The 876,063-nt window shown below is 37.8% G+C and overlaps 1 protein-coding gene and 5 long non-coding RNA genes across 26 annotated transcripts; 3 read left to right on the top strand and 3 right to left on the bottom strand.

The window, feature by feature from the left end:
- The first annotated feature begins 28,576 nt into the window (after positions 1-28,576).
- On the top strand, positions 28,577-553,399 carry NAALADL2 (N-acetylated alpha-linked acidic dipeptidase like 2). Of its 19 annotated transcripts, XM_068954252.1 has the most exons (17): positions 28,683-28,699; positions 59,908-59,970; positions 131,719-131,805; positions 195,554-195,715; positions 246,340-246,841; positions 295,490-295,760; positions 315,686-315,805; positions 346,475-346,625; positions 398,446-398,589; positions 408,149-408,241; positions 413,001-413,206; positions 414,714-414,833; positions 449,653-449,802; positions 473,873-473,968; positions 521,699-521,792; positions 529,624-529,822; positions 545,152-553,399. In XM_068954252.1, exons 4-17 carry the CDS (start codon positions 195,679-195,681, stop codon positions 545,348-545,350), a joined length of 2,382 nt encoding a protein of 793 aa, XP_068810353.1. In that variant the 5' UTR covers positions 28,683-28,699; positions 59,908-59,970; positions 131,719-131,805; positions 195,554-195,678; the 3' UTR covers positions 545,351-553,399. The 19 variants fall into 19 exon arrangements, 17 of the variants coding, with proteins under 17 accessions (XP_068810356.1, XP_068810355.1, XP_068810358.1 ...); XM_068954255.1 differs by lacking the exon at positions 195,554-195,715 and having other exon boundaries at positions 28,577-28,699; XM_068954253.1 differs by lacking the exon at positions 131,719-131,805 and having other exon boundaries at positions 28,677-28,699.
- On the top strand, positions 99,814-110,219 carry LOC104143329 (uncharacterized). The gene is made up of 3 exons (XR_693890.2): positions 99,814-99,883; positions 100,933-101,064; positions 106,509-110,219. It is a non-coding gene; the product is annotated as an uncharacterized lncRNA (long non-coding RNA).
- Positions 553,400-619,792: 66,393 nt separating the features above from the next.
- LOC104143330 (uncharacterized) lies at positions 619,793-634,833 on the top strand. The gene is made up of 5 exons (XR_693891.2): positions 619,793-619,871; positions 626,622-626,714; positions 627,091-627,249; positions 629,329-629,480; positions 631,549-634,833. It is a non-coding gene; the product is annotated as an uncharacterized lncRNA (long non-coding RNA).
- A 40,827-nt stretch (positions 634,834-675,660) lies between these two features.
- Positions 675,661-752,400, bottom strand: LOC104143331 (uncharacterized). 2 transcript variants are annotated; one of them, XR_693892.2, is made up of 4 exons: positions 752,241-752,400; positions 736,531-736,590; positions 677,180-677,428; positions 675,661-675,875 (listed from the first exon to the last, which is right to left on the bottom strand). It is a non-coding gene; the product is annotated as an uncharacterized lncRNA (long non-coding RNA). The 2 variants fall into 2 exon arrangements; XR_011142787.1 differs by lacking the exons at positions 675,661-675,875; positions 677,180-677,428 and adding an exon at positions 729,753-732,150.
- Positions 752,401-766,207: 13,807 nt separating this feature from the next.
- On the bottom strand, positions 766,208-769,898 carry LOC138068141 (uncharacterized). Its single transcript, XR_011142788.1, has 3 exons — positions 769,705-769,898; positions 767,926-768,053; positions 766,208-766,249 (listed from the first exon to the last, which is right to left on the bottom strand). It is a non-coding gene; the product is annotated as an uncharacterized lncRNA (long non-coding RNA).
- Positions 769,899-838,464: 68,566 nt separating this feature from the next.
- On the bottom strand, positions 838,465-851,965 carry LOC138068187 (uncharacterized). Of its 2 annotated transcripts, XR_011142855.1 has the most exons (3): positions 851,814-851,965; positions 839,816-840,071; positions 838,465-838,600 (listed from the first exon to the last, which is right to left on the bottom strand). It is a non-coding gene; the product is annotated as an uncharacterized lncRNA (long non-coding RNA). The 2 variants fall into 2 exon arrangements; XR_011142854.1 differs by lacking the exon at positions 851,814-851,965 and having other exon boundaries at positions 839,816-840,199.
- Between the last annotated feature and the right edge of the window lie 24,098 nt (positions 851,966-876,063).

The following is an 876,063-nucleotide window of genomic DNA, read 5'->3' as shown; positions in this document are numbered from 1 at the left end:
TATTTATGCTACAACTATTCCACTTAGTTGAGCTCTAACTGACCCCACTCAAGTAAAAAGCAAGGTTTCCATCGACTGCAGCTGAGAAAGACTTGCACCTTCACTGCTGAAGGGAAGGAGTTAACAGGTGTGGAGCATCAAGCCCAATTTTCTGCTGTTTTGTTACAGCCCTTCACCCCCTTCTTAAAGAGCAGAAGTAGTTTAGATGCTAGTTTGGGAGGTGTTTGTGTCGTAGATTTCTGGCTGGGCATAGACGGTTATCAAGATGAGCTTTGTTTTCCTTAAATTTAGATACTAATATTGGGTACCTTTCCAAGCAAGCTGACTAGGCCTAGCCAGAGGTCAATGGGAAAGTGAATTTTAGTGCTGGGTAAATTATATTCTATGGGTGTCTCTTTTTCCCTGTTGATTATAGAGGGAACCAAAAGGAGATGGAATCTCTCCTTCAGATTTGTTTAAATGACCTTAGAGACTTTGGGTTTTGTTTTGCTTTTTTTTCCTGAAATAAAACACTCTCTTTTCCTATTCATTTCTTTATATGTATATATGCTATTTATATATATTTTTAGTTGTATGGCTCAGAATGACAGCTTTTGACCCTCATTGTTTATTTTATTACAATGGTGCCTATGGCTAAGTGAAGAGGGCCAATAATGGTATGAATGAAACAAAGAAGGCTCTGAATAAGCACAGAGTAATGAACAATCCTCACTTTAAAAACCTTGCAGTGTAGAAACTTTTTGATGGTAAGTATAGCTAAATATTGGAGTGCGTTGCATATGAACTTTATAGCATAGAAGGCGTTTAAGAACTGATTCTGCCTTGGAATGGTTGGATGGACTGGAGAATATCTTCACATTTCTTAATAGCTAAAACAGATACATTTATGTGGTTTACAAGAATTGATAGTTCCACAGTGTTATTTTATTTCATATTAAAATACTTTGTGAGTAGTTAGGCTTGAATTAAAAAGCAGTAAGGCAGAAGACCAGTGAGAGGCCAAAGAGGAAAGAAAGTAGGGGGGGGAAAGGGGCTAGAGGAAGTGGACACTTGGCGTAGGGGAGTGAATATCTGGGACTGAACCATTACTGAGCGTTCTGACGCAGCAGCGGAAACTGAGAGCAGTGGTAGCCCTTGATGAGACGGCTTTGACTGGCCAGGCTGAGATTCTTTGACCGAGTAGGTTGTTTCTTCTCCAAAGTTAGTACGGGTTTAGCTGTATTTAACACACGATATTTATACTTAATACAAAAGACTAGCTGCTTATTCTGATGAAGCGAGGTCTCTTTTTTATGTAGTCAGGGTTTCCTCATTTTCCTGTTTCAGGTGTGTTTCTAGGCTCCAGACTTTTATCTAAAAGCTGTAAGGAGTGGTAGGAACAGAAAGAGCACACATGTGAAGAGGAGGAGAGTTATGTTAGCAAAAACTGCCCAAAAGAGCGGGGGAGGTTTCTTCGCTCTAAGCAGCATAACAAATGTATTTCTGTCAGCTTAGCAGCCTCTAGTTATAATGTCACAGTTAACTGGTTTTGTGAGACTGCACTATTTCAACCTGTGTTGAGCATGAAGATGTACAATAGAAGGATCTATGTCTGATTGCTTTACATAAATATTTTTGGACTTCTATGTCATCTCTGACATCTATTTGATAAGCATTAAGATCAAAAGCGTTTTATAATACATGCTCTGGAGCTATACCTCATTGCAATCATTGTAAACTTATTTTACTGGAGAACTGAATATTGTCCTGCAAATCAGATTAGTACTATAAAGACAACTATGAAAAATGTGATCACTTATTTCTTAGGAGCTATATGAATGTTTTAGCTGTGTTTCCTCAAACCTCTTGACCTCATGCTGCACGTTGCAGTCGGATTAATTGAAAAGGAAAGAACAACCAGAACAAAATAGATGAAACTGACAGCAGATTTGCCACATACTGAGGTCAAAGAGGTGTAACAACTGACAAATATTGATGGTTTCATTGCCTCATGAAAGTACTAAACATTATCTATTTAGGAAAGAGATCAATATGAAAAGCATCAGCTAATGGCGACTACCCATGGTGCAACCACCATTAAGTGTATATCCATCCTGTTGATCTGGAAGGGTTCTCTAAAACTGGTTTCAAAGATAGATTGGAGGCCAAAGCACAGACTAACAGCTTGAGGAGTCTTAATATCAGAGAAGTGCATTCAAAGCATTTGTGAGCCTGTTTGATATCTTCCAGGAATTTTCAGTTTATTTGAAGAATTTACCATAAAGTTCTATTAACCTGTATACACCAAATATAGTGTACTTTGCTTTACAGTGGAATCACTCAGTTCATGCATTGGCATGATTACATTTGGCCCATATTCATTTACCCAACAGGAAGCTTTCTGGTTACTGTAATTAGACTTTTACTGATGTGTCTCTGGCTTCAGAAAAGCACAGCTGAGGAAGACGGGCAAGGAGCTTCCGCAGCATGCTTACTTGTCGTGGTAATAGCTTTGCTTGGCTTTCACTAAGTTAATGGAGAATGCTTGTAGGATATTGGGGACATCTTGGTTTTTGTCCTTGATGGTAGAGGAGTTTCTCTGCTAGTGTTTGGACAGTTGGTTTCTGCAATCAGATTTGTGTTAATATCTACTCTCTTTTCTCTCTCTGTTCTTACAGGTGTGTTCTTGAATGCTTTTGCTCTCCTTTTGAGCTTAAAAATGCCTATTTCATGTTAGTGACACACAGTCCTAGGATGTTATTGGAGTATTACACATATGCTTTTTAAACATGTCTGTGGAAGTCGCACTGGAATACAGTAGTAACGTAAAAGCATTACAATAGCCTGAAACAATTGTTTGCCTTTAGACCACAAAAACTGCAGCTTTCATAGCCACCCTGTCTGTCCCTCTGCAGTGTGAAAGACGCAATGCGAAATGAAGTATCGCTAAGAAAAGGCTACGCTGACACTGGGGAACGTCTCTTTCTGCAGGCCAGACACGTGGACATGTGGCCGTAGTCCGTGGATGCCTTCGAGGAGCCTCCTACCCGGCATTCACCGTCAGGCTGAAACGCAGCACTGGGGAGCAACCAAAATGCTCATTTCAAGTTTTTATCACTGCCATGAAGGGTAAAAAGTGTTTGGATCCAGGTTTATGGCCTTGTGTGGTAAGGAAGTCAGGACAGCAAATTAATGCTTGGTTAAATCTTTATGAAAAGACAAGCAAACATCTTCTGAGGTTAAAATTTTAATCTGAACTGCTGGTTTGCTGCTGACCTTGACTCACAGATGTTATAGCAGAACTGTTGTGTTTTTGCTGCATGCTGGGTGACAGTGTCTGGGCTACTCAGTTGCTCATTTCCAGGTAGGGCAAACTGCTGCTTCTTCAGCTTCACCTTTCCTGCAGCCCATATGATCAGTCACTAATCCTGTAGCTAGGTAGCTACTTGATGTTCCTGAATGTTCATGTTGCTATGGTCATAACTTTTTCATGGATGGAGAAAAACAATTATACTCTAAGGAGCTGAGCTTGGAATTTGCAAACTGCAAATCTTCAGCACCCTACATAGCAAGCTACACAGGACAAGCTGCTTTTATCCCAAAACGTGAAAGTAATTTTACAATGGGATCAACTAAAGATGCTTGGATAGAAGCAGGAGAAGTCTTATTCAAATTCAGAGGAAGAAATTCCATAATAAATTCACCGGTCATCTGCTCCTTAGTTTAAAAAAAAAAAAAAAGTCAATTCTCATATTTCTTCTTGTCAAACTTCTTTATACCCTATGGAAAAGTTGTGTATGTTTTTGGCAATTATTACTGCAAAGTTATATTGCAGTTTTTATTCTGAATGAATCAGTTTTCCTTCATATGTATTCAGCAACAAAGAGCAAAGAAAGAACAGCAATAAGATAGCACATTCAATGCACTGACTATTCACCAGACACAGGTCTGGGATGCCTGCCTGGGAGATATATCATCTAAGAACTACAAGTTTTTTTTGGTTCCAGCACAAACAAATAGCAACCTCAGAGTTGCTTTGAATTAAATCAGCAGCGGAAGCCCTATGAGGCATCACGTTGCCAGAGCCTCTGAAGTGCAGTGGGGCACGTGAGCTGGGCAGGGGCAGCAAGGGGACAGCAGGACCTGAGCTTGTTCCCATGCCAGCCAGCTATCTGTGGGTCATGGGTCTGGCCACAACAGTGCAAAGTCATTTTGTTAGTGGAAGCAATCACACTCCTTTATGTGCCCTCCCTCTTGCTTTCCTTTGAGAGATTCATAGCAGCATGAGTTTGTGCCCAATTAGGCAAGAGTTAAAAACAGCAATTAAAAATACTAGCATTTAATTTTAGAACGTGGAGACTGACTGGAATAACCCAGAGCAGACAGCAGGGTCAACAGCAGGCACGGTCTGTAAATTGACTCTGTCTGGTGTGAGCAAACTAGGTAACCGCTGATTAGGCAGGTCTTGTAATGCGCCTTTAGTGAAAACAAACCCAGGCTGCAGCCTTCCCTGTGCAGTACAGCTGATGATGAGTTGTTACTCAAAGGTCTGGTAAAGCCGTGCTCAGATCCCAAGCTTGTCAGAAAAACAGCAGGAGGCAAGCACAAATAATGGAAGCAAATGTACACTGAGAACTGGGTGGGTGACACCGGCGCGGTGGTCAACAGTGTGACGTGCCCTCAAACATACTGCTGGAAACTGTGTAAAGTCAAACCTGACCCAGGATGCTGATATAGCTACTGCGTATTTATTACTTGCTGTGCTCGGGTCCTGATGGGGCAAACGGTCTCAGCTATGCTTTTCTTCTCCCATGCAGGGTGTCATGCTTTTAAGCTCCTGCCTGTCCTTGGAGAAAGGGACTGTAAAACTGCACTGACAGGTACGGCTGGTTGGAAGGAAGAAAGCCGCAGCCAGTCGTGGCGGCGCTGCGAGAGGCTGAAGAGGGCTGACGAGTGTCATCACCAGCTGGAGCCAGGCCAACGCGCAAAGTGCAAGGCAGCACGGGGAACGGCAGCAAGCGGCCTGGGGCGTGCGAGCTATTTTGGTAAGCTTTATTGACCACGAAGCATTTTCTTTTTTATTTCTTACAAAGATGGTTTTCAGGTAGCACTTAATGAATCACTTTCCTTACAACTAAACAGCAGAAAACATTCTTCAATCAACAGAACCCTCTCTTTGCACTGAAGATAGTTTTCTCACGGTTGTTTTTCCTTTTTAAGTCTCATTTCTAGCTGTTGCATATGCACAGTTCTCAAAATAGCTGAGAATTTGGAAGCCCATGTTATGGATTTCTAGGTTTTAAAGAACTTTCTGACTTGGAAATGGGATTGGATAGAAAAAGGTAATGAAAGGGGCATTTTATTGATTTACTTCTTGAGAGTGCGAGATCAGCATTAGGAGTTTATCTTTTGGGCGGGGTGGAGGGTGTCTACTCCGGACCACAGTAGGTAATAGTTTTACAAAAAACAATAACTGAATGGAAATCTATTGTAATTCCTGCTTGACCTACTCACTCTACAGAAGACAGCTGCCATAATTTTACATGCACTTCCAGCATCAGCTGTTGATCTAATTGGCTTTGGAAGGCCAGCTCTCCTCGTGACAGCTCTGAGGAATACAGACACATGGCAGAAGTGGCAGTGATGTTTCAACAAGCGACACTCTTTCCTCAGTCAGCATGAAGAAAATGCCAGGGAAGTGAGAGAGACACCACCTTTAAATAAGACTTAAAACCTGAACCCCCTTAAAACTGAGACACACTCTGCAGTGTACACACAATGAATATGTGTATGCAGTGATACATGCATGGCTGATGTGCAGATGTCAAGGAATCCTGAATCTCAGTGGGGAGATGCAGAGACCTTCTGGCAGTTTACAATACTGCATGAGGTTCATAAATGCTATTGGGTATTTGTGCATTGCACAAACTAGTTTTAAATAAAGTAATTCAGATAGTGTAAACAAGATTTCCATCGTAGCACTAAAACTTCATTCAGGGAAGCTTTTCTTTGCAGATTCGCATGGCAATGTTGCTCCAGTGCAGGACTGTGAGGCCTGTATCCTTATAGCCTTGTGCCAGAACAAGGTAGCTGTTGTCACCTTTATGGTTAAACTTCTAGCCAAGGTACCACTTCGGGTGGACCAGCTGTCTTCCTGGAAAAATGTTTAGATTGAGAATTAAATGAGGAGGAATCACAAGTTGGAATTAGAACCTGCATTTCCCATTTAGCTTTGTGCTCCGATCAGCAACTGTTCCCACAGCACTGTTAAAAATAAAACGACCTCTTTCTCCCTCTAACTGCTGTGATAATTGTCATTCCCCACCAGATGCCCTAACTTCCCGCTGCTCCCTGCTGGTACTGCTGCCCCTGTTGTCTCTCAGTCCAAAGAGCTTCAGAACAAGAGACATGCTTTTGTGGAGTCTGGCAAAGCTTCACAAAGGAAGAGGAAAAAATCAATACGGCTTCAAAGCAAAGTCTTTGCTTCAGTGAATATGACATTTGCCCTTTCCTCACTAGTGGGAAAAACAACAAGGACACTTACACCTGCAACGGAAGGAGAATGAACAACAACAGAAAGACCTTCCAGGTTTGACTTGTAAAGGGAAATAACGTTATAGTCATTGTCCCCATTTGGCAACATCAAAAGCAGGTGCAGGCGATGCAGTCTGAGAATGAAGTGGAAAGTAACATAAAACCAAAACAAAAAAGAGACGAGGTGAAGGAATTTTGAGCAAGTGACAAAGGACTCCACTGAAGAGACGAAGAATGAAAGACATGACACAAAGGTGAGGCCTGCTGCTGCGTGAGCTAACCCACTATTAAATGTCACCTGGAAAGGCAGACCATCATATTAAAAGGACGGTGTGGTAAGTTTTACACTGTTCTTCACAGCTGTTGCGTATGGCCACAGAATCCCACGCTTCTCCGACGAATGGCTCCTCAGTGAGGGCTTTGGTAGTGCAGGTCAGAAACTTTCCAACAAAAGTTGTCTGATGGAGGGGAAAAAAATGAATGGTTTTGCAAAACCAAAACAACTTTGAAAAACTCACTGTTGTTTTTGCATGATTTATTAGAAAAAAAAAAAGTAAACTAACGTAAATCTTAAGCAGTCTGCTTCATTCTTTTATTTCATACTGAAGTTTTCATTCACTTCATTTGTGTTTGACTGGTTTTTGTTTCCAGTTTCTTTCGTTTCAAAACTGGGTTTTCCAAGTTCTTAATTTCATTCCATTTCAACTCTGCCACTTCTTAGCTAGTTTTCCAAGTTGTTTTGTTTTGATGTTTCTACTTCTGTGTCCTTCTTCACGTGTAACTTTGGGCCTTTTTCTTGTGAAATAACAGCTATTGCTTCTGTGGGCTCTGTGTAATAGTTGGAAAACAGCCTCTCGTAAACAAAGTATTTTCCTTACAGTAACTGCAGCTGCAGCTATCTCTGTGGTTTCTGGCCAGTGCAGGGGATAATTTACAGCACCTAACTTGGCCCGCAGAGAGGGAATCTGTGGCCTGAGCCCTGTGTCGGCTGCTGCCGTTGCAGTCGTATAATGGAGCGGACTCCATCCTCGGTGAATCCTGTAGCACGGCTCCTGAGCCGCCCTCGCACGGTGAAGCAGGACAGTCATGTACTCGCGCGCTGACCCCTGTACTTGTGCTGGAGGAGAGTTCTGCAGCTACAGGAATCAATAAAAACTTATTGATTTCTCAGCACTGTCATAAAGCTTGTCTGCTCTTATCTCCAGTTTGCAAGCTGAAAAAGGAGACTGTAAAATCACAATTGTCTTAGACTTTCTTTCTTTCTTTCTTCTTTTTTTTTCTTCCCCTATTAAATGCTCTCCTCCTTCCCAAGAGACAATGATGTGTTTCTGACAATGTCGCCTGGCTGGGCAGCCTCTCGCATCATGCAGGAGCTGTGAGCCTCTGTCGTAGGCAAAGTTCTCTGCAGTCTGCTTTTTAATACTTTGACTTGGGAAAATAGCTGCTTTTGAAGCTTGCTAAGTAAGGCTGAGTAAAGGGAGGATTGTCCCAAAGGCTAAGCTGAGTGACTTCTCTGGAGCTTAACTCATCGCTCTTCATGCAAGATAGAGCAGTCAAGGAAATGTAATGAGAACGATGAGACTAGTACAACTCTGGGTATTCCAGCACCAAAGGTGCTTCTTTGGGCCGTTGTAGCTCCCTTTGCAATTGCGGTTTGATTGTTTTCTATTCTAGGAAAAAGGTAGGCAGCTGCCCATCATCTGAAGAACATGGGAATATCCTCCTCTCTTCAGCATTGTCTCAGTGGTGAAAGTGGAGCAGTAAAAGGTTGAAGTAATATTTCCATTTAATATTTAATTTCACAACAACTGTCACCCAAAGCCATACCTGTCAAAAAGCAAGTGGGCAGATGTCTGCACCTGGTGTTCACTTGAACTATTTGGGAAGCTTGGCTTCATACTTCTGGGGATGAATTCGGTCATTTGTCAGCTATGTAGTCAATTTTGATTATATCCTAAGGCCTTGATAAAATGCACAGAATGCAGCCACAGAGCAAAGATTCCCTGAGGAAAAAAAAACACAAGATCCCCATGCACTGCAGAACATAGTTCAGTTTCTATGATTTCATCAGCTACGGTCCCCTGCATCACTAAAAACCTATAGTAGAGCCTTACAGAACAAAAAAATATATATAACCAGAAGCATCCTATAACATCTGAAGGTGTTGGCTGTGGGTGCCCTTGTTTCTATGGAGAGCAAGGGCTTTAGCATTCAGCTGTTCCTCTGAGAAGATCCCCAGCTGCACTGATTGTAATTTAAAAAAAAAAAAAAAAAGTGTGCAGTATGGCCAGTAAAACTGTCAGGTTTGGTCAGTGGTCAAACCACCAACTGTGCATTTGTCATTGTCTGTTATTTATGTTGTGTTACTTAAGGCAACAGATTTGTGGCACAGATTACTATGCAGCTACTGCTTGCTGCTCTACCAGCCCAGAGGCCAGGCAGATCAGCTGGTATTTAAGTAAACAGTATGTGGCTTATCTGACACTCTCCTTGTGCTCATGGTTTCCACCACAAAATCTTGAAAGTTCAGTGGTGTTATCGACTTATGCTTTTGGGCCTGTTGCACAAAGGATGCTGAAACAGGCTCACATGCACTGAGTCTCATTAGTGGGGTCTGAAGTTGAGAAGAGAGAGAAGGAAAAGGGAAACTCTCCTCTGCGGCCAGCAGAGAACACCAGTGACGAGGTCCCCAGATGAGTGTCCGCTGGGGGCTTTCTCCAGTGCAGCAGGTGATGAGGATGAAGATGTTTCTTGGCATGCTTTTCCCCTATTATTATATATTTTTTCATTGGGATCCACTCAAACTCCCTATTGGATGCTCCTGTTTACAGCATAATTAGGGCTGATTTGGATATGTTAATTTGGTGCAAGTGTTGCAAACTGGTTGTTAACCTTCTGTGCACATATATTATTGGATAATATTTATTGAATATTTAAATGAGTGATCTGCTTTGTTGTGCCCTATGTTTTAGTTTTCTGAAATATAGACTAACATCTACAAAATAGCAGGTAGGAAAAGGCAGGGGGCAGAGGAGTGAGTGTCACACTGGTGGTAGTTGCTTCCCGTGAGACCCTGCCATAACAGCATTATTGGGGTTTGCCAGGTGCAAGGCTGTAGGCCTGTAGGCATAATGAACAAAGGCAGGAGAACAATAAGGGGAAAACACTGCCTCAGCAGCTTATGTGAAGGATTATAGAGTTGCAAATAGCAGCCCCTCAGCATCACCAAGACTCAGGTACCCAAGGCACAGTGCAACAAGCCAAATTCAGTTCTAGCATACGTGAATGCAATGTCATTGTACTCAAAATCTCATCTCGGCCTTAGACTGAAGTCATGGTCTTGCAGGTGAATATCAGAACGTAGCTTTTACATCAAGCTATACAGGCAAGCCATGTAGTTTGAGTTCTGTGTTAGATTTTTTGTACTCTGGTGTTTATCCAAAGGAAAAAGAATATTATCCTTCCTAAATAAACAAATACAAACTCACCTCTTCCCTCCTTGCCACGCGGAAGTCAGGATTCTGTAGCCCATTGATAACTGAGTCACGCCGAAGTGCAGAAAAGATAGCCCAGTCAAGCTGGCTAAACAACCCAGACTTTAGAAAGGGACATCTCCAAATTAAGAGTGTTCTGCTGCTGACCTCCCGGCTATTAAAGCTCATGACTCCTTGCTCCAGCGCCATAGTTGCTATGGCAATTCATATAGACAAAGGCAGTAATGTTTCAGATCCAACCAGGTAAAAAGCTAGCTCTTAAATTGTACTCAGAAACAAAGAGGAAGCTGATACAGATATCAAAAAATTGACATACTGTATTCTCTGTGTCTAATACCATTTCACAGCCAGGTGGCTGCATTCTGCACAAGCGGCACGTTCCGGGTGCCTTTGAACATTTGCACCATGGAGATCCCATTGCAGAAACCCAGACTTGAAAAAAAAAAAATCAAAAAATTCTTTTAAAGAATGTAGGAAAATGTCTAAGCAGACCCACACAACAGCTACATGGATACCACTTTAAAAAATCAGATGAAGCCTCAGAAGAGGAGAGATCAGGTGGGACTTTTCCAGATTCTTTGACATGATGCTAAGAGCAGACAGACTCAAGCACCTGCAAATGTCAAATCTCTTTAACAACAGGGAAACATTACATTTCCTTTTAATTAGTGAACCCATTTTATTCCTGCTCCTGAGACTATACCACCATAAATTGCATTAGAATATGTTTCTCAGGAGACACGGAATTGGAAAAGACAACAGAATCGTCAGCAGCTACTTCTATGCAATTGCATAATCCTCGTTTTCTCATCTGTAGTAGTGAAATCAGTGCTATAAATAAGGGACGGAGACTGCAGATATAGCACACTAAAACTTCGGTATGTCCTTCGTGAACTCCATTACAAACCACAAAATATCACACCAAACAATAAATAAAACATGTATCTACATCAGAACCTCTGTCTAAGTATTTGTGGGATTTTCATAGAACTCACCCTGATTACATCGAGAATTTGACCAAGCCATTATTACTGTTAATTTTGAAGAATATCCTTTCAGGCCATCTCCTTGCAAAGCCACACACTGACAGAACGTGGATATTATAACATTTCATCTCCTTGCCCTACCTGTATATCTTACCTCTCAGAGAGCTCCAGATACACCAAGTAAATCAAAGGTAAAAGAATTTATGAAACCCAAAGCAGCACTGTTTTTTTGGAACGACATCGTGATTGTATATGGGTACTAATAAAAGGCAAAGGTTCCCTGAAGCTGCAGGCTATAAAGTGTAGTAGAGAAATATGATTAAGACTGAGTTAAGCTGTATTAAACTCTGAAGAGAAAAGCGGTGACATGTTAATAGATCCCAGGAAAGATTTGTTAATGGACTAAAAATCGAGGAGCTATTTGTAGGCAGCATTAGGAAAAAAGACAATCACTCTTTCTCTGCCGGTGAAATTTGCTGAATGAGGCTTGACGGAGGCTTCGAAGCGCTAATGCAGGACTATGCCTAGCGCGCTTCGGGCCTGGGTGCCATATGTGCTGGGCTGGTAGTGCGCACATGCAGAGCGGCTGCCCTGCACGCTCTCGTCTTGTGTAACGCAGGGTCACGTTGTAGAAATGCAGAGCAATTGCGTTGTAGGTGCAACTCAGCTAACGGCTCCCCACGTTCAGGCTGGCACTGGGGCACCTTCCAGCCCAACCCATGGCTCCAGGCGGCTCCACTGCTATGAGACAAACACCTTTGATAGATGTCATTAAGGATTTTTGAGACGTGCGATTCCTAATTCGGACTTGGACCTCTGAAGAGACAGATTTTGCTCGAATTTCCAGTTTTAGGTCTTTTCTCAGCCCATGAGGAAGGTATGAAGTCTTTCCTTCTGTCGCATTGAGCAAACTGAGATTTTAGCAGTAGTTCTGTGTGAATAAAACCTCCTGATGTGGTTTGTGCGAAGATGGTTTGTGATGTGGTGATTTCTAGGCTTCTTCCAGTGTGTGAAACACAGTGTGTTACAATATATACCCAAATTATGATTATTTTGCAATTAAAAGACACTACAGGTGGGCAATAGCTAAAAATGAAATGCGATGTCATCAAAATCTGAACCTTGTAAGGTCAGCGAGCCCAATAAAAAACTTCCTCTGGCTGGTATGAGAAACTAAAAATTACAGTTATAGCCACCTGAAAGCAATTGTTATAAGGAAAAAAAAAATGGCTGTAAAATGTTTGTCTTGGCCTGATCTCACTTCTGCGATCTCCTTTCCGATTTGACATACTGGCAGCAACAAATGTTGCTATATTTCTGAGCATACTTGCCTCTGAAAGGCAGAAAGCACCAGAACTAGGTATTTTTGTCTCCTCTCAGTTGTGAAAGGCTGATTTATTATTGCTGCATTATTATAAAAGGTATCATATATATTGTAACATGCTGGATAACAAGGGTGGGGGGTCTTAACTCATCCCTTCTTATATCTTTGGCTCAAGCTTTGTTTTCCTAATCAGACACTTTTAGATTCACCCCATATAAAGGGTACACAGAGCAAAGGCAAATAAATCAAGCACCTTTCCTCAAATTAGTTCTTAATCTCCTCTGGGAGTGGTCAGTTTTGCATTAGTCATCAATAAGCATTTTAAAAACTAACTTTTATCCTATTGCACTGAATACCATGAACAAATTTTTGTGAGGATATAAATAGCTAAGAAATTTAAAGGTTTAGGTTGCTTTTTTAGCTTCCTTATCCATGATCTTATTTCTAGGTTATTTCTTTTCTCTACTTTCTTTATCAGATGCACCTAAACAGCTTAGATTTCATCACGTAGACTCTAACCTGTATTTTATAGGCCATGAGGAAGCAGCGTTAGTAATTCTGGACTTGGTTTCAGGGAGGATTGGGTGTGAGTTTCAGTTCTAGAGAATTAAGGTAATTAAAGTGATCCATCCTACAGCCAGCTCTTAAGTGCCAGAAGGACTCCAGAAACACCCAAGTCGTGGCTGGGGCAAGTGGGAGCAACTGGGATGCCCAAGGGGGTCGGCCCTGGCAGCTGGGGCTCCCACCAGGCTGTTACAGCCATGTGTTTTGTGTTCAGGAGCCCACATACGAGCTCGCTCCAGGTGACTCAGGCTTCTGCTGGGCAATTGCAGCCAAGTGTTTTGCATTTGGGAGCTCAAATAGGGGCTCATGAATTAAATTTAGATGCCACAGTAGAAGTGGCTTATTTTAATCCTGTGAGTGCCAGCAATTGCTGCCTGGAAGCAGGAGAAGGGAAATTGTGGCTTTTCTAGGAGACTGTGTGCTTCGGGGAAAGAAACTTTCGGGGGGGGGGGCAAAAACACAGCTTTAGGGGTGAGGTAGGATGAGGTGGGGAGCTGACAGAAGGGGTGGTGCAGCTCCAGGACCTGGGTCTTCCACAGGTGCAACCCATCTTTAACGGACGGCATAAAGGAGTGAGACAGCCACAGTCTCTTGGGTTATAGAGGAAGAGCCTACCCCAGAGCAGTGGTGGATGCTTGACTGCCTTCATGGGATGGTAGGCTAGTACTTATGTGGTTACTTCACGGGCACTCTTGAAAGTGTGTGACTTGAGTCAAGGTCTACTAGAAAATCTGTGAGGGGGATGTTTTGCCCACTGAATTGGTTAGGGTTTTATTTCACCCATTGTTTGCTATGAACCATTGTGTGTGTGTGGTTTGTTTTAAAATGTTTTCATTATTAATAAGCCCTTTTTTATAAAAATGAGCTTAATAATTAAAGCTTAAAATTACTTTTCTCTTTTGGCTTGTTTGCTTGCTGAGGAAATATCATTTCTCTCATTGTGTTAGTGGAAGTGAAATAAATTTTTATACCAATATATATGTATGTATATATATATATAAAGTTAGAACAGTATTTGTGGCTAAAAATGGTCAGCCTCTGATGAGCACAGTAAATCATGAAATCATATATTTATCTGTTCTTTTTATTTTTTTGGAAGTGTGATACAGAGGAAAGCCATTTAGCAAATCAGGTACAAAACTAAGATCTATGTTTTAAGAGCTGCAGGGGAGTTAGAAGAAAATTGGCTCTTGTGATGAAGCGTTATTCAGTCCATCACACATGTGAACTCCAATTTTGCCCTGAGGTGAAGAAATTGGTCTTTTTTTTTTTTTGCTTTCTATATAACTTTGTAGTTTGCAGGATTTTTATTGCATGCACTATTGTGCTGCTCTGCAGTGCCTCTGATGCAACTAATGATTTGGGATATGCAAATCATATGGGCACGATGGGGCAAATAAATGCCCATTTGCAGAATTAGGCAGGTAAAGCTGGTTTGAATAGAAGAGTACCGTTTGGTTCTGCTTCCTGCGTGGCTCATCTTTGCATTGGGAAAACACTTGGGATGGTTGGCTTGCTTGTTTTGGCCTGGGCCCCTTTAAATCTTAATTTTTCCTCATAAACAATTAATAAAAACTGGTGGTATTTAGATTAACTTGTCTGTGTGCACAGACCAGCCTAGGAGTCCTGTGCATTGTGCAAGACCTGTTTAGACTATCGGGGACTCCCCAAAGATCACTCCACTGTCTCTTGTGCCGCACAGCTCCGGCTGTGGTTATGCTTGCCTCCTGCTTTTGAAGTCAGCTATTGAATTAAAATTTGAGAGACCGAGTCAACTCTAGTTATCTGAATTGGTGCATTGCTATGAATCATTGATAAATATCTCCAAAGATGCTGGAACGGGTGTGTGGTGGGGCCAAGAGAAACTGTCCTCCCAGGCAGGGCTCAGCAGACGGTACTTTTGGTGTTCTGGAAGAAATATGTACTTTCGGCGGGTGCAGAGAGTAAGAGGAAAGGAGAATATGCTGCAACAGCACTTTTTCAGTATTTCCCTTCTTTCATGTACAGCTTATTACCTTTGGTGCCACAGTGATGCATGAGAGTGACTGTGAGTGATGTTTATTGTGTGCTGTGAGGAGGATGGGGCTTGAGTTCTCGTCTTTGACTCTCCAGCATTTCTTGCTGGTACAGAGTAAGGTTATTTTCTTGTCTTTTCCCGCTCCTCTTCAGAGCGCTCCAAGAATACTAACTGTGTTCTTTCTGCTGTGTTGTGCTGTGAAATCCAGCTGGCACTTGCATAGAGATTCATATGGAAAAACTGTCCTGGCTGCTGCTGCTTAACCATCTATAAGGACAGCCATACTCTGTTTCAAGATATGCACTTAAAAAAAGGTAATGTGTGAATATTGTGTAGAACCTGCTGCTGTATAGCTGCACAGCTGAGACTGATGTATCAAGGCTGTAGCTTGAAGATAGAAGGCAAATCTTGTGCAAGTTTTAATATTTTTCTATGTAAAAAGAAGAAAAAGGATTGAATAAGGTTTTATGGTGAGGAGCAAAAAAAATTTGAATGATATCTGAGCAAAGGAGCCAGAAGGAAGCTGTATGTATTCCAGGGAGACAGATTGAGCAAAGAAGCCTGGCAAAAAAAAATCCTTGTAGCAAAGCTGTTGAAACGGCATTGTCTTAGAGCAGTGATACAACCATGCTTTCTCTCATTTCTCTGCATGAGTCAACTTGACCCCAAGCCATTGTTTCCTATGGAAGTGCAATAACTTGATAGGAAGCCCGAGGCAAAATTATTAGAAGTCTTTCAGCAGTGCTTCCTGTAACTGAAAAAGTAAACACGGACATCAGCATGTAAGCAGGATGCTCAGCTGTAAATTAGAGTGAGACATAGCTTGTTCTACATTCAGCTTTTCCAAAAATAATTCTGCTTTAGTAAATCAGATGTTCTGTATGTGTATCCTACTTTAACACATTTCAGATTGCTGTCAACGAACTGTAAGTTTAGTTGAAGGTGTTTGCTAAATAACAAGCAAGGCAAACTGGGTTTACTAAATCAGACCTTCTTTGTTTTGTTTTTGTTGCTAAACTTTTGTATGGAATATGCATTTGCTTTCACATTTGGATAAATGGCACTAGGGATTTACTGTTTCATTTGTGGATGTGGCTGTTCCTATAAAACAGTCTTCTGAGATATTGGAAAAAAAGAGCGAGATGTATATTCTAGTTTTATCATTGCAGGGGAAAAAAGCAAAATAAACTGAACCTGACTTTTTTTTCCATTTTTTTTCTCTGGCAAAAATATGAGTTCTTTGGTTTCTAGATAAAACTTGCTATTTTTCTTGGAAATCTTAATTTGCCTATTGAAACAAAGCATAGTTTCCATGGCATGCTAAAATGACTGAGCGTAAAAGGAAAGGATGATATGTTTGGCTGCATGGGGGACCTGATAGTAGCCTTCCAGTATTTGCAAGGAGGTTATTGAGAAGACAGAGCCAGGCTACTTACAGCAGTGCATGGTAGGAGGGTGAGAGACAATGGACATAAGTTGGAATGAGAGAGGTTCAGGTTGGATATAAGAACTTTTTCACCATCAGGATAGTCAATCATAGCTTCATCCTTGGAGGCCTTCAAGGTATGACTGGGTGAAGCCCTGAAAAACTTGATCTAGTTTCATAGCTGACCCTGCTTTGAGCTGGATGGTCGACTACAGGCCTCCTGAGGTCCCTTTCAGCCTGCATTATCCTGTGGTCCTACGATATGTGGGAGAATAGGGAGCTCAGGCCAAAAAAGTCCGAAATGCTCAAATGTCAGTTCCCATGACCTAAGGTCCTTTCTGAATGAAAGTTTCACAACATTTCTAAATTCAATGCTTCATCTAAAATACGTTGCTTGTGTTCTGATGGTTTTTCTTTTTTGTTTCCTGTGGAAAACAGGCAGCGCTTTCAGATTGTATAGATGCACTAAATTTATATAAAACTTATTGTTAGATTACAAACTCCCTTTTCAGTTGTACAGGTGGTCGGTACAACATAGTGAGGCCCAGGAGCCTGGGGGCTTTGCTTTTTGGTTGACTTTCCAGAGAAGGTCATAATGTTCTTAACAGTAGATACGTAGCAGGGACATAGTAGGTACAGCACAACATGGTCCCTTCCTGCCTCCTTAAAAATCGGATTCAGTTTATGTAAATTAAATTTCAGTGAATTTCCAAAATACTGTTCTCATTACTGTTGAAAGGTAAGTCAGGTAACTTTTTCTTGACAATACAGTGTAAAAATAAAACAAGCCACTTTAAGTTCTCCCCTTCCAGATATAGCATATTTTGTAATGTATGTTCATGCAGAACTGCTGTAGTGATACTGCCTGTGGCATCAGCAGTGAGTGGTGACTGGAGGGTGAATTCAAAGTGTGCAAGATAAGCTGTAAATACCATGAAAAGTGTTAATGGAAAAAGAAGGGCAGTTGCTTGCTTGGGCCTTCACCTGTTTAGTTTTTTTCCCTCCTCCTCAAGTTGCATTAATTCTACTGTTATGAAACCGCAAGCTCACTATACCTGTTTGTGTCTCGGCTGTCCTTATTTAGCTTCAGATAGAGAAGTGTGAGGAGGTAAGATTAATGGGCTGTGAAGGCTTGTTTCTTTGTTGTTGAGGTGTGTATGAGTATCATTGCTAACACCAGGTATTTAAGAGCTTGCAAGTTCTCCATCTTAGCATAGCTAGTTACAGTGAGAGTAGATGAAGAGGCTTTTCCACTCTGGTATTGATTTAGCTTGGTTGGTATGTAGGTGTAATTTGCACCTTGTCTGTATCGATGAGGGCAGATGCATCTGAGGAGCAGTTGGTTTCCCACTGTTAGAAATTTAAGCGCTGTGGCTGCCCCTGTGGCAGAGATCCTGTGGATTTAAATATCCAGTTGGTGGTGGTTGGTGACAGTTGTCTGAACAGGTTTAACTCATGCTGCGGTTCATTTGAATACAGTTGATGACTCTGAAGCAAGTGTTTCAAAATGAAAACACTTTTCTTCAAGAAGGCTTCTCTCCAAGTCTATGAAGAAAAGGAGGTGGGGAGGGAGGACCCAAAGGAGCAGTTACCAGCTGTTCACAGTCTACTAATGGGAGTCCATTTTAAGTGACAGACCATCAAGAACAATGATGACGTCTTCAGCCCAGAATATGCCCTTTTGAGCAGTTGCAGAGTCTGTAGAATGGCTTTGGCCCAGTACCATCTTCATCCAGTGAATCCCAGGTTGCTCAAGAATATTACTTACGCTAGTAGCTAAAAACTGGGCACTCTGCATGTCAAATTTCTCACTTTTGGTGCTGAACTCAGTTTTCTACCTGCTATGGAAAATGTTCATTTCCCTGGGTATACTCTTAAATGCAGTCCTGGTGGGGGAGGGAAGCGAAGAAACCTCAGAAGCATGTGGTATGAGACTGTTCACTGATATGCAAGCGGCAGAGGAAAAAGCTCCTTAAATTAATGAAAGATAGCAGAGGTTTGATACTCCTGTTTACTTTGAGAGATTGATAAACCTTATGAACTCTCCACCAGCAGCTAAGCTGCAAAAAAGTAGCCTGTTACCCATGTCCCAAACTTGCTGGTTGCAGGGTCATGGGAGCTCTGCCTGAATGAGAAGGTCAAACTGCATGATTTTTACCGTGTAACTGGAATTCTAGGTGCCATTCTGCAAGAGAATGCAGATGTCTGGAGGTGAAGAGCATATTGCTCTGAAATGTTTAAAGTCCAGTAGAGAACAGGCTGTACTCTACCATTCTGAAAAAAGAGCTAAAAACATAAATTTGGCAGGTATTTGTGTGTGTGTATAAACAATTTCTATGCAACAGTGCTGTTCTCAGTCTTTGCACAGTCAAGGTTTTTGCATAACACACAACTTCTTGATAACTTTTACAGCTGATACAGCTGTAAATATCCACACTTTCAAGCTGGTTGCTGAAGCTTGAGTTATCCACCTAAATCTTTTATATAGATAAATATATATATATAATGAAACCACTTATTCCCCAATTCTCCTCTAATGACACTGTTCTAATGAAGTGATTAGACCTCCCTATCCCAGCTAGGGATGCTTCTAAATGGAGTTGAAATGCCCATCTTGCTGGGATTATCCTTCAGGCACAATTTAAATGACCCACCAGCAAATATATCTGCTTTAATGTGACATCTGTTGTCCTTGCAGCTTTCTCCTACCAATTCTATGAGAAACCATAACTTTGCCCTTGGAGTTATGAATATTGATTTTAAAAGAAATCTTTGTTGATAAGCCCTTTCTTTGCTTTCTTTTACTTATAAACCCTAAATTCTATGCTGCTTTGACTGCATTTTTTAATCCATGGAAGTATCCAGGTAGACTATCACACTTTGGCAGCGGGATGACCGTTCAGAGTGTGACTGTCTTACTCTGTGTGCTTGTGCTCAGTATGAAAGCGAAGCAAAACAATAAAATTCATTTAGTATATGATGGCATCTTCAGGTCTGTGTCAGTTTGTAAAGACCTTTTATTCTATTCAGGTTACTACCTTAGTAGTCTGCACATGGTAGATTTTGCTAAAAGCTAATCATCCATAGGTGATAAAGAGGTGCTGAGGCAGTACTACTTCTCTCATGGCCTTTTCTGTACCCCTTCTCCTTCCCCATATTTCAGCTCTTTTTCTAACTTTATTCAGGGCATTTGGAAACAGTGTATCTCCAGTTACTGCCCAGTACTTCTCCCTTTGCCCAGCATTTAACAGAAAAGTGAGATTTTTTTCATGTGAAACTTGGCATAACTTTTTTTTTTACCAGTCTCAGCTATGGATTTGTTTATCCTGATTAGACTTAAAGCACATGCGCTGTCAATACTAGTGCTAAGAGATCAAATGGGATTTGGAATCATGCGCTTTCATTTAAATTCCAATCACAGAGGTATATTTAAAAGGTTTAAACATATTCTTTACACTGGCTTGCACTGGAACAAGTGAATCGGGCAACAAGTGGGTGTCTTAAAGAAAACCTAAACCCCATAAAAACAACCCCCTCTTCTTTATCCATTTTAATCTGGGTTGGCTTTTGCTTATAGGCATGCCTTTACTCTTGCTGTGACCAGCAAATGGGTAGCACCAGTAGAAGCAGATACAATTTTGATGGAACTTTGCTGTCTTACTAGATTTGCAGTTTAGTATCTATGCTATTTTGACTCCCTCTGTTAGCGTGTCATTCTTTTTCTTGCTTTGACATGTATCTAGGAAACAATGAAGAATTATAGCTACTATGCTATAGAACACACTTTACTGCATGCTTATGTAAATTTTTGTTTCATGTAAGGATGTATCCTGACTGGGTATTAACAGACGTACTCTAGTCCATGCCAATCACCTGAAGCTCCCTTTAAAGTTAGTTAGGCAGGTTGCTGCTGTCCTCTGTGCTGTACCTTATGGATCAATGCAAGCGAGCAAAACGCTACCTGTTCCTACAGGTTTAATCGCTCCACGTTTTTAGCTTACCTAAAAGACAGTTTGCCTTCCTCACTGGACTAGATATAGATTTAAATGGAGGTTTCACAAATATTTTTATGCAGAGGACTTCTATATAATAGTAGCTGTTCTACTCTGGGTACAATGGGCATGATAAAGGCAGAAAAAACCTTGGAAACAGCAAAGAGGCTACAATAGCACTCTGGTGTTTTCTAGGATTTTTAGATACTTGGGCCTGACTTCTGCCAGGATGCTCATGCCTGCCATCAGCTGAATAAGGAATGTGCAAACTCTTGCAAGCATGACTCGGGGCAGGTGCAAGGAAACACTTCTAGCTCAGCGTGATGGTTTTTATGTGCTGCGGATAAACTTTCTCTATTAACCTCTTAAAAAGCTAGGAGGTTATGGAGTGGAAATTGGTGTCGAGTGCCGTTATGTTCATTTGGCTCTACAGTGACAACAAACTGTATCGGAAAGCTGCAGCACAAACCATAAGCTAGATTCATCTGCTTGTACTCCGAACAGTTTGGGTAGGTTCTCTTGCTGCCAAGAGCAGGACTAATGACTTGAGTTACTGCTTCCTGGTGGAAACAGAGACCTGAGTTTAGCCCTATTGCTTTTGCTAGGATGCCATACTGCCATAAATATTTTGTAATATTTTGAGTTTTTGCACCAGTCCCCTGGTGAGTTAAAATTGAAAGGTTCTTAATTTTGTTGATTTTTTTCAGTTGAAAATTGTAGCATCGTTTTATCAGGTTCTAAGTGGCCTGCTTCAGGGAGAGGATTAACATAAGTATAGCTCTACTGGTATGTACCCAGTATTGCATAATAAGGGAGTTTGTGCCAAACAAACAAGCAGGCCCTGCCCGGAACAACTTATATTCTAGTGGGACAAACAAAAATACACAATAAATATGAACACAGAGCAGCATGTGGCTGTTGCAGTTGGCATTACGTGGAGGAAGATTAAATTCTTCCATTTCCGCGGCTTGTCCAGGCAGTCCAAGTACCCCAGAATTTTGAGGCTAACATTGTTTCTTTCTATAGATTGTCCTTTAGTACTCCTCTCTTTTAAACATAGCTCCTGTTGTAGTATGCTGAATGTTCAGTGGATATAGATACCTTCTTAACTTGCACCTTTCTTCCTTGTTTTAGAATATCTTGTGATGGTTTTGTTTCCAAGTTACAGCATCTCTCCCTCTGTCACTGATGCTCCATATGGTCACTTCAGTCATATGGCTGATTTAATTAGCTCTATAAGGACACGCTGTACCAGGCATAGGCTCCAGCAAGTTTCCTGATGGGTCACGAGGCAAAGCTTCAACTCATTAGGAGTTTGATTGAAATGTTTGCTTTATTTTTCATAAGCATTTAAATGATTAATCGACTACACTAATAAAGCAGTGTTGTCTTGAAAACAAGATGTACGCTACCTCGAAAAAGCAGATGTGAAGATGTCTCTAGAAGCTAAGTAGGCTTATATTTGACTTAAAAATAAACAAGAGATACTTCCCTGTGTAAGAAGCAACCTAACAGTGGCAACGCTTGGGCATCACCCGTGCCCTTATCTTCTATCATCTTGGACAGCCAACTGTTTGGGATGACTCCTTCCCACAACTTGCAAGTTACTTCTTTATGTGTTGTCAGATAAGATGCTTGTGGAAAAATAATGATGATAGGAATCTCTAATTATTTGTGACTGATCATATCTGACATTCTTTCCTGGTATCCACTGATATGTCTAGGAGACAAGTACAGAACAAATAGTTTTCTCTGCTAGCGCAGTATATATTTTATGTTCAGGATACTGTTTGCCATGAGGTTTTGGACAGGGTTCCACAAAACATGGAAAATATTAGTAAAAACAGTGCATGCCTGGGGCACAGTCTCTGGGGAGGAAAGTGGGGTGTTTTGTTCGTTTCTTTTTACACATTTCTATCTTTCAAGTTGGTGCAGTATGAGTAAGGAGAAAATGAGTCCTGAGAGACTGGGAGTTCTTTTTCACGTGTCAGTCTTTCAATTAATTCTGTAAGGGCATAGCGTAGTGTCTTTAACTAAAGGTTGTATATCTTCTCTTGTTCATGTGAGGGGTGGCAATACCATTATTCTAAGTGGTGAAAGATTGAGATTCTCTTCTCTGTAATGAAAGTTTGTTTTGATATGATAGGTACTGGTATATGCTCTGTAGCAGACTTTTATTTCAATCTGGTTGTCTAAAAAAAAATGTATTTTTTTTCTAAAATTCCTCAGGAAGTTTTAAAATACAGTGAACTATCATGAAGAAAGTCTTTAAGATTGAAATCTTGAACTTCAAATAGCTGCTAACAAGCCTTCAAATCTACCACTAACCCTTAACACTGCCTCTATCTGAACAGCTTAAATGAAGTACTGTCCCTGGGAAGGGTTAGAGGATAATACTTAGTTTAAATGCATTTTATTTGGCACTTGACAAAATGATCAGTTGTCAGACAATCATTAAAATCATAAGCTATAAGCTACTGTCCTTTGAAGTAAATTATATGTTGCAAGATATGCGGGTCTTTGTCTTTTATCACACCAAATGGAGTATGTCTAAGCCATCAGGATTTTTCAGGTCCCCCCTTATTTTGCTCAGCCTGCTATCTTTTAAATAAAATGTTTTGACTAATAAAGAATTAAACCAGCACAAATATAAAATGATGTAGTGTTTCTTAAAATTATTGTTTTGCTTTGGGGTTTGTTGTTGTTAGTACTGACCGTAATGTAACTCCTGATGAAATAAACCAATTATGTAGTTAAGGGCTGTCTCCTTCATCTTTTCCCTCGCAAGCTCCTTTGGTGTTTATCTCTTTGTCCAAAAACAATTGGAGGTGAGGTTGTGTAAAGAAACCCCATGATGAGTTTAATAAAGACCCCCAAAAGGCTGGAACATTAAAGTCTGTAGTGTTCCTCTTCCATTTGGAACAAATTGCCTATCCCAGCCTCAGACCTCAATGGGGGTTGATATAAATTGTTTTTTTATTTAGTCTTAATGGTGTGTTAGCCACCCTACCTGTGCTCTGAGTATTTGCTGCAAGTGTGAGCTCTGCAGGAGGCCAAATGACCACTTCAGCGATGTATCTTCCATTTCTGTTTTAGTTTTATTGTGTCAGCCCTCCTGGACTAGAAGTTGAATGGTGTTGAACGTGAGGTGGGGAGAGTCTTGCTGCTTTCTGGAGAACAGAAATGTTTCTGTCTCATGCTAAAAAGGCACATGAGGATCTGAAACTGTTACTCTGAAAAACTGAGTGGTTAAAAAACAGGTTATTCTGTAAGTAAGATTAAAGGGAATTAAACTGGAGGATTAAGGCTCAGGTTCTGCAGTCTCACTTTCTGTTTCAATTCGCAAATATCTTCTAAAACCCAGTACTGAAGTGATTATTCTTTACGTAAAGTAGGAAGCAGGTTTTCTCCTCCATGAAGTGCTGTTTATAAGTTTTATCATGAAAACTGACTCTTGTGAAACAGCTTTGTGTGTTGTGGAGACCTGCTCGTTAGAGATGGTGATTATATGCACTTGTTTAAATCTCTTTAATGAGTTGGGCTGTGTGAACATCTTGAAGTGTACACCCTGAACTGGCTTCATATATTAAAATGACGTGTTAAGAACCCTAAATTCTGATCTTACCGAATCAGTGACAGAACAACTTGCTTCTGGTAATGCATGAAAGCATCCGTAATAGTTTGAAAGACTTAATGATAAATGGTGCTTCCTGCATTTCTCAGTAATTCTAAAATGAGCACTTGTATAATCAAAAAAGTTTAAGTAACAGTGATACTACGGAGATGGTTTATTAGGAAATGGTTCCTTTAAAGACGGTCCTGGGGCCAGTACGGGCACAGGAGTAATTCTTCAGTGAAGCATCTTGTTCTTTCATATTCTTATAATCTGAAAGGAGAATGGAGGAGGATGACACTTGCTTGAATAGATGTTTCAACATGAATTAGAGATTCTTCTAATTCTGTAAAGTATGTGTGTCTGTGTAGATGCCTTTTCTTTTTAGGAGGTCTTTAAACTGCTTAAGTTATAATTAATAATTAATAGAATGTCTAAATATGTTGCAGCACTTCTGTTGATCCTTTTCATTGCTGTGGAAGCAATGCTGTACAGCTCCACAGTCCTACTGGCTCTAGTGGATCCAAGTACTTCTCTCTGCAGTGGGCAGAAATACACCCTGCAAAACAGGAGTTACACACTAGGGATTCACTGAGGCAGACATGCTGGAGACTTTGGATGCTTGATACATGACAAACAGCTCTAGCGTGTTATACAGCGCATTTATTTAATGTCTTAAGTCTTTAGAAGCTACTCCTATTGGTAGACCCTATAGGTAGATAACATTCATTTTTCTTAGGCTGTAGTATGTTTTTTCCAAGTTCATTATTTAAAAGGTCATTTCTGAGGATGCTAGGTCTAAAATGACCATTCTTGGCAGCTGTCCTAACTGCTTGTTCATTAATTTTCTTGCTGAATCAAGGATTAGTTTGGTAAAATAATTCCTTTAATAATTCCTTTAATTCCAATTCCTTGGTATAAAAAGCAGAGACCGCTCATAAAAAAAGGAATTTTAGACCTTCAAATTGCACTTGGAAGATGCTTTTAATTGTTTTGTTTCTTGTTTTCTCAGGTGGGTTTTCTGTTGTTTAAAAATGCTTTTAGCCTATGTGAGGAAGCAAGATTTGACATTCCAAGCATGCCTAGAACTCCTGTTGGTTTCTGTGGCTTGTTTGATTAAAAACTGCAGGACTGGGCAATAAGGGGAAGGATAGTAGGCCCCCTTCGTGCCTTTAAAATTACAGCTTGAATGTGCTTGTCCTGCAGTGGAATACACAGATCTACCAAGTGCAAGGGTCTGTTTTCTCAAGGAAGTGCTTAAGATGCTGATCTTCACAGTATCAGTCCAGTGCGCAGGCTTTTCCTAGTCTTCATAAGCTGAACTGTTAAATCAATGATATTTTTATACTAGTAACTCTGTTCAGTATGACCCTAAAATGCAGTGTCTTAACCATCAAGTAATAATATGGCCACAAGATGGCACTTTTGCTTTGTGTAACTTCTGAAGATTAATCACTTACCAGGCTGGTTTAAAACCAAAACCTACCCCCAAGCAAACCAAACGTTACCCTACAGAATAAAAGCAAGTTTATTCATAGGAACCACAACTTATATTCTGTAGTTAAAAATATCAAATAAATGACTCCTTTCAACCTGGCCTTTTTTGTGGAGTAGAAATGTTTGGTAGTGTAAGAGTGTAACCATGGTAATTTGCCATGGTTTTTAGTCAGAAAAAGTTTATATCCCATCAATAAACTTGGGCAGGGTTAATAGTAGTGACAGCTGGTGTGATAGAAAGTGAAGCAGAACAGCAAATACTATTGCCAAGTTATTTTAGAGTAGCATATTAGCACCAATATAGAAAGAGGAGTTCCACATCAGCTTTAGCAGAGAACTAGAAATGTTCAAGTAGGTTTTTGCATTGGTTTTCCTAGAATGCCTGGTTGATATCCTATGACCATTTTGCCTTTTTTCTCATGTAGACTCCAAGCCCTGTGCTCTTTGGCTACGGTAGTCATTGTATCCTCCAGCAGCCCACCTAAGGCCTCTGGATGGAAAAAGACAGTATTGGTATTTAGGTCTAGTGGTTTTTCAGGACATGTAAAAATCAACAAAATCTCTAGGTTTAACAGTGAACAACTCTTCTGTATTACCAAGAACACTTTCAAATTACTAAAACAACACTTTTGAGATAAGATACATACTCCCGTGTTCTCCTTGCACGCTATTTTTAACGCATTTATTTCCTTTCAGAAGGGCTTTATAGAAGGTTTAAGTTTACATTTGATTGTCTTGTAGGCTCTTTTTTGTCAGGTCATGTTAAGTTTTTTTGCAAAATGTAATTGCCTGGAGTTCTCCTCTTCCCAGTATAGATCTATTTCTGGTTTTCTGGATGCTGGGGCATCACTTGCTTTTTGTGACTCATTTCTGGAGTGTGTAGGTCCTGATTCACTAATAAAAAATTTTCATTTCCTTGCCAGCTGACTCAAATCTCTGCCTTTGGCTATACTTCATACTGTGGACAGTGAACACTTGCTTCTCCCACTGGCTGTAATCAGGCCGATCCCACACCAGAACGTTGGTGGAGGGGAGAAACTATCAGAATTGGCAGCAAGACAAAGATCAGAGCAGCAAAGCAAGTGTGATACTTTTACTAAAAGTATAAAAAAAAATCTAGGTTTGAGAGACCTGCTATGCATGGAAACCTATTGCTCAGGGTAACTAAGAGGTGTGTCCAGAAATATTTGATTAAGATGCAGCTGAGGCACAAGACTCCAAAACACAAGCTTTCTGACTACTGATGTGTTTGGACTCTTGCGTATTATGAAGGCAGCGTGGGCTAATGGCCGGCATACTGAACCGATGCTAAGGGAAAATGTCTCATTGCTGTGTTAGCCCATGCTCCTGCCCAACTCCTCGACTATCCACGCTACCTAGAATTGGTCTATATTTAAAGCCAGTCAACTGGTTTAGCAAGCAGGGATACCAGGCACTGATGGTGGAGAAAATGTTTTGAACTTGAGTCAAGTTTTGGGCAGAGTGGCTGTGATTAGTTTAAGCTACCTGGCGTAACAAATTCAAGGCTGTACTTATACTGCCTAACAAAACCAGTATAGACAGCCTGGTCCTAAGCTATAGGTGGTCAAGAGAAAGGAAAAAACGTAGGAAGGAGCAGAGCTGGAATAAGTTGTTGCAGGAGAAGAAAAAGCTGTGAACAAGAACTGAAGGCTAATTCTCTGAGCAAATTTATTTGTCTACCTAAAATGCTTGATAGATTTCTGCTCCTTTGGGGAAAAAATCTATGCCTCAAGTTGCGGTTGTTTTACTTCTGCTTAATGTTGGAAAAACTGCTTTTTATTAATGAAAATTGTAGATTAGCTCGCCTGCTTCTCAGTGATTGAGTTGCTCTGTGCTTTCTTGAAATAGCTTTCTGAGCTGTAGCAGTCCAACCAGACTTTGCCATTAATAATTTATAAGCAGAAGCTACTTCTGTTATAGACACCTGAAATTCACTTTTCTTTCTGCTAATACACAGGCCATCCACATGGAAAACTTTTTTTTAAAAAAAAAAGACTTCTTTCAGCCATTACTGCAGCAGCTGTTGGTTTAAGATGTTATCTTTTTTTTGTCTCCTTTTTTTTAATAGTAGTTGTTTTCCTATCTGGTAGGGAAAAGCCTCAATTGTTGGTGTTTTTTTCCCCTGGGGAAGAGGTCATAAATGCCCTTTGGGAAAATACTTCTTGAAGCTTTTTTTTTTTTTTTTAAATGAACACTTCTACCACTAGTTCTCCTAGTGTACCCAACCTAACCCTGACTTTAGATGGTGAAATTTTAACAGGCTGTTGTTTCTCCAGCCTTTGCTGAAGACAGCTGAGCTCTGCAGCTCACATGGTAGTATCCCAGATTATCGGACAAACCGTAGAGTCAGGACAGAATGAATAGTAAAATGCTTCCAAGCAGACCTAAGGCATTAACCTGCCTTGAGGAAACCCCTTTTTATAGGGAGACAGAACGGTAGTAGGACTGCATTCAAGACCGAAGATCCTCTATGGACATTATGCTGCTTTCCTGACACCTCTTAATTACTGCAGTTCAGACTAGTATAAAACTGTAGGGAGCAACTGGCCCTTCTTGTTGTCTGATCCTGTTGATACTCATACCTGCCAAGTTTAAGAATTGCTTACCCCACTTCACAATGTTTGGACTACTCATTTGTGTGAAACTTTAGGGAAAAACCTGTGGGTCCTGGCCAGCTTTTGCTGTACCTGCCTATTTCCATCCCCCTTGGGAGGGCTGGTCTGTAGATGCCGAGTATGGGATGATCTGTGGGGTACAAAGAACCTGCATGTCCCAAGTTATCACCAAAGCTGCTTTTAAGAGTCTCTAAGACCATGGTACTTGTGAGATGTTATACATCTAGACTGTGAGGTGACGGGGGGGGGGGGGGGATCCTTTGCCCCAGGTGCAGGCTCGGCCGTTTGAACACGGACCATCGGCGGTGGCCGGCTGTAACCTGCCCCCGCTGCTGTTGCACCTCGTGAAAAGCTTCCCCGGCTGCCGCGGGCCGGGGTCCTTCCTCCGCGGGGGCCGTCGCGGGGGGGGGGGGGGGCTCCTCCGCGGCACGTGGCGCGGCCCGGCCGCTCCCTCGGGGGGGCCCTGCGCGGCCGCGGCCCGCCGGCTCCCCCCCCCCCCCCCCCCGCCCGGCCCGGCGGCCTCCGGCGCGGCTCGGCTGGGCTGGGGCGAAGCGCGCTCTCCGCTTTACGGCTGCTGAAAACCTCCCTGGGCGAGCGCGGGGCAGCCGTACGGCGCCGGGGCAGCCTGGGCCGGCAGGTAACGGCGCGGCGGTGGCGGCGAGCAGGAGGGAGGCGGCGGGGCCCCCCCCCCAGCCGCGCCGCCTCCTGGGGAGGGAGGGAGGGAGGGACAGCGAGCGCCTCTGCCCGGCGGCGGGAACTTCCTCAGGGTCGGGCGCGGCCCGTGGTGCCTCCCCCCCCCCCCCCCAAATCACACCGCCGTTAGTTAAAGGAGCGGGGCGGGGGCAGCCTCGCGGGGTGCGCGGCTGCCTCCCGCAGAGCCGCGTCCGACGGGGGTGCGCGGCGAAGCTGGCGCCTCCTGGAGGAGCGGCGGGGGCGCGGAGGGAGGCGCCGCCTGGGCGCCCTCTGCGCGGCAGATGCTCCCGCGTGGACGTGACCGGCCGCCTCCCCCGCCGAGGCGGTTGCCGCGCTGAGGTTGTGCTGCTCCTCGTTTGCTCCGCGTCGAGTTAGGTGTTCTTGGAAAAACCGGAGGCGGCGCGGTTTTGGCCCGCTCTAGGGAGCAGGTTATACCTTGGCTGTTGAAAGGATGTTAAGTAGGAAAACCGCAGTGATGTGCCACATCTCAAGAAACTTACTGGAAACCATCCAGATAATGAATTTCATAAAAAAAAATCCTTCCCCCCCCCCCCCCCAAAACCATTCTCATCCTTCGTTTTGCATACGCTCAGGTTATCTGAAGCACAAACACGTAATTTCATTGCTTTCGGTATAGGACGACTGTAGGCTTGTCTGCAGTCCTGCCGCGTAATTCTCAGTGTCTTCGTTTCCCCGTCCCGGTGGAGCGCGTCCACTTCCGCAGGATTCTCTACAGGCAGCGTCTCCCTTAACTGAAGTAGCCTCAAAGTTGTAATTAAGACGCGCTCTCTGAAGGCTATTGGAAGGGACCCTTGTGCGCAGTGATGAAGGCATCCTGCTGACTTAAGCCAGATTTTGCAATGCTGTTGCTGAGTCATCTAGACAGAAATATTCAGGGAAGAAGTAAGGAATTTAGATTTTTGTCCTGGTATGAACAGCCGATATCCTATTAGTTTATTTGTTACTTGGGGCAGATTTCTTGCATTTACAGGCAAATTTATTTGTTCAGTGGCTACCAGACGGAAAACATTAGATGATAAACTGCAACAGTGCCAGAATCCATATATGAAATGATTTATATATATACATAAAATATAGAATCTTAACCTGAAGAGCTGTCGTGATTGCGAATGAATCCATAATTCAGCTTTCATTTCCAATATTGGCAAAGTGAAGACTGAAGAGTCTTCTGAATTTTGGTCCTGGATCAAATTCGTAGCATTTCTAACTGTATGGTAGATTACTGTACAGTTGAAGTTGATCACGTTAAACAAGCCACAGAATGATCTCTTGTAGCACACCTTCTGGAGTTTATTTTGTAGCTGCAGTTTTTCAACTAAAAGCTGAGTAGCTATACACAAAACAGTATATCGAGAAAAGAAATCAATCTTGCAGAAAAACACTTTTCTCCAGGTTTCATCAGGCTTCCTTATTTTAAATTTATATCTAAAAAGCTTATTTTTTTTCTCTCACCCTTAAACTACAAATATTATGGAATATTTTCTATTGCTGGATGTAGAAAATAGTGTTAGCTGGGGCAGTATTATTGGGCCATATACACTGATGATGAAGCAATATTGCTGTTTGTGCTGTTGGGAGGCTTTTTTGGTTTGTTTTTGAAGAGTGTGGCCCAGGGTATTTATCTAAAACAGGAAAAACAGTTAAGTGGTAAAAATGCCAGAATACTTTAAGCTGGTTCATATGAGCGTCACAAGCAGCAGATTTGCTGCAGGAACAGCTTTCAGTAGCTATATCATATGACTTCCCACTCAGTTAATCTTCATAGCTGAAGTTTTAGCTTGTCAGTTACTGTGGTACATACCTTCTCCCTCCCCCTGCCCTTTGCAGATAACTGCTGGGCATGAATAAAAACTAGACAAAAAGACTATTTTAAAGTGCTCTCCCCCTCCCTCCCTTAAGTGATGCATGTAACCCTCCAGGGTATGTGTGCTGCAGATCTTCCTTCTGGTTGATCTGTCAGATAGACATCTCTAGGTACCCAGCTTTTTCATTGGCTCTGGAGCTCCTGCTCTGAACAGTCTTTTGTTGATCAAGTAATGCCCTTGTGGTAGGATATATTTGTTTAGTATAGAATCAATTCATATGCCATTTTTTCTGCTATGTTGTTTGATTTGGTATTTAGGTGCATACATGTATACATAGATATGTACAAATATATACATTGTATATATGTTTGTTTATGTGAAATCTGTTTATATAGGAGTATGCACTGTAATGAGAGGAAGTCATTGATAGGTATATCACTTTGGATAAGTGATAAAACTTGGAACCAGGAACCCTGTAAGTCCCTCTCCTAGGCGAGTGACTCTCTGCTAGTTTACTGTTTTGTAAAAAGTGGATCATAGTGATTTTCTGAAGATAGGTGTAGTTAATCAAATTATGAAATATATGAGGTATCTCTAGCAATGGGATACAGAACAGACTAGCTGAATGTTTATTTTTCTTCTTTGGGGGTACTTTTTTTTTTCCTTTACCATGTGGGAATGCATTAGTGCCATTCTTGTTTTCATTGGGGTTTGACTTTAGTTGTTTGTTTGACCTATTGGAAGAAGTAGCTTTCTAGGGTGTGTGGGTGGTGGTGGTGTTTGATTCTTTGCCTGATGTATCTCGGCGTACATTAGTGTATTGTTAGGAAGATAATGCAAATCATTCATTTATTACTTTACTATATGCCAGATCCTTTTGTTATATGGCCCTTTTAAAAAGGGGGGCCAACTCTTTATACCTTCTCTAAAGGTAGTTGGCAATCCAGCAGTTGCTGGGTCTGTGTATGGACTGCCAATAGCAGGAATTGGTATAGAGAACTTGTCCATGCTGATGTAAGGAAATGTGCCAAGTTCTGTATCTATAAAATCCCTAGCACTTCCATGGAGTGCATGCACAGGGTGGTTCACAAGACTGCTATATTGGCCATGACTTTCTGCAACAAGCCTGCTCTGTTCATCATTAGGTCAATTACCATGTTGATCATTGATTATCTGTTTTGTATAGTGTAGTGCTGAAGTGAAATATTGCTTTAAAGAGGATGGAATCAGAATGTGAGTGCAGGGAATGAAGTCTTTGGCAATTATCTGGTTATACTTCAGTCACATGGAATAATGTTTGGGAAAGGGTCTGTTTGTTGTGTTCCCTTTTGTGATGCAGTACATCATTATCAAATTATTACGATGGAAACAGTAGAGCCTTCTATAACTGAAGTTTTAGAGATATTTTTGTTTGGACCTCCTGTATTACAAAGTTCTGAAACTTTTTGCTTTTTCTTTTTTGCTTTTCTGCAAGCTAAACGTCTTTGAACCGAACTCTTCCAGGCATGGTCTCTCTTCTGCCTCTGTTCATTTATATTACTCTTGCAAAAGGTTGAGGAAGATGTCTAGAGCAGTCAAGTTAGCACTTCTTTTTGTTCCAGACTTCTGGGGTTTTTTTTAACACAGGTCTCTGCTGTTTTTAGATTCTAAAGCTTAGATTTCTGGAGCATGCCAGCTTAAAAAAAAAAAAAAAAACATATTAACTTAGTTATACCATTTAAGGGGGGAACAAAGGAGGGGGGAATCCCCCAAACCTGCATACTCCCACCGTGTTCTTAAATTTTATAGAAATGAGGAGAAGAAACGTTTTCCTATGTGGTGGTATGTGGTGTTTTTAAATCAATATTTTCATGTTGCTTAAACGCACTGCCAAAACAAGTGAGTTGAAATTTGATGTGGAAATTGCCCTCATTGAGAAGTAACTGTGTTCTGAATGGTTTTTCCTCTCTTTCTTAAATTTGACTGAGTTATGAATAGATGAAAGCGATGCACCCTATTCTTAGATCCTTAGAAACTCATGCATGAAAACACTTTCTCCCCAAATGTACATCTACTGGTTATGTTAGTTGTGTATGCTTGGTTAACATAGCTGTGCAGGGAAGCAGGAAAGGTTTATACTCTAATAACTCTATAGTTCCTGAAAGGAGAAATCAAGTCCAGCTTTTATGACCCAGGCCAAGTACAGGGAGAGAGAACTAATCTTCGATGAGCTGGCTAGTAGCCATGGGATCTGTTGTTCTTCCAGAATCTAGCCGAATGCTTCCATGTTATGGGATTTTCCTGTAGAGGTATCTTTGTGTGTGTATGAGTCAGGGAGGTGAGGACAGACCCAAACCCAGGAAGTTAAAAAAAAATTTTTTTTTTTAACGTGATTAAGACTGCAAGAGACGACGCTTTAGTCGGGAAGTAACCAAACAAAGGTTCATAAGCTGTGTTTGTTCTTTTTTCTCGCGCATATGCGCTTGCAGTTCTGTAGGAGTATCTAAGCAGAACAGAATACCTATTGGAGCCTGAGATGAATAAATGTGAGAATATGCTGCCGTTTATTAATTCATTAGTTGTGTTGTATTGAAGGTCAAAACTCTGACTGTACTGACATTGATTGTTGCCCTGAATTTTACTGAAAGATCAGTAGAGAGAGTTTAGATTAACTGGTAAACTCAGCATTCCTCTCTTATACCAAGCTAAAGGATTCAGCTATCATACTGTTTTTCTGTGGTTTCTGCTTGAAAATGAAAGTGAAATTTCACCCAAGCATATGCATATGGGAAAAGAGAAGTCTGAAAGAATCAGCAGTGAGGTTGAATTGGTCGGATTCTAGGCTTGTTCCTTTTTTTTCCTCCTTTCATTGTTGCTTTTCAGAGCTACTCAGTTAACTGTTTTGTGGTTAAATAGGCATTAGTTTATGGGAAATCTTGAAGAAAAGAGTTGAACAAGATCTCAGCTCTGCATGACCGAGTAGAAAATTTGCAGCATCTTTTTATTTGATATTGGTGAGACCACTACAAGAGTGCTGTATCAAGTTTAGGTGTTTGTCCTTCAAGGAGGACTCTGAAAAGTCAGAGAGAATTTGAGAACTGTAAGGATGAATGCAGACTGTAAATAGCTCCTGAGGAAGAAATTCCAAGAGCTCAATGTCTTAAACTTTATCAAAAAGAAAGGCAAGGAAAGACCTGATCGCAATATTTAAGCATGTTCATTGTGAACAGAAATTCTATGGTGAAACAGAAAATGATGGTATAACAAGATCCAGTGGCTAAAATCTTGAGCCAGACACATTTACGATAGAAACATATCCTCATCAATGAGGATAACTTATTGCAGGCTACGTTCATCAGTGGAAAATTTTAAGTATGTTATTTTTCCTTTAAGGTTTACTTAAACAGAAATTAATTGGGAGCCTGTGACTTTGTCTCACAGAAGTTGGTCTAGATGATGATAGTAGTCTATCTTAATTTATGAATCTGTGTTCAAAGAAATTCCTGAAATATGGTCCTTTATTATCACAAGGTGCTGCTGAAACTAGATCAGAGCTGATAGCCAACTCAAGAGCTTAAAAGTAACTAAAGTACGTGGAAGCTTGGATTTGTTTTAGAAGTTCTGCGCTGAAGATTGAACACCATTAAGTCATGCTGGCTGCAGGGTTCTTGAACAATGGAAAGGTGTCATCCCACTCAGTTTCTGTGTTAGTAGGTCTTGGCCATTATCCACAAATACTAGATTAATATGCCTGTTGCTGAGATACCATATAAAATTTCATGAAAGTACTCTGGAGTTAGAGATGCTTGAAGTCCAGAAGGCCAAGGGGGAAGCTAGAAAAAAGGTAGAGAAACAACAAAGCAAAAACAAAGCTTGTTTTCATGGGTTAACTTTCATACAACAGCGACTCAGACTGTTCTGGAAAAATGCTGAGTACAACAGTGGTTAAGAGAAGAAACTAGTATTGGGGGGAATCATTACAGTGTTTGCAAGGAGGGATTTGTAGATCCTGCAGTGATTTCGGGGAAAATCTGTGTTTATAATGCATTATCTCCTGTGGTGAAGAGCCAGCAGGAACGTTCTGAGGCTTTTGGCATGCTCTGTTTTACGTGCTTTTAGCAAGCTACGCTTTCAGATCTTCAACTTAGTGGAGCAGTAGGCAGCAGAGGGAGAAGTGAGAGAGTCTCAAATCTGAATTGTGAAACCTCCTTTTGACATGTAAGTTTGACAGGAAGAGCAGAAATCAGGTTGAAGTGTCAGTCAAGTAAGGTATGACCCTCCTCAAAGAGGAGCTGAAGAGTTTACATGGAGAACATCTCGGGAATCAGCCTTAAATAGAGTAAGAGGATTGTTAGGATAAACGAAAAGGACTCAGACTAACCCACATCATTATTTGAAACCAATTATTTTGTTCAAAGAAGATATTGAAGCAATGATCAGAGGATTGATTAGAAGAGAGTATGATTTGGTGATCTAAATCATGCACGCAACAAAGACCTGTTGATTATAATATTGCAACACATTCGAGTAAGAAAGGACTGAGATTGGAAGGAGTTTTGTGAGACTGGACAAGACTGCTGCTTATTTCACAAGTGGTAATGTACAAGTATCCAGAGAGTCTTATGATGCATGCTGAAGAGAAAACTCGGTATTTTTTTTAAGTACTGATCAATGTAAAAGATGATATTTAGAAAAGCATGGGTTTTTTTGTTTGTTTTTGTCAGTCAGCAAACTTGAAGTGACTTATTGGAAAAAAACGTGGGGTGAAAATTATTTAATGACTTAGAAACCAGTGGAGTTACTATTGAGAAAAAGGGGTTCAGAATACTGTCATTGCAGGAAACCTGACATGAATGTATGTTCAAGATTTTTTTTATCTTTTTTGATCTCTTTCTGGTTAATAACAGCAGAAAGTAGATGTGTTCATATTTTTGATCATTTAGTTCGATTTTTGTGATCATTTAATGATAGTTTCTCATCTTAAATTAGGTTTATATTTAGATATTTTATTTAATGTGTTGGGAAGTTCCACGAGGGCTTTACCTTTACTGCTTTATATTTACATCCTTATTAGCAATTTCCTAAATTTGTTTCAAGCTTTGCTTATGTAGTGGCTGATTGAATGTTTGCGAGTTTTATGGAAGGAAGGAATACACTCGTTAACAGTAGTCTTAGAATAGGCAATGTATTAAGATGTGTGATATTGGCTGGTATAGGCCAGGTTTGTGTTTTGAAAGGATTTACTTTGGCAAAACCTTGATATGAAATATCTATGCAGAGCCATGGGTGAGAAATTCTTCAAAAACTTTTATTTGAAGAAAACCATGTGCATATTGGCAGTTTCCAAGTAGATTTGGGTATATTTATCTGCCCATTATAGATCTTATTTTACGGATGAATATGCTAAGTGCTATTCAGAATTGTTTGGCCATATGTTGCTGTTTTTATGGAACTTCATTTTGCAGGCTCTTTATATAAATAAAATTATTCTCTTCTACCAAAAATGAGATGGCATGTTATAAGAGGAAGAGGAAAAGAATGTTGTTTCAAATGTTATACCTCTTGCAAAAGAGCAGATGGTGTTTGTATGTGGGCCTTCCAGTAAGTTATACATTTTGTTGAAGCTACTGCTTTCTTCCAGATTGCCTAAGTGAAATTAGTGTTTTTAGCTCTTCCAGAGTATGCTAGGTAATGTAATACTTGATAGCAGTATATTTTTTAAAAATTGGCAAATGGATAGAGTTGTATTGATCCTTTCTAGTTTTATTTTATGGTATGTATGTGGTTTTGTATAATGCAGATTGATGTCCGTGCGAGGAAGATTAGGGAAAGAGTTGGTTGCTTAAAATTTGTGTGTTGTGCTTTGGCAAGATGGGACCAAGTAGAGGCTGAATGGTCTAAAATTCCCTAAATCTTTCTTCTAGCCTTCTTAAGTATGCACGTTACACTTTTCTAGTCTGTGGGAACCTTCTTCAATCATCACAGCTTTACAAAGCCAATAAAGAGCAGTCTCTTGGTGATGTTGGCCAGCTCCTTCAACCCCCTTGGATACTTTCTGTCTACTCTCACAATCAGTTCTGTACCATCAATTTAACACTCTTTGTGGGCATTAAACTTGATACAAAACCCTGAAAAAATAGTTATTGGGTGAAAAATATCTTCCTAATTGTCTTTTAATGTGAAGTGTGAACCCCACTGGCAGTGAAGTCTTTGAGGAATTCATTGATGGGAACCGCAGGCTGTGTTGAAGTGTTAAATTATTAAATATGCCTTTTTTATAAGTGTACGCTAACACACTTACATCTGTGAATTACAAAACATCGTGCTGGGTGAGACTAAGGGCAGTGATTTACATTGTATTGCTGCCTAAATTAGTTAATTGGCTGTCAGTGGTATTTCCTATTTTGAATTTTTTGTTTGCTTGTGTGTGGTGTCTTTTTAATGACAATACTGGGGCATGTTTAAGAACTTGCTTCCTTTCCAATGATTTGCTTCAGATGGGACAAATACATATGAATTCTGCCCCAGAAACTCTCTTGCATGAATATTTGCAAGAGCAATTAACCAGAGGGGAGGAAAGAATATTGAAATGCTGTAGGTATATACTCAGCATCTACAATAAGCAAAGAATTGTGATAGGGACTTTTATAGAATATTGTCATCTTTCTGCTGGTACTAACTACTGCTGTGGGAACCATTGCAGAGCAACTATGTTATGAAGGAATTAACTCTGAGGAGGAACCTGGTACCTCTGGGATCACCTACATCCATATATAAAAGCAAAACATGCTCTGCCTCGGACCAATATGTTAGATTGTATCTGAGACCGAGTTATGGGAGCCTGTTCAAATATTAGTGGACTTAATCATTTAGAGGTCTCTGAGAATGGCTATGGAAAATAATTGACATAATAGACCAAGCTGCTCCTTTTAATTAAAGGAGACTGTTGTGATACAGAATGCCCTCTTCTATTGTGCTGTACATTGGATGATAGAAAGCGTTCAGCACCGAATGGAGTTACAACAGCCATTTAGACAGTCCATCTAGGAAAAAATACAAAGTTCAGATTAAAAAGGGATGGATAGTTATGTGATGTTGCTAACATACTGGTATCAAATATATGATATCAAATGAGAATAAACCCTACGCAAAATTATCTGTAAGACTACTTGAATAAGCGGGACAGATGTTGAAATATTTGAAGAAGCCTGGTCTCGTTTTCAGTCCAAAATGCTGGCCCAGAGCTGATGATTTGAACATGTATTTAACATGCAGAACTACTGGTTATTCAGTCTGCTTCCTCAGACACAGACAAGTACGTGGAAGTTTCCAATTTTGTCCCAGGATGCAGAGAGAACAAATGCAAAGATATTTTTAAATCTTATTGAATTCTTGAATTTCCTGTATATTCACATATATAAGGCAATGCTTGATGAGCACACTTTGAAGGGTACATAGTATATGGGCAAGTATTACTAGCTTGTGATTTGACTTTTCCTTTCTGCAAATTAAAGAAAAATGTAGTGAGCAAAGAGTTCTTATAGAGGTTATGGAGAAGATGATGCTTCTAGGAAAAAATTATTTTTCATCTCTGCAGTTCTGCTCAGTTTCCAGGCTTTCTGCAATGTTATAGAGCTTCTCTTGATTACTGAGTTGCAACTTCTAAACTTCTATTTTACTTGCTTCATCCACCTACTTGTAACGTTTTCAAAATGAATCTTTTCAGATATGCTTTTCACTTTCATTATCTGTCATAAAAAGTTTCACTTTCTTCGTGGTTTCTAACAACTGTTTTAAATAAATGTGGGTGTGAAAAGGTATGCATTTCCTATGTGTTTTAGCTGACTCTTCTGCACTATTAATGCTCCATGTAACCAAAAAAAAAAAGACACATAGACACTTTGGGCTTTCTAATCATATGCCAGCACTTTAGAAGTCTAAATTTGGAAATTGAGTAGACCATTAGCTTTGAAAGTATGACAGTTTAGATCTAGCAAATTTGCACATGTATGGTATATGAGGTTTTGGTTTTAAACCAGTTCTAAAGACCACTTCATTCTTCTAGAGCAAATATGATCTGCTGTACAAGAAAAAATAGAATATATTCTAAACCAAAATTGTTTTGTTTGTATGAAGGTTGAAAAATTCAAGCGCTTGAGAACCAGAAACTCCCAGGAGCAAAAGGTTTTCCCCGTGATGTGATTTCAGGCATAGGGTGCTTGTGTGGCATAAATATATATTTTTATTTTTTGTTCCTTGTTCCCTTTTACAGATGACTTGCTACTGTTTTAATTTTCTGGGAAAGGTATGCATGGCCATAACGCACACAAAAATATCATGGTAGCTCTGTTTCTTTGGGAAGTGATATGCAATGTAACATCTTTATCTTGGTTTTGGGAATGAAATTCGCTCTCGCGCATGCGCGCTCTCTCTCTCTATATATAATGTATAAATTATATATATGTTATATGCTAAGTATGCAAGCTGACAATTCATTCATGTATGTGTTATCTTGATCAGATAATTTTGTGGCTTTGGAATTTGAAAATAGGCCCGCAAAAGGCTTAGGACAGGAATTAAGTAGAATTTTTGTAAATATCTTAAGACAAATATGAAATGCATTAAAGGAAACTTGTTTTTCTTAAGAATTCTGAATCATTGAATTGTAGTTTCAAATTATGGGCAACTGAACTGTTTAAGCTAATCTCTCTTTTGAAATGGTTCTTAATGTCCCTCTCATATGCTGTTTGTGAACTGCTAAGATTGAATTGTGTTTTATTTTCTAGTTATTGATCTAATAGATCAGGGCTCAATAGAGTTGTATCTCTGTATTGGTATATGAGAGGAGGAACAGATCTACGGAGTGTGTATTTGGAAGGGTGAGATGTGAGGGAACTATTACCCAGTCTTCCTTTTTGTAAGATACTTGTGTCCTGATGTACAAAAGGAGGCTAACCTGGGTGATGCGGTGGTGGAGGTTTACTACAGGCCACCTGATCAGGAAGTAGTCAGTGAGGCCTTCTGTAGGTAGCTGGAAGTAGCCTCATGATCACAGGCCCTGGTTCTCATGGGAGACTTCAACCACCCTGAAATCTGTTGGGAAGAAAGCACAGCTAGGCACAAACGGTCAGGGAGGTTCCTGCAGAGCATTGACGATAACTTCTTGACACAGCTAATGGAGACGCCAACAAGGAGAGGTGTGCTGCTAGACCTTGTACTAACAAACAAAGACGGTCTGGCTGGAGACGTGAAGGTTGGGGGCAGCCTTGGCTGCAGTGACCATGAGATGGTGGAGTTCGGGATCCTATGAGGAGGGAGCAGGGCAATGAGTGGGATCACAACGCTGGACTTCAGGAGAGCTAACTTTGGCCTCTTCAGGGACCTGCTTGGGGGAATCTCATGGGGAAAGACCCTTGAAGGAAGGGGGGTCCAGGAAAGCTGGTTAATATTCAAGTATCACCTCCTCCAGGCTCAAGATCAGTGCATCCCTCTGAGTAAGAAGTCGAGCAAAGCGGGCAGGGGACCTGCATGGATGAGCAAGGAACTCCTGGCAAAACTCCAGCAGAAGAAGGAAGTGTACAGAATGTGGAAAAGGGGACAGGCCACTTGGAAGGAATATAGGGACGTTGTCAGAGTGCAGGGATGTGACGAGAAAGGCCAAGGCGCATTTGGAATTAAATCTGGTGAGGGATGTCAAGGACAAGAAGGGCTTCTTCAAATACATTAATAGCAAAGGAAGACTGGGGAAAATGTGGGCCCGCTGCTGAATGGAGTGGGTACCCTGGTAACGAAGGATACAGAGAAGGCAGAGTTACTAAATGCCTTCTTTGCTTCAGTCTTTACTGCTAAGGCCAGTCCTCAGGAATTCCAGACCCTGGAGATAAGACCGAAAGTCTGGAGAAAGGAAGACTCTCCCTTGGTCGAGGGGGATCGGGTTAGAGATCTTTTGTCCAAACTTGACATCCGTGGGCCTCAATGGGATGTACCCACAAATGCTGAGGGAGCTGGTGGATGTTATTGCTAGGCCACTCTCCATCACCTTTGAAAGGTCCTGGAGAACAGGAGAGGTGCCTGAGGACTGGAAGAAAGCCAATGTCACGCCAGTCTTCAAAAAGGGCAAGAAGGAAGACCCAGGGAACTAGAGGCCAGTCAGCCTCACCTCCATCCCTGGAAAGATGATGGAACAGCTCCTCCTGGAGGTCATCACTAAGCATGTGGAGGACAAGAAGGTGATCAGGAGAAATAAGCATGGATTCCCCAAAGAGAAATCATGCTTGACCAATCTGATAGCCTTCCATGATGGGACAACTGGCTGGATAGATGAAGGGAGAGCAGTGGATGTTGTCTCCCTGGACTTCAGCAAGGCTGCTGACAATGTCTCCCGTCACATCCTCCTAGGTAAGCTCAGGAAGCGTGGGCTAGATGAGTGGACAGTGAGGTGGCTTGAGAACTGGCTGGATGGCCGAGCTCCGAGGGTTGTGGTGAATGGCGCAGAGTCAAGTTGGAGGCCTGTAGCTAGTGGTGTTCCCCAGGGGTCAGTCCTGGGTCCAGTCTTGTTCCATGTATTCATTGATGACCTGGATGAAGGGACAGAGTGCACCCTCAGCAAGTTTGCTGATGATACTAAACTGGGAGGAGAGGCTAACACACCAGAAGACTGTGCTGCCATTCAGAGGGACCTGGACAGGCTGGAGAGGTGGGCGGAGAGGAACCTCATGAAGTTCAACAAAGGCAAGTGCAAGGTCCTGCACCTAGGCAGGAATAATCCCGTGTACCAGTACAGTCTGGGAGTTGACCTGCTGGAAAGTGGCTCTGCAGACAAGAACCTGGTGGACAACAAGTTAAGCATGAGCCAGCAGTGTGCCCTTGTGGCCAAGAAGGCCAATGGTCTCTTGAAGAGTGGAGGAAGAGTGTTGCCAGCAGGTGGAGGGAGGTGATCCTGCCCCTCTCCTCAGCCCTGGTGAGGCCTCACCTGGAGTACTGTGTCCAGTTCTGGGCTCCCCAGGACAAGAGAGACATGGCACTACTGGAGAGAGTCCAGTGGAGGGCTACAAAGATGGTGAGGAGGCTGGAGCATCTCCCCTATGGGGAAAGACTGCGAGAGCTGGGCCTGTTCAGCCTGGAGAAGAGAAGACTGAGAGGGGATCTCATCAATGTGTACAAGTATCTGAAGGGGGAGTGTCAAGAGGATGAGGCCAGCCTCTTCTCCGTGGTGCCCAGCAACAGAACAGGACAAGAGGCAATTGGCATAAACTGAACCACAGGAAGTTCCATCTGAACATGAGGAAAATGTTTTTTACTGTGAGGGTGACAGAGCATTGGAACAGGTTGCCCAGAGAGGTAGTGGAGTCTCCTTCGCAGGAGATATTCAAAACCCGTCTGGATGTGATCCTGGGCAATATGCTCTAGAGGGCCCTGCTTGAGCAGGGAGGTTGGGACTAGATGATCTCCAGAGGTCCCTTCCAACCTCCAACTGTTCTGTGATTCTATGAGGAAAAAGTATTAATGTCCAAATTATGGCTGAATTATTTTTAGTCAGAAAAAAGCATACTCTCGACGCTGTGTAATTCACATATGTTTGGTCTGTCATTCAAGTATCAATGAGAGATTTGAAAGTTCTGTCTCCTGTTCCATCCCTCTCAAGATTAGGTATAGTTCTGAAGAATAACACTAATGTGCAAGATTTGAGTACTATTTGCTGGTCTATATGAGACTTATTACTGTTTATGAAATAAAATGTCCTTCTAGTTGTATAATATGTTCTAGGCGGCTAAGCCTAAGTAATTTATTCCTTTTTCTTTTCTAGTGGGTAGTTTGTGTGATTCAGTTCTGAACCCCAATTCTTGCTATGTTTAACAGAGATGCTTCTCATCCTTCCTTTGTTTGAAAGGAGCTTATTAATGACACTTCATAGAAGGATGAGAAAAGAAGCGTTACCAAAAATGAGAGGGGAAAATTGTCTTGACCTTTAGTACTTATTTTCAGTACCAGTTCAAAAGTGAAAATCACTGATGTCCAGAGAAGGCATAAAAGTGTCAACGTAAAAGAATGTAATTCAGTTTTTCAGAATTGAAATAAATGTGACTCAAATGGAAACTGTAAAGATACTTAGATCTTAAGGTCACATTAATGGATATATGAGTTTTCTTCTGTATTAGAAGGATTACGTTTACACTGTTAGTTCTAGAATAAATTAACTGACAGTTATAGGAAAACTTCAAAGTTTATTAAATAGTTCTCCACGTGGAATATTAATCCGTTTACTGTATATTTTTTGCTCTGGAGTTTAGAGTCTAAAAACCTCTGTCGAGTTATCTTGGGCAATGTAAAGTCTTCCAACCTGCTATTTGAATGAACCTCTTTAAAGGGTGGACTGGCACCAAATTATACTGGTTTAGAAAGGAAAGTGGAAAAAAAACAGTTGTCTCTGACACTATATAGAGGAAATTGCTTATTCTGGTATGAGATGTGCTTCACAAACTCGGCTTTAAAATATAGACTGAGCCCTGTCCTGATATGTTTGGAATGTAAACTTGGGTAGATAATTTGCAGACAAAAGGAAACCAGTGATCTGGAAACAGGTAGCGTTTGAATGATTCTCGGATGGAAATCTAGACATGGAAGTTGTCTTGTCTCTATTAGCTAAATAACCCAACTTAGCCACACTCAGTATGCAGCTAGTAGTTACTTAATTTACAAGAAGAAATGTCAATATTGACTCTGTCTTATCTGATAATCTTATTTAAACCAGGGCTTTTTAAAGACTATTTATTTCTAATAGTCCTACAGGCACTAACTGTACCATAGTGTGCAGTAGTGGATGTGGGTGTGGGATCTGTTTCTCTGTTTAATCTTCAGTGCTGCAGTATAATAATCAGGGTCTTCAGAGATCTGCATTGTGTATTGGTAGTTACTGCAGCAGGTTATAAATTATAAGGAAGCAATGAAAATTAAATTGGCCGGAAGTACTGCAGAATCAACCCTGAGCCCAGTTTATCAGGGCCTCACATTAAGAGCAAGAGTACTAAGGAAAGAGAGAGTTAGTATTTATCTATGATACTGCTAAGGAAAGAGAGAGTTAATATTTATCTATGATACCGTAAGATGAGAGTGTTTGGGGCTTTTCCAGCCTACGTTTTTGAAGGGTGTTAGCATTTTTTGTAGTACTCCGTGTTTTTCACATGCTCCCTTGGCTGTGTCACATGTACTGAACAGCAGATCAGACTCAGCCAAAATAAATGTGCACAGTCTGAAACTTAAAGGCTTTTGCAATCAGATGTAGTGAAGTTGTTAACTATGTTTGAGAGTTTGTTCTTTTTAAAAATTGATCTTCCTTTAATAATTAAACTTTAATATTTCAGAAAACTTATTTGTATTAGTAGTAGGCTATTTAAACTATATGCCTTAATTTGGCATCTTTTAAAGCATTTTCATTATCAAACTAGTGTCTTTCCATTATCTGCATGTGAAAATCTAGACAAGATTTGTTCCTTTCCCACTATCACTCACCTCTCTTTAGACTTCTGGCCTTGTTTTATGCCCAAGTTGCTAGGACTGTTAATACATTAGGCAAAATAAGAGAATTTACCTGTAGTATGTACCAAATTCAAAATAAACTGTTGTCTGAGGTGCTAGGCTTTTGCAACAGCTGCTTTGCTCAAGCCATTCTGGAGGCAGTGAAACCCAGGAATCTGGATTTACAGCTTGACCATGCAGTGCTTAAGCAGCCAGGGCTCTCGCTCAGCAAAGCATTCATATTTGAGATTATGCACTTCCTTCTACTAACTCAACAAAGTAAAGGATGTGGACTTCATGGAGAACACTTGCTTAAATCTCACAGACTTAAGTTCTTAGTGAGGAGATGAGTATTTGTTTCCTGAAGAAGGATCTGCGATCATTGCCTGGAAGAAGGTAGCAAACTCAGATTATTATAAATGCTTCCTAAATGGCTAAGGCAAAATATGGGTGGTCAGGATGCCCATGTAGTGCTCTGAACGCTTTAGCCACCCAGTTGAGCTTTCCTGGGTGGAACGCCAAGAGCTGATGCAGCGCCCCAAGTCCTCCTGTGTGCAGGGTCTCTTCCACGTAGTGTTTATATGCAGATTAGCATTTCCCTGGCGTAAGGGGTGGTACTTAGAGGCATGAAGTGAACCTACCCTAATAATGCAAGGATACAAAATTTGCGTCATCTTACATCACCGAGCATAAAAGAAATCCTTTTAGTTAGTAGTAAGAGGTATGCTGAGGAGGAGAGAATGGAGGCTTTGAGTTATTGTTAAACAGAGCAGAAAACCATAAAGGTTGGGCTGGAATAGTGGATGCATAAGAAAAGTCTAAATTGTTGAAATGCTTTGCCATAGTACAAAGCAAAGGTGAGATTCGATAAAAACGTGTTCCAGCCAAGGAAACTGGAATGTATTTTTATTCAGTTCTTTCCTTCGGAAGTGGCTTTCTGAATTGGATTCCCAGTGAGAGTTTGTGGAAATTTTTATGCATAGGTAACAAAGAGTCATGAACAGTTTATTTCAGTTTGATTTTGCTGATCTGTATGTGAGTACAGTAGCTTTAGGCAGGCCCGTAAGGATTCAAAAATTTTTTTTTCCCCCTAAAATTCAGCTCATAGTAGTACTATCAAATTCAGTTTCCTTTTGACAAGCAAGGACCTTACTTATGTGGATAGCCAGAGAACTGCTGCTCCGTAGATTAGTGATGCATGCCTGTTTTCATCCAAAGGTCTCTGTTGTTAGACTGTAGTGGACTTAGGGTCTGACATGCTGCAAATTTGATAATTTGAAGAGAATTTAGTGGCAAAAAACCTCTGCAGAGCTTTTGACTGTTTTCTCTCTAAAGCCTTTGAATGTTTTAACTAATGTAGACTTGACAAAAATTATTTGCTTCTTCCTCCCCTTAAATCGTGTGATACACTTGGACTAGAACAAATGGTCACCAACAGAGGTGTAAATTAATGCTAATCAGCTTACAGAATGATTTGTCTAATTTGAATTATAAATCAAAGTATTTAAAAAACCCTAATATAGTTATGTTTTCATGTATGTCACTGGAACATATTTTCTCCTACCTAGTTCCTAGGTAATTGAAAAGCATATTTCTGTAGGATCAAAATTAGAATGCCAAGGGTAAAGCTAATGTTTTATCCAAGTGGAAGTTATATGTTATTACTATAATCTCTATATGGTTGTCATTACTGCATAAAAAAAGCAGATGTTGCTGCTGTGTGCCTTCCCTGCTGGAGCAAGCCAGGAGCCTTCCTGAGGATGCGAGGCGTGTGGCGCTCCCTGTGTTCTCTGTGTGCTGATGCGATGGCACTGCTGGATGTCTTTAATGGGACTGGGAGATGTTAAAAACAATTTTCCAGGGATTGTGAGCCAGGAAACAGGAAAACTAGTAGCATTATGAAGGTGACAACAATAACAAAAATTGTTTTCATTACAGCTCTGATTTTCTCAGCTTGCTGTCTCTTTTTGCCCTTTCCTGTTGCTGTGTGTGAACAGAGGTCTGTAGAGCTCACTGGCCCCCAAGAGAGGGAAATGTTGTTTAGCATACCAGAGGTGCAAAGCATTCAATATGAGTCTTTAAAGACTCTTCTTGTTGGTTGAAGGACTTCCAAATGCTGGGACATCCATCATATTTCCAGGTGAACTGACTGATGGTTTACTGCGGTAAAATAAATAATGGACACATTATTTCTGGATATAGTTTAACTAGTTTCAGCTGCTGCAAGCCACTGACTCTTATTATACCTCTGCTAGGATACCCTCTGCTGTTTAAACATGGTGCATGAGGAAAGATACTAAGGGGGGAAAAAGGAGAAGAGCAGATTTAATTTCACCCAGAAGGCGGATTTTCCTGGTGCATTAAAAAGTTATTTTTAGAAAAACCTTTTCTGAATGCATTCAGAATTGGTTGTTTTGTCTCACTAAGAAGGCTATTTGTTATGTATTTCTGCAGTCTTACTTGGAGGCCATGTACCTGTCAGTATTCCTCCTCTGCTTATTGAAAGAACCAAAGATCAGTCTTTTTAAGTCTTCATGTGGTGCTTGGAGTTCATTCTCAGTTGACTGAAAATCAATTGCAGCCAAATCTAGAAGAGTGAGCAGATAATACTTTCCAGGGCACAACCATGTCCTGATTTGTATGGCCTATAATCTCCACGCCTAAATATTTGACTTTTGGCTTTGTATTAAACTCAGATTATTCTAATCATCTATAATCCAGAATGCTATGCAGAACTGATCAATTTTTGTCATTATTTATGAATTGTTATCTGCAGAATTTACCCAAGATTTTTTTTTCCCCCCCTTAGATCACCGGATGTAGTTGTTATATGTCAAATCTCATTTAAAAACATGCTATCCTTGGAAGATTGTTGCCAGCTTGCCTTTATTTGCTTTCTTCAGGTTTTTAATATATTTGGTGATGATGGTGGTTTTGTGTAGTGCTAATTTAAACTAGGAGTCCTGTGATCCAGTACAGAGGGAACTGAGTAGGATTTGGCAGACTGGGTCAGTATTCAGATGTGCCACTGCTTAAGGCTGCTTTTATTTTCTGTGCTTTCACTTCCTTGTCGGTAAAATGAATGATATTATATTGTCTCTGTAAAGCTATTGGAGAAATTTCAGTAAAATGCAGTGAATTAGATCTAATTTATTACAACTTTGTACAGTCACATGATTTAAAAAACCTTTGTGTCACTAATTAACAACCAAAATTGTAGCCTTGTTAAGGGAATGACAGAGTTTTATCAATGGCAATCAATGCATCAGGAATGAAATACATGGCAAGACATTTGCTATGGTTGTGAGTACTTGAAAATACAATTAAAACAGACAAGCAAAGGCAATATAAATAAATTTGACCATATTTCTTTGCCTACTCAGGCTAGTGGCAAAACTTGTGTTGATTTGAATAGCAGTAGGACTACGCCTGTTTGTACCAAATATTCATGGTTTGAATATAAAGGCTGAAAATGGATAATTGTGGAGACAACGGTGTGCTTTGTCAAGCAATGTTAATATCCTTTGTGCTGTAACTGAATGCTAATCCGGTATGGACAATGTTGTAGTGTATCCGACCGACTTCCTGTGAGCCTTAGTTTCTGATCAACGGCAATGCAGTCCGCTGTCACTAATGATTCTTGCGTCCCAGATCTTAATGTGGTTCTTGAATGGAAGCTCTTAACAATACTTGAATGAAAGAACTTCACAATGAAACCTCTAGCTTGAGCTCTAACCAGAATGATTTACCTTTTTTTTATTATTAGGAAAGCTCTGCAGGTATTCAGTGTGTCATGAACAATTCCTGCGTCTGGATTGTTTGGGGGACTGACTTTTAGTCAATGATAAACATCTGGTCTGATTTAGACAATGATGTTGTTGCAAAAATGGATTCTCTAGCAGATGGATGCTTTGGTTTATCACCAGAGGCTGACCAGCATAAATGAAATCTCATTTTTAGGTCTATCTGCGTTCAGTTAGATATTCATGTTCTGGGTGTGTTTTCCTTGTGAACAAAATGCTTAAGGTAGGAAGTGTTGTTGCAGGCTGAATCACTGGGAGGAGCTGTTTGTTACAGCTTTTGTGTTAAATTGGCAGAAAAAGACCAATGAGAGTACGGGGTATTGAGTTAGGGAAGATATATATGGAGCTAAACATACTTCATGACTAGGGAATATTGTGCTTTAGCAGAAAATGCTCAACAGATTTAAAACAGAGGAAAACAACAACAAAAAAGCCCCTTTAAGAATAAGCAACAAAAAGGACCAATTCTTAAAATGTAAAATACGAGTGCAGTTACTCCACATTATGCTAGTGGGGATTTCCAATGAAAAATGAAATAGTGCAGTATAGGGCACAGTTCGTTTTTTGGAGAGAGGGTAGTGAATGGGGGCCTAAAACAATTTGATGTTAGGAATACGGTTCAGATTCCTTTCAGCTAACTAGATTGAAGAATATTTATAGAGAGGAAACACCATAGAAACCATAAGCTTCAGGTCCTGTTCTGGACTTCTGAAAGGCACAAAATCAGCAAAATAACTTAATTGAAGACTTCATTTACTTGGAGTTCATGAAGCCTTCATTACTATGATAGGGGAGGCGTTCGTGTTAGTGGGAGATAAAGTTCTTGGATAGACTTCGGGGCTTAGTATTTTGCTGCAAGCAAGAGGCTCTGCTGTTTTGACCCAAAAGTCCTGTCTTGGTGTGTGACAGGCTACTGGAAAGTAGAAATTCACTTGTGTACTACACGGGTAGTAATTGTACAAATGCCTATTAACATATTGAAAAGCTTGTGAGTTCTAAATAATGTAAGAACAGTTCATACCACTGGAGTACTGAAGGCATCTTTTTTCCCCCCTTTTAAGCAGTACTCTTATTATACCTAGAAGATAGCCCAGCTCATAAAGATGACTTGTATTTGTATCCTGATATGATGGAAAGAAAGGGGGAAAATCCCTTTGTAAAAATTCTCCACCACTGTCTCCATAATCTCTACTTGAGTGAGCATCAGCCAAGTGAGAAAATGAAAAATTATAACCTGCCAAGCATCAGTGGCAGATTGAAATGAAAAAATTGCAAGTTAATAATAGTGATGCCTCAGAAAAATTTCCTGGCCAATTTAACGTTGCTTTATCCAAGGTCACATCTTGCGGCTGATTATTTTTAGTAATTTGCGGATGAAGACTCTCTTGTTTCTTATGGCAAGTCAAGATCAGGAAAATGCCAGGTACAGTTTAAAACTCAAGGTTATCAATCTTTTCAAATAAAAAGTAAATCATGTTCCCTGCTTATTTGCTTAAGGCTGAGCACAGGAATCATTTCCATTTTACTGAAGTGGAAAGCCTGTGCTCTCCTTTTTGTTAACGATAAAGTCGGTGTAACATGAAAACTCACAGTAGAGTTAAGGTGACAAAGGGGGTTGAGAGTAGAAGGGAAAACTTGGCAGAGTCTCTTCAGGGAAAGCGTCTTGCTTCATCTTGCTAATGTTTGTGTGACTTTTTTTTTTTTTACCTAACAGTATTATAAAGAAAGCAGATTATATTGTGCAGTGTAGAAGTTTCTTAAAGAATGTCAACCTATTGCAGACTAATGCACAGTAAGTGCACAATAAGTGGAGTCATGTGAGACAACCCAAGGACTTTGAAGGAATAGAAGTTTTAAAAAAAAAAAAAAAAAAAAAATTGTGACAGCAGTTAGTCTTAATGTTACATAGGAAAAACTTGCTACCAAATTTGCTAAGCATTGGTGTACTGTCACCAGGTTTGAAATAAACCTTCTTTCATCAGTTGGGATGTATCATTATTTTGGGGAAACTACTGTTCTAGGTCTGTGGTCTGATGGGCTATGTAAGTTGTAATCTTCTGTGCTCTTGTTTTAATGTGGTTCTGTGGCCCTTTTCAGTGAAGAGTATGAAATATCCTGTTATGCTGAGTCTACACAGTGGTTCTAGGGAGATTTTGTGGTTTCACAGTGGTTTGATGGTCCAGAAGTCTTGTCTGTGGGAAGTTGTTTTTCAGCTGCTGAAATGCTGCTGCGTAGAGAGGAGCGCAGTGGTTCTGTCTGAAAGTCTGGCATGGAAAGTGAAAGTGGAGGGAGTATCCTATTTGCAAGTAAGAAATGGCTTTCAACTCCCCTTTTTTTTAATGTATAGATCTTCTGTATCATTAAAACAACTATGAAAATCCTTAAGTAGCTCAATTCAAGGACTCTCCAAAAATTTTTACTTATATACATATGAGAGTTTTGTGAGCTGGTGGGATTCTGTGTGGAGATCACCAAAGGTGTCACTGCAGTGATTTCCAAGAAGAGAATCAACTTGCAAAAGGTGTGATTGGGCATCTTTAACGATCACAGGTTTCAGAAGCCCAGATTTAAGTCTTAGCCTCCAGGACAGATTCTGCTGGGGTTCATTCAATAGGAACTTGATTTGAATCTTCAGCAATATTTCATACTGCTACTAAGCTTTCCATTGAAGTTCCCTATCAAATCACTCCTGTACTGTCAGATTTTTGAGATCTGATAAGGTCGCTGCTTGAACTGCTTAGTTTTTCTAGCTGTCATGCAGTGCACCATATCGAGTTAGTTCAGTAGCCCTCCTCTTACGCACGCTGGAGTGAAGCTGTGAATGTATCAATCAATGCTTGTTTTGGTATATGTAAAGTAAAATGAAAATTCTCTTGACAACCTCTGTCTGTTTCATTATCTCTTTTCTATCACAAAACTGTTTTTTAAAGTTTCCACGTTTCCTCAAACTTTTGTAGCCAGTCGTTGTTCATATAAGTCAGCTTTATGCCAGCAGCTCTCTCCTCTTCCAAATAAGATTCCATCTAATGCAGTAGGTTAATCTGCTGCACTCCTGTAGCAGAATGAATCTGCACTGACATATCCAGGCAGTTGGGCTGGCAGACCTCTGGACCTAGGAGCAAAAATGCAAGGGAATGAGACTTCAAACTCGATGTTTTTCTGCTGTGTTATTTTTCTTGCTCAAAGTAGTTTAGCTTTAGGATATTTATGAAGCAAGCAAAGCAGTTTTACTATTGTCATTCTCTAGCATAACTCAGTCTTATCATTATCTAGGGTTATACTTTGTCAGAATTTGGATATCGGATAATATATGTTCTGTCCCGGGCAAGCTAGAACAGTGGTTATTGGATTATCTTCATGTATGGAGTGTAATCCCTTCATTGCACTAGATGATACTTTTCCCGTTTACACTAAGCGCACTTTTCATTCATCTAGAAAAATGTACATGTCTGTCAAATTTTAAGTATGCACCCTTTCTAGCCTTTTTTTAATGGCAGTGTAATGAAATCTTAGTGCAAATTTAAATTCATCCCCTTTTTCTGCGAACATACTTCTAGTGTGATGTGATATATATATTTTTAGTGTTGTTAAGAGATCAACATAAGTGAGAAAAAATAGTTGATATCTGCACACAGTTGGGTGTGAGCTTCTCTTCATATCTGCCAGGACTAGACTGGACTAGTTGCCCTTTATTCCTCTTATGGCAGCAATATGGTCTTGCACATTGTTTTACATTCTCTCCATGGGGATGAAATGACAGGCACAACTTTTTTAGGCTTGCTCCTACACAACCAGTTGTACAGATCTGCAGAGGGTACCTGATGGATGTAGAAGATATCTATAATTTGACTTGCAGTCTGACTTCTGTGTGTGTGTGTGGTTTTTGTTTGTTTGTTTGTTTTTTTTTTTTTTGCCTCCTGAGTGCGTGCACCAAACAAGTGGTTTGCCAGCTAAGATGAGGCTGCGGCATGCACATGTCAGCATCAGACCATTTTTGCTTGCCATTGTGAAAAGGAAGAGCCTGACTTCTTACTTTTCAGGAAGCTTAATGCTTGCAGGCAATCTGTGCTGTCCTCAGCCGAATGCTAATAATAGGCTCTATAGGGGAACTTTTGTGCACTGATGCACTTAGTCAACAACTAAGTTGCATGAAGCAAAAGTGGACTTCACCAAGGCAAGGCAGAGAAAGATAAGGTTAATGCAAGAACTTGAACTATTTTTAGGTTGGTTGGAGTAGATCAAGGCCTCTTCAAACACATTAACACTTTAAAATAGAATTAGAGCTGCACTGTTTTTTCTGTAGAAATCTTTTAGACTATTTAACACTTTAAAAGAAGCTTTTTTTTTAAAGACTATTCTGTGTGGCAGACGTTTGTATATAAGGGTTCTAGACTTATGACTATGCAGCATCCAAATTGTTCATTGTAATTGGTCTTTCTGGCCTTAAAACTCACGTAGATTCTTGGAGACTGTTGGGATTTTTGTTTGCTTTGAAACAGAGTTTTAAAGTGTCTGATCCTGTGTACACGTTTGTATGTATTTCTCTGATAGGGCTATAAATTTCAGAAGCTAGTAATACAATGATGGGAAGGGTTCATAATTTAAAATAGCTTTTCTTTTTAAAGCTTGTTTGCTGATTATTAAAATGTACGAAAGGAGTCCCCGACCCATTACAAAATATTCTTTTGCTGACAGAAGGCATAATGCGTTTTGATGGCACTTATAACTGCAGTGCTTCCCGAACAATTACTCTGTAGTTCATTTTCTTATTGTTGGCATTATATTTGCATGTTACATTTAACTGAAAATGGCATGCTTGCTCTTTGCAGCACTGGAAATGCTTAACTTAAGAGCAAATGTGTATTTCCTCCTCAGGTAAGCAAACATTCAGATATCCTGAAAGGAGAATGCATTTTATATGAGCAGTGTGTGTTCTTGCACTTGCCTGTTATGCACGCAGTGTTATACAGCTACACTTTTCAAGTTACAGGCAATCCATCCAACGGTGGATTCTGACTGCTTGTTTGTTTGTTCAGCTACCCTAGTTCTGGCTGCAAATCTGATACTGATGATTATGAAGCTTTGAGTTGTGGCAGAAGTTTGTGGTCAAGTGTTGGCCTTTGTCATCGGATTTGTCGATGTTGCTCCGCTTCAGTTTAATTGTCCTATTTTATATCAAGTGAGGTTCTAGCTCAGTAGATGTACCAAAAAAGAAGATGGATCTTGCACCAAGACAAAGAGATAATTGAACTTTTCACTTGTAACTGAAGATGCTTGGTTGCATAGGGCTGAAATAGGAAGAACAGCTACAGAGGATGAAGACAGACGTCATGGCGATATACTTTGGCATAGAGGGAAACAATAAATTCATGAATAAAGCATGTTAAAATAACAGTGGGAGGTTGTGGTTTTGCCTCTATTAAAGTCAGATCTGTAGAACTAACTAAACCAAGCTTTTCACGTAATAGATTTGGGCATTCCAGAAATTAGTCATCTTGATAGATAAGTCAATTTTGTATTTCAAGGTTAAATTACCCTATTTAAAAAAAAAAAAAAAAAACCTTTATATGCTTTCTAGATAAGTAGTTTAAACGGCCTGTCTTGACAAGAAGCCTGAAACTGATGTGAAGTTTTGGGCAAAGATCATTATGTTAATGCAATGTCCACACAGTTTATTTTGAAGAGAGAGAGAGAGAGAGAAGAAGGCAGCCTGTGGTCATTCTTGCACTGGATAGGAAAGAGCTATCTGAAGCAGGTTGGCAATGCTAAATATTCCCCATTTTCTTTGAGTAATGTTATTGTTGTAATGATTCTTTTTTTTCTTAATGTCACAGCTAAAATGTTGTTCAGAGAGTGAAACACAATAGATAAATGCTAAGTTAGCAGTTGTTACTTATTAATATGCAGTGATTGTGAGTTGAAATAGTGCTGGGTAGTGCACTTAAATCAATTTTATCATCTGACCTTGTTTTTATCCCTTATATTATCTTCTAAAAGGTTTCTGCTTAACGGCCCTGTATAATGATTGGTATTAATTTTTAAGCTAGCTGCAGCTACTTATTCTGTACGGTTCTGAATCCTTCCAGTGTGCCTTGTTGTGAGCTGGATAAAATCCTGTTCTGTGATAGCTTTCCACCAAGTCACCTTGTCAGCTGTGGTGGGAAGGCTCCCCAGACAAACTTCATTTGACTTGTCTTATGGCTAGAACTAGCAGCTGGAGTGAAGCCTTTCTAGTATGAGCAGAACTGGGAACCGGGGTGAAACTCCAGTTTGTGTGTCCAGTGGGTGATCGCTGGATGGGAAAACATTTTGCTTGTTATCAAGCTGGGCAGTAGTCATTCAACACATGCAAGATTTTCTGTGGGACTAGCCGGCCTTTGTAAGCTGTTAACGCCCATCTTTTTAGTGACTAAATTTTAAAAAGTAGCATTTCTTTGATCAACACTTAGTATTTCTTTTTGTATTCAAGATAAAATTTGTGTGACCTTGTGGGGGGGAAAAAAGTGAATGAGTACAAGATCAAATTTCATTATTCTCTTCACAAATATGTATGCATGGTATATCTGAAAAGCGAGGGAGGAAAAAAAATTCCTTTCCTATGGGTTGAGGCTTTTTCCTTTCCTATCCCTTTTAAACATTTGAAAACACTCTTTACATGATGCTTAAGCTTCAAGTCAAAGTTATGAGCTGCTTTAGCCAGGTTTGAGTCCAAAAATGAGACCCAAACTAGGACAATAACAAAGTGACACAAAGATTGACTGCACTGTACTTGCTGGATAAAGTGAAAACTGCTGAAATATAAATCCTATATCCTGGGATTTCACTGTCTGCTGGAACTAATCTCATTAACTTAAAACCACCTGAGGCTTAAGAGAGATATACACTGCCGTGGGAAATTATATTTATCTCATCCTAGGGCGAAATCCTTTCCCTCCCCCAGCTTACCTTACTTTTGACTTTGCCATTCTTGAATTACCAGGTCATTTCTCCCCCATGGGAAAGTCGTCATAGCTCACAGCAGTGCAGTTACTCTGTCTAAAGTTCACCGCTATGTGAATGTGCAGTTCACTGTTTTAAGTTCTTTTTCTGAAATAATTTTCTAAAGAAAGCAAAGATTAGGAAAGTACTACTGCATGGTAGCAGTTTACTTAAATATTACCCCCCCTCCCCAAAAAACAAAACAAAACAAAACCCAGTTCCTTCAGAGTTGCAGGCACAGATTCTGAAATTAAAGACAGGAAGGAAAACATCTTGTTGGAAATGTTTAAGAGTTTATAGCCAGTGTAACCTAAATACAGGTTTCTCTTTAAACAGAACCTCTTCTTGAAAAGAAGTTAAATCTCCAGTAACTAGTAATTAGAGTCAGAAATTTCAAATGCAGAGTTGTAATTTTAAATGCAGTTGAGCAATGCCAGTGAGACAGCTGTGTAATGATGTGGTTCACTGTTGCGCTGTTTGGATTGAGGCTAGATCCCAAATCTCTATGTTCAGTACTGAACTCTGGCCAGTAGAAATGTTCCCATTGACATGAAGGGGCTTTGGGTGAGGCCTTATCTGATAATCCTGTTAGACTTTGCAGAGGGACAAAACAACCTTGTTCCAGTGTCTCTTAATGTTCGTTCATTTACGGGGTGAGGGGGGTGGGGGTGGGGGGAGGGAATCAATTTTGGGCTACCCATTAACTGCTCAAACATTAAAGGATATTAAGGAGAAACGGAACATGAAAGCTCTGAACTAGCTCTCAAAAACAGACTTAAAAACTAGTGGTCTGATCTCTGAGCCAGTATGCAGAACGCCTTCCGCAGCAAAAGCGTTTCACAGCGAGCCAGGCCCTCAGCTTGCTTCTTCCAGAAGATAGCTCATCATGCCTGCGTTGTGGAGGGAACTTATTTGCAGATCTCTTGCAGAAGTGCCCTACTACAGCTTTCTCCTTTTCCTTTCAAGCCACTGAGCCTGTAGCTGGCGTATTCCTACTAACGACAACTCATGACACATGAATCTCAGGATAGCCAGGGAAATGGAGGTGCCTGTTTCACTGAAGAGGAGAAGTAACTGCTCAGTAATACTGACTACACAAGTTCTGTAAAATCCAGTTCAACTCAAAAAAAAAAATGGCTCGTGGATTCGAGTAACTATTGTGTTAAAGTTCAATACTAATAGTGGCTCATTAGCCCTAAGTCACCATGTTAGCAACCAGCCATTTAAAATATCCTGTATTAATAGCATGCCTATAGGGACAACAATACATACAGTTGCAATTGTAGAGCATTAAAGTAGTAAAAATGATATAATATAGTGCCCAATTTGTGTCTCATCCTTACGGTATGAGTGGAGCCCAGGACGGAAGAGTGGCATTGCAACCCTCTGGTGTATTTATATAGTGGAAAACATGAATAAAGACTTGAATGTTCAAAATGTGCTTTTCTGCCTTCCAGCACAAGTGACATGTGCTTCAACACCATTTGATTGGCGTAACTGGTACATTGCATGAGTGTTGGTCCCTATTTCTCCCATTGATGTCATGAAATCTGGCCACCATGAACCTCACTGTGGGGGCCAGATTTACAGAATGTGTTTCCCTGGTCTTGAAAATAAGACACATTTGAGAGAGGCCTGCTTATCTCTTAATTTACATCCAAGGCTGCCCTGCAGTTTCAGGGAGTTTAAATGGGGCAAACAGGATGAGTGTTGGGGTGGTAAGGATGCTTGATTAGGGCTTTTATTTTATTTTTATTTTTGGTAGGGAGGTTATTTGTTTGTATTTCCATGTTGGACCAACTAATGGACTAATTCATGCTTGATTTAGCAGATTTTAATAGCAGGTGCATATTAACTACGATATACTTAAATGTTTCTGGTGCTGTTACTAATAGACCAGGTCAATTAGAGCCGCAAATAATCAGGTGTATAGTGCTCATGTATTGTGATTTATTTGGAGGCCTATCGGAGTTCTTCGATAAATTGCACAGCAGTTTATTGGATGAACCTTAATTTTGTATGCAAGGCAATAAAACTTAAAAGTTAAGCTTGAAAAACCAAGAACAAAATACAGGGAATATTCTTGCTTATATTTTAATGGGCTTCATTGTTCCTGTATGTATCCTCTTAATATTTACTGTCTTTGAATGTCCCAGGGAGCTAGTGTGAAATAAGTGTCTCATTAGAGAAATTTAAGGTAATATGATGAAATAAAGATAGGCAAATAGTAACAAAGGTTATTCATGTGTGTGGGGAAGAAGCAGCCGTGTAAACTTACCAGGCCAGTTGTAACTGAGCTATATAGTGCTAATTATGTATCGTCATGTTGCTATCTAGATATAACAGAACTTGACCAAGTATTGTTGTTAACTTGATTTATTCGTTGTTAAGTAATAAAGCGGTTATGGATATTGTGTTGCTAAGATAGAGCAACAAGCGTATACCATATATTGGTATATGCTTGTTGAACTCTACATTTCTTTCCAGTCCCACACTGGTAAGTATAGCATACTCTAGTTTATTTAGTGAGGTACAGACAGTTAATTCTTAAAATAGCTAAGGAGCAGGAACCTGACACCTTGAATGATTTATGTATTTTCTGTGTAAGCTTATTTCTGTTTTGTAACCTTTAAAATGTAGGTTTTATGAGTGGTATCATTAAAATTTATACTCCCTTTAGTATGTGATGTTAGTCGTTATTGCTCTGCTGTGCCTCCCGATCACCTGTCTGGATTATAAAGCAACCTTCCTCTGAGCTAAGGTCTAATTTTTGCTCGCTAGAGTAAATGTGCATTGACTTCATTATTTCTCAGTGGTGCTCCCATCCTGAGGCAGAGGTCAGAAATGGGCCTTTTCTGCTTTCCATCCAAATGTGGAAGGTTGCTAGGAGGAACCGTGTATTTCTCGGAATGAAATATTAAAGATCTTTTGAGCATTGATATTAATCACAAGAAACTGTCACAGAACTTGTTTTGAAGTATACTTTATTTGTGTTTGATAACTTGCATTTTATCAGAATCAGAGTGTGAGTAAAAGCTTGAAACTCATCTGTATTGATATGTGCAGTAGGTGATTGAGGGTTGCGCTGGGCCTTGTCACGTTTTTTTAAATAGAAGACATAGAAGACTTGCTTGCAGCTTGCGTTGACAGACCTTCTAGCAGATTACATTAGCTCCTCTATTCTGTAATCTGCTAGAAGGTCTGTCAATGCAAGCTGCAAGCTTGCATTCATTGCAAGATCCTGAAGCATGGCTTACAATTCCATCTTCTCTCTCTGTGACATCCGGAATATTTTTCTTGGAGCATAGATTGAGGAGTTTTGTTGTGGTTGTCTTGGTGTGTGTTTCTTCCCCCTCCCCTCCCCCCCCCCCCCCCCCCCCGGAAACTTCTGTAATTTGAGCAAAACAGCTAGGATTCAAGCTCCTCTTGGCATCACCAGTGGAAGAGTGTTATTTTTAAAAAACTTAATGTTGTCCTATTGATTTTAACGAAAGATAAAAAAGATAAAACACAGTTTAAACGGGGCCTGAGGCTGCCGCAAGATATTTAGTACCGTCATCTAGTTCCATTTAAAGAGGATGTATGATGTAGTATGAGAAATTAGGTTTCCTCTGAGGGGGGGAAGCTATTGGTAGAAAGCTTGAATGCTGGAATTTAAGTCCTTTAAAGTCCTTTATTAAGGATAAGAAATGTAATTTGACAAAAGTGTTGTAGGCATGCATTTTTTTAATCACCATGTGGAACTGTTTTTAGTTCTTGACTTTCTGCTCGATTCAAGTTAGCCCTTATAGTATGGATTTTTTTTTCTTTTTTTTCTTCAATCTGTAATAGGACACAAGTATGCAAAATATTGATAACTATTCCCATTCTTCAAGACCGTGGCTTGTGAATGTTTCTTGCTCCCTTTGTTTGGGAGCTCTTCTCCACAACTGATGTCAAGGAACTCCTGATTCTATAGAAACTTTATGTATGGAAAAATTGACAGTTCAACAGTGCATTGTATTGCCTGTTGTATCACTTAAATAATTCTAATTATTAAAGACCATGGCTCAGTTCTGCTAATCCCTGTCCCTAAGAATGGATCGTGGTACCCTCGTGTTACCTTGGAAGATGAGGTCTGAACATGTGGCACGTAGTAGAGCAGAAACGCCAAACTACATTATTTTTTGTTTGTCTTTGTTTAGATTTATAGCTGCTCTGATTGAAGGTATGTCAGAGTAAGTGCAGTCAAACTTTACCTCTTCAAGCCGATGACTCTTTCCTGAAGCATTTGGGATAGTGCTGCACGTTCTATTGCAATTATTAAAGTTCCCCTCTCTGCTTCTGGTTCCAGAATGATTATTTTCTCAGTACTTATAAGGCAAGTTTCACCTCTTGTTACAAATATCCCTATTTTTGCAATAAAGAAAATGTGAACATTGGGGTTTTTGCGTTGAGTCCTTCTAGTAGCACAATCCCTAGGGTTCGAAAGGAAGCTCTGTGGGATGTGTTGCTGTCTTTCCCAAGAGCAAATTAGGTCTCTTTCAAGAGTCTGGGTTCCCCCCGTGCCCACTGTGACTAGTCTTTGAGTAGAGTAAAATATTGCCCTATATCAGTAGAATTAATTTTACTCTGTACTATTTATGTTTTAAAATCATCTATAGAAACAGTTTATTCTCCCCATTATGAGAGGGCTTCCATACATAAATATCAGTGAGGGAGTGAAGAAGGTAGGAAGGAGAGCTGTGATGCTGATTAGAGGAGGCTGAGTTAAGTTTTTCATAGGGTTAATGCTTTCCAAATTGAAAGATAGAAGATTGAAAGTGAAAGGCACACTCCTTTTTGAGAGAAAGTGTTAGAGTGGTCCTAATGCAGAATCTCATTAAAGCAACTGTCAGGATTCCTCTATTTTACCATCACCTCCCCTATTCTGCAAGAGGCAACTGTCGTTCTGAGTGAGCGTGCTGCCAAAGAGGCATTTACAAATAAATGAAAAATGTCACAATTGATTTTGCTTCTTCTAGAGTGCTGTGTGTCAGCTTTGTCACAAACTCTGTTACTTTCTTTTTCAGATTTTTTGGCTGGACATGAGAAGTAGCTTTGGATGGTTCTGGGCTTCTTTCTGTTGACCCGGGGTAAGTCCCCTGGGTTATGACTTTTTATTAACTTTTGTGCAACAGTTAGATAATACTGCTATTTCAATGCTTTTAAAGGAAGAAATACCAGAAACCTTTACCGATGACCTGATGAATGTACCTCAAAACTGCAGGATGCAATCAGCACTTGAGATGCTGCTAATACAAGTTTCACTTCATAGTTTACGCAGAAGTATTTGTGTCTTATGGTAATTACCTGAAAAATATTGCATGCAACAGTGCTATCCATATAAAGTAGACAGCTATGTGTTTTCCTTTGTTTCTAAAGAATATATAATACCTCTAAGTTGATAGTGTGCTTTTCCTCAATTTTTATTTATAGCTTCTCATTCACTCTCAATATATGTTATATAACTATTAAAGTGCCTACTTCTACTTGTAAAGGTATCAAAAGGTAAGCTATTTTGTTATTTATTTACACGTTTGCTAGCTGGGTAAGTGAACTTAATAGGCATTATAAATAGACTATTTTAATGCAAAATGTTAGCACGAGAATGCAAATCTGTTGAAGTTTCATTATAAGAAATATTTAAAATGGTTTAGATGCAGCAGAGCATCTAAACTGCTGTCACTTTTAATAAAATATAATGTCTAATTAGTTATTTTCTCCTTGCACTTCAGTCTTGTGACAGCAATCAAAATGGAATATTTTACTGAAACTGCTGTGAAGGAGAACCTCTTTAACATGTGTAGAGTTGCCCGTGACTCCTTAAATAGGAGTTGAAGGTTCTTAAAGACGGATCTAGCGCTACTCTTTAAGAGCAGTCTTTAACCTTGTTTCTTCTGTGATATCCAGTAGTGAAATGCAACTGTTCAAGAAATGTAACATGCAAATAGCAGTAAGAAAAGTTTATTACCACTCTTCCATTAATTTCAAAAGGTAAATTTACCTTGTGTAATAAGAGTTGTTGGGTGCCTCTCTGTGTGGGTATCTCTGAAGAGATTCAGCAGGTTCCCACACGCTTTTCAATCTGCCAAATAGTGCACCTTTTATATGACAGGGCACACTTTTTTTTTCCTTATAGCATACTTTTAAATGTTATTGAAGCTTATCACTCTTGCTAATAGCAGATTTTTGAAAAACAGAAAGACTCATGAAAATTACATTGCTGTTGTTCTGTTCTTACACTCTCTTAGGAAATCCAGCTCTTTTAAGGGAAAACAAGAACAGGAAATGGTGTTACCTGCCCTTTGTACAGATTTATTTTCTGTTCCTTGTTCATCTGGGATAGTAATATAGCCTGGTTAGCTTGAGGTTTTTACACTACAGAGGTTTATTTGTATTAATGTATGCACATTTGTCGGATATTTCTGCTTTTTAATGTGAAGGCTTCAGATGAAGATTTCAGGTATCAGTCACGTTCACAGCCAGTTTTTACAGCTCAGATATACCTCGGGCTTCATTAAAATTAAACATGTAGGATTTGTTTTAAAACAAATGTTAATGTATCTATATCTAGAATAACTTAACTTTTCCTGAGATTTTAGGATTTTTATTCTTTTAATTAGAAATCAAAATTTGGTGACTGGAACTACCCAAGAGCACCCATAAACTGTACTTTAGACAGACTCTTGTTTATATTAGTACAAACTTTGGAGTGAAACTTTTCGGAGGTCTCTCTAATAATCATGTTGCATTATCTGCAGTAGGCTGCCCAACCTTGCTTTAATTTGTTTGCATTAAAAGAAAATCTGGGCCACAAATCTAGAGCAGAGATGGAAAATGAGCTCTGGCAGTGTAATAAAAACTGAAGACATTATAATTTCATTGAATAAACCAGATGGTTTAAGGCTGATATATGTATGTAGTTATTTATTATTGTTACTATAAGCAAAGAGGAAGGAAGAAAAAACTAGAGATGAAAATGCAACAGAAATCTGGCATTATCAGTTGTAAACACTCACCCCAGCCCCACCTCTCATTCGAGCTTTAACAACTCAAATTACTGTGGCGCTGTTACTGCGGGTTACGTTCTAACTTTAGTGGGAGATGGTCCAAGATCTCCATCCGTCAAGTAGCAAAAATGGAATAATAAAGAAGAAAAGACAACAGGCAAACAAACCTGTGGCTTGTTTAACTCACTAATGAGCATGCAAGTAGGGGATGAGCCTAGGAAAAGCCAGAGGGGGTACACAGAGGCATGCAGGCAGTCACATGGGAACCTTCCTGGTTAGTGTGGTAAAGAGTATGCTGTACTAGCAATACAGGCTTCCAGTACATTTATTTTCAGCCAGGAACAAGGGAGGAGGGAACTGAACTAAGGAGTTGTGTCTTTCTGTGTTTGTTTCTGTTCCTACACTGTAAGTTAGAATATTAAAACTATTAACATTTCAATTTTTCTGAATATTTTTTCTAATAACTGAACTTTTCTGTTTGCAGTGACAACAATAATTTGTTTGGCTTCTGAATCCAGAATATTCTTGCAGCCCCTTTTTGTATGAAGAAGCTTATATGTCTTTCCTTTTGAAATTAATAAAGAAGGTGCCCTGTTTCTTGATCATGGGGGACATACTAGTTTTCTAATTCACTGAGATGAATCACAGACACTTCCCACTCCCCAAATACCTGACTTCATGGGATAAGAAGAAAAGGCAATTGAAAAAAGGGAGAAGTAAGGGAGGAGAATATGGTCAAGTGAAGAAAGATAAGATTTGGAGGAGCTGGCATTCATGGGTTTCTTTTGATTAAGTTGTCACTATTTCACTTTTAATGAGAAATATTTTATTTGTATATTCTAAAATAAGTCTGATTTCCAACTTTTTTTGGTTTTGATTATGAAACATTATTTTAGTCCTTGAGTGTCCACACTATTCCGTTGACTTCAGTGAGATCACTTATGTAATAAAAAAAAAAAAAAAAAGGTTCCATGGTTCCTCACGTCTTTGTGTTGGAGGCTTGCTGCCGTTGACTTCTTTCTGGTGCTTCTCAGCCTGCTCTGTGCTGCTGCTGCCTTTTGATTGTTATAAAATATCCATTATCCAACTGATATCCTCTGATCTTTTTAGCATAGATGCTTTATAAATAGCATTGTTTCAAGTGGTATAATGGAATTCATAGCAGCAAGGGCACATGAACAGAAGCTGCCCGCGACAAAGTGCTAGCAAACAGTTTACAGTTACTCATGACTGTGGCTGAATGAATTAGTTTTAGTCTATTTGCTGTTCAAACGGGAGTAATGAGGTAAAATGCATCTTACTCGTTTTCATTGTGGCACAGTGGTCAAGCCTGAACCATTTAATTTTATAGGGCTGGACAGGGCAAAGGAAATTGCTAATCGCTTGGTTAATTGATCGTTCTGTCACTATTATCTCTAGCTGTAACATGTTACCGATGGTCAGAGAGATTAAATATCAGAAAATCCCTAAACTATATAGGAGAATACTGTGAAGTAGCTTAATGGAGAAATAGTTTAGTTGCTGCTTTAATCGGCAGAATAAAGGTCAGGGAGGAAGCTCACATGCTAATCCCTAGGGTCAGGAAAAAAAACCCATTTAATTAAAATACAGTGATGTGAATTGCACATACTATGCATTGATGACCATACTATATTTGGAGGTGAAGGGAAGTATCTTTGACTACATTTTCTTGAGTCACTGTTTTGGCAAGAACATCTTTGAAATGGTTTCAATGCTTAGTGAGACTTAAATACCATTATTTCATGGGGAAAAAATTAAAATGTATTAAGCAACAAATGATAGTTGCTGCTCTCTTTTTTTTTTGGCATTTACTACAACAAAATGGTTTGAAATTTCATTCAGAAATGGTTCTAAGGTACATATGCCTGCATATAGATTTGAACCACAGTAAGAGAATAAATGAATTACAGTTGAGTTAGTGATATTGGTTATATTTGCTCAGCTAGTCCTTTTGGCTCCTTTAGAAATTCTAGCTATAATAATGACTGAACGCAACTCCTGATTTTCCTGAGCTCTAGGAACAGGTTATGCAAACTTGTTCCTGATTCCAGTGATTTTCAGTGGAGCCGGGATTTAACACAATGTCTTCATAGAAAGAAAAACACTTGCAGCCTTCACTTATTTATGTATTTTTTTCTTCCTCGTTAGAGGTATTCCCTTATTTTCCACAGCTTTTTGCTAAAGAGCTTGGGTTGAAGATATTGAAATTAGTACATAGGCATAATTAAGATTTTAACACTTGTTAAAACTTTAATTGCATGCAGAAGGCAGAGAGAGATCGTGAGAACCTACTGTCACTACCTTATACTGAAATGATACATAAGGGGGGGGGGCACATTTTTTGTCAACAGAAATGCGCTGCTATTTTAGAGTTTTGCCTCCCCCTTTCTAAAGGGCATTGTAAAGCAATTAAAGAGGACCATAATGTAATTCTTCAGTGTTGCGTATTAATTCTGAAGAGGGATGAATTTTTTGGATTGTGTAATAGTGTGCAATTCACCATGGAAATACTGTAGAACTACAAAATAATCTATACAACAACATACAGTTTTTCTTGATTATTTATGTTATAAAACTCCTAGAGGGCTCATGCTGCTTCTGGTGACTTTGCTTGTAGCAAACTGGAAGTGAAAGTATTTGTCCTCAAATTAAAAATTAATGAGGAACGCTATGCGCTTTCCCTTAAAGAAAATGCATGTAAAATATACTTATCCTCCATGAAGAATGAAGACTACTTGAAAGTTTATGCCAATGCAGGAAGAATCTACTTCACTACAGCTGATGCTGAGGTTTTTGCAGATAATATAAACTACTATAAGGATACAGTCATATGCTGTGAATTTAAAGGCTGCGAATTCTAAGCATTATATTTCCAGAGCTGGATGGAAATCTGAATTTGTCAAACTGGGACAGTGTTACTAAGTATCCTTGATTGGGGTTCTTTATTTTTATTTATCTAGCTGTTTACTGGTGTAACTGATGTTATAATAGAGAACTGTGATCGGGAGGGGAGCTGTCAATGGAGAGCTTGGAAGGAAGACTAGAAATATTCAGTGGATGCTTGTTGAGCAGAAACAGTTCTGTATGCAAGTCCTTCTGAGCTGATACATTCTCTAGCTCATCACATGGATTTTTAACACCCTTGAGGACATTATTTTACTGTCTTTTTGTCTTGCCTGTGTAAGACATCTTTCTGATTGTGATTTGAAGTACCATACTTGCAAGGTTCTTTCTGGCACACGAGTTGTGCATTTATGCTGTGCTTTAAATTCTGGTCGTCAAAGCAATTCTACTCAAGTGCTGAAAGTTGTTAGTCCTCGGCCTGTTGCATCCCTAAATAATACCCTTTTCTTGAAGGATAAGATAAAAGTTGTGAAGTGTCAGTGCAGCACTAGTAGCTGTGAATGTCTTGCTTATAGTAAGTCCTAGTCCTGTTTTCCATATCTACTTACTTTTTATTACTTTGAACATTTTGGTTGATAAAACAGTAGAAATCTTAACAAGAAAGAGGAAATACTGATGACTTATTCTTAACTCCTTGTCTGATCACAGACTTTAGAGCCTGGCAGTGCTGGGTGATTCCCTTGACTGTAGCCTTGCTTTGGACTTTAAAAGCCAAACAACATACCTAGAAATCTTATGTGATAGGATCTGTCCTGATTGCTGTGATTTCCCCCCCCCCCCCCCCCCCCCAAACTGATTATGAAGAGAATCAGGTCAGGTCCTGTAGGATTTAAGATTCTGGTTTTCTGACTGATGCAGTTGGACTATAATTGACACAGTGGGTTAGTTGCTACTGGACCATTCTACGAATGTAGAATAGAGGTGGAGGAGTAATAAAGAACATGGTGAAATGTGTGAGCACAACATATAAAAAGTGTGGCCTTTATGCATTGGGGGCACATTAGTATGCCTTTAATTTCTGTAGGTCTATGCTTTGCATCAACTCATGGTTGGTAAGGATGGGAGGCTCCTAATCTCTTCAAGGAGGTGACACATAAGGATGTTAACTGAGTGCATCCATTCTGAAGTACAAGAATGCTCTTACTCTAAATGCTTTAATATTGGGAGTGGGGTGAGAAGGCGTTGTTCCTATGAGGCAAAATACTCTCAGAGCTTTGCTTTCAGGTAATTCACAAAAGTCCATCCAGTGTCTTGACCCTCACTGGCATTTCTCTGCTCATACAGTTTTGAAAGATTCATTAATCCCTTACTCTGTTATGGCAAAGGCTTTGGGAATGTCCAACAAAAAGTCAGAAGTCTAATTAAAAACAAACAAAAAAGTTTAAGCCCAGCTTTGACATTCTCATTTAGGCTCTACAAGGTCATGGAAGTACTGACTATGTGGCTCAACACAGAGGAGGGTGTGAATGGCTCCATACATGCAAATTAGAGCTAACGGCCCCTTTGATTGCATGATCCTACAGTCAGCCTTTGGTTTCAAGCAATGCAGTATAATCAGGGCTTGCTTATTCATTGATAAACGTCTAGAGCAGTATAGAAAACAACATTCATATATTACTATTTTGAAAAAACATTTCTCATATATTAATATTGAAGAACTTAAAGAAAATATGTAAGAAGTAAATCTAAGCAGATTTTTGTGACTCCGCTGTAGTTCAGAGAAAAGACTTAGTATTTAGCAGCCTGAAATCTCGAGGAAAAAATACATTAAAAAAAATTACTTTAGTCTCGTCTCCTCTTGTCATTACCACAGGGGAGAAATGAAGTAGCAGTTTAAGGGAGAAAAGAGCAGTCTCTTGTTTTTTTTCCTCAGATGTGGTGTATTTCAGAATACCACCAGTGTTTCTTTTAGATGAGTCTTAACTTTTGCTTTGTGTTTTCACAGAGCTGAATAATGTTCCTGGACAAAGATGAGGACTTGCACATTTCTGTTGAATGCCTTAAACTTTTATTCTTCTAATCTCGTTGGAAAGAGCGGATAAGTGTTTTGCCAGCGTGGATAAACTCTCACCTTCAAATCCAGTTCGGAATACATTGCTTGCTATTTTATAATTAAACTGTCATAAAAACCTCTGCTTATCCTGCAGACTTTTAAAAATCTGTTTATCTGTGTAGCAGAAAACCTCACCATTTGTACGTGAAGTATGACGTAAAGACGATGTGTGTTCATACACTTACACAACTAGCTTAGTATAGTTAGCTGTATAGTTAATTATTCTTTAAGACTATACTGTTTTAAATATAGCAATTCAAATTCAAAAGTAAAGATGTTTCCTATATCTTAAGACCTATGAAGGGTATAATCTCAGAAAGTTTTGATATTTAACAGGAGCAGGATCAAGCACAAATGCTTGGTTAGCAAGACTGACATTAAGAAATGCTCAACAATACTGAGCAGTGACCAGTAAATCAAACAGCCGTTCAAGCTGGTTAGTTGAAATACTTCTTTATATAACATTGTCAATTCATTGATTTTTTTTTTTTTGTTATTACAAAGAATATGCTTATATTTATATGAACAGAGTATTCTTCTCCCGGTATCTTCGTCCTGGTGAAGTCAATGACACAGATCTTACAGATTTCAATGATGTCATGAATTTCTCTGGTGGAGATTTGGTTTGTATGTCAATATATAGTACTGTTCAAAGCAAAATATTTCACAGTCCTAGCATGAATGCTTTAATTACTTTAAGGCATCTGAGTGCATTATGGAAAGAGCTCGTCTTCACTGAGATGAATTTTGCAGTTTGTTTTATTCTCACAAAAGTTAATTGTGCTGGTACCACCATTCTATCAGAAAACCATAAGCAAGAAATGGTGACCTAATTTTTTGTTGAAAGTGAGCATTCCCCTCCCCTAAATGCCTGCATAGCACAAAAACAATACTGCGTTTAAAAATTCAGACTTCAGCCTCAGCACAGAGGATAGTCAGTAAGTAAGGCTTGCAGAAAATTGAACGTAAAGGCCTCAAGGTTTCAGTGCATTGTGCATTGTTTAGAGACAACGCGGTGGGTTGTTTTTTTTTTTTTTTTTTTTTTTTTACTGTATAGAGCCTAGATAAGTAGAGAGTTGAGGGTAGGCAGTGGTGGTTTTTTGGGAAGTTTCTCATCTAGAGTTAAGTATTCCTGTCATTTTTGCCTCTGTCTTCTCTAAGGCCAGCTAGGCCTTCTAGCAAAATCAGCTATGCCTACTGTTGTCTTAAAACCCTTTGCAGTGTCAGTCACTGTCTTTGTTGCAGCAAATCTCATGGATTTACTGCAAGTTTATGCTGAGTGACATTTATTAAGTATGACTCCTTCAGATAAAGAGGATCCCTTATCCTAGATAATACTATCGCTGGTTTTGTTGATCATACAAGCGTCAATCTATCATTTTCTGAAAGTATTACAAATTTTTTAAAAAGTATAATTTTATGAGCTTAACTTAAACTATCTGAAAGGCAGTGGTGTTAACGTGTCAGTTCAGAACTCTTCCTTTAAAGGCACATGGTGACACTCTGCCACATTCCCCAAACGTTCCCTCACTTACTTATTTTCGGGCTAGCACTTTGTAAATGCGCTCTTCCTCTTTTTCCTTACAATGTAAGTAATAAATACCTTTCCTTTACTTTCCTTTCCAGGCTCCTTAAAACTTAGTCAATCCATTTTCTTCTCTGTTGTTCCACCTATATGTTCACTTCTTCATTTATCCACTATTTCTGTTCCTCCACACCGATATAAAAAAGGTCTGCCTAGTACACGCGCTTTAAGGCACGAGTAGTAGAAATGCACAAAAGCGAGGGGCAGAACTGAAGTGGCTAGCAGAGACACACCAGAAAATAGGGCATGTCCTTGGCATTTTAGTTTTGAAAGATTTGATGGTTCTGGTATGTTAACACATTTACAATAAGTGCAGGAGTCTTGTTTTATAGCTTGTCAGTGGTTATATTACTTTCTTCAAACAGATGTGAAAAGCCTGTTACTTTTTTTTCCTTCATTCATTGATGTTTTTCCTCATTCCTTAGGATCACTTGGAGCTTGACAAATGCAAAAAAATTCTTATGACTTGTCTTCAAAAAAAGCCTTAGATGTTCTCCCTCCTCCGTTTGCAGTAAGAAATATCTGTTCTAATGTTTTTGTAGCTGCTTTATGATAGGCATTTCAGGTACCTATGGCTGAATAAATAAACCTGCCTTCCTAGGTTAAGGAGCTTCAGATGCACTTTTTTGTTTGTTTTTAAAGCAAAATCTGCTGCAGTACAGAATGCAATTGGTTGTCATGGTATAGAAGATGGCCTGGTACTGAAATGAGAACATAATTAAAATTATTTTTACTATTCTCAGAACTAGGAACAAACTCTTACTTAAACCTTTCCTCTGGAGGTGTTACACCTAACAAGTTCTCTTGAGAGAAAGTGCAGTAAGCAGCTAAGCTATCAACGCAAATACTGAATGGCTTCATTCCCCTGGGTTTACTTAAGTGTGAAAGTAGATAGGAATTGTGAAGAAATATAATGCAATCTAGTGAAGAAGTTGCAGCATAACTCCAGTGGACTCGGAAGCAGTAATGTACACATAAAATTTTTGTATTAACCAAGAGTATAGATAACATCATAAACCACACTAAAGCTGCTTTAGCATGTCCTCGATGCATCTTATTCAATGTCCTGTGATGCTGAGATTGGTTTAATGCTGTAAACTCTTTGGAATGGTAACCATGGCTTTTTTCCTGCTGTGGAAAAGGCTATGTGCACTTCTGGGCTATCTATTCATGTTAGATCATGATGTGCTACCGGCAAGATGATCGTTGAGCTAAAAAACAGTCAAAAGGTTTATCGTCTTGGTTTTATGAAAGGCTAAGGGTTCTCAAAGCCACTCAATACTTAATTGTGATCTGAGGTTTTTCCCCTGCCAAAGAATGTGCAGGTGTATATGTTGGAGTCATAATGCTATTTTTCTGGGAATTGAAGTGAATGGAAAAAAACCATAATCCTTGGTTGTTTCAAATGTTTTCAGTTCCTCTTCTTAATCTGGAAGACTTGTTGAAACATTGTTTAATTGTAATACTTTCTCAGAATTTCCAAAGGATCAGTAATAGTGTTTGCAGAATCAGGGGTCTTGTCTTTTCACTTCTGAAACTCAGACTGAGGTGTAACAACTGGTAGGGGTAAGCTTTTTGTTTCTTTAAGAGGGGGCTTGGTAATAGGGTGATGATGAAACACATGCTTGAATCTGAAGAAATAGTTTTTTTCCAAAAAAGAACGTTTTATTAATTACTTCTACTGGCTTCCCCTGGGTTGTGGAAGATAATACCTGAAGCAAATGAACCATCAGTATGCCTTTTTAAAATAGTGCAGTAGAGGGGAAGAGGCTGAAAAAATTAAAGGCAAAAGGTTACACAGACTCCACAGACTCTATTGACCTCTTGAAAATAGAATTTCATAGTTATTCAATGTGTGTGCATGTGTGTCTTCTCAGGGACAATATATTATCTAATAATATGTATAAACAAAAATGTTAACTGAAATTATTTACAGAGAGAGATGAGTATCAATTTCTAAGAGATAGTGTTGCATGCAGATTTTAGTCAGTTAAGATTTTGTCTAGTTTTTGTAGCTATTCAAAACTTAGGTCATACTGAAAGTATTAAGATATCTCAGTTTTGGCCAAACACATGAAAGAGTGAATGAGTGCAATGAGGAATTGGATAACTTAAAAAATGACGTTTCGTCTGCTGGTAGAGGAATATTATATTTAGCAAGAGCTCAAGAGCAAAGCGAGCCAGCCAGCATGCACATGTGTTCAATCTCAGCCTGCTTTCTAGCTGGAACAATAATAGTTTCCAGGTTTACAGGGAGAATTTTTCTCTAGGCTGTTGATTCCTCTTGTGTAGTGTCCTCTAGTCAAAAAGTAGTAAACTGGAGTTGGTTAGTATCTTTAGGCATTAGGTGTGGAGAGAAGGCTGAAGAGTGCTCTGATATGCAGCAAGTCAGATAGGGCATCATTAGCTATGAGCTTCCAAGCTGCAGCCCAAATGTACAGCTGTGTTGTCACACAACCTAAAACGTAGGCACACCCCTGATGTGAAAGACGGGAAATGATTCCGTATAGTGCCTTTTTGTTCCTGGGAGGGCAGGAAGAATCTGATAGAAAACCACTTAATAGGAAGAATGATGCTTGAAAAAGGAGGAGCTATTAGCATCTCCTAGAAGTATGTATGGTTTTATAAGGAGTGTGTATATGCATACAGACTCTTTTTTTTAAATATGTTCCTATAGCAAACAAAAAGCTTTCTTGTTTCTTTGAAGGTTTAAAAAAAAAAAAACTGGAATAGTTATTTTAGAAGAGAAATGATCTAATTCGGATATTACCTACTGAAGCAGTGAAACTCTATAGTCTGTTAGTTTTGTATGCAAAACTCCTATGACAATAGAATTTTCAAGACTGTGTTAAAACATCATTAATGTATTTAGTAACTGGTCTTCTGTGATCCATTAATTATAATACATGAAATGAATGGAACTTGTAATCTAAAAGATTAATTCTATTTGCAATAACAGTGTGTAATCGTCAAGTCCTAGTCTTAAACTATTCTATTTGATAGTGTAACAAAACTGGTGATTTCAGTGTCTGGAAAAAAAGTAGTATTGATAAAATCTAGTAAGTGTTTAATTGTAAAGATTTTTCATAACAACCCCTTTTGTTGGTGTTATATTGCATTGGTGTTCTGTGTTGCCAACAAATCGATGTGAATTTAAATGAAATAATCTGCTGTATCTTGCAACAGTGGGGAATTTGCTGTGACACTGGCTTAAGTCCTTTCTTATTTATAGTTGGCATAGTTGGTCACCCCTAATGGCTTACTTCTAACTTGGGTCAGTATAGTCAAAAGCAAAATCTGTTTGAGAAGTAGCTTGTCTTTCTTAAGGAAAGAAAACTGCATGTTTATTTTGGTATCATTGCTAGTCAACTGCTTTGCATGTGTGCGCTCTTACCCTGCGGCTTAGGCAATTAAGAACAGCTTGTACGCTTGTTCCTCTTCCACTTTCAAACATCTATAACAGACAGGAGACAAACTGAGACTAACTCTTGTTTCAGAGAGAGCAGTAAAGCAGAAAGTAATAAAAAGAAGGTGTAGCTGCGTGTGCAGTATGGTTGTCACACACAGTGGCTCTAATATTTAATTAGTGCCATCTAAAGCAGTCCAAAATTTTCAACTGACAACCTTTCCATGTCCAAACACAAGCTTCCATATTGCTGTTTTCTAGGGAAACAAACAAAAACCTCTCATAGCTGTTTGTTTCTTCCTATTATGGGAGAGAAAAAACATAAAAGTAGTTTCTTTAAGAAACAGAATTTTTTAGACATACTTATCTGTCCTGCACAGCTAAAAAATGGAAAATAATTAGTTTTACTCTTCATTTTTCCTTTTGGAGTGAGCTCTACATGAAGAACTTTTTTCTAAAGCTCTTCATGTTTCTAAGCTTTTTTATTGTCTTTTGTTGATCTTGGGGCGGGGGGATTAACTCTATATGATAACTCACGCTAATCTGCGTTAGTGTCAGGTTCACTTATTGATTTCTAAGCTTGTTTCCCCAGTCTCACCCCCCCAAGGGTTGAGTGAAGGTTGAAAGAAGGCATCACAATAGAAGGTGCGTGGGAAATATTAGCACACAAAAGTGCAATTTTATTGAGTCAAAACTCTTGTGGTTTTGAAGTTCAGTGGAAGCAGACACTAAAGGCAAATAGTTATCCAACAATATCTTCTGCAGCTTTAGAAATCTCACATTCAAATGCTGTCTTGCATCTTCCCCAAAAATCGAGACAGTGAAAACTTCTGTTGCTGTTATTGCTGTTATGAATGTTGTTCATTAACTCAAAACTCTTTTGATTTTTATGGGGATTGCACAGTTTATCTGAATAAAGGTATTCACCTGGTATTGCTTTCCCTAACCACCAAAGCCAGCAACAGAACATGGATTGATATCCGTGGGAGATGCTGTTGGCCCTTGGTAAAGCTGCTGAATCTGTAGGTGCTGTGCTTGCTAGGGCTTTCTGTAGACAGTGTAGGTACATTCTTTATTCTGCTACCTGTCTTTTAACTAAAAGCGTTATTCTGAAGGCTTTGTTCTGAAAGATTTATTTCTTACAATCAGCACATTCATTTTTCCCTACTCACTGATCAGTCCCTTGTGTTTCTAATTAACATTTCAAAATCACGGCCTGTGTTCTGTTCTGAATAATCTGTGCTCGTCTGCATTCCAGTAGCACAGCTCTAAACAGTCCATGCTGTGAATGCAATATGAATTAGGGTTTTTTTTTCCTTTTTCCTCTATTAGCTAAAAGTAAATAATTTCCATGTAAGGGTTTATTTGCAAACTTTATATTTAATAACTTTATCTGACAGACCTTGAATCCTAAGAGCTGGATTAAGCAAAAGTTTTAAATTCTTTATTTGCTTATTCAGTTTAAATATCTTTGGTTAGTTAAGTACATTGTGTCTCTCTATAGCTCTCTGTGTGAATCTAGAATGACAAAAGGCAAGTAGTAAGTAAATACCTTGAAAGATATGCATTGTTTATTAAAACGAGCCTCATCTTTAAAAAATAAATAAATAAAATAAAATAATAGAGGAAAGTAGCAGATCAAGAGGTGGGTTTAAGTTAGCAAATCGTACATGAACATGAATTTCAAAGCCAAAGCTACCTCACTGGAAATATAAATATTTTACTGCCTTTTCCTTCCACTTGCAGTTTTACTCTGCTGCTTTTTTTTTTTTTTTTTTTGAACTTAATCATGTAAGGTAATTGAAATAATGAATCAAGGGGTAGGGTAGAGGCAAATTGTAGCTAAATGCTTTGAAAAAAATAAAGCTTCATGAGTTACCTCATTTCCAAAATTCTTAGAGCCATCTAAATAAAGGAAGCCATAATTTCCTCAAGGAAATACCTCTTTAGTAGGTAGTCATCCTCTGTTTTAATTGAAGTTTTCTGTGTAGGATCAAGGTATAAATTAACCAAGAGTGCATCAAAGTAACCAAAGATGTGAAGTGGAGATATTGTACATAGATCTGTTTGTCTGACACAAAGGAAACACTTTTTTGTTTTGGTAGAAGACATCAGGCTGACAGCAGCAAAAAAAAAAAACCCTCTTTTTTTAGATGAAGGTTTTTTTTGTCTGTTTGTCAAAGTCTATCTTTTGAGTGTTTATGTAGAGACATTTCTGATGTGGGAAAGACTTTCTGTAATATAACTTAAGTATTACCATAGATATCTGAGTTCCTAGCTCTTGTGCTCGGTTTGATCATCTCTTACCGTGAGCAAGCCTCAACGAGATGGAGATACGCAGCAGCAGATATGTAGCAGCATGCCTGAGGACGCTTAGCACGTTTATGGCTCTGTAAACATGCAAAATGAGGGAGATGACAGGATGGCCCTCTTCATGAGAGCTGTGAAACAGATAATTGTCCAGAGCTACCTTACTTGGAAGTTAATGAACAGAACCATGCAGGTAATTCTGACTGTAGAAGAGGTCTGTGTCATCTTGGTCACCGTTGCCAAGCACTGATAGATTTATTTAAGCATAACAGCTTTTATTTTCCATAAATATGGTTGTCTGAAGTTCTCTTTTGAAACATACAACAGGTACTGTAACTGAAAATGAAAACAGTAAACTCTACCTTTGGAATTTTAAAACTGTATCAGTTGTGCTTACTTAAATATTTAAACATATAATGGAACTGACTCCTAAAATAAGAACAAGTATATTATAAAAATAAGTACATCATGAAAACGTAACTCTTGAAATTGCATCGTCTTTGATATTTAAGAAGCTTGGTGCCCAAGATGTAACTGTAATAACTTGACAAAGATTATTGACCTCTGAGCTGCAAAAATATGTTGAAAAGAGTTTTCCCAGTAAATTTTGGTAGTCAGTAGTACTCAAAATTTATTGCTTTTGCTCTATGTTATTTTTGGATAAACTCTCTGGCTTTACAGAGCTTGTTTGATAGCTGTCAGTTGCCTGCTGTATTTCCCTTCACATTGAAATGAAAATTTTGGTGTAACATTAGGCACCAGAATTGACTGGAAGTAGTAACTGTCTTCTGAATTTGAGAGGTTTTATCAGAACTCTTGAACTTAGGTACCAACTTAGTGATTTGACCTATATACCAAATGTATGGAAAAAATGAGACTCCACTAGTTCTGTGAATTTGATGGTCATAATTATAGCAAGAGAAATTCTGTCTCCCCCCAAATTATAGTCTTGCTGTTGGTTCAAGTATTTAAATCAAGGTTGTATATCTTTCTGAAAGATGTGAGTGGTCTAGCTCAGCTGGATGCTGGTAGGCTTGATGCAGAAATTACTAAGTTATGTGGCCAGTGCAGCATAGGTCAATCTAGATGGTCATAATTGCCCTTTATAAACACTGTTTGTCAAAAGTGTATATTCAGCTGAATGAATTTGAAGAAGCATGAAATAGCAGTTATTAGAATTGAGATGCCAATAGATTACATAAGTTGAAATAAGCAGATAATTTTGAAACGATGTAATTATACTGGATGGATAAATTGAATGGCTTCCATGAAACCAGCAATTTTTTCATCAGTTTCATGAAGTGCTAAAGTAACATTAATTTATTTTATCTTTTAAAACTAGAAATCTCAAACTTGTTCACGTACAAGTTTTGACTGTTAAATTTTCGGAACTAGCGGGCTTTTTAAAAACATCCATTTAGTATACAAAATGTGACTCCATGCATATAGTTTTAGTTTAAGCTCTGCTATGTTTAAGAAATTCAGTAGTCTGGGGAAGGGGGGAAAAAAGAGGAGAAATGGGAAAGGTTAAGGAATGTGAAAACAGGCTCCCAAGTAGCATACCACAAAGTATGAATTTGCTCGTGCCTGTGTGCACACCTGCAGCTACTGTTTCATGAAGTCACTGTTGCATCTGAGTGGAGTCAAGTGACACTTAAAAGAAAAACAACCCCCCTTCCCCCCCCTCCCCCCCGCAAAACCTTTGTATTGGCTATTTGCTCTATGAAGAGTTTCAGAGATACCTACGCATTCAAAATTGTATGATAATCTTTGAGTGTAGCTTAGTGAGCTGAGATTTTTTATTTTAATTTTTAACTACTCAGTAAAAGCATGGCTAAATCCTTAATTAATGTTAGTGTTAAGCAAGTGTTATTGTTTTGAATTTGGTCAGGCAAATTGACAGCTACTCTACTTTCTTGATTGTATAAGACTTGATTACAAACGCTATAAATAGAGATGCTTTTAAATCAAATGGGCACTCCTGAGTATGTAGTGTATTTGTCTTGTTTTTTGAGTACTTTTGTTATTCTCCTTGATGATACAGGTGAAACGTACTGCTCGTCCAGTTTGACAGCCCTGATTTCTCCCTCAAAATATCCATAAACAAAGCAGTAAGTGGCTAGGAAAATGTGTTGTAGTTTTTTTTTTTTTTTTGTTGCATGGTTAGTTATTTTGAGTAATAAACTCTAAGTTTCTTTCAAATGTTAAGTATCTTATTTAGTTGATGCCATAATTCTCCTAGTTGGCTTATGCTGCTGATCTTCTGGTCTCTGTCCTGTTGCTTTCTGCGTAGCCCCATGTGTGCAGTAGCTATCTGTCCAAATGAAAGCAAGCTTACAGGAGCAGTACCTTGATTTGTATAGGAAGTGTTCTCAGTTGCTTGCCTTGAACCATAATCACTTTGAAATATGTCAAAAGTTAGTGAGTTTCTCCCTATACCTGGAAATATTTAAACAGAGATGCCCATGAGGAAATTGAACAGAGCAAAGCAAATTGAATTGGGTTTAAGAATTCATGACCTTTCTGTCCTACATATCGAATTCATTTTTCTCAAACAGTGTTCATACTGTGCTGCATATTAATTGCATATTGCGTATTCTTTATTCATAATATACCACTGATAATAACACAAAATTACATTTTTAATTCCCAATGATACCTTAATTTAATGTTTCATTTACTTCTCTTCTTTAACTAATCTTCTGTCCTCTGAACAAATTTGATTAAAATCATTGCATTTATTAAAAAGAAATGGGCTAAAATATATCAGTTTGGTCCCACAAGGAGCCAGTGTTAAAAAAAATTCTTTTCTGGCATTTGCTTTCTATTGCATGAGAGAGTTTAGGGGAGGAGATGACTGATTAAAGCTTGGAATAGCTAGGAGATTGAGAACTGAAGAAATTATGTGCTTTAGTCACTGCTTCCTTATTCTCCAGGTAAGTCATTCTCCTCTTTCTTTTGTATTCTGAAACTCTAATAATTATAAATTTTTGAGGCTTAGGATGGGACATGGGAGAGTGAGGAATGATTGCAGGTGACATGTTCCGCTTTCCTCTTTCTTAATACTTTTTGCCAGGAGGCCTGCTTTCAGTCTTCAGCAGCCCTCAAGTGAGCAGTGAGGGAAAACTCATTCTGGAGGACTTCTGGGCTTGCTTCGCTTTTGTGGACATCAGCCTGAGCAGTGTCAGTGGCAGGGACCTTTAGGGCAGGATAGGTCAGCTGTATAAGGAGTCCTGCTGTGAGGGAGAGAGAGAGAGATGTATGTATATGTGAATGTATGCATGTGTGTGTGGTTTTTTTTTTTTTTTTTTTTTTCTCTATTCTCTCCTGATCAAAAGAGGCTGTCTCCTTTTCTGGTTCCAGAGCAACCAGCAAAGCCTTATGTACATAGCGGCATGGGATGAAAGCTTTCAATGCTAAGTGTTCTCCTTTCATTATATAAATGGACTTGGAGGTATTTCATCCTGAGAACAGGATGTTTTTTAATGTTCCTACCTTAATTCTTTACTGAATTGAAGATTTACTACAATGCTATATAGATGAATTGCTATAACTGTGAATGCTAGTCTTACCATTTTTACGATGAAGTCAGTATGTCACAATCCATTTGTGCCAACATACATGGTTCTGAAATCTTGCAGTACAAGCCTAGAAAGTGTTTCTGTTTGGGATGCCTTGAAATCGTCCCTTCCAAGCTTTTACAGGAGAGGAAGAACTGGATGGACCAGAAGGTTCATAAATGTACATTGATGCCTCACTGAGATTATTTATTGATAAAGTATGTTATTAGGTTTCCTGTCTCTGTACAAGACAATTTTACGTTTGTGTTAAAGACATTAACTTCTAACTGGTAATTCGTAACTTTATTTTATTGCTTTTGCTTTGATTAAATTGTTAGTGATTATAAACTTCCTAGCCTTCCAGTGAATTATGTGATTATCTTTGCCCATTTGACATTATCCATTTCTGTGTAATTAGAATATTGTAATCTTCTTACTTTTTGGTCTGTTAGACTGAGTTAATGATATCGTCTTAGGAAGTGTGATATCCTGTTATTAACTGATTGGCTAAATTGGTAGGGAGGAGTTCTCTTATTAGTTGGTAAAATTTAAGCATAGGTCTTTGCCAAAACTAGGATTACAAAGAACCACTCTTCTGTTGAAATACTTGCATTTATTTTTATGGTTGTCCCTGTCTGGGTTCTCATTGTATGCCTGATTAATTGCATTTAAAAAAGATCACTTGCTATTTATATAGTGATGGAACTTTTTTGAAAGTGTGAGTTGATGAAACGTAATGCTTCCTGTGCTGGCCTTTCAAAGTCTTTTGAGTGACCATTAAGTAGGTTAGCTGCTCATTTGTTAAATGCTTAACAGTGTGAATTACCAAGTATCTGCCTTTACTGTATGTTCCCACATTGCTTATGTTCATTCCAATTTGTATTTGTTATTTGCTTTGTCTCCCCCACACCGCCCCCAACCTGTAAAGAAATCCAGTGCTAATTTTGTGATACCACAGTTCAGTGCAGTATCTCCATAGCACCAGGCATCGAGAACTGTTTCTTGGTCATAAATGCAGAAACTTGTCTCCTGAAGTCCAAGGCAGCTCTAGCAGTCCTTTATTAAGGAAGGAGCTAATTGTGGTTGGGTGATTGTATCATAGAGATAACAGCCTTTGGATGGCTCACTCTGCCAGCAAAATTAATGCTGTGCAGGGTCCATGCATGCACTATGGGCAAAACTAACGCCGTACAGGATCCATGTGTGTGCGCTACTGTATGTTGAAGAATCGGATGGAATTCAAACTATGTATGACTCTTCTGTTCACAAATGAATTTCAGCCATGGGGAATTAAGGGCTCTTCAGTGCCAGTGAAGAGGCCTGTAAGCTTTTGTTTCAATTGGGTGAAGATTCCTGTGCTGATTTCACAAGTGTACGTATATTTGTGTGTAGAAGAGCACTATGTAGTAACTGTTTCCTCGGGCCGCATCTCTGTAACATGTAGATTGATTGCTGTAGACAGAGTAACTTGGTTACTCTCCTACCATGTACAGGAGATAACATAGAAATGTTTGTGTTTGGAATTGAGGAAGGTCTTTGAGAAATGACATGCTGAGGTTTCCAGTTTTTAATTTTAGTATACTGCTTAAATTAGCAAATGTCAAATAGAAGAATAGATAATGGTGATGCAAGTTGATTTTTATTCATATGGGCTTGCTCCTTTCTCACTAACATTTCAATAATTGCAGCTTTAATACTTGTGTGAGGAAGAACACTTCAAAAGCGACATGTACTGATTCTCTCGAAAACCAGCTCTAAAAAGAACTGTCGTTTGGATATTCTGGTTATTCTGTTATCCAGGAAATAATGTGCCAAAGTATTTGCTGTATTACAGCAGATAACTCAATAGTATTTTTGAGTTTGAAGGACGGCAGTTAAGAAGTGCTACTGCTCCATGCCATCTGACAGCTATAAGTAGTGGGCCTAGAGGTAAAACAGGACGTGGCAGCAACAAGCAAACAAAATTGGCATTTGTAAAATGTATGTAGCCTTGAATCTATCTGCTTATTTTCTGTCACTTACACAGTTCTTTTCTCCTCACAATTGTTTGACAACCCTCTATAATTTGACTGCATCTGTATTACTGCCTTCATTTCTTGTAATTCCTTCTTTCCTTCATGTTGTTACTTTCTTAAAACTTTGAGTAGGAGATCTGTCTGAGGGGAAGTACTGTTTTGATGCTTACGAAAAGAAGTGGATTTGGCGCTTCACACCACTCAACACTGTGTTTCTTTTGCAGAGCTCTTCTGATCCAGTCTGTCAAATGGTTCTTTTCCAGTTTGTGTAGAATTTTGGTTTACACATTTACGTATGAAAATGGTTGTAAAGTTAATGAAAGCTAAACGCTGCTACCAAGAATGGTTAAGAGAAGGAATTGACTTAAAATAGATTCTTCATTGGTATCCAAGCTTCTTGTCACACTGGGTATCAGCTCTTTTGAGAACGACAAATTGATTCTCGTTAATGTCATGCAGAAAATCACGCATACGTCAGTGTTTCACAATATCTATTTTTATAGAATTTTGCAAAACTGTTCCATAAAGAAATTACCAAGTAATTCACCTAAGGATGCACCAACTTACCTGTTGGTCCCAGATGAGCTCTTTTTAGTGAAGGCAAAATACTGTCTCACAGGCATTTCTTCTGTGCAATCTTTGTTGAGGAGAGTGGAGCTCATAAATAACCTTTGTAATGTTAATTTTGGCAATATTTTTACAGGCATGTGAAATGTGATTTTGGGGATATATTTTTGGAATAACTTAACCTTTAATAAAGTTTAGATGGGCATAACTTCCTGATTTCCACATGTACTCAGTGTGTTTGAAAATATTAGAAAGAAGATATTCCAAAATAGTAATACTTTAGATACCTGATTTTCCTCATGCAATAGAGGTTGTACCTATTTTAATTAATTGTAGATCTGTAGCCTACTGGCACATTTTCTGAAGAGCACTCCTGGATAGCGTATTCTTCCTTACTGAAGACTTATGTATTTGTCAGTATTACAGGAAAATCTAGAGTCCTTGGCTTGGTTCAGTTTAGGCCTCTGTTTTTACCAGGCATTCTATAAACAGTAGAGAAATTCCCAAACCCGTAGAGCTGATTATGTAAATAAAGCAGCAGATAAAGGATATGATTAGAAGCAGAAGCGAAGAGGAGAGACCCACAAAAGTTTGCCTGGCAGACTGTTGGAAAACCCAAATTTCCTGGTTATGAAATTAGTCCCTGATGGGCAGCGATGCTTCTATATGCATTAAACTAACATTAGGAGGCCTCTGCTCAAGGATCTGACCTCTCTGTTGCCGAGGCCCTTTATTGCCAAGGATCGCTCCATAAAGAGACACTTGTTCAAAATAACTCACGTATTTGATTTATGATGAAATGCAGAAAGCTGATGGAAATCTATGTTGTGAAGGCTATGGTATTGCAACATTGTAATAAATAGTGATGTTTAAATTTCTTTTAGTTTGCATAATGGGTAATAGAACTAGATCAATACCTGTACATCAGATACAGTTCTCTAGCTTCAGTCAAAAATGATTTGTTTCGTAATTCTTGAAACATGATATAAAGCATTTTCTATTTGGGTTGCAGGTAGCTGTAAGAATTTACAGGAGAATATGCACCTTCCTGGTTAGTCATGCAGTATTAATATCCATGTGGTTCTGCAGAGATTTTTTTTCTTGCAAAGTAAATGCCAGTAAATGAATAACATTTATTTCCATTTTGTTATGAAGAGAAATGGAATTTTAAGGCTGGGTTTTTGTGTATAGAAGGATGGGTATATACCTAAAGAAGTGGACTGAATACATTCAGCACTGGCAATAACGAGAGCTTTCCTGTGTAAGCACCAGTGGGGGGGAAATGAGCTTTTTTGGAAGGCTTTTCCTCTGTTAATTAGTCCACGCATGCTTAGAGATAATAAATGATAGCCTTTTTGATGGAATCAGAAAAAATATCCGGACCAAAGCTTTTCTACTACAGAACAGATGCATAGTAGTTCTTCAGCTGGTATAATTTGACATGTTGATGACACTGATTGCACTAGCTAATGGTTTGGAGGTTATTCAGGGGGTTGTTTGCTGACTTTTTTGGAAGATATGAAGGGGAAATTGGAGAGAGACCACTTAATTATAAGATGTAAAAGAATAAGCGGGAAGAAGGATAATGTAGTTGTTAAAACATGAAGAAAAAATGTAAAAATAACATGTTAACCATACTGCCTTGTAGTAAGATTGTATTCTACTGCCAGTGTATTGCAGGAAACCATATGCCTGCTGTCTCCGACTGCAGTATGGAGATGTATGGGAATCTCACCATACACCACTCTGCTGGTCTCTTATCTAGTCTAGTGTGACAAATAATTCTGCTCAACTTGTCGGCGGTGACAGCTGAGACTTTTTGCTTAGATGCCTTGACAGTGCTTGTATTAAGCAGCCAGGGCCATACACTCCATTAAGTTTTTGTAAAATGAACTGTCTGCTACTTGCCGTCTCACTGATAGCGGCAGCGTTTGAGCTATAATCCTGTCTGGCTGCTGGCTGCTTGAGTGAGTGCCTTCAGTCATCCGATGCGTAGCAAATCGGGCAGCTGTTAGTGGAGAGTCTTCGGGGCACGGTATTGTCTTGAGATGCGCATGACAGAGCTCAACTCACAGCAGACATTTTAAAAACTGGTCAAAGCATGTTGCAGAAGAAGAGCAATTGCTTTCTTAGATTTTTGAAATGGAAATGGGTAAAAAAGTAATGATGAATTTTGACACACAAGGAATGAACATGTGTAAGTAAGGTGGAAGACGCTGTACAGAGACATGGGAGGTGGTCTAAATATCACTTAAACCTCATGATGTCACTTCTGTGTACACCACCTGTATCACAGTAAATAAGGTTTGAAAATAATGCAGGGGAGTGCACAATTCAGGCAAGTCCATTTTTATGCAAGAGAAATACTGGTAGAGTTGAGTTATATCTGTAAACATAAGTAGTCATTCACAGCCTAATGATAAAAAGAATTGAAAGTCTGTTATTGGTTTCCTCATTAACTATATGGGAAAATTGCAGAATGAAGTCCGCTTCCTTTATACCTTTGCTATGTCAAGGGACTGAATGACATTGCAGTTGAGTGGTGTACCCTCTTCGTGTGTCTCGTATGTATTGCTAGGTGTGGTACTGTTGTGAGCCGTTCTTCACCCAAACCAACGACACTGACTTTTTCAAAGTTCTCGTGTACCGTTGCCCCAAAGGTCTTTATCTCCATCAAAAAAGTTACTTTTAGAGAGCTCTGTCACTTAGCTGTAAAAGTTTGTTCATACTGAGTTAAATCTTGGCACAAAATTCCTTACCATAGGAGAATATGTAATTTTCTTACAACATCCGATTTAACACCCCCCCCCCTTTTTGATTGCAGAATGTGACGACGTACAGTATATGTGGAGTTATAACAGGCATCTTAGGCCACATGTGTTTGCATTTCTAAAACATTTGAAGTGATGGAACGAACCAATTTATATAATATATTATGGATGGAAAAAGCAGAGTGAATATTAAAAGAGCAAGTCTTGAGACTCTGAAAGAATGGGGAGCCACGGGCCAATAACTAGCTTAACGTGTGGAAATGTGCACTGAAAAGGATGAACTGAGCAAGTGAAGATGGGATTATGATATGATCAGTTGCAGCTGGTTCAGGAGAAGGATTGGTATTGAAGCTAGACCTGATTCTTGAAAGCCTGCCAGTGGTTAGAAAAATGGAAACGGAACTCTTTTTGCTGCAGTTAAATATAATTTTTTTTTCCAGCCTAGCCATTTTAATACAGGAGATGTGGTGTTTGGGGGAGGGAGGGTGTTTTTATTTCTCATTCCAATATCACTGTGTCCCTTCACCCCCTCTCCTCTCCCTTCCCGAATGGTTTTATTTAAGAACATAACTTCTTACATGGAAATTATTGTATTGAGATGAGAGTTGTTAGAACTATATGCATGTTATTGGAGGGCTGTGTTCTTTTTGCAATAGTGGAAGAATGATAATGTCCTCTTATTTTCTGATGCAGTGAAGGCTTTAGCTAGAGTAGTAGTATAATCAAGTATAAGTTGTAGCTATAATTCAGAACAGATGCAGGTCCTAGTTCTGTACTGAAATCTGAGCGAGAAGATGCTCACATCACCGAGGGCCATTTGTCTGGGACATGAGTCTTGAAGACTGAACAAGTCAAGGGCCAGGGCTCTTTCCTGTCCCCTCTGTACCCCTCTATGTATTAATTTGTAGTCAATTATCTTTACCTGCTAAGTGCCCTTTTTCCTTCACTGACTTTTAAAGTGTCTGTCTGTATGAGTGTGGGTGCGAGAGTTAGATTTTGATCACCTTCTCCTTCTGCGGAAGTAACTTTTGATGCTAGATTATCAAAAAAGCCTTTTTGCTCATGCTGAGATATGTTGTCAGCATCCTCTGTGAATGAATGTTTTCATAACAAGCCCTGATAAGGGAAGTAGTAGCTTACCTGTAAACTATGCGACATACAGGCATGCATCACTGTAATTAGAACTAGGATTAGAAAAAAAAATAGATGTTTTTGGACTTTGATTTCAAACCATGTAATGAAAGGATTTGAATTTCTCCCTTCTGGCAGGGAATGAGTTTCAACAGTAGTGTATTATTCTGAGCTTGACAAGAGATGTTTAAGAAGTGCTTCATTATAAATTGGAAACAATGCTTTCCTATTGAGTATATAATTGGACTGTTTCAAAATAATTATTTCCTTGATTGTATTCTTAAATAGCGATTTTGAGGTTCTATTTCTTATTCTTTATAGAATGATTTTTTTTGGGGGGGGGGGGAAGCAAGAGTTTTATCACCTTTTTATCTAGACTTACAAAGTATGGTTGCATTTTTAATTTTACAGAGGATACTGGCTATTGGAAATCTAACGATGAGTTGAAATTAGTTTCAAGCCCCCAAATTGCCAGATAATTTTTCATGTTTGTTTTTCTAATTACCTTCTTTTTTTGTTTTGGTATGCTTCTCTTGCGCCCCTGCATGTTAAAGGTGAAACAGAAAACAAGACAAATCTGTTAAGCCCTCGTCTTGAAAGGTGCACTTGTGTCATGTGATCAAGTGGTCAAAGCAAGAAAGCCAGTGCAGGTGACTCAATATTGTCTACATCAGATACTCAGAAGTTATAACCAGTATCCCAAAGAAATCATGAGATTGCCTTGCAAGTCCTAATATTTAAGATATGAGTGTATAATATGCAAGATAAAATCCTTTTCTGTTTTTCTTATTTACTTTTTCTAACCTTCTAATTTCATATTTAAGTTGTTTGTTTTCTTGGAATATGAAAGCATTATGTAGAATCACATGACTGCATGAAATGAAATTGTAAGAAAAATGACCCATTATTGTGACAAAATTTCTGGAGTAGTCAGAAGTTGATGACTTTTTCCGTTCAGCATTTCTTTAAAAAAAAAAAAAAAAAAAATCTAAAATCTCTTTGAAGAGTAGGAACTGCAACAGTCACTTAACAGACAAGGCTTAAAAATAGAAAAGTGTGTTTCTTTTAATTGGCAGTCTCTCTGTAACCTCAGTCTCATAAATTAACTGTTCTTAAGTACTAATGACCTGGGAAAGGCATATGTTGTATCCAGCTGTTAAATGTCTTTTTAATGCTTCCTATTTTTATAGTGATGGTTAATTCCAGGGTACTGCCTGAAACCTCTTGGGAGGGCGGAGTTCCTAATGCTGCCCTGAGAAGATGAACAAGAACAATGGTAATACACAAAAGAAGTGTGAATATGTAATATTAGGTGTATTAATTTTGTAACTAGCTTTAATACCTCTAGGTTAGAGCCAGTTGACATGAATGTTGCAGCCACATCCTCATGCCAGCCTGGCCTGCGTGAGGTTGCTTTGCTGTGTGGTCCAGTGCTGTTTTGCCTGGATCTGACCTCGGGATTCCTGCTCTGGCTGATAGGATTTCAAGAGCATCTGCCAGGGCAGGCTTCCTTTCACAGCATGTGCCGTGCGACTGGAATTAGGTCACAGTCTCTGCTCTGATCGCCAGTCACTGCACTGGTGACTTAGGTCCTTGTTCTTAACTTCTTAACCCAAATTTTGAGAGCAAAAGCACTTATCTGTCTTCCAGATCTCTTAGGAGACTTTTGGCACTCTGACGCTGCCTTTTTCCTGCATAGCAGAAGGAAGAGGGTGGTATGTAGTGTGTGGTGTGTTGTTTTTTTTTTTTTTTCCTTCCCCTTCTTTTCCCTCTCCCCCCCTATAATACCTTTTAAAAAATTTTAAAAGTTAGGAGCATGAGATCGTATAGCAGTTTCCTTGACAGCAGCATAGTCAAATGATGGTAACTCTGGATTAGTGATATGCTCGATGGTCGAAGTTTTCCTTCCTTCCAGACATCCGTGGTTCCAGGTACAACATCCGTGGTTCAAGGTACAATATACTTTTGGAGGTAGTGGAGACAACGAAGTTTAAGATGCCCCCTTTTTTAGGTGGTAAAGGGGGTGGGTGGAGAAAGGGTGTGAATTTAAACAGACTTTGCTGACCAGGAAGAACTGCATTGCACATGTCTGATCTCACATGAGAAAGAGCAGAATCAATGGAAAAAAGATGCAAGATCATTTGCCAGAAGTTTAGAGGTGATACCACGTGAATAGGTGCTGCTTGTTGGCCGTTATGATACAAAGAGTTTAATCTTTAAAGTGAGATGTTTGTTAGGACTGTGACCAGATTCTCATGCAAGTCAATGAGGGTGGAACAAAATTTGGCCAGTGGGAATTCATGAGAATACTTGTATTTATTTGTAAACATTATAGTAACATCAGTGGAGTAGTAGAGGAAAACAGTTGCCAGATACTAAGAGCAGTGATTCATCTGGTGGGCACTGACAAGGCTTCTGTTAATAGCTGTTCCCTGGGGTACGCAGTAGACATCTGTAAGATCTTGAGATGTGCTACTCAATAAATGTTCTCATTGCAAAATGACATGTATTGTTAAACTGATTCTGTTTGTTTCCCTCTACAGAGATGAAAACACTAAAATGCATTACACTTAAATCAGAATTATTTAAAAAAACAAAAACAAAATGCACTCTGAAAAAGAGTGTTCTTTTGGATTTAGACACTTTCATTCTTTGGTATTTTACCTTGTAGACTGAAAAAAAGGAAAAGAGAAGGAGCTGGAAACCTTTGTTCTTAAGCTTACCCTATGAGGTAAACTTAAGTTTACCATAGCAGGTTATAAATACATTTAAATCATTGACTCTTGCTTTTATAGCTATCTTAACCTCCTTGTACAAACTGTACCATTAAAAACATGCAAAGGTATGTTTTTACACTGCATTCATCTCTTACTGGCTTCTTCATATCATATTCTCGTATTGTACTTCTGAGATATTTTCAAAATTCTTGGTGCTCTTTCAGCTTATCTTTTCTATACTGCTCCCAACTCTGTGAAAAAATGGTCATAAAATGGTTTATTTCCACTCCCATATGGAAGTTCTCCATTCAGAAAGTTTGCATGAGGGTTGTAGTGTTGACTTCATTAGCTGTGATCCTGTTCTTTTTCAAATGCTAGCTGGCAGAACAAGTGAAATGTTAGAGAATTTTTGTACATGCGTGTTGAAATTATGTAAGTTAAGTTTATAACTACAATGAGGGCAAAAGCAAGAAAAGTAAACTTCCTCTCATTAATCTAATTATTCTTATTACACAATAGAACAAAAAACTTGGAGCAGAAATGTGCCAACTTTCATGTTGTGGGGATCATTGGGAACGATGCTATGTCAAATATTTAACTGTCCCTTCTAGACAGCGTTGTATGCGGTGAAAAATAAAATGCAGCTAGAACAGTAGGAGGGAGTTCTTACCACCTTGTGCCTCTCCTCCCAGGGAGGAAAGAAGTGTCCTCTGATTTTAGGGTGCTGGAAGTAGAATGGAGACTGGTTCTGTTATGTAATTAAATCGTTTTTCCTTTCCTGTAACAGGTCATTGTTTTCACAGCTGTTTTTTAAACTCTCTCTCTCTCTCTCTCTCTTCCCCCCCACCCTTTATTTTTTAATTTTTTCCCCTTCCCTCTCCAAATATATTGCACTTGTGTAGCCATCACTAGAAGCTCACTGGTTAACGGTTGGACAGTTCTGTAGTTGTCACTCCTGACAAGATGTGGAAGAAGGCAGAGCAGGGAGGTTTCAGCTCTGTTGGGAAGGGACCTCTTGTGGAACATTTCCATCTATGAGGATCCTATTCTGCTTCGAGTGGAAGAAAAGCCTAAGTCTGTCCTGCTGAACTGGAAACACAGCTGAGTGTTGTAGAAGGAACTAACTTTGGATAATAAGAGCCTGATGACCAAGGCTAGATTAAACTGAAGTTAATACTTGCGTAATTATGTATCTACCAGCAGTATGATTTAAATCGTAAGACAACAGATCTCTGTCACCACAGTCAGCATTCAGCTGACACATTTCTTGGTAGTCTCACCAGAGAAATCTAGGAAATGTTTTGCATGTAGCCATCAAGTTATGTGAGTTCTAGCAGTGGTTTCTTCAGGTTGCGTACAGGTACTCGCACAGTTAGCATAAGTACTGGTAGCAGTCTTCAGGGCCGGCTCCATCGAGAGATGCATTATATTCCTTACTTCAGTGTCAACTGAAGTAACTCGGCCTCTTACAGAGCGGAGATTTTAGCCTGCAGCGTGTTTCTACAAATGTGTAAAATACAAATGTATTGGCTATTGGGTTGGTCAATATTTTTGGGAGTTTCCTTGAACTTATGCTAAGCAGTGTTGCCGGGATGGCCGTGCTGCTGACCAAAATAATATTGCTGTTGTCTGTATTGGACCTCCCATCAGCCTCATCTTGTACCAGGTGGCTCAATGGTTTACCTAAATAAAAAACTCTCCGTAGTTATGACTGCATTTGGAATTATTTCTGCAAACCACTTCAGGAACAATGACCTGCTTATCCTGGAATAGGGTGACAAAGCCTGATTAAAATGAAGCATGCATTTACGAGTGACTGATGCCAAAAGCTGTCAGCTTCAGGCAGACTTCTAAGCTAAGTCTACCCAATTTTTCCAACTAGAATAAAAGATTTGTTTGTGAATCTATTTAAAAGGGTGTGTGATTTAAGTAGTTACTTGTTAAGTGGTGCATTTTAAATTAGAGGAACAGGCTGCTAAAGTGGCATTATACTAAACAGTACTGAATCATAGGTCTGTGTAAAGTGTTTGCTTTGTGAATATCTTTCCCTGGTGACATTAATCTAGTTTTAACCATGTGAAACTTCTGTGAAATTGCAGCAATTTTATAGAATTTTGTAGAATAAAATCTCCTATCGGGAGAGAACCAGGAGGTTGTGGATGCTTATTGGCCATGATGTTAACTTGAATTTAGCCTCAATGAGAAAAGCTCTTAAGCAGTGCTTAATTTCCAGCACAATAATTCTTGTGGTTGTCAGTAAAACTATTCTCACGCTTAATGTTCAGTACACCTTGAGTGTTGTATGGATTTGAGTATTACACAATCCTTTACAAACAATTTTATATGCTGCCATGACACATCATCTATAATTAGATATTAAAAATGGAAATTCTGTTATGTAACAGGTTATAAAAAGTAGACTGTGCTGCTTTTTGATTCATCATGATTTTGAGGCTTAGGTGCGCAAACATTTGTTAATTGGTGAAGAAATATAAGGTTGTAAGTTCAGTCGCCAGCTGAACAAGAACACAAGATCTAGAGCCAGTATCTGTTCTTCTATACCCAGTGGACACCGATGCCAGAATCGGTTCTCTGCCTTCTTTAAAAATGTGTAGCAATCCAGTCCTTGTCTCATTTAGGTGGAGTAAAGTCTTGTTTAATGTAGGCAGGGCCTTGACTCTGTTGCTTTGGGCTGTCTGGTCTTCTGCACAGGTGTTACTAAAACAGTGCTTCTCTTGAAACTGAAGGAGAATCGTGTTTGCTAATGCTTGTGCTGCTTGTTAAAATCAAACCCACAAACATCCTCCTGCAGGAGTTAACTCTTGCGTGCTCATGTCCTAAGAGGAATAGCAAGTTGCATCATGTTCTAGAAACAGACCTGGAAAAAGGGTCTCAAACATAGCTTCAGTGGCTGTTCTACATTGCTTGCCATAGTCAAGTGGCAGGAATAAAGTGAGCCCCCAAAATGATGAGTTATGGTCGTGTAAAATTCCCACCAACTCTCAAAGCTCCATTTTTTTTTTTTTTTTCTGGTATGCTGTTGCAAAGATACTAGAAACCATGAAGTTAAAAATCTTGTAGAATTTGAGTAAGAAATGTGCTGTATTCTGCTGTTGAATTATGAAGACTTGCTGTAGAACGAGGTAAACTTTTTTTAATTGCCCTGTGTCAAAGGGAATTCAGAGAACTGACCTGTGTCAAAGTAATTTGTGCTAAAGCCATCAATATGATACAAATCTCTCTAAATATACTTGACAAAAAGTTTTGTGTGATGTGACCAGCTTCCTTAAGAAAACTGCTTCATATTGTGCAACAGTAAGAAAACTACTGCCTCCAGCTGTTCCTGAGATTCTGAATTTTAGGTTATTTAAAAAAAAAAATCTGTAAATGTTTGATCGGAATTTACAAACAAGTAGATTACTACTCTGCTCTTCCTAGTTATTGCATTTATTCTTCATAGACGTTTTTTGCCAATGCTACAGTTTCATGAAACTTGCAAAAAATATTTTTGTGTGCAAAAGAAAATATTTTTAGAACAAATTAATTCTAAGAATGCTTAAAGGTAGTGCTGAGCGCTCCTCAAGGAATACCCCTATGCTTTGTCAGCATTAACAGTGTTTCTGAATAAAAATAGATATTATGTTGACAGCGGTGTCCGGTTAAGTCTATTTAAACCGATGAGGCCACTTCAAGAATAAATCTGATTTTCGTAACCTGGGCAGTAAGCAGTGTTCTTCAGCCTGTGCAATTGTCATCCAAATCAAATTGCTTAATGGCGGAAATTACTAATAGCTGTGAAGTAGCTCAAATAGATAAGCCCTCCAAAATAGACCCTCTAGTGCTGCTTTGTCGGCAAGGAATTTTTGTATATAACTTGCAGTAATTTATTCTTTCTGTGGTTAGCCCAGTTTTCAGCGTTGTCTTGACTTGCACTGTAAAGTAGTATAAACAGAGCTGTTTACCTCATCCAGCCCGTTACAACCTCTGCATAGCTGAAAGTCATTGAGGAGCTGTATACCGCTTGGCCACGTATATAAACAACGTAGGCTGTGGTGGCCTGAGCTCCTGCGTGCTTTGGCCTTTTGAGGTAAACATCAGCCTGTTTTCTGGTAACATTTTGCTATCTTGCCTGTTAGAAAGATTTAAAAACTCAACTGTATCAAAAAGATCTTTACAGGCAATAGTACATTTTTTTCTTTTTGAAGACTTTTTTCCCAGTGTAGAAGAGTCAAAGCTAAAGGAATAAAAACTGGAAAGTGTTGTGGTTTTTATGAAGTTTTTGTTGGACTGAATTATGACTCTTCTTACAGTTATAGTAAGAAGTGTTCTTTCAGATTCACTGAGCCGATGCATTATGCACAGTAGACGTTTTAAATCTTCTGAGAAATCTGTATGGTGTGAGGTATATAACTTAAGGAGAAGAGATTTGAGAGGGGGAAAAAGTGGGGGGGGAATCATTTGAGGGTGCAGGGGGTAGCATCATGCAGTTGAGAATAACGCACGTTGTAGCAAAAAATGGAGAGAGAAAATAAAAAGGTATTTAGCCTGGTGCCACAAGTGCCAGCCTGTGGCTCCTACTGTACTGCTGTGATCATTGGACCTGATGGCTTCTGCCTTACGGACCTGTTTCTAGTAGAATTCCCTTGCAGGAAATAGATTCAAGTCCGTCTCTGCCTGAGGATGTGTGATAAAGCACTTTTGTAAATCCAGTCCATACTGTGAGATGTTAACCATCAATGGCAATGATAGCTGTTTGGTACATGTTTTGTTTCTGCCCTTTGTCTATAGTTAACAGAATTATTTTCAGAATTAAAGAAGGAGGAATGGGCTGACTACAGTTGTGAGTCTACCAAGCAAAACAGTTCAGCCTTGAAACACCGTTAGGTAAAGCCAATGGAAATTTCAGTGCAGCCAACCAAATGGGGACTCACAGGAAAATCCAAAGGCTGGACGGTTTGTTTGTGTTTTATCTTTTACCTACAAGCTAGAGAGAGCCTATGAGCTAGAAAAAATTCTCTTTTCTTGGTCCTGTTTGCTTGGGTTCCCTGCCCCTACTTCTCTCTCTGTGTTATGGGAAAGCTTACGTGTAACCAGCCGCAACAAAACTTATTTTCTTTGGGAGTCTTCAGTTCACCTGTAGGAGATTCCTTAGTTGCCCTGTTCAGGAACTGTATACGTAGCAGCTGAAGCTAAATGGAGGTTCTCTTCTCTTTTTGAAGAGAAAATCTGCTTTGATAATCTGCTGAAGGCTTAATGCAGTCGTCCCCTTCGGTGCAAGGTTAGGGGATTTTTACTTTTATTATGGTAATTGTAGTAAAGGTGCTATGTGTCGTTCCGCTTCTGTGCAGTTCTTTGGAGAAGAATTATTTAAATTATAGGCATGATGCTCATTTGACTGAGGAACTACATAAAAGATATGAGAATGAAGTATGAGTATGCTATCATACTCATGAATGGCTATGTTCAAAAGCATCAGATGGAATTTGTTGGAGCAATTGTCAGTAAAAACTGTAATTAATCAAAGACTCTTAAATACACCTTCTTTATTTTGATGTCTGTTAGAGTCCTATGAACATGGCATTAGCTGATTCTTGGAATTAATGACTAACCTGACATGAAAACTTTGTACAATCGACCCTTGAAATTTAGTTTATTGGTATGATCGATTTTCTGTATAATTTAAATCAAATATTGATCTTCAGTTATTCTAAGGCTGAGTATTTTTCAGAACTTCTGGGGATTGAAGTGCAGGGAGGTGGAATTATTTTGCATGTCTTAATGATTAGAGAACAATGCAAAAAATCTAACAGTTTATCCAAAAGCTTATCTTTGTGTGCATATTTAAAAATATATGTATATATTTGAAATTGGAGGTTAAATCCTAAATCTGTTGATGGAAATTTGATCACTGACCTCAGCTTTAACAAAGCTGAGACTTCACCATAGATTATTCTTTGTCTCATATATCATGTGTGTGTGTTGAATTAGAGGGAAAGAAGAAATTAATTCTAGAAGTTTAGCTTGCCTAAATTTAATTTATATAAATAGGCACATATATATGTATGTGTGTATATATGTATGTGTATACATATAGGTTATTTTTATAAAGGTGCACAATCTCTTCACAGAAATTTGTCACCTTTTGTGTGCATCATGGTACATAAAGGTCACCCTCTGCTCTATATTTAATATATTATTAATAAAGTTAAAGTATTATTAATATATTGAAGTTGACACTTAACACACATTTTTCAGAATGCAGGATGCATTTGTTTAGGGAGAGTACAGTTTGCCTCCAACACTTCCATTCTTCTGCTTCAGAGCCTCTAATATAATTTTTAAAGTTTTTCATTAAATTTTTTTAATTGCTCAACGGTGGTCAATAAATGGTACGTGTTGTATCAAAAGAGCAGATTCTGACTAAGCCCCTGGAGTGATGTAGGCTGATTGGATTCTGGTCATGACTGTAATCACAGCGGTAATGACAAGCCCTGTAGTCTGCTTGACCCATCGTTGCACTTTCTATAAAAAAAAAAAAAAAAAAAAAAAAATTGGGCATACTATATAAGGCTATGACTACTGTGTGTGTTGGTTTTTTTTAAGCATTTATATAAGTATCACAGTCGTCGTCTTTGTAACAATTGTGAATGTCAGCGATGCAGATATGCTTGATTCTTTCTCCTCTCTGGAGTTGTGTATCGAACAGTCAGGGTGTTTCCATGAGCTTGCAGGAACCAGGCTGGTAGAGGAACTGGGCCGCTGAGTCCATTGAGCATAAGATTAGGGTTTATAGCACTAAGTGACAGAGCTTTTAATTTAGAGCAGTTTATGTCTGAATGAGCTTCTGAGACTCCTGGCTCTCTGCAGAGTGTTAGAACAAGAAGGTTGATTACTACTGCCACAAACCACTTGATGTATATACCCTTTCTTTATTTAAGGTCTCCCATGTCCTTCCAGAAGAGAAAAATTTAATATAATCCATTGCCATCTAACACTTATGTCAGTTTTCTGTTTAAATTTATGTTTTGTTTTGCTTTTTTGGTATTAATTTTCACATTGGCTGTCTCTTTGATGTAGTATTTGAGTCTGCCTCACAGGGAGAGGGAGATAGTCATTGCGGAACGTGTTTCAAAGATTAAAAAAAAGAAGCCATTTGTAAAATTGCACTGTTGAAGAAAACACTGGTCAAATTCTCATAATGTTTTTGACTCTTCTTTGGACTATTTTACATAAGGGTAGTTGGATAAAAAGCAACAAGACCTGGAAGGTTTTATAGGGATGAAAAGGAACGAAACTGTAGATTCCACCTCTAATGTATAACAGCGAGAACACGTGAGGTGAAATTCTGATCTTACTGGAGTCAGTGATTGCTTTCCTGTTAGTTTGGATAAGGTACAATTCATATGTAGTTAAATGATCTGCAATCAACATGTACATAATGCTTAGTGCCTTATCAAAGAACATTTAAGCGTAAGGAAACATATCATTAAGTGTTTTGAACTAAATGGGATCCAGGCAGTCCATCAGTCCCTGGATTTTGGATGAGGTTGGCTGAAATTTCCAAAGCTGATGAAGCATTTTTGTTATACCTAGTGATATGTGCTTTTACAAAATGCAGTCCACCCAAACAACCTAATTTTTTTTTAACTAGACCATATTTCAAGCCATCAGCTTGTAACATTGAAACACAAAAAGCCACTCATCATATAATTTTCTAATAGCTAATTAAAAAAACCTCTGAATTTCAGTCTTTCTAATATTGAAATGCTTGTATTTCTTGTTTTGTATATGTGTTTAAGTTAATATATGTAATATACTCTACATAAAACAGGATGAAAGTTTTACAAAAAAAAATAGGGCAAGTAAATAAATACTTTTTTCCTTTCCCTAGACCCAGCTGTTTATATAATAATCTATTGGGTTAAATAATGTCACTGACCTGCAGATCCATAGGTAGTAATAATTATTGTAATTGTGTTATATTAAAGAAGATGAACTTAGCCTTACCTCATGAGTGTGCCATTAATAGGACAATCTTGTTCAGGGTTGTCAGGAGAATCAATATTGAAATACTGTTGCACTCTTGGTCACTAATATCATCAGAAGAAATAGATGCTTTCTGATCGGTGGTAGTGTAAGGAGATACATGAAACAGCAGGACTCCTGCCTTGCAGAGAAAGGGGTGAGCAGTAAAGTACAACATACCTTTCCTTGAAAGACTGGGCAATGGAGAAATACTTTGAATAATTTAATGTGCTATCTGAGGGTAGAGGTCTAGAGGAGGAGGGATGAAGCTGACGTTTTGCAGTTACACTGTGACATACGTTTTCATAAATCTTCTGTGGTAGCTTAATGAAATGTTTTATTTTGGACACCGGCATTGCTGTTCTGTGTGTGCTGACAGCTCATTATATGCTTGCTGCGGCAGGTGATGGGATGAGTGTTGAAAGCTCTGGATTTAGCAGAGTGTTTGGTACTGCATGTGATATAATGTCGGTTCTGGTGCTTACTTCAGAGTTTCAGAATTGCATCAATTTACTGTCCCACTGGACTTGATTTTGTCTGGCATTCGCCATGCCAACTAATGCAAATTTTAACTGTGCGATAAATTGCTGGAACCAGAAATATCTCCCAAGTTTCCCTTCTGCCACCGAGAGCTTAAGGTGTAAAAAATTTATGGCTGCCTTTCCCAACTTGTGCCATCATGGGGTGTTCACTGATGGATCTGTGAGGCCAGCTTGATATTTTTCACTTTCTAAACTTCCATGCCGTTCCTCATTTCAGTACAGTTTCAAAACGTAGTGTTGTGGAAATGGTGTGTCCCTTTCTCTTGAGCATTGTTGAACTGCTGCCGAGAAGCCTTGGGGGGATGATGACGCTGAACTGAGCTGGTAAAGACTCTGTTGCATTCTGCCATCGGGTTGCAGGCATGGTGAGGACTTTGGGTAATTCCAGCTTAATTTAATGATATAATTTTCTGTGTGGTCAACAAAACAACTATACTTAATTTTTGCATTGGAGTAGTTCTGTGGTTTTTTGCATATTTTGAGGTTCCTTGGCTTTTGGGATAATTTGTTGGAAACTAGCATTAAGACATTGCTAGGCTTCACTCCTGCAATGAGTTCAATGCCTGCTTGGCTTTTGGCTTAAACTCTACTTCTTACCCAAAGTGCTATTAAAAATAAAATCTACATGTGTGCACTTAGACTGTAGGGGACTAGAACTGAAAGGTAGCATAGTCCCAGGAGATGATCAGAAACTAGCTGCTGAAGGTCAGTATGGCTGCAAGGAAACATACACGTGTTTTCAGAAAGTCTGAATAGTTAAACTGACAGTTAGGCTGAACATTATGGCCTGCTTAAACCATGCATATTGCTTAACTATAAATATTTTTTCTTATAAAAACCTCTTTGCATAATAAGTGGTATACAGAATGAAGGCCCTCTCCCTCTTCTTTTCCCGCTTGTGCTGCTGAAGCTGTAACTATTTTGCTACTACAAATGATAATCGTTAACTTCCTGATGTTATTTGTACACAAGGAAAGAGACATCTGAAAAGCAGCCACATATGCTTTAAGAATTTAAATCAGTTTAAGAAATGGCTGTCTAGTATATGCACCCATTTGTTTTCATACCTTTGAAGGAATCAGGAGTTGAGAGTTTAACAGAAAAAAAAAAAAAGTGGATGTTTAGGAAAGCAAAGCCTAAAAAGTTGATTAAGAATTCGTCCTGTTTTACAGAGTGGAAAATGTGGAAAATGTTGTTATCCTTATTCTTTAATGAATACGTATTATTCATGGAGAAAGATAGACCTGAAAAAAAGTCAGGACTTAAGTCTGAATGTGCAAAAATAAATATGCAGGTAGACATCACTAGCCATGAGAAATAGTTGAAAAAATGTTTTGCAGATGACTGTGGCGTGAATGTTCTTTCTTAAAATTGTCTGTTTATTATGTAATTCCCCTAAGAAGAATGCTGATGGGCAAAATGCAGTGTAGAAGGTTTTATCCAAAATTTTTTTTTCCTCCTTGGAAGTAAAGTGCTTGCCATTCTTCACATTAAGGTTTTTTGGTTTAGTCACCGCATCATTTGCGGCAGTGTTTAGGTAACTAGTTAAGGGTAAGGAAAAGAAGTTAAAAAAAAAAAAAAAAAACCCACACAGTTAATGAAGTAGCCACTTATGGCAGCCTGTTATCCATTCTCATAAAGATTAACGGGTTCTGTCTTCTGAGTCATGCAGATCTTTTCCCACTATTACTAAAGCTGATGGGTGTTCTGGAGACAGTCATCTTATTTAATTTTTCCCTTTTATCTGATTGCAAGTTCCTGCTTAATCTATGCCTCCTTCTGTTCTTTCAAAAATACAGTACATACAATACATTTTTTAATATATATATATATATAAAAATATAAAACATTATATACATATAAATACAGTTCAGCTAGGGGGGGGGGGGTCAGAATTTGTCATCTTACCTTGCTTAGTGGCATCTAACTGGGTTTCTTTACAGGAAATGTCCAAACCCGTGGCCCACTTGTTTCAGCTTGAGAATTTAGCTGCAGTGGAGCTGTGCTAATTGCTTGAAGGTGACGTGGCCTACTCGCTTCAAAGGGCTATTCACCGAATATGGTACTGCTCCACAAAAAGTGTGTGTGTGGGGGGGGGGTGACAAGGCTGAGATGAGTTTTGATGTTTTAAATTTTATTTTTACTTGAGAGGGAAGAAAAGCTAATTAAGATGATATATAATGTGCAAAACAAGTATATAACTGTAAGAATAGACAGATAACTAACAAACTTTTTACTCGGTTTCAATTTTATTCTAAATCTTAAAATTGGAGGCTGCTGAGACGCTCCTGTTGCGTTATTGAAGAAAGGCTGACTTGCATCAACTCTCCTCCTCCTGTATTGTTTTTCCCAGTTGTTGCCATTGCTGCTAATCTTGCCTGTCGCTGCTTTCCCAGATGTCTCTTAAATCTCATGACTTTTTTCAGGCTTGCTGAAACTGAGAGTTAGACTCACATCTTTTTCCCTGAGGTATACTTCTGACTGTTTGCTTCTGCTGGAGGGAAGAGGTGAGAGATGCAGCCTGGTTAATGTATTTACTTCAAGTTTTTCTCCTTGATGATTGGTGCTTGAGCTTACTAAGTGTGAATCCCAAACTCCCTTTAAAATATAAGCCAGCAACTTGGGCTTAGTAGTGGCTAAGTGCTTCAAACTTTTCTGTGGATGGTGGAAACCTGAAAGACTTGTTGTGTCACGAAATAAATGTCTGCTTTCTCTTACACGTGGGCTTGATGGGGTAGTTCCCTATACAAGCAGCAGGTTATTAAAGCATATTTAAAAAGTAGTGAAATAATTTTAAATTACTTTTAAAGCATTTCTTATTTAGAGGTGAACATTTTTTTTCTTATGTGTACCTATCAAGCTGTTTGCAAGCTGAGCTGGATGCATGGTTCCTTGGGCTATCTAAAAGCCTGCCTATTTATTTTGCATCCAGATGAAAAGTTTACTATCGGAATCTATTAAAAGCTATATTGCATGACTGACATGCTAGTTAAATTTTTTTAGGAGTGTTTCCTGCTCTTAAGAGAGGAAACGTGGAGAGACGCAGACACAAATAGGAAAAGAGGCTGTCAAAGGAAATGGGAATGTCAGACTGCATGGCTACTTAATCAGCTAGGACAGAAAACTAAAGTCCAATTTTCTTATGTTTCTTCAGATTTATTTGTTTGTAAAAACAGAATTTCGACACAAGAACCTGAACTGAGCTATTCAGCTGACGGAGGCAAAGCCTGAAAGTTTGCAATGAAGCAAACAGATCCTTGCCCATATCATACTTTTTTGCGCTTCCTACCTTTTTAAAATGTCATAATGCTCAGAACAACCATGTGATAAACTGCGGTGTAATAAATTCACTGGTTCACCTGTTTGTTTTGCGCAAGTGTGCAATACTTATCAGCTTATGTGTTCAGTGTAGGTTTTTGAAAGATTTGCAAGTGGGTTGCAGTATTTGCTTTGCAGATGGAAAAGGAGAGGGGTGGGGGAAAAAGCATGAGTTAAAAAAACGTACTTAAAAAGACCAGCCAAGAATTGTGGAAACCACAACATATTGTATGTCTGCGGCCACAGGCAGGTCCTTCAGTCCTTTTTCAGTCTCAGTTTCTATTTAAAAAAAAAAAAAAAAAGCAGTACTTGGAGAGTAATATTTCTCTTCCACACAATCTAATTTGTGGAAAAATTATGTTGACAAATGAGTCATTCTGATAGTGTGGAAATGCAGAAGGCAGGAAGCAAATCACAGTGACGTCCTTTTTGATGGGGGGGGGGGGGGCATCCTTGATGCTAATTGCTTGGATTATTTACAGAACAAAAACGAGACTTGAGTGGCTCCAGGATTGTTCTGTGTGTTGAATAATTGGGATGCGATTGAGAGGCAAAACAATCTTTCAGTTGCATTTCTTCTTACAACAAGGTTTGGAAGACGAGAGGACAACTCGGATTTTGCGCTCTTGAGGTCAAGTAGGAGTGTAACATGGAAGATAGCGAAGGTTGTTTTTTTGTCTCAGGTATAGCAATGTTAGTAGAAGTAAAAGCAAGGATGTCAATTAACTAAAAGAGATGCGAGTACTTGGTTAAGTGGAAGGTGGCAGTGTTGATTTGAGAAAACTTACTGAGGAAACTGGATATTTTGGGGTTAGTGAATCTTTTTCAAAATCGATGAAGGAGACTTTGGAGGCTGGGCTCTGGAGAGAGTGACTGACAGCATGTGGCACATAAATGTTGGAGCAGATTTGCTGCTTCTCTGTTTCCCAGCCAACTATTGGCACCTGTAGGGGTGCCCTATATCAGCAGCCATTCCTGGCAGCCAAAGGCTCAAAGGGGCTGTAAAAGTTGTGCTCTGCATTCAATCAGGGTAACTGCTCAGAAAACTGCATTCTTAGTGGAAATGCACAGGTCAGTGTAATTACTGATTTTTAATTTTTTTTCTTATGGTTATTTTACTGTTGAATCTGACTCTGCTGAATTCTCTTACTTTAAAAAAAAAAAAAAAAAAAAAAAAACCTGCTCAGGAAAAGCCATTGTATGCTAAGAATCAGCAATATTAACATTGACAAAACAACACTTTTTTTTCTGTAGTTAAGGTTTTTTGCATGTTGGCTTTTTTTTTTTTTGCAGGGGGAAGAAATAGAGGGATATGAAATTCTGTCTCCATGCACGTTTAGTAGGAACTGTCCACTTTGAGTCATGAATAAATGGAATACACACAATATCAATCATGTTTTTACATGTAATTACATCACTTGAGTTTTAGCATCTGCCTCCTTTTTAATTTGGTAAATTACAATTGATACAAATTGTTATGACAATGACAGTAATTGCAGATTGATAAATTAGAGGAACAAAGATGCTGAAACTAATTTGATCACTTCCCTAAATCATCTTGGGCTGCAGTTGCACTAAAACATTGCAATTTCTTGGTTTTTGTGCAAGTTCTTTGTCACTTTCATGCTGCTTTTCAATATTCTGATTTCAGCATGTTATTATCTTAGTATGACACTTGGCCTTGAGTTCCCAGCTAGGAATGAGAAAAGCTGTCATTGGTCCTTTCTGCCCAAAATTGTTGGGCAGAACATTTCTGTATCCAGTGACTGTTATTGTCGCCTTTCAAAGAGCAATTTCTTTGACTTAGAATATTTGCCCTTCAGAGGAAAGCTGCAGGCAACACAATTTGTCTTTATAATAGAGTTGTGTGGAGTTTTGTTGTTTGTGTGTGTCTTCCTTGTTAGCTTTTGAGAATGGTTTCATTCGTTTTTTGGTATGCTCTAGTGATCCTTCTTGCACTAGAGCACTAATGGAACTTGAATTAGTTCCATTCTGACATAAGACAAACTTACCAACATTGAAAAACTGATAATACCTAAGAAAACACCTTCTAGAAAGCTCATTTTATTACACTTCTTTCTAGTACTGTATAATGGAAAACAAAGTTTCTTCTTTCCCAGGCAAGGTATGCGGTGTTCTTTTCTACTGGAAATCCTCCATTGTGGCTCCTCAGCTCAAAGCTAAAGGAAGATACTTAAAATTTGACGACAGAAGATGTGTCCCTCAGGTGGATGCACCCCATACAACTCCAGGTCTCACTTTTTCTTGCATTTAAGTGTATTCACCAAATAGCAAAAATGTAACCCTTCAGAAATCTGAGAATGACCTGTGAGATTGCTCAGTAGAGAGGTCAATGAAACCGCGTCCCGAAGATGTGGTGGTGGTGTTTTTTTACGTCAGAGGATCCCCAAGAAGGATTTCACTGGAATTTGGGTGTATAGTTCCTGGCAAATTTCATCTGGAATTTGTGCTTCTAAATTCTTCAGCTTTTTAAAATTTTAAGTTCTCTTGTACCCTGGAATACTGTAGCACAAAAAATATTGTAAGTAACTGAAAATACTGCAGGTAGCAGAGAAAAATGTTTTTCTATTGCAGAGTATGCATTTTTTTTTTGCTAGCATTCCAAGATTACACTGAAAGAATAAATATTTAAACTTTGCTCTGAACACTGTTCTGTCAACCGTTTATTGCTGTATTTTCTAATTTTGACCCAGAAATTTCAATATATTAGGCTGAGAGAATTAAAGATGCACATGAGGGTGGTCTGATTACTGTATGAAAGTAATAACTGTGTTCTTATCTGGGACCATTACATTCTCTACAAAAAGAGCTATTTCTAATGAAGGATGAGGTTGATTAATGGTAGTAGGGGAAAAAAATCCATGCTAAATAGTGATTGGTTATTGTAATCTGTATTGCAGTAGATTTTAATATATCCAATTTAATATTAAGATTTCAATTTCAAATTTAAACTGAGTGGTCTTACTTTGTCTAGGATTTTCTATCTTCTAGCTGAATATTGTATATTAACAAAAAAAAATGTGTATTTGTGGCTGGCAGTTTTTGTGGGCATGCTTTTAGATTTTTGGCAAACTTTTTTCAGGTTAGATAGGCATGACAGAGTTTTTTAATACGTTTTCTGAACTCCCATGGCCAATTCGCCAGAGATAGTCTGCAAATATCAGCGGCGTTATTCCAGAATAAGGTAATATGGAAAAATCTGGTATCTGTTTTGCAAAACAGGGCATAGAATCTGTTGTATGGCATTTTCCATGAGTAAGAAAAATGACTTGTTTGCAGGATATCTTGGACAGAAATACTTCTAGCCAAAACCAGTGGAATTTTACTAGATTTATTACAGAATAAGAGAGCAGAATTTTGCCCCTTATTCCTTTAGGTTGGCCTCTTTCATGCATCATAATATATAGTATGTCTTCAACTTTTCCCAGACAGCTTGACAAGGTCTACAGCAGTACAATGACTTGTCAATAGGAAGGTGCTTTTTAAAATACAGTTAAGTGCTTAAATTAAGTTTGATATGGTTACCTTTATACTTAGTGGATTATGGTAATGTCATTCCAAGCTGCTAGAAATAAATTGGGGAGAAACAAGGAGCAGTGGTCCATTGAATTATCATCTTTATTTGTTAAATTTATTATGTTAAACATTGTGATAATGGCTGAAGATATTAGAAAGCTCTTCATTGTTGCACACGTTTGGATGTGCATGTGAACATGTCCTTGTAGAGATATGATGGTGGCAGTGCGATTTAGAAATAGAGTTGGTGGGACACAAAAACACTCCCACAACTCATTTGGAAACTCTCATGCAAGTTTTAAGTGAGCTGATTTAGACGCTACTGACAAGATTTCAGCTGTTAGAATACTTAAATTGGCCTAAAGTCTAAATGTTTGGACTACTTTTGAAATCCAGTCCTGCATGGTGTATGCTGTAGTAATTTTCATTCAACAGTGAAGATGAACCTGGAAAATCAAATCCTAAAGGATCTGCTATTTTTTCCCCTTGTATACTTATTGCCATTTTTCAGGTGTTTTGAAGGAGAGGCTTGTCTGTGTGGAGATCTGCAGCACAGCGGATACAGGTTTTCAGAAAGAAATCTAGTTGCTTTATTATTAGGGCAAGTATTCTGAGAAAAGGGGCTATTGTGATGTGCTTGTTTATGGAAGACTTAGGAACTGCTTTTGCCAATTTGATAAGCATCTGTAGAAGGCTTGTGATAATTAGCTGGACAAGAGGCTAAAAATGCTGTGTTTTGAAGGATGTATTCAAGTTTATGTGGCTTTTGGATACATCTTTGGAAGAAGAGAGCAAAATTGGTACTGTATTGTGATTTGTGATACTATCCTCATCCCTGTGAAAACCGTAATAATAATCTACGTGCTTTTTATAACTTCCTTTACTTGCTTGTTAATAAAGGAAAAACCTGCAACTCTGCTTTGTGTAGAAAGAAATGTACCAAGCTAATCAACAGGCTGGAAGACCTGACCTTTGCAGCAGCTGGGCAACAAATTCCTGCAAAAGCATTTTTGGCTTTATTCATTGAATTGTTTCCATGAATTATTTTTATTTCTAGTAAATTATATATAACTGGAGGACAGCAGGCACTTGTTTAAAGAGTTCTAGGATCATTTGCCTTTGATCACATAGCGTCTTGTTGATGAGAGCCTGATGCTTCAAAGTACGACATGTTCTCTTTTCTTTGTGGGGGGAGGATGCTTATTAACCTTCTGTAAGATTAGGGACTGCAGGAGCGAGTAACTGAACAGTTTCCTGCTAAATAAAAACACATTTTCGTTCTCTTCTAGTATAGAAAAATCTAATTTCAGTTAGTGTAATACTTGAAAAGAGCAATTTATGGAAGAGGAGGAAGAGACTGCAAGAGGGAGAATACTCCATGCGGTAAGCTTAGCTTAAAACTATAAGGTGAAAAATATTGACTGACTGAGAGAGAGATGTAGTAGGTTGTCCACTCCGTACAGCTGAGAATTAACATAGAGAGGTAGGAAGTGTCTTTCATGGCCTCCGAAACAATGGGTCAATTTATGATTGCTGAAGCAAAGGAGAAGGAAAATGTGCTCCTGAGAAATGAAGGCTTTTTTTTTTTTTTTTTTTTTGACTATTTCAGTAACTTAGTTAAGAGAGAACTTGTAAATCTCCCAGATAAAATTTCTTGGAGATTAATAACTCAATATTTTTGTTCTAGTTTATCTTTTTTCTCCCAAGCCCTCATTTAATTTATAAGACACAGGAGGGTCTTTATATAATGAAAATCTCTTAATTGTATGAAAAATAAGCAAACGAAATTGGACTCCACAATAGCAATCATGATAAACTGGAGATGCACTAAACCCTGCAAGGCTTCCCCTCCTTGCATCCCAATATTGTCAATATAATAAAAATATTTCTAAAAACACGTATTTCGTGGGATTTGGCAAATGCTGCTCTCAGAGTTGGTTTTGTGATAGGCTGTGGGAATTTCAGCATGTTGACAGGGCTCAGCACGTCAGAGACACACATTTGCCTAACACCTTTTGAAAAATCACTTCCAGAGTTTCCTACCTTCAAAAGACTTGTGTTCAAGGGCACTTGTGGATAACTACATCAGAACTCTAAGGTACGTAAGGACTGTCGTAGCGAATACCATAAATGCACATAAATACGTATTGTGAGCTCTGAGGGAAAACTCCAGCCATGCTTTTTTTGTTAGCCATGTTGGAGTAACACCATAGTGAAGCACTCGAAGTACGTATTAACAAAGGATTACAAAAGGCTTATTCATAGTGACAGGTCAACTTGTAAACATAGGTTTACTATTCTGTTTTATCTTGTTTATTTTACATCTACACTAATACATGTGTGCTTGCTATAAAATGACAGCTTTTAGGAAATCATCCATGCAAATTGGACTGTTTTGGATTATTTTGGTAAGGTGACTTCTGGGACACAATTTTTGGGAAGTGTGATGTACCAACAGGATTAATCGACGTCAGTGGCGATAAATACGATAACTGTTCGTTTTCTTTGAAGAATTACGTAAAGTGTGTGGAACTGTATCAACTCTAGAGTAAAATCCTAGCTGCTTCTTCCCCCCCCGCCCCCGACAAGGCTGATACGTGCCCCTTGTTCCTGAGAACGTGCCCAATAGCACACTTGGGGATGATTACATACAGCTCGCTGCAGCCTCCTTGCTCGTGATAAGAGGTCAGCGTGTTTTGGGGGGTTTTGAGTAAGGGATAGAGGTGCAGCCCTCCCCGGCTGCTGTCAGCCATGGGTACAACACAGAGCCTGTTTCCAGCTTGGGTCACGCGCTTGGCCGGGGCTGTGCTCTCGACTCTTGTAGTTAAACTATAGTTGGTTAACTTACATAGGTGTTATACCCTGGAGATAGCCGTTAAATAGCATCATTCATTTAAGAAAAGAAACAAAACAAAAAAACCTGCGTAGTCTCTGCTGCTTTTCATTTTGAAATAAGAAAATGATCTTGGCATGGGGCATTTCCTGGGGATTAATGACTGGCTGGGGTTAATGGCCCTTGGCCGGCTGTGGGCCATCAGCTCCTCCCTGCTGGTCCTTAATCTGCAGGAAATGCCCTGTGCCAAGATCATTATTGTTGCATTTGGGTTCTTTGAGAGCCGGCTGCAGGAACCCACACTGCTCTAATGTGTGAGAGCCTGCTGGGCTTTCTTACATTTAGGCCCTACGCTTCCCCCCACCCCAGCTTATCTGAAGTTTCCAAATGTTTCACTTAATGGAAAGCAACTGTGATGCTTCAGGTCCTTTAAAAAAATATTTCACTGAGCAACAACCGTGGCAATGCTGAACTTCATATGGTGAAAATAAAAGTTCTCTCTAGCAAACAGTTTTGGAAAGAGTACGTACTTGGGGGTAGCCTGTACTTTTTAGCATAGCCTGGAACAGCAAGCAGCGCGTTGTGCTTGGCACGGGAACTTGGAGACAGTCCTGACAGGCGATTGCGCTGTGCTTTCTCCTCTAAGGTAGGATTTGCGGGCTTTTGGTCTGCGTAAGCTGTAAATTACTTCTTCAAGCAAAGATCATTCCCGTGTGTGTGTGTTTTTTTTGTTTTTTTTTTAATTCCGGATGAGAAGAAATGCACCAAGTTCCCTCCCCCAACAGTCTGTAAGAAGTAGGTTTTTGATATGAGCAGTGCTCAGTCTCTCCACGTACTCCAGTGTTCAAGGTGCACGACGTTTTTAAAGGTTCTGCATAATAAGTTAATGGAGTTTTGTTATGCTCTGCACTGAAATCAGTTTAGGGTTGAATACAATATTGTGGGGAAAAGAACGCTCCTTTCTTTAGCTAGACGGGTCAGTTTAGCTTTGTGGTCCTGTAGTGGCAGTTCATGACTCTTGTCCTAGTTCGTTATAAAGTAACTAGCACTCTTCTACTTATTCTTAACAGTTTGCTTTTATTAGAGATTATATTGGAGGCAAGGTTATAAGGAAGCGGAGCTCATGTGGCAAGTAGTAAATGCAATGTTGAGGTATTCAAATGCTGATTAAAATTAGTCCTCTGCCTCCATCTAATGTTCCTGCATGACTGTTTGTTTTTGTTTCTGTGAAGTTACGAAAGTAAACGTTTTGCTGTCGTTTTCTTCTTTGCTGCTTAAATGCTTTTTCCCTGCTCCTTTCTTCCTTTCTCTCTGACTTGGTCTTAGGTCTGGATGTCCCCTGCTCTTTCCTTCAGAAGCTCTGGAAATGGGCAATCTTTGCTCTACTCTTCTCCATTTTCAGATGTAACATGCTGTGAAGCTGCTTTGGGTCAGCAAGAAACCTTCATAACAGGCGTTTCAGATCCTGAAAATGCCACGGTGTGCGTGAGATTTGAAGACAGCAGAAAGCTCAGCGAAGGCTGTCACGTCCGCAGAGACCTTTTGATGGATTTAGTAGGATTTCAGTAAAGACGGAGAGACATTTTACACGGACAAAAGGTCCTGCATCGGCTCTACGTGCAAACTTTTACAGATCATCAAATTCAGTGTTGGGTTTGGAAAATATGAGAGTAAAAGCATATTTGCAAACCAGCCTTCGTGTCTGCAGGTCAAAGCTTATTCCTGTGATCTTAAAGGCAACTCTCCGAAGCCATTTACTATACCTAGCGAATAAGAACTGCCAGGTTGAAATATTAACTTAGAAAATGTGATACAACAGAAAAAAATTGCTGGGCTTACTAATACTTTATAAGTAAATAACACTGTTATAGCTACCTGGATTGTATTTTTATTCCAGAAGGAATGATTATTTTTATGCCATCAGTAAGGAATGATAAATCCTACTCCTGTAACAAGGAGGAGAAAGCCCTTCAAGCATCCTTATTACGTGCCATGTTGTTGGCTTTCCATGCACTTTTGAAAAATAGATACATAGCCGCTGCCACTTACCAGTGAACTTTATTGAATATCTGAGAGAGTGTAGGTAAGTCAGAAAAGTAGGGTTTTTTTTTTTTTTTTAATGCATGAGGGAGACTCCATTTGTGAAAGTAAAGAAAAATGCAGTGGCTACCAGGGGAGAAATGACAGGGCTGGCTTTTTATTTATCTAAACTAAAAGGATATAAATGAAGGGGAAAAGCTTCCCCTTGTAAGGAAGCCTTGCCCAAATTAAACTATTTTTATTTTGCTGCTAGTCTGGTAAGTTCATTACGCTCTTTGGCAGGAGTAGAGGATGACCGCATGTTTATAGGTAAAGCGTGGTATGTGGCAGCATTTTTACCTAAATTAGAGTGACCAAACTTTCACCAAACTGTATCCCACCTGTATCAGTGGGCTCAGTGCAGTCTCAGACACTCGGCCCGAGTGCTCCGACGTTCATAGTCTGGTGAAGTCGATAGAAATTTTGTTGTAATCTTAGGGGAGGCCTTAAGCGTAAAGATTTGGTGCAATGGGGAGACGTATAGCCTGCAGGCCTGACATTTTTGCTGCTGTTTGTGCAGCTCCTTGTAACATTACGAAGTCATTTTAACGCATCAGCATTCTCATTGCTAACTTTTTATATAGCTGTAAACAGTTTCCTAAAGCACATACAGTGGTAAACCAGACTCTATGCCTGTATTTTTTAAGAGGTATATTTAAAGCAAACTTTGAAAAGTCTTAAAAGTAAGTATTTATTTTTGTAAAATGTAATTCTCAAATATTGTTTATGTTCCAGATATGCCACATAGTTGCTTATTTTTTGTCCCTTGTGTACTCTTATCCCAGGTTTTTCAAATGATTAACCAACTTACAGTTGCTTTTTTTTCATCTGCAACATAAGGCTTAAGACTTCAGCATGATATTTATTTGAGGTAGCGGTTGGTGCTGTACTTACTAGATGGCTAGAAAACTTGTCAAAAACTAAGCTAATGTTTCTTAGATTCCTTTGTAGACTGTGGATAGTACTTCAATTAAACGGAATTTTAAACGTTTCTAAAGCCTTTCTAGCATTGGAGCTAGAACCATTAAGACCGTAGCGAAGCTGAGTTGGTTGGGATTTTCTGACGTGCGCAACAGAATGCTGATGTTTATGATTATTATATACTACATTTACTGAGCTATTATGCCTTTGTATCTCTTTGCAGGAATTATATAGGTTTTACCTTGCTGTAATGTTTTTGTAATTCTCTTACTGCTTACAGAGCACTAAATGTACTTCAGCTGTACAGTCAGAGCATGGGAATATGTGGGAGTTTTATAAGAGCAGGATCACGCCCTTATTTTCTCTGCAGTAGGCAGTACTAATTCATTCCAAAGAAAAAAAGTTATTTCAATTAGTATTTCTTAATAATAAATACCAATAGCTGTCTGTTTCTTGGCTAATTTTAGCCACTGTTTTGACGTTTTCCACCTGCCAAACACTTGATCATCTTATATTAATAAAAAGACTGAGGCTGTGATACCGGTTTGTTAATTGTAGAAAAATAAGTGACTGTCAATAACACCTATAAAAACTTGTCAGCCAGATACTTCTCTGTATATGCGTGCGTTGCTTAGTTTTGTTGGCTTCAGCAGAAATTTATCATTCTCTTTGAAATGTGGAACATTAGAAGAAAAAAAAGACTCATAGCATTTGCAAATCCCATGATACCAGGAGAACTCGGTTTGCAATCATAAAGAGAAGCAGTCATGCCCAAGAGATAACACTACTGGACTAAGAAAAATGTTTGACAGTCAGCAATTTATAATGAATAACAAACAGTATTTGTCATCTCCCTGAAAGTGGGGCATTGCAATGCAAATGGGACAGCTGTTGTTCTTTAATTGCAGCTGGATTAATAAAATGTAATTTTTACAGTCCATTTGCAGTATACCACTGGGGAATACGTTTTATTACCACTTTGGTTGTCTTTTAGTTAATAAATTTGTGCCTTTTGAGCATGAGTGTTTGAGTTCAAATCTCAGATACAAATTTATTAAAAACTGTAATAGCTCTTGGAGACTGTGAAATGAAATGAAGTGCACAAAATGTGCATTTCCGGTACTTGAATTTAAAACCATTTTTTACTTGACTAATCTCAATATTTCAAAAACTAGAGAGTATGGAATTTAAATAATTATTAAGTATTTAACCAACCAGACATATGACATTGTTTTCAAGAGGCAATTTTAAAATCTGATTATTTTTGTTAGCCATTATAGATTCAGAGTGACACTGCTAAGATGTGGTCATAATAACTAATTTTTAAAACTTGAGCAGTGTTTATGCAAAGCAGTAGCATTGTGGTGCAGCAGAACTAATATTCAAAATTAGAAACCTGAGATAGGCAGTAGCTAAATGGTCTGATTTACAGAATAAGGCTACCCTGGTCAAAAATAGTTGAGAAGCTGTTAGGCATAAACCAGATTTTATGGTGATTGAATAGAATCTTCCATTAAATCCAGGTCTAAATCAGTTCTTGGCTGTTGGTAAGTTGCCTTTGCTTTTCCCAGTCAAGCTTTCTGAGCAGCTATTACAGAAGTATTCTCTCTCTCTATTTAAAAATAAAAATAAAAATAAAAAATAAAGGCAACCAGGTTTCACGGTTACCTATGAAAAGGCGGCACTGCTCCGGCTGGCTTTCCCCGCTTGTTTTCTGAGTCTGTTCACCCTCTGTACTTAGCCCATTCAGTTAGTGTGCAAAATGCTAGAATGAAATATTTCATAGTCTTGGGTTTTGAGATCTTGGCTTGTACTGCAGTCATTTTCAGATTTTAAAATTGCACTATCCAAAATGAAAAGAGAACCAAAATGTGCATTTTGCTTATCGATGCTGTAAAACAGTGGCCAACTTTTCTTTCCCTTGCTGTTTCTGCTGTTCTCTAGGTAATCCAAGTGGATAGATTTGAATAAGTGTTGGTATTCTGGACTGAAAGAAATTGAATAAATTCCCCTAGAATTGGGAAAGGATTTGTTGAATTTGGTTGTTTTTTCTGTTGTGTGAGTTTGTTTTGAATTTTGTTGTTTGACGCACGGTACCTAGTGGTTCCTGGGAAATATTTTTGTTGCTTTTAAAGCATAGTATTATAATTCATAATATATAATTGGTTAGAATTGAGCAAATATTACTAGAATGAAACAAACAAAAATCATAATTCTGTTACCAGCATTTTAAGGGAATTTGCTAAAACTGTGCTCACTGGCCTTTAGCTGAAACATTTGTTTCAAACACAACAGCAATTACTGAACCTTTAATGTAAGTCCTGTTATTTTCTGTGGGAAGGTTAAGAGATGCCTAGAAAAGGTGATACTCTGCGTTGTTCAAAGAAGCTGAATATTAGGTTGGTGCCAAAAAAGATTCTGCTCTTCCTTGGATAAGAAGTAGTGCCTATGAGCATAGGTAAGCGAAGTATTTGGGACTACCAGCCCCACTGTGAAAGGTGAGCAGGGAGCCTGCAGCCAGCTGAGGGAAGAATAGCAGAAGCAAAGTGTCTGCAGTGATTTCTGCTGTTTGTAGGAGGTCTTTCCCTCCTTCGAAGTGGCTGAAAAACAGCAAAAAATAAGGACTCTCAGGGCAGAGGATTAATGGAATATGCAGCCCTTTTATAGATGAATGTACGATTTAAGGCAAAACGATAAGGTGAGAAAGGAGAAGCTCAGAGAGAGCTTACTTTAAACAAACACTAAGTGTAATACATCTGTGTCACCCTCTGATTAATCCTCTTACCTTTGAGTGCTGAGTGGACGGAAGGGATAAAAGATGAACCTAGCCCTCAGTTAAGGGGGAATTTGCTTGTCTAGAGTTAAGAGCAGTAAAAGGGGACAATGGTAAATTTGAGCTGTTACTACTATATCTCTGTCAAGGTTTGAAGGGTCATATGTTGCACAAAGGTGCTATGGAAGAGTCTGGCTATATCTGCTTTTTTTAGAAAGATCAGTTTTTACCCTAGGCCCCATACATGGGTTGAGTTTGGTTACCAGTGGTCAATGCTACAGTATGGTGGATGCATCTTTTCCTTGCTTCATTATGAGTGAACCTCTTGAGTGGGTTACTTGTGTGGTGACGGTACTGGTGCCATATTAATTTAAATCCTTAAGGAATTTGAGCTTTAAAGCTCGAACTGAGCAATTATTAGTTTTCTGTTCCTTTTGCCACATAAAATATTTTCTCTCAATGCAAATTGGAAAGAGTCAGGGAGCTGTTTGCCGCTAACCTGGGGCGAAGCAGGGAACGAGCTGACCTCTGGACATTGCCACGCACTGTGCCGCTGTCAGTAAACAAGATCCATCTCGTATGGGCGTTCGCTCTCGCACCTTGACTATGTGAATTGTGGCTGAAACCAGGTTTTTTGTTAGACGTCTTGACACAAGACTTGCTAGCTACTCAAAAAACCAAAAACCAAACAAACCATAACTTGTGTGTGGTGTGGTTTTTTTTTTTTTTTTTTTTTTTTTTTTTTTTTTTTTTACATCAGATACAGTGGTACAGACAGATGTAGGCTGTTACCATCAAGTAATGTGCCGGTGGAAGTGTTGTTGAAGGATCTCCAGTGAATTAATGTTTCCTAGTAGTTAGTTGTCTGAAAACTAGAGTGTATGAATTAAGGAAACTTCTTCATGAGTATTTCATCACCTGGAGGAGAAGTTTAAAAGGTAGAAAGTCTCTTAAGCTGCTAACTCATGTTTGTACCTTCTGCAAATTCTCCCTTCTGTCTCTTGTTTTCAGAGACGCTTGAAGAGCGAGGGTACTGACTTAAAGCAGAAAAGGCATTTGGGTTTGCTTGCTGTGTTAGCAGCCAGATCTATTTATTTATTTTGAGGCACTGAAGAAATTGACTGTGAACATTTATATTAAGTATTGCTGTCTCCATGTTTTTTAACCTTCACTGCTATGGTATTATTATAAGCCCATTATAAATACAAGGATGCTTATGAAATGTTAAGGCTGACTGTTTTTAATTTCTTGTCAAGACAGACTCCCTGCCATAGTGTTCAGCTGAGCCATTGTGAACAGGCCTCGTGGTGCTGAACGCTTGCGTGAAGGACTTTTTTGCGACATGAGTGTTGTTATGGATTGGAAGGTATTTTATTGTCTGGTTTGTTTTTGTTTTAGTATGTTCTAAAATGCAAAACCAACTGGGCCGTCAGCCACTTGGAGCTGTCGGAACGGTTTTACCTGACTGCTATTTGGGCCTGCTAAACTGGCATGTGAAACCTTGGCTGTTTAATTCAGTTTGGTGGGAGATATCTGCGGGCTTAACAGTTCCGTGGGAAAAAAAAATATATGTGTGTGTATATTACATCTATAGATACATTAGAAAAGGATGTGCATGACCAGTCATCAGGCTTTCTTATTAATGCATTTTATAGCACAATTTCTTGTGTCTGTCCATGTTGCAGTATATGTGAACAAGATTTCTGCAATATCCTGGTTATTAATAGAGTATTCAATGATAGTAAAGACAGCAGGAAGATAATATTCAGGAAACAATTGGGTCACAACGAAGTTAAGAGGAAAAAAGTACAATTCTGTCTGTTTAATCTAATCTGATTCTTGTTTAAAACACATGGGGTGGAAGGAAACGGCAGTCTTCAGGAAGCATAAAATGCAGTTAACTAGCAATAGCATTTAGTCACTTGCTAATACTGTATGTGATTTCTAATTACTCCTGTAGTTTGTCATTGTTTAACGCAATCAAATCTAATTGTCCAGAAAATTTTTCTTGGATCATCATATTCTATGGCTGTTTTTACTGTTGTTGTTCCAGCTTCTTTTTCATCACCCTAACCTTTCATGCTTCATTAAGTCTTAAATTAGACTTTGATAATAAGCCTGTTTTATTAGAATTCTCAAAAGAAAAAACGTACGCAGCAAAGTTAAAGGGGAGACTCCACGTCGTGTTTTTTTTATGCTTAGCAATTCCTTGAGAGTTATCAAAAGCAGAAATCCTTTATTTGTAATTAAATACTTGACATTTGTTAGTCATAATTTTAAAATGAGAAGTGCAAGAAGGGCCCTAATGTTCAGTGAATGTCCTTGGATAGTTTTTAGGGTGAAAATGTGTAGGTATGAAGGTTGTTAGTTTTTGAAATGTTGCAGGGTTGCTTTCAATACAAAATCCTAAAGTTAACCACTTCAGATTGAGCTCAAAAATCATTGAAATGTTTGGGGAGCTCTTCTGTCCCTACAGGAAGCTCTTGACATTTATAATAATTAAAAATGAAGTTATCTATTAAATACTTGGGTTGTTCAAATAAACACCAAACTGACACTGTGCAACTGTAAAAGTTGTATATATTAGAGCTGGTCAAAATCTGTTCAGTGACAGTTTTCTGGATTTAGTGGTGGTGGGCTTTTCTGTGTTTTAATTGGACTCAAAACCTTTGAGGAAACATTGACATAAAATCTCTGGGAGAGAGACCTGGATTATCCCTAAAGTGTTCTGGTGAATGGAAAATCCAGCTGGGTGGTTGTGGAGCACAGGATTTGGTATCTCTCCGCTTGGGCTTTCACTCTCTCACATGCGTCTTACAGTCTGTTTTGGGGTAGGTGCCCTATGCCCTTGAGGTTTTTTCTCAAGGGTTTGTTATAGACCTTATTTTCATTCTCCATTGGACCACATATATTTTGAAACCCTCTGTTTCTTTGTGGAATAGAACTTCATTCTCTAGTTCATCCGAAACTCAGCTTCCAGGTTACTTACCTGGATCCTAAGTGAAGGGCATAACTCAAATACTAAAATTTAGGAGGGTATCCAGAGAGAATTGTATTTAGGGACAAATTTTGAAATGTTGTTTTCCTTTTGGGCAGGATTAGCAAACTATAATTTAGTACTTCTGCAGAATGTAAGGGCTGCAGGAATTGGGTCTAACCTGCAGAGAAAAATATTATCATTACTACTTATTCAACTCTAAGTCTGTCTGTGTAACTGAAAGATGCAGAGTTCTTCCCTAACATGTTTTCTGTCCTGTTTATTCTTGTATATTTGTAACATTTGGGTACTTTACTGTCATACAGTGAGAGGATCTCTAGTTTTTTTATTGGTTTTCTTCTTTCCTTTTTCTTCTCTTTAAGAAAAGTTATTTGTGGATTTTGATTTACGTAAGTTTTTTTTTTTAAATACAGTTAAAGATGCATCAAAAAATATAGCTGCTTGAACTAATTTCAAGTATTTGTTCTAACAACTATTTTACATAATAGCAGCACCATAACTGAAACACAGCAATAGTAATAACATTGTAATTTCAGTGATGAAACTCCCCTGTAAGATACTGAATTTTCTTCCCTCTGTGTGTGTGTGTGTGTGTGTGTGTATATATATATATATATAATATATATATATTTTTTTTTACTTTGGGTGGTCCATTTGGCAGCAGCAGGAATGACTACAATAAATTACAGAACTAATTAACAGGCAGGGCTCTAGCACTTTTATTTCATCGTGCCTTTTATAAGATGCACTTTTCAGATCCCATTCTTAATTCAACTAATACTTGAATTGAGTTGAACTCAAAGGATGCTATGGAAACATGTGTGTTCAATGCATTTCCTAAGAGAGATTTTGCAACGTATCATTTTCCAGTTTGGTAAATATGAACTGCTCCCTCCCTCCCTCCCCCACTTACAAATGCAAGCCTTTTCGGTGTACTTTTCCATACATTAACTTTTTTTTAATACTTAAGACTTTTCCACAAATGCCCTGGAGAAAAGCGTGCATTTTGCTATTACTCTGAGGTAAACTGGATTTCAGTGCAGTCTGTTTCAAATTAAACAAAATTGTTTATTAGTTTTGCATTTCTGGAGAGCAGGGGCACCCTTGGGTTTTTACTGAGCTGACATGGGAGAAGTTAGTCTATACATCCAGGGAGGACTGATGCTAATTGGATTTTTCACTTTGATAAAGTCCTTGGTTTAAATGATAATTTGTGGGTCAGCCACATCTTAAAAACAAAACAACAAGAAAAACCTTTTAAAAATCCTTTGTTGGAGTTACCTTGTGGTAAGCCGTTTTATTTAATCCTCCGCCAGCTCTAAATTTTGGCAAATTTTGTTTTAAACCATTGTTTTTCTAATAGAGACAGTATAAATTGTGAATGCAGTGGATTTTTTAAATCACGGCAGATGTTTTGGCAAGGTTTACAGTGTAACGCACTGATAGGACTACGAATGTGGTGCACGTGGTGGTTGTCTTCAGCTCACAGCAGTACTCGGCCATTGAGCAGCACGTGACTCTTCTGGTAGCATCCAGCTTACTGCGGAAAAGGATGCTGTCTGACAAATGATGATAGGCCATTTAAATCGAGGTAACTCGTATAACTTCTAAATGTTATGTAGTACGGAGGGAAGGGGGTTGTTGTGAAGTGTCTTTACTAAGCTTTAGTCACCCTGTGACTTGTGCTTGTTACTACAGCTAAGGCACTAATTCATTGAGACTGGATTTCAGAAGTTTAGTTGCTCTAGACTTGAGCAGTAAGGCACAGAGAAAAGCAGGCTTTGTGCTCTGGGACGTGGGTGCTTCGAGGTGGGCTGCGTAGCCCTCTGGAGGTGCCCTTCTCCTTTCTTTGCTATGCTGACCGGCAAAGCTTGCTTGCGCTAAACTACGGCAAAGCTTGCTTGCGCTAAACTACGGCCAGCTGACCCCAAATACGTGGCTGGGGTTTAGGCCTGTGTTCAGCATTACACTTGTACTATCGGTTATACATATAAATGTTTAAGAAGCATAAAAAACAAATACATTGTTTTCAGTTGCCTCATCTTGAAAAATTCAGTAAGACTGCATTTTAATCTTGATGATTTGTCTAGCATCCAGGAAGTATACCTTAGTAAATAGCTAAGATATTTGCAATCCTCTAAATGTTTCTCCTATTGTAGCTGGGGTTTCTCTTCACCTGCAGAACAATTTACATATGATCGCCTGGAGGCGAGGATACAACTAAGTATCAATAAAAACATTAGGTTATGTTCAAACAGGTGACTGCAGTCCTGTACGTCCTTAGATATTTTTATTCAGCTTGAAGGGAAATAAGGTCCTAAAGAATTTCAGAAAATGCTCCTCAAAAATCAAGGTATTGGAGAATCAGCTTAACAACAAACACCCAGCAGACTTTATGTAGGCAAAGCTGCCATTGACTTGAAGTTTTGGCTGCCTGGCAACTCAAAGATCACATTTCTGTGGCTGTAGGGACGTCTTAGTGTGTACTGTGCATGCACATTTAATGTCAAAACAATTAATTATTCAGCAGGTGAGGGATATAGTAGAATGATCTCATTTAGCAGAGAAATTAGATAATGAGTAGGGTAGTAGGCGATAGATGGGGTAAGAGCATGCTGAAGTAACACCTTTCCTTTGCTGAAGCTTAATTTAGTTGGGGAGAACAATAGCACATCTTAAAATAAATTTTTGATGCATGCATATTTGTTTTTTTTTTTAAGCCATCACTTAGTTGCAGTTCTTTTCATTAATGAGTATTGAAAAGTGCAGCCATGTCTTCCAGTTTTCTTTTGTTTTTACCAAATGTTAAAGAAACAGCAAGTTTAAAAGGCTGGGCATGTGACATGTTGACTCAGCTCCTCATAAGAGCTTAATAAGACCCTGAGCAGAAACCTGTGCTAGAAGCTTAATATAAATATTTTATGCAGAAATTGAGGAATGCTTCAAGGGGCAGAAGTTGCAGTGTAAACAGCATCAGCAGTTTCATTCTGTAGAAGACAGATAAATTATACTGTTTAGTGATAACTTTGTATGAAATGGTGTTGAATATGAATCTAGTGTTTTAAGTTGATGCTATATTGCTATACTTTTATACATAAACATGTGCTGGTGATAATGTGTTACTGCATGTTATTTCATGTAATCTTCCTATGAAGAGTCTGTTTGAACCTGTAGCACGTGTGTTTTCAGCTGGAGGTCTTAGCCATGGGATGGATTTCAGTGCTGGGCAGTCATCAAAACTCTCCAGTAATTCATTTCAGCTTCTTTCAAGTTGTCTCTTTCCTACTGTCCTTCCCCACGCTCCTCTTTCTCCTCCTCCAATACTTTCACAAGTGTTTCGAAATGCAATAGTATTTTATTTGAAGTCTCAAATATCAGCTACTCTGGTCAGAAGTACTTTATCAATGTTTTATATTGATTCTGCTTTCTGTAGTATAATCATGTTTTAAAGATAAGATGCTATACTTTTATTTTCTTTTGCTCTTCTTGGCTCAATATGATCTCTTCAAGTTTTCATTCAACTTCTTTCTTGTTGGATCACACCACCTCTCTCTTCTTTCACACCAGACTCTACTAATGAGATACACGTGGAACAAGGCAACAGCTGCTTCCATTTTGTCCCCAAAGTGATGTCTGTTTAGGACACGCAATGACATGTGGATTAAATAATAACAAATTGTCCTTATGTTTTAAATTCCTAGCTGTTCAGTGCTTGACTTTGAAAGACTAATGTATTTTTGTTATTGTGCATTTCTCTAGGCAGGCTGAAAAATTGTCTTCAATTATGTGATACAGAGTTATAGCAATGCCCACAGAGTTGACCAGTGGCTAGCAGAGCATCTAGAAGTTTCAGATCTGTAAGCAGACCCTTCTTATATTTGAAAGAGCAAGACTAGTAGATTTGCATGCCAACATCAGGAAAGGCTGAGATGCACAGCTTATTAGTGAGTTCACAAATCTCTCTTGCTGATATGGAAGCATTTATGATTTGGAATATGTTAGGCTCTGTCTGTAATTAGATTTTTGGAGAAAAACGTTGGCCTTGAGCCTGATGGCTCTCAGTTGCATCTAACCTTCTGCTCTCTTCCTTGGCTTCTCCCTGTTTTCTCTGCCTCTTCTCCCCAACCTTTCCAGTTTCAGTCTGCTTCTGCTATGCTACATCCTCCATTTCCCAACCCAGGCTTGGTTTCTCTTCCCTTTCCACTGTGTTAGGTTGCGGGTCTTTTTTTCTTTTTTCTTTTTTTTCCCCCCCTCCATCTTGCCCAGGCTCGAAGTGTAAGCATGCTATGGTAAGATTTTGTGTTTGTTATTGGTGAATTAGTGAAACCACATTTCAGAAACCTGGACAAACATCTTCTCTTTGATTGGGAATTTCAGAATTTTTACCCACCGAATAAGTCTGGCACTTACAAGCATTTGAAAACAGATGTCATGTAATAAGTTCGACAATCCAATGTATAGACAGTATTGTCTAATATTACCATTACCTGTGTAACCTATGTGAAAACAGCCGTTTACTTTTTTCCCCACTCTGTCTTGATGCCAGTTTTTCTTTTAGTGTCCACAATGCTCAGAAGTTGCATTGTTATGTCACTCTAATTGTTCTTCCTGGTGTACGTATTTTTCTATGTATAAAATAAAATATATACTTGAAGAGGAGGAAAGAGGAGGAACTGTCTTTGGAAACTCCTTTCTGTAATAAGTTAATGTATGTATTAATACTGGAGATATCTAACTTTGGGCAGAAGGAGAATCATTAGAGGAGTTGTATTGGAGTTGCAATTGAAAATAGTTTGAGAACCTATTTTTCACGAGTGATGTTTTCTTTTCTCTAGTTATGCCATCTTTTTACCCTCCAAAAGAAAATGGAAACAATAATCAGGTATCCTCCTTCCACAAAAAAAAAAAGACTGCTGTATCGGAAATAGCCATTCACCAAACCTTGAAGACACCTATTTTCTCTAAGTGGGTGATTTTCAAACAATTAATTTGTTCAGTCCTATGCAGAATATTCCAGTTTTGAGATATGTTCTGATTTTTGCATGTCTACTAGCAAGGATGTACATGAAAAAAATTTCAGAGATACCAGTTTTTGTAGCCACGCTTATTAGTTTGGCAATGGTTCGTTCGGCACTTGATGCTCGATATGATTATTTCAAGGTAGTTCCTTACTTACTATAAGCAACGCAAACCTGCTCAATTTTTCTAGCAAGGGAGTGTGAGGTTTAGAGTATGGTTCTTGTACATATTTGAAACTTCCTACTTTTCAAAAACAAACTTAATTTTCATATTTTCAAGAGAACACTATTGGTGTGGGAAGGAGATTCCTAACAGCATTCTTACCATGTGAATAAATTATTGAGCATCAGGAGTTCCTCATGTTTTACTTTTTCACTTTCAAAAATGAACAGATACTGTTCTCCAGTCCCTAAAATCAATTCTTCAGTTGATAAACATTTATAAATAATTGGTTGCTCTATGTTTTAAAAATAATGTAGAGAGCCCTCCTGTTGCGGACTGGGACCTTTTGCGTTGGTTGCTGTATGCGTATAGCTCAGTCACCCAATCCAATCTCTACTTGCAAGAGCTGAAAATGAAGTTTAATGCTAGTGGTCATAAATCTAAAGGGGAGCAGAAGTTAACGGTGAGACAGTTGTGGTTAGCATAGTAAGCAGTAGTCAGCAGCTGCTTATTTATTGTTGATGTTTCTCAGACATTACAGCAGAGATGGATAGAGATTTATGGGGTAACGTTCCACACTTGCATGCAGCTTCTCTCACATACGTTTACTAGCTTTTGAGAAGTGATGGGTTGAAGCGGAGGGCAGCAAAGGCTGAAAGGTGATGTATTAAAATAGACTCTTTCAGTGTATCCCTTTCAGGTGGGAAACCTGTTAGAAGAAAAATGCGTCTACAGGAGAGACATCCATGCTAGATAGAGTTGTAACGTAGAAATACCATGAAAATAGACACCTGGATAAAAGAGAGAGAGAGTGTTTATGATGCCCTTAGAAAAAGCCATAGCATAAACTGTAGTTCACCAAAAAAATCCAGCAGGGAGGAAGAAGTAGGAAAGGTAGGTGAGGTAGAGGAGGAGAGGTGAGACAAGTCCTCCCTGAGGGAACTTCTTCCATCAGAGCTCATGCTATATTATGCAGCAGGGACTTTGACCACAGGACTGTGGGAAACAAGCTTTCGTTTGTTTTCACTATGCCTTGTTTAATTTGGCTGCAAAAGTTTAAATCACATATGTGGTAAATATTAGCAGCCCCTGGAGAATTCTGTATTGATCTGTTTCTTAATAAGTGGATAATAAGCAATCAGAGCTTTCCGGATCTTCTCATAAATTTATTATCAGCAGGAGACATAAATCACAGTGCTGCCAGTGGTGTGTCTGATCCTGATTCTGCAAACACCAGAGCAGTCCTTTTCTTTCCCGAGGGACGACTCCTGACTGACCTGGTGTAAAGGAAGATAACCATGTTCTGTGTTTGAAATGATCCACGGCCTTCTAACAAGCCAAGATACATCCTCATTTTGTTAAAAATCTCCTTACAGAATGAGTTTGGTACGTGTCTTGCATCGTTCTTCTTCAAGCATGAACAAGAACGTTAACTTTCACCTTATTAGCCAAGTAGTATGTTCTGTAATGGTGGTTCTTCGCTTTCATTTTTAAGTCTCTCTTGCAAAATGATTTATGATGGCATTTCTGTTTTGGATGCCAAACCAGGCAAGACACTGCTATTCTGACGTCACCTCTGTCCCACCTACTGGAACATTGATTTTAAGAGTGTATGCTCTTAAATCAGTATTTTTATTGGTACTTGCATGTGATGTATTTGTCTGTCAGTAGCTAACTACAAACACACTGGAATAATGCAACAGGTTTAATTAGAAACCAAGTGAACAAGAGATTTCGGAATTGGCTATTGCTGTTTGAAATGGCATGCAATACTTGTCTCCTGGACTACAGCAATTCATAATCACTCATGTAAAATAGGTGTTTTATCCTTTGAGTATTTAATTGATAGCATAGGCTAATAGAAATCTGTGAAATTGTGATACCTGTATTGTACTCATTGTGCAAAAAGCAGTTCTTAGGTATGTGATTTTGCGTATTGATTCTGATTATTGTGAACACTTGAAATTAATTGCACTAGGGAAAAATAAAGCAGCAGCAAGGATAACACAAACTTCTAGCAGTGCTAATATAAGCTAGGGCTATCTGAATCATCTCCTGAGTATCTCATTTTTTTGGGGCTCAGACCAGGGACACCTATTCATGCTCTTCTGTGTTGTTTCTAGAAAAACCTGGGTAAATAGCCATTAGGGCAGAAAACTCGATTTGTTCAGGAAGTAGCAGAATGACAGACTTTTGGAATGTTCTGAGAAAAATGTTTAACATTTTGTTTATATCTAGTGTAATAAACATGCTGAATAGTAATTGGTCAGCAAAATTTGTTGTGGCTGATCTGTTCAAAATGAATCAGCTTCTTTTTCCTTTGCTCTTGGGCAGATAGTAGGCTGCTAGCACTGCAGCTTACCAGGTGGATAGCCTCATGCTAGGGTTGTCTTGAGGAATCGTTTGTTTGTGAATTTCTTTAAAATGATACCACAATATGTCACCAGACCAAAGTTTGATTAGTCCGGAGCGTCTGTATGGAGAAGGGGGAATCTGAATTTAAGCGGCTGTCTAGAGACAGGTCCCGTGTCCCAGGCACGTCTAGGCAGGCTTGGCTGGGAATGGCTTTTTCTGCGCTGTTGAATCTGGGCCACTGAGTGCTCGTGGTTTTTAGGTAGCAAGGAAGAGGAGGAGGCGATCCTCTGAATGAGGATCTCTCTGTAGAGGTGTTTCATGCATGGTACTAGGAGTGTTTCAGCAAGGTGTTGCAGTGTCTCAGAGTATTCCAGGTCAAAGCTTGAGTTGGATTAAGGAGATTGTGGGTATCCACTGCTGTTCTCTTTTTGACATTGCTTTCTAGCCGCTTTATAGGCCCCTTGTCTGCCTTGCTGCCAGCAGCTGAAGATCCCACTCTGAGTCTCCAACCCCTGGACAGGTCCGTAGATTGCATATTAAGAGGCAGGTACCCAATGTTAGGCGTTGTAAAGCTTATAAGCCTGTGAGCCCACCTTAAGTGTGTGGTGGGGTTTGGGGGTGGTTTTTTGTTTTGTTCTTTGTGTATTTTGAGCTCCAGTAGGTCTGGCATATTGCCTATGTTTTCATGAAAGTTAGGACTAGGAGATCTGGCGAGGAGAGAAAGGTAGCTCCTATTTAGCTATGTAAACTAAATAGCAGGTTTTTAGGGGAGGAGATGAGTATAGTGGGAGACATGGAGTGTTCAGTGTAGCAAACAGAAATATTTTGTGTACGGTCAGTCTTGCAGGTAATTCTTTCATACCTTAGGTTTAAAAATGGAGTTTTGGGATGGGGGTCCTCATTAAATGAGAAATAGCTCGACAAAGGCAGCCATTCAGACATCTTGCAGCTTGTGGTGAAAGTAGGTTTAAAAAAAGGCGGCCCGGGGGGGATCTATCCTTATCCATCCTCTCCATGAAAGCATAGGATGACTGTGTTTCCTAAAAGTTTAAACTAAATAGCACAATTTAGGACTGGGCAGAAATACCTACCATAATTCAGGAAAAGCCAACTTGAATGCAGTCTGGTTTCATTAGCACATGGCTCTGAGTTACGGCAGTATGTGTAACATGCCTGAACGAGCTCATTGATTACGGCTTTAGATCTCTGCACCACAAAGCATTTTACTATATAAAAGATATCCAAAAACTAGCTCTGTGCTGTTTAGATGCCAGCACTGATGCTGAATCCTCTGTTCCTGGGCACAAGATGAGTTCTGGACTTGCCAAGTGCCTAAGGTTGTCTGGGCCCACAGAGCCCCCCACGGCTGGGGCTGGAGGCGACCAGTGCTATGTGCCTCCGTGGTGGTCGTAGCTCAAGGATCAAGACAGAAGATTTTATAGCGATGAACCCACATAAAACAGGGGATCAGCCTTTGCAAAGGAGCCAAGAATTGCTTTCACTTTAAAAATCTGGCTGCCTGTTTGCTGGGGTAAGATGGAGAGGAATTAATACAGTTTTTAGACTCTTCTAACTTAAAAACAACCTTGAGACCAAGTATGGTAAGTTTCAGTTGGAAGTGACTTTTTTTATTGCGAGTTTATGAACTCTGCTGATATAAGGAATTTAATAAAAATGCTGACAGGCCATTATCTATAGTTGTGCTATAATAAAGCCTGTTTTAGTGAGGTTTATAACTTACAAGTTGCAAAATACAACAAATTATTAGATGAAAATAGCTGTAAAGTCTAGAAATTGACTTTTTGCTATTTTTATGATTTTTATCTATTCATATGTAGAGACATCCCTTTTTTCCCACAACAGAATGAATCTTGATATATCCAGGTTAAAATATAATCTGACTTTTTTTGCTAAGAGAAAATACAGACTAATTTGAAGACAAGTCTGTCTTTATTTTATCACTGAGAAATCTGCCTTTCCTCTCATTTGTTTTATTTCTTGCATTGAAAGATACTGAGCGTATGAATCTTCGTTCTTGTCAAAGAAGCGTAGCTGGAAGATAAAAGATGGTATGTATGTCCAATAAACCTGGTAAACTTTTACAGTGCTCTTGATGTAATTTATTGCAAAGCCTACTGAAATTAACAGAAGTCCTGCAAACTTTAGTATGCTTGAAATCAGGTTTGAAGTGAACCATACCACTGAGTGCATCATTGCTAGTTATCTTCTGGTTTTCGTTTCAGAGTATTATCCTTGCGTTGGTCATCTTGTTAGCTTTACACACCCTAACCCTACTGCTGCGCTTGCTGCTTTGAAATACTGAAATGGACCTTATTCTCTGTTTGTGGTGTGCTCCAAACCAGCAAACGTTCCTTTTATCTCGCTATCAAAGACTCGACCGTGGCTTTAACGTTGACAAGAGGCACTTGGAAATGGTGGCTGGCCTTTTGAAAATGGCAAGAAAGAGACCCTAAGGAATTGCATTAGGAGAAGAAAAGGTAGATAACAGTCTCTCCCACCCCCAAAAGGCACATTCGTTCTGCCTTTTGATATTAGAGGCTTTTGTAACAAAAACAGTTTCTTTGGCCTTCTGCTGTCAATTCACAGCAGCCATCTTTGTCCTTTGATTTAAATAGTAGACATTTTTAGTTCTCTAAATATTAAAAGGCAAATTGTTGGAGTTTTTATCTCAAAGACAAAACGTTGGCACAGGTTCACTTTTTCTCTCACTTTTTTTCCTCCTTTTTTACAGCCCTTTGTTGAAGACCAGAGATGCACAGTGAAGCAGTCAGTGCTGCACGAGTTAGCAGCAGAATTGAAATTACTTGTTGATTCCTGACAGCAACCTGGCAGTGGCTAGAGCAGTGTATTTATCAAATTGCACGTGATGCTGGGATTTGAATTGCCCTGCTTGATTTCATGTATTGATTTTTCTCATGCATATAATAAATGTACTGCTCTACCAGTAATGTAACAAGTACTATGACTAGATGTTTTCTGGAAGATTGAGATTTAAGAAGTTAGCAGTTTTTTAGGGTTGGGTTGTTTTAAAGGGTTTGCAGTGCAATTCCTTCATAGAGACTTGTCATTGTAGCTCCTTCAACTTTTGATTCCTTTTGAATTGGCCCAATCTCACTGACCGTGAGATGGAAGGATCCTTGGAGACGCTTGCTGCTTTTCCAGACTAGGCCTGTCGCGTCTTCAGAACCTAAGTCTGAAATGATAAAATAGGAAAACGGATATAACCAGCTGTTGGTATGAACTGGTTGTTCTCAGTGGCAAGATGAGGGGTTTGTTGCATCTGCTATGCCTGATGAAAAGCATGAGATTTTTTGAGATCTCATGAAAACGGAAAAGATGCAATATTTTCTGTCGCACAGCGATCTGAGAACTTGATAGCGATCATAAAATTCTCTTGTTGTATTTGCTCAGGGTTTCTGATTTAAGAGGTTATAGATGTAGCAATTTTGAATCCAAGGTTGAAGTCTCATAAAAAAAGTATTGAAATTACTCCTAACTTCTAGGCTTCTAGTAAATAAAGTAATAACAATTAAGATGATGAAAAGTTGATATCCATCTACTGCTTGTGCAGACTTGGCAAAAAGGAAGAAGAATCTTCCAATATTTGCTATTTGATCGGCTTGAGAGTCAAATTTTGCCACATATGTTTAATAAAATACAAACACTAAGTGGTTGAATAGCATTGTGGAGATAACATATGTTGACAAAATCTAACACAGGGATAAAAATTAGTTTTCTTAGCTTTAGGGGTAGCAATTTCAGCCTATTGACCTGTACTGGTTCAGAAAGTTGATGTTATTTTTTTCTTCTTGGTGAAGAATCTTTGTATAGTCATTTTGCTTTCAGGTTCTGGGTGCAAACTTTGGATCGAGAACACCAACTCCTTACAGACGTTGAACAATATTATGGGAATACTGATTTTCTTTAAACGCTTTTTGTTCCATTGACCAGGACTACTAGTGCAGATTATTGTCTATAAAGGACTGTGTAGAAATCTGGAAGAGGTATGTAGATGGAGAGTGTTTTTTCTGAAATGGCTTTTCTTCAGTGAGAGAGCAGTAGAAATCCATGGTAGTTATCAAAATTTACTGCAATCATGCTTGTGTTATACGTGTTTCAAAATCAGAGAAGTAAATGAAAGGAATCAGAAAGGATGTTTCAAAACTGTAGAGAATCATGCTAGCAATAATGCTAGACTGTTATTCTAATATACTTTTTTTTGTGTTAGGTTATGACAGTGGGTGAGTAATTTAGATAACCAGCAAAGCCATCCCATTTTATTCAAAATAAAAAAATATTTTGAGCTTTTATGCTTAGACGAAGACAATTTAATTACAGTAAGCCCTCCTGCCAAACAGCAAAAAGTCAATCAAAGGGAAAAAAAAAATGCTTCTGGAATCTTAAAGTAGATTGTAGCTCTGTATTTCTTACCTGCAACCAAATGTGCACTTTTAATGAAGATATTTTGAACACTGATGATGATAACAGGAGGAATGGAGCAGAAGCATATACCTCGTTATATTGATTTGTGAACTGTAGGCTTTCACAAATTGTTTGGGATAGCTGCACAGCTGGGTTAGGTTCATGTTTTAGTCTATTGAAGGTGTTTTCTTGGCAGGGATGAAACTGTCAGAAATCATATCTGTTGTTTTACTCCTACTAGGATTTTCGCGTCACACAGCACCTGCCTAACTGAATGAACGTGCTTGTGAAATATTGCTGTCACCAGATGGGGTGTTTCTGATAGTCGGAGTAAAGATTTCCTGGGGAGCAGCTCCAGGTGATCAGGGCTGGAGTAGGTACGTCACATCTGCCTACGTAGCCCCGCCGTTACGGACTGCCTCTAAACTGTGCCGTGATCCTTCTCCTGAAATACGCTGTGTATGCGTAGGAGTGCTTAGCGACAGTGCAGTCCTACTTGCTGAATTATGAAAATGGTGTTATGCCAACACAGAAAGCTCAAATAAGAAAAAGCGAGTTTGTTTGCTCTGGTACTCTCTAGTGCTCACTGCTGTGTTGCCATGACTGACAGGTTTGTGCTAGGATGTGGGTTGCTCTCTTCCCTTCAAGGACAGAAAAAGTAGATACCTATGCTGAAGAGGTGTGTGAACTGCCATGTATTTTGGTGAAGTGTTGGTAGCAAGGGCTCATTAGAGGAGAAAGCTTTTAAAGTCTTTGCCTGGCCTGCAAGAGACATCGTAAGTTTCTACTGGGAGCACGCATGGGCTGTGTCTCAGACTAACAGGAGCTGTCTCTGCAGGAGGCAGAGCCATACCTCTGTGCTTGGTAGGCTTGGAGTCTAGCAGTGTGCTAGCCCTTTTTGGAGATAAGGGTTATGTTTGAGGTTTACATCTCTAAAGACTCAGGAATAAAAACCAGTAGCTTTGTTGCTTACCCCTAGTCCCTTAGCTCTCTGGTATCCTTACTTACCACTTAGTCCACCAATGTGTTGTGCTCCAGACCCTATGTGACTACTCTGCAGCAGGTGGCCTCTCCATGCTACAGCAGAATCTGCATCTCTGAGGTGATACGTAGCTGTCCCCTCCTAACGTGGGAACACCTAGTCCTCTTCTCTACAGTGGCAAGACTGAAAGACTGCAGTGACACCTCTTCCTTTGCATCTGTGTTTCAAGGGTGGCTCTTTGGGTTACTGCTATTTTGTCCCTGTGTAATGTTGTCAGACACCTTAGGTTTCTGTACTATATCTACAGAGCCAGAGTGATGAGACTAGAAATAGTTTCTCTAGATTGCCCTTGAGAAGGAGCAGACCCGGTGCTACCAGGTACCGTTAATTCTTGATGGGGGTCCACCATGCTTGCCAGAGGAGTATTTCACTACTTTGTCCAGCATATTTTATTTATTATGAAGGTGACAGAAGGTGTAAGCACATGTTACAGCTGAGCTCTTGATGGGCATGACGAGTTGGGGGAGGGGGGGGGGAATCACATCCCTTTCCCTGGACAACCAATAAACTTATTTGTTCACCAGCTCTCAGGTAAAAGCTTCATGTTACAATAATTCACGTCTTACAGTTTTACTGCGCTTATTTATTATGAAGGTTGCATCTCATATGAAAAAATTCTGAGGGGAAAGATTTTTTTTTTCTGCTCCTCCTCCAATTCTTGCAGAATATCTTACTGAGAAAAACAATTTAGCTTTGACTGTTGGTTACTTTTGATAATCTGTATCATGATGCATTTCCTTTTGTATTATGCTCACTGATTTGTAATCTAGCTTGGTGTTTGCTCCTTGAAGTGGAATACGAAGAAGCCATCATCAGAAGATGTATGAGCCGTCATGTAGAAGATATCTGAGAAAATCATCAGTAATTTTTAAGATCTGAATGAAAATGGCTCTGCTGCCCTACTGAATTTGACCTTTAATACTGTTTTTGCCATTTCTCTGCCTTGGCGTAATGCGCTTAAACACTCTTATGGAGAAACGTTTTGCTGGCTGCCTGTTGCGTGATCTCCAGGTGCATAGGCCTATGCCTGGTTTTCTGTGATGCAGAAATCAGTTGATTATGTTTCTGTTGCCTTTCTGAAACGTGTAATCTTTAGGCTGTACGACTATTTAACGCCTACCAGGGTAGGTTGCACGTGTGTCTAAACAATTTAAATCACAATTAAGCGCACAGCCTCTATCAAGGAAATTTACTGTTCTGCTAGAAAGGAAGAATATGAAGTAAACTATTACCACTGGAAATTTCCCTGCGATTTTCTGTTGCATAAGCTTAAATTCTGAGTAGAGAGGTTGTCAATTAGTGTGCAGATTTTCTTAATTGGCTGTAATAAGAAACTAATTGGCATTTTGCCTAGAGTGAGTTAAGAAAGTGTTGCTATAGAAACTTTGCATGTCTGTAGTGCTCCTCTACATAACAGTGAATATAATAGTCTCATGACCTTTCTGATCCAGCTGCATGGTCAGAAAAAGTGCTAAATTCAGGCTTACTGAAATGATCTTTAAGGAGTTTGTGACTTTGCCCATATCGTTGCATGAAAATTTCTACGGAGTTGTCTTGCTGAATGTTTCTCTTGTGTCCAAGCATGCAGCCAGGTGTCAGAAGACCTGAACCTGTGTAAACTCTGAGTGCTCCAATTTCAAATGTGTAAATTAATCTGAAAACTGTAAATTATAAAATTTGCTAATAAAATACCAATCTTGTAACCTGAGAAAGTGTAATGGTGGATTGTGACAGATGTAATCTGTTACCTGTTTGTATTCCTCCGTCCTCTCCTCCCGCTTCTCTACCTACTAAGCCTCATGTGAAACACGGGAATTAAGGTTTTTAAGAATTAATTATGCTTTTGGGAGGGGGGGGTCCCCTCACCAAAAATACCTTTCTTTTCAAATATCAACTTTGTCTGCTAAGAGCCTAATTTCTTCAGGATTTGTGAATCCTGAATTCTTGGGCCAATGCTTGCCTACTTAAATTACTTTGGAGTAGTGATCTGTGCTTTTGCCAGCTGCTAGAAAGTTAGATACAGGTAGCATGAAAAAAATGTACTGAAATGAGTTATGAACATAGTCCCTGCTGCGCAGAAGAGTGATCTTTAATGGAGCAAGCACCTCTAAATCGTCACAGGGGGAAAAAACTAAAATATGACTTTTCTTCAGTGTCCTGATCTTGAATCTCTCATTGTTGTTACGTAAATGGATGAAAAATGTTGACCCTTTTTTAGCTACGTATCCAGAAGATGCAGGATGTGAGATCCTGCAGTTGCTAATCATAGTGATGGAAAATATTCTGTATATTTTTTTTCTTTCTTTCCTCCTTTCTTTCCTTCTTTCTTAATTATGGATGTCTAAATGCAATAGTATGGAAAAAATGTCAACCTGTTGGCTTTCTGTGGAAAGAGTTCACTTTGTCCTTTTTCTCCTTTAGTTTTCAGTTAAAAAAAAAGCCCATTCTTCATCTGCCAAATTTTTCACTGCGATTTTTCTTGAAACTGGTTAAAATATGAAGATTTGAGGGTTTGAATAATTTAAAATTTGTTTGACCTCTTCTTCTCTACCCTTGTTAGGTGCTTAGAAGAAATCAGAGATTCTTCTAAGTGGACAAATTTAGGATAATCTTTTAGAATTCTCTAGAATTATAGTCATTCTACTGGCTTCTTCCTATACTTCTGAGTCATTACTGAATTGTATTGTAACTCAGTGGCTATTCTTCCCTTGATACACATATGTAATCCCTATTAGAGTTAATGCCTCCTTGAAATACTTCCCTTGTATATTGAATATGTGCTACTGAGGTTGAAATCCTAAAGTGTTATGAGTTGCATGGAACGTGCTTGTCTCTAAGGCTTAATAGAAAGTTGGATTTAATCTCATAATTCATGTTTAGCGCAATAAAACTGTAAGACATGAATTATTGTAACATGAAGCTTTTACCTGAGATCTGGTGAACAAATAAGACTTTTGGTTGTCCAGGGAAAGGGATGTGATTTCCCCCCCAAGTCCTCATGCCCATCAAGAGCTCAGCTTGTAACATGTGCTTACACAAGCATTGTAATTTCAAGACATTGTTTTGAAGCAAAGCCCTACAATATTATATTTATGACTGTGAAGAAAATTTTCCTCTTTAGGGCACAGTAAATCCTTGTTACTTCATTTTAAATTTTTGCTGCTTTGTTGTAGTTCGTTGTCACCTTAACTCTCTTTGTCCAAAGGGGGCAGCTCTTTGAAGGGCAAGACCTGGATCCACTTTAGAACTATGATATTTTCTCTTAACTTCTAAAAGCAGTGCTGTATTGTGTGTTACTGTGGGGATTACCCAAGTGATCCACCCGTGTATTGAGGAGTGACTGAGACTGAGTGCCTGTCCTTGATCATTCATATATCTATAGCTATATTACATACATCTTTTATAAGCCAGACCAAAAATCTGAGAAAAGTTATTGAGGCAGAAGTGCGCTAGTGGTTCGAGTGACTGACTTGATTGCAGAAAGTTCTGAGCAACCTGATCTAATGTTGATGTTATCCCTGCTTGGAATTGGGGGGAAGGGGGGGTTAGACCAGATGGCTGCTGGGCCCCTTCCAACCCAAATTATCCTGTGCGTCTCTGACAGTGTTCAGATTTACAATCTTAAAGGAACTGTTTTCCTATTATTCTTTTTCCATTTTTATGAATTATGACTTTGCAAGGTTATCTTGAAGGCACATGTAATAGCAACTCAAACATGAATATTTATAGTGATATCAGTTGTTGTTTTGTGTGCCTGTGTTTTTTTTATAATTTATTATTTTTCAAATAATCTGTCTTCAGATAACACTTTCGATTATGTCCTATTTTTAATGGGAAAAATAAAAGCTGGATAACAAAGTTAGTTAAAGGATAATTTTGGGTGGACTTCTGAATGCAATCTATGAAAATATAGAAAAGCCTTTTCATTCTTCACACTCTATTTTCCACTTTTCATTCCTCATAAAGAGGTTTGTTTTAAACACGCGTGCTACAACCATTACGTTGTATCAGTAGAATTTACGCGAAAGCCTAGTGCTTGGTAGAGAGAAACTGCAGTCATGCTAAGAAATGCTGTCAAAAATTATGGCACAATTTGGCTACTGTCGATTCTTTGCGTTTCTTTTAATTTATGCAGTAGCAATAGCGGTTATTAGTGGTGGTATCTGTAGAATCTTTGTAATGAATTGTGATTAGTTCTGAATTACTGTGGTATATGTTGAGACTCCATGTACTGAACTACCTCGTTTTGCTTTGGGAAGGAAGACGTTGATACTTTTTGCTTTCCATTAAGAGAAGGATTGAGACTTACATAGATAATAATGAGTTTGCTAGTGGGTAATAGGTGAAAATTTAAAATGATTAGAATGTCAGGATTTTTTCGTGATGTGAATATTTCTGCTGCACTGACAGGAAACCAAGGCACAAAAAGGTCAATTTTTCAGTGTTTTGTAATAGATCGGAAAAGGAGCCCTGGGTTCCTTGTACATAAACCTGCTGCTCTACGAACTAGACCCTGCTGGATGGGAAGGCCTTGCTTTGACACTTTAGGCAGCATGTGATCGCTTTGCTAATTTGAAAGAGAAAAATATTTCATAAGCATCAGTGTGCTTATAAATATTTTGGCTTCTGTGTGGTCAGGAAAATGCCTCTTCTGTTTATATTCCCAAGTTGCATTGTGGTAAATAATTGAGTTTCCTTTTTTAATGGGTCCTATTATGAAATAGGATGTGGTGTTCTTCTGCAGAGAATTAATCCAGAGTCCTAGAAGCAAGAAGATATGCCTTCGTGAAAAAGTCTCTACAAAACGTATCCTTCCTGCCTTAGCTTTAAGGTAAGTGGAAAACATGTATCGAACACCTATTCTAATGTTTTGTCTCACAATCGTTCTATTCAAAAGATATCTCAAGATGATGTATGCTTGGAAGAAGAGTTATTTTAAGGAGGTAAGTTGCAAAGAATTTAGTCAAAACAAAGTTTATGCATGAGCCAAAAATTTAGGTCAGGCTTCAGTAATTAAGCAAAATGACAGTCAGTGGCATGAATGCTTGCGTGTCTAACATAGTGCTTTGGCAAGTGGTTTTGTCTAAAAATTGAATATGCATATGAAGGAGAGATCACTGTAATTGAATGCAGAATGTGAAATTAGAAAGGCAGCAAAGTATAAATAATTGAAAATCAGGTTACAACTGTAGCTTCTGTATTTCATGAGCTTAGTTGCAAACAAAATTACTAGAAGAGGAATTCACTTTTTTGTTCTTTTTAATTTTGCTTTCATGGTACCATACTCCTAGTATGGAGAGCAAGGTGGAGAAAATACTGCTGCAATAATTAAATATCTGGAGGAAATTAAGAGACAAACCGGAGAGTAATTTTCAGCTGTCTACAGCTTTTCATTATATATGTATATGCTTTGATTTCTCATGTATATGGAAAATGTATCCTCCAACAGTGCATATTTTTTGGTCTGTTTCTGCTCCAGAGTTGCTTACCTTATTGTGCTCTATGGTGAGATATGGCAAGCTTGTTTTGTTTGTGCAGTCATTGCAGAAAATAATTGTTAAAATAACTTTCTCAACACTTAATTACTTGCCAGTGTCACTAAGTATTTTTAGTCTCCACTAAACGCTCCTTTGTTGTAGCCATACTTCAGATGACTATGTCACGTTCATTCTCTTAAATTATTCAAAATGGATAATTCTTTGTGGAACTTTCCGGACATAATTGCCACGCCATGTTTTGAGTACGAGGAATTAGTAAGATTGCTGGACTTGAGCCTTATTTTCTCCAAATTTAACCAGTCCTACTAGATGTAATTGAAACCATAACCTATTACATATGCCTAGTATTAGGGGTCATGATAGTGGGATGTGCCATAAAATTATTTTCCAGATCATGCAATAAACTTGAAAAATTCACTCACAAAATATGTTCAGTTGTATATTTTGTTTAAAGGCACAACTCCTGCGATTAAGAGTTGGATGTGTCTAGGACCATATCAGATTCAGTAGTTTTGCTTGGAAAAAGAGATTAAAGTAAAACTGTCAGTAGTACTTTGAGAAGGAGTAATGAACCTTCTGCAGTGAGCATACAAAGCTGGCCATAGGGTTGCAAACCAACACGTATGTGTATTGCAAGTGATTTTGTTCTGCCTGCTGCTGCTGCTGCTGTGTAATGGGTTCGGCTGTATCTCCTTAAGGACAAGGCTTTTAGTCTCTAAGGGCTATACAGACACTGTGAGTATTCCTTAAGGGCTGTGGAGTTGTTTAAATAGTTTGCTATTTATGATTTTCTGATTTGAATAGTAGTTAAATGCAGATGCCATGTAGTCAGTGTAAGACTCCAGACGGGTTTGTATTAAAACTTAGCATTTAGGATACTTGGGAAATCCCAGAGTAATCAGAGTCTCTCAGATGGCCGAAGTGTCTTCCTCTTAGCTAGTATTGAAGTCCACTAAATTACTGTCATGGTACCAATACAGTGTTAATCAATTCAAAAAAGAAAATTCTGTGAGACATAAAAGCTCCCATGATCCTTGGAAAGCTACCCAAAAAGCGATTACACTGTTAGAAAAAGTTTGCCCTGTTCATAGCTTGAATTTGTCCAAGTTCAGCTTGAAACACTGAAAATGACACTTTTTTCCTTGCCCACCTGCAGAGCCTTAGGCTATCCCATTGCTGATCCTGGCTCAGTTATTAGACTGCTCCTTGGTCACACCCTAATTTCCACTTAGAGGAAGCTGACAGATAATCTCCTTTAGCCTTTCCTTTGTAAGGAAGTTTTTAGGTCATTCTCATGTTCTTCTCCTAATCATCTCTAATTAATCAAGCTCCTTTTCCAGGGACAGTTAGCAGACCTGAAAAAAATGTTTATGTGGTGGTCTCAAAAATGACATAGAAGGTAACAGTGCAACTTCTCTGCGTAACGTACCTGCTAGAGCCTGTTGTGGAAGTTAGCTTGAGGATGGGCAGGCAGGGGATCTGCTCCTTTGAAAGCTGTGCGTGTTTCTGTTGGTATTAAGGAGCGATGGAGCAGTGCCCCTGCTGCTTGAGATGTTGCATCGTTTCCATGGACTACCTTAACGATGACATGTTTCTACTTCTGAGATGAGTTTCTTTTCTATTTATTATGCAGGTTTTGAATAATGTTTCGTCATGTTGACTGTCATTCTTCTGGAGTGAAAAAACTGTCATGTGTGTTGTGGGTTTTTTTAATAATTTCAAGGGACACTTTAGTACTCTCAGCGTGAGATCTTCACTGACTAATAATAGGCGTTTTAGAAGATTGCTATTAATGCCGACTTTTAATAGAACCTTTCTTCTAAAAAGAGCTGTACCTTATAATCATGCTGTATCTTTCACTACAAAGCAATTATATGAATTGTGTCAGTTGACTAAAATATATTAGCTATTAACATTCTGAATGTTGCTTTTGATCAGAAAGGAAGTCATCTTGTTTAACATTCCCCCCCCCCCCCACACACATCTGAAAGGTGAGAGAATGAGGGAGACAAGAAAGGAAGCATGATGGTGGTTAATGGCTAATGAATAAACCTAAGAATACAGTTGTGGTTGCCTGGCAACACGGGGAAGGATGTACTGAGGGCCCTTGTGAATATATAGGAGCGACAACTGGCTCATCTGTTGAACTTACGAAGACCGACTTCTGCATTTTTGCATACTTAATTCTTAATACCTAATCGTAGCTGGGTTAGGTTCATAGATTGCTTTTAGCCTTTACGTATTTTGATTTGTTTCTTTTTAAGAGAAGCACAGCAAGAATGGAAGCAGATCAAAGCACTGATTTAAAGGAAGAAACTATGTTGAGAATTCTGCCCATGCGGTTATTTTGCTTTCAAAATGAAAGCCACATTTAGCAAGAGATTTGCCTAAAATTGCAAGCTTGTAGGGAGATCTATTTCCAGGTAAAGGTGTGCTTTCTAAGTCCAAGAGCACTCTGGAAAATGGCCATCAATATGCTAAATGCTCAAAGGAGATGAGCTGGGGATTGTATTGAAATTGAGAACTTATGATGACTGAATTTTAGGGGGAGGTGAAGACAGTTATGAAATGACATTCTTCTTTATTTTCCCACTTAGTATTATAATATCCAGCTGTGAACCAAGTATGTGCACTGAGGAGTGTGACAGCCTTGACCTTGTAGAAGTTGTTTGTACAATTTGAATGATTTTCCAACGCGGGTGTCAGTAGGAGCTGTCTTTCTGCTGCAGAACAATTAGATGTATTCTGTGGTTCACTAGGGGACTGTATTATGGCCTGTGATGGTTGGGTGTTCTCCTAAAGGCCTTTACGGAAAAATGAGTTGACACCGTGATAGTTATCATTAGGTGGCTATAGGTGAGTGGCATTAGAAGTGACTACTGCTCTGAGTAAGGTTAAGTGAACATTAAACTTAGAAACCTTATGCCTTTTCTAGGAGGATATTTACCGAGGAAAATGCTCCCTGGTATAGGGAGACAGGTTGCTGTATCCTATATTGTGTGTAATTTTGCTATTCCAGAGGACGAGGATTTTTTTTAGCCCTTTCAGCTCTCGAGACTAACTTTGCTTCCTAACAATTAGGTCAAAGGTGTAGGAAAGAGAAGGCTAGGTTCTTATTTCGAACCCTGGAGCTGCTTTAGGTGAGACATACTTACCCGTTCTGTGCCTGTGTCCTTTCTACGAGGTAAAAGGAGAATAGTGTATATACATCTGCCATGGTGTTATCTTCGGAATTCTTAAAGGGAAAACTCTCTCACATCAGTAGGAATAATAGTCATTTGCAAAGTGCTTGCATCTTTTTTTGTTTTGTTTTGTTATTGGGTTGTTGAAATTTTTCGTTAGTTGTTGTTGTTAAGGTTGAAACCTCTTAGTTAATTTAGCTTGTTATGAAACCTGACCAGCTGTCAAAATAGATAGTGTTTGCGTGGAAATGTTTCAGTGAAAGTTGTTAAGAAATCAGTTATGTTTGTGGGATGCTTTGTAGTTATCAGATTTTGAATAATCTAGACAAAAATGAATTTTTTCATCTACTTGTTTTTCATACACAAGCTATTTTTCCACTCCCTGTCTGCACAAAAACACGCAGACATAAGATAGCAGCTAACACCATAGATTTAATTCCTTGTAACTTGAGATGCTCAGCAAATGAGGTGAAGTGTTACAATTCAGGTAGTAAAAACGTTGAGGCAATAGTCATTTGTGAAATTGGCTTTATCCTTCATCCTTCATGCTGTAAACTGTAGCTTCTGATTTACTCTGTGTATATGTGTGTGTGTATATATTTAATGCTCTGTACTTTCACGATAGGTCTTAAGCTTGCCACAGGCTATTGCATAATGTTTTGTTTCTTATGATGGTTCATGGGAAGTATTCTGAAGAGCAGTTTTGCTCTGAGGTTGTTCCTTTCCATCATCTGCACATTCTGCAAAAGTTATAGCTGTTGTTAACATAACATAAATGAAGGAAGAGACTTCGAATTTAGGATCTGTGTTCAAATCCAAGATCCCTAAATTGTTTTCTTCTCTCCTTGCCCCCTGCGTAATAGCTTCTAAGACAGCTCAATAGCTCAAAGTTTATTGCAATTCAAACAAAATAATAAGGATCTATCTATATACATATATATAAAATTATGTAGTTGTAGTTTCTCAGTCTCTGCAATCCAGTCATCAGCTGCTGTTGGAAAAAATCTGTTCTCCAACTTCTGCAATGCTATTAGAGGCTTTTTGTTTCCAGTCAAGTTACATAATATCAACAATTATTTGTTTGCAAATGTAATATACTAAATATATGTATTCAAAATAGTTGAATGTTAGTTGAGGAAAATTTAAACTTTGTAGGTTATGCATTAAAGTGATAGTTGAAATCAACTAATTTTGACACTTTCAGTAGTTTTTTCAGGGTTTGTTTTGTTTTCCCCTGCTGCATTGTACTGTAGTAACTTGTGTTTTTTCTCATAGGATTCGTACGTAGGAAGTCGTGGAAAGAACAACGCAGAGCAAACAAATTAGCAGATTTTTCTGTGCCATAATCATTTTTGAAAGCAGAGATACTGATTCCTTAAGAACATGGAATTTATTCTCAGTGTGCTTTTTTGGCTTCTGTGCTGTTTTCTTTGCCGTACGTAATACTCTATCTGATACTGAGGCAATTTATTGATTAAGGCAGATGAAATAAATACATGGAGCGTAAGCAGGAGAAAGGAGCATAGGTAATGTATTGTAGATCTCATTTCCTGTGTAAGTTCTATGTTTTAAAAAAAACTATGTAAAAATACGTTAAGCAATGCAATAACTATATAATTAGTAAATACAAAGCTGACAGCTGTGTTTTTCAAGAGTACCTCACCAGAACTGAAATTGGGAAAAATAAAACTTTACTGCAGATTTGGGGAGAAAGGGCGAACAATGCTAATCTAAAAATCTTTTGTGAGAGTAAGGTTTTGCTGCTTTTACTCTCTCTGGAAACATACAGCTTTTTTTATTATTATTTTTTTAATGGAGTATTACGTAGATAATTCATAGATGCAGAGAGCAGTGAAGAATATTATTCTATCCTAGAAATGCTTTAGGCAGGAGGTTACTTATACTAAATAATTGAACTAACCACTCTTGGGAGGGGAAAAAATGAAGAATTTACCCGGTGTGAAGCCAATTCAATTGCGGTGCATCTGCCCTGCTGTTGAGGACGGTACACCAAACCGGAACTGGAGCCTCAGTTTGTATAGGCCAAGTGCTATGTCATCTACCCATCCGATTGTGCAGAATAGCTGCTAAAGACTAATGAGATGTGCTTTATCTACAGACAGTAGTAAGCATGTGTCACGTAGAAGCATCTCAAAGGAGAGACGGAGATGTTAAATTACTGGGTAGTGAACTTGGGCTCTGAGCGAACCTCACAGCGTAGCCCGATTAAAGAGGCCAAGCTGAGCTAACAGCTTGGCCATCCTGTTCCTGTGCTCGTTTGTGAGCTGATTAACTTTTTTAAAGTAGCAGAAAATTGAAAAGTGGTAGGAAAAAAGTGGGTAGGTTTTTGCCAGTGAAGCTGTAGGATTAGTGAATTGATTTGGCTCGTCACAGCTTCAGAGGAAGACTGCAGCCAGCACAAGGGAGGCAGCAAGTCTGCTTGCTGTAAAGGGAAGAAAGGGCAGTAGCACTGTAATTTCACTGACTTTTTTTTTTGTCGGTATTCCCCCTCATTTGCCAGTAGGCACACATGTATCAAAAGCATATGTCGGGCTTTTCATGCGGAGACTCACTTCTTTAGCCTGGAGGAGGATATGACGAAGCTGTGTCGTCTTGCTTTGCTCGTTCCAAAAGGGAACGGTTTACATCTTTGAGGTCCAATGGGATATATGTATTTCAATTCATTATGTTTCATGAAATGCCTTGTGAGTACCATGAAGTGATGTAATTTATTGATAATTTATTGATTCTCTATTAAAAATATATATACATATATCTTACTGTTCTTCTGTTGGAACAGTTTTTAGTAACTGAAAATAAGATTCATGTCATCTCTTCTGTATGATGGACTCTGAAGTATCAAGTCTTGCTTGCCTTGAAAATCTATCTCCATGTTAAATCACTGTGTTTCATACAGTATAATTGTTGTAAATGCTTAGATATGTGGCTGGAACGTAAGTTGAATTACTTAAACCGCAGCACTCCTTAGCTTTGCTAGATGTATCTAGAGAGGTATGTTCACCTTGCAGAGATCTAAACTCAAGATCACCCGTTTTTGTGTTTTCGAGAACACTTCTAAAAGAGAAACACTTTCTCTAGAAGAGTAAGGATAAAATGGTGAAAATAGTGTGTGTGTGTGTGTTGTTGTGGCTTTTTTTTTAAAGCAGACAAGCTTTTGATTCCTGTTACCAGGGTGTTTAGGCGTCATACTTCCTAATGTGATCTTTGAGTAGTAAGATTTACTTCTTAGTTTTGCGAGGTAGAGTTCAGTATTGGCTAATGTTTATAGCATTGGTTCTCTTGCCAGCAAATATTAGAGAAGCACTTTTCCCTCACTTTTTCCTTACTCTTCTTTTTTAAGCTGCTTGCTTTCATCATTCAATTTATCCTTTAATTTCAATTATAACTACAAGATTCATCAAAAGTAGGGACGGTAGAAATTAATTGTGCAGCGATTTTTGAGTAAAACAAACAGCATGTTTAAAAAGCATTTATTTAAGTCCGCTGCCATTATAAATAATGGAGTAGATTGAAAGGCAGCAAAATTGTTATGCTTTCTACTAGATCTTATCTGCTCTGCATTGCTGGCATTTGCAGACCCAGATAATAAAGTATCATCTTTTCTTCATCAGCTCTTGAAACTTGTTAGCATAATTTCATTTTCTTTAGTACTGAAGAGACCAAATTAGAAGGAAAAAGAGAAGCTAATCCTTCTGTTTTTCTGCCTTCCACAAACTGACTTCATAGTCTATGTAGTTTTGGCTTCTGTGCATTCATCTTTCAGCTATTGAACAGTCCTCTTGAGTTATTTATTGTCTATGGTCTCATCTATATTTTCATTAAGTAGCAAGTCTAGAAGCAGTAGAAGTGTAGCAGAAAGCCACTGGTGATTTTGATTGCTAATAGTTTCTGAGGTTCGGTTGCTAAAATTGTGTGAAGGAACACTGAGGAGGAAGAACTTATAAAAGAGAAATTTAAGGAACCACTTCAAAAATCATGCTTTGACAAAGCACCTATCTTCTGTTGAGGGGAAAAATGCCTCTGTGTTGGAAAGCTGTCAGTGTTATTGCTTCAGTTTTACAATTCAGTCATTGAAAGGGGAGAGAAGGGGAGAGATTTTAGTTCCTTATGGTCATAAAGCAATCAAAAACAGGGCGACAAATTGAACTTTAGTCTTAGGATCCCCGTTTCCTGTCCATCGTTTCAGGATTGCTAGGTCTTTGAGAGACAGTGAGAGCAATTATTCATAATTCAGGTATTACAAAAAGTAATGTACACATTATTAACAGAACACCACAAACTAATGAAAACTCTGCAGATGCTGTGAGCTCTGCTGTCTTCTGTGTGCCAGTAGATTCCCCTGGGCATTCAATTTCCTCACTGAGTACAGTAATCCCCTGCTTGAATTACATGTTCGTTAGTCAGTTTGCTGGATGTACTTTGAAATATGAGATCGCTCTTGTGTGCAACAATCCACCAACAAAGTAGCCAAGAGGGTAAAAGCTCCTGTTGGAGCTGGAAGACCTCAATTTTAGTTCTGTTCTGTTCTGTCCCTATTATGTTGCAGATTAGAGAGTGGTGTTTTGGAGCCTTTCTCTTACCTTTTTTTGAAAAACACCATTTTTAGATTAAGAAACTTTCTTAATGGAGGCCTCATTAAAACCTGTGTGTGATGTTTTTTTTCTTTTTTCTCCTCACATACAAACACTGCTTTCAACAAAATGATATTTTTGTAAAGGCAAGTAATTTTTTTTGACGAAAAATTCTAATTATCTGTAATCTGTGCTTAGAAATAAACGAGAACTAATGGACTTTGATTCCCATCAAACTCCAAAGCAATGATTAGTTTACATCTTTGCAAAGAAGTTTAAAGCCGCTGTCTCCTTGTAATGGGTGAAAAACTAACAAAACTGGTGAAAACATGATCAATTATACATTAAGCTATGTTCCAATATGTTACTGCTCGTGTTCCATGACACTGATACAGGAGTTGGGAAAGAACTGGTCAAGCCAGAGGAACGTGGGATGAAAATCTCATCCCTGACTAAGTCTGTCTTGGGTTTTGCTCACCAGTCAGACATTTGGCAGAGTTTACGTTTTAGGAGGAGGAGGAGGGGAAAATCCTGTGCTTGTTTGGAAAGTCTAGTTTCATTCTGGTATAGGAGTGCAGGACCAAGTTTTGAAACCTTAAAACTGTGATGGAGCATTTTTATCTTCTGGCAAAAGTCACATCCACTGCATAGCTGAAAACTTCTGCATTCAGGTGGCTTAGGTGTATGGCTGGATGTGTATTTACCTGAAGCCTACTCAATAGATGTGTTACTGATTAATTTTATCTGTGAGTCAGTTTGACTTTCTTTCAGAGCAAAGAGAAACTGATCTTTTCTCAGATTGCACTTGTTAAAGGTGTTTTAGTATTTTGAAGAATAGAAAACACTTGTTTCTAGTTTTTTGAACTCCTTATTTTAATAATTTAGCATCAATTCTGTCTATGTGCCATCTCTGCCTATCTAGTACTGTCACCTTTTCACTAGTGCATCATTTCCATAAACACTGTTAGCCTGTTCTACTGTGGTTTTTGAGACTGTTTATACTTGCTTTTGTGTTTAATCAATTTTAATTGGCGGGGGAGGAGGGAGGAGAACAGCTTCCTCCCCCCTGCCTTTTAATTGAGGTTGTAGGCTGAACAACTGGTTGTAATTGGGAGGCTAATCAAGTATGCTGTTCCCCTAGTGTAACATTTTCCATGAAATGAATAAAATATTCATGTTATTCTTTTCTGAAAAACTACCAACAATAGCAACCCTGCATATCAGTATCTGTCTGTTCCTCTGTTTTTGTGCGGAAGAGATGCAATCGGCAGCGTCCCTTCCCTCCTAGCCCTTTTGCCATTGTTGAAGGTGAAACATTCATTATCCCTGTGAAAAATGCCAGTTTGTGGTGCCAGACTGGTCGTCACTACAAGAAACTCTGTGGAATGGTTCCCTCCCATGATGCACTTTAAAACTCTTTGTTAACAACAAACAAGTTTTCACAGAGACTGGATCATAAAGTTGTCATAGCCAAGTATTTTCTAAGTGTTTACAATTCCATTCCAGATATGATATGTGTTATGTCTCTGCAGTTTCACGTATAGCAAGTGTCCTCGTTATTCATTTTTTTGGGAACATTGAAACAGCATGTTGTTTAGGAAAAGAACAGTCTTTCTGTTACATTTGTATGGTGTCTAGTTTCAATTTGAAATCCACTACCAGTAATAAATGACAGCACCTATGACATGTGTTCATGATAATACTTGATTTGTGTTATTTTCATAAATTATATATTTTTTTTCAGCAGACGTGAGAGAGTTGAGCAAGTATTTTGGCCAGCACTTAGAAGAAACCTTTGCTTTTGTGAAGGCTCTCAACTGTGAGGACCTCTCTGGGTTTGCAGAGCTAGGCTAGAAAACTTCTATACGTGATATTAATAAACCTTATTACTCTTGGTGGAGAGTAATCTGTTCCTAATAGCATTGTACATATGCTTGTACTCATAAATCACATTTGTAATGTGATGCAATGATATACTTGGCACAGTTCTACACGCAGTGCAACATCTAGTTTTTCTGTCTTGTAGCCCTGATTGCTATAGTCATCAAGTTATATTTCCATTCGTTCTTTGTCAAATGGACTTGTTAGACTCAAGAAACATTGATTGCTGCATTGTAAATATACATAGAGCAACATTCTTTTCTTGAGCAGAACAAAACCCTGCACTTCCACCTCTGGGTCCTTCTAGAGAGAGTAGATGAATTCAGAATGCTTCCTCTGGAAACACTCTATGTAAATCATTGCACATAATTGAGCACAACAAACCATTTTAGAAGAACATAAAAACCAAGCTAGCCGTATCTCACCATTAGTTGCTGTTGGAAGAGAGAGTGTGAAAAATCTTGAGTTTCAGTCCTCTTTGCAGCGTTCCCACTTGTAGGCTTATTCTCAAAGGAAGAAGTATTTTCAGCATAATCACTCTCATCTCTTAAATTCTTAAGAATTTAAGAATAAATAAGAGGCAAGAGATGGTGATGTGATAAAATATTCAAACTTAAGCTATGAAATACTTTTCTGTAGGTGCTAAAAGCCTAAAATCTGAATCTTGCTTATTAAGGAGAGTGTCAGTACTCAACAGCTAAGAGTAACAGTGATTTTTGTTGTTTTAAACCTCTGTTCTCATTGGAAGTAGTAACTCTTTATGTGGGGGAAAGACTCTGAATTAAAGATAAATAAAAAGATTGCCTCCCCCTTGCCCAGACCTATACAAATGATTATGATTTCTCCCATATTTAGAAGTTTCAATAACATAAGATATTTAAAGATATCTGTCTCTCAGAAGATGTCCAGTTTGTGTTCAGAAAGTGCAGAAATCCTTTAAGTACTTCAGCCTCAACAGTGTTACAGGCATAGCGAGACAAATTGGTGCAATCCATATCCTTATCACTTGTCTGGAGAGGTTTATCCTGTTGATGGTGCCAAGTTTTGTTCTGAAGGAAACTAGAAGGCTGGCTTTGGAAGGGATCCAGGAAGTGAGGTAGGATTTGAGAAGTGTGGATGATTCGTTCACTGGGCAAGTGGAAGTTGGCAACTGAAGATGTTAGCCAGGTAAAGGCCGTGTCATCAGGTAAGTTGGCTATGGATAAGAGATGTACTCTCTGTCTAGCCTCATGGGCTATCTCAGGAGGTTCTGGAGCAGTACACTAAAGAACAATTACCTGGATGGAGGATGAGGTCAAGTAGCGTGTACTTGCTCTGCTAGCTAAAATCATAAGATGATGGAAGCTTATACCGGTCTTCATTCTATGTATTAGGTGGTTAATAGCAAGACAAAGAAAGGGACCATTGCCCAGGAAGCAATGGGAGGACGAGTCTGGATTGCTGTATGAATCCATTTTATCTGTGCTCACCGTCCTTTGAACCAGGCCAAAGTGCAAAATGACATTTTCAGGAAGCCTGTAGATGATTTGATCCTTTGAAAAGTCAATCTGGAACTACCAGCATGGTTCTCTTGCAGCACTGTAAGCGGTATGCAGTGTGGAGTTTCCCTAAGCTTGATGGTTAAAGAAGAGTTTATATTCTGGCTTCTCTGCTTGTCCCCCAGGAAGCGGTACATGCACCCCAGGTACTGGTTCCCAGTTGAAGGCAATAGTAAATGGTGCACTTGCCATAGTTGCCTTGTTTGAGAGCTGGAATAAGAAAAGATCAGTGCCCACATATTTTTTCTTTTCCCGTTTTAAGTACGTTTGGTTAACTTTGAGCTTCAGGAAGGTCATGCCAGTTTCTTTTTGCATTAGAGACCTGTTTGAAAAGCAGGGATAACCATGTAGACCCCTGAGTAAAATCTCAATATTGACTCTTGCAAGCTCATTTTCTTAATTGTGCTTCTGGATGCTTTCAGGTAGGACCACTTCACTTTGAAGTAACCACCAAGCCAGCAAAAGTTTTATTCATGCATTTCTCTGCGTAAAGAGAAGATATTTTAGTTGAATGTTACACTTGTACTTTGAAGCAGATACACAGGAAACTGATTTCAAGGACGTTTCCAGCATCGGACCTAGGTGGCACCAGGTGCCTCTGTGCTGTCAGGAAGTTTCTCTACTTCTCTGCTGGATTCGCCCTGTTTGAACTACCTCAAAACTGGTCTCAGGGCAGCTTTAATTTTTTTAAATATTTTATGGAATAAAATCTTTCTGTAAATTGGGATTCTTATGAGGGATGAGCCTGATAAAAGATAGGAACCACTGGCAGTAAATTTTGGGCCTTGAGCAGAGATTGAGGATTATGGTGGGGGGGAAATAACCTAGTGAAGGCTCAGCTAAACTAACAGGAATAGCATAATGAAAGGCTCACCAAAGGGTTTCCAAGCTAATAAGCTGATTTTGCTTCTCTCATTGGTCTCTTAGTAAAAAAGCCTTTTCTGACTGTAGAAAAGTAGATTTAACCCAACTAACTTGATAATCGGGCAAGAATAAAACACAATTTTTTTTTTTTCTTGCAAACTTCTTTGATTTTGGGGAGCCAAAGGAGAAGTACTTTTAGAATTCTGTGCTCAAATCATTCAAATTTAGGTTTTCTGGCATACTTTCTTCAGCAAAAATAAGAATTTTAAGCACGCCTAAAAGCTCGTTTTATGTGTAGGTGAGGAAATTGCATAGTGTGTGCATGTTAAGTTGCCACAAAGTTGATAGTGCACGAGAAAAGAATCACTAACGGGCGTAAATAATTTTTTTATTTCTGTATATGTGATGACTAGCTGTGAGGAGAGTTACTTCCCACTGTCTGTGGGGATAATCCTCATGAAAATGTTTTTTTTATTAGTATTACTTGCTTCAGAACTTCTACTTTAAAGGTACACGGTTATGTAATCTGTGTTATATTGAAAAATTAACCATTAGGTGGACTTTTTCCACTGTGGTTTTGTTCTAAGAAATAATTGTTTTAGTACTTAATTAGTAAAAGAGGAAGAAAAAAACACTGCGGTTTTAATAATAGACCTATTTTCTGGTGGATTAAAAAAGTCTAACCATATTGGCTTAGGTGGTTTCAAGTGCAATCCAGATGCAGTTTAATGTTGTGAGAGCTTCTTAGCTCTTTCCTGTTGTTGTTGCTGTTCGTTCCTTTAAAACAGCGCTGTTTTCTCTTTTGTTTTGTACTCTGTAGTTACAAATGTAAATGTTAAAACCAAATTTGGAGGCAGCGAGGCCGGTGTACTCTTTCAACAGATTGGGCACCTACGTATCAGAAGCTTGGTCACTGGTCTCCGCAGTAGAAAAGAGCAAATGTTGCAAGAATTCAGCTTGAAGTCTGGATAAAATTGTCGTAAAAGTTTGTGCCCTTGTGCGGGAGAAGGAGGGGCAAGAGAAACAAAATAACCTTTTTATAATCCCTTTCTGTTGCACAGTCAAAACAATCTCAAAATTACAGTGTTAAAGCATTTTCCTTGGAGATAATCTTTTGTGAAAGACAGGGGAAGGGTGGTTTTGTTTTCCAGTTTTGCTTATTTCTCTTCCCCCCCCCCCCCAAGGATTTTGCCGAAGGCACCGTGTTGGCTGCCATCATCTCTCCACGGCGAAGAGCGGCGGCTGCGAAGTTTCTGTCCCGCAGCGATTGGCTTGATAGTTATCAGTTAGTTTTGCCTACGACGAGCAAATTCAGAGATCTTTAAAATCGATTGCACCTTTTCTGCAGGCTTTGGCATTTTGACCACGTACTGTTGGGACAACTTCGTGCCTGAAAGTGAAAGTAAAGGGTGGGGAAGGAGCGAACAGGAAAGTCCGAAATGAGAGAAAGCGGCATTGCCCGCAGCACACCTCAGGCAGAGGGAGATCAAAGGATATGATGTCACCTCACGGAGAAACAGGTCAGGCAAGCCCAGGTAAGGCAGGAAGCAGGATACAAATTATTCACAGAAGAAAGTCAGGTGTACGGTGTCGGGCTGCAGCTGAAAGTCGAGAGGTCAAAACTTGCACAGCAAGGGAGGCAGCCCCGCCAAACGGCCTGGCTCCTCCAGGAGGAGTTTCCCGTCTCTAGAAATGGGAGAGAGCGAGCCTAGCGCATCGACCGCGTGCCGGCAAGGTGAGCGCGGGGCGCAGCCTGCGAGCCGGCCTGGCCGGCGGGAAGTTTGGGGCGTTCTGTTCGTCGCTGCGTGTGGGAGCTTGCGACGCTTTGAGCGGTTGCAGCGCGTGCCGCTTGTCGCATGTGTGGGCTTGTTTTTACACGTGTGTGCATTTTTGGGGGGGGGGGGGGGAAGAGAAAAAGGGAAGTCCACATCCCTCCTCCTATAAAACACTGCATTAATTCAGAGGGTCAAGAGAAGGTGCGATAAGATCATTTAGCAATGCCTCGTCGACAAGGATTGCTTTACACTTCAGGCGACTTTTGCACGTCGCAGTCAGCGTTTTGCGGCATAGTGTAATCCACTGGAGGCGTGTTTGGCTAGGAGATGCTTTGCACTGGTTTGCACAAACTGAGTACCTGTTGCACGTGAGCGGGGGCACAGCTGATCCATAGAGCGTAAGGATATGCTTTTCTGTTTGCCTTCTCGTCTTGTTCAGTGGTTTCCTTTTATTTCCCACTCTGCTCCTCCTCTGTGGGCTGTGCTGATGTAGCACTAACACACGCATGTGAAAGAGCCCCTGTAAGCGCCGCTGTGAACAGCGGTGTTCTCGGTCGCTCTTAATTTTCAGTAGTACCTGAACACAACAGCGCATACCTTTTGCCTAGCCTGTATTCTGCGTCATTAAGGTTTTGCTTTGAGAAGGATTGTTTTCCCTGTAGCCTGTTTTTCTTCCACCATCCAATTTTGTTCCAAGAGATTGTTTTAATGTCCCAGGAAATATTATTTTCTTGACATGTTATTCCATTATTTTATGTTCTTGGCGTATGAGTATGTATGTTTGTAGGTTTTTCTTTCCTGATGTTCAGCCTGCGTGTGGTTGTGGTGGGTTTTTTTTTTCTTTTTGGTGGTATGGATTTGTATTTTATTTTTTGTTTTGTTTTGTGTTTATCTTACCAGTCCTTTCCTGGGCTCTTTCTCATGCTGTGCGTACCAGCAATCAATAAAGCTTTGTAACTATTTTGGGATTTGCAGGAGTCCTGAGGCTACTTAAAAATTTGCAAATGGCTTTCCGAGAGCTGAAACAATGACTTTGTAGTCTTAGGGAAGCTGTGTTACTGTTTTTCCCCCAAAGATGTTCTTTGTGCATCCACAAACATGATACACTGGGATTCAAATATATGTCTCAAACCTTTGTTAATCACTAAAAGCTCCATTAATGCCAGAGTGGACCTCTTTTATGGAGAGCTGCTGAGATAGGAAAACTTCTGTATTGTTCCTTTTCACTGCTTTTTTGTTCTTTGTGTTAGCGAGCGTGTACATGCCACCCGGGAAAAGTATACCATCCGATTCTGTTATTTTCATCCAGATTTAAATTTTGGAAAAGCAGTAGCAGTGTGACTAACTTCTAATTCGCAGGTCTGAGCACTGTTTCCATGACGCAGTAACGGGAGAGTTTTCATTCTTTTTCTTCCCCCCTTCCCTTTCTTCTTTGAGGATTGGACCGAGGTCCACTGTTCAGAAATATATTTAGCCTAATTCTGATCTTGGCTTTCATGGTGTAAGGATGGTACTTCATGATGTGAAGAGCTACTTCGCTGATGCTAATAAAATTTAGTTGATCAAACTGGTGTAAAATGATTTCAGGATCACTGTATTTTATATAGACCTTTCAAGAGGCACGGCTCTGTTTCTGACTTAATTTGTGTCTTTTTTCATTAGCGTAAGTGAGCTTAGTCAAATGAAATTTCTTTAGATTTCCATTGGTGGAGGTGAGACAAGAATTATGGCTGTACAGTAATAGTTTTAATAAAAATGTTCTGAGAATATATACCTGTATGTATATATGCAAATCAGTGTAATTTCTTCAGTTGCCGTCAGTCCTGTAAACTAGGTTATTTCTGAGTTCATTTGTTTTGAGAAACCTGCCAGAGTAATTGGTGATTTAAGTAGTATTTTGAAGGAAAGGAAAAAAAAAATAAAAGGAGATATTAACATTACTCAAGACACCTGTCAAAACCACTGCTAGTGAGACAACTTGCGTTTCTTTTCATGTGGTTTATTTTTTTAAGAGAACTTTGTGCTTGTACGAATTACCGAAGGTGCCAGATTGACAGCCCTGGAGGCTGGCTGCACTCATCTCTCGGCCCGAGAGGTGCAGCCTGGGCGGCAGGTGCATGAACCTCCTTGCTGTGCTATATCCCTGTGTCCCGGTTCTGCTGCGAAAAAACCTTTCTGGGTGTCCAGGGATGTCAGTCTGCTTCACTCCTTGCCTTTCCCTGCAGCCTTTTCTTCTAAGGGCACAACGTAATGGTCTTGTGGTGATTAGATTTGTTCACTAAAGACTATGCAGAGACTGTTATTTGATTTGGCTAAAGAGCTGTCAGATGGGGAAGGAGGCTCGAGGCTTGCAGAAGTCACTAATTCTAGCCATCTGGTCAATCCGTAAATATAAGGTCACTCCGCCGTCGCAGCTTTTTGTTTTGTAGCAAGCACAGTAACCTCGGAGAATAAATTAGCTGTCGGTTCAGTTCTGTTGTTGTTTTAGCTCTTCTACAAATGTTCTGGACTTGCATTTCGACGGGAGTTTGCAGTGTGGGTGTGACTATCGAAAAGATCAAAGTCAACCTCAAACAATAGGTCTTTTGACTGCTGGGTCATAAATTGATTCCCGATTCAAGCGAGCGCACAGTCCTTTAAAACTGCACTGCAACTTACTGGGAATATCTTTTATTTTTATGTGCTTTGCACTTTGAATCACGGTGCATTCCTTCACATGAGTTGTTTGTTTCCGATTTTTCCCTTGTATTAAGTAGTGTTTACTGCAGAATGTGATAATATTAGCCAAACAAGACGCAATTACTGTAAATGTTAATCTTACATTGTGCATGGGTTGTAATTGATTTTAACACTGTACTGTGTTGCTAGATGATTATAATAGTTTAGATTACTTGTTAAGCGTGCATAATGCATGCTTACCTCTGGGGGACCCACAGAGGACAGAGTTAAATTCACCAGTTCAAGTTAAAGCAGCTTATTCTTTTCATTCTCAAAATGCTTTTCAAGTGAGCAAGAATGAGAGAAATCATACTATGATTGTTAAAATACCATCCTGAATTATTTTGCGTGTGTGTGTGTGGTTGTTTTTTTTTTTTTTTTAGGGCTCCCTTGAATACTCTTTAACGTACTAATACTATTATTTAATCATATTTTTATATTAAAGATTCGCATAATAAAAGAAAAATAATTTATAAAATGATTTAAAGTAGAATTCCAGCAAGTGCGAATCCCTTCCATAGTTGATCTAGGCTTTGGATCAACTCCAAAATGTGTGTACCTTAGGATTTGTTCTTGTGTTTTGATTTTTTTTTCCTCTTTCTTCTGTTAGATCAATATATATGTAGTCTCATAAAACATTTACAGACTGGGCTTAAAAGAAGCAACTGCTATTTTTTACTGAGAAAGGTGATAGGAAAACATCAAGAGCCTACATAAAGAACATGATATGCTTGTGTAGACCAGTGGGAATAGGAAAGGGAATGGCCTGGAGAGTGAATTTCAAAATGGTTTCTTTTCATTGTCAAGCTTCCCTTTCTTAGAGAGGACTTTCTGGCCAGCAGGTCCACAGTACTAGCTACGGTATGTGAAGGAACAATCGTGTTTCAAGGTAGTGCATTTGAGAGGGACTTTGAATAATGCTAATGAGCACTGTAATCAGTTGTACTTATTAGCTGAGGTTTTGTAACAAAAGGTAGTAGCTCTGAAGGTCCATTGTAAAAATGCTTTTTTCCCCCCTTTGCATTTAATGACCTCAGTCCTCAGGATTCAATGCCTGTTTGCTCTCTGGACAATTATTGGTGGAACATCATTGGGTACCTTCTTGGCTCTTTTCGAATGATAACAGTAAGGGTTTTCTGTGATAGCATTTCTAACATAGATTGGCTCTATTCACAAACTAGGTACAGTAACAATGGGTAATTTAAAATAATTCATTTTACTGCTGCCTCCTGTAGCTTTTTGACTTTCGTTTCAAAGTGGTGAATCTAGAGAGCTGGAGAAGCATGCCCTGATCACTGTCCTGCTATGAAAAGTATGAGATTCAAATAGTCCTGCAGAGCCATCAGCAGCTGCATCAGCCCAGAGCGTTCGTTTGACTTCAGCTTAAGTCATTCTGTTTCCGATACTTTTAACTCTGTTATTGCAAGTATGTTATTCTTAGCTTTCATTTCCCAATTTAAATGTGTTGATGAATCAGGGTTTAGGATTTTGATTTTTGCAGAAATATCCTCAATAACACAAGCATATTAAAACTGAGAAAATATCTCACCAAAGGGGAGAATCCACTGCAGACATGGATGTCAATCCTAAGACTTCCAGCTGTGTTTTGCATCTTTGTTGTTTTGACATTATGATCCTTTCTAGTTCTTAGAGCTATATTGCACATGATTGCTTCCTAATATGTGTGCCTGAAAATGAAAAAGGCGGCAATAGATTACTGCAATAAATAGAACAGAAGTTGAAAATGTAGTAGATACCTAGTGAAAGCATGACATTTGCAAAGTGTCCGAAAACTTTTTCTCATAATCTTGATCATAAAGCTAGTTTAAGCCTTGAAATTCTACCAAATGTAGAAATAATCTTCTGTCAGCAGTGGAGTCTGTCAGAATATATATTTGCCACTCTAGGAAGCCATCCCAGGTAGGTTGTTATTTTTTTCCCCCAGTATATCATTCCTTAGAGTGTGTGGCTTAAAAAGTGAGCAAAAGCATAGTAAGCATTATATTTATTTTGTCCACTTCTGTACCTCTTTTCTCTGAAAATATTTCACTTATTGGAGAAAAGTAAAGAACTGAGATTGATATATACAGAGGGGCTATCAACATGGTTTTAGCAGTTCAGGCAAGTGAACATGATTTCTCAAAGCACTACTTTTAATAAAAAGGATTTTGCTGTACTTGAGAATTTGATTCACGAATACTTCACAAGAATATACTTTGCCATTTTTCTTCTTTTCTTTTTCTTTCTACTTCAAAGGTAAAGATCTTCAGAACTTTGTACTTACTTTTTTTTGTTGTTGTTGTTCTACCACCTGGCTTTACACTGCACATATTGGATTTTCTAGGGCAATTTTTGACTGACTTTGATTTTTATATTTCAATTTCTGATAACGATTGTTTGTCCCCAGAGCTTCCTTACAGACTTATTGGAAGTAACTTTATGAAATATCTCAGTGATTGCATTTAAGTCAAAATACACCTACATTGTGTTAAATCTTATGTAAGATTTCCTAACTATTAGTATTGCGATTTCATGTTTTTCCATAACTGAAGCAAAAGCTTACTCACATTCTTATGGGTGACTTTCACTCAGCAAGATCTGGTGTCTCTGAGATGGTTGGAACTTTATTTGCTTTTATGTAGGCATTGGATACCATAGTTCTGGTGAAAAAGATGGGGGATTTTTCTTTTTTCAGTTGGCTGTTTTTTTTCCCTTTCCTGTACCTGGAAAATAGGATCGCTGCAGATATCTACGAATGAGATGGTGTAATCCCCGGACAGGACTCTAGACAAAGCTTCCTCTTGCTTTGAGTTGTCCGTGCTTTCCAAAGACAAGAAGGAAGGTTGTTTTCTTCACTGAAATATCATCACAATAAAGATATTAAAACCACTTAGAAAAATGTCTAAAAGCTTCGTCTGTAATTACTTCCTCCATTCTTATGTTGTTCTTAATTTTCCATTAGACTTATGGAGGTTGCTTCACTATAATATAGTGTAATTACAGTCTAGTATGGTATGCTTAAGTATCGATGTAAAAGCAGGATAAAATAGATTTTATTGAGAAAAATTTTTTTTCAGTTATCTCGTGAATGTTTTTTGTTGTTGGGTTCTTTTTTAAGCATTTGTCATTGTTATTTAAGTCAGATTCAAACCAATAGGAGAAACGTCAGTTACTCAGGACCTCTAGGCCAAGTAAAAAGATATTGTCAGAACAGACCTGTGTAATAACTCTCTCTTGTCTAGTATCTAGGGAGTTTTGAAAAATTTAAAACAGCTCGTTGCAGATCTGTCCCACATGGACAGACTTGATTCTCCTGCTATTACTAGTGGTTCAGGCTGACTCTGTGCGTCTCCGAGTTTTCGTTAATATACCTGGTAAAGTTGTTATATATCCCTGGGTATATGAAGCAATTCTGTTTTGGCTGAAGGAAATTTTAATGAGCTTTGCAGTCCTCTTCCATCTCTCACTCATATTTCTCACTGTAAGGCCAAACAAGCTATCTGAGGGAAAAGGGTGTACCGCTTGATTTTATGAATTGTTAAAATAATAGTATACTGTGAGGCAGTCAACCAGAACGTGATAACAAAGCTCATGTGCCTTGAAAAGAGATGATGTGCCCTGCTTTAAAGAGATTTACAGTGTTTTAGTGATGTTATTTGCTTTTGTCATGCAAGTTTCAGTGGTTATTGCGGGCTTCAGTATTGATGATGGATCTAGTCAAAATATAGAACGTGTACGAAGGTTTGGAGGATTTGGGCTATTTTAGCTTTATTTGCCAAGGAAATAACGCTTATGGGATTATACATCTCTGTCAGATGAGTTTGTGACCATTCTGGTGAATTTCAGGTATTTCAGATTTTCTTCCGGAAGCATATCGTTTCAGAAGTCAGGTCAGTTGGCTTTTGCAGCAGTACATCTAAGCTGGGATATGTGTTCGGTGTGGGGGGGAAATAGCAAATGTTTTTCTTAGAAGATAAATATTTACTTATTTTTCAGTGACTTCAGATCTTCATATATGAAGATTATTTTCCAGTCAAGAACTTACACAGAAGGCTTTGCAACCCTGAGGAAGTGTGAACTTTTCACCACTTAGAGAACCAAAGACTACCTGGTTTTGCTAAAGAAGAGTTGCGTGTTTGTCAGAAATACTGTGCTTTCATTACATATTTTGTGATATTTTCTGGCTTCCATTGTTGCAGAGAAAAAACTCTGGAAGGACGAATTTCAACTGCATTTAATGTCTATATCCTAATTGTGACAATGTTTAGGGTTCATGGTTACTGGAATGCATGGAGCTGACAACACTAGGCCCGTAAAATTTTACCTTTCAAACTTAATCTTCATGATCTGCAGCAGGGATGTAACTAGAAAACACTGGAAACCAACACAGTGCTATTGCTTTGCTACTCACCGTGTTCTTCCCTCTCGAGAAAACTTGTGCGTTTCAGAGGTGCGGGCCAATTGCACGTTCTGCATAGCAGCACTAGAGCTTTTGCTCAAATTTTTTTTGACCATTTCCACTGTTCATTGTTTCCATGGGACTGTGTTAGGGCTGTCTGGTGTCCTGATGCAGACCCACGTGGTACCTCTGGACCTCCAACCAGTACTGTGTCCCCGCTCTTGCAGAGGTCTTGGTGCCACTGCTGCCTCTGCGTTCTTACGGTGTCATGTTCCTGGTTATAATTTGGCCATATATTAAAGCTTTTCTTAGCATTCAGGAGAACAAGCGCACCTTAGAAAGTTGACTAAATCCATTCCAGTGGAAACAATTGTAGAAAGCAGAACTGAGGTTTTTAGCTGAACGTTGTTATGAATCTATAGTGTTAGGCACAGTCTCATAGTAGCTTGTTTTAACAATTTGTGTATATAGTCATCTTTTTCTTCAAATATTGTGTAAAAGTAGCATTTCTGCTGCCTGTGTACGCTCAGATTTTTATGTGCTTTCATAACAGAATTTTACTGCACTTTATTCTTGCTAGCTCTGCAAAGTGGGGCTGAGTCACTGTATTTGTTCTTGTGCTTCATCAGCAGAAACGTTTACCAACTTTCTAGTTATGTTTTATTTGTGAAAACACAATCAAAGTAATGGGCTTGCACTGGTGTCAGAGGGTATAATTTGACTTGTGTTGCTGTTAGCGTTGATTGAGACATATAAGCAAGAAATAATCTGGTTTGACTTCCACAGCCCAAGGCTGAGTTTGCAGGGCTGACGCTTAGGAAACAAATCGACATCTTTTCACTTCAGATCAAACGTACTCAGTTTAGAAAGTTGGTGAATTACAGTAAACCTGAATCTTGGCAATGTTGATTTCGCAGCAGAATCGATTTTTCTCTCCTCTCATAGAGGTGATACATACTCATTTTGGATCAACAGAACTCTCTCTGTTCGCTCTCCTTTCTATCTTGAAGTCTCTTAGTATGCTTTGGGTGGGAAGAAACATAGGTGGACTATTCAGGTTGTAAATATAAAGCCATCTCAATATACTCATAATTCATATTACAGACGTGATGTTATTCCAGCTACTGACAGTATAGACTGCTCTGGTGCCTCGCGTGCCTTCCCTGTGATACCAGCCCTCTGTAGGGAAGGCTTCATGGCAGTTCTTCTCGAAGGGACTATAAATTCAGTTTTGTTAATCCATGGGCGTTCTGGCCATCCGCCTGTAAACTGTAGTTTAGCTGATGGCTGACTAATGGATAATTATATAAGCCCGTGTCCTCTACATACCTAAGCAACAACAAAACGTTTGTAAGTGTTGCTTTGCTGATGTAGAGAATTTTCCTCTTTACTATTTCCATACTCACCAGATTACATGTAAAAACCATAAAATCCTTTATATTATCCATAAACATAATAAAAAAAAAAAAGCTACACCGTATAACTTTGACTTAGTCAATAATTCTAGGCTTAGCCTGAGGGGTTGAAAAGAAAATTATTCCTGTTATACATTTTAATTATGCTATAAACTTTGGGAAATAGCTATTGATCTTCAGCATCTGGCATCAGAAATGTTGCTTGCTTTTTCTGGTTATTTAGCTTGTGAGTAGCATTGTCATATAGGATAAAAATAAATGTCAGAGGAGATGAAGATGCACCATATGCAAATGAGAATATTTTGGTTTGCTTATATACTAAAAATATTTTATTGCTGAGGAGGCTCTTTTTGTTTCTTTTCCCACTAGATGCTTTCAGCCATCTCTAGAGAAATTTGCATGACAGATGCAAGAAAGCATCTGCAAGAAAGAACTCTGTTTCTGTCAAAAGACCCTTTCCTACCCTGGGACTCTAAAATGTATACAGTATATTTCTTGTCTTACAGAGGTATATTTAAAATTACAGCTGCAATTCAGGTTTTTGTCATGGAAAAGTCACAGTTCCAAGGGCCAGGTGAGACAAAGGCTGGAACTTGGTTTCTCTCCTTTTTGCTCTAAACCTGCGTTGTTAGTTAATGAGTGTAAAAACACAATATACTCTTTTAAGCCAAACTCACTATTTTTAAAGGTGTAATTTTAATCTGATATGAAATCAACTGCAAAACTAGCATTGTTCTTCAGCAAAGCGAGGATTTACTCACAAGTCGCTGTATCCTAGTACTTCACTGAGCGCTGTGTCAATATATAACTTGGGCTAGAACTGGAAGCTGGTTTACTAAAGCCAGAATGTTCATTTTTTTAATCTATTTTGCAAATCATCATTTTAGGCAGAGAGAGTTTAAAAGTAAGGTGGTGAATTACAAATTTCGCTATCAAACAGAGGAGGATGAAGAGCTCTTCAATGTTTGAATCTCAGAACAGTCTGTAACGAGTGCCGCGTTAGAAAAGCAGACTCCTTTTCTCATTACGATAGGGTCTAGAGCCAGGCACATTCTGTTTCATGATATGTCTGTATGTTGCTTGTGAAGTTTGAATGTAGGTGAGAGAAGAGGGAGAACTGAGGTGACCCCTGAAAAGTAGTAATCTTAGGTGACTGGGAGTGCAAAGTACTCTGTCACTGAAGTTTCATTAGAAGGATTCTCGTAGACAGAGTTGGATAAAGCCGCCTTTCTTTTCCTCAGCTAAAATAGTCTTTGAGGAGATGCTGCTTGGCACTGCTCTTCTGAGGTGAGCGGAGGAAGATAGTCTTGCCTGACCAGGAGGACTTACCTAGCCATAAGGAATGCCCATTGAGGGGAAAATGGGTTAGAGAGCCCCAAAGAACTGGCCCTTGGAAGGATAACTGAGGGCATCTGATTGAGGTGGCAAAGACAGAGAGAGTGTCAGACTCCTAGAATGGGACCTGTGGGACCAAAAAGCATGCACGCACACGCTCGCTCGCTCTCCAAACGTCTACATGACGTAAAGCAATGGGGTAGTTTGAGGATTGTGCCAAGTTAAGCGGTATTTGACTTGGCTCAGTACAAAGATAACAGCAAACCTAGTCTTTGTACCAAATACTAGGTCGAGGCACCCTGTTAAATACAGCTCACCCTGGCATCTTTTTTATAAACTGTAGCATGTGAGTAGACTACTCTGTAAAGGAAATTCTCAGAACACCCTTGAAAGAGACTGTACTTTTTTTCACTGTTTTGGCGAGGGCTGGCTGCTACTCTTGTCACTTCATGCTTGCTTGTTTGTTTTACTTAGATTCTCATCTTTTTATCTTCATGCTGTCCGCGGTGGTGAGAATTGATATCAAACAGTGCCTGAAATTTTTTGAGCTTTGTACACATTCTAGTGATGCTATGACCTCTTATCAAATAGTAAACTAAACAAACTAGGACACAGGTGTTAACAAAGACGACTGTAGAGAGGCAGCTTGGTGTAGTTGTTGCCAGCTCTTCGAGGGGAAATTGCTCCCTCGTAAAATTCTGCCAGTTGCATATTGATGCTTGAACCCTTTTGGCTGACTTTATTCTGCCTAGCTTTGAACAAAAAGGCTAGAGAAACATCGTTGAGGCTTGCAGGCATGTGAGATGGCCAAGCTGCCAGGTTGGGTTCCAGCAGGTAGACAGCAACCTATTAAGAACACACAGAGAGACCAAATGTGTTGTGTGAGCATCGAGTGTTTTGCTGGGATGGACTTCTGTAAGGCAGACAGCTGTGGTAGCCTGGCGCGAGGGCGCGAGCAGCGATGCGTATTCTGAAGACCCTCTGTAGACTATACGGACTTCTTGGTTTAAATATTCTGATAGGCCAAATGTTTAAATTGAAACATTTATCTGCATGCTCTTTATGGAGCAGGACTGTGGTGGAGTCTTTCTGACTGCAGAGCGCTCTCCACAAAAATAAAAGCACAACAAACCTAAATTTTCGCTTATGTGAAGAGCCCCAGTACTATTTGAATAATATTTTTTATTCTGTTTTCATTTTTTGGGGGTGGAAAAAAAAGTGAAACATACACATTTTTCACAGGGGCGAAAAAACTCTTAAAGCACCCAGTTGTCTCTCTAAAAACTTCAACCTGTTTGAAAGCCAAGAGCTGCCTTGATTTTTTTTTTTTTTTCACTTTTCTGCAGTTACTCTTTAGCCATTTAAGTTGGGTCTCGTATTTCAAAAAAGTTTTGTCAACAATACGTTGAACCATTTATTTTGGTGACAAAATAAAAGCTTAAAAGCTTGAAAAACATAAGTTCTAATTTTTATATGCTGCGTATTGTTTCTGGCTGGCAGGTCAGATTTGTACTGGTGCCATATGCAACAACTTAAAATTCGTGTTGGTGCATCTCTGCAGTTAAGCCAGTAAGCCAGATAACTTAAAATTTTTAGCTAATGATAACAGAAAATTTGTAATAATAAACTGTGAAATAAACTAAATATCTGTAAAAGATGTAAACGTTTTAATATAAAATTGAATTAACTTCTTGGTTTTTATTTAGTTTCCAATTTCCAGATTGGTTATGTAAGACGTGCGCTGTGCTTTGGAGGGAATCTGTATTTGCTGTAAGATGCAATAGATGACTGCCGCTGAATTTTCTGGTATCTACGTGTAGGGAGATCAGCTCTTTGACAGGAAAAGAGGAAAGCTGTAGCTTGTCCCTGTTAAAGCGAGGTGCCAAGCTGCACTCCGATACCAGCCTTTGAAGACTGGAAGCCTCCATATGGGCTAAGACAGAAGAGGACTTGTTTCAGTTTTTGGATGTGTTTCTGTGTGGGTTTGGGTAAATCTCTTTGCTTGCTTTGTGTCACTTGCTTCACTTTTTGCTTCAGGCTCCCATTTGAAATACTGTGGTAGTACTTCCTGAGCTCTGTAGGCATTGTGGGGTTAGAATCTGTCTTTCGAATTCTTGCCTTTACCTTAGAGAAGGTAAAGATGATAGCCATAGGGGCTACTTACAAGTGCCCTGTAGCTTTAAATGACTCATTTCTAGCAATAGAGGAGAGTTCAAACTAAATGGAAAAAGCAAAGCCTTCTATTCAAAAAGAAGGTGTCCTAAGATGTGAGGTTAGAACATGTTGATCTATTAAAAATCAAGAGAGAATAAAGCTCTTAGTATGATGGGTGGGAACTTTAAGGTTGGATGAGAAAGATAAGAAAATAAAAAATGTGATAACTTGTTCAGAAACTGCTTTTACAGGCAGTTCCAGTCAGGTATGAAAGCTGGCATCACCAATCAGCTTTTTTTGCACTGGTGGGAACAAAATGTGGAAACCTAAAATCAGGGAATAAATATCCACCTTCCCAATACTGCTTCTTGTTGCAAGATAGACTTTTCAAACAGCTAATTGTTTTGTCCATCTGAAATGGTGTAGGCACTGTACTAACAAGAGTGTTATAAAACAGGTTTAAGTGCAAGTCTTCATGTAAGTATTCTTTTTCTCCTTCCCAAGTTATGTAGATGATCTAGGACAATTTCTAGATGAAAGAGGGATTAGTAACTTCAGTGCCCTGTGTACGGCATAGTTTGAACTTGTTTTTATTCTCAATCTGAAATAGAGTTTTGCGGCATGAGTATCTCTTATCAAATACAGTTTCTCTCTAAATGTGAAAGCTAAGATTTGATTCATAAATGCAATGTTTTTTTGTTTCTCCTGATATTGCTGTGTTTTATATTTTTAAGGGTAAGCTGCATTCTCCGTTGTTTGCATGCATGTTGTAGATTTGGGAACTACCAGCTCTTCATGTTCTGGCTCTGTTGAAGGTGGTTCTTCACGTCGTCACAGGACATGACAAGGGTCCATGAACACTGTTCTTTTACCATTTCACTCTTCAGCTGAAGGTTAGACTGATTTTTGATTCAGTGACCAGAGGGTTTTGTTTTGTTTTTACATATCTAAATCGTGTATGTGTGTGTGTATATGTGTGTGTGTGTGTGTATGTATATAAAGCACAGGAGTTAGTTGATTTGTGATTTGAAACCCATGACACCAGGAAGCTTTAAGGGTGTGTGTAAGTATACACATATAATATGGTGATCTTAAATTGGCTGTAATCCCATTTCATAAAATCAGCAGCGCGAACAGCAGATAGCCTGGCTGCCTTAGATCTATAATATTATTTTGCAAAGTTTCACCCTTCCCACAGAGCCCGACTGAGATACATCGGTAGGGCACAGTGAGGAAAGGTGGTACGATTCCTTTATGCATGTGTGTTGTGGTTACACACAGAAATAGAGTGGTTAGTTTACACATTTAGCTTGTTACTGACTTCAGCATTTCTTTCCTTTTAAGTATGCGATTGTGCTGCTCGCCTGGACAGTTAGCGAGACGCTCGCAGGGAGCAATCGCGTCGGTTCTCCTGCTGTCTGTCAGTCGAGACATCGTTCCTGAATAGAATCGGCAAAGGCGCAGGAAGTGCGTTTTCTTCTTTAGACCTACCCAAAAGCAAGAGGAAAAAAAAAAAATAGCGTGACTCACTCTAAAATCCAAAGGAGGCTTTGTGGCAGCGTGTACACAGCCGTAGGTTATTGTGTGCTTTTGGTTTATTTTATTCACGTAATGAGGCGAGTTCATTGTAGCTTTATTTCCGTTTATTGCTTTGTCTCTAATACAGACTGAACAAAAACGTTTTGCTGAAGTTAGTAATGCCTGTGTCCTAGTTCTGTAGCGTGTGCGATTACTGCTGTATTTCTGCTAAATGAGCATAAGGGCCAATAAAACCTGTTTTTGTCTGTTTATGAGGTCAGCTTTTCGATTTAAGAAACTTAGGTCATTCTTTTTCTAGTTTGATGTCGGCTGCGGCTATCAAACTGGACTGCAACTTCTGTTGCAGTGACGAGGAAACCACTGAAAGATGCAGGAAGAAGCACCTCCACGATTCTGAAGCGATTTCTTAACTAAAATAAAATGAGTTTTCTGTTGTCTCAAACAGATGTTTGTTTAAACCTAGTCATGAACTTGGACTCAGACTTAATTTAGCATTTAATTTTATTCCAGTCTTCTGTAAACGAACTGCCTCAAGACCAAATAAGTAAGAGTTTGCAGTATACTGAAGACTTTGACTGGGGCTTCTTTCAGCAGACAATTAAGTATCTCAGAAAAAGAAGCAAAATTCCTGGTGAAGCAGGCTCATACGAATATAGTTATTTGCTGGGTTTTAAAAAGATGCAGTAACTTCAATTTGCAGCAAGTCTCAAGTTAAGTCTGAGTAACCTACTTGAGTCCAACTGAGATCTCAGACTTCAAAACTCAAGCTGCTAAAGTGTGTGTGTGTGATGGGGGGGAGGGGGGGGGAAGTGTTGCGATTTTTTTGTTTTTGCTGGTATCTCTTCTTAGCTGTGTGAATCTGTGACCCTGGCTATATTCAGTATTTTCATGCGCACTGTGTCTGTGTGAAGACAGGTTTTAAGTGGAGATGATGAGATACAGCTGGTATTTTTAAAGTTATTTTTGCCTGGATGTGAAGCAACCTGCTGAAATTTCGTGACGCTAGCATTTCTGTTGGAGCAGTCTAACCTGATGTGCAAACGCAAGTGCTTGAGAATGAGCCTTTCAGCCAAAACCAACTGTTAGAACTTTTTGGGAATTGCAATCATGTGCTTTAACAGATTATAAATACGATATGCACAAACATGCACACGTTTTTTACTAAGTGCATTTATTCAGATATTCAGTTTGTCCTGGACATCTTAGTTTTCCTTTTTTTCAAGTGAGTTCCATTACCTGTGGATTTAATGGAAATTCTTCTTCCTGTTAAAGACTATAGGAAAAAAATAGAATATATATTTTCTCTGTCATGCTCTATTATACTCACTTTATCTAGCGTGCATTTCTTGTTCGGAGTTGGAGGAAGGGACACCCAGTCCATCCAGTGACCGTGTCTGACGTTGTGGAAATAAAAGAGGAAAAAAAGAAAGACAAAAGATGCCATGTGGTAGAAGCAGCTATATCTGTGCTTTGTGTTAGCCTTGAATAGGTAATGCTTATACCTGGAATGCAATCGGAGGTTTTGGTGTAGAAAAAACATCTACTGAACACTTCAGTCTTTAAAGAAAAAAAAAATAGTTCAAGAACATTAATTGGAATTAGATAAATTACAGTAGAGTCTATATTAAAGGAAAAACCCCCATCATCTTGGAGTATTTCTGTTTAACAGACTGTTTTGTGGCAAACATCTTTTTTTCTCTTGTTTTTCTTGTTTGTAGAGCTTATATTTTATGATGGGCTTATATTTTATGTAGGTTATAATAGCCTATGTTTTTCATTCTGCATTAGTTGATTTTATTTTGGTATTTTTTGGGAAAGTTAATATTTAGTTCTCTGAATGTGCACATCTGTTATAAAGATGGAAATCTGACAGAGGCAGGACTGCTTCCTGTAAGAGGAGAAAACTAAAATCCTGTATTTCAAGGAATGAAGTGGAAGCAGGATGCTCAGATGAGATGTTTGATGAAGCAGCATTTTAAATGTTACTTGATTGTTCATTTGATATCACTTGTAAACCCCGTAACCGTGAGGCATTTCAGCCATTTTAAATTACTAGTGTATAAATGTTTAAATTACACCAAGTATAAAGATAAACGTTTCTATTATGCATCAGAATTGGAAGATCGTGAGCAACTTCCTATTCTTCATAAAGTTCAATTTCATGCAAGAGTAATTGATGTTTTCAGATGCAGTCAGTGATGCTGCGGCTGCAGCAATGCCCTCGGTTGGTAAGGGAGGAGAAATCAAAGACAAATAATTTTGAGGAATATAGGGTTGATTTACTGAGGCTGTTATGACAGTGTATTCGATATCATGTCATTAAGCTCAAGTGATAAATTAGCCATTTTATGTATCATCATAATTGTGTAATTTATCATTTGTATTTTATACCTCCAAGTTTGTTCCCTTTAGCTTTTAGTCTTAAATCATTATAGGCAGATTTTAAATTCCATGTGAATTAGCATATATTTGTGTTAATCAGGTCGCTCTTTGTAAGAACTCTTGTAGATTTTGGCTGCAGCCATTAATAAAGTTTTGGGTGTTTTTTTTTTTTTTGAATTAAAAACTCAGTATTTCTTAATAGTCCTTCTTTCTATAAGTAACTGAAATTAGGGCAGAGTGAAGTGTGATTTAAACTTAATAGTGCTATTGGAAATTCTTTTCTTTTTTGCCTTAATGAATGATTCCAGCGATCTTACTGCTTGGTAGCTTACGTTATTTTCCGACTCACTTATATTAGCAGTTTACTCTTGATTAAATGTATCACTAGGAATCTGTCAGACATAGCTATATGGCCCTGTGACTGCTGATGTGGTATGGAAATTCACTGGCAATGACAGGCTCGGTCCGCCTGGGATTTCATCCCTCGTCAGAAACACGATGACTGGCACCTCAAAATCTTAAAATACAAGATGCTTTAACCCAGCTATGGCATGGGACATTGTTCTCGTCTAGCAAACCACCTGTTTTGTTTGGATTAGTATTCTGTTCTTATATTTCACTGTCTAATGGTAACTGACAAATATGTTTATTTTGGTAGTAATAGTTTTCCCAAGAAGTCTGTTACTATATTGTTGTTGTATTGCATTTACTGTATTATCAGAAAGCTGTGAATTGAGTCCGGTTATGTGCATTGTTAACCGCAAAATAGAAGCGAGTTCAGCTAGTTTGGGGGGTGGGGGGGGGAACAATCTGACCCTCAGTACTTTTGTTAAAGAACTTGATGTTTATAAAAATGTCACAACTATTAGGTGTTACGTATTGGGCAAAGTATCTGTGATGAAATTGTATGGTCCAGTCTTCCTTTCTATGCTGATACTGCCAAAGGTGTGGAAGTGTTTTAAATGTTTTTATGCGTTGGAAAAGGTGAATATGAAAATAGGGTGAAGATTTTTTTTTGGGGGGGGGGGGGGGGGGCAAGAAACCCAGAGACTAGTCATATACTGAAGTCAGAGCAATGATTCAGTCTTCATCTGATCACAGTAATTAGGTATTGTGTTAAATCTGATTTTAATCGTTACTATTGGAAAAACTAATTTAAAAGTTCTAAAACAACATTAAAATGCTTTTGTAAGAGTGCAAATTCCCACCGTCTTTATATATTTCTGAAAAAGGATGCATGACTTGACAGATGTGTAAGGAAGATAGCCAAGAAGTCTTGACTTGCAGTTCTTTCTCTGCCACGGAAAATGGTAATACCTGTGATCTCTGATCATGAGTCTCACTTGCTGTCTGCTTTGGTTCTTGTATCTGCATACTATTCTACATTACACGCATTTGCAATAGAGCCTGAAGTTGTGAAATTGTACAGTACTGCAACAAGGAAAAACTAAAGTGCTGCTAATTGGGCTTTTTCGCAGTTTTAACTCCTTCTAGTCCAAAATTAAATCTTTAGTTTTCAAATGGAAAATGAAGTGTTGGGGGAATAAGACTGTATTATTCAAATATAACGATTAATTTTGTCCCGTTTACTTCTGTCAGGTCTGTTTTTCTTTCCCAATACCAAAAAGAGACATCAAATTTGAGTGGTTTCATCCTTCTGGACTAGTTCTGAGGCAGTGGTAGGAGAGGAAGAAAAACTCCATTGATGTTTCCAATATTGCACATATTCCACAAATAATTAAGTCTTAGCTTGTCATTTTGTCTTACCATTCATTTTTGCTACTGGCGATATCAGGGTGAGCCGGAAAGCATATTTCAGTCTTGCTCTTGAAGAGTCTTTTGCATTTATTAATAGCAGATCCTCAACACTATTTGAAGTTTCAAATATATTTATCGTATTTATGTAATATGGATGTTGCTATGCCCTTTCTTTCCTGCCTTCTGAGCTATTATGGCTATGTTGTGTGAGGGAGGGGAGAGAAGGGGGCTTTGTCACTTAAGGAAGAGCTACAAACTTCATAACTTGATTACAAAAATAATCAGTGTACACAGTTTGCATACATTAAGAAAGCATTAAACGCTCATTAGTGCTCTGAAATGCTAGTCATTATGATGCTGGCTGCAGTTGGCATGCAACTTGTCTTTCACATTTTGCTTTGATGCAATAATGTCAGTGTAAATTAGAAATGGGAACATCCTCAGAGCCAAAAAAGAACAAAAATCAGTATTTCCTAGCTCTTTTTTTGTGGGGCAAGAGATATCTTCTCTGTTCCTGTTAGAGACAGAAAGCTGTCCCTACCAAAGGTGCTTTTTTTTTTTTTTTGTTTTAATTAAAAGTGCTACAGAACAAATTATACCATAAGGACTCAACTCAGGGTCATGTCTCGGTGTTAACATGATACCATATATTAAAGTGGTGAAGCGATGCTAAATCCCAGCTGAGTAGCCTGCTTCTGTGGGATGTGCATATGTATGATCTAGAATCATTTTTTTTTTTCCTAAACCTGGAGCTTGAAGTGACATGATTGCATCCCAGCTGGGATGTCAGTGATCTGTCGTTGCTTTAGTAATTCTTTGGAGCATTAAGGGTGCAAAACTGTGCTTTGTCAAGGCTTTGCTCTGTACCCTTAAACTTAGGCACTTGCTGCATGCAGAATCGAGACTGTTGCAAGCCTGCAACTCTGCATCTTGAAACCATTCAAGTCTGTAAATGTGAACTCTACTGTTGTCCCATTTTTTTCCCCACTGTTTCCTGACTTTAAGATCTTAAATTGTAGTTTTAGTCAGATTCAGGGTAACTACACCTTTGCTAAGTGCACTGATAAATAATGAACCATTTCATCTTACTTTAACATCCCAGTGATATATTAAGACTCCTAAATTGTGGTCAGTGAGCTACACTTTACTAATGTGAAGTTACCCATAACTCCAGCATCTCTTGTCCATTCCTATTCTAATGTCTGCTTGACTGTTCAAAGGTCATTATGGATCATTTCTCTCTTGAGAAATGTGTCGTGTGCTGGGTACACGATATTATAGAGAGTCCTATTCAGGAGGTGCTGATAACAGACTTGATGTGCCAGTTTGCTTGATGCTAGATCATGTTTCCTGCTTTGCAGGCCACTCAGGGTAGAAATCAGTCTAATTTACTTCAATTTAAATGTTAATGGTCCTTTTCTAGATGCAGAGGGAAGCATGCACGATCGCTCTGTGAAAATAAAGATTTATTTTACTCTCCTGGCAATCTTAGTGATAAGCCTTATGTCTAAGAATCCCTTTTAAATATTTGACTTGCTATTTGGCTTTGAACTCTTTCTTAAAGAGAGATGTTTTTAAAGGCATTGATCAGAGGAGGAAATATTTCCGGCTCAATCTAACAACATATGCACTTCTTATTTCAAGCCAATATAATAAACAAACAATGGTGGGTTTGAAAAAATGTTTTTCACACTAAAAATATCAACACTGTTTGCTTTTCTTGCTGTCATCAACTTTTTTATTAGCTTCATGATAGCTTTGGAAGCTTCAAAGCGTTTTAGGAATTTTTGAGATGGAAATGTCAATATTTCATCAAATTTGCAATTCAGCTTGTCAGAGGCTTTATTTTAAAAGCTTCAACCAGCTGTATTTATCCAATAGTAAATTTTAAGAACTCTTACTTAAATTATGTGCTTAGTGTGCTTAAAAACTGTGGTATTATGCCATGAAACAGTCTTTGCCTTGAGAAACTTTCTTTTTAAATAAGTATCGTAGGCATCATAATCAGGTACACATGGTACTAACAAATGAGCGGAGAAGCAGGAAACTTGTATATACGGTTAAAAAAGCAATGGGACTTTGGACTTCTTGGCTTGTTCCCCAGTTCCCTGAACTGCAGGGCTCTGTGCACAGCACTCTTTGACTAATGTCAGTTTGTGAATGTCCTACGACGATGCGGTTGATACTAACCTGAGCGTGCTGCCGTGGTAAAGACGTGAAAGGGGCCTTCAGATGACTGTGTTCTGCTGCCCTCTGGGTGAGGGAGATGAATTTTGATTTTTGTCTGGATTGTTAGGATTACCGGGCTCAGTCTAGTGCGTTCCAACAAAATGCAACTGTAAAGCTGATGGAGGAAGTGAGTGCTTATGAATACTGGTGATGTTTTAAAACCTAGATTATAGACCAGCCTAGTGCTGATGAGAAAGTTGACTATTCTGTTCTTTAAACCATTCACAGAAATACTAATTTTAGATCCCAGGTAGTTGTTAGTGTCTCCTCTCTTCTTTCCTCCCTTCCGTCATCTCCATCCCACCTCCCTGGAAGAAAAAGGTGACTTCAGGCTGGCTTCCTTTAAAAGTCCATTCTTGGACTTTTATCTCCCAGTTGTTAGATTTATGTAATGAAGAACAATGGAGAAAAGACATACCTACACATCCAAAAATCATGCTGGATATAATTAGATGAATGTACATGTGAATGCCAGGAATTTATCCTTTCATGGTGCTCGTGTACCTTTCATGTCTTCCCAACAGGCTGTGAACGTGGGCAATCTCTCTTGGATTTTATTTTGTAACTGGTTTTTCTTTATGTTTATCTGTCTGAAATGTCAGAGCAGTTTGTGAGGTTCAGTCCTTCAAGGGGCTATCTAACTCTTCATTAAACAAGGACAGATTTGGAATCGTATGTAGAGTATTATAAAGTTGCATACCATAAACAAATAGCAAATGCGTATATTACTGAAAGTGCTATATGCATTATGAACCTAAGAAAATACGTTTGTTTTCTTTTGAAATGAAAGTGCTGACTCTGTTTTATGATAGCAGCTGGGGCTGCCGTTATTTTTTATTTTGTCGTTCTGATGTTCTTTGTAGGCAAAAGCAGTAAGATGCAAAAGTCATATTATACTTACATCAGTACTTTTACTGCTTGGGATATTGCTTATTGGCTTTGGATTAGGTGTCTTAATTACTTGATTGTTGTATTCTGGATTGGGTGCGTGTCTCTGTTTCTGTGGCATTCCAAATCTGATATTTATCAGCAAAAAATATTGAAGCCATTGGTCCTTAGCGCACAAAACTGTGCTATTGTTTGTCAAGATAGAATAATGTTTTGATAATAAGAACAAATTTTGTTTCTAATGACTACTCATAAATAGAAGTTAAAAAGCTATGAATTATTTTATGAATGTTAACGGGGTGATGTGTTACAGCGTTATGTAAGAGGAAATGAACGGCATGAATTACAGCAATGTATTAACTCAGAACTCTTTTCTGTAACTCATTTTATATGTGTGAGAGCCGTATCTGTATGCAACCTAGATGAATCGCTGGTCATACGCATTGTGACTCTCCTGCTACAACACTGAAACTCATCCATTACTGGCCTGAAATATGGTATCTGTGGTGGCATTTTTAATAGTACCAATCAAAACTATAATACTGTACTCAGAAAGAGGCTGAGGAAGTCTTCTCTGTCTAGTACACAATGTAGGAGAGGGACGTAGCAAGAAGTACTGGCTCATTTTGACCTTATATTAGCATTGCTGTGGTTTCCTACTAACTTTTTTGCATGAAATTTTTAAGTAAATAACTGAATAAATGTTAATGTAGAAAGTAACCTTAAGTTACTTGTGCACTTTTTTCTGTGTTTATCTTGTTGAAAAGGACATAACTAATGAATTGTTTGACAAAGTTATAATATAACTTTACATAGTTATTTATTAATTTTATATTGGTGGTAGAGCGAGAGCACTGCATGTGGTCTCAGTGTGAATTCATAGATAATGAGATGTAATACATAATTTGTGATAGGCACCAGTGGACATCCGTGTTTTGCCATCTTAAATCCATAATCAAAGCAGAATCCTGTTCAAAGTTGGAATAGGATAGTAAGGCATTGTATTCAAGTGGTCAGAGCCACATATATTTTAACAATATCGTAACTATTAAAAAAAAAAATTAGACCATCATTTGAGCATAGCTATAGCTGTAGTAGAAATAATTGGAAGGCAATAGAAGTGAGACCTATTTGCTGAACTGTGGAGGTGATTATTACTGGTCGGCTTCCATGACTTCCTTTAGCAGTATAAGAAAAGAGAGGCTCAAGGTAGAGTCATGCTGAGCTTCGGATAGGTGTTCTAAGAGCAGAAGGGAGAAAGGAATACAAGTAGAAATGAGACATTGACTTAGAGCTAGCGGAGGTATTTTCAGCCTGAGATCTGTGGATTTGAAGTGTCAGTGGACTGCGTTTTAAGGATCCATGAAGATAATGAAGAAAACTGTTGTTTGGCCTAAATTCACTATACAGGACTCTGCACTGACAGGAGAAAATCTCAAAGATCAGTAAACTGGAAAAAAACAGAGTTTAGGTACTCAGACCCATCTTCAGTTAGAATTGCTGTAAGATGAATTACTAATAGCTGCATATTAGATTATTTCCCTACAAACGTTTTAATTAACTGCAATTAAAGTTTGGACTGTCCTTAGTACTGACTACATCCTACAAAGTTCTATTGGTTTTAAATGATTCTGTGGGGTTTTTTTAATTAACATTTCCTGTTAAAAAGGAAAGCCCCAAAAGATTATCTGCTTTTTATTTTAGCCATCTTTAATGGGAAAATTAGGCTTTGAAAGGTATCTAAATTTTGCAAAAAGCAGAGCCCAGATTCCCTAGTGTATTCAAAACTGCAGAAACGGGCACTGTACAGCAGATAGCTGAGAGTCAAACACCATGTCGTTGCTATATAAAGGTATCACATAGTTGTTGTGCAAGACATATTCAGAAGTCATTTCATTGAAGTGTTTACTCAAGACAGTGTTTAAGATTGTTCCTAATATCAAAGGTAGCTAAAATAGTTTATTAGTAATTGAGTCTAAGCACTGATTAATGGATTTAAATCGGTAACTTGCTGGAATCAGAAGACTCTGAGCAACTTCATTAACTTTTTAGTCAGTCCCAAAAGATAAACCTTCATAACTTTTTTCTCACAAATCTCCAAAGCAGTTTTCCATCTGATTTTTCTATTGAAGTCAAACTTGTCGCAAAATGTATTCCTTCTGAAGTAAAAGCAACTCGTTTACCTCCTATCCATACTGTGCAATGTAACATGAGAGAGCGATATGTGAGATTTTCAAGAAGTGGCACCGTACCCAAATTTCAAGTTGATGCCTCCTGCAGTGTGCAGGGTAAAAATACTAGATCACTGCATATTCATTTACATGTCTCCATGTGATTTCACATTATATGGTGTAGCCAACCCTTTGCTAAGACGAATTCCTTTCCCTTGAGCGTGCTTTTGCATGCTACAGGAAGCAGTGGCGCCTAGGAGCAATGTTGCTATGTAACCAGCTAGAAACATTCGTTTTCCAGCTATGCATATTCTTTCCTCTGGATGTTTTCATGGAGAAAGATACCTTTGACTTTAGAAAAACTTACAGTTTTCTTTTGATTCACCATTTAAAAATAGATAGTATTTTCATTCTAGATGTCCATAATCAGCCTCAGAGTCAGTGGCCTAAAGGTATTTGCCACTTCTTGAAGTAATTTTCAGATATTTCAATAATTTCTGATATTTTCTGATTGAGACACAGTCTCTAATAGATTTGCCCAGATTCCAGCTAGCTACTTACTTGAAAACCAGTCTATCTGTCGTCTTAATTTCCTTTATGCAAATTGTAGCTCCAAGAAGAATAGCAAACATACAGAACAGTCACATAAACAAATCTACACAGAAAATCTGTTCACAAATGGAAGACTTAAAATAGGCTTTAGAAAGGAGACTGCATTTTTCATTACAGCTGTGCCTATTTTTGTCTTTCCTGAAATGGCTAGAACTAATATCAAAAATTACATGCAATATCAGTAGGCTTGTGGGGTTTGTTTTTAGAGAAGAAAAAGCTCTGCAGCTTAGAGATAAAATGTAATGTAGTAGTTGCTAAGGTAACTGCATGTTTTCATGAATAGTGGAACAAATTAGGTGAGCAAAACAGCTGTAAATTGTCAATACATAGGTTAGAGCTGCCCTAAAGCTGCAGAAATTAACCTCTTCAGACCTACTAGTCAAGCCAGGAACGTCAAGAAAGAATGGTAGTGTTTATCTGCTTGTAATGCTAGTACTTTGCGGAAAGCTGTCACCTTTTTTTCTGGGGAAGTGGCGGACTGCTGTGGTGGCACTTCTTCAAAGGGCCTGGAACAGACACAAGTCCAGCTTGTAAGTGAACATGAAAACTGACTGCTTTTGTTTCATCTCGAACAATAGCATGGACTTCACTGCCTGCTCCATTAAATGTGCTAGTCTATCTTCTGCTTCAGGTGACTGACCTGTGCTCCATAATTAATTTTGGAAAAAGAGGAGCTGAGTAGTTTTGCTCTGAAGGATGGGACCCCACTGTTGCTGTATGTGGCTGGATGAGGACTGAGGTGCGCCCTGAGTCATGGGTCAGGAGAGGCCAGCTCTTATTTTCAGCTTATGTTGGAGGTATTTCTTAGTCAAGTGCACTCCTAAAAAATAAGGTACAGATTTGGTCGTCGTCTTGAGAGGTGCTTGTACTGAGTGGGCCCTCCCCCTGGTTGCAGAAACCCACACCCAGCAAAAACTTACCATTTGCCAGGAGTAGTTACCCAGAGGTGGTGATGTCTCACGATGATATAATTATTATTACTTCCATCCTATACAAAGGTCTCTGTGATGCAGAAGCAGAATAATTTGCTGCATTAAATATTTTGGTGGTTCAGGAAAAATCATAGACTCATGAGGCTGTACTCCTGAATTTCATCCCAATTTCTTACCTATTGCCTTTCGTGTAAGAATGTGCAAGTCACCTATGGTGCCTTTTCTCAGAAAAAACTTAGACAGATGTTCATGCTGGACAGTTACGTTTGTTGCCTATTTTGTCAATAAGTGCCTTATTCCTAATCTGTTAAGAACATAAGCAAATAAGTAAGCAGACATCTGTTTATCCATCCCCTACCCGCAATCCTCCTGAATAAGAGGTCCATCTGTTCTGTGAGATGCAAGGCCAAAGAAGGGAAGATCTAGAAGATAAGATTTGAGCGTACAATGAATTTTAAATGTATGCTTCCAGTAAGGTCCTGCTGCAGTAGACTGCTGGTTCTGTGTAAAAGCCTGGAGACCACGGGCGCAGCAGGATTCCCTTCTGAAGCAGGTCACCTTTGCTGCTCTCTGGAAATGAACAGAATGTCCCACCCCTTCTTAGAGCCGAACGTAGCAGCAATTCCCTCGATTAAATTGCTAATTAAAGGTATTTAGTCTAGGTATTGAATTAACATACTTGAACTGAGGTTCACGAACTGAAATAAAACTCCAGTGATTTACAACAGCTAAGGATCTGGCCCAGTAAGTGCAGATTGAGTAACGTATTCACAGTGTGGACATCCAGCGCTGGCCATGCCAGTGTGGCTCTGGAGGGGGTGAAGAGACTGGCCCTTTGGTTCTTGGAGCTCACCTGCATATGGAAGCTACTCTGGAATAAGGTAGAGTGTAGATTTAAATGGAAAAGCTATTACTGAATAAGTCCATCTGTTCATGGAAACCTTTGCTCTGCAATAATTGCTATGCTCACCTAATTCACTTCTAAAATACAGAAAGAATGAAGTTCTGTTTTTTTAGACTAACTCCTAATGTAAGTTTAGGTTCATTCCTATGTCACTGTCTCTCTGCACTTCAAGAGTGTGGATTCACAAACCCACTGTGCTATTTGAATCCTTACTGCTTTTTCTATCATTGTCGCTTCGCTTTGGTCACACTTTTGACAACAATGACTTCCTTCCACTCCATCGCATGAGCATCTGAACTTATTTCATTTATTTCCTTCCTATATTTATGTTGTAATATGGGATAGTTAAAGACTAAAGAAGAATGGCCTTATGGGAAGGAGGTAGATCCTTTACCTCCTGATTGATTTGGTCACTGTGTCTAAGGTAAGCAGTATTCTGTTTCTGTCGCTTGCTTCGCGTGTAAAACTGAGATAAGGACTTTTCTGTGGTCTCACCCTATGTCCATCTTGTCTGCTCTGACAGATGGATCTGCGTGGCAGTTGTTGTTGCCTCTTTCTATGTAAAAGTCCGGCTCAACACAGCGAAGTAACGATCTTCGCTGTGATCTTAGTATATCTACCAACGCAAGTAAGGATAGCGTGAGATAAGTTAGAACGGTTGGAAGCCTACTTGAAGGAAAGGAGTATGCATTAAAATTGGTAGAAGGAGAATTAACTCGCTTAGGATAGCGATGGAGGGAATGTTACTCCGGAGTGAAGACGTGTCTTGAGAAATGGCAGAGACCCGTGATTAGGAAGAAATAACAAATCTGATGATAACAAGTTTTCTAAAGCAGTGGTTGTATTTTTTCTTCTATCAGAAGACATATACACCATACATTTTTAATATTTTCAGACTCGTAGTTTTTATTAAAATTAACCCAGTATTTATACTCTGGTTTATCTATAAGGTGTTCATTGAAAAAAGAAATCGGAGCAAGACATGAAGCCCTTCCTGTTCTAAGAGTTTTAATGTTTCGGTGTACTCAGGCCTGAAACACGCTTTGCTCTTTGGACATTATAACCTTTTTGTTTGTTTTTACTTTTACACGCATCTGAATATTAAACTACTAAACAATTTTAGTCACATTTTTTAAGTAGTAAGTAATAAATGTAGACATAAAACATTAATGGAGTGGGAAACACATGTTCCTATCTTTTTATATTAGCCTTTCCTCATAAAGTTACATTTTTTTTTTATTACTTATACTGGATAGTGGAATTAACAAGATCAGTGCAGAAAATAGCCTGAAGCGTGTAAGTTATAATTCCATACATTTCTTTAGTTTTAGTTAGAGCATGTTATTGAGGGCCTTTTTTCTCTATTAGGCCCTGACATTGTATAATAATAGCATAATGATACACATTCAGAAGATGGATTTATAGATACGTAACATCAGATTTAATCATTAAAGCAGGCCACAGCATAAGATTTTCATGGAATTAATTTGCTGGGGGCTCCAGAATTAAGTTCGGATGTGGCATTGGCAAGCGTACCCTTATCACCATCTGTGCATATACTGCGTGCTTACAGATCAGACTTCCTCTGTTACTGATTTTTCTCACAGTCCACAGCAAGACTGAGATCCTAAAAGCAGAATAGCTTTTGAAATCTTGTCATACTGGGAAATACTCAAAGGTCATTGCAGAAACAAACACTCAATGAAATCAATTTTTTCTTGTGTAGGAAAAGAAGGACGAGTATTTCATAATTATATCCCAGAAAAAACCCTGGTATTCATCATGGATGGACTTGTGCACCAGTGATCAATCTTCCTCATCTTTTAAAGTGCGTTGTAAAATAGTTGCCATAGGCACAAACCATACAACTGCCTACTTCGGAGAAGCGAGAGAGAGGGAGCTCTGCAAGCAGTTTTCTCCAGACCACATACTGTTAAAGGTTGCCCAGCTTGATCTGAGCAATTTAGGCATGCCTGTTTCGGAGCTCTAGTTGGCCTGCTTCCTCCCACCACCAGAGTCTTCAAGTAACCTGTAGCTTCTGCACCAAACACAGCCCCATTGCTTGTCATGTGAAATGGCTTTTGCCTGAGAGTCACGATCTCGCCTTCTCAGGAGCCGTAGCCATTTATGACTGTGAGGCAACTAGGTAAATTGGTTTGCACCTATTTAGGGCTGAATTTAGCCCAGTTTGAACTCCCAGTGTCCTTATTCTTCACTGTGTGATGTAGTGGATGCTTTATAGCTAGTGGGCCAGATTCCTAATTTAAAAAAAGGAGCAAGTAACTTCATGTAAGTCAATGAAAGCCCTTGCTAATTGCACACAAGTAACCAGTAGTAGAATTTGGTTCATGTATTAAAATTCTGAATTGCAGTTGCAAAGATAAATGTGGAGGTGCAATCTCATGTTTTGTAATGGTTTTTCTAAAAACTTTACCTTTGAGGAAACTCCCACAATTGCTATTACTAATTAACTTTAATAAGTAATTTTTTAAGCACTTAAAAATTGTGATTATTAGGTTTTATATTTCAGAGTGCAAAGTGGCCTTCATTGATAAGGCTCTTGCTATGTACTATAGGACATTGATTTATTTGTTGACTCTGCCTAATGAATTCAGAAAATAAGAATAAATAAGAAGTAACTTCAGATTCAAAAGAGAAAAATTACTTTTTTCAAACAGGGAAAGCAAGGCATAGACAGAACTAGCTGAGTTGCAGGTTTGTTGATCTGTATAGAGAATCTAAAATACTCCGTTATATCTCTGTGGAAAGGAAGAAATGTGTTTTACTGCTAGGATTCTTTAGGCTCAACAGGAGTAAACTATAAAACTGATTTGCTATGTTTAGCTACCTCTCCTCCCAGCTCAGAAATCTCCCCCATTTCATTCCTTCTAGTGCAATGATTGCTAGAATGTCGTATTTTGGAGATGGTTTCAAATCCAGATGGCTATGCTCAGAATTGAACCAGGGGATCCTGAAAGATTTTATAAGTGCAAATTACATTTATCTGGCACTTAACTTGTTTCCTTGCCCTCCGTGTTTTCCACTTCACCTAACTAACTTTTACTATGTCCTTCAAGCTAGTTTCAATCAGAATTGCTTTTCAGTGTGAGATTCAAGACCACGTGACAAATAATGTGTTATTAGCGTGAGGCCTCATGCAGCCCCGTCAATTCTCATCTTCACTTCTTCAGAAGTGAGAAATGGAGGTGCTGACAACTATCCCAGGGAGGGTAGGACTTTGGGCATTACAGCCAGATTAAGAAACAAAACCCTACTTCCTGAGACTCTCTTGTTTTGTTATTTTAGGTGGTAAGTGGTACTTATGGACCATTATGTAATTACACATTCCCTATCTCTGAACCACATAGTATGCACTTTCAGATGGCATTAAGAGAGCGGGGAGATGCACTGATTCATAAAATATGGATCCTTATAAATATATTATATTTTACTTTCTCTTTAAAACACTTTAAAGTCCAGAGACTTTACTTTCATGACATCCCTTTTTCTCCTAGTGAGACCACTGATTTCTTCTCTCTAGGTCTCCTTTAATGACAATGATTTTCTTTCTTTTCAATCCCTTCATTCCTTATCTCGGTTGTTTTATTGTTAAGCATTCCTCAGTTTCCTTCTGGAGATTGCTCAGTTATAATCCGGGAACCTTTACTCTTTCTATAATTCTAGCAAGGTCCCTTGAGGAGATGAATCCTCTCAGTTTATGGCAAATGTTGACACCTGCATAATTTCTGCAATCTCTCAGATGAATGGTGATTATTTCTCAAAAGAACAATTGCAAAGAACTTTATTGGAAAACTGTTTGTGTTATTGGCCTCTAACAGGAGAATCCAGACTGCTGATAGCTGTCAGTCTTAAATACAGTTGGAATCTGTCCAGAAAATAATTCTACCTTATTGAACAGAATATATGGTTTTATATATATAAAGTGCTCTCTTTATAGATGGCAAGGTTTATTCAGAAGAGTATAAGCTAAAAATTAAAGCTAAAGTTATGAAATTGCCTTTTTCTTTTCAGTCTTAGGGTAAAACCTATTTGTGATGTATAAATGGGAGAACTGGTAGCTTGGTCAAACACCGGAATTTAGCTGTTAGCCTGACAGCTTAAAAACAATATCCTGTGGTTTTTTTTTTTTTTTTCAAAATACTTTATTGGCTTTTCAATTATTTATTGAATCAAAGAAATGACAGGCAGGTGATGAAAGCGCACTACTAGTGAAAGTGTGGCAGAATGATTATAGGCTGTGCTGAGATGCCCAAAGATTGTTGGGGTGGGGGTGGTTGGATGGAAAGGGAAAGTGTTTCTATGCCTGATGATGATGAGCCGTCATAGCGAAGAGGAGACGAGCAGGAGTAATGCAGGCATGAGGCCTCCAAACTGCGTGCCCTTAGATAAGCTGCAAGGGAACAGCGGCTTTCTGTGTATTTTTTTTTTTTTCCTTCGCAGGCAGGTCGTAACTCCTGAAGCGCCTTGGAGTTCTTTAGATCAGGCAAATTTTTTTCTTGCAGGAAGTTTAAACTGGAAAAACAAAACAAAACCAAAACTCCTCAAACCCCCCCCCCCCCCAACACACACACTATTCACTATGCAAAATAATTCATTCATTATGGAAACTCAGACAGGTGCCTAGAGTTTTAAATCCAAGTGGAAATAATAGGTATTATTGACAAACAAGAAATACCAAGTCAAGGGAGAGTTTGTGTTGAAAACCAATGAAATAAAATCTGGAAAAAGGAAACTTGCATTTTTGAAACTCATAACAGCGATTGTATTCCTGAGGGTTTTTGCTGAAGCAAGAAGAGTACAGCAGATCTTACGTGTTTGATCAGTGCGTTCATCTGATTGAATATTGCAAATACTAAAGCCTGTGACTTAAATGTGTGTTTCAAATGTGTATTACTTGACTATAATGAGGAAATGAAATTTTTGTTCTGTAGAAAAATATAGGAAAAAGTTACGGCCTATCGTGTCGTTGTCATAATTAACAAAGACAACTCGGAGGTAGAAATGCTTTACAATGTGGTAGAGGGGCAGGATTTCAGAGATTTTAACAGTAGCTGTCATTTCATCCTTAGCTGCAGGAGTAGTATTTTCTAACAGAATTACTCTTTTAGGTGGAGCTATAGTGTTTATGAAGGACAGAGAATGAGAAAAGTTGAATTTGTGTTTAAATATAATGTACTGAAAAAGGGATGCTCTTAATATCTGAACTGGGTGCTTGTTACCTTTTAGATTTAAGCACATCTCCTTCTGTTTTCTCTTTCTAGGGATACGCAGGCATTAAAGGCAGGGGTAAGTTGTGCTTCTGGAGTGATATGAAGAAGTAAAATGCATTCCCTGGAATAATCAGAAAATGGGAATAGTTTGGTAGTATTGCTTGGGTACTGTTTTTTTATTTTTAATTTTTTTTAACAGGCTGGCTGGCATCCTGAGGCACAGATTATTTTATGTCAGTACAGTAAATAGATTTACAAATAGCCAGATAACTTATACTAATAATAATTTGCATAAATGAAACGGTTATTCAGAAGATATAAAGACCTGAAAACTGAGGCAAGCCTTCTTATAAATTTGGAAACAAAAATCTGAAATCGTATTCAGGTTACTGTGTACTGTAAACATAAGAACTGAGTGTTTGAGAATAAGCTGTTGTGGACATATGTTTAAGATTTGTGTTGCACATAGGCAGAGCGTAAGGTTAGGTTTAGAATTGAATTGGTTCATCTTGTAAACTGGAAGGCTGAAAGCTGAGATAACATGCATACAAGGGTTATGAATCTGCTGTGGTCATAGGACTTCTAATCATACTTAGTCCTGGAATTGTAGAAGTGTTCTCATACCTCTGAATCACTGCCTAGAAGGCTAAAGTTATAGCACTAAATGTAGGGTGAAGTAGGACTGTAAGGCCCTTTGAAGGATGGGAACTTGACAACTTTCTTGGAGATATAAACGTGGTGCTACTTGTAATAGTACGAATTTTGGTATGTTGCTGATATTAGGAGATATATGCCAAGTTCAGACTAGAGTATCTATCAACCCACATCTTTTGGCTGATAATAGGGGCCCCAGAAATGTGATGGACGGGGAGCATTGAGTATTAGAACATCTAGCACATCATTAATAAACGGTCCGTATGGTTGTACAAAGTAAACAGTGTTTTTTTTGAAGAAAAAGTTAAGTAGGGATGATAAAGGAGAAAATTTTTAGTATAAAAGGGTATGTTATCATTTAGATTGTTAAAATGCAATATTAAATTCAGAATCTCAACTGTAAAATTCAGAGACACACCACTGAGCTTCCACTGTTTTATGGACGTCAGTGTCTGAGCGCTTATACTTACATGTGTTTTTCCTCTCCTTACAGTACATCACCTGTTTATATTAACGCCTTCTTCACACCAAACTGTGGCACAGCTCCTTTCTAGTCCAACATTTGGTTACAGGTGGCCTACTGAAAAGATGAACGAAATGCAGACTTTATTAGCTACACTGGGACTTGTAATTTGACTGATGAAGTTGCTGCTATTGCTCGTCTAAAACTACACCCTTGACCAGAGGACTTGAATGTGTTTGGTCTATGAGAGTGCTGGAAGAGGATAACTGGCTGAGAAAGAGGGGAGTAGCATCTCGAGTTACATGGTGCTGCGTGTGCCCTGGGGAAGGTTAGAGGAACAACTGCCTGGTGGCACATGTTCTTTCACTCCTTAGACTGCGGTTGTGTTGACGAGGTTGCAGGTGAAAACTCGCATCAAAAAATGTTCAGGGCCTGGGCTGATGTGCAGCCTGGCTGCAGGCTCAGCAAATCTGTGCCTTGCAGCACGGTAAGTTAGCCAGGTGAACCCAGGCACTGCAAAAGAGAATTTAAAGGGTTTAGAGGAAAAGCATAGTCATACTGCTGTTCTTGTTCTTTTCCTCTGTAAAATTTATGGATGTAATCCAAATACGACCTTCCTGTAAGAATAGCAATCTGTTGTTTAAACACTGATCCAAGTAAAAAAATAGTTACGTTGCAGCATAGCTATTTTTTTATTCCCTGAACAATGCAGATCTCCTTCAAAGATACACGTAAGCCTCTGTAGCAATCCTTGCTCATTGTTCTTTTATACTTCTAGATAGTACGAAAGTACAATGGAAGTAGACTTAAGTAATAAATCAGTGTTCTGCTTCCTTCTTACTTTCCTTCAATTTTGTGTATTCTTAGTCTAAACTTTTCAATAAAATGGATTTGTGTGCTGAGGCTCTTCATGGCTACGTGTTTTTGCGCTTAGCAGTAGTGACAGAGAACTTACCCGTTCACGCAGAGATTTTTCCACAGTCTGTACAGGAAAGGGAGCCCAACAGCAGGTGGAGCAATGAACTATTTACATTGCTGTATTCTGACATTGCGTGTGGTTTTTACTTCTTATTCTCTCCATCTCCTTTTCCCCAGGCTGTTTAGATCAATTTTCAAACATCTGCCTGACTGGGGGGGGGGGGGGGGGGGGAGTTGGGTTTTCTGTTTGGAAGATTAATAGGGTTATTTCAGTCAGAGCAAAGTTGCCAGCTCTTGTAAAAATGGGAGGAGAAGGATTACAAATTCTAACAGCTATTGATTAACAGCAGATGTATATTCAAAGGAATGGAAGATAAACTGCTCTTTGCAGGGATTTGATTGATAGGGGACTTGCTTTACAGTTTCCCCGGGAACACTGCGCAGGGCACCTCTGTTCGACTCCAGTGGGTGTTGCTCATCGATTACATGATGGGGAGCATTGATCAGCCAGTCTCGACTCCTGCTGCTTCTGCCAACCTTTTTCTAGTCTAAAGTATTTCAAAAGGGTTTTCCCCCTGTTTGTTGACATTTCTATTATTTCTTTGTGCTGTTAATAGCTGACTTGAAACGACCTATGTTCTGAGAAAAGATAGTCAGCCCAACAGGCACCTTCTCTTTATCAATTACTCCCGCTTAATGTTGAGAGCTTCCAGCAGAGCATGTAATCCAGTGTTTTGGTCAATTAGTAAATCAGTGTAATCCAAAGCAGAAGATATAAACTATGCAGAGACTAACTGGGGAACAGATTTTTTTTTTAATTTTTTTTTTTTTTTAGTAATTTCAGAAGTGCTGGTTGGTGCTACAACCAAAAAAAGTAGTAATAAGAGTAAATTAAATGGTAGATTGCTTTGTAGTGCGTGCATGTATAAAGAGACCCCAATTTTATATACAACATCAGGAAAGAGTATTGTTGGCCTACCATAGGGCTAATGTGATTTTTTTTTTTTTGTTTGTTTGCATTTTGTGCATTGGCTACCTGTAAATGGGCCTATAGATAAATAGACATCTCCACTGGGAAGGGTAGAGGAAAAACAAAAATGGGAAAGAAGAGGTTGACAGTAGAATTGGTAAGGAACTTCATAAAATAAATAAGAATACCTAACAGAAAAAATATGTGGCAGAAAAATTCTGATCTGCTTCCTGTGGAGGAATCTCAGTCGATCAGATGTAGCAGCATTAAGCAGTACACATGAACAGGAGAACTCGTTTGAGATTTTGTATTCTTTTTTCATTGGTACTGTGCTTTTTGTTCTTGTAAAATTCATTGATGAATTTTTTTAAATATTTGACAGATCTGTGGTGGGTGGTTCATTTCAAAGAAATTTAGACTTATTTTTAAAGATTCCCTGTCATCTTTTGTTTCTGAAAGCATCCTGCCATTTCTCTTTCATTTCGCATTGGGGCTTATATGACTACATTTTAGGACTTTGTCATAAGAAGGCAACATCAGTTGCAGATGACTTAAATTATCATGAACTGTACAGAATCAGCTAGCACGATACAAACTTCCTGGTGAGTTGACAAGCATTTTCCTTATTGTTAGCGGTAGGGATCAAACTAACTTGTAAGTCTCTCTTCTGTCTGCAGAAAGTAGTGTCCTTGGTTTTGGTTTGGTCTTGTGTTGCGCTGAGTACCACCAGCAATATTCAAAGTGTCACAGCGTTACATTGAAATCAGATGGGCTGAACGCTTTCAAGGCAATACAGGTCTTTGTGCGAGTAAGTCAAGCAAGTAATTACTACAAACATGAATGGATCGAATGCTTTTTCAATTTTAAAATGGTAAATTTGATCCAGATAGCAAGTAGCTATTTGAAATTCAACTTGCTACTTCCCCTCCCCCTTTCTTTTCCTCTATAATGTGCATGAAAACTATATAGAAGATGGTTGATTCTGCTGCTGTGCGACTGGTCCCCAGAAGGACGGGCATCAGAAAGAGTATCTGCTCAGTGTCTGATTCAGTTTTTGACCACATCCCTCAACAGAAATATTTTTGCCAATTGTGCTTCATTAGGAATTGCTGCAGCAGCTCCAAGTATGTTGACTGAATTGGGTGCCTTTGGATGAAGGGAAGAGAAAAGACTACATGACTGCGTGAAAGTAAATCTGTTGCGTGATAAATTGCACTTTTTTCTTTTATCACACCTGTCAAATAAATTGCATAAGCATTGATATTGCACTTTCTGAATTTCAGCGCCTGTACAGCTAAAAGAAACGCCTTCAAGCAGAGGGAAGTTAATTGAATGAAATATTTAAACATTCTACGTAACCTCCTGATGTTGCCAGTTAGGTTTGTGCACTGTGCAGGTGTTGCCAGTGATGGATTGCACTTTTGCTACGAGAGAAAAGTTGCCTGGGAGAGTCTAGAACTGTCAAATTCCTAAGACTTTGCTTTTAGTGAATGAAAAGTTCCTTTCCTTAAATGTGAAAACGAAACGCAGAACAGAAGTACATAGAATAATTTGTTTTAATTTATAACACATCACAGCCTGCCTGTGATTTTGTTCAAGACTCCTACTGTTTGAATGAACATACTTCATAACTAGAAGCTGAGGAAATAGCAATGGTTGTCAGAGTTCTGACACAGATATAAATATTAATGAAATGCTTCATATAAGCTATGGCAACGCTTCCTTCCGAAATTCGGTTGGATCAAATGCTTCGTTAGCTGAGGGCTCCTTTGTCATTCATGTAGTACCTTGCCGTCAGAGGAACGTAACTGTGTTTTTCAGTGAATGTTTTAAGCAATCTCTCTGTGGATCATGTGGACTCGTCTCTAACTCATTTCATAAGGCTAGCTCTTTCTCTGAATTTTCCTAAGATAATTCCCAAATTCTAAAACTACTTTAAAATTTATGTATCGGTCACAATCATGAATACTCTTTTAGACAATACTACAGATGATATTAAACATGTGGGTATTTTTTAGTCATATTTGGAGAAGTACTGACTAAAGGTTTTGCAATTAAATACTGCATTATTCATGTGAGAAAATAATTTGCTTAATTATCTTAAGCTACCCAAAAAGTTGTCTTTGAAAGCCTTCTGAGAGCTTTCCTGTAACAGTATCATCTCAGCACTTTACTCCAGCCCCCTGTTATTTAAAAGGAGCTCCAATATCTATTTTCAGTCTTTCAGGCTCTTCAGTTTTTCCTTCTCAGCATATCTGTACCAGCACTTTGAAGTTGCATCGTGTTAACTCGAAGTGTTGTCTTCTGATCTTTTACGGAGAAATAATAATGAAAATATAAAGGTCTTCCTGATTCAAACTCCTCAGGCTAAACCACCTGCTAGCTGCAATTACTGGAGGGTGTCAATCAGTAGTGTTTTCCCATACTGTCAAACTTCAAAGGAGATGTGTTAAATGTTACTCTGTATTAATCATTAATTGTGATATACTGTAATACAGTTTCTGGTTTCTCTTGTCTGTCTTAGAGAGGCATGGAGCTCTAACTCTAAATAGTTGTTTAGAAGGGTGTTCCCCTCCTGCTTCGGGAAAAAATGCCAATGTAACAAAGTCCAAATAAGTGCTTTTGTCTGTTCTTGATCAGAAGTATATCCAAAATTTGAGCTTTTTTCTCTTGCCTTTTTTTATTTTATTTTTTTGTATGCTCACTGCTCTAACCTTCCTTCAGTGTCCTTAACCAAAAACATTTTATTTTTTTTTGTGACCTTGCTCTGGCTGTATTCTTGACTCTGTCTTTTTTAAATTGTTTTTATTTATTTTGTTTTTCCCCCCTCAGCTATTTTCTTGCTCTCTTTCTTGAGCACGCATCCCTCAAATACAGCCTCTTCATTCGCACAGTTGACGTTACTGACAAGCGTAGGTTTTGGATGGTGATGACTCCTTTGTATTTTAATTGGAGACTGCTGCCATTTCAGCTGTCTCCTTCCATGAAGAGACTATGTGATGCTTTATAGGCCTCTTGAATGAAGTATAGTAATTAAATCTCACCCATTCAGCTTCAGTAAAATTTCGTGCAGAATATAGCAGTAAATTTCAGTTGCTTAATTCATAAAGGTTAAGAGACAACCACTAAATTTAGAAAGGGCACGTTCTTTCAAGTCTCACTTTCAGCATCTGAAATAGGATCGGCCAAAGATGTGGTTTAATCAGTACAAGTAAACCCTAAATATGACGAAAAAGCTGGTGATAACAGTAAAGAGAGAAAGCAGCAGAAATATTACAAGTCCAAGAAACTATCAGTGTTAGCAATTATAAAACCATGCTTCAACGTGTTCGTGATGTTTTTGCATTATAAGATAGTGGAAAGATCAGTACTACTGTAACTGTAAGCAGACCTGAATCCGATTTATTGCATTTGTGTATCTCATTCACTCATCACCAAGAAATCGGTCCAACCCTCCACATAGTCTCAGTGAATTCAAGTTTTAGAGGTGATCTTTTTACCACTCTAGAGCCAAGATTAGTTGGTGAAATTTAACAGGAACTCTAGACTTGGGTTCTAATCTGCCTTGGCACTGGACAGCAGAAATATTTGGATAGATGATAAATACTTTTTTTTATTAATAAATTTGCGGAGGAGCTTTATCGCAAAAATCAAAGTTAACACTGGAAAGACCAGTAACTGAAAAGTCAACCCCCCCCCACCCCAGCCCAGCCCAGGATTCATGTTGTTGTTTTACTTCTTATTTTTGAAAGAATCCTTCTTCATCTTCTCTAAATTTTTAATTTTCTTATGGAAACGAAAGCTGCTTTGATTTAATGTGTATTCTTTTACTGAGAAGTTTTGTGCAGCAATTTGTACAAACCTTAGTCATATTTTGGGAAGTTTGACATCATTTTTCTTATTCTTCTAGTTCTAAAGTAGTTTGTTTTCCTAGTTCAAATCAATTAAAAAAGGAAAAACTACAAAAATATAAAGGTCGCTTTTATTCTTTTTTCCTGACAGTGAAACATGCATATCTTTTGTTTGCCTCTAGATCTTAATGCTAACTTAGAAAAATTTGCTTTTAGCTTCCTGTTCTCTATTCATGTATTGAATGAATTTTAGCTAAAAGGCTGCCTCTGTTAGAAATTTTCAGCATTATAACATTCAGTTATACTGACAGCCATTAAAGCAGCTTTTTAGAGCACAGCACACAAGACTATTGCTATAAATAAGCATTTTTCTAATATTCATGTGAAGTATAGCGTTTCAGGTTTCTGTGTCGAGCTTTGTGCTTTTGATACTTATGTGTTGCTTCAAGCTTCCATCTTTTATCATTATGAAACAGTAGTTATCATCCTCATGCAGATAAAGAAAAGATGCATGTTTATGTGTGCATATAGTCTGGCTAGCTTTCTGCAGCAGTCAGACCTTTTTTGAAAAAAGCGTACTTGTTCCCGGCTTGTTCTAGAAGGTTGCGTTTATTGTATTTAGGAAAAAGACTTTGTTCATGAGTTTGTCATCTTCTCCGGAGATGCCCATGGTGGCTCTTCCTGATGCTTCAACTGCCACATCACCTCTTAGAAATGGTTTACAACTTTACAATTTTGAACTGTGTTTTTTGATTTATCCAGTATTGCTGAGGAGTAAGTTGGATGCGATAGACCACAAACCTGTCACTAGTAGGTCAGTTTTGCAATTTCTTTTCAGTCTGGTGGTGTGCAGTAGCCTCAAAGTGTTGCAGCAGTGATACAGCAGACTTGAATACTCGGACTAATGTTAACTGAGCATCTTCTTATTTTAGGAGCTTTTTATCTTTTGTCTGCGACTCGATGAGCTTTTGCTTTTCCCACTTTTTTTCAGCGCTGCGCCTTTCTTACTTCAGTGTGTTCATTGCTGTGATCATGACAAATTGAATTAAGAATTTTTGCTAAGGCCAGACTTCTAATGGTGTCTAAAAATAATGTCAGGACCAACAATGTAATGCCTTTCAGTAATTGTTAAATATGAGTGAACTGACTAGGCTAAAATAAGAATCAGGCCAATTAAAGCAGTGTTTGAGGAGAGTGGTGCTTGTAATGAGAGATGCATAGGAAGTGTTTCTCTCTCCCGTTTATTCCCCCGGCCCCTTCCCCTGTGCCGCAAGAAGGCTGGAAGTGAAGGGAGAGGGGAGGCACCTGAAGAGCTGAGTGCTTAGTGGGAGACCTGAGTACTTAGGGCAGGGATTTTAGACCTGGTTCTCCCCATCTTAATGAGCGCTGTAGCCTAACTCGCTAATTGTACCTCTTGCTTTGGGGGTGTGGGTGTGGGTGTGTTTTGTGGGTTTTTTTTTTTTTTTTTTCACCCCTGAGTTTAGGAAACCTTATAGTGAGGTTTTCAGAATCCATTTCTATGAAACCTCATAGAAATCTTCATAGTTTTTGAAGAATCAGTGCTTTCTAAGGTTAACCAGTTCTTAACCAAATCTTAATAAATTTGTGGTAGCGTGGAGGGCATGTTATTGTGTTGTTTGTGCCCTGTTAAGTGTTTTGAAGATCTATGATTAGCAAGTGTGACTGTAACTGTGCAGTAGTACTTCAACACTATTATATCACCATTTTGTGGAACCGCTGACTAGGGGAAAAAAAAAATCTTCATTCTATCAAGTTTTAATTCAAGGTGAGGAATTGCATTATGAATTAGGTTGTGGATGCCCCATAGTCTTTACACGCAGCTCAACGTGGAACAAAATCTAGTCTAGAGTCATGAAGCTCCCGATATAAATAGAGAATCTGTGCATTGGGAGGGAGAGGTGTCTAGAGGTAGGGAGGTCTTGTGTCTGTATGAACTTCAGTCTTCATTTTGCTAACTTTTTTTTCTAATATCTATTAGATGTCATGGGGCCATTAAGAAAACAAATCAGTATACTACATCTGTCTGTAACTTGATTTCTCAAGAGAACAGTTTCAGTGTTGTAAAATGTGGGTCAGGAGCTCCAACAGGAGAACTGAAGATGATACTTTTTATTCTTTACTAGACCTTTCAATCCTGCAGTACTTGTTTCTTTTATCTCACCAATTTCTATCTTAAGGATTGTCACTTCGGCACTGGCAAATTCTTTGTGTGGTACATGATATTACTTTGTGTGCAGTTCTTTGCAACTCTAGTCCATTTGAATGATCGTTGATTTTTTTTGTCTATTTTGGCGTTGCTTCCATTTCTCCCGATTTAGGGATACCCATGTTGTAATAATGTGGACGGTTCTACAACTATAAAACTGAATATAACATTGAAGGAAATAGCATGAGAACACTGACTTTTCAAAAGTGGATGCCTGTAGATTCAGAATCCACACTGGTTGTATTCATGAAGTGGTGAAGTTTGCAGCAGTGCTGAGTGATTGTCTGTTCTCGTTGTTCAGCAGTGACCATATGGATGATAGAGCTGTATAATCTAAATATAGAAGTATAATTTAAAATTAAGAAGTTAAAAAAAAAAAAAAAACACCCAACCCCCCCAAACCTTACCTTCACCTTTCACCCATGAACTGATTCCAGACTCTTCAAGCTTTTCTTGGTCCTCGATTTTGTATGTCATAAGTCTCCAGTGCCCTGAATGTGGTGTAATTGGCTCCCAGCTGTGAGAGCAATATTGGTTCTCTTTTTTTCCCAGCGTTCTGTACAAGACATGGATGTTGGCACTTACATCGTTTGAGTTTATTGGTAGGGAATCCTATAGACTATCTCTTTATTATACCATGGCTGTTTTCTTACAATCAATGAGAATTTCCTCTGGAAGGTTTCAAGAATCCAACGCGGATGTATGTTTCCTATTCACATAGAGGAATAAAACTCAGCATGGTCCGACTTTGTCTTTGCAGTAAGTTGCGTTTCCTGTGGACTTCCTGCAGTTACAGACTGAGGAGTAAGACAGAAAATGGGCACCACCAGCAGCAATACTTTTGTAATATTTCCTTGTTTGTGCATAATACCTTTTGTCATGGTAAGATGCTGAATGCATCCAAGTAAGGATGATTCCTTAGGAAAGATTTTTTTCTTTTTTTAAAAAAAAAAAAAAAAAAGGATTCTAGTATTACTAATTAATAACTCTAAAGGATATTCACCTAAATGGATTTCTCAGGTTTTGTATTTGTTATTATTCATATTTTAATGACCTCTATTTAATTATTAATGTGAGCTTTGACTCCCGGGACACTTTTTATAGCTGCCACCAATGGTGGTAATGTCATTCCAAAAGTGCTACATTGTATTACTATCTTTTCACGGTGCCGTTTGTACAATAGTCTTATTTAATGGGGCAAACAGAGATTACTTCTAAATCAAGATCACCTTTACCAAACCAACTACTATTAAGCTCTCCTTATAGCTTAAAACATTATTCCCTTAATGAAAATTCATGATAACAGCAGAGAGGGGAGTGGTGGTGATGTGAAATATATACTATCAGGCACAAATATGTTTTATGAACTTGTGTCGCATGAAGCCTTGGGAAATCTTGTACACATGAATGCTTTCACAAATTATGTTTATCTTGTACGTGCACAGGAACAAATTGTATTTTTTATTCTCCAGGGCATCTGAGAGTAGTTCTATCCCTGCGTTCGTCTGCGCTAAGAAATACATCAGTACATCAGCAGGGCTCTAGACTTTGCAAGGTCGCTTCAAATGGGTAGAGTCTGAAACTTCCTATTGCAACTTCAAAGCAGATGAATCCAGGTAGTTTCATCCCTTCATATAATGCGAATTTCTTACTAAGTTCAGGAAAAGTAAATAAAAAGATGAGCAGAAGTGTCAAGAAAGTGACTAAAATGTTCCTCCAAGTTTTGCTGTTACAGATAGGGAAAGAAAATCTTAGTTTTGGATGGAGGAAAGTAAGCCCAATTACCAGGGTAAACCTGGCAATTCCCGCTAAACATCTTTCCCCACAGAAAAAGTGTTAGAGATGAGCCTTGTGCAATGAATTGTTCAAAAATTAACATTAGAGTTAAATATCTGAGTCAGTTACATGCGACTTAATTGCAACATTATATATTGGAGGCTTTCCAGCACAAGCAGCAGTGTCTTTCTCCCCTCCATGCAACTGGGGAACAGGCAAAGCACAATGTCATGTCACTCTGCGTATTTAGGGTTATATTTTCTAGTTCTGGAGATGCTACACCACCTGAAAGCAAACTTTTCTTCTGAATTCACTTTTTAGAAGAGGTTTTTTCACTTTAGAAGCAGTATGATTCACAATTCCTGAGCGTAAGACTTAAAGTTGTCGTTTGGGGATTACTTTGGGGATTACTCATTTCACCAACAGAGAGGTGATCGTTGTGAAATAGTGCCTGGGAACCATTTGGTACGTTTTGCAAGTCTCAGAACTAGTTTTTGAGATTTTTTCAGAGTGGCTGCAAGCTCTGGCATTTCAGGCAATGATAACAGAAGCAAAACCACCTGGCTATGAGTAACTCACTGTTTCCCAATAACCTTCCAAATAGGATCAAATGGGTTTTGCATACCTTTCCCAATGACTTTGAAGAGCTTTCAAATATACCTCTCGTGTTGAAACACTTTTGCGCTTAGGTTTCCCACACATCAGCCAGCAGTGTGGCCCAAGCAGTCCTCTGCAGCGCATTCCCAGACTGGTGTGTGAGAATGCGGTGGTGGAACCACTCCCGTTTCTTCGGTGCGGCTGCCAAACCAGTTGTTTTAGCTATCAGCTTTTCCTTTTAATCTTTGCTGTCGTGGTTATTCAGAGGCACTAAAGAATGAATGTTATTAACTCAGATGATGACAGAAGTACTGCATGCAAACTTGTTTTAAACTGCATATGTAATTTGAAATTTATAAGGGGAATCTTCAAGTGGAAGCAAGTTCTCCACCAGTAGTTTTAAGGTCCTGTTAGCGTTTCAATCCATATTTGAAAATAAAACTTGTATAGTTTTCTTTTCAATCCTGTGTTCAGAGAGTGTATTTTCTGAATTAATACAAATATTATTACATTTAATTTATTACAAACAGGGAGATGAAACTTTCAGGGACTACCAAATACATGGAATCTGTTTTGGCACAATTCTATGGAGCAATGCAATACATGATCAGTCCAGCCAGGATCTGCTGAATATGTCCTCCGCATGCCTCCATGTATCATAGCTCACAAAACACTCCTAATATAAAGATGAGACCTATGGCAGGAGACTAAATGTTAACAACTGTAATGTGCCATAGGAAAAGAGCAAGAGAAATGAAAGCCATGACTGTTACTCTGGTTATTAGCAACAGGGGGAAATTATTACGTAATTTTAAAGTGGGTCCTAGGAGTGGACTGTGAAGAGGAAGGACAAAGTGAAAATGGCAATGGTCCCTGCCACTTCTGAGATGGAAAGATACTTCTTCCCTGTGGTACTGACCACATCAATATATCTCAAAATCTAGTTCTTAATGAGCAATCCCTAGGACTCGCTACAGCTGTGGGAAAGCTTCTCATTAAGTTCTGCAGGGCTTAATTTTCCATGCAAGGCTGTTCATGTTTTTAGTTTGGAGAAAAAAAAAAAAACCGCTACTGATTAGAGATTTTTTTTTTTTTTTTTAACTTTGGAGAGTATGATGCTAGGGGAGTACATTGTCTCCCTCTTTGCAAAGTGATGTAGTAGATGTAGTCCTGGAGACCAGAGGCCTACCAGAGGCCTTGTCTTCAAGACATAGGTGAAGTTTTTTAGGGGTTGAAGATGGTAAAGGAGCAAGGCTTTTGACACTGTCTCCCGTCACATCCTCCTAGGTAAGCTCAGGAAGCGTGGGCTAGATGAGTGGACGGTGAGGTGGATTGAGATCTGGCTGGATGGCCGAGCTCAGAGGGTTGTGGTGAATGGCGCAGAGTCAAGTTGGAGGCCTGTAGCTAGTGGTGTCCCCCAGGGGTCAGTCCTGGGTCCAGTCTTGTTCAATGTATTCATCGATGACCTGGAGGAAGGGACAGAGTGCACTCCCAGCAAGTTTGCTGATGATACAAAACTGGGGGGAGTGGCTGATGCACCAGAAGACTGTGCTGCCCTTCAGAGGGACCTGGACAGGCTGGAGAGGTGGGCGGAGAGGAACCTCATGCAGTTCAACAAAGGCAAGTGCAAGGTCCTGCACCTAGGCAGGAATAATCCCATGCACCAGTACAGGCTGGGAGTTGACCTGCTGGAAAGTGGCTCTGCAGAGAAGGACCTTGGGAGTGGTGGTGGACAACAAGTTAAGCATGAGCCAGCAGTGTGCCCTTGTGGCCAAGAAGGCCAATGGTCTCCTGAAGAGTGGAGGAAGAGGGAGGTCGAGGGAGGTGATCCTGCCCCTCTCCTCAGCCCTGGTGAGGCCTCACCTGGAGTGCTGTGTCCAGTTCTGGGCTCCCCAGGACAAGAGAGACATGGCACTACTGGAGAGAGTCCAGCGGAGGGCTACAAAGATGGTGAGGAGGCTGGAGCATCTCTCCTATGGGGAAAGGCTGGGAGAGCTGGGCCTGTTCAGCCTGGAGAAGAGAAGACTGAGAGGGGATCTCATCAACGTGTACAAGTATCTGAAGGGGGAGTGTCAAGAGGATGAGGCCAGACTCTTCTCCGTGGTGCCCAGCAACAGGACAAGAGGCAATGGGCAGAAACTGAACCACGGGAAGTTCCACCTAAACCTGAGAAAAAACTTCTTCCCTGTGAGGGTGACAGAGCATTGGAACAGGTTGCCCAGAGAGGTAGTGGAGTTTCCTTCCCTGGAGATATTCAAAACCTGTCTGGGCAATATGCTCTAGAGGGCCCTGCTTGAGCAGGGAGGTTGGGACTAGATGATCTCCAGAGGTCCCTTCCAACTTAAACCATTCTGTGATGCTGTGAAAGGAGGAGGAAGATCTTGCTTGTAACTAGCTTGTTCTAATCAAAATCGAGTCAGCTTTGGCTCTTAGTTAGCAACTGTCTTTTGTCATTGTCAGGCAAAAGCACAGATCTAGAAACTAAAGTACTAAAAGCTAACAATATTTGAAATTTCCTTTTCAGGTTTGATAATGCTGTGCTTATAGTTGGTCTTGCCTGTGAACTATATAATTAATTTCCTGTGTGATCCGCTTTCTTTAATGTTCTTTAAAATCACTGTAAATTCACAGATATTGGAGTAGTAATCACAAAACTCATGGAGAAATGTTGTTCTTGAAAGTGCTTTAGGTGGTATTCTCTTTAAATGTGGCAATATGTCTTTGAAATGTTAGGAATCTGTTTTTCTCAGGTATTAAATGGAAAACTTGTCCTTCAAGAACGACTATTGATGAATAGTAGTGGTAAGGAAAAAAAAATAGGCCATACTTGTTTAGCTCTTGAAGTAACAATTACTGCAGTTTTAAACTGGGCATGAAACTAAGTTTTAGGGCAATTTGAAAATAATTAATCTTAAATAAATACATAGATTTGCATAGATTATGTTGCAACTATGTAAATAGGTAGTTTTGGTGAATTAAAATGCAATATTACATGAATTACTGAATATTACTGAATGGACAGTTCAGGATTTCATTAACTTAAAAAGACTAAAGATCTTGTTTACCAAGAGAAATATCCTTTACTCTTTATCAGTTGCTGTAGGTTATTAGTTTGGTCCAAAATGATCAGCTTCTCATTAATCATAACTAGAGATAGATTTACTGAGCATTAGTACAGTTCTCAACTTGGCTAATAGCTGTGCAGTCCAATAGTTATTAATACAGATGAGGTAAGTTGGAGCCAGGACATTACAAAAAGGTAGAAGCTTCAAGAACATTCCTGGATCCTCCCCAAATTCCATTAATTTAACAATGATACGTTAGTCTTCAGTAGTTTGCTTGCTTTGTTTTGCTTCATTCTCCTCTTTTCTCCTCACACTAATAGTGATGGAGTTCGGCGCAGATAGGCAGCCTAGAGAAGAATGTGTGTCATGATCTCTAACCATGTTTAAATTTATTTAATGTGCATAGAGCTTGATAGTCAGAGGGGAAGGGTTTGATGTGTCTTATCAAACACAGGTAGTTTTAGATTTTTGTTTTATACATATTCTTAGCAGTAGGTTTATGTCCTCCTTTAATCTGGAGGCTTTGAGCCAGTATGGCCAACACGTTCAAGATTTCATGTGTATGGAGAAGTCCCATCCTTAATGTGGTGCAACAGTCTACTTTCAAGGATTGCTGTGCAGATGTCTACGTAAGAAATATTGTATGCAGAGGTGCCTCACTTGCTGCTTTTTACGAGTAGGGGGAGTGTTTTTTTCAGTCTGCTAAAGATGTAGAAGCTACGTGTGTCTCCAGCTTTACTTCAGAGAGAAGGAGGTGTAAAATGAAATGGCATAGAGGAGGCAAGTTTTTCCCCAGCTTTCAATTTTTCTTACCTTTCCTGAAGCCAGTAGCCTTTGGGAGTCTGTATTTTCCCACTCTCTACTTCACGTGGCAGATTAGCACTTGCATGTAACAAACTGTTCGATGGTAGGGACTTCTGCTGACATCTCCCTGGAGTTTCTGCACAGAGGCTGTAGGTCTGTCTGTGCTCGTGTGTATGCGTAGTGGAGTATTTCCATGGGCTTCCTGGACTTGCTTGATGTACCACCTTGTTTTTGAGGTTTGTGTAAGCAGCGTGAAGTCTCAGATTTCCTTGGGATTAGAATCAGTTTCTAATTATTAACCTAATGTTTTGAAGCTTCCTGAAATGCCAGAATCTTTCGATGGCCTGCCTGAACCTTGTGATTCAAGCTTTGGCTATTTTCTTTTCCAAAAGTGCCTTTTAAAAATTTGCAATAAAATAGTACATTTCACAAGATTAGAATATTCCTGATAGCTGAAAAATAATTTGGGACCAACACTTTTTTAAATTAAAAATTTCTTTGTACACTCAGCAACTGGATAAATATGCATGTGCTTTCATATCTCTTTCCTATTTCCTCCACCAAAAAATACTAATCAAACTAATCCAAAAATCCCCAAGAACGATCAATTCTTTCTTCCTCAGTTTTTTTTTTCTTTTTAAAAGCACAGACACACACCTGAAATGGAAGGCTTGTTTCTTTTTACCGGCTTCTTCCTAACCCTTCTTTTTACCCTTTTTATAGTGAGTACGCATGCTTAGCGCTGTATTTAAAATCACATCGCAAATCTAAATACCATTAGAAAACTTTAGAGATTATTTTGGAAAAAAAGGTGCAAGGAAGGCAGCATGTATTTTGAATAGCAGTTCCTTCTGATGCAAAATAGATGACGGCTACAAAAATGATGATTTCCTACCCAATCCTGGCTCCTCGTTATAAATCACCTGACCAAAATATCATTAAGAAATAGTTATGTGACATGTTCTCGTCAGTCACTCCTGTTATTTTACAGCAGCTTTCCAGCGAGCAGGTTTTGAAATAAGACCGGCTTTCCAGTGGAAGCTCCTTAGGGTAGGTGGTTTCAGCTTTGCCTCCCTTGATTTGAATCAGACAGGCCTGTTTGCAGTTGTAAATTCTTTTGGAGCGTGCCTTCACATGCAACTTTTTCATACCATTTGAACAGTCTTAAAAGAAATATATACCTGTAGTTGACCTACTTAATCCATGCTGTTATTCAGCTTTGGTAGGGTGTATGCACATCTTGGTCTTGTTTCAATATATTTTTTTTCAAGTTTGGCAATAATTTCATTATTTGTTAAAAAACATCATGTGTTTGGTGAGGGAATTCTGTTTCTGTTGTTGCTTGGTATGGGCAGAAGGGTGGCGACAGAAATCAAACTACTGTTTTGCAAAGTCAAAGCTCGTTCACTGCTTTTTCAGAAATCCTATTGGATTAATTTGGATCTTTTTACTAGCATTTAGTAAAGGAAACTGAGTCATTCGGAAAGTCAGTGAAACATCTGTGATTTTACTACTCAAAAATGCACCCGTTTCTTGCAAAAGGAAGTGTGGTGCTGCAACGTTTCTATGAATCTAATAAGAGACTTTCAAGATCCAATGGGTATCTTGTGCCTAACTGTTACCTTTTGTGTGATGCCAGTTTTCCTCACTCATCTAGTGATTTGGTTGTAGCACTTCTGACATGGATATTTTGCTTCACGTTTTTCTTGTAAATGTTGCTTTTGCAAAGAGTCCCTGTAATGTATTCTTGCCTCTGTTTTCAAAAGTGTTGCTTTGCCCCTTGGCTATCATAGGGAAACAGCTGTGATTTAAGACATCAACTTTGCTATTAACATCTAGTGGCTGTATAACAGCCATGAATCATTTTTTATGAATGTGCTCTGACTAAATCACAGCACTCATTAGGTGTAGATGGATGGATATCACAGGGTGATATAGGTAATACTGTCTTCTGAGATAATGAAAAAGTTTTCATCTTCACTTTTCTTTTTATGCTGGCCCTGGAAGTGGTTATTTCCTAATAAGAGTGCCTCGAAACACACAGCTGCAAATGGGTCTTAGATAGAAATGCCTAAAATGGTTTTGTCTATCATTTTAAACCCAGTCATACTCTCAAAAATGACTTATATGAATGAACGGTAATTATTCATAGTTCAGTATCAATATTCTATTGGACAAGAGCAAATGAAGTTTTCTCAGGGTGGAAGCTGTCTTCTGTCTGGAGACCGATGTTTGTTACTGATCTTCTCTTTACGAGGCATGGAGATTTACTGTAGTGAATTGTACAGGAATAAACAGAAAACAGGCAACTTTCCATTTTCTTAAATAGGTGATCAGCTGCTTTTTTTTTTTTTTTTTTCTCCTGTTCAGACCATGGACAAAAGTGCTCCCTAGGCTGTGGGGGGCTGTTTTCACATGTTGACAGCTATCAAGACAGGCCAGTGAGAATTACTCTTAAAATTTTGTTGTAAATAAAAAAAAAAAAATCTAGTATAGTTTTTTGATACTGATTCTGCAGTATTGACGAAATAATTGTTGCATTAGCACAGATAATCTAAGTGCTTTGTAAAGGGTAATGAAAAGAAAAAAAAAGTTCTAAATAGAACTTTTATAGACCTAAATAGTCTATGCGTATCCAATGTTCAAATCCCAAATTTCCCCTTTTCCAAAACAGCCACTTAAATATCATGCCTTCTACATAATGTCTGCATGGGGGAGCATTTAATCTTTTCTGAGTTATTTCTCTCTCTTCCTTGGAACACATTTTATTCTTCTGCAGAAGAGCCCAAAGGTACAAGCAAATTGCTTCTTGGCCGAGCTATATCTGTTATTATCCCAACAATCCCCCCCCACCCCTCCAAATGAGCTAGATTATATCAGCTCTTTTAGGTGATTTTTTACTCTAATCAGATTTTTCATAGTTGCTCTCCAAATACTAATTTCAGTCTGATAACGTTTTCAATTTATTCTCTGCAGAGAATGCTTGTTTAAAAAATCAGTCTGAACATTAACTGCCTCAAGATACCACCTCATTAGAAGCACGTATTCAGATTGATTGGGCTGATACTGGTGGCAATGATGATGATAATTGCATTGAAGTAATGCCTTAGGATTCTAGCCATAAACAAGGTTCTTATTGTTGTAGGTAAAGAAATAAGATCAGTTCCAGGCCTGAGAACATGTAAATGAAGAAGTAAAATGAGAAACAATGATAGCTTGAATACAGGGTTGTTTGTTTGTTTGTTTGTTTTTAATAGCTATTTGGGACACAGAAGCACTGAATTCCATTATTAAACACCTTCAAAAGAAGCAAAATATCTGTCAAGGTGATGAAATGTTCAAAATGAATGACTTAAGTTGGGCACTTACATGAACCACCGTCATGCAACAGTATGGCAAGTTCTGCCCTCCAGTCTGCGGTAAGCATTTAATAAAGAAATGAAATAATGAATGATGCAGGTTTCAACTGTAGTGATGCACCCAGTGCTAGTAATAAGCAGGGAGCACATATGCCTGTTTGAAGGATGAATTGAAGTTTATACCAAGCTATTGCTTTTACAGTCAAGCAGATGTCAGTGGGCTTGCTTTACAGGGTATTATGATATATGAAACTGGAGGCTTTTGAGTGGTAAAAATTACTCCTGTCAGTTCATCTTTGTGTATGGCACTTTGATATATCATTCACAGCTTAATTATATTGTCATAGTTGAGAGATTAAAACAAAAGCCAGGCTGACTCTTGCTTAAACCTTTCTCTAAAATAATGCTGATAGGTGAAGGGGGAAGAAAACCATAAGAGCTATATAAAATTCCAATATAATGTATTGTGCCATCAATAATAGGTTCCTTCCATGATGCAGTTTCACGTACTGCAGATAAGGAGATATTCCTCAGGCCCTCACAACACAGGAGCACAAACCACTAATATCAAACATATCAGGGAAAAGATGGGGGGAGGGTTGTGTCCTTTATATAAGCTTTGAAGTGGTTGAGGTTTGGGTTGTGCCAAAACCTCCTGGAATTTGGGCCTTAGTGAGCACCAGCAACTGCAGGGAGAAACAAATATATCTGTGCAGCTTCACAGCCAGGCAGTAGAAAAGCGTATGGTAACCGCATGCGGGAAGTCTTTGCTGTCATCTCCCCAGCAGTGGAGACGACTGCCTGTCTCCCAGGAGGGCACTGCTGGGGGGGTGGGAGACGTGGCCCGGGCAGGTGCCGCGGGAGGGCCGGGGGGACTCCCATGCCCACACTGGCCTCAGAAAGAGTTTTGGGGTATTGACTTGGTCTCAAATTGTTACCGAGGAGATGCATGTTTGTCTATTAAATGGAGAGTTAAAAATGACTAAACAAACTGTCTAATCAAAATAAATTGCAGTATGCCATTTAGGCATGCCGGTTTGAGGGCTTATTAATTAACTCCATTGACTAAAGCAAAATCAATCCAAACCAGAGGAGAATTTACTGCCTTCTCAGGATCTCTGCCAGTCTTTGTGCTTGGGCATTTTATCTGCACGAATAAGCTGCTTCTCGTATGAAGCTCATTGTTGAAGTGAACTGCATACCAAACTCGAGACCTAATAGACATCTACATGGCATTCGGAAAATGCATTTACTTAATTTCACAGTGCTGACATTTTTCATTTTGTATTTGGCATATTACTCCTGTAACTTGTGTTTCTGGGTGATACTACAATGCATATACAAATTAAATAATAGTATGCGCAGGTGCTGTGGAAAAGACAATTGAAATATCAGACAAATAGAATAAATTTAAGGTAAAGCTGTTCATACAGGCCACTGTCACTACCTGTAGCATGTTTTATGTACGTTGATTCAAATGACGGGCTAAGGCACGCGTGTTTCCTTTATTTAGCAACTTTTTGCTACAGCTGTGACTTTGTGCATTGGATACTTTTCAAAATGACAACATTGAAGTTGGAGAAGAGTCATTTGTTTGAACTTTGGGATGATAGGGTAAGATGTGGAATGGGCAAAGGTTCAGGTAATGAAGCTAATGTTGCATGCTTGGCCCTCTTTTGTCTGAAATAAGGTGTGAGATGTTCCTCTGTCAGCTGTCCCAGCTGCAGCCAGCTGATGTACTCCAAAAGTTAGACGTTTAGACACCTGAAGAAATGGGCAAACCTACTAGATGTTGAGATGATATCTTGTTAAAATAATATGCTTGGAAGTGGCCACTGGAGAACTTTTTTCATAGATAGTGGCCGCTTTCAAACGCCATGGAGCTGTTTCTGTGGAAGCAAATGCAGATGTGGCACATGCTGACTGTATGCTTTACAATATATGCAAGTAAGTAGTTTTCTGAAATATCAGTAAAAAAGTTTGGGCAAAGAATGTTCCTTATCTTACCTATAAAATATTAGATTGTCTGGCATTAACTTCTGATCTGACTGAGTCTTCCAACTGGACCAATTTAGTATCTCTGCTCTGCTTTTCTGGATTTCAGTTTAATGGCGTTGATATTGCTTCTTTCACGAATTAAAATATCGATTAAAAAAAAACAAACAAACTACATTCTTCCATGGATAACTGAATGCAGTGAAAGGGTTTGGAATTTAACTTTTTCAAATACTTGCTTTTTAAAAACAAACTCTTTCCATATGTGTAGAGTAATTCATACAATAGGCAAAAACCTTTTAACCCGTTCTGTAGTTTCAGAAAAGCAATTCATTTGGTATGCTATCATTTAAGGGCACTGCAGAGAACTGGTAGATTGCTACAAATTATGGTGTGTGCAGCACACATACAGGTGAGAATATTTTAGGAAACCTGTTTGCTGTGTGAGAGAAACGTAATATTAAAACCATTTACCAAAATGAAATCAGGAGAAGATGCTTTCATCTGAGACCTCTATATCTGGTTTGGAATCTGTTTAAAATTTCAGCCATCTAGGAAAAACACATTGTTGCCCCTTGCTGAAACCACAGTTTGAATGGAGGTAGGCATGTGAATTAGTGCTCATTATATAAGTCAAAGTCCTGATCCTGGGTACAAATCTGTTCTTCTTTATATAGAAGTAATTTGTTGCCCTCAAACGATCTTATAAATTCCATGTCAACATATTTGATCATTGTGATTTGGGTACATTAGAATAGGTTTTTGATTTTTTTTCAATTAAAGTTAGAGACTTGCAGAGAATAGCTGTGGTTTTTTGTTTTTTTTTTTTTTTGGTAGAGCTTTTCACATCTGCTCTTATTTTACTGTTTTAAGTGCATTTGTGTGCTCAGGATAAGATTCCTTTCTCTTTTCTGTAAGTAGTACACTACTGAGTAATATTGTTAATGTGCAATTGGCCTGTGATACTAATACCTGTTGGTTGAGTTTTTGTCCATCTGACTGAGATATAATAAAATCAGTAAATATATTTTTTTGCCGTGTGTGTAATTTGCTTTAAAAAAAGGAAGAGGTGGAGTCCACTGATTATGTACTAATGGTTGGCACAGTAATATTTCTGTTCCTTTAGGAAAGCATTCACTGGGCAGAAGACCAGAAGCAACAGCTTACCTACTATTAATCTCTCTGTGGAATATGTAATCTTCTGTTTTTGGAGGGATTTGCTAATAGAGTGGTTTGCCTGACTAGCCAGTCTTTTCTGAAGAAAAAATGAACAGATTTGTTCATCTATAGCAGGTCACTGAAATTTTTCCCTTTCTCTCTCTGTATGTATTTATTATATTTTGTATGTAGTAAGTCCTATTTTCAGAATGTGCCCTTCCATCATAAACTTAATTTTTCTGCAACTTCTTTTTGTTTTAGAATTTTTATTCCGGATACCTCCTGCTAAGCATGTAATTAAGGTGACAGGTAATATAAAGCACTAATTAATCATGAATTCTATATAGATGCTACACTAACTGAAGCACTGTACATACAGAATACATATATACAGAAAGCACATTTTTACATAATGCAGTCATGTTAATAGTGGTCAAAAGAAACCAATACTGTGTTCCTAGGGGTATGGCTATCAGTTTATAATACTTGGTTACTTTATGATTTTTGGTAATAACATGCCACAAAATTAATGATGATAATAGGGACTGTTTTGCGGGGGGGGGGGCTGGAATTGGACTGTAGACGGTTTAAAACTGATTTGACATGTATATTACTAGTCTGGTTTCACAACAGCAAAATGATTGTTTAGTTGACCTATACTGCTGCTACAGATGTTTGGCTCATGCTATAGAAACGTGCTGTGGTCTTGTTTGCATGTGATACCACCTATGGAAAAGTCTATGGATTTGTAGAGAAGAAAATGAAGAAGCGCTTCTGTGCTCTCTCTATTTCTTTTTTTCTCCTGTTGGGTTGGCCTGCTCTTTATGTTTTAGTCGTTCCCTTCACAAGGCTTGACAGTGTCTTGTCCTGAGAAGCAATGAGTCATAACTTGCCCATAAGACTCAATATCTATCCAGAAGGCTAAAATCTCTGCCTTCCGTAAGAAATTGGCGGGAAGAGACTTTGAAGAGATAGGGACTATCACATCTGAAACTTGAGGAAGAGGGAAAAAATGCTGTTCCAGGCTTCTAATTTCATATTGCTCAAAGCTTTGTAATGCTGCAGTTTTCTCCTTGCAGAAACTTGGGAGCTATGACTACATCTTGACTACATCTGGCCTGCCATAATAATAGGATTAATATATGTTGTCAGATGTTTCTAGCTCTTTTTTCCAGTGATCTATCTGGTCAACATGAAAAAAAGCAAATGTCTCTGTGTGTGTGTGTGTATGCTTTTTTTTTTTTTTTTTTTAAAGAGGCCAGCTAGTATATTAAGAATGTAGCTAATGATCTACACCCTGTAACTTGATCACTCCTAACTTAAATAACTCCATTTGGAGTTATTGCTCCAAATACATGCTATATGAGAAAGCCCTACAGACAGTTTTTCTGCAAGAAAGAGGGGTTCTTCAGGTTGTATTGATTTCAGTATTTGACCCTTTCTCTCCCTCTCACGGTGTTCCCTGTTGAATGCTCTGCTCTCTTCGAGCGCAACTGATAGCACCCCGCTGGCCGACTTTGCCACTCGTACTTGGGCGCTCTTTTGGGAGGCAGGAGGCTGCCGGCGCACGTGTGTCTGAGCCCCAAGGTTGCTGGGGTGTTTTTCGTTCAGATGCTGCATTAGCTGCAAATGAAGGAAGTTTGAGAATACTTTGTCCCAAAAGGGATGGTCTAATCTACCCGATTGTTTCTCTCCTGCCACACTGACTTTTCCACACGTGGCTCGTTCCAAGTGTGAAAATCATCTGAAAACGTCTTCATATATTGAGGTTAATAATTAAATATTTCTCTAAAGTGCTTCCATTCTGATACTATGTCCAGATAGAGTTTGTTTCTTTTTTTCATTTTATTGCTCTTAGTTTCACTGTTTAGCTGTGTTTTGTAAATAATCACATTTATTCATGTTTTGAAAAACTTGTTTGATTTTTAAAAACCTCCTACTAGTTCTGAATGTTACTGTTGGAATATCTTTGATGTTAGGAGAACCTAGCTCTGTAGCCCTGTAGTTTTCTTTTTCAGCTGACTGTAAGATAAATAATAAGCATAAATAATAAGCATTATGTCTTGCTTGAAGATCAGAAAAATGAGTATTAACCATCAATTAATTTAGAAAAGAACATAAGCTGTTAATACATGTAGTTCTTATCTCAACTAAGATGACTTCATGTGTTATTGTGGAAGTAATGTATTTGATTATTTTGATGATGAATTCAGATGATAAACTCTGTTAAGTGTATGATTTCGGCAGGAAAGTTCAGACCCAGACCACGATACGAGCCATTGGAACATTAAATATTACTGTGGAGATATTGCTGCTTCCTGACTTGCTGGTGTACTTAATAGGGGCTCTGGGTTCATTCCTGAATTTATCCGTAAACTTTCCTGTGAACAAATGTTCTATCCTAATTTGCCAATCTATTATAGGGGGAAGTGCAAGTAGTAATAGCCTTCTCTCAGAGCAGACCTGATATTTAGCAATATTTTCAGATATTGAGAAGAAGAATAGATTTTGTTGTCTGACTACACTTGTGAATTACTGCGCTTGTAAATTACTGCAAAATTACTATAGTAAATTACTGCACTGTAAAATACTACTACTTACTGGTTTGGGAAGATTTTTATGTGCGTGCCTCACTTAAAGGATACTGTAACATTAATCAGATTTATTTGAAAGGTATTATTAGATTTTGTGTACTCTGTACTGAATAGTGGTGTATCTTTAGCAATAATTACTCATAAATCCTGCAATTATTCAAAGAATAACCTCATGATTAGTAGCATTGACTGTATTATCCTCTGTTATTACAACAGTATGGAAGCATTTTCATAATAACAAGGGATTTAATTGCTGTGAAGATTTATTTGCTGAATACTAAACACATTGGTAAGCAGGGCATTTGAATTGTATGTTACAAGTGCCCAGAGTATTATCAGCTAATTAGGTACCGGAAGGGCGTATGTAGTGTTAGCTAAGGCTGTTCAACTTTCAAACGCAGTTGTTTTTCGGTATTAAAATGGCTTGAGCTCTGACTATTTCGTGACTTTTCTTTAAGTATGTTTTACTATCTCTTGTGTATGGTTTCTGAAACACAGTTTAAGCAGTTCACGGGGAATAGTTCATGATTAAGTTTTGCAATGAAGCTACTGATTCACATCTAGAAACTTCTATAGAAGAGGTGTTTACACAAGTAATAAATATTACAAATGTTTAATCTGTTTCCAAGAAAAGCTGATCTGTAAGCTAACAGCAGCTGTATTTTCTTAGGTGTGGTGGGAAAGTAGGACTGTGGGTTGATTTGTCCAGGTAAAGGAGAGATGCATTAGCAAGAGTCTGATGCTCTAGGGAGGTCTAGGTTATTAACCTGTCAGTTCTAAATCCCATCTGTAATGTGCTAATCAAAAGCTTGTGACAGCTTTATTGTTACTCTTAAACCTTTACAAGAAGGAGGATTCTCTCCCAAATCCTGCCTACTTAGTACACGTTTGTTAATTATGCCTTGTGATATATTTTGCTAGCTAGTTCTTCCTTCCAGGCCAGTGTCATCTCTAGAGTTCTTTTGCTTCAACTCTTTCTTTGACATTTTATCCTCTTTCCTTTCAGTTTCTCGCTCTTTATTGAATTTCTTGGCAGAAATGCTGGCTCAGACAAATACGTCATCTTTTATTCAAACCTTTGATGGTTTATGACCAGTCAGCTATCAAAAGCATTATCTGCCAGTATGCTGCTGCAGGTATCCTATCTAGAGGGAGAGTTTGTTTTTTTAATGAAGCAAGCATTTTATCATCTAAGAGCATTGTTGAAAGTAGATAAAAATATAAGATTAATGCTTCACAGAGAAGTAAAACTATGCTAAGCCGGACAGGGTGGATTGTAATTTCATGAATAAATGCCTTTTTCTTTGTAAATGGTATAGCAAGGGGTCAAGTTGACCCCCTTAGCCCAGGAAGGCATATGGCAGCATTTAGTATTTGCTCCTTGCCCAGTCTGGAGTGCTGAAGGGACAGGCCTGGTGTCTTGTATGTAGAGGTCTTGGTGAATGTACTGGTTTTAGATGTTCCTCTCTCCTTCCCACTCAGCACTCGATTTGATGGAGCTGATTTAAAATTGCAGCTGATTGAAGATCCAGAGAAGGAGAGGGAGCGCATATCCCTTCCTTGCTGCGCAAACTGAATGATGCAGAAGCGGTCCTGGGAGGAAGAAAAGGCCCCCAAGGCTGTAAATGTCAGAAAAGCTGCTGTGTTGCTTCGTGGCTGGTAGCCAGGGGAGAAATGCAGCAGTAGGTTTTCACCGAGTGTGCAGAGCTCGTGCAACAGTTGCCGCACCTGTGGCAGTCCCTGAACTTTGTTTTCCTGTGAAAACCCCAAAGCTAACTCTCTGCGCTTCCTCCAGATCAAGTAGCTACATTAACATAACAACCAATTTTGTCCTCCAGTATGCTATTGTAGCAGTGCAACATAATAACCTCGAACTGCCTTACTGAGTTGACTTGTCACGTGTGACGTTGCTGAGGTTTTTATTTGATTATTTATTATTTGAAAGTAGCTTAAGGAATTCAATTCTTGAATTCTCCCTGCCCCAGCCTCAGCACTAGTCTTTGCCTGTTGGACGGAGTTGTATGCATCCAGTGCTCACACGGGGTTGCATTTCACAACTACAGCTGAAGGTAAATGAAGGGCAAAGTATCACGTTGTAAAATGATGTTACCGGTAGACTTGACTGAGAAAATATCTTGCAAATTTAACATTTTTATGCTTTTCCAGCAATTGGTGTGCCAGCCCTTGCGGGGCATTGTGAGACCATTTGCATCTCTAACATCTATAATTAATATGTGAGTGCAACATCATTTTAAAGATAGAAGATGATGAATCACAATAAGGAGTTTTATTTCTGTTATGTATAGCACCCTTCAGCCACATTATTCTTAGATCCAGATGTTTTGTAACTTTTTGATAATAGCACAGTGTGTTTTATTCTTGGAATTAATTAGAGCTACGTTTTTATAAAGTAGAAATGCGTTCTTTCCTTCCTTAAATAAGTCAAAACCAGGGTATTTGGCACTTTATGATTCTACCGTAGATACTTTGAAAGCAAATGTGCGTGCACATGCACAAAACATTAATGAGCTGTACAGAGAGGAAACTCAAAATTATGTTCTGTGTTGCAGGCGTAGCCTGGGACGCACAGACATAGAAGGGAGAAGTGCCACGCTCAAAGTTGAGCATATAGCTGGAAAATAAGCTTGGGTCGAAGAACAATATGGTTTTACTATTTTGACTGAAGAAGCTATTAACTGGTAGTACATGAGAGAGTTTTAAAAGAAATTGATTTGCTTACTAACAATGTTTTCTTGCTTGAATAAGAGTTTAATCGTATTGGTGGGAAACAAAATTGATGAACCTTTAACATCACATGGTACAGAAAGGGTGATTAGAATCCATTTGCCTACAGTTTAGAAGACAGAAATTTAGATTAAGCGCCACTGAAACATCAATTTAATCTAATTCTGTTGAAGTCATGAGGATAATCTGCTGCAGCAATAGTAATCTTATTCCTCATTTGCAGTTATCAGAAGAGTACAATAATTTCAGTACAATTCTAGTGTAAAAGTCATCAATATACTTTTTTCTCCTTTGCACCTGATGGAAATGTGCGATCTCATTTACAAAATGTCCTCCTACTCCTGTCGTATAGTTTTTTTTTTTTCTTTCCTGCCACTCCCTGTCAACAAAGAAATCTAGATTTAGCTTTCTAAAGCCAAGGAAGTGAGATCCTCAGCAGTCAAAATCCTGCTTAGAACAATTTTGTCCTCCCCTAAAAAAGTATGCGAGCAGTAGCGAGTTCACATCATTTATGTACTTTTCCCCCTTCTGCCAAGATTCTGGTCTGGATGTGCAGATCTCTCCTCTGGCAGATTTAAAGTAGAGACGTGACCTTAGGCTGTCTTTCTCTCTTTTCCCTTTCCCACTGATTTCCCTTTGCCATTGCTAAAAGGAAAATCACTTTGGGAGTCTCTCTGTCTCTTTTGTTGACCCTGCTCTGTGTTGTATAAATACTTCAGTATTCATTGCACTGTTGAGAAAAAACGGGTTTTTGTGAGAGAGACTCTTGCCTGTTGAATCAGGCACTTACTTCATGGGAAGGCGGCTCTTATTTATTAAATAATTCATTCCTCATGCACTAGAAAAATGTTTCTGGCTGCCAAAACCGATGGTAAATCAAATTAGTTCAGTCACTGAGCTAAAAATCTGTTACAGTCCACTTCATTGTGCAACACCAAAGCAGGTGCTGCTGGCCTACAGATTTCAACATGGTCCTTCCCAAACCTCTGCCAGTGGGTCTGTTGGACCTGCAGTTTAAGTCCTTTTACTACAATTTAAACTGACCTTTTTCAGCAGAAGTCCCAAGAGACAGTGTCTGATAAAGCTTATGAAACTTAATTTGTGTCTCCTACTACCAGCAAGATCAAATCTTGCTTAATATACAGTTAAAAACTTTGCATTTAACGCGCCTATCTTTTATCCTTTGGACAGGGCCGAGAGTCGTGCTGCTTTGTTGGGCAGTGCTCTGTGCTTGTGATTAGTAGACAATAAACCACTTCCGTTTAGGCCAGATCCACTGAGGTAGTCAGGATTTTCACTTCTCTTTTAACTCCCAGTTCCCAGCAACTGCTCTGAAGATAGTCACCTACGGATTATTTATGTGGATCTAGACTAAGCTTCCTGCAGTCATCAGAGCAAGTGGCTTTTTGATGAGAATAATAACGTCTACTGGGATGGCAGAAGCTTTCTGTTATGTACTCTTTGCTGAAACGTGTTATTGTCTAGCTACAGTGGTATGCCATTATTCTAACAGATAATTTATATTCAATTACAGGTTTGTGATCTGGGGTGTTCTGTGTAGGCTGAAGTATTTCTATGAAGGTTTAAAACTTAAGAGGTCTAATATTGTTATAACTTTGCACCAGGAATGATGAGAGCTTGAGTGGCACTGGTAAGTTAGCTGCTACACAAATCAGTCTTTGCATAGTTCATCAAAGGACTGGCAAAGGTCTATGCAAGGTGCTGTTGGTATTGCAGAAAGAAGGACATGCAGACCGGCGAATGAGCTGAACGCAAGGTGTTGCAAGTGGCTGGAACTTAGGGCTGTGCGTAGTCCCTGGTAAAATGATTAGGCGATTAAATAGCGCATATGAGAAAATCACTAGTAAGGGAATGCATGATGCATTGTATTAGAAACTAGTTGAATGTATACAAAGAGGAGCCATAGCTTGCTTTCGCTGGATTCGGGCTGCTGAACTGCTGGGCCCCACTGCCATCTGTTTTGTCCGTGCGGCGCGTGCTGGTACGCTCGTGAGCTACGTGTGCGCTCAGTGCGGAGGCTTGTGGTGTTACGCTGTTGTGTGACTGGCAAAGGCTGGGCTATGCTGATCTTTGGCAGGGGTTAATCCCTGAAAACAGGCTCTGGAGCAGTTGGTTGAGGCCGGTGGGTGCACAGCTGTGCTCGGGCTTTTGGTTGTCCCAGCGATGCCAGCAGAGGCCAGTGCAGTGGTGGCTGGAGAAGCAAACCATGCGGGGAGCAGGCGGTGTCAGATGTCCCTCCGAGGACCCCATGGATGGAGCGCTTAGGCTCTGAAATTAGTCACCATATTATATAGTCCATGTGTGTCTTTGCACATGTAGGTATCCTGTGTTACATATATACGCTCTTAAATGCAGTGCCTGAAGGTAGAGTTGCACCTTCTGTACCAACTCTGAGCCTCAGAGTTTTACATCAGCCTTTACATGGAGCAATTCATGAGATGGAAGCAGGGTATCTAAAGGGCCTTATACATGATCAACAAAGCAAGACTTATTAAATTACTGTGGTTTACCAAAGACACAGTAATTACCCATGTTTGCAGAAATGCAAAGCTATTTGACTGGGCTTAACCGGAAGTGAAAGAGGGCTAAGCTCATTCATGTTATCTTGCGTTTTGTGGGCTAAGAACATGTGACTGCACAGTTACCATAGCTCAGCTGATATGAGTAATATATAGATCTGTGACAACTTGATCGTGTATCTGAGGTCTAACTGCACATTCTGGCTAAATCTCTTTATTAATGTTTGCAGTGTACGTTACAAAATTCACATTGCAGCTTACGTGGTAATATACAGGTTCAGATCCACGATAGATTTTGAGATTACGATGCCTACCTAGATACCACTGAGGTAAAAGCTAAGCAACACTAGCAGTTTTAATAATACTGCTTCTTACAAATTAAATGCTTTTCTGTTTGCATGGCAGTTAAATTTCACCAGAAGTTGTGCACCAGGGAATAATCTTGAACTGAGATGTGCCAGCTTGCTAATGCTAAGGCTTTCTGTTGATGACATCTATCGCTCTGTTATTTCAGAGACCTTTGTTATGTATCTGCTTTGGTGATGTAAATGCACAAAAAACTTGCTATCTGAACAATTTGTGCTACATAATGCCCTCAGATAACTTACCCAAATGCATGGTTTTCTTTTATATATAGAGATCAGGGCTAAAATGTGTCTCCAAAAGAAGTCTGTTGCTACGATAAAGCAGTGCAGTTATTCACCCATGGATTGCATTTATTACAGAATTTCTTTAAAGGAAAACAAACTCTTTTATTATTCTCATCTACAAAAAATTATCAAGTAGTTAGAGTATGTCAGAGCAATTATGCTTATAAAAACTAACAATCAAATACAGCATATTTCCTTCCATGGCAACATGTAGTAGTTTTAAAGGTCACCATTTAGCTGTACACCTCCTTTTATTACACTTTATCCAAAAAATAAAAAGGGAGGGGGATTGAAGGATGAAAACTTAGATCTCTCTAATGCTTAAAAAGCTTAACCTTTATCATGGTACTGAACTTGATGATCCTGCGTGAAAGAAGAACGCGTGCTGCTTTGGAAGCATTTGTGCCGACCGTTAGTTAATTATTTTTATTCGCTTTATGGATACCACAAGGAACATTTATTAAAATTCTTCAGAGAATAGTAAATATAAAGAGAGATTAAAGCAGCCGAGTAGGAAGGATAGCTCCTCTACAAGGAGGGTATGTCCACGCATACAAGCTGCCATAGGGGATGATGCGTTGGCTCCAATAAGGTTTCTTCGTGAGCAGTCATCCTGATGTCTGATTCTGTACGCTCTTGCGTTCTTAAGATGCAGATTGAGCTAAAAACGTGATTTATGAAGTATTTTTATCCAGGGCTTTGCACTGTAATAAATGTTTAAAATTTGACATAACAGAAAAGAAATACGGAAATTTTTCTGCTCGTATGCTCATATTAGAAAGTCTCTGGAAAAACAATGATTTTGAAAAGGAAAAAAAAAATCCCTGTAAAATGTAATACTTTACATAGGGGTATTCTTAAAGCCCGTCAAACTCAAAGCTTTCAAATTTCATCTCCAATCAGGTATCTTTTATTGCTGCATGGTAAGGAGTTAAGTATCTGTTCTCAAGCAGACTATAATTCTTCTTCATATGCGATATGCTAAGTTGCTTTAGGAGGTAACTAGAGAATGAAATTGTTTTTCTTTTATTACTGATCCAGAAACTTATTGGCTCCATAAGCATTTCTAATGCTTCATTAAAATCATGCTAACCATGATAGATTGTAGGATGCTATCTTTTACGTCATGATTCTCATCTGTATTAAACTTAGTTCTTGTTTTGATAATTGAATATTAAATTTACTGTATTCATCAGTGGACTAGATCCTTAGCAGATATAAATTTGGATTTTATTTGCAGCAGATGCTGATCTTGCCCAAAATACATATCCTTTCTATGGCTTTTTTCCCAGAAAGTCTTAGTTACTTTACCAGTCGGTTGCTGACTGTGCAGTAAGTGGAGCCTACCTCTAGGTTGTCCTCCTGTCAAAAGGATAAGAAAGATCCTAGTGGATTTAGCGCAGAAATTTTCCCCCTTTGGTGGGGGACAGGGGTGAGAGGTTTGTTAGTGCTTCTCTTCCCCTCCCCTTTTGAGGGTTTGTTATGATTATGGCAGTAGAAGCATTTATCAGAAGCACCAAGCACATTTTCCCAATTTAACCAAGGGTAATGCAAAAGTTGTTTTTTGAAGCTATGGTGAAGCCGTAGTACAAACTTCAGGCGATATTTTGTCCCTCTTTAATGGAGAAGAGAAGAGCAAACAACGTAATCTATGAATTTCATTTGCAATGCATACTTGATTCCTGTAACTCCTGAATATGTGCTAATACTGTGCTTGACGTATCATGTAGGTATCTTCTTACAGGACTCCTTTCCTAACAATTAAAAAAAATCTATATAATGAAAGTAGTAGAATAGATAAATAACCTCATCTGATTTATGTGGCAAGAGAAGCTAATTAAAACTAGCAGATGCCTATGAGATATAGAGAGAAAAAAATAGGTAATTTCAGAAAAAGGAAACAAAACCAGCGTCCATCAGGAGTGGTAGCTAAAGGTCTGATTCATGGAAAAATGCAAACATAAACATACATTTAAACATAAGTTCCACTAGGTGAACCTTAGTGTTCAGTGGAAAGCCTGAATTCCTAGTGGATGGTTAGCTTCGGAAAGATGCTAGCTTTATCCTGCATACAATTAGAGTTCTGAAGACTAACTCTTAAAAAATGTGGATCATCACCAAATATTTTCACCTCATTTCTGTGTTTTTTCCCCTCAGCAGACAGCTAAGCATTGCTCAGAAAATGGAGAAGAGAGACTAGAGATGACAAGTGCGTTTACCATTCAGTAATGAAAATTGGTGGCATAAGAAATATAACTGAGTCACCTGCAATTTCCACTTTCTCCGTTCTGCCTCTGGTTCCTCTCATTTCTCATCTCTACCCATCCTTTCCTAGCCTTATGTTCTTCTGTTCCATCACACTGCTATATGCAGTGAGCAACATCCCAGATCAAGAAACAGTCTGTTGACTGCCCAGGGATCGCAGCACAACTCTTTCCCATTGCTTCCAGAGAAAAACTAAGCGCAGTGCAGGGCCAGTGTGGGAGATAAGGGTGTCTGGACGAAAACAATTGTCCCTTCCTTGCGTGCAGCAATACCAGTCACTGCAGTTAGCATTAAAAAACCCCATATCAGCAGTGGTAGCTCTTTGAGCGGTTGCTCTTTGAAGACACCCCACCTGCATATTTGTCCTGGGGGCGTCAATCACGCTTAATATTCTGACTTGCTTGTCAGGTAGTACCCGTGTTCCCAGATGCAGTGAAGAGGTACTGGAAAGGCTCTTTCATGTTAAAAATTTTTTTGTCATTGTCAGTTTTGGTATGAAAAACATCCATCAACATCACTAGTGGGAGGACGCTGTGCTGTCTATGTCAAAATCTGATGCTCTTGGTTAGTGGATTTTTGTTGTTGTATCCTGATTCTCCCTCAGGAAACCGATAGGATCACTTGTCTGGCACCGTGTTGGCTTCCAGCGACATAACGTGTAGTTTACTCCAAGGGCTGTAAAACCTGATGTTCGCTCCCCACGAACGGGATGTGTATTCAGAAGTCAGAAAGCTACTTTCTGGCAGAGTTTATCTTCCTGAAAAAGATGTGCAAAACTTTTGGCTGCCTTGCATTGCTTTAGAGAAGTAAAAGTGCTGGCAATTGCTACTTTAATATTTGTGGGGGTAGCTGTTGCATTTATGTAAGTATTACTCTTTTTGAGAAATAGCTAGAAGATTAAAAAAAGTTAAATAAGTTCTCTGCTGGAATGTAATTCTGGCATTTAGGAATGCCCTGCATCTCACTGCTTCTGTACATGTGCTTTACCTGTCCCATGTTCAAACGCGTCTTGCTACTGTTCCTGCAAATTAACTCTTCTGCAGGCACCAGTTGACAGCAAGGAGTCAAAGTCCAACAAAGATGATCTCAAAAGAAAAAAAGCAAAGCTTCCACCAGTCAAGTCTCTTCCTCCAAACCAGGGAAAATTCATAATGGTGTTCCCTGACAACCCACAAACAATGAGTTAAATGGACTTAATGTTACTAACAGGAGCGGGGAAAAGCAAACACGGGAATATCTCTGAGATAGTTGAACATGAGTAGCATCACCACCTCTGAGAGGACACTGGGTGAATACTTCTGTGGCTTTGAATGACTGCTTGAGGTAGCTAGCAACTCTCCTCCTCCTCTAGTTGTACCTTGTTGGGGGTTGATTACTGGTGAGCTATAAAGTTTCTGGTTTCCTGTGGCCTGTCCCAGTGTCCAGGTGCTGTTGTGCTGATGGGAGAGGGTTTCACTGCAGATGGTGCTTTGGGCTGTTGACCTTGAAGATCTTGATTCCCGGCAGCCAGGTTTGCCGTGAGCTGCTCCAGTTAACTTAGAGCTACTTGTTGCACATCCTAGTTAGTTTTTACCACCCTCATTTTCGTTAACGGCGTTCCTGCTTGATGAGCGTGCTGCTCTGCAGGCCCACCTGCCTCTCGTTTGCTCTCCGGGGCCGTGACACCACCCCCTGCAGCCTTGCTTTCTTCTGAATGATCTGAAATGCATCCCTGGCGTTTTCTGAGCTCTGCTGCAGCAAAAGAATAACTTACTGAATTTTTCCTTTGCTTATTAACTCCTCCCCTTCCCCCATTTTCCGGCCAATCCAACCAAAGTCCTTTGCAGAATTTTCCTCCGTTTCTCTTATATCCTCACTAGAGGCTAACGAGATAGATTTGAATGACGTCTCCTCTGCTGTAGAGAGTTTGGTCGCTGCTGTGGTTACTCCTGATACTGTAATACAGTAGGACTGCCCACCTGCTTCGCTATTTCAGGCATTTCTCCAGGGAGAAAAAAAAAATTACCGAGCATAAACGCAAATAAAAGCATGTGGGCCTGATCCAACTGTACGATTTTCTGTCCTGTGGTGTTCTGGGGGAGGAACTACCACGTCCTACTTATTTCTGACCACAAAATTTATGCAAACAGTGTTTCTGTTGCGGTCGCGAAAAGCAGCTTTGTTCAAAGTTCCTGAATGACAAGCGTGTGTAACTTTTTGCTAGCCTGTTAAAGTGCTAAGCAGTTTGTATTAAAAGCAGCTTTAAATGCATGTTATTTCTGAAGCTACCTTCAATGATGTTACTGAATGTGTGAAAGACTTAAAGTGATTGCTGTGAAACTCAAAATATTTTTTGCATGTTACATATTTGGGTATGCAATTAAGTGGCTATTCATATACTAAACATTTGAAAAATGTTATTAAACTAGCCTTAACTCGTCGCGTCTCCAGACTTGTGTAAAAGGACTCATTTCCACTGGAAAAGGTACGTATTTATCAGAGGGAAAGCTCTGTAAAATATGGAGACTTTCTTTCTGACTTGGTAATAAGGAAAGGTGAAGCTGTGTTCATGCAGGGTATCCTGCTCTTCTGCTGCAAGTGTTTCATATAATTCTGGCTGTAAGATATCAGCAGTATTTTTTCATGGCTCACTACTTATGTGAATAATCAGCTAACATTTTCAATCGGTTTGATTTCATAAAATTCGATACTGGAATGGTATTAGAGCTTGCAAATATTTCAGTCAACTTTAATATGATTTTTTTATACTATGCTGGAGTGAAGCCATAGTAAGTGGGTTTTACATTGTAAGTGGCTCTAAATGAATGTTCTTGCAGATTATTTCCATCACATTTATGGAGGAAAAAAATCTGTTCCCAGCTAAATAATATTTAAGTCTATTACCTTATGAGAAAACAGTCATTTCAGGTTTTAGCATCTGAGTGGTGCTGAACTTTAGTGATACTAATAGGTAACAGTGTCGAAGAATAAAATCACTGCCTTATCAGGAAAAAAAAAAAAAAAAAAAACCTTTCAGTGCAGGCCTTAGGAGTTCAGCTAATAGATCCTGGATAGGTGGACTCCAATGCACTGGATCCCCATGCTGCAATATCGTGGTCTACCACTTTTTGGATGTGAATCTGATATAAAATTTTTATAAGCATGCATGCATATATATATAAAAAATATATGTGTGTATATGTATACATAATATTCTTCTTACAAATACATCAACACTGTATTTTTGTTTACTAAATTACAATCTGATTTGAATCATGGGCAAAGTACCAATAAATCCTAAAGAGAATTAGGGAGAGCTGAGAGAAATAATATACAAGGGAGAGCTATTCTTTTTAAGAACCGCTTTTTTACATCGTGTTCCCTTGCTTTCAGATCCTTCTATAAGGAGAAGGGAGCAAGAACTGTGTTACGCTTCCTTCTTGATCAGGACATATATACCAAAAAAAAAGTTGCAACGGATCTGAAGTGCTTTGTTATCATATGAACTTTTATAGCAAGTAAAATACAAAAAATTCTATTCGTCATCTGATTTTAATCACACCGTTTAATTTAATCACACCATTTAAGTTAATTAAATTTAACAATTCAATATTGTTCTGATGCTTTACCATTCAGCCCTTAGGTTCAGACTGATCCTTGCTGGAGCACTGTAGTTGTCACTTAGGGAAACCATTTCTCGCGAAACATCGCTACGTACGTGCCTGACCTGTTCTCTTGTTTTTCTGTGTCCTTATGCTGTTGGCTCCTCCACAGGCTGTACGCCCTTTTGGCTGGAGGTGGTACAACCCTTCTTGTATCGTTCGTGGCCTACTCGCTCTCTCCCATGTTTTCTTCTGAGGGATAGGCAGTTCTGAGTTGCACTCGTGGCTTTCTAGGAGGAGTCTAAAGAAACGTTCAGTTTCACGTAACACAGGCTCGTTTTGGCAGTTGTCAGCATATATATAATTGCAATGTATGCAATGCAAATGTACCTTGGAACACTACCTTGTGGTAACAAGAAAATATTATACAAGTAGCTCTACAGTGAGGCAGAGCTTTAAGCCATCTCATTTGTTTTCGTTTTTCATAGACCAGAATACAAAGGCAGCAGAGAGAAGTAAGCATGTTCCAATTCAGGTAAAGAACGTCCTCATTCCTCTTATGATAGCTGAAATAAAAATCTTTCTCAGATACTCCTCAGAAGTTTAAGAACTTGACTATCTTATGAAATGAAAGTACGCATGGAAAAGAAGCATGTTCTTTTTTTTTCCCTGCCTTCTGTAGTTTTTTGTTTTATAATAGCTGCCAAGAGGTTGTCCAGGCTGACAAAATTACATATACGACAGTACAAAATACAGGCTCTTGGTTGTCAGAGCAACCTATATATTTTGGAGCAATGGGTAGTAGGGCGAATCTATTGAGATTTCAAGGTGCTTTACACCTATAAGAGAGATGAGAATCTAGCCTGTATTACCACCCACAGGAGACATACAGATGGATTTTATGGAGTGTGGGTTTTTTTGTTTTGGGGTTTTTTTGAAGTGTTTGTTAAGGAAGAAGAAAGAAAAGTGAGGTTGCTTAACAGCATGTGTTATCTTTTAAAATGATACAAGTTAAAGAGTTTTTAAAAGCAGTATTTCAAAAATTACTTGAGGACCTTATTCTTGAGCTTTCTTTCCCTTTCAGCTAGTAATGATCATTGTGTATATTCCCTGTATTTGAAAACCTTCTTCCTTTTAAAAAAAAAAAAAAAAAAAAAGGAAAAATGCAATGTTGGGAATACTTGTATATGCTAAGCTCTTTGTTTTAACATTTATTACTGGAGTCTGCAGAAACACCTTATGCATGTTTTAGAAAGTTACCTTTGAGCTTGCTCTACCCGTAGCTCTGAAAGGATTTAGTGTGGTGAGTGCTCCTGAAGAGATGAGCTAGTGACCCCCGACCGCAACGTGAGCAAAACGCATCCATCTTTCCTAGGAATCTCTTTAAGTGGGTTTGTTACTGGTACAAGAGTTGAACAAGTTTTAAGTCATATTGTGTGTGGAGAAACATCCTTTGGGGATACAGTTTTGATAAGATGGCTCTGAAAATGAGGATTTTTTTTTTTTAATTCTGTCCAAAGATAGTTGCTCTTCCAGTAAGTCTTTGGTTTGGGTCTTTAGATCTAGGAATCTAGTTTTGCTTCTGCCAAATGTTTCTAAACTGGTTAGGTAATTTACTTGGGGTACACGCTAAGAAAAGCTGAGTAAACTCTGAGAAGTTCAGCAGATCTTTGGTGCACATACAGTTCATGTTGTGAGAGTAAGATGGTCCACGCTTTTCTAGGTCTAGGCTGTTGAGATGCTCACTTTATACCCATGCAAGCATGCACGCTTGTACTCTCAAAAAATCTGTTAATTACTTTACATATATCAATCGTGCACGATATAGCATCACGTATTTGGGTGTTCAGACTTAAGGCACTAGAAACAGTATGGCTGTGCTGGTTTAACCTTCTGGCCTGGCCAAAATACCTCCTCTCTGAAAAACAAAAGCAATTTCTTGCAAGACTAGAGAAGAACTTGCTGTTCAAAACATGATCTAGCGTTGCACTGTGGACTGTAAGATGCAACCTCGATGCTCTAGCTCCCCATTGAGCTTTAGGAACAGCAACAGCACTCTGCAGCGAACTCTGTTGGAAGTGTTGCCTTGAAGTTCAGTGCTTTCGTTTCACCCGAACTTTTATTTATCTTAACTATTTGCATTTAAAAAATCAAATATAAAGATGTTCTTACGACTTTTTATTATATTGCTGAGCCTCTTTACAGTATCTAAAGCAAGCGATGGCTTCAGTGGGAGGACCGGAGCAATACTGCAGTTGGAACATGGGCAGACACTGTTTCTGCCTGTACTTACTGCTGAAATCTGACTTCCTTGAATTCGGTCCGTTAAGTCCCATTCTTCTGAAAAGTAAAACGATTAGTAAAATAGTAAGATTAATAGGGTCAGAAATGGAGGTTTTAGTTTGTGCTGAGAAAAATCAGTTTTCACCCATAAACACCTGTTTTGTGCACATGTGTTTTCTGTGTGCAGTCTGGTTCAGCATGTAAAATTATCTGTCACAGTAACATATTTATATGCATTTTGTTGAGGTACAGTAGGTGCACATTAAATCTACCAAGAAATTTGTGTTTTTGAGTACTCTGGACTTTTAGTCCATCTCTGAAGATGGGGATTTGGCAGTTTCATACTTTATTTTACCAAGATAAATCTGAAAGCTATATTAACCTACTCAGATTCAATTAAAAAAAAAGGGGGGGAAAAAAAAGAGAAAGCACTGCTACGTGCTTCAACACACCCTGTCTTACCTAAAGCTAAACAGAAATTGAAGGGAAATATTTTTTTTTTTTTTTTTTTTTTTAACACAGCTACCTTTTTAGGCTGGGAAGACAAGAACTCTGTAGCGTTGTTGTACATCTAGATTTATATGAGAACGTGTCTTCTCAGCTCGTGCCAGATCAAGAGTATTATTTGCATAACAAATGGCAGCTGGAAAAGATTTATTGGTTTCGTTACCTGGATTTTTTTTTGTCTGAATGCCTGAACAATCACGGGAGGGGAGGAGGAGAACGGTAAAAATTTACAAGGATATCTGATCTGTAAGGAGTTCAGGGTGAATTTTAGTCTATATGATAACTAATGTTATCCAACAAATGTCCTTCTCCAACAGAGCAACAAACATAATTTCGGCCCTTTTGGATTAATAATGAGTTCAAGAAGTGATTGTAATGAAGGAGCGGGAAAACGTGGTTTCTGTTAGCTGTTAGTCATGTGAAAAAAAACTTAAGGAATCCACAGAAAAAATTAAAGGAGAAGGCTGCTCTTTAAAATCCCTCCAAAAGGGGCAATTCAGAATGGAGGGACCAAGAATGCTAAAAATTTGCCTGTAACTCGTGTGTTTGGGATCACATTCCAAAAGCTAAATATGACGCTGAAAAATGTTAATTGTGTTCATGTAAATATGAGATGAGCTGGAGCGTTTTTAAAATGTTACGTGTTTATGTGAGTTACTTTGAACATTTTTCAGAAACTAACGGGGCAACTCTTAGTGCATTTATATGCTTAGGCGGAGGCATAAACAGCTCTGTTCTTCAGTTTCTACAGTGAAAGTAGAGCAGGTTGTTAATATGGGCTTATAAATATTGATTTTAAGAGCTACTATTGTTCATAGAAAACATTTGCATGGTTTTTTTATATTGTGAGTAAAACCTTTTGAAAAGGGATTGAATAGTCAGACGTTACATGGTCTCAGAACGCTCAGGAGTCGGTGTGAATATCGGATGTTATCAGTTTGAGCATGTAACTTGCTCATGCAACCTTAGACCCTTAAATTTCTTCTTGGACTAGTGAAAGGAATGACATTGCTTCTTTTTTTGACACCAGAATTTCCTGGTGCTTTATGACATGTGTCTCCTGGGTCAGTTCTAGATCTGTAGAGATACTGCCAGGTTCTGTTATCCCTACTGCTGAAATATTCCCTTTTGAATGTTGCTTTATTACTCCGTTAGTCCTTTTGGGGAAGATTAGTGGGATCAATTGGAAATTCGGTACAGAATTGGAGATGCACGTGCTGGTCTATAAATGCCATGATTTGGTTTGCTTGCTTTAATTGTTCCACTTTTGGTGCAGAAAGTAGATGGAGGGCTGATTGACGTAACGGATCTGCAATTTTAATACCTCAGCATGTTTTGACTGCTATATCAATGTTAACATGGAAGATGCATGCATCCTTAGAAAGGGACACTATATTGTGGAACTGAGGGCAGCAAACAGCTTTCCTTCCTACAGCTGCACAAGAAACGGCTTACGTGAAAGGAGAGAGTAAGACTAGTCTGTAGCGCTTATGTATTGTAGCCACAATTCTTGTTTACGTACAAACTGGGGTGCCGACACCCCTGCCTACTTATTAAAAATGAATTTACTGCTTTTTTTTCCTGCAAAGATAACTGTTTTAGCATTTTTTCTGGGAATTCATGTGATTCCTAGTGGAAACATGGCAGATGCAGAGAACTGTGTCCTGACATTCAGTAAGTGTAATGCATGCAAATTTCTGTGGAATATATTAGTGCTGGAGAGCCACCTTGTTGTGAAGGAGGTGTGTTGCCCATATCTTCATCAGGAAAACATGGGCAAAATTTCATTCAAAACTATTAAAATGCATGTTGCTTTTTTATATCCATAGTGACTGTTGCAAATGAATTTAAATAGGAAGCTTTAATACTGTAATGACAAAGATTAAAAAAAAATCTCTGAAGCGTTTTAGCAATTATACTGTATATTATTTTTTCACACGTTCTTCTGTTTTTATTTTTGTATGCACACAATTTCAGTATATTGTGTCCATAACGGGATACAGAAATTTTTTCATCTTGGGTTGCTCCAAAGGCTGCGGTGCCCAACAGTGATTTAGCGTAGTGGCCAAAGCAACAGTCGCTTTACCAGTTTGCCCTACAGGGTCGTAGCACGGCCCCTAATTTCTTCTGCGCTGCGAGCTGCAGCTCTGCCCCTACAGAGTCCTCTGGCTCCTGAGGGTGCCCCCGAGCCTGGAGCACGTTCGTAGGAGGTGGCCTGCGCCAGGCTCTGCAGCGCCCAAGCCAGGACCAGCCTATTTCAGAGCTCTTTTGTGTGACACGCTGGTTTTACCAAGAACAAAGGTGATGGTTTAACACCTTGTCTGTACAATGGGAATAACAAACTAGTGTGAACTTAAGAAAACCAATGGAACAAGAAGGGTGAAAATAAGTTTTCATTGCCTTCCTTTCACAACTCCGGTTTTGAGCTTTGCCCGCTTTTTTTCCCCTCAGTTTTGAAGGTTTGTTTCTGCTGCTACTGAGTAAAAACCTAGTCCGTGTAAGAAAGGAAACTGAGAGAGGTTTAATTTTCTAAATTGAGCATCTTTACTGAGTATCTGAGTGGGTAACTGCTCACATGCGTAACCTTACCAGGCATATTCTGTAGGAAAATTGCGTCATCTTAGGCCTGTGGTATTGCACTGTAAATATTAACAAAAATAAGCAAAAGTTGAAATTACTTATCAACAAGACTAACAACTAAAAAAAAAATTGAAGAATAAACTTTTAAAACAAATTTCCTTTAGTTATAGAATTACAAGCTCTATTTTGTTGGGGGGGGGGGGAGGAGAGAATGCTTGTATTTTTTTAAGGTTCAAACAGCATTTATTTTTGAAAATGTACAACGTCCCTTTAAATTCAGAGCCTCCCTGCCAGTGCAACACTCCCTTTCCTGCCGAGTCTGGTATCAGTCTTCAACATGCCTCATCGCAGTGTGTCACCTCTGACCATTAATACAAACTGGAGGCCAGATAAGAGTTGCTCTGGGTTTAAACTGGTGCAATTCAAAGCAGAATCTGTCTCCAATTCACGTGAACAAGTGCAAGTGGGAGCAGCGTCCTGAATGGACGGAAAGCTCTAATTGAGACCATGTTCCTTCACCCGTGGCTGTATCTGTGCCACCTCGTATCTTTGCCGCGCAACTAAATGAACTTGATTTGGTAGTTAATATTTGCAGTTAAATTCTGAAAAGAATGAATTTGGGAATAAATGAGGAATCATATTTGCATGCTCAAGCATCTTTCTCTTTAAAATCACTGCTTTTTTTTTTTTTCCCCCCCTCCTTTGTAATTGCACTAAATTGCTGTGTGGCATGCATGAGTGCCCTTCTTGGGTGGTGGAAGGCATTCTGTCTTTCTACTCTTGCTTCTTCTTGGAGCACCTGAGGCATTACAATAACACACGCCTCCGTGTGTCTTTTTATTCAGAGGAAGTGCAAATAAACACCAAGAGAATACTTGCTCGTCCATACAGCATTTAGGAGCAGAGTGAGATTTCCATGTAAAGGCGCTGACTGTCAGGAAAGCAAATATCGTTTGCTGTGATTTTTATATGCTTGACTTAAGTTAGGGCAATATTTATTTCATCATCTGAGAGCTTGCGTGAAGGACGTTATTCCCACTGCGAGTGTCAGAAGGTATCTTCAGCATCTTGCTGCAGATACCCTAAACTCCTCTCTCTGATAAAGTGCCTTTTGTCAGCAAGTACGTATGTGGAAAATTAGCAAGTTCCTTCAGCGCTAAAACCTTGACATTGAATATAATTGAGGAGGTTAGTGTCGGCGTGTTCATAAGTATTACCTGTCATCTGAAATATGACAGTGCTATAACTGCGGGACCTTGGGGACTTCAGGACGCTGGCACTGTCATCTGACTGCCTTGGAAGCTGTGAGACAGCCTTCGTAGCGACTCCGAGCCTGAGATAATTAACGTGGCCCTAGAGGCTTCTGCCTTTTGCCATTGCGGGCTTGTTGTTTAATCAGATGTTTGTTGCTGTGCTTGTCTCCGATGCCGTAGTGTGCCGGTAGGGACGCAGAGGCCATCAAGTTCAGTCACGGTTGGTAGATTTAGGTAATGCTGTCTGTGCATCCATTGCTTTCATTTCTAACAAATGAAAATATTATCGTCAATTAACCGGCTGTACTTGGTGGCTTACCTCATTTCCGAGAAGCTGCATGTATTATATGTGATATGCAAACAAGGCAGATTGCGGGGTAGGGAGAGGAGAACTTGACGTTCTTCTGGCAGTTGAATCATATAATAGCGTAGAATAGTAAAAGGGCATCCAAAAATGAAAGCCAACACGCAAAGCTTCAAGGCGGGATGAAGGAGCGTTTGGGTGGTTTCTCTCGGAGGCGCAGCCTACGGACAGAGCGTTGTCCCTCAGCCTTGGCCAAAAGCGCAGCTTTTCTTTTAACTGTTTCTATTTGTTGGGGCCTCAGTGGCTTTTTTTAATGAATTCTTTTGTTGTGCGTTCCTGAAAGCAAAATGAGCTGTAAACAAGAAAGGAGGAGAAGAGCTGAAAAGTTTGAAGTATCAATGTAAAGACAAGCTGAACACAACAATTCCTGTTTGTTTTTTTTTCCTCTTCAGAATACTGTTTTTTACTCACTGAAATGCTCTTCTAAAGGCTTTTGAAAAATTCAGCTGTATTGCTCCACAGAGATTCATGCTAATATCTAGACTCACATGGCTGAGCTTATTTTTGAATATCTTAAGAACTGAAAGCAACAATAAATCTAAATAATCAAATTCAAAGGATGACATTATTGAGCCAGTGTGCTTTTTCAAAGGTGCATTTTTTTTGCCAGATTGAAAGCTTTACATAGTCATCTTGTTTTCAAGGAATTTTTGCATCAAGAATATACTTTTTGAAATGTTAAAATATTCTCCTTCAGATATTTTAATACTTGATTTTTTTAACGTATTTGTTCTGAAGGTTGCAGCAAACATCAGAGAGATGTGGTTATGAGTATGAAATTCTCATTTCATTATTTAAGCACAAATGAAACTGGAAAGATGCCTTAATACACCCATTTGGTTTGAAATCCTTCTAATCCATTTTGCTTTGGGGAATATTATTCATAATTAGAATTGAGAATCAATGGAAGATAATATTGACCATTGAGTCTGGCTATTTTAGAGAAATGCTTTTACTAAAACAGCTTGGCAAATGCTATCAAAGAAAATTACAAATATCAAAAAGATTAAGATATAAAACATAATACACCCATAAGGACTGAGAGCCTAGTAAGATGATACCTCAAGTTCTTTAGTGCGTTATTTCCCCTGTCTTGCATGATAAAGAATTAAAAAGGCAAACACAACTGTTCTCTTCTAATCATCTGGCAGTAGTTCAGGAGCTAAAGCCAAGATGATTGAAAACTACAATATGCTAAAGACTTATTCTCCAATTTTTTTTGCATTATGAATATAAACATCTTTTCAATTATAGGGATTAGATTTCTGTTGTATAGTCCACCCTGAGGCTGAACACACATCTGAGAAAGCTGTCTGTGTTTGGCCATTGAAATGGTATTGGTTTACGACTCTTCTGTACTCTCACTTTGCAAATACTGAGAGGAAAGCTTGAAAATATATTGAGACTCTTTTATAAGTAAATTTGCCTTTGACTTTCGTTTATTAGTGGTATATATGTGGCTGACTTGGACTTTTTTGTTTGTACTAAAGCATGCCTCCAACATCTGTTCTCAGTTGTAACCTGGCTGTCTAAGAAAAGCAATGTGATGCATTAACACTTTCCTAATATAACGTTTGGATTCCCCTTTAAGAAGAGAGTTGTAGGTTTGAATACATATCTTAAAGCATTTGGATTGCTTAGGAAAGGAATGCACAAAACTTAAGGACCCAAATAGAAAATAACCCACGTTTACCAGGAGTATGTAATAATAACTACAAATAATTGAAAAACAGGTAAGACTTTTCAAAATAATAAGTTGATTATTTCTTCCATTGAATTATCCCCAAAAATCTGTGTGTGGGGCGGGGGGGGGGGGGGGGGGGGAGAACAGTGTCTTTTTTTTTTTTTAATAAAGATAATTCTGAGAAATATAGTAAAAAAAAAAATGTGGCTAATGTTAAGTTAATTTTTGCTGGGATTTCAGAGGCAGAAGACTTGAGCGTTTGAAAGAATATACAAATTCAAGATCTACTGGACCTGATCCAGAACTCACTGAAATCAGGGTGACCGTTCCCGCCAGCCTCAGCTAGCCTTGGGTCAGACCCGTTTAGGCCTCTCAGGTCACAGGCTAGTTCTGCCCTGACTTCTGTTCTATGGCCAAAGGAGTTTTAGTGGGACTTGATTAAATAAATAGATTATCATACGATTTCAAAGGACTTCTAGTAGTGGAAAGAAGCATATTGTATTGATAGGTAGGGTTCAAAACCCATTTAACTTTTGTTTTTCAGAAAACTATCAAGTTCTTACCATTTTCAGAATAAATGGTGGAAAATAGCTAGAATTAAATGAGTAAATTAACAGTAATAAAGTTAGGGAAGCATGAAATTAAAAAAGTGATTGCAATAATAAGGTGTAGAAGTTTTCCAGGAAAAAATAATACCCTGTTAATTTAGTGGAAAACAATATTAGTACTGTTTATTAAAGAGGAATAGATTTATATTGTCAGTATCTCGTCCGTGAGATCTACATACGTTTCAGAATTACCTACTATATTCTGTTTGATTAATGTGCTTTACAACTGTTAATCAATTGGTCCTACTCATTTTAATGATAAGTAAGTACTCTAGCTTAGTTTTACCAAGGAAAAAAAAATCTTGAAACTGAGGATTATGAAAGCAGTGGTCAGAATGCTTTAAAAAGGGCTTAAATTTTAGGTGCTTCATATTACTCAGGTCCGTAGAAGGGGTTAGGTGTTTGCAGATAGCTCAAATAGCATTTAGTCATTTCAGCCTGAAACTTTACCCAGTGACAGCTCAATGCAAAATATTTACATACTCCTTGAAACAGGGACTCCCACCTCCATGCATCCAAGTGAGTGCATGCTGCTTTTTCCCTCAAATACGCTTGTGCTCTGCGCAGAAACAGAGTTTGACAAGGGGACCGAAGAGGAGGAAGAGTGAAAGAAAGGGAAGAAGGGGCAAAATTGAGATCATAGCTCGCAATTTAGTAGTTCATCGTTATTCCAAGAGATGAGGTTTGGATTTGAATTATCTCAGGAGATGAGAAAACTGAATTGAGGGTCTGCAGAAACAGCTGAACTTTGCAACCTCATGGCTAGGTCGAGAGAGAAGTGTACAGATTGAGGGAAAATATCTTTTTCTCCATCAATCCTAGAGCTGTTCCGTAAACCATGTGCTGTAGCTCAGTTTCCTCTTCTGTTGATCCTGCGTGGCCGCTGATGTGGGAATGTGAATCTGCATGTGAATCCTACTGGAGCATTGGTCTGATTTCCCTCTCCTTCCCCTTCATTTATGGGTTTTACCAGAGGATGGATCAGTGTAGCCAAATGAAATGGTGGATTAAGAAAGAACGGAAGAATACCAGAAAAATCCTGCTTTGTGTTATACTGTTTATAGCAGTGTTATTTCTGTATACAGACATGATTAATACCGTTTCACCATAGTAATATTTCTGGATAGCTACTGAGATTCTTTTCCCCAAAGATCATTAAAATGCAGGTGGAAATATCCTAATAAACGTAGAGACAGAAGATATTCGAAGGAATGTTATTTTAATAAACCGTTTTCATGAAAATAGTGTTTCCTGGCTGAGTTAGTATTTGAGTTCCTTGAGGTTCTTTGCTTTCACAGTTCTCCAGTTGGCTGGTTTGTTTGGTGTTAAATGGCTCGAACAGATCTGGAGAAGCTGAAAGGCTCGATAAGGTCAGAATAGTGAATGACTGCTGAAAACGCATGGTATTCACTAAAAAATGCATGTAATTCTTTGGATGCGTTTTTATTCATCTTTTTAGCTCCATGTTAGAGTGTCACGTTTCTTATATTAAAATATCAGTGTGGTTTTTTTTTTTTTTTTTTAAGAGTGAGCTTTCCAGAGCTGATCTTTATTGTCTTCTTGATTCTTGCCCTTTTAATAACCTTTAAATACAGGTCCACTTCTTGCTGGCATACCAGCTACTTTGCCATGAGGGCTTTAAAAGGGACTCTTGTAGCAAGGAGAGAGTACGCTGGGCAGCGTTGCATTTCCCATGTGTTGCTACCTGAGTCACATCAGCTCTGTGGCACGTTAAGTAATAGGCTGTCATATTCTCTTGTTATGGAACAGTTCCCATGAACTAGCACTAGCTGTGTCTTATGTAAGAAGCCTATCTTTAGCCTGACGTACGGCCCGTCGCCTTCAGAGCCAGGCAGGAACGCAGCTGATGTTGCGCTTCTACCGTTATGTCCCTTTTTTTCCTACGCCCCGGTAGCACCGGGGAAGTGAACGCGGTCGCTTGTCCCGCGCGCTGAAAGGCCTTTCTTGAGCAAAACGCGTTCTCTGAATGGCGGAGGGGGAGAGGCAGCGCTAAAGAGGAAGAGTTTGTCCCGTGGCCCAAAAAAAGCGCGATCTAGGGAGAAGACATTTAATTTTTGCTCTGCAAGGGGAGAAGATGGCTGTGGCATTTTTGAAAGAATCGCCCCAGGCCCTAGGTCTGATATTTCTCCTACGTCTATTGGCACTGTAACGTGTTCTCGGTGTGACCTTTGAAGAAAATTACTAATTTCTTTGTTTAGAGCGCAGAGGGCATGGATCTTGGAACATTTTCTGTTAAATGGAGTATATTACTTGAATATCAATGTCACATTGTCAGAAAGTAGCACTTTGTTAAGATAATGTGACCTTTAGAATAATAATCTTTCAGCTCTCTATTCTGTCTTAGTACTGTGAATCTGTGCTTTAATTCTTAATGCTTTCTGATAAAGTAGAAATAAAAGGTAATTGAGGTATTTTTATTATTTCCCTTCAGCTTTGTAAGTTGTTTTTCTTCATAAAATGGCACAGGTGTCATTTCATCCATGAAAAATTTGTTTACGGACTGTAAAATGTACATCTCTACACTAAAATGTAAATTGCAGAAGCATTTACATATTTTTTAAAAAAGAAAGAAACTGATACAATGCTATTAATTAGCTTTCTGATTAGATGGCTTTTATGGAAGAAACAAGTGGACAAAAATTGACCAACAAGCTTTGTGCAAGGATGTCTGATGGGGGAACAGAAAGCTAATGTTCTTGAAATAATTATTTAAAATGAGAGTATGAGACCAGATCTTCACATCTAGGGTAACTGTACAGATTTAATTTGAATAGTAGCAGCATTCAGATCTGCTAGTATTGATATTTGCATTAAATTCACAAGAGCTTTTTTGAGGCTTCAGATTTTTTGTTTCAAATCAGACAGTGCTCATATTTACCATTCACCGAATCAGAGGCTTAAACTTGGTCTCTTTCCCATCTCCTTTTTTGGAGCCGCTCCATTTAATGTGAATCATATAATGTGCTTTGGGTCCATGAAACAGACTTTTATATTTCCATAAATTTCTTCTGATTTTGAAAAATTGATAATTGTTTTGAACAACTACCAAAATGGTTTAGCTGGAAGCTTTGTGTCCAGCTGTGCTCTTAACCTGACATTTCTCTGTTTACTAATTTTTCTTTTTCCTTTTGTGTTGTGATACCTGAGGTCCCAGGCAAAGATCGTACTGCTAGAAAGAGGAACCAGAGGTGTGCTTGATTACTTTAATTTTACCATCTGCCGTGATGTAATTCCAAATGGAAGAGAAATAGAATAGCTAAATACAGCTGGTTAGCCACACTTATCAATTTTTGAAACAAAATTGAAGAGATGGTCATGTCACTGGAAGGGAAGGCATATTCAGAACAGAATCTGCCTTTTCACAAGATATGGTTTTATGGAGTGGTGATGTGTCAGTAATTTTTAATGTTGTAATTACATGAATAAATATGCCTTAAATATGAAATACTTACAAATATTTTAAAATATATGTTTGAATTTTTTCTGAGCTGCCACAGAATCCCCATATAAAACCTCAGCGTTGCTATTGTGCTTAGGTAACTGAAGAAAGATTTGTGCTAAATTTTGAAAAGTTAACCTTTTTGAGGCAATCAAGGAAACCAAGAAATAAAAAGTATACTATTTTATATTTTGCTTGTGCTTAAAAATTAGAAGTTGAGTAGTGTGTTTAGCAGCAGCTGTTTCTTAGTGGCAATATTTAATAAGATTTCTGGGAGAGACTTATTTACTTTCAAAGCTCCCTTAAATTTTAAAATTATGGAAACTTACTAAAAAAAAAAAAAAAAGTCAGTTGCATGGGGATTGCTTTTGATATTGAAATACAAGGATAGATTTCTGAGAAAAACCTCCTGCTAACCTGTCAACAAAAATATCAGAACTAGAGCTTGTCAGAAACCTTGATTTTTTCAAAGGAAAAGACGTTATATAATCTAATTGGAATAAAAAGCTGAATTTTTTCTAATGCTTATTTATGATCTTTGCTAATGGCAAACTTTCAGGCCTTCCAAAATCTCCGCTACAGTTCTAGTGTCTGTGAATGTTTCTTACTATGGACATATTACAAGACCTTAAAAAGTGCTGAGGAAGAAATATGTATAAGTTATTTTTAATGATAGCTTATTTTCATAAACCTTTTAATACTATTTTAAACAAAAATCCTTGACTAATTGGAGATGCATAGAATTTGTTAAAGCTGATAGTTTAGTTAAGGGATCCCTTTTGGCACTTAGAGTGAATCTCCCAGATGGTAACACTATCATTAAAAATTCATTTTGTAACCACTGGACCTGGCTTTAAAGAGTTTTGAACTGTGGAGGCTTTCTAATTGTATATTGTTGCTCTAGTTCACCGTTGAAGCGAATCCAATGACTTTTCCAGAATATGACCTACTTCTGTGAATGAAAGTGCAATATATTAACATATAACATTAACATATGTTTAACATATAAACAGTGAAATGAATGCAGGTGACACATATGCTCTTCTGCATGTGGAACTTGTACTTCTTTGGCTCAGTGAGGATACAGTACCCGGAAGAGATGCGCTGAACAACTAGGTATCGTTTAAAATCCAGTTAAAGCTTAAATTTGTAGTTGCCAGTGTTGTCAAATACTGGACCTCTGTGCTCCTCTGTGGAACGCATCTGTTGAGCTAATAGAGTCATACTGGGCACGAGGTTATCCTGTTATGCTTTGTAGGGATCTTCAGCATTCAAGGGAATGAAAAGAAACAAGAGAAAAATTATGAATAAGGTTTTTTAAAAGAAGCAGCTTGTTTAGAATTTTCATCTTTTTACACAAGATTTTTTTTTTTTTTTAACTCAACTTTGCTATTTGTTTGTGAAACAAAGTGGATATTATCAGTCCCAAACAGTCAAATATTCTGACCCTCTCCTGCATTCGTGCTGACTTTGACATAATTATTTTTTGAGAGATTCATTTTATTCTGAGACTATTTAATTTTCTTTCTAGTTACTTCATCGTTTTAAATTTTTTTTTTGATTACAAGTGATGTTTTTATTTTTAATGAAGTGTGGATGTTTCTTCTTTATAATTCCTGGAACTGGGAATAAAAGAAAAGCAGAAAATATTGCAAAATTAAAATTGGAGAACTGATAGTACTGCTTTATGTAAAAATTACTCATGTTGTGCCCAAAAGAGCCAATAATAACTTCTTGTAATCATTTTAGAAGCCTTTTGCTTTAAAAAATCTTTTTTTCCCCCACATTCCTTCAGATTTCTTTTCGATGTTTTGCATTTTTTTTTTTTCTTTAAGAGCTTTGGATTGAAAGGTTTTCTCTGCATCTGCACTTAAGTTCGAATTAGGACAAGGACAAATTTATAGCAGAGGAACCTTTTGCGGGTTTCGGAGTACATAGCCTCCAAGTCCCACGCAGGCGTCTCAGCTGCAGAGCGCTGGAGTGGCCGAGGACTTTGGGAACAGAAATCCTTCTCCTGCGCCTACGCTGCGCCCGTGGCGCGCCGGCAGTCGCACCCAGGATGGCTCTCTTTACAACCTGTGTCTTAGCGTAGTTTTGTGCTCGCTTGCTTTTCAGGCAGACGTGACACCTTTTGTTATTTTACCACAAGATATACAGTCATGGCCCTGGAACGCGTTGTTGAAGTAGTTTGCCAAGCCTTGACAGCGCTGTTGCACTGGGTGCGTGTAAAAGGTGGTGGCTGCAGTCGAGCCTGCTACATCAGTTCTCTTAGTTTAAACACAGCTGTTTCTCACGTGTAATGTTTCCCCAGCATAGAATAAAACTGCGGTGTGAGAATGGGATGCTTACAGTGCCGCTGTCTAATCCTCTGCGCCGCCTTAGCGGTCCCTGCCGCCCTTCCTTCAGGTGGAGCGCCTGACGCCGGAGCGACGGGCTCAGCGAGGGCCTGTCGGCGAGCTCGTCGGTCAGAATAGCGTGCTGGTGGAGAGTCGCGGCCAAGGAGAGAGTGAGAAAACGGAAAGGCTGAATAGTACTTGACATCTGTTTAAGGAAGATAGAGAATGACTTGATACCTTGAGTTTTTACTAGGAATCACTTTTTTTATATTTATTGTTATTTAGAGGTAGTGTTACCTCCTACTAGTTCATTCACTGATAAGAGTTTTACTTTTGGGCTTTTTGTTTTTCTGCTTACCCCCGTTCACTAGCATGAAGTAAAGTTTGAACAATTAAATCCATTACCAGACATCAGGGACTGAATCGTTAGGGTCTTCATTTGCCTTAGATTTGTCACTGCTGAAGGCCGACAATATTGTAGATGAGCTGGCTCATGGTTTACCTTACACGTGCTTCCCAAGGTGAGCAAATTCATTTTGACCATGGGCTAAGGTGGCCCTGGAGCTTGTGGCGTGACTCTTGTTCAGACTGCGCTAAGGAGAACCCTTGCTATCAGTAGAGCTGTTGCCCCATTCACGGGATTGAGACAAATCTGCTGTGTAGCTTTTGTGTGCGAGGAGATGGCTGGGTGACAGCAGGCATCTGTATTGACCGTGAGTATCGTGATAATCATAAATACTGACCTCTCCTTTATGTAGGACTCATACGTCCTACTTTTTGGAGGGCAGAAGTAGGTTGTGGCTGGCTTTGTCTTGGAAAATCCTTCCCTTGTGCCATCTCTGCAGCTCTCTGCCTGCGACTGCTTTAAGGCTGCTTAGGGTCATTTTGATATTCAGAGCCGGATGTCTAATACTGTGAGCCTGAGTATTTAAATCTGACAGTTAGTACAGTCAATTATATGTCCAAATAAGGTATCTCTTGCCACAAAATAGTTTAGTAAAAGTATTGGTTAGTAAGTAAATAGCAGATAATAATTTGCAGTTATTCTTTATATAGCTATACAAGATCTACGTATGCAGTTGTATAAATATTTGTGTATAGTTAAGTATATCAAATAACTTATGTACAAAATATCAGCCATTCCTTAAGAATAAATAAATAATAAAAGCCTAGATGCCTTATGACATGCAGGGATTTTAATTAGATTCCTTGACTTCGGAGCCTGTCTTTTAGCACTCTGTTATAGGCAGAATGAAGGGTAAGTTAAAGGTTCATTAAACAGCATTCAATTAAGAAAAACTAATCGTCTTATGTGGTACGTGCACCGGTACACGCTGAACTAGTATCTCATATTTGTTAAGATCTGATTTGTAGTTCCTCTTCAAGTGATGGGCACAGTACATTTCCATGGAATTGTTTTCATTATGAAGTTTCTCTTAATATATTGTTCTCAGTTTATTTAGCATTTTAAGCTGCAAATGTATAAACCTGTTTGGGATAACACTAGGGATTTGGATGGTTTCTACATCTAAGTGACCTTTTGTGATGCTTCTGTTGTGTGTTTTGTTACCTTATGGGAGAATAAATTTTGAATAAATCACAAAATAAAACTAGAAATAAACAGCAGCCAATACTACTTCACCCCAATCTTTTATGCTATTTATATACCTAATAAAAACTACCAAAAAAGTATGTTGCAAAGATCAGGTAACGCTCCAACTGTGCTGCTTTTTCCTTCTCCTGTGAAAAGAGAAGAAGATCCGAAGTTGGAACTGATGGCCGTACAATTAGGATAAAGATTATCTTCTTGGCCTATGAAATTTAACATTAAATAATACACTTCATGTATTATTTTATAACATCATAAAATTCAGAAACCAGCTCCTGTCATCCATTGCTATTTTAGAGTTTGCTGAAAAATGGAACTAATCAAATAATAAGAATTTAATGAAAGTTTGTATTTTATGTTACTTAAATCATAAGGCTACTTCTTCCTCCAAATTAGGCCCCAGCTATATCATTTGTAGGCCGAATTAGTAAAATAATGTAATAGATCCAAACAGTGACTTTTTAATAATGTTTCCTAGATATATATATATATATATATATATATATATATATCATTATTACTGATACTTTGTGTCTCAGATATGAGCTTTTGAACTGCTTGACTTTTACATAAGGAAAAAATACTATTGTATGACAAAATCAAGTTATTTCAAATATTATGAGTACGTTAGACTTGCTGTGTTTCCTTACTGAGTTTCTCCATCATATGTTTTCCTTTCCAAATTATGAAAGCTTTTTAAAACATACAGTATATAAGATAGTTCATCACTAGTTCACAATTGCCTCTTTCACTGGGAGATCTGAAGATACAGTTGGCAGTTTGGGAATATCAGGACAATATCAGTGCAAGTTTTTGCCTATTCTGTAGAAATCTTCTGTTGTACTGTCCAGCAAATAGTTTAACTGCCTTCTAAGTATTAAGACAAACAGACTCCTTATTCTAGCTAATTTTAACAAGTAAGAGTTACTAGAAAAGTATGCAATAAACATTTTGCAATCATTAATTACACTGCTCTATTTGTAGTGGTGGTGGTGTTTGTTTTTGTTTTTACCTGTATCTTCTTACTCTCTTACTAGAAGAGATAACACAAAGCCAGCATTGCTTGGGAGAAACTATTTGAGTCTTATAATGGTAATTCCCTAATTATTCCTATTCATTTGCATTTACTTCCTTACATGTTTATAGTTGTTGATTTCTGCATATAATGTAAAGGATGCATCTCTGATGATGTAATTCCAAGTAATTTAGGTGAAGACGTCTACTGACTTGGCAGGCTGCCAGTCAGACTTCATGTACCACAGTATTTCCCTCCTTAGCACCTTTGCCTTCTTGGGATGTAGCAGTTTGCTTTCTGAAACAGTGAAGCTGCTACAGTAGCATTCAAAAGCTATCCATTTTTCCCTTTCAGTCCTTATTTGCATAGGTAATATGTTAACTAAACCAACCCAAACGTATCTTTTTTTTTTTTTTTTTAATGCCCCCTTATAAAAATAAATCACCTAGTTTCCTGCTTTAACATTGATATCGTGTCTGTCTACCCATCTTTGCTTCTCCATTTTGATGCAGTGATTCTGTGCTTCTGCCTAAAATGAAGAAATAAGAAGAGCAAGACTAGCATTTCTTTCCTAGAGCTAACACTTTAGCAGTATTGATGTTCTTTTCTGACTCAAGGGCATATATTGCGTATCCATCTTTCTGACCTCTTTGTATCTGCAAAACTGATGACAAATTTTCTTTTTCTGTACTATACGATTATAGTTATTTTCATTTCTTAAACAACTAGTTTATGGGTTTTTTTGTCTTAAATATTGTGATAGGAATGAAACATGGTATAAAGTTTACAGTTTATTACTGCTTCAAAGTACATAGCAGGTGGAAAGTAGTTGTCAATTCAAGAGAAACTATTACATTGGAACGAAAAGATCAAACTGGATGTTGCTTATTCTTTCCTCTTCCCCTTTTTGGAAGCATAAGTAATATTTGCCTATCTTTGGAAAACTTTGTTCATGTTCTAGGAGTTATTTAATTATTACCTGCTGTATCACTGTCTGGTTACACATTTCTGAGATACTTATTTCTTCTTTGTGTGCCTGTCCACACATGGGTGCGGGTACACTTCATGATTTCAAGAAGGTGCTAAAAAGCGGTGGAAGGTACTCAGTAGGTGGACTGGGCAACTTATACCTTCCAAGCAGCCAGTCTTGATTGTTCTGGGTATAATTTGGCATATTTTCTCCAAATCTAATTATTTTGTTTGAAAACATGGCCGATGCATGTTTATGGTTGTAATAGTAAAATATTATTTCTGAGATAAATGCATAAGCAAGGTCATGTCTGTAGATAAATATTATGTATTTTCTTAATATGCCATATACTATTTTGTTTAGCTAAATAGTTGAATTATTATCTTTAAGTGAAAGCTGTTTCAGCTCATTAGTCCTGGCACTCTACACTGTGCAATATGGAAATCTTAAAAACCAAGAAACTAATCTGGATGCTCACAAAGAGGCCTGACGAGAAGCGTGGTTTAGATTGCAGTGCTGAGAGCTTCAAGTGCATGCTTGCCTTCCAACATTATGGTATCTCATTCAAATCAATTAGAATATTCAAAGGCATAAAGGTGAGCATGTCATCCAACAAAGAAATAGCGCATAGTTTCAGTTTAGGGGAAAAAACCCCACCAAGGATACGAAATCTACTTGGAGGAAGGCCAGTAAAAGGCTCCAGTAAGGTAACAGAAGTCGTCCCCCTAGCTTCTTTAAGGCCAAGATTTAATGTGGTGTATGTGTTTGTAGATAACAGTTCATGTAGATCTTTTGAAAACATCCATTGGTTCCAGGTCTGGTATTGAGGGATTTATGAATTACTGTGTTATATCAGCCTACCATTTCAAGAAACTGGATACCTGTTGATTGAATGAGTTGTAGTAGTTACTGTTTACAAAATGCAGAACATGTTGCCAGTAGGCTAATACTTTGATCTTAAGTTACATCCTTTATAAGTCCATTGTCAGTCTTCGTCTTTCATTAAAATAGTGAACATAAATAGTGAAAAGTCTTGGTGATCATGGTCTATATAAGTTTAAAAAACAACCAAAAAAACACCTTAATTATTAAACGCGAGATATACAGGTAGAAGACACTGAGTTTTGATGTGGGATAGAAAGCTATTGCTGACTTGATCCGGATCGATTAAATGTATAGTTGGGAGAAAGTGAGCAAACTAATTTCCCGGAGTACTGGTGAAAGTTAGGAAGCTCCGCGGGAAGCGTGGGCTATGTGTCGAAAGGAAGGAGCGGGCATCTTGAATGCATGTAGGCTGTTTCATAGACCTGGCAACATGTTGCACAAACATCAATAATCTTGGACCTTAGTCACAAACTGAAAAGTCCAAACTTCTTCATTAAATGCGAATTCATTCTGTTTGTGTTCACCTGAATGAACAATCTGTATAAGTTGTGATAGTGTTGTAAGAAGATTTTGCTTACTGCAAAAGTATTATGCAACACTATTCTAATTTTTCAGTTTCTTCCCTGTCTTGACCTTGTTAAAACAGATTCAAACTCTTTTCAAAGTCATTAGGCCTCTTTTTCCGGTGCTGTATTCAAAAACTCTGAAATTAATACCATCTCTGTATTTCATATCCTAAAATATTTATTTTTTGATTCTCATTAATTTAAGTAGATTGCAGTCCTCCTTACCTCTTTAAAATGCTCATTATAGAGGACAAAGGTATTTTAACTTTGCTGTCTAATGGTAGAGATGTATACTCGTAGATACTCACTCAAATAAAAGTGGCTGAAGTAAAACGTTGTTCTTCCCCCACATAATTTAGTTCCTAATACTGTCACTGAAATTGCTAGGAGATTTTGATAATCTATGTCTCTAATGACAAAGTCATCTCCTTACTTCAATGATAACTACTTCAATGATGCATAAAAGTGTTTTACAACAGAGGTCGGTCTCTTTTATCCCATTGATTGTTGTTGTTGAAAGCCCAGCGACTTAACGACCTCTCTGGACATAAAATTCAGTTCAGCAGCTCTTTGTAGTAGTCACCTACTAGGTAGCAAAGTTCATGGGCATTTAGCCAGACATCTTTTCAAATGTTATATCCACCTGTTTTGGCATTAATCCATAAAAATAAATTTCATATGTAGCTCCAAACTGATTTTTGTGGGTCTCTAAATTACAATTAGAATAATTGAAATGTTCTCTTTCATGTCCCAGATGGTAATCGCAGTAGATAATTGTATTAAAATTATTCTGGGCTAAGTTTTAGAGTAAAAGATAAAAATCCTGGATAGTTTTGTAATCTACACAATGTTTAATTGGCTAAACTTACAGGCTTTAATTATTTCCAAGATCTAACAGCGAAGGAAAAAATGGAATGGGATTACAGGTCTAAAGAGATTTACAAGCAGTTTATACATTTTTTTACATGGTGATGTGACTTAATAATTTTGGGTGATTGTCTTTACAGTTAAAGTGTTAGGCTTTGGCATGACTTGGCAATGATTATGTATGTATATATATTTTTGGCAAGGATGTGAAAATAATTAATGGAACTGATCTTTTTATTTTGATCGTATATATTCTGACTGTATGCTTTATAATATATAGTCGGCAGGTAAAGCCTTTGAACGTGTATGAAGCTGATTCATAGCTTAGACAATTTTTAGAGAGAATGAGAAACAGTTTTTAAGTAATGTATTGGTTACAGGTGAAATTTAATGCAATTGTTAGAATTCTGTTTGCATTATTATAATAAACAGTTGCTTCAGGCTATATTTTGGTAGTACAAATGTCCTGTGATAAAGCTGTCTGTTTTATGACTTACTGAACGTTACTTTCTCATGGCATTTGCCTGGCAGTTAGTCTCCTAACAGCATTACTTTTAAGTGCCATCTTTTTTTTTTTTTAATAATATCCCAGTTCATAAATAAATTATAAAAGCTATGAGAAGCATTTACAATAGTTCGCGGTGTTTCCTAATACTTTTAATTTATACAGGAACCATAGGTTTGCCTGCATATCTAAAATACAGGGAATTTGGTGTGTATGCTGCTGGAGGAAAAAATAGCATTCAGATTTTTACTGTTGAAATTTATGTTAATGTAACTGTTTTTGAATGACTTTTCTTGATTCATCTTAATTATAAATTTAGTCATTTTCAATTTTTCATTAGCTTGGGTGACTTCTCGCTAGAGACTGATTTGCCTCTCTCTTTGCTTGCTATAAATCATGAAATACTCTGTACTGTGAAGCCCAGTGGAAGATACTTCACTCTAAAAACTAGCATAAGTGAAGAAAGAAGTTCTGCTGTTTTAAATTGGATGGCCTGATCCTCTTCCCATGGAAGCTCATGGGCCTCTTTTGAATTTTTTTTTTTTTTTTCCTGGAACTTGAAATCAGGTCATGTATAAATGGAGCTGATCAAGTTGTTTCATGAGGAAAATACCCCCACTGAAAAATTAAATTTAATCGAAATGTCCATTTTTCAATGAGGAAATATTTTTTTCCTTACAACAATAACTTGACTTGTAAAATAAAGTAATTATTCAGTTCTGGACATCATTTCTGAGCAATCTGAAAAAAAAATAGTTTTCCATTTCTGAAGTGCAAGAAAGTACATGCAGGGTTGTTGACCTGTATTTTATCCCTGTTTCTCTACTTGTTCATTTAGTGATATTTCAGAAGGGAAAGAAAGGCAAGGGAAACCAAGGACATCGTAATAATAACTAAAGCAGTCTACATAATTTCCCAGAGGCCTGGGTTGAGCCAGAAGCACGTGAAGGATAATCTATTATAAATTTGCTTATTTGACAAAGTCTTTTTGTGATTTTTTTTTGTCTTTTTCTTCCTTCAAGGATGCACCAAAGTGTTATGAAAGAAAAGAAGGAAGGCAACGTGTCTGTAGTTCATATTTTGGTCCCAAAATATCCATACGATGATAAAAATACTCATACTAGAATCTGCAGAGTTTGTGGTCATTATACCATTCAGTGTCATTAATACCAATTTTTTGGACTCCTTTCATGAGTCAGTTATAATTATTTTCAAGATTACTATGAAATTGTATTCTTAATAAAGTAACTTATTGATTCTCTTCATTTTATTGGTTGCTTTTTGAGAATGTATGTGAACATTGTTTTTTTAATGGTTTCTTCCTTTGTACAAGCAGTGATTTGAGAAGTGGTAATTGAGATGATATAGAATCAGACTGGGAATAAAGCCAGTAGAAAGCTTTGCAGGTCTAACAACATGTAAGTTTCCTTGAAACTCTCAAATGTTTTTTAAAACACAATTGTCTCACTTAAGAAGAGTTTCCATCCGTCTCTGTCACTGGGAAAGCACAACAGGTACAGCCCAAACTGAGAAGCAATTAAGTACATTACTGCCAGATGAAGGAAAGCCTCTATCCTGATTGTTTACCTCCTTGCTGAAGGGTTCGCTTAATAGGGTCCCTTAGAAAGGAAAATTTTCTCAAGTCTAGATCCTGCTCTCTTGTTAGACCTTTCAAAAATTTGCCATATTTGGTGTGTCTAAATCTGTTCTGCTCCTGGAAGGAAACCTTGCAGCATTCATGCACTTAAAGGGTTACAAGTCAAGCGGAGAGTGATTTTTGCAAACTGCCAATCTGCTATGCTTGCTTTATAGTTACAGTTGCTTGCTGTCCCCTGAGTTTCCAGCCAAATGCTCATACAATCTGATTAACGTGGTTCACATACAAAGGGCGCTGGCCTGGGGACCACCATGTCTTGCTCATGGAAATGCAATTTATATGCCATGGCTGCTGTATCTGTGAGTTAGGGCTCTCATTTATGCTTCCGTTTTTTCCCGTTTTTTCCGTTTTTTTTCTCTCTGTTTTAGGCAGAAATATCTGTGTGGATTTTAATGACTGGTTATATTACAGTTTTAGGTGGGCTTTTTTTTTTCATAGTAGTGTTATTTTCAATAATAAAGAGATGCATCTGTTGTAGAGAAAAGGAAAGAAATTCCATACGTTTGTGTTTGTGTTGAACCCTTTAGCTCTGAACGCTCAATGAATTTGGTTGAGGACTAGGCAGACCTGATCTGTTGTTCACTATAGTCCGACTTTGAGTGGAAGGCTGGATTAGCTGCTCCCTAGAGGTCCCTCCCAATCAACGTTTCTGTGATTCTGTGACTCTTGTTGACTTCAGTATGAATTTCCAAAATTAAGAGAATTAACGTAATTGTTTCGTCACATCTTTTTAAGAAACTTTACCGTAGTCCACTGTGAAATGAATAGTTCTGCTTCATAACTGGAGCAGGGAAGAGAGGACTTAGTTTTCAGCATTTTCCTGGAATATTTTTGGATTAATACTGCTTTTCAAGAAAATTGTAGAGAGGAGGTAACTGCACATGTTAGTGGGTATGCAAAGTATACTTAGTAGCTGGTCATCCGCTGCGTCTCTGCAGTCTGGTAGCCGGATGCTACCATATGCTGAAAGTATACTAGCAGTCTTTAGAATATATATCATCTTCCAGCATTTAGGAATATTCTTTTCTTATGTTAAGTATATGTATATATGTGAGGAAGAAAAGAATATGGGCTCTTCAAATATGGATTAGGAGTTTGTGAATCAAAGGACCCATGACATGTCAAGCCGCCAGAGATGCGTTATTTACAGAGGCATGTTGCAGAATTATGCCCATCTTTACGGTGATGAGTCATCAGGTTAAGTAAAAGCAGATCTCACAAACTTGAGTGAGGGTGACTAATCACTGTGGTGCTGCTGGTTGTTCTGCGACTTTCGTTGTTTAAAGGTTTGGTGTCAGCAGATTGTCATTTTCTGATTAATGCTGCTTTGCTGAAAACTTTCCAGACATCTCTAGTTGTGCTGTATGAGAGCAAGTGCCCAAACATGAGTATCCAGCATCACCTTATAAGAGCACCAACACACGTTTAGTTGATTGCATAACACTGAATTAGTGCAAGCCGTCAGCCTTTCCGTCGGCCTTCTGTCAGTCCTTGTTTTGGATGACAAGCGAGGAAATACGTCTTAGAATCAGAGTACATTATACAATCTGTAGCCTACTTAAACTCAATATACCAAGCTGTGTAAGTTTCCTGAATACGTCCTCTTTATTCTTGTCTTAATGCACACTTTGTTTATCTTCAGTTGTTTACCTCTTTAAATCAATAATTACTAAAGCGTAAACAATTCAAGCTCTAATCGCTATGTGCAAACTCTGGCCAACTCTAAAATATCATAAGGATTTGTTAAAAATATTTGCTCTAAAGGAGGTGATCTATTTATTTTAGATTGCCAAGTATGCATTATGTTCCCCTCTAAGGCTGCTCTGTCCATGGTACAGAAGTATTATGTTTACTTTTTAAGAAATTACTTTGACTTCACTAGTGTAGACTAATTAGTAAGACTTGTTCAGAGTTCAGCCTAATAACAGTCTGATCAATTTAGTACATTAAAAAAGTTTATTTGTCGACTTTTATGTGTCAGAAAATGTCTGTAACAGGCTGGTATGCAGAACTGAGACTTGAGCTGGTCTTTCAAATAATGGACTTCTCTAGTTTATTAATCATGGTACCCTCATCTCTGCAAGGCTGCAAAGTTTGCATAAAGTGATGACAGGGAGTCTGTCAAATAGATTATTGTATCTTCAGCTTTTAACCTTATACCCAGGAAGCATCTATGCATCTTGTTTCCCAAGACTAAGGTCAGTGTTGAGTGTGGCTTAGGAGAAAAGAGCACCAGTTCCAGCTGCTTTTTGTGATTTAATTCTGGACAGGCTTAACATCAAAGCACAGAATTCTACTCGAGAGTTAATGGAAGCATATGCACTCCTGAGTTATAGAGCTTTGCATACAGATTTGCTTCATCAGAAGTCCTAAATGTGCTTGCGGAGTGAGTGATGCTCAACTAAAGGAACAAATCAGTGTTTAGTGAAAGATGCCTCCACCCTGAACTCCCAACTGTCTAGCCGGGAAAAGCTGTGTCAAGAGTATGGCAGAACTGCGTTACAGATATGTATGCAGGCAAAGAAGCAGAAAAAAGGGATGCTTCCTTTGAGTTTTATTCACAGAAATCCGTTGAGGATTCCTCTGTTGACCTGAACTAATGCACCTTGTGTTTTGTTTTAAAGAGAAGTCATAAGCTCATTTCAGCATGTAGACATTCAGGATGCTGAGTGTCACCCCGTGTTGTCTGTGCGTGAAGTAACATGCTGTGATAAATTCAGGGGAATTGTACGCCCTGCAAAATTACACCTCCAGGCACATGCAAATGGCCAAACTTTGACATTTCTCAAACTTGACGGCTTATTTTCAGTGGAGATTCAGGAAAAAAAACATCAAAGGTCACCAAACACATTACCACTCTGCTCTTCACCTATAGCTATAGCAACCCGAGATCTGCTAATGTTGTATCTTAAGGCAAATTTGGTTATGTCCTAGGAACTAACCAAGCGGCAGCGGCTTGAAGGCTTCATTGACACGGTGCGTGGAAACCACCTTGCCTTGCGTTTTACACACGGGGTTGCTACTGCTTAATGGCTTCAGTGAATGTAATCCTGGTTTGCCAGGAGCAGGATCGGGACCGATAATGCATGTGGAGGTAGATTGCCTTTTGATAGAGTTACAGAGTGTTAGTGTGTCTCTGCATGGCTGTATGGGTATAGAAATGTGCTTTCATAAACACATTCTCCTCTCGGTTTGCTGTAGCAGTTGCCGAGGTAACGGTACTATGTGTACTTGAGCTTTAACAATCTAGAGTTCATCCGGAAAATAAATTTGGCGTGCCTGTGCAGTAAACTTGCTTATTTTCTTAATTCTTCAGATACAAATCGTTCAAAAAAGCTGAAAATTATGTTATTGCCTTACTCTATTTTCTGCTATAAACCATGCACAGAATCATTAAGGCTGTCATCTATCAAAATATAGTAAAATTCCAATAGAGCTAAATAGTAAATATTACCATCTTCAGCTCCATAATATATAATTTTTGAGGGCCCTGTGTCACTGTTGAAGTTGATAAAACTCGATCAAACCTCACTGAGCAAGAAATGAAAAAAAATTTTTATAAAATATACTTTGAAATAAGAATTTTCTCGTAAGAGCTGACCTGTTATTCTACAGCAAGTCAGAAGACCCTAGGACGGTGCTAACAGAATCATTTTGTCTGCGTGTATCAGTCTTAAATATATCATTTAAAATTTGGTTCCGTCCAAAAAAAATAAACCTTTAAATGAGATGCTAAGGCATCATATTTCCTATATCTCTCTGATTTCCATGTGAGGTTTTAACAATAGGAAGATTTCCTTTTGCAGCAAGAAAGTTTTTACAGAATTCATCATAAGCTCTGGTAATCCCCCTGGATCATCACATCCTGCATATCACCAGGAATAGCAGGGAGTTCGTAGGTCAGGTTCTGCTCTGCTCTGCTCTGCGCCAGTGTCAATTCCAGTGCCTTCAACAGAAGCTGTAGAAACATGTTTTTAGAAGTACTTGTCTACAACTGAGGCCATAGCTCTCTTGCGGCAACAAAAATTGTGCAAAAGTCAGTCACAAATGCAGGTGTTACTGAGGAAGCCTTTGTCCATAGAATTTTTTTAAAAAACTGATTTTAAATATCCTTGGTTTTTTTGGTGGGGGAGGGAGTGGGGAGCTGGGCTTTTTTGGTTGCCTTATATCATATATAGAGATCTAGATCTCTGAAGTCATTCCATTTGGGGATGACATGTCCTTAAAGTGGCTAGCTTACTTAAGAGCCTGTTTTTTTTTTTTAGAAGAGACCTGAGTACATCTTTGAGTCTGGAATCTTTGATTAACTGAAACCTGATCTTTGGACTTCATATTTGCAGGTCTAGCTACATGTTATGTCCCTTTATCAGGGTGGCTTATCTGTTCGGGAGACAGACTTAATTTCCAGTGCTGAATTATGACCACCTCTTTTTCTTTCTTTTTCTTTTTTCTTTTTTTTGTATTAGATTCAGGCTACATTATCTTTTGTCCTAATTACTCAGAAGGATTCATCACACTTTTTCCAGAGGAATGTCTTAATATTGTCTAGGAATGGAGTCTGTGTTCAGATAAAGAACTGCTAATTTTCCTGTTGTAACTAAAATAGTTGCTAAGCCAAATACTTGCTAAGCCTGTGTCCCAAACATGAGGAAAGCAGAAATCGTTCTACAGAAAATTAAGGAAAAGGTGATTGAAATATTGCATTATTTCTTGAATTTCAGTGCAGTGTAATATTGCTGTTGTCAAATCGTTCTGCAAATGATTTGTTTCAGGGATTTATGACACTAGTGAAGGAATTTGGCTCAGCCTGAAACTTGGCATCAGCTGATTTAACAGAGTACTGAATTGCTGTCATACACATTTTAAAGACTTGGATGTGTGGTGGATGTTTATTTCAGGAGCAAGTGCAGACATTTGCCCTTTAAACAGGTGACATTGTATCCATTGGGGGGGTCTGCCCAGACACAAGATGATTACAAGGACTTAAGGCAAAAGCACTCTTAACGGAGAGTACTGAGAGAGAAGAAAATCAGAATGAAAGAGCACCATTAAAAATGAGATTAGCCCACGACCTCAGAGTTTTCTTTTTGTGACTATAGAGAGCAGCAGCAATGCTTTAGCACCTTTCCGTGGTAAATCTTGTCTTTTCAGTAATGAACACTAAACGCCCTGAGAAGGCGTACGCTACAGGCAGCATGTTAAAGCTTGCCACTCCGTTTGCTGTGCATGAGCCTGCTAATTGTCTCAGCTATTTATAACTGGGTTTAACAACTGCAGCACCAGTAGCAAAGATAAGGGAATTTACTGCTATATATTCATAGGCTTTGGTCTATGCTTGCTGGTTTCATAAAACGTTCGCATAAGCTGACCTTTCTGCTGCGGAGGTATTAGAAAGAGGCCGCGATACAGATGCTGCATCTTTCATGTAGTCCTTGTTATATAGTTTTCAAAGGTTTCATTGATGAGGGTTCAAGCACGAAAGATACCGCAAAAGAAGTTTCTGATTGTTTCATTACAAGATGCACCTATATGCAGCATGTAAACGTATGATTTTTAAGGTGAAGAAACAAGTAGATAGTTTAGAAATGGGCTCACTAAGGCAATAATGGTCAGATATGTCACTTGATTTCTTATGTACAGTTAACCAGAAGGATATTTAGCACTAATTTGACATCTCACTATTAACTATTCTCACAAATAAATGGAAGTATAGAAATGTACATCACCTTTATTGGGCATCAGCTTTGGTATGGCCCAGTATCCTACAATTTATGATCCCTTTTGCTATCCCTGTAGAATGGCTTTAAAGTTTACCTGGTGCAAATTCAGACTTTTAATCTTTATAATAAAACGTATATTTAACAACAATTAAATGTTGAAACAGCTTGCTGACAGATGGGAGGGATTTTCTATCTCCTGAAGTTTTCAAAAATGTCTTTCAAAAAATATATTCATTTTATGGTCTGTGTTTTAGAGAAGACTGAACTAGACTATCACAGAGTTATTTTTATTGGCTTTATATTTTATCTAACTTTTTATTCTCTTTTTTTTACTTTACTATTCTCTATGTAGTGTTTTTTATTCTACTAATTCCTACCTAAAATTGTTTTTACTACGTAACATTTAAGCCCAGCTACCACCTTAGCCAGCCAAGTAATAACCTAGGCTGTTAATATACATTACATTATAGGGAATGAATAATTTGTGCCTTCAGAACCAGACCAGTTTCTAAAATCGTTATTGGCATAGTGAAATACACTGTGGGCCATGATATCAGATACTTTGTAGTAAGTTATGTCCTTACACTCAAGCAGTAAATTTGTCAACGTTATTACAAAAAGGGAAGACGTTTATTGGGGTTCTTCTTGGTTTTTTATGTTCTTTACCAAAAGCACATGTATTACTAAGAAGATCCCGTATTTCTTAAATATAAAACAGAAATGAATATTGATCTTTGAGCTTTGGTTTGGTTTTTTTGCTGATTTCTTTTCTGAAATGAGGTAACTGGGTTTGGTGCTTTGTTCAAAAATTGAATGGCTGAGATATTAAGCTGTGGAATGTGGTTACAACTCATCTGTCTTAATAACTGTGTAAAGAAATTTCATAAGAATTTTTATTATTCTCTTACGTGTAGCAGTTTAAATAACCTTTATTAATACACTCCATTGAACAGTAACATACATTTTTGAAATGTCATAAATACAGAGGGGACTTAACTACCACCACTATGCAGTGGTCGCTGTTTAAAAGCTCAGCAAGACTGATATTTGCCATGCAACAGAATCTGAAACACTACCTGTAGTTCACATTCTATAGGTAATACTGTAGGCTGTTAAGCCTTTATTCATTTGGCTAAAGCAGCTTGTTAAATGACTTCAGTAATTTTAGAATCAAAATGATTATTTCCAAGATATAGTCATGATTTGTTTTGCTTCTAAAGGAAAAAACTCTTGTATTTCATTTCTAATTAAAAGCAGTTCAAAATGGAGTTGCAAAGTTGAGGTTGTTGGGCAGTTGTTATCTGGTACTGTCCTCTGTTAGTGAAAGTTTGCAAATTAATCCCTCCATCAACAAAACAGAGGAGACAGAGTAAAAGGGGATTTAGGTTGAAAATTGGCTGGACAAATTTTCCATAGAGTTTTTATTAATGACTTGATATCTAGTTGGTATCTGGTAACAAGCACAGTGCCTCGGGGATCTGTTTTGGAGCCCCGGTTATTCAGTATCTTCATCAACAGCCTGGAAGATGAAGCAGAATGATCCCTTAGGAAACTTGGAGGTGACACTTGACTAGAGAGAAGAGGTTGGCGTATTGAGTTGCAGAGCTACAGTTCAGAGGGACCTTTACAAACTTGAGGGTTAGGCTAAGAGGAATCCAAGAAGTTCAATGAGGAGAACTGCAGGTTTCTGCCCTGGGGCTGTCATAACCCTCTTCATCAGCGTGGCAGGACCTGACCTGAGCTCCAGCCTGCAGAGAGGGACCCACGTTACAGCGGACACCGAGTGGGAGCAGGAGCCAACAGTTAGCTTTTGTTGCAAAGCAGGCAACGCACTGGACTTTCAGGAAGAATGTGGCTAGCAGATCGCTGAAAGTTAGTGCCCTCCAGTAGTGCAAGGCCACACGTAAATCCTGTGGCAAGTTTTGGATCCCCCAGTTCAAGAAGGATGTTGAGAAACTGAAGGGGGTCCCACAGGCAACTGCTGATGTTGGATTTGTTTCTTTTCGTGAAGATGGGAATCTAATAGCAGCAAACTACTTGAAGACAGCAGAGCCAAACCCTTCTTGGTAGGGGCAGGTGGTAATGGTGCAAATTGTGGCTTAGGAGGTTCAGGCTCACGTTAGAAAAAACTCCAGGAGGAGGGTAGAGCAGCGATGAAACAGCTTATCCAGGGAGGTGCTGGGATCCTGCCTCCTGGGAGGTTTTCAGGGTTCAGCAGGACAAAGTAATGGTTTGCACGATACGATACTGGCAGTAGTCCAGCTTTGAGTGAGGTACTGGACTGGATAGCCTCCGAAGGTCCCTTTAAATTAGTGTTTTATGAGTATATGATCCTATTCACTTGAAAAAATTAAGCATGTATTATTTTATAGGACTATACTAGCTACAAGACCTTTGCCTCTTTGATCTCTGATCTGCAAACCAATGAAGCATATGCATAATTTAAAGCATGCAGTGTGGTGAGATGCACAAAGGCATCTCAGAATTGCAGCATTACACGACTGCTAAGTTAAACAGGATCTGCAAAGATCTGAACCATCTGTTTGCATGTCCTTAAGGGAAGATCCTTTTGCTAAACGTTTTTAGATCCTTAAAGGCATCTGAGATGATTTTAAAAGATTCCTTGTGGGTTTTCCAGCATGCAATTCTGTTCGTTGAAACGTGCTTAAAATTATGCAGTGTTACTTTAACTCTTTGCGCTAAGTTTCACTTTGAGTGCTTTGCTAGGACAAAGGCAAAACGCCCTATGGCTATGTAGGTTTAAGCCATTTGTTAACTCAAATGGATTTTAAAGGCAAGCATTTTTTTTTATCGTTATTTAAATAAATAGTGAAGCTTATTCACACTAATTTAGATTCTTTAGTTCAGCTCTGCCTAAGCTCTGTTGCTTCCGCTGCATACAGAAGAATTTGGATTGCAGGTGTAGGATTGATTTGCAAAACCTATATGACAGCTTGACTTGAAGCACTGCCTCAAGTATGCGCGCACTTGACTGTTGCTATACTGCCTGAAAGTTGCAGGCAAGGGATTTTTTATATGGTTTTACAAGGAAATAGGATGTGTAAATTGGTATTGTATAAAGCAAGATAGTCGTTCAGTGAACAATAGACTGTTTCATTATATCAGTGCTTTCTAACGGTTCATTCTCTTCAAAGAACTTCAAAAAGCTGAATTCTGCTTTGCTATTAAAGTAGGTTCATCTATTATGTGGCCCAAACAATGTTATCTTGGGGTAGGTCTTTAGAGAAAGAAAATATCTTAAAATATAAAAAGGGAGGTATAATGTAGTGCTGGAGAGGTCAGTGCGATATGCATCACTGTGAGAAGTTTAATACCTGTATCTGCATTTTATTCTAATTGATGGTTCTGTCTGGTGTTTGAAAAGCCCTAAATTACTGATGCTTATGTGATGGGATGTCTGTCGTCCAAGTATGGATGAAAATGGCACCGCACCGTCGCGGTCTGTTAAAAAATGATTTGTTGAAAATTGACTTTGAGTGTTTGTCCTGGAGGTCAGAGTTCCATTTAGAGGGCTCATGTTTCCATAGAAATATCTAGAAATGCTGCAGATAGGCCTCACTATTAAAGGAATGAGTTTGATATATGTACCTGGCAATGATTTTGATCCATTAAAATGGGAGAAATAAGTGGAGCAAAACAGCTGGGACAATTTCTAAGTAAATTCATCAGTCATTCAGGAGCTATGCATTTAAAATACCTATAAATAATAGAATGCTCCATCTAAATGGAAGCTTTTTATTGATATGTAAGTACAGTGTCACCCTGAATTTTCATTTTTAACTTATCATTTCCTTGTGTTTAGAACCAGATCAGGCAAGTTATTTTACTTCTTTTTTTCTACTTTATTTTAACGGCATTATTTTGTATGATGAGTGAAAATGAAATTGATATAGTTGTTACAGCTTCAAAATGACTTTCAGGTAATAAGTAACTGTTTGGAAACTACTACTCCATTTTTAATATTATCTTGGCAATTGGAGACTGGAAAAAATAATACGATAACTTTTATGTTTTGCCACTGATATTTGTAAATTCCCTTTATTCATATTCTTACAATATGTTGTAGCTCTTTAAGTATTTTCTTTCCCTTCTGTGATGACGATCATGGGAATAATAATGCTATAAAGGCAGGAAGGAGGATGGAAATAGGGAGAAAGGACCACTGCAAACCCAGTTTTTGCTTTTAAAAATAGAGGCTCAGTTGTCTCAGGTTTACAAAGGAGGCATAAGGAAACAAACGCTTAGGTTTTCCATTTGTTTTAATAGATAAAAAGATGGCCTACCACAAAGTGAACGCCGAGCAGAGAGCACAAGGGCACTCTCCGTACCTTGACAACGACGACCTCCAGGCCACGGCGCTGGACTTGGAATGGGACATGGAGAAGGAACTGGAGGAGCCCGGCTTTGATCACTTCTGCCTGGATGGTGCAGCCCAGCCTCCGCTGGGGAACTCGCAGAGCCCTGACCTTGATCTCGAGCCCATTCAGCCATCCACGTCTCCTAAAGGGAGATTCCAGCGACTTCAGGAAGATCCAGACTACATCTCACATTACGCAAGACAGGCACCAAAGAGCAACCACTGCAGTTTTAGTCAGATATTTAAAATACTTTGCACTGTTTTGATTTTATTTATTTTGGGGATTTTGATAGGCTATTACGCACACAAGAAATGCCCTTCTTCCTCAGCATCTCCAGAACCAAATAACCCTCACGTCTACCAAGAGATTCTCGAGGAAATCAAAGCTGAAAATATTCAACAGATTTACAGGTATGTACCTTGACATATTTTTGTCTAAATGCAATCAGGTGCCAATGTTAAGACTTCCTGTGATTTGTTTTATGTGGTATCTTATTAACAGCTTATTAATAGCTTTGAATTTTTCTTCCTGGGTTCAGTTTTATCGTGATGCTTGGGACACTTTCTATATACATGTACGGGGGAAAGAGAGAATGAAACTAGAATGATGGCAGCTGCATGTGGATTTGTGTTAGTCATCCTGTTACGGAAATATTGTTACTGTAAGAGAGTCATTGTTTTTGTTTTAATAACATTCTGTTGCTAAATATTAATATCACCCTTATTGTACATGAACTGGAAAATGTAGACAATTCGACGTAAATGGGAATATAGAGAAATCAGCTTTCTAAATCCAGTCAGTTGTTGAATGGTATTGTCAAACTGCAAGCAAGATTTTAGACTCCATTTTGTAACATTTCATGCTTTAAGAAATCCCTATCTAATCACTGACAGTTGAAGTGGATCCTGACTTTTGTTTTTCAGTCTGTAAGGTGAAGTAAACCTTTGGTCTGCATGGGTGGTAAGGAGGAAAAAACTGAAGCTGCTGAACTCTGAAGGACTGCGGTTTTTGAACACTCGAACAGACAAATAATTCCTTTCCCAAGATATTTTTTAAATTTACCTGATTGTAAAGCCAATGTTTTAATCCTTAGGACCTGTTGTATGGATATGACGTGTTGTAAAACAGCCACTGAAACCCCTGGCTGGCTTTGCTATACATATATATAAATATATATATATATATATTTTTTTTTGATGTGGGCTATTTCCACTGATTGGGAAGTTTATATAGCACTCATCGCTGTGGTATCAGAACGCACCATTGGCCCAATATATATGGAAATACTAATCACTTTCCTGTAGTAGTGAATGTGGAAGAAACCAGGTTTTCTGTCCTACTTTGGAAAGTTATTTCTGCATGAAGGAAGAAATCAGCTTTCTTCAGGTTTCTGGAACTGACCCTAAGCAGTGGAAGTTTGTTTGCTTATTTGTTTTCCTCATGATAAAGGAAATGCATTGATGGCTTTTTGTCACTTGCAGAGCAGAACTGGCAGAACTTATGTACCTGAGATGGCAAAGGATTGTTTTAGTGGAAATCTAAAGAGCTGCTCTTGGTGTATCAGAAGTAAATTGAAAGTATTCTAAAATAATTGGTTTTTATTATATTTGATAAATGAAACTTAAAATCCTTGAAGTGTACTGTGTTTCAAGCCAATACTTATTAAATTCAAGGAAAAAAATGTATGAAAGACTTAATATTGGTTTTCATGAGCTGATCCATCTCTACTTGATGGATCTCATTATTTCTATAAAGGGAAAGGTTACAGTTGATGAAAAATGGTGATTTTGAAGGGTAAAAATTCAACCTCCTTATGTACTTGGAAAGGAAATTAGGCTGCAGTCTGTTATGAGGCTTAGTCGTAAACAAAGCGTTTGAATAAGCTGAGCTCTACAACAAATGGCAGAGAATTCTCTCAGTCTTGGGATAATATTCCAATACTTTGGGTTTGAGTTTGGGAATAGCTTTTCATTTTACTATTTTGAAGGATGACTTAAAAACTTTCTTTTATTTCAACATTGTTCAAACTATTTTAGCTAGCTCTTGGGATGTTAGAATCTGGACCTGAGAGGAAGTGAATTATATAAATACTTTAGATGTTATTAAACATAGGTTTCCTTTTATTCCTTATTTCCTTATCCCTTTACAAACATACATAATTCTTAGAATTTCATTGTTTTTTTTCTGCATAATAGTGTTATTTCAACAAGTATAGTCCAGGAAAAATTTGTCTGCCTCACAATACTGTATATAAATAGATAAACAATGCTTTTAGTATGCTGCAGCACCCAGAAGTTTTTCTTAGGCCAATGTTTTGATCTGAGACAGTTTTGTGTGTTGCAGCTTGAATGCTGTGTGAAGTTTCTTTCCCTCAACATCTGTTTGGCAAGAGTCAAAGCTATTGCAATGAAACCTGTGTGCATGTAGCCCCACAAATACAGAACACGCAACATATGTTCCTTGGGGAAGAAAAAAAAAAAAACCTGTCAAAATCAATATATGTTATTGTGAAACTTCTTTCAATATAATATACTTTGAATTATGAGGGTAAGTGGCAGCTGCTTAACTTGCAATTTCTAAATGTTACTCAGAATGACATTAATTGAATTTTCTTAGCTTACTTCTTGGCTCAGGCTTGATAATAGTGAGAGATTTTGCTAACCGTCCTGAAGAAGGAATTAGGAGAAAAATACATACGAGACATATCAGTGCCAATCTTATTAACCAAGTGCACATCGTCTTGATGCGCTTGGCAGTCTGGAATGGGACCTTTCTGTTAGGATGAAATCTGCTGCAGTCAGGTGAACCTTGAGTATTGGGACCTTCTGCACGTTTCTACAGCTTGAAGTGCACCAGGGGACTTCCCTTGATTCACTGGGATTTGGGCTGGGCTCTGTGTGGGTTGAATGATGCCTCATTAGTAAAGAATATGTTAGGGAACGGAGGAGCATGTGCACAGTTTGTCTGCATGGTTTGCTGGAAGAGGAGACTTGGGCATTCCCGTGCAGCTTCTCCATTTGAGGCTCTCGGTGAGAGTTGGTGTGCTGCAGGGTCAGCACTGGTGAAAACGGGCTTCATTCTACAAGTATCACTGAGCTGATGGGAATCTAATTGTATTACATCTGTTTCTGCCATGAATATATTTGTCTTTGCTTTTCCTTTGGAAGATGTCTGAGAAGATTATAGTTGCAGTCTGATGTATCCTAGCTCCTACCAACCTTAATGGTGAATGTGAAAAGGGCATATATCCCACATTCAAAAGAGACCAGGTACAAGTTAAGATACGGAGTATCTTAAGTCAAGGCTTCATGGTAAGATTGCGTTCTCAGACCTATTTTGGTTACGGTGCGTCAAGAGGGCATAATTAGAAAATAGCCACCTTGTGTTTTGATTTAGCAGTCTCGCGAGCCCCTGTGCAATGCGTTTACAGATCCTAAATAAAAATGTTTAGAATAATGAAAATTCAGTTTTCAAAAGTGATCAACATATTAGAGGTGGAAGTCTCTGAAGTTTATAATAATGCTTAGGATCCCAAGATTTTGAAAAATATGGCGACACCCAACGATTCTGCTAAGTGTACTGTCGAATTTTCAAAAGTAAATGAAGCAGTTATCAGTGAAAATGGGTGTACTTAAACTACTCTTGAAAATGGAATTCAGTTTTCTATTATCACTTAAGTGCATTTGAAAATTCAGCTGTTTTTTCCTTCTCACTGTGCGTAAAGAAAAGGCACTAAAGATGTGTGTTTATCCTGTTTTTATTGTGCATCTGGCAGATGCAATTTAGCTATATAATGTTCATTATTACGTAATTGAACTATTCAGCAGATTAGTGTTTATAATGAGTGGATTGAACTTCTGTTGCTAAATTAAAGATCAGTGTGCCATTTGTGCTCTGTAGTGTCAGTGCCTTCCCACTACCTCTTAGGCAATATTTTTCTGCCCTGTTTTCTTATGAAAAATAAAAGGGAAAAAATAGAAGACAGTAGTAACGTTCTGGTCTCAGTGAAGTTAGAGGGAGTGCTGTCACAAGATTCAGTAGCGCTAAGATTTTGTTCATCATGTATGTTGCTAAGCTTTCACATTTAAGAATGATAAATATGCAAACAGAGCTTCACTGGGCATTTTCCATTACGGTTTGAGTTGAATGTTAATAAGGAAATCAAAGGGGACAGGATGGTGAAAGTATGAAATGTAGCCAAAATATCATCTCTAAGACCTCTAATATTGTAATAAATGCTGCTATCCAATGTGACATCTTTTTCCTTAAAGAAAGTATTTTGTATTGTATTTGAAAGCACTTGATTTAAAGCGTTTGAATAGAGGCAGTACAAAAAGTTGTATTTTCATTTTATATGAAATTATTTCTAGTTTGTTGCTCCAAAACAGATTACAATGAAACCAAATCCTAAATTTCCTGCCAAGTATGGTACTAACATCTATACTTAATAGAAAATTGTAATTTTGTTCTGACTTCGATAAATTACAACAGATAATGTTGAATAGTAAGCAGAAAGAAAAGTGGACATTTGTGTTGATACGATAGTTTTAGCTATGGCATTTTATTTATCAGATTAGTTTATTCTTGCAAATACTGATTTTAAAATTCTAATAGCTTTATACTACTTTACTGTGTAATGCCTTTCAAGGATCATAGATTTCGGTGACTATCATATTCACATCCAACTTGGATACATTTTTCTGTGGTTCAGAATGTAAGGCCACACGCTGAAGGATTTTTTCTCTCTTGTTCTTCACTCAGTCTATTGCTTTTCATACTGTATATCCTTACTGAAATACTATTTTTGCTGTGATTTTTTTTTCCCCTTGAGCAACAAGGAGGTTTAAATCCCTTCATAATACATCTAGTTGTAACTAACTGTCCTTTGGAGGCATATCTGTTCCTCCTTCCAGCTGGTGGTATCACCTGCAGAATCTCACAAATCCATCTGTGGTAGGAATCAATTCATCACTGGTGCCCGGTGTTATCCCTCACTTAAGCTTGCTTCTTCAAAAGGCTTTAAGAAAGTAGACAGCAACAGTTCTCCTATAAAATCATTGTCAAAAAGCAAAAGTTCCTATACAGTGAGGAGTTTGCTTCAGTTTCTGAAAGCGAGATAGGAAGCTGCCGTTTCACACCCAAATGTTTGTTGTCCCTATCAAATCATATTCAGCTCTGTTAAAAACTAAACTTGGAGCTTCAAAGCTTTTTTCACGTAAAAAACCTATGAAATGTATACCTGGCAAGCAAAACAAGCCCAAAGCTTCTCAGCAAAACTGAATTCTTGTGACTTGCACTGAATTACATTTCCAAGCTGCTGCTTGGCAAAATTATGTTTGCTGTCCCAGGAAGGAGGAATTGTGGCAGGAGCAAAGCTTCATCCTCTACAGGAAGGGAATGAGGAGGGAAAGGAGAAATAACTGTTTTTGTTGCGCTCAGGGGCTCTGGTGGCCGTTTCTCCTGGAAAGGACCCATCCTCTCCCCATTCACGTCAATAGCTATGGTTCAATATGTGCTGACCACTGTGTGAGCGATGGCAGCAGTCTGCTGGCCAAACCGCTGCTTGCCTTGCCTGTGACTTGAGCGGCTGTCTTTCACTGCTCGCTGTATAAAAATGATTGTCTTTTGTTGTACCAGCATTTGAAAAATGCATTGCAAATTGAAAAGCCTCACTGAGAACTCATCCTACTCCCTCCTGCACATCAGCCTCAGCTATTTAATTGTATTACTATAAAAAAATGTAGGTATTAAATATGGTTAGACAGAATCTGAAGTCTTCCCTTCTAGCTCTTTAGAAAATGGTATTGGCACATTCCTGAGAACTGGGAGCTGAGTGAACTCTCTGAATTTCCTGCCCACGCTTTGCCTAATCACTTGGGGTTCTCTTTATACACATGGTAATTTTCAATGTGTATTTATAACTACAGAGACTCTTGTCAAGCAAGTGAGTTTCCTACCTTACCCTGTTGCTACCCTGCCAATAACGAACGGCTCCTAGGACAGGGGGAAGGGTCTTTTATAGAAGAAAGATGCTCTGCAAGACCCAAATGGTTATCTCTGAAACCGTAACTTGGTAAAATTAGGCTACAGATGTCCAGTTATATCAAGGATTTTGATCTCCCCCCCCCCACCCCAAAATAGGGTATATCTAGACCTCAGAGGTGTTAATAAAAAGTGGGTTTTTTTACAGGTCTTTCATTGATTTCATTTGATTTGTTTCATTTGTTCTTTTTATTTGCCAAACATAGCTCTTTTATTGGTTTTTCTGTAGATGAAAGAAGGAAGCATTATACTGATAATGCCTGACAAGGAGAGGCAAGTTTGTTCCTGTTAGCCTCAGTCATGGCATATGCTTATAAAGTTCCTCTTCCTTTTTGAATAAAGATCAGAATTTCACCAAAAACAACTTGGCTTATGGTTTTTTCAGCCTTATAAGGATACACTTAATGTTTCAAGTCCACTATATGGTTCAATGAGAACAATTTTTCTCTCAGTTGATTATTTTTTGTAAGGATAACCATAAAAATAGATTGAATTTTAGATGTTAGATTTGGGAAGTCATTTACAGTAAAATCTGATTTTGTATTATGTCAGTGTCCTTTGTAAATGAAGTACACTGTGTTGCTTTAAAATAATTTTTCTAAGCGATATACCAGTGTGATAGAGTAATGAATTAGATCTAATAAGCTGCATAGTCACATCGGCATAATAAGTAACTGGTCCCTTGATAAATTCCTTTATCTGTCCCAGCCTTCTATCTTATTACTTGTTTCTTAAAAACAGCATGCAGTTCTGCGCTACAGAAAGAAAATCAAAGCTGGGCCAGCTTATCAATTCGTAAACTCTTTACATGACAAAAAGTACCTAATTTTGTCTTAGAGATGTGTGAAAATAAAAGAGGTATTGCCAAACCTCTGAGACCTTTGCTCAAAAGAAGAGAGGCAGGAGGGTGTTTGCGTATCGTATATGTCCTGTATGGCTACATTAAAACTAAGAACGATGCTTTTGAGTGTTTTAGCAAAACAGTATTTTTCTAGGTTGTTTCTTTTGTGCAATTGCAACATGTGTAGATGAGCTAGTTGTGAATTTTTAGAAATTTTTTTTTATTGCAGGTTTTTTTTTCTTTCATAAATCTGTCTTTTTGTGGTACAGAATCTAGTTTTAATGAAACATTCATGGGTTCTGGATGGAAATGTGAGAGACGATGATGGGGGACAGCTGAAGGCTGCTCAAGATGAGGTCATTAGGCCCAGTGGGCACAATCCTGCCCTGCATTAGCTGGAGCAGGACCTGAACCAACACCTTCGTGTTAGTCCAGAGCCTCGTGTTTCCTGATTAAAAAGCCATGCCTGTTTTTGATCGTCTGTAGAACGTAAATTAATTTTACTTGGATCACTTATTTTTGATGGCATAATCTTGCTTATTTTAAAAGAAGAGATTGTTGCCTATTTACCTTAAACCCATTGTAGCGGGTGGGGAAGTCGTTTGCTTTGCAGAGGGCTGGCATATCTCCCTTCTGCCCCTTCACTTTAACAGAGGGATCGGAGAGGGAATAACGATATGTTGAATCTTACCATTTTCCAAGGCTGCCCTTGGCACGGCCTGCGTGTCTTCGAAGTCTTGCTCTCTTCCTTGCCTTATGTGCTGGCGAACGCTGTTTGGAAAGCTGAGGGTTTCTCAGGATTGTTTCTATTGCAGCATGACAAATAGGAAAGAGGGCGAAACATAAATCGCAAAGTATTAATGATTTGTGTAGTGTTTGGTGTATTTTTTTATATTTTGGGGGAGTGGTAGTCTCTATACTAGACTACATCTGAAAAAGAGAAACAGGTAACTAGACAATTCTGCTTGTTCAGATTGCCTGAGTAATTCTAACACTAACGATGGCCCGAAAGGCAGCATTTAGGGATGCAGAACCTATTTACACTGCCACTAATCAGTTTTATAGGTGTAACCAACTCCTTGCTTTTTACAAAAGGAATCTGAAGGAAAAAGTGCACGTGCTGTTGAGATGACAACCAATTTTTATTGTAGGCCAATTGTTTCCAGTGGCAAGATTTCAGGGGATGTGGCAATTGGACAAAGTTGTTCTTCACTGTCCAGTCTTCACAACTTAAAACAAGAAGATGGAGCAATTTTAGCTAGTGGTCCCAGGGATATACTTACAAAGATACTGAGAAGCTAAACCTTCCACAACAAAAACCCGTAACAATTTAATTAGTGGCGCTAGAGGCACTGACTATCTACTAATTGCCTGAACAGCTGCAAGAGTTTGCTCCTGCCGGGTTAACTGTATTGGCTCTCAACATCTCAGAGATACAGTGTGGTTAGAGGGTGGCTCCATTTCCTCCAAGGAGATGGTGGCACAGGGTGTTGCGAAGAGTTCTCTTATCAAATTTCTTGAGCACTGAAGATGCACAAATGCCTGCTTAGGGATGCCTCTCTCATCTGCAGACTGTAAAGCTGAGGTCTGCTGGTACTCTTGAGATACAACGTTCGAGCAAAAGCTGCAATTCCATGGCATGTGCTGCAACAATTAGCAATTAGTTTCCTACCTGTGTACATGAATCAAATTAACAAGGCTCTGGGGGTAAGAGTTTTCTCAGCCAGGTTTGGTGGTGCTTCGACATCGAGCTCCCCACAGTCAGCACCTGTGACAGCGATTTACTGGAGGCCTGCTAATAAGTCAGATTGCTACCAAATTTACCAAGAGCAGCAGGACGGCAATTTCTTGTGTGGTATTAAGTTACTATTCGTGCAGCGTTTGTAACTGAAGGCTACTAAGGAGCATTGCTAGGAATCAATCAGAGAGAATGAAATTGATATTGTCTGAATAATAATCGATTTTAATAAGCGTGTTCTACTGTAGCCTTGCAATAAGAGGCTTCTATTCTCAGTTCAATTCTCTTTGAAAAGTGATGAGTTTCTGAAAGGTAGTAGCTGCCGTACTGAAACAAATATAAAATATTAAAAAGTTAGGTCTTTTCCCAGTAACATTGTGACTTTTACAATGGGAGGCTTTTCAAAATTAAACAAGTTCATTGGATGGATTGGCTTCTCTGAGTTTTTTCTAAAGAGTGCTCTTTACAGACAGAAAAGTAAATAATTCTGTATGTATGTATCATTTTTCTCACTCTCGCTAATGGGTAACCTGTAAACTTGTAAGAAGTCTCTTCCTTAATATACGCTAGTGTTTCCCAAGCACACATGTAATTGGCGCAAATTTATATACGTACGGTTTCTTGGTGAACTAGTGCTTCTCCAAGTTAAAACATTGAGTCGCACTCTGCACGTTTTATGATTATTTTTCAAGGGTGAAAAGGTTAAAGTATTCCAGTTAAAAGGAATTTTACCAATTCATTTTTTTTATTTTAGCGAGCTATAAAAGCTGAAGGGCGAATTCAAATGTTGCTATCAAAACAAACTGTTCTAGTGGCTCAGAAGCAAAATTGTTTGGAAACTGCATTTCTTAGGAAATTTTAAGGGTTTTACACCAAGTTGGGATTTTTTTGGTCTATCTGTTGACATTTCCATCCAAAACAGGTTCTGGTCCTCAACTAACTTAATGTCCTGGTTTATCTTTTGCAGAAGTTAACTGCTTAAATGAAGGGAAAAAATTTGGCAACTTTCATCTGTTCAGCTGTTGGGAAATGTTCGGTTCTTTCCTATTCTCTCAGTGGCTTCCTTGTACCAACGCTATTACTGTAGCAAAACTCACAATATATGCAATAGTCTGAAGGTCTCTAATTTTTAGTGAAAAGATAGCATTTAAGGCTTTTGTTTATTTTAGCATTAGCCTGTGTGTAAAGGCTCAGGGAAGAAGATCCCTATTCCTGTGGATGTTGTGATTCCATCAAGGACTGACTTCTCTCCAGCAAATTTTAGAAAGCTCTTTGGAAAGGAGTTTGTGTGAATTTTAATATTTTTGCTGAGATATCAGTCTGGAGAAAGGAAGTGATTTGGGTGTCTTTCCTTTGGAAGTTAGGGTATGGCTGAAGAATGATGCCATATTCCTACATAATATGATATAAACCTACATAATGTAACATGATCAAAGTTTTAAGTAAGCTTCCCTGACTCAGTTATCCAATATCTTTATGTTCTGTGCAGTAACACGTTTTGCTTCTGTTCAGGTGCTGAACTGGAGCCTGTAGGCTGGAGAAGCGTAGGAGTTAAAATGGATGTGGAGTCCATGAAAATGTTAGTATGCCTTTGATGGAAATCTTTTGCTTTGTTCCAACAGGGCAGCTGCGATTTAGCAGAAAGCTCACATATTTGCAGTCATTCTGACAGAGGCAGGAACACGTCCCCGGTAGTTCTGGGATCTGTTTCCTGTTGAAGTCGGCATGAGGCAGCGCTGATGCAGTGCAGATTGGGATTATTTAATTATTCAAATAGTTGGGTGAATGCTATTTGTGAGCAAAAGGTGGTAGCTCTGGGAAGCTGCTTGTTTCATGGCCATTTGTGAGCAATAGCTATTGAATACTTTTATTTTTAATAAATGCCAACCTAGGTGATAGGCCCACTGATGTACATTATTAAATAAATAGACAAATGTAGGAAAAAAAGGCCATACCGTCATGCATAAAGTTTCCATCCCCTGTCAACTATCTAGGAAACAAGGCAGGAAAGTGAATTATTCATGATGTGGTTAGTGTAAGGCAAATGGAAGCTGCCACTGTGCTGCTAGCAGTGCAAATAGTAACTTAAAGAATACCAGTAATTTTCTTCTGTATTACCAAACTTGTTTTTCTTTGCTAATATGTCTAGAAACTATTTAAGAAAATGAAACTCTGACAAGGAAAGAGTTATGTCTGCATAGTTTCTCAGAATCCTATCGCAGACCCTTTGGGGGATTTTGTGATTTTGTTTCTAAATTATTCAACCTACATGCTTTTTAAAAAGATAAATAAGACATTGTGTTTTGGAAGTTAGTACAGATATTCCTTTTCTTCTAATGGAAAACGTAATCAGCTCATTTTTTTTAAACTTGATATAAGTTTTTTAAAGATCATTAGGTATTACAAAAATATGTATATGTGTACATATATATTTAGCTATCCATTTATACATGTGTTTTTGTGCATAAGTGAACACATAGGTTTAATTTTGTATATTAGCTGAGCTTCTGTCACCTATGCTGCTCATTTGAAAACTTTAGCACGTTTTAGTGTTTACTGTCATTTCTCCCTATGGTAATGGCTGAAACTTGAATATTGTTCTAACCCCAAGACCAGAACTATATCTTTTATTCATAAGTTCTTCATAACATAGTTACCGTTGTATTTAGGTTGTAACATTTTCAAGGGCCTGGAGAGTTATTAAGGACTCAGTTCGGCAATGGAGCACTGGACCTCAACTACTGGTGAAGTCCATGGCGTTTTCATAGAACACTATGAGAAATACTAGTTAGACGTGGATTGGGGGTGTTCATCTCCTTCATATTGAAATTGATATTATACAGAATAAAATATTAAATTATAAAATTGCATTTATATCTGCTGTAGGTCACCATTTCAAGTGATTCTCTGTTCCACATTTGTTTTATGAGAGTAAATATGCTTGGTGTATAAGTGAGCAGGGTGGTTGTTGTTGTTGTTACTTTTTTTTTTTTTTTAAAGAAATGAAGCGCTCTGAGCAAAAATGCTTCTCAGTGAAAAACTTCAAGAGTCAATCGGTTTATCAAAAAGAAGATTGAGTGGTTAGTTGATCACAGTGCAGAAATACTCCTGTGTGAAAATAGATACTAGGGCTCCTTAGTCTAGTGTGGGGAAAAACAAGAACCAATGTTTGCAAGATGAAGCATAAAGTTAAAGATAGAAATAACCAGTAAAGATAAGGTGCTATGCAAATACAGCAAGTTTCAGCATGACTTTGCTATCAAGACTGGGCGTTGTCTAGTTATGGAGCTCAACACAAGGCAAAACGTATGTACATCTGTGGCATAGAAAAGGCTAGGTGAGATGATTTAATAGTTTCTTTTGATCTAAAACATTCTGAATCTGTGTGTTTCATTCGTAATCTTTTCAAAGATTTTGCCAAAGTGTACTGAGAATCAGTTGAACTTGTTATACATACAAAAAAGAACATAAGTCTTGGAGGGTAAGTTTTCAAACTGGTAGTGCTTTTGAAGTGGCAAGGTAGTGCTTTTCTTTCTTTTGGCTAATAATAGTGCATTGACAATATGAGAAATTGGGCTGCTTTGAGATCTTGATCCTGTTTGAATTCCTCAAAGAACCAATAGGAATTCTCTTGAAAAATAGGAATGTTAACTCTGAATTTTTGACATATTTTAAGAGTATAATCATCATTTATGAACTAGTGGTTGAAATATAGCACGCTCCTTTTAGTCAGTACCTTCTGTACCTTTGAGTAAGTGGAACAAGAGATGACAGCTTGAGGAACAGAAGAGGTAAATTCTACATGTATTCTGTATCGCTTGTTTAAAAAGAAGAAAAAAAACCCCAAAACCCCCAAACAAAAACTTTTGGAATGAAAGGCGCTGTGTTAATGCAACGTATTCTAAGTCTTTTTATGTTATAGGTCAAGTAAATTAGCACAGATTTAAAAAGCCGAGTGACAAGACTGTATTCTACTCACTCATTCTGGGGGCAGTGTGGCCCTGTTCTGTTAAGTAGCCGGTTTTCTTTGCATGAGATTCTAACAGAGAAGAAAGTTGTTAAAATATATATCAAAGGCTCTAGCCTAAAAGGACTGTATTTGCCTCTGTGTTTTGTCATTTTTGCTCAGCTAAGATCGGATTCTGCGATTCTTCATCATTGGCTTCTGGAAACGCGAGCTTTCTCTGATGGAGAATGCAAGCATTAAACTTTTAAAATTTTGCAGTTACCACTTACTTTCCTGTATTATAAAGTTGCTTTAAATAGGATGTCTGAGAAGGTTTGATATTAATATTTGCTTTTGATTAATAAACCAAACTAAAACGGAGGATTTGGTTTTTGGCAGTAACAAATGCTGCGGCCAGACTGGGTTGTGCCCCGTGTCTGCTGGAGCGCTCTCGCAGAGCTGTTTATAGCACTGTGAGGCGCTGGGGCATTATCTGGGATTTGCAGCTCTCAGCTGGCAAACTTTTTTTTTTTTTTTCTCCTTTAACGGACGCTGTTAAAACAAGAATCATTTGGTGTTATTTCAGCAATATAAAGCTAAATAAATTAAATCCTACTTTAGTCTTACGGATCTGGAAATTGGTTTTACATGCCTTCGTCACATCCTGACTGGATTAATCTAATTCCTCTTTTACAGTTCTGCCAGCGTTACCATTGCAGAAATTGCAGCCTGTTCAGGTTTTGGCTGTAGCAATGATCAATGAATCCCTGAGGAAGTGCGAGTCTCGCAGAGTTCTAGGTCTCTCTCTTGTGTCTCTCTCTTTTATCCTTAGTATGTCTCGAAGTTTTTTTTTTTTTTAAAAAAAAAAAAAAAAAGGTCTCACTGTTTGGGAAACAGTTAATTGGAGCAGGAAGAGTCATACCCGGGGTAAATGCTGGAAGTATGATTGGATCCCGTTCTCTTAGTTAATGTAATTAAGACTGACACTAAAGATCAAATTATCCTTTATAAAATTAGGGCCTCAAGATAAGTGAGGAAACTCTTCAGGGATGTTCTCTGTAGTGGTGCTTCTGCCTTGCTAAGGAGGCCATGGGGGCCAACCAGCAGAAAAATAGATCCCTGTGGCTCCCTCAAGGACAGGCCTGTCCTCGAAGGTTCAGACTTTTCAAATTTCTGCTGTCCTGGAGCCTGCGGGTTCATGTAGTTGACTGCACCCAGTGCAGGAGGAGTCACGGCTGCAGTGGGGCAACCGATGTGAAAGTGTCTCATGCAGACTGCAACGTCCCGCTAATTGTCCTCCTCTCGGGAAGAGACGTACAGACTGCTCGCACAGTCTTGCACAGAATATGCAATGCTGTTGCCTTTTTTCTCCTACTCATCCCAGGCACCAGACACAGATGCTGCATTGGCACATGAGTAGGAGAAGGATGATGGTGTTATTTTGTAAATACGTAAAATGCTGTCCTGGTGGCCCAGTGAGCTACAGAGGACAGTATTTGCTAAATACAGCCACTGTTAGCAGCCTAGTTTATATGTACGTGCTGCTGCTATGGCTGCATTTCAAAACTTTGGAATATAGCTCACAAATTCAGCTGCAGCGTGCTCTTTCCTAGCCTCTGTCTAGGACAGCCGCTCTGACTTGCTGGCATCTTGGAAGGTGACTCAAGATTTGGCTCGAAATTTTTGTTATTTGTGGGGTCAAAATTTTTCAAGCGAAAATGTTGAATCGGACGCACTGAATTTAAGTCGACTGCCAATTGGCTATCTTTTCTCTGTTACTTTTTCTGAATCACCTCAGGAAAAAAACTATGGGTCCTTGCAAGACTAGTGAGCAGGACTCACTAGTCCAGGTGAATGGCATGAAACGACCAAGGGCCTCTGAGAGACATAGTCTGAGCTGTCTTTGCTGAAAGCTCTTTCATTTCTCCAAACCACTTAACTTGTTTGAGATCCAGTCCTTTTTTCTTCTTCTTGGATAAAAACAGTTGACATTTTTGCAGCACCTTTAAAACCGCAGGATGTTAAGTTTCTTTTAAAGCTTACTCAGAATTGATTTTGCCTTCCAAAGAATTCTGGATGTTTGAAATGTGGTTACTGAATAACTCAGTCTGCCAAAAAAGAATTTAAGTTAAGATTAGGTTAAATACTGAAATCTTTTGGTGCCTAAAGACATTTTAACTACTTTTATTTATTATATGTTAAACACGGCTTGCAGGCTGTACTATATTTTGTGACTCTTGGCTCAGCAGAAATACAAAACAGATTTATCTAAAGATGAGCCTACGTATTTGTCGTGTGCTGTTACGCTGTGAACAGTGATGTTGGCCGGGATGAGGATGGCGCTATTCCATCAACAAGTCAAGATACGTTACCGAAAAATAAAAGTTTTTACACATTCTAGAATGATGGGAAAATGACTTTACATGGATAAGTAAGGATAGTAGTAATTGTCATAAGGCTTAATGTAGTTCATACACAAACTGTTTCCTAGTTTCTTGTGGTGGGCTACCATACAACATGTAAATGAGGTGGATCATAAAAGTAATAAGATGATTTCAAAGAAAGGATGTGACCTTACAGAAAGTGACAGGGCAGCTATTCCAGAAGTAACAAAAGCATATATCATAATACTGTCTATCTAAAATCCTTTAAATAGGTAACTTAATTGTAATGGAAAACTAGTGGTGTTCTCTAGATTCACCTCCAGGTATAAGGTGCATCATTATAAAATAAAAGCTTTGTGCATTGCAAATAATATACTAGCTTGTCTTTCAGTTGAGTATATTGTTAAAATTTTCCAGGAATACTCTTATTTTTCTTCACCTCCACTGATATTTTAAGCCATGAGAATATTAGAACATTTTAAATATTTTTTCTTGTATTATTATAGCTGAAAGTGATATAATCCATATTTCTTTGCATATTTTGAGGCACTATCTAAACTGGCTTGGGAACATTTAGAAATACATTGAAAAATCAAATGATTTTAACTTACAGTATTATTTGAGCCTGTAAAACTAGCATTAGCTTCAAGAGAGACCGTATTCTACAAGCTTTGGAAAACTGAAGTGAATATTGGCTTACAGCTAATTATATGGCTCAATTTTTATGTAGTAGAGCAAAGCTCTGTAGAGGAGTCTTTATTTGATCTTGTAGGCTGCGTAACAAAAAGTTTTCAATTTCTTTTGCGTATTTGCCAGAAGACTTCCAGAGCTACTGGAACGATTATATCTTACCAGCCTTGAATATGTAGACGTTTTAAATTACAGCTCCATAAAATAGTTCTCTCTAGAGTTGAAAATTTTGAACTTTGTACATCAGATGAGGCTTAATTATTTAAAGAAAATGACGATTGGATGAAGAGGAGAAAGACTCCTTGGTGGCGTTCTACTTGAATTCCTTTCAGAAAATGTGCTCTGTACAAGTGTGTTGATTTCAACAGATGTAATTACCTTTATTTTAGGCTTCGTTTAAAAAAAAAAAGTTAGAACTAAATGAAGGGCAGGGTATGAATAGTTATGTGAGCAGTATTATGCATTAGGAATCAGAAAAGTATGAATTCATTTTGTTGGGATCCTTCTTTAAAGAAATAAACAGTTGTTTTATTTCAAATTCCTTTTTTTTTTTTTGCTGAATTTCATGTAGAATTTATCTTAATAACTTCCTTGTATAATCAGATTTGAGCAGAAGAGCAAAGCCTCCTAAATAAAGATTCAGCTGTGAGTAGATTTCAAATTACTGTGTTTCCAGTTATAGAGAGAGAGAACTTTTTTTTTTTTTAAATGATGAACTATGAATTGAAATGAGTAAGTATCATTTGAAGTGATAGGCTAAAGACTATGTGACTGGAAGGGGCGTTCTATATAGCTTAGCCCTCTTGGAAAGTAGATTTAAAAATTAGCTCTTGATTTCAGGGTCAGTTATCCTCGTCTACACTAATTTTCCTGAAGTTCCTAGAGTTCTCCTGGGTTTACAATGGCGTAACTGAATTCAGAATCTACCATTTAAATTTTAAACATGTTTATGGTATAACAGTATGACCTTGCATCATTTGAATGCTTTCGGTTTGTTAGGGAAGATGTCTAGAAAGTCTTGGCAGACCTAAGCAATATGGAATAACATATTGGGTTTGGTTTTTTTTTTTTTAAGATTGAGGGGGAAAAAAAACTAGCAGGACTATGCATAGTTTTCAGACAGGTCCCAGGCAGATCAAATCGGGCTCCCTATCACATTGATATGTACTTATTTTTTAATAGCATTCAGAATAAATTCTTCTGTACGTAGAAAGACCAAAATAACTAACCATGCAATGATTAGTTTCAGTAATTTGGTTTGACAGATCTATAGGCTGTGAAGTCTTTGAGGTGGTGAATGCTTTCATTAGGTGAATATACAGTGCCAGCGTTAGGGAGCCTTGGACTCAGTTTTAAGCCACTAAAATAGCAGTGATGAATCCTACAGTGCCTTTGTTTTGCCAAAAATGAATGTCTGCAGATGTAGCTTCTGCTACTTAAATGTTGAATGCACACTTAGCCCTAATTATATAAAATGACAAAATTGTAAGCACAGAATTGAAGGGCGGGTGAAGATACAGCTGCTAATAAAAGCCTGATTGCGAAAGTTGAAGGTAAAGGCTGGATAGTCAGAATTGTATCAGAGATTGCAAAACTCCTGAAACTTACTGCTTTTGCTATTTCAAAATGTTTGGGTTGGACACTTCTGTTTGGACTTCTGTTCCTTGTAGGGGAAGAGCTTATAAATCATGCTTGAGCCTGGAAATAAATTGTACAACGAAGTTATATATCCATAAAAATGAGTTTTCTAATGGAAACACTGACTTTTACTATTGTAGCGTTGTATCATAAAGGCTCTAATGGTTTCCACCTTGATTATGTGTCTGAATGCTTAAGTTGATACATGTCCACTGCCCTTTAGAGGTTGAGGAAGTTTAATGATGGAAGAGTCATTTATAGAAAGCAGCTTGTTCTTTCTGCTTGGTTTTGTGTAAAATACCTGTTGATTTAATAATTAAGGAGTGCGGCATGAAAGGTTCTGTGTCTGAAGCGCATTGGGCACGTTTTGAAAAGATTGGTATCCTGTGGCTACGGTTAATTTTGTCTTAAATATGTTGGTTTTTTACTAATGTCAGAGAGTTCGGCTAGAATTTGAATTGCTTCCCTGTTGAAGATAATTTGATTGCAAATGGCAGCAGTTGAGTGGTGTATAAGAAGAGAAAAAATTCTTCTGTAAAAACTGTACTGCTGTACTGTATGTAAATCATCATCTTCAGGCAAGGAATTTGGTGTTAAGTTGCAAGTTATGTCTTAAGAGTTGAGTGATTTATGGTTTTGATTATAACGTTTCAGAATTCTGCTGCACATGCCTGTTTTTTAATAGCTCTTGTGTCATCCAGCTGGCAAATATTGTGTCTGTGTATAAAAGTGAAGTTATAACAACTAACCGTATCTTAATGCAAGACTTGGAGAGAAATGGGTTTCAGGAACATTAGTATTTTTTTTATGTCAGGCAAATGCTAAAAACCGATCTGAGTTCTCAATAGCTCGTTGGAAACGTCAGGCTCAGGCAGACCGGCGTGGTTACGGTGAGCCTGTTTGGATATGATGCATTATCTGTTGCTGCTGTTTTCTTGTTTACACAACCGGATTTGCATGGCTTGGTGTGCCAAATATTGGACTACTCAAAACCACCTGCATCTGCTGAGGTATTCAGACAAAAAAGCTGGAGGCTGGCCAAGTTTCTGCAGTGCTTAGGCTTACGTGTTTGACAGTAACATCTGGCAACACAGATGCTGAATTCGAGAGAGCCGTAATTATTTTGAGGGTAGGGAGAAGTTGTCACACACAGTTACAATCATGCTACTATCACAGGTATTAGAATCAAAGAGATCATTTTGTTCTTTGCTGACAGCATATGTTTTCTCAGCTTTGGAGATGTGCTGTTTTGATGCCATGCAATATGCAGATTAAAAATTACCTTGTTTTTAAGTGGTTTGAAGGTTAAAAAAGAGCAAAGAGAATGTAAATGCGGAATGCTTTGTTTCTTTAGAATACTAGCTCTATTGCAGTTGTAGTGTCTGCCAAAACGTTTCACACTATGTCCTCGAGCCACTCATAAATGAGGCTACTGGATTTTATACTAATGAAAGGAACATGCCTTAGATCTGTTTATCTCCAGTGTTAAGTTTTTCTTTTTCTTCTTTTTTTATTTTTTTTTGCTTTTTCTTTTCTTTTTTTAACTCCCTGCATCACTTGCAGACACAGTATTGCTGGAAGAATTATGACAGGTGGGATTTGGGGAACTTATGTATTTACATAAGGTATGGTATTGTACAATAAATATTTCAACTTCACTAAGAGAAATATTTAAGCTCTGCTAACAGAATAATTCTAGAAATTGTAATTCAGCTGGCCAGTCTGATATCAAGAATTTGCATCCATTTTTATAAAAAGAACGTGTCATTGAAAACTGAAAATTTGACATTTGTTACTTCTTGATATGTTTATAGTAAATATCAACTTTTCTTCTTAAAGCTCTACATTTGGACATCTGCAGAAGTGGAAATGAGCATCTTGTGAAATTTCTCAAGTCTAGTCTGATGCACAGTAATGTTTTAACATTTTTCTAGGCTCCTGCTTGCAGTAATAACATGAAAGATTTCTTAAACAACTCAAGTTTCTAATGGTGCTAGTAACAAATGGCCAGGCTTTGCTAGCTAAATCTGCCTTTCTCTAGATCTCTAGGAACCCAACCATGCACTTACTACTCTTCACACTATCTAGGACAAACTTGTTCATCTTACACCTGCGTGAATACGAAGAGAATTTTACTAAGTGGAACTGAATACAGGAGTCCCAAACTTAGACTGTAAGTGCTACTGAAGTCCTACTAATGCCTCGTCCCGCACGCTCTGGACCTGACGTTAGTAGTAAGAACGTTTTTATAATAGTCATTTGGCATGAGAAAATGGTGCTTTGTTTTCTTTAAAATATGACTCTTGTCTTACGGAGAAGTCAGTGTTCCTTATTTAACCACTTGAATAACTTCTAACTGCTTTGCTGTGCTCATGGTTCTTCTGGCTTAAGAGTTTTCTGTCATTCCGGCTTTTGCTGTTCATCCCCTTCCTTCCCCAGCTCTGGGGAGAGTAGCACTGCTATTGCTCTAAACGTTCTTGTAACACTTGCAGCTTTGTATTAAGAAATCGATTGTAACTAAATCTTATTTTTTCAGCTGATGCTTCCAGAAGTCAGGAATTATTTCTTGTTATTTTACAAGAACTGACTAGGTTTATTCTGATGCTTTTCTGCTGTACTCTTGGAGATTGGTTGTGGCTGGAGCCAGGACACTGGACAAGTGAGGAGATGTGCTTGAGAGGTGGAGAAGGCTTTACTTGGTGTGTCTGTCCTTCATATTTTCAAAGTCATACAGAGGATGACTTCAGTGCCAGGAAATAAATTTCTCCTAGGTTGGAGTGCTGGGGAAGGACTTGTTAAGTTGTTTTGGCTTTTCCCTTGGTTAGGGGATGTGGGGTTTTTTAGCTGGTTGGTGAGGGGGTGGGTTGGTTGGTTGGTTTCCTAGAGGTCACCGTGAATTAGTCTATTTTATCGGTTACCTGCTAGTTAGTGTTCACAATTGGTTTAAGCTGATCTAATTCTGAGATGGGTTGTATCAGTCGCCTTACCTCCCTGGCTACACGGTTCCCTTTTCTCCTTAGTGCAGGACTAGCCCTTATCGCTGTGTGGCCAAACAGAGCAAGGAGCTGATCTGCTTTAAAGGGACCCTTTGGCTAAAATTAGTGTAGTGCTGCTTTCCAAACTGATGAGCTCTGCGATCCAGCTGACCGTGTAGCTTCACGAGGGCTCAGGCTGCCAAAAAGGGAAGTGAAACCATGAGCAGACTGTGTCATTATTTCTAAAATTGTCTTATATTACTCTTTTTTTTTTTTTTTTTTAGCATTTGCCTCTTGATCTGTGAAGAAGAGTAAACTGCAGCTATTTTTATAATCTTACAGATGCGTTGTAACAAAAAATGAAAACCACAAGTATTGGACCATAATTGAAAGTAGAGTTATTTTCATGGAACTGCTTCTAAGATTATTTTTATTACCTTAAAATTATTTCTATCTTTGGATGAGTATAATTCATTACATATAAGAATTTTCTGTGTTTTGTCTTTATGACTTTCAGTGTGATGTGTGTGTTCTCAGGTCTAAAACTGTAAACAAAAGATGCTACTTTCAGAAATCCATCGGTTTTTAAATGGTGTATGTTGTGGCAATAAGTATGAGCATTACACCATTATCCCCTGTGAAACACTTGTATATTTTTCTTTTAAGGAAGACCAGTAGGAAATTCAGAGGCAGAGCTTTTACTATACCTTCAAAAAAACTACTGAGTTTTAACCATCTTCCTTCCCCTGCCAGTTGCTGTAGGCTCACAAGGGCAGCAGGGAATGTGCGCTCGTTGCTGGTGAGCACGGGCTACCCGTGTTTCTGATTTTACTGAAATGAAGGAAAGAAAGCGAGCTGTGCTGAAGCAATAGTAAGATTTCTGCAAAAAACATTTTGTTTCTGTTGTTTTTTTGTAACTTTGCAAGAGTTCGGTGCAAGAGTATGCAATTTTTTCTTTTTTTGAAAGAGCTGAGGGACTTTTAAATGCTGTCTGTAATGAACATCTCTCTAAATGTTGCTTTAAGACAGAAAAAAGTTCAAAGAACAGGTCAGGTAAAAGTGGACAAGCTACAGAATAACTGAAGGAACAAAACCTTTTTTTTCAGTAACAAAGGAAAATGTGGAAATAATTTGTTCTTTGTTACAGAATTCCTTACAAGTGTAAAATCCTGTCCTCATTCCTTAAAAATTGGCAGGTTTCTTATTTAATGATTAACATTTTTATTAATTTTAGATTTGTTTTCTTTAAGGTTGTGAAGTAAAGCTATGGCAACACACCTGGTAATCTCTGCTCTGTTATCCGATTCATCTACTCTAAAAGGTTAATAATTTAAGATATTATTTTTTCTATTTTTATCATGTATAATAGAAATTATGCAGTGATCTGAATCTTGCTTTTCATTAACCTAATGTAAATCTTGAACTTTTCTACTGGAGTTACTTTGGAGTTATACAGCGATCTCGAGGGAAAGAATTTATACCACCTTTAATTCTTTGGTGTCTGGTTTCCGCTACAAATATTGGTTATTCTTGAACCGAGTGTAATATATGGCCCATAAAACTTAATATTTTTATTTTCCCCTCATTTTTCAAATGTTGCTGTGTTTATATTCTGGGTAAAGCATTGCACTTGCGTTCAGTTACATCTTTTTAGATTACATTATCCTTGGGTGGATAGCGTAAGAGAAATCTCATAAACCAAGGAAAGCGAATTCAGTGAATCCTGAATATGCATTCAGTACTTTAGTTGGAAACTGTGAAGACCGTGTTTATTCTTGAGAACAGTGTGCAGAACACCAATGTAAATGATGTAGAAACTTTACTATGAATCAGAGTTTATGTCTGACTCCTTGCCAGAGTAGAGCAGTTTCACTGAAGATCATAAAGGGAAAAAAGTATAGTGGTGTGCCCATTCACTAAAAGTAAGTGGGAAGTTAGACAGCTGTATATCTTGCCACACAAAGCGATGCTCTGCATTTCTATGTGTATGTGAATGGAGTGTGTGTGGTTTGGTGTGATCTACAGTGCTGGGTTAGGGTTTTTGCTGTGTTTAGGTGCACAGTTCACCTATAGCTTCTGTGTGGGTTAGGCAAAGAAGCGTTTCTTCTTCTTTAAGAGGCTATTATTAAAGCTGGAAGCGATTGATTAAGTTTTGTATAATTGTAGTATATGTTTAATCTCTGTGCATAATCAAAGATATGATCAAGTGATCCATGAGGTTGTGGGATTTCTTCTTTGAGCAATGTGAAGAAGGGGCTCTTACCACTACGCAAAGAGTGAAAGTGGGCAGAAAAGCTAACGTTGCAGGTGGAGTCCTCTGTATCACACCGTGCCAGGCCTTGAAACTCTGGGCACTTGAGGTCTGATCATGATCAGACAACATTCCCCTTCAATTAATCAATGATCTACAACAACGACTGGAGAATTCAAGGTTTTTGTCAGCTGTCAGGGACAAAGGGTGACGGGAATAGTGGGGGGAGGTCAGCATTCCCGCCGTCCAGTGGTGCAGCACAGCCCGCGACAGGCTGTTTCTGTCCTCTGCCTGCCTTTACTTCTCCTACCGCTACAGAAAAGGATGGTGTCTTTATATGGATGAAAACTTCATGCCGTTGGTTCCACACAGAAGTAAAACAGGCCCTTTACCAAGGGGAGTATTTGAAGATCTATATATTTTGTGTTTGACTTGGTAAAGGAGTTGTCTTTTGATTTAGGCTGCTACAATTCCTGCAGTCGAGACCTTCTCTCTACTTTCAACTTACCTTTGTCCTAGGTTTACATTTTCATTTGAGGTTCCAGTTATTGCCTGTCTAACATAGTGAGTGGGTAACTGTGCTTGACACTCTCTAAAATAGTAGAATGTGCTTCATCCGATGGGACAATACTTTGTTAAGACCACCTTTTACCTGCTTTCCTAACTAAGCAGTGCTCTAAGTCCTTAATGGTCTCTCAGTTTTCCACTGTGGTGTCCGTACATTGTTTTACTTTCTAGCGTTTCGCATTCCTCACATAATCGTTTCCTCATCCGCGCACTGCCAGTGCTGAAGTTTCCCGGAGTGAGTCATTATGTAGGTTTGACTTGACTTTGATGTAAGCGTTATATTATTTTGCTATATGTTGCATAGGAATGGATACCAAGAGACACATATTTTGTAACTTCCTGATATGGTTTGTTGATGCAACAGGCTTAAGCAATTTAACATCATTTTCTGCTCTCTAGTTTTACTGCTGCTGGCTGAAAAGGTCTGTTTAGTTTTATTCTCCTTTTTTATTTGTTGAGCACCTTGTCTTTGATGTGTGCTTCTGCCATGCACTGGGTCAATTTTTAGTTTCAGATACCTTTCAGCAGCCCTGATGTAACTACATCAGTTAACCCATGAAGGAAAAATGGGTCATTTTTACGTCTCCCATGGAACGTTTTTCCCTTTGATTGTCTTACTGTTGTGTAACTGATCTTCAGTTGAATTCCCATGCCACGTTGCTGGCTTACATGTCAGCAGCCTCCCAGGAGAAGATCTTGCGCCACTTTGTTTCTGGCATTCTCTACCAGCTTCTTCTACTGTGCAAAGCATGGCAACCCCTTTCTTACTCTTTTCCGTTATAAAATCAACATTTGGGTTTATACATTTAAATTCTGCAGATACTGCCTGTTTTACATTTTTTGAAAATATTGTATACCTGAGATACGATTTACATGCTTACACATGATTACATGATTACACATTCATATTGTAATAAATGTAGCTAATTACACTTTAAAAATGTATGATCCCAAAATAGTGTTTGTAATGTGTTTCTCTGAGCTACAGGTCCATTTTATTACACTGGAAATTTGCTTGTAACATTAGGATTCAGATAGATGGTTCCTCATTTCCTTTTACTCATTGTCTTATGGTTGGGTCTTAATTTCTTTCTTTGGGTTTGAAATGTTCTTTCTGCAATGGACAGAGGATCAGGAGAGAGCAATACTGTGACAGCCTTGCTAGTGAACTGCAGACGCGCTCTTCATTGGGCAGTTTGGTAAGTTGGCTGTAGTGCTGGCGTTAGCAATTCCCTGAATAGACCACCAAGTACATGGGTTTGCAGCGATCGGTCTGTGAGGCCGTTCCTCTGTTTGCTTGTTGTGTTGTTTTGGTCTTTGCTTCTTCACTAGAGTCAACAGATTAAAGCCTCAGAGTATTGTCAGATCACTTTATTAACTTGAGGCTTCAGGCAAATATATTTATGATCTTGTGATTCCAATGTTCCTATTGGGCACCTGCATGTCTATATTAGGAGCTGTACAACTTGGAATATTTGATTTTTAAAAAGGGAAAAAAAAACGGGCAGGGTTTTTGTTGTATGACGGTTTGTTTCAGGATGGCACTTACTCTCTCACTAACATTTTTCAAACAAAAGTAGGAGTTGCTGCTTTATATATAAATATATATATTTTTAATGTAGGCTAGAGATTATTTGAGGGCTATTTTTGAAGCCTAGTTTTGCTGACCTTGCTGCAGTGGATCTGCTAATTTATCAGTTAACCTCCCTCAGGGATATAATTGCCAGATGCTCTCTTATGCTAGTTAATCTGGAATCAACACCCTTCTAAGACCAGTGTGAATGTACTGTGATACTGCTTCTTCCAACAGAAAAATCTCTTTAGTATAAGAACACAAGAAATGTCGTGGCTCTAATGTGTCGCAGCAGACATCCTCATTGAAATGGTTTTCTATGAGAAAAAGAAAAGTAAGGACTAGTGAAGAGCTATGTCATAGTTTTCCAAATGTTAAAAATATTTTTGTCTACCTGTATGCTCATATCACTTAATACTTCATACTGCATCACTTAAAAGTGAAGATGCGAAATATTCCCTTTGAGGAAATGGGATCTGAAATTTTCAATGGCAACGATGTGTTGAGTAACTTACAGTCAGTTCTGCCCAATCAGCATTAATCTTGGTATTATATAATAGAGAAACTTTTTCCCCCACTTATCTATAATTGCTATCTCAATTACACAAGGCGGATTCTGAGAATAAGATAGCAGGACAAGCTTTCAAAGTTAAAATTGTTTTTCTCCTAAAAAATGTTCCTTTTTAGACAGATTTTGAGTAAGAATCTTACCCGGCGTTATAGTTTAAATGTTAAGGTTGTGTCAGTAACAAACATTTTTATGAAAACATTGTCTTTTTCTGTGTGTTGTATTTATCATTGTGAGGAATCAGGGAAATACAAAATCTGAGATAAAATTTGAAACCAGGTACTTCATAAGTTAGGTGTGCCCAATAACAAAAGAAAAAAAGGTGTCCTGTGTCCAGTTCAGCCATCCGTAGCACTGTTAATTCACTTAAACAGAAACTAGGAAGGCGTACATTACACAATTCCAGCATCATCTTAACTGCTGTATGAAGTCTATGGAAGTTGTTCTCATTTCTGAAGACCTATAAACTACTCAGATCAGGCATGTAATTGAATTCTTTTACTGCCTCCTGTTCCATGCCGATGCTAGATGCATCAGAGCATACTGGAAAAATTAAGAATCAATAATTAATGGCTCAATTATTGGTTGTATTATGCCTTGAGGAAAAGGATTTCTACCTTTTCTTCCCCTCCCCCCCCCCCCAAAAAAAATCGTTTCATATAAGGCAAAAATTCTCATTATCCATCTAATTGCATAGTTTCTCTCTAAATGTTGCCGTGCTGCTCTTTGCAAATTTATCTTGTGAGTGCTCTACTTTTTTGGCCACTGGTAGTAGCAGATGTGACCTCTGCTGAGTTGATGCCACTTTGAAGTGGCCCATGTGCCATTCGTGGTAGCCCATACCAGTTATGGAGAGCCTTGGAAGGGCTTTCTTCAGAAACATCTTTTGGCCTCCTGTCGTTTGGAAGGTTTGCCACAGCAGTAACCTAATCTCTTGTCACCCAAACTTTCAGAAAGAGAGCCTGTTTTACAAGTAGGAGCTAGGTTTCTTTTTCCTGTGACATGTAGCCTGGGTTTTGCTGGAAGTTGTAAGACTTGAGCTGTGTCTGCAGTGACAGCTAGGATGTTTTTTGTATCGCCCTACGATCCACGCGTGCATAACCTCTGAGATCAGTGGCCTGTGCAGTGAACCTGGGAACAAGGTGAAATACATGGTTAGTGTTAAGAAGATTGATTACCCAGAGGAAAACACTTGAATATAAGCTGTTATACTGGATGTGCAGTATATGCAGAGCCGTTCTGTGCTCGGCTGCCTCCAGAGACTCCCATTTTCACTAGCTGTTATAAAGTGAAGAGGTGACTTCCTCCTAGATTACCTTAATGCTACTTACAGATTTCTCTAAACATCTAATCCAGACAGCTCTCCCAAATATTTCCTTCCAGAGCTTAGTTATTTCAGGCTTTCAGGCTTAATTAATTATACTAGTATGGCCATTTCCCTCTTCTTTTGTAAATAAAGCTTGATCGTGTAGAGTCATAATTTAATACAGAACCTTATTTAATAAGCATACTTTATTTTATCATGGGCTTGTATTGATCTCAATGCCAGTCCTGTAATGGGAAGCTGTTTCCTTTTCAATTTGTATTAAATATTGTTTATGAACGCGGATTTAAAACAAAGATAAATATACATGTTTTTTTTTTTTTAATATAGCTAAAGTTTAAATTCAAATGGAATATTTAATAAGAAAATGTGAAGTTACTTATTGCATTTTCTGCTCATACAGTAGAGCACTCGGGAGCTTTGCTTGCTGTTGATTTAGGGCTTGCTAGGGAGTCAACAGTAGAAGTCCTATTAGTTCTGCTCGAATGAACGGTTGGCCTAAAACTGGATTGTATTGTCAAAATAATATGGCACATGGAGCATGTAAGTACAGAACTTTTTACTGAAAAGTAGAAAATGTTAATTGCATAATAGCATTGATGTTTAGGGATAGCATGGTTTTTCAAGTGTTTGCTTGTATACAGTTAAGTGCAAGTGGCTGTTTGTGTTAACAGAAACAAACTTTCTACATTACTTTGGAATTTTCTTTTAAAACTGTTTAAGCATATTTACTTTTATCAACACACATTAGATTTTTGTGGATTTTAGACAAATTGAATTTTATTCTATGGATCATGTAATTGCTAGACTGCCTTTGGTAATGCATAAGCCTGAAAATCACATATCTTTTCTTTTGTCTTCTTTTTTGCCTTGAGTAATACTGACATCTTCCCCCCACCAAAAAAACCAAAAGAAGAAACAAAAAAGCCCCTCTCAAATCCCCCCCCCGAACACTTAGTTTAATGAATCAACTGAAATTGGAAAATTATCAGCAAAACATACAGCAATAAGTTGATAAAATGTCATTGTCATATGGAAATTTGATATTAACATAGTATTGATAAAATTTAGCTGTTATTGCAAATCTTTTCCAATGTTAATTGTAATCTTTGTGTATGTACTTTGCAATTATTTTCTTCTGCTAATAGTTTTAATAAATTGTGTAGCACGTTTATTTAAAGCTTTCTTTTCTTTTTTTTTTTTTTTAAATATTCAGTTAATGATTGTGGGAGGTGACAGGTTGACAGGCCTAGAAAATGGCATCCTTTATTGAAATTATTAGAAATTGTTTATTCCAGTTAATGTATCTTGCTTTTGTCTGTAAGAAATTTTTATCTATTTTGCTTAAACAATAAAAGTTTGATATTTCAAGTACCAGTAGGCAGAAGGAGATTTTTGGTAAATGATTTTTCTTTTTTCTCTGCTTTTTGACTGACTTTTTACTGGCTGATGGCCTTGTAAACCTGATGGAGAATGAAAGCTGTTTTGCACTGTTTAAAACAAATCTTCTTTTCTGTGACTTTCTGGTTGACATAGTGTGATCTTAAATTCGTAGGTCACTGTTATACACTGGGGTAACACTTTGGGTAGGCTTTGAGTTAAATTCCTTTTTTTCCCCCCCTGAAATCGCTTGTATTCAGGTGATCGTGAATTTACGTAGCTGTTTGTTTGATTTAAAATTTGAGCTGCTTGAAAATTTTCAAAATTTAAGTTTTGGAGAAAATAAGTTTAGATAATGTATGTTTTTTAATGACATTCTGTTGATATTTCCAATGCGTTCATTAACCTATCGACTGAAATGAAAGATCCCGCCGTTTGGAGCCGTACGGACTGAATCACTCGCATGCTCCGTCCTTGTAAGATTCGGTATGTTGATCATTAATACCTGGTGGCATTGATAGGAAGGGTCAAAGTGAAAATCTTAATAAAAGAAGTAAGAAAACTTTTTCCAGTTAGAGCACCTCGGGGCGCTGCGGTGCCGTCGCGCAGATCTTTCCTTGCCGCATGCTTGGGGCGCGGATGTCATAAAAAGAGAGGCAAAACCTGTCAGACCCGTGCACTGAGGCTACATCTGCTTTTGAAACTGTCGGTCTGGAGGCGACTGATAAGACAACCAAAGGTAATCTTGAGTTGCGAAAAGACACAGAATAGTAGGATTTAAGATGATAGAGGAGAGAGGTGAGGTAAACAAGAAAGACAGACTTGGGGATGATAGATTTGTACTTTGAGTGTTACTAAATAACATCCCCCGCAACACAGCAGCGCATATATCTGCTAATCCTGTAGTGACCTCCTGGGAACGTGGCGTGTGTCCCCATGGCGTTGTCTCTGTGCGCAGCTTTTTGCTCTCATGCTGCCTCTGTCCCCAGGAAGCGCGACTGGGATTTTTCCCCGGGATTGGACCTTTTGGTCACCCCCGTCGGGCATCGCACTGGGCGTCTGCCGAACCTCTTGGTGTTGTGTTGTGCTCCTTGACGTTAGGTGCCGTGTCTGTGCCGCGTCTCCCTTGCTTACAGGCAGCAGACACCTGAGCAGGAGAGTATTTAAATTAAGTTACTGGCCGCATCCGTAGCAGCGCTATGATGTCACTTTGTGACCACTGTGATGTCGTCCCCTCTCACCCTCATATATTGGCCCCATCCTGACCTGTTTCACACTGTAACGCTCATCCTGAAGCCAGGTGGGTCGTTTGAGACCTGAGGCCGGGACATAGGTGACCATCACCCCTACGCCGCGGGCACCTCTCTGCAGACGGGGACAGGGACGCCTCGCAGGCGCCCGGCTGCGAAGGTTTCCTGCAGCGCCGCTTGTCGAGTCTGACCTACGCAGTGGCCAAAAGGTGCGTGATACTCAACCCAAGGTGGTTTGCGTTTTTTTGAGGGCAGTTTGTTTAGTTTTGTTTTACTAATAGATTTCTGTTTCTCTCCCTAGTGTTTACTTGGCACTTTGAGTATTTTCCTCATGTTTGCATTTATCAAGTGTCTAGTGGTGAGCTGGCCTCGTGCTATCGTGTGACACCTCTTAAAAAAAATTACGCCTCTTTCCTGGAGATAAGGAAGGAAGCAAATTATCCTGGGGTGCCTTTCGCTGACTTTTCACTTGTCTTCCAGCCTGAGCAATGTAGTGGTTACCTTTGTGCCAAAATTAATTATGGATAACTTTGGAATTGCTTAATCTGTCAAAAGCAACAAGAGAAGAAAAACTATTTTCCCTGCCAAAGGACTGGGTTCATATGGAATAGACAGTTTTCTGCATCCTGTAATATGTTGACTTTCAGAATTTCCACTGAAGTTGATTTCTGCCCGCATCAAAAGTGCGTGCCTTTATCTTGAATTAGCAGGGCCTCACTAGCAGACGGTGGGAGAGTTAAACTGTTTTTCCTCTTTCTACGGTGAATGTATTCACAACCTAGGCGATGCGGACAACAGGATTGCCCCCTCCTTGGCTACCCTTTCCCTCTCTTGATCCTGAAGGAAATCCCAGTATGGCTAATGCTGTTTAACGAGTCAGTCTTGTATCAGTTAAGTATCTACTTGTAATCTAAACAATGTAGTTGGGTAATTACGTAACTTACTATATTCCCAGCACAGTGTCAAATGAGTGATTTTATTTCTCCTACAATAATTTCCGTATGTCTTTTTCACCAGTGCTGGTTTGTGAGGAACAGCTCGCTGTTTGGTTGCGTTGTCTGCCAAACCCGCCCTGCAGTTTGGTGCAGACAGTAACTTTATATTTATTTGCCTGGAATGAGTTGAAAGGCGTTCGCGGGCCTGTGGTTTTCATTGTTCTTTCCCCTGCAAGTGTCACGAGATGTGTACTCCATCTGGTGGCAGGATTACAAAGGAAAATGAAAGCTTTAGTAATAGACTTGCAGGAAAAAGTAAAAGCCTTTCACTGACTGTTGATTTAACAAGGTAATATCGCCATAGTCAGAAATTAAATTGTTAGCCTCGGGTTTTTCCAGAGCAGGCTTCTTGTTGTTTAGAATAATTTTCTTTATATTACAGCAAGCAAGTGGTGCTTAAACATAGCTGCTTAAGTCCTTTTCCCGCTCATCACTGTAAATCAAAGTTGATTTTTTACTCACCGTTCTCATTATTTGAGATCCTTTTGTTTTTCTCCGTCACTTTACAGAAACATAGATGCTGTGGTGCGGCGTGCAGTAACTGTCCAGCCAGCGTGAGACGTAGGGTATTTCTATTCGATACACGGCTTTTATTTATTTATTTTAACTCTAGTCTCATGCTCAGGCTTGGGCATCGAAAGCCTTCCAGCTTGCTCAGGGCTTGGGCCGCTGCTGACGCCTCCCACGAGCGCCAGGACTCCAATGAGGAGCACAGCTGGCCAGCCGCAAGTTACCTTTCCGCCTCAGCCCCCAAACTGGCCTTTATTCCCCGTGCAGAACAGGTTGGATCACGCTGCTGCAGCTTGCTAAGTGTTAGAGCAAAGGTTTACTTGGAGCTTGCGAGACCACTGTCCCTCGGTGTGACTGTTTTGCTGTCTTTAATTTTTTTTTTTTTTAATCACAGAGAATTACCAATGTCATGTGGCAGCATGATTCATCTCCTCCTTATTGTTCCTTGCTTAAAGGATAAAAATAATTATATTAAAATAGGAATTCTTTTTTTTTAATTTGTCTTCTGGTTTCTGGAGGGCTCGCGGGTCATTCTGGCTTGGTCTCTGACATCACAACAGTATTGCAGGAGCTGAGGCTTAGAGATTAATGCAAAATAGATTTGTAGCAGCAAAAACTTATTTGTTGCTTTAGGCTTTTCTATAGGAATTCAAGAATAAAGCTTGGGGGCGAGGAAAGCTTTTTTGTGAACCATGCATGCTATTTCAAAGTAATATTTGCTTGTCTCGGTAATAACAGTTTTAATGTTAGACACCGTTGGCAGGATTTTTACAGAATAACTCTCATTTTAAGCACATCAGTGCTCAAATATGAGTGCTTGTATATCAGTGAGATATAGAATGGTATCGTGTCATCTTGTTATGTTTTTGTTTTCTTGCTTGTCCACTCTGATGAGTGTTTATGAAGTTACTTTTAGTTGCGGGCCAGAGGTATTTTAGGGGTTGTGAGTAACAGTAGCGTGTCTGTTCAATAGCAGTCAATAAAAGGTCCACATCCCTTCTAGAAGTTTTGAGTTATCGCTTCCTCCTTTCTGAGTGCGCCTGTGTTAGGAGTTTGGGAAAATAATATTAACGACATCAAAATTCATGTGTTGCACAGTCCACCATTCTAAAAAATAACCGGTGCCATATTGCTTCCTCGTGCTCCTGGGTGCTTTGTCATGGTCATTGCGCACTCCTCAGCAGCCTTCAGTTTTAATAGCGATTCTAATGCTGTGCTTAGCGGGAATTATTTGATGATCTGAGGTCTAACGATTTAAGTTCAAAAACTTTCAGCCCACTTGGAAATATTTCCTAGGACGTGGGAAATCGGATTATAGTTCGTCTATCTGTTTTAGGGGGGTTCTTTAAGCGTCTGCTAGGATGTCATATGCATCTTTTCTATGTTTTCAGTTACGTAGGGAAGGTATAAAGGCTTAAGTAGTTCGTTGCTGAGGGATGCTGCTGTGAGAAAATATTTTGTATGTCTTTGGTCGCCTGCATTTGGAGGGTGAGGAACATACTGATTTCAGTTGAACAAAAGAATCTTGTTCGGTACGGTTCACCAATATATTTCCTGATAGAAAAAGGTCTCTCTTTTGGTAAAGCTGTCTTGATTTGATCAATTCATAGGAGTAATGCAAGAGCGTGAACTACAAAACAGTTGTTTTCAGGATTCATAGGCTTTGAAAAGTATGCTGCAAACATTACTTTCTATGAGCCCTGGCATATGATAGGATTTTTATAACACAAATTTTTGTCACATAGTGGTAATGACTGTTATGGAGAATTGCAAGCTACTGTATTTTAAAGATGTTCAGGAATATGCCTTTTTTTTTTTTTTAAATAAGATAGTGTATATATAAGGCTTTGATTAACTGAAACTTTACCCTTTGTGTAGTACCATATCTTTCTGGGCTTTGATGCAAAGGCACAGCTTTGCTCTGTAATTAACACAATTAGACAGTCAAAGTTCAATATATGTGAGGTGATCCTGTAATTTTTGTTTTTTAATCTGAAGACCTCATGTTCAGTTTCCAGATATCTTGTCATATAGTGGATTTTTAGAGGCTCTGAAAATGCTACTGTACTCATCTTATTTCCAAAAGATAATAAGGAGGCAGGAACTTAAAATATGATCAATAAGCTCAGTGGTTTGTAGTTTGTCGCTGTCATGGAAAATACTGCTCTCCAGTGCATTAAAATGCAGACAGTCAAGGAAAAACGATCTTGGCAAATGAGAAAAACAGGCTGCTTTTATTTAAACTTTTTAGTCTAACAAAATGTCTCTTTTTCTCCCTTTCAATCTTCACGTGCTTCTGGCAGCTGTGACCCTGCAGAGTTAAAGGAGCATTTTACAAAGAAACCTGGAGAAACAGGTGAATATGTTTACCCAGCGGGACAGCCTAAAGCATGTTCTTTTCCCCCTCTTAAACGAGGAGCTAACAGCATCGGAAAGCTGTTGTGGAGCTTTCTCCGAGGCTTTGTTGAGTGACTTTGAGTGCAGAAGGCTTCCCCGCTGACGGAGCAGCCCCGTGGGAGCCGTGTCTCCTGGGGGTCGTGCTTCATCTCGCAGGAGACGAGCTGAATTCCAGCTAGACGTGCCCAAGGGCAAGGAAAGCAGGTGGTGTTGCAGGCATCTGGGTGGTTTGCTGTCGTCAGGAGTTGCGCTGAGCTCCTGTGGGGTTTCTGCCATCAGCCTTCAATTTGAAACTAGCAGACGCAGATGAAGCAGTTGTCCAGGTTCTTCCGTTTACGGCTTGTGCTGTGTGTACACACACTCACTCACTCACTCACTCTTACATGTGTGTTTATGTCTTACCATTTATACTTAACATATATATATACGTGTGACTTTTGAACAAAGAAAATGCTATTGTTAAAATCAGCTTTAAAACTGATTATTTTGCTACGGTTATGATCATGATTATGATCTGTGTAAGAGACATACTCTTTTATAGGAATAAAAGCGGGCATTTTGTGCTTGCGGTTGCCTATTTTGGAGTTTAGCCTTGTTTGGCAACACATGGAGACCTGTATATTAACAATCATTAATTTACATATCAGTGTGCTGGAAACAGAGCTGGTAGAAACAATGTGCCTTTGAAAATTTTGAATACATTTTCATTATTCATTCAATAATGCAGATGTATCTTACAAGCATATACAGGTTGTTGAAAGTAGCTTTAGTTGCAGGACATGATATATTTCATTGCGTAGAGACAATTTGGGCTCATTTCATGTCATTTTCTGGCTCCTTACTGAATTTTTAACCTGGTTGCTAGTGTCATGGGGTTTATTTTCTCCTATTAATAGCACACCTTTAAAGAGGTAGGGCCCGTTCAACTCGAAAATGTTGAGATAGTCATTTCATTGCAGAAAACGGAACTGTGAGCGCTAGACAAGTGCTGAGAGTTGTCTTACGTTTAATGGTGGTTTGTGAAAAAGATTGTAATTACAGAATAGATACAGAAGAGTATTTTGACAGCTAAATGATGAGCCGAGTTAACAAATATAGAGTATTTAAAAAGTGTAAATAAACCCAGCATATTTTGTTTGAGCTACATTAGTTGTTCCCTCAACGGAGCTGAATAAACAGTAATTTTCAGATAGAGGGCCAAGGGGTAAGGGAGGGTTTAGGACAATAATCTCCTTAGCTGAAACAGCTGGAGCCAGAGCGATGCATGAGTTACGGGATGAATTTCCATCATTGGTAAGATAGCAGCAAGTTTAAAGGCAGAGCATTTGGTAGGTCCCTTGAGACCAGGGCTGAGGTCTGGGTGGGTGGAAGAGAATAAACCATTCAGGTACTTGCCGGTGAGGTGTTTCCTGGCCAGAAAGGCATGGTGACGCTCACTAGCCAGCCTGCCTCTAGGAGATTTCATTAAGTGAGTGGAAAATAGGATGCTGAAACCAGCTACTTAACTCTTTATTAAAGCTCCTACATCTGTGACCTGATTTTCAGTGCTCATCGTTTTTTAATACACGTGTCAGCTTATTTTTATATTTAAATATGGATCTGAGATTCTAACATTACCCATCCATTAAAAAAAAAGACAAAACTTGACTGTGGTTAGTTTGATTAATTCAGTTTTTCTGATTACTGATATGTATACTAAATATATAACTAGAGAGGGTAATTTTGTTGATGATTTAAGAAACACATCCAAGCTAGACAGCTGCGATCGTCTTTATATCATATATAGTGTCATTCACTATAGTATCAATATAGTGTCATTAACTAAATATCCTAATATAGTGGCCAAAGTGAATGGAAGATAAGATCAGGCAGAGCAAGATTATTCTCAATTACCATTTCTCAAATCTGTAAATGTTCTTCACATCTGTCTCGGGATAACAAAGAGTTATATGAAATCTTCTCATAATGAAATAGAAAACCCCTTAAATATAAACTGCTTTTTTGCTCTTCCAAAATAGAGGTGGTGTATTAATCATGAATAAATATGAGTAATATTTCTAAAAAAAAAAATTTAGAAGCTAATTACCAGGGTAGCAGAAGATTTCACCCATTTGATAAGAATTTGTGCCTCTTATTAGCCTAGGGAACAAACTGTGCAGGCGCTTGGACACAGAATGCCAAATTATTATGAAGTATTTATCTCGGGTGACATCTTTTGACTAAAATTTTAAAACCACAGGACAAGACGACAAAACACTTTGCCACAGCTAGTCTATTCCTCTCCCCACTCAACACCTGGACATTGTGAGTAAATTGTGTTTTAAAGCCACCATTTTTGGCATATTTCCTCCAAGCCCTTTCTCCTGTGACGCGCAGGATGAAGGGCTGGTGGGGGACATGTGTGGTCAGTTCCCATATCAGATTGAATTCTTTTTTTCTGCAGTCAGAATTTATTTATTATACCAGTCATCTCTTCAGTCCCAAGGCTCAAATACGTATTTTGTTATTTGTTTCTTGACTCTTATCAGTATATAAAGTAACACATTATGTTAAAACATTGATTGGGCTGGAGTTGGCAAGGGGCATTTCAGGGGTGAAATGTGGTAAAGAGAAGAGAAAGAAAAAACGCAGAGGTGAAGATTATGAGGCTACCAAAGCACAGTTGATGGAGGGAAGAGGAGGACAGTGAGGAGAGACCCTAGAAAAATTCTAACAGAGAGCAGTAAAACAAGCTGTGTATGTGCTATGAGGTGAGGAGGAAAAAAAAATCCTAAAACCCAACCCAAAACCAAAGCACATCACAAAACCTTAGAAAGAAGAGGTGGCGCACATGGACACTTTGACAGTTGATTCACACCGGCTAGCAGATATTTGAGTGTCTGTGGCCTTTTTGCTCTGTCTGTATGCCTTTATATATCATTGCTTCTTTTAGCTAAGTAAATTTGGAATTTGAAACAATATATAGAAAAGATTATAGAGGCATAAGTGTTGTTGCACTCCTAAATCCTTTATGTGCTTTGGGAAATACTGCTTAGGTAAATGCTGCTGCTAATACTATATTTTGTTGACAAAACTGTCAACCTCACTGCACATGTGTAGCCTCTTCCCTCATGTTCTGTGTGACGGTGATTTCAAGTGGGGTGAATTCTAAGCTTAACTACATGTGGTACTTATTTTAAGTGGTGATCAGATAGAATAAAATTCACAGTTTTTCCATTCAGTATTGAATACATTTCAAGATCATGATTTCCTTCAGTAGCAGCTCACAGTAATGTAGTTTGCCCGCTCCTGTTTGCCTTCTAACATGCCTTAAATTGCTCAGGTCTAGTAAGAATCGCTACTTACGAGTGAAGTTGGTAAGTTTAAAAGTAACTTGATTAAACATCTAACCAAAACTCGAAAGTTAATAAACACTGTCCTAATGCTCTTTGTCATTGGCCTATATACAGGAAGAAATTGAAGCAGATGGTCTAAATTTAGGCCTGTTTGTCTTGGTTTAGAAGTAGCTTATTTGGATATAGTTTTAACTGGGGGAGGGGGAAAAAAGCTTACGGTTTGCTGTGGGGTAGCGGGTTACCACTTTGCAGCAATGGAGTTACAGAAACTGTACGAGGGCCAGCAGAAAATGCAAAGGAATAAAAGGTCCAAATGCTTTCTCATTAAATGCAATGCCTGCTTTACAGTAAGTGTCTACCTATGGGTTTGCACCTAGGTAATGTAAATCAGTTTATTAAAACAGATGTGTGTGTAAAATCTGTAACTTGATATTACAGTACATGGATCTCAGGAATAAATGTGGAGTCTTTCAGTGTGTTTTTTTTTTAATCTCTTTGGCAGAATTGTATTTATAGTACAAATGTCAGCACTGTCAGCAAATGCATAGGAATATGGGCTATTAATTTGAACCATTTGGGGGTGGGGAGGGGGAGAAAGTTGAAGGAGGAGTGGAATGCTCATTAGACTGCTTGCAGAGAGACTGCTGTTGTATTCCCATTTTCACTAAGTAAGATGTATTGTTTTGTGAAAATTTCCAGGAAAATTCAATTCAGCTTATTTTTGCATCCTCCAAAACAAAGACTTTACAGATACTTACGTCTTAGCGACTGTTGTAACGACTAAGTGTCGTTTGTTTACTTTTTTGTCTGTTCATACATTTTTTACTGTACTTACATTGGCGAAGCTGTTTTGGGGTCCCCCCCATTCAAAAAGATAAAGCTGCCCTTCAAACCCCTTATTAGTTTCTCCATTTTGATATTTTGTCTTTTTTGTGTGTCAGTGAACGTGTCACACGTGGTAGCGTCACAGATTCTTAAGAAACTTGGGATGAAATGTTGGGGCTATATAATCTGCTCTCATGGTTTGCCATAAAGAATACTAGTGTTAAGAACCACTAGTATTAGTAACGTCAATAACGAGTAGTCCCCTGCCTCCCAGAATCCCTCCGCCCAGGAGGTGGTTTGAAAGCTGGCTTTCTTGTTTCAGAGCGGAGACAAGAAGCAGTACTGCGTGGCGCTCTGCATCTCCTGCGGTGCAGGTAGGCGACCACATGCCGAACTTGCGTACCCGGTGAAAATAGGTGCCGCTGCCGCGTTTTGGGACGCCGTTTTGTGTGTTTGTGTGGCTGTAGTTTGTTTAATACCACGTGAAGAGCAAGGTGAGACTCGGAAGCGTCCTAACTTTGCAGGGAAAGAGATGAGAAAATATGCTGAAACTTGCTGTTGATATGTAATGCTTCTGCTTTTCTTTTCCCAAAGAGTTAATTGATACTGCAACTTGGAAGTAGAGCACTTTCCTCTTTACTGCCTAGCAACAGCCACCCCCCTCCGGCCTTCAGGTTTAAACATTCACATGCTACAATAGCCCATTTGTACTTCCAGCGAGCAATTCAGGTGATTGCACATTAACGTATGTTGAATACTAGGGGGCATTTTTCAGCCTCCATCCTAATTTCCAAACAGCTGCATATTGCTGTTGTTTTTGTGTTTTATTTGTGTTTTACTCCATCAGAAGTGGTGTGGAAATCCGAGTTTGATCATGAGAGATGCTGAAAATGAGTTAGACCATTTAAGCATTACTCCCTGAAAACACCACCTACTGCGCAGGAGCCGTCACTCGTTTCTTAGTTCCCTTCGCAGAAGAAGAGGGACAGAATTCTGAGCGAAAGCCAGAAGAGGCATGAAAATATTTGGGCACAGGTTGCTTTGGGGCACGAGTATACCCTTTTGGGGTTGCCAAGTGGAAGGAAAGAATATCGTATAACAGTGTAAAAGGTGAAGATGGGGGCAGGAGGATAAGGTTCCTTTCCTGAGGTTTTCCTGAGAGGTACTGTTGTACCTCTAACCTATGTTTCGCCATAGGCAGCAGAGCACGGTGGTGCTGCCTTTGGGCGTGCAGTTTCCTGGAGGTGCCTGGACCTTTATAGCACAACCGGTTTGGATTTTGTGGCATAGAGGGAGCTTGCAAAGAAGGAGAGGCTGCTGAGAGGAGTTGAAGTGAGCAGACAGACCTTAAAAGTGGCAGAAAGCAGGACTTTAACGAGAGACCTACAGCAAACTGTGCAAATTTATTGCAACATCGCAAGTGACTGCAAATCTGCTGGACTAAGAGCAAACCTGCAGGACTCTCCTTGCAAGTAGAGTGACTTTGGAAGCCAAATACAAACCTCAAAGCAACCCTAAACTTAAGACCTGTAGATGCTTAGGAGTTGGCAAGAAAATACTGAGAATTACCTGCTTTAAAAGGTCGATCATTCTAGTTGAAAGGCTTGTAAAATCTATTTTTTTTAATGTGAAAGCCCATCTGATGTTTTGGGAGGACTCACTTCAAGGAAAATACACAAGCATATCTACCTCAAAGCTCTGGCCAGCTTGCTATCTGTGTGCACCGAGGTTCAGTAAAGATGTTACGGTGAGGTAGACTTTGCAAGAGCTCTGTTTTGTAAGTCTTACACTTGTACTTAATTGTTTATATGGGAGCTGTTTCTGAAAAAAACATCCGGTCCCAACAGTGGATTCTCAGCACTCTGAAAATCTGGCGTATTTTATGCAGCACATAAAGATGTGCTCAGGACCATTCCTCCTTAAAGTAAACAGGTAAATGGACCAGGGCTGAGAAACATCTGCCTGGAGCAGCAGTGGAGTGAGCTGAGCTGCCTTGAACCCAGTGATCCTCCTGTGGCCTCTTTCAAGCTTCTCTTCGTAAGATGTTTAACTTGCTCCTTTGGAAAGAGCTTTTTATATCCGTATGCAATTAGATTTGCAATATAACATAGGTAACTTCAGGACACTGTTTTGGTTATCCAAATTGATTTCCTGAGTTGTGTGTTAGAATCGAAGGGTCACTTCAAAGATACCAGTATTTTAAGTTAAAATAAATTCAGCTGAAATGCTGTTCACCTGGTAAGATGGAGATGATCTGAAATAAGCCATATGGTATGACGTTTATGATAACATTTCCCTTGTGAAAATATGTAGAAAGGGTATTGGCTCCCATTTGTTTATTTGCAGATTTCATTTTAACGAATACATCTGATTGATGTATTAGTTTAAAATTTGTACAAATGTATTTAAATATTTTCATAAGACATCGAAGCTGACAGTATATCAGTAGAAATCTCTCCTGTCCCAGTAGAAGTGCACTAGTAAGCTAACAGATACTGATAAGAAACGTATGGCTGGTAAATGAAAGGTAGAATCACAGGATGTCTTCTGGTTGACTGAGAGTTTCCTGTACGTAGGCTTAATTTTTTGAGATATATGATTCAAAATTAAAATTTTACCTTATTTTTAATTTTAAAAATTAGATATTTGTTTGAGGATTCATCCAATTCCAAATCAATCTAAATCTTCAAATAATAGGTAGCTTTTCTAAGCATTGCTAAATTTTTTGAGAATTTCACTTAGCTGCCTCCCGAATTCCTCAGTGTCCTTCAGGCACTGGGGTCTTATTCCAAAGTTAAATCATGCAGTTTAAACAAAGATGTCCAGTGCTGTCAGAATAACACCTTGCATTCAATGTAACTGCTTTTCAATTCACAGAGTAACCTAATGATTGGGAATTGAAAGGAATAAAATACTGCCAGTTGGGCTAAGATTTTGAGAACTTTTGAGCAGCAGAGTTGCTGTATAGTAAGCAAGGTTTCAAGATTTTTTTGTCAGTAGGTTTTTTGTATAAAAAGCATTAGTAAAACATTCATTGCTATTCACAGACATACAGAATTTGGCTCTAGCTCTAAGTTAATGGAATTACCTTAGACAGTGAAAGATACCACTTGGACTTGATTATGTAGCTGCTCACGTTTTAATGAGCCACTGACATATTTCCTGAGGTCCGTGAAGAAAAGAAAATGATATCGCTGCAAATTCTTGCTGGGTCAGTGTTTTACCAGATAAGACAGGGTTATATGCAAGCACTTTCAACACGGGAGGTTTCTTTTTGTTGTCCTCCTTTAGCTGTAGTATCCATTGTCCTTGGTGTTTTAACCTGCTGGAACATACAGAGCCCTGTTGTTTGAAACTTAGGGCCTGATTCTTCTCTTGCATTAGGAGAAAATACAAGTAAATCCCTTTGTAAACAAGAGATAATTAGACCCATGACCTCTAAGAAAAAATACATGCACTTTGCTGTGTTAAAAAGGGAGGCTAGGATATCCTTGCATGTCCCAAATAAAGATTTAAGTTAAGTCATACTGACTGGCGTTGTATCTTAGGACATCGGAGAAGTTTATTTAAACTATTATAGCTGTAATTGGGCATAGACATAGACTGTAGTGTTATACTTGCCTATAATGCCGTATATTATACAGGAATGGTTGTCCTTTGTTTCTGTGAAGTTTGGCAACTATGGAAGTTGATAGAGGGAAAAAAAAGGTGATGGTAATCTTACTGATTTTGGAAGAAAATGACATTATTTTGAGAAATCTTGCAAACAAGAGATTGCTTAGTGGAGAAAGAGGTTTCTCATCTAGATTTCTACGTTCTGTGTCTACTTTAATTTTTTTTTATGTTGTCAGCTCATCTGTTGAGCACAATTTACTGTATTAAAAAGAAGAAACGTATGAAGGAGTAGATCAGTTTTTGTTTTAGGTTTTTGAAGACTTGACAGCTCACTCGTAGGAAGAGAGGAGATTTGCTTGCTTTTCAAAAAGGATTTTTCTACCTCATTTCTTTGAACAAGAGTAACGATGAGTCATGGCAATGATTTATTTTGCATTGAAGTACACAACTTTAAAAGTATCTCATCTTTCCTCCCGTGACTCCCAAAGTTAAAAGCCTTTGGGATTTTGAAAAAGAGCCCACTGAGGGGGTCTGAAACTGTCATTTTCCATATTGAGATTTCTGTGGTTCATTAGCTGTTCTGAAAATGGACGGCGGTCATCTTTTTTTTGTATGTATCTCTAGAAATATAGGGGAAAAGTGCTAAATGATGGTCGTTCTCATCTTGCACTGCACTGGATAATTAAGCAACGTGTACGTTGCTGAAAACTGAGTACTTAAACAATTAGGTGTAAGGATGATTAAAATGAAGTATAAGGTACTTTGATAACTGAAGTCCACAAGTCAGGCAGATCAGGCAATTTGGTTTCTGCTCATAGCTCTGTCATTGCTACCTGTCTGCCCTTGAGTGGTTTGTTTATCCTAAACGTTTTCAAACACTTGAAATTGGGGTTTCATTTCTTGGCTTAATATCGAAGTCCCCTGGCTTTCAATTTTGGATACACAATTACAATTGGAACAATTGAATTATTGTTCATTTGCAATTGTAAATGAACAGAAAGTAATAATTTAACAAATTATGTGACATTAATCTGAGGCTAATATTTAAATCTTAGGTGCCTTGTTCAGTTAACCGTTCTTTGCACTGGGAGGCATGAAAACAAAATTAAAAGCATGAAAACTAACTATTCAGTGGTGACAAGCGTGGCTGCTGTGAGGTCACTATTGTCTTATGTTGGGCCAGATCTTTAGGTGTGATTAATTGGTGTAGCATCATAGAAATGTTTAAAGAAAAGAAATTCAAATGGCTTGTCTTACCTATGACAGATCCATCATTTGAACCCGAATCTCAGTTCTGTGTGATTATTTTTTGAGCATTTTAAAGGCCTCTCCTCTTGAAGCAGTATTTACTGTTTGAATCACGTATCGACACATTTGCACCCCTGAAAATGTATAGCTAGCGCGAATCAGACCCCTTAAACTCTCAACTGCCTGATTTTTACAATTTCTGTTTTCAATATTGTTACAAATTGCCCATTTGCACATGCAGATAAAAATTGTATTAAGTGTGTCTTTACTTTTGAGAATCTGATGTATTTGGAACAGTTTATATCAAATTTACAAGCCAGATTTCAAATCATTCTCATGTAATTGTCATCACAGATTTTGTATATGTTCAATGTCTTTTTGGCTGGCTTGCAAAGGGTCCTATTCTTCTGTTCTTTGCCCAGCAATTTCTGGACTCAAACACTAGTGCACATATGCAACATTTTTTGAACCTTAGATGAGGGATTTATATGACCACGATTTGCAGATGCTACTGATTCGTGACACACCAGGAATATTAAATTGCTTCAAAAGACAATCTGGTACCACGTACAGAGTAATGTAACAAGAATCTTCCTTGTTCTGGGAAGCAATTTATATCTAAAGTTGCTTCTAAAATTATGACTTACAGTATCAGGAATCACTAAAATTAAGAGTAAAAGGATTCAGGGAAGATATAAACTCTCATAATTTCTGCAGGGTGAACATGTACTGCACTTGTTAACATGTATTTGCAGACAGATTGCTTGCTGACAGGTATTTATTTTTCAAAACTTGGAAGCTATGGATTAATTGAGATGACTTCTGCAAATGTCAGTTGATGATTTGTTGATGGATATACTCTTTGTGTTGTAACAGAGTTGAACTTTTGCTCATCATCTGTCTTCCATGTCTGTCCTCTGAAAAATGTAAGAGCTAGGTCTTCTGAAAAGCCATATTTTCTACAGGGTCTTGCTTGGCAGTATAGGACTCATGATACTGTGTATCATGATACTGTATATACTCGATTTTGTAGAGAACAATCTCTTTTTTTGTTGTTTTTAGGGTTTTTTTTACATCTTGTCATTGACGTTAGTGTGCATCTTCACAGTTATCTTAAAATATGCATGGATGTTTTCATTTTTTAATTCTAATGGAATTAAACTTTCACATTTAGAAGCTGAAAAATGTGAGCCCAAACTTAAATCTTGTAGAAATTCATTTTCAAATTATTAAAGTGTATTTCTTCCCAAATATGATATTTTCATGTGAACTTCTGCTCGTAAGACTGCTTCAGTTGCTACACTTACAGTTCAGTAACGTTATTTTGAAAAATTTTCTTTTCCTTCACCAATAAGTTATAAACAGTAACCTATTTACTAATTGTAAGCCTTTACAAACTAATATTAAAAAAAAGAGAACAAAAGTAAGACAATGTCAATTTGAAGAGTTGTCAAGCATGCATAATAGTGCTGTTGCTCCTGAAACAGTAATTTGTTGTTGATTACAATTGAGTATAAGTAATAGGTGAATTGCAAATAAAATCACTATTTTTTTTCCCGTTAATTGTAAGTAAAATATGATGGAGACTTGAAATTTGAGTGAATATGTTGAGTTGAGTGGTGTTACACAAAAAATATTGTAAATACTGTTACATTGTTTCTGTGCTTAATCATAGTGAAGTATTGGGGCTTTATCGTTGCTATTTTTTTCCTAGAAATTGTGTAACTGAAAGTTGTTATTTGATAACAGAGAGATCCAAAAGGAAACATTTTCAGCTAGAGATGGCATGTTATTGTGAAAAAGTAAGGCAGATACTCTCCAAGAAATCACAAGCATTCAGAGTTACAGATTTTTCAAAATTCTAGGCTGAAAATAATCAGAGACTTGGAGAGTATTTGGGGGATTATTGTGTATGCTAGCCTATTTTTTACCACTTTTTTGAGCAATTGTTTGATAGACTGTTGTTTGAATCTAGGTTGGCCGTTCTCAGGTTCTGAACCATTTGGGAGATCTGGGTGCTGGCTAGGTGTCAGCATAATTGCCAAGCAAAGGCCTTAGAAAGCTTTGGAAAGCTCACTTATGGCAGATTTCTAACTTAGCAGAGTTTAGTGTGCTGGAACACATAATTACTTGTTTTTCAATAAACTTTAGGAAGACAGAGTGGAAACATCACAGTCATTTTTCAGTGCCTTCCGCCATCTGCCCTGACATGCTAGGTTGGCTGGCATCCTGATGTTGGCAGGCAAGATTTTGGACTATCCCGTTAATTATATTTAAAACATTTGAAGCAGATTTGACTGTCTAATATGGTAGACAGCAGTAATATTCTTAAGTCCTGTAGTGAGAAAAAAACCTGAATAAAATAGCCCAAGTGGGAACAGACTGACAAAGAACTCAGAAAAACAGGAGGTTTGGCCTGTGACTTGTGCACGCACTTTCAGCGCGACAGGGCAGGGTGCCTGGGGACAGTTACCACTGCAGCAGTCTAATACGCGGGTGGATGTCAACGTGATATAAACATGTTATGGAGTTTTGTTTCAAAGCGTTTTTTGCCTGCACACTGAATCATTTTCTGTATAGAAGACTTGAGTCACTTGCATTTATTTCAAAAATACCCAAAAGCACACAATATGTTAAAATAAATGAAAAGCATTTTTCTATTAAAGGACAGCACGACTGAATCTAGAGTCACTGTTCCATTATCTGATGCTGTGAATTTTTTGTAGTTCTGTAGAATATATTTATTCTGTGTCCGTGGAAAATAAAAACTATCATAAATCATGCTTTTTTTTATGTTTTGCTTTGGAAACCTGCAAATTTCTGGCAGGCAGTCCCAGTTCATGGGAAACCCGATTGGTGGGGTTGGAGACCACCCAGTAAAGCAGCCTAAATAACAGGGACATGTAGTTAAAATGCAAGCAGATGTGGCTACGGCAGATTATGTTTCATGGAAGCATTTAGTTAACTGTCCGTACACACTCTATGTGATGGATCCAAATCGTTGGTTTGTGCAAGTGCTGTGGGCATGTTGAGCACTTCCTCAGCGGTAGCATCTCAGCCCTTCATGGGCTGATACGGGATCTGAAATCCTCAATATATGTAAACATTTTTCAAATTCTGCCTGGACAAAGTTTGTGGGTAGAAAAAAAAGCGTATGCACGGAAACCTAAAAATATGATAACTCTGCATGACGCATTTCTTGCACTCTGAGCATCTGCCACCAGATACTATTGGAAAGAGCGTGTTAGGCAAGATAACTCTTTCATCTGGCACAGAAGCTTTATGCAAAAAATTGATTGGTGAATTTATTGTGACCCACAAAGTTTGAAAAACAGCTTCCTGGCTGAAAAATTGGCAAATCAAAATTCTAAAATTGTATGTGTTCTTAGTTCTTCCTTAAAATCTCACTAATTGCTTTATCAACAGTTTCAGTGAACTGGAAGAAAAAAGTAGAAACTAACAGTCAAAAATTGGGAAAATGGAAATTAGATTTACTTCTAACTCTGTAAAACTGAAATCTGGCTTTTTTTTTTTAATAGGCAAGTAAGTTTAGGGCATTTCCCACTCTCATTGAGTTATAGGTATTTAATCTTTAATAAAAAGAATCTTCTTTCAAAGTTTTTTATATTAGAGGAAAAATTTTCTTCTTGTAGATTTGTAAGAACAATTCTATAGAATCTTACTGCAGTTCTAGGCTTGCTTTTTTTTTTGTATCAGTTTAATGGGAACATCTCATAAGGAACTGTCAGCAGGTCAGGCAATAAAATAATCTTGTTTACACAGGAAGTATAATCATGTGTTGTCATAAAAAAATTTATTGATCTTTTCATGTTATTGAAGTGGGAAAGCTCTATCTAAATGGAAAAGTATATGCTTTCTAAGTTTTAAGCACAATTTTGTCTTTTTTTCAGCTCAGAAACCGAACATTTGAGGTGGAGCAGAATATACGTTGAAACAAGCTTGTGGCCTGTTAGAAAGTAATAGAAAGGATTTTACTGAAAGCTCTTTGAGATCATCAGATAAAGGCACAATATTATTTTGACAGTTACTGTTACATTTATTAATGTTGATTCTAACTTGAGGTCAATCAATCTTAAGTCCTTGGTTGCCCCACTTCAATAAATCATGCAGATTTACAGTAACTGAGATCTGACCATTAACTTTGGCTTCAATCAATGGGAATATCCACAAACAAGTAGCTGAATAACATATCATTTTAATGTAAGGGAATAAAAAATTTGGCTGACGTTATTAAAAGCAGTACTGGGAATGGAAATTGGCAATCACATGGCTATTGATTCCTACCAAGTATGCAACAGCTGGCAAAAGTGAGAAACATAATCATCCTGAGGGTTTCTTCAGCTGCTTGGATCTTAATACCATGAATCTTAATGCCTTGGCAGTTTTAAGAAGTGAATTCACTGACATTGGTAACGGTGTAGAGAATGACTACCAAAGTGCATGCAAAGTGCTGTTTTTTTTTCCTTTAGCAGCCAGGAAAGGTTGTCAAACAAACATTAAAGTTTTGTGAATTTGCTCTGTTTTGGGAAATACTGTTTTTACATATTGTTCTTCTTATCCAAGTAGTATGTAATAAAAATAATGAGACAAATTGATCTCTGCCTTTAAGTCCATGCAGTCAGCAATTTGTATCAAAGATAAGTAGCTCAGTCATTGTAAGGAATTGTGAAAAAAATGTTAGTGTTGTGTTATTCATAACTCATCAAAGAAGTCTACCTGCTGAGTTATTTTAATAAAATGTATGTCACAATTTACAATTTGATTTTAACATCCTGTACAAAAATTATGGAGTAAATAGTAAGTATGTTCATTTCTTTGACTTAATTAGATATGCTGTCACAGAATGTTCAAAGGCATGCTTATTTGATTAGGGAGTGGAAAGCAACTTACTGAGGGAGCAATTTGATTATTGTATCTTCTCCTTTTATTAATTCCTTTTATTGAGACTGAATACTCATTGAAATGTGCCACAATATTATTGGTATGGGATAAGTTTCTTGCAATTATTTATTAATGTTTCTATTGTCTGTGGGAAAAGTGAATGTTCTACTAAGGACTGTGTTAATCAAACAACTTTCTGTATTTCTGTATTGTCCAAGATTATGTCATTGCAGTAGTGGGCCTAGAAGATGAAATTGGAGACTTGTAATGTGCTAGAGATTGGATTAACTTGTCCATTTTGTGCAGGCTGCTTGAAGACTTACTTTAGATAACTTAGGTCGTTCTTCAGATTTAATCTTTTTTTGACAATTATTCCTCCTTCAGAAGCTCTGAAATCTGTAACATAAGTTCAGTGTTCTTGTAAAGATTTTGCACTTTGTACGCTAGTTACTGTGCTATTGTAATGCAGACTATGATGCAACTTTTCTCTTTAGAGCATGTTTGCATTTTTTTAAAACCTATTGGATGTTAGAATATTTATTTCATCCCTATAAATGTGACAGGCATTAGATGTTTGAATGCCAGTAGGCCTTCTCTGAGCTTTTTCCAGGCTATAATAGAAAATGTTACAGCTTCACTTTTTACTTTCTTTTTTTAATGGTCTGTTAAATTATACACTAATGTGGTTGGGAATGGGGAAGGGAGTCTGTGCTTTCTTTCTGCCGTAGATTTACCTTTTGTGGTGTTCTCCTTGGAGTTAGCGCAGACCGCTCTGGAAGTAGGATCAATATGTTCAGTTTGGTGTAACTTGCAGCTTAATTCTTAAAAGCGCTGCGGTGCTCGTAAAGGCAGATATTCTCTTGGTGGGATTCGCAAATACCTATCCGTTGCAATAAAGGTTTTTAAACCATACGTTATTCAGCCACCGCTTCTGATGCGTGTGAGATGGCCAAGGTATTTTTTCAAGTTCCATTAGGGACCCTAAGGCGAATGAATATCTTTAGAAAATTGGTCTTTTCTGTGAAGAGAAGTTTGTGAATGAGAGTTTCAGCAAGTGTCTGTATCTCTGTGCTTGGAAATTAATACCTTTTTGATCCTTTTGATTCAGCATATAGCTCTGTAAGCTTTTTGCTCTGTATTTCAATAGTGCTTTTGATTTGAATATTTGAATAATGCTGTTTTTCGCTCATGCAGTACAGGCATATAAGTAAGCAGAGACCTTTCATGTGTCCCTGCAGCATGTCCTTCCTCTACAGTTATCCTCTATATGCTCTCTACGCTTGAGATCTTACTGTGTTTGCTGCGGGGAGAGGGAAGGGTGGTTTTTCAGTGCTGTCCTTGCGTTCATTGCGGAGCCAGTCTGGTCGCAGATGTCGAACAGTGATACAAACCAAGTGATATAAGCCCACACCAAGCCATCTGAAGTGTCTGCTGGCCTGTGGGGTAGATAGCGCGAAAATAATTCCCAGGCCCCTCTTCTGTGCTGCTTGCCAAGCTGTTGGCTCAGGTAATCCTTTATAGGTACGAAGTCTGAGGAAAACTTCCTGACAAAGAAGATAGTATTTGGGGAAACAGTTCCATTCTACTCAGCAAATTTTTGTTATGCTTGATGGATTTAAGCCAAACATGTAATTATAACTAATTTTCAGCATCACTCCCTCTCTGAAGTCTCTGAAATATTACTTCAGATTACATTCTTTTACACTAAATGGTTGGTTAAATTGATGCAATATCAGAAACCTGATCAGCATCACAGAGATTAATTTTGAAGCAATTACTGTGATAATTTCTGTGGGATTCTGTACATTTCAGTTGGATACTTTTCCTAGAAACACTTATTCCTCCTTTTTATTCCCAAAAAATAGGGTTTTGCCTCGCTTATTTGTTTTATCTCATAACTGGTAAGGAATTATTTGCAAAGAAAACAAAGGGCAATTTTTTGCGTGTTTGATCTATTATGGATCCCATATTTCACACAAAATTATGGACTGCTGCTTGTTGATAAGGTACAAGTGTTTTGGAGGGAGAATAAACAGAAATGGTTGTGTTTTCTTTTTTCCCTAGAGATTTATTACAGTTCCCTAGAGAAGAAGATACAGATGTTGCAATGAACATTCTGGCTCAGTGGACTTCTCATGGCCTTGAAGATGTTCAGCTAGCAAATTACTCTGTTTTGCTTGACTTACCGGGCTCCTCTTCAAACACAGTAACTTTGAAAAACAGCGGTGAATGCTTTTATCCTAGTGGACAACAGTGCAACAGAGAGACCAAAAAGCTTCATGCTCGAGACCTCCTGTACTCGTATGCAGCGTACTCTGCCAAAGGAACTCTTGAGGTAATGTGACCATTTGTCTTTGTCATTTATGGTGAAATAGAGTTAGAAAACAACAGCTTTTGTTGAGTTCAGCTGGCAAAGTACACCTGGTCGAATGCCAAGCCTGAAGATAACTGTACATGTTCAGTTAAGATGTGGCCCAAATCTCAATTCAAACTTAAAAATTAGGCAGATCTGACAGCCTTACAGGTTATTTAAAAAAAAAAAAAAAAAATCTGAGTTGATGAATTAGCATCTATTGCTTGTCAATGATAAGCAACCTGCATTTTAGGATTCGTTAGCTGCCAGGTGAAAGGAGATTTTTAGATCATCTTCTTCTGTCCTCTTTACTGTTTTCATTGGCTACCTTCATATATTTGCTTTCCAAATACGTTGGGGGCATACAAAGGGGTAGTCGTTTCCATTTACCTTCCTGAAATACTATAAATCTGAATAAACACTTTTGAAATATAAAAGCTGCAATGTAAATTCCACTGTTAATTGCATTATTGTTTTCTTTCTCCTCTATAAAATAATGTGTTGCTTGCAATGATGCAGCAGTTTTTCAGTCTTATTGTTTAAAAGATAGATATGTTTTCATGATTTAGAACATTAATAGACTAAATAGGAATAGACTGCAATGGTTTTGAGTTTGGAGGATACCTCTTCCAGAATACCTTTATGCTTTCTGAATATCTCAGTAATATTTATAGCATATCAGTTAATTTCTACCAGTAAAATGCAATAGTTGTGTGTTCTCCTTTTGTTGGGGATCAAAGTGTTTGCCTATAATTGAGGGATTCCTGTCATACAGAGGAGTGGAGTGGAGCTGCTGCCCCCCTCTGAGGGAGAAACTTCTCTCCATCTCCTTTTTCTGTGTACTTCACATGCCTGCTTTCCAGGTTAAGTGTCATCATGCTCATATTCTCATTAAGAAGTGAAATTAAGCAGGCAAGGACAAGTCTTAGCTTTCATGGTATGTTCTTCAGCCTTCATGATGTGTGTAACTAAAAGCACTAATCAAAGATTTTAGCTTATCATATTGTCAGAAAGCTCACTGTGTAATACTATTTTCTTGTACTAGTCTGTTATGCTAAGAGTAACTGTAATGAGATAAAAATACAGTTGTGGCCTTCAAGATTTATTTCATGAATGTAAATGTGTTACTGTGAAATTCATGAGATAAAAGGAAATCCAGCATCCCAGGGAGAACCACTGATGTACTTACCAGCTACACATGTACTGGGTTGAGTTATATTTCAGGATACTTTTCTCTGCTTGGATTCAGCAGGAATCAGGACTACATATGCGGTCAAAACACTCATCAATACCTATAACTTGGCTTTTTCAAAATGGAAGCTTTTAACTGAGCCAAAGATTGACTGCCTGTACACAGTTTTTATGGTCAGTTATTTGAGATGCCAAGCACCCTCCCACTGTTTCAGATTTTTTTTTTCTTCAAAGAATCTACCCTAAGTGTCTTTAGATCTACAAAGCTTTACCTTAAAAGGTAGATTGACCTGTTTGTTTAGGCTATGGAGCAATCAGTGGTGATTTCAAGCTTATGCAAAAATTTCTGCTATTTAGACTAAGGGAGTTAGAAAATTTTTAAATGAGAAGTAACAGGTGGTGGTTGTTGCTGGGATCAGCCTTCAGAGGGAGACATAATTGCATGCAGTAAAGCTACCAGTTGTCTGTTTTGAATACGTTGCAGTGGGTTTTGATTGCAACATCTTGAAGTTTTTCCTGTGAAAAGATGTCCTTGTAGCAACGACTCATAATCTGAATAATTTTCTTACAAATGTGATGCATCCTTAATGGAGAGTTTCTATTATGTGTCACATAATCGGTTGAATTGCTAAAATTGCTTCAATACTGCTGCTTCATTGTATCTCATTTGTGTGTTTGGTTTCCTAGAAGTTCAGGCAAAAACCATTAAGTTATTGCAGTCTGCCTACCAGTAGAGCTGTAGTTCTACTTTCCTTGTGACAAGGTTATTTGTAGAATAGCAGGACTCATTTTCTTTGAAGACCTGTCATATCCATTCATCATATGGCTATTGTATATGAGCTGTCCAATTTGTGCTTTCTGGTAACAGTCTGAACAGCATTTGTGATATCTTAAATCTACTTCAAAAACCTACTTAGTGCCATTGTGATGGATGGTGCACTTTACTACTTCTCTATAATTCATCATGCCCTGAGAAGGTGACACTGTTTACCCATCATGGTGACAGGCAGGACAGCCTACCATTCTAAAGAGAGCTGTCTTGTCAGGTTTGAAATAGATATTACAGCGGTTATGTAAATAATGTACCACAGACCAGGTCAGTTTAAGAAAAGAATGACTTCTGTGAAGCATATTTTTAATAAAACTTAACTGTGAGCTATCTTTTATAGGGTTTAAACCTTTTGTTTGATGAAAACAAGAAAGCTGTTCTGGCCAACATAGTAAATATAAAGGGAAGTTACATTGCATCCCATTTATGTGCTAAAGTAAAGTCCATTGTCAAACAGCAAAACTAGCGAGCTCCAGCGGAATGCAGCCTGGTGAATCCAAACGTGGTGGTGTTCTTTGCTTTGTAGCATTTGTCTGCCTGAGCTGTGGCTGCGTTTGCTGTCTCTGACAGAGTGGTGAAGGGATTATCTGGGGAGCTGTCAGCGTGGCATGTGGAGAGAGGTGTCTGTGAACCTGCAGAGATCAAGAATACTCCTTTCAGTACCAATTTTGTGTATTGTGTGACTGTAGGTGCATATTGTAGCCCATCTGTTAACATGCACAGCAGTGATCTCCAGAGCTTAGTGAAGAGTAAGCAAGGATTTCATCTTGGATGGAACTGCAGCAGAAGGTTGGGTGATACTTAGCTGATCTGGGTGGGTTATTTAAATTAGGCCCACTGAGTACGGTGATTTTAGGAAAAGGCAAGCGTTCAATTTTGGTTTTGCAGTGTTCATCTGCTCTACTCCCTGTTTCTTTAGCAACTGTAAAGGGAGAATCTTAGCAGATGTAATGGTTGGTGTGTTGAGACAACATTTGAAGATGGCTAATTAAAATGAAGATTATATTTACTGTGTATTCCCTCGCTTTCTGGTTGTTTACGTGACCTGAATTTTTCCTGACCTTGCTTTCAAGGCTTTAAATTTACTCATTCTTTGCTTTATGGATGTGTACAAGGAGCTTCTGTCAATCCTAAATCTGCTGTAATACCTTTGACAAAAAATGTGGATGCTTGGTTTCCTTGGTTATATAGCACTGCTCATGCTACACTCCAGTTGACTGACTCTTTGGGAGGAAGTGTCTGTCTGCAAAATGCTCTGGCTGCCTGCTAGTCCCTTTGCTGTTCCTTCATCCTTTCCTTTTTTCACCCTGAACAGTCTCAGCCAGCCCAGGAAAACAACATTCTCCTTTCCTGGGCTGTCACCTCCTACACTAACTGGACTATATTGGTTCAGGAACTGGGGGTGGATACAAAAACAGCACAAATATTGGTATTAACAATCCTTGAAATGGGATCATGCATGCAAGCAGGGATTTGAGCGTTTTTTGAGGGTGGAAATGAATCATCCCTGTCTCCGAGGCACTTCTGACGCCCACACCCACACCCAGTCTCCTTTCTACTTTGACCTCTCCTAGGTTCCTGTGCCCTAACTGCTTAGACTCCTCTACTATGCTTCACCTCCATGCTATTGTATGTGTTCTCTGCTGGTTCTCTGCATCCCTCTGTTCCAAGCGTCCGCTGATTTTTAGGCACTTTTACTTCCAATTAGGCCAGCGATATCTTTGATTAGCTTGGAGGGGCTGCAGAAGCCTCTGTGCCACTGAGAGGAGCAGAAAAGTGAGGCTACCACTGTTTGCCTCTGCTTGACTCTGCAATATGCAGAAGAGATTCTCCGCATCTGTCTGTAGCGTATCAGCCTGCTCTGGTTTGTTTCTAGTAGTAACATTTTTTCTGCTTAATGAGAACTCACCACAGAGATTAATGCGACCCAAAACTATATAAGAAGAATAATCCATCTGTTCATCTCTGTTTGTGATCGTCTCACCATTTTTTAATCCTGGTAAGATGGGAATAAAGGAAGAGATACTCAGATTCCTGTCAGATTCTTTTTCTCAGCCTTCCTCTCCCCCAGTACCTGTTCCTCTCACCTTTCCTTTCCCACTCACTGCAGCTTTCAGCTGGGCCGGCTCCCCATTTGCATGCCCTCTGGCTCCTTTCCTTCCCTGGTAAGTGTTTGCAGTGCTGCAGCACCCTCGCTGTATTCCAGCTCTCCATCCTTCTAGCTCTGCATCAAAAAATAACAAGCAGCTTCCGCTGGTGGGACTTGCAGCAGGAACTCCTTGACCCGACAGCTTTCTTTCATTTGATTGCATTCAGCTTCGCTGTGCTGGGAATGTGATTAGTGTGCCCTTATTATCTTAGCTTCCCTCTAGCTAATCAGCGTTAACTTCCTTAACAATATTTCTGAATTAAGATTGGAGTCAGCAGGTTGGCTTTAGAAAATTTTGAAATATTATTCTGCTCCAGGTTATTTTGGTCCCCAGGCAAAATCTCCAAAGGAGCCTTCTGAAGCACGCTCACTTACATATCTTCTTATTTCAGTAAAGAGAGTGCATATAATTCAGATTAAATAATCAGAGCATCTCACCCTAAGTCTTTCAGTCATATTTGATAGCACATTGGTGCAAAATATCAAGCTAGAGGGAATCTTGATACAAGTGTGCTTTTAATTCTTTTAGGCATGCCAGTTTAGTTCATTATCATCTTTATTAACATTTTCTTAAATTTCTTCTCTGAAGAGACCTGCACTAGCTAAAATGAATCTTTAGCTATTGAAATCAGTTTGCAGACGGTTAGAGCTATAGGTTGAATAAAAGGTGCGCATGAGAAGAATCATATGTTTTTTTGTAAAATTTACATGCTTTAGAGGGACTTTTTTAACCTTTTATTTATAGAGGAGTTTCTCAGAAAGCTCTTCCACAATAATCATAATTTAGACCACTGCTCTGCAGGCCAAGTAGGAAAAGCAAACTTTCAAGACAACCTAAGAATATGGATTTTAGAGTAGAACTGACCTTTAAATAGAAAACAACAGTCAACATTAACTAGAGCATAGCTGCCAATTCATTATAATTAAATACAGAAAGCTGTTAAATGCAATGTGAAGGTTATATGATTTAAAATTGCAATCCAGAACTACAAAAATGATCGCTGAAGAGTTTTGCTGCAGAAAATCTTCTCAGTTTTCATTCATATATCATATAATCATTAATGACCTGTACCTTTTGCTAAAAATAACGGTAATAGTTTATCATATGCAATAGCTCAGTTAATATCACTGCAAGATTTTGTATCATTGAGGGGCAGGGTTTCAAAGATGCAGATGGCTACTACTGCAAAACCTTTTGCTGTTTTTAATTGCTTGTACTAATACTGGAACTAATACTGTACTAATGTTTTAGTAATGTATTAGTAATCACCTTTTAGTAATAAATAAGTTAATATAATAATTAAGGGTCCTTTTTAATTGCAAAAAAGCCAAAGGTGAGGAATCTGGGTTTCTACAGATGTAATAGATCACTGAACACTCGCATACCATTGCATATAATCAGCTCAGGGTGTTTTTTCAGCAAGGCCGCTGTACAAGATGTGAGAGGCAGCAGCGCTGAACTGTCAACATGATTATTTATAATCCAATTCCAGGGTACAAACTAAAGGATGCAAACACTGAAGACTTGTGAAATGGATCTAGTGCTCTGTTTAGGTTTTAGTGTAAGTAAAATACCTATGGAAATGAATGGGAATTACATAATTTTTAACCACTAATTTTTTTCTGTCACTAGTCACTGACTGTGAGAGAGAACTAGGAGAAATACTTCTGTAAGTGCATGGGTCTCAGAGAAGTATTTCTCTCTGAAATTATTTTATCCTATAATTTGGACCAGGCAAGCTGCAATTACCTATTCAGTTCAGTAGGTTATATCTTCTTTCATGCCCACTTTTTGTTAATGGTATTTGGCGCAGGCCTGAGTACCAAAGTACCCCAAGTGAGATGGTCATCTTTCTGCAGAACCGCGAGGCACCTTTTGCTTAAGTAATGCTAGCTTACTGGATGCCTTTTTAATGTCCTTCTTAGTAAATATGAACCTACCTGCAACATACCTGTGTTTCAGTGCCGTCCCATCATATAATGAAGTTTTCTTTGCTTAAGTTTGCAAAGGTGATATTCTGTACAGAGGAGGAACACCAAGGAGACTCCTCTTTCTGCTAGGAGCTAGCTGATGTGCTTTTCAGGGCTCTTTTTCTTGATCTTTTCTTTTCTTGAAATTTCTCTAGTATTTTGAAAGCTTAAACTGCCTGGAAGGGATCTTGCTTATGGTAAAAACAAATAAAGAAATTGCCTGCAATGGAGAGAAAATAAATAAAGCAAACATTTTCAGTAATTAAAAAATGACTAAGGCGAGAAAGCGCTTGTAAGAAACAACTATAACTTTTATAATGAGAACTAATGATAGTAAAATATTTTTGAATTCATCAACCCCTGGCCTGCAAATATGAATGTAACTTCAGTGTTTTTAAAAAAAGAAAAAAATAGTAGTGATTTCATGCATAAACTGTAAGGATCTGGTTAAAATGCTGCTCATGTTTGTGATATTTATGACTGACTGTAAAATACAATATCAATTAAACTCTCATTTTTTAAATTTATTTTTGAGGAAGAGAAGCAAGTAGTAAAACCTTTCAGGAACACTATCAGTATAAAAGCGACTGCAGTTGGAAGCAGTGTCTTACCTTGCCTCTCTATGCTGCATCTGGGAGCGTGACCAGAGGAGTCGGACTCTGACAGTCCCTGCGCTCAGTCAGCCACCATGAGAGCACGGAGTAGAATCACCATCATAAAAAAGATGAACTTTTCTGAAACATTGCACTTTATTTTTTTAATTTTCAAAATAGAGAAAAAGGCTAAATAACAAAGGTATCTCTTGCAAATTAGAACTGGCAGCTGGAAAGAATCAGTGACTATTTTCATCTTTGATGTAGCATGATGAATCTTGACAGTTGAAGCCTTGGCAAAATGTTTTACCTTGGTAGTTATCTGTATCTACCAATGTAGCTTTTACGGTAAATATTGTACAACATTCTGTCAGAATCTTAAAAATGTATCTGCTATAGTATAATAATATCGACCTCTTGAATGCTTTTCTACAAGACTCTCATTCTATAATACTAAAAAGCTCTTAATAATGGGAAAGAAAGTAGCATTGAGAATTCAAAACAAATCTCCAGATTTCCTCTCTTTGTCTTAGGAAGTGGTGATATGAAGTCCAAATAGGATTGTCTCATAGCACCTCTTGAAAAGAGTGAAAATAATATTTTATTAAAAATAAAGCTAAGTATAGATGACATGTTGTAAAGATAATCTAAACTAATTGAGGATAAAGCTACCGTAACAGGAACAATTTGATCAGGGTAGATTTTAGCTATCTGTCTGACATCATTGCTGAAGAATTTTGGGTGTAAAAGAGCAAAGGATATACTTGGTTAGAGGCTGCTTTTGGGAATGGTAGAAACCTTGACACGGAGCCTTAGTAATAAGAAAGACCATAAAGCTAAGAACACTTCTCTCAGAAAACACTCTTTGAAGCAAATTGCTTTTGAAAGCTTTTCAGAGGAGAATGAAGAAATGTGCAGAATATAATTTCAGCTCCGATGCAGCTGGCTTAAAAATATATATGTACGAACTGAATTCTTAAAAATGTGTATCTTAAAAAAAAAAAAGATAACCCAGTTACTAACCATAGGGAAGTCTATGTTTGGTATCCAGATGTAGCTGGTAGAAGAATATTGGGTGGGTATGTAAACTGTTCAAATTTCAGAGTCTGTTCACTGGCTCAAAATGTCATGAGAAAAAGCTTTTGTTCAGAATTTCACTTTTGATCTGGTTGGAAATACAGTACTTCTCTGTAGACCCAGCAGCACACATTACAATCCCAGGAGAAATGTACCCGCTCAAAAATGGGTACATTCTTTACTTGAGAGCATGTTAGAAGGTGAAGTAATACGAAAAGCTAGAAATTATATTACAGGCAAATGAGCTGCTATGTCATTCTTCTAGCCAAAACTTTAATTCCTAAAGATTTTTTCATTTAGCTATGAAATTCTTGCATCTTAGGGCAAGAAGAAAATGTTGCAATCATGTAGTGGTGCCAGCTAAACATTTAGAAAAATATATTCTGTCAACATGGAGAGTATTTTAGGCTCAGGATCTGATGGATGAAACCGACGATTGTTTCAATTCAGGTGTTTCGCTGATGATCTTATTGCTGTTATCTCAATATGCATAGAGTTGCTCTGCCTTAAACTTCCATCTTTCAATCTTCTCTGCAGAAAATTAAGGTAGTCTCTTCACGTTTTATAGCATTTCCTGTATAGGTATCAAAAACATAACAAGAATATTGAGGGAATCTCTTCTGTAGATGATACAATTCGTGAATATTTTGAAGGGTCACTAGAGTGCATTCTTTGTCATGCCCATTGAATTCAGTCTCTTGTGTTTTTTGAATGTTGGGAAAGGGATCTTCTGATGTTGCGAAATAGTGGCTGAGTTGGAATTTGAGAGCCCGTTCTAAGCCCCCTCTTTCTGGTTTCTTTTTATTGATTGCTCAAGATCAAGGGCAGGAGGGGGGATTACAGGGCAAAAGAAAGAATGGGGTGCACCTTACTTCAGTGTCTGACAGTTCCATAAAAACATCCTTAGCTTCTTTTACTGAAAACTACGCTATAAACTACTACTACTACAGTAATACTAAGCACTTCTCTCCTTTACTATTCCTTTACTTTTACTCCTTTACTACTGTAAAAGAGGCTGAGGTTTCAGACCGGTGTGGAAGAGAAGGTAAACTACACTCAGTTCCAGCTGCAGAGCTCAAGTAGAGCTGCAGTGCTGGCTAAGTCCTTGCATTACCGGTGAAATCGGTTGTATGATCTCAGAGGTCGGTTTACTTCTTCCTACCATCAATTTATCCAGATTCCAGTGTCCCTTCAGACTTTCCCACATGTTTTAGATGTCGTTTTTTTCATCTTTCCTTTTGAGGTGCTATTTAGCAAGACACAGTACAAGGCGATCAGTTCACTGGGTCCTTTCCTAGGACGGGACTTCCTCCTTTATCCAGGATTATCCCTTGCTGCTGAGAGTGCAGGAGCCTAGATTCACCACTTCTCCAGGCTGTTCCTGCCAACGCTTTGCAGTGATGAGTGCTCAGAATATCTGTATGCAATTTGGCTCCATTCAGGAAAATACTCCCCTGAAGCTTTGGAAAGACTTAGGAAAAAGGCAAGGTATTAATTGAGCTATAGCAAGGATACCTGGCAGGGCCTTATCCTGAACTCCCTTATACTCCTTGCTGTAATTCATAAGCCTTTAAAAGAGAAGCAGTAGCTATTTCGCGAAATGAAAGATAATGGTGCTGCTGCATGGAAAACGTTTAATGGACTAAACAATGCAGAATGAAGTATTGCAGTTAATGACAAGAAAGACTATTCCAAAAAATGAGTGTATTTTTAAAAATAAAATGAGGAAGCCTGAAACCACAAAAAAGTTGTTTATCTTCCTGGTACAATGTTACCATGCATGATTCCTGAAGTGCACAATCCATGTCTTTCATAAGATAAGTCTGCTTTCCAAAATTTAAGATAATTGAAAAATGGAAATATGTTACTTGTTTAATCAGATAGGACTATGCTATTCTTGCATACAGCCGCCTTGATATTCATTTTGATTTTGGGACACTTGAATTCATTATCACTCAAGTATATTCCCTGTTTTCACTGGAGTCCCTTTCTTTCATCTGAATGTATTTTTAATTTTCAGAATTTATTTTTCCTCAAACTTTATTCTAAAGAAATAACTTAGAGACTATACATTTGCTTAATGATTAAAAACAATTAAGTTCACATTATTTATGACAAATGTCTCATTTCTTTTCACAACTATACTTTTGCTTATCCAGATTTGATAAAATGATGCTTTAACTCTCAGATCTGTGTTTACAGTACCAAATAGTCGGGCATCTTTCTGATTATATTCAAGTGCGCGATGTTTGGCCAAGCAATGACTACAAGTACTCTGTAAAAGAGCATTTATTATACTCTGGAAAATTGGGTTCTCAACGTTTTTGAAAGTTCAAGTGTTCTCTTGATGTAGTGGATAACCTCCTCTTGTGCAAATGTGTGCTTATCTGCATCTTTGAGTTAGATTAACATATTCTTTCCGTATCTATGCATTAAGAACATAAGTTTGATGTGCATATATGTGTGTGTGTGCACGCGTATGAGTATTTGCATAGAAATACAGCCAGCCTGTATATTTCATTGTGCATGCACTAGTATTAGGGTTGATTGGGAAACAGGCAAATATCCTATGAAAACTGCAGTGTATAAAGATACATGTTCTGAATTGTGGCAAAAATTGGAAGTCTGAAAACTGTGAAACTGTTTTCTAAATGTTTCTATTTTGACACGGCCAGACTAAGTACCAAAATGAACCAATTTAACAAAGAGGAAATGTTACTGTCTATGCAGTTAAAATATGAAGTATAGGTATAAAATGAAATATTTCAATTCTGCTTAAAAAGTTTCAAAAGCACTTCCATGTAACATTTCACTACAGTTGACACGTTCCTTCTGCCATTGATAAGACAGTGTGTGCATTCACAGGATGTTCTTATGACCTGCCATCTGAGATGGGAGATTATTTTCCTTCTCAATATGTGTAGGTGCAAACTCATGTGTCACTGTTTTTCATGTTGGGCTGTGAACGGATGGAGTGGAGTGTGCCCAGTGCCATTTGGTGTCCTCTCGTGTGCGGTACAGATTGATCCATGTGTGAGAGCTGGCTCTTCTGCAGTTTCTGCTGCAGTCTGCAGAATCTGAGTATGTGGGAAGGGCTCCCAAGCGCCTTCTCTAAGGTGCAAGCATCCTCTCTAAAGGCTTAAAAGTTGTTGCTGCTGCAGGAGGGAATGCCCACTTTTTGTTGCATATATGATAAAAAGGCCATTGAAGGAGAGCAGTCCTCAGTCTCTGGATGTTGTGTTTTCATTCTTCGTGTTTGAGAGTAGCCAAAAAAACCACACTTCACTGCAGCCTGCTCTCGAGAGTGTGTTGAATTCTGATATGAAGTGACTGGATTCTCATATAAAGCCACATCACTGAAAAATTTAAAGCCAGATTTAAATCACACTACTATAGTTGACTGTGTACATATGTATCCTGTGATTTATTTTTAAGATGTCACATTACAGTTCTGCTTGTTTCTGTTGGATTGGATTTGTGAGCTTTTCATCCTATTTTTTTATTCTTTCATGACACCGGAAAGTTCTTCCTTAGTCTGTGTAATTTGCAAACGTATATTTACATGAATACTCCTGAGTAAGCTAAGCCAAGCCAGTTAGTAAATACAGATTACTGTTTCTGCTTAGGCAAGTGTGATTGTTGTGGCTTTATGCAATAGGGGCTATAGATACTACACATCATTGCAGTTAACTGTTATTAGGGGGCGGATATAAATAATATTGGACACCTGTAAGAAAGAATCATTAGAATTCAAAATGCTGTCACTAATAAGCTTTGCAAGATGACAAACAATCAGCACTACTTGAAGTTGAGAATAATAGAATTTCTGACAGGATTTTAAGCCTAAAATCGTGGAATGCTCTTCGATGTTTTGTAACTGAAGGAAATTTCTTAGAGATTTTAAAATAAACAAATATCAATATAACATAACTGAAAATTAAAATGTCCTATTTCAGGAAACCTGAAGAACTAGATTTACATTTAAATCCAAATAGAAAAGATGAAAGAAGTAGGTTTGCCTCATTGGATATCTCACTGGTTATCACGAGTTAGGAAATTCAACTCAGAGATGAATTCTGCCTTCTGCTTAAGGGAAGCTGTGGAAGAATATGATTAGGAACAGAGGGCAGAGGGGAAAAAATTATAAATAAACTAAAAGAAAAACAAAGTTGAGCATAGATATAGAGGAAGGAGTGTACAGGATAAGCATTATCAGTAGGGCACTTGGTTATGTCAGCTCAGATGTGGCTGCAGCTGTGTAACTGTACAGCCCAGAAGAGGTTATTTTCTATAGGCTATGAAGCAGCTTCAATCTTAATTCAGTCTCCTTGGGAATTAGAAGGAAAAACCTGATATGAGTTTACTTGGGTATGACCTGCTTGATTAAAAATAAAGCAAACAAGTTAAACTCCACTGTGTCTTGTCTTTCTAAAAATTACACTAGATCAGCAAAGTTAACCTTTAGGAGATCCATCAGTGGCAGGCTACCTGCAACGGAGCTGAGTATAGCCTGTCAAAGGAGAACAGGCAAGGTATAGATGATGCGGAAAGAGCATACAAAATGTGCCTGTGACCAAACTCAGTCTGCAAGACCAAACTCGATCAAACTTTGAGGTTAAGGGACATCAATATTTTTTCCTGTTTTGGTATAGCAGTACTTGGAACAAATTACAGTTTTAGGTGTCGTTGCAATGCAGTGTGCAAGTTTATGTTATAAAAACTGCAGACATGAAGAATCCTTTTCTACTAGAAGCTGACACTGGGAGTCATACTGTTACTCGCTGGAATTTTACTGTATACGAGTGGGGATACTAAAGTAAAAAAGACAGCTTCTTGAGTAAGGTGCTAATAGCCATGAAGGAAAGATATCATGAGTAATGTCTGAAGAAGAGTAATTGCTAGTGGGTGAAAGCAACTAGTTATGTAATGAACAGCTAATTATTTAATGGAAAACGCCCTGCCCCCTGCCACGTGAAGCAGCATTGAAATTCTGGGATCCAAATCTGCCTGGACACTGTGGGTTAGGTGTAATTCTTAATATTGTAAGCAGAGCAGCATCTGTCTTCATGTAATCCAGATCTGTCATGATCATTTTTTGGGGGCTCAGATAACTCCTTCAAGCTATGCAATTCATCTCTTTTTGGCTTGTATCAAATAGTTACTTGGAAATACACTAAGTTGTTATTATTTTTCAAGGCATAAGATGATTATTTTTCTCCTTCCATTTTTCTAATGAGATATAAAAGGAAGCTTGAAGACAGTGAATCCTTTGCTACTAGAAATTAGAGTATGGATAAGGAGAGTCCAGATTTGGTCGGGGCGGGGGTGGGTGGGAAGGAATTTACTTGCAGTCACTTGCAGGATTTCATAGAGGCATTTCTGTGTAATTACCCCACATATATTTCCAAGCTTTCTCAGACAGTCTGGGAACGCGAGTGTCACAGGACACCCAAAACGTAGTATTTGCTGCCAGAAAACAGCATGCTTGGATTTTGAAGTCCTATACCAAATGGCTTGCAAAGTGAATAGATGGTGGAAGGCTCACCAAGAGATTTCAAAGACAGTGTCATTTTGAAAATACTGTAAATACAGGAGTATAGTGTTTACATCCTGTCATGCGGAAAACTGTTTTAAAGAAAGGAATTCTTAGTTTGTAGCAAAAACAGCTTAATTAAAAATGATCCTTTCATGTGGGGGAAAAAAAAAAACCCAAAAAACCAGGAGCTCTATATTCTAAAAAATGACTTTGTCATCTACTTCAAATTCTTTTCAGAATTTTTTTCTATCCTGTGTCCAATTTATATGTATTTTGCTAAATGCTGAATTACCTTCTTGCTTTGTCAGATCTTTTTCTATTTGTTAACGCTGAACCTAGCAACATAAAACACAGAAAACAAAACTTAGTGCACTTGCCCTTGGCTTCAGTAAGTTTTAAGAAGGAATAGACTGATTGTAATCATATTGACTTTCATCACTGTAAAAGATAATACTTGAACCATTCTTTATTTTCATAGTTAAACCTGCAGCCTATGCCTTCATTGAACTTAGAGACGATAATGAGATGCATGCCTTTAGTGTGTGCGCGTTCTTGCTCTGCCTCTCTTTCTTTTTTCCCTAGAATCAGGTGAAGAGAAGGATGAAGGTTGAGCAATAATTTTGCATGTTAACATTTCTTTAGAAACATGGTAAACATATACAAGATGGCCAAGTGTGGCTTGGGTGATAGCAACCGCTGGGAGATGGCTCTGGTTCCCTAATTGCCGAGCACATGTTTCTGTCTGAAATCAGCAGCAGCCCCTGTCAGAAAGCATAGTGGAGTTTACACCAATGAATGATTTGGCACAGTTGAGCACTACTCAGTTATCTCACCTTTCCTTTCTTTGCTTTCCTCTACTTTTAGAGGAGAGCTGGTCTTACGATTGCATTGCAGGTCTCTTCACGGTTGTGGGTGACCAGTTTTGATGTTCAGCCAGCTTGAGTTTACTTTTTTGCTGTGCTGGGTGTCTCTTCAGCGTCAATTTCAGAGCTGTGCAAATAAATTACAGTAAAGTGTTTAATTAAAGTTAGCCTCTTGTCCTGATCGCCTTCTACTGCCTTCCCAGGTACAATCGGCAAATACATTTTTGGAGTTTTTACTTTGGGCAAGATGAATATTTGGAGGTTATTTGGCTTTAATCATAGATTGGATGTTTGTTATCTTTGTTGGGTGAATGTCTGAAAATAGTAATTGAATGTCAAAGGAGAAATAAAGGGCATTGAATTGAATAAATGAAGGCAGTGTAGGGAAGTAGGCCTGAACACTAACTGAACTGAGGTGCTGATACTTCTAGAATTATGTTCTCGCTCTTCAGAGAAAGTGCCTTCCCCAGTTCTGAGGAATATGTAGGCCTAAATTAATCATATAGAGCGCATTTAGGCTTTAGTTTTTTTTTAAAATACTTGAAGTTTCTTTAGGTCACCCATTTCTGAGATTTTTTTTTTGGTTAGTACGGTAAAATTTTCAGGAATATATTGAATATGCTATTGAATATTAGCTCTTTCACAGTTGCAGTGTCTACAGATTTTACCTCCCTAATAGCTGGTGTACGAGCCGTTGTTTAATAGTAGTCAACCGAGTGGTATTTACTAAAATACATTCATAATTTTGGATTCATTGAATATGGGCTGCTTGTATTGAATTTTTATTTTCTTAGTGCATTCTTTTCTTTCAAACTTTGAAAGAAGCTTACTGAACTGTGACACTAGTAATAACAGGTGACGCTAAGAAGAGATGACGCTGGTTTTTTAACACAGTGTTTTGTAAACTTGTAAAGTTTTGTTTACTGCAGAAGTTTATGCCCTTCAAATAAGATTTTTAGAGATGGCTCAACGCTGACCTTAATGTATCCTCTTAAGGAACAAAAGTAAAACTATTTGCTTCCATGTGATACGTTTCTACCTTGGGGTTCCCAGCCTTGACAGCTAGAGCAGAGGTATGTAAGGGCTACCTTCTTAGCTGCGCTGACTCCATCTGGATTTTGGTGGTCGTTACAAACATCTATGGCTAGCTGTGCTGGTTTGGGGTTTTGTTTTCTAGGGTTTTTTCCTCTCTTGTGTGCCTCTGGCATACCAGCCACAATCTGCCTCTGAGCCTGTTTATTGGTTGCGGGTGTATAACACGTGATCCTATAACTAAATTCCTTTCTCATACAAATTGACTAAATTATAAATGTGAATTGTCAGCTATATTCACCTTATTTTTGACCTATTTAACTTGTCCTGTATATATATGTGTTTGTATGTAATTGCCACACTATTTGCCAAGAAAGGGAGGTTTTGAAATTGTATCCAGCATCTTCAGGACTCCAAGGGCCACCTGCTTCATATAGCTATTTGTATTTTTCCTTTCCAAAAACTGACTTTCTCTAAAACAAATAAATGAAAATTACGATGACTGGATGAAGTATGCTGTTTTATTCTCTTTAATTTTAGCGATATATAGAAGAGACTGAATAAAGACCTTTGACTGCCTTGCTGGTGTCATTTTCAGGGTGCTTGACTCTGCTGGTTTAATGTGATTTTTATCCTAGTTTTTAAGATAGAACTCTTACAACTCATTGAGCATCATCTTGGGACCTAGAAACTAAATAACGAGTCTAACATAAAATAATTACTTTTTTTGAAAATGTTAGTTTTCTTACCTATCCTTACTTCATTCCATGCATGGGGGAATACTGCTGAACTCCATATTGCATATCACAATTTGTTCTGCAATAATCATATCTTTCCAAAAGCACAGGATGAAACAATTCAAAGAGTAAGTACCCAATTCAAATGGATATAACAACTCATTGTTTAATCATTTTCCAGTTTTAGGGTAAGAGGATTTTACCCTTGCATATCTAAACCAAGTATACAAGTGTTTTTCGGCACCTGATAAAAGGAAGGGTTCTCTTTTGGTTTTAAATAGATTATCCTACCAACGGAAAGCAGCTTGTCAAATGTGAGTAGCTAGGGATGGAATATTTTGCTTTTTAAAATTTGGAATGTGCAAAATGAGGATTATGTCCTGTTGTAAGTATCTCTAAAATGAAAAATAACAATAGAATATCCAAACTTTTTTTTTGAGTTATTATGTAAGAATGTTGTAGCTAAAACAGGGCTTCATGCAACATAATCTGAGAGGATTATGGAGAGGGTACTACTCTTTGGATACAATAGGATTCTTCAACATTATTTTATAGGCTTTTTAAAATTATTTTTTTGCTAGAACAAAGGAGTCCAATTAGTTGTGCCCCAGTATATTAAATAGTTAAACCATAAGGGACTGTTCAGAGCCAGTAATGCTGTATGGTATTTGATGAGATAATGCCAGCAGTAGTGCAAAGCTTTTTTATTATAAGTTTTACTAAAGTCTTCAAGCGTGGAAGAAAGGAAGGATCACATTTAATGTCATACTTAAAACTGTAATAAATGTAATGTTTACCTATTAGTTTCTGGATAGTACTGCCAAAATGTTATGATCTTTTTCTAAACTCCTATATTTAATTATTAACTTAGTTCAGAAGAGGAGGGGTACTGTGCAGTTTTAGTCAAGAGAGTATTTTATTCCTATTCTCTATAAATTTAACTGAAATTCAGATCTGAGATTAGGTGGGCAAACCTCCTGCTAATCTATGTCTGCTGGGCTATCTGATACGATGTTAACAGGATATAGTAACTTACTTCAGTAGATACGTGCAATCTTTTTACCTACACTTCCCAAAAAGGTAAAATTAAGGATCAAAGAATTGTGATAAGACAACTTCTTGGAAGTTTTCGTGAAATACAAATGCGTAATTACCCCTAAAGTTAGGACAGCAACAAGAGCCTTAAGTCATCGTTATTTTCAGGCAAGTGCAAAAGACCGACCTGTGACAGATTGTGCTTTGACAATGCCTTCAGGTGGAAGATGGGTAATGAAAGCACATCTAACTCCCTTTAATAATATACCTAGCTGGTTTTTCATTATATAATGAATTCTTATATGTAATCTCAATATATCAGAGTATTTAATAGCTTTGGCATTGGGGACCGTTTTTTAAAATACGGAGCGAGGAAATGGTCTGGCAGAGTACTTGGGGCAGCAGTGAGTAAAGTTCCGATTATCACGTAATTAAAAAACGGACCGTGCTTTAGTAGGGCCTTGTATTCAGCCTGGTCTCGCTGAGCTCTTGTGTTGACTGGGAAAGACCAGTGGACAGCTCTCGAAGATGCAGTTTGCATCCATAAATTACCTTAAAACTTCTAAGGGTAGTTGCTAATGCAATAATAATTGTGCAAACATACTTAATTTTCTGGTTTTTAGAGCAGTGGATAGTGTCTTGGAGGAATAGCTAACAAAAATCATGTGAGAAGAGTCACCTGAATGTGGATGGGCAGGCATCTCATTTTGCTGCAGGCATTTCGTTTTCCCACAGGCATACTGTGGAAGCAAAGAGTTTGATACTTCATTACGACGTATCTTTGCATATCAATTTATATTTCAGGAAAGTGCAGTGTAGTTTGCTCTCATAAGTGTGATGGAAGCTCTGATTTTCAGTTTGCTTGAGGGTAAGTGGGAAAGGCATTGGATCCAAAGGAGTTAGATTAAAAGTTTCCCCAGTAATCAGACTACATATAACCTCTCAAGCCATAGCACTTTTAGGACTATAATTATTACATTTCAGTGTATCTACTGACACTTCTGGACAAAGTAAAATAAAGTTGAGATCTACAAAAGGAGGCAAAATTTGTGTGAGCTTGTGGAAGTACATTCCTCATTTGATATGAGCTGTTTATAACCAGGTTCCCTCTGTGAGGCCTTTTCATATAGGAGCATCAGGTTGGCTTCCACTAGTATAAAAACTTCTTCACTTGCTCTTATCATCTTTTTTGAGCAAGACGATCACAGAGATAAAATTTACACTAGATTTCAGCTTGTAGTCACCATTTGAATTTTCTTTTAAAATAGTTTTTGTGCTCTTTAGATGTTGAAGCCCCACCTATTTCAAAAGAAACTGTACAAAGATCAAGATATTCTCTTCCTGAACTTAAATATTTGGTGTTAAATCTGATATTTGCTTGTTACAGAAGCGCTTTATTACTTTGGCTGTCCTTTCTAAATACTTGGTGTATACAACACTGCTGACATATTATAGACTTAGAAACTTGTTAAATTGGGAATTTAAAGAGAATACATTTAAGAATACAGGGACCCCAGGGCAAACATTTTGTATGAATTCCACTTAAATGTTGAGGCACGGAGTCAGGCAAAATATTCAGATGTCGTTGTCAGGAGTTAAGTACTTTCCTAAAATACCTGTGTAGGAATCTAGTGAAATTTCACACATCCTACAACTCCAGAACAATTATTAGAATTTAAACAGTTTGAGTAGAGAGGCCTAAAATGAGAAAATTACCTTTGGCAATGAGTCCAGACCTAAGTTACCCTAATTGAACTCACTAAAGAGGAGAATCTTTTCTATCCTATACTGCTACAGTTGAATTTTGAAACCCTTGTGTAATATTCTTTTCCTTCTTGTATTTGTATTTTATATGAACACTGTGTAAGGATTTAGAGGTTCCAGACTTTCCTTGGTAATGTCCTGATAGCTTCATAACATTGTAAAATAATGATGTACAAGACTGATTATCCTTATATGTGGTCTTCACCCAGAGTGAAGTGCCATAAACATATGAGAAAAACACCCTCAGTCACTCTTAAATTATGAAAAAGCTTATGAACCAAAATCCGTAACTCCTGACGTATTCTTCCATCTTTGCTAATGCTTGACATTTAATCATAATTTAGACCTTTATCACATCATCTTGCAGTGTTATAAGTGAAGAGTTAAAGAGCTGCATGTTTTAGATGCTTTGGATTTAGTTGGAAGTGATCTAAACAGTTGAAAAAAACACTTAAGCATCAAAGTGGTGTAATCAGTCGTCATTATTGTGGTCCGAATATAAAGCTTGGATGACTGATAGGTGATAAAATAAGCCACTGTTCCACTGTTAAGCTGGGTTGCTCACAAAGTGTATGGGATCACCTAGTAAAACAGTATGTTGATAGAGGATGTATTACTGGATGCTGCCATAAGTGACCAGTATAATCATTCACGCTGTTCTGAAATGCTTTACAAGGCTGTGCTCTCATTTAAGAAAATTCACATAGGTGAATGGATCGCCCTTACTCAGTTTTAAAAGCGTTCCTACAGTTAATGAGGGAAAATTCTCATCCGTCAACAATCTGATGCTGACTTCATGTGTGCCGAGCACAGAAGTGGCAGCTCCCAGTGGTTTTGTTTGAACTAGCCCTCCCGGACTAGCACAGTCGGCATTGTTTTAGTCTACCATTGGTAAACAGTGTTGAGGTTTTTATCACAACAGAGGAATCGTGATTAAAAACTTCAGTGATAGAAGTGTATTTGTCATACCTAATTCTCAAGCTCTTTGGTATGATTAGGAAATGCAGGTAAGGGTATCATGAATTTGGACCAGTTTTAGTAGTTACCCAGGCAGTGCTGTTCCTGTGGATGGAGCGCCCCAACTGGTGAATGGGAATGGGAATAGCCTGAACTTTGTCTTCTCTTTACAGGCAGAGCTTGTCGATGTGCAATATGGGACTGTGGAAGACTTGGTCCGGATTCAAGCCATTACAAACGTGACCAAAAAAATAGCACTTTTGAAGCTAGGACAATCACCTTTGCTCTATAAGGTTAGTTATGTGCTTGCCATACTTTGATTGATTTATTCGTTTGGCGTTCAGTTTCTAAATACCAAAACAAGGCCTTTCCCACTCTTATCACGGTAAGTCAGGATTTATTGTCATTCAGATTCTTAATACTAACTAATTGGACCTACAGTGGCTATTATATTTTCCTGTTATTGATTTCGCTGCATATGTTAACAGTGCACCAGTACTATGCCATCTTTTCCCTGAGTGTACCATAAGCCTTTTGGCAAATAAATCCCTAAAAGAAGTAACAGAGCCCAAGGAGAGAAAAACAACAACTGAGATTAGGACCAGTTGGATCTTTGTCTGCTAAAAATGTTTATATAATAGTGCACTAAAATCTTTTATTTCAACATCAGCATGTCTACTACTTGGCCTACTGGATGCAGTTTAAGCATGCTGTGAGCTGAAAGTGAACGCCGCATGTGCTTACCTGACCTTAGGCTTTTGGGGGGGGGGGGCTTTCCACCCCCTCTGGGCTGTGTCTAAAGTCTAGCGCTTTCGGCCTTGCTACAGATGTGCAGCCGCAAGCACATTCTGAGATCGTAACCTATAGCATACGCTACGGGAGAAATAACTACTCCTTATTCAATTGTTTAAGAAATGACATTTTAACCTGATTTCGTAGTGATATAGTCTTGCTCTATGGCGAAGGTGCCATTGCCTCCTCCGTTCTTTCTGCCACTCTTACTAGCTCTGAGGGAGGAAAAGGACTGTAAGCTGGAAGACAGCATGAACTTTTCTGGTGTTTTCTGCTGTAAATGTGTAAGCGCACTATCTCAGGAGATACAGATATGTATATAAACGCCCCACCATTAATGGTCAGTCGCTCTTAATGCACAGAATGGGATTTCTTGGTCTATGAACAGGTTACTGCCAGTTCAGAATGAGCACGCTGTTTTTCTTCCGTTCTCTCCTTCGTTGTTCTTTGGTCCCAATTATATGGGGAGGGTGTATGTGTGTGTGCGCGCGCATCTGTGTTCATTCTCCTCTACCTTCAACACAGGCAGATAGCACAGAGATTAAGCTCCCTTGGTCTCTAGCACATTAGGCATGGCAGACTCAACATATAAAATACAGTTAAACTCTTAATATAAAACAACTGCCTTCTCTTGCAAATATTTCATAAACAAAAAAGCTATTGTGCCTTCAGAAAACACACTAGCCCAGTAAATAATTAAACAATTCATGCCCAATTCACAGGAGCAATTATGAAAGGCCAGTAGCTCCAGATTTTATAATTAACAGAATTTGGAGCTGCTCTGTTGGCCATAGAAAGCACAGTTGAGACTAGAACACAGGTTCAGAAAATGGCCACTTAATTTTTTTTTTTTTTAAAGGAATAATAGTTGCCTCAATAAAAATGCCCATTTCAGCTGAGTAACTTTAGCTATTTATCTAAATTATATAGATGCAATCTAATTATGTTCACAAACAGTCAGTTACTGTTGTTGGAATTTGGCTGTTGTGCATCATGTCTGCCAATAAGATTGTACATGCCGTTTCACTGCTAACTGACAAAAAGTAACGAAAGAGCTCATAAAACACTAATTTGATAAAGATACAAAGTTGACTGTAATATAATTGTCTACAGTGTCTGTAAGACTGACTTTTTACCAATTTAATCTCTATTTCTGTAAGGACATCTTAGGAGCTTTTACTTTGGATTGGCTCTAGCCTGGTCCCAAGCAATAAGTGCTTATCAGTGTTTGAAGTGTATTAGCTGCACTCTTGGTGCTCATCTTCTGCTTTAATTTTCTACAAAAGAATCCACTTTGCCTGTTTAGAGACTGTTACACAATATGAACCACAGTGTGGTAAGCGGGTTGATCAGGAGATTCACTTCAAAAGTAGTGAACTCCTGATCTGAGCTAAGATGGAAACCACCCACCCGTATCTGGCTTCACTTTAAGAATGCTCACTGAAGTCTTTAGGAAAAAAACAAACAAAAACCCCAAAAACCAGTCCTCCAAAGCTACTTTTTGTGCTCTGCTTGATTGATAAAGACTGGAAGTTTGGCCTTCACTTTATTTGTTATTTCTTCTTTTTGAGGTTGCAAACTCTTCCTTTTGGAATATAAATTGCAAATGGTGTCTTTTGGCTGTAAAATAATTGTAATCTTTTAGAAATATGAGAAAATATGTGTTAAGTTATCAGAAATAGATTTTCCTTTCATAAGGATTATTTGTATGTGAAAGAGAAAGATAGCTTCACAGAGGAAGTCCTACTGGTTTAAATGGGCCCAGTATCTCACTGCTGAATCTACTTTTTGTGTCTTCCCCCCTCCTCCCCAATCTTTGTGTTTCTATACTTAGAGTTTCACATTTCTGTTTCAGCAGACAGCTCTCTCTGTTTGCCTATTTTTTCCTTATCTCTGACTTCCACGTGCTTGGGTTTACATCCCGTTAAAACAGAAAGCTAGTTCCTAACAGAACTGTCACTGTGTTTTTTTTTTCCCCATTGCTTTTCTCCCTAATCTCTGCATTTAACTTGCATTTTAATGTGCTTTAATTTCTCATTATTTTTACTTTATATGGCCTGCTCAGGATTAGGGTCTCATTTTTACATGTTATGTACCAACATACATAAGGAGGTTTTATCTTCATGCCACAGAGTTTCCTACATGTCTTTATTTTTCATTTTCCCTTGCACATGTATACTTTTCATCTCTCCCTCTTTTACTGCCACCTAGTCTATTTTTCATGCATTCTTCCTGTTTTCCCCTTTTATTTTTTTATTCCCCCCCCCTTTTTTTTTTAATCTCCCCTGTTCTTTCTCTCCGTATTGAGTCCATCGGAAAAAGCTTGAAAGAAGTAATAAGCTGCCACTGGCAAAAAAATCACCATGAAAACTGAAGAACTTTTCTTTACTCCTTACATTACATTAAGCAGAAAGAAGTATGTGCAGATAAAAGCAGTTTGTACAAGGTGACAATTAATAGAAATATGCCAAAGTGATATAAATTGTTATATTTGAAAAAAATTGAGTAACTGGCAATATTTTTTGCTGTGGGGGTTTAGTTTGGTCTTTTATGGAGGGTTGGAGGAGGGTTAGACTTGAAACTAATTTGGAGCTTTTACATTAAGCCACTCAGCTTGGGCCTATCTCATATCTTCACACATGCTTGCTGAAAACAGTAGATGGGAGGGAGCTTCGAGTAGATAGAGAAGGGATGTGGAGTATAAAAGAAAAGCTGGAAGTTAATGTACTGTTAGAATATGCGGTTGAATCCTTAACATGAGTAATTTCTGTCAAATTTGGTAAGGTTGCCTGCATAAATAAATGCTGCTTTGTGCGAACAAGATTTGTAAAAATTTGACCTTAAGGTTATTTCTGTAATTAATTTTAGAGACCATGTTGGAAGACCTCAGTGCCATGGAAAGTTTGAGAAACCACTCCCCTAGAAGGGGCATGGAATTGACACCCACAGTTAGCAGACAGATTCTGCCTTTGCAAGGTTGAATTACTTAACTCTGAATACCTTTCAATATTCTTTAATAGTGCTGTGGACATATATTAATACTTTGAATTTAATCTTCAGATATTACTGGCAGTTTTGTACTTTGCATCAGGGCAAGAGACATGGCACTTACGGCAGTAGGCACATTCGCCAGAGTTTAGGCAGAGCCACGCAGATGCATCCCGATCCTTTAAGGTGGACCCTTTCAAATAAAAAATGGGTTAATACAGCTATGTGATCAATTATACATACAAAAAGGAAGAGCATGCACCCTATTTTTATAGTAGTGCAAAGTATCCAAAGAGAGCATGGAGTCTGAAAAATTCAAACAGGTAGAGCTTACAGTTTTGTGATAAGAAGGTAATAAAAAGGCATATATATTAAAAGATCTATTAATAACAGAGTAGAGAAGAGGTTCAGCAAGTGGTTTTGGCTTTGATATGGCACTGATAAGATCAGTAAGGGAATAAAATTCTGCAATCTGTTTTAAAATGAATAGAAGTGGGAGAAAAGAATGACAGAAATGTTTCAAGGGGTGATGAAAGCTACAGTACAGCAAAGGCAGAGTCATTTTCAAATGCAGTGGAAAGAGGTTTAGGAATTTACAACTTAGGCACTTACAGTGATGATTTTCTGTGGCAGTGCAGACCAAGCGAGCTGATTCAGCAGTGAAGCGCAGGAGTACTCGTATGATGCATTAACTTGGTGCGGCTAAGTAATCCCTTGCTAAAGGGCAGTAATGAGTAACTGACAGAAGGCAAATTCTTAAACTACTATGGCTGCTTCAAAAGGGATCTTGTGACTACAGTTGGAGATAGTTAAGGAGCTGAATTGTTCTTGAATAAAGAGGGAAGTGGGTTAAGGGAGAAAAAAGACCTTTTCTACAGAGCAAATTGAAACTAGGCGAATTTAGAATAAAACTGATGCACAACTGGAACTAATTTCTAGAGAAAAGGTAGAATATGTATTTCCTCAGGCCTTCAAACTGAAGTGACTGTCTTCTGGTATTCTGGCTAGAAGGAAAATTTGCTTCCATCAAACAGAAGCTGCGCTTTGGTTGACCTCGTTATTGGGATCGCTGGTGAGCTTTAGTAGCCAGTTATATACGGGAGGTCAAAGCAAACTGACTTATGTCCTTGAGTGAGTTGGATCCATAAATGAGGGAAAGATAGCAAAAGTTATTGCTAGTGACTAAGCAGATCACTTTTGTAATGTGAAATACCTCCTCGAGAAAGAGCAGCTTGAGTTGTCTGCTCTGTTTATAGACAGAAACATCCTCTTCCAATAGCATAGAATGTGTGGTGACACAAAGATTGATTAAACACCTTACCAGCACGCAGCTACACTGCCCTAAAGCTCATCTGAGCTGATGACTGTGAGTGCATAAAAGAAATAAGAGGATTTTTTTATTTTTTTAAAGGGAGAATTGCACAGTAAGTTCAATATGCAAAAAGTTTTTCCAGCCTCCAGAAATACCAAAATTGGATTCATTTTTTGAAGAATATTGTGAGTCTTGATCATGATTTAGTCTTTTGAGTTTGAGGTTCAAGAAAAAGCCATAATTTCTGTCCTAAATTAACTTTTAATAGAGTAACAAGAGCCCTGAAGGCCAAACCACTTCATCTTTAAAATGTTCGCATATTAACATTTTTTCACATCTATTAAATGAAGATGTTGTTTTAATGTGTAAATATCTATACTTATTTTAATAATTTATTGCCTTCATAAATATTCATAAAATTGCTTTTTAACTGTCATAAAGTTTAAAAAATGTGATTGCTTGCATGTTTATGCAGACGTTATCGGCAGACATTTATGGATGAGAATTTACTAAATAGCAAACACTAAAGAGTCTTAAAGGCAATTTGTAAAAGGCTTCTATTTAATAACTGTTTTAAGTATATTTACTTTGGAAAAAATCATTATACTTTTCTACTGTCTACATTGTTTATTTCGTTTTTATTTTTTTATTTTGGATTTTTCCCTCTGGTACTTTTTATGGCTAGCACATAACTGTGAAGATTACATTTTAAATCTGTATTTAACTAGGAATGACTTTTTCTCTCTTCTCCCTCCCCATATATACAAGTGCGCGTGTGCGCGCACACACACAAATTATATCAAATGAAAAGTATTTTAGGGATTGTTAATGTCTTATATACATTTTTATTACTATGAACACTATTTTTTTTTATGTAGTACGATGGAATTTTTTCAAAGGTTCCTGAAGTTTTTAGATACCCATTTCCTGTGTGAGTGCTATGGGATTTATAATTATGTTATAGTCCTTCCTACATCCCCTTTTGAAAATTTGAGCCATACGTATAGGTAGTGTGGATAAAAGTCATAGAAGCATATAAAACCAGACTTGGAGACCTGGATCGGAAGTGATAATCTAGTCCATTCTTCAGGCAAGAAATTTTGTAATCTTCCTCTGTAATGTTTTCCAGCACTGCACCATTCAGTACTGCACTACAAGCCGATTATTTTTTGTTCTGTCCACTGTGAATGTGGCAGAAAAATTACTCCTTTTTTCTTCACAGTAAACTCTTCCATCCTGCTTTGCACTCTTCTCTTCTTTAGATGGAGTAACTCCAGTTCTTTCAGTCTTTCTTCATGTCACGTTGTCTAGACCTTTGGTGGTTGTTGTCTACTGAATTGTCTTCAGTTAGTTCAAAACTTTCTTGATGTGCTTTCCCTGAAAATTACATATATCCTTCCAGCTGAGCTTTGCCAGGGCAGAGCAGAATGAAGGAGATTACTTTGTCTTGCTTCTGTTTATATACCTCAGTATAATGTATAACATTTTTTGCAGCAACTTGACAAAGGTTAGGATGTTATAATCCCCATGTTTTGTTTTGGTCAGATATTTCTACAAAACTTCTTTTCATCTTCTGTTTTTACAATCGATTATTCCTGCCTCAGGGTAGTAAACTGTGCTTGAACAACAACATATTTCTCAGGATTTCTGTGATTTATCATCATTTAAAAAACTAATCTCACTTCCCAAAATTCTGGTAGTTCCTCTTGATCTGAGGAATCAGATTTACTTCAAGTTGATTGATAAAGATCAGATTTGTTGATACAGAATTTTTTATTTAGCCAGATAACTTATATTCCCACAAAATATGGTAGTTCTTTTTGTCCTGAAGGAACTACTAGTTCTCTTGTAGCCCACCTGTTTGTGAGAATCAAGTCTGAAGAATACTCCCTTTTAATAGCTTTTTCCACTTTCTGTATCAAAAAATTCTGTACCAAGGCCTTCTAAAAAAAATTACTGGACAATCATCTGTGCCAAAAAGCTGATATGTAATTAAGATTTCACATTACCATCAAATCTTCTATTTTGAGTGATTCTTTTGGTTGCCTGTTTACCTCATCTTCCTGATTTCGTGATCCTTGGACTGATAAAGCACAAGGTAATTTGCTGTTTAATGATGAGAAAAGTTCTGTTTGTCTTGAAGAAAGATCATATGGCTTCCTTCATCTGAAAGTGTATCAAATTATCAAACTGATAGGCATACTTCTCAGCTTTATTCCTCCTGCTTTGACTGATGACAATACTTTCTTGTCCTTCTGAGCGGGAGCCAGCCATAATAGTGAATTAGAGAAGCCTGGAGACACCCTGCCTGGATGTCATTTTCTGTGTTGGGGTGATTGAGGATACCGCCCCCAACCCACTGAATATACCTACCTGTGAAAAAAATCTCTGCACAGACTTAACCACTTAATTCTTCATCCTCGGGTCATAGTTTAAAATTTGCTTTGCAAATTTAGTTTAAAACATAACTTCAAAAAAATGAAAGTATAGATTGTGAATTCTTCCTTCTTTGTGAGGTACTAGGAGAAAGCAAACTGAGAAATGTTATTGACTTGAGAAATCTGTATTCGGCGATTAAAAAATGTCAAGAGAGTGATTTTTGTACTGCTGAATGGAACCAAATCACACTGAGCTCTATTGTTCCCTTCCTAGGAGGCAGTTACTACCCAGAATTATTTAAAGTGAGCATGTCAGTTCACACCGTACTTATTCCAACGTTCAGTAACAGAGAGATGATGTACTGTGACCTATACCACCTAAAAGGGAAGCAATGCCAATGCACTTATAAATCCGATCTGTGTTTGTCCAGAGGAATACAAAATAGTTGGCAAAATTTTGCTCTACCATCCTTTTAGTCCAGTGCACTGTAGTAAATACAAGTAGGGTAAGAATTCCTTCTTTCTGCAGTATAAACAGAGGAAAGCAATTCATGCTTGTAAGCAATAAGAAGAATGTTTAAGGGATGGGGTAGCAGAAAAGCAATGGAAAGCTGGAAGGAAGCAATGTAGCGCAACTTGTCAGCATGCTCAAGTAATTAACATTTTGGTTGTAACGGTAAAAGGGCTTTCGCTTAATACTCGTTTCTGTTTTGATTACAAAATCCTGGATTTGTTTGAATGGATGGAGAAATGAGCTATTAGCAGAGTAAACGGAGAGAGGTTTAAGTTAATGAGCAAAACTGGATATTGATTATTCTGCATGTCTGGTGCCACGGTGCTTTTTCTGAATGTTTTGAGAATTCATTGCTGTTTTACATACATACTTGCAGTCCCAGCTCAAGTTCTCGTTCTCTCTGTTGCTTCTGGGTTGATAGAGAAGTTTCTGAAGTCCCTCTGCTAAGTCAAACACTAAATTCTCAGCTATTCAGCTGGGTACCATGGTCCTGTTATCTTCAGTAATGTGCAACACTTAAGAAAATAATTCTGAATATTTGTATGCTCAATTGGATGTTTAACTGCACATTAACTACATATGCTAAACACATTCTTTAAAAAATTAGTCCAGCTCGCATTATGAGTCACTGTTTCCAGAGGAAAGGGGCTGTCCGTTTTATTGCATGCCTTCTCCTATTAGTATAATAGGCTTAAATTGAGTGAGACTGTAAGTGGCTTTCATTCAAAACTAGAGGATAGCCAACTCATTAAAATTTGATACGGGGGGTCCTCTGAAGCTCCTGTCAGATTTTAGAGGTGTGAAACCCAAGCATAATTTTCTATTTTATCAAGCCCTTTAAAGTGAGTAGTAAATGCAGTCATCCAATTTACTGTCTGAGTGCCATGTCCTGATAAATGGAGCAAAGTCAAGTGAAATGGCTTTGCTGCAAGGCAATTGTTCTGAAGTAGAGCAGAGTGAAGAAATCCATAGCCTCAGTTTGGACCTCACAGCCTTAAATCCACACAGCTGACCAGCTCCTGAAGGGCAATAGGAAAGACTTGCTTTCTTTCCATCATAAAATCTAAACCTTTTAGCTTTGGTCGTTCTGCAGACGCACTAGCCATACTTCTGCTGTGGCCTTGGTGCTTTTCCTGTTGGTTATATAAAGAAGTATGGGCCTCTTTTCTGTCTGAGTCATTAACTGAGCAGGTGCTTCATATTTCTTGAGCTTGGACTTCGTGGAAGAGCCACTGCCAGACAAATTATCTGGACCTCTTTTTATCTCATGTTTCCAGACCGTGCTGTGTGATTTCAACAACATCTGAGAAAGTGAAAAAGAAAATGGAACAGTAGAGATGAGGAGTGAATATATGAAATCTGATTCTGAAAGAATAGATCTGTCTCCGGGTGGATTCTTTCAAAGTATCAGATACAGAAACATACAGAATAATACAAACAATGCCATTATTCTTCAGAATTGTCCAAACAACTCTGCGAAGGATAACTAGAGACCTGTACTGTACATGCTGGTTATTTTAAATTTTTGGGATTAGCGACTAGAGGACAAGGTGATCTTTCTTCTGACAATAAATGTTATATAAATATCATCCTCGTTCTGTTGTGAATTTGAATTATATAGTGTATGCTGTAGCAGTTACTGGTCTATTATTTCATTAAAAACAAGTTATGACTGCTCTCTGGACTTTTTATGCTTTGTTTTCTAGGTTTTGGGGTTTTTTTCTTTCACAGTAGTTATTTTTTAATATTAAGTTTCTCGATTTACCTGCCTGTGAACTGATTTGAAAATTATCAAAAGTCATTATTGCTGAACAAAGTTTTTATGTAAAACTTCTTTAACAGTTAAAAAAGTGAATAGTTCTGTTCCTAGAACCAACATTTTCTTTGGTAAATCATAATGTCACAGATTGTTTCTACTTACCCAACTACTAGAGCAATGTTCATGCCTACTGAGTTTTTTTTTTTTTTTTTTGATCACCTGCCCTTTAAAATGTATCTAATTTAACACAATTAAGGAAAAAATGTTTTAGTAACCCAGCCGGTTCTCTGAATAGGAATGGCTTTGAAGCGGGTCCTACATTTTGGTCAATATAGCCAGGTCCAGAACTTCGTTTGTTTTGTGTTTATGTTCTGAATAGCTTTAGAGATTCATCTGTGAATCATTTGGCTCACAAAATGAGCACTTGTGATTTATATATGAAAATCTGAATTCTGCCTTTTCAAATACACTTGTAGTTTGCACTGTGACCAGAACTTTGAGTAGAAATGTGGTCCTGCTGAATGGTGATAGCCAGGCTTTTCATTGGCCTCAGTGGAACCAGGTTTTTATATTTTTCCTTTTTATACGATATATTCTATAGCCTAAGGAAGTTTTTTATTATTTCCCTAAGTTTTTTGAAGTACTCTCTTCAGATCCTCTGTAGTTGAGTTTTGTGGAACATAGCTGGGTAAAATATATAACCATTTGTCCTTAGAGTTTTGGGAGTTTTCTTTTTCTTCTTTTAGGGGCTTTCTGCACTATATTCTTTCTTTTTCTCTTTCTTTCCATTATATAATGATGAAAGAGTGCTAGAACACCAAAGTCAGAATTTTATTCTTCGCCTTTTGGGGCTTGTATCTGTTTCCAATGACATTTATACACGAACGTGAATTTGAAAAGGGCTGAGTCTGTCATTATGAATATAATTGGCACCCTTTCTGCAACTACAGCAATAACCACTTGGAATGTTTCATTTAGTTTGATTGTCCAAACATTAAACTAACTTTCTGTGCAGAAGTTGATTCTTCTACAATTAACATATTCAGTAAAATAAAAAGATTGTGCATTTCAATGAAAGAACTGAGGCATTTTAATTTCATCTTTAGGTCTGAGTGAATAATTAACAGCAAGCAACTTGCCCTATCTTTTCTATTAACTCTAGAGCTAGCTGTAAATTGAATTAAATAAATTGTGAATTTATATATAATCCTACTACATTCTGATGCTTCTAAAGTGGTTGACACTTTTTAATACAAATAGTCAAGGATGTTACATACAGTAAGTTTCCTGAGCTTCCTGATACTCATTAGGAGAGAAAACAAAAGTTGCATGCGCGCAGTCAACATTAAGATAAAATTGGTGAAGGTTACTTTCCTAAATCAGCTTAGGATGCCATGTGTTTACTAGTATGTTTTCTTTAGTAGTTCCAAATTTTTTATCACTTTTATATTTTGATTTTTTTTAAATCAGATTCTTCATCAGATTTTAAAAAAAGGCCATAAAACATTGCTTATGATGGCCTCGTAATTGTAAATAATCACAGTATGTGCATTGGCTGAGACTTGTCAGCGCAGCACACAGTTGTGTCTAGATACAGGTAATATTTTAGATAGAGGACAATATTTGCATTTTGCGAAGGTTATAAGAGTGGCTGCGCTGACACAAGGCTGTTATTTATGACTTCCCACTGCAAGTTATTATGCAGGCATCATAAGAGCTCTTACCACACTGCCTCTGAAGTGACCTTGAGGTGACCTAGAGAGCCCACCCTTTCAATAAGAAGGAAGCATATTTTTCATTTCTAAGTCAATCTTGGTTTTCCCTAGAGTGGAAACTGATTATATTGCCTTTTATAGCAGTATTCAGTTATATGTGATGTTTTTATGATATAAACTGTCCATTGGGGAACTGACCTGATAACTCATTTCAGCCTGGCCTCCTGCTGTGATCTCGGAGAAGAAAAGATAACATTTAATCCACTTAACCACCTGACCTTGTCGCTTGTATGAAGTTTATCATATTATCGTCTGTATGATACCAGGCAAATTCAAATCTGATGGTTCAGGTGGTGTTTGAATTCCAGTTTTAAGAAGTCTTTATGACGGATTAGAGTAGCCCTGTGCATCTGACTACTGAATAGAAATAGAATATATGTAAGTATCATATTTGCATGCTACTTAACGCTTTGCATTAAGGGAAGTGCTTTTGAAAGTTGGCCAGTGCAGCCATTGCATTAGCCAACAAAAATGTGGTTGGAAAAATGGTACAGAATATCATAAAAGTAAGGAAATTTTTACTAAAGAGTAATTACATTTCATTCCTTTTCAGTGCAGTGTGATTCGTCATAGATAACGTTACTGTTGGTGAGAGATTGAGGTCTTAATATTTTAAAAAATGCATGCAAGGGTATCATGCCCAGAAGCTTTTGTGTGCGACAATTGCATATGCAAGATAATCTGTCTGCAAATGCCTGTGCTGTAGTGTTTTCCTCTGCACGTTTTTTCATGTAGCTTTTTCTGGAAAACTTTTATTTTTAAATGTAAAATGGGTGTCACAATATATTTTGCATTTTGAAGTAAGTTTATTATATAAATGATCATTTACTGATTTTGTTTGCCGATAGACCTGACTGGGATGAATTTTGAGGTGTGCCCCTGTGTGTCCCCAACAGATTTGTTGAACACTGCAAGGACTAGATGTGGCATTCTCAAAATACTTTATTTCCTTTTGAGGATGAAGTCCTTCCAAGGAATACAGATTGAGAAAGCTCTCCCATAGCCAAGGTGATATAATGATTTGGTTTGTCTCTGAAGATATTTACAAATAGTAGGAAAAAAGCTATTATCATATTCTCTAAATGCTCTACAAGAGGAGAAAAAATCATATTTAAAGGCAGGTGTGTGTCTTGTTCTTAAAGAGGAAGCAACACCTCCTTTGGTAACTTCTACTGTTGACTTGAGTCTTTGAAACAGTACCACATTAACATTTCAGGCAATTTGATTTCAAATGGTACACCTTCATTCTGGAAATCTGATAATAATTATTTTTGGGCACAGCTATATATCATGCATCTTATAATCCATGTACTTCAATTTCCTAGGTTAGACCAGCTGGGATTTTTGTGCTGATGGGTAACACATGATGTTTATTGCTTTATGAAATTTAGAGGAGGAAGGATGATCTGAAGAGACAATGTCAGTAATACGACCATGAGAACATACGACTCTGAATTTTACTGCTATCTGAAGAGAATTCTTGTGCATATTAGTAAATTTATGCATTATAAATGAAGCTGAACAACACAGGCTGCATATAGACATAGAAAGCATATGGTTATGGAAATTAATCACTGAGTAAGGAAGCAATGTACCATAATTTTAGAAGTATTAAAGAATATAAACATTTGGAGGAAATGTCATAGGTAAAACATTTTTTAAGTCAAAAGATATATAGTTCAGGATTTTTATGTTCTCTGAATTCTTCTAATATCTACTACTTCCAGAAGTAGTAGATACTCTCTACTCAGATACTTCTGAAGGCAAAGAGAGCAGCAGTTAAGGCCTCTTATTGCAGAAGATAAGAAGAAGATGATAAGGCCTCTTATTGCAGAAGAATTCATATATTGCTCCAGGTACCCACTTACTAGCATTATATCAGCCATCAATATAATTCAGGACCACCTTCTTCCACAGTCAACCATGAGACCTTGGAAAGCTTCATATCTTCTTTTTACATCTGTCTCAAATGTGGGTGTGTGTGAGAGATTTTTGGAGACAACTTTTCTCCAAAAACCACAGACTTTCCTCTCATGTGCACCAAAGGAAAGCAGGCTTTTCTTGTGTTTGAATTTCATCGGAAAAATTGCAGTTGTGTTCCTCCATGTCTTAAGTTTTCTTAAATGACAGACCATCAGATTTGTAACTCTCAGTCTGTAATCGCACAGCATGAAAAATCTATGAGCCCATGCTATGTGAAACCTGCAGAGATTCACTTTGTCCTCATCGTCACTAAAGCAATTAACAACTTATCTTTGACTATTATTCCTTCTTCATTTATTTTGGGTTGAACTGAAACATCTTGACTTTGAACTATTTTGTTTTATTGTCCAATTATTTTGAATACGTTTGTGGGTGGCATTAAAATCAAATCTGGCTGTTTTAGCAGTAAGGTGTAGTTCTTCCTATGGTCATAGGATTGGAAATAGAACCTGTGATAGTACACTGTCTTATGTTGTAATCCTTTTGAGATCTCACAAGCTGGTAAGCAAAAGGCAAGGATAAAAATGTGGTTACATTTAAAACCTGTGAGGTGATGGAACTTTTAAAGCAAAGACAAGATCTAAGCAAATACTGAAGCCACTAATTACTGAAGCAGTGTTTTTTGGGTTAGACTTTTTTATACTGTGTATTGCATATGGTTGGAGACAAGAAGGCAAACATTTTGCGAAGACAGACAGATGGTGAGAAGACTTTGGAACACAAATTCCTTTTCTTGGGCCTCTCTTTACTGATAAAATTAATGATTCCGCTACAGCAGTAGTACCTTAGTAGGTCAGTGTTCTGTTTTAGGTTTGGGGTATGTTGCCTAAAGGCTTGCCTAGTTAGAGAAAATGTAAGTTAAAAAAGTTTTTCATTGCTTATCTTCCATCACAGATTTGTAAATCGTGAACTGAGTGTAATTGAGCAAATTGCCTGGGAGGATTTCTCAAAGTTTACATTGTCACCTGATCTCAAGAACATAGCTCTCTGCTGCCTCCTGGTTGCTAGGAGATCAGCCTACCAAAATAATGAAACATTACGTTTCCAAACTGAAACATTTCAAAGAAACATACAAAATTGGAATTTATTTTTTCCATAAAATATTAAATTGATGCTGTATGTAACAGAGAAATAAAAATAACTTTGTTGACTACTTCGTTGTTGTTGCAGGGCTAGCTGAGGAAATAGGTTGATCTAAGATTGATCATTAGTTAACAGTGCCTTCTGGAAAATCACAGCTATTTTGTTCCTTCTCAAAATTGCACAGCTCATCAAGGGCGAGCGTGGGGAGCAGTAAGTATTTTAAAAGATTCCAAGAAAATTCTGACTTTTTGGTGGAAAGCAGACCTCTCTGCTGCTTTTTCTCCAGACTTTCTGCCATCATTTTAGGAGGTATTCTCATAAGACTTCTGTTCTCCAGCTGGGGTAGAAGAGTCAGTTCATTCTGATAGGTTGTATATATCTACTTTTCTAGAAATCACTAAGAACCTGCAGACTTAGGGGGGCCCGATTATACAGTGTGCTTGTCCATCACTGATTTTGTTGACATGGCTTCTGAAATAAAGGTTGTACAAGATTTCAGACAAGTTATAGAAATGCTTATACTCAAATCCAGAGATTTTAGATGTTAAGACTGGAACTTAACATCAGTAGCTTTACGTTCAAATGATTATAAGCCTTTCTAAGGGAGGCTTGAAAGTCTAACATGTCTTCTAATAGTCAGTGATTATGTCATGGAGTGAGAAGAGTTGAGCTGTGTTAGAGAAGATTTACAAGCCAGCACTGACAGTAAACACTCAGTATCTTCATGAACAGCTTATTGTCTTCAGAAGTCTTATTTGAAAGGTCAATTTAATAGATGCTGGCAGAAAACAAAAATAGAAAAAGATAAAGGAGATTGTAAAATGCTTGTCATCCTGCTTTAGCTATTCAGGGTCTCCTGTTGGCATATAGGCACTTGCTGGAAAGATGGAAATAAATTATTTTGCTTCTCTGTTGATTATAGGGCTGAATTGTCTCTAGTTATATGATTGACTATTCTTTATGTCCTGAGTCTATTTTAATCTTTAGCATTTAGTATCACAATAAGTCATAACTTGTGTATGTACGTTAAGCATTTTTCCATTGCCTGAGAGAATACGGTTCTCTACGCTTAAACTGTTACAGAACCTGCTTTTTCTAGTTTATCAAGCGTACATCTACTAAAATTGAGAAAGTTACATTGGTGTAAAGCTGATGCAATGAAATCTAGACACAGTGATTTCTGTAACTATTAATATCCTAAATATAATGCATGTAGTTAAATTTTCCGTTAATAAGTGATGCAAAAGTAAGCTTGCTATTTAACCCTGAATTGGTTTTCTTTTCACCTTTTTGACCAATTGCAAGCAACAGTAAGTGCAAGGATTAGTCATCCCTGCCAATCTGTCATCAGAGAAAAGGAATTACTGGGTGCAAACAGAAATTTCTATTTATGCTGTTTCACTCCCTGCTTCATTTGTGAAGATGTTGCATGAGAAAATACTTGTCTGAACTTGTACTATATTCCCTCTTTTTTATAGATTCTGTGCTAAACACCAGGGGATGTGAATATCTTCTTCATTTCTGTGTTAGACAATTTGTTTGGCCTTGTAGCGTAATACTGTGTAGTGCCTAAGTGTTTTGTTTTTTTTTTTTTTGGGGGGGGGAGGAGGTAAGGTCGTATAAGCTTTAAAGGCTATTACTGAAACATCTATCTCGAGAAAACAGTGGTGTAACAGAAATTGATTGATCATGGGCTTCATTGTATTTCTTTTTCATTTATAGTCTAACTCCAGTATTGTTGATGTCATTTAGAAGTCAGTTCAGTGGAGTCTTAGGAGCTGTAAGTGGTGCTAAATCTTTTCATTGGGCCCATTAGAGAGAAATGTATATGCTTTTAACATACAAGGCTTTGAAAAATATTTTCTTTCAGTCTCTCGTTACCTTCCCCAAGAAGTTGTCAAAGAAAGAAGAAAATAGCCTAGTGAATCTCACGTATGAATTTACTGTGGCTGCTGTCCATGACCTAGTCGAGGAGAGAAGTGATACAGAGCGATACTGCTGCTAATGTATCTTAACCACCATTTATTTGACCTTGCTCTGCTAATCACTACATAAACCATCTTTGTGGTAATAAATCTGACATATTTTTCATGTTTTACATTTTTCAGTCTCTTTTTGATATGAAGGTAAGGGCATAATTTTGGACTACTGATGTTCTGGGCCTACTTGTATACTAGTGTTATTGTGGAAGAGCTAGTGGGGATAGGTTTATTTTTTTGGGAGTGATTTTTTTTTTTATTCTTCCCCTTTTAACTGATGGCGAATGAGTGACAGTAGTACTTTGTGACTGCCAGTCTAATACAACTGACGTACCTCGTCTCATCAGTACTTCATCCTTGGACTTCCTTCATGCAGCTCTTTCTACTATTTCATTTTGGTGAAATGGGCTAATTAGTAGGTTTTGTGGGGAGACAAAGCTCTGATTTACTGAATTGCTAAATAGGAAGCAATGACAAAGAAAGGACACGGGAAGGAAAAAGCTGCAAATGTTGCCTTTTTTAGCTATTGCATCTTTTATATAGATTGCCTGCAGTTGTGCTTTATCCAAGTTATAGGAAAGGGGAACTTGTCTTTGTTGCATATTCCACTATAGAAGCTAATGTTAAAGAGGGAAGATGCACTCATGATATATTCTGTATAGCAGAGTCAGTACCAAAGATCTTGTGGAAAAATTTCCAAGTCCTGAAATGTCAGTCCTAGAAAAAAATATAAACTAGCCAAATCCTGAATATGGGGATTTCTAGGGAAGCTTGGGAGTAGAGATTAATACTGATAATTTATAAAGAGCTTTCAGAGCTAAGTTTTTTAATAATTTCTTTAATATTTATGGTTTTCAAAATAGTTTTATACACTGGGACACATTCTTTATAATCATTTCTTTTATCATTCCTGGCTTATGACTGCTTTTCTAATAAGGAAGATAAATAAGATCATTTCCAGTATGGATTTACTTAAAGGCAGGCTAACCAAGTAATTAAATATTGCTCTTTACTATAAATGAAAGTAAAATATTCATTAACCAATTAATATTATGCAGTTTTCCCAGTTGATATATAGATTAGCCTGAGGCTTACATATAGCATATTCTGCATCATTGTGTGTTGTAGAAACAAAATTAAACCGAATATAAATTTAAAAATAAATAACAATTGTTTTATACAATATCTAAGGAGACTGTTATATTATGTTCAAGGCATTATTTTAAAAGCATGAAACCCTGATGCAACACAATGCCCCAGAAAATAGTGAGCAGAGAACGTGCTTTGTACTTCCAAAGAAATAACATAGCTTTCCTTAGACTCTCTCAGGACAAGTAATTGCGAGAATAATAAAATAAGTGAAGGGGAAGTTTTTTGCACAGGTCTAACAGTCTGTTGTATTTCAACAATCTAACAGACGTCCTATGATAAAATTACTCAAGGCAGCAAATGTTCCTTAATTAAAAATCTATGACCAATTGTTATGTGGGCTGTGAGAACATCTGCTAATTTCTTGATAGATACCATAACATCTACGCTTACAGAGCTAGTAAAATCAAAATCCTATTTTAATCTTAGAGATGGTATATCAGAAAAGACTCGGGCTGTTTGCATTTCAACATTACTAGCTTTCAGGGTCAGTAATGGAAATATATGCTGAAGATACACCAAGAATATCTCAAATATGAGCTACATCTTCTACATAAGTTGAGAAAAGATGGTTGTTAAATGATTACAAGTTTATATTGTGTGATGTGTTTTGTGGGAAATTTAGGTTAATATTTCCATGTCTGTTTATGTACTGCTAATTAATTAAGTGGCAATTTTAGAAGCACCGTTAAGATTTTTCCAGATTATGTTCTCCTGGTTTTTTTTACTGCTTTGGTGGTCTGGGGCCATTAAATGTCCAAAGCCTACTTTGTCTGGAGAATTGTTTGTGGGAAACCACATGTAAATGTGTATGTGGAATTACTGCATAGGTTGAGTGAATAATAGGAACGATGACTGGAATCCCCAGGAGTAGTTTTAATAAACTGATGTTTTAACAAAACAGTGTAGGGTATCTGGCATTAATCATGCAATTTTTCAGCATGGCTTTCACTCCTGATAGCAGATCTAGCATTAGAATTTGAGGATCCTTGGCCTGAGGTTAAGATGCAAGTTTTCATCCTTCTCTCTTCACTCGGTAGCTGATTTACATCACTACTTAGCTTTGAGGGTTTCTCTCACGGCCAGAGGCTCTTGCCAATTGCTGTGGTAATTTGAATGACTTCAGAAGACTGAGGCTTGCAACATAACTGAGTTATCCAGCTTTTCACTTCCTGTAACGATAAGGACTCCTTTTCCCCTCATCTGAAAACATCTACCTGTGTTACTGGTTTGTGCTGCATATAACTGAAAAATAAAGGCTACTCAACTGATGTCGCTTGAAAGTGCAAAAACAAGCTTGATATGTGCTCGCTGATGTTTGATTTGCAGGTAGCACTTAAGTAATACATTTTAGTTTTTTTTTTTTTTTTTTTAAGACTAGTATGACACTGTGGTAAGTTATTGTCAGTATGGGCTCAAATTTAACAAAAAAATTGACTCATAAACACCAAGAGTATTAAGATAATTCAGTTATACTGGTTTTAATGTGACTGTTTTGTGATACAGGCGCCAATCCACAGGAAATGGCTTACAATCTTAATTTATTCCAAATACAATCTTAATTTATTCCAAATACAATCTTAATTTATTCCAAATAGATAGCAGATAGCCATTGAAGAGATGCCGGTGTGAAGCGTATTTCACCCACTGCCACCCACAGTGGGTCTACTGCCTGCCTGTAAGTCAGTCTGCGTTTGAATAGCTTATAGTATGTTTTGAGGCCGAAAAGTGGCACTCATGATTTAGGGTCGTTCCCCTCCCCCCAGTTATCTGTCCAAAATATCAGGGTTGACCTTGGGACTTGGGAGCTGCAAGTCTGAGCTGCTACCACACAAGGTAGGAGTCAGGTCTGGGCAAAGCTCCTGCCCTTCTGTGTTAATGCAGGGTGGGAACCTGGTCATCCGTGTTATGAAGGTGAGGGTACTGCAGTCTAAACTCTGTTTAACAGTATTGAGCTAGCGTGTCGCTATTGCTATGGTTAGCAGGAAGCAACGATGGAAAAACTGCTGCCAACTAGGTACGTTTTCCTACAGTAATGGCGGAGTGCAGGCTCTGAGGAGGGGCGGAAGCTTGAGGAGTTTGAATGCACCAATCAGGAAGCACCCTGACCTGAGCCAGTGTGGGATTGGCTAAGCCCGGCCAGGTATGCCCACACCTGTTAATCAGCCTGGCAACCCAGATGCTTCCAGAAGGGGAGGTCCTCGTCCCCGCAGCCACCTGGCTCGGCTTAAACCCTCGTTCAGCGTGATGGAAACGCTGTTGGCCTCAGCGAGGTGCAGCGGCAGTTTATGGGAAGGTTTTGGCTTTCTGAACACGTTGGTCTTCCTTATGGACATATAGCGTGGTGGAACGTAGAGGAAGCAGCAGCTGTCCGTGCCTCCTGCCCTGGATGCAAACGTGCAGGTAGGTTCAGTAGTGCAAGAAAACCCAAATGAAACTGGATGCTGTGGTAGGGAAACCAGCTGGCATGGGAAGCTGGCACGCTGCAAGTTGTGACGTTTTATCTTTCGTGACTGGTGTCTGTTCTGGCTGGAGGCTTGCTGCAAAGTTCAAGAGCGGTGAGGAAGAAGGGACTGCAGAGGTCTGAGAGCTCCCTTTAGTTGTGACTAGGTCCTCAAAGTGTTTGTCATGACTTGGATGACCCTTAGTATACTTGTTCCCCAGAGAAAACCTTATTTTTTGTGCCCTCCATGAGGTGCAGGGCTATGATGTAAAGCTGGCGTTATGGCTTTCCGTAAAGAGAAGTGCCATGTGCTGGGAATATTTATAAATGAGGTGTTCTGACCTTACACCATCTTTCCTGTAGCAACAACAACAGCAAGAAAGGGCAAGGGGAAGTTGTGCACAGTTGCTTCACGCCTACCACTGTACTGTTTCTTTGGTGAATTTTGGATTATAAGTCACATAGAACACATAAAACTCAAGGTCTCTTTAGTTCATTCCTGGTGATTTACCCAGACTATATCCTTTTGTAATTGTTTTTTGTATAATGGATGCTCAACTCTAGTCTCTCAGTGGAGTCTGAACACAGTCTAAAATAATCATAGACACATAAGGAACAATGCTTCCAGGATGAGCAAGGAAATGCTATTAAGCTTTTGGGAGGTCACTCAACTGGACATTCATCCGGACTTTTGTTTGTTTTTGTTTACTGCGTGTTTAATGATGCTTATACAATGCTCTGCTTATTTAAAAATAAGTAGCGTTTCTGAAGACTTAGGAATGCAGTAGCAATCTGAAAGATCTTGTGTTATATGCTCATCAAATAATGAAGCCTCTTTTTCTGGACTGTAAGCAATTCAATTATTTTGTTTCTGAAATAAATTAAGTAAAGCTTATTGAAGCCAGTCAGCCTCTGTTTCTAGGGAATTGTAGTTCAATTTCATTTGTAATGATTGTGACTTTCTTAGCAGTAGTAAGCAAGATCTGGCAGTAAAATATGCACTCAATTTGTATTAGAAGTTCCTAAAATCTAATGTATGGAACTGGGAGTATATCTGACTTAAATTTAACCATCCAAGTGAAATTTTTCCTATTGTGAAAACTTGCATTTATTAAAAACTGATGTGTTACAAATTTACAATTTTTTTTTTTTAAATAAAACTAGTTACAAGATGATCAGGCACCAATCACAGAAAAAGTGAGACAAAATATTTGTTTCTTTAGAAGTTTAATACCAGGTGCAGGACCGTATTGTTAAAAGTTATGCTTACAGGTTTCAACCAAACTCCTGTCTTGTTTAGAGGCTGGGGGAGGAGGGTGTGTGTAATTTGCCGGTGTTTTTTCCTACTGCTACAGCTGCCCAGAGGTTGGTGCCTAGCTTTCCACTGAAAAGTAAGTAGACCATGGGCTGAACCGTGACTCGGGATTATACATCACTGCTTGGAAACCCTTGATCTGGATGCAGTTGTGCCAATTTATGGTAGCCCTAGTTTATTCTGGACTTTATTTTGGATTTGCGTGGGGTTCTCACACCTTAGCCCCATAGAAGCTACTGTTCTTTGCATGTGTACTGTGATTCAAAGTGCTGATTACCTGTTTTGCATTTTCTTTGCTTTTCTTTTTCCTTAACTTTGTGGTTATGTAGTGTCTCATCTGAGTTCAGAGAATGCTGCTGGATTTCTTTGGGATATACAAGTACTCTAAGGCAAGGTGGTCAGTCTGTGGTTTTTGAACATAGAGTAGTTCATAGGAAGTTTAAATATGGCTCCATTATGAAAAGCATCCGTACCTATAGAAAAAAATTCCTGGAAGGTTCAGGCCAACATCTCAAGAAAATATGTGAGCCAGCTTTACACCAATCTCGGGCCTTTTTTTGCAAATGAGTTGTGAGACACATAGCAAGACCTTGCCATTTTTTATCTGTGATTTATTCTGTGTTTCTTACTGCTGTTGGCATTGTGAAAATTACAGTATATGCCTCAGAAGATGAAAAGGGTTGGCTAAATGTACAGCAATAGATGCGTTGTAGATGAGAGCTATCCGTGTGAGTGCTTTGTGTATTTCATTGAATGAGAGTTTAGTTGCTCCCCTACTGTAAGAGTAGTTCCAACGGAGCTGAAAAGAGTTCTGAAGGACTCCTCATGGCCACGTCTAGCGCAAAAGGGAGAATTAACTTTTTATGGAAAAAATAGCTGATGGAATGGGAAGGGGGAAAATCTTCAGCTATACTGGAGCCTATTTAGCTTCCCTCCAGTAGTTCCTTTGAAAGACAGTCATAGTAAGGAAAAACAACTTACCTTATTCTTTCAGTTGTAAAAGCTGCTATTCATGAACCTTCTTCACAAATCAGTTTTCCTGTGGTTAGTTCTTATTTATGGTAAATCTGGTACCCTTGAATAGTGCGTTCCTTTCTTAAGAATGTGGATGGGTAGATTTATGTACAAAGCAGCCCACTTTCCTCACTGCCATATAATCCCATCATTCATAAGCAAACTTTTTTATAATCAACTTTCTAAGACATCTTATCCTTTCCTTCTGCTTTTCCTCCCTTGTTCTGGTGGACATCCAGGAAATACAAGAAGAGATCGTCTTCTCCTTAGAAGTCATCTTTAGGATAAAATTATGAAAACTGAAAACTCTGAATGACAATTTGCGTTTAGACAGTGGTTGTTAAGAATGTCTTGAAAAATCTCTTAGTCATGCATGTCAGTCTCTTTCCATAAATGAGTTTTATATTGCCATTCTTTTGACAGCATATACATCAAAATGTGAAGGCCTTGCCATGATGCAAAACAAATTTTTGATTTTGTATTGTTGAGCTATGTAACACTGTATATCAGGAGTAGTTTATTTAATTCAAATACAGTACATTTGCCACCTTTTTAAACAGTAATGGGAGTAGCCTGTCCCTTAAGGGATCACTGTTGCCCACGTTTCTAGCTTTTTGCAAGGTTTATGCAGCTGGATCCTTTTCCCAGTCCTGTTTGTTCAATATAGCAATTGTAGCATTTCTTAAACAAGTGCAGCGTTTGAGCTGAATAGGAAAGATATGGCTGAGTGCACTGGGACAACGAAAACAAACATTAAACAGGCTATGTCCTCCATCTCCTTCGTTATCTTAATATAGCATCTTGAGGATGGATCAGTGAAAGCCTAAACATCTTGGAATAGTATTTCACCACAAAATTCTTTTGAGCTCTGCCCCTAGACATCTGTGATGGGAAATGTAGTGGCATGATTAAACATTAAGTGTAGTGTTCAAAATTAAGCTAGAACCAAAACGGACTTTTGCCACCTTACTGGTTAAAAATAGACAAATTGGAAGACTTATATAAAAATGCAGATACTCATGCCTGTTTTTTTCAGCCTGTGGTCTTGATTGTGATACTACTGCAGCTCCCAAGTACGCTATATTACAGTAGGTGATGGCAGAATCTAATTAAATCTGCACTAGGCGTGGTCTTATATTTTTTGCTCAAGGAATCTGTTTCAAAAATAGAAATATGTGATGTCAGTGAGGTCTTCCAACAATTTAAATGGCACTTTACTCCTGCTTAGTAATTTAGGTATTGCCAATTAGTAAAATGAGATGGGTGTTCCATGTGGAGCCTCATGATTTTAATTGGAACTTCAGTAGAAAAGAGTAATTAATAACTTGTAGCTTGTCCAGCTAGTAAAGCTGTGTCTCAAATTAATGAAACATGTCTTTTGCACATAGCACTATGAATTGGAAAATTAATAAAGACTGTCCAGTTGCCATTCTTTTTCTAATTAACGTTGATATTTGCACTTAAGTGTAATGACAATAGGAGAGACAGATCGTGCAAATGTTTGTGAATGTATTTAATTTTAAGCTCGGAGTAGTTTCATCAGCTTCAGAGAAACTTGTTAATTGAAGCATGTGGTTTTTGTTTAGATGCTCCATACATGTCATACTCTTTGAATATATAAGATTATCTATCTACGTCTTTCTGTGAATTACATAGAAGGGGCAGAGAAAAGGGAATGACAATTATATGTAGGCAGTTAACGTATTAGCAGGAAAATCTAGTAAGTTGTTATTGTATGAATGTGTAATATCTGGGTCTTAATGTGTTAATACTAAGTAGGCTTGTAAATTGAGAATCTAGTTTTAGAAGGAGGAAGAGGGTTGGCCTAAGTTAGATAGTAGAGTTACTGTACTTTCTGTAGATGACACTTAAAAGCCCCCATCGCCTACTATCTAATGAACTGTGGTCACCTATACTAATGCAGACATGATGTGAAATATCATTTTTGTAACTTTTTTGTCTATTTGGAACAGATTGAAATAATACAAGGCACCAGGCAGTGCAAATTCTCGAATTAAAGGAGTCCAAACTACCTTATTAAGCTTAAAAAAAAAAAAAAAAAAATCCCATGCTTAAGGGGTCTGTAAAGTGCCTGTAGGTGAAGCATATTTAATCTCTTTACTAAAGTTCTGTGTTTTGATGTGTGTCTGATGTATTTTTGCAATGAAACGGTTGATAATATTGAATTAAGAATGGAAAGAAATGCTTTCTTTGTTGTACCACTTAAAGCTGTGGTGCTTTTGTATCGTACCAAAGGAGTTCCTTCCTGAAGCTTCTTAGTACCTAGTTAATTATTGTGACTGGCTTAAATTTTCAGCTTTTGAAATAAATGAATTCACAGAGTATATGATCTTCATGGTGCTGACATGGGTGGTAGGTTCCCAGCTTATGGTATATTTAGTTCAGTTCTGATTTACACAAGAGCTTCTTTCTGCCATATTGTGGGGATACTGTAAAAAGGCCTTTGAGAACAGATGGGTAGTTAAAATGAGTAGCATAGTGTTAAGTGTATGTGTAAAGAAGTGAGGATACAGTTAGTATATACAGTTTCCCTAAGGCAAAATATATGCATATGAATGTCTTCGGAAGTTGAGAACGACATTTTGAGGTACTGCTTTTGACTTAAGACCGCATGGTGTGATAAAAGTCATTTTGAAATGTAAACTTTTAAATTAAACACTAACATTAAAATGTGTGATAACTAGATAAAAGGACAGCTCTTGAATAGCAGCATGGAGCTAGTTTATACTGTTTTATTTACTAGCATATTCTAACCAGTGCATAGTGATTGAAGATCTGTCGGCTTATGCGATGTAATTGAAAGCAAAATTAGATCCAACAAGAAAAGCTTGGTGGATTTATGCTGAAGCTAATATTGATAAGTTCAGTATAGTAGTAAGATGTATTAGCAATCATAGAGTAAAATGAATTAATCTGTTTCATTTTCTCTAGAACAACAGTTTGATTTGTCACATGCTGAGAAATGGTTATTGATGTATATGTAAACCGTGAAGTGCGTTTGAAAGCTGATCTTTTTTAAATTAGCGTTTCCAGGTCTACTTTTAGTACCACTTATTTTGATTAAATATCAGTTAAGGATAGAATCTTCTATGATGCCAGAAGTCAGTTATGTGGAATTGTAAACTAATATGCTTTGTATTTGACTGAGTATCTTAAATACTGTATCTCTCGGAAAAAGAACAGATTTTTCCATGGGTTGGTAAAAGATTTTTCACAGCTTTGTTTCTCATGGTTGGATTTTGTGGTGTCTAATTTGTGTTCCGAGTTTCTGTAAGCTTTTCCACTCTCTTGTGATTTCATGTATGGATTCTCCTCCTTCCATTAAGGGGTAAGCTGTCTGGTTTTTGCTAATGCTTTCTGTGTATTGCATTAGCAGGATCTTCCTCTTTTCTATTCCATATCGAATTTTCATTAAATTTGTAGGTTATACTGTTTGAGATATTTCCTTCTGTGCTAAGTCTGTATAAAACCAATCCAGGAGTTCAGTTGTTACTGTGGAACAAGACACACAAATGGCTAAGTGTAGAAAGCAGAGTAAAGTCTTACAGAAGAAATATTTAATCAGTAATGGGGCTGATAATCTACCTTACAAAGTATAGTCATTACAATTTGGGGGAGGGAAAAGATGTCCTTCACCAGGAGACGGGGAAGAGGACAAACCAAAGTGCTGATACTGTAGCTGTCTGTTAATATAACACTGTGACTGATTGCAGTGGTGTTCCACAAAGATGGAGAACTGTCTACAGGTTCTCAGAAAGTTTGAGTGTATTTTGGCATCATTTGCAAGTTAGAATGGGCATAATTGTGAACAATTAGCAGCTGTTGAAAATAGTTGATCCATAGTTATCGGGATCATCTTTTCTCTGACGTATTCATAAATATGGTTAACCAACACTGTTTAGGAGTAGGCTGTGTTGCATCACCACGTTACCAATTCATACATTATTTGTAGACAGAACTATTATTGACAATCAACTAAAGAAACTGAAAAGGTGCCATGCTGGTTTAATTCACGCTATATCTACCCTGCTGCTTTGGCCGCACCTGGTGTCCTAATCTACTGGTATCCTAACCTGCTGGAGTACACACCCTATCTTTAAGCCACTAGGGGCTTGCTGGATGACAGGAGATAAGGTGTTGGGACGCATTGGGAAAATGGTTTAGGAAGCCCTTTTCTGGCTATTTCTACGCTCTTAGTTGCTGTATTGCAAATGAGACCAAAGCCTGATGTGTTCTTCTGCTCTGTGCCCTGGATATGCCAGCTGGAACTCAATCCCCAAATGTGTCTGTCCAGGAACGACAGCAGAACTGTACCGATACAGTCAGGCTTCAATTTCAACTGGAATGTGGGAACACATGTTTTCAAATAGCTATATATCTCAATAAGTCATGTTTTTAAACTTTCTAATGGTCGCTGGTTAGCGGGCAGCCAATCCAGTGTACTCTCTGGACAAGAATGAAGCCTGATTACCTGATTACTCTTGCACTTTTTGGTTCTTGGCAGGATAGTCTTAACTGGGAGGAGACAAGGGGAAAAGATCTTTGGGGGGAAACTGCCCTCAGCTGAAAGATGACAAATATGGCTTCAGGCCAATATCTGCTGCTTTGCTGCCCTGTCCAACCATTTATTTAAGGAGAGCTCTTAAACGTTTTACCAGAGTTTCATATTGAGAGGCTATATTTGCTTCTCCTTGGTAAGTTTGTTCCCATGTTCAGATTACTTAAATAGCTGATGAAGCACTCACTCGGGTAAACGCAGGCCTCAGGTAAGAGAGAACAAACAGGGGGGTGACCCCCTGCTTCTTGTTGCTTCCTCTCCAGCTAAGAGTCATGCTAAACTGACTCATTTTTGTCCCAACAGCGATCTGCCTGTAGGTTTTTGGCCAAAGCCCAGCAGTAAGTCTTGGCTCAAATGTACAGTGCAAACCTAGTCTTGGTTATGTACATACCAAGTGTGCCGTGTACGAAAAGATAACTGTTTCTTCAGCAGCATTCAGAGATAATGTGATTAAAATTGAAAGTAAGTTTGAGTTTTCCTCCGTTATGGCAAAACCAAGTTCTTTATACCGTTTCAACCTGTTCATGTACAGAAGTGGTTTTGTTTACTGTTCCATGTCAGCTATCTCTCTCCTTCCCATAAACCTGGCTGTGTTGTTAGAGCACCTTCTTATTGTATCTAAAGCTTTTGATATTCTGAACTGGTAGTGATTTGCCATTGGAAAAGTAAATCGGGAATCATTCAGAGGACAGTGTTTAATTTTGCCAGAGATCTGTAGTCATGCATAACTTATATCTGTGCCTGAGAAAATAAGCTGGAAGTTGTGTCTAAAACTGTTGTTTTGCACTAAGTTCTTTTGCAGATACTGTAAGAATACCTTCACTTGGCTTAGTGTGGACTGTTTTGGAAGTAATGAGACTAAATGAAGAGGTACTTTCAGTCTTGCCTTGTACATACACCTGAAAATTAGTACAAAATAGCTAACATTACAGAGCTTTTGATAAAGCAGTAAGAGTTTCATATTGGAATAAACTGAGTCCAGAATGTTTATGGTGTGGTTTAATATATTGGATGGAGATTGTTACTCTTTTTTTAAGTGACTCTAGAGGCTTGTATAAAAACTGAGAATTCTATAATAGTAAAGGACTATTAAAAAGCCATACGCACTGGAAAAGTTAACGGAGGGCACCAGTATCTTGCTTCTTGGCAAAGGTTCTGATGTCTCCGTTTTCTTCCCAGTTGTTGGGGCTTTAGGAGAAGGCATACGTCCAAAAGCAGGAGGGGCAGATTCTGCAGTTAGTTAGGTTGAAGAACTGAAGTAATGCATTGATTGGAATGGATATGTATCAGTTTTTCTGAAGGAAGAGGATTTTATATTACGTCTTTAGTCAGGTTAAAAAAAAAAATGCAGTACCCTCCTCAGATATTTTGTGCTGGGGCTCTTTGTGGCTATTAAGATACTGACTTTATTTAAGATGAAGATGGAAACAAGAGTAATTGTTTATTGTGGGCATAGTTGGCATAGTTATGTCAACGTCCGAAAGTTAAAAAGCAGCAATTACAGCTGAAACTTGAAAGCTATTTTATAATTTTGCATGTACAACACAACTTTTCACTAGAGATTGTAGCCATGGCAGCAGTGGTTGCTGCACTTGGTGGATTAGAGCTATGTAGTTATTTTCCCTCTGTGAAACAGAGGAATTTAAGTGATTTGCGTTAAATCCAAAGTTTTAAAAATCCTCTTTTGAAAAAATGACTGCATATGTGTTTCTTACCTGCTGTACTATTAAATAAAATCAGAGATGAAGAACAAGACATTGGATATGGATGCTGGAAAAGAAAAGGCAATTGTTATTGTTAACCCTGGCTGTTGCATCACTTAGCTCTGATGTTTCTTCCTCCTCTTACAGGGTTCCCACTCCTTTTATTGTACTATCAAATCCCTGGCTAAACATCTGCATATGAACAGAAAAGTGGGAGCAGTATATATTACTAAGCAGTATAAACTAACCTTCCATTTTGGAAATTTTTATTTCTGCATGAAGTATAAGGACTCTCATCCATTTTTAACCTCTTAAAAAACATGTGCTACTCAATTATGATCTCACTGTGCACACCTGTGTTCATCCAAATAGAGTTCTCTCGAAGAAACTATACTTTTTCATTTAGGGGTTGCTCGTATAAATAAGATATGTAGGATTATACAAGTGATTTTGTGGAAAAATTAGTTCACTTGCATTTGTTTATCTGAATTCAGACTGTAATGTGAAGATCTTGGCTAATCACAATATTACCTATGCATACATACAGAAATGGCAAATACTGGGCATCGTTATATTTATACCTTTTTTCTGTCATCTTAACTTTCAAGAAAAGCAGAACTAAACACGAAATGCTTTTGCGGCTTAAACTGAATGCCATATATTCATGTAATTTACATAATTATAAAGCCAGAAAAACTATGCATAAACATTCCTTAAAACCAGCAGCTGTCGGATAAATTGAAAAGATATCCGAACAAGGGACTAAAAGAAGCAGATAGACGATTGAACTGAGAAGTGGTAATATAGTACCAAGTTCTCAGGTCCCTACAAAATCTGACTTGTGCAGTCCAGAAACATACTATTACATTTAAACATATTTTTAGTCATTCCTCAAACCTCTTAATAGCCATTTGGAAAGTCATCAGTAGAGTGTAGTGAATAGTAACATAATCTTTAAAAGCCAAAATTACTTCTGCCTGAAGAATTAATGTACTTCAGTGTCACTGCTGCAGTCTTAAGTCGATTCCAAATATGCAGAGCATTAACGAGAAAGGTCATTTCATTTCATGGGAGCATTTGCCACATTATAATTTGATTTCATCTGATACAGAATAAAATCCCCTTTTTTTTTTTAAATCATCTATAAAAGGGAAAGTCTGGGGTTTCTCAGTCAAAATGACTCTGTAGGCTGCTCTAAACTTTGGTGCTTGGATGCTTTTGTCCTTGACTTTGGGGAAGCCTGCCCGATATGCTGCCCCAGATCTATAGATTTTTGGAAAGGCTAATTGCCAGTACCAGCTCAAGCTGAGATGTTCTAATAAAAACCTGCTTGACAGGAGGCAAGCTCCAAAGACTGAGTAAGCTAGATTACTATTTTTTTTTTTTTTTTAATGATCTAGGAACTCTCGTGTTTTCTCTCTTAAGTGAAGAGTAATTGTGATCAGAAATCATATATGCAAGATTGATGCAGTGTATGCAAACCTTTATTATGTGCTACATATATTTATGCATGGCCTTGAAGAAGCAAACTAACCGGGAGCATCATATGGTTAATGACATGAAAAATGCGGAAGAGCTGCTTAAGATACTCTAAGGAGATTAGTTTCACAACCAAGACATTAACAAGGTGATACTAATATCATATGAGGAGATCTTTTAAAGAGCGATAAGTCTAGCAAGTGTCTAATGAGTATAAATATGACTGCACTTAGATATTTCTTTCTGTACTTCATTGAATCATGGCCTATACCTCATCTGACTATAACCTCTGACACAGCAAATTTGTTTGAAGACTATACTACAATAAAAGAGGTGAAGATGTAACAGTTACAGATCTCACTTGCAACTTTAGTGAATATTAGCCCTGTTTCCTCAACATACTGCGTATCTTCTTTTTTTTTTTTTTTAAATAAGAATTAATGTTGTCATTAGCCTTTGAAAATAGCTTTTAAGATGAATTGGGAAACATGAACTTGAATCAACTTTGGTTTTTAATTTACTCTTTTCAAATGATAGCTGCTGTATTTAGATTACAAGCAGTTTGGGACTGCACCTGTCTGTCTTCTGTTTATATAGTGCATAGTATAATTAGAGCCTGATCTATGATTAAGCCCCTATCTCAACGGTAATTAAAATTAATAATAGATTTTGTTATAGTTTTTGTTAGTAGTCATCTATGCCTTTTTGTTCCCTCAGCTTTCTCTGTTAGAAGACGCAGGGTTTGGCGGTGTTCTTCTTTACATTGATCCTTGTGATTTACCAAAGACTGCAGTACTTGATGATAAAGCCTTTATGGTTTCCTTGAACAGTGGAGGAGATCCATCAACACCTGGCTATCCCAGTATTGGTAAGTACTGTTCTAGGCATATTCAGCTAATGGACACTTTAAATTTGTGTAGATTTTAAGTATGGGAGTTAAAACAGCCAAATCCTGTCTGAAATAGAAACCCAGTGTAAGGGAACAGTGTGTAATGGCAGCATGGTCCACAGGATGGAATCCAATCTCAAAAGTGCCTTACACTCACATCTTGGCGGAAAGCCCCTATTATAAATAGTTTATTTTGTTACTTTTTGTATTAGTATGAATTCACACACTGTACCATTATTCCTCACTACTTATTCTTAAGCAGTAATCTAGTGATTTCTGAGCAGGTTCGGCTGGGTCTGTTCCCACTGAAAAAAATATGTTTCCCTTCGTTCTGTATCTTACACTTGCGTGATCATAGTAGTGGAAACTTCTGGACATGGTCTGCAAGTGCAGTATAATCGGAAATTTATACTTTAAAAGATTTAAGAACAATGAATGTTTTGTGCAATTGCCACTTGAATAGGATTTTTTTTTTTTTTTTAAATCTTGTTTCTGTTCAGCCTGGATAGACTTGGTTATTAGTTAATGCAGCTCTAAATAAATACATTTTCCAATTACAGGAAATAAAGAATTGAATACAAAGAGTTATGTAGTTAGAAACAATTTTATTTTTTGAAAGCAGTGTTAATAAATTGGAGCAGCAGCACGTTTGACCTGTATGCATTACTTAAATCTCTGTTCTGGCTGTTGATTGAATGTGTGTTCTACCTGTCTACCATCTTTCAGCTTTACAACCTTTTTTACTATCTAACTATTTGGACACTTATTACGCAGCACTCTGAGTTTGTGACAAGGCTTCATCAAGAATATTTGGTCCAGTTACTAGCTTAGACATCTAAAGTCTGACTTGAATTGGCACTAAATCAACTGAGGCAACGCTGAGATGCTTCATGTGACTAGAATGGCAGAAAATAGAAATATTTGCCTGGTTGTCAAAGAAGGATGTTAACTATTCACAGCATGAAATACCTTGACAGCTCAGTGGGAAAGAAATTGCACATTTTCTCAGTGTCTCGGTTTACCTGACCTAGTGTTCTTAAAAACGCCCTCAGAGCTGCAGAAGTAAATGTAACACTCTTCAGGCTTTATTCTTGCTCGTTTCGTGGGGCTATTTGAAGAATGGTTTGTTGTTGATTAGTCTGGCTGACTCCATAATGTTTTATTTACCCTACGTGACAAGTAAAGTTAATTAAAACAGATACACCAAAATGAAGATGCCACTTAAATGTCTAAACGTTATATGTTGATATACTGACAGTAAATGCTCTTGTGGGCTGTGCGCATTCCAATCTCTAGTTTGAGAAAATGCTTGATACTACCAGAAATGGTGATATCCTTGCAGGTAGGTTGATGGGGTCTGCCGGAACCTTGATGTACCTTGTCTGTGCTTTCAAATCTCTGAGCACCATTTATGAGTGGCAATAGGCTATCATACTCCTAAAATCACTTGTGTTTTAGTCATTGAAAGTAGTAATGCTAAAAAGAGCTCAAAGGAGCACATGGGGAAACTTACTATAATAATTCTGTCACTGAAAAGTTAATGAGATGGAAATAATTTATGCGTTTCTGATATTTTATTCTCTGGAGACTTGTGAATCAACTTAGTTAGAAGTAACTTATGCCTGGGACACATACAAATAATTCTGGAGTGCAAACTTTCACCTGAGGGATGTGCTTGCATATAATGTAGTTAAACAGACTACATGCAGAATAAAAGCACCAGATACCCAGGGTTGCCCGTATCACTTTGACTGAGAGTGTCACATGCGCTGCAGGAGATTTGTAGTGGAAGCCTCTGCTTAAGTTACCGTCACATCTTTGATATCATCTGCACTTTACACGTTGCCAAAAGAAGAACTGTTACTGTTGCCACTTCCGAACTACTCTATGACCATTATCCTATTTTACTAGTAAATTCCTAGGAATGTAAGTGATCCAAAGGAAACAAGTGAATGAGCTAAGCTTTGTGTTAGCCATCATTTTACTAAAGAATGAGAGTGAACAAAAGGTGTTGTTCTGGTTGGGTAAGATGCAGAGAATATGTATTTCCTTGCTGCTACTTATTCTCAAATTTTTTTAGTCTGAAAACAAATTTATCCAGGGCTTTAGAGTATTACAGTACTTTAGTTTTTTCTATACAAGAAATTCTGCAGGAAATGATAATGTTTATGCATTTGTTCTCAAAGTTGGCAACATTTTTTGAGATTTATGTAATAATTCAGAGAAAACTTTGGAGCTCTCTTGAGATTTTAGCTCAAATCATCTGTCTTATGAAGATGGAAATGCAAAACTTCTGCATATAAGTTATTTTAGAATGGCCAGTAAGAGCTGGGGGATGGGTTTGAAATGCCTAATACTTGTGAGTGGATTTTTTTTTTTTTTTTTTTGGGGGGGGGGGGGGTGTCTCTATTTAAAAGGAAGACAGGAAAACTGTTTGAAAGCTGATAGGAAAAGAGAAGTCGACAGCTCTCCTGTAAAAATTTCTGCTGCCTTATTTGATAATTTATGATTCTTCTCTTCTTAAGACTTTCCCAGTCCTGTGTCTCTTCACCACCATATCAGTCCTGGAATAACTGTTTGATGCTTTTTTAGTGTCAGTCCTCTCTACTTGATTCTGGTTTTCAAGCACTACTCTTGTCCTTTTTTATAAATATTTATTGTACTTTGCTACTCTGGAAATGAAACAAATCCAGTGGTTGGGACTCAAGCATATGTAATTAAGAAGATTCAGAGGGGAATACCATGACAAAAAGTATCCTAAAAAGAGTTTAAAAGAATAGCATAAAAATTGGAGTGACTTCCCACATCTACTTTTTTTTTTTCCACTTTCTGAATGCTGCACTTTCTTTCCTCTTTGTATTGCAGAGACACTAAGTTTCTCTGTTGCTATACTTCAGAGCCATTTTACATCAAATCTGTTTCCACACAGAAAAATGACCCAATAAACAAACGTATGGACAGAACCTATTTGTCAGTCTTAGTCTGTAAATAGAAGTCTCATTGTGATAAGCAGTAAGAATCCTGTCCCTGAGATAGGTACCTCGTAATAGTATTCCAAACTGTGCAGTGGGGGAGCAGAGAGTATTTCATGAAGGATTCTTCAGAGAGTATCATAGAAAATATTTATGAGTTTAAAAATGCTGAAATATAATGTTTCTGAAATAGTCTTACTCAATCAGCCAGCGTTTCTAGTGTAATATTTTTTAAAAGAATTTTTATGCAGAGGTTAGAACATTCAGGCAAAGTAGTGTATATAAATGTTATTACTCAGGAAAAAGTCCACACTTTAGGTCACCGTGAACAGCTGATTGTGTGAGCTATAACACAAATATTTGGGTGAAAAATTAGTGATAATACAGAGGGGAAATGCATAGGATTTCTAGTACTGTAAATAGTGAACATTGCATTTGTGTAGGAGAATTGACACCAGCATTCCTCAAACCTTGCTATTGGGATTTGGCTACACAGGAATGGACAAGAAATACCAGGAATCAGTGAAATCTTGATTACTTATTTCAGAACATTGGTCACACTGGCTGTGTTGATCCTTGATTGATCTCACATGTAAAGGGAGTCTGACTATTTACTGACTAACATTTTGTTTTCAACTATACTTCTATAATGGTCTTTAGTTCTGTCAGAGCTTTTTCAAATCTAAATAATAACTTCTGCATCTTTTGATTTTTTTCAAAATCAGAACCTTCTGACTGCTGCTACTTGCTAGTGGAATAGGTTAACTTTTATTATCCAAAGCCATTTAAATGCTTTGCACTGTATAATTCTACATAAGATTGGAATTCTGGGGTTGAATTAAGAAAAGTTTAGGCTTTCACTGAACATTTACAATATAAATGAGCCATTGGAACTAAGGTGAGGCTAAATGTACCTTTCTTTGAACACGCTAGAATGGTTCACATTCATTTTATTATTTAATGGACAAAGGCTGTGGTGGGAATACAGTTCTTCATTATTTGAGGGCTAGAAATTAGGGGTTTTAAAGTGTGTTTGGGTTGGTTTTTTTTTTATTTTTATCGGTTTTTTTTAATTTTTAGCATTCCTAGGCTAAAGAGTGAGAATAATAGATGCTCAATAATTCTGAGCATTAGGACAATTAATTCCAAGTATATGTGTGTGTGTGGTGTGTGTATATGCATATGTATATATGTGTGTGTGTGTATATAAATGTATGTATTTTAACTGAAAATGACATAGAATAACAAGTCATTCCAGAGATGACTGGCAAGTTTCGTGAGGCAGTATGTGGTTACTTTTCTCTTTCTTTCTCTCTGAAGCCATTGTAATGTGATCTCTGAATATCTGAGGAAGATTGCAAAAGCAGTAGTTTAAATGTCCTAATAAGTAGGCAGTACTTCTGCCTTGTATTTCTCATTGATTTTTCTTTTTTTTTTTTTTTAACAGCCTTTGAAAATCTTTTGCTTCCTTTTTGTTCGTGAATTTCTCAGGCTGTACATTGATTTTTATTTTCTCTATGTCGTTCTTGGAAAACATAAATGGAAGCTATATAGTATTCTGCCTACAATATTTCAATGGCTGGCTGAAGGCAAATTATTGACAAGTATTCATTTTGGGTACTCCTAATCCTCAGTAACAGGCAGAATGTTTTATTTGCAATATGATTGTCTCTTTAATATTGTAAAGATTCAAGGATTTTTTTCTTATTGTGGTGTACACTTAAATAACAGTTACAGGTTTCAGGCTGTGATAAAAGGTCAGGAACAATCCCCTGGAGTAGGATCGAGGCTGCAGGATTATAAGCTTAACAGATCAGTCAGGAGAACAGTTAAACAGAGATTTGATTGAATTTTTAAAAAAATATTATTACTTCAAGATGAAGGGGAAAATGTGGTGTAATTTAACTTCAAAAGCCTTAATACGTGGGCTGAGGAAGGCACTAACTATGATCAGTAGCTATAGTAATTGCTTATTGTAACTTTTTTTAAAAGATAACATACAGCAGAAAATGAGCAACTTAAATGGTGCTCATTGTGGTGGACTAGCCAGTCGGAATATTCAGACGTGTTGCATTTTGCATCCTTGAAGAAAGTTTTAACGATGTTCACCATGTTTTGATAGATTACAGAAAAAGTTAAAGAACACCATCTATGCATCATAAACCCCTGGACACTTACCTCTTTAATAATGTGTTTTTCTTCAGTTTAGCTAGTTCTTCTGCAGTAAATACAAGGAATTACTTGGAGTACGTGGACGTATTTAAATGTTGTGATATAAATATTTGTCTATTTTATTTTTAGTCAGCCCTATGATTTTGCATGTTTATAGGCTTCCTGCCTGTCATCTAAGTTTGTCCTTGTGATCCTCTACTTTTTGATATTTTACTCCTTTGGAACAGTCAGTTGAGCAGAAGTTAATGAGACGGTAGAACATTGTCTAACGGTTTTGACCACGCACATGCAACGCACGTTCTAAAATGTTTTGTTATAAATCATAGTGATTTTTTGCAAGCTGTCTTCAGCCCATATTTCTGTACTCTTTCAAACAAATGTACCGTACAAAAGTCAGATAGGTTTTCCACATTTGTCTTTGCAACTGGGGAAGTGATCTCTTGGAATCATTTTGTTCAATATTTAAGTTTGCTTTCTGCTAATAACATCAGATAAATTAAAAATGAGAATAGCCTCAGTGTAAAAGGACAGTATGTGTTCAGAAGATTGGGGTGCTGGGTTTTTTGGTATTTATTTTCCTTTAGGGTAGACTGAAGTTGAGGAGAAAGAAAGTTTACAGTACTATAGTTTAGGGATGTATGTGTGTATATATATGTTTATATAAATTATTCAACACTAATTTCTGCTTAGGACATATTTTCTAGTGGTCACTATTAAAAAAAAAAAAAAAAAACCACACACCCATACCCACACACACACACATTTTATCGTAACAAACCACACTGTACCAGCTGATACACTGTTTTATTTTCCATATGGAAAAATCCATATACTTCAATAGAGAGGCACATCTTCAGAAAATACTGGCTTTTGAATAGTCACCATAGTAAGTAATAATTTCAGCAGATTTTCAGTAATACCTTGGCCACTAAGAGTTCAAAAGGTATTTGAATTCTTGGACTTCCTCTGGCACCATACAATAAAACAACTAAATTTGTATTTAAGTGCCAAATTGTATGCTCTGTGAGATTTTTTTGTTTATTTTTTCTCCTCTTCAGCTTTGAATCAGGGGTCGCATGTCCTTAAAAAGTGAGAAAAATCAGTTGTCCAGCTTGGATACCAAATTATTTTAGGCTCACAGATTGGAGATGTAGACTTGTGTATTATATAGCAGACAGCGTTTTATCTTTTACTGAAGTTATCTATAAATTTAGCTGGCAGGGGAGGCAAAAAATAAATTTGAATTTAAAATAGAGTGATCTTGCAGCACAGTATTAGAGGAGAGGAAAAAAACTGCGAGGAATGTGCAATTGGCAAACACTGAATTATTTGAACACCAAACAACTCAACGCTTTCTAAGCTGTGGAATTAGCTTAGAGGGAAACATATACTTCCTAAAAAGTCCCTGAAACCTCTCTTGTCAGAACTTACACACCTAGTTGCCCATCCAGATTTTTCATCAGGATTATTTTGCTTATGAAGTTTAAGTTGGAGGGGACTCTGCAATATTTTTGACATTTTGGATAGCTCCAAACTGCTAGACAGACTTGACATGCTACAGACCATTATCTAGTGAAGCCACTCTGGGTTTCTGTTCCAGCAAAAATAGTATTTTTAATGGTGTTCCAATTAAATTTTTTGAAACTCCACGACTCAAAAAGCAGTTTAGCATATTTAAAACTCTTTTTGCAATCATACTTTTAAAAATAATCCCCTCATATCTTGGCTAACGGCTAGTGCATCGTATTTCAGCTCAGTGTAATTTTGTGCAAGTGAGCTATTACTATATCAGTGCTTTTCTCTGGAAAGGGTGTTTGCATTGAAAGTTCTACCTATTAACTTTAGAAGCACTTTTATTATGTGCTCTTGAAGCAGCAACCATCACTGTATAGCAGTAGTCTAGCTGCTGTGTTGGAATCTGTGCAGCGTCCATTTGTCGTTAATTGTCTTGGAGTGGGCTGAGAATCTGGGATGAGGGATTGCTTTATAGCATCAAGGAGTTTTGTAAGGACTGTGAGTGTATATAGTCTGGTTGTATATGGTAGTGGTGTTAAGAAGGGAGGTGAGACCCAAGTCAGGTTATTGAAGAAATATTTTATTAGATTGTTGTGTATGGATAAGGAAGTAAATTACTTTTCTTTGAAAAGGCAGACGGATGAATAGTTGTGCCCAAAGTGGCAATGCATAATAATACATTTCAAGAACCAGCTAAGCTCTGAACCCTCTGTCAGCTAGAGGCCGTTTTAGGGACCACTTGCTCTGTTGCCAGTTATCTCCTACTCAACTTTGCTCTCTATGCACCTGCTTTGATTTCTTCTAATCCTCTCTCTTGTGTAGCCTTTTCCAGTAGTTTCACTGTGCTTCAGAAGGGGAGATTTTTTTTCAGAACCCAGTAAAGCTAATGGTGCTTAAGTTTTTCATCCAGCATGTCTAGCAGATAGGCAGGAAATTTTAGCAGCCAACGAGAAGAAATCTGAGATTTTGGCAAAAACATACGTAGAAAGAGCAAAACTATATAGTCCCTTTCAGTTTTTCACGGCTTCAGCCTGTAATCATGTTTGTTCATTTCAACTGAAATGCTTACACTGTTCTCGGGCTATTCAAGGCGACTCCTCTTTGCTGCAATCAAGTGACACTGGTGTTGCTGACGTTTTGGGACCCGGAAAGGGCTTACAGCAGTAAGTGATTACCTTTTGAGTGGAATTCTTTTCGAAGGTCCCAAAACTTGGGTTACGCAGTGTGGGAGCTGGAGAGAGGAGTGATACAGAAACTAACACACAGTTCGGGTCGTTCTTCCGTTCTCTAATGTGTATCTACATATGAAACTTAAGCCTTGCAAGATCATAACAGTAGTTACAGTAAAACAGCCTCAGGGTCCTAGGCCTGTTTTCCCTTTTCTTCTGAATAGCTTAGTCTCATTATCACCCTCTTCTGTTTCTCCAGTTAAAAGAAAGTTTAAAATTATCCAAAGCAGTTTATTTTTGTGTTTCAAGGTGCACATTCTTGAGCTTAGTTGGTCCAGTTCACTATTGCCTTGTGTCTTTTTCCTACTTTTTCTATATCTGCAAAGCAAATAAAAATACCTGTGTTTTGGAGATGTTTTGCTCAAGAGTTTTTACTGCAAGGTTGAAAACTTGGCGTAGAAGGCAGACATTTGTGGTAGGTGATACTAGTTGTTAATGATGCCATAACTGCCAGAAATGCAACTATCTCAAAAACAAACAAACAAAAAAACAAGAACAAAAAAAAAATTCTAGTGAGATGCAACAAATGATTCTGGCCAAATAATAATTAAAGGGAAAAGTGTCAGAACCAAAATGACTGATTACAGGGTAGTTTGATGCCCCTCACAAGAAAGAATATATTAAGGAACTGAATGCAGTAGACGTGTATTTGCTAACAAGGGATAGTTAATTTTGCCATGCAGTTGTATGAGTGTATATAGTGGTATGTTATCCTCCTAGCATTCTTGAGCAAAAGTTGGAATACTACGAAGTAACTGCTATATATTGCAAAGTTAACACCTGCCAGTGCACCTGCATAGTATAAAGAGCACTGTAAAGTCAGCTGGCTGATTGTTTAAGCAACTGAAGGTGTAATTAGTTTTAAAACTGAAATTTTGTTAGTGCGATTTGAATAGTGCAAGCCAGGATAAACCAACCGATCTTTAATGCAGCTTGATCTCTTTTCTAGCCCACTCCTAACCATGTTCAGCAACTGCATAAAAAAGATAATAGTACCTCTTCTCACTTTCAGACAGATAGAAACTCCCCCAGAAGTAAAACTAATCATCTTAGAATGGAGACGTGAAAAACTATTCTTTTATTACTTAAATACGTAGTGTTATGTTATGCAACACTATTCTACAGAATAGCAGAAGATAAAAGTAACTCATTACAATTTGGTTTGGGCTAATTTTCAGAAGCATTTTGTTCTTTCTCACAGCTTTTTCAGATTTGCATTGTTTTCTTCTCCTCAGAGATGGTAGAATCATCTACCCAGTGAGAACAGAGAAAGGAGCAAAATAGGGAGAGAAGCTGTTGTTTTAATTGTTTAGCTGACTGGCTAAGAACAACATATGATATGGTGAAGGAAGTTGATGTTCCAGTAATGGGGTAAACAGCATATGTAGTTCATCTGTGCTGAGAACCATCAATATATAGGGGATGTGATCTCAGTGACAGTGTCAGGAGCATGGTGTTCCAAGGTGTGGTTGAATTCATTCCTCTTGAATGCCATTAATGCAATCGCAGCCCTTGTCACAGGAGGAAGGGTTTGTCCTGCAAATAGACTCATAGAATCATAGAATGAAGTTGGAAGGGACCTCTGGAGACAATCTAGTCCAACCCCCCTGCTCAAAGCCGGTTCAACCAGAGCAGATTGCTCTGGACTGTGTCCAGGTGGTAGGTTTGGAGCATCTCAAAGATGGAGACTCCACAACCTGTCTAGGCAGCCTGTCCTGTGCTTGACTGCCCTTACTGTAAAAATAAATAAATAAATAAAACACTTGTGTTTAAATGGTATTTCCTGTGTTTCAGTTTGTGCCCATTGCCTACTACCGAAAATAGGCTGGCTCTATTTTCTTCACACTCTCCCATCAGGTATTTTTTACGCATTAGTAAGATTTCCCTCAAGCCTTCTCTTCTCCGGACTAAACAATCCCAGCTGTCTCAGCCTTTCCTAGTCTGAGGATGCTCCTCCAGTCTTGTAATCAGCTTTGTGGCCCTGGCCCTTCGCTGCACTCACTCCAGTATGCCCATGTGTCTCTTGTAGTGGAGAGCCCAGAACTGCACTCAGTACTCCAGGTATGGTCTCCCAGTGATGGATAGAGGGGAATGCTATCTCCCTTGACCTGCTGCTGATGATCTTTCTCATGGAGCCCAGCATGCTGTTGGCCACCTTTGCTGGCCACCTATTGCTGGCTCATGGCCACCTTGGTGTCCACTAGGAGCCTCTGGGTCCTTCTCTGCCAAACTGCTTTCCAGCCGCTTGGCCCCCAGTCTGTACTGATGCATCGGTTATCCTTACCCAGGTACAGGACTCTGCATCTCCCTTTGTTGAACTTCATGAGGCCCCTGTCGGCCTATTTCTCCAGCCTGTCAATGTCCTCCTGAATGGCAGCACATACATCTGATCTATCAACCATTCCTCCCAGTTTTGTATCATCTGCAAACTTGCTGAGTATACAGTCTGTCCCATTGTCTAAGTCATTAATGAAGACAAGCTGTATTGTGCCCTGTGTTCACCCTTGGGGTAAACCCCTGCTGACTGGCCTCCAGCTGGACATTATGCTGCTGGTCACAAGCTGAGCCTGGCAGTTCAGCCGGTTCAGTTCACCTCCATGTCCGTTTATCTAGTCTTTATTGATCAGTTTGTTGATGAGGATGTTATGGGAGACCATGTCAAAAGCCTTACTTACGTCAAGATAAGCATCTACTGCTCTCCCTTCATCCACCCAGCCAGTGATCTTGTCGTAGAAGGCTATCAGGTTGGTCAGACATGATATCTCTTTCATAAATTCATGCTGACTACTCCCAGTGACCTTCTTGTCCTTCATACATTTGGCAATAGTTTCCAGGATTATTGGCTCCCTCACCTTCCTGGGGGTCAAGGTGAGGCTGATGAGCCTATAGTTACCCTGATCCTCCTTGTTTCCCTTCTTGAAGGTAGTGACATTTGCTTTCTTCCAGTCATCAGGAACCTCTCCTGATCACCGTGACCTTTCAGTGATTATCAGAAGTGTCCTCACAGTGACGTTAGCTAACTCTGTCAGCAACTTTTGGGTGCATCCCATCACGGCTTACCTCTTCCTCTGTAGCTCGTGCTCTCTGAAGCTCTTTGTTCCCTTAATCATCCTTCCCAATGTCATCCTCCTAATGTCACAAGATACGCTTCTTGCTACAGCAGTTTGAATGCGAAGAATAGTGGTAGATGAGGTTTCCTAGGTATGGCAGGATGCAGAGTTACAAAATGCATTTGGAGCAGGTAAATGTACTATCATGTCCAGTGGTATCCCATGCATGAGGGGAGCTTCCTCTATCTGGTTGCCCTGCGCTACATGGCCTTTAGGAGTGATGTAATGGAGCACTGTAGGCATACATACTCCGTAAGTGCTCTCAGTATGAGTTAGATGTGATGTTTCCTTCCCATTTAGGGACAGCAGGAGAAGACTCCTTTATGTATGAGCATGCATCAGTTTTGATGCAAACCTATCCTCTCCTTTCCCCTAGTCCAGCAATTTAAAATGCTGTGGTAATTGTTCTGTGGAAGCCTAGCGCTCTGGGAAAGGGAGAGGACTAGAAGAAATACTTGGGAATAGAGCTGGCCAGCTGTCAGTTGCGCTACAAGAAAATTTCAGAAATGTGTGGAAAGTCTATAACAATATGTTTTGCCACACAAGGAGCTCACCAGAGAAGTATCAACAAAGTAGGCAGTCCCAGCTTAGAGTGCTTCTTTCTTCAGTGCTTTTGGAGTAGCTGTGTATGCAGTGCTGCTAGTCAGTATTTGTTGTGTGATGTGTGTACAAAGCCAAATCAGGAAATAATCAGTTTATTGCCAGATGCTTTTGTTCTGTGACATGTTTCTCATGTGCAAAAACTAGGCTATGAGAATGATTTGAATAAACCTTTGAAACTTTGGCGACTTTCAATTTCAATTAGGACAAGTATGTGTAGCTTCAAATACCTCTTATGCGCTGATTTCAGGTAGCTGACAAGTGGGTCTATTGAATTGGGGGAAAAAAAAAATGAAGCCTCTTGGGTTATTTAAAACCTTGCTGAAGTTATAGATGTTTTAGAATAGTAACATAATGATTTGCCTGTTTATTTAAAACTGTGCTATAGGGATATCCCTTTACAAAATAGGTAATGAACAAATGCTTGTGCTGTCTACTTAGGAGGTAAATTTTTTTCTTGCAGCAGATGCCAGCTAAAGCAGACACTTTGCGACAGCCTTTTCTTTTTTGATATAATACTCTTAACAGAGAGACTGATTTTAGAACAGCTAGCCTACTCATGTTTTAAGATACCTAGGTTTTTTTTCATGATTTCCAAGAATCAGCAATCTCTCAACTTGTCCACTGTGCACTTTTTTCCAACCTTAATTTAATCCAGGACATCCAGGGATTTTCAGCAATGTTTTGTCCACTCTGATAGAACTGAACCAAGCCTTGCCAAGCAGTTAAAACTTAGGCAGTAGTAATTTCTGCATTGTATGAAATCTGTCTGTTTTGTTTTTCATAGTAGTAAATACAACTCTATGAGGTAAAGCTCAGAACTTATTCCCTAGTCAGTTACCTCTACTCGCTCTGCAAAATCACTGTATTAAATGTGACTTTGAGTCTCAATGGTGAGAGGCAAAATAGTTCTCTGCCATAATAGCATGTGCTGCTAGTCCTCTGAAAAAACAGATTCATCATCTGACATGCACTATCTGGTAGAATCTTTTTAAAACTGCTCAGAGTGAGCAAGTACAGGTTTTGAGAAGACAGCATGAGTAGAATGTTTCTCAAGAGTTAAAAGTAGGTGACTCAGGTGTAAGGAGAGTTACATAAAGGTTATATAGGTAATGCTGTAAAGTATTTATAGTTAAAAAAAGAGAAAAGGGGGAGGAGGAGGAAGGAGAAATTCAGTAGTATCAAAAACGTAGGCATCAAATGAATACTGCTGTTTGGCTAGTTTTATTTCATAGTAGTGTTAAGTTTGTAAGCCTCAGCTCTTTCAATCCTCCTTATCACTTTATTAATATTAGCTTTCCCTTTTTAACGGACAATGTTATCTTGTAAGCCTCGTGATAGTGGAGGAAACAGAAATGTAGCTTCACTGCTGTCAAACTTAAAAAAAAAAAAAAAAAAGCAAAATCCAACAGAACTTAAATGTAGAAAACTTCTTTGGATTTTAAGTAAGTTTCATAATTGTTAGGCACTGCTCATGATTTTTAAATAACTTTTGTTTGGAAGTAGAACATATCCAAACTTAGAAAGGCGGTGTTCTTAAAACAGTAAAGGCAGGAGCAGCATTCTAAACTGGTCAGCAGTGTTTTCTAGAAGTTGCTATCTCAGTTTCAGAAGTTTTTAAAAGTTTCTGACAATATCATCTTGACAGACCCAAAACACTTGTGTTTCCATAGTCTGGATTTATCCTCAGATTTATACAGTAATTTTGAACTCTGAAACTCTGATTTAGGAATCAGTGCCTTAAGATAAGATTAAGTTACATCTTGCATCTGCTTTGTAAGTTGAAAAGTTGAACTGCAAATCCTATAATCGATATAAACCCTAAAGCATATGTAGAAACATAAGAGATTTACAAACCATAACATAAATCTTAATAAAGTGATGTTTTGGCTTTGCAAAACTATATACATTTCTAAGACAGAAGCTCTGTGATCCTAGCAGAACTCATTCTTGAATTTTGATATCTGTTCTGTTTTGTTCGTGGTGTTCATGATTTTTTTTCCTACAGGACTTGTATTTATTAAAATACTTTCCTATGTCTTAGTTCCTCCTTCACCTTCCTAGACCAAAAAAATTAGAAAATGCTGTCTTTTGAACAGAGAGAAGTTACTCTTCGGTAGAAGTTATGCTCCCCATGTACTATGCTCCCTTGGCCCAAACTTCATCTTCCCAAAAAAGAATGAAATTAAAATATCTGATTATTAAAAGGCGATAAGCATTATCGTTCTGTATTCAAAAACCATTTCCTGAGATTTATATTATAGCACAAGTGAGGAACTGAAAGTTGCATAGAAGTACTGTAATAGAGTAAGACATTTGTCTCGTAGCATACCCATCTCCCTATGGATCAATTTTTGAAAAGACCTGTTAATGTTTTTTCTCACCTTCAGTTGAGAAAAATCTGAAATTGAATTTTTGATTGCCTTTCCTTTAGATTTATTGTTTTTTGAATATATGAGTGCTGTGAGTATTATATTTACTGTTAGGGTGGCTAGACACTGGAACAGGTTGCCCAGAGAGACTGTGAAATCTCCATCCTCGGAGATCATTCTTAAACCCAACTGGACACGAGCCTGCAATACCTGCTCTAGTTGGTGCTGCTTTGAGCAGGTGCATTGGACTAGATTATCTCCGAGGTCCCTTTCAGCCTCAACTATCCTATGATTCTGTGAGTAGGTAGCTAATTCTAGAATAAATTCAGTCTGGCAGCCAATTTTTTGTTTTGTCACTAGAAAAAAAAAGTGTGTATGTGATGGAGAAAAGGATGGCCTAGAATAACTCTGGGGCTGTGGATAGCCACAAAGCCCCAGCATATACCCATAGTTCTCCCTTGTAGTAAAACTTTTAGAGAACAAATTTATATGACAGGTAGGGAAACAGAATAGCAGGCTAAATATGAAAAGCCAGGGCTGAACATCTTCTATACAGTCTTTTCCTAACCTTGTTTAAATTCTAACCCAAGAAATTAATCAACCAAATGAGATACAGAAATAAAATACGATATTGGCAGCACTATATATTTTTTTCCACATCAACTGGAACTCATCTCGTTCTTTAAAGTCAACTGTTATTGTACGTTGTACATTTCATTTCTTTGTCTTCATTCTTGATCAGTGGTTTAAAAGGCTTCCACCTTTTTGAGGTAAAGAATGAGATGGTGTATTTGTTGGCAGTATGCAGCCATTTAAATTTATCTTGGCCTGGTGCTGAAGTAAGGGAAAGCTTCTATGAAACCTATTGTAATTGACAGACAAAGGAATAAGGGACTGATTCAATACTTGTAGTAAAGACATGCCAATCTAATGCAATTCCAACACAATGGTGAGTATTCATTCGTGACCCAATCTAAGGAATGAAAATAGAAGTAATTGTCTGAATTTGAAGAATCAGTTGAATGTTTTCTGTGAGAGCCAAAGTTTAAAGAGAGAATTAAATGAATGAAATGTGGGAACTCATATTGTAGGGGACTGCAGATATCAAAGATCTATCTAACAGTACTAGCTGCTGTGCGGTGAGGAAGATGACAGGATGAAATATATTTTGATAATAGATTTTTATTAAAGACTTTCTGACACATGGTGAGACATGTTTTAGTTATGTGACAAATCCTATAAACCTTAATCATACGAGTTGTTTTTCTGGCTGGAAGAAATGGTCTTGGTATTTCATAGTTTTTGAGGATGTCAAAGGAGCTACAGAATTTGAACAGAAGGTACATCTGAGGGTTCTGAAATACGATGACAAAGAGAAAAGGATAAAAGAAACCTCAAGAGGTCCCACAGTATTTCTGTTAGCTGCTGCAACATCACAGTAATCGTCATGCTTCATGTGTGAAGCGGGATCTATGAAAAGCTACATGGAGGATTTTCGGCAGTTCAGTTATGATGGGCTTCATCCTGTTCTGGTGGGTGTCACTGTTAAAGCATAGGGTTCAAACTTAATTTTTTAGCACACAAACAAGTTATTGCTCTTGGGAGAAATGATTGTGGTGTTAATTTTGTGTCTCAAGATTTTGGGAAGAGGAAAGCCGTTCTGAGCCTCAGAAGTGTCTGCTCTCTAATCTCTCTAGCTACAGTAAATTCTTGTGGCTAAAGTTGTTGGACAGTCAGCTTCATGAATTAAGTTTTCTGAAATATGGAATTGCTTGACTACTGTTGAAGATCAGGTTTGCTATCTGTGTTTCAAAATCTATGGACGTGTATGTGTACAGCTGTTCTTATATCTGATAGCCCAGTAAAGCTGATCATAGTTAGTTATTTGTAGCTGTGCGGCTAATGCACTGCTATCCCTGTAATAATTGATTCTGATAATAAGATACATGTCTTCTCAGAAAATGTATTGTACCGTACAGCGTACAGACATGATCTTACACTATATCCAGATTCCATGTCCTCCAGTAAGGCTCCAAGACACCTACTGCTTAGTGAAGGGACAAAATAGTAGCTAGAAGGAGGAGTGTTAAAAGACTTTGGCAGTGATATTAGTAGAGAACCTGGAGAATCTGCTTCTCACTCCTGACCAGTCCTTCTAAAATCAGCAAGTTCTTGGGGACTTGTAAAGTGCTGCTTAACAATAGAATTGTGTGGAGCCTATCTTCCTTCAGAGGATGTTATTCGATCCTTCTTCCACTTTTTAAAGTATACATGTTATTCTGATATTGTATACTTTTTACCTTAAATCTGAATCATCAAAGTCATGGAAAGAACGTAGGAGGTAATGCAGTAATTACAGCTACACTGATAATGGCTCTTTCCTTTGATTTCAGAACATACGAACATTAAAAAAAAGTTTGATTTAGGGACAAAAAATGCTTTTCAAACTGTTTACGGGAAAGTGAAAGACACTTTTATCTAGCCAGTGGTCATGTAGCTCAGGTTACATGGAAAGTGGTTGTTGGAGAATACTTTTAGCCATGAGCTGATTGCTTTTTCAGGGAATTTCTTATTTCCCTATTTTTTTGGTTTTCAATTAAATTCTAATCTCTAAGATACTTTGGACAAAAAATTCCAACTAGCTTTAGTATTAATACTTAGAATTACATTAAGATTTCTGACTTTTGAAGTATTTCAGGATCATGTTGTTGGTTCTGTAATGTATTTTTTGTTGGCTTCTGTTCAGTGATGGATTTTTTTTTTTGCTAGCAGAAAAGTTTTTAAAACCTTTTTACATATCCAAATAGTACTTTTTTATTCCACGAGCTTTATTGATATTTATAGTTAATAGTTATGTGCATGTGACTTCTAAGTCTTGCAGTAGCTCAGTGAAGGTACCTACTCAAAACACTCTCACTGAGTCAGAATTTCACGGTCTTTTATAAATTTGATTGTATACCTGGTTTTGGTACAAAGTGTTAGTTTCTTGTGCAAGTGGATATTTAGGTGTGTTTGTCCTTTGCATGTGAACAAACACTGAATATGTGTTTTGAGCTGGTATGCAATTTTTCTTGTGGTAGGTTTCCAGTATTTTTTTCCAATCTGTATTTTCTGTAAGAAAGTTGATATACTAGTTTGCTGCGGTGATTTCTTGCTTTTCTATTTCTGTAGTAAACAAAAGTTAATGACAGTAAGGTAGTTATGTGCTCAAATGCAGTTTAGAAATGTTAAATCCAGTAAAACCCTGCTCCACCCATGTTTTAAAACCTTTAAGCATTTGAAGTCTGCAAAGAAAAATAATTTAAATTAAAATGAAGGTTAGGCCTTATCATATTGCACCGTAAAGGGTGCAGAATGGTAGTGATATCAGGGTAACATAAGAACGGCAGGATAAATTCAGAACATGAGGGCAAGGAAACATGATGTTCACTAGCAAGAGAGACTAGCAGGTGTCAGTGAAAGAAACTGTCTTTAGTCCATTTGCCACTTGTCCGTTATTTGACCAGATTATTCAGCTTTGATGTTCTGTGATGTCCTAATTCTCTCAATAACACCTTTTCCAGTATATTTCTCCTCCACTGCCCTTTTGAAATGACTACTGTGTCTTCTGAATTTGATACTGAATCTCAAGCATTCTCCAAAGAACTTTGAATTTAGTACACCGGGAAGGCAGAGGGAAGGACAATTCTGATGACTGAAAACCTGCCGTAATTTCCTCCCTTCAGGATGAAAACATGTTGTTCTGATCAGTGCTGACAAAGGTTCAAGAGAATTTTGGTTGTTAAAAACGCTCCCATCCCAGGGGAGCCCTTTAAAAATTTTTACGAGGCCCTCTGGGAAGAAGCTATTTCATTCTCCCTGCAGCTTGAATTGTTCAAAGGGTAAACTTATGGTAGGTGGTCTAGGGCTTAAAAAAAAAAAAAGTCTCAAAGGGCCTAATAATATTCAACATGAATTCTTTCATAGTCCTTTCACTGAGGTAGCTGTACACTGGCGATATTCCAGTGGATGCTAGAAATGTCTAGTCTCTTATTTAGGGTAGCCTCAATAGCTTTACAAGGAGGCATATTCTGGTCATTTGGCTGAGCAAACTTGTTTAATAGGAGACTTTTTAAATATATATATATATATATGTAATTGAAAGCAAGTTTCTGCATTGCTCTGTCCAGTGACAGGATTAAGGAAGCATTCACCTGAAGGTAAAATCAATAAGATGGACGAAACACATAATAAAACTAGGTATAGACTGCACCCATCAAAAATGAAACTAATGGTGATATTGACAACTGACTGACAAGAGAGAGCAGAAAAAGAGACATAGGGGTGCAATCAGAATATGCTGTATGAAATTCTGTGGGAGATAAACTGTGCTTTAGAGACTCTGAGCTTCCTAGAAACACTTCAGAGCTCACATTTTCAAGAGGAAAGCAAACAGCTGTTCTGTAAGGTTACACATTTCTTCTAGCCTGGCCTCCTCCTTAACGGGCAGAGCAATTCCAACAGGAGTGTCTATTGCTTCTGTTTTCTATGTTGTATATTTTCCTCTGTCGAGCTATTAATAAATGATGTTACCAAAACTGCCCATCTCTTATGAGTAACATAACTTCAGTTGTTCATCATTTACAAATGTTTGAACCATGTCGTATACTTCTAAAAACACCTACTTATACTGAGAGTTCATCAATATTGTAATATGCAATTCATTTTAAAACTTGTCTTGGGCATGTATTATTTTCAGATAATTGTTTGTTGGTCTCTGCTGAAAATATGTTTAATCCAGAGGCAGAAAACAATAGCTTATGGCTGAGATCATTAAGCCTACTTAATTACAAATATTGAGTGAATAGTCTAAAAAAGATAAGTAACTCTAGTCTCAAGATTTCTTTCCTCAAATTTAAAAGCTAATAATATTTCAGTAAAACTTGTATTCATTTCTGAATTATATAGTAGCCAAAACAAAAATAAACTTGTGATGAATACTATTCAGAACATATTGTCTTTAAAATCTAATTTGGTCAGTTATAAGTCATTTTTAAAAGTGAAAAAATAATAAAAGTGCTTTTCAACACTACAATCTAACACTACTCTACCAGATTGTTATTGAATTAGATAAACTGTGATTAGTATACATGCAAAATGAGGAAGTGATTATGTTATGATGTTATGACTTACTTCGGTCAAGCTTAGTCTTCTCTTCATTTTGCTTCCCTACATTAAGGGGGTTTTGTTTATGTGCTTTCTTTCTTTCTTTCTTTCTTTCTTTCTTTTTTTCTTTTTTCTTTTTTTTTTTTTTTGCTTAGTTTCATGCAGAGGTCTATTTTGTGTCTATCCATTTTTTATGCCAATTAAATTTCATGGAAATTCCTGTAAGATGAAGAATGTTCGGGGTGGACTATACTAGTATAACAGTATCTCGTGCACAGCTATCTCTAAGTCATGGTTATGCACCAAACAGTTTCAAAGCTAGGATTTCTAGGTGGACTTTGAAGCTTGTTTGACTTTTAGTGAAAAGATTCCAATAATACTTTATCTGATTAATTAAAATAAGTAGCAAAATTAGTGCAGGTGTCTTACTGTGTGCATTTGAGCATCTGATATCCAAGGTAAACGGTGTGACTGAAAAAAAAGTTGTCTTAATGTGACAGATACCATTCAAATTTTGTTGGTTAAAGCTCTGAAAATATCTGTAGCTTCAAATCTGAAGTGGTTTACTATTTTGGCAGTTATTACAAGAGGCATTTTCTTAAACTCCAAAACCTATTATTCCTGTCATTTAGGAGGCTGAATGCAAACTTAGGCTGACATTCTTAGCTTACAAAAAAAAGCAATAGAAAAGCAGAGTAAAGCAAGCTGAATGATTTATATAAGTATCTGTGAAACACACAAACATAGACCTAAAGCGCTTCTGTACCAAACTAGATTTTGACAAGCTTATTTCTATCCAAAATATATATAACACTGGTTTCTCTTTGGCTAGAACCTGATAGATTTTTTTCATATGTTCAGTGTTAAGTAAAGAAGAGGAGAGAATCTGTGGGCTTAGGCGTCAGGTGGACAAGTTTTGTATCTTTTGAGCTTCTAGTGAGCTACATTCAGTAGGATTCACCAAGTAATTTTCAGCATGATTTAAGACTCAAAGGAACAGTTTTTCAGTTGAGTTACCTTTCTTCTTGTGTACCTTGTATCTCTGACTGGGTGTGGGTACGACCTTGAGTACTCATGCCTCTCATGATTGACCATGAGACCAATTAGATGGCTAGAAGCACAAATAGGTAATCACAGAGCAGATCTATTTAAGGAATATATAAAAAGCAGAAATTATATTAGGTGCCTAACTACTAAATATATTTAAGGAATAAAACATTATCTCTACAGAAGTAGAGAGGGCTACAAAGATGATTAGGGGACTGGAGCATCTCTCCTATGAAGAAAGACTGCGAGAGCTGGGCCTGTTCAGCCTGGAGAAGAGAAGACTGAGAGGCGATCTCATCAACGTGTATAAGTATCTGAAGGGGGAGTGTCAAGAGGATGAGGCCAGTCTCTTCTCCGTGGTGCCCAGCAACAGGACAAGAGGCAATGGGCAGAAACTGAACCACAGGAAGTTCCACCTAAACCTGAGAAAAAACTTCTTTACTGTGAAGGTGACAGAGTATTGGAACAGGTTACCCAGAGAGGTAGAGGAGTCTCCTTCCCTGGAGATATTCAAAACCCGTCTGGATGTGATCCTGGGCAATATGCTGTAGGTGACCCTGCTGGAGCAGGGAGGTTGGACTAGATGATCTCCAGAGGTCCCTTCCAACCTCAACCTTTCTGTGATTCTGTGAAGTCAGTGGTGGTTATTATTATATATTATTATTTTACTTAAAAGGCCAACATCTACATCAACTATAACCTAAAGAGGAATATTGCATTGTCATGAGATGAGGAAAATAATATATTATGTATTGAAACTTTAAAAAAAAAATCAAGTAAAAATGCTGTAATTTTAATTGCAGGTGTAATTTTAACACTAGTGGTCATCTTGAGTCCATTACTTTCCATTATTATTACATTTCTAAAACCGCATAAAATCCCCCTCTTTATATATCAAGTTCTACTTTCCTAAACTGATACTGTGCTTTGTATCAGAATCTATAGGAAAAGTCACTTCTGAAAGGAGTGTATTGAAGGTAATAGATGCTTCTACTTCTAACAATTTTTTCAACGTAGTCTTCCTTATACTGATAACGATGCTCTAATTGTTGCAAAGTACTTTCTTTAAAAAAAGAACAAAATGAAAACCCCCAAAATGTGTTCATGACTCTTCCATCCGTTGATCAGATTGAGGTTAGTGGCTCTTCAATGTCTTGCAAGTGGAATTTGCAAAAACTAACCTTCATTCAGTAACTTGTCCCTTTAACTCAACTAGAGACTTCTGTTCTGACTTCAGAAACTGACTCTATGCTTACCCAGAAAAGAGATTCAGTTCACGTGCTATCTATTTTGACTAAAGAGAGGAAAGAAGTGCCTGGCATCTGTGGGTGGGAAAACTTCAGATGTTTCAGAAATGTCAGGCAAAATGTCAGACTGAGAAAATCAGACCAGTGATTTTTGTGGTCCTCTCATGGAATGTTTTTCTTACAGTTTCCATCAGCAATTTTTTTTTTAATTATCATCTAGTTTTTTTTTTTTTTCTTGTATTGCTAAAGCAAACTCTTTATAGTAAATAGTACAGGTTGCCACTGTTAAATGTTGGCTATAGATCACTTTTTTTTTTTTTCCTCCTTATTTTTCTCATCTTTTCCAATTCCTCTGACTGTATGCTTTACACAACTGGTGGAATTTAGTGTGAATGCTATTAATTGAAGCAATTCTCAGACCCAGACTTTGTGTGATTGAATAGCTGAGCTCTGAATATATGAATATATCTGAATGTTTGAAAACATTTGCGTATAATTATAGTGTAAGAATAATGTAACAATGGAGAGTTTGAATCAGTGGAGGTACTAGTTCTTCCATAGACAGGTTGTTATTACCTGATGTTGTTGCAGGTCCTGTCTTAGCTTTCTAAACTAAAAAGCTACGTAATTAAAAAGTACTTTTAAATATATTTACAGTTCAGTTGTGCCAATGATGAAAGCTAGTTTAGGGGTAATATCATTTTGATTAAATTTGGATCAATGAATCTAGAGATTTAATTTCAAAACCAGTTGCAGAAGGTGTGATTTTGTCTAGTTAATGGCAAGAGTCTGAGTTTCAGTTCATCTAAGAATAATTTTAATTATTTAAAATTAAAGAACACCATATCACTATTATCTAATTAATTTGATGGTTTGGGGTTTTTTAGGTAACATTTTTCAATGCCAGATTTCTACTTAGCCAATTTCAAATAGAGAAATTATCCAATGATCAACTTTGGATATTTCTTAAAATCTCAATGTGGAGATGCTCTCTGACAGTTCGGTTTTGTCTGGTTTATTCCTTGCTTCATTTACACTGTTGTCCTGGGCAATGATTCCTCCTCTGTCCTGGTTTACAGATCCATTGAAGGCTATTTCTTTCATGATACACATAAGAAATAAAATACAGCATTCAAAGCAGACCTCTTGTAGCCTTCCTCCACTGTTTTATGCATAATTAAGCTTCCAAGGTAAAAGCAAAGAGAAGCTGTTTTTTCAGTATGGCACATAGTGTTCCCCTCCCCCCAAGTATATTTTTAATAGTCTTAAAAATGATAATTGCATAAATTCAGTGCATTATTTAATATGATTCATATAATAAGTTTTAAAATGCTTTAGTTTATCTTTGTATGTGCAATTTAAATGTTGTTTAAAGCTAAAAATTAATAGAAGTAGTGTTGAGTGGGTTTCTCAGTCCTGTCCAGCATGGTTTACATAAACACAGTATTGCACTTCTGTATTGAAGTAGCAATTGGTATAATAAAGTCCAAAAAAATTTAATGATAAAATTAGGATTTGAAAAAGTTTCTTAAAGTAAGTGTGAAATACTTGCAGATACTCACTGAAATTCTGAGTATGCAGTAGTTTTTACGAGTATACTCATAAAACAGTTCCTATTGGATCTCGTAGGCTTTCAACCCTACAGTAATACCGATGATATTCTAAAAAGTTTACATTTTTCCTTCCAGGGGAACAGCTGAATTTTTGCTAAATGAATTTTGTTTGCTAAAGTCAAAATTTGAAGTTATGTACTTTGAGCCATTGAGTGAAATAGCTTTCCATGCTTTCTACCTTGCCCTTATGTTTTTTAAGAAACAACTATATTTATGATTGCAAAGTCCATCAACAGAGTTTATATTGGTGTTTATTTTTGGTACGCTGTCAACTCGCACCTTTTAGCTCGCAGTCTTAGGAAGGTATTATAAGTGTCTAGCATAATATGAAAGGAAGAGGGTCCTGAGACATGCGTCTCCTTCATCGCGCCATAGTCAACTTTACAATTACGAATGGACTGCCCTTACCTCATGAACAAGAGAGATTGAAAATATATGTGACTGCAGGATATACGTATAACTAGCTTATGGGGAACCTCAGTAATTTTAGGTATGCAGAATGAAATACATCCTGTCAAACAGCAAGTGGAGGAAAACAGTTCAAAACTCTCAGTTGAACAAACTTTAAAAATACAGACTTAGCTATAGTGTACTTTTCTGTAGTATGCAATTTTATGATTTTTATGGTATAGTAAGTAGTTAATAACTAATCTTATGTTCCATTAATTTGTGAATGTAATATTGTGTCTCAAACTGAACTGAAAACTAAGATACAACGCCAGAGTTCTGAATATATTTGAAATATTCCTGTTCCAATTTCAGTGCTATTAAAAAAGAAATTAGTGTATTATTTCCCTTTCAACTCCATGGTGATAAACTGTAAATGGAAATTTTGTGTGCTTCTTTGGTTAAGGCTTTAGTGGCCACAGGGAATAAATACAGACTTTATAAATGTTTTTTTTTTTTTTTTGAAGTATTCAAATGTCTTCAGATAAGAGATGCTGCTTTGGCTCAGATTTTCACCTGGAAAACATCTTTTCTTTTTCTTCCCCTCTCAAACTATGCCATGGGAATCTTATAATTGCCAGTGAAATAACAGAAAAACAGGTATAGAAATCCTGCACTGCTGTACTTCAGTGGCATCAGGCCCCTTCTTCACAGCTGTAAGGATTAAGTACTTGCTTTTGTTCTGCACCAGTTACCAAATGTATTCTTACTCTAAGAACAGGGTAATGCTCCTTTTAAATAGTCTACCTCTCTCTCTACTGTAATTCTTAGTAGCTTGTTATATGGCCTTAGAAACATAAAAAAAAAACACTTTATCTTACCAGTTTTGACCTTTCCCATTTAGCAAACACTGTATGTGAAGAGTTTTGAAAATGGAAAATACCATTTTGCTGTTTATTATTATTATTCTTTTCTTCTTTTTGAGGACAAACTAGTATCTCTCTATATTGTATACTCTGCTAATTACTCATCAGGGGTTGTTGATATCAAGATGTTGACACTGTTGCATGTGCTATGTGAAATGAAGGCCTAATGAGAGAAACTCCTTGAGTTATTAAGTTGGGAAACGTACACAGTAAAATGTATTTCTTCTGTTGTCGTAATACTTTATCCTTAAAATACCTAAAATGGGCTCTGTCTGCTGTCTGGTTGCCTGTATTGATTGAAGTAGATGTTAACATGTCAGTGGCATATGCTTTTTCATATATTTTTACCAGCAGAGTATTGACTGCCCAGGGCTGTTTTCTTCCTCACCATAACCTCTGAAGTTCATTACTGCTCCACTTGAAAGAGAATGGCAGAACTGACTCCTTCAAATTTCTACAATAGTCAAACCTATACTGAAGACTGAAGTCTTTTGTGTTCCAAATATACGTGAGATTATATGCCCCCTGCTTTCAAATTACGGTTTAAAAAACTCATGTTACCTCATGTTACCAAACAGTGTTTGCCCAGGAACATTGTATTATCTTTAGTGAAAAGATGACTTTCAGTTAACTAAAATTAGTATGTTGATTAGAATTTTCAATAATCACCCATAATTCCTTTTTACAGAATAAAAAATGAGAGAGGTGCTTGGAGAACTAAAATTCTGATCATTTGAAAGTCCATGGGAGTTTTTCGTTGGCTTCAGGGTCAGAACTTAGTTCAGAATTTTCCACTTCTGAGTTATTGCAAGGTCAAGTCAATGGAGATTTATTTAAAAAAAAAAAAAAAAAAGTCAAGTCACATCTGTGTAGCTTGTGCAGCAGCACTTCAGAAAACATTTTGAAGTTGGGTGTTGGGGAATTAATTCAATTTGCTGATGCATGTCCACACATCCTTCCTTGCTGTCATTACCACTGTATTCATTATTATTATGCAGAGCCTGTTTTCCCTATGGAGCAGATACTGTTTCCTATTTTTATAGCAGACTGGTAAGACTTAATAAAACTCCACTGAAAGATAGAGCGAACTCATTCTTTGTACCTTGGACCAGTTGTTTGTTCAACATGAAATATATATATATATATAATACAGCTGTCACAATATTTCTTAATTTATTTTTTAACCAAATACTCAAAGTATTTTATATGTGGTTGACTTGTTTCTTTTGTTTTTGATTTATGCATAATTCACTGCTAATAAGGTAAAATATTTCAGAAGATATTCATCCATCCATCACCTCCTTCATGGGGTCAGTGATTTTCAAATATGGGTAGTGATCTATAAGAGTATTAAACTAGCTAAATGCCTTTGGTTTTATTAATAGCAAATCGCTGCTGTCTAAATTGGTTTCTGTTGAAGTAGACAAAATTTCAGCTGAATTGTGCCCGTCCTTGTATAGCTTGCTTGTTAATGTTTAAAACTTTTTCCAGTGAGCATTTTCAAGATGGTAACAAAAGAAAGTTTCATTTTAGTTTGTCTTTTGACTTTCTGCTATTTATTGTTCAGAAGTACACCATCTGTATTTGTTCTTCCTAGACTTCCTGCATGGCAAGTCGTTAGAAAAGGCAGCCAGGTTGCTTGGTTACATCATTCAAAATTACAAAACAATGTCTTTAGTACCCCTGACCCGCTTTTTTTTTTCACTCAAGACCAAAATCTACCCTTAGTTATTCACAACTGAGTGGCTGTTGATTTAATTGGGAACGCCTAGTTTTTCATTACAAGAAGAATTAAAAAATTCTTTTGAGAATTCTTACAATCTCTGCCAGCAGGTTTGGTAGGGAGCCAGTACTATTCAGGCTGTTCATGCTTTTTTTTTCATCTTGATGGATTCATCTTTTCAAACTATATGGTTTATAGTATATGTAGATGCATTCAACAGTATCTCCATTCTTGATCACTATAAACTGTTGGACAGATTGGCGGGATTCCAGCAGTGAACTTACAAGCAACCTGAACCTTTTAAAATGACAGTTATACAAGTACTTATCTTTTCATTGACTTTGAACTCCTGAGAGTGGAGGTTTTTCTTCATTTTGGTCTCCTCGAGGTTTGAGTTAGACCATTCAGGAAAATAGAAGCTACTGGCATCAGAGCAGGTGGTTTCTCTGAATACTGGTAAACAGCATTTGATAAGTTAATGTTTAATTTAGCCAGGCTATTAGAAAGTAAGTTAGTCAGCAGTCCAACTGTTGCTCAACTTCAGTGTGCATTTTTAGGTTATTTACTTCTTCAATTTAGAACTGCCATCCTGTATCTTTACTTATAATATATAATTGATTTTCTGTGATGGATTTTTTTTATGACCTATACCTTTTCACAGGAAAAATGTTATTATTTGAAGTCACAATTAAACTAATGTAAGAAATGTTATTTTAGATTTATAACTGGAAATGTAATTCCTTTACAGTATTGCAAGGACACGTTTCTTTGCATTTTATTTATATCAGTATTCGAAATGGCATCCTTACATTGTACCATCCCATAGCAACTTCTTTATGTTCATATATCTGCCTGTAAGCTGCCTCAAGTTATTTTACGCATTTTTATTAACGGTGTGAAATCATATTTTTTTTCCCAGACATTGCATGCAGCTTCTAGCCATCCTTTGATAGGTGCTAATAATATGAGTTCCTTCATTTTTTCATCTCTACTTGTTCTGTGATACGAATAGGAATTAATGCAAATGCCCTTCCTCAGTAATGTAAATGGTCATAAAACAATGGTTTACAGTGTGTAAGGAATGTAAACTGTTCCTCTGAGGTGATGGATGAATGAGCCATCACAGACCTAATTTGACAGTTACTTTTTCCATTTCTTTTGACTCATTGCCATATATACTGTTTATCATCTCCAGGTGACGTGTCTGTAGTAGTATGGCCCTACCTGTTACCGTGTTTTTCTAAAAATGGCTTCCATGTCAATTATGAATATAAGGTGGTGACCCACGAAAGCAGTTTAAATATATATGATGAGTTTTCTGTATCTGTCTATACATGAGAATATACTCTTTAATGCAATAATACTTTAATAGTAGATCTAGAAAAGTATGTGCTCTAAGAAGTTGTGGATATAGCCGTTTCCCTTTGATTTTTTTAAATGTGTTGAAAGCTCAACACTAAATATTATATGGCAGTATTAACAGTCATAGAAAGTAAGCATAGTTCTAATAGTTAATATACAAGTTTTGTTCTATAGTGTTCTGAAAACTGTTCCTTGGATTTGCCGTTTTAGTGGTACAAGTATTTTTCTGGAAATATATCTATCTTGCGTAACTTATAAATGTATAGAGATGCATCTTTGATTAAATGGACAACTTGCTCTGGGTTTTGTTTGGCTTTTTCCTCCTATGAAAATTGACATTAAGTATTTTTTTATTGTAAGTAGCTGTCCATTTCAAATGCATTGGAGGTATTTTTAGTAAAAGACAAACCTAAACATTTTCAATGAAGAGATGGTCACATTGCTACATGTATTTTGCATTTCTGATTCCAAAATTCCATCTTCCTTGGTCTAACATACTCTTTCAACTGAATGTGATATTCATCCATGCTTCCTGTTTTAAATTGTCGTATAATTTTATTGATAACTTAAACAGCTGCAGGATACAGGTGGTAGATGAAGTGATCCTAATGTATAAAATCTTTAAGCACTTCAGGATCATTAGAATGAGATATAAATTTGAGTTTGTTGTGCTGCTGGTAAGCTAAGGTTTTCGATTATTTGAAAGAGAATCTTTTGTTGTTGCCAGTAGAACCAGCAAGTTTTTTCCTGCTCTGCTGTAGTACTTCAATCTATTGTTGCTTTTATGCTTAGTGAATGTTGATGCTGATTTGCAGAGAAAGTTAATGCCATTTTTGGTCTGAAATACTTTCCAGATATATATTTTGCATGGCATGTCAGAAAAGTTCATATAATTTAATTATTTAATGCAAAAACAATTTACTTTTGTTAATCTCCACTACACTTTTGATTTCCTCATTAAATGCAGGGTTTTTTGTTTTTTTTTTTTTAATATTATGTGCCTTTATTCAGAAATGGTGAGTTAATGGAGCAGAAGAAATCAAAATCCTTCATGAGCTGCATGAGTATAGTTTTCAAGTCAGGGCTGTATCGTAACTGGTAGCAGTGCTGTGCTGATTCAGGATAATCTGAATCCCCGATAGAGGGAGGAGCAGCTGTTAGAAGTGACACCACTGGGTTATCTTGGAACATATTGAACACCTGACCTGTCCCCATTGCTGCTATTTCCTATCTGTAAACCATTCATTGAGCCACTCCACCTATTTCTGGAAAAGGTACTATGGCTCTTGGCTACAAAAGGAGTGATGAGAATATTATTATGTGTCATTGGTGACTGTGAAACCATTATCTCTGTTAGAGAGGTTTTTGATACCAGCAGTTTTGTGTATCTTCTATTAGGTGCATCCTGGATGCTTCAGCATGTATTCAGAGTCTCTGAACTTTAGTACTCGTTATGTTTTGAGGTTCTTTAAGAAACGATGAACATGAAATGGGTGAATGTAACTAAATTCTGTTTTATCCTGTATGTTTCAGTAATGCTACTTTGGAAAAAACGTAAAGAACATGGCAGATTAACTGTTATAAGTCCTAATAATGAGCCTAAATAATGTAGGAAATAACGCTTGACTCCTGTGGATTAACACTTGATTGTTTGAAATCCTGCCTTAAGGAAAAAAAAATCTATTGAATGTAGATAATTTCAGCATGCCACTATGCACAACGCTGTAGAATAATTGACAAATCCAGTTGTATTCAGTTAATCTGCCATTTGAAGATAATCTAAAAGTAGTTGGGTTATTTTTGGAAATACCAAAAGTACTTCTTGTATTGAACTTCTCTGGAGTTAACCGTGTTGAAAGTATACATGAACGTCACTAGGTCATATCAGAATATTAACCTTACAAGTAGTTACCTGCACGCTAGGCACCGTAAATAGATTATTTAACTCAAGGTTTTGAAAAATAATTTAACGATTCAGTGTCGTTTTCATAAATTTATTTTATACGTCCTTATTTCATTAGAGGTTAAAATGCTCTTTGAAAATGAGCATTCCTCAAAAAATTTCACGCTGTTCACCCAAAAATCAAAACACTAGACTAGTCATATTTTGGACTCTTGACTACAAAATCTTAATATGAATATTTGTTCAACCAATCATAAGCTGCTATAAACTGGCTGTAATAAAACATGGTAGTTTATAGTAGTAGACGATCTGTTTCTGTAATTGTGAACGCACGTTCAGATTGTACAGTTGTTATAAAACAACGTTGTAGGCTATTACCTGGATAAAAAAGATTAACTTAATAGATAACAAAATGTTAACATTTTGGGTCAGTTTGATTTTGCTCAGGAATAGTTATCTTTTAAATTTGTATGCCTAAATTTGAGTCCTATTACAATAAACTAGGAACTGTGGATTAGTGAGAAGCTTTGGATTTGAACTCCAAGAATTTGACATTTTCCCTTTATGAAAGGAAGGGGAAAAAGTCCTACCATGAGGTAATTTAGAAATGCATTCCTTACATGACGTGTAAGAAGCCATAGATATTGCACATAGATTGCGTAATATAAATGACCTTTCTTACCCCACCCTACCAAAAAAAAAAAAATCACAGAACGAAACACCACAGAAGTTACTCTTGCATAGAAAATAATGCTAAGGGGAAGATTAATATTCCACAATTTAAGGAAGGTCTTAGTGATTTCTTTCTGAAGTGAAATAAATTGGAAACATGCACCACTCTTAAAAGCTTGAATTCCATTCCTGTAGATGCAGATGTGTTGTAAAAGCTTTGACAACAATTTCCACACGTCTTCATTTGAATAAATTGCTTTTAAGAGATCTCTTAAATTAGACTTTGAAAAGGAAAAGGCATAAATGTATAGAAAAGTCTCTGTTATCAGTATGTTTTATATCAGCCAGTCTGTCATATAAATAAACTTAGCTCAACTCTGTTTTTTACTTCAGAATTCATTCATATCAATGTAGACGATGGTAATCCATTTATGTCAGTCAAAGTACTTGCTGCAGATCCAAAGAATACAAAAGAACTCCACTCTTCCCTCAGTGCATTTATAATTGTTATTCACTAAGTGTGGCAGCCTACCTAGCATACCCAATCTTTTTACATGGATGTCCTAAGAATGGTTACAGCCACCTTGAAGAAGTTATTTTACAAATGAATACAGGTGAGCTGCATACTAATCCTTAGTATTAAATTTTAAATGGAGAGTTGTAGTGAAGTCTGAACTCCGTAGTTGCTGAGTATTGATGAAAAAATTGTCAGAAGTGATTTGGGATTCTCTTTCCACTTACATAGCTTGGTAATGCAGCCGTGGAAGGAATAGAACAGACGTGAGTTGAGTTAAGTGCCAGGTTCCAGCTTCCAGCTTTGTCTTCTGCTGACATTGATCCATAAATACTTTGCTGACATTCTTTTGAAAGTACCATTTACTTACAGTAGTCATTAATTGTGTTGTCCTAGTCTTATTTTGGGGGCTTTCTTCAGGCAGATAAGTTCTACCTGAAGAGTAATTGGATTACTAAAGAGTAACTGGATTGCTGTATTTTTCTGTATGTGTGTTCTTTTTTTATAGATAATTTATTTCATTTCATTTTTATGAGCAAGATGAAGAGGCTGTAGAATTTGTAAGAACATACTAATTTTGCCAGATATATTCTAGTTATCAGATACCGCAAATGCCCACAACTGTGATCTGAGGTTAAGAACTGATGTCAATATGAACACTTTTGACTGCTACTGGAGGAACATTTTTGTCTAGTGTATGTAAATATCTTTCTTGACCCCTTTCAAAACAACAATCTTTGGCCAGTCAGACTTCCTCTGCAATATTTAAATTACGTTGTCATCAGCTGTTCTGTTCCAACTCTGTTGGTCGCGCTGTTGTTATATAGCTAAATGCGTATAGTATAATGCAACAACTGTTGAATTCACTATGTACCTTCTCATTGATCTGGACACCTTAAGATGTAGAATGTGCTGTTGTGCTTTTCAGCCTACTGGTGTTGGACTTAAAGGTGATAGGTACCAGAATTCCTATCTTCTACTAGATGTCTGTATTCAAAATTACGAAAGATTTTAGGAGCCCTCACGATTAAATGTATTTTACTGTATGTGAACACCTACATGAACAGGAATTTTACATGTACAATTTTAACATTTTGTTCTCTTTTTCATCTGAAGACCGCGAAGTTAATAATAATGATACATAATAATTAGTAATAATAACTAGTGAACCAAAATAAAAATATTATTATACTAATTTTTCCTAATATCTGGAAAGTCAGAGATTGAAGTCTGACTCTGCATGAAAGTACTCACTGAGGGTTGTCATTGATTTCACTGTTGCTGAGTTAAGTCTCTACAGAAAAATATTTTTAGTCATACAAGCAGATAAAGCCTTTATCTGGATTTAAGTTGTACTTTCTTAATATGCGCGTTCCTTACATTTATTAGTAGTACCGCATACATGAAATGAACCTAAGCAGAGCAGTAAAGGGTGTATGTTGTTTTCTATTGAACTGGGGATTTGCAAGATTGCTTTACTGAATTCAGTCTCTTACATATTTTCAGAAAAGTTGAAAACTGTGCAGTTACATTTTTTCTTTTATCATTTTAACTTTGTGTTACTTCAGTTACTGTCTTAATTATGGGTAGTTCAAGTAAGTGATTAATATTCCAAAGTAAGTTGGCACATCTTTGGTGTTATCACACTGTTGGCAACTGATAGACATTTTATTGCAATCATATTCCTAGATTTAGATTTTGACTAAACTTATGATTTGTAGACTGAATTATGAATAATTAGCAGGTTGAGATAACTGGTGTCATTTTATCAACATACAATTTGAAAAGAAGCCTCTCAGAACTTTTTAAATGTCAGATACTTGTCCCAGAACAAATGTTTTTACTTTTCACAATGCCAAAGTAACTCTTTAACATAGTATTGCATGCTAACCTTAAAAGGAAACAAACAAACCGCAGAAGCAGCACCCAAAACAAGAAACAAAAAAACCCAAACCTCAAACTGTCTGCATTTGTAAAAAATCGTGGAAGCAGTTTGAAGAAGATTAATGTCACAATGAATAATCCATGCTAGAGTTGTAGCTTAATTTCCTCTTGCCGTTTCAAGATACATGAATACTGTTTAACAAAGAAACATTTGTTTGCAATTTTAGGGCAGAGCAATCCGGTTGTGATTGCAAAGACATATTTCACACACAATCCAGGCCAAACAATTGTGCCATCAAGCCCATAATTAATTGTAGCATATGCTTTGGAAATGCATTCAGTTTTGATGTAAACGATGTGCTTCTGAGTAAGTTCTTATACAATTTTGCATTTTAAACAAATTATTTCAGGTTGTTTAATTGCAAGTGTGTTCTGTATGGAAAGGCTCCATCTGCCAACCTCAGTCAAACCTCTGGAATAGCTTTTGCTATGCCCTCTATATTATATATAGCCAAGAAACACCACAGATGAAAGTATTCTTGGTGTAGAATTTCACTGAATGACATTAAAGCTAAATAGGCAGTTATGGTTATAAAAGTTACTTTGAAGAGGCACTTTGAGTTTCAAAGGTTGATCTGAATTATTTCAGTCTCTTGACTATTTACCTTTCTGAGCTGAAGAACTTTTAAACTCCAAGCTTTCAGCCTGAGGTCGTTTCAAATAGATTTGGGTAGTTTGCTGTTGTTGAAAGCATCAAGTTTTCTGACCATAATGAAATGAGTTTCTTCTGCAGAGAATAAGTTGCGGCTGCTAATGCAAGAGATGCCATATATATTTCTCTGTATTCAGAGTTTAGAGATAGATTGAGGAGAATTCAGTATAGCTTTGCCCTTTCCATGAAGAATTTGTTTCAGATCAGTCATGTCCTTCAGGAGTTGTCTTGAGTATAAAGCTGAATGAGTGTGTGTAACTCAGGCACAGTTTCGCTTTCTGTTGTGAAACGCTTCCTTGTGAAGTCCAAAGAGAACTTCAATATGAAGGCCTTCAACCTATGTAAAGGTTACTGTAAACAAACAAACAAAACCCCAACAGTAATAATTGAGCTATTGTTTTCTGGCATGGCATTAGAACTGTGAAAAGTGATCTTATTTTGACAGCCAACTGCAAATTTTACTTTTGTTCCAAAAACAGTAGCCAACTTGGAAAGGAAACCAAAAACACTAATTTGAGGAGGGAAAAAAAAGATTTTACTTTAGTAAAAAATGAATCATTTCATTACTGAATGAATTACTGTATATTTAAAACTATATTGCAGCTACTGGATTCGAGCTGAGTTTTGGAAGCGCTAGGAGCTATGACCCCCCAAGTCTTGGAGATGTACTGAACTGTGAATGACGCCACCAGTGTTAGGGCATTCCTACTAGTTACCTACGCTTTCCATGGTTCTGAGGCAATCATGTAAGCTGTCATTGAGCCTGAGATACTGGAAGGTTGGTTTTTATCAGCAGTTGTCAAGTGAGCTGCCCAGGAGCTGAACGTGTAGAAACACGTATCTTTGGAATCTTGCCTTGTGACATTCATCACATCAAAACCTCAGTATGCTGAGGCTGACAAACAAACTTTGAAATAATTACTTACGTACTATAGGAGACAGAAAACTATTGAACAGATTTTAAATAAAATATAATTAGGCCTGTTAATCTAAGACAATATATTATTCTGCTCAATAGCCTCTGACAGGAAAATACTTATTTGAACAATTAAGTTTGAATACATAATTCAGAATCCAGTTTTGTGATAAAGTTCGGAGATGTGTAAAGTTTCAATGAGTTACATGTAAAAGAATTCTGTAAAGGAACAGAATTATTAGCCTCTAGCAAGTTCATAATATTTTAAATAATTTGGGTAATTGATAATTTCATGTTTCCTTTTTCTGTGTTTCCTCTTAGACCGTTAACACTCCTCAAGAGTCATTGCCACTCTTTCAACTACCAGCTCTCAGTGAGATCAGATTTTTGAGAGAGTCGTGTAAGGGACTAGATTTTTTGTTTTTTCTAAGGAGCTTTAATTCCCTACGTTGAATTAAGGGAAGTAAGAAAGAAGTTGTTAGCAGCTTCTTAGCAGCCAACATTGTGACAAAGTGCTCAACACTGATAATTGAGATATGATTATGACTGTCAAGAAAGTAAAGGAACATTTTTTGAATTACCTCCTTGTGCTTAGTTCTGTGATGAATTTTAGCTTAATTTTAGAGGCAAGCAGGACCTCGAATGGTTTCACGAGATTACAGCAAAATTGAATGAAATTTAGTTTTAATTAAGATGTGATTGTGGTAAAATTAGTTTATGTTTCTGCACTTGGTAATTTTTTACCTGTTTCACAGCATTCAGTATCTTCTCTGCATAATTATATTGATGGCAGTGCAAAGGCCACATGTGAAATAAAAGTAGAATAATAAAGGTCAGATCCGTCTACAGACTAAAGTAGTATTTTTTTCCTCTGTTCTGTTATTACTTAAATATTAGACTTGTTTGTTCTAGCTTAGCTGCAGGCAGTAAAATGGGATTATGAACTAGTAAACTGAAATCATGCTAAGGAATACTTGAATTTTGGCCCTGAAATAAACAGTGATAGGGAACTAAAGTGTTCATTTAGTTCCATCTCGCTGACTTAAGTGCTCAGAAAACAGATACTTGAGGACAAATTCCAACTTTCTTACAACACTGTTGGCAGGAAATAGCTTATTATAAAACTACAAATACTGTTCTGCACGTTTTTATAAAATACAGTACCTGTAACAACGAAAAAATGATGTTACATATCGTACAGGCAGTCATGTCATATTTCAAGCGTCACTTTAATGGAACAGTGTCAGTGAAATTTACAAATGTGGCATCTATTTATTTTTACCAATATTGAGAAAGGAATGAAATAGCAAGGAAGTGATGATTACTTGTGACACGTTCCTCTTGTAAAAAACTGCTTTAACCATGTTATGATAACATTCCATGTCTTCTTTTTATTTGTATTCCTAAGTTTCTTTCATTGAACTATATTTCAGTATATTTGTGCTTATGTCTATCAATATGATGGAGTCAAGGGCATCTATTATCTTCCATAACGTTCTGGTGATAGCTTACTGGCCTCACGCAACTGTAACCTCAGGCAAAAAATTCATGGAACTGAATTATGACAGTAAACTAATAGAACGGAAACTACATTAAAGGTTAAGTTTTCAAACACATTTAGAAATAAAATCAGGGCTGAATAGGATTTACATTACTGGTTAACTGACATGGGTGAGTAAGTTCTGTTCCTTTCCCATTGGAAAAATCCTACATGGGGCTAAGGCACAAATTAGCACTCATGAAGAGTCAATGCAGTGTCTTTACCTCATATGAGGATTTTCTTTGTTTCATTTTATGAGTCACTTGCCATGTGTTTAACTCGGTTCTGTTATGTGTAAAATGGAGACAGATGCTCCCTCTGCTTCTGTGAGACTATTAAGGTAAACATATTAATGAATAGAAACTACTCAGTTTTAATGGTAGTGGGATTGAATAGATATATGAAATAAACAGGTTTAAGACTGGTAGGAAACCATCCTCCTAAATTTCCCAGTTTTCTTAGGTTATGTCAGTAACATGAATGTTTTCTGAAACATTTCTAAGGGCTTTGTAACATCTCATGAATTAATCAGATTGCACAACTGGAGAGGATTGTCCTGGAATGAAATTTTTTTTCTCTTGAAATTTCTTATATTTAGTACAGATACTTTGTTAAGGGCCTGTATGCATTGTCCGATGGAGTACAGCACAAGAGATCACCAAGTTGGTGCTGGCTTGAACTGGTACATCCATGAGCAACTATGCAGAAATATGCTACCTTAGGTCTGGAAATATATTACTGTGTTAGTATGACATTGCATCTGCGCTAGTTAGCTCTATTTATCAGTAGTATTTATTTGTCCAGACTCTGCTCCCCAGAGACATGACTATGCTGCTTCTAGTTCTGGAGCCGTCTATTGTCAGTGGCAGCTTGAGGTTTTTAGTTCCACGTGACATGAGGCTGTGCATGTGGAGGCATGCATGCATTTTGTAGGCCATAGTAAAACCTATTTAGATAGTTGTACCATCACACTGTCTTAGTTACTGAACCAGAAGCCTGTACTACATGATTTTGTCATAAGATTCAGACAGATGGAAGAGTTCTGACTCCTAAGTGTTTTCAGAATTCATGTATATTTGTAAGTCTAACCTTACACATTTCAAGAGTCTCCCTGGTAGATGCTGAAACTTGTGGATGCTCAGCATCTTCAGTTACCTTTGAAAACCTGAGCTTATGTCTTCAGAGACAGGGAGAGTCCTTGGAGATGTAGCAGAATAAATTTTAACAGCCGTTAAAAGGGAGAGGGGGTATTACTGCTGGCCACATTTATGAAGTTTTCTAGATACCACTTTTGCAATTGCAAATTGTATCTGTAATATAGTGTAAAAACTGAAATAAAGAATGGTATACTTGAAACTGACCTGCAGCATAAAGAGATTTGGTACAGTGGTTTTCTACTATTTGATTAAAGTTTCCTCCATGGACCTCCTACATGTTTTTAATGAAGAGGAGAGTCTGGTCCACTGTAGTTACAGGTTGTGAAAAAAATTCGCTTGCTCCAAGCTATTTGTTAGTTCTTGCAGGAAATTAGGGGGGGAATATGAGCATCTTCCATAGTGTGTTTTTATATTCCTTTCCAGTATGACTCTTTTTATAACACAAAAAAAAGAGTTCCTTAAAAATATTTTGTGTTCAAAGGTTTAGTTAACGTGGGACTGCTATGAAAAGAGAAAGATTTGAGCAGTCACAGCAGTCAGTCTGCATGTGTTCTATGTGCTTCCAGGTATCATGTAAAATTCATTAACCTTCAGTGTGTAACAGTCCGAATGGAACTAGATTTATATTGATTTCTTCTCCTCCTCTACTCTTTTGGATTTCTTCTTTGGTGTAAAAATAGAAAAAAAAATAAAAATAGATTTCCTGATTTGCCCATGGCCTGAGCTAGCTCTGCACCTTTAATGCTATGAAAGGAAGAAAGAATAGTTCAGTGCTGCAGTGTTCTTCTAATAGTGTCGTAAGAAATGAGCTGGGAATAGTATGCTCTTTGAGAGCTGTAAAGAATCTTGTCCTTTTGTTCCTTTTAAAAGGGAAGGGGTAAAATTAGTACTGAAAATTAATAAGGAACATGTGTAAGTGCAGTATAAACAGCGCTTTAAGCCTTGCTCAGAGAATAGGAAAAATTAATGGAACTTCTCTGTTTTTATTTTGCTTTCTGAAATGTAGTGTTTCAGCAGAATATTCACATGTATAGGCAGAACAATTTAACACATGATGATAGCTAAATTAAAAAGAACTTTGAAGTCATTTGAGGAAAAGATAGTAAGGGTTTTGTTGTTACAATATTTAATCAGCTGAATAAAAGTATCTGCTAACTTGTATCTCATTATCTAGTATCAGTATCTGCTTTTGGGGATGGAGGAACATGTGGCCTAGTTTGGTGTGCCCAGTCTGCTATATGACTCCTGTGGTATGCTGTATAGATTGGTTAAAAGGAAGGGATAAAAGGATAATATAATTAGGCATTCAGGTCCCAAGAGGAAAATGGGCCACTAAAAATGCTTTCGGAAAATACGGTTACACTGATGCCTTTCAAAATCAAATCAACTCAAAATGATAATTTTTGCATTACCCAGCTAAATTGTTTCATTCTGCATCAAGGCAGGTAAATATTTTAAATTATCCAATGAAGAATTGAAGAGATTTTTAAAGTATAATGAATTTTTAGAAATTATTTCAAAGAATACTGACTTTAATGATGTTTAAAAAAATTTTGGAAAATATTGCCTGCTAATTCTAAAGCTTTAATGGGGATGGAAAAATATATAGTGATGGCTGTGTGTACATTATTGAGAGAATTCTTTATGAGGTTGCAGGGACCATTAAATAAATACTGTCTGAGGCTTTAGCTAGCAAGTTAATAAGAGACAGTTGCCTATATTCAAATTTTTTTGTTGTTGTTTTGTAAAGTTCTGTATTGCTTTTCACTGTCACTTTTTGTTGCGTTAACATCAATTTTTTTTCCATTTTTCCTAGTTAATGTATTCTGTTAGTGTTTGGTCTTTTTCAAAATATGGCTTGGATGATCAGGAATAACCCTTTCAATTTCAGTTAGATTTAAGTCGATTTAAATTAGTTATACTGTTCTTATTTTTCATATAATATTAAAAGCTATTTTGAGTACTAAATAATCTCCCTTCATTATATTTTTAAGAATTGCCTCGTTTTACTGCTTTGTTTTAAATTTTCTTTGTCTCTGATTGTCCTGATTGACCAAAAAAAGTAAATTGCCCTTGAGAATTTCAGGGGTTTAACATAAGCATTAGCTAACTTTGCAGCTCTCTCATTTCAACCCAAATGAATTATTTTGAACAATCATCTCAGGTTACACAAGCTTTAGCATCCTCAGTGAGGGTGCAAAGCTTCTTACAAGAGGTGGTTCAGGAATCGCTCAGAGCCCAGGAGTCTGCATTCAGTTTGGAATGAATGATAATCAATAATGTGATGCTGTGCACAAAATCTAGTTTCCATAGATGTTTGTATTTTACAACTGAATACAGCAGTTACAATAGTCAGCATCAACATAATAAAACATGACATAAATGCCTTATTAACTGAATTAAATACTAGCATATAAATACTAGTGCTGTCTGAGAGGCACTGCAAATAGCTTATAGCTTGTTTGTGCTTTTTTTGTTACCCAAGAAATGCACCAATACATGTTAAAAGGATCTCCATGGATTCAGCGCTGCAGGGTTTTCAGAGCGTACCTGTTCCATACATGTTCCATGTAGTATGAAGGGGATTAAATAAAGATCTCAAGAACACCTATATCTTCATCTGGAAAATAGTCTTCAACAATTGTAGTCCAATTATAGCTGGTACATGAGCAAATGGTTCTACTTTAGCTAATCTTACAAATGACAGCTAACAAGCATTTGCTTTTGAGACACTGAATGAAATAGTCATCCTCCAAAAAGCGTTAGTTGTGAAAGTTTAATGAGAACTGAGAGCTTGGAACGCCTTCATGACTTTTTTTTTTTTTTTTTCCAAAAAGCACTGATTCTTCTTCTGTGTATTTAAACATACTTCTGTTGAATTGGGTGCAAGATTTTTCAAACAAGATGTAACCAGAAAGGGATTTTTTTTTTTTTAATTGTGTGCCTACCTGTGATATGTATAGTTATAATTTTGCTTGAAAATCATCATTATTGCATTCCCAGTGGCATGCTTCACTAAAAAAAAAAGTTAGGATGCTATTGATATAGTTTGTATAAGTAGATATACAGTGTTATTGGATTTATCACTGTGTTTTAGAAATTTTGACTTTAAGATCACACTGTTAAAATTAATACTGCAACTTTCCTATTACTTTTATGTTGCAGCTAGCTCTGCTAAAACAAAAAAAAGTGTTTTAATTTTATATATTTTTTCAGAGAGAATGTTAGAGGCTTGCTTATTTTTAAACTATTTTCTTAAATTATCTTGAAATGCTTATGGAAAATGGAAAGTTGAATATACTTTTCATAATAAACTAAGTGAAATGAAAAAGTTAAGGCGGTGTTGTATAGCATAAGGGATACTTATTGCAGAGTAATAGGAAGCTGTTAGCAAGGTACCAAACCCTGCTCTTTTTATAGTAGCATAATATTTATTACCAAACATCATTTATATTTACCAAACAATTACCAGTATATGCCAAACATCATTTTTTGGATTTGAAGGAGGAGGAGGAGGCAGGGAAAAAAAAAAAAAAAAAAAACTCGCTGTTCTGTATCTAGTTCCTCAGTTATCCAAAACCCCTAAACCCTACATTTTAAAATTCTAAGGATTTTTTGAAAGTCTAAGCTGTTCTCAAGTGGGATCTATCAATCAGAATTGGAAGATGTAAAAAGTATTAAATAAGCATTTTCTGTAGTAATTGTCATTTTGGAGTGAGACTTGATACGTATTGCTGTTTCTGATAGCTTAAGGAGTTATACCATTACCATTCTATCCCTGTCTACGCTTTAGTTGGCTGTATAGGGAGTTGGCATATGAAGTCACTGATTAATAGACAGTCAAGGTCACTGCTTGCTTTCTTTATCTCACGCCAAAAAGAAGCACTGCAACTATTTGAGTCTTTGTGGTTGCTGTTGTGCATGCAACTGAGCACACCATGTGGTTGTGCTGCCATTCAGAAGGACATTGAGAGGCTGGAGAAATGGGCTGACAGGAGCCTCATGAAGTCCAACATAGGAAGATGGAGTCCTGCACTTTGGAAGTCCATGCGCCAGTACAGACTGGGGCTGACTGACTGGAAAGCAATTTGGCAGAGAAGGACCCAGGAGGTCCTGGCGGACACCAAGGTGGCCATAAGCCGGCAACGTATCCTTTGCAGCAAAGGCTGCCAACAGCATGCAGCTGGGCTGCATGAGAAAGACCATCATCAGTGAGGGTGGTCAAGCACTGGACAGGTTGCCCAGAGAGGCTGTGGAGTCTCCATCTTTGGAGATACTCCAAACCTGCCTGGACACAGTCCTGAGCAATCTGCTCTGCTTGAACTTGCTCTGAGCAAGGGGATTGGAGTAGATGATTTCTGATTTTTGGGTTCCCTTCCAACCTCAATGATTTTGTGAATTCTGTTATTGTCCAGACCCCTCTGTTTAGGTCCACTAATGGCTTTATACAATATTTATATAGTTTTCTTTGTTTATCGTGTTTTCAGTCTTTTCTGGTAATTTTTATGAGACGGTTGTCTTTTCCAATGGGGATTATTTTCGTAAGGTTTGCAGATGATGGTGCATTTGTAGTTCAGAGTTCCAATATGGAAAGTTGCTAATTTCTCTGAGGAGAAGCTTAACAGATGGTAGTCAAAAGAGAAAGTAAGGGGATTATGGTTTTTTTTTTCCCCCACAAGTGAAATGCTAACTAAATATCTATGGTTATGAACAAAGAATTTCAGAAATATTTTGCTGATAAGAAAACAAGTGTGGTAGCTGGGAGTTATGGAGCTAAGCAGAATGAATGAGAAAAGAAATCAGTCTAGGCCATCTTCATTAAACATTCATTAGCATAGTACAGAAACAAAGAGGAGAAAAATTGTGTACCTTAATACATGTCAATCCAGAATGCAGCTTCTATAGAATTGTTACTTTTAATCATCATATTAATACAGAGTAAAAGTAAATACCCTGTACACACATCCAAAATTTTTCCAGAATAACAACTAAACAGTAACCATTACAGAGGTATTAGTCAATAAAGCATATGTAAACCAACATTTTTTACATATGGGAAGGCTGCAAAGGCATACTGTAGGTTTGCTGCAACCCTTACGTGAAGGGTACCATAAGTATATGCAGAAGGCTGTTTTGGGATTTAAAACAGTCCTTGGGCTGACAAAGAGATTCTTGTTGCTTCTGATTCTGATTACATATTACTGTGTATGTGGGCATCTGTCCATTAGGGTTTGGCCGATGATTAACAGCTCATTTCTCATCCATCATTTATTCAGATACCGCATGAATGTGATAGATGTATCAGTTCTTTTATAAACCAAACTCTAATACAGTAAGGATTTTTTTTTCTATATGAGAATTGTATGGTTAGGATATAATTTTGCAAGTGTAAGGTGATGTGGTGCTCCCTCACAAATGAAAATGCAAGTTTAAAAGGAAAAAGTCCTGGAGAAAATGGAGAAAAGATGTTTTTAAAGCTATGAATAGCTTTCCATTGGAGCGCATTGAATTGATACCCATATTTAAGTGTCATTTCATACCTAGGTGGGATACTTTGTGTCCCAGAGCAGAGGAGTATTCCCTATAACTGATATTTGATAATACAAGGCTTTGGCAGATTTGCTTGTTGGAAGGATTTCTGCCACACCTTCTCCCTCCTTACCCTAGGATACCTACACCTCCTACTCTGCTGATTCATCTGTTTAGAGGACTGTGCTGTGATATGGGTTGAGGAACTGATCCAGCTTTGAAGAAGTTCAAGAAAGTTTGCTGTCTGGTTACCAGCATGGCCGCTGAAACAATTGTATTGGCAGAACTAATGCACTGCAGTGAAGGGAAAGGAATGAGTAGCAAGCTGTGGGAAAAGGAGAGACTTAAGAATCCATTAACCACATATCATGAAACCAAAGCCAAAATGTGACTTTCCATGCTCTCAAGCAGATATAGAGGATTAAGCTATATGTTGTATTGAAAAAGAAGCATAGTATACTACAGGTAACATATGCAATTTTATTTCACATTGTCTACCAAATAAATACAGCAAGCACGTGATTCTGAATCATTGCAGCGTTCACTATATGCTATAAACAAAATAACTGGTGTCTTAAACCTGTCACTTTCAGTGTTTTCTTGGAGATTTTCTATTTCTATTCCATTTCCTTATAGCGTGTTATAAGACTTTTATTATTTTTAATAACAATAAATCTCATTATTATGGGTGAGTAGGACTCCTTGCTTGTTCATAACCAGAACACTCATTTTAAGGATGACATGTGTAACCCAATATTTATTCTGGCTGTTGTAAACATAATTCACTTTAAGCAAGACAGTTATTTTGCTTTTTGTAGTCTTGATCATTACTGAAGGAAACAAATTTGTATCAGTGTCTCATTTTCACATTTGTTGGTTGTTTCTTCCATGCTGGCCATCATCAGTGTGAAGACGGAAGGTTTATGTCATGAGGGAGCGGGTTATAGGGCAGTCTATTAATTCTTGAATGAGCCAGAAGTTACTTATTTCTTCAGGTGTTCAACAGGAAGCGTAATTCATGTAGTCGGTGCTTTTTGCCTTACCTGCTAGTGTAATGTAATGGTCCCTCCCACTGAATAGATCGCTGCACTTGATGGTGCCTGAATCCTTGTTGCAGGAGGGGCAGTAACCTGACCAACACCAGTTATTCCCTATACTAATTCTTGCATCTCTGTCAGTCTTTCTGAAAGTGCAACAGAAGGCTGTAACTACCAATAGTTCATTAGATATTCTCCATAAACTATGGAAAAGTGAGTAAGTTTGGGCTATGGCCATAGTTGATCCAGTACGCAGAGGCAGTTGGGATCAACCCAAGTAGCTTTTACACACAGAGGAAAGGATATTTTTTTCAATGAAATGGATAAGGAATTCTTTAACTCATTTAGCATTTAGGTTCAGAATGTTTCATAACATTCTGAACATAACATGTTTTAAAACCCGTCTCTGTCAAATTTAGTATATCAGTTTGATTCATGTGCACACACGAAAACACAGACTTCCCTCCGGGTTCTAGTTCAAGAAGAGCATAACATAGTTAATAGTTTTGGGAAATAGGTTCTGGGAAAAAAAATAGGTGCATTTCAAACATAGGTTTGCTGCTGTACATTTCCTCGAGTCATTTATACTCTGAGAGAAAGGTATTTTTATTTTTTATGTCTGATATTTAAACTTTAGGATGATGCCACAATTCTAAGCATAAGACTAATCTTTTTATGCAGTTTTGTTATATTCCAGTTAGTTAATACTTCTACAATTTTTAGGAAAATATAAAATACCAGTTGACAAATTTGTTGAAGGGTTATTTTATCCTAATATATTTGAATTACAGAATTACTTATTTAGCACAAAGATTTAAAATTTAAAAAATAAATTTAATATTTTTTTCTGCAATCCTTAATGATAGTATACGATTTAAGGCTTGGCTAACATGGGTGCAGCGTTTTGTGGCCAATTTGTTGTGGCTAACGTTCTTGAGTGGTTCAAAAGTTTGAGTGCTTTTTTTTTTTTTTTTTTTTTTTTTTAAATCACAATGGTGTGGTCTGCCTATATTGCTTAACTTAGTGAAGGTAGAAGATGCTAAGCAGGTGCTTTGATGTCAAGAGAATCTGAAATTGGATCCAAAACTACATAGCTAAGTTATGAAAATTTTGGTTTGAATTCAGCATGCATACAAAGAAAAAGTTTGCAAAACCTGACATTTATAGTTTTGGATATTCTAAATAAGATTATTTTTAAAAATATTGCAGACTAATTTGTGTCTTGTAACCTGCACAGCGTGTGACAACGCTGTAGAGCATCTGCAGGTTTTGTCAAAGGAATGGATAGTAGTTTGCATATCTTATGGCCCCAAACTGCTGTTTGCCAGTGACTTTTTCTTTTAGTTCAGTGAATAGATGAGCAGTCTCTCATACAAGAAGTCTGAGAATTACTGTGCCTTTTGCTTCCTACTACATTCTGTTGTTAGCAGGACCTAAGAATATGTTTTTAGCTCTTTGTTGTATGTGAAGGAATTGTTTTTCCCATTTCATCATTTAGTGGTAGCATAATTGCAGAATACCTACAAGGAAAAAGTGTACTTCCATGTCAGTTGGTTTAGAAAAAGTGTTACGTGTTTTGTTCTGGTTTGGCCACTTTTATGTCATTTTAATGATTAGCCACTGTAACAAGCTAAGTGCAAACAGTGATTCAAAATGATGAGAATATCATTAGAAGATTTGTGTTTGTATTCTTGCTGTTTTATTAAATATCTTTACAAGGGAAGGGGGGCAGTAACTAGATGCTTCTGCATCAATGTGTCAAAGTAGTTTTCCCTCTGCAAAATAAATATGTTGCTTTTTATTCCATTTAACTTAAAAAGAAACAAGAAAGTAGGCATTAAGACAAAGTGATTTGTACTAAAAAGATAGAGGAGTGACATTTTTTTTCTCTTTTTTGTTGGTTAAACGCATTTCCCTGAAAAGGAAGGAGAAGATGACAGTACATTCTAAACTATTCTACTCTAGAGACAATACATGTTATACTTTCTTCCAGATATAACAGCTATGGAAACCTAGCTATGGAAGCATTGCTAGGTTTTATTTTTAAGGACAACAGAAAGCTGCTTAGGGAGACAGTCTCAGATAGTTTGTCTCCATATTTGCATCCACTCCATTGATAAAATGCAATGTAAACACAATATGCTTTGCAAAGGAAACCAACAGCAATGTTATGTGTTTTTATGTGTCTTTTTATATATGGTCTTGTTAACTCATGGGGGTTTATCACAGACTGTGTGATGTTTTTATTTTTTATTTAAAGTCTTTTCTGTAATTCTTGAAGTTGTATGAGTAAATGGAAATTTTTAATAATGTTTTTAAATGTTTTTATCTGACACAAGTGTGAAGAAAAAATTGAAAATATTTCTCAGATGCTTCCTGAAATTTCAGTAACCAGGAAACAGATAGATAAGTAGTAGTAGTAGTATATATTTTGTGGGTTATGTCTTAATTTCTAAGCAAGTTTCCTGGTTTGAATACTTTCAATACATGGAATTGGCAATTCACAATTAGCTGTGTATTCTTCTCCAGTGTCAAATACCTAGTACAGCACTTGAAGATATGTTATGTTAAATCATATGATAAAAAAAAAAAAAAACTAGATCTTGGAATTACTTCATTTTTTTCTCCAAGTTCCTTCTGCTTTCCAGAGCTCAGCATGTGTATCTCATGGAGTGTGTTATATGATCTCATGATCACATGTTCTGTCTCCTCCATCCACTACTCTGTGTGCAAGACACAACTGACTATAGCTATAAAGTCTTCTTTTAGAAGCAAGTTTCCAGTCTTTCCTGCAGACCCTTATTTGGCTTGCAACTTAGATGCCCATGATGTGACCTGGCAAAATGCCACTGTCCGTGGTCTGGTTTATATGCTCCCAGCATATTATTTAGTGTAATCTCTCATATTAGAAAGTTGAAAGGTCTTAATGATTAAAAAAAATTAAACATATAGGAGATAAGTATTGTTTAAGAATGCTTGGAATACTCTCAGTAGTTGCTTTTCTTTCTGGGTGATCCTGACTCCCTATAAGTACTACATTTTCTGTAAATGCGCGTAAACCTTTTAAAGGTGCTGCCTTCTTCTCAGCAGTATCTCAAGTCAGTACATAGCTCTAAGCATCCCTTGTCCGTGTGTGAATGATGCATCATAAAATACAAGCTGCCACAATGCTCTTGTATTTGGCAGAACGTTCATCACTTCACTACTTCATTGCCTATAAAGCTTCTTTGAAAGTGCTTAGTTGAGGCTGTTAAATAAAATCCCTAGTTGCAGAACTTCAGAGTTCTTTTTTTACAAAAGGGAAATCAGCATTTTTCTCTCTATGTATTTTTCTGACATTTTTCTTCTGCATATTAATATGAGTGACTGTAGTGCAACAAAGTAGTTCTAAACTGGCATACGTTTCATGCTGTACTTCTGGTGGATAATTCATAGAGATCTGAATGAAGACATCACAGGAAACTCATTGTTAGCACTTCTACTCCATGGGCACGTACTCTAGATTGTGCTCTTTCCTGGAATAGTATTTTCCTATACCAATTATTTTTCTCATCCATGCTCGGATACTTTGTGCTTATACCTCCCAAGATACCCTCTAAGTCATGATCTTTTCCCTCCTATTAATAAAACACATTTTAATCCTTATTTTGAATCATATGATGATCAGCACCATTTTTAATACACGAAAGTAAGAACGCCGGCTTCCTTGGAACATTATTTTCTTTGCTTTGGAGAGATGGAGGAAGAGTTCTCTATTTGACTTTCGGTGCAGAAAAAAATGTACGTGACTTTCAATATCTAAACATTAAGCAGATGTGGAACTTTCTGCAGAGTTTCCTGTTCTTATGTGCTTGGAGAAAAGCATCCTCTTCTCTGGATCAGCGTTCTCTCTCTATCAATATGCAGCAAGAACTGACAGCCAGAACCAGTTTTAGTTCTCTTCCTATGTTCAAAGAGAGAATCTAGGAGGTAAAGAAGGTAGCTCATTCCTGGCTCAGTTGCATTTGGTGACTTTCTAAGTTGTGGCAGATAGGTACGTTTTTGTATCAGAGGTTTCACTGTATTTGAATTCTAAGAATCTGCCTGGACCCAATCCTGCAAACTACACTCATACTAATAATGCTGTTGAAAACAACATAGAAAAACAATAGAAGTTATCTTAGGAGAATGTGGTTCTTTGTGGAATTATTTATTGAAATTGAAGAGTAATGTGAAAAAAATAAAAAAAGCATTGTCTTTGCTGTAAAATTCAGCAATGTGACAGTGCAAGCTGTTTCCAGCAGTATTAATACTGACAGTATGGTTGCTGATGACATGACAAAATAGCTGTTGCACAGCAGAATTACTGTTATTAACAATAATAATGTGATTTTACTATCTAGAGCCACCAATTAGCTGACAAAATCTCCCTGTAATAAGCACTGCACAGTCCTTTTCAGTCTGAGCATGTGGTTAGGCTTAAGTCATGGATACCACAGACAAACTGATTTTGCAGAGGAGAATAAAGAAATCATTGTTAGGAGCTCCAAGAGAACCAGGGGAGCATACCGCCTGTTGAATGTATCAGCAGAAATGGAGTATATATACTCCATTTGTGTATATACCCATAGTGGGGGTATATATATGTATATGTATACATTCAAAGTGCAAATGATATAAATACCTACTATGTGTCAGTTGATACATCTTTATTTTCATCATGGTTAATATAGGATCTAGCCTTGTGAAAGATCAGTGCAGAAGATGTGCTGGGTATGCCCGAATGGCAAAATACCTCTTTCATGAACATGCATTGAACCAACTGTTCAATCCAGGCAATTGAATAAGAGAACCATCTTATTTAACCAAATACACTTTATTCTGTCTTTTAAGCTGTAATTCATTCTCATAGCATGCTGTAAAGTCCTGCTTGGAATGTCTATTCTTAGCATAAAACTGTTTGTGAAATTTCCATTAAGCTTCAGGTGAAAAATTAATGAGTCATTCACTTCAGATATTTCAAAACTAATACTGTTTTATTATTAATGCAGCAGAAAATCAAAGATGCAGGTATGTACAATTATGGTTCAGTGTTCAGTTACACTTTACTTTTTTCATAAATTTTTAGGGGCCGTCATTAAAACTATTTCAGGTCATAAAAGAAATTACTGTAATGAATGTCATCAGTAAACTTTTTTTTAGCCACTTTTATTTGTTAACTTTCTGATTTTGTTTTAGCTGATCTTTGTAGAGGCCTACTTTAATAACCAGATAATGGTTAAGCACAATATCCTGTACAATTTTTCTCTGAATGTGAAATTTTAGTAGAAATGAACAGAAATTTGATCCTTATACCACAAACTTTATTTTTAGAAAAAGTAGGAAAATAAAAGACAAATTACATGATAACTGAGGGGGCCATGGATAAAGTAGTTTCTTTCGACTAGGAGAGTAAGACATTGTGACTTGCTCTCTTTTCTTTTGTGTACTCTGATTTCAGCTGTGAAAGAAGTCCTTGAGATGATGATAAACTTGTACTTTAGGCTGGAATTGAGTGGAGTATGGTACACAACCGTTACTATTATGTACTCCAAGTAACAACTTTTCAGGGAATCTCAGAATATTTTGCCAGCATTAGTAGGTTACGTGATACAGTGCTAAGAAATGCTATTTACAAATATCTATTCCAGTTTGACTAGTATGGAGACTGAGGTTCAAAGTTTTTGTTTGCCGTAAAAAAAAATGGTGGTAAAGGAGCCAGCAAAAACTTAGCAAAGTTCTTCCAATGTTATTAGTTTCCTAATGAAGTTGTGCTACACTATGTTTTGTCAATAGTATAGGACCAAGCTCATTAGTACAAAAAAGGAATAGAGAGACTGGACCTTAAAGTAGTAGCCCTGGAATTCTCAGAATTTTTTTCTATGTGAATTATATTTTACAGGGGAAATTGGTCTTGGATCTTTACCTTTTATTTCCTGATCATGATGCAGGGTAGCTTTCCTCATATTATTCATAAAAACAAGGTGCCCTTGTGGCAGCTGTACAAATGACTGGCAAAGGTGAAGTAACTTTTACATTTTTTCTTAAAGCAATTTTTTAATAATAGTGCTAGTACTTTTTTATTAAACAGTTCGGATGGTTCAGTTATTAGAGGATTGTAGCAAACAGGGTTGAAAAAATACATCAAGAGGTCATCTAATCACCTTCCCCCAAGGAAGGGTTCAGCGCTGTCTGTGTCATTCCTAACAGATGATTGTCTGCTCTTTCCTTTAAAAAGACTTCAGTTGTAGAGATGTCACCACCTACATACGCACTATTTCAGTGTCTAAGTATCCTTACTATTAGAAAACTTTTCTTCCAGATGATACAATCTCCCTTTCTATATTTCAACTCCACGTTATGTTGTGAGGTGGACCGTTGTAAATAGGTGAGGTTTTCCTATTTATTTTGTTCCTGAATGTTTATCTTTCACCGTTTCTTCAGGTATGAAGCTCGAGTTGTCATTAAATGGAGAAAGGATAGATGTTTTTTATTTGCAATGCTTTGAGCTTCATTGCTCCTATAATGTAGTATGCAGACAGACTAAGAGTAGACAAAAAATAATATCCCAGCTACAAGCTTCTGATGGACGTTTCAGGATTCATTTTGTTTCCAGAAACAGACTCTCAAAGCTTGAGAAATTGATCTGTCATGTAGTAACAACTTTGAGGACTTTTGCAACCCTGACCAGCTTTGCCGAGATAACCCCTTTCCTAAACTAAGACATTTTTGAAGTAGTTACACCTTCCCATTTATAAATCTGTCACATTTTTTAAAGTGAATACAAAGCATTTCTGCTGTGTATTAAATCTGAACAACAGGGTTTTTTTCCATAATTAAATGTTTTTGTCTTATGATTAAGGGCAACCTATCACAAGTTTTTGGAGTTTCTAGCACAAAAAATAAAACAGAAGAGGGAGGATGCATGTGAATTTTATAGAATTTAGTTCAGTAACAACATTCCTGCTAGCAGTTTTATAGAAATGTATTAGAATATGTGTGCTACTGATTTCTCATAGCTTCTTTACCTTGTGATTGTAGGTCACGAAATGAAAAGGATGCCTTCTGGTTGTAAGGAACTCGATGTCAACAGAAAACATAGTATTTTTTCTAATAGAGTTCTCAGAGTGTCCTTGCATTCTGAATTCTAGCTCTAAGTTTGCAAATAATTCAATGTGGGCAGGCATACTGAATTTTAGGGGTTTTGCAAATTGTTTTAGGGCTGCTTTCTGCCTCATGCTGTGAACCTTCTCTCTTTTTCATAATGGGTTTTCAGCCTTACAAGAGTATTCTTGATTTCCCTGAGAGGAAGTGGTGCCTTTATTAGGCCAGCTGAAAGAGCTGGGAAAAACAGACAAACATTTTGTCATGAAGCGCTTCAGAGCATTTCTGTGCCCAGGGTTTATCTTCTTCCAGGTCTGTCAGTTGTTCTCACAAAACGTATCTCATCAGAACCCTTCCCATACTTAAATCTTGGAAAGTCATGTGTATGAAAAGTCTGTTTCCTTTTTTTCAGTTAGAGGGAGATTTTGAAATATGAATGAATCTTTTGATAAATTGAGGTTTGTGCTGTGCCTTCTTAAGGTTTTAAACATGTCATTGAAGAATTCTGACCGTTTCTGATCTGTACCTTCCTCGACTGTACATACAACTAACTGTCTGTTCAGTAAGCTCTTATTCCAGAACTTCTTCAGCTGAGCCTTCAACCATCCATCACAAAAAAACATCCCTGCATTTATAATATAAATCATAGACAACTTACCTGAATTGAGATCCACTTTGAATATATGCCGTAAAGAGGAAGGTGTATGTTCATGTTTTCAGGCTCCTGGGTATATGCAGGGAAAGGTATGTCTCATCAAGTTGTAGGTGTGTCACCAGTGCACACCCTCCTTGGTGTGTTTCTCTTCAGAGTTCTCATAAAAGCTTCAGTTTGTATGACAGCCTGCCCAAATAATGTTAGCGCTAAGTAGCACAGTTTTTATTCTGCTAAAACATTTTTGCATTCTAGCAGAACAAGCAGTCTTATCAATACTGGCATCGTTCAGCACAGACAGACACTTGCACTGGATTTCAGTCTGTTTTAAATGTCCACTTTTCCCTATAATGCTGTGTTCAGGTCATACTTGAGTTTGAAATTTATTGCTGATCAGTAATTTTGTTTTTCATTGATTCCGTTAACCATATACTGTCTCCAATTTTTGTTTTTAAGTCATACACAATATAATATCTGCCTGAACTCTTCAGCAGTTTCGTCTTGTGGAACTGTTCTCCTGAATACTGTAATATATACATGTGTTTTTGTGGTAGCGGTTGTTAAAGTGATTTTTTTTTCCCCACTGATATAAGTGCGAAAGAGTGGCTGCTAATCTAAACCAGATTTTGTAAGCTGTGTGGTAGACATGTGCTTTTTTGGTTGGTTTAAGCCTTACGCAGAAGATGCATCTTCTTCCTAAGTTTCATTTACTAAACTGCTCTTCATTTTCTGTTATTTAAGATGGAAGCTACAGACAAAATCGATCAAACCTCACAACGCTGTTAGTGCAGCCAATTTCTGCAGTGCTTGTCAAAAAACTTGTTTATTTACCTGAGGACAGCATCAGAAAAGATATGTGTATTCCCCTTCGACTGCCAGCTACAGGTAATACTTGTTAAAGTATTTTTTTCTCCTAATTATGAAATGTCCTTCAAGTACTCCAAATATGTTCCCTGTAATTGTGTATAACTAAGAGGTTTGGGTGATTATGGGTACGTTTTGTTTAGCTGCTTTTTAGAAGTGACTATGAAAAACCTTTAAGTTATGCTCCAAAAATCTGTTAGATGGGAGTTGAGCTAAAAAAAAAGGCTGAGAAGTACCACAGAAGAGCCATTAAAAAGAAAGGCATTTACTCTTTTATCTTTAACAACCTTACTGTTGTTACTTCTAACATTTAGTTTCAGAAATGATCTCGTTTGCGAGCATTCAGCAAATACGAGCCAGTATCTGGAGTAAGAAGTCTCCTTACAAAGCATTAAGCTCTAATTCTTGTTCCTGACTAAAAGAAATCCCACTGTCTTTGTGCATCATCACTAGGGAGATGTTAGTGCTGCACTAGTTTGTTAGGCCTTGTTGGACTAGTAAGAATGTGCTTGAAACATTAAGGCACCACTGGCAGTATTAAAGCTATGTTCTTTGTCTTCTTTCTGCCTCTGGCAGAATACATTCTATAATTCTAAATAACGATGTCTCTTTTTATGTTCTTTAATTTGTATCTGTTTGCTAGAGGATAAATAATGCATTGTTGTTTGAGCCTTCAGGCACCTTTTCGTCCAAGATTCACCAGGAAAAGGTTACATCATGATAACAAAAGAGGTAGAACAAAATGCCTTGAGTAGGGCTAGATATAAAGAAGAATGCATTCAGAGTATCTCTTCAGAGATCAGACCCTTAGCAAAGTCATACAGATTATAGCTCGAACAAACTTCATATTGATTTGGGGAAAAAAGTGAGAATTTAATCTTCCAGCAAAGATATTGCACAGTGTTATGATGAAGGAAGGAACACCTTCCAGGTAACCTTCCAGAAGAGATGTGCATATAAACAGTAATGCTGCCTTGATTCTTATCTTGTAGTAGCCTATCTTTCACCAGTGAAAATGCAGAAGAAATTGTATCTTTCATTATTTTGCCTATTTAAAATAATCGATTTGAAGCAATGATTTTGGAGGGGTGAAGGCAGGTTAAGTAGGCACACTATTTCCTTTACTAAGTACAGTGATGGAAATAGTAAAAGCAAATTAGAAGTGCATTTTAAGGGCAACCATTGTAATATCCTGTATGTGCTTGTATCACTTGTTTGTTGCTTCTGGAAAGTTAATGTGGATTAGGAATACAATAAAGCAAATCTTAAAAAAGGTTGATTAATTTTATGACTGGTGTTAACAGTTGCGTTATACATACTAAAAAGAAAGGCAGTAAGACACTATGCTTCATGGCTTAAGCTGTTGAGGTTGAGAAGAACTGTTGCTCTCCGTTCATGGCTGACTAGATGTTTCAATGAGGAACCGATCCAGTAGATAAGAATATTAAAGGGGAAAAGGGCCTTTTTGTAAGGGAGAAATGCCTAACCATTCCAGGTAGCATGTGTGAAGCTTGCTAATATTATGGGAATTTTCAACAGCTGAAACGCTGAAAGGAAAGCGTCAATCTGGACTGTCAAACAATACTTTAGAATGAGAAAAAGCTGCACTGCATCTGGTTGTCAGAAAGCTTTGTTTGGAGATTGCAGGATAGAATCATCTAAAGGGTACCCTATTCTACTTTTTATGTGATAGTTGTAGCATTTCTGACTTATTTCCCTGAATGGCGGGGATTCTGTGTGGTGGATGGTATCTGGAACGAAAGACAGTATGAAGCTCACAGGCTAGGAAGAGTCTATCCATGTTCTCTTTATTACAGGTGAATGTATCAGCTTGTATCTGATCTCATACAAAGCTTCTTAATTGCAGTTGCCCAGCGGGATTTTTTTTTAAAATCTTACTTTGTTTATCAAGGAAGGTCTACAGTAACAAGCCTTGCATGGTTCTGTAATGCATTATGCTGTATTCTGCTTTGATATACTGGTGGTATACTATTGATGTGCTGAAGCATGCAGTGTGTTGAAGCATTCAGAATTAGCCTTAATGGAAGGGATTAAAGACTGATCTTGTGATAAGGAATCTTATATAACCATATGATAATAGCTAAAGAGATTATGCTGCTCAGAGCAGTGCATATCAAAACAGTGAAGGCTGAATTTGCAGCCTTCCAATTGATTTGAAGAAGCTTAAGAGAGATATTTCACTTTCAATGTAGAACTCATCACTTCACTGTCAAAAGAGATGAATGAGCAATTCATATGATGGGTTGACTTAAAATTTGTTAGAATAAAACGATCATCATTTTCTCATCAGTATGTTTCAAAAAGCTGAACAGCAGATTCATCAGTAATGATTAAACATTTATATATAGTTTTCTCACATTGCCTCTTTTTTTTCCAGTTTTCAAGAGACATAATGTGGCAGAGGGAGTGGGAGGATATGGAGAGAAACATCTGAGACATATCAAATGCTTAACACCTACAAGTAAATAGTGGGAATTAAAGTTAGTTGTAGAATTTGAGTTGCTTTTTGCTTATTATAGTGCATCCTTATTAATCCTCATTAATTTGTAATTTTATTCTCCTATGAACATTTCCCAAAAATGAGCAATTGGTAAAAATTTAAGAGTGAAGTGCTATAGGGAAGCCATATACTTCTGAAGCTTTTATTTTTTACAGAAAATATATATATAATATTTCCTAGAACATTATGAACATTGCCGTAAAACCAAAACACTCTTAGCAACGTAAATGAAGAAGTACTACTGTGTTGCAATAAACTTCCTTTGTTGTTGTTACTTAGTTATCTGCCAGTTGGCAGATTTCAGTCATTTGCGGTTCATCCCAGTGAATCTCTTGAGTATTTAAAGTAATTCTGTCTAGTGCAATTTCACTTACAAGGTGCTTTTTCTTCACTTCTGGCCCGGTATTTTGATGTTGAATGGGAAAGTCTGGTAGGTTAATGGGCAAATCCTTAAAAGTATTAGACAGGTGTTTACTTTTCCTCTTTGGCTTTAAGTGTGAGTTTTCCTATTCAGTGCTTCACGTTTGTGAAGACTAGAAAACCTAGGATTTCACTAGTGATCTCCACATGTCTTGCAGAAAGGTAGACCTGAGGATTTCACAGACCAGATTACGTGCTTCAGCATGGTCAGTTGCCCTATGAGATATAGGAAAAAAGATGTTTTATTTTTCAGAGATTGAACGGACCTCTCAAATTTGAGTTACCAGACTTGTAAACAGGGATATCAGGTTCATATTATTGGAAAGGTTCTCAAATGAGACCCTACCAAAAAGCTCTTAGGAAAAACAAGATAGTATGGTTTAAGAGGAAATGTATTCGCATGGATAAATAGGTTTTTAAAAGATAAGAAACAAAAAGTAGAAGTAAATGGCTGATTTTAACAGTGAAGAGTTGTTTTTCCAGCAGCCTGACATAAATCCAGCCCTATGTCGCTCTTCATCTGGCTCAACCAAGAAAATTAAGAGTGTATTATTTTAAAGAATATCAGTATACTTAACATATGCAAAAGATACCATTTCTTAAAGAGCTCTTAATACCCTTCACTGTGAAGTAGATACATTTATTTATGTCTTAATCTATAAAATGGTAAAACGAAAGCACCGGTAGTTTAAGCAACTTCAACAATATGAGATAGTATGTGAATAAATAAAGCCAGTAGGATGCACTTAGATCAAAATGCTTTTATTTTAGGTAGAACCATTTGATCTTCTGTAACCTTTTTTAGCCTACAAATTACAGTCACTGATCAATACTGAATCATCTTAAGTGACTGCAATGCAAAGCTTCATTGCAGGCTGTAAACAAATCTATACCCACTATGAAAAAATTAGGAGTAGAACAGATAACCAGAAGTTCAACTGAAGAGGTTTCTGGCATAACGAAGAATATCTAAATAACTAAGAATATCTGAAACACTTTGAACACCTATTTTATGCAGCTTTATGAAGTTCTGCATGGTCATTATAGTTTTATTTATTATAGTTTTATAGTCAACTCTGATACTGTGAAATTTGCATCATTAATCATACCAAGGGCATAACTCGAAGATTCCCTTAGTTTCCATATAACATGATCATGGTCCAAGACAAAGGAAGTTCTCTGCAAAGTGCCATACCCTAGTGCAAATCAAACCTGTCATCTTTTCTGTGGGAAGATGGCCATAAAGAGATAAAAGATATATTCTCGCAGTAGGCTGCAGCCTTACGATGCTATTATATATGTTTCTCCTTCATAGCTTGCTTCTTACTTGTCAGACAAAAAGAACAATACCATATTCTATAAACTCTAGCAGTGTCATCATTTAATTATATCAGTATGCAGGGAATCCCGTAATTTCTAGGTGGAGTGAATTTGCACTATGTTGAATATAAATCCAAGAAAACAAATAGAGGGAGATGCCAGCAGGTAGTGTGGCAATGTATGTTACCATACCGACCAAATAGATTGTACTTAGCAGTTGGAATACAGTGTTGTTCTCCAGATACTACCTTCTGCCTTTTCAAACAAGTATATTTAAAATAGGGAAGCCAAATGGAATATAGAAATACTGTATTATATAACAAAAATATAATTGAGAAACACTTATACTCTTGGATTTTCAGTTTCTAATTGCTTTAAATTCTTTACTCATTGTTAAAAAGAAGTTCATGGAAACAATTAAGCTTAAACTGTGGGAAACTTTTTTTTATATGATTTACCTCTCTACTCTTACCTGAAGCTTTCCGGGCTTCCTCTACCAGACTTATAACTGACAAAGGTACATTTTCATGTTTCTGTTCTGTGCTCTTACTTTGCTGGGTAATGCTCGGGATTTGATTGCTTATAAAGCAGTGGCATCAACAATCTCTGGAAAAGAATATCCTTGCCAAATAGTGTGAGATTGTGGAGTTCAACTATAAAATATGAACCATTCTCAAAATTTGTAACCGTCTTTGCTATTGAGTGTGACACATTTATTCCGTTGCACACTAAGCCATCCCAATTTAGAGCCTCCTTAAATACTTTTTTTCTAGACATCATTTGTTTTCAAAAACTTTGATTTGAATAGATTTATTTTTGGATTCCATTCTCTAGATCAGAAAATTTGATCAAATAGCAAAAAAATTATTCATGAAGCTCTTTAGACTAAGATGGGACTTGAGGGCCCAGGACCTATGAATATCCATATAAAAAGCAGATATATTGTTAGTAGACCGCATAGTTGGTTGATCAATCAAAATCTATTAAAGAAAAAAGTTAGGGATACTAGATTTGAAAAAAGATTGATTCTCTATGGTTTATTGCTTATATAAAATGCAATAAAGATTTTCTGTTGCAGAAACATTGATTTATGAGTGTTGACATATTTGCACACAAATAATGTTATGATTCAACAATTCTATATGTTGTCATAGATTCAGTGTCAGTTTTTGCATATGCATTTTGATAGTGTTGTGCAAGATGTAATTGAGATTTTTTTCAAAGATAATATATATAAATTATTAAACATACCGATTTGACAAGTTCATTTGCTTTTATAAGTTTAAGTTATGTTACATGTAGTATTTTTGGTGTGAAAGTTATATTCCTACATAAATGCTTATAGCATTTGCATTTCTTTATTTTGAGGACCTGTGTTTGAACTTACTTGAAAACTAATTTAAAATATGAAGTAGATCACTCAAAATTATGTACAATGTTACACTGAGAACTAAGTAAGATACATTTTTCCAGTTAAGTAAGGTTTCCAAAGCCTGTAAACTAACGTCTAGTATGGCCATAGTTAGGAATTTTTCGTGGTCCGTTGCTCTAGAAAATAAAGGATTATTTTCAAATGATGCTTAAAAACTGCTATTGCATATGGCTTTTAATGTATATTTATCATATTGGTGTATTTAACGGCATATTGCAAATATTATGTGCCAGTCTGTATTATTCCTTATGGTATCACCAATACAAGATAAGAAATATGTAACGTATTTGATTACCCTTTATACATAAGAAGCTCATGATGTTACTAAATAGAGCACAGACAGTTCTTCCTGTTCCATCATGTTTTGTGGTATTTAAAGTTGCATTAAAGCCTCAGGTCTTAGGTAAGATAACTTTATGAAAATTGTAGCTTTCCATATTAAACAAATGTTTAGCCTTTAGTGGTGTCTGAAAAGCTTGGTAGCGTGTGTCCAGAAGTTAACAGCTGAGTTATTAGAGCCTGTCATAAGGCTTCTGAATGACAGGAAAAAGAACCATGATGTAATTCTATCCTGACTACTCCAGTTGAATTAGTGCACCCTAAAATAATGTAGCTATGCATGTTTGATGATGATTGAAAGATTTACTTTAATTGTGAATTAAAAATGACATCTTTTTATTCAGATTGTGTTGATTTCAACAGGAATTATACACATGTTGAAGACTGAGTTACTCCTTTGAGTCCTTATTCCTGAAATTTATTCCACATAGTTTGTTTCTGCAATCTTCTAGAATAGCTTCTGTTTTTACAGTCTAAGGACTATGTTCTGCAAATGCATGAATTCAGTTAGTTTTTGATGCTTTAGTTAATGTGCATGTGGGGAGATTTTTATATATTTGTAGCAAAAATCTTACCTAAAGAAGTTCAATTTTCAAACCCAAGTTTCTAAAGATGCTTTTTAAAATCCAGTGCTCAAAGGAACACTCAGACAAACTGATTGTAACTATTTAGTATGACCAGGATTTGATTATTTTACCAACATACTTGAAGATCAGGCTCAAACTCTGTCACTTCTCCGTGTTGTTATGAGCTTGGGATAAGGTTGAAAATGAAAAAAGAAATAAAACTTAACTCATTTCTTAGGTCACAGGTAGTAATTTTATTTTTTCTGAAGTTCTAAAGTTGCCAATCAAATGAGCACGAAATAACCAAGCATTTTAAAAAATAGCTAAGTAATTATGAGAGGGGCAAGTAGTTATTAGGTATGAGACAATTTATAGGTTTCAGATCAGGATATAAATAAATCAGAAGTATTGACAAAACATAAATCCTTTTCCATTTTTCTATTTCAGAAGCAGCTCTTGGCTTGTATAAACTTGAAGTGTATCTTGAGTACTGTTAAGCTTAGTTCTCCTCACAGTTTTCCAGAGGATACAGGAAAAAGAGAGAAAGTTGTCAAGACCTTTTTTAAGTATGGCATTAGGAAGCAAGATTTGTTGTCAGAACTGTTCAAAGGGGATTAAATTTCACTTCTGCTGTATACACCAAAGAGAGCACTTTCAGCCTTTTCATCTGATGTGCTAAGCCTTTAAGCTTAAGTCACTTTAAGCGTGCTACTGTATTATATGACTATTAACTTGAGTATCTGATTCCAGAATATATGTATTGCCAGAAAAAAAAAAAAAAAAAACTACTTTATTGTCAGTTGAAGACTGGATGGCTGATGCTCATTAAGGAAAAACAGGAAGAGTGAATTTAAGTTAGTTGTCTTCAAAAGGATTTATCGTGTTTTTTGCCTAAATGATGCAAAAAGAAGCATGCCCTGTCTAAACTGTTGTAGGGTAAGAAGAAGAAGGGAAATAAATTTTGACTTGAAAATCTTTTTAAGCTGAGTAAGTATGTTAGCCTGAGAATGATTGTACGGGTGAAACTGGATCTTGAAGTAATTTACATGCCAGAGGTGAAATTTAAAACACCTGTGGATACCATGAACTGTGGTCAAATTTTTAAAAATGATTTTAAAAAGATCATAAGTAACAGTGCTGGGAGCCCTTTGGATTAATTACTTTAAAAAGGAAATATTTTGAGAAAGTTCTAGAATAGCTAAACTTTTACAGATCAGCCAATTCATCATCACATGATGTTAATAGAACTTAGAGTAGCATACATCAGAAGGGCACAGTTAATTAGGACTTAAACCCCGGCGTATGCATGACAGATCAAAATACTAAAGTTGCTATGGTTGGTTATTGCAAAGAGTGCAATGTGATTTATTTTTAATGAACTGTGCTCGATTCATACACTCTTTACTGTGACACTCTGGGGGAAAAAAAAACAGAGTCATCACATAGAGAACATATCTATTGACAGCAAAGAAGGTTTTCTCTGAGTAAAAAGTAGAGTAAGTACTGTTGGATAGTGACCTACATTTTTTTAAAGAAGGATTCTGACGGTTGTTATGTTTGTTCCAAAAATCAATGAAGAGTAGTGAATGAAAATATATTGAATTTTATTTTAATAGAATTTTAAAGTAAATTTACCAAATGAAGTACTAGCAAATGAACCCTGAAGAACATGATGGTAGAGATGTATTAGTTTTATTTTACGTGTTGCAGTACACTCCCCGCTTCAGTATTCTTGGCGTCTTAAGAAACAAAGCCTGGAAACAAACTGTTAGAAATATAACAGCAGGAGGATAATAGTCTGGGCGATAGAGAAAAAATGATCCATGCAGTATTGTAATTCTGGTCTGTGACAGTTGAGATATGGACATTGAAGTAACTCTCACTCACTTACGCTTTTAAACACAGGTCTGTCACACGGGTGGTACAATACTGTGGATATAAGAGAACCTCCCAGAAGAGTCTAGGATGACACAATGATTATTGGCAGACAATTGCTAGCATTTAAGTTAGAGCTGCTTGCGATGTTTTCACTTCTTAGATCAAAGTTATGACCTTTGATCTAAGGTGAATGTTAATACAGTCTATTATAATGCAGATGAAACATTTTAAAGTTATCTGCATCTCCCTGTAATTAGATGTTTTGTTTTCATTGCCACGAACTGCAGGAGAGTTAGTGTGGTTAGTATGTCCCACCTGGGGGACAGAGAGAATGGCAGTAATTCTCAGCAAAGGACAGTTAGTTTTTTCCAACTATTCTAACTCGGACATTGACATTTCTCTGGCTTTATCCTGTGAAACAGTCTCAATTGGCATAGCTATATTGGCAGGTCCCTTATATCTATCTCTATTGGCAGTTTTTTGGAGTTTTTTCTGCCTTTGTATTTATATCATTGCCTTTTTTGATGCCAGCTAAGCCAATAAAAGCTCTTGTCTGTTGGCATAACTGCACAAGTGTATCGCCACCAAATACTATGCTGGCACAGTGACTAGTGATGCAGAGGTGCAGTTTTCCCATCTGAATTAGCATAGTGTTTTGCGGAAGAGTAGTGTAACGTAAACCAGACATAAATTTTTGAATGCTATTAAAAGGTTGACGTGGGTGAGCATTTAGGCTAGGTAAACGTATGAAGATTAAGGCAAATTTCCTAATCATAAGAGTATATAAATCTATTGGGGGGGGGTGGTTTTTTGTTAAGCTGTTGTATTCTGTCAGCATTTATTTCATGAACTGTATGATCTTTTAATTCAAAGAGCAGAGGCTGCTTCTGAGATTCCAGGTTTAATCCCCACTGCTAACATGCGACTAAGAAAATAATGTGATATTATTTCATGTTTTAATCTGTGATTCTTCTCTAGTATCTTTTTTTTTCTTTTTTTGTTTTTTCTTTTTTAATGTGTGAGAAGTGTTTCTGCGGCCTGTAGATTTCTAGGCTGGATACACAGCAGTTTAACATGTTCTTAGTTTTCTTCCTCTTTTAACAGAGAAAAAGATAATCAATCTGAATATTCAGTCAGTCACAACATACAAGACGATTTCTAATGTTATTGGATATTTAAAAGGAACTATATTTCCTGGTAAGTAGCCCTTTATAATTTGTATTGATTAGTTGTTTAATGATGGCTGGGAGTCATAGCTGGGATCAGGTTTCTGTTTTACTAGATAACATACTCATATAGAGGAAAAGGAGTCTTTGTTGCAGAGATTTTGTGATTTGATTTATAATAAGACAGACCAACAGAATTAAACAGAGAATGAGCTCAAGGGGTTGTTATAGTTAAAATGAGTATGCTTTACACAGTAAGCAGGAATTGCACTTAGACCATAGATGATAATTGTATTTCATACTAAGTAACTATGCTGGTGGCCTTAGTAAGAGAAAGCACTGTATTGCATGATTTCAATTAATATGTGAGCTGCCTGTATGACTTTAGAAAAAGTATTTTTTTATGTTATAGTAATTTTGCGAGATAGATATATATATATATATGTGTATATATATAGGTAACAAAAACATGCACAGATTTATATTGCTGGGAAAGTATGCCTTTCCTTACTATAGAACCTACTTGAGAAAAAATAGGATGAGTTTTGGGGTTTTATTTTATAACTATGAGCATAAAACTCTGTATGATTCAAATCCACAACACCCTTGCCTAACTGAAATGTCTTACTGAAACTAAAGGTGTAGCGTGATCTCTGGCTTAATTAAGAATCTAGTATTGAACATGGTTATAGTGCACAAACATCTATGATCAAGTTCTTAACCAAATTTTAAGTTCTGCAGCTTTATTTTATGTTACAATCATGCCTTAAACTAGTTGTATACATTTTGAGAAATATTTACTGTTTTATATGTCTGAGAATTAAACAATAAGATTTTAAGAGCAATTGTGACTTAAAACACAAACTCTCTCTCTGATTTGATGCTATGTGTAGTCAATATTATAATAAGGAAATGATAGGAATCAAAATCACCTCGAGTTTACTTTGTCTGCAAGTGAATTTGCATAAAAGTTTAAAGTTTCCTGCAACATAGATGAACGATGTAGCTGATTACTCTTTATCGGCATGTTGCGAAGTTTTGGCCCAATCCAATTCCTAATGGACAGATAGCCTCATCATCAAAACCATCTTCACAGTTACCTCAGTTAGGACTCAGCTATTAGCTTCAGAAGAAAATTGCAAATTTTCTGCACCTTCTTAGGAAGTGAGCCAGTCACTTCGTATTTTAAACGATGGAATGAAGATGATGAAGAAGCTTTTAGTTTATCCCTGTTAGTGAAATAATGACCAAGGTTTTTTTGTGTGCTCAATGCTGCACCTTTCACGAGAACAAGTAGTTTTTTTTAAAAAGAAAAAAATGGCACAATGAGTTTAATTTCAGCAAAGTATTTAATTTACTGCAAGAATTAGAAGTTTCCAGTCTTTACTATTGCTAATGTTTTGCAAATAGCTATCAGAGACTTTGAAAGACAGAAACTGCCGTGTTTAGACATACTCTGTCTCTTGAATTGCAAAACAGAAGCAAGGCAAATAATAAAAACCATGCATTGACTTCTATTTAATAAATTCTTTATCTTCTCCATACCTGAGTCTTTCATCTTATTATTGCAGTCTTGATGCTGTTTTTTAAAGGCATATTAATATATGGTTAATTTTAAAGATATATAATGAAGTGAAGTCAATAGGACTACTCAGATGCCTATAATTAGTCCCATAAATGTCTTGCTGAGCAAGGACTGTGACAGCTGACTTCTAATGTAGACATAAATTAAGCGTGTAATGCACTGTGGACAACATTTTATTCAAAATCAATATTAAACTTTCAGTTATTTCTTTACTTTTCTTGCTTGATACTGTAGCCGTGCCCTCTCAACTGTTAGAAAACTCCAAGTTTTAATAACATTCATTCTCTGTCATTTTGGTGAGTTTTTACTTGTTTTATGCACCTGAAATGTTATCCTTTATGTTTTTGGGAATGCAGAAAGTCAAGTATATTTTCAATATAGCTTATCGAATGACCGTGGAGTTTCACCAGAGGTGGGGTTTTTTTTGTTGTTTTTCTTTTTTTTTTGGTGAAAAGGCCCTTCCCCCAACAAGCGCACATAATGGTGATCTTACTTGACATTTGATCTGAGGAATAACAAAGAAGCAGAGAATCTGAAATCCAACCAAGAGGTTAAAAGATTCAGGAGCAAAAGAAATATGATGTTTGAGATAGCCTTTTAAAAAACTGAAAAACGTAATGTTGGTTTTGTAGCTCTGTTGGACATGGTTAAAAATGGGGTTATAACAAGAGAAGACAGTATAAAGAATTTTTTTTAATGATAAATGCTCATTGTCCAGCCCATCACTACCCTGAACACTATCTATCTCACTTTCAGGCATAGCTAATGGATATTTTTTCTCTACCTCTAGTCCTTTCCTTCTTTTTTTCCTTATCCTGTTGTTTTCTTACTTGCTTCAGCAAATGATTATGAAAGGGCTACTTCTGCCTCTGTAAGAATGACCATCCTTTATCCTATGCTTTTGCTATAGTCATCTGCTTGGGGTGGTTTTGTGTGTATTCAAGAGGGAGAAGTGTGCAAAGATGAAGAATTTCAAAAGAGCCATCAGGTAATCTTTTACCCCTGTACCTTCAGCTGGAGTCTCCTACAATAAGTTGCTGCTCATACCTTTCTTCTCCACCAACGTGTCCTCTACTGTGTTTCATAAGGTCTCTTTCCACTCCCTTTCATATATTTCGTTCATAGCTCAAGTAGAGATGATAGTGCAGGGCAAATATTGATCCTGTCTGATCACCCGGCTTTAGTGGCACTTCCTGTAACCACCTGGAAGCCTGTTAGAACTTCTATGCATTCCTGTTCCCAATTCCTAACATCAGTTGAGTTTAAGATCCTGTGACTTCTCACTGTCAGTGCAACCTATGATTGAATTTATTATGATGCAGTATAGACAGCTGGTTATAATAGTGGGATTGTATTGTGTTACATTAAATTATTATGTACGTGCAGATTTATATTTGGCTTGTGAGGTGTAAATTTTATAAAGTCTGACCTAATGAAATTGTCATCTGAGCAACATCAGCTGTTAGAAACAAAATTTCGTACCTATACGCACACTCACACGCATGCACCCTCCCCAGGCAGTTGGCTGAAAATGTTGTGTTACAGCTACAAAGCAGATCCCCTGTTTTTAAAGCATTTTTAATCCCATATAAAACATTGCCGTGTATTATATTTAACAAAACTGGTAAAAGTCCGCGATGATAAAGAACAGTTTTATAATCAAAGTATGTTTGTATCCAATTAAAAAATGTTTATAGGTGGTAGTCTCTGCAAAAATATACCTAGTCTCTGCAAAAATACACCTGAGGATTATATGTTTAATTTTATAAGCACTGTAGTATGTGGGCATTTTACCACATATATGTCCTGCTACACTCCAGCATACTGACAGCAGTGATGAATGAATCTGTTGAGCTAGAGTAAGCATGCTAACAGAAAACCAAAACACTTTGCACTCTTTGGAATACAGATGACACCAGGAGATTGTCGTAATTCTGACGTCACTTTATAACTACTTTTCTATCAGTATCCTGAAATACGGAAAAAACACTTTTAAAAACTGTACATCTGGACATCACAAAGAGGCTTTGTTAGAGATCAAAGACACTCAGTAAGGAATCCTTCAGAGAGGATTGTGTTGTGAATTGACCTCACACAGCAAGTCTAATAGTTGAATAAGTCCTTCAGCATAACCTCGTGTAGACTTCTTGATGCGTGTCAGTCAGACCAGTGGTTCAGTTGTTTAATACCACATCATCCTTATGGAATTAAAGAACGTTCCTTACAGTAGTCAGTAAATTTTAGATGATATATTATGTCTTGAAAATTGAAGACTTCATGTAATGTTTCTGAAAGAAATGTTTTTTTTTTTCTTTTTGAAATCCTGTTTAATTACTTGTGGACTAAATCTTTTCTAATTTCCCTAAAATACTTGCCTAACATTTATCTTTTGGTAGAAAATTCTTCTGATTTACTATACTTATTTTCTTATTTCAGATTGAAACCTCTTGCTTTTCATTTTATAGAACACTTTCTTCCAATATCACCAAAGCTGATAGGTCTGACTTAACTTTTCTGTATCATTCATTATTTTTATCCCTCTGTCATGTCTCCTCTCTAAACCTGCAGTCCAGGTCTTTTCAATGTCTCCTTACATGGAAGTCTAAGTCCTGATTTCTAACCATTCTGGTTACCTGCTTGAACTGCTGTTTCTGCAATGTCTTTTTTGAGGTAGGGTGGTGAGCACTGAACACAGTCTTCCAGGTGAGGGAGTACTAATACTTTGTGTATCTGCTCTATGTTTCTCATTATACTACCATACCTTTTGTTTTGTTTTTTGAACATTTATTACATATTGAAGAGAGTGTTTCCCAGCTATCATTTGTGTGTTTTTGTAACACTCTAACATGAGCATGGAACTTGTTACATTATCTGTATGACAAAAGTCCTTGCTATAAAAGCAGTACAAATAAAATTTATGATAAGAGAGAATAATAAACAATGAAGGGGAGGGCACAGGGTTTAAGTTAGGAGGATATCTATGTCAATTTATTAGTACATTTAGTAGTAGTATTTACAATTTTATATATTTATATCATGCGATTGCCTTGCACATGATCATATAAACTTTTGTTGACAGCATATATTTGCATTAATGACATTACAGACTACAAGTCCAGTTCATCCTTTATTTTTGTAATTCTTTTAATGTTAGTATCCATGAGAAATGAGATTCTCTTTTCTTTCCTTTTTCTCCACGTTTCAGACAGATACGTCGTCATTGGTAGTCATCACAACAGTATGAATAGCTATGGTGGACAAGAATGGACCGGTAGCAGTGCTATCATTACTGCATTTATACAAGCTGTGATGTTGAAAGCTAAGAGAGGCTGGAGACCTGACCGGACCATTGTTTTCTGCTCATGGGGGGGAACATCATTTGGAAACGTTGGTTCATATGAATGGGCAGAGGTAAAATAATTTTAGAAAGAAGTATTGCAGTAGCGATGACATTTGTTGAAACAAACGTGAAAACAGTATGAAACAGTGCTTATATATAGAACCATTCATTAACTGGTCTGTGACAGCTCTGTGTATACCCACGTTACCGTAACAAATGCAGTGAAAACATCGATAGGGGCAGTTTCTGTGGAAGCGACGATGTGTGATAATGGGGTGGTAAGTTGTTCCTGTAGCTCTGAAGGTTGCAGGATGGTTATATACAACATCTCTGTGAGCTGATTTCTCCTTGCTGATTCAGCAGAGGACTGTAAAAGAGAACATAGCCTGAGCAGAGTAAAAGACTTAAGACCAGGAAGAGCTTACAGGGCTTTTTCTCCTTCTTGGAGGTTCAACAGTTACAAATTTCTTATTGATAGGATTACTGTGGGGAGAACTGAATCATGAAAAAACTGAATGAAAGAAGAGAACCTTACTGTGGTTTATATTAATTACATAAACATTTCAGTGTCTCAGTGGTTAATTCTGATTCGCTTATCACATATTTGTGCTTAAAAGTTAGATTCAGTCTGACACAGACAATTCCTTGTGTTGTTAGTTTCAACAGAATAGAAATCAATCCAATGAAAGAAAAGATCTTATCATAGTACTGTCGATCACATATGATTAAATATCAATTGACCAGTTGAAAAAGAAAAGCTAGCAGAGAGGTTCACAGCTATTGAATTAAAAAAGTAGATAAAGTGAAGAGCTAATTGCTTTTTATCATTTGTGAGGAGCAGCTAGCTCTTTTCGAAGTTTCATACTTCCAACACGATTACTTCAAAAACAAGAGGGGATGAAAAAGTCAAATTGGAAAAATCCAGACTGGAAGCGAGATTTATTTAGTTCCACTTCAAATCATCTTTACATCAGATGTGATTGCGTTACACCTCTTCTGTTCCATATGAAGAGCCACTTCATGCAAAGAGTAACTCATTACTGAGAAGGCAAAGGTGATCTTTTTTAAAAACGATAACAACTGAAACATTTCAGACATGCTATTTCCCTAGTTTAAAACATAATAAAATGACACCGCTGGGGAAGTTATGCAATGCGTATCTGAATTTGAGCTCTAAAAATTCAAATACATTTAACTGTTGATAATGATTGCTTTTGAAGTTTGTCTTCTGTCAGGCATAAGTTTAAAAGACCTTCATGTTGCTTCACAGTATGTAATGTTTTCTTTCTGGGGCTTTTACAAGTGTAGTCATTTTTAATTCCTTCTAGGCCTGTTTGTGTTTTGTTGAGATGATGTGTGAAATGGAGTTAAAACTTCTGCTATAGGGAGAAGTAATGCTGAGATACCCTTTGAAGATCTTAACAGCTTATTTTAAGAAGAATTATAAAGTAATACTTAGCAAACTGCAGAAGAAAAAAACATGGGGTACAGTTTTTCCTTTTAAAGGAACCGAAATAACAAAACAAGTCATAATTATAACCATGCATAGTAATAACCATCGCCCTACTTGTGTTGTAGGATCTCAAGAGAGTTCTTCAAAGAAATGTTGTGGCTTACGTTAGCCTTCATAATCCAGTCAGAGGCAACTCAACCTTACTTCCTATTGCATCACCTTCTCTTCAGCAACTGGCAGCAGAGGTTAGAAAAGTATTTTCTTTTATATATGGTTTATGAGGTTACAGATTTAACCTCCTTGATACTGGTTGATTTTAGGTAACTGCAAGTGGAGGTTATTTTGTTTGTGTTTTAGCCTTGCAGTTGCACACGAACAGTTTTTTACTGAATAAACAGGCTGAACTTTATTTAAAAAAAAAAGTAAGGTATACAAAATCTCACTACACTTGCATGCCCTTCAGCTTTCTCAGTTTTTCTCATCATTAAAGTAGCGTATTTTCTATTCATTAGCACAATGCACATTTTTTTCTTCCTAATCTAATCCTTCAAGACTGTTTATCAATTCACATTTAACATGTGAATTTATCAGGTGTAACATGTGGCATGCAGGGAAAGTATTACTCTTTTATAGTCAATACTATGTTAAAGTATGTAAGTCAGGTTTAGTGCTCAGCTACACCACTGTAACTAGTCTTCAGTCAGAAAATTATTCCATAATTACACTGGTATAAGCGCATATAGGTTTTAAACCAGTGACCATGTTATTTTTGAATTTATTAATGCATAAAATGAAGCAGAAAAAATGTAAGGTACAAATTACATTAGAAAACAGTTTAAAGTGACGTTCTTAAAATGGAGTTCAGTCTGACTGTCATAAAATAACCATTTTAGATGTTTTACTTCCATACATTTGCCAGGCTAATCCTCATTAGCTTATTTTGATGTTTCTTTGACTTTCCTCTGAGGCAGTGGGTGCTGAACACTGATCAAAGTAGCATCTTGAATTAAGTGGAGTTTAAGACTGATCTTACTTGGCAATTTTTGTCTGACTTAGTTTAGGAAAATGATTTGATACCAACCATATTGCTTGTAAGTAATATGTTAACTACTTCTCCTGTCCAGTGATGGAATGGTAATTTTGTTATGAGAAGAATCTGCTTTATCTTTTGCAAGTATTGTGAAACACAAGAGGCAAAATCATTCCTTTTAAGAAAAAAAATTCTAAGAATTATTATTTGGAGAAAATAATTTATAATGTTTTATATATTGGTCTACAGGCTCTGGATGTGTCAATTTTATATGTATATATGTATATATATTAAATACAGGTTTAGCTACTGTGTTTTAACTACCATGCTAACCTTTTGTAGTGGTATTTGCAGTCCTTTCTCCATGCTCTCCATGAGAGCATGTGTTTGCTCTTTAAAAGAATAAATATATTACATTAGGTCCTTGAGATTTTATTTTATTCTCATTTTATGTGACTTCAAAATGCAGTCTGTAACAGTGATATGAAAACTGTAAGCTGTCTGGAGCTGTGTGGCAAGGACTACCCTCTTTTTAATCTGCACCTATCACCTTATTGAGATTTCATTCTTTTATTCTAATAAATACAGTGTCAGTAAGAGTGTTACAGTCATGTACTATATTTTGGAGAGAAAGCAAAGAAAATCTGCTTTCAACTTCGGCTTTACTTCCGTGGTACGTTTGGATGTGTGGTTTTAACATTTTATGATTCTTTTTTGTAATAGCAGTTGTGCATCCTACCCAATATTATGGATACAGCCTCTCTTAGTAGTCCAGTTAATTAGCTTGCAGTTTTGTATCTCTAGTCAAACATACCTAAAACTTCATTTTTTCTTCCATTAAACCCTCTATCTCACCTCAAAGTCTTTAATGGTCAAGGCTATGGTGTTGAAAATGTATCTGTTCTGAATGTATCCCCTGAACCGCCATTTAAAAAAACAGAAAATATATGCAAGGTTGTCTTTATACTTTTTGGGGGAGGGGAGATAGTATAATTTGTAATTAATGCAACTGTCGTACAGTTTGTGACATTAAAAAAAAAATTGTAGGACTTACTACTCCGTAAAGTTGGCCAGAATTCTGAATTCATGTCAAATATATTAGCAGTGATGGAACAGCCCAGCACAGAACTGCCATTTGTTCCCATGGGTGCTCTCAATTTGCCATGTGTCTAGAACACTTTTTACAGGAGATTGATCTTCTTAGAAAGAATATGGATATTACTTCAAGCACTTGCCAAGAAGGCCGTGTAATTTACCTCAGAATTATGATAGTACAAATGGCGTAAGAGCTGTCATCTTGGAATGCATCTTCTCTTGCAGAAATTGAGAGTCCATTCACATGCGGTTCGTGTTAACAGAAGCAGACTACCAAGAAGCGTTTAAAAAGTCCAGTAAGAGACGGGAATAATTGTAATTTGTATTTAATAATTCATCGTAAGAGTAATGCTCTGAACAGAGGTTTGTTAGGACAGAAGTGGAGATGAAACAGGCATTTAGAATGAAAAATAACAGTAAATTTCTAAATGAGAGTGGAAAATGACCAGTGTTGTTTGGCTAGATACAACCGTTCCATAGTTTGTGGACCACTGGAACATACCTCAGTGAGTATACTGTTGGACTCAGTGGTAAAACTCGTACTTCCGCTTTTAGGCTTGCCAGCAAAAGAGGCCAACTTTGTTTATGAACTGCTTCTAAATATCCTAACAGCACTGTTTTGAGGAGGAGGAGACTGAAACCTGCTCACCATTTGCATTTGACCACTAAGGACACAGTTGTATTTTGTTCAGTGCTCCCTGTTGTGCTAAAATTGCATGCATTCATTCTCAGTAAAATAAAGGAAAATGTTTTTCTAGGGACAATAAGTGCTTGTTACAAATGCCTACTGAAGGTTAAGTATTAGAACCCTAAAACAAACAATGAAAAACAAAAATTTGTCCTGTGAAAGAAAACTAGGGTGAGAATTGCACTAAATACGGAACACTCAGTGAATGCAGCAAGAAGTATAATAGGACAGTAGCTTCCAGAGACCTGTGGAGAAATGGCAAAATAAGACAGACAAATGCATATAGCAGGGTTTATTTTCTGTACTTTAAATACACATCTTTCCTGAATTGAAATTTTGGACGTTCCATGAGCTTTCTAATGAGTGCAACTTCCAAAACACTTTCTCTTCTTATTTTCTGCAAACTCTAGGAGAAGTAAAACGTGTGAGCTGAAATGTAGTTTGTATTAATATTCTAGATTTACAGATAGAAATGAAATCAGAAACCTGATGAGTTGGGTTGTATGTGAGATCTGGTGGTCGGTGAGAGAACAGGATAAGTGCCTGACTAATTAACAGAGGCTGTGACTTCTTAAAGATATTTTTGCATAAAGGATACATCTTTATTTTATTTGATTTTTAAAAAGAAAGCTACATAAGTAGTCTGCAAATAATAATTTTATGTGCCTATCAGTGGTAGTGTTCAGTGGAGATTCTGGTTGAAACACTGAACTACATGAAGAAACTAATTTAAATATTTGGATTATTTAACCAAAGAGGAATTCAAACAATCCGGAGACCTTGACATATTTAATTAATATCTCTTTTATATAACCATGCTAATTAATGTCCCCATTAATGACAGGGAGATATTGCCAAGTTATATTTTTGAGTATTATTATTTTGTAAGGAAAGTGATTGTTTATTCACTTGCTCTGTTAGTGAATCACCATTTGCTGGCAGAGTGTCGTTGGTAAATTGGGATTGTTTGATGCTGGGTTTCATTCTCTATGAATAAGGCCATTAATGATTTTTTCTGTATTTAACTTTTCACAATACAAGTTGTTATGAATGCTAAATTAATTAATCTTTTCTTTTAACTGATGCTGTGGTCATTGCTGATCAGACTCCGGAGCTGTTGTTATTGCTGAATCCAGGAAAACTTACTGTTCCTTTCTCCTGATAGAAAACCATTTAAACATCTAGTGAAGAATGAGTTGAACACTTTCTATATCAGAAATTAGAAATGACTGTACCAAGCAGTCTTCATGCTGTTTGTTCAGTATTACTTTCTATTAATGTAGTAAATGGCAAAAAACACCTTTACATGTAATGGTGGAGGTATTACCAGGAAACATTTTTTTCTTTTTGAAGAAGAACCAAAGATAAATTTCTATATAGATGCTTGTTGCCATTCTTTCTTGATTTGACTTGAAAGATCTTACGTTAATGTCAGTATTGATTCTTCTCTTGCCATTTCTATGTGTTTTCTCATTTATTTTGTTTTACCTTCAGCATCTCATAAAGAATCTCCAAGTTTCATATTTCAGTAGGTTGTAAAGAAAAAAAAAAGCATTAAAGTGTTATTTATAATTGCTTGTTGCATACTATATAGCAGAAGAGTACTGCTTCCTGGTGAATTGTCAGATCTTTACCTGTTATTGCTTTTAATGTTTTAATGTTTGAAAACCAGAAGAACCTCTTGACAAGCAAAGTCTTATGCTGTACAGTCCCTGTCTCAGAAATTGAAACTACTTTAAAAGGACACTGTTAATGTAGAAAATACCTCATTGCTGGCTCTATTAAATTCATCAAGATTTTCCTTCTCCAGTGCAAAATACAAGCACTAGATGCTTTGCATCTGTTAACAGTGGGTTTTTTTTGATAGGATGCCTGCATGTTGCTCTGTCCATTCCATTGCTTATTTCTTCACACTTCCTCCAAATTAAAAAATTTTAATAAGATAAAATTCTGATTCAGATGGTAATCATTTAAACTTACTCATCCATTTTGAAGTTAGGAAAAGGCTATTGCTATTAAGTTTGGCAGAAAAAGCCTGTGAATAAGGAAGTGTGTGAGTGAGCTAGTTTATATGCTGTGATCTCATAGACATCTTCCAAAAGTCCTTATTTTCTAGGAAATCAAGCTTTCTGCTTCCATGTCCTTCCCTATCTTTACAAAAATATAATTATGGTATTAATGTCTTCTACTAAAAGCCTAAATGTTGTATAAGTTCAGCAGATTTTTTGTTTGATTTGAAAAGTAAATGCCAACTTTCATACTGGTTGTAGATAAAATTCAAGAAATCTGGATGTTTTGTCATTTTCAAAAGTAACGCCACAGTGTGGGAGATTTCTCTAATTTCTTACCTGATTTAGAGTAAATTTTGATTGTAGGATTGTATTGTCTATTCTAATTAAAACTATCTAATGCAATAAGCTCTATTACACCGTGGAAGAGTGTTTTTTCATTTCAGAGGCCTTATCCAATCTCCAGTATTTGAAAATTTGCCTCCAGTTCTGTCTAAACATTCCTTAGTTAATTTCACCTTACTGCTCCTAGTTATTTGCCTTTGGAACTGACTTTTTCATGATGACAGAAAGACGTTTTCATAATGACAGAAAACCTTTCAGGCAGAGAGTTTAAAAGTAAACTTCTAATACTTAACGAAAGATGATGGATTGACAGCTCTGGATATTTTAGATCACTTAGGTAACCCCAGGTAATTGAAAAGATTCTCTCAGTGTTCTTCTAGTCATTATTACCTATGTTAAATAACTGTTTAGTTTAATAACTGTTTTAACAACTATTACGGTTTAGTTACGTGCCTCTGTTTTTTAGCACTCAGAGATGTTTACATCTTAAATTCATAAATTTGTCATGAATTTTTGCTTTAAGACCCTTCAAGTGTTGGTGCAGTTAAATTTCTTATATGGGAAAACAAAAAGCTCCTTCATTTAAGCCTGTCAACAGAATCTGTGTATGTGTCCGTTCCATAGAAATAAATACCCAGATTTGAGGGGGGTGGAGGGGAGGGGGGAACAGACCTTTTCAGTGTTAGTCATTCAAAGGGAAAAAATAATAATTCTTTATAAATTTAATTTTAATGTATTTAATTTTTAAGATAAGACATCTTTATTAGCAAAATCTTAATAAGAACTGTTAATGAATACTGACAAGAGTTTGCAAAGGCTAAACTAAGTATACAAAATAAAAAGAAAACGGTAGATAGCGATTCAAAATTGTGGAAGTGGGAAAAAACGTTTCCTATCCGACTAAAGCTGTCATAGCTTGAATTGCTATTAAATTGTTCAAAGCATCACTTTGAACAATTTTAGGGGGCCCTGTGTTCATTCATTTTTTCATGCTCTGTTGATAATGTTAATATGTGAAATGTGAAATATTAGGAAATAGGACAAGACTGGAGATTAGCAGGACGTTTCATAAACTGGAAATTAGGAAATAGCAGGAAATTCCTGTAATTTCTGAAGAAATAGATAATTGTAAATTTCTATAGTATCCTACTAGAACAAATTTCAAGCCAATCTCAATATTTGAAAGGCTTCTATATTCCCCAAATTATTGAGTGTTCATTAATCACACATTAATCAGTGATGTAGTTGAGATACATTTTTATTTGGTGAGTCAAAGAAACATAGTTTTACTTCTCCTGTCTTTAAGTGCACACAGAATGTAACTTTGCTGAGTATAACGGGAATATTCTACTGCTAAAATATTGCTAGCAGGAAATAGTTTTCTTGAACTTTCTGTAAAAAGCTTTCTTTCAGCAGGTGGAAGGTCATCTAGTCTTTGTCTGTTGAAGAAAAGCCTCCAAGATGACTTCAAAACCTGTTTTGTAGACATCTATTTTAAGACTTAAATGCTTTTCAAGACCGTTCTAGCATTCAGGATAGATACTAACTTTTTGACTTTGTGACATTGCTCCCTCTTATACAGTATATTTTACTGTATAATTACTTGAAGAAGGTTGAATTTTCCACCTTCAATAGGGAATTTGGCATTAAAAGTAATGAATGGTATTTTCTTTTTTTTAAAAAAAAAAAAAAGTTGGAAACCACCTTCCCCCTCTGAATTTTAACATGGTGATGAACATGACATTAGATCTGGGGCTTGTTGGGTCATCGTAACTGCAAGTGCTGTGAATCTTTCCAGGTGCTCAGCTGGCTGTTTAAAGCCCAGACAATTGATATGGCTGTTTTTCTCTGTTAAATTCAAAACTTCAATTTGTTTTGACAGTTTTGAACAGTGAGACAGTTAAAATCCTTACAATATACAATGCTAAAAGGCTTTATTTAGCTACAGTTAACCCTAGGACCTAAGGGACTTCTCTGTCAGCAGGGACTTGATTACTTGGAATGGGAACATCATACGTTGTGGGAATTCTTTTTCTTCTCCAGTTAAGTGATTTTTTTTTCTCTCCACTCATGTATAAAAACTGAGTCAACTCACTTTTTTGTTAAATCATCTTTTTATTTAATTGAAGAGGTTAGTCCTTTTCTTTGAAGTGAGAATGCCTACATTTAATTTCAGAGGTGAATATTGAAAAAACTGCAGATCAGATTCTAAATTAATGCTATTGAATGATATCTTAATTTTAGAGGTTTTTCAGCTATCCTTGATACAATCATTGATTTCAAAATCTGAAAAAAAACCATATATATTATTAAGATTAATAAACAACCTCTACTTTTCCCTGAATATTTATTTACTTAGCTGATGTTCCTGCTGTCTCATGCGTTACCGTGTTTGTGATGGTCACGGAAGGGAATTGCTACATTCTGTCTAACGAGAATTATCAAGATCACTTGCTAAGTCTGGTTAACCCAGTCAGACTCTGGAGTCCAAAAATATGTCTCACCTTTTATGGAAATACGAACCTCAGATATTATCCATTTATCCACGCTTTCCACCACTGAAAATTATTTAATATAGATATGTTCTGAAAGAGTAGTGTTTGAATAGCTTTTAAAGCTTCTCTTGTGAAATGGGCAAGTGTTAAATTTATTTTTAAAAATCCTATTACTTTAGTACTTCTGGGTGGGGAGGGAGGTTGAAATTGAAAAGTAGTAATCTGGGCTACTTAAGAAATACCTTGAAAATTAATACCAAAATACTGAAAATTGTTCTGTTCTTTCAAAATGGCACTAGAATGAGAGAGGAAAATCTGTTTAAGAGACGTAAGGATCATTTTAACTCTGAAATGATATAGTCTAGCAAATAAAACTGACGAACAAACCAGAATGTAATGTTATACAGAAGAGACTGTGCCTGCTCGCTAGTATACATGAGCTCCCTGGCAGTACCATTTTTGAAATATGCCTTTCAAACTCTTTACAAAACATCTTACTTGAACATTATTTATTTAAAGAAAGCTTGTCTTCTGGGATGTATTTTATTGTTTGCATTTTGTGCTGCTTTTGATCTGCTTACCAAACTTTATGTAATGATTAGATTTCTATTTAAAACAAGTAGCAGTAATTATTTGCAGTTGTCACGCAAGTTATTTAATTAACTCCAAATGCTATGGAAGTGCCATAAATCATATTTACAAGATACCTTCAAGTAAGCCTGTAGAACGTTTGCCTGCACAGCTAAAATGCTACTGAATGTTCAAACTGAAAGGTGCTCTGGAACCAATTACGTCGTGGTGGATACTTCTTTGCTGCTTTGGGGAATTTGAGGAAAAAAATCACCTAAAATCTTTTTTGTCTTGTAAATTAATGGATTATTGTCCCAATACAATGAAAATGAAACACAAAAATTTAATATTGCTTTTTTTTTCCTATAAAAGAAATGAAAAATTTATTTTGCAGATTCTAAATATATGTGGTGAGTAGATGAGATGTACATAAAAATGAATAAGGTAAAGCACCTTTGATAAGAAACTCTAAGGGCTTCAAGCAATCCAGCCTAATCCATCTCTTCACGCTACTGCAAAAATAAGGCTCTCCAATGTGTTTACAGTTTTCAGTTTAAGAAATTCTACAACTGTCTTGGATGATCTATTTTAGTCTTTTATCGCTTTAATATTTGGAAATTTTTTTCCCCCCATCTAAGTCTTCACTGTTGCCAAATTATCCTTTCCTTTTTTTTCTTCCTTTCTTCCCCATGTGATCTTTATGTTCTTTGTAACAACCTTTTTACATAATGAGCAAATGTTATCATATCCTCTCTGAGTTGCTAGCCACTTTCCAAAAATACTGTTTACTTCCACCGTAGAATACTGTAGAAGCATAAACAGTACACGGCTTCAATTAGAGATGAACAGATTCATGGAAGAAAAATCCACTGGTAATTAAACACAAAGATTACCACCTTGTGGTTTTAAGAATTGCCTGAGCTATAGCTAAAACGGGTGCTGGGTCAGGGACAATGTTACTACACGCTTGCCGTGTTCTATGCTTCCTTACCCATCTAGAGCTGGTGTCTGTAGAAGACAGGATGTTGGCCTGGAAGGATCTTTGGTGGAACCAGTATGTCTGTTCTTTGCCATGAGAATATTTTTAACTTCTCTTTCTTCTCTGTAGCATACAGGGACTTCAGTATCAGAAGAAAATAGTCTCCTTAGTTTTACATACAACACCCAGGATAGCTCAAAATAAAATGTACCTTTAGTGCAGGTAACGTTGTGCTTTCTGACTCACGTAATGGACCAATGTAGCCTACAGCAATGCTCTGCCTTACTGCTGCTTAGATTCTTCTATTTAACCCTTTGACGTCTCCTTCGTAACACTGTTAGAATGCATTTGTTTACACTGAAATATATCTTACTGATTTCTTTTATCAGTTTCTTTAATTTTTAATCCCAAAACATTAAATCCCATTTAAAGTTTTGGGAAGCGGTAATTCTCATTACTTGTTTTATGTATGTCACTTTGGGAACACGGTGTTTCAAAGGAGGAACTAAACACAGGTCTTAAACTTTCCTCTGAGATTTCTCTATTTTCTTCTCTATTTGTTGTGTAGGGAGGGACTCATGTTAGCTAGATGTCTAAAGGTGTGCACATTCCCCTGCTGTTGTCAGCACTGCTGTGCTCAGATGAGTATTGTAATAGAAAATAACAGTAAAGACTGTTCTATTTATTTTAGTCAATGACAGTGGTTGAATTTTTAATCTAAATCTAATTTTCATTAATTTACAGAGTCAGCACAAGTAATATATGAATTAAATGGACATCTAATATACGTAATTAATGTTCTGATCATAGTCTTCAGTTTCATGTGATGATTTTCTGCATGTCATAGGCCTCAGCATGTGGTTTATGTCTCAGTAAATTTCTCATTAAATAGCAAGAGCAAGCTTAAAGGTGTTAAGGTATTGGCTGCTTTCCTTTAGTAACCACCTTTTTTCCCTGTTTGAAGATATTCTCTCTCTCGCTGTCTTCCCCTCCCACCCCCCAGAAAGGGAAAGGGGTGCATAATTCTGTTAGTTTTTAGATAAAGCAAGAAAATTCTACCCTTTAAATGCTGAATGTCAGCTTCAGAGAATTGATACATCTTCCTCAAAAAGTTTGTGTGAAGCTTAGTTTTTGAAATGAATTAATATCTCAGATGAGCCGGTGAGGTCTTCATTAACTCCAGTGTTTGTCAAAGATTACCACTTGAGGCACATTGCTCTTTAGCGAATATTTCCCGTTGAGTTCAAGTGCCAGAAAAATATATGTAGAATGGAAGTGAGAATCACAAATCAGAAAAACAATATAAGCAGGTATTTCATTTTTGTTTGTTCTATGCTTGTGTTTCTGTAAAAAACAAAGAGAATCCTGATTTATTACCCAGTGAAGTAATACCTCTTGAGAGCAAAGTAAGGTATTTGAAGTGCATCTTTGTAAACTGAAGTAGCTGACTCGCTGATGAATCTGGAACCAGAAGTTTTCCATTAAGCAGCTTGATTAATCTGAAACCAGCACATCTAATTGAAATGCTTTTCTCTTCATGTGGAGTTCTTCTGAAAAACATTTTTTAAATTTCTCACTTGTACACAAATCTCAGTCTTGCCTTTGATTCTGCATAGATTTTTCTATATGTTAGTCCTTAAATGTTATTTTCACAAATAGAGGGCCTTCTTAGTCTGCCAAATGCTGTCATCTTTACATTTATCATTATTTTCCATCTCATTGTTCTGATAATGGAAAAAGAGGTTGAAGATGTAATCCTGGTTTCACTTGTATTTCTTTAAAAATCTGTAGCTCTGGTGATTTAAGTATATTTTTTTCTGATTTATATCTTTATAAAAGAGAAAAGATTTGCGTCCTGAATCTTGAGGTATTTCCTGATAAGACTGACAGTTTTCTTCACTAGCACTGAAAAGTACGGCTTTCATTCTCTGTTAAAAGAGCATTGTGTTTGTGTTGACAGAACTGCTGAAGACAGCTGATCCTGCTCATCAAAAATTGGTCATCATTGGTATCAGCTAATAGAGGTAGACGGGTGACATTAGATATCTTCTGAATGATGATTCCATTTGTTTCAAAAGAAAAAATAAAAGGAGCATCATCAAAACTTTATTTGAATTAATTGCAATATTAGTCTTCCTTTTGATGCTGTTTGCAATGTAACCAAATGCTTATATTTAACTACATATATTTCTCTTCCTGAAATAGTCTTCCTTTCTATTCATGAACAATTGAGAAAGAAGTCAGATAAGGAAGATGGTGTGTGGGTATGTGCGTGAAGTTTAGAGGAACTATTATGGTGGAAACAAGTATAATAGCATCTGTTTTAGGAGAGAGAGGAGTGATACAGAGATCCTGAGTAGCAGAAAATGAAAATAAGCAATTCTTTAAAACATAAGAGGTCAACCAAAATTAGGTTCCATCATCAGGCATTCTTAATGGATATATGCAGAACTGATCAGTTCAAGGTTCTGCCAAGTGCATATGGCACCTTCTAGTTTTAGGTTATCAGTTTAAATCCATAACATATTTTTAGCTAAAAATATATTTGTCCTGTTCATTGTCCATCATTGGTCTTTGTATCAATGCTGTGTTTTCTTTCCTGCCTAGCACCACATACACGCTTTGCTCTTTTCGTGCTCTTTCTGCAAGTGTCAGTTGAAAAAGTACGTGTTGGAGTGCCTGAATTTTTTTGTTTTGTTTTTGCGTGGCTCTAAATCTGGACCTTACAGAATAAAGCAGAATAATAGAATCAACACAACAGGCAAACAGATTTTTACTTTAAAGCAAGACCTTACTTAGCTGATTCTTAGCTGATGCATAGCGACGACTGAGATCAGTGCCCCAGCTAGTTATATCTGCATGACTTCCTGAAATGACTTGTGGATTTGTCTCCGCAGTGTCTAGAATTTAAGGCAGAGTTCTTCACTACTTCATTGCCCTTACCGTTGAATAGATGTTTGTCCTTGAGACAAAGGAAGATATAAGGTCAGCTTTAGGTACAGACAAAGCAGGCAACTACTTAAGGAGTGTGGGGTGGCACTTTGCCAGTGCTTTTACTGGGGGTGAGGAGGATAGGAATTAGTTGTTTTCCTGTAATTCAGGGATTGCGTGTTTTAAGCACTTCACATTAACATTTCTTACATATGCTGGGGAGTGGAGGAGTGGGAAAGGATCTTGGGAGAGTATTTCTTTGCTGCAACTTCAGAATTGAATTTTACCATCATTGGCAAATCATTAAGATAGCACAATTCACCTTTGCCTACTATGCTGAGAAGTCTTACTTCTGCTTTGGCAGCATCTTGAATGTTTCTACTCATCTGGTCATTCTGGGTCATCATGTTGTAAGACCAGGGGTTCCCAAAGTGGATTTTAGGCCTGCTGACACGAGCTTGATGCTATAGTATTCAATCCTACTCTTAAAAGAAGGTGATAAATGAATAATGATAATTTGTGTGATCATTTCTTCTTTCTGACATTCCACATTTCCCTGTCAAAGCAGGCACAAGTATTATGCAGCATTCTCCCATTTAGGCAGGTGTAGCGTAAAGACCCTTGTGCAGCACTCCTTTAGTAAGTAACGCTGTAGCTCAAGGCAAAATACTCTCATAACTTGACTTACAGCCTGCCTATGACCTTTTAAAAAGTGAGCTGTGACACTAGCTGAAAGGAGGCAGCTCATATGTGGCCTTTAACTGGGGCAATGTGCTTACGCTCCACAAAGAAAACACTCTGCCTTGGGCTTTAACATATATATTTTAGTCCTTATTGTTTCCTGTAGACTACTGTACATTGCGAGGAATTGTATAAGGATTAGTGCAGCTACACTGATGTAAATTTGGGGTAAGATGCGAGAGAAATTCAAAGTTATTCTGTCTGTACAGAGCTAAAGGATGGATTTTCAGGGGGGGGTGGGAATTTTTTCCCCCAAATACTCTCTGAAATAGTCTCATTTTTTAAAGTATTTTTTTACTTCAATGGGTAGTGCATAGTCTTTTGTGATTAATCTCTAAGGTTTCAGTCAATTGCATCTCATTATTACTCAGTGAAATACCTTCCAATGACTAATCTTGTTGAAGGACCACTAACCAAAACGTGGAAATATTTAAGGAGCCTCTGAATTTCTAGTTTGATCACACAGCATGAACGTAGGTCCCAACATTCTTCTGGAAATCCTGAAAACCTGCTGTGGCAGAGTAATTCATCATATCCACGTTCCTACAATGTCCTGGAAGAAATGCACTATGTTAATCTTGTTGGTTGTGTTCAGCAGCCATTAGCAAGTGTTACCTTGCAACAACTGTGCCATGTGGTCTTACTTTGCAGAAAAGAGCAGTGATATGCCCCACGCTTTGGAGAGTTTTCTCTGAGACAGCTTGCCCAGGATATTTGTCTTAAGTTGAAGAGCCAACTATATCAACTTTATCAGCATGATGTTTGACTTGACCCGTAAAAGATTTACCTGTATCAACTTCTAACTATATGAATTCAGATCTGTATGATAGTTTCCCTAGACATATTTTGTGCCTTCAGCCTGTTTCCTATGGAGCACAAGCCCAACAAGGGATCACTTGAAATTTGATGAAATCTTCATCAGTGATTTCATTAGTACTATCATTTCAGATCGGGGATTAGAGCTTGTTAATTAGGCAGAGCGCCCTCTGGATGGCTGTTTTTGCACATTCATTAGCATTTTAAGGCTATCTTGGGTCTCCTCCATCAGTGTATTTAATTTTAAAACAAATTGATAGCTTGCATATAATGATATTATAAGAGTTTCAGTAGAGCTCAAATTCAGGAGCTAATTATGCAGAACTTCAAATGTGAAGGAGATTTTCAAAAATATAGGTAAAGGTAGGTGTTAAACTCCATTGACGTTCAGTTGGAGTTGCCTCAGTGGCCTTTGTGACTTTGAAAATCATATCCCAAGAGACCAGTAGACTAGAGGTAGGGGAAAACAAAAATGATCTCCTTTTTATTAAAGGTAAACTAAAATACAGAAAGATGAATAGGAATTACTCAAGTCACAAATAAAAAAAGTGGGAGGGGAATTGAATCCAGGTTTTCTGACAATTGAATATAGGGATTTGAATTCTCAGTCTCCTTTTCTGAATTTGGGCACTTAAAACATTTGGCAATAACTCATTCATCCTGACAGTGCTAAAAAGTAGCAGTGGGAGTTGGTTTAGATTGCATAGCATGAGTGGTTAATACAGGATTCTGGTAAGTTATTGAGAATGTCATAAAGTGCTCCATTCAATAAATGACTAATTTACATTGAATGAAACTTCATAAATGTCTTTGCTGTTCATGTATTATTTGCAATTGTCTTATTCTCTCAAGCTCATTTGTTGTTTGAAATAGTTTGCAAAATCTCTTCTGCATTGCATCTGCTATTTGTAGATGGTCTAAAAGCAGTATACAAGCATCTAATATTCAAGATTTAAGTTGGTGAGTTTGAAATGGAAATTTTTTATTATCTCTGATTGTATAAGTTTTTTAATGATTTAACATTGTATGTGCTTCATTTTTTTAATTACTTCCTTTTTGTGTCAGGTAGCTTCCTCTGAACACTTTTCAGTACTTGCTATGGTACCTTACTGACAGGCAGTGTTGTTAGTCTGAAACCTCAGATTCAAATTACTCACTTGCACTTGCTTTAGTAAAATCTTGTGAATTTAGCAAAATTGAAATTTACTGTTGATAATAGATAATAACCACTAACCAGGCTTCACCCTGGTTAGAAGTGAATGTTGGGCTCTGTCTTTAGTAGGTCTGAAGTTGGGCTTCAGCCCTTCCCCCCCCCGCACACACTTTTTTTTACATAGAAGTACAAAAAAATTTGGTCTAAAGGCTCTCGTAGACTCTGCTTGCTTGCATGTTTGTTTTGATCTACAGACCGTCACGATGTATATGATCTGTGATCTTCTCTGAAGAACCCACGCTACAGTCTGAAGCTGCCTGCACTGGTTACGTAGGAATCAAAAGGGGAAGCATTACCTGGGAATGCTGGTGTAACTCCTTTTAGTTCAGCATGATTGCCTCCAATTGTAACCTCTTCTTCAGCATTTTGAGAAGTCAATCAGCCTGCGCTCAAATGTGTTAAAATGAAGCCCTTGAAGTAAAAGTTATAGCTCTAGGAGATAGACTAAAATTCATCTACATTCCTATTTTGATCACAGTCCTTAAAAAGCCTTAGAAAGAATATTTTGTGAGAAAGTACTAAAAATTCACACTAGGTGTGTCATCCATTTAATTCAACAAGAAGGCAAATGTTAGTATAACGGATGATAATTATCAATGTTTCCTTGTTGTGTCAACATCCAGATGCCTAGAGAAACAGAGTATTTGATTATAATGAGTGTCCTGATGAGTGTTCCTTTGCTGCTTATATCTTGGTAGCATGAAGATTAAGAGAAAAATACAGTATAAGGAAAGGATGGATGAGTATTTTAAGCATTCTTTTTATTAGCATTCTTTTTATTTCCACTGATTTACAATGCAGTCTTTTTGTGTCCTCCATAAAAACTTCTAATTTTTCTGTTCTTTTAAATAAAGGTCCATTTTTTCTTCTGGCTTTAGGTCAGATTTTTTTTCCCCTTAAATAAAGGTCCATTTTTTCTTCTGGCTTTAGGTCAGATTTTTTTTTTCCCTCTTAGAGGTCCAGGATTGGGACTGTGCTATGCAGTGAATGGTTTACCCTTTTCTTTTTAAAATACTGCTCATAACAGTTCCAAGTCATTCTAATTTGTCTTTCGCTGTGACTTCAAGTAGTATGTATTTGTTAACAGACTTATCAAATAGTCATTATCATATCATATCTCCCACATCAAATAACTAGATTTGTTAAAACTGCTCCATTTTCATAACTTTTGCAACTGCTCTTTCTCAAGAAAATCTGCTATTTCTCAAGAACATCAGCAGAGTTGATAGTCACTCAGCACCTCTTAAGAACTTAGCATTTTATTTTACGAGGGTGAATCAAACGTGCACTGACTAAGTGTACTTATACGATAAGGAATATATGCTAGGGGCAGCCATGGACAGGAGGAGAATTTGGTATTTTTTTCATCAATGATTTCTTACTCATTAAATCAACAATCGGTGAATGTAAACTGCATTGTATGGGAATTGGATTCATAGTAAAAAGCTGTAAAAGATATTGCTCATGCTAAAGTATAGATCTGCTGTGACTGTGAGTCCATTCTAGTATTTTTTTATTCCATAATCAGAAATATAAGTAACAGAGCTTTCCACCATAAAAGTAGGCATGGACATATATATATATATATATTTATATTTATATAATGTTTTTCTCATATTTCAGTTCATACAGGGTGAAATGTATTATAGTATAAGTACATTGTAGTGTAATAGGAGTCTGTATGGCCCTTCACATGGCTCTCTCTTCTTTGATCATTGTCTGGTACATTAATTTTTACATGGAACTACTAAATGGGATTTACTTTCTTCATAGAGCCATGATTTCATTTAGATATTCATGCTGCATGTCAGTTAATATGACTCCCACCAAGTACATTCAAGATGGTAGTCCAGAAAATGGAAGACATTTTAGTTTTGTGTCTCTCTGAACCAAATTTGCATGCATCTTTTTCCTCCTCCTTCAGTACAGTGTTGTGATATCTTTTATTCTGTGCTTCTGTTACAGTATTAGAAGAGATATTTAGGAAGCTGTTGTTAGGTGCTGCATTGTTTATGACTTAGGAGGAAGGAACTTTGGGTTGCCCTGAGAAATACAGGAAATGGCCTAAGAAAACAGTCACTGACCTTTATCTCATGTACTTTATTTTTACTGATGATTTGGCTATGGCATTCAAAGCAGAAAGCAGCTCCACTGCTGCTCCATCTTCTTCTAGTTTTGATTTGTTTACTTGTTTCCATTATATTGTTGTTTCTGATGCAGGACTTGGGCTAAAAATAAATTGCTATGGATGTTCTTCTAGTGTCACAATAAACATCTTGGTGTTTTTTTGTTTATTTGTTTTTTAGATAACTGAGCGTTGCAAGCAGTGGTTAGTATTTTTAAGATAGTAAAAGCATTCTAGCCTAAGAAGAAACATGTCATGCAGTTGAGGCTGACATCTCTGAGAACTTCATTGACACTGAGTTGTTCTGCGTCATCAAGGCTACTGGTGAAAAAGGAGCTTGGTATTCTGCTTTGTTTTTGCACCTGATGCCACAGCTTTTTTCTTAGCTTCTCAGTGCAGATAATGAATCTGAGAATCAGTTCCAAAAACGTGCATATAACAGTTACTAATGTAATGAGGATTGTAGTTCTTCAAACAGCAGAGGAAATGACAAGGCAGCAGGGAAAAAAGAAAAAGGGCATCCACACAGTTGTTCTTGGCTGTTGAACGGACAAGGGTTCTCCAAGTACCATGCTCTTTGGGAGATGGCTCTGGTAATTCATGATCTCAAACTTTAGTCCAAAAAGCTAAAATGAATGCTGCTCAGATGTTCTTAAATGTTCATTTACTATATTTACTATTGTGAATTTATGCAACTTACCATAGTTGTATGTATGTTTGTATCAATCTGTCTGTATATCTGTAAAAGTACCACCTGCAACTTATTACAGCTGAGCCTGGATATGGAATTCAGAAAAAGCAGCAGATCTTGGAATACGACCTACTCCCCTTACCCTTCTCATTATACTTCTGTATGTGAGGTTCCTTCCCTGGCTTATGCTGGTCATAAAAGAAACCTCTTTCACACAAAACCCAGGCAAATCCTTTTACCCTTTAGATACCTGAATCTGGGTTTGGTGTTTGAGGATCCCTGCTTTAGGAATGAATCCAACCTGGGAAACAGAATGTCTCAGAGCTTGCTACTGATCTTAAAGTTGTCCTTAAACCAGGTTAAAATAAAGCAAAACAAATTTATTGGCACAATTCAGTTACCTGTAACAGAGCAGTAAATCTGCTGTTACTGAGGTTAACTCTGAATCTTTGTCTCAATGTAGACTATCCAGCAAACTCAGTGCAGTAACTGAAAGGAGAATTGTATTTGGAAGCCCACCCCTTCTTCTATTTGTGAAATCCTTCTTTGGAAGTGTGTGTGTGTGTGTGAAATCTTTTTTGTGTGAAGACAGTCTTTTAAATCAGGCTTACTCAGAAAGTAATAGCTCACCTCTGACTAGTGATTGCCTAGCTCTTTGATATATCCATTTATAGTCATTATCTGACCAGAAGATGAGAGAATGGCTAACAGCTGTGGTGGGAGTGGGCTGTACCTAAAAAAATCCTTAGCATTTTCGTGAGATTAACATTCCAAGATTTCCGTCTTGGAATGAAGTGGATGAAAGTCTTTCACACAGAATGTATAACATACTCTCTCTTGTATGGACATCTAGTTTAAGAATCATACAATATGAAGTTATGTAAGAGTTAGTTCGTGTAGCTTACCAGTTTCTCTTGCTTGAGATCCACTGCAGCGTAACTGATGACAGTTGATGATAATAGTTGGGTGTGAGTGCTTCCTTCCCTCCCTCTGCAGCCCTCTGTTTGAGGAATCTGTGACAACTGTGAAATCTAGGGCTTCTAAACTGATTTCATAGGAAAAGCCTTGAATTTCTGAGTTCCAAGCTTGTCTGGCCCTATGGGTAGAGCACTGTATTGGGAGTCCGTCAAGAGGTTATTTTTGATTCCCAGCTCTGCTCCTAACCTCCTTTTTGCTGCTGCACAATTCATTTCACATCTCTGAACGTTAGTAAAAGCAGACTAATTCTTGGGAATATGGACACACAGCCTTCTGTAGTCAGGGAGAGTCTTAGCAACCCGGTGCCTTTGTAAATCAGGTGTTTAATAATGTGGGTGGATTTAGATAGTCGGATTCTAGACATTAAAGTCTGGCCAATTTTGGCCTATATATCCAATCGAAAGAGTTGACTTTTTGACTATCAAGTATCTTTAGTCAGAGTATTACTTAAATACTTAATTTATTCAATTACTTAAATGTCCACAGAATTGTTTTGGCAGATATTTTTCAATAATAGATAAGCTGTGGAAAATCTTGCTGTATTCAGAAACATTTCAAAATTGAGACAAATTATAAAATGCATTGACTATTCAGTCCAATTTAAATACAGAATTATAAAAACTTGTTGTTGAAAAGTCTTATACATATATAGATCTGTCTATATAGTTTTCCGAATGCCTGGTGCATAAGATTTGCTTTCACCTGTATGCATCTTAGGCCTGGTGTTAGGACCAGATGTATTTTGAATAGTGGATATATATTGCATACTGAGCTAGTACTTTCTATATCTTTTGAAAACAGAAATCTCCACCAGACAGATTGAGCTAACTACTATTTACTTTTGTTCATTAAGTTTCCCCTCAGAATAAGCTTTTAAATATATTTTTAAAGAGTCAGTAGACAGAACTTCATAATGAGTTGTGTTTTAGTGAATGACAATTAATACCAGATTGACTTGATAAAATACTTCCTAACTGAATACGATAATGAGGTGGTGGTTCTTGGCTAGAACTAGGAAATACTCAGTGTAAATTAACAGCTGTATTTTGGTTTTGGTTTTGGTTTTGTTTTTAACTGGAGCTCTTCTATAGACATGGAAGAAGAAAGGGGCCCTAGAATTTGTTCAGTGTTAATTGTGGTAAGAATTTGTTGCTTTGGTTTTTACTTCTTAAAATAAAAAAAAAATCAGTCTCTCTAAAGGACCAGCTGAATTTTGAATTAGTTTTTACAGCATTAGTAGCATTCTCAGATTAACTAAAAGGGAATCATAAAAATTACAGCGGAGAAAACAATACAGGTCATTTTGTTCACGTAGGAAGACTGAAGGTCAACATTACATTTTAAAGTTTGCACAAAGTCTGTGATTTGAATAGCAAACTTTCCATAACACTTACGGGTACTGGTTGTTATTTTCTGCTAAAATATGGTGTTAGTTCAAACTTAGTGGCTTGCTGGAGAGCAATTGAAGGACGTACTCGCAGTGTAAAGGAAGGACAGAGCAGTTGTTTCGTGTCCTGAGGCAAAATGTAACTGCGTTGTCTAAAGCAAAGGCACAAGATGTAAACAGAATATCATAAAGCAGCCTGAAGTAATATGATAAAACTTTGCATACTTTTATATTTGGAACGAAATAGATGATGTAATGGAATTAGAGAAGTTATTAAGCAGCTATGGCATCCTGTGGGGGAACTGAAGAAGAGGAGAGATGAAATTATTGTTCTGTAGAGTCTCATGATCCTGTAAGCCCACGGAGCCAGAATACAGGAAGTGCACTGTTGGCTAAATGAGCTATGTGACCCGAAATACGGAAACTTAGAATCTTCCTGAAGCTAGAAAAGTGTTAATGCTGCATCAGCATTAAAAAGAGGTACAAAGGCCTTTAGAGCCATTGATTGATTAATTTTGATAATAACCCAAGATAAAATAAAGTGACAATTGATTTGAATATAATGTGAAAGAAGGAAGGCGATTAATGCCTGCCACTTTTTTTTACAGAAAACACATCTCTTTCTCTCATGAGGCTTTTTTATCTTCTGAAGGAATTATATATTTACTCTATAAAGGTAACTGTGCAGACCTTTATGGAGCATTTTTTATGGTACTTTATGAAACGCAGAATAAAAATAGCACTTTAGGATACTAGTTAGTCACATGGATTCCAAATTTACACAAGTTAACTGATAGACCTTCAAATGGTACTAGCAGTTAATGGAGATCATAATTGAACGGGGATTTTTCTACCAGTGTTTTTCAGGCAACAGCGCTAGATTCACTACTAGTCAGCACTTTCATTACATTTCTGATAGAAAATGACTGCTCTAAAATACATGAATGGTATAGCATAAAGAATAGCATAAGACTCAAATACTGGAAACTAAAACCATACGCTAACTAAAGTGCACCATTTTAAGAGTGAGGACAATTAAACATCAGAATAAATTAAATTTTAAATGATGGAGTATTCATCTCAGTTTTTCTAGGTAAAACTGGCTCTTTTCTGTAAGGTATTTTCTGGACACATGAAAGCAACTGATCTTCTAAAAGAATAGTCATATTTTGAAAGGAAGATGTTCAAGTAAATGATACAATTTTGAGATTTCACTTTAGACCCACAAATCTCAGATCCTTACAGAAGGGATGCAGGTAAATATGCCTATCTCCATATATAGTAGGACTGTGCTTATTGTCATTTAAGTACCAACTATACCAACAACCAGTACAATGAAAATCATGTCATGACACTTAGTCTGTTGTCTATGTTTTGAAAATGCATCTACTTGACTTACCTTGATTTACCCATGAATAACACTTTCAACTAAAGGAAACGGTTCATATCCATTACATTATTTGCATATGCAATTATAGCAATGAGGCCAGTGTTGTTTCTGTGGAAGCTGGAAAACAATAAATCCCACATTATCTTAACAGAATTTAACTTTATTTTCAATCTTTCAGTGCTTGGTGTTAAATAGAAATCAGAACTTTCTTATTAATTACTATTCATAGAGTTTGGAAATAGACCAGATATTAGTCTTAATTTTTCAGGGTGCAAAGGGAAACATCAATGCATATGATGGGTTTGGGGAATAGTTTGCTCTATGTGTTTTGGTGAACGTCATCTTTTCATAGTTGCTTGAACCAGATAGATCAGTTTCTTTTGTCTGACTAAAACTGCATTTTATCCAGTTAGTTGAAGTTGTTTTCCTAAGCCTTAATAGTTTTCATAGCTTTTGGAATCGAAGTTAAATAAACTTCTGTTGTTAACTAGAAAGAAACAGGCTGTAGTGGCACCAGTACTTTCCTGCTCTAGCATTTTTTTACTGCTCCTGAAATAAAAGATTATTTCTGTCTAGCACAGAGGCAATACAGGGAATACTTACTCTACTTACTCATAGCCTAAGTAGACAGAATTGGAAGAATCCAGTCAGGGACGGCGTTAGAGCATTACACACTGTACGTGAAGCTTTGCAGTGATCCATTTGTCGCAAAGTTTTTTGCACTGCTACTGTAGAAAATGAAATTATATAGCATCTTTTGGATCATTTAATTTATCCCCCACTGCAGCCAGGGAACAGTATTTGTGGTGCCGTCTGCCACACTTTAATATGTCCGCTTCATGATTATCTTTATGAAAAATGCAGTTGATACAGATAACTACACGTCCTGAGTGCAAGAACTGTTTATTATTCCATTTGCTCAGTTGTCATAAAGTCCAGGAGAGTTTTTTGTAAAAAATATGATGGTGGCATATTGGCCATATATTATATTCTGTGTGGACTAATAGGTGCAACTTCTGTTTTTTGACTGAGAAGGGAGTGATTTGTTCATGCATAGTTTCTATCAAGAAGTTTAAATGTCAGACCAGAGGTTTTCGGGCAAGGTAAAGCTAGACCAGCAGTAAATTACTGTGGCTTTATTCCAGGGCTGTGTCATCAGGGTAGATCTGCAATAATTTACCAATGGGGCAAGAAAGTTCCTCCATCGTATCACATGTGATTTTCTGTGTTCTGTTCCAAAAAGTTCATTTATGTGTGTTATAATTGACCTTACTCAAATCTTCGATTATAATAACAAAATAGAGTGTGAGAGTCAAAGAAAAAGCATAAAAGAAGCAGGGATAGGCACATGGGTCTTGATTACCATAAATCAGCATTATTATATTGAAGGTCTCTGAGGCTATGCTAATTTACAGTGATAGAGCATCATGCAAAAAATGTCACTGAAATGATGACCAAAATTGTTTTGTGGCTTGGGAGGGAATGTTAGAACTTTTAACTTATCCGTCTATGTGGAGTACGTCCCAGAGTGACCTGTTGCTAGTAAGATTTAATGCATCTGAAAACAATACTTTCCAAAATTTAATAGCTTGTAATTGAGAGTTTTTGAGTCCAATAAAGAGGGCACAACAGTGTGGTACTGTTTTCGCTAAATGTTTGCGCATCTGTGTGGAGAGATAATTCACTTTAAATTCCTAAATAAAGGAATAAGCATAACATGGTATGATTAAAAAAAAATGAAGTTTTTTTTAATGTCTTTTATAAGAGTAGATTATTCTTCACTAATGGTTGCCTTTGCATTGTTTTGTTGCAAAATCTAAAGGTTGAAATTATAAAATAAAGAACTCACTTAGCAGTATTATGGAACAGTATCACTGGTACTGTATTGATGGTAAATTGAGCTAATTAATACTCTGTGGATTTTTTTTTTTAATTATATATTTCCTTAAATTTGAAGTATGAACCAGTAGCACAGTGAGCATACCAGCCTGGGTTTCAGCAGGGTACCAGCATTTATTGTTCCTAATGATACCCTTCAAATTACTTTCTGTGCATAAGCGTCTAATTCTAGATCGCTGCACAGTGAACCAATCCACTGTAGGGATGAAAGGGTAGCAGATTGATTTTCACTGCCAATCGGATACGTAGGACTTTCTGGGTGAGCTTTATGATTTGGCTCAGGAGGATATCTTTGGTGCGCTAATTTGCGCTACCTATGGCAAGTGTTCTTCTGAGGAGTTTCAGCAAAGAAGAAATTTTATAGCCCAGTCTAGTTCAGAAAGAAGAAGAGTAACATGTGGATGCTGATAGTTTTGGGCAAGATGATTAGAATGGTTATAGATAACTGTAGTTTTGGCAGGGGATGGGGAAGAGAGACTATAATCTCACTGGCGTGAATTATTTAAAAATACCCGTTTGACAGGTGTTAAAATGAGCACCATTAAGTCCGGGAAAGTACTACTATTGAACATTTTATGTAATCAGAAAACGGTCTGAGTGAATCCTTTATTATTAACACAAACATGTACTACTCAAAAATAGTTTGGATTAAAAACTAGATTGAAAAATATAAGCTATAAGGGGCTTATAAACAACCCCCTATATGTTCAGTGTATTCAGAGCTGGGATGGAGATGTTTTTCCTCTCTTACAGTAAGTTTCTTGCTGGGTGTTTGTCATAATGCACTGCGATCATAAGCTGCTTTCTGAATTTTATCATAAACAGAAGTAAAAAGAATTAAACATTCAAGCTGAGCGTATCGCCATGGAAAATAAGTCATTAAAGTCACTTTACCTTAGGTGCTGGAGAGCTTGTTTTTTATCTGTGTTGACAGCAAAATGTGGGAGAGGTTTTAATACAGTACTTGGTAGATTTTCTTGTTGATGTGTCCAGGAGTCTGGGGTAAAATGATACTTTGGAGAAACACAGCTAACAGCTATTTTCTGTGATTTCTTAATTACTTTTGTTAAACCCTGTAATTCTTTATATTTTTCAGGTACTGAGATGTTCAGAACTGTTGATGGCATTCTGCGTGCTATCTTGCCACTTACATAATTTATGCTATGTAATTTTAGCTCTAAATATTTTATTGCTCAGAAATTCTCTTATCAAACGGGAGCATACTGCTTGATTTTTACCTCCCTTGTAAAAGCCATGAAAATTCCCAGCAGTTTGTTCTAGGAGTTGGCAGCAAGCATATCTGATTTAGGGTGGCATATGACTTCAGCTGAGGTATAGGAAAGATAAATGTAATTCAGTATCATGTAAAAAGCATCAGGATTCAGAGAGATTCAGTAGAAACAGATGAAGAAAAAGTCCAGAAAAGAAAATTAAATCTACGCTATATAATTTTTAGTGCCTTGCTTTTGTATTTATTACAAATTTGAGGTAAACTTTGCATCTAAAATGTGGTTCAATCCTACGTAGTTCCGTAATTATAAAGACCTTGCACTGATGATTGATTTTTTTCTTAAAATAAGGCAGTGATTTTGAAACAAGCAAATGCTCCTTAACAGGAAAGAAAGCCCTGAACAAGCAATGCAGGCTCATGCTTGCTTGATGTTTCATGGTTGTAAATTAAATAAAAAATAATACTAATTTGTAAAGTAGTACATCCAACATTCATCTTTCTCCATCATTATTTTATATCCACTGATATTCTAGTTTCCCAATTTTGTTAGGAAATCACCATTAAAAGACTGAAAGTGTTTGAAAATTTTTTGAAATGTAAAACTGGAGTTTTATATAGTAGCACTTCATGTTACTTAGTTAAGCTTAATGTTCCTTGGTTCTATGCAAATCTGATAAAAGTATCAGAACTAGGTCTTGATTAATCTCAGTTTGATCTGACCTTTTCTAAGCATTGCAGTTTTCAGTTTTCAATTTACTTTGCCCCTCCTGTGTGAAAAAGGTCTTTTCATTCATGCAGGGTTCTTGTATACATTTTCAAAGAACGATTCTTTTCAAAGTGGTGCAGTTATCTGAGTGGTAGTTAATGCTTGTGAAAATATAATACTCTTCCACACAGGCTAAAAAAAAAGTTCTCTCGGAATTTCAAGATGTGATGCTCTCACATAAGAAAATACAGAGTATGTTGGGAGATTTTGAATGGGCTAATGTAAATCCTCTGGTGGCTGTAGTGGTGTGTTTGCGAATCATTTCAATTGTGATGGGTATCAGAAGAATTGAAGATGATGCTAAATTCCATGGAGATATTCCCTGTCCCCAATGTGCTTAAATAAATATTAGTTGTTCTTGTAGGAATTCTTACTCCCTGGGGACAGATGTGCCGTTCAATAAAATGTGTATATGTGTGTGTGTATGCACGCATGGCTGTAGAATGGGTAAATCTCTCATTTTACTGTGAAAATACCAAAGAGTCAAATCTGGGGAGTTCTCTGAGAATTAAATGCATCTTTTGTGTGACCGATTTTATAGCGCTACTGAACAGTTTCACTGGGAGTCTTCATATTACCCTTAAAAGTAAAATAGTAGCATTCAGATTTTAGAATATTTGTAATAAAACTTCATGCATGTTTAAATTAAAATACTTCTGAGCTCAAATTAGACAATTATGGAGGAACTAAGGATCCAAAATTTTATTCCCTTTTTGATTAAACTTTTTATTCTAAACAAGCTTAATTAAAAGCAACAGTCTTTAACCACTCTACCACAGAAAATTTGTGTGATTTTAATCATATTTATCTTACACTTACGCCCTAGGTCTAAAAAGTGCCCTTTTTTTCAGTGTCCATATATGATTGTTGACTGAAGTGTGCTAGCAAGTAGAATAAGTATTATCAGATGGAGCTAGTTGTAGTTCATTATCTTATATAGCATCAGCAAATAGCAAATCAAAGCTGATTGTAAAACTGGGTTTTGAGTGCTTTCTGAACTCTGTAGTCACTTCTAAAATAGATGCAAAAGGCACGCACAAGCATAGAAATGACTGCTTTTTAAACTATTACTCTCTAAGGTAGATCATTTTACTCTGCCCACCCCTTATAACAATATTTTTATTATGGCTCTGAAGTGGTGGAGGTGATCATACGATTGCATTGTGTAATAGGCAAATACATCACAGTAGTGGTGTGTGACATTTAGGCTGTTTAAACCGCAACTATTCTCTGCATATAGTGTATTAATTATGATGGGCACATTTAGATTTTCTTTTTCTGTGATGCAGAGAAAGACTGAGCAGGTATAATTTAGAATGATGCTTTTGTACCTATTTGAAACATGACAGTTTGAGAAGGCTGAGAATAGGGAAATGTCGTGCATTTTATTTCTGGTTGGTTGTTTTGCTGTGTGATGTAGGGCAAGACTGAAATACTAGGTACATTGCTTGTTGTTTGTGGTTTGAAAAGTACTTTGAGGTCTGTAGAGGGGAGTGCTGTATGAAGTCTCCCTAATTTTGTAAACAGCTGATTTGCTTTAACAGGAATGATCCTAATACATGATCAATCAGCAAAAACAGCAAAGCAGGGAAGTTTAAAGTCCAACCAGATTATCAGGTGGGAGAAAGCAGCAGTGTGCCTTCAATTGAATTAATAAAGCTCCTAGAAACGCCATGCTTTTTTCAGTGGTTTTTGATAGGGTAAGCATACAACTAATAATATTTTTTGTTCGCTGTCAGAGCTTCCTCCTCTAATGATTTGTTTGTCAGAGTGTAGCAGGCTTTTATGGATGAGAAATGCATACCTGTTTTGCTATGCAGCTTCTCTGGCCTTTCCTGCCTGTTGATGATGTTCAGGCATAACACATTTGGAGCAACTCAGATGCTCATCTGTTGCCTTGTGACATGAGGATCCCTTTTCTTTTTCCCTGTGAGCTTTCTCCTGCACATACACATACATCTAGAAATCCTCAGTGAATTCCATAATACCTGTTCGATAAGAGTTGTGCCATGCTGGACTAGGACTCAGAACTTGATCCCTTATTTTGCCTTCCCGCATAGAATGCACTTCATATGAAATGAGCGCTACAAGAATCATTTGATTTTGATTTCTGGACCCTGTTTCTGTCTTAAATTAACCGTGAACAGGACAATTTAAACCATTGTTTTCAAGTAGATATTTTTTGGGGGGAGGGGGGGGGGAATGTTCCCCTTCTAATAAATATACATCTGTAGGTTTTCATACCAATTCAGTTTTGAGAAGTATATCTGGGAGATACAGGACCACTTCTGTTGTCTACTCAAGTCTCCCTGGGGCCTTCTACTGCGTTTTTCCACAGCCTGTGGTTGATTTAATAATAGATTCTGCAACTCTTTGTTTAGATAATTTCACTTAATCTAGATGGTCTTATGCTTCTGCTTCTCAAATATGTTTGTCTTGCACCAGTTACTAATACAGGTGGCTATTCAGCTCAAGAAATAGAGCGTAATTATTCATAAAGAATAAGCTTCCCTGCTGTAGTTCTGAAGCTGGTATCAGTGATAATTTGTAAGGATAATAGATCATTCTTTATTTGTCCCGTTTAAAACTACTTAGACATGTTAATTAATTTCCAAAGCAACTAAGGTTTTGACTCTTTAGCTGGAGCCACTTTAAAGAAGGATGGTGACCTGAACTGGATGACTTAAGGGTAGGTGTCTCCAGGTGGAAGTTCGACTGTAGAAGAACCCAACAAATTATTATTTGTTTTAATGCAGGTTTTTCTCTTAATCTAACATGTTAATATTGCAGCATAAGGCACTTAGAAATTCTTAGGTCTGATGGATCATCAGTAGTAAAGTCCACAGTGAAGTACTACTTGGTTTATACTTTAGATATTTGGAGTCTGTTTTAGAACGTTAGTACAAATTAAATGTATTTTATGGTCCGTGTCGTACTCCTCATTTTCTCAGATTAGTAACATGAGCCTCTCACATGATGTTGAAAAACAAAATCAACTCCAGAGAAATAAGATTACTTGATTATGAATAGCGTGTGTGTCCTTGCACTGACATGAATCAGTCTTTGATTCCTTCAGATCACATAGCTTACTTTCTGTCCAATCTAACTGGAGGGGTTGATTGACACGGTGGAGACCAGCCTCCGCAACAATCAGTGATGTAAATAGTGCTATTATGTGTATTTTACCTTAAGACTAACCAAATGAAGAGGTGTTGTTTGACTGCTCTGCAGCAGAGAGTTAGTTATTACAGAGCATGCCACTGATAATTTATTTAATTTTTTCTTGGCTACGTAAAAGCTAACATTTAAAGGATCATTTAGTAGGATCTGACTGCACCTGCTGAAGTAGTGCACAGCAGTTAAACTTTTTTTTTCCCAGACTGGGAGCTCAAAAATTGTTTTCAATATATAAAAGGAACGACTCCTGTGGATTATCAAAATTAAAAATAAACAAATTATTCACCTATGAAGAGCCTTTTTTGTAAATGATATATTTTTAAGCAAAAAGTAGGAAGTGTTTTACAGGGAGAGCAGCATGCCAAAGTGATACAAGGTTGCTATAACATGCCGATAGACAAATTTGTTTACCGTTGGAGAACTTGTAAAATTTGTTTAAATCATGTGTTTAATGGCATTTCTGCATATTTGAATTGGTGTAGGAAGATCAACATATGATCCGGTGGAGATGAGCAGTATATGAAACTGCGTGGTGTTATTGTTGAGGCACTCTCAAAATGAACAGTTAAGCCTCTGGCCTCTTATTATTTTAATAACTGCAAATCACTGTGTTTTACAGTTCCCTCTCTGAAATGAAGTTCATTTAAACTATATCTGTTCTTGTGATGTTAAATGGCAGACTGCAGGGGGTTGAAAGTATCTCATATCCAGGACCTGGAACTCTGTGCACTAAACTACCCTGCAGAAGAACTAACATCTGATTCCAGAGATCAGCAGCATACTAGTAATTATTCAAAATTTCTGTCTAAATTGGTTTAACACCCTCCTCGTATCTGTATGAGTAAGTCCAGAACTGGTTATGCATACACTTTCTCTATGTGAAAATTCTGTTTATTATTTATGTGGTTGGTTTTGACCTGCACTCTCTGCTAGTAGCATTAAGGCCACATATTTCACTTCTTTTTACCAGAGCAGTATTTCCAGTTGATTAACTGAGTGGTGATCATGGACTTTGAAGGTAGTCTCTCTGTCAGAAACAGGAGTGTCTTCAGTGCGGAAAGCTCTAACAAAAATTTAGGACAGCTCTTCTAGGGAAGGATAAGGAGGACAGGAAATGAAAGCTGCAGACCATCTTAATCTCAAAACACCTCCTCTCCCCTCCCCAACATACACACACACAAATCACAGCAGATCTTACTTGCTTTGATTTGTTTTGATTTGTTATTTGTGGAGTGTATGGCATGCTGTATGATGGGGCTGTTGTTCCAAACTTTCTTGCATTGATCAAGTTAATAGCGTGCCTTAGTTTAACAACATTTCATTGGAGGGAAACTTTTATTAATTGCAAGACATTATTATTCTTTATCTTAATATAGTCCATTAATTTGGGGAAACGTTTCATTGTTTGATGAATGCAAAACACCCTGCATGAACTTCACCATCATTGCAAAATGCTTGAAGGATGCTGACATTTTAGAGTCTACTTAATAATGAAAATAAATTGGAGAAGGATAGTATTTTGCATATGAAAATATTTCCCATATTAGTGTAGTAATAAATATTTATTGTTGAACTATACATACAGTGTTAGTCATCATCAGGCATTCATGTATGTCAGGACAGTGGAAGCTGAACAACACAGTTAAACTCTTCAAATACTAGGAGTATTGATTTGAACATTGCTGTCATAAAAATAGAAATATTATACCATGAAGGACATGACCTAAAACACACCCCCCATATGTTATTGTACTCTTAATTTAAGATTTAAACATTTCGTATATTAGTTTCATACCTAAAAATTACTTAATTGATGTTATACTGAGGGAAAGAAAGTAAAAGATTATTTATGAATAGTTAAAATGGGGTGTAGTGGAGTATTTTCTGATTGACAGAGCGCTGGTTAACAGGCAGACTGGGGTTTCTAAGAAAGGAAGGTCTCTCTCATATTCCTGGTGTGTTAACAGAAATGGGAGTTGGTATATATTCAAAAATAATTGAGTCTGTCATCATATCCACCTCTTAGAAACAGTACAAAAAGGGGAACAGTATCAAAATACTCTGTTAATTAGCTATATCTCTGCAGTAGAAGAAATATTTCCATTTCTTCTCATAGTTAACCTATATGGAAGCTCTGTAACCTTGGTGGTTTATTGTAAAACTAATCTGCTTAGTAGGATGACAATAATGATGCAGCCTTTTATGTTCTTGACACTAAGCCAACAAATTTCAAGGTATAGGTGAGATGACAATAATGGAAAATGCCATAGAACCTGATCTCTGCAGGTACACCAGTTGACTTTTCACATATTAGATTTCAAGTTTCAAACGTTATTCGGTGTGTGAAATGTTATTCATTGTGTGAAACCTTGTTTTCCCTTTCTACTTTCCGGTGACATTTTGCTTCTTCTCAAACACGTGAATTCCATTATTGTCACTCAAGTGTATAAGCAATCTCCTTGAGTTCCTAATTGCTCTCCCAGAAACAAGTCCACTTTAAAATCTACTCCAGAAGCTATTGAAGTAAATGGAAACTTTTCTTTCAAATTCTGTATGTCTTTATGTTTTATTTGACTTTTATATGAAATTAAATACTGCCAGGATGTATGTGATGTTATAATTAAAATGTCTGAAAGCATCAGACTCAAGATAGCTGTGAAAAAGGAATGAATAATATCTTATATCTGTTTGAGACAGTATCCTCTCTATGACGTTTTGGTCGTATTTACACGGTTAATCTGAAATTGAACAGATACTTGTACAAGATTTTAAAAAAAGAATGTAACACTGATATCTGATGTGGGAAAAAATGCCTAGAATCTTGGGAAAAGAATACTTCTTCAAGTGTACTATTTCAGAAGTCATTTGCACAATATAACACATTAGTGTGTATCTTATAAAATCTAGCAATATTATGAAAATCAGGAACTTGAATAGCAAAAACTGAAAGAATGATTTATAAAGTAACTTAAATGCATTAGCAAATTAATAAATGATGAAAATATGACCGTACGTTCCTGCAGTATATCATAAATGATTTGGAGACACGGTGGGGAGGATCCAGTGAAGGTAAAGTTCGTATTCGTAAGTACTAGACAAAAATCTAATGGAAATGTAATGTCTTATGTAAATGTGGTAAAATCTGAAAGGAGAGCAAACTGTCCAACCTGTGTGTTGGAAAATTAAGCCCACTGGCAACCTGATGTAGATCTTCTAGTTTTCAAGAGGCATTGAGGATTTAATAGGTTCTATTGCAGAGTTCCCAGAATTAGAAAAAAGAACAGAGGAAATAATTTTATATTAGCATATAAGTAATATATCTGCCCCTTCTTCTTTAGAAAGGCATCTGGTAGTGCATGCCTCCATCTGGATTAGGTGTCGTGAGTCTAAACAAGGTTCATAGCCCCTTTATTTTTTTCATCGACTGCTGAAAGCCGTCTTTATCATCTTCAGTCTGGAATTCCAGATAAAAATTCCAGGTCCACTCTGACCTTCAGTCAGCAGCTTACAGTATGCCTTATCTGAAAGTCCCATAACAAATTCTAGATATAAATAAATAGAAAACAATAATTTTTGCAAAGAGTTCTTAAATGAAGGGTTAATGTTTACTTAATGGATTGAGAAGTATAAAGATTTAGATTTCAAAAAAAAAAGTTACATCTGTTTCCTTGCTCAATTTTCTTACCTCTGTGAGGTATTTATTAAGCTTATGTTGGTTCTTACCATGTTACCAGGTATCACTTCTGTTGATTAACTCTAGAAGATTAATTCTGAATAGCTGCGCTAGGAAGTTGCATAAATTCCTAACCTGAGTAGATGGACTTTACTCAGTAGCACTAGCCTGAAGAGCTTTCCTGTCATCGTGTTTAATGAGGGCAAGGATCAGGTCTTCTGGAAAAAAAGGGATTCTTCCATTTAGTGTGTAGCTTACTTTTGGGTCATTGTATCTCATCTGCTCTGTTTGTCTCTGATACTGAATTGTGTTATAAGAAAGTCATTGGTCATTTAACTTTGTGATTTTCTTTGTTAGGTAATTATGTTTTTTATGTATTTCAGAGATTTCCTATTGAACCTAAAAGGTGTTTCACATCATTCAGTGTACTTTTAAACATTAAAGGAAGAACTGACTACCCGTCATTATTTATGAAACAGCCGGATGTGTTAGCTACTGTAAGGAAGTTAGGATGTAGTCTGAGCTACATCATAGTATAGTCTGCCAGCACTTTCTAGCGCTTACACCTCCTAACATTCCTGAAAGTAACAACCACTTAAGTGTTCTGTACATGTCTGTGTGTAAACTTATATGCATGTTTTTATGTGTTGATGTGTACTGTAAAGTGTTTCTGACTTTGAAAGACTGAAGAAGGTTAACTGTGGTTATTTAAAAGTACCCATTGAAATGAGTATATACTCTGGGCTTTTGCTATTTCAGCTGTAACTTCAGTCTTTCAAATACGAGGTTGCTGACCGTAATGAGACTATGTGATAGAATAGCTGTTCAGTCTTAGGGAGCCCACAGAGTGAAGACATTGAAAGTGATGGTGAAACACAGACTGCTTTGTACTGCAGTATGTGGCCAAGAAACCCAACTATTTGAAAAACAGAGCTTGCTTTATCTTTTTTGGTCAATCACAAGAAAGTTGAGCACCTTAATCAACAGACCACCTGTCCCGACACTTGCAGTACAGGATCTGGCTGATATCATAATAGTAGACAGTGGGTCGATTTGCATGTCTTTGGACAGCCATACTGGGATGCTGTTACATGACTTTGCAATGTGTGTGAAAACTTCCTTCTAAAGGCTGTAAAGGAGGTGCTGAGTGAAGCAGAGAAACAAAAGTTGTAATTAAAGAGATGCCATCACGTTAAAAATCTTTTTAAAAAGTCTAAAGAAAAATTAAATGAAAATCTTAAAAAAATAATTAAAAAAAAACCTTCTATCTGAAATGTTTTAACAACTGTGACTTAAAAGTGACATCTAATATTGCTGCTACTCTACTGTTTAATTCGTTCTAATTTTTTTTTCTTAATACGGCATACAAAGCCAGGATTTTTGCTGCTGCAAATCATGTTGTTCCATTGATATCTTTAGAGGGGATATAATTCACGAAGAGGTAGACTATACATGCAGAAGAGATGTTTTGTTTCTCCTTTGACTATGAAGGTCAGTCTTTTTAGGTGGATTTTCACACTGCTGTGCCCTGCATGAATGTAAGAATGGGGGGAGGAGAAACTTTTAACAAAAGAGAGAGAGTATAGCGTTATAGCCACGTTTCAAAAAATACTCATTAAATGGAAGCTATTTCGGGAAGTTGTTTTAAAATAGCTTAGAGTGAGAATCTGGGCCCTTACTCATACTGGATAGTAGTATCTAATTGCATGCTTCATAGCACTGAGGCAAAACTGTGAAGTTTTAATACTAAGATTTGACTCACTTTGTAACTCTTAAAACATTTCCATACTAAACCCCGGAACTTTAATACATAAAATCAGGTGTATGCTACTATTAAAGGAGGACAAATCTCATGCTATTCTTGTAGTAAGCTAGTGATTTAGTAGGTGGGTCTGAGGAAGTCATGTTATACTGTATTATGCCAGCCTAATATAAATAATCTGTAGTACTTTAACCCTTTTAAGAGTCTTCAAAAAAACCACGGTCTTCTATAATGTGTTAAAAGCTTTTGTGCCTACGGCCTAAGTGTTTAATATCCTAGTGTATTTGAATTTGAAGCTAAATTATTATGTGGTGCTCATACTTAGTCTTGGGATTATTTTCCAGCTTTCATCTTAACATTTATTGCAGTTACATTGCTAAGATTTCAGCATTAAATACTTCTGTGGAAGAAATGTAAACATGTCACTAGGTAGAATTATTTTAAGCAATTACCCAGAAAATGCATATTTATGTATTTTCAGTCTTTTCATTCCATTTTTCTCTTAACCCCTAGTCTACAATAGCAGCAAGTTCTTTATATTGCCAGCTTTTCATGGTTTGTGGATATTTTATATATGATGATCTGGTTCAACTTTTTGTTGTTAGAGAGTGTGCTATCACCTGAGTAAAGAACGGATTCCTTTTCTAGACATTAAAGATCTCTTAGCATGCTCTGGAAAGGCAGCGTGATAACTTCCCATCTGCTCAGTATGGGTAATTTCACATGTTTACCAAAGGCTTCTTCCCCTCCCTTGCCCCTCCTACCATTTTAATTAAGTATGACATTCACTGTCCTTTTTGAAAGACTCAGCCTCATGGCAGCCCAGTCTTCATTCTCTGCTATGTGCTATCCCAAAGACTCTAATGTGTATCAGTAGAGGATGAAGGATTTGTAGCCTTACTTCCTTCTAAGTATGAATCAGCTAACACCTGTTTGCACCAGTTTTAAGTTCTGGCCTGTTTTTAAAACGCTTCAGGCCTATGCAAGCTGTGCAAATGTTAGATATTGACATGAGTTGGCAGAATCTGCTTACAAGTAAGTAAGTAGAATTTTCATTTGTGTTTGTTTTTCAGAGCCAGAGCTTCAACTGTATGGAAAAGACAAAATGTCCCAGATCTAATGTGAGTTCTGTGCAGATACAGGGGGATTCAGATTATTTCATCAACCATCTTGGAGTACCAGCCACGCGGTTTTCTTATGAGGACGTCAAAACATCAGAGGTAGTTGCAAATAAACATAGACAAACTGAAGATAGAAAGACTGAATTAGATTTTCTCAGTTTATACCCTTCTGTACCAATTGTGTTGCAGTGGAAAGTTATATTAGTATATTTTTTTAGATCTTCAGAGGATTTCCACAGGACTTGAACACATCAGAATTTATGGGGGTACAGCATTCGGACAAACATATAAGTGTTTAAAACAAAAACAAAAAATTGCAGGATAGTATAAGAATGTTGTATTACTGATGATATTATGGGCTATATATTAATTAAACAAACTTTCAAGGTTGCTTCCCACGTAGGAGAAATTAATTTTGATATATATATATATTTTTTCCCCTGTGTGGTAAGACAAGGCAAGACAACCTTCAAAATAAGTTTTATATCCATTTTCCTACTGTGGACAAAATCTGACTTGATTATGTATGCTGATTTAAAGATGTGTATGCTTGGTGAGAATCTTCAAAACACCGTGTTGTTTTTCAAGCCATCGCCCTCTGTTATCCACAAGGTAAGCAGAGAGAGACCAGGTTGGAATTAGACAAGGACAAGCTGTTAGAAAACTTTATCCTTCCTCATCCTTCACTACTATAGGTTATACTTACTTAACCTCAGTTAAGTTCATTGAGGATCAGGAAGCCTGGCGTTAATTATTTCAAGAGCCACAGACTGGCTCAAGTTGAGAGGAAACACACTATTTCTTTTAGGCTTCCACCTATGTGTGCATGGAAAACAGAGTTATGAGACAGAAAGACTAGCTGTTTCTGAAATACCTATATAAACATATGTGTGTTCTATCATATTAATATGATCACACAATTAAAAATTCTAAAAGGCAGATTTTTTGTGGCCAAGTTGAGCCATACTATTGCTATCTGAAAAACAGACACTTCCCTTTTTATCAAACTAAACACAGCTAATAATTTACAAGTGAAAATTTGCCATTTAGACAGAGTGGTCATGAAAAATGGTGTGTGTTTTCTTTTAAATGCAGCTGTGTTGACTTCATAGTTCCTTCATTGCCCTTCCGTGCATATCTACGCATGTGCCCATCTTTCCAAGTTTAGCAGCAAAGCTGAAACTGTGTAGTAGAACTGGAACACTTTCTGACACCGCATGCGAATATGCTTCTATTTCACAAACACCAAAAAAACCAAAAATATGCCAAATATTGAAGCCATTGTTGTGATGTTGTGGTGTAAATTAAGATAGATGAGGCAAGAATTTAAATAAATTAGGAGACTTTTCCATTTGTCAACATCATTGTACCTATTGGGCAAAGGATTTTGTTGCACATTAAATGCAGTGCAACGATTGTAAAGAAAATGGGAAGACAGTGTTTATGACAGTCTTGTGGTCCAGTGCACATTTCTGCTATTGCTTTAGCAGCTCTTCCATACAGTTCTAATTCCAGATCTGTGTATACAGGATCTGTAGGGCATCAGAATAAATCAACTTGAGTATATCAAAACAATAACTCTTTCCCAGCAACATTTAAAATATAAACACCAAAGGTTCCCTTGGCTATTTTTCAGTCCTACAAAAGATGTTAACCTTACAGCTATATGTTTTTGTCTCTTAAAACGATTCAGCAATATAATTAAACTTTCAAAAGAAAATGTTTTCATTTATTTTTTAATATCACACAGTGTATTTGATTTTCCGTTGCAAATTCAGCTTTTGCCCTTCTTACAAATTCATTTCCTTGAATAACCATAGCTGTAATCTTCTGTCTTGAAGGTCATGTACTGCACCTCTCAGACTATAGGATGTCTTGACCTCATGATACCTCTTTTATGTAAGAAATAGGTCTGTTAGCAAAGTGTGTAAATTTATGTTGGCAGGTAGATGTGATTTTTATATAAAAGTGCAGTTAAACAGAGTGATTAAATTTGAATTCTTTGTTACTTATTTTTATTTGTTATTTATTCTAGTGCTTTATTAACATTTCCTTAAAACTTTGGCTCCCGTCTCATGTAGTATGCTATGTTATACCAGGCAAGCAGTCTGGGGACAGTTTGTGAATTCTGCTTTTTGTATCAAGCAGAGATAGTGCTACTCTAAGACAGACAGAAATTATTCTGGACTTGCAGCTGTACTACTAAACATTGTAGAAAGTTCTACTGTGTGCGCCAGTGACTTAAAATAATCTGTTGCGGTGTCGGCACGGTTTTGTTTGTTTTTTGTTTCCAAGCCATATATCTTTTAAAACTATGCCTCGTCACTATGGTAACTGTGTTTTTGATACTACTTCTGGTTAGTAATTCACTGGTGTGGATCTGTAAACCCAGTGAAGAGAAACTGTACGAAAGAGGAACTGGAAACTCTTTCCTGTCAGTTGCTTTTAAGTAATGTTTGCTTTTTGTTAGCTTTACTGCAAAACTAGATTTGGATTTGAGAAGACAGATTTCAGAAACTGGATGTTTTGAAGTCTTACTGTAGACTATCCTTTTACCAGGTTGCTTTCCTTTACTGCACCTTCCACTTCCGTGACCTACTCAGAGATGTCTTTTATTTTGGAATATACACTAGTTTTTTTGTTTTATCCACCTGTTAAACAGCATACAGTGTCGCATAAAATGGGTATTTTTCATGTAGGAACTATTCCACACTCAAAAAACCTGTTTTTACAGCAAAATAGACGAAGACTTGTGCCTTGTAGTCTGTCTGCAGAGCAGCAGTTACAGGTCAGCTCTAGAAATGCATTTCTTATGCAGTAAGCATAATGCCAGTCCTCAGAGAAAAGGTTGTAAAAACTGCTCATTGGCAGGAACCTGAGGAGTAAATAAGAGGAAATAAAGTTGTAAGAGGAAACATTCAGACCAGAAGAGTAAGTAAAACTGTCTTGCTTGAAATTACCCGATACACTGAAGCACAGCCTCAGGGAGGTGAAATCTGCATGGCAAGCACCTGTGGTCAGATCTGTAAGCTAGTAAAGTGCATTCTGAGTACTCAGCCACTAATATAAAAATGCACTGAGTAAAATGCAGTTTGTTTATTTACTAGCAGAAAATACACAACATTTTAGTCTACCAGTAAGTTGGAAGAATTTTTCACTTGGGAAAAAAAGTAAGATTAACTCAAATCCCAGGGATTCTTATGTAGCTGCAGAAGGAAGCCTTTCCCCCCTAATCTGCAGTGCACGGGGTTTACCAGTAAGAGTAAAGCCTTTTTATGTGAGGGTCACATTTCTGATTTGTAATATATTAAGAGAGAGTCAGCATTTAAGTCACAAGACTGATCGGCTGTTTCTAATAACATAGATTCTTTACTTACAGAAGGGGTCATGCCAAGAAGCAAGCAGTTGTCCAGGCTATTCAAGTTAATGGTCCATTTCCATCCATGTCACCATGTAGAGCCTCCAGTAAGAGAGAAGATGCTGAGCTTGAATCTGAGCTTCTCTGATAACTTGGAAGCCCGTGACTAGTAGTCTTATCAGTCCTCATTTCAGTCAGGAGTAGTATTAGACACATTTTTACTTTGCTTTACCTCATCATAAGAAAGGAGCTTAAAGGAAGAGGTATATCCATCCGATCACAGATTCAGCTTTCTTACTCTCTATACTGCATTAAGAGCTAAAATATCAGTGGACCTCCTTGATCATATAAACATTGATACGTCAGGAATGACAATGCAAAGAGTAAATTTTGAATATTTTTTTCCATATGTGGAGCATTTCTGTACCCTTGGAAATATTAGTAATGTTTGTATGACAGTGTTATCTTCAAACCAATAAATGGTATATTAAATATAATGCATAAATATGCTCCATCATGTGTACGCATTTGTATAATGAAACAGTGTAACCCCTTTGGTAAAAGGCTTCAAACCTAAACATGAGAGTGATTCTAAAAGAGTGAGTTATTGAAGTGATAATGATTGTTTATTGAAATTTGTGAAAGTTTCAACTTTTGGTACAATTTTGTTTATCTACAGACTTTTCAAAAATTTATATGGAAGATGAACGTCATCACAGAGCTAATACTGGAGTTGTGGCTGTATTCAACAAAGTAGATCAGCTCTACTTCAGGGAGTAAAGTAAATCTCTTGGGGATCTGAGGGGTTTTTGTCCCATTACTTTCTAGCTGCAATAGAAGCATCACTTCTTATTGAAAAAATGTAATTTAAAATGTAAGTTGTTTACACAGCTGCTTGTTATAGAGAGGGTGATTTCAGACAGTATGTATTGAGAAGGGGGCTGAATGTGCTGGGGTGTATTTTGATGAGGGCTGTATCCATCTGCTCATAGTATCAGTTATTTAAGACTGGTGTGCTCAAATAGGCATGTTATTTGTGAAGGAAGAGGGAGGCATATCCCAGAGTATCATTCAAACTCTGAGATAAAAATAAGTTATATTTTCTACCTGGAATTTCTAATCCTGCTATTTTAATGGCCCTATAAATGTGGACAGGAGAAAAAAAGATTGTGCTGTGAGTATGTGTGTCTCTATTTGAGTCATATGGACAGAGGACACGTGATATTCCATGCTGTTGTAATTACCGAGTCAGCTCACTCATTCAGAAAACTTTCTGCTGGTTTACTTGAAGCAGATTAACGTTAATTTTATGTCTTAAAATGTACCTGCAGAAAAAGATGTAACACAGCATTTGCAGTAGGGTGTCAGCAGTGTCTCTGGCCTTTCTCAGAAACTTATTTGGCGTAGGTACTTCCTTTCATTGTTATACTGCATTAATTATATAAATATAATACAGGGAACAACAGCACGGTATGGAAAAATTTTTGTTACTCTATCTCTAGCCATAGTTTTACCTGACAGAGACTCTGTCAAAATTTCAGAAGTTCATCCGTACCTCCTCTTTCAACTTTCTTCTGTTTCTCTTATTTTTCTCTGCTATTTCTGTAAGTTTTGCCTCATTTTTCGTTCTACATGAGCATCACCCCCTAACATTTTCCCTCTTACTTGTGGACCACCTTCAACATGTAGTGTGCTCTTGTGGTGCATATAAATAACCTTAATATGGCTGCCTGATGGTTGGGTACAAGAGGAAATATAATATGGATTTGCCATGGTTTCAGTTAGAGATTTGATTATTTCTTGCACATTATAAATTAAATGATATTAGACTGTTTAGCATTTTGAAGACCTGCTACTCATTTGCACATAAGCTGGCGCAGGACTATTTTGAGCTTTTTTCAAGATTGAAATAGATTGTTAACCATCATGTTTTTTTAGTATAGCAGTCTACAGTTTCATGAGGAATCTAATTTTTAAAATTATAGCTAGATAATTTTGTATGTTATCTATATGCTAGTCAACCTTCTCAGTGTATCCCATTACATAATGATTCTAGTCTGATAACACAGAATCTTGAATTCCTTCTGCAGTAACATGGCAGGTTGCATCAATGCTAGCGTTATCATTTTGTTATGGGGAAAAAATTTAGTGCACGTTATAAAAAAAGTGTATTTATTTTTTATTATTTATTGATGGGTGCATATTTAGTATGAAATATTTAATGGTAGCTGTCCAAGTTTGGCTATGCAGGGCTTACAGAACATTTATTTTTACACCTAGGTCATAAAAGTTGTTTTCCGTATCTTCAGTCAAACTAAAATACAGGCAAGAAGTATAAAAATTACCTGTCACATTATTCACAGGGTAGACCAAGATAGTGTAATAGCATGGACCACTAAGCTAATTTAGAAGAAAAATGAAAAGAGGTTTCTTTATAGAAGGCACTTGTATGTAATATATGTAGAAGAGTTTAGAATTTTGACAGTTTGAGATTGTATCCTCTTTAGAGAGAATGCATAATGATTTTTATTTCTGTTGAAATATGCATAACTTTTTGAAGGTAACTTTCAAATTTCATTAGGGCTCTTAAAAGTGATTTTTTCCCCACACCGGTGTAAAACAAAGGCTACTAAATCTTAACTCTTCAATGAATGTGGCTTCTCACTCATTTTACTATCTATCTCTTTCCTCTTCCTCCTGCCTCCTCCTTTCCCCTCCTTTTCTTTCTTTTCATCATTCTTTGGGGAAGTTTATTGTAGCTTCTTTATTTCACTATTTACATGCTTAGGCTTTACTTACTATGCACTTCTTTCAGAATAAATCAAAAGCTTTCCAGTTCTTTGTTATCATGAAACAAGTGGAGGAGCTGTCCTTGATGGAGAGAATTTAGGGTCTAGTTTGCTGAGAAATAACTCAGGTGTCGTATGCTGCTTTCATCTCTTTCATGTGTTTGTGTCAGTGTCTAGGGAAGGCTTAGGCAGCGTGGAGTGCTCCTCACTGCATCTGGCTTGTGTCTTAAAAGAGTGAATGGGGAAGTGGTGCTTATCTGTATTTTGGCTGCATTTGGCGTGGGGACAATGCCAAATGTCTTTAAGTTGTGGGATTCTGGTGTCAGCGAGTAGGAACTCCATTTTAATTCTGTGCTGCAGGGTCCTTCAGCTGTTTTATTTCTTGTTTTTGTATCACTTTAAAGTTTTAAACCGAACATACAAATTCGTAGAAATCAGGGTGGCACGGGGAAATTCTGTGCAGTGGCAGTGTGTAAAGGTTCAGCCCTCTATCCAGTCATCTGGATAGACCACACTAAAATCTAAGAAGCTCTGCTCCCTGCTGCAGCTTGTTTCTTGTGGATGTGGTAGCACAAGGGAGCAAGGTGTGTCCTCCCTCCTTGTTCACTCTGCCCAGCTAGAGTTGCGATGATTTCTTTGGTTTATGGATTGTTATAGTATAAACAGAATCAATAAACAAAAGAGTATTTTAGTTAACCTGTATGGTGTAAGGACCAGTATTGGCTCAGCTTTGCTGCAGAGAGTAGGATGATTTTCACCCAGGTAAAAACTAAACAGTATTTCTTCAATTCTGTATCGATGAGCAACTCCTAAAGAATGTTAAGGGATTCTTAAAGAGTATATGGGACGGAGGGTGGGGGTGAACAAGGTTCTTGCTGTGCCACAAGTTGTGTTTTATGTCCTAAGTGACCAAGAGCCCTCTCTGCCTTAAGAAGAATGTAGACCTGTGACTGGTGGTTTAGAATATGGTCAATATTTGTATTTAATGACAAATATTGTTAAAGAATTGCCAGTAAAAGTGGCGACTTTCCAAACTGACTGAAAGCCAAGATTACCATCCTCAGTCTGTGTTGACTAATGTGATAAGTATTAGACCTCTGATTCATTGATTTAATCAGTATAGTTCCAACAGTCTAAAAGAGAGAATTGCAGTCTTGAAAAGCAGAAGAAGGTATGTCTCTCTTGGGTTGCATCAGCACCTCTTAAAGCTCTTAAAGCTGATTATTCCATTCTCCATTGACTAGTCCTAAACAGAGTAGATCAGACTTTTTTTTTCTGTGGTATGTGGACCTGATCAAGCAGGTTATTGTCTCCTCTCTTGAGACATCATCTGGTCCCCAGAACTGCAGTCTGGATGAATTCTGCACCAAAGACCATCAATGACTAAGACAACTTTTCTCTTTTTTTGCGTTTTTGCTACTGTCTGAGGAGGCCAGCGCTGTGGATTCTTGTATTTGCACCTTAAATATATTAATATCTGTATGCATATCCAAATTAAGAGTCCTGTGTTCTGTTTTACACTAAGTTGTTAATGTCTTTTTTCTAAACAAATCACACTTGAAGGAGATTTAAGTCATTGATAACTCTCCTGTAATAACTGGGGGAATAAGTGGAGAGGGGAGAACATGGTCGCTCCATAAATGTTGACTTAGAAGAATTTTAGCAACAAAGAAGGAATAATGCTTTGCATTCCCTGAATTAGTGTTTAGCAATGATTAACCTCATGTGTTAACCACACCATGAACCATTATCTTTGTCCCACTGGTGAATGGGTCATTCTGTTCCCTATCATTATTGATTCACAGAACTGAATCAGTTTCAGGTCTGACCTTGACATGATATTTATATTATTTATTTTAATTCAGTGAAAATGTCTAAGTAATTAGCCTTAGTGGGAAGTTTAATTTAAGTGGAACTTGTAGGAAGTGCTCAGAGTTATTTTTATTTTCAAATTTGCAACTGCATTATCAGTCATCACAACAAAGGTAATTCAGTAGAGTAGTTGATGGCCACTGACTCTAATTGCAAATGAATACCTATGTCCCTAACAATTACAACTTCCTCAACACCGTATCTTAGATTTCACAAAACAAGCCGTGAAAATAAAGCTCATTTCTGCCTAACAGTGAGCTACAACCATTTATCTGGCTGTCAGAATTTCTCCAAAGCTACTATTTCTTTGAAAGAACAGTTTGATACAGAATGGGCTGAATATGTCAACAAAACTGAAAACAGTCAGTAAACAACGCGCAGCTTCATGAGAAGGACAGATAATCGCCAGTGACTCAACCTCTATCTTTTAGCTGCAACATCTGACCTGCAATTTACTTGAGAATGTAAAATGTGTTTTAATATGAAGCAGCTGGACATACTGTGAACAAACCTTGATAGAAACCTTGATATCTGTCACTGTAAATTTGTGACAATATTCTCTTACCTTCTCTCTGGTAAGGTTCTTGTGAAGCATTATTTTATATGTATTTATAGTGAATTGAGGTGGCATTATGGAAGGCAGCACAGCCTGATCTAGCTTTGTCCAGTAAACACCGTGTAAAGTGAAAAAGGTATGTGTGTGCATATATCTAAACCAATCATGGTTTGTCTGATCTATAATGTCCTTTACTGAAAACCATTTTTGTATCACTAATATAGTTTGTTGGTCAAACAGTTACAGTGCTTAAAAGTGATCAATGTTCTCTTTCTGATCTCTGTATTTTTAATGCAGTTATCTCAGTGTTCTGTATCTCATTATTAATCCCACCGGTACTCCAGCTACAGATCATTTCCTCCTCCTCTTTTAGTTTGTCCTTCAGTCTCTACTCTTTCCTATCTCAAGATTTCTGACCAACTACTTTGATGATCTACAGCTGACTAGGCTGTTCTGGTGAATTTTATGCTGTCTTTTCTCTGATATTATTTATATCCTCTTGGACTCTATGTGATCAAGTGCCAATTCATTTGTTGGATCTAAATGTATTGATCGAGGGCTTTAGGTAGAAATAAATAGCATCATGGCATCATTTTCTTAGAAAGATCAAAGTAGGCCATAGTCTTGCATACTGTGATGGAACATTCACCATGGATCTAGCATTGAGAACATAGCTTGTAACTAGCATTGGGCATCAGCATCCCCTTCTCCTGTGGCATTAGTCTTGCAGAACGCATTTATCCTGAATAATTTCATATGAGTCTCTGAAAAACAGATGCTATGGTAGCAGCCAGGACTCTTAATTCAAACTGGAAGACATTCCTACCCTGAATGAAACCCGCATTTCCCAATCTGTATCTAGACTAACAAGAAGCTTGCATAATAGTAGTGTGTTACTGTGATTATCTGCAATTTGGTAGCCTTTCCTGCTAAATAATGACTCTGCCTTTCTTATTTAGGTTCGATCTAAACATGAGTAATGTTTCATCCACTGCTCTCTTCCCCACTTTCCTCCTCCTCCCCTTCTTTCCTGATATATGTTGAACTTTTCCTGATACATGTTCAACTTCCTAAGGAGCTACATAGCTGGTGAGAACCTAGCCCATGAGAAGTTACAAAAGACGTTCTATGCATGTATTTCAGGAGAGGAGTGAAGTACAAGTGTGTTTAGACTACCAGAAGCTGAAAGAATCTGTGCAAAGGGGCAGCTGTACGTCACCTTCAGAATGGCGGCAGATTGCTTGGGAACTCAAGATATCCTTTCTAAGCTGTCAGTGGAGAGTTTGGTTCTGCTGAATTTACTCCTGGGATATTTTATGGACATTGGAGTAGAACTGTTTATGTAACAAGAGTGTTAGATGCACCATGGTGCAGAGAGAGGTTTCATTGTTTTCTGTGGACAAGAGAGAAATTGCCAATGTGTTTGTTTAAAAAAAAAAAAAAAAAGTCCAAACTATCTCCAGCAGATCTTCTTGGGACTAGTCGTGAGGGTAGGTGCAAATGACAGGTACTCATGTGTCTTGCCTTTTCCACTTACGGGCTATAATGTTTTTCTAATAGTTGTGCTTCTTTCAATCGTCCTACGTTTCATCTGACCGCTATGATTTCCTTTTTTTCTGTCTGTCTTTAGGATATACTAGTGCTTTCTAAATCCTTCAGTACATTCGAGGTTACTCAGTTTAGTAGTCACCAGTAATACATTAATACATTAGTCTGTCTGAAATGTGTTCTTACATATTCCCTTGGATGCTCATTTAGTTGAATTTGGTAGTGAGAGCATGCTGACATTGCTAAGGTTAATGGCTCAGTATTTTACAAGCCAAAACACATTTGAGTTTCAGCTGTGTGAATTGTTTTATTGAACAATGTGAATATATAGTTACTTAATCTCATGGTAGAGAGTCTTTGTTATTTCACTAATGCTGATGAAACTGATGTCCTCTTTTTATATGGCATTTATTGCATGAGTTGGATGCCACCCTTCGAAAATGGCATTTTCTCCCAATTCACATTACCTAGAAGGAGTGACGTTTTTCTGACAAAATCATCTGGTATGTCTTAGAAAAACCTTATTGTGTAGACCAGAATGGTGGTCTGAAGCTGGAAGTGAGCAAGTTATGCAATAAGATAGTGAAGGAAAAAGTTCTGGGTTTATTTTTGTTTCTGGATTGTTTTCTTTTTTGCCAGTTGGTGATAATATCCTGCCATGAAGCAAAAGAAATTATGTGCTTTGTAGTTTTTATCCAAGCTCCTATGAGTGTAGTTAATGTTTTTAATTTCTGAGCCTTAGTGCCTAATACTGTGGGAACTTTTTTTTTTTAATGTAATAGTGAAGTACACTGATTTATAGAGTATTTCGTCACTGATCAGTATGGAAAATTAGGGTTTTTTTTCCTGTGAAATAATGGCAGGGATTGGACATTCTCCAACAGGATTTAATCTGAAGATATGAAGGATGTCTCACTACATGGGGAACTTGAATTCGAGCTTCTTCATGATTTTCTGCTGATCAAAAACTTGAGCTATCTTCTGAGCTGAGAAAAAAAAGCTGTGGACATTGCTATCATGGAAATCATATTATGACATCCCAGCTGGGTTTAGTCCCAGCAGATGCATGAGGAGAAGCAACCTGGCAGTCCACTGGTGAATACTGTTATGCCAAGGCTGCCTGTGGAATACAGTGATAAGATACAAAAATTACACAGATAACATTTCTTTGCTCCAAAAGGCAAGAATCTATTTGATCTAACAAATCTTAGTGCTTTGATGTTCCAGATGTTCCACAGTGCATCCAGGAGGGGAAAATCCTGTATATAAGTCTGCCATACAGTGTAAAAAAAGCACGGCTTCTTTAGCATTACACTGCATGAGTGCAGACTGTTGCCATAAACCCTTTCCTTGCAGACCTTCTCACAGGTTCTCCATGCGCTTGGAATTGGCTGAGGACTGTTGACAGCTGGTGGAAGAAAGACAATGTTGATGTGAACAGGGTCAATGGCATATGGGAAAATATGTGAGAAATTCCCTTAGAGGTCAATTACTGCTTCTGTTTGATAGCTTCCTGAAGCAGCTTAACTACTGAAAACAAGTATTACCTCAGGATAGGAGGCACTGATTTATCTGTCCTCCTTAGAGGAGTAAGTGGCATGTTGCGTTCATGATAACATTATACCGTTGTTGTTCTGAGTTGCTAAACTCAACAGAGCCCAGAGTCTTCTGGCTGAGTAGCTAGAAAGAGTATCAGAAACTGTTTTATGTCAGCAGATATTAGTAGTGCGGCAGTCAGTTTTGTCTTTTAACATTTAAAAAATTCTCAAGATCACTGGGCTGTCAAAAGGCTGGGATTTGAGTCAGTTATACTTTGTCTGATGAATGTTCAGTAAATGAGAATAAGTTAATCAGTGGTTAGTTGGTAGTCCAGATAAAATGCATGAGTACCTTGCAAGAAAGCTTTATAATGTTTGGTGTATCTTATTTACCATGATTTAAAAATCATTTGATAAGGCTTTTGATAAATATTTGCTTTGAAAAGATTAGTATTGGTTTCTTGGTTGGGGGGTAAGTTAGTTTTTATTGTTACTGATGGATGCAAGCAGGCTGTCATCTAAAGGTTGCGTAGCTGGATTAGCATGGTGATGTATTTTCCACAAGGCTTTCAGCATTAGCCTTTACTGCACAGCTGCACCATAGAGCAATCTTCTAGAGTGGAGTCTGCTTGTATATATCTGGTTTAGGACAGAGACAGGCTGAGTTCAGCCTTTTAAACAGTGTCCTGCATTGCCTCTTGTGTCCCACAGCAGTTTGTTGAGGGGGAGAAATTCCTTCACTGTTCTCGTGCTGCAGGGTAGACTGTTACCAGTTCTCATGTAACAAACACATCCCCAGGTTGTACGCCTGAATCAGAAGTCCTTGATTTGAGCAATACAGTAAAAGTATCCCATTGCTAGATTGCCCATGATCCTTCTTGGGACCTGATCTCAGTAAAGTCAGTGGAAAGAATACTGGAACATTTTTGATTATTTTTACCACAAGATAAGCATTCAGGCTTCCTAAAAATATCTTAACTTTTGAAAACTCAAGATTCTTCTAATCACTTTGTGAAAGACTCACTTCCGACTTTTAGAGATAAATGGCAGTCTCCTGTTCTTCCATTAATTCAATTGAAACTGAGAAGGTAATTTTAGGATATTGTACGAGTTCTAAGAAGAGCCCACATTTGTAGGTGATTTTAGATTTTAATCCTTGCAATATTGGCTTTCAAAATGGTGCAAATTCTTTAGGCCTTTAGGATAACTCGAACAAAATGCAAAACTAATATTTTTTAATTAGCCTTTCTAGCATTTCTGAAATGTGCAAAAAATGTCCTTATCTGTCCATTAGTGGTGCTGTATAACACAAAGTAAATCTGTTAGGATAAAATTTTCACTGGAAGATTGATTAAAGTGACAGGAGTGCCTCTGTGATAGAAGTACAACATTTAATAAAAGCTAAGAGGAAGAGAAATCTTTCCTGACACTAGAAAGATACCATGATATTTTTCACCCTATTGAAATCTCATTATTTCAGTTCTTTCTTCTCCCCTCCCTCTGCAGTAAATCTGGCTTTGTTGCACTAGCAGTATAAGATTATGACCTCTTGTGAAACATCAAAAAAAGTTTTCAAATTTTCAGATGCACTAAAAATTGAAGTTTTCTGCAATTGGCAAACAAGGTGAGTTTCCTCAGCTGTTTCACCTCTATTTATCATTCCCCTTCCCCCCTGCTCCTCCCCCCACCCCATAAAAGGGAGAATAGGGAATAAATGTCTCGCTTAAAAATATTAGAAATCTTTGGAATGGAAGTGGTGAGCAAGAGTTAGGTAATAATTTCGAGGTAAAAATATGTATTTTTAAAAATAATAGTGCTGTGTTTACCTACTTCATATGTTGGTATTACGATGGCACCTGTGCCCTTACTTTCACATGGTATTGTGATTTCTTATTCAGTCATTTTAGTAGGCAGTTTCATTAGTGCATTTCGTCAGGATTTTGAGTGTAATGCTGCTGCTCTGCTTTGACACTCAAAGTATAAATGCATTCTTTTAGTTGTGATTTTCTTGTTAAATTTAGTATTATTTCTTTTGAGGAGAGGAATCATGAGTGCACTTCTAATATAACTGTTCTTCTATCTTGATTTAAAATTCTATTCCTCAAATAAAATGCATGCAGCATTAAAATTATTTTAACAATTGCAAAAAAAAAAAAAAAAAAGCAAGAAGTGATAGGAAGTGGCCGAAAACAAAGATGATAGCAAAAATATAACAGTCATTATACAAAGAAAAATAGTTTTTAATGTTTTCCTAGGTTTTATAGTTGGTCAGTCTTGAAGAAAGAACCCCACCACCACCAGTAAACTACACCCAGATAGTAATGGAAAAGATTGCTAACTATTGGATCGCAACTTAGAAGTTAATTTTTAAAAGCTGAATAAGCAAAGTTCTTGCAAGTAATAAGTCACCTGAACTGTCCTTACTTTTTGATAAAAGACAGCAGTGAATTGTTCCACCGTTATGAAGGAATGGCAGCTCTGTTAGGAGATGTTTTGAGTATATATCTAAGATGAAGAGATTTGTCAGTGATTGTGCTGCCACTTTTGTTACTGCTTTGGTAAAACAGTACCTAATTGGGAATAATTTCAATAAATACCATTAATCTTAGAGCTAACCATTCTACAACATTGAAAAGTTTCTATATGAGTTCTTTAAGAAATATCTGTGCTCAGTTCCATCTTTTCACTGTTGAAAAGGCAATGATACATAGTTAATGAAAATCAGTTAAAATGTAAGTAATTTTTTATATCATCTAGTCTTTGCCCTCTGTTAGATCTACTGGCCTTTTAATCAGAGATGTGCAAAGGGTTGCTCTCTGTTAGATCTGCTGGCCTTTAAATCACAGATGCGCAAAGGGTTATACTGTTTTTTTTGTTTTTTGTTTTTTTTTACTTATTTTTCAATAGCTCATGAATTGCTGGAACAAAACTTCCCAAACGGCTTTTAAATCCTCACCACTGATTTGCTTGGAACTTCTTTTACAGCATATGGCTCTAAACCAATAAAGCACTTAACTTGGCAGGTCCTATCTAATGGATATAATTGGGTGTTAGGCACCAGACTCCTTTAGGCTCCTCAGCGAATCACTGTATTTTCTACTGTCCCTATGTAAATATAATTCTTACAGTACTGAGTGGACTTACCTGGAGAATATTTTCCCTGAAATACACCTTTAATACCATAATCATATATTAAAACATAGAAGTAGTTAGAAGAACAATAAAAATACAGTCTGGTATAAATTTTACGGGTTACACAGACATTGTTCCTTTCTAGGTGTACATTTCTCCTAGTAAGGTCATCACATTAAAAGCTTATCTACAATACAGTGTAGGAGAGTCTAGTCTATATGAGGTTGTAGAGGAAACTTTCCCTCTTTTTCTCTGACAGGTCACCTTAACTGCAACTCACAGTTTCTTCCTGCACTATAATTTCATGAAAATTTCCAGACTGTTAATATGTTGTGGGTTTTTCCCCCTCTTTCACAGTTGCTATGTATGTTCTTGCCACTACTTACTTCAAACTCCAGCTTTCAGTGGTGTTTTGCAGAGCATTAGTTCGGAATGGATGATTCTACTGTAATGCCATACTTGAGCAGAAAAGCATGAGGCAGGAACACTTGTTTCCTTTATTTTCTTCCTATCAGATGAATTATAGTAAGGAATGCTCTCTCAGAGGAGCTACATGACCAGAAGTAAGAGAAATGCTGTTTGGGAAGATGTGGTGGTAGAGAGAGCAACAGAGTCCACAGTCCGTGCTGGAAACACATAGGATGCCACCCTCTTTGTCACTAATTTCAGAACAAACTGGAACTGAATTTATTCTCTGCCCTAACTATAGTAAGTTGGATATTTACTTTTCATACAAATGAGATCCTTGGGTACCTTCACTGAAGTTAAAGTATGGCTTAGTATAGTTCAAGGTATTTTTCAAAAATAATGCATAAATAAGATGTAATAAAAGCACCCGGGTCATTAATGTATTTTATCTGTAATTAATCTGAAGTGAGCTGCCTGTTTCTAACCTCTTGAAGGTTTGGAAGGATGCTCTATGAGGTTGCAGATTTCTGACTTGGGCTGCTTACTCCTACTTACACTGCTTATTCTGCCTTCAATTTGAGAAACAGCAAGGAAAGTCTCTAGAGAGGAATAAAGCTATGCAAACATCCCAATATCTTACCAGTTGCTTGCTTTATGCTGTGTTCTATGAATTTATAGCTTTATATGGATTATTTTCAATTTACTTTGTAACGCAAGAAGGAAAACACTACATTAAAGGATATGAATAAAAAGTACTTACATTCTTTTCCTGTCTGTGGGCTGGAGTTTTTCTGGGTACCTTTGAGTATAATAATAAAATAAATTATGCATTCTGATTTGGCAGGCATTGCTTATTTCTTCCAGCATTTACAGCCTGCTTCTGGTGACATCACAAGGTTAATGCACATCCTTAGCAGGAAGCGTAAACAGAGAATAAGTTTGTTTTTGTTCCTTTATTAAAAGTTTTTTAGTAAAATAGTAAAATTACCGAAGAAAAGGCTTTTGGCAGAAACTCCTCCTTTCAGCCATGCCCATTTTCACACAGTAGGAACATTCTCACTTGGGATGAGACTTTTGACTTGCATTAGGCTGTGGAAACTGCAAAGCTTTGCCTTTTAAAAACTAATTTTAAAAAAATGCACATTTTATTTCTTTAATTAATATTAATTTCTTTAATAATTAGTGGAAAACAGCTTTTATACCACTTTATAGTCTTTTGCAGATTTGTTTTGGAATGTTTAATTAGATGTCAAGACCATTTGTCTGTATAGGGAAATGTCAGTCTGCTAGTGAGATGCAGAGGTATGCATTTTCTTCTGGTTATAGTATTTGCAGCTTCAAGGACCTATATTAGTGTGAAATACTACATGCCATGCATTAATCCCCAGTGCCATTCCAGTGATTTAATTTAACTCATACATTTGAGAGCCACGCTCTGGTTTTGGTCTATTCTGTGCTGCATGATCCACTTTGCAGTAAATCTGTTTAAAAATCTATTTCAGACTGTAACACCTTCTAAAAATAAGAGTTTACCAGATGGCTGATAATAAACTATATATTAATCTGTGAGATATCTTTTTCTGTTACTCTTCTTCTGGCACTTCTTCTAGTGAAACCTCTGATTCAGTATCTTCTATCCTGCCAGGAAAAAAAAGGAAAATGGAAAGGAGATGGCTTTTTAGCTGATATGAGATGAAACACCTGTTGCACAAAAGAATGCAACTGTATGTTTGCTGCCAATGCACCATGTGCCAATTGCTTGACTTAGGGTAAGATGGAGGAAAGAATTAGTGAGAGCCTGCAGTGCAGAGGCATTTCAGAGGTATTTTTGTTCAGCTCACTGCTCTCCCTTTATCTTTTCTTCTGATGTGTCTTTCTCCTTCATGCTGTGACAGATTTTTGGCACTGGTCTTGAATACAGATGCATGCAGTTCCTTATGCGATTGTAGACCCCTGGGTTTCTGGATAATAGTTTTGGGTACTAGCATAGCTTTATAGTGTATGCTGTGCAGGTGAATTCAACCTTCCAGCTAGACTTGTTTCCCAGGTTGATTCTGAAGGTGAACGCTGATTGCTTGCTTTGTGTTTCAGTATCCCAGCACTGCGCGTTTGCATACGTGTGCCTCAGGTTGCTGTAAGCCTAATCCTTGTGCTGTTGAATTACAAAAAGGCAGAAAGAGCAAAACAGGTTAGTAGCTCATAGCACAGATGCAGCCTGTATATGTGGATGGGCAACAGATTATATTCTCAGTGCAGTGTATTCTCATACAGCAGAGGCTTTACACTACTAAACTGTCTTCTACTAGACATTATACTTCGATCTATGTGAAGAAAATAGAACAGCTTTCTCTCAGCTTTCATCTTTTTTTCTTCTCTCTCTGTTTGCTTTGCAGAGTTTAGCACTCATGGCAGCATTAGACTGGAATATCTATACTTCTCAGTCTGTTCAGATTTCAGAAAGATTTTTGTTCTGCTGACTGCTTCCCCTCTATTGTTTACGCTTGTGTGACTTTTGCTTTCATGCTGTTACAGATTTCATGCTATTCTTCCATTCCTTCTGTAAGAGGGTATGGTCCTGATGTCTTTCATCTTCCTTTCCAAATATTCTTTCAGAATTAGCCAGAGCAAAGCCTGTTTAGAACAGATAACACGTAAGTGTTGTGTGTGTGTGTATGTGTGTACGCGCACATACACATAGGCTCCTCCCTGCCCTCACTTCTAATAAGGACATATTTTGGTTAATTCTTAAAGGATGCAATAGGAAGGCATTTGCTTGATATTTTTCCTTCCTTGAGGTCTTGGAGTTGCATTGATACAGTATAGGTGTCCTGACTTTTGTCACTTTAAAACAGTAAAAGAGGGCAGAGCCATATACTCCTTAATTCCTGACAAAATACAGCCTACATTGGATGGGACAGAAAAAGGTTACATTTAACTGAAGATGCAAACGGAGGTCTTACTTTAATTGTCTCTGGTCAGATATCATAATCACCCAGGACAAAGTGAAAACTGTGGATAACTAACTATCACAAATATTGACGAGGCTGAAGTCAAACTGATTAAAGGAGTCTGGTCTGGAGACTGTGTTTTTTCAGATCGATCATTATTGCTGAAGTGGAGAAACATTCCCTGACTATTATATATGGGGTGGAGGGAGATCAGGCTTGTAGACTTTGCAGAATGCTTAGATGCTGAATGGTACTTATTTTTTTCCCAAAAGCTCTGGAAATTTCCTTATGTTTTCTGTTATTATCTAAATGCTTTTGGTATAATTTCAGCATGCGGAGCTACCACAGAACCTGAATTCTGTAGTGCATGGATTTGGAGAGCTCTGGAGATGGTATTTTCATTCTTTTGGAGGGAACCAGTTACATTCTCAGGCATTAGCTGCTGTATATTATTCTGCAGGTTGAAGGAGAGAGGCAATTTTTTAAATAAATGCTGGGGAGAATTCAGCAGGCAAGAAAAATGTATGCAGATGTGGAGTGAGAGCATATTAAGGAATTATTAGATAACTTCTTGGAGTTTCCCAACGAATAATGTAACAGTTTCCAAAGTAGCAGTCAAGAAAACAGGAATCTTGCTATTGTAGGTGCAGCATTGTTCCAGTCTAGTAAACAAAAAGAAAATGATCTATTTTATGTAGTGCTTAGCTACTTCCAGTTCTAAGGCCAGGGGAAACCCACTGTGTAGTAGAAGTTGTTTTTTTTTTTAATGGCAGCAAAACTGATTTCTAAAATATGGCCTCATATTTACTGTTTTACATTAAATCACCAAAAGTGCTATGGAATTTTATTCATCCTTTAAAATGCATTGGATGAAAGTTGGAACATAAATTGAAGGTATGCCATAACTAGGTCCACAAGGGATGGCAAATTTAGCACCTTTATAAGGTGAACCATTCTGTTCAGTTTATTAATTAAGGAAGGATAAGATAAATTAGGAAAATGAATCAAGTAAATCATAAGTGAATTTTGGTGTTCATCATAAATAAATGAGAGGAAGCCAGGTTTGGGGGTCTCAGGTTTTTCTTTTTGCATTTTCGATCCCCCTTTAATGAATTCATAAATCAATTAATTACTGTCAGGAGACTTGAGGGCAGCAGGAAATTGAGTTCAAATTAAAAAGAAAAGGAGGCAATTTGTTTTAAGATTGAAGGTTGACTGTTTAGTCGAAGTTTAATCAGAAGTGACCCATTATTTGAAAAGTGGAACATCAATGTGTTTCTAATTTCACAGAATGCTTCATTAAATTAGTATTGAAAAGATCAGGTTAACTGATCATTCAAAAAGGAAGATGAGATAAAGGAGGTTTTGGAAGACAGCTTCCAAATACTTATGCTATACCTGAACATTTCTCTTCTGAAGAGATTCATAGCGAAACAACAAGCATTAAGCTGGAAATTCAAGGATTATTGGCAGTGTCTTTTCTACAGCTTGAATAAATTGTATTATAAAAAGGTAACTTACTTTCAGAAGAGCAAACATTCCTAAACCATTTGGATAGCTGCATACCCACAGAGCAATTTAAAAAAGGCAGTAAACAGCAAAGAAGAAATTTTCAAAGGCATGAAAGGAAGTTGGGCATCTGATTTTAGGGTCTGTTGAACTTCACAGGGGCCTAACCTTCTGAAAGTCTCTCCATAAATGAATATCATCATGAGATAATTCAGTTCCATAATATGTAGAACACTGTGTAAATTGTACGAAGTGAATGTAAGTTAATACCTAGCTGCTGGATGAAAAGGCAAAATGAAGGGGCCATTAGAAACCTCTATAACCCTTATTATTACTGTCTACTCCTTGGCTGTTGTGGCCTGCATCCAATCCCCAAGATGCACTACAGTCAGTACTTCTATGTCAGCAAGGATTTAGTCTGACAACTTGAACACTGAGAGTTTAGATGATAATTGTAGTCATTTCAGTTCTCCATGATACTAGTGCCTAAGTAGAAGTGAAATCAAATGAATTTTGTTTAGGAAATGAGTGTGAAAGAGTATGAGGATAGCAAATATAGCTGTAACTCCTGCTGTGGGTGAAAAACGTTAAGGTAAAATATACTTGTTTTTAGTTCTCTTTGGATTAGCATGTCTTTTTCTTAGTGCTTAGCAAATTGCTATTAAAAAATATATACTTGCTAATGTGAGCTTACTGAAAGAATAAATGAGGCAGCTGATTCAGTTTTTCGCTATTAGAAAGTGTTGTCCTTGCTGTTAAATGCTGAGAGGTACTCCTGGAACATCATCTAGACTCCTATCTCTGCCACATACTTTCTGGGATAAAGAGGGGTCTTCTGCTATTTGGAAGGTTCATTCAGCTTTCTCTGGTGAGTGTGATGCTTGAATGACCAATAAAGGCAAAAGAACCAGAACATGCTTTCTGTTCTAGTAGTTTGTTATGGCGGTGTCTTTTTACAAAAAAAAAAAAAATTGTAAGCATGTCCCATAAGTATAGGACAAGATATTTTAGGTGTCAACAAGTTACTTCAGATAGCTGGGTGTGTATGTACATACAAATACAATATAATAAAAATTATCTGTGGTATGTATAAATACATAAAATAGTAGTCATTTAGTGTATTTTGTGTGCACGCCGTAGTGCGCACAAGTGCATACAAAGGCTTTGATTGTCATGCAGAAAGCTTAACCATGTGTGAAAATGCACAAGCATGCTTAAAATAGTGATTCTGTATGACTTGTTCAAGATCTTAACAAGCAGAGTCTTGATTCCATCATTAGCAGAATGACTTGCCACTTGTGAGGACAACATATGTTCTGTGTGCGCAGCTCATTGCTTATGTTTTGTTCCTTTAAAAGGCAGCAATTGAGGTGGTAGCAAAGGCTGCCGGTTTACCTTGCCCAGCTACTGTGGTCTGGACGAGGCTGGAACCCTTTGGAGGAAGGGTTGGTTGCCCAGTGGCTTCCAGAGAAGGAACATATTAATCCGTGAGTTTTCTAGAGTGTGGATGTGGCACGTGACAGAACAACTGTAAGGATTGCAAAGGGTCTGTAGGGAACTATAGGCCTGAGCTCGGTAGTTTTGAGCAGAGCATAGTGGTATATCGCATCACTGATATGATTATAACGTGTTTGTAACCCAGACTTATCCAGGAAGACTGTTAACGAGGCTGTGTCGGAGTAAAGGCCAATTAAGAATTAGCTCTTAGGTCTTTGCGCTGTACTCCATTGTGTAGTACAAAGATAATTCTGATTGAGCAGGGATATTTCAGATACCGCCACTTTATCCACTAGTGCTACATGGGTCAGATATTTTTATTTTAGCTCATTTTGAGAAAGAGAGTAATTTGTTTCTCTGCTTCCTTGTGGCTTTTGTTTGAATTGAAGCTAGCGACATTTTTTGCTGAACTGCTGTTTTTCTTCCGCCTTTGTATGGCTTAGAGCCCAGCCTATGAGAGAGCAAAGTTCAGTCACGTAAAAAGAGGTTGTACAAGCCAGAACAAAGCATCTAAATCGAGGAAATGAGAGAGAGAAACATTTCCTGAGGTTTAAAACAGTAAGCCCTACAGATTGTTTTTAGCAAGTTAAAAGATAGCGGAGGGCAAACCTTACAAAGCAATCCTACTAAAGCTCAGATCATTATTAATATTTTTTAACCAGAACTTCATTCTGCTGCTGTGTAGCGTGCAGTTTCTGAAGGCAAATAACTTCATGGCTGTTGAAGAATGACTTGAGCATCATTGCCAGGTTTAATGCTCTTAAAGGAGGGGCTTCACTACTTATCTGAACAGAGTATGAGTCGTTTCTGGAGTATAAGGACAGAAGTATTGAAGATCAGTGAATGTCAGGAGGAGGAAACGGAAGAAATGTCAGTCTTGTAGGTATGGGAAACTAGTATTTGAAAAGGACATGTTTCCAGAACATTGTCAATATTGCCAAACGGTCTGGAAAAAAGTCTAGACCAGAGAAATTATTTGTCTTAAACAATAGGAGTGTTTTAGCTAGACTCTAGACTTCTGTGCATTTTATTTGGAATTCAGTCCAAAGAGACTCTAAATGTTTTCCAAAATGATTTTAACAGAGATGGAAACATGTTATTATCCCATGATGATTTAGGCCTTTCTGGGCCAGGGATGTTGAGAGCTTCTTATTGCTGCTATTACAATTTTATATGGATTTTGATAGAGCATAAAAATTGTACTCAGAATTGGGGCACTCTGTTACTGGATCTTACATAAAACTCTAGAACTAGCATATGTAAAATGTTATGATTATGAATCTGGCAGAATATATTCATTTCGCGAGTCACACTTGTCTCCTTAATCTTTCTTGATGGATACATTTCTTATATTCTTACAGTTGTGCCTCTCCAGAAGAAAACTTAGTGGCAGTAAGGGAAACATGCAGCATGTGAGCTCTAGGAGTAGGCTAACTTACTCTGAAACTGAATCTGCATGCTAATACTGCCTTAGAGATTCTGTGAGGTTTGTCAGATAAAAGACAAGCACTCAGATGGGAAGGCATGCTATGTGGAAGTGTGCTAACGAGAGGCTTATAGTCCCTTTGCATTCCCCTGCTCACCCGTCTGATAAGCCTGTGTCTGATTCTACATGGCACACCACGCATTATACACTAAATATGAAATCCAGTAAAGGACTTTTGGGTATTCTAGCTAAACACAATAATATTATACCTAGGTGCTGGCATCCAAAATTAACATCAAAACGCAGAATAAGATTCACGGGCAAGGAAAGATTTAGGCCTTTTAAAAGGGGATAAAAATAGGATATTGAAGTTAATTGCTAGACCTAATCAGAGTTCGGCACAGGGATTGAAGTGAAATCCTCTTCCTCTTCAGAACGTAGGATTGGATGGCTCTCTGTTTATATGTGCATTTGAGCATGGAATCTACTCTGAAAAGTATCATTATTTGAAAGAACTGCTCATAACCAATAGTTTATAAAATGGCATGATAGTTGTGTACCTCCACATCCTCCTGCTGTTCCCTGAAATAATTGTGGCCATAGTTTCTGTGCTTTTGTACTGAACTCGTTGCTGTTGGTGAGCGTTAAGTGTATTCAAAGCATGCTTACCAAATTGAGCATCTCGGTCCACCAAGGTGCACTTCTACACTGATCCCAGCAGTGATTAGAAGGGCAGTAGGTTCCTAGCTGTTCCAAGAGGGGCAATTCTGGCCATGCCTAGAAGCCAAAACTACAGGCAGTTAGTGATCTGCAGCAGGGAATACTTTCAAGACTTTTATCGATGCTGAGAAAACCTTTATTCTTAGTTTAGTTTTTGGTCTATTATACCAGCTTCATGCATGTAGGTTCAAAATAATTCCCTTATTAGGCAACTTGTGCACCTTTGAGGTTTGGGGCTTGGTTTTATTTTGCTTCTTTTAGTCCACACCTGGATATGGGTTAGTTGTTTTCTTGTGACAGCAAGTATGCAACCTGACTGCTTGCCTTCTTACGGTACAAGAAGAGGTGAACATCTTGAACAAATAATACATTATATCGCCTGTTAAAAAGAGTGGTCAGCCTAAAGGATATGCTTTTAAGGAGTTGACAAAAACTCTAAATTATGTAGAAGATATTACTGTGTACAGAAGTAGGATGATTTTAAAAGATAAAACCATATACTATGATTATTGTGTTTATATGTCTTCTGAAGACTATATCATAACTAACTTCATAAAATATCTGATTTTTGCCTAGCACAGAATGAAATCCCCATGTGTTTTTTTTTTCTTCCTCTAGGCAAAATTTTTGTGCTTTTGGGGAAGCGTAGGTACAAAGACAACTGCCATTCCAGAAACAAAGTCATAAAAAGTTTTTGGTTCCTCTTTCAGAGAGTTGGAAAGAGTTAATTATATCAGTGAAATAAAGTCTAATAATCAGCAAAACTCTAAAACAATTTGAAGACTTTTGAATCTCTGAGCAGAATCCAGTAAGCATTTGAAGAAATAAATATACATGGAATCCTAAAAGGCTTCTTACTTCTTTTTCACAGAATTCTAGCTTTCTCTTTGAGGCTCTTTTTCCTGTGCATACAACAAAAACTGAAGAGCTGGATCCCTCTTTCAGACTGCATGAGACCATTGCTAAGGTAAAAGAAACGGAGCTATCTCATTTACATGTACTTTCTTTCACATGGACAAATCGGAATTTGTGAATCATACAAATAATTTTGAAATTATTTCTTTTCTGTGAGTATTTGTTTTGTAGTTAAAAGTTGTGTAGTTTTTTTCCATTTAGGTTGTGGATATTCTTTACTGTTATTTTGGTCAACCTGCACAGTCAAAAAAACTTCTGTATATATATTCTTCATTTTATGTGATTGTGCTTTTTGTTAAATTGTATTTGCACAGCTGACATTAAGCTTGAGTTATTGGAGTGTGCGTGGGGCATTGAGCTCCACTCAACAGCAGGATGTAGCAATTTTGTTACTGTCAACTTTGGCAGTGAAGAATGGGACTGAGGGCGCTCTGAGGGCACCTTCACATGCACACATGCTTAGTTTTGGGAGCTGTCACAGTGTGCTCGCAAAGGCGGAATTGCTGTCCCGGGATGCTAGAGGATGGTCCACAGAGAGGAGGCTCCCAAAATTGATATGTTCTCGCTCCCCTCTCATTGCTCCAATGTAATATTCTCGCCATGTTATTTATTAATACAGTCAAAATACCTCCTCTCTCTGACGTGCTCTTTCTTAGCTACATCAACTCTGCAAGCCCTGGCTCTAGGAAGATACAAAGCTGCAAATGAGTTAAGCTTCATGGATTCAAACACTTCTTATAGTCAGAATTTCTCATAAACCAGAAATATACAGACCTCATGCACTAATTTCTTTGTGTATTTGGAGTTAACTTCTTTTAGAAAAGCAGCTACTCCTGAAACACTTCTTTTGGCAACAAAAATTAATTCACAAATATCAGCAATGTGCAAATTTAGCAAGATAGACAGTAAGCAATCTTGTTTTAAAAATCAAAAACAAAAAGCCCCAAACCAAAAGTAGTATGTATTCCTAGACACGTTTTTTTTCAGTCTTGGCAGAGTTTGACAGTTAAAGGAACAGTCACAAGAGAATAGACTTGCCTGAAGTTTCTTTAGTAGCATAGATGGTGGTTAAGCCATCCTTCATGCCAAAGAGACTGAAAAGGAGATCTCCAAATTTCTTCCCTAAAATCGAGGGAAGTATGTATGTGATTAATTACAGCGTAGCTAATGTGTAACTTACTAATTAGGGTGTGATGGACCGTGTATGTTTTGAATAATCTATATGTCAGTATTTGCTTCATAATGTTGACTAACATAGAAAAATAGTTTCAGAGATAGCTGAGGTGAAGTATTTTGATACTATTTAAATCGTTACAAATAATTTAAAGTAGATTCATTGAACATTACAATTGTCTTTGGTAAAACTTAATGAAGATCGCATTACAATATGGCTATATTATCATTTGGCTTTTTGGACTGTAGGCCAGGATGTTTTTGGTAAAGCTACATAATAAAAGACCAATTGGTTGAGATCCTTGGCTGACGATATTAGAGTCTTCAGTTTAGCTTAACTGATACTCAAGTAGTTTGTAAATAGCTAGAATAGCAAAAGTTTTCTAAATTTCACTTATCGCTTACTCTTCTTTATAGTTAGAGGACAATGTTGTTACCTCTTGATTCCAGCTCCCCCTTTTTCTTCAGAGTAACTAAGCCAAACGTTGTCTTTGCCGTCTCCTGCAAGATGGGCTTTTCTATGTACCACCTTTATCCTGATGTTAGATTTTGTCATCTGTTTCAATCTGAAATCACTTTCTTTGGATGAATGCCCAGAAATGTATGCAGTATTCTATACGAGGCCTTAACACAGCTTTGTGCAGTAACGTTTATTCTTTCATATCCCTATTGGGAATACCTTGCCGAATACATTATATGTGGTAGTACTGAAAACTATATGCCGTTGGTGACTGGGTCACTCTTGGATTGACTGATTCATCCAAGCCTTTTTCTTCTTCTGAAACTTCCATTGGATGAGCCCTTGCTGTAAAGCAGGAACTGTAGCTATAAGTCCCTAAGAATGTGACCTTGCAGTTTGCATTACTGTTTTATCCTATTTCTGTTGCTGCAGTAGTGAGGATCATTCAGTTCTCACAGGAAATCAAACATAGCTTTAAAAAAGAAAACTGATGAAAGAGAGGTATTACCTGCGGGAGATGTATGTTTTCAGCTGAGATGTGAAAACAGAAAAAATTTGTGTAAATAGATACTCGTTTAAGGCAGCTGTAACTGGATGAGCATTATAGGGGCTAGTAAAATACCATCTGAGAGGCCTCATGTCTTGAATTGCCCCAGCTGATTCAGATATGCATTGGAGGACTAAACTGAAACATTAAGGTTCTCCCTAGTAGGCTTGGATTGATCCCATTGCCTTGTGCATTATAGTGTTATACAACCTCACTGATGTTACTTTGTAACCAGTTACGTTGTGTATTTAAAAAAAAAAAAATCAAAAAAGGAGTACAGAGTGTTTATTTTTTAAAGTACCTATTTTTACCAAGAAGAATGCTGTCTTAATATGTCTTTTGCAATTGCATGCAATCATTTTCAGCAAAAGGATTATGGAAAATTACTTGGATGGCAGCAGAGTCTTTTGAAGGTGATGGAATCCCCCAAACTGTGCTACTAATCACAAATCTGAGTTTTTCACTGAATACCAGGTTTATGCCTGGGGTGATATGTCACATCACTTTCTGCTTGGACAGACTTTCTTCTTTTAGGACTACATTTGATTCAAGTGGCTGCGTGTTAGTGTAAAAGAGCTGCTGCGTTTGTAGTCAGATTTTCTAAAAAGTTTCTTAGTTAAATCTGGCAGCTATTTCTGAAATTCTTGGTTTTTGTACTGACTCTGACTATCCCGTTCTGTGGGTGACCTAAGAGGTTTGACACCTTTGTAGGTTGACACCTACTCTTTAATTCTGTCAAGTAACCATGGAGAAAGACAAAATATTTTAAGGTTTGAATAGAGACATAAAATTTTGAAAGGAAATATTAAATCATGTTTATAGTCTTTTCAAAGCGCTAATATATTGCATGATGTTTAGGATAAACTATGGACTTAGGACATGTGAATGTAAAGAATAGTAGGGAAAAGTGTAAGTTAGTACCAGAAACCTTGATATGAGAAGCTGAATAGCAGAAGAGTTGATTTAGAGTGAAGTGTTTCTAAGCAGAATTTTTGTAATGGTTCCACTCAGAAATGCATTTCCATGAATATGTGTCACATTTAAAAAATTCTCTAAGAGAAAGTCAGGAGCTGTGTGAAGCTCATACAGCAGTAGCATTCTGGTAGAATATTGACAATTCATCCTGGCACTGATTGGGTATCATTGAAAGTTTGAGGATGCACTGATGCAGGTGAGTAAATGAATGGTAGATATGAATAGACTTTCTGAATTATCTCTTTTTAAATATGAATTAACGAGGCTTCTTTCAGAAACAGGCACAAACAGCAGCCCAAAAGACCATTAGACCCTCTTAGGATGTTCTTCACTATGTACCTTTGTTCTCCCTGTACCTGGCATTTTATAGGCACAAGGACTGAAGGATGAGATCCCATTTAGCAAAGAACTCTTAATGACAAGAATGAAAGGATTCTAGGATTAAAAAAATAATGCTCATAATGTCTGTACTATTTTAATCTTCATCTCCTGAGTGACCATGCTGACCAGTTTTGTGACACCACGTCTGCTTTCATGTTACTGTTCGCAGAGTAGAAAATTGGGATTTTAAGTGGATATGCATCCTAGACTTTTTTTCACAAATCTGTACCATTAGCTGTGTTGTTAGTAGAACTTTTAAGTTTGTTTTTCTCTTAGAAAGAATCTGTGCTTGCTTAACTAGTCATTCCTCAGTCTTTGTTCAGAGTGTCCTTTGCTGTTCTTCCCAGGAAGGGTACCTGGGAAGAAGAAGAAAAGAATGGGAGATTGAAATAAAAAAACAACAGAGAGACTACTGCACAGAAAAAAGGAACAATGGAAGAGGGACAGCTATTAGCATTCAGTTAACCGAGAAAATGCTAAAATAACAGCCGAAATAAAATATGTAGCGGAGGAAAAATTAAAACTTGACTTTTTTAGAAATGAGTGGGAAGAAGTAAAAGGAATATACTGATATTAAAAACATCATTTTTTATTTTAATTTTTTTCCTAATCTTCATTGAACAGGTTTTACAATCAATAACAGAACAACAGTCAACTAGAGTGGTCTAAAATTACTGTGCCTGTGCTGAAATTGCTCAAGGCAGCAGCTTTGAATGGACAGGATGCCTTTTCATGGTTGGACCTTTTCATGATATTTATAATCCTGTCCATTATCAAAAGAAAGCATTTAACTAGATATTAATTACAGTGAAAGAATAAGGGAAGACAAAAAAAAAATACTTGAAAAAGTAACTTTTAGTTGCTGAAGCTCTTGTGTTTTTCAGATCACTTACTAGTTTGGAGAAGAACAAAACCTGTCAATATATGTGTGTGTATATAGATGTATAGATAGATATAGATATCTCTCTCTTTCTCTCTCTCTCTCTCTCTCTAGATATATCATCTCCATGATTGAAACTAAGTATGTTCTCTCTGCACTGCACATATTGATTTTCAATGTGATCCCTTTAAGGGGAGAAAAAGTTTAATGACATTTTAGTCCTATGAAAAGAAAAAACACATGTCAGTTGACTTTTAATGGATATGTCTGATCTACTAAAATAAAGGAAATTTGAGTCAGAGGGAGATACAGATCTTTTAAACAATAACGTTCTACTCCATTCCATTTTTGATCAATTATCCATGATCAGTGTATGAGTGCTAGTAGAATTCAAAGTATTAACGCTGTGCACATGAATGATACATGAGGCTTGGTGCATTGACATTTTTTGATTCTGTTATAAAGTGAATTATTAAAATATTTTTTGAGTTTAGCAGTTACTATATATGCCTTATTGTCTTTCTTGAGCTCATGTAGTTAAAAGTAAATGAGATGTACATTTTTATTTGAGTGAAAGAGGACGAAGTGGATGAAAATACAAATACGTTATATCTCCTGACATACCACTCTATCTTATATCTTTGAAAACAGAGTTTTGTTGACTTTTATGCACTTAACAAAATCACTTTTTAGGTGGACTTGAAAGTTGCAAAGGCAAGTTGTATTCATGAGGCTACAGAAATTCTGGTGCCATTCTGTGAATGCCTGGGAAACCTTAGTGTGCCTTACAGTAGGAATCATCAGGACTTAGTTTCTTCCTGAAGTCTTTAAAGTGAAAATACCACTTGTATATACTTGTTAAAGGAAAGTTGTTGTTTTTTTAGTCAACTAAGCATTCTTAATGCTATTCCGTAATCTCAAATCTTCATATTTTCATTGTGGTACTCTGAACAGATGAAGGCAAGCTATATTTTTAAAAAATTGAAGTGTACACATTTACATTAACTTACTTACACTGTGTGCAAAAAGCTTCCATGGTGAGAAGTATTATACAATTTCTTGCATAATAAGCAAAAAATAGGTCAGTGAATATATATCTTTGAAATGTGACTGAAGATATTGTTACTAGTACAGAATACAGCTGCTATCAACTGGATTTATTCTTGCGCTGATATGTTTCTGAAGCTCCTCTTTTTTCCCCATGAGAGATGTAATATGGACAAATTCCTTTTTCATTCACATATATATAATTAAATTCAAAGAACTCGGTTGCCAAAATACAAGTTTTTACCGAGTACATATTTTCTGTCAGAGAATTATTTTACTGTTTTTCCAATACGTTAGTTTCAAGTAGTTAGTTTTCTAAAGATATATCTTGCGCACTTACTTGTCTTTACAGTTTATGAGCACGATTTCTGAAAATAAGCCTGTCAAGCACTTGATTCTTTATTTAAGCTGAAGTTAATCATCAGAATTGACCTTCACCAAATCAAGCATGTTAAAAGCACTTTGTCACTCAAATGAAAAGAATAAATAGCTAGGTTTGCGGCAATTATACTGTACTAAGAGGCACAATGATGTTCCTTTAAAGTCGGACATGCCCCTACAATATAGTATCACGTGACTCATGCTTCTCTATGTTAACTTTGAAATTCTGGCAGATGGCAGTAAAGTTTCTTAGAGATTATTAAAAATCCAGTCAAGAATTAAGGCAGTACAGCAGTTTAGTTCAAAGTTGATGATTCTTTAATTGTATTTTCAGGTTAGTCATGAAGTGCTGAGAAGAAGCTGGTTTGCACAGTGAAATCTGAAGAAGATATATGTGAATCTGAATATACATACTATTTGCAAATTGGTAGGTCTAGTTTAGCTCAGTGGTGCAGCAAATTTGAGCTGGTTTCTCCACTGATGAAAGAGAGGTATGCCAGTTTATAATGGTTGAGAATATCCTTTCCCTCTACCCCTTTTTTTAAATACCAGATACCATCTATGGTTTGATTATTGGTAGGAGATACTTAGAAAATGCATCAAAAAGTTACTGCTTTCTGTGAGTTGTAGGTCCACTGAAAACTTCATCCAGAGTGTTTCCTGGGATGATCTGCTGTTTTGTCACATTAGACAAATGCGAATATTTTAAGTTCCTGTAGCATGCATTCTTTCATACCATCCTTCCCTCCTTCCTTCCTTCAAGATGTTCACTGTTCCTTACTAAAAGAGTAAAATTAAACCTGGCAGAACCACAATATCTTAATACATATGAAAAAAAAAACAAAAAAAGTAAAAATGTGAATAGCACGTTATCTTAATGTCAAGTTTGTTCCAGCTTCCTCCATTTCTCCTGTCTACGTTTTGGCAGTAATTTTATAACAGAACTTGACAGATCTTTTCATTCAGGTAATAAATCCGGTGAGGTTTTTGGCATGACACTCAAAACAACAGACTGTAGGTTTTCATAGCCGCAAGTGTCAGAGTTAGCTTGCCCCTAGAAGTTACTCTCCGCGGTTGGAAGTTAGTGCTGCTCAGCACTTACGTGCCAGCTGACCGTGTTTATGCTCAATTGTAATTGCAAGTAAAACGGATTATCTTAATTACTTCAAAATTTTTAATTTTTCTTTCCAAAAAGATATTTCACACACAAATTGATTCCACGCTAAAAGACATCAAATACTCAAACAGAATAAAACATAAAAAATTTAATAGTTTTAATTGTTTGTTTTTCCTCATAAATGGTTTAGGAAGGCACTAGAAAATAAAATGTTCTTATTTGAGACCAAATATATCTTTGTTAGTATTGAGATGTTTCTCAGGATGAAAATGCCATACTATGAGCTGCTTTATTCAGAAACATACCTGCTTATTTTGCCACTGTTTACCCAAAAATCAAATAGTCAAATCCTTGTTTACAGAGCTGCGTTAGTACAAAACATTGTTATTGAGCTATAATGGCTTTGGAGACTGTGAAAATCCTTGTCATTTGTCAATTTTTCCATCATACTAGAATAAGGAAATTCAAACTGTAGGAAGCTCAAGCTGAGAAAAAGCCTGTGAGATTTTAGTGACACAAATTTTGGAAAATAATTCACATATCTATATCCGTGGTTGATAGCTTACTGTTCTCTGAAGGTAAGCAGCATTCTGCCATATCTTAACTTTAAATTTTGGTGTGTTTAGAGGCTTGGTACAAGCTAAGGCCTACAGCCAGGAAATAATAGACCATGCTCATATATTAATGTAATTCTTTCTATTCCAGTGTTCACTAATTTGACTGTAGTATGCAAAATCAATAAATAACTTGTACTTTACAAAATAGTTGTATTTTACAGTAATTTATGCCTCCATTAATAATGCTTTCTTCCTTTGGCAAACTTGAGTGGCCAAATAAAAATTTGTTTAAAAATGGAAAAAGCTCCTAAGTAGCACACCACTGAAAGAATATATTCGTTGCATATAAAAGTATGCATTTTACAACTGCTCATGTTAGAAACTTCACATTTAAAATTACAGTCTTTGTTCTTTTAGTGACCAGCTAACACCTGATTTGAGTGATTCTGTATCTCTTGGAACATTCACAGTAATTGGTATTTTTAAGAAACAGTTAGTATCTATTCCTTGAAGTCAGAGTGACGTTATCATATCAAATTGAGATCTGGAAACTGAGAAGATACTAAAGTCGTGACAGCAATGCATACTTGTGCTGGCTGTTGGTTATCATAAAAGCAATATTTCCTTTACTGAATCGTGATTTATTCATTCATGCATGGCTGTGAAGATATTATAGAACTAAAATATCAGAAGAAAGAATTGAAATATCTGAGGTAAGTAGATGTTAGGGGAGTATTATCTGTCACCAAACTTCTGGTAAACTGATGATTATATAGTGAAGAAAAGTTGGACCTGTTTTGAATCTTTTTTTTTTTTGTAAATATATTTTAGATATGAGTAAAGCAGTTCATCAAAGCTGTTTGATTTCAGAAAAAGTTTCTTATCACTGGTAGTGAAAATAGCAGATTCTTGGGGAATAAATATGCAAAAACCAGGTGACATGGTGGCACGACACTTTCTCCAGTGTACTTTCTCCAGTATACTTTTCCTACTTTCTATCACTTGTCAGTACAAAATTTCTTAAGCTCTTGATTGTACTTTTGCAGCAGTTTTCCAAACCATCCTGTATAAACTTATCTATGCGCTTTTGAATTCATTTGCATTCTGATCTCCATAACATCCCATTGCAACAAGCACTACAATATAATTTATTTTATTTTATTTTAAATTATCTACTTGTTTGTTTTATTGGTTCCTCTCTAGTCCTTTTGGTGTGAAAAATGATAAATAAACATCCTCTCATTTACTTTCGATATCAATCGCTGTCTTTTCTCAGCTGAGTTGTGTTCATAGTAACTAGTTTCAGCTCTCGTTATAGATAAGTTGTTCCTGCCCAATATTTCCTGATACCTTCTGTACTTTATTCAGTTCTATGGTATCTCATGTTCTTCAAGGTAATTAGAAGTTTATACCGTATTCAAAATATTGAAGTGCTGTGCATGCATAGAGTTGCAATGGTATTTTCTTCTCTAGTTCAGTAATCTACAACAAGCTGTTTATCTTTTGGGTTGCTGCTAAGCATTAAGTATTTGTGATAACTTGAATATTTCTTTTCTGAATGATATTAAACTAATTTGTATTTCATGATTGTGTATGCATACTCATAGCTTCTTTTTTCCCAAGTGCATTACCTTGTGTTTTCCAATACTGAACCTCCCATTTTTCAGCCTGATACTCAAATACCGTGAGATCCAAGTCGAATAGGGCACAGAGAATGGGAGTCTTTCAGTCTTGGTGGTAGGGGAATGCCCAGTGTTCAGTTTGGTAAAATTTATTTATCACTACATATCACTTGCTCTGTGCTTTGATTTTATTCCCATTGAAGCTAATGGAAAAAATTTTGCTGTTTTTGACAGGAAATGGTTGGAGACCCTTTATCTATTGGAGATAAATAGGGCTTTAATAAATTTTGGTATGTGAATGGTTCAATACCGAATAACAAAGCAAGGATTTCAACATAAATTTTTATGTGAGGCTTTGTGTAAGAACAAATAATCAGCTAATTATGGCTTATGCTATTTGAATATAGCTAGCTACTTTTAGCTTCATGAATACCTTGAAAAGGAAGAGATTGCTGAATGTGGCAGGTAAAATGAATGAGGAATGTATATCCATTAAGGAAATGATTTTTCCCATCAAACCAGAAGTCAGGTGAAACTCCATTGCCATCGAATACCTACTCAGAAAAGTATATGCTGTTTTTCAGTAATTTTCATCGCTGTTATTCAGCAATTTGCCTCACAGCACAGTGTTTCACTGTAACTAGTCAATTGGAGGAATTAACAGGAAGTTTGAAAATACTTTTGAGTTACACTTGATAGGGTAACCTAATAAGACTTACGGATTACACAGTTCTGAAAGCTTTAATGGCATTCCCCCAATAGGGAGTACCACTGGAACTACTTACCAGCTTATGAGACTTGCAATAATAATACTCTTACTGGTCCCTGCTAAAGTAAAAATCAAAGTGTTGAAAGGTATGCCAGAAATGACATAATAGGCTTTATGATGAGCTATGGCTGCTGACAGTGAACTCTTGAGAAAACTATTAGTGATGCTGATTATTTCATACTCCAATTACGTGCTGCATAAACTAGAACTAACTGCTGTAATGCAATGAATGTCTAAAATTAAATAGAAAAGCAATAGAGAGGGATATTTTCATTTGTAGGGGAAATAGCGGTGGGTTTTTTGTATAGCATACAGTAGCAGTTCCATTACTTTTTAAATATAAGCACTTTCAAGATGATGACAGGCAAATTCTTTTCTCGAAGTGAATAGAATGAAAAGCACTGGCATGGAAGGCTGTTGGTAAATGAAATTTACATTTTATCCACAGACCGGGTACAGCGCAGGAATTTTGATTTGAAGAATTCTCTACTAGCAGGATCAAACTGCTTTTATTTTGAAGCATTGGCAGGATAAATATTGCCACTTACCCATTCTCTAGTTTTATTCTTTCTCTAAGCGAAGGATAGAGAGTGCCCGTTTGTTTTGGGGATGCAGTGACCTTGGTACGTTTGGTTGTTCCTTTTTGTGTAATCTTGCTGAAGTAAAAATCTATGATTTGGTTCGTGCTACCTGTGCTAAATATTTGGGTTCCGTATTCCATTTCCTCCTCTGGCATGGTGTCTGTAAGTGAATTCTTTTCTGTGTGTTTTATATTAAATAAAACTAACTATGAATATATATAACTGCTATATGAGACTGCCATAAATTATTGAATACTAGATTTATGCAATTTAAGATAACACAGCATATCTAAATTTATAGGAAAGTGGCAAAACCCTTACAGACTCGAAGACTGAGAGGACGTATTGTGAAAAAGTAGGATAATATAGTGAAGAATAGTAATAATGCTGTTTTCTGCCAGATTTTAAAATGAAAACAAAATCTAATTGTAGTCAACCAGCTGGAAATTTCTGTGCATTTTATTCAATCATCTGTTGTATTTTTGACAGGGATGCAATTTTTCCTAATATCAAGAGGAAACCCTGCACATCTATGTTGCAAGGTTTTACCAGAAGCATTTCTGCAAGTGCATTATTATTGGCATAGCTATTTCAGCAAAGTACATTCAGGTTCATTTGCTTGTGCTACAACATGCCCTTTTGGTATCAGATTGTTCTGGAAAAAGCTGTGTGGCATTGTGCTTAGGGGTCCCAGTGCTCTCTGCATCAAGGCAGCTGCATTTCCATTGCTGCATCTTCCTTTTCCATTTTAAAAATTTCCTCTGTGCAGAACTGGAGGATTTGGCAGAGTTGTTCAAGATTCCCAAAGAGCAGACACAGAATGTTGCTCCAGAATTACTGCACATGTGCAAAGGTGCTGATATACTCAGAAAGCAGAAGTCAAGTGCAATAAAACCTTTCTCTTTGGAAAGTCCAGAGAGATATATGGAAACCAGCCCCTGCATTACTGTGTGGTGTGCTAACTAGAAATCTTTGCAGAATGCCACGACTTCCCTCATGAAAATGTGGCACCTTGGAGTGTCGATTTCTACAGCTAATGTCTAAAGCTAACTTTCTTCAGTGTACTATTCCTTTTCGTGTCATTCTTAAAACTCCATCCCGTGCGCCAGACTTTCACATCATTAATCAATCTCTTCATCGTCATAACTCCAAAGAACTGAGTTCTGCACAGACCAGCCAAGCGCTCTCCTGTCTTTTTAAAGACAAATGATGTCATGATTTTGTATTTATAAAGTGTAAGAAATTACCACTGCATCAGGACAGCAAACAGGAATGTTGAAGAGGGTGGGAGATAAATAAAGTGAACGAAATTAACATGTAACAAGAGTGGCAGTGCTGGGTGCTTGGAGCAAGAACCAAGCTCTGGGACCAGATTAGTATGCGTATTTGGGGCAGTCTGGTGTTGATACTGAATTTTCACATGTGGAGTTCAACCTTGTTTTTTTTGAAGATGTCAGAATCATCTGCAGTAACATTTGGATGCTCTGTCACATATCCAAGCATCTGTGGGTTTTGCGCGAGAAATTGAAGGATGTCTTGGTACATCTCTTGATTCTTCTGTTTCTTCGTCCTCCTACAACTGGCAGCAATTTATGATGTGTGTCTACACTAAGGTGCTGTAACGGGCAAATTTGATAATGTAGGCTCAGCATAATGCTCCAATTGCCAGATATTCTCTCAGTTAAATTACTTGCTTTCCTTTACTGATCGGCCTCTCCTTTACTGGTTTCGAACATCTTACTGATAGTTTGTGGTCTAACAGTATCTGAGATGTGCAAAGCAGGACTATTCTCTGTGATGGCAGTCTGAGTTCACACAAAGACAAACTTGTCTGAATTTTTCTGCAAAGAAGCATAGTAATATTTCACAGGTATGATTTGATTTAGCACGTATTCTTTTAAGCACACAAGTGAGAGTTTTTTGTTTTACCTTTACCCTTCTTGCATGGAAGAACATATAATCCAGTTCAAGCAGTGGATAGATACAAACCTGCAGAAAACTCCCTTCTGACAATGTGCATTTTATTCTGTAGCTCTTGTCAGCAGCAATAAAAACAAGAGCAGATCTGCTGATATAAACTGTACTGTAACTTTGAGGATGCTATGTGAATTGTGGTGAACAGGAAAATAGCAGCATTCAAAGAACCTGTCTGGGGATTTTCTCAGCATTAGGTGTAAAGAGGCGACTTTACCGGTAAACACGTGAAGTGTTCTGACAGACAGTCCTACTGCATTTGATCAGACAACATATTCTCTATTCTATCTAATCTATTCTAACCTAGTTAGAGGAATCTAGTTAGAGTAGACATACTTAGAATTTTTCTGTAGTTCTCTACTGCTAAAAGCAAATATCCTCAAGGACTATTGCACTTTATACCTGAACTCTGATGGAGAAAGACTAAATAATAAAAATGAGTTGAGAATGCAGAACCCCTAATAAAGATGAAATGAACCAAGTTCAGTGGCCAACACCATTTCACTTGGTTTCATCAGGTATGAAAAAACAAAAAGCCCGGAAATTTTCCACATCTTCCCTGGTATTGACTCCTTCAGAATGGACAAGTGTTACAGGACAAGAACTATTTATTAGAGCCATTTATTAATGAAATTGTGGAAAGATGTCATGATTAGAGTATTCTAAGACTCTTTCTGAGGTTCTTCCATGAGCTGCTGGTACCTAGTATGCTTTCAGCTTAAAGAACTCTCACAACTGTGAAAATATCAAAATAGTTAGGAAGCTGTGGCTCCAATAAATAAGCTGAATGTACCAGAAAACATAACCATCATTAGTGGCACGATTTGTGTGGATACTGTTCCCGTGGATTGTCTGTGTACGGTTCTAGCTATTCTATTCTTTGACCCCCAGGAGGGGATTAATTGTGAATTCCCTAAAGCTAGATGAGTGCATTACCGGTTACTTCCACTCACTTTCTAATGTTACAGGAACACTCTGTTCTTTAAACAAGGTTTTCATCGACTGCTATCAGACTGTTTCTTAACTAGGTTTCTGTTTAAAACCATACAGTTCCTAATACATCTTTGAAGCCTAAATTTTACTTACTTCCTCTCAAGATTTGTCTGGCAGCCGTCAGCAACAGAAGAAAAATCGTTGTGTCATTTTTCAAGCTAGAGGTGCAGTTTAAGCAAATTAAGAAAAGACATGCCAACTCCATTTAATCCAGTCAAAATACAAATTAACCATATAACTGTACCGTATAACTGTAAATGCACACACATCATTTAAAATCTTATGATAAAAACCCAAGACTGCTGTTGTTTGTACATTGTATGGAAGCCATTCTTTACTCCACATTTCAAGGTTTTAACTAAACAAAAGAAGACAAGATGGGAATGAGGGGATGTACTGTTTAATTCCTTTTTTGTAGATGAGAAAATGAGATACCATGGTTCAGAGACTGTACTTACATAAATGAGCAACTACTTATCTGGTCACCTGACTTCAGCACTAACCCGCAGAATCAGATGATTTGTCTGAGGCTGTACACAAAGGCTGGGGCATAGTTTGAAGTTGCAACTAGATTTCTGAAGTTGGAGATTTGCTGGAATTTCAACTATTGGTAGTGACCCAGTGGGGCAGTTGTCTAGTGTGTACACAAGCACAGTGAGCGTCTGTGTTTGTGGGACTTACTTGGGTTGAAAAGAAGTTATACTGCCTAAGGCAATGTTAGTTTACAGTGCTTTATTTCACTTACATTAAGATTTGTAAGCATCCAGTTGCATCACTTGCCAGTTACTGAGTGCTGCATTGGTGACAGACCCTCAGCACGGACAATCATACCAGACCTCTTTTTTTGCATTTTCTGCTGGTTTGATGCACATAACAATACAAAGAAGCTACTGCATATTCATTACACAAGTCCAGTGGTTGTTTTCGATTTTGTCCACTAATGGCTTTATCCTGAGTGATGGGCAAATTTATTTTGTATCAATTTCTTCTGTTAGTAGTACTTTTGGATGCGAGTTTGACGTTTTGTTGAACACCCAAATTTAGGTACTTCAAAAACATAACTTTACTATGTGAGCTATCATATAATTGGACATGTGCATGCATTTTTTTAAAGGAATGTCAATACAAATATTTTTATATCCAGTGACTGAAATTTGACAACTGAAGACACAAGTCTGAAACTTGCTACTCTGTTACATAGGAACACGTGTGGTGATACTGGAATTTTTCCACTTCCTACCCTCCTTCTGCAACACATGCAAACATTTAGTTGCTGAACTAATCAGAGTATAATTTTATTAAACCATTATTTAGTATCATTAGTAATATGAGCATTTGTTAGTGGCTAACAAATACTTACAGCTGGCAAAGATTCAATCCTTATTTTAGCATGCCTGTACTGAATTTGGTGGCTGTGCAAGGAAGATGAGTTTGCTTTTAGCAAGAAACTAACATTTTAGTGATACATTTTCTAATCGTTGGGTACTCCAAAAGTACCTCTTCTGTTGTATTAATTCACTCTTCATGTATTTTAGCTTTCCTCCCCCAAAACATGACTACCAGTGCTTATGGATTATACACCATTTAATTTGATTTTACTTAATTAGAGTTCATATTATGATCTTGTATAGGACTCCCTCTTCCAGGGGAATTATAGTCGTATTAGACAAAGAAGTCAAATCAGACAATCCTTTCCCCAGAGCATGCTTCTTAAAAAACCTAAGTTTCTTGTAACAATAATGTCGTAATGCCTTTTTTTTCATGTTAACATCATCCAATTTGCATATGAGGGAAGATGAGATAAAGTTGGTGGAACTTAAGTGTCTGCTTAAGTGCTTTATTAATGAGATGTGGAAATTATCTGCTTAAGTACTATGGACAAATTAATTAGTTTTCCAAAATGATACAAACAACCTACAGGAAATGTATTTTCTATGAAGATCCCTGGGGAAATACAGCTACTAATTATTGTTTTTTGAGACCGTACTTACAACTTAATTTGATACACAATTGTATGATATGTTATTGAATGTTTTGTTTTTTTTTTTTTTTAATTCCATGACACAGCTAGCAACACATCAAACACATCAAAGGTTTATAGATGCTGAAGTTTCCTGCATGCACTCAGTCCTATATTTAAAACCATACTTTGAAAAGAGTTTCGTTTCCCTTAAGGAACTTTAAAAACGTCACATTTTTCCCCAAGAGGCTTAGCCCAATGCACAGTGCTCTAAATCTTGTCTTTAAAATGTCAACACCTATTTTAGCATCTAAACGATGCTTGAGATCTGCTGGAATCCCCTTCTCGGTGCTGAGCATTTCTTAGAACTGTGGTCCTACAGAGAGGAATATAAAACCAAAATTAAATGCCTGTACAGTGGATAAGAAGAACGGCGCATCCTGGAAAAGAGCTCCTAAGAACTGACCCATTGTGCTCTGTGTTGGAGAATGCCCACAGGTACTTAGTAGTAAATATTAAGCATAGACTTACGTATGAGTAAAAATTCTGCTCTTTCCTTGAGCATGGGAGCCTGAACAAGGGCTATTTACCAGAGTAGGCTGTTTGGGATGTGGAGCTCAAAACCCACGGCAAGCACAGACCCTCTAAAAAATTACCTTTGTTGTACAGCAACACTGTTTAATGTAAAAACAAACAAAAAGCTTGCACGTTGTTGAAGGTAAGACCGTCACATAGTGCACTAAACAATAGGATACAAAAACGCCACTCTTTTTTGGTTGCTCTGTTTCCAGGCTCAGTGAATCTCAGATTCTTTGCAGCGTCTTCAGTGTATGATGCATGCACCTAGATGCATATGTATGATGTATGCACCTAGACACTGTAGCCTGAACCCTGTAATGTTTTTTTGAGTAGCGGAAATTACAGATTCAAGTACTTCAAGCCATAGAAGGAAATCAAGTGGTGTCTGACAACCTCTGAGAAAGTGCACCGATGTGTAGGGTGTTAAATAAAGTCATCACTCTCTCTTTGAGTGATTGTGTTTTAACAGGGATATAATTACAAAAAGTGGTATTTGCAGAACTCCTGATCAGGTGATTGTTTGTTAGATTTTCTTTGGCAAATCTACCTTTCAGAACTGCTTCAAGTAACTTGTGGCCAGGAGACAGCCCAGACCAGAGTTGTTCTGGATATAAACACAACACAGAACTGAACGTGTGTAGGAAACTGTGACTTTAGAAAGGAAGACATCTCGTAAATGTACATGTTCTGCAAATTGTACAGGAGGAATTTTTTTGGATTGTAGTTCTGGGATGTTGCATTTAGGTGCAGAATGTTGACCTTACTTTGGACTGTTTTAAACGTCTGTCAAGGGAGTGGGATCTTGCCCCACGTTCATTTTGAAGTGCCAGACAGATATTAGTTGTTATGAGGCTCATATATTAGTATGGTCCTTCTGCTATCATCCCACAATTAATATTTAGAAAGATGACTGTTTTATGTTCTTTTAAAGACTTGTAGGAATCCATGTAATTCAGAGTGCTTTAAAACTTAAACATGGAATAAAACTGTCATTTATCATGTCTGGAATATATGTCAAATTTAAATCAATGCGAATAATAATAATACTTGATGATTCAAAATGTTAGGCTGAATGGTAAGTTTTCATAGCAGTAGTTCAAAAGATCACAGTGCAGTGCAGCCATGTCTATAACTACCCTGTCAGTAGCATTAAGAAATGAGCAAAGATTCCAATTAAAATTCTTGCATTCTGTTTCCTATTTCAGGACCTACCTCAGGTTTTTCACAGGAAAGATTCATTTTTAAAGTTTGTAATGCCTTCTTTCTATCCATTTTTTGGTTCCCTCATTACTTCTGCATTGCCTGAACTACTTCATTTCCTGTAGAGTAAAATACATGTCCAGTAATGTCACTACCATATTCCGTAACAGTAAAGTAAAGGTGGGCTTATCTAATGTCATCTTCTTGAAAGAATATGTATTGGCTTGTTCTGAAAATCACTGAAACATTCCATCACTAGACATGGTTTCTCTCCACAAATAAGGCGCTCTCACTGTGTGCTGGAAGTTAAATGCTTGGAGATGTTTTCTGTTGTCTGTCGTAGCATGTCACATCTCCGTTAACTTCTGGTGAACTCATCCTGATTCTTGCTAGTGTAGATCAGGGGATACTAAGGCCCCATGAAAGTTTTGTGAAGGACTGGTTTTCTTTTTATCCTTGAGTATGATCTAATTCCTTCAAGTGGCATAACAGTATAGAAAATAGCATTTATGCATATTTTTCTCCTACCTTCTAAGAGCTCATGTGGTTCCCAGTTTAATTTGAGCAAACCTATGAATATAAAAAGGAGCGGTCTGATTTACTTACTGATTTATTTAGATTGCTTGCACTATTAGTCACATAGGCAGCATTTTTAATAATATAGGACATTATCTTTTTATTACTTATAAATAGAAAGTAAATCAGAAGCAATGCTTAAATTTTTGAAGTTCAGGACACTCTAATAGCCTACTGAATTAAGAGTGACTAGTCACTCAGCTATGCTTAACTCTCAGTTAATTGAGGGATATAACTTTTGCCAAAGCTTGTGATACTGAAGGAAGGCACAGTGTATTGAAATCCAGATAATTCACCAAAGGATAATCAAGAGCTCTGTGTCCCTAATGTCAGTTTTTTATTGATTAATTAATGATGTAGAATTTGAGAATTTTCATAGTATATCAAAAGTACCTTTAAAGAATGTTGATTTTAAATTTGATATATACAAATGCACACATAAGAGCAGAATTTTCCCTACGATTTTAAAATACAATTTTTTAAAGTGAGACATGCTCAGTCATTTTTTCCACACAAATTCCTTAGGACTAAGAATTTTGAAGTATTCAGATTCCAGAAGTTCTAGAAGTTCAAAGTTACAGAGGGAGGTGCTTCCACAAATACATCTAGCTACTTACCAGGTTAGGTGCAGAAAATCTATTAAGAATAAACAAATTTTTGAAACACTAGCCCTCAATTCTTAGTCAAGAACTAAAATAAGCAACCAAAACTTTAGATTTCAATATGTTGCACCATGAAATTCTCTACTTACATTTACTGTAACTGTGACGGTAACAGGGATCACTGGGCCTGTTTCAAAACTTCTGAATCTTAGATGGCCTTCGTTGCAGATGTTCTGTGAAAATCGGATTCCGGTTGTAGGTAGCCTGTAGTCAAAAGTCTTTTTCTGAATTGTTCTGTAACTATGGTTTTGTACTGATGTACTGTCAGCAATGAAGACTTTAAAGATGTTTTTGAAACATGTTGCAGTCTGTGACACTTTTTTGCTCTCTACCTTTATTTTCTTTTGTTCTATCTCCTAATATGTTGATATGCAGCTCTTTAAATAGAGTATAACTGAAAAAAAAAGCACAATTATGTCTTTTTTAATAGTTTTCCTAAAATGAATGATAGCAAAATTAGTCTGAATGAAAGCTTTCTTTCCAAATACAATTGGAAAATGCAATGGAACTTTGTAGAAGTATAGAAGTTGTGAGACCCAACCTATTAAATACTTAAAAAAAAAAAAAAAAAGAAAAAAAGCTAAATTGATGAGTTAAGAAAGAATAGAAGGTAAAGATATTAACAAAATCCCAGGAAGAACATCTTGTTCAATACGAGGACAGCATCTTGCTTATTGATCTGTTTTTATTAGAAGTGTGGTCAGAAACAATAAAAATTACTACCACTTTGTTGATACACTCTAGTATTAAAGCAGTTAAGATTAGACCAATTAACATTAGACAAAGGATAAGCAATTAACCTTAAAGTTAGAATTATAAAAGTAAATGTCTTTCAGGGTCGCTGTCAACTGAAAGATCCTATATTAGAAACTGAGAACGTTTAAGCTAACAGGAAGAAGCTTATTTCTTCTTATTTCAGTCGATGCAAAGGAAGAGATCACATTGGAATTTGCCTTTAGGATCTGTTCAGCACCTTTGAGAAGGGAAAGATAACACTAAGCACTGATTCCAAATACAGTATTCTGTCCATCTCCCTGTTTTTCACCACTGTCGGCATGAGACTGGATTCCAGTTCCACCATGCTACAAAAGCAGTTAATTGTCTGCCTCAGACAGTAAGTGATAACCGCATCCAAAGACTTTTTCTAAGCATGCGGTTCAGGAACGCAAAACTCATCTACTTGAGCAGATTTCTACTGAAGAAAGGTCGGTTCCTAGTGACGACATAAGGCTTTCTGGTTGCCAAAGTCGCACTGTAGGTAACGGTACCCCGCTTGGATAGCAGGAAGGGAGGCGGGGACAAATAACTATGGACTTGCATTGGTCCTTTCCATTTCAAGAAAATGGATTTCAGCCCATGTGTTAACAGAGTGTGCGTGAGATCTAGACAGCCAACAGGACCGATTACCCCGTAAGTCAGCAGCTCCTTGATCCAGGGGCTGGGTCTGTGCCTGGTGTAACTCGGGATCTCACCATTCTTTCCTTCCAGGTTCTTTCCTGTTGGAGTTCAGCTGAGTTCAGAGATCTTTTCTAGCGCTTTTTTTTTAATCTGTGGAGAACAAGAGTATGTTGATCCCTTTCATCTTTGGCTAATCTATTAACTTTATTTTCAAGTTTGTTAAAAATACGATCCAGTATGATCTGTGGCAGTCTAACCATAGAACCAAAGCAATACAAAAGATGAACTTTTCATTCAGTGATTCACAATTTAAAAGACAAAAAGTTATGCCAATACCTGTTCCTTCTTTTATGTGTAATATATCTACAAGCTTTTTTTTTTTTTTACATTGAACACATTTCTGTTTTTTCTTTTTAGAATATATATAAACCCCTTTTCCCCAAAATCAAAATTTTATAATTTTTCAAAGACAGCAGTGACATCTATTGATAGAAACTTGGCTGAAGAGCCTTATTTTAGTGTTTGTTGAAGCAAAGTACAGGCTTGATTTCAGAGGATGGATATGTCTTGAAATACCCTTTTCTTTCCCTTTGTCAGAAAACTTTCCAAATAGAGTTCAGTGTTTAGGGCATATAATTATATAATAACAGACAGAGCTGGTGTGCAGTGCTGTGTTTCACACAAGGAGTTAATGTTTACATTTAAATTATGGTGACATCTTCTAGTTTTTATTCATAATAGGAATTTGTGAATCATTATCTGTAAGTTGTGAAAATCACAGCTAAAAGAGTTACTAATTAAAGTCGCTATTTACCCCCAAAAACAAAGAGCCAAAACTTTAACTATTTAGAATACAGGGGTTTATCTTTCAAAATCACCATTTCAAAATAAGACAGTTTAAAATTATTCTGAAGTTATAGAGCAATATTTTCTAGTCTGTTGTAGGCTTTTCCTCATCTAAAATGAATATGACTGTGAATATGATTATGTAAAGTAGAGAGAGTTTTATTTTTAACCTTATTTTTAAGAAATATATGTCCTGAACTATACTTTCTTTCAAGTGTCATCCATGGAAAAGTAGTGTTTAGGGTAGCTACATGATAGATGTGTGTATGCTCTTGGAAAAACTTGTGGCATTTTTAGAGATAAAGAAAGGTGTACTTAATCAATTTCAGATTACTACAGATAAGCAATAAAATAATCTTTTTTGGACCTATCAAATGTGATACATCAACATTTACGTACTTACATCTTTGAGAAGAATGAAACTGTGTGGAGAACATGTACTTTCTTGTGACTTAATAGTTCTAGTTAGTCTTAAATGATCAAATAGCAATACTTCTGTATCTGACTGATGTGGATGATTTAAGACTATTTCCTTTGAATTTCATGAGTGACTGTAAGTTTCTTTCTGATCAGATTTGATGCAAACTTTCTGTGATCTACCTGCTGCTAATATCTTGCATCACTGCAGAATTCCCACCTTTCACTTTGATGGACCAGGTACTTGCAGCTCTCATTACTTGTGTAATGAAGCTGGCAGTGTGTAAATGAACACTGACACAATTCATTGGTATCTGTTGTAGATAAGGAGAATAATTTGCCCAAAGATTGTAGCATGTCCAGCCACTTATCTCACCCCTGCCTGGACAGACAGAATAGCATGGCTCATCTATCAAAATTCATGATGAAAGCTCAGTGGAATTTTGAAACATACAGTATAGAGGAAAATGAGAGCAGTCTGATCAAGGTAAGACGAATGTTGACATGTATTATGGCTGGTGTAAGTAAGCATTTTCAGAACTGAATGCCTATTTCAAACTTTTGATTAAAGTGGGAAGAAAAATAGTTGAATACAAACTGGTTTTAATCCTTTTAACGTGGATGTGACAGTTGTAAGCAGGTATGACTTGTTACAGTAAAAGAAGCTCCTTTTCTGATAACTGGCATTGTATCAGCATGCCATTTCTTAATTTGGAGTGAGGCAGCCTTACAGATTTCACTTTATATTGGATAGCTGTTCTGAAGGGCTGGTATTTAAATAGCTCAACTCTGGAGAAGAAAAATGGGCAGTGACTCTCAAAGACGTAAGCTTTCTTTATTGATTACTAGCCCCACCTTTGTTTTAAAAAATACTACCAGAAGGACTGAAACTACTCCTGGTTGTCTTTTTTTATACAGCACAGACACAAAAAATATTGCTGTTTTTAATTTACTTTAAGGAATTTTACCTTTTTTTTTTATCAAAGCACTTAATTGACAAAATCATAGTTTTACTGGCTTAATTGAACTATGTATACACATACTTCACAAAATTCAAATCATTTTACAGAAAAACGGAGTTTTAGAAATATTTCTGAACATTGTCTATGTTTTTATTTTTGTAAGGAGTTACAAGTGTAACAACAATATTTTTCATTTAAAAATAGTAAATCTGGAAAGCTCAACTTGCTAACATAACATGCTTAGTTTTTCAATTTAAGGACTGTTTTTATCACAACTTTCTGAAATATCCAGAGAAAGAAACAAAAATTCACTGACTTCAGCTCAGATAAGTGTATTGTCACAATACTCTGAGATTCTAGGATTTTTAGTGCTTATGTTTAAAAAAATGCTTTTAGAAAGCAAATGTAAAGCTGAGCAAAACAAAATATACATTTTTTTCTCTGTGAGTTGTCTTCTTGGTGTTATGTTTTGTGGACTCTTAACTTCAAATTACATGTTGTTGCATCTGTTCAGTCACATCTGTCCAGATATGAGTCTGTGTTAATCTCTCAGATTTCCTTTTTTAAGAAGTCAGGACTAGTGCTCTTGGTCAGATAAATGACTATGACGCTAACAGATGAGCCCAGTTCCAGCTTCCCTTAGAGTGTTAGTGCAGGGTACTTCAATGGAGTTCAGTGTGGCTTAGACCAGTATAAGACCCAAGGTTCTAAATAAAGTGTGCATATAATGAAAAATACTGTTCAGATTTTCAGCAGCTCACAAAATGTTTGAGCCCATAATTGCAGATGCGCTCTCAGATTTTCAGGTGCAAAATGAGAGGCAGCAGCTGCAAATACGATTCATTATGTTTCAAAATAAAATCTGCAATTCTGCTTTGCGAATATAACACCTATTTGGGGTTTAAATTATAAGCCATATTCTGTTTCCCTTCACCAATCATCCAGTCCTATGTCTTATTGATATTGCTGCCCTTGAGAAGGGAATTTAACCCCACAGCTTAAAATGAGACGAAGGAACACTCTAAAGATTAAGACTAAGTAATTATTTTATTTGCGCTTCTGAAAAGCTTGATTAGGCTCAGTGGAATAAATACCTGCTACAGAAATTCTGGGTATTATAAAAAAGTAAAATTGATTGGGTCAATATAAAAAGAAATAGTATTCTGTTTTACTTTATTTTCACTTGAAGAATGGAGAACACTCCCTTGTGTGTGCTGAGCTTATGGCTGTGCATGCTCTGACCTTTGGTTTTTGGAATTTGTTGTATGACAAGGGTAGGATTTAGCAAGTGAATTTTTGAATAGAAAGTCCATATGTAATATAATTGATTTAAAGCATACTTTAATTATTTAAAGAAAGATGTAGTAACCTTAATAAGTATTACTGTTACACATCTTGTTTCTAAGACAATTTATTTACGTTATGGTGGAAGAACACTACTGTAATTTCAGTTTTCAGTTCAACTTTTTTCCCATTATCTCAGGAAAAATAAGATTTTAAAAATAAACCAGAATGGTCAAAGAACTGGGAGGACCTGGATTATCATTAAGATGCATGGATCTACACAGTTTCAGCAGTTCTGTGTTTTCTGGTATGACATAGACCGCTTGTTTCTACAAGAAGTATACAAACAACAAACCAATCTAGGCTGTTTTTTGTTTCTTTTAGCACCAGTATATCACCAACAGCATTCCTTTTGTTGACAGCACTTGATTACTAAGTCCTGTGGCAGGAGCAGGATTGTTAAAACACACACGCACACAAAAATTCTCCACATGCTCCGATGGTCAGCTTCCCTTTTCACATGCCAGCTAAGTAGACTCTGAGGTGAACTGAGCTTATGTATGTGCTCACACCTCATCTTCATAGTTCCTGGTTCAGCTGACAATATGTATGTGGCATACTCTGCTAGATATCCCAGTGTTCTTCATGTATTCCATAAATTGGTAATGTCAAACAATGAGTCATCCTTACGTACTGTCCAGAACCAGGAAACAAGAAAGGTCTTTCACTAGCAGAACAACACACTTAAGAAAGAGTGATTATTTAGTTTGTTTACGCATTTTCAAAAGCAGGTCTTTTTCCTTTTTAGTTGCTTTCTTCTAACTACTCTTCACCATCCTTCATCATCTAGATATTGTCTCATATCTATTAAAAATAGATGGTGGCCAGCAGTAACAATAACAGCAGCATGTCAGTGTTGGCCAGCAACAGCTACAACAAAAGCAGGAAAAAATCTTCTTTATGTGGAGACCAACCAAATTTTGGCATTGAATTTAATGGAATTTCATCTATGGTTTTGACAATAAGGATCAGAATTTTTTACGCTTTGTTTACAGTTGGAAACTTCAGTCCCATACAGCAATTCAGTCACAAAATTCATAAGCAGAAAACAGACTGGTGTCCGGGTATAAAGAAGGGCAAAACTCGCTTTAGGATTGTTCACTTCCGTTTTATGTCATAACTAATCTGGGGAGTTTTGTCTCTTTTTCTGAAAAGAAACTTCATGTTGTACCTGCAGCACGTGAAGTAATATGTTGAGTGTATGTTTAATATAAGCATTCTAGTAGCTCAAAGATTACTTACTTGTCTAAGTGTAAGCAGGAGATAATGGGAATTACTGCATTTTACAGAGAACAAGTATCTGAGATAAATACTCAAAGTCTGGGGCGTGTTTCAGAGCAGGGTGTCTTACCACATATGTGCTGCACTGCTAAGGGTTGTTGAGATCAGGTGTAGAGATATTCCTTTGGCACCTCCTTAGCTAAAGGTCTAAGTCTGACTTTCAGGTGAAAAATGCCTATGATACCAAGTTTCTGAAGGCAGTTCCTCCTACGGTTTTGTACTGTTTGTTTCATTATAAATTTAATTGCACAACTGTGTCTATCTATGGTCTATTTCATTTCTTATTACACATTTCTCTTGGAATTATGCCACATTTTCAAGCTTGGCTTCACTAAGCTTTCCTTCACCTTTATTATCATAAACTGTGGTGAACATGTAGCTGTCTTTTAGGCTTCTTCTGCCAGCATATTTCTTGTACGTTTCCCTTGCCCCCCTTACATGATGTTTCTCGGGATTTTCTGTATCTTGCCTCCTTAATTTCTTCTTTTTCTGTTTGCCTCCCCCATCACTGGTACATCGCTTCTAATTTACTACACTGTTCCTTTCTGTCACCTACAGTCCATCAAATCCTGAGCTGAATTTCAAGTTCTTAGCACCTGTGCTTGGAATTGGATTTGCAAAAGACTTTGGAACCCCTGTAATACACAAGATCATCAGAAGTATCCATCAGTTCAGTGCTGCTGACTTTACTCTTTCACAATTCCCTCAAGCCAATCTGAATGCTACCACAGAGTTAGCAAGGTCAACTCTGAAAAATAGTCCTTTGGTTTTCATTTTGCTTTTGGGGTCTGTTTTGCTTTTAGCTCTCCAGTCTGATTTACCATACAAACTCTGGTGCCCAGGTAAGGGTAACAGTGGGAAGTGCACACAGAGTAATGTAGAAGCAGTGATTTCAGCAACAGCTTAGTTTTTAATAGGCTTTGAAATTGAACTGTAAGGATGCTGGAACTAGTCTAAGATTAGTTCTGTGTGTACACTGTTGCAACTTGATTTTTTGGTCTACTTAAAATAAGTGTCTTACATGCAAAACAGTCATTTCAGGGGATTTTTTGTTGTTATTTCAGTAGAATTGTAGAATTATTACGACTAAATTTGACAAAAAATAACGAAGTGCTACTTTTCAGCATAACTAGGATGCTTGTGGGTGGAGCATGATTCCTTCTGAACTTTGAAGTAAGAGAAGAGAAATTACGTAGCCTTTTATGAAACTCATTATTAAATCTGAACTTCAGGAATTAACTGTGGAAATTCTGATTGGAATTTGTTAAGCCTGATTAAGAGTTAATATGTAAGGGCTATATTTTTAATTTGGATGCTACTGTAACCGAGTCCCCAAATCCTGATTTATAAATCTATTGCTTGTATTCTTACAATGAACAGAAAGAGTTTCTAAATAAGAACTTTTTATTCCAGATTTATTGGTAAGATTTGCAGATCTGTTAGGGGCCTCATAAATCCTTTGAAAAGTTCACAAATTTGCCTTACTGTCAGTAAATCCATTTGGGCAATAACTGCTGAATAACCTAAGGGATGTGTATTACTTGACTCTTAAGAAAGGACACATTTTGGTGAAATCCATTAAAATATTTTCCTATTCTGAACTTTTGGCAGAATCTGTGGTAAGTTAATGAAAGGCAAGCTCTGAGAAGGCAGATTTGCATTTCCCAATGTTGTTATGTAATTATTTAGTTTATTTACCTTTAATAAGTTTGTTTCATAATGCAGCCTTGTGTGTTGCTCAGTAACTAAAGAAAAATTAGTTCACATGCTCATCATTTAAGGAAGCTCTGCATCAGTGAGCTATGTTACTTAGGGTAATTAGAACTAGATCTTTTCAAAGTTTGAACAACTGAATGTCTCCTGATGGTGTAAATTGCAGATGTGTAGGACACTTGGGACTTCTAGACAGGTGAGTGCATTTAATTTGAACAAACATCATCTGAGCAGTTACGGCAGCTCTGGAGATGCCTGCCACAATAGCAGTAATGGACAAGGCAGTACGGGGACTACAGTTAGCTTAACTGCAAAATTGAAAATACAAAAAAATACTTCTATTCTTAATGGTTTCCTTCGGGACATCTTTATTGTCAAATGTATTTGCATAGCTTTTTGAAAATTTCAGCAGTGAATTAGGCCTTGCAGATCCCACCTGTCCTTCTGCACGCCCAAGTCCGTGCAATCGTATTTCCAGAATTCTGGTAGTCCCTGGCAAGATTGGAGTCTGCCATGAAAAACTGTGAAGAAGATAAGACATGGAAGGGATGTTCTGAATTGCTAAAGGACGTGTCACTGAATAAAGCAATCCCTGTTGGAACCAACTCATTGCACTAAATTGCATAATTACGTTGTCTGCAGTGATTGTGTTAAGCCTTTTCAAAGCATTTTGCTTGTTAATTAGGTTGGAAGAGTCAGGTTCTTTAGATTCAGAAAATTGTGACTGATCTATTATGCCACATAGTGGTTTTTGGTTAAAAAAAGAAATAATCTTGGCTATTGCACATTCAAGATTGAGCGATAATTTATAGCATACTAGTAATATTAATTTTGATCAGGCACGAATGAGAAATGTATCAGAATACCAAAGCAGAAGTGTTTTATTTCTGCTTAAGCTCATTTGAAAAATATTCCTAGTCAGTAAAGTATGCACAGATGTTGTGCCCATTCAGCTTCCATCCATCCTGGAATATTTTTAGTATTTTAAATGAAAAAGTCCATTTGTTAGTAAAGTAGGGCACAAGAATCTGTACATTTGGTAATACTTTAACAGAATTGATCTCTTCTGTACTATGTGCTGTTTTGTTAATTAGATACAGTGACCGGAACATCAAACAGATTATTGCAGTAAGGGTTTCCTTTGCACTTGGGAAACATCATCAGAAGCAGGTGAATCAGATGAAGGTTTAAGGTGATCAAATCCTGTTTTTCTGTTTGTTTGCTCCAAACATCAGCATTAACTAGCTTTTCCAAACTAAGAGAACTGAACTCTTTGCAAGAGGCACACTTTGTATGATGCTAAATCAGTAGCTTTTATTTAAAAAGGCAGCAAAATGCAGTGCAGTTAGCTAAGAAATATATGATGAAATGTCACATTGCGTGAGGTGGTACCACACTCCTTATAACTGCAGTATACAGTGCTTAAAATTTCCTTGAGGTGACATTCTTCTTTGGCTCTTTGTTGTGAACTTTCTTCTTGAAGAAGAACCTGTGATGCTAGAGCAGCAGCACTCTGGTGCCAAGTGGTCAAAAGAACCTACAAAAAGCCCCCTACAATCTCAAATATTAACAACTGCCAATCTTAGATAACATGATAATAAATAAGAGACTGTAAAATTATATGAGCACATTAAAACAGGTATGTCTCTTAGCATCAAAGAATAGAATTTGCTGTTTAGTTAAGCTACTGTGACAAATACCATGAAAACATGTCTACATCAAAGAAAATGAATTGGGATAATATATCTTCACTGCATGCCTGGGAAGAAAGCAGTAAACTCAAATACAAGTGGCATAGCTTTGCAAATGAATCTGAGATAAATTACTGGAATTTTAGTAATTTTCATACAGGCAAATAATATGCTTTAAAAATGAATATCAGGCCCTGCTTTCCCTGGCCAATTCAAATTTGAATGTCATTTATTTTTTGTCAAAATATGATCCTACAGTACTTTTCAACTGAGAAAACAGCATATAAAGTAAAATACACCTTGGAATCATTAATTGAAAATGTTTAGATAGTGCAATTTGATTTCAGGTAATTAATTGCAGGATGAGGTTGGGCCTTCACATAAATATCTACTCGTCTAAAAACAATATGAAAAATGGGGACATAGAAAGATTCTCCTTTAAATGACATGAATTATATTGTTCTGAAGCTGATGTTCCAGCCAGTGCAATCATTTTGACTGGCACTATCTAAGAAAAATTTTAAGTGTTTTTGTACATTTTTCTTGAGATAAACTGAACAAACTTGCTGCTGACAGGAGCTTCTCATGAGATCCTAATGAGGCAAAGAGAATGAAAGTTTCATTTTATGCTGAAGTACCAAAACTATAATGACATTGCATTCTGGTTTCCAAAAGCATGTAAAAATATAAAACTTCACTTGTAACTCAGTAGAGATTATGCGTGATATAGAGAATTGAGTGCTGACTGTTGAGGATATTAATTGATATCAGAACTTGCCTACTGCCTTCCTTTCCCCCCCCCCCCCTTTTTCCCCACCATGGTAGGAATTTTTCATTTTCATTCTCTTTTTTCTGTTGCAAGAAATAATATATGTCTACAGGACGATCTCACAGGACAGTGGTTAAAAAAAAGAGTTTATCATATAGAACTTTTCCTAATTTTTTTCTCAAATTCAGATAAAGTATGTTACAGATATTTGTTCAAGTGTTTTTTTCTGAACCAGTACCTCTTAGAGACTGTATGTTCTAAGCCTTTCACTTACATCAGTGCATTTGAAAAACGAGCGTTATTCTAAATTAGTAAGTAAGTAGCTAAATGTGAAAAGTAGTAAGTAAGAAGTAGCTAAATGTGAAAAAAATCACTATTAGGTAAATTAAAAATGAAGCAGATTGTATTAGAAGTGGTGAACTTTTTTGAAAATTTCAAAATTAAGTATTTATTTGAAAACTTCAGAACATCTTTCTCTGAGAAACTTCAAAATGTCTCCTTTTTAATGTTTGAATTTTTCTCCAAATCTCTACATAAATATAGATACTTACTTACTTCTCAGAATTTCCCTTCATATCTTAACCATATTTAATTTGCAATACAGCACTGACATAGTCACTCCATTAAGAACGTCACAGAATTTCTTTGAAAGGCTCTTGTTCCACTGATTTTCCATTGAAGTTTGGATCACTCATGTTAAAGTCTAGAGATTCGAAAAGGATTAGCTTCATACAGAAATATTACTGAATTCTTCTGTACTGCATTAGAAATAAAGTAACTCTAGAAACAGTCACAGTAGGAGAGAAGAGAACAAGTGTAATGGTATTTATGTCTTAATCATGAACTTTTCACCTACCTAAAAAAATTGATACCGAACCCTGTCAAAAATGCATGCATCTCCACAGGGTGTATCCAAAACAAGATAATGTTTGTGACCTGCAATACATGAATTACGTGTTAGAGACACTTTCTTGTCACAGCTGTGAAAAAGCAGGAGAATGGAAAAGAAAGTGATACCATCGTAGCATCCATTTTTGTAATATGGCAGGATATGCCCACATTTTGGTGGGTAATGCCATACCAAGAAATGACAGAATCTCTCCACAAAGCATTTGAGGACAGCCTGCTTCAAAGAGTTTATTTTTTCCTAAATAACAATATATAGTTGGCAGATAAGATGAATTAGGTAATTCTTTTTTAAAAACTTATTTCTGTTTTATCTGAGGCATTTTCAAATGAATCTGTGTTTGATGGGGAAGGACCAGAATACTTCTGGAGCGATTTGCTTTTCTTAGTAAAACAAAAGTAAACAAAAATAAATCTTAAGATATTGAGTACAGTTTAATGCCTGAATCTACAGTGAATGCTTTTATCTCATCATGCTGTTAGAGTTATTATATCATCAGTCTCTCATTGACTAGCTGTCAGAGAAAAGATTCAGCAACTATTTTTTTTTAAAAGAACTGTGCACATGACGGGAACATGTAATTTTTTTCCTTTTCATGTCCTCTCCCCCAGCTTATTTTCTGCAACACGTTCCAGAAGAGTGAAGCACTCTTCTGAGTTGGCTGATATGAACCAGCCACTGTAAATTACCACTGGAGGAGACGTGTGCTGTGAGTTGGAAGGGCTTGACTTGGGACTTACTCAGCAGCTGTATACTGACAGCACAAACTATTTTCCTACTTGCCAGAGAAAAGAAGTTCCAACATTTGTGAGCAGTGCAATTCCCACAGCCTTTGGACAGGTCTGTTGCAATAATGTATTAGAAGACAGTGGCTATGTGGACACATTTTTAAAAACTGAGCTCTAATTCAGAAATCAAGCACTATAAATCTCTGTTCTGTATAATATTATTCATTCAATCTGTCCAGAAACAGAAGCTATTTTAGTGTTAACAATCTACTTCTCATCTTCCCTTTATCTCTGCAATAAATTGCTCATAAGTTTTCCTGGTGGACTTTTAAAAGCAATAGAGATCAGTACTTTTAAATATATACAAAGTTTTTAAAATAGCAAGCCCATATTAGTGTGTATAACGTGTTTCAGAATATATTCACTAGTAGAGAAGTGATGCTTTTCATGAGCTTTTTTGCCTGTAACTCTGCCTGTCCTAGGTTTCTAGGGGAAGGTGATGTTAGAGAGTAGGGAGTGCCTTGAACATGGTTATTTTCTTTTGTTTTACGTTGATGGATCCTGTGCTGAGTGCAGGATTCTAGCCTTGAGCAAAGGCCTAACTCCCAAATAATCAGAGCTAAAACACTGGACTTAAGTGATTTTCTACATATATGTAAGGTATTTTAATACGCTTCTAAATCTGAAGGGCATATAATGCATTCTGTATAGTGATGGACAGTATATGTGTGATTTTTTTTACCGCAACTAGCTGCTGATATGGTTAGCAAACTATTAGTCACACTGTGGTTGCCTGCTGTTTGAAGATAACAGCTGTCCCAGATGCTCTGTTTACACCAAACTCTGGTGAAAATCCCCATCACGTGCAACAACAGCCAATCTGAGAGTTTTGATTACTTTTGCTTATTACTGCATTTTTATGATGATTATCAGCACTTGAGCATTTTGTACAAGAATAGTTCTGTCTTCACTCTTAATGATTCTTATGGTCATTGAGATGCTTCAAAATTACATCAGAAACCAAAGCAAGAAAGTACAAATCTTAGTGAGGAATGCAACAATGGACGTGTGGGATTTTGCTCAGTGCATTCAACTTAATTTCTTTCTGATTACAGTTCAGGTTATGCAATTTTTGCTGTAGCCTTTTGAGAGAACAAAAAGAAGAAGAAATGGTACAAGAGATTCACTGTGTTCTTGCACTAATTTGAGAATTCAGTTGTTCTGATTCTGCGGAAATTTTTTGTCCAGTAGCGCAGTCGATTTTTAGGGACAGTTTTGCTACACAGTAAGATATTGTTTGATAAAACTAATAGGCATGCTGATGAGTAGGTCTTGGGTTTTGAGTTTTTTTCCCAGAAACTGTCGGGAAACATGTATTTACAGGCCCACCGTGTCTTTCTCCGTGTGCTGTAATTTTCACTGTATCACCATAGTGAAAACAGTATAAACAGTATAATTATGTTTGTATTTCCTGCTTGTGCTGTCTTTGTGTGAGGCTATTAAGCCTCAAATGTAAGTTTGAGGTAATTATGAATGTGTATGAAACGAAATCTGTCTACTAACTTGCTCCTGTTCAGTGGAGAATATACATATGCCCAGGATATCACCTATGAAAGCTATGACTTAGGCTACTGAAATATGTTTCATTTCATTAAAAACCTTCCAGGTCTGTCACTTTCAGCTTGAATTGATTAACTGAGGTGGATCATAGAAGTAGAGCTAGTCTTTTGAGAACGCTGTAGGAACAAAAAGAAAAGCTCTTTGCCTTAAAATGCATCCATTACTTACTATGACTTTCTAGTATCTTGTTTAAAGCCATTTACATCATTATACTTCTATTGTCCTCAAGAATAAGGGATTCTTAGTGAAACCTCTTAGAGTTTTAGCACTTCTAGAAGAAAGCAAGGACACAATTGACCACAATCAACTGTCACAATCATCCCTCTGCTGTAAAACAGTGTCCTGTAATGCTAGGCAGTGATCGTTTCCTGGATACACAGCCTCTACAAACTGAAAAAGGCAATTCAATATTATGCATAAACTAGACTGAATTCAGTACATTTACTATATGAGACTAAGATGAGTCTCCAGATTAAATTCATGTTTGAGGAAGATGGCATTGTGGCACTGCAGATATTACAACATGATCGTACTGTCTGTCCTCTTAATTTGCTTGACTACAGAGTGTCATAAATCTTTTAGGATACTGCAGAATCTCTTCACTGACTACTTAAGATGGGCTCTTTGGTTGCACTTCAGGTTGCTTTACACGCATCCTTAAAAAGCTGCTTTGTAGTCAAAAAGCTGCTAACAGGCAGTTACCATATTCTTATTCCCATTTACTTTTTCCTACTTTCACATTGTCTAATGTAATCTGTTAAAGTTATGTAAATGACTCTTAAACAGAGGATTGAAATATATAAATACGTGGAATAATTATGTGATTCTCTTCATTAGCCTGTGCATTACTTACAAGTTACGTTCCAGAAACTCAAGTACATAACAGCAGTTCAGTCAGTAGGCTCACCTTAATTTTTAAGTAACAGTGCTGTCATTAAAAGAGGCTCTTACACATAGAGAACCCTTCTCCAGAAGTGTACTTTCAACATCTGTTATGAGAGATTGTTTTGATTTAATTTCTCTGTTAGCAGCGTCAGATACCACGTTTACTTCGGGATTTGTTTTTAGGTTGGGACGTGTCTGTTGATAGTCCATGTTACATATGACTGCATTTGTTCTAGAGTCTGTTGGCAGTGTATTCACCTGAGGAGCCCTCCACTTTCCAACTCAACTTTTCCTTGGTCTGAGCCTAGATCTTTTGACTCACAGAGATGTTTCAAACTCAAATGTTAACCTAAGTTTAAGAAGACATGGAGAAGGAACTGTGAGGCAATTTAGTAGCCGTGGGGAGGGTGGGATGTTCTGGTTGAATAAACTGAGAATTTGTTATAATACATAGATGAAATTACTACAGGCTGCTAAACTGTATCTTTTGGTGTGTTTTAGGCTGTCCATAAATTTTGAAAAGGGCATCTAGAATATAAATTGTAAACTACTATAAATGTGAGTTCTGACTGTTGTCCCTCATTTCAGTTTTTGTACCCTTCCTGTTCTCCTTTTACCTTCACTGCAGCAAAGCAGAAGAAGGAGAGAGACATTGGTCAGTTATTCTCCAGTCACTCTGTAGCCGAACTACCTGAGGAGGAGTTATACTGAAGTGAAAGAATGCAAGTGAAAACCAAGTAATTCACATGTGATACAAATGAGTTGACGCTTTTTGTTACAGAATTGAAATCAAGAATTGCAGTTGATTGTCCTGTCATTCCATTAGATTCCTTCTTGCTATTGTTTTTTTTTTTTTTTTTCTCCCCGGAAGAACAGAGGCGTTAATCTTATTTTGTTACGTAATTCTATGACTATTCTACCTGCCCAAATTTCGCTGTGTAATTCTAAATTGATCTCTCAGTGTTCTCCATGACAGATTGCTACAGCTTGTGGTTGTGAAAGGTTTGTTCAAATTTTACATGGTGTGATCATTGCTTAGTGGTATGGGCAGATAAGCTATGCAGTGTCTTGTTGGGTTGCTCACTCAATCCTTTTTAGTTACTGTCTTTTTAGTACATGTAATTGAGCGAGGGTTTGAGGGTGACAATACCCTAGGTAACGTCTCAAACCACCCAAGTAGATTCTCTGCAGACTAAAAGCTAAAACTGCTTCTAGAAAATACTGTCTTTGTTTTTTAAGGTTAGGTTTCGGTCACGCTGCCATTTATCAGTAAGCCACAGGAGATGAGACTATGTGTTAAGAGTTCTGCTGACCTTGAGTGTTTAGTATAGTGCGTGTACTTAGTTTGGATGACTGGACATAATTCTTTTTATTTGTGTTAATTCAGACATAATTTGTGACATCACACATGGGTGGCTATCTTTTCCCCCGATTATGAAAACAGAACAGAAATAAAATGTCATGGATGAGGTACTGTGAATCATTATGGTCGCTGATGCTAGTTAAAGTTAGATTTCAGGATATATGAATTACCTGTCCTTGTTAGCTTTAAGTAAAGGCCTTTGAGGTCATTTAGGCCATTCTCTGCCAACACAGTGCGCTTCCTTTCTTTTTCTTCTAAGGTGTATTTAAATGTCCAACAGAAAGGGCTTTTGCCACTTTAATCGATAAAGTGTTCCACAATTAGTAGGACCACTCACAATTTTTTTTCTTTCTAGTAATAAACCAAAATCTTTTTTTTTCCCCTTAATTCCATTGCTAACTTTTGGTTGTTTCTTTCAATTCTTACTAGGAAACTTGAATTTCCCAAAACTACATGTTCTTAATTTCTGTGGTAAAAGAATCCTTTATTTTGAGATCAAAGGATTCTGATATATTTTAGCACTTCAATTATAAACTACAGAATGATAACTGAATGAATAGGGCTAAGGCTCATTTAGACTAGCAGGGCTGACAATTAAAAAGGCTTTTTTTCATGACTTGCAGCATAGCCTATTCCTTTTTTGTTAAATATGGCTATTATTGTAATTGAAGATTAATAATCACTAATAGCTGCTGGGCTCTTTTTAGTGTCATATTCTGCACAAAAACGTTCCTTGCCTAGATAGTACTATGGTGGTGAAACTGATTTACAAAAGCTAAGACAATGTAGACCTGGTTCATCCGTGGTGAATACTTGGGCATCTTTTTTGTGCAGAGTGGCTGTAAAACACTAATATGTCCCAAGTTTGTGATATCTTTTGTTTCATACTACACTGATGTGTATACTGCAGTACAGGATTAAAAGTGTACCTGGCTTGATTTAGAATTAATTAAGCCTTTTCTCCCTCCTCCTCCATGAAAGACAGTTGTTACTGGAGCAGAGTAAGTAGAAAAGGCAGTAAACTCCACTGAAGGTGTATAGTTAAACCTCTGTCCCAGGGATGCGTACTTTTTGTATAGGGGGGTGCTGCAGGCCTGGAGGTAAAAACTGCTTACCCTCATCAGCATCTTATGGCAGACTAATCTAGTATTATGTCCTGTATGGCTACTGGGGTTTGCTGCTCTCAGTTTGGAAGTCATGTGCATTGGGAAAATAGACTGACATGAAGATCCACGCATCCTCGCTCTTGCAGCAGCTTCACAGTGGTGTCAAACTGTGATTGTTGATGACTGTCAGTTAGGAACCCCCAGCATCCACACGAATGAAATGTGCTCGTGTACGAGCATTGTATACGTAACAAGATTTAAAGTGCCATTCCCTTCTTTCTGATTTCACATATTTTGAGGTCAGTATTCATAATTTGAAGGAGAATTTAAAAGGTGTTAAACTTACAGTTTATTGCTTATTACCTCTTGCTTTTGGCTACTGAGTGTAACTACATCTGTCTTTTGTAACATGCACAAGAGTTTTGAGATGAGTTTTTTCTCTTTGAGCTGTGTGTGCAAGCACACACATAAACACATGTGTATGCATATATCACTGAGGATGTTGTCAGCAGTCCTACTAATTTGTTCGCTATGTATCAATGTCATATATTCTGAAGCAATTTTTTAGTTTGAGAGACAATTTATTTGGGAATTTTACATAGTGTAGGGAATTTACATTGACTATACACTGATTACAGTATGCTAAAGGACATTCTTCAGTATTTTCCTTTGATATATTTTCATTCTATAGTGTTTTTAAAAATTGTTCCTTTCCCTTTGGCCTCATGGTCAAACCACTTCTCTGCGTCTTAATCTTCTCTTGCCTTGACACATTTTCTTCGCAAGTCTGTTTCCTTCCTGCAATCCATCCGTAGTGTTGCTGCCAAAATGATCTTCCTCAGCTGTCCTTTTAATCTTCTTATCTCCTCTTCAGGTATTCCCCAGGTTCATAGTTGTGTTGTGCAGTGTATTACAGCTTATTTTTATTCTTTCTGCATCTCTCGCCTCTGCTTCAAACTCCATCTCTTCCCCTCTCCAGTCTCTACAACAACATCCCTTTCATTTTCTCCTTACAGTACAGTCATCAGATCTTCTTCCTTGTTATCCCTTACGTCAGGAATACTCAGGCAGAACTTATTTGCTGGTGTCTCTGCCTGTATTGGGATCTCTTCCAGTGAACTGATTTGTTCTAGAAAGTTAATCCAAAGCTGGAGACAAATAGGCATTCAAAAGGCGTGGAATCAGTAGGAAGACCAGAGGCTGACAAAAACATGATGCTTAACCAGCGAGGTGAGTCCTGACCTTTTAGTTGTTTGTACAACAAGGCTTGTCGGATGGTCTTGAGTAACGTGTGCTGTTCATATGCCATACCTGTTCTTTTCTTCTCTGTTTGATGCTGTCAAATAAGTTTAATATGGGTGATGAGCTTTTTAGAGCAGAGGATGTCTTTTTTTAGTTGTTTTCTGAGCCATGTAGTGCATTTTTGGTGGCACTATTGTTTGTTATTAATGAGATACTTAAAACGGGAAACAGCTGGAGCAACCATGGTGCAGTACTGTAGGTAAACATTTATTTATTTTTCAATGGTAGCTGCTTCTGTTTGACCAAGTAGTAACATTTTCTGCAGTGTTTTAAGATTATATATCCTTAAAATTTGCTTCTCTATTTATTCTTTGTTGTTGCCATTATATCACGCAGCCTTTATTGTTTTAATACAGAGTCCACATAAAGATAGGGTGCAGTGGGTTGAAATAGCCATCATAATTTGACTATCTTAGTAACAGGAATATTATTGCGACCTAGACATGGCTATAAATCTCAATTCTGCCTTCAGATAATTTCAGAGTTTTATTGTTAATTTCCCTTATGATTTTCAAGGCCAGTCTATAGCACAATACATTCTCCTGAGTTTTCTTCCTCTTTAATTATATAAATATTCTGTGATGAGAAACATTATTTGTTAGATCTTTATTCATTGTTGTTTAGGGATAGCTTTGAAAGGTGAGGAAGTTTCTTTTTCAGGTAAATCGGTAGCCTCAGGAGCATGCCAGCTAATTATAAAATACTTCAGCGGGTTCATCAGACTGACCTGAGATTCCCTAAGGCTCAAAGAGTTTGTCAGACTTGACATTTCCCCCAAGCCTGAGGGAAGCTTGTTCAGTCCCAAACATGCTCGTCTTTAATTAATGTTTTCTTTTTAAAATAAAACAACTAATCTTCTCCCCACTTTTACTTGTTAAGTTATATTATTTAATTACAGGAGGACGTTTGATTTAGTAAGCATTCACTCCTCTTTTTCAGATGTAAATTTCAAATTATTAATGCAAGTCAACTGATTACTTCTTATTCTATGCATCTTGCATAGTATTCATTGAAGATTGAGTGTTCCAGTTATACAGAATGGAAATAATAAGCTTTGAAAAAGAAAGTAGTTTGAAAAATTCAGAGAAACTGCATCTTTGAATTATGTCACCATCAAGAAGCTTAAATACCTTGTTAGCTTGGTAACTATTATGGGAATGCGTCCCAAGAGCAGAATGTAACCCTAATTGAAATAAATGGCTAATAGAGAAATTGAGCCTCTTTGTGTCGTAGTACAGTGACGTGTATTTCATATCCTGGTATCTGAGGGCAGTCGCAATATATTATCTATCCATTTCTCCCCTAAGGAGGAGTGTATTTGTTAATCTTTATGGGTCTTTTCTGAGAGCTAGATACTACAGAACTGTGTATTTTCAGATTCCCTTGGTTCCTAAGCACTGTGATTCACTAGTGTCTGTCCCTCAGGGCTAATCTGTCATCTTCAATAAACTTTTAGTGCTCCAGTTCTCACTGATTAGGGTGACCTAAGTGGAAAAAATTGAGGTATCTGTGCATCAAAAGATAACAGTAGGGGAAAGAACAATAATTTTCTCACGAAAACCATTAAATATTGTAGCCTAACTAAGGCTGGGGATGAGGGGAGGGGTGGAGGCTTTAGTATGTAATGCACATATGACTCTTTTCTTAATGCTTATTCAACAGAGTCTATGCTGAATTGGCAGTCCAGGCTTCTGCCTCTGATCTGCAAGGAACCGTTGCCTCCACCCCTCGCTTTTCTTCAGGTTCTTCAGCTCTGAGGTTCAGTTTCTCTTTTCCACTGTCCCTGGTTCTCCCCAAATCTTGCCACTCTTTCTCTAAGGACGGATTGCTGCCTGGCATATGCTCTTCTTTCAATATAGGCACTCAGAAGGTGTCATCTTTGCAAATCAAAGTCAGGTAGAACACAGGGTTGTTTGTTGTTTTGATCAGACTCCTGGCATAGCGTTTGCTCATCCTCATCTCACAAATCTCCAGGTTGAGTTAGGTCTTCCACACTTTGAAGGTCATGCTGTGCAATGAGTTCTGAAGGATGGTGGGGTATTAATGCATCTCAGTGTCCAGATATCATGATCATTAATATTGAAAAAGTGTGTATAAATGAAATTGGGATAGACAAGGGAAAATAGAACATAAATATATTGTCCAAAATGTGGAAGAAAAGGGATAATGAACATCAAAGAGAACGTCTGTTAGGTACTAAAGCAGATTACATGCATTATTTTAATTAAGAGTGCCTAATAGTACATATGGTTTCCTTTGAATAATAATTGCATGCTGATGAGATGTGATTAGAGACTTCTTTTTATGAGTTCAATTAAATCAAATCCATTTCTGTAAATGCAGAGTGATTAAAAAGATGATATCAAGGTCTAAACTGAAGGCTATGGTTGAAGCTTCTTATTGCCAATTTCTTTATTATTGCAGTCCTCTGATGACTGCTATCTAGTTTTTCCAGTGCCGTAAGTTTCAAACTGAGTCCTACAGAGTCAACGTAAGAACTGGCTTTAAAGATCAAATGGAAATTTCACAAATACTTTGATGTCCTTGAATGTATGATCTGAGAAGCGGTCCTAATTCAGTAAGATTCTTATGTCATGCTTGTATCTTGAAGCATATGAGGAGATACTTTGATTAATTGGGACTGTAGGACAGCATACTGTTTGCTGTGCTGAGATTTGTATTACTGTAGAGGGCTTGTGAATCTGTGTGATCAAATGCAGACTTCTACTGTTCGTTTTTTTTTTTGTAATATTTGTTGCTCGTCATTACTGTCTGATTCCTGAGACAGGCTTGACTCAGACAACTGTCTAGCAATTATTAACAAAATTATCCATTATCTTACTAAATCGTATCGTATTGTGCTTTGATTATTGTATGTCTCATGAATGAGAAGGGTTAGTTGAGCTAACATTCTGAATTCTAACATTCTGACCAGCTTCAGGTAGTTAACATTGCTTCTTTAAAAAGGGTCTTTGTATAAGTTTCCCCCTTCTCTTACTGTGTCTGAAGTGGTTTCAGACAATACAAGTATTTAAAAGGTCACTTTCTGCACACTGTCAACATCTTGGTTTATGGGAATGCTATGTGCAAATTATTGAGATTTAGAACAAAACTTCCAGTGTTCGTCAGTCTCAAAACCTGCAGCTAGTAACCAAGGCAACCTGACTTTAAAGTTGGAGATGAAAAAGACTAATGCTACAACAAAATGCTGAAAATTCTCTTTAAAAAATGTAGTATGAGGGTTTGTAATGATATAAAGATTTATATCCTCTTGGTATGAGCGATTCACCCAAGATCTTCTGAAGCTGTTAATGCAGAAGGGCATTCTGTTGTATTCTTTTACTTGCTCATAACTACCCACGCTAGGGAAAAGTCTAATAAGTAGCTATAGCTTTTTTTTTTTTTTTTTTTTTAACAAGAGGCTTGAAACTAGTGTTCCTATAAACTGATTCATTTGACACTTTCTTTGCACCTGAATACTGTAGAATTTGACAGACGTAAAAATAAAATGATGTGATTATAAACTCTCTTCCAGATTATTACTCCTTCCGTGCATGCATACTTCAGAGACAATTTCTGTTTATATGCAGAAACAAAAAAGAATAAAACACTTAGAAAATTGCCCTTTGTAATTACACTTCTGCACTACTTGATTTCCCATACGAGGAACTGTACCTTAGAGTTAATTTCAGTTTCCTGGGTAAGCGTTTACACTGCGTGTCCTGCACATGCGCAAGCTTGTTCTGCCTCAGTTCCAAAGGAACCAAGCTGAACACAAGCTCATTTACTCAGCGCCAAGCCCAAGTTAATAGATCCATTTTGTTGGAAGTTGAGTTACTAATGGCTGCTCTCTCTGCAGCTGAGGTAAGAGGAGCACAAGAACAGTCATAATGGGCCAGACCCATTATGTTTCCAGTCCTGGCAGGAGTTGGTGATGAACGCCTGAGAAAAAGCATATTTCCCCTATGACCGCAGTTAAAGTTTGCATCTGGAGCATCGTTTTTAGTAGTGAGTTCCCCAGTGGAGTAGGGGGTCGCAGCAACACGAGCCATCTGCCTCGGAGCTGTGCCGGTGCCTGGTCTGTGCCGCGGGACGAGAGGAGGGTTGCTCACTGAGCCTTGCCCTGGCAGCGGAGCGATGACTCCTCGATGTCCTTCTCAGTGGCGTTCTGGCTAGTTGGTGTAAGTGAGCAAAAGGAAACAGTTTTACCTAAGTGTAAGCTCTGTATAACCTTATGGAGTTATAACCCAGGGCATGGGTTATAATTGCTCATTAAAAACTCATACAGTTTAAATTATGGATGTGTAAATGTCCATATATTAGTAGAGTAACAAGTACATTAAAATATACATGAAATATATATCTACATATACTTTATATATAATTTAAAATGTAGGAGTTTCTATAAATACACGGAAGACAAAGTTCAGAGAAATATGAGTTTCTTTTTTGTGCAACTGATTTAAGGCACTGGGATGAGTGAGCCCTCCCAGCTGTAAATGAAATCTACAGGAAAAGTGCTTGCAGTGCCTTATGTGCTGTATATTGCTAAGCAGGCTTAGCTTTTAAGCAAATTAATCACTAAACATTAGAGAATACTTATGACCTTAATCTCTCCGTGCCTCAATCTCATCATGAGCCATGTAAAAAAGGTTTTATATGATCATGTAAATAGTGTAAATGTATGCCACCTTAATAGAATTACTTAAATGTCATTTCTTGAGCATAGTATACCTACAAAGAGGGAGAATCCGGTTAGGTTCACTAATGCTTTTACTTCCTAATCCGTATTTCCTGTACTGAGAATAAGTAAGTTTGAAATGATGGGAGGGGTTGTTGAAATACTGCTTGTAATATTTATAAGACCTCATAACTTTCCTACTTTCCTTGTTCAGGAACAGCTATCTGTTACGAATTATTATGCTCTAATTCACCTATTGTAGCCAGTCATTGTACTCCTCTCTCAGAGAGCCCTCTGCTGACCTAACATGCAATGTGTTGAAGTAAATGTCAGATATCCAAATGTATCCTTTGTCCTGAGGTAGATTTCAGTAGGGACAGAAAACCACTGATGATATTACTCAGTTTTCTGAATTGAAAGTTTTGAAATTTGCAAGGTTGACAGCTTTAGTTCAAAACAGATATGTTTGTGTGTGTATGGCCAGATTTCTACTCTGTTTTGCTCTGTAATCAAGAGAACGTTCCCGTGGTACTTCATAGAAGTACAAGGTCAAAGAACTGGTAATTTTCTCCTGCTTCTGCCTCAGTCTGCTCTTGTACAACCTCAGGAAAGTCAGATAACTTTGTGTTGTAATTAATATAATAATAATAACAACTGTGCAACTTGATTTTGCAGGCAATTTTTCTAAAGTACATTGAGATGCCAGTGTTAAAAGATGCTCATTATTCTATAGTGAGTCTCATGATTGCTGTTGTTCATCCCGTCATGCTAAGTGCTGAAATCATGTTATTGCCTCAGAATCAGATTTCATTAAAAATCCTGCATTTCTCATGCCTGCTTTTGAAAAATAAATAATATGAAGGAAGTGTACAGAAAATCTGAAAAAAAAAGCAGAAAGAAAATTCAAAAAAAATGCCAGTATTATTGAAAATATATATTTCATTTTGAAGGGTGGGAGGGCTGGGGAATGATAATTATTTTAAAATTGACGTTGGTAATGTTAGGATTCTGAGAGGGGAGCTTACTCCATATATTCAGAGATCTAGTCCTTATTGATAAGCTTATGCTTGAACTGATGTCAAAAGATCTCAGCAGGTCACTGCACTGTGACGAAAGAGACTTCCCAATGCAAAGAGATAACCAGCTCAGGAGATGAGACAGTGCTACAGCCAGCCACAAAAGCTAAACTTTTTTATTCACCTTTAAAAAAAGAAGAAGAAACACTAACAAGCTCATTTTCAACATGGCGTTATTGGATACTCTAAACATCGCAGTGTTCTTTCATGCTCTTTTGTCAACCATGAACTTCATGGATAACGTGTGGAGGGAGAGGTGCAAGGTGTGGGGAGGAATGCGACCCCCCAAATACTGCCCCTTTTCAAAGAAAAAATAGAGGCCCAGAGTTCAATTAATTTACCCAGTGTCACACACTGATCATTTACAAGATTTGTTGTAGGGAATCTTATATACACAGATCTGTTGCACTGCCTACCTTACGTTATTTGCTTTCTAATATTAATTGCTGTGCTTTTGGTAGATCAGCTGCCGTGTGTAAGCTGATTTTCCCTGAAAGTGTGCAGATAGCAGTAAGGTAAAGTGTTTTTAATATACATAAAATACAGTGATGGAATAAAAATTTTGAAAGTGATAGATTGCAGGCAATAATAAAAGATATGTTGCAGAAGTAGGTGGATTGAAATATAAAGGTGTTGCCAGGACACAATTCTGGCTTCAAGTATTTGTTTCTAGTTCACTTCAGGAGGTAGAATTGGAGTGCAGCACTGCTGAAGAGCAATGTTCACAAAAGGATAAACCTGGCAGTTTACCTGATTTTTTTTAAGTTTGTTTTCTTTGTAACTTTGCATATGAGTGGTTCTGAGATGTCTATTTAGAATTTGTCCCTCTTAATGTAACTAGAAATATCCTAAAGTATTATGAGGACAGGTTCAGCATTTAACACCCGCTGAGATTTGCGTGGCACATACATAGGCTAGATTTAGCACACACTTCCAAAGTTCACTAGAGAAAAAACAAAAAACAAAACAAAACAACAACAAAACAGCATATGAACTTCTTTATTAAAGAAATTGCCTGCATACCATATACTGTTGTTTATTCTGGCAGATTGATCTGTCATGCATAATATTTTCATGCCATCATACCCAATAAATATATTTTCATTTTATTCATCTTACAAGTTTCTGATCATATGCTAGAGTGGAAGAGAGGTTGTCATCCCTGCATTAGCTGTCAAAACCGTGTAACATTTAAGATGTGTCTCTGCAAGTTGTAATCAATAGCAGCATGCCACAAAAGCACAACTGAATCTGTGCAAAAAACTCTGTGGGCTGAGTGAAGTCTTTGAAGTTTTCGTATCCTGGATTTTTAGTATTCAGGGTTTTTTTAATTCTGCATGCCAATAAAAGTGCTTTGAGCTGTTAGGTAGACAGTTCAGATACTTGAAGAAGCAAGTTGCCGCATAGACTCTGTTTAACTCACTGATAAAACAGGTGTGACATATTCACAGAAGAAAAACATTTGGTGTGAAAACAAGCCCCCCGCCCCTGCAAACACACACTCCATTTTAGTTAGATTTCTTTATTTATAAAGAGAAAGAGCTATCAAGGTAAAAGCTAGTTCTAATTTACATAGATGTATGTGTGTACTTAATCCAGCTGTTATTTTCTGGGAGTGATGCAGATCCACATGATGTCCCTGAGAGCTGACTTTTACAGTGAATTTAGGTTTATAAGGTGGGTAAAACTGCAAGATATAGTTCCTAAGTCAGCAGGTTATAACACTTAAGAGGAGGAAAGAATCCCTGGCTGCATTAGTGAAGAGCATCATGTGATACTGAATTGTCTTTTAACACTAGCATTTTTGGAAGGACTTTTTTGGCTTTTCAGATTGGAAAAAAGATCTGAAAAAGATCTGATCAAAGAGATAAAAGCAGGGATAATAGTTATTGCCTTCCTATAATGATGTTTCAACTGTAAAGTAAAAGACTGAAAAAAATGTTGCTTTGCATGGTTAATTCATTTAAATCTGTTTTGAATATTCTGATTTATTTTGCAATATACTGTATACATCTACAACTATCTTTATGTTTTATATTAATATTTATCTCTGAAATAATTGGAAGTTCATTAAAAATATTTTAGTTCAGTGAAGAATACCCTTCAAAAAGTCAAGTGCAATGGAAATGTTATTCATTATTTTTTTCATTTAAATTGTAAAAGAAAGGCATTTCCAAATCAGTTAGCATTTGAACTATAACATTTTTCTTTAGATTAGATAATTGTGCATATGTTGCATCAGTTATTGTGTGTATTGTGTGTGTACTATTATGCATAAATGTTATTTGAGAAGTTGTCATTAGTGTTACAACCAGTTCAGTGTGGGAATGAAATCAATTATGTTACTTTAACTTTTCAGTTTATGAGAAAATTGTCACCTTTACTCTTTCTTAAATTATTCTTGCCTTTATTAATTCAGTAGTGGAACTGAACCATTTTTCAAAGGGAAAAAGGGAATAGAAGCTTGTCTTTATTTCCCATGTATATGCAGTGTTGGGCTCGGGAGAATGGTATACTAAATATATATATATATGTATGTATATAATATATATATAAAGAAATCAGTGGCCTTTTCTATCTTGCTGCATTACATGGATTTGATAGATGTTTCTGCAGCATTGTTACTTACTCTGTTCAAATCAATGCTCTGAGGTTTCCTTTATGTGATTGATTTCTTCCAGGTTATCCTACAAAGTATGTGATTTAATAAACACCCCTGTTACTTGTTAACTAGCATACAAATATCTGTAATATTACATACACTGACACTGTAAGGTTTCCATAGTGCTTCAGTCATAAGATTTTGAGGGTATAATTGTATTTGAACAGATAAAAGAAAAATATATTGGTGTTTTGTAGCCAAAAAGGAAAATAAAAATTCTTAGGAAAATAGAAATAAGAGGAAGAGCTAACAGAAAAAGCCTAATCCTGTAGGAGATGATGAAAAGGAGAGATGCTGACTGGTGTTCTCTTCTTTAATACCTCTTTGATGCCTCAGAAAAGAAATATTTTTCTGTGCTTTTCTATTCTTAAACACTGCAGTAACAGATTAAAAAGAATCAGTAGCAGTGTACAAATGTTCATGTCCCAAAATATACTGAAGCCAATTATAAGTAAGTATCTGTCATTAAGATTTACTGTAGGTTTTTACAGAAATTGGGAGTCAGGGAGGAGTTAAAATATTTAATGTGAAATAGTAATACTTATTTTTCATTGTGTTTGGGCTCCCTTCTTTTTAATAAGATATTATTTCATAGCTACAGTTGTTCTGCCGCAGCAATTTACAGATTATTAATGTTTTGGGCAATTGCATCCTGAAGGAGTTCAGTGTAAGGACAAGGAAGGATTTTGCTTGTCGTTTGGTTATTTAGAAGTAGTTGCTTATGGCTGGATTATACGATACATGTTCTGGATACGGGTTATTGCAGAGCTCTGTTGGTCCTAATAATTTTAATCTCTGTGCTTCCATGGCACCTTTCTGGTACTCCAAAGACAATGTTTTCTAGTGCTTTCCAGCTCCCAGACTTTTCTGTGTATAAGCACTGACAGAAAATGCAATGGCCTTCAAGCATTAGTGTCTTATGCTGTTAGGATGTTTGGAGAGAAGTCATAAGAGGTTAGTGTGTAATATTTTAACATGGATGTCCGAAAAGAGCATTTTTCATTTTCCTCGAAGCGGACTCCTAATTCTTTAGTTTTCCTGATAGCATCCTAACATATCCTCGTTCCTTTCTACTTTTTTCTCCCTCTGTATATGGTGATTTTTTTCCCTCCATGCCTTTTGCAATATTTTATTCTCTAAGTGTAAATATTAATAGTTTCACAATAGGTCTCTGTGTAAATGTGGGTTGCAGTTGGATACATAGTGTGCTCCTCTAGTCTCTATACTCAAATCAGTCAGTGAAAAAAAAAAAAAAATCAGTCAAAAAAACCGTTCTTTAATGCTTTCTTGGAAGTGTTGTTGGGGTTCTGTTACTCTTTCTCCAGGAGACTTGTATTTTTGATATTACCCCATCCTCAACTGCTTTCGCAGGAGGAGGTTTTGCTTTTCAATTGCTATACTATTGTTTCTAATATCACTTAGCAGTGTTGTCTTTCCCTACTGCTTTGTATTGTAGAATTAAAATGCTACTTTCAGCAGAGCAACTCTCTCATGGCTTTGAAGGACAGATATTATTCTAACCCCTCTAATACCCTGGGAAGTATTGTACAATATGATTCTATTCAGTCCACGTTTTTATCAGCACGATCAACATTACCTACAGCTGTCGTTCCATTTTAGAGCATAGCCCTACAGCTATTTTTTTCTTTTTGCAATATCAAGATATGAAGGAGATGAATGAAAGTTTCTTGCATGTTTTTGTTAGAGTGTTTTTATAGCTCCCATGAACAGTGATGGACTTGGCAGCCTGGAGACTGAAATCCTCTGTTTAATCACGGGTTAGGTGTAGTACAGCAGAAAGACACATTTCTGTGCATGGCTTCTGCAACATTTCTAAGTCTTCAGCTGGAGAGCCTGTCCTCTCTTAAGTGGGAAAAAAAAATTCCCGGGTGAGACAGTCCCTGGTCTCATCTCTGTGACTGTGGAAAAGAAGCATTCATGCCACTGAGTTTCATGATGTGCTGATGTGTAGCATGGAGTGGATTAAGTTCCCTTCTGCTCGTTTGGGAAGTTCTCACTGAAAGTTACTGAGAGAATTTGTTTTGTCCCGTTTGGAAGCTGGATATCTGTTTGTGTCAAGTTGTCACGTCTCTCTTCAAAAGGTGGTAGGTTTTCAGGTCAATTTGCTTTTAGCCATGTAATTCCTAACCAAGGGTTTGATCATTAAAGTGTGTGTGTGTGTGTGTGTAAATGTATGTATGTTTATGTTTTTACTTGTGTTTTGAATCAAAATCTCAAAATTTGCTGACTAAAAAAAGAGAGCTAAGAAAAACAATACGTGTCATTCCAGTTTTTAGGAAGACGAGATATTTTATTGGACAAAGGAAGCCCAAAGCCCATCGGTATCCTAGGACCAAAGAAAAAGTATTGCATAGAATTCTTGTGTGTAGTCATAAATCGTAATCTCTTTATACTTGTTTATGTTGTAATGGGAGGACAAAGGTCTTAAGTCATACTCTTTTTCAAATAGACGTGTTTATGGGGGGTTATTCAGCTTTCTGTGAAAATCCAATGTAATAAAAGTATATCCTATTGCAAAAGAAGTGCTGGCTATTATATTTGTGAGAGATTGTTTGACTCTTTTTTTTTTTTTCCAGCTAACAGGACACATGACTTTGCGAATTGCCAATGAACCAGTTTTACCATTTAATGCCCTTGACATCGCGCTGCAAGTTCAGAACAATCTTAAAGGTAATTTATGTTAGAGAAATATTGTTCACCATTAATATAACAGGAAAAATGATCCTCAGATTTCTGATACTCGGACTTGCAATTTCCATTTGAGTGATAGCCACTGATTTTATTAGTTAAACAGTGTCATAATATAGTGTTAAATGAAACACAGTTGGAAACTTTATTGTTGTGAGGAACTTACTTTATACATCATTGTGATGTTCTCTGCTAGTACCTAGACTGCAGAAGAACAATAAACCTTCCTACTGCTGATGAAAACAGTGGTCATCTTAGCTTCAATACTGAGGACCAGGGAGGAAGAGGAAATCTGGGTTCACACACTGTCCCGTTTCACTCATCCGTATCTCCTCCTCATTCACAATCATCTATCTTCCTCCTCCCGTTCCGGCCCTTTTCCCATGCAGCTTCCTTATACCCCAGTGTATTCAAATGAGATCCAACTCTCCTTCCTTTTTCTCAGTGATTAGTTTAAAGTAGGGTGGATGTGGAGAGTATATGAACGGCTTGGTGCTGGGAGATTAAATCTTTTGCTAGCTAATCTTTAGCTGCCAGACTCTAACATAATTCCTTGGATGTGTGCAAACTGAGGTATTTCAGAAGCTGATAGTTTGGTCAGAATTGCGCAAACCTAAAAGGAATGGCAAAAGGCACATTCCTGACAAGACGCTATCGTTGTTGTCATTGTTCCCCTGCTCCATGAAATTTCAAAGCATACTCCAAAGCATGCTGCTGTTAGGACCTGACAATGAGAAAGTGTGGAATGTATTTCAACCGAGGTAAAGCTATGTTGTTATTTCTTCATCTGTGATTATGTCTCAAATAAAAAGTGCCCATAGTGTGCTACGGCCTTTCAAAAAGAAGTTTCCTATTGATTTTATTGTCTGTCGGACTTTCTTGCGTTCTTGTAGTTATGCGTAAATACTTGAGTACCTGAGTTGCAGACTTGTGCTTTCATCGGCTTCCTCACATAAGGATATGTGTATCTCTTAACGTGTACTTATATTGCATTTATATATACTTTCAAAGGACTCAATTCTGTAATGTGCTGGGTGTCCTTAACTCCTGTTAAATACACTAGGACTTGAAGTTATTCTATAAACAATTTCCTAAAGTCAGATTGGGCTGAATGGCAGGTTTTAGGGAGCTATCATCCACTGCATGTTTACATCTGGCTTGAGGCCTATTCCTCAGAAAGAGTAGGGGAAAAACTGTTAAGCGAGACGTGCTCCCTCCTTCACTTGCACTTGCACAACCCAGAACTCTTAAAGACAAGCTACTGCTTTTGGGTTTACCTGAAAAGAAGGATTGTGCCTGGAGATGCATTTCCTTTTGTCCATCTGCTGATGGTCTGATGTTGCCTTGGGGGTCATACCTATCATGAACTGGTTTCTGAGATTGAAATCCAGCTCCCTGGACTGTTGAGACTCTTTAAGAACAGAGCAGACAGATTATCTAGTGATAACACATGTCCAGAATGAGAAGATTTAGGTTTCTTCCTAATATCTCTGTTATGTGCTTACTGCATGATCTTCAGCAAATCATAACTTTTCCATGCTGGTGTGACAGTTATTCATGGTTATTTATACAAAGGGATTTAATATGACTTAATGTTTTAAGTACTTTGAGAATTTAGAATGGAAAATGTAGTAGTAGCACAAAATAGTATCTTACAGTATCTGTCTGCTCACAGATGTGATTTTTGTTTATTAGAGAGATTTATAAATAGGTGATAGTTAAAAAGATTATTCTTATTAACTGCACACTGCGGTTGCGCAGTGTTTGTGCCTTTAATGCATTTAAAGTCAAGACACACTGCAACTTGAATCAGGTACAAGAATATCTTGCTAAGTCTTGCATACTGTCTTGCTAAGTCGTGCAAACCCAATTTATCTTTTGAGGTCTGGGGCAGACAAGACATCAAATCCAGTATGTGAATGATACAAATGGTTGGATTACCTGTAAGCATTTTTATTCAAAACATATTCATATTGTCAGCTGAATGCTTTTAGCACTGTGCAGGTCGGACTTCCTTCTTGTAGCCTATCTTGCATGGAATTGAGCCTCATTAAAATTTAGTATTTTACAGCAAGCTCAGGGGATTGATGACAGAGGTGTTAAAGCCCTGTGTTATGGATCAACAGCCTCTCTCTAGCTTTGCACCTGACTGACTCAGCAATAACAAGTTGAACATGCTGTTTGCAAAGGGAAAGGCAACCAGCTGTGATGCTAGGCATGTCTCTCACTTAGGTGCTGTTAGCTAGAGAAGCTAACACGGTTTCATCCCACCTTGGCTTTGGCAGTCCTTTCAAAAATTGCTGTGTTGCCCCAGCCTTAGATTGTGGTTGAGTAGCACCAAGCATAAATGTTAAGATTCCCAAGTTGTGGATTTCATCACAGGTCAATCAAGCTGCTGAGCAAATTAGATAAGCTCCACCCTGCCTCTAATATATGCTGGCTGAGAGTGGCCTATGAAAACAAGTTAACTGGGGATCAGATTTTCTGTTTTCCTCCGTATAAGAAGGCAAAGGCCCTGATTTAAAACTCTTCTGTTGCCTCAGTGCCAATTAGATATTTTGCTTCCCATTACTTAGGCCCTTTCTTCTCCCCAGAGCAGATGCAAGTTTTACAGCTGTTACAGTAGCTAATGTGCTTGTGATGCTAATAGTAGGCAATGTTAATGGAAGTTTAAAAATAATCTGTTTTATGATAAACTGTTTCCAGGAAAGTTTGCATGACTTACCACAGCGCTGGCTCAACCCATACATTTCAAAATATCAGTCTGAACTTTCAGTTCTTAAATCAATACAGAAATATGACATATTTTTGTCATTTGCTTGATGGCCTCAAACTCCTTGCCTACAACTACCTGCTAGTCTTCAGCTTGGGTTCATTTTACCTGCTTGATCATATTGCCCTAAGGGTTTATGGTGCTTTTCAGAGTTACTTTCTGCGGCTGTCTGTAATGTTCAGAGAGTTTCCCTCTCATTGTCTCCACCCGTAATTCTTGGCTCCTACAGAGGTGAAAAATTCAGCAGTTACTTATCATACAAGACCATAATGATGAAAATATTTACTCTGTCATGAGATACTGACATCTCTTTAGTGTTCTTTCAAGGATATTATGTATTAGTACTGCCTTGAAGCAACATGGAAAAACACGTTTTCCATGGACAAAGCATTTAGTACTGAAGGGAAAGTATAGGCTGTTCTGTATCAGTAGCCTATATGTGGTTCAGCAGCTCTGTACAGTAGCACTGATAACTCCTCCTGTATTGACATCCATTATAATATGGCACAACATGCCTTTTTAGTAGCATGACAGCGTCTTTGAAAAGGGGCTTGTTATAGCAACAACAAATTGGTTTGCTTTGGCCAATAGTAATTAGGGTAGCAAAATTCAAGCCGATGGCAACATCTTCTTTGTAGTGAGGAGATCTGTGGATTTGTGTTTCTGCCTGCTTTAGGGTTATTTCTACAAAGCTTTCACATTCAGATTTTCCACTGCCAGGACTGATCATCCTGGTTTTGCACAGCATGAAAAATCCTCCTAGTGAATATGACAATACACCCTAGCCAATCCTGAATGCCCAAGGTAATCCAAACCTGAAGCAATTTCTCCTGTCTCTCTCACACAAAGGCATGCTTGCATACATTTATGGAAAGTGAGTGCCATACCTTAAACTGCTGATTTGTCAGTCCCCGGTCGTTGATCTGTAAGTACACCTGGGCAAGTACATTGATACCAGAAGGCACAAACATGATTTAAAAATGTTAAATCTCTAGTATTACCTTTCATAAGACCAATTGGTTACACAGGGAAAGGCTATTGTATTCAATCCATCTGTAAAAATATGTATCCATTTGTTATAACCTATTTTTGAATTAAAGCTGTTTTACATTTACCAAATGTAATGAAAATCAACAGTATAATTCAGTGATCAACAGCATACAGACTCTTGAGTCACTTCCTTGTACTTGCAATTTTATTTATTTAACAGCTAAACAGCTAGCTCAGATGATTCATCATGATTCATACTGGAAAAAGGACAAAGAATACAAAATATAATAAAGCGTTGTTAATAAAGGGTTGTTTTCTCTTGAGTGAAGTAACACTTGCAATTTTTTCTGCTCTTCAAAGAGGTGTCACAAGATGTTTAAGACATTATTAGTTAATGCATCCTTTTCTTTGAAAACCAGTTGCCCTTCCACTCCCAGCTTCTTAATTTGTGCCAGGTATAAATTACACTTGGCAGTGAAGTTCAGTGTGTGGTAATAAAAACTACTGACGCCCTTAAAGCTATGTCCTTAGTCCTATGTGGTAACAGTAGTCTTAAACACTTCCAGGTTTTGTAGTGAAGTATTAAGAAAAGGGTCTGTGTTTTTGTGTTCGTAATGAGTGCTGTTTTAGAGAGTGATGTAAGCAGGTTTTTTTTCCTCATGACTCTAACATAAAATTTAGGGGTTAGGGGCAAAAGGCATCCTATGGAGGAGCAGTGGGAGCATTTACTGGCTTTTTATGTTTAAAAGGGTGGTCTGAATGGCTTCATTTCCAAATGGAGAACGGTGTCTTTTCCCTTTATCTCACCTTCCCTATTGAAAAGGCATAGTTCACATTTACAACTGCTTTTGTAATAGTCAGAATAAAAATTATAAATATTGTATGATCCTTGGTATATGAAGTGCTCTGTTGAAACTAAAACAGTCTTTCAAAAAGGGAGAATTTTAACCTTTCCCTACTAACACAAGTCCCAAGATAAGGTACGCACAGTACCTGATATATGCAGGGAAATTGTAAGAAGATAATCAGCTGCACAAGATATTTGCACTGGATCTTTTCAGCGTTTTCATCATGATGTGTGATTGTCATATACTTGATGCAGATAAGGGGTTGTTTTATTAGCTTTTATGGACAAAACCTATTCTAGGTAAAATTTACTGTCTTGAAGGTCACTATATGTCACATTGAATAGTGAAGAGTGAGTTAAGGTTTTTTTGTACAGACACCTCTGTTTCATAGTTTCATGGCCAAGACTCATTATCAGAATGCTTTTATTAGGCAAAATAAAAAAAAAAAACATGGAAAAACCAATAAAGTATTAGAATGTAAAATGCCAAGGAAGACTTGTATTTAATAAATATTCTTAATTCCTTTCTGATTTAATTGTAGAGAATTTTTGCTAGGGAATCCCCATGAAGAATTTTTGCCAGATATTCCCCTAGCATGGGTCAAACTACTACTTATCTAGTCTTAAGTACATGTTTCTCTCAGAAGAAGAAATGATTTTTTACAGTTCTCTAAGGAAAAAGTAGCAACCCTGAATTTGTTCTGTCTTTCGTTTCTTACTCCTATCTGATAACAGATCTGCTGGGGGGGGTTGTTGGAAATAATTCCAATCCAGCTGGGCCTTAGTCATGTTGTTGGGTTGATTCAAGCATACATTTATCAACATTAAAAAGGAAGTTTGTATGTAGACATCCCAGACAGATCTATGTGTTTAAAAGGCAGTATCATACAAGACGCTGCAGCCTTAGAATTAAAATAAAAATCTCTTAACTAAAATGTATAACTAGAATGACACAGTAAATTTGTGAAAATGCTTCAAGAAAACATTAAAAAAATGCATCTAGTTTTTCAAAAAATAGCAAAAAAATGTTGAATAAATCTAGACCAAAGCATGAGTTTTCTTTTTCTTTTCATTTGCACCAGTAAGTTGTAGTTGGATTCTGAAGCTCATTAGCAGAAAGAGAGGAGTTCTAAGTAAGGAAAAAGATCTGATGAAAGAAAATTACATCATAAAAATCAGACTCCAGTTAGTCTGTAAGTTTACCAGTAAAATTATTGCACTTGCAATAAGACTCACCGTTTAATGGAACAATTAAACTGCCATTTGATCCTTTAGGTTGATTAAAGAAATAAGCAGGATGTGATATGTGAAATTTAACTGTGTTAAACTAAAAAATAAGCCCTGACTTTAGGTTTCTGAGGGATTTTTGGACCAGAAATCTACAAAAGCTCAGATTTCAAGTTGAGAATATTGCTATTTTGTAAAAATAAATTTCCAAATGTATCGAGCTTATATTCTTGAATAATTTTTTTTTTCCTGAGGCATCAGCCAAACTTAATCAGACTTTTAAACTACTTCAAACTGAATTGGAATAATACCAAGCCTGAACATGAAGATATAATGTTGCTTATTATCCATTCTAATTAGGGAAAGGTGGAGTGGTCAAGAGTTGTTTATAAAGCAACCATGTCCCAAACTAAGATTGATATAAAACATCTCTCACCCCTGTTCCCACAGGGAATTTCTGTTCATTGTTGAAATTCATCTTCGTAGTTCAATAAATCTGACAATTTCTCTCATGCCAACATCTGTCTCTCCCTGATAATGTATTTCAGATCATTTTGTATTGTGCTAGATTGAAATGTGTTAGTCAGCTGAATGACAGGAGTGCATAGGAGATCTGTGAACGCCTTTCCCTTTACTGAACTGTTTCCAATAGCAAATCTCTCTTTCCATACAAGAGTGACAATATGTCAAGTTCAGGGGCCTCCTTGAACTTCTTAGTTTTTGCATTTTTGTTATGCACCCTGTTAGCCTCCATCCATGTATAGTTAGAGAAATAAGTTTACCTTTTCTGATCTCTCCATTTATCCATTGGAAAAGGAACTTGAAAACCTAATTAGCTTGTGTCTTAAACTGCCTGTTGAGATTGATCATCCCAGTCAGTAAGATACCAAACAACTTTTAAAGCTGGATGATTTATCTTAATTAAATCATCATTTTAATGCTTTAAGGATATTTGAATTTACCTTAACAGGCAAAGCGAATCCTGGCCGTAAAGACCACTTGAAAATGGTCATTTCCATTCTGGAAATATTTTTCCTTTTTTTTTTTTTTTTTTGACTTTGCATCAGGTTCAGACTCCATTTTGTTTTTCGATGGGTTCATATAAATTTGATGGGAGTCTATGCATGGGAGAGGAGAGCATGGTCTTCACCTGCGCTGTAGGTAGGTATATACTGCACACTGAGTAAACTCCAATTTATTCATTGCCCATTTCTCTCTGGACCGTGAACCAGGAAATGTCTAAATAGCAGTGTGCTTCAAAGTGCTGTAAGCTTTTATTATTTTGATTTCTGTGTGGGATTATGAACATAATAATGGTTAACACCGAGTCTTGGAAGTTTTGAAAATAATGACTGACTTAGAATACATGTTGGGACATAAATTGAAGTTTTCTTTGGCTCGTGGATGTGTAGTGTAAACGTTTATCTGTTAAATTAAAAGGAGCAATTTCAGATCCTCTACAAAGGCTGTTAACCCCTAGGATCCTAAAATGATGGACAAAATTCAATTAAACTGCCTATTGAAATTTTCTGTACACCAGTCGTTATGGAACCTGAACACAAGCCCCTCTCCTGCTTTCAAACTTGGGAGCAATAGAATCAGAAAACACTGAATAAGTACCATCTCAGAAGGAAACTCTGTAGTTACTGCTATTTAACCATTGCTTCCCGCATAACTGATTTTCCAGTGATAGATTTCAAGTGGGTGCCCCAAAATAATTCCATATAGCTTATGAGATCCTAAAATATCACAGCAAAAATTGATCCTCTGTTAAAAAAAAAAATATCAGAATGTATGCACAATGATCTGTGTGGCCTTCCTTGATCTGTTACATGATTATTTCCAGAGAAAAAAAAAAAAAGGCCCAGATTTTAATTGCACTGTTAATTTTATTTTATTCTATTTTGTAAGCAAGAGTAATAAGTGATATTCTCTGATTCACTTGGTGGTAACTGTCTTTCTCTTTTTTTTCCTAGGCAGTCAAGTAGACACTCATCAGTTGCTTGCAGTGGCAGCACGTCTGAGGGACACCGCAGAATTGTTCCAATCAGATGAGATGCGCCCAGCTAATGACCCCAAGGAGAGAGCTCCTATCAGAGTCAGGATGCTCAATGATGTGCTGCAAAGCTTAGAGAAAAACTTTGTGATTCGGCAAGCTCCTCCAGGACTTTACAGGTATAGTGTTCCAACATGTTCCTCGTTCACCTGCTTAAGCTGAAATGGTAGTCTCACACTGCTTAGTTTTCAAAACTGTCATGCTCTTTTAAAAATACTTCAGTGAGAATCCAAGATTAAAGCTAATTTTTTTCCTATTTCATCCTTTCAGCAGAAAATACAAATTCATTACAATACAAGAGATAATTAGAATGCCACAATGTAGCATTTCTGTCGTGACATCACTGCTTACAAGATGTACTGTGTGATGGCAACTCATGCAGCATGACAGATACTTGTGGCACAGTGAGCTTTCAAAAGCAGAAAATATTTTGAAGTCTAATAGTACTTGACAAGCTCCAGCTATATTTTGTTTAAAACTTTGTGCGTATCGTTGAAGACTCGAAGTTTCACAAGATCCTGTGCGGCATTATTTAACACATTTAATTATATAGCAATGTTTTTAGGAGCTTTTTAGTCAATTAAAGGTGGTACAATGGAGTGAATGGTAGGGCCTTAGTCAGTCACCATTCATAACATCCTATATCAACTTACAGTTATTCTCCAATGTATATTCAGCAGCTCTCTGTCCAAATTGATTTTAAAATGCCACGATCATTTCACCTTTTACTTTCTCAGAAAGAAATCTGCAGGTTTGTATCTCTCACCGTAGATTCCTCTGCAGAAAAACTTCTGGTCATCAGTAGTTTAGCAAAAGTTTTAAAAGAAAGAATTGGCCAATTCTGCACTGCACAGTGCCTGGCCCTGCAACTATGCAGCATCAGTAACAGAGTGTATGTATGTGCTTGAGTAAAGAGCGTCTGGAGCGCTGTACTACAGCCCATCAATTTAGTGTTTCATAGCTTGACCCCAAGGGTATGTATTGCATGCCCTGGGCCATAGAACCAGGGCATGCAAATTGTTTGAGGTTACCAGGCCTATTGGGATAGTTTTGAAGGACTTGGCAGCTGAATGAAGCCAGTGTGTGATCCACACTGCCCATTAGGCGGGGTCCCCACGTAGAACTGTCCCTAAAGCCATACCCAGGCTTTACTTTAGCGGGAACTGGTGGGGTAACTCAAAATAAGAGCTTGAAAGTGAACTAACATACATATACAGTAGACAGTCAGGGGATCAGGATCCTGGAGTGAACGAGGGATCTGTGTTAATAGGCAGTATAGATGTATCTACAGAGCTAACTAAAGACATAAAACAATGCTTTTTGGCAGTTGATGGGAAAACATTGTCAAACATCTTAACTAAATTGCTACGAGCTATTGTTTCAATTGGGTCCAAAATAGATAGAAGAGGTAGATTTTTGAAGAAAAATAGAAAGCACTGTCCTTGGGAGGAAGAGATTCTTTCAAGCACTATAAATGAAACAGATGCAGTCATCTTTTAACAAAAGCAGAAGACAAAAGAAGGTACTTGCGGTGAACAGAACAGTGTCAGTGAATAAACCCCTAGGGCTATAATAAAGAAAATGTAATAAAGTTTTGGGAGGGACTAATTTACCTCATTCCTTCCATGACTGAATTTTAGTACAAAGAAATACAGCAAAATGGGATTAAATGAAGTCTAAAATTCCAGGTTTAGCAATGCCTGACTTGCTTCTTTGAACTGGTGTGATGTTGCAAAGGAACCATGAAACTGGTGAATATAATGTGACAGTGTTGCATCACAACAATACATTGCTGAAATTGGCCCAGTATATGCACCTGTTCTTTATTTGCAAAAACAAATGTTACCAAAAGTCGGGATTCCAATGCAAAGATACAAAGGACCTCTATTATTTAAATTCTTGCATTAATTGTCATGATTGTTACTCATCAAGATGTAATTGCTAGATATGTAGGTAAAATATAAATTAAGTTTTTCACCTTTCTGCTCTCAGCAGCACTTCAGCACAGAGTGCGTTATTCACACTGGCAAAGTAGATAGTATGGAGGTGAAAGTTTTGTAATTTTTTTCCCCCTCTTGATTTCATTAATTTGATGTAAGGTTTAACAGTGGACCATGAAGATACTTCACAGTTTGTGGCAACACATTGAATTTGGCTTTACTTGGAAGTATTCTACCTAACATCCGTTGCAGTATATAACAAAAGTAAAGTGCATCTTCTGTATCATCTTTTAGATACTTATTTAAAATGAATCTGTTTTTTCCTATAGCTTTTGTCTACTTGTTTAGCGTACTGTGCAAATGGGTTTTAGTCCTGTGTGTGTGATACAGCTCACACTAAGGTGTACATGTTGTCTGTCTTCTAATGTTGAAGGTACCTCAGCCAGTTTGTTGTAGATGCTCTGCAGATGCCTCCTTCCCCCCACGCCCAGATAAGGCCATGTGGCCTCTGTATTTATGAAGCTAGCACTTTAAAAAAGCATATTTTGACAGCTTTTTATTATACTATATGCTGCAGTACAGGCGTAGCCTGGTAGTCAGGATACAGGCATATCTATAAAGGGAGATATGTGATAATAGTGTACCTGTTCTGTCTTAACCTTCAGAATTGCTTTGCTAACACTCAGAGGAGAAACCCTCCAAGAATTATGGTTATGCGGTCCTCTTGCAAGAGTGCTAAAACTCATGTTGCCGTGTCTTTGCTGACATTGCCATACCTACTGGATAGATTATGCTAGCACATGCTAAAGAAACCTCTTGTTTGTAGATACTGCTGAGAGACCTAAGCTGACCTTCAGATCTTTGAAAAACTGTAATGCAGGAGGAAATAATAGTTATTCATTTGGAAGCTCAGAATATGTTATCTTAAGTCAAGGAGCTGTAACAGAATGGAAGTTGTTTTACTGTGTCACTTTCCAGGGTAGAAACTACTCTGTTCTGGGACAAGAGATATCCATATAACTGAGGTAGGTTTCTCACTGAGCTAACAATAGCGTAAATGTGCAGCCTTCACTCTTTAAAAGCCGTCTGACATGGCTAGAGCATCGCAAAGAGAAGTCTGAACAGCAGTTATGGCAGTGATTGAAATGCAGAGTAGAGTTGTGCAAGTTAGCTTTAAATTGTATTAGTAATCCTCCAGCTTTACTGTGCCAAGGTTTATAATTGTAATGTAGATATACTTTTAATGTAAATAGAAGCAAGGGCAGTTGATAGATTTCTGATTTCTTTTCCTGCCATTGACAGTCTTCATCACAGTTTTTTTGTTTGGAAAAATTGACCTAACAATACATCTTTATTTGGGTTATTTTCACATTTTAGGAATTGGAAGTCCTGTGAAGTCTTAACTGATGCAATTATAGAAATGCTTTTTGTGTTCAAAAGCTATAATTGATAGTATCACAGGAAAACTAGAAGTATTTGAAAAACCTGACATACTTTTCTACTTGGATAACTTTAAACTTAGAAAAGACATTTCTTTTTGTAATTTGGTAAAGAAAACAAACAAACAAAAAATCAGTCTCACAGCTGGGACCTTGTATGTCATGTTTCAGCCCAGTGGGAAAATTGATGGGCGAGTTATAAAGCCCTGAAATAGTGGTTTATAATGGAAATGCTGGCAGCCCTTTAACTATAGCAGCACAGGCAATGCAGCAATAAATACTATACTTCATCTGTAAACAGAAATTTAGGATGCAGTTTGCAGCCTTGACCTTCAGGCTCCAACTGTGTTTAGATCATTAAGATTCCATAAATACTGTTATTTACAGCCTTCTGAAGGAAGAATTTGTGTGCACAGTAAAGCACGTATTCTTCATGAAAAAATGATTGCTTCCTGTATACCCATTTGGGCCCATATTCTCAACCTCAATCAAAGTACTTGACAAAATTTGCTGAAGTTTAGACATCGTTTTTAGGCTTCTGCTCGTCCTTATTCACAGCTCTTTCGATCTATACTGTGTTTTCTTTACTAGCAGTTGAATTAAAAAGAAAGGTGGGTCTTTTTGCTTTACTGGGAGAGGTAGGTTGCAATCTGTTTGTGCCTATCCGCTAAAGGGGGACTAAGGCATCTTTTCTATGTCTCGTTTGTGTGGTTTGTAAGCTCACTGGCATAGCAATAGTCTCTTACTATATATATGTACTTAATGCAATAGACCCTTCATTGCAGCCAGTGCCATAAGGCATTATGCTGTCATAATTGATACATTCAACTATTGCTCATTATTCATCTATAATGAGCAATAAAATAATTCAAGGTTACTAAATAGAACTCAAATGTCTTTGGCTTCTGATAATTATGTTAGTATATCCTTACTAAATTTAAGTAATGGTGACTGACATTGACAGGTTGTTCAGTATAGTGTAAGTAAACACTGTAGTTTAGGTAATTATTCTTCTTACCTGAACTTCATGACATTGAACTGAAAATTTCACAATAGCATACTTTGCCCATGGTGTCCTATTTCCAGCTGAGCTGGAAATGCACAAGTACAGCTTTCATCAGCATATTTTAGTCTTATCCAGAAACTGGGCAGAATAAAGAAAAATAGATTGACGAATATGCTTTTCAAAGATTAATTTCAAGATTGATTTGAGGTTAGGATTCTGAGTTTTATTGTGTCTTAAAAATTTATCTAATTCCAGTGGTAACCCTGAGTAGACTTTCTATTTTCAATAACACATTTTAGGAACAAAATAGGTTAGTTCTTGGTTACTTTTCATTAATCTTCCTTTGTTTCTCATTACGTTTTGCATAATATTGATAATTTTGTGATTGATATGTTGTCATTTTTCGATGGCATAATCAGTAAAGATTTTGTGTATGTTTGTTTCTTTTAGCTATCCTTTTTCTTTCTTTCCACTTTTCTGATCTATATTCATATTGACCATTTCTGTCCTCTATATTTTGTGCTACTTGTATTTTGATATCAGTATTAATAGCCATACATTACACTGTAGTGGTATGGAGAAAGGAAAGATAAGAACAGAGGTTCCATTACTTTAGGTACTATGTAAACACAGAAGAAAAAAGAGGATCACAAACATATTGTCCTCTCAATGAGAAGGTCAGCCTCAGCAGTAATATGAAATAATTCTATAAATGCTGATAAACATTAAAAAAAAACATTCATCATATTCACTAAAGCATATGTATTTTCCTGCCAAGGACAGGAGAAGATATTTCATATCTGTAGTCTAAACAACAAAGGCTGCTTCAGCCAAAATAAACATGGATTAAATCAGAGATCGGGGCAGTTTCGCTACAGTGAAAGCAACTTGTCTAATAAGGTCAAGGAAGTACTAGCTGACACCTCTTATGATGCTGATTAACCAAATCTTTACATGGCTTCTGTGAGAGGACAACAAAATTAATTGCTGTAAGTGAATGTTGATATGTTAGATAATCAGGCATATGCATCCATGCTGAGTGATGCATCTCCTCTTTGTCTGTTTTATGAACATCTTTGTCTTGTGTGCATAATCTTTAGAACTCTTTCTAAAAGGCTGCTGTTATGCTTTTGCATCCTTTTACAAAAATACCTAGCAAAGCACTGATGCTGGCAATCACAGGTAACAAGATGAGCAAGTACCTTTGTGGTTTTTCTAAATATTGAGCTCAAAACTTGGGTATGCCTACTGTGAGTAAGACTGTTCCTCCTGTTCCACTCTTTCTTACGTTTTGCTGATCGCCACAGCCTCTGACAACTTGTCAGCCTCATTTGTCTGTCAAGTCCATGTGTATACGTTTTAGATATTCATATAGAGAGCTTATATCTTTTTATTGAAAGTGGCATTATAAAAATGAATAATAATATTGCAAAGAAATGAGGTAACAGAGAGAATTTCATAGAGTATCAAATAGAGCACACACAATGCATTAGAAGATGTCTTCTCTTTCTGGATCTGTTTGATTTCTTCAGGTCTGTGTCTACGACTCAACATGATTTTGATATTACATGGATGCTGTTGATCCTAGGTGCATCTGCTAGTATGGATTCAGGCTTTCCTGGAATACCCAGTGATGCTCCCACTAGGACTTCCAAATATAAACAAGTCACTAAAAACAGAGTTTGTCTCTTCAGTCTTTTAAAAGTAGAGAGCAAAAAAGGCATACAAGGGTTTAGGCTGTTGTTTCTGCTCCAGTTAAAAGGTGGTTTATATTCTTACTAGACCATTGCTTCAGGAACAGCTATCTTGTGACTGATGGTTCTTTTAACAATTTTATAGAAGGTTCAAAGTCAACTTGTGTAAAATCTCTCATTGCAGAGGTTCATTCTCCATAGCCTGCCAAGTTTGTCCCGTCCATTAAGGCTGTATGCATCTATCACCCTTTTTTATGGAATTGTTGCAAGTGTCATTATGATATTTCTAGTAGAGATAATAATTGACATAGCTAAACTGTAAAGGTAAGAATAAAATAATTTGTGTTTTCAAGAAACACATCCAGCAGTTTTTCATTGCTTATTTGTGTATGTTAAAAACTCCTTTTGCCTTTTTTTTGCATGGTTACCCAGGTACGGTATTGGAATTTCAGTGAGCTAAAGAGTAACAACAAATCAGTGCATTATAATATCCTGAAAAAGTGAAAAGATCTACAATGAAAAGATTGGAGGTCCTAAATTTGCTGTAAGGAGATGAAACATGGTTTTAGTACCACGTGAAAATGTAATTTGCATTGTTGCTAATCTCCTGGCACTCAAAGGTTTGTTGTTCAGTAGAACAAATGTTTTTCTTTCAGATTGAGTTTTGTTATATTTATTCCTGATACATGTACAGAGTTTACTGGATTTATTTCTGTTTTGCTGATAAACTGCAGCACATTCTCAGGTGTCCAAATTCATATACCCTAAGACTTTAGCTTCTAGAGATAAGTTTAGTAGGAAAATTAAAGTCCTTATTAAATCTCCATGTGTAAACAAGCAGCTCATTGGATTTACAAAGGATAAGCATTAAAGATGCAAATATTTCTAGAGACCCGCTAATCTTACATAGTGACATGGATAAACATGTAATACAATGTCATTTAAAAAAATACCCAAGAGCTGCTACCACAGCTTGAATTACCGCAGTAATTCTTTCTTACTGTTTAGGCTCTTTACAGGTTTGGTTTTTCATTTCGAACTCTTTGTTTGTGGCTTCACATAGGGAGTTTTTCTGTGCTGTTGTGTTTCAGACAGTTTTCATCTGTGAAGACTTTACTGACCTGAACCAACCATGTGCAAAATAATTTTTCTGTTTTCTGCATTGTATTATATGGAGCAGAGAGTGATGTGGTGCGATGTGCTGATGATTCTTACCATGGGAAATACCACAACGATCCATGTAGCATTGGCAGTAATAGATAGTAATGTTTAGTCTCATAATGTTATCTGCCATATGAACTTTGTGAATACAATATTAGAATGCTGTTGGGGAGAGTGAGGGAGCTGTGTATAGTTTTAGAGTTACTTTACCTCCAATTTTGCCATTCAGTCAGAATAAATGAATTTCCTTCCTATTGCACAGCAGTGATTGTAAATCTCACTTTTCTCCTTAATATTTTGTACCTTTTGAAATTTGCACCTCTTTTTTTTTTCTTTAGTTGTTCCACCCCTTGTAAATGGAGTTATATAGGTGGTACTACTTTGCTTTCTAATCTTTCGCTAGTGTTTGTTGGCTCTGTCAGTAATATGATGATTCTGTTTTCTTCTCAGATTAACTGCTCCAGGAAAGCGTTGTCTCCTTTTCTGCAAATGTGCACACTTGGTCTTATTGTGCCTTGTTTTTTACAGTGTAAATATTTTTGTCCTTCCCTATCCATCCTTCATATTGTTGTTCATTATCTTCTCCATTCTGGCTTTACGCATTGTTTTCTTTTTTCCAGCATACTGTTCTGCAGCACCTATAGTATTATTACCTTCTTGACTAATTTCTCCCTGTTCCTCAGTTTCTTGCTTTATAAAATTTAAGTTCCTATGCCACACTTGAAGCGTTGTATAAAATTCTACCACAGCTACTTTTCTCCATCTTTTTGCATTCTGATTTTCCCATTGTTTTCTTATTTTTCACTTGTTCTACTTTTGCTTTCACTTCCTCATTTATCCAGGACATGCAATGCCTCACGCTACCCAAAAATGTGCTGTAAGCGTGCCTTGACCATGCAAAGTATCTGATTTTTTTGTGTTATGACATTTATTGGCATGAATAGCTTGATTAGATTTTTTTTAGCTCATTTCACACAAGGTGGTCTGCTAACCATGAAAAGCATCTTCACTGAGAACGGTGCAGAGCTGTCTCACCAATTGTTAGCAAATCTTCTAACTAGTACACAGTTTCCATGCAATTGCCATTGCTAGCAGATCTTGCTCAGATATGTGTTAAATAGGTCAAGAATATTTGATTGTAGAGAGAAATGGGTTATGATTTTCATACAGTTATATAAAGTATTAGAGTTCAAATTTACCAAATTTGACAGACACTTAATCAGATTTTTATTCTTTTTTTCTATTTTTGTTAGAAACAGGGGAGCCTATAAAGTTATTTAGATGCAAAAAATATATAGTCCCTCATTTTTGGTCATGACAGATAAAAGCTAGGAACCATTGATGTATCTTTGAAATGCTAGCTGGGAACTTTTCTCAAACAAAATACAAAAATAAGAGGAATTCATTGGTACTAAAAGGGGCAATAGTTAATATGTAATGCCCCTTCCCATAAGAAACTACCCAGGCTGCAGTGCTTAGAAATTTGGTTGCTGAAATCACTAACAGGAAAATTACCTTCATTGTGACAAAAATATTTAAGTATTCTATGTCTACATGGTATAGAATTTAATAAAAAAAAATAACTTCAGACACTTCTTTAATGGACATGTTGTCACATAATTGATTTTTCATCAAAAATTTCTTCTTACTTTGATACCTTTTCTGATTTCTGCTATGATGATGTTGGTCTTGCACATCTTGTGGGATGGAGTTACTTAAAATTAGTCCGTACCAGAGCTGGAAATGGAGATCAAGCTAGTGTACTGCATCAAACATTGGACACTGCCTCCTACTGCTTTGTTTGGAAATAGTATTCCTCTCTAGGAATCAGATGTTTTACATATGTAATTCCTAAATAAAAATCACTGTGAAGCCTTCAGAACATCAGCTGCAAGTCAATTTGAAATAATTTTATTAATTCACTTCCCCCAAGTCCTCCAAAATAGTAGCACATCTGCTTTGAATTTGCTTTCCAGACGGAGACATCCTTAAAACAAAAATAGTTTCCTCCAATTATTCAGCAGAAGCATATGCTTCTTCATTTGAAAAGCATTAGTGTAGCATAAATCAATCTAAGAGCAATATGCTCAGATTTGTTACCCACAGCTATCACATTGTTTTAAATTTAACCAAGTATCATTCGGACTATTTGTTACCAACAAATAACATTTTAAATAGAGCTATTTTTATTTTGTTAAATGCATAAATCACTTAAGTCCGGGTGCAAGTCCTTGTTCTAAGAAATTACAGAACAAATATTAGAGAATTTTAAAGGAATTCATATACTTATGTATATATATATATATATATATATATACACACACACACAGAGAAATATATATATATATTTCTGTAGAGCACACATCATTCTCTGATCAGTTGCATATAAGTAGTGAAAGCTGTGTGGCAAAGAATCTGATAGTGTGTTACATTTTGTGGGGGTTCTTTCATCAATTTCTAGATTAGTCCACTTGATTTCTGTAAAACCCTAGAGAAATCATGGGTGATTAATTAAAGAACCGCTTGATCTCAGACCTCTGCATTCCAAGTGGAACTACTCTGGGGAGGTGAGGTCTTCTTGCTTAGATAATTTCTGGATTTTTCTTCTCAATATTTATGTGAACATGAGTACAAATATAAACTGTGATCCAAAATCTTATTTTATATAGATGACTCTTTCCCTGATCGAAAATTCCAGTGAAATTATATGTGGAAAAGTTGTGCCATAAGAGAGGGAGAATAATACAATTAAATGGTATTCAAAAAGGATATTTGCTGCAAATTAAAGCCTTGTAGAGATGGAGCAGGCATATATCTTTGGACCCATATTCTACTCAGTGATTAGCTGCTGGGATATACTGGAAGCTGTTTTGCCACAAAACAGCCACAAAAAAAAATCAAAGGAATAAATGAAGTTATTACTGTTTATTTGATGAAAGTGAAAAAGTTCAGCTATAGGTTGTTTTAGAGGGTTTCCCATTTGAAATCTTTTCCAAGACATTGTAGAGCACTGCCCTATTATCAGAAAATCAAGACTAACATTTGGTTAGTTTTATTTTATGATAGTCTCTTCTATTGACAGGAATTGCTCAACTATCAAAAGAATCATTTACTTGCATACTTCAGAATACAGGTGAAAGTGAATGTTCTCTGTGAATGATCTGTGTTTTTGGTCATAAAAATTACAGAAAACAACTTCTACTCAACTTGATTTCTTGAATACATCTTCCAAATCTTTAGGATTCTGAATGCTTGTGCAAGAAATTTGCCATCTAGTAGATGAATCTATAAAGGTCACCGGAATGGCTTAAATAATGTCAGGGGAAGGTCTAAGGGTAAGGTTACTGTTTGAGCTGAGTTTGTGGGGACTTAGGACAGTGGAGAAATAGACTGACATTTATAACTAAGTTGTCCTGAAAGCTCGGCTGCTATATCCCCATCTTTCCTGGTCACATGCATGCTGTTGGATCTTGAGCTCAGGTTGCCCCAGAGTCAGTGACTTCTACTGGTTGATCCAGCAGGAAAACTAGCTTTGTAGAAAAAAGCTTTTCCTCTGTATCAGCTATAATAACATGCAGTGAAAGTTTACCACTGCATAAATTTTGTCCTGATAAAAGATAGTTTTATATGGGTAGCAACTATAATTTTATAATATTCTGCTTCTGCCATCATAGTGCTGTGCAATAAAAGAGCTAAGAGTACTTCTTAATAAACTATACGTGGGTGTGAAAGTTTAAAAAATAGGAAGAGAGAAATATTGATGGAGATGAAAAGGATTAGGGACCTGGAGGAAGAAGAAAGGAACCTTTCTGTACCTTCAGCATAAAATTTTCTGAGGTACAAACAAGTGTAAACAAACTAGTATAAATCACTTGATACCTTTTCCAGGCGTGGAAAATCTGTAATATTTTATGTCCTGTGATAAGCCAGCACCTTGTGGAACTAGAAGTGCGAACATATAAATATTTTTATTGGAATGCATTTATTTATTTACCCAGTTACAGTAATATTTTGTGTTTTACAAATGTGAATGAAAACAAGATTTCTGGATCTAAGAAAAGTGCATTCAAAACTGAACATTATCAGGGGAAAGGGAAATGCAGAAAGCCTCTGTTTTGATATTTTTTTCCCCAGAGTACACGAAAAAATAATTCAGAGATTTATGAAATTGAATATGTGTGGATGCTGAAGCAGCTGTAGTCACAGCACATTGGGTTATGACTAGAGTAGACAGAGGGTGACCATAGCATTTATCTATAAATATTCCACTAAGACAACCTGCTCATTTCATGTGCGACTGTATACTTGCTGTCATGAACTAATGGTTTAGTGATTACTTTTCTTTTCAAAAACTTAAACATTGGCTCTTAGGTAGGAAGATATTTGTGAGCAACTGAATAATTCAGCTTATGTTGTACATTACTCGCATACGTACTTTTCTAGTAAGTAAAATAATCCTTTTTCATGAGAAGAATAATGCAGTAATCTACTTTTATCTGTACTCTCCAGTTGCTCCAATATAATCTCCAAAATCATTGTGTAAAGCCATTATATTATCGAGTGTGATTTATCATTCAAGAATTTGTCATATTCATTTCAGCTTGGTGAGACTGGTATTATATCCCTATTTGTGATAACAAAAAAACAGCGTTTGACCATAAAGGCATTTTATTCATCAATAATGAATACAAAGGGCTCATAAAAGTTACAGAAGAGGTTCTTTTGGAATTCACTTTATAAGTTTCTTTTCTTCAGTTTGCTAAGGCTGATTCATTTGTGTGGAGATACTTTCTCTCTCTTAATGGTACTACCTGAAGTTATTAATTAGGTTTTCTAGTTTGGTTTTACACTTCAGATCACTGTTATGTGTCATTGAAACAAGCCCATTGAGATGAGTGATGCATATTGTAACTTCATTAATGTCATCAATAACGTACTGCGCTTCCCTTTTAGGAGTCTCTTTCTGTTTTGTGTGGGTCAGGCTAACTGTATGAATTACGTATATAAGCTCAAAATAGTTAAAGATGAAGGTAGATACTTAAGCAGTTAGGCAAGAGGCTGGAATTAGTGTTGTTTTAAAGTTGTAGGCTACAAAAACAATTTGCATTAAGGAATGTTTAAGTAATTGAATCTCACAGCATAAATGAAAGTGTCTTGGTATTCTTATGCATGTTGTGGTCACACAGAGATATCTTGTGCCAGTGACAGGGTCGGGTGTTATTTTGCAGTCAATGTGTAATTTTGAATGAAAACTCTTTACTGACTTGTAAAGGCATGGAAGTAATAAACTAGAATAGTCTTTTTTTTTCACTTGATAAAGCTTGGACAGAGATAAGAAAATTGTAAAATACCACAAGAAAGATGGCATGGCTTGCAAAGCAGATAAGTAATTGGAAAGTATAAGATCCTGGGAGAATTCATAGCAGAAAATTTGAAAAAACAGATACTGTACAGTGTTTCTTACTTTAGAGTATTTGCATATATCAAAATGAAAAATGGGTTCCGTCATACTACGCAGTCAGGCATGCCTAAACCATATTACTATTGCAGAAGTTAAGATACTCTTTTTAAATTATGATAAAAGACTGCTTGTCTCTTTTATTCATCTAACATCTACATATCCCTCATTAGATGCCGATTTGTACTGTAGTCAGGTGGGATGGGCTAGGAATATTTCTCTTTTACAATGGACCATCTGCCTTTGTAATCACAGCAGTAGAATTAAACTGTCTTAACATCCTTGGATCTTTTTTGCCTGTGTGTGCCGCCTTTGGAGCGCATTTGAAGATGGGATAGGAAAAGATGAGTTCCTGTTCACCTCTTAAATTTATTTTCTCAGCGATCCCCAAGTGTTCCAGTCTTCAGGTCATTCTCTCTTTCTAAAGAGTCAGATTCATAGCGGTCTGAATCAGTGTCACTCTGCTGGCAGTTATTGGCATATGACATTTTTGCAAGTTGAAGTTAGCGCCACCGAGTAGAGATATCCTAATACGGATGAGGATGCCAGTGTTGTAGCCTTTGGAGTAGAATCCTTGGCTCATCCGACTTTCCAGGCTACCAGATAGGACTGTCACACATCTCCTGCGAGCAGAAAATAATGTGATTATCTCTAGCATTGCCCCTGCTGCTCAAGGGGAGGTTGTACAGGCCTCTATCTCCCTGTGAGCGGTGAGTACTGTAGAGGAGAGTTCTTTGACAGCCTGATTCTACTCACACTGATCTCAGCAGGAGTCCCTGAATTGATTTCAGAGGGAGCAAAAGCAATCCCTGCTTTGAAACCTTCAGTACCAAAACTAATAACTAATAAGAAAGGCCCTAACTATTAAAAAAGGCCTTACCACAGCCTTTCCTTAAGAATCAACCAACCAAGAACTTTTCTGGTTCTCAGCATACACCGTTTTCATTTATTGTATCACAGAGAACCTTTAGGTGCAAGCAGTAATACAACTTTGGTCACCTCTGAACGTAAGCTGCATCGTATTCTCAAGGAACAGCAGCATTAGCTCTGAACTGAGGAAGGAGGCACGTGTGCCCATGTGGCTGCAGCAGTGCAAGCTGAAGGAGTTATTGCCACATCTACTTGTTACTGTTCACTTGCTGAAGGTTTCTGTCCCCGCTGAGCTGTTTCTGCAAGTGCTTCTAACCAGTTTCAGTCTCCATGAACTGGGTCACCGATGACCTACTGTTTAAACTGTGTAAGCTATCCTTCTCTTGCAGTGTTGTACATGAACTGTTGTGTCCCCTATGTATCCCTATGTATTTAGTTTGATTAGTTACTGCATTGCAGAATACTCAATATGGCTAGATGTATTACTGTCAGGAGATAAAATGCTTAGCGTTTGTATGGCACAGTGCTAATATTTTGTTGCTGTTTCTGGATGTATGCTCAATGTAGGAAGGTTAAAAATATAAAGACAGCAAAATTGTGGTACAAGGATCAAAATCATTTTGTATCTTTGAAAAACATTGCCCTTCGTTCAAAGCATCTTTTCAAACTGAAGAACATGGCTAAGGATTGTAGATGTTCTGTGATATCATTTATTCTGCTACTTCATTACCATTCTCCCTTGTAGGCTGACAATTTAGATGACTCTTACAGTAATCTGCAGAAGATACACTTTTGTGGTCGTCTGTCTTGTAGGTGAATACACTTGGCAATTTTATTACTAATTTGGAGTTGCCACTGGGCCTGCCCTGTCATGCAGTCCAGTTACTAATGGAGTATATGAGCTGCTGTGATTTCTTGCTGTTTTCCTTCTCTGAAACTACTTCCTCCCCACCACCCAAACCCCTGCCTTGTCCATAAGGATAAAGTCCTACACCAAATCACTTGCAGCTTTCCTGTTTTGATTTTCACTCACTTGTTTACAAACAAAGGAGCCCCTAGGTGGAGATTTATGATGTTTACATGCTCTTCTAATTAGGATAATGATTACACCTGCTTTTAGATAACATTTATAGCCTGCTTCAAAGTCTCATTGAAATCACTGATTAACTTTGAATTCTGAGCCTTCAATACCTCATACAGACATTTCCAAGGAATCTAAGTTTGCATGTATTTTTATACAAGTCATTCAAAAAGTCTTGCAGATATTATTGTAGAAAAACATAAGTGATCTCATAAGGATTTAGTTGTATTTTTCACTTATTTCCTTCCGTCAAGTATGTGACATTGAAGAGAAGTTGCTCTTGTTTGAATGTCACATTGATGAAATAAGGCTCTGCTGAAGGCAATAAGTGTTTTACCATTGACTTCAGTGCAGTTAGGATTTCACCTCTGAAGTGTGAACTAAGTAACAGGAGTAGATAGGAAAAGAATATTTTTTCCTTGCCTAGGTCTAGAATAAAAACCAAACTTTTTTCCAGAAGGAAATAGATAGAATCCAGCTGCGATGTGAAATACTTCTTGAGGGGTTTGATGGGCCTAGGCTCACAATTTTGATAAAATCTTGAATATCCAAGGAGGAATATGAGATTTCTTGGAGAAACTTTGTGAATGTTTCAGTGTAAATACACTCAGATCAATAGGCATACAGTTTAGAAAGCCATAATGAATATGCAGTTGTCTTTCAGTTTGCCACGGGTCAGCTTTACTATACATAATACATATCATTTGTGAAGTGTAGTGGATGCTTGCAGGGATCCTTGATGATTTCTGATGAATTGTTTTGAGTAGAAGATTTACAGTTCTCCATTGTTCTCTTTTAGAAATATTCTTTACAGACTAGATGAAAGGACAAGCCAGTTTTCAGTACTGCTAGAGGCACTGGAGCACTGCAAGCTACATCAGTCAAATGAGACCATTGAAGCAGCCTTATCAGAGGTGCTGAACAGCATCAATTCAGCTCAGGTTTACTTCAAAGCAGGACTTGATGTGTTTGAGACTGCCTTGGCTGGAAAGAAATGAGAGAATTCCCAGCAATCTAGGACGTTTGTTTACAACTTGCAAAACAGAAGTTCGACTCAAACCAGAGGTTCTCTGAGGATGAAACCTTTCTCAACTTTTCTTTCAGTCGGCGCTTAAAGGTACTGCAATGCGTGTTTTTGTAAGTATAAAACAATCTTTTGCACTGTTCGCAGTATATCTCAAATGTCTTCTTTCTGAATGTATAAAACATAATGAGAGGGAATAACACTTAAGATACGATTTTTGGAAGGACGTCTGCTGTATTTTTGTATGTAAAAAATGTTTTTATGACTAAGAGCTCAGTCTTGCAAAGTACAGAGCACATCCTGCAATATGCTGAAGACATACTTCTGAGACACCCAGATTTATAGCCAGCTGAGCTTTCAATGCTTGCTATTGATTCAGACTTCTCAAATAATTTGAAATCTTCACATAATTTTTTTTCTCCAAATTGAAGGATGTAGCATTTCCTTGGGTAGCCAATGCTAGCGTTAATCAGGAAATGCTCAAAACACTCTGGTCAGTCTAATCCAACTTTCTGAAACAATCTTTACTCCTGTGGAATAGTAAGAAATAACTCCATTCTGGGAACACAGATGACCTTTCCTAGAATATAGGATCTGGATTGCAGTCAGGGAGCACAAAGCAAACATAGTTTATTCCCTGCTAGAGAGCCAGCAGTAACTTCTGAAGGTACAAGCTGGTGAAGCATATTGCATGGCTAAAACTCAAACCTGTTGTTTCTTGATGAGTCCATGTACAAGGGCTATAATCACAGCATTACCTTGTTGGCCAGAAGCAATCTGTGAATGAAGGGATCAGAAGGTTCAGTGTCCTGAACCTCTAAGGGGATAATATGCACGCATGAGAATTGCAAGTCTTAATACTACAACAGTTGAAATAGTCCAGCTCTGTTGGGTTTAGAGTTTTACAGTCACAGATGATTTAGGGGGTGGGGAATATCTTCATGATCAACCAATGTGACCGAGGGAACGTAGATATGATTATCTCATATCTTTACTCTTCATCTGATAGGCAAGAGTATATCGTTATTCTCTGGCTAATACAGGTACTGATTCTGCTTGCTGCAGAGGGAATTCAGCTTCTGAAGAGACTTTGTGATTCTATCATGCTTGTGTATCTCCTTGTTTTCCGTAATTTTTATTATTATAATACTTAAGTGGTTGGAATAGTCACATTTGAGCCGTATGGTCTTTGTTTTAGTAGTAGTATTTAGGCATGTACTGTGCACACTATAATTGAATTGTAGTTTCTAATAGGTAAGATTAGCAGCAATTTTTCCTTAGACTGCCGATTCCTTCTGGAGTTAACACCTGTGGTCTTAAATCAGATAGGCCAGGTACCATTAAGGGACCAAAAATAGAGACTAACACCTTCCGATGTCTTTAATCTGCCAGATGAATTTAATAACTGCTTCTTGAGTCTGAATATGTACAGTTCCCCAAACCTTCCTATAATGTAGCCCAAACTGCACTCATGAAAAATTAGTGAAGACTTTGGGGAAGAGTATCCCTTATGTATGATTTCTCCACTAAAACATTTCTCTTGTTTTCTCACTAATGTCCTTCTATAACCACTTCAAAAATAGCAGACTTCAAAGTACTCTACTGCAAAAAGCACTGCTGTGGTAAATGTCTGTCTGTTCTCGAGACAATCATGTATTCTCACTGAGGAGATGAATCAGATAAGCTGTTTAGGAACTTAAATGGATTAGTTTCAATGGCATCTCATACTTTTAGATCTCTAAGCTTTTATTTCAAATGTTCAGATCTTACGTTTCTAAGTGAGTGCTCAGTGATAATATTTGGACCATTATAGCTTTGGAAAAGGCACTTTTGATCTATATCCTGCCATTGATTTTTAAATACTACCTATTGACTTAAAAAAAATTTATAGTAAATTAAGCCCCTAAATACCTGATTTGTTTCTAACCTAGAATTTTGCCCAGCCAGCTGTGGAACATCTAAGGAAACAGTGAAGGAGAGGTGTTAGTAAATCATAATAATTTACCCAGATTAAATTCATTCCTCTATTGTGTTGAAACAAATGCACTACCCTTGAAGGTGGCAGTATGTTTGCAAATTGCCTGAATGATGTTAAAAATCTGTTACCTTTTCATAAGCATCAACTGCCAGAGACAGCATAACGAACGCATTGATTGCTGAGTAGTCTAGAGTCATACTCACAGTGACCAGAAAATCCTTGCAGCTTGCAATATTTGTGTGTTGAGACAGTTGATAATAAAAGGCTAAGAAGATTTTGTTAGTGCATATTTTAGTGAGTCCATAAAGAAGCTAAAGTATAATCAACTCAGATGAATAATAAGGACATGAGAGCTGGATTTTGAGTACCAACCTTAAAATAGGCAGTGAATTGCTTTTATCATCCGAGAAAAACAAGCCCGTTTTGATATACAGTATCTGTGTAAATACACAAATGCAGAAATATACAAATGCCTTTTATCTTCAAAGCACTGTACAGCTACTAATTTATTTGCAGTGATATGCTACATATACATAAACATAGATGTAAAACATAAATACATGAGAAGATTAGCATGCACTTTGCTCTGCTTTACTTACCTTTTAGAAAGTATTTCAGTCTAGAGGTGTAAAAGAAGGCACTTCAGCTGACCTCAACTGCTGCAGCAGTTGGTGGGGAAAGGTTAAATCTCTCAGGTAGCTACTTTCTTCCTTAGATACAGTTTCTCCACATCTCTTTCTTTACTTCTTAGTTGTTAAATTATTTTGATTGGTATAATTGTATACCTCCAAAGGGTACCTATCATTTCATTCAGTGAAAGCTCAGCAAAGGTCTCTAGCATTCCACAGTTAATATAATGGAAAGTTTGAGTAAGATGATTAATTTTTCAGGCCATTTATTTCTAGTATTTATTTTTAAGTTGCAGAGACACGTATCTTTATCTTTAGAGGGACCTTTTTGCACAGTCCTTGGTTCCAAATCAGAAGACTTCTATATAAATTAAGGGAGTGACTTAGAACCAAAGATGCATTAGAAAATGCAGGGAGCAAAAAGCAATACCCACCACAGTTGGGTAGTTATATGCCATGAATGTATGTATTTTAACCAGACTTCAGGAGCTCCATGCAATTCTATGGCCTGTGATGTGCAGAAAGTCAGGGAAGGTAATTATTTGGGTCCTCACTAGGTTTAAAAGCTATTAAATGTTGTAAACATAGTTGTGTCTGGGCCTGTGTTCTCAAGGAAGCAGTTAAGACATTCCTCAAAAGCTGGTTTCTGTGTTAACTGGAAACGGGGACCCTGGAGTAGATTATGATTAGTATCTCAGGAATCAAGCATGGAGTGGAAGATGTTTTTTCCCTTTAACTCTCTGTAGGATTTTACCAGTCCCAGCAAGCTGAGCAGTAGAAAAAACATCTCATTTTAAAATGCCTAGGATCTGAATTTTTAAGAGTAGTTAGTCTTATATAGCAGTCTACACATTCAAAGCATAGTTAATTGTCTTCTGTTGGAGCTCTGAGTCTACAAAACTTATGGAACACAGACTCTAGTATTGTAGACTCTAGAAATGTAGAGTACACAATTATTGACTGTCTTTAAAGTTAAGTACATGGTAAAAATGACTTGCCTACCATGTCAGGATAGGATTTCATCCTCCTGCATAGTTTTTGGTGGCTTTAGCCATCAGACTGTCTTTTCTCCCTCTGCCACCATCTTCCCCAAAACCCTTGCGTTCAGCTTCTCTTGCATTCTCATGCCACGTGATGACTTTTCCCACTTCTCACCACCTTCTTCCCAGTCATCCCCACTTCTCTTCTGTCTCCATTCTTGTTCTTCATCACATGTTACTCTCCCCATTAACTTACCAACTATTGAATTAATCCCACTCTTTTCTCCCTCTGATCTCAAGTCACCCCTTTTGTTCCCCATTCGGTTCCGGTTTCCTTAGCCAATCATTTCAGTTAGTTACCTCAGTTCGCCCATTTTCTGTATTCTTTCCTGCAGCTGTGAGATCTTTGTCCTAACATACTTCATCTCTCCGCATCTAGATCTTGCCCTGTTGTGTGTGAATCAGTTCGACTTCTTTGCCCATTCTACTTGGGCATGGTGGAAAGTTACAAAGAGCAGCTCACCTTCCTTAAGTTTAGATTCCCATTCCTGGTACAGCTTACCATGATAAAGAGCTGAAAGTGATGGAAAAGTTCTGCTCAGATCCAGATGGATTTAACATGAGGAGACATCATCAGCTGAATTCTCAGTATGCGCGAGTTCTGATTATATGCAAACTGAATATGTCGCAAACATGCAATGCGTGATGGCTACATATGATGGTTGTGTATGTAAATAGGTGAGAATAAGAAAAAGATTAGAGCAGAAGCAAAACTTGGCTAGTGTATTACAGTGTTTTAAGTGCTGAATAATGATAAGGACTCAAGCCATATACACAAACATGTACTTACTTGTACATGTACACTTGAACCTAGGACGTGCCTAAGAATAATGAAGACTCACTTGAGGAGGAGATAGGTAGCAAAAGATTTGATGCTATCTGAATTGGACTGTGTATTTTCTAAAACTATGGTGCTATTAAGCTTAAAATTATTTTTTCCTGATTTTGATCCGATTCCCTCTACCTATTTCTACTATTGCTTGCACACACTGATTATAGTTGGAAAATACATAAGCCTGCATATTTAGATTCACTGAAAGCTTATGTTCCCCCACAGTCATACTGGTTTGGACTGTTTCTTTCAGCAGTGTTGGCTTTACTATGGCTATTCATAAAGGTACTATTCTACGTCAATAAGGTTAGCAGAATTTGGCCGTATTTATGGAATTTCTCAAAAGATTTGTTATCAGAATGTTGATTATTTATGTTTAGATTATTCTTTTTAATCTCTCAACATAGATTAGTACAAGCAAGAGAGTATCTTTCAAAAAGCGTGCAGGAATCTCTTGTTCAATGTTATGTAAACCCGCAGGGCAGAATATAAATGTGTATGTGCAAGTGACGCATTGTAATCTAGTATTAATTTAAGAGTTGTTATAAATGTTGGCATGGATTAATGCACACATTCTCCTATGAACTGCACAAATTGGAATTAATGCAAGGGCTTAATTTAAGAAATGTAATCAGTATAGGTGTGGAACAGTTTTTTTTTTTTTTGCTCTGTAAATGCAGTATATTCTTACTCATCTGCCTAATCCGTTTGGTTAAAAAGATTAGGGTTTTGTTTAAGCTACTTTTCTTTGATTTATTTTCCACCAAGCCTCAGAAAATGAAGTCTTACTCTTTATTTTTCTTTTAAATGCTTGCTGCCTTTGATGTTTTTGGAAAGCTTATCATATGCTAAGACAGCGTAAGGTCCTTTAGTCTGATCATTCCTGTATTGTTTGGTATAATTTGAAGTGGTGTTTCAAAGCCTTCTCTTTGGAAGAAGGTCGTTTACTGACCTGTTAATGCATATGATATAATATGCTTGGGTACTGCCTTTACCATGTAGTGGTATAGGTATGCTATACGATGTTCTGGCACACTAAAGTTCAAGAACAAATAGGTTTTTATGGCAGTATGCCAGAGATGTGCTAAATTTTCCCCATTTGCAACTATGCTAGTCTGCACACACTGACAATACAGCATTGTAAAACTGATTTTCCTTAGCACCCACTACAGTTTTTAGTACAGGTGGCGGATTAGGGGGTTAGCTGAGCTATCCAATGTTTTTAAATGGTGTCCCTTGTAGCCCCATTCAATTTGTACATAGCACGATCCTCATGGTGCTCTGCATGACACTGAAGTGGGTTAGATAGGACCGATTTACGTGTTAATTTTCTACAAAAACTGCTGTCACCTGCTACCCTTAAAAAGTTAAATAAAATATTTTTTAAGTACTTCCCAGATTTTCAGGTTAGTCTGTATACTGAGGATTCAGAAAAGGTACACTAGAACGCTGTTTTTTCTCATGTAGCCTCGTTTCCTGTTTGCAACAGCTGAAACATCTTGCAGTCTGTGAATACACTAGAGGGGAAATAAGGAAATGCTTACTATTTCATACTTAAAGTAGATAAGATGAATGCAAAATCACTTTGTTTTCTATGTGCAGTTTATGCAAGTTAATAGGTAAAATGCAATTGTATTATGTATTCTGATTTGATATTCTGAGACAAATGGAAAATGAATGTAATTCAGTATCTAGAAGAATTATAATGAGTTCAGGGAACACTTCACGTTCAAGCATCTGAAAGAGTTGTATACACTGAGGAAAAACCAGGAGTGAAGATATTTGGAGCAGATATTTTGGGGGGTTTAATACAGGTCTGGAAAACAATATTCTTCTGCCTAAAACCAGGTTTTAAATTGCCTTTATTATCTAGCTGCATGGCACTACCTTTGAGGAATAATCTAAATGCTGTTATCAGTGATCGTGTTAGTCTCAATATGAACTATGTTTTTTATGTCGCATAACAACTTACAGAGTTTACCTAATCAGATAGAAAGTGCATGTGTTTCTGTCTTTTGTATGCAGAAGGACAGCTGTCGAGTTATGTTATTTTTGTGCAGCTTTGACACAGAATGTGTGAGCGTGAATGATGACTCCTTCATTCCATCTACTTCTAAATTTTCAAGTGGTAAAATTGAGTTACCACAATTGATAGCCAGTCAGTTCAGAAAAGAAGATTTTTTTGACCATGTGGTAATATAAACTTGATGTAGTGATGCCTGGAAACCAATAAATATCATATTATGTGGAAATGTGCAATGAAAGGTTGATTTTTATAATACATTAAAGAATGTTGAGTCTGAATAAAATAGCTTATTTGCAAAATTAGTTTACTTTGTATGAATATGTACTTTTATAACATAGTATAATAAAAAGGTAACATTGTTAATGTAAGTAGATCTCATACATTGGTTAAGAAACACATTTTACTTGTTTGTGCTATGAATATAATTTTGCAGTATGTATCAGTGTTTATGCAGAAGGCACTGTGGACTGGAACGCAGTAATAGACGTTTTGTGAAAGTGGCTGTAATTATGAATTAGACTTTGTTTTTCTGTAGTTACATTTTTGCTAGAAATCGAACTGGAATATGAAGATATGTGTATAATATACATTGCACTGAATGATTTGGAATTATATTCATTTGCTTTTTTGTTGGTTTTGCTTTCTTTTTTGACTAGTTCTGCCAGTGAGCTGTAATATATGCCTCTCAAGCTGCTGATTCAGTAACATGGATCCCAGACTGTTAAAACATAATAGAAATAGGGAAGAAGGAAAAAAGCAAGCAAATAAAATACAGATAGTCAGAACCTGGGATCTGAGAATTTACTGACAGATAAAATTTGAATTATCTACTCTTTTCAGGTGCTGGTGTACAGAAGGACCAGATAATTGGTCTTTCAGGTAGGAAGAAATTGTGCTTGTGTGTTTTTCAAAAGGAACGTTTTCAGAAGTAGGTAGAGTCTCTGCATAAAACTCCAAGTATTCAGTATGAGACTCTCTCTCAAAAAAAAAATCTGTTTTTCAAAAGGTATTGAACAACCTGAAAGCTATCTGAAGAAAGAGACAAGTCAGTTCTGAGAATCTTGACCGTATGTAATACTTAGATCATATGAAATTCATATGATCAGGATTTTCCTGTAGTTCAGAGGTCCTGAAGCTGCAAAGTGTCTGTTATCTCAGGAAAATATGCGTACCATGTTTTACTTATGATTTATGAGAACTTGGAGGCTTTCCTGTACTTAAAAAGCGCTTGAGAGGTGTAATAATGAAATGGTTTCATTGGAAATGAATCGGTATTTCCAAATTTTATTTCCACTCTGCATTGTTTTACTTCTAAACTGCTTTCCACCTCACCAGATTAAAAGTAAAAATAAAACTGGTACCTTGTTAATGTTTCCAGTAATGACTAGAACATTGGTACAAAGTGCAGCTCTGACTAAACTATCTCATGTTGTGTTAAGGATCGGTTTGTGAAACTTTCTTAGAGAATATGTTTTTCTAAACTATATGGACATATGCCATGAAAATAAAAGCCAGCTGTACCTCAATAGTTTTATACAAGTATTTCATTTTCCATTCCTGTTGCTAGATCTGAGCCAAGTCTACATTAGTGAAAAACATAACTGAAGCCAAAGTCCTTCCCCTGTGTATCAAAATCTGCTTCTGTGGCTCTGTTTGTGAGATTGGACATTATCCTCTTTCACCGGTATCTGAGCAGGTTCATAAAATAAACATATATAACATTTTATAGCAGTTCCAAGTAACCAGATATGGTATGGGACAGATTTGTCAAAAGATGGGGTTGTACGCATGCCTCTTCATTGCTTTTTTAAACTTTGAGATTGCTAAAGCACGTCTTCCTGCTGTATTTCTTACCAAGTAATAGTATAGTGGTCTGTGTGGGGGTAGAGTCTATGGAATTATGTAATTTATGAAGGCATTTACCTTTAATATACAGTCTAAATATGGTAACCATGCAGTTGCAGTAATGAGTAGTTTGACATTGTGACAAGGAAATGTTTATACACTGGCCTGATGAGTAGGATGGCAGTAGAAGCAGATTCTGGCCGGTGGATCTGTAGCTGCCTGATGGGGTCAACAGTGGGTTGAAAGTCCTAAGAGTGCCAAAGGTGGGCATTGGGAAGGCAGTTCTGGTTAAGGAGATTTCATTGCATAAGGTTTCAGAAAGCCCACAGTGGAGATCTGGCTCTTGCCCAGCAAACGCTGTGGACTGATGCCGGTTTAAGCAGATAATGAGAGCTGAATGCTGTGTATGCTACAAAGAGCAGTGCAGCTCCACATTGATCTGTTTATTTTGGGAAGGGCAAGGTATGAGGTAGATAAGACTTTTAACACTGAAAACACTTAACAAATCCTGTCTTTGAAAAAGAAATTCGCTGCCTTTTGAGTTGGTTTAAATATTCTATCAGAAGAGAGTACAAAAGTAACTGTGAGAGTAGTTCTGGGAGCGGAATCAATTTTGCGACGCTTAGTAACAACAACTGGATCACCACCTTCTCCTAGCAGGCAAGAAACAGGACGGGTGATCCTGGGACTGGATAAGGTACACTGAGCTAGGTCCAGGTGTCTCAGTTTAAAAAGCCTATATTGAGGCAAATATACAAGGACACCAAAGCAAAGATTTCTTTCTGTACATTGGCCTTGAACAGTCTATTGAACTCTCTTCTTAGAAACTTCAGTCTCTTTCAGCTACAGTCTTCTCCCTTCAGCTGCGGGCGCTCTGGGCTGTATCTCAGGTGCTATAAACCGAAATCGCTCCTTTGAGGCTGTCAGTGTACATCAAGTGAAGATGTGATCTGTGTTTGTAGCTCAGCCTTGAATAAATGGAAGCACTTTTTGAGATTGCTTGACTATCTGATTTTGAGGGAAATCTAGTAAGGTTTGTAACCAATGCCTCCAATTCATCTTTGGTGTATTTCAGCTGAGGTCAGTGCTATGCCAGAGATGAATTACCTCATTGTGTTGAGGGTTACTTTTCTGGCACAACAGAGAAAACTCTTGAGAACTAATACCATGTCAATATTTACTTCCTTTTAACATCCATGCCATCAGTTTAATAGCAGCTATTGTACCGAAAATTGGACCCCTCTCTTAAGGAATGACAGGTAGCATTTTGTTTAAGAGTGAGCTGTTTTTATACTGTGTAATACAAACTTTTTTCCTGCAGTGTCCTTCTGTATCCCTTAGCTGTGATTAAAGAGGAAGAGGAAGGGCACAGTGCCCTGTCAAAACTGTGTCAGCTTCTCTTACGCAGAAAGAAGGAAAAATAACGCACAGAGATGTACTGTAATATGAGAGCTGAAAATACACAAGATAGAAAAAATATTAAAAAGTAGGAGAGGCCACATGGTTATTGGTCATGCAGTTCAGAATGGAAGTTAAAGATCTAGTATCTGAAGTGAAGCAAAATGGGGAATTTTTGTGTCAGTATTGAAGAGAGAAGATGACTGAGAAGTGACTTTCCATTGACAGGACTAAGCCTGTGGAGGTAGTTAAAGAAGACAGAACGGAAACCGTAAGGTTAAAAATTGCGGTTCCGGTTACATGGCTATGTGTAAGCTGTAACATGAGAGAAGTCATACTGCCATGTGAGTAGTAAGAGAGTAAGGTGTTTAATACTATGGAAAAGAACTGATGCAGCTTACAGAGAAACAAAGAGGAATCATCCACCTCTGTCACGAAAAGCATGACATTTCTAAGTGTTTTTTTGTTTTTTCCTCTGAATAATATTAGAGCTCACTGTCAGAATTCATGAAGATGGATTTGTGTCTAACCTGGGTGACAAGCAGCTGTTTGTCAGTGTGGGACTATGTGTGAAAGATAGTCAGATCAGCTGAGTAAGTTTCCACGTATGTCATATGCCACTGCATTTTCTAAAATGAAAGATCATCGTGTTACCGAAGATGAAGATGCAGAACTGTGATGGAGGCCTTGATACACAGATGTTACTTACACAGTGAGCGTAAAAAATTAGATCATACCCCCGTGCGTAAAGTTCACGTTACAAGTTCTAGGAGGATGACCCTATCATGAACACTGGCTGAGTTCACTGTCAGGACTTCGCTATTCGTAAATTGCTTGTCATGCTCTCCTAGCCAAGCATAATCAGGGCCCTATGAGTGAATAATGGCCTTGTATTCATACCAAGGCAATTCATTATCCTGTATGTAAAACGACAACTTCATTGTCATTCACTCTTATAAAATAGCAAAGAAAGCAGCAGTTGAAATAAAAAGACAGCTTTTTAAATAATTATTTTTACAGTATGAAAATCCAATACATAAATTTGCAGCATGTTACATATTTATTAGTATCGGAAGAATTTAACTTGATGTTCCATGACATACTTTGCTGATGCTTTATCATTATTTTTAGAGAAAAAAATTAGTAGTGGCTGGTTGTAGCATAGTGGGTTTTTTTTTTTTTTTCCAACCAGCTGTGCACCTCCTACTGTGCATTTTCAGATTGACAGAAGTAGGGATCAGTTACTTTGTAGTACTTTCCATCCAAGGCATTGATTTTAGGTTGTGCGATTCGATGCAGCTTTGTAAACTGGCTGCAGGTACTTAGTTCTGATCACAGTACAGGGCAAAATATTTGACAGGCAATTGGTCATCTCGTGGTTTTTGTTGTTGTTTCCATGGAGGCTTCATCATCCATATGCAATAAAGAATTGTCCATTCAGCTCCTGCTCGTAATAATGCCTTTCAGGGTAAGAGGAACTCTTTCTTGTCATAATAATATTTAACCACCTTTTCTGTCATCTATTAATATTTCTGAAAAAAGAGCCTTTCAGAATACATTAATTTACTTGAAATTGCATGCATTGATGCCCATCATTTTACATTCCATAAATGTGGAATAGATTAAATGAAAATCAATAATTGAACATGGTAGGTAGCTCATTAAGTAGTCATGAAATGGGTTACATAAAAGGTGTGACCCAGTCAGTGGGCTGTAGATCCCTGGCATTATGGCAAGGTAAGCATCATTAAGTGCAAATGGGAAGAAGAGTTAGGTCGGGGGGAGAGATGAGAGAGAGACCACAAACCATCTGGTTTTACAGAAGTATGATTCAAAAACTGGAATAGGAAAGGGCTGATACGAGTCTTAATCTCTTTTCTTCAGAATATTTAAGTAGGTTGCATGTATTTTAATAACATTTCTGCACCAATTGTCTCTCTGGAGATCATTCAGAGATGTGACCAGGCTTCACCTGCACAATTCAGGGATTTCTAAGGTAATCCGCCTGGGGGATTTTTTCTAAGTATGTTATGAATTTAATCAAATCTCTCATAAAAGGGAGCACTGGTTGCTTCTGCTGTGTGATTCTTTTTGAAAAACTTCTGTCACAGAGGATGATTACGCTCTGACACTGGTAGGACTCAGTAAGGAGTAATGCATATGATGAAAGCTAAGACAGAAAGCTGTAGTGAATCAGCAAATGAACCTGTTGCCAAAAAAAACCAACTCATGTAAATCTTTTGTAAAAAGTAACTTTGTGATGTATAAGTACCTCAAAGTCTGTAAGCTGGTCAGAGACCAGCTGGTTTTGCCAGGATAAATTTCTGTAGTCAGAGAGACCAGTTATACCCTTTTTTTTTTTTCAAGAGGACTTACAAAGCCTTTAGAATTCTCTCCCTGACCAATTGTATGACACTGGATAAATCTTTATGTGCAATAATACTCAAGGACCTAAGTAATATATCACTTCTGATCTGACCAGGCATAAATCTTTATTCATGATATATCTTTCATAACTTGATTCATTGATTCATCTGTAGACAAGACAAGGTCAGTAGAAAAAAATGATTAAGCTTTTTGCCCGCAGGAGGAAGAAGCTTAAACAACAAATTCATCTTCACGTCTGACCTCATGAAATTTGACAGAGAAGAGATTTTAAAAATAGACGTAGACTTTAAAGCCAACTTTTACTCCCAATTACACTGGTTTAAGTCCACGCTCATTCTGCTGACTATAGAATAAAGGGAAAAGCCTGTACGAGTCAGTGGGATCCCTCTGGAGTTTGTACAATCAGAGAAGAATTTGATTCTGAGAGAGGAGACTTGGCCGTTTAAAGTGGTACTGTGCCTGTGTTACTCCTGGAATTTCCTTTCAATGGACTTGCTCTCTCCTGGAGGCTCCTTGACAGCAGCTTCCTGAGACCACGTCACTGTTAAATAACACGAAGTACAAGAGCACATCATTTCCCTGCAGGGAATCCCTGCTCCCAGCACTCTGTCCTGAGACGTTTGCCAAGCCTGTGCTGTTAGAAGAGGGCCAAACCTTCCTCATGAACTTCCGTTGCAGCGTTCGCAGCACTGGTAACGTTTGTTGTGGAGTAGTTATCTTAAGAGGATATAGTACTGTGTTTCAGGAGAAGGTAAGGCAGATTCTTCGAAATAATTGTGTAGCTTTCAGCCCCTGATTAGTCCTCTTGAACAAATGAGGATGGATCTTAAGAGTTGTGTATGTGCTTAAGTATCTAGAGGGCACAGTAAAATTCAAATAAGCATCTATGCATATGTTCTAAGCAGAAGCAAACTTCTAAAGCGTCAAAGGCTGAACCTGATTCCGTTTGCTGTAAATCTAAGCTTAGTTTGTGGTTCTGCGAGGGATTAAACACCTTTATCAGCCAATGAAATTGATAGAAACTGACAGTGCTTAATATGTTGAAAGCTTTGGACTTTTTAAAATTATTATTATTTTATTATCTGTTTGTTTTTCAGAGATGGAAATGCAGAATTGTTAAACGTAGCTGTAATCAGCATTTTTTTTCTCAATAAACCAGAAAACTGATGCAGGGAGACTATGATAAATTAAAAAAGAAACAGACTTGAGGAGAGAAGTGGTGGGGGGTTGCCTCTTGGGGGGTTTGGAAACCTTTGTTTTCTTTTTGGCTTTTTATATTTCAGCCTGCTGTATTATAGAGGATCCCATCAAATGTTACAATTATAAGTGTGAGCTAGAGAGTCCTTGAGCAGTGCATTTCCCCTATATATCATTCTAAAAACCTGTGCTAAATAACCTAGTGCTGATTTCACATTTCCAGTGTTCAGTAGCCTTTAAAATTTCTCATTTCTTTGCTCTGGGATTGTGCTTTAGGCAGTAGCATAAAACACAGAAATATATCAGCTCAGGGCGCATAATGGTATTTTCTTATATCCCAGTTCTCACAAGGAACACCAGCTATATTTTTATTTTTTAGATACAAATACACATTTGCTTATTTTTTACATAATTAATAAGTTTAAAGGTAAGTTACAACTAGGCAGCTGATATAAGTACAGTACCACAAAAACAGAGTATTGCAACAAAAGCTGTAAATCAGAATTAAGTGTTTACTCTGTGGATTTGCAAATACAGGTCTTTTTGGAATAAATAACCACATAGAAGAATAAAAATACTCATGAGATATTAAAATCCTAGCAAAATAACCATCATGTGGCCATGTAAATACATTCACATTAAAAATTTTTCTTTTTTTAGAAAGAATTTAACAGCTTCTGATACAGCTAATGTGGTAGTCTCTTCATAGTTTCAAAAGATTTATGAGGTCCTTCTGGAATGTTGTATATTTTAGTATATTATAGAAGGTACTTCCATTTAAAGGAGCAATGACCAAATTAAATGTGGATGGACTGTTCAAAATTCCAGTGTATTAACATGAGTTGCTCTTCAAGAGGACAAGGAAAACGCAGGTAAGGAGCCCACTCATCAACTCCGGTCTGAGCGAGGAGAGGGCCAGGGCCAGTTTATCCAAGGCAGAAACAGCAAGATGACCCAGAACGGCACTGGGACGGGGAGACTTTTCTTCCACATTAATAATACTGAATTTTGTTCCATTTAGATTTCTTCTGCCTTGCCAGTCATGATGTTCTCAGTACTTACACATATAATGACCCTAAAAAAAGAGGAAGGCGGTGGCTGCTGGTGCTAACACAATCACTTAGCAGTTTCTTAAGAACGTGGGGCAGGAGGGCTACCCATTGATTTTGCCACAGCCAGAATTAGCCGGAATAATTCAGTCTTGAAGAGAGAGGACTTCTTCTGAAGCCTGTAGCTTTGGGTTTGAATACTGTATATCATCCTGCATAACTGTCCCTTTGTATAGAACCTAAGCTTATCCTGAAGTCTGCTCTATTTTAAGCAAGAGAGACATAAAGGTAATCATTTGTTTAAAGCTAGCCTGTTTGTTTCTCTGCTTCTTGTTCTAAGTAACTCCTTATGCATAGATTTCTATTCTGATGTCATTTAAATTCCTGCAGCAGATTCCTACCTAGTTTCAAGGACATTGTGGCTTGACACTATTCAAATGACACCTTCCATTATTGCTTTTCTATTTCTCACCCTTCCAAATGAAGTGTTACATTACACCAGTGCTGTCAAATAGCTTGAATCAAATTATTTCCTGATAAAACTCCATTGATTTTGACTGAGTAAAACATTTCTGTAATACTGTCCAGTTAACCTTTATTATTATTCCATGCTTAATTTCTCCAACATAAAGCTTCCCATTCCCTTCCTTGTGGTATACTTTCTGTTAGTGTCTGGGAATCTGTTGGTAAACTGGTGCTGTATTACTTTAGCAATGTGTTCCTATATCCCAGTCCACTCCCTTTTCATCCATTACAGAACACCCCTATTGATCCTTTTCTTCCTGGTATAAGTACTGTATAAAATCACACTCCTGCGCAGTTAATTTGTGATATTTCAAAAAATTAGGGTTTTAGGCCAAAGCCGTGCTTATTTAGAATTGAAAATATTACACTTCCTGAAAAATCACCAATACAGTACCCTTTAATTTGTTGTATTTTTTTATTTCGGCTTACTCAGCTATGGTTTTGCTCTATCTTTATATAAAAAGATGCTAATTTAAACACATCTCTGTGCTGATAACCTTAGTCGAGATGCATAATGGTTCCTGTTCAAGCTGCTTCTGCCATATGAGAAACAGAGGAAAGCAGTGTTATAGGTCAATAGTGGATTTATATAAGTCCAGTACTAAGCACATCCATTCAGTGTTAAAAAAATAAAATAAATTATTATTAATACTCTTTTTCTTATTTCATTTCTTGAATGAGTAAAGCCATGCTGTGAAGGTAGGAATATATCATTCAGCCAGTTTGGCTGTATTTCCCAACTGCTGTTAACAAAAACTATTAATAGTAAAACATGGTACTCAACACATAAGGTCAAATTATTCTGCAGCTGTAATGATGTTATAATTAATGAGAGATCTGTGTATGGCAAGAAGGGAGAAGGTTGACCCGTTAATACACATGTGAAAATCAAAGACAGACCTGTCTCCTGGCAATTCCAATGCAAGTTCAGTGTTACATGCTGGCAACCCCCCTTTTCCCCTCTAGATGAAGGACAGAAAAGCCATTGAAAAATTAAAAGTCATTGAATGTATAAGTGATACTTGAAAGTCTGAAACTTTCAGAGAATTATGTCAAAGTAGAAGAGGAAGAGCACAGAGGTACAATATGCTGATCAGCGGCAAGGCTGCAGAGAACTGTTCCGGCTTGTGGGTTGGGTAAGTGCTTTGCCACAGGCAGTAAGCGTTACTGATCCATTATATGTATGGGAAAACAAAGCAGAAATGAAATGCCCAGAGTTATTCATGAGGACTCAGGAGAAAACCCTTCAGGATCTCCAATCCGCTGTTCTAGCCACTAAAAAATGGCTCTTTCTGGTATGCCACAAGGTGACCGACCTGTGGAAAACAGAGGTGTCGTTAAAATCCGCGGGAAGGTGACTGCTGCATTCTGCCATGAAAGGCAAAGCTACAGCAAGGGCAGCATGGCAGGAGGGCTAATGCCAGATGCCATCGGAAGTGGGTGCCGCTGCCACTGCCTGGGAAGAGAGGTTGTAACTTTGTGGTGGTACGTCGAAGGGGCCTGAGGAAAGCAACAAAGCAAAAAGTGGTGCCCAGAAGCTGTACTGATGATCCTAATCAAACGTGCAGAATAAATGCTGAGGACTTTTGTTGCTATGGTTCTTCACATATTGAAAATACGGCACTTTTGCTCTGGGTAGGTTCCTGTGCCGTGCCTATCATGGTAGTGATTAGGTACCTATATCTTGAGAGTAAAAATAGTAACTCTTAAATTTTAAACTGTTCTTGCATGACATGGACATTCTTTTTTTTTTTTTTTTTATAGTTTTTCCTCCTTGGCTGTAATGTTTTGGCATGTAGTTATCCCAAAAGTCTGTGTGAGATCACCTTGCTCACTGTAAATGGTCAGCAAAGCCTTTTTTTATATAATGCATTATTTTTTCCATTAGGACATATTTTTCCACATTTCTCCAAAAAGCTGTTAAAGCCATCTTCCTGATATGGCCAGACCAAATAAAATAGAGCTAAGTCTTTTGTGTCTAATTTAAATTTCTTTTCTTATTTTATGTTTGCTGTTAGTGTTCCCTGTGGTATATTCAATAAAACTAACAAAACCTGCCATCTATTTGTTTAGGTTTTTTTTAAGATTTGTTCCTTTATATAAATAACTCGCTCAAAAACCTTTCTTCTTGCACCAACAAAGAGAATAAAAGACAAAATCCTTGTAAATTTGTTCTGTGAGACCTGCATGACCGCTGTTAGGAGAAGAAGCAGGGAAGAAGAATGCTTGACTTTTTCTAACATTGTTTTTTTATTGAAAAGATATCAATCTTAAAGGTCTCTAAAGTCAATATTTTCAGGAACTCGTCTATCACCCTTAGGGGATCCAGTCAATAGCAAATGAGGCATTTTTGTATTTTTAATCCATACTATGACAGCGCTCAGGTAGTAATCTTTTGCATTCCATGATCACAATGTGAGCAGAAACACCAACAATGTTTTTTGGCCTAGCTGAGACAAAAAGGAAAATTAATTGTTTCGTTAATTCACCTATCATATTGCATAGGTAACAGAAAATTATATTACTGCTTTTTTTTTTGTGCTTAATTTCATGCTGAAACTGCTTTGTCCCATTAAATACTTGCTGACCTCAGAAAAAGTGAGATGCGCAATGAATGTCAATGGGAAATAAAATACCAGCTGCCTTCGGATCAGCTAGGCACTGCCAAGCTGCAGTGGAGAACTGGCTTATGGCCTACAACAAACTGCGTTTTCCTGTTAGAGCCCACAGGCAAAACAAGCAGCACTGGGCAATGGGTGCCTGAGAGGTACCAGGGACTCCACGAGCGGTCTGCTTTGGTAGCTGCTAGCCTTCAACTGAGCGTACAGCCAGTGTTCTTTCTGTAAGCCGTTGTGGAAGACTTCATAATAACATGTGTTTCCTCTAATATTTATGGTAAAACTGGCATGTGATATGGTATTCTTCCAGAGGTACTGTACCTTTTTAAGTCAATGTTGATGTTATCATGGTCGTTGCTTCCAGCAGCTTCTAGTTCATGTAGCATTTTTTGAGTCCTGGAAATCTTTTCAGATGGATGCCTTGCCCTACATAAATGTAAGTTGTTATTTGTTTCTTAGTTGGGTTCCTCTAATTAGCATTCAGTTTCTCTGCCCTTTAACGTAAAGGAAGACAAGCACCCAGAACATTAAGAGGAGAGAAGGAACAAATGAAAATAACATCCTATCTGCTCTGTATTCTTTTTTTCTCATTGCTGCTCATTGCTTTCAATGCAACATATACAATTTAACGAGTGTATAGCATACTCTGCAGGTTGATCAGCTCTGAAAGATACAGAGATTGTACCTATTAAATACGATTTGTTTCATGAAAAACCTGTAATCTGCTACAACTCTGGCTGAAATTAACCAAGATGCATAAGATTTTGCATGCAGTCTATCTTGCATCTTCTGAAAGGAGATATAAATTTGCAGTTACATTGCCAGAGTTTGGGCCATGTTTAATATTGAATTTTTTATTTTTGTTTTAATTTTGACCAAGCCTGCAACTTAGAGCAGCATGAAAAGAAAATACAAATTCATGTTAAACAGGATCAAGCGCCATTTTCCTGTTCTGTGGTGTCTTTGTAGTGCTTAAAAAAAGTCATGCACCTTTAAAAATTATTACTCCTTGGTTTGTTTCTTTCTGCTCAGGCTGTGATTCCAATAGCATTGGGACTGATTAACTTTGTTCCCATACATTAAATCTGTTTTAAATGAGTTTAGTTTATAATACTGACATTTCTAGTGCTGTCAAAATACTTTTATGTGACATTTTTAAGCTACCCTGTATCCTATTTTAGAAATGAGCTGTAATATCTGTATAAATATTCTGGATCCTTGAAATACTTGTTTTAGTTTCCTGGAAGAAGCAGTGTTCAAAGCTTTGGAACATGGCTGCAATGCAGCTTTCTCCTCCAAAGAAGCTAGCTGAATAAAATACTTTGCCCCGTATGTTGGAAAAAATAGAGAGTGCCATATATAAAGCTGTATGAGTGAGGCATCTGTCAAGTGCAGTGGCGTGGCTGATAGGCTGATGTCACGATGGTGCATGCAAAGGGTAGTCTTTTTGTTAAAAAAAATTTTAAGAATTTAAAATCTATCTGAGAAATACATGGAAATCAGGCATCTAAATTCTTCCTCTGGCTTTGAAAGTCCCTGGCGAAACATTTGTAAGTACTCGCTTTTCCAAAGGGGTCAGATATCTCAGATTCAAAATCCAATTTAATAGCATGCATGCATAATCTCACGTTCTATGAAAGAAGATGGATATAGCAGCCTCAGCTGTGTGGGAAACCACAACCAGTAATTAGCTTCCTTTCCATTTGGCAACATATAGCTGTGCAGTAATATTAGAAGAACATCACTGAAACTAATTTTCAGTAATGTGACTCCTTGATGTTACACATGCATGAATCCTATTAAATAAAGTTAATTGAATTTTAAAAGGCCGCTTACAACTCACACATCAGGTAGTTTTCCGTATCACATCCTCAGAAACATTTCTTTATGAAAGAAAAGCAATAAGGAAGATTCAAGATAACAAAAAGAACACACCCTCCACACAACTGGTGACATTTTTTTCCCAGACGTCCTACACATTCAATGTGCTTGGTATTTCTCATTGGAAGAGTTTGCTCCTGATCTGATTTCTATAACGAAGTAGCATTTCATAAGAGCAGAACTATGTGCGTGGAAGATCAGAAAATGGCTCCCATATCAAGGGAACAGCCCTGAAAAGAAAAACTCACAATAAAGCTGGACAAACTGTGGCCTCATCCTGCAGAGGGGTATGAAGACGGTCAATATTCTGTGGCAAAACAACTGAACTGTGATCATCGGGAAGATCCACTGAGTTGCCACTTTGCAGAAGGATGGAGTTCAACACATACACAAGTCTGCAGGATTTGGACTTAAAGAGAAAATAGCCACTGATTTGTGAAGTGAAAGCGAAAAAGCACTTTAAAAGCTAAGCTGAGATGTTGCAAGTGACTTGGCTCATAGGAGTCTGGGGTAGGTTGTGGCTGAGCCAGGATGGGAGAGAAAATTGGGAGAAAAGAAGAGAAATGTCCTTGATTATTTTGCCCTAGTGAAAGGTCAGCTTGTCACTGGTATCATTATCTATAGTTCTTCCCAAAGTTCCCTATGGCCCAAGAACCTGCCCACAGCTGATGCTGTGGTTCAGCTACCAGCCTTAGCAGCGCCTGTGAATTTTAGCAGTAGTCGTCTCAAGTGCACATAATCACAACTTAACCCCTAGTAGCTGTCTTTTCAAGGGAATATACCTTGGGAGCGACAAGCCAGTTAAAAACAAAATCATTCTTGGCTTTCTGTGCTGCAAATGAGAAAAGAAAAATTAATAATCAAAGCTGCATAATAAGCAGAATGGCAACTTACTTACGGAAGGTATATTTTCATCTCCAGCAAGTGAGGGAGAAATGACTTCTGAGAATACAAATGAGGAAAATCAAATACCTCAAAATCTATGGGAGGAAATTTTTGACTTATCAGATAATGAGCTAGCTTTTAGTGATGAGAATGATAATGATTCCATTACTAATACTGATAACAATAACAATGACAGTGTGTGAGCTTAGCAACATCAAATGGTTTGCATCTGGTGGGATAATAAATTCGTAATATAAAAATAAAAAAAGACGTAAGAAGATGCAGATTAAAAAAAAAGCAGTAGAGGCACAAAGAAACTTAGCAATAATAATAAATGAAATGAAAAATTAGAATATGGAATTTGTTATTTTTAGTTATGGAAACTGGCCAAAAAAATTGCAAGCTGAGGAAATACATTAGCAAATAGAATTCAAACCTATCCTACCATACTCAAGTTTGAATGCCATGATAAATTGTCAGATGGCCTGAAAGCTTGTTAAATGTAACAGTTTTTAATATCCTGATCGCTTGGGACTCTCTAGAAGAAAGAAAAAAAACCCAAAAGATTGCCAAAATCAGCATCCTTGATTTTTCTGGAGCTGAGAACTTACTTTTTCTTTAGAATGATCCCATGACAGCTATTGAAACCCAGCTATAGAGGCTGAAATATGATCTGCATTCCCTTGGTAATAATAGAGCCTTCTCATAGACATCAATAGGTATTGGTATGGAACCAAAGTGATCAAGAAGATTGATAATGACTGAACTAATTAGGATAGCTGGTTATCAAATATACACCTTAAACGGTTTCATAGATCACAGCCTGCCAGATCTAGCCTCAAGGGAAGGTTTTAGGGTCAATGTGAGAAGTTATGTTGATACTGAGACTATTATCATCTGCTAACATTTATTTTCTCTCCTTTTATCTAAAAGTGTACTTCTATTAATTCATAATCTTTGATAAGTAAAATATACATCAGAGGGGTAATAAACCCAGTATTGTAATAACCAGCCATGTTGGTCAAAGCCACAGTTTTAATGCACTTCAAGTTCTCACTCGGTGCTCCGTAGGGAGGGAATGAATGAACTGATTCCAGTGGCTCTAATGATAATATTTCCCTCATTGAACAGAATAACCTACCTAATGCTTTGCTTGTCATCTGTCCGGAGTATCATTCAGGGAAGAGAAAAGTCTTGTTAAATATGGACTAAATAAATTATGAGTTTCCTGGAAGAATCACCTCCTGATGCCCTATGTCATCATGGCTGCAAGAATGGCCTGGGCCCACTGCTTACCGTTACTGATGACTGCCAGACTGCTTACTGAGAGAGTTTAGTCGTAAGTAAGCAACTGCAACGCAGGGTTTCAGGACTGGGTGCTGAGAGAATGAAAGTATATGATAAGTAAGTTTGAAAAAATAATCACATTGTTTCTTCTACTCTTTGTTCTTGTTAGTTCATCCTGATGGAGAATGAAAGCAGATTTAACAGAAGAGGTTAAGGCACGGCAGAAAACTGGCATTTTCTCTGCATTGACTATTTTCAGCTGCTGTCAGGACATCTTTAGGTCAAATATACTTAATATTATAGAGCTATACTAAGTCTCTTGGGCTAAAAAAAAAAAAGCTGATTTACCTTTAATGCGGTTTCAACATTTCCCATCTTGAATAACTGGTGTAGGTCCAAATGTGGAAAAAGTATTCTTAACAATGGAAAGTATTTATTCTAGAAAAGTTATTCCCATTTTTATGACACAATTTACTGAGAGTAAAAATAGAATATTTCCTTTTAGGTAAAATATTTGATGGATATGTTGTATTCCAGTGCATGCAAGTTAGCTGTTTTAATAGCATAGGTTATATGACTTGAAAGGATGCGTAAGTCTCATAAGCCTTAGGTGTGCTTTCCTTTGCATGGCACTGTACCAAGACACTGTCCTACTACATCTCTGCAATTTTTGTTGCTGATATACTGAGTGTTACAAGATGCTTAAATCAGTCATTGCTTTTCTTTTGCATGGCTGAAGCCATGGTTTTCTGAAGAAAGAAGGATGGAGGAAAGACTTACCCTCTTAGCAGAAAAAAGAAAAGGTTAGTCTCCCAAAAGGTGGTTCAATCTAATGTCTAGTCTTTTATGCAGAGTTTGTTATCATCTCTGTCTATAAACCAGCAGTGAAAATAATACAGTAATATGTATATTAATATATTTGTCTTCTCTCTATATATATATGTAATCTTCTATACATATGTATTTCTATTTCTGATTAAGCCAACCTGCAGCAGATGTACCTACTCTATCTGTGACATGATTCCTTTCTTCAGGCTTCTGCCTATGACAGCTTCATGTGGAAAAAGCAGTCTTCCACTCTTCTACTTTCATACTGTTCCTCAAAGACACCCCCCCACACACACACACGCACACAACATATGCTGTTTTCCTGTTCTGTGCTACCTTTTAACTCAAGCCTGTTCTCAACCAGCCTTCAAATATTAAAATGGATGTGACTTGTGTTTTATATAGTAGGAGTCGTGTTGGCTGAAATTTTACTTACTCAGGGATCAGTGAGACCAAAATTTCATCCATTTTAAGTAATATACTGTTGACTGATGTGATTCTTATATTACACTCTTCTCTTGTATTCCTGTATCTTCTATGCTAACTTTTAATTTTGATCACAATCTATTTAGCTAGAAATTTGTCTTTTCTCTAAAGTGCATCCTACTGGGCTGAATTCCGTATGCAATGGGAAACGATTATGCCTAATTACACCTGTAATTGGAGAAGGAGGGGAGTGTGCAATGGTATTATACAGTGAGGAAAGAGGCTGTGACTATGTGAACTGTTTTTATATGACTGTTTTTAAAAGCTGATATTGATTAATAGCTTCTGTAAACTTTAGCATTTAAGCATGGCAGTATGAGATGCAACTATGCTTTAGCAAAATTTTACTATGAGATGGACAACCATAAGTAATCAGTAACAGTAGACTACTGGTATATTGAGATAATTACAAGAATGGCAGTGGATGATAGAGGGCTGTAACAATCTTTTAACTGTAATGATGATAACAGTGGATAGCTATAACTTCTCAGAATGCAGTTATAGAAAAATTAACAACCTAGTGTCATGGTTATGACAAACATTCCCAAATCCCTGACTTGCCCCAACCCACTGTGATCCGGAAGACATCTCTGTTGGTCCTTAGACTTTGCAATCACAGTAGCAGGGTCCCAGGGGTGTCCCGCCTGGTGCGGCCTAGAGAAGGAAGGTGTTTGCCTCCACAGCAGTAGACTCTTGGCTGCTGGGGTCTTTGATGCTGATCGCTTCTGCTGATCCCACATTGGTAGTCCTTTGGGCTGTCTTTTATTCCTCCCAGAGGCTACAACCTATGTCCTTCTATTCTTTACTTCGTCAGTTTTCCAGACCAATTGTTCATTGTTTCTGCTCAGTGCATTCTGCAGACCAGAAATAATTGATCCCTGTGTCTTCATCCTGCAGATGTTCCTCTGGGAACAAGTTTCGCAGAACTGGGGCTCCTATAACTGTTCCTTTTCCTACTCATTCTGCAATTGCCTAAACCATGCTGCTATGCATTATTTTTTCCTGTGTTCTACTTCCTGTGTTATGTCAGCCATTTCCTAGTTCAACAATTCCGTTGCTGTTTATAGATATTCTAAGGGCTTATACTTATGCTGAATCAGTGATTTGGTTAGTTCTTGTCTCACAACAAATAATGCCAAATATATTTGTGCCAGGTTAGCAAAAATTATGCCAAGGCCCACCTTGTTTCTTCTTCCCTACCAGACTGGCTAACAATATTATACCAAGCTTCACCTGCAATAGCAAGTTATGCTAAAGCCTATCAGCTTGTCTTGGCTCATTACTTCCCTTCCTCTGCTAGGGAACGGAGACATCTTTGTTGTTCTTAAATTTCTCCTTACATCATCTCAAACAGGACAACACTTACAGAGAAGGTATGAGCAGACTCCTCATCTTATAGAAATCATTTTAGCCTCGATGACCAACAGAGAGTTTGTTCCATAGCTTGCAAAGTGTTCGTCTCCTCTGTGATATATATAGCTTTTTTCTGGAAATAGGTACGTGCACAATTTTTAGACTTTTTTTTTCAGGCAAATGGCAAGAAATAATGCCTGTAACCATAATCTCTGATTCCATTGCACACATATATGATATTGAATGCTTATATAAGAAAATGACGTATGAGATGGGAAAAAGATTATAGGAAATGCATTTAATGCTTTAGCTGATAAAGCACCTATTGACTGAGGTGCTCAGGAAAAAATTTCACTATAGTCCAATTACCCTCTGATTATTAACTTTGAGATCTTTTCAGTTTTCTCTAAAGAATGTGGCCATTGTTAGACACAAGATATATAAGTAAATGAATCACTGGTATGATCTTTCCGTTAATGCCACTGAAATGGTGATCTTAGTATTAAAAAGATTAAGATACTGTTACTACATAAAGACATATTATTACTATATAGATTAAGATAAAGTCAAGACAGTCAGAGTAATTACAATTTTTAGCAGAACCTAATATTTTATTTGCCTTTAAAAGCTTTTAATATATTTTGTGACTCTACAGTAGAAGATTTTGTCAGAACAAGGCCCTAGGGAAGAATAGTACATCATTTCTTTCTGTATGCTTTACTATGTTTGTAATGAACCTGTACTACCAAACTGACTTCTCTACTTGTAGTAGAAATGAAAATAAACTAGTTGGTTTTTTTTTTTCAGTTTGAAGATAGAAAACTCGTTTGCAATATATTTTACTATAGGGAAAGCATAGCGTGAACAACTTTTGGACTGATAAGACTGAAAAATATTAGTTGTGGTTTAAATGAAGAATCAGTCAGTCCTACTAAGAAGTAGCACACACATTTACTACTGCTTAGGAAAATATTTAGTTGTGAGGAAACTGTGTGTATGTAAGCCAAATATTAAATTTGTAAGCTGCTCAAAAGCATTGCTTTATAAGGTATTTCTTAACATTAAGCATAAAATAGGACAACTTACTTAAAGAAATATTCTTTGTATTGAGAAATACAGGGCATTCTAAATCCCCTTATATGGGTTAGTGATATTTTATTTCATTTTAGATACTATTTTAAATATCCAGTGAGTCATGTGTAATAAAAAACTGTGACGGGAGTAAAACCATTCTCGACTGGCAAGTTTGGACTATGCCATGGCTTTTGCTAATGCAGATGTTTATACTGTAGATGAATCTCTGATTAAGTTCCTGCTGCTGTAGACTGTAGCCCAAGGAGATATATCAGTAAATCAAAAGCACCTAGTAACTCCATGCTTACCAAATCTGTTTTAATTAAAGCTCTAGAGGATTAATATAATTAGTTAATACGTTGTCCAGATGTTGTGTGGAATTGCGGGTGATACTCTTGTTTCAGGAGCGTGTATTGTCACTAGTGGGCTGTTTTCAGCAGTTACCAGCTAGTGAATAAATGGCCAAGGTTGTGAAGTTAGAACGACATTTCTTTTTTTTCCCAAATTCTGTCTCAGAAATAGCTGTGAGAAAGACAAAATAAGGGCTAAAAATATACCACTGAATGCATGGCAGATGTGCACAGGTTTTCTGAATTCTCTCCTGGTAAGAATGGATCGATGGGGTTTTTTTCTGACGCAGACACCCATAGCAGCCTAAAAGAGCATTAGATGCTCTTGTGATGTCCTCCCTTTGGCAAGGTAGTATCAGTGATCTGCTGCTTTCTTGTGACAGGAGTTTTGCCTATACAGGACTGCAAGATAGGTCTATAATTTAGCAGATGATAAAAGCTGAAGACTTCCTGCTGATCATAATTGAAGTAGTGCACATAGGTATAATATTTTTTCCTAAAAAAGTTTTAAAGCAATGGTCCTGTATCCCTCAATGAAAGTTGTTTGGAAAAAATGTGTATGAGCCTGCTTTTATATGTATATGTGCATGTGTATGTATATAAATATATATATATAGGCACATAAATACACACACATATATATAAATAAAGATATAAATCTAAGCATATATATAAAAATATGCACACACAACCAGTGCTTTTATTCTGTGATTTTTGAGTTTCATGAGTAAGACAGGACTTTAGAAAATGTGAATCTTTTTGAAGCATTTGAAAGATGTTTCTAGTCAATTGATTTCAGATTCATTAATAAATTCAAATTTTAGCATTCCATTAAAAAAATAATTATTTTGAATGAAGAAAGGAAACTCACTATTAAAAACAGATATAACATTTAAAGCACTGATATTAAATGTTTGTTATTTCTATATAGTTATTTACTACTGCTCACTGGCTGAATTAATGAGTTAATTTGTTACCTGTGTATGAGTGTTTATTGGTGTTGTCATTATTATGTGATTGTAATTTTAATTAATTCCTTACTAGAGTGTCTGTGAGTTCTGTGTAGAACATTAAATGTCAAACTGACTTTCTTTGTTGCCTTATTTGTAAATATTAAGGTAATACAGTAAAAAAAAAAATACAGTAAAAAAAAATTACTAACACTTACTGTAAGAAATCTATTGCATACGCTAAACTGAAAGCACAATTCACCAGAGTGCAAAAAAAAAAAAAGAAAAGTTAAGATTTATTCTGTTTTGTAATCTTCAAAATATAAGTTCTGTGGCACATGGGACATGTTATCCAATATAAACAAGCAAAAATATAATGTAGGAAAGTATTATTACTGTATATATATTTTTTAAAATGCATAATTCTTTAAAAATACATTATACAGTAAAGTACTTTACACAGCGATACTGAGGAAGAAAAGACTTCAGGCAGGCAGCTGCAGTCCCGTCATTGCTGATTAGGTGATTCTGTGTGCTTGCCTTATTTGTGGGAGAACTACTGAGCTTCAGCTCTTCAGACTGAGTTTATCAGAAGTGCTCACTTTACAATGCGTTTTCAAGGTAAAAATGACATGAGCTTTTCAAAATCTGAGTATATGCATCGGATCTTGTTTCTCTTTTTCAAGTGTGCATTTTATCAGTAGAGGAAGTCCTGTATACCTGGATAGTTCCTGGAATATCATTAAAAGTTTAGCGTCTAGCTGCCCGTGCCTCAGCAGCAGCAGCAGTAGTGGTGGTGGCGGTGGCAGTAGTCGTAGTATGGCCTCAGCGGTCTGCTTATCATCTTAAACCATTCAACTCCTGCTAACTCTTACTGCATAACTGGTAACCTATTTTTATTTACCCGTTGATTAAACTTCATGTCAAACAGATGCTCTGAGAATTCTGTTCTAAAAATACAAGAACTAAGAAAGGTATCGTATGCCAGATGAACATTTTGTGGAACAAACTCCACATCTGAGATGTTGTATGTTTTTCATGTGGTACAAAGCTCATGAATGTCACTGTAAGACTTTGTTACTTTAGTGGACTTTAGATAAAACTCTCTTGCTTTTTGCATTTTTTTTAGGCTAATCTTTCCCATTCAACAAACACATCTTGAAAAGACTGGGGCTAAAATTTTGCAAAAATATTGAAGCTTTAAGTAATTACTCCAGGGTGTAGTCACCCCATAATCGTTTTGAATCTCTTTGAAGTCTCTTACATTTCTTGTAGTGGCCCAGAGTAAGTTTTTACAACCAAATTAGATAAGTTCCAAAATATACTGAAGATATTTTAATACAATTGCTCATGCCACCTTTTCTAAAGTTGTTGAAAGAATTAGTATGACTCTAGAAAAAAGGCACATCTAATTTCTAGGTGGAAGTATTTAGTACTGAATTATAATTGGGAATTTCTATTCAGGGAGATCAGTCCTCTATGACTGATTATTCTAACTTGTTAGAACTTTTATTATCCAATTAGAATACTGTATTCCGATTATCAGTTGAAATTTAAAATAATAGATATAAAATACAGGTTGGTTAAGACTGTTTAATTAACACTAAAAATTGAAAACATACATGCTTAACAGTCTAACCATCATTTTAGGTTGATGAGGTAACCTGAATGTAAATCTTATATGGTCCATGTTTTAAGCTTTAATAGGATCACAATAGGTTAAATCTTTAAATATTTTTATCTAATTTTCATCTTTCACTTAAACTGACAAACAATCCAGGAGCTGCCAATGCTTTTGTGTAATGCTGATTGCAAATGAAAATCATGTTTCTCACAGGAAAAAAATTCACCCACGTGGAATCTTTTGAGTGGTCCAGATAAATATCTTCTCTATTAGTGAAGCTCATTTGCATGGTAAACATTCTTATTTGTGTTTTCTTTCTGCAGTGTCTTATCTCAGCCTTTCATTTGCACAATAAACAGGCAACTGAACATGGGATTTTTTTTTCCTGTAGAAACTGTTTTTTAAATCTAAGTGCATTACAGATCAAAGTGCTAATGTTTTATGAATTTCTCTATATTGAAGTTTATATTCTATTGCAATACATGGTAAAAAAGAAGCCAACACAGGTATGTTATAATGTTGAAGTGGGTAAGAAAAGAGAAAATTTCTTTAAGCTACCTCAGGTCTCTAAGATTGCTATCTCCTCAAGATTCATGCAGTAGTTAAGACATATATGAAGAGACTTCGGTCCAGAAAGTTGCCATGCAATTTCTGCAAAAGCTGATGTCTTCAAGTTGATTTCAGTGTAACCACATGCTGAAGTACTTACTTAATGTTTCAAAAGTTTTGCAAAATCTGAGACATATATCTTTGAAGACTTGCTTAACAAATGGCAAGGTTAACCTACATGGGCCTAAAAATCCACACATGCATATTCAATCAGAGAATTCCAGTAGTGGTAGAAAAACAGAGCTGGTCTTGTATTTCACTAGCTATATTCCAGTTATTCGTATTCTTAAATTCTGAAGTGAGAAGAGGAACCATTGTGGTCATTTAGGGACCTCACACAGGCCTTTTATCTTCCATAAAGTAAAGCCGGTTTGAACTGGATTATGACATTAGCGTAGTACTTAGTTCCCTTACAAAGCTGCCGTACCCTTGTTCTATGCACGGGACCTGCATATACATATAAAAAAGGCAGATCCTGCCCTAAAGAGTTTATAATCTGAATAGACCTCATAAATGATAGAAGAAAAGAGCTGTTATTCATATTCACATTTTTATACCTGGGAAACTGAATCATAGGAGATGTAATGAAAAGCCCATGAAAGTCAAGGAAAAGTTTCCAGTGACTTCAGTGGATCTGTGATCTCACACCAGCAAAGAATTTATGGCTATGCTTAAATGATTGTCTGAATCTAAGGCCTGTTACCACACAAGGTTTGCAGAATAGGCTGAAAATAGTGCTTCTTGTGCCAGTACTGTATGGATTACACACAAATCCTGTAATTTTGCCAAACGGTATATCTATTTATGGAGGCCATTTGATCTTTCATGAGTTAGACGATCCCTTACATATGGAAACATCTTTCATTTCAGTTAAAGACCAAGGATCTGATTTGTAGCCTATGAAAATCAATTCATTTCTTCAATAGGCTTTGAACAGTGGCCCAAGGGTATTTTAATAATTGATATAAGAATTCCAAAATTGATCTATTGTTTAAGAAAGCATTTCTTCCATGTTACTACAGAAAATACTGGTTTTGTAATTTTGTGTGAGCTTCAGAAATGCCTTACTCACTCTCTATGAGTAATACAAAGTAAAGTAGGTCATAATTTGGGGCATCTGAGATATCAGTTATAATGAGTCATGCATGCACAAGCCAAGGGCAAATTTCTCCCCACCAATGCACACTGCAGATCTCCATTGCAGAGTCTAAATTCAGAATCTCCCCTGATGTCAGTAGGAGCTCAGGCTGTACAAGGAAAGGAAATGGAGAATTGACTAGGGAGTGAGAAGGTGACAGTAACAAACACGAGAGGATCGCAAGTTATTTAAAGAGAGACCAGCCTATTCCAGCATATTAGAATATCAAATTCATGTTCTCGTATGGTGGCATTTGTTAGCATCACTCTAGCGCTTAGCTTTTTTAGTTATTTGAGGACACAAAATTAGTTTAATGTACAATCACAGGATAAAATTGTCCTTCTTATCCCAATGCATTTGTCAGCTGCTGTTTTCATTTGGCCAGACGAGATTGGTCTGGAGTAGAACAATATGTTTCCAATCAGATTTGTGGTTTTGACTAAAGCTACCTACACAGATGCTGTAAGAGGAAAGAGAAAGAAGAAAAGGAAAGCAAAGTCAGAATCCTTTGGCATCCTCAGAGGGAAGGGTGTAGGGGGTGCTCTGGCAGCCATGCGGATTGAAAAGGTGGAAGGAGAACCGGGAGATAACAAAAAGCAAGATAGAGCCCACTAGCTCAGTGGATTAAGAGCCAATTGCTCTGTTGAAAATCATTTCATAAGACAGGAAGTGGCAGGGGAACAACTACACAGGAGGGGAGAAAGAGAAAAAGTACCCTGGAAATCGGACATCCACAATTTGAGTCCTATTCAGGTCTAAGGAGTATGTTCTCCTCCTCACACTCCCTCAGCATACTTAGTGGGAAGGAGTACATGTAAAGCAGTGTGGGGTTCAGGCATTTGAGCACCACGGGAGGTGAGAAGACTTCGCATTCAAACAACCTGCCCATTGTTCAAAAATCTAGCTCATCTTAAAAGTACGTATTATTCAGGTAACAAATTAAATTAATAGAAAATCTTCACTAAAGTAGCAGTAACTATTTAACTACACATGCAGTGCAGGAAATAACAAGTTTAGGAGTATAACTCCATTTTTAATATATTGTGTTAGATCACAACTGACACCGAGCGAGTAAGCTGAAGCCCCAGGTGCAGTCAATGCTGCAGTGTTAGCAGAAATGATTGCATTACAGTTGCAATCTCAGCCATGACTTTGAATTCTCTCCCTGTTGGGACTGAAGTTTAAGCCTTACTGTCTTTATAATGTTAAATGTTTTTGATGCAGTCCAAAAGCAAATATTGTCTCATTGGGTGCTCTTTAAAAAAAGATGCATCTTGTGTGTGATGTTCAAGAGTTAAACGCTCCCTTTTTAAGTTACTTAAAAATCACTTTCATTACTGGAGGCAGATCATTGGGAATTTGCAAGTAAGCATTTTTGAGTTTTACAGCAGACAAATAAAAGAATATTCGATTCTCAGGCTTTGCAAGGAACATGGTTCATTTTTTACATACTGAGGACCCCTTAGTTTTGCTTCAGTTTACATTAGGTGTTTCTCCATGCACTTCTGACTGTAGTTGGTCAGAAAGGTCCCTACAGCTAAAAGTTCCATCAACTTGTTTGGGTAGTTCTGGTTTGTGCCTTTGCCTGCTTCTGGCAGGGCTGTTCATTCTGCTACTTCTTTGCAGAAGATGTATGCTTGCTACTAAAAAAGGTGTAATTCTGCTTTTCCCAGTGCTTTATTTTCTCATTTATTGACACAAATCTCCCTTATTTGTCAATCTTCATTAAAAATACCGATCTCTTATTCTGAACTTGGATAAACATTAGTGAATCCCAATCCTTTTCGTGAGCTCTCACAAATTTTCTAAAATGTGTCATAGTGTTCAGTGACAATGATGAGCCTCTTGCTTCTTGACCTGTGAAGAATAGCTGACTAAATGTCCTCTGAACTGGTGTGATTTTTAAGAATGCCCCTGGGAAGTAAAGAAGCACTGCTGGGTTGGAAAATGCCTCAGTCCTTGTCTGGTATGAGTATACTGGGTAGGATATAAACTCTTTGATCCTGGAAAAAAAGTCCTACAGTGTTACTTATTATAGGACCTCCAAAACAACTTAGCACATCTGCATTGCAAATAGCTGTTGATAATCATTTGAGTTAATCTCCTGGAAGCTTTGGTTGCTAACAGAAATATCAGAGGGTTGGAAACTTGGACTCTTACCAGTCTAGAGGCCATCCCCACTCACTGCAAGGGAAAAGCTATCTGCAAGGAGGAAAACAGTGCTTTCTACTAATATTAGAAATAATTCCATAAGAAATGGAAAAAATAAGGTTGTTTAGGTATTAGGATGTTCAGAGATTCAGTCAAGTGTTTTATATTTAATCCTGAGGGTTTGTTGTAGCCATGTGGTAGGTCAGAAAATCCACTTTTGGAGTAAGTAGGCATAGAGGTGCAGCCCTTCAGTGAATTCCACCCTCTGTGTTTTTTTCTAGGTAGCAGCATAGAGAGCTTCTGCTAGGGGAAGGCTTGCCATGAAGTGTGTTAACAGTGTGTAATAACCAATAATGCCATCTAGTGAGCAAAACCTACCCCTACATTTTAATATGAGAATTACTGTTAAGAGAGAGATAGTAATACAATAGGTATGTGCTGTTTCATTTTAGTAGTATCTAGGACTGTCTAAGCAGCTAACGGTTAAAAAATCAAGGAATTTAGACTATTCCCTTATATGAGTAGGCTCCTGTGCTAACCATATCCTTTGAACTTGTAGACAGGATTGTTTTGTAGTTTATTTTGTAAATCAATCCCAGCTGTCAAATACAGTAGTAAATAGCAGTATTTTACCTTACTGTATCCCCATAGCCTGTCTTCTTCACCTTCTTATTGTCATTCTATAAGTAAGAGTATGCAAATACACTGTGAAAGGCATTCTTAGCAAATAACAGTCAATTCCACTTTATAAAGAAGGATTTATGGTACTATTTCTGTTACTTGTTATTTGGCTCCATTCCTTGAGATGAGGAAGGAGCTATCTTTATTAACCTGAGCTAGTTGAAAACATTTCATCTGTGAGCTTTTTAGGAGAAATGTATGTCAGCAACTCATGATGGAAGGCAGCTGTGCTAACCTATCAGCATTGCTATGACTTTCAATATATTATACTTAATACAAAAATAAACATCCTTAGCCAGAAACAGCATCCTGCACCTTGACTTGATTACATCTGCAAAGAATAGTGTTTGCCCTGACTATTTGAACACAAAAGTGGGTGATGGCCTGAAAACATAATCTGTTTAAAGCCATATATGTGAAATATTTTCAGTCCCCAAACCAAGGGATTATCGTTCTTCCAAGATGGTGTGAGCTTCAACACACCATTGCTGATTGTAGCAATTGTCACTAATCTATCTTCCTAATTGGAGAGAAAGTGAATGCAGTGGAAGTTTCCTCTGGAAAATGAACCTGAAAATTTTGAAGTAAAAAATGAAACAAAAGGTCTTCATGAAAGTAATTATCACTGGAACATGCAGTCAAGAGAAATAGCGTCTCTGAATTTCTTCATGTCAAGACTGGATATTGTCTGAAAGGTACTGTTCATAACTATTGTGCTCAGCAGAATGAACATGAGTAAAAATTTACTGTGGCAAATTACTGTTATTTGTTACTAAATCCTATATGTTAAACGACTAACTGCTACTTCTAAATTTAGCTTTAGAGACAATTCCTTAAGAACGGACAAAGGGATTGAAAAGCTTAGTACAACAGCCTGAAGGCTTTCATGACAAATTCATGGTCAGGATTGTTACATTACTAGCCTCTGCATTTTGAGGGCCTATATGATGCTCACTGATACTGATTTGATGCTCTGTGATCTACAACAGATCAGACTAGATGTGTTTCTGGTAGATATCACCTGGGAGGTCACAGCTGGTACAGAACATATAGCACCATCCAACATTAAAGACAAACTGTGCAAATGTTATTTCAAAAACACGTTTTCATGGAAAGAATGGTCAAATCCTTCCTCCTTACAGAAGGAATACATCTAAAAGAAAACAGTAAAAAACAAAACAAAACAAAATAGACACAAGTTAAGGAAGGAATGAGGCCGAGTCAGTCTAGGAGTTCAGGTCATTAGTAGCTTTTGTTTTTCTTGGGATTTTGTAGAGTAGTCGATATGACTCTGAGTTTGTAATTTTTTTCACAGATTAAAAAAATTGAAGCAAGTGAGTGTCTTTAATAGTTGTTCAATATTTTATCTTAGGCTCACCAAAGGCTGGTCAAAGATTAGGTACATTTTACATGGCATCTGATGTGGTTCTGGGTATCAGTTCAAACTGATGTGACATCTTCAAGCTGTTCTGTGTCCTTTTTCTTACTCTTACTTTTTATGAGCTTCTTTCTCCTTCTGCTGACTTGATTTACATTTCCTATAACTCTCTTAATAATTAATTGTCATAAAATTGCAATGTTAAGCAGTACTGGACTATGAGATTCCCATTTTATTTATTTATTTATTTATTTATTCTACTTACTTACTTAGCCATTTACTTCCTATTCTGTACTCAAATGTAGTATAGAATCACAATTTTCTTTTTATGCATTCCACACTTGAGGTGTTTGCTGATCTTAGATACCCTGCATTTAGCAAATTAATATTTAAGGTTTTGTGATAAAAATGGGAGCCTTTTATGAGAATATAATGATCACATATAATTAAAGAATTTGTCCATGCCATTGTATTGACCAGAATTCATAGCCTTGCTGAAGAAACTAATAAAGTATTTTAGATGTTCTTAGCTGGTTTTCTTGTTACCAGGATCTTGTTGTGGTAGTATTGTGTTCTGATATAGACAGCAGAGAGTCTTCCTCATTCAGTTGATTTGTACATAAACACATACATACGCAGTTTATGTAGCTGTTGCGATACTCAGAGGGAATCAGAGTAGCAAGAGAGACATTTTGGTGTGGATACAAATATACCTGGATACTGTTTCCAAGCATATGACAGACAAGAAGGAGATTAGGAGTAAGCATAGATTCACAAAGGAGAAATTATGCTTAACCAACCTGACAGCTGCCTGTAACAGTGACTGGCTGGGTAGATGAGGGGAGAGCAGCCATGTATGTCTTTACCTCAGTAAGGCTTTTGACACTGTCTCCCGTAACAATACTCATGGGCAAGCTGATGAAATATGGGTTAGATGAGCAAACAGTGAGGTGGATTGAAAACTGGCTGCATGGCAGGGCTCAGAGGGTTGTGACCTGTGGCACAGAGTCTAGTTGGAGGCCTGTAGCTAGCTGTGTCCCCCAGGGGTCAATACTGGGTCCAGTATTGTTCAACTTATTCATCAATGACCTGGAGGAAGGGACATAGTGCTTCCTCAGGAAGTTTGCTGATGATACAAAACTGGGAGGAGAGGCTGATACGCCAGAGGGCTGTGCTGCCATTCAGAGGGACCTCAACAGGCTGGAGAGATGGGCGGAGAGGAACCTCCTGAAGTTCAGCAGGGGGAAGTGCAGGGTCCTGCCCCTGAGGAGGAATAACCCCATGCACCAATACAGGCTGACCTGCTGGAAAGCGGCTCTGCAGACAAGGACCTGGGAGTCCTGGGGGACAACAAGTTGACCATGAGCCAGCAGTGTGCCCTTGTGGCCAAGAAGGCCAATGGGATCCTGAGCTGCATTAGGAAGCGTGTTGCTAGCATATCAAGGAAGGTGATCCTGCCCCTCTACTCAGCCCTGGGGAGGCCTCCCCTGGAGTCCTGTGTCCAGTTCTGGGCTCCCCAGTACAAGAGAGACATGGCGCTACTGGAGAGAGTCCAGCGGAGGGCTCCTAAGATGATGAAGGGACTGGAGCATCTCTCCTATGGGGAAAGGCTGAGGGAGCTGGGCCTGGAGAAGAGAAGGCTCAGGGGGCATCTGATCAATGTGTATAAGTATCTGAAGGGAGGGTGTTGAGAGGATGGGGCCAATCTCTTCTCCGTGGTGCCCAGCGACAGGACAAGAAGCAACGGGCACAAACTGAAATACAGAATGTTTGGTCTGAACATGAGGAAAAACTTCCTGACTGTGAGGGTGACAGAGCACTGGAACAGCTCGCCCAGAGAGGTTGTGGAGTCTCCTTCGCTGGAGATATTCAAAACCCGCCTGGACGCAATGCTGGGAAACGTGCTCTAGGTGACCCTGCTGGAGTAGGGAGGTTGGGCTAGATGATCTCCAGAGGTCCCTTCCAACCTCAACCATTCTGTGATTCTGTGTGTTTGTTGTCAGGAAATGTCATGATTCATATTTCAAGAGCATCTGCAAATACACATCTGCCAATTCTATTTTGCCAAAAGCTTGTTCTCAGCCAAACACATTCTCACCCCTAGAGTGAAGCATTTTTGACTGACATGTAGAAAAGGATTAATTATTACTTTAATGTCTCTACAGATTCACATATTCCCATTTTCAGCTCCACCACAGAAACAACTATCATGATTCATTCCTCAGTGTCACATGGTAAGAATGACTTTAATATCATTCCAGTACTATCTAATAAGAATATACTTTGCCATTCTGTGACCACCTTTCAGTTCAAGACTCTCTAAATATTGCAGACTATAGGAAGTCAGTATTATCTTTGCTGACAGGTTTATGTGATAATCTTTTGGCTTTCATTAGGAGCAGGGAAGAGATGGCAGAAGGATTGAGAGAGAAGTTGAGGCATGGTAAATATTCTTTTTATTTTTTGGCATGTGGAGTCTACAGCATCTTCTGAAATCAGCAAACTGTAAGTCCATACCAGGGAAATTAAACTTTATTTAAGCTTGTCATATATATCATGCAAATAAATGCTGTCCCACAATTAGCATTAGAAATCTATCTTAACATCCAGTCCTGCCATCTAATCTTAAGACTCAGCTGATTTCAGTACAGAAGTGAAATCATACCCTCAGAACTGCAACTAAATGCAGATGATATGACATCATGATTTGCTGTGAGGATTACTTTGAGGTGCTGTAGATTGATAAAGTACAGAAAGTTCATCAGAACAATAACTTCCGGGTACCTTTTAGTAGTATGAAATGTTAGAAATACATGAAAATATCTGGGTTCTCACAGTATTTGTTGACTCTTCCTACATCATTGTTCATGGTAAATTAACAGCATTCCATTAATTTATATGGCACTCTCTCCCCCGCCAGCTCCACTTCTAAGTTAATCAATTTTTTGCCAGAGAATGTGGGATTAGCCTTGTCTTGTTTAATGTTCAATTATGTTTTTATCTTCAAGCTTCCTCCTTAGCTTTCCTCTTTAAAAGTAGCAAACTAATCAGCAAAATGAGGTAAAAATGGCTGCATACAACTTTTAATAAGGTTTTTGTTACTTTGCAGGTATCGCTATATGTCACAGTTGGAATATATCTAATGAGATATACATAATGACACATTCAAGACCAGAATATTTCAGCTCCTGTGCAAGAACTCATCTTTCTCCATATGTGTGCCTGAGACATTGCAGCAATATGTTGAGATCCTAGTCCACTGAATTCAAAGGCAAAACTACAGAAGACAACAGGACAGCAATGGGAAAAGACTGGCAATAAGGCTAAAGAGTGATCAATAGGCAAAAAGGTGTTCTTATCCACTGTAACTAGCATGGGCTAAATAAAAGTGTAGCAAGGGTGAGGTATTTGCTGTTTTCAGATGTATTAACAAGTTTAGATAATCTCCAAAAAAGGAAAATACTACAAACTATATTTTTTGGAGCAGAACTGTAGCTTACATCATTTTTCATCTGTGAGATAACAGCAGATAGATAACTCTTCTTCACCTGGGGAGAACTGCAAAGCCCATCTGCTTGTGGAGTGTCTGAGCAGGTGCTTTGCTTCCAATTGATTTTTTTTGGCCATTGAAACTCACCAATGGCTATAATTATGGCTGTAAGGCCATAATTAGCTGCTAGTATAATTCAGAAGGAGGTTGCCTCACCTCCCCTGAAGCAAAAGAGGAGCAAAACCATGGAGTAATTGCAGTGAGGGGAAAAAAAGTATCTGGGAAGTACAGAGTCCTTTCTGCAATAAAATAGGTGTCTTTGCGTGTTTAAATCATAACATGCTGGAGCCCCAAAAAGCCATTAGAAAGATTGCTTTTTTAAAAAAAAAAATGTTTATTCATTTGTTTAGACTGAAAGGCACTCAAAAACTCAAAGCAACAAGATAACTCTGTGTGTCTCATTTCTTTTCTAACGTGGGGTGAATTTCTGAATGTACCTTCTGCCCTGGAAATGCTAATGTCTGTTTCGGCTTATTCCTTCCCCATTCTGTGGCATACCCTTCTGCATTACATATTAGAGAGACGGTCTTCTGCGTATAAAGGATAAGTGAGTTAATAAAAAATAAAGTACATAGGAGGCCAGAGTAAATGGGGCATATAATTTTTTCATGAACGGGTGTCTTAAGTTTCATTTTGCAAGTCATCATGATTTTCCACATATTTTTGAAAATACAAAATAGTGAACTTGGTGCTTAATGCAAACCTACTTAGTAATTTTTCAGTAAGGCTGTATGTTGTTTTTTCTGCCACAAAACATGATATCTTTGATAAACAACACCACGACAGAAAAATAATGAGACTTGGCAGTTATGAGATTTTGTAACAAACCTTCCTTCAAAATCATATATCTTAAAAAGTAAGTTATGCACCATTTTGTTCTCCTTGGCAACATGCAAGCACAAACATTGTCAACTGACTATTAAGGACAGAACACGACGCTCAAAGAACACCACTTACTTAAGATAAATATTACTGTATGTGTAGTAAAATACAACTATTAAGAAAGCTGAAGGAGTATTAGCTTTTGAAAACTTTTGAGATAAAGGCATTTCTAGCATCTAAATGGTGTTTTCAATCTTGAGAGCTCTAAAGCTTTTATAAAGATAACTATGCGTAAATGTCCCTATTTTACAGTAGTGCAAACAGAAGGGAACAGTTCTGTAACCTACTTACCAAAATCTTACAGAGGTAAGCAAATCTTGAGCCACCAGTTTGCAGACGCTAGTTCGTTACAACCTCTTTTATATGCCTACTGGTTTTTAACCTAATGAATTAAAATTGATGTAGGAACAAAAGAAGTCCTAGATGTAAGGCCCTTCATTTTACCAGCTCTGGTTCTAGCTATGTAATTTCTATGTTTTTCTGATAAGCCATATGCTTCAGAGCAATACATATATTTCAGTGTGCTGTCTCATCACTGTGTTTGACTACCACCGAAATTTCCAGTATAATGTCTAGGCAGGTATAAAGTGAGAACTACCTGGGTATATCACTGCTACAGTATAATACTTATGCATAGTCCAATATAACTATCCAGGTAATATCCTAACTACTAGTTGTAAGGCTTTCAGAAAAGGCGCTTGTAAACAGATGTACTCCATAGTTTTCAAAGCACACAGCATATAGTCTCCAGCATTAGCAACATCTCCATGACAACTGCTTTATAATTCATGCCACATAATATATAACTTTGCTGTTAAAAAAAGCCCTTCCAACAAACTAACAAGTCCACATTCCTAGAGATTTTTTAGCAATCAATTAACAATTAAATAAATCTTAAGGACATTACAGCAGTAAGAATAACAATATTTATGGCTTTGATGTGATCATGAAATCTCATTCCCAGCTTCTCTACCATTCTGACCATTTCAAATCTCTGTAATTGATACTGATGCAGCATTTCAGCCAATAGCTATAAAAAGGCATGAGGAGCATACAAAATGGCTCTTCGGCATTTCATGAGTAAATAAGATCACATGAAGCTTTGTATTTCAGTATTTTTTGCTAATCAGTCATGTCTTACCTTAAACAGTTGAAGTGGATGAGGGATATCAACAAGCTTTGGGCTCGGCAGGACAACAGAATAGCAAAGATAATGAAAACATTTTTGTAATGTGTTTCAGAAATAATTAAAACTATTAAAATGCCTTTCCCAACTAGTGATTCAAAACCAAGTTTACCAATCAAATAAAACTGCTGCTGTAAGACTAATAGACATTTGACAGGAATGAAATCCAGTGTACCTTCAATTCTGTAAATTTACCCAGAAGATAGATGGAAAGATGAATGGAAAGATGGAGAATGGAAAGATGGAGACACAGAGGGAGAGAGAGAGACACTAAGCATTTATGGGCCATGTCCTGCTGCAAGGGTCGGAAAATGGAAACAGTCTTCACCTCAGTCACCTCAGCCTTCAAAAAGGGCAAGAAGGAGGACCCAGGGAACTACAGGTCTGTCAGCCTCACCTCCATCCCTGGAAAGGCGATGGAACAGCTCATCCTGGAAGCCATCTCTAAGCATGTGAAGGACAAGCACGTGATCAGGAGAAGTAAGCATGGATTCACTAAAGGGAAATCATGCTTAACCAACCTGATAGCCTTCTATGATGGGACAACTGGCTAGGTAGCAGAAGGGAGAGCCGTGGTTGTTGTCTGCCTTGACTTCAGCAAGGTTTTTGACACTATCTCCCATCACATCCTCATAGGTAAACTCAGGAAGTGTCCTCAACCGTTCTGTGATTCTGTGTGATTCTAGGAAACAGGGGTGAGAGAGTGAAATATGCCATGTTAAGTGGATTGTAAGCATCCTGTTACCATTCACTGTTCTAGTTTAATTGATGTCTGCTAGTAATTTAAATGTAAACATCAAGGCTAGGAGACAACAGGATGCAGGTCTCAGCTTCCTCCCTGGAAAAAAGGGGATATTAATCCATTATAAGATTCTTCATCCATTTCTCTGCAGACTATTCAAAAGTTTTCTTTGTTTTGATGCGTAAAGTATGCACTATAGTAGTTGTTCTCAGGACTGGGGTACAAAATGACACAAAATATCAAATTGGGAGGAATTACCAACTGACAAGTAAAAGACTTTTGCTGGGTTACAAACCTTAAGCTCACTTAAGGAAACAAGCAAAGCAGCACATTCTGAAAATGAGAAGCTCCAGTTCAAAATGTGGAGACTTTGTCACAAGCCTTGTTATTGACTTCAGTTTACAGATTTAACCTAGCAGCTAGAAAAAAAAAGAAAGAACTAAGTCCACAGTGAGACCTGCTTAAGACACAATGGCATTAATGACCAAACAATAGCAGCTGTGCAGAGCTAATCCCAAAGCAGGGAACAATTATATCAGAAGCACATGATGGCTTTGGCTGTTTTCCAGGTATTCTGGTTTACCATGTCTCCTCTGGTTGATGAGAAGAGAACTGAAGTGGCTCAGTAAAATATAACATATGTAGTAACAGTTTGAAAGGGGACTAATATTCCACTTTTTTGGAGGTTCCAGGTATGCAGTATTAATTTAAGATTTACCTGACTCATGAGCAGAATTTAAATTAAGTTTGGATTAAAAAGAGGTTGAATTTTGAATTGTAAATACACTGAATCTGGTGTTCAAACTTGAGGAATTGATTAAATTCCTTATTTCACCTGTTAGGCAGGTTTGGGGTGCTTAAACTAATATATATTATGGGGGTTGTGTTTGTATTGACTGTCCTGTTCTTTACCCTCCTTCTCCCCCTCCGCCAAAGTAGGAATCGTTTGTCTGTGGAGCACTCAAAATGTAACGGGGAGACTGGAGGAAGGGGACCTCTTGTATGGCATAAGGCTAATTTACTTTTCCACAGATAAAAATGATAAAAGCTCCAAGTAGGGTTGAGCTATAACTGGTGGTGGCGGTGGGGTGGTTTTGTTTTTAACAAACTTTTGCTTTCAGTCCTGGCGGTAGATTACACTAGAAATACTTACATAAGTAAATACTGAGGCAGTTGCACGGGTAGAATTAGCACGCAATAACGTGAATGGAATGACAAAGCGATGGGGTATGAGGTTATGGTTGACGTTTCCAGTGAGTTTCACAGGGATTAGGGGTTGAATAAAGACTGCAGGTTGGGTTTTGTAGAGGTTAGCATTTTCAGTAATAGCGACGTGAAATGTTTCCTTTTCTAGTTTAGTTATATTGACTTCTGACAACAATTTTTTTCTCCAGATCATGTCATCCCTTCTTTGAATTATTCGTCTTACCCTAAATATCTATTCTTTCCCTCTTATCTGTAATCTGCTTACCCCGGCCTACTGCTCAGAACGTTTTTTCCCTTGCACATTCAGTAAATGCCCCATCAGTTCTTCCTTTCTCCTCTTTCTTCTAAAAGCCACTGACGTGTGGCTCTACCTTTCTATCTGCCTGTCTTCAACGCTTGTCTTTCTATTTGACTTCTAGACTGCGCTCTCTGTGAACATACTGGTGTTTGTGTGTTCTACAATGCCAAGCATACCAGTGTTCAATAAATAACAGTGCAGCAAGCGCACAGTTGCTGGAAGAGGATTAAATAGCTCAGGGAAATGGAGATACTGCTGCTTCTGCAACAGCCACCAACTGTAAAATCTAACTAGTAGCTACATTTTTGTTGTTTTTGGTGCGTGCTGAAGAAACTCAGCAGTGACACACGCACATTTACACAAATGTTTACTTTCCATTATGCTGTAACCCCCAGTATATATAGCTTTCTGGTACAATGTAAAGTCCTTTCAAGATGCCATTTAAGAGGAATTTAATCTGTACAGAGCACTAACAAACTGAAGCACAGCAGATTTATTCATTTAAGAGAATTATTCATTTATTTTCCACCATTTAGTATTTATATTCATTTACCATTCATTTATTCCCTTCATTTCTATTCATTTATTCATTTATCAAATATTCATTTTAATGGCTTTCATTATCACTACAGTAACTGTAGGGGTAGATTTTATTCTTTAAATAGGTTTATTCTTGGAAAATCTACAGAGCAGGGAAAGGCCACTTGTTCTGTCAACTTGTTTGTTCCCTGTTCTTTTTCTCAGAACTGTTTGTCTCTTTGCTCCCTTGGTTTCTTTAAAGTCCTCACTAGATTTCTCTTGAATTCCTTAATTTGTCTTATGGCAAGAGCTCGGTTTGGTGATATTAGATCAAATGCTTGCCTTGTGTAAATTGCTGAAACCAAAGCGTGTTATTCAGTGCTTTGGACACTGATTTACGGTCTGCTAGTCTTTCCATATATATTTATTTTCTTTTCTCTTTACAATACCTTTTTTTCCTAAATTCACCTCCTATTCCTTTTTAAAATCAGCTCCATTTCCCCATAGATTAGTTACTTACAAACCAGGCATCAAAAACCTTTTTATCAACAGGTGTTTTGAACTGGAGCAGAACAAAGTCTAGATTAATAGAGAGACTAGGTTCTATGTATTAATTTCAGTTGGAGCATTGGGAATTCAGGTCTTTTGTACAAAACCCTTCTTTCTGGTATGTGAAAACACTGAATAATATCTGTTAATTGCAGTGGCCATCAGATCATGTTTTTGATGAGAAGAACAAAGATTGGGTCATCTGGTGCCCGTTGTATACTACCAGTGCTTCTGAGCTGGAATTAACATCTCTTCAGTCTTAGCTATAGAGGATGATAACTGCTTATGCAATTCACTCCGAAGGATATTGCCAGTCATCTTAAAGGATGTTTTCTTATGTGTAGTGAAATTTTATCCTAGACAGATAGCAGGATACTGCTGGAGGAACACATACTTCTTGGTGAAGAATTAAGTTGTTTTTTTTTTTTCTCCTCTGTCTCCAGTGGACCTCTAATTTCCTATGAAACTTCTCCTTGATTCTTTAGTGCTTCTGCACATCACAACTTTTAACACTAGCGAGTTCTACACTCACATATCTTAAATTTAGCTTCTTTCCTTAAATCACTTAGAGTATTTAAAAATTAGACTTCATAATCTTTAGAGAACACTAAATTCAAGCCACCCCCTTCCTAGAGTCCTTCACAGCATATCTGCGCACTGGGCTGAATCAAGTCAGAAACTTCTGTGCTATTTCAACAATAGCAGAAACCCAGCTAAAATGGTGTACTACATCATGATTGGTTGGATAGTGCCTACATTTAACACTTACAAATTTGTTATTTTGCATTTATAACATGAAAACATAGTAAGTTCCCTATCTTCGTGGAAAGCATCCTGAACTGGGTATTCCTCACCACTGTATATTCAATAAAACAGCCTGCTTCAGGTATTTACATTTTGAAGGTTATCTTTGTTGTTAGAAGAGCTAGAAGTAATTTCCTTTACAATGAAATGTTTAAGTTTGCAGAATACGTTGTGACCCTAGAGAAAACAGCTTCACACCCCACCTTGAGGCTGCAACTCTGAGAACTACTGCCCTAGAGACTTTTTATCAGCTCAGAGCAAGTCTTATCTCCAGTTACTTTCAGCTGCATAATAAGTAGTCGTTTGAAATGGGTGGTATCTTCTCAAGGGCCTGTAATCCAAAGCCCATAGTTTTCAATGGAAAGCCTCCATTGATTCCAGGGACTGTGAATCCAGATATCTATTCTATAACATGTGGTGTTTGCTTAGTAAGTTTAGTAATAGGTGGTCTGCTTTCCTCTTATCTTACTATTGAAGCTAGCCAGAGCTATTCCGATGGCATTTACTTTGTCAGATGAAGCCCTGGAATTCCCTGGAACCTATATATTTTGCAGTAGCATGCCTTCTTTAATTAACTTCCACCTGAGAAAGAAATCATCTTCCCAGCTTACCTGCCCAGCTTCTGGGAACCGCTCAGCATCTCTGCAGCCCAGAGAGGAAAGCCCGGGGTTTCCAGGGAGCTGTAGCACAAGCCCTGGTGTTTGCAGTCTGGAAGAGTCTCTAACGTTTCCTGCTCCTGGTGGTGGCTTCTCTGGGACCTAAGCTGGAAACTTGGGCTTGAACGCAGTCACTAACAAAAACTAACTAACGAAATCACTAACAAAAATGTCTGGGTTTTGTGCTGAAACTAATTTTCTTCAAAATACTGGAACTTTCTGTAGAAGGAAGTTTTCCCATCTCAACCAGCTCAACTTGCCAAGATATCAAGTAAATTCAAGTAAGAGAGGAAATAGTTTATACTTTCTTCCGTTTCCTTATCTTCTCACCTAGTGTTAGAATGAGTTTCAGTCTGAGGGAGTCTCTTTTTTGGAAGAAGAGTCCTAAGTTAATGTGAAGAGATCTGATGTATGCTTTAACTCTCCGGTGTATGTACCTCTTTTTTCATTAAATCTGAACATTAACCTGATGGCCTTTAGGCACAATACTTTCTGAAAAATTTAAGTGTCCTGTTTATTGCTTGCTTTCCAACTCCAGTTCCTCTCGCAAACACTACAGGGACCTCATTTAATTCTGGGGCTATATTATCCTCCTTCTTTATTAAGTTTCTTCAAATATCCTGCCATGGTCTAATATCTTCACTTGTCAGCTTCACTCCAGTTCAGACACCTGAAGGAGACTTTATTGTTTTTATTTCCTTGCCCTGAACACTTCACTCATAGCCAGTTTTGAATGCCTAGAATTTTTCAGCTCGTCTTTCCATTGTGTCAGTCTTTATATTCCCTTTGTAATACTCTATACTTCTTAGGCATGCCATGCCTTTTTAGGCATTATTTTAATTTATTGATTTAGATCTAATGGGCCTTGAAATACAGCAAAAGCATAGACTCTCTTGATAATCTTTTTTGTTGTTGATAATCTCTTTTGTTGTAGAAAAGAGAGAAGCTGCAATAATATTAGACAAATTCCAAAACCTGGAGAGGCGTTAGCCTTTTTTTAAGGAAGCTATTAGACCAGCAGGACTTCAAGTAAACTAGTAGCTACAAAGGGCAGCCCAGTCCACTGTTGGATCTTAAAAGCTGGAGCCCACAACCACTCAGTGCCTCTCAAATTTGGTTACTCCAACTCTTTCTTCCACTTTTGCCTGTTTTGACCCTCATGGCAAACATCATTAGTATTATAAGAGACAGAGGTCCCTCAAGAAAGCATCTCTACTATATCTAATCTTACCCCACACGTTGTCCTGTCTACAGAGATGACTTTAATCCTTTAACTTTGATTTTGCACCAGTTTCGTGAGAGTTTGTGTTGCACACATCACCTGAGCTGGGCCATTCCTTGTTCCCATTTGTACCAGTCTGTTATTTCTATAGAAAGGCATGGTGATGTCCTATGTTTTTGTCACTCTCTGAAATAAATGAACAACTTTAACTAAAATTCAGGACACTGACAAAATTAATATTAAACTGTTTGTGAAAAATTGGAATGGATACACATACCAAAAAAAAAAATCAAACACTCCAAGAAAACAATATAGTAACAGAACATAACATGAGTATCTTATGCAGAACGAGCTCAACATAGCATTTTAAAGTTGGAATATGTGTCTATACATCCACTTACAAGTACTTATGGTGCTCATTGCTCTGCATAACCTATTAAACAAAGTCAAGCATGCAACACTAATACTAAATCAATTACCACTGCTAATGTATAACTAGAGAGCAACGTTATGTTGAGTTGTACACAGTGTTCACCACAGGCAATGCTAACCTCTTAACCTGAGTTTCTGAAATTCAATAATCTGGTAAGGTTCAAGAAAGAACTTAATAGACCATACTTTAGGACCTTACAAGAGTTCCTACAGTGCTGGAATGGAAGTTGGATTATTAATGTATTTTGCAGTAACTTTTGAAAATCCAGTGTCTTACTGTTCTCTAAGAAGTTTGTTCTAATCTAACAAGAACTGTCCCCTTGATCTCTAAATGCTTTTTGCATGAGTAGGAATAAATTATGTGATGCAGAATTCGGCTTCTCAAATGATTCAACAGGACTTTCTCAGGAAAATAACTATTTACAAATCTAGAAATGATAATAGCAGCTGCCAGGATGTTACAACAAGTTTTTCAGCTCTTATGGTGATGTCTCTAAGGTCATTTTCTCAGTCAGTGGAAATAATAACAGTTACAAGTATTGATTGAAAGCTATACCTTTTTGATTGCAGTGCATTGCTCCAGCACCCTTGCACTGCAGAGGGAAAGGAACCTGACCTGAAGGCATTGAACTCCACCCAGCAACAGAGGCAACAGGTTGTTGCATAAAGCATGGGAGAGAACAGGTAGGAAATTGGACTAGAAATTGATGGTTGGTATAGGACTCTTGTTATCCAAACAGAGAGAGTGGACCAAGGCATGCAGAAAAATCTAAGGTGCCTCATTAGAGTTGCAGGTAGGTACTTGGGATAGACCGTCACTTGGAGGGAAGAGGTAAATTCTGGAGAAGGGCGTAGCTAAGCAAAAAAAGGGCTGGGTGTAAGAACCTAGGGGGTGAAGCATGAAAAAGAGGAAAGGGAAGGGACAGAGCACGTAGTGGTAGGGATCCTCAGCAGAAAATGAGCGGAAAGAGTGGAAGCTTGGCTGGAAAGAAGGCAGTAGAGAATGATGGGCTGCAAAATAACAGTGTTGTTACTTCTGTGTTTTTCTCCACGCAGACACCTATTGCTCACTGGCAAAGCTTCATTCCCTTCTAACACTGATCGTTTTAGGGAATAACCATTGTTACCAGGTATTTCATTGGTTCAAATGGCAGAAGTCTACCCTGTGCAGCCTCCCGCTGCCAGTTCCGCTCTGTGGATAACAGATTTATAAAGAAAGCAAGCAAACAAAAAAAAAGGTAATCATGCCTAGAATGCTGTCTTAAAAGAACCCTGACAAGACAAGCATTAAGGTATAACCTTCTGTTACAGGATCACCTGTTATCTTTAAATATATAATGCACATGTACATAAATGAAAAGCTAATGACTTTTGTACGTGACATTGGTGGCACAGGTATAGACTTGGAAGCGCTTTTATCCTTAACTATGGAAGTTCTCTACAGAAGGTACCAGTGTGATTGTTTTTACAGATTGATAAGGAATAATCCAGGATAATCTTCAGATCAATTAATAGGCATACCCAGCTCCCCTGTGCTGGGCTGTGCTATACTCACAGTATCCTCAGTAGTCCTTGATGCAGTCTCAGTGGCAACACCACATTCCTCACGTAAACTTGTAAGTTTAAAATTAGATCCAAGCAAAATACTCCCAAATCCTATACTCTGCAGAATACTCATAAAGAGACAGATATGTATTCTTCCTTAATAAATGTTATTTGTATATCTTTCTCTCAGTCGGGTTCTCTGAGAAGTTGATATTCATTTTTGCTGCTTCTGCTGGTTAGTTCTTAACGACCACAGAACTTATCACATTCTGGCTGCACGCATGCAAACTCACATTAAGAGCTGTGCAGGAAAGAAACCTTCCGCAAAACATAGAAATACTTTCATCTTCACTATGTATTTACAAATGTGCATGTTTTCATGTTTCAGTATTTGTGTATTCAGTATTCACAGCACTGTTCATATATTGGTATGTCCATGTAGGACTCCTGCAACATTGTAGGTATGACTTGGCATGCATTTGCAGCAATCACAGTGGAAATTTGCTTTCTTCAGAGTCAGTTGCTTATTTGTTTACAGAGAGTAAGCATAAAAGCGGTGAGCACTGAAGATGGCTTCAGGCAAGGGCAGACCTAAAGCAAAGGATAAATATGGGGCCATCTGGTGTGTCAGCTCACATGGAAAATCAGTGATTTTGTGTGCAGGGCCGGATCAGTGACACCTACCAGAAACTGATGATGAGGAAGGAGGATTTCACTGAATGAGTTATGAAATAAGCCTGCGGTATTTGATCAAAGAGAATGAAAATATCTATTTCAACCACTTGTTTAGGAAGAAAGAGATTTAAGAAGTCTTTGCCATGGCTATAGAAGACAAAGCAAAATCATTTTTTTTTTTTTAAAGTCGGTTTTATCTTATAAAACTAGAGGGTCCCAGGCTACCATGCTGATGCAGTAACGGCACAGGGAGGTAGCTGTGCATGAAATAAGAACTGATGTACTACAGTTAACAGCATAATCTGAATACCGCACCCTGACTGTTGCCTGTATGATTTCAGTGCTGTAGCTTTTCATCTGAGCAGATATTCTCTCAGACTAGGTTCAGTAAAGATATTCTCTCTGGTTTCCTTTTGTGGTAGAACATTTCACATTTTGGAACAAGAATGATCCTATTTCCAGCCTGTGGTAGAAAAGACATTTTAAAAGCCTTATATTAGGATTTACCTCTAAGAAAAAAGGAAAAAGAAATGTAGTTAGTCTTTACATATTTTTTTATCAGTAACTAAAATGTACTTTCATACAAGAAATAATACCTTCAGTTACTGTAGTCCCATAGGGTTGCCAACAGGAAAGCAAATGGAGTTAGACTAAAATAATACATCAAAGAGTAAAAACAATGAAGGGAAAAAATATTTGTAAAACCCTAAACGTTGTAAGGAGATGAGTAATTTAACAAAATAAAAGTGCTTGATATTCCAGCTGTGTTAAATGGAGATGAAGGCAAAAGGCATGATACAGCATACATTCAATGAAGTGGCCAACATTATAGAAAGATAATTATACTCAGAATTAAAAGAAAGTAATTTATACCTGAAGTTATATATAAACCCTACAGCAAAATGCAAGTGGCTGAAGCCCTGGAACATTTTGGAACTGAACTAGTGTTGATTGTGCATGAGGATACTGGACAGATGCTGGGGTGCCACCACTACCTTCTGTTAGGACTAGGATTGTCTAGCTGGAGGTGAGAAAACTGAGTAGCTGTTGCAGCTCCATCCTATGGATGATTATTCAGGAACCTTCCAATAAAATCAGTGGGCCTTAGCCTAGCAAATCGTTGGGGGTACTCTGCGCAGCTTACTAGGGTTTGTTTATCTTAATCACTCTATATTGTTTGAAGGACAGACATTTAGAACTGGCTGAATATATCCATGGAGCTACACAGGTAGATATTTTGTCCCCCAAGTATACACAATACATTTTTAGAATACCCAGTTATATATTATATCCAGGCTTGGATTATCTGCTACCACTGCTACCATTGGAAACTGGGGAAAATATTGGCTTTTGGTCTCAGATCCAAGAAGGCCCAAAAGATGTGTTGCAGAATTGATGGCCTTTACAGCTGTAGATCCTGGGAAGCTTCTTTCATACGAGAAACATTATGTTGTTCAGGGAACACAAGAAAATTTTCAGATTCAGTTAATTGTTTGAAAAAAATTGATTGAAATAAGAGTTCCCCATCTTATTACTAAGCTTAAACTAGGCTATTTTGTTATTTGCACATATGACTTTTTTTTGTTTGTAAGAAGTCTCACCTTCTTTCTTAGCTCTACTGTGTCTTACATTTGCATTTTCCCATATAAATAACATATAGCTTATATTACAGTGCACATATGCTATGCAATATAGGATTATTTATAAGCTTTAAGCAGTTACAAAATATATTTTTAATAATTTATTTATGTGTGTAATATCAATCTATCTATAAACTTGTAAGGTTAAAAGGCTAGAGGTCCTAGGTTTTCTTTATGGGTCCCTGACAGAAAGTTTGGCAAGAAGTTCAGATAATCTGAATCTGGCAGCTCTAGTGCAGCGAATGTGTGAATGCACATTTCGCTCGTTCCCTGGAGTGGTGCAGTGTGGAAGTACTGGGCTCTCCAACAGCCTGTCAGGATTTCAGTCAGAGGCATGGGTGAATCTCAAAGAGGAAGAGAGAAACTTCAGGTAAAACATTTTGAGTTTAGTGAATGGCATTTCCTAACAAAACTCTGTTTTGTTTGATTTTCCAGTCTAGTTCTGCTTCTTGTGAAACTGTTTTTGTGCCTACTTGCAGAATAATAAATTGATATAAATTGTAATTTAAATCAGAGCAGATCGTAACACCATAATTTCTTTATTCCAAGGGAGTAGAGGAGTTACAGTCAGAGCGTGGCACCATAGGTAGCAAGTCTGGCTCTGTCATTACTCTGTCAGTATTGATGCACAGCTTCATTGAAATCCAAAATTTTAGCTTTGAAAGCAAAATTTAACACTTTACCAAGGTTTCTTATTTTCAATTTTACAAGATTTAATTGCCCTGGACTTTTGAGTTATTTTATATGATAGCTATCCATACAGATTCTTCTGATTATTGCAAGCACAGTTCACTTTCCTTTTATGCCAGTGTAAACAAGGAGTAACTTGTCTGAAGTCAAGGGAATTGCACCCTTTGTTTTATCCATGCAAGTAAAAAGGAGAATCAAAACCCGTATTTGTTTTTTTCCGGCTTAGTTTTCAGCAAAGTTCTAGATGCTAGAAAAAACATAAAAAGAAAAGCCCTGATCCAACATACAAAACAGCAGCAAAATATGGATACTCTGTTAGTTTCTTTGTAGCTTAGTGTATATATGAAATTAGTACAATGCTCTAGAAAGGTATGAAAGGAAAAAACTCTACCCAGGGAGCACTAAACAGTGCCAAGCAATTGATGTTGTAGTGTGCTATCTGCTGTGACCTGTTTTCACAGACAAAGAATTTCTGCCACCAGAAATGCATGGAAGTTCAGAAATTTCAAGAATCCCTGTAGTGCTGTGGGTTTTTTTTTCCTTTTCTTTTGTTTAGTTCCTCATGACCAGTGCAGACCTAGATCCCTTTTTTTCTGAAAAGGGGGTTTCCATTCCATAAGATTAATTCCTTTCAATTTCGACAGGATCATACTGAAGAAGCTGTTGCCTACTCCACCGGGGAGGGGAGACCCCTGTGTCTTCAGTTAGTACTTTAAAGTATTCCTGAAATTTCCACTACAAAGTTTTTCAAACTAAGGTCAAGGATAATAAGTTGTTAAGAAATGTTTGCTTTGGTATGCTGTCCCCTTAGGTGAAATTAAGGGAAACCTCTGTTTGAAATCATTTCCTCTCTCTGTAAATGGGTGTTCCTTTTTTCTCCCCAGCAAGTACTTGTTTCTCTTCCCCGTCAAACAGGTAAAATCCAGTGGCTGTCAGAAAGTAACCTCTCTCCTGGCTAGGCTGACTGCACGAGAGGCAAATACCTCAGTGTTCCCTCTAAAATCCTACATGGGCTTTTCTGTAGAGCATTTCACAAGATCTAAGTCCTACTGATCAATCAATGTGTGCCCACAAACACTATTTTAAGTACTTAGGCTTTTTTAAAAGCCAAGTCAATCAAACAGAGAACAACCTCATCCAGCCTCACAAAGCCCTTCAGAAAAACTTGAAGATCCAGTGCAATTACGCTGAGATTTAGAAGACTCTACCCTTCTTTCGAATGCTATGTTTAACAAACTCTACATCCACACAAAATGTTTTGACAGTGCACATTATCCAGAATTCTGGGGGGACTGGGAAACTGAATCCAGGAGGTGAAGTCCTCAAAGCAGTCAGTGGAATTGCAGCCAAGACAGAAACCACCTATGTGCCCAGGTCAGCTCAAAGTGCACGGTTTCACCAGCGTCCAGCAAGCTGTGCATGTACCTCAGGGCCTGAGCCTTATGTGTGATGCAACCGGATAGATCCTTTTGCCCAAATTCGAAATTAACGATATTGAAAATTTGCATAGATCCAAGACTTCTCCTGCATAGATCAAATAACAGAATTAAGGTTTTGCTTTCTCTTTCCTACTAAGAAGAAGTAAGCAGTAAATTCTCATTTTACTCATATAAAACTGGGTAATTGGGGAAATGATTTTTTGTTCCAGTTTTTTCATTGGGGATAGTAAAATAATAATAATAATAATTAATAAAATCCCATTTCAAACACTGTAACTTAGATTCATATGTAGAATTTTCATGCAGCTTTGTAGTTTTATTATAAGAATTGATGAATTTCATACATAAATAATATAAAGTAAGACCAGATAGATAGACAATATATATCAATTTTATCTCTCCTTATTATCATATTTCTCACTTCAGAAAAATAGCCCAGGAATTAACAAGAAAACTAAGATACTGAATTTGAGCCAGCTGATACAACTTGTGCTTTTTCCTTCTAGTCAGTGCAGGAAATCTGGTTACCAAAAACCCAAGCTCGTCACATGGCACAGAACATATTTCAAGGCACCTGTGTCAAAGACCAGAGTTCAGTCCTGCATATGGGTCTGCCATGATCCATATTCATAGTACAGCTAAGATTATGGAAAAATATATAGCAGTTTTAAAGAGAAGGGTGAATAATTTTTTTGTCTCCCTAACAAGGGTTTGGGGCTCTTTGATTTGTTTTGAATGTGCAGTCAATAATTGTATCAGGTGTCTAAGATCTAGGATACATTTCTAGTTTAGGTATAGTCACCAGTGCAGCAGTTAGGTCTGAGGTGATTCTAGTTGCTGGCCTACAAAATGATAAATGTTAGAAAACTGAAAAATCCCTCTCCTCTCTAGCCTCACCCTTCGAAGCAGAGCCATAAGAGAATTTTGGGAATGGACATGAGCTCAATAACATCTGCTCTCACTCATAACGCTGTCTTTTGGCTGGTCCTACGTTGATAACTAGTTGCCATCAATTTACACACGAATGTACGTCTGTAGGGACTACAAGATTCAGATAAACAAGGTATGTGTTTTATTTGTCTTTCACCATTAGCTTAAAAACTAATTATAACTTTTATTTTGTTTGGTTGTTACTGTAGGTTTTACGCTACTCGTCCTAACAGGCATTGGCTTGTGATTGGAGCAATTTAGTAGCTGAATATCTCCGTTTAGCTCCTGTCTTTACCTAATGACATAGATTTCGTTATGGTATATGCCCATGTTGAACAGTATGTTAAACCATCTTCTCATGTACAGTGTATTATATAAATGACGCAAGACTGACAGTCTCCCAAATCCTTTGTCAGCTGGTAGCACAATTCTTGGAAAATCCTTTCCTAGCTTAAGATAACATGTTACTTTTTAAAATTGATCTACTCAGGGCTTTGCTAACAGCTTTGAGCTGAAAGGCAAGCTACAAACATACTATAAAACTGGAGATTTTGGTGGGGCATGGATTAGATGTATCTTCCATAAAAGTCAGCGTAGAAGAGGCCAGGAGGTATAGCGATTGTGTGCAGGGCAGACTGCATGACAGCACTTTTTTCAGTGATAATATTCATCCCAGCTATACTATAAGGACATCAGTACAGAGCTATGCAGTCCAGATGCTGGACTGCAAATCAGCTGAGATGTCTGAGGTGTACAACTGTGTAAATGTACCTCATCTGCAGATTTTTGTCTATATTAAAAAACAAAAAATAAAAACAAGCCTTTATCTACCGTTACGGGCTGTAGCATGAGCCTTGCAAAACCTCCTATTTGTTATTAGTAAGTTACTAATGGAGAAGCTTCATATTCATTTAGAAAGAAAGCTGCTATTCCCAACAGAAGTTCAAAATGTTTGTAAGGAGGCCATTCTATCAAAAGTTACATTTTTGTGGTTCAGTAAAGGCTTGGCTCCGCTCCACTTGGCTGGGTGTGATATTTTTATTGTTGTTGTTGTGCAAAACAAAAGCATAGAAAAACAAAAGATATAGTAAGGAATCAAGAAAGAACAAGATTTGCCTTGCCTGTTTCTTTTCTCCAGTAGTGAGAAGCTTGCTGGCTTTCTGAATAATCCTACTAAAATGTGAAGTCTGGTGCTCTGCTGCTTTTTTGTCTTGTTTTTCTTTTCAGTGCAGTACTCTGTTGCATTAGAGTAACTGTCAGGCAGGCCCACTGGCAGACCTTCCTCTAAGCCAATAATCAAAGTAACTTCTTGTTGTGCCAGTTGTGAACATCTCCATAGGGGACGGGTGATCTTACCCGTTTGGGGAGAACATGGAGATCTGGCCACTTTTCTGAATGTGGTGCTGCATCCCAGAGAGCTAATAGTGATCTCTGCAGAGATTAATTTCCTAATGACTCTTGCATGACCAGCTCCCAAACTGACCTGTGCAGCTTTACTGAAGCATTAGCAACCCTGACCCCTGTGGTGCCTTTCAGTACCTCTTGTAACAAGTCCTGGGCATTGCACAATAGTTAGTTATCTGCTTCAAAGGACCTTGTTACACCTAGGAGTGGATTAGCATCGCCAGTCCTAGCACAGTATTAGGAACAGATGTACAAAATGGGGAAAAAACATGTGTTAGTCTGCCTGTATCATAGATGAGCACCAAAAACCCTGTCTTTTTACTGTCCTGCTAACAGGAGGTCATAGCCGTGTAGATGGGCCTCAGTACTTAATCAAAAACCTGTACCACTGAACATCTTGATCTGAGAATACGTGAAATGTAGAAGCGTGTGCAAACCCTCTGATGTTTCTATGGGGCCATCTACTCAGATTTTTTTCTTCATTCCTCTCTCCCATATTTCACCTATAAAGAGTCTTGCCAAATTGAAATGTGCATGGCTAAGTGGAACCATTTCCTATCTGGGTAGCAAACAGCACCTGTTACCAATGAGCTTGTAAGCTTAGCTGATGATAAGCTCTTCATATTAGTTTACTGTGAGGTGGGCACTCTCTCTTGCCAAGGTGGGGAAATGTAGAGCTTTCCTGGTATACACTGAGAGCTACATGTAAAATTACTGTACAAATTATTCCTCCCACAGTTTATACAAGTGTAGAAATGAAAACAGTGTTATGCACTTCATTATTAGCTCTTGCTCTTTAGTAAATAACAATGGTAACCAGCCACTGAAGGAGTGACTTTTTGGAAATATTTTCATGGTGTATCTCAATAAGCAAAGCTGGGAAAGCAAGTTTTTTTTAATATATATAATTTTTGCAAATGTTTTTAGCAGAAAAGCAATCCTTTATCATAAATATGCATTTTACTGAAAATGTTCTATAAATAGACTTGACTGGCTGATTTTTATTTGGAGCTTAGGAAGGGTTTTAGGGCATAGGGTGCGAGGAATGTTTAATTTTTCTGAGGTATGTCCCAAAAGGATTTCAATATCTTATATGAACCAAGAACTTTTTTTTTTTTCTTTATTTGGTCACCACCACTGACACAGCTGATTAATAAAAAAGCAGAGCTGCAGAAATAATAATTGCTAATACCAATAGTGCTGTGCATCTAAGTGCATGGCAAACGCACAATTTATCTTACTATTTACCCATGCAATGATTCCCTTTCTCAGATAAGCAGAAGTAATCAAATGACTTGACAGATCACACACTGAATCCAAGGCAGAGCTGCAGAAACAAGTTTAAGGACATGAAACTACAAATGCTTATGACTATGAGTAATTTTACTCTTGGGAGTATTTCAGTTGACTCCGGGAGGGATTATGTAGGGTAATAAGCTCTGAACTCCATGAAAAAGTGTTTGCAGGACTGGTCCCCAAGCATATTCAACTGCAGTCTTCACATAAAATCACATAAATCCGTAGTCAGGCACTTTTAATAAACATATTCTATGCCATAAATTACTTTCTGAGGAGGATTTTTAGAGGCATAATTTTACAGCATTGACCTCCAATAGACTCATAACATTCTATCATGTTAAATATATATTTAATAACTTCAAACCTTTTATTTTAGTGGCCCAACGGGCCCGAAGGACTTAGGACTGCAACAACCTATTGTGTCAAAGGATATTTAGAGAGGTTTTAAAAAAATGCAGATTATTGACTTTATTATTGATGCAGAGGAGCCATTATAGCCTATCAGGAAATTAAATGCCCTTTCATAAAGAGTCCATTGCAAGCACCCTGAATTTATGGAAATGATGAAACTTAATGGCTCTGCAGGAATCATTGCATCAAGTCTGAAACACTTTGGGAGATATTATTATTTATTTTCACATTCATACTCATAGTAATGAGAAATTCAGGATTTTTTAGTAAATTACAAATATAAACATGTAGATACAGAGGTCACTATATTAATTTAAGCAAAACATAAAGGGAAATCTACTTGCATCATTTCTTCCTTTCTATAAAAGGTACAAAGTAAAACTAGCCCAGTGAAAACAGATAGCCATGCTTTGAGAACTTTCGTAAATCAAGAATGTACCAGATTAAAATTTACAATTTTTATTTTCACTTCTACATATGATTTATGAACATTTAGCCACACGTCATCCCTTTCTGCTATAGCCATAAATTTGCACAGGTTATTCTGACATTTATTTTATAACTAATGAAGGATTTGGATGTATCTAGATACTCGGTGGCATTGAGCCTGGAAATTGCTCTGCCGTCTTCACTGGAGACCCTTTGTAATTCGGTCCTAAATTCAGCCTCCCAGTGTAGTCTCTTTAGGTTGGATTTTTTGTTTTCCTATTCCAAGCATATGTCCCATCCAACTGTATGTTATCAGAGCTTTTTTTCAAGAACACCTAAATATTTACAGTTATTCCATGTTAGACACAAAGGAATAGATATTTGAGAAGAGCCTAATGTCCCAGAAGGTTCCCAGATTTGCACAAGAGTTTGTTTCCTCCTCAGGGACCCACATCACGTTCCTGGAACTTAAGTTGCCCCCTTGTCAAAATGACCACTTCATTAAAACCCCCTAGCTGGCACTCTCAGATCCTAAACCCATCCAAAGGGCCATCTCAAAGTCCTTTATTAGAGCGTGGCCCTTCAGCTAGTGTTTTTTAAGGATCTAGGCAATTAAAGTTTTATGCCGCATGTGGTGAGGGTCTGGTGTAAAGCAAGTGTACGTATATGGAAATTTGGGTCTGGGAAGCTCCAGAGTGTCTGTTGCATACCTTTTCCGTGCTCTCTTGTCTCTTTTTGGATTGGCTATAACAAAAAAGTCTGCTCTAAAGCTCACAGCTAAGACGTGCAATCTCCCTGACAATTCATTTTTTACCTAGATCCATATAACCAAGAGCAATAGCGACTGTGGGTCTAAGAAGTCTGTATTTGTTTTGCAGAGTCCAGAGTACAAAATTCCTAATGTACTTTGAGACAATTATCTGCTTTTTTTATGATTTTACCAGAAATTTCACTCTAGTTCCATTCAGTCTTTGTTCTCTCTTCTCTTCTTACTTGGCCAAAGATGAAATTCAAGGAAGGCTGCATTACCAGCTCCTGCTGTATGGTCTATGGATAGATAAAATGTCCATTTTGACTACCTAGAATGAAAATGAAAAGAAAAACGTTTGCATATTTTCATGTATTTATCGTCTCAAACGCTGCCTTTTTGCTTTGTTTCGGAGTGTGCTTTTGGGCTCAGCTATAACAATTAAAACACAGGAATGTCAATACTGCCACTAGCACTATTTTCCCTGTAATTTTAGTAAAGCTTTCGTTAATTTCCTTGCACAATAAGGCCAGCATTACCCTGATTTTTAAACGTTTTAGTATGTCCGCAGTTCTGTAATGACTGATGTGTACACTGAAAATTAGGTGCCTGTGTACATCCTGATAAAAGAAGAAAATCACTGAACAGAGACAGTGCTTCATAAAACCCAAATTTAAGAAAGTGCTTAAGATCACAGTTAACTTTAGGAATCTATTTAGCTTCCATTCAAGTCAATGAGCCTTAAGAATCTTTTAGACTTACATGCTGTGTTGAATAAGGTCCATTGTAAAATAATGATGAAAACAAAAAAATTTAAAAAGGCTTTTCTATTTTCTACTTGCCTACTGCAAGCTTATAGGTAAGTTAGTAATAATTACTATAATTTAATATAGGTATGTTCCATTTTCTTCCCTGTTATTACTGTGAAGAAGCTTTATGCACCAGGACAAAAAGATTTAGGGCCCTTGAAACATTTGTTTCCTACTCTTTGATTTTAATGTTTTTTAATCAAAGATGTGCCATAACTGTAAAATAAATTCTTTTGTAGACGGAGACTGTAGAGAAGTCCCTGAAGTGCTTCACTTTGAGGAGCTTTGTTAGTCAAGGTAGAGGGCTCTGTAAGCCACAAGCATTATAATTACCTGATTTTGCTCTTGTTGAAATCAGTGGCAACTCTCTCGTAGGTTGCAGTGGCAGCAAGACTGAAGGGAACTGCTGTGCTTTAGTTTATTGTTCCATTTTCTGATTAACATCTTAAACTGCATTTTGATCGTGTAGCTTCTACTCACAGAGAATGCCTGAAGGTCTTTTGTTGATCTTCGGAGAGAACAACAGCTCATCGTGATGCTCAGCCAAGGCATCTATCATTTAACTGTCCCTTTCAGTTACTGTGCTGCGAACGCGACACGGTCCTGGCTCAGGTGGTCTCCGTTCCGTCTGGTGACCCGTCGGCAGAGCTCCTAGACCTTTTTCCTTTCAGCATCGAGCAGTGAATGTTTTCTGCACAGAATGTGGCTTTAGCTTTTTGTCCTGAGTAGATTTAACAGGCCAGACTCAAAATAAGGTTACTACAGTTCGAAAAGTTATTGTGCACTAGCTCGGCCACGGTAAAAATTGTCCGAAAGAGGTATTCCTAGCCTGCAGAAAGAGTCATGTGATTTAACTGTCCTAAAGGTTAGTGTAAGAAAATAGAAATGTGTCATGTTACCTTATGTTTGCTGCAATGAGTAGTAAAGGACAAGTACTGCAGTTTAGCTAACCTATCCAAAGTTGCCTGTGAATCTGAGCCATTTTGGCATTTGATTCTCTTCCATTTGCTGTTTTTCTAAACAGATGTTTTCTTCCTACAGTGCCATTTTTCCTCCACTATTTTTTGAGCTCTCTCATCTAGCTTTCATCTAGCTCTCTCATCTAGCTTTTGTTCATCACATCATATGTAGACAAGTGTGCTGTGCACAGTATAGGATTGCTATTGAGCAGAAATGGCAGTGGGAAGAAAGCTGTGGATCTGGAGCAAAGCTTCTTCTAAAGATAGTGGCAGATAGGTGCAGGGGTCCATTCCTTCTGTTAAACGCTATGACTCCTTATTATGTGTAGGTATTAAATATATAATAGCTCCCTCTCTATCAGTTTAACTTTTCTCTTTCATTCCTGCTTCCTACATGTGTCATATGACATCCATCTGTAGTACAAAGGCAGTGTCATATGCTTAGTTATTTTTACCAGTAGTAATACAAAATCAGGCCTGTCCAATATGAAAAAAGTAGAACCTTCTTTATTGTAAGCCAACAAAAGTCGCCAGCAAAAAAGACTGTGGATTTTTAATGGAAAGAAAGCGTTAACGAATAAGGATTAATTGAAAATTAGGGCATGAGAGACAGAGTAGAGCTAAGACAAATCAATTGCTATACCAATAAGCCTGAGCTGACAATAAATTAACGGAGATAGCAGCAAGGTACTTTGGGCCAAATTAATCACGGATGCAAATAATTGAAAGTTAGGAGTGAATAAATTAGTCGAAAAAGCATTTACACCTGCTGAACAATTCTGCAAGTGACCATGAATGGAATGACTATACAAAAGGAATGGAGCCACTATACAAAAACAACTTAACCTACACATCTACGCTCTGGTAGGAGATACAGTGATTGCGTGTGCGAGCATAAAGAAACAAAAAGCATGCTTCTTTTCCCTGGGGGTAGTAGGGTTTGTCCCCGCAAGAACTTTATAATGCTCAGTAAAACTTTTAAGTCTTATTTCCCTCTTGTGCTAAGCACAGATGGTGCACGTGCCAGCACCTACTCCAGCAGCACAACACAGCAGAGCAGGAAGCACACTGCACCTGCACAGTACCCAGAGTGTCCCTAAAGTCACACGGATAGATAAGCATGGAGAAATGCAGAGGAGAAGGTCAGGTGTCAGCACCCTGGCCGCCATGTGATCGCATGTGCAATGTGAGTGGTAAGAATTTATTGAATAACTGTATGCTTCAATCCTCCTTTTTACAATGATGCTGAATGATTTTTGACATTGAAAAACAAGTTCAGTAAACACATTACAGAGTTTTCATGCACTCATTTCCTTGGCAGTAGCCCTAAATGGCGATTTTTGGCTATTCCCACGGTTAGAGACAGGTTTGTGACTCTTCAGGCCCAGCATGAAAGAGGGCATGTAGGAGACAGTTGCAAGGTTTTTTTTACAAGGTAATGACTGTTTCTTTTGTTCTGTTTTCTGGCATATAAAAACTAAATCATCTTGTCTTTTTAGTGTTACCTTATTAATGAACAATTTGTACTGTTCTTGTTTTGTGCAATGTTGCTTACCTAACCTCCATTGTATTATGCCCCTGTGTACATGCAATTGGACAGCTTGGAAGGAAGGATGCTAGGCCCTCATGATTGTTGCAAAGGAGTTAGCATTAGTTTCAGTTCTGAATTCAAGATGAAATCACGTTAACCTTCCTCTTCTGCACTGGCATTGCTGACATCAACAAAAACATCAGCTCTAACCACAGGACTGAGTTGGTCCTTATTAGCTATCTGTGAAGAGCTAAATCTTGATAAAGCGGTATATGCTGCAACACAACAGCAAAGGTGATGCATTCTGCCTAGTGATCCTACCGGTTATCCTCTTTCCCTGGTGGTGATGAATGCTCACAGTGAAGAGATTAGATTACTTGCTCCACTTGAGAAATAAAATGTTCTGTGCCCTTTCTTTTTAGTCAACTTCCTGATTCTAAGCAAGTTGTACTTGCCTTATATTGGCATTCAGCTAATATGATACTGGAAATATTTGAAATATGAACTTGACTGTGAACTGCGTTCAGTTCCGTACATTCAATTACAGTGGTTAAAATATTGTATGAGCTCAAGATTTATTGTCGTTGTTTGAAGGAGAAAAAAAAAAAAAGCTGAATCAAATTTCAATCAAAATTTCCTAAGGCACAGAAGCTCTTCCTTTATAGTGACTATTACTGGTTCACACTGGAAGGCTAAGCCACAGGTATGGCATAACACACTGCCATACACAGGGCACTAATCGCTACAGTGCTGTGAAACCTACAGAGTCCGGTTCGTGTGTCAGGACAATATTAACCAATGGATATATCACAGCTTGGAATTTCAGGTATGTATAGGCAAATATATTTATATAATAGTTGATATGCCAAAAACATGTTTTAGACTGACCTGAAGCTATTTGAGAATTCGAATTGAATCACTTTTAATTAAAACAAACGTATTAGTCTCATTGTTTGGTAAGTACGAGGCCCAGCTTCAGTTTCTGCCTGTGTGTGTGAGTATTTGAACTCCCATTTCCCATAAGAATTCCCAGTGACTGCGCAATATCATGTTGCAGGTGTAGTTTTGTTGTCCTTCAATTGAACCTGCCCTGCTTTGTGTAATAGAGTTAGTTTGTACATCAGAAACTGGGAATCATATTTTTTACCTCTGTGGTGAGCAGGCTTTAGACTTGCTTAGTCTTCAATCCTGTCTGTGACTATTGCGTTTAGTGGAATACCTTCCACTGAAAAAATTGAGACTAACCTTCACATGTCTTCCCATAACCCGGGTACATAACAGCATAACGGTTACGGGCACAAAAGAGACCGTGTAAGTTTGTGCCTGCTCAGGAGAAGGAATATTCCCCATGACTTCAGGTTTTTGCAAAAGTTCTGTGTAGTTTGGTCCAAACAACAACAAAAAATCCTTCTATGCTTCAGTTTAATCTTCTAAAATACAGATGTAATAATTGCATACTATATTATCCACCCACCTGAGACGCAAACTAATCTTATTTTCTCTATTCTTTTTTTTTTCTGTTAAAAGTGTAGCAATCCGCTCGTTACTGACAGTAGAAGAGAATAAGAGTTTGGTTCAAGGGGAATTTGCACACAGATATTCTGTCTTATACAAAGCTATACTCTTCAGTGTTTTCCTGTATTGGCTATATTCTAAAATAAGCAGTGTAGTCCAAAAGTATGTGGTTGCCCTTTATGCATTGCATGGAAGAACTTAATCAGTGTGAGAATTCAACAACACTGTTAATTAATCATTACATTTGGAAATGCCTAGATTGCTCACTGAAGCTTATGAGTATCATTCAAGAAATGATATGAAGCACTGCATTTTTCTTAAAGGAATTCCATTCATTTCAGCCTAATACATGCCACATTCTGTTGATTCCTTGCTGTGTTGTAAATGTCTGAAAATTATGTTCCTGAGTTATGCTCAGGTGACTCTCATACGATTAGAAGACGTCAAAGCTATGTCCCAGGTCTGCAGTCATGGATGTAGTACCAATCAAGCCAGCAAGCCACTTGCCTCAATGCATTTTAATTAACAGTGGGAATTCTAGCAAGTATATTGCATCGACCAGATGATAATTGTATGCAAGTGCATTGTCCTATGGTAACGAGTTACATTTTTCTTGGTTCTGAGATCAGTTTTGTAAGATAGTTGGCATGGATGCTATTAACTTAAAATGCCTTTAAAAGCCCACTGGGCTATATTCTTCTTCCTAAACTGGAGTCCTAGTGCATTTCCTGCACAGTTCTGTGGCTGAATGTGCTAGAAGACTTTACTGTGGCTACAATGAGGCAGCAATACTGGTCAGGATGCTGTAGAAAGGGCGTTTACATCTGCCAAGTAGCCCAGTGTTTGTACTCTCTGGTTGGGAACGTATAAAACACATGCCTCAACTACTTGCCTAGGTTTGCCATAAAAAAAATCCAATCTGATATGACAGGAAGACTGCAGGAGTCTGTTGCCTCTTTAAGCAAGGATGAAAGAATGAAAAAATTTATGTTTAGGGATGGGAAACTTCTTTCAAAGCTTCTCATTACAATGCTGTGGTTTGGGAAATACATAACAATGAAGGCATGTTTACTTTGTATAGAATTCATGGCATGATGAGGATAATAAGACCCTCCAAGGCAATAATTGCTTCACTGTAGGGTGCTTCTGCATCTCAAATTGCTCAGCATCTGGGTTTTAAATCATTTGTGCTCCTGGTGGGTAAAACTGCCAGCTAAACAGGCAGGCAGGCAAGTAGCATTTTTAAACTTACACAGCATGATCATGGCATGTGTGCATTTAGGGCTCAGCTTATTACCATCGGGAATTGTTATCTAAACCATGGAGACAGACACTAAAATAATTCTATATGATGCTCTTTTAATAAATTGTTTTCATTCACAAGGAAACCAGTTGGCCTATGGTTATAGATCTGGTATTGGTTTGGATAGTTCTCTGGCAAACTGGCAACAAGAAAGCTCTGCTTGGGAAGTTGAGGAAACATGTCATAAATTCCACTGTTCATTTGTGCTTTGGTGAGCAGGTAATTCTCACTGAGTGTTGTGCTGAAGAAAATGAATGCTGTAAGCAGGATGAGGCTTTGCTGTATTGTATTATCAGTTTATAAAGTAGGCTTCAACTTGGTAAGAAGTGAGGCTATTCTGTACACAGGAAAATATGTATTGAAACAGAGTCTGTGTTTGATTTTTACTTGGGGAGGGTTAGGTTCTGTTGAGTAATGTTCTGCCTTTGGTACATCTACTTCTACTGTAGTTTCTGAATACTTACTAAGTATCTCCAGATATAGACAATTTCTTCCATGCTCTAAGCTAAAACACACCGAATAGGTCATGGTGCATGTGGGAATTAGTGTTTTGGTTTCTGTTTTTTGATGACTCTGCTTTTGGGAAGAACTCTTTGACCTGGTGATTCAGAGATGGCTAGAAGTCCAGCTTGAAACCACAGGTCTCCACCTCAGCTATTGGAATGACTGAAGCGCTGCAGCAACGAGAAGGCTCTAACAGCACGTTCTGTCCAGGTCAGAGCTTATGGTTTAATGCCTTGTGTTCATGCTTTCATAGCCTTCAGTCCAGATACTGGTGGCTTGGACACTAAGCTGAAAACCTGCTGCTGTCCCTATGTCCATTGTGTCCCTATGATAAGGCAGACTTGTGTTCTGCTCTCTAGCCAAGCTCCAACTCTATAGCATCCTCTGCCAATCCAACAGCCCTGAAACTGTAGGCTCAGGAGGGACTCTGGTGAGGCTGTCTTGCCTGATTTTTCTTCCAGTGGCAGCTGCTTTGGGGTTTTATTTTCTTTTCTTGGTTATTTTTAACTTGGATCAATTCCCTACTCTGGTTCACTTCACAGTCGCACAAATAGTTGTACTGCCATAACTGAGGGAGCAGCAAGAATTAGCAGGGGGAGTGGTGACTATGCACAGCAGCCTTACTACAAGAAGATCAACACCTGAAAGTCTCCTAAAATTGTCAATCTGAAGTGCTCTCATTCTGTCCTTGTTACAGGCTTTTCTTGTTGTGGATTTTCCCCATTTTTTTGCTACGCAATTTTTATTCCTATGCAACACATTGAAACAATATGTTCATATAGGACTTCCAGTATTTGTCTACCTTCTCAAAAGTTGTCTGCTGACTATTCAAGCACTTAAAAAAAAAAAAAAAAAAAGAAAAAAGAAAAGGGGGGGGAACCTTCTCTATAGACTTCTAAGCTGTGCTAGCAGGCAATTGAAAATTAACACTAGTATGTGCACCACTTGATTTTTTAATCAAAGGCAAAGAGACTCTGGTTACTACAAAATTCTGGCCAGACAGCTTGCTTGCTGGTTTGGTTACACACACAGAGTGATGGTACCCACTGTTTGAGGGGCTTCCTCCTCTGCAGTCAGAGAAGAAAGGTGTGCCAAGCAAGCCTGGGCAGCTGCTTGCTGTTGTTGTGTTTTGGCTGGTGGAGCCTTGTGTTACCTGCAAGGTAATTTGCATCAAGGTATTACTTGATCGTCTTGAAGGTATTAACTCTGATTGTACCTGGTAGTCTGTTGTTTGGCTCTTGGGCCCACCAGCTTTTTTACATTTTACCAGAAGAGGGCTTCTATCACTTGGAAGGCTATTCTACTCTCTAATACTTCTTTATGTCAAGAATCTTTCTTGATATAACCTGTTGTTATTTGCCTGAGATCATACCTTGTCAGCTTTCATCCTCAAAAATATATATATTTTTTAAATTTATGAATATTGGAAATAAAAAGTCTTTTGACTATGATGTTTATGAGATTTCAGAAAAGATTCAGAGTTTGGGCTTGAATCATCTTGAGCCAGCAGCATCTTGAATCTTCTTTTATACCATTGCAAAGTGAATGCAAGACATGATCCTGCCTTTTTTTTCTCTCTTTGGGCAATGACAGAATGAAGTGGAAGACATACAGGAACCAAACCTTATCCTTACAAAACACTTGTAAAACACAGATTTACTGAAAACTCCAGTGCTCCTGCTGCTATAGGTAGGCTCCTGCTTTGGTAATATATGTATTCTGGGTAAAATAGAGGTTGCTTGGTAGCTGTGAAAAACAATTGATTCATATGGTTTGTAGTTCAATTTGTGGACCAGAAGCTGGGCTGCAGCTGAACAGTACTTCAAACTTTGTGTGTGAATAAGGAGCTTAAAAAGAGTGTTAAGACTGAGAAAAGTGGTTGGTCCCAAGCTATATCCCAGCATAAAGTAGAGAAGCTTTTGTTTGCTTCTGGGGCACAGAGAAGTTTGCTTATACTCCTTAATGTCCAATAATCTGTTCACCAGAAAGCCAGAAGTGAATGCTGTAGCAGCTATTACAGTTATTCTTTGTCGTCGAAATGATAACTTTCAGCAAAGGGAATTTTCATTTAGCTAGATCCACTAGATTACAGACTCATACCTGAGGGCAGAGAAGACTGAGTTCTTTAAGGTGTATATTACACAAAAGAAGTGGTACAGCTTCCACCAGGTTAAAAAAGTGTCTAGAGACCTACCTTTGAAGAAACTTATTTCTGCTTTTATCTGTATTGGTCTAATACAATTAATCAATAAGCAAGGACACAGGGTGAAAACATATGGTCTTTGATATTTAATAAATGGATTAACAGAGTCCAGCGTTTAATATTCAGCCTCTGCCTTAGGAGTATAAATTAATAAGCATTAGGTCTTTTTTAATGAGGAATTTTCCCTTTTAAAACCTGAATGAATTATCAAAAAGAGCTCTGGCAGACTTTCAAAGACATTTTCTGACCTTCTAGTATTCTGGCCTGCATGAATTTTTAACAAGATGCTATATATCTGGAAGGTCTATTAGAATTTGTCTGCATGAAATCTCTCTGCCCTCTAATCTCCCCAGCCCCCCCGCCCCTTTTTATAATCGGACAACTGAAGCAGAAAAAGGAAAAGTATCTATACTAGCAAGGGAATATTTAATTTATGTAAATGAAGTTTTAAAAAAGAGTCCTTATTCGAGTTAATAAAACCCCACACACTGCCTTTAAATATTGATAGTGGCTGGCAAAAATCCTTTATTTATTATGACATTTTCATTTATATTCATTTTTGAATAGTATCAAAATATAAGGAGTTCCAAGATTTGTTTGAAAATGCATATTTTAAATTGTATAACATGCATAACTTAAAATTAAATGTACATGGCTATATTTGCAGTCCTGTAAAATGTCCTTTTTGCTGGTTTATATTCCCTAAAACCCTTAGGAAAATTATTGATTTCTAAATCTATTCGGAAAATAAACACAATAGACCAAAGCGGATGATTTAAGTATTTGTAGGCTAATCTTCAGCATAATGAAGAAAGCTTACTGTCATTATTGCTTGCTTTATTTTTTTAGAGGCTTATTTTTGGACATTTTGAAAATGTAGAACATCTTTTTTTTTTTTTTCATAAAAAGGTTGTAGTTATCTATGCAAATTTTTACTAATAATGTCTCCTAATCTAAATGCCATTTCAAAAAAATACTGTATACCTTAATGGAAACTGAACTGTTTCACTTCTTAAAGTTGTGTTATCAGTTCCTTCTGCAGATGGGATACTCTATTAGCAGGTTACTGCTCTGAATCACTGTAGCAGATTCCACGCTTCAGTAGCTCACTCTTAGTTTCTATTCAGTACCATGAACTAACCACCTCCTCATGGAACTATCTGGGGGGTTTTTTTGATCTTGTTCACCTGGAATCTGCTGAATAAAAAGCATGTAGAAGAAGCTTTTGCTCCTGGAAGTGCTTAATGTGCTGCTTGTTCAACACAAGGATCAGTGTCTATGTGCCCTACGAAAGAAACAGCCGTTAGTTTTTAGTAAATAGATGATTAGAAAGTGTTTGTCTTCAGTCTGTTAATCAATAATGGTAGAAACCACTAATAGGATTTCCATGTCACCATTTCTTTTATTTCACTTCTTTCAGGGGAAAGTTCTCTTCTGAGCTAATCCTTTTGAGTGCAATACATCCCCAGGGTAAACCCACTGGAATCGTTGCAGTTGATAGAATTGCGCTTTGGATGGAGCTGAGCCACTGTAAGTCACTGAGTACAAAATCGGAAAATTCAGAGCGCGCTTCACACATTCACATGCTAACTGGTCTCCTGAGTCTTGAGGTCACTGATATGCTCCATCCAGGCTCTTCATTAGGACCATGCTAGGGCAGAAAATACTGCTAAAAAAAAGTAGCTTTAAAAAGCTGGCTAATGATTTGCTCACGTTACTTTGTCAGGACAGCTTAACTCTGGAACAGCTTCGCTGTAGCTTGGTTTTCAGAAGGCAGCACTGAGCAGACGTAATATGTTTTAAATTTTTTTTGTGGGGATGATGGAGATCCACAGTTGTAAGGATGTCTTGATTTAATTGTTGAGACTAAGGACTGCAATAGCTTGTGCTAGAATTTGTCTACTTATGTCAGATACTTTCAAGGGCACAAAGCAAAGCTAGGTGCTCACTATCATCAAAGGTCACCAGGACACTGTATCCCTCTTGTAGCTTTTAACTTTTCCTCTTCGTTTCTGTCTTTCATCTAATTCTGCACATGCAACTGGCAGCCTTTCTGAGAATTTACTGCCTTCCAGCAGGTAACCTGATAGTTTCCTCTTTGCCCTCTGGTGGAGGGAGGTCAGGAGAAGTGGGGTAGCACTCTCCGGGAGGTGTTTTCAGCTAGAGTAAGATGTGATACCTGGTGTGAGAAAGAGATTCCCATGGGCCATAAGAGGAGTTAATTTATGCTAATTTTTGTGTAGAACATGTGGGTGCAAAAGGAAAAGGTAGTTGGCCTGGCGAGGTGAGAGACTACATAATGACAGAAAATTAAGGCAGGGAAACTAGGGAGAATCAGAAGAACATCTTGGAGCAGGCAGATAGGTGGCAGGAGCCTTAAGGGTAATGTAGTAGTGCAAAGGGGAGACCTTTGTCTTAAACTGTGCCGTGAGCTAAACCTGTGGTTTCTGATTTCAAAATATATGACTTCATCTTTCTTTGCTAATGCCAGAAGTAAAAGAAACCTGAGACAGCTATCTCTGCCATCACTAATGTCCATTATATATAACATGAAAGTGCTTTGGCGCGGGCTCCTCACACAACACCAAATGGGCCCATCAAGATAATTTATACTTGTATCCCAGGGTGTTGTATGCGACAGTATGCATTACGCAGCCTAACGCTGCCCAGGCAGAACGATAAGGACACCTTTGCAAAATTCATGCCAGAATGGGTATGTGCAGTGATCTGGAGGGGACACACACTTGATTGCAGAGAAACAAAGAAGTGGAGTTTATTGGTAAATGAGAGATCAGGTTATATGTCTGAGAGTCCAGCCCTTTACTCAAAACAGTACTGCCTGGAGTGTTATTGTAGTCATGAGCAATCAGTACTACTAATAAGGGTTGCCATAGGCCTAAGTTGCTGTCCTTTTTTTGACTTTTTGTTGTTTAATGTCTGCGTGCTTAAGAGATAAAAGATCAATATGCATGTCAAAGATACGGTTGCACTAGTGCAACCCCAACAACCACAACTAACCAGATAAACAATATGTGACAAATTCTGCAGAATTATCATTAATTGTATGCACTGTAGTGCTTGTGCGCTTTCCATATGTCTACCTACCACAAGACAAGTGACACAAAGATGCCTGTCTCTGCAAACTCCGGATGAACTTGTACTGAAAGTAGAGCAGCCATGTTACCCTGACACTATGCCTAAGGTAATATATTCTGGCTTCTCAGCATGGCTGAGAAAAGTAACGCTAACGTGTCCTCAAGCCAACACATTCAGAGTGTATTTGTACATGGCGTTGTACTGTGGTCATTCATAGCGCTGGGCTTTACGTGGTTAAAAATATGACCATGCTAGCTCATACTTTAGTGTGATAAAAATATATAGTGAGATGTAGCTATGTGCTTCCAGATACTTTAGTTGAAATGCAGAAAAAGATGAAAGTTCAAATGGGAAACAATACAAAGCAAAACAAAACTCTCAATCGCAGAGCAAAGGAATACTAGAACTGAAGGGCTGGCCCAAGTTTCCCAATTTCATTCTAGTCCTGTCTGGTAGACCCAGTTGTCTAGAGAAAATAATGCTGGAATTTTTAGATACACCCAGAGATGCTGATCATCCAAATCCCATCAGCAGTACTTGGGAAGTATTTCCATTTGCCTTAGTTTAAACAAAGAGACCATCAATATCTACTCAATTAAGCGAGGTCTCTGTGACAGCATTATTGACTATAATGGAGGGAAATGTGCTACACAGATAATGAATGGTAGAATAATTAAGAAACTGCTGTATTTTCAACAAAATATTATATTCCCACTGGAAAAGCAATAAATGTGGGGCATTTTATACTGAAAGTATTTTTTGAGCATGGTAGCAGGGGTCCAGGGACTAGAAAAAGGGATAATTCTGTCAACCATCATGTTTGTCTATAAGAACATTGTAATAATACTATACTGTGCATTTGCAGGCTGCACAGGACTACATTCTCAGATGATATTTTTTAATGAATAAGCCACTGCACTTACAAGGACTAATTTGCATTAAGTAAGTTAAATGAATAGTTACCTGCTTGTGTGCAGAGAGTATATAACCAAGAGAACTGGGCATTTGAGAGCACGGACATTCACATACTGAGCCAAGACTTTTTCAGAGGTAGCCAAATCTATATCTGAGCATAAATAAAATTAAGATGTTGTTTTCAGGTGGCTATCACAGCTGCTACCTTTGAGTTTGCCTCTGCCTTTATCTTTTCTGCTGATTTCACAGCACTTCTTTATATGGTATGACCTCTGATTTATGCCATGTGGCAGATGGTCTAATTGGTTTTTCTAGAGTTTAATGTGGCTATTGGGTTGCACATTCGAAAGAGTAGGTAAAGCAGGGTGGTACAAAGAAAGCTGCCTGCTGTCTGTTGTTCAGGCTCCTCCTGTCACCTTTCTGCAGGGAAATGAGGATGTGCCTTCTCCAAGAGCAAGTTTTGGGATGCCAAGTCTGGGCAGGCAGCATGCAGGGGGAGCGCCTGGGTGGGCAGCAGCACCCAGGGGTGACCACATGTTCCTGGGAAAATAAGCCTGGAATAGAGGTGGGCAGTGCCATCTTATGCGGAGAAGAGAAGGGGAGGTTTGTTTCCCCATCTTGCATAATTCAACTTGCCAGTGGTCCGAGTTCTTTGTATTTAAAACTTCCCTTGCTCAATTTGTGATTTGTTAAAATGTACTTCTAGACATGGGGAATCTTATGATGCCCTCATAGGAGGGAAAGGAATAGCTTCAGCCCAGGGCACTGCTGCTTTGGGGGAACGTGCAGCAGCTGCCCTGAACCTGCCTAGAGGGCAGGTGGGTCAGGTAGGCAAGTCAGTCTTGGGGGTGCCCAGTGTGGATTGGGGCTTAGCTCTACTGCCTTCGAGCTCCTTCGAGTTTTAGTTTCACCATCTCTGGTGAAAGGTGGATACTATCATGTAACAACCCAGCGTTCCCTAGCGTCTTCAGTAATTTAATACAGGCAGGGAATTGCGCATTCTCTCATCTTTTTCAAATTGGTGAGTTAATGGCTAGTTGGGTAAATACTGCTATTGGAAACTCTCCAGCCACTGGATTTCTAGCGCTCATTTGTGTTATTATATTAGTGCATTTATCAGTTGGTTAAGATTTCTGGATTAGAAAAATTGTGTAGTAGAAAAAGTATATTCAAATAGCTGCATTGTTTCTTCCAAAGGGGGAGACAGATTGCAGTAATCTTCCCTGCTAGATAGTGAAGGCAGCTGGGTAAGTGGCACCTGTAAATGCAGCTGTGTGAGAATGTTAGCAATCCAGCATTACACATGGTCTTCCCACTGAAGACTTAAGACCTATTGATACAATCAAGTAAAATCAATAATTCAGTCAAGTAAAATCTGAGTCTGCATGTTACCTTTGAAATGCGCACTGCTGAGTGCGCCTTTATAGTCTCTTGCATGTGTTCAGTAGAGAAGACTTAGATATGTGTTCTTGCAAGACATCCATGAGAAAATAAGTAAAGACTTAATTTAATAGATGTCACTTCATAAGTGTATATGTGCTTGTAGTTTATTTCTGTGGCACATTGTAGGCCATAGCATGATATTTCTGCTCTTTTGTTGCCTGTTCTGTTTCTCTAATGGGTTTTGGCTGATGAATCTGTACACACATTCCTAAGCGTTCATGATGGAGTTACTTTGGTGCTTTGGTGATCAAGAGCTAGTCAATGTTTAAGTGTTTATGGACTTGTGATTTGATTTTTTATATATATTTTTCATCAGATGGGTTTGCTCTTACTGTGTTCACAGGATATTTGCAATGCATTTTTAAATTTAAAATTCATGGTATGTAATATGACTGCTACTGAGAATTGATTGCCTTGTGTAAATAAGGTTGCATTAACTACTGATGGAAAACCAAGACCAATTTAGGAATCACTGAGTGCCCATGTGAGGGCAGAAGCAGCAATTTTATGATGTTAGACAAGAAACTGGGAATAACAAACTTCTCTCTTCTAACTGTGACTCAGTATGTGTCCACTCTGAAGCAACTGCGTGTCCTTCAGATACTGCATATCTTCACCCTCCTCTCCCTTTTCCTACTCTTCATTTATAGGGCAGTTGAATACTGTGATCTTTTTCTTTCTACAAATACTGGTTTGAATTTCAAAAGGTTTTGCTTTGAAAACTGCCACCTGCTCCGTTTTTGCTTTTTGTGTGTGCTCTACGATTTTGCTGGCAGGGAAATTCACATGCAAGACTTAAAATAATTATTAGAGAATATTAATCGAGGATGAATTTCAAACTAGTATATACAGCTTTTCACACAATCTATTCTAAGTCATATGCTCTTCCAGTCATGAGCTAAAAATGTAGTGTGATGTATGTATGCCAAATGGGCTACTACACAGACTTTAAATACCAGCTCATAAATTTTGAATATTATTATTCAAAAAAATTATTTCTAGAAATTAATTAAAATTAAAAATAGAACTGTAAACTAATTATTGACCTTTGCTGGCAAAGGCTTTGCATATGGAAAAAGAAATATCTTTTTCTTAATAACTTGCTGCAAGGCAACAGTTAGATACCTTGCATACTAACTGGAATACTCACTCAAGTTTAAATTCAATATTGAGCATCAAGCCCTCTTCAGGTAGCAAACAATCATGTTTGTTTTGCTATTTAGTGACAAGCATGCTATTTTTTATAAGTTTAGTTCCAGCAGTCAATTGGGTTGAAGAAGCACTAAAGTCTGCACAACTGCTTTTTGGAATACAGTAGCCAAGTAGCTCCATACTAACTAAAGAAATGCAGAAATTCACTTATGAATGACAGCGGGTGCTTTTTTATTCATGTATATTGACATATGATCATATAAACCCTTTGGGAGTTTTAAAAACTCTGGCCTGATTCTTCACAAGAAAAAAAAGGGGGGGGGGGGGGGGGGTAAATATATGTATTTTTTTTCGATTTGCAAGTCCATATACTCTTGAAAGATTGGTCTTACAAATCAGATAGCAACTTTTTTTCAGAAAGCTCAGTTGACTTTGGGTTCGCTTGCTTTACCAAAGCTTATTTGATGATGCCTTGCCCAGGAGGCATCCTTGTTTTAGATTGTGTCAGTCCTGTCCTTCTCAAACACCTGATTGTTTGTTCAAGTAGTGCTATTTGTGTTCAGAGAAATTACTCACTTGACTAAGAAGTACCTCTGTAATATGAATCAATGGAGTAGGTTTTTTATTAACTTAGTTAATATCAAGTACGTGATGGGACTGAAAAACAGCTAGATTTTCATCTTCTAATAGACTTCTAGTCATTACACAGAGAGGTTAAATGTATGGCTAACTTAAAGCATGTTTGCAGGTCCTTTGCTTTGACTTCACTGTGTTCATATATTGTTTCCCTTTTCTGTAAAATGGAGGAAAAAGTAGCTATTGACACTGTTTCACAGGAAAGCTGTGATTCTGAATCATTATTTGTACGCTGTCTGGAGATGCTTTGCTGACGAGAGGTTGAGAAGTGCAAAGTGCTGTGACTGATTAAATTTAGCTATTATTTTGTAAGGAAAATAAGTAGTCCTGGTCTCAGATAACGCCCATGTTGAGGCCTTGCAGAGTTATGTTTGTTGTTCCCTTAAGGTTTAGGTAAACAACTACGAGCAGTTTCCAGGCTCACAGCTTCAGGTCTGCTTCTCAGGAAATTTCTGTTTCTTAGAGCCAGCTGTGTTAGCTTTTTTCACTGTCTGCTTGTTTTCTGACCCTAAGGTATGTCTAGGCTTTTGCACTCTGCGTGGTCTGTATGTTTGATCCATGCTTGTAGTCCTCCCCTCACGAGTACTACTTCATTTGGTGTAAAAAAAAGCCCTAGTTACTCATCTCTGTGCTGTTTTCTAGTGTTCTTGTATGATGCTTGGGTTTGTGCAGTATGTATGGTTTTCCTAACAAATTGCAGGGCAGGTTTCATCAGAGAGCGATAACTGGCAGAAGCTTCAAAAAGAGAGGGCAAAAATGAAGAGCTATGAAAGGGCAGGGACTGGGGGAGACACGAAATAGAAGACTTCCTGGCTGTTTCTTGTTACTTATAGCAATGCTGTGGCTGTAACTGCTCTGCAAAGCGGTTGCGTGGCAAGATGAATAGGAGCTAAAGTGCTTATAAGGAACAGCAGCAGCTCCTGAACTCGGTCTGCCATCACTTAAATGAGCAGCAGGATTCTTCACAGAGAAGGTGAGGTTGTAAGGACAAAAATTTGAGTCTGAAGGCATAGCACAGACGTTTTAATGTGGGTACAGTGCACCAAAGGAAAAACAGCCTGCTCTGTTGTTTTAGGCTGTCTCTGCTGTGAGAGGACTTCATTGTGCCTCTGAGCTTGGAAGGAGTTCTTAGCACACCTAATTGAATTTAACTGGGTCTATAATCGTGTACAGATCAAAGCTTTGCTTGATAGTGGCCATTAACACCTTACAGAACAGGAAAAGTGATCTTCAGGTTTTTTTGGAATATGCCAGAGGATGTGTCTTGCTTGGCCAGTCTATTATTGTTGATACATGCATTTATTGCTCAGCAATTTGGGGGTTTTTTGGTTCTTTTTTAAGGATGGTTTAGGTCCTCAGCTGGTAGAATGCACGTTAATTATAGCAGCTGAACATGTAGCTCAATATTGCTTGTCTGTATTTGGTTGCAAAAAAGGCGTGTTTTTTGGTTTTGTCCTTTTTTAAGGACAAAAGAGACCCAAGGAACAAATATATCAAATAATATGGGTTTTGGTATTGCATATTTTTATTATATTTACAACTTTTTAGTCATTCCATTTCTTACTAGCAGTAGCTCTTGTTCCAGAATTACACAAAATCAATTGAGGATAGGGAAACAAGATATTTAAGGAAGCAGACATCTTCATTTGCTTTACTGGATTACAGAAGAAAAATAGTAGCACCGAAAGGAAAATGGAAAGAAACGCGTATTTGTTCTTGAGATAATATGTTAACACTATTCAATTCCGTGTATTTACCTCCAATCTATATGACTTAAAAGATTTGAATATAATAAAACTGCGGAACAGCAAAACCAAGAGGTGATAAAGAAAACATTGTTCTAATATAATGTATTTGACAAATTACCTCAAAGACAGAGAAAAGTGTATATCTTGTTTTTCTTTTATAAAGCAGAAGAAAACCCATACCCTTATCACATCACGATTCCTTAGCGTAACAAAGTTTGTTCATAATTAAAATAGTCTGTGTATCATTTGTTTTTGTCTCATAGCTCATCTTGATTTCTGTGAGACGAGACCTAATCTCCAGTTTGTGACTTTGAAATTGGATTCAAATGGATCTTTACCTAAACGCCGCCAGACTAGTATAATGCCCATTTGTACTAGTGGTCTTATCTGATTTTGTTGTGTCTGGTGCAGGTTCTGCAGTATTTAAGTGTAATGTATTTGTGAATTCATGAGTCCCTTCATAGTTAGGGAGAACTTATTCACTTCCACACGAATAATTTCTCAAGATTAAGTTTAATGAATTTAGCAAGAATTGACGTGGGGCAGCCTAAGGAAAAACCTGAAGTCAGACTCTTTTTAGTAGAGTTTTCCCATACAAAACTCAAGAACTTCAGAGGAGCCACATCAGGTCTGTCCTTGGCCTCCATTTTATGGAGCTTATGTCTTTGATTTAAAAAAAAAAAAAAAGCTTTTCAAGTTGACGCAGAGGCTTAAACACACTTTTAAAAATGTTTCCATTAAATTAAAAAGTACTTGGGGCATAAAGGGACATGCATTAGCGGTAATTGCAGTGCATCTGCTATGCAGAATTGTACTACTGATACTACTATAGCAAAAGGAGACAGCAGCGAAATGGTTTAAATTTGATGAGTGCAATTTCCACACATAGGATTAAAAGAGCAGCTAACAAAACGTCAGTTCCCCAAATAGCCTTGCACATTGTGACGCGTTTGCAACAAAGCTCAGCCTGAAGTAGATTTGACATATCAAATACCCCAGTGAGATGAGAAAGGAGTTCTATAACCCAAATAGAGGAGTGAGAATATTTCAAAATGCTCCTATTGAATGAACTGACGAATCAGAAATTCAAGATCAGATCAAGTCGATTAGCAGTTGAAGTAACTCTATCAAGCATTGTTTGCTTTATTTCTTTTCTTTTTAATTTATTCAAATGAGTTCACTTTAACAGTTTGACATACTTCTTGCTGATTTGGCCACAGTGTTGAATTTTGTCTTTTGTATATTAAGTGTTGTCAATATGTTATACAAACAGTAAGACTTTTCAGCCTTTGAAAGTGAGTCTTTCAACCAAGTAGTATACACTATCTTGAGCCTGTCCAAACTAGCTATTTTTACTAAGGTAACTGGGAGGACTGCATTTCTTCATGTCTCTTGGATTTATACCTGGATAAACTGAAGGAAGTAACTTATCAATACAAAATAAGTGGGAAAAACAGTAATGTTGCATTCAAAATAAACACTTTAAACTAGGTTGAGTAAAGTATCACATGCCTAAAACAGGCATCTTCCTAGTGTGATCCAAGACAAAAACACAACAATAATAAAAACTTCTGGAAATAATTGTTACTGAGTCATCTAGGGTCAGGTAGCACTCATGACATTGTTACAATAGTCACAGCAAGATTCGGTGTGCCTGTTGCTACTTCCTATCTTAATATAATAGATCCTCTTTTTCGAAAAGCCTGTCACAGTCTACCTTGCAATGTGCTCGCTAAAGAGGAAGAAATAAAAGGATAAACCATGCAAACGAATAGATGCTTCCTATCTTTCTTATGTGGCATATCTCAACATGTGACTGCTGAAGGAAGATGAGCAGGGCAGCACAGATGAGGAGTGGTAGGATGTACAATCGGTTGACTTTATAGTTTTGTTCGCAGGGGTTACCACATCACTCTTGAAGAGTTAGATTTGAAGAACATTCAAAGAGCTATCTTTCCTTTGTCCTACCCTGTAGCCTGTATGATGACTTCTCAATTAGGCTAAGTTCCTGGAAGCTAAAAGTCACTTACACAGATGATTTCTGTCAAGGGCATGCTTAATCAGCTGCACTCAGGTAGGAGGTAACAGCAGCCTTCTCTTGGGCTTTGTAGTGAATCTTCGTGTAGACAAGCAACATGTTCCACTGGCAGCTTAAAAGTGCCTGTTCTGTTTGAAGCAAACTTCATGGACTCTAAGCTGTGTTCCAAGTTACTTTGATAAATGCATAGCTTAAATATTCTCAGCTAGAGAAAAGTTTTTAAAACTGGTGGACCACCTTCCCCAAGCTAGTGAAAGCTTCATGTCATTCGCCCTTTTATTTCTTTTTTTTCCCCTCACATCCAAGTCTAAAGGAATAAAGCCCATTATACTTCAAGAGCTCTGTTTTGATTCCTTTTATGTTGTCGTTCTTAAATATGGATGTTATATGACAGTATTATTGTAAATGTGGAGTGGTTCTCTTTCCTTTAAAGCTAAGATCTATTTTTCATTTTAATGCTTCTGCTAGCTTCACATTGCTTGCTCTGCAAGATTTCTGTGAAGATGTAGTGCATCTGCTTTTGCAAACTCTGTCATCTTCTTCTCAAACGTAGAGTTGACTTTAACTTTGATATAAGAAGGGCTTAGAGTAAAAAAAAAAACAAAAAACAAAAAAAAAACCTCCCTCTGCCACGGGAAGTCCTTGTCGTTTTTGTTAGCATCTTTCTAATTATAGCCTATGTTTTAGTATCATTGCATTCTGTTTGACTCTTGAATTTTACAACATGTAGATATTTCTATTTGACTAACTTTTAACAATGCTTGCTCTTAAGATGTTAGTGTGTCTTTATAAAGCTGTCTGAGTACTATAGGCAGTGCAATCTTATTCATTCCACTGTGTTCTGCTTTGGTTAGGAAATATCATAGGATCATTACTTGATAACTTTGCATATATAGCAGCTTTTTGATAGCCTCTCCTGTGGACTTTTCAAGTTGCTAATCCATTAGAAAACATTCAGTTCAGGTTTTAATTATTTTGATTTCATTGCTTCCTTTCACATTTCTTTAATGCTAACAATTTTTGAATGCATTAATTGATGTATCACTACAGTTAATGTAGGAGTGAATAATTCTGTTGTTACTGTCTCAAGACGGTCCCTCTCTTCCATCCCTGAAAAGTTTACATTCCAGGAAAAATATCTAGGTGGGAATAAAAATACATTGGCTGCATATTTTCTGAAAATACTATTTTTCATTACTTTCAGGGAGGGCAATAGTTTTGAAAATATGTGTTTTAGGAAACAATTCAAGACAATATAATGACTTGGGCTGATGAACTGAACTTCCATGTGGAGGTAAAGGTATTGTAGCGTGTCCAGTATCACATGGGAAATCAGTGCAGCCGAGATCAGTGTGACCAGCTATCCATATGAGACCTGCTAATTTTTGTTCCTTAGCTCAAATCAAATAGTATTTACTTTGTTTACCCTGCAGAGCTTTTCCATTTGATGGAAGAATGGTTGACTTTTTTCCCCATTCACCTTTAAACTCGTTGTCACAGTTGAGCTTGAATATTCTTTTGATACTCTTGCCTGCTTTGATGAGATTTTTATGTTAATATTATAAATTGGCAACAGCCAGTCATTAGGGATCAGTACTATTGATTTATCCTCTTAAAAAGTTTTGATTATATCAGTTTGGCTCTGTAAAGCAACCAAAATGTGCCTGAATCCATATTCTTACAGAAAGGGTAGCACCTGAGGTAATAATGACCAACGTAAATGATTACATCTTGCTACTACTGCAGGTATTAGTATCCCGGCTTTCTGACTAGTGTAGAAACTTTCTGTGTTTCTAAAGACTCCGTGTCTTACTCTAACTTTTGCTACTAACCTTTTCAGATTTAAACAACCAAGAGAACCATGTATTTGCTTGAATACAGATACCCATGCAGGGTTTTGCAGTCATTGGAGACCCTTTTCTTCTGTTTTACTCAAGTCTATATGAACTCTTATTTTCTAATTAAGTTCAGTTTGAGTTCTGTACATGAATCTCTGTTGCATATTGCAGACAATGCAAACGCACTGTTGTTGCCTTGCCATTGTCTTGCCTCCTCAGGCTTGGTGTTCTGGTATCATCAGCATTAGTGGTTTGTCTGTTTTGATGGGTGTCATGGGTGTTCATCCTGGTAAGGGCTTCCAAGTGCATTAAGAAACACATATTAATAACCTCCTGGGCAAGAAAGCAAAAAACAAGTAGACAATTTTATCTGTAAGGCCAACACCGGTAATTTCAATAACACTAACTCAAATATGGGGTGGCTGCATGAATTGCTCTGCGCTGTTTATTATGACTTCACAATTGTTCTTACTTGGGAGGCTATATATAAGATACAACTAATCCCTGGCAACTAGAAAATAAAGTTTAAATACTGTTTTCTTTTTAAAACTGGCTGAAATACAGCCAGCCTTTAAAAGGACTGGAGGAGAACTAAACACTGTCCTGAAAAAACTCTGCTCCCCTAGAACTAGTGGTTGTAATGTGTTTTGTTGCCTGCTATTCACTTTGCTGTTGGCGGTTCTCAGCATTTTGACCTAAATAAAATCATTTTTCTGGTGCAATCTACTATAGACCTCTTCCTTCAGTTCCAGTACTGATTATCTTGCCTATTTCACTTATAAACCCTTTTTATTCTTTATTTTTGCCTTTTGCTGAAATAAAAGCCAAAAATGCTTTCAGCAACATTTTTTTTTGAGTTCATAACTGAACATGATGTGCTGTGATTGTTTTCAATTACAGTCATTCTTCAGGATTTTCTGAAGAGGAAATACTTTTGAACAGTACAATCTATTGTCATTTCTCCTGAGTCAACTCAGTTGAAAACTCTTAAATGGGAGGAAAGAAGAGAGAGGATTGTAAAGTGTTATTGATCACCCATATCTTTATATCTCTGCTGTTAGGTAAGAGTGCCATGAGGCCATAGTTCCACAGTGAACCCGCAAATGCCTGTGCCTTTGCCTATGTAGAATCAGTTGAAGTAAAAAATGCAAGGTTTCATACTAGATATACCAAGTGCTGGACTGGATCCAAAATTATATGGAACAAGATCAAACTAACAGAATTCTAGGAAGTGACTTACTCAGAACCTCCAATTTTAATGACTGTTTCCAAGCTAAGCTGAAGCCCTGCATCTCGGTGAAGTCCATATAGATGGAAAAAGGGCATATCTAGATTCTCAAGCAAGAGCTTGTTCGCATGATAGAAGACAATAAAATTTGGGGCTGGTTTTGATGTGGAGAAACAGTCTTTGGAGCTCTAGGAAAAAAACGTTTTCTGATAGTTCTGAGGGGTATAGATTACATAGTATTTGCTTAAAAAGTATTTATTGCCTGCTTAATACTACAAGTTTAGGGGAATTTTATAAGAATTCCTGATTTTTAGTAAGCTACTATAAACCAGATTGTGTGTGGCAATATTATTTGCACAATAACATAATATCTGTGGGACATGTAAGATGGAATTAGCATTTTGCAAATACTGCTGCTTAGCTTTCCTGGCAGTTGGTAGTTTCTTGATAGTTTCTATGGTTTTAGTTGTGCTGAAAGTTGTTTGAGAGTATGCGCACAAAAGGATCACATCCTTTAGTGTATTATGTACCTCTTGGTGCGTTACCCCATTGTTGCTGTGGGAAAAAAAGGTTAATGTTATTTCACTGTTTCTTATAGCTTAACTGAGTTTAGCTTCCTGAGGAATGCAATAGATGCAGATTGTCAGATGGTGTAAGAAGTCAAAATATCTATAAATCCCTTCACCTATCACCATTTAATGAGTTATATATTGCACTTTATGTAGGCATTTCAAGCTTGATTTCATTTATGACAAGCTATTATGATATATGTGTTGAACATGAGATTTTATGCTATCAGAAAACGATGAAAACTAAATAAGTTTATAAAAATGATTATGCTTTTTTCTGTCTTTGATCCATTTAAATGCAGATTGAAGTCCTATGTTTGCAGTTCTTACACCGATTGCCTTGAGAACGTTTTATGACTGGTTTCACATGTACAACGCCCAGGATTTCAGCCAGCGTGAGTTGTGTGTTGCTCAGAACAGTCTGATGTCCAGCTGAACTAATTCCGGCTTCTTCACATGTTACGTGTCACAATGCCAACATAGATCAAGCATTTATAAATCATGTTTTGTTGCATATGAGTAAACTAAAGGGAGGGTGACAGATGTGAGTCTGTTCTTTATAACTTATGAATGCAGTATTTATGTACTGCATATTGGGATATTTACCTGTTAAATCTGTGGGGTTGCTAGGACATAGGCAATAAGGCAAAATAATGGCCTCACACAATTTGTCACGGGGAAAACATTTTGGTATGGCTAGGAGACAATACTGACCTACTAGTTGGGACGACTCTAGCTCAATGAAGTTACGAAACTTGTTTTTTCCTACAGGTCTGGGAGTTAATGGATTAAAGGAATTAAAGATAGTTTAAAAGACTGTCTAGAAGGGAGGCAGCTGTATTGGGTAGCTATTTGTGGGAGTAGATCCCTGACAAGTTGTGTGAGGAAGTTAAGCCTCCTTGGATTTCACTAGAAGATGCTAACTTCAAGGTAAGAGATGTATGACTGATATTAATTTAAAATCTTTTTTTCCTGTTGTTCATTGCTCAGGTTCTTAACATAATGTCTCTGATCACCACACTGAAAACTGGTTACAAATTTACATACACGTATATATATTTTTAGCCCCAAACAACATGGTACAGGGGAGATAGATTAATCTGTAAAATGGAAGTTGATACTTTTTTGAATGCTTTTTGACATCTATGCTATCCACTTGCCATGTTTAAAGACCTAAAATTAGGTCCCAGTTCTGAATATTTCTGGCCACTCTGAGCAGTGCTTTGTCAAATTTGACTTGCAGAGTTTCCATGAAATAAGTTGAATCGTTTGTACTGGTGAGTAGCTTTCTGTTTTAAAGTCTTTTCTATTATTGTAAACGTGTGAGAATGTAGATTCACTCCCTCAGCACTTCCCAAGCTGCCATTTTGTATCATGGCAAGTGGGTGTCTGTGCAGAAATAGTAATGCTTTGGGATTATTTTAGGTATTTTAACTATAAATATATTTCAAGTAAAATTTCATCTGAATTGTGTGATGAATGCTCTTCAGTAAATAAGTGTGCCTATTATACAAACCAAAAAAAAATTAACACAAAATTTAACTGCACAGGAAACCTTTGAAAAAGCCTATGTAGGTTATCTGTGCATGGGAAATGTAATTTAAAAAAATGAAGCTCTGAAAAACATCTTTGTATCAACGTTTTCTTATAGAGTTACATTTAATAGCAAAGAGCTTTTTTTTTTAATGTGTAATAAAATATTTGCAGATTTTTGGACTCTTTTCTAGTAGTAATTGAGTTTAGTTCACAAAAGTGTGTGTGTGTATACATATATATACAAGCAGACATATATATACATATATTTACACACATATGCATACATACACGGACATATATTTAAAAGTATATATACATATATATTTATTTGTCTTATGCTACAGAGGTCCAGGAATCAATAGTTACAGGAGTTAGCGAATAAGTTTCACATGCAAATAATAGCATTTCAGTGATAAGTGGTTCGGTTGCCAGTATAAAAATAGACACTTCCTGATACCTTTGTACCATGTCATTTATTATTTTACATTAGCATCTGTGAAGTGTTATTTAATGCTCTTCAGCATTGTATATATGGCTAAGTGGCACAATGAGCCAGAACAGACCGACAGACCTTGCTGTCCTTTCAGCTGAAAAGCCAATGCTTGATGCAGTATGCCTGAAAGAAGCAATCAGCAGATTTACAGAACAGCACAACACACTAACTTTTACTGCCTGTCCCCAAATCATAATACTAAATTATGTGTTAAAAGGATATTAGGAGCACAGTCTTTGAAAAAATCCAGCTTGCATCCAGTTTGAATTAGCATATAGATGAGTTGAAGTCTCAGATGAAGCACAGCCGAGATGAGTTTTCTAGCGTTATGCTGCCTTGTAAGTTAGCTCCGTCAAAATACAGCTTTGTGAATAGAGCCTCACGCTCACATATTTTTGAGGTGCCGCAAGGAAGTGAGAAAAATGTAGCTGCCGACAAAAGGGATGGCAATGACCTGTCTCTATTTCCTTACATCCTATACCTTATCAAAACAGGCGTGCTATATGTGTACACAGCTCAGCATCAAGCAGAATCCCTTCCAAGTAAGGCAAATCGATAACCTTAGCTTGCTTTTACTGCCACATGGAACAGCGTTTTACCATTCCTAACATATTAGGTACAATGCAGGTTTTGAAAACTTTGGTAGAACTGTAAGTTCGTGTTAGTTACATGTCTTCCATATGTTCCCCTAGAACATAATTCTGTACACCAGGGCCTGGATATTACCTGGCAAATATTGTAAAAACCTCTTCAAATTAAATGTAGATAAAACATTAACAGTTATTTCTGTAATGGTAATTTTATAGTTGTAGAATAAACAAATAGTACTTTTTGGAATTAGTGGGCTCAAATTGTTGACAGAGCCCAGAAATGGCGTTGTCAGGCAAAACGTAGTGGATTGTTTACTGCATAGTGTAAGCCTAATTTGTACCTGGCAAAGCAGTTAACCAATGATACGTCATCCATTTGCTTTGTGGCAGTGGACTGTTTTCACTAGTCAGTCTTGATTATACAATTTGAGGAGCAGCGTGGGAGAAATATGCATATCTGTATGAACGATTGACATACATAGTACTAAAACCCATGGGGCCGAGAGGGAGTCCTCTCCAGTGAAACTGGGATCGGCGCAAAGGTAAGAATTTGTACTCAGATAAAGCACTTTTTTCCAATGTATTCTGCAGCTACGAAGAACAGGAGTACTTCATCTTTGCATTCCAGTGTGAGCCCTCTTCACGTATAGAAAAGGGGATGTCTTGGAAAGGCCTTCTCCTACCTAGGTGATATGTGTTCTCTTTCAGGCCAGCTATAATCAAGAAGATAAGGACTTTTCTCTGCACCAAATATTAAAGCAAATACCTGGGTACTATCCGGAAAAGAGATATAAGATAGGAATCATTATTTTTCTGAATACTTGAGGCAAGCATAAAGCTTTTATTAGGAGCTTCGCATCATCACAGTAAGAGATAGAAAAGAATTATTAGGTTATGGATGGCAGTGTAATGAATTATTAACATCAAGTAGTTTATAGAAGTTAATGTGTACTTATATTTTAAGTTCTCGTCTTTGATGATGTGGTAAACTAAAAGGTAGCTTTGCCGATTCAAGACTAATCGATGCCTAAGGGATCTGTTAAAGTCTTAGTGCAGACCATTAGGGTTGTTTGCAAGAGTCCTATTGAAGTCAGAACACAGTCTGTCTGTTGGTAGTGGGAGAACCTATTTACTTGCATTTACTTTACTTGAAGTTTACACAAGGGAAGTAAATAAGACTTTAAAGCTATCATTGCTTCTCATTCCTCATCCTCACAACACGTATTACCAGATCAAGCCAGAACTGTGCTCTTTACTTTTCCTTCCTGCTGAAAAGCAACAAACCAAAAGCACTGAAAAATTCAGTATTTTCCTTGTGTGTTTATTCAGTTATTAATATATTTATCACACTGTTCATCCAGGATTACAAACAGGCTAACAATGGATTTGCATTCATGAAGCTACATTCTAATTCCTTTTTTTCCATGAGCAGTCCAAATAACTCAAAAAAGATGACTTTCCCACATAAAATTTATAACAATTTCAAGCCTAATTAAAAGCCTACATCTTTTCTCTATATCATATTGCCAGTCTTGTAAGTAGCAAAGTACTGGGACATTTTGTTGTGCTTCATTTTGTGTGTGTGTGAGACCATTGGGGAGGACCCCAAATACGACTTTGTCTGACACCGTTTATTGCTAATCCAGTTTCAAGGGGGCAGCCTTTGTCGCCTTTCAGGCACTCACGAATGTCTATCAAGGGAGAAAGGATTTCTGGAGGGGAACTCCCCATGGCAAAATTAGAGAGGAAAACGTTCTGTTTTGTAAATCATAGATCAATATTGATAGAGCGAGAATAAAAGAGACTCCTAAAGTTCTTATATTCTGTTGTGTTTTTAAAAGTACAGTAAACTTGGTTGGTTCTTCATCTTTGAAGGTATTTAAGTGGATAACAAGCAGGTCAGAGCAATATATTTCACTCATTTGAAGAATAAACTTACTTTGACATGCTGTGGTGCAACTTTAAGTTGAACTGGAAGCTGAGAAGAGAGGTGTTTATCCATGCAAATGTTGACAAGGAGCAAATCTGTTTTGTATACTCTTTTGAGAATGAAAAATCTTTAAAGAGTTTCTGGAAGTTTCAGTCATTTTTCGTTATCGTCTATGTAGAAAATCCATCTCTGACTAAATAAATGCTCTTAAAATTATTGGGATGGGGTGAGAAAAGTAGGGAAAATGAGCAGAAGTTTATGTTAATTGCGTTGCGGGGGCGGGAGGGGATGAGATGCTAGTCTGACCAGTGCTCTAGACATTCTGTACTGACATATTTTATCTGCTGAATTTTAGTAGGCAGCTTTGTGTACACTTTTCCATATATAGCTTGCCCTGTAGATATAAGAAGGTGTTTGTTCCAAAAGAAACAATAGCAACCAGAAGTGGAAATTACTGTCAGCTCATCAGATGCAATTGAATAATAATGAAAGCTAATGCAAGATAACACTCAAGGTTATTTTTAAATCTTTGTAAAGGTCAATGTATTCAGTGGTATTCAATTCCAACTGCTAAAAGAGTTGCTCTGTTTAAATACGATGCCCCTGTTGTTTAGGGAATAAGAGCTCTATACTAGGAAGGGTAAACAGGACAATGACTTATCTATATCTTCTCTTTGCAGAATTTAGGAAAATATCATCAGACGTATCAGCCGCTGGTGTTTACCTTCAGTCTCAGGAATTTGTGTCCTTCTCCCTTCATCTCAAGTTGCTAAGTTTGTTTCCAGAGAAAGAGCAAGCTGCCTGCCTTGTGGACCTTTTCTACCCTGAGCAGCCACAGAAAGGAAAAGCTGTCTCATAGCCCAGACTGGTCTAATCTCTGAAAGTTCTGGAGATGTCATTAAGTTAATCATTTAACCACTGTAAAAATGTTGCTGTGTAAATGTTATAATGTTTATGATCTTTCGTAGTCATGACTTCTGTCCTTGCTGCGTTGAAAAATGTTTGAAAAATTGAAAAATGTTTTTACATGAAGGCTTTTATGTCTTTCTAATGTACACAGGCAAAGCAGTTTAATACAATAATGTCTAAAGATAACTTTGCATAAATATTTAGGTACCAGACTTGCTTTTTCCCATGGGAAATAGGCATGTGAATGCCTTTGAAGATCTTGGCCTTACGATCATCTAAGAAGGTCTAGGCATTGTACAAACTTACAATAAGAGACAGTTACTGCTTTCTACTGTTTGAATAAACCAGCTGGATAAAGGTTAGTGGCAAGAAAGAGAACGTTCAAGGAGAGCAACAGCTGTATGGCAATAGTCATATTAGGTCTGTAATTTTTTTTTTCCAGTCTTTTCAGTAGAGTTACCTTAAAAGATCAGGAAAGATCAGGATTCCTTTCCTTAAAAGAAGGAAAAGAGAAACTAAAGAAAGAGGGTTTAGAAAGAATTGGCAGAAATAACCGGGCAGCACAGAGTCCATTAAGAGTACAGTTTTACTTTAGTGATGTCTGTTATGCATGCATTTGTGTTTTGTTGTGCCTTGCTCTGATTTGTCTGGTTTTGGTGAAGAAGACAATTTTGATTTCTTGGATATGCCAGATGTTATATGTCTTTTTATTTCTAGATCGAGACAATCAGACAGGAAATGAATGAGTAGGAGGTTTTTGCATTAAAATTTGAATGAGATATTCAGAAATTAAGTTGGCAAACATACAGAAATTATGCAAATGTAAAAAATTATAAATATATTTTGTATATACATGCCTGTGTATATGTATATATGTATACATATATGAAAATCATGGATCAGATAGCATTAATCATGAAGCATACTCTTCCTTTGCTTTTTCCTCCTTGTGAAATAGTTCAATAATGCAATAAGTGTGATATGTAATATTGCTAAACAGTATTTTCTTCTTCTGTGAAAGAGATGCATCTCTGGAGCATTTGTCTGACCAGGCCTCAATTCTCTGCTGCTCAGTTTAGGCCAATGCATGTCACACAGCTAAAACTCTTCATGTAGTTTAGGAAAGTTTGGTGCTTGATTAACTTACTGGGAAGCATGTGCAATTTAAAAAAACAAAAGTCAAATTCTTTTAAATATCAAACTAAGTTATCAAATATGTCATTGGTGATTGGTTGGCAAATTGGAAAATTGATTTTGTAATTTACTGAAAGAGGTAGTAGTGTTCATTCACTTGTGTTTTCTATCATCAGTTGTCCTCGAAACATAGGTAGAATCCGATGTGATAAGTGCTCTGCCAGGAATGGCTATTTTATTACGGAGCTCCAACTTCAAATAGGAATGGTGTACCTCAGGAGATTCAAAAGAAAAAGAAAGCATCTTTTTCTACTCTAGGCAGAACAATTAAACTCTCTCCTTTGTGCTATTGCAGAGTGAAAATTGTGCAATACATTACAAAGTAAATAAGCACCAAGTGATGTTTTTGTTTTGGGTCTGCTGGTACATAAGAGGGAGAAATTCGAGTTCATATAAATATACAAAGACGCAGGGAATTGAAGTCAGAGGCAGTGCAAGCTGCACACCAGTGGCAATGTTAACAGGAGTCATGCAAGTTGTGAAAATGCCAGTGAGGTAAGCTAGAAAATCACATACAAGAGAGGAGTGACAGCATTGGGCTTTGACATTGTAGTACGGAATGAAGAGATTAAAGCACTAAAATCTCTACTGTGGGGAGAAAAAGGGCGTGATCCAGAAGCAAGAAGGATTCCGAATAGAGGGTAATCATATTACTAAGCTTAGACACAGTAAACTTGTTTTGCAGTGGGGGGCCATACTACAGAGTCTTTTGTTTGCAGTTAAAATCAGCTTTTCTGGCAGTTCCCCTGTCCTTTGGAAAAGGGGCTCAAGACTGATAGAAAGTGAAGATTTTCAAAAGCAGTGGAGAAAGTGCCATCCTCTGGCTCATCTCTGCTGGAAAGTCTCTGGGAGGTCTTAAATCATAGTGTAATCATGCTGTCTTGAAGGTATGCAAATAATTGAATAATATTCTCTGCAAGTCCTTTTAAGGACTATTGAACAGAGTTAATTTACACATGGGATCAAAATATGCTTATTTGCCTTCAGAATTCTTGGCATTGATGCATTTGGGTATTCACTTTTGCAGTTTTGCTTACTTCTGTCTCTTTAAAGCCCAGGTACCTGGAGACCACTAAACTAATCATGGAAATTGCTGAATAGCTTTTCTTTTCCCATCTGTGCTTGAATCTCTGCTGCTTTGTTTTCCCTTTTGTGTTTGTTTAAGCTTCTACATTTTGCATTAGATTAAATGGATTTATAAGAGCAGCCCTTTGCAATTTAGTTGGTATTTGGAAGGATTCCTTTATTTTCAGAGGAGACTCAAGAAGCATAGTCAAAGGAGCTGATCGGGCTGAGAGATCTGCATTAGAAATAAAACTGTCAGGAGCAGGATCTGATTATCATCCTAGTCAATTCAACAAGTTCTAGATCAGCCTTCAAATGAGAAGTTGAGACAATATGTTTATGAAAAATGTCCCCTCAAACCAACTCTTTGCATCTTTTGCAAAGATGCTACACCAAAAAACTGAGTCCAGCATGGACATAGCTATGCCAACAAAGGTGAGTTGTTCAACAGTATATTAAAATTCTACCCATAAACCAAGGAAACTGGTAATGAATGAAAATGCAGCTTTGCTGGTTATATTTGTATCCTGCAGCAGGGCTGCACAGCTGCGTAACTTGTATGAATGAGCTACATCAGATATAGTGCCTATTCTACCACAAACCCTTTGTGGTAGAAACCAAGGTTTTTAAACTGTGTTTTTATCATTGCTGTCAGATACTGGAACTTCAAATTAATAGGTACATAGCAATAGTGCACAGATATCAGAGCTGCCTTTGCCCTAGGAGACTTAAACTGATGGTTATGGAGTTAAACTGATGGTCATGCATGGTAACTAACGGAGGTAGGGATGGTGGGAACGCCACCTTTAGCCACATGGTGTTCCGTGCAGAAATGGAGACAAGAGTGCTACAGGTTGTTTTAAAGCTGGTGTGATTCTGCTGGTTGCAACAGAATGATTATCACCAATTAACTCCGGTCTAAGGAGAATTTGGCACAGCATTTTTTACATATTTCTCTGTAGGTTTCTGTGCATTCTTCCTATTATCAAGTATAGCAGTGTGAAAGAACAGCATAAAGTCCCTAGAACTTAGTAGTAAAGAGAATGTATTTACAACATGTCTCTGAACATCACTGCATGGATGATGGAGCACTTTTAAAAGAGTATCTGTGAAGGAAATAAACCCATTAATTGAACAGAATTATCGTGCACCAAAGCTACATATTTGAGAGGTCTCCACAGTATTCAAATAATTATTGAACCATTTGGCACATCCCTAATAAAAACCTTTATCCATTAGCCCCATTGGTGCATGCTTAGGCAAATTAACTCTTCTATGTGTAGAGCTAAAGAAAATGGCATGTTATAATTAAATGATTCTTTTGGGGGCAGTAAACCTCTCTTCAAACAGCTTGAATATTAGTGCAGTCGTTTTTCTTTCAGCCCTACTAATCACAGCAAATTTAGCTTGCACAGCTAGAGTCAGGGTGCATGTTACAGGACACTTTGGCAATGGTAATGAACAAATCCCACAAGTACTGGTTTATAAAAGGTTTTTATCTGAAGCTAATGTGAGTTTATCTGGACTCTTGCTGTTCATGAAATCAGGTGGTTGTTTTAAGATGTCTGATACTTAAAGATATGTTTACATCAGAGCCTAACTGATAGAAACCTGCCATGTTACTGACTTTGAGTTTGACTGGGAGGTCTTGAGAATATATGGAGGTTATGTTCATTGCATTTGAAAAAAAGAAGTCTTTTTTTTCTCCCCAATTTCTAAATCATTTGAAATTTATTAGATTTACTCAGATTCTGAGCATTCCTTCTGTTGGTTGGAAAAAGATGTTCAGATCCTGCATCATAATGGAACAAATGCGTGGATTCCTGAAGAATATTTAGGCCAAGACTTTCTGAAGTGACTACTGATACCTAGGAGCTGATACTTTGAAATGTGCCTGATTTACTGAGAGTGATGAATACCTATTTTCTGAAAAGTGGGCTCTACAGACCTAATCCTTTCTGACTTTTAGTTGTAAAACTAAATGTACCACACTTAAATGGCATAGCCTCCTGAGACTTCACAAAGCTACTCCCCAAAAAAACAAATTAAGTGTTAAGAGCTTAGATTTTTCATCTAGTGCATAGAAGGTAGTCTTTATATTATTATCAACTTTAGCCTTGGATTTTCACAGATATTTGCTGCAATTAGCAGGATGAAAAATTTATATATACTGCCTCTTCTTCACTATGTTGCATCTTCCACTGTTAATTATCGGGTGTATTCCTACAGAGTGGGGTAGACAATCAATTTCCAGTGGTTCCCATGCAGTCATCCTGATGGCTGCACCTAGCAGCAGTCCGCTGTTGGGATCTACATCGTGTTATTGACCATGAGGATCTGCCAATACCAGTTCTTTTGGAAAAGAGAGCTTACAGGTACCGCAAATGCTTTGGTTTGCCAGGAGACCCATCTGTGCCTGCCCTGCACTGTTACATTCCTCAAGGGAACGGAGGGCTCCCCCATGAGCCAGTGTCATCGCCCAAAGAAGCTTCCTTTTCCCTGGACTTTCTCAACTATCTGATGAGCATCCTGGGGCTTTCAGCTATGTAATGACTTCAGCATTTGGCATCTGAGGTCAGGAAGGTTGCCTCTCTCTGAAGTAGAATTGTTTGAATAGGTCTTCTGATGGTCTGGAGCACCAGTAAGATTAGGAGGAAGGTGTGTTTAAAACACCCACTGAGGATGGACATCACAGTTTTGACTGCATGCAAAGTATGCAAAATGAATTGTTGCTGTAGATTGTAAACTACTGTAAGTTGCCTTCAGTTTGCACATGTAGCCTTCATCAGTGCGAGTCCCAGCGTATTTTGAGGGCACAATATAGTCCAAACCTAATAAATCTGTTAGGAGGAAGACTGTTTGCAAATGAGCCATCCACATTGTTTGGCACTGCTTTAAAAGGGAAGTGAGCACACTTAAAACAATTAAAACAACTGTAGCATGCACATGTGCATCTCAGGCCACTAGTATAGATTTGGGAATATGGTGTGCACATCTGGTGTGCGTATTGATGTTGCCATTGTACTTAAATAAATAAAAAGATCATTTATACTGATCGGGCTATTCGCTTGTAAAATGTTTGAAAAAAAAGTGTATCTTTTCCTTTAAGGTATCATCCTACAGTCACTCCTAAGGCCAGTACAGCTTCACTGAGAGGAAGAAAAGATACCCCTGCAATTACAGGCTGATGGTTAGAATTGAATTAAGGGTAAGTCTAACAAACTGTGCTTAGAGTCTAAAGGGAGGCTGAGGCGGGCCCCTAGCTCCACTGAAATTAGGTGGTTTGCCTCATGTAGGACTCTGTCCCTAGTTCAATGTAATTTACACTTCTTGTCGAGCCCTTGACATGTCGTACTAATGTTTGTGGTGCACATTTACATTTCTGCCACCTTAGACTTGTAGGATGTTTATTTCTACACAAGAAAGACAGTATTCTCTTTGGTCCTGGTTTGACACTGATTAAAACGAAGTGATTTTTAATTGGTCTGCCTAGACCATGCAAAGGTAACAGAAGACTTAACTTTCAAGAAAACTTAGAAGCTTGTTTTTTCTTGTTCATTTATTTCATTAGATGAAAAATTATCCGTTTTTTATTTGATGAAGGCAAGGATTTGCGGAAGGAATATTATTAATCAGTATTTCAGTCTTCTGTAGGTTTGTGACAGCGGAGTGAAGCCTATCTCTGGCTGTAATTCGTAACCATTGCTTTCCTTTTTAGCATCAGCAGGTTGTTTAACCTTGAGGCTACCTGCTGTATCAGTGGTGGTGCCTGATGTGCAAATGCACTATTTTGTAATGCAGAGACTGTACCCCAAATGTCCTACCTTACAGATTACAGTAAGTTTTGTAGAAGGTGAAGCTTTATTTTCCGTGTCTCTCCTGGGATGTATAGAAAGCCTACTGAATTCTTTAAAGAGGTGCTATTTAGTTTGCTTACCAATCTCTTGTTGTTATCAGGTATCAATGAAAATGCACAATGTAACACACTACAAAGGAAATGATATCTCAGCATTATGTTAAAATAACTCTTGTTCTACTTATTTTGAGATGCCCTATGAATGCCAAAATAGTCCTTTGGCATCTTACGTGAGGGCTCCTTATTTCCACATCCAGAAACACTTTCCGGTAATGAGCAGACCAGAAGCAGTCGGGAATCACAGGTGCCACAATGTGGGGTCAAGGGTCTGACTTGAGAATGAATAATTTCAGACCCAAAGGGGGCTACAAAAGTTTGTGATATTCAGAAGCAAAAAAAAATTTCTTCCCTTTTCCCTTCCCCTCTTTTCCCAAAAGAAATATTCCAGGGGCCAAGCTATCACAGAAATTCACAGCTTAAACTGTGACCAGGCTTTAGCACTTCACAGTTCACTTTGCAGCAGCTAATGATGAAGAGCCGCTGTAGTTTTAACTGTTCTTAAAGTGACTTTACCTAAAAAGCAAGAAGCAATTGGCTGGAAAGTTTCTGAAGGACGGTGCCTCAGTCAAAAATGAAGGTTTGTTGAAACCAAAGCGTGCGGAAATTGGTTGAGCCTTTGACAGGATTTTCAGCATGATATGAAGGTAGGTTTTAGGGTCCTTGAAGCTTTTACGTTTCCTACCACCGAGTTCCCAGCTCTTCAGTTTCCTAGTGCCATTGATGCTTGCCAGGTGAATAGTTGTGGCAGTGGTGGGGAAAAAGGTACTGAGCTCTTAAAAATAGCTTTTCGGCAGTTCTCTTCAAAATGTAGTTCGTATTCTTCCCTCACGTTGACACTCAAGATATTTTACACACAATTTATTCTAAATGTGAAATTTTCCATGTGGGCAGTAGTTTTGGCACAAATGTAATTTTTAACTTCCTGCACTAATTAACAAAGTGATTTCTTTAGCTTCCCATAAACTTCTAACTTAAAAGCATTTCTCAGGGTAATTAAACTGTTTAAGTAACTCAGCTGATACTGTATGTAGTTTTATTTACAATGTAATTAGGTCTACTGCAAGAAGAGTGTAAACAATTAGATACTTTATTCTAGTGAAGTGTATTATGAGTTTTAGTTTTGGGGGTTTTGTGGTTTTTGCCCCTCCCCATCTATTTTTGAAAGAATGAAAGAAAAGGAATACACAATGTCTTGAAGGTTATTTTAAGGAGAGAACACTGTTTTGGGAGCAGGATTGATTTATATTTGCATAGGTTGCAAAAGGAATCATTTTTTTCCCCGCTGAACAGTGTCACCTTGTCTTTCAACAGGTACTTGGGATTCCTGTTTTCCTCTTCTAGCTTAGACATTGATTCACTGTCTGGCCTTAGGTGATCTATTATCACACTTTCAATGTTATGTGCCTGTAGTTATATTCAGATACTTAAATAAGTGATTGGAGAACTGCTGAAAAACAAGGCATTTATGTAATCACGTAACTGTGGAGTACAGCCCTAGGTCTACAGAAGTTAAGGTTACGTTCACTTAAGCCTGTGCACAAGTCTTAGCACCTAATCTAAAGTAACAAATTTTGAATGTTTTGTCATTCTGTAAGCAAGTTAGTTTGTTTATATACAAAATATTTCTACCTCACCTCTGATTCTGAAAGACAATAGTTCTGTGAGCTTTGGCCACAGTTGCTAGCAATTACAATGCCTGTTGAATGTGTGAGTGGGGAAAAGTTGATTAGCTAGTAAAGTGATGCTGTGAGTTATCAGTAAGGAAAAGTGAACACTTGATTGTGAAAGGTTCTTTAGTATATAACTAAAAAACCATAAAAATTTAGACAGCAGCTATTTCAATTTAATGAGTAACCCTTTGGTAAAAAAGATACTTAAGTATTCAACTCCACAGCTTTTCTTTGCTCTCACAATAACACAAAGCATTAATTGAGAGGTCCCAAAATTCTTCTACAGATTAGTAAAAAAAAATCACAGTGGATTTTTCTTGTGTTTCCTTAATGATGGAAGTGGAAGAATATGTATATTTATTTATCTGTATATACAACCTTGCAAGTGATTTTGTTTGTATCCTCAATGTAAATAAAATAATACAGACCAGTGGTGGTGGTGTAGACTGGATACGTTTTTGAAGTGTTTCTGGGATGGAAATAAGGACCATCTTTGTGTGAACAGCTTCCATCCGTGCCATCTATTATATACCGATTAGAGTATATGCAGCTTTGACTGCATGACATATATGCCCTCCTGTAGCGTGCATCCCTTTTGCACCCTCAGTTCATTTCCAAGAATAGCTCAGTTTTTTCCAAGCTTAAGTAAAAAATTAACGTATGCGTTGAAATGATCAGGACTCATCTTTAAAAAATTCATGACTTCATTTAATAGTGTGTTTTCTGAAGTAAGTTAAATGTGGTTTCCTGTGTTTAAAATGATGACCCTTTCTTTCAAATTGCTTATGATGGTTAATCAGCAAATCAAGACATACTTCCACTCTAATTAAAGTTCAGTAGAAACGCAGAAGGGTAATGGACGTAGGACAGGCAATCATCTGAAAATTGAAAAAGTAGTACGTTACAGAAAATGTTTACAGCACATTTACATTTTCAGGGGGCTGATACACTTACTTCTGCTGCATCGCTTATCATGAGTTTTAATAATTAGCTCCAGTGTAATTAACCATTAAATCAAGGAATTTGTAGTCATGTTTCCTTGATAAGAGGTTTCAATACTTCTGCATTCACAATATGAAACAGCTATATCTTTATTTTAAATTACTCTAGTAGAGCTTATTTACATTCACAAGCACAAGTAAGTTCTACAGCCCTCAATATTGTGTTTTTATTGCTTCATATTATCTTCATTCCAGTTTCCATCAATGAAATCCTCATAGATTGGGTTCTTAATCATGTACATTGGTCCAGGTCAGCCTGGTTGGTTAGAGGTTATATGATTTCATGTAAGTTGTGCCATTCTTCAGCAGCGGAGTGTCAGGCCCTGTCTCTATCTTTTGATGAGTCTCGTTAAATGTGGATCTGTGGCAGTCCTAGATGGTTTTGAATCCTGCTGCTTCTGCCATCTGATCACTGGCTGTGTTTTTTCTCATTGTTTCCTTTGACTATGTGATTATAGTAGCAAACATGGTGAAGTATACAGGGCTGGGTTTGTTGCTGGTGTGGTTTTAATAATTTATGTTCTTTGTGAATTTGGCATATGCTGTAAAAAGATTAAGTAGCAATTTAAGGGGAGGAAAAAAAGAAGGAAAGCTCTTTTGCCACAAATATCAGCTTACATTTAATGAAGGTCCTATGGGAGGGATGTGGTTTGTTAGAAAAGACTAAAAATTTTTTTTTTTATAAATTATAGCATAAGGAGGAGTGTAAATGGTCTTCATATATATGTATATACTGTACATGAAACTCAAATATTGTAATCTTGTTCTAAATAGTTCATAATTACTTTTGTAATCTTTTTTTTTTTTTAAGTGATATTGATAATATATTGTTCCTGCTCAGAAATTAATTCTTCCTCCTCCCTTCTCACAGTTCCCTTAGGGGAAAATTTTGACAAAATCCATTTGACTTGTGCAGAAACAAAGAAAATGGAAAATCTCTCATTTATTGCCCATGTGTTACATGCACAAAGCAAACAAAAGATACCTACCCAATACATTTAATTTTAAAGTGAGTTATACTGAGATCTGAGGAGACAGGGCTCTGCTGTTGGGCGCTTCACTGGCTGCTTTTGTTTTTTGGTTTCTCACTGCGAACCGTAGTTGAGTAGTTGACTTCAGAGCTAGACTCAAAAGGCTTCTGAGACGTTTACTCATGCAAGCTTTGATTCTTCCCAGTGTTAGGCTGGGCCAGAGGTGTGCAGTGTTAAAATAATTTGTTTTAGGAAAAAATCTCATTTTTGTCATTCATGAGCTTCTATGTCACTATGCTCTTGAAAAATCTTCTCTTTTTGTAAAATCCTTACAGTGCTATTCCAGTTGATCCAATCTGTCCGTGTTCCTTAAATGGAGAGGATGGTATGAACCACCTTGTAAACAGTTACGATCATTTGTATGCAAGTAGTGTTATTTCCTAGCAGTATAGCGTAGCTTTCAGAGTTACGCAAGCCGTGATGATAGGGGACAGCAAGCAAATGTTGCCAGAGAAAGAGATCCTGTCACCTAGAGAAGAAGTCACGTGCTGAGCTTTTTTAATGTGTTAGAGTTAGAATACCAGAAAGATACAAGTAAGACTTCTGAAGCATTACCATTTCTAAGGATGTAACTGGAGTTTCTGCAGTGAAATAAGGCATATTCTCTGCATGCTGCGAGAACCACCACGAGGCAAGGATTTCAGTTTCGTGTTGGTTGCTCTTTTTAAAACCAGATTTGCTGTTCTGAAGGTCACTGTCTATAGGCAGTATATATTACAATAAGTGATAGGGATGTTTTTGCAAAAGAAATCTGAGGCTACATTTGAAGCAAGAATTGTCTAGTATTTGCTGTACATGAGTACTATTGCAAAAGAAGATGTTTGTATCTTATTAACAGAGGTGGGCAAATAGCGCTAAAATAATTTTTTAAGTAATGAAAATGCAGGAATTCTGGGGAAATGAAATCTCCGTGTTTTACTCAGCTCTAAAACCTAAGTAATTAACAATAAAAACATGTATTGACTAATTAAAAATATTAATGAAAAATTCTAAGTTGATGTGAAATTCATTGTTAAAATGATTTGATGAGTCTTACCTAGGTTTAAACCCTGCTTTTCTCATCACACCATCCAAAAGCAGGGAGGATTTGACAATTCCTAATAATGTGAAACCTCTGTTAAAGTCAGCAGGAGGAATTTGTGTGCGATTCATATAAATGTAATGCTGAGCAATTTCCTTTTGTTGAAGTTAGTTCACCAGGAATTTTTCTGAAATTCAGACCCTTTTAATTTATCTTATGCTGTAGATAAGTTCCATTTAGCAGATGGAGAGGCTCTGATGAAGGCAACACTTGCTTTTTCAGCTATCCAATAAAATTGGAATGACATTATGTGAATCTAGGAGCTCTTGTAATCTGTAAGAAGCCAGGAGAAATTGCAATACAGTAATTGACTTCAGTAGGATTGAGACTTTCTTTAACAATTCCATGGGGCTTTGAGTATTTTTGGAGTCTATTTTAAGACATGTGCGCACTGGTGGAAGTAGTGCTTTTAATGATAATGGGCTATATTTTATTCAGACCTTAGAGACCAAGTAGGTAGAGCTAATTGGCTTATAACTGACCTGCTTAAAGGATGTCAAAATTGGCTGTTGGCTGTTGCTTTAAAATGTTAGTTTGATTGACTAAGAGTCTGGCAGCAATATATAAAATATTATGAACACAATTCATTAAAATTGTCCCCATTTTAGGTCATTATATATATTTTCAGTACAAATGGAACATATTTGCAATATAAAAGAAATATAGATATGTAAATCATTAACCCATCAGCCACTTCCTTCTCCCTCTATCCCTCCTTCCTAAATTAAAAAGCTCAAAATGATAGTATGAAAAGAAGGAGGGAGCAATGGGACATATAGGTTTCTCATGATACTGTACAAAGCAAGTGTGTAAAAGATAGCATCTTCAAAAAGGAGTATCATGGGCTGGATTTCCGTATTTACTTCCATGCTGTCTTGTTGCCTGCTATGCAGGAAGTGAATGCAAGAGGGATGTGCATAGAGATAGATTTGTAGTGACATCAGAAATCTGCCTCTCTCCAGTTCATCAGGGAGGGCTTTTGTTTATTTGGAAAATAGCTATATTTTACATTTTCTTTTTAAAAAACATTAACTGTTTGCATTGGTAGGTATATAACTATCCTTTCTCAGGTGACTGAACTTATTCACTGTGTTCACAATGTTTGCAGGATTAAGTTTTGAAAGTGGCGCAATTAAGTGACAGTGAGATAGGTGTCCTGCGTTTGTAGTTTGAAGAAACTGCAATTGGTAGTCATCCTGCCATCTAAGAGGATGGGAAATTGGGGAGATTCAGTTTCTTGCAAGCACATGTTTTCTGCACATAAATATGTACCTCATCACTGAGCACTGGCTGGTATGGAGGAAGACACTGCTCTGGGCTCTTAAATTGAGCCCAGCTTGCTGTCAGGACTAAAAGGATTATTTTAGTTAGGAAAAAACAGTATTAGAACTTGTACCCTGATGCCAATCCACCATGTTTACTGTGCATTTACACAGAGACAGAGAGAGAGAGAGAGAAAGAGAAAGAGAGAGAGAGAGGGAGAAAACGTGAGAGTGAGTGAGCTGTTTCTCTGGATGTAGAAAGAATCAGACAGAAAAAGGTGGTGGGGGGGAGGAAAGAGTTGCTTGCGATTTATCCTTCTAAATAGTGTTTATGCTAGAAACAATCTCAGTAGGATTTACTTAGGGTCACAGTCCAAACTTCTACATTTGCTAATGTCCTTGTCTTTCTCTGCTTCTTTCTCAGCTGCTCTGCTCTCTCCTATTTGTTCTGCAAATAGGATCACACAACTCTGCTGAAAATAGCCAGCAGCGCTGCAGACGCCTGTGGTTTGGGTGGGTACGGCTATTGCTGTATGATATCTTGTTTCATAGGGAGATTTTATTTTTTTGTATACACAGGTAATACGAATATCTTTTACGAGTTCCCATGAAGTGCGTATGTAGTGGTAGTATTGTCTTACGAGTTATGCAAAGCAGGCAACGTTTCCTGGAGGGCGTTTACACAGGCACCTTGTGCAATGGAGCTCACTACACGGGTCTTTAACCTATCCACACACCGGATAATCCGGGTCGTACATGGAGTAACCCGACAGAGTGGCATAGCCTGAGGCTGCCTTAACAGACACCTGTGCAGAGCACTGCAGTCCCTGCACTGTGCGAAGCTCCAGGGCAGCTCTCCAGCCTGCCCGCACCTCCCTTGCATCTCTGGGGAGCTGCCGCCTCTCTTCTGCTGCAGAAAGGGGCTTGCAAGAGCAGCTTGGCGGGGTGCAGATGAAGCAACACTCTCCAGAAGCCAAAGGCTTCTTGTTTTCTTACCCTAAAATTGTGGCAGAGCCACAGATAACGTGGGATTAAAACACACGTGTTGGGCACCTACAACTATGATACGCACAGCGCGTATGATTTACAGTGCTCTTACACCATATGCAGTTGTGCTGTGCATCTCATTCAAGTCTCTGGAGTCGCTCATTATTATATATAGCTCTTCTTTCTTTTTGGCAAATTCTAGAATGTGCTACAAGAACTGAACCTCACTTAAATTCTCATTAGCTCTTATGCCAAATGGTGCATTCAGCATCCTTAAGCTGAAAAACTTAGTCCCTTTTTCTTTGTTTACACATTAAATAGCTGTTTCAGGTTCTGCATTCGAGCACAGAAGGCTCAACATAATGAGCACCAGTCTTCTGAAAGAGGCAACGTGTCGGGGAGGGTTTGCCTTTTGTATTTTTTTTTTTTTTTAACTTATGCTATGTTGCAATTCGAAATGTAGCAGGTTTCAGCGATGTTGCTAGATGCTTATATCATCTGTGTGTTCCTTAGCAAATAGTTTGACAGTTGGTAAAGTGAGAATATCATTCTTCAGCTGTTGTGTGCATCTTTCACATTAGTTACCCTCCATACAGAGTGAAAGTCACAGTCACGATGCATTTGCTTTTTTCTGCATTTAAAATCTCGCTTGGGAGGTAGGTAGCTCAGGTGAAGTCCTGTGAGGTAAATAGGTCTTGCACCATTTACAGGAGCCTTACAGGCATCTTGGGAAAAATAATAATGTAACAATGACCTCACTTGTTAGCCCAAATTCAACCTGGGGAAATGCTGGAAGCCTTGTTGCCTGCGAGCGTTGTTCTGTGTTGAATGGTTTTGATATTGTTCTCTTCTGCAGTGGTCAGATATTAAATTCTGAAAAAAAGCCACAGCAGCCAGCATTAATTGGTGGCTTTCTCAGAGAACGAATGACCCCTTGCTCTTTTCAGCAACCCTTCATAGACAAGGTGAGGCTTTCCTTTTCCTTTTCCTTGTATTGAAGGTCGTCTTCATGCTTAGTTCTGTATCCAGCATTGCAGCCCGACTGTGGGAGTCAGGGGGGGATTTGAGGCTCTGGTAAATGCTTGTTAGTAGGCCTTGCAAATTGCCAATTCTGATGGCTGAGTTGATTGCAATTGTAATGACATAGTTCAGAAGAGCAAGGCATGATTCAGACCATGTAGCTTCTGGACCTTCACATATATGAATAAAAAGACTGTTAATAGGTAGAAGTTGCTATCATGAGGGACATGTCTGTAGTACTCCTTCAGATGTTGTGGTTTGTTATAAATAGGTAATTATGTGGGTATATAAAAGAAAAATATATATGAAGGAAATTTATAATAAAAAGCAAGGCTTACCCAAGCTTTGGAAACAGTTTCATTCTTTTTGCAAGAGTAATGGATTGTAAGGGAGAGAACATGTCCTCCTTTGTGTTTAGTATATTCTTTAAAGAAAGATGAACTGTTTTATCTCCCTGCATTTAATTCAGCCTTTCCAATATTTTCTTTTACTAGTGAAAAGTTTTCTTTCATCCTTGTGAACTGAATGCGCCTTTCTCCCATCATTAACAGTGTAACACCATTGGATAGATGTAGAAAGCTACGATTTGCCTCTTTATTCTGCTCATCCAAAGCGCTACTGAACAGCCTGCTTCTTTCTACATCAAATTCATACTCTTTTCCACGATTTTACCTAACTTGTGGTTCCGATTGATTTAATTTGCACATTATGCCCCTTTGAACCTTTCTTACTGATTTGAGGTCTTGATATTAATCATTATCTCCCAGTATTTCTATAGTCCACTCCCTGCCTACCTACCTTTTTTCCCCTCTCAGATTTTCCTACGAACTCGTTTCATATTTTCCTATCATCTTCTCTTCAGCATTCTGCACATCCTGCATTAACTGGCCCGCCTTTTTTCCGTATGTCTTATGTATTTATGGATTGGAATCTTTCCTTTGCTGTGCATTAAATCCTTTGGTGTTTCCTAGCCAGCCTTGGCTGTGTGAATTTAATGGGGGTTGTGTAGTGATTGGTGTCATAAATTACCTTAAGCTGCTTTTTCCACTGTCCACTGTTGAGTTAGTTTATCACTTTCTTGATCTGGCACACATAAGGGTGCCCCAAAGACTGCTTCGAAGCAGCGAGCTCATTCGCTGAAGTCTTTGGCTTGTTTGGATGCAGGGCTACATCTGTGTTCCTCTTAGGTGTGCCTTTATGTTACCGAATGCGACATATGCAGGGGAAAAACCTACGAGGGTAGGCTTGTCTCTCCTGAGAAACACACGTGCTGGGATTGCAGGGAGAAGCATTCACTGGTCGAACGGTACCAGAAGCATATTTCGGAGCTCCAAGTAGCCTGCTCCATTTGCAGACTACAGATAGATGTTGAACAGGGAAGACTGTTACCCTGAAAGTTTCTCAGCTGCTGCTTCCTGTGAGGACTGTGAATGGCATTGCTTATCTACACCGACCGAGTGATTGCCTCTTCTCAGGAGGAGCTGAGCTTCTTCTACAGTCATGGAAATTCTTCCTGCCACAAAATACAGAAGAAGATCAAAAGTGAAATTTGAAATTTTGTTAATCATCAGGTAATCAAACGTAAATTGGAAAGTTCCAAAAGTGTAGTCGGGCATAGCAAGAATCTAATTACACATTTTCTTGTAGCACGGAATAAAATCCCTGTGGGATTATTTCACTTTTTCATAACCTGTACATTTTCTTAATTTCATCTAAAGTGATAACATATCAAAACAAGTTCTTTCTGGTGCTTTACTTGAGTCCTTGATAGTCCCTTGTAAAACACTCCATGCTGCTGTGGCACAGATCATTAGCAACATGCTTTATGACACTTTGTACGTCAGAAGACTTGCACTGCATAATGAGCTGCAGTATCTCAGGTTCAGCCAGCTTATCCTCACAACAACATCTATTTTATTAACTGGTAGTAACATATGATGTAGGGCACGATATAGCTTTTTTCTATTACTTATTTCTAGGAATATTTATCAGAAACACTGTATGCAGCTCCCAGATTTATAGCTGAGCTGTAATCAGATAATTTGCAGCATCAAGTGCTGTCCTGTCTTGCAATTTTTCCCTCTGTGTCCAGCAAAGCTCTCTTTTTAAGACAGTAATTAGACTAATTGTACTATCATTTTTAAAGCTTTGTGTATGTTCAGTTGTATGTAAGACAGCAGTAGGTTACGATGATGCAATATTATAAAATATTATTGGGACAGAATAGAGACCTAATACCATATCTAACAAAACTGTTGGTGCAGTTTGGCTGGTTGGAAGGTGGTTACTGAGCTAGTGTGAAAACTAACTGATCTGCATGGGTTTTATGAGGAACATCTTCATACAGCAGGATATTAATTGCATAAACTGGTTGTGTTCAGTGGGGACTCGCAGTTGTCATAAGTGTTCTGTGGCTCTAAATTTTAGTAAAAAGTGTGCACAACATCCCTGGAAAGTGTTGCAGTGTGGCAGTCAGAAGCTGCCGGCTCTCTGCCTCACTCTGCCATTGACCTGCACTGTAACTCGCACAAATTGCTTCACCTTTCTGTGTGTCAGCTTCACCACCGGCTGCATAATGATGATAATGCACAGCTTCCTGATGGAGCACTTTTTGACCTTTTGTTGGAAAGTGTTATAACAGAGTTTGTCAAACGGTCATTAAAGATTTGATAGTTCAGATAATTAATAATGACTATTCCTTGAATCTCAAATTCATTTTTCACATCTGAAGACTGTTTTCTTTGTTCCCCAAACTGTGCAATATGCTGCAGTTCCCTTTCTCGGCATTGCTGCCATTTCCTTTTCTCTTCTTACCTATAGGAATGGTATTTGGAAGATAGTTTTATCTAGCACAGGGTATCTTCTCTAATGACCTGAGCAATCAATAGAGGAAATGATTAGGCACTGCAAGCGATTCTTGGAATCTGTGAAAGATAAAAATATAGATCAGAGGCTGGTCTCCTGATTTCTGGGCTTGTGCTGCAAATATTTGGGTCCTTCTGTGCTTGTTCATCCTTTCTTCTCAGTCTTTTGCACGCTTGTGGTGAAAAGAAAGCTCTTTGAAAAGTTCTTATGATATATAGTGCAAGCTGTCTTTCGTTCAATAAGTGCATGAGGCTAGTTATTCTGTCCCAAAGTGTCGGAGGTTTTTCTTTGCACTTGTGTGCATTCATCCAGGTGAGATTTGGACCCTTTGGTCTTGCTAAAGCTTGTGTTTTTTTGTTTTTTTTTTTAATTTTTTTCCTCGCGCTACCACAAGCATTTATGTTCAGAATGGCATTCTGGCTTTAGTGAGTTTGTCTATAATTTAGGCAACTTGGAATTTTCAACTGCTAAGTTAACGGTTGCTGATGAAAAATATTAAGGCAAGAGTCTTAATCTTGGCAGACTGAAAGGCTGGTTCACTTGAATCCAAATCTCTTGCAAAGCAGCTTGACCTAAACTTTCTTGGAGCTGTAATATGAGCTTTTTGAAGTAAATACGTATAACTTTTAATAAATCAAAGCAATCATAAGTCAAAAGGCCTCAGAATTTACAGAAGTTCACAGAAAGATTTTTTTTAAGCGTTCTTTTTCTTTTAACTCTCTACTAAGGTTACCTGGAAAGTCACAAGGTGATTACATTCATTTTGAAGGAGGTGGCGGGGGGGAACCTTTCCTGCTTTTACTTTCAGTGTGGTTACTTGTCTGATTTTGTGTCACTGAGCCAAATTCTGCTCCTGACAGAATGAAAGCTCAGGGTCAACCAAATGTGGATTTACAGCGCTAAGCATCGGAAGCAGCACTGCAATGGGCACCGTCTAGAATCCATTACGAGAGCATTTTACTGAAGCTGTCCTCAGCATGTGTGTTGTGGACACAGAGGTTTTTGTAGACTCTAATGACAGATCCCCTTGTGAAGAAGTCTGACATGACATCCTGCTTAGCATAACCAGTAGAATTTGATAAATGGTTCTTGTATCAAACCTGTAATTTTTAACTGAGCTAGAAGAAAAAATTCTTGAGACATCAAATGATGAAACATCAACTGTATGCTTAATTTAGTAGTTAATTACCCACATGAAGTATGTGTTCTTTACACCTAAATATGTAAGGCCCCAACTTTCAGTATCTGAATTTTGTTCTGACTTTGCTAGCTATTTTAAAGAACTCTTTCTAATCAGAAATCTATTTCCTTTCTAGGAACTTTGAAAGGATGACTAAACTACTTCTCACCTTGCTCTTATATGTGATGCTCTAGATGCACTTTTTTAAATCTTTTCCATTCTTCCTCAATATTTGCACGGTATGGAGTGGGTGTACTGTTACAGGAGTAGTGTCTTTAGCTTATACCATAGAAGACCACCCTGGTGTTTTCCATTATTGCACCATGCTTACATAACCAGTTTGACCTCTCAAGGAGAATTTAGTTCACAGGCACTCAAATGACTTAAAATGTTTTTTGGGGAAAAAAAGGCATAGAAAGTCTAATAGAGAATTCTGATGCAGTTTTTACCACTTCACAACTGAAGTCAAGTGTTTAGATATGCAGCTGGACTCTCAAAGAGCAAAACTGCTTTCGACAGGTTTGAAATGGGTAGCAGTTTTTTTTTCCCTCTGCCTAGATGTAGGATAAGGATACGTGAGGACTGTAACATGTCCCCACTCCAGTGCTGGATAAGACTTGGTGAAATCACGACTTGACAGTCTCTGGTGCAATAATTTTCTTGGGAGCAGTTGGAATCATGTTGTGCAGCCCCAAAGCTGTTCTCCCTGCACATCAGAGGCAAAAACTAACAGAGGTTTGGGAGATGATATAGCTGTACATGCACTGCTCATCTGGGTGGCAGAGAGTGTTATTTTGAGCTTCTGTCACACCAGCTTCAGCATCAGGCTTAAAGCCAACGTGTTCGAACTACTAGGATGAAGCATGTATAATAAGAATGTTCAGCTTTCCTCACAAAATTTATAAGTTGCCTTCTATTTTTATTAACTGTTTATTGAGATAATCCTTTTTTTGATAACTACCGTGTGTTGAATATACCCATAGTTCTATTACAGGTGTTATGTGTCCCTCTGCTTCACTTTCCTTCTGCTTCACTTTTAAATATCTATAATTAGATTTGGAAAGAGAGTCTTTCATTCTTAAAACTTATTTTTGTAAAATGGCATTTTGCTGTACTTCCTAGAATAGTTAAACCAATTAAATTTTTCAAGATAATGATGTTCTGAACTTGCATCTATTTTTGGAAGATTAATGATATTCTGCAACGCCTGCTGTGAAAAATCAGAGACATATGCAAGCATTAGTATGTGTTAGTTAAATCTAAGTTAACATTATATTGTTCGTCAGAGCTCTACAGTGTGTATATGAATGTGTTTGCTGGTTAATCTTTTTATTATTTGGCCTAGCTGCACTTTTTTTATTAATGAAATGGAATATATTAATTTGTGTGCATACTAGATAGAATTTGATTCAGTTGGGTCAAACTTCACTTCTGTCCACGTTATCCAAGAGCAAGCTGTGCTTTACACAGAACGGAGAAAACAGGTAGTGCGACCATGTAAGACATGCTTTGTCAAAAACGTTCAACTGAAACTCCTGTTGGTAAATTGATTTTTTACAATTTTCCATGAAGATTTGTTTCATCCTTTAAAAAGTCAAATCCCTAAAAATCTAAGATCTTATCCAAAACTGAAGGCATTTTATTTTAAATGTTTCTGAGATTTTTCATGTGTTCATTGCCTTCTATGCACTTAATTCCCAGGCGGGACTTTTTATGCAGTAGCGTGACCAGGAAAGTTCATGAGGCTTTATATTTGGTCTCTGTATTTTCCTCTTTAGTAAGGTCATCATGGAAGCTGTAGTCTCCACTAGGAAGCTGAGGATATAGATGCACTGGGTGCATGAAACGTTCATACCACAGTTCCTTGATGCATTGCACTGAAGTAAAAGGGTTTATTTTCCCCCGCTGTGTTTCATTCCCCAGTATTTTATATTGAAAAAATTGGATTTGGCTCAAAGGAAAAAAAGAAAGGCAATTAAGAAGACAAGAAACATTTGAATCTCACTGTTCTACACTGGGGCACTGATTCTACCAGGTGTGGAAAGAGTAACTCATAAAACCTTTTTGACTAGTCTCATACCCCTGTTACCTACATCTGAAGACAGCTGAATGGTGGTTGTTGTGCTTCCTTTTTCATCTGCTTCTTTAACCTTTTATATGTTTTCTCAGACTTAAATCTACTTTTAATTTCTCTTGAAACATACTGGCGCAATTGACGCAAGAGAATTTCAATTCCATGTGTTTATAAAGTTCCAGCATTTCTGTCTGAAAATCTGATGAAAATTTTATCTTCTTTTGCAAACCTCTCATATAAAAATTTTTTTTGGATTAGATAATTCAAAATATTTTGGATTTCATCTTAAAAAATTATTAGAATAAATTAATTTAAATTTCAATAGGAAGAACAATTTTGAACCCAGGGACTTTCCATTTAGAAGATGTAATAATGAAGACGTGAATATTCTAAAAAAATGCAAGATTCTTGGAAACTAAACTGTGAATGGCTCTGTTTTGAAAAATGGATACTCTCCACTTAAAAAAACACTGTTCATTAAAAAATTTCTGACCAGTTTTATTTGTTTCTGGATTCTTCTGCAAGCGATCTGGAACTGTAGCCCTAATTTACTTACATTATTGCAGACAGTGGCACGTGAAATATTTTGGTTCATGATTTATGAGTTCATGCAGGCTTACACTATTTGAGAAAATGTCAATGCTACCTGTCGATAAAAATCATACACTGTTTGAAAGACCTCCACATCTAATAGCTATAGGCAGTAAGATATTTTAAAGCTGTTCTTCTAAGTAAGCAAACATGGTTTCCTTTTAGTGGTACTGTGCTGAACAAATATAATGAATTCTCCGTTATGTAATTTAGAATAATTAAGTCGTTACTTGGGTAAATGGAGGTGGAAGTATAGACGTTTTTGGTGGAACTTGGAAATGAACCTGTACCTCCCTAGCACTTATCCATCCTTTCCCTCTTGCATTAGTAAGGTGTTAACAATAAGAACATACGAAGGTATAGCTCTGAGTTATACAACTTCTTAGTTAGAGTTAGTCCAGAATTTTCCATTATATGTTCTTCAACGGCAAACTTGGGAATTCAAGTTGGATGTGTCACACAGAGAGTTTCTTTTCTTAAATGTATACTCTTTTTGTGATTAAGAAGAAGGACTATTTCAAACCAAAAAGCTTTGATTTGGAAGCACTGTCAGTGTGCTGCTTGCAGATTGAGTGCTGCCACTTTCCTCCTCTTCCTCAGCCAGGGAACCTTTTCCATGTCAAGTCACTGTGGTTTACGAGGAGACAAGGCTGTCGCACCTCCCCGGGGACACAGCGCTTCCTGAACAGCCAGTCTGTGTAAGCATGGAGGGACGTGGAGTCCTGCAAGGCTACAGTGATGTTTCTGCGTTCGTGTCAGTAACATGCAAAGATTTGTAATGGAGAGAGAAACAGATTTTGTCGCTGTCCCTACTTGAGTGGATTTCTAGCATTATATTCCTGTTACGTGTATGCCTTGTTTGCTATTGATCTGTTTGCAAGAAGAGAGCGTCCCTTAAGCTGTTGGCTGGCACAATATTGAAAGTGTGCTTTACTCTTAAAAGGAGAGACCTGTGCTGATTCACTCATGCAGTGATCCTAAGGCTAATTTGTTAGATCTCACAAACTGTTGCAAGCTTGATAAGTCTTGCACAAGCAAGGTTTTGCACAAGCAGGTGTGAAAAGCAGCTGTCAGTAGCAGAGTAATCAAATATGCTGCACATCAGACCTTAACAAAGCCGACGAAGATACAGGTACTGACTGCCATTTTCACCCCCCTGCCTACCCCTTCCCCACATCAATGATAAATAATTTACAGCCATCACATGTTCCTTCTACAGTTAAGTGCACAGGCAGAAAAATAAACTACATTTCATCATTAGCTTAATCAAGCTAGTGTATCAGTAACCTGGAGTGAAACTGATTGCTGAAGAGCAGGAAGAGTTGATGTCTGTATAACAAATGATTTCGAACCTTAAAGTTCTTATATTTTATTTAATTTTAACTAAAGGTTGTCAAACCTATAAATCCTTTTCTATGAGAAGCGTTGGTATTTTAAAGAGATTTTCTTCCAGTTTTGGAGCAAAATTTGCAATTTCTTTTCCAAAGAAAATTTTAAAATACCCAGAAATACAAAATGACCCAGCTCCTTTTTTTTCTTGTGTGGTTTTTTTTTGTTTATTTGTTTATTTTCCACTGTGAAATAGGAGCCCTTGACCTTTGGAGGAAAGGGGATCCTTAAAGTCCAACAGCCTTGACTGAATCAAGAGGCTTCCTGCATTCAACTCAGGCTCTTGGCTGCATGGAGGCTGCAGTTCTGGAGTGCTCGTTACAGTAAAAATGGTCCCCAGGTTTGCAAGCTTCTTATCATGGAGCTGACAGCCGAAATTCACAATGTCCAGGTAGAAACAGAGCTTTCAGACTTTGGATCAGAAGCGGGGAGCATCAGCCGTGGACCCCAGACTCAGATGCGAGAAACAGGGATGTGGAGGATACAACTACAGGGTGGATTTGGCTGCTCCTGCAATCTGAATGAGAAATGTCTCTGTCATCCTGTTGTGGACTTTGAGAACACTTTCTAGACCACTGAAATTCTAAACTACTGTTTTACTAGGTATGTAGTGGGAGAGAGTGGGATGTAGGTAGGAAAGCTAAAGCTATTGCATGCCAGTTAGAAAATATGAAGGACAATAAAGGATTAGATTTTGTTTAGAAAACATATACACTTTTGGCTTGGGGGCACAGAAGTTAGAATAACAAAAAGACTTCAGGGGCCTTTAAAAATGCGTCCATTATCCAAACAACTTCAGAGTCATGGTTCGTCTGAATTGTGCCTCTAAGTGTTTTATTTTTGGATGATGGATGTGGTGAGTAGCTGTGCACACTTCATTTGGAATTATCTCCTTTCACTTTCTTCTGTAGTCTTTTTTCTTCCCTTCCTCAGATGCCCTGTGGCCTCTTTTCTTCCTTTGTCTGTATCTGGTTATGTTTTTTATTTTCCTAGGTTAAAGAGGATGAAGAAGGCAGATCTGTAATGCTAGAGAGAGTTCACAACCTGTAAAAACAGAAATGAAAGTCAAGTGGGAAAAAAATTAAGGAAAGGCACAATGCATGGGACATAAAGGTTTAGAGAAGGCTTGAAAAGAGACTTTCAAAACAAATTTTCCCTTTGAGAAGTATTCTATCAAAATGTTCTTTCAACTTTTATCTCCTGGGTCTTCAGTGAATTATGTTTTAAGATTGAAATACTCCCTTGAGCATAGGTAAGCTCAGAAATGAATTGAGAACTAACTAGAGATGCAGAATTCTGTTCTGTGTACCCTAGATGCTCTACCTTTTTTTCCCTACTGTGCTAGATAGGCTGATTTTTCTAGTTCAGAGATGCAGGTAATTCTAGGGTAATAGATAACAGCTTTTATTTTGCATAATAGAATTAATTCCCTGCACACGTTTTGATGCTTTTAGGTTTTTCTCGGTGTCAAATCACACCAATTTGCCTCATGTTTTATGAAACATATAGCATAAGATGCAAGAGTGCATCAAGACACTGACAGTGTAGTAGAGGTAAAATAGTCAAGGCATTCTGAGTGAGATGTGGCCACAGATGACAACAATGAACTCTAAAAGTTATACGTTAAAATAAGAATTACAGGATTATAAAATATATTGTCTAAAAGCAGATATATTTACAGCGGAGTGAGAGAGAGAGAGAGACTAGTTAGGCGCAAACTTTAAAATGTTTCCTATGATCCCACTAGGCCAGATTGTGACCTGGATCAGAGTAACATCAAATAGAGTAAATTGTTGAAATTGGTGGAAATGAACCAGTTTATAGGCAAGGAAAAAGACATAAGAGTCAAAGATGTTGATATCATTGTAGCTGCATCCGATACAACTCATTTCAGACTAAATAGAATATTAAACACTTCCGTGCTTCACTCTGTTATGTGGAATGCTCCAGTTATGCGCCAGAGCATCCCCAGATATGTTTTAATACAGAATTTTATTTGGAAAAGGGCTCACTGAGGATTCTGTGCTAAGTTATCCAACAGAAAATAATTTAAAATGAGGCAGTGTCTTATATGCATTACTGCCTTGCTAAACTTGCAACTGGATCTGGTGAGGTTTGAACAAAGCCTGTATTTATATAGCTGATCTTTTTTAATGGGAGTATTAGAACATTGAAAAAGGACTGCAGCTGGTAGATATGCTGATGGAGACTAATGATGTGGGAAGACAAGTGGGCACACTTTTAATTATAGGAACAGGGAGGCTCTACCTGTGTTGAAAAGTTTTAGTCTGAGAACTGGATCCATGAGTTTTTGGACTTTCATTAATGTGCTTAGTATCGTCGTGTTCACAGAAATGATTTATGATTCTTTTTATTGTTGCTGTGATTACAGGTAATTTAAAAGTCCTGCACGTAAGTAGAAGTTTGGAATGAATAATTTCTTGTCTGATATCCAAATAAGGATTGCACTCAGAGCTGGGCCTGCAAATAAACCCAGGTAAGAATTTATTAAAAAAAAAAAAAAAAGTATAGTTCTAAAATCACAAGAAAATTTCTCGTTTTTTCCCCTTTACTTAAGGAAATAGAAAAATGAAAAGGCAGTGGTAAAAAACTGTGATTAAAGAAAGGAGACTCTTAATGATTCCTCTTTTCTAGCTATTGGATAGATGATAGTTGCCAAACACAACCTCAATTAAAGGGGTTGAAGCACTTGGATTCTTCAGCATGCAGGAAATTGGAAATGACAAATATTTACTTGGTCAAAACACTTGATTTGCATTCAAATAAGGGTGAAAGAAACCCTATTGGTTTGATTGTCTGATTTATTGAAGCCTAGAATTCTCATTTACAAAAGTTCCTCAAGCTCTCAATATTTCTCTTGTTGATCTAAATAGAAATAGACTGTGTGGGTTGCTGGAGGTGTATGTGGCACTCTCCTTTCTGCTTCAGTGCAGTAGAGGTGCACCAGTGTTGCGTGAAGCCCTGAGCACCGTATGCTGTGCTGCTGCAAGCCTTTCTCTGCAGGATCGATACCACAGGCCCTGTATAAAAGGGTAGCACAAAGTCAAAAGTGTTGCTGTGACCAAGACACTCTTTATATGCAAGCAGAAATTCTGGATGGAAAACAGAATAGAAGAGAGTCTCCTCACAGATTTTTCTTGTTTTTTTCCTCTGAAGTAGCTCACATCCTCATGCTGAGTTAGAATGCCTGATAAGAGGTTTTTCACAGAATCACAGAATGGTTGAGGTTGGAAGGGACCTCTGGAGATCATGTAGTCCAACCCCCCTGCTCCAGCAGGGTCACCTAGAGCATGTTTCCCAGCATTGCGTCCAGGCGGGTTTTGAATATCTCCAGCGAAGGAGACTCCACAACCTCTCTGGGCGACCTGTTCCAGTGCTCTGTCACCCTCACAGTCAAGAAGTTTTTCCTCATGTTCAGACCAAACATTCTGTATTTCAGTTTGTGCCCGTTGCTTCTTGTCCTGTCGCTGGGCACCACGGAGAAGAGTCTGGCCCCATCCTCTCAACACCCTCCCTTCAGATACTTATACACATTGATCAGATCCCTCCTAGTCTTCTCTTCTCCAGGCTGAAGAGTCCCAGCTCCCTCAGCCTTTCCCCATAGGAGAGATGCTCCAGTCCCTTCATCATCTTAGGAGCCCTCCACTGGACTCTCTCCAGTAGTGTTTTTCACAACTTCTTCACAGAAATATACAAATGTTCACAAAAAAAGTACCTTTTTGCAATATCATTTCCAAAAGCAGAGCATTACTGTACAGCACATTCACAGGAGATGGCCAGGCAAATGTTCATGGTATGTAAATGAAACCTTCAAGACAGCAGATGCTTCTCCTTCTAGTGAGGAAGTCGGTTTCCCACCCCTATGAGCATAGTGTGCCTGGACCTGACATGCTCCGGCAGCGAAGATTAGGTCTGTACATTAAATAAAGAAACCGTGAAAATCATGTATCTAGGTATTGCTCTCAATACTACCTTAAAGTTTGAGAGTTTAAAGCCACACTGTTGAGGAAGGTGGAACCAAAACGCTTTCTGTAATGTTACATTGATTTTCCACGTTAAATCCTGATGAACTTCAATTATGTTTTTCCCCCTCAAGTGATCACTGATTAATCTAAAAACTGTGAAATTAAGTTGTTTGAACCAGGAATTAAAAAATTCCAGCAATTAAAAACAAAGAAACAAACCAAAACAGCCACCAGCATTGGAAAGTGATTAAACATGACAACAACTGAGACATTGAAACTAGTTGTCCTCGTTCCAAAAGATTCGTAACTACTGTGATGTGTTTGAAGCTATTAAATGATAGTTAAGCTGTGTTATTATTTGTAAAGCAGCTACTTTTGTATCTTCGGCCCACCGAGTGAATGTCTTGCACAGCAGGAGACTAGAAAATAGCAAGCCTAATCATTGCCATTTTACTGTACAAGAGGCAATTTTAGAAAATGATTCCTTAAATTATAAGATCCAAACAAAGACAAGGTTCTGCAGCTGGGAACTTTTTTCCTTTTCTGTCATTAGAAAGTGTCTTGCTTTTGGATTCTGTGAACATGGGCCAGTTTTGGTACTGCCACTCTAAATATAATAAAGGAAATTTACAATTTTACGTATTTAGTAATCATTCCGCTACTTAATGTCAGCATGAGGATGTTGTACGGTAGACTAGCTTTAAGAGTTTCCTCTAGGAAATCAGATTTGTTGAAACTAACATTTTGGATGATAGGTATTGGATATCTTATATGCTTCCAGTAGTTTATATGTTTAATCTGGACCGCTAGTTACACAAATGAGATCACTTTTACTGCTGCTACATACTGTTGGGAAGGTTTTAGGGTTCTACCCAACATAAACTCCTGATCCTTTCTCCTCTGATTTAAAGAATATATTCCATTTTCATGTATTTTGCTCCAGACTCATTACCTTGGTTGTTTTTTTTCCTATATGAATTGCATAAATCATTCATTGGGCTCCTAGTTCATCCAGATCATGCTAAATATTTTGCCACCCTCCTTTGCACTGAATTGACTTTCAACTTTAGTAAAATGTCACCTCCAGCTGGATGCAGTGCTTTTTCTAACTTAAAAAAGATGTGCTCAAATAGGTGGTAGTTCTGAGGTCCTAATGTATCTCATTCTGTTGATATTTTTCCCTCAACTCAGTGGATGTAAATACATTACTCAATTTTGTTTGATAGCGTTTTACACCCACACTGCACAGATGCGAATGACTAGACAGGGTGCAAGGCAGTAAGAATTAGGCTCCCAGTATACTGGGATTCTCATGACAGACAGGAGTTGCCAAAATCTGGATTTTACCTTGTACTGTTAACTCACTTCCCACAGGACTTTTCTTTCAAATGCTTTTGGTATGAGAGATATTTTATCTATCTTATTCATAGAGGAGGCATCTCTCACTGTCAGCTAGTAAAAGTGAAATGGGGAATCAAAGGAATCATCTGGAGAACACAGGCTAATAATTTAGCCTGCTATTAAGCTTCAAAACTTTCTCTTTTTCCCATGCTGACTTTCATGTGGTCATCAACAGTCTCTTAAAATGATCGCTGCTGCTGTTACGGAGAGGCGTGTGAAACTGCTTGGTGTCATTAGATCACCCGTTATGTATGCTGCATCACTGAGGATTTATATACCCAGCAGGTGACAGATTTGAGGAAATACTGCGCACACGGCCAAAATGCAGCACACTGCAGCTCTGCACAGGGAAGAGTTTGACAGAAAAGCAGGAGGGATCAGAGTTGCTAGAGGGGAAAGTTTAATGACAAGTTACTCTGACATTTATGACCAGATTGATTATGAAGACTGAATAAATCTATGGTATAGTTCAAGAGCGTTACTGTACAACCATCTGATATGAGGGTTGCCATGGTAAGTACAGATTTTCTATTAACCAGGAAGGTGAATAGACTCATAAAACCCATGAAACTTGTTAGTGAGTAAATTGCATATGAGAAGCACCTCTATTGACCCCTACAGAAATTTAATATTTTCAAACAATGCTGTAAAGGCTTCTCCTGGGTTATTTTTGAAAAATAGTATGTGGTACTGTCAAACCAAAAAGGAACCATTTCTGGTATTCCCCATGACTTGGATGACAGCTTAGATAGACTGGAAAATCATCACTGAGCTAAAAATATTAGTGGAGGCAGCAGGGTAAAAAACTGAGTTACTGAATATAATTAAATAGGACTTGCTCTTCGGCTTTGATACTCAGTAAGGCTTATATCTTCAGCATTCCAGCTTGAGAATTAAAAGAAATAAATATGGCCAGTTTATTACTTGATTATGTAACTTGTGAGAAATATTTAAAGAGGCCAATATAAATAGAAAAAAATATACTGCTAATGCAACCTGAAGTAAAGAAATTGAGCGAAGAAAAGCTCATCAAGCATTAAATGATAGCTCATGCACATTGCCATTCCTCCCTCACCATGCTGCATGTAAGTGGAAAGGAGTTGCCTTCTATTTATGCATTGTAACCACACTGAAATAAAGCAAAGGTAGAAAGGAGGGTAAATCCATATGGTTTCCAACTTAAAACCAGATATGCAGTCAGATAGACCTTGATGTGATTTGCTGGGAGAGGGAGTATGAAGCTGTGGGAGCTTTGCTGCACTGTTGCCATCTTCTGTATAGTTTAGTACTAGTTTCTTCTACAGCAATTTTGGTCTGCAGTAGAACCATGACCTTACTACTCAAGACTACGATTTTTATCCATTCTCACGGGGTATAAGCTGGTCACTACTTGATGATCTTGAGAAGACCTAGTGCAGTACAGAAAATGCAACCCTATTTCACTAAGAAATAGTCTTCCTGGCTGGTGGGAGAAGCTTGTGCATCATATATCAATAAAGGGTCAGGTGAGATGCCTTTGTCTGGAAGGGAGTGAGTTACAGCTGCGGAAGCGTTAGCAACCTCTTTAGGCTAATGGAAAGCAAAAGCATGAGCTGTGTTCCCCTATTGCTCTTTCCCATTCATACCAGAGGGTATTTTGCTTTGACTTGTCTGTCTGGAGTCTGCCTTCACACTGGCTGCTCTGTCTCACGGGCCACTTGTGGTGCTGCAGGTGCAATTGCTCAGGCAGAATAATTATTCAGTGATAACACTGCACTAGTGACTCTCCTGCAGCATGAATCCAAGGAACTGGAGCTACAGCTAGGTAGTTTCTTAAACATTCCTTCGGGTATATTTCTGTTAGCTATCATCTTCTGTCTTGCACCTTCCTATTGATTATTTATCCATATGCTAAGCACCTGCTATAATAATTAGCAGCACCGTGTGTTTTGTTCATGCTATATCTTTTAAAATGCTATGTGTTCATATTTCCTAGTCTGCATATCCTCCTCCAAACAATACCACAGGTGTTTCATTTAGACTCTTTTAGTCCTTTGAACTACAGAGGTTCAGCTTGTTAGCGCAGCGTCTCACTTCTTATCGGTCACACTCAAGGTTCTCATTACTCCAGTTGCACAGCTACCGTAATTAGATTTTATATTTTTAGGCATTCGTAACATTGCTTTAGTGTATTCTATGCTATCAGAAGCATTGTAGACAAGCCATAAGACCAAAATAATTAAATGTTCCACAGAGACTTTTAAAAGGAGAGTTATTGTTACTGCTAAATTGGTAAATTCATACATACGCAGATATTAAGGCCAAAAAAGACCAGCGGAATAGATTTGTCAAGCTTCCTGTGTACTGAAGGTTGCAGGACTTCACCCAGTTATACTGCCTTTCATTCTATGATGTCTGTTTGCACCAGATCATGTTTTGGAGAAGATAAGCCAGGCTTCGCTTGAAATAGGTTTATTTTATTTTATTTTATTTTATTTTTGTTTCTCATTTGAGTTCTCCTTTTCACTCCTGGAGGTTCTCACCTCTCTGCAAAGGTGACACAGAGATCTTGGGCTTAGGAGTCTAGTTCTCAGCAATGAATAGTCCAAACACTTCTCAGAAACTGCAAATCGGGTTACTCCCTGTATGCACAGATTGCATTTTCTAATCATCAAGCTTTTAGTTAAATATTTATAAATATTATTTTAATTTGGATTTGTGTAGTTTAGGTTCTAATAACTATCTTTTATTACATTGCTTTCTAATACTAGAAGTGTCCTACGAAGGATTTTCCTACCTTTATTTCCTTTCCTTAGCAGTTGCATTCTCTGCCTATAAATGGCTGTTGTCATGTTCCTCTTCTCTTAAGAGAGCAATATCTCAGTAAATGATGGGTTGAGGCTCTCTTTACACTTTGTATAGAAGATATACATAGATATATTACACACAACATAGTCCTCTGTGACCATTATAGGAAATGGGTGTGGAAGGGACCCTGGGAGGCTGTGCATACCAGTAAGATATTTATAGAACCATTATTGCATCTGTTTTAAAATGTGGCTCTCTGTGCAGGAGCATTTGCCGCAGCAGTTCCTTAACAATATCTTCTGAGCTGTAACTTACCTTGTTGTATGGGTCTTTGTATGGAATGGATGACTTTTAGACAGGAATGGTTTCGAATACTGGAAGCTCTAAGAATTTATTGAACAATATATTTTCTGTCTTGGTGTTGTACAAACTCTGAGCTACTGAATTTCATTACTCCTAAAATAATATATACAGAGTTTATTTATATTTATTTTGTAACTTACATAATTTGTATTTAAAACTATATATTTTGTAAACATTTCAACTGAAACAGAAAAATTACCTGGTATTGTGGTAGTATGCTTGTTTCCCCGGCAAATCCTGCCTATAAAATGAAGCTCACTTAGAAACTAGTTGCAACAGGTGTGAGCACTTCCCATCCCTCCATCTCAATGATTTTGCCTTTGCTAGTGCTATAGATAGTTGCTTTGGGGAAATGAACAATATTGCATTCTATCAGCATAACCATATTCCTTTGTCATGCGTTCACTTATTTTTGAGTTAGCAAAAAAATTAAAGGTAGTTTTTACAGGAAGAACTTAATTACTGAAATCCCTAAATGGAACAAGTAGCACTAAATATGGGAGAAGAGCATAGTGATAACATTTAAGAATAATAACTGCTGTGCAAATTTACGTAAATAACTATTTTTCCTTCAGAATCCAAACCAATACATTTCTCTTCCCCTCCCTCTCACATTGAGTGCTTACTGTTGGATTTCCATAACTATCGACTATAGTTTGCGTAACGCAAGTATTGAGTTCTGATTTTCAGATTATTCTTTGAAACCAGTATCATGTGTATTGTACTACGTTTTGACAACTGAATTTTCAAGAGCATCTGTATGAGTGAGTTAAAAGCCACCGATTCACTAAAGATCATTGCTTTTTTTCAACAGAACGGTGGCTCCAAACTCAAGGGCTATATGCAATTATATACCTGAGCTGCACTATTATTTTAGTATGGTGAAGTACTCTGTGTCCTTGGGCATACACAAGGAAAGTTTCCACAAAGCATATTTTTTTGTCAAAGATATTTATAAGTAGGTATTTGCCTGCAGGAAAACTGAGGTTTCTTTGTCAGCTGGTGCTCCTTGTGCTGAATCCATCATTTGTGCCTCATGCGTCTCTGTAGAAACAGAGAGGTGGACTCTAGCCAAGTCTGTAGATGCACCAGAGGAGTCTTTTCTTTTACATCGTGTAAAGAGATTGATGTTGTGTTCACTGTAGAAACACAGAGACTGTTAGTAGATAAACAGCTGCGTCATACACTGGTATGCAAAGTATGCTCCCAAGGGTTGCCAGTGACTGTGCTGTTCTGTTATTTTCATGGAGTAGCATTTAGAGAAATCTTCAGCTTATCTCACTGCTTTTCTGTGCTTAAAGCAATAAATAAATTGGTACAGCTCTTTGCTGACTACTTAATGGGCTGAAGTACTCCATCCACGCACCGTCCTCCTAGGAGCTGTCAGCAGAGCAAATGGATGAGGTAGCACCATCTGTCATCTTGGAGACTATCCCACACAAGATCAGGACAGGTAAATGCTTTGCCCCTACTGCAGATTAAACGTTTTCAAGAGGATTTACAAATGGCAAAAAAATACTTATTTGCTTTAATACTCCCAACTCAGACCACAGACAATCACTGTACGCTGGACGAACTAAGGCAATGTGCTTTGACATAGGAAGATCCCTACCCCCATCAGCAGTTGAGAAGAACAAGCAGATGTCACCTGAAAATTGTCACAGCTGGTCTCTTCCTTTGGGACTGAATAGGTTCATCTTTCTCTTAGAAATCCATGATACACAATTTTTTGATGTTAGCATTTTCCTCACAGAAACTGTCTCAGATAAGAATTCACAGAACTCTTACCGGTAAAGCTGGCCTGCAGGTGAGGGGCTTGTTTAAACCTAGCTATGAGATACTTACAAAAATAGACATGTTTAGAAAAGAAAAATGAAAGCAGCTGGCATCTTGGTTTCTAAATTTCATTACTTTTTTTTCTTTAAAAATAGGTAGCTCAAGGAAAAGGTTTTCTAGGCCACAAGTTAGGCAACTCAGTCAATGATCACTCAAAGGAGAATGATCATGGAAAATTTATCTTTCCAAACCGCACTTTACCTCTTTTAGTTAGCAGTGGGAGTATATATTTCATACTCCTTTATTTGCTATGTGTTCCAGATCATGTGTGTTGTTACTGCGGTCTCCTACAATTCACTTTGTTTGTCCTATAATTTTACATTGAGAAAACGCCCTCTGTGCTGCAGCAATATTTTGTGTTCAGATGGGGCTAACCACATTCTAGGCGCATATTCTGGGCTCTTCTTAGATATGTTTCATTTCCTCCTTTCTTTTTTTTGTTGTCCACCCTTCATACGAACTTAAGGTCACTTTTCCTACAAATGGATAGTTTTCTTTGTCCAGCAGAAATAAAAACTTCCATTATTTCTGCCACTGCAGCTCAGCAGAGGTTTCTATCTATTTAAGATTCTTATAATGATTTCAGTGATTTTTATGTGTATTCAGGGGGATTTATTGATGCATGAAAAGCAATAATAAATCAAGTGTCAAAGACCAGGTGTAAGCAATGTCTGCATGCATATAGGCTGTCTGTTATAAACCGTATAATCAATTGTCACTGAATGATGTTAAATATTTTTCTTTCTGTTGCAAAGTTTGCTCTTAAGAAGTGCTTCCAAGAGGCACTACAGCCTGAGTGAATCCAGCTGTGTCTTTTGCACTCTTTTGTCCAAAGCCTACTGATGGCAGGAGTCACCTTTCAATGCCATGGGGGTTTGGGTCAGGGTCTATGTGCTAGTTCTGGTTCTTCATTTGAATTCCTATCAAGCACCTTCTGTTTCTACAGGCTTTTCTCCCTGTATCAGCTGTTAATTCTTCATTTATATTGAAATAGTTCCCTTTACTAAAGCATTTGTCTCTAAAAAATACGCTACTTCCTGAAATTTCATAGTCCAGAGACCTCACTGGAAACTGGACTTCCATATGTTGAATCAGGAGAAACCAGGTGGCACTTATATTTGATCATGAGCTGTTTTAGGGTAAGTAGGGCAAAAAAAGGCAAATTAGGGCAGTGTAAAGAAACAGTACAGTAGTTACGGTCGTCTAGATAGTTGGTGTTACTAGCACAGCAGCAGCCTAATATGACAAAGTATCTCTTAGTAGCCTTTTCGATGATCTCCAAAGCACGGATCCTGCTGTGTGCTGGTATATGGTGACTCTTGTTTAGCCCACAGGAAAAGAGAAGGTGTTATCACAACATGCCTTCTAGAAGACCATAATTTGAGTATCGGATTGGAAAATGCCATTGTAGCTGGCACATTCAGGACAACTAAGAGGTATGGCTTCCTTTACCTCCTCACTGCCCAGTTAGGGTTCCCTCAGGAACAGCAATTCTGTATTTCCCTTTCTGAATGTTGAAGGAGAAGATGGGTATTAAATCAGTTATCTTTCCAAGATGAATCTTTCTCCTTTTGTAGAAACGCATCACTTCTGGTGGAAGGAAAAGTTCTTGGTGAACGTCAAATAAACCTTACCAAGAAGTGTCCTTTGAACGGTAAGAGAAAATAAAAAGCGTGAAGAGTCTGGGATGAACAAGTGTTTTCTCTTCAAAAATTAAAACTGTTGCAAGAACAATTCCTTCTAATACTTGCATATAACCCTTTTAACCAATGAGATATCATAGTCATTCTTTATTTCCTTTCTCAAACATTAAAAAAAAAAGTGGAAAATCTTACAGCTAACTCCACCCTTCAACTTGACAGATTGTGGCTCAGATCCAGCAAATTTAATAGGCTATTCTCTAATCAATACTTGGCATAAATTCAGACTGTCTGCCATTGTGCATCTAGATTAAATAGGCACAGACTGCAGCACACTTTACGGCCCTGGTACTCGCGTAGTCTAGAATTGGGACCTGGCCGTTTCAGCACCTTTGTGGTTCACGTGCAGAATTTGTCCCACAAAAACGAAGGTGCAGCAAAGAGACTCATGCAGTGTTGGATCTTGCACCATTACTGAGTCGGATGATCGCCTCAGCACTTGTTCGGACTCTCAAGCCTGGTGGTGCGTGTTTCAAGACAACCAGGTCATATGTAACCCGGCATGATATTCCTATTGGAATGTAGTGGAAAATACATAAGAAATAAGAATAATTTAATATTTTTCTTTTCCATTTCCAACATATTAAGCACAAGCTAGGTTATTATTTTCAAGGCAACAAACCAGTCAGTCAGGGATTTCTGAAGCTGTATCAACCCAGGCTTATTAAATAGTATTATCAAAGTAACAATTTTTCTTTGCTTTTCTCGAGGCTGTTGACAGTACTCACCAGACCAGTTAAGGACATCTATGTTTATCTTACTAATCGTCATAAGTATCATTCAGTAGGTGCTGAAAATCTCCAGAAAATAGTACCTATATAACAGGCATATAAATACAGTACTTACATAAGAACACCTTTTAAAAGTTTTGTTCTATATTTTGGCTCACTCCTTGTCGACATTTTTTTGGATTTACTTCATGCAGAAAATCTCTTCCTAGAATCACTGTTTTCTAAACTAGCAGTGCTACACAAAGCCTTCTCAGGTTCAAACTATCCATAATATATTGAATATGTGTAAATTCTACAGACAGATAATACCTTATTTTCATAAATTTTTCTTACAACATCCTACAAATTCACTTAGAGCATTAATGAAGCCAGAACACTTGCATGCAAAGAAATGCTTCCTTCTCAGCACTACAAGAAAGCAATTAGTTAATGCCGGCAGCAATGATTTTTGCTAATCAAAAGAACTGAGCTTAACTTGTGTCTGCTTAAGCAATTCTAGCTTGAAAAAAAGGGGAGAAAGCAGCCATATTATTGGACTACCTATTAAAATGAAAACATGCAATGCAACACAATTAGTTGTTAATCATTTACTTTAATTCAGCAGCTCTATTCCTGGTGCCAAATATGTTTGGAAAAAGACATGGCTACCGCTCAGCCTTCTGTTGATGTATTATGTGAATGACTTTTCAAACTCCTCCTTGCAAGTTTATGCCTGTTTATATTAAAATAAAAAAAATCAATCTAAATGCTGTATAGATCACAGATATTATATTTTCACTACTTTTTTCGTTTCAATTTTCCTTTTGACTGGGTCTTTCACCTTGAGTTCATCATCACATATTCTCTTTCTTCCATAAGGCAGACCTGGTGAACTTTAGATAGCCCTTCAGGAGAAAAATTCTTTTTCCATTATATCATTGGATTTGACTAAATAGATAACATTCTTAAGACTAAATAAATTTTTCTTTTTGATGTAGTGAATTTATAGGACATAATGGAACTCAGAATTAACTTATTAACTTGATATTTTTAAATATAGTTATCACCTTTCAAATTGCAGACAGCAGGCACCACACCTTGTATTCATATATATGTGTTTCCAGCCATAACAATTCTGAATCAATCTTTATATGAAACATCCCTACGCAGGCCTTCTTATTGCTCATTTATAAGTTTCATTTATAGTGAAGTCCCTGTCCTGGAACTTGGTGAGATCTGAACTGAATTTTTCACTTTGCCACAGATTTCTTGCTTGCCCATGTAAAGTCACTAAATTTATATAAACCTGAGATGAATCCTTTGGAGGACAATGGTGCTATTTTCCATTCAGCCTTTGCCTCTCAGTATTTGGCTGCACGCTTTGAGCCTGCAGTATATGGCTCAAGGGTGAATACTCTTATTTGGGATCTACTTCTTTCTTCAGATATACAAATGTAATATTTAGTATTACAGAATTATTTCTATCAGAATAGTCAAAATCTCAAACCAAAGATTACATGTTTAATTTCTTTGAAGTCTTCTGGTAGGGGATTTGTCTTTGCTGAATACAGAGAAATCTTGGTAGTTTGGCATATACTCTTTTAAAAAGACATTTCAGTATCCTTTACGGTAGGTTCACTGGTGAGAACCAACTGTTAATTAGACAGACTGGTAAAAGGATGACATTCAACACTCTCTCTCGTCTTGGGAGAAAAGGATGGGCTGAAAGACTTCTTGTGGTCCTTTCCTGTCCTATGCTTACCTGTGTCTATAATAACTTATTACAGGAAAAGGCTCTTCTAACCTTCTTTGTAAAGAGAGATGTAGCATCCAAGAACTCCTAACTTATTTTCCTGCAGTCCCCACACTGTGACTGCTGATTAGAGAAAAAACATGTATAATCTAATGTTTTGCCTCAGATGCAGTATCTGCCTCCCAGATTATCAAAATGCCAATGAATTTCTTTTTCAGTCTGTTCTCTCTTCTCTAAAAAAGTTCTCTCCTCCTCTTCCCCTTCACCCCTTTTTTGATCAGCTCTCTCTCAAAAGGACAAAAGGAACTCACCAGCTTTCCTCCTGCAGTGAATAACAAAAGCTCTAGATAGTGTTAAGCTGATATAGACTATGCTGCTTTGCCAGCCTCTGAAATGTCATTGCCTGGGCAGCCTGCTGGGCTCAGCTTAGAGTCATGGGGCCAAGGCTGCTAATAAAGAAGAATAAAGGTTAATGAAGGAATGGGGTTATTTATCATCCGAAATAAAATTGCCTGTTTTTTATCTGCAAGGTTTGTCTAAGGCATAAGGTTTTGAATTTTAGTGCTATGCTTTTCCCCTTTGCAGTGTAGTTATTTTGCAAGCTGAACCACAGTGCATGCATAGGACCTGGCTGTACTATTGCACTGTTGCACTCCACACCCTGTTCAGCTGATTTCACTAGCAGCTCTTGAAGTATAAGGGTACTGCTGGACATGAGTGAGGTTACCTTAATTTTGACCCTGCATGACTGGAAGGCAAAATGTGATCTCCTCTACACCTCTGTGTCACTGGGTGTTGTTTAGTGGTGCAGGGATCTAGTCGTAGCAACGCGACTCCTCTATTGATTAGATTATATTTAGACATTTATTTTTCACATTTCTTGAACTACAGCAGGTGAATGTGCTGTCTTAAAGACTGTGAGTGAGAGATGCAAGGGTTGATCAGGAGGAGGAGGTAAGACGAAGATCATTAAGTAGTAAGGACTTGCATCCTATAAACACGTCTTCTGTCTGGCTATCCATGCAGAGTAACTGTACTGTACCTCTAGCACATCTAGACACTGTACCTCTCATCAGTGCAAAGACCATCTGTCAAAGATCCTCTCCCTCCTGACATGCTCTTCTGATTTGTCAAAATCCTGTTTTTCTCCCCATGCCACTCCTAGTTCAAAAGCAATCCTCATACAAATATACACTCCTTGTACGATAAGATGTGACACTGTGCTTACACTATAGCTAGTTTTGCCTGGTTTTTGTCTCTAACAGTGGCTCAGTCCTTTTGATCATGTGAAGTAGAACTTTCCTTACTCTCCACCTCCTGTATTCATTTTTGTCACTGCAATCACCGCACATCAGGATTTTTGTCAGTATTTGCATGTCAGGTCCATGAGTCTGATTTTCATGGTGACTTCATAATTTTATGTACGTGTAGTGCACGTACAAGCCCATACAGTTTTCAACTGCAATTGAGATGGAGGCAATTAAGTATATCTTTTAGGGTGCCTTCTTATTTTAGAATTATGAAAAGTAACTCATTTTTCAATGCTAATGATCTGTGTTATCTCCTATCCCACCTTTCTTTAGTAGCCCTCTGAAAAACGTACTAGGAGCCTGACAGTAAAATTTTCAATAGTATAAAATAACAGGTTGATATCTGACAGCTAGAAAATGTTTATAGCTGTAAGTTATACTTTTATCAGTGGAGAAGTCTGATAAAAGTCTACTTTTTTATTTGTTAAAAAACTGATACCAGAGTAGGTGATTACTGTAGTTACTGCATCTCCTTTTATTGAAAACTACTTTGCCAGCTTTTTTTTTTTTTACTGCCTTGTTGAACAAGGGAAAAGAGGTAGCAATACAATGTAAACTGTTTAAATTTGTGTGAGACTAGGATAAAAATGTATAAATGGGATGGCATATAAATATATTAGTGCACACACACATTCATACATACATACTGATAAACAAAATTATCTATAGACATATGTTATACAGTGATCAAAAAGACTGGGACTTATTTGTCAACAACTACTGAACTAGAAGTCTCCAGAACTAAAAATAAGGACTGTTATAACTTTAACTAAATGGTTCCCAGAACTTACTGTTCCAGCATATCATGCTTTGCTACTTGCAAAATAAGAGAGATTTATAATTCTTACTACCTGCTAAAAAAAAATCATTAGTGGGAGGGTTAGGGGAAAGAAAGTAGATGATTTTTTTTTTTTAAATCACTCTTTGTCATCAGTATACCATTGCCAATGGAGCAAGTAAATGCTCTCTTTTTAGAAAGAAAAATTACCCCTTACTTGGTGAATAGATTTATTTATTTTTAATGACATTTTGTGGAGCTGGGTAAAACACCAAACCAGAACACATGCCCAGAAGTAAAGGGCACTAACCAACTCTCAGTTATGTCACTGGAAACCTTCCCATTGACAAACAGGAAAAGCTGGCTCTGATCGTGAGCACCGTTCTGGAGTGTACAGGTAGGACACAATATGAGAAGGAAAATGTAGACTAAGTATATGCCGGTACAGCCAAATGCATTCAGTGAAGAGTTATATGATACAGTAAAAATGAATGGCAGTAAAATATAGCCATGCTTACTCTATAGCAACAGTATAGAAATAGAATAATTTGAAGTAGAGGAAAAGAACTAAAAATAGATACTCTTAGGGAGGAAGTAGAATGTGACAATGAGGAGGAAATGACCATGCTAAAAAGGGTTATTGACTGAGAATGATTCAACACAGAGCTGTATATTTCCACTTAAAAAAGACAGTGTTTAGAGCCTTCCTCAAAAAAACCTATACACATTCAAGACTAACACAGAATAACTTTGAAACAGAAGAGCAAAATTCCCTTGAAGGCAGCAAGAGCCTTAATTTGCTTCAGAGCAGCTGTTGGTTCCCAGTTCTTGTGGAGGGTCACCCCCCCCCCCCCCCCGCCCCGCTCCTTAATTGTTATGGAGGTATTTTCACAGTCTACTCGGAAGGTGACTCTTCCCGGGGCATAATTTTCCACCACCCACAGTCAGCATGACTAAGTGAAACTCTGTTACTGTTTAGAGATGGATAATTTGCCAAAATTCAGTGCATGGCTGCTCTACAGTTGCTTTACAACTGATTCCATAATCATTCCCACCAGAAAATTACTTTTGTTGGTGCAGGATCTCAGTTGCTGCTCCTTGGGGTTGGTAAATTAGAGAAAATGTTCCCTTCTCCCCCTCTCAGTGACCCATTTGTTAGGAGAGCATTTTCTGTAGAGGCCCGATATTTTGTCACACCTGAAAAAGGGGTGTGTGGATGGCATTGCATCACCTATCGCAGGGTAAAAGATCATGAAGCTTATGGTTCAGAGCAATATTTCCTGTCTTTTCCGTATTTTAATCCCTTTGGAAAGATGGAATGAGATGGGGGTGAGAGAGGGGTTCAAGTCTTCTCATTTTAGGATCAGGCCCAGGAGGCAAACTCAGTTTTAGGCAAATTTGTAAAATATAGGTTCTACTCTCCTCATTAGAGCTGTTCACAGAAACAAAGAAAAATGTATTTCCTTTGATGCTGGGTGCCTGTAATTGTAACTAGATTTCTGACACTGAAGTACTGAATTTGTACTTTAAAAAAAGTTTACTTGTTCAGTCGCCTGTTGCTCATGAACCTGACTGAAGACTGCTCTTAGAATAAAGGGCATCACAGAGGAAAGACTTCTCTTCTACTTAGGGGAACTATGGTTTGATTTCTTTTAACCGTGATTTAAATTAGTTAGACCCCTCTGGCCAAAATCATCCCTGCTCTAACTCCTCCTACTCACTTCAGAAGATGAATGGATGAATGTAGTCCCTTGTGTTTGTAAGCCATAGTTAAAAGACTCTGGTTTTCCTTAGAGAAAGAGAGAGGCTTTTTAGGCTATTCATGAAATGTGGTTTATTATTCCTGGACTATAGAAACCTCTGAATTAATCCAGAAAATTAAAATCTTCATACATTTGTATCACCATTGTTGGTTTTGCTCTAGTTTAATACTTTTCTTGTCATCCCTTTTTGTTTCTTTTAATATAAGTTTTATTTTCTCTGCAAGAGCACATACCTGGAACACCTATATTTGGTTGGAGCTACCACCTGTGATCGTATGCGTGCGACATGTGACTGGTAAATCCATGCATAATGTTTTTGAGCTCTGCTGTAGCTGCAGATAAGAATTCCTTTTTGGTGAACGATTGATTTTCTCCAGGTGCTGTAGAATCATAGCGCTGCAGGTTAGAATTAGTGGCCTCCAAATGCCGAGGACTAAAATACACCCCTAACTCGAGGTGATTTTCTTTTTTTCTTTTAAAAGAGCAGAAGATCAAGCCATACATGTGATAATGATCACAATTTAACTAACACTTATCCCAGCTGCAGTCCAATATCTACTACTTCACTGTTAAGGAAAAATGAAAATAATATTCCTAAAAGGGCTGGTGTATCTCTTTCTCTTTGCAAGGCTAAAAGTCAAGAGCAAAATGGATTTTGTTGCACGTCGAGCCTGAGAGTAATTGTGGATAGACCTGAGCTGTCCCTATGTGTACAAACACTGAAATCTAAAGTGTGGGGAAATCCTATGCAAAAAACACTGGAACTGGCTGGATGTGGGTCAGGTTGGGTACACATACTAAATAACCTCAACTCACCTAGCGTTTATCGTAGGCTGTTTATGCTTTTTTTTTTGGGTAAGAATGAGCTTAAATTATTATTCTTGCTGGTTTTGTTAATATGTTACTTAAGAGCAGAAAAATCCTAGTTCCCTGAGGTAGAAACCTGTTTCTGAGATTGTCAATCCAAAATGTGGGATTATATCTTTTTTCTAGGCTGGATTGGCAATAATTTGGGGAATTTTTCACTTTCTGCTGCTGTCAGGGGCATGGTTCACCTGCCGAGTGCATACAGGTGTAACCTAACCTCTGTACAGGTGTGCCTTAGTGTCCTTGATCTGATTCTTCATGCAGTTCAGTCTGCTTTGGGTTTAATATAGAGCTATGAAGAAAAAAATCAAGTACTTTATTATGCATAGAAGGTTAGACTGGGTTATTTGATGTTTCCTTCCGGGCTTAAGTTCCTTAAACCTGTACAGTCCTTAAAAAACTGCATTCTTGTCAGGTTAGGTTAAATCACTGAAAACTCTGAGGTCAGTGTTCTATTATCAGAATCAGATCACAAATTTGATGAACTTTTTACTATGTAGCTACTACTAAGATCTAAGTGGGTAAATAAAGGAAAATAAGAATTTTGAGAGTCTCAGGGAAAGCGTTGCAAATGTTCCAGCAGTCTATGGAAAAGAATCATTAGCAAAGGCAAGATTCTAGAGAACAAACTCCACAGTAGATGCCTGAATATTTAGGGTGTATTTGTTCAGAATCCTGTAACTCAGTTAAGATGGTTTAAATTTATACTGGAAGACCCTATTCCGCACTGAAGAGAAAAGTTAACTAAGAGCTGGTCTAGATTAGCATAGTGATGTTCAAATATCCAATTACTGAGACAAAAAGCTGCTGTTCATAGAGCAGGAGAAAATAAAAGCAAATTGCGTATGCAAGACAAATCCATGGTCCTCCACCCGGAAAATACCTGCAGGAGATTCATAGTACTTATCAGAGTTCAAAAGCATGGGATGGATCCCTTGGAAAGGAAAAAGGAACTTCCTTACTATCCACTGAAAATGCAAGTATCAATCCAAAGATGTGAATTTTGCATTTTAAAAGTATGAGTTGGTTTTCAAGAATTCTGTGGAATATGACACACTATATAATTAGGTTAGTACAATTATCCTGAAGTCACTTACGGACATCGCTGACAAATACCACTCTTGGAAGTGTGATTGTGAGAAGACACTCAGTGCTTCTGAAGTGGCTTCTTTAGCAGTACTTGAGCAATTGACATTGTAGAGTAATAAGACACCATCTCCACACTATCAAGAATTTACCAAGTGATTATTTCTTGAGCTCTAGTTCTGTATAAATATTTAGAGGCTTTGGTAGTGCAGTCATATTTTGTACTGTAAGGAACATATCATGATTGCCATTGCTCAGCAATGGGCGTATTTTTGTGGGACTTTTCAGGTAGATGTTGGAGCACTTTGCCAGGCAGATGTGATGTTTATTCTCTTGTAGTGCCAAGCTGGCCAGAAGCCTTGTGGCTGCATTGTGGAGCCTGAGAAAATATACTCTGCCTTTCAACAGGCCTTATTAGCTTGGGCTCGGTGCCATGCTGACTGTGGCTCTGCTTTGGAGCTGATTCACGCCCAGCTGGCTGGGACTGCAACGAGAATTTTCCTCAAACACAGTGTAGACTTACCCAGCATCTCTCACTACCCAACAGCCCAGTCCAAATCCCAATGAAGTCAAAAGAAAGGTTCCCATTTATTTCAACAGTTCTTGGATCAGACCATGTTACAAAAAGGTTTCTGCCCAAATGCGAGAGTACAGAAGGCATTCGTAAGTAAGACTGAGCTTAGGGTGAGTATATCCTTTCTATGTCATGCTGTTCTGTTGAGTGATTTTCTTCCTTGTTACAATGTTTTATCTTATTCTCTACAATTACAAACACTGCAGTACCACTCCACTTTAGCGTTTCATCCATGACTATTTTTAATCTAGTTTAACCTGTTTACCTACCTGTGGCTAATACATTCTGAACTGCCAGCCAGGTTTTAACAAATCTAACACAGGAGTGGTGGTCTCAAAGATAGCAAGTTGCTAGAAGTTTCATGAAAAGAGGCAGCGCAAGTAGACGTGAGGAAGAGAGAGAGACCTAAATCAATGCTTGTTAGTGAAGGAATATCAGTGTGCTAGGTTCAGAGCATCAACATGGAGATACCCATAGAGAATTTTGATGAGAATTTATTCAACCTGGAATAATCCAAGGGATAAAACACAAATCCAGAAAAGATCAGGCATAAATATGGAATAGATACAAGTTTCCCCCCCTACTTATTTAATACATTTTCTGAAGTATCCATATAGTTAATCACGGATGTTCTTCTCATAACTTCAGTAGGTATGGAAATAATGAAAAAAATTTTTAAATGTTAGGACAGTGAACATTCAAAAGTAATGATATTGGGTCCACACAGCTGGAAGATTCACCTAGTATTGCTTTGTTGACTCTGTTGGGTGGGTGAAGGTGATGAGGGTTAACAGTATGATTATTTTGGCTTCCAGCAGTGAAGTGAAGGGCCAGTAATTCTTCTGCTCTTCCAGGAATCTAAATGAAATAATAATAATTATTAAATATATTACTTGAAACATTTTCATAACAGTAAGTATGGTATAATGAATCTTCCAGTAACCCTATAAAAGAATTCTCATAATTATTTTGTTTTCAATTTTCATGTTAAATAGTGATGAGTAGATTTCCGACTGTTTGAAAGTTACTTCATGTAAGATCTTAACTTGATGCAAAGTTATAAAATAAAATTTTAATGCCTCTATTTGCCCCCTTTCCATACTTCATGCTACTTTGTTTTTCTTACGTTTTCATCTTACACTTACCAAATTCTTATACACTAAGCTGTACAAAAAAGAGTAAATACAATTATGCTTAGCTAAACTATTTATGTAGTGGGCATCCAGATGAATCTGTGCATAACTGGAGTCTTTACCATTTTATGTCTAGGTTTGTAAGTGGTTCTATTGAAATATATGTGATACTATGTATGGCCATAATCTTGCAGTGATGTCCTGGAATCTTTCCAGGTAAATGCACCATTATCACGGACACTGTTGGAGAGTTAGGATCCAATTGAAAACATGAGGTAGCAAAACTGTTGGTATAACTGAACCACAAATGTAACCTTACTAGAAGTGACATGTGATTGTAAAAACTCAAAGTGAAATCAAAATAAAAACGTTATTTTTAATGATACCTTCTAAAATGTGAGACAATCTATAAAGTATATGAGTAAATTACGGTGATTAACTGAGGTAAAGTTTTTAATATTTTTTCACAAACATATTAAATTACTATTTTAAAAAAACAAACAGAACAAACACCCTTTTCTGCAAAAGTGAAACATATCTGTATTAATATAGTCTATAATGTATTGCCAGTCTAAGCCACTAGATTTCTTTGATTGTACTTTGGGATTCAATAAATTGAATTTTTAATATAGCGAAACAAAATTCTATTTCTGACGCCAACCACAAGTGAGGGGAAAATAAAAAACAAACCCTGCTCATGATTTCCGTATCAAATTTCAAACTGCGTCATTTTCTCTTCTAGCATTTTTAAGTTCTTAATTTTGCAAATTTTACTGTTAACTAGAGCGGGTCCTGGGTAGTCTGGCTACTTACAGGACATAACTTCAGAGTAAGGCTTTTGAGCCTCACATTTAGGCAAAACTGGCCTTTGTAAAAATCCCTGCCAAAATCTACAATATCCCTCTGCATGCACTTCCACTGGCAGATTGTCCTGGTTCCCTGGGGCAACGTGCATGGTGTCTCTTCAGTGACTGAGGGCCAGGGGAAGACCGGACAGCAAGCATATAGCCCAGAGTAAACTTTACTCACCTGAGAGAGCTAAAAATTATCTTCCGTGAGCTGCTTTTAGACAAATTGAAGCCATTTCAGTGCAAGAAATGAAGACTGACCTTGCCTTTTCCCAAAAGATCCTGGAGACTTGTATTAAAAACGCTCTTGTTGGAGTTCAGATCCCAGGAAGTAGAGAAGCAACTTGAACCTGAAGTCTCCCACAGGTGTTGCAACATTCGGTTACTGGTGTGGAGGAAGGGTAGAGTATCTCCACACTTCGCCATGTCCCTAATGTGGGGAAAAAGGCCTTAGTAGCAAAGGAACTCGGTGTGGCAGCACACAGCTCCTTGTGGGCAAGGCAGCGGTTCAGAGGGACCCTCCCTCAGAGGGATTTCTAGTCATCCCAGCCCAGCTCAAGTGTGAACCCCAGTTGCTGGAAGGGGCGCCACAGTACTAATCGTCTGAGCCAACTAGTGCTCTTGAATCGATTTTAATTGAAAATATATTAAATCAATCACTCTGAGCAAGAGCCATGGTATGGTATGACAAACTCTTGCCTGAAGTTAATGTTTATGGCTAGTTTTAAAAGCTGCTGAAAAGCACAATGTATTGCTACATCCTGAAATATAATGGTGTCGGTGACTGCAGCTATAATAAACTGCAGAGCTTCCTCCCAACCTTTTGGATTAAATAATAAAAGAAAATGATTAAGTGGGCAATTCCATCATTTTTCTTTTGTTGAATAAAGCACTTTTTTTTTTTTTTGGACTCTTTAACTGAGGCAGCCATGAAAATGAATGATCTGGCTTCACCTAAAATGATGGATAATCCTCCTAGCAAAGCATGACAATGATAGACAGGCATCTTCTGAAGCAAGAGGTAATAGAAAAGACTGACACTTTGATAGGCACCATGATGAACAAGCCCGCGGGGGCTGTGCGTTAATAAGTTAATGGGAACGTTCTCACGCTCTCAGCCCCTTCCATCGCCTCCATCAAGGCAGGGCTGTGCTCCTTTCACAATTCCTTCAGCATCAACAGAAATAACATAATAAATATAGGACATACATATTTTGTAATGCATTCAAGTCCTTTTTGTGCATATTTCTTCGTGCTGTACTAAAACAAAGAAAGAAAATACTTTCTCTACTTAAGTGAAATACAGCGAGTGCTCCCTCTACTCAGCTCTTGTTATAGCCTTGGCTTTACTTTTTCCTCCTCCATTTCTCAGATGTTGCTTGCAGATAATATTATGTCCTGTGGATACTGCACATGTTGGGTTTAATCTCATGTGAAATATGTTGTCATAGCTTCCTACTGAAGTTGGCTGTTGGCCATGTTCTGAGGTTGACTAAACTAGAAGATAGCCCAAGAAGTTTCGCTGACATCAGCAAAATATGAGGCTGCTTTCTTAAAATTTGCAGTGATACTATTTCATTTTCCCTTTCTTTCCTGTTACGTTTTTATCTCTCCCTGTTAGACGTCTGGTCAACCGTTGACAGAAATATTATAGTAACTGAGGTAAATGACTAATGAGGTAAATAAATGAATAAAGGAAAAGATAAGCACAGAGAAGGGAACTTGTATGTCTAAGTTCATGTAACATATCAGAGAGCTATCTGTCCTCCACTATTCTATACAGTGAACTATACCTTATCTCTTACTAATAACAATATAAACAAGTATATCATTACGACTTCTCATTCTAGCCTTAGTAGGTCTTCCTGTCAACTATGATGTCATATTCTTTTGATCTGAAATATGTTGACTGACTTTCTTTTAGAGGTAAAGCAAACATTATTGACATCATAGATTTTCTGTTTATTTATTTATTTCTAGCGTTCCCAGAGGTGGATTACCAATATGTCTCTATCTTCACATGACACATTTCTTTCTATCCTTAATAGACATTAATATTATTCAGATAAGATTGAGGTCTGTGTGAGTGTATTTTTTAAACACATGACAAGTGCTTTTCATTGATAGATTACCAGGGTATAGCAAAGTTAATATAAAATATCAACTTCAAAGAGAAAAGAGGTGTATTGGAATTGTAATGAATACAATTAAACTTTTTTTTTTGAATGGCCAAATGTTTACCTCAGTTATTATTTTTCATATTTGCTTGTTTAAGAAAAATCCTTCACTGAGTGTCTCTATTGCCTTGCCTTCACATACAGGAATATTGCTGGCTTTTAGTAGAACAGGGCTGAATAAACTTGTTACGGTGTTATGTAAAATATATAACTTGCTATATCACTAAATGTAACCCCAAAACTAGTGCAGACCAAGTTGGCTTACTTTACTCTCAGGTGTTACTGGACTTTGTAGCATATGAGTGCAGGCTGCTAAGCAGGAGCCGTGTGAAGCTCAACTTGATGCTATGGAATAAAATCCTTTGAAGATGAAAGGAGGATCACAAATTCCATTACCATGTTGTCCTTCAAACCAACGTGTCTGCTCCAAACATAGGATTACACCTATGTTAAAACTAAGTCAAAATACTGTCAGCGCAAAATACAGCACAAAATGTGTCCTTGTGGAGAGAGTGTGAGGACAAATCATACATCGGCAATGGTAGCAAAGTTGCTGCCTGTTACTTTTGGAAGTCAGCCAAGTCCCAGAGGATGAAGCTGGAGAACACAGCAGATTATGAAGTTCAATCGCTCTTATTTTTTGTCATGGAATATTGAATATTTATTTTAATCCGTTAGTTTTATAAATTAATCACTAAACGCTTGTGGAAGGTGTTAAAAGACACAGTCGCTGTTCCACGGAGCTTACACACTACATCAAACAGCAAGAGCATGTAACAAAATAATATACAGCTAAGCTGAAGAAGCATAATCCAGAACTAAACCTCATGGGTATGAGAGCTGCCTGTTTTCTGTCTGGTAATGAACTGGTTAATTTTCTCTTTTATTTATAGAGTGCAGGAGACTCATGTCAAGGGGCTATGCAAACCTGTATTAGCTAATGATTCATTAAAAAGACTTTATCCTTCTGGGACAACTCACTACATCATTGTTTTTCATCTGCAAATAGAACGACCGATTCTAACTTTGTAAAATGTCCAAAAGATGTAGAGCAAGGTTGGGGGTGGGGGGAGGATTCTGTACTTCTACAGCGCTAGCCTGCATGCGCTGTGCAGTACAAGGGAAACAGAGAGATCTGATGGCAGCTCGCTGCCTGTTCCGCATGTGCTGACCGTAATGCGGTAATCCTGGCAAGCCCACTGCAGCCCCTATCTCCTTGGCATGGGAAAGGAAATGGAGGGGTTGAAGCAGCCCTGTGATTTACCACTGCCAGGAAACGTGGAGCTTAGTGGCACTTTCAGCTTTACACAGATACTCAGGATTGTGGAGAATTAGTCAAGCAAGCTTCAAACGTAGACTTTTTTAAAGCTCATGCTTTTTATGCTATGTTTAGCCTAATAGGTTCATGACTGGGATTCATAGCTGTAACCACAATTCAAAAAAAAAATAATAATGAGCTGAAGATGTCTGTGTTTTCACAGCACGCTGGCATATATGCAATCTATTGATACCTGAAAACAAAAATGGTTTTGAAAAAAACCCACTACACCTTTAGTCCAACACACTTCCCAGATCACTGATTGTCCGTTGTTTTTTTTCTTTTGAAATGTGCCCTCCTTGCAAATTATCTTCATAGTTTATTGCTCTTTCCCACAGAAAAAGACAGATGACATTAAGCTATCTTTTAAAAGAACAGTGTGATCTGAATGTTAAATTCATTCATATGCCTGTACACACATATATCTCTACTTTAACTGCAAGGCATCTATTTCAAATGTACCAGAGGATTTTGTCATTTACGTATGAAAATTAATTCATAAATCTTTTTTATATTTACAGCAGTCCTGACAGAGCTTATCAAAAATGAGTTGCCTTATGGAACTATCAATGGATTAATAAAAAGAATCTGATCTAATATTCATGACACAAGAGATAAATGTAAACGGCCAGGCAACTTCATCTTTTTATTGTTAGAGAAATGTTGTTTTTTCCATAACTTTTCCTTGTAGATTTTGTTTTCTCATTTCATAACTGCTTTAACAAAAGAACTGTGCCATCAATTTTACTATATTGCATTATTCATATAAAAGAATATACACCAAATTCAATGCACAAAGGAAAGAAATACAAAGAATATACTGTATTATTATTCGTATAAAAACAAGAAAGCCTTCAAAGTCGCACTGTCCTGTTACATTTATGACACAATAATATTCTTCAACTGTGCGGTTCTTAATGTCCAAATGCATCCTGATGCCCAGTTGCTCAAAGGAAGGCTTAACAGCTAATTGTTTATCCTAATCATCCCTATTGCTTGATTTTGCTTTGAGACCCAAACAACTAATAAGGAACTTGGGCAAGGATCATCTTTATGTTCAGGCTTGCGACCTGAACTGCTAGCTGCTATGAAAGTTATTAGCTTGCTATAGAAGGAACATGCAAGTAAAGCAGTACCCTTATTAAGGGAGTGATTGCACTCATGCTGGGCTCTGCTGAACTTCCTGCCCTCATTTACCCGTTACCATTTACCTCCTTTTCTAGCAGCGAATAGATCTTTTAACAGAGCACATGTACCTTGCTGCTGGACATAGTTGGTAGGCCCATAATTCCTTGTCCTTTACTTCTTGCTCTTCTGCGTTTTCCTCTTTATTCCACCCATATGTACAGACAAGCTCAGATGGAGGAACGATTTGCAGATAAAAAGGTAACTGCCTCTCTCCCAACAACTTCCCAAACCCGCTTCCTGGTGGCCTGCTTTTGTGAGTGCTCTGTATTGCTGTTACTTGTTTGCTTCAAGGTAGTCATGGTGGGTGAGTCATAGGGGTGGGCTGCTGGAGGGTAACCTCAGTTCATGTACAGTAGTGGACCCGAGGTGTTTCCAAGAAACCTAGTAATCTCCCCTAGCTGGGTGCTTGGAAAATTGTTGAAATCTGTGCTTCGGTACTATACAACTTACAGGCTAGCACTTAATAAAATTTAGGGGCTAGATTCTCATCTGCCATGGATGCAAAGTAGTCAGTAGGCAGCTTTATTGTACCTAGAGTTCTTGTCCTTGATTGACCATCTTATCGTCAGTGTTGCTCTTAAACTCTTGCAGGTGCAACATTAAGCTTTTCCAGTCATGGACAGCATAAAGTGCTCTGCTCAGGTAGTGTTATCTTCCATTTGAAAGTAATTAGCATCCTCAGTATTGCAGATATACCATTTACTTACTTTCAAATTTAGTAGTATACTAAGGACAAATTACTTTCCAACAGTAAATGTCAATGGTTTCATAGCAACCAGAAGTACCTGAGAGCTTGCTTTCGTGCTAAATCCCATCATAACAGTGCCAAGCCTAGTGCTTTGTATCGAATGTTGGTAATAAAGACTGAAGTGCGCAACCTATTGGGGAGCCAACCTGTGTCTCTGAAATCTGGTTGTACAGACTAAAACCAGGATTTGAGAAGCTACAGATTTGTTGTCTTAAAACTTGGCTGGTTTTGTTTAATTAATTTCTACAGTTGCTTATGTAAGACAGAAGGCTGTTTTAAGTAGTGTTTTTATCATCAAATCTTTTCTTTTGTACAATGGCTTGATTTCACGCTCAGAAACTGTGAAATGAGATGTTACTGAAAAAGTCAGTCAATATTAACTACCTTCCAACTATATTCTTAAAGAAACCCAACAGTGACAGAAAACTCATTAGAATCCAATACATACAATTAGAAATGCAAATAAAAACATCCAATGATCACTTTCTATAGCTGTCAGAGGTCTCGCAGCTATAGATGTCTCTTTTTGCCATAAAATGAACAAAGACTGGCTGCATCCTTTTAAACTAGGGGTTCTCCTAGCTCAGGGGACGTTCAGGATACAGAAGGCAGGGGAGGGGGAAAACTGTAGGAACCTGTTTTGCTACATGCTGCTGTAGGCCCCATGTGGGTGATTCCTTGGGCTGTTACAACACCCAGGGGGGTGCAGCGATACGAGATTATATTGACCTAGGTCCTGGTATAAAGTCAAGCAATAATTGCCCATGGTTTCTTCATTTTTATAGTTCAGAGCAATGGCCCTCCAACCAGTGGGTTCAAGCTCTTCAGCCTTGGTAGGGCCACCACCATGTTAATGTGTATTTTATGCTCCAGGAAAGTGAGTGACCATAAGAGAGCTCTTCTATGAGCAGGAACAAGAGCTCATCTGGGTGCTTGAATACTCTCTAGAGAGGTAGAGACAAAGTAAAACACAGGAGGTTAGAGATGCCTTTTATTTATGTTTTATAATCTTTTTTTCTCAGTAGTTATTACAGATTAACTATTTAGTTCAAATTTAATTGACTGAATCTCTACAACCAAGCCTTAATAGTGCTTAGACAATTTGGGGGTCAATTTAATAAAGAAAACAAGAAGAAAGGGATTTGCTGATACTTATATATCCTACTTACGTATTTCACTTCTTTTGTCAAAGTAGAGACATGGTCACAAATCAGAGTACAAAATAGTTCTTATTTTGTCAGGCTTTGTGTGTGGACAGGAATAGTCATCACCTGATTTTGGATTTGGTAAAATTAAATATGCCCTCTATGAAAACTGCTACTTCTTTCCTTAAGAAAAGATTGATTCCAAAAAGCTTGGATTGTCATGTGGTCACTAAAATCAGTCTTTTAGTATAGTGAAGGCATGAAAATTGCAGTGACACAGAGATTTCCTGTTTCCTCAAGGAAACAGGTATCTAGAGCACTCTGAGGAACAGTGGGGCAGTTGCCCTAGGGTTGGCAATGTTGATTATACTTTTTTTAGCTGAGTACCTTAACAAATGAAGGAATTAAATTTCCATGCTATGTGACATTGCCTGAGCATCTAATGCCTTTTTTAGCTTTTTTATGTACACTTTTTTTGAAAATGATTTTATTATCTTAAATGAGAGTGTATATTTCATACAGTACCTCTGCTATTGCTAAAGCTTTCATTTCATTTCAGTTTTTGCCAGTTGTTCTTAGCTTATTAATAGGTACTTGGGCTACACTCACGTGGGCGCCGTGTGTTCAGATGTGCAGAATATGATTTTCATCAAATGAAGCAAGCATCTCACAGCAGCAGATTGGGGTTGTGAGGAAATATTGTTTGAATTTTGGTTGTGCTCTGAATAGAACCTGAAGTGTTCCCTGTTTTTTACATTTCTTTTAACTGAGTCAGATCTGGGGAGATGACAGATTGGGCCCAGTTTGCTTTCACCTAAACCATTATATTCTTGGCCATGCTAGCAATAAAAATAATCATTACAATCATTTAAGTCTTTGACTGGCAGCTGTGCTTAGCTACAAGTACAGTTATGGATTAGAAAAATAGACTAAGGATCTTTTAAAAATGTTTTATGAATTACAAATTTGCTTGTCACGCATCATACTATTTTGATAAGTTTTAAATCAAAACTGAGACTATGACTGATAATCTATAAAGAATAAGCATAGATATTTAAGATTTCTAACAGAATTGAAGCGTGAAAGTTGTAGAACTGAAGCTGACTCTTGTAAGAGTAATAAATCCATAGAAATCATGGAAATACAGATTATTGCATAGATAAAGACCAGTATTAAATAAGCAAAAGGATGATCAGGGAAGAAGGTGACCATGAAGAATAAAGGAAAAATTATGCAAGGATAAATTTATAAGAAGCAGAACAAGTGAATGAAAGTATAAAAATTAATTTGAATATTGGTACTTTGGCAGAGAAAAAGTATGTTTCCCTCAGGCTGCTGTCCATCTGGTGCCCAGTCTGTGTCATACCAACCAAGGTCATCTTAATAAACACATAAGCATATTCATAGCTAATAAGATTTGTACACTGCACTCTTTTTTGTGTTTATACGATGTTTATTTAATTGACTCTATTCCATTAAAATCAAGCTATGATCTCATAAGCTTCTGAGTCTGTTCCACTTCTGTGAATTTCCTATTTTTCTTCCCAGCAATTTTACATTTTAACCATTGCTGGTGAGTAACAGGAGGAGAAGCTGAACCGTTCACGGTTTTAATCAGTAATGGTAAACGATTGTCAGTACTGCAGTCATCTTCAAACTCTACAGTAGGGTACTGGAGAACAAAATATTTTTTCAGTCACCCATTCAACATTTGGGATATCTGAAAAGTACCTGTTTCAAAATTCCATCATTACTGCACTAAGTTAAATTGTGTTCCTTTTCCTTCCTCCATTTCCAGATCCTTCCAAAATTTGTTGGAAAGAAGTATGTGCTTTTTCTGGAAGAAGTGACAGCTTTTCTCCAGTGCTATGGGGAAAAAAATGTAATATGTGGGATGCTTATACAGCTTACTCTGCTGTTAAGCAGAGTTGTTTTCATATGCCCTCTACGGGGCTCTAAATCTAACCTACTCTTTTTGCTTCCTCTCATGCACCTGCTTGCATTCGGTGCCTTAACTCTTTTTCCCAATGATTTCAATGGTAAAACTTAACCTAGATTTCATTATGGCAAAGATTTCACTAAGGATCCAGAAAGAAACAGGATTTTAAAGTGGTGATTTTAAAGTCTCTACATGTAACTGATGAGTAGTAGAATACTGGAACCTTTTCTGCTCTCCATGCTTCAGAAAAAATAAAATACGTACAAAATACAGCTACAGGAATGTTATGGAGGGCAAATAAAATGCATTCCAGTGTTGATTTTTATTGTTTTTTGTTGAGAAACTTAAGCCTGTATAAACATCTTTCTGTGAAAAAAATGTGAAATACTACAGGATTCTCTATCTGTGGAAGAAACATGAGACCCGGGATCTGAGAGCTAAAGCAAGACAATTTCAAATTAGAAAAAAGCACATGCTGTTGTTTTTTGTTTCTGTTTCACAGTGATGGTAATTAAACTTTGGGATAGGCAACACTGGAGTAGAAAATGGTAGACATTATCTCTTGAGGCCTTGAGGTATAGTCTATCTACCTTCTGAAAGCTGTTTTTTGGCTAAACACAAGTTATGGAGCTCAATAGCAAAGGCAACAGGGTGGAGTGTAAAGGATCTGTGAAACAAAAAGGCTATGTAGATGAACTAATCTCCTCTCCTGGCCTTAAATATATGAAAATATACATTACATTATTGGAATGTGTTTGTTTCCTATATCTAATTGGTTTTCTTTCAGGGTTCAAAGAAAACCTTAAACTCACTGCAGCTTGCATCACTAACCTTTAGGAATTCAGAACAATGTTCTTTACTGCTTGCTGAATTGTCTCATACTATATGTCTCTAAATCCATCTGAATGTGCAATTTCCAATTCCTGATTAGCACTAGGAGCCCAGTCAAGGATGACAGAGCAGCATCCAATTTTGTTGATTGCTACTACAATTACAATAGTCAAAAGCTTTATAAATGCCATCCTACAGCCTAAATCTCTTGAGAAAAGGCCACTTGTAAACATGTTGTGTTTTAGTGATTTCTGATGAAATAGGGTGATTGCTAGAAAATTTTAAACAAAGTCCTAGGACTTATTTACAACATAAAGCTATAATGCACAAGCAATGCCTGTTTTACTGGCTTTAGCATGAGTCTCCAAGGATAGATTTCCCCACAAAGCAGTGTGTAGAAGGAGCCACCAGTGACAGGTTCAATATCTTCACTCCAGAAGTCCAGGATTTGCTAGATTCCAAGGACAGTGTGCAGATTTTGATTTAAAGTTTCCATATTCTCTATGAGAAACTCAGAAATTACATTTAGATTGCATCAGATGTATGACAAGGGGAGCATTCCATGAATACTGGTGGGGTGGCATTCAGCTAACCACCACTAACCGACTCCAAAATGCCATGTTGAGGAACCTAACAGGATTATTTCCAGTGAGGATTGTCAGCTACTGTTGCACGACTGACACACAAAACCACAAAAATCTCTGCACCTATTCTACCTAGATCCCTAATCTTCCTTGATATGCCTTGCTTTATGTATCTTCCTCTGCCCTTACTGCCAGGGTGTAAGCGATTCCAGTTCATGGCCTTGCAACAGTGTTTCCTCTTTCAAGCACTTCTTGTTTTGATTCACTTTGTTTCATTTGGTATTGTCCTTATTTCTACTTCTGACTGCCACTGAAATCCTTTCTCTGAGAAGATATACTCATCTGGTATCTGCTGGTGCTCTTAATTTTTCAGATTTTATTAATAGCAAGATAAGAAAAAAGTATAATAAATGACTTTGTGGCTGTAGATTGTTCACTAGAGTTGTTTGTTACAGATTTTTAAGAAAATTATGTGGTGTCCTAGGCCATTGTCTTTGCAAACAAATCGAGTACGCCAGAACAAAACATTATTGACTAAGCTGTTATGTATGACAGTTATTGAGAACGTAGAGCTCTGGTTACTCCAGATTTGAGCACATGCATATTGCTGGTGATTGGCTTTTTCCAGCTGCTATCTATCCATAAATACTTTCTCATGGTCAATATTCCTATCAGCCCTTACCTTCGTGCTCTTGTAGCTTATTTTGTTACATCCAGATACAATAGGAAGAATAGGGTTTCTCAGAGAAAGGCCAACAGTGCTTTTACTTCTCCCTCAAAACATCCCCATGCATGGCAGACTTGTAATGGATCAAACCATTAATCCTACCTGATCTAATTCTTCAAGTCTAGTCCAATCCATTTTGTAGGTTTGGTCTACCAGCTGGCTGGGATGCCTGATAATAAGAGTGGCTTCAGGTCCCAGCTGGCTTATCCCATGGAGAGCCGGAACTCTGTGGGTCTGTAAGAGTGCAGTTAATTTTTTTTCACTCTTCATGAATTTGAATCCTCATTTGTGCATCTTATTTTAAATCTTCTCCTTCTACCTGATCCTACTATATAGATACTTCTGGGATAAAAAAATTGTCTCTATTAGCACCTCCGTCATGCAGACCAAGCGTCCTGTTAGTGCTGGCAGCTCTTTTTCACTCCAGGTCTCAAATGTGAATTCAATTTTGTATAAATTCCATGCTGTGAGTTGAATGGTCTCCCCTGAAGAATGACTACCTGTAAACACTCCTTGTAGTGAAAATTTCTGAAAGAATTCTAACCATGGGATTTAGTAGTGGAGTTAAAAATCAAGAAGCAGATTTTTGGTGAAAGAATATTTTATCCAAAGCATTCTGTCACAGTAATTTCAACTGTCTTATTCGTAAGGAGGAAGGCTAGATATAATTTTTAAGATGCTGTGCTTTTCTTGTGATGTTCTACATTCCTGGATATCATATCCCAGACATGAAACTTGGCACAATGGTGGCAAGTGGTTAGATCATTCTGCTTTTGAAATCTTAAATATATCCTTTATGTTATGTTAACTGTCTGATTTGTGATTCAGCCTACTTCTGCAATGACTGCAGTGTTCAAATTAATTAATATCAGATCATTATCCTTAGATGGCAGGCAGATGTTGAGGTTATGGTGTTTGTGAACCCTAAATGTATTTTTTTTCTGTGCAGATCAAGAGCACTGGCTATATGAATTGAGGATGCAAGGTGTAGGCCTTCTGGCAGTCAATTGGTTTTGTAATTATCTTAGTAATAGTTCTCAATTACTACTCAGTAAAGGTCTTCTTTCCTCTGCTAATGGGTCATGGCTCCCTCTAGGGATCCATAGATGGGTCAGTTCTCATTTTTCTCATGTAAATGACTTGCCATCTGTGTGCTATGCAGGTTCATCTAAGCCAGTTCTGAAAACACTGATAATTAATATCAGAGTTTCAGCTTCTGACAAGATTGCGCAATTGTTTCAAGCATTTTAAAAGGTAGCATTTGTTTCCTAAAATTATCAAGTCTCTTTGGTAAATGCTGTGGACAGATTAGCTGCAAGTCTCTTGAGATAATACAGCAGTTAAAAGGCCAAACTTTTTTTTTATTACATCATATGTATTCTACCTGCTTATCTCAATCATATATCTTCAATTTAATTCCTGAATTAATACATTTGGAGCACAAACTGCAAATACTTTTGTTTTGATATTACTTACAGTCTCTAATACTACCATTCAAACAGACAACTGATTTATATAGTAAATTTTCTACCTTTTGGAAATCTTAAATATTTCCAAGTCTGTTATTTTAAATCAAATGTTTCAGGCTTTTAGTACGTGTTTCACGGCTTTTTGTTTAACGCTTGTATATGTTAACTGAACAATACTTTGCTTTCTCATAACTAAGGTTGAAATACAAGATTTCACTGCTATAAACAAAAGATTTTTTTTCAGAGGAGTAGTAATCACGTACTGCAGACTATCACTAAAAATGCAGGCTTAGATGTCAATAGAAGCTGTACTTTAATTGAAGGTGTCTTTGCCGAGTTTTCATGCTGTCAAAGTCGTCATGTTTATTTTTCCGGCTAGCTTTACCTGGAGTCTTGGAGACCTAGCACTTTAGCCAGTGAAATTCTTCAAAGAAACCACACTCTCTAAAGCAAAGGGTGGGTGTAAAGCAGAGGCAGCAAGCAACACGAATCTATCCTTTCTTTTAGCTCATTTATACCAATAGTGCATTGAAATATATGTGAGGCCTGAACTTATACTGATACAGGCCTATATACGTGCAGGTGTACCTGTAAACAAAGCAAGGTTTAAGGCCTGAAGCTTTGTAATGTCATGGGTATCAATGAGAATTATGATGTTGACCCACTGAGGCAAACTGAAAGGGTTGAAAGTGCAGTTTCATGTGTTACTTCTCCATTCAAGACTTGCTGAAACTTTGGACACAAAATGACATAGTAGTCCATACCTTTGTTTTTTTCTAACACAGCTAGAGTTCCTGCCTTTGCCAATCTCTTTGCTATTAAAGACCTCTCAGTTTGGATGAATGCAGCTGAGCTGAAGAACTAAAATATCAACACTCATAAGCAGTCGTTTCCTATTGCTTTGGATACTGCTTTCCCTAAATAGCACTGCTGAGCGGAGATTGGGAGATCATGGTCTGATATTATAAGCAAGAGATACAGGCGGTAAGAGTGAGTAAAACATGCACTTCCTCACTTTCTAATCCAGCCATTTGCAGCTGTTTCTCTTGTCTGTCTACTGCCATCCAAGGGAACGGTGTGCGCAGCCAGCACAGGTACTAATGAATCAGGCCTTTGACGTTTAAATCTCAATTCTGAACCAGCGGTTTGGGGTTAAAGCAATGATCACGGAAAGGATTATATTCTAAATACACTCCTCACTCTAATCTCTCTTAAAGATAGCAAGACTTGTGAGCCACTACAGACTCAGAGATCTTAAAGGTAGCTACAATATATGTCTGGCCATCTGTAGATAACTCAATGTAAAAGAAATCTTCTGTATGACACAAATTTTATATTTATATTGATGACATAAACTCAAAAAGGCTCTGAATCAGCAAGCTGAGAAGATTCCCACTACCACTGCTCCACGTTGACAGTGCTCTCTGGACCGTGCGCTGTGGGAGGTGCGTGACTGCCTGCCCGCATATGTCTAGACACTTCAGGGTTATACCCAGCCTAGGTGTTACCTAAATGATTTGATCATATGCAGGGCTCCTCACGAGGCTACCCCGCTCTGTCCCCATCCAGTCCCTCTGTCATCATGTCTGATGTTATTCTCCCTGAGAATAACATTTCTCATTATGTGCCTCAGGTCATTTTGTGCCTCTCCTTCCTTTCAGCGGCACTTTTAGCAGGCAGTTATAGTTACCAAACCCTGATACCCTTCTTTCTGCTCCATCCTAATGCTGACCCTCCTGCCTTTATTTCTGCCCCGTCATATTTATTTCTGCTGTGTAAGTGCCTGGGGAAGTGCATGTTCCTAGCTAAAGTTATTAGACTTGCAGAAAACTTCTTTATTCCTTTCACTACAACATGTTTACACTGCAAACTGTGCTAACAATGAATAAAATGAAAAAGTTAACAAAACTGATAAAGCCATCATTTACTTCCGCTCTATTGTAATAGCCATGCTGTAATTGGCGCTGTTTCATATAAAATTACCATATAAATTGCGCCATCCAAATCTGCAACAAAAACAGCAACAGTGCTTACAATAAATGGCAAATCCCTGTTAATTATTGATAGCCTAATAAACAAGCCATTATAATTCATTCTTATTATTCATTATTAATAATAACTCTTATTTAGTATTCATTGTGTAAGGATCAATTATGATTTCTAAAAATGAATTGTCCATATGAACATTTATATTTTCAGGGTCTTTTCCACTGAAGAAATGAATGGCTTTTTCTATTAGAATGCTCTGTGGGATCAATAGGACAAAAAGTGACTATACTTAAAACAGTTAGTCCCGTGCCTTTACCCCGGTTTCCATAAAAAGCTGTTACAGGGGCCGTTAAGGATGCTGTTTCTTTGGAGGCCGCTCCTTGAACCTAAGGAGGTTTATGACCTGAAGCATGAAGTTATGTTAAAATAGTATTTTCCTGCATGTGGAACTCCATAAAGCATTCTAATCTGTACTTGAAATGTTGGTCCTTTAGGGTGAGAGTTAGATAACTAAAAAAGAAATATAATATAGGCATATACAAGCGATCCAGTGGCTTTAAGCTCTTTTTATATCTGATAAAAAAAAATCTAGCCAATGCTAGATTATTTAAACTATACTTCAAGTCATCCTAAAGTAGATGTCTGCATTTGGTCAGACGAATAGTACCCTAGAGCCCGCTGAATATATTAGGTAGGTTTTCATTGACTGCAGTGGGAACCCACAAATTCAGGTGGAGGCACTTACTTACATTTTGTAAATGGCTAAAGTTAAACGAGATGAATCTACCCTTACTAGTGACAACGTTTTGCTTTACTGCCTCGCTATGTGGAAGATAGAGCTCTTTTCAAAAAAAATGCTTTGAGATCTCTGAGTAAATCCCAGTGACTGTAAACCTTAAGTAGGTTGATAAAGGAGGCTGAATTCCAGGAGCTACAATGACAATATGCCCTTATTTTGGGTCTGTAGAGTGACTTAGCAGATGTAGTGGGAATGAAGCCACGTTCTCCAGAAATAGTACATGAATTGAGCCTTTGATCTTAGCATATTTTTCACAGACATGCAACCAGCTCGGTCTTTCTAGCCTGCATTGCTGGAGTCATCACTTTTGCCTTCTGAGGTTCAGATGGAAATGGTAGTAGATGTCATTACTGGCTTTCGAAAGAACAGGACTAGATGTTTAGGTGGCCAGTGCTATAGTGAGTCTTTTCTTTTTCCACCACATTTCCTATTGTCAGACTTCTGTTCCAAGTCTGATTCAACACATAATTGCCACTATGAAACAGAAAGAGAATGCTAATTTCCTACAACGCAGGCCAAGGACGTTCACCAGCGGTTGCCTACCTAATTTGTTTCAGCTTTAAGTTTCTGCCTACAGTTTTGCTCAGTTCCTGCTTTGTCTCTTATTTCAGGTTTTCAATGCCTTAGTAACGCCACTGTATCTCATTTTAGGTGTTATTTGGTACAATTCCCATCCATTGTGAAATGCAATGAGAATATTAATTCCTGCCGGCTAGTGCCCATGCAGCATTCCCCTGAGGGTGCCGCGTGCTTTGGAAACGTGCTGGAACGCTCACAGTGAGCTTCGTGGAAGAGAGGGCTGAAGCATGATCACAGCGTGCCAAGGCAAGACCGCTCTTCAGCTGTGACCGTATCGCAGACTGTTTTATAAGGAGTTTAAAGTACGCCGTCTGCAGGCAGCATTCTTGAGGTTTCTAGAGTTCCCTCACACATTATTATTTCTGCATACACACTTTTTGTTTGACAAGGGTTCTCCACTGTCTTTCCCTAGTGCCCGCTTTAGAACTTTACATGTTTGCTATGCGCTGTGTTTTTCCACAATATGCCAGCTCTCACCAGCTGTGATTTGCCAAACATGGTGATACAGTCTAAAGCAGCCAACTAAAAGATACGTGCTCTTGTGCCAAAGCGAATTTAGCATAAAGATCCAATTGCAAATATAAAACATAATTTCAAAGGAGAATGGGAGAAGAAATTCAAAATGTATATAAATATGCTAGATATAAATATTTTGATATTTTAGAAGCGTAAACTTCAGTTTTTCAGATAATGTACTCTGCTGTATATATAGCTTGTAAGACATCATAAACAACTAGAGGTTTTTTTAGCAGATAAGTAATGTTTCATCAAGTCTGTGGACGTAAAGTAGGATTTAAACCATGTAGTTCAATAAATATTTAGCTCCTGATTCTGTTACATATCTGGGATAATTCCAAAAATACCATTTAAAAGTAAGTCCTGGCAGGAGAATGAAGACATGATGCTAGTCCGAGTACCTTAATTACACCGCTATCAGCTGTATTCGGGATAGACTGAGTAAGAATAGCCCTGCAACTGCAGTATAGACTGGAGTGTGGATCAACGTCATGTACGGGCTTCATGCTTAGCACCTTTTGTGCAGCTGTGCAGGCTATACTGAACTGCCACTTCTCAGTCACTGTTTTTATTGCCCGTAGTAGGTGTTCAGCATGCCTGGCTGCACAAGTTGCACTTTCAATTGGAGGTGTTGACACGTTTCAGATAAGAACAGGCTTTGATCTCTTTTTAACTCACCACTAGCCGCTTACATAGCCATTAAGCAGTTCTCCCAACTGCCTCATGAGGTACTTAGCTATTGATCTCACCTGTTTTGTAGATGCTGAAAGTACCCGGGCTGTGTTTCAAGAAATGAACAGCTTGACACAATCTGTTTCTTTTTCCTAATCATGTGACCAAATATTCAACCTTGGAAAAATATATTTTAGTTAAGTTTTGTCATGCAAAATTCTAAGTATAAAGGGGAATTAAAGGTTTGAAATTTTGCTCTTGGGTCAGGGTTCATGACTGGACACAGTTCTCAAGGCAAAATTTCTCTCTGTCATGAAGATCCCTTCGGTAGATTGAGGATTTTAAAGAAGGGCATGCTCTACAAGCCATTTAATTACCTGTGGCCCTAGGCTGGTACGTATATGGGTAAATAAACCGTGTTAAAATTACCCAGCCTCTACAGCTTTCATTTCTTCTCCATCGAGACGTTCATTGGACAATAATAACAATAAGTATTTGTTATAGAATTACAGTTACGTTCAAGGCATTTAAAGGCATTTTTCCAGTTAATACAATTTTCTAATTAATCTCTTTCTAATTAAGCCTTACAAAATCTTTCTGAGAAAAAAAAGCTGACAAAACACTGTCCTATGAGTAAAACTGGGACCATTTGCTATTATTGAAAGGAGGCTATGAAACAATTATGCTATTTAGATTTATTTTCTGTATGTCAGTAGTATAAAGAGTACAATAAGAAGTCACTATAATTATATGCACTTTTATTATGCAACCTAACTAAAGAAGAGTATTATGCTTAAATATAAACAAGAAAGTCAAAAATGAAGGGTTTTCATCACAGAGAAATTGGTTTTACCGTGTGCTGTAAACATTACAGAGGCAGCAGCATGCCTATATTTCAGAAGCCAGATAATACAGAAAATGAAGTGAGGAATATTATGAATTGTAACTTGCTGTGAAAGTAAAGTAGTCAATATATTTCATCTTTTTTTTTCTATTTTCTTTTAAATGAAACAATCTAGGCATTTTGATCAATTTGCTAGAATCTCAAAACATGGAAGTATAGCAACATTGAGGTGTAAAAGCTACAATGACTGTTGGAAAGTGTCTTTGTTGCTGGGGCAACTGGAAGAGCTTTCACTATTTCTTCAACTGACAAAACATTTGCAGTATTTCTACCCTGGTGTAGGAGATGGTAGCTATTTTGCATAAAGATATATTTAAAACTTTAAAAAGCCAACACTGAAGTTAATCCAACTGTTAGTATTTGTAAAGGAACTAGAGTGTCAGAAACGTTGCTGCCTCTCCTTCAGCTTGCTGTGGCAAATCTGCCATTGAATTTAGTGAGGCAAGAACTAAGCTTTTACTTTGGTTGTGGCTAATCTATCCTTCTCTACATTTTCTTTTGTGTATGGTATAATTATGAGTTTCATTATAACAAGTATTGCATTCAAAAATTATGTTTATCTGAAGACAACCTGGGAGATCTTATATTTGCAAAACTCATTTCCTCCTTCTGTAATAAAACTATATATTGAACATAATGCAGCATCTGGAAAATATCCAAAAGTCTAATACTTCGAAGAGAAAAGATGAAGAGTATGGTTTACTCTTTTAGAGAAATGTGAAGACTGGTTAGTTATTATGCAGCTAAACTACTAGTTAAGCACAATATATAATTATTTGACAATTTAATGACTAGCAATTCAATAAAATTTGCCTATTTTCCAAATATATTGAAATTATATTAAAATTAATCTTCATAGCTTGGAAATGATAGTCAGATCTTTCTTTTACTTCACTTTTCCATTAAAGACCTTCGCAAAAGTATATTTTGATAACCTAGGAAAACTGGACTGTTCAATTTGTGAAGGCCTTGGGAAAATAACAAAGGAAGTTAAATTTCAGATTTTTACCATAGAAACAAATTCAATAACCAGCACGGCCTTCACAGGAGGAAAAAAAAAAAGAAAACCAACCACCCTACCCCCACCCCCATCCTGAATTTAATGAGATGCAGATGAATGAAAATCAGTAAGCTTTTTACACACTTCAGAATGAATAAGGAAACAAATAAAAAGCAGTTCTCTTTGTTGTGAGATACATTTTTGTGACTTCGTGTGTCTAAGATTTGAAGCCTTTCTGAAGGAGAGGAGCTCAAATATTGGTCTTTGTTTTAAAAGCAAAGTTTTTCTTTCATTTGAATATGTGCAACTTTGAAATATAATACTTCTACCGTATTTAATATTAAAAAAACTTCTCTAATTTTATAAGCTACATTCCTGTGTTGTGTATTAGTTTAATAGCATTCTGAGAAAGTCATTACCCAGGACTCAGGTATCATTATTATGCATTTGATGTTTATTTTTGCTGAATGCATTTCAGTAAGGTTTTAGTAGGGATTCTTTTTATCTTTGTTTCTTTCTTCGTCATCAGACTCCTTTTATTCACGCTATACCATCGCACCCGCACTTTGCTGCCTTAACTTCTGTAGCTCTAGAGGATTTCATAGGAGAGCTTTTAGCAAGTCAAAGGTGAAGATATAATTGCAATTTTCCCTATTTTAATTCTGAATAAATTGAGTTTAGTAAAGAACTAAAACGATTGATACTGCTAGACTAAGGCTTTCTAAAGCTATGGTTTCCAAATTGATGAAAAACTAATTTTCATAATAATAACATTCTAGCGGGTAAACTAACTTTAATAATTGATTTATTAAAGGTCAGTTTATCAGGGATAAAACCTGAAACTTACTTTCCTTGGGATATATGCTAAATTTGCATATACTCTCCAAACCATATCATCTACTTCAGTCCTCCTAAATGTCTAAACTGTGACCACATGCTAAGCGGCATGAAAGATCTTTCATTTTACCACATTCCTAGGCAGGAAAAAAAAAAAAGCTTCACGCCCCATTTTATGATCTATACCATACTATTCTTTTCATTCCGCACTGAAAAGAGTCATTTGCCTCGGGAATTCAGATCTAGGGATGCCCTGCAACGGTAGGATGACAGATTTGTCACAAACACGAGTGATAACTGGGCCTAAATATAATTAATTACTTCAGCCTTTTTTTCTTTTCTTGGAAATGGCTGGAGGGGTTCCATATGCATGTAATATGAAGGGAGATTTTTGTAATGGGAAATCATGCATATTGCTGTTTTTGAAATCTCTTTTCAGAGCTAAAAACACGTGTTTTATTACTCACAAGGTGCTTTATTTACTGTGAATGATGAATAAATAGTTACCATAAGAAAATTAATTCTCCATGCATGCATAACTTTGGATAGCAGCATTCCATTTTTTACAAATGGGCGTATATATAAAATAATTAATTATGTCTGATCTTCATGCACACTGCCAGCTGAGTGGGCTTTTCAGATCTGCTGTGTGACAAAAGCACAGAGACCTGTCATTCGTAAAAATAAAGTATTTTCTTTAGCACTAAAAACACTGAATTGAAAAACTTCTCATTCAATTTGCTAGAAATCAACAAAACATGACATTTGAAAGAGTTTATTTACTCCCTTTTGCATAGTATTCTTTTTTCAGTTTTGGTAGTAAAAGCAAAACAGTAGATTGGAAGTCATCTTAACCTAAATATTTATTGGTCTTTTTTTTTCAAGGATTGAGAAAATAAATATACAGAGATAAGATTATATCAGTTTTTCTTAGGCCTATGAAGGCCTAACCGTGACTTTACTGGTTAAATTTTAACCCATTCTCAGTGCAGTGCTTTGAGCCTGTCTTGCTAATACCATTTCTTACAGCATTCATTTGAGTCTAAACCTCTTGTTTTAACGATGTTGTCTCATCAAGTCATTGGTTGTAGATCTGATAAATATATTGTACTGTTCAATACACCCTTAAGTACAAAGTTTCCCTCTCCAGCAGCTGTGCCATATAATTTGGAAACTGCGCTTTCACAGGCAAACTAGTACGGACCTTCCGCACTGCCCAGCCCTGACATGCCTTTTCTCTGCTTCTCCCTCTCCTCACATCTCAAGCAGGTTTATGCTGGTGATCCATCAGTGTGCTCATAGGCTCATGAGACTGTGATACATCTTATAATATCCATAGTGGGAAAGAATCAAATTAATCCCCCTTTACTCCTGACAGTATGGGAGTGCCTCTGGCAACCTGAAGCAGTGCAAAAGACCGGGTATGAAAATAGCAAACTCAGGCTCAAAATATTCATCTAACCTTATAGTCATAACGAACTCATCCACTGCCCCAAGGCTTTCTAGGAACCCAGGTATATACAGCATTCAGCCCACTGAGTGGTACAGTTAACTGTAGGTACTTCATAGCCCTGACAAATGACCTTAGGGACTTAGTTAACCAAGAGCAAGAATGATAACAGAGTTAATACATACATTCTAACACTGCACACTATATTTTGTTTGTTTTTTAAAGTGTAGCCAAAGTGCAAAAGTGGATGCAGGATTTTTAAATAATAAAATTCTCTCCAATACAGAGAAAACATTTTTTGAAACTGTGGAAGCTGCCTATCCACTAGCATGGCAACTAATGCAGTTTACTTTTCCTTTAGAGATTCCTATATAAAAGCAAATATATAACACACTTTAAAAAGCTACCGCACTGCTGCAAAAACCTTTGGAGAGTTTCCCTGGCCTGCAGAGGAAATTGTGTGTGGAACACTAGTACCGTTCCAAACTGGACCTGATCAGACCTCCAGCTCTTCCTCACACAAATCCCATGAGATCTATCCATCCTAATAAGAGTATCTGTGATCTCTTGATGTGGAATTTGACCTTAAGAGCCCAGTCAGGGCTCACTTTTTGCCAAAGAAAAAGAAAATCCGAAAAGGCAAAGACATTTTCTCTATTACAAGAGGGACTGCAAGAAGCTACAAGAAGGATTTAGGCAAGCACAGAGCGCTGTCAGTCCCCACTACCGTCCTGCATTATCTTCCAAGGCAGTACTGCAGCTGGAGATTTAAGTGAGCCAGAATAGCTAGCTCTGAATGGAAATGGGTCTACAATCACGGCCAGCTTTGAGGTACTACTTTCTTCCAGCCAAATACAGACCAGAATTAGTCACGGCTGAAATGCTAAATTTTGCAAAATGTGCTTGGACCTTGGTAATTCAGCACATTTAACTATGATTAGCTGCATGGGAAGGCATGGCTTTTAAAATTTGTTATAATTGAAATTGTGGGTGTTCCTATGCGGTTCTCATGAATACCATGATTCCTGAGAGTATCATGCTAAATAGGAAAAAAAGAGACATCTGCATTTCAAGAAACTTCCACAATGGTGTAAGATAATTTTATGATTTTTAAGTATTTACCAATGTTTTTAATGGAATTATGGGATTTATACTATCATGGCACCCTTTTTTGGCCAAGCCTAATAATTGAGTCAGTCAGGAACATTTAATAAAAATGGCCTTGTGCCTGAAAAATTATGATGTTCTCAAATTCTTTGTGAAAATACATCAGTTCTGATTAAAAACTTTTAGGCAGCCAGATTTCTACTGCTCAGGATGGACTTTGCTGAGAAGAACAGAAGACTTTGAAAGAGAGAGAAAAGTGATCCAAGAATTAGTGAACTCAGGATACAGAGGAATGAGACACAAATATCATTTATGCAGAAAGAGTTTTGACATATATGCATGAAAATGAAATATAATTATACATTATAAAAATTACTGGATAAGAAAATGAGCAATTTCATACAGATTTCCTGTGTAAAAATTTAGATGCAATATTGTAGTTAGACATTTATATAAACAAAAGCTATGTGTGTATTTCTGTACACATGATGAAGGCGACCCTGATTTAAGCCATTCATAAAGGGAACATTTAAATATGTAAAAAAGATGAATTAAGTTTTACGCAAAAATACAGGTCCTGAAAACTGTTAATGTGGGCCAAGAATTTTTAAATGCATTGGTATCTTAAAGTTGTTGTTAGCTCTGTGTATATGTGAAGACTAGGCAGTATGTATCAGTCATTGTTTTAGGAGACCGTGTTTGTCACCGAAGAAAACAATAAGATTTTACTGATGGAACCAGATGCCCTCAGGTCCTGATCGTACAGGAAACCTCACTGCAGGTTTCTTCATGACTTGCAGAAATAGCCTGTATGTTACACTGATAGGATGAAGCTTGACTGCTATTGTACAAATCTCATGAGTACTTTTTTTCTTTAAGATGAAGATGATAGTGTGGTGAGTGGTTTGTTTTCTTTTTTTACATAATCCACAAAACATTTTTTTATTAGTTTAAGCACTTGCCACTCTGTCTTTTGTGCCCCACAAGAGCACATTCATTAAGGTATAAATATGTTCTGAAAATAATGAAAGTGCTATTATCAACCTTTTATTCATTTAGATGCCCATGAAAGGAACAGAAAAGGCGCATCTAGCTAGAAAACATGCTTTTACTATAAAGTGATAACATTAACATAAGAATCTCTGCAGATCATTAGTCTGATTATTCTCTACCGTATACTCCCTTGTGTTTTGTTTGCTAAAATACAGTGTAGGATAAGTGGCAGGCACATCTGTGAGCAGATACTAGATGCTCTCATTCATTGCTCCCCTCCATCTTTCATGGCACTCAAAACTCTGAGCTGATCCAGCAGAGTATTCACGTACATCCTTAACTCCAAGCTGATGCTGTCTGCATCCTGTAAGGCTGAATCCCTCCAGAAAAGAACAGGTCACTTAGGACTAAATGGTATTATAAGAGTGCTGACTTATCTTGGAAAAATAAAAAACATGGAAGAACCTAAGCATTAAAAAGCATCAAGTATATCAAGTAGCAAGAATTCCCAAATTCTTCATTTTCTATAGAGTAGATAGCCGAGTCACCTGTTTTATATGATGTACACTGTGTTCCCACACAACCCTTCTTGGATTCATGTGAGCACAGCACAACAAAGGAAATTAACCTGGTTGCAAAAAGATGTCTACATATTTCACTTAAGCAACATTGGTCTGATCTTTCAGTCTCTCTGAAACATCATCAAGTATTTTGACTTTCTGGAGCAAAATATTCAAAATATTTGCTCTTCCAATGAAATGAATAACCTTAGAGGGGTTTCAGGTGCACAAGAATCCATCGCTTCCCTAGGCAAGTTGTCCTGCTGGCTAGCTATCTGTGATGTAGTCCTTTTCATCTGAATTTGCCTAGCATTAGCTTCTAGGCATTGCATGAAATTATGCTTTTTCTACTGTGTATGCCAACCATAAAAATGTACATTAGTCTCTGAAAACTTTAAAAGAGTAGTTTGCAAAATCAGCCAGGCTACTGGTTGTTATACCAATGTTCAACATACTAAAACATTTGCAAGTAGGTCTTGATTTCAGAAACGAAGGTTAATGGCTAGTAGGAATTTCTGTGAGGCTTGCCTTCATAGCATGGGCTCGGAGTACAATCTTACTACCAACCTTGCTATGTGCAAATGAAATAAAATGAATAAGCTTAAACTTTTCCAAATAAGAATCTCAACACTGATATTGTGCCACCTATGTGTACTGTAACTGGAACGGGTAATGTCTCTTTAACACAGGATTGAGGTTTTGGGTCGATTAACGGCCAGTAGTTGTTCTTGTATGAATTTAAGGAGAGCTAATGAAGATTTGTGGAAAACGGCTTGTCATTTTTCCATTACTACGGACAGGATGAGAAAGGTGATGACTTGCCTGCCAGAGGTTCTAATACCTCTGAATACTGAAGACAACCTGCATGCGATACTTGCAGGCTGGCCTTTGCCATTTCCTGTAGAACACTGTTTTGATGATACCGCTATTTCTTTTTCATCGGCTTATAAAATTCTCTATCATTTTTACAGATTGATCGGCACAGGCCAATCATACTTTCTGCTTACTGCAATTGCTTTGCAGTGTGCCAGGAATTATAGGAGAGAGGGAGTCAGGATCAATGTCTTCATGCAAAAAAGAAAAAATGAGAGCGAGAGGGAGAGGTGCCACAGATTTCTTAGACTAGAAACTCCAGGCTTATTAAGATGATCAAATTATAAGTTATCCTCTGCCACTTGTCCAAGTGCTGCTCTCAAACTGAGGAATGTATAAGCCAATGTGAGTAGGTTTGGTCTCTGATGAGAGAAGGTTAAGCTAAGCTGCATTATTTTATTGTCTGGGTTCAAGAGTATCTACTAGCTTTCCCATGGCTTACCCATCATGTAACACTTTACTGATTTTCTAAGTAATGATGTGGCTGCATTTCCAAGCCTTTGAAAGGTTTTCATAAAAGCAATAATTTATAGGATTTGAATATTTGTCCTTATTATGTTTTTCTCTCTGACAATAGATGTGATGAGGAGATTTATACCTTTTGCCTAGCCAGGAAAAACAGGTAAATTAATATAGCTATGGTTGGTAAAGACCTTTACAATTACCACTTTCTTGGTTAAAAGTAAAAAAAATCTAGCATAATAAAAAATAGACTTATTTATGACAATGAAATAGCATCTTGAAGATTTTTCATTCTCTTTGGAAAAGACTTCCAAATTGTCAAGACGTTTCATTACCATACTTTTTAAAGCAATAGCCCACTTTTCATTCTAAAGCATGAAATTGATTGATTTTAAGGTAACTGGGTAACACTGTTTACAGGGAGAAATACTCAAATCAAATGAATGTTTTTTGAAATTATTAAGAAATAATCATATATTCTTTCATTCTTTATGTTTTTTTTTTTAATATTTGGCTTTACATTAGTGTAAGATTAGGAAATTTCCCTCCTTTCATTTCCAATTTTTTTGTTTAATTATGTGAATGTAGTGATACTGAAATATGCCGGAGGAACACCTCTAATGTCCAAATGCTTCTACTTAGCCATACTGGAAAGTGTCATTTTCAATGGAAGTGGTGAAAAAATGGGTTTTCTCTGGGTGGGGGAGGGGGAAATTTGTTGATATTTGCTAATTTTGCCTTTTCTGGAAATGCTGACAACCGAAATAATCTAAAAATGTGATAAATGCGATAGTGTCTTCTATACATACCCCTGGCAGTGCAATTAGTGCGCTTGTTCTTGCCAATGGATTCCTTGCCTGGATTGCAGTACCCTGGATACTTTATAATCTCATATTTCCCTAAGCCACTGCTACACATCAGGGGAAAATTTGTAGTATGATAGGGGAAATCTGGTTTATACAGAAACGTCATCAACAGCCGCCACCACTACCACCAGTAAATGTCTGACCAGCTTTAATTTTCTTTCTACCTACCCAAGACTGTTCCTCAGATTCCTCCAAGTGGACTCCCAGAAAGCTTTTTGGTTCATTTCCTTGTCTGCTTATTCTGATGCACAGGAATTAAGAGCCAACATCAAAGAACAAATTTTAAAAAGATTGTCAGCCACTTTGGTGAGTACATCACTAGCTGGTACAAATTACTGCCTCTCCTCTAGAGTCCAGCTAAGGAGTGGTATACATTTAGACATAACCTGACACACAGGGAGAAATCCCGGAAGAGACCCTTAGCACCAAGTAGTGTGTCATGAAGTAAATGGATGCTTTTAGCAAGGATACAGTTCAAAAATGGGAGCAGCAGATCTGCCAGCTTAATGAGATAGGATAATTTAAAGAGATACATAGCCAATTTTCAGTACCACATAGTAACAGAACAGAAAAGAAACTAAAGTGACATATACATCATTGATTTTTATCCTTCTCAGGCAGTCTTCCTTAGTGTTGTTATGAAGCATTCCATTGTTGTAGCATGAAGTATAATAGAAAGGCATAGCTTTATATTTTTTCATAATGGGATGTTAATATCCATGCCAGTATTTGCATGAAAAAGGGTGTATTAAGCCAAAATACCAAGACTTTTAAAATGCATAATCATTCTTTTACTGATATCGTCTGTCAGCTTAATCTTCACCTCCCAGAACTCAAGGAAGAGGGTCCCTTCAGGGAAAGGAAAAGGAAAAAGTACACCTATGAAAGTTCTGTAAATTGAGTTTAGAACACGCTGTTAAAATCCCATTTTATTAGATAGGACTTATTAATCGTCAAAGTTGGAAAATAATTAAGAATTACTCTAAGGCTACTGCTACTCGTCCTCCCTGAAGCATCTGCAGGGCCCACTGGAGAAGGTAATGGAAAGCAGAACACTTGCACAACTCGTAGAGAAACCAGCCTGGCCGAGAAGTTACAGGGGCTGCCTTTGGGAGCGCCTTGTTAGGTTAAATTCCCTCACTAACAGTGGAAGGCTGTATATCCTCTGCTTGCTAATGAAGAACAGCGAATGAGTTCGAATAGCATATGCAGTGGGCATGATTCTTCTTGAGCTTCTCATTTTTACTGTGACCCTGTAGATATATAACCTACTTATCGGTGCTGTTTGGGACAATCTGCCACCTGGTACTTGGCATTCCAAGAATACACATCCTGCTCCAGTGTATCATCAAATATCCACTAAGCAAGTAAAATCATCAGAAAAAATGGGGAGGAGTAGAGCTGGAGAGCGCATCACCTGCTGCAGTTTATTCTGAAATTAGAACATATGTGCAAAGCAAGCACATCTCTTCTCCAAGATTATCGCAGATCTCTGTAATATTGTAGGGGCTACATGCCAATTCTTCCTTAACAAAATAAGAGGGTGTGCATCCAAATATCTCCAGCTGTTTGCAAATCCTTTGACATGCAGCTATTTTACTAGATTGCCCTAAAGAAATTCAAAAGCTATTGTTCTCTCAAAATGTCGCTATTGTTCTAATTTCAAAGAAAAACAAACAAATGCATCAGCTCTTTAATGTTTGTTTTTGTACAACAGCTGTGCCTTCCAAGCTTCCACTGAGGTGCTCAGCCTCTACAAACACATAGATGGAGGTAATCCTGGCCCAGGGGACAGTACAGGCAAGGTCTGGCTATATCTACATTGACAACTACTGCACTACAGTAGGAGTGAATCTGCAGAGCAAAACAGGGGGTGCTGAGATCTATGCTCTGCGTGGCTGGGGTTTACTTTGGATTAGCTCTAGTCTTATCCTGTAGATTAAAACCCCCTTAGCGAATAGAGAGCACCATGTGATCTTGGTGTGCATCCCTCAGTTCAGGCTCATTCAAACGGCCTCCGCTGCACCTGCTCTGAGAGCATTCTGCAAGCAAACAAGTGTGCTGCAGAAGAACAAGTGGTCGAGAAACTTGGAAGAATTGATTCCAAAGCACGCACCTAATCCAAGCAAAATAAATATATTTTATTTCTTAGATTGAAAACACTGTGAGCTTTGGAAACATGCCATTTAAAGGGCATATTTTAAATGAAAAGTTATTTCAAACAAATGAAAAAGTCAAACTATTTCAATGTTAAAATACTACTTTTTTTTTCCTAGTGAAAATCTGCAGATTTTTCAAGTGAAAATAGCCAGCCAGAGGAAAAAGAGGAAGTGAAACAAGTATCTTACTGTACTGCTCTGCTAACTAACTGGTGGTGATGTGCCTTACTACTGGAAATATAGGCCACAAACAATTCTGCAAAAATAAAGAAGCAAGCAGCCGTTGGCACGCTGGCAGAGGGTAGCATTTGCCAAAGCCTCCAAGCCAGCAATGAGGGAGCTTTTGTTTCAGTTTTGCCATGGAGCAGAGGGTGGGAAAGTAATTTGTGGAAGGGAAGGGGAAGGAAAACCGTAATTTTCATATGGAAAATTTTTATTTTGGCAAAGTAAACACAAATGATTCCAACAAAATTCTCTTCCAGTAGCTTTAATCCATGAGCAGCTGCCAATGCCTGTAACCTTTTCCAGCTCTTAAGTAGGCAGACTGCACTCAGGGCAGACTGCCCTCAAAGCGTAACAGAAGTTCAGTACCAGACAACCTTGGGTTTTTTCACTCTATCATGCAAACTTAAAATAAGTATGTGATTAACTGAACAGAGTTGAGCAGTTAAAATAAGGAGCAACACTGTTAGGTTCTTACTTGCTAAGCTCTTCCACTTAAAGCAGCCTTTTTTTTTGCTGCAAGAGCCACAAGATCTTTTATTCAACTCTCCCTACTCCCTCCCTACCTCTAGTATTAATTTTCTGAACTGTTTGTTTTATATTTGCTTATCTGTAATCCCAGAATGACTTAAAGTGGTCCTACTAAGCAAGTAAAGTTTCACAGAATTAGAGTGCTCAAATTACTGTTCTGGTAATTTAAAGGTAATAGGAAAAGGTATTTCATAACTCTTCCTGGCTTTGCGGACACTAAGAAAATTGGGCTCCCTCTTTTGCTCTCCCTCTTCTCTTTCTTCCTCCATCTTTTCAATCAATAAATAATTATCAGATTAAAAGAGGGAGGGGAGTTCTTCATGTATTCCCTTGTAAGTAGTCTCAAAGCTCAAGTAGTTTATCCTTCTTCCATTTATTAATACAAGACAGAGTCTAAAGTACACACAGACACAACACTTCATTCATTTAGCACTGATAGGTTAACAAGACTTTCTAAACAAAGAATATTAAACACTGTTCAATCAGTGTCATCCTTCACTTCTTTGTTGGGTCCATTATCTGGAATCTGAATGAGGGATTAAACTCTTGCATCAGATAATAGTCAGTCATTCTGATGTGAAAGAATTTCCATAATTCATTCTCCAAGGTGAAATTCTGGCCTGCGCAGAGGCCCAGCATAAGACAGACACACCACTTAAGTCTGACGCAAGTCTATTGAAATCTCAAACAACACGAAAGGCCCCATACCGCTCCTTTGCAAAGAGATGCTTTTCACTGTAAGACATCATGTTACCTCCCTTCCACAGAAGTTAATTGTGGTTATACCAAAGGCCAAATTAATTTCATCAGCAGCCTACAAATCAAAGTTGGGTCAATAAGGACTATCATATCACTTCAAATAATAAAATCCCTTATAAGGTGAGGAATTATATGCCCTCCCTCTCAAGCAGCGCTCTTAGGAAATGAAAAGGAGAAGGGCAGAGAATGGCAACGCCATCCTTGTCCTCCTACATACATATAAGCCTTAAAGTTGAAGCTCTCCAGCTTTTGCTCTTGTTGAAAAGGTGATTTGAAACTTCTGTTGTGAACATGCTGCTCTTCATTTTGTGTGTCATTGACATATTTCTCTGTAAGACCTAACCTGGACTTTAACTCAGGACATGGCAAGTAATTTAGCACTTATTTATTGAAACATGTGCATAAGCCTTAAAACTGTCAGATAGTTCCAGCACAAACATCTGTCATTTCAAAAGATAACACCTTGTCAAACTGCCCCTGAGCAGAAGCTCTTTCTGTAGTTTGAAGTAGGAGCAGTGGCAAAGCTGTGGTAGTTAGACAGCAAGTATTTCTGGAAAGATGACAGCTGCGTTGTCAGACATCATTAGTGCTGAATTAGACAGTGTTTTTATGTTACAACAGAAACATAATAAGTAATTATTCCTGCATTATCCTATATAGGGCTGCCAACAATACTATCTGAGGGGTAAGGTAAAGGAGTTGGGGGGTCTGTACCACTTCTATTGATATTACTGGGTTTCCATTAAATGTAACTGATGTTAGGTCTATTTTCATAAGTGTCATATGCCTAAGAATCAGCTTAAACATTTGTCATGGAAAAAAGATATTAACCAGTATCAACTCCAAGGCAAAATTTTCCCCAGTATGAGAAAAGCCATCAAGTTACTGTAACTGCTGTTGATGAGAACTTAGCTTCCTTATCAGTAGATTCAGTAGATAGAGTAAAATCATATTTACTTAATCTTCAGTGTTGGAAGTCTTCAACAAATTTCATCGTATTTCACATGTCATTTTTATACAGCGCTAATAATAACAATAATAAACTCTGCAGTCTCCAAAGAAACTAAGTAATCTCTGGGTAGTATTTATACTTACATCTGTTCTCTCCTTGAAACAGGAAATAAAAATAACTCAAGTAAGGGAGAAGGATACCACAATATTGAACAGTTTCTTTGTCAGGAAAAAAAAAAGAAAAAAAAGTTACCCTAAATTTGTCTCTTGGAAAAGAGATAACTGAAACTGATACGATACAGCTCCATGTAATCATAAATGAAGAAGTTAATAGGGAAAATTGTTCTTTGTTTCTTATAATACAAGAACCAGGGGAGAACAAATGGACTGATTAGATAAGAAGTTCAAAACAGTCAGGAGATATTTCTGAAGATCCGGTTAAACTGTAGAACTCATGGCTATCAGCCAGAAATATATGTGAGGTGAAAAGGCCAGCAGACAAACTGATGGAAGAAGAAAAAATCAACTAAGGACCTAAAAGATATATAAGCTCCGCCTCAGTCTCCTAGTCTTATTCTTATATATTTGCCTAGGCATACACTGTTGGTCACTGCTGGAGAGTGGCTGCTGGTTTAGACCAGATCTGGCACAGCACATTTCATGTTCTAAATTACAAGGCTAGAAACTCAACTCACTTAAATCGTTAGGAACAAAACTGTAGTCAGCTGAGCTACGCAGATTTATTCTGTGGACCGGACTCCATAATTTTAACCAACTACTGTAGAACAGGAAGGAGAGGAAAAAAAAAAGAATAAGAAAAAGGCTCTTCAAAAGTCTTTCCATTACCTTGAAGTATCAACTATTGCAAATTCCATTTGAAATACTTCTGTGGTTTTCCAAGGAATAAGATTCAGCAAAAGTCTTGCGTCCTGGTAAAGCCTAGATAAGAGGCAAGTTCACCAAACATGACTCTGATAAACCAAGGCAGGGGGTTAGTTTCAGTCAAATTCCCTTTCTGAAAGCATGTTGTTGAGATGCATATCTTACAGCTCTGGTTTCTTAGATTTCAGCTCAGATCAGTCAGTAACTCAGATGGACAGAACATAAAAACAGTAACTTAGGTCAAAATCAGCACGATGAATGGAATGAATGGACTAGTCATATTAAGAAAGGTTGGTGCGCTTCACCTTCCATTTGGAAATGGTAGAACATGAAACTGGATGTTCCCTGCAAAGTTGCATTTCTTTGAGTGCAATAACAGCTAATCCAAAACATTGCTTAAACTATCCACTGAACAGAAGGCAACTGCAGCCACCTGAGATTAATCTATGTTCCATTAACATGTAAATATTAGGTGAACATCTAGATTAGTCACTAAAATCACTACATATTGTTTCTAATGTAAAACAGGATCTGCTATCTCTGCTTCGTTACAGGAAGACCAAAAATAGTGAGTGTGTGTTCCAATTTCAGAACAAAATCTTTTGAATAGGCAGCTGGACAACTGTGTGGTCCTGAACTGTGGTAGCAGATTCCTGCTACCTCCTTGCCAAGACACCTTTTCTCCAGCTGGCCATCGGCTTTATCTTTCCACTGGGACTCTGCTGTGACTGCTAATGTTAGCCTCCTAGTCACAGTCAAGGATACCGAATGTTGCACTGCACATACAAGTGCACTTGGGATGAACCTTGTTATAATCGCATCAGCTGTAATAAGGTACCTAAATAACATGAGTATCTTATTATCAATCTTGATTAAATATTACTTGTCACACAGATGAATGTTTTCTGGAGGGTGTGTTCATTGATAAAAAAGATGATAAACTAGCAGTATACCTAAATCTTATTCACAGCAGCTATTCAGGTACAAATAACCATTTTACAATTGTAGCCACTATTAAAACGAACAACAAAAGGCTACAGTATTATCTGAGCTTCTCTAGTAATTTCCTAGCTCACATTATGCATGCCTTACCAGGGATTATTTGTATAATGTTCCACTGTGTTCTAAATAGTTCTCTACTTCCTTCCTCGGATCAGTAAAGAAGAAAATTACCTTTTTTTAGACAAATGCTATTCCTTTCCTACCTCAGATTCTCAGTTTTAGATGTAGTGGAGGAAAAAAAGTCTCCTTAAGTCATGCAAGGCCCTCCAGGGAGTCCCTGCCACATTTAGTCTTTGTGTAGTTTCCTGTTACCTGAGGTTTCTTCCAAATAACACAATTTATGTCTATTTTATTTGGCCCTTCTCTTATACGTGTGCAATTTAAGAGAAGTAATTGAAACTGTGTTATGTCACTAGTTTGAACAGACAAGTATCTAGAGACAGGCTTTCTGCTTACGAGCTGCACAAGTCTGATCCAAAGCCTGGAGAAATCAGTGAACTCCCTTGCTGAGCAGGTGTTCATGGCCTGTCATAGGGTTAGAAATAGCTTTTTACCTCTCCAGTTTGAGTAGCTTTTGCCCTAATTCATACTGCTGGGCCTACCAAGCAGTAAAGTGACATCCAGGTTACTCTAAATTAAACTGGCAATCAAGGCCAAACACAACAGCAAGGCACAAAGAAATTATAAAGGTCTTCTGCCCATGTTTATGGAAATTGACATATTTCATGAAAAAACCATCTCTGCATCTGGAAACACAGCTCTGAGCCATCATTCATTAAGCATCGAGATGCCCTTCTACAAAGGGGAGAGTCTGGGAGCCTTTGGAAAGGCTCTGAAGCACTTTTCGCTCTGAGGCAGCTACTTGCTTGAGGTGCTCCACCATGGAGTTTCCTAAAGCTCATGGAAAGCCTTGCCTGCAGCTCTCCTGGGCAACCCAGAGCTGGCTCAGCTTCCACCCTGTGCCCTCTCCTGCTTCAGTAGCCCAGGAACTAACAAACCTCAAAGGCATAGAAGAGTGAGGGAGTGAGAGAGTTTGTTTGTTTGTTTTGCATCACGGTTTTGCCCCGAAGCCGAGAACCTCAAAGCCACATGCACGAACATGACAGACTTGCCAGGTCTTCAGAGGCTAACTGGTGTATCTTGGGTATGCAGAGCTGTGAAATCACTGAACATTTCTTTCAAAGTCTGTCTGCACCACTAGGGATTTTAGAGAACTTAGTTCACCTTAAAAAAATATTTTGGTCCTTCCATACTGTAACGGCACAGAAGCTGGTTCTGCTAACCAATTTTCTAATCAGGGACCTTTTTGTTAAACTCCAGTTTCTGGATGGAACAATTTTGAACGTGGAACATATTATCAAAGAATTCAATCTCCTAGACACTGCTGGTGTTGAGTTACTCTTGTTTCTAATAGTGTGTACTTACATTCTCTCATTGCATTTCTATTGACAGAGAGACATTTAGAACATGAAAGTTGATTTTTTTTTTAACCTAATAATTGCATGTTGAGCTCCTGGAAGTCTTTTCCAGGGATTTACACTTTAATTTCATTCTCAAAGTCTCAGTCTTATTAAGACACAGTGATCTTGGGATATTACAAAGTCAAATACATGCTGATTTTACTATTTCCATCTTTTTCAGAACATTACAGATGATTATCATTTTGTTATTATGATCTATGGTGGAAACGTATTCATGGTGTTAATGATAAAACAGGTGCTTGTCATTTTGAAGATTCCAGTAAAGGTATTTTAATGTATTACTTAGCAGCGTGAACTAAGCGTTCTCTAACAATCTATGTAAGATATTAAAGAAGATTTTTTTGCTCAATTATGAAAACAGACGAGGGAAATTATCTCTCAGTTTCAAGACTGGATGATATTTTCATGTCTATTCATATAGCAGTTAATTTCTGGCTATTTCTCCTGTGGTAACGGGGTGTGACCCCAGTTGCTGAATCTTTTCAGAGGTAGCACTCTTGGCAATACCTGTGCTGAACAACACCAACAGTAGTATCAGTCTCCTAAGAAGTTCTTCCCACTTGGGAACCGCACCATCATCCAAACCAAGTCATACATAAGTAGGTTGTATCTACCTTTCTTATTTTGCAACCAATGCTACTAAATAATAGAGCAGTGCGACAACATACCCTATAAATATCTGTAAGTAAATGTAGCTGACTAGGTGCATTTTTTGCCTAAGGGTTTGGATTTAGTTTGAAATATTGCTGTATCGCTTTAAAAAAAGTAGAAAGCTCAAACTTTATAGCTGTGCACCTGAAGTGATGGGGTACTTGAGAATATGACTGGTAAACAGTTACTTAGATTAATAAATAGGATGTCCACAGTTCAGTAAAGTATATCAGAGACCATATAGGCACCTGAGATACTGCACAGTGAGGATAATCAGGCCAGAAGAAGTCAAAATATAACACTAAGAAATAGAAAGCATAGAATATTGGTAACAAATGAAGCTTGAAGCTATGCTCAGTGTAGTCATAAAAGATTTAAAAGATTATTGAAAGTGAGTGGGAGAAGCATGACTAGAGATATAATCAATAGGAATATACACAGTAAAATGAATGAGGAATTGATTCAATGTGTATGAAGGGGGACCGTGAACTGAATTTAGACCTCACTATATGCTGCTTGGTTATCAATACACAGTGTAACACCTCTAATTTACTATTCGGACTGAGTAAAGGAAACTGTACAATAAATCCAGTCCTGAAGCAAGTCTGTGCTTAGAGGTTACTGAGTCAGCGTGCCTGGTTGGCATAGGAAGCAGGCATTGCTGCACTGACTTGGGTACCAGCTGACGGAAATGACGAACCGTGGGTCAGAGCCACCAGAAGGCCAGCAGCGCCGGGTGAGCTGCTGGAAGGAAGCAGCAGCCAGACCAGAGGAAAAAAAAAATCTGATATTTAGATCTGCTGAAACTGTCAGAGCTCAATCAGTGGTATATCAGTTTGATATAAGGTACTGCCCTCATAAATTCTACACCTATGCCTGTTACCTGCCCACATGTTAAAATCAGGCCCTATACTGGATGCTGTTGGTCCACACAGACTGCACTTGGTGCCTTCCCAGCAGAAACAAGCATCAGGACTGCACACCACTTACCCAGCGATCAGTATCGTGCCTGAGGATCATTTGCCACTAATACATTTTCCGCTTCTGAAGGAGCCCAAAGCAGCGTGTGTGTGATCTCCGGTACTCTCTAGCGGCCTGATAGCATTTCAAGTGCTTGGTCTTTTGTAACCAAGATTTGTCTGAGGGACTGTGGAAGGGCAGGAGGATGTAGCATGTTGAAGAAGTGCAGTTGGGAGGCGTATGTGTGTTTGAGGCGAGGGCGCACACCTTGCAGACTGCTCTGGATTTTACATCTAGCAATAGCTACCCATAATGTTGGGACGCTGGTCTTGAAGGATGATGGAATCCTTGCCAGCCCCGTATTCCTACTTTCAGTTCAGGATGACCTTTCCAGTTACCTATATCTTGAGAGGTAGTAGCTATTAATTTGAATTAGCTACAAGCACAATAGCATGGAATCTTGACATGAAGAGCTGTCAAGGAAGGTAAATGTTCAGGCTTTATGTTGACAGTGTCTCTCTAGGTAGCAACTGCTTTTGATGGAAGGTCCCTGAACTGCTTAAGATGTGTTTGAAATATAAAGAACATAGTTATTTTCTTTTCCTCCTAGCTCTAGCTTCAGCATTAGGTCACATCAAAGTCGAAGTATATTTCCTAATGATCAGTGCTAGCTGTGATGCTGAGCATTGTGGGATGAAATGGGGAAGGAGGATTAGGTATAAATTGGCATATTCTCTAGGTGCTGGGAAGGGAAAGGCAAACAGAAAATCTCAGGGAGTGGCAATGCTCATTTCCTGTATTCATTTGTCAGTGTCAAAAAAATCAAAACCAAAATCAAAAAGACTATAACCACAATGAAAGGATAATCCAGTCCTGATGCATGTGCAACTACCAATACTATCTCCATGCCTAGTCAGACTTCAGACCGTTAATGGCACTGCTAGGCTATGTGTCCAAATCTTAGGTTATTTTAATTAATTGTCCACTGATTCATTTCCTGCAACAGCTTGTCAAATGAATCAGCGACAAGTTTTGGATAGTTAAATATATATGTCCAAATTAATTCCCAATATTTCTCCATTCCACTATGTTCCAAGAGGCAAACAGAGGAAAACCACCTTTAACCAACACATTTACAAGGAAATTATAATCTTCTTTGTGTCAGGAGCAATGGAATATTAAGCACATACCTCAACTCTTTAGTTCCGTCTGCATCTGTGATGTTGGTGATCAAATATTCACTGCCTTGATTATTCAAATAATTAGACACTTTTCAATTTCTTTGAAAAACTCAGAAAAAAAGGCAAATCCCTTGAAGGTGTGTTCAATATTTAGTTCTTTGTCAGCCTAAGAGTCATTAGGCAGGAGGATAGTGTGACAGGAAAAAAAAAAAGTGTTCGTTGCAGACGGTGTCAAATTTTCAAAGTGAATACTTTCACTGCATTGTAGCTACTTCTTGCTCAAATACGGAAGGCCAGATCCTCACCTGATGATACTTATATAGTTCCAGTAACTTTAATGGAACCAGAGCCAGCGTAAACCAGGGGTATTCTGGCCTTAGATTAAATTCATTACACAGCTGAAGGGCCAGGCCAAGCATCCATTCTGATTTGACTTACAAGCTATTTAATTATAATGCTGTAAGGTATTCTGAAGTTCACCGTTGCAGAAGAGGTGACAAATATGCATTAAAAAATAGACTTAAAGATCATATATAATTAAAACTAGATATGTAAATCCCTTGGATTCTTTAGAAACAACACACATTGGAATTGATGAAATCCCATCATTTTTAAGATTATAATTTAGCAATGACTTAAAAAGAAAAGTAACATGTTTAGATCTTTATTATATTTAATTGTTTCAAGCTTTCAAGATATTGTGTGGATGTCATGGAGCATTAGAATAAAATCAGTTCAAAGCTCATGCATAAATGCGCTAGAAATTTTTTGTTTGTTATAATTCCTAGCCTTTCATATTAATTGTAATCAGCAGAGAATGCAGGCTCTAGATGTCTTGCTAATGAAAAATATAAATATAGCAACAGTATTTTCATTCTATTTATTTATTTATTTCAGATTGAATGTACTCTATGCAAAGTATATTTCCAAAAAGAAAAAGAATGAGAGGAGCTAGTCAGTGTCTGTGCACTATACAAATGCATGTGTTCAGAAAGTATGTTAATTGTACTGAAGGATAATGCATAAAAATGTTTTCTGTCGCTTTGCCCTATGGATTTTTTTATGGCTCCGTGCTCCGTGCTTCAGATACTTACATAAGCATTCTGAAATCAATTCTCGAATCCAGGTATAAATGGCATGATTTAAACATTAATTCCTTGTTTTATAGAGTCAATCATGACAAGTAATATCTATAAAAAAAGGTCAGCCTGAGCTCTTCAAAATAAAATACTGCTATACCTATACAGAAGTATAGGTAAAATTTTATGTGTATAAATGCACAGCATGAGTTTAGACAAGAAACAGGGGCAAATACGAGGCACATGTGAGGCACAGAAAAGGATCTATCCAGAGTTCTCTACAATACCTATTCTTTTGGGATAGTGTATATCCATTACAGCTGAAACATGATTAGTGATTTCTGACTCTATCAAAGGTCATGAAGGCCTGGAATCTCATCTTACCTCCTTCTGTAACGCTAATGGATCCACAGGTTACAATACCGCAGATAAAACCCGGTGAGAGATTGAGACAGGAAGCCCTCAGGGCTCTGTGAGCAGAAGGTGCCCAGACTCCCAGCTAAGGAACATCTTCTCAGAGTCGAAGGTAGGTGGGCCAGGCCAAACTATCCACTACTAGTGCCACAGTCATTCGCCTGCTACAGAAGCCAGAATCATCAAATCAGCAATACATCAAGAAGCCTGTTTAGCAATTACAGAGTGCTTTGTGCCACCATCTGACACTATTCCATAGCAATACAGCACAGTAAGAAGAGTTAAAAACACAAGCTCTTTTTTTTTCTTTTTAATATGGTTCAGTTACTTTTACAAATATCTAAACAGTTAAATAACTGCTGAAGAAAAATACATGCTTAACCATATTCAACCATTACCTTTTCAAGAGGCTTTTCCTTTTACTGATAGTGAATCAGAAATAAAAATATTGTAGCTGTTACAAAGAAGTCAAGGAGAAAGAGGACAACTGGGAGCATTAAAAGCAGGCACGTGTTTTTATTTTCATTTCGATTTTGCTACCCTTCAAACTAAGACATGACCTCAATAAATTCTTTCCTTCAACAATGATTTTCCATTTATACTAAAAGAATTCAGGGTTTCTATCAAGCTCAAACAAAATGCTAAAATAATTCTTTAAGCAACATATAAAAAATTCATTATCTTGTAAAGGCCAAACAAGTTTGAATGCCAGCAAAATAATGCACTGGATCTCTCTGATGGTCATCATCATTGCTGAGTAGCATGGATTTTGCACAGATGGTACTTATTGCCAGCAAAATACCAGAAGGGACTGGCTGGCATTCAGTCTTAGTAGACTGAGCCATGCATTGAAAGTACTGCGTGGGTCTATTGAGACTGAGAAGATATTAAGTCAAAGAACCACATTAAAGTACTCACTTGCCACTAGACTCTGCCGTTGACTCTGTTATAACAAATACAGAGCCATATGGTGACAGCTGGTGTCAATTCTTATCACCTGATGTAAGGAACCGCAGCCAAGACATCAGATGATGTCCACTCACTTATTTTCAAATAAGTTTGCAAACAGTTCATCAGCAGGAAAGATGAGAGACTATTGAACAGATTTGGTATACAGACTCCCATTCTTTGAATAGGATCTGCTCAAGATGTAGAAGCAGTGTTTGCTGATTGCTTCCATAGCAAACTACAGAAAGTTTTTTTTAAATAAGGACTGTGGACATCCTACCACCAGGGTAGGCCAAAGAAGAAGGAGGGGAAGCCCAGTGTCTCTGACGCCTCAAAGAACTGGAGGAAAGAACATTTACCCTCTCTACCAACCCACAGACGCACTGGATTTCACTGGATTTCTAACATAGCTAATACTGAAAGAATCTTTCTGAATCTTTTTTTTTTTTTTTTCCTTTTCTGGATCATCTCTGGATGGAGTGACCTGGAGATGTATTTAATGGCTATACTTTTCTGTTCCTTGTGTAGCCCTTAGTTGCAACATTTCACACAGAAGCCTACAATACTGAATATGAGCATGAAGTAGAGCAACAAAAATATTCTGCTTGAGAGCAGCCAATTAAACATATAACCCTTTCCCATGGAGAGAAGTGGGTAAGGAAAATCCTAAATGGAAATCGTATAACATATTTTTGTATTATTTGATTTAACAAAATGTAACCTTCACAGTTTCCTAAGTGAGTGCTCAGAAAGCTGGGTGCGTAGCTCTAGAACAGACCGTGTCCTAGAGAAACTGCTGAGCACAGCTTTTATATTGCTGTATTAATGCAATTTATTTACTGTGAAATGTTCATATTATTGAGTCCTATTTTTCTACCAGCTGGTCATACTACGAAAAGCAAACCATTTAGCTTAAATAAATAAAACAATACCACTGTGTTGGTAAGTCAGAAGGTAGCCTATTTTATATAATGAAAATGCATATATGAACACAATGGTTATTTCATGGATAAATGGAACTTACAGAAATGCTTTCCCTGCTTTTGCTCATATAATCTTAAGGTCACATACTAATCCATCCTTAGTTTACCAAATACTACACATTTTATTGCACGGCTTTTATGGCAGAATTGAATTTCAAAAACCCGTATGAACATTTCTTTTCTGATCTAGTAGTGTGGTGACCAGAGGTTATGGCATCAAATTTACAAAGGTCTCTGAAAGTCATTTCATAGGTATATCCTCTTTGTTGAAGATTACTTGAGCTAATAGCTGTTTTCCTGTGGTTCTCTTCTTATGTTGAAGGGTATTTTCAGAACAGAATACTTTGTAGGCAGCCCTCGGCACTCCAAACAAGTAGCTGATGACTATACTACTTACACAGTGAGTCCTCTGTCTCTTTTTGCACTCATTTCAAGGTTCAGGAATGATATTAATTAAGATTAAGAATGAATATATAACCAAGAAAACAGAAGATGACTCTTGACCTTTCAGTAAACATTTTTGTTGCCATCATTTTTTTTTTATATTCAAAAAGATTGGTGAACAGTCTTTTTTCCTTCCTTTTTCTCTGCACACAATAAAGCCTGCAAGTGAAGTTTAGGAGGAGATGAGGGAGTGCACAGTGGATGGGCCTGGGAGAGCATTAGATTGGGAGGATTGCAAAGTCAAAGGTAGGTTGATAGGTCACTTAGTATTTGGGGAAAGGAGCTGAGGCTCTGAGCTGGGCAGATTTTTAGACCGGGAAGCAGTACTGATACTATGTCCTTAATGGTTATCATAGCAATCCCACTTTAATAATTATAATATGGATGCTGGCCTGGAAAAAAGGAAACCATGCACGGAACTTTGTCGCCCTCCTTCCCTGCCATGCTTGGCTTTGTAGCTTTCAGAAGTATGGCAGACCAGCCTGAACAAGCTACTACATTTCTTGGCAGCTACATTGTCTTTACTTTCCTAAGACTATTGAATCTGTGAAGCTTTTGAGGATCACCTTCCACATTACATCTGTTTTCTTCAGAAAATAAATTCTCATTTCAGCTTGGCTTGTGCTATGTAAGTATACAAATTAAGATGTTTTTCTGATTGGAAGGGCACACAGAGATTGTTTCAGGCTATTAATACTATGCTTGTGTGGAATAAAGAGATATAACCAAGATTTTACTTTGCAAAGCTCAAAAGTGATAATGCACACACTCAAGGAGCACAATTTTTCCAACACAGCCTAACTTCATTACCACTTAATCATGTAAATAATAATACTTTATTTATAATCTTAGTGAAATTTACAAGGATTTCTCCTAAAAGATGTAAAGTCAGGATTCAGTTGCTCTATTAAGGCCACAGTCTTTGAAAATTATCTGACAAGCTACACTAAAACAATCTCAAAGATCTTGATTAGGATTAGATCTTGATTAGGCAAAAGATTGTAGCTTCAATCCAGAATTAATGCTGAAATTGAAGAGGAGAGTCCAGACTAGCTTTTAATTTAGGAATTTTATGCTCCCATCCTGAATAGATTTGAATCCGAATTTCATTTTTTCTTCCAGTGCTCAAGAAGTGAGGTAAAAAAAGTCTGTGCTGACTTCTGTGTTGCTGAACTAGCTCAGCATCCCTTTGGCCCAAGAACAGTTGTATACGCCTGAATGGATCATGCCTGTAAGACTATTAATTTTATATTCTGTTTCTTCTCTAGGGTGTTCTATAAAGGTATTTCTATAATTCAGTGTGGTAGAACCAACAGTGTTAGAAGGCACGTCTCCTTTTATGCTTGTTAAATAATCCTCTCCCAAGCTGGAGGTAAAAAGGTCCTTATTTCCAAGAGGTAAGGGTAGGAGATAGTCCTGTCACATGGGTCATTTTTAGCTGTCTGTGTGGAATTTTCATTACAAAGCCAGGTCCTCCACAGAGCAAAGGAAACTCCAGAGACGGCCGGCCTCTACAGCATTCTCCACTGCCCACTGAGTTCCTCAGCCTTTCAATATTTCAGGCAGTACCTCTGATTCAGAGTGAAAATGGACAAAGGAAAATGTGGAGTAAGTTTTTTGTGAAGGGAGGGGAGGAGAAGAGCTCTAGATGAGGTTTATCGGGGTATGGCATATCCTTCTGGTGGAAAGTTGTGGCAAATTAACCTGAATATAGTACTCAACTATGAGGCAGAAAGGAATTCTGCAGAGTTATGGCAGTAAGCAAAGTGGTCCACAGGTCTTTTTCATCTGGACAGTTCGGGAATGAGTCTGTGATTGGTTGCTTTCCAAGCACAGTCTGTAGTTGGTAAGCAAAGAGGGTAAAAAAACAGTCAATATTTGTTTTTTAAAATGTTCTCTATATTTTGTACCCTAGCCACTAGGTCGTCCTTCTTGTATGCGTTATTACATAAGCTGAGCTGCTTACTCTATAGCATTCTGGAAGCAAGTTTAACTGTAAGATAAAAGGAACAGCAGCTTGGAGGTGGCGGAGAAGTAAGGGGCAAAATCAGACAGGAGGAGGAAAAAGAAGGCAGCACTAAGTAGTTCATCTCATCACTCCCCTTGCGAGCATATGAGCAGTCAGCTCAAGAGAACATTTCTTTCTAGCTGTGTTCAATCTGCTGCAGTTTTAAATGTCTCAAGCGATAGGGAATATTTTCTCACTACTTACTGGGAAGTTAGAATGTGTCAATGCAAACTAATAAATATCTGGTTTGACTGTGACATTTACAAGTTGCCTGCTCCTCTGCGCTCAGTGCTCAACTTAACAACTCCCATGCTGAAGTCAGTTTCTTAATTATCTTGTCTTCCCCTCAAAGGTTTGCCAGGAAACCTTCTGATGATATCCCGCACAGATGTGCTATACCAGTGAAGCACAGTTTTGACTTTGACAAGCTTTCTGGGTTACTGAAGACAGCTCGCGTGGTATGTGGAAATGACTCAGCACTTGCTTTGATGCTTGTTCTTCCCGCCCCCCCAAAAGATTTTCCTTAAAATATGTTTCCTCGAGGGGTTATTCAAGTTTCTCATCATACATTCAACGGAAAGAAAGAACAAAAATCTTCCCCCTAACAGTTTTCTGTAATATTGAAGGCAGTTTGAGGAAAAAAAGCCAGTATCTAGGACAGGCTAGAGTATAAATTAACGTGGGAAGGACAAAAGGAAGCTCAACCCAGTGTATTGAATCCAGAATGTGTTCATAATGAAATAGTCAAAACCTTCTTCCTTCTTAAACAGACCTGTGCTCTTTTCCCTTCTTCATAGATTTCCCACGGAAAAAATTTATTAGCAGTCATGAGGCAAGGAGAAAACAGACCAGAAGATCTTATTTGCCATGTGATCTCATATATTTTTCTCTCTCCTTCATGAAAAAATACGGAGAAGAAATCGTTATAAATTTTAGGCTGTGGACTGACACCTCATGTATAAGAAAACATTAATTATAATTTCTTCCAAAGTAAATCCTTATGATCTCATCAAATTATGATATTAAAAATCAAGATGTGAGAATCTCAAATACACAAAATGTAAATTAAATCTCATAAAACTAGCCTGAATAAAGTCTGCATTAAACCTGTTCTGTGGATGATTCTACAGACACTTTGAAATTTTTTTTCTTCTTCATATCTACCATCACCTATACTGCTGCAATAATAAAATCATCAAGCCCTCCATCTTATTTGCTGTAACCATGGCAGAGAGATTAGGAAGGAAACTTTGCAACAAAAATATTCTGTGATTTTATTAAAATATTTTACTCCTGAGCAGCCCAGGGAAGAACAAACCTTACTAAGTTCTTTGGCAAAATAATTGCCCAGTGGATAAGAGAAGCAGAGAGGGAATCTGTTTTTACCCTCGTAAAGCTACATGGCTTTACATCCACATAAGCAATCTAAGGAAATATGTACTATGTATTATGCTGTACAAATCAGCATAATATGGCTACCAAATTGGCTGAAATATACTTTCCTAAGAGATATTATTACTTTGCTCTCAAGCAGGAAAGTATTTCAGACAGAGGTCTGTCAACACTTTCATTAACTTAAACGATGGAAGACTGTATTCCTGCAAAATTTGTGGTGCACATTAAACTATCAAGGGAAACAACGTTCTTGAAGCCAGAATTAAGTTTCAAAATGATCCTGATAAACTGGAAAGATGATCTGTATTCAACGAGGTGACATTCAAAGTGGGCAAATGGCAATGTACCATATAAAATGAGAGTTATCTGGCCAGGCAGAAGTATCACAAGGGAGGACCTGAGCTGTCAATAGTACAGTGCAGTTGCAGAAGTGAAAATCTCATCAGGCTATATGATAGCAGCAGTGTCATATTTGAAATATACGAAACAGGAGTTAAGAAGCATCAAGAATGATAAGAGTTTTAACAAACATCTCAGAGTAAAGACAGAACAAATTGAAGCTTTTTAATTTTTAAAAGAGACAAGAGACAGAAACAGAGAGGTAGAGAGAGGGAGAGATGGAGACAGAGCCAGGCAGACAGCCTGGTGTAGCTGGGGGAAGCATGAGGATAGCCTTCCAGCACAGTAAGGTTGTTAAAATCAATGTTTTCTATGTTACACCATTTGCACAGGAGGAAAGACAAGGAGAAATAGCTGTAATTTTCAAAAAGTGTAAGGCCGGAAATCAGCAAACAGTTCCAACTCTAAAGTTAGTCAAGGACTGTAATTTTGGTGGCTTATTGAATCCAGAAACAGAGGGAACTTACGTATGAGTGACGGGTTAGAGGCAGGAACGTGTGGCAATGACAGGGCCGATCACCGGTGTCCAGATCAGACAGGACAGCGTGCTCTGTAAGCGCTGGCCTTCGATACTGGGGTACTCTTTGCACTAATGCAACAGGGACGATGATTGCTGTTGTCTCCAGTACAGCGATGAGAAGCCTGGATATCCAGTTCCGCAACTGCTAGGACTGCTTTGCACTGTGGAGCCGAGGAAAGGGGTTTGGCTCTTCCAGCTCCCACTCACCTTCACACTGGTACCTCTAGGACTCCCAAGGTGATACTGTGCTAGGAAGATGAACAACGTCAGTGCTTGTACAGAGCAGCAGATGAGAGAAGCCAATGGAGGTCTGGATGCCTCGAGAGCCCACCTCCCCACTGTTCACCAAGAACATACACACAGGGTGTAGTTTCTTTAATTTGAGGTAAATACAAGGCTAAACCAACAGCAGTCCAAGCATACTGCATCCTTTCTCAATACAAGGTGATCAGACTAACTCTTTTCTTGAGGCCTTTCCGATGATTCTATGACTAGGAAGACTAGGGAAAACGTGGGCCCGCTGCTGAATGGGGCGGGTGCCCTGGTGACAAAGGATACAGAGAAGGCAGAGTTATTGAATGCCTTCTTTGCTTCCGTCTTCACTGCTAAGGCCAGTCCAGAGGAATTCCAGACCTTGGAGAAAAGAGAGGAAGGCTGGAGAAAGGAAGACTCTCCCTTGGTGGAGGAGGATCAGGTTAGAGATCTTTTGTCCAAACTTGACATCCACAAATCCATGGGCCCCGATGGGATGCACCCACGAGTGCTGAGGGAGCTGGCGGATGTTATCGCTAGGCCACTCTCCATCATCTTTGAAAGGTCCTGGAGATCAGGAGAGGTGCCTGAGGACTGGAAGAAAGCCAATGTCACGCCAGTCTTCAAAAAGGGCAAGAAGGAGGAGCCAGGAAACTACAGGCCTGTCAGCCTCACCTCCATCCCGGGAAAGGTGATGGAACAGCTCCTCCTGAAGGTCATCACTAAGCATCTGGAGGACAAGAAGGTGATCAGGAGTAGTCAGCATGGATTCACCAAAGGGAAATCATGCTTGACCAATCTGATAGCCTTCTATGACGGAATGACTGGCTGGGTAGATGAGGGCAGAGCAGTGGATGTTGTCTTTCTGGACTTCAGCAAGGCTTTTGACACTGTCTCCCATCACATCCTCCTAGGTAAGCTCAGGAAGTGTGGGCTAGATGAGTGGACGGTGAGGTGGCTTGAGAACTGGCTGGATGGCCGAGCTCAGAGGGTTGTGGTGAATGGCGCAGAGTCAAGTTGGAGGCCTGTGGCTAGTGGTGTCCCCCAGGGGTCAGTCCTGGGCCCAGTCTTGTTCAATATATTCATCAATGACCTGGAGGAAGGGACAGAGTGCACCCTCAGCAAGTTTGCTGATGATACTAAACTGGGGGGAGAGGCTAACACACCAGAAGACTGTGCTGCCATTCAGGGGGACCTGGACAGGCTGGAGAGCTGGGCGGAGAGGAACCTCCTGAAATTCAACATACGCAAGTGCAAGGTCCTGCACCTAGGCAGGAATAATCCCATGCACCAGTACAGGCTGGGGACTGACCTGTTGGAAAGTAGCTCTGCCGAGAAGGACCTGGGAGTGCTGGTGGACAACAAGTTAAACATGAGCCAGCAGTGTGCCCTTGTGGCCAAGAAGGCCAATGGGATCCTAGGGTGCATTAGGCAGAGTGTTGCCAGCAGGTCGAGGGAGGTGATCCTGCCCCTCTATTCAGCCCTGGTGAGGCCTCACCTGGAGTACTGTGTCCAGTTCTGGGCTCCCCAGGACAAGAGAGACATGGCACTCCTGGAGGGAGTCCAGCGGAGGGCTACCAAGATGATTAGAGGGCTGGAGCATCTCTCCTATGGGGAAAGACTGCAAGAGCTGGGCCTGTTCAGCCTGGAGAAGAGAAGATTGAGAGGGGATCTCATCAACGTGTACAAGTATCTGAAGGGGGAGTGTCAAGAGGATGAGGCCAGCCTCTTCTCCGTGGTGCCCAGCAACAGGACAAGAGGCAACGGGCAGAAACTGAACCACAGGAAGTTCCACCTGAACCTGAGAAAACACTTCTTCACTGTGAGGGTGACAGAGCATTGGACCAGGTTGCCCAGAGAGGTGGTGGAGTCTTCTTCCCTGGAGATATTCAAAAGCCGTCTGGATGTGATCCTGGGCAATATGCTCTAGGTGACCCTGCTTGAACAGGGAGGTTGGACTAGATGATCTCCAGAGGTCCCTTCCAACCTAAACGATTCTGTGATTCTGTGATTCTGTGACTACATACAAGATTAAAGCATATGCAGGGCATAGCTGCAGGTGGCAGGGGCCCATAACTTTAGGTGAAAACAGTAAATGTAATCATCCTGATTAGAGCTAACAGACATTTCTAAGGGACAGTGGTACCTGAGATGTTAAAAGTATATGACCATGCATGCTTTTATCCACACTCCAATGAAGTATCTAAAGATGGAACTAAGGACAGCTCTCTGCTTAGGCCCCATCCCAAAGAGAATGAAGATTGTAAAGTGTTTATTTTGTTTAGAAGGTACTTAAAAAGGCTTTTAAAAACAAGCAGCAGCGGCAAATGCAAGATAAAAATGTAATCCTGTCTGTGTTCAAGACACATTTCTGTACCACTTTTTGCTTGTGAAAAACACCCTGGCGCAGAGAGACAGGGATGCTAAAGAGTGGAATCATCATGAATCATACATTATTCTCCACTTCAAATGTCCAAAACTTATCTACATTACTCAGTATGACTCTTGCCATAATAATCAAAGAAAGCCTGCTATTCTTTCTTTTTCAAGAATCAGGCTAAAAAACCGCTCATTTCATTACTGCTAAGGACAAGACAAAAGACTTATGATAGCATCCAACCTCCTACTACGATAAGCTCCACACAATTCTCTCCAGTCATTCTTTCCCACACTTCTGCCACACAATATAGGCTGAGAGATTTAGATGCTGAATCTCATGTAATGCTGCTAACCACAATAACAAAGTAACTCCGCTGGCATATTTTAAAGCATTTGCAGTCACAGTTCATAAAACTAGGCGGTCCATACTAGGGTTTAAAAAAATGTTTGAGCTAACGTTACAACTTTTTCCTTCTTTTTTGAAAAAAATGTTCTATTTTGCATATCTAAAGGTGGGATTGACTCTAGACCCAAAGCCTGTAGCCCCAATGGTGAAAATGAGAACAGTATCCATCTTTAGATCTAAGCCAATTAAAGAGCATAATTCCTACAGGGGCTAGTAGTAATTAGTTACTTAGTGTGGATTTAAGAACATTAGGTACATAGTTTTCCTAATGGTCATAACCAATGAGCACTAAGAGAGGGAAGAATTCAAAGAATACAAATTGAATATATCTCAGTTTTAATGAAAATTATGATGTTGATTACTTGACTGCCATTCATGTGGAAATTTCCTTAGATTTTTGGTAGAATTTTTGAAAATCTTCTCCTGAGTGTCTTGGTGTGACTGATACACCAAATACAATGACTGATTGGACTGAGCAAGTTCATGGTCCTAGTTAATTCATCTTTTAAAAAACACATCATCTAAATATGAGGTGAGTATTCTTTGCAATGGTGATTTTGCCCAACTGCAATTCCAAGCAAGTGGCATGCTCTTGAATGTTAAAAAAAAAAGAAGTAAGACTGGGAAGGTCTTGTCCAGAAGAAGGAAAATGGTTAATAGAAGAGAGAAAACTAGGGCGTAAGTCTGGCTATGATCACAGATTTTAGCCTAGGGAAATAAAATAATGGGATGTTATGGGGAAAGGTCAAAGAATGAATGACTAAATGGCAAAAAAGAGTAAAAGCATAGGATACATTCACAGCTGCCATCTGAAATACACTTTCTTGCTTTTTCTGCTGAGGAAAAGGCTATTCTTAACCAGAAATTAAACTGCTATCATTCATATACCTCTTGCATTGAGAGAGTTCCAAGCAGTATTTATGCTGTACATCTTGATATTTTATGCTATGTGCGTTACATTGTTGCTAAAGCTCATAACTGGAGAGCTGCCAAATGCACTAAAATATGAGGTATTTGGTATACTACCTAGGTGCCTTCTGTGGATCCTTCCGCAAATTAAGGGTTTGTGTGTTATTTAAGTGCCTGTTCCCAGTCCTTGGTGCAGCCTGGAGAGTGCTGCTGATGCCAGCTACTTAAGAGGTAGCGATGAGAGCTCCTGAAATGAGTTTCTGCCCAGTTTGGTTGTAGATGAAAATATTCTGCAGATTGTGTTCTAGAAATCTGTTAAAGAACTTGAAATCCCTCTCCCGAGTATTTCTTGCTTGCATTTATGTCCCAGCACTGGCTGAACTCCCTCCGCTTGTACAGGCTCTGAGCAAGGGCTCACGCTCTTGCCTTGTCTCAGCCTTCCCTGCCCAGCGCTTCAGCTCCTCTGCCTTGTAAAGCCCTCTCCCACAGCACCCTCTCCATGTCCAAAAACCACAGCACTCCTACAGAGTTTCCAGATTGAACTGAAACAGGGTATTTCAAAAGAATTGAACAAGGTGCAGTTAGATGCATCTTTACCAGCCGCTAGCGAGATCCATAACTGGTAAGAGACTTTTGATGAAAAGGTGGTTCTTTGTTTATATTTTAGGCTGGTATGTCTAAGAGGTCCTGGACTAGAGGCCTGGTAGTCATTCCACAGGAAGGGACAGACTGAACAAACTAACAACCATTTCCAAACAACAGAATTACCAGACCTCTGGAAATCAGTAACACAGAACAGAGCGTTCACCATCCTGATGCAGTGCCTTCAATCTCAAGCTCCTGTGAGGCGAGGTTGCATTTTCTAAACAGTTAAAACAATGCTGTGAACTCCCAGTAGGCACCAAAGGCTAAACAAAGGATCCTGCATGCTGCCCAGTCTGCATCTGCATGGCCCCCCAGCAACCAAAAAAGGCAGAAGAACATCACTGAAGCATCGGTCTTTCCTAGGTGGATGACTGTGGAGTTGGGCTGATTGTAATAGATTACAGCCGGCTATAATAGGTTTCTTCATAGCAGTATTTGTGGATGAAGTAAGCTTTAGAAAGCAAAGTAGGTGTTTTTAACAAAACCAATAATACTTCCAAAAATAAATTTGCTTCTCTTCACAAACAGTTTTGGGAACAATGTAACTACTTCTTCTTGGAAGCTTCCCCATTTTGGTCAAGTTTCTTTCTCCTGGCAGGAGTTTTTGAGCAAGATCCAGTCTCATCTCAAAGCTTTTCCCGCAGAAAATATGCCACTTAGTTCTGTTAATGATTCTAATTAAGTCAGAAGCTGTAGAAAGAAAATGGAGCCAAAGACAACTGAAAATTCTTTTCACACCACCTAGTGAAAAAAAAGATCCAGTGTTAAACTAGAGAAAGCAACAAGGCAACCGATGTGTCAGAGATGCTTACTGTTACAAAAACCCCTGTAGCCATAAAAGTTCGCAGTGCATGTACAGCAACAGCTCCTGCACAGTACGTAAGGCAAAGAAAACGAGAATTTTTTTCTGAATACATCACCCTCAGTACTGGCAACGAGACTGTTCATACCTAACCTAAAGCAAACAGAATTATATTTGCTTTAATGCATATTCACTCACTATGAATTGTCAAATCCACCCTCTTGAAACTCCTAAGTTCTGTCTACCATTTCCACCTCCTTCCTGTGGAAGGATGGGGCCTACCTGCTCCTAACCTTTTCAAGTGATATATGTGAGATATTAACTGATACATTAAGAGATCAATTGACTCCTCTGTTTTTTCTTTTTCTTTTTCTTTTTTGCATCTCCTTCCCCCACTCTTGTGTTTTGAAGCATATGTCAATGCCACCCCGAGTTTAAAAGGCATCTCATTGAGGAGGGAATATTAGTAAGTAATATGAAGTTAGGTATTTAAGCATAATATCATACAATAACACTGTAGTACCTGAAGCAGTATTCGCTGTTCCTTAGGATTAACTACAGATTATTTAAAGTTTAAATAGACTGAAATATTAATTATTCATTTAACTGAGTTTCCATTTATGGCTATGTTTAAAATTACATAGAGGAAGAAAGTGCAAGAGGAATCATCCATTTCTACCTTGCCTGTGGGCTAGCAGTAAATTCAGTTTATCAGTGATGTATTAAAATTAATACAAAATAAACCAGCACATTCACCAGGAGAACATTTATTCTCCCCACTGAAGCTCAAAGAAACCAGAGAATAAGGAAAAAAAGAAAGAAAACCGTGGTATTACATCTCAGATGTGAGGCAATAAATTATAAGATTTTTTGTCTCTTCCCAAGGTAGAAACTCAAAGTAAATAAATAAATAATAAGGACAAAAATCTGACACAGACTGCCACTTCTTTCCACATTCACTCAACCAAATCATCCCTCATGCTTTGATCAATTTTAAGAGCGAACTGGTCTTCTTTCTAACCAAAAGCTCTAAGGAGGGCCACCTATAGAGCAGGGAATGTAAGACTGTTTTGCACTTCCCTCTGCGGGTTGGTACCCAAACATTCTTGCTTCAAGCAATGACGGAGCGGAGAGAGCCAGTTCACGGAAATAATTACACAATGTTGCAGCTAGCCTCTCTTTCAGTGCTAGTTTAACCTGTACCCTACAGGATTCCTGTTTATTTAAGACCTCTGAGTCTCTAGATTACTCACTTCAGCAGGAATTACAGACACTTAGGAAGAGGAGGAACACAAAACCCCAACCTCGGGAGCCAACATTATCTGCCAGTCAACCCAGCCTTGCCCAGATCTTCTGGCCTAAAGAATCAGTGCAGGACCACCTAGCACGGAAACTAATGCTGAGGAAATATAACCTCTTCCTCAAAGTATTACAGGGCCACGTTCTCTAGGAGTCTTTATACCCATTGAACCAGGGCAGTGTTGCCCCCTGACTTACCTACTCCTCTCAGATAAGAAGTCAGGAAATTTGGAAAGCACTGCTAGGGCTCCTTTGAAAGGACGTACCCAGCAAGCTGCTGGTCTTTCTTTTCACTTTATAGTCAAAGTTCTATCGTACACCACTGTGCAGCTCTAGTCAGGTCCGTTCACCTCTCTGTTTATGGACTCTTTGCATATTTAGAATTTATTTCAAAGCTTTTTTTAGATTAAGAACATTCATTCCTATGTGCTTGTATAGATATAATGTGGCCCTGATTTCAGTTGAGTTTACTGGAGTATGAAGAAATAACTAGAGAAGTGCCTCATTTCAGAGAGCCAGATAAAGGCTGGAATCAGTAATAAAGCCACTAATTCTTATTACTGCCAATACATATTTCTTAATTATTTCTTCCTTTAAGACATCATCAAAATTATCTCCTATTGTACCACATAAAAGAAATCTAGCAAATAGCCTCAGCCCTTTACAACCGGGAGAAGCGTGTAGTATAAAAAACAGAAGTGACACATGTTGAGACAAAGAATTGAATTCAATTGATTAATCCTGTCACAGCACTATGACATGATTCCACGTTCAGAGATTATTTAACCTTCTGAAATATTTTTTTAGAGAGTGTATTATGAGCATATTCACAATTGGCCGCAGATAACGACATGGACTTGGAGGTTTTAAAGGGTAATTTAATGAGTCTTATACAAAAAAGAAACAGCCAACCGTTATGGACCAAGTCAATACTAACCTGATTTCCCAAAACTCATTTCAAAGTGACTTCCAGGAAACAACTGGTAGCTTTAAAACTCAGAGGCTTAACTATAAATGTGATTTTTCTTTAAGGTCTGCAACTGCTTTTTTTTTTTTTTTGGTTTACTACCATTTTCTTTAAATAAAATATTATGCATTGGATGAAATTGTTGTATTTCAGCTTAAATCCTCACTTTTTAAGATGCATCATTATATTTGGTAACACTATTACCACCTCATAGTGACTAGAAATATAAACAAATTTCATTTTGTTACGAGAAAAATAAACACAAGGCATAAGTTTCATCTGCCTGCCTGCCTACCAGATGGAGAAAAGCACAGGGCCAAGTTACTGATAGAGTAACTGTTTAATCACATCAGTTTGCTGTTGACTTACACATAAATACAAACATGCCCACTTGCACTTTTGGGAACTTACCAAGTTTTCTCCCTGCATCCTAAAATGCATGGAAATTAATTCTTTATTCACAGTTTAGGTAGACAAATGATATAGGACACATGTGACAATGCAGAAATAACATCTTCATCACTAATGGCTTTTATGGATACCTGTATCAGAAATGTACTTTGGAGCTAAACTGCTCCCTTTCATAAGCTCAGTCCACCTCCGACTGATTCTAAAAGTTTCATCTACGAATTTCTGATGAACTGGACAAGGTCTATCAGGGTATACGGGATCTTCAAGTGCAGCAGGGTCTATGAGGGAGTACTGCCAGGTCATTTCTCAAGCAAGTAGCTCCACGGCGTGCTGCCTTGACTCCTCAGAGGCAGTTTCCTACCCCAGCCGCCGAAAAGATTCTTGAGTGCTCCAAAGTGTTATTTCATAAATAATTCATAATTTCACAGATAACACTGCTCACTTCAACAAGAAGTTTACTCAGGTCTCCGCTACAATCAATGGATATTTCAACACTGCCTTCACAGCATAACGATTTGGTCAATGCCAATAGGCATATCAGATTTTTGCTTGTTTTTGGACACTTTTTTCTGTTTAAATCAATTAAATCATTCTGTGGGGTAAAAGGATACTCAGAGGAGCACAGAATGGCAGGAGTTTGTTTCCTCAGAATATCTGAGGTTGGCTGTGGAGTGGGGAGGGGGCACAGCTGCTGTAGCACTGCTCACTTATTGAAATATTGCCTGAGAAAAAAGCAAATTCTACCCTACCGAAGAAGCAGTGTGACTTTCTCTCTCGTTGCTTGTGCCACAGCGTTCTCATCGGTATGATATTCGTACGGTCTGCAAAATCAGATAAATTAGGCTTAGGGGAATATTAGAAACAAGAGGAGGAGAGAGACGTGTTGGAGGGAAGCAAAGAAAAAAAATATTGCATGAATGCTGATATCTGCCTACCATTACGTGTGTCCAAAAATATTCTGCAGATTTTAAAATTCCACAGTTTGCTTGTGAATTTTCTCTAGCCCTCCCCTTTTCTTTCCTATTCTTGGGGGGGATAAAAGGAGAGAAAAGTGAGAGGTAGTAGAGAGAGCAGGGAAGAAAGGAGATAAAGCTTCAGTGATCCCTTAAAGATCTTATTAATACAGCAGGAAGATTGTTATAAACTCTACATATACTTTTAACTCCAGCAAAAAAAATGATTGAGAGTTTTCTAAATACTTATAAGGTACATTCAGAGAAAAAAAGTACTGCATGGAAATAGCAATATAAATATGATATCAAAAATAAGCTGCAAATTTCAAAGAAAAAAATTACCTTTGGAACTACTTGCCCTAGTACCTGATACTACTTACTCTAGTACCTTGCAGATTTTCTTTCATATAGTCTTTAAATAAGCCCTGGATGGCTTTTTGAAAGAAACACTGTAATTCAGGCAGAAATTAGAGGACTGATACAGCAACAACTGGGTGAGATTCTGTGATCTTTGTTATGCAGACATTGAGACTAGATTATCATAATAGTTGCTTCTGGCCTAAAACATATGAGCTTATGAATCACGGTAATGATACTGCAGCCAAGTCAATTAGCGGCATATATTCAATGAAAAAGAATTAATTATCATACAGTCACCTTCTGCCTTGATACTATGGAATTTTCTGTTGGGCCATTTACCTATGCTTAATTCTTAGAGTTTCTCACCCAAATCACTTCTGTTCTGGTCTCTGGACTGAGAAACCTATAGAAACAAATCCTTTGGGTCTCCTAAATTTTTCACCTTGGTTAATTTTGCTGACAACAAACACAGGGTAGCTAACTAAGCACTTTACACAGACTTTTTTTTCTGCGGATATATGCTACAGATATATGGGATAGGTTACTAGGAGCTATATAAATCTTAGATATTTTTCAGGAGAACACATCAAAGTCTGAAAAGCTAATATGATAAAATGTATATATGTGTGTGCATGTGTGTATCTGAATTTGCAGTATATGTGCATTTGAGAGGATAAAAGATTACACTTGGGTATGAAAATGTTCGCATTTACTTACAAATTGGATTAGGGAAGATTATTATTCTGTTGGGTAGGAGGCAAGCACAATTTAAACACAGTACGCATTCAGATAGCTATGGAGTAGAAAGTAACCAGAGCAAAATAGATCCCTTCCTTTCATAAGCTCAGTCCGCCTCCGACTGATTTGATGAGTTCTGATGAACTGGACAAGGTCTATCAGGGTATACGGGATCTTCAAGTGCAGCAGGGTCTATGAGGGAGTACGGCCAGGTCTGTTTCTCAAGCAAGTAGCTCCACGGCGTGCTGCCTTGACTCCTCAGAGGCAGTTTCTTACCCCAGCCGCCGAAAAGATTCTTGAGTGCTCCAAAGTCTGTGCTTTTGATGAAGCTAAGAAAAGACCATTTATTATGATTTTTGCCAATTACAGCATAACCTTTTTTTTTTTTTAATAGAGCTGTTCTTTCACAGAAGCATGATTTTGGTTCTTTACAGATTTTGCACAAAGCTCCCCACTGCGAACTCGAACAAAGTTAGGAGCAAAGAGGATATGAGAGAGTTCTGGCCTCTCTCAAATTCAAGAAATGGATTTCTAACAGATGACTATTTACAAACATAACCATTAAACAATCTTAGTAACACTTAGGTTTCAGAAATGTCATGAAGAGGTATTCGGGCACACTGTGTTTCAGCACTACAACTGAAGTGAGTCAAATATACTCTGCCTGAGGCTGGTACAGAGATTGAAAACCTACAATATCTGTGGTCCTGATGGCTTATTTTTATTCTCTCTAACTGTGGCCCTTTACCAACCATGGCGCTTACTCAAGACGAGGAAGGGCTGAATAATTGGATTTGCTTGGCAGGTAACCTTTCTAACTCTGCCAATTAATCCAGCAGAAAAAAGTACACTCCACTGATCTTCTGTGAGAAGAAACACCTAAAAGACAGTTCAGAAAGGCATGGACCAGATCCAGAAAATACAGGGCAACTAAAATATGGTTACATACCTAAATCCAAATGTGCAATCCTGAGTCCTTTACTCCCCCTGATAAACTATTGTTTTACTCAGGAAGTGCTTAAAATGCACATATGCCTCTCTGTTTCTCTTTAAAATTCCATAGTCATCTAAAGAATAATTAGTATATTTTATTCCAAAGCTATTTACAGAAGCGGTTCTGGGATCAAAGACTCAATTCACTCTCCCCAGCACTACCGCCAGTGAGTAACAGGTGCAGTATATTTGAGCCTGCTGAGCATGTACTGTACAATTGAAGTGGGCATGTCTGGATTTCCATTAATCTGGCAGCTCAGTGGGAGCTACTGCTGCTGAGGTGCTGGACATTCATAAAAATGGAAAAAGGGGGCTTGTCTGGGAAAACCATGTGATAATCCCAAAAGTGCAAGCTCTGATGGATAGGCCAGTGCGATGCTTAGTCTTGTGCCCTCTGGCCAATTAGTCTTGATTTCTTTTCTGCACAGTGGCCTCTTTGCAACAAGGCTGTCTCCACTTTCCTCCCCTTCTCCTGCTCCCGTGACATCCAAGATTTAGATACTCCTTTGAGAGAGGAAGACATGGATTAAAATCTTTTTAAGCAGCTAAGAATACTGACCTTGGGCTTCAAACATCCTGGAGGAATAGACTAGCCTTTAGATTATCATATAGAAAGGTACAATCCCACCCACAGCGATACTGCGAATGGGGGACTGGCTGGGGTTTTGTGACTGTCTCACATCATCTGGATCACTCGTGTCACCCTAGGCAGTTCTAATCTGGGTGGCTTATTGCTCCTTTAGCTTCCCTGGTAAATCCAATTTTAAGTCAGGGACATGAGGATCGTGAGGACTTTTTTCTTCAGGGAGCCAAGGTTCTTTGCAAGGAAGGTTTCAGAAAGGTAGGAGCTGCAGTGAATAAACCACTTGCTAGCTTGGACCGTTTGAGTCAGATGGGCAAGAAGAGGAATCGTGTTCTGGATTCTTGATCTTCAGCTAGCGTAAATCAGCTTGATTCTATTGGCATCAGAGGAAATGAGCTGATTCAAGCCAGCTATAGTGTAGCATTACATTTCTCCTTGTTTACTTACTGCATCTTAATGACTGCCAGGCACAAAAGTGCCTGACTGGGGACATTAGATACAAGGGCTTTATACTCTTTACGCTTTGTTCAGTTAAAAGACGGAGACAAAGACGGAGACTTTACGATGAGAAACCTAGGCCCCCGAACACTTAGCATTAATAAGGTGCTTTTCCGTTTCTAAGTGTTTTACAAACATTAATTAATTATTCCTTTCAACGACACTCAGTTATTTTCTGTTACAAGAGTGCATGTTTACCAAGTTATCTCCATTTGTTCACAGCACGTTGTTGGCAGCAGGCAGGAGCATAAATTGATCTATAACCACACACTGTAATTTGCAGCACATTTGCTTCACCAAACACCACCAAATACCACCAGCCACAGAAGCAGCTCAGAGGAGTGACCACTCCTTCCTGCATTATAAACACGGTGGTGATTACCTTCCTCGTGAGAGTGACCTGAAATACAAAACCTGCCTGCTGCATAATTCAGCTTATTCCACTGAAATATGTCAAACAGAAATAATCACCCTGATGGACCAAAATAGATATCCAAGTACAGAAATGACACAGAGAATACACAGATTTCTAATAAAACACATGAATGAAGTTGCCACTGGGAGATAGCACACTTTCCTGCAGGCAATAGCTTTCAAACATTCAAAATAATCCTGTTCTGCATCAGGAAGTTATCAATAACTCTCACAAAAAAATGGAGAATGTGCTATTACCAGTCCTAGAATAACCAACAGCCAAGCAGGTAGGAACGTGACCAGGATGCAGGAGCTCGAGGTCCAAATCCTTGCTCTACTCAAGTCAGACTAAGGACTTGAACCGGAATGCCCGGCTTTCTAGAAAAGCAGCCCTAACCACTGAGCTCTTGCTGACTTTCACATCTCTATCCCTCTCTCCCCTGCTGCTTAAATTCCATGATAAAGGGGAGGAATGCTTTCTGGCATTTTTGCAAGTTTTGTCTAAACTGGAATTTCCACTGGAAATTCTGAAATTTTCACTGAGCTGTGACTGACAACAGTGACTATTACTGTAGGCTGGATAATACCTCTACAGTTGAAAACAGTGCCTCGGGAAGTGTTAAGTGATCACATTTTAATTAGAGCTGCTTAGGATTTTTCCAGCTAACAAATTCCTGGCATAAAATGCTGGAAGGCATCAAGTTGACCATAACTTTCAATGGAAATCAAGAACGACTGCCTGCTCAATTTCCTGCTCACTTGCAGGGCAGGAAATTCCCTTTCCACTTGCCCTCCCGGGGGTGATCCCAGGCCCCAGTTAATAAGGGGCTGGCACACAGCAGTTATGAAGCTGAATGCTGCACATACAGTAAATCTGATTTCACTTAGCGTTCAGTGCAGCTTGTTCGACACGCAACTTTCAAGCTTGCTGTTCCTCCCATTAGCTTTACACTATATATAATCTAGCTGAAATCAGTGATGTGGCGTAGTGTCACATACTCAATATGAATATGAAATCTTGCAGGATTGGGAGCTAAATCTTTTAGCATCAGTAATATCACAAACTTTGATACTCCAAGACATGCAATATAATTAATGAGCCTTCTTCAGCCTCGCCTGTACTTAAAATGTTTTGTCTACAGGTAGAGCTGCATGGGCACACACCACAAAGGAAAGGCGCTGTACTGGCAAACGCATCTTATTATAGTTCTCTAAACAGAACAAAATTGTATCGGCAAATAGATTCTTTTGCTTGTATAATTGTATCTCTCCCTAGGCTTTTGTCGACACAGCTATTTTCTCACAGTCCAATTCAAGAAAGCTTTCTAGTGTATGAAAGGCCAGAGATTGGTTGCTGAGTATTATCTTCTACATGGATGTTTACAGTTTCCAGCATCTTCTCTGAAAGAATCTCACTATAAGTAATATACAATTATTTACTGGAATCAGGCACACAAAATTCAGTCTATTTCCAGTCTGAATAGTTTAAACTGTGCTGTGGGATTCTTTGATGGTTTGTCTGGGAAGAAAACAAAACTCCCTCCTGCTGATGCGTTCTAATTCACCTCCATCTCCGTCTGACACAAAGAAACAGGGAGGTAATCATACATACTTCTGCGGTGTGCTCTGCAAATACACTGAGCCTTCATTTGAGAAAATGGCACATTGCACAGTGATGCAAACAAAAGATTTGATATCATATTCATTCCAAACCAAACACAATAGTCATTTATTTCCTGAAGTGTAGAGAAACAATAAAGCCTTTTTATTTAATTAAATATGAACGTCTCTAGCTATAAAAATAAACTGCAATTTTAATCTAAGAATAGAAATTTCAGCTTCTGATATACGGCTATATCCCAACTTTAGACTTAGGAAAGCTGTATGCATCTACAGTTTTTCTGCATGTTAGCATTTTAATGTATTAAACAATTAATTCAACAAGTATCTCTTATTTTAAAGCATACCTATTATTTATTTTTACAGTTGCATATGCAGACATACCAATACATTTTTACACTGATACACTGTAAAATAATTATATGCTAAAAGCACAGTAACTACTGGAATACCATATGTGACATCAAGATAAAAGTACTAGTGTTCCAGATATATGCTAAGTAGTTCCTTGCAATAAATACTTTCAGAGTTATAGAAAGGATACCAGTCAGTAACGTGCAGAAGATATTTTAATACCCTTTTGACATAGGAAAGGACTTACCCAGTTAGCGGTTCATCTCATCTAGGAACCAAACTCCGACATTAGCCAGAACCAGAGACACTGTAAAGGAAGATGCAAAACATGCTTGATAAATATGAAATTAAATGGCTACAATTCAACTGCCTTTCCAATATTCATCATAAAAAAATTGGTTCATGCTGTGAAACATAAGGGAGTTTTATACTTTTCTGATACTAGGATTAAAAAAAATCTCCCAAACTCATTCTGAATAATTCACTTGCGGATGTTCTCATTATTTAAAAAAAACAAAAACAAAAACAAATTTTCTTTTCTGGTTTTAGCCCAAGTTACACTGCTGGCAAAAAAATCTGCAAGCTAATTAAACATATACAAAATGGATTTATTGCTATTAATTTGTCACCTTTGGAATGGACTGAATATTACCTACCACTAGTTGAGAAGTGTAGACAATTAAAAAGGTCTTCACAGTAACAGTTATTGTACAGAAGCACCCAACCTAACAGCAATTTTTGACAATGTAAACCTACGATTTACACATGCCATGAAAAAGGTTCACTTTTTCTAATTTAAAGAAATTCACTTAGTGTAGGACCCAAGGGAGAACTAGCACTAGCCTTTTAGGAATTTATAGAAGAACAGAGTAGGAAAGAGGAAAACATGAAACATGTTCCCTCTTGCATTTCTCAGAATGAGGGCGTTAGATGCGTTTGCAATACGAATAGTTGACGCCGATTGGCACCAAGCCCTGACAAGCTCCCTCTTTAATAAAGTGTGTTTCTCTCAATAGCAAAAATCTAATCAGTGGAACTTGCTTGATTCCTTGTAAATGTAAAACATGTTAAACATCCTACTTAATATGTGAAAAGGATCATTATTCACAGACTCCTAATCAAAGCTCCATTTGGTGTCATTATTTGTTTGGTTTTACATGTTTCCTGCTTGCTTGAATGAAAATTTCTGGTATTGGTAACTGTCACAACTAGCTCAGAGAAGCTAGACGAGGAGTTGTGCTGCATTCAGAAATTCCCAGGCATAACGTGTTTTTTTGTTTTGTAAAAATCTGTAGCTAGGCTGTAAATTATTGATTTATTTGGTGATTTACTTTGCAGCAAATTGAAGCTATATGCAAACTAAATACAACTTCACTTAAGCTAATTATGATGATGGGGGCTATAAAGATGCAGCAGCTGATAATCACATTTATTTGACATGTACACTTTAAGCCAAAAAATATCCCCCCCACCCCTCCCTGTATTTCTTTAACAGTTTCAACTCCTCTGCCTATGAAAGTGTTAAGGTGATAGGTATGTGAAGCAATGGCATAGAAATGTGTTAGGTTCTCCTGCCTTACATATAAGGAGAGATCTCCCCCATACTGAGGCTAGGGGCCAGTGAGTGCAGGCTAGGGAAACAGTAACTCGTATTTTTTCCCTGAAAGTCAAAATACAATTAGTAGCGTTTGTCATATGAAACAAAGATTGAAGTATCTTCCTTTTTCTGTACTTTTTGGGGCCACACACGTTCCTAGCAAAAACAGATTCTGAAGGTATTAGCACCCAGGAGAGCTGTCTGAACAGCGTCACTGCAAGTCTGACACCATGAAACACGGGACATGGACTGCAGTGCATGGACTTTTCACCCATGCCTCACCAAAGGCAAAGTTCATTCCCAGGGTTTCAAGCCCTGCTGTAATGGCTTTCCCAGAGAGAGAGAAGTTTGACTTTCGATATGTATTTTCTAGAGATGAAAATATCCCACTGTAGATTTCTATCACAGCACCATGGTCTAGTGATTGCACCTGGAGCAGGATGCAGAGGATCTGAATAAAAGCCCAAGCTCTGTCATGGATACACAACAGACTGACATGTTGGCTACTGATGTAGATATATATTCTGGATAACTTTTGAGCTAACCAGGTTGGACATCTATAGCAGCAGAAGTACATGGATGAGATTCAGAGTTCACAACATTCTGTACTCTTAAATCTACAGAACGGAAGATATTTAGATGCTGAAGCACAACTCTACATCAGGGCATGGGAAAGGAAAAGAGAGTCAGAATCACAGGATATACAATTTCACATTCCTATTACTCTGGACAGACCTCACAGTTGAGCTCTGAGAGAGAGACTCTGGCTGTGAGTTCCCGGAGCCTGCAACCGGAAGCAACCACCACTCTCAAGGCTTTCAGACTCCTGTGAAACTGAGCACCTGAAAGCCCCAACTATAATCTGAAAACAGATCTTTTCCATCCCAAGTTCCTGCCTAATGAAACCAATATTCTAGTCAACTCCACCACTAGAAGTAGTAGCTGCAATACGTAGGGGAACATATTTTCTTTTCCCAACTCCGTGTACTGGTGTTTCGCAAATGAAATTTTCTCTGACTTTCAGGCTGCATGAAGTCTTGAAATTAAAATGATACGTAATTGTCAATGAATGGAAAGTATTACTTTCTGGCCAGCTCCATTTGTACATATAAAATATACTAGACATCTCAATGTGTCTTTCACGCCATCTCAAATTATTTTCCATTATTATATTGTTGAGATTTCCAAAGCCAGCTGCTTAAGGGTTTTCAGTGCCCAAATTCCCACTCGTTATTTCATTTGACACACAGATCCCTTGAGCAGCACTGAAAAATTACTGAGCCTTAATATCTGTGCAAGAGTTCCAAACAATAGCGACAATGAAGAAACTGGTCCTGGCACTTTAAAAAAAAAAAAAACAATGAATATGTAAGACAAATTGTATCTGGAGAGAGTAAACACATTAAAACAGGCTACTAGTAGCGTCTTTCAAAAGATATACAGTGTAAGCTGCATACTTTTCAATAGCTCAAGGGGCTTATAGTCAATAAATTTAACAGGCTGCAACAAAAAAGTCTAAGTGAAAGTACAGTATGTAAATGGAAGTTAGAGCGCACTCTTCTTTTCAACCTTAGGACAAAGTTAATAGAGGGGAAATGACAAAATACATAAAAAGGAATATACAGGATTTGACAGAGTATGTTTTTTTTTTCTTTTAACTTCAAGGCAATCTACCAGACTATTTTGGTTTACTGATAAGTCAAACAAAGAACTTTTATCAGTTTGCATAAAAGTTTCACTTTCAGCATTGGTAACATTAAGCTTCAGAGCCTCTTTCCGTATGGGCGTCCGGGGGGATTACAAGGGAAGTAGTGTAAATACTGGCCTCGTCACAGAGAGATTAGCTTCAACGATTATATGGTAAAATAGTGATGCTTTCTGCACTGACTGTTTAAAAACATCCATTGACAGTTTCTGTAAAGCTCATGGATATCCAGGCTAATAGGGCAGTGACAGCAGCAGTACTGCCAGGCCCGTCACTGCCTCCTGGCATTATTCATGCTATTCTGATGCCTGGTCTGGGGAGCTGGATCCTCAGCCTTGCCAGATATGTTGGCAGTGGCTCACTGTTTGTGTGATAAAAGATGTTTCCTTTAGGAATTCCCTTTATTTAAAGTTATATCAAATGTAAATGCCTTGGACCATCTTGTCCTCAGGATTATATTCCTGTTAAATCAGTTTTTCAGACCCTATCCCTGACTTGTCCCAGTGTGACTATGAGCACATATAGGTTGATTTTCCACTAACTTAACCCTCATGCTGACATTTACACTTGTTTAAGGTGCCAGTGAAATTGAGCTAGCTGGACTATTCCCACCGAGATTCTCTTTTCTCAAAGTTTTTTCCTATTTTGCTGTTTCCAAAAAAACTCTTGCTGGGAAGATATCGGGTCAGTGAAGGATGGAGACTGTACATGTAAGACAATCAAGACGTTGGCACCGGATATGACAGGCCCGACCTAAAGTTGTCACGCTCTGCCTTAGCGATGACTCTTTGGATTAAAAATGCTGCTCTGAAAGAGGCAGAGCAGAAAGTGGTATGGAGGTACCTGCAGCCTAAATTGGTATCTTAATACAGAATGCGGCAGGCAGAAATCCCCTCTCTATGTGAAGAGGTCTGTGTTTCTGAGTGCATTCTAGCTAGTTTATTGTTCCCCAGCAGGACAAAAATAAATTCACCAGAAACTGTCATCTATTTGTTTCTGCTCCTGTAAAATGGTAATGCACCAAAATTTTCTACTTACCCCAGTGATATCATTTGAAAGTTTGAATATACATTGGTAGCTGTATATAGTTCAAGACAGTGAAGGAAGAGACTCATTTTGTTTACCTGCTAATTGCACAGAGTAATCTCCATTATTAACTGTATAAGAGTACAGTTAGTTTGGTTCACGAGACAAGCATGCCTGTATAAAGGACAGAGCACAGAAAGAAATCATGTAGTTTATCTAGGGCAGTCCTTTCTTACACTCGTCAGGTACCTTACATCAAGCACAGTGCAGTCTTTTGTCTAACATACTGCTGGCAAAGAAACCAGTGCCTTACAGGAGTCTATAAAAATTATGTTAACACTAGCAAAATTGGTTATGTTTAATTACGTTTAAAGGAAAAAGATTTAAGAATCCCAGGTTCTGACTCGCTAAATTGCTTCAACTAAAGATGTAGCATGTTAAGATTTTTCTTGACCAATATTATCTATTAAGATTTATTAAGCCATGTGCAATAGGGCCTAGATTTCTTCCCTAATTTCATGTCCATGGAAAGTGAGACAAAGTACAGAGGAAAGACAGTAGTGCATGGTGGATCTGGTTTTTGATTTTTGTTTTTTGGGGTTATTTTTAAGAAATATAGCATAAAAATTGTTTTAGACAGATCTATGAAAAGCGGTCACCAAAACTGGCCATTAAGTTTTTGAAAAGGTCTTTTGATCACACTTACAGGTATTTGTACTCTCAGTACGCCATTTCTTAGGCCATCTCTGCACAGCAGGTTGTGACTGCTGCACGACGGGGACGTAGCCAAGCAATACGTACACCAGTCACGCTGGGCAACGGTAGCAGCCTGTCTTCAGAAGCACTGGCGCAGCTGTAGCTGGTTTACAACCTCGGTCATGTCTATGCTGAAGTGCTGTGCATGGTGGACTGAGCCCCAAGCCTGGCTGTGCACGCGAGTCGTTGGGGAAAACAGACTGTCTCTTCTCCATCAAGGGAGATGTGTACGGACATGCACAGGATATGACAGATGAGCTCTTGATAGAGAAAGGCATTAGTAACCAGTCAGCCAGCGAAGGTGACAGACCGATTAGAGAGGCCCATGAAAATAAAAATCTTTCTATAGAGGAAAACAAAACCCTCTCTTGTTTTCTCTGCAGTTAAGCAGAGAAAGCCTTATCTCATTTAGCTAATGAAAAATACACATCTACTGTGGTGAATATTCATCTACACATGGCTAGCAATTCACTTTGTCTTGTAATTACCTTTTCTTGTTATTTCCTTCCCTTTGTTTCTTTGATACTGTCATTCTATGAATAATTTCCTGAATACAGTCTTGAGAACAGAGAACTCTGTTTTTTCTAAGAAGAGAAAACACAGGGTTTATGAGGACTGCATCCACCATGCCATCCCTGGGTGACTTATTGCACCATCTAACTGTGTTGGCTGATTTTAATAGGAGAAGGCAAAAGGCCAAGCAGCAGATATACTTGCTGCATCCACAGACTAGCTGGATAGGAGACTGTTGTGCTTTCAGATGGCATAAAAGGGTAAAAGATTAAGTGCTTTTTTTCTTCTTTAGTGTTGCTTAAAAGTCTTTCAAAAACACTGATTTTCCTTTCAGTGAACTTGTTCCACAGGTTTGTTTCCAATGGTTTTGGGCATATAAGGGCTGCTTTTAAAATTCTTTGAACAACTTTACGTTCTGGAAGGAATATGAACGTGCTATCGCACACTCCAAAATATATCCACTTATACATTACTAAATGTTAAAAAAAAAATCTAGCTCATTACATTTATAAAACGAGAAACTTAAAATACAGGCTTTGACAGGCTTTAATACAGGCTTTAATATACACTCATTTACTTGTCAATTCTATTTATTTCAATAAAGAAACACTGTTTTAAATATAGTCATGAGAGTTTCTATATGAACTACATTTTTATCCAGATATAGGAAAGAACTCAGTAGTATTCTGAATTATAACTAGTTATATTTTCTACCTACAGCTAGCCAGAGAGTATTTGGATGGCTAGGGTCTGTCTTTGCCATTGTACATTTATTTTTTCCAGATACCTGAAGCAAGGTATTTGCAAGGTAAATTATTGAACTGAATGGTAAAGAGAGTTAGCAATCAATTAGACAGTGAGCTACATCTCGGGCAAATGGTATCACACAGAGTAAATGAGGTCAAATAGAAATGAAATGGGAGATTTAAAAAAAAAAGTAAGAAGGTCTGAGTGAAATATTCATAACAAACTGATTAGATTAGCTCTATCTACAACTAATCAGTGAAGGATGAAATTTTCAAAAGCCTTTTGGAAGCTGATGGGAATATCTCTCGGACCACACACTGGCCAACACCGAAAAGTTCTGAAAAGTTTACCTAAGCTATCTAATTTGTAAATTCACATGTTCACTGTTCAAAACTATGCATATATAAATAAATTACTGCATAGTAAATATTGTAATTTAGTGGATAATAAAGGAATGCAAACACTTTATGTTAAGATGTTCTAGCCAACGAATTATTTGTGAATCAGTTTTATGATTACATTAGTGGCTACTTGCTACGCTTGAGTCTAGATTTGTTTTGTGTCACTGGCTATAAAATAGTACATTGCATTGTTTTCACTTCCTACCTGGGTTTTGTGTTTCTAAATAAATACGTATAAATAACTGTTAAGATAGTGGTACAAATACAAATGAACTCGTCTTTTCTTCCAGTCAGAGTCATGGCTTTTATTTCCATATCCGTGTACATCATTTTGGAGCGTTCACTCAGTTCTGATGGCCAGAACGTCAGGAACAGATCAGCCTTCAGACTACCGGAGACAAAACTGTCAAAGCACAGACTTTCCCAGTTCGGTGGAGAATGCTGAGTTTCTCTTGAGCTGCATGTGCATCCTACCAGGTCTGACAAAAGTCCTGAAATAAAACTGTTGCCTCCCAGGCCAACCACACACACGGCACACCCTAGGGAGACCTTTCTCCTGATGCAGTGGCAACGAGCCGAACCCAAATTCCAGGGAGACTTTCTTGCACTAAGGGCCTAAGAGATGCAGTTCTATCTCCTTGAGCCCAAAGGTCTTCAGCACAACGACACAGCAATAGTTTTACAAGTGAACTCTATCTCACAAGTGACTGTTTTCAAAGAACCGCTTGCACTGCTGTAAGTCTGTGCCATCATCGCTTCTAAACTCACATACACTGAAGGAGCCATGAAATCCATCCAAATCTAGGAGACTCCTCTTATCAAATTACCATAAATGAAGTACTGCAGGTCAAATCTTGATTCTAAATTACATCCAAGTACCTTTTAAATTATAAAATTACAACAGAGCTCAGTATCATCATTATCATTAAATGCCACCTCTGAAAAATGCTAAAGAAATATTGCCGATTGTTCCTAGACAAAGGAAGTTACTGCTACAGAGATATTACAATTATGGAGTAGTTCATATCATTTAAAGTATATATTTAGTTTAATTGTGGTAAAACTAGATAGTATTCTGTTGATTTCATAATTGCTAGAAAAACCGCAAAATAAAATACATGTTTTGGGGGACCGAGAATTTGATGTGGTTTATAATCAACAACATTGTTCACAATGATGAATCTGAGTGTACAGAAATTATTTCACTTCGCAGCACTGATGCTAACACTTGCTTTCCCACTCGTTTTTCATTACCATTGCAAAGTAGTTTTCATAGACAGTGCTTATTTTAGTCATGGCAGAAACTAATGAATTTTTCAGACTTGTGTCTGGGTTTTATTATACTCCTATACAATCTTTTATTATACTCCTACAAAATCTGTTTTTTATGTATTGTACTATCAAAGAGTGGGCTGAGAATGCCCTCAGTTCCCTTTGCATCTTTTTTACAACTTTATAATTCAGAAATTTAAACTTCTCTTTACCCATTGTGAATTGCTAACCTCTGAGTCTAGCCTTGCATCTCCCTCTGGGTCACCGTGAATATTATTTACACTACAGTCACATTCAGAGCCTCTGTAGCTTGGGCCCTTTTGTACAAGACAATGTAAAAACAAAGCAGTAAATAGTCCATTCTCTGAAGAGTCTGCAGTCTAATACATTTACAACACCGATTTCAGTGAAATAAAGAGACACTTGAGCTAATCCTTTTCAAGCTAACATGAGTATCTCTACTCTACTGGAGTATAAGCACAACCTAAATAGGTAATACAAGGATGATTGGAAGGGTAACTACATAAAGTGATAGGAAAAGGGAAACTCATAATTCCTTCTGCCACACAGCTGACATGGATGTGGTATTCACAGCAAGACATCCAGCAGAGAAGACAAGATACATTTATGTGGAACTGTCAATCTAAACATCATTTTGCCCTTTCTGAAAAATTCTTCTCTGAAGAGACATAAACCCCACTAGACTGATTCACAATCTTTTTAAATGTTGAAGCTGCCGATGACCCTGCTCATAAGGTGAAACTTGTGGCTGCCCTGGTGCCCAGAGAACACAGCAATGTTGAATGCATTGATTAACTTTGTGCTGTTTTTTAACGGAATGTAAAGAGGTAAAAGAATTGGAAAGGGAAGGAGAGAGTTTGGCAAGACACAAGGAGTCAATATGCTCTAAACCCGACTCTCTATCTTGCTGCTGCTGCCTTTCACTTGGCCCGTTCACTTCTCTCTATGCATCAATTTGCTCACTGGAAAATAAGGCCGGCAAAGATCCTTCCTCTACTTTTCCTTTGTAGTCCGAGATCTGTGAGCGGAAGGTGTTACAGGTGCATGACGTGGGATTGCTGTTGTGCACAAAGCGTCTTTCCTGCCGGACTAGAGGGAGCTAGCTAGTGGTTCCCTTGGAAAGTGGATCTGAGTGCTGAGCAGGCAGACACTGTCACAAAAATCTTCTGATACAAAGGTGTGAAGAGAGCAGCATTATGGGAAACACTGAGTCTATGCTCTAAGTTTGCTGCTCCTTCCTGGTACGGACAGGAGCTGAGCAAGTACCAGCTATTTCAGATCAGAGGAAGGAAAGGACAGTTTAATCCTTTCCATGGGTAGGAAAGAGTGATTTAGCTCACCAAATGGGGGACTTGAGATCAGTTCCAGAGACATTGCTTGACCCTGTCTGAAACCTTTTGTCTCTTTATGCTTTACTTCCCTATCTGTAAAATAATATCAGCTCTTTGTATGTCATAGATTTAGATAGGACATGACTAACCTTCACAAAGTAGTCCTGCAACACGATAATAAGATGGCAAAGAAGTACCAGATAGACACGGTACTGAAGAAAGGCTTTAGAAAACTAAATGAGTTTGAAGCAGTTGAAAATTGAGACCTTCACAAGAGTAAAACATGTTTTTTTCCCTCCTGTCATCCACTGTTACAGATCAATGCTCCTTATCTAGTCTATGCTCCTCTCACAGCCTCGCACACCTACTCACCTGGCTGCCTCTGTTGGGAACACTAAAATAATAACGGAGAGACAATAACACTGGCATTTTAACTTGTAATTTTGTTACATAAATTACTTTCAACTGACAGTTGAGTGGCTAGTTTCAATAAAGCAGTAAATACTTGAAAGGTCTTGTTTTTGGAAAGACAGGCAAAGGTTACTATTTCTTCCTCACTCACTATGTTCACTCTAGAATAGAAGGACTTGGGATTGTGACAGCCAGACACTTCTCTTGGGGCAGGGAAAGGAAAACAGGCCCTCTAGAGAGTAAGGGAGATAACTGTGTGTGGTCAGTGCTGTTCCCTTGCAGGATTCAGATGAGTATATTCTCAAACTTTGGAAAATTCTGCCTTCCATGAGCACTAACAAACCCACCTTTTTGGGGTATGCATCTACTGCAACCACTATTGTAATTATGCAGCATCAGTAGAGGTATGCAAACTGGCTTTAAACCACCAGCTTCGGTACATTTAGGAGAAAAATCATTGCGGCTGCAACATCCCTACGAGAAGCTGAATAAAGGCTTGGGGATTATTCTTTAACGAGCTCCACGCTAGCACAGAGACACTCTTAGCAACATCAGAATTAGTTAGCATAAAGCCAACTTAAGTATCTGACAGCCGTGAAGACAGATCCTCAGATGCACAAAGGATCACAAGCAGTATGGCATTGGCAATGACAGGGCAACATGCTCTCATATACCTATATATCTAAACTGGTCATACCGTGTATGACATCTGATAACGATAAGTAGACAGAGTTAAAGCATCTATTCAACTTGAGAGTGGCTAGCCCTCTCAGCTCCGTGAGCCACATACCAGGCTGCTACTGTGTGCTGTAGAGGCCTGAAAGCCAACCATGGGAGGAGTTTCCCGGTGAAAGATGGTAACTGTTCTGCAAGGACCCTGGGTCTCCTTCAAAAAAGGGTTAGCAAGCAAGCAGTGTTCCCCGGTTCACCCCTCTCACAGGCAGGGATTTAGCTGAGTAGAGGAGAGTGACCATATACGCCCCTCACACTGTAGACCACAGTTCATTTCAGGTTCTGCAAAATGGCTTGCACCTACATACTTTAAGGCTATACATCAAGTTGCTTTGTAGACAAATATAATTTTTAATATCATAACCTATAATTTATTCTCCATTAACTACTGAAATTCAATTTTGATACTGGAAAATCTAAACACATTCTTTTAAGCTTTTCCTTTCAATGATCATTTGATTCTTCTGACACATGGCATGTCTGATTCAATGGTATTGGCTCCTCTGTTTTTAACTAATATTCTGCTTTCCAGAATACCAGAATGATTATATTTAGACATCTTTTAAAAGCTGTAGTGACAGCAATTTCAATCAAAAAAAAACAGAAAAAAAAAAAATTAAGACTTTCTTTGCAATGCATAGCAGCAACTGAAACAAGCCAGAAATAAGAAAGGGAAAATCAGTATTGGAATACTTTAGTTTCATTCATACTGAAGTTTGTTATGTTGCAGAAAAATTATACGGGTCCTATGTATATAAGTTAATACTGCAGTAGATCACCATTGCCATCTCCTGGTAAATAAACCATATAACTCTATTCTGATGCTTTTTCTAAACAGTCATATATTGTACAACTGTAGAGAGATTAGACCATAAAGAGGCAATAAAGGATTTAGGGTATTTATTGTGAGACTCTCATTGCATTTGTATTCTTTGCTCACATAAGACCTTTATAAAGAACTGCATTACAGTTGATAAATAGTGGCATTTGTTCTAATGCAGTCTTTACAGTGCAAAGAAATACTGCCGGTTATGACTCTGTAAATTAAGGTGAGATGATGGATATTGCTGTGATTGAAACAAATACCGGGTCTGTTTAAGAAAAACCTACCATAACCAAAACAAATATATACACAGAGAGAAGGTATTAGTTTCCAATGTATTGTAATGAGAGAGACAAATACGGAATTGTGCTACTGTAGTCAGCCAAGACAATGTCAAACAGTGTTAAGCGACACTATGAAGCCAACAGCAGGGCTAACAGCACTGACAACAATAACCTGTCATTTCACTTTTTGGTAATTTTAATCCTTTTATTTTCTTGCCATTTTCATTACTCTTTCCACTGTCATTTTCCGTTCCACTTCTTTCTCTCTCATCTATGCTCCCTTTTGTCTTTCTGCAGCTACCTGAAATGTCCTGTTAATATTAGATTTCCTCTCCTGCTTGGAGGGTCAAAGAGCGGGCCGATTCCAAAGCCGGTACGTACAATTCTTGCTCCAACAAAACTCTCTGTGTGTCATGCCAAAGACTGCAAATACTCACCTTGTCATAAAAATCTCTCATAGTCATGTGAGGAAGGAGAATGAGATGTGTCTACAACTCATTACCCTTCAGACCAGACTGCAGCATTCAGCATGATGCTGAGCCTTGATAAATCATCCTTTCAATCAAATCAGTAAGCAGAAAGAATTGCTACCTAACCGGCAATAAATTTCAGACAAGCCTGGCAAGGAGTGACGTATTAGTTGAATGCTTGCACCTTGCTTTGTTTGTGTATTGCTTCTGCAATGCTTCACTCTGCAGCAGAGAAAGTGAGTCCTATCACTTGCAGCTGCTCATCTACTGCCAGTACTGCCAATTAATATGACAGGGAACAACCCCTTTAACAACATTTTGCTTTTTCTCATAGAAGCAGAAGAAATGTTGGCAACATTCTGGAAGTAACTAGAGCTGAAGGATTTCAGACAACACTGAATTTTTTGAAACTAGACCTGCATCATGAAGAACATCTATTTAAAAGCGGCCTTCATGATGGTGACAATTCAGTTTGTTGCTTTCGTTTCACTAGCCACATATATAGACTGCAGCAGACACGTTCAATCATGAACACTGAAGAAGATGATGATAAATGTGGACAAGTGTAATGAAATTTCAGAGTTGCCATAGTATCAGAAACAAATTAACTGGGACTCAGAAACAACTGTAAAGTTATAGTGTGTAGATACCTGGAAGAAAAGGAGAAGTTTGCAATGAAAGCTAGAACAGGGTCTTGAAGGACTTACTTAAGAGAATTCTTTTTTTTTATCATCAACTTAGTACCTCCCAAGGGGTCTCGGAGTTTGGTTTTGGACTCAAAATGGCATTTGGAAACCAGTCTTTGTCAGGTTACACTTAATGATCACAATAGCTGTTAAGGCCAAATGGGACTAAAAAACACAGGCTTAATTATTAGACTATCCCAGGGGATCTAGAATCAATGCACAATGCTAATGGTATCTCCAGTCTTTGTTATTATATTATGCCTGGAAACTTTTCCCTGAAGCAACGCTGTATTTATTTATTTAGTTATTTTTATTTGCTTTAGCTGTTCCCTGCTGTTTAAAAAAATAAACACTTCCTATTGAAGAGAAATTCCAAGGGTAAGAGAGGAGTAGAACTAATAGCTGCCTTTAGAAATGGCAATGAAAAATATAAACTCCTATATTAATGACAAGGAGAAGAGAGGCACAAACTAAAAACTGAGATATAATATCCTTGATACAAACAGTGGCAGCCAAGTCTGGAATCGAAAAGAAATCAAGGATCTACTCATTCTAATGGGTTTACAAGAGCATGTGTGTGTCAAGAAAACCTTGGTTTAAGGACATACTAGAATCAAAACAGGGAATGCAACTTCCACTGCTCTGTCTGTGATAAGGCATCAGGTTTCCATGAGCAGCATGACAGACTGAATGTGTTTTTGTTGCCTCTCATGTCCATGCAGGATAGAAAGATGAAAGTAAGAGTGCAGTGTACGTCTGATCCTGTATTATTTGACAGTCAAGGTTGCTCTAAAACATCTAACAGATTTTGAATGTCCTACTGTCTTTGATCTGTAGCAAGTACAATACTAAAACATATCAGTGGGGAGATAATAACTAATGAACGAATAAACCATTTCAGGCAGTGAAATGCAAGATGAATTAAGGAAACAATAGTTGCAAACACTGGTTTGTGTAGTTACAGTGCAACAGGCATGTGGCCTTGCAAGGTAAGAGGCTGGATCCTGCTGCATTTGTTCTGTCTATAGAACCATTCACTCCTAAACCAACTGCTTTCTAAGAGAAATCCTCTCATAATATCAAACCAGACAACAATGCTATACCTTGTGGACAGTGCTGTCATGGGGTAGCAAACAACAAATTAAAGCCTCCATGTCACTGAGCATCAAACACATGCAGGAGAGCGGTAACGAGTATTGTGGCTAACTGCTGCTGGTGCTGGTTCACACACTTACTGATCCTTGCTTAGCTGACAACACCAGAGCTGGTGAATAATGCTTGTTCACTCTCTTCCGTTATCTGCACATGTTGGAGCCAGTGCAAGAGGATCAACTTAAGGCAGATTGGAGTTTGCTTTCATTTGTACTTCTCCAGTGTTAAATTTCCTATTAAGGAGCAAATACATTTTGGCTATTCTCTTACATTTGCATTGGCTGTTTCCTTGCAGGAAACAGTTTGGCTTAGCACGGTACAGTCATTAGCAGCAACCTGACTGTCAGCAGTTCCTACAGATCATCCAACTACAAAACTGAAAGGATGGGGACTCTGAGAGGCATTTAGTCCATAGTGGCATGAGAAGAAACGTGGATAGCCTGAGATCTTTAGAGAAAATACATAAACATATACATACATACAGATATATATATATACAAACACAGAGCAACCTCAGCCTACACTGATAACCACATTCTATTCCCAAAGCTATCCATGCATCAAGAAGGGAGAGAAACTCTCTGATCTTTTTTTAATGGTTTTAAGCTCTAAAAATCAGGAGGTGGAAAATAACCGTAAGCAAGTTCTTTGCACAATATAAGCAAGGGCTGCAAGACTGGCCTCCCCCTTTCCTTTGAGACTGCGTTTTTAGTAATTGCACTTAAAATATATTCCTTAAGGAAAAGGAGTTGCTGGTAAGGGGGGAACAGGGATGCGATAATATTTCAAAGACTTAATGAAACACAGACCATTTCTGACTGTTCATCTTATCCTCCTGTTCCACGTTTTTGAGGAACAGGAGTTTACTATTATGCACTGCATTTTTCCATTAACATGCGTGGATGGGAAGACAAAGATTCAAGGCTTTGCATTCCAAAAGAAGGACATTTTAATTCAGTCTTTGGGACAGATAAGTCAGAGATGCATCTGAGAAACACAGAAAAACATGTCTTCATAGAATTGACTGTACTATCAAACAAGACCTATATAGCAGGATTATACTCTATGGCTTACAAGAGTATTGATCTGTGTGCAGTCCTCAGTGGTGTTACATTTATTTTAACATTGATCTCCGTTTCGTTAGGCCTCTGTATCATGCACTCTCAGTGTCATCTCAGAGTCCCTCTGAAAACTCGAGTGTCTTCTGTTGCTGTCAAGATGTACAGATGCATTGTGTTTCTTGCAATTCAAAACGTCAGTTTCGAAGCCTATTTATTCACTCATGCACCCCCTTTTAAAATAATACTAAGGACCCATCTAGCCTTGACCCTCCAAAGTTAGGTAATTTCAGAGTGAAGACTCCATTGACAATTGATTTTTCTTAGTGGATTGTTTTTTTCCTCTATGCATTGTTTGCGTTACCTTTCAAAGAAGCTTGAAAATACCATTTCTTCCCCTAACGGCTTCTTTCTATTCCATTTGGAAAACATTGATTTTGCTTTCCCCTGTGATTCTTATGCAGTGCAAGTAAACATGGCTCTGTTTAATATATGTCCAAGTCTGTGCAACGCCATCAAATTCACTACAGCTCTGGGAGACGAACCAGTCCTTTTGCTAGCTCCAGTATTGCTACAACACAATGCAAAACATCACAGCTCCTGAATGTCCAGAGAGGCTACTGGTTTTGTTGATTTGATCATGCATGCCTTATTCTCCAAGCACATGACCAGACACAAGGGTCTCATGAATTCTGATGCCAGCTTTAATAACATGCTGTTGTTCAGCGGCAGTGCAGTTACAGAGACATAAGACTACATGGAGCAAGAGCTAATTGCAGGAAATACTGTGCAAATATAGAGGCGAAAAGATAGCCGTTATACCTAATAGGCTAACAAAATAATATGCATCATCTTGGATTCCTCATCGAAATCTCTGTTCCATGTTTTTCTTATCACTATATCAGTATGAGTTAGAGATGAGTTTGTTATCTTCAAGCTTGTATAGACGAGAAAAAAGTCTTAAAAACCTACCACAGCTTCCTGCAGGAATTCTCTCCTTTCACGCTGAGTGCATCTTCAAGATCCTGTGCAGACTTGCTGGTTCCCATCGTGTCCCACAATTCTGGGCAAAAAAAAAAAATCTGATCTTATGCCAGCTTGGGGAGCTAGCACAGGACATCTCAATGTTCATACTTTGGCCATTCCCTGTGACTTCACTGTGTGAGGTACTCCTATGTCCTATCCTTCATGTCTTTGAAATAGCAGTAATATTTACCCATTCCAGCGGAGAAAAAAGCTTAGTTTTACTCTATTACTTAGTTATCATTTAGTTTTACTACATTTTAAAATATATGTTTTAACACACAGGAACAAACTGGATTAAATGCCTGTTTCTTTAGCCACCTTCTTCTGTTTCCCAAGTTTTTTTTCTCTATATATTCCCTCCTCCTGCCTGTATGCAGTGGCTCTTGTTTTTTCTTGTCATTATTTCCACTGTCAACCTTTATCCGTATAGCCATTTTTTTACCTTAAAAATAGGAATTCCATATTTTATTGCTGCCAATCCAAACCTCAGCACTTCAGCTACTGCAAAATGCACTGTGGACCCAGATCCAATGTTTAAAGATGGGAGTCTTTCCAATGACATCCTTAGGCGCTGGCACTAGATCAGACACTATATGCAAGGGTATATTTCTCATATCCTTAGGTTAACTTCTGAAAGAAAAGGCTCTATCCAGCTGGAGAGTTACTTACGAAGCTAATATTTTATGCATGGAGCACCAGAGTGTCGCAAGATGATTTTAAGTATCACAGCCGACACAGTCATTACATATAATGAGTTAGTTCTTTTAAAATGTTACCTCACTTACCACTGAAGCAACTAGCCAGGAAAAGAACAAAAAAACACTGTTTATGCACTGCAGTACCTCCACACAGTACTGCTCACATCTCAAATTCCTTTCCTTACAAAGATTAAATTTAAACAACCCAGAGTGCTTTTACTTGCTTTCACTGCCCTTTTTTAATTGCATGCAATTGGAGTTGACAGACTAACAGGCAGGCAGACATCTCTTTCACAGAAATTACTTATGAAAGATTCAGTAGCTGTGTAACTGTAAACAGGTGATTTATAAAAGGGGTTCCTTCTTTAAGAAGTACAGGCATGTAACACTGTTCTTAAGCTACAGTATCAACAACAAAATAACATTTCAGCTTCAGTTATTGCTATAGTGGACATCAGCTGACCACAGAGACACATGGTCCTGAGCAAAATAAAACATGTCGGCTGGTTACAAAATCACTACTTGTTAATACATGTTCAAAGGATACATTCAATATTTCCTTATTTATTTTGGAAATACGTGCAAGAACATCTTCTGTATTTGTTCTCCCACATGTGGATTTGGGTCTTGCCCTAGCTAGCATGTTCAGCATTCAGCTACTGGAGCTGTGAATGCCAGCCTTGTGCCAAGAAACTTGTTCCTCTCTCCTGGACAGCAGAGCATCCTTTTCTCTATGTTGGGTCATAATAATGGTGCAATGGAGGAGGAGGAGCAGAAAGGGGATCTCTTTTCACAAATGATTCAGTTACAGTCGTTCTGCTCTTCCCCCTTATTACACTGACTGGCTGACAATCAAGAAAGGTACAATTATTTAAAGTGAGGAACCCGCACTATTAACAGAAATTGTATTTTACCACAGAGATTAAACATGGAATTTCAAGGCCTCATTCATCAATGTTTTGCTTACACGTTAGCGGTAATCTCTGAAAATCAGTAGAGTTATACTACCGGGAAAAGACAGTGATTAATGAGATCCTTCCTCTGAAGGATATATTTCAGGCAAAAGAAATAAAAGTAGAATGGACAAGTGGCAAGAGGCAATGAGACAGTCTCTTAATTGAAGTTGTCTTGGACTAATTCAGATGGGGTATAGGCCTTCTCAAGTTGACAAAAATGTTCTGGGCTTTTACAGTCTTTTATTATGTGCATACAAAGGAGAAATGGCCAGTTTACATGGCTGCCGTAACAATAGAAAGCATTATTTAGAACACATTTCTAATGCTGGTGGGAGTTGCATAGGCAAGGCTCTAAGTAACAGCATATTCTGCAAACCGGTCCTTCCATTCCCACCACATGCAAAGAGTTTTAGGAAGTTGTGCTGAAGAAATGTAATTGCATCTCTTTTCTCAGCCTAGAGCTTGCCTTTGTCTATATCTCAACGTTTCAACATTCCTTTCTATTTGCACTCATCCTTCATTTTACTGTTCCGTTGTCATCTAGCTTATTCCCTAATTCCACTATTATCTTCCAATCTCAGCATTTAACAGCTCAGAGTGCTGTCTGAAGAACTGGGGTTTTTTTGTTCCATGATGTTTGGGCATAGGAGAAACTTACAAACATGTTCTGCCTTTCAATCTAATGTTTAACCACAGATATGAAGATAAGGTATGAAGGTACAATGAAAGCATGAAGATAAGATGAAGGTATGTATGCCCACAGAGAGTTCCCATAAAATTGCATGTGAAGTACTATCAGTACTTCAAATCAGCAAGAAATCTTTACCAAAAGGGTTGCTAGGCTTCAATACAGTAATCTTTGTTTTTACTTTCACAGCCCCCAGAGCTTTGATATCAAAAAAGACTTTCAAAAAGTAACTCAATTAGCAGTTATCACAATAACAATTTTCAGTCAAGAATGACTAATTGTAGAGGATTGCCTTGATGGACATAGTGCACATTCAGAGTCAACGGATAGTGCGATTAAATCTAAACCCTGTGGAACTTTGGAATATGTGACACTCAAATACTATAACGGGTAGTCAAATATTTACTACTTTTCTAGCCTTCCACTCCAGCATTCACTCAAATACACTCCCGACAAAAAGAAGGCACACCCAGATGGAAGGAGGAGAGAAATGGAAGGGGAACTGCAGAGGGAGAGGCAGAATAAGCAGTGAAGTGTTCAGCATTTTCTAAGCGTCCTGCCAAGAAGGGAGCATTACTAACAGCTGGCCCAACCTCCACCATTTGGCTGACTATTAAGTTTAGCTAGATACCACTATTCTAAGTCCAACAAATTTAGTTAGATGGAAGCATTTCAACTGCAGGAGATTATACTATGTCCATTAAGTATGAAAAGGTTCTGCAGTAGATGGAAACTAGTTAAATGAAACACACTTAGATGATCCTAAGAGGAAAATAGAAGGAACAGGCTGTAGAGAAATGTGGACTATTCCCAAGGCTTCTGGCACCTGAAGCAAAGGGAAAGCTCCTGCCCTTTCCCATGAAAACAGCAGTCTTTAGTCTCCCCTTACTTGGGGCTGGGTGTAAACCAGAAGCAATTCAAGTCAGATTACTGGAATTTCAAAGGCATAGGATGGATTTATTGGAAGGGAGTCCAATGTTAAGCATACCCCAGTCCCTTGGTTTATCGCCCCTCCTAGCCCTCTTGAAGTGCTGCAGCACTGGCCAAAACGAGAACGAGTGCTAAGGCAGCTCCTTTGGGAGTCTGCATGCTGCACGCCCACGCACGCTGTGTTCAAGACACCAGGTGCTGAGAACATCTTTTCCTTCCAGTGCTGCAGGAAGCAGAGCTGCTGTTGGGAAGGAATTAAAACCAAAGCAAAGAATGTCATTAGAGCAGTGCTCACCACCGCTGCTGTTCTTAGTGTGGTGCTGGTATTTTCGTTATAATCTCATATTTCCCAGGTTTTATAACTCAATTGCATAAATTTGCTGAGGGCTAAATATTGGCAAGTGGCTATGCTTGCCAAAAATGAAGGCTTTCCACAGTGCAGGGGGATGGAGTCTCAGTCTCTCCTCATTTCAGTGAGAAAGTGATTCTAATATGAGTGGAGCTATACCAACAAGCAGCCTCTGCCAGAAATTTTGCATAATATGCCAGAAGATCCATGGCCACATCCTAATGCCGTAGGTACACTCCGTAGCTCCTCAGTCCAGGAGCAGTTCACTGAAATCCATGAGACAAAATCAAAATTTTTCCCCAGACGTCAGATATGTTTTTTGGTTTTGGACTTAGAAAATCTATTCTGAGCCACAAAATCTTACAACCCACCGATGCTACTCAGCATAGTACTCCACATTTCTAATGTAGCTGTTTTATGCTGATATATGAGTGGATATTAATATTCAGCTCTGACATTCCTTAACAACTCTTTATAAGAGCTGGAGCCCAAGAGGTGCGACCAGGTAAGCTGACAAAGGCTCTGCCTCAAAGCTTTTCTATTCCAGTTCTCTGCAATGCAGTCTAACAGAATGGATCACAGTGTGGATGTAGGATTTAAAATAGTGCATGCCAACTGAAAGATGAAAAATGTGAATCATTATTAAAGTGATGTATGCTCTAATATGAATACATGCAGTTTCAGTAAAAAGTTAGAGATAAACAGAATCACCTCCACTTTTTTCACAGAAAGCTACCTATACAAATCAATTTGGAACCGTAACCATAACTATTTTTTTTAAAGAATCCAACATTGTGACCTTATTGTGACCTTATCATTTTGCTGTGATAACAAATGAAAAATAGAATAAATAACAGAAAGACAGAACTAACCTTCATCTCCCACCCATTCCCTCTCTTCTCTTACAGTTCATTGGTCTCATCTGCATGAATGGATCTCAAAGTTAACAGTTTTAATGTAGAATTATGCTATTTTAAATGCTCTATTTTACACTCTGCTTTTTAATACAAAATTAGAATTTCTTGAAAAAGACAACAAGCTTTTACTAAGAAGAATATAATTTTGTAAAAAAATGCGGGCTACAATTTCATTCCAGTTTCTGCCTCTTTAAAGATCTAAGTGGCATATACATGTCTTTGTTGTGTGATGCAGTGGTTACCATGGAAATTTATTTTTTTTTTTAGTTTAGTGAAGATGATGCAGTCAAAAACATAAATAGCCTGAGCCCCTGGCAGGGTAAATTGTACAGTGGCATCCTAGAATAAATTTACATGACTTTTTTTTTCTGTAAGCAGATATTAGACACTAATAATTTTTTGTGAACAAAAATACTTCACTTTCCTTAAGATGGCAATTATAATTTCTAACTGCAATTGCTCCTGGATGATGTTAAATTAGACAGCCCTTCATGTTCTCATAAGCTGTGGTTTCTGAAAGACAGTGATCCAAGTTGGAGTGTGGGGGAGAATTTCCTGTGTTGACTATGTTAGAAGTTTTTTTAAGTTTTGCAGGAATACCAACAGAGAGATTTACACCATGAGGTTTCCTAGCAGCTTAGCTAACAAAAATCAGAAGTTTAGCCTGGAATAACTAAACGAATTGTAGGCCTGCTGAGATCTCATAAATATAGAACTATATAATATAATATATGAGAGCCCAGAAGCCAGAAAATTCAACTGAGCTTTGATTAGAAAAAGGAAAATCATATTTTTAAAGTTGAAATTTGCAATTGCTTACCCAAATTTTTTGATAACATAAGAGTGTAAGAACAGGGCAAACACTGAAGCAAGTACTTCATCCCAGTGCTCTCCCAGCCTCCAATCATTTGCAGTTCAGAGGCATCCTGGGCCAGACATAGTTTCAAACATATTCAGCAACCTCAGTGGACTTGTTTCCATGAGCTTGTCCTTGACGTCCCATAAACTTTCAGTTTCTACAACATCCTGGGGCAAGAAATTCCACAGTTAAGCTGCAAGGTAGAGTTGTATCAACAGTAGCCGTCACCACATTGTAATAAATGTAGATGGTGATTGGATGAAAAGCTGCATGACTAATTTTGCTAACAATTCTGTAAACAGAAGTAAGATGTGATATATGGACAAAGATAGTTTTAAAATGCTTGACTAAGGTGAACAAAGGAAGATAGGAAAAGAGCATTTTTAGAGGAGTGGTTTTTGGAATTACTTCTCCATGTTAATATTTAGCTATTGCATCTTGCCAAGCTAAGTTCTTGAAGAAACTAACAAAATGTAGCTATCAACACAGCTAATAAGCTGAAGCTACTTTCTCTGTTGCTCAGTGTGCTTTGTCTTGAACAGAGACAACTCCTTTGACTTTAGCAGTGAAGGAATATTAACTCACATCTGGGTTTGCTTTCTACTAGGCAAACATATGGTTTCTCCACAACGATTTTAGACTCATTAGGATGAATCTGGCAGAGCAACAAATGTTTAACTGGGCAGCAAAAGTGATATAAGTCTCATTCCTGGAAGAATTCCTAATACTGAAATCCCACCTATCTTTTCACCTGGTACAAATCAGTGTAGTTCTGTTGATACATGGAAACTATGCCAGCTGGTACCACTTGAAAATGTGACCCCTTCCAAATTCACCATAGGGGGATGTGTATCAGTTAGCATGAAAAAAAGGGAACCTTCCATATTAAATAGCTGAGTTTCTAGGCAAACCCCTGTGAAATACTGCAATACAGTGGGCCGGGTCTCTGTGTTCAGAAAGTCTTTCTCCTTGACTGCTGTATAAGAAAATTCTTTGAGGAAACAGGGCAGCAAAAATACCTCACTATTCTGTATTCGCTGAGCAGACTAACGCATTTCTTCCAACTGGCCTTATTAATTTATAAATGGCTATGATCCTAGGTTGTTCTGGTCCTTCAAATTTATGATCAGAATAAAATTACTCTCAGTTGAGAGAAAAAAAAAATCTGTCTGCTCCAATGCTTCATAACAAGGGATAAGTATTCATGGGACAATAGTTACGTTTTTTATCTTTCCTATGCTGTTTCAGTTTTTTAATTTTTTTTAATAACAGCATTTTAATTAAGCTTTAATCCTCGTGACACTAAACTAAAACTAAAAGGATCTTTACAGTGTTGCTTTGGTAACTAGCAGAGGGAAGAAAATTACCTTATCTGCTTGTACACCATGTTGCACCATGTAAACATCTCGGTTGTGATCGTTAATCTGCTCATTTTCACTTTAAAAAAATGACATATCACATTGAAAACAACTAGCGCTGTTGGAACCACAAAGTGCCCACAGTTCTCCAGTGGGATCTCACTATGCTGGTCATGGACAAACATATAATAGGAGATCCCTTTCTGAAAGAGATTAAATACAAGCTGCTTTGGCAAAATGCAAAGCAGGCAGAGATAGGTGTATATAGCAAGGAAGTCCCCACCTTCACACCCTTCCATCTAATTCCCTCCAGTTCCTTCAAAAAGGAATCTGCAGCACATTAGAAGTTACAGATACACTTCATATGAGAACCCCAAAGCTTCCTGTACATAATACGCAATGAATCTTCAAATCTTCTATTTTATACCCAGGTGAAATAACACAAAGCAAATTGAGCTGTCCAAGATTGCCAGCCAAACACAGTCCTACGTTCTAACGCTTTAACAGAAACACATCCAAAATATGAAAACGTTCCTGACTTTGAAAAGCCTCTACTACTAGAGCAATGAGTTGTAAAATAGGTAAGAGAAAAAGGAAACAATGCTTTCTAGGCAAAATTCTTTCCTCCAATACTCACTTGCTATGAATCCTACCTCTTGAGCTCAACAATTTTGTAGAGGGACTGGATATAAGGAAAGCAAGATGGAAAATACTGGCACCTGCACACCTGATTCACTCTAACTTGTGCTGCCAAACTCTGGATTGGGTGCATAGTCTGCTTTGTTTTCTGATTTTTCAGAGAAGCAATATCTCTGCAGAGAGAAAGACTGTGAAATTAATATGGGCAAAAATGACAGTCTCACTCCAGGTACATTCTATAGAGATTCAGCAAATTCCCATATACAGAATGGCTTCAGACTTTTTTTCACCATTCAACTTTACTTTCCATGTATACTTTTTTCAGTGTTCTCAGTTAAGCGGCTACGGCCTCAAGTCTATCACCGTAATTATCATCTACATCAAATGTTCAAAGTTTTTTTTTTTTTAATGTTCAGTTAGCAAAAAGGGGAGAAAAATGTGTAGAAGTCCACAACAAAGCTGTCCTACAGCTTGATTGTAACTTATTTTGCATTTCAAACTTGTTTTGAATTTTAAACTAAATAAATATGAAACATCAAAGCCTATAAACCTTAAGGTGTATAATAAAGTGCTGTCAAGCTGTGACAAAGTCAGTCTTCTCACCAAAGGCCCATCTTGTCCCACTGAGAGATCCTAAATTTAAGACTGAACACTCTCTGAGAATGACAGAACAGGCAGTACTGAAAATCAAAAGTTTGCAATTGGTGAGATTTCTCTGCTGTCTGATTTTGATGGACAACAAAATGGTTGAAAGGTACAACTCATTTAGGAACATCAGAAAAATGACAGAAAATAAAACGTATTGAATTGAACTAAGAACTGTCACCCACTGAATAGAAAAGGAGAAATAAAATGCATTTGTTATATTTATTTGTTATAACATGTACTGTTAACACCTTTTCGCCCAATTCATGTGCATTAAATACCTATGTTGATGTTTCTTAAATAAACCATGCAAAAGCAGATTCTTAAACTAAGCTTAAATGTAGGTCTCATGACATAGCAATTACATATGAACTAATTATGAAAAAAAAGTCCTATTATTCAATATTCACTAAGAAGACTTCTCCCCAATGCCTTTTACCTAACATAAACAACTGAGAATTGTGTAAACAGATAAGCTATACCGGTCTCACTAACAACAGCCTGGTCCTTTTTGTTATATAATTAATGGCTTTTTTCCCCCTTGGAATGTTTCAATGTAAGGAATATTTAAGCAGCAATTAAGCAAAATAAAATGACTCTGTTCAACAAATGAATTATTTCAGCAAACCACCTGTGTCTGTAATCACACCATAGGCTCTTTGCTGATTGCCAACTTTAACATCCTTTTTATCACGCAGGAAAAAGAAAGTATCCCCTGAGCACTGTGACAACGATCTCAATGCTTCAGGGTAAAGTAGCTGTCAGAAGTCAGTCAGGTCAATGGTGAGAGTGGGTTCGAGCTCTTTGTGTATACTTAGCAAACATATTTAGAACCTAAGTATACTTCTATGTTTCCTTCTTATTGCTTCCTTCATGTAATTATCAGATGAAACCCTTACCATGCAGGCACTCAGCGTACAGGCTGAGGGCATGATGTTCACCTACAAGTAAAACGCTTTTCATGGAGAATCTGAGCATGCAGTAGGAGTTAGTATGAGCCATGAGTTCCAAGAGCAATTGTGGTCACAGCTGGATTCCACCGATTTGCTCTCTGTCACAGATGTTCAGGTCCCTTGAACCCCTCAGGTAACTACCAGCTATACCTTAGCAAGTGCACACTGCTGTAGAAGTACTCTGCTGAGGATGTTGCCAGGCTGCAGGAACTGTCTGAACAGTCAGCCTGTAGGAATAATCTCCCCCAGAGAAGAACCCAGATATTTAGACCACTTCCTCCCGGTGGTGTCCAGAGAACACAAGTGCCCATCTATTTGTCTCAAGAAGTGATTTCCTTCACAGAGTCCGGCTCTCGCTGAATCAAAAGAAGAGAAACACATTTGTTTGTGCCAGCCTTAGTTTGACATGCATTTACTCATTAACAGTGCTAGATTAAGCAGTCCATGCTCATGATGGCTCATTCCTACCCCCATGCAGCTGTGTAATTATCATATCCATGCAATGAACCGGATCAGGGAGCAAATCCATCTGAAAAATGACTGGCAGACTAAGTCTTTGCTGTGCACTGATTTTAAGCAGGATCCTCTCCCCATCCTATTCACCAGCTAAACAGAGGAGGCAGCACAGGTTGAGAACAGCTAAGAAACCAAAGGCACAGCCACTAAATGGTTAAGCATAGCCTCAGCTAAAGAAGCTCCCCAAATATTTCTTCTACAGCACACTGCCATAACAACAAGAGCACCCCACAAAAGACAGAAAACCGACACTAGGACAGGTGTCACATGCAGGAGAGTCTGTCTTCTATAATATATCTTAGTATATTAGTTTATGTTTTAGCTGTGATAAAAAAAAAAAGTCTCTCAACATTGTATTTTCATAATTTCTCTCTTTCCAGCTGTTGTATTGCAGGGGATGTCCTATCGGAAACTCATTCGCAACAGTTTATTCTCCCCCACAATCTCAGCTAACCGCTCCATGGATATGATACTCTGCTTAGTAAGTTATAATGGGATTTTTCTTGTTAAATGTATTTTTCTTGAAATAATTCTGCCAGAAAGCTAAGATGGTCATCAAGCTCCCCCTTACATTTAAAGAGTTTCCAGGCAGAATCACATATTATTTTGTTGTTGCTGCAGTTATTGTTTTTGCAGGAAAGATGAAACCATCTGTTCCTTTGAAGATGTGCCAAATTAGTTGAAAATAATTCATTCAGGTAGTCAGTGAACCACAGAAGCTGATGGCTTAAGGATTCTGGAAGGTTTCAAAAGGAACATCAAGTGCACTTTGCACAGTTTGGATTAGATTGTATTTAAACAGGGGACCCCGAGCAGATTAGGAATGTAACATCTAGGCAGGAAAGACCCTTGCCTTCTTTCTACCCCATTCCCACATACACAAACTATAGTCAGTCAACAGTCACATATCATGTGATCAACCTGACTACTCACACAATTCAAAGGAAAATTATAATTGACGGTAATGACTTTGGTATAATTCTGCATGTCAGAAATATGCTGAATGGCCAAGGGATGACTGTTTTCTAGTTGCTTTATGTCCCCATTTGTGCACTTTTTGTGAAGAACTGCGCTGATGGCCACATCTAGTATAAGTATGAATAGCAAATACCTCTCTTATGGGGAAATTTGGGCAGAGTAAATGTCGGGCAGCAGAAGCAGAATAAGCAAAGAACAGAAAGGAAAGACTAGTACTAGAGATGTAGCTTGAACACTTTCATTTCCTTCCAGAACTAACCTGTGAGTTTCAACAAGATAATGACCTGCTTGACAAAGTCCTGCTTGACAAATTCCTGACAATGTGGGCTAGCAGCAAACAAAGACAAAAAAAAATCCTGAGGGCCCCCTGAGCCCTTAAATATATCTATTTGAAATGGTTTTCTGACTAACCAACTGGTAAATTAATATTAATTGGTGTTTGAGAGGGGGAAATTTATAAGCTTTTTTCTACTATGGATTTTCTTATGACAAAGAAATTTCTGAATGAATTTATAGCTGAGAGGGTTAATTAAATATTACCTCTGGATGTCTGAACATGGGCGAGTATGTCCCTATTCTAAAAGGAACATAATGCTTTCAGCTTGGTATGTTTATTTTGCTATTTACTAATAAAGTTTAGTTTATTTATTGAAAGAATTATTTATTAGATGCATTGTGAAAAAAAAGCCCCACAATATCATGGCTTAATAACATTTACTTTCACTTGCTTCTTAAGCTGATCAGGGTGTTACATTTTAAATAATGAAAACCTGTGTTGTGGTGTTCTTTTTGCTATATTAGACTGGAAACAACTGAACACAAACATGACTGATATTAAGCACTGTTTAAAAGCAATGATGAGAAAAGAAATAATGTTGCATTAAACCACTGCATTACATCTTCTAAAGCTGCAACAATTGAACATGCATCATAATGCTGTTAAATAGCTTTTCTATCAATAGTGCTAGCTAGCTACAATGCAGTAGCTTAATTAAGTTTCTTTCATCCTTTATTTATTAGGTTTTCATGCCATAATAATAATAAAAAAAGATTTGCGGCTCTAATAAAGTGCCACAACTGCCATATTTCTTTCATATATTATTAATCTGTGAGTTAATAGGTATTTGAATCTTCTCTGTTTTGGTCATGATAAATTGGTACTTCACTGCAAAAAACAAAAAAGGAGAGCAAATCAAAATATTTACAACATACTATGATTTGCTATGCAGTTTAATGTCATAATTAAGTAACAACTAAGATTATGAATCAAGTTTGCATGTTTGTAGGTCATGTGGACACGTGGTTCACATAAACTACAACCTTCATACGAGCTATTATTAGTCACACTGTTAAAATTACATACCCCTAAAAAGTATCTGAAATAACTTTGCTATGTAACAAAATGAATTTGGAACTTTCCTTGTCTCATGACTTAGAGACAAATGCCTTTTCCTCCTGGACAGAGACAGCTTTAGGTCTCCACTGAAACATCAAACACTCCCTTCATGATTCATCCGATACTGAAGCTAAAGCCTGCCACTGGTCACAACCGGACTGTTATCCTCTCTGCACTTCAAACCATTTTCTTTTTAATTAAAAAAAAAAAATTGAGAACTCTATATACGTATTTTTTTATCTTGGCTGGTTATCTTTTAATAGACACATTTGGATTTGTATTATGTGTAATAATCCTGTCAGAGACTAGCAGGTAGAAGGAATCAGAGAGGCAAGATAAATTCAGATGCTCCCACTGTCCTGCAGCGCGCCACGGGGAGGCACGGCCAGGCGCTTGGTGCTCTCTGTAGGGAGCTCCTTTAGGAATGCTTTCCCGCAGCTTTTCTCTCTCAGATATGGGGCCAGCACAGCACTGGCTTGCGCTGTCCCTCCCTGAGCTGGCCTCTGCCTGCTGCTTAAGAGGCCAGAGAAAAGAGGTGGATCCCTCTTTTCCTTATACTACTGGTGTACCAAAGGAATAAAGATACGTGTTGCTCATCATGCTTACCTTGAAACAAATTAGCTGCTGATCAGCTGCTAATAGCACGAGTATTGGACACTCTGTAGTTAATATCTTGTGGTTTTAAAATAAAGAAAAATTTTTAAGTTTGGTTAGGACACAGGCTTACAGCAATCTGACCAGGGCCTGTACAGTTTTAGGATTTGACACTATTTCAGGACTGGAGACTTCAGAAAATACTGGTTGGCAGCAAATTCCTGTTTGGAAAGAGGTACAGCTTTTCAAAGTACTGGTGACAGAAGACTATATAAAATAGTCTTCTATTCTATAAAATATATAAAAGTCTATATAAAATATATATTTTACTGTTTGATTAGCAAATGAATGAATTAAAAAATAACAGCAACGTATAGGCTATTGAGTTACAAACACAGCCTGGAATACGGAGTTTGTTTCTGGCCTAAAGCTAGGGGAGAAGAATGGGTGAGCGTTAACATCAGTTAGGTAACAATCCAATGTAGCCACTTCCTGTTGAACTTTATTCAAATAATTAAGTATTTCCACGGTTCAGTTGTGGACAGTCCAAGCCTTCTGCAAAGTAACTGTGAATGAAGACTACAGTGCTTTAACTTAAACTTCTTTCAGCCATTATGAACTTAGTAATGGATAAATTCAGTTCCACCTCACATCAAACTCTGGTTAACTAAGTTTGTCAGTATAATAACTGGCTGAATGTAGCATATAATTGGCTAGCATCAGATTAAAAGGCATTTCATTTCAGTCCAGCTCAAATACATGGTAGGGTAAATGCTTTAATAAGGCAGCTCCCATCAACAAAAATCAGGAATTGCGCACTGAATGTCTATATCTCTGTGTATATGAATTGGAGATCTCTATTAAAACTAATTCACTGTGAATGCACATACCCATGCAAATCATGGGAGCTTTTTAACTCAATGGATAATTATGCCACAGGGAAAAAGTTAAGTTCATCCTGTAATTTGTGGCAGTTGTGCTTATAGGAGTAGCATTGGAGTAGGAGCGACACCAATCATCATCGATAAAAATAATTTAGTTTTAAGAGTGCAAGCAAATACTTAAGGCAGGAATCTAGTCAGACTTCTCAGAAGATACATTCCCTTCAGATGCCTTGGGAGCCCTTAAAAAAGGTCATGGAAAATCCATGCCCTTGGAGAAGAGGTTCACAGGAACAACTTTCAGCAAACTAGACTCTCTACTGCAAAAGGTGCAGCCAGTCTCAGTAAGATATTCTGCAGCAATACTAGAAGCAGAACCATGGGAGAGACCTCGCATACATTTAAGAGGATGTTGCACAGCCATATGCTGAGCAAATGTTCAAAAAAGACATTCATCCACCCTCAGCACAGAAGGGAGCGAGTTAGCCATGCGGCTTCTCCCACGTACACAAGGAGGCAAGTAGGCATGTACAGCAGGAACCGTGTCATGCTTACCAAGGAACTCTGAGGCTGATTACCCCTTGTTGGAAGTGTAGAGCTAAAACAGAAGGAGAAAATAGTCTTACGTGCTTCAGTTTCTTATTATTTTTCTCTTTTCACCAGAAGCTGAATCATTGTAAACACCAAGCTCTGTTTTTCTACTTTCAGAACAAAACACTGACTGCTAAAATATACACTGTTTTTTAACCTTTACAATGTTGCTGTCCTACATTCCAAAACACTTCCAAAAATCTTCATTTTGCTACCAGCTATCTGTTTTGAATCGACACGTACATATCATAATTGCAATAAATAATATTATTTAATTAATGTTGTCCATTTGCATGCACAGTAACTTCCATTTGTATGCATACAATTCACTCAGTCTGTGGTCTATAAGTGGCAAATAACACCACTTAACAGCTGTTAAATAGGGTAATCACCTGTTGTTATCCACAGGTAGCTTTAATTCAAATGCTAATTGCTCTCAGTGCTCTACTTACAAACCTGCCCCAATGTCAGATACTGTATGTGCTGCACCAGATGGATGTGAGAGTGAAATAGATTGTACTGTCCCTCCTCAGGAAAAAAACAGAATTATAAACAACCCTGCTACCCTGGAGTGTCGTGAAAAAAAGATGGCACAAGACTTAAACGGTGATGGTCTTTCTGAAAGCAAGAATTACAGAAAAAAGGAATGAATGGGGAAAATGAAGAAAAGGATTGCAAAAAGGACATTTAAAAAAGTCAGAAATAAGAGTCAAAGGGGAAATTTTGTATGAGAAGGTGCTTCAGCTTACTTAAAACTGAAATGAGTTAACATTCACCATTGGTAAATTCAATTCCAGACAATTCAGAAACAGGTGTTGCAGACATATGTCATGTCCAGCCTAAACTGATAGGACATGAGAGGTAAGCTGCTGGAACAGGTTAGATGTTCGTAAAAATTTAATTGTAAAATAAAAGTTCTTGTCTGATACTGGCAAATTCTTAATTTTCCAGAGACTACTAGTAAATTCTTGACAAAAAATTTAAAAAAAAGTCTTCAAACATTGCTTTCCTCGGTACAAATACCTGAAAAACACACTGTACTGCTCCTCATAGCAAGGAACTTTAAACTATTTGTTGCTAATTTAATCTCCAGTATACCCAAGCCTCTTGCCATCTGAAAGTGCAGCTTCATGTCATGCTTAATTTGATCCAGCTGTGCCACTGTTACAGTCAAGGTTTAATTCTGAAGTCTCCTTTCCCCTCTTAACTCCATTGGTAAGTTCCTCACCTCTCCCTCGTGTTGGCGCTAGCCATTCACTACGTTTCTGGAAGATGACTCACTGATCTGATGGGAAACGAATTTATCTGGGGCAGAGATACATCGATATCTAACCCCAGTTAGGCTGGGATAAGCCTGGCGTGGAGCTATGCCCTAAATGGTTTTGTTTCTTGTTCCTATCCAGAGAAGCTCCTGGCTGCACAGCTGAAGTTTTTATTTTAGGTCCATAACTGTAAAACGGCCATTTATTCAGTAATTCAGTCAGCTTTTTACTGCACTGGGATGACTTACCTGTGGTATTCGGTAAAGACCTGCTATTTTGTGGGTGAATGAGGCTACGCATCAATTGTTCAGTAGCAGGATCCCCTTGCCCAATTTCTACCCTTTGGTTTGTTCAGCGGAGATAGTTCCATTAGGCACCAAAACTACAATCAAAATAACTCTCATCTTCGGAGTAGACATACCTTTCCACTGAAACAAGGTGTTGACCTCTGGAAATGATTGTTAGCACAGGGCCACGTTTTACTGTGCCTCAACATATTGCTTTAGTTCAACTAAAGGAGATAAACATCATCTGAAGTGAAATCTGGCTCTGAGAAATAAAATGAAGTATGTAAACATCACATATTGGACAGATCAGCAACAGGAGTAGGTTTATATTATATTTATAATATAAAGTGCAGAGCCCTGGCTTTTGAGAAAGAATGGTTCAAAATTTCCAAATACAAACCCTAAATAAAAAAACATACTCAATTATGCCCCAGTTCTCTGATGTGTGTGCTCATGCTGAGGTGAGAAATGGAAGAAAATAGTGACCTGTTAAGCCCAGTTCACTTTAAATCTTGATGCCCTGTTTTAGTGCCATAATTGAACTGAACATCCAGTAACAAACAACATTTATCTGTGAATATTCAGTCAATTATTTCAGCCATCGAGAGGAAAGAGTTGGATAGAGTTGGACTAGTTTGTTGGATAGTTATGACTCAAATTAACGTACCTTTCATTTTCATGACTGGTTTTTTTTTCCTACATATTTTGCTTACAGGAAAGGACAAAAGGAAATAAATGTTTATCCCTCAAAGCCGCTTCTAGCGAACCGAATGCCCAACCTTCCGGATTTTTCCTGAAGTGAGACATGACAGTGTATATCTTCAAAAATGAACAACTGAATGAACAAGTCCCTCCTTGCCTTAAATTAAAGTAGGTGAGGAAAATTATGGCAGCTGAGATAGAAACAAACTTGTAAATACTTTCCAGTAAGCTCAGATGAGTACCTCACCCACTTCTTACTATGCAGGGAAGCTTAGGTTATCAGAGGTAGAACATGAGATAGGCTGAAATTCTTCCTTATTCATAGCTGGAAAAAAACCCACTACCCATAGGATTAAAAAAAAGACTGAAATGATAAAATTCATCTGCGAAGCAGAGCTTATGACATGAGTTGCACAACCAGCCTGCAACTGCTGCTATGGATTTGCGTATTAAAGGATATATAGCAACTTCCAAAGGGAGATTTCCATTTAGTGATGTACACAAACCACTGGCTATATTTTTGCCCAATTCACTATTCTAACATGTTCTCATGCAGCTTCGCAGCTTCACAGGATGCTTCTAATCTTCACAAAAGACAACCCTGATGTCTTCACCAAGACACACCAGTAATCAGGGATTTCTCGTCAGAAGGTTTGTAAGGATCTGGAGAATCCGAAGCTAAATAATAATATTTCTGCAATGAGCGGAGAAGGGGAAGGGTACTGAGCGTCTCGGGGAAAGAACTGAGGAACGGAATGGTTTCCATATTCTTACATGACTGGGCTATGTCATGCATAAATTTTCCTGCCATAAAAATTGCTTCTTTTCATTACAAAAATTATCAGGTGAGATGTGCTTTGATGAGAGACCCATCAGCACATCTTGTGATGGTAAGACTGATCTGGAACTCCTCAGAGAAGCTGGCACCGGTTCAAAATTGTCTGGTTTAAATGGCATTGGCTTTTGCCTTCCTAACATCCTAATGGTATTTAATGGTCACGACTGGGAGGCAAAAGATGAGGGAAAGAATATAAAAGACAAACAGGTGGAAAAATTGACTCTTTCCGGAGGAGGAACAAAAATATTTAGCTCACTGTCTGGATAATTTCCTCATTCTGTTATCTCAGATTCAGTTTAGTTTAGGAGAAGTGGAATGAAGAGTACTAAAATCCCAACACAAAAGTTCACAATTTCTTGTAGATGTTACTCACCTCAAAAGCTCTTCTGAACAAAATGGTAAAGCTGAGAACAAAAGAAAATTTCTTGGCTGCTGTTAGACATAGCAGAGGCGGTGCAGTGTGAACAATGCAAGTCTCAAACACAGATAATCATCAAGTACCCATGCAATAGGATTACCAAGGCAACAGGCAATGTTACAATAGTGGTGGCTGTTTTTAAGTACAGTAGATTTCTGAAGTGAGGAAACCTAGGTAGACGGACAAATGAGAACAAAATGAGCGGGTTACAACTGGAAGAAAGAGAAACTGATTTAGGAAACAAGATATAAGGACGAACAATGTAATTAAATACGCAAGTATATTATTAAATGTCAGAAGATTTAAGATTTCCAAATAAAATGCATTTCTCTTGGATTGCAATTCTATATAATTATGTTTTAAAACCTTATCCTGTCAATGAATATCGAGTAAACGCAGCTTTAGAGTCATTTCAGGTAACAGCCAGAGGTAAGTTAAGCCATTTCCACTAGTTTTGTTCAAGGAATCTGACGCAAGATGGGAGCAGGAGTTGACAAGGACAAGAGACATGACAGCAGTTTTGAAGATTAACACAGTGGAAAGAGATGAAAAGAGCCAGAGCAGAGATGAAACGAAGGTTAGAAACAGGATGTAAAGAGTAAGAATCAGGCGATCAACATTTAGAAAGGACATGGGTCTGCTGAACCATTTAATCACATGGGGCGTGGGGAAGAAAGCAGATAACAGCAAAAATTAACTGATGGGAAATTTTGAAGACAGTTAGATATCTGAAAGAATCTAGGTTTTTTATGCTAATCAAATGCTTCATTAAACTCATTGATCTTCCATTTGAGTTTGGCATGCAAATACAGATTAGAAAGCTTTCACCACACTTCCAGTGCTGCTTTATCTCATCTGCCCAGAAGGAGGACTGCTCACAGCCCCCACTTTTGGAAGTGTATGGAGCTGTTTATGAGTTGTGAGTTACAAATAGACATCTCTTTAATATCAGAGGTATTCTAATGTCTGGTCCTAGGCGACACTACACGTAATTTTTTTTTTTATACTGGGCACAATTTGCTCTCAAATACCTCATGTCCATAGATTTTTTATTAAAATGATTTTATAATGCTTGTTTACTGAAAGAAGTATGCAAGTTAATATAGGAACAGATGCATCACCCAGCAAGCAGACATCAGAACAAAACTACATATCCCATGTCTGATCACTCTTGTTCGATACTGCCATTCAAAAATGAACATATCATTTTAAATTGGGCTGCTAAGCTATCACAACTTACCATTGACAACTTTCACAAAAATAGATCAGTTAACCTTTTTATTGCTGTTGTAAAACATCCCCTCTCTGCCCTCTTTATGTCCAAACTCTCCCGACCTCTTGCACTTTTCTGCCTGTTTCCAGAGGTTTACCTCCTTCTGTAAGAAAAAATCTAGATAAACAATTGATTTGGTACAAACCACTGTCAGAAGGAGGAAGACGCAAACCTCTAAGCCGATCTGCTGTGAACAGACTAGAAACTCTCTCTGCTTTAGAAGGTCATTCTTCCTCAACTTTCTCGTTCATAGCTCCCATAAAAAAATACACTGAGTTGTATTAAGTTACGTAATTTTTGCAAGACTTAAGCAAAAGTCTAGAAACCACACCCACCCACACATGCAATAGGGCACCAGAAGGCCACTGTCTGCAGCAGTCATTGTAAGCCACTGCTGAGAATACTGCAGTTTTCCATTTCTGCCAGGCAGAAGATACAAGTCTGTTGCACACCAAGTTTCAGAGCCCTAGATCTTTACTGCAGGCTGTAGTATCATAGACATAAGTCTGGAGGACCCAACTTCCAATCCCAAGTGAGGTGGACAAGATGGCAGCTGTCACTGGTAAAACAGAATCAATTGACAGCACTCATTCATGAAGAGAGACAGCTAACATAGCCAATCCCGAAAAAGCATTGCTTGGTAGGTCTCTTGCAGGGGCCTTACTTGGCAAAGAATAATATATTTGAGTGAAGATTTGGAGATACTTAATTCACTTCAGCTTGAACTGTTGGTGGATCTACTGTATCTGATAGTGTCATACTACATCTTTTCAGTGAAAATTGAGAATGTGAAATACGAAATATATATTTAAAGGAAAAAAAAAATCTATCAAAAGCCTTGAGAAGTACACACAAAAAAAGGAGACTAGCAGGTAATGTTATCTCAGAGAAGTGAGGAATTGGCTTACTACTGTCTTCTACCAAGAGAAAAAAGAAAAAGAGGTAGTTAAAAGCATATATGAGTTACAGCTCTTCCTCATATAGCAGCTCCTGGAGTAGAAGTAACCTCTTGCTCAAGGCAATACCTAATTTTACAAGTAGCCTTTCATATGAATGTTCTCAGTTGTGAGTCTCCATAAACAAGTGCTAAGGAATTATAATGGTGCCCACAGATCTTTAGCTCTGTGCCACAAGGCGCACTGCCCGTGCCTGGTGGTACACAGGTTACAAAATGCACATGCAAACCTTTTGAGAGACTACACAAAGGAAGAAATGGTACCTATATTACATAATTTTTGAATTTCAGACCATGACTGACTGGCAAGAGCCAGAGCCATCAACGAGTCTGTCATAATTCCTTTTGTTGCACTCGACAGAAGCCAACACCAAATTGTTTATGATTGCCTTTATCCTCTAGTGAAGCAGAGCTCTAGGAACTGTCACTTTCCCCATTCTCTTCTATGTGTTGTTTCAGAAAAGGCATGTGGAAAAGGCTTGACTCTTCCTGTGCACCCAGACCTAAGGCCAGATGGATGTAACAAAGCCCCTTACTGCAGCTAAACAGTGTGAATGTGCAGTGCAGCTACCAGAGGTTTTCACCTGCTGCTAAAAGGATGTTCATATGGGTCAATTTACCCAGCATAAAGCTCTGTGCCTCTCTCTGCTGCAGCCATTTGAAGCTAGTTTGGCTCCCTGGACACCCTGGATACTGTACTGCAGCATGGTGTGCAGCTACACTGTACCTGAATCACAATGGGTCGCTAATTCCTGCCTCAGCTGTTAAACTTTAGAGCCCCAGCTGAGAATTTCTAATGGCTTGAACACTCTTTAAAACAATAATTTTAAGTAAAACTTCAGAACTATTACAAATTGAATAGAAAATATGTTGGGAATAAACTGGAGGCAGGGGAATTCCTTTCTCCTTTAAATGATGAACTTAACCTAGTATTAATCTTCAAACATGAACAAATACTTCTAGCTCCTAAACTAGCTGAGAGCTTATTAACTGTCAGAGTATTAACAGACATACTTAATATATTTTATAGATAGCAATTGCTGATAAGCACTCACAGAATAAAGTATTCAGAGAGACATGATGTGAAACTGGGCATGTCTGTCAAACAACCTGGCAAGCGAAATATTAAGAAATCAATCGTATTTTAATCTACAGGCATGGAACCTTTGTAGTGTGCAAGTGAAAATTGGCTCCCTTCTCTCATTCCTGTAGAATGCCACTTATTTTCCAGAATATAATACCAGAGATTTTGTATAGTTTTTATAAGATAAGAGGGTTTTTTTTCCTTCTTTCAAGACTGCATAACTTTTCAAACTCAGACTTTCCTTGAGTTTTACCTTTTTTCAAAATTGTGCGGCTCCACAGATTGTGTCATCACGATGATTTACCTGGCAGCGTGATGCCAGTTCTGTTTATTGTTGTTTACAATCTAACTGTTCAGATTAGGTGGCTCTCTTATCGAAAACAAAAACAAATTTAAGTTAGATGACTTAAATTTAAGGAGATCTGAGCTGTAGGGGATATTGTTTCCGGAATAAGTCTGCCAGGCTTGCAGGAGTCTTTTCTGTGTTACAAAAGAACAAATACTATATGGTAGAAGACTGCAGCAACAGCAGTGAAGAAAGTTTACTCATAAAACTTCACATAGTTTAAGCCTATAAAAATTACTTAAATAGGAAGAATTATAATTAAGAAGGAATCTTTTGCAGACCCCTCTCTCCCCCGCCATTTCGCACAGTCACTGGCGGCCCTTCTGGACAAGGGAACAGCCAGCTACAAGCCTCTCACACAACCTCATGCCTCTTTTTTACACCATTTCTGACTCCTCCAGACACTGAAAATGCATTAGACTACATGATCAAGATTAGATATCTTATGAGAGATACTCACGCCTGTGAAGGCTACAACAACAATGCAGACACTTAACACTGTCATTTACCCAGGCTGTGTTATGCTCACCCGTCTTTGTAATGTCCTGCTTATTAAGTATCTGCAATAGCCCATGCAAAAATCATCTTCTAAAAGAAATAATTACTGTTGAAGATTTCAGCTGCACATACTTAAGAAATTAAAGAGCTAGAATTCCTGTTGTGGCATAAAGTAACTGAGAAGCTTAATACACTTTTTCTCTACAACCTGTCTAATCTATTTCTTATAGTTTAAGATCTATCAGCACATGCAGATTTTTTCCCACTCATCAAAAAATAATAAAATGTTTAAAAGACCTCTAGTTGCAATTCACTAATTGTGAGGGTTTCTTCTACATCCTGCTATAACTTTAAAGTCTGATCCACAGTCATCATGATAATTCAGTTAATCCTACTGTGAAAGCAAAAGACATGGTATTTCCTGATTCAGTCAATGGTAAAATCTCATTTCCTTTAAATAGCATTTCTTCCTATTTCTCAGGTAAAATTTTGAATCTATTGAAGCCCAAGTACTGATGGAAATTAAATTATCCTGAAAACAAAATCCATATTACTTTTGTCTGAGGAGGAATAAGAGGCATATTTAACATTAATCACCTGTTAAAGACATAAGAGATAAATAAAGAGAAATGTGCAAGTCATAAAAATGAAATCCTTTCCCTAGTGATAGGGACTTGATCAAAAAGGTCATGAAGTCCTGAAAAATAATTATTACTTCCCTACTTGCAATGATACCCACTTTGAATTGGGAATTTCTTGCCTGGATTCCCTTCAGTTACAAAAAAATTAATCATAAATAATCTTTCAATTCTTAATTGTTCAAATTTTCCAGAAGTAGAGCACAGAACTAGAACACTGTTAATCACATTGATCATCTATGGTATTCCTGTAGTTTTGTTAAGGAAGAAAATTCTTGTAAACTGTAATTGGAATTGAGCAGGAAGTGTCTGGGTTAGAAGTCAAAGAAAAAATAAGATCCCAATATAAAAATTGTCATAATAATGTTATATATTTGGGTTATTGTCTGATTTCATCAAATTTTTTGACCTAGAAATACATTATCAGAGAATTATAATATTTCATGTTTCCCTTTACAAAACAATCTATTTATCTGGCAAGAGATTTAATAAGAGAAAAAATGGACAAGATGCTGAAAAAAGAACAGTAACTAACTACCATGATCTATTTCAATGATTCTCTTTTTCCTAAGTGCAGTCTGGCTTGTTTGTGAAAGACAGATTGCACATGTTTCAGTTTTGATCATTGGAATTAAAGGTAAAAGGAAAGCTAAATGGAGTTTACTTTACGTAGACACATATTCATGGAGTAAAATTACAGGCATCCAAACCTGTACGTCCTTAACTCTAGTTGATGCAGGAAAGCTCTACCTCGACACCTACCTGCATATGTCTATTTATCTGCCTAAAATTATATACATACTGACACTCTAAACACTATGCTGAAATGGAACTAAGGCTGTATCCTGTTGCTTTTCACCCTACAGGAAAGCATCTTGAAATGTTTTGTGTGAAAATCTTCTGCACCAGAAAACAGAGTTTCAGCAAATTAAAAAAAAAAATCTATAAGCCACAATGTAGATAATGCTAAAAAATTTTCAGTAAGATTTAAAATAAAAGTCATTGTTTCAAAATATTGATTCAGAGTAGATAAGTTAGCTTAAAATGTCAGTTTTATTTCTATTGAAAATTGGTTCTGATATTCCTGACTTTGTTTTTTATTTTGGTTTCCTTTTTTTTTTTTTCCAGATTTAAAAGCTTCATTTGATTTGAAAGCAAATGAATTTCAAGATGTCGGCATTTCTTCCGGAGAAAGTATTTCTATTTCTGAAGAAAGCTGCATTTTTTCAACGTTTTCTGCAGTGAAACCCGCAGAATTCTAATATACGTTTTACAGACATCCAAAAAGCCCAGTCGTGGTAAGAGCAGAGCTAAACACATGAATAATGTTATGTATGCATGCTCAAAAGGAGCAGGATAGCATAAAATTGAGTATATTTCTATGAAATTCCTCCCAAAATGCATTTCCCCTTACAGAGCAGGATATGGGTTTGCTCTGCAGAAGTGTTAGCCATTTTCTAATCAATAATGAACCTCAAATTTAAGTCTAAATATACATATTCTACTTTAATCAAAGGCCACTTTTTTTCTATTTCTAGTCTTACTAAACACCTATTGCTATTGGATAACTGCCTCCACCCTCCAAGAATCCAAACAGCTTGTTTTACCCTTCTGCAGGGAAAACTAGAGGACAGGCAATAGTACAAGGCAGAACAAAGAACCTCATTACTGAACTTGATTTTGCTTTGAGTTATTTCTCCTGAAATAGTACAAGCTCCACACTCAACTGTGAAGTAGTTCTCTGAAACAATCTTGCTGTGCTAAAAATGATTAGAGAGATATTCAGCTGTATAATTTTAGAGGAATTCTGTCACTTACCACTAGAATGTCCGGTCACAGATGTGCAAGTCAAACAGTTACTTCATGATGGATTGCCCTCAGCAGTGCTCAATAAAAAAAGTAATCAAAAATCAGTAGTAGAACAAAAAAAGGTTAAGGCAATTTATGTAATGGAAGCAAGAAGTGCCACATAATATATGTAAGGGTTATCAGTCATAATTTACTAAATGCAATGAAGAGATGCTGAGTTTAGTTATTTGCATATGCAGGAATACCACAGAAATAGAGGCTGCCAATTAGATACGCTTAGAGTATAAAACTTTACAGTCACTAGTTTTTCCTTTGTTGTAATCATATGTTAAGTCTAAATGAGGATCTGTAATTGTAAGCCTGGATAAAGTCAACATTTACCATTAGAAGACAGAGAAATACTGTTGTATTTTGGATTAGCCTGTCAGGCAAGTGATGAAAAAGCAGATTTTTGTTAAGACTGAGCTGTCCTGGACTTATCCCCTCAGCACAATTAAGATTAAAGGCCAAATCACCAAAGCCATACCAAAGCAGTCAAAGACAGAGCCCAAAAGGTTTCTGATAGCTAATCCTTTGTATTATTCTCGCTCAGATACCTGATACCTCTTTATGCCTTTCCAAGTCTGAATGTAGTTAAGAAATTTAAGTAAATGACACACACAGTGAAGATCTGCACTATACACAGTACAGCCCGCCTGGATATCATTCCCTTCTGCACCAGCCCTCTGTTTGAAGAGTCAGTTCCCTCAACTGGTGTGAAAAACTTCGGAGAGCAAATCAGATTTCATGCAGTTCCACAGTGGAGAGAGGCCAGAAGGTCAGGAGGTTAACATCTGCTGTCAATACCCACAGGACTTTTTGGCCTGAATTGCAGAATGTGATTGCTTTATGTTTCTGCGCTGCACTGGGATGTGTCACACTATGCCATACTGCATGACATAACACAGACCAGAGAGTCAAATACATAAAAGAAATAATGCACCTGGATTTTATTACTACAGAAACACACTGTGGAAGCCTGCACATACGAGAAATGAGTATTTCAAACCACTAGTATCTTCAAGCAAGCTGAGTTCCCGTTCTTATTCAGCACTTCAGTCAGGTCTGCATTATACACTAGGATAGTGAATTTATTAAGGGATATATATAGATATGATCTAATGCAATAAACCACAAAAAAATTCATCAGAAGATCAATTTTTGATTTGGATATTGAGGTCATAGCCTGCTCCTATTCCATTAAGGAATGTTTTTTCACTGAGTTCAGTGGAGCAAGAGTAAGACTGACACTTGCTGTTAAATGGACACCTCAGCTGGCATCCTTGGAAACACTTTGAATGGTTACTGGAGAGTGGCAGATCACTGGAATGCTCTGACCTTCACTGCAAGCAACTGTCAACACAGCAAAAGTCGAAAGCTTTTCCATATCCTTCTCACGTATTTGGTAAATGCAATATAAGAAACCAATTCTAATCTTTCCCATACATGGGGTTTTTATTTGGGGATGTGATGTAAACAAAAGTGTGAGAGCTGCTCACAGCAGCAGTTGAAGACTGCTTTAAGTTACTGCTTAACTCATGACTAATTGTTTAGCCATCATCTTTGAAAAATATGAGGAAGCTGCAACAAACAAGTTGGAAGGATCGAGAATAACATGCAAAACAGAATCTGAGAACAGCAAGAGACCATCTATAAGAGGGTGAAGACGGAACGTATACAATACCAGACAACTTGGGGTCAGATTCTGATCTCACGCTAATGTGAATGTATAGCTTCAACAGGCTCAGCTGCATATGTGATAGCCTCATAATCTACAAGTATATAAAGGCAGTGTTGAAAAACATGAGCTTGCTGTTGTTAGAGATCCCAAACAGTCCGTATCATTTTACATATAAGCTCCTTTTTTAACGCTGTTTTGTTCTGATTTATAACACTTAGCCTTTATACAAAACACGAACAAAAAGGAGATTCTCTTTCTGTATTTGAAATATATTATTATTGCACTCTTTACCTATATGGCATTGGCAAAATACATGGAAGACATTAATAATGATTTTACTTATAGCTCTAAACTGGACTGCAGCTTTCCCACTCCACTGTGTCTTGTCACAGTGAGCCAGGAATGGGATAGTAATGAAGAGCCTGGTATACACATAATGTGAAAATGGGATTCAAAAAGATGTCATAAAAAGCTAATATCTTCTAAGCTGTTAATATCTTTGTTACTGCCTACAGAGGGGTAAGACAAAACTCTTCATATAACAAATTCTGCATGTTGTAATGAAAATGGGTGGGGAGCGTAGAGGAGGGAAAATCACTTATTATAAAAAATACTCAAAGTTTGTGCATTTCAGTATCTGGTTACTCTCTACCGCAAGGTGCCCAGCAAGCTTGTTTATTGCAGCACCTTCTCAACATTACTATCTAATGCATTACAACCAAAAACATGTTCATAATATTCTTGATTAAAGATTCAGTCTTTTTACAGTGCATTAGTAGTAAAATAAAATATTCAGTGGCATGATTTCCAGACAATTTATTTCTTAGAATATGACTTATACCTCATCAGCCATGGAAGTTCAATAATCATCAGAGATAACCTTCGTATTTCCAGCAGCAAGATGTTCTCATTCTCTGCTTCAATTCATTAAAAGGCAGGGGTTATAGAGGCACTAATGTGCTGTACTTTAAAAGAAATAGAGATAAAAAACTTACATCTCCTTTCATACAGTTCTAATTTGGAAATAATTCTACTGGCTTCAGTGAAATTATATCTGACGGGAGAATCAGGCCCAAGTCACATACATATATGAGATGATGTAAATATTCTGGATGAATATAGTCAGGTCTGAAAATGATCATGGCTACACAGAACTAGTGAAATACTGAAAAATTTGTCATTGCTAAAGGAGTCATTAAATTGTACCTAAGACTATTAGTAACATATCACCTATGCAGTGTCTACATTATTTTAGTTATAAATGTATTCTCCTCCAGCTAAGGTGTTAGCTCTTTGTAATATAATGCTGCTGCATCAGTAACTTTACCTCTTTTCTATCAGCAATGTGAGTTCTTAAGGAAAGTACATCTAATGGGTGGAACAGAGTAATGGGTATCAAGAGAGTGATATACTCCAACCCTGTCATACACCCACTTTGTGATCTCACACAAGCCATGTATAGTACCTTAGCTTCCCTGTCTGGAAAACAGGATAATGATGCTGTTTGCATTTACAAATCATGTTTTAGAGACTTGGATGAAAGCAGTGACACTATACTGAGCAACGTAATACCATTATTATCTAGAACTAAAACCAGGGACTGGTTTTAGAGTCTACTCGTTCCACAGAATGTCCCCATAAGACCAAGAAAGGACATACCACAAACTGCCACAGTCTTTCAAGATGCTAGAGTCTTCCATATACCTGTATAAGTATGCATGCTAATTTATACACGTGCTAATTTATGTGCCACAGTGAAGGTTTGTCAAGTACGAGTCCAAATTGTGTAAATTACTCATGAATACACCAGTTAAAAGCAGGTGCTTTCTGAAGTTAGCCAGTTTTATCACATGCTATACCACCATATAATTTAATATATGACATAGGAAAGCTATTTCACAAATATTCTAGACAGCTTTTTAATTGTATGAGGTTCAAATGAATTTTAAATACAGTCTTAAGTGCTCTCTTTGGAGCCAATGACATTAGCTACAACCGAAATGTTTCATTTCACATCCTGAAGGAGCAGAAAGCGGGGACGTGGGGCGTAGGAAGATAACTATCTGTTGAAGCGATCCTTTAATTTTACTAATAATTCATTATATTATTGTAACAATAAGTTATCAGGAGCATTAGATGGATTTCTTGAAATTCTTTAAAGAGAAGCAAATCATGTAGATTCATGTTAGAACCAGCAATCAAAAATTTTGTTTGACTATCTGAAGGGAGGTTTTGCGAGCCAGCTTTTCCCTTGTTAATAGTTTCAACAATCTTATTTTCATCAGATACCTATTTTCATCTACTTTCAAATAAATAGGACACAATTTCTGTTATTAGAATTCCACAGACAGAATGGGCCGCTTTCTATAATACAGCAAACGGAGGAAGACTCTACCGTTATTATTAAGACCCTGAAAATCATTCCATCATAATTTCTAACAAAAAGCTTCTTTGAAGCACAGTTGGTTAATATTTAGGCAGCTCATTAGACAAGGCTTAAGTTTCATTTCTTCACATTTCCTAACATGACTCCTTTGCAACATAAATTTCAGTTAGGTCTTGGCTTGTGGAATCTACAAATGCTTTATGTTATTTTGCTTATCAAGTTACATTGTTTTTCTCATCTGGGCAAATCATAGATTCTCCTTGTTCTTTATGAGGGCAGTTTCATTAACTACCTTCCATATTTTCAGAGGGAAGAAATACAATTCACTATGAATCTCTGAAAAACTACATTTTGCTTTAATAAAGGTCTCTTGAGTTTGATGCAATATTTTAATAAAAGCCTAGCATTGTAACAACCAAGGGAGAAAATCATTAAGCCCTGACTCTGGCTATATGCAGAACTCTCTTTTTAAGAACCAAATAAAAATTGACCAAGTGCTTCACTATTTGATTCTATTATATTGCTGTAATAGAGCTGTTGCTTAAGTTTAAAACCAGACTGTTAAGTGCCATACACATGCTACTCTCCACTCCATTCTCATGCATTTTTATTCAATGCTCACTGCAAATACGCAACATTGACTTGACTATCTTGGGATCTCTCTTGCAAAATTTGTTGCAATAAGGAGTATCTAATTCACTGTTGTGTAACCGAGAGAAATATGAAGTTAGGACTGCTACAGAACATCAGTATGGCCCAATTAATCCAACATCGCTTTCAACATTTTAACCTGTTACAGAATTTAAATACAGCAAAGAAAAGTGATGAAGATAAATATTGGTCAATAAATCATCAGAGAACATATTTCTCTGAGGAAAAATCAAAGCAAAAGTACCATCTTTTGAAGATGATCAGAAAGTTGCAGGAATGAATTAGGAGAAAATACTGACTTCTTTCTTCATAACTGCATCTGAACAACAACAAAAAAAAGAAAAATGATTTGAATGACAGGTCAACTGCTATAAGATGCAAACCCACAGCTGAAAATAAAGTTTGAATTTCTTATGATTTTTACTTTTTAGTCAAATTAATGAAATCAGTAATGATCTTAAGCAACACAGGATACTGAATACACTCAGCAAAATGAAAAGTAAGCTTGAAACATCTTTGCCTGAGGCAACAGAAATGATAGATGATAGTCTGAGGAATAGTCTTTGCATTCTGGACTACTAAATAACTAATCTCATTAATCTTCTTGCAGCTTTCACCTTCTAATTCTTCTTTAGCTGTATAAAATCTGAGAATTGTGGATGTTTTTGACTTCAACCTTTGATATTGCATAATTCCAGTAGGCTGCAATAGGAGTAGACAGTTACAAAAGAACTGTGCAGTATTTGGTCTAGTATTTCAAAAGGAAGTTTTAGTACATAGTAAAAGTATAAAATAAAGTATTTAATTCAGACACAAACCTAAACAATAGAAAATACCCTTGATCTGGAAAATTTCCAGTTCTGTGCTATGTTTTATAATAAAATTCTGAAGGCAGAGAAACAAAGAAAACATTCGGTATGACAGATTAAATCATCAAGCAGGCCAGTCCAAGTGATGGGGTTCAGTCCCCTTCCACATTTTACAGGACTGATATTGGGAAGACTAATATAATTAATACTTCCAAAAAGCACTTCAGTTCTGGAATCTAATACTTACAGAAATTATGACAGTTAGTCTCAAAGGACATTAGCAGGAAAAGATTTTGTTTGCATCAGCAGCCAAAATTGTCATCAACTCAAATCCAGTCCTAACCCAGAGAGCCAGACACAGTTTTCCTGTATAACTGAGTTCACAAGCCACAATTCTTCACAACAATTCATTTTCCAAAGCACACAGCCAAATCTGAAAGACACAACAGACTTTATCACACAGCTTTAGGTCAAGATGTCAAACATTACAGAGCTTCTTTTAACTAGGAAGGAGGAAAAAGCTGACGACACCTTGAAGTACAGTAGGAGCCTCAGATCCTACTGCATATATCAATGCCGATACACTATTGAGAAAGTTCTTGGAGACGACAGTGATAGGTTGCACAGATGCCCACTGTTTTTTCCATTCAAAGTCCCAGCTGCCTACCTAGACAGTAATCATAGCAGCTGGATAATGTCCTATGTTCAGTTTTTTTAATCAATATGTCAAACATTAAACATCCTATTCACAGATGTGCAATAACAAAATGTCTTTACTATGATTTTAAGTTATCAAAAACCCCACACTTTTTGCTACAGAGGAATAATCCAGCTGCTGCACACAGTCATGGTTCATCATACATCTTACCTACATAACTCTGGGGAACAATCTCCTCCCCAACTATGCTGGCCATGACTTTAGCTATAAACTTTAAGCCATAATATGAATGATAAGGGCTATGAGGCACTGTGTGATTGAAGGTACTTTGCATTAGATCATCCATTAGAGCAGTTGTGCCCGTGCCTCGCCATGGACCCCACTGATCTCAGCCCTGACCTGCAGACTGGCATCCCAGCTTGAGCTCAGACCTGTCTCACAACTGCAGACCTGCCCCTGATCCCCAGACTCTGTCCAGTCCCGGTTACCCGCACCGGGCCTGACCTATACCCCAACCTGCAGACTGAATTCCCAGCTTAACCTCAGACCTGCCTCGTCACCATGAATTTGCCTGATGACCTGGGCTTTTCCTTGAACCCGGCTGCCATCCCCAGGCCTGTCCCACTCCCCTGCCCAGGCGCTGCGGCGAGGACCCTGCCCTGCCAGCCACATTATCCCGCTCGGCTCCCCACCCTCGAGGAAGCCCAGCTGCTCCCTGACGCACGGTCCTCTCAAAACCAAATAGCTTCACCTCACACTCCTTCCAATACTTCTAAAATAAGCTTTGCATTTTCCTCCTTTGTTCACATTGGAAAATAAATACGTGGCTATGTGCAAATTTTAAAACAACTACTTAGGGCTCCTGTTCCTCTTTTGGCAGCACTGGCAGCTAAGAGACAGAGTGTATAGGGCCAGTCATTCCCAGCACTTTTCTTTAAAAGAACAGGTTTCCTTAGCAACATGCCTTCTGAAACGTCCTGGGGTGCCTCTCTGAGCCTCAGCTCGGTGCAGCAGCTTGCCAACAGGGACCTGCGCAGCGAACGGGACACCCCCGGCCTTTCCACCCCGGAGGAAGCATTCACTTACCAGTGCTTTCTGGCCTGGGTTTTGGGGGGGTTGTTTTCTAAACAGAGAACAAGGTATTTATTACACAAGTGGGCCATATTGGATCCAAAGAAACTCAACAAAACATTACAGTTTTCTGATCTCATTCCGAGGGAAAAGACAACTTTAGCGTGCAAGTTGCGGTCACAGGCCCCACAAACTTTGCAGCGTTAAGTAGCGTTCTGAAAATAAACCTAATTGAGACCCCCTGCGTAACGAGCAAATATAACCTCACTGCAAAAATACCTGAGTTCAAAAACATGCAGGGCCGCAGCGGGCTCTTTAAAGTCAGTGGAGAGTGACTCATTGAATCTAACAGAAACTTCTGTCTCAGTGCCGTCTGTGAAAAACTGATATTGCTGCCCTTTCCGATGGCTGATACATGCCTGGGTTTTGGCTGAAATGTGCAATATGTATGTATGCACATAATTAAATAGAATTTAATATCTTCTGCTGCTTTTACTCCCAGGCATAGCAACCATAATATATAATTTCAAATCTAGGTCTGACAGGTTGAGGAATAGATATTTATTTGCCCAAAAGGTAGAAATACCTGTTTAGAAAATTGTTCGAGTCATGACAAAATGTCAGACCACAACAAAAAGATGCGGATATGAATCCACATGCACACTTTTCTTTCTTCTCTGCTTTAAACAGAGCTGTTGGGGTCAAGTAGTGACCATTCTTATTTACCCTAATGATTTTAGCTTCTCTTCAAGGGCAGGCCATTGCAGTGCCTGCTGTTACTTACAAGATTGCTCGATTGCATCAGCTAAACTGTCTTGTTTAAAAATACCACAGCATTTGGGAGGACTGCCAAGCACATATCAGACCTGAAAAATCTGGAGTTGTTCAGAAAAGAGGAGGATTTTCCTATTCCTATTCTTACATTTCAAGAGCAGCTATTGGTGGCCTTCTCCTCCAGGTTAGCCATCGGTGAGCACCTCCACCCCCACCATCAGCAAAAACACAGGCAGTTGGAGATCGAAAGCACGCGTCTTCCTCGCACAAGACCACACGTACAAGGGGAAGGAGGCCCACCCACAAATCTCTGCTTATAATAGTAATGCTCTTTACTCCTAACATTACTCTTATTTCTGATACTTGAGCATGGCAGTATTTGCTGACAAGATGGAAGAAAGGAGGAGAGGCAACAAGTCTTTAAAGATTTGTTAGGGTTTAACTTTCGATCAGTTGTTCGGCTTTGACCCATATTCTCTGAAAGAGAATGAAACTTTCACTGGCTTCTAAAGACAGAAGGCTAGGCAGCTCTTTTCTGTCTAGAGCCCGACTGAAAGCATCGCACTGCTCTGAGAAGAGCCCTTAAGACTGTCTCATTAAAGAACTCTAAAAAAACCCACCAAGCACAGATTTTTGAGAATCCAGAAGGATGGCAAATTGTCAGCACAGAAAGAGATGTTCTGACAAACCAACACACTCATTAGTTGGGGTGAGACATAATTCTAAACTCAAAGTTTTTTAATTCTTTGTCCTTTGAGTTTTTGGATTTTTTTCTTTTTTTGTCAGACAAATCACAGTAAATGCACCTTCATTTCTTACAATCAAACTGGGACAATTCCACAAGTTTCTCTTCATGCTGCCTTAGTGGGTATTAAAGAATCTTGAGGACAAATCAAAAAGCAAGGGCCCCACATCTAAGTGATCTCATATAATCATAAGAAGAGATAGGACAAAGACACCAAAAAAGTGGTGTTCGCTTAGCAAAAGTGTATGTTTTGCTCCAGAATTTAAGACACAAAATAATTTTGTGGGTCCTAGCAGGTTATAATAAAAAGAAAGTTGCCGTGTCCGGCTGACCTAGGCACCACTCAACAAGCAAGTCTAGTGTGTAAAACAGACAGCTGACCTGAAACCACCAAAAGAAAAACTGCAGTACTATTACAGATGAAACTAAGTGATCAGCTTCCCTAGCGGGGCTGTAAAAGACTCGTTTTCCTGCAGCATATCCAACCATAACTTACACTTGTGTTCCTTCAGCCTGCACATGCCATACTCCAGCCTCTGGGCAGTCTTTGATCACTAAAAGAAGCGGTTGATTTTGTCAGGGCAAGAAGTGTTGCCAACTGCTGTAATCTTCATCATGAGCTCAAAATATTTGTGTTTTTAAGGGCTCACCTGCTAAATAGATTCTCAGTAGAGAATCTCAATTTTCTTTAGAGAAAAATGTATTTCTACGTTCTGCAAGGGAGAAAGTAAGCTTGAAAACAACCTTGCAGTAATTGGAAGATTCAGAAATCAGGAAAAAAAATGACAGAAGCCACATTTAGGCTTATATACAATGATTTTGAAAGCCAGCTATACAATTTTCTCCTTCTGAGAACAGATAACACAGAGGAAGCAGGCCTAGTACCATTTGGGAGAAGTGCTGTTTGGCTGCGCAAGAAAGATCTGCAAATTTAAGTGCTATATCTGTTTCCCTTCTGATAGGGATATCTCCTGGGTTAGGCGACACAGACAACATCAGTAGCTCTTTCCCAGAGCTTCTGTAACACTATATTTATGTATGAGTTAATTTATACACTGGCCAAGACTTCTGCAAGGATTTTTCTCATATTTGACAGAGCTTATTTCTGAGTTAGCAAGCAAATCTGGTACACAGACGATGTGCTGTTTGATCTTAGCATTATCTCTGTCACCACAGCAGAGTATAGATAGAGAAATGTTAGGGAAAAAATGAAGTGGAAACATTTTTAAATTAATAACTCAGTTTGACCTAAGCTCTTTATAGAAGGAGAAATTCTTTGCAATCATCTGCTTTATTTTGTTTTAGGTGAGTATAAACTCATTCTTACTCACTTGCCCAGTGAACTCATGTAGCCAAACATACAACTACTGAAATTATTTTATCTGATCCATAGATGTAGAATATGAAAATATTTAAACTTGAAAGTGAAAAAAAGAGAAATTTTGGAAGGTAAGAAGGAGTGGAAGCAAAATGTCTGGTGATTAAAATGAAAAATTATTCTGCATCCCTCTTCCATCTTCTACCTTTGATCAGCACCAAATTATAACCTGTTAACAGTTTAGCTTCAAGGCAAAGACCAATCTGTGTGGTTCTTCAGTTGGTATTGTGATGTGCTGGGCACTTTTCCAGCACAAATAAGGTTCCTCTGTTAGGAGAAACTCTGTATTGACCACTTCTGCCTTCACAGTCAGTCTCAACTAGATTTTGTCTTTTGCTCTCTAGAAAATGCAATAGTGTCACAGCAAATGAGCTAATTTCACACCTGCTAGGTAGAATGGGCTTAATTCTACTCTCATTACCAGTAAGTCAAAGCTATTCTATTGCACAGTGGGAGCTTGGTCTTCATCCTATAATACTTATTACTCCTCGGGTGAGAATGATAAACTATTCCAGAGTTCACTGGGAGTACTCCAGGTTCGATTAAAAAGTACGTGCAAACATTATTTTATCTCTGCTTTTTTTATGGAGCACAGCCATTGGTGTTGTATTGTCATTGCAACTTGCTGATCCAAAATTAGGTCATTTAACTGTTTGGAATTTTCAACTGAATGTTAGACAAGAAAAAGTCCTTTGAAAGTTGCTCATTTCTTGGTTTCTAAGCCCTTAGAATTTGAATAAATCTCAAGTAAGCAGGGAATGTCTAGTGGTATGAAAGGCTGCATCTCAAACCGCGTTGTTTAAATTTGTACACAGGTGTTTTTTAGCTGATAGTTCCGTAAATTGGTTACATGGGGATTCGTCACCAAGGTGAGCTGGATGACAAGCTCCCACCTCATTCACCAGGTTTTTATGCAAATGCCAGCCTTCGTATGCAGGGCTGGAGGTGCGGCCCAGGAGGGAAACCACAGCACTCACTGCTTCTATAGCAAATTAGAACCAATGTATTGGCAAAAGAGATATAACGAGGTTGATTCTTCCATATCAAACAGGCAGTGAATTAACTAACTGTGGAATTATGGAAAAGGAAAGTTGGAGGAGAGTTGTCAAAATGAGCAGAATGAAAAGGAAAAACTGAAAGACCAAAGCAAAGAATAGAAAATAACGAGTGTAAGGAAAAATAGCTGTGAAGAGTGAGGTACAAAAAAAAGATAAGAAGGGCCATATACTAGGCATAGTGCAGGAAGGAAAAGATGGGAGGAAATAACAGAAAAGAGAGTAGGTCTAGTCACTGACCCGAAGCCAATTTCTTCAAAGCTTAAAGAGTACTTTTCATTTATACATATGCTCTTCAGAAAACAAAACAAGGGACATATCCAGCAAGGGAGAGAAATGTTAGGGAAGGAAAATAGTCTAAAACCAGACCTGAAATTAAAAAAAAGGAAAAGAAAATGTAAAGAGCTTTTATAATGTCAGTAAGTGACTTAATATTTAGAAGGTCAAAATCATAAAGAGATCAAAAAAAGATTTAGATGAATTAATGCAGAACAGGCACAATAGACATCATGGCACTGTTGCTGCCATTAGCACAGGTAATCCCTGAAGCACTAGTTGTCAGAAGCCAGAAGGCCGTATCCTGGGAAAAGACTGTTCTATATTTATCTTAATGGTATATTCTCAAAGCATTTACTACCGGCCTTTGCTACGACCCTGCATGGCAATTCCTATGTTACCTTGCAAGCTAATAAAAATGTTTAGAAGCTATGACACTGTATCAGCAAGCAACATGAAGTACACTGATAGCTCATGCGTGACTATAAAAAGTTTTCTACTGAAACAAACTGAAGGAGATGTGAGATTCTAGATTTTATTACTTAAGATGAAGGTATGCCTCCAATGATGCTTTTGGAATATGTGCTACCTTTTTGTATACACTATACATCTCATCCCTGGAACTGATAGCTTTAAAAAGCTTAAAGGTATGTAAATGTACTGTAATCCCTTTTACCAATGTACTGCTTTTATAATCACAGTCATTTCCACTGTAAATTCTAAAGAAATGGCATAATAACATATTACAGTTTTGTCATAGTTTAATTTTTGTATACAATCTTACAATTTAAGCATTAAACATATAGTATACTTTATAGAGAAAATGAATTAGTCCCTTCCCATTCATTCCTGAAGCTTTCCATCACACTTTAAGATACTTTTAATTTTTGTGCCCTCACAATAACAGCAAGATACATTTCCCTTCTCCTAATGTTCCCCCACATTAAAGGTCAGCGTTAACACTACTGAATTTCAAGCAGTGTGGAAATAAGTTTGAAATATGTAGGTGGAAGTTCAGCTACTTACCCTGCATAGTGGATCCTTATTACAAATTCTGCTCATCTCCTCATTTGTAATTCCCAATGAAACTTCATCTGCTACTATCAAAGCAATCGGCTGCCTAAGGTTTTCACTGCTGTTCTTTATCCTTTCTTTCCTTCTTCATCCTCATTAAGTTATCATGAGTACCGAAACGTATTGAGTTGGGCAAAATACAGAGGGGGACCAGCACACTGTACCACCTTTTAGGTTCATCAAAATGGGGCCAGAATAAGGCTAAAGGAATGAATAATATCCCTTATGAGGGCCCACTGCACTGTTTTGGCTCTCTGTGCATTTTACAGAAGAAAATACACCTTCAGACTAGTAGCCGTAATTTTTGAAAGATACTAATTTTGAAATAAAATTCATTTCAGGCAGGAACATTTTATACCCATTAGAAAGATCAGCCAGTTCATGCCAAAAGTGTGACTTCTCAGAAGAGACTTACCTTGTGGAAAATATTTGCATTTCCAACATTCTTTTTGAGTCAGAATGGGTAATTTTCTGTAGCAAAGACATTCTTTCTCTAGTTCCAGGACGAGAAATAATCTTAACAGTCACTATAAAAATACAGACATAGACAAGAATCACAATCAGCAAATGGTGATCCCAGCAGACCTAGTTTTAGTCACCTACACAGTTATGGCACAACACGAATTGTTACTGCAGCACTAAGTTTTGGCAAGCAACGCCAGTCCCTCTGTTTGAAATCTAGTTTGTGTGTGAGTTCTAGATGTGGCAGGCACAAATTATGCAAAAGACCTTGCTGAGACAGAATTTGATTACTAACGTTTAAATAAGGATCCCTAGAGCTGTCTCTCTTCTGGAGGAATGGTGTTAAATGTTTGGCAATAGGATGACATGTCCTGCATAATTTAAACCTTTCAGTTTTACTGGGCGCACAACATACATATGCCTTAAATTCATTAGTTCCAATACACACTTTCAATCAGCATTAAATTTACATTAAGATGTGCTACTGCTGTGTCCATCAGTCTCTTCTCTCTTTATTACTTTTGTGAAGCAAGAGGCCTCAGAAGCCCAGTATTTATCTCTCATGTCTGACTGTCTTCAATCTTGTCACATCGGTTGCAGGCACAGTTCATGACTCCAAAGCAAGCTTCAAATCCATCCCTGCCTGTCTGCAACTTATCTTTATCTTTCAGAGAAGAATAGCTGTCTTTTCTGGACTTATTTTATTTATTGGGAGACAGGAAGGAGCAAGAAGATTAAAGGTGTAGAAAGAGACCCAGTGAACAGGACAGTTCGACATCTATTTTTCCTGAAGACATACCATGCCACAATGCAGCAATGAACAGCCTCTCCCTGTCCCTAACAGGAACAAACATTTAATATGGAGAGAAACTTCAGCTGACAGGGTCATTACAGGCTTTTAATAGAAGAGTGATGAATATTACTTTTGACGTGTGCTGCAGGAGGTTTTATATACCTACATGTGTAGAATATCTACTTCCAATATGCAGACAAGTGTTACTGATTTCTATAGTTATGAATTTGCTTTGACTGCAGCAGCACTATGAAAAGGACCAGGTGGCCGCAACCTAATGGTTTCAAATCATCAAGAAAATTTATAATTTTTTTCTTGAATATGGCAAACTTCCAGCATTCTTTAAACAAGTTTTATATTAGATACATCTGATCTTTTTGTTAATCATGTCTATTGAAAAATTGAAAAGTTCAGTAGTCAGGTTTCCACTGGAAGAAAGAACATATTTTCCAGTGAAATATGAGATGAACCTCCTTTCTTTTTAAACTTTGGTTAGTTCTGCCATTTCTCACTAAATGTGCTTGCAGAAACATGCTTGCTGTCTGAACGCATAACTTCATACCTTGTTTTCCAGTATTGCTGTCTGCCCATATGAATCCTGTCAACTGAGAATAGCCAAAAGCCTCATAGCAAAGGTGAGCTTTGAGAAAGAATAAATGTGTGGGTAACGTAAATTCTCCTCAAGCATAAGCGACAACACAGGTAAAAGTATGAGGTATGGAAGAGAAAACAATAGGGTTTAGCATCTCTATTGATATGAAAATGGAAGCTGATGTTTATATCAGTCACATGAAAAGCAGTCTACCTCCTTGAGGACAGGGACAGTACGAGACAGAGTCCTTTCCCACTGTAGATTTGTCATTACCATATTTTTCTATAGGGATGCCTTACAAAAACTAAGTACATACAAAATATGGATTAATAAGTTCTAAGATTAAATAAGTAGTTTGCAAAGATTTCTTTCCAAAGCACTGAAATAGCACAGCTCTGTAATATAGCTGCAAATGGCAGAGAACAGAGGCTCACACACTTTATAATCCACCTCTGTACTCATCAGTGGAGAAGAAAAGCCAGAAAATATAAATTAACCCACAAGAATTATAAACTAGAGGCCAAGGATGAGTAGGTCTTTCAATTTTCTTTTTTTACATCATAATTATCAGTGATATTAATGCAGCCACGGGAATAACAAATTCAGTGGGAAAATTAGTCAAAAATCTCACAGGAGGATGTGAGAATTGAAGACAAGCCACTACCATAAAGATGTAAAGTAGTATTTGGGCCACCATGCCCAGGTGATGGAAAGCCTTTTAGTTCAAGGCACCTATTAAAATAGCAATGCTCTAATAAGACAGGATCCAAAGACTCCTAAGAGAATTATAACAGTGTCACAGAAACCAAATATACACAATAGCTAACCACCTAAACTCCTAACGAGAAGCTTGAGGATACCCCTTCGCTATATTTTATCATAGTCTTCAGAAATATTTAACTGAAGGTAGTTGAGCTGGAAAATCAGGTTCACATATCCAGGAAAGGATGCTGAAAACAAGAAAGAAACCCTAAAAGGTGTTAGAATACGTACAAGTTTTTGAAAAGCTTGTTAAGAAAGAGGTAATAGTGCTTCTTTTATCCTTCCCCAGAAGATGCTGTTGTGCAAGGTACAGAAACACTCTCCAGTCTGCCACCATCTTTACAAACCAAAACAGCTGGGTTCCTACATGCATCTTTTGTAACAGACTGGAAAAATTCAAATACACAAGAGCAGCACAATGTTATTAAGCAACTAGAAATCACTCCTAAAGCCCATATGCACTAAAGGTGACTTCTAGGAACAGTCCAGGCATTAACAGTGCAAGGTAATATATCTGATTCTACGCTGGTCAGAATGAATTATACAGTCTCGCTCCGTGGGGAGTGAGAGTGTATATGTGCATACATGTGCGCATGTAGGATGGGATTCGAAGTTGTCTAAAGATAGCGATCCAGTGCCATTCTAGGTGCTGTAGGGTATCTGAGACGTCTTCACATAGCTGACAGATGTAACACGAGGTATATAGCAGACCTCTGCCCTTCTGAAGCAGCAGCTGAAGATTGGATCGGATACACTGCAGCACAAAAAATGGCACTAAGATGTCTATCTTTAGGCAACTGGATTGCGTGTTAGCATCACTATATTTAGCACTGAGAAAAGTACTAGTACAATAAAAGTTCAAAGGATTAAATTGTAAAAGATTTTAATCTTTTAAATCTACAACTAAATGTCGTCCTGCATTAATTAAAGCATGCCAATACTCCACTGAAGCGATGTCAAAACAAAATACTATGTTCCAGATAAATGAACTCTGAGCTTATGATGAACACAAAGTACCTAACAGTTTGCATAGACTGAGACACAGGGGATTGGGTTTTCTTATGATACACATATTTTGATTCAATGTGTAAGCCAAAGCTCAGAAATACCTTTTTATCTTAGATCCATGTGCTATTCTAAATTAATGTTGCTACTGGTATCAGGAGATGGACACATCGATATCTGCTTTTGATGAATTTAATTAATACCACAAAGGAAGGAATAATACATAGATATCATCACACTCGTATGCACTACATGAAAAAAATAACAGATTGTAATCCTAAGTTACTGCATTGAGCCTTAAAAACTAAGACCTCACTCCACATAAGCACTTAAAAACGTGCTGTATTTTTGACTCTAAAGATTTAACCTAACTTAAACTGCTTACTATTTTTATTTTCTTGCATTTTTTTCATTTATTTGCATGCATAGAATGTGTCTGGATGTTTTGTGGGGCTACAAACATTTTGCAACAGTTTTATGAAGCACTTTCTGCTATCTTATGCTACCAAAGGCTAAAGAACATTTCTTTGAAATAAATGTCAAATTCTTTCTTTGGAACAGAGCGTCAGGGCTCGGCATGGCCAAAAGCAGAACACAGACGCTCCCAAAAAGCCAAAGTCAATATTCTTTGGAAAGAGACCTTTTAAGCATCAAGCTCCATTCAGAAATGGACTTAGAGCCTCAGCAAATGTGGGTCAATTTTACAACATTCAGTACTATAGGATCTGCAGTTCTGGAGTTAATTGTCCAAAATGGTGCTTATTTGATATTAGGAAGACTAGTTGGAGTAATTTTCCCCAGGGTTCTACAAGGTTTTTCTTGCTTTTCAAATGTTATTTATCACTTGAAGCTGCAAATAGACGTGTGAGAAATAGGTCTTACCGTTACGGCAAAAACACTCTCATGGTATAATGTTTTCTCTTTTTCCTTTCTCCCCCCACTCCCTTTTTTTTTTCTTTTTTTTTCTTTTTTTTTGAGTATATTAACCAACAATTTACCAAACCTCATTATTTTCTAAATAACCACTTACAGTTTGGAAAAAGAAAAAAACTCTTAATTATGACAACAGACCTTAACAAAACAAGGTCAAAATCACAAAACCAGGAAAGTAAAACTTACTGTATAAATTATTTTGTATACAATTTCTGTGAAGCGTTACATTCTCTACGAGAACATCAAAGGTATTATCGCAACTAACACTACAGAAATCACTGCTGTAATTTGGATAAAACCAGGACAGGTTTCAGGCGTATATACAGTGCTACAGGTAAAAAAAAAAAAAAAAAAGAAAAAAGGTAGTGAGTGCACACATTGGATTTTGCATGTCGACCATAACACAGGTTAACAAAAACTTAACCATGTTCAATGTGGTCAGAAGGAGGGGTTTTGCTGCTCCAGCCCAGCTCTGCCCCATTGCCAGAAGCTGCCTCCTACAACACCTCTCAGAGCTGCTGAGCTGCAGGGGCAAAGCCCATACCCGACAGACGGCCTCCGTTGCAGCAGAGCGAGGTGCTCTGAAGAGTCACGAGAGCAGTGCTTACCTCTGTAGGACTTGCTCACTTTCTGGTAATAACTCTTGCCAAGTCAGAAGGGAGGGGAGGGTTACTAATATGCGACCTTCTTCGTTCATGTTGCATGCCAGTGTAAGAAACACTGTCTGCTACAGCAGTGGAGGCGATACCACGGGGCTGCACGGATTTGCATTCTCCATCTGGGTTGTGCAGAAGTTAAGATTCCTACTAGGCTACCAAGGAAGGTGCTTGATGACATTAGATAAAAGGGCACCTAAGAAACTATGTGTGTAGTTGAAGGAATTTAAGTAGGGAACTAAATATTAACTAAACTAGGGAACTAACTGAGGGGAGTTGGATGATGCATACTTGCTTCGTGCTTGACACTTAGAGGTGTTCTGCTCTTGATTTCATACTTGATTTCATATTGCTTCCGCTCAGATGTTCACTCTATGCTACACCTCAGATAAAGGGGAGTCTGTCCACGATACTTCCTGGATGCTGGAACATGCAGTTTAAGGCAAGTACCTGTTGATGGCTCACAGTGGATGAGACTTCCAAAGGCACTCACACCATGTGAAACCAGGTGCTTTGAAGAGGTAAGAAAAAGGGTTGTAAGAAGCTGGAGGCCAGAGGAGGAGGCCGCTCAGCTTTGCTGCACTATGTAGCCCTGGAATAAAGAAGTGCCTGACAAGTCTGAGGAATTATACCAACTTTTTAGGCCTCGGGGAAAATATCAGATACAGATACATACCGAAAAATGAGAAAAATCTTAATCATTAGCTAGAGAGAACACTACTCACCCCATACATGAGGCTATTATATAACTAAAGGGAAAAATTCCCATTGGTATCTCTTTAGCATATGAAAAGTTGAACAGTCCTCTGCATAGCTAAGGTGCCAAATCTGAAAATTAATTTCTGACACTGCCTGTGCTTCAACTGTGCATTATCCATCATTACTAATTTTCATTTAACCTGAGAAATGTCCATCATTCTTTTTGTTAATATGATAATTGGTGGAGAAAGGTTAAAAACATAAGACCTTTTCCAAACAAGCAGGTATAAGCCGGATTCTGCATTCTGTGCTTACAGTCCTAACATCTACCATCGCTGCAGCTGCAGAGAGGGTGCTGGTAATAGTAATAAGTGTTAAGGAGCTACACAGTGTAAGTTACTTTGTCTAGACTTGTCTAATACATGTAATAAGCACAGTTCTAAAAAAGTCACGTCATTACTGGAACTCCAGGAATCAAGAGTACTATGGCAGGCTGCTAATTAATTTTGCCTCTGTAAACTTCAGTAGTAATCGGATCAGGAAGTGACATCTGCATAGAAAAGCAAAATGTAGCTCCATGAAGCTGTGGGCCTAAGAATTTTCTTAAAATATTAAAAGAAATTGGTTTTATTTTGGAATGGCAGGGTAACTCATATGGTCATGTCTTTTTTAAGATCAAATACAGGCATTTTCAACAACTTGTTTTTTCCATCACCCCTAAAAAAAAGTTTTCATATCTGATGACCTGTGTGAAGTGTTCAAAACCTGATATTGATAAGGGCCATTCCTCTTGGGAAATAACACTACCACTCCAAGCAGCAAAATGAAAGTACCAGAAGGAAGAAAAGAATGTAAGCTATGGGGAGAAAAGAATAGGAAATGAAAAAAAAAATCCATCAAAGAGATATCAGTAGTTGCCTTATATGCAACAAAGCCTATTCAATAATGAGGCCTTTGTCAGAAGCAAATTAAAAAACTTAAAGTGCCAGGTATTTGCTGGCTATTACAAATGAGACTATATGTTTTATTTTCAACACTACAGCATCCACAGGTTTCAGCAAGTTTGAGGTCTCATTTCCCAGATGTAATACACATAATAAATTGCATCTTCAGGCCTTCTTTTACTTCCTCTCTTCTAGTAAAAAAGGAAAAAGAATAGCTATGCAAGAACCAGCTCAGGGAAATTAAGTAAATTGTGCAATCCCACACAGCAAGGTTGCAGCTGAAATAAAACCCATGTTTTTTCCCAAATATAGCCTTATTCACTTAATTACGTAGGTAATCACCAAGGTAAACAATTAATATTTTCTCTAGTCTATCTGTAATTGAACAAACTTTATTTTGTTTGCTACCAAGTGTAGAAGATGGCCACCCCAGTTCTCCTCCCACACACATCCTATTTCTGTGTTGTGCTCAGCATCCTCCTGCCAGGCTCCTCTTGGGCACAGCTGGCACATTCACCGCTCCAAACTGCAGCATACTGCAGACTTACGGCTAAGGTTTCAGAAGCAGGTAAGCTACAGTCTACAGTCACATAGGTTTCAAAGGGTTAACACGTCTTGCTGAGAATAAGATAAATTTAGCAGCTCTAAGAAGCCAGCTGTATAACAGTTTCAGTGAGTAAACCGTACTGCAAAAGAGCCCTAATTTCATCTCATCTCTGATGTACATAACTCAGCACTGTTTTAGGGGATTTTTTTTTTTGTTTCTTTGTTTTTTTGTGCCATTGACCCTGCAAAGCCTAGATGGATCTTGCTTTAGGGCGACTCTCAAAATGGCTGGAGCCTAGGTCGTAAATGGGTAGAGTCTAGCTACAACCCAGTCCGACTGACACGACTGGACTTCCCTAAAAGATTTGCCTTGGAGAGCTATGGCCAGTACACCTATAACTCTTTAAGAGACATCATGAACAGTACCAGGAAGCCCAGTCTTCATAAATTACTGGCAATTCTTATTCTATCTACCTGTTCTTCTGTGGGTAATGGCCACACGCAAAGGTGAAAAAAATTGCCTGCCCCATGTTACCCAACCAGCATAGGTCACGCTTGAACTCTGGGCCTCAAATTTGAACTCTGAGCCTTCTCACCTTTCATCTCAGGCCAGACTCACAGTCCCTAGTCCAGGATTCAAGCCAGAACATCTTGTGCTAACTTTTTAATATTTCAGAAATGCAGAATCCAGACCTCTCAGGGAACTTCTCTCTGATCAGCACAGCAAAGCTGAGTGCCAAAATTCTGTTCGTTTGCCATTTGCAAAAATGCCTTAGGCCTCCAAGAGCCATAGAAAAAGAAGATCAAAGTCAAGCTCCACTACATAGATCCCAGATGAGAATTTGTCATAATCCCTTGTTCTATCTTTTACCTTGAAGCAGCGAGTAAATGAGAAAGGAGAAAAAATTAGGACTTAATAGTGTAAGCAATTAGCAATCAGAAAGAATTCATCCAATAAATTTTTCCAGACATTGTATAACTTTTTGGAAAACACAGTTAACCCTTTGTGCTACAATCTGCTCATTTGAGACATCACATATAATTACTTCTTGCAGCCATGATAACAATCCATCGTGACAGCTTTGTACCTGGAAGCCGAGTTCCTCATGTTCATACATACTGTCACCACACAATTCAGAAAGCTCTTGCTGGCATATGCAATGGCAAAAGTATTTGGGGGAGCAATGGAATCAGCATGCCTGACACTGTTTATTCTTTCCCAGATCTCTATACTACATTTTGGTCTGTAAGGAGTGTTGCATTCACTCTTGCATATCTGAACTCCAGGCCAAGAGGAAAGCTTGCTGCAGTATCATGGTCAATCACAATTACAAAGTCCAAACAGTCCAAGTCACAGTCTAAACTTCAATGCCAATAAAGTATTGCTGACTGGCACTATATTTTAGAAGAAATGCCCTTTAAAAAGAGGGGAGTTCAGAACTTTGTTGCATGTTTTATTCCTCTTAAACATTACTGTCAATAATAGGAATCTTTGAAGAGCTACATTTTCCCTCGTGACTTTTTTTTAAATGAAAAAATGGCATAAGATAACAGTATTGTGATTTACGGGAACAAAGAGAGAACCAGTCTAGAACTGCCAAAGCACTGAATCTTTTCTTTGCAGATGTAACCCCTTAATCAACATACCTGAGAAAGGTGTGTTGGGTAAGGTAGGAAGGCATGATATTTTTCTGTCTAAGATTTTCCATTGCTTCTGCTTCTACTTGGTTTTTACTTAGAAGGATCCTGAAAAGAGGTGTCAAAACTGCATTCTGCATTTTAACTGGGCAGTCTTTGCATTCACATAAAAAAACTATTAGGTTAAAATTATTAAGATGGTAGGTAAAAAGTATGGAATTTCTCCCAGTATAGGTCAAGCACCAAAGGGAGCAGGTTTGAAAGCAAGCAGTTATAATGACTTGTACCACGTTATCCCATAGGGCTGATACAAAGAAAGGGCTGAAATAAAGTGACTTATTTAAATAACTAACGAAAAGAAGGAGGTAAGTGTAGTAGAAAGCATACCTGTAATGGACAGGGGTTGTATTAGAATGAAGGGAACAGCTTAGGCCCTCCATAGTGTTTGAGCTGGTGAAGACCACAGGCAGCAAAGAGCACCATAAAAGGAGATGGGCATGCCAGCAGGACAAAAAGTCTTATATAATGTTTAGGCTGCTGGCAATTTTAAGACAGCATAGTTCAGAGAAAAGAGAATTGGCTCCAGAAAATTATGAGGCCAGAAGGTACTGGCTATTTTAAGACAAGCTCTTTATTCCTTTAAATATAAGGATTGATTTTTTTTTTTCCTGTATATCAACCATTTGTATTTTCCCTAATAATAATAACAAATTCCCAGTTGATACACTTTAAATAAATCATAATAATGTCATAGTAATATTTAATTATAATAGTGAGAATAACAGATAAATGTATACTTACTACTATATTTATGAATTTAAATAAAAGTACTTTTCCTGATACCACAATCTCTTATCACATTTCCATGCACTTCAGTCAGAAAAATGAGTAATTTTTCAGTTTTAACAAAAATGGCTGAAAGGTCACCCTTTCCCCAAACTACGGTTAAATGGAATTCATCTCCTCAGTCAAGTATTACAGCCAGGGCAAAGTATTTATGATCAATCCAATTAAAATGGTAATTTCGGGGGGAACGGCAGCTCTCCTAAAATGTAAAGAGCTCTACTTTACTTGAAATCTCATGGCACAAGGTAACAATGTTCGCTGTTTTGTCACTGTGGTAACTTTCTATGATATTACATTGCAACTCTTAAGTAAATATAATTCTAGATAATGCAAAAAAACCTCAAAATATTTCCTTACAGAATTTAATATAATTATCACATCCCATTGAAAATATACAAATAAGATCAAAAGGTAATTTCAGTATAATGTAGATATATATATTTCTTTGTTCTTGCAGATTTGATAGTGTAGCAGACCCTCAAGCAAAGCTTTATCTCTAGCTGCACTTATATAAACTTTATAGTTTTTACCACAAGTCCTTCTGAAGCGTTTTGCAATAAGCCATAAGTATAAACCAGCAAGCAACTGTTGTTACAGACATCTGTTAATAGGTATTCCTCTTAAAATGAAAGAAAATGCCACTCACATTCAGCATTTTAAGGAATTTTAAAAGGAAAGAGTCAACTTGAAATTTCATTTCCTTCCGATTACTTCAGACATACCCAGAAGGTAACAAAATGGAAGATTTGTTTTTTTCACCATTTCCTCTTCTCCTCTCCCTACGTTCTATTTTGCTGGTGAATCTACTTTGCAAATTTGTCTGTGTCTACTTAGTTCCATCATTTTTTTGATGACAAGACACTAGCATAACATCAGTGTCTGTGGCTGAATACTCGTACAGAGATTTTCCCAGGCCATGCAGGAAGCAGCACAGCAACATAAGAATTCAAATAGATTGCAGTCAAAAAACAAAAAGGCATTTACACAAAGAAAAGTTAAGATGGGTAAATGTCAACTTCTTTGTTATTGTTGTTCAGGGTCTACCGAAAAGACCTTTCAAAACAAGTATTACTTGAGGACTGGAAAAGCTCCCCAAACTACACTAAGAATTTTTCAACAATACTTTTTTTTCCAAGTAAGCCATGCTGTTTAAAGGTTGCTGCATCTGAATTTTAGTGAATTTAAGAAGTTACTAGTTTTGTGCTTATTCCTGAAGGTAATCAGATGACATAGCTGCAAATTCATGAACAACATTTTAAAAGCTGAGTCTTTGTCTTGCTTTGTCAGCAGCATCTGCCAAGACTGAAGCTTGGCTAGATGTACCTGGCTTAGCCTGAAGATAGGTAGTTTCAGTGCTGAGAGTAGTATAGCTGCAAGAAAAAAAAGCTCAGTCTGGACTACAAAACCCTTCTGAAAAGCAGAGCAAATATTTAGACTGCTAGCTTGCACTGAAATCAGAACTGCTGTGGCTAAGAGTACCCAAACTAACTTAAAGTGATTACATGCTAAAAACTCCTGTCAATGAAGTGCTCACATCCTATTGGTCTTGAAATATCTAGAAATGTAGTGACTGCAAAGCTCGCTCAAGCAGAAAAAAAGAGTAAAAAAATAAGAATACTGTGCCAATTTGCTGAGTGAGGATGTAGGCAGCCAGCATAGTAAGGGAACTGCAGAACTTTACCTTTTTAATGACACCAAATGAAGAGCTAGTAAAAAAGGCTTTTCTTTTCTGTCAAGATTCTTTGAAATCTAACCAAGCAGTTAGTGATGTAAAAATACAAGGCCTAAAGCTAATGGAAGTTACTGGCTACATCTGTTGTTAAATTCGGAAGGTCTTAAAGTAGGCTCTTGAAAGTGACACGTTATATTTCACAAATCTTTTGGTTGCTTTGTTTAGGGATGGCTTGCATGAATTTTCAAGACTTGCCTGAGACATTGGGGACATTATAAGTTTAAGACACACAGCAGTGCCAGGACCCTGAGCAATACGTGAATTAGAACAAAGGGAAAAAAAAATTACTATTCTGGTAATGTATACAGTCTTATGATGCATGCAGCTCCTAAAACCACTACATTCAGCTTTCTGCAGCCACGTGCTTAGGCTCAAAGGTCCTCCAACAGGAGGCCACTGTAAGAAGCCAACCTGCCTGAGGTTCTTAATGGAAACATTTATTAAGATGCAGATGCTGGGGAAAAAGGAAGGAACACAATGACCTTGAAAAATATATACTGCTCCCTGCAAGCAGAAGAAATGCGTATCTACTTACTGTCTACTGAAGAAATAGCTACAATATTCTTATCAAAAAGCATCAAACCACATTTTGAAGTAAAAAGAACAGCTGTAAAAGAGGACAAATGTGCAAAGGAAAAATGAACTCACCACGTCTTGAGGACATCTAAAATGGTCTAGAAGCAGTAGCATAGGCTTTTTTTTTATTTAAACATACCAGAAGTAGCAGATATACATTCAGTGTCAGTTATAACAATTACAAGAATGGAGCCATGGTGACAGAACTGTTTGGAAACCAGAAGACGGTTTGGAAACCAGAAGATGACAACATTTTATTGGCAGTGTTGGTTTCATGGTGGTTGGTCTTGCCTGCAGATATTAAAAAAAAAAAAAAAGACATAAAAAAACCTCAAACTCTCAAAGCAATTAAATACCCCCCCCCCCATAAAAACAGATTTATGCACCTATACATCATTCCTTCATTAGAACAGGATCTGCTGCTGTTTCTATTGATACAAATCTTATACGCTGGTAAGAACATATGGACCAGCATCTAATCAGCCAAAAAATTACAGGAGGAAGCTAGATACTCTTATACAGATTATAAAATTAAAAAGCTCATATGGGAGAAGCTTTTATAATTTTTTTTTTCTTCCAAGGAAAAAAATACCCTCTCTTCCTGTTGCAGAAAGATACAGCTGTAGTTAAAAGCAGCAAGTAAAAGAAAATCTCAGGGTTCAGTCAGTTAGATTTTTTAGCTTTTAAAGAATTTTCTCTCTTTATGTCTTTCTTTCTGACAGTAGGTTCCTTTCGCAATATTTTTACTTCTAGAGTTTATCATTCTCTACTTTACCTTACTTTCAAATGTCATACTGTGTACGGAGATAATCATTCCTGTGGCTATTTAGACTAAAGTACTGATAAAGCTTTGACTGTTTTAAAGCACCTTTCATTTCCTATACTGATACATCTTGGCACATTTTTTTTGGAGAAGTGCAACATTTTCTGCATAGAAGCAGAGAGCCTGAAAATATAATTTCTGGAGATTATTTCGCATATTTTAAAAATCGAGTAAACACAATCATCGTGCCTGTATTTAGTATTCATGCGGGATTTAGAATATTTGTCAAATAGAGAGAAGAAAGGACTGGAAATGGATTGAAAAAGACACTCTTTAAGAACACTTTGCCAGCAATATCCAGATAACATCCACAGTTCCCAAGGACCTTCCGGAAAAAATGAACGATTCAGGTAAAATGTGATCAAAAATGGGTCTATGGAACCATGTGGATTTTGGGGATAAATCTAGCCAATCTGGATTCAGGCCAGGATTATTAGAAGAATTGTTATTGCTGATCTCAGAATCAAGGACTGCTGTCTGTTCTGCAGGCAGACAACTACGGGGATGCAAGGAGCCAAGGAAGAACGGCAGGAAGGATAAAGCTTCCGGGACCAAAAACTACAGAAGACAGCTGCCATTCACCACAGAGGTGTGGGTCTGGCCTTACATTATAAGGACCAAGAGACTGAAGAGATATTAACTGACTTTTTATTATCTGACTTTTTATGGGGTGTGTAGATCCCTAACCTGCCTGTTTCTAATTTTAATGTAGATTACTAATGGTAGGCAAAGTCACTCATAAAATTGGAAGAACCACTGCTTATCTTTTCTTAAGAGCAGGCTCAAACCATCTGCAGACAAAACATTTGAGAGTGAAAAGAAATGAAAAATTTCAGGAGATACCTTTCTGATTAATAAATCATTTATAACTAACCTAGCAAAATTATTGTTTCAAGGCAAGCAAAAGGATATCTTAATAAAATATATGGCCCAATACCCAAAAGCTCCTCCACTTTTACTTCATGCATATGGCCTTTCAGCACTATAATTTATATTTCTACTGTTAACTTGCCCAGATGGACTTTTATAATATCCTTCTCATAGTTCTCCAGGTGTTGCAAATAAATAAAACACTTCTTTCTTTCAGGGAGATGAGAACAGAGTAGGTACCAAAGAAAGTTGCTAATATATGTATTTAAACAATAGCCATTATAAAAATGTATTGTAATGTCATTATTAAGCACGTCAAGTGATTCTGCACATTATTCAAATGTCATGCGTGACAAGTAAAACTATGTTTCATATCCTAAAGTAGTTTATTTTTAAAACAAAGTGCAGTACACCATAACTGCAAAAATAATATTTGTCTTTGGACTAAATTAATTTTTGTAGTAAATGGGTGCATCTATACTGAAATCAACTGTTGGCTCCAGTTAATGATTCTGTCATTGTGTCAAATTCAGTAAAGAAACTCATGGAATATTAGCATTAGATACATAATTTGCCCAGAGTGCCCTATTAGAGTCACTTTTAAAAAAAAAAAAAAAACCAAAGTGCAAGGGATTCAGTGAATTTCTAGATGAGTAAATGGCCATCCCTTTGCAGAGATTCAGGAAGCAGAAAAAGTCCAAGTTTGTTGCATGAATTATTTGTTGCAAACCATTTACCAGCCTCTAGATCACAGCATATTAATTTTTCACATGATTTGTTCAGAATGAAGGAGAACGGTACGTATGAGAAATGATCCTGGATCCTCAGCAGACTCATACAAAGTGGTCTCTGACCATAATCATGCATTTTCTTAGATTACTGGGAGGGTATTAAATACTTGTATCTTATTATTTGAGCCAAAATACACTTTTCTGTTGGGGCTGTTCTAATTACTTGAATGTACTTCCTGAGATATGACACTTTGGTTTTGTCCACAAAGTGAAAGCCTAGATCCAGAGAGATGATTTCAGAGATGCCTAAATATCTTTGTATGTATGCCCAAAGTAGCAAAGAGGTGGTCTTCAGGTTTTTTAGTCCGTATGATAGCTCATAAAATAAGTTTGGTAGTATTAGACAAATCTACATGTTTACAAAAACAATTTGCTACCATTTTTTAATGAAAAGGCTGAGCAGTATATTAACATGGAGAGATGCTGAACAGAGAAGCACTGGGAAAAATCAAATGTTTAGCACAAAGCCTACTGCATACATGACAATAAAGTCATCTAGTGTTCGATGGCACTTCAGATCTGTGGTTGTCAAATGATGGTAATCTTATCCAGTACATTGAATTGAATGTCTTTGATAAAAACATGAATTTGGACTGAAATCTAACTTTTCAGAGGTTTAGGTAAATTATTAAATTAGATAGAATTGTAACCCTGATCCCTGAAAGTCAAGTGTTCAAAAGAAATTCAAAGGGTTCAAAAGTGTAGGAAGAAAACAGCAAAATGAGATTCAGCTTTAAAATATACGACTTAATATAACTTGCAAAAATTAATCTAACATGTACACACATTTCTATTAGAGGCCATAAGCAATGCTAACTGTCTTCAAACTCTCTCTCCTACCCCACTGGAAAGAGAAACAAACAAATTAAATATATATATATATTATGCATGTTCTTTCCTAATTAGCAGCTAAGATTTACATAGAAAAAAGACAGTCAAGGTTGCAAAATCGGGCATTCAAAGGTCAAAACGTTAACAAAACTAAGGTCATTTAAGAAATTTTAATCCCACATACTCTTCAATTTTCATTCCTGATGTTGCATACCCTTGCCATTTATAAAACAATGCATATATCCATTCACAAACATTTGTACCTGTATGCACGGGCATGCTAATGTAGATATACTCACATCCTTGTGTCTTAGAGCTAGATTCTGTTCACCCTCAAACTTCTGAAAGGGCTTTCTTGCATTTTCTAAAACTGTGAAAGGCAAGTAGGAAGAGTAGCTTTGGTAGAGTTTTATATCCACAGTGACTTCTAAAGAATACCATTCTTATTTATACTTTCTCCTGTCAAAAGTGTGCGAGTGTGGGATTACCTGTTTCTTTGATTATACGCAGAGGGCCAAAGTTAAGCCCTTAGAGACATCACAGTCTGAATAGACAAAGAAAAGGGAAGATGATGCTACACAAACACAGAGCATTGACATGTAGAAACATGACTAGTATTTAAAAGTTTATATAATAGCTTTTTCTTGTAGTACTAGGGAAAAGTCTTTTTTAAGAAAAATAATGCTTCTTTTAAGTAATGCTAATGCTAGACATCAGGACAAATGAATGTGTGTTTGAATATAATGAATGTTCAATCAATTCTATCATACAACAAAGTGGGGGGTCTTTTACACTGTTATTATCTTACTTACCATTGTATTATTACACAAAATGTAAATACAAAGAGCAAGCTTAAAAGAAACACATTTTTGCTTCATTTAACTAGGCGTATTTACTGAGTTTATTGTTTTTTAACCAAGTTTGAAATTATCATCACGATAATTCCTTTATTTTTATGCAAAAATCACATCACAAATAATACATCATGGGTAGCATAGCAGTGTGTGTTAATATATTACATGGTTTTTTACCTCCTTTATTCTGTCTAGCATTCCTGAAAAGAAGTCTGCCTCTGTAGGGTGCTGGTGTGTTTGAAAAGAAATGGTAATTCAAGAAGATAGGAAATGAATATAATTCAATGAAGATCTCTCCTCACCTCCTCCTCGCTCTCACTTCATATTCTTGAAAGGAAAAAAAAACCCTGTACTTACAGATGTAACACTGCTGTCTACCACAGTGAAAGTTTCCTCACATCTAACAGTGACACTGCAATTAAGCTAGAGCTTTTTCTTACGCAAGGGCGTAATTAAACCTGGATGCCTCAGACAGCGACTCCTTTTAAAATACACTCGGATACTTTCTATGATGACAAGCAGGTATCTGGTATTTCTCAACTTGTGACAAAGGACAACCAATCATACTGAATCTTTATACATTAAATTTTTTTCACATCAGTCTGCTCTCTTCAAGCTAAGTTATGTTTTGAAATGTTTTCTATGGTTTGCAGGGGAAGTCTTTACAAACTCGCACCCACAAAGTGGCCCATTGCTGAAAATGCTCTCAGTGACTCAGAGGTCATTTCATAATTTCTAGGAGGATGCGTGGGGAAGGAAACACACTTAAGCACTGAGAATAGGGATACTTCAATCATTTCTAGTAAATCAGGAATGACATGTATTTAACTTTCTCCGGTGTAGTATTGTTATCCTTCCAAGGATGATAACAGTTTTCAAGCCATCCTCGCTTTGCAAGGCATAAGATAGTCTGATGTTTGCCACTCAGCATAATACTCGGTTACAGTAGCATTCATTCACAAGGGAAATGTAAGATTTTCAAGAATCATTTAGGAACGTGACTTCAGGTGACTGTTAAGTGTCAACGGTGTTTTCGTACAAACCCATATTCATTCCTTTCCCACTCTTGCCCTTAGAGGTCCAGATAAGAGAAAGTCACACTACTGAAACTGCCACAATGCAGACAGCCACCAAGAGCTTCCACGTTTTTTGTCGAGACACCCTTAGGAGAAATTTGTGTGTGGGCATGGAGAATGAGGACAACTATTCAGGGGTTACCGGACACGCTGCCCATGGCCAGCGCAGCTGGCTAGTAAACTTGATATGCTCACTGTACGTGCGCTGCACACTCCCCAGATATGAGCCAGCTGTTACCCTGGCTGGGTAGCAGATACCCTGGCAGTGCTAATGCCAGCAGTAAACTTCTCTCGGATATTCCCCTGGTAAATCTCCCAATCCTTCTTTGTCTGTTTTTTTTTTTTTTTAAATCATTGCATCTTAACCTGCATCATTTTGCAAACTGACTTCTAAGCTCCTGTGTAACAGCATCAAATTCAATAGGCCTCTACATGAGGATCATTGTGAGCAGAGCAGTTTACAGGATCTGAACTGCAGCTGTTAAATATCTCTGGACTAGAATTAGGACAAACTCAACAAATATTTCCAAACTGTATGTTTAACATGCAGGGATGGCTCTTCCACAGTGCATCTGCCAATAATAATCAGGAATTGAGTCCTTGCCTCTGTTTATCACTGGATCACTTCATCTGTGCCATTGTAGCACCTGTTGTACTTAATTTTAGGCATTATAAAATAATACCAATTTTTTTCATGGGAAAGCTTCCAGGAGCATTTACTTCAATTAAAAAATGAAACTTTGCCACACATTTACCGTTTTTGCTTGCCTCAGGTGGGCACTTCAGAGACTGAGATTTACAAACATTCACAAACAAGTGAAATTATGTATGCCTACACATTTAGCTGGGCAGCGACAGCAAGGTCTAAACTCTTGCACACAGGTAAACTCAGATATAGCCAAATAAACTTAGACACACACATAGATAGCAGGTTTGACCTAGGTTAAGATACTGCTGAGGAAAACGTGTAGGTGCACTATTCCAAAAAGCTCGTGCCAGAACCGCGCCAGAAATTAAATGATCCAGATTAAGACTTGACTGCTGTACATTCATGAATATCGCACATCCGATACAATCACTGTGTAGAATATGACAAGTGAAAATTGTATATGTGTATATGAACTCTGCACCCTTCCAATAAACTTTACAGTAACAAGTTCTCTAGGAATTATGCTTTGGGCAAGGTGGGCGTGACGGAGCCAAGGAGATAGCTTTACCGTTTTTTAAATGTCCCTTTCTCTTTTCTAAGTTGCTGTTTCTTCTAGAGACTTTCATAGTCCCAGGGACAGCTTCAGATCCTTCTCCTGAGCTATGTTTATTCAATAAGGAAACAGTTACAGCACTGCGTGACTTATCACAACCAGCCCACAGGACCTGCATGGCAAATATTGACTACCAAATAATCACGACAAGCCATTCACAAAGAAAAGAGTGAAACAACTGAAAAAATTCTCACAAAAAAACAACTGATAAGCTGTGTGAAAGCATTATTTCATCTCAAAGTACAGTACATGAACAGAAGACTAAATTCATCACTTGTTCCCTGAATTAGTGGCTCAGCTCCAAGAGTTAAATATTTCAAATTATTCCAGAAAAAAAATAAGAAGATTCATTTCAAAATTTAGACAAAGGTTCAAGAGACTGTTAGTTATGGATTTTTCATCTTTACCTGGTTTCACAATAATTTCCTGAGTTAAAATTCCACTGTAGACAAAGAAAAGACTTTCTTTGATTTAAAATACATTGGAACATATTATGTACATGTATATATGGACATATTCTAGCTTCCTTTAATCCCGTGAAAGTCTCAGAGTAAAGTTTCATGTTACATCCAGTCTTCTGTAACAATGAACCACCTCCAACAACAGCAAGCTACTCCTCAGCCCCATCTCTACCTATGGGTTTCTGTCCCTTTCCTTGGTTACACCCCACTACTGCATGGTTGCAGAAGTCGCCGTTTAGCTCACTGACACACTACTCACCGTATCAATACGCTCTGCAGTGAAGCATATTCTGAGTTACCCATGCTGAGCATGGGGAGCATCTACACTTGTCTAAGGCTGTGCCGAGATACTGTCAGGATCCTGGAAGTGCTAGACCCAAATTAGTTACGAGCTCCGACAGTTTCTGGTTCTGGACTCAAATCTTTTAGAGTTAAGACAGGGACCTCTGCACAGTGCAGCTTTAAGCCATTTAGACATGACTTCAGATTTAATTGATTCCTGTACGTGGCAGTAACTATAAGGCCACGTGAACTAGTCTACTCTGCAGGTGTCCGTGTTGAAAATGACAGAGCAGCTTGTTTATTCTGTAACAGTTTTCACTAGCTGTCAAGCTCCTAAGCACTATTTGTTTTCATGCTAGCACTCAGCTCTGCATACTGCAAAGACATTAGGAAATCTCCTCAGTTTTGAAAAACATACCATCACTCATACTGGTTTCTTCGGATAGGTGGGATTACGATTTGCCTACCCTGTATTAAATCAGATCCAATATTTATCTACTGCTGCAAAGTGATTTTGAGCACTATTTTAAGCTGGTATGCAACACATTTAATTAAACTCTTAGGCAGTCTTCTCGGTCTCATGCTACTTGGATTGTCTTTGTCTATCTGTACTGGAGGCTCTAAATATCCATTTAAATTTTTCTGCTGTGAAATTATTGAGATAACTGAAATCCAACTGGTTTTCTTTGCATAGTTACGATTTTCCTTAGTATATGGTTCAGGGCTGCTGGCAACTGCAAGTCTGGACAGCTCCTGGAACCTCTTTTTAGGGTATAGGTCTGATACATGGTACCTTAAATTCCAACTGATTATCACAGAATTTTCAAAATATTTCCATGTTTCCTTAACACAGAACTGAAGAAGTAAGGTTTTCAGATATCCTGTTCTCCACTCCAGAAGAAAGTGCACGTTCTATGTCAGCTACTTTGACCCAAGAAACATTGCTTTTATGAAGTCCAGGCCAAGACCTACTGAGGACACGGCTTGGATTTTACAGTAAAAATTATTTTCTTACTTCATCAAGACCTTGTCTCACTTCTGTTGTACTACAAAACAGGTCTTGATATGTAAATTAGGACCCAGCCCTGAGCTTCTTTCCATTAATTTATCTGAAGTCAGGTAGAGTTACAGTATGTTAAGAAAACTAACTGAACTTAACCATATCAAGTTTAATTTTATTGTTCTTATACATTTATCATTTATAGCATGTTCTGTTATGCTGAGTGTTATACCATTCACATATGTATAGTGGAGAGGTAATATATTTCCTAAAAGGACCTGTATAACCTTCAGCACTAAAGTCCTTACACATCACATCCCCAAGTGCTCCTTTGCGTCCTTGTGTTCCTGTCCACACACAGCACAGTTCCGCTTTCTCCAACTAAAGCTGAAAAGCTGTTCTTTGCAATGGTCTGTTTCTAACTTGAGACTTCACTACTTTTTTCATATGCATTCAAAGCATTCAATGAATTTCTCTCTTTTTAAATTCCGAATGCATTAGGTACACCAGTCTAAATCAGCCCTTCTAATGGCAATACCTGCTTGTAAAAGTGGGTAATTTTCCCTAGCAGAGCATACTATACAGAGTGCCCAAAAGAAAAAAATGCATAGCCCTGTTTCCTATATACTTGTTTAATTTTGTACTGCATATTGAATGGGACAGCTGGGAGTGTGCAGTTCTCTAATCCGGCCACCTTAGCTGGTGGCTGGGTTTCTCTTCCTGATCCTTAAGGTGACTTATTTTGGTCTGTCAAGAAAAAAGTTGAGTAATGTATAGCATGTGTGTGGAGTCACAACACAGTATAGCTCTGTGATGGCTATCCAGCTTCGTTCTCTTGGTGTTGCCTTTACAAACCCTTTCCAACGAAATCCCTCTTAAATTATCACTCTGCCAAATATCAGTCACCTAGCAGAAACTGGTTTCTAACAAAAGGTCAAATAAAATTGCAGTGAAAACCCTAGGCATGCTTGCAAAAGGTCACTTAAGATAAAGGGAATTCCCAGCTGAAGTGCAGGTTTCACCACACTGTGCATATCCTGTGGACTATCTCTTCAGAGAGTAGCTTTAACTCAGAATTAACGCTTATAAATTTCTGTGCACAATCATCCGTATACGCAGTAAATGAAACAGTCACATTCAACTACATGATTTGCAGAACGTTCCTCAGGCCTTCAAATAATAGTCGTGGAATAGACTTGTTTTATTCATGATGGCAAATAAGACTGCAACACAATGAGGCTTATACAACTGTAGCGACCCATTTACACAAAGTCTTTCAAGAGGCTGCCTCAAGAAATGTATATTCAGTTCTATGGTTTTTGAGTGGATAAGCATTTCCCAGTGACTTATTTATTTGATTAATTTAGGGGCATTATTGGTTTACAAAGTTCCTTTGTACTGATTTTTTTGGCCCTTTTGTTCATTATTTGAAGTTACAGAACAGATGGCTTGTTCACATATATTACTGCCTAATGATTGCTCATAAACTCTCTGTCCTGGACAGTGCTGCAAACATTTGCTACGTGTGCTCTGTGACTGGACTTCCTAACTCACATGGCACAGGGATCAGATTCCTAACTCACACTTTTTTCTGTGAACGAACTAAATGTTTTTCAAAATCACAGAATGTCTCCAAGAAAGTGAGGGTGAAAGTGTGCAGTTTTAAAAAAGCTTCTTAAAGACACGCGCAACTTACGATTTCTGAATAGGCTAACTGAGGTGGTGGAACTTCAGACTTTTATGTACAGATACTTAAGGACTTGGCTGGATCAAACCTATATACACAGAAACCCATGAAACTGTCTACCAAGAAAAATGAGGCTGAGCAAAACATTTATAAAAAGCAAGTAAATGGAATAAAAGATGTCCATGAAGTAGGTAAACACTTTTTACTTTGCCAGTCACAAAAATTTTACTGTTCTAGCGCTGTCATCCAGAACTAGATTGATTGCCAAGAGAGTGTCAGAGCTGGTTCAACAAGACGCCACACTTGTAACTGGAACAATTATAGTTCTCCTACATCAAGATGAGCCCTTCAAATCAATGGCTTCTGTTTAAACCAGGCAAGAATTTAGGCAAATTTGCTGTTGTTGAATCATACAGAAAACTGCTGTAAAACAACATAGCAAGCATGATTCCTCAATAAGTCCATATGAGAACAAACAACAGTGATCCAATCAGGCTTACCTTTTACTACTAATGATGTGTTTATAGATATTTACCTCTGCAGCAGTTTCAGAGACTGTATCTTGAACTGCTGTTAATGCCTTTCTTCACTGATTAATAAAGAGTGAAGCTACTGAGACGCATAGTTTCCATTATTTTACTAGTGTAACATTGCCATCTACAGGACATCCAACACAGAAAGTCTCCATTACTTAAAGACTAATTTTATAATCAAGGAAGAGAAACCACTGAAGTTGAAAATATAAGTGTCCAGAATTAGCCCTGTTTGATCAGCCTGACAAACTGTGCTATTTTACAAATTGTCCAGCAATAGTATGGCTCACCAACAAAAGCGTTGTTAAACCAGCTACTAATGTCTAACAAGTTATAAAGCAGAGGGATTTCCTTTAATCTAGCTCAATTATGCATTAGGAAGAAAATAAACAATTATTAAGTACAAGAGGCTTCAGATTTAGTTACTGATCAGAAATTGACATAAGTTACATTTTCATACTTTCTTACAAGAATTTTACAATATTTTATTTTACTGAAGATTCAGAGAAGTCTTATTCAGCATCTCTCTTCTCAGCTTTGAGCAGGAATTTATGCAATATCATGATGATGCCATCAGAGAGGAACCCTACTCACCATGACAGGCTATGAATATCTCTCCACAAGTGCTAAACACACAGTCCACAGAACTAAAAAAGTATATATGCAAGTGCTTTATTTTAGGTAGATGCTTAATTTTAACCCTAATATTTCATCTCTTTGGGGATTTCATCCACCTTTGGGGATTTTCACTACACAATAGAAACACAAAAGTTAGGTACTCAGCCTTAAACTTTTTAATTAAACTGAACCTCTTACCTATCAAGCTAGTGAAATCTGTATTGCAAAAAACTTCTCATAATTTGGCCCCATGGTATGTCTCATGTTTGCTTCATCTGAAGTACTATAGGGACAACAATGCTCTTTTGGAGAGCATTCTCAAAATGGTTATCCGTAGTAGTAGCAACACGAGGATAATTTGCCTGAAGCTGTGATATCATTCCTAAATGCACTGTGCATCAGAAGTACAACGCAGCTCCTTTTCCAAAGTTTGGAAAGGAAGGAGGTCGGTTACCCAGTCACTGATAATTTTCAAGGTGGCACCAATTTATTTAGAAATCTTGCCCTTCTCAAGTTAACTCTGAAGCTGATTTCACAGAATTTAGCATTCTGTTACTGAAAAAAAAAGTTCAAATGCTATGTTAGGTAACCAGGCACCCCAAGACAGACCCCAAGCTCTTATGGGACAATATGTTGTAGAAATGTCCTGAATTAAAGCAGTTTCACTGCAATCTCTTTTACTGTAACAGGGAAGAAAAATAGAAGAAATAAGCAGTAATCAATAAGGACTGGGGAAAGGCTGGAGAGGTCATAGGTGGCATCTTGAATGAAATAATCTGACTGAAAGTGTGATCTCTGATGCCAGGAAAAGTGGTTATTGACTAATGCAAGGAAGACTGAACAGGGAACTGTTGTGAGACATTTTCATTTTTGAGAATCAAAGGAAAAAGTAAATCAGAAGGAAAAAAAATCAGCAGCAATAAAGCAGACAAGATCTCAAATTTGACATGAAAGCTTTCTACTACGTATGCAGAAAACTCAGCAACTTGAACCTTAGTGCACTAAGGTGTCCCTCTAGTTATTTGGAGTCACTAGGTGGATTTGCCCTCCTTAATTTATGCTTAGAAAAACAAAGTCAGCTATTGCCCCCTCCTGCCCACAAATCACATTGACCCAAGCTGAAGGTATGTTCATCCTTCAGTGCAGGGGCCAAACCAATCAGATTCACAACTCTGTCTAGACACGCTCAGTCCATCAGACATGTTTACGGCGTAAAATGGGCAGGAAGGCAAAATTCTGCTGTGTGCAGAGGAGCGTTCTAGTTTTGAGTTTCTTTTGTAGCAGCTTCACATGGGTCTAGTTCAGGCAAACAGATGAGATAAAAAGCCTGTTATTTCAATTTCAAAACTAGCAGTCTCCAATACTTAAGCACAGTAATAAGGCTGTTAGCAGGGGCTGTCAGCATTAAGATATCAAGACTGTTAAGAGACTTTCCATATTGAGCTGATGGCAGTTAATACTTGAAGTCAGCAGCTGAACTGTGAACAGACAACATCTGTAACAACGCTGAAGATGTTGAGGAGGACAGAAATTTATACGTTACCCTGCCACTTCATTTGCCCTGTCTGACTCTGTACTGTTGCAAGCAGCTGGCACAACACCAGGTTTCAGAGAACGACGCAGCAGAAACTCTTACATCTGCGACAGCCGAGAATTTGACAGACGTGTTCAGAGAATATCCCTCTACCGTAGACAGTACCAAGAGTTACCTTAACGATGACATTTGTCACTACAGCAGCTTTAACCAGGATACTGTCAGTAACGTTACTACTGGCACAAGAGGAAACAAGTGGCTATTTAGACATGAGTCTTTAGATAACCATTGCAGTAGCCTAGGTCATAATGTCTAGAGGCCATGGTGGTAGCGTTTTTCTCAGTTGGTGAGGTTCTGTTTTTGCTAAACTAATAGTTTAAAAAAAAAAAAAATCAGTGCCTTGAGAATGCTAGTCGAATCGGAAAAGAAAACAGAATGTCTCTGTTTAGAACCCTTTTTATTGCCCTGCATAAACACTCAAGCCCTTATTAACATGAACGTTTATACAACACAAATTTTAATTTCAGATTTGTATTGATTATAATTTTTACAATTTACAAGCTACTTGAGAATTGTCAGTAACCTAAAAATTATTCGTAGATGAACTTCTATCTCAGAGTATATTCATGTGGATTATATATCTCAGAATTTTTAAAATCGTTTGTAGGAGAAAAATAATTTTAAAAGTATCAAATTCTTCACTGTATGCAAAAGTTGCATTTTTGCATTTTATGTTATAGAAGCAGAAATTGTACATTAAAAAAGAGCTAAAACCCCCTAGGCTCTGCATTGCATTATTCTAGGCACTTAAAAATGTAAACTCAGAGACAGTCTCCTCCTCTTCCCCACCAAAATCTTCCACTCTGAACAGACAATTCTCTTCTTACCTTTATATGGAAGGGTCATTCATATCGCATAAATAATCTGCTCAACATCACACAGGTGTCTATAGCAATGCCAGACAGTGCATCCAGAAGTTTAAGTCTAGTCTCATACCTTTATCAAATTACCTTCCCTCTTTTGTGATCTTTAGAAATTGTCCCAATTTTAATTTTTTAAATGTTACTGAAATATCATGCATTCACACGTTCCACACTCCAAAATGCTTTATAGAAGATAAGACAGACATTTATAAGGTCAATGATATGATATAGAGGAGGGAAAATTCAAAGCAATTAAAAAGGCAACAAAGGTATTCACACCTTCAGTGGCTTATGAGGAAGTTAATAAGGCCACAGGTCATGGCTGGTGATTGGCACTGGCAGGGTGAAGGCTCCCGTATTAGAAGTGGCGGATCTGTGAAGTTAGAAGGGGTGCTAGAAAAATGATATGATCCTGGAAAAAGAGATGAGAGAGAGAGGATGGGGAGTAGCATGTAGGGGGTTAGGTAGGAGCACATTTGTTGCATATTTTATAATACCGTACACCAGGAGGGCAGGATACATGCAACACCAACTCAGTAGATGCCTTGACAAAAAAAAAAAAAATCACACATCAAAATCTTGCATGCACTGCTTACTGTGCCAGTCTGCCTGTGTGGTTTTCAGCCTCCTGCCATTGACAACTTGGCCAACAGCAAAGGAGGCTCAAGCTTCCTGCTGCCTCTATTTGTTCTGTAGTTGGATTTATTTTATACAGCCTTTCTGATGTGCAATGTCTTAGGCATTAATTATACTACCAGCTCAACCCAGAATGTAAACAGGTGGCACTTTATTCTTATTTTCTGGCTTTTCTGACAATTACTTTATTAGCTACATAGCAGATATACTAAGCTCCTCATTAAAAGTATTGGTCCTATTGAGGCTGATTGCCATGATTTAATATAGACTGGATCTTGTAAACTCCACGGAGCTCACAGACTTCCAATGAATTAGAGGCAATGAGACGCCCTCGACTATCTACTGCTGCCTCTGCCCTGATCCCACAATTCAATAGCTTGTGAGTCACAAAGGGGAAGCAGAATAATGATGCTTTGACTACTGTAACCTTGGGAGTTAGGCTGAAATAAACTAAAATTACAGTAGTCAAGGCTGTGATAAATGCCTGTTCTTGAACAGGCAATGAATAACTTTGCATTACAATTGTAAAAAATGATGTATTTTACCGTTCATATTTTACATAAAATATCAATTCCATGTGGGTTTACAGGATAGGACCTTTGGAAAAACTTGCAAAAGCTTGGTTAGCACCCACACTGCTAATCCCAGAGATGGATTGTACATCATTAAACAGAACAAAACTGTTACTGAATAAACAGTTAAGGCTAATACTTTTCTATGCAAAGTGGAAATGAATAATCCAAGGTGAGATGTTGTATTAGCCATATCATGGAATTGCTAAATAAAATAAGGAGCTTATAAGACTAGTCAATGAAAATGTTGCAATATCTAAGTGCATTATTAAGAAAAGAGAGAACCTAATCAGAGAGAGAAAAAATCATTTTGAACATGATTGATCTTACCAGGATCAAAGAGACCCTCAAATGACAAGCAAAAGGGCAGTCCTAAATAGAAACCCTAGGGAGCCTAAAAGTAGCAAGCTAAAGGAAACCTCCTTTCTTTTAGTGCCCATGGGGAATGGGATCTGCTTTGTAACAGATGTTCCCTGTCTGCCTTCTGACATCTTTAGCAATATTAATCTGAGGCATGTTTGTGCCAGAATCACAGAGCGGTTGGCGATGAAAGGACTTCTTGAGGGCATCTGGTGCAACCCCCTTGCTTAAGCAGGGTCAGCTAGAGTGGGTTGCCCAGGACCGTGTCCAGTCTGGTTTTATGTATCTCCAAGGATGGAGACTCCACAACATCCATGGACAACCTGTGCCAGGGCTCAGTCGCCCTCACAGTGAAGTGTTTTCTTATGTTCAGATGAAAAGTTCTGTGTTTCAATTTGTGCCCATTGCCTCTTGTGCTGCCATTGGCACCACTGAGAAGAGTCTGGCCCCATCTCCTTTACACCCTCTCATCAGATATTTATAAACATTGATAAGATCCCCCCCCCAGCCTTTTCTTCTCCAGCATAAACAGACCCAGGCCTCTCAGCCTAGTCTCGTATCAGAGATGCTCCAGACCCAAAATCAACTTTGTGGCCCTTCACTGAAATCACTCCAGCAGGTCCATTTCTTTCTTGCACTAGGGAGCCCAGAATTCAATACCACACTTCAGATGTGGCCTTATCAGGGCTGAGCAGAGGGGAAGGATCACCTCCCTCACCCTGCTGGCAATACTCATCCTAATGCAGCCCAGGATACTACTGGCCTTCTTTGCCTCAAGAGCACATTGCTGGCCCACGTTCAACTTGTCTACCTGGATCCCCATGTCCAAGCATGCAAAGCTGCTCTCTTAACTGGTTGACCCCCGGCCTATACTGCTACAAGGGGTTATTCCTCCCTAGGTGCAGGACTTTGCTTAAGTGTTCTCTAATGTGATCCTCCTCCACTAACGGTAAGTCTTCATTGCACTAGATCTCCTCTCTGGTCCCAGGGGCTTGGGATTCCTGAAGGCTGGTCTTACCTGTAAAGACTGAAGCGAAGAATGCATTGAGTACTTCTGCCTTTTCTGTGTCCTTTGTCACCAGGGCCCCTGCCCCATTTAGCAGCAGGCTCACATTTTCCCTAGTTTTCCTTTTGCTGCTAATGAACTTGTCGAAGCCCTTCTTGTTGCCTTTCATGTTCCTTGCTAGTTTCAACTCCAGGTGGGCTTTAGCCATCCTAACCCCATCCCTGCACGCTTGGCAGTGTTTCTCTGTACCTCCTGGGTCATCTTTCCCTGCTTCCACCTCTTCATTTTTATGTATTCATTTTCAGTCAGGAGCTTCTTGTTCATCCATGCAGGCCTCCTCCCACCTTTGCTTGATTTCCTGCTTGCTGGGATGGACCATTCTTATGCTTGAAGGAGGTGATCCTTGCATACTGACTAGCTCTCTTGGATCCTTCTTCCCTCCAGGTCTGTATCCTGTGCGATTCTTCCAAGCAGGTCACTGAAGAGGCCAAAGGCTGCTCTCCTGAAGTTCAGGGTTGTGATCCTGCTTTTTGCCCTGGTCCCTCCTTGCAGGATTCTGAACTCCATCATCTCAGGGTCACTGTTGTCAAGGCTGCCCCCAGCTTTCACATAGCCAACAAGTTCTTCCTTGTTTGTAAGTATGAGGTCCAGGACAGCACCTCTCCTTGTCAGCTCCTCAGTCATCTGTCCTAGGAAGTTGTCATCAATGCACTCCAGAAACCTCCAGGACTGCTTGTACCCTGCTGTGTTGTCCCTCCAGCAGATAACAGGATAGTTAAAGTCGCTCACGAGACCAGGAAGCTTCTTCCAATTCTCTGAAGAAGGTCTTGTGTACTTTTTCCTGATCAGGCAGCCTACAGCAGACACCCACTACAATTTCACTCTTGCTGGTCTGCTGGCTAATCCTGACCCATAAGATCTCACATAGCCCCTCGCCTTCTGAGATCAGATGAGACTGGGTTTTCTCAGTCTGATATAGCTGTAGTGTGATTCTACATGACATAAAGAGCCATTGTTTCTCAGCCTCTGCCCGATAAGGAAAGAGCTATACTCATCCTTATGTGAGGCTTTTTTAAGGAAAGTTTCCAGAGTTCTCACTCTGACTCATCTACTTCACAACACAGCAACACCTACATTCACGGAATAGTCTAAATTACTTGTCTCTGCACTTGAAACAATGATCTGAACTCATCATGTGGAATAAACAGCCCCATATCACTGTAACAAAGAAGTTGCTATGTCAGATCGCACCTATACTCCTTTTCTCTGCTGCAACTTACAGGCATTCAATCAGAATTTATGCTGATGTCATATTTCATATTTGCAATTCCCTATCCTACCTCTGAGCTAGTCAAGATAGAGTTTATCTGACTAGTTCCTACCTCCCTCCTGAACAAGCCTGATCAGAGTTTCAAATACTTGGTTCTAAAAAGCTCTTAATACTGTAGCAAAGTCATACTCAACAGCTGCTGCTGCAAATACCAGATATATCAATTATAGATTCTCTTATTTTTATCTCTGAAAACTAACAACTAGCTCCATTTCTGAATAAAAGAGAGCATGAAAAACTGAACCCTCAGAGGGCCTCATTAATCCCAGCCACAACTTGACGCACTTCACATTATGTCATGAAACACACCTGACCCCTATGACATTATACAATATCAAAGTGACTATGAAGGATCTGCCTTGTTGTGCCAGCCATTTATGTTAGGCTGCGAAAAGTCCTTCAATTTCTATGTGTTCTCATCTCAATAGAGTGACAATGTCAAGGGCTAAATTTCCAATATACCAGAGTTCTAAGTTGACCAGCTCTATAATATAATATGCATGAAGGTCAGAAACAGCTGTCACCTCAGATGTGTATTTTTCATAAAGTTATTTTCTTAGCCAAGAAGAAATTCACTAGAGTACTTTGCTAAACTATGAAAAATAACATGAGAGAATGGGAAGAAGCCATGTAACAAATGAGACAATCAGCAGAAAAAAAAGTTCATTTTTATTGCATTGGCATGCTTGATCCAATTTTTAAAGCAGCCTTAAAAGAGAAGCATTCTTTCTGTTTGAATTGCGTTAAGAAGCAGAATTAGCTTCATAAATATAAATCATTTAAGTATAATGCAATATTTATGCCACAGTATCTGATTTTTTTCCCCTTTAGGATTACATTTAAAAGGGAAATAATAAGAAAACTTAGCCCTTTCAGAAATGGAATGGTTTTACAATTTATGCTAATTAATTTTCATATTGACAAAGTTAAACCCCTCATCTTACTTGATTGCAGCAAGAAAAAGAGACGCTATACCTAATTTTTTTTTCTGCTAATGGTGATGTTGTAAGGGAAATCAGTTTTTCACTGAACATATTAATTCTTATTCGCTCACTCTTCTACTGCACAGAATTCAGGCCACTGCACCAAAACCAGTTCCAACTCCCTATCCCAATTGCCCAGGCACAAGGGCAAAGTATAAGCAAGAAAAATAGTTCAATTTATTTGAAGTCATGAAAGGCTCCAATCAAGATCAGGAATCCATTATTCTAGGCACTATATAAAAAGAGCCATAGCCTGTTCCTGACCCAAAAATAGGTTCAAAATTTTCCATTAAATCAAAAAGCATCATTCAAAGTTGGAAGAAAAAAATCTTTATTTCTAAGGTATAAAAAAATCATACTGTCTTGAGTTTGCGAAAAACTGCCAGTTGGCTAATTCTATTTATATTCATTGAAGAGTCTGTGCCAAACTCATCATTGTTTTAACTCACTGGGCTTCTCTGGTGCTACATCAAAAGGAAAATCCGGGTCCACTGAGGTCTGTTTTCTATAAGAATTATTCATTAAGGATCTGCAAGCCTGACCTGAAATTTTCTTCCAACTTCAGCTGCATCAAATTCTTTTTGGTGTTCAAACAGATTCATTTTTCTCTTCCCATTTCCCACATGTACGCCCCATCTCATTTGGGCAACAGTGAAAGGCTCTATATTGCTAGGAGTAATACACAGTATTATGTCTTTGATTATTTTAGAGAGGCAGAAAAAAGTTGAAGACCAGTAACTCTGCTTCACTGACCAATTCAGGGTCTGTCAGTTTTGTCTCTTTCCTCAAAATATTTACTTTACTTTACTTTAGTTCAATTATTCATTCAAGCATTTTTGCATCATTAATAGACTTTGCCCGTCATATTGATTAGCTTACTTAGTTCAGCTGGATTCACAATGTAAATAAGATTTCTTTGCAATTTAAAAATCCCTTTGCTCTAGTGACTCCATATTATTTTTTTCTAATTTTAGTAGAAGCAGCAGTGCTAATTACCTGTCTTTATATCAATGTTTCTGCAGTAGCATCCTCCAGTATCAAATTGCTGCCTTCTTTATTGCTATCGTCATTAGTACTCAAGTATTCTTACAAGGAAAATTTCATTCAGCTATTCTGAGGTTCTTACTTCTGTAACAGAGAAAAAATAAATTATCAGTTAGAATCAAGGATGTTGTCTATCCTTAATGAGAAGGCAGCATGATTAGTAGTGGTGCTATTTTCCGTTTCCCTTCAACATTCATTTTAACCCACATTTCACTGAGGTAAATGTAGACTTGTTGTGAGATGCATGTTGTGCCTAATTACAATAAAATGTGAAGTCTTTATCTCAGGTTTGCAGCTTTCCTAGACATTATAAAATCCTAACTCAGTTTTCCTTATTTTAATGGGTTTTCCCACGACTGTTTTCAGGTAGACATGGAAGTAGGATTTATTCACATCAGGCAACAGTGTGATGCTATAGTCCCCAGCTAAACATGTTCTATCTGAAGTATATTTGCAAAGATATCTAAAATACTAGCAAAAAGGGAGCTTTATGATTTAAAGCACGAAAAGCAAATCCCTCAACTTAAAATGTATCTCCCTCATCTTATCTCAGATTAAGAATAAACTGAATTTTTTGAATTTACCATAGCCATTTAACAATTTTATTTGATTGAGATGGCAGTAAGAAATCAACTCTACTTCACTGCTTTTCTATTTTAAATATTTGCTTTAGTCTCTGTGTTGCCTTATATCTTCCCCCTTAGTCAAGTCATCAAATATTTGCAGATAGTTGACATTACTAATCCCTATGGAATCTTATTTTTAAAAAGCAGCCGAATGATTCGGTATTGGAAGGCTATGAAATATATTTGGCACCAATTTATTACAGAGAGGGGCAATTTTAGAAAGTTTAGTAGAGAAAGGAAAAGGATAATTCTTCCTCCAGGGAAAGGTGACGCACTGAAAAAGGTGACACAAAGGATAGAGAAGTGTAAGAAGGTGTGAAGCAAGCTAATCATACCTGCTGGAGGATGAGGATGACAAATTCAGATGGCGTAAAAGAGTACAGGAACACTGTCTGTTTTGTCCTAAATAAAATGTTGCTGGAGACGACAAACTCAGGAAGATGTACTGCAGAGACATTTATCAGGAAAGGCAGCCTAACTGACCAAGTTTAAATACCCTTGAGCTTGTGGGGGGACTGAAACCTAATGTAAAAGCAAGGGAACAGCAGATGTGTGTTACAGGTTGCCAAGAGCCTGGGAGTGCGGTAGTTATTCGGTGCCAGCGTGATGTGGTTTGAGGGCTGTGTTTGTCTGGTTCGCAGAACACCGTTAACTTCACTGCATAAAGCCCATCCTAAGACATTAACCTCATTTTCTCATCCGGTACCATGGCCTAATAGACAAAGTTTTGAACAATTGTAAATCTTAACATAGAGGTAGAGAGCGACTTGTCTCAGAACATAGATCTGCTTGAGGCTCCGCAGTTGTTTAATGCGTTGTAGCTGACTGCATTAGAACAATGGCAAATGTCACTATCAACACACAATTATTAGTTACAGGTCAGCATTCACTTGAAAGCTTTCATCTGAATACACACACACACACACACACACACAGACACACACACAGACACGCACGATTCACAATTACTTACCAATTTCTTCCCAAGTCTCAATTACGACCTTGTTAAGAATGCCATATAAGGAGCATGCTTTAAGTTTGTCAACATGGGAGCAAGAGGGTTAATCTGAATGAACTTCTAAAGTGGTTTAGTTAAATTGCATTAAACTTTTATTCAGGCATTTGTATTCAGAATTGAAAAGGTCTTGATTCAATTTAGTTTACCTGACTTCCCAAGCAATTTAAGTTAAAATCAAATTAAACTCATTTTATTTCTGAATATGAATATGCACACAGACTTTAACACAGTTTAACTAAATCTCCTTACAAGTGACTGAGGCAGAAAAGGAATCCTTGATGACTGCCACAGCCTCCAAAACGAATTGAGACTACTCACTCTAACAACACTCCGTTTCTTCAAATACTTAAAATCTTGTGCATTTAAGGAGAGGTAAAAGGGAAGTGGCTAGTAGAAAGGCAATGTACGTGCCTCACATGATAACATTATATACCACCATCCAACACCAGAGGCAGATATGGGACTATTTGGTCTCATCCTATATGGCTAGACAAATGCTATTCCAGTTTTTATTAATAGCACCATGACAACACTATGATTCAGCATCAGAAATCATTATTTTAAATATCTTCTATCAAAACTGCCTTGGCACAAACCTTTTTTTTTTTTTGTCCCCACAAAAGGTCCTTACTAAAACCTTACATGTCACTCTAAGATTAGCATAGTAATGCAACATATATGATTGAGAATCTGGTGATCCACTTCCACATTAAAATGAATGTGTCTCCTAACCTTCAAGGAGTTGGTATAGCATTTTGAATTATAGATCAAGGAGAAAAAATTAATGGATAAATGTTAAAATCATTAATGTGCCTTCTCATTGCAAATAAAGAGCGAATGACTCATCCCAAGTCAGCTATCAGATGTATCAGTTTAGGTTTTTCCTCCAAAACTACACATAAATCTCTTCTGTCTCATCTCTTGTCATTTTCTTGTCAAAAGAAATTTCACATCACTTCCCCCCATCATTACTCTTCCTGGCTTCTGAAAACATTCTACTTTAAAATTTTATCACAGAGTTCTTTCTCTCCTAGGTTTCATGAAAGGTTGTGCTATGAAATGCACAGAGTAAGAAGATTCTATTAAAAAAAAAAAAAAGCCTTAATACAATCAGTAAAAAAAATAATAAAAATCATAGAATGACTGAACAACCTTGATATTTTCCCTCTCTGAATTTACATTCATTTCCTTTCCAAAGTCCATTTGAAGATACAGAGTTTGATGGGCATTTTCCCTCATTAAAGTTTATGTGACATACTTACAGAAGCAAACAGATAAAACTGTCACTCAGGCAGACTTTCAATGACTACTTCCTTTTGACATCCTTTCCTCAGCTAAGAACACCTCCTTCATTAGTTCACAACAAATACAGCTAGTTTCTAAAGGCTGTCAAACCCCCCTTTCCATTGTAAAAGACTTGATAGTTCTACTTACTTTCTATGCCTTTCGCCATCTAATTTTGCATATTCTAACACACACATTCCCTAAGCAAGCAGGTTGGCAGGGAGATCAAGAGTAAGTTAGCCTTGTAAATACACATAACTAGGACCTGACAGCATAAGGAAGATCCTCTACAGTAATTAGAGCCAGCACAAGACAGAGATAAATGCAACTACACAGCTTTTCTCCCACGCCTGTAGTCATTAAGTCCCACCAGAAGATCATTCCCAACTGCATATATAGTTGTCTGGTTGCATGAATACTAACAGATGGGACATACTCTCCTCATGCAGATCTGCAGCCATTCATGAGGAGCCAGCACTTTCACTGGGGCTAGCTGACGTGGAGATGTAATGTGTATCTTCTACTGTATTTCAGCAAAAACTGAGTTTGCAGGATGAGACCTTGGGTAAGGTATTACCTGTCATCTGCAATTTTTATACAGTATTAGTCAGAAAAAGGCAAAAAAAAAGTAACGTGGGGAAAAAAAATAAGGTAATCAATTAGCTCAAAATAGTATCATAATGTATATATGCACGTTAATTTGGCATTGTCTAACATTTTTAATGCTTCATTTTTCAATTTTTATGATCATCTTCTGGTACTTTTTATGTACTGTTTTCTAGGATTTTTTCAAAGCAAATTGAAATTAGAGTATCATGCGACAACCAACTGAAGTTTACCTATGGATCACTGGTAGCTTGCTGTCCTCTTAGCAAGTGACTTTTAAAAGGGGATAAGACAGAAAGATTGCTTTTGGATTTCACAGATGTTTGCAGAGGAAAGAAAAGTAAGTTCTCTCAAGGCTTTATACTGACGGAGACACTTTTGTCTTCTCCTAAGGTTGATCATTTTGTGCCTAACTTTCAATGTTTCTTCTCCTCTCTGGTTCCTTCTCCTAGCCCTTATTTCCTTTCCTCAGGATTCTCAACCCTATCTCAAACTCCATTATCAAACAATATTAATTCCCACATTCAGATCCTCATTGGATCTACTCCTTCCCTTTAATTGGCTTTACTTCCCAAACATCATCCAAGGATGCTATCTAAAATTAGATTCTACCTATAACCCCAACCTATTCCCTTGCTTCATTCTTTGGCTCAACCAATTTCAAGCTTCCTTTCCTGTACCCGAGCCCTTTTTCAGATCAAGATTTGCCTTTTCCCCTTCTCTGCCTCATTTTCTCTCTTTTCTCCTTAATCTCTCACCTGATCTCAGTGTGACTCCAAAGAATTGGCTTCTAATTTCTATCTCCCCAGTTATTCCCCATCCTATCACTATAACATCACATCACAGCCTCTTTATCCATCCAAGTTTTAAAATTGCCACATTCCTCTGCTGTCCTTTTCCTTCACCCACAGCCCCTGCCCTTTCCCTTCGCATGTGAGGGAGATGACTCCTTCCAACACTGCCCATCATGTGGTATAGAAGAGGGCTTGCTGTAGAGAGGAATCCCATTTTGATTGCATTTTGACACCGGATAAATGCTATGTAACTGCAGCCCAGAGACTTCATTACTTTTCTATTTTTTATGAAATTCTTGTGACACTGATCTTGATCCAATTTTTGGAGTGGGCGTATCGTACATCATATTCAGCACACAAGAGCTTCTCGCCGTAACCCCACAGAAACCTCCTACGTTTCACAGGTGTTCTGTGAGCTGCAGATGGAGAACTTCTGTGTAACAAACTTTTTAAAAACCATCTAGCTCCATCCATCCTCTAATTATATGTTTTTCACCACTCTTCATATTCTCTACCTTTCTAAAGGCTGAAGAATTACACTCAACTTAAAGAAAGGTTTTCAAAAATAACGTCCCCACTTGTTTTGCAACTACCCTTTTACCTCTACCAAATTTTTTTTTTTTTAATTTTATCTTTCCTAATCCCTTCAGTGCTGTTGTAGAGAAATTTTGTCTGTGTTTGGTACTAGGCACACCCATCAAATATTGGAGGGGCTTTTGCAAAGAGAAACGTAGCATGCCAGTGACAGACAAGAAAAGCGGGAGAAAAAGTATGAACGAACAAGCAGATCTTTGCCAGTTTAGTCAGATATTAGTTCAGCAATCTTCACAAAATAACTATACAAAGATTTTCACAAGCCATTAAGCTGCCAGTTTTGCTGGTCCAACTTGAACTTTACCTGGGCTTAGCTGTTGGAGGAATGCTCTCTTCTATAACAATGAAGTTCCCTTGTAATATCATTTTTCAAGCTTTTGATCCTGAGGTGCAATGGGCTGTTCTGCCAGATTCTTGCTTGCAAATACTGCATTAAAGTGACAGCTGCTGAAAAAAACAAATCTGTGACCCAGCGAGCCCAGATATCATTGCCTGTAACACCAATTTAAAAAAAAAAAAAAAAGGTATTCCATGCTGTCCGGGGAGGGGTATGACTCAGGTTGATAATGTGAATGCAGAACTGTTATTCACCAAATCCTGCAATAATAGAATGGGAAGCACTTCAACTAGTATGATATATGCAGAAAAAAGCAAGTGCTTTTCTACACAGCTGGCAGTAAAGTACTGAAATTTGTTGACACAGGTTTATCAAGGCAGATAGTATAAGCCAGTTCAAAAATGGGTTAGGCAGGTTCATGGACAACAAGTTCATAAACAGATACTAAAAAAAGTATTCTTAATCCAACAGTTGTGGATGCTGAGGAACTACAAGTGAAACAGCCTGCAGAAAGTGAGCAGGCTCACATGCTTTCTTCAAACACCTTCTATTGCCACCATCAGCACCTGGATACTGAGCTAGATGACAGCTAGGCTGGATCATAGGCACTTACGTTCTTACTGATCAGTTCAGTATCAAAGACGAACGGAGAGCCTGGAAGTAGATAGGAGAGAGAACGTTGCCTGTCCAGGTAAAGCTGCAATAATAGTCTCTAAGAACAGCTAATTCCCCTCCTTCCTAGCCAGCCTACAGCTCAGTAATGAAAGAATTATTACAAACAAAAACTTTGTTCTGACATAGTTTACTGCACAGTTCTGCGATTCAACAATGTAAAAAGAGTTCAGGCAAGCGCTGAACATTTGAGTTGTGACCCTGCAAGCTTTCTGAGCATCACTCATCACTGCGCAGCAGACAACAATCATTCTACCACTATGCTCAGAGGTTATTAGGTCTATTCCTCTGAAAACACTGATGTAAATCAGAAATGACTGCCATTATAGACAATGGACTTAGACTACTATGAGGAGTGATGAGACTAGAATCAGGTTTATCATGTTTATTTTTAAAAGTTGGAGGAAAGTTAATCATGAATAGCTGTTCTTTCCTGGATAACCCCTGCTGAGGCTGGCTGTGATTTACTCTTTGCCATTAAGAATATTTCTCTGATGCATTACTTACCATGATACATTCTAGGTATTAAGTTACGGTGTACCTGTAGGAGAGTGTCACTAGGCTTATTCATCCATTTCTTAAGCACTACTTTTGCTAGTAAAATATGTAATTGTCTTTCCTCTTCCCAGCATAAACTAAACATTTTAACCAAAAATGGCAAAAAATAGCTCACTGTTTCTCCAGCCAGCTCATCTACAAAAGGACCTATTTCAGCCAAGTCTGAAGGTAAGAAGAAAAGGCCGTACAATATGTTATATAATATAATAAACTTTCAAAATTTAGAATCTGAAAACTGAGTTTTCAATATGATTGTAACCAACTGGGAACTCTGGTTCTTGCCTTAAAAGAGGAGCTCACTGGGTCAAAAGAAGAACAAGAATATATTTCAAGTTTATTTTCATTAGACTCAAGTACTTAGGCACTCACAAGGACAAAAAACTTGGGCATTTCTCCTCAACGACAGTACATGCCCTAAGGGTTCAGAGAAACAGATATGCAAGTAGTAGAAATATGATAGTATACAGATGCTAGATTCATTGGTTTCAAGGTTCAATAGCATTCTAAAACTTCTTGCAAGCAGACCACTTACTACTTCCCCCAGAGCAGTATTTGCATCATTACTGCTGATTCTTTCTTTAAAATTCATTCCATACTGTCTAGATAACAAATAAAACATAGGGTATGGTCTGTGCATTCCATACAGAAATAAAAAGAACAACATAATCTTTTAACCTGACCACTTCTGTATGCAGATGTAACCTCTCATGAAGTAGCTACTGCAAACTAGTTAGTTAAGTTTTGAATTGTCTTTGCGTACATGTTACTTGAGAGGTTGTAAATTTACTGACTGATCCCAGCTTTCCCCACTGTTAATAAGAACAAAATTCAAAAACAAGTCCAGCTCCCATTAAGGCTAAAGCAAAAATACCCATGCAAAGATCTAAAAGTTACTGTCAGTTATTGTTGAGAGTAACTCAAAAACAGCATCAAATTACATTCAAAACAAAATACACAACGGTAATAGCTATACCTTCAAAGAAACCCTACAGCTGGAGCTCACAAATAGAGAAGTTTAAAGTGCCCATCTTCGCATTTTTTGTGTATGTGTCATCTTGAAAATAAACCCATCCATGGGTAACTGTGTAAGATACTTGATTTTCTTGCTACTTTATTAGTGGAAAGTAAAGTTATACTATGTAAAGGGAGACATGAACTCTAGACTATGAGGTTCTTTATTCAGAGGCTCTAGATGTACATAGTCAGATATATAAACACAGGGAGCAAGTTAATTTTCCATCCTCCTCATCTACTTGAACTAATTAATACAATATGAAACTTAGCAATCTGACTTGGTTTCAGAGAGATTAGTTATAATATTAGTTGCATGCAGAAGTCATGGGGACCCTCTGCACAGGAAAAATTCTCTTATAATGCAAAAAAATACAGCTGAAATTATTTTCGACCCAATTCTAATGTGTCTGACCGTATACCAGCACAATTAAGATGCATAAAACATAAACCCATTAATGGACTGCATTTAGGTGAGCTAAAGGAAGGGAACCAAGATCATCTTAAATCTTCTTATATGCTTTTTGCTGATGCCATGACAGCTAGAAATTAAACATGCAAGGAACTTTTATTGAACTGTCCAGATCCTGTTTATATTCAGTCAAAGTAGCCCACTTTATCATACCATTCTTGACATTGCTGCAAAATAGATAACAGCTAAATCAGAGATTGTCAAAGTGAAGTAACTGTCAGGAATTAAACGGCATTGCTGAATAAAAGCCATAATTGAAATGCACAAAAAAACCCTCTAAAACAGTGTTAGAAACTTTAGATGACATTGCAGAGCCATCAAAAGTCCCTAACACAGCAACAGAATTGCGCAGATTGTTTGGGCAAAATGTCATCGTTTGAGCTTTCTTGTGCCTTATTACACAGAGACATCTGGGACTCTGCAGAGTACTGAATTACTATTTACAGCATTTTGACCTTGAACATCATGATTGCATTACTGCAGTCTATTCAGTGGGGCTGACAGACAGTTATGAGATCACAAAAAATATATAACAGATTTTTGTATTCAAAGTGAAAAAAAAAATTAGTGACCAATAGAGATCCTAAAATGAGGCAACTGTTTATAAAACACCTGGACTAACAAAGGGCATTCTTTTCTATATAACATGCAAGATGCAATATATTATTGATCAAGCACAGAAAGAGGTTTCGTGCCCTTTCAGAGTTCTCATACTCTAATTATGTGATGTAAATTAGAATCCCTAAAACCTGTAAATTTCGTGAAGATGAAATTTAGTCACCCTCAAGAATGTCTTATTAACTAAGCGACAAAGAATTGTATTTAGGAGGAGTTTAAAATTCAGTGTTCATTCAAAAGAAACCAATCTGAGAATTTCAAATACTCCGCTAGCAACAAGAGATTGGCAGTATATAGCGTGATTATTTCACATCCTAAAGCTTTTTTCAGCCCTACATTTATAGTGACATTTGCAAGTGCTAAAAGAGTTCTCTCTAGGAGGAGGATCACTAAGTCAAAGTACTCGAGCACAATGGGCAATGAAAGATTGAATTTGTTCACGCTCATAACAATTGACAATGGTACTAATATACATGAGTACTTCATTGAATTTGTGCAGTGTATTCAACATCTGGAGACTCTTCTCTGAATTTTTATGCAATCAGTATAAAACTTTAAATAAATACTTAGAAAAACACATATTTCAAATACACATCCATAACCTCCATATCATTAACTGGAATTGCCCATAAAGAACTCACAGCACCAGCAGAAGAACTGAACAGTAAGCATTTTTCTTACTGCGAGCATTGAAGTCTGCCTTTCCTACATGCGATCGTGTGATGCTACTGACACGTCCATTTGAGACTTCGCTCAACACTGCCAGAGTTTTGCCACCGATTTCTAATGAGCTCAAGAACTCGCTCTCTATTTTTCTTAGGGAGGTGAGAACCAATGAGACGGAAGTCTCCTCACTCCTTCAGTGTTTAGTCATACTTAAAAAAAAGTCTTCTCTCAAACTGGTTTGCCCACACATAAAAAGACTCACACTTTTATCTGCTATTCAAAAAAAAATAAAAATATACTTTTTTTTTAAATAAAGAACTTCTTTACCACCCTGTTGTGCCATCTTACATCATTTGTCAGCAGGAGATAATTTCAGTAGAATCAGACACCTGAAAGAAATAGGATAGGTTTTATGGTATATCACAACAAATGCTACTGTCTGTTAAGAACTAATAAAATTATAAAATTACAATCTACCTCACAATGTTTCATTCACAGGTAGTGAAAGTCTACATTTCTTTTTAATCTAGACAAAATTGTGACCATCTCTGCTCCATATATTCTTATCTTTCAAGATCAGTAGTTATTCCTTTCAGGGCAAAAAGGATGTTGCATTAGGTTATACAATCCAGTTACCTCTGTTCTCTCATTTTCTAGCTATTGCATTCACTGTATTTCACAGCATGAACTCACAATCAAGACCCTGAATATTGCTCTGTGATAAATATCACAGATGAAGAAATGGTCCAGTGCCAACATCATTTCCACAGTGCTGGCACATCTCCTGAACAATGCCTCTTCAATATATTGAAAGGTAGCAAACACTTATTTCAGTAAAAAAAAAAAAAAATCAGATTGCATTGTATCATTCAATTGGAAAATAACCTTTACAACTACTTTAATACGTTTAGTGGTATTCCTTCTTTAGCAAATCTTTCTAAAAATCAGTAATACACTTTCCTTTCTTGAGCATTTGCAGAATTAAGACTCAACTCCATCAACACAGGTAAGTTTAGCAACCTAACTCTTCCATCATACTCAGAGGGACTACTCATGTAGTTAAAATTCTTGCAAGACTCAAAGCCTTGATACATCAGCTCAGCTCTTCACTGAAATAGACATCTCCGGGGTTAAGCATGATAAATATTTAACAGCACAGGAGAACACTACAGTGCAGATTTAAGGCTTAATCTAGCAAATACTTACACATGAGTATATTTTCTTCACACTGCTAAGGAAGAATACTCATGCGCATAATCGTATTCATAGGAACAAGATTGCACAGCACAGGACCCAAGAGAGGAAGGAGAATGGGGGAGGCGGATGGAGTCTTTTCAATGTGCCCCAGAATCTTGGGCATTTATTGAATCTCTCAGCAAAGGACAGAAAGGCCTATAAGGTGGTCAAAACGGTAATAGCTGGAACTAAACATACTCAGCATTGCCCTGAATTAGAAATACAGATGCTAGCCCACCACCGGTAATTTCCAGTGAATGGCAGTGTCTGATCAAGCATCCTTAATTGCAAACCAGACTATTGAAACTCATGCTCATGCAGAGAGAACACATAAACAACATTCTATAGATACAGTATAATCACCTATCATTACAGTGACAGTACTTGCATTGTGCAGTAAAATGATGGCAACAGAGAAAAATACACCTCCTGAAAATATTTGGAAGAAGCTCAATTAATCTCTGGATCTCCTTCAGTTCAACTTACCTTTATCTTTGGTCTTAATTACTTACATTTATTTGGGACTATCTTTTAAGAAGAAAGAACATTAAAAACTAATTATGCTTCCTTGGGATATACATATTCACTTTTGGAAGTGAAAAGTGTGAAAGGCAAAACCCAAATTGTTTAGGATACGTGTTACATAGAACAACCCATTCCATAAGGGAAATACTTGCATCTAACAGGGTCTGCCAAAGAAAAGACTTGATTAGATGAAATAGTTACTTGTCAGTACCTTTTTTAAATGAACAATACACTTCAGAGTTTGACTGTCCCTTTGGCTCCCGTCAATACAATGGCTTCACTGGGTTAAACTAAATGCAAACTCTCTAAGGTCACAAATTCTTGGTCCAAGGTAGCCCTCGTTAATCCATGCATATAGGTCTTTAAACACACTGGTAAATATCTAATAGTCACATGTTCTTGAACTGTTACATTTCAGCAAAGCTACAGGCGTAACAATGACATTTCTGTTCAGGTGCTTTAAACACTGGTAATACAGATCTTCAACCACCTACGTGCCAAAGAAAAGCTATCTGGTGGCTTTTCCGCTTCCATCAAAGCCTTTGGCTGAGCCATGGTACCTCTGCAGCTTCTGTAGATTTTCTGCCAAAATCAGATGGGTGAAGAGAAGTCTGGGGAGAGGTATTATGCCTTTATCAAATTGGGGGGAAAAAAAAAGGTTATGATCCATAAATCTTGAAAGATACAAGTCACTAAATGAATTCCTATGCTAAAACTTGAGGAGACACAGGCTACAGACCTATGCAAAAATGAGCATCCCGAAGGACGAGTCCCAGGCACAAGGACGGTGTGCAGTTATGCCAGACGCATCATATGCCTGGCCCTACTCTTGCAAAAAAATCACAGTAAGGTTATGTCCCTATTAAAGGCTTCTGGTAGACTACGTTCACAAGACGTCATCCCTACTGCTCATCTAGATCCCAAAGAGCAAAACTACAATTAAACTAGTGTGCCTTACTTATTCAGGATTTGAAGGATGTTTTACCGGAATATGTTAGATCTGTACCAGGAGAATTTTGCTGGCTTAATATACTCACATACGTGTTTTTCTTGTGAAACACTCCCTATTACATCAGCTTTTTAAGAAAGAAGAGTGCTGGACAATGAGTTGGATCCGAGGCAATTATAACTCTCAGGCTAATGATAGGTTTTTGTTTACTTTCTGGGTAAATCATTTTCCTAAAACTAGGAAGGAGTGGAGTAATCTGGCAGGAGTACACTTCTGCAGAACAGAGGTTCATTTAGATTTTTAATTCCCGGGTTTTTTTTACATATTACATGTATTACATATTCAAGGTTGTACCTGCAGGATGAATCTTCACTAGCTTGCAACCCACTCAAGGAATATAGGAATAGTAAACCTTTATCCCCTTCTGCTGTTCCATATATTAATTTGAATAATATCTACTATTTTAACCTAGCAAATTTTTGTTTAAAAAAAAAGAAAATATTTTTAATCAACATGTTTAAGTCATATAGGTTCAACTCCTAATGTTGCTTCAGATAAAGCCATTTAAATGTTACCCATACGGTATATGTAGGAGGGTACTATAGCTTCCACTTTCACCTGGCTGTACCCTCTTTTTTTTTTTTTTTCTTCCTGGAAACTTTGTCCAAGTAAAATTTGAGGACTACTTTGCATGTGTAGCTCATCTCTGCAAGTATGCTGAATCCTGCTACACTGTACATGTATGAAATTTCAATCCAGAAAAATCACAAATGTGGTAACGTTAACCATATCTCCAAGGGGCAAGTCAAGAAGACATCATAACATCATATAAAGCAATAGCACTAACATGTAGCTTCTTACCTGAGCTTAAATCTGTTTCTCTCTTTGTTGCCTCACATACGCAAAATGAAAAAGGTTGTAATTGTAATATAACTGTATTTCGTAGGAGAGAGAATTTGCAGGTTATCTCTTCACTTCCAAGAATGATTCCAGCAAGATTTTTATCCTGGTCTTGTTCAGATGTACAAGAGGGTAATATGGAGAAGGAATGGAGGGAATTACTCCTTGCATATGCCTCCTTTTGAGCGAGGAGGGGTAGGCAAATTCATCTGAGACATCTGCTTTCCAATGGTGAAAAACAATATTTGTAAATGACGGTGAGAGAGTCATAGTAATTCCAAGAACAGCTGCTGCGACATCTCTTTGGCCTGATGAGGTTGTGATTTAGTCCCTGGTAGTGCGTTCTTTTTGCCTCATGCTAGAACGAGGAGAACCACCAAAGCCACTTAATCTTAGAGAAAACGTCCTCAGAACTCTTCAGATAGATATGAAATTTAAAAGAGATACCGATAGACGTTCAAGCTTACCATTTTATTACTCCTCTCAAGTTCACAACTGTAGCTTTCCATACAGCAGCCTACACTTAGAGAGGCAATTAATTATAAAATCTCTATTCTGGAACTTGATATGGTATTTCAGTCTTAGTTGGACCTCTGTAAAGTCTATGGGATTGATGGTTATACTTGTATCATATTTTTCCCTATATTCTCCAAAATCTATTTACATATTAAAAAACCTCTTCCTTTGTGTCTTTGCCACTTTTGTGTCATGATACAGTAGGCTATTTCTTGTGTTACAAGTCATTACATTATATGGAGTAAGGAGAGAAAGCTGAAAGCATCTGATAATGGGAATACTTGTCTGAAAACATGTTCCTAGGAAGTCCATCATCTAAACACTAGAAATTCTCATTTTCCAGTGAAAGTTAGAGTCATCCTTATATTACAGTGAGAAGAAAAATATCGCATGAATGAGACCTGTAGTCTAATTAAATGAATATATTAAAAGTTTCTGGTTTTGACAGGTAAGAGGTAGCTGTCATTCTTTTTAGCACTTTGCAAATTAAGCTGCTGTCCTTCATTATCCCAAAAGATTATTATTGCTGTTTCTTGTGAGTGCAGTGAGCTGAAACAGCAGAGATAATAGGTTATTATAGGAAAATTTGGCTTTGACATTTATATGATAAATTTGAAGTCAATTAGATGAAAAATACTCCATTAGATAAAGTGAGTGTACCAATTACCGCACTGAAGAGCTATTGCTAATGGTATAATTGAAATTTATAGAGTGGTGGGCCCAGCACTGTAGAATTAGATTGTATAAGTGATGGTAATAACAGGCATGTAAACATTTTAGTTCCTAGCTATTTGCAGGTTGAGGATGGAAGGTTTTTTTATTAGGAATCTATTTTCATAGCAATGTTAAAAATCCACCCTATAATTAGCAGGAAAGGGCTTATGTGAGGCATTTAATTTTATCCATAAGTTCTAGAAAAATAAAAGAAAGAGCCTTGTTTTAGTAAAACTTGCATGACTTTTCATGCAAATGAAGTATAAGTAACGATTAAGAGAAAGCAAAAATAAAAGAAAGCCTCCCCAGAAGGGAAAATTTGTCAGTGCTGAGAGAATTAATCAAATGTATAACTTAATACAAACAAAGAGCAACAGGAGAAACTGAGAAAAAATATTTTAGTCAAATTTACGTAGGGAGATGGCTAGAAGGAAAGGGTTTCTGTCTCAGATGCTGGACTATGAAATAGTCTTGTGAAGGAACTATATAAACCTCAGTTTATAGAAGTTAAAAACTAGATGGAGTGACATGCTGGAAAATAAATACTATAGAAAACAATGCTAGACTAGATCAGGAGGGTAGGTTAGTAGGATTTGGATAAAGCGCTCCCATTTCTGTTTTTAAAAATTCTTTATTTTCAATAAACTCTAATCCAAACACAACAGTCAGGAAAACCATATAAACGGGCAATGTACTGCAATCGCTAATTACGATGTGCTATTTTCTCTTTGTTTCCTTGTGTTTCCTTGTGTTCATGCTGTTATCTCTTGTCTTACCATCTTTCTTTATTGAAAGAGAACCGAGCACAATGTGATTCATTTGCAGGACTGCAAGTCCTGCTGGATACGCATCAAATAATAATGAGAGAGACAGACACTAATCTGCGGAGACAAAGACTTACTGGACACAATGTTTTGATGAAACAGAATTTCATACTTCTCCTGTGACTCAGCGGGAACACAAAGGCTATGCCTGCGTTTTTACGGCAGCGAACCTTACAGTCCCAATGCCATGAGCAGTCCCTTCGTCCCCACACCAGATCTCTGCAGGAAGCAGCCACAACTTAGCTGCCGAGTACAAGTTAAAACAGGAACCAAGGTAGTTTTCGGTGCCCTTACGGGGCTTGCCTATGGGAGCTGAGAAATACCAGCAGGAGGCTCGAAGAGAAGTGCATAAAGTCAATATTTGAAATTCTCTTGCCATTAAGTCAGGCTCTTAAAGCTATATTCTGATATCAATGTGACCCAAACTTCAAATATGCTGATCCTCTCCACCGACTTGAATGGAATTTATGGATGTTCATTTCCTCAAAACGTGAATTCATTATGCACAAAAAGAGAAATTAGGCTTACATTGAGGCTAACTTGAGGCCCTCAGTTTTGATCATTATGGCTACAGAGTGAAAAAAAAAAAATTCTTTGCTGTACATGCAGAGTGTTGAACCAGTAACAAAACGAAATCCAATGAAATTTGGATGAAATCCAAAGGAGTCAATTCTCTACTCATCCATTCTATACAGAAAATAAACAATAACAGATTTACTCTGAAGTGTTATCTCACAGGTAAGCAAGATGTTCCTTGAACAGCAGAACCCATAAACCTGGTTTCCTACAGATTTCTGTTTTTTCTCCTCTAACCCCCCATCTCCCCCCACTGCCCATAGCAACAACCCTATTCCTTCCTCTTCACTCTTTCTATGCCCCCAGGTAAGACCTCTGCAGGTAAGAAGCAATCTCTGCTGAAGCTAGTCTGGAAGCAAACACACTTTCCAGCAAATGACTTCCACAGCACAAATGTGCAGTGGCATAGTTCAGCCTGTGTTTTCCTGAGAGACTAATTTGGGTATTGCCTTCCCAATCTGATGCCAATTTTTACAATTACCTTGTGGGAGCATAATTATCTTTCTATCCTTATTTCAAATGCTGCCAGCTGGTAACTGGAGAGGAAAAGGACACAGCAATCACTTATTCATTGTTTTTTTTCAGGAAGTAGCTTAAAAATGAATTTAAGAAATACTATTTTTCAGTAATGTAGATAAAATAGGAGATTATATATTATGGGAGTACAAATTTGTGCTGAAGATAAGGTTGCTTCCTTGCTTCCATTATGAACTCTGTTCCCTGAGCTGTCATCACTTCTTCACTGAAATTTTGCTGCCTACTCAGATTTCTACATTTCAAAATAAGGGAAGCAATACTCCCCTCACGACTTACTGCAGGGGAAGGGATGAGACAGCTGCCTAAATCATTTCCGGCTGGCCTGCTAATTCTTTCTTCACTTATCCCTCTTACGGGACCCCATGTCACCCTTGCAGCTATTGCAGCCAAAATAGTTGCTTTGACTTCACTGACATTTCTTCTCTTTTTTCAAAAGCCAATTATACCTGCTTTCAGATATATAACATTACCAGTTATTTAGCTCTACACACAAAAAACCCATTTCTTCCAAAATGCTCTCTCTCACAAATCCAGCTATTATTCCTCCTCTGGCAAGTTTCTACTCAATTCAGCCTATCAAAGCAAATTTTCCAATTTTTCTTCTATGAGCATCACTTCTCCACTTCCATTCCACCAAGTGCCATCAGACATTTGTGGTGCTTCCCTTCTTATCCTGTCAGTCTTCACAACTGACTTGCATATTCCTGACTTCCTACTAACATCACTTCCTACTAACAATCCTTACCTCTTGTCCTCGCTATCAGAGAGGCAATTGTTAGAGAACAAAATCACTAACAACATATTCTGGTGAACAGGGGCTTCCTTAAGCATCATCCACGGCTACAACTAGGTGATGAAAATTTCCCAGGAGCTATTTCTAAGTGATCACGCCATGTTATTCATTACTAGCTGGTCAGCTAGTGTGCTATTACAAGACCTCAATACTGCTGTACAGTCATTAACACACTTGTCCAATATATGCATATACACACTCAGAGTCATTTTATTTCTTTTTTAGGTTTAATGAATGAAGCACACCAAAGTAGCATTGGGTTTCTACCTATCCAAAGAGCTCATTCTGAGATTCCAGTGTAAGCTTCAGTCTGCTGATGCTTAATGTCGTACAAGGGACTTGAACAACTTGAAGAAATACAGCAAAGACTGCCTCTTAATTGTGACTTATTTTCCTTTCATGCACAGCGTTGCCACTCAAGAATGCTCGTATGGCTCCTTCTTTTATTTCCCTCCACTTAATCCATACAACAATCCAATACAACCGAAACTTCAGCAGGTTTTTATGCACTGCTTTTTGTTTGGCTTTTTCTTCCTTGCTTTTGCTTTAAAAGCTTGGTGCTTCTGGATGTACCTCATCTTGTGAGCAGAAAGAGTCCTAAAAAAAATAGGTGGAGTTTTAAAAAAGCTCCGAGGCTGCAAATATACTAATATACAAATATTACTCCTCACTATATTCAGTGAGGAGTAATATTTACGCTAAATATTGCTGACTCCATGTGATCTTGTGGCCAAGGCTGATCTTGCTCAGCTCACTACTCTGGGACCTCTGCCAAAACAGAGCTTGATTTTGTTTAATATGCTTAGCGCATTTTTATTGTTACATTGGCATTGCATTCTTAGGGCTACTGAGTAGTTTTATTTCAGTATCAGGTCATTATTTCCTAAGATCTACTGAAGGTAGAAAACTAGGTTTTTCGCTTCACCAAAAAGGATAGCAAAATGAAAAGACAACTTGCTCTTTTATTGCTACATGGTTCTTACCACAGCCATTGATTAGCTGAATAACTAGTTTCAGAGTCAAAAGAACTGAGCATTTGATAATTTATTGGTAAGTGCTTTAGCTGATCATTAAAATGTTTTTTGTCTACACGTCCATGTTTGTAACACTACTGCACGGTCCAGCTGACATATATGCTAGAGGCCCAATTTTCTTCTTTCTTCTGCTGTAAATTAGAACAACAAAGCTAAAGTCAGCAGATTAGCAGTGACAGTGACAAGTGAATCAAGATCTATTTTCATCACAGTAAAATGAGAATAAACCTGTTTATCCCATTTTATGTTAATGTGAATGAACCAAGTTAAAATTTAACGAATTCTTTATAATCACACAAGTATTACAGGCCGCACCTTTCCATTTCAATTTTAGCTCCCCAAATATCAATTCTAAACAGTGAATGGCAGATACATACACTGAATAAGATACACAATTATCTTCTATTCAGAGCTACTCCCCATGTGTAAGAGCCATAAACATCTTTTGGACTAAAATTATAAACTGGTATCGATGAAACAATTCACTTCGGCCTTTATTCTCATTCAAAATAATCTCTACTGGTCAGATTTTCAAAAGAATTCGGTGTGAGAGCTCCTGCTGGGAACAAGGACAGCTACTAAACGTGCAGCTCCTGAAAATGCAGTCTGATCATATCCAGCATTGTTTATCATTCAGAACAGTTCTTTTTCTCCTTTTCACCTCCTTTAAAAGTACCGAAGGCTGTGTTTGCTAGCCTCTCTACAGCTTCCTCTACAATGTACTGTGCTGCCTTCCAGCCAACATCCATGTAATCATTAGATGAATTACCCAAGCATTGAAATAACTATAGAACAGATGCTCCTTCTTAAAAAAGAAAAAAAATCCACATTCCTAGTATAATGTAATACAAATTTTTTGTATTACTGAGTTATTTTTGTAAATACTACTGGAACAATAAACTTGCATTTGCAGTGCAGCTTTTTCTCCAAAATAATCGAAAGAAATTTTTTAAAAGGCATTCACATTTATTTCTCTCTCAACTAAAATAAATCTAGTATAAAAAAGCTCAAAATAATACAGTATTTAGATTGCAAATAAAGAAAAATATGAGGGGTAAATTTTTTAGAAGTGCTTACAGAACTTAGGAGTTTTTAATCCCATTTTCAAAGCAACTGTAGCTAGAAACTTCCAAAGAGACTTATGCGCAGTAGGAACCTGCATCCTGCTGGTCTTTCATGGGACTTGGACCTGTACTATTATTTTTTTTTTTTAAATGAATTACATTGTCACGCCAAGTCTACTTTGTAATAATAATTGTTAATTAGGAAGTCATGTTTAATTTGCTGTGAAGGCAAAAACTGCAACAGTATAGGGATCTATAAAAAGGTTATCTTGGAACACTTACCAACCGAAAAAAAAGCCCCTCACCAGTCATCATTTCCATTCCCTGCAACTCCTTTTGGTCTTCCTTGGGAAATCTCCCAGCTTGCTGTTTCTACAATGTTTTGTTCAAAACATGTAATATTTAACATCTGGGGACCACATGCTTCTCCCTGTGGGTTCTTCCTGTTCTATGTCATCCACATATAGCAGCAATTGCCACAAGCAAAGAAACCTTCCACCTCCTTTTATTCCTTCTTTCGCCTTTTCTGATGGGTACACTATTGTAAACAATAAATGATGAGATTAGCTGTTAAATCTTGCTGAAATGATCTAGATGACATGTAATTCACAGTTGACAATTTTACAGGTTATGTCCTTGCTCAGGCAAAATACTAACCGAAGCCGGTTGTTTTTTACCCAGAAAGATTACTAGGATCTGGCTGCAAGTGGCTTCAAACAATATTGTGCAATTTTGTTTCATATCCTCTTTTTGCAAAGTGCTTTTAAAAAGTCAGTTTAATGAGAAATTTCATTGTCTAATGGGCCGTGACTGTTCATGATAGGATTTCATTTTAAATTCAGTTCATTATGCTGTCATTAGAGAAGATATAACTTGTCTTATTGCATCTTATCATTTACCACGATTTTTATGTCCATTATTAGTTTGGATTTTCAAAATAAGATATTCACTCAGCACCTGATTAAATGCAGAACATCAGTCAAACAGGAAGACAGATTACCTTATGGCCAAAAGCAATGAACTGAATCTCAACAAATCTAGTCATTTTCTCATTTTGCCCCATTCTTACTCCAGGCATGTCATTTTATCCTTTGTGGTAAAGTTCCCTGTCAAACGGAAAGGCAAACAGTGCCTATGTCCCACCCTTTATCTGACCATTTCAGACTATAAATTTTCATTCTTTCTTTCTGAGTTGTGTGCAATACATGGTGTGGTAGAAACACAGTCTTTGTTGAGCCTCTTGATGTTCTAGCTCAAAAAAGTAGACAATGACCTTTTTTGTATGTCCTTAAAACCTGGTTTGGATCACTCCTCCATCTGCTATTGTCAAGACCATTCACTCCAGCACTGATTCTTTACATTGATCAGAATGCTAAAAATGATGAGATTTGAGCTATACAGACTGCCTTTTCTTACTGTACCAGCCATCACTGAAGCCAATGACCATTCTTTACTACTGAGACCGCTGTAGTATCAAGGTAAACTGCATTTTTATTAAGTAAGCAAATACTCCTTTAAAAAAAAAAAAAAAACTGGCTACTGTCACAGCGTCAAGGCAACTGATAAGAGTTTCAAAAATACAACCTTAAGTCTCAACAGATCTTAAAAAGAAGTTAAATTTCACTTTCTGTTGTACTATATTTAGAATAGAGACACAGCTAGATATTGTTTGCTTAGATTTACAGTGGTGCTCAAAACACAAAGAAGAAATAACATGAATGGACAATTTAGGAAAGATGTTTCATGGCTCTTTAAGTCTCACGTTGCCAGCACTGTCCTCTGAAAGCTGACAAATATATGTGTTATTGTAGCTGGAAATGTAACTTACTTTCCACTCATCTTTCAGATAAGATTGAAAAACCCACAGCCTTACCTCCTGCCTACAGAAAGTACCTATGACACTTCTTTTAATGGGAAAGTAACAGCTACATTCTCCCGTATCTCACATGCTCTGCCAGCACTCTTCAAAGCAGAGCTGGGCAGAGAATTTCTTGACAAAAAGTGAATTCCTCCCCAAATGGCACATCAATACAGCTTTGCTATTTACAAAATCTGGTCAAAATGAAAAATAATTTCAGTTATTTAAAAAAAAATCACAGATTCACACAGAACGGTTGAAGTTGGAAGAGACCTCTGGAGATCATCTAGTCCAACGCCCCTGCTCACGCAGGGTCACCTAGAGCACGTTATCCAGCATTGTATGCAGATTGCTTTTGAATATCTCCAGCGAAGGAGACTCCTCCACCTCCCTGGGCAACCTGTTCCTGTGCTCAGTAACCCTCACAGTAAAGAGGTTTTTTCTCATGTTCAGACAGAACTTCCTGTATTTCAGGAATGGGATTTTTTTTTCAAAGTACTTCTCAAAGTTTTCCATTTTAAGGGACATTTTCTATTTCAAAATGGCTCAGTTTTTTTTAAGTTTAAACAAAATTAACCCAAGTCCTTAACATGAAAAAAAAGTATTTTCATTTGTATTGAACAACTTGTCTCAAGTTAACCCAAAGCAAAATTTTTCCAAGCCACCAGTTCTCTATTCACTGCAAAACTAAAAAACATCATTGATATCCATCTTGTTTTGATCCAAATGAAATTTTTTCCCGTCACTTTTCACTTTAGCCAAAACTGGAAAAACCTTCATTTGCCAAGCTCTACACAAACACAAAGGATATGGTTGAATGCTCTGGAAATCTCTCCAGCAATCTGGAAGATGAGAAGTGCTCCACTACATTCATACATGCTATAATTTGCGGACATAACATTTCAGTACAACGCATGAAAAGATACTCTAGGCAGTTGCTTAAATCTATTGCGGCTTTTAAAGTAAAGGAAGTTTTTACAGGTTTTCTCGTACTGGCATCTGAAGTACAGAGCTACAAAAGATGGAAAATTGCTCAGTGCTGAGCTCTTTCAACAAAACAGATCCACATTTCACAGATGATAAACAGATGCATCAGAAATATTTAGCTTCAGATCCCATCTTTGGGAAACGGGAAATCCTATCAACGTGCACTTTTAGATCTAATACAGCCATATCAGTAGTTCCTGATTTCTTAAAATGGTGGTATTTGTGCAGGTAGAACAAGCTGTCGCTATCTGACAGGTTTACATTCTTTCACTGGGGACAACTCACTGCAAGGCAAAGGTAGTAATTGATTCATTTTTCTCCGCATGCGAGGCTCACTGACTTGCCATCAAACAACCTCAGAGTTACTGCAGAACAGAGCTCGGTTAATGCAAAATTAAAAGTTACCATCTTTGTGCAATCCTTATTCACAAGCCATAAATATAAAACAAAGCACTGTTTATTGTTATAGTTTGCATTTTAAGAGCCTTACCGTTTTATTGCCAATTAAAAAAATTCTGGAGAGCTTTAAAATCCAAAAGAATTTGTGCTCCTTTACTCCAAAACAATCCTACATATTCTAATCATGCCACATACTCAGCCTACTCTTTACTCAGAAAATCAGCAGGAAAACTTGGTATAACAAGGTATTTGGCTGCCGGCAGAAACCTCTTTCGCAACCTGTACTCTTCTTTTCCTAACAACTCAGGAATACGGCTTCAGCTCGTATCTTGGACAAGCCAAGCTGCCGCTCAGGGCTGCAGTAAGTCTTTCCGACATTCAGGCCAGGCCAAGTTCAAGTTTCTTCAACTCTTCCCCCAGCCTCTGAAGCACCTGTATCTTAAAGAGCAGCTACAGCACCTGAGTCCCAGATCCGGTTTTGAGCTGGGAATGATCATTGCTCACCTACTTTTCCCAGATTTGCACTCTCTCACTTCATCTTTACCACATCGCCTGGCTGCTGTGCCCCATACCCAAACACATCTCACGTTGTGAGAAGCATTACGGGTATACGCATCGTTGCGGGTTATCTATGTATTAAGCACTGCACCGCAGCATTTGAGGTAGCAGCTGTCCGAACAGTAAGTATGATCTGAATGTAACTGTAACTCTATTAATGTTGACTCACTTAAGTCATAGGTCCTTACAACTGTAAGCAAATTGTACAAGTGTAAAATAATAATCTGTCAGAATAGGCTTATCTGGAACAACTTTTGTTTGTTAAATTTATAAAGAAAATGATCAGACGAGCACTCTCAAAGAGCTTCAGCTCCATCATATAATATAGTAAGGAAGCGTAGGTCTCATTCTGGCAAAAATAGAGAAAATCTGAAATATTGTGCACCTACAATTTACTAATTCTGAAATCCAGAAACCAAAACATTTAGATATTGACAAAGAAAAAAAAGCCAAATGTCTTGAAAAACAAACCCCTCAGATCAACAGTTCCTGAACATAAGTAAATTTGGTGAAACTTTTTACTCGCCTGGAAAACCTACATTATGGCTAACTGCAGGATATGTTGCTAACTGCAGGATATGTTGAACAAGGAGGAGGAGGACTACAGAAAGAAAAACGATTATCTTACAGTTCAGCCCTTATGTGCAACCTCTGAGAATGGAACCCAGTTCAGCCTCTGACCCAGGACTCCTTTGAGTTCACAATATTTGGCAAGCAATTATCTCACATGTGACTGCTCCTGGTTTCCAGCTGCTGGGTCTAGGATACTTGGAGTCAGATTGGCAGGACTTGCTGAGTGCCATCAGCTGCAGCTGAGATCAATTATAGCTCGGTTGTAAATGTTAAAATGTCAGGGGAAGGAGGATCTCCACGTTTCAGTCTAGAAACTGCAGAACGAGTGACATTCTCCAATGTAAAACAGTAGTATCACCATCTACTCTGCAAAGTGTCAAATGAAGAGGGTAAGTTCATTTATATCCATAAGAACTTTAGAAATAACATTGAGAGCACTGTAGAAGTGCCATGAATAAATGAAATTTTATTCAGTGCAACATTTGGATAATTTGTAAAAAGTCAGTTTTCAAAGCCACACACCAAATGTGGGGTATGAAAAGAAATATTGTGTGTGTCCCATGGAACAACACCAGAGCATGCGGAGAAGACAATAAGTGATAATTTAACCAAACGCCATAGACAATGCAGGCAAGGAGGAGTTGAACTGAGGATGCATGGGCATCCTTAATTCTGAGATTTCTCGTCTGAGTGTTTGACTTCTTGTATTTAAGGTGACTTTTTTGCTTTCAGTATTAAAAAAAGCTATTTTGATTGAACTGACTGAACCAAAACAACCCAAATGTAGAAATACAGTTCTATGTTTAAAGGAGATCTAGCTACTGTAGAGATGACTTATCACCAGTTACTACAGAGACGATTTATCTGAAATGGAGGTCTCTCTATCAGGGAAAATGATTGTATTATTAGCAACAAGAACAAAGGACTGAATTTCATCAGTGGCCACTTGCAGATAGTTCTCATATGGCACAGGAGTTCAAACCTTTGACGCCAGCTATTCAAACCACAGTGTTTCTTCAGAAAAAATTCCTTAGGCCACGGTCATAATTTTTTTAACAGTGGATGAAAGGAATTCTATAGCTGATTCTTGGTTACATTAGCAGGGTAAGAAGATGATGCGACTGCCTCTTCCAGGGCTTCACTCAAGGGAACAGTCAGCACTTTATGACATATGGTTTCCTGTACAAGTCAGACTACCTGCAGTCCAAGTACATTGCCAACTTCTGTCCTGAATAACAATTACAGCAGTGACTTTCATCCAGTCTTACAGAAATCACATACCCTAAAACAGTCACATAATGCTACTAGATGCCCTTGCTGCTTCCGTGCTTTTAACACTTGATTTCTCTCAGCAAAAGCTTACTGAAGATGTGCTCCAGCATTCTTATAATCCCAAAGTGTTTATAAAGAGCTTGATCTCCTGTCTCCTGATCTCCCATCTAATGCTGTTGACTATGCATCCTTTTTTTTTTTCCCAGTGGGACTGTCCAGAGAAGAGTGACAAGTCCCATCCCACATCTGACATTTTAATCAAATGTAAAAGACACCGGAAATACTGCTGCATTTCTGCTGTTGCAGGTGAGGTTGCCATGTCCTTGTGCCATCAAATCTCTGCACAATTATAACCTTTTACTTCATACCTGTGCCACTGTGAAGCCGACAGAGCCCCATCTAAACCGAAACATCTGTCATTGCATGCCAGGCCTACTTAGCACTACATGGGGAAAGAGCATGAATTCTCTTAGCATCTCCCAGTAAATTTATGCCTTGTACTACCATTTGGAAATAGCATTGGGCTAGCAGGTGGGCAACCATGGCACAAGTGTTAAGACACTGGCAAGACAAACGTGAATCTGAAGAACGTAAAAACCACAGCTGAAGTGTACATATAAAAACACATTTAATCTGCTTATTAGAAGACACAGTAAATGCAGATTTCATTGTGCCTCATTTGCAGAACCATTCTTCATAGTGCAAAAGCACTTCATAAGCAACTCATACATCGTGAAAGCCTAAGGCCCCAATGGCTTCTTGCCAAGATAAAGGTAGGTGAATGTCATATGATTTATTACCTTGAAGGAGTAGCTTTTGCCTGCCACTCTCATCACATTAAATAACATTAAATAACATAACATTGCTGATTTCAGTAAGCTTTTTCATAACGCGTGGGACCACTACACAATATCTGACTAAGGATGACAGCGACTAGGACTTAATTTTTTCATGAGATACACTGATTTAATATCACTATCTTGTTTTCAAACCAGAAGCTACTCCTAAATAATATGCAGATAGGAGATTTCATTCCCCTCAGTGTGCCTGGCAACTGGAAACAGGCTGGAGTTAGAGGGCACAGCTGAAGCATAAAATGGGCTTTTTCCTTCTTCTTCCACCACTGTGAATTCTGCATTGTGCCTCCTGAAGGTCCACCTTAAAGCTCACCTCTGCCCATTTTACATAACCCAGTATGAGAAGAGGTATGAGAGTAGAATGGCTGTGACCTCCGTGTTGTGTGGGGCCGCTCTCTTGCGCAAGCTCCGTGTTTGTAAATGGTGCCTCTTGCCAAAGCTCTCACTTGTCTTTATCTTTCAGTGGAGTGGTTTAGTCTAGGTAAAATGAAATTATCTTTCAAAGCTGTGTATTTTGGTGTTTTGAGGATACATCCTTTCTTTCATCTGCTAAATTTTTACTGAGATACAAACACATCAGCAGTCCTCAGTCTTAAGGTACCTGTTGTTGTCTCCTGGATCAGCACTGATGTTTTCCCTAATGCAGCACAGTTAAGGTCTACTGTGTTTTTCCAACTGCATGTTTCGGCTGAGAAGTCAAGCTGCCTAACCAGAAACAGCAGAAAATTTTATCTATAGACCTGTCACTCTAGTGAGCAAATCTCTCTGGAAAAGGTGACACAGTGGGAGTATGTGTGTTGTCCTTTCTAAATCAGTGCATGTCCCTGTCCTGGGGTCTCTAAATTGGTTTATTATCTGTTTTGCAGTAGGGAAACAGATGCTTCCAGATACATCACCTCCATTAGACCTTAACAAGTTCAGGACCGTTCTTCCAGCGATCTAAGGTGACTAACATCCAAACCACAAGACCCTATCTGTCCCTTCTGACAGGGTATGTACTGCCTCAAAACTTTGTGCCTATTCCTAAATTATTAATTCTATCTTTCTTTTTTAAGTCTTCTACTGAAGCAACTGCTGCTTCGCTTTGCTTTTTAATCCTAAACACTGTAACATCGGTCAGATTACTTACCAAAATTGCGTGGTATCCATGGTCACTGATTCTTTCCAGCCAACTCCATAGACAGCGCTGCCCAACAGGATGCCTACTTGAGATGGTTGTAACACAAGATTCCCAAGGATGTTTTTCAAAATATATTACAAAAATAACCACATGGATTTCCTGCAGTTTTTCATGCATAGGTGGGATTTTTCCATACATACATGGAGTGAACATTTTAAATTACATTCTGGTAATCTGGGATCAAATTACCAAAATTGACGCTACATGGGCCATACAGTATATGGACCATAAGGTAGTCTTTGCTTCCCCTAACATTTTATTACTCTAAAATTTGGACCACCTTTGGCCAATTTGGACCACCTTTGGCCAAAGTTCCAGGCTGCTGGAATTTTATTTTCTTCTGGAAAAAAGCAAACCATTTTGGAGGCTTATTTTACCTAGGGCACGGAATAAATATGTCCCTCTGATTTGCAGCAGGAGTTTGTAGAAGTGTAAGAATGACCACTGACCAAAGTATAGCCAGAGACTGGTCAAAGTAGCAGGGATTTTTTTCCTAAAATATGCTGGCCTGTAAGTGCAAGGCCTATTCCTAGTTCTTCAGAAAGCACACAAATTGATCTGTAACATTTTGCTGAATCTCCCTTCCACCCCCTGCTCTGCTAGCTATTTTAAGAGCAGTCTTGCTGTGATAGTGTCATATTTTCTGCACCACGCCTACCATACTCATATTTCAATTATCACGTTCCATAGGACATCAGCAACGAACAAGTTTAAGCAGCTTTTTCTAGCACAGTTCTGTGGGTGCATACAGGCACAGTGATGACATCTAATTCATTCACACTGTTGCTGTGTGCAATGAGAAACAAAACTCAAGAGGACTCAATATGGGAAGTGAAAGCTTTAATTGTAATCTGTACCCTCCAAAGCACTGAATGTTCTTAATATAAAAACAGCTCTGACAGAGAGGAGGCATATTGCTATTATATTCAGTGTTAAAAATCTGTCTGCTACTGACACATTATGGTTTACTGTTTAAATCCACTATGCTCAGAAACCTCTTCCTTTCTCATCTGTCTCACTTTATCACTGAATTGCTCTCCCTTCTATTGCCGAAACGCTTTTTGAATACATTCTCCTAAACAATAGGATGGGGATACGTCCAAACAGTAAGTGCCTGATAACAAGTTCCTTCCTGCATTAATTGTAGTCATTTTACCTCATGCTTATTTGCACAATATATCATATGTTCAATTTGTGATTCAGCATCATGTCCTCATGATAAATTAAGTCTGACCTTTTAAATGACACCTTTTATTACAAAACGCTTTGCACATGATACACACAGTGTTCCCTTTGCAGTAGAGTAATAGTATTCAAAGTTATCAATAATTTTCCATTGCAACACTTTTTAAATGGAAAATAGAATTTTAGGTTAAAAAAAGAATATCCATTTACCGCAAAATTGAATTTTTCACGAAGAAACAAAATGCAAATACAAAAAATAAAACAATTATCATTTTTAGGAATAAAAAGTAAGATATTTGATCACAACTGAAAAGTTTGCATTCAGAAATGGGCTTCCAGTGCCTACCTTTCCTGCTATGGGCCAGCTTTCATTTTTCCCTCTTGCACCTTGATCAGACTCCCAGGACACAAACTCACATGGAGGCTCAGTAAGAAAAGACAGTGATGTGGCTCAGGAGAACATGGACACAAGGAGCCGAGACTGAAATCTCAAAGTACCAGCAAAACATTTGCAAGTAGATCTTTTCAGCTCCAGGCCAGCAGCTTTGGTTGAAAACTGCACTAGGCACATTACTGGAGAGGGAAGAAGCTTTGAGCTAGTGAGACCAAAACACACATCTTAATTTCTACGGACGAATTTGAAACACCCTATGACAAAAAAAAAAAAAAAAAACTGCAGCTTGATCTGCCAGCCACAGTAGTAGCCCCTCAGTATCAGTATTTAACTCAGTGCTTTTGGGTATCACAAAGGAGAGTGATGCTACAGGCAGTCTGGTTCTGGTCTGGGCTATCTGTTGAACAGGAACTGAACGACTGAGCTTCAGCCTGAACACTAAAGCTCACTGACTATTAAGTCCTTCTTCACAAATGTATTAAATGGTATTTTGGAGAGCCCTGGGTGCTGAAAGACGTCTGTTTTTTCTCTCTCAGAAAGCACAGTTCTTTCTTCTAGTTCTGGCATACTCTGATACAAGCATACCCTTTATCCTCATTTCAAAGTTGTGTTTCCATTTCCCCGTCTGTGTAACTGCTAGCTCAAGTGCTGTGCTCTCAATTTTCCCCAAGTCTAGCATTTGTGACATACATACATTAAGTTTCTTATATCAGGTTTCACCCAGTAACAATCAAAGGAGTCTTGGTTACTTCCGTGCTGCACCTCTCCATATGTATTTGCAAAACGACTTAATTGTCCTCCTTCAGCTCCTTCCTGAAATTCACCTGTCCTCAATATCATCTGCACCTCCCAAATAATCGGGAAACTACTCTGGCTTAGCTGCTGCCTGACCTGCCAGCAGCAACACTCCCTATTTCCCTTATATCCTCGTTTGTCTTAGATCATAGGATTTTTAGGCACAGGGGATGTTTTCTATTATGTATTTATGGCATGTCCAACATAATGACTGCAGTTCCTCTGTAACACCAGGGGCAATCGATGTGAACATTTTTATTTTCTTTTCCCTTTCATTTTCAGTTGTTGCTTGATAGATCCATTATATAAAATGCTTCAAATACCCCCCAGAAGAATACTCCCTTCCATGTGTGACTTTCTGTTCCCTCATTTAAATGACTCAGTGCTGATCTCCACAGGAATAGCATTTTTTGTAACGGAAAGGGGGAGGGTGAAATCTACCTTGATACCCCTGTCCTAGAAGGTACCCTGTGTTTCATCACCAAGCTTTTGCTACTGTTCTCATGGCAGACACTCTGCCAGAAATACTATTTGGCTAAAGGAGAGAATGAAGCAATATACAACTGCCTATGACGAATCCCTATCCCACTTGCAGATCTGACATAAATAGTGAGATAAACCCAGGAAGGCATGGTTATGCAGCAGCTCGTCAGGCTCTTTGCCTCCAACATCCCATCCTATTGCACATTCCAGGGCCCGGGGAAGCAGTCAGTACAACAGATGGGGCAGCAGTAAGCAGGAAGAATTCCTTCTTTCCAGCAATCCGTCCCCTGAACAGCACCCTGCAGTTTCACTGCTCTGTCTGGCAGTCCTTGGAAGTACTGGATTGACCAGTAAGAACTGAATTAACAATGCCTCAAGGAACATGGCCTGTGTCCAAGTACTACTTACGATTTACAGAGTTAAAGGAATCATCTGCCCTTTTCCACATGATGCATGTCCACGCATGCAGTACCGTCAGCAAGGTGAGTCAACAATGACCATATTTTGTCTGTCATTCCAGCTATAAGCATTACCTGCCCCATTCTGTCCCACTGCATATCAACAGGCGTCACAGGCGTCTACATTCTGATACTGATGAACGTCACCACCCTGTCAACGTATGATCCAGCGTACTCACAGTACTGCAGATTTGTACCAGACTTTGTCTATACTTGCACAACTTGTACAAGCTAAAAAAGATATGCTTATTGAAAAGTCGTCCAATAAGGGAGGTAGATGGAAAAAACAGGAGCAAGTCCACAAGAAATAAAAAAGGCAAGCATAATAACACTGAAGTCATCAACGCTGAGGCTAGCAACTACTTTCAGATAAGCAAAGCAAAGCAAACATGATTCTTGATTGCATTAACAAAAGGAATAGAGTTTAAAGCCACAGGTAACTGAATTAAAAAATATGGAATCCATTTCTAAAAAACTGTGTGTCTATCAGTTCAATTATGTTCTTGTGACTGATAAAAGTAATAAGAAAAGGAACAAGATGAAGAGCGCTCTATTAGAATTCCATGGCAGCAAGGAAAAGGAACTACTAAGCTAATTTAATAATGTGGTTGTAAAATATCTGCATATGGGGATTACCAAGCTCACAGTGATGGGAAAGCAAGAAGTTAGCAGGACATTTGAAAGAAAGAAGGGAGCAACATCTTCCATCCACAGCAGTGCTTATTGGTTCAACAGGAGGTTGCATTCAAAACTAAATTACTTCAAGTCTATTTGTAACGCTCATTAGGGAACACGTATAAACAACGTTTGGGTGACAAATCTGCCAAAGCATGGCATACTGATCTATATTTTTAGCTATGGATAAAATGGTACCCTGGAAGCTCAATACCAATTCAATATACTTACATAAAGGAAAAAGAAAAAAGGCAGTTATTTAGATGCTGTTGAACTGTTACTTTTTACGTGATACACGTGCTTCAAGCCTGTTTCACACGCAGCCTTCTTGCTATTTAGAGAAGACCAACAGCAGCAAACTCAGTTACAAGGTGCTATGAACTGCAAGAAAGTGGTGCCTGTGGGTTTTAATAAGTTATACCAAGCAAGACAGTCTCGCATGGGACTAAAGGAGCAACACAGAATACAGTAATTCTAATTCCACTCTGCCAAGCGTTATCACACCCGCAACTCAGTGGGCCTGAAAATGTTGGGGCAGGGGCTTGATTTGCCAGATCGACATTCTGGAGAGGGGGAAGAAAAAGGATCACTAGGCAAGTGATTTACCTTTGTAATGCGGCACTGATTCAGTCAGCGGCTCCTACGTCTTTTCTGTAAAGCAAGTCCTATAAAAGAGAATAAAGGGGGCTTTTAAACTTAGAAATATGAATGCATACCAGAACTGGCAAATTCTGAAGAGAGCAGAGAGGAAAGAGAAGCGAGGAGAAGCAGAGGTGAAAGGTAATCTACGTGTGATTATGAAAAGCAACATTAGCCCCAAAGTTACTCTTGGATCTTCTTCCTTCACTGACTAGTTTCTGGCCCAGACCTTTCTCCACACCCTTTTATATATACACATTACCAAATTCTAAGTTTTCCTGATTGTTTTATAGAAGCTTCTCCTTTTGTTACTCAAAGATGCTTGCACACTTGTTCAAATGTCCTTGCATTAGCAACCTTTTTCTCCCCTGAACACTGTTCAGCTTGTGGTCAATTACTAGAAAGCAAGGTACGATAGGGAAGATGCAGGAGCATGCTAGTGTTGAAAAGATGGTCTCTTGGGGACTAACATTTTTGAGACATCCAGAATAGATGCCTTCAGTTCATGTAGGTAAAGACATCACTTAAAAGGACACAAAAGATTAACCTCCCCATAATGATGCAGACTTTTTCCTTCCTTCCATTCTGCTGCTCATAAGGACCATTTCATATTGCTTACTCAGAAAATAGTTGAGAAATTATGTGTAATAAATATTTCCTTAAATTGAGCTAGCAGAATCTATTTCTTCTTTTAAAATATATTGTTTGCAGTTTACTTATTACTGTGTGCTGGGACTTGTCTGTTAAAGAGAAATATTGCTTGAGGGTCCACTCCTCATTTAAACAAATCCTATTAAACCAGAGTGTGAAGATACTACGGAAACTACCAAAAGGCTTCCATGGCTGCATTAAATCAAAGCTAATGGCTTGAGATAAAGTAAGCGGAGTTGTTCTTCTGTTCTTTGTCAGTATTAATATTTTAAGTTACAACTCCTCGCTAGATTCTCTCCTTTTCTATCCCTTCCTCCTCCTTTTGGGCCAGAAACTCCATGAGGCTTCTCTGATGTATGCCTCACACTTCCATTTCTTGACATTTAATGAGTTTGGAGTACTGCTTACACTACATTGAATTTTTCATCTGAATGCCGTGTTAATTACAAGAAGCATTGTGCCAATTGCAAGCACAGTTTACCTGGAATATATGGCCTGGTAAACTAATTAGGACACCATGGAGTGCTAATGCCCTACTTCACAGAGGGTAATAACATGAGGAATAAAGAGTTTTCAGGAGCTTTTACTGTTGAACTACAAATTATTTCCTGACCTTTAATTATTTTTTCTCCTTCAATATAGCACTGTTTCCATCTCCATAGTCCACATTTCTCTCTTGAATGCACCCTGGAGTTAAGTATTCTCATGACTCTTTCCCTCTCTCTCTAACCAGAAAAATCTCTTCGGAGTTTCTTTCTTGAAAGCGTTAGATGGTCTTTTTGGCTCTTTCTGAATAAAGGATTTCTCAAAGACTGCAGAAATTTTTGCCTATGCATTATTGTGCTTCAACTGTTTCCAAAAATGCAGTTGGATCTGGCTGAAATTTTTCTGAAAGCAGTAAAATCATTAAAGAACACAGCTTTAGGGGCAGAGAAACTACTCAAATTCAGTTCCAGTTTAGAGGCCAGGTTCTGCCATTCTGCCAAATTAAAAGCAGGGAGACTTTTTTTTTTTTTTTTTTAAAAAAGTCTGAGCACTAACATTTATAGTTTGTAAGGCACCACAGTGACCCAGTTTGGCAGCCATAACGAACGTGACTTCTTGGGTGAGGAGAAGTGAAGGATGGAGAAAATAGAGCAGTGATGGACAAGCGTCAGGTAAACGTCTACTGTATGTCTGAAAAACTAGCCACTTCATTTAAATAACTGTGGAAAGAAGATAAGTAAGTATAGTTTTAGAAAGGCTGGAAAAAAAGAAAAGCATTTAGAGAGAGGAGTGGACTTTTTTTACTCAGTTAAATGACAGTAAATAGTTAATGGTAATAGAGGAGAAGTTAAAAAGAGCAGGAACAATAGGAGATGTTTATAGAAGAAACTAAAAGAGGGTATATGGAGAAAATGAGAGACATCAAGACACAAAGTAACATGTAACTAGTAAAAGACATGATGAGCAACAAGAAATCATCCTAAAGAAACATTAGTAGTAGGAGCAAGATTAAAGAAATAAAATTTGTCCACAATGAAGACAAGAAAGCGATCCACAGAGGGGAGCCCTGAAATTTCAGTGCCTTTTTTGAATTAATCTTTACTTAAAATGTCACCTTGCAAGCAAATGGTCATCACAATTAGCGCTCCTGAGAAAAGAGCAAAATTTCAGACTGAATGAGCCTGACGAACATTATCTGAAGGTGCTGAAAGAACTGGCTAAAGCAATCGAATAATTATTAGCATTCATCTTTGAGATCCTACAGAGGAGGGAATAAGCTACTGCAAGACTGAAAAAGGATCAGCATAGCGCAGCTCTTTAAAGAGAGAGAAAAAAGGAGTAGTTGGGAGATTCATAAATCAATCAGATTACATCCAACTCCTAGAGAAAGAAATCAAACCATTTGTTAGAATCAGGAAGATAACAACGAGATGAGATGCAACCGCGGTGGATTTGTTAAGAACAAAGCCTGTCAAAGAAATATATTTTACTTCTAGAAGCAGGTAACAAACTTTCTGGAGGTGAGAAACAGTAGATACCATCGATCTCAAATGAACTAAGGCTTTTAACACCATTTTACTCACCAATCCCAGAAGCACGTTATGGAAAAAAATCTTGTTAAAACTTTCCATGCGGTAGGGAAGAAGCAGATAATGACTGGGTGGCTGCATCCAAAGAGTGACCGTTCGTGGTACAATCTCAGTATGTACTGAAGGGCTCTGCAAGGTCTGTCCTATGTTTCATATTGTGCAATATTTTCCTTAATTATCAAGGTGATGGAACATGGAGCATATTATTAAATTTTCAGGTGAGAAGAAGCTTGGTAGAACTGCTGTCATACTGAATGACAGGTTCAGAATGCAAAAATGATTTTAGCAAATTGGAAAAAATGATCTGGAAGCCTGCCATTCAACCAAGATAAGTATAAAAGGAATGTATAAAGCTGAGGGTTGTGGATTACCAGCTGAAGATGGGTCATGGAAAAGGTAAGCACCCTGTTGGAATGGTTTAACAGGAAGAGAGTCTGCAAACCATATCCTGTGATCTTTCCTCTGAGTACCTTGCTCAGCATTAATAAGCTCTCAGCTAGAGCACTGTGTTTTGTTTTGGGCAATAAGGATACCGATTGACGAGAGTTCAGAGGAGAAAAACCAATGGCCTAGGAAAAACACTCCACAGTGAGTGAACTACACAGGGTTTGGGGTTTTTTTTTCATTTGGAGAAGAGCCTGTTCTCTGTGGTGGACAGAACCAGAGGTAACAGATTTAAATCGCAGCACAGCAGATTCATATTGAATGTTAAGAAGCTCCCCAATAGGAAGAATAAAGTACTGAACTAGATTGCCAGAGGAATTCTGTAGAGTCTTCATCACTGGACGTCTTTATGATTAAGTCAGACAAACTCTGTAAGGAGGAACATAGATATAGTTGATCCTGCCTTAGGACATAGGCCGTGAACTAAACAACCTTCTGAGCCATCCTTCATGTTCACTTGCTATAAATCCATAATCCAGTAGGTTTGCTGTCTGAAAACACATATGAACAATGTGAAGAGAAAAGCAGAATCGTGCTCACTTCCTCAGTGCTGTGAGCCACACAGATAGCACAGAAATGCAGGGTGCATGGGAAGAGGGAAGGGCCAGGGAACCGGGCACCGGGCTCAAGCTCAGAACTGCATCCTCTCGGCTCTTTCATTTGCAGACTGTCATTTTGGGCAAGACACACACTGCTCTCCACTTGTTTTTCCTTTTACAGTAATCAAACCTCCTCTTACTAATCAAATAAGAGTAATAAAAGGACACTTTTTTCAGAAGCTCCTTGCTGAGCCCATAACACAGTGGGTTCTCTTTTGGTTGCTGACTCTAGCTATTATAAAATGCATGTAACAATTATGCCTAAGGCCTTGAGATATTATCTGGAGACACTACGTACAACAGGTAAGGATGTCTCAATATCAAACCTATCAAAACATCTCCTCTGAATACTCCTAGCACCACGTTCATCTTATGCTCTACGAAGGTATCACAGTGGATGATGATCCCTCACTGTCTCTGTGAGAGGGCACCTCAGCTTACCCTGCTTTGAACCAGTATTATCTGAAAGACTATAAAAATCCTAAAGTAAACACAAATCTTCAAGCTTTTTTTTTAACACAGCTAGAGCATAAAATAGCATTGACCTGGGAGCAAACCATTTCTCTCTCACTTTGTTCAAGTAGCAGTCACTTCTCCACATTATTTTGTTGCTGTGGTCCCCCAACCACTTATTTGTACTGATCCTCAGCCCCTTCTCAGGCTGCTGCTATGTGCACTGCCTTTCAGCAGCAGACCCATTTCAAATCATTATCTTCTGCCTGCTTCCTGCTACCACCCTTCCTCCTCCATTTTCCTATAAAACATCACTGTCCCCTCAGTTCTTCAAGCTAACTCTTTGTCCTCTCCTGAGATCTCTGCAGAAATAGTTTTTATTCTTAGTGGGCTGGGGAGCAGCCAAGAATGCTAGTGGCTTAAATCACTGGATCTCTTGCCAAAGGGAGGGTTTGTGTCACTACAGCTTAAGGGCTTATTTGTTTTCTGGGAGATGTGTTTGCCATTTACTCCAAATTGACAGAAAATGAATGGGTTTGCTAAAAACTAAAGAAAGCAAAAGGGTTATGGGATAAAAATAGAAGGATTTTCAAGTATTCACAGAATCTGGTAATGGTAAGAATCTAAACAAACAGACCAACTCTCACATGGAGAAGAAGCACAAACTCAGCGTGTGACCTGTGAAGAACACACAGGGCAAACAAATTACTCAGCTCTGGCTGGTTTTGAAATTAAGCAACTAAGAGCTGCCTAAAACCTTATTCTGACTCTAGTGTAAATCAGTAAAGCATTAGACCAGCATATTAATTCTCCCTTTTGTATGAATGTGGAATAACTCCAGAAAGCAAAGTCAAGAACTAGATTTATCATAGGGATGCATGTTATCCTGTAGTCTAATCATCAGATAAAAGGGATCAGCATTATGTACAGCACTGTCCTTGCTGGAAACACCAGTCTCAGCTTCTTCACAAACATGCGCTCTCATGTCGAACAAGTGATGATACCACTTCTCCCCTTGGGGAAATTTTTAGTCTTTTCCTTTGAAGTATTTAGGCTTCGCTCTCCAAAGGCAGTGCCACAATAGTGCTGTCCTGGTTGCGTTTGTGCTGAGGGCACATGGAGACATCCACGGTTACACGGCAGGTTTACAGAGAATTTCAGGGTCCTGCATTGTCCTTGGAGCGGACATTCAGGTCCCAATGTGTAAAAAGCCTATACATGTGTTCACAGCTGCCACTCCATCACATCTCACTCAAATAAAGAATACACCATTTTCTGTGCGAGTGAGTGCTCTAGCACTAGCAAACACCGTGATCGAACACTTGAATTCTGCTCTGCCAGCTGACGCTCCTTCCCTCTGCCAGCTTTCTCACCTCGCTCACAGTTACAGAAAGCTTACAAACCAAAGTACATATCTATTGGAATCAAAAATATACCTAAATGTAGTGGAATAAAACAACTTCGTATGTGACACAGCTTGACACTGCCCAGCATTAAGGGACTTATTTTTCACAGATCTCTATCTCTGTGAAATCGAAAAACCAGTGCATCATGAACCTTTGCTGACTCAGCTAGCAAAGGTTCTTCTTGATTTACTACTACAAGCTTGAGGATTTGAAGTACAAAATTTCAGTTGCTGCTGCAGCAGAACCGAAAACATGAGGGAGCCAAACAACATGACCAATAGCAGCAAAGTTACACGATATTTATGATTTGCCGTGCAATGCAGTAATTCTAACCAAGCATGTACACTCCCATTGTCCTTTATAGTCTAATCTATACATTCTTTTGGAAGAACACCACACCACTAACTAAAAAGTATTTGAAAACAATGGGAGCGTATTTGCCTTAGTATGTAGAAATCTCTTTTTTATCCTGAGTCTCCAGCTTGTGAATTTAGTTGTGAGAAAAAACTTTTAAGAGAAGTGGCTTCTCATGACAATAAAGCTAAGAGGCCGTTGTGCTGCCTTCTGTTGACAAGTTAAGACCAGCCCAAAAGGCAGAAAATGCAATGTTTCAGAACACAGCGCACTGGAAATGATTCCACAGTTAACCTGTTCACACACTGGCTCATTTGAACGAATTGAAAAATGTTTCTGAGAAGCTGTGAAAAAGCATCAAATGCAATACCAGATAGAATCTGGGCAAGTCTTCATCTTTTATAGCACACAATCTGAAGAATCTGAGTTGGTAAAACATAGCTTTGGAGTAAGATAAATCCACTGATATCTTTCCAGGGCCAGATTTCAAAGGAGCTTTCTTCACCATGGCATCATGTGTGTCCAGGCCACTTGTGAGCATCTGGCCCTCAGTCTGATGTCTACGTGGGAGATGGGCTCTCTGCTCCCAGGTCCTGCCTAAAGCATAGGAGCAAGCTTCTTCTGACATGACTGAGATAGAGATTTGCTACAGGTCATGTAGTAGTCTTTACCGGACATTGCACCATACTGCCAGGGTAAAAATCCATTTATACTTCAGTCTTCCAACTTCTTTAATCCAATCAAACTGAATGTTTGCACTGGTAAAAAAAATTCCTGTGTTGGAACAGAAATTCAAGCTTATTTAGTGATACAAGGATTTGACTCATATAGGTGTGGTACAGAAATTAATATTCACTAAGAGTCTGGCCCGGAGATACGGGGATTATCAGACTCTGAAGATAGCACCATATACTCAATCTAACATTTTACACCTCTATTTCAGAATCTTTGTTTGACTTAATACTGAAATTTGAATTAAACTAGGTGGAACCGATGAACGTGGCATACAGGACAGTATATAACTGCTCCCCATCAAGTCAGCCTGCAGTTTAAACACGTACCATTTCATTGGCCCCAAGGAATGAATGATCAGACAGCTCTGACTCCCTTTCAGTTCGGTTTCTTGAGAACAGGCTGACTAAGCCAGCACTAAATAAAGCGCACTTGCAGCTATGACAACTCATTCCTTCTCAGCACAAGAACAGCAGGACTAGGGAGGCTTAATGAACTTGGCAGGGCTTTACCACACAAAATGCTGAGCACATCTCTGCTTTAGATATCTCCCCTTCTCCTCCACAGCACAATTTTAACAGGCCTCTCTGAGGCCTTTCCAAGTCCTAGTGTCATCACAGTAGCTATCTTGTTACTCCTGAAGGATAATGCTATAATAGGGTCTTTGGTTTATAGAAAATTAAATGCTAGTTTTATGCATGCAAAAGACAGGAGTTTTTTTGATAAGATGCACATTACGCCTAGCATTGTTCATGAGCAATTATTTTAGAGGGCTTCAGCAGCTTCATTTTTACTTGGGTGACACAGCTTAGTCAAGTGTTCGGTGCTAGGTTTATGTTTAACAGTGAGATTTTAATTTCTTCCTTCCAGCCTCTTGTCAGCTCTGAAAGCAAGAGGCCCTGTGAGCTTCCTTAGGAGGAGAAGTGTAATGAAATATTACATCCCACTGGGGAGCTTACAGGTGCCAAATCTCAGCATTCTCCCTTGCGCTACCACAACCAAAACTTTGTTAAACTCATTGCCAAACTGATTTCATTTAGATCATAATGATACTCCCCATCCAGCAAACCAGTACATTGTTCTACATCTTTAAAGATATATTTTCAATTTTCTCTCTGCTGCAGAAGTATTGTGCAGTTTTGGGCTAATCTCTTAGGATGACATGCACGAGCAGACTTAGGATGGGGTGGTCTCAGCCTAAGTCTGTGCCATTGTACCACTACCCCATCCACAGAACAACAAGAATTATATCCTTTTACATATGACATTCATCTCCCTAAGATATTCAAAATTATGAACTGATTTAGGGATGGGTCTCCCAAAACGATCCCAGTTAAACAGAACAATTTCATCTTCAATGGTCTCTTCATCGGGGGCCAATTACAGTGAAACGTTAAAGAGCAAGAGTTACCTTTTAGTTGCGGTTTTCTCTCGGTAAATATCTTTACCACCCAAGATACCTGTTAGATGGGAAATCATTCTTTCTTATTCAGAGCTACAATTAGCTTCTGACATTAGAAGTCACATCAGCACATGCTACTGTCCTGCGGTACTTCTCATTGCTTCCATGCTAACTATGGTGTGTGGTTATCCACAATTATTTTCTTGTCACTGTGGCCTTCAAGACAAGAACTATTTTAAATGCTGAAGTCTTCAGCTTACTTACAAATAAAGGTTTCTGTGCCAACATGAGCGAGTTAGCCAGACTGCTTGAATCCCCTATTCCCGTCTCATGAGACTCATGTGTCTTTTATCACCTCAGAAGTGCCAATCTAATGCACCTAAAACCGGCAGGCATTTGCACTTCTGCCTGCTGGCATCCCTCTCCCACGGGAACTGTGTGAAACAATGACTGGTGGTAGACAGAGTATAATGCAATATTCTTGGTAAGCTTTAGTATACTTAGGATGACATGTGGCCCTTAACTTTCTAGTCACAGATTGACCCCTCAGCTTCTTCTGTCTCTCTCTTGGTTGTGAGTACTTGTTTGGTGAAACCTTGTTTTCACCAGCAAACGTGCATTTGGCCTTTGATTTTGCTGGGGACCAGAAATTCAGTGCTTGCCCTGACTGCTCAGCTCTTTAAATGTGTCATTAGTGTATTCAGAGAATATTAACCTTTTCCAGCTCTCCCATATTCAGAATCTTATCCAGAATCTTGGCAGTAGAAAAGCGATGATTTGATTAATACTAAGCACGGAGTGGCTACGGAAGGAGCATTTCTTGTAAAGAAAATCAGCTCTCTCTTGTCAGTAAATGAATGCTAATACTCTTTCCCTATTAAACCAGACTCCCTCTTTGAAACTTTTATGTCTTCCATATATCACACTTCTGGAAGAAAGTTTTGCTATTTAAATAGCTGCCAGAGTGTTACATGCTTATATGATTGCAATTTACAGTACTTCATAAATCAGTGGACCTAAGATGCATGGGACAGATGAGACTTTAAATTGACATCCTGTCTTTTTATGAACATTTAAAGGCTTGATCTCATGACATATTTACACAGAAGTATCCCTGCTGCCTTGGCCAAATTGTTCCTAAAGCATAAAGAACTTTACAAGAACGAACATAAGGACAACAACCTGCAAATTTGTACATTAAATTATCTAAGCATTACAGCTAGTCCAGAGAGGTTATTTAAGGAGCAGAAAAGATCTCTGCAGTATGTGTTGCTCCCATATAAACATGGTGGGAGTGGTTACTCTGTCCTTTAAACAAGAATCATACACAAGAATCACATATTGAGAGGTGATGTCAGAGACTGGAAAAATATATTCATCTTCACTTGAACCAAAGCTTGCCTAAGACTGGCATCCTGCAGACAGGACCTGCTTCAGAATCACCGTGTCTTCACTACGGTGGCCACTAGATTCAGGCACATCAAAACAACTGAGCACCTGAGTCATGCCTCTCCCTCAGTTCCCTCAACTAGATGAAAGACAACTTACCCCTACTGATGTCTCTGGTATATTTTGCCACTGACTTCAGCAGACCGTCAGCATGACCCGAAGTCCTGCCTTGCTGAGTCACCTCTCCATTCAGTAACAGTGCAATGCATTCTCGTGACTCAATACTGATGCTTTTTTCTTAAAGTCCCACTGGAAAATTATGCTAATAGTTCTTCCCTCCAGAGTGCCTAAAGATGATTAAAGGAAGACACAAAATTAATAGGACTTTTTTTAAAAAAGATGTAGGGAATTGGGAAAGACAGAAGTCTTCAACTGGAAGAAACTGAAGAGTCTGGTAACTGACTGAAGAGTGAAATATGCAGGAGCAGAGGAATATGCCCCAAGAGAAAACACTGACAAACACCGAAATAACATCTTGTTCTTATTCAAGACTTTCTAAATAATCGTGCTTATTTTCCATATGAGAATTTAATAACTCAGAAACACCTATACAGAGTGATGTGATATATACATACACACACACATATATGATACAAGCTGATGCAGAATGTAGGGGAGACCAGATTTAGGTTTACTCAACTTTTCTATCCTGGATTATTTTGAAAAGATGAAACTAGTGCAATTGCAGGGAGCCCCCACCAAAATGAAGTCATATCACCAAAACGGAGCAGAACCCAACAAGTTTCAGCTGTCTTCAAGGGCCAAATATGGATGTTCTTTTTTTTTTTTTTATATACTTGGATCTTCCTATATCTCTCCGTAATTGTAAAGTGCCTTTTCTGCCTCTACCTGACAGGAGAAGCTGTGCAAGCACCCGGGGTAACTGGAAATGAAAAAACGTCTAAAGGCTCAAAGAGCCCATTTCAGTGCAGAGACATAACCCAGAGCTGGATGGCATCAACCACATTTTTAGAAGAGTAAGCAGACTTTCTTGCAAACCTTATTATTTTCTGAACATACCTTCAGTCAGCATTCTGGTCTCAATCCGCTGTATACATCAGTATATGTAAACCAGTGACTTCATCTAGCTTTAGAGCTCTGTTGAAAAAAATGACATTACTTACATACATATAGCAGTGGACATATATACTAACTATCTTTTGAAACCCTACATGTTTGGAGAAAGGAGGAAGGGTCGCAACCACACAACAAAATCCCTAGAATCAGAATATATCTTGGAAGTTCACAGAGAGAGTAACTTCCCTCCAAGACCACAGTTTATTGCACACAACTGCCGTGAGTCAAATCTTTTCAGGCTTTTGCCTCAAAGACCCTTTTTTGGGGCAGCTCTCTTTGCATAGAGAGAGATGAAATGTTTATAGACTGGCATCTACCAGTTACCTTTCCATCTGACTATAAGAAAAAAACAAACAAACAAAACAAAACTCTTTTTACTGTGAGGGTGACTGAACACTGGAACAGGTTGCCTAGAGAGGCTGTGGAATTTCCATCATTGGAGATACTCAAAACCCAACTGGACACAGTTCTGGGTAACTTGCTCTAGGGGATCCTGCTTGACCAGGGGGATTGGACTAGATGATCTCCAGAGGTCCCTTCCAACCTGAATCATTCTTGGATCTCAGGAGAAACAAAATTTTCAGCACTTCAGGATTCAGTCCACCTACAAATCAATCTGATACACTTCAAGTAGAGATCACAGTTGAGCATTTACATATTACCAGACCAGGCCTTCTTTTAATTACTACCTATCTCCCAGCTAAACCTGAGCCAGGTATTTCAGAGCTACTTTCCAATTTGAAGGTAACACCCCACTTCTCCTCATGAAGAAAAATGAGTAAATAAGCCAGGAAAAAAAAAATCACATTGTTGAAACCAACCCCTAGAGGTAGAAGACTGCCTTAAATGATGTGACTCATATTGGCTGTCTGTGAAATGATACCAAAGAAATTATTTGGTTATTGAAAAACACCAAGCAAAAGCAACCACCCTCTGGACCTATTTGCTGGCTCTAATCAAATAAACATTCATGCACATCTCTTATCACTCAGTCACACATGCTAAAAACTGAAAGAACAAAACTAATCAACTTTAATAATAAACTCTAACTTGCTCCTGGTAAACCTCCCTCCTACTTTAGTTATGCTTCCTCATTTTAAAAGTATTGCTTAAAGAAATCATATCCTCCTCTTCCCTCTTGCCAACAAGCACTGTTAACAGAAGACATGTAAAATACTACTGCTATTATTATTGTCCTTGCATGAGCCAGCCATCCTCAATAGCTTCACTTCCCTAGAGCAACACAGCTGCAAGGTTAGAGTCAAAAGGAGAGTGAAAAGCTATTAGGAGGTTCTGCTATTAGTTACGCTAGTGCAAACGCCAACAGAAGCTGAGCCTGTCGTTCCATCAGTGGAATTATTACTACTACTGATTTGTTTCGTGGCTGGGGTGTAGGTTCATTTTTCTAAGCACTGTGAAAAGAACAACACCTGCTCACGGTCTCATCACCGACCCTGACGTGCAAAAGTTGTACAGGATCACAATATACCTCAGCCTCAAAACACTGCTGAACTATGAATGAGGGAATTCAGATGCAGAGAGATTTTTTAAAGACATTAAGTGCCCAAAAACGCAATGAGAAAGAGACTCTTAAATCTGAATGGATTTATCTTCCTCCCTCTCAAGCCCGACAGGTACATTTGCATCGTGTCTATTATAAAGACAGGGAAATAATAGCGTAGACAGAGAAACCGCCATGCTTTTAAAGGTGTTTTTGGTGCTTCAGTCTAGGTTCACCCTGTCTGCTCTTGATAGAAGCTCTTAAATAGTGGATATCTGGCAAACTGAATTCCCTCTGAAAACGCCCGTTTCCCTCTGTTGACTACAATACTCCTGATCATCGTCACCTCTATTATGTGTCAACATTTTGATGGCTGAATTTCATCACTGACTTCCCCAAATATGGCCATGTTTTAATTATCCAGAGCTCAGCTAAGTGGCTCTGTCAGGACTCGGTAGAAGCCGGGTCTGTTCCTGCTCATATTCATTTGTCCATTGAATGGCGTTACCTTTATAAGCAATCCCACCCAAACATTCCCCTCTCCCCCTATCCCTGCACTGTTTGGAATATGCATTTTCTGTCCCTATTGTTCCTTTCCATCCGGCTGCAGACCATGCCAGCAAGATGGCTCCGGTCATGTCATGTTACACCCATTTGCTACTCAGGGAATGTGATAATTATATTCACATGATTAAGTAATCTCCAGATAGGGCATTAAATGTATAAATTCTAACAATGAAACATAGTCCCAGACACACCTACATTATCGTATTCTTGCTCACATCCCCAGAAGAGCCTTTTTAGAAAATTAAATTTGGTTGAGGCACATAAGGACCTTTCTTCCTTATGAATAGGAGTTCAGACAGCCAGCATAATGAAATATAATAATTTGCATAACAAATAGACACCATAAGAAACTGTATACTCAGTTGAAACCCAATGGATATTTTGGATAATTGCATAGAGCAGAGGTAGGAAGCAGAACAGGAAAAGGAATAGGAATATCAGCACATTCTCTCTTGATCTAGATACGGAAGCTTTACGTGGTGGTCAGTGCACATGCTTTCAATCTTTTGCACTAATTGGTAAAGTTAATCCAAGATCTATCCAGATCTCAAACGCAGTGAAGTATTGCATAACAGTTTAGAAAGCACTGCCAATTTTCAGTGATCAAAATCTTAACTGCAATTTCCCCAGGTTCATGGCACTATCTTGAAAATGATGAAATTAAAAAAAAAAAGAAATCAATAAACAGCAGCAGCATTTAACAATTGTTTGTGGATAGTGTTTGCTTTTCTGGGTAGGAATTGACTTTTGATCTTTGAAAGGCAGGGTCACGTTTGTTTAATGTTTTAAACTCTTCTTTGGATCAGGAAGATGACAAACTGACCTTTTCTTTGCTTCTTTTAACAAAAGCTGAAATTTGTTTAAAATAAGTCACTGCAGCAACTAGATTTGTATTTGTTGTTATTGGGATTTTTTTAGTCGCTAGACTGGTAATATGACTGTAAAACTAACTACTTCGAAGGCACCTGTTAAGCTTATCATTGGTCTGATACAGTCAATATCAACTGTATCGTTGCCTATTTATACTAAAGCAATACCAATATCCCACAGCTGATGTTAGGTCCCTAATCTGCTGTAGCTGCACATTGCTGCAGCTGACTTTCTGTCCTATAAGGACACAGCAAATATATAGGAAGACACAATGCAACATAATGGAAGATAGAGAAAAGACATTTGATTCCCACTTTAATCCCTGCGAAACTAAAGCACGAATAGACATGGAGTATATTACAATTATTTTATATCTAATAGAAAAGCACCGTAACGTATATTATAACATAACCGCACTAATGCTTAGTAGTGGCTAGACCCAAGTTAGCTCTCTAGGCATGGCCACAGACTATTTGCTTAAGCCCAGCTCCATTTCCAGGTCAGAGCTGGCTCATAGCTAGGCACTTCAGAGCTTTGGCAAAATTGCCTCACACCTGCCTACCAAAGACTGTGCACCCCCACAGCAACTGGGGACGCCTACCAGACGAACTGTCATTGCCTCTGGCACACACGTGAGACAATCTGTAATGTCTGGGAGTTCCCTGAACATGCCACTCTTGGCTAAGTGCTAACCAAGATCCAAGTACAGCAGGGCTGTGCATTCCGGTAATTGCTAGCAAAATGCGTCGCGGTGTTACCGGGATAATATTTTGCCCAGCTTCTCAAGCAACTGCTGCTGTGGGTCTGCGTCCTTCGCAGCCTCCCCTTGTCTGCAGGGTCATGCTGATGCATGCGCATTTCCATAGCTGCCTGCCTGCCAGTGATCATCGAGTCCACGTGTTACAGTTGGGCGTGAGCACTGATGCCTCCTGAAGTAAAAATACCTTGCTCTGATCTCCTGAGACCTCTCTCATGGAAAGAAAGTCTAGAGGAAAGGAAGGCAAATATTTCCAGGACACCATCTCTGGAACTATCCTGGAGAGATTCTGGGAGGGATGCAAGGAAGCTGAATTGACTTCTGGAAAGCCAGATTTTTCCCCCCCTGCATGGAAGCACTTGTCCCAGCGCCACCAACCCTTATGTCTTGTTTCTAGCAAAGGCATGGATAAGGGAGGGCAGAATGCTACAGAACAGGGGCAGTCTTGAAGAAGGTCAAGTTATTTGTATATAAACTGCAACAAAAACAATTTTTACAAATAAGCACGCACATGAGCAAACTGTAAAGAATGCCATTCTGAGCTCTGTTTTTCTCTTCTTCCCCCCATTCAAAGCTTATGTCCTTCTGACAAGCAGAAAATACAAGCCTTCTGTCCTAGCAGTGCAAACTTTATGAAATTAAGTGGTATACACTTACACAGTTACAGCCAAAGGTTGAATTCACATATTTTACTGCTGACTTCACTAGTTTTAACCTTTGAAGCTTGGTTGTGAAAATCCCTAGCTTGTTCACATAAAACAAAGAGAAAAATTCAGAGCGCGCAGTACTACGTGGGATCGCTGAGGGATGTTTGGAAAGGTACTCTCTTTTTCTTTCAAAGCACTGCAAGAACGGTTTGCCTCCCTACAAAAAAAGAGACATTCATTTCTTATGCATGCACACATGTACCGATCTGTACAGGGGCAGAGGAGAGGGGCAAAGTTACTCACATATCCTCTCCAGTTTTCAGATATGGCTGTGCTATTCCTCTCTCGGCCTAAGTAACTGGCAATCTCTTGCAGCGCTAGAAACAAGGAGCCCGCACCTACTTACCTATAGCCAGACACGCCGCTTGAACAGGGAAGGCTCCCAACAGGTGCAGGACAGGACTTGGACATCTGCCGGCATGCCAGAACAACCAGCAGTCATATGTGTCCCTGGTGGATCTGTGAAACCACTTTCTCCAGAGGGGTAAGCACCTCTGAGACGAAGCTGTCCTTGAGGACTTATAGAGAAGTCACCCAGGTCATAGCCACCTGAAGGAGGGACGAAAAGAGGCAAAGGGAGGTCTTTGGGTATGTGTCTTCACCAGGGAAAAAGTTTGTTCTTGAATCAAATTAACAAAAGCCTCAAGTCTGGACTAAGGTTCTTGTGAAAACTCTCCACTGCTTTGCCCCTCACTGAAGTTTTCCTCTTACATCAGGTCAAGAACATGTTTGTGCTAATAAAGACAAGGCCAAGTATGCCACGTGAGCACCTTGGAGTGAGCAGCTGAGAGTATGGCAGAGCTTTATAAAAAGGGCATCTTGGGGACTGTACCTCAGAGGAGGAGGTGGTAGTGCAGGCGGAAGGTATTTTCCAAGAGCGTGGTGCGTCTAATTACATTCAATATTCTCCAGTGAGGACTGCCATTCAGAATAAGTATATTTTTGCTCAGTTTAGGTGCATCTTTCTCCTTAGTTCTTTGTATTCTCCTGTCGGGAGATTGAAATGCCTATAAAATTAAACACATCTGAATTCTGCAGAGAACGGCAGCATTTAGAGCTGAAGCCAATGTGCCCTGCGGTCTGGATTCGCGGGAGTCCCGAGCCCACCTCTGAAACCTGCTCAGAGTTCTGAGCAGCTTACTGAGCTGCGAACAGCCAAGGGCACAAGTGTCATTGCCTCCTGCTCAGAAAACATCCTCATTACAGAAAACATTAATATTGGTAGCAAACAATCAATTAGGAACAAAGGAAGAGCTCTGAGCCAGGAGTAGAAACGCATCTGCATCTGCTCCTCTTCTGTTAAGAGTGTCACCTTGTACTTCCTGAGGGTCTGATCCCGCTTTTGATGCATGAAGAGAGCTGTATGCACATAGCAAGGAGAAAATGAGACCCCGTAAGCAAAATCACTCAGCGCTGCTGAAAAGCTTCTCAGGCCTGACGACAATGCTTTTGACAAAAGAAGAGAGGCAGAAGCACATCCGTCGATGCAGTAGATAGCATACGTCAACATCAGCGCTTCCCATGTTTATGAAGAATTTGATTGAATAAAGGGCCAGGCAATAAACTACATGAGTGATTCCAGATTGCAGCACACATATCCATCACATGCCTTTTCTCCCCTGGAGTATTATATTTCACCAGACTGGTGACATGTGTTAAGTGCGGCAGATTGCCTAGCGCACAAGCACAGCAAAGGTTCCCTTGCTTTTAATTGTTGCACCTTCCCCAAGAACAGCAATTTCTGTGTGGTTCCCTAAAGCCACCAGATTTTCATGTAGGCATATTCCCGTGCCTTTTGCGTGAATGCGGCATAGACACATGAACCTCAGATAGTAAAACATAATTTGTTCAGATCTTTGCCTTCAGGGTGAACACTAAGATGCTGCCATCAGTCAGAAAATTTGTGATCTAATTTAGAGGCAGCGAGGCATGTCTTTTCTCCAAGGCTTTTGGAAAGTAGAGCTGGGTTCCCGCTTTTAAGTGATCTAGCTTTTTTTTTCTCTCTCTCTCTCTCTCTCTTTCTGAAGCACTAAACAATATTCATCTTTGCATGACAGGGCATTAGGCTGAGATAGAAATTAAGGTTAGGTTACAGTGGGCTCTGCCTAGTGAACGGTCCTGTGCTCCAGCTAGGCTGGCAGTTCCTCTAGCGTGACAAGGACCTTGCTGCTACAGCCTCCTCAGCCCTGTACCTCAGCTGCTGTTTTTGACAGTCGTTCACAACCACGAGAAAGGGGGGAAGGTGAGCTCTTTCAATTCATTTTTGCCACAGCTGCCCCATTAAGTGTTTAGATGGCTGTTCTGCAATTTTCCATGCACCTTCTCCTTCGCTCTCAATTGTTACGAGTTGTGCAGAATAACGTGGCTATAATGAGTGATAGAAGGTTTCAGCTGCAACTTTAATTCACAGCATCACATTTCATCTGTTCAACCCAGCCTCCCACAGAGTGCTAGAGACTGGCTAGAAATCTCACACAAACAGGGCAGGAATTTTTTCTGCCTCTTTCAGAAGACTTCTGGGTAAGGTCTGCTTCTTCCACTCAAACTAAAAATACTGTAGAAAGCGTCTTCCACTGCATAGCAGCGCTTAGAAGGGTTTCCCAAAGGTCACAGAATGGGACTGAGAGTTGGAGCTCCTGAGATTCACACTTCTCTCTTGCACTGAACTGTCATAATAGCTTTACTCTCTCCCTCCCCTCGTATAAATAGAAGGGTGAGAACTGCCGGGTCAGATCAGCCAGCAAGTGCTGCTAGACCAGATCTTGTCTCTACACCACAGCAAGAGCCCTCCCCGAGACAGTCCCGGGACGAGGTGCTTGCAAGGGAAGCATCTCCCCATGCCATATTGGGTCAGATAAAAAGCCTTTTTTTTTTTTTTTTTGAAGGCCTTTCAGGGGCAGCACTGCCGGATCTCCAGCGGGCAGCTCACATGATTTCTTGTGCTGGCTGGTGAGGAGTCTGTCCCCAAGGAGGCTCCCCTGGCAAATAACCAGAACCAGTACACGAGTACGGGACACACCACCCAGAAATGCTGGATTTGGGTCAAAGGAACCAGAGATATCTCACGTCTTGGCAGATCTATTCCTGATGCTGAGGAGGAAAGTTTACTCTTTCTGCCTTTTCCTCCTAGAAACAACAACTATTTAGACTCCTGAGGAGTCTTACCAGGAGATTTACCAGTGAACTGCTGCACAGAGCAGGGAGGATGTTACAGAGGTACAGATTTAGCGCATGGGCTGAGGGACCCGTGGCTGCTCTCGCTGCGTATTAGCAGATGAGCGATGCCCTCCCAGGGACACAGCCCACCGTTTTAGACCTGGCTGTCGCCGCTTCTGGTGGAGCCTCACCTCTGGGTTTTTGCCATTTCTCCCGGCTCCCTGGCATCCCCACCGTGCCGGGGGCTGGAGACACGAGGAGCCAAGACCAAAACCGAGACCTGGAGAAGAAAACTTTACAGCTCATTGCCCCCTCCGTGGCGGAGCGCCAGTAGATCATGTATGAACCTAATTCAGTAGGAAGCGTTTCTGCTTCAGAAGGGGTAATTCTTTAGAGGTAAAGACACCGTCTTATAAAAGTCTAGCTGCTGTTAGTGAAATTACCCTCCTTCCCCCCCCCCCAAGTTAAATGCAGCTTAACACCAATGGCTGCTTGAACGCCCTCCCCCCCATTTGGGGCCTTAAAGTCAGCCAGATATGCGGCGTATTCAGAAAGAAACAAACCAAGTCTCCTTTGTGAATACTAATTTCCTAAGAGCTTCTTAACTATACAATGAAAAGGTTTTCCGGGTTTGTTTTTTAATATATTCTTCCCTGCAATTCAACAGCAACACCGGCAGGAAGACAAACACAATTTGCAGCAGCAACGTATTGCGGTAACGTATTAACAAGTGAGAAATAAGCGTTAGCCGCTGGTGGGGCCGACAGCGCCCGCACCTTCGCGCCACCTCAGCGGCGCCGACACAAACCCCGCAGGGAGGCGCCTCCTCCCGCAGCTCCCGCCACGTCTCAGTCGCCGAGTTACTGACGGGAAAGGCCTCAAAGGACGGGAATTTGGGTAGCAAACATCTGCGCGTTTGATTTCACCCCTCGGGCTGGCTCCTTGCGGGCCACAGCCCAGAGCTGCTCCCCTCCGAGCCCTCCCCATCCCCGTCTCCAGGAAGGAAAGAGGCCATGACGAGTCCCCCACACCTCCTTCCCCAGCACCACACCCGCCCCAGCTTCAATGGGGCACGGCTGTAGCAAGGCCTCCCCCCCCACCTCCCCCGGCGGAGCCCCAACACCGGGCGCCGCGGAACAACCGCCACAAGCCCGGGGCGGGCGGCGGCGGCGCCGGGTCCGGGGCCACCGCGCGTCCGCGGGGCGCGGGCGCCACCTGCCGGCGGCGCGCGGGGGCTGCAGCGCCCGGCGCGGGGGGGGGGGGGGGGGGGGGGCTGTGGTTAGGGAAGGAATGATCACACTTACGTACATATTTATTTTTTTCCCTCTCCCCCTTCCTCCTCCAAATTTCCCTCGGTTGTCCCTCGGCCTGCCGTCGGGGTCGGGATCTCCTCCGCGCTGCCGAGGGAGCGTGGGGCTGAGCCGGGCCTGGCGAAGGGAAGGGGGGCGGGAAGGGGGTCCGGGTCAGACCCCCGGCCCAGACACGGCCATTTTCCGCCTGCTCCCTCAGCTTCCCCCTCAGCCCGTTCGTTAGCCCCCCTCGTACTGCGAGGGTAAGAGCCCGTCCCTGCTGCACCGCGAGGATAAGCGCAGGCCGAGAGGCGTCCAGGCACTGCTGCGGTGGGGCTGCCCGCGTGTAACAGACAGCAAAAGAAGAGCTTGAGGAAAAGGAGAGGTTAAGCCCGGCAAAGAGAGTAGAAAGGGAGGCCGCCGTAAATAATAATAAATTATCCTTTCCCCCAAGGATTTGCGAACGTTAAACGCTGGAGAGCCCCTGCGTGGCTGGTAAGCAGCAATATTGCCCTCCTGCCAGCACGGGGGCAGAGGGACGCAGGGGCGCCACGGTCGCCGACGGACCCGCTGGTCCGCTGACACCACAGCCACAGCGGTACGCGTGAGCCTGGATGAGCACCCACCTTCCGTTGGGATCCTTCTGGGGGGAGCCTGGGCTAACTCAAAGGCCTCAAAGGCAGAGCAGGACTGAGATGCCGCCGGCTGGTCTCCGCGCGAGCGTCAGAGTAGCACAGCTTCGGCCAGCGCTGTCCCGACGCCCATCGACCCATCCGGCCGCCAGGGGCACGCCAGGACGTTTGGTCAACAGCGTCACATACCTGAGAGGCTTCGGCCTCTTGACGCAGGTTCGGCAAAAATAAGCTGAGCCATCCTCACAGCCACTAGGAAAGGTGGAAAGCTTTGTTCAGGTTGTGCTTTCCTACTCAAACCCTCCTCTACTGCCAAGTGCTTCATCTGGTGAAAAAAGTCAAAGACAGACCCTGTGTCATCACTGTGGTGGCCTCAGCACCTGCTGCGCCTTGGTTTAGCACAGCCTTTCCTCTTGCTGCTGTACCAGGAAGGCCAGCAGTTGCTTACCCAGCACCCTGCACCATCTGAACGGCATGACAGTGGCATAACAAGGGCTCAGCAGAGCGGCATGGCCAGCGGCCCCGGTCTCCCCCTCTGCTATCTCTGGCTTCTCCCTCCTTGACACCTCATCCTGCTTTGAGTCCTCTGAGGGCCAGGCAAGACACTGAGGTGAGAAGCTGGGAGCGAAGAAGAGATGGCCCACTCCATCCGCCAGGGAATTTGCTAAGGAAGTTTAGCAGATGGATTTAGCTTCATTTCATCAATTCGTTAAGAGAATTTTGCTGCCCAGTGCTTTGCATCAGCTCTCGGTAACTCTGGGCAGCAGCGACTCATCCAGTGGCACAAGAGGCTGCAAACTTGCAGAAATGTTGACATGCAACTAAGGCTGTGAAAGAGCTGGCGGTGTCAAAGGCTGCCCTAGGCGATGCTGAGTGTCTGGCATGGGTCTGTGGGAACCTATAACATAGCCCACAAGGCAACCGTCTTCTTGGCACGTGTTGCACTAGACCCTCAGCCTCACCACAGCGGTTTGCCTCCTGCCACAAGCTCTGCAGGTACCTATGTGGCACTTGGTGCTGTAGTAGCTTGTTGCGTTTTCTCCTCAGAGCACCCGTGCATAGTGAAATTCCCATTTCTGTTTTACCTAATGGGAATGTGGCTCCGTAAAGGTCACCAAATTTGGTGCCTAATCTGAAAATTAAACATTTAGCCTTTGACAAGCGTCCGTGCCGTAACTTAGCAAGGGAGAGATTTGGTCTATTTCCATAAATCTGCATATGCCTGCTGGTTTCTGAACTGTGAGAAGTAGACAAATAGCATTACGTTATCAAATTCTCTTTGACTGAGCTTGCCTTCACAACAGCATTGACTTCTTTTTGAAAAGCTGTTCAGCTGTCAGATACTGGCGAGATCTCGACTGGCAATTTTCCTTTTGTCTTGTTGTATGCTGCAGGTCTGAATGATGTCTTGGTGGCAGGCACTCAAGTCTCATCAATCTCAAGCACATGCAAGGAGGCGACGTCAAAACAGGGGGGAGAAGAATACCTGAGAGACAGACCTGATCTCATAGGTTTATGAAGAAATTTCACCGTTGGCTTCAGTGAGCCAGGATTTCACTCCCGGAACTACAGCCTTTCTGTTTGGAATACATTTTTATGTTCAACTCCTGCTCTGGAGGAACTAAGCTTTTTTAGCAATTAAAGGGAGTCAGCCGTGTAAACGTTTGCAACCACTAACTACAGGTATCACCTCCCCATCTGAGCTACTGCATGTCTGTTGCTATCCAACACCTCTCTTTCCTCTCCTTTTTTTTTTATTTTTTATTTTTTTAAACCATTTTGCATTTCTTGAGCCGTCCCTGCCCACTATCTGAGGGGACTGGACTGTTTCGTTGCTTAAATCGTATCAGTAAAATAGTATAAAATAGTGTGAAATGTTACTGGTTTAAGCCACTTGCATATAATAGTGTCATCCATGTCCACAGCCTAAGAATATCTTAGTTCCTAAACTGATGTTACCAAAGCCTCTTGATTAAGGAGCACTGTTGGGAGTGCAGCTGGCTTTTGAGGTGAGAAGGGCTGAAACACATAAATGGAAACCCATATTCAAGCTCTTATCCATTCCCTGAGGATCCCATGATCATCTTCTCATCTCAGAGACCCTGCCCCGCACATGTAAATGAACTGATTCTCAGGACCAGGAATGAGTTTGATTTGGGGTGAATTTTGCGGCTCGCTTTCCTAACCATGACATGGGAATACAGATGACTGCTGGAGCTGCTTACATCTCTCTGCAAGATTAATTAAATCAGCTGCAAAGTTTTCCCTTCTGCTTCTAACCCATCTTAGGGACCAACTTTGTGACCTCAGCAACTCAATCCTGGTCTGGGAAAGCAGAGATAAGATGCAGAAAATGCCCAGCCTGCTCACCGTCCTGGCACTAACTGACCTGCAGCGGAGAAGCTATCAACTGTCTTTTGCAGATGCTTTGTACAAACATTTACATTTCTCTACAGACTCTATTTATATACATCTATGTATTTAAGCCTTTCCATTGCAGCCAGTTGAGAGGAGAAAGGCTGATCCTAGACCACACAGTGAGATACCATTAATGCTCCAAGTCTACAACCCTAAGGATTGGGGATGTTCAGGGATATTCAGCATCATCAGGGACTAAAGCAAGCATGAAGCTAATGGGATTCAATGCTATATTAAGAAGTGCTTTACACTTTTTAAAAGTGTCCTACCTCATAATTGCTTTTGGGGGAATATTAGCCCAATCTCAGTACCTCCTGAGGATGCACTAAATAAGCAGTGTTGTTCCCATTTAATAGATGGGTAAGACGCAGAGGAATGATCTCACTTGCCTAAATAGCACTCTGCATTTCATACCAGCAAAATCAGGAACAGCAGTTACACTCTGACTTTTATTCTAGCTGCTTTGCACCAGATAAGGTGACCTAAAGGTTGAAATCTCACCATAGCTGGGTGACAGAAAGTTTTCCCAGTTCAGGAAAAATTAAAGCCTTCCAGAAAGCTAGTTGAATTCTAGGGGAAAGACCGACATTTCAAATTTATTTTTAACCACTATGAAAAGAAAAACAAATTAAAATCCTTCATGAGACAGAAAGACTGAACTCTCTTGTTTCCATTATGTTGAACCACTTCATTTTGAAATGTCAAAACATCCTAAAATATTATATTATGCAAAAAAGTAAACAGATTGACCATTTTAATGAGCCAAAAGGAAATTAATTTACACAAAGTCACAAAGATCTGTTTTGACTTTTTCCTCTAAAGTTTTGTCAGATTGCCAGAAACCTGTAAATTCCACGTTAACAAAACAGCCTTTCCCAAGAGGTAGCTCTTCCCAGCCTGTGGTTTAAACCAGCTCTTCCCATAGCAGCTGAACTGGCTTCTACACTAGTAATAACCACAGCTTTGTGGTACGTGGTCCAAATTCTGCTCTTTGGTGAAAGAGTGACCATAGTTATGAGGTGTACAAACGCCTTGCAGCGCCTCTTGTGTTGCCTTGCTTTATGTTCTGCCTGTTGCAAGGACTGAGGAGCGGGGGCAGGTAAGAGCTCAAAAGAAAACTGTAGCCATCAGAAGTAAGACTACAGAAAATTAGTATTTTTGTCTCATTAGAAGAGCCAAGCGCACGTATGTTTGAGACTAGTCAGTTCAATTTAGACCTGTAGAGCAGACAAAACAACTCTGTTTAACTGGTAAGCAGATGGTCTGTTGCACACTGACAGCCTTGTAAATCAAGAGGAAAAAACTGGTCCCATCATTGCCATTTCTTCCCAAGTCTTTTCCTCCAGAGAAAATAAAAAGCCTGTGCCCTTGCACAGCAGTTCCTGAAAATACCAGTGCTGTATTTAAGATATGAACAGAACTTCAACACTCTGGTTAGTGCCACAAAAAAAGCAAGGGCAACCAGCTACAGTTGCAGTGCATGCTCAGAAAAACTAGAGGAAGTTTTAATTCCCACAAAACTGTTTGTCAGTCTATCTCCAGGCAGCTAAGCGCCATAAACACGTCACATGAGTTTCCCACTTGCTGCTACAGACCATTTTGATAAGGGGAAGATCCTCACTTGACACTTTGCTCTCAAGCTCCCCTTGCTCCAGGTTTACCCAGCCGTTGCGTGCCC

This window comes from Struthio camelus, chromosome 9 (genome assembly GCF_040807025.1).
Source record: "Struthio camelus isolate bStrCam1 chromosome 9, bStrCam1.hap1, whole genome shotgun sequence".
NCBI classification, from domain to species: Eukaryota; Metazoa; Chordata; class Aves; order Struthioniformes; family Struthionidae; genus Struthio; species Struthio camelus.
This window is presented reverse-complemented; position numbering and strand designations above follow the sequence as displayed.

Excerpts from the sequence above, each read along its gene's own strand:
- NAALADL2 (XM_068954249.1), top strand. The coding sequence starts at position 146,222 with ATGGGAGAGAGCGAGCCTAGCGCATCGACCGCGTGCCGGCAAG. Across the intron at positions 246,842-295,489 it reads AATATTCAACAGATTTACAG|AGATTTATTACAGTTCCCTA; the intron begins GTATGTACCTTG and ends TTTTTTCCCTAG. Across the intron at positions 315,806-346,474 it reads AATCACCTTTGCTCTATAAG|CTTTCTCTGTTAGAAGACGC; the intron begins GTTAGTTATGTG and ends TTGTTCCCTCAG.